Genomic DNA, 1,153,433 nt, shown 5'->3' on the forward strand with positions numbered 1-1,153,433 from the left:
GAGACGACGGGGTGATTATCCAGCCCAGAAGGCCATTAACGGCATTATTCCTGAGTCTCCAGATTCTTGCTCTCGCCGTGACCTGTCAACAGGCAGGCGGTGCGGCGCCTGCGAAGATCCAGAGCCGGTGCTGCGCGCTGGACGCAAGCAACAGGCACGACCGGCGTGCCGTCACTCCGAGACTCTCCAGCGACAGCAGAGGGCGGCGCACGAACACTCTCCTTTCTTTAACTCTTCTTCACAGAGTCCCACCCCCATCGGAAATGGAGCCGTCTCTACGTTCCCTCACTTCCGGGCCAGACGCCCGTCGCTTAGCGGGAGCGAGCACGCCCGTGCGCGGCAACTTTGTTCCCGCCTCCTTTGCCCCTGACACCACTCACCTTGGGCTTTCTCGGAGCGCGACGTGCGTGCGCGTCCCCGGCCTTACGTCAGGGCCGAAGAGGGGAAAGGCCGAAAGAGCGAGGCTAGAAGGAGGGGTTGTGGAGGTTAGGGCCCAACCAGCAAGTCCCATCTCCCTCCCTCCTCCTGACGAGGAGCGGAGAGGGAAGGGGAGGAGCGAGCTGGGCCGGCCGCGCACATCAGGAGCCTCCTCGTGGAGGGGGGGGGAGCGGAGGAAAGGGGCAGCACCGCCACCTCTGCTCGCCGCGGCGAAGGAAGAAGAAAGTCAGGGCCCATACCCACCCCTACAGACTCAGAAACGCCCCCCCGCCCCCATCTCCCCGGAAACAGCCCCCCGCCCAGCCCCGCACACTCGCTGCCCCAACCGTGAGCCGCAGCCCGGTCGCCCCCGCCTCGCCCCGCCCCGCCCCGCCGCCCGTCCCTGTGGGCCGCAGAGTGCGCGAGGCCCTAGGCCGGGAGTTGTTGTCAGGCCCAGGCCACTTCTGAGGCGCCCGCCGTGTGTCGCCGCCACCACAGGAGGACAACGTCGACGAGGAGAAGGAGGCGGCGGAGGCGTGTTGTTGTCTCGCCCACTCCCCTCCCCTGAACTCGCACCCAACGTCAGGGCCCGATGGAGTGAAGCGAAGACGAAGGTGGTACTTCCGCGTTGCGCTGCCCGAGCCGAGAGCGCGGCCGAGGTCGCTCTCCCCCACCCCCGGGGGCACTTGGAGGACTCCGGACTCCCCCGCAGGTCAGCGCCCGGCGCATCTGGTGTTTTTGCTGCCGAGGCTAGGAAGACGAGCACGATCGGGAGCTCCTCCGCCCGAATTCCTTGCTTCCCTCGGGCCCGGAGGCCGCTGCGTACCCCACTGTGATCTGGAATCCAGGGACCCGAGTCCCGACCCGGATTATCGTGGCGCGTCTCCCGGCCGGCCCTGGTGCTCGGTGTCCCTCCGCCACCGCCGCCGCCGTTCCCGTTTCCGGCGGGGGAGATGGCCAGGATCTGACCCGGGAGGAGGCCGCACCCGCGCCGCGCTCTGCGGCGGGCTCTAGGCGATGCCGAGCAGCTCGGACACGGCGCTGGGGGGAGGCGGGGGCTTGAGCTGGGCGGAGAAGAAGTTGGAGGAACGCCGCAAGCGGAGGCGATTCCTGTCCCCTCAGCAGCCGCCGCTGCTGTTGCCGCTCCTGCAGCCGCAGCTCCTGCAACCGCCGCCGCCCCCGCCGCCTCTGCTCTTCCTGGCTGCTCCCGGCACGGCCGCCGCCGCAGCCGCCGCCGCCGCGGCCTCCTCCTCTTGCTTCAGCCCGGGCCCCCCTCTGGAGGTCAAGCGGCTGGCGAGAGGCAAGAGGCGCGCAGGAGGGCGGCAGAAGCGGCGCCGCGGGCCCCGCGCCGGGCAGGAGGCGGAGAAGCGTCGGGTCTTCTCGCTGCCCCAGCCGCAGCAGGACGGCGGTGGCGGTGCTAGTAGCGGCGGGGGTGTGACCCCGCTGGTGGAGTACGAGGATGTAAGCTCCCAGTCCGAGCAGGGGCTGCTGCTGGGGGGGGCCAGCACGGCAACGGCGGCGACGGCTGCCGGGGGAACGGGAGGCAGCGGCGGGAGTCCGGCCTCCTCCTCCGGCACCCAGCGGCGCGGGGAGGGGTCGGAGCGCAGGCCCCGCCGGGACCGCCGCAGCAGCAGCGGCCGCAGCAAGGACCGCCACCGCGAGCACCGGCGGCGGGACGGGCAGCGCGGCGGCGGCGGCGAGGCCTCCAAGTCCCGCAGCCGCCACGGCCACGGCGGCGAGGAGCGGGCCGAGGCCGCCAAAAGCGGGAGCAGCAGCAGCAGCGGCGGCCGCCGGAAAAGCGCCTCGGCCACGTCCAGCAGCAGTAGCAGCCGCAAGGACCGAGACCCGAAGGCCCACCGGAGCCGGACTAAGTCGTCCAAGGAGCCGCCGTCGGCCTACAAGGAGCCGCCCAAGGCCTACCGGGAGGACAAGACCGAGCCCAAGGCCTACAGGCGGCGGCAGCGGTCCCTGAGCCCGCTGGGAGGCCGGGACGACAGCCCGGTGTCCCACAGGGCCTCGCAGAGCCTGCGGAGCCGCAAGTCCCCCAGTCCGGCGGGAGGCGGCAGCAGCCCCTACTCGCGGCGTCTTGCCCGCTCCCCGAGCCCCTACAGCCGCCGCCGCTCCCCCAGCTACAGCCGGCACAGCTCCTACGAGCGGGGCGGCGACGTGTCCCCCAGCCCATACAGCAGCAGCAGCTGGCGCCGCTCCCGGAGCCCCTACAGCCCTGTGATCAGGTGAGTCCGGCGTCCCGGCGTCTGTCTCGGGCTGGGCCGGCCAGAGCCCCGGAGGCAGGGCAAGAGGCGATGGGGCGCTGCAGCATTCCAGTTGGCCGGCGAGGCGAGAAAACCTCACCTGGCACGGGGCTTCCGGTGGGGAGGGGCGTTTTCGCGCGCCCCGAGCACCTTGTGGGGGCTTCGGAGGGGACAAAGCAACAGGTCCGGCAGAGTTTCTCCTCGCTCTATCGGGGAAGGGTTCTGGGGAAGGGTTCACCGTTTTAAACGTGTTGCGTTAATCCATTTAAACGGGTTTCTCTAAACTGCTCTTTGCTTTTCCAGCGCAGTTGCTTTGGGTTAGCCTGGAGGGTGATTTGTCACAGTTTTGAAAGCCCTCCGAACAGGTTTCGTTGCTGGAGACTTAGGAGTGGATTGCAGCTTAGGGAGTAAGCATTTGTAAAGGAGAATCGGCGCCAGGTGCTGATGTCAGAGTTAGATGTGGGTTGCAAATGTTTCATATGATTAGTATAGTGGTGGGAAAAGCAGCCTTTCTGTCAAGTTCATTCTTTCAATATGTGAAAAAGCTTACGGTTCTTGATTCGTAAGATAAGGAAGATACTCATTTTATGGTATTCTTGTGTGGAATAGTTTTTTTTTTTTTTACCTGATCTTCCAAAGTCATGATTTTAAAAAGTAGAAAAAAATGATGAGATTGTGGTTTCTGTGTTGGTTTGTGGTGACACCCAGTTGCTAATAACGTAATATAAACATAAGCTAGTTGGTGTAATCCAGTGTAGCCACCGAGTGAATGGCTTAGTACTGGATGTTTCTTAAACTATCACACTATCTGCTAGTACTTTAAATTACTGTTTACACTTACTTTAAAGTTAACTAGACCTTTAAGTGTCAGGATCTTTGTTCAGATATCTTTGAAAGGTATACTTTAATCTAGTGAAATTGGAGTAAATCTTTAATACAGCTGTTAATGCCTTGCCTGTTATATAATGCTGTTCTCCAAAAACGGTGTGTGCATTGATATATATTTATCTGTTAAGCAAAATGAATTAAAAGTAACTTCTGAGGATATTACAGGTTCTTAAATTCTTTTAGATGTCTAGAAATTCTAGGCCTTATAGTTTAGGGTATTACGAATTGTTTGCATCCGTTGTTTTTTCCTATTGGTTTTACTTTTCAGTAATGCCCAGCAGCTGCTGAGTACCTCTAAGCACGGTTATGTTGAATCTCAATACAACATGTGTACCAGTAAAATTAGATCTCTTTGAAGCATCAGCCTAGTAAGTGTAAAGATGTGATGCGAGTGGAGATCCGTGTGTGTTTGTCTTTAAACCAAACCAGCTGTATAAATCTCTTCATTCTTGCAGGGTTCAAGCACACTTTCAATGCTAGTTGATGCCTTAAGCAAAGACTATCAACATTGAAAACTCATTTCACCATATCTAGCTTCTGTGTCTTGTACGAGTTTATATTTTACTTAATTAAAATAAGTTTGCCAAAAGGCTTGCATTTTTTGCAGATGAATTTGTTTTTGACGGAGTAGGTCAAAGTTTCAGTGCTTTAGATAGCAATTTTAAGTGTATGATGCAACTTTAGGAATGGATTTTGTGTTTATCAGGCCTTTTAGTTGCTGGATACTTCAGTGAGGTCCTTTATTATCTGATAGTGCTGTGTATTTTATATTTATTTCAGAGCAGTGGTATGTGCATTTGGGATTATTTGTATTTAGCAAATATTTATTGAGCACGTATTATATGCCAGATACTGTTTTAAGGACTGGAATATAGCAATGAAGAGAGACAAGGTCCTTGCCCTCATGAGGCTTGCGTTCTAGAGGACCATTCGTTACTGAATCTTTTCCTGGTGTCTGTATTGACCACCAGTGTTTCTAAGTGATTGGATTTGGAAGAAGCTTTAGAATATTTTGGCCAACATTCCTGACATCCAGCCTTTTGGTTGTGTGCCTGTATACATCTAGAGGTGGGAAGATGTTACTTTGAGACAGCTTATTCCATTAGAATTCCATGTATTCTGGTTTGCCCAGTGTCTTAGCAACACCCTTGGAGACTCAGTTTCCTAAACTATAAGAGCGAAATACTTGTTTTTTTTGGATTATTCCAAAGATTAAATGAAAATTTGTTTTATGTACACTTAAAATTGGTGAATTTTGCTGTACTTAAATTACATCTCAATAAAGCTGATTTTTTTTAAAGGGAAAAAAAGATTTGTGTTGTATTCCTAGTGCTCAATGTAGTATCTGGCACAAGTAGACTCAGTAATTGTTGAATGGGTGAAGGAAGGGATGATGGCGTTTATTGAGCATGTGAAATATTGTGGGCCTGGATATGTAAGGATTTAATAGAGACTGTGTTTTGCTATAGGAAATAGCAGAGTGGTCTTTTTCCAGCCCACATGGAGCTTATATATGAATGAATTGTCACTGTAGATATCTTTAAGGAAATGCATGCACATTCAAAATGGTATTGAGACCATGGAAAGAAGATTTTCTCTGTGTTAGTTCCTAGAATAAATCCTCTCTATTCTGTTGACTTCTACTTCACAACCTGCTCTTTGCCACCATCTGAATCTTCAGCCCTCTGCTGCTCATGCTTTTCATCAAGTCCCTTCTTAGCTTTCCTTTTTCCCCTGTATAACCGGGTTACCGTATTTTCTTTGCTACTTGACTGCTGGGATGTGAGAAGTCATATAATTCTGCTGATTGGCCTTATAATAAATGTACAGGTGGACTGAAGAGAGGGGCTGTTCAGAATGAGAGGCAGGAGTACTGACATTCAGGTTTTACTGAATGCCAGGCATTGACAAATACTTAACATATATTCACCTCCAAAACCCATGTTGTGGTTGGAACATTCCTGTTGATAGATTGGGAAACGGAAGCTCTAAAAAGTTAAGTGATTTGTTAAGTTAAGTGATTTAAGTTAAGTTAAGTGATTTGTTCCAAGGTCAGCTTGGATTCAAACCCTGGGCTGATTCTGAAGTACAAGCTCTTGATATTGTGCTGTATTGAACCTCACATGGGGTTCAGGGGAGCTGACCACCTCACTTAATGATCTGTTTTGCTAAAATTCACCCCCTGTTTGGATATTTATGCGTTAATTTCTGTTTCCTGGCCATCTTTGCAGCATTTTGAAGATTAAAAAAACCAAATTATTCTAAAGGTTCTTTCAGCTCATTTTGTCTTTTAATTTGTAGGTTTTATGAATAGGAGGCTAAAAACATTTTTTTGTTTCTTTGTGGTTCGCGGGCCTCTCACTGTTGTGGCTTCTCCCATTGCGGAGCACAGACTCCGGACGCGCAGGCTCAGCGGCCATGGCTCACGGGCCCAGCCGCTCCGCGGCATGTGGGATCTTCCTGGACCGGGGCACGAACCCGTGTCCCCTGCATTGGCAAGCAGACTCTCAACCACTGCGCCACCAGGGAAGCCCCTAAAAACATTTTTTGAAGACACTAATAATAGTTATTGAGGGTTGTTTTGCAATGGGATGTCTTGGTCTGAAGTCACTCAAGTCAGACCAGTTATAATCAGTACAATAAATTGTTATATATAACTGATTTCTCTCTCTGAACCTGTGGAAGTTCTCTTCCACCAAGAAGCAGCAGAAGCCTCTGTAATGGAATAATATTGAGACCCTGAGAATCTAAAAATGGGCATACCCTAGATGGAAATTTAAATGAATTTATTAGTATTCACTTGCATATGATACGCGGTATCTCTTGTTGTGGATTATTTAGTGTTTTGTCCTAAAAACTAGTGCTCAGAAATATATGAAATGACGACATTCCAGAATTTTAAAAAAGCTATTACTCATAAAATACTGATTTGATATGTACTTACTGGAAATAAGTCATGAATATCCCTAGATGAATTGAATTCTTAAAATGCTTTTCAAAAGTGTTAAAAATACAGGATAGTTGGATAAATGCAGAAACACTCAGAAGGAATGGGAGTTTAAATGAACTGTCTTAAGTCTCCAAACTGTAATCCTCTCATTCCCAGGATGGGCTTGTGTTTTGCTGCTTCTCTGACCCAGCCTTGCCTGACATGTACATCTACTCGTTCTCTATCACATTTTTGTTCTAACACTAATATTTATTCCATTTCCAGTCCCTTAGTTCAGGCCCTCATTTGTAATCAGACTTCCTGTTATTCTTTTCTTCCCAATTCATTCTTCATTCAGGAGAGTTTGCTGAAAATTTTGGTTAGATTGTATCACTTCCATTAATTAAGTTCAAATTTTCTAATGCATTGTCAGGTAATGCCTTTTATATCTGGTCCCATTGTATCAGAGTTCTATTTTTAGAGGCACTTTTATTTCTCTACATTTTTCCTTTTGCTGTTCTTTTAGCTGGAAATGCCTTTTTTCCTCTTCTCTGCCTCCAGCTTTGCGTTCAAAACCCAGCTCAAATTCCACCATCTTGAGACCTTTACTCCATTCATCCAGAAAAAGTTAATTCCTTTTCTTATATTCCTATGGCACTTTGGTTTATCTTTGCTGTAGAGCTTTTAAAAGTTTGTGTTTTCCCTACGAGATTGTAAGCTCCTAGAGGACAGATTCCAAAGTGTATTTATTAGTGGTTGAATTAATTTGAGTATTTTTGTCTGCAGATTAATGCAAACCAGCTTTTGCATAAATGCCAGTTGTATCTCTAAATTTAGTTGCTGTTTTGGTTTACGTATACTCTAGGATGGGGGAACTAATTGTTTTGATTTATAAGGAGAAAATTTAAGAACCTCCCCCTTCTAGCTCATGCTTTACTGGAATGAGTCAAGGATGCTGGGAGTCATTTTTAGTGTGAACAGAATAAATTCAGGGACTTCCCTGGCAGTCCAGTGGTTAAGACTCTTCATTTCCAATGCAGGGGGCACGGGTTCCATCCCTGGTCCGGGAAGTAAGATCCCACATGCTGCCTGCCCAGCGCTGCCAAAAAAAAAAAAAAAAAGAATAAATTCAGACTTAGTATTTATATTTGTACTCTGTTGTATGATCAAGGTAAATGATCTGCTTTTCCTGGTGAAAATTTTCTGAGTAGACTGTATGTCAAGCTTTTATTTCCTGACTCTGAAAAATTAATAGCTATTTTTGAGAAACCAGCTGAAAATTAATGTTGCTTAATATTCATATTTATGGTCATTTAAATCTTTTCTCTTATTCTGTATGTTTTCTATGAATATCACTTAAGTGTTTGTTGTTATTTTTGTTTTCGGTTGGCTTTGTTTCATATGTAGATATCTGTAAACTTTAAAGTGGGTGTTGGAAGCAAAAGTATTATGAAAAGTATTGCTTATTCGCAGTGATTTTGTTCCTTGAATTTCTGCACATGCAAATTATGGTAGAATCTAGTGTTCTTAATATATTTGGAAAATAAATGTAGGTTAGAGGATTAAAGTCTAGGTTAAAAATTGGAATTTGCATAAAATGGAAATGAAAAAGGTGCTGAGAGGAACTGAAAACGAAAGTAGTTAATGGGCTGCATGCCCATTTTCTGTTTCTTTTCCGTTTTTTGCATTTTCAGTTGCATAGGGATACTTTCACTGAAGTATTTTATTGACACTTCAAACTTAATTTATCCACCATCTCTTGGAGTCATTTCTTTTTCTGATATTGCTCTTCATTATTTTTCACACAGCTACAAAGAATAATAGAGGCTCATGATAGAAATTTTGTTAGTGCAGAAAAGTATGAGATTATAAGTCCCTTTGAATCCAGCTACCTGAGATGATCATCCCCATGACATTTGGATGAACATTCTTCTAGACTTCTATGTGTATATGCATAAGGACATAAGATTTTACATAACATACTACAATGCTATTTTGTACCCTGTACTCCATAGTATATTCTTTATATTGGCTCCTAGTATTTCTGTTGTATGGATATACCATAACTTCTTTGGCGAAGTCCATTTTGCTAGATTCTTATTTTTTTTATTTTTTTCTATGTTTATGCATCTGTCGCAGAATTTTTGTGTGCATTTGCCCATTACCTCTTCTAGATTGGATTTCCTAGGTATAAAATTGCTGGGGTCAAAAATGGTTTACAGGTTTATAGTTCTGATACACTGTCATATTGCCCTTTTAGAAGGGTTTTACTAATTTATATTTCCCAACAGTGTGAGAATGCCTGTTTCTTCAGTCCCACGATCACTTGGAGTTGTCAGATGTCCTGTTATTTTTTTTCATTTGTGTTTCTTTAATATCTAATAAGGCTGCCTTTCTTTTCATCTGTATGTTGGATGTTCTCATTTCTTGATTCATTATTTGATGTTTTTCTAATTTGTAAGAGCTCTTTGTATTAGATATTAAGTGTTTTTTGTGGTATTAGTATTTTTGTGAGTCTTTTAACCTTGTTTGTGTAACATCTAGTTTTAAGAACTTTTTGATTTGTGTGTGCGTGCACACGTGTTTTAAGTGGCAGTAGTTTCTCCGCAGCATCCAGTGCCAAAACCTTAGTAACCTTAGGAAAAGGTTAGTACCTTTACCTTAGTAAAACCTTCTCTTAGTAAAACCTTCTTAGTAAAACCTTCTCTCCTCTCCCTCCTGAGTTCTACTGAATTGCTTGTTCTAATTTGTCCTTCTGTAATGGTCTTTGGTCTACTCTTTTTTAAAAAAAATTAATTATTTTTGGCTGCGTTGGGTTTTCATTGCTGTGCGCAGGCCTTCTCTAGTTGCAGCGAGCAGGGGCTACTCTTCGTTGCGGTGCGTGGGCTTCTCATTGCGGTGGCTTCTCTTATTGCAGAGCACGGGCTCTAGGCACGTGGGCTTCAGTAGTTGTGGCATGTGGGCTCAGTAGTTGTGGCTCACAGGCTCTAGAGTGCAGGCTCAGTAGTTGTGGTGCACGGGCTTAGTTGCTCCATGGCATGTGAATCTTCCTGGACCAGGGCTTGAACCTGTGTCCCCTACATTGACAGGTGGATTCTTAACCACTGTGCCACCAGGGAAGCCCTTTTATTTCGTTCGAAACTCTTATTTAGTTCGAAACTCTGTAGCTTACATCCTTATTGTTGATTCTGATTGCATTTGAGCTTTTCCTCTTTGAGCCCTTCCTGTTTTCTGCATTCAAATTAATCTCAAAATACCACTTTGATTCTGTCATTTTTTTGTAAAACATTTTTACAGAGTCATATTCTTGAACTGGGCATTTAAGATTTTCCACCATAGACTGACCCAAAATAACCTTATTTCTCACTGTTTGTGTTGATGACAATGCAAACTGGACTCCTTACCATTTTAAAAACATGGAGTTGTAAGCCCCCTGTACGTTAGTTTATGCCCTACCCTCAATTGGCCAATCCTACTTGTCCATTTTTTCAACCGTAGTTCATGTGTCATCTTATCTATGAAGTCTTCATTAATCTCATCCCAAAGTGATTTCTCTTAATGCTTATTGCCCTGAGATCACTTTTATGAATACTTATTATATCCAGGGTTGGATTAATTAGAGTTCTTCACCCCCACCCCTGTATATTGGACGTTTCATTCATTTATTTTAAAAACTAGTTTTATTGAGGTATAACTTTACATATAGTACAGTTCACCAGTTTTAAGTGTACAATTAAATGGGTTTGATGAATCACCACAGTCATGATAACTGGAACATTTCTATTGCCCCCAAAAGTTCCCTGTGCCTCTTTGCAGTCCGTCCCCTACTCTTACCTGTGGTCCTTGGCAACCACCTATTTACTTTCTGTCACATTAGTCTTACCTTTCTTGATGTCATATAAATGCAATTATATGGTATGTAATCTTTGTTGTCTGCCTTTCACTTAGCCCACTTTTGAGATTCACTGATGATGTTGCATGTTCGAGCAGTTTGTTCCTTTTTATTACTGAGTCATATTCCATTTATGAATATACTGCAATTTGCTTATCCCATTACCCAGTTGATAAACAATTGAGTTGTTTCCAGTTTTGAGATGTTATGAACAAAGCTGCTGTGAACATTTGAATATAGATCTTTTGCTCTTATTATTTGTGAGCAAATTAGGGGTGGGACTACTGTGTTGTATGGTTAAGTGAATGTTTGACTTTATAAGAAAATGCCAGCCTGTTTTCCAAAATGGCTGTACCACTTTGCGTTCTAGTCAGCTGTGTATGAGCATTCCAGTTGCTTCACATTCTCACTGAGACTTCAGTTTTTGTCAGTCTTTGACTTTAGCTGTTCTAGTAGAGGTATAGTGGTATATCATTGTGGTTTTATTTGCAATTCCCTAATGACTAATAATGTTGAGCATCTTTCTGTATGCTTATTTGCTCTTCATGTCTTTTGAGAAGTGTCTTAAAATGTTTTGTCCATATTCTTTATGAATTGGGTTGTTTGCCTCATTGAGTTCTGTAGATATTCTGGATACAAACTCTTTATCAGATACATGTTTTGCAAAGGTGAGCCACCGGCTCACCTTTCCTTAAGAGTAATTTCAAAAGCAGAAGTTTTAAATTTTCATGAAATCTCATTTGGCAGTTTTTTCTTTTATGATTTGTGTTCTTTGTCATCGCCTGTGCCCTCAAACTTTGCCTAACTCATGTTCACAGGTTTTTTTCTCCTTGGGTTTTTTTTTAACTTTTTTTTTTTTTTTAATTGAAGTATAGTTGATTTACAGTGTTGTGTTTCTGGTGTACAGTGAAGTGATTCAGTAATTTATATATACTTTTTCATTATAGGTTATTATGAGATATTGAAAATAGTTCCCTGTGCTTATACATCCTTGGTTTTGTAATATACATCTTTAATTTATCACAGTCTACCTTCATATATAATATAACATTACAAGAACATACCTCCATTTTCTTCTTCTTGTCTTTTGTACTGTTCTTGTCATATGTTTTATTTCTACATATGTATAACTTATGTATGTTATGTGTAGACATGAAATATAAAATGAGAAAAGTATTTACCTACTTTTATACATACCTTTTCAAACATTTCTCTTTCCTTTGTGTAGATCCAATTTTTTTTTTTTTTTTTTTGTGGTACGCGAGCCTCTCACTGTTGTGGCCTCTCTCGTTGCGGAGCACAGGTTCCGGACGCGGAGGCTCAGTGGCCATGGCTCATGGGCCCAGCCGCTCCGTGGCATGTGGGATCCTCCCGGACCAGGACACGAACCCGTGTCCCCTGCATCGGCAGGCAGACTCTCAACCACTGCGCCACCAGGGAAGCCCCCAAACTTTAATGTAATATTTTTCTCTGGCCAGAGGGATGGCTTTGAACATTTCTTTTAGTGCAGGTCTGCTGTTTTGTCTGTCTGAAGAAGTCTCCATTGTGAAAGATATTTTTGCTAGGTATGGAATTCTGTATATATGTATTTTTCCCCCTGGGTACTTTGACTTATTTCACTCCTGGCTTGCGTAGTTTGATGAGAGTTTCTGTCATAATTTGTTTTTGTTTCAGCCACTGGATTTTTAAAAACATTTGTTTTTATTTATTTATTTATTATTTTTGGCTGTTTTGGGTCTTCGTCGCTGTGCGTGGGCTTTCTCTAGTTGTGGCGAGCGGAGGCTACTCTTCGTTGTGGTTTGCGGGCTCTAGAGCACGCGGGCTTCAGTAGATGTGGTGCATGGGCTTCGTTGCTCCACGGCATGTGGGATCTTCCTGGACCAGGGCTTGAACCCGTGTCCCCTGAATTAGCAGGCAGATTCTTAACCACTGCGCCACCAGGGAAGCCCCAGCCACTGGATTTTAAGTTCCATGAGTTTCTTTTTTAATCTTAGTGTCTCTTAAGCACCTGCCACCTGTTGTATCTATAGGTGATAGATACCTGACAAATAATATTAAATTGATTTGGATAATAAAATATCAGTATCTCAGAATTTAAACAATTTCACAGGGATTGCACTGAATCTGGAGATTAATTTGAGAGTATTCCTATCTTAATAATGTTGTCATCTTATACATGAAAATGGAATGTCTTTCCATTTATTTAGATTTTCCTTAATCTTTTCAATTTTTAAAAAGTGTTTCAGGGTACAATCCTTGAACTACTTTTTAAAATTCCTAGGTATTTTTTAAGGCTATTATAATGGGTATTTTTGTAATTTAATTTTGAGTGTCCATTGCTAGTGTATAGAACTGCAATAAATTTTGCTATTACCAGGGTCTAATATTGGCCTATGAATAAATTCATGATGACTAGAGTTAGACTAATCAAAAGTATGTGCCTTCGTGCAAATCAAGTATTAAGCCCTTCCTGTGCTATTCTCACCATCTTTCCTTTTTCTCTCTTCAAAAACACGTGTCAAGGGCTTCCCTGGTGGCACAGTGGTTGAGAGTCCTCCTGCCGATGCAGGGGACACGGGTTCGTGCCCCAGTCCGGGAAGATCCCACATGCCGCGGAGCAGCTAGGCCCATGAGCCTTGGCCGCTGAGCCTGCGTGTCCGGAGCCTGTGCTCGGCAACGGGAGAGGCCACAGCAGCGAGAGGCCTGCGTACCGCAAAAAAAAAAAAACCCCAAAAAACACGTCTCAAGACATGATTCAGTGAAACATGAAGACAGGGTTATGCTCAGTGGATTAGAACTTGTTTGCCGGAGCAAATCTGCAGAAAGTCAGCCATCTGTCTTTTTTTTTTTTTTTTTTTTTTTTTTTTAACTTTCAGTGTTCCATTAGGAACATAAAGGAAAGGAAATACACTTTTAGAATAAACACGAAACATTTCAGTGTTACGTTATTTACTTTTTCTAGTTTTTGAAATAACTATACAATTTACTTTTATTTTAAATAGTACAATCAGTGGTCTTTAGTGTATACAGAGTTGTGCAACCATTGCCACTAATTTTAGAACATTTTATCAAACCTGAAAGAAACTCCGTGGTAGTCACTCTGCATTCCCACCTCCCCAAGTCTCTGACAACCGCCAATCTACTTTCTTGTTTCTACGGTCTTGCCTTTTCTGGACATTTCGTATAAATGGAATCATACAGTTTATGGTTTTCTGTGACTGGCTTTTTTCATTAAACTTAATGTTTCTAAGGTTCATATATGTTGTAGCATGTATCAGTACTTCATTCCATTTTTAGCAAAGTAGTGTTCCATTATATGGATATACCATATTTTACCATCAGTTGATGGATACTTGGGTTGTTTACACTTTGGTCTGTTATGAATAATGCTCCTTTGAACACTTGTGTACAGTTTTTGCATGGAGATATGTTTTTATTTATCTTGAGTATATACCTAAGTGTGGAATTTCTGAGTCATATGGTAAGCTTATGTTTAACATTTTAAGAAACTGCCAAACTATTTTTCAGAGTGGCAGCATCAATTTTTATATTCCAACCAACAGTATGTTAGAGTTCCAGTTTTTCCACATCCTTGACAATAGTTGTTTTTTTAATCATAGACATACTTATGTTTAAAGTGCTATCTTATTGTGCTTTTGATTTCATTTCCCTAATGACTAATAATGTTGAGCATTTTTCATGTGTTTATTGGCCATTTGTATATCTTTTGGGGGGAAATGTTTATTCAAATCCTTTACCTATTTTAAAAGCTGGTTGCCTTCTTATTGTTGAATCTTAAGAGTTCTTTATATATTCTGGATCCAAGTCCCTTAATATGACTTGCAACATTTCTCTTTCTCCTAGAGAGACAAACTCTTGTGTTTGGGAGAGTCAACTTTAATTTAGTACAAAGAAATGGAGTCTTCCACAAGTAGCTTGTTGGCAACCACTTGGGCTATTGTAGCAGTATAACTTTGGACAAGTCACTTAGCTTTTGAGACATTGTTTATGGACCCAAAAGAAGAAGAAGAAAAAAGAATTCCTAGGGCAGTGGTCAACAGAACAACCAAAAGACAACTATGTGGTTGGCAGATCTTGTGCCTTGGGTTGTCTGGGTAGAGATACAGTATAAAGGAAAAAGCAAAGACTTAGAAATAATACAGATGTGAATTTAGGCGCTAACTCTGGTGCTTTTGTAGCAGAGCAATATCAAGCAAGTTATTTACTTATCCCTTTTTTTTTTTTTTTTTTTCTTTTTGCGGTATGCGGGCCTCTCACTGTTGTGGCCTCTCCCGTTGCGGAGCACAGGCTCCGGATGCGCAGGCCCAGCGGCCATGGCTCACGGGCCCAGCCGCTCCGCGGCATATGGGATCCTCCCAGACCGGGGCACGAACCCGTATCCCCTGCATCGGCAGGCGGACTCTCAACCACTGCGCCACCAGGGAGGCCCTACTTATCCTTTTTGAGCCCTAGTCTTTCTACTTGTAAAATGGAATGAGTAATTCCTACCTAATAACGAAAACTGGAAACAACCTAAGTACTCTGAATAGGGGGGCAGATAAATAACTTATGGTACAGATACTTGATTTGCAAATATTTTCTCCTGTTGTATCACTTTGTTGATGTCTGTTAAGCACAAAAGTTTTAAATTTTGATGAAGTCTAGTTAATTTTTCTTTTTGTTGCTGTGCTTTGGTATCATACCTAAGAAGGCTTTACCTAATTAAAAGTCACAAAGATTTGTTCTTATATTTTCTCCTAAGAGTTTTATAGTTTTAGTTCTTACATCTTGATCTTCGATTTATTTTCAGTTAATTTTGTGGACTCTCAGTTCTATTCCATTGATTTACATGGCCATTCTTATGCCAGTATGACACAGTCTTGATTATTCTAACTTTGCAGTAATTTTTGAAATCAGGAAGTATGAACCTTCCAAATTTTCTCTTTTAGATTGCTTTGACTTTGTGTTTTTTGTCTTTTTTTTTGTGGGGGCAGGGGAGGGTGGTGGGGATATCCTTTGCACTTCCACACAAATTTTAGGATCAGCTTGCCAATTTGTGCAAAAAAGGCAGTTAAGGATTTTCATAGGGATTGCATTGAATCTAGAGATCAGTTTGGGAGTATTACCATCTTAATAATTTAAGTCATCTAATACCTGAACATGGAATGTCTTTCTGTTTATTTAGAGTTTCCTTAGTATTTTCAATGGTGTTTTTAAGTATTTTCAATGGTGTTTTTTGTTGTAGCTACAATCCTTGCACTTGTTTTGTTAAATTTATTCTTAGGTATTCTATTTAAGGCTATTGCAATGGGAATTATTATTGTAAGTTAGATTTTGGGGGGTAAATTAAAAAAATTGTATTGAAGTATAGTTGATTTACAATGTGTTAATTTCTGCTGTACAGCAGTTACTTAGTTATAGATATATATATATTCTTTTCCATATTCTTTTCTATTATGGTTTACCATAGGATATTGAATTAGTAGTTCCCTGTGCAATACAGTAGGACCTTGTTTTGTAAGTAAATTTTGATTGTCCATTGCTACTGTGTAGAACTACAGTAGCGTTTTTTTTTTTTTTTTTTGGCTGCTCCGCGCATCTTTCAGGATCTTAGTTCCCTGACCAGGGATTGAACCCCGGGCCCTGGCAGTGAAAGTGCTGAGTCCTAACCACTGGACTGCTAGGGAATTCCCTACAGAGGATTTTTCTATATTGATCATGTATCCTGCCATCTTGCTGACTTATTATTAGTTCTAATAGTTTTTTAGTGAATTCCTTAGGATATTCTATATACAAGATATGTTATCTGCAAATAGAGAATGTTTTATTTCTTTATTTTCCCCTGGTCTAGTTCTTTTTCTTGCCTAATTATAACAGCTAGAATTTCAAGTTCAGTGTTGATTAGAAGAGGTGAAATTGGACTACCTTGCCTTGTTCCTGATTAGGTATGGAAAACATTAGGTCTTTCTCCACAAAATGATTTTAGTTGTGAATTTTTCATAAATGCCTTTGTTTTATTTTTTGATTAAAGTTGTTTCCCTCAGAGTCTAATTTTTGGTGTCAGAAAAATTCCAGATGCTTTGGTTGTCCTTTATACACAAGCCTGTGTAATTATCCACTATTGTCCTATGGTGTCCTTTATACACAAGCCTGTGTAATTATCCACTATTGTCCTATGGGCTAGGAAAAGAGGAAGTCTCCTGTTTTGTAGTATGTGCGTAGTGATTAGCCACATCAGTTTCCTCATAGACTATGCTGGAAGAAACATATGAAATATGTTTCATTATGGAAAATATATGCATTAATATTGATAGTGTTTCCTTTAGTGTTATTTAAGCATACATGATTTTCTAAATTTAATTCTTTGGAGTTAAGCAGTTGGTGTACTGGAGTAAATAAATTGATACAACTTTTTTCACTTTTATTAAAGAAAGTAACATTGTAAAATACCATACATTCTGGTTTGTAGTGATTTCTGGTAGTGTTCATCTTTAAAGTTTTCTGTTGGTGTTTATCCTTAAATTTTTCTGCATTTTTCAGTTTTATACAATGAAATTGTGTGACTTTTTTTAACCTATACTCTTTTTATATTTAAAACATATGAAATGCTTGAAAACTGTACAGAGGTGTAGCAAGATGTGAAAGCTACCCTTTATGCCCTTTTCATTCCCATTTCCTTCCAAATATATAACCTTTTAAATAGATTGGTATACATCCTTTTTCTGCATATATACTTACATACAAACATATATACACATAAACATTAAGAATGTTATTATGCCATAAGTGTTGTTTTTTACTTTTTTTTTTTTAACAGTATGATTTGAAGATCTTTCCAAACGGCTACATGGAATTCCATAATGAAATCTATCAGGCTTTATTTAACCATCAACTGTTGGGCACTAAGCTGTTTTTTTGTTTTTTTCTTATATTACAAACAGTCCTTTAAGGAATATCTGAGTGATAACTTTTGACACATTTGGAAATGTTTTTGTAGGATATGTTCTTATAAATGAAATTGCAGATCAAAAGCATTTGATAGGTACTACCGAATTGCCTTTTTTAAAAAGGCTTAGTTAGCAATTTTATATTCCCTCTGATAATTTATATGAGTGACTGTTTCTCTAAATTCTGGTGAATACTTGATGTTTTCAGAATTTTTCTTTTTTTTTTTTTTTTTTTTTTTTTTTGCGGTATGCGGGCCTCTCACTGCTGTGGCCTCCCCCGTTGCGGAGCACAGGCTCCGGACGCGCAGGCTCAGCGGCCATGGCTCACGGGCCCAGTCGCTCCGCGGCATATGGGATCCTCCCAGACCGGGGCACGAACCCGCATCCCCTGCATCGGCAGGCGGACTCTCAACCACTTGCGCCACCAGGGAGGCCCCAGAATTTTTCTTTTTGCCATTGTGATGGTTATAAATTTATTACCAACATTTTATTTTGCCTTTTCTGGTTACCAGAGAGGAGACAACGTTTAAATTTCTTAAATGGCCATTTGTATTTCTTCTGTGACTGAATTATTTTTTTAATCAAGAAGACCCTCTAGTTCTTAAAAAGAAGGAATAAATATAGTTTTACATTAGAAAAATTAGTTTTGCTTATTAAGTCCCTGTGGGATAATGGATGTAAAATGTTTGGTTGTTAATAAAAATAATAAATTTATCTCAATGTTTATATGAAGAAGCTAGTTAACTAAATGTAATTCTGTCTCCTAAATCTTCTTAGTTTAAGTAGAATTTTATCAGTGGACCTATGCCTATTAGTTAACTAGCTGGGTATCAGTTACCCAAAGCATTCTGCTAGTATTTGCAGACTTTCAGAGAAGTAGATGACTTGTTCTTTACTTTTATTAAGCACTTCAGTAAATATCTTTTAACCTCTTATTATATGCCAGACATAGTTTTAGGCACTGGGGTTATAGTGGTAAATAAGACATTGGTGGAGAAGAGGGGTGTATATGTGCTAATTTATCTTTCTAATTTATCAACCTCACTATGATGTTGATAATTAAATGGAGACCTAAATGACAAGCGTCAGCTATGTGATGATCTAAGCATCCCAGGAAGATAAAAAACAATGTTTTAAGGTATCAAATCAAGAAGAAGTATGACTTTCATTTTCTTTTTTCTCATTTTTTAAAAAATTGAAGTATTTATTTACAATGCTGTGTTAGTTTCAGGTGTACAGCAAAGTGATTCTGTTATACATCTCTGTCTCTATCTCTATCTCTATATATCTGTTCTCATTCAGATTCTTTTCCATTATAGCTTATTATAAGATACTGAATATAGTTCCCTGTGTTATACAGTAGGTCCTTATTGTTTATCTGTTTTATATACAGTAGCGTGTATCTGTTAATCCCAAACTCCCAATTTATCCCTCCCCTCCCTTTCCCCTTTGGTAGTTTGCTTTCAATGTCTATGAGTCTGTTTCTGTTTTGTAAATAAGTTCATTTGTATCATTTTTTTTTAGATTGCATATAAGTGATATCATATGTTTGTCTTTCTTTTTCTGACTTAACCTCACTTAGTATGATCAGCTCTAGGTCCATCCATGCTGCTGCAAATGGCCTTATCTCATTCTTTTTTATGGCTGAGTAATATTCTATTGTATATACCTCATCTTCTTTTTTTTTTTTTTTTTTTTTTTTGTGGTACACGGGCCTCTCACTGTTGTGGCCTCTCCTGTTGCGGAGCACAGGCTCCGGACACGCAGGCTCAGCGGCCATGGCTCACGGGCCCAGCTGCTCCGTGGCATGTGGGATTTTCCCGGACCGGGGCACGAACCGGTGTCCCCTGCATCGGCAGGCGGACTGTCAACCACTGCGCCACCAGGGAAGCCCCTACCTCATCTTCTTTATCAGTTCATCTGTTGATGGACATTTAGGTTGCAAAGTGTGACCCTTTGAAGACTCAGAAAAGAGGCTTGTGTGGCTGGAGCCTAGTGAGTGAAGGAGGGTATAATAAAGATGGCAATTTGGGTTTTGTGGATCACAAAAAAGATTTTTATTTTATTCTAAATGCATTGAGAAGCCATTGGAGAGTGTTAGGCGAAGGTGTGGTATAATCCAATTTATGTTTTTAAAAAACAAAGACATAAAATACAAGGCAGTATGTAACAAGTGTTATATGATTTCAGCAAATGAGAAGGCCCATAAAGACAGATAAGAATTAAATAAATGGAGGGGAAGGGTGTAGTATGGTGTGGTAGCAATAAATAATGCCTGGCTTTGAACTGGAAGACTTGCTCTTGAGTATTGACTCTACCTTTTCATAGCTTCTGGCCTCTAAGTAAATTTCTTGGCCCTCTTTATCTTAGTTCTTCCATCTGCTTTCTCTATGCCTTGGTTGATATAAAGAGCAAGTCAAATGAAAAATGCCTATAAAAGTATTTTGTAAACTGTGAGGTTCAGTGTGGTATGCTTGTTTATTTAATAAAAGACCACCATCTGTGTGTTCTTACTTTAAGGGCTGTGGAGTGATACGAAAATGAATTAGATCTGGTGTTTGCTCCTTACAGAGGATATAGTCTAGTAGATAATGTGGTAATATCTAAAGTGCAATGTTACGAACGATAAAGATCTTAAGACGGACGCAGATAAGGTGCCATAGGGATTCAAAGAAAGGAGAGCTTGCTTTTTTCTTGGAGTTGGTGGTACGGCTTTATGAAGAAGGAAGGACTCTTGAACTAGGCCTTGAAAGGTGGATAGGACTTCAGTAGAAGATGGAGGAGAAGAAGATAATCTCAGTGGGTCCATCTGTGGGAGTAATGGTGTGGAGCATTAGGCAAATTCAGAACTTGATAAGGAAAATTAGGTTAGGACCAGACAGATTATGCAGCACGTTAATATTAGACTACGGAAGGTGAATTCTATTCAGTAGGAATACTACCAGCAAGTATTTATTGAGCATCTGCCAGTGCCAGGTCTGTGCTAGTCAGGGCTATGAGAATTCAGTGATCTCAGTTTAGTTGGGGAAGACAGATTATTATTATTATTATTATTATTATTATTTTTGCTGTACGCGGGCCTCTCACTGCTGTGGCCTCTCCCGTTGCGGAGCACAGGCTCCGGACACACAGGCTCCGCGGCCATGGCTCGCGGGCCCAGCCGCTCCGCGGCATGTGGGATCTTCCGGGATAGGGGCACGAACCCGTGTCCCCTGCATCGGCAGGCGGACTCTCAACCACTGCGCCACCAGGGAAGCCCCAGATTATTATTTTAATGAAATGTGAATGAAGTGTTGTAGGATCATAGTTCAGGAACATCTGCAGCTGCCTGGCATCATAAGGGGAGGCTTTATAGAGGTGTGGTAGACATTTGTGCTTAGCTATGAAGTATCCCTTTGCTTAGCAGATAAAATAGGGAAAGAGAGGAACATGAGAGAAACATTCTAGGCCTGGCACTTTATGTGCTTTGGGATGGCTGGACAAGGTTTTGTGTGCAGTGCAAGGCTATGAAGAATTTTGATAGAGGGTAACTGAAAGATTCAGGTGGCAGTAAATTGGAAAAGGTAGAGACTCGAGGTGGGGAAACTGGTAAGGAGACTATTACACTGGGCAAAGTAAAAGATGAGGTAGGACCTCATGTGAAATAGTAGCCAAGGGGATAAAGAGCCTCGAAAATTGGAGACATTGCTTGAGATGTAGAATTGACAGGAGTTGGAGATCAGTTGGATATGGGAGACGGGAGGAAAAGGATCAGGTGGAATATAGAATGACTTCCGGATTTCTGCTACTTCAGTGGATACCATTGCCTGAGAATAGGGTATATTTAAGGAGAAAGGGGGTGGATTTGGAGAGGAAGCCTAATAGCCTCAGCTGTATTGTGTTGAAGGTGCATTTAGGATAATTGGGAGGGGAAGAGGATGACTTTGGCCGGGGGGGTAATCAATGTTGAGGGGATAATTTAAGCCATACCTACGTATGAATTCAGTTATGGGGATGTGGGAGAATGGGTGTAATGAAGAAGAGGAGCCATAAGGGGCTCTGAGAAACGGCCACAGAAGTAAAAAAACCATCAGGGAAAAACGGTTGTGGAAGTGGTTAGAAAGTGTTTTTTAGGGGTCATCATAGAGATTGATATTTTTCTTTCTTTTTCCCTTTATTTTTCCTCCAGAGGTAGGTCATTGGTCACCTCAGTAATTACAGTGAGGACATATAAGCCAGATTAGAGTGGTTTGAGGAGTATGTGGGGTGGATGAGAATTTGGCTGTAATTAGAAGGAGAGATAAAGATACAATATCAAGGTACCATTTATTGCTTGTTTTTTCTTGTCTGTTTTTAAAGATCTTAGAGTCTTGAGTTACTTATTTCCTGAGGGGAAATAGTGAATAGACAGCAAAAGGTTGAAGTCACAAGTAATGGAGTAGCCATAGAGGAGCCTAGCATAGAACATCTCAAACTATAATGGGGATTTTGTTGAAATGCAGATTCTGAATCAGAAGATCTGGGTTGGGGCCTGAGATACAGCATTTCTCATAAACTCCCGGATGAAGCTGATGCTGCTTTGGTTTGTGGGCCAAACTCTGAAGTAAGGATCTAAAGAATATGGGATTGAAAGTATTATTACAAGAGTTAGTCTTAGATAGAAAGAGGACCATCTCTGCTCTGAGATCAGGTGGAATATAAAGTGGATGGAGATATGGATTAAGTTTGCAGGCAGGGGGGCCTCCCTGGTGGCGCAAGTGGTTGAGAGTCCGCCTGCCGATGCAGGGGATACGGGTTCGTGCCCCGGTCTGGGAGGATCCCATATGCCGCGGAGCGGCTGGGCCCGTGAGCCATGGCCGCTGAGCCTGCGCGTCCGGAGCCTGTGCTCCGCAACGGGGGAGGCCACAACAGTGAGAGGCCCGCATACCGCAAAAAAAAAAAAAAAAAAAAAAAAAAAAGTTTGCAGGCAGGGTGGAGCAACTAAGCCCACGTGCCACAACTACTGAGCCTGTGCTCTAGAGCCCGCGAGCCACAACTACTGAGCCCACGTGCCACAACTATTGAAGCCCGCGTGCCTAGAGCCCATGCTCCGCAACAAGAGAAGCTACTGCAGTGAGAGACCCGCGCACCACAACGAAGAGTAGCCCCCGCTCACCGCAGCTAGAGAAAGCCTGCGCGCGTGCAGCAACAAAGACCCAACGCAGCCAAAAAAAAAAAAAAAAAAAAAAAGTTTGCAGGCAGGAAACATGCCCGATAACCTTTGTTTTTTTCTGTTAAAAAGTGATTTTAAGAAAAGACTGGGAATGTTGTGAGCTTGAAGAAGGTGTGAAGGTTTGGAATAGTTACTAAAAAGTGAAGGAAAGTGAGTGAATTTGAGACATGTAATAATCACTGAAAAGTGAGGATTAGTGTGGTTATGGTGTCTGTAGAAATAATTGGGGCAAGGAGAGATTTGATTTAAAGAGATCAGTTATTTTTAAGATGATAAGGTAACCTAGAGGAGAGGTAATGAGGTCTGAAATAGAACAGTGGCCTTGAGAATAGAAGAGGAAGATGTGAATAATGGCCCCCTCAGAGATGTCCATGTGAACCTGTGATATGTTACTTTACTTGGCAAAAGGGACCTTTGTAGATTAAAATAGGGATCTGGAGATGGAGAGATTATCCTGGATTGTAGGTCCTATGTAAACACAAGGTCTTTGTAAAAGGAAGCAGGAAAGTCAGGGTCAGAAAAGGCCATGTGATGATAGAAGCAGAGGCAGAGGGGAAATGTGATGATGGAAGGACCATGAACCAAAGTCAGTTGATGTGGGACCATGAACCAAGGAACGGACAGTCTTTAGAAGCTGGAAAGGGCAGGGAAACAGATTTTCCCAAGAGACTGTAGAAGGAACAAAGCCCTGGTGATGTGTTGATCTTAGCCCAGTGAGACTGATTTTGGACTTCTGACTTCCAGAACTATAAGATAATACATTTGTGTTGTTTAAGCCGCTAAATCTGTGGATAATTTTTTACAGCAGGAATAGGAAACATACAGGGAATTAATGGATGTAAGGGAATGTAGAGTTAGAATCAATAAAATGAGACAGTTGATGGCATGTGGTATGGGCAGCAGAAAACTGGGAAGATTTCTAAGCTGGGTAAATGGGTAGAGGAGAGGGGTGAAATTAAAAATACAGAATGGCAGGGAGCAGATTTTAGAGGAAGGTGTTCACTTTGCATGTAAGTCTGGATTAGATACAGATTAGTTTTGAAACAAGGGGTAAATTTAAGAGGCTGCCATAGTACTGTTAAACTTAATAGAGCTGTTATAATAGTAATGCATGGCAAATTTTACAGGAGTATTTAGAGTTCTGACTGAGAGAGTGACTGAAAGGGATGATTGAGAGAGACCGGTTTTTGAAAAATAATACCACGTTATATTTATTTAGTGCTTGTTTTCTCTTCGGGACTCATTCCCCCCCCACCCCCCAGTTTGTTGAGATATAATTGACAAATAAAATTGTAATATATTTCAGGTGTCCACAGTGATGACTTGATATATGTATACATTGTGAGAGGCTTCCCACAATCAAGTTAACACCTTCATCACCTCACATATTTACCTCTTTTTTTGGGGGGAGGCAAGAATACTTAAGTTCAACTCTCTTAGAAAATTAATTCTAATTATACAACACCGTGTTATCAGCTATAGTCACCATGTTATATACATTAGGTTCTTAGACCTTATTCATCTTTTTAAAAAATATTTATTTAGTTGGTTGCACTGGGTCTAAGTTGTGGCAGGCGGGCTCCTCAGTTGCAGCTCCAGGACTCCTTAGTTGCGGCTTGCCAGCTCCTTAGTTGCGGCACGTGGGCTACTTAGTTGTGGCATTCAAACTCTTAGTTGCAGCATGCATGTGGGGATCTAGTTCGCTGCCCTGGGATTGAAGCCAGGCCCCCTGCATTGGGAGCACGGAGTCTTACCCACTGTGCCACCAGCGAAGTCCTGACCTTATTCATCTTAAAACTGAAATTTGTACCTTTTTACCAACCTGTCCCCATTTCCCCCACCCTCTAGCCCCTGGCAATCACCCTTCTCTTCTCTCTTCCTTTGAGTTTGACTTTTTTTTTTTTTTAAGATTCCACATATAAGTGATACCATGCAGTATTTGTCTTTCCTGGCTTATTTCACGTAGCATAACACTCTCCAGGTTCATCTGTGTTGTCACAAATGGCAGGATTTCCTTCTTTTTTTAAGGCTGCATAATATTAAACACATGCCCACATTTTCTTTATCCATTCATCTGTTCATAAACACTTAGATTGTTTCCATATCTTGGCTCTTATGAATAGTACTGCAGTGAACATGGGGGTACAGGCATATCTTGTTTTATTGTGCTTCTCAGACACTGTGTTTTTTACAAACTGAAGGTTTGTGGCAACCCTGCATTGAACAAGTCTGTTGGTGCCATTTTCCCAACAGCATTAATTTTTAAAAGTAAGGTATGTACATTGTTTTTTTAGGCATAATGCTATTGCACACTTAATAGACTATAGTATGGTGTAAACATAGCTTTTTATGTGCTGGGAAACCAAAAAGTTTGTGTGACTTTATTGAAAATTTGCTTTATTGTGGTGGTATGCCGGTACAGATATTTCTTTGAGATAGTGATTTCATATCCTCTGGATATATGCCCAGAGGTGGATTGCCAGTAGTTCTATTTTTGACTTCCAGATTCGCTTCCACATGGTTTTCTATGGTGGCTGTGTCAATTTACATTCCTAACAACAGTGTACCAGGGTTCCCTTTTCTCTACATTCTCACCAGCATTTGTTATCTCTTGCCTTTTGATAATAAACATTCAAGCAGGTGGGTGGAGGTATCTCATTGTGGAATTGCATTTCCCTGATGATTAGTGATATTGAGCACCTTTTCAGGTACCTGTTAGCCATTTGGATGTGTTGCAAAGTCTCTTCAGGTCCTTTGCCCACTTTTTTTTTTAAACAAATGTTTTTTAAAATTAATTAATTAATTAATTTTTGGCTGTGCCGCATGGCATGTGGGGTCCTAGTTCCCTGATCAGGAATTGAACCTGCACTCCCTGCATTGGAAGTGCAGAGTCTCAACCACCGGACCACCAGGGAAGTCCCCTTTGCCCACTTTTTAATTGGTTTATTTGCTTTTTTTGCTCTCTGAGTTGTATGAGTTTCTTGTATATTTTGAGATTTATTTATTTATTTATTTTTGGCTGCGTTGGGTCTTAGTTGCGGCATGCGGGATCTTTGTTGCATCGCGTGGGCTTCTCACTAGTTGTGGCGTGTGGGTTTTCTCTTCTCTAGTTGTGGCACACAGGCTACAGGGCACGTGGGCTCTGTAGTTGTGGCGCGCGGGTTCCAGAGCGCGTGGGCTCGGTAGTTTGCGACACACAGGCTCTCTAGTTGAGGTGCGTGAGCTTAGTTGCCCCGCTTCATGTGGGATCCCAGCTTCCTGGCCAGGGATCAAACCCATATCCCCTGCATTGTGAGGCGGATTCTTTACCACTGGACCACCAGGGGAATCCCCCTTGTATATTTTGGATATAAACTCCTTATCAAAAATATTTTCTCCCATTCTATAGGTTGATTTTCTGTTTTGCTGGTGGTTTCCTTTGCTGTGCATAAGTTTTTTAGTTTGATGTAGTCCCACTTGTTTATTTTTGCTTTTGATAAACCTTTGCTAAGATCAGTATCAAAGAGTTTACCCCCTTCTTTTTCTTCTAGGAGTTTTATGGTTTCACATCTTATGTTCAAGTCTTTAATCCATTTTGAGTTGATTTTTGTATATGGTATAAAATAGGGGCCCAGTCTTATTCTTTTGCGTATAACTGTCCAGCTTTTCCAATGCCATTTATTGAAGAGATCATCCTTTCCTCATTGTATATTCTTGACTCCTTTGTAGAAAATTAATTGGCTATATGTGCATGGGTTTATTTATGGACTCTCCATTTTGTTCCATTGGTCCATGTCTCATACTGTTTTGATTACGGTAACTTTGTAATATAGTTTGAAATCAGAAAGTTGATGCCTCTAGCTCTGTTCTTTTTCAAGATTGCTCTTGCTGTTCAGGGTCTTTTGTGGTTCCATATGAATTTTAGGGTTTTTTCCTATTTTTGTGAAAAATGCCATTGGAATTTTGATAGGGATTCCATTGAATTTGTAGATTACTTTGGGTAGTATGGACATTTTAATAATTCTTCCAGTCCATGAGCATGGAATATCTTTCCGTATATTTCTTTTTCAATTTCTTTCACCTCTTTGGTTAAAGTTATTCCAAAGTACTTTATTCTTTTTGATACTGTTATAAATGGGATTGTTTTCTTACTTTGTCTTTCCAATAGTTTGTCATTAGTGTATAGAAACACAACTGATTTTTTATACTGATTTTGTATCCTGTAACTTTACTGAAATTGTTTATTCTAACAGGTGTTTGGTGGAGTCTTTAAAGGTTTTCTGTCTGTAAGTTCATGTCATCTGCAAACAAAGAACATTTTCCTTTTTACTTTCTGATTTTGATACCTTTTATTTCTTTTTCTTGCCTAATTGCTCTGGCTAGGACTTCCAATACTGTGTTGGATAAAAGTTGTAAGAGTGGGCATCATTATCTTATTCCTGATCTTAGAGAAGAGTTTTCAGTTTTTCACTGTTGAGTATAATATTAGCTGTGGGCTTGTCATATATAGTGTTTATTGTGTTGAGGTGTGTTCCTTCTGTGCCCAATCTGTTTAGTCTTTATTTTTATTTATTTTATTTTATTAAAATTTTTTTTATTGGAGTATAGTTGATTTACAATGTTGTGTTAGTTTCTGCTGTACAGCAAAATGAATCAGTTATACATACACATATATCTACTGTTTTTTAGATTCTTTTCCCATGTAGGTCATTACAGAGTATTGAATAGAGTTCCCTGTGCTATACAGTAGGTCCTTATTAGTTACCTGTTTTATATATATATTAGTGTGTATATGTCAATCCCAATCTCCCAATTTATCCCTCCCCCCCTTTCCCCTCTAGTAACCATATGTTTTGTTTTTATAGTGAGAGGATGTTGAATTTTATCAAACGCTTTTTCTGCATCTGTTGAGATACTCATATGATTTTTATCCTTCATTTTATTAATGTGGTATATCACATTTATTGATTTGTGTATGTTGAACCATCCTTGCATGGGAAGCACTTTCATACCTTTATGGGGGGCTTAGCAACAAGTTTTTGAATGGACATAGCTACTATTAGCATGTGAAATAAGCAGGGTAGAAAAATTAGGCTAAAAAATATTGTGAATAGTGACTACCATAGGAGACATCACATGTATTGAACGTTTCCACCATCCCAGAAAGTTCTATTGGATACTGCTGTTACATATTATTTTATATAATGAGGGATTGAATATTATTATAGTAAAAATTTTAAGAATCAGTGTTTGCTTATTAGGCACAATTGCAGAAGACCTGGGCTCTTGGAGAGATTGTGTGATTTAGTCGAGTGAACAGTACACCATGCTCTCTCTCTAGGGAACACTAACCGAATTAACAGTGAGCACTAACCAGTTGGGTTTTAGATACTGGCTTTTTATCCTGGTTCTGCCTTTTTTTTTTTTTAAATAAATTTATCTATTATTTATATTTGGCTGCATTGGGTTTTCATTGCTGCGCGCAGGCTTTCTCTAGTTGCGGCGAGCGGGGGCTACTCTTCGTTGCGCTGCGCAGGCTTCTCATTGCTGTGGCTTCTCTTGTTGTAGAGCACGGGCTCTAGGTGTGCCGGCTTCAGTAGTTGTGGCACGCAGGCTCGGTAGTTGTGGCACATGGGCTTAGTTGCTCTGTGGCATGTGGAATATTCCTGGACCAGGGCTCGAACCTGTGTCTCCTTCATTGGCAGGCGGATTCTTAACCACTGTGCCACCAGGGAAGCCCCCTGGTTCTGATTTGAGTTGTATGAATTTGGGAAAGCTTCTAAAAAGATTCTGTAACTTCTTTTTTTTTTTAATTTAAAAATTTATTTATTTATGGCTGTGTTGGGTCTTTGTTGCTGTGCACGGGCTTTCTCTAGTTGTGGCAAGTGGGAGCTACTCTTCATTGCGGTGTGCAGGCTTCTCATTGTGGTGGCTTCTCTTGTTGCGGAACACGGGCTCTAGGCATGTGGGCTTCAGTAGTTGTGGCATGCAGCTGCAGTAGTTGTGGCTCGCGGGCTCTAGAGTGCAGGCTCAGTAGTTGTGGTGCGTGGGCTTAGTTGCTCCGCAGCATGTGGGATCTTCCCGGGCCAGGGCTTGAACCTGTGTCCCCTGCATTGGCAGGCAGATTCTTAACCACTGCGCCACCAGGGAAGCCCCGTGATTCTGTAACATCTTAAAAACATTAAAAACAAACAAGAAACAGCTAATATATGGTCACTGTAAATTTTACAGCACAGAAATATTAGAAAAAACATTTTTAAAAAGAAGAGAAATCTTACCTATAAAACAAGGATGTGCTATCTCCTATCCATTTAAGTTCTTTTTATAAGACATGACATAATTCATTATGTAGTCTTAGAGATCCACTTCTCTCTTACTCTCATAACTTTGTATAGCTGAAGTGTTAGATCATTAGTAAAAATAACCTAAACTTGAGTTTTGTGTTTTTATTTAATTTTAGATCCCCAAAATATGTTTGTTATAAATAGTAAATATGTAATTGAAATTGATTAGCAAATATGTAATACCTGAGAGAATACAAGTTTACTAGGGCAGGAAATTTGAAAAGTTAAGGAACTTCTGAAGATAAATAGAAAAATTGGAGAAGAATGGAGTGTGTGTCTAGAAGAATTTCAGTTGGTTTAGGGATCAAATACCATAAAAATGTCATTTCTGAAATATGTATTTTATAGGTCAAAAATTTTTGTCTTTACTGATAACTTCCTTCTCTAGATTCTGTGCAGAAGAGAATAAGAATTTAATAGGCCAGAGGAGTTAATTGTGTTGGGATTTTATCTTTGTATCTGTTTTCTTAAGTAAAGTTTACTGATTATAAATTTCTTAGTTAAATATAATTTCTGTGTTTTATGAAGCTGATGACCAGAATCTTGCTAGTGTGGGAAAGTTAATTTAAGAAAAGTTCTGTGCTGTTACCTGTGATGAGACTACAGTCTCTTTGCTTTCTCATGCTGTTTACTTTTCTCCTTCTCATTATTATCTGATCAGGGGATAGAAACTTGACATAGCAGACTTATTTTGAGGTCCAAGATTCTGAAGGCAAAGGAAATTAAAAGTGTGGCCAAGTGTTTCATATTACGACACTTTTTGTTCCTATATTAAAGTTACCCAAGGTATTTTATAACCAACTTATTACTTTATATTTAGCTAAACATTTCCTCTCATTTCCATGAATAGTTGTAAGCTCATTGATGATTTTAATGATTGATGTATATGAATATTTAATGTTAAGCGTTAGATTAAAATGTTTACTAAACCAGTGTTCCTGTTAACCTAAAATAATGTTACATAAATACTTTATGTAAAGTATGGGGTTTGAAACACTAGCTCAGTGCTGAACACTAATTGGCCGTACGTACATTTTGAAATATTTCTGAAAGAATGAGGGAGAGGTTGAATTTGTATTTGAGTTTATCCTAAATCTAACCATCAATTTTTCTTCATACTAGAATTGTAAAATGTATTGGATAATATATATGTATATATTACATAATATATTAATGCCAAATATAAACAAAAATTTCTAGTTCTTCCTTTTCTCTTCCCACTTTAATTATGGGTTCTTAGGAATCTCTTTGCTTCATTTACCAAATCCCCATACAAAATTTCAATAAGAACTATCTCCATGGTAGTGTGTTAATGTGTTGAATGTGACTCTGCCTACTTTAGAATCAAAAGATCTGGGTTTAAGATCTGGCATACAGTTAGGTTCTAGAAGGTAACAGAATCCAACTCAGATGGTTTAAGAAACTTTAATGGAGGACTACAGAGATAGAGGTGGATTGAGAAAACTGGCAAGGGATGTTTTCGTTAGTTACAGAGGGAAGCTCGAAGGGGCAAGGAAAATATAGTGTTATTAGAGCCTGGTGAGAGCTGTGGAGAAAGCGGTGCCTGACAGGAGCCAAGGTGGTAGAGGGACAGAGCTTCTGCCACAAAATGTGACCAGTAGGAAGGAGGGAGCTGGAAAGCAATAATCCAGCTTTTCGCTGCCTTCTAATCTGCCCGTGATGGATAGCACTGGAACCCAGAAGATGCATCTGTTGAGGTCAGCCTCCTTTGGGCACAGGGTAGGGCAGAAGAGTACTGGAGGGATAGGGTAGTGGCAGTAAGATAATAACCAGTACAGCTACTGACGAGATTGGGATTTGACTTCAGGTAGTAGTTTAGATTCAAGTTTTATCTACCAACTGCAGATACTTTACTGGGGTTGATGTGAGCATTAAGTGAGCCATATCAAATATGTCAAAGTGCTCTAATAGTGCCGTGGTCTTATATGTTTTAAAAGTTTTGATAAGGTGTGGATTTGAAAAGCTCAGCTTCATTTCTCTTGGTGCTGTGCTGCATTTGTTTCATAGACACTTTGGTTGCCACCATACTTTTGAATATATGTTAATTTTTGTGTTTTCCAGTGATTTTTGAGAAGTGAAATGAACAGTCATCGTTAGAGAGTTCCCAAGATTTAGACTTTTTCTTACTGCCTAATGACAGGTCTCGTTTTTTTCACCCTTGGTGTAGACGGAACACTACTTACTCCTGAACTTATGCATGGGGGGCTTTTGAGTTGTAGAAGTTGTCTCCCTGGTAGAAGTTTGGTCAGACTTCACCCTGCTGCTTGTGTCATCGGTGGTGTCCTTGTTGACTGCTTCTGTGTTCTTGAGACAGCAGTAGTGGTGCCTCGTCAGAGTGTCTCCTCCTCATTCTTACGGTACTTCCGTTCATAGAGATCTGCTTTCATCCAGCCTCATCTTTGAGCATTTGAAGGCCAGACTGAGATCAAGCATTGAGTCTATTGTCAGGAAAAGTACAACCAGCAGTTAATATTCTACTGAAAAGCACTTTCTGCGTTTTAAAAATTCTCTCACAAAAACTATATTACGATTTTGAAATGAAGTCATTTCTATTTCATTTCACAGGCTCAAGTTAGGAGTTTTTGTACACTTCAAACTGAACTTTTCTGAGTTACTGACTAAACCTTAATTATCTTCCACCAGACGGTCTGCCAAATCCCGAAGCAGAAGCCCATATTCATCTAGGCATTCAAGATCTCGTAGCAGGCACAGATTGTCTAGATCCAGAAGTCGTCATTCTAGCATTTCTCCTAGCACACTAACTCTGAAGAGTAGCCTGGCAGCTGAATTGAACAAGAATAAAAAAGCACGAGCTGCAGAGGCAGCACGAGCTGCAGAGGCAGCGAAAGCTGCAGAAGCAGCTAAGGCTGCTGAGGCTGCTGCCAAAGCTGCCAAAGCTTCAAACACTTCTACACCTACCAAGGGGAACACAGAAACTGGTGCCAGTGCATCACAAACCAACCACGTGAAGGATGTGAAGAAACTTAAAATTGAGCATGCACCTTCTCCCTCAAGTGGTGGAACTTTAAAAAATGACAAGGCAAAAACAAAGCCACCTCTTCAGGTAACAAAGGTGGATAATAATTTGATTGTAGATAAAGCCACCAAGAAAGCAGTTGTAGTTGGAAAGGAGGGTAAATCTGCTGTTACAAAGGAGGAGCCAGTATCTCTTAAAGAGAAAACCAAACCACTTACACCAAGCATAGGAGCCAAGGAGAAGGAGCAACAACATGTGGCTTTAGTGACCTCTACCTTACCACCCTTACCTTTGCCTCCCATGCTGCCTGAAGATAAAGATACTGATAGGTAAGTGCAAACAATTTTGTCAGTGACTGTTTAAAGAAAAAAAATCTAAGTTTGAAATGAGAAATTATTTGACCCCCACCAAAAAAATTTTATAATGACTGTTAGTAAGTGAATTAATTTTCTTTATTGTGTACAACTTAAAATGAAGCACATGGCTTGTAGTATGAAAAAATTATAGCTTATGCTAAGAATTCCAGGTAAAAATTGCCATTGTCATGGGATACAATGTATGTTTCAGCTTGAATTTGAGAATTAGAAATGTTGGTATTTTCTTTGTCTGAGTATTCCTTGGTGATACTACCGGAGACAGGACATTTTATGAGAAAGTCTGTCCTGGTTGATAATGGCATGTCTCTTGGTTATTCTAAGTGTTTTCATTGGCCTTATAAATTTATTACTTTAGGTGGCTTTATGAATACATCACTTTTTAGTGTTTTATTGACTTAATTTTTTGCAATTAGAGATTAATTACATATTACGGAAATGTGTTTATGCTTTTATGCTTTCCTTTAAATTGTTTACACATTTCTGCTGTGAATGTTGGGGGTGTGGCTTGTACTTTATTTTGAAACATTTTTAAGAGGATGAAGGTAAGAGTAAATGTAAATGCAGTTCTAAGAATGTTTCTCAAATGTATGCTAGGATAGAAGCTTTATGCTGTTGTGTGATATTTGCCAGTTGACTAAACCTTTTTCTTTCTTATTTTTATGAAGAAATTATAGCTGTTCCCCTCCCCTTCCCCTTTTTGTTAAAAAGCAACTATATGGTCAGTTTTCCTAGCTGACATCTGAGAATTTGAAAACAAGTGGATAGAAGTTCCATGTGGGCAGGTCTTTCAAGTGCTCACTTTGGCTAGCATTATGACCATTTTATAATTTAAAACAAACAGAAAATAAAGTATTGAATATAATTTCTGTGTTTCATGCCCTCTGAGGCATCTTTTTTCTACAATCAAAAATGTTGCTGAGGGACCCCATCCAATTTGATCAGGTGTTATCCAGTTATACTATTCTAATTGTGATATTTGCAGGTTTGACTGTTCTCTGGGAACACCAAAGGGTCATAACAGTAGTGATTTGTAATTTTGATGAGTCCTTCAATGGGCTGTCCAGGACAGAGAGGCATGAATGCAGAATTGAGTCACTTCATTAGTGAGAATAAGCCAGTTGCTGAGAATCTAGTGATTCTGGACCAGTGAGACTGGTTGTTCTCTACTTTATTTTTCATATGTGCTTCAGGGGTAAATTTTTAGTGGTGATGTTTTTAAGAACTCAGGATGTGCCCAGGTGACTGCTTATTAAGGAGGATATTCTTTGTGCGTCTGTTTTTAACAAGATGGTGGCACATTTCATAATTGGCCATTAAAAAAATTTTTTTGACCCACCTTCTTTTCTGTCTTTTCTCTTTTATTGTGTCTTTGCTCTTTTTGCTTTGAAAGTGTTTGTGCGTTTCAAGCATATTGAAGATTTTTAAGACTCCTGAGTACTACTACTGACATGTGTGGCCAAAGATTGATTCAACATCACTTATAGCCACTCTTCTTTTTTTAAATAATTTTATTATATATATATTTTAACATCTTTATTGGAGTATAATTGCTTTACAGTGGTGTGTCAGTTTCTGCTTTATAACAAAGTGAATCAGCTATACGTATACATATATCCCCATATCCCCTCTCTCTTGCGTCGCCCTCCCACCCTCCCTATCCCACCCTTCTAGGTGGTCACAAAGCACCGAGCTGATCTCCCTGCGCTGTGCAGCTGCTTCCCACTAGCCAACTATTTTACATTTGGTAGTGTATATATGTCCATGCCACTCTCACTTTTTCCCAGCTTACCCTTCCCCCTCCCCGTGTCCTCAAGTCCATTCTCTACATCTGCATCTCTATTCCTGTCCTGCCCCTAGGTTCATCAGAACCATTTTTTTTTCTTTAGATTCCATATATATGTGTTGGCATACAGTATTTGTTTTTCTCTTTCTGACTTACTTCACTCTGTATGACAGACTCTCAGTCTATCCACCTTACTACAAATAACTCAATTTCGTTTCTTTTTATGGCTGAGTAATATTCCACTGCATATATGTGCCACATCTTCTTTATCCGTTCCTCTGTCAATGGACACTTAGGTTGCTTCCATGTCCTGTCTTGTAAATAGAGCTGCAATGAACATTGAGCCACTCTTCTTTTTGATGCTCCAAATTTGATTGTCTGAAATTTGGCCAGTGGGAACTCCTTTATGCTACCTCCTTTGTCCTTTTGATATGACTCATTTTATTTTTGAGCGCTTCCTTGCTTCCTAGCCAAACAATATCTTTTAGGCTTACTTTGAACTTTGCTTCTCTCCCAGCCCTGGAATCCATTACTCTCCGAAAATCATAAGATAGACTGTTAACTATATGTTTACATTTAATAAATCATTTTTTAAAAAAATTAGGATCATACCATGCATAATATTCCTTCACTTCTTTTTTTTTTTTTAATTTAATGTGTTGGAGATCTTTCCAGGTTGGTAGAGATAGGTTCAATATTCCTATACATGGAATTGGATGCATCACTCTCTTATTAACTATTCTGTTGGTTAATGGATACTTAGATTTATAATTGTTTGCTATTAAATTCTCCGTATACATTAATATTTTATGTACATGTGAGCAATTTTTATAGGATAGTTGTGAGGTCAAAATACCCACATTTAAAAATTTGATGGAAACTGCCAAATTGTATCTTAGTAAGATTGTGTACCAATTTATGCACCCAAGTATATGAAATTGCTTCAACTAACACTAAATATTGCCAATTTTGAAATGTTGAAAGTCTTCAAAATATGTGATTAATTTTGCATTTTTCTGGTTTTTGAGATATAGCATCTTTCTAAACACTTGTTAGCTTTTTTTTTCAGTGAATTGCTTGTTCATGTTTTATACTGACTTTTCCTTAAGATTATTATCCTTTTTCTAATTGATTTATAGGTACTGCTTATGTTAGGGATCTTGACCTGTGCCTCTCACAGCCTGTTGCTTGTCTTTGAGACTTATTTTTGTTTTTGGCTACATGGGTGTTTGCCGTTTTGAATGTAGTTGGATCTATAATTTTTCCTTTAAAACTTAGAGGTTTAAAACATTTTTAAAAGTTAACTCACATCTCACAGAAATTTGTTTTTGGTTATTATATGTAGAAGAAAGACATGGTCTGATTATGTGCTCTCCCGCATCACCCCATGGACTAATAGATCAGTTGTTGCTAATGTCATTTATTGAATAATCTATCTCACTAATTTGTGGTGCCATATATAAAAATTCTTATAGATATCTGTGTGTTTCTGGACTCTATTTTCTATTAACATGTTTTATTATTTCTTTGCCAGTACCTTTTTGTTTTAACTTCTTTAGGTGCATAGTATGTTGGCTCTCAAAGTCAGATTTCTATTATAGGAGTAGGCAGGTAATGTAAAAGTAAAGGGATGGAGTAAATTACTGGTTAGTGAATAACCAGGCCATTCAGCCTCAACTTCAGCACTGCTATAAATGAACTTGGGCCCAGTGTTGGCATTTTTTGCCTTTATTCTTAGACAGATTTTATGATCATTTGGCTTGTCTTGCTTGATTTTTGTTTGGGACTTGGTTAAATGCAATGATTAATTTGGAGACTGACAGATTTACAGGATTACAGTTTCCCATATGAAAACATCATTTCTTTTCATTCATTCTGGTCTAGTTTTATGTTCATCAGCCATATGTTTTAATTTTCTTCTCTTGGTCTTATACATTTCTGGTTAAGGCATTTTGTTGTTTTTTGTTTTTGTAGTATATGGAGACTTTAAAAAACTCATCACATACCCTATTTGGTTATTGCAGGTATTCAGTGAAAATATAATGTTTTTAATTATGTAGTGTTATTTTTGGAAACTAATATTTAATTTCTCTTAAGTCTGGGAGCCTTGCTGACTTTGGTAGTTCATATAATGATATATTTGAATATAGGCAGTCTTTTAAATGTTAAATTATAAGTAAAATTAAGACTTCTAGTCTCCCCCCCCCATTGATTTGAATTTTTGGACAAATGCAAATTTTGGACTGAGTTCTAATTACAAGTTAGAGACTACAGTTCTCTAAATAAATTATTTTAAATAGAATTATTTTCAGACAGAGTTCAAGTGGTACCTTTTCTAGAAAGAAGCTTTTACTGTCTTTCAGTCCTGAGTTAGCTACCCTTTAGTACCATAGTACTCTGGAAATTAGTCTGTACAGTACTTTATCCTGCTGCTTTCTGATGTCCTCCAAAAGACTGTAACCTCCTTTCTGAGAGGAACTGTATGTATCTTAATGTATTTGTGAATTGTTTTTGTTGTTAAACTATAGTGCCTATGTAATACGTAGCACATAGACGTGTATAATGAATATTTGTTGAATGGAGGGACATGAAAACTGAAAAGTGGGCTATATGACACCATTACTATAGAAATAAAACTGCAATCCAATTTCCCTTTGAGCTTGTTTTCCCTATTAAAGATTACTTTCTAGTAACACGGGGTTGTGAAGAAAAGTCACAATTTTATTGATAAATAGTTTTTATCAGATGGTATTAAAAGACTGTGTATTGTACAATAATATTAAAGTCCAACATGAGTAGGAGAAGTTATAATTAAAATGAAATGATTTATATTGTTAACATCATTAGTAGCTTCTGACCACAGCAGTGTAGTTTCACTAGTTTTTAATTCTGGGACTCATAACTGCTATGAAAGTATGTGAAGTCCAAATTTTATTATCATTATAATATTCTCTTTCAACATGTTATATTGTTAAACAGATTTTGTAGTGTCTGGGAGGTTTAAAATAATCAATTACCAGGTTAAGATATAGTTTAAAAAATCAGAGCTCTTAATACATTCAAAAAAGTATAAAACTAACTGAGCTTAATTTTCACCTGTAATTCTGATAAGCTAGAGCCTTAAAAAAAATTTTAAAGAATCATTGTCCAATTCAGGAAAAATTAATTCTGAAAAGGGATGAAGCTAAATTTGTTCTTTGTAGTTATTTAAATGGAGCAGATAAATAATAGCATGTGGTTTATTCATTTCTTACAACAAAATAGCTTTTTGTCTCTCTACCAGACTCAAACCAAATGCTATTATAAAACTAATGAATTTTCCCATAAAGCATGACTAGTTGACTTTCAGTTTTAATTTACAGTTTTATAGTAATTCTACATCTTTTTAAAAAATAGACTATATTTTAGAACAGTTTTAGATTTACAAAAAAGTTATAATGATATTACAGAGGGTTCCCATATACCCTCCATTCAGTTTCTTCATTATTAACATCTAGCATTATTAGTATGATACACTTGTTACAATTTATGAACCAATATTCATACATTATTAGTAACTAAAGTCCATACTTTGTTCAGATTTCCTTAGTGTTTATCTAATTCTGTATCATTTTTGCCCCCAAATTTTATATTTTTGCAGTTGAATATAGTATATTATTTTAGCTGGAAAGTAAAGAAACTCAGTTTAGTCTTTTGCCATTGTGTGCTATATAAATGCATTTTTATTTCTCAATGAAATAAATTTTTGTGTTTTATTTGTCTGACTCCTTTCTTTTTAGCTTACGAGGAAATATTTCAGTAAAAGCAGTTAAAAAAGAAGTAGAAAAGAAACTACGATGTTTACTTGCTGATTTACCACTGCCCCCTGAGCTACCAGGAGGAGATGATCTCTCAAAGAGTCCAGAGGAAAAGAAAACAGCAACACAGTTACATAGTAAAAGGAGGCCTAAGTATGTGCTTACTTTCTACCTGCTCTTAAATTGGCCAGAGATGATTCCGGATCATCATAAAATCATAAAATCCAAAATTAAGATTCAAAATAATAAAAAGTGTATTTATTCTTTCAACTTAAGTATATGAATAACTTTTATTGGAGCTTTGAAAAATTTTTTTTCATAATTGCCTGAGTACTTATTCAAAATGACTAATAAAACCAAATTAAATTTCTCTCTCAGTTTGTAATGTATTAATTTCTTGAGATATATGTTGAAGAAAATTTCTATAATTAAGGTATTTAAAAAACAAATATTGAAATTGGGCAAGGTGGAAATCAGCATTCAGTGAGCCCAGACAAAATTAGTAATGGGCAAGCTGCTATGTTTTCCTTTGCTTTTAGCTCCATTTGCTCCCATAACTAAATGCATTCTTGATTTTGCAAGAGGTGGAGTGGAAGAAGGTTTGAAATCTGTATCCTAAATTAGCTTCAAGTAAGTGCCTAGAGATAACTGTTTCCCTTGAAACCTGTTCATCAGTTAAGGACAGAGGGAGAATGATGATTCCTTTTTTTACTTCTACTTAACCAAGGGAAAGTGTAAGTAAGACTTTGAGTTAGATCTGGTTTTAGAATTGCTGTTTCAGGTAGTGTCTAGTATAAGAATATGAGGTGATTTTCTAGTGTGGAGTAGAAAGCTAGAAAACTTGTAAAATAGTCTCTCCTTGAGTATTGTAGCTTTATTCCTTTACTTAAATTCTCTTACCTGCCAGAATATTAAGATACTACAGAATTACATATCTTTTTGAAGAATATCAAATATTTGTTATATATAATACATACTTAAAGTATAGATTCCTAAGGGTTGATAATATTTTTATACTCTCCTAGACTGAAAATCTTTCTGGTGCTTCCATTTTTAAAATAATTTTATCTAGCCATAAGTCTAAATTTGTCAATATGCTTTATAGTTAGATTTTTGGTAATGTTCATTATTAAACTTCTGGTTTTTGAAAGCAGATAAATATATACACATTGTCAATGAATGAAAAAATACTCTGGAGGTTATTTAGAGAACTTTGAATCTTTGAACCAGTGTTGGTTTTGTCCCCTCGCTGAAAAATTATATGGTATTTCTGAAAGTCCTTCATACAAACTTTATTACTTCTCTTTCCCACTGTAAGTGTTAGTCTACAGAAGGAGAGTCAGTATGGAGAAATACCTTGACTTTCATGATAATTTATAATACCACCTCACAGTGTTGCCTGTCTTGGATGATCACAGATATGCAAGGGTGAGGGGAAATAAATGATTTAAGATTGGGTATGGAGGGTGGATATTGAGTATTAAACAGTTTATTCACTTTGCTTGATTGTATATAAAAACTTCAGAACTATATTTGATAGAATATGTGGGCCTCGCTATGGTGAAATCAAAGAAAAAGACATTGACTGGGGAAAACGCTGCGTGGATAAATTTGATATCATCGGAATTATTGGAGAAGGTACCTATGGACAAGTTTACAAGGCCAGGGATAAAGACACTGGTAAGAATGCCAAATGCTTTGGATCTTTGGGCCTATGGAATGTGTTTAATTCAGGTTTCTCTTCTAATGTATAACTTGAGGAATTTTCAGAAAAAAAAGTTAAATTTGAATTTATCATGCTATTGTTTCATCTTGTTTTTTGTTTCATTTTATATATGCACTTATGTAAGATATGGGTACATGTAATGGGGTGTATATACATATATGTTTTTTTGTTTTGTTTTTTTTTTGGGTGCATTGGGATCTTCGTTGCGGCACGTGGAATCTTTCATTGTGGCGCGTGGGCTCTTTGTTGTGGCATGCAGGCTTGTCTTTGGTTGTGGCGCGCAGGCTCCAGAGCATGTGAGCTCAGTAGTTGCGGCACACGGGGTCTCTAGTTGTGGTGTGTGGGCTCCAGAGCACGCAGGCTCAGTAGTTGGGGCACGCGGGCTCAGTTGCCCCATGGCATGTGGGATCTTAGTTCCCCAATTGGAAGGCGGATTCTTCTTCTTTTTTTTGTTTTTAATAAATTTATTTTATTTATTTATTTATTTTTGGCTGCATTGGGTCTTCGTTGCTGCGCGCGGGCTTTCTCTAGTTGCGATGAGAGGGGCTACCCTTCGTTGCGGTGTGTGGGCTTCTCATTGCGGTCGCTTCTCTTGTTGCGGAGCATGGGCTGTAGGCGTGCGGGCTTCAGGAGTCGTGGCTCACGGGTCCTAGAGCGTAGGCTCAGTAGTTGTGGTGCACGGGCTTAGTTGCTCCGTGGCATGTGGCATCTTCCTGGAGCAGGGCTCGGACCCATGTGCCCTGCATTGGCAGGGGGACTCTTAACCACTGCGCCACCAGGGGAGCCCCGGAAGGCAGATTCTTAACCACTGGGCCACCAAGGAAGTCCCCTGAGAGAAAGTTTTAAAAGGCCTTGGGGCAGAGGAAAAAGTAACTGTGTTAGACGCCATGTATTTTACTAATAAATAGTGCTTAGAGTCAGTGTTTAATCTTTATTTATAATTTCTTGTTGAAGTTAAACGAATAGATAAAATAGCGTAGGTGTTTGAGGGCGCTTAGTATAAGCGAGGCTACATTATGCATAGAAACTCTGAAGGCAGTTATAGCATGCAGCAATAAAGTAATATTTATCATGATGATTCTGCATTATCAAAAGAGATTAAATTATAAAACAAGGAATCATACATTTTAGATTTCTATTAAAAAAATCAAGTAATTTTTAATGATTAAAAGGAAAAACGTCCTTCCTTTGGAAAATTTGTAAGTACAGAATTCCTTTTTTTTCCCCTACAAAGACGTGGAATGAACAAACTTCTATTACAGTGAATTTTTTCTTATAATAGGATTTGTGGGTGTTTCAATATTTAGATTATCTGATACAAAACTCACTCATATGTAAGTTATGAGGCCATTTAGTGTTGTGGGAAGAGCACATAGTTTTGAGAGAGCTAAACCAGATTTTGAATCCCAGTTTTACTACTTGGGTAACTGGGCATCTTTGGACAGTTAATATATCTGAGCATATTTTCTTATCTGCACAATGTCCAGAGTTTTCTCATCTGTTCAGAGAGGTTTTGTGCATGTATAAGCATATTAGGTATATTTAGCCTCCCCTCTTCACTTTTTAAAAAATGGCAGTGTAATATATCTACTCTTCGTTATCTAGCTTTTTTCATTTAATATATCTTAGTATAAAATAACAGTACATATAGACCTACTTTATCCTTTTTAACAGTTGTATAATATTCCATAGTTTGATAAATACCCCTTAATTTATTTAACCAGAGACTTTTTGAACCATAAACATTATAATTTGGTATATTGGAAACTAAGATATATTTTGTGGTTTGTAAGTTCAAGAGGTAGGAACTGAAATTATGAATTAAAATAAAAATTTAGGGAATTCCCTGCTGGTCCAGTGGTTAGTACTCCACGCTTCTACTGCAGGGGGCACGGATTTGATCCGTGGTCGGGGAACTAAGATTCCCGCAAACTACCTGGTGCAGCTGAAAAGAAAAAATAAAAATAAAAAAAATATTAAAAAATAAAATAAAAATTTAAAATGTTACTTAGTTTTGTCAGCTGGTAACCTGATTTTATTTACTTTTCTAATAGGAGAAATGGTAGCCTTAAAAAAAGTACGCCTGGATAATGAAAAGGAAGGCTTTCCCATTACAGCAATTCGAGAAATTAAAATTCTCCGGCAGCTTACCCACCAGAGTATTATCAATATGAAGGAAATAGTGACCGATAAAGAAGATGCTTTGGATTTTAAGAAGGATAAAGGTATGTGTGCATATTTACATAACCAATTCTGTGTATTCATGATTTTGCTAACTTATAGATTTTGATATTGACCATTTGAGTATTTATTAGGTATATTACAAATATTGCCTTAATATCAAACTCTATTAAAATTTTTTTAAAATTTATTTTATTGAACTATAGTTGATTTATAATGTTGTATTAATTTCTGTACAGTGAAGTGATTCAGTTTTACGTATATATATTCTTTTTCATATTCTTTTCCATTATGGTTTATCACAGGATATTGAATATAGTTCCCTGTGCTATAAAGTAGGACCTTGTTGTTTATTCATTATATTTGTAATAGTTTGCATCTGCTAATCCCAAATTCCCGATCTATCCCTCCCTCTGCCTTCCATCCTCCTTGGCAACCACAAGTCTATTTTTTATGTCTGTGAGTCTGTTTCTGTTTTGTAGGTAAGTTCACTTGTGTCATATTTTAGATTCCACATATCAGAGATATCATATGATATTTGTCTGACTTATTTAGTATAATAGTTTCTAGGTCCATCCATGTTACTGCAAATGGAATTATTTCATTCTTTTTTATGGCTGAGTAGTATTCCATTGTATGTATGTACCACATCTTCTTTATGCATTCATCTGTTAGTGGACATTTAGGTTGTTTCCATGTCTTGGCTATTGTAAATAGTGCTTCTGTGAACACTGGGGTGCATGTATCTTTTTGAATTATAGTTTTGTCTGGATATATGTCCAGGAGTGGGATTGCAGGATCATATGGCAACTTTAGTTTTTAGTTTTTTGAGGAGCCTCCATACTGTTTTCCATAGTGGCTGCACCAATATACATTCCTACCAACAGTGTAGGAGGGTTCCCTTTTCTCCACACCCTCTCTAGCAATTTGTTATTTGTAGAGTCTTTAATGATGGCCATTTTGAACTGGTATGAGGTGGTACCTCACTGTAGTTTTGATTTGCTTTTCTCTAATAATTAGCGATGTTGAGCATCTTTTCACATGCCTGTTGGCCATCTGTATGTCTTCTTTGGAGAAATGTCTGTTTAGGTCTTCTGCCCATTTTTTGATTGGGTTGTCAAACTATTTTTTTAATTTATGTTTTTGAATTTTATTTTTTTATACAGCAGGTTCTTATTAATTATCTATTTTATACATATTAGTGTATATATGTCAATCCCAATCTCTCAATTCATTCCCGCCCTCAACCCCCATTTTTTGATTGGATTTGTCAAACTATTTTAAAATAGTTGAGTTGAAGAATTATTTTACATATTTTACTTTACTGGTTTTCGAGTCACCTAGGTAACATCATACTTACTGGTATTACAGATGAAGTATTCACTAGCAATATTTTTTGGGGGGGGCCTCAATATGTAATTTTTAGTCTTTATTTTTTAGTGATTTAGAAGCAGTTTATAGTAGTATTAGAATATATTTACCTTACATTTTTAATGTTATAATGCTTCAACATACAAGGAAACTTTGTGGTAGGCATATGTATTATTTCTAAAAGTATGGTGGCAAAAATGTCAACCTGAAATTGCTTTTTAATTTATTTATTTATTTTTTTTCTTTTTGCGGTATGCGGGCCTCTCACTGCTGTGGCCTCTCCCGCCGCGGAGCACAGGCTCCGGATGCGCAGGCCCAGCGGCCATGGCTCACGGGCCCAGCCGCTCCGTGGCATGTGGGATCCTCCCAGACCGGGGCACGAACCCGTATCCCCTGCATCGGCAGGCGGACTCAACCACCGCGCCACCAGGGAGGCCCTGAAATTGCTTTTGATAATCTATAGTGGTATATTGTTGGCTTTTAGCAAAAAAAAAAAAAAGCTGAAAAGAAATTAGTGTGCTTTTTAAAGTAGTTAACATAGGGTATTTGAAGGGTGAAAGAAATGCTCTACCTCCAGCAGGTTTTAGATCTTTAGTGTAAGATTTTGGAACTAAGGTTGACTCCCTTATAGTCAGTGGTTTTCAAAGAGCAGAATTCTTTTTGAAACTAAACCTAACATAAAACAGATTAAAAAGTAGGTATGTTCTGACTGAACATGGTGCTTAGCCTCCTCCCATCCCCAGCTATAAACATCCACCATCTTATTCTTCTGGGGAACACAGTAGAAAAATGATTGTTGTTATGTATGGTAACCATTTTTTATGAAGGAACCTCTGTTTGAAAGTATTCTGTATGCCCTATGGAGATCATCAGAATCATCTTTTTAATTGATATAACTTCCATTAGTTTTTTTCCCATAATAAAGCCCATATTTCTTAGTCTGACTTTGAACTGGGTTTGTCTTTCTCATGTTATTTTTCACTACTTCTTATTGTGTAGTAGAAAGGTTACCTGTTTGACTTGGGTTAGAATGTCTGGGATTAGAGACTTAGCTTTTCAGCAAGGCCTTTAGCCCTTCTGAGCCTGTTATTTCTTTACCCATTTAAGGGAAACATTATTTCTCTTACTGTGTAGTAAGAATTAAATTAAGATTTTATGCATGAGGGTGGTGTGCAAATACTGTTTTTCATTAATCTTGTTCTATAGCCAAATTAATATAGTTGCTTTTCCTCCACATACCCTGGACCTCTGTTTTACTGATCTGTGTGATCACATCCCAGTTTATTTCTCCAACCTCAACCCCAATCAGTTTTTCTCATTGCTCACCAAACTCCATTCACATCCCTCGTTTGAGTCATCAGATATGCCAGTGCACTTCTCTGCCCTGAAGCCTTTCTTTACACTGGGCATACACCTCTCCAGCCCCAACACACACACACACACGCACGCACGCACGCACGCACGCACGCACGCACGCACGCGCGATTTAAAAGGCAAATTTCTCATTCTCTAGCTCTCTGCCTGAATGTTGCTTTATTCATTAGTGAGGTCTTGCCTGACCAGTCTTCCCACTTTCCACCACAGTGGCCTTAAGAAAACAGGGTTAAGTGGTTTCACCATGGGTATATTTTTGTGCAGGAACCTATAGATGCTGAAGGAGCTTCCTCTGAAATAATCGAGGGAATGCAGGCGAGACAGACAAACTAATTCTAAATTTTATTCCTAATGTTTTCATCTTCAAGCAGTTCCATTTCTTTTTATTCTCTTTGAGGGAATCTTTGAACTATTTTGTCTGTTTCTCAGTCTTTTTATTGTTAGTGTGAGGTATAAGAAAACATCTCCTATACCTCTAGGTCTTTAGTTTCTACGTGGGATGCAGTTACTTGTATTAATTTCAGTAGTCTTGTGTTCATACTTCCCTGTTCATAAGGTCTTTGAACTAGACAATCATTTTGCAACAGAAGCTTTGCTTTGTTATTTTCTTCTTTCCACTGAGGATTATGAATTTACAGAAAAATAATTTCTGAATGAATGTAATAATATTCAATGAAAAATTTTAATGCAGTTTATAATTCTCTGGGTAGAGGACACTTTTTGTTTTGCAGTTATATGCAGTATAAAGTAAAACGTTAGTCATTGATCTCCATATCAAAATGTAAATATTTAGTAGTCAGATGAAACAAACACTGAAATAATGGTATCACTACAACAAAATAGTATTTTGGTACTTAAAATTAACATAATATCCTGGGTAACAAAAACCAGTATTAAAATTACTTTGCACAAATTAAGTTAGCTGTAATGCTCTCAATACTAGTGTTGGTTTAATGAGGGAATTTGAGTAATCTTTTAATTTGGAATTTTTCTAAAAATCAATAAAACAGTTTTCTATAGTAATGCTTATGGCAGAGTGTCATTATATGGTTGAGGGAAGCAGTCTTAAGTGTCACTTCCTCTATAATCTCTTGATTCTCACATGGTGCTCCCCTATGCTTGCATTCCAGGTTATACACAGTTCTATAACGATATTTTCTATTTCAACTTAGTCATTACGTTTTTATATCTTATTCCTATTGAAGTGCCTGCCTGAGGACAGAGACTGAGTTTTATTCTACTTTGTGTTCATAGTGTGCAGCACACAGTAGGTTATCATTAAATTTTGAATAAATGAATGAATGAAATACAGAGGTGAGAATGTTCTGTGGAGTAGATAGAAAGTTAAAGATGGGTGCTATTTGGATAAGTAGAGAGGAGGCCATTCTAATTCATAATTGTCATAACGTGTTTTATGAGGCAATGAAAAATTGGCATATCCCTTAAAACAAAGTCTTCCTTCAAGATTATCTTCCCTGTCTCATTTTCTTAAAAATCTGAATTCATTCCCATAATATAGAACTGCTAATATTTTGTGGGTTTTGTGATGAGAGCATTGTTGATTGATTTGTTCGTTCTTTCCATACATGTTTATTGTGCCAGTTCTAGACTTGGGCTGGCCAATACAGTAGCCACTAGGCAATATGTTTATTTAAATTTAAATTAATTAAAATTAAATAAAATTAAAAGTTCAGTTCCTTAGTTGCATTATCCACATTTCAGGTGCTCTGTAGTTATACATTACTACTGACTGCATTTTGGATAGTGCAGCTAGAACATTTTCATCAAATCAGCAAGTTCTAATGAATAGTGCTTAAGATATACAAGGTAAAAAAAAAAAAATCTGGTCCCCGACTCAACCGAGTTTCTGGGAACCAGGTGGATCAGTACTTGCTAGAACTAAATCAGACTAATATATGAATGACAGGCTTTTTTCTGCCCAGAAGTTTTCCCTTATTGTTAACTGTGTTAATCTGTAATTGCCAGAATTTCAGTTGTAGGTGGTGAGTTTCAAAAAAAGAGAAAAAATTTAATGCAGGCTGAGGGATCTACCAAATAAGCAAGAGAACTTTGTTAAGGAGTCTGTACTTACCAACTGTGTACTGTGTCTTCTTTTTTTTTTTTTCCTACCTTAAAAAAGAAGTGAACTTGCAGGTTATTTTATTAAAGATAAAATTTTCCTGTGATGGTGGGGCCTCCAGCAGCATGTTGAGGCAGGATGGAAAGTCACTTGTAAGTTTAAATTTTTTATATATGAGGGCTGCCTATATTATGTTATTCATTTTGTCATGTAAAAGATAAAACTTAGTCTCAGTTGTACAATTTATTTGTATCTAATATTTTATGTGAAGTTTCCAGTTAAGGCTCTAGGCCAGGGATGCATAGTTTTAAGATCCTATACCCTCTTTTTGTGCAGCAGTACTAGAATTAGTAACTTTTTTTGAGTGGGGCAGGGAAGGAGAAAGAAAAATGTTAGACTTTCTTTTCTTGATTATAAAAGTGATGTTTATTGTTATAAATTTGGAAAATGACCCAGATATTATCACTATTAAAATTTTCTGTTTTTCCTAATGTGTCTTCTCTCTTATTTATTTATTTATTTATTTATTTATTTATTTATTTATTTATTTATTTATTTTGCTGTACGCGGGCCTCTCACTGCTGTGGCCTCTCCCGTTGCGGAGCACAGGCTCCGGACACACAGGCTCCGCGGCCATGGCTCGCGGGCCCAGCCGCTCCGCGGCATGTGGGATCTTCCGGGATCGGGGCACGAACCCGTGTCCCCTGCATCGGCAGGCGGACTCTCAACCACTGCGCCACCAGGGAAGCCCTCTTCTCTCATATTTATGATTATTTATCCCCAAGCTGAGGTTCTGCTTCTTTCATTAATAACATGCTTTTTTATTGGAATAATATGTCACTTGGATGGACCATATTTCATTCCTCCATTGTTGCATATTTAGGTTCTTTCAAGGCATTTCAGCTACTGTTTTCTATATTGAAGTGTTATACTGGGAAATTCTAGCAGTGATTTGTAGCTATTCACATACCTTTAACCAAACAAGGGACTTTATCTGCTAGAAAAAGTCCTAACGAATTCTGAATTATAGGTTTGGTGAGAAATGAAGTAGTGAGTGACGTAGTGAATGATAAAGGTCCTGTATAATGAGCATATATAATCCTAGCAGTCAGTGAGTCCATAGACATTGGAACCAGATTTCCTTCCATTCTAATGTCCTTTTGCATAAAACTTTTATTCACATCTGATTATTCCCTTAAATTGATTATAGAAATGGGATTATTAGGTCAGAGGATTTGAACTTTGAAATTTCTTAACACATATTATCAAGTTGTTTTCTAGAAGGGTTGTGCCAGTTTACACTCTCAAGTGTAGGGCAGGAATAGAACAGACTAGGAATAGAAGGGAACTGCCTCAACTTGTTAAAGGGCCTCTATGAAAAATAAGGATGTCTGCTCTTGCCACTTCTGTTCAACATTGCCAGAGAAATAAGGTAAGAAAATGAAATAAAAGGTAACCAATTGGAAAGGAAGAAGTAAAACTATCTCTAATCAATTTGTGTGTGTGTGTGTATGTGTGTACATACACACAATATAGAATTCTATGTAATCCACTAAAAAACTCTTAGAACTAATAAATGAGTTCAGCAAGGTGGCAGGATACAAAATCAATATACCTAAATCTGTTGTAGTTCTGTACACTAGCAGTGAACAATCTAAAGTGAAATTAAGAAAACTTTAATTTATAATAGCAGTAAAAAGAATAAAATATCTAGGAGTAAATTGACAAAAGAAGTGTAAGGCTTTGTACCTTGAAAGCTACAAAATATCATTAAAAAAAATTAAAGAAGACCTAAATAAATGGAAAGACATTACATGTTCATGGATCAGATGCATACTACTCCCCAAATTGATCTACATATTCAATGCAGTCTCTCTCAGAATCCCAGCTAGCTTCTTTTCAGAAACTGACAAGCTGATCTTAAGATTCATATGAAAATTCAAGAGGTAAATTGTCAAAAAATTTAGAAAAACAAAATTGGAGGACTCACACATAGTGATCTCAAATCTTACTACAAAACTAGAATGGAATAGAATTGAGGGTTTAGAAACCAACCCTCATGTTTATGGTCAGTTGATTTTTGATGACGATACCAGCACAGGTCAATGGCTTTTCAACAATCAATGCTGGGTCAAGTGGATATACACATGCAAAAGAATGAAATTGGATCCCTTTCTCGCATCACATCATACACAGTAACTAACTAAAATGGATCAGTGATCTAAATATAAGAGCTAAAATCACAAAACTCTTAGAAGAAAATGTAGGAGTACATTTTCATGATGTTGGATTAGCCAAAGCCTTCTTTTTTTTCTTCTTTTTGAAAATATTTATTTATTAATTTTATTATTTATTTGGCTGTGCCATGTCTTAGTTGCGGCATGTGGGATCTTCTAGTTGCGGCATGCGGGCTCTTAGTTGTGGCATGTGGGATCTAGTTCCCTGACCAGGGATTGAACCCAGGCCCCCTATATTGGGAGTGTGGCATCTTAACCATAGAACCACCAGGGAAGTCCCTCCAAAGCCTTCTTAGTTATGACAAAAAAAGCAGAAACTAAAGGAAAAAAATATATTGGACTTCATCAAAATTTAAAACTTCTGTGTTTTGGTGGACACCGTTGGGAAAGTGAAAAGACAACTCAGAATGGGAGAAAATATTTATAAATCATGTATCTAAGGGGCTTGTCTCTATAATATATGAAGAACTCTTACAACTATATAATAAAAAAGATAGCCTGTTTAAGAAGTAAGCAAAGGATCTCAAAAGACATTTCTCCAAAGAAGATATGCAAATGGCCAATAAGCATATGAAAAGATGTTCAGTATCATAGCCATTAGGGAAATGCAGGTCAAAACCACAATGAGATACCGTCTTATACACACTGTCAGACGGCCATAATAAAAAGGAGAAGTATTAACGAGTGTTGGGGAAGATGTGGAGAGATTGGAAGACTCATACATTACTGGTGAGATTGTAAAATGTTACAGCTACTTTGGAAAACAGCCTGACATTTCTTCAAAATGTTATGTGTAGATACCATGCGACCTAGAACTTCTACTCTTAGGGATATATCCAAGAGAAATAAAAACATGTCCACACAACAACTTGATTCCAATGTTCATAGCAGGATAATTCACAGTAGTCCCAAAGTGTAAACAACCCAAATGTCAATCTGTTGATGAATAGATAAACAAAATCTGGTATATCCATACAGTTGAATATTATTCTGCCATTAAAAGGACTGAAGTACTTACACCAACAAATTGGATAACTTACATGAACTGGACACATTTGTAAAAACACACAACCTACCAAGAATCATGAAGAAAAAGAAAATCTGAACAGACCAGTAAAGAGATGACTCTGTAATAAAAAATCTCCAACAAAAAAAGCCCAGTACCAGATGGTCTTACTGGTGAATTCTACCAAACTTTTAATGAAGAATTAACACCAGTCCTCTCCAGACTATTCCAAAACACTTCAAACTCATTTTATAAGGCCAGCATTACTCTGGTACCAAACCTAGGCAAAGACTACAAGATAAGAAATCTGTAGACCAATAACTTTTCTGATTAATATTCAGCAGACTAAATTCAGCAGTGTATTAAAAGGATTATACATTATGACCAAGTGAGATTTATTCTCGGAATGCAAAGATGATTCAATATATGAAAATCAATCAATGTAATATACTACTTTATTACAGTGAAGGGGAAAAATCTACATGATGATCTCAGTAGAGACAGAAAAAGCATTTGACAAAGTTTAACGCACTTTCATGATAAAAACACTCAACAAACTAGGAATAGAAGGAAACTGCATCAACATATTAAAGGCCATATATGAAAAGTCCACAGCTAACATCATACTTAGTGGTGAAAGACTAAAAACTTTTCTAAAGTCAGGTGGAAGACAAGGATATAGTTTTCCCAAGCTATCCGAAAATAGAGTGTTCTTGTGAAACCCTTTGTTAGCTCAAATGGCATAAAGGGAAGAAGCAATTACCTTAGGACACATCTTGCTAATGGAATCACAAAATAAATTGAAATAAAGCACAGGTGCTCACAGACACAGTTCAAAGTTATGATGGCTTGATGCTGAGCGTAGTTGCCAGGGAGGGGGCTTGGTAGTGCCACTCTCACTGCTTAGGGTTACATGCTGCCTCTGTAACAGCTCACTGCAAAATCAACACTGAATGCTATTTTTGCTTTTTACCTTTCTTTTGTAAAGCAAAATTCCTCTGATTTCTTTTGGTTAACAAAAACAGATACTAATGTAGGTCTGTCATAAAAGCAAACTGGCATAAAGCGAACTTTCCAGAAATGGGGGATACCCGTACCTGCTTTGGTTGCTTCTGTTCACAGTAGTGCTGGAAGTCCTACTCAGAGCAAATAAGCAAGACAAAGAATAGGTGCCCAGATTAGAAAGGAAGAAATAAAATTACGTCTGTTCATAGACAGAATGGTCTTATGTGTAAAACCCTAAAGATTTCACATACACACACACAAAGTTAGAATTAATAAATGAATTCAGCAAAGTAGCAGGAAACGAAAAATCAGTTGTGTTTCTATACTCTTAACAGTGAAAAATCTGAATAAGAAATGAAAACAATTCCATTTACAATAGCATCAAAAAGAATAAAATACTTTGGAATAAGTTAATCAAGGAAATGAAAGTATTGTACACTGAAAATTACAAAACAAGAAGTTAAGGATGATACCAATAAATTACAGATATTTGTGTTTATGGATTAGAAGACTTAATAGTGTTAAGGTATCACTACTACTCAAAGTGATCTTACAGATTCAGTGCAGCTCTTATGAAAATTCCAACATTGGTTTTTGCAGAAAAAGGTTTATTTGCTTTATGTAATTTTAAAAGTATTATGTAAAATATCAAACATATACATAAATTTTAAAATGGTATAATGAAATAACACTCCATGTACCCACTGCCCACCTTTAACAATTATCAACTCACGGCCAATCTTGTTTATATATAGTCCCATATCACAGTGATCTAAACTACAATCTTGGGCTTCCCTGGTGTTGCAGTGGTTAAGAATCCGCCTGCCAATGCAGCAGACACGGGTTCGATCTCTGGTCCAGAAGATCCCACATGCTGCAGAGCAACTAAGCCTGCGTGCCATAACTACTGAGCCTGCGCTCTAGAGCTCGTGAGCCACAACTACTGAAGCCCGCACGCCACAAGTACTGAAACCCGTACTCTGCAACAAGACAAGCCACCACAGTGAAGCCTGCGCACTGCAACAGAGAGCAGCCCCTGTTTGCTGCAACTAGACAAAACCCATGTGCAACAATGAAGACCCAATGCAGCCCCATGCAAATAAAATAATTTAGGCTATTATCACAAAAGTAAAAATAAAAACAACAAAATAACAAGTGACAAGATGTGGAGAAATTGGAACCCTTGTTCTTTGCCAGTGGGAATCTGCAACAGTAAAGCTGCTATGGAAAATGATAACGACGATTCCTCAAAAAATTAAAAATAGAATTACAATACCATATGATCCAGCATTTCCACCTTTGGGTTTATACTCAAAAGAATTGAAAGCAGCATCTTCAAGAGATTTTGTACCCCATGCTTACAGCAGCATCATTCACAGTACCCGAAAGGGGAAAGCAACCCAAGTGTCCTTGGATTCATGTATTGATAAGCAAAATATTTATATGTAATAAAGTATTATTCAGTCTTAGAAAAGGAGAGGATTCTGACATATGCTACAACATGGATGAACCTTGAGGACGTTATGCTAAGTGAAATAAGCCAGTCACAAAAGGACCAATATTGTGTGATTTCACTTCTATGAGGTACCTGAGGTAGTCAGATTCATAGAGACAGAAAGTTGAATGGTGGTTACCAGGGAGGGAGGTGAGAATGGGGAAGTATTTATTGTTTAATGGTTGCAGAATTTCATTTTTGAAAGATGAAAAGAATTCTGGAAATAGATGGTGGTGATGGTTGCACAACAGTGTAAATAAGCTTAACGCCACTAAACTGTACATTTAAATATAGTTAAGATGGTAGGTTTTATTTTTATTTTACCACTAGTTTTAAAAATGGAAAGGAAAAACTGATTGATATATGCTGCAACATGGATGAACCTTAAAAATATTATGCCAAGGGCCTCCCTGGTGGCGCAGTGGTTGAGAGTCCGCCTGCCGATGCAGGGGATACGGGTTCGTGCCCCGGTCTGGGAGGATCCCATATGCCGCGGAGCGGCTGGGCCCGTGAGCCATGGCCGCTGAGCCTGCGCGTCCGGAGCCTGCGCGTCCGGAGCCTGTGCTCCGCAACGGGGGAGGCCACAACAGTGAGAGGCCCGCATACCGCAAAAAAAAAAAAAAAAAAAAAAAAAAAAAATTAATTTATTTGTTTTTATTTTTGGCTTTGTTGGGTCTTCGTTGCTGCACACAGGCTTTCTCTAGTTGCGGTGAGCAGGGGCTACTCTTCGTTGCAGTGTGCGGGCTTCTCATTGTGATGGCTTCTCGTTGCAGAGCACGGGCTCTAGGCACACGGGTTTCAGTAGTTGTGGCGCGTGGGCTCAATAGTTGTGGCGTGTGGGGTCTAGAGCACAGGCTCAGTAGTTGTGGCGCACGGTCTTAGTTGCTCCGTGGTATGTGGGATCTTCCCAGGCCAGGGATCGAACCTGTGTCCCCTGCATTGGCAGGCGGATTCTTAACCACTGAGCCACCAGGGAAGCCCTGTAGATACATTCTTAAAAGTGGAGTTGTTAGGTTAAATGATACAATTCTTTTTTATATTACTAATTATAGCCCAATTAACTTATAAGAAAGTTTATACCAGTTTACATACTCATTACAATTTTGTGTGAATGGCTAGTTTACTGAATCACAGTACATTATTGATTTTACATTTTTTGTCCAACTCATAAGAGAAATTAATACTTTTTTTTATTATTACTTGTGAGGTTAAATATTTTTTTCATGTTTTTTCCATTTCTTCTGTGAAGTGCCTCTTCCTTTGGCATTTTCTTACCAACTGGAGAGATATCCAAAATATGGATATTAATGCTTCATGTGTTTCACATATCATAGATAATTTTTCTCCTTTTTGTTGCTTGCCCTTTTTCTCTGTTCTTTGTTAATTTAAATCTTGTATATGGTCATTCTGTCAGTTTTGGGGCTTTTTGAGGGAAAGTGGTTTGTCTGATGCTTAGCCTTTTGGAAAATTACAAGAATATTTTTCTGTATTTTTTTCAACTTCTATTCTAGTTCAAAATTTTTAGATATTTAAATTGTTTTCATTTTATTCTCTTATGCTGTCTTTAATCAAGTTACCATATGTTCTGGGCTCTCCTGTTTTACTGATCCTTTTGCATGTCCTGCGGCCATATCACTTTGTTTCAATTATTGCAACCTTATATTACCTTTTAATTTCTGTAGATAAGGGTCTCCTCTCCTCTCCCCCCTTAAGAGAAGATCTTGCGTATTTTCATGCATTTAGATGGATATGAGCTGTGAAAACTTATCAGTGGAGATTTGACTGGAATTACGTTGAGGTTTATTTGGAGAAGGGCAAGGATTTTTTAAAAATCTTGGTCAGTGTATAGACCATAGATGGGTATATTTATGTAATGCTTGAGAGTGAAAATTGGTATAACTTTCAGAGAGTGTTTAAGGGCATGGTAGGGTATGTGGCACATACTAAATGCTCTGTACATATTTGACGTTGATATTATAATATTTCTTAGAAGGTAATGTGTCTTGTAAATTAGCAATTCTATTTTTAGAAGCATATAAGGAAGTAATCATGACTTTACATAGATGTAGCTATGAGACTTCTTCATAGCATTGCTTATAAGTAGCAGAATGTTGGAAACAACTTAATCATCTAACAGTAAAGGATTATTAAACAGAATTATGGCATATTATTACTGTGAAATACCATATAGCTATTAAAATTATGTAAAAGTTAAATGATAATAAGGAAAATTGTTTACCCTCTATATTATGAACTGAAAAAAGTTTAGAAAGGAATATATAAAGTTTATTCCAATTTTTGTTTTACAGATAGATATATTCTGGGAGTACTAGGAAACCTGTTGGGGTGATAGATGTGTTCAGTATCTTAATTGTAGCCACAGTCTCACAGGTGTATACCTGTGTGAAAACTATTTAAAGTATACCTTCTGAATATGTGCAGTTTATTATTGTCAACTAATATATCAAATCTGTAAAAAAATTTTTGTTCTTTAAAATGTAATAAACTTAAGGAAAACTATTGAGCTTATTGCTTCAAGAAGTAAAACCATTAGGATATATACATATATACAGAGAGATTGATTTTAAGGAATTGGGTCACATGATTGTAGAGGCTGGCAAGTCTGTCATTTGTAAGGCCTACTGGCAAGCTGGAAATTCTGGCAGGAGTTGATGTTGCAGTCTTGAGTTCAAGGACAGTCTGGAGCACAATTCCTTCTTCTTTAAGTGAACTCAGTCCTTTCTCTTAAGACTTCAAATGATTGGATGAAGCCCACCCACATTTAAGCTCTCCTCAAAGTCTCCTGATTTAAATGTTAATTAAATCTAAAAATACCTTTACACAACATCTAGATTGGTTTTGACCAGTCATCTGGGTACTATAGTGTAGCTAAGATGACACATAAAATTAGCCATCTCACTTGTACTAGAGTGATTTCAGCAGAGTAACAGAAAATCCAATTGGAATGGTTTAAACTGTGTGGAAGTCTCTTAGCTTTCGTAGGAAGAGGTCCAGAGATTGGGCAGGCTTTAGGGTAAGTTGATTCAATGGCTTAAGGATGTCACCAGAGACCCAAGTTATGCTATCCATACTGTCTGTTTCATTCTCACTGTAGTATGGCTTGGAGAGGCAGTTGTTCGTATCTGGTGAGAGACATCCTGGCTTCCCATGGCTCTTTGAAGATGTACTTATGCCTGCATATCTGTAAACCAGTAACCAGCAGGAGGGTTGCCAAGAACCTACTTAACCTACTTAACATAAAATGTACCCAAATTAGAATATCATAAAAAGGAAAGAAACTACCACTTTCAGAACTCAGGAGCTTACTTGGCGAGAAAGAGATAGCTGAGTTATACAGAGGTTGATTCATTGGCTTTACGTGAAATCTGAAGACACTAGAGTATTATGTAAGAAGATTGAGAAATACCTGCTCTGCTGAGCAAAATAAAGGTTACACACATTTTTTTTTTTTCATTTAAGTTAGTCTGTATCTGTAGGACAGGTGGGAATTGGCAGCCACACATGCTGAGTTATAAAGGTGATGGAATTACTGACCATTTTTAATTTAGGATGTGGAAAGTTGCATTGATATCCTCTTTTTTTAATGTTCTGACTTTAGTGTTTTATTTTAGTGAACGTAATAGTTATTTACTGACTTGTCTTCCATCATTGGACTTGTTCATAGGATTTAAGTTCATTTCACTCCTAGGTTTTCAGGTACCAGACTTCCGATTTGGGGATTTGGGGTCATTTTAGTGTATAAAGGGATCTTCTAACAACTGTTATACACTCATAAGATTTGTCCATTTTTACAGATACTTGGGGTAGTAACAGGAATTGAATGATTTTTGTACTTCAGAAAGCTTTTTTATTATTTGTCTCTGGCTTTACATGAGTTTTCTAAAAGGGAATTGGAATTTGACATGATGTTCTAGATTTAGTATAACTTGAAAAACTCAGCTTCATGAATATAGCTTGATATTGGCCCTACTTTGGGGTAGATATTGTATTGGACATGTTTTGGTGTCCACTACCACCAATTTACCCTACTTCCTATTTTCTTCATATAATAACCTTGAGCTTTTTGTTTTTGTTTTTGAGGTTCCAGCTTTTTTCTCTTCTTAGTCCATGTAACTGTGGAACTGACTTCACTTCTAGCTCCCGAGATGCATGTCATTCAGGTCTGGCCAGTTAGAGCCTTACAGTCTTTCTGTCGCGAGGCTGAGACTTTTCCTGAGATATCACGTATTTAGTGAGGTCCTCTTACTTGCGAGGTGTGAGCCCAAGAGCAAGAAGGGGCTATTGCTGCAGCAACCACCTTGAGCACCGCAACAAAAAGTAGCCCCCACTCCCCGCAACTAGAGAAAGCCCAAACGAAGATCCAACACAGCCAAAAAAAAAAAAAAAAAAAATTAATTTCCCATTTCTCTTGCTACTTTGCCCAGCCCAGCCAGGGTTAACAGCCTGTTATATATCCTTCAAGACCGTTGTCTATGCACAAAAATGGAAATAGAAATAATAAAAACATACATTTAAATACATAAACTGAGAGAGAGAGAGAGAGTCAGTCAGGCAGTCAGTCAAGCGGGGATACAGAGTCCAACAAAAACACAGTTTGATAGACCCACAGACGGGGACACAGAGAAAGAGAGATAAAGACAAGAGGCATAGAAAGCCCCACAGAGAATCTGACAGGAACACACACACACACACACACACACACACTTTCACTGTCTTAAAAATCCTGTGTTCTACCTATTCCTTGCCCACCCCCACCCCCAACCCCAGTAAACACTTGATTTTTTAACTGTCTCCATAGTTTTACCTTTTCCAGAATATCATCAAAGTTGGAAACATACAGTATGTAGCCTTTTCATATTTGCTTCTTTCACTTAGTAATATGCATTTAAGTTTGCTCTATGGATTCTCATGGCTTCATACCTCATTTCTTTTTAGTGCTGATCAATATTCCATTGTCTGGATGTACCATGGTGTATTTATCCATTCACCTGCTGAGGTCTTGGTTGCTTCCAAGTTTTGACAGTTATGAATAAAGCAGCTATAAACATTCATGTGCAAGTTTCGGTGTAAATATAAGTTTTCAACCTCTTTGGGTAGATGTCAAGGAGTGTGATTGCTGGATTGTATGGTAAGAGTATGTTTGCTTTTGTAAGAAACTTCAAACTGTCTTGAAAAGTGGCTGTATGATCTTGCATTCCCACAAGCAATGAATGAGAGTTTGTTGTTCCATATCCTCACCAGCATTTGGCATTGTCATTGTTACGGATTTTTTCATTCTGATAAGTATGTATGGTATCCCATGGTTATCTTAATTTGCCATTCTCTGTTGAAATATGATGTGGATAATCTTTTCGTATACTTATTTGCCATCTGTGTCTTCTCTTTGGTGACGTATCTTTTCAGATCTTTTGCTCATTTTTTTAATTGGGCTTTTTGTTTTCTTGTTGTTGAGTTTTAGGGTTTCTTTGTATATGTTGTACACCAGTCCTTTATCAGATATGTGTTTTATAAGATTTTCTCCAGTCTGGCTTGTCTTTTCGTTCTCTTAATGGTGTCTTTTGCAGAGCTGAAGTTTTTAATTTTAATCAACTCCAGCTTCTTTCACAAGCACACCATTTCTTTTTTCCAGATTGTGATTTTGGTGTCATTGTCAAGCCCAGGATCACCTGGGTTTTCTTCCTTGTTATCTTCCAGGAGTTTTTTAGTTTTGCATTTTGCCCTTAGGTCTGTGATCCATTTTGAGTTAATTTTTGTGAAGTGTGTAAGGTCTGTATCTAGATTTGAATTTTTTTTGTTTTTCCCGGCATGTCTGTGTCCGCTTGTTAAGCAGCATTTATTGAAGACTTTCCCTTTCGTACCAAAGCGCCTTTGCTCTGTTGTTGAAGATCAGTTGTCTGGTTTTGGTATTAGAGTAATGCTGGCCTTATAGAATGAGTTAGGAAGTAGTCTGTCTCTTTGTATTTTCTGGAAGAGATTGTAGAGAACTGGTACAATTTCTTCCTTAAATGTTTGGTGGAATTCACCAGTAAAGCCATCTGGGCCTGGTGCTTTCTGTTTTCGAAGGCTATTATTGATTCATTTTCTTTAATAGATTTGGGCCTATTCAGCTTATCTATTTCTCATTGTGTGAGTTTTGATAGATTGTGTCTTTCAAATTATTGGTTCATTTCATCTAGAATATAAAATTTGTCAGCATAGAGTTGTTCATATATTCCTTTACTATGCTTTTAATGCTTTGGGGTGCAATAGTGATGTCCTATCTTTCATTTCTGATATTAGTAATTTTTTCCTTAGTTAACCTGGCTAGAGGCTCACCAATTATATTGTTCTTTTCAGAGAATCATTTTTCGGTTTCACTGACTTTTTTTTTCCTCTTGATTTCCCATTTTCAATATCTTTGATTTCTGTTCCAATTTTTATTATTCTCTTCTGCTTACTCTGCTGTTTTTCTGGTTTCCTAAAGTGGATGTGTAGGTTACTGATTTTAGGTCTTCTTTTCTTTTTTTTTTTTTTGCGGTACGCGGGCCTCTCACTGTTGTGGCCTCTCCCATTGCGGAGCACAGGCTCCGGTCGCGCAGGCTCAGCGGCCATGGCTCATGGGCCCAGCTGCTCCGCGGCATGTGGGATCTTCCCAGACCGGGGCACGAACCCGCATCTCCTGCATCGGCAGGCAGACCGTCAACCACTGCGCCACCAGGGAGGCCCAGGTCTTCTTTTCTAATACGTGTATTCAGTGCTGTAATTTTCCCCTAAGCAATAGTTTTGTTGTATTCCATGTACTTTGGTAAATTGCATTTTTATTTTTATGTACTTCAAAATATTTAAAAATTTATTTTTAGACTTCTTGTTTAACCCACGTGTTATTTAGAAAAAAATTTAAAAAGTATTTTGCAGTTTTCCAGCTATCTTTCTGTTACTGATTTCTAGTTTAATTCCATTAGCATACTTTGTATGATTTCTGATCTTTTAAATTGGTTTAGGTGTGTTTTATGCCTGTGACTGTGGTCTGTCTTAGTGAATGTTTCATGGGAAGTTGAGAAGATGTATTCTGCTGTTGTTGAAATATTAATATAGTTATAAATTAGATCCAGTTGATTGATGGTGCTGTTTAAATACATTCTTACTGATTTCTTCCTATTGCATTTGTCAATTAATGTTAGAGGAGTCTTGAAGTCTCCAACTGTAGTAGTGAATTTATCTATTTGTGCAGGTCTATAAGTTTTTTCCTAACATGTTTTGACACCGTTTTTAGGAGTATACACATTAAAGCTTGTTATGTCTTCCTGGAGAATCGACTCCTTTATCATTATGTACTGCTCCTCTTTATTCCTGATAACTTCTTTTGCTCTTAAGTCTGCTCTGTCTGAAATTTAATATAGTTACTCCTGCTTTCTTTTGCTTTTATTACTCTGTCTTTATATTTAAAGTGGATTTCTTGTAGGCATCGTACAATTGGGTCTTTTTTCTTTTCTTTTTTTAATTCACTCTAACATTCTGTGTGTTTTAATTGGTGTATTTTAGACTGTTGGCATTTAAAGTACTTGTTGATATAATTGGATTATTATCTACTGTATTTGTTATGTTTTCTGTTAGTTGCCCTTGCTTGTTTTTCTTCTACTCTTTTTCTGCCTTCTTTTGTCTTAGTCTTTTTTTTTTTTTTTGCGGTACGCGGGCCTCTCACTATTGCGGCCTCTCCCGTTGCAGAGCACAGGCTCCGGACGCGCAGGCTCAGCGGCCATGGCTCACGGGCCCAGCCACTCTGCGGCATGTGGGATCTTCCCGGCCCGGGGCACGAACCCGTGTCCCCCGCATCGGCAGGCGGACTTTCAACCACTGCGCCACCAGGGAAGCCCTGTCTTAGTCTTTTTATGACTCTATTTCTTCTCTTTTCTGAGCATATCAACTATTCTTCTTTTAAAATTTTTACTTAGTTGTTGCCCTTGTGTTTGCAATATACATTTACAATTTGTCCAAGTCCTCTTTAAAATAACATTTTACTACTTTTGGGCTTCCCTGGTGGCACAGTGGTTAAGAATCCACCTGCCAATACAGGGGATGTGGGTTCGAGCCCTGGTCTGGGAAGATCCCACATGCCACAGAGCAACTAAGCCCATGCACCACAACTACTGAGCCTGCTCTCTAGAGCCCACAAGCCACAACTACTGAGCCCGTGCACCACAACTAGTGAAGCCCGCACGCCTAGAGCCCCTGCTCCACAACAAGAGAAGCCACTGCAATGAGAAGCCTGCGCACGACAATGAAGAGTAGCCCCTGCTCGCCACAACTAGAGAAAGCCCACGCACAACAGTGAAGACCCAGTGTGGCCAGAAATAAAATAAATTAAATAAATAAAAAAAAAATAACATTATGCTACTTTAGGTTGTATAGGTACCTCATAACAGAGTATTCCCATTTCCTCCATCCCATCCCTTATAACATTGGTTTTCATTTTACTTATCCACAAGCTATACTCAGTGAAAGCATTTTTTTTTCTTTTTTCTTTTTTTTTTTTTTTTTCGCGGTACGCGGGCCTGTCACTGTTGTGGCCTCTCCCGTTGCAGAGCACAGGCTCCGGACGTGCAGGCTCAGCGGCTATGGCTTACGGGCCTAGCTGCTCCGCGGCATGTGGGATCTTCCCAGACCGGGGCACGAACCCGTGTCCCCTGCATCGGCAGGTGGACTCTCAACCACTGCGCCACCAGGGAAGCCCCAGTGAATGCATTTTTGCTATTATTATTATTTTGAACAGACTGTTAACTGTTTGGTCAATCAATAAGAAAAATAAAGATTTTATTTTACCTTCATTTAAGTTGGTAGGTTTTTTCTTTCAACACTTTAAATATTTCATTTCAATCTCTTCTTGCTTGTATGGTGTCCGAGGAGAAATCCAGTATATATTTTATCTTTGCTATTGTAAAGGTAAGCTGTTTTTTTTCCTTCTGGCTTCTATCAAGATTTTCTTTTTGTCTTTGATTCTCAGTAGTTTGAATGTGATATACCTAGGTGTAGATGTTTTAATATTTATCCGCCTTTATATTCTTTAAGTTTCCTGGATCTGTGGTTTGATATTTATCATTTGGGGAAATTTCAGTCATTATTACTTTTAGTATTTTTTCTGTCCTCCCTCCCTCCCTCCTTCCCTTCCTTCCTTCCTCCCTTCCCCCTTTGATTCTAGTATTCCCATTTACATGTATGTTGTAATTGTCCCACATTCTGGATATTCTTTTTTTCTCTTTTTATTTTCCTTTGCATTTCAGCTTTTGGAAGTTCCTTTTGACATATCTTCAAGCTCACTGATTCTTTGCTCGCCTATGTCTGGTGTATTGATGAGCCCATCAAAGGCATTCTTTATTTCTGTTACAGTGTTTTTGATTTCTGTCATTTCCTTTTGGTTGTTTCTTAGAATTTCCATTTTTCTGCTTACAATACCCATCTGTTCTTGCATATTGTCTATTTTTTCCATTAGAGCCCTTAGAACATTAATCATAGTTACTTAAAAATTCCTGGTTTGATAATTCCAATTTCTCTTCTATATCTGAATCTCCCTAATGCTTGCTTTTTCTCTTCAGACTATGTTTAAGCATGCCTTGTAATTTTTCATTGAAAGGCAGATAAGAGGTATTGGATAAAATAAACTGAGATAAATCGGCCTTTAGTGTAAGGTTTTATGTTTATCTGGCTAGCAGTTAGGTTGTGTTTATTGTTTGCTGAAGCTGTGTCAGAGGCTAAGATTTCCTCCCCTGTTGTCTTTTGGTTTCTCTGGAGACTTCTTAAATAAGGTCTGAGATATGCAGTTCTTTCAGATGTTGTACCCTGTTATTATATATGATGGTAAGTTATGGGGGGAGGGGAAGTGTTCTGTAGTCCTGTGATTTGGTCTCAGTTTTTTAGTGAGCCTATATCCTTCAGACATGTTTATCAGTTTTCTTGTTTCTTTTCCCTCTGAAGTGAGACAGGAATGCTAAAAGGTGCTGGAGTTCAGTGTTTCTTTCCCCTAAGTCAAAGGCTAGAGTGTTCTGGAGTTGGATCTTTCCTCTTTGCCAGGCTGATAAGGCTCTTACTGAACCCCAGTTGGTTAGGCTCTGGTAAAATAGTTTCTCTTGAGGGCAGACCTTGTTAAAGAACAGAATGCTTTGGGTGTATTTCATCATAACTGTTTTTCCTCTCCCCTTGCTGGAAGAACAACTTGATTTATCTCTGTTCTTCAGTGTGATAAGCTGGTAGGGTTCCTGGTGATAAAACTCACAAAAGGTGGTGGTGGGGGCTTCCCTAAGACTGGAACCCCTGGAGTTTTTAACTCTTAAACTTGTTCACGCTGAGCCGCTAGCAATTTGTCAATTACAGTTTAGGTTTTCCTACCAAGGTAATGGTTCTTGTGGAGGTTTCTGCTTCTGGGCCTCTGCTCTGGGGAACTGGTGATTCTCTGTATCTGCCTATCTCTCTTACCAATTTTGGGGGCAGTGCTTTGCTCTGTGACCTCAGTCTCTGATGGATCTAAGAAGAACTGTTGATTTTTAGTTTGTTTTGCTGTTTTCTCATTGTGAGGATGGGTGTGGTGACTTCCAAACTCCATACTGTTGGACGAGAAACCATAAGTCCTCTATGCTAATTGTGGTTTTGTTTTTTTTAATTCTGTATTTTACTTTTCTTATTAAGGAATACAACACATGTCTAGGTGATAAAAGTTTCTTTTATCTAGCTGCATAATATGCCATGGTATGGATATACTGGGCTTATTCAACCATTATCCCTTGATGGGCACTCAATTTTCCCCATCTTTTTTCCATTACAAACAATACTACTAGAAATGTGCTTATACATGTATACTTGCATACTGGTGCTGGTATTTCCTTAGGTTACTTCCAAAAGTGGGATATTCAAGTCAAGGGATACTTTCTTTTGTCAGCATACTTTGCCAAAAATTTGTAGCAGTGTATGAGTTTCCTTTCATTTGGACATCACTGGATATTGCCAATCTGATAGGTGAAAATGGTTTCTCATTGTTTCTTTGATTAGTACTTTCCTGATTACTAGTGAGGTCTGAAGCATCTTACATATGTTTACAATTTTGATTTCCTATTTGCATCTTTATTTGTGATATTGCCATTTCTTTCATTTGGGTTATTTGTTTTTTCCTTATAAATGTGTATATTAGGCACAGTTGTTAATATATTTAGAAATTATTAGTTGTGCTCCTTGTAGAAAAGTCAGAAAATGGCAGCATAAGAAGAAAGTAAAAATCACCCATCTGCTCACACAGAGATAAACTGCTCTTACAATTTTGATATTGGACATTTTTCTAAGCATATGTATGTATATAAATTCCTACCAAAGTGAAATTTTACTTGGCATGCTATATAAAAAATATTATTACATATTATTTTATTAATGTTTAAATACAACGTAGGAAAAAATATCAAGCAATAGAAAAAACTTTTTGAAATGCAGATCATGACCTACTAAACTGATTTCATGACCCCCAGTTTGAAAACATTGCTTAAAACTACGTAAATATACAACCTCGATAGAAATAAAAAATATGGGAACAATAAATATATCCCTTAATTCAGCATAATTTGAATGCCTTCTAAAATTTTCATTTATTTAGTTTTGTTTCCGACATTTAAAAAATTCAGTATTACTGAAATGTTCAAAAATACTTAAAAGTAGAGAAGATGGCATGATGAATCCCAGTGTCCCCATCCCTCACATTTAGCAGTTATCACATTTTGCTAATCTTGTTTATTTCTCTCCCCTGACTTCTTTTTATTTTGCTGGGTTATTTTTGAGTGAATCCCATGCATTATATTGTAAACATAAATTCTTGATTATCTACCTATAATCTATAATGAAATTGCTATTATGTTAAAAAAAGACAAGAAAGAGGCCTACCTAACAAAATTGGCAATTTTATAATATTATCTAACTGTCCATATTTAAATTCATGTAGTTGTCTCAAAAATATTTTTAATAGTTGGCTTTCTTTGAATCAGGATGCAAACAAGAAATCTGCACATTGTATGTGGTTAATTATTATCTTAAGTCTGTTGTAATCTACAGTATTCACTCTTGCCTTTTAAAAATTTTACTCCTTTATTTGTTGTAGACCACAATTTGGATTTGACAGATGCTTCCTTTTGGTGGCGGGTAGCTTGTTCTTCTAACCCTGATATTTCTATAAATGGAAGTTATATCTAGATGATTATTTAGATATAAGTTCACTTCTTTGGCAATTGTACTTCAGAGGTGATGCTGGAAGCTATTATCTCTTACAGTTTCTCTGGGCAGGAATTTGGGAGCATCTTGGCTGGGCGGTTTTGGCTTGGATTCTCTCATGAGATTGCAGTGAGATGTTGACTGGAGCTGTAGTCACTAGAAGGTGTAACTAGGCTTGGGAGAATCTACTCCAGGGTGGCTCCCTCACGCTAGCAAACTGTAGTTCCACTGTTGAGGGGAGGTCTCAGTTCTTCTTAGCACGGGCCTTTCAAAAGTGTTGCTTGACTTTTCTGACAGCTTGGTGGCTGGCTTCTCTCGGGGCAAATGATCCAGGAAAATAAGATGGAAGCTGCAATATCTTTATGACCTAGCCTTGGTGGTCAGTGACATTACCACGTCTTCAATATTCTGTTGGTCACACAGGCCATCCTTGAATGGACGGCATGGATACCAGCAGATGAAAATTACTGGGGTCACCTTAGAGGCTGGCTACTGTAAATGATTTTAATTTAAAATTAAAAGTGCAGGATTTATAAATTTTTGATCCTATACTTGTCTTTTTTTTAATACTAAAAACCTTGGTTCCTAAGAAATTAGCATTGTCCTACAATATACATAGAATAATCTCAAGATAACAATGTTAATGTTAATTACTAAGAAGACTACTGAATGCAGTTTAAGATTTCTTATTGGTTCTTTTTGTCCTTAGCATAAGCCCCACTAGGGATAATATAGTCAGAATACCATAATCAGTTAATGTTAATATAGACAGTTTGATACACATGTAGGTTCATCTGTTTCTAATTTTTCAGGTACTGTTTTTTTAACCTTTTCAGTTTGATGATGTATAGTTAATCATGTGAAACATTTACATGGTTCCAAACTCAAAACTGTAAAGCAGGGCACATTCAGAGTAGTCTCATTTTCATTCCTTTTTTCCAGTTCTCTCCCTTACCCAGGGACACCCTTTTTTTTTTTAAGTGTTCATCCTTACAGCTTTTCTTTGCTACATATTCACCCTCCCCCTTTTATATAAAAGATGTCATATTAATAACTGCTCTACTGTTCCTGGTTCTTTTCATTTAATTATATATACTGAAAATTACTCCATATCAGTAGATAAATATGGCTACACAGTACTCTGCTGTGTGGATGTATCATAGTTTATTCCGTTAGTCTCCCACTGATAGATGCTTGCATTGTTTCCAGTCTTTTGCTATTAGAAATAATGCTGCTTTGAATAGTTCTCTGCCTACACCATCTTGTATTTTTGTCAGTGAATTGTTGGGACAGGCCCCTAGAATTGGGCTTGTTAGGTCAAACAGAAATGGAAATGCTAAATATGATTAAGCTAGCTAGATATTGCCAAATTCCTAGCAGTGTATGAGAGTGTTCCTTACAGCTTTGCCATTAGAGTCTGGTGTCATACATTTGAGTTGTTGTCAGTTTGTTATTGTGGTGAAGTTTTAGCTTGAGAAATAAATTTTTATTATGAGCAAGGCTAAGCGACTTTCCATTGGTTTAAGGGCAGTTGGCTACTGCTTGTGTGTGTGGGGGGGGGTGGGGGGGGTGTGGTCTGGGTTATCTCTGTCTTTTGCCCACTTTTCTGTGTGGTTATTAATCTTCTTCTTTTCAATTTAGAGAGGCTTTTTAAATTTATCTGGAATAAGTTGCTAATGATTTTTTGCCAGTTTGCTATATTTTTCTAAATTTGCTTACAGTGTTTTCAGCCACTCAGTAGATTTTTGTTTTTACATAGTCACATTATCAGTCTTTTCCCCCTTTTCCCCTGTTGCATCTTGGTTTGATTCCTAGTTAGGATAGTTTTCCCCACTCTGAGTTTATTAAGGAATTCATGTTTAAAAAAATACTTTCATGGTTTTATTTTTTATATTTAGAACTGGTTCATTTGCTTTTTATGCTGGTATATATGTTGTGAGGAACAGACCAGTTTTAACTATTTCTATCTGGCTATTCACGTTGTCCCAATATTGCTGATTTATACTAAGTTGATCTTTTCTCCCACTGAATTAATATGATGCCATCTTTATCATTTACTAAAGTTCCATATATACCTGGGTATAATTCTGGATTTCTGTTTTATTCCATGTTCCTTTCGCAGTATCACACTTTTTAATTATAGGAATTCACTATTCTGTCGTAAACTGTCTGGGCTGCTAGAGCCTAGTGCCCACCCCGCCTTTCTCTTTCAGATATTTTCCTTGCTATTCTTACTTAGTTATTTTCCTATGTGGATATAACGTCAGTTTATCTAATTGTAGGAAGAAAACAAGGTATTTTTAAAAATAGAGCTTTGTTTAATTTATAAATTACTTAGGGAAAATCTTTGTCATGTTGAGCCTTCCTAAGAATGTATCCATTTTTTTCATTTATAGTTTTTTGCCTTTTAAAAGTGTTTTGTAATTTATCTCTGAAGTATTTTGCACATTTCTTAAATTAAAAAAATTTTATTTATTATAAATGGGACCTCCATTTTTTTCTTTTAACTGGTAGTTATGTTAATGACTACTGTATGTTTTATTTTTTTAGATCTTTTTAAAATTTTTATTTTATTATTTATTTTATTTTAGGCTGCGTTGGGTCTTCATTGCTGTGTGCGGGCTTTTCTCTAGTTGCGGAGAGCAGGTGCTACTCTTCATAGAGGTGCACAGGATTCTCATTGCAGTGGCTTCTCTTGTTGCGGAGCACAGGCTCTAGGCATGGGGGCTTCAGTAGTTGTGGCTCACGGGTTCTAGAGCGCAGGCTTAGTAGTTGTGGCGCATGGACTTAGTTGCTCCATGGCATGTGGGATCTTCCCGGACCAGGGCTCGAACCCGTGTCCTTCGCATTGGCAGGCGGTTTCTTAACCACTGCGCCACCAGGGAAGCCCAATGACTACTGTATGTTTTATTTCTGCTGTTTTTCTAAATTGTGTCGCTGTTTTTAACAGTTTTTTAAATTGGACGTATATGTCCTTGCAGAGAACAGACATTCAGGTCGTCTGCATGCAGAGATAGTTTCAGCTCTTCTGTTTCAATTCTTACTCTAATTCAGCACTGTGTAATAGAAACAGAATGCAAGACATTATATTTTTTTTTTTTTTTTTTTTTTTCTTTTTGCGGTATGTGGGCCTCTCACTGTTGTGGCCTCTCCCGTTGCGGAGCACAGGCTCCGGATGCGCAGGCCCAGCGGCCATGGCTCACGGGCCCAGCCGCTCCGCGGCATATGGGATCCTCCCAGACCGGGGCACGAACCCGTATCCCCTGCATCGGCAGGCGGACTCTTAACCACTTGCGCCACCAGGGAGGCCAAGACATTATATTTTAATTTAAAATAATTGGTTAGTCTCATTGTTTAAAGCTCTGTTCATTTTAATAATATTTTTATTTAACCCAGTATATCAATAGATTATTCCAATATGTAACCAATATAACAAATTATCAAGATATTTTATTTTTTTTTAGTTGTAGTAAGTTTTTGAAATCCCATGTACATTTTACACTTCAGGCACATTTGGACTAGCCACATTTCAAGTGTTCAGTTGCCACACGTAGCTAGTAGCAGTTGTATTGGGCTGTGCTACTCTAGATACTGTGTGTAACTGTGTTACTTAATAACATCAAAGATAGTGAGATAGATGGATCAAATACACAATCTTTGTTAATCTACATTAAACTCAATATCATCAATATATTTCCATATCAATATCGTACCTCTACAGTGTTTTTCAAAGTGCATGGTGTGGTATAGGTGAACCATAATAACCCATTTGTTTGTTTATTTGGTTTGGGTTTTTTGCTTAATGTTTTTAGGTATTTTATTATTATATTGGTTTTAGTGAACATGCCTATAGATAAATCTTTTCTATCTTTTATCTCCTTGTGCTAAATATCTATAAAAGCCCTTGCTACGTAAAAGGGGTACATGATTGTTAAAGCTTTGGGTGCATGTTGCCAAATTATATTTTATAAATACACCAGTTTACTACTGGCACTATATAATAGTGTCTATTTATCTCACACCTTTGTTAATACCGTGTAGTTTTTCTTTTGAAATATTTTCCCTTTAGTTTAAAGTGGTATATTGTTTGATTTGTATATTTTGATTAATAGTGAGATTAAGTACATAGGCATTTTTCGTATATTGACAGTTATTTTGGTTTTTCATTTTCTCTTGTAGTACTGGTCCCTTTTGGTACTGATTTGTAAGACTTTGTTTTTTGTTTTTGTTTTTGTTTTTGCGGTACACGGGCCTCTCACTGTTGTGGCCTCTCCCACTGTGGAGCACAGGCTCCGGATGCGCAGGCTCAGCGGCCATGGCCCACGGGCCCAGCCGCTCCGCGGCATGTGGGATCCTCCCGGACCGGGGCTCGAACCTGTGTCCCCTGCATTGGCAGGCAGACTCTCAACCACTGCACCACCAGGGAAGCCCCAAGACTTTGTTTTATGTTAAGAAAATTAATCTGTTATGTTGCAAATAGGTTTCTTCAGCTTGTCATTTATTTGCCTTTTACCTCTATTTCATATTTATTTCTTACATATGTGTTTCTAAATTTTTATTTAGTGAAATTTGTCAGTTTTTTAATAGGTTTGTTTTTGGTATAATTCCCAATCTGCCTTTGGGGTTACACGTTTGTCCCAGTACTATTCTGCCTCTTTTTTTCCTTCACTGATTTAAAATGGCTGTTTCCATAGTTAGTAGATAAGTATTTGGGATTTTTTTTTCTGGTATATATTATATGCATTTTTCTGTCTGTCCCAATAGTACAGTAGGTCATATTAATTTCTGGTAGGGCAAATGTTTATTTTCAGAAACGTTTTGGTTGATACTCTGGTTTTGTTTTCTTCAAGGTGAACTTTAGAATTAGTTTCTCAAGTTAAGTGTTCTTTCAGCAAAAGAAATAACAAATCATTGGTCCTTTTACTGAAATTGCATTAAAATACAGAATTTTACAATTTGGTGAATCCTTAATAAATTTGTATAATTGTTTAAGTTTATTCCTAGTTATTTTTAGTATTTCTTTTTCTATTGCAGAGTCATTTAAATTTTACTTTCTAATTGTTTCTAATTTTAATTTCTAATTGTTGCTGGCTTATATAAAGTCTTTTCTTTTTTGTGTATGATTTTTTTCTAACACAGCTACTTTTTTTTTTCTTTTGGATCTTTTAGAATCGTCATCTCATCTACCAATAATCAAGTTTTTGTCACTTTCAGTATTTATACTTTGTTTTTAATTTTACTTACTAACTTCTAGAATAGTTAGTAATAATGAACATTCTTGTCTTGTGTACAGCATCTGGCATTTTACTATTAAATATGACAATAGTTGTTGGTTTCAGAGAGGTACCATTATAAACTTTTAGGAAAGAATCTTTCTATTCCAAGTTTTCTGTGAAATCTTTGCTCTGTTCTGTTTTTTTTTTTTTTTTTTTTTTTTGGCCGTGCCACACAGCTTGCAGGATCCCCTGGACCAGGGATCAAACCTGGGCCCCGCTGTGAAAGCGCTGTGTCCTAACCACTGGACCGCCAGGGAATTCCTTTTGCTCTGTTTTTAATCACGAACTGATCATGAACTTTCTTCAGATGCCTTTTTTTGGCATATTGATAACTTTTTTACTTTGAAAGATAGATATATTGAATTTTATTAGCTTTTCCATTCTTGAATTAATAAATTAAGCTGCCTGATTGAGATATTTGTAGATATTCAATTTGTGCAAGTTTCATTTAGGAATTTTGAATCTATTGTATGTATGTTGTGTATGTGCTATGTGCTATTTTAGGTTTTAGTAGCAGGATTAATAAGCCGGTATTATAAAATAAAGTTGTAATTTGTATGCTTTCAAATGTTCTGGAGCTGTATAAAAGAATTAAATTATATGTTTATTGAAAACTTAATAGAAGTCATCTAAAGCCCGACTGGGCCCAGACTCTTTTTTTTTTTATTAAAGGTAATTCTTATAACATCTTTAAATTTTCTTTGATGAACTATACTGATTTTATTCAGCTTCTGCTGAGAGACAATTTGTTCAATATGTAAAACAGCTAAGAATTTATTTTACATCAATCATACCCAGAAACTATGCAGTGTGGAAATTAGCAGTGTTGATTTTATATCATAGCAGTTTTCTTTGGGAGAAGAAAACTGGCTAGATAGTTCCTTGGGATGATATTAAATTCAGAGAGAAGGGGATGAACATTATTAAATGACAGAAGTAGCAGTTCTTTTCAAGGATTAATTTTCTCCCCAGCATTTTATTTTTTAAAAACTCTGAACCTATAGAAAAGTTGCAAGAACAAAATCTTTAATGTATTAATTGTTGTCCTTAGGTGCATTTTATCTGGTGTTTGAATATATGGACCATGATCTGATGGGACTACTGGAATCAGGCTTGGTTCATTTTAATGAAAATCACATAAAGTCATTTATGAGACAGCTCATGGAAGGTCTGGATTATTGTCATAAGAAGAACTTTTTGCATCGAGATATTAAGTGTTCAAATATTCTTCTAAATAATAGGTATGATATGAGTTTGATATATATATATTTAAAATTAGTCTTTTATAATGTATACCTTGATTCTGTTAAAAAGATTTAAAATTTAGGTTTTTATTGCTCAGACTATTTTAACAAAATCAATATTACAGCTTGGGCTACGTCTGAAGTTGTGTTAAACATACTTTAGTTAACTAACTTCCAATAATAGTTTGTAATGTATGTAAAATAATACTTAGTTGACTTGTTGAAGTTCCATCCATCCCCTCAATCCAAGCAATTTAATAGGATTAATTGGATCAAACCTCTAAAGAACTTTACAGTCCCTTTGACCTTATATAAATAGGGGTTTTCGAGTCATAAAGACCTGAATTTGAATCCACATAATAGTTTGAATCAATATACTAGTATACATAAACCATATATTAGTTTAAGTGACCTTGGGCAAACTACTTAACCACTCCTTTTCTCTTGTTGTTGCTCAGTAACAGCTGTCATACCTCCATGGGGGGGCAGGGAGGGAGGGAAGTAATAAAGATTATAGGCACCCCCCCCCAACCAAAATACTTAGTTGACCCTCTCATTTGATAGTTTTCCAAATAATGTGAATGGTTCTTCTAATAATTAATGATGTGATTTCAGTTTTAGGTTAAGAATAGGTTTTAGCATCTTTTTTAATTTGGAATTTTTTTAAAAAACAGTCATCACAGTTTTAAAGTGAACTTTTTTTGAAGTGTATATGCACGTACATACATACATACATATTCTAAGCTTATGTTAAATATTTCACTGACAGCATAACCTGAACTCTGATAATTCTCTTGTAATTGGTACTATTTGTTGGTTTAAGTGAGGCATGCCTGGTCCTGATTTTAGTTAGTAGAAGGTGTTCTGTAGAGCACCATGTCACTCTAAGAACTGGAAAGTTAAACATAAATTTAAAATGATGTGATTCATTTCTTGCGCATTATTGTCTGGAATTGAACAAATAATTTGTCTTATTACTAAAGTAGTATGAATTACCTCATTTTGTTTTATTTTCATTGAAGTGTACTTTTCTAAATAGGAACTGAATAGTACTGAGAAACTGTTATATTAGTACTATTATTACTATATATAATAATATAGTATATATATATCATAATAATATAACAACAGTATAGTGTAATAGTAGCTGAAATTATCCAAAGAAAAGTACTAATTTTTGCCTTATATTGTTGTGAGTTTATCTATTTGCCTTTTCCTGTAGAACCTTGGGTACTGCAGTATAATCGAAGTTTCAGTTATATCAGTGAATTTTTGGTTAGTTCTAGGAATAGAACATGAATATGTAAGATCAATTCAGAGTAGACTAATATTTTTTGTTCATTTTATCTTCCTTCCACCAGAGGGCAGATAAAACTTGCAGATTTTGGACTTGCTCGGTTGTATAGCTCAGAAGAAAGGTAAGAATATTTTCAAATGAATATTATAGACATTAGTGACCAGTTTTAGAAGCTATATTAAGAATACCATATTGATAGTTTATTTTTTAACAAAAGGGAAATTTTCTTTTCATGGTTAAATACATAAAATAATGAAGTTTTATACCATGTTGGGTTGACTATTTTAATTACAAAATTTTATACATTAAATCAATGTAAAAATAATAGATTTTTTCATACTTAGAGGTAAATATAATTTCTTTTAAAATGTGCCATTTAAAATGTTTCTTAAATGAACTTAGGAATTTTTAAATAAAATTCATGCTTAAATTTCTAATGCATGTCCAGACATTAAGATGTTTGTAATTTTTGTGTTTAATGAAAAACCTTAGTAAATGCTTTTTATGTTACATGTTTAAACTTGTATATTTTGTTTTAATTATTATTTTGGACTTACTTAAAAATTTTTTTTTAACTGTAGTTATATCTATGTATAGATGTGTGTTTGTTTTAAACTCCCTAGAACCTTTTATTTAAACAAACTATTGTGAGGAAGTTCAGTGTATAACTTCTTTATGTGGAACTTCTGTGGCTAAAGTTAGGGATTCGTATCCCACTTGGCTCATTTTGTGCCTGATGGTAGTGAAATTGATTTGTCTTATTAGGATTATTCTTAGAAGAATAATACAGAATTTCAAAATAAAGTATTTTTGTGAAGTAGGGAATTTTATATAAACTATGAAATTAACTGGGTTTAATATCTCCAGTTTATTAGCCCATTCCTTTCTTGTCAGGCAGCATTATTTCTTTATATATAATATATATACATATATGTATAAATTCCTTATGACAGTTCTATAATTTACTTAGTATAATCATAATTGGATATAATAAAATATCAGTTAATTGGAATTCTTAGCAATAGTTATTTATGTTCACTGAATCTTTGCCAGTTTCTGGTTAGTTGAAAAAGAATCCCCTTTTTGAATTTTTTTTTAAGAGTGAAAAATTTGTTTGTTTTTTAATCTTGCAGCGCCTGTGACATAATTCTGAAAATTATTTTTAGTGTTTAGAGGTTTTTAAATGGTATGTTTTGGATACATTAGAGTTCTGTTAAACTCAGACTGTGGTATGGACAGCTTGTTATGGACAGGGCTCCAGTCCCCTATACCTACTTTAGCCAGAGTTTTTCGGCCTTTATTTAACTTACTACACTTCTAATTAATATTTTATTTTAAGAAAAGGTTGTATGTTTTTGCTTGTTTGTTTGTTTGAAGTTGTTCTAGAGCTTAACAGCTCTAACCCTCATTTTGCGTTTGAGAAAACAGAGACCTAGAAAGGGTTGAGTGACTTGAAAGATCCAAAAATATTTGTTAGTATCATCAAGAGTATATAGCTCAAAGTTTCCAACTCCCAATTATTTATTCTTTCCATTGTGTATAATACTGCCTTTCGATAGAATTTCAAGGAAAAAAATAAATTGGTCCTTAAGTATACTTAACCCAAAACTTCACTTGAAGTATACTTTTTGAATGACTAAATTTCAATGACTATTCTTTAGGGGGCAATTCTTCTTAATTAAGGATTCTACCTGCTTAGCTGGTTAACTGAGATTTCACTGTAGTTTGGTTATCCTTTCTTAATAGAAGTATATGTCTATCATACTTTGACTATAAATCCCTTTCTTCTTGTTTTCATGTTAGGTTTCAGTGGAGATGGAGAACAGCTAAATTACCATTTTCCATCTCATAGATTCTTTTTATGCAGATATTTGTTCACATTGGAATAGATATGTTCCAGAAGAACTGACTGTAGAGCCAGATTTTATATGTCAAAATCCATTTTCCCATTGATTTTTTTTTTCTCTTTTAAAATGGAATGTTGGGTTTCAATGGAGTGTCAGGGGTGTGGCGTGTTCACTGAACCTTGGTCCCCATTGCCTTGCTGAATTGATATAAGAATTTTGAACTTAAGGAAGTAGGAAATTTAAAATCCCATAACTTTGCATCTTCAGGTAATGTATACTGAAATTTTCTGCTTAATCAAATTTGTAAGTTAAAAACTTGGTGTATCATTTTGTTTTATAAGCAAATATCCTTTCCTTCAGGGTTATGTACGTCTTTAAAACTACTCTTTTTCAGATTCGAATAATTCCAGTTTCTTTAAAATCAGTTAGAGAAGTAGGCTTAATTTAATGGAATGACTTTAAAATACACATACTGTTCTAGTAAATTTTAATAACATACTGAAATTCACTGCCTTTAGCAGATTCACTGTATTATCCTAAGTTTTCTAGATATTTCTTGAAATAAACATACAGCAAATGATTTCCATCCATATTTCCTTGTTATTATAAGCAGAAAGAAACCATAATACCCCCATCCAAATATTTTTTTTTTTTTGCGATACGCAGGCCTCTCACTGTTGTGGCCTCTCCCATTGCGGAGCACAGGCTCCGGACGCGCAGGCTCCGCAGCCATGGCTCACGGGCCCAGCCGCTCCGCGGCATGTGGGATCTTCCCAGACCAGGGCACGAACCCATGTCCCCTGCATCGGCAGGCGGACTCTCAACCACTGCGCCACCAGGGAAGCCCCCAAATATTTTTTGAAGTATTTTCTAAGTAATTAGCTATTACAGGTAGAATGAAGTGTTCAAGAAATTATTGTAGGGTTTCTTGTTTTTTTCAAAATAGAGCAGATTTCAGCTTATCACTGTAATAGCATCAATTACATCTCACTTATTTGATTTGGTATATCTTTTTTTTTTAATAATTAATTTTTATTTTTGGCTACGTTGGGTCTTTGTTGCTGCGCCCGGGCTTTCTCTAGTTGCAGTGAGCGGGGGCTGCTCTTGATTGCAGTGCGCGGGCTTCTCATTGCGGTGGCTTCTCTTGTTGCAGAGCACAGGCTCTAGGTGCACGGGCTTCAGTAGTTGTGGCACATGGGCTCAGTAATTGTGACTCACGGGCCCTAGAGCGCAGACTCAGTAGCTGTGGTGCACGGGCTTAGTGGCTCCACGGCATGTGGAATCTTCCCACGCCAGGGATCGAACCCGTGTCACCTGCATTGGCAGGTGGATTCTTCACCACTGCACCACCAGGGAAGTCCCGGTATATCTTTTTTGAATATGAGGAAAACTTGATGGAACTACAGCTGGTATGTAGGAATTGAGCATGGGGTTGTGGGTGACCAGTATGGATCTCCTCTGTCATGTGTGCTACAATAGAGGAAAGGAGAACCACTGGGCTAAAATTAGGGGGGAAAATGACTCCTTTAAACTTGAAGAATTATTTTCTTGTTTTGAACATCAGTATTCATGCTTTGCTCTATTTGGCCTTGGGAAATATAGAACTTGAGAACAGAGGTTTTTGCCTCATTTCTTCATATCTGTTCAGTTTTTTAGTAGCTGTTTTTTTTTTTTTTTTTTTTTTTTTTTGCGGTACGCGGGCCTCTCACTGTTGTGGCCTCTCCCGTTGCGGAGCACAGGCTCCGGACATGCAGGCTCAGCGGCCATGGCTCACGGGCCTAGCCGCTCAGCGGCATGTGGGATCTTCCCAGACCGGGGCACGAACCCGTGTCCCCTGCATCGGCAGGCGGACTCTCAACCACTGCGCCACCAGGGAAGCCCTAGTAGCTGTTTTAAGTCCATCTTTCCCCAAGACTTTTAGCCACAATGATAAATCCTCTTCTGAGTTTTTATTTTACCAAAGTCTTAGCTACAATGCTTTTCCAAGTAATGGAGTATCTTTTTCTCTTTATGTGACCGTCTCATATGAAAAAATATGCACTTTACATGTAAGTTGAAATTAATTTCACTTTCTAGAGAAGAAACTAACTTAACACATTTACTTTTTTGATGGAAGGAACTCAAAACCCTAAGGCCTAAATCAGGAAACTTTGGCTCTAGTCCTGGCATTTTCATTTTACCAGTTGTGAAATATTGGACAAGTCACTTAATATCTCTGTATGTCATTATTCTCAACTTTAAGATGAAGGATTTCAAATCTCTAAGATATTTATAGTGTATTGGAAAGCATTTCTTTCGTGGTTCTGAGTTACAGTGAACAAAATAGCTTTTTAAACATTTTTGAAGGCAATATCGCCATCTAGTGGCTTTTCATAAAATTGCCATTAAAACCAAAACTAAATTTTCCCAAACCTATGTAGGGTGTGAATGGAAGAATTACCTCTTGCTGCTTGTCCAGGGACTAGATGAAATTATATTCAGAATTAAAATTGCCTCCTTGGTGCTGGTCTTTTTACTTTTGTTCTTGTCTTTTCACTACATCTAGGATTGTAGTTATTTTAAAGACAGGGATCATTATTTTAAACTTTTGTGTTTTATATGCCTTAAAGCATAAAACACATTCATAGTAACTGCTCGTTTAAGTCTGATCCTTCAAATGTTATATTAATTATATTAATATTAATTGTTGGCCCTTCAAATATTATATTTTATTTTTGCCAAATGAAGTATGCTCATTTAGTCTTCTAGAAAGTTGTGTGATATTTCCATTTCTGAATCTCCCTTAAAGCTCCTCATGTATCTAATAAAGTCTATAAATGCGAAATATTTTGATAGCATCAAATATTTAACGTTACCTGAGATTTCATGAAAGTTTTATGATGACTTTACACTTTAATATCTTGTTAACCACATTAAAGTAGAAGGTTTGAAAAATAAAAGAAGTATTGCTGGTGGTGGTGCCACTTCCCTAGTAGACAAAGAAATAGTGTCTGCTTTCTTTTCAAAAACTTAATGAGACTTATTTACAGACAAAGATATTCAGGAGAAGTTGAAATTCAGAATATTTAATGTCGAGACCATTATTTCTGGATTTTTACAAAGGTAGTTTCTAGCCATCCAAGAGGAACAGCTTGTTGGAGTTACTGTTTTCTTTTTCTAATTTAATGTCAGAGGGATTTTATGTGTGTGTGTTTTGCTAGGTTATGGAATTATTGCTTGGGATTTAACTTTAATTGTGGGAATAAATTGGAGTGGTCATTTTTCTATTCTTAGGGTTTTCTTTTTAAAGTATTAATTTATTCTGTAACACCTAAGAACCTCACTATATGCTTTTCCATCCTGTTTCTTTTTCAGTAGGGATGAATTTGTTTTTTGTGAAAAGACTGGGTAGATATCTCAATAATGTAATTTTTTTTTTAGTCTATGAAAGAAAAAAAAAAACATCGCATGTGTGATGTCACATCAGTTTGTGTTTTCTCTTCGGATGTAAACAAGACCGTCTTTAGGATGTTGACAGTGGGTAGCCAAACCTAGTAGCCCAAGTCCTAAATGTTCAATTTTGAGGATTCTGGATTTTATTTATCTGTCTAACTTTGGATGATCTATTTTCATTATTACATCGGTACTTTAGTTTTCTTGGGATTTAAATGTCCTAGTTTCAAAACAGCTTCAGTGTCTTATACTTCTGTCTTTACATTGGTAAACACAACAACCTAATCATACCGTGGAATATTTTCTTCATAATACTATAAACGAATATTGAATTGGGTGATTTGAGATTGGCTTTATTCTCTGCTAACTCCACCCACCTTGGAATATTCTTTTATGATTAAAGTCCTTCTGTCTGCATACTTTCTCAGTGTTTGCTTTTTCCTCATTAAGCACTAAGGTAAAAAGTTAGGTATGGCACCTATTTTGTAAAAATTTTGAGTAAATTATCATGAATTTTCCCTTGAGTTTAATAAAACCATCATTTTCATTGTCTTTTGTCAGTGTTAACTTTGAAAAGTACATTAAAAAGCTTATTTAGGGCTTCCCTGGTGGCACAGTGGTTGAGAGTCCGCCTGCCGATGGGGACACAGGTTCGTGTCCCGGTCCGGGAAGATCCCACATGCCACGGAGCGGCTGGGCCCGTGAGCCATGGCCGCTGAGCCTGTGCGTTCCGGAGCCTGTGCTCCGCAACGGGAGAGGCCACAACAGTGAGAGGCCCGCGTACCGCAAAAAAAAAAAAATTTAAAACATTTAAAACATAATTACTGCACCACTATCTTCTTGAAAGTTTTTTTGCCAGCTCTGTTCTCTCCCTGGCTCTATCTCCTAGCTCTAGAAAATGAGCATTTGCTCAGCCTTCTCAGGGAACTGATAGTTCAGTGTGGGCAGAGCAAGAGCCAAGTAATAATTTTGTAGGTCTTGTGTGGATATTCTCCCAGAGGCAGCAGTGTGTATTGAAGGTGTAAACATTGGCATTTTATTTTATACTATCACTTTGACTGCACTTTGGAAAGTAGATTGACCTTGTAAGTCTGCAAGCAAGGGCAATCAGTTAGAAAGGGGTTGCAATAAACCTAGGTAGGATATGGGGGACTTACTTCCCTGGCTGTCCAGCGGTTAAGACTTCGCCTTCTATTACAGGGGGTGCGGGTTTGATCCTTGGTTGGGGAGCTAAGATCCCACATGCCTTGTGGCCAAAAAACCAAAACATCAAAGAGAAGCAATTTTGTAACAAATTCAATAAAGACTTTAAAAATGGTCCACATCAAAAAAAAAAGTAGTGATTATTTTAAAAAAAACAAAACAAAACCTAGGTAGGATAATTATGGCTTTAACTAGGCATAGGTGTTGGAAAGATGGAGATGAATTATATCATAAGATATAGAATAGTTAGAACTTGATGGTTGACTACTGTGTTGGTAGACACATCCTGCCTTTACCCCTACAGTAAGATTTTTGCTTAAGGAATTGTATAAATGGTTCATTAATTAGGAGAAGCTAAACTTAAAACAAAGAGAACCTCAAAATTCAGTGGCTTAAAGAATAAGAAGTTTATATTTCTCACTCAGTAATCTGGAGCAGTTGTTACTTTACCTTGCTGCACAATTGATAATATTTCACCATATTGTTTGATCAAATGGTGACTCTGCTTCATACAGTCGTTTAAGGATCCAGATTGGAAGATTTGCTGCCTTTCTTCACATGCTTTCCAAGTCTATCACCATGTCTGTCAGCTAGAAGCTAGAAAAGAGGAGGGAGGGGTGTTATGAGCCAGGCCAAGAAATGGCACTTGTGTTCACGTTCCATTGGCGAGAACTTGGTCATGTGGCCACACCTAACTGCAGTGAGGGTGGGAAATGTAGTGTAGGTGGGCAGCTCCCATTGAAGAAAGGAAGAACAGATTTTAGAAGACAGCTTAGCAACCTCTGCCATAAACTGTGATGCTGTTTGCTGAGACAGGAAACGGGAAGCAGGTTTATGGCAGAAGATATAAATTTCCTTTTGGATATGTTAAAATACAGGTACTTATAAGACCTCTAAATTTGCATGTGTAATAAGAATACGCAAGTGATCCTAAGGTAACATCAGTTGGAAAAAAATTACTTATGTTTTTCTGTAGCAATGTTATGGTACAGAAATTTAAGTCATTTTTCTGAGAAAAAATCGAAAGGAGGAAAGTAGGGTAAAATTAGAAGGGAATGGGGAAAGGGCATGAGGGAAAAGACTGTGTTTATTGTTATGTAGTTATGGCATAAATCAGTTGATTAAAAAATATTGATAAGTACTTACTGTATGCCAGACACTGACCTAGGTAATACCTATTGGCTGCGTAGTAGAGATATGAAAGACAGATCAATCCCTGGTCTCATTACATAGTCATGAAAGAAGGTAGACAACGAACCTGTTGGATAGCGGAAAGAATTTAAAGTGCCAAGTGCTACAAAGCAAATAAAATAGTTTCTGTAAGGACACTATGAGCTTGGGGGTAGCTGCTTGGCTAATTTTGGCTAAGGCAGTTAGGATAGAATTCTTTGAGAAGTAAAAGTGAGCTAAGACCTGAGTGATGAGAAGAGGATAACTTAATGAAGACCTAGGCAGATAACATTCCAAGTAGAAGGAACTCAGCAACTGCAAGGCCTGGAAACAGACTTGGAAAGTTTAAGGGGGCCAAGATGTTGCCCAGTGTAAAAATAGGAAGTGAGATACTCCAGGGTATAGTCTTATCACCTGAGGTAAAGTCTAAATTTTATTTAGTGGCAGTGGGAGATCATTGGACAGTTTAAGCAACTAACTGATATGACTTGGTTTTATGCTTAAAAGTGGGGGAGGAAAGCTAGAGATCGAGGCCAGGAAACTAACTAAGAGACTGTTGCAGTAGTACCAGAAAGAAGATAATAGTGGCTCCGACTAAAGGTTGGTAGTGGCTCAGATTTCCTTGAAATCGTGGGAAATGGTTGCATTTAGGACCTATTTGGATGTAGAGTTGACAGAAGTTGTTGATAGATTAGATGTGAGATTTGAAGGAGAAAGGAAACAAGGATGACTCCTGGGTTTTTGGCCTTAGAAGTTGGGTTGGTATTAAAAATAGGTCCCAAGTTTCTTTTCTAGTTTTGGTAGGTGTTTACGTAGTGGATTCTGAAGGAGACATGGCATTTGGGCATACTATGAATTTAGTTAGCTGAACTCTTTCCATGTTTTTCTCAAAAATATAAGTTATGCTCTAAAATAAGTGTAGACTTTATGTATTGTTGGAAAAGTGAAGCATTTTAAAGCTAATTTAGGTATTTCCTATTATATGGTGTTTTTTTCATTTTTTAGAATGGTCTTTAACAGAGTTATCAACTGTGGTTTGTGAATTTTAATTTGGATTATCCAGAATCTCCAAATACTTCAAGGGCCTAAAATCTTGCTCCGATCATCTGTTTGCCTTTTACCTATTCAGACCAGACAGGAGGCTGAGCTGCCTGCCAGCCTGGGGATATACCTTTAAGGCAGTGCTCCTTGTGGTGTGTAGGGTAGGGAAGACCATTATCACGTCACACCTCGCTGAAGGGCAAAGTGTTGGAATCTATTACTGAGCAGATAATCTTTGATCTCTATTCTGTTGATATTTCATTGATTGTAAAGAGAAATGTTGGGATGGTAGTTTGTTTTACAAAAAATATATATCAGTTTGAATATTTATTTACTTCATAAATGAAAGAATTTCCACAAGTTAGAGATTATATTAGTGTTTTAAAATTGAGCTTTCTATGTCAAATTTTACTGTTGAATGTTTCCAGTCTTTACGTAGTTCTTATTTTTCTTCTGACAGAAACTGAGCATTTGGATATATTTGGAAAAGCTATTAATTGGTATATATTAAGTACTTTTGCTGTACACTTAGAAGTATAGTTCATTTAGTTCTATGTTTAATCATTTTTGAAAATGTACTAAATATTTTCACTTCTGAATTTGATGAAAGTTAATGAAAAAGTGAACTAGTCTAATTTTAACTGCTAAAGATGACTGTGTTCTAAATGTTGCATAGAACTTGATATATAATATGGTTAAAAACCAAAATTCAACTGAGTAAATTCGAAGATCTAATTGGTTTTACTAAACACTTCCTGAATCAGGCCACATCCCACCTAGTAAGTAGAAGGGAGCTCTGAGGAGCTATACAAAATGGAAGGTTTTTAAAGGCAGAAGGGGGCAGGGACAAGAAAGTTATACTAGCAGAAAGCAGATTGGCAAGGTCACTTTCCTTTAAGGGATGGGAGGGGTCTGTGTGTGGCAGGTGACCTCGATAGCGCTGACCAGGAAATTCCACACCGATTGGTTAAGATGCCTGTCCTGGGAGGGTCTGAATCTGCAGTTAGGTTAGGTAGTAAGTCTTGGTTTGCTGGTGTGGGAGTTACACAAGTAACTCCATTTTGGATCTGTTGTTTCTTTTTTTTTTGCGGTACGCGGGCCTCTCACTGCTGTGGCCCCTCCCGCAGCGGAGCACAGGCTCCGGACGCGCAGGCTCAGCAGCCACGGCTCACGGGCCTGGCCGCTCCACGGCATGTGGGACCCTCCCAGACCGGGGCACGAACCCGTATCCCCTGCATCGGCAGGCGGACTCCCAACCACTGCGCCACCAGGGAAGCCCTGTTGTTTCTTTTTAACACACATATAAAATAATCTTTTATTTAAATATAAAATTTACTAATCTTAATTTGTGTAATTTCTCCACATAATACAGCAGACTTTTATTTTTTAAAAATATATTTAAAAACATTTCTAAACATAAAAAGATAAAAAATTAACTATTTACTGACAGATTTGTATTAATTTAAACATTTTTCTTGAGACTGTAGATACCTAGTTATACCTTAGTAGCAAGACCATAGGTTTCACATACTCATAGACCTTTGAAATGTTTTAGAAAACTACTTATCATAATTTTCCCAGACTTTGTTCCCCAACCCAGCTAATTCATGTATGTCGCCTAAAGTTGCAGGGCCATATACAGTAAAAGGTCTGACCTATGCCCAACATTGTTCTGGGCTTAGTGTGGGGGTACTATTTTTTTCATAATAAAGAATGGTCTCTGAGGTCTTTTGATTTTTTGGGAACATAGAGAAAACAAAATAGTTCATTACAGTGGTAAGTATGGTGTAAATTTAAGAATATGAAAACAAATCTTTCTTTAAAAATAAATCTGAAGGGCTTCCCTGGTGGCGCAGTGGTTGAGAGTCCGCCTGCTGATGCAGGGGACACGGGTTCGTGCCCCGATCTGGGAGGATCCCACATGCCGCGGAGCGGCTGGGCCCGTGAGCCATGGCCGCTGAGCCTGCGCGTCCGGAGCCTGTGCTCCGCAACGGGAGAGGCCACAACAGTGAGAGGCCCGCATACCGCAAAAATAAATAAATAAATAAATTAATTAAATAAAAATAAATCTGTTGTTAATAAAAGATTAGACTTTATGGAGATGGGTCTTTCACCATGTTTTAAAGGAGGTATAGGCTTGAATGAGAAAAATGGGAAGGAATTTCAAATTTAAAAGGTGTTAAGACATAAAGAGGTGAACGTATTTTTAAATGATTAAATCCAGCTTAATTAGAATAGCTAGAGTTTAAAACATTTCCTCGTTATGTGAAGATAAGTGATGCTAGTGAAAACAAGCAAAAATCACTAAGGAAAGTAATTTAATAATGTTAGAAAAATCTAATCCTAGTTGGCTATCGAAAACATACTTCTTAGACTATCTTCTCTTTTCACAATTTATACCAAAGTCAAGTATCCTTTTTTCCTGACTTTGGCACACTGTTACTATAGTCCTATCTGTGGTAATGCTGTGGTGTCCTCGATGGCTTACAGTCTAAGTGTTTAAATTATTTGGAGAAATTTGGCAGTGTGGGAGCAGGCTACTCAGTTCTTAGGCTGCCTGGAACTTCAGACCTACAGTTGGCAAGAGGGAATTGCTTTATAAATTATATGCTCCTTTTTTTCCTTCCCCAAACTGGTCCGAGTCCAAGCCAACCTCAGGTAACTGGGCTTGGAATACAGCCATTCTGGGAAATTTCCTGTGATATAGCCTTTGCATCCTTGTGATTTGGAGGATATTTGGAAAGGAAGAGAAGTTTAGAATTGACCTAAAGACATACGTGATCACACAGAACAGTCGAAGAACTACCTCTAACTTCTTAGACCGTCTTTACTCATGTGAGTCAGCTACAACAGGATCATTCTCGGAGGAGTGAAAACACTTATACAGCTTACTAGATAATATCTTCTATGACAAAGTGGTAGTAGTATATATATGTATGTCCTCATTGTCAGAAGGTGACAAAGGAATCATCTGATAAAGTATCTTCCCTATCATTAGTGGTTCCTGGCAGAGTAGACCCGAACTACTACAGTCTACATTTCTGTACTTTCTAGTCACATACCAAAGTGGGTTAAAATCAATGAAATATTGCCAAGGAAAGATATGCCCAGTTGAAAACTTTTGTTAGGTGGTGGTTACAGTTTGAACTGTATCTTGCCATACATTAGTGATTTGCCAGATTTGGTCAAAATCATCAATGCCAACAGTTGATATAAAGATCTTTCTTTGACCGTATTACAGTTAAAAGGAGCCAACAACTTTTAATTTTTATATATTAAGGGAATTTTTCAGGTAATCACATTGCTTTCAGATGTATTTTATGATCATATATTAGGTGTCATAGCATGTCTGTAGGCAGATGAAAGTAGTTTTAGTTAGGATTGTAGGATTGCTTTGATTAGGCAAAATAATATTTCTTAGAAGATTTTCTCTTATTCTAACACATACTAGCTCTAAAGAGTGCTTTCTGTGTTTTTTAGTCGTCCATATACCAACAAGGTCATCACTTTATGGTACCGTCCACCTGAACTGCTGCTGGGAGAAGAAAGATACACACCAGCTATTGATGTATGGAGCTGTGGGTAAGATAGGCTTATTGACTGGTTAATTTACTTGAAACTTGGTAGTGAAGTAAAATCATACCATTTGGTAATGGTGGATATTTTTCCCATTAGATGTATCCTTGGTGAACTCTTCACTAAAAAACCTATATTTCAAGCAAATCAGGAGCTTGCACAACTAGAATTAATAAGGTAAGCTTGTGATTTTAATATTTGTAATATCTGTAGGAAATTAAAATTTTTTCACGCTTGTGTTTCTAGGAGAACATCATGTTTCTGTTGAAGGCTGATGATTGCTGAATGGAGGAGAAACTAGAATGCAGGCACTCTGATAATTGTTCAAGTAAAATTAAGGATCTTAAAGTCCCTAGATATTTTGTGATTAGATTAATGTGTTTGAGTCCCTAAAGATAAGACTGGGAAGGAGGAGTGAATATGAGGGGGGAGAGAATGAATGGTAGATTCTGTTTTTTTCGGAGTGTGGCAGTATGGAAGAATTAATGTTTGGGGATATTTTAAAGAAATACTCTTTTACATATGTATATGCACATGTGTTTATATGTATATGTGTATGCAGACACACCAAAATACATCTATGTACTCACTAGCATAGGTCTTCATTATTTGGAGCCTATTATAGGACCTAGGTCATAGGACTTACGTGTTAATCATCTCTCTCTTTATCTAATATTTTAAATAAATTTCTTTTTTATAAAAGAGCTTTGGTTTCCATATATAATAATATTAATTTGCAACTTGTAAGATTTGCATGAGTGTTTCAAAATATGGATGAGAATTTTCAGGGAAGATATTGGTATAAGGCACATACATACCCATGTACTGTGAACCTTCCCTTCAGCAGAGGTATTGGACTAATTGATGCTCTACATTCCATCTGTAAATAATACTAGCTTGATAACATAGCAAGCTGAATACTTGCAGCTAGTAGATTACCACTCTATAGTAAGGCTACGTATTTATTCCACCAGTTGAAGAGTATGACGACCAAGAGGTAGTTTCCCATTTTGTATACAAACATTTTATTATTGTACATATGTTGTTTAATTAACTATAGACAGATGCAGTGCTTTGCAAAGACTTAACAGAGTTGGCTAATGTAGAATCCCATTCAGTGAGTCCTCTGATGAAAGAGAAGGCCATGGCCCTGTGTCAGAAAGTTGGGAAATAAATGCACATTTATACATTTTTAGTCAAAATAAAATGTTTAAATCATGTATCTGTGTATCTTTCTTTTTCTTTCTTTTTTTTTTTTTTTTTTTTGCGGTATGCGGGCCTCTCACTGTTGTGGCCTCTCCCGTTGTGGAGCACAGGCTCCGGATGCGCAGGCCCAGCGGCCATGGCTCACGGGCCCAGCCGCTCCACGGCATATGGGATCCTCCCAGACCGGGGCACGAACCCGTATCCCCTGCATCGGCAGGCGGACTCTCAACCACTGCGCCACCAGGGAGGCCCTTTTTTTTTTTGGTAATGATTTTCTCTAACCCATTTTTTCAGTTAGCCAACTATTGTTCCTAATTGTATTGGATACTAAGGGTTTCTATTAATGATGTTAGTATTTATTTAGTTTATACATGATACAAGTATTGTTTTAGGAATTTCACCTGAATTACTTCAGTTAAGTTGTGTCTTGTTTTTATAGTTAAGAAAACTGAACCTTACAGAGGTGAAGAATTTGCTCAGAGTCATACAACTAGCAAGTGGCAAAATTGAGATTTGAATCTAGATAGTTTTACCTTACTATCTAAACTTATAACCAATTCTCTATACTATGTAGGAAATAAAACTTCCTGGAACTTTTAGTTGGTATGACACAAACACCAAGAATTAACAAAGACAGCATGAAAAATTTCTGCAGAATATTAATACAAAATTTCTAAAAGGAGTGATTAGCCAGTAGTATGTAATGTTTTATTAAAAATTAACTTGCAGAGTCAAGTAGGGTCATCTTAAGAATACAAGAATGTTTTAGTTTTAGGAATTCCATTATTATAATTCATCATTTTAATAGACATAAAATAATATGTCTATCTTGATAGTGTTGAATAGGCATTTGCTGAAATTATAAACTGCTAGTTAAGTGTAGAGGCATATTTCTTTAACACAATAAAATATGTATCACAAACGGACTAAATAATATTTAGTGGTGAAATACTAGAAGTAAAGGCAAGAATGAGAAAAAATTGACTAGCAGTATCATTTTAAGAGTGTTTTAGAAGCACTAACTAGTTAACTAGTAGTGTTAGAAAAGTGAACCCAATAAAAGATATACTATCATAATTTGTATCTGATAGCATTGCATACATGCAGCGTGCAAGGAAGTCACCTGAAATTCCTTGAATAAAAAATTTCTAAAGCAATAGCTTTTAAAGACTATGTACCAGTAATAACCAGTTAGAAACATAGGGAGTGGAGAGCATGTTTAACAAAACCACCACCATATATACTCCAGGAATATTGAAAACTATAATGTTTCACCTAAAATTGTAAAGAAGATTTGAATAAGTGTTGGAGAGGCATATCTCATTTTTGGCTAGGAAGCCTTTTTTTTTAAACATCTTTATTGGAGTATAATTGCTTTACAATGGTGTGTTAGTTTCTGCTTTATAACAAAGTGAATCCGCTGTGCATATACGCATATCCCCATATCTCCTCCCTCTTGCGTCTCCCTCCCACCCTCCCTATCCCACCCCTCTAGGTGGTCACAAAGCGCCGAGCTGATCTCCCTGTGCTATGCGGCTGCTTCCCACTAGCTATCTATTTTGGTAGTATATATAAGTCCATGCCACTCTCTCACTTCATCCCAGCATACCCTTCCCCCTCCCCGTGCCCTCCAGTCCATTCTCTACATCTGCATCTTTGTTCCTGTCCTGACCCTCGGTTCTTCATAACCATTTTATTTCTTTAGATTCCATATATATGTGTTACCATATGGTATTTGTTTTTCTCTTTCTGACTTATTTCACTCTGTATGACAGACTCTGTGTCCATCCACCTCACTACAAATAACTCAATTTCGTTTCTTTTTATGGCTGAGTAATATTCCATTGTATATATGTGCCACATCTTCTTTATCCATTCATCTGTCAGTGGACACTTAGGTTGCTTCCATGTCCTGGCTATTGTAAATAGAGCTTCGATGAACATTGTGGTACATGACTCTTTTTGAATTATGGTTTTCTCAGGGTATATGCCCAACAGTGGGATGGCTGGGTCATATGGTAGTTCTATTTGTAGTTTTTTAAGGAACCTCCATACTGTTCTCCATAGTGGCTGTATCAGTTTACATTCCCACCAACAGTGCAAGAGGGTTCCTTTTTCTCCACACCCTCTTCAGCATCCATTGTTTATAGATTTTTTGATGATGGCCATTCTGACTGGTGTGAGGTGATACCTCATTGTAGTTTTGATTTGCATTTCTCTAATGATTAGTGATGTTGAGCATTCTTTCATGTGTTTGTTGGAAATCTGTATATCTTCTTTGGAGAAATGTCTATTTAGGTCTTCTGCCCATTTTTGGATTGGGTTGTTTGTTTTTTTGATATTGAGCTGCATGAGCTGCTTGTAAATTTTGGAGATTAGTCCTTCGTCAGGTGCTTCATTTGGAAATATTTTCTCCCATTCTGAGGGTCGTCTTTTCATCTTGTTTATGGTTTCCTTTGCTGTGCAAAAGCTTTTTATGTTTCATTAGGTCCCGTTTGTTTATTTTTGTTTTTATTTCCCTTTTTCTAGGAGGTGGGTCAAAAAGGATCTTGCTGTGATGTATGTCATAGAGTGTTCTGCCTATGTTTTCCTCTACGAGTTTGATAGTGTCTGGCCTTACATTTAGGGCTTTAATCCATTTTGAGTTTATTTTTGTGTATGGTGTTAGGGAGTGTTCTAATTTCATTCTTTTACATGTAGCTGTCCAGTTTTCCCAGCATCACTTATTGAAGAGACTGTCTTTTCTCCACTGTATATTCTTGCCTCCTTTATCAAAAATAAGGTGACCTTATGTGCATGGGTTTATCTCTGGACTTTCTGTCCTGTTCTGTGGATGTATATTTCTGCTTTTGTGCCAGTACCATGCTGTCTTGGTTACTGTAGCTTTGTAGTATAGTCTGAAGCCAGGGAGCCTGATTCCTCCAGCTCCGTTTTTCTTTCTCAAGATTGCTCTGGCTATTCGGGGTCTTTTGTATTTCCAAACAAATTTTGAAATTTTTTGTTCTAGTTCTGTGAAAAATGCCAGTGGTAGTTTGATAGGGATTGCATTGAATCTGTAGATTGCTTTGGGTAGTATTCTCATTTTCACAGTGTTGATTCTTCCAATCCAAGAACATGGTATCTCTCCATCTATTTATATCATCTTTAATTTCTTTCATCAGTGTCTTACAGTTTTCTGCATGCAGGTCTTTTGTCTCCTTAGGTAGGTTTATTCCTAGTTATTTTATTCTTTTTGTTTCAGTGGTAAATGGGAGTGTTTTCTTGATTTCACTTTCAGATTTTTCATCATTAGTGTACAGGAGTGCCAGAGATTTCTGTGCATTAATTTTGTATCCTGCTACTTTACCAAATTCATTGATTAGCTCTAGTAGTTTTCTGGTAGCATCTTTAGGATTCTCTATATATAGTATCATGTGATCTGCAAGCAGTGACAGCTTTACTTCTTTTCTGATTTGGATTCCTTTTATTTCCTTTTCTTCTCTGATTGCTGTGGCTAAAACTTCCAAAACTATGTTGAATAAGAGTGGTGAGAGTGGGCAACCTTGTCTTGTTCCTGATCTTAGTGGAAATGCTTTCAGTTTTTCACCATTGAGGATGATGTTGGCTGTGGGTTTGTCATATATGGCCTTTATTATGTTGAGGAAAGTTCCCTCTATGCCTGCTTTCTGGAGGGTTTTTATCATAAATCGGTGTTGAATTTTGTCGAAAGCTTTTTCTCCATCTATTGAGATGATCATATGGTTTTTAATCCTTCAATTTGTTAATACAGTGTATTACATTGATTGATTTGCATATATTGAAGAATCCTTGGATTTCTGGGATAAACCCCATTTGATCATGGTGTATGATCCTTTTAATGTGTTGTTGGATTCTGTTTGCTAGTATTTTGTTGAGGATTTTTGCATCTGTGTTCATCAGTGATATTGGCCTGTAGTTTTCTTTCTTTGTGACATCTTTGTCTGGTTTTGGTATCAGGGTGCTGGTGGCCTCATAGAATGAGTTTGGGAGTGTTCCTCCCTCTGCTATATTTTGGAAGCGTTTGAGAAGGATAGGTGTTAGCTCTTCTTTAAATGTTTGATAGAATTCACCTGTGAAGCCATCTGTTCTGGGCTTTTGTTTGTTGGAAGATTTTAAATCACAGTTTCAATTTCAGTGCTTGTGATTGGTCTGTTCTTATTTTCTATTTCTTCCTGGTTCATCCTCGGAAGGTTGTGCATTTCTAAGAATTTGTCCATTTCTTCCAGGTTGTCCATTTCATTGGCATATAGTTGCTTGTAGTAATCTCTCATGATCTTTTGTATTTCGGCAGTGTCAGTTGTTACTTCTCCTTTTTCATTTCTAATTCTGTTGATTTGAGTCTTCTCCCTTTTTTTCTTGATGAGTCTGGCTAATGGTTTATCAATTTTGTTTATGTTCTGAAAGAACCAGCTTTTAGTTTTATTGACTTAGACTTAACTTAGTGTGTTTGGGGGTCTCCTTTTCACAGCCTGCAGGTTCGTAGTTCCTGTTGTTTTTGGTGTCTGTCCCCAGTGGCTAAGGTTGGTTCAGTGGGTTGTGTAGGCTTCCTGGTGGAGGGGACTAGTGCCTGTGTTCTGGTGGATGAGGCTGGATCTTGTCTTTCTCGTGGGCAGGACCACGTCCGGTGGTGTGTTTTGGGGTGTCTGTGACCTTGTTATGATTTTATGCAGCCTCTCTTCTAATGGGTGGGGATGTGTTCCTATCTTGCTAGTTGTTTGGCATAGGGTGTCCAGCACTGGAGCTTGCTGGTCGTTGAGTGAAGCTGGGTCTTAGCGTTGAGATGGAGATCTCTGGGAGAGCTTTTGCCGTTTGATATTACGTGGAGCTGGGAGGTCTCTTGTGGACCAGTGTGCTGAACTCGGCTCTCCCACCTCAGAGGCACAGGCCTGACACCCGGCCGGAGCACCAAGACCCTGTCAGCCACACGGCTCTCTCTGGGCTTCTATTTCGGCAGCAGCAATGTGACTCTGGACGGTGTGAGCCACTTTTTTCGCCAGTTGTCCAAGGAGAAGTGTGAGGGCTCCCAGTGTCTCTTGAAAGTGCAAAACCAGTGCTGTGGCTGTGCCCTCCTCCAGGATGCGCGGAAGCCTTCTCAAGATGAGTGGGATAAAACCCGGGACGCTGTGGAAGCCGCCATCCTTAGGGAGAAGAACCTGAACCAGGCACTATTAGATCTGCGTGCCCTGGGTTCTGCCTGCCCCCCCTCTTTTTTTTAAGATGGCACTTCATCGTATATTAGTCATTATAGTCCTATTGAGAATTTCAAAAGACTTTTTTAAAACAACAGTTGATTTTAATGTTTATCTGGAGGCATGAACCTGAAAATAGCTAGGACAATTCTTAAAAAATAAGGACAATTTGGCATATCATATGTTAAATCAAAATTTTAGTAACTAAAACCATTTTGTACTGGCACAAGATACACAGATGAATTAGTACAACTACATGGGAAATTCAGAAGTAAACAAAGTTCATATGGACCTTAGAATATAATACAGTAGACATTTCAAATCAGGGAGTTAATTGAATAGTATTTATTGATTGCTGGTTGTGTACCAGTTACCAGTACTGAGGATGCAGTGGAGGTTGGGTGCCTAGTAACTGGCACACAGCTGTTTCTGCTTTCTTGTTGGGGGAGACAGAGAAAACAAACAGATTAATAAAATACATCAGGTGGTGATGAGCGCAGGGGATAGAAAAGGATAGCAGGAAGCGCTGTGTATGGAGCCAGGGAAAATCTCTCCCATAGGTACCATCTGAGCAGAGAGCTGAGTGAACAGCAGAGTCATGATCCTGCGGGGGGGCATGAGTGTGTTTGGATTATTTTATGGACATATTAAGTCACTTAGGGAACTGTATGGGAAACAAAAAGAAAGCTCAAGCCATCCAGTTAGTGGCATACTGTACAGTTACTAAAAAGGAAATGGTAGATCTGGAGTTGTTGATATGCAAAAGCAACACTGTCATGTGAAAAGAGCAGTTTTACAGAAGGCTGTGTTTGGTTTGATCCCACATGGGTGAGACAAATTAAACACATCAAAAGAGTCTGGAATTGTTAATCTGAACATGGACTTGTGAGAGGGTTAGGGAAAAGGGACTGTTTTACTTTCTACTTTATATGTTTCAAAATGTCTTTGGGTTTTGGTAAGATATCAAATATTTATAATAATACAAAAAAGATGCTTCAATTTTGATTTTATAGCATTAATTATTTTTAAAACATGAAGAAAAAAAGGACGTTTCTGGTAAAAGAGACACGTCTCCTTGATTTGAAGGAGGTGGCAGAGTATACTAAAGGGGCAGGCTTTGGGATCTTACAGGCCTGGGTTCTAATGCCAGCTCAGCTACTTCCTGCTCTTGTGACTTAGGGTAAGTTCCATAATGCTATAAGTTTCTTTCTTCAGAAGTAAAACAGGACAAATAATGTGCTTAGGATTGTAAAAACTAATGTGTTTCCTGGTCCATATTTACTTCTTCCCCTCATCTTATTTGCAGTAATGCTGGAATGTTTCCCCAATCTAAAGCCCCAGGAATGATGAGTTCTAGGGTCTGCATTGTACAAATACATATAAATGGATCAAGGATGGTAATCCTAATGAGAATCTGTCTTAAAGAGCTTTACATTACAGTGGTCAAGTTATTTGTACTTTACCTGGTTCCAGAAAATACTTTAGGCAGATTATAAAAATTTTGTGATAAGAAGTAGCATGAATTAAAAGTAATGGCAAAGAGAGAGAAAAACATAGGTGGGGACAAAAAAGGGATGAATGAGAGCAAGAATGTTTTTACATGAGAGTAACACTTTTAACTCTAAGTGTTCTGGCAGCCAGTGAAAGAACCTTTATATCACACAATGTATATTGCTTATGGAATAAAAAACAATCATGGAAGAAATTAAAAGTAGATTTGGAATGAGAAGAAGTCCCCGCACACATGCACAAAGCCTCAGGTCACACAGGTAAAATTTTTACAACTTTAAAGGCATAGGCTTTGGTTGTTCCAGAATATAGGAAAAGAAGGAAAGTTCCCATATTTTAAAAAGTGAAGCATGTATACCCTCATAAATCAATAGCGTAAAAATTTGTTTAGACTTGTACTTCTTAATCTTTTCGGTCTCTTCTTTATACTCTTAAACATTGTGAAAGATACCAGGAGCTTGTTTATGTTGATTGTATGTATTGAAATTTAAAACTAAGAAGTAAAAATATTTATGAATTCATTTTAAAACAATATATTAACATAACATTTTAATTGTAAAAAGTTTATGTTTCCCGAACTAAAATAAGTGTTGGTGAAATGAATAGCATTGTTTCACATTTTTATAAATCTTTTAATGTCTGGCTTAAACATCTGTGATATGCTGTTTTCAATAGTCTTTTCAGATAATTGTGCATGTTCTTCCTTGAAACTTCAGTAAGTGGCAGTTTTTTTTTACAGGTTAGTTGTAATGTGCAGTCTGTAACCACAGATTTTGTACGCTGGTATATTGAAATCCATTGGTTTATCTTACACTCTGAATAGATCTTTTACCTGTGATGATTTTATAATATTATGTATTGGTCATTTGATAATATTGGATCACTGAATTGAGCAGATCTTCTAAAGTGTAACATTTCATTTTATAGTATTTGTTATGACCACTAATCTCATTAGAAATGCCTTTAGGTATTTATTTTGAAGCTGTCAAGTTCATGGTGTAGATATAAGTCTTCTAGTATTCTGATTTTATCCTGAAAGCTTGAATTTTATAATTGACAGTAAATGCTGCAATTGTCTTCCTTGAAGTAATAAGCTGACTTTGTTCCTGTTTAAGAAAATGTCTGGCAAATACCCAAGTATGAATGACCATAGTTTGTTAGTTGTTTTTGCAGGTAAAAATGGTGGTTCATGAAAAAAGCAGCTACTTCAGCTTGCAACTCAAATAATTGCACAAGTGCTTCTCAAGATAACTATCACTTTGTTGTGCAACTGAAGTGCTTTATGAGTATTTTCTATTTCATTACTAAGAATATTGAAAAGATACGTACTCAAGTATAAGGGTTTAATAATAATTTTTACTGCTTCAACAAGTACCTTCTTAAGTGAACCTGTCCCCCTCTCTCCCCACCAAGATTGTGTGGTAGTGAAGAGTATTTACTGCTAATGGTCTGGTGCCACTGCCTCAAGTCATGCTAAGGTGCCAGTAGTTTTACCCACTACTGGCTTAAAACCATCAGTGCAAAGTCAACACATTGAAAAGTATAAGTAATGTCTTAATAATACCTTTGGCCTTCCAGACCCCTGAAGGGTCTAGGGGACACCGAGTGGTCTTTGGACCCCATTTTTGCAAACTGTTGATGTATACCAACTAAAAAGTAGAATACAGTATTACACTAAAATAACAGTACTTTGATTAGGCCCAAGTGGTATTCCTCTTTTGAACGTATGGATGACTAAATATTCAAAAATCTCTTAATCGCTTACTAATGTCATAAATATAATTCATGACATTAGTAACTCAGGGAAGAAAATGCAGGTGATGATTATAATAGAGTTTCTAAAAATCAAACTGATAGAACTAAAGAAGTATCCTTTTAAAATTTAAAAGCCACAAAAGTAAAACCCATAGTCAAAAGGAAGAAATCAATGCTTTCTAAGCAGGAGGTATATGTGAATTTGTATGTGTCTCTGAATATCTTGACACTGTGTTGTGTTTCTCAAACTAAAAGTTATCATCTTTCCCAGTTGTAAACAATGAAAGTACTCCCATTAAAATCAGAAACCAAACAAAATTACCTAATATTGTGTGGCATGATTAGCATTTTAACATTGTTCGGAAATTGCCACATAATGTAGCATACCATGATGATAAAGAGGAATACATGTTTGAAAAATGTAGATGAATTGTGATTATAGGTGATGATAATAAACCTGGAAAGCCTCAAAGAAACAATTGTTAAAACTATGTTAGGAACCATAGGATCTCAGATGGCGATCTAAATTTTTTATGTCAAATTTCAACCATTTCCTATAACAAAACTCTTCTAGTTATTGCTTAGGAAATATAATAGGGATAGGAACACATTCAAAAAGCAAAAAGTAAAACCCATAAAAGGAAATATACAAGATCTAATTGAAGAAATTTATAAGTATACCTTGGAGATATTGCAGGTTTGGTTGTAGACTACCACAATAAAGCAAATATCAAAATAAAGTGAGTCACACAAATTTTTTGGTTTTCCAGTGCATATAAAGTTATGTTTATACTATACTGTAGTCTGTTAGGTGTGCAATAGCATTATGTGTGTATACACTAATTTTAAAATACTGTATTGCTAAAAATACTAACCATCATTTGAGCCTTTGGCAAGTTGTAGTCTTTTGGCTGATGGAGGGTTTGAAATACTGTGAGAATTACCAGAATGTGACACAGAGACACAAAGTGAGTAAATGCTGTTGGAAAAATGGCGCCAATAGACTTTCTGACACACGGTTACCACAAACCTGAAGTTTGAAAAAAAAAAAATCTACAAAGCACAATAAAATGAGGTATGCCTGTATAAAACCAAAGGAAGTATAAAAATGGAAATATTAAGCTTTGTAAAGATAGCAGTCCTTTCTAAATTGATTAATTCAGAGCAGCAGTGGAATCCCAACAGGATTCTCTTACTTTTGGAGTGTGACAGTATTGATTCTACAATTCATCTATAAGGAAATACTGAAAAGAATAATTAGAGGAATGAGTAGATAGAGGGGTTTGTCCTGTAAGTCTTATGAAAAATGTAAAGGGGGGCCTCCCTGGTGGCGCAGTGGTTGAGAGTCCGCCTGCCGATGCAGGGGATACGGGTTCGTGCCCCGGTCTGGGAGGATCCCATATGCCACGGAGCGGCTGGGCCCGTGAGCCATGGCCGCTGGGCCTGCGCATCCGGAGCCTGTGCTCCGCAACAGGAGAGGCCACAACAGTGAGAGGCCCGCATACCGCAAAAAGAAAAAAAAAAAGTAAAGGTATCATATGATATTGACACCCGAGTAGATAAATCAGTAAATCAAAATAGATTCTCAAAACACACCTCAGATATTTAGGGCTTTAGCATAGGATGGATTTCAAAATGTCTTCAGTAAATGATTTGGGATAGGTAATTGACCATCAGGCACTGATTTTGCCAATATGCAATTATCAACTGCTGTCATGTCTGCTTACCTAATTTCTAAAACTCTTCCCTGTCTTAGAATGTCTATTTCATCCTGTATGCTGCTACCAATTAGATAACTTTCCCACTCAACGGTCTTCCCAGAACACATAAAAAAATTAAAACTCTTTAGCTAAGAGGTATTGAAACTGATTTTTATTATAAGGCTATTAATGAGCCAGGTGTTAGCTCATTTAATTTCACAGGCCCAAAGTAAAATTCATCCCCATTTTACAAAACAGCAACAGATTGTAAGCAATGCAGTTTCACCAATATCACAGACAGGATTCAGTTCTAAAGTTTGTTTTCAAAGTCTGTCTTCATTATAGTTAGGCAGACTGCCTCTTGAAACTGTATTGTATGGCCCCTGTCTAATGCTTCCAACTAAATGTCCCTTAGCCCTAAATTCCACCTATACTGATTTCCTTAGTCTTCCTCTCACAAATGTTTATACTTTGCTACTTCCATGACTTTGCCTATGCACTAATCTTTGCCAGTAACGTAGTTCTCTTATTCCCTTTCCCACCTGTCTATTGTTTACTTATCCTTTGAGTTGTAGGCAAAATTCTGCACCTCTTCTCTAACTTGAGTACGTTTTCTTGTATTTCTGTAGTTGAAAGTATCCTTCATTTTCTTTATTCCATTATATTTTATACTTCTGTTATGGTGCACATAAATCTGCCAGGGATTGATTATATTCATCTAGTTACTTGGGTATATTATGTAGTATACAAAAGTGAGAGAGTGGTTCCGACATAGTGTTCTTAAGCTCCGCTAAAGGATGTCTGGCAACTTTGTCACTTGCTTATGTACATTGGTGCATGTGTTTATATTTATGTATATATGGAATATTTTTACTTTTAGTCAGTGATGCATGGACGTTTTCTTTTTCTATTTGAAGACTAGCTGATAATTTTATATAAAATGTACATTTATTCTTGAGATTCAGTATACTCAAGTTAAGCATATTTAACCAATTTTTCATCTACATATTACCAAAACATTAGTTTTAAATGTTTACCAGCCAGAGCTATCTATTTGTTATAGCATTTCTTCAGTTTACCATAACAAGGACTTACTAATTAATATAAAAATAATGAGGGATTTCAAGATATAGATAGAGAGTAAAGCAGTTAAAATTTCTAAATACCTTGAAATCAGAGGCACTACTGAAATTGAAGAACTTCTATGTTTCAGGAATGTGACTTTTAGGCTCCTCCTGTTGATCGAACAGCAGCAGTCTGTAGTTCAATTAGCTTCTTCAGTGTAGGAAATCTTTTCTGCTATTATTGCAAACTTCCTTAAATTCATAAGAGGTGATGATTAGGTACCTATAAAACCAGAGAAAGACATATACTAAACTCTAGTTCCTCAGTTTATTGGCATAAAAATTTTAAATTTTGGTTCAAAATATGCTCAACATATTTTGAATGTTGCCTGTGTTTTTAAGATTTGATTTTGCAGGTATGAAGTTTTCTTTCTAGGAATTGGAATGTTTGGAGTGTTAGAAGCATTCACTGAAAATAAATTGAATTCTTAAAGCAAGTAATTGATTTGGGATGACTAAAATATTTAATGAAACTAGTATACATTGTATCAGGACTTCAATATTTGTATATTTAAAAATGAGTTGATGTTTTGTATAGCAGTTGTATGTATGATTTTTTCTGTGTAGTTTATATTGATTTACTTCTTTTTGTGTGTTGTTCAGCCGTATATGTGGAAGTCCATGTCCTGCAGTGTGGCCTGATGTAATCAAACTACCATATTTCAACACCATGAAACCAAAGAAGCAATATCGTCGAAAGTTAAGAGAAGAATTTGTTTTGTAAGAAGGGGATGCTTAAACATCCATATTGCGTTGATTTTTTTTTAAGTTATTTCATGAGAATTCTAAATGTCACTGTAGCCTCTGTTGACCTAAGGTCGACCTATCACAATTCTTCTATGTCATTTAATTTTGAGTTCCCTTTGCTACATGCAAATTACCATTTCACCATCATTATGAAATCAGTGCTTTGGAGTTATGTGTTTGATTTAGTGTTTACCTGAAAGAAGTTTAATAATACCATTTAAAATTTTAATGAAACCGCTTACAAGATACTTGAACTGAGTTTTTTACTTTGTTGTAGGAAACTATTCTGTTAAGTTTTTAATTTATGTTAAAATAGCAAATTGCCCATAGAGCAGTAAAATATACTATTGTTTGCCAAATTTCAAATTATTTTGAATAATAATTATAAAATTATGTAAAAATAAATATTTCTTTAAAGGAATATTTGGAACTTACTGGAATAAAGTATCACAAACATGTTATAAAATGCTAATATTTAAAATAAGCTCCTAAAGAAACATTAAGCTTGAGTATAAGAACATGCATGACTTTTGTAATCCTCTCATGCCAGTATTCCTGCAGCTGCACTAGACTTATTTGATTACATGCTCGCCTTGGATCCTAGTAAGCGCTGCACTGCAGAGCAGGCTCTTCAGTGTGAGTTCCTACGGGATGTGGAACCCTCAAAAATGCCTCCACCAGAGTAAGTGACTTTTTACTATATGCAGAATCTGGACAATATTAATAACATCATTATGTAGCTATCAAAAGCTATTCCATGATTAGTTAAGTCAAAAGAAAGAATAAATCAAAAGGAATAGAATAGCAATAGTGTACATAATTTGCACATCTAGAATGCAGAGCCTTGCTTTATGTTCAGCTAACCATAGTACTAGCAAAAGCAGCCTTCCTCTAGTTAATTTTATTAATATATTTCCACCCTAAAAAAAATGTTATTGCTGCTGCTCTTGTAGTGCTGTTTCTGCCAACACTAGTTGCTTAGCTAAAATTTTGAGTGCTATGCTAAGCATTTCTCATGTATTACATTAATCTTTATAATCTTAACAGGTGAGTATTATTATCACCATTTTACAGAGAAGGAAGCAGGCTCAGAGAGGTTAAGAAACTTGCCCAAGAATACAAATCTAGTAAAGGGTGAAGCCAGCTCTCAAATTCAAGTTAGTTCTATAACAAAAAGAGGTTCTGAAATACTCCTTAGCAGACTCTACAGTAGAAAATTCTTATCATTGAATAAAAATATTAGTGTCAAAAGCCTGTATGGAATGAGTCTACTGTCTGATGGTGGGAGGTGGGTGTCGGGAGGCAGAGAATGCACAGAGTCTGGGTGTCAGAATGGCTGGGTTCTTGAACCTTCACTCCCTTGTGGCTCCTGTAATTTCTCTAGGATTGATTTGGGGAAGGGGACAGAGCAGTCTATTTGGTTCTCCTTGATAGGATCTAGAAAGTTTGTAGAGATTTTCTTAGTAATTTTAAAAATGATGAGTGTCACAAAAACAAGCCTGTCCCTATAATAATAAAATGTGGGCCTCCCTGGTGGCGCAGTGGTTGAGAGTCCTCCTGCCGATGCAGGGGATACGGGTTCGTGCCCCGGTCTGGGAGGATCCCATATGCCGCGGAGCGGCTGGGCCCGTGAGCCATGGCTGCTGAGCCTGCGCGTCCGGAGCCTGCGCGTCCGGAGCCTGTGCTCCGCAACGGGAGAGGCCACAACAGTGAGAGGCCCGCATACCGGAAAAAAATAAAAAAATAAAAAAATAAAATGTGTCCATGTAATAACAATTAGCATATTGTGAAGGAACAGACATGGGATTTGGAGTTCAAATCCTGGCTCTTCCACTTAATTAGTTAGATTGGTCTTACTATAGTTCTATGAGACCATCATATTTGGCTTTAGTTTTTACTGAATTGTATGTGAATAGCCTTTGAGATGATTTGGAAGGCAAAAAGGATCTATCATCTGACATGTTGAGGGACCTGAATCATTCACTGTTGAATTGTTTCATGGATTTTTTTGCTTATCAGTATATATCAGCAGTCTTGAAACTTTGGCTTTAGTACCCCTTTAAAGAATTTTTTTTAACTTTTGATTTGGAAAAATTTCAACTCTATACAGAAAAATAGGAAGAATATTACAATGAGCAGTCATATGCTCATCTAGATTCAACACTTAACTAAAATTTGGACACATTTGATTTATCACTCCATATCTTTTTTTCCTGAACTATTTGCATATTATATTGTGGGAATGACATTTCACTTATAAATAATTCACCATGTTATCTATAAGAACTGGGACTTTATTCTGTATAACTACAATATCATTATAAAGCATAAGAAATTTAACATTGTGTTAGCTAATAGTTTATATTCAGATTTCTCTAGTTGGCACAGTAGTTTCCTTTGTAGTCTGTTTTTCTGTTTGTTTTGCTTGGGTTTTGGTTTGGGTTTTTTTGGATGAAGAATTTATTCCAGGCTCACACATTTCATTTAGTTGTTATGTCTCTTCAGTCTCTGGGGAAGACTTCTTATGACATTGACATTTTTGAAGAGCTAGCTGTTTTGTAAAGCATTCTACAGTCTGACTTTAACTACTTCCTCATGATTAGTAATTAGTGTTTCTTTATTTTTTTGGCAAGAATTCTACCTAGGGTAGTGATATGTGCTTCCTGCTGTATCACATCAAGAGGAATATAATGTCATTTTTCTCCCATTATTGGTAGTACTAAATTGATATCTTGGTTTAAGTGGTCCACATGAAAGAATTCTGGTAAAACTGTATTGAACACATTTTAAATAGACATCTAAATTTTTAAAATCAAGGGTTCAAATAGTTGCAAAAGGTATAATTTTCAGTGTATAAGTGGAGACACTTTAAAATAGAGCAGTTACATCATCTTGTAAATGTATTTAGTGGAATCAAAATACCTTAGCATTTGATATTCATCAACATTCACTCAGAAAATGTATGAACAAACTCTTCAACAATTGGACACCATTGGGTTTTTGTGTGTGTGTGTGTGTGTGTGTGTGTGTGTGTGTGTGTGAACTTACATTGCTTCTGCACGTTTTTAATGTAGCATATATTTATGCTTGAAAGTATTTTATTGATTACCCTATAGTACTTCTTTAAAACAAATATATGTATATAAATGGAAATTTAATTTAAAAATTTCCTCTGACTACAAAGCTTTTTTCTTGATTAAATTATTGTGCCTGTATTAGTAGTGCGCATTTCAGTTAAAAAAAAAAAGAAAAAAATTAGTAAATTTTGTTGGAGATGCAGCCTTAATGAAATAGCGCTGAGATTTTTTTCAAGTAATTTGCATATCCATTAATTAATATTACTTATTCTAGAGTGAGATATAGTTCCACATTAATTGTAATTTAAAAATTTTTGTAAGTACTCTTTTTAAATAAGCATTTGAGACTGGATGGAGTTTTTTTTTTTTTTTTTTTTTCTTTTTGCGGTATGTGGGCCTCTCACTGTTGTGGCCTCTCCCGTTGCGGAGCACAGGCTCCGGATGCGCAGGCCCAGCGGCCATGGCTCACGGGCCCAGCCGCTCCGCGGCATATGGGATCCTCCCAGACCGGGGCACGAACCCGTATCCCCTGCATCGGCAGGCGGACTCTCAACCACTGCGCCACCAGGGAGGCCCCTGGATGGAGTTTTGTCATAGTTAAATCACTGAGTTCTTTGAACTTTTTCCACATTATGTCCCCAAAATCACAGTGCTCTGTCATCAAAAATTATTTTAATGACCTTTCAGATGTCAACTTAAGATTCTTTCTCTAATTTTCGTGACAGTAAAGAATTGGAAACCACATGACTTGCCAAAGATTTCTTATCCAGTCATTAATCTTTTTTTTTTTTCAAATTTTAAGAAAATAAACCAAAGAAGCTTTACCAGTATTTATTACATGACTTCTTCTTATACTTGTTGCTTTTTCTTTTATTCACACTTTATTAATCCAGTATACTTAGAAAAGGTTAGGAAGTCAACATGTAATTTCAGTGCTACTTAACCAATCCATTTGCTAAATTGTGTTTCTTATTACACTTTAAAAATATATGCTTTTGTCAAAATCTTGGAACTGTAGATGTATCCCATTCAGTTTATGGAAAATGTTTGCCACATAATAGGAAATTCTGTTCATATTGTCAAACACATCACCTAAATTCACTTAACTTTTATGAGAACACACCCGACTGTACTTTTGCATTAAAAATAAACGTTAGTACACATTTTGGTAAACATTCTGTAAACCAGCAATAAATTATGGTATATCTTTGTTAAGTACATCACTAAAGCAATCAGGTTGAAATTATAGTGATATTGATGTGATATTTAAATAAAAAATTATATAAACAATATAACATCTCATTTTGTCATATGTAATGGGTAGTTAAAATTATAAAATGTGAAGGTAAGGACTATGAAGAAAGGCATTGGTATTCCTTTGGGAAATAGCTGTGTGTATTAAACTCATCAGTTTTTTTAGGAATAAGCAAACGAGTGGGGTAATAAAAAAACTCCATTAATTTTATTAGATGTCCTGTCACACTTTTTTAATGTACTTAATGAAAAGAGTATGTATTGCTAAGAAGTGAATTAGGCCAGCAGCTTGTCTATAATTTTATTTTTTCTTAAAAGCATTAAACAACTCATAAGATAAATATGATCAACTATAATTGGAATAAATATTTCATGATATGATATGATAAAAAATACTTTTAAACTACCTTGCTGAATGATGAAACATGAATATAATTCTTATTATGTGAGAGGCACTGTCCAAGCGCTTACATATGTTAACATATATTACCTGAACTCCACAAGGTAGATTGTCTTGTTAACCCCATTTTTAAAGATAAGCAAACTGAGGCACCGAGGTCAAGTTACTTGCCTATGAGACACAATAAGTAAGAGGCTGAGCTGGTATTTGAACCTTTAGAAAAGAACACATTAAAAATTTGGTTGTCCTGGAAACATTCCTGGTACATCTAATAGTCAGCATCACTAACCTCTCTATCCTGTTTAGCTATTTGTTAGGTAATGTTTATCTTTCCTACTGTTGAGATCATCCATAAAGAATCTCTTAACGTCTTAATTGTGGGAGGGAACAGAAGCCCTTTTTATTGGATTTCTTTGCTTTATTCTCATGGGACTCTCCCACAAGAGCAATGCATTCCTTGAACATCAGGATGGGAAAAAAATGAAATCACTCCAGTCCCTCCACTCTGCAATACTGCAGTATGTCTGAATTCAGAATAACCCCAACAGAGGCTAAGGTTACACGTCTTGTAATACACACACACACACACACACATACATACACACACACAGAGGAAAGTCTTTGGCAGGTTTTTGATGCCTTAAAGCTTCCCAATATCAATATTTCAAATTGTCCCTTTGTTTGTTACTCCAGGAGGTTTTTACACGCTGAGGCAATGCACCATAGTAAGATGGCTGAGAGGTATGCCTTTGTTTTGTTTTTGGACCTCAGGTGCATAGACTTGGTTTAATCATAATCCTTGTGTCACTCATCATTAGTCCATGCATGGCTCTCTTTTTTTCTTTTAGTTACTTAATTTAATTAGTTATTTTAAATGATGTTAATAAGCAGCCATGAGCTTACCAAATAAAAGCTAGAATCTTGACAATAACCTACTTTACTCATATCATACCCTCTCCACCCACGACCTATCCCCTTGCCTTCCTCCACCTGAGGTAACCATCATCCCTGTTTTCTTTTGTATATACTTTTTGTTGCCATCTATATGTACTCATAAAAAGTTATATTTTACAATTTTAGTTGCTTTTAATTTTACGAAAGAGTGTCATGCTGTTTGTAATCTGTTGGGAATGACTTTTTTTTCACTTAATATTATATTGCTAAGATTTGACCATATTGTTGCATATGCCTTTATTTTATAACATGAGATAAGACTAATTGTGAAAGAAGACGTGTGAAAGAACTTTCTGAACATGCAGGCCCTTCTCAAAGATCCATTTTAGGAAAGAGGACATATGGATATGGAATTTCTTTTAGAATAATTCCAGGTAGACTCCTTCAGAAAGTCTTCATGTATCCCTAGAGGTAAACATATCCAGGTTGAAGACCAGGTTGGGGCTGCTTAAGGGAATTTGTAGATATTCTGGGCAAGTTTATTAACCTTTCCAAGCCTCAATTTTCTTATCTTTAAAATAGATATCATAGTAACTTCCCACTGGATTTTTTTATTAGGGTAAGAAGAAAATATTTATAAATCAAATATTTGTCTTTCTTTAAACAAAAGTTATTCTGCAGTGTTTCAGTTTTGTGAAATTACACGAGGTAGAATTGTTTTAGAATTATGGATAACTTTGGTAGTTGCTAGTTATTCAGAACTCTCAATGATGATTGATGAACCTGGATTACAATCTATTTTTGAAACTCCTCTGTAGCATCAGTTTAATTCTAGAGCATTTGACTATAGAAGCAAATAAGAGGGTCTCAAAAAGTAAAAAGCTTGTACTAGAAGATTTTTCGCAAATTTATGTTCTAGCCTTTGCTACTTTTTAGTTCCGTGTCTAGTTCCTGCAAGTGGCATATTTTTCACCTTTTTTTTTCCATGTCCTATTCAATGTATGTTGTACTATGATAAGAATTGGCTTTAAAAGATTGCACCAAGGCTAATAGTAACCTATTTTTGTGAACATATATTCTTCATTCATAGTTTTAATAAGTTATTATGCATTGATTATCCAGAAGCCACAGAAAAATTGTTTGTCTGTATAGGTGAAGCCCTGAAGGGAGGGGGTCATTAAGGGTGATTTGTGTTGGAGGAGTTTACAAAGCCTGTGTGTGAAATCTTCAAGAATGACTTGTGGGGGAGTGGGGGTGGCAGCTTTGGGGCTATGTAGTAAATACTATCATTTTGTTGTTGTTGTTGTTAAGAAATGCCATTGACAAACAGTTTAATACTTTTTTTCCCAGCCTTCCTTTATGGCAAGATTGTCATGAGTTATGGAGTAAAAAGCGAAGAAGACAGAAGCAGATGGGCATGACTGATGATGTTTCCACAATTAAAGCCCCCAGAAAGGACTTGTCTCTGGGCATGGATGACAGCAGAACTAACACGCCTCAGGGTGTGCTGCCGTCTTCACAACTGAAATCTCAGGGCAACTCGAATGTAGCACCTGGTCAGTAATGCTTCCATGGGTTGATTTTCTTCACATTGTTTTGTGGCTGGCGTTAATTATATTGCTGTAGTGTTAAAGCACTTGTGGCTAAAAGTTGAACACTGAATTCAACATTTCCTTGTTATTCAGTTGTGCCAGTACAGATGTTTCACTGCTACCGGCACCACAATATTAAGCAATCTCAAGGTAAGATTAATTTATAAAGAAGGCATCAAATTACATATGATTAGTGATGGGTCAGGTTTCTCTGTTTTCTTTTTTTCCCTAGTGCAAGAGTCAGTAGGTCTTTTACTGACACTATTCTGTGAGGCTCAGCATTGAATGTCTGTGGATGCTTTTCAGGAGTAAGAAGAAAGATAAAGGAAAACAGCCAGGAATCAGAGTAGAAGCTCTTTCATACTGTTTGTAATGTCCTCAGGTCACTTTTAATATATTTCCCAATATATTATAGAATTTCAGACTGGAATCTGATATTGTGCCAAAAGTGACTTGAAGTATGATAAAGAAGGGTATTTGGGGGAAAGTTAAATTTCTTCGTCTGACTCAATCTGTTATAAGAGTAAGCTTCTTCATGAGGAACGAACCTCTTCAATGTTGTCAGAAGTGCTGTTAAATTCATTCTCTCATTTAGTTAACGACTTCTAAAAAAATGGAATCCACTCCCTCATTTTGCCTCAAGAATCCAGAAAGCATTCAGCTTTAATGTTTTTATGAAGACAGAGATGATAAGAAATAAATACATGTATGTGTGGAGGTGGTGTTTTATTAAACATGAAAACTTATTAAGAGATGAGTAAGTATTGACTGATCAGTTAGGTGATTAAAACAGATCTGTGGATCAGATTGAACTTTTGGTGGTTGAATGTAGATTAGCTGAGAAAGCTTGAGAAAGATTACCTTAATGCTTTCCCATGTAGTCTACAAGCTTAGAGTTGACCTTGGTCAGACTACATTAAAGTGCTAATAATACATGTTACTTTAAAAACCAAAATTAATTGTTATTTGTTGTTCAAAAGTATTCTTCAGAGTTTCTTGAAATAGTAAATTCCTCTTGTACATGAAAATATTTGATGTATATGTAGCTTAGGAGAAAACACATTTATTTGTTGTACAAAGTGAGGGTTGTCTATATCAAGTTCAGTATTATTTCTCTTCATGGTAAAAATATGTAAAATTTGGAGAAAGACAGAAGCAACAAGAAGTTATCTTGGTTTGTGTTTATGTCACCTGTTTTATATACCATCTACTACTGAAAAAGGATTTGAGATGGTTGTAAAAGGAAGTTTGGATGGTGGTCACTTGTCCCAGGCAACAGTTGTCATATTCCTTAATAAGACTACCAGGTGTTTATTTCTGCTTCTCTTCATGGAACTGATGTCCTTATTCCACTAGGAAGCCTAGTGGAATAGAGGGTAGTTATTTTACTCTATTTTAGCTGATAAAAAATGAATTCTGGGCTCATTTTCTTATTGTTTCTTAGCTTTTGCATATTTGAAACTCTGTTAATTTTATAATTTCATTTTATCCCTCCCTCCCTCCTTCCCTTCTCTTTTCAAACTGTCACAATTAAGAAGTGAGGGTTCTAGTTTGTTTTTTTTTTTTTTTTTTTTTGTGGCACGTGGGCCTCTCACTGTTGTGGCCTCTCCCGTTGCGGAGCACAGGCTCCGGACGCACAGGCTCAGCGGCCATGGCTCACGGGCCCAGCCGCTCTGCGGCATGTGGGATCTTCCCGGACCGGGGCACGAACCCGTGTCCCCTGCATTGGCAGGCGGACTCTCAACCACTTGTGCCACCAGGGAAGCCCAGGGTTCTAGTTTTTTGAAATAGGAATGAATCCTCTTTGCTCCATTTTCTACATCATCAATAAGTGCCAGGAAATAAAAATGCCCCTTCTGTGTAGATGAGACACCACAGTTAAAGTGTACTTCTCTGAGCTCACATGGAGACTACCTCTGTTAATAGAGAAATGAAAGAGAAAATGAGGAAAACTGGCACTTGGGGTGTAGCAAACAAGCATGGTTCCTTATTAATACCTGTGGATCACAAGAGGAACTTGCAAGAGTTTGTTTTGAATTATTCTAAAAATATTAAGAAGTAATAAAAAGTATCTCAAAATATATAAAGAGAGAATATATTTTTAAAAAGCATTAATCATCACTTTTTCATCTTGGAGTACTATTAGTCTGTCATCTGTGGTTATGGAAATTGCTTATCAGTATCTGTATTATCACTTAGCTTATATAGTATTATGTACATTTGAGCCTTGTTATGTATGACTCAGATAAACTTGCACAAGAACCTACGTAAACCATCACAAGTCTAAACTGAAAATTAGAAAAAGAAAAACAACTGTTTTAGTGGTCATGAATTAATGCCACCTTATATGTACACGATAAGCATGCTTCTGTAGTAGTTCCTAATTTACCAAGAGTGCTTAACTTTAAAAAAAGCAGTTTGAATAAAAGACATTATATCAGACAGTCTACAAATTCCCAGTTTGAATTTACTGCAAAGATAAGGTTAGGTTTTTAGAAAATACATGTTATTTTATATAAGCAGTACAGGGAGTGGTTAAGAGTTCAGACTCTGGGGACTTCCCTGGTGGCGCATTGGTTAAGAATCCGCCTGCCAATGTAGGGGACACGGGTTCAAGCCCTGGTCCGGGAAGATCCCACGTGCCACAGAGCAACTAAGCCCATGCGCCACAATTACTGAGCCTGCGCTCTAGAGCCCGTGAGCCACAGCTACTGTAGCCTGCGCGCCTAGAGCCCGTGCTCCACAACAGGAGAAGCCACCGCAATGAGAAGCCTGTGCACCGCAACTAGAGAGAGGCCATACACAGCAGTGAAGACCCCAAACAGCCATAAATAAATAAATAAATAAATAAATAAAATTTATATATAAAAAAAAAAGAGTTCAGACTCTGGAATCAGAATACCTGGGTTCAAATCTCAACTCTGCCACTTAGAGTTTGTGACCTTGAGCAAGTTATTTAGTGACTCTGGATGTCATTTTCTTCTTCAGTAAAAAAAATGGGGCCAATAATAAAGCATGCCTTATAAGGTTGTTGTGAGGAATAAAGGATATAAAATGCTCAGAAAGGAGCCTAAAATTGTAGTCGTCATCGTCGTCGTCGTCTTCATGATCATCATCCAGTACCCATTCTCAGGTGCTATTTCCTGGTCATGTCTATAGTATGGGGTTCTAATGGTGGTCTTGGTTTTCCTTTCGAAGTATTTACCCTTAAAGATAATTTATTCAAAAGGCACTGCAGTTCTTTTTTTGTTTTAATGTATGTGCCATTACATCTTAAATGTACATGAAATTGAACTAGAAAGAGATTCCCTTTTCACAGTATTTCTCAAACACTGTCCCACGAATGTACATTTTAATAGGGTAATACAGAGCCATTCTGTGGGGTGGGGAGAGCTGTGAATCATGGCAATTCTAATTAATACACGTTTTGTCTTTAGTAAAAACAGGCCCTGGACAGCAGTTAAACCACAGTGAATTGGCAATCCTACTAAACCTACTACAAACTAAAACAAGTGTTAGTATGGCTGATTTTGTCCAAGTGTTGAACATTAAGGTAAACTCTGAGACTCAACAGCAGCTAAATAAAATAAACCTTCCTGCTGGAATTTTGGCAACAGGTGAAAAACAGACAGATCCATCAACACCACAACAGGAGTCTTCGAAACCGCTGGGAGGAATTCAGCCTTCTTCTCAGAACGTCCAGCCTAAAGTGGAGACTGATGCTGCCCAGGCGGCTGTGCAGAGTGCATTTGCAGTTCTGTTGACTCAGTTAATAAAGGCTCAGCAGTCAAAGCAGAAAGATGTGCTACTGGAAGAGAGGGAAAATGGATCGGGACATGAAGCGTCATTACAACTCAGGCCACCTCCAGAACCTAGCACTCCGGCGTCGGGTGAGTGTACAGATAGCAGACCACTAACACGGCTGCATTCACACTGTTTTCTTGCTGTTGATGATTAGCTATAATGCATAGTGTTTAGTAGCTTTGCTAGGAGATGTCCTGAAAATTCTCAGGTCACTGGTTATAGGTTGGTTTCTTAGTCTTTGTACTCCTAGGAGTTGATTCCTTAACGAATTATCTGTGGTTGATAGAATTCATTATGAATGCTCTCAACGTTTCTCATGTGAACCTATGGTTAAGAAATCATCTTTCACTCCAGTTGCAACAGGATGATTGACCAAGGCAGAAACTTTATGTATACAGTAGCTTTTGTTCTTCAGGCAGTAAATAGGTACATGTGAGATGCCTTTGAAAAGTCAAATACAACAAAATTTTTCTGTCACCATAGACTCAAATGGTAGCAGGCGATATTTTATTTTATTTTATTTATTTATTATTTTTTTTTGCGGTATGCGGGCCTCTCACCGTTGTGGCCTCCCCCGTTGCGGAGCACAGGCTCCGGACGCGCAGGCTCCGGACGCGCAGGCTCAGCGGCCATGGCTCACGGGCCCAGCCGCTCCGCGGCATATGGGATCCTCCCAGACCGGGGCACGAACCCGTATCCCCTGCATCGGCAGGTGGACTCTCAACCACTTGCGCCACCAGGGAGGCCCAGGCGATATTTTAATATTTACATATACCTTTTTCTTTTTCATTTGACTTTTGGGTTGTTTTTGTTTGTTTGGTTGGGTTTTTTTGTTTGTTTGTTTTGTGTGTGTGTTTTTTTTTTTTTTTTTTTTGCCAGAGATAGAACTTCTAATGCTCTTTAGAAAACATTAACTATTTTGAAATTTTTGTTTTCCATGGTAACTTTCGACTCTCTTTTTTTGCCTTGTTTCACTTAGGGCAAGATGACCTCATCCAGCACCAAGACATGAGGATATTGGAGCTCACGCCAGAAACTGATCGGCCTCGTATTCTGCCTCCTGATCAGCGACCTCCCGAGCCACCTGAACCACCACCAGTCACTGAAGAAGATCTAGATTATCGGACAGAAAACCAGCATGTACCCACCACTAGTTCTTCGTTAACTGACCCTCATGCTGGAGTGAAAGCAGCCCTGTTACAGCTACTTGCTCAGCATCAGCCCCAGGATGATCCCAAAAGAGAAAGTGGCGTTGACTACCAAGCAGGAGACACTTACGTACCCCCTTCAGACTACAAGGACAGTTTTGGACCCTCCTCTTTCTCTTCTGCTCCTTATGTTAGCAGCGATGGTCTAGGAGGCGCCTCTGCCCCACCATTGGAACGACGTAGCTTCATTGGGAACTCAGATATTCAGGCCTTGGATAACTACAGTACTACTTCATCTCATTCTGGTGGTCCACCTCAGCCTTCTGCCTTTTCCGAGTCATTTCCCAGTTCAGTAGCTGGATATGGAGACATTTACCTCAATACAGGTCCCATGTTGTTTAGTGGAGACAAGGACCATAGATTTGAATATAGCCATGGCCCCATTGCAGTCCTGGCAAACAGCAGTGACCCTTCCACAGGGCCAGAGAGTACTCATCCTTTGCCAGCAAAGATGCACAACTATAACTATGGTGGTAACTTACAGGAAAACCCAGGTGGTCCTGGCCTCATGCATGGACAGACCTGGACTTCTCCTGCCCAAGGACCTGGGTATTCACAAGGATACAGGGGACACATTAGCACATCAGCTGGCAGAGGTCGAGGCAGAGGGTTACCATACTGAGTATCTGTTTTTCCTCAGGCACATCATTTTTATCTGGAAAGACTTTTCTAGCTGCAGTTTAAGGCAGCGATCCAAGAGACTTGAATAATATTAATTCAACAACAGCTTTATTTTTATGTGGAAAAGGGTCTTGCATACAATAGTTTAAAAAAAAGACAAAAAAAACCCACCTTTGCTTAAATTCATGCTGTTCTAAAAAACTAGATCTATTGATTGTACATCTTCACAAATTCTAGTTAACAATTTTATTTTGTATTCTTGCAGTTTTAAGTGGATGCTAATCTTAGGGACATAAAAGTCTTTTATGGCCCTCTTGCAGATCTTCTGAACTATGCACATTTGTGCTTTTTTGTAAGTTTGGACCAACTTTTATGTAACAAACAAACAACCCCTCCCCCCCTCCAGTTTTACAACAATCAGAAAGGGCACTGATTTATTTGGTATTTTTCTTTTTACAAAGCTACCTTTAGTCAAAGGTCACTGTCAGTCTTTGCACCTGCTTTCAGTGTTATTGTGAAAGGTGTACTTTGTGCTCATTTCAGAAAATAAAACACAACCTTTCTCTTGATGCAACAGTTTTATAAAAAAAAATGGTCAACGTTATTTTTGTTTTATTTTGCAGATTATCATAGCCTAGCAAAATGCATTCAAATGAAATAGCGGGTTTTATATGAAAAATATGGGTGGGGTGGGGAGGGTAAGTAAGTGCCTTAACAGGTAAGCTTAAGGTCTGAGAAAGTAGTTAACCTTTACACCCATTTGTCTACTAAAGGGAATCAATGCATTGTATTGAAGAGACAGGGAGCTCTCAAGTGTCTAGGGGCTGCCTGCTCAGTTCCTGTTAGGTTCATTCCCTCTGCCTATCACACTTTCTCCTTTTCTTTGGGTTGTGTTACCTTCCACTACCACCTTCTCTTGATAGGGGAGTGAGAGCAAAGAAAGGGAGTCCAACTCCCAACAGTACCTTTTGTTACTTCTGAGAAAAAGTTCTGAAAAGTTGTGTCATTTAAATGGTTGAAAATAATAGCTAAATGAGAATTTTAGAGTACCATTTTCTTTCAGGCTGCCACATTGTCCCTGTTTCCTTTTGCCATGCATAATTGGAGGGCAGTAGCATAGAAACAAGGCTTAATAACAGAATTGGCATAATTCTGTTAAAGTTCATGGGGGGAGGGATGGCGAACACCATATTTTAAGTTATACAGTTGCCATTTTAAGACGAAGTTAACTGTTCATTTTACTCGTTAACTAGAAACATTGCTTAGGTTGAATTTACTGAAGTAAAAAGAAAAAGTAGTGCAAAAAAACCCTCTTATTCTCTCTCCTCTCACTTTCTACGAGGTTTACTACAACTTCTGCCACACCTAGAGTAACTTTATTTTAGTCCATTTTAGAATGATGGATAACCCTTATTTCAAGTGTAATGGTGTCAAGCTTAACTAACTTTGTGTGTGCACTCAAACACACATACCATTGTAATAATCCTAGAAAGGAACCAAAGGTAAACAACCAGTGTTGCCATTAGCACTAAATGGCAAAACAGACTCTGGAAAGGAGAGCTGTGCCAACTCACCGTTTTGTTTTAACTGTTCTCCTGGTAACTTATTTTTTGATTGGAATCTTAAATTGGAACAACTGTTACCAAATGGAAATGGCTCCAGTTCTAAAGTCAGTCTTTTAATCCTGTGCCCTCTATCTGACTTGTGAACCTTCATTTCAAAACAGTACATGGGAAGCATTATAGTTTGGTAACAGTAAGAATAGTTTAAAGTGAATAATTCACCATTTTACTGCTATAAAATGAGTTGATGTCTTTTGATGGAATTTTTGTTGGGGAGAAAGAAATGAATGGAAGAAAAATGATTTTGCTTTTATTTGAATATTGAATACTAACAACTTATAATAAAACTACATTGCAGGAAGTGAAGAAATATTTTGAAATTTAGCAAAATAGCTACAGTATTCAAGTATCTGGAATTTTAATATGGTGAGTCTTAGAGCTTTAGACTTTCCTATAAGTGACAGTATCTAAGTTATTCTTAATAGTCACACTTGATAATTCTGCTGACCGTAGCAGCTAACCTAAAATTGAAGATATTTATGTGACATGAATAGCCTGTGTTTTAAAAATTAAATATTTTATATAAAATTGAACTGTGTTTGGATAGTTTTTCCTAACATTTCAGTTACGTATTTATGTTGGGAGAGTGGCTGGGAGGACAAGGAAATTGTTGCTTGAAATTGAAGATTTGAACTATAGCTCCTAATATTACCCTAAGACAGCATTGATTGTGAGACAACAATATTTTATGCACTAGTTAGGAAAAGTGTTGCCAGTTAAACCACAACTCAAGGCTAAGGTACATCAATTGTAAGATACTTCCCAAGTTCAGAGATGTTATATGAAAGAATGTTTCTTAAAGTTGATGAAATATGGTAGTAAAAATCTTAATGCATCCTTTCATATCATTTAATACTTAAGTAAATTTGGATTAATGAAAAGAACAGGGTTGGGAAATCACTAATTCTGTATGTTATAATAACTGCAGTAATCACTGAGTATTCTTGGGTGAAATTTAAGGAACATAAAATGTTACTTAAGTTTTTTTTCAAAGAAACAGGTAAGTCAGATTGCAAATGAGAAGATGAAAATAGAAAAAGATTGGACCTACCAAAAGAAGAAAATATTTATTATCTCCCATGTGAAATTCCCTTATGTATTTCTTGATACAGCAGCTTTTTCTGCATGCAACTCATGTTTCCCAAGTCTTCATTATTTGTTAGAGAGTTGCTGTCACCCATGAAATTTTAAGACTCATTTTAAGGGTTTATTGATTAAAATAGTTTGTGGAATGTGAATTAAGATAGTGCTTTAGCTGTGATTCAGAGCTCCACTCCTTCAGTAAATATATATTCAGCGCCTACCAAGTGCCAGGTACTACTCTAGTACTTGGGGTACATCAATCAACATGAAAGGCTTTAAATCCTACTTCTAGTGGGCTGACAGTGAGCAAGAATATTTAAAAAGTGGAGAAGCTAATAGTACTTGCTACTCTTGAGCTGTATCTAAATTATACCTAAGTGAAAGTAAGATGAAAATGTGTAAAATTTTAAAGTCAAATTTGAATAGAGAAAGTTCTGGAAAGAAATAGAACAATTGGAAACTCATTGATGAAAACAAAATTTAAGTTGGAGCTGGCCAGTTTACAGTAGGCCAATTTGTAAGAAGTATCAAGACTTCTTGAGAAAAATGGAAGGTAAATGGGTTAAATGCTTCCAAACTAATCTTTCTGGTTCTTCTGAGTTAAAGTTTTGCTGTATTTGCTATGAACTTAATCCAATTTTAGGTGATTTTTCTCCTGAGCGCCCCCCCCTTTTTTTAAAGATAAAGCTGAAATAGATTTGAATAAAGGTCTACTGATTCCCTGGGATAATGATTTTGATATTTTAAAAGTCTGAACAGGATGTCCCAAAAATCTAAAATCATCTGGTCCATCTCTTCACTTTACAGCTAAGAAAAATGAGATTTAGATGGATTACCAGGGTTGTTCCTCTAAGCCATAACTAAATTCTGTAGTAAATACTTAACTTTTTAATGAGAAAATTGACTGTTAAAATACTTACCAGTGTTATAGTAAAATAAAATAATTAAATTTAGAATACTGAACAGCTAGTTTAACACAGATGGCTTTGAAAAGTCAACTTAAAAAAAGGCTTCAGAAAAAACAGGGAAATAAAATTTTAGAAAACTTAATTAGGACCCTGTAGAGGCTGTTTGTTTCATATATGGATAGTCTTTAAAAAGGAGGTGCCTCATTTTCTTTTTTTAAAACAATGGTTACCTAAATATCTAACAATTAGATAATAAGACTGAATCTTTCACTTAAACATATTTTTTGTTTGTAGGAGCAAGGTCCATATCAGCAGGCCTGCAAACACTGCTTTTAAATTCTTTCAAGTTTTTATAGTTTTAAGCGGTTTATAAGGGGAGCAATGGTTTGTCATTTACCAAAGGCCTCTCCAGATAATTTCTTAAATTGTTTCTAGTTTAATTAAAAATAAAAGCTATTAAGAGAAAAGCTATCAAGGGATCTAGTTGAAGGTGGGGAAAACAAAATTTTGATCATATGAGAAAAGAACTTGCTCTTTGAATTGTGTAGACTAACACTTTGTGGGTCTTATTCCTTTCACCATATCAAATGTCCCATTAAAAATTTTTTTTCTTACTGAAAATGCCGCATTGAAAATGAGGCTCTGTAGTGAATCACACTTTAATTTTTTTCACAATTAAGTTAATTTGTTGTAAAGGTGTTCTTTTTTGCAAGAATTTTTAGTAAAGTCTCATAACTCCTAAATCTAATGTGTTTAATATAAGCCATTTGTTTAACAAAAGAAAAAAGACTGTATTTGATAGTCTGTAAATAAACTGCCCTAAAAATCCAGGCTATTTTTATCCTTGTTTTCTTCTTGCTCATATACAGAACAGACTCTTAGAAATAATCTTATCTGATGAGGATAAGCACTTGTTACAACCGCTGTGTCATGCTTTATAGACAACGCTTTAAACCTGGAACCCTTCTTTTTTCCTTTTTGTACATATTCGAAAATGTAGGAACACATCCAGAGATAACCACCATTAATATTGTGTGTGTGATGGATGTCTTTTCTTAAAACAGTGGGATTATACTACCCATAGCTTTGTAATTAGAGTTTTTCATTTAATAATATTTTGTGGACATCCTTCTATGTCAGTAATTAAATTCCGTCCTCTTTTTAGTGATTGTAAATTACTCCTTTATAGAAGAACCAAAACTTAACAACTCCTCATTGCTGGACACAAAATATTTCTAACTTTTCTGTTATAAATAACAATGTGAGGAAAATCTGTGTAAGTACAAACACACAAATGTACGTAATTTCCTTGGAGTTGCTGACCTGAAGAGTGCCCATCTAAACTTTTGCTATATCCATATAGCCCTCAGGAAAGGTTTGCAAGTTTTACATTCCTATTACTTTCCCTTTTCATTTAGTTATGCTGGGTATTTAAGCATTTTAAATCTTTGCCATTTTGACAGATGAGAAGTCATCTTGTTTTAATTTGTATTTCTCTGATTAGCAGTGAAATTTATATACATGCTAGCTGGGTGTCTTGTTTATTAACTATTCATATGTTTAGCTATTAGGTATTTCCTCTCTGTTGCTTTGAAGAGCTTTTTATAGAAGGTAGGTAGCCCTTTGTGAACTATAATCTTAAAAATACTGTGGTGTGTTTTGATAAAGGAAAATTTAATAGGTACATGTAGTCGAATCTATTCATCTTTTCCTTTTGGTTTCTCCTTAGAAAAGTTTTCCGTAGTCCAAGGTTATTTTACTTTTTACACAATTTTATTTTACTTCTCTGGCTTTCTGCTTTTACACTTCTAAACTGTTCTAGAATTTATTTTGCTAAATGTTGTGAGGTAAGGATCCAACTTTATACTTTTTCTGAATGGCTATACTAACTATGCCAACAGCATTTGTTAAATAGTTCATCCTATCCATAGTTTTAAAACATCATCTGTCTTATTTGGGTCTGTTTCTGGGCTTTTCAGTTATGTTCCACCCTGATATTTCTCTTCTGGTTAGAAGTACATTTGTATTATATCTTCATAAACTACGTGTAGCACATAGCAGGCGACAGTATTTAAGATGGAACGTAATTTAATTATCCATTGTTTCAAAGCTTGTCTATTTCTGCCTGTTTTTCCTTGGGACTTTCTGAATCACTTTGATCACTTTCACCAAGTATCCTTTTAGGATTTTAACTAGAAACATATTAAGTGTTTAAATTAGTGTGGGTTTTTTTTGTTGTTTGTTTTTGTTTGGGTTGGTGGTTTTTTGCATGTTCCTCATTAAAAGTTCTGAAAGTTTCCTTACTGTAGTTCTGATATGTTGGTTTTTTAAAGAGTTTTCAAAAAAAAATTTTTTTGTTTTTGCTTCTAGAAATGGGCTCTTCATATTGTTATAAATAATATTTTAAACTAGTCTGCTTATATAGGAAAGCTGTCATTTTTTAAAAACTGGCCACATTACTTCTATTATTTCTAATAGTTTTCAGTTGATTGAATATGATAATGGGCATTCTTGTTTCTGATTTTACGAACATCTTAATTTTTTAGTATTTCACTCATGTATAATTTAAGCTATAGATTAGAAATAGAATAGTTTATTATGTTAAGAATATTCATGAAGCCCATTTATCATGATTAGATGTTAAATTTTTTTAAATGCTTTTTCATTGTAAAGCATTTTCTCCTTTGATCTATTGATGATAGGCACCAGTTATATTAGTAGAATCTAATACTGAGCCATTCATTAGAAATACTGTTGTATTCTATTGACTAACCCTGTATTTAGTATTTTGTAGTTATGTTTATGAGGTAAGTCTAGTTTTAATTAACAGGTTTTGATAGTGTTACAGAAGAAACTGGAAAACTTGTGTTTTATTTGATTTAGAATGGCTTATGTGTCCTGAGAATGATTTTTTTTTGAAGTTGATGCTGTTTTATTTATATCCAAATACACCTGACTTTTTTCTTGAAGGTGATTCTTTCACTGTTTCTCCATTTCCTCATGTGTCCTTGATCTTTTCAGGGTTCTGTTTCTTGAGTAAATGTTGGTAATTTTATTTTTTCTGAAATTCATCATATAGTCCATCTTATATTTAATGTTTTTAGCATACAGTTGTACTTAATAATCTCAGTGTTTTAAAAACATTATCATCTATTGTTACATATCCTTTGTGTGTTTTTTCTCTTTTCCCTGATTAGACTAGTTAGGATTTGCCCCATTCTACCTCTGTCCTCTCACCACCAGGGAATAAAAATCTATCATTTACTTCTTATTTATTTTAACAGTTTGATTTTGATTCTTTTCTTCTACTTCCCTTATTTATCCCTACCTCTTGAGTTGAATAATTGGTCCATTTGTTTTTCTTCCTTCCAATTCTAAAAGAAACCATTTTAATGCTATGAATTCTCTGATTATTTCTTTGCTTCCATCCAGTAGGTTAAGAATGTTGTGTTTTCAGAATATTTAGTGGTTGCAAATTTGATTGCTTGTTTGATCCAAGGATTATTTAGAATAGTGTGTTTCAATTTCCAGGTCGTTGGATATATTTTATTTTTTATTTTTTTGTTAATAACAGATTTTCTGTTACATATAGTCAGTGTATGTAGTCTGCTTTGGGGAATTTATTAAGGATTTCTTTTAAGTCTGCCAAGCAAATAAATTTTGTAAATATTTCTTTAGGATAAGTATGTCATTTGATATAATTTGTCATATAAGCATTAAATCAATATTATTACACACTGGTAAGATTCTCTATATCTTATTTCTCAAGGAGTGAGAAATGTAAAATAAATTCTTATACTGCTATTAACGTATTTTTCCTTATATGTCTAATTCTTTTTGCTTTATATATTCAGTGCTATATTCAGCACATACAGGTTCATAACTACTTAATCTCTGTTCCATTTATTCAAGCTTTTAAAACTTTTAATTCTACTAGGTCCAGTTTTAATATTACTACAATTGGTCTTCCTGTGAGTTTATTTCACACTCTCTCTGCTTGCCCCCCCCCCCTTTTAATGCTACCTTGCTTTGTTTTTAATCTTTTGCTAAAACTGGTTTTCTTTCTCTCTTTTTTAGAAATTTGTATTTTGAGGCCTTCTGTTGATTTGTAATGTGTATACAGACTTTTCTACTCAGCTTTAAATATTTCAAAGACATACACCTGTTTCTTGAATGAATAACTTCAGAAGTTATATAAGAGTTGCTATAGACTGTCTCCTATAAAAAGGTTGCCAAATCAGTCACCAAAAAGAGGAATGGGATTACCATGACTGACTTAGACCAAGGTCGAAGCAATGTTGGAGAGTCACTTGTAATTATTATTAGGCATTCATCTAAAAAAAGGCTGACAAAGTAAGGATCAGTGTTCTTGGATGTTAAAAACATGATTGTAAACAAACAAAAAGTGGATGGGCTGTAAAATAGAATATCCACAGCTGAAGATCAAATTAGTGAGCCTGAATATCAAGCTGAGTGATGCTGGGAATGATCCTCCCTAAAATTCACTACTAAAAAATTAAATAAAAGTTTAAAGGGAAAATTGAGAAATGGAGGCTAGATCTAGATATCCCAATATTCATCTGATAGGGGTTGCAAAAAGAACAGGTAGAATGGAGATACATAAAGAAATACTAGAAGAAAACTTTCCAGAGTAGAAAAAGACATGAATCTTGTATTGAAGAGATCCACGGAATGCAAAGCAAGATGTATGATGAGAGTCACACTTGATATACGTCAAAATAATATCTCAGAATTTTAAATTTTATTGGAACTTTACATTTATTTATTGTATACTGAGAAAATAAAAACAGATTGTCTGCAAAAGACAGAGAATCATACTGGCACCACACCCCCTCACCATTAACACTGGATGCTAAAAGTTTCTGCGAAGTCTAAGGGAAACAACTTTGACCTTAGAATTCCATCCTCAGTGTGTTAGGGAATAGTGGTGTTCCCTCGGCCTTCTTGCTTTGACTGAAATCTAGCTCTTCCCTGAGGGGACTGACTGCCCTAAGGCCTTCTCAAGTGATGGCTGTTTTTTCTCCCTTGGACCACTGGGCCTGGAATCTAGTTAAGTGTCCTTTTTGATGTTCATTTTCACTTTCAGACTGTTCTTGTTGCTGCTTTAAAACTATGGAGATTTGCCGCTTGTGTCATCAGACTGCTTCACTCATGCCTCCCTGCTGCAGTTATTTACTGACCTCTGACCTGTCCTTCCCCTTTCACCCTCCCCGCCATTCTTTGAAGATTTTAATTCCTGGCTCACTATCACTGCCCTATTTCTATCTTGATTTCAGCATCCGTGTGGATGATCCTTAAAATCTTGGCTTCTCTGTTTCTCTGCTGCTCCTCCAATGGTCTTATCCTCCGCCTCATCTCAGCTACTCATGTCCTTGTCATACCCTCGACTTTATGGCCACGAGTTCCATGACCCCTGCAAATCTCAATTCAAGCACAATACTTACCCTACGCTGGAACCGCCCTCCCCCCACCCAAGTTTGCAGCCCACTCTGATACTCTTACTCCAACCACCTTTCTCACTCCCTTCTACACATCTGCAACTGCCTTGTCACGCTCTTGCTTTCCTGTATTCATGTGAAAAAGCCAAAACTGTTCAGACCCAACATCCCCAAGGTTTAAATCCACTGTCTGCATCTGTGCAGCTGAACATTGCTGGAAAAACACTCAACCATGCCCACTAGTTTCACTTTACTTCATGATCACTAATCTCACATGGGCCCTTAAGGCTACCCAACAGTTATACTACCATGGTTCATCAGTTCTAAAGCATAGATTTTCACACTTAATATCTCTGAAATGAGGATGTGTCTTATATATGCCACTATGGTATGTCATACTTTAATTGGTAGAGTTTTCCCCTTTTTAGTGTTACCTAAAAAATAGTGTGTCTTACAATCAATGGCATCTTTAATAAAGTAAAGCATAATTACCTCATACTTTTCATTCTCTCGTTTTCCCACATGATCATTTAATACTTTTTTCTTCTCTACTCAAATCTCCAGTATTTCCTTCCTGTATTAGTTTGCTAGAGCTGCCAAGGCAGCATTCTTGCTGTGTCCTCACATAGTCTTTCCTCTGTGTGAGTGCATGTCTCATGTCTGTGTATCCAAATTTCCTCTTCTTATAAGGAAATCAGTCATTGGATTAGGGCCCACATCAAGGGCCTCATGTTTTGTTTGTTTTTTTTTGCAGTACATGGGCCTCTCACTGTTGTGGCCTCTCCCATTGCGGAGCACAGGCTCCGGACGCGCAGGCTCAGCGGCCATGGCTCACGGGCCCAGCCGCTCCGCGGCATGTGGGATCCCCCCGGACCGGGGCACGAACCCGCGTCCCCTGCATCGGCAGGCGGACTCCCAACCACTGCGCCACCAGGGAAGTCCAAGGGCCTCATTTTAACTTAATAACCTTTTAAACGACCTTATCTCCAAATATAGTTACATTGTGAGGTACTGAGGGTTAGGACTTAAACATGTAAATTTTGAGGGGACACAATTCAGCCCATAATACTTCCCCATTCTCACTTTCAGTTGGTGACTTTGTTCCCTATTTCCACAGATACAGAAATAAATGAGAGAAATACAAAAGTTCCTACTGTATCACCCCCACCTTTCACTAACTGTCTTCATTTCATTAACTTCTTTCCTGTTACTATGGACAAACTATCCGTATTCCTAGAAAAATCTCTTGCCAAACAAATTAGTTCCTTCCAGCTCAACTTTCTCTATGGCATTAACAATTTTTTTCCATATAAGTTCTAAGGGGGCCAGAGTTTTGTTTTGTTCTTCTCTACTCCTAGCACCTAGAAAAAGCTCAATATTTAATGAACAAATACAGATATATAATAAATATATCCCTTTATATGCAAGATAAAGGAATGCACTTAGAAGGGAAAGCCTTCACTGGAAGCAGAATTATAAGAGTTTATCAAGTAAGAGAATAAAATGGAACAAAATTAAGTCAATCAGTTCTAGAATAGCAGAACACTTCATAAGAACAAGAAGTAGGTTGCTAAAGAGTGGCAGTCACTTGAAGGAAAAAGACTCCTCAGTGAGCATCTAAGATATGGTCATATAACAAGGACAGAGGGGATTCAGAGAGGAGAACCACAGCTGATCAAAAACCTCACTTTACTGCCAAGACAGGGAGTCTTTGCTATTCTTCTCAATTAGGATATGTTACATGTATATGGTGACCACTGTATGTTTTCATTTGTCTCCCATCCTAATGGAAGTTTCTTTTTTCTTTTGCCTTCTTTCTTTTCTCTCTCTTCCTACCTTCCTTCCTTTTTTCTCTTCCTTCCTTTTTCTCTCTTCCTTCCCTCTCCCTCCCTTCCTTCTCCTCCTCCCCTTCATGTCTTTGTCTTCCTCCTCCTCCTTTCAACTGCAATTACCCTGTTTTCTTTCTATCACTACATATTAAGTATGGTGGAATTGATTGAGTGTATAATTTAGCCATAGTTTGCCATAATGAGTTGTGCTATATCTAGAATGGAAAAGAGAAATACAAATCATCCAGAGTTCTGAACTCCAATATGAATGAATAATGAGACTCTGAGTTTTCTTTATAAGGAGATGTTTTGTCATACATATATATTAGATAGTTATATTTTATGAGGTGTGACTATTTTTAAGAAGTGTATCTATGCTAAATGCAATGTGGAATCCTGGGTTGGATTCTGGAACAGAAAAGAGATCATTGTTGGAAAGACTGATGAAATCTAAATAAAGTCTGCATTTTAGTTTTAGTTTAGTATTCTCAGTTTTAACAAATGTACTATGGTTATGCAAGATGTTAATACCAGGCAACGTTGTGTGAAGGCTATATGGGAACTCTCTGTACTATCTTCACAACTTATCTGTAAATCTAATATTCAAAATATAAAGTAAAAACAAAACAAAACCAAAAAAACTACAAAAAAACGTGTATAGAAGGAAGCCTATATATGGAACTTGGGCTGCTGGGAGGTGGAATGTCTTTTCTTACTTAGCATTCATTCCCCCTTTGTCAATAATATTCTGCTTTCTATTAGGAAACTATGCGTCCTTCTACTTTCAGTCTCTGTGGTTCAGAGGGGACTACTAACTTTACCTCTCCTCCTGTGATGGCAAGTGCCCCAGGCTTGACCCACTGATCGACAAACACCACATTCTCTTGGTCACAGCTGCAGATTCAGGGATGGACATATGACTCAATCAGTGCCAGTAAGACTCAATTCCAAGACTCTTGGAACACTGTTAAGAAGCTAGAATCTCTCCTTTCCACTGAGGTTGCTAAGAGGGGTTGTATCAGCCTTACTGTAATCATGAGGCAAGAGTCTGCTGGAAAATGGGACCAAGACAAGAGAAGAACAAACAGCAAGAGACAGCAAACCCAAGAGAAAGCATCTTAGCTCCTCTGTCCAGACAGGACCTAGACTTTGTCAATAAAATATGTTTGCTGTATAAGTCAATTTACGGTGGAGTTTCTGAACCTTGCAGCTTGATGGAATCTAGACTAGTACAAAACTTAACTGTAGTGGGGTACTGCAAAACTACTCATCTAGTTTGACACCATTTTTTAAAAAAAGGATTTGTTTTTGCATATAAAATCTTTTGAAAGATTTAAGCCGTTAACTGGACTGGGGTTACAAGAGATTTTCACATTCTGCTTTACACATTTCTGAATTGTTTGAGTTTTTCACCAGGAACAAACATTATTTCCATCATCAGAAGTAGCAAATGTTAACCAGAACTGCTGTCTTAGGAAGTATCTATGATAAAGAAAAGCAGACAAAGAAACCAAAACCAGTTGAAACCTTAGTAATTTTAATTTACCTTGTTCAGTTAGTCAGATGATTTAATCAATTCAAGTTATAGACTGAGACCCAAAAGTTTTCTTTTTTTTAAATGAATGCCATATAGCTGTAAAGTGATAAACACTTTGCTCATGACAGTATATAGAATTTTTCTTGAAAGATAGGCATGAAAATGTGTGGCTTTTGAGATAAAACTCTAGCAATGTAGAAACTATTTATTTTCTTAACATCTTCTCCCTAAAGCTTTGAATTTTAGTCCAGTTCATTTCCTAGGGTCATAAACTTAAAATGATTACAGCGTAGTGCCAAAGTTTGAGAAGAAATCTGCCATTACTTTAAATTCAGGGTTTGTAATATAATAGTATCCTTCAACAGGAATCTCATCCCATATTCTATAGGCTCATGTGGTGTTAATTACATTAAAAAATAATCACAATCATTCATTCCCAATAAACGGTTGAATTGCAAAATGGCCCTAATATGTAGAATGTCAGCCAACAAGAATTCCTTTGTATCTACATATAATGGGAATATTTACGAAATTTACTCAATTGTTTCCAGTCCCATCTTAAAAAGCAACCCCCCCCGAGAACCCTGGTCTAATAAATTTATAAAAAGCATTTACTAAAAATGTGCACATTTTTCTGTTAATTACTCAGAACAAAGATCTTAAACTGGTGATCCAGGGTTGGGATTCAGCTTATAGGTAGTTTTGTTTGATTCAGTGCTTAAACATTAAAAAAATTAGTTTAAAACTGGGAGGGTTTGTGTAAAAAAGTCCAGATTTCTGCCAGTTATTTAAAAAATGGGAAAATCTGGCAACACTGCACGTCTGTATTGGGCATTAAGTTAGTACAAATATAAAAAGTGAGTAATTTCTCAGCTTCTTTCACATGTAATGAGAGCTAGGAAAAAGATGGCAAGTGTTTCCTCTTGCCCCTTCAGTCCTCTCTGGTAGCTGAATGTTGGAAGATGCTTCAATAACATTAGGGATTCTGACTTTCAAAGGATTAATAACAATTTTAAAGACCAAAGGGAAAGGTAATATGCAATATTTATTTCAATGTTGCTTTTGCACCATCAAATTACAGATATGTTTAAGAGTCATTTGATAAAATCAAAACAAAACCAAAGAAAGTCATGTTGATATTTTCTTATGATGAAAGCTTACCCTAATTATAAAGTAAAAAAAAAAGAAATGAAATTTGAGTGCTGGAGTCATAAAACCCAACCAAATACATTTATCCCAGATAATGTGCTCGCCTAAAGAAAAATAAAACTCTGGCAGTTTCCTTTGAACTCCTATTATTATCTAGCCTCATAAGCATTGGGTTTGATGTCATTTCTTTAATTACTTTCTTATTTATTTAATTATTCTTTATTTTTATTTATTTCTTAACTATCAAAAAGTTAGTGACCCATCAAGATTTGGGTATTCTATGTGGCCCAGATATTCATTGATATTGTACACTAATGTAATGCAAGTTGGTCTGAAATTTAACAACTTCAGCCTCACAGGACATCCCTGTGTTTTTCTCTTCCCATTTCTCATTCCTCTTTCCAAAAACAAACGGATTTCCAGATAACAGATAAATTTTTACTTTTAACATCTCTATAGATTGTGATATATTTAATCAATCGGGGTTCAAGGCATAAAACAAAATTCACTGTAAGTATTAAGTGGGAAGGGACAGACATTCAGGTTATGACAAAACCACTGGAAAGCCTGAAGGAGCAGGATCTGAGTTGGGCCTTCTGGAATGCTCTCTGAAAATACAGAAAGTAGTCCACTAGAGAGGCTACTGCATCTAAGGCCAGGCTAAAACTGGAAGACCCCACCACCAGCAACAGCATCCAGACAACAGGAAGACAAATGAAGCTGCAATGAGGAACTAGAGAATTAGATCAAGAAGCTGGAGACACCTAGCAAGCTGGCAAACGAACACTGGAATCTCAGGAAAACTGCAACCTTCCTTACCACTGGTGACAGCCAGAAGCCAATTGAAGACGGCCTCTGACTCACTTTTGTTTTCTAAATCTTAAGTGCCTCTAATTGGAAAGCGTGAATTTATATTCAGAACTCTATGGGTGCAAGGGAGTCAGGGCATTCAAAAAAAAATTTTTTTTTTCTAATCTTTCCAAATGGAAGGTGAAATGAAAGTTGAGGACCAATTTAAGTACTTACTATATACATAATTTTTAAAATAATTTGTATTGAATAATTTTTACAAATGTATACTTAAAAGTATACTTAAAAGTATACAGAATTAAAGGATTATAGTGACAGTTCAATCTGTGGCATTGGCATATACAAATATTTAACACAGATTATACATAAGGACTGAGAGAAAAACAAAGAAGGAATTATACTTCCTCTCACACAGAGAGAAACGACAGGATTAATACCTTCAACCTTCTTATGCCTGGAACCGTCCATTTCCAGCTCTACTGTCATTACCTTAATGTAATGCACAACCATCTCTGACCCTGACTATTTCAGTAGTTTACTGAATGGTCTTTGGGAATCTACTCTGTCAATCTTCTATTCTGTTTTCCACAGAGAAGCTGGAGCAAAACAAATTTTTAAAAATCAGTAGACTTTATTTTTCTGAGCAGTTCATGTTTACAGAAAAATGAGGAGGAAATACAGAGAGCTCCCCCATACCCTCTCATTCTCCTCCCACTTCCAGTTTCCTCTGTTATAGACACCTTGCATTAGTTGCACATTTGGTACAATTGATGAACCATTATTGACACATGATTAACTAAAATCACAGAGTAGACTCTGTAGTGTGTTGTACATTCTATGTGTTTGGGCAAATGTATAATGACATGTATCCACCATTACAGTACCATAAGAGAATAGTTTCACTGCCCTAAAAATCCCCTGTGGTCTACCTGTTCATCCCTCCCTCCACTTATCCACCCCTCGCAACTCCTGGCAATCTGATCTTTTTACTGTTTTTGTAGTTTTGTGTTTTCCGACTGTCAAATGTTGGAATTATATAGTATGTAGCCTTTTCAGTTCAGCTTCTTGGACTTAGTGTTATGCTTTTAAGGGCCTTCCATGACTTTCTGTGACTTGATAACTTTTTTTTTTTAATTGCTGAATAACATTCCATTGTATGGATCTACCAGTTTGTTTATCCATTTACCTACTGAAGGACTTGACTTGTTGGCTGCTTCCAAGTTTTGCAATTATGAATAAAACTGTTATCAACATTTGTGTGCTGGTTTTTGTGTGGACAAATATTTTCAACTCATCTGGGTAAATAACAAGGAATGAGATTGCTAGGTTGTTTGGTAAGAAAGAGTATGTTTAGTTTTCTAAGAAATTGCCAAACTGTCTTCCAAATTGGCTACACCATCTCGCATTCCCACCAGCAATGAAAGTTCATGTTGCTCCACATCCTGTCAGCATTTGGTGTTGTCGGTGTTTTGGATTTTTGCCTTTGGACTTAACCATAGTAACAATGGTATCTCATTGTTTTGCAAATATTTTCTCGCCACCTGTGGCTTATCTTTTCATTCTCCTAACAGCATCTTTTGCATAACAGAAATTTTCAGTTTTAATGAAGTCCAACTTATTTTTTCTTTTATGGATCATGCTTTTAGTGATGTATGTAAAAAAGTCATCACTAAACTGAAGGTTACCTAAATTTTCTATGTATCTTCTTTATAGGTTTGTGTTTTACATTTAGGTCTCTGATTCAAGTTTATTTTGTGAAAGGTGTAAGGTCTATGTCCAGATTCACTTTTTTTTTGCATGTAGATTTCCAGTTGTTCCAGCACCATTTGTTGAAAAGACTATCCTTTCTTCATTGAATTGCCTTGATCCTTTGTCAAAGATCAGTTGACTACATTTTTGTGGGTCTATTTATGGTCTCTGTATTCTGTTCCATTGACCTAGTTGTCTGTTCTTTCACTAATACCACGTGGTCCTGGTTACTGTAGCTTTATAGTAAGTTGACATCTGGTAGTGTCAGTCATGCAACTATGTTCTTCTCAATGTTGTGTTGGCTATTTTGGGTCTTCTGCCTTTACAATTAAACTTTAGAATAAATTTGTCAATATCCATAAAATAACTTCCTGCATTTTTGATTGAAATTGTGTAGAATCTATAATGCAAGTAGGGAAGAATATCTTGACAGTATTGAGTCTTCCTATCCATGTACATGGGATATCTCCATTAAAAAAATTTTTTTTTCTTTCACCAGTTTTGTAGTTGTCCTTATATAGATCTTACACATATTTTGTTAAGATTTATACCTAAGGTTTGTTTGTTTTTCTTTGGTGCTAATGTAAGTGGTACTGTTTTTTTTTTTTTTTTTTTTTTTTTTTGCGGTATGCGGGCCTCTCACTGTTATGGCCTCTCCTGTCGCAGAGCACAGGCTCCAGACACGAAGGCCCAGCGACCATGGCTCACCAGCCCAGCCGCTCCACGGCATGCAGGATCCTCCCGGACCGGGGCACGAACCCGCGTCCCCTGCATCGGCAGGCGGACTGTCAACCACTGTGCCACCAGAGAAGCCCGGTACTGGATTTTAAGTTTCAAATTCAAATTGTTCATTGCTGGTATATAAGAAAGTGATTGCCTTTTGTATATTAACTTTGTATACTGAAACCTTGCTGTAACTGTAACTGCTTAATCCTGCTTCCAGGTTTTTTCTTTCTTTTCTTTTTTCTTTGTGACTTTCTACACAATCATGTCATCTGTAAATGTTTTATTTCTTCCTTCTCATTCTTTACCTTTTACTTCATTTTTTTGGTTTTATTGCATTGCATTAGCATGATATTGCATCATATTGCAGTATTATGTTGAAAAGCAGTGGTAAGAGGGGACATCCATGCCCTGTTCCTGATCTTGGTGGAAAAGCATTTAGTTTCTATTTAGTATGATATTAGCTGTAGGTTTCTTGTAGATATTTTTTATCAAGTTAAGGAAGGTCCCTTCTATTCCAAGGTTGCTGAGTTTTAATCATGAATGGGTGCTGGATTTGGTCAAGTGCTCTTTCTGCATGTATTGATAAGATCATATGATTTGTCTTCTTTAGTCTGTTGATGTGATGGATTACAGTAATTGATTTCTGAATGTTGACCCAGCCTTGCACACCTGAAATCCCACTTGTGTATGGTGCATAATTCTTTTAATACAGTTAAGTATAAAAACAATGAGGTCATGGTCAGCAGGTTATTATACAAAGTTCATGAGCAAATTCAACCTACTATAACAACTCTAAGTAAACATAAGTTTTATGCACAAATATTTTTTAAAGTTTCCTTTTCTATCATCTCATGTTGACAGGTTACAATACTTGGAGGACAATATTAAATATAAATCTAAGAATGTTATAGGAATAGTCTTTGTCCTTCTGAGTAAACACATAAGTACATTTAACCTAGATTTTACGGTAACTGCTATGTAAATATTCTCTGACCTTTAAAAAAAACCTCTAAACATATTTGCATTCCCCAAAGTAGTTCTGACAGTCTTAGAAAGCTTTCTCATTACATCCTATTCTGTACAATTTTAGACAAGTCTCAATTGCATTAATTGGGGTTTATAATTTTTTTCATAATCACAAAAAACTGACCTATTACCACTTATTATCTGTCCTTTCCCCACTCATTTGTAGTGCTATATTAACAAAATATCAAGTTTTTATATATGTGTAAATTTGTTTCTGAGTTCTCTATTTTTGTTTCTTTAGTCTGTTTACTCTTACACCAATCAGTCATTAGATTTACAAGTTTCTTTATCTGGTAGAGCAAGCCTGCTTACATTTTTCTTCTTCAACATTTTTATTACTAATCTTGACACTTTTCCCTTCCATATAAATACTGGAATCATTTTGCAAGGTCCACAAAACTTATTTTGAGATTCGATTGGAGTTGAATTTATAGATTTAGGGAGAATGGACATATGTACAATATTGTATCTTTCCATCTATGAATAATATCTCCCTATTTAGTTGTGCTTTTTAAGAAGTTCTTAAAAAATGCTTTGTAATTTTCCCTGTTGTCTCCCCCAACCCCCTTCCCACTGAGATTTATTGCAGATTGCTATTTGGAGGCTGAGGCATTTTATTACATTTTTTTGACTGATGTGTAGGAATGCTGTAATTGTATATTTTTCTTGGATCCAGAATAATAGTTCAAAAAATTTTGCCTCCCTTGGAGTTGTACAGACAGTAATATTATCTGTACATAAGATCAGTTTCATCTCTTCCTTTGTAACTTTCACACTTCAGATATCTTCCTTTCCCACTTCTGGAAGACTTCTGCGTATTTAATTTTAAGCAATGCTTTTTCTTCATCTACCGAGTTATTAGTATAGATGTTTTCCTTTAATCAATAAGATGTATTATAGAAATAAATTTCCAGATGCTGAGCCATCAATGCAATGCTGAGATAAACCCTATCAGTTCTTTTTTGGTTTGTTTGTGAGCAACTGCTGAATTGTCATATCTTGTTTAGGATTTTTAGCAACTATGTACATAAGTGAAATGATCTATAATTTCCATTTATACTGTCCTTGGCCTGGTTTGAGATCAGTTAATACCACAGGTGTAAGATGTGCTGGATACTTTTTAACCAAAAGTTTTTAACCGAAAGTTTTTATAATACAGGAATTAAGTATTTCATGAAGGCTTAGTAAGTCTGTATCATCTGTGGGGAGTACTCATGATTATCAACTCAGTCTCTCTCATGGTTATTGGTTTATTCTGACTTTCTATTCCTTTTTGAGTCAATACTGATAATGTCAATATTTTTTTAAAATATAACACATTTCATCTATGCTTTCAAATACTATGGTGTACAGTTGGTCATCCTGTGTTTGCGTGACTTTCAAAGCCTTTATTGGTACTAATATGACTTCTTCATTTAATCATCAGTATACCAGAAAAAATTAGTCATCATTTGTCATCTGGGTCCAATGGACCCTTTTAATTTTTAAAAACATTTAAAGTTATTTAGCAAAATGTAGAGAATAAAGAGATAGTTAGAAAGAAGTTTGTTAGACATCTTAATAAGAATGTAAACATAGAAAACCCAAATTTTTATTTAGTATTTTCGTGGTTTTGGAAGTATTTAATACATAAGATGGGTAGCATCTCAAACATAAATAGGTGTTCATCTACTGTCACAAACTTAGAATATATTCATCTTATGAACCTTGATTCGAGTTTAAATATATCTCTAATGGGCTTTAGTTTATTATTACTTCTTGTTCTTTTTACACTTGCATCTTCAAAATGCAATATATTTAAGAACTATGATGTTATATTTTTGTTAAAGAAAGGATGGTCATTTCTTTTTGCTTCATAATTGCAAAACACTTTCACTTTCAGATTTATAAACACCAATCAGAATGGTAAATCCAACTGATTTTTCACTTTTACATCATCTATTTCCTTTTAATCAATTCTGAATACACACCTGCCTTTAGTATTTGTCTACCTACAATTCTGATTAACAAACATAAAAGATGTTCATCACAAAGTTATGTTATGAAGTCTTTTGGATGACTGAGTAAAGGAGAATATCATAATTCTTTCGTCCTTAGAAATATATTGTTCACTCATTGATTCTTGAATTTGAGAAAAACTTTTCTAGGATATTATCATCTGAAAATTTAGTCTGAGAGTTTGCTTATAAGAGACCAGAGTGCTGATTAGTTTAATAATCATGAAATACCTGCTAATTTTCTTTTCTTTGCCATTATGGGTGAAAAATGAAAAATGCCAAATTCTTAATTGTGCCCAAATAAAAGCTTAAAAAATCATTTACAGAGATTGTGTCCCTAGACTTCTTTTATCCCTTCTTTAAAGATGATGCAGGATTTAGGGCAATGCAAAGAAAACAAAAGGATGATGATCCTTGCACTATCCTTCTAGGTGATTCCATCACTTTGTTTTCCTACTGTAGTTCTTTTTTTTAAGCATAGTTCCTGATGTTACACCAAAGGTTAACATTGTTTATATTTTTCCTTTTGTCCTTTTTTTCATCAATCTTTTTTTTTTTTTTTTTTTTTTTGGCTCCACAGTGTGACTTGAGGGATCTCAGTTCCCCTACCAGGGACTGAGCCCGGGCCACTGCAGGGTAGGCATGGAATCCTAACCACTAGGCCACCAGGGAACTCCCTTTTCATCAATCTTTATCGACTTTAGTTAATCCAAGGAATAGGCTTTTTTGTTGACAATCTCTATAGCTTTGCCTTGTTTCACTGACTTATTTTTTTGAGGGTACTTTTTGTTTTTAAATTTATTGAACATTTTGGTCAGAAAACATGATCTGCCTATCAATCAACTCTTTGAAATTTGCAGTCTTTGTGATTTAGAACACTTATAAAAAATTTATTATATACTTGTGTACTTGAAAAAACATGTATTGTATATAAATATATAATTTCTATTTTATATACCAGTTCTTCATATCCCTACAAATTCTACATCTGCTTGCTATATCCATGTCTAGTAGAAATGTGCTAAAATCCCCACTGTGATTGTGAATTTCAATCTTTTTATAGCTTTTTATTTTAGACGTTATCTTTTCTAAACCAACAAATGCATTGATTCCATCTATCTAATCCAATCTGAAAATCTGCCTTTTAAGATTTTACTTTTGTAAGATTCATTGTTATTACTGGAATATTTGGACTTACTGCTGTCATTTACTTCTATTTCCTGACTTCTCTTGGATTTATGGTTTACTATATTCATTTCTCCCTCCTCTGATGATTTGAGAGCTTTAAAAACTTTAGTCATATATTCCCTAATTTTGAAAAGTGATGTACCCTTTTATATTTTTCAAGTCAACATAAATACACTTTTATTGTAAGTTTCAAAAATTGCAAAGGAAGTCATTTCAGTAACATTGATGTTTTAAGCTAAATCCATTACATTATTAAAGAATCCAACTGAATCTAATTATCACAGTAATTTGCTATCTAAAAACACTCCTTAACACAGTAGGAAATTTTACACTATTTTATTCCCAACTCATATTTCCATTTTACTTTCCCACGTAATTTTTATCTCATTGTAATAGTGTAATGCTTGAAAGTCCTTTACTAATATCTTGTCATACATCTGTTTCTCAAAAATGTATGAAAAATACATTTATTGAAATTAAAAAATATTTTTGGAAATAAAAAAAAAACCATTTCCAATGGCTATGAACTACAAAGTGTTTAAGTTATCTGTTATCTGGATTATCATTACTATTTAAACAATAAAAACACCATAAATACTGCTAAATGCTAGAATGAGACATTAATTTTATTACTATTTTTAAACTATAGATATAAATGCTGAGAAAACTCATTTACGCATACAAATAAAAAGGGACAGACTTTTGTTATAGTGATGTCACTTAATTCTTGTACACCTTTTAAGTTATATGCCAAAAATAATAAACTGATCATCAAATTATTTTTAATGATCTTTAACTAACAATCTGATTAAGTTTTCTTCAATTTTGTTGAAAACAAAGAATTGAAAAACCACCCTCACTGAAGACCTTGTTGTTCAGGCCATTTTCTTTCTCATATCCTTGGAAAGTTAACCAAAGGCTTTACTGAGACTTATCTATAACTTTTTCACTGACAGTCATCTTGTTTATGGAGCCTAAAATTAAGACAACTCTGAGTATAAACACCCCCATAAATTCCACATAATTATTGAGGATAATTCTACATAGATTAGAGAACAGAATATAAATACCTGAGAAGGAAGAATTAATCCTAACTAAGTAAAGCTGGTTTTCCAAAGTTAAATGCACTGTCCTCGACTATGTTTTGTGGACATTTACACCCAAACCTATACGTAAATACATGTTCTGCTTTTAAAAGTATTGTTTATGGTATTTTATCAAACTAAGATGTACATTTTAACATCTCTGAAATTGGGATGTATATTATAGTTGACAGCATATTATAGTTTAGTTGGCAGTGTTTTTACTAAGTGGTATATAATGGATTATATATAATTATAAATAATAGTTTCTTAGGTTAGATGAAAAATTAGACTGTGGAAATTAAGAGCAAAAAAGAAAAGATGTTGGGTCACTACTAAGTTCTGGGTTTATACAACGTATACTTAAGACTATCATGTGTTTTATTTACAGTAAAATCCACAATATATTTCTGTTAATTTAAACTAAACACATAGTAGGAATGAAAAATAAAACAGAGAAATGGCTCAGAGACAATAAGCAGGAGACTTGGGTCAGGTAAAAAATTAATATGGATTTATAGAATCTAATAATGAACTGGCAAAGGATAATAAAAATGTTTCTCCTAAGAATCTGAAAAATGCTCTAGAAAGTATAAAAATCATGAACTTACCTCTGAAATATGATCTTTTAATTTTAAGATGTAAGGTTAATATGTCAGAAAGAAACATGGAAATTTTAACTTCTTCCTCCTTGAAATCATGCAAATTATGCTATTAAGGCAGGTCTGAGACATATTCATCAGGTTCTTTATCATTATTGAAAATGGAGAAAAGACAGTTTGCTTGACAGCAGATTCACCAAAACCCATCATGCTTGTATACCAATCTTAAATATTCTAAGATAAATGAGGCAAGCAACTTTTTCATTGTTTCCTAAAAATAAAGTGCCTTTCCCTTCATATTATGTTCATGCTCTTTGATTTCACATGATTCACCCACAGGAAAAATGATTTTTGAATAGTCAGGAGACAAAAAAGGCAAGACGTATAAACAAAAACTGTCATCACTCTATCTCCCTACTTGACAACACATCTGAGTTCTGAATATCTCCACATGGGCCAACATAACTCATTTCTAAGACCACACTTCACCTGTGATGAAAATACGTTAACTTCCACCGTACTTCCTTGGGCAGTCTGCTTGAGTTCAAAGGGCAGGGACATAACTCTCTATCTTGATGAGGTAGAGGCAAGGTTCTGGAAGAGTCTGAGGGACCTGAAATATTGTTGGCATCATTTTTGAAAAACACAACCTGCCATAGGTTTCTTCTGTCAAGTGGGAGAAGGGTAATTATGAAAAGGCAGAAGGGAAAAAAAGAGAACTGGCATAATCCACTGATCACGCAAATGTTCTTTAAGCACATCATTTAAACTAAAGAGTGCATTTGGGATTTGAGGATCTGGATCAAAATCCCCTTAAAGCTATCTTTGCCTTTACAGTTAAATACTCCCAGAAGTATAAACACCCGTGTTTGAAAATCCAGCTATAGATTATACTTCCATTCTTTAATTATATAAATATTTAAGATGCATACTTAACTATAAATTTCCCTAACACAGTTATTTAGCATCTCTGCGGAGGTAAAAATGTGTATTCTGGAACAATTTAAAAAATCATTTTTCATTTAAAAGAATGATCAATTCCTTTCACTCAGCTAAACAAAAATAGGCTAGTAATATAAACAAACCAATATCAATGTCGAAAGACCTTTGATAACTATATACACTACCAACCAGAGCAATAAAGCAATGTATCTTTCCTGAGGACAAAAATGTTTCTCTTAAAATCAGAAAGGTCAGACCTCTGGAAGATGTTGGTAACTTGGCAGAAGACAAATTTTACATTTAGTTGTTTAACATTACACTTATAAAGTAGTAAAATAAAATACACATAAGCCATTAGAACAATTATAATTTGAATGTTTTCCAAATATGATACGAATACATTAGCATAAAACCTTTCTTGACTTCCTTTATTTTTGCCAATAATCCAGTGATCTCCAAGCAATGGCTTAATAATGATTTCTAAATGTCACTTCCTAGAGATAATATTTCTTACCTATTAAGTTCAATAAAACGTATGCAAAAGTATTGTACTTGCTCTAATTTTCATCATACATCACGACCTCAAATCATCTAGAAAGACAAGATGTTAGAAAATAAGGACATTCCCTTTAAAACACTGGGGGAAAAATTACTATTCTCTTTATATATAGGAAATAAAGGCAGAGCAATATAGTAGTTATAATCAGAATGTCTGCATCCACTCACCAAATATTTATTAAGCACCTACTATTTTCCAGGCATCATTCTAAGAGCTGAGGATATAGGGGTAAGTGAGAAAGTAACAGCTACCATTTAGAGTGCTTACTATGTGCCAGGCTCTGGCCTAAGAATTTTCACACATGTAAACCCATTTAATCCTCAAACACAACACCTCTATGACATGGGTACTGTTAACTTTTTCATTCTATATATAAGAAAATTGAGGCACAGAGAAGTTAAATAATTCACCAAGCTAGTAACTGGTAGTAGTAGTCCTGGGTGTCATGGAGCTTTTATTAATCTAAAATCCTTCCCTTTTCATTTTGTTTTGCCTCTGTGAAAAGACTTAACATACAAATAGAAGTGGTTATGGCTCAAATAGGTGGTGTAACCTTTTCACTTTTAAAGCTTTCTTTCTGGGAATGTTTAAACAAAATTTTAGCTATACTTTCATCATATATTGTGACCCTAAAATATCTAAAAAGTCTGAATGTTATAAGACAGTTGGGGAAAATGAAAATCCCCAACATTTTCATTTTTCTCTCCATTACTGTAGGTATAGGTACATAGCATTCCTTCCTTTGGAAAGCCTTTCTTAATCCAGGGAGGCCTGGTGGGGCTGAAGACCATGGGACCCTGCCTCATTGTAGGGGTGAATCCATGTCCAAGCTAATCATGCCACACTGCCTTGATCATAGTTATTGGATTAAGACTAAAATATGACCTAAGCATGGCCAATCTGTCTTCACTGAGATTGACAGAGCTGGGAAATGTTCTCTTCACAATGGAAGTGACTTAAGACTGCTAGTAGCCATCTTCCTGGGCCTCAAGAGAAAATGACTCCACAATACTGGGAGATGTGGAGTGGAGAATTTCAGACGCAGAATTCTTTAATATAGCTATGCAAGAAGTAGGTCTATCCTTGTCCTCTGCAGTTAAATGAGTATAAAGGGTATGAATACTTTTTTTTATTTAAGCTTAAGCGGGTTTCTGTAACTCTCAATCAAGTTTCAATGCATTTTTACAAAAGCATTACATAAAATATGCATGCAGAACAATGATTATAATATGAATAGAAATCTCCTTTATTCTTTTCCTTTACCCCCTTTCCCTATAAACAAATATAGAACTGTCTACAGGACAAAGGACAGTCTATTTCATTTTCAAAAGTAGTATGCAAAATATATACTTACGAATTCTAACTATGTGATTACAAAGCATTATTTTAATAATTTTTTGGCATATGACAAAAGCACAATATAGCTAGAAAGACAAAATGTTTTATTTTGAAACATTGGAAAAACATTAAAAGACAAATGTCCATCATATAACCAAGAATGTTAAGTATTTGGAAACTGTCAATCTTCTAAAATTGGTAGGCACTTCCAGAGAGCTAAATATTGCAAATTATCCTACCATATGTCTTCTCTAACACCAAAAATACTTGGTATGATGAAGGAAGACACAACTAATTATTCAAAGTCACCATGTTAGGGTTCAACTTAATTACAAGCAAAAGTTTTGTCCAAGATGTTCCTGACAAATGAAGCTTCCAGTTGAATTTCAGAAATGTTAACAAAAGTATCTTCCTTTTTTGCCTGTGAATGTTTGAGTATTGCTGTATTGTTGGCTTATATCCACTACAGATACTGGTTCTAGGCCAGCCCAAGGGTCTTCAAGCATTGAAGGCTTGAAATAACTTTCCAACTCATTAGACATTCTCTTTTCTCTACCACGCCCTGATCCAAATGGTGTAGATGTCCTTGGAGAACCCTTTAGAAAAAAAATCATCAGTTAAAAAGACATTTAGTAGAGGTAACTGGTACTTTTTCTTTAGAGGCTAGAGGGGATCACACTGCTAGTTAAAAGTTGTGTCTTGAACCCAAATACGTTCACTTGCAAAGTCCATGCTTCCTTCAATCTAGTGTTTTAAAAAAGTATTTAAACCTATTTGATATACTAATTTATTGATAGTTTTATGCCCACTGTTACTTCAAATCCTTTTGGGTTTCTAATGTAGTAACCTTCCCAAACTATAAACTGGTGAAGTAATAAATTACTTGTACTGTAGTCTTCCCTCAGTATTTCCCTATTGCTTCTGGAAGCAAATTAATTTTTTTTTTTTTTTAACCCTACAGCTTCAAAATTTCTAGAACCCTCCCATCTCATTAGCTCCACACTCAAAGGGATGGGTTTGGTTTAGCATAAGTTGGAAAACTACCAAGCATATTTAAGATGTAAACCACAGAATCCTAGACATACCAGAAAGAAGCCTTAGAGCAGAAGCCAATGTAGTTGAAAAACTAAGGCCAAAAGGAAAAAAAAGAAAAAAAAAGAAAAAAAAGGGAAAAGGTGCCAGCAACAGAAAAAAAAAAAGGGGGGGAAAAGGTGCCATCAGTAGGATGATGGCACTAGCCTGTAACCCTAGAGATGAGCTCTATGCCGGGGATTCATTCGCTTTTTTTCCTCCTTGGAGACCGGGGACTCAGAATAATTTACTGCAACGAACTGGCCAGGCCCCTGACGAAGGAGAGGGAATTAGGGAAATCTGTGTTTGAGCGGCAGTGTACTGGCTAAAAAAGCAGGAGGACTATAGAAACAAAGTACAGCTCTGCAACTTTTTAGAGCATTCTAAAGAAAGTTATACTTAACTTCTCTGAGCCTCAGTTTATTCATCTGCGACATGGGGCTAACGATAGTATCTCACTTCATAGAGGATTCAAAATAATCCACGCAAAGGGATTATTAGTACCATGCCTGCCATACAGTAAGAGCTCGGCAAACGCTGGCTATTATTACCTGGGGGTGGGTCTGCTGCTGCCCTGGGGAGTAGCCGAATTGCTGCTGGGACCCCGCGGGGGACTTGGAGTAGTTGCCAGGGTAGCCGCCAGGGGACGGAGACCCGAACCGGCCCCCAGGGAAGCTGCCGCCGTGTCGCGGAGAGTGGCTGCTCCCGTAGGGCCTAGACCTGGGCCCGTACGGCGGCGTGTGGTGTGGACTCCCGTACCCGTCCCGCGGGGATGGCGGCCGCGCTCCGCCTCCGCCCGGGGTACCCCGGAAGCTGCTCCCGCTACCCCAACCTCCTACACCCGGGCCGGGGCAAGGAGGAGTCGGGGGTCGGAAATTCTGTCGGTGCATCTCAAAAGACGAAGACGAGTACCTCACTGGCGCGTTCTCCCGCCGGAACTGTCGCGACCTAACGTTCACAGACACTTGGTGGTCCTTCACTAAAACAGTCCTCCGCCCGCCAGCCCCATAGAGCACATTGGTTCCGGCCTCACAAAGGTTCCTCTGGGGCGGCGGGATAAGTAGGTTATCGAATTGGGTACAGATTCAGCTGATTTAAGTGAAGGAAGGAGGAAGAAAAAGGATAAAGGAAAGGGCGAATCCCATTGCTGGGTCCAAGCAATGGCCTCTGCAGTGTCGCGGGCTTTGGTTGCCACTGACTGACGGACTAGACTCCTGCCGAGCGGATGGAGGGGGGCCCGGAGCGCTCGGCAGGGCCGGACCCCTCCCACCTGGCGGGGGGCGGAGACCGAGGTGTCCGCGGGCGCCCCCAGTGGCTGCGGGTCGCGCGCGCACTTCGTTCTCCCCTCACGCAGGGAGCGAGGATTTCAGAGGGGTTCGCGATGCTGGCGACGCTGGCGAGGGTCGCGGCTCTGCGGAGAACCGGCCTTCTCTCCCGCCGGGGCGGCGGGAGGGGGCTGTGGACCGGCCGCCCGCAGTCAGGTATCCTCCGAGACTCGGTCCGGGCGGCGAAAGGGACCCCAGCCCCAGCCTCCCCACTCCGGCGGCATCCCGAGGAGAGCGCCGCGCTTTCCAGAAGTATCCGCTGCCCCCTCCGCCCGCCCTTTGGCCTTTCGCGTCTCCCCTTGCCCTGGCTCCGCGGTCGCCCCGTGGTCACCCTGCCCGGCGTCCGGGCCTGGGTCCGGCCCCTGCGCGGTCCTACTGGGCTGACTCGCCTCTCTCCCTTACTCCTCCCCCCTCGTCCCCCAAGTTTAAATACCTTGAAAAATGCACCCCCAGCCACATTTCAGGAAGGGTTTCAGACTGCACTTTAAATAACTCGGGGGCGAGGCTGTGCTCGCAGAGGCCGGGCTTTACTCCCTTCCTTGTTCTTGTTAAATGCAAGCGGGTAGGCGAGTTGGTTAGGAAGCAGAGAGCCTGATTTTCAAAAGGAGGAACATTTGGCTAAAGCGCTTAAAATAACGATCGTTTCACAGACTTTTGGTTAAAAAGAAAAGTGTGATCATTCAAGAATGACCCCTAATGTATAAACCCACCTTTGTACCGAATACCTGTCTCAGAATTTTATTTAGAAGATGAAATTTAGATTTACTCCAGTTTTCTAGAACTTTCTTTACACCCTCCGAATCTGGGAATGATAGTCCACTGTGAGTCTTGAAACCATCTTGTAGGAAACAGAATCTTAAAGAATTTTCGGACTCATTTAATTATAGCCTAATGGGTAGCCTGGACCTGTGCTTTTCAGCCTGTGAACCTTCTTGCAGGTGCCACTCCTCACTGTCCATTTGACACATTCTGTGATGTGGCAAGCCGCAGAATGGGATGTTTTCTCAGCTTCCATCCTTGATGAATGGAGATACACACTTTTCCGTGGTTGTTTGTTCTGAGGGAATTTGGTTCATCAAGCTTTTCCTTTAGATACAAGTTGTAGAATCAATCAAGGCAGGATAATGCCATCAAGGCTTTGTGATGCAGTTAAGGCCCGGGGATCCCAGATTATTCACTTTATTATATACTTTTGTCCTGGCCAAAGCTAAGCACCTTTCTGGACATTGTCTTTGGTGCTTAGCTTAATGCCTGGTAATTGAGCTGTCAGATATTTATTGAATGAATGAGTGGGTCACATCATATTGGTCAGTGATTCTCACCTATAATGCCCCCTTTAATATCATCAACTAATCTACATACTGGGGGGAGGGAGCAGAAAAATGAGGGTGGCAGGGATCAAAATTACCTTTGTTAATTTTTAAATAACTGGCAAATGTTTTACAGAATTGAGTGAAGTACTGTAAGTTGTCATTTTACTTGCCTTACACTTTTGGAATGCTCTTTCCTATAGTGATACACTGCTATCTTCTACACATATGAACTTGCATTAGAAACGGGGGAGGTAGATTTTGACAGGTAGATTGCACATGACAGTGTGCCTGTCATCATGTTTTCAGGTATATATGAGGATTGAGGAAGAGTACATTCTTAACAATTATGTGAAAACTCCAGATTCCACTTGGATCACTTCTGAGAATAGGCAACTTGCCTTTTCACAGATGAGAAATTGTCCAAGAAAAGTGAAGTGACTTGCTTGAATTCACATAGCAAATGGATGTGGGACCAGAACTCAGGCTTCTTGAATCCCAGGCAGTTGTCTTTTTTCCTAGGTAAATAAATATGAATTGACACTCAGTCCGTCCTTTGAAAAATGCAATAGATAAATAAACATGTAAAATTCTGATAGTGGTACCACGTAGCATATTATTTTAGATATTTAGAGATTAGTAGATACAACCTTAGTATTGAACTTTTGTGAATGTAGCTAGAATCTTCCTGAGTATTAACCTGGGAATTGCAGTCTGGCTGCCTGAACTGGTGGGTCTGAGGTCCCCGGATACATACTTGTGTTGGTTATTTATATGGTGGTGAGTTCAGGGGAGGAGAGATGAAGGAAGTTTTATGTTGCATTACCTGGAAATAGAAAAGTGAATTGGGATGATGTATATGAGAGTTTGGTGGCTGCCCCATGAACTAAGTCTGACTCCTGTGGAGAGAAAAGAGCACGTTAACATTTTCGTGAGTAACACAGGTATTGTTCCCACAAAAAGAGAATTGCAGCACTCTTTAGGGAGGACCAGCATTAGAAAACAGGATCCTCAGTAGGATAGTGCTTTTATTGAAGACACTGTCAGTGGCTAGGTGCTGTCTTCAAGTGGCATTGTACACAGAGGACATCAACAGGCAAAACGTCAGGAACTTTCTCAGTTCCCATGAGTTATATGGGGAGCCCCCAGATTAATTGGTTAACTTTGTGGTGGTGCATGTTTTATAAGTTTTGCATGAATACAAGTAAGAGTACCACTAAGGAAATTTAAGTGTAAGTGAAAATGGGGCCTTGTCTATTTCTATAAGACTGAGGATCTTTATTTGGGTTACCTAAGATTTTTTGGTGTGTCTTTTTTCAGTAGATTAAACAAATTTTTTTTTTTTTTTTTGTAGAGCCTTTATGAGAGCAGAAGGCTTTGTGTTTGAAGCAGGAATTGGGGTCTCGTAGCTGCTCCCTCTGTCCCCTACTTTAACTGCCTCCCTGAAAAGACACTTCTGGGGCACTGCTAAGGAATTCCTAGGGCTCTCCAGAAAGGGTTTGAAAGCCAATATTTCAGGTAGCTGTCAGGTATTAATGAGTGCTGCAAAAGTAAATACTTTGGCTAGTTTTTTTTTTTTTTTTTTTTTTTTTGCGGCACGCGGGCCTCCCACTGTTGTGGCCTCTCCCATTGCGGAGCACAGGCTCCGGACGCGCAAGCCCAGCGGCCATGGCCCACGGGCCCAGCCGCTCCGCGGCATGTGGGATCCTCCCGAACCGGGGCACGAACCCGCATCCCCTGCATCGGCAGGTGGACTCCCAACCACTGCGCCACCAGGGAAGCCCTAGTTTGGTTAGTTTTACTACTTATTACCAAGGAGTAAATATTTTCATGTTTCTGCATGGTCAGGGCTTTCTAAGCCAAGGAAACTAGAGCCTGGGTTAAAGGGCAAGCCTTGGAAGTTAAAGGATGACTGAAATGATTGTTAGAGAACTCTCAGGAAGTTTATGTTTATATTTAAAAGGGGTATAAAACTCAGAGCCTTGGAGACATTCCCAAGATTGAGATTGTAAACCCAGGGAAGTTTATCTTTCCCCCTGGAGACATTTATTTATATTCCAAAGGGTTAGAACCCAGGGACCATCCCCTTTTCTTCCAAAGGAGAATTTGCTTACATTAGGGAGATAATCTTTCTCTGCTTTTCTTGGGGGAAGGTGGCTGCTGGGCAGCTATCCCATACAAACTAATAGATTTATAATTTTGGGGACCTTTCCTGTGGTTCAGTCCTTGGATGTGCACGCCTAGTCCACCAGCTCTCATGACGCCTGTGGCATATTAGGTGTGGGAAAAATGGTGCATTTCTTGATGTAAGTAATAGAACTCTGATCTCTGCTTCAAAACCTCATGGTTTTGAATACATATAGATATTAAAAACATATATATATATATATTTTTTTTTGCCATGCCGCACGACCTATAGAATCTTAGCCCCCTGACCAGGGATCGAACCCGCGACCCCCTGTGTTGGAAACAGAGTCTTAACCACTGAACCACCAGGGAAGTCCCCCCAAAAACGTATTTTTGATGATGAAAGCACTTCTTAGGACAGAAGAATGTATTTAATAGTTTCTATGTATAGAAATTTTTGTTCCGATTTTAGTATATGTGCTGCTGAAGGGAGCCCTAGAAATGTTTGTACAGTCATCCCTCAGTATCTGCAGGGGATTGGTTCCAGGAACCCCCTTTGGATACCAAAAACTGAGGGTGCTCAAGTCCCTTACTATATAAAATGGTTTAGTATTTGCATATAACTACACAACCTGTGTATACCTAAAATCATCTCCATATTACTTATAATATCTGGTACAATATAAATGATATGTAAATAGTTGACAATACGGTACAACTGCTATGTAAATAGTTGAGGGAGGTGCAGCATATTCAAATCGTGCTTTTTGGAATTTCTTGGCATTTTCTTCTCCCAAATATTTTTGGTACACTGCTGGTTGAGTCTGCAGTTGGGGAACCCACAAATACAGAGGGCCTACTGTATGTATACTTAGAGCATAAGCTTTGTCTTAATATTTCCTGAAGCCTTTCAGGTTACCTCAGTTTTCCTTATATAGGTTCTGTTGTCAGCTGTTCCATGTTGAAGGCTGTCAGTCGTAGAATAGTAAAGGCATCTCTGGGATTGATTAGCTCATTTACTGATACGGTGAGGCCTGCCTTGAATGCAGTAGACCACTTAACTATCACTTATGTAATGTTCTATTGATAAAGCAGGTATTAGAAGTAACTTGTTTTTGCCTCTGAGAGCCAAACTACTGTTAATGATCTTCTTTTCAATTCTAAGCATGTATCCACCGTCCATAGTAGTCAAGCACAGGTGAAAAGTATTATACATATTTATTTCTTTTAGACTAATATTCTTCACCCATGGGTAATGCAAGTGTTAATGCATTAACTCACACTTATAAAAGTTTTCATTGAAAATAATAAAATTGTTGAGAGAATACTTTGACATGAAGAAAAATGTAAAAGTATGATTATTCTTTTCCAGACACAAATGTTTGTTTTAAAAGGAGTAAGTAAAATTTGAATGTCGCCAGAACTGGTATCTTTGTATTTTTCCAATTATAAAAACAATATGTACCTTTTGTAGAAAACCTGAAATGTTTAGGAAAATAGAAGGCAAGAAAAAATATTAGTCTCTTATCTAAGAAGCAAATACTTAATATATATATAGAAAAAAATAAACCTCACATACTTTAAATCTTCAAATCGGAAAATAAAAGCTTTTTAAAAGGGAAAACCAACTATACATGAGTATTTATATAATGTGGGGTTGGAAAACCATAATACCTGTACAGAAGAGTTAACATAGCAGGCCTCAGGCTGCTATCTTTAGAAAGACCTTCTTACAAGTGTGGCCCTTGTTTGGCATCTGGGTACTTGGCACTCGAACTGCTTCCTAATTAATAAGGGTGCCTAGATGATTTGTACAATCAGTGTGATTTATGGATTTATGGTGAGCACCTGCTTTTCTTCTGGGAGTCCAGAATTTTGGTGCATGATGAGCAGAGAGTGCCTATGTGAAAAGCCCTTAATAAAACCTTTGGATTCTGGGTCCATAATAGACTTCCCTGAGCAGAAACATTGCACATGTTAACTGAATTTTTTTTGTTGCTGGAGAAAGAAGCAACAAAAGAAGCTTGGCGTGGCCCCTCATGGGAGGGAGAGAACATAAGAAGCCTGTGCATGGATTTTTCCAGACTCTGCCCGTCTTTTTCACTGACTGATTGGGTCATATATCATTTTGCTGTAATAAACCTTTAGTCATGAATACAACTATGTGCTGAGTCCTTTTAGCAACTCACTGAAGGTGTGGGTAGTCTGAAGGAACCCTGAAACAATAGCAAAGGCAGAAAGTAAAAGAAATGATTTTTTGAAAGTGAAATTCCAAAACCATCTAAAATACCAAACAGCAGATAAAGAAAAATTACTTTTGCTAATTATGACTCATAAAAGGTTAATATTCTTATTACACGAAGAATCCATACAAATTAATAAGAAAAAAGATAAACATGCCTGTAGAAATATGGGCCAACAAGAAGAATAGATTATTTTTGAGAAGAAAAAGAGCAAGTATTAAAAACAATGTAATTTAGAGGTCATTAAATAAATGCAAATTAAAATGGTGGTAGCATGCAAATTTGTAACTGTTAAATTTACAACAAACAAGTAAACAATATGCTCCCCAAACCAAGTGATCATATACAGGGTTATGGAAGATGGTGGAGAACACTGTTTTCATATACTGCTGGTGCAGTTAATACTGTTAACATATACAGTTAGTATATGTTAATACTGCCTTTCTGGTGGACAGTTTGATGAAATGTGTGAAAAGTTTGAAAGAGTTTATAACATGAACATGGCTAGGTCACCTTAAGACCTTCCTCTGTCCTTGGAAGCATGCTCTTCATCTCCTTTCTCCATCCCCCAAAAGTCTAAAAGCCTTAGAGAATAATTTTTATCTTTACTCCTTAAAGAGAAGTTCCTGGGAGGGCTCTGTAGCCCTTCACAGAAAGCATCCTAAATTCCCTCTAGACATCTCCTGCTTGTCAGAATTACCCATTGGAAGCTGTTGAAAACAAATCATGGGCTTGTTTCTTTATTGTTTTTGGCCCTGCCATGCAGCATGCCGGATCTTAGTTCCCCCACCTGGGATCGAACCTGCGCCCCCTGCAGTGGAAGCACGGACTCTTAAATCACTATTTCATAGTGATATTCGATCAGTTTGTTTTATGATGACTTTTTTTTTTTTAATGTCTCAGTAGTTGACTAGTACCGTGGGGGAGGGATGCCATGATTGCTGTCATACAGATGAGCTACTTGTGTGGGCATCTGTCAATTATATCTACTCTGGTGCTGCTGAAGTTTCTTTGTGTTGTGGAGACCTTAGGGCCAAATACCAGGGGAGTTCCTAGAAGCAGCTCTGGCAAGCATAGATTTGATGGCAACTTCATTGTAGTTAAACTGCTTTATATGGTTACTCAGCTGTGATCATCATAATAGCTTTCCATCCTAGAGGCCAAATAAGTTAGAGCAATATACTAGCTGCTCAGTATATCTTAACAAATTATGTTATAATAGATGCTCTTTTCAACTGTTTTTTCCCCCTGTAATCAGCCTATTCTGGTCTTTCACAAACAGGCAAAATATGGCTGTAGATATCTTTTTAAAGTATAGAGTATTGAGAATCATATATGTTATTTTCTGTTCTTTGAAATAATCATGAGTCATGTGTTTTTCTTTTGTTTTCAAATCTGGATTATCTACTTTAATGGGTATTGTGACTGTATAATACAATGATGACGATGATGATAACAACAGTTGTTGATTTTTAGTGAGCATTTACCATGTGCCAGGAAGTGTACTATGCACTTTACATACAACGTTCCATTTAATCCTTGCAAGCTCTATGATGTAGGTGTTTCAAATGAGGAAACTGAAGCTCAGAGAAGTGAAGTTACCTTGGTCAAGGTCACTAGGGTAGTAAGTAGTGAAGCAGAGAATTAAATCCAGTCAGTCTCCAGGGTTTATGGTCTTAACTGTTTAAAACTCATTAATTGATTTTGACTTAATTGTGCTCTAGAAGTCCTTTCTGGTTATCTTCTCAGATAATAAAAGTAAAATTCTATTGCCTGATGTTAAATTAATTCATTTGAAAAGTTTTGTGTCATTAAACAAAATTTATTATGGTTGTGAGTTGATATTGGTAGAGAAATATAGACTTCTCTTTATAGATTTATAATGAAATGAGATTTATGGGTTGAAGAGACTTCTAAATATATTTCCTGCATCATTTGAAATAAAACAAGGGCCCCAAAAGAGATGAGTACATAAGACCAGTAGTTTTGGAGTCTTATGTAACATAAAGAATTACTTGTCCATTCATTCCTAATGATGTCAAAATATCTTCTCACATTTGAGGTCTTTTTCTATGTTTTATTTTCTCTAAAATATCTTGTTTTCTCTCTCATTTTGTTCTTTATGTTTTCACTTTTTGATTTTCCTTTGTCTTTTCTTTTTTGCTGATTATACACTTAATCACAGTTAAGCAAAATTACAGAAATAAATAACTTAGCTAGTGAAAGTTCTCCATAAATTCTTACCGCAAGATTTAACCACCAGTAGAATTTTATGAATGCTCCTAGAAATACCATGTATTATTAATATTATTATGTATCTTTACAAATATAGGATCATATTATACATTCTATTCTACAGCTTGATTTATTTTTTAACTTAGGAATATATCTTGGTGAACTTTACATGTCAGGGTATGTAAATGTCTCATTTTACTTGACATCGGCACAGTATTTTTTTATATGGATGTGCCGGTGCTTACTTAACGTTTCACCTTTTGGTGGATTTTTGCACTGTTTTGAATATTTTGCTTCAGTATTAAAAACAGTGGGCCTCCCTGGTGGCGCAAGTGGTTGAGAGTCCGCCTGCCGATGCAGGGGATACGGGTTCGTGCCCCGGTCTGGGAGGATCCCATATGCCGCGGAGCGGCTGGGCCCGTGAGCCGTGGCCGCTGGGCCTGCGCGTCTGGAGCCTGTGCTCCGCAACGGGGGAGGCCACAACAGTGAGAGGCCCGCATACCGCAAAAAAAAAAAAAAACAGTGAGGCAGGGGAAGGGGTAGTTAGGGAGTTTGGGATTGGCATGTACACACTGTAATATTTAAAATGGGTAACCAACAAGGACCTACTGTATAGCACAGGGAACTCTGCTCAATATTATGTAACAACCTAAATGGGAAAAGAATGTGAAAAAGAATAGATGCATGTATATGTGTAACTCAGTCACTTTGCTGTACACCTGAAACTATCACAACATTGTTAATCAACTATACTCCAAAATAAGATAAAAAGTTAAAAAAATAAAAGCAGTGAGGCAATTCACAATAGAAGATATATGAATGGCCTATTACTACATGAAAAGATTTTTAACAGCATTAGTCAACAGGGAAATACAAGTTAAAACCACAGAGAAACATCATATATGCATTAGAATGGCTAACCTTTAAAAGATTAACAGTACCTAGCGTTGTGAGGATGTGGAGTTTCTAGAACTCGCGCTGTTGTACAAACACTTTGGAAGTCTGTTTGACAGTTTCTTAGAAAGTTAAGCATAAACTTACCATATTACCCAGCCATTCCACTAGGTATTTACTCAAGAGAAATGAAAACATGTCCACACACGGACTTGTACACAAATGTTCATAGTAGCTTGATCCACTGTAACCTAAAACTGGAACCAACCCAGTGTCCATCAACAGCTGAATGGATAAACAAATGTGGTATATCCATAGAGTAGGATACTACTCATAAAAATGCAATAACGTTTGGCTTCCCTGGTGGCGCAGTGGTTGAGAATCTGCCTGCTAATGCAGGGGACACGGGTTCGAGCCCTGGTCTGGGAGGATCCCACATGCCGCAGAGCAACTAGGCCCGTGAGCCACAACTACTGAGCCTGCGTGTCTGGAGCCTGTGCTCCACAATAAGAGAGGCCGCGACAGTGAGAGGCCCGCGCACTGCGATGAAGAGTGGCCCCTGCTCGCCACAACTAGAGAAAGCCCTCACACAGAAACGAAGACCCAACACAGCAAAAATAAATAAATTAATTAATAAACTCCTACCCCTAACATCTTTAAAAAAAAATTCAACAACGTGGATGAGTCTCAGTATCATAATGCTGAATGAAAGAAGCCAGACACAAAAAGGGTACATAGTGTATGATTTCATTTATATAAAATTCTAGGAAATGCAAACTAAAATGACAGAAAGCAGATCCATGGTTGCCTGAGGTTGAGGATGGAGGGAGAGGTAGTTTGCAAAGGGCAGGAGAAAACTTTCAGGTAATGGAAAGTTCTGTTTCTCAATTCTGGGTTTGGACAAATGTGTAATGACATGTATCCATCATTACAGTATACGGAGTATTTTCAGTGTCCTAAAAACCCTCTGTGCTCAGCCTATACACCCTGTCCCCCCATTTTTAAATTTTTCATTAGTTTGTCCCATTTAAAAATTTTTCATTAGACAGACTATCTTAAGTGTAGCTTTGGACTTTATTAAATTGGGAATAATCTGGTCTTAGAGGCTTTAATTTTTACCGATTGATTTCGTTGGACTGGGTCAAGGTTTCTGTGTTATATATAAAGCAGAAATGTGAAGGAAAATTTATTTATTTGGTAGTAATAGATATTACTAAGAATATGAAGAATTCTGCATGATTCCTTCTGACAATTAGTAATCAATTTAAGTATTTTCTGTCTTTGCCAGATACTGACAATATGAAGCCATTGGAGGGTATAAGAATTCTGGATCTAACAAGGTTTGTATTGGTTCACCTGTGTTTTGGTGATTGAGTTTCCCCCCTTCTTTAAAAAGACATTTATTTCTTGGATTATAAGAAGGTGTTTATAAGCTTATCATTGAAATTTTGGAAAGAAAAACCAAGAAACTTTCCTGCAATTTCATCATTCTATGAGACAATTAGTATAATACTTATACATTTCTTTCCAATCTGCATATTTATATATAACTTTTGAAAATAAAAACTGGAACCATATTGAAATTACAGGTTTATCCACATTTTAAACATAATGTTATATTTTGAGTATTTTTCCATGTCATTCAAAATTCAACAAAAAATATAAGAGGGTTTCCCTGGTGGCGCAGTGGTTGAGAGTCCGCCTGCCGATGCAGGGGACACGGGTTCGTGCCCCGGTCTGGGAAGATCCCACATGCCGTGGAGCGGCTGGGCCCGTGAGCCATGGCCGCTGAGCCTGTGCGTCCAGAGCCTGTGCTCCGCAACAGGAGAGGCCACAGTACTGAGAGGCCTGCATACCGCAAAAAAAAAAAAAAAAAAAAAAAAAAAAAAAAAATAAGATATTTTATTACAGTATATAGTTGTCACATAATTACTTAGTCATCCCCCAGTGTTTTTATATTATAAATGAGAGACTTCCTTGTACATAAATCTTTGCCTCAGGAAATCGTTCAGTTTCTTCCTTAGGATAGAATTCTGGAAGTAGAATTACTTCATCAAAGGGAATATACTTTTTAAAGCTCTTGATACATATGGCCAAATCACTTTTTTGAACAGTTTTAACAATTTTAATTCTTACTCACATTATATGAGCTTGTCTATGTTGATGGACTATTAAGAAAAGAATTAATATAAAAATCTTAAAGATGGTAATGAATTTATCTATCATTGTTAACATTGTAGAGTACTGGCGGGACCTTTTGCTACTATGAATTTAGGAGATCTTGGAGCAGAAGTTATAAAAGTGGAAAGACCAGGTAAAACTACTGCTCTCTTTTTTTTTTTTTTTGCGGTACGCGGGCCTCTCACCGCTGTGGCCCCTCCCGTTGCAGAGCACAGGCTCTGGACATGCAGGCTCAGCGGCCATGGCTCACGGGCCCAGCCGCTCCGTGGCATGTGGGATCTTCCCAGACTGGGGCATGAACCCGTGTCCCCTGCATCAGCAGGCGGACTCTCAACCACTGTGCCACCAGGGAAGCCCAAAACTACTGCTCTCTTTAAAACATAGAAACAAACTAATAAATATTTTTAATAGTTCTTTAAATGTCCATGTACCTGTATGTGGGATGAGGAGAGAATTGAAATGAAGTGATTATTTTCCCTTCTCCTTTCTTTATTTTCCTCTGAACCTATACTAATATTAGATCTCTTTCTACTCTTTATACGTGCCAAGGGCTAAGGCCTAAGCCAGGTCCTTCACATGCACCTGGAAGCCTCTGGTAGAAACTGACGTGCAACACGTAAATAATGATGATGCTAACAACAGTTAGTGCCAGGCACAATTCTAAGCACTTTGCCCGTACTAATTTATTCAGTCTTTACAACAGCCTGTGAGCTGTTATTATTCCTAGATTATAAATAAGAACACAGAGACACAGAGAGGTCACGGGATTTGTCCACGGTCACACAGCTAGTAAGGAATATCCAGACACTCAGCTCTGATCCTGGCCCTCCTGAGCCCCACACAAGCCTTGCTGCTGAGACTGAGGTTAGAGCGGGCCTGGCCACCTTCCCTCACTGGGGGACGAAGAGAAGGCAAGAAATTAGCATTATTATTTATTCCTCAAGATATGTTGCTTATGGATCTGGAACAGAATTCCCAAATTAGTGAAAATGGTCTAGCCTTGAATAGTGTGCATGTATCTATAAGACCCATAAGAGACTAGTTTATAATTACATCAACATATTAATTTACCGTAAGTGATTAAACGCTATAAAGTAGAACACATGATCTAGAAGATTCAACTTTCTGCTACATAGATCTTCTTAAGAGGCCAAAGCAGTTAGCAGAAGATTCTCTGATCAGCATGGGGAATCTTATATATTTTATATTATATTTATCTGGCCCTGTGCTTGTCAGGCTCCAGGTGATAGAAGAGCCTGGTGAATTCTGCTTTCCAGAGATAATGCTTCATTTATCCAGTCAGTGATATTTATCGCTTTTGGTCATTGCTGGATACATGCTGAATAATGTTTACTTTCTAGCTGAACATCTTTTTTTTTCTTTTACAGGTACCACAAAACTTCTAATTTTCACATTGCTATCCAGTTTTAATACCACATACTTTCTAATTTCAAGCATTGGGTCTTCCATTTCTAGATGGAATAGCCAATCTAATTTCTGTTGCTATTTCATTTGATCACTAGGTTAAATATTTGTACAGTTGGCCCTTCGTATCCACGGGTTCTGCATTTATGGATTTAGCCAGCCACAGATTGGGTACTTTTATGATCTGCGATTGGTTGAATCTGCGGGTGCTGTACTGGTGGATATGGAGGGCCAATTATGGGACTTGAACATCTGCCAATTTTGGTGTCCTCAGCGGGTGCTGGAGGCAGTCCCTCATGAATACTGAGGGAATGACTTTATTTTTATTAATTTTAGAAATCACTACTCCCTGTTTGCTTAGTCCTGTTTCTCCTTTGTACTTTTTCATTTCCACCCTGGGGGACCCTTTCCTCAGTCTAGGCCTTTATTATGTCCCATAGCCATACACTAGGCATCAAGCTTTGTTCCTAGCAGATGTTCATTGCTCTTTTTCTTACTAATTGGTCTCCCTCCTTTAACCCTTTTGCTCAGTACGTTTTAATGTTCATATTATGTATTTTGTTTTTTCGAGATAGTTATTCAACAGACATGAAGAAAAGTCCCTTGGCAGTATTTTCACATTTCAGTCTCTTTTAGTGTCCACTTCCTCAGTTCTTAAATTAAATTTCGTTGTAGTTTTCTGACTTGGGACTTAGATTATTCTTATTTGAGTAATCAAAGAGCATATCAAGCTTAAGTATGTTTTTTTCTTCTCTTTTTAGAGTCTTTCGGTGGGTGTAAATGCTATGCCTGCAGGGCCAGGCAGGTAACCTAAATGAATGAAGGGGGCTGGGCAACCAATGATGCTGCTGTTATTCCAGGGTTGTCACCAGGAGGCAGGCATACCCAGGCAGGGATGTTGGTCTTTGTTCACTGCTGTGTCTGCTCTGCAGAGAGCAGTGTTTGTGACATAGTAGGCACCCAATAACTATTTGCTGAATGGATGAATGTGTTGAAATATCATATAAGAAAGGCAGTCTGAATTTTTATACTATCTCTAGATTTTGAAATCATGGCAGATAGTTAAAAACTTTAAGTTGTGTGTGGGTCAAATAAAACATGTCTCTCAAATTGCCAGTTTTACCAGTTTGTGACCTTTAACCTTTATTTCATTTCATGGGCCGTCAGCACATATCCTATCCTTCCGCGTCTCTTAAACCCAGGTTATACACCAGGACCAGGTGGGGCAGGAAAGCCATGTAGGCCTCCAGTTTAGATTTCTGACATTATTTCCACCCAAGAGTTGAATGTAAACATTTAAAATAAGCTGTCTACTTTTGACCTTATCTTGACATTGCTCTCTTAAAAACAAAATTTTTTTTTTATTTAATGTATTGAGACTTTGGAAAAAATGGATGTGGCTGGACTCTCTCCTGCCTCTGGGAGGTCCTGTCTGATCTTGAAGATCCAGATTCACACATACATTTTTCCGTGAAGCCTATAACCGGTTTATTACTAGGAGGTTGTCTTTGTGGATTCTTGTAGTTTATTTTTTCCCCTGACGTTTTGAGCATGCTGTTCAGTTTGATACTTACTATTTATTGCTTTGTGTTGTTTATCAGTTCATCCCCAGTTAGAACTAATGCTTCTTTTCTCCTCTGTCCTGTGTTCTCTCTTTCTCTTGTGAGGTTTTTAGTTTTTTGTTTTTAAGTAAAGGAGTCTATTCTTTAGCTTCTGTTTTGTTTTCTAAAAGGCTGTGTCTGTTTTTCTTGATCAGTTTCAGTGGGTAAAGTCTAATGGGCTAATAAATTAATTATATCATTTAAATGAGATTAGAATTTAAACTTGAACCCATATTCACAAATTCTCTCTTATTGGGGGGCTAGTAATACTTAGGTAGTGATTAGTTTCTAATATCAATATTTAATCAGAACTCATAAAAATCTTAATTTAAGTAATACTAATTTGTGCCTATTAATTGTTGATTCACTTCTGAGCTCCATCTACATTGTTTGCTTTTTGTGCAAAGAAAACTTTTTTTCTGTAACTTGATAGTGTTATCTTTGAATCAAACACAAGTACTTTTCAGAATCATTTGAAGTAGATGTTTAGAATAAAATACCCTATTTTTTATGTTTTTAAACTTTTACTTTGAAGCAAGACCTAGACTACTAAAACTTTATTCTAAATAGCATCTTAAATTACTGACATTTACTATTCAGTAGCTTATTTTGCTTTTTCTGATTTATTGCTACAGAATTTTAAAAATAGAGTTATTTATCATTGTTTTATACCTAGCCTCAGATACCACTTTATCATAAAGACTTACTTATCATTATCCTGATTTAAATTATATTTAGCAAAAATATTTTGTAGACCCAACATTTTGTTTGCACATTTAATGCTAAAAACACTGAAAGAGCTGACTTGTTTGTTGAAGTAGGAGAGTAATTTTTTTCCCCCTCAGACTTGCCATTTATTAAATCTAAAGACTGCCAGTAGGATGTTCCCTTCTGGATTTTGACTTTCAGGGATGGATTTTAGTAAAAGAAGCTATGGGAGGATTTAGTGATTTACACGAGCTTTTAGCCTTAAAGAGTTTGGGCAGTCCTAACAAGGTCCCAAGGCCACTTTAAGTTGCTAATTCCGCTGATCTTGTTTAGGCATCTGTGAACTTACATATGAGTAAGCCTGTTGATTTGAAATGTCTCATGATGTTTCAAGGTTACATAGTTCATACTATTATTTTCAGGAGCTGGTGATGATACACGAACTTGGGGTCCACCTTTTGTGGGGACAGAAAGTACTTATTTTCTCAGTGTTAACCGAAATAAAAAAGTAAGAATATTATCCCCTTTTTGCTTTCTTTGTGTAATTCTCTCTTTAAAAAAAAAAAATTATTTATTTATTTATTTATTTTTGGCTGCCTTGGGTCTTCGTTGCTGCATGCGGGCTTTCTCTAGTCACGGTGAGCGGGGGCTACTCTTCGTTGCGGTGCGCGGGCTTCTCATTGCAGTGGCTTCTCTTGTTGCGGAGCATGGGCTCTAGGTGCACGGGCTCAGTAGTTGTGGCTCAGGGGCTTAGTTGCTCCGTGGCATGTGGGATCTTCCCGGACCAGGGCTCGAACCCGTGTCCCCTGCATTGGCAGGCAGATTGTTAACCACTGTGCCACCAGGGAAGCCCTGTGTGATTCTCTTGTAATAACAAAACTTATGATATAATTGTGGCTTGTTTATTTCTACCCCTTTTTGTAGATATAAGTAATATTCCCAATAAGGTGAAATTTTATTTTATTTTATTCATTCACCAGTTACCAAGTAGAAACAGTAGAGCTTTTTATTAATTTTCCTTCTCTACTAACTTAAAACATTTTTTGAGAATTTATAATGGTTTTTAATGGAAATGATTTTATTAAAGTGAGGAATCACTTGATTTGTTACATTTGTTATTCTTTTGGAGATTACTAATTGCCTACATTTGGTATTATTATTTGAAAAATTTTTACTATAATCCTTACTATCATCCTAACATATCTGAATTGAAAAGAAAATCAGTAAAAATTATTTAAATGTTTCTTCGTGAGGAAAATGCATTTACTTTAAGAGGAGAAATCTATAATATGAATGGCTCTCTTATTGAACTGTCAGCAATAAGAAAAATTTTTAAGATACTATTTTAATATATATATTTTTAATTTTTAGAGTATAGCTGTTAATATCAAGGATCCAAAAGGGGTGAAAATCATCAAAGAGGTACAGTATGCTCTATAGAAGGCATCTTGTCACCTGGGTTGTAATTAGGGATTTGAATATGAGTAAAAATGTTTTAAAACATTATTTCATTGGCAATCTGAAATTTTGCTTTAAATGCCATTTGAGTTTAACTTCGTTTTTGTACTAAGTATAATTTGCTTGATAATTTCTGGTATATTGTGTTTAACATTTCTCCATAGTGTCAGAGTGTTCAGTTATGGCACTAGTGTCCATTGACTGAGTGCCTGCCCTGCATCAGATCTTAGGCCTGGGTACTTTATTCGTATTATCTTCTCAAATCTTCAGAATTTTCCTTGTAAATGAAGTATTATATCCTCATTTTCACAAGAGGTGAAATGAGTCTCAAGGGGCTTGAGTGATTGTCTACAGATCACATAGCTAGTAAAGGGAAGAGCTGAAATTTGTACCCTAGGTCTACATCACTGTAGAGCCCAAGATTTTTCTAACACTTACTCAGATGGCTGATGTGTGCAGACCTGATCTTGGCATCTTTCCTTGAGGGGCCAGCACAATGGTTAGGGGCATACCCCAGTGTTCTACTGCTGGTATTCAAATCCTGCCTTCTTTACTTACTAGCCATGTGACTTCAGGCAGGTTACTTAACTTCTTTATGCCTCAGTTCCCTTATTAGCAAAATGGAGACAGTAATAATACCTACTTCTTAGGGTTGTTAGAATTGAGTTAATATTGTGTAAAATGTGAGGAAGGGTGCCTGCCATAGTCATAGTCAGCACTCATTCAGCATTAACTATTATTATTGTTCCCAATGCACATGAAGGTGGATTCATCATGTGAGATAAAACTTGTTTGCCATACTTTTTTTTTTTTTTTTTTTTTTTTTTGCGGTACGCAGGCCTCTCACTGTCGTGGCCTCCCCTGTTGCGGAGCACAGGCTCCGGATGTGCAGGCTCAGCGGCCATGGCTCACGGGCCCAGCCGCTCCGCAGCATGTGGGATCTTCCCGGGCTGGGGCACAAACCCGTGTCCCCTGCATCGGCAAGCGGACTCTCAACCACTGCGCCACCAGGGAAGCCCTGCCATACTTGTTAAAGTTTGAAGTCTAGGGCTTCCCTGGTGGCGCTGTGGTTAAGAATCCGCCTGCCAAGGCAGGGGACACGGGTTCGAGCCCTGGCCCAGGAGGATCCCACATGCCGTGGAGTGGCTGGGCCCATGCGCCACAACTACTGAGCCTGCGCTCTAGAGCCCGCGAGCCACAACTACTGAAGCCGCACTTAGAGCCTGCGCTCTGCAGCAGGAGAGGCCACTGCAATGAGAGGCCTGTGCCCCCGCTCACCACAGCTGGAGAGAGCCCGTGCGCAGTGGCGAAGACCCAACACAGCCATAAATAAATAAATAAAATAAATTTAAAAAAATGTAATGGATGTAAATCTCCTTGATTAGAGAACCAAATCCCCAAATTTGTTTTATAACAAAGTACCAGTTTTAGCTTCATTGCTCTGATGCTTCTTTCCTTATCATCTGGCTGATTGAAAAATAACGTCTTCTAATTATTAAGATCAGAATCAGTGATCATCCGCTCTGGTTCTGTTGGATCAGTCCAACAAATTTAGAATTTTACTAGATATATGTTGAACCCAAAGCTTGATAATTGTCCTGATCTCACTGTCCTGTTTTCCTACATCTTTTCTATAGCATAAGTTAGGTTTATTTGCTTGTTTTTTTCTTTTTCAGTTGCAACTTAATATGATTTTTCTAAATTGTTCTTTGTTATTATTGCCTTGCCTTGTTTTTTTTTTTAATACATTTATTTATTTTATTTTTTTCTTTTTGGCTGCATTGGGTCTTCGTTGCTGCGTCCGGGCTTTCTCTAGTTGCGGCAGGAGGGGGCTACTCTTTGTTGCGGTGCGCAACCTTCTCATTGCAGTGGCTTTTCTTGTTGCGGAGCACTGGCTCTACGCACGCAGGCTTCAGTAGTTGTGGCATGTGGGCTCAGTTGTGGCTCGCGGGCTCTAGAGCACAGGTTCAGTAGTTGTGGTGCACGGGCTTAGCTGCTCCATGGCATGTGGGATCTTCCCGGACACTTTATTTCCTAGTAGATCCTTGTATCAGGGAAATGCGATAAATGTTTGGTCTCCACTGAAGCAGTTGACTTGTATATTACTTGTGTGGAGATCCATATAACTCAGGGAGGTTTGTGATGTCTCTGATTTCAGCACTGCACTGATTAGACTTTTAACGAATGCCTTAGTTAACGCTTTAGGGAACATACGTGATCTTGAAATGGGTAAATATCCCGAAAGAGAGAGGGAGGGAGAATATGTTGGATGGCAGACTCGCTAAGAATCAGTATCTAGTAAATAGATAGTATGTGTTTATTTAAAATAAATATTTATAAAATGGAGCAAAGAATAACTTCTGCGCTATACACTTTTCTAGGGATATTTTATCAATAAGTATCATAATGCATACATATTGAGTTCTTGGGTAATAATAAAAAGCTACTGGGCATCTTTATCAGTGAAAGTCTTTAGCTTCTAAATTCAACTTTTCCATATTTTTCTTATAACTTTGGAGAGTCATACTACAAGGTACTCTGAGCACACCTCTTTTTAGCTTAAATTTTTTTTCTGTTGCTATACAAGTAGTATCTGCTAATGGGCAAAAAGATTAACATTTTAGTGTATCATATCAAACCTTTTTATGTCCTTGTATACTCATTTTTTCCAATAAACATGAGATAATACCATGTATATTGTTTTTTAATGTTTTTTGTTTATACATTCTGAATACTTTTCTATTAATATAACTTATTCATTATATTTATTTTCTTATTGAAACAGTGAATTTGTTTGTGATCCATATGAATACTTTATGTGAATTGAAATGTGATTTATGATGGTATAGAAATCTAAAAATACAAATATCATTCCTCTTCTGACAGGTGGTCAACTGGGCCCCTGGTACCTCAGTTTCAGGAGCTCTGGAGGATAACAGCTTATTTCCCTGAGATGCCTCCTAAGATCTCCTTCCCCTAAATTTTGTTAAGTCAAACAGTTCCATGTATACACTCCAAATTTGGTGACACAATAACAAACAGGCACTCAATTTATTTACATGTTTCCTTCTAAAGTTTATGTAAATTCAGTTATTTTCCATCTAGAGCAGAGGTTGGCAGACTGTGTGGGCCAAATCAAGTTTGTTTTCGCACAGCCCATGGACTAATGGTGAATTTTACATTTTTAAAGATTTTTTACATTTTTTAACATATTTTACATTTTTTAAAGATTTTTTTTTTTAAATCACACTTTTGTTTTTGTGTGTTAAAGAAAAATAAAGAACATGTGACAGGGAATGTATGTGGCCTGAAAAGGCTAAAATATTTACTTTTTGACATTTTATGAAAAATGTTTGCCCACCCCTGGTCCAGAGTCTTATTCTATTACATTAGTTTGATGTGTGAGAATATATCTATGTCAACATGGCAAATAAAAAATTATTGAATAGTTATTAGGCACTTGGATATGTTTAAGAATTACTGTAATGAATTTTTCTGGATGACCTAGTACAATTTTTGTGATGACTTTTCAAAAGATATGTAGTCACAATTGAAATTTGGAAAGAATTTTAAGATAAAGGTTTACGATGGCTTGTTGCAGTGATCTGGGAATCAGAGTTGGGGTTTTGTTTCTGACAGTTACTGATTTACTGGGTTATAGTTTAGCAGTTTTTTTTTTTAATGGTTCATTAAATACATATAAAACTCTTTGGAAAGAAAGCATCTGGAAAGTGTGAAAGCAATTCAGAATCATGTTTACATGAGTTAAGTGCCTATATGTACATGTCATAATGAGGAATATTACATAATAAGGATGGAGTAGTAAAGACATTGTATTTGGTTTTATTTTAAAGGGGTTAAAAGATATTTTTCATATATTTTATGTACTTATATTCTAATTTTTTTACCTAAACTTCTGAGAATATATTTTGATAGACCATGTAGCCTAGATATTTCTTACATTTAATGTAAGCAGAATCCACTTAATACCATGGTAGTAACTGAAAATTTTAATAGCCATTGTTTTACTGGCAGTAATACCTCAAGTAGTTGACCAGAGCCTTTGTGTTTATCTAAGAATACTTTGTAATTCTACTTTTCCTGTGATTTTTCTGGGCTTTTACAAAGCGAGGATCAATTGTGTTTACTGAAATCAGAATTCTATCATGTGGGGATTTGTTGAAAGCTGGGGAGTCCCTTAAGAAGTCTGACTCATCTTCACCTCTTCTTTCAGCTTGCAGCTGTTTGTGATGTATTTGTGGAAAACTATGTCCCTGGCAAATTGTCTGCAATGGGACTGGGCTATGAAGATATAGACGTGGTAGCGCCTCACATGGTCTACTGTTCCATCACAGGTATTTCAGCACCACACCCTCGTCAGCGGCGAGGTTTTCCAGTTTCTGTGTATGTAAGAAACCTCTCGCTAGTGTTGGTTTTCTTGAGGTGGTTCTGCTCTCCCTCCCTGCCAAGCCATTTCAGGTTGTTGAAAATCACTAAAGAACATTAACCTAAATGAACATTTTTCATATTTCTTCTGTGAATTGTCTGCCTGTAGTTTTGCTAATTTTCCTATTGATATTTCACAAATACTGACAAGGTACTATTATTAACTTATATGTAGAATTACAGGTGAAATATTAATTGGCTTGAAGATAACATAGGATCTCAACATACTGCTTCAATATATTCAAAAGTGCTAAAGCCAACTGAAGGAAAAGAGTGCTATAAAGTCTTTTAGATTGTTCAGCCCTTGATGGTGAACTCTGTGTGTGTGTTTGTGTGTGTATAAGTATGTCTTTAGGCTAAAGGGAAAAAAGTCATTGTATTAGTTATCTTTACATAGTTCATAAGCATTTAGGTATTAATTAGGGATACAGTATTAAAAAGTTATTCTTAAAATAGAAAGTTACATTAATAGCTTTTGTCAGAATAATTTATAAGATTTTCATATTTTTTAAATTCATCCACCAAATATATACTGCAGACCTGTGATCTGCCAGGCAGTATTCTAAGCTTCTGAGATAACGCAATGAATAATATATATCGATGCTCTCCAGCAGATTTACATTCTAGGTTAGGGAGATAGATAGTAAATAAGTAAACACATTCTTTTGTGTTTTGTTTTTTGAAATTGAGTGCAGTAGTGATAAGGTCAAAAGAGAGAAACTCAACAGGGCAAGGGGGATGAGGTGAGGAGGGTCTATTTTATACTGGGAGGTGAGACAAGGCTTCATTGATAAAGGGGACATTTAAGCCGAGACCTGAATGAAGTAAAGGAGTGAATCGTATCATTATTGGCAATGAGGGTTTCGGGCAAGGGGAACAGCAAGTGCGAAGGACCTGGGGCAAGACTGTGTTGGGCCTGTTTGAGGACCAGCAAGGATGGCTGAAACAGAGTGAGTGAGGGGGAATGTAGTAGGAAGAAAATCAGAGAGATAATGGTTAGTTAGGGCTTGTGGGCTGCTCTTAAGGAATTAGGCTTTTACTTCGAGTAAGACTGTAAGCTAATGGAGAGTTTTAAGCAGAGGAATGATGCGATCTGACATTTTAAAAAGAATCACTCTAGCTACTGTGTTAAGAATAGACTGTCGAGTACAAGGGTAGTGGGAGAACAATTACAAAGCTATTGAAATAGTCCAGGGTAGAGATGATGGGGCTTGAATTAGAGTAGCAGTGGTCGAGGTAGTTAAAGAGTGATAGAATTCTGAATGTTTTCGAGAAAAGGGGGTAAGGTTTGCAGATGGATGAGATGTGAGTATCAGAGAAAGACTAGAGTTAAGGATGTCTCTAGGGTTTTGGCCTGAGCGATTAGAATTGCTGTTTACAGAGTCGAGTAGGACTTTGGAAAGAAGCTTTGGGAGGGAGAACATCACATTTGGACTTGGAATGCCAAGTCCAGGTCTAGCTTGAAATGTAGAGCAAGGGCTTGGATCTAAGAGTCAGGATATGTAAAATTTTATAGTTATGAGCAAATACATGGTATTTGAAGCCTGTATTTCATCTTTTACAGAGTGAGTGTAGATAGAAAAAGGAGAGTGAGTGGCTGAGCCTGATGCACTCCCATGAGTAGATGTTTAGGAGACGATGATGACGCAGTGAAAGAAGTCGTGATGGAATCGTCAGTGAGGTGGGAGGAGAACCCGGAGGCGAAGTGAGGAAAGGGTTTATTTTCATAGACAGTTTAAGCAGAAAAGCATAAAGCATAAAGCACTTATGGACCTGAATTACTCGCATCTCCTAAATGCATCACCCTCGCTCTCACGGCAGAGGCTTTACACACGATGTTCCCGTTGCTTGTAACACTAATCCCCTGCCACACCTGGTAACTCTGTCTTTGTCCTTTAGATCTCACCTTGGATGTAATTGCTTCTGTGCAGACTTTTTCTCTCGATCCCTGAAGACTGGGTTGGCTGTTTTCTACCATGGTTTACTCTTGTCTGTCTCCCCCACTATCCTTCAGGCTCTTGTTCAGCACACAGTATAGAGCACATGGTAGGGAGTTTCTTACCTCAATGAATGAATAATCAGAACTTGGCTAAAGAGTTTTTAATAGCTGCCTTTTTTTTTTTTTTTTTGCATTGTACTTTTCAGAGATAAGTGTAAGTGGTAAATGTTATGTTTACATTTTCCAAAGAAACTTTCAGAGGATAGCCTGGGGTTAGGGCATAGTTGGCCTAATCTGTTATTTCTTATGTAGTTCATCCATAGCACTAACGTAATGGTCATTGCTTTAAGGTACCAAAAGAGTCCGTACCATGAAGTAAATATTCACTTATTGTCATTAGGTCCCTATGCATTAGGTTTATTCCTAAGGCAGTAAGGAAACTAGTATATTTAAAAAATATTTTAAAAGGGAACCAAACAAAAACTTTACTCCTTATATTTCAGTAAATTTATCTTAAAATAGGTATCTGAAAATCTTGTTTTACTATAAAAGCCACAAAAATGTTATCTTAAAAATGTTTGTTATTCGTAAAATTATAAGAAACAAAATACTCCTATTTCTGTGCATTCAGGTTAATTGAGATATTATAATACTTTGACTGTGACACATTACTTTAGTATAAATAGTGCTTTTCATGGTATAATTGTCTTTGTGGTGGTATTTTCATATAAAATAAGCTATAATTGCAATATTTGGACAATTGTTATTATTTTAGATTTAGATCAAAGAGCCCAGTGATCATTAACTTCTCTACTGAACAGCATGAGAGATAGGTTCTGTACATAGTAGATCTTTGCCACTAGATCTGACTTTTTCAGATGTACTATTACATAGATCTGTAATCACACTTCTGTTTTTGTGTCTGTGTATCGAATACTTATATGTGTGCGAGAGAGGGAGAGATTTATCCTTAGAATCTCACAATCTAATGGAAATGCTGAGGTCTAAAATATTAAAATAGGTGAACTATTATCTTCTGAATTACCCTATAACCATAAAAATTCTGCATAACTAACAAATGCAAAATCTTACATGACAGTAAGTATTTATTTCTCATTGTCATAAATGTGGATTGGCTGGGATTCAGCTGATCTAGACTCGTTAGGTTTGGCTTCAAGTTGCAGGTCTGCTCTGCACGTGTCTTACACTCCTTGGACCAGTGGCTACCAAGTACGTGTTCTCCTTATAGTGAAAGGCAAGAGCACAAGAGAACAAACTTAATCTCACAAGCACGTTTAAAGCCTCTCTCTGCTCACATCACATCTGCTAGTATTCATTTGGTCAAGGCAAGTCATATGGCCAAGCCTAATACCAAGAGGTGGTTAAATATAATACTCTAGTGGCAGGAACTACAAAGTTGCATTGAAAAGGGCATGGGATCCAGGAAGGGTGAAGATTGGGAATAATAATGTATTTCATCACATCATCCAGCTAAATGAAATGCTAATCCACTTGGGAAGCCTCACACTTCCCCAAAGTTTCACATCTGTATCTAACTACGGTTAGAATCAAAAGTTCTTCTGGGCCTTGTCTTGTGACTGGAGAATCTCAAGTTTTCTTCCAGTTCTCAGATCCTGTATTAACATTTTAGTGTGGCAAAGGCCCTTAGAGATAGATTCTAGTTCTCAGTAGTTCTCAGCTAAGGGGAAAATGGGAGTATCATATGCTTTTCAGTAATAGGGATGGGGCATGAAGGGGTGATAGGGAGAGGCATGTGTAGTCTGAAAAAGCAGCGCTCTTTATTCTATAATCCTGTGTATCCCCACCTCCTGACAATCCTTAGAAAAACATTCACACAGCTCTCCTTTATTTCCTGATAAGGAAGCAGACCCAGAACAGCTGAGGGACCTAAGGTCACACAGCTATTAAATGGCAAATGGGTTTAAAACTCAGGCTTCTTGACTTGGTATTAAGTGCTTCTACGCTTTCTCTGTTTAGACATGTATCATTGTTAAGTGATGACATGGACTTTGTGATTACAAGACACTGAACAGGTCTCCTTGAGAATATATATTTTTGTTATTCTCTTTCATTTGTTGTGGATCATATTGGCAGCTGTTGGAGTCATGAACAGAGTTGCTCATCAGGGAGTCTAAATTTCAACGGATTCTTTTGGAAGCAGCCGTCATTTGTGAGTCATGAGTTTGTGTGTATATAAAGCAAGGGCCATCTCTCTTTTTTTTAGAAGTTTGATATTCTTGGTAATCAATGTTTGTTTTTTTTTAATAAGACTGATTAGATTAGTCTACAGTTGCACATGTTATTATTGGGATCCTAGACTTTTCTGATGTTTCCCAGTGGTATTGATGTCTTGTCAGTGCTTTCCAAGCCCAAATGGTCTGTTCTCACTCACATGTTGCCCTTACTGCTGATGAGAGTAACCTTGGAGTGGTTGGGAGTTTACTCTAATGCATTCTGACCGTTGTGTGGCTGAGACTGCCTCAGTCTGTGAAATCTGGTCTACAGGACAAAACTGCTACACTGATCACAAGGAAGGAAGGACCCGATTATTTTTATTAGCACGGTCCTCTTGTCATTTCAGAAGGAGCTGAGTATGAACATTAGGGGGCAGTGTTTAAAAAGCTATCAATAGAATTCACTACGAATTCCTTTTTGAGAAAACTGTAGTGTTTCCTGTGTACCACTGGGTGGAGAGAATCTCTGAAAGAACATATCTATATTTTTTCAAAGTATTTTTTTTTTCAAAGTGACCATTCTCTACCTTTCTATACTTTTAGAAGTACCATGATATTTTCCTTAGCAATTTAATTTAAACTTTTATCTTCTTTCCTTCGTGTCTTCTGTGCATGTTATTAATTATACACACTTAGCAATAAGAATGCTACCACATTTTAAAGAATTTACTTTTTTTCTTCATGTTAACTTCATTACTCTTTCTTTCAAAAAGGATAAACATTACATTATGTTATTTACTAAACTAATTTTGTGGTAGGAACATTGTGTTTACCCTTTAAATAAAATTTCTCATCTTTTTTTTTAAGGAAAGTAGTTTGCAAAGCAGTTTTTTAATTTTTGAGAACAAGTTACAAAAGATGATATACAGAATGATATTATTCATACAGAGTTAAAATTATATAAAATATATATTTTTTGGTAGTTTACTTGTATGTGAGTAAAATATAAAAATACTCATAGTAATGAAAAATACTAAACTCAAGAGAATGATTACCCCTGGGGAGTGGGGAGGGAGGGAAGGGGGACAGGGACACACACAGGACTTCAGCTATATTTGCCATATAGCCAGCTGGCAGGTGCATGAGTATTTGTTATGTTATTCTGTATACCCTTATTTATTTATTTATTTTTGGCTGTGTTGGGTCTTCGTTGCTGCGCGTGGGCTTTCTCTAGTTGCAGCGAGCGGGGTCTACTCTTCGTTGCGGTGCACGAGCTTCTCACTGTGGTGGCTTCTCTTGTTGTGGAGTGTGGGCTCAGTAGTTGTGGCACACGGGCTCAGTAGTTGTGGCATGCGGGCTCAGTAGTTGTGGTTCGCAGGCTCTAGAGCGCAGGCTTCAGTAGTTGTGGCTCGCAGGCTCTAGAGTGCAGGCTCAGTAGTTGTGGTGCACGGGCTTCGTTGCTCCGCGGCATGTGGGATTTCCCTGGACCAGGGCTCGAACCCGTGTCCCCTGCATCCACCAGGGAAGCCCCATTCTGAATACCCTTTTATGCTTGAAATAACAACAGCAAATGATTCAGAAATGCCCACATAATCCCTTCCTTTCTCATTCCTTTCCTTTGTCTGCCCCTCACCCCCACCACTCCAGTACATGTGTCTTGAGCTTCTGTAGATTCCTGGCTGTGTTGAGTGTACAGAGTGAACAATGCAGACATGGTTCCTGCCTTTAAGGAGCTTACAGCCTAGTGTGAGAGACACTGCATAACCAGGTTAAGAAGAGAGTATGGCATGTACTAACAAATTGTGCTGTCATGAAAGAATCAAACAGGGTACTGGAGTGGAGGTTAGTAGAGCAGGGGATGCGTAAGTAAATGGGATGGTCAAGGAAGTCCTTTCTGGGGAGGTAACATTTAATAGACTTAAAGTATGAGAAGGAGCCAGCCATGCAAAGAGCAAGGGGAGGAGTGATTCAGGCAGAGAGAACACCACGTGCAGAGGTAGGGAAGATCACGCTATCTTTAAAGGCCTAAGAGAAAGCCAGTGTGCCTTGAATACCAATAACTGGGAACAGCATGCTTGAGAAGACACTGCATAGAGGTGTGCAGGTGCCATGGTGTGCTGGAAGCGGTTTGAGCAGCAGAGGGATATGATTCAAATTACACCAAAAATGATCTTTGAAAGAGGTGGGAATCAAATACTGATTGTCTCATTGAAGAATTTCATTATAAACATTGGTCTTGAAATAAGGTTCATGTTTGAGAGAGTAGCTATTAAGATAAAATTTCTTTAGATTACTAAAGGCTCCCATGGTGTTTCAGAGTCAATAACAGAGAATGATGAGCCCAGATGGATATGGCAAATCATCTAGCAACTACATCCAACACTATATCATGGCAACGATAATACAAAACAAAACACTGCTGCACTTGGATTCTTATGGAGTGAGTTAGTCTGTGTATATGTATATTTTCATCATTTTCTACATATTCATCACATAACCATGTCTTTTAAAAAAGAATAATTAGAAATCTGCCTGTACTCCAAACCCATAAAAATTTTGAAGGGGAGAAAAATAAGAAAGAAAGGGAGGGAAGGAGGGAGAGAGGACAAAAGGGAAGGAGGGAAGAAGGAAAGGAAGGAAAGAAGGAAGGAAGGAAAGAAGGGAGGGAGAGAGGGAGGAAGGAAGGAAGAAAGAGAAAGAATCAGAACTAAGTCAAATGGAATAACAATGGGCAAATTGTTTTTAACCTCTAAAAATAATAGTCCAGTTTAGTTCATTAAGCATCCTTTCTAGATTGAATAAACAATCAGTTACAGACACGACATTAAAAGAGGTCCTCACAGTCAAAATAACTGGAAACTACGGGTCTAAATTATAGATGTCTCTGTCGTCTCCCCTTCTAACAGAACATTTTTTTGCCCAGAATTTTGGAGTGTTGTGGTCATCTGTCCAACTTTATAGTCAGTGATCCCTAAAAAAAGTGTGGTTTAACATATTTACCATTTCGTACCAAACTCATTGTTTAAACAATGACACCGTCTCTGCAGGGGAAGAGAAACTGAGCACATAAATACAAGATTTCAAAGCACAGCCCATAAAACTAGGGACTGAGATTATATTTTGTCTGTAGACATGGACAGACTCCAGAAAGTGACTTTATGCCTTCATTTTATCCCCCAAGGGCATAATCTTTTTATCTTTAAATACTTCTTTTTACCCTTACACATATAACAGATGTGTTGTACAAGTTGGACTCAGTGGAGTGTAAGCAGAAACTTTATTCTTTCCCACCCTACCTCTGCAAACCTGCACTCCTGACTCATTTTCCTTGCTCACTGGTGAAATCCCAGGAAAGTCCTACAGACATTTTTTCGGATTATTTTATTTCAAGTATTACAAATTCCAGTCCAATCTAAAGTCAAAACTTCAGACTCTTGTACAATTTATGACCTTTCCCTTTCTCCAACTTGTCCTGACTTCTTGGAAACCTGAAGAGAGAGAGAGAGAGAGAGAGAGAGAGAGAGAGAGAGAGAGAGAGAGAGAGAGAGTGTGTGTGTGTGTGTGTGTGTGTGTTGGAAGAGGATAGTTTCTTCATTCCTCCATGATCCATCTCTTCCCTGTTGCTAGCTTCTCTTTGTGATTCCTTCAGAGTCAGGCCCTCTTAGGGAAGAGAGTGAGTTAATGGGTATAAAAGAGCTTCTGCTTGATGGGGGTAGTTGGGCCCTGCATTGCAGCCTACTGTGTGCCTGAAGCTCAGTTGGTGGCAAATTGTACTATGGGGAGCTTTGTAGGCTCCTCAGAGACTTCAGACTGTAGTTCTCCCTCTTTAGTCCTTGGCTTTGTGCGGTCTTATGTATACAGAGGCCACCTGTTCAGGTCAAGGTCACTTTGTCCTATAGGCAGCCCTCATGGATAGAATTCCTTTTTTATTTTATTTTATTTTTTTTGCGGTATGCGGGCCTCTCACTGTTGTGGCCTCTCCCATTGCGGAGCACAGGCTCCGGACACGCAGGCTCAGCGGCCATGGCTCATGGGCCCAGCCGCTCCGCAGCACGTGTGATCTTCCTGGACGGGGGCACGAACCTGTGTCCCCTGCATCGGCAGGCAGACTCTCAACCGCTGCGCCACCAGGGAAGCCCTAGAATTCCTTTTTAAATTTTTGTAATTTTTTTTTTTTTTTTTTTTTTTTTTTTTTTGCGGTATGTGGGCCTCTCACTGTTGTGGCCTCTCCCGTTGCGGAGCACAGGCTCCGGACGCTCAGGCCCAGCGACCATGGCTCACGGGCCCGGTCGCTCCATGGCATGTGGGATCTTTCCGGACAGGGGCACGAACCCGTGTCCCCTGCATCGGCAGGCAGACTCCCAACCACTGCGCCACCAGGGAAGCCCTAATTTTTGTAATTTTTTAATTGCAGTGTAGTTGATTTACCATGTTGTGTTAGTGTAAGGTGTACAGCAAAGTGAATCAGTTATATGTGTGTGTGTGTGTATATATATATATATATATATATATTCTTTTTCACATTCTTTTCTGTTATAGGAACATTCCATTATTAGTACAAGATATTGAGTAGAGTTCCCTGTGCTCTACAGTAGGTCCTTGTTGATGATCTATTTTATATACAGTAGTGTGTGTATGTTAATAGAATTCCTTTTACAATGAGCTAGTTCTGCTCTCCTGTTGGCCCACTTAGCCCATGGGGAAAACTCCTCCTTGCTCTTGCTCAGCATTGGGAGTGAAGTTTACTCCCAAATCTTTCAGTTCTGCTGCCTTACACTGATGTAACCATAGCCTCTTGCTTTTGGTACTTTTTTAGGCACATGTCCAGTCCTTATGTACTTTCATATTCCTAAACTATAGGCCCAGACCTCAGATGCTTTTTTTGAAGTGTCCCTCATGTGGCTTGAAGTAAAGAGGAAGCAGCTTGCCCCTACCCTATGGCAGGGTGAAATGCACAGCATGCTGACAACTCTTTCTTTTATTTTTTAAAATTTATTTTATTGAAGTATAGTTGTTTTACAATGTTGGGTTAATTTCTGCTGAGCAGCAAAGTGATTCAGTTATACATATATATATATATATATATATATATATATACACATTCTTTTTCATATTCTTTTCTGTTACGGTTTATCACAAGATACTGAATATAGTTCCCTGAGCTATACAGCAGGACCTTGTTGTTTACCCATTCTCTATATAATATTTTACATCTGCTAATCCCAAACTCCCAATCCTTTCCTCCCCCACCCCCCTCCCCCTTGACAACCACAAGTCTGTTCTCTATGTCTGTGAGTCTGTTTCTGTTTCGTAGGAAAGTTCATTTGTGTCATATTATTTATTTATTTTATTTTTTCTTTTTTAATATCCTTATTGGAGTATAATTGCTTTACAATGTTGTGTTAGTTTCTGCTGTATAACTCCTTTTTTTTAACATCTTTATTGGAGTACAGTTGCTTTAAAATGGTGTGTTAGTTTCTGCTTTATAACAAAGTGTATCAGTTATACCTATACATATGTCCCATATCTCTTCCCTCTTGTGCCTCCCTCCCTCCCACCCTCCCTATCCCACCCCTCTAGGTGGTCACAAACCACCGAGCTGATCTCCCTGTGCTATGCGGCTGCTTCCCACTAGCAATCTATTTTACGTTTGGTAGTGTATATATGTCCATGCCACTCCCTCACTTTGTCCCAGCTTACCCTTCCCCTCCCCATATCCTCAAGTCCATTCTCTAGTAGGTCTATGTCTTTATTCCTGTCTTACACCTAGGTTCTTCATGACCTTTTTTTAGATTCCATATATATGTGTTAGCATATGGTATTTGTTTTTCTCTTTCTGACTGACTTCACTCTGTATGACAGACTCTAGGTCCATCCACCTCACTACAAATAACTCAATTTCCTTTCTTTTTATGGGTGAGTAATATTCCATTGTATATATGTGCCACATGTTCTTTATCCATTCATCTGTTGATGGACACTTAGGTTGCTTCCATGTCCTGGCTATTGTAAATAGAGCTGCAATGAACATTGTGGTACATGACTCTTTCTGAGTTATGGTTTTCTCAGGGTATATGCCCAGTAGTGGGATTGCTGGGTTGTATGGTAGTTCTATTTTTAGTTTTTTAAGGAACCTCCATACTGTTTTCCATAGTGGCTGTATCAATTTACATTCCCACCAACAGTGCAAGAGGGTTCCCTTTTCTCCACACCCTCTCCAGCATTTATTGTTTGTAGATTTTTTGATGATGGCCATTCTGACTGGTGTGAGATGATATCTCATTGTAGTTTTGATTTGCATTTCTCTAATGATTAATGATGTTGAGCATTCTTTCATGTGTTTGTTGGCATAAACCCACGCACATATGGTCACCTTATCTTTGATAAAGGAGGCAAGAATATACAGTGGAGAAAAGACTGTCTCTTCAATAAGTGATGCTGGGAAAACTGGACAGCCACATGTAAAAGAATGAAATTAGAACACTCCCTAACACCATACAGAAAAATAAACTCAAAATGGATTAAAGACCTAAATGTAAAGCCAGACACTATCAAACTCTTAGAGGAAAACATAGGCAGAACACTCTATGACATAAATCACAGCAAGATCCTTTTTGTGTCATATTTTAGACTCTGCATGCAAGTGATATCATACAGTATTTGTCTTTCTCTTTCTGATTTACTTCATTTAGTATGATAATCTCTAGGTCCATCCAGGTACCTCCCAGTGGCATTATTTTATTCTTTCTTATGGCTGAGTAGTATTCCAATGTATATATGTACCACATCTTCTTTATCCATTCATCTGGATAAAGGTTGTTTTCATGTCTTGGCTATTGTGAATAGTGCTGCTGTGAACATAGGGGTGTATGTAACTTTTTGAATTATAGTTTTGTCCACATATATGCCCAGGAGTGGGATTGCTTGATCATATGGCATCTCTATTGTTAGTTTTTTGAGGAACATCCATACTGTTTTCCATAGTGGCTGCACCAATTTACATTCCTACCAACAGTGTAGGAGGGTTCCTTTTTCTTCACAATCTCTCCAGCATTTGTTACTTGTAGTCTTTTAATAATGGCGATTCTGACCGGTGTGACGTGGTACCTCATTGAAGTTTTTATTTGCATTTCTCTAATAATTAGTGATGTTGAGCATCTTTTCATGTGCCTGCTGGCCATCTTTATGGCTAACAACTCTTTGTAAGGAAATTCATGCTAACGGTCTCATTTACCTTTCCAGCTTTTCTCACATACCCTGAAATGGATGGTAAGCTAAGAGCAGCAAAACTGGTTTCATAGTCTTTTAGCATGACCTGCATTGGTGTTCCGGCACTTATGGCATTCTTTTGGGGTTTGAAGCCTCAGCTGAAACTGAGGCAAGAGGGTCCTATTTGAACATTCTTTTTTTTTTTTTTTTTTTTGCGGTCCGCGGGCCTCTCACTGTCGTGGCCTCTCCCGTTGCAGAGCACAGGCTCCAGACGCGCAGGCTCAGCGGCCATGGCTCACGGGCCCAGCCGCTCCGCGGCATGTGGGATCTTCCCGGACCGGGGCACGAACCCGCGTCCCCTGCATCGGCAGGCGGACTCTCAACCACTGCGCCACCAGGGAAGCCCCTGAACATTCTTTAACTCAAAGTTTGTTGAAGAAATATGTTTTTCAGGTAGTAAAGAATAACATTAAGTAGAGGAAACCTGAGATATCTGTGTTCGAAATTTTTAAGTATGAAAAGATAATATTTAGTAAACTAAAAGTGTTTTGACTAATTTTGTATACATTTTAAATTATTTAGACACAAATGAAAAAGGTCAGTCATTTCCATATACATAATTTCTAAATAAATATTTTTTCCCAATAGCAAATCCCACTTTAAAGCTGATACTGAATTGTTACTGGGTATAAGGAACATTATGTTAATTTTCCTTGGGATTAAGAAAATCTACTGGACTGGAACATGGATAAAATGATTCCCCATTGTGCTGAAAGAGACAAAATTGCTGTTCTTAAAAGATCTCTGCTGGGTATAATTAGGGATATGCAGTGAGCACCATCTCATGACACAATTTTATACATAAATATGTGTTTGAGCTTCTTCAGTTCTCAGACACTTTCATTTCTCTCGTACCATTGATCGATAAAAGAGAAACCCATGACTTGAAAAGGAACTTGAGTTGTTTTCTCAATGCTTTAAAATTCTAAAAGCAAAGAGATAACCTGAGCCTAGAAATATGGTATAAATCTAGAATCAGTTGGTTTCACCTTTGGTCTCTGATTTCTAATATATGGATATATTGGTTCCCAGTTCAAAGAACCACTTGGGGCCAACAAAAGGGAAAAAGATGACAATGTTAGTTAATGTCAAAGCAGTAGTTATTTCAAAACCTTCACAAATCAAATGTTTCATAGATCGTGCCAGATAAACATGCCAAGACTTAGCCACAGTCCAAAAATCCTGTCATCAAAACTAAATTGTTTCCCCTTATGGTAATAGGTCTGGGATATAAATCCACAAATTAAGGAAGCAGTGCTAGATAGGAAGAAATGTTATGCTTAAAAGGATAAAAAAAAGAATGTTAATTAAAATTTAGATAGCATTTATTTCATGAATGCTAATGAATTTTTTCATTCTTTGGATGGCCTTCCAAGCCAGCATTAGTGCAGTACTACAACTTTCAGCCCTTAGTTGAACCATAGTAGCTTCACAAAGGTCGAAGTATGTTGAGTAAGTAACAGTTATACACCCTGAAAGATAAGGGATGTTGATAGAATATCAGATTGTGGAATAAGTGAATTCATTTTGTAAAGAACATAAAATTCTCAAAAATTTATCAAGTGAAAAATAACAAAGTTTAAAAAATTTGGTAAACATTTGGTTATAAGAAAGACTAATAAACAGTCTGATTAAAAAATGGGTCAAGGGGACTTCCCTGGTGGCGCAGTGGTTGAGAGTCCGCCTGCTGATGCCGGGGACACGGATTCGTGCCCCAGTCCAGGAAGATCCCACATGCCATGGAGCGGCTGGGCCCATGAGCCATGGCCGCTGAGCCTGTGCGTCCGGAGCCTGTGCTCTGCAACGGGAGAGGCCACAGCAGTGAGAGGCCTGTGTACTGCAAAAAAAAAAAAAAAAAGGGTCAAGGATGTGAACACATTTCTCCAGAGAGAATATACACATTGCCAATGAGCACATGAAAAGATACTCAACATTACTAATTATTAGGGAAATGCAAATCAAAACCACAATCAGATACCACTTCATACCCACTGGGATAGCTACTATCAAAAAACCAAAAGTTAACAGTGTTGGTGAGGATGTGGAAAAATTGGAACCCTTGTTCACTGTTGGTAGGAATGGGAAATGGTGTAAGCCACATAGGGGGTTCTTCAAAAAATTAAACATAGAATTACCATATAATTCAGCAGTTCCACTTTTGATTATATATCCAAAAGAATTGAAAGCACGTACTTGAACAGATGTTTGCATTATGTTCCTAACAGCATTATTCAAAAAGAGTCAAAAGTTGGAAGCAACCCAAGTGTCCATCAGTGGATAAATGGATAAATAAAATGTGTTATACATACAATGGGATATTATTTAGCCTTGAAAAGGAAGGGAATTCTGACACAGGCTGCAACATGGATGAACCTTGAAGACATTATGCCAAGTGAAATAAGCCAGTCACAACAGGACAAATACTGTATTACTCCACTTCTATGAGCTACCTAGAGTAGTCAGATTTGTAGAGATAGAAGATAGAATGATGATTGTTAGAGGCTTGGGGGAAAGAAAAATGGGGAGTTACTGTTTAACGGATGCAGAGTGTCAGTTGGGAAGATGAAAAAGTTTTAGAAATGAATAGTAGTGACAATGTGAGAACCACTGCACTGTACACTTAAAAATGGTTAAAATGGGGCCTCCCTGGTGGCGCAAGTGGTTGAGAGTCCGCCTGCCGATGCAGGGGATACGGGTTCGTGCCCCGGTCTGGGAGGATCCCATATGCCGCGGAGCGGCTGGGCCCGTGAGCCATGGCCGCTGAGCCTGCGCGTCCGGAGCCTGCGCGTCCGGAGCCTGTGCTCCGTGACGGGGGAGGCCACAACAGTGAGAGGCCCGCATACCGCAAAAAAAAAAAAAAAAAAAAAAAAAAAAAATGGTTAAAATGGTAAATTTTGTGTTATGTATACTTTATCATGATCAAAAAAATTAAAGTTAAAAAAAAGAAAAAATTTAAAAAGTAAAAAAAGAAGGTTAGTCTAAACTACAAAGTGTACTGTGAAATTCTAATTACTATGTCACAACCACAAGAAAATGTTGTTTGTACTGTGTTTTAAATAGTGGTGTACAAATACAAATATTTGATGACTAGGTATTGAATATATAAAACACTCCTTTGTTTAATAATCAATTGATTCATGTATGTATAAATTAAAAGCCCTTTTTGTCTTTTATTTCTTTTCAATCTGATGGGATTAGCTTATAGTTGTCATTTGCTTAATACTAAATATTGACTAAAATACCAGGGTTTTTTTTGTTGTTTTGGTCAAAATCTTACTCCATATGCTAATCTTTAGATTCTTATTGCTATTCACACTATATTTATCATTCTGTTGTAAATAATTTCGTGTTCCTAACATTGTCTAGGAAATACTCAAAGGACTGAGGAAAGAGAATTTAAATGAATTCTTTCTGAAGAGAAGAATTGCCTGTTAGGATGAACAGTTATAATAATGAGAGTTCTATGAGAACTGCTGATTTTACTTCAAAATAAAAATATTATAATTATTTTAAAAATTTCAATCTGAGAAATGAAATTTTACAGTCCCAAATATTTCTAGGAGGGCACATTTCTCCTACTCCAGTCAGAAACTTCAATCATGTTTCTTGCAGCTCTCCGAGGAAAGCCACGATGGTAGTGTGGGACATGCTCTCACCTCAGTTACATACACCCAGAATCTTATTTGTTCAGTTACCATCTTTGTATTTTGAATCTTTTATTCTATTTCTCCGACAGTAACTTGGGCCCTTGCCTTCCACATACCTTCAGTTCTGTTTCTAACCCAGCATATGGAGGCAGTGACTACACTGATGTGTACATGTCCACAAAAATACCCTCATTTAGAGCTTTTACCTGTCAGTGTTTAGTTGAAGGTACACAGGATCAATTGTGAACAACAAAGTCCTCAGTTGTTGTCTTCAGTGTTTCTGTGGGTCTTTTACTTCTTTCACTGGGATACGATATACTTCTGCCCTCTAATCCCTCTGCCATTTCATATCTGATCTGTCATTTGGACTTGAACTACTTATTACTCCTGAAGGTCATGGGGATTACTGGACATAAGCTATTTGGTCCATTATTTTGACTATCTTGAGTCACAAAGTTATCTAAAACAATCAAATTCTAATTAGAAAAGCATTGAACAAAGGACAATGTGGCCTAGACACTCCTCAGGTGAAGGTAGTGGGGCACAAGTGGGACAAGGCACAGGAGGAATCTCAGATTGTGAGACACAGGTGTGGAGAGGCAGTATGTTAAAATACATTTCCCTCTCATGGCCCTACCTCTCCCACCTCCGCACTCCCGACATTTCATTGGATTCCTTGCAGTTCTCAGACTCGCTTATCTAGAGCAGGGGGCTGGAAGTGCCGGTGGGCCAAATATGACCAGCTGTCTCTTGTAAAAAATAAAGTTTTGGGCCTCCCTGGTGGCGCAGTGGTTAAGAGTCCGCCTGCCGATGCAGGGGATACGGGTTCGTGCCCCGGTCTGGGAGGATCCCATATGCCGCGGAGCGGCTGGGCCCGTGAGCCATGGCCGCTGGGCCTGCGCATCCGGAGCCTGTGCTCCGCAACGGGAGAGGCCACAACAGTGAGAGGCCCGCATACCGCAAAAAGAAAAAAAAAAAAATAAAGTTTTATTGGAACACAGCCACGTCCATTTGTTTACATATTGTCTATGATTGCTTTTGCATTGCAATAGCAGAGATCAGTAGTTGCCAGCAGAGACCCCCAAACCCTGAAAAGTCTAAAAAATATTTTCTGTCTAGCCCTTAATGGAAGAAATTTGCAGGTCCCAGATTTAAGGCATTTGGTATTCATGGCTGGAAGGCAGGATGACACAACAGAATGGACAGAAAAAAAAGTACTTTATTTGTTCCCTTTTGAGTGTAGGCCCTGAGGATACTTAGGTTAGAAAATACATTATGATGTAAAAGCCAGGAATCTGAGTCCTGTGCCCACATTCCCGAGAATGAAAGTAATTCTCTACAATGAAAAGGCTTACAGAAGTAGGCAGAAATGGAAACATGAAAAACTTTACATTTGACTTGGCTATATGAAATAATATCTAATATTTATTGAGTGTTTACTATGTATGAGACATGGTGCTAAGCATTTATTATATATTATCTCATATAAAATAATACATAATTGGCATAATTTATATATAGGCAAATCTTGTAATCATGGTATCAATATTAATTGCTTATCAATTATAAAAAATATCATGCAACGTAATTGAGAGCGTTCAACAAGGTTTTATGAGACTTGTATTATAGTGCCATGTGACCTTGGAGACATCATGACACCGATCTGAGCCTAAATGTCCTTATCTCTAAAATGGGAATAAATTTGTCCTGCTTACTTCCTAGGCTGCTAGTGAGTCTGAGATGTAATTCATAAAAATTCTTTCAGAACTGCAAATTATTCTATAGATATTAAGGACCTGAAGTCACTAAGTATATTTCAGATTGTGTTATATAAGTTTTATATTGGGTATATCCTAGTCATAAAGTCTTTTTCATGAGATTACATAATGGAAAGCAAAGGCTTGGTGGTCAGAGGACCTGGGTTGAATTTCCAGTCCTGTCATCGTTGGTTATGTAGCTTAGGTCAAGTAATTTAATCTCTTTGAACCTGTGTTAGCTGGCTGTAAAATGGGGACAGTGATGCTGCTGCCACCCCCTAAAATGTTATTGTAAGGATTAAATAAGAGCGCAAATGGAATCTACAGAAGTGATGCAACCTTAACATGAAGAGGACTATAAAAAAAATAATTATGAGATACAGTGGCACCACCCTGAGATAACTACATAAGATTTGGTGCATTTTTCCATAGTCATTTTTTTTTTACAATGACAGATAATTTATTATTCAACAAAAACTGAGGCATAAGGACTCAAGTAAAGAAGTTAACAGAAAATATTTTACAAGGGATCGTGAAGACAGAGCCCAACTAAAACAAAATTAATGCTTTACCATATACTACAATAGGGATTGAAAAAACAAATTTTTCCATTCCACGTTCATAAATACATTGGAAAAGTTTTTTTTTTATGTAGCAGGTTCTTATTAGTCATCAATTTTATACACATAAGTGTATACATGTCAATCCCAGTCACCCAATTAATCACCCCATCCCCCCACCCCCCTGCAGCTGTCCCCCCTTGGTGTCCATACGTTTGTTCTCTACATCTGTGTCTCAATTTCTGCCCTGCAAACCGGTTCATCTATGCCATTTTTCTAGGTTCCACATATATGAGTTAATATACGATATTTGTTTTTCTCTTTCTGACTTACTTCACTCTGTATTACAGTCTCTAGATCCATCCATGTCTCAACAAATGACCCAATTTCGTTCCTTTTTCTGGCTGACTAATATTCCATTGTATATATGTACCACAACTTCTTTATCCATTTGTCTGTCGATGGGCATTTAGGTTGCTTCCATGACCTGGATATTGTAAATAGTGCTGCATTGAACATTGGCGTTCATGTGTCTTTTTGAATTATAGTTTTCTCTGGGTATATGCCCAGTAGTGGGATTGCTGGATCATATGGTAGTTCTATTTTTAGTTTTTTAAGGAACCTCCATACTGTTCTCCATAGTGGCTGTACCAATTCACATTCCCACCAGCAGTGCAAGAGTGTTCCCTTTTCTCCATACCCTCTCCAGCATTTATTGTTTCTAGATTTCTTGATGATGGCCATTCTGACTGGTGTGAGATGATATCTCATTGTAGTTTTGATTTGCATTTCTCTAATGATTAATGATGTTGAACATTCTTTCATGTGTTTGTTGGCAGTCTGTATATCTTCTTTGGAGAAATGCCTATTTAAGTCTTCTGCCCATTTTTGGATTGGATTGTTTGTTTTTTTGCTATTGAGCTGCATGAGCTGTTTATAAATTTTGGAGATTAATCCTTTGTCAGTTGCTTCATTTGCAAATATTTTCTCCCATTCTGAGGGTTGTCTTTTTGTCTTATCTATGGTTTCCTTTGCTGTGCAAAAGCTTTGAAGTTTCATTAGGTCCCATTTGTTTATCTTTGTTTTTATTTCCATTTCTCAAGGAGGTGGGTCCAAAAGGATCTTGCTGTGATTTATGTCATAGAGTGTTCTGCCTATGTTTTCCTCTAAGAGTTTGATAAGTGTCTGGCCTTACATTTAGGTCTTTAATCCATTTTGAGCTTATTTTTGTGTATGGTGTTAGGGAATGATCTAATCTCATCCTTTTACATGTCCCTGTCCAGTTTTCCCAGCACCACTTATTGAAGAGACTGTCTTTTCTCCATTGTATATCCTTGCCTCCTTTGTCATAGATCAGTTGACCATAGGTGCGTGGGTTTATCTTTGGGCTTTCTATCCTGTTCCATTGATCTATATTTCTGTTTTTGTGCCAGTACCACATTGTCTTGATTACTGTAGCTTTGTAGTATAGTCTGAAGTCAGGGAGGCTGATTCTTCCAGCTCCATTTTATTCCCTCAAGACTGTTTTGGCTATTTGGGGTCTTTTGTGTCTCCATACAAATTAAAAAAAATTTTGTTCTAGTTCTGTAAAAAATGGCATTGTTAATTTGATAGGGATTACATTGAATCTGTAGATTGTTCTGGGTAGTATAGTCATTTTCACAATATTGATTCTTCCAATCCAAGAATGTGGTATATCTTTCCATCTGTTTGTATCATCTTTAATTTCTTTCAACAGTGTCTTATAGTTTTTTGCATTCAGGTCTTTTGTGTCCCTAAGTAGGTTTATTCCTAGGTATTTTATTCTTTTTGTTGCAATGGTAAATGGGAGTGTTTCCTTAATTTCTCTTTCAGATTTTTCACCTTTCGTGTATAGGAATGCAAGAGATTTCTGTGCATTAATTTTGTATCCTGCAACTTTACCAAATCCATTGATTAGCTCTAGTAGTTTTTTGGTGGCATCTTTAGGATTCTCTATGTATAGTATCATGTTATCTGCAAACAGTGACAGTTTTACTTTTCCAATTTGTATTCCTTTTATTTCTTTTTCTTCTCTGATTGCTGTGGCTAGGACTTCAAAACTATGTTGAATAATAGTGGTGAGAGTGGACATGCTTGTCTTGTTCCTGAACTTAGAGGAAATGCTTTCAGTTTTTCACCATTGAGAATGATGTTTGCTGTGGGTTTGTTGTATATGGCCTTTATTATGTTGAGGTAGATTCCCTCTGTGCCCATTTTCTGGAGAGTTTGTATCATAAATTGGTGTTGAATTTTGTCAAAGGTTTTTCTGCATCTATTGAGATGATCATATGGTTTTTCTCCTTCAATTTGTTAATATGATGTATCACATTGATTGATTTGTGTATATTGAAGAATCCTTGCATCCCTGGGATAAATCCCACTTGATCGTGGTGTATGATCCTTTTAATGTGTTGTTGGATTCTGTTTGCTAGTATTTTGTTGAGGATTTTTGCATCTATATTTATCAGTGATATTGGTCTGTAATTTTCTTTTTTCGTAGGATCTTTGTCTGGTTTCGGTATCAGGGTGGTGGTGACCTCATAGAATGAGTTTGGGAGTGTTCCTTCCTCTGCAATTTTTTGGAAGAGTTTGAGAAGGATGGGTGTTAGCTCTTCTCTAAATGTTTGATAGAATTCACCTATGAAGCCATCTGGTCCTGGACTTCTGTTTTTTGGAAGATTTTTAATCACAGTGTCAATTTTAGTGCTTGTGATTGGTCTGTTCATATTTTCTATTTCTTCCTGGTTCAGTCTTGGAAGGTTATACCTTTCTAAGAATTTGTCCATTTTTTCCAGGTTGTCCATTTTATTGGCATAGAGTTGCTTGTAGTAGTCTCTAAGGATTCTCTGTGTTTCTGCAGTGTCTGTTGTAACTTCTCCTTTTTCATTTCTAATTTTATTGATTTGAGTCCTCTCCCTCTTTTTCTTGATGAGTCTGGCTAATGGTTTATCAATTTTGTTTTTCTTCTCAAAGAACCAGCTTTTAGTTTTATTGATCTTTGCTATTGTTTTCTTTGTTTCTATTTCATTTATTTCTGCTCTGATCTTTATGATTTCTTTCCTTCTGCTAACTTTGGGTTTTGTTTGTTTTCTTTCTCTAGTTCCTTTAGGTGTAACGTTAGATTGTTTACTTGAGATTTTTCTTGCTTCTTGAGGTAGGCTTGAATAGCTATAAACTTCCCTCTTAGAACTGCTTTTACTGCATCCCCTAGGTTTTGAATCATCGTATTTTCATTGTCATTTGTCTCTAGGTATTTTTTGATTTCCTCTTTGATTTCTTCAGTGATCTCTTGGTTATTTAGTAATGTATTGTTTAGCCTCCATGTATTTGTGTTTTTTACGTTTTTTTCCCTGTAATTCATTTCTAATCTCATAATGTTGTGGTCAGAAAAGATGCTTGATATGATTTCAATTTTGTTAAATTTACTGAGGCTTGATTTGTGACACAAGATGTGATCTATCCTGGGGAATGTTCAGTGCGCACTTGGGAAGAAAATGTAATATGCTGCTTTTGGATGGAATGTCCTATGAATATCAATTAAATCTATCTGGTGTATTGTGTCATTTAAAGCTTCTGTTTCCTTATTTATTTTCATTTTGGATGATCTGTCCATTGGTGTAAGTGAGGTGTTAAAATCCTCCACTATTATTGTGTTTCTGTCGATTTCCTCTTTTATAGCTGTTAGCAGTTGCCTTATGTATTGAGGTGCTCCTATGTTGGGTGCATATATATTTATAATTGTTATATCTTCTTCTTGGATTGATCCCTTGATCATTATGTAGTGTTCTTCCTTGTCACTTGAAACATTCTTTATTTTAAAGTCTATTTTATCTGATATGAGTATTGCTACTCTAGCTTTCTTTTGATTTCCATTTGCATGGAATATCTTTTTCCATCCCCTCACTTTCAGTCTGTATATGTCCCTAGGTCTGAAGTGGGTCTCTTGTAGACAGCATATATGTGTGTCTTGTTTTTGTATCCATTCAGTAAGCCTGTGTCTTTTGGTTGGAGCATTTAATCCATTCACGTTTAAGGTAATTATCGATATGTATGTTCCTATGACCATTTTCTTAATTGTTCTGGGTTTGTTTTGGTAGGTTCTTTTCTTCTCTTGTGTTTTCCACTTAGAGAAGTTCCTTTAGCATTTGTTGTAGAGCTGGTTTGGTGGTGCTGAATTCTCTTAGCTTTTGCTTGTCTGTAAAGCTTTTGATTTCTCTGTCGAATCTGAATGAGATCCTTGCTGGATAGAGTAATCTTGGTTGTAGGTTTTTCCCTTTCATCACTTTAAGTATATCATGCCACTCCCTTGTGGCTTGTAGAGTTTCTGCTGAGAAATCAGCTGTTAACGTTATGGGAGTTCCCTTGTATGTTATTTGTCATTTTTCCCTTGCTGCTTTCAATAAGTTTACTTTGTCTTTAATTTTTGCCAATTTGATTACTATGTGTCTCAGTGTGTTTCTTCTTGGGTTCATTCTGTATGGGACTCTCTGTGCTTCCTGGACTTGGGTGGCTATTTCCTTTCTCATATTAGGGAAGTTTTCGATTATAATCTCTTCAGATATTTTCTCTGGTCCTTTCTCTCTCTCTTCTCTTTCTGGGACCCATATAATACGAATGTTGTTGCATTTAATGTTGTCCCAGAGGTCTCTTAGTCTGTCTTCCTTTCTTTTTATTCTTTTTTCTTTATTCTGTTCTGTTCCGCAGCAGTGAATTCCACCATTCTGTCTTCCAGGTCACTTATCCGTTCTTCTGCCTCAGTTATTCTGCTATTGATTCCTTTTAGTGTAGTTTTCATTTCAGTTATTGTATTGTTCATCTCTGTTTGTTTGTTCTTTAATTCTTCTAGGTCTTTGTTAAACATTTCTTGCATCTTCTCAATCTTTGCCTCCATTCTTTTTCCGAGGTCCTGGATCATCTTCACTATCATTATTCTGAATTATTTTTCTGGAAGGTTGCCTATCTCCACTTCATTTAGTTGTTTTTCTGGGGTTTTATCTTGTTCCTTCATCTGGTACATAGCCCTCTGCCTTTTCATCTTGTCTATCTTTCTGTGAATGTGGTTTTTGTTCCACAGGCTGCAGGATTGTAGTTCTTCTTGCTTCTGCTGTCTGCCCTTTGTTGGATGAGGCTATCTAAGAGGCTTGTGCAAGCTTCCTGATGGGAGGGACTGGTGGTGGGTAGAGCTGACTGTTTCTCTGGTGGGCAGAGCTCAGTAAAACTTTAATCTCCTTGTCTGCTAATGGGTGGGGCTGGGTTCCCTCCCTGTTGGTTGTTTGGCCTGAGGCAACCCAACACTGGAGCCTACCTGGGCTCTTTGGTGGGGCTAATGGCGGACTCTGGGAGGGCTCACACCAAGGAGTACTTCCTTCTGCTGCCAGTGTCCTTGTCCCCACGGTGAGCCACAGCCACCCCCTGCCTCTGCAGGAGACCCTCCAACACTAGTAGGTAGGTCTGGTTCTGTCTCCCCTGGCATCACTGCTCCTTTCCCTGGGTCCTGATGTGCACGCTACTTTGTGTGTGCCCTCCAAGAGTTGAGTCTCTCTTCCCCCAGTCCTGGCGAAGTCCTGCAGTCAAATCCCACTAGGCTTGAAAGTCTGATTCTCTAGGAATTCCTCCTACTGTTGCCAGACCCCCAGGTTGGGAAGCCTGATGTGGGGCTCAGAACCTTCACTCCAGTGGATGGACTTCTGTGGTATAACTGTTCTCCAGTCTGTGAGTCACCCACCCAGCAGTCATAGGATTTGATTTTAGTGTGATTGCACCCCTCCTACCGTCTCATTGTGGCTTCTCCTTTGTCTTTGGATGTGGGGTATCTTTTTTGGTGAGTTCCAGTGTCTTCCTGTCGATGATGGTCCAGCAGCTAGTTGTGATTTTGGTGTTCTCACGAGAGGGAGTGAGAGCACGTCCTTCTACTCCGCCATCTTGGTTCTCCATAGTCATTTTTAAATGAAAATTGTTTATCAAACATTTATAGTTTCAAAAGATATAGTTCTATAAAATGTATAACGTCAAGCCAAGAGAAGGAGCCTTCAGTGGAACCTCTGGGAGGATTTGGTTTTTGTTCCCCAGAGCTTGGTAGATAGTAGATGATATGTGATTCATGCCTGCGATATTTAGAGAGCCAGAGGATGTCTGGAGGGCTGTGATTTGGGAAGCCACTGCTGTCCTGCGGATCAGGGTAAGAAAGAGAAAAACATTGTGTGGTTAAGACCCTGTCCAAGAGATCAGGAGGAAGCTGGTGGTGCTGATGACACCTGGGACTGAGGAAGGACTCAAAAGTGATCAGCTGGAAAAAAGATAGATTCACCCTGGAGGTGAGAGATGCCCACTGATGGGGTGGGGGAGGTCTTTGAAGAACCCAGTAAAGTGCCCCATGTAACAAGTAGGCTTTAAACTCTTGTCAAGCCCAGAGAGCAACCAAACTAACTCATCATGATAGTACCAGTTAAGTAAGACCTTTCTTGCTGACCATACCTCTTCTTTTCCTCACACCCCTCCAGTTCTGGCCAACCATGCAGGCATTAGAACCTGAGCAAATGGGGAGCTACAGAGAGCTGTATTCTGTCACTATTGGGCACTCATGGTTTTTCCCAAGTGCTACTGATTTTCTTGAAAATACTATTTCCACATAGTTGATATTCAGTAGCTATTTATCCAATCAATATTAGTGGAACGCACTGTTGTAACTAACTTATTAGACATGAAATGACTATCCAGGTTCCTATTTGGGATTTGAGCACTGTGGTCAGTGCTCTTTTCCTTTCTCAAGTTTTGCTTTAAGGCCCTAGAGTTGATGAGCAGCTTTAATTAGCTTGCCCTGATCTCTTTATAACCTTAGTCTTGTGTCTTCTTAAGTGATGCTCTAAGTGCAGCCAGGAACATCGTGAGGGAGAAGAGTGTAATCTAGTGTTCTGAGGTTATCACACCTTTTCTTCAAATATCTTACATAGAGACCCATCGCAGATAAAGGTGGAACTGTTTCGATTCAGCCAGGGCAAAGAGAGGTGGGGGCGTTGTCCCCTGTAGATTGGTTGAAGTATTGGCTCCACCACTGAGAACTTAGGTGACTTTGGATAGGTTAGTTAACCTTCCCAAGTGCCGTGGTCTTACCTGCAAATTCTAGGGCTTCTTGTGAGGATTCAATGAGACAATGTATGTGATGTGGTTGGTGTGTAGGAAGTCTTCAGGAAATGTTAGCTATTCTGCCTTCGCTGCTGCTGCTTCCCCTCACCCTCTTCCTCTCCTTCCTCAAACATGGGGGCAAGTTGAATGGTTTTCAGGTTCCTGTGCTAACTAATTACTTGTATTGTCTATTATTCCACGGATGTGGATATACAAATAGTTTTGCTTTATCCTTTCTGCTTGTATCTGTGTATCTAGCCATGTATCTATCTACCTACCTACCTATCATCTGTATCATCTATCTAATCTACTTACATTTTTTATGTACCGTATAAGACACAGACATGTGATGCCTTTTCACCCCTTCATTTTTCAGTTTGTATTTTATAAAAAAATGGAATTCTGTTACGTAGCCGGAGTACAATTACCAAAATCAGTAAATGAATACTGAAACAATATTAGTATATACTTTAAAGACCTTATTGATAATTTGTCAGTTGTTTCAATTAAGTCCTTTATAGCAGAGGAAAACCCAAACTCTGCATTGTATTCGATTGTCATGTCACGTTAGCCTCCTTTAATCTGGGTTTTTCTTTGTGGTTCTTGGGTCTTTCTGTGTAGTTCATGGTTTGAGATTTTTTGAAGCGTGCAGGTCAGTTATTGAGTAGAATGCTCCTCAATTTGGATTTTTCTCATGTTTCCATATGAGTAGATTCAGGTTAAGTACTTTTGATAGTCATGCCACAGAAGTAATGCTGAGTTCTCCTCGGTGCATTGTATCGGGTAACACAAGCTGTCTGTTGCTAGCAATGTAACTGTGATGATTGGGTTAACATGGTGTCTGCTAGGTTTCTCCAGTTTAAAGTTATTGTTTTACCTGTTACAGTTAAAAGAATATAGTGTTGGCAGGGGGCTATACTTTAAGACTATGTAAATATTCTCTTACTTGCTCAAACTGTCTCCACTGTTTTTATCATACATTGATGATTTTTGCCTGAGTTTACTATTATTATGATGTTGTTAAATAGTGATTTTCTAATTCCACCATTTCTTTTTCATTTATGAACTGACTTTTTTACTACAAGGGAGAGCTCTCTCTTTCCTTTATTTATTTACTTATTTATATCAGTTTGGACTCTTTTATTCATATGTTATTCAATCAGTTACAATCCTTTACTATCATGATTTATTTTTGATGCTCAAATTGTCCAGATTTGGCCACTGGGAACACCTTCAAACTATCCCTTGTATATTTTTGATATGTCCTCATCATCCTTTGAGCACTTTCTTAATTTTTGGCACAAGATACTCCACATTTATTTAGGTCCTCCCCCACACCCCTTCCCCCAAGCCTGGAATTAACCATTTCTCCAAGGAGCCCTGGTTCCATTGAGGGGCGAATCGTATTTAAGAACCAAGATCTGAGCACTAGATGCGCTCATAACTGCAAACTTTTAAAACCCATTAGTTTATCCTACAAGTGATTATTTTACCCAGCATCATTACATGTTATACTGTTTTTCCTGGCTTCATGTTATTTATTTCTCTGTTTTTGGCTTTGGTGTAACTATGTGTATTTGCTTACTCAGGAAGCACTGCTTACTCAGAAGTCTGCATTTTTGGAAAGACTTTGTTCCCAACTTTGGGCAGTTCAAAGATTACTGGATTTTGTTTGATAACATTCTCACTTGGGTCACTTTTATTCTTTTTTTTCATTGTTCTCTATTAAATAAAGATGTAGACTATGCTTAATTGAATACTTTTCTCTTGGCAGTGGAACAAGGCTAAAGGTGATTCTTGTTAATTTGTTACTCAATTGAGTTATCCATTTATCTGGATTTGATTTGAGATGATGTTTAGTCTCTGTAAAGAGGTCAGTACTGAACATTTCTGTGTTCTTTGCCTAAAATGTCCCTTCATAGGCTGACGTAGTGCTGCTATTTGGAGTGTGGGAATCAGCTATAGGGAATTGGTTTTATGTGAGAGTCTGGCTGGGTTTTTATTTTCTTTTCTGCTCATATTTTATCTACTCATGTTTTATATTTATGTCATTTAAAATTTGATTTTTCTCCTGAAAATGAAAAATATATAAAATGGTAATTCTCTTTATTCTTTAATAATTTTATGGGGCATCTGTCAGAATGTGAGCTGCATTCATCTTGTACAAAATATTGTCTCTTGGAATGTAGATGTAGCTCCTAGTAGTGTCTTTCGAATAGATTCTATGAAAATATATTTGAATTCTTAATTTAAGGGCAGATTCTGTAATTTATTTTCATTATATCATTGTGATTTATAATAGTTTTTTCCCTTCCTATTTGAATAAGTTCTGAGATTTAGGATAATCTGTGTCTGTGTGTGTGTGTGTGTGTGTGTGTGTGTGTGTGTATGTGTACTTACATGATTGGGCATGTAGTTAAAGTCACTTTTAGCGGGATGCTTTGGCATGATCACCAAAGCTTTTGCAATTGTAGACTGTTTGGATGATGAGAGTTTTGAAGACTTTTTATTTCTTTTCCGTAAAAAACACACTGTATATTATAAGCAAGATAGTATCTTGACACCCAATTACCCCTTACTCTTTTTTTTTTTTTTTTTTTTTTTTTTGCGGTATGTGGGCCTCTCACTGTTGTGGCCTCTCCCACTGCGGAGCACAGGCTCTGGACGCGCAGGCCCAGCGGCCATGGCTCACGGGCCCAGCCGCTCCGCGGCATATGGAATCCTCCCAGACCGGGGCACGAACCCGTATCCCCTGCATTGGCAGGCGGACTCCCAACCACTGCGCCACCAGGGAGGCCCACCCCTTACTCTTGTCTGCCCTGTAAAAAAACATTTATTTTGATAGTTTATGTGAAGAATATCATAGGCATGCATGAAATAGTATAAAATACAAAAATATGCACCAGTCAGCTGATGAGTATTTATTAAGTTACCACTGTCTGCTTAGTGTTATACTAACTAGTTGGGAAAAATGAAACCTATGCATAAGAAGCAATTGTCAAAATATATTTTTAAATATTAGTATCATCAAATTGGATATCATAAAAAAGTGGTAATTCTGTATTACCAGCTATCATCAGTATAAGCATTTTTTCTTAGTATGCTGCTTTTTGCTGCATTGTAGTAATACTGCTTAATTTTCAAATTTATTTTCCTTTTCTGACTAGGAACATATACTTATTAGTATTTCAGATGTTTTAGGTGCTGTACGATTAATCAACCAATTTTGCTGCCTCTCTGTGATAGAGATTGGGGGATCTAATTTCATAGGTTATTGAGGTAGCAAACCATATAAGCACATTTTTGGTCTTTGAACAATGTGTAAACTATTAATACTCATGGAAATATTTTTCAAAAATGGTTACATTGTAATGAGTGTCAAAACGTCAATAATTAGTTACAGAATCACAGCAAGTAGCTTTGTGACCTTGGGTAAGGCACTTAATCTCTCAGAGCCTCATTTTTCTCAGTAGTAATTCAAATAGGATAATAACATTTACCTCATGTAATTCTTGTGAGACTTAAATCAGATGACACCTACAAAGCACCAGCACAGTTCCTGGAACATAGCAAATGCTCTGTACATGTTAACTATTATTATTATCATTATTATTACCGCCATCACCCTAAATTACCACCCTTGCTTTATGGAGTCCTTGGTTAAGTGTTAGTTTTGATTGGTTAGCATGTTTGCAGCGGGGTCTCTTGCCCTATTGAGGTTTACAGGAATCTCAATGAATCCTGCTGAGGTTAGTTTTGTAATCTTGCATGTAGAAAGGTACGTATCTTACAGTTAAAAATGCTGTATCTGTGACCTGAGGGAAAAAGAAAAAATAATCCACCAAAACAGGGTGTGACTGTGAGACTCTAAATCCTTATGCATGTGACAGAAGGACAAACCCTATTAAACGTGAGGTATGATTGTGGGGGATCTTTCAAATCAACAGGAAGGTTTTTCACAATGCCAATTGAAAAAGTTGAGTGAAAAGCCATAGGAATGTGAAACCTTGGCCCATTTACTAAATGTCTCATTTAATTGTCACAGTGGAGGAAAAAGGTATGATAAGGGAGATGTCTACAAAACAAAGCACGCAAATTAGAAAAACCGAAAACATTTATTGAGACTGGGTCTTGAATTTGTTTCTGAATTAATCCTATAAAGTAGAAAGTAGAAAGTGGCTAAGAGTCTTCAGACATCCTGTTCAGATGAAGGAGAACCAGATTGGGAAACTGAAAACTTCAGTGTTCTAGTTTTGCTATTGACTGGCTTTATGACTTTAGACAAGTCACTTAACCTCTGTGGGCCTCAGTTTTCTCATCGGTAAAGCAAGAATTTTTGCCCCAGGTCCGTTCAGCTTTAATATTCCTTGGGGTACTTTTAGACATACAAAATGAAATTTGCATGCCATTCTTAAATTTATTTGTTTTTTGGCATTTTATGGTGGAAAATTTTAAGGTTACATAGAAGTAGAATGAATAGTATAATGGCTCTTGAGGTGCACATTATCCAGCTTAATAATTATCAACTCATGGCCAATCTTATTTTGCCTACAACCCCACCTATTCTCCCTCCCCTGATTACTTAAAAGCAAATCTCAGACTTCATATCATTTCATTTCTAAATATTTCAGAATATGTTTAAAAGAAAAGGACTCTTTTTAAAACATAAACACCCAGTATCATCACATGTAAATTAAAAAAGCCCTATAATTCCTTAATATCATCAGATATGCAGTTGATGTTCAGATTTTCCCAATTCTCTCTCTTTCTTTTTATAGTTTGTTAATTTGAATTGGGATCCAAATGAAGTCTAATCATTGCGGTTGATTGATATGTCTCTTAAATCTCCTTTAATTTATAGTTGCTTCTCAATCTCTTTTTTTCTTAAAATTTGTTTAAAAAAACCCACTTTGTCCTGTTGGGTAGGTTGACTTTTGCTGATTACATTCCCATGTTGTTTAATTTTTGTCATTGTTATTATTTACAAATTGACATATCTATAGGTTTGCTCAGATTTTGGTTTGAGTTTTTTTTTGGTCAAGAATATGTCATAGAAGGTGGTGTGTAGTTCCCCTGGAGCACATGGGCTGGCTATTGCTCTTGTTTGTGATGTTAGCAGCCATTGATGGTGATTGCCTAGATCTGTTAATCCATTAGGAGTTACAAAATGATGACACCCTGATTCTGCCATTCCTTCTTCATATATTGATTGGAACACTTCCAGAAAAATAATGTTCCCTTCATCAACTGTCTGATTACCCTGAGTATAGATCATTAAGGAAAGGCAGGATAGATGCAAATTCTTTCTATTTACCAATTGTCATAATAATGAATTTATTCCCTAGTATCTTCCAAGGGTGACTAATGATTAAAAAAATATCATTAGGAACTCAGAGAATTTAACATATTTGTTGTTTCAGTCCACTGCAGCTGTTATCCTTACTGATACTCAAAATGGTCTCATCTTTGGCCAGTGGAGGCCTTTTTAAGTTGGCTTCTGCATACTCTTGACATGAGTAATAGTCTGATAGCTTCTTTGATTTCTGGTATAACAATATATTCCAGGTGCATTTTGTACATTTCCTGCCCTATCCTGTAATCAACCATTTCCCCAAGGAATCTTAATTTCTTTTAGTGGAAGATGGCATTTAGAGACCACCATCTGGATACTAGTGACCCTCACTGCTGCTGGGTTAGTCTTTGCTTCTAGGCCTTTTCAGTGGACAGATAAGAAAATAAATATTTTTAAAAAATAAAATGCATTGAGTTCATAATCTTTTAATTCAGAAACAAAATTCAGAAACAATCTATACACTAGAAAATAATCAGGGAAAGAAGTCCAGATATTTGTATACATTTGGAAGGATTACATTATTTACTGTAAAATATTTTATTGCTTCTGTTCTCCTTTCAGGTAAACAATCTATTTTTGGAGTTTCTATAGCTGCTGGAATGATACTAACTTTAAACATACTCCTGTTTTGGTTAAGGAGAAAAGGGAAACAAAAAGTTAGACATGATTAAGAAGAAAAATGAGTGAAACCAGGAGTGGGCAGGCCAGAGCATCTGGTATTCAGGGCAAGTATTAAAAGACAAGAAATCTTTTCCATTTAGTTTCCTTCCCTTGCATTTTTTACCTATGTCTGGAAGTTCAAGTTTTGGTTTATAGTCAGTGTTCGTAAAAGCCACAAGATGGCGAGATTGCTCCTTAAAATGAATGTGGGTGAGTAAGGGGGTGGGGTAGTGGAGAGAGAGAGGAGAGAGAGAGAAAGGTGTTCCTCTCTGATTTTCCATAACCTCCTTGGTTTTCCTTACCTTCCTTACTTGAATATAAAATAGAACTAACACGCTTAAATTTTTCCTCTGTAATTTGGATTTTGATCATGGTCTTTTTTGGAATTGTAAAACTAAAAATAAAATTAAAAAGAACTCTGTGGATCCTGTGCTTACCATTTTTTCAGCTCTTTGTTAAATTATTAAAAAATGATTCAGTCTTCACATTGCCACCAGAGTAATCTTTGCAAAATAACATTTTGGTAATGTCAGTTTCCTGTTGCAAATTTTTTAATTTATTGTTATAAATATTTGTTGATTGTGGTATTGGTTGTCAGTATTTAAGTAGTTAAGGCAAGTGTAAGGTGAAAGGTGGAATAATTTTTGACTCATATTACCAAAAATATATGTTATTATTATTAAGTTTCTTTTCTCAAATGAACATGTGCTAGTTTCCAAGTACAAAAACTTTCAATTTTAATGGGTTGTTAAACAACATAATTGCAATGCTTAGAATATTTATTCTCCTCATCATTTAAACATACCTCAAGGCAATTTTTGTTATTCTCAGTATTTTGTGGAAAGGGCAAGCTACTATGTTATTAGTATATTAATCAATGCACATTTATTAACTAAGTATATTTAGCTCTCAATGTAAAATGTACTTCGCTTATGCTGTGTTATCAAATTGAATCCTCATAATATATCTATGAGATAAATGTGAATACTGTGGACATTGAGGCTCAGGGGGATTAAATGAATTGTTGAAGATTTAGTAGTTAGCAGAGCTATAATTTCAATTCAGATTTTTTTCAATCCTAAAACTCATCCTCTTATTCACTATGCCATACTGCCTCCGTGAGAGTAACTATTTATATTTCTCTTTAATAGAAATACTTGGAAGCGGTAATTTAAAGTAATTAGGATATTTGTGCCTCCCCCTTGTTGTAAGCTGAACAAGAGAATTTGTATCACAAGGCAAGTATTATGGTGCCTTTTTATTTAGCAAACTGCTCATTTTTTTGAGCATGTTTTCCTGCAGGCCTTTGTTTAGAAGACTTCATTTAGAGTTGTGCTGATGGGTGAGGGGCCTCTCTTTGTCTCATTTGAAGCATTTGGGCTCCTGGCCAGAAGCCTGAGCTCCTGATATTCTCTACCTAGAGTGGACTGAAGCTAATTCATTCTCTTGACTTCCTGTTGAGATAGCAGGTGGTTCACTAGCACTTAGTGTTCCTGCCTTACGGCGGAGCTTCTCTCTGCTCCTGGAGGCCTGTTTTATGCTGGGGATACTGGTGGTTTAAAAGCCATTGTGTTCAAGACTGGAAGTCTGGTCTAGGATGCCCTTTACAGCTATAAACTAGCTGCTCTGGAATAGAAATTCTTTAAATATTTTGTAGAATTCACTAGTGAAGCCTCTGGTCTTAGACATTTGTTTGTTGGGTGGTTTTGGATTACTGACTTAATCTCCTTACCAGTAATTGATCTGTTCAGATTTTCTGTTTCTTCATGATTCAGTCTTGAAGTTTCTAGAAATCTATCCATTTCTCCTAGGTTGTCCAATTTGTTGGTGTATAATTGTTCATAGTAGTCTGTTTTGATTCTTTGTATTTCTATGGTGTCAGTTGTAACATCTCTTTCATTTCTGATTTTATTTACTTGAGTTCTTGCTCTCTTTTTTTGGTGAGTCTAACTAACGGTTTGCCAATTTTGTTTACCTTTTCAAAGAACCAGCTCTTAGTTTCATTGATCTTTTCTATTGTATTTTTAGTCTCTCTTTTATTTATTTCTTTTCTGTTCTTTGATACTTTCTTCCTTCTAGTAACTTTGGGCTTCATTTGTTCTTGTTTTTCTGGTTACTTGAGGTACAAAGTTAGGTTGTTTATTGGAGATCTTTTTTGTTTCTTGATGTAGGAGTTCATCATATGAACTTTGCCCTTAGAACTGCTTTTGCTGCATCCCATAATTTAGGTAGGTTGTATTTCCATTTTCATTTGACTCAAAGAATTTTTTAATTTATGTTTTGATTCCTTCTTTGATGCATTGGTTGTTCAATCTCTATATATTTGTGAATTTTCTACTTTTCTTCTTGTAATTGATTTCTAGTTTCGTACCATTGTGGTCAGAAAATATGCTTGACATGACTTCAGTCTTATTAAGTTTATTAAGACTTGTTTTGTGGCACATGATTTATTCTGAGACGGTTCCATGTGTGCTTGAGAAGAAATGTGTATTTTGCTGCTGATGGATGAATGTTCTGTAAATGTTTGTTAAATCCATCTGGTTTAACATGTAGTTTAAGTTCAATATTTCCTTATTATTTTCTGTTTAGATGATCTAGCCATTGTTGAAAGTGGGTTATTGAAGTACCCTACTGTTATTGTATTGCTGTCTATTTCTCCCTTCAGGTCTGTTAATATTTGCTTTATATATCTAGGTGCTTCTCTGCTGGGTGCATAAATATTTACAAATATTATATCTTCTTGTTAGACTGACCCTTTTATCATTATATCAATATAAAGACCTTCTTTGTCTCTTATTTTAGTCTTTGTCCTAAAGTGTACCTTATCTGATATAAGTATAGATACCTCTGCTTTCTTTTGGTTTCCATTTGCATGGAGTATCTTTTTCCATGCCTTCACTTTCAGTCTGTGTCCTTAAAGCTGAAGTGGATCTCTTGTAGGCAGCATATAGTTGGGTCTTGTTCATTTTATCCATTTAGCCACTTTGTATCTTTTGATTGGAAAATTTAGTCCATGTACATTTAAAGTAATTATTGATAGTTATGGATTTACTATTGCCATTTTGTTTTCTGGTTGTTTTGTCATTTCTTTGTTCCTTTCTTTCCCTCTTGTTTTTCTTCCTTTGTGATTTGATGATTTTCTGTAGTGGTATGCTGAGATTTCTTTCTCTTTCTCTTTTGTGTTTCTACTATAGGTTTTGCACTGTGTTACCATGAGGCTTACATAAAATATCTTATAGCTAAAATAGTCTGTTTTAAGCTGATAACAACCTAACTTCAAATGTATAAGAAGATTCTACATTTTTATACTCTTCTCCAACATTTGATGCCTTTGATGTCACAATTTAAATCTTTTTAATATTGTGTATTCATTAACAAATTATTGTAGTTATAGGTGGTGTTAATATTTTTAATTTTAATCTTTATACCAGAGTTATAAGTGATTTACCCACCACCATTACAATATTCGAGTATTCTGAATTTAACCATATATTTATCTGTACCAGTGAGTTTTATACTTTCATATGTTTTAATGTTACTAATTAGCATCCTTTTGTTTCAGCTTGAAGAAATCCCTTTAACATGTCTTGTAAGACCGGTCTAGTGGTGATAAATTCCTTCAGCTTTTGTTTGTCTGGAAACTCTTTATCTCTCTTTCAATTCTGAAGGACTATTTTGTTGGGTAGAGTATTCTTGTTTGGCAGTCTTTTTTATTTCCTTTCAGTACTTTGAATGTCTCATCCCACTGCCTTCTGACCTGCAAGGTTATTGTAGAATCCAGTGATAGTCTTATGAAGGTTCCCTTGTATGTAACAAGTTGCTTTTCTGTTGCTGCTTTTAAGGTTTTTGTCTTTGACAATTTAATTATAATGTCTGGGTGTGAATTTCTTTAGATTCATCACATTTGGTACTTCTTGGGCTGCCTAGATTTGGATGTCTGTTTTTTTCCCCCAGGTTAGGGAAGTTTTCAGCCATTATTTCTTTGAGTAAGGTCCCCCCTGTCTTCTAGGATCCTTATAATGTGTATATTGACCCATTTTTTAGTGCGCTATAAGTCTCTTAAGCTATCTTCACTCCTTTTTTAGTCTTTTTTCTTTTTGCTTCATTGAGTGGATGTATTCCACTGCTGTCTTCTAATTCACTGACTCTTTCTTCCACTTGATCTAGTCTGCTGTTGAACCTTTCTATTGAATTTTTCAGTTCAGTTATTTTATTCTTTATCTGTATACTTTCTGTTTGGTACTTTGTAATATCGTCAGTTTCTGTTGAAATTCTCACTTTGTTCATGCATTGCTTTCCTGACCTCTGTGAGCATCTTTCTGAGCATTATTTTCAACTCACTTTTCTCTGTTTCATTAAGGTTGGTTTATGGAGATTTATATTGTTCTCTTGTTTGGAACATATTCCCTTGTTTCTTCATTTTCCTTGAATGCTTGTGTCGGTTTTTGTGCATTAGCTAAATAGCACCTCTTTCAGTCTTGAGAGTATGGTCTTGTGTAGGAGATGAATCCTGTTAATCAACCCAGCCTGAATTCCTGGATGCCTCTCAAACCTTTGTGACTATCCAAGCCACTGTCCTTTTTCATGCCTTTTAGTAGTTGAGGGTATGAGAAGACCCATCTAAGTTCCAAAGGGGATGATTGTAGTCAGCACTTAGATACAGGCTGATTAGAAGCCAGACCCTCAGGCAACAGCTGGGAAAGTATGCCATCAGGCACTTTCTGGGGAGAAACTGGGAGGTAGGCTTTTTGTCTTCTCCCTTGCACTGAGCCCTGAGCCCATTACAAACTGCTTATTTGTTTGCTATAGTCCAGTGGGGCTTGTTAACTGTTGACAGTCAGAGCCAGGTGATCTGGGGGCCCATCTCCCAGGTGGTAGCTGCAAAAGGTGGGGCACGGGACATGTGTAGAAGGTCCTTCTAGAGAGATGATGGTGACCTGGTTTTATTGTTGGAGTGAGCTGGATGGAGAAAGTGGGGTAAGTGCCCACTGATTCTTTCAGGTTCCAGGTAGGATCAGTTAGATGTTGTCAATTAGTGTCTAGATCCTTAGGCAACAGCTTGTAAGTATGAAGTCAAACCCTTTCCAGGGAAAGATTGGGAGATGGATGTTTTTGCTGCTCCTTAAGTCCTGAGACCTGGGGGGATAGTTGTGGTTAGTGCTTATGATCCTATCAGTAACTTCTTTGTTTGCCATAGTCCTATAGGACTCATGAATGCTGGCTATCAGAGATAGGAGTTTTAGGGGACTGTTTCTCAGGTGGGAGCCTTAAAGGTTGGGACACTAGGTGTCCGTACTGCCTGTTCCTCAGGGAGAAGCTGGGAGTTTGGGGTTTCCTCCTAATTGTATGGTTCTATGCCTGGAGTGAGGTTTATGATAAGAGTGTCTCAGCCTTTCTTACCAGTTTCGATATGGGTATTGTCTCTGTTGCCCAATGTATAGGAGTCATTCATCTGGATTTCTCTAGTTTCTCAGTTCCCAGATTTCTCTTAGAAGTGCTTTGTGTGTAGCTGTACAATCACTGTGTCCATGGGAGGAGGAAATTGGCCTCCTATATCATCATTTTGGTCAAAAACAAAACAAAACAGAAAAAAAGCCTCTTTAGTTTCTTTATTAATTTGTTTTTTAAAGATAATTGTTTTTATATAACCAGTACTCATTCATTTATTCATTTGGTAACCGTTACTGAATTCTATTCTAGATGCTGGCCATACAGCGGTAAATTAAATAGAAAAAACTCTCTAGAGCATACCTTTGAGTAGGGAGGATGCAGAAAATAAATAAACTATATTATATATCGTGTGGTGATAAGAGGTGTGAAGTCAAATATAATGAGGTAAGGGGGCTTAAGAGTGAAAAGTGAGAGTGATCTTTCATAAAAGTTCTTCAGGGAAGACCTCTCTAGTAAGGAGACATTTCAGTGCAGAGTTGGAGGATGTGAGGGAGTGAGGTATGTACATATATGGAGTGAAATAGAGGGAGAATGTTCCAGGTTGCTGGAGATTTGGAGACAGAGTTATGTAGCTCCTCATATAACCTTTATTATCCAACAATAATCACCAGGACTGAGGAGAGCAGGATAAAATATTTTTATGTTCTTTTCTTTCCTTTTATTTTAAAAATATTTATTTATTTATTTGGCTGCGCTGGGTCTTTGATGCGGCATGCGGGATCTTTTAGTTGCAGCACATGGGCTCTTAGTTGCAGCATGTGGGATCTAGTTCCCTGACCAGGGATTGAACCTGGGCCCCCTGCATTGGGAATGTGGAGTCTTAACCACTGGACCACCAGGGAAGTCCCTTTATGTTCTTTTAATTTTTGCTGGTGGCAAAAAAAAGTGACACCTTCACCTTCTCTTTGTAATCCTAAAAAAACACTGGCAGGAGATGTATTAATTCTATTTATGTTCAAATTTTAAATTATCATTTATATTTTCTTTGCATACTTGAAAAAATATGTAAATAGAGCCTAGGGAGACATTGTTTTGTTTTACTTTGTATATTGTTTTGTATACAGCAGGAGTAGCAAATACCTATTGGAGTCTGGAAGGTCAGTTAGTGATTGAATCAGACTGAAGCATAAAGGATTAAGGAGGGGTGCAGAGTGCGGCAAATTGGAGAATTTATGCCCTGTGTAAAGGGAAGAACTATTACTCAACTCTAACTTATTGCCATGTGAGGATGTGAGCCTAGTTTTGAATGTATTTTCTGGTTTTCAAGAAAAGCCAGAAATTTGTATATTATGTGCTATCTCCTGATCCTTAAATGTTGGAAACTAAGTAAAAACATTTCAAAACACTCTTCAGGCCAGACAAAACATTTGTACAATGGGGATCTGGCCCACGAGTCACCAGTTTGCAACCTTCTGGGGTATAACACCATAATTAAATTTTACAGCCTCCTTCAAGGGATAGTATAGACCCAATAGTAACAAAATGCTGTAGGATTTCTAGATACAGATGGTTTTAACACACTATTGTACTGTTGCTCTCCCTGGGTGGTGCTGAATATATCTATTCTTGTTGTCTTAGGGTATGGTCAGACAGGTCCACTGTCTCAGCGAGCTGGGTACGACGCTGTTGCCTCTGCTATTTCTGGTCTGATGCACATCACAGGGCCTGAGGTAGGTATCCTTCTTTAGAATATTCATATTTTTTCCCCTATTTATTCCAAAGAGATTTTCATCTTTACTAACCCCATAGGCTTAAATATGAGTTAATTTTAGGAAAAAACCACGGAAAGTGAATGACGTTAAAAATGGAAATGTTTATTATGAATGTACTTGAGGCTTAATGTCATTATGGCTCCATGGAAAAGAACAACCTTTTTAGCAAGAAGCAGTAGATCAAGTGGTGAACACATTTTCCATATATATTATATCATTCAAGCTTAGTAAAGGCACCTTTGTGTGACTTAGGAATATTCCTCGTGTGAAGTAAAATGGCTGACTAGACTAGTCCGTGGATGCCCATTTCTACCAGAGTACTTTCATTTGATGTATATACATAGTGGAGGGTTTCTTTTTCCCTCTGGAGTATTATAAGTGGTTGTTTATTTTAAAATTGTTACTTAATGCTCGGACATAGTTGTGTCTGATTGTTAATGCATTAGATTCTGACAGTGAAAGAATTATTTGATTTTATAACCACATTCCTTCTCCATTGGTGATAGGAAGTTCCCCAAAAGTATATATAGACGACCAAAATGTGGATGGTTAGATCAAAGACTCTTAGAAAATGGACTCTTGGGGAAAACTAAACAGGCCGTTAAATAAAGTAAAAAAAAAGTGTGAAAGCTTAGTAAATAAAAATACTAAAAAAATCCACTTCCAAAACAAATTAGATTGATAGCCTTAAAAAACTTTTTCCAGTAGGTATTCCTTCCCTGAACCACTTTCTTCAGTTAATTCTTCAGGAAATATTGCTGCAGTGTTGGGATAAAATGAGGCAGAATGACCTCAAGTCTTTTATATCTTTTACAGATTTTACTTCTTTTTATTATTTTAAAGTAGGTGTTGGGATTTCAGTGACTTAAAATATATGGTCTTTTGTACTTTCTTTCTTTGTTTCATTTTCACAAGTCTTAGAAAGAATGTGTGTGGCTTTTCCTTACAATATTCAAGGACACCAATTTTCTTTCTATCCATTGAGAGAATGAAGCATGGATATACATCTCTTTGCTCTTTCCCATAGAGATACTTATATGGTCAAGACATTATTTTTGTGAGTGGTTTTATTTAATAGCATTGTACTCAATTGTGAATATGTGAAAAGATATGGGACTTTTAAATTTGTATATTCAAATATTAAAATGAATTAACTCAAAAACACCTGAGGTGGATGAGGTGAAAGCTTACTCCTTTAGTACACTGCGCTGTATTCTGACAGGGGTAACCACACAGCGTGTGCTCAACCATATTTATCAGTCAGTAACTCACCTCTTGTATTATCCTCAGGAGATTTTTGTCCTGGCTAACAAATAACAACAACACTAATTGCATGCTTACTATGTGCCAAGCATTATTTTAGGTACTGCACGTGTATTACATTAAATAAACTCGGCTTCCATATACTGTGTTTCTTTCACACGGACACATCTCTCACTTCTCAATTCATCCACCCAATGAATGGTTATTGTACATATACAGAGGGAATCCTCTGTATGCTGGCTACTATGGCAGTTACTGGGAATTAAACAGGCAACAGGTAGGCACGGTCCTTAAGTGGAGAAGACAAACACTAACAGAAAAGAAATATTAAACAAGTAAAAAGAGCTCTAAAGAAGATTACAGGATGCTACTGACGTATGTAACAGTGTGCCTCAGGCCATTTTAATACTTCCAGAGATTCTGCAAAATGTGGTTTGACAGCAAAGGATAAAAGCAGCCTGAAGAGAATCAGTCCATGCTGGGAGTCCTCCTTTAAGGAGTTGTTTCCCCCTGATTATCAGCAGCATATGACAGTTCACTAAGCCTCTCAGCAGAGGTTCCGCAGGAGGGCTCACCTCTGAGAGCCCTGGCTAATATTTTTAACCAGCCAATGCTGATGCACTGTTGCCAGTTATATCATGTTGCGTATGAAGTTTTATCTACCTGCCCAGCTGTGTATCTGTGCTATAGCGTAACTCCATGTTGTCAGATGACTGATTGGAACCCAGGCTTCCTCACCCTGTTCAGTGCAGCCTAATGTTGTCAGGATGGTTGGTCAGGAAAGGCTTCTCTGAGGGCCAGATATTTAAGGTGGGACGCAATTAAGCACTAACCTGGTGACTCTAGGGCAACACCATATATGACATCTAAATGCTGGAGAGTCTGGTGGGTTTGAGGAGCTAGTCTCATTGGATTATTGTGAGCTAGCAAAGAAGAGGAAGAGTGAGGTTGGAGATGCAGGGAACTTATTGTTTATGGACCTGCTATATTAGTTAAGAGTTTGAAGAGACGGAAAGGTACGTTATCATATATACATGTTTTTAGTGATGATCTAATATATTTCTGCCTGGAAATGAGTGATGTTCCCAAAGTATAGACTATTATTATGATGAGAAAACTCAAAATGCATGGTTTTTCTATAGTGGACTCATAATATTATTTTTATCCCAAAGGGACATCAGCTAAATGTGTAATATAGGATAAAATCTATGAAAGTAGTCTTTATGGTGAGATTTAAACAAACTAGTTACAGTTACCTCCAACTAAATCTAAAATCTAGCCTTTAGGTAATGCTGTGGTATTGTTGGATATAATTCAGATTTGATAATGGAGAAAAGAGAACTGGCGTTGAGTACCTACACTGTGAGAGACCCATGCGTGATGTTTTCCATGTGCTTTTACATTTTCATTCTTACATTGATCCTTCCAGGTGTAGGTAATGATAAATTCTGTAACTGAAACTTAAGGGCTTAGGTAACTTGTACAGGGTGCCCAGGTATGTAAAATGCTAAAGCCATGCTTTGAGCCCAGTGTGCTTTACATCTTCTAGCTATATATAGTACCTTCTGTACTATAGCCACTCTCCATGCTGCCTGAAGAATGAAGCCTGATTTGTATTGTATTTGCATCTTGCTTATGCTTGCTATTGATATGATATGTTGCACTGTAGTGAATAGACCATTTGGTGGAGTGAGAAAGCAGTCAACTAAGAGTCTGGAGGCCTGACTGTGTCTCATTCACTCCTGTGTAATGTTTACCTGGCTGCCTGAAAGGGGCACCAGGAGGGCATAAGCCTCATAAGACCATGGTCTTTGCTTGCTCACTGTGGTATCTCATTGCCTAGAACAGAGCCTGGCACTTTCTAAGCGCTCAATAAATAAATGCTGAATGAATGAATAAATGAATACTTGGCATTGTGCGCTGTGATCTGGAACATGTCGTATAGCTTCTCTCCTTCGGTGAAGTGCATCTGGAAGTGATGTTCACACAGCTCCTCTTCCAGATACTGTAAAGAGAATAAATGTCTTTTGTAGAATGTAAGAGTATAAACATGTATAATGTAATGTAGTACCCATAAGAATCAGCAATTGCTTGGTATATCTGTAGATTCCTCAGTTCCACCCTCAGAGATACTGATTTGTGGGTAGAGCCCACAAATACGCATATTTAATGATGGCCCCAAGCACTTCTGATGGAGATGGTTGTGGATCGCACTTGGAAACATTATGAGAGGTATTATTATTAAAAATCCCTTTGCACAGACTGACAGAAGTTAATGACTTGTTACGGTCTATATATTATGTTTAAATTAGAGTCTTGTGCTCCAAATAAAATGATGTTCCATTATTTTTTATGTTCATGGCTCTATGCTAACCAGTTATTACTCAAAAGGGATATCATCTATCTATCTATCTACCTATCTATCTATCTGTCTATCATCTATCTAATTTTTTTAATGCATAGGGAATATGGAGAAGGTATTGAGAATGAAACCAATGAGTATAAGAGATTCTGGAAAGTAAATGACTCAGACATATGTAATACATGTTCTAAGTAATAATTCACCTTACATTTAAACATCAAGGATTATATCAATCAATGAAAAAGATGTATTGACCATATGTGAATAGTATTGTTTTACATACCATAAAGAATTTAATAAGTTACTCTATTATTATTATTATTATTTTTTCTTTTTTTTTTGCGGTATGTGGGCCTCTCACTGTTGTGGCCTCTCCCGTTGCCGAGCACAGGCTCCGGACGCGCAGGCCCAGCGGCCATGGCTCACGGGCCCAGCCGCTCCGCGGCATATGGGATCCTCCCAGACCGGGGCACGAACCCGTATCCCCTGCATCGGCAGGTGGACTCTCAACCACTGCGCCACCAGGGAGGCCCTAATAAGTTACTCTAAAAGTAATAATTTGATTGACTAGATTAGATACATACTCATGGAAAAGTTAGAAAATGATAGAAAACTGCATAAAATTAAGTGGAACATTATGTAGCAGGCAATATAGAGAACAGCAAGATAGAGAGTTTCTAATCCTTTCTTGGGAATAAACAGCCTTTGAAAGCCCTTGAGTTTTATGATGCTAGAGGCCTGGGGCTGGGGAATGTGTGTGTATGTGTGTGGGTGAGTGTTTGGATGTGTGTGTGTCTGCATATGTGACGCTGACAACGAGGTAAGTTTTTTGCAAGCAGCCAGGAGGGGTAGATGTGTGAGGGCAAGGGGTATGGTGCCAGTTGTCAGCTATTTCTGTGCGAGCTTCCAAGGTAGGGAAAGCCTCTTCTTCAACTTTATGTCCTTGTGCCCCGTATAACAGATGCTCTTCAAAAATTTTTTTAATTTAATTAATAAAATCTTCAAAATCTAATTTATGGCCTACATGGAATCTGTTGGAGAGAAATCACTATAACTTACTACAAGTAAAATATAAATGTGGCTCAGAGTGGGATTTCAAAAAGGTGGTGGGATTTGAGTTGAATGGTACCTGGAAAGGTGAATAGGATTCAGATGGCTTGAGGCATTCCTAGTGGAGATCGCAGAGTGAACGAAGATAGGGAAGTAGAAGGGAATCAGGCATACCTAGAGAAGAGCAATAGGCCAGCCACGGAAGAGCTGAGAGTTAAAGTTTCAGAGTAGTGGGGGAAACTTGATTAAGGCCGTGCTTTGGAAAGTCTTCAAGGTCAAGCCAAGAAATTGAGATGTTATTTGCTCACAGTGAAGTTAGGGAGGTTTTTCAGAAGGGGAGTGACATGATGAAAGCTGTGCTTCATAAGATTAGTTTGGCCCATATGTGCAGGATGGATTACATCAAGTTTACAAGCGATGCTTCTTAGATATTTATCTCCCCCTTTAAAAACTAAGGACACGCAAACAATTACACAAAAGGAAAATAGTCTTACATTGCTATCCAAAGGCACTGTATTGTATTTAGTTTGTATTTTTGAAGAGGTAATACATTCATATAATGCTAAATCTGCAAGAAACAAGTATGTTGACTATATAATTTATCATACAAATCAGGACTCTTTTAAGAGTGAAAGAGAGCTCTCTATATAATAACCAGGTTTGTCTTTGTCACTCTGTATCTGAGTTTACAATGTAAATCTCCTTCCCTCTGTCCTCAATTCACCTGCTTCTCCTCAGAGACAGTCAATGCTATCATTTTTCTTTTGCATCCTTTCAGAGATGTTCTACTGAAAAACAAGCACAATAGTCTTCCCCATCTTTTTTTTTTTTTAAATAAGTGGTTCTTTTTAAAAAAATATTTATTTATTTTATTTTTGGCTGCGTGGGGTCTCAGTTGCAGGACGTGGGATCTTTGTTGAGGCATGCGGGATCTTTCGTTGTGGTGCGTGGGCTCCTCTCTCTAGTTGTGGCGTGCGGGCTCCAGAGCACATGGGCTCTGTAGCTGTGGCACGTAGGCTCTCTAGTTGTGGCTCACATGCTCAGTAGTTGCGGCGCACAGGCTTAGTTGCTCTGCGGGACGTGGGATCTTAGTTCCCCGACCAGGGATCGAACCTGCGTCCCCTGCATTGGAAGGTGGATTCTCAACCACTGGACCACCAGGGAAGTCCCTAACCTACTTATTTCTTATGTCATTTCTGAGCTTGAGGTATCCTATGCTCTAGCAATGGTTTTCATCTGTGGATAGTCATCTTCACCCCCACTCCAGGGGAGTTTTAAAATGATGTGTGGGATGGTTGGGTTATACTGGCATTTAGTGCTGGGGTAGAGATGAGTAAACATCCTTAAGGTATGGGACAGGCTCATGAATCTAGAATGTCACCTCCAAAATGCCAGTAGTGCCCCTATTGAAAGCCTTAACTAGATACACAGGACTTTTGTTCATCTTTTATGACTTGTTTTTTTTCTTAGCTTCCTTAGGGAAAATTTGCCACTTCTTTCTCTATGCTCCAATGTAATTTTCATTATGTTGCTTATTGTATGTCGATCTGTCTCTGACTTTGGAATGTAAGTGCCTGAATTCAAGGAGTGTCTTTGGGATACTTTTTTATATCCCTAGAGTATAACACAGATCCACTACAGAGTTGGTGCTCATTGATTATTTGTTATATATGAATTTGGAATCTTTAAGGATTCAACTTCAGTTTGATAATAACAGGTTGATACATGTAACAATAGCTATAGCATTTGAGATTCCTTTTGGAGTTCTTTAAGGGACATACTTAAAAATAAAAAGAGAGTCTTCTGTTGGGTGGAACACTTCATGTAAGCCTCATACTCAGAAAATGTGAATAGGGAATTTTGGGGTTGTGACTGGAAAAATATGGTAAAAAATATTTGGAAAAAACATTCAGCTTGAGGTAACGATTAAAAGTCATTTAAACAAGTTTCTTCCTAATGTTTTTGCTTTCTGAATCTTATGAAAGAAAAAACCTCCCCCTCTTTTTTTTTTCCTATCTCAGTAAGTGGTCACTTTTGAGAGCATTGTGTTTGTTTTGAGTCATCATGCTTTGAAAAAGTGTTATAATCAGAGAAAATCCTAAAAAGAATGGCCAAAATTATCCCAGGGATATAAAATAGTTTCTCCAGTAAGAAAGTCTATAGGGACTGGATTTGTTTGCCATAGATAAGGCAAAGAAATGATTTGAATGCCGTTTTCATCTGTTTTGGGGAGGACGTGGAAGAGTTATTTTTATTGTTCATAGAACAATGAATAAGAGAAAATGAGCTCATATCAGAGAAGATATTTTAGTTAGCTAAGTGAAGAGCTTTTGGACCATCAGGGTATTGAACCTTGCCATGCATGAAGAAACAGGTCATGTGGTTTCTGTTAGCATGGCAGAGGGGAAGATCCTGTCCTGGCTTGAAATCCCAGTCCCACATGACATCTCTGAACCTTGTTTTTTTCATTTGTAAAAATGAGAGTACTAACACACGTCCTGGAAAATGTACTCAGATTAGATGAGATAATGTGTAGGCAAACACCTGGGAAATAATGCTAGTTCCTTTTCCCTTTCTGGTGCATGCCTGGCATGTATTAGATACTCAATAACTGCTCTGTTTCCTCTGGAGATCTTTAAGGAGAGAGGGATAAGCATCTTCCTGGATGAGTTAGAAATTTACCTGCCTAAAGGCAGGAAGTTGGACCAAATGATCCTTTGAGAGTTTTTCAGCTTCAGGAGTCTTTATGTACTGTTTTATTTTGGAAACTAATACAATAGAATTTCTTTCTCTTTTTTAAAAGTTCTTTTGTAGGAAAGATTGGCTAGTCAAGGATGTACTGTTTAATTCATACTGTCATTTTACACAGTAAAAAGGAAAATGCAGAGCGTCTTGAGTGGCTGTATGAACCATAGAGACTTTTGATGGAAAGTTAATGAGAGCTTAAATTCTGAGTTAGTAACTTCTCTAGGAGATTGGACTGCATGACAAATCACAATGTGTATTCTACACTCAAGCATTTTTATCTAAGTAAAATTAGGGTGAAGTGACTATAAAGGAGGAGCTTAAAGAGGTCCCTGAAAGGGCAATTGTGCAGCTTTGAAGAAATAAAGGGAAATAAGGTTTAGCTCAGTTAGTCTTAGTTCTGAGCCATGTTCTTCTCACCCATGTTGCCCCCTGGACTGGCTGTCGAGAACCATAACACTGTTTAGTTGTAACTGAGGAATAGTTTCCACATTAACTTTTGAGAAAATAGTTTAATTTCTGTCTTTCATTGCATGTTCAAGGAGGAGGAGACTTCTGCACTTTTGGCATGAAAAGTTCTAAAATATTAGGAGGATTAATATTTAAATCTGTGTAAAAACGATGCCTTTAAGTAGAGCCAGAGGTACTTTTAGTCATCTCTAAGTCATTCCTTTTATAGATTGAGGATAAGCAAGTGCAAAAATAATAAATACTTGGCCTGAAGTCATGGTCACTGGAAAAGAACTTTGAACTTGTAATAAAGCTAACATTTGTGCTAGTAAATCATAATTCCTGTCCTGAGGGATAAGAAATGTTGAGAAACTTTTCACTACAGAACTATGGGATGTAATCCTACAAGGCTTTCAGAGCCTGATTGAATTAAGGATTTTCAGGTTTAGGCACACTGATTCTGATTTTACTATATACCAGAAGTCTTTAGAATTGCTTAGACAACTCTAAATGATACATAAATTCCCATGTCTTAGACCTAATGAAACAGAAACCTGGGATGGTGTTACTTGTATATCTGTATTCTTGAAAAGCCTTCTGAGTGATTCTGATAATCCACCTGGTTTTGGAATCACTGGTTTAAGTAATAAGAGGTACTGTTACTACTTTGTGAAAAAAGGGCATGTGGTTTCTGTTTCTTTTCTCCATCCATTGCATTCTGGCTTCCATAGCCCCCTCACCAATGAAATTGCTCTTGGGAGGGTTACCAGTGACCTCTTAATTGGAAGCTACAGTAGATACTTTTCCTTTCTGTTTGTTTATTTATTTATTTTTTACAGTAGGTCCTTATTGGTTATCTGTTTTAAATATAGCAGTGTGTACATGTCAATCTCAAACTTCCAATCTATTCCTCCCCCCACATTTTCCCCCCAGTAACCATAAGTTCATTCTCGAAGTCTGTGAGTCTGTTTCTGTTTTGTAAATAAGGTCATTTGTATCATTTTTCTTTTAGATTACACATATAAGCGATATCATATACTTGTCTTCCTCTGTCTGACTTACTTTTCCTTTCTTATCTCACTTTTTTTTTTTTTTTTGGTAGTACGTGGGCCTCTCACTGTTGTGGCCTCTCCCGTTGCGGAGCACAGGCTCCGGACGCGCAGGCTCTGCGGCCATGGCTCACGGGCCCAGCCGCTCCACGGCATGTGGGATCTTCCCGGACCGGGGCACGAACCCGTGTCCCCTGAATTGGCAGGCGAACTCTCAACCACTGCGCCACCAGGGAAGCCCCTACATATGTACTTTTTATTTTGCTCACCTTATATTTGTATTGGGTAGCACTGTTCAATATGTTCCTCCTAGATAATATCTCAAACCTAGCGTGGTTCTAACTACCACACATAATGTTTTGGCTCTCGAATTTGTATCTTTCACCCAGTTCTTTTTCCCTTGGGTTTTAGGTTTGCATATTCAACTCTTGATTGGATATACTCCTTAAACTGAACAAACAAAAAACCAGTTCAGCAGACTTATTTTTCTTTTCCTTTATCCTATCTCAGTTGAACTATTAACCCAAACTCAGAAACTTAAACTTCTGTCCAAACATTCACTAAGTCTGGGTTCTGCGTTCTAACTCTTGTGACCACTTGTCCCATCTTCTCATTCCTACTGCTGTTGACTTAGTTTGGCCTCTGATCTTTTTCATGAATAATTGCAGTAATTTTCTCCTTGGTTCCCTGCCTCAACTCTCAAACCTTATGATTCTTATGACTCCTCTCTAATCTACAAAGTGATGCCAGTGATATTTAATTTGTATTCAATAAAACTGACCTTGGAACTTTATTTTTCTGGAAACCTTTCAGTTATTTCCTATCATAGTTAGGGAAGCAAATGAACAAATAAACCTAACCTCATTAGATATATATTAGGCCTTCATGATTTGTCTTTGGTTGCTATCTAGCCTCATTTCTTTCCTTTTTTTTTAATTTTTGAATTTTATTTTATTTATTTATTTATTTATTTATTTATTTTTTTTTTTTTCTTTCTTTTTTGCGGTATGCGGGCCTCTCACTGTTGTGGCCTCTCCCGTTGCGGAGCACAGGCTCCGGATGCGCAGGCCCAGCGGCCATGGCTCACGGGCCCAGCCGCTCCGCGGCATATGGGATCCTCCCAGACCGGGGCACGAACCCGTATCCCCTGCATCGGCAGGCGGACTCTTAACCACTGCGCCACCAGGGAGGCCCTATTTATTTTTTTATACAGCAGGTTCTTATTCGTTCTCCATTTTCTACATATTAGTGTATACATGTCAATCCTAATCTCCCAATTCATCACACCACCACCATCCCTGCCCGCCACTTTCCCCCCTTAGTGTCCATACGTTTGTTCTCTGCATCTGTGTCTCTATTTCTGCCCTGCAAACCAGTTCATCTGTACCATTTTTCTAGGTTCCACATATATGCGTTAATATATGATATTTGTTTTTCTCTTTCTGACTTACTTTACTCTGTATTACAGTCTCTAGATCCATCCATGTCTCTACAAATGACCCAATTTCATTCCTTTTTATGGCTGAGTAATATTCCATTGTATATATGTACAACATCTTCTTTATCTATTTGTCTGTCGATGGGCATTTAGGTTGCCTCCATGACCTGGCTATTGTAAATAGTGCTGCAATGAACACTGGGGTACATGTGTCTTTTTGAATTATGGTTTACTCAGGGTATATGCCCAGTAGTGGGATTGCTGGGTTGTATGGTAATTCTATTTTTAGTTTTTTAAGGAACCTCCATACTGTTCTCCATAGTGGCTGTATCAATTTACATTCCCACCAACAGTGTAAGAGGGTTCCCTTTTCTCCACACCCTCTCCAGTATTTGTTGTTTGTAGATTTTCTGATGATGCCCATTCTAACTGGTGTGAGGTGATATACCTCATTGTAGTTTTGATTTGCATTTCTCTAATGATTAGTGATGTTGAGCAGCTTTTCATGTGCTTCTTGGCCATCTGTATGTCTTCTTTGGAGAAATGTCTATTCAGGTCTTCTGCCCATTTTTGGATTGGATTGTTTGTTTTTTTTTAATATTGCACTGCATGAGCTGTTTATATATCTTGGAGATGAATCCTTTGTCCGTTGATTTGTTTGCAAATATTTTCTCCCATTCTGAGGGTTGTCTTTTCATCTTGTTTGTAGTTTCCTTTGCTTTGTAAAAGCTTTTAAGTTTCATTAGGTCCCATTTGTTTATTTTTGTTTTTATTTCCATTACTCTAGGAGGTGGATCAAAAAGGATCTTGCTGTGACTTATGTTGAAGAGTGTTCTTCCTGTGTTTTCTTCTAAGAGTTTTATAGTGTCCAGCCTTACATTTAGGTCTCTAATCCATTTTGAGTTTATTTTTGTGTATGGTGTTAGGGAGTGTTCTAATTTCATTCTTTTACATGTAGCTGTTCAGTTTTCCCAGCACCACTTCTTGATGAGACTGTCTTTTCAGCCTCATTTCTTATCATACCTTCACATTCATTGTTTGCTTCAGTCATCCAAACTAGTTGCAAAGTCTTCTCCAAAATTATAAATCAATTTTTAATATATCTTAAAAGAGTCATAGACTTCTTTGAGGATTTGATGAAAGCTATCAAACGTCTTCTAGGAAATTAACATACAGAATTTTTGCATATAGTTTCAGAGGGATCTTGGAACACCTAAAACTGGGATAAGAACTGTAGTTTATATCCTTTTATTTCCCAGGTATTCCTTCTGCATTGTAGGCTAGTTTTCTTCTTGGTCATTTGTAAGCCTTGATCTCTATTCTGCTAATAATTATTGTGTAAAAAATCACCTTGAAACTTAGTGACTTAAAACAAGAGCAATCGGGGCTTCCCTGGTGGTGCAGTGGTTGAGAATCTGCCTGCTAATGCAGGGGACACGGGTTCGAGCCTTGGTCTGGGAGGATCCCGCATGCCGCGGAGCAACTGGGCCTGTGAGCCACAACTGCTGAGCCTGCGCGTCTGGAGCCTGTCCTCCGCAACGAGAGGCCGCGATAGTGAGAGGCCCGCTCACCGTGATGAAGAGTAGCCCCCGCTTGCCACAACTAGAGAAAGCCCTCCCACAGATACGAAGACCCAACACAGCAAAAATAAATAAAATAAATTAATAAACTCCTACTCCCAACATCTAAAAAAAAAAACCAAAAAAACCCAAGAGCAATCATTTTATGAACTCTCATAGTTTCCATGGGTCAGGAGTTTGGGAAGGGCTCAGTTGGGTGGTTCTGGCTTGGGGTTTCTCAAGCAGTTGCAGTCAAAGCAGGAACAGTGGGGGTTGGAGCAGTTTGGGGCTGCCAGGCATCTCCCCATCTAATCTCAGGACTTTTTCACATCATCTCTCTGCATGGGCTAGTTTTGAGCTTCCTTACAGTATGTGGCCTTAGAGCAGTCAGACTGTTTATATGGGGGCTCAGGGCTCCACTAACACAAGTGTTCCAGTAAACAAGGCAAAGTCACCAATACATATGTTCTATGACATAGTTGTGGAGGTCATGCTGTAACCCTTCTGCAAAATTTTATTGGTTACAAGCATGTCACAAACCCACGCAGAATGAAGGAGAAAGGAATTAGACTCCATCTGTTGATGGGGGCAGGGAACGTTAAGGTACTAAAAGGGCATGTGGAAGGGGATATTGCAGCCATCTTTGGAAAATACAATCTGTCACAGTCTCTCAACATGCTGCAATGCTACGTAAAGAGCAGGTGGGATTTAGGCACAGTCTTTCCACTTGGTGGAGAAATCTGCTAGTAACAATGGACTTTTTGTAGCTTTAAATGATCTTTTCTTGGCTTTGCCTGTGGCAAAAATTGGTTATGGACTAAGCTTTATGATCTCAATATAAACATTTTCTACTCTTAGTGTCTGAACCTAATTATCAAAGAGAGAACCAGAATGAAAGGAACAGAAAAGCTATCTCTTGATACATTAGATAGCAATTTTGAGCAAGTAAAAAAGGATATGTTTTCCACCTTTTAAAACTTGTATCTTAATGACTTGATAATCCATTTGGATGAAACAAATGTACTGCCCTAGACAGCAGAAAGTTAAATGTTCTCCTATGTGCTGATGGTTTATTATTGTGTTCCAAGACTGGCCTTAATAGGTCATTGGTTCCATCTAATTTTTGTCATAACTAAATAAGACTAAAATAATTTTTTAAACCAGATCATCTGCATTTATTTGGCTTATTCTGGCAACTCCATGCATGTAGCCACCACAACTACACAGAATGATTCTATCCAGTTTATCTTGGAGGGTTCAGGAAGCACTGTATTGGATAACTTGTAACACTGGTGTAGAAAGATTTTTCATTCAAAAGTAATTGCATTCAAAATCCATAGTGTAGTTCTTTGAGACATCATTTATTGATGAGAAATGAAAATTAAATGAAATAGGTAAAATTATAGGACAGGGAACATCCTCAAGAGTTCATCTGTTTTGTTGCTTCTAGGTGTGGCTTACCTAAATCATACCAGAAATAGACAACTCTTATAAAGGTCTGGAGGTACTTCTGGAATATGTAAGACTGAGTTCAGAGGAGGCCTGTTAAATATAGGATTGACTATATGCCGATCTTAGTGGGTGTGAAAGTTGTTTTGTCTCAGAACTTAGAGACATTGATGTTTAGATTTGTTTTTGCTTTTCTCTGATCCATTAGCACTGAAAGCTGTAGCACAGAAAGTATAACTAGGAAACTTTTTCTTGAAGAACAACTTGGAAAGAAGCAAAATAACTTTTCAAATGGTTTCTTAGGCCATCCCTTAAAATATCACAATTCCCCAACCATCCATTCCATTTTCTCTCAGTCTAACCCTATTTAAACTCAAGAGGACAGCCAGGCTAGATGATATTTTGGGCATCTCACTGTGGGAGCTAACTCAGAATAATTTAGATGGTATTTAATCTCTGGACGAGAAAATAGTATGTGTGGCGTGTTAAGGGATCTTTGAAAATTTGTAGTTTTGTCTACAAAAATTTTTTAAATTTTAAAATAAATTTTTATATATATTTATTTATTTATTTATGATGTTGCTGTTGCTGTTGTTGTTGTTTTTGGCCGTGCTGTGCAGCATGAACGATCTTATTTCCCTGACCAGGGATCGAACCTGTGTTCCATGCAGTGTAAGTCTTAACCACTGGATCGCCAGGGAATTCCCAGTTTTGTCTACCTTTTTAATTTATCAGGCTCCCAGTGAATGGGTTCTTCCAGTTATTTTCTGAAAAAGGTTTTGGTTTACGTTTTTCAGAGTGGTAAAAGCATGTTTTTCTGTAGATGCATTCGATTGCTTGCCATTCACTTAAATTTTGTAGAACAAACCAGCCCACATCAGAACTGATTATTTCTTAATTGTAGTTGTAGAAATGACAAATCAACTCACTCATTTAAAATTTTTGCTTTCTAGTGATTGTCTGTAAAGGAGAGATGATGAATATTGGCATTATTCATGGAGGCAAGGTGGTAGTGAAAAGATCAGAAGCTTTGGGGTCAGAATTTCTGAGTTCCAGTTCTAGTTGTACCATTTGCTCTCTGTGACTTTGACAAGTTAATTCATCATCTAAATGTTTCTTTCATAATCTGTAAGATGGAGATACTATTGGTACTTACAGAATTCTTATTGAGAGTTAAATGTAACAGCATATGTTAAAGCACTTTGAAGAGCATGAAGTTGTACATGACATTATGGACATGCAGGAGACCCGAAGCTAGCTTCTTAGTGGTTTACTAAATACAAAATAGTTAAGTATCCAGACCTGGTCATGAAACCTTAAGGAAGGTAATTGAATCCAGTAATGTGGTAGAGGCAGTGGACTCAGGGTCACTTGGGGTCTCCTTCCGACTTAGCTGCTAAACGCTTGTAACATCTTACGATATTTAGGTAACCTTGCTGTTCCTCATCTGTAACAAGGATTGCTTGCTCCTAAGTGTTGTGCAAAAAGTTAGGTACTGGTTTTAAAGTGCAGTATAGAATTTTGCCTTCCTTAAGTCCGATACCTCTAAGTTGTACCTTTAATGTTTGGAAGGGTAGAAAGTTTTAATTTATTATCAGAAAGAAATTCTTAGTATTAGGTCAGCAAGCATCCACGTGGGATCCAGAGAATGGCACAAGTCAGTTTGTTACGTTTTCTGTTGAGTCGCCTATCTGGTGTGGCAGGTGCATCAGGAGGATGGACTCTTCTCTCCCTCATCTTCTTAAATCTTTCTTAACTTCCCTCCTTCTGGAATCCCAATTTCTTGTGTTTGTGGCTTCTGACTTGTGCTCTGTCGAGGCTGAGAAGGAGGTGTGTGGGTGGGAGGTGGGGTGGAACTTTGAGCCTTTCAGGATGTGATTAAGAAAAATGATCTTCCTCTTCCAGGCTCTAGGTGAACATTCTAAAGACTTTCTCTTGTTGGTATTGTGCAACACTGTTAGCCTAAATGAAGTGCATTACAATGCTAGCTCTCTTTTCTCTGTCTTACCAGGGATCTGTTTGCCAGTAAGTAGCAGAGACTGATCTCTTAACAACTGTATACTTTCCTGCTTCTCTGCCTCCATTGATACGGGGACTTAACTATAGGATCCTTTCAAGTTCTAAAAATATGTGATTTAGGTTGGAGGACTCCATAATGTCACTGAGGCACATAGGTGATAGATTTTGTTATGTCTATTTATAGGTGAAAAAGTGAAGGCACCTACTAGTAGAATTTACAGCTTTGAGTTCCGTGTTTTAGCCATTCAACAGAACTTCCTTCATGTAGGGGAAGTGTTACTCTGTGAAAATTTGTATGTAACTGTGCTAAAAGCATATTCTTTAGCATCAGTGAATGGCTCGAGTAGATTTTGTGCTTGGAACAGAAGGTTCAGATACTGTGTAGTTCCAGAGTCTGTGCTCATCAAGTGTGAAGGCAGTGACTGTGGTGTCGCTAAAACCCTTCTTTGATGTGAATATACCACCTTTTGTTCTCTGTGCTGCTCTTTCTATTTCTACTAAAGATACTTTTCCTAACTAGGGCTGCAAGTCATACTTATGATGGCTTTCATAATCAAAATATTACCGTCATATTAAGAAGCTTAATTTCCTATTGATTTCCCCCCCAATTGATTTAGTTTAACCCCTCCCTCACCCAATCAATAATCCAAGTCTATGAATTCAAATTTCTAAGTATCTCTTGAATACATCCGTTCCCTCTTTCCTCTGTCCTTGATTGAGGTTCCCATCTTGGCTCTCTCTCCAGAGCCCCTGTCACACCTTTCTGATGGGTCTTCTAGAGCACTACACCAAGTATCTTGAAAAAGTCACATTTGTGCAGCCTTTTACATTCATAAAAAGTTTTTTTATACACCTTTTCTTATTTAATCTTCATACCAACTGATGAGGTAGATTTTTTTATTAGCAAGATTTTACAATTGACAAAAAAACTAACAAAGGCTAAGAACTTGCCAAAGGTTATGCAGTTAGTAAATAGTAGAAGAATTCATATTTCGGAAAATAGATCATTAAAAAATTCATGTGCCCTAGAGTAAAAACAAAATTTTCTGTAGATTACATTTATATAGTGAATGCCTCATTTTGAAATAAAAATATGACATAGAGACATGGACATATTTAACAATAACTTTTTATTTTGAAAATGAAGCCAACTACTTTAAAAAAGTTTTAACATTTTTTGTTGTTTTATGAAGTAATTAGGTTGAGTAATATGATTAAGGAGAAAAATTCTTGGTGACTTTTCAAATTCATGCCTCTTTATTGAACGTGTGCCAGAACCGATTTAAAGTTTCTTATGTACTTTTTAACCAGATGAGGTTTTAATGAATAACTTAGAAAAACACGTCATTTTCTTTTTCATTTGGCAAACTCTGAAAGTAGTGAGAATAGATATGGAGAAATGAATGAAATGTTAAAACAGTCTTAAATTGTGTTGGGGAAATAAACTTTTTAAATTCTTAATTTTATAATTTAGGAGATTGTGATGTAAAGGAAACAAATGAACACCTTTCTAGGTGGTTACCTATTTTTTTCCCCTTCTTTAGAGATTGCATACTTTTCTAAAAATAAAAACCATTTTGAAATTGTCAAACTTTATTTTCCAAAGAACTAATTCAGGTTCTACTTATCAACTTTAAAATTTTAAAACAATTTTGTACTTACAGAAGAGTTGCAGACATAGTACAGAAAGTTCCTATACCCTTCATCCAGTTTCCTCTAATGTTAACACTTTACAAAATCATAGTACAATGATCAAAACTAAGAAATTAACACTGGTATGATACTATTAACCAAACCCCACATTTTTTTCAGACTTCCCTAGTTTTTCCACTAATGTTCAGGTTTTACCTGTAATGAGTTTTTGAAAACATGAATGAATGGGGGATGAGAAAATAGATGAAAATAACATTGAAACAGTGAGAATGGAGAGATACACAAATGAATATGTAAAGTGAATGATCGGGAAGACTCTTAATATTTTTATATTATACTTTGTCCTCTAACTATAACTCTGTGTCTTAACTCTTAAGTAGAATCTTCTTTTTCTTGTACTTTTGTTGATGAGAGGCACACTCATTTTAGTTTTATAGGAAAATCATCATAAATTGCTCTTACAAAAAGGTTACATTAACTTATCAAAAGAACCGAATACACTTAAAGCAGTTTCTAAGTGACCATGAAAAACAAAATTCTACTATTGATTTCTAGAATTAAAATTTAATAAAATAAAAATTTTACTTCATTTCCAAAAGCCTACTTATAAGTTTAAATCCACTTCTTCCAACAAACTATGATGAGATTCTAGGGCGTATTGCTTAACAAGGTCAGTTACCCATTTTTCCTCAAATATATTTTTGCTGAAGATTGTGAGTGATGAATTCCTATACCCATTGACATAAAAAGTACCACCCCATTTATCCCAGATTTGAGGAGAAGAGGCACATTGGTTAGTACTGTCACGGCATTAGGACTCCTGTGGAGCTCCAGATGGGAAAGGGGAGTTTGATTCCATGAGAACACACAGCCCCTTTTCTGATTCTGCCTGATTGCACCTGGGAAGACCTAGTCACTTCACAGCCACAATGTGGTTCTCTGTGGGATTTTCTGCTTACTAAATGGTAATTTATTTTCACTTTCTTATTCCTCTGGCATGCTGACAATTCTTAGATGACAGGAATATGATTATAAGGGATTTCCAAAGTATGAGCATAGTCATCTCTGAATTACAATAGAATACAAATGGTACATCTTCTTTAATTATCGCCACCAAGCAGCCTTGAATGAAATGTAACTTCTAGAGTTCCCACTAAATACATGTTCTTTAGCAGGCCTTTAAAAAGATTTTTTTAATTTATTTTTATTTATTTCTATTTTTCTGCTTTAATTACCAGCATTATAATGGTATTTAAAAAATAAAACAGCTTTATGGAGATATAATTCATATACCGTATAATTCACCCATTTAAAGTGTACAATTCAGTGTTTTTTTTTTTTTGTGGTACGCGGGCCTCTCACTGTTGTGGCCTCTCCCGTTGCGGAGCACAGGCTCTGGACGCACAGGCTCAGCGGCCATGGCTCACAGGCCCAGCCGCTCCACAGCATGTGGGATCTTCCTGGACCGGGGCACGAACCCGTGTCCTCTGCATTGGCAGGCGGACTCTCAACCACTGCGTCACCAGGGAAACCCCAATTCAGTGTTTTTTAGTATATTCACAGAGGTGTGCAATCAACTTTAGAACATTTTCATCATCCCCAGAAGAAACCCCAGGCCCATTAGCAGTACTCCCTATTCCTACTTGCCCCCAGCCCCCAGTTCTACTTTTTCTCTCTGTGGTTTTGCCTATTATGGATGTTTCATAAAAATGATACTGTATAATATGTGACATTTTGTGACTGGTTTCTTTCTCTTAGCATACTGTTTTCAGAATTCTTCCATGTTGTAGTATGTATTAGTACTCTGTTTTTATTGCCTGAAATATCCCGTCATCTGGCTGTACCACACTTTATTTATCCATTTACCAGTTGATGGACATTTGGGTTTCTTCCACTCTTAGGATATTGTGAATAATGCTGCTATGGAAATTTGTGCATATGTTTCTTGGGAGAACATATGTTTTCATACTCTTGGGTATATACCTAGAAGTGAAGTTTCTGGGTCATATGGTAACTCTATATCTAAGTTTTTGAGGAACTCCCAGTCTTTTTCCACAGTGACTACACCATTTTACAATCCTACTAGTGGCATATGAGTTTCGATTTTTTTCACATCCCTGCTAACACTTGTTATCATTTCTCTTTTTCATGAAAGCCATTCTAGTGGGTGTGATGTGATATCTCGTTGTGGTTTTGATTTGCATTTCCCCGGTGACTAATGATGTTGAGCGTCTTTCAATGTGCTTATTAGCCATTGGTATATCTTCTTTGGAGAAATGTGTATTTAAACCCTCTGCTTATATTTTAATTGGGTTGTCTTTATTGTTTTGAGTTATAAGCACATTGTGGTTTTCATGTGCATTTCCCTGATGGCTAATGATGCTGAACATCTTTTCATGTGCTCAATGACCATTTGTAGATCTTCTTTGGAGAAATGTCTATTCAATTCTTTGCCCATTTAAAAAAGGGTTATTTTTCTTCCTTTTGAGTTGTAAGTATTCTTTATAAATTCTGTTTATAAGTTCCTTATCAGATATGTGATTTGAAAAAACTTTCTCCCATTTTTTATCTATTCATTTCCTTGATCATTTACTTTGAAACACATGTGATTTTTATTTTCATGATGTACCACTTATCTTTTTTCTTTTGTTGCTATTAGGTGTCATATCTAAGAAATCAATGCCAAGTTGAAGATCATGAGGATTTACTCCTATATTTTCTTTTGTTTTATAGTTTTAGCTCTTACATTTAGGTCTATGGTCCATTTAGAGTTAATTTTATATATAGTGTGAGGAGGGAGTCCAACTTCATTCTTTTGCATTCTTTTCACCAATTTTTGAGTACGTTGTTTACTGTCCACATATTTTTGAGTTTCTCAAATATGCCCGTTATTGATTCTAATTTCATTTCATTGTGATCTGAGAATATATTTTGTATGAACTCACTCATTTAAAATTTATTTTAGCTTGTTTTCTGGCCTAGGATATGGTCTGTCCTAGAGAATGTTCCATGTGCTCTTGAGAATGTGCATTTTATATCTATTAGGTATACTTGGTTTATGATGTTGTTTAAATTTTTTATTTCTTTTTTGATCCTCTATCTAGTTGTGCTGCTCACTATTCACTTTTCAGTATTGACATCCCTACTGTTATTCATGAAGGGTTTATTTCTCCCTTCAAATCTGTCACTTTTGCTTTTTGTATTTTGGTGGTTCAATTTTTGGGTGCATGTATGATTTTAATTGTTACATCTTCTTGATGCATTGACCTTTTCCATTATAAAATCTCTCTCTTTTTCTCTAGAGCTTTTTTTGTTTTAAGTTTATTTGTCTGCTATTAGTATAGCCACTCAAGCATTCTTATGGCTGCTGTTTGCATGATATATCCTTTCTCATGCTTTTATTTTCAGCCTATTTATATCTTTGAATCTAAAGTGTGGTAGCAAGCCTCTTTAAATTAGTATTTCACTGAACATATTTGGCACAAATGGTCATTTTTAACAGTGACAATGTTGTCTCTAATATATGGATGACAATATTTATTTAATGTTCATACATGTCATGCTATTATTCTGGATAATGTATTGATATTTTTAGAATATTGGGTATAGTCTCTGTTTTTCAGGAGACTTAAAATGTAATATAAAGGATTTATTATATGATTTGTTCCTACTGGTCTGAGAAGTATAGAAAACTTCTCAAGAAATGTGATTATATTAATATTACAGTAAGAAAGCAGATGATTTCTATAAACTTAAATTTGAACTTACCTCTCACTTTTAATACATTAAATAATCTTAAATCCAAATGACAGTATTAATTTTAAATTTATGGATTCACGCCACTACAAGTTTTTCCAATAATAATAGTTAGAAGGCCCCCAGAAGTTTCCAATTTTTATGGCACTATCTTCCTTGACATTGTGTTGAAAAGCAGGGAAAAATAGTTTAGTCGCTATACAGTCTCACTTGCTTTAAACAAATTTAGCTGTCTTGTAAGATGATTAACATAGTTTATGTATGGGCTTCAGAAAAGGAAAAATTAGCTTCTGAAAATGACTGAACAACAGCTGGAATTAATGAATAAGGAAGTGAATGAATGAATAGATCAACTAGGTGAAATATAGGTTTTTTAGGCATTATGTGCAATGAAAGACTTGGCAGAATTCAAGGTAGTGAAAAATAGGAACTATCTGATACAGCAATGATTAATAATAATGTTGACGAAAAATTTGATAGCTAATTTTTATAGGGCACTTACTGTTTACCTGGTACTTTTCTAATATCTTTACATATGGGTCAAGGATTGGATTGTCAATAAGACCGACATGAATCGGTATCAAGCTTTACTTGTAATTTTAAGGATTCAAGCAATAAAAAGGCACAGGAGAAGCAGAAGGAGCTCCTGGACATTGAGATAAGCCCCCAGTGCCTTTCTTCTCACAATAACAAAATTCTCAACCCCAGAGCAGTAGATAAGATCTGAAATGGAGTTCATGGGTTACCTCATATTACACTAAACTGATGGGCTATTGGAACATTTCCATTTTATACCCAGATAGTTGCATAGCTCATGCCTTATGCCCCATAAATCTATAGATGCTAGGTTTCTTCACCGTAGTAATTCTAAAGCAGGAGTATCCTGCTAAAAGCCTTTTATATATAAATACTGTCTGTTTTTTTTTTTTTTAAAGCAAATACCATTAGTGTATTTGCCAGTTATTAGCACGCTTATAAGGAGATTAGACCAGGTCTTCTGCCCTCTTCTTTCCTGGGAGAACCTCCTAAGCCAACAAGAAAAAAAATACTTCTTTAACTCTTTCCTCTCCAACAGATTAACTCATTTAAATTCAAATTCACTTATTTACTTTTTTTGGTATAAATAATGTAAAATAGATTAAGAAGGAACTTTAGACATGTTTTTAAAAGTCTTTTATTTCATTTGGTTTGGTTTAGTTTGGTTGGTAGGGGGTGGGTTCAGAAAAATAATAAATATACAGCAAATGTAAATATATCCTTACCACCAACAGATATCCACAACAGCAATTTGTTGTATTTCTTGTGTGTGTATGTATGTGTGCACATGATATACAATTCTTTCTTTTATTTGACCTTAGGATATTTGTGAACTCATATGATGGTTGTAATTTTCAGTTTCTCTGTTTTTCTCAACCTAACCCTCAAATCAGGATGGAGATCCAGTTCGTCCAGGAGTGGCCATGACTGATCTTGCCACTGGCCTTTATGCATATGGAGCCATTATGGCTGGATTGATACAAAGATATAAAACCGGAAAAGGACTGTTCATTGATTGTAACCTACTGTCATCCCAGGTACCAATCCAAATAACATTTTAGATAGTGGAATAAAAACATGTATCTCTGTTACACTTTTTCATACCAAATCCTGTGGTCCCATGTGCAAAAACAAAAAACAAAACAACAGAATTTCCCCCACCCCCCAAAAAACAAAACAACAACAGCAAAAGCTGTTCTGTTTTGGTGTCCTTGATATTGTCATATTAAAATAAATGGACCACGAAGATTTTGTTATAATGTAGACATTGCTGTTGAACCAGAATTTTAAAGACTGTTTTTATTAGAATAGGTCTATTACTGTTTTTTTTTTTTTTTTTTTTTTGCGGTATGCGGGCCTCTCACTGTTGTGGCCTCCCCCGTTGCGGAGCACAGGCTCCGGACGCGCAGGCTCCGGACGCGCAGGCTCCGGACGCGCAGGCTCAGCGGCCATGGCTCACGGGCCCAGCCGCTCCACGGCGTATGGGATCCTCCCAGACCGGGGCACGAACCCGTATCCCCTGCATCGGCAGGCGGACTCTCAACCACTTGCGCCACCAGGGAGGCCCTATTACTGTTTTTGAGACAGGAGTACAGTTGTTTCTATTTCATTGTCATGCGAGCTCTGTAACTTCTTTTTACCAGAGTTTATTCATCTTTTTTGTGCTATGGACCCTTTGGGTAATCTGGTGAAGTCTGTGGACCTTTCCTCAGAATTATGTTTTTAAATGCATAGAATGAGATACTTAGGGTTACAGAGGGAGCCAATTATATTGAAATGTAGTTATTTCAATGTAAAAACCAATTTTGTGTTATAATAGTACATGTGATGTTTTATTAATACATTAAAACAAGATATCTGTTAGTGGATTCAATAACTGTTGCAATTTTGAGGTAATGTTGAGCATGAATAATATTTTGAGATATCTACAACTATAATATAAGAAAATATGTAGAATATGTACTGGTGATCAAGTCATACTTAGGTACTGCTAATACTCCTGTGGTTTGTTGTCTACATTCATAATTGAAAAAAATGCTAAATTTTAGTTAGAGGTTGATGAAAATAAAGATATAATTTTTTTTCCATTCAAGTTAATTACTTCCCCAAATTTTTACCATAAGCTCCAGATTAAGAACCCTTGGCTTAGATAGCTGTCAGTTATGTTATACTAAATACTAAGCTGGTGGAATAAAAGGGTTAACTTACTCCCAGATTGACTCTTTGCCTCCTTTTCACTGGATCAGACCTAGATGCTGTACCATATGTGGAAGTTGATTTTGAATAGGTAATTTTTCAAGGAGGGGAAAAAAAGAAAATATCTTACTTGTACAAGGAGACATTTTACTGTGGGAAAAATTACTTCATAGACAAAGACCTCAGTTGGGAATTTCAGATTTAAATGGCATACATGGGAAAATAGTAATCTTGGAACTCTGCTTTGGAGGTTTTTTTCTTTTAGACAAAATTAAGGTAGTGCGTAGAAGTAAAAAACATTAATACGATTGAAGGTGAAATACTATTTATGAGTTTTCAACACTAGCTTTGAGTCATAGTCAGGGTTTTAATGGTTATAATAAAAGGCTAAAAGAACTCTCTCTCCAAATGAATGATCTCTCTTCTTAACAGAGAAGCAGATGTCAGGTCTGGGAAGAAGCTGAAAGTTTTTTCCTTCCTCCCCTAATTTTATAGCTGTAAGGAACCTGAGGTAGGTTAAGTGATTGGGTAAAATTGCACATCCAGTAAATATGGAAGCCGTGAAGATTTCATAGGTGTGTGACCTATGCAGTCACAGAAGGCACTAGGCTTAATTTAAATGCTCTGCTGTCACTGCCTTGGAATTCTTAATCTTTTTTGAATGAGAGACCCTACATTTTTCATTTTGCACCAGTACTCACAAATTATGTAGCTGGTCCTGTATTTGGGACTTTGCTTAGGTCTTCAGATCTCTACCCAGATTACTTTTCTTATAATATGTCAATGATGAATTAATTAGCTTTGGAAAAAATTCTCTTGTAGAGTATTATAGAGTTGAATTCTCTTCTAGCACCTAACACAGTGATTCACAATCTGGAGGTGTGTGGCTCCATGGGGGTGGGCATGGAGGTGGGTGGAATCACTGGTAGGGCTGTTTCAAAGTGAGGGTACAGTAAATGCAAACTCATGCACACTTTGGTTGTGTGTCTATATTTGTTGTTCATGTTGCTCCTTGAGGCTGTAAGTTCCATGTGTGCAGGAATAATGTTTGTTCTTGCTTACAGTGGTATCCTCAAAGCCCAGCCCAGTATTTGTCAAAAAGCAGGTCTAACAATCTTTGGAGATCAATCAGAGAACCACTGTTACCAATGGGTATGCCTCATAACCCTTAAACTTGCTTAGGGAAAATTAGAAAAAAGTAGAAAATCATCAACTTAGGATAAGTCCTCGATAAACAACAAATGATGAAATGATTTGCTTTTGGCAAACATGGTAGCGGTGATTTAGCCTATTGTGCTGTAGCTAACCCAGTCAAAGGTAGCTAAAATTATTAGTGTATTTAAGGCTCACTAGCTACCTTTTTATAATTGACATATAGCATTATATTAGTTTCAGGTGCAAACATAATGATCCGGTATTTGTATGTATTGTGAAATGGTCATCTCAATAAGTCTAGTTAGCATCCATCACCATATATAGTTACAAAAATTTTTTTTCTTGTGATAACTTTTTTTTTTTTTTTTTTTTTTGCGGTACGTGGGCCTCTCACTGCTGTGGCCTCTCCCGTTGCGGAGCACAGGCTCCGGATGCGCAGGCCCAGCGGCCATGGCCCACGGGCCCAGCCATTCCACGGCACGTAGGATCCTCCCAGACCGGGGTACGAACCCGTGTCCCCTGCATCGGCAGGCGGACTCCCAACCACTGCGCCACCAGGGAAGCCCCTCTTGTGATAACTTTTAAGATCTACTCTTTTAGCAACTATCAAATATGCAGTATAGTGTTATTAACTGTAGTCACCATGCTGTACATTACATCCCCGTGACATTTATTTTATTATTACAAGTTTATACCTTTTGACGCCCTTCACCCACTTTGCCCATGCCCTGTCCCTCACCTCTGGCAACCACCAATCTGTTCTCTGTAGCTATGAATTTGGTATATTTTTTAAATAAAAATTTTAGATTTTATATATAAGTGAGATCACATGGTACTTGTCTTTCTCTGTCTGACTTATTTCACTTAGTGTAATGCCCTCAAGATCCATCTATGTTGTTGCAGATGGCGAGATTTCTTTCTTTTTTATGAATGAATAATATTCCAGTGTATGTACATACCACATTTTCTTTATCTCTCCATCCACTGATGGACAATTACATTGTTTCTATATCTTGGCCATTGTCATTAACTACCTTTTAACAATAAAAATCTGTTATGCCTTATTTTAGAGCTTTGCACTTACACATCTACTATTTTATTTTGCTCTCATAATTATCATTGGAGGTACATAGGTAGATCAGGTATTTCTATTCTCATTTTACTTATAAGAAAACTGAGGCTAGGAGAGGTTGACCTACTTGAGCAGCAGAGTCACCGCAAGACCTCTGGTTTCTGACATCCTGAATCATTCTCTTTCCCCTGTGTAATGAAGGAAAAGCTTTGACATGGAGGGACAGGCAAGCTCCAGCTTTCCTGTGGTGAAGCTAAAGGGGAGAAGGCAAATTGAGTAAGAGGCAGGGGAAGCAAAAGAGCATTCAGTAATAAGGAAACACATAGTAAGACTGCCCCCACCTCCCAAAAGCATGCCAAGAGCTACAGTAAGGTCGTGCAACAAAGTGGGCTTTTCTGGGTCATTATCTAATCATGTTTAGATCCACTGAGTGAAAGCCATCATGGACTTTAACCTGATGGACAAGTGTGTTTTTTTTGAAATATGAGAATTTTGAGAAAAAATAGCATTTGGAGTCATGGGATGACTGGATTTTTTGTTTCAGCTCTAGTCCACTGAGCACTAACTGTATCCCAGGCTCTGTGCTAGGTAGCTTGGGAGTGGGAGGTGACATAGCTCTTCAAAGTTTAGTAGTAGGGGCAGCCAAGTTGTATGGGAGAGTTGGAGGTGATATATAGTTCCCTCTGTTTCCCTAACGGGGTTGCAGAATGTGGTTGGGCCTCACATATCATGCTTAGGAATCTGGATTTTAACTTTTTAAGGCTTCTGTTAGGTGATGGTCTTTCAACCAAAGACTATGTCTCCTTGGATACTGCTACGGTTGCCACATTCATAATAACCCCTGAGCTGTGAGCAGTGTTACAGAGTTTCAAAGGACAGTGGTACAGGTAATAATTTATGCTGAAGCCTTCCTGAAGTGCAACACAATGGGTGATAAAAGCCTTTTCATTCTCTGAACCCACTACAGCCTAAGCTCCATTTTTTGTTGATCCTTTGCCTCTGCCCTATTCTTTGGCTCTGGACTCTCTCTTTTCTTCTCATGTGTGCTTCTCTAGCCTTGGGCATCTCTTTTCTCTGTCTTTTGTTTGTTTGTTTGTTTGTCTTTCTTTCCTGTTTTCATTCCTTTCTCCTTGTCTCTCCCCTTTTCTCCATTCTTCATTGTGAGGAGCTAAAGTTTTAGCAATTCTTGTTCCAGATCTTCCATCCTTCCACTGTACCACCCAGGAAAGTTTCTGAATTGTTCAGTAGTTCCCATGGAAGAGAAAGGAAGTGCCCTTTCCTAGAAGTCCCAGAACACAAGACTGTGACTGTTAAGTGACTGGGTTAAGTGAACTATTCCTGAACCAATTAATGAGTCCTGAAAGATAAAGTATATTGATTGGCTTAAGCCATTCCTGATGCAAGGGACAGGGTTAACTCCACCCAGACCACATGGCTTTGACTGGGGAGAGATGATTTCCTTGAAGAATGGTGGAGTTATTTTTTGGCCAGAGGAAGGGGAAAAGGATGATGGGGAGCCAATCAACAGGTGTTCACTATACTAACATAGTGGGTTGTTTTGAAGTTCTAGTGCAACAAAGGATATGGCAAATTCTTTGTCTGTTAGACAGTATACTACTGATGAGTAGCATTAATTTTATTAGGTTATTGAAAAAATATTTCACAATGTTAGAAATATGCTGAGATTAAAAAGATGGTTATTGACATGATTTTATCATAATTATTATATCTTTTCATATTAGAGAAATCTTGACTAACTTAACTTAGTTTGTCAATTTAAGATAACATTTGTAGATTTTAGATCTAAAAACCAAACCACAAAATGATTAAAATCTGCTTTATGTAAATGGGAAGTGCTATTTCTAGATACTTTTCAAAGTAATGTAATAGGAAACTTCACCTTTTAAAAAATGTATTCATTTTCTTTTTTTTATATAAATGTTCACTTGCATTAAGCAGATAACATTTGAACTTAACTTCAGCTGCCTGGAAAATGACTGCCATTTCATGCAGTGGTAAAAAACATAGTTTTCTACTCATTTTGATTGTATTGCATCTGATGACAAATGAATGATTATAACATTCAGTATCAGTTGCTAAAAATGAAATTTTGTACCCCCTCTCTTAGAAGTGATCTAATGTACAATAGACAAATTGCACTTGATTTGAATAGTAGCTAATAATTAACTCAGAAATGATTGCCTCAACCACAACAAAACCATTTCACCCTAGAGACATGACAGTTGTCGGGATGTGGTTGGTAGTGGGCACCAAATTTTTTGTAGTTTCAAGGCTATAAACTTTTAACCCTTGTCATAAAATTCTTTGATTTTTTTTTTCTTAGTCTTAATATGATTTAAAGTTGTCAACTGAAGATTGTCTAATGTCAGCATCTAAACAGTATTCTTTACATGATATTGGTAAATAACAAGGAAGTGGGTTTGGATGTGGTTCCAATTATTCTGTTGCTCTTATTCTTCTGTTGTGGCTTACAGAAATATCTTTTGAAAGTTTTAATATCCTTCCTGTACTTAATTGCAACCAGGCTCCCCTAATTACTACTACAATGAGTTAGTTTTTTTTAGTACCAACTTCTATAATTATTTTCACATATAGAATGTTTTGGAATTTTTTATTTCACCTTATTTTCCTTGTTTGTAGATTGTTCATATTTAGGGTAGATGAGATTTTAACTTATTATTATAGCACATTTTTATGGATAAACTTTTGAATTCAAACAAGTATAATAATCTGATACTTTTGTGTCTTTAGATACACCTGTGGTTTTGCATTTCCTATTTAATCTATACCTTTAAAAATTTATTGAGTTATATTTTACATATCATAAAATTCATCCTATTTCAGGGGTGACCGTTTAACAGCTTTTAGTGAATTTACTGAATTTTTCAACCATCACCATAAATCAGATTTTGAAATAAATACTTTATAGTCACCTCTGGTCTGGGTCTTACCCATGAGGCTAGAATGCACCAGTTTTGACTGGGGAGGGATGTAAGGCTGGGCTGACTCAGAAGAATTCAAGGGCTATTAAGATTTCTGTGAGCCCTAGAAAATTTTGCCTTTATGGGTCCTTTCCTCCATAAAAATGTTAAGAATTATATTTATAACTGCATTCGTATAAAGATGAATATAACTAATTATTGTGTGTTTACTGGTATTACATATTCATTTTTTTCTTCAGATTTTAAAATAAATTAAAATTAAAACATTTTTGTGTACCCCTAAAGTATTGTGGGCCTTAGGCACTCTACCTAATTAATAAGTCAGCTCTGGAAGAATTACCTTGAGAACAGTCTCAAATGTCCCAATCTGTGAGGAAAGACAATCCTGTATACAGGAAGGAAGTGGAAGCTGAAAGTTAAGATTATCCTGAAGGGTTAATAGAGGGTGGAAAGATGGAGAAGCAGCAGTCTGTGACCAAAGAAGTTGAGAGACTGGAGTAGGGAGAGGAAGAAAAAAAAAAAAAAAAAAAAGGATAATATCAGAAAGTTGAAGAAATCTTGGAACTACAAATTTGCATTTGAATTTCCCTGAGGAGCCTAATGCATTCCTGTCTGGAAGGCTCATGCCAGCCTGACAGTCTTTAGTTGTGGCCAATTTTTAATCCTCGTCTAACTTCAGTTCTTTAATTCTCTAAGGCCTCCCACTGCTCTGTCAATTTAATTTCAGGGGATATATGAATATTAAAATTTAACTAATATTAAGATGAGTAAGTAGGTAGATAAAGACACACACAAAAAATGAAAAATCAGATGACTTCCAAAGAAAACTGCAAAGATTTTAGATAATCTATTATTTTCTGTTATTATTTTATACTATTGGTTGGATTGAATACAAGTTGACTGCATTACAAAACATGGTTCACTATTTTTTTTTAAAGAAGATTCAGCAAAATATAAGTGTATTGAGAGGATGCTCTGGTTTTATATAACTGAAATCTTTAGTTATATTCGTGGACATGTCATATTTTTATATGACATGAGCCATAATGAGGGAAACCAGGGGTTTTAACTTGTAATAATTGATAATTACTAGTGGGAGAATATCTCAAAGGAGAATAGAATAAAACCAGAAGACAAATTTCATTGTGATCTAATTTAATTCTCATTAGATACTTTAAAACAATTTGGTGCTTTCAAAATGTTCTGAAAAATAGAAACATAAGTAAGATAAAGATATAAAAGAAATAGGAGGAGAAAGAGCCATTGATGTTGATGGATATTCCCCGAACTTAGATTTTGTCTTTGAAGGATCTTGTAGAATAGTGAACTTAATTGACTGTTCCTAAAGGTGGGTTTAACAGTCTTAGAATCACCTCTGTTCTCTATTACTAGAGTAGAACAGTTTGTTTTTGTTGCTAAGTTAATCACTTCCACCTTCATCTTGGTACTTTCTAGGGTCAGAAAATTTTATGTAGAATAAAATGTAGTAATTACATCCTTATATATTTGCTAATTAATGGTGACTCTTTACCTGTCCTAAGTTATGGACCAACTGATTCCCAGTGGAATCTATTTGGCCCCAACTATTATGTCATCATTGCAGCTAAAGGATAAGTAAACCACTGGCAGCAAGCATGGTGACTGAGATTTAATTTCCAGGGAAATCACTTTGGTTCTTCACAGAATGTGTATGAGGCATAATGTCGAATAATTTTTAATTTTTTTCCGTAGCCTAGAGTCATTATATACCACCAATGTAAAATAAGATCTTGATTAGCTGAAGCGCTTAGAAATTTTGATATTCTGGTTGATTTCATTTTCTAGTTAATTGAGGGCTAAAAGGAAACTGCTTTGGTTTCAGCCATTTTTATATGCTTAGTTTACTTTTCCATTATGGTAAATGCCATATACTAAATATATTTTCACTTTAAAGTTATGATTTTGGTCTCTATTTTTTAAGCCTATTGATACTCTAGGGACTAAGAAATTCAGTTGAATCTGCACTCATGGAATCCATCCATCATCCATCCATTATCCATCTTTCCATCCATCCACACTTGTTTCTTATGCCAGATTATACAATAAATGATAAACAAGCCAGCAAGTTTCCTGCCCCATGGAATTTACATTGTAGTTGTATATACAGACAATAAACAAGTAATAGTGATAAATTTGCATAAGGATATGCAACAGTTTCATAAAGATAGCAGGGACACTTCTGTTAGCCAGGGCAAGATGTTCCAGATGGAGAGAACAGTTAATGCAAAAGCCTGAAGCAGGACAAAACTTGGCATGTTCTAGGCACTGACAAAAAGCCCAGTGAAAAACATTCCTTAGAAGTTGGCATTAGCAGTAAATCTGGCCATTTATTAATACTCATCTGAAGAGCAAACATGAGGTGTAACATTTAATTTAAATAATAATCCAATATTCTATGACTAGTAGGCCTGTTAGAAGTCAGTTAGAGTACTGTTCTTTTTTGTGGGGAGTGAATTTATTGGCAGGGTACTAGATCAAGCCTGTAGAGCAGAAGTTTCTGTAGAATGATAGTAGAAGCAACACAGAACGGCAAACAATGTTAGTCTTTTCTGCCTCTTGGGCTGACTGGAGACTGGTATTGAGAAGGTTGAGACAGTTTCTGGAAAAGGAGTGCTGTGATTATTAACAATAATAATATAAAGGTGCAACATTGGGAGAGTGCTATGAACTTGCTGACCTTGGAGTAGATGCTGTATTGTATAGGCTGTTTATATTCTCCAAAGTTGAATCATTGAGAGTGACTTTAAAAACATAATAAAACTTAGGTAACATTTACTTTATATGCTAAACACAGTTCTAAGCACATTGCATATATTAACTGATTTATTTCCCCAACAGTTTTATTATTCCCATTTTACTGAGGAGGAAGCAGAGGCGTAGAGTAACACTGTAACTTGCCCTATGTCACACAGCCAGTAAATAGCAGAGTTGGGACCTGAACTCAGTCTGGATCCAGAGACTGTATTATACTTATCCTTAAGGGTATAAGGTGCTCCCAGTATTCATTCATTCATTTATTTATTCACTTAAGTGTTTATTGAGTGCCCAGTGCCAAGCATGCTGTTATTCTTGGCAGTGTTATGGTGAATAAGGATGACTGGGGAATATGTTTTAGCTTTTAAGAGGAGTGTACAAATATAACAAATCTTGACTTGTCTTTTGGGAGGATGATTTTGATAAGTAATGTGGTCAGCACTGAACAATGGAGCTTAACATAACGACTGTATATTGCTCTGTATCTTGCAACCTTGCTGGGCTTGTGTTTTTAGTTCTAAGAATATTTTAGTGGATACTATAGGATTTTCTATATACCAGGCCATGTCATCTGTGAATAGAGATAGTTTTTCTTCTTTCTTTCTGGCATGAACACCTTTCATTTCTTTTTCTTGTCTCATTGCCCTGAATAGAAAGAACCCAAGTACAGTGTTGAATAGAAGTGTCAAGAACAGACATCCTTTTCTTTTTCCTGATTTAAGGGCAAAAAGTTCAGTTTTTCACCACTAGTATGATGAAAGGGTGTTGGATTTTGGCAAGTGCTATTTCTGTAACTACTGAGATCATTAATTGGTTTGTGTCACTTATCCTATTAATATGTTATTTGATTATTGATTAATTAACATTGATTAACAATTGATATTGATTTTTGTATATTGAACCAATTTTGTAATCCTTGGGAAAATCTCACTTGGTTATGCTTTATAATTCTTGGTAAAGTTGCTATATTTAGTTTGCTTGTATGTTGCTAAGAATTTTGGGGTCTGTATTCAAAAAGGAGAATTGCTCCATTATTTTCTTTTTTTGTGATAGTTTTCTTGGTTTTTGGTATCAGAAAGATACCTCATAGAATGAGGTGTTTTCTCCTTTTCTAGTTTTTGGAAGAATTGGTGAAGAATTGGTACGAATTCTTTAATTATTTGGTAGAATTCACCAGTGAAGCTAAAAAAGTCTGGGCTGCTGCTTTTTTTTTGTTAAGCTTTATGATTATTAATTCAATCTTTCTACTTGTTATATGTCTATTCAGTTTTTTCTATTTATTATTTAGTCAGTTTCAGTAATTTGTATCTTTGTAGGAATTTATCCATTTCATTTAGGTTATTTAATTTATTGGCATATGATTGTTCATAGTATTCTCATGGAATCCTTTCTATTTCTGTAAGGTCAGTACAAATATTCCCTCTTTTATTCATGATTTTAGTAAATGAGTCTTCTTTATTTTTTTCTTGGTGAGTCTAGCTTAAGGTTTGTTAATTTTGTTGATCTTTCCAACAAACCAACTTTGGATTTCATTGATTTTTCTCTATTGTTTTCCTATACTCTATATTTCATTTATTCCACTTTTATCTTTAATAGTTCATTCCTTTTGCTGGTTTTAGGTTTAGTTTGCTTTTCTTTTTGTAGTATCTTAAGGAGGAGTGTTAGGTTATTGATTTGAGGTCCTTTTCTTTTTTAATATAGTTGTTTTCAGTTATAAATTTCCCTCTAAGAACTGTTTTAGCTTCATCTCATAAGTTACTGTATGTTGTGTTTTGTTTCAGTCATCTCAAATCACTTCCTAATTTTCTTTGAGATTTCTTCTTTGATCCATTGGTTGTTAGGAATGTGTTGTTTAATTTCCACCTGTTTGTGAATTTCCCAAATACCCTTCTATTTTTAATTTCTTACTTCATTCCATTGTAGTTGGACAACATTCATTATGTAGTTTCAGTCCTTTTACATCTACTGAGCCTTGTTTTTGGTCTGTCTTGGAGGATGGTCCAGGTGTGCTAGAGAAGAATGTGTATTCTGCTGATGTTGTGGAGTGTTATATAGATGTTTCTTTGGTCTAGTTGGTGTATATGGTAAAGTTTTGTGTAACATTTGAGGAGCTGTCAATTTTTTTCTAAAACAGCTTCACTATTTTACAATCCCACCAGCAATTTATTAGGTTTATAGCTTTTTCACATTCCTGTCAACACTTGCTATTCCCCATAATTTTTACTTTAGCTATTATAGTGGGTCTGAAGTGGTTTTGATTTGCATTTTTGCATTTCAAGTCTTCTATTTCTTGGTTGATTTTCTGCCTAGTTGCTATACCTATTATTGAAAATGGTATATTTAAGTTTCCATCTCTTATTGTTGGATTGTTTTTGCTTCCTTCAGTTCTGTCAGTTTTGCTTCATGTTTTTTGGTGCTCTGCTGTTAGGTATGTATATGTTTATAATTGTTATGTCTTATTGATAAATGGACCACTTTATTATTATAAAATGTACTATTGTTATAATATTATAATTACTATATATTATTATATAATTATTATTATAACTTATTATAATTATATAAATGTATTATAAATGTATAAAATGTAATTTGCTTCTAGTAACAATTTTTGCCACAAAGTCTATTTTTTCTGATATTCTCAGTCTGTTTTTGGTTACCATTTTTATGGTATATTATTTGCTAGGGCTGCCATAACAAAGTTACAGAGACTGGGTGTCTTAAGCAACGAGGATTTATTTTCTCACAGTTCTGGAGGGTTGAACTCTAAGAACTTTAAGATCAAGGTGCTGTCAGGGTTAACTTCTTCTGAGGGCCATGAGGGAAGGAACTGTTCCAGGCCTCTCTCCTTGGCTTGCCAATGGCTATCATTCCCTGTGTTTTCACATCATCTTCCTTCTGTATATATCTGAATACAAATTTTCTCTTCTTGTAAAGACATCAGTCATACTGGATTAGGGCACATCCTAGTGATGTCATTTTAACTTAATTACATCTTGAAAGACCCTATCTCCAAATTTTGGCGCATTCTGGGATGCTGGGGTTAGGACTTCAACATACGGATTTTGGGAGAGACACAATTCAGCCCATTACACATGGTATATTTTTTTCATATTTTTACTTTTGATCTCTTTGTGTCTTTGAATCTAAAATATGTCTTTTATAGACAGAATATAGTTGGATCAATTTTTGTAACATATTCTGCCAATCTGTGCTTTTTTTCTTTGCCATTTTGCTATTGTTTTCTACGTTCTGTATCTTTGTATTTCTCTGTCCCTCCATTAATGCCTTTTTATTGTTAAATAGTTATTTTCTAGTGTACTGTTTTAATTCGCATTGCGTGTTTATGTGTGCACATGTGCACGTGCGCCCACATGTATTTTCCGTATTTTCTTAGTATTGCCCTGGGGGTTACAATTAACATTTTAATCTAAAGCAGTCTAGTTTAGATTAATACCAACATCATTTGAACAGCATGTAAAAACTTTGCTTTGTTATAGTATAGCTTTGTTCCCTCCCTTCCTCTTTGTGCTATTATTGTCATACAAATTACGTCTTTATACACTGTATGCCCATCAACACAGGTTTACCACTATAGCTCTCTTCAGTTATTTTAAAAATCAGGTAGGAGAAGAAAATATTTATAAACAAAGTACATTTATACTGTCTTTTATACTTACTTATTTTAGTTAGTTTTACTGCTTCTCTTTATTTCTTTGTGTGGAATTGTGTTACCGTCTAGTGTTTTTCGTTTTTCATTTCAGCCCTTTGGTATTTCTTATTGGGCAGGTTTGCTTGTAAAAAATCCTTCCTTTTTTGTTTATCTAGGAATGTCTTAATTTCATCTTTATTTTTGAAGAATAGTTTTGCCAGGTATAGAATTCTTGGTTGACGTTCTTCTACCCATCCCCTAGCATTTTGTATATGTTATTCCACTGCTGACTGGCATCTATGATTTTTTGTGAGAATTAAGGTGCTCATCTATTGAGGATCTGTTGCGTGTGATGAGTTGCTTCTATTTTGCTACCTTCAAGATTGTCTCTATCATGGGGAGGCGGAAGAGTAAGCTGGAACGAAGTGAGAGAGTGGCATGGACATATATACACTACCAAATGTAAAATAGATAGCTAGTGGGAAGCAGCTGCATCGCACAGGGAGATCAGCTTGGTGCTTTGTGACCACGCAGAGGGGTGGGATAGAGGGGGTGGGAGGGAGAGGCAAGAGGGAGGAGAGATGGGGATATATGTATATGTATAGCTGGTTCACTTTGTTATAAAGCAGAAACTAACACAACATTGTAAAGCAATTCTACTCCAATAAAGATGTTAAAAAAAAAAGTTAACTAACAATTATATTAAAAAAAAAAAAAGACTCCGTGCTCCCAATGCAGGGGGCCTGGGTTTGATCCCTGGTCAGGGAACTAGATCCCACATGCTGCAACTAAAGATCCCGCATGCCGCAACAAAAATCCTGCACATGGCAACAAAGAATTCTCATGCTGCAACTAAGACCCAGTGCAGCCGAATAAATAAATAAATAAATATTTAAAAAAATAAAGTCTTTATTAGGTACAACACCAGGCTTTCTCAGAGACAGTTTCTATTGTCTGCCTTTTTTTCCCCTATGAATGGTCATACTTTCCTGTTTCTTTGCATGTTTCATATTTTTTTTGTGTGTGGTTGAAAACTGGATATTTTAAATAAGAGTGTTGAAACTTTGGAGTTCAGATTTCTCCCATGCTCAAGGTTTCATTGTTGTTGCTATTCATTGTTGTTGTTTTTCTGTTTAGTGACTTTTCTGAATGAATTTTATAAAGTCTTTATTCTTTGTCTTTTGAAGCCACTGTGTCCAGTTAGCTTAGTGGTCAGCTGATGATTAGGCATAGAATTTCTTAACTGCTTTGAACCAATGTATTTCTTCACCTTTGCTGAGACACTGTGTGTGTTGGGACAGAGTTTACAACTCTTCTTTCACTCATGCTTGTGCAGAACCTCAAGGTCGGCTATAAGTAAAATATTAGGCCTTCTTGGGTCGCTCTTGTGCATGCACACAGCTCTGCACATGCATGTGGCCTTCTAGATTCCCAGGAATATGTTGGAGCTTTCCAATATTCCCTGTGGACATCTCTTTACCCAGTGTTTCCTTTTCAGTTTTTGGCTAGCCTCTTGTTTGCTCCAGTTGGTTATTTCCACCTCAGCCAGCTAATTCACCACCTTAGCAGGTGGAAGTGGCTATAGAAAGTGTGGGTTCTATTTATTTATTTTGAATTTTATTTTATTTTATTTTTTATACAGCAAGTTCTTATTAGTTATCTATTTTATACATATTAGTGTATATATGTCAATCCCAATCGCCCAATTCATCCCACCATCCCCCCTTCCCCCCTTGGTGTCCATACATTTGTTCTCTACATCTGTGTGTCTATTTCTGCCTTGCAAACCAGTTCATCTGTACCATTTTTCTAGATTCCACATATATGCATTAATATATGATATTTGGTATTCTCTTTCTGACTTATTTCACTCTGTATGACAGTCTCTAGGTCCATCCACGTCTCTATAAATGACCCAATTTTGTTCCTTTAAATGGCTGAGTAATATTCCATTGTATATATGTACCACATCTTCTTTATCCATTCGTCTGTTGATGTGCATTTAGGTTGCTTCCATGACCTGGCTATTGTAAATAGTGCTGCAATGAACATTGGGGTGCATGTGTCTTTTTGAATTATGGTTTTTCTCAGTGTATATGCCCAGTAGTGGGATTGCTGGGTCGGACGGTAGTTCTATTTTTAGTTTTTTAAGGAACCTCCATACTGTTCTCTGTAGTGGCTATATCAATTTACATTCCCACCAACAGTGCAAGAAGTTTCCCTTTTCTCCACACCCTCTCCAGCATTTATTGTTTGTAGAGTTTTTGATGATGGCTATTCTGACCAGTGTGAGGTGATACCTCATTGTGGTTTTGTTTGCATTTCTCTGATAATTAGTGATATTGAGCAGCTTTTCATGTGCTTCTTGGCCATCTGTATGTTTTCTTTGGAGAAATGTCTATTTAGGTCTTCTGCCTATTTTTTATTGTTTTTTTTTAATATTGAGCTCTGTGAGCTATTTATATATTTTGGAGATTAATCCTTTGTCAGTTGCTTCGTTTGCAAATATTTTCTCCCATTCTGAGAGTTGTCTTTTCATCTTATTTATGATTTCTTTTGCTGTGCAAAAGCTTTTAAGTTTCATTAGGTCCCATTTGTTTATCTTTGAGGTGGGTCAAAAAATATCTTGCTGTGATTTATGCCAAAGAGTGTTCTGCCTATGTTTTCCTCTAAGAGTTTTATCATGTCCAGCCTTACATTAAGGTCTTTTGAGTTTATTTTTGTATATGGTGTTAGTGAGTGTTCTGATTTCATTCTATTACATGTAGCTGTCCAGTTTTCCCAGCACCACTTATTGAAGAGGCTGTCTTTTCTCCATCATATATTCTTGCCTGCTTTATCAAAAATAAGGTGACCATATGTGCGTTGGTTTATCTCTGGGCTTTCTATCCTGTTCCATTGATCTATATTTCTGTTTTTGTGCCAGTACTGGATTGTCTTTATTACTGTAGCTTTGTAGTATAGTCTGAAGTCAGGGAGTCTGATTCCTCCAGCTCTTGTTTTTTTCCCTCAAGATTGCTTTGGCTATTCGGGGTCTTTTGTGTCTCCATACAAATTTTAAGAATTTCTGTTCCAGTTCTGTAAAAAATGCCATTGGTAATTTGATAAGGATTGTATTGAATCTGTAGATTGCTTTGGGTAGTATAGTCATTTTCACAATATTGACTCTTCCAATCCAAGAACATGGTATATCGCTCCATCTGTTTGTGTCATTTTTGATTTCTTTCATCAGTGTCTCATAGTTTTCTGAGTACAGGTCTTTTACCTCCTTAGGTAGGTTTATTCCTAGGTATTTCATTCTTTCTGTTGCAATGGTGAATGGGGTTGTTTCCTTAATTTCTCTTTCTGATCTTTCGTTGTTAGTGTATAGGAATGCAAGAGATTTCTGTGCATTAATTTTGTATCCTGCAACTTTCACATTCATTGATTAGCTCTAGTAGTTTTCTGGTGGCCTCTATAGGATTATCTATGCATAGTATCATGTCATCTGCAAACAGTGACAGTTTGACTTCTTTTCCAATTTGTATTCCTTTTATTTCCTTTTCTTCTCTGATTTCCGTGGCTAGGACTTCCAAACCTATGTTGAATAAGAGTGGCGAGAGTGGACATCCTTGTCTTGTTCCTGATCTTAGAGGAAGTACTTTCAGTTTTTCACCATTCACAATGATGTTTGCTGTGGGTTTGTCGTATATGGCCTTTATTTTGTTCAGGTAGGTTCTCTCTATGCCCACTTTCTGGAGAGTTTTTTATCATAAATGGGTGTTGAATTTTGTCAAAAGCTTTTTCTGCATCTACTGAGATGATCATATGGGTTTTATTCTTCAGTTAGTTAATATGGTGTATCACATTGATTGACATGCATATATTGAAGGATCCTTATATCTCTGGGATAAATCCCACTTGATCATGATGTATGATCCTTTTAATGTGTTGTTGGATTCTGTTTGCTAGTATTTTTTTTTTTTTTGTGGTACGCGGGCCTCTCCCATTGTGGCCTCTCCCGTTGTGGCAATTTCACTGTTGTGGCCTCTCCCATTGAGGAGCACAGGCTCCGGATGCGCAGTCTCAGCAGCCATGGCTCACAGGCTCAGCCGCTCCGCGGCATGTGGGATCTTCCCGGACCGGGGCACGAACCCGTGTCCCCTGCATCGGCAGGCGGACTCTCAACCACTGCACCACCAGGGAAGCCCTGTTTGCTAGTATTTTGTTGAGGATTTTTGCATCTGTATTCATCAGTGATATTGGTCTGTAATTTTCTTTTTTTGTAGTATCTTTGTCTGGTTTTGGTATCAGGGTGATGGTGGCCTCGTAGAATAAGTTTGGGAGTATTCCTTCCTCTGCAATTTTTTTGGAAGAGTTTGGGAAGGATGGGTGTTAGCTCTTTCCTAAATGTTTGATAGAATTCACCCTTGAAGCCATCTGGTCCTGGACTTTTGTTTGTTGGAAGATTTTTAACCACAGTGTCAATTTCATTACTTGTGATTGGTCTGTTTATATTTTCTATTTCTTCCTGGTTCAGTCCTGGAAGGTTATACCTTTCTAAGAATTTGTCCATTTCTTCCAGGTTGTCCATTTTATTGGCATAGAGTTGCTTGCAGTAGTCTATTATGATTCTTTGTAGTTCTGTGGTGTCCTGTTGTAACTTCTCCTTTTTCATTTCTAATTTTATTGATTGGAGTCCTCTCCGTCTTTTTCTTGATGAGTCTGGGTAAAGGTTTATCAATTTTGTTTATCTTCTCAAAGAACCAGCTTTTAGTTTTATTGATCTTTGCTATTGTTTTCTTTGTTTCTATTTCATTTATTTCTGCTCTGATCTTGATGATTTCTTTCCTTCTGCTAACTTCGGGTTTTGTTTGTTCTTCTGTCTCTAGTTTCTTTAGGTGTAACGTTAGATTGTTTGAGATTTTTCTTGTTTCTTGAGGTAAGCTTGTATTGCTATAAACTTCCCCCTTAGAACTGCTTTTGCTGCATCCCATAGGTTTTGCATCATCGTGTTTTCATTGTCATTTGTCTCTATGTATTTATTGATTTCCTCTTTGAGTTCTTCAGTGATCTCTTGGTTATTTAGTAACGTATTGTTTAGCCTCCATGTGTTTGTGTTTTTTATGTTTTTTTCCCTGTAATTGATTTCTAATCTTACAGCATTGTGGTCAGAAAGATGCTTGATATGATTTCAATTTTCTTAAGTTTACTGAGGCTTGATTTGTAACCCAAGATGTGATCTATCTTGGAGAATGTTCCATGTGCACTTGAGAAGAAAGTGTAATCTTCTGTTTTTGGATGGAAAGTCCTATAAATATCAATTAAATCTATCTGGTCTATTGGGTCACTTAAAACTTGTTTTTCCGTATTAATTTTCTGTTTGGATGATTTGTCCATTGATGTAAGTTAGGTGTTTAAGTCCCCCACTCTTATTGTGTTACCATCAATTTCCTGTTTTAGAGCTGTTAGCAGTTGCTTTATGTATTGAGGTGCTTCTATGTTGGGTGCATATATATTTATAATTGTTAGATCATCTTCTTGGATTGATCCCTTGAGCATTACATAGTGTCCTTCCTTGTCTCTTGTAACATTCTTTATTTTAAAGTTTATTTTATCTGATATGAATATTGCTACTCCAGCTTTCTTTTGATTTCCATTTGCATGGAGTATCTTTTTCCTTCCCTTTACTTTCAGTCTGTTAGTGTCCCTAGGTCTGAAGTGGGTCTCTTGTAGACAGCATATATATGGGTCTTGTTTTTGTATCCATTCAGCAAGCCTGTGTCTTTTGGTTGGAGCGTTTAATCCAATCACATTTAAGGTAATTATCGATATGTATGTTCCTATTTCTATTTTCTTGTTTTGGGTTTATTTTTGTAGGTCCTTTTCTTCTCTTGTGTTTCCCACTTAGAGAAGTTCCTTTAGCATTTGTTGTAGAGATGGTTTGTTGGTGCTGAATTCTTTTAGCTTTTGCTTGTCTGTAAAGCTTTTGATTTCTCTGTCGAATTGAATAAGATCCTTGCTGGGTAGAGTAATCTTGGTGTAGGTTCTTCCTTTTCATCACTTTAAATATATTGTGCCACTCCCTACTGGCTTGTAAAGTTTCTGCTGAGAAATCAGCTGTTAACCTTATGGGAGTTCCCTTGTATGTTATTTTTCATTTTTCCCTTGTTGCTTTTAATAACTTTTCTCTGTCTTTAATTTTTGTCACTTTGATTACTATGTGTCTGGGCATGTTTCTCCTTGGGTTTATCCTGCCTTGGACTCTCTGCGCTTCCTGGACTTGGAAGTGGCTATTTCCTTTACCATGTGAAGGAAGTTTTTGAGTATTATAATCTCTGCAGATATTTTCTCGGGTCCTTTCTCTCTCTTCTCCTGCTGGGAGCTCTATAATGCGAATGTTGGTGTGTTTAATATTGTCCCAGATGTCTCTTAGGCTGTCTTCATTTCTTTTCATTCTTTTTTCTTTATTCTGTTCTGCGGCAGTGAATTCCACTATTCTGTCTTCCAGGTCACTTATGCGTTCTTCTGTGTCAGTTATTCTGCTATTGATTCTTTCTAGTGTATTTTTCATTTCAGTTATTGTATTGCTCATCTCTGTTTGTTCTTTATTTCTTCTAGGTGTTTGTTCTTTAATTCTTCTAGGTCTTTCTTAAACATTTCTTGCATCTTCTCAATCTTTGGCTCCATTCTTTTTCCGAGGTCCTGGATCAACTTCACTATTGTTATTCTGAATTATTTTTTTGGAAGGTTGCCTATCTCCACTTCATTTAGTTGTTTTTCTGGGGTTTTACCTTGTTCCTTCATCTGGTACATAGTCCTCTGCCTTTTCATCTTGTCTGTCTTTCTGTGAATGTGCTTTTCATTGCACAGACTGCAGGACTGTAGTTTTTCTTGCTTCTGCTGTCTGCCCTCTGGTGGATGAAGCTATCTCGAAAGTTTGGGTTTTATATATAAATTTTCATTAATATTAAAAAAACCTCATGTTCTGTACAAGTGAAGGTCCATATCACTTCTTATTCAAGCTTTCCATCAATGATTTTTCAACAATTTTATATTTTAGGTGGATTTTCTTAGGGGCACAGGATTAAAACATTGTTGAGAGGCAGTTGCCAAAAATTTCGGGCAGCTCTAGAATCCATATAGTTATCTCTAAAATTCCAAGAACACTGTGTCTTCTTGGTGGGATAGTTTGTTTTCAGTTCAGTCAATTCTTCCTAAAACTGAGCCACACTTTTCTTTTTTTCTTTATAAATTTATTTATTTATTTTTGGCTCTGTTGGGTCTTTGTTGCTGTGTGTGGGCTTTCTCTAGCTGCAGTGAGCGGGGCCTACTCTTCGTTGCGGTGAGCGGGCTTCTCATTGCGGTGGCTTCTCTTGTTGCGGAGCACAGGCTCTAGGCACGCAGGCTTCAGTAGTTGTGGCTCACAGGCTCTAGAGTGCAGGCTCAGTAGCTGTGGTGCACAGGCTCAGTTACTCCGCGGCATGTGGGATCTTCCCAGACCAGGGCTCAAACCCGTGTCCCCTGCATTGGCAGGCAGATTCTTAACCACTGCGCCACCAGAGAAGCCCACCCCCCTCTTTTTGTCTGTTGTCATATTGGTAATGAGGATTTTCCCATGTTTAATTCTTAATGTTATTTTTTTATGGCATCTTAATTAGGTCTTTTTTGTTGCCACCATGACGAACTGGGTAGTAAACATTTTTGTTGTTGTTGTTATTGTTAAAAATCTCAAATTGAGTGTTGCTTGACACCCAGGAAGTCTGAATTTGTTCTCTAAATTGCACTTTGAGGCCTTATAACACTGATGATTAAACTTGGCTGTGCGTTGGAATCATCTGGGAAGTTTCAAAAACTGCTGCTCTTGTCCCACCCCAAGCGATTCTGGTTTAATTAGTATGGGGCATGGCCTGGGCACTGGGATTTTTCAAAGCTCTCCAGATGATTCTAATGTTCAGCAATGTTTGAGAATTGCTGTTCGATAATATGATTCCCAAACTTATGATGTATGAGTGTTACCAGTGAGCTTTTTTTTTAAACTTAATTTTTTAGAGCAGTTTTAGCTTTACCACAACATGGAGAGGAACATACAGAGATTTCTCATATATCCGCTGCACCACACATGAATAGTCTACACTCACCACAGTGTATTGGCATCATTCACCAGAATGGTACATTTTTTACCAAGGATGAACCTACATTGACACATCATAATCACCCAAAGCCTGTAGTTTACCTTAGGGTTCACTCTTGGTGTTGTGCATTCTGTGGGTTTGCTTAAAAGTGTAATGACATATATCCATCATTATGGAATCATACAGAATATTTTCATTGCCCTAAACATTCTCTGTTCTTATCTATTCCTTTCTGCTTTCCCCTTCACGCGACACCCAGACAACCACTAATCTTTATACTGTCTCGAAAGTTTTGTCTTTTCCAGGAAGTCGTATAGTTGGAACCATACAGTATGTAGTCTTTTCAGACTGGCTTCTTTCACTTAGTAACATGCATTTAAGTTCCCTCCATGTCTTTTCATGGCTTGATAGCTTATTGGTTTTCAGTGCTGTATAATATTCCAGTGTCTGTATGTACCAGAGTTCTGGTAACTATGAAAAAAAACTACTATAAACATCCATGTGTAGGTTTTTGAGTGGCATAGTTTTCAACTCCTTTTGGGTAAATATCAATAGTGTGATAGCCAGATCATATGGTGAGATTATGTTTAGTTTTATAAGAAACCACTGAACTGTCTTCCCAAGTGGCTGCACCATCTTGCATTCCAGCCAGCAATGAGTGAGAATTCCTGTAGCTCCACATGGTCACCAGCATTTGGTATTGTCAGTGTTCTGGATTTTGGCCATTCTAATAGGTGTGTAAGAGTCCAACAAGCTTTGGAAAAAAACAGATTCCTGGGCCTCACCCTCAAGCATTCAGATCCAGTGGGTCTGGGACAGGACTCAGGAGTCTGCCACTTGGAAGCAGCATCCCAGGTGACTTTGATGCAGTAGACCTGTGGGTCGCAATTTGAAAAGAAGGTGTGTCTTAGAGTAAACTTGCAAGGTGTATCCCTATCATATGTCGTCCCGATACTCTTAAAATTAAATAGCATTAAAGATCCCCAAATAATTTTTACTCAAGACTCAAGTCATATTTGTAACAACTTTCTTGGCTGGTTCCTGTGGATTTAGTTATGGGCATCACTGTATTTGAGGTTTTGCTCTACAGGGTCCCAAGGGGCCTACAGCTTTATGACTATATGGTACATTGAACACAACTTTAGCAATGATGATATGGACTAACTGCAAGTCAGCAGCTGATTTGTCAATGGGACTTGCAGTCTCTAGGAGTGTGTGAGCTCGTCATCTTCAACCCTTGACTTGAAGGGAAACAGTTGCAGAGAGACATTTCAGGGACCACAGAAATGAACCTCAAGACTCCACTTCTCATATACTGGTGATCAAAGTTCACATATTTGTCTTTTTAATGATGTTTACTCCCATAGACATGTTATCAATCACGGCATTTTAAAAATGAAAGAATTTAAAAGCTAGCTTAGCTGCTAATTGACAAATATACTTTATAAAATAATTAGATTTGTAAGTAGTTCTGTGGTGAAGGGTACTATTTTAATTTAAGCAAAAGCTGTGTTTTATTAGTGTATGTAAAAATATCGGTTGCACAATGATTGAAATGTATAAGGGATATATAGAAAGTAGAGACAAATGTCTTACTGTTCAGGGTTTCTTCCTAATGATTATAATACAGTGGAGCACAGGACTTTTCCACACTTTTAACAAAAGAAATACATGTCTGGAAAACAATGCCAAAAATATACAAATGTGTAACTTGGTAACTCAAAGTTTTTTTGTCATTCTACTCCTTAGCAATAACTACTATTAAATATTTGGTGACTATTTCAGAAAAAAATCTTAATAGAAGAACTCACTGATGAATCTTTCTTGAATTCCTTCCAGGGATATATAGCCCTGTCTTATTTTGTCTTAGTAGTATAATCAGTTGTAATGTTATGGTTTGGGATGAAAACTAAACTTTAGAATTCAGTTTTCATAATGTAACCGTTCCCTGTAGGAGAATTTTTTTAAAGTGATCACCTGTCTATTTAGGTCTATAGATACATTTTGTCTTGCTTGATGCTTGCCTAGCTTCCCTCCTGACCCCCACCCGCTTCCCTCCTCTACCATGTGCCTAATTGCTGCATCTGTTTCTTTTTGGAGGTTCCATAGTGCAGGTACTGCTTGCTGATGGGGGACCTGCTCACATTTTGCTTTGCTGTTTGGAGCAGGTGTTTTCAGTCCTCCTCACTGGCTGCTCTGAACTCCATACTCCAGTAACTGAAAGGTTATATTAGGAAACACTGAAATACCATATATGGTGACAACGTTATGTACTCACTGGGTGAATGAAATGCTGTAAACAAATATTTTGAATGATTTCTTGGGGAAACTGAAATACTCTTCTAAATTTTCAGCAAGCAAGCTCTCTCAGCCCTCAAGTTAATAGTTTTGGTTGGTCTTGTCACAGTCATATGTTAAGAAATAATGGAGAGGAAATTTAAATGTAAGGGCAATTTGGAAAAAAGTTATAGTAAAATAAAAGATAGGTTATTACTAATCCAAGTTTCCTTTTTTATGTGAAAGTTCTGTATTAGTTATAGAAAAGATTATGGAAACTTGCAGAAGAGGATACACACGTGGTTCACCTCGACTATCACTGGGTGGCACTGCGGGCTCACGAGATGCACTAGAAGTAGGACCTCTTGGGTGGTTAAAATACTGTGCTCACATCTTTCTGGAGAAGGCTTCTTATATTCATTCTAATGTTTGTCATTGCCCTTGTTATCTGTTGCCAAGTACCTGTTAAATTTATATTGTATTTATTAGGTAGAACATTTTAATCTGCGTGCAACATATATATTTTTCTCTATAAGGTAAAACCTCAGTTGTTGTTGTTTTTTTTAAACTTAATTTTAACCTTATTGTTGAATTAACTTCTTACCATTGATAACTTTCCTCTTCAGGCCTCTGGGATAGTGGTTAGGAACATGGACTCTCAGACTAGTTTAAATCCTCAATATGCTACTAAGTAGTTGAGGCCCTTGGGCAAATCTTGAAATGGGCTCTGTGCCTCAGTTTCCTCATTCATTAAATGGGGATGATGGCAGTGTTTGCCTCCTGGATTGCTATGAAGATTAAAATGGGTTTATATATGTAAAGTGCTTACAGCAGTGCCCACTACATAGTCAGCACTAAGTAAGTGTTAGCTGTTATTGTTATATTATTATTACCATTGTCTCCACCTTTTTTGTTCCTTTTCCTTCAGCCCCCCTTTCAGCACACTCTCACCGTATTACTACATTCCTTAACCCTGCATATACTGACAGACAAGCATGTTGGTTGCAGCAGAGACTGATTTCTTTTACCCCAAAGGCTTTACTTTTGATGACCTATTGCAATTATTTAGAATGTAAACATTAAAAAATAAAAGTCTTACTTTGCTACTGCTTTTTTTTTTTAAGTTGAGGGAATGTATATGTTAAAATGCCTCAACCAAAATTAAGTTAAAAATACCGATGACATATTGCTTATTGTAAATATGCATGTGAGGCCCATGGATGCTGGCTGGTGCTTTAGACTAGGCGGAGAACTGAGATAACTCGTTATACATCCAGGAAATACTTCTTTGCTAGTCAGCTGCGGTACAAACCTGAGAATTTTGAGTAAAAGTACTCTGGTTCACCTCAAGTTCTTCTAAAAGAACTCAGTTATTCTTGAGGTAACTGAGGTCTAGGGCTTTAGCTTTAAATCGGTAAAAATCAATACGCTGAAGAAAGGCTCGACATAAATCAGTGTAGCTGGTACTTTACCGAATACAGGTAAAACTCTTTTTCTTTCTGCTATTGTTTTCCTTTGTTTTGTTTTTGGTACTGTCGCAAACTCCTCTTGACTTCATCTGGATCGTTTCTTGAGCTTTCCCGTGTTCACTCGAGACTGTCTAATGTACATAGGAGTGTGCAAACGATTAGAGGCAACATTTTTACAAGAGGATCAGTAATATCAGTATTTGGATTCTACCCCCAAACTTTACATTAAGAGCAATCTAAAAGGACACAGGACAGTTGCTTTCCTCTTTCTCTTTTTAAAACTGTGTCCCTTTCTCTCATGTTAGCTCAAAACATGCTTTCTGTCCTTTTTTTTCTTTCCTTCCCTTTCTCCCTCCCTCCCTTCCTTCTTTCCATTCTTTCTATTTCTTTAATCTTGTTTTCTCACCACTGTAAAAATGGCCTTATTATAATTTTGGGGCTAGCCTAGAAGTCCAAATATTTGTTATTTTTGAGCATCTTGAAAAAAAGAAAAGACCAGTAACCAAGCTAAAGTAGGTCTGAGACTGAAAACAAATTTAGCGGGAGGTCGAGGTGGAAAGATAGAATTTTAAAAGTGGTGTGTTGAGACAGAGACTCCTGACAAATGCTCACATGGCCCCTTCCTTTTGGTGGTAGTGATTACTGCGAAGACAGTGTCCAGAAATACAAAACCCGTTGACTGGAACTGTTTCAGGACCTTCCATTGGTCTGTGTTCTTTCCTTAATTTTTTGTCTTTTATTTTTGTTCTTGGGACCTTGGAAGTGGTTTTGGGAAAATGCTTTTCTTGTAGTGGGTAGGACTATGATACTCTTGCCCCAAGGGAAGGGAGTGATAAATGAAAGTGTTATTGTCTTTGGAAGCACAGACCTACGTATTAGGGCAGGCTAGGCAGCAGTCCTCTATGTATGAATCCATGTAATGTGACATGAAAGGGAATTTTCCTGCCCGCTATCATATCTGGTTTCATATTCAGACATTCTTATTGATAGAGTAGAGTCATTTAATCAAAGGTTTGCCTTGTGTAGGAATTCTTCTGCCCAGGTTTTCAAGATTTCCATCAAATATCCATACAAGGTCTTCAGACAAACCAAAAAAGACTTCATAGTTTTGAGAAGCAATGATGATTTTACCTCTAGAAATAAAAATTCTCAGTTTTTCATATTTTGTTTAAGGATATACAATTAAATAATATTTTTATCTTTTAAAAATATTCATTTTGCTAACTGCTCAATTTATGACTTGAAATCTGTTACAATGTTCTTTTTTACTTAAATAACACAATGGTTAGAAAAGGGATAAAAAGGAATCTAAAGATGGTATTTCAGTTTGTTCAACAGTGTTGAATTTAAGCCTGCTCTTTGTTTTTAATTATCAAGCAAGCACAGTGACTTGGCTTTTTTTCTTTGTTATCATCTAAGAGTTTTATTGAAAAGAGTGTGACTGTAAACCAGGAGTTGCAAAATCAAATGCTTAAATATGTGGGGCAGGTAATTAAAATGAGTGAACTAAGCCAGACAAAAAACAACAGGGAATAGTGGTGGATATGGACTAAAAAGTCCACATCCTGTCTGAGGGCATAGTTACTACTCAGTCCAGCCAGTTGTTGCCCTGTGAGATTATGGTCCCAAGTGTAGAGTGTGCTTGTAAGTATTTAACTAGCTTTCTTAAAGAAAAAAAAAGCTGTGATCTATAGCATTTACCAATTCTCGTGGTGTAAATATTCCTACATAGCTCATTTCAAGCCTCTAATGTGATTGTTACTGAACATGCTTGGAAGAGATATTAGCAGTTGCTCTCATGGGCCAGTATAAGCCTTCTCCACCACTAGAGTAGCCAGATTTGCATTTTTTGATGCAAGAAATCTGAATTTGTATATAAAACCTTTCAATTTTTGAAATACTGTGTAGGCCAAACAAAACACATTAATGAACTGAATCATGCTCATTGAGCTGCCAACCTACAACCTTTGGAGGTAAACTGATAGCACTTGTCTTAGAAATCTTATTAGAAATCAAATTTTGGGGCTTCCCTGGTGGCACAGTGGTTAAGGATCTGCCTGCCAATGCAGGGGACACGGGTTCGAGCCCTGGTCTGGGAAGATCCCACATGCCGCGGAGCAACTAAGCCCGTGCGCCACAACTACTGAGCCTGTGCTCAAGAGCCCGCAAGCCACAACTACTGAGCCCACGAGCCACAACTACTGAGCCCGCGTGCCTAGAGCCTGTGTTCCGCAACAAGAGAAGCCACAACAAGGAGAAGTCTGCTCACTGCAATGAAGAGTAGCCCTCACTCACCGCAACTAGAGAAAGCCCGCGCGCAACTAGAGAAAGCCCGTGCGCAACTAGAGAAAGCCCGCGCGCAGCAATGAAGCCCCAACACAGCCAAAAATAAAAACAAACCAATAAGTAAATTAATTAAAAAAAAAGAAATCAAATTTCGCTACTTTATAGTCAAACTGCAGATGTTTAATCAGTAGTTCCACTGGTATTTTTCTAAACCAATTGTGTTTTGTTGTTTTTTTTGCGGTACGCGGTCCTCTCACTGTTGTGGCCTCTCCCATTGCAGAGCACAGGCTCCGGACGTGCAGGCTCAGCGGCCATGGCTCACGGGCCCAGCCGCTCCGCGGCATGTGGGATCTTCCCGGACCGGGGCACAAACCCGTGTCCCCTGCATCTGCAGGCAGACTCTCAACCACTGCGCCACCAGGGAAGCCCACCAATTGTGTTTTAATGTGTGTTTAATATTTGTTAAAGGTAAAAAATTTGCAGTTCAGAAATTCTTCTTTGATTAATAAAAACAATAAATATACTTGGAATTTCTAAAGCTGACTAACCTGGTTTGCAGTCTGTGGGAGTTGTTTTTCCTAGATGGATTATTTGTATCAGTGAAAGATGGAAAACACCAATCTAATTAATTGAAATTACTAAATTGTTGTGTCATAAAACCCTATGTTTGCTGTTTGGCCTGTATTTGCTTGGATAATATGTTTTTTAAATGATAATTTTTCATTATTCACACTTTTGAGTGTTTTCAAAGCACTTTTACAGTATTGTTTTGAAGTCACAAACAGAGCTATGAGGAAGTTAGTGATGTGTTGCAAACTTGACTCAGGACCTTGCAGTAAGGGGCTAATAAGCTGAGACTGAGACTCAGGCCTGTTGACTCAGGATCCAAATTTCTTTCCACCAGACTACTGAGGATATCAAAAAGGCTCAGAGACTATGCCCTCTTCAGAAGTGTCTAGCCCTCCAGTTGTGGTTAAGGCGTAGGTGGAGGATGTGGCTGGGAGAATGATCATTGTCTGATGAACATGAGAATTGACACAACAAAGAAGAATGACTCCTAAAGGGCTCTATCATATTACAGTCTTCTCGCATATAAGAACATATTTGTGGATATGTTAGAATGCAGATCATATGCAAATGTGCTGAATTAGAGACATGTGAGACTACGGATATATGATACAGTGTATCATCAAAGGCTGATTATGTTGGTGTACCTTTGAGGTCTCTTAGAGGTGATGTTGAAAAGCCCAAACTCATCTGCAATTTGCAGCTTAGATCTTAAAAGCCATCTAACCTGTGCCATGTGGGCTGTTGTTGATGAGTTCTGACTGTGATATAAATTAGTGAGGTTCTAAAATCAGTTGACTTGATTTTCATCTTTGCTGAGATGTATTAGAACAGAGGAGAGATTGGCCAAGTGTTTGTGTAAATATAGTGAAATATTCTCATTGTTTCTGTTCCTGTGAAGTGACTCCCAAATTAGTAAAGATGACTGTTACATTTGCCAAACCATTTTGTGTGTGTTGGTAGGAGGAGGGGGCGAGAAAGTGTGAAAAGAATGTGCTTGTCCTGCAAACTCCACTTTGAGCTAAGTCCCCTAGGCCTGGTTCCAATCACATTTCTGCCCCTAAACTCCTCACATCGCTGGGCTTTAGCGTGTTTGCTGTGTGTCTTCTCACTAGACTCTGTTCCATGAAGGCAGAGAATCCGTCTCTTTTCACCACTGTATACCCGGTACCTCACACACTGCCTGAACAAAGTAGTCACTCAGTAAATACTTCCTGGATGAAAAAATGAAATGTAAATACAAGATTTTTTAAACTTCCAAATAAAACAGAAATAGTATATAAAGTATAGAATATGTTTTCTTTCTTTTGCTTTTCTTAGAGTTGTTGTTTTTCATCACTGAGTTGGTTTCTGTTAATTAACAGGGCAGTCCTTGCCACTGCGTATCTGTATTCATTGCATGAATTTTTGCTTGAAGTGCAGTGACATAATACATATTTTACCTGCTGAGTCCTTTGATCACTGACATGATTTCTTGTCCTAATCCACACCTGGCTTTGCACCTTTCCCCAGAACTCCCATGAGGTCACTTTAAGAAGAGTCACCAGTAAAGAACTTAATTATGTATTGCATTCTAGTGAGTCTTCCCTGTTATTCTGGGAACCATTCCACAGAAGCTCAGGAGAGCAGTGCAGTGTGACATGGCCAGACAAAAATCATGATCAGATTCACTTTGACATTCTTAGATTTTAGTCACTCAGAACGATCAGATGTAGGCAGAGTGTGTAAGTTAGTTAATTTTGTTCTCATGCCGAGGCTTGGTTTATAAACTGTTGTTATATTCAGGGTTGTTTTATATAGTTCTGTGACTTAAAGTTTCTAGGAAAATGCCTCCCTTGATTATAAAATCTTTCTCCCATGAACTTGGGAAGATGCCTGAAATTCCACTAAGAGAGATTAATTCCTTTAGCTCCAAGGTTTTTGGGCTTTCATTAATTTTCTATTAAAGTCTGTATACCCTGGAAAAGGTAACATCAGAACAATCTTCATTTACACCCTTTTTGGTGATTTGGCTATGCATTCCAGCTATTGTTCTATCTCTTTCCCCCTTTCACTGCCAAACTTAACATATTATTTGTATTTGAGGTTTCTGCTTCCTGCTTTTCCTAACCCTTTGCATTACAATGTCCACTCCAGTTCCTCTGCTGATATTGCCTTTAATGGCTAATTTCCCTTTTTTCTTTTGGCATTTAAAATTAAGCTCTAAGGAATATATACAAATATGAGGAAATTCTCATTAAGTGTAAAAATCAGGATATAAAAGTAAGTATAATCCCAAAGGTATGTAGTCCTTTCCATCTCCTGGATATGAGAAAATCTATATTTAGAAGAAAATGCAAAAGGTTTTTCTTTTAATATTGAGATGGGGAAGGCTTTTTTTTTTATTGAGGTATAGTTTATTTACAATATTATATTAGTTTCAGGTGTATAGCACAGTGATTCAAAATTTTTATAGATTATACTCCATTTATAGTTATCATAAAATATTGGCTGTATTCCCTGTGCTGTACAATATATCCTGTAGCTTATTTATTTTATGCATAGAAATTTGTATCTCTTAATCCCTTACTCTTATCTTGTCCCTCCCCCTTTCTCTCTCCCCACTGGTAACCACTAGTTTGTTCTCTATATATCTGTGACTATGTTTCTTTTTCGTTATATTCACTAGTTTGTTTTATTTCTTAGATTCCACATATAAGTAATAACATACAGTATTTGTCTTTCTCTGTCTGACTTATTTCATTGAGTTAATACCCTCCAGGTTCCAGTGACAGAAGGTCACCAGGACATAAAGTCAGAGGTTATCAGAACTAGAGGAAAAATGTGACAAAATAGAGAATTGGAGAAGGTAACCTGAACTTTCATAACTAAACAAAGTGTAGGGAGCTCTTCCCAAAATGAGCACAACCTTCTGTAGAACAAGCATCCTGGGCTCCAGGGAACAATGAAGGAAATATACAGGGTCAGTGGGAGTCACCCTTTTTTTTTTTTTTTAGCATCTTCATTGGAGTATAATTGCTTTGCAATGTTGTGTTAGTTGCTGCTGTATAACAAAGTGAATCAGCTATACATATACATATATCCCCATATCCCCTCCCTCTTGCGTCTCCTTCCCAGCCTCCCTATCCCACTCCTCTAGGTGGTCACAAAGCACTGGGCTGATCTCCCTGTGCTGTGCAGCTGCTTCCCACTAGCTATCTGTTTTACATTTGGTAGTGTATATATGACCATGCCACTCTCTCACTTTCTCCCAGCTAACCTTCCCCCTCCCCAGGTCCTCGAGTCCATTCTCTACATCTGCGTCATTATTCCTGTCCTGCCCCTAGGTTCTTCAGAACCTTTTTTTTTTAAGATTCCATATATATGTGTTAGCATACGGTATTTGTTTTTCTCTTTCTGACTTACTTCACTCTGTAGGACAGACTCTAGGACCATCCACCTCACTACAAATAACTCAGTTTCCTTTCTTTTTATGGCTGAGTAATATTCCATTGTAGATATGTGCCACATCTCCTTTATCCATTCCTCTGTCGATGGACACTTAGGTTGCTTCCATGTGCTGGCTATTGTAAATAGAGCTGCAGTGAACATTGTGGTACATGACTCTTTTTGAATTATGGTTTTCTCAGGGTATATGCCCAGTAGTGGGATTGCTGGGTCGTATGGTAGTTCTATTTGTAGTTTTTTAAGGAACGTCCATACTGTTCTCCATAGTGGCTGTACCAATATACATTCTCACGACAGTGCAAGAGGGTTCCCTTTTCTCTATACCCTCTCCAGCATTTATTGTTTGTAGATTTTTTGATGATGGCCATTCTGACTGGTGTGAGGTGATACCTCACTGTAGTTTTGATTTGCATTTCTCTAATGGTTAGTGATGTTGAGTATCCTTTCATGTGTTTGTTGGCAATCTGTATATCTTTGGAGAAATGTCTATTTAGGTGTTCTGCCCTTTTTTGGATTGGGTTGTTTGTTTTTTTGATATTGAGCTGCATGAGCTGCTTGTCTATTTTGGAGTTTAATCTTTTGTCAGTTGCTTCATTTGCAAATACTTTCTCCTATTCTGAGAGCTGTCTTTTCATCTTGTTCATGGTCTCTTTTGCTGTGCAAAAGCTTTTAAGTTTCATTAGTTCCCATTTGTTTATTTCTGTTTTTATTTCACTTTCTCTAGGAGGTGGGTCAGAAAGGATCTTGCTGTGATTTATGTCAAAGAGTGTTCTGCCTGTGTTTTCCTCTAAGAGTTTTATAGTGTCTGGCCTTATATTTAGATCTCTAATCCATTTCGAGTTTATCTTTGTGTATGGTGTTAGGGAGTGTTCTAATATCATTCTTTTACACGTGGCTGTCCAGTTTTCCCAGCACCACTTATTGAAGAGGCTGTCTTTTTTCCATTGTATATCCTTGCCTCCTTTATCAAAGATAAGCTGACCATATGTGTGTGGGTTTATCTCTGGGCTTTCTATCCTGTTCCATTGATATATAGTTCTGTTTTTGTGCCAGTACCATACTGTCCTGTTTACTGTAGCTTTGTAGTATAGTCTGAAGTCAGGGAGCCTGATTCCTCCAGCTCCGTTTTTCTTTCTCAAGATTGCTTTGGGTAGTCAGGGTCTTTCGTGTTTCCATACAAATTGTGAAATTTGGGAGTCAACCTTTATTCAATGTTTTGACCTCTGAACTGAATTGCCTAGTGCTTCCTCGAAGAATCTATTGGTCCTCCTGTTACAGACTCACCCCACCCCCATTCCTAGGCCAATTCTGACTTAAGGGAAGAGTTATTTTGTTTCTCTACCCATCCATGAATCTTTTGCATAATCATATACTCACTTTTAGCTCAATGAGGTCTTGACTACTGAGGATTCCATTGTTGTTACTAAGCCATCTTTGTTGCTTTCCTCACTCTGAATGTGAGGCCTCAGGCAACTCAGCCTCTGTGTTTATCCATTTGGTGTATGGTAAAAAGATGAATGGACTTGCTCTGTGTGACTCCATTGCACAGAGGCAGGATTTAGAGGAAGAGGCAAATACCAGCCTGTCCTTCTCCTTCTACGAAGATGCCTCCTACTGTTCTGCTTTTCTGTGGGGATTGCATCCAACTTTTCTCCTTTTCACCTGAAAGATTTCTCCTTCTTCATTAAGATTCTACTCCAAAATTAGAGGAAAACTGTATCATTCCTTCCTTTATTTACCAGTTTAACTAATAATGACTGCATGCCTATAGTATGTCTCAGATTATGTTCCTACTGCTGGGGAGAAAGCATCAAATACATCGGACAAGTTCTTTCCCTCCCGAAGCTTCCATTGTATTAATACTAATGGACAGAGAGAAGAGGAAATGACCCCATCTGAGTGAGTTAGCGAAGACCTCACTGGGAGATGGTATTTTAAACCATAACCCATTCACGTGTATTTTCTTTCTTGTCCTCTTACACCTTGCTTAAGACTCCACACTTTCAGTTATTCTTTTTTCTTGCATAATTAAATGAATTTCAGGGTTTTTCCCCCCCATCTTCAAAAATAAAACCTCTGTCTTCCTGCTCACCTGTTTGAGCTACTGTCTAGTCTCTCTCCTTCCCAGACCTTTACACAAGCCTCTAAAATATTCTTTCACCTCCCACATTCTTTTCATTTTCTTAGCCCCCTTGAATCTGGCTTTTGTTTCCACTGCTTTATTGATATTGCATCTTAATGAGCATTTATGATTTCCTGGTCATCAAATATAATGCCTTTTTTCAGTTTTTATTTCCATTCGTTGATTCATTCATGTATTCACTAAAAAAACTCCCAATACTTGTCTATCTCTGCTGTGACATTGCACACGGTATTTCTTTCATACGGAAGGTCCTTTTCCTTGTGTTTGCAAGGCTAAATTCCCTTTATTGAAGGGACTGCTCAAATGTCACTTTTTGTTATCTCTACTTGATTTTTTAAAGAAAAGTCTCTGTGGAACTAAATATTTCTATTTTGAATGATAGATTTTAACCTTACTGAGAGATGAAACTCTGTTTTATTGATTTGGGGATCTTCCACTGTACCTGACAGAGTGCTTTGCGTGTAATAAGTACTTATTAAATATCTGTTAAATGCCTGAAGGAAACAGTAAATAAAAGTAACTTCATTCTTTGAACTTCTTTTAAAAACTAGTATTGCAGAACAGTGTATTATTTTATTCTAAAAACAGATATTTAAAGAACCAAGTTATTTAAAATGTGGAATCATATTTGAAGAAGATGTTTGAAACTGAAGACATGCCATCATAGGGATAAATAAGTAAATCATGTTACTAAATGTTACTTTTCTACATTTTCACTTACTCATCACACTTTTTCAGTCAAATGATTGACTGGGTCAGTGGTTCATGGTAAAAAATATGTTTGATGTATTATCCTAAACATGCTTTTGAAATTCTGTCTCTCTTTGCTGTCTGGTCTTACCTTCTGGCATTTGATATCCAGTTTCCTCATATGTCTGATTTTCATTCAGATGGATTGGCAAAATTATTCTGAGTGTAATGCAAATATGTTTTTCTTTTGAGTTCAGTATATAAAGTAAACATCAATATGCTTTGACTATCGTTAGTGATAATTCAGAGGAATGTGAAATGTGTGTGTTTCTTTCATTAAGTTAAAAAATTGCCATGAAGAGAAGGATATGGTAATATGTTTCTTTTTGCTAAGTAAATAAAAGTAGAGATTTAAAATTTACATAACAGCTCTACTGGCTTATTGGTGTTTACAGGTAAAATGTTTGTAGGTTGAAGTTTATTTCTAATTACATTGGAATAGAAGCCAAGGCATAGTTGTAGCAAAGCAGAAAACTTTGAATGAGTACTACTTTAAGTGTTCTGTAATAATTAAGATCAAACTTATCTGTAGATGTTTACTTAATTGAAAAGGATGCTTAATCACTTTTTTTTAAAAACCAAGTAAAACCAGTCCTATAAAACTTTTCCAGGATCAGGGCCACTCAGAAATCCTAAGGAGTCTGATTCTGCACGTAATTTAGTATAGAATGCCAGAATCCAGAGTAGCTGAGTTCAGGTCCTGGCTTGTCCATTTACTAGGTCTATAACCTTGGGCAGATTACTAACCTGCTCCATGCCTCAGTTTTCTCATTTGTAAAATGGGTTCATCAGAACATGTCTCTCATATAGTTGCTATGAGGATTAAATGAGATATTTCACATAAAATGCTTAGAACAGTGCACAATAAGTGCTTAGTAAGTATTAGTTTTGATCATTAGTAAGTAAAATGATAAATGTAGTATAAATAGGTAGAACTCTTCTTCTTCTTTCAACCTGAGATAGCCAAAATACCTTCTCTACTCCTGAATGTTTTTCCTCATTGGTCCTTAGTGGTTCTGAAGAAATTAGTCTACCTTAAGGTATGAGGGACAAAGCAAAGCAGATTAAATTGCATAGGAAGTTTGACATACAAAGTAATGGAATCAAGATGAAAAAGAGAGATGTCAGGACCTCAAACACTCCAATGAAGGCTCTTTTTGAAGAATTTTCCATCTTGAAAGGTGTATTCTCCGTGAATGCTAGCCTCTTAATTTCCCTTTTAACATATTTCTCCCAGAAAATGTTTTACAGTTAGTAAATGAGTGAGGTTGAGCAGAAGAACGTAAGGAGAATTAATCGATTCAGTGAATGACATGCTTTCTAAGCACATACAGAGGACAGCTGAGTGACTGTGGAGGGCTTCTAGACTACTCCAGGGATTTGCGGGGCCCAGCAGGGAATATAAAATGTGAAGTCAAGAGTATATACAGGACACAGACGTAAAGCTGAGCACTCCCAGGGTGAGAGGGGCTGGGAGCAGAGAGGTTAAATAGACAGGAGGCAGCGGTGTAAGGATGGCTTAGAGGGTAGAGTATCTGAGTGTGAGTCATAGTTTTGCTCTTCACCAACTGTGAGATCTAGACAAGATACTTAATCTCCCTAGGCTTAGTTTTCCCATCTGTAAAATGGAAGTTGTAATACCTACGTCATGTGAGATAATTTGGTTTCATTCATTGCCTCTTTATACTCCATGTAAGAACCAGTTGACCTAATTATATAAATCAATGGCTTCCCATGACACTTAGACTAATATCCCAGGTCCTTACCAGGCCTGTAAGGACCCATGTGATCTGGCCCTTGCGTACCTCCCCGACCTCACTTTATACTACCGCCTCTTGTACTTACTGTGTTCCAGCTACAGTGAGCTTCCTTCTGTTTCTAAATATGGTAAGCTGTTTACCACAAGGCAGTCTTTTAATTGGTTGATCTTGTTGCCTAGAAAAGTTTTCCCTAGATTTTCACGTGCCTTCTCCAGGTCTCAGATAAGATGTAATATTGTCGAAGAGGCCTTTACTAACCTGCTAGTCTAGAAGAGCCCTCTCTGTGATCATTTCCTTTTCTTCACATTAATTATCATTTCCTGATATTTTCTTGTTTATATCTGAATGTATCTTACACTAGAATGTGGGCTTCATGCAAGTGTGACCAATATCTGTCCTGTTCACTGCCGTATCCCTGTGCCTTAGAAGAGTTCCTGGCATGTAGGAGGTGCAATATGAAGATTTTTGAATAACTGAGTGAATGAATGTGGTTCTCGTCTACACTGAAATAAATATTAGTTCCTTTTTTTAACTGCATGGCTCCTCTTCTCTTTATGCTTTCTTGTAAGACTGCAACAGAAAATATAAAGATGAGCCTGGAGCATCTTGTAGTGCCACAATGGAAGGAAGTGCTGAAAACAAAAAAACACATAACGATGGGGTGTATGTCAGAGGGGCACAGGAGCCAACTGAAGAGCTCCCAATGGTCAAAACTGGAATGATTTGAACAATAAAATACAGTAGTATTGTATTATAACCTGAAGTATAAAATGAATATCCATGAGTCTGTGCTGATATAAATAAATGTGATTGAATGAATAAATAAATAGGAAAGGGCTTCCCTGGTGGTGCAGTGGTTGAGAGTCCGCCTGCCATTGCAGGGGACACGGGTTCGTGCCCCGGTCCGGGAAGATCCCACATGCTGCGGAGCAGCTGGGCCCGTGAGCCATGGCCGCTGAGCCTGCGCGTCCGGAGCCTGTGCTCCACAACGGGAGAGGCCACAATAGTGAGAGGCCCGCGTACCACCAAAAAAAAAAAAAAAAAAAAAAAAAAAAAAAGAAGGAAAGAAGGGACAAATCTCCTCTGCGGAAGAATTCCAGATGGTTTGTGTAGACACTGCCCTCAGGAAGGAGGAACATAACTCCCCACACCTTAAGTGTAGACTGTGCATGGTGACTTCCTTCCAAAGAGTACAGCGTGGACAGGGGGAGGGAAAAAGAGTGATTTGACAGTGGAGAAATCTTACTAACATTACCTCTCCAGATGATCAAGGTCAATACCAACAGTGATAAATCATGTTGATAGTATGTACCTTTGATATGCTGTGTTGAAAATGGCACTTTACTTTTATCATCTTCCTTCTCGAAATCCATAACCCCAGTCTCATTATTTGAAAAACATAAAAAAAAAATCCCAGTGAGGAATATTCTACAAAATACCTGATCAGTAGTCTTCAAAACTGTCAAGATCATCAAAAACAAGGAATGTATGATAAATTGTTACTGCCAAGAGGAGCCTAAGGAGGCATAAACATAATGTGGATGAGGATCTTGGAACAGAAAAAGGACATTAAGTTAAAATGAAAGATATCTGAACATATGCACTTTAATAATAATTCATCAATATTAGTTTTTTAATTGTAAAATATGTATGACATTGATGTAAGATGTTAATAATAGGGAAACTGGGTGTGTTGTATATGGAAACTCTCTGTAGTATCTTGGTATTTTTTCTATAAATCTAAAACTGTTCTAAAAAAGTTTAAAAAAAATTTGTGAACATTTTCTCACTGTATTCTTCTGTTGCATCATTTTAAGTGGGAAGCCCGATGAGTTTTAAGTAGAAGGATGACATGATATGATTTGTGATTTTAAAATGATCATCTGAAAGATGTGCAAAGAACAATTCCTTACCATGATCTGCAAGGACTGGCATGGTCTGGCCTCTGTAAACCTCTCCAACTTCATTTCCTGTCTCTTTCTTGCCATGCTTTAGTTGCACTGGTCTACTTTCAGTTTTTTTTTTTTTCTTCCTGTATGCCAGTCTCTTTCCTGCCTTAGGGCTTTCACACATGTTATTCTCTTTGTTTTTAAAGTTCTCCTCCATCTCCTCTCCCCATGGCAGTTCCTATGACTGTTTGTTTAGTTGTCTTCTCCACTATTCTTAAGTCCAAAGTGGGCAGGACTACTTCTTTTTTTTTTTTTTTTTTTTTTTTTTTTTGCGGTATGCGGGCCTCTCACTGTTGTGGCCTCCCCCGTTGCGGAGCACAGGCTCCGGACGCGCAGGCTCCGGACGCGCAGGCTCAGCGGCCATGGCTCACGGGCCCAGCCGCTCCGCGGCATATGGGATCCTCCCAGACCGGGGCACGAACCCGTATCCCCTGCATCGGCAGGCGGACTCTCAACCACTTGCGCCACCAGGGAGGCCCTACTTCTTTTTCATTTACTTATGTATAGCCAGCACCTAGCATAATGCCTCACGCAAAGCAACATTCAGTATTTGTTGAATAAATAAATAGTAATTACTGTTTTCATTCACGCTTTAAAAAATATTAGTGTGCAAGTTCTATTTTAGCTGCTGAGTACATACAAAGGGTTTATAATACATAATTCTTACCCTGAAATAGTTCCCAATTTAAAAGGAATGATTGAATAATATTGTAGCATGGAGGAAGGCGCTATAGTTGGAGTGAAGTTCTGCCACTAGCCAACAACGTGACATCAGATAAATTGCTTACCTTCTCTGTTCCTTTATTTATCTATCTGTAACGTTAAGGAGTCTGACTGGAGTTTCCTACGGCTTTGGTTCTCAAATCTGTGTACAATTAATGGTACATTGGTTCCCAGGCTCCAGTCTGAGTCAGTAGGTCTGGATGGGGTCCAGGAATTCCCCAGGTGATTGTGATGTACCACTAGGTTTAGGAACTACTGATTTAGGTCTTTCTAGTTTAGGGGAAAGGCGGGGGCAGGGGAAGGGAAATAATCTTATAATTCTATTGCAGTATGTAGCCGACTGTGAAAGTGCAAAAGTCAGGAGACAGACAAATTAAGGTGTTGTATTTGTTCAGAGGCAGGGAAAATATTTTTTTGCTTGGGTGATGTGGGGACTTAGTGAAACAGCAATGTGGAAATGGACTTTGAAGAGAGGATGCAGATTTAGGCAGGTGCAGAAGCGATCACGATTGGTGTTTAGTCTAGCTTAGTTGGAGGCCAGAATATATGAAAAGAAGCAGGAGGGAAAAAATTACCCATTTTGATGCGACGGACCGTACTTCTGATCTTGTTTTCCCCATTTTACCTGTGATACTTGGTTGTCCTTTTGGAGATGAAAGATTATATTATTGCAGCTTGATCTTCATTAGGTAGAGGTAAAACGAGGTGATGGACACCATGAGGACACTTTGGGAAATAATTGGGCATATTCTTCCTCAAGCCTTTTAGGGCTGTGCCCTTTGAGATCCACTTTGACAGCCCCACTGGTTTCCTGGTTAGACACAAAGAATATCAGGACCCACTATGTTATCTAAAATAATAATTTTGCTGTCAGAATGATTATTATTAAACCAAAGTTGGCTTTTTTATTTAGATGAAACCGTATAAAGGCAACATTCTGAGTAAATTATATGGCATCCACATGATGAAATAATGAGCTTAAGTTTAGGGGATGAAAGTAACGATCTAATGCAATATTTAGAATAGGTATACAGTATGTAGTTATTAACCTAGAAGTCACATCCTGCATTCTTTTGATGTGTGGAAAATTTGTCATTAATTGCCAGGAAGCCTCTGATTTTTCATACATAATCATGTCATAGCTGTTGACTTTTTCCCCCTTCTCCTGCCTTAAAAATATGTCTTTGTAAATAGATTACTTTCAGATCTGTAATGCTCCTTTTAAGCATTGGGTTGCTAAGTTTGGCCCTGTTGCTCTCTTTTTTAAAATTGAATTCCCCCCGACCAACTTTGCCTCTGAGTCATCACTGACAAACCACACTTTGTTTTTTCTTGGATGGCAACTGGCGTAAACTCTTATTTAACCTTCCTGCCCAGTGGGAGCCTGCTAGTTCTGAAATGCTTTTTGTTTTCATGAGCTACCGTTGTGTGGAGAAAATGGGTATGATCTTCCGTTTGGAAACAGTCTGTGAGATGAATTCTGACCCTTCATTCAAACTCACTCTAAATGGGGCTGTTTTTATTCAACAGTTGTCAAAGACAGTTTTTCAAGGCAGGGTTAGAAACACCAAAGTCAAAATTGAGAAGAAAGAATGAAGTAGTGGGCAAGAAATGAGGCAGCTAGGCTGACCTTTAGCCTAGCATCCGGCCCATTCCCACCCCTGGAAACCATTTCAGATCAATCTAGGAGCTACACGTTAACCTGTAACCATCCAGTCAGCCCATTACTTCCTGCAGCCCTTGCTGTTTTTGGCCTATTGACTATCACTTGACTTTGAAATTAGAAAAGTGGAAATACCAAGCCCCTTGTGACTTTTTGCTTGCAAAGAATTACCTTTATTAATGTGAATTATTGGCCTCCAGTAGCACCGGAGCTCCTTAGAGAGTGACTTTCACTAGCTTTTTGAAAGGGACAATTCCCCCCTCGCCAACATGGCTAGATCAAAGAAACACCTTTCTTACAGTAAAACCTCAGACTTGAGAAAATTTCCCCAGTTTCAGGAAGAGCCTTCATGGGAAAATAACTACTGTTGAATCCCTGGTAGCTTTTTATCTGCTATATTGTTAAGAAGAAGAACAGAGTCAGAAGTATAGACCTTGGAAGCAAATTTAAGACCATTTACTAATCTGCAAATTGTGTCCTGTGTTCACATTTCCTAGGGTGGCATTGTAGGCTTGCCTCTACTTCAGCCAGACCATGTGGGGTATTATCTTCTTATGTATTGTTCATGAATTATTTGGTTTGATACAGGAGTTATGCTTTTTTTTTAAAAAAAAAGTCTGAAAACAATTGGTTTAGGCCAAACGCCCAAGATTTTATAGAGAAAGTGTCTGAAGGTAAATGTGGTTAAATTAAATACCTACAGTTGTACAACTAGAGGTTGACAGAAATTAGGAACCATGAATCTGGACTTCCCATCCAGTACATTTTTACTACAAAATGTTGATTTGATTTTCCATTTTGAAAGACACAGAAGTGATCTGTGAAATGATGATTAGCACCAGGCAGCCCCAGGCAGCCCTGGAATGCTCCATGGTTCAAATGCCCAAGACCAGATGGAGGTCCAGAAGTGGATGACTCAGAGTTTATTAGTTTTGCCACCTGGGCAGTATAGCCAAACCAGCTGCCATAAGGCAGTTCCAATTTCAACAAAGCAGTAAATGAACATAAAAATGAGTGTAAATCCCAAGGAAAAAGTAAAGGAGAATGGCTGCTGCTGCAAGGAGATTCATCCAGGCTGAGCCCCACTGACGGCCCTTGTAGGAGGCACATCTGCCATGCTAGGTAGAGGGCAAGGACAGGTTGCAGGACCAAGCCCTGAAAAGTCACCCCTTGAGTCGCTCCAGGAGCCAGTCTCCATTTGGGATGTTTGACTTGCTGGCTTGGTAGATTCCTAATCGCATCTGATGATAATAGAATGAGAAAAGCCAACGCCTGTTAGATCATGATGAAGCTGTGAGTCCAGAAGCTTTTTTCTGGAAACTATGGAAAGTTGTTATTTGGTCACCTCCTTTCTATAGTTCTGGGCCCTTGGAGGCATGGATAGTCATTGGAACATAAGCCCTTTGTGGCAGACGACCAGGAATCAAGTCGTTATCCTCATATGGAATTGAATTATTGTAGGTTTTTAAGACCTATATATGAAATACTGCAAGAGTCAGAGGTTGACCCTACAGTTTTAGATGACCCCTTTAATAGATCTGTAGTTCTTGAAACCTGAAGCAAGTATAATAATGAGGATATGATCCTAGGACCAAGTTGAAAGAGGTACAGTAATTTTTGTTTAAATGAGACTGATTCACTAATGAATTAAAAAAAGTTAAGTAATCTTGATCCTCTGTGCCAGTAAGAGTGCTTTGGGCAACAAGGAACAGAAAACTTGATTAAACTGACTTAAACAAAATAGAGGTTTATTATTATTATTTTTTCGTGTTATGAGAAGTTTAGAGGAATGTGGCTCCTGACTAGTTCACCTGCTCAGTGATGATGCAGGCTCTTCTTGTGTCATCTTGATGGAAAGTAAAAGGGGAAGGGAATGTACTAGTTGCTGATGTATTTTGCAATGGCTTCGATGCTAAAGGCTGGACCAGGGTCCCATCCGTTGGGTTAACCTCTGCCTTCAGGTGATCTTTTCAGGAGCTGAGTGTTTCCGTGTTTTTATTTCTCAATTGACCGTTCGTTACTCAGTACTTAGTCTCACGCAATAATGTAATACTGCTCTTCTTTTCTTTGTATGATGAAAGTGTGGTTGCCTGCATATTTTCTAACCAAGCAAGACAATTTTTTCTCTCTCCTTTTTCCTTCTACAATGACATGAAGTGAAATCAAACGAGAATATTCCTATTGTAACCTTCTGTTTATGAGTATAGATAAAGTAGCTTTTTTTTTTCTTCTTCTTCTCGTAGGTGGCATGTTTGACTCACGTTGCTGCGAATTATCTTAATGGCCAAGAGGAAGCGCGGCGCTGGGGCACAGCTCACGGAAGTATTGTTCCTTACCAGGTAAGAATACAGCAATATAGGATCAGTCTATTAGAATCTGCAGTTCTGTATGATCTGAGTTTGAGAGATGATTCCTTTTTAAAAAAAGACTTACAGGGTTTTCTGTCATATATCTTTGTTTGACTATAACAAGGTTCTGTTATTCACTTCAAATTCTGTGTTTTGCACATTTCTTCCTCAGAAGATTAGTAACAGGACACTTGAATGGATCAAAAGAATTTGCTGAAAGTGAGTGACTTTTAGACTCAGATGATGGTTTGCTTTTATTTTTTTCACCCAAAAGACGCACTGATTGTACCCATTTTATAAAGCCTGGTTTGTTCGCCATGTCAATTAAAAACCAAATGTTACCTACCCCAGCTGACAATAATATTCTCACAGGGTTGGAGGAAAATGAAAATTTGCGTGTGACAGATCTTCAGTTCTTGAGCAAAGCAGATGGTTCAGGAACTGCTGTTCTTTATTAAGTGTCTAAACTTGTCCTCAGAAATTCTTGACTTTGGCTAGTGTGAATGAATATGTGAAGAAACTATGACTTTTCAAAAATAAAAACAAAAACTCCTCTTCAACCTTTTCAACAGAGGACAATGTTGGAAACCATGGGAATTCATCTCAAATGTTGGAAGTTCAGGCTTCAGTTTTTGATGAGTATGGAGAAAGTATCTGTGAGTCAGAAGGCTTTACAGTAAAGTTCCAAATCATGTCACATAGGGAGGTATTCAGTATGTTCAAGTATAACGTTTATAGTCTATTTTTTGCTTATTTTAAAAAACAGAATGTCTTTAAAAAATGTTTTGTGTAGACCTCAGTATCCCTCCTGGGTGTTTACACCGAGAGCTCTGGCATCTTGGGTGTGCTCTCAATTATTTCACTGTGAGGTCAAAAGAAATTTAGAGTCATTGGCTATTTTTATTATAGGTAAAAGATATGGGAGACTCTGTGTATGTGTGTGTATGTGTGTGTGTGTGTTTCTTTTCATTGAAGACAGAAATGTGCTTTTCCTTCTTGAATTGCCCCAGTTACGTAAAATGGACACTGTGCTTGTTTGATCTAGTTGACTGCAGCTTTATAATCTGTAAGAAATAAAAGAAGATCTACTAGGGTCTTTCCTCAAAAGCCCAGAATTAATTTGTTTCCTCTTGATGGAGAACGGGTTCAGCACTGTGATTAAGGAACAAATGCACATTTAGCTTGAATGAAGCTAGTGTACCAAGATGGAGCCTAGATATGTTTGTAGACCCCGGTCTGTTTTCAATTTTTTAAATAGATTTGGGAAATATATTTATGGGTGAATTACAGGGCAGTTATAATTCAGTTTTCTACAATAATTAAAGCTTTGCATCTCATTTGAGTTGTCTGAGTTTTGGGCTGAAAGCCTATAATGGAAGACTCTGATGGTCTCAGGAATTAGTTACAGTGGCCACCTCACTCTCTTCAATTTTTATATTTTAATTGAAGTAGAGTTGATTTACAATGTTGTGCCAGTCTCTGCTGTATAGCAAAGTGACTCAGTTTTACACATATAGACATTCTTCTTCATATTCTTTTCCATTATGGTTTATCCCAGGAGGTTGGATATAGTTCCCTATGCTATACAGTAGGACCTTGTTTATCCATTCTAAATGAAAATAGTTTGCATCTACGAACCGCAAATTCCCAGTCCATCCCTCTCCCTTCTCAATTTTATTGAACTCTGAAGGATTCTGGGGACCAAGGACCTCACATGCATGAAATGAAAATTTTTGAAAAGTAGTGCTCCTTGATTTGTGTGTTATTTTGTATACATGCATTTTTTTTTTTTTTTTTTTTTTTTGGCCGCTCTGTACAGCATGTGGGATCTTAGTTCCCCAACCGGGATCGAACCTGTGCCCCCTGCAGTGGAAGCACGGAGTCTTAACCACTGGACCGCCAGGGAAGTCCCTGTATACATGCAGTTCTTAACTTCTCGGGTTGATTATCCACTTGCGCTCTTTCCTCCCTGCTCTTTGGCTGCCACCTTTTTGAAAATGAGTAAATTAAACAAAGTATACAGAATTGAGATAAGCATTTTGCTGCTTGAACATCTTCGTGGAGGCTTTTCTGAGAATTCAGATTTTTAAAAGGAATTTTTGATTCCAGTGCTCCTTTTGTTCCCATTATCAGAGGGTTTTGCCCCTGAGAAGTGCCTAGCCCAAGGGATTGATCACTACATAATGCTCATGTTAATATTTTTAATGCATTCATATTAGTTCAATGTTTCTCAACCCTTCAAACAATTATATTTGTAAAGACAGGAGTGTTTTAGGGACTGGAGAGGAGAGTGCAGAGAAAGCAGCTGGTCTTCAAAAAGAATATATTTTGTTTATTACGTATATGTGCAGTTATCAGCGTGGCCACCCCTCTTTAGATATATGACTAACATGATACACATCGAGGACCAAAGCAACAGCCTGGCTGCTCATAGCCTCCTATCGCTCTTCATGATCTTTTCCTATTTCAGTTGTCTTCCCCACACTTATTTCTCTTAAACATGCACATGAATCATTTGGAAACCCCGTTAAGATGCCGATTCTGATTCCAGGTGATGTTGATGCTGCCCATGACAACGATAAGATTGTAGACCTAGACTTTCTTATTATTGATGACTGCACCATCTCGTTTATATTTCACTGGCCAATCCCAGTGCTGATTGGATTTCACAGTCCATCTATTCCGTGCCTGACTGAAGCAGTGACCATGACTGGGGGAAAGACATAACCACCATGTTACGTTCATGGCTGTCTCTCCCCAGCCTTACTCAGCCATCTTGCCACATTTATCTACATATGTATCTTCTCTCTCTGATACGATTATTTCACATCTTCTCTCTCTTCAAGTCTTCCTCCTCTCTCCTCATCCTTAGGCAAAGACTTTGTCTCATATGACACTAAAAATTGATGCAACCAGAAGAGAACTGCTGCATTTTTTTTCCTACCATAACTCTCAAACTTCACTTCCTCCTAACCACAGTGAATGAACTGTCCCTTTCCACACTTTGCCGATTTAAAGGCGTTGCTCCTGCACTCGATCTCTTCCATCACCTGTATTATCTGTCAGTGGTTAAGTATATGATCACGTCCTTCACTTTAAAAAAAACCAGCCTTGGACATCGCCCCCCCCATACCCTAACCCCCCAACGCTGGGGCATGTCTTATTCCATTTACCATCCCATTTCTTCGTGCTCTTATTTATAGGACAAAACTCTTCGAAAGTTTTGGGTGGTGTCTGCTGGAAAGAAACACTGCAGCCTCTATTCTGCAGTGCCATTTGTACCTCACAGGTAAAGAGACTTTCCAGCACCCTGAAGCCTCAGGAGTTTGAGTGCAGCGGACTAGCAGGGGACGCTGACTTTCTGGGCAGTTCATTAGTAAGAATACTCTTCTTAAGCTTTCTCTTGAGCCTTTCAAATGTAGGGCCTTCAAAGAGAATTGTTCCTTTAAATGGCCTGATAATTCACATGGTGATTTCTTTCAAACTTTCCCCTCCCCCACCGAGAGCTTCCGATTCAAGAGAGTGAAGAAAATAATTATTCAGATGATTAAATAAAACCATGTCTCCCTTTCTTCAATTTGGGCTCATTCAGCCAAGGAATAGAGCAGGAAACTGTGCTATGTTATTTCTGGTAGGGACCTTATACTGTGTATTTAATTTGGCATAAGCAGAGACTGAGACAGGCAGTAAATTCCAAGTTTGAAGAGATACAGCACTTTGCTATCATTCCTTAGAAAAACATCAAAATGCTGTTAAATCATAGCAGATTAGGTAACCTTGGGAATCTTTTTCTTTTAACCCATGTTAAGGATGTTTTAAAAAGCCAAAATGTGAATGATATACATCTGTTTCTTGTGTGACTTTTTCTTTGTACCATAGTAGCAGTAAAGCATTCATTTGCTGAAGTTTGCAAGTACAGTTTAAACAAGCATATGATTACATCGCACATCTTATTTAATTGATGCATTGATAATAAGAGTAATAATAAACATGCTGGCTTCCATTGAACACATATCATGTAACTGGGATATATATCTACATATATGTATATTTTTCTTTCTCATTTTATATGGATGAAAGGGACATTAAGAGAGGTAAACCAACTCTCCTATGGCTACAGCTAGAAAATCAAAGGGCCCGGATTGGAACCATGGTTTTAAGTTTTCAAAACTTGTTTCCTTTCTCACTATATCAAAACTAGTGGTTCTTTTGGTGCTTGACACATTGTAGCTACCTGTCTTCTAGTTTCTTTGGCAGATAGAATTCTTCTGATCTATTTCCATCATCTCTGACAAATGACCTATTTATTATGATTTTAGAGGGTCCCAAACCTAATAAGTGACCTGGCTATGGAACTATATTTGCATTCTGAGCTATGCGGCAACTGTAGGTTTCCCTCTACCCTGTTTTCATTCATGCTTTCAAATGACTCCTGATAAATAAGCAACAGTTCTTGAGCCCCCTATGGAGTAGGCACTGTTTTAGTTCCGGAAGGCTTCCAAATGAGGAAAAACTAGGCCCTTGATTTCAATGAACTCAGAGGCGATATAGCAAGCACAGCTGAGAGGCTTTGAGCTTTGGCGTCAGACAGGCCTGGGCTCATAACCTGGCTTTGCCACTTCACGGCTGCGAAATCTTGGACAAGTCTTTTAATATCCCTAGTGTTAGCTGCTTCCTATGCAAAAAGGTGATGATGATAGTTGTTTCCATGTTCATTGATGGAGTTAAATGAGATAGTGTGTGCTAAGTGTTTTGTGTAGTACCTGACTCTAGTAAACATGTGGTGGAAGGTGGCTCCTGTTATTATTTCTGTAGTTGAAGTAGTAATTATAACTTTGTGAAATAGTTTCTAGGAAACTATGAAATAGTCCCTATAAAAACTATCCATGGCAGCTTAGGGGCAGAATAAATAAAGAGACATAGCTGATTTTCTTTCTTAATGGAATTTCCACTTTAATTTCTTTCTTTAAAAAACAAAAAACAAAAAGGAGGGCAATGTACTGTGCTACTTTTCTATTAAAAAAAAAAACCTGTTCTCAGATATTTTTTAGAAATTGTAGTATTGAGCCATTGCTCAAATGTAGCATTATTGAAAGAAATACAGTTTGAGGAGAATCATATATAACACCACCACTCAGTTGTCAAAGGGAATAGGGCTTCTAGTTTACTGATGTGTTTATTAGTAAATTGAGATTTAGCATAATTTCATACTTAACTAAATGAAACATGGTAAAAATGATTTTCAGAAGTATTCTCTGAGGAGTCCACAAGATGGGAAGCTGTTTCTGTAAAAGATACATACCTACCCTTTTGAGAGCCAAAAATTGTGGAGATTTCTCTTTCAGTTTTTAAAAGTGAGAGAACTACAGAATATTCTGAACATCTGTTCTTATAACCTTAAGATTGCAATGAACTTTGATAATCTCTAACCAGTAAAAAAAATACCTGAAGATTTTTTATTGGGAACAAAAGTGCAGGTGACAGCAAATACATTAGATTCTGTCTCAGAGGTTTCTGCAAACTTTTGGATTACTTAGCACTGACAAGTTAGAATATTCAGTTTTGTTTTTTTTTTTAATTTAAGGCATGAATTGTCTGAATTTTCCCCGCCCCTTTTGTTCTAAAGGTTTTGTCCAAGTAGCTTTTGATTATTTGCTTTAGAGCTTATATTTGTCTTAATCCTTATGAATTTAGAATTCTTGTTAAAACAAAACAAAATCATTTACTTGAAGATCCTGGTTACTTTGAAACCAGTTGGCTAGGATTTTGTCTCAGTCCTAAGAATATAGGTAATGGGGCAGTCCAACAGGCAGATAAAATTAGAGCAGACATGCTAGCTACTGGCATGATAGCTGCCACCCTCTCTGCTTCTCCCTAGAAAACCTTCAGCTTTCTTTGATTTCAAATAAAATCCCTAAATTTAAAATAAATTAGGCAACATTATGTTTAAGGAGTGCATATTACACAAAGAATAAACATATGTATGACTGCAAAAACCATTGTGATTTTTAAAAAATCAGTATTGCCTTCAGTTGACAAATATGGTCTTTTTAATGCATTTCACTAAGAGGTAAAATAGAAAGAGGCACAAGGAAAGACAATGTATCTCAAGGAATAAATCTGAAATTCCTTTAGGATCTTATCAGCTTCTCTGGGATTCTCAATATTCTTCTTGTTATATATGGATAATTGATAGGATTGTATGTTGTTTATGCCTATCAAATTTGGCTAAAATTACCCCAAAGAATAAAATGCCATTTTGAATATTCAGTGAAGTAAGAATATTAATATTATTGATTTAATAACATTGTATTAATAATAACCATTATAATCACAGCAATAACATTTATTGAATGATTGCTATGTGTCAGTTATTAAGTACTTTATATATATTAATTCCATCCTCACAGCAACCCTGTGAAATAGGCAAAGCTATTATCCTCACTTTCAGATGAGGCACAGAGAGGTTAAATAACTTGCCCAAGGTCACATATAAGTGTGTACCTGGGATTCTAACCCAGGCGGGGGAACTATACTATAATAGGCAGATGATGTGATGCTACTTACTTAAACTGACTTGTTTAGTTTCGTTTTCTATCTTCATCTCACTTTTGAGGAAGAATTATGTGACCTTTTCCTCTACATAATTTCCCCTTTAGGACTGCCAAGAGCAATTGAAGAGGTATAAACAATTCTGTTGTTTACTCATTACTGAGATCCTTAATTATGACTTAATTTCATTCAGGAAATCAGGTTGCACGTCTTCTGAAGAAATCCTTTGATTGCCTATGCTAAAATTGTATTAGAATCATAATTAAGTCAACTCATAGTGAAACAGCTATCTCTCGCTCCATCTGTGTAATGAATGAGAGCAGTACCTTCTTTGAGCAGGCTGGGAGCTCGGGACGGCCTTAGCTATTGTGAGACTCCTAGTTTCTGGTTTTCAAATGGTATCTCTGTGAGTCTGGAGGTCCAGGTGGCAAGAAGTGGACATTCAGGGGTATGGGGTGGGGGGAGAGGCCAAATAGGCAGATCTCCAGTGTTCCAACCTCATTTCAACCAGAACAGCTCCACTTTTTGTTTGTTTGAAATACAGGGTCCACTGGTTAAAAATGATTATTTGTCCTAGGTCAACGGACTTGTACTGAAGGATTCTACAGGACTAGACAGTAGGTTTTGTACATGTTTGTGGTGGTTTGGGAAAAGAGAGACTCGTTTTCCTTGATGTTGGTGGTTCCTAGAACTGTGACCTAGAACCTTTATTAAAGGGTCTAATCCAGCTGAGCTGGAGGCCTTGGCAGGAGTTGGTGTGATGCCTGGTAGAGGTCCTCTGTGGGGGAGCACACACATTACCTCCCAGCTGAGAGTCTGGCCTGGTGACTCTGCGTGGAGGTCAAGGCTCTTTGGCTCAAGTAAATCACGGACTGGATTCTGGAAACAGTTGTACTTGGATGTAGTTACACATCCTGTTCCGTTCTTAGGCGTGTCCAGGGCAAGTGTTGTTGAAATTCTGAGGAGGAGTGCTGAGCACTGATACAATACCCTGATGCCTCCCTGTTCAGGTGCAGGCTACCTGGGGGAAAAAGAACTGAGTTCTGATATGGTATAAATTACTGTTATAATATAATTCAATATTGGGCAAATAAAATCATACAGTGGAAGAAAAGCTATACGATGTTAAGTTTTGAAGTGAACCTGTGTTGGAGACTTGAGCACATCATGTCCACATATATAAATATGGCTGTGAAGTATGCTCTTTTCCATCCTAGTTTTGTTTCTGGCATTTAGGGAAAGGGGTACTGGTGCAAGGACTCTGCTTAGACAGGAGATGCTAAGTGTGTATACTGAGTGGGGCTAGTGAAATAGGAACTTTTTTTTTTTTTGAAAAATCATGTTAATAATTCATTTGACCTTATTTTAACCTGGAAATGATTCTCAAGTGTCCCTTTCCTCTCTTCTTTCCTGAGGGTAAAAGCTGGTGTGAAATGCTCTAGGTCTTTGCCGCGCCATGGAGCAGTGGCATAGGCATTACCTGGAAGCTTGCTGGAAATGAGAATCTCGTTTATTCTACTGAACCAGAATCTGCTTTTTAACAAGATCCCCAAGTGATGTGTTTTCACATTAGATTTTGAGAAGCCCTGCTCTCAAGTATGCCTGTGAAATCCCTTTGGTCATTGCATTATGGGTCCACTAGATGTCACTCTTGTAACCTGGTAATGGAAAGTCTTTTTTTTTCTTCTTTTTTTTTTTTCAGTGAGGACTTGGAAGAATCTGTGAATATGAACACGTTATTAGGTGATTTCCTCCCCATCCTTAGAGCTACTGATATACACGTTGATTATTTAAGGTGAAACTACCCTTTCTGGTTCACAGTCCTGGAGAGAGATGCCTGGGAATGATTTTCATTTTGTGGAATTAGCACTCGTACCTTCCATTTTTCCGTCCTTCAAGCCTCCTGTTGCTTGGGTTAGTTCTGTCATTATATAACCTTAGCACAGACTATGCTGCAGTCGCTCTGACTGACTGACTCACCGAGAGAACAGCATCCTGGCCTGCTCAGCACGGTGACGCAGAATAAACGTACAGGTTTGATCTCTGTAGAAATGACTGAGAGCAGAAAGGAAGCAAGGCTGTATCCTGAAATTAGCATCAACCTCTGTGTGATTGTTGGAGGAAGGGCATCCCTTTCTGAATTCTTGGGGTGTCTCAGGGGCGGTTTTACAAAAAAGGCCACTTCTGCTTAGAAAGAAATGTCCCAAGTGTAACCTTGAAGGGCGTTGGCTTCAGCCATGAAGATGGATATAAGGGACATTTACAGATAAAGTAAGGTCCAGAGGGAGATGGTGGACTTTCAGAGATATATGAGACCCCTAGGACAAGTCCTGTTAACCACTGGTTAGGTCTGAATATTAGGAATGAGAGGTGAAAAGGTTAAGGACTATGCTTTAGACTACCCAATTTTTTGCCGGATGCCCAGCTTGAGAAAAGTTAGTTCTTGAAATAAATCAATCTCTTGCAAAATTCACCTCCCTCTGAGTCTGATGTGGTTTTTCATCTGTTTCAGTTAACAAGGGTAGCAAACAAGTAGTAAAGTAGCAGGTTGTGTGTGTGTGTGTATGTGCACTTAGGTGTGTTTTGTGACTGTTTTTTGCGTGTATTTCCTCTTCTTGGTGTGTGGCAGGGGCATTTATAATTTATAATATCACTAAATGAGTAAAAAATGTTTAATTTGATTTCAGTCTAGTAAATATTCTTATTGATGTGAAAACAACACGGTTTTAGCTTAAATATAACTTTCCTTTGTTCCAAATAATTAAGGTGGCCATAGTATTTACTCTGACTCTTTAGAATCCTTTTTGCAACATCATTTATTATGAGGTGATTTCTAATGACCAGGAGCAGAATTAATTTTCAAGCATTTTATGGAGAATCAATTTCATTTTTTAAAGTAGTATCTAAATTATGGAAAACAAGCCTGAAATGCTCATTTCCCATTCCTAGCCACGGTCTAAATTTCTACTTCTGCAAGTTGATAGGATTTTACACCACCATCCCCATCACTGTTGGGTTTCCTTTTCAACTGATGCTGCTAAGACTGCAGATGCTACCAGATCTAGCAGCGTACTTTAGATGTATTGTTTAAAAGCATGGGCTTTGGAGTCAGACAGACCTTGGGCGAATTGCTTCATTTCACCGAGCCTCAGTGTCTTCATTTGTAAAATAGGGACGATCCTACCTGCCTCATGGGCAGTGGTGATGATTTAGTGAGACAGTGCATATAAAGTACGTGGCCTAGAGTCAGGCACATGGTGTATGTTCAGCAGATGGTAGCTCTTATCCCCATATTGTACCCATCCCACAGACCCCAATCCTATAGTTCTTGTTTGTCTCCATCTCTCGGTTGTTAAAACGCAGTCCGCCAACTGTGGCAGGAGCCCTTGTTCCTACACTTTTTCTCCAGCAGAGGACAGATCCAAGTCAAGGAGCTGTCCTTTCCCTCTGCCTGGCAAATACTTGCGTGTGTGTGTGTGTGTGTATGTGTGTGTGTGTGTGTGTGAGAGAGAGAGAGAGAGACGAGTGGATGGGGAGCAGATCAGTACCATGCAGAGTGGTAGGGGGGACGTTGATCCCAGCACTGCAACAAGGAGAGAACCCACCCTGGGATCTTACAACCCACCCTGGAATCCTCAAGGAAGATTCCTTCCCCTCAGTGTCATAAAGTGGTGGTCAAGTTCACCAGAACTGAGCACAGTCAGCACTGTTAGTATTGTCAGTACAGCCATATCACAGGCTGACCCATGGTCCTATTCACCAATTTAACCATTATTTCTCAAGAGAAACAAACTGGAAGCCACACATTGAAACCTCAATTGGATTTTTGCAGTGCAAATTCCGGATTGCCTGCTCTTCATTACCTTTACTGCTTTGGAATGACCTTTCTGGCTCAGAGAGGACCTCTAGACTTCAAATAGCTGCAACTCATATCTTGGGGGGTCACTGGAACACTACCTGGTTTAGCAACAGCGTCAGAAAGCTACTGTGAGACGGTCCGAGGAGATCTTTCCTCCTGAAAACACCCTTGTAGGAGTTTTTGCAGTTCCAGCCTAAGCTGCCCTGTGGTTTGATTTGATAGTATCCTGTCGATGGAGAACAGTGGAGATTTCAATGTAACCGCAATAGTGTTAATGTGCTACCTCAAACAGAGGAGGATAGAAAATATTACAGAATTAGGAGCACTCTGTATCTTAAAAATAGACTCTTATTCTTCTTGCTAGACTTTTGGAGTCTGCATTAGTTTTTTTTTTTTGTTTGTTTTAACAAAGTTAACTTTAATATATATTTTTGATAATTGTTCAAAATACTTTCTCAAAAAAAACCTTAAAAGGGGTATGGATTATTCTTTTCTTCCTACCATATCATTCTTGTTTCCATTGCAAGGAGTCAAATCAGTAAGGTCAGTCCCAGTTCGAAGAAGCTGGGGGGTAGGGAACAAAACTTATAATGGTGTTACTGTGTAGATTGCAAAAGAATCTGAGGTTTGTTCAGAAAATATAATGGTGCATTGAGGTGTTGTGTTAATATGGGGGGCCAGAAAATGAGCTCTGTGTATAGTGAATCTGTTAAGTGGCAGTTTACAGTTTAACCTAAAAATTGGGAGAAAGTTGATAAATGCAGAGGAAGCATGAGACCCCATCTGACAGAGACTCGCTAGGGTGGTGGTGGTGGCGGCTGGAAGAAGGAGGGAGAGGAGAAGAGGGTTCTGTGGTGTACTGGGTGAAGGTGGGGATGGCGACACTCTCCATCCATGTAAACAGGAAGTTGACAGTTTTGTAGAAAAGCAAAGCCCCAAGTGTTTAAATGCATGTAAACTCTAGTATAAAACAGAGTGGATAGAATGATTGGTGGTAGGTAAGGATCACAGTTCCATTTGGTTTTCACAGGCTTGATAGAAGGAGAAAATGTAGAAACTAGTGAGAACTGGTACTGCAGAGTTAGGAAATCTATAGGACTCTTAGGGATGGATGAGCTGATGGGATTATGACATTTTGTATATAGAAATGATGAAAGCAGAATAAGTATAATAAAAGCAGTAAATGAAAATTACAAAATAATGCTGGACAAAGAAATTCACTGAGGATGAGAAATTCATGCTCACTAATAAGAATATATTTAGAGATATTAAGGACCAGTGGCTTTGAAACATTTTTTCTTTCTTTCCTTTTGCTCAGAGTTACTTTGAGAAGCTGATGGGAACTATGGAATCCTTGCTCAGAAAAGTACACATACCCATATACATGCATGATTCATACAATCATACATGCATGATTTTGCACATGATTTCAGGAGCTTCTCAGACCTCTTGGGACCCATCCCTGGATTCCTGCCAAAGACCAACTGAATTAGGGTCAGGATATCGAAATTCTATTGATAACACCAGAAAATTAGACCAAATAGTAATTACGAGGGAAATCGTACCCTGAGACTGAAAGATCTCACACAGATGTCTGCTTCGTAGGGGAAGAAGTTTTAGAATTAAGGAGGGAAAGGAATTATACTGGACTTGGGCCTAAGATTAGACAGGGATTGGTGTAAGAAATTATCTGTGACTATTGTAATAATGCTCACAACTCAATTACATTCAACCTTCTGAAGGGGAGTGAAAGAAAAAAAATTCCGTTACCTTATTACTTGGTTTTAGAAAATGGAACTGTGGTCAAATCAATGTGTGCTTTAAGTTAAAATTGAAAGTAATATTTTAAGAAGTCTGTAACTTGTAGGAAACCTGGAAATGCTTTAAACACATTAGTGGTAGGGCAGGAAAATATGTCACATACCAAAGATTAGGAGCTCCTATAAAAACTTTTGCATCCATCTCATAAAGTAAAAGAAGCAAATACAAGGGGAAAAAGTAGGCAAAAGATTATTCAAGTGAGAACAGGGAATGCCTCAAAGTGTGACAGGTCAGGTGTAAATAAGAAGCCAGTCAGACTGTAAAGGAATTCAAGAAACAGCACAGAAAAGACTGCAATCCAGAAATAAAAGCTTTTTTATACATGAAAGGCAGAAGGTCACTTGGAAACTCTATGGGACTGCTTGATGATCAGGGTGCAAAAGACGTGCTCATGGGGAAGAAAGGAGATCTAGGGGCTCAATGAACTCTTTGCTTTGGTCTTTGTTGAAACATAAAAATTTCCTCTGTCATCATGTCTTTTGAAGCAAAGAGGTGAGAGATATAGTATTAGATCAAATAGTGGTCAGGGAACAGGATGTTCTACCCGATCGACATGCTGGATATAAGTAAATTGCTGAAACTTTATGGCATCCATTATAAAGGGCTAAAGAAACTCAAGGGAATAAATTGACCAAAATGCAAAATAAGTCTTGTACTCACTCTTCAGTATGAGTGAATTCCACTCTTGCTTCCTTTCTAATGAGGACACCCTACAGTCTATTGGTGAATCTCATTCATACTGGTGGACTTCAAAAGTGGTAGGATCATTGACTACTTGGTATAATGAATGGAGGAAAGTCGTCTGTTTTCTATGACATGCTGGATTGTTTGAAGAGGTAAATAAGCACCAGGAAAAAAACAACAAATGTAATTTGTTTAGACTTTCAAGGAGTCAGTTAGAAAGTTTCACAACAAAGCTATTCCAAATTGTGTTACCATGGTATTAGGAGGAAGATTTTGTCACACATAGGTATCAACAGAGGAAACAAAACGTAGGGTGTATGAGCCTGCTGTTGATGGAGACATGTAAACAGTGAGGCGCCTCCAGAGGTTTCGGCTGGACTTCGTTATTATACATATTTATAGATCATTTAGAAGAGTATGTACACGATGAAATACCTGAGGGTGCAGGACTAAGCTCCTTTGGCTAGTGAAATTATAGCTCAACAGGAATAAGCTTTTGAAAGATCATATAAGTGGACAAGAAAGTGGCAGGGAGGCTGAGTAATGTAAGCAGTGCTGCCAATTTAGGGAAAAAGAAACCAAACTAAACTTGTAAAACTATGGGCTCTGAATTATTTAGAAACCTGCTTTCCTTTAGGGACCAGGAAAGGAATTTGGAGTCCTTGTATCAATAGTTGCATCCTTCTGAATAGGCCAGTGAAAGTTGGAAGGTTGTGAAACCAAAGGTGCACCTGAAGCAAAACCATTGTGCCTCTGCATTCTTTTGGTTTTGATTGTATGAGAAAGACCTAGTTTCAAATCCTGACTCAATCTTTAAAGGGTTTTTGTGAGGACCAAATTGAATATATGTGAAATTGCCTAGTACGGTGGTCCGTGGCAAGCCCTGAATGTAGTATCGGGGGGACATGATGGAAGTAGTCTCCTGGTTGGACCAAATCATTCAGGCTCTAACTTGGTATAGGAAGATGGTGATCTATCGTCTCTCCAACTCAGCTACAAGGAACTTGCTTCTTACAGGGGAGAAAATTTAATTTTTGAACAGCTCTAATCGTCACTAAGGACTTTATACTTAGTTGAAAGCTACCTTTCTTGTGATTTGTAGGCAACAGAGTAACAGAGAAGAAAGGGGACTTGAGAGATCACTCATTCAGAACCTCTTATTTTATGGATGAGGATGAGGAATATAAGGTGGGATGTATTTCTGCCCACATGACTTCATAGAACTTTGCCTCATTGATATTTCTGTTTGCATTATTTATTAGTATGTTTATTTTACCTTGATATTTGTACGGCCCTTACTATGCAGGCCTATCTTCACCTTCCCTTGTTTAGCATCCATTACCAGTTTTTAATACTGATCCCACCCTCAGGCTGATTTATTTTATTTTCTGTATTGCAGCTGCTAGTCCTTTAGAGCAGCGGTTGGCAAACCATGGCCCATGGACCAAATCCATCCTGTGCCTGATTTTATGTGGCACGTGAGCTAAGAGTAGTTTTTTTTAAAAAATAAATTTATTGATTTTATTTATTTATTTTTGGCTGCGTTGGGTCTTCATTGCTGCACGTGGGCTTTCTCTAGTTGTGGTGAGCGGGGGCTACTCTTCCATGCGGTGCACGGGCTTCTCACTGCGTTGTCTTCTCTTGTTGTGGAGCACGGGCTCTAGGCACACGGGCTTCAGTAGCTGTGGCTCGTGGGCTCTAGAGCACAGGCTAAGTAGCTGTGGCACATGGGCTTAGTTGCTCCGTGGCAAGTGGAATCTTCCCGGACCAGGGCTTGAACCCTTGTCCCCTGCATTGGCAGGCAGATTCTTAACCACTGGGCCACAGGGAAACCCAAGAATAGTTTTTACATTTTGAAATAGTTAAGAAAAATCAAATGAAGAAAAAAATTTTGTAACTCATGAAAATTATGTGAAGCTTAAATTTTAGTGTTCATTAATAAAGTTTTATGAAATCGTAGTCACACTCCTTTGATTATGTATTATCTATGTCTGCTATTGTGCTATAACAGAAGAGTCTTGGCAGAGACTGTATGTCCTGCAAAGCTGAAAATATTTACAATGAGCCCTTTACCGAAAAAGTTAGCTGACCCTGGTTGTAAAGTGTCTCCAAAGACCCGATCAGCATCACTCTATATTTCTCCATTGGCCTTTTCCTTTCTCAGAGTTTCAGCTTGAATTCCACTTCCTTCATGACCCTCAACAATTTCTCTTTCCTCTTTACCTAATACACACTAGTGTTTGATTGATTGCGTAGTTCTCTAAAAGTTTTACATACATTGTTTTGTCCTTTTCCCCCTTTTGTAAATGTAATCTTTTTGAAGGCAGGAACCATATAATGTGCTTAGCAACATAGCACTCAGCCAAGGGTCAGGCTCTTAATACTTCTCTCTAATGAGGTATTTGCTGAATTTAATTGAATTTCTTTTAGTGGTATCCTCCAGAATTCATTTAAGGAGCCACGGCAGGGAAGACAGGATTTTGATATACAAATAATTTATGTGATTACTGCTTTAATTGTGATTTGTACAGAGAACTGTGGGAGCCCAGAAGAGCAAGTAACCCAGGGAGTCAGAAAAGACTTCCAGTAGGAAATAAAATTTGATCTTAATCTTGAAGACTGAGTAGAGTTTGCTAGGTGAAGGAGGGAGAATGGGGAAGAGAGGGCTTGAGCATTCCACGACCAGGTGTGTACAAAGCATGGATGGAAGAATGCATCCAGATGACCTCTCATTCCCTTTCCTCTGCCATAGAGGGATGAACACCATCCCAAATCTGGTGTTATCAATATCATGAATACTTTTATCCTTGTATTACATAGGTATACATCTTTATAGACTATCTAGTACTGTTTCACATATTTTTAAAACTTACATAAATAATGTACTGATACAGCATTCTGAAAATTGCCTTCTTTTCTTTCAACCTAATTTTTATGAGTTTTATATGTATTAATACGTGTAGTTCTAATACATGCATTTTTCATGCCTTGCATTATTCCATTCCTTCAGTATGACATGATTTGTTAACCATTCACCTGTTGAAAGATGTATGTATTGTTTCCAATTTTTTTACTTTTATAACATTGCTATGAGCATTCCTATACATTTTTTGTTGTTGTTCATATGTCTGAAATTCTCTGAAATCTATAATTGAGAGTAGAATTTCTGGGTCATAGGTGTGTCTATCTTCAACTTTGCCTGATATTGCTAGAAACTGAATTATATAAATAGATTTTCTAATATCACATCATCTTTTCATTCCCAGGAGAACCTGTCGGTAATAATGTATTGTTTTTCCACACTTATCAATTTATTTTTCTAGAGTTTCATATAGGATTTTTACATCAATTTTCATAAGTAAGCTGGCTCAGAATTTTCTTCTCTCATATTGTTCTTGTTTGGTTTCGGTTTTTATGTTATTATGTAAGTCTCATAAAATGAGATAGGGACTATCCATTACTTTTCTGTTCTCTAGAACGTTAGAATTATCTGCGTACTAAAAGTTTAGTGGAAACAATCTGTTAGACCATATGGGCTTAATGGGTTTTGGATGGATGGATTTTAAGTTACAGACTTATTTTTTGGTTAAAGATCTATACAAACTTTCTATTTCTTTTTAAGTCAGTTTTATTGAGTTATATTTTATTAGAACTTTGCCCTTGTATTCTAAGTACTCTAATTTATTGTCATAAAGTTAAGCATATTGTCTCATAATTAAAAAAGAACAACTTTGTTGTACCCATTGTTTTGTTTTTTGTTTTCATTCCTAACATAGAGAAAGGAATGATAGGGTAGTGGTTAAAAGCAGACTATGTAGCCAGATTGTCTAGGTTTGAATTTAGGTTCCACGATTTTCTGGTTGTATGACAGTGAGAAAGTTATGTAACTTCTCTATGCCTCAGCTTCTCAGCTGTAAAAGTGATATAAAATAACATCTACCTCATAGGCTGTACTTAGACTTTTATAAATATTTGAGTATATGTTGTAGACCCTTTTGATAACTTAACGTTAATTTTTATAGATAATAAAATTAAAGAAGAAAAATTAGCTGAAATCCGCCATTCAAGAGATAATATAACTGCTACTAAAATTTGTGTGCATTTTTTTCCAGTCAGGTCTTTCTCTTTTTTATGTGTGTGTGCATCTGTTTCTGTATATATGTGTATCTATCTGTGTGTTTATTTGCATTCCTAGATTTGTAGAGATGTGTATATGTATACACATATAAATGTAAATATATCTTCAGTTTTTCTTTATCCGGTACATCTGTCATATTAAGGATCCTTCAGAAATGTGATTTTTAATGTCGCATGTGTTAAAAATGAGGCTGTGTTGAATAGACGTGTGTATAACTCTGTCAAAGATTTTTTAGAAAATACAAGATGGAAATTACCCAGTGGGTTTTTCTAAAAGTTTGTATGGATTTGATTCTTGTATTTGATTATTGTCCCTGATCTCATTGAAAAGCATCAATGGCACATCTTTGTCACTTGAGTTTAAATGTAAACTCCTTAACATGTCATAGAAGGGATCTGTCCTCTGCTTATCTTTCCTGTTTCAGTTCTTAGTGTCCTGTCACACCCTTTCTAGCTGTTGTCAGCACTTGCTGTTTGTGACTGTGCCATACTCTAGCCCAACCCTAGAGGTTTACCTGCTCCACTTTCTTTGTGCTGCGATTTTTCTGTTGGTGATTGGCTAGTGAATTCATTTGCATGTTTTGTTCAGTTAACCATTTGTGGAGTTAATCTCTTATTGATTTGTAAAACTTTTCATATGTTCAGGGTATTAATCTTTTGATATACAGTTGTAATATTTTTTCTGATGTTATTTGCATGTGAATTTTATATGTGGTGGTTTAATTTATGTAGAATATTTTGATTTTTTAAAATGTAATCAAATCCATCACTTTTCTTTAAAATTTATATTTTTAGAGTAATTAATTTTTTCCCATTACAGTTATACTTTTGTTTTCCCATTTTTTGAGTTTAAAATTCATCTATAATTTATTTTGGTATGTAATATGAAGTAAATTTTAACAATTTTTTCTCTCTTAATAATATACTAATTATTTCAGAATATTTAATTAAACAATTTATTCTTTGTCCACTGTTCAAAGTGTTAATTTTATCATATATTAAATTTACATATGTTGGACTTTTTTCTGACCTCTCTATTCTCTGTACTCTTATCTCCTCTCAAATCTGTGTTACTCTGTGACTCATAATGTGCTCTAACGTTCTTTTTTTTTTTTTTTTTTTTTTTTGGCGGTATGTGGGCCTCTCACTGTTGTGGCCTCTCCCATTGCGGAGCACAGGCTCTGGACACGCAGGCTCAACGGCCATGGCTCATGGGCAAAGCCGCTCCACGGCATGTGGGATCTTTCCAGACCAGGGCACGAACCCGTGTCCCCTGAATCAGCAGGCGGACTCTCAACCACTGCGCCACCAGGGAAGCCCTGTGCTCTAACATTCTGTGGCGAACATCTACGCCTTGTTTTTCCTTTTTACCTTTTACTTAGATATTTTTGTTGGTGACTTCTTTCAAAATAGGTAAAATATTTTTTCGAGTGAAAAAATCCCTTTAATGTTTTATTAGGAATTGCATTAAACATATACATTGTTTTGCAAGAATTTTCTCTCTCATTTACTGATTAATGTATTAGTATAATAGATTTCTTAATATTGAGTTATTCAAATATTTCTGGGACCAGTTGTCTTCAATCACAGTTTATTTTTCTTTTTAAATGCTGCTTATCTATTTTGGTAGCATTGTGCTTAAATTTTTTACATGTTTTTCGAAGAGTCATTAGTTTTCTTTATTGTGTTTTAGGTTGTAGTATGAGGGCAGTGCTAGATTTTGGGATCAAATTAGGCACTTTTCCATTTTTATTGTTTTGAATTTCTTTTTTATCTTCTTTTTAAATTATTTATATATTTAGATATAATTTACATACAATATTGTGTAAGTTTAAGGGGTATGATGTGTTGATTTGATGGATTTACATATTGCAATGAGATCACCACCATAGGTAGTGTTAGCCAACACCTCTATGATGTCACATAATTATTCTTTTTTTGTAGTGAGTACATTAAGAGCTAGTCTCTTAGCAGTGTTGAAGTTGTACTTCTTTATGTAACAGAAGAAGTATATTTTCTTTGAGTGTTGATAAAAGAAATCATTTCAAAAAACTATCTGGTTGCAGTGCCTTTTCTTGGGGGTAAGTTTTAGTTTCTAATAGTTATTTGTCTATTCAGGTATTTGGCTTAATTAATGATCATTGCTCTAAATATGTTTTCTCTTGTTTTATGAATCACCTCTATTTGTCACCAGGTCTCTCTAATTTTGTGTGTTTGATGATTGATCCTCTTTTTCTTACTTCAATTTAACTCAGGTTCTTTTTTTTAAAGAATCTCATCTTTATCAAAATGGTGATTTCTTTTTCTTAAAATTTGTAGCAGAATATTTTTAGGATGGTCATCATTTATCAATGTTTTGAGTCTTTTAAATTTACATTTTTTTTAAATTAGGAAGGTGAACTTCCATTATCTTTTTATCTATTTTTAGAAATACCAAATTATCTTTATTTTGGGTCTCTATCTGTCCTTCTTATTTATTATGTCTCTTCAATTTCATTCTTGTTCCTTTTCTTCTTTTTGTTTGATGGTGTCAGTGCACAAATTCTGGGGCTTCCTCCCAAGCCCTGCTTTCAAATATTGCTTATTCTTAGTTGCAAATGAAGGCTGTACCCCTTGCTCCCCACCTGTTGTATCATCATCTCAGTCCTTAACAAGATCTTCTTATATTTTTATCAATGTTGTTTTCAAGTTGTGAGTTTTCAGTGGATCTCCAGTGATTTCATTTATTTTGGTTCATTTAGAATATACTTGGCAGAAAATCCTTAACATTTCTCTTCCAATGTCCTTTATTCCAGTACTGTCCTTATTCTTCTTTTTAAAATAATTTCTAATATATAAAAATTAATGACTAAATAAATAAATAAATCCATTTAAATGGGGATCTAGGAAGAGTAACAGATAATACTTTTCATGTCAACTTCTTACTTATAAGTTACACATCGTTTAAAAAAATCTTTGCCTATCTGGTAGGTGAATCATACTCATTGTTTTATTTTCATTTGTTACATTATTAGTGATTATGAATGTTTTTCTCATTTATTAAATAAGTAATGAATTACCTGTGTTCTTTGTTGTGGTGTGAGTCTTCTTATGAGCTTCTTGCAGGTTGACAGTATCATGTCCATCTCACAGTTGTTGTAACTACTCTTTCCCAGTCTGTTTTAAAATCCTATTTAGGGCTTCCCTGGTGGCGCAGTGGTTGAGAGTCCGCCTGCTCATGCAGGGAACACGGGTTCGTGCCCCGGTCCGGGAAGATCCCACATGCCGCTGAGCGGCTGGGCCCGTGAGCCATGGCCACTGAGCCTGCGCGTCCGGAGCCTGTGCTCCGCAACGGGAGAGGCCACAGCAGTGAGAGGCCCGCGTACCGCAAAAAAATAAAAAATAAAAAATAAAAATAAATAAAATAAAATAAAATCCTATTTAGGTTTGTAATGTACAAAATGTTATGTATAGATATTAAATTTGATAATTTTTCGACCTCTTTTATTGTTTTTATTCTTAAAAAGTATTTTCCACCCTGAAATATGACAATAATTTATCTCTGTTGGTCAAATTTTTATGATTCCACATGAAAATATATATGTTTATTTACCCCCTTTTAAAAAGTAAACAAATTGTGTTACTGTTTCCTTGAAAGAATTATTAGCTTTATTTTGGGATTCAGCATAATGTACTAATAATAGTGTGATTGTCTTTTTTTCACTATCCTTCCAAGATTCTCCAAGCTTTTATAAGCATTATCTTGTTAATTCACATAGCACCCTTTTGAGTTAGGTAATAACTGTGATCAGAGTTCCACATGCTGTTTTTAGAAAACTTCTTAATTTTGTTAACAACACATTTGTAAGCAGTCTTTAATGACTAGCTGACATCACATTTAGAGTTTGGGATAAAAACATAGTTCTATTTAATGGCAGCTTTGTCAACTCATCTTTTATTTTCTGTCTTTATTTTTTAAACCTATGAAGAATTTGCTACACTTGTACCTCTTTCAGAAATGACAGGGATTATGATTGAGGAAATGGAGATTTAAATTTTTATATTAGTGGTTCTCAATCTTAGCTTCACATTGAAATCATCCAAGAAGCCTTTTAAAAAATATAAATACTCAAGTTTCATGTCCAGAAATTATTGTTTCATTGTTCTATGATGGGACTGGGCATTGAGAGTTTTCAAAAAGTTCCCCAGGTGATTCTAATGTGCAGCCAGAGAAGGAAACGATTATTTGACATCAGTGGTTTTCAAAGTGTGGTCTCTAAACTTGCTGCATCACCTGGCAACTTGTTAGAAATGTGAATTATCAGGCACCATCCCAGATCTATTGACTCAGAAACTCTGGGGATAGAGCCTAGCAATCTGTGTTTTGTGGGGGATTTGCTGTGTTTTTCTTTGTTGTTGTTATGAGATAATTGTAGATTCACATGCATTTGGAAGAAATAGTGCAGAGATCCAATTTCAGTATTTTTACATGCACTTACATGTATGTCTTTAGTTCTACACAATGTTACCACATGTGTACTACCACCACAGTCAAAATACAAGAATCTGTGGTTTCCCAAGCTGCCAGGTGATTCTGATGCAGCCAAGCCTTTGGAAACATTTCTAAAATGAAACCATAAGAGCAGGAACAGATCGTTTTTTCATAAGGATTCGTCTGAATACTCTAAGTGTGCTAACAGACCAGCAACATAGGTCTCACCTGGGAGCTTGATGGAAGTGCAGGATCTCAGATCCCATCTCACACTTAGTGAATCAGTCTTCATTGTAATAAGATCCCTAGGTAATTTGTGTGCACACTGAGCTTGAAGGATACCTAATGAATGGGTACAAACAAAACAAAACAAACACAAACAACAACAACAAAAAAACCAAATCAGTTTTCTGAAATTGGGTTCAGATATTTATTCTTGTAGTAAATAACTCTTATAGTAAAGATAATTTCTCTTGTAGTAAAGATAAACTGAGTTTTTAAGCAAAACTGGTATTAATTTTTCTGCTTTTATATCTTAGTCATTTCAAGATACATTTTGTTAGGTTTTTTTTTTGATAGACTTGGATTTTTTGTTTTTGCCACATATGATATAAAATTTGAGATTTTCTATTAATTCATCTTAATGTTACAACATCTTAAGTACAAGAAATATGACAACTATCATCGGCTTCATCAATATCAAACATGAATGTATCTGAATCCTTTTTTCCCCATCTCTTTCTTTTTTTCTGCTTCAGTCACTAACTTCTGACAAAATTGGAGATACTAGGTTTGTCTCAGGCTCCTGTTGAAGCTCTTTTGGTGTCTATCGCTATTTTCTGCTTTCATTTTTATATTTGTTTTGAGATCCTGAGAAAGAATTTTTAGAAAAAAGTGCCACACAGATGGAAAGATATACCATATTCATGGATTGGAAGAATTATTATTGTGAAAATAACAGTACTACCCAAGGCAGTCTACTGATTCAGTGAAATCCCTATCAAAATATCAATAGCATTTTTCAAAGAACTAGAACAAATAATTTAAAGATTTGTATGGAAACAAAAAAGACCCCAAATAGCCAAAATAATCTTGAGAAAGAAAACAGAGCTGGAGATATCATTCTTCCTGACTTCAGATTATATTACAAAGCTACAGTAACCAAAACAGTATGATACTGGCACAAAACCAAACACATATATCAGTGGAACAGAATAGAGAGCCCAGAAATAAACCCACACAGTTATGGTCAATTAATCAAACACAGGAAGCCAGAGTATACAATGGAGAAAAGACAGTCCCTTCAATAAGTCATGCTGGAAAAACTGGAAGCTACACATGGAGGAACGAAATTAGGACCTTTTCTCACATCATATACAAAAATAAACTCAAAATAGATTAAAGACCTAAATGTAAGACTGGAAACCATAAAACTTCTAGAAGAAAACATAGACAGAATACTCTGAGGTACATCGTAGCAATATTTTCTTGGATCTGTTTCCCAAGGCAAAGGAAAGAAAAGCAAAAATAAGCAAATAGGACCTAATTAAACTTAAGAGTTTTTGCACAGCAAAGGAAACCTTTGACAAAACAAAAAGACAGCCTGCTGAATGGGAGAAAAGGTTTGCAAATGATGCAACCGACAAGGGATCAATCTCCATATATAAACAGCTCATACAACTCAATATCCAAAAAATGAACAGCCCAATTGAAAAATGGACAGAAGACCTGAATAGACATTTTCTCAAAGAAAACATACAGATGGCCAACAGGCACATGAAAAGATGCTCAATATCACTAATAATCAGAGAAATACAAATCAAAACCACCAGGAGATATCACCTCACACCTGTCAGAATGGCAGACACCAAAAAGACCACAAATAGCAAATGTTGGCAAGAATGTGGAGGAAAAGGAACCCTTGTGCACTGTTGGTAGGAAGGTAAATTGGTGCAGCCACTGTGGAAAACAGTATGGAGGTTCCTCAAAAAACTAAAAATAGAACTACTGTATGATCCAGCAATTCCACTCCTTGGTATATCTCTGAAGAAAACAAAAGCACTAATATGAACATCCCAGTGTTCAGAGCAGCAGTATTTACACTTGCTAAGATATGGAAGCAACCTAAGTATCCATCAGTAGATGAATGGATAAAGAAGACGTGGTGTATATACACACAATGGAATACTACTCAGCCATAAAAAAGAGTGAAATTTTACCATTTGCAACAACATGGATGGACTTGGAGGGCATTATGCTTGGTGAAATAAGTCAGGCAGAGAAAGAAAAATACCATATGTTATCACTTATATGTGGAATCTAAGAAATGAAATAAACTGGTGAATATAACATAAAATAAACCAACTCACAGATATATAAAACAAAGTAGTGGTTACCAGTGGGGAGAGGAAAGGGGGAAGGGGAGGATAGGGGTAGGAAATTAAGGTACAAAGTACTATGTATAAAATGAATAAGCTACAAGGATATATTGTACAGCACAGGGAATATAGCCAATATTTTATAATAACTATAAATGGAGTATAATCTTTAAAAATTGTGAATCACTGTGTTGTACACCTGAAACTTGTTGTAAATCAGCTATACCTCAATTAAAAAAAAAAACTTCCACTTTGTACAACCACTGGGAACACCCTTCTGGCTGCTAAATAAGATGCTGCCCCGTTCATGAATTGCCCAATAAAGCCGATTAGATCTTCAAAAAAGAAAAAAGAAAAAAAAGAAAAAGAGCTACATTGAGGAAAATAAATAAGACCAGGCTGGGTAGCCCTATTGATAGATATATTTCTTATTTTAGGACATTTTCCAGCTCCTTTCTGCCTTGATCCCTGTCAAAGAATAAATAAGGATATTTACATTTTTTTCCTCTCACCCTTTCTCCATACTACATGTAAGGTGCCAGAGATTTATCAGTAAACAAGGTATGATTCTGTTTCTTAAGGAGCTGACTGTCTATTGGGGATATGTAAAATCAATCACAATGTGATGAAGGAAGTGTGAGAAGAAAACCAACAGGAGAGAGTACCCAGCTCATCCTGGGGAAAATGTGGTCAAATAGGGTTTCATAGAGGTGCATCTATTCAAACTGAATGCAGAAGGCTGAATAAGAATGCTCTAGGCAGATTTATCAATCAGAGGGTCAGCAGAAGACAAATTCAGCCGTGATAGTTCAAATGGATAGTTCATACAACAGTGAGGCAGAGGGCAAAGAACAGATAAAGAGGTAGGAAAAGAGGGAGACTATTATCTCTCCATAGGGCCAAAGGGACAAGAAGGAAGTAGAGTTCTTGGAGGCCAATGAGAGCTGCAACTGCAGAAGAGGCACTGCCTGGTTGACACTGTAGTCGTGGAGACAGCTGGCTACTTCCAGAGGTACAGTGCCTAAGCTATGAGGGAGCTGCGAAGAAATTCTGTGAACTCTTTCTCTTCCCATTGGTGCCTCCCATTGGCTAAACCTAATGAAAAGTCAGCTGGCAAGGGAACTGGGACTGCAGCCCATTGGGTCAGTGTCCAGAGCACCGAGCAGGGCAGAGCAGGCTGAGAAAGGATGGAGGTTGAAGGTAAAGTAAAATAACCAGGAGATAAGGGACAAATGTTAATTTCAGGGAGAAGGAATATGATGTACGGATGCACAGAAATGTAAAAGATGATTGGCAACTCTGGGGAGTGACAAGGAGCGCAGGAGGCAGAAATGGGAAAGGAGAGTAGAAGCAGGAGATTTATCCAGAAGCAGGCTGGATAAATATTAATAAATAGCTAAGACTTTTGGGGACAGGCACTTTGTTAAATACATAATTTACTCCATTCAATCCTCACGTGGTTAGGAAGTTGGCCATGCCACATAGGAGTTATGACTCTTGTCCACAAATGTAATTTTTTTTTTTTTACATTAACTCAGATTTGGCTCTGAACCTTTACCCCATCTTGGTAAATTGTATTTCAGCCATTATTTTGGTGCCTTCCTTCTCCTTTGAGTTGCATATAAATCCAGGAGATGAGCATGGTGCTCACATAAATGGGGAGGACCCTAATTTCCAGGCCACTAGATTCTGCTTACCTTCTCTTTGTTACTTGGAATCCCTGGATTTTCAACCATGAGTGGGACCCCGGAGTCTTTGTGGAGGCTGTGAGCCCCATTGAACCTTAGTAGGTTCTTTCTTCGTCATTCCTAAAGTCATAATCTGTGTCGGAATCTTTTGGTAAGAGTCTTAGGAGGTATATTGTCTCTTGTTCCTCTTTTAGTCAAGGTTATACTTAGAGTTTTAAATTTATATCAGTTATAATCTGTGACCATTTTTTATTTTTACACTTTTGTAACCTATTCTACTTTTGGAAAATATAAACAGTTACTGCTCCTTGGAGATTGCGGGGTGCTTTACCACTAACTCTCCTGAGCAAGGGTTGGCCAACTTTTTTGGTAAAAGGCAAATTTAGGCTTTGGAGGTCAAGAGGTGAAGTTGAAGATGCTATGTAAGTACTTATACGATATGAGAAAAAAATTTCAACAAGATTTTGATTGATTAAATTAAAATAATACTAATTGAGAACAGTTTTTTTGGTAATACAGATTTGCGAATGAGAAAAGTAGAATTATTTTTGAGGGGGATAACATTTCACTTAATTGGGGTGCAAAGGTATTGTTCCCTGTCATCAGAATTGATTGCAAATGTTTATCACTTAATGCTGACCTGTAATAAGAATTTACATATTTCATCTTTGAAAATGTCTTTTCACACGGTAAGGTGTTGCCGAATAGTGCTATCAATCCACAAGCTTCTGATTTTAATTGAGCATATTCATTGCCTGGAAGGCATTTATAGGATTTATTAGATTTTTTTCTCCTGATGTTTTCCTTTTACATGTCATTATATTGCAGATTAATCACTTAGAATGGAAAGTTAGGTGGAAGCTCCTTAATTGCACAGTTAAAAGGATTTTGAAATATGGAAATTTCCTTTGCACTTGCATCGAAGTCTGAAAAACATTGCTGTAGTTTGAGCTCACAAAATATATCTGCTGTAAATTTGTGTGGGAATGAAATCTCACTATTTTTTTTAACCTTTGCCATCATGGGAAATATGTAAAGTAGCCCAACCTTACTTTTGATTCAAACAACATTAGTTTTCATTGAAATGACTTAATATTAATTGTCATTGAAATGACTTTACTGTTATAAAAATTTGGCATGTATGTGCTGTTTTGCCTTATAATTTTAGGTAGAATTCATTGAAAAAGATTATCAAGTCCACAGGAAAAGCTAATTTCCGAAGCTATTCAGTGGTCAATGGTAGTGGTTGGGGGTTGTTTTTTTTTTTTTTTTTTAAATTCAGAAAAGACTCATTCCTGACCCTGAGCTTAAAAAAATCACAGTAAAACTTTATACTGTTAAGCCGTAGAATTGCTGTGTGGTAGAATGAGTCAGGCTATTCAGCTTCTATTTCTGAGAAAACTTCATAGGACTAACAATGGTTAAGCTCACAGAACAGATGAAGGTTACTATTAACACTATTGGTTTAATGTCACATGAGAGATTCAAATATTTTCCTCAGTGAATAACCTCCGTGAATTTCTGATGAATAATACAGTGAATAACCATAGACTTTAACCGTACATCTTTACAAGCTCTGTAACTTTGTCCAGCCAAGTCTTTTTTTGCTCCACACATAATTTTTACCACCCTAAGTTGTAACACATCTTAGCAGATTCCACTTAAGTTGTATTGAATTATTGTTTTTTTTACAATTCATGTGACTATTCTTGTTTGTAGCTGTTTTGTGCAGCCTTTCATATAGGCTAATTCTTCAGTCACTTCAAAATTGGCATTGGCTCCTGGTATAAAGAACAACTGAGCAGTATCCATGACATCTGTCATCTCACCAAAGCCAAGGGAAACCTCTCAAAATAATTTGTCTCATTTTTAAATTGACTATATTGATATTGCTCCCAGTGTCTTCAACTCTTTGAACAACTGTTCTTACCAAGACTAAGCAAGTTTATTTTCTCTGGACCCATTGCTTCAGCTGCTGCAATCAAACATGACTTAATTAAGTTACCATTGGTAAATGTCCTTCCTTGCTTGGCTAACAAGTGAACCACCTACAAACTCACTTTGGTTGCAGTCTCATTGTTATTTATTTATTTATTTTTTACTTCTGTGAAGAAATTCTGCTGTGATGAAATAGTCTGTTTTGACTTTGTAATATTTCCTGCCCACTGGATTTTCTGTGAGTTGGGAATACTGTGATGAGTGCTTAATCTGGCATATATTGTATTCTTTTAGTACAGATAGAGTGTCATTGAATAATAAAGTGCTTTGTCATCTAATTAGGTAACAGCATGGTGCATCTTCCAGTGTGTGCTGAAAGTATGGCACACTTCTCCTCTTGTTTTGGTATGATGGGTATGCACTGGTAATAAAAAAAAATTATGGTAAGGTAATACACATGACATTTGAAATGCTGTTAAGTTATAACTGCATCACTGTGATTCATAGTACAACAAGTAGGTGTTCAAAGCAGTGAGAGTGAAAGAGCCACATGTGGCCTCTATCACAACCAATAAACTTTTTTAATTTTATTTTTTATTTTTTTATTGAAGTATAGTTGATTTACAATGTTGTGTGAATTTCTGGTGTACAATAAAGTGATTCATATATATATGTATATATATATATTCTTTTTCATTATGGTTTATTACAAGTTATTGTATATAGTTCCCTCTGCTATACAGTAGGACCTTGTTGTTCATGTATAGTAGTTTGTATATAGTAGCTTGTATCTGTTAATCCCAAACCCCTAATTTATCCTTCTCCCACCCCCTTTCCCCGTTGGTAACCATAAATTTGTTTTGTATGTCTGTGAGTGTGTTTCTGTTTTGTAAATAAGTTCATTTGTATCATATTTTAGATTTCACATATAAGTGATATCATATGATATTTGTCTTTCTCTGTATGACTGACTTCACTTCGTATGACAATCTGTAGGTCCATCCATGTTGCTGCAAATGGCATTATTTCATTCTTTTTCATGGCTGAGCAGTATTCCATTATATATATACCACATCTTCTCTATCCATTCATCTGTCAATGGACATTTAGACAACAACTAAACTTTTGTAGTGCAAAAGCAAACATAGATGTAATCAGATGATCATGTTCTAATAAAACTTATGTACACTGAAATTTGAATTTCATATAATTTTCATCTATTATGAAATATTTTTCTTTTGATTTTTAAAAACTATGTAAATATATAAAGATAATTCTTCTCTGTGGTCCTATGAAAATGGGCAGCAGGCTGGATTTGGCCTTCAGGCCATTGTTTGCTGACTCTTGCTACTGACAATCGCTGATCTATGATAATTAGTAAAATCTCAGAGACACCAAAAAATACAGATGTCTAGGTCCTGCCTTAGGACTTGGCATACAAAGTTAGGAAACCATGGCTATCTTGTTTACCATTAAATCCCCACCACATAGATGCTCAGTAAGTATTTTTTTGAGTAAGTAGAAGACAATTTCTGGCATATAATAAGCCTATAAAGGTCTATTGGATGAATGAAATGAATGAATGATTTACTGTATATCTTACACAATATATGGGATCCTAAAGATAGTGAGATTAAAATGAATTGTTTAATCTTAAAGCCATTAAAATAGAGAGAGGCTAGTCCCGAGGAGCTTGTAGTGTTTAGTAGCTGGGAATCATTTTGTCCAGGTTACTAATTTATGTAATAATAACTGGAGAGCTAATATTATTTTGCTTAATTAAGATGTGAGGGAGGTGTAGCAAATAAAACAATCTGCAGGCTATTTCAATAAGTTTCTTTACAGTTGGATTTTATAATTAAATTCCTTTAAAAAGTTATGTGGAGAAAATGAAAGAATTTTCAACAAGACGAGGTTTTCAAGCCAAAGAAGCTAGTAGCTAATTGCATTTTTCAGGAGGGTGAACTCAGTATATTTTAGCTATTTTAATATGCTAGACTATTTAACCAAAGACCCCCCTCCCCAATTAATATGGACTTTCAGGAATCTCTAAGATATGGTAAATGTGGGACATATGATTGTTAACCAGAGGTACATTTTATACTACATTTTCAAACTCATTTACATTGCACTCAAAGAACTCAGTAAGCTTTTTTTTTTTTTTTTTTGGTCACACATCTGCCTTTATTGTGAGTGACAGGTGGGACACTTCCAGCATAGTAAAATAAATGATTTACAAAAGCAGAGATTCAGTGAAGCTGCCTGGTTGGGACCCTTGGGAGCTCATACGTAGATGCCGACCCAGAGCAGTGGGAAGAGGACTCCAAAGCCCATGAAGAGTGAGGCCACCGAAGATATGAGGAGCTTTTTGTAGATATCCCAAGTGTATTTGGTGGAGGTGACCTCATAAACTAAGAACCAGGCGGTGAAGAACATGCCAGTGGCCAACAGCACCACGGTCAGATGGGGGAAGACAGCCGGGTTCACTGGGCTGGTGTATCTGCTCAGGGCCTCAAACTCCATTTTGCTGGGCACAGGGTCCTCAGTGAGCTTTCAAGCATCCTCTCTGGCATGGGGCTATGTTCCATGGATACACACCGATTTATCAACTCGGAGGTGTTTCTCACCCCAGCAGCCTTAACTTTGTGCTCTGTCACTTACTAGAGCAAGATTAGACATGACATGGCAATATTAAGTACAAGTTTGATGTTCGGTTTATGTTTCTGCTATAAGGGTGGGATACTGGCTAACACATCCTAACCGTATTGTTGGAGTCTAGGTGCTTACCCTTCACAAGCCTTGGTTTCTTCCTTTGAGAAGCTGTAAAATGATCTACTTCACAGCTTGATTGCGGAGATTAAATGAGACAATATGTGTCAGCTGCTGAGCACAGTGCTTACAGAATGGTAATGGTAGCTGTTATTTATATTAAATGACAGATTTCATACTGTAATGTTTCTTAATTTAAGATGACTAGGTGACTGTTGACACTGCATAATACAAGCTTATTATGGACAGTGAACAGTAACTACTTACAAATGTTGGAGGAATGAACTCCAGCCTTTTTTTTTTACATCTTTATTGGAGTATAATTGCTTTACAGTGTTGTGTTAGTCTCTGCTGCACCTAGGGGCAGAACTCCAGCCTTTTAATATCCACAGGATAACGCATGGCTCTGCTGTACATGTGTGAGCAAGACTTCTTTTTAACAACTATTTTTCTTGAATCCTAACGTTGCTTGGAGAGGGTAAATGCAGATTTCACTAATGAGATTTGCGAGGACTACAATGGCTATTATTCATTCATTCATTGTTTATTTCAACAAATACTGAGCACTTACAGCGCGCCAAGCATGGGCAACCATGAAGAATAAGACATTGCCTCTGCTTCTGAAGCGCTCACTTGTAGCGGGGGAGACAGTCAAGTTAGCGACTGATGCGGTAACAGAGTAATTGCATGGTGACATGGCCATGAGTGGAGGGGGCACCTAACCTGGCTTTGGGAGACTAGAGAAGATTTCCCCGAAGAAAGAAATCTCTGCTGAAGCGAGGTGAAGGAGTGATGAGGGGATGGTTCTAGCAGCAGCAGGAGCAGTGAAGGCATCTGGAGAGGTTTCTAAGGACCTTGGAAACCATGTCATGAAATGCAGACACTATCCTAAGGGTGGAAGGAGCCTCTGAAAGGTTTTAAGTACACAAAAAACATTTGTGTTTAGAAATATTATTTTGGTAGTAGTGCAGAGCAAGTAAAGACTGTGGGCAAGGAGACCAGTTCAGAGGGTGTTGTGGTACCCCAGGCAACAGAACACAGTGGCCATGGGGATGGAGAGAAAGCAAACAGATTCATGATCTATTAAAGGTTTAGAATTCTATTACTTGGCCAATAACTGAGGGTGAGGATGTGAAAGATGGAGGATTAAATCCTGATTCCCACGTTTTTTACTTTAGTTGCTGGTCATTCGGTGAGAGGAAGAGCAGGTTTTGTCTGGGGACATGGGAAAATGATGAATTCTTTTGCAGGTATATTGATTTCTTTTAGTGCCTATGGGACCTCTGAATTGAGACCCCCCACCCCCACCCCCTGCCGCCAGATGTCTGCAGTTTTGGAAAGGCGTGTTAGCACGTGTTCCATTTCCCAGGAGGGAGTCTAATCAGTTTTTTGGGATACGAAAAAAGCACAGGTTATTCACCCCTCAAAAAAGAGAGAGAAAATTAGAAAAGTCTAGAAAGAAATAACTTAAACTTCAACATATCTTAAAATTGTGTGTCGATTAAAAAAATGAAATTTTATTCTGTGGTTTAGTGGTTATTTTATTTTGAATGACCAAGGTGGTGGGAACTAGAGATACAGATTTGTAAGTTATTGGAATAAAGATGATAATTAAAATGACTGAGTGGATGAGATTATTGGTGGGGGGGGGGATGAGGAGCAGGGGTTTTCTTTCCTGACTGCACATTGGAATCACTTGGAGAACTTAAAAAAAAAAAAATCCTGATGCCTAAGAACTACCCCCAGAAATTCTGACTGAACTGCTCTAGGATGACCTGGGGCAATGTTTGCGAAACACTGGCCTAGAGTGAGAAGAGATCCCAGTAAAGAATATGGAGGACCACGACATTTAAGGATCAGGCCAGAGAGGAAAGTTAAGACAGCTGGGCTGCCATGGAGTTCAAGGAAACACTACCCTTCAGAAGCATCAGTTGTAGCTGCATCATATATGCTTGATTCAGAGAGTTGAGAAGTTCAAGAACCAACCAACCAGCCAACCAAACAATCATCATAGTTCTCCAAAGTGTCCATCACTACCAACTAAAGTGTTCCTCCTGGGATGTATAAGGATGAAGATGACTGCTATGGTTAAAGATTCTGGTACTAAGTCTGCATGCCAGAGAAGGGAGATTGGGAAAGGAATTCATGTATGTATCTGCTCTTTCTGTCTTTCTCCATATATACATACATTTATCTTTCTCTATTATAGTATAGCAGCTGTAGTATAATAGTATAGTATAAGACTTCCCTGGTGGCAGAGTGGTTAAGAATCAGCCTGCCAATGCAGGGGACACAGATTCGAGCTCTGGTCTGGGAAGATCCCACATGCCGTGGAGCAACTAAGCCCGTGCGCCACAACTACTGAGTATTGAAGCCCATGCACTTAGAGTCTGTGCTCCACAACAAGGGAAGCCACTGCAGTGAGAAGCCCGCGCACTGCAATGAAGAGTAGCCCCCACTCATCACAACTAGAGAAAGCCCGTGCGCAGCAACAAAGACCCAACGCAGCCAAAATAAATAAATAAATAAATTAAAAAAGAAAAAGAAACTCTCAAAAAAAAATAGTATAGTATATATAGCTGTTAGTGTTAACAATGATCACATCCAACATAGGAGAAAAGTTGAAAGTAGAAACTTAAGTCTGGAAGCAACAATGTAGTTTTTAAAAATTGAGATGTGATTCATATGCCATAAAATTCATTTTTTAAAAATGAATTTTAAAACGTACAATTCAGTGGTTTTTAGTATATTCATAAGGTTGTACAACTATCACTACTATCTAATTCTAGAAAACAAATGTAATTTTGACCTATGTGATGGGATTAGAATGTGCTCTTAGTCATTTTATTTGTAAAATATAACTTAGTCTAATAGTATATGAAAACAGTTCCAGTTTTAAAAAATAAAAAGCAAAAATGCAAAGAAACCCCTCTATTAAAACAACTCTGGCACTGAGATATTTACTAACTCACTAAGCAACACCAAAAAACAAACAAACAAACAAAAAACCCACTCACTAAATAGCACCCCCCCCTTATTAAAAAAAATGTTACTTTACTTCCAGGTGATAGAACCAGCATCATTTGCCATTAATAGTAGGTAAGAGTAAAAATAAATGTAATGTAAATTATTAATGTAAATTTTTAAGTGAGGCAAAGATATTTCTCCTTAATACCTCTTAAATTTCTCCTTTTACGTCCACTTACCTCCATCACTGCTGCCCGCACTCTCGTCCATCATCTCTCTTTCTTGTCTCCCTGCTTCCATTCTTGCATCACAAGGATTAAAGAGCTAACCCTTAACTTGGCTTTCCTGTCTTGCATGACCTGTCTTTCCTTCCTAGCCCATCGTCATCTCCCACCGTTCTCTTCCTTCTTTACTGCACTCCAGGTAAATTGCCTCTTTCGCTTCCTCAGATGAGTCACTCCCCTTTCAGCCCCTAAGCCTTTGTTCGTGCCATTTTTTCCATCTCCCTGGAATACTCTCTGCTGCCTCTCTTCACCTGGTAAACTCCTACTTAGCCTTCAGATTTTATCTCTAATGTCAACTTCTCAGGAAGTCTTCCCTGACCGCACTTCCATGCTTCTTGCTCTTCCCTGCTGAGTCCAATATCCCATTGTAAAACTTTAGTCTATATGGTATGTGTTTATTTTTGTGATTATTTGTTTGATGTTCATGATCTGTCTCAATAGATTATAAATTTAGTAAGAGCAAGGGCTGGGTCTGTTTTGCTTGTTCTTGTACCCCCAGATATAGCACAGAGTCTGGTACCCAGGGGGCTCTCAGTACATATTTTCTTGAAAAAAATAAATGAATGAGTAAATGAATGGATCCATTGTCCTTGATTGGTTGTATTCTGAGCTCCGTATTCTTTCTTGTTTTATCCTGACTGGAATGTTTATCTTATACTGAGGTCGATATGATGATTGCACAGAGTTATCATCTTTTGTCTGTAGTTGCCTCAAGTTCAGACTTTCTCTTCACCAGCCACATATCTATAGCTGAAGCTAGTATCAATTCTAATTTACCACTATTCAGAACTAGGCAACCACAGAATGGAAGGAAGTCTATTTTCCCAACTTGGCTCGTTTTCAAAATCATCTGGAGACCTTTGCAAAATGCAGATTCCTGGGTTTTAGGCTTACTGAATTAGAACTTTTGGTTGGAGCCTGGATGTCTACTTTTTTTTTTTTTTTGCGGTATGCAGGCCTCTCACTCTTGTGACCTCTCCCGTTGCGGAGCACAGGCTCCGGACGCGCAGGCTCAGCGGCCATGGCTCACGAGCTCAGCCGCTCCACGGCATGTGGGATCTTCCCGGACCGGGGCACGAACCCGTGTCCCCTGCATCGGCAGGCAGACTCTCAACCACTGCGCCACCAGGGAAGCCCGGGTGTCTACTTTTAATAAGTTCTCCAGGTAGTTCATATTCAGTGACCCTAGCACTGCACTGCAGAGTGGTACTTGAGAACCACTGCACACACACAAAGTGGAGATACACGTAAATGTTAACTGTGGTAATCTCAGTTTTAAGATTTGGGATAATTTTCGTTTTTCTTCTTTTTGCTTCTTGGCGTTTTTCTAAATATTTCTACAATTTAAGCATATTACTTTTTAATAAGAAAATATATTTTTATGAAGCACCTCAGCTATAACTTGCATTCATGCAAAAATGTGAGCAGTCTATGCTTTAAACTAACAATAACAAGCTTAGTGTTAATTTATCGAGCACCTATGGTATGTTAAACACTTCATCTTAATGAGCTCTCAGTAACATTGTGCACAATTTATTATTATTATTATTATTATTATTATTTTACAGGGGGATAAACTGATGCTCAGAGAAGTTATATGACTTGCTCAGAGACATGTAACAAATGGCACAGAGCTAGGTAGTCCCGACTCAAAAGACCATGAACATTTCTTTTATGCTAATTCTTTTCACTATTATGAATATTTAGAAAAAAATACCAGAAAAGAAGATTCCATTTGACCATTTGACCAGTCCTCAGCTGTGACTTATCCAGTTTGCATTCTCTCTGTCTCTCTCTTTTTGTTACTTGAACAAGGTTTATTGCTGCAAATCATAACTGCTCAGTAAATGTTGATTGGTTACTTTCAGTGACTGCAGAAGTTGAATACAGTACAGGATGAGACAGGAACTCTTTTTTATGCTTTTCATTCAGTGCTTTGTTTGATTTGTTATTTGGATTTCTTCTGCAGCTGGTGAGCACATAGTAAATGGTGACGCCAGGTGAGTGTAGAGTTGGAAAGGTTTTTTACTGCACAAAAGAAAATCAGTAATGAATTTTAAGGAATGCAGCTGTGGAGTCAGATGAAGGCAAAGCATGATTTCCTATGCACTTCAACTTCCTAAAAGTTATTAAAAAATAGAGAAAATGAATTAATTATATTTTGTTTACTCCTGCTAAATGAGCAGGTTTGGGAACTTGCCAAAATATTGCACATTGTTTGAAAATATTACAAAGAAATCTCAGCTATGCACCAGAGATTCGTTAAATTTAATATTTTTAGAAGATGTTTTCAGTCATTAAAGACTGTTGATATTGTTTCCTTAGTATTTTAATTGTCACTGCTCAGAGATAACACTCAACATTGTGCTGATATTTGAAAAGATTATTTTTAAAAGTCCATTTCATTTCCTGAGGTATAGGAGGAAGAGAATCTTCTGATTTTCTTCTCTCTAATTTAAAAATCATGTTTACAGGAAATCCTTCATAATTGTTTTAAGTAAACAGGAAACAATTATTTGCTTGGGGGTGTGTATATATGTGTGTTAAAAATAGTATAACTTAAGGAGTACAATGTGCTTTGTTTTTTTAATATCAAGATTACACAACACATCCTTCAAATGAGACCTAAGTTTGTGTGTATGTTTTTGATGTGGTCTTACTGCCTTGAGGTTTTTATTTCAAGTTTTGTTTGGGGGTTTTATTTTTCTGAAGCTCTTCCTGTTGTCTTACAAGTCCAGTAATGAAATAAGAGTTGAAGAGCTGACAGATTCACACAGAGACAGTGTTTGTAACATCATCTGTCAGGTGTCTCTCTTTCTTATTAGTTATCTGGAATTTTGAAGACCGATTGAGGCCATTACAAAATGTACTGCACATCTTAGACCCTACATCTTTGATGAATTAATGTTCACAAAGCACTTTGCAATTGATGAGTAAAACTGGCTGTTGAAATATACTGAATGATTCACTCTTTTTGTATTTTTCTCTTATTTTCACACTAAATGCATTACTCTGATTTTTTAAATTGTGCCATGACTGGTCTTAAGCATTTTTTTCCTTTGAGCTCTTTATACATTATTTACCATTTGAATAGGGATATCCTTCAGAGCTTTGCTTCTTCTGATTTTCCTGGTACATATATATTTCTCAGCTGGAAAACACCATTCAAATGTTATTTTAATTCTTAATAGAATTAATTTTTTAAGTCAATGGAAAAATCTGTAAAATTAATTCAGACAAATAAACCATACATCTATATAAACCTTTAAAGAGAAACCTAAAGATCACAGAGAATGCTAAGAGAACAGATTATCCCATGAAAAACTCTTATTTACATGAAAAGTTAATATATGTCTGAAACACAGGGACAGATGTGACTATGAGGACCAGGTACATTCTTGATCAAATAACTGCAAAGTTTAATGCAAGAAACCTAGATATACTGTGCCCAAGAATTCATAATCTCAAATTCATATTGATTTTTCATAAAAGAAGTCATAGCATAAATATATATATACAGAGGGTTATTAGTTTGCAAGAGCTAGCTCTAAGAATCCAGATTTATACTGTGTATAAAAAACATATCATGTGGTTTAATTGTATGTCATAGCAATAATTATTACTAAACAATTTCAGAGAATTCGTAGGTGAAAATTACTACCAGTGAAGTCCAAAGGGGTAAAACTATGATAGTATAAATTCCTAGATGATGGGATTTAAAGTTAAATTAGGAAGCTACATTTTTTTTCCTTCTTATACTTTGTATGGAGAAGTTGAAGATTCTAGAAATACACGTTTTCCACTTTGCTATAATAGAATGATTTATATCAATTTTAGATCAGTGAAAAGTAACTCTAAAGCTTTATAGATTTTTATCCCTGAAAAGCATTATGATATTTAAAAATTACTTTTAAGTTAATAATACCCTCATAATTTGAGGACACTCATTTTGACATGTGAGAATTTTCAGTGGGAGAGTATGTACTCCTAAGGAAGGAATATAATACAAGGAAGTCCTTCAATTCAAATTAGGAAGATACTGAGGGCTTCATTCTGTCTATATATGTGTATTTCTGATTGTCCTTGATATTGGAAGTTGAGTGCAAGTTTATTTTTGTAAGTAACAGCAGAGATAAACAGGTGATTTATCTCTGATTGACTCATTCTGTTTGTGGCAAATTAATTTTGGAAAGTATTTTCAGGAGTTTTGACAAGATAACTCAGTTTTAATAGAAATGAGTCAATGACAGGAATAATAGAAATCTGTGAGGGTGTTTCACATATTCCATAGATAAAAAGTATTTGCAAGTTGAATTATCATAAAGAGTTCATAAAGGTAGGTACCAAATAGCTGTATTAATTTTTTCTTTTTATGTCTGCTGTTATTGGCATATATAACTAGGACCCCATCTGTTATCTGGTCAAATACAAAGATGTTCTGGTTAATATTTTGTCATTTCTTATTTTTTTTGCTGTGAAGTAAGACTTGAAATTCTTAGTGAAGCAACAGAGTTACATGGCACCATACTTAGAGATGCATATAAACCCATAAGGCAAAATATTAATAGTGTGTCAGGCACTTTGTTGGGCAAGTGCTCATATAGGACTGAGAAAAGAGGAATATTAGTCTCGCCCATGAGTGAAAGCCACTTTCTGGGATGAAGATGAGGAAAATCAGCAATTATAGTCTGAATTAATATTTGTATGGTGCTTTTTACATGTATTTTCGATCCAACCTTCAAAATGACCTTGGGAGGTAGGTGTTGTTATCTTCATTTTACAGATGAGAAAATTGAGGTTCAGAGGTATTAATTACCTTAAATCATAGATGAGCAGATAGATTTATCCCAAATCCTCTGGCTCCATATTCTTTACTTTTTCTTTCCATCAAGTGGAGACAGAGGCAAAGTGTTAATCCAAATTGAGGGGATCATCACAATTTTAATGGGAGAAGTAGTACTTGAAAGCCTTAAAGGAAAGGCAAAATCTAGATCTGTAGAACCAGGGATGTCACAAACTGAAAGAGTGGTTCATGGACTGAATTCAGCCTGCAGATGAGTCTGGTGTGACAAATCCGGTGTTTTTTTACAAAGTCTGAATTTGAATGACTTAGTTGAACAAGCATTTTCTAAACATGTGGCTTTTGTTAAATAGATATTTTCTAGTGTACCATTTTAAGTCCTTCCTTTAAAAGTTATATTCTTCTGAGTTATTTTCTTAGTGGTTATCCTGCTACAATGAATATTTTAGCTTATAAAAATCTAGTTCATGTTAATAGTAACTTAGTTTCAATATTATACAAAAACTTTGTTTCTACAACTCCATTCTCTCCCCCTTTCTTTTTTGATTCTTTTCCTTTTTTGTATTTATTTTATTAGGTTTTTGGGGTAGAGGTTGTATGACTCACTTCTTTCTTTTTACTGTCTTCCCCTGAAATGATATAGAATTATTTACTTTAGTAAATGTCTATTAAATGAGAATGTTGGTTTTAGAAAAACGAGTGTGTATCCTTTCTTTTCTGTCTTGTAATTAGTTAGTAAGACCCGTTGCTTACTGTGATCACACCTAGTTTGTGCTACTGAAACAATGCTATCTGCATGGAAGATGTATTAATATCTATTCTCAGTAGGTGGAGTACAGTAGAATGCGTTGAGAAGAGTGAGAGATAGAATTCATTTTCTTTTACCTCTTTAGGTTCATTGAATCCTTTGCTTCTTCAAGAGCCAGTTTGATTTTTATGATAGTATTATGCTGCAGGTCTGTGTGCTCCTGAGTGTGGCGGGCTGTAATAGTAGTAGTAGTAGTTGTGGTAGTAATAGTAGTAGTAATAATAATATTAATAAGAAACTTTTGATAATATGTAAATTGTATTTTTAGCTCACTTTTGCAGGGATATTATAAGAGAGTTGTATTACTTAGGCTTTTTTGCCCAAGTCTTATAATACTTTGATCTTTTGTTCACACGGGTAAAATATTAAAATGTGATTATGAAACCTTTACAATTTTGTTTTTTAAAAGTCCAATTCTTTTGAAAACCGGCTATAAAGCATTGCCATTTTTGCTTTTGTAAAAAAAAGAGAAAAACCCTATATTTGTTGACTCGTTGTTCAGAAAAAAATACAGAATTCAGTAATTTCCAAATCAGTGTAATGAGATTGTTTCTATGTCTTAGGAGACACCCTAGACCCATTCTAGCTAGTATGGATGTAATAAAACTTAATACATTCTCACGCACCCTGGAGCCCACGTGCCACAGCTAGAGAGAGAAAACCCACATGCCACAACTAGAGGCAAGCCGCATGCCACAACGAAAGATCCCGCACACCTCAACGAAGATCCCGCGTGCCGCAACTAAGACCCGACGCAGCCAAAAAACCCAAAACAAACAAACTTTATATATTCTTTTTTTTTTTTTTTTTTTTTTTTGCGGTATGCGGGCCTCTCACTGTTGTGGCCTCCCCCGTTACGGAGCACAGGCTCCGGACGCGCAGGCTCCGGACGCGCAGGCCCAGCGGCCATGGCTCACGGGCCCAGCCGCTCCGCGGCATATGGGATCCTCCCAGACCGGGGCACGAACCCGTATCCCCTGCATCGGCAGGCGGACTCTCAACCACTTGCGCCACCAGGGAGGCCCCAAACAAACTTTAATAAGGAATATATTGGCAAGTCCATATCATATCATCCCCCCATCTCTCCCACTGTACTAAAAATCCTAATCATTAAAAATCGCAGGGCCTCCCTGGTGGCGCAGTGGTTGAGAGTCCGCCTGCCGATGCAGGGGATGCGGGTTCGTGCCCCGATCTGGGAGGATCCCATATGCCGCGGAGCGGCTGGGCCCGTGAGCCATGGCCGCTGGGCCTGCGCATCCGGAGCCTGTGCTCCGCAACGGGAGAGGCCACGACAGTGAGAGGCCCGCATACCGCAAAAAGAAAGAAAAAAAAAAAATCGCAAACAGATGGACACACAAAAATCCCATCAAACCATATACCTACATAACCTCTGGAAAAATGTCAGTTTTGTTTAAGTAACCAAACAATGAGTGGTCTTTTTTCATGTCAGTGATTTGTGCTTATATGTATTTTATATTTTTTTCATTGGACGGTTATAGTATCTTATTTTATTTTTAAAAATTTTTGGCTGTGTTTTGGGTCTTCGTTGCTGCACGCGGGCTCTCTCTAGTTGTGGTGAGCGGGGGCTACTATTAGTTGCCGTGTATGGGCCTCTCATTACAGTGGCCTCTCCTGCGGAGCATGGGCTTCAGGTATGCGGGCTTCAGTAGTTGTGGCCTGTGCGCTCAGTAGTTGTGGCTCGCGGACTGTAGCGCACAGGCTCAGTAGTTGTGGCATGTGGGCTCAGTAGTTGTGGCTCGCGGGCTCTAGAGCTCAGGCTCAGTAGTTGTGGTGCACGGGCTTAGTTGATCCACGGCATGTGGGGTCTTCCTAGACTAGACCAGGGCTCGAGCCCGTGTCCCCTGCATTGGCAGGCGGATTCTTAATCACTGCGCCACCAGAGAAGCCCTGGCCAGTTATTTTAGGAGTCAATGAACTTAACTTACTCATCCAACGCATCATGCCAAGTGCTGCCGACTATGCAGAACTGGTGTAATTGTAGTTCCTACCATCGGGGAGGGGGGGGTGTTTGTATAACTCTAAAAATTTCTTGAGTGTGATAATTAAGACATACAGTAATAATTTTTATTTAATAGTGCTGTTTTTATTTTTCAAAAAACACCTAAATTATTTGAAAAAATAATCATTGCTCTTTAGTATATTTATTTTCCTATGTCTCTATATAACCTGTTTTAAGAGCATGTGGCTTTTCTGATAGAATGAATATGTTTTTCAGAATCTTGCATGATCTGGTGACTTTCAGAATTATGTTGTCAGGAATAGAATTTTATTGCTTGTAGGTTTATCCTTCACATGTTTATACATGTGATTTAAAAAAGTGAAAACCGGGGCTTCCCTGGTGGCGCAGTGGTTGAGAGTCCGCCTGCCGATGCAGGGGACACGGGTTCGTGCCCTGGTCTGGGAGGATCCCACGTGCCGCGGAGCGGCTGGGCCCGTGAGCCATGGCTGCTGAGCCTGCGCGTCCGGAGCCTGTGCTCCGCAACGGGAGAGGCCACAGCAGTGAGAGGCCCGCGTACCGCAAAAAAAAAAAAAAAAAAAAAAAGTGAAAACCTATTTTAAGGTGGAAGTGAGCTTAGCTCATGCTGTGTCATCCCTTGAGGGAACATCACTCTCAAGGATTGGGCACTCCACTTTATTGGATAGGAAGAGGTCATGTGTCACTAGTTTCAGTCAGTTTCTCCTTTTTATGGAAAGGAATACCCCCCAAGTGTACAGAAAGGAGCACGTGAAAGAAGATAGAGAGCTTTGGCTTTGTGTCTAAGGTCATACCTTTAACTCATAATTATAGTACTAACTATAATGGTTTGTGTGGAGTTAGAGAGGTATAAAATGTTACAGCTTGTTAAATCAAATGTATTTGTGTTAATTCAAAAGTATTCATGGGATAAAGAAAAATAAACCAATAAGTTTCAAATGTTTATATCAAGGAAAGCATTTCAGATTTTATTTCCTACTGCTTGGATTAGTTTTATCATTAAGATAAGTTTTAGACTTTCCTTATTCACATTGAAGATTTGCAGTGTTAAAAGATGTTGTCATTCCACCTAGAGGGGTGGGATAGGGGTGGGATAGGGAGGGTGGGAGGGAGACGTAAGAGGGAAGAGATATGGGGACATACGTATATGTATAACTGATTCACTTTGTTATAAAGCAGAAACTAACACACCATTGTAAAGCAATTACACTCCAATAAAGATGTTAAAAAAGATATGATGTCATTGATATTTAATTAATTCTGAAATCTTTTAAATTTCTGTTTGTTGATTAAAAAAAATCAAATATAGGGCTTCCCTGGTGGCGCAGTGGTTGAGAGTCCGCCTGCCGATGCAGGGGACACGGGTTCGTGCCCTGGTCTGGGAGGGTCCCACATGCCGCGGAGCAGCTGGGCCCGTGAGCCATGGCCGCTGGGGCTGCGCGTCCGGAGCCTGTGCTCCGCAACGGGAGAGGCCACAGCAGTGAGAGGCCCGCGTACCGCAAAAAAAAAAAAAAAAAAAAAAAATCAAATATTAAATTGTAGCTGTTTACAAAGAAACATTCTTGTTTTTCCTGCTCATATTAGGGGGCTTACTTTGTACATCATAAAAAGAATCTGTAAATTGGTATTTTTACCTAACTAATGATCCAAGAAAACACATGGGATGAGTTGTTTTATAGATAAATTTCTTTAGAATAGAGAAAAAAAGTACAGATAAAAATAAGAAAAAGCTGAAATAAAACAAAAGAGATATCCCATTTAGAAATAAGCCTATCAGAGGGACTTCCCTGGTGGTTCAGTGGTTAAGACCCCACGCTTCCAGTGCAGGGGACACGGGCTCAATCCCTGGTTGGGGAACTGAGATCCTGCATGCCACTCAGCATGGCCAAAAAAAAGTCTATTGGAGACCATATTCTTTGAACATATAAACTTTGATGAAATGACAAGCTAGGTTCTTTGAAAACTATGTTAACTCTTTGAAGTTGTGACCACCTAGCTTTGTCCATCATCTTTGGAAAATATTTAAGTGCTGAAACATATGTGATTATATAACTACAAAGAGAACTACTGAAAAAATGTTTTTGCTTTGTAAAACCTTATATTCTAAAACAGATTACACTCATTCATTCATCTTATTGAATATACAGGGGATGAGTAGGGATAGACTTTAATTAAATAATCATAGAAACAAAAATGATAGGTGTGGTAAATCCTGCAAAGTGGAGGTTTATGGTGCTGTGTGAGTGCTATGTGGCAGGGTTTGATGTAGTCCTGGTCATCAGGGAAATTTTTCTGGAGAAGTGGTGATGAGTGGAACTCTGAAGAAAGACTGAAATTTACTAGGCAAAGGTAAGGGGAATTGTGTTTCCTCTGCTTGGAATTATCCACATATTTTACACTGTCATATTTTTACATATTGGTAATGGCCTGAAAGATCAGCTGTAGTTCATCTTTTCTTCAGATGAGGAAACTCGAACCCGTGGAGTAACCAGCCTGAATTTCATAGCTAGTTTATGAGAAAAACTGAATTAGGATTTATGATGTATGGATGAGTAATGCTATTTTCGTTAAGCCAGATTCAAGACTTAAGCATAACTGAACAAAAAATGCACTTAACCTTTTATTCATTCCTTTATTCACTCAACTTATAAAGCAGCCACTATGTAGAAGGCCCTGTTCCACTTGATGTGGAAGATAAAGAAGTGAATGATGTATGGCCTTTGCCTTTAGGGAGCTTACCATCTAGTTGAGAATATAAAACAATATCTGAATTTACAGAGTAAAGTTATGTCTGTCAACAAAAAAATACAGATAAAATGTGGGAATTGAGATGAGGAAAGGGTTATGTCCATTTGGAATGAGTTTGTGAAGCCTTCCTGGAGGAAATGATAGTTGAACTGGGCTCAGGTGTGAAAATGAAGGTCATTTGGTGCAAAATATACTGCATGAGCAAAGGCAAGAAAGTTGTCAGGGCATCAGCAGGTATAGTTCTCTTCAGATGACACTAAAACAGGTGAAGGGAGGGATAGTGGGAAATAAATTTGGGATATGAGTTACAGCTTGATTGTGGATAAAAACTATGGATACAAGAGAGCCATTATAAAAAGGGGCATAAACTAATAGTAGCTGTTGGTCAGTGCTAAGTACTTTGGGTAGAAGATAGAGAAAAGTTGAGTATGTAGGTGCTGTATGGTGCTCTGGTGATACAAAGATGAATATATGCAACTTAAAGATGGAAGTAAGTGTGATGTTCAAAGCATGGAGAAATCAAGTGTGAGTGTTTCATGCCTAGGTTGGGGGGGTAGCCATTAGTAAAGAGTTTTCAAAGGCTTTGTAGGTAGGTGGGGCTTTAGTTACTGTTGACCCCTGCTCTTGCTTTGTCTCCTTTGACCATAGATTCTCTACAAGTCAATCATGATCCAGCAGTTGACAATGAAGTCTTACTGAGCCAGGTGCCACCACTGTGCCATGCTTTCCTTAGCTCACAAGGCTGCCCTGGCACCTTCATTCATTCATTCAACCAAGTTTTATTGAGAACCTACTGTGTGCCAGGCACTGTGCTTAGGTGTTGAGACTAGTGATAAATGATGGTGAACACTTTCTGTCCTCAAGAGTCTTATAGTCTGACAGGGAAGACATGTTAAAAAAGTAATACCTTAAAATAAAGCATGATTAGTATTAATGATAGGGGAAGGGTATTGAGTAGCATGGAAGATAAAGCCAGGATTCTTTTCCATGATAATAGCATTTCAAGGAAGTTGAAAATATGTCCTATCAGTTCATGCTTTGTCACTGCCAGAGTCCTTGATGGCTACTAGGAATAATCAGTATTAGTTCTGAAATGCATACAGTCTCTTCACTGTGTGAGGGGTAAAGAGAGAAGGAGGACTCATGCCTGGGAGCATAGGCTTTGAGTCCAACAGTTCTGGTTGGAATTCTGTCAGTACTTGTTTGCTGGGCGATCCCATGTAAACTACTTAATGTCACTGCCCTCAGTTTCTCCAATAATTGTGAAATGAGGAAAATTACATCTGTCTCTTTGGATTGCAGCAAGATTTAAGTGAGAAGAGTATTTAAAGCATAGTGATTTGTATGAAAAGATGCTCAACATCACTAATTATTAGAGAAATGCTGCAAATCAAAACTACAATGAGTTATCACCTCACACCGGTCAAAATGGCCGTCATCAAAAAATCTACAAACAATAAATGCTGGAGAGGGTGTGGAGAAAAGGGAATCCTCGTACAGTGTTGGTGGGAATGTAAATTGATACAGCCCCTATGGAAAACAGTATGGAGGTTCCTTAAAAAACTAAAAATAGAACTACCATATGACCCAGCAATCCCACTACTGGGCACATACCCAGAGAAAACCATAATTCAAAAAAACACATGTACCCCAATGTTCATTGCAGCACTATTTACAATAGCCAGGACATGGAAGCAACCTAAATGTCCATCAACAGAGAAATGGATAAAGAAGATGTGGCACATATCTATAATGGAATATTACTCAGCCATAAAAAGGAACGAAATTGGGTCATTTGTAGAGACATGGATGGACCTAGAGACTGTCATACAGAGTGAAGTAAGTCAGAAAGAGAAAAGCAAATACTGTATGCTAATGCATATATGTGGAATCTAGAAAAATGGTGTAGATGATCTTATTTGCAAAGCAGAAATAGAGACCTAGACGTAGAGAACAAATGTATGGATACCAAGGGGGAAAGGGGTGGGGAGGGAGGAATTGGGAGACGGATTGACACATATACATTATTGATGCTATGTATAAAATAGACAGCTGATGGGAACATACTGTATAGCACAGGGAACTCTGCCTAATGCACTGTGGTAACCTAAATGGGAGGGAAGTCCAAAAGGGAGGGGATATCTGTATGTGTATGGCTGATTCGTTTTGTTGTGCAACAGAGGCTAACACAACATTGTAAAGCAACCATACTCCAATAAAAATTTAAAAAAAAGAATAAAGCAGCGTGACTTGTACATAGCGTTCAATGAATGTTATCTTTTAAAAAGGTGTAGTGCTTGTAAGAGAATGGGATTTCACAAGCGTCTTAATCTTCATGTAGGATTTTGACGCCATCTCCACCAATCACTGCCTTAGGCAAGTAATCTGAACGTGTGCTGCTTCTCCCAAAAGGGATCATGTTGCCCCTTCTTTCCTTTTAGCAGAGAGGCCTCAAGATTAATTATATCCTGTAATGGTTTTCTTCACTTTCAGAGAAGGTGCTATATAAATGATGTTTTATTCCTTTCCTCCAACTAATTTTTTTACAAAAGTTGAAAATGCTTCACATCTCTTTCTAATTCTATTTTTTAAAAAATGCATGTGGCTGTTTACTTCACTTTTAATGTGATGTGTGGACATTTCTCGTGAAGTAATAATTTGTGTCACTTTATATAGTGTTGCCAAAGTCCTTTCTTGCCAGTCTTCTCCTGACATGTAACAATTGTTAGATGGGATGGATGCATATACAGATGCTTAACCATATTTTATTGATTATAAATAAAATAGCTTAAAAATAAACTTTAAAAATATAATCACTGCTTCCATTTTCATAAAAAAGTCAGCACAAAGAAATATGGATGTTCTCTTAGGGACAAGAAGGATGGCTTGGATTTTTCTTCATTGAACTAGGACACAGATGCAGTCTGGAACGTCACCTTCAGAACCATTACAATGCAAAATGCAGTGCATCTTCAGGAGTGTGCAGGAGGCAGGATGAGCGAGAGCTTATCATGCTTTCAGAAAGTCCCTGACACTGTATTCTTAAAAATGAAATATCTATGGGTCACATCTCTCTTCTCATTAAGCTCCGGTGTATAAGAAATGCCATGTTACTTATTTCTTTTCAGTCAACCTAATTCTGACTCTAAGCTCCAATCCCACCAGCTTGAACGGAGTTCATTCTCAGTCATGCGGGGACCCCCACTCTTCCAAAGTTGTGCAGACGAGATCACGGGGGGTTGCACAGAACAGTGCTCGAGGGCAATCCTTGGCCTTTTAGTCCAAATCCGTTTCCCCCTTGATGCCCATTGTTTACCAGTTTCTCTCGACAGAGTGTACTGGCATCTGGTGGAACAGCTTTTGTGGTGCTGTACACTGCAGAGTGTTTTTAGCATCCACGGCTCTCACTCACTGTGACAGTGAGAGTCACACGGAGTGAATAAAGCCTTCCCTGCCTTTCCAAAGCCCCTTGGTTGAGCCCGTAATGGACCTACTTTTATCTCCCCAGCCAGTCCCTTGGAATCTGATGGTGTTGGGATTATTGTGTGACCTAGTATGTGGGGACCCAGGTGGACTCAGGTGCTCTGAATGGAGCCATGCTTGTAGGGTGACTTTGCTGTTGTTTCCTATGGAGTTGGAACTTCCTTCCTGGAAGTCCGCAAGGGGGAAGCTGTGGGTCCCTTCTCTGAAGGTCCCACAGACCTCCAGCTCTCCCTTAAGCTGGGGGCAATCTTTTTCTTCCTCTTGCTCTGTGCCACACCTGTCCCCACCTTTATCCTCCAGTCTCACCCCAAACGCAGTGGCTTCTTTTTGTCTCCATAGCACAAGGCTTTTGGAAAACTCTAGCAAGGAAGGGAGGTTCTCTTCAGGCCACTTCTGCTTGAGCCTTGCAGCCTACCTGCGGCAAGGGAGTGTGGAAAGTCTGGCCATCTTCTCAGAAGGTAGGGGTGGAGTATAACGAGAAATAGAAAATAAGAACTACTCAATGTTGCTTCACTCTTGGGTTATTCAGTAGCAGCAAAATCAAAAAGCTAACTAATATCTCAACAAATTATCACACCGTGTCGCTCAACATAGATTTTGTATCACATTTCCTTCAAAAACAAATGTTCCTGTCTGACTTCTAAGGTTTGATTTCTTTACCACAGGGAATCGGAGCTCTGTAATTTGAGCAAATAGGACATATGGCTATTGGTAACATGGAGGCAAAGGCAGAGAACAGTTCGACAGGGTTGAGGGTTGTACTGCCTTTTCTCTATTGGGGCTCCTCTACTAAGCAATGGAACCCAAAAAACTACTTGAGCTACTATTTTTTGTTAATTCTCCTGTGGATAGTACTTTCCAGTTTGATGGAAGCGAAGTTAATTCACTCCATGCAGTGGCTGTCGTAGGGCATTAGGTTTTATTTCCCTTACTGAACCCCCTGGAGCGGTTAGTGCTAATCCCTGTTTATCTGGTCCTGTTGTCTTGTGAAATAATGAGAACTGTAATTGACAGATGGCTTCTCATCTGCTACAGGAGGATGATAATAGTGCCTGTCACATGGGGCTGTTAAAGGATTAGAGGAATTAATATATGTAAAGTGCCTAGAACCCTGCTTGCACTCAGTAAGTGTTGTGGAAGGGGATACTATTAATGTGTCCAGGCACTATGCGAGTTACCGTTCTGTGGTGGGCATTATTATCCCCATTTCACAGAGGAGAAATAGGAGACTTAAGGAGTTTTTTCATTGCCTAAGGAAACAGCCTGTCAGTGGGTGAGTTGAAATTGGCGCCAGATACAGAAAGAAGTACCCTCTTCCTAGATGTGGTGTAGGAAGGGGTTTGGGCGCATCTAATTGTAAAAGCCTCCGTTGGTATCGTGCCGAGTTTCGTCCCCTACATGCCTGCACACTGCTTTCAACTGAAAGTAGAAAAACGAAGTAGAAATCTAATAAAAATTACCACAATATTAAGACTGAAATAAAAATGAATCTGGTTGTTTGCTGAGTAGAGTCCACACCTGGAATATATTTGTTGGGTCCTCCTTACACACTCCTGAAAAATATACTGTAATTACAGGCATTATTTAATGAAGCAGGCAGGTGGGCACTATGGTATAGATTGCATTTTATTTTCCTTAGGGTAACGGACAGGCTTAAGATATAATGAGAAAATTTTGGTTTTGGAATTGAAATCCATTTCAATACAAATCACTGGAAAAACAAAATTCAGAATGTTTTAACATTTAAAAAATTAACAGATGTTCTTTCAGAACATCACATTTTATTTTTTCACATTATCATGCTCTGAAGTAAACTAAAAGCAGGATCTCCTAGTTCATGTGTGGATAATTCATAATAATTTAATAAAAGGGATAATTTCTTCCCCAGAAAGTCATCTATAGTTCTTAGGATGTGTTTTTACCAAGTAAGAACTTTAAAAACATGTTTGAGATATTCATTTATTGTGAGAAATACTACTGCTCCTGTATCTTTTCATCGGCAAGTCATTGTCAGACTTTTTTTCTTTTTATTGTTTTATTAAAGTATTCAGATAATTTCTTTTTGTAAGGGAGAGATATTTGTGAACACTAAAAAGGCTAACTTACGTTGATAAAGATTCCTTTGCAAAAGTAAGACTTTTGAAGAATTACTGAGCACACATCATAGTTTTGTGTTCTGATTTTAAAATCAACAAAAACATTGATAATAACAACTAAAATTCTAACTTATTGGGTTCTTACTTTGTGCCAGTTTATATCTTAAGCATTATGCCTCACTAATTCACTGACAAAGCAGTAAAGTAAATATTTTACACACGAAGGAAATGAGGTGTTAAAGACGTTATATGATTTTTTTAGGTAAGAATGTTGGCAAATGTTGGAGCACTGGTTTGAATCCAGATCTCTGTCATTAGCAGGTTCTCTTAGCTACTGCCTTATGATATGAATAATATAGAAATGCACAGGCTATTGTGGACGTACAGAGGTGGACACAGCCAAACCTGGGAGACTTGAGTCTTAAAGTATATGAATCAGCTAAAGGTATTTGTGAAGGGGTAGGGGAGTATGGGGGGAGAAGAAAGGAATTTCAGGTAGAGGGTTCTGTAAATAGGGGATCCTATTGCTGTTACTTGCAGTGTACTAAGAGTATTAAGTGAGACAGGGGATGATGCCAGAGAGGTAAGGTCCAAATTTTGGGGAATCTATGTTGAGGAGCTTAAGCGTGATATTATAAGATAGAGAGACACTGACAGGTCTCAGGCATTTAACTGACATAGTTCATTTGTGTTGCAGATAAATCCCTCTCGAATGGGTAAGGAGATGCTTTTAGGAGACAAAACTGGTGGTGGGGGGGCAGTTTCAGTCTTCCATGTGAAAGATGCTGAAGACTTTAGATTAGGTTCATTGTAGTAGGGGACCCATCTGAGTTGTAATTAAGAGATAAATGTGCAGAATCTGATGGTGCTTATTGGCTCTGGGTGATGAGGAGATGAAGGAGTAAACAATAAGTACCAGATTTCCAGCCTATATACCTGGGTGGATTGTAGAGTTACCAATTAAGACAGAGAAATACAGGAAGAGGGGCAGGCAGAGGATAAAATGAGTTTTGTTTGGGGCATATTGGGTTTGGTACAGCCAAGTGGTGACAGTCAGTAGAAGTTGACTGTATGAATCTGACATTCTGGGCAGGGACTTGAGGTGGAGTCAGGCTTAGGAATCATAAACCTTTATGGTAGGCGCAACTTTTAGAGTGACTGAGGTCATGGTACAAGTGAGAATAGTGGGCTGCAGGTGGACCACTGGGTTACCTGGGTGAAGAAAGGGGAGCCTACCAAGGAGACAGAACAAGAGTAATCAGAGATATGGTGAACCAACAGTGTGTGGTATCAGAGACACAATTTCAAGAAAATGATAAATGGGTGGCAGTGCTGTAGAGCAGTGTTATGAGATAAAGGTTGAAAAATGTCCACTAAATAAGGCAACATGGATAACTTGATTTTTGCAAGAAGAGATCTAATAGAATAGTGTTGAGGGAAACTATGACACATTGGGTTTAAAAGTAAAAGTTAGGCTGGGAATTGAGATGGCAAGTAAGGAATTCTGTTTCAAGTATTTTGGTTGATAAATGGAAAAGATTGAGTAGTAGCTAAAGGTGAATCTTTATTTATTTTTTTATGGAGGGGAGTGAGTAGAATTTAGCAGTTTTCTAGGATGTGGGAAAGGAGGCCACTGAGAGGGAGAGGTTGAAGATACAGAGGAAGGTATGACCAATGTGCAGGTCCCAGATGAGGCCCTAGGGCCTGAGTAAAGAGACATGGACCCGCATGGGTTTATAGGGCCATTCCTTTACAGAAAGAAAGGAATCATGATGGATACACTTGTAGATCACTTATAGGTCACGTGCATTAGACAGTCCAATGACAACACACCTGCTGGTTTCAGCCATCCGGAGGAAGAAGGAAGCAATGATAATTCTTGAAAATAAATGTGGTGAGAGATGAAGAGAGTAGTGAAGGTTCTTACTAGTTTTGAAGTGCTGGAGTTAAGAAGAGCAATAAAAAATCCCCAAAGACTTGTGCTAGGGACTGTATCTTAGTTCGGAGTGGTTGTGCAGGAACAAGCTGTGAATAGTTGAGGACTTGGACCTTAAGCTTTGACTTTGGTGACTTTGTTTATAGGTGCTGAGACAAGGGTAGGAAGGGGATATTTCCTTTAGATCTGTGGTTTTTGAACATGACTGCTCATAGGAATCACTTGGAGAGTTTTAAAAAAATGATGCCAGGATCACCCCATGAGCTTCTGGATTGACTGATATTGTGTGGTAGAAGGTCATAAATATTTTTTAAAGCTCCCAGGTGATTTGACTATGCAGCCAGTGTTAAGAACACTGCTCTAGACTGGTGGTCAGAAATGTTTTCTGTAAAGGGCCACTTAGGAAATATTTTAGCCTTTTTGGGCTACACAGTCTCTATTACAACTACTTAACTCTGTCATAGCTCAGAAAAAGGAGCCATAGATAATACATAAATAGAGCATGGGTATGTTTCAATAAAACTTTATTTATGGACCCTGAAATGTGAATTCTATATAATTTTCACATGTCATGAAATATTATTTTTCTTTTGATTTCCATTAGCTCATGGGTCATACAGGTGTAGCCTGCAGTTTGCAGGTCCCTCTGAGCGCCTTTGCTGCTCAGAGTGTGGTCCTGAACCGACAGCGTTGGTATCACCTCAAAGGGAGTTAGAAATGCAGAATTTTGAGGCTTGAGTGAGTTCTGCTGAATCAGAATCTGCATTTTAATAAGATTCTGAAGTAAATTGTATGCAATTTTAAGAATCATTAATCTGCTGTAGACCATACTATCTCATTCCCACTAAGCTCAGAAAATAGGGAATCCTCTTCATCCCTCCCTGTTGTCTCTGTGACCTTTTAATGAAAGTTAGAGAGCATTTAAGGAGAAGTCTGTGGTAAGAAGCTGTTGTCCAGGTGTTCTGAATCGCTTAACAATTCAGATAGACTGGTTTTAGGGCTTAGAGACACAAGTGGAACGTTGACATTCTGTTATTAAAAGGAAGGTTTAATTTATATTCCAGCACATATACAGAGATCTGTCTTCATACAGACCAGGCAAACTGCGGTTCTTGGCGGCAGGGCCAAACTTTTCTTAAGAAACACCTTGAATTTAATCAATAGTCTCTAATGAGGACTTTATTGAGACTCCAGAGAACTACAACCAAGAACGTGTAAGAGGTCATCTTAGCCTAGCTTTGCGGGAGAACAGTCATGGAAATCGTGGAAGAATATTACATGTCTGCAGACTAGCTCATACCCTCCTAATGAGCCCATTCCTAAAAGAAGTGACCCCCACCTTTTCTTTCATTGCACAGATTAAAAAAGTGAATTATTTAGCAAAGTCTTGCTTTCCAGACTCAGGTTAAGTTGGAAAGAAAGTTCAAGTGGGACTCAACACACTACGTTACAACTTGGACGTGAGGAAGCCTATTAACTTTTTTTGAACCTTGCTTTTTTAATCAAAATGAGGATATGTTTTTTAGACCAATTTTCTTTCCAGAATTATTCTAAAGATTAAATATATGGGAGTGTACTCTGAAAAGTACTAATTGATATTCTGATGTAGATTAACTCATGCTATTGTGTGTTCATAAGAGCTAGACTAAGACTGTGTATTTGTGGGTTGACAAAACAACTATTAGGACTGTTTACAACAGTCCTCAAGCTGAATTAAAATATTATTCTGTAGGAAAGAAAGAATTTCCTTTTAGCTTCAGTTATTACACTTCAGCAGGTTTACTTCCCATTTGACTCTGGTAAGAATAAGATTAATAATGGAACTGTAGCAAGTCTAAAATGTTAATTCCACCAGGATGTGGGAGAAAAACCACATGCATACAAATGTGTTTAATATTGATTGCCCACGTTATTTACTTTGGCTAATTTCCTTTTAAACTCACATATATGTGTAGATTCAGGCACCTGTTGAGGACATTAGATGTTGACTTATTTTATTCATTCATCTTTTTTTATTACCTCATTCCACCTCTTTTGTAAAATACAGGCTATCACTTTGTCCTTTGAGCAGTATTTGGACAAAGAAAGACAAAATAGATCGTAGGCTTTTAAAATTTAATGCTATCCTTAAATGACCTTAAGGGAATGATCCCCTTCTGACTTCCTACATTTGCTTTCAACAAGTTTGACCTTGTAGAAATTTCAAAATATGAATAGTAACCTGGTATTAAAAAATAATACGCAACTGGTAGACCTTACCACAAGAGATAGTAACATCATGCCACTTTTAAATGTTGAAAGCTCTGATGATAGATTACTGAAAGGGTTAAAAATACATGCAGAGTAGACTTTTCTAGCCATATCTCCCAGTACACCTCTGTGATGTGTACATTCTGCTTCAGCCAAACCGGACTGTTTCTCAAAGGAGCATGCATTTTTCTGTGGTTGGAGCTTGGCTTATAATATTCTCTATATTTAGAAAGCCCTGTAGCCACCTTTTACTGACAAAATCCCATCCGTCCTTCAGAGCTCAGCTCACAAACCCCTCATTCACGTATCCTTCCTGATCCTGCCAACTAGACGCGATATTTATCTCCGTTGAGCCCCCAAAGCACTTTGTATGTACCTCTCTTATGGCACTTAGCTCATTCTGCCTTATGTTTTAGTTATTTGTGACCTTGACATCTTTCCTTTGCTAGGCAGCTGGAGAGCTGGAACCATGTCTTCTTTATTCTTGAAACTCTTGGAAGTTAATGCTCCCGTTTCCTCAAGAAGATCATTCTTGAGAAGACTAAAAGTAGACTGGTTAAAAAAGGGACGGTTTATATCAAGTAAAGTTTCTTTTATCTTTTGGAGAATATTGATCAAAGGGGAATATGTTATATTTAATGTGGGAGTTATATCTGTGTTAGAAGTTGAAATATAATATGTTAGGAAGGTGAATGAAGAGGCATGTGGAGACTGTAGAGAAATCCATGAGATCCTAAGGAGGAGGAGACAGAAGAATGTTGGTATTTCTGTGATCACAAGGATGAGGTAACTTGCAAGCTCAGTTGGACTGTGTAACCAATGCTGTTGACATTCCATTCTTCCATCTACTTTTGAGTTCTGTGTGTGGTAGAAAGTTCCTATAGTCACTGACAGCTTCCCAGCCCAAGCATCTGTGTCTCTCTGATTTTTTGCCTCAGGCCCCTACTTCCATGTCATACATGCTTGCTTAACTTACACAAGGCAGCTCAGAAATGCCATGGAGTTAAGGCGCCCGTGGGCAACCCTCAACCAGTGAAGGATGACAGTCAGTGGGTAAATATTCCACCTTCTTGGTTCCAAATATTCCACCTTCTCGGTTCCTCAGTAAGGTAATTCGGAGGTATATTGTATGTGATTTGTCAGTAAGTCCCCGGTGGGATTGAGTCTCAGTTGGCCACAGCAGTAACCTGATCATTAACATGTTCTTTATTTGCTTTTCTCCCATCCCGATCTCACTTTTATTTCTCCCTAATTTGTGTTTTCTGGGATCATGTAACAAATAGGGTCTTTCTCTGGGTTAGCCCATCCTAAGACAGTCTGATCAAGTAGAGCTAAGGTCTTAGCAAAGAATAAATTACTTCAATTATGAGGTTCAATCTTCATATTAATAATTTTATAGTGACAGTAGCCACAGGTAAAACAAGCATAGTGTAATCAGAGTGGGAAAAATGTAGTTTAGTTAGCATCATTTTGGAGAAGGATTTTTGGAGGGGTCTGGGAAGAATTTGTGCAGTGAACAAGGGATGGACTTATAAAGAGATAATCTTGGGTTGTAGATAAAAGAATTATATTGAGCCTTCATGCTTGAAATGTAATATGTACTGTACTGCATACTTCTCATATTTCCTGATGAATTTGGTGATAATCAGTAAAAATAAAATAAATGTCTTATATATCTACATTGCACAGATTTGCCATGTCTGATTGCCACTCCACTGCTATTGTAGTATGGAAGGTGAATCTAGAATGAGTATAACAGATGAATCTACACTGTCACTCTTTTACATTGGTGAAGAGGTTTACAGAGGACTGACTTTAATTTAAATTTTCTTTTCATCAATTACATTTATTTATCACACGTGTGGCAGGATAATATTTATATATACTGATTTTTGTGTTGTTATTTTACCTATTCAAGTTAGATTTATAGTCAACCTTCAGGCAAGAAAAATATAGCAGCAAAAGAATTCAAAAGTCTAACCCCTGAGGGGATTTAAGGTATGAAAGAAGATATGAGAAAAATTATGACTCTTAGGTGATAACTCACATTGTCTTATGCCAAAAAGATAATTTATTGTTTCATATAACTGAATGGCCCAGTGATAGAACTACTCTCAAACCAGCTTGATTCATGGCTTGATGTCACTAGGATCCTTCTTAGGCCCTGTGCCTAATGGAGTGGTTTTATTTTCAGACTGTATTATGGGCTCCAGAAGCTTGAGGGTCTCTTCACCACAATAAAAGATAGCACAGCAGAAAGAGAGTTATACTCAAAATCAGGAGTTGAACCTCATTAGTCAGATTTGGGTCATATGTCCACTTCCAAACATAAGTGAGCACATTAACTTATTTTACTTTCTCCTTTCCAATCTGTATGTCATTGGTTTCTTTTTCTTGATTTACGGCAGTGGCTAGGTCCGCTGCAGTATAATGCTGAATAGAAAGAGTAAGAGCAGGCATCCTAGCTTTTTCCTGATGACTGAGAAAAATGGTTTAGTGTTTCACCATAAAGCATGGTGTTAGTTGTAGGTTTTTCATTGATTTCATCTATCAGATTCAGGAAGTCCCCTTCTATTCCTAGTTTGCTGAGAATTTTTTTAAAAGTCATGAATTGGTGCTGAATTTTCTTAAATGCTTTTCTGCATCAATTAAGATATTATGTGAATTTTCTTCTTTATTCTGTTAGCATGGTGAATTATGTTAGTGAATTTCACCTTGATTCCTGGCATAAACCCTAAAAGGTCATGATGTTTTGGATTTATTTTATAAGTTGCTGAATTTAATGTGTGTATGTTTCATTTTTATGTCTGTGTTCTTGAGTGATATTCGTTTGTTATATATTTTTTGTAATATCTTTATCTGGTTTTGGTATCAGGGTAAAGCTGGCCTCATAAAATTAGTTGGGAAGTGTTCCCTCTGCCTCTATTTTCTGAAAAGAGTTTGTGTAGGAAGATTAACTTATTTTAATTCATGATCTTGCTTTGATTCTCAAGCAATAAAGTCAGTTTTACCCAAGTGCTTGAATTGACAGTGGGAGAAGGATGGTTTCCCAGAAAAAATTGAGGTAGCTTTGCCACAAGAAAGAAGAATGGAACTGGAGTAAGGCTTCTCATCACCAAAACTAGATAAGATTCCCTGAGTTGGTGGGAGAAATGGAAAAGGGTGGAATGAGGAGATAGGGCTCTTAGATAGGGCTCAAGAACAGGAGCACAGTTTATATCTAGACGTTGCCCAGCACCCATTCTCATGGGATTCTCTTGGGAGCCTGCATCGGAGCAGAGTTTATTAATGTGTTGGAAGTGGCGAGGACTTTGCATGAATTGCTCTTCTAATTGGCATTTAGTGAGAACCTCACCTCCTGCCAGCATGTCTTCCTTTGACTTTCAGCTGGTGTCATGTGATGCATTTCTGTGCCTCCATAGTTTGCTTACTTCCTGCTCTACTTACCTAGGTGGCAACCCACTTCTCAGTGTCCTTTGCTACACATACCACACATCACATCAACCCAATCCCCAGAGATGAAGGGTATGAAGCTGTACTCCAGGGCATTGGTGGGGGTGGAGAGGTACTTGGATGGGTTTGAACCGAGCCAGATGAAAGTCTCCAATACAGGTATTCATCAAAAAAGCAGCCTAGGGAATTCTCTGTCAGTCCAGTGGTTAGGACCTGGCGCTGTCACTGCCAGGACCCGGGTTTAATCCCTGATAGGGGAACCGAGATCTCCCAAGCCTCGCCGAGTGGCCAAAAAAATAAAATAAAATGAAAATAAAAAGACAGTCTAATTCATCCCTTTGAAGTTGCTAAAGTACTTTTGTTTTACACCCTTATTTCATTTTAATGTTAATCTTTAACCATGATTTACTCCTTCTTGTCAATCCTGAATTATTTTTCTTAAGTTCTGAGATTAAGAAAAGATAACTGGCTGGTTTTTTTTTTTTTCCTTTTGGCCTAGCCCATATCTCACATATCAATTTTTAAAAAATTAGAATGTCTGGTCATAAAAAGGAGAATTTTTCCTCATTACCAGCTGGTCAAAAAACCTGCTTGGGCTTTTATTACACTTAATCTAAGAATCTAGAGCCTGTGCTATGAAGCATTCTGTGATTCTGCCTCAGTCTTTCTGTTGAGCTGGTTGAGACATTAGACACAATTTAGTATAATCTGTTTTCGTTTTTTAGATGAGTAAATAGAGAAGGTTATGGAGCTCAGTTCATGGCTGACATAGAAGACCAAGCAGCCAGCTCTTACTGTGCTTTCTGACACCCTGTGGCCTGGAAATCACCTGCTTCAATTAAGACAGGCAGCTTTTGTTGTGAGAAGCACATATTTTCTTTTTTCTTTTTGTAAACTTCCCTGGAGTAAAACTGATGATAAGGTAGAAAAATAAAGCGCAATAACAATGTACTCATACAAAGACTGACATTTTTCTTTGTTTTGCAGATATTGTTTATCACCTACTTTCTTTCTGTTCTTTCCTAAAAATCCACTTTTGAGAATGTATCTAGCCTAAATGTGTTGGGATGGGAATCCATATATGCATTTTATGAAGAGCTACAATACTTTAAATGGTTCTCTGTCTGTCTGTCTCTGTCTTCTAAGCTTTTAAAAAATTCTGTCTCATTGCTTCATCGTGATCAGGTAGGATCCACCCTCCTTAGGGTGAGAGGAAGTTCAGTCTCCAAACAGCCTAAGCCCTGTACTCTCCAGAACAAGTACTGCCAACTTGCTGATTTATGCGTGGTTTTAGTGATGGGGACTACTGTCTTCCATGGATTTAGGTGGGAACACCAGAGAGTTTACTGGAAAGTTCACATTGTACTTTGCAAGTTCCAAAGGGCTAGAGGCATGATTGTATGCATAGAGGCATTATCTGGTCTCTATATCTGTGTTACATTTTAAACTGTAACCATATCCCTCACTTCCTATGTTCATTCTTACGTGTATTTTTCCACCTTCCTTCTGTTTTTTCCTTCGGGAAGTAGAGGACTATAAACTATATGTTAAGCACAATAATTTTCTTCTTGCTGTCATTTTCCATAATTTTATTAGGTTTTATACAAAAATGCAAGTGCTTTTGCTGCTGACCTGGCGTAAAAAACAAGGAAATAGATAAGCCAACTAATATAAAAATCCTTCTGTCAGTAAGTAAAGAGTCCCATGCAAGTCTTTTTCACTAATAAATAAGACAAGACTTGTCATGCTGAATGAAGCTGGCTAGTGTTTTATCCATCACATATTTGGATGTGGTACAACTTATTTATCTCAGTATTAAAAGCAGTGATAACACTTTCAGGAACATTGACTTTTGTCCCTTTTGCAAGCCTAAAGGTACAGAGGAATAGTGTTTGCAAAGAAGGAACATTAACTATATTTTAAACTGTGAGTATGTTGGGCAAAAAAGGGAAAGGTTACACAGTTATAAAAATGCAGGAGCCATTCTAAGATTCAGGAGGAATGTTTACACAATCCAAACAGGTCACTGTGACCTGAGCACAGGTCAGAGTAGCTAAGACTTTTAATCTCTGAGTCTGCCCTTGCCTCTGGTTTTGATGTGCTTAGATGATTCATAAGTTATTTCTACTCAGTTTCTTCATAGGGGAATGGAACTCATTTCACACAGTTTGATGGGAAGCATGTTTTCCTGTTTTCTCTATCTGTGTGGCAAACAGGTTGAGTTTACCGTGTGAACGTGCCCTTTTAATCTCTTTGAAGATTAATTTTCGAAGCAGCATCTGCTCCTGGAGATTCTTTTTGACTAGCTTGCTGGCTGATGAAAGGTAATCAATCTAGACGGAATCATGCATTCTGGTCTTGGCTACTTATTTCTTTTCTTTTGTGAGTTGTCTTTTTCAGGTTTTAGCAACACAGGAAAAGGAGATAAGGCAGGGATCAGGTGAGGAACTGCACTGGCTTCATTCAGGGTCCCAATGCAAAGTGCATGGGTACAGGTCACTTAGGAACTGAGGCAGACACAGGAGCACTGCTCTGTGCAGTGGGAGAGCCCCTGCCTGTGTCTCAGGAAGCTCTACCTCTGACTGGGTGACCTTGTTCAAGTTGCTGAATTTCGCTAGGGCCAAGTTTTCTCATCAGAGAGATGAAGAATTAGAGCCATTGAAGTTCCTTACAGAGCTACTGTTCCATGATAAAAGAGGGGAAGTGACATGATAAAAATCATGTAAAAGAGGGAAAGTGACGTTGGTCTTTCTCATTAGGAAGCCAGGCAAGGCTCTTGGCACCTTACATAGGAGTGGGTACCTCAGCAGTGATCTTTGTTGTTCTTCTTTGTCCTCCTTGGTCTGAGGAAGACATTCCTTTGGGAGAGGTCTCTAGTTGCATTTGTTGGTCTATCTTTGCACATAAAGGGGATTCTGATGTTCTGGTGTCTTGACAACATAGCTTCTCATAGAGAAAAATACTTTCTAGGCCAACAGAGACTCTTTAGGATCATCCCATGCTCTGCCAGGTCTGTACTGCTGATAGATGAATGTGCCTTAGCAGTGCTGGGACTCAGTGGTACCTGTTCCCAATTCTGGTATCTTTATAGAATTATCTGGGCTTTAGTCTAAAACACCACAGCAAAGCTCTGTGGTATGCTGAGCTGGGGTATGTAGTTTAATTTCTAGGCCTCTTCATCACCTAAAACCCAACACTAAACCTCATCCCCTTTCTGCAAGCCACGTAGGAGATCAAAGATATGAGAGCTGCTTCCCCCCTCAGTGCCCCCAGCATGTCCCCAAGAGCAACAGAAGAGTTTAATAGAAGGGCCTCCTCCTGGACTGTTCAGACAAGGCTATGGCATCAATCTGTTGATACCGAGTCACAGGGCCGTAGGGAGTAAGAGAGTCCCAATTGTGAGGATGCAGTGACCTTATCCCCAGGTGAACATAATGCATTCAGAATTTTATGCTGGTTTTAAAGTGATAGGTGATATAAGGGTGATAGGAGATGTGTTATATGACTATGAACCTCAATTTCTCCATTTTTATAATGAGGATAATGTCTTTTCCTTTTTCATTACCATTAAGATAAGATGTTTCCTGCTTTAAAATTAGCATTTGAATATGTAATGTTTCAAGTATTACAGAGCACATTTACTTTGCTTCTTATAATATCGATGTGTCTTATTATAGAAAATATTTTATAAAATTAGCATTTTTAACAATCAGGGAATATCCTTTACAATTTATGAAATCCTGTAATGCTCTCACAGCAAATTTTAACTGTGATGCCATTAGGAAAGTAAAGTGGTTTATTTAGGTTCACTAGAGAGCTAATCTGTTTAGGATTTGTTCAATTCTGAGTTAATTTATACAAATCTCTTTTATTCAGAATATTGTAACTTGGTTAGAAAAATATAGCTCAGGGATAAATATGCCAAAAATCTGTCCTAGTCTATTGAGAAGTTTTTTAAAGAGTAAATAATATAGCAAAATATACTGATTTTTTAGGTGCTCATTCATATTCAATGACAGCTTAGAGAATTCTGAATTTTTACAATGATCATTTGGCTTGGGAATAGAAACAAAGGATCCCTCTCTTTTTCATTTGCTATTTTTGCTGAGCTTTAAATTATACATATGGACAGAAAACTGGGTAATATAATGATAGTCTAGGTTCTTGGTTTAAAACAAATGTTGAAAAAGTCTACCTCACAAAAATAAAAACTTAAATACATTTTTTTTTTTTTTTTTTTTTTTGCGGTACACAAATCTCTCACTGTTGTGGCCTCTCCTGCTGTGGAGCAAAGGCTCCGGACACGTAGGCTCAGCGGTCATGGCTCACGGGCCCAGCCGCTCCTCAGCATGTGGGATATTCCCAGACCGGGGCACGAACCTGTGTCCCCTGCATCAGCAGGCGGACTCTCAACCACTGCGCCACCAGGGAATCCCTTAAATACATTTTTTTGAAGAAAGAAAAGAACAAAAGGAGCTTTCAGACCTTCTTTTGAAAGACAGCAAAGAAAACAGGAAATATGAATGAAAATGAGAATTCAAATTCATAAGTGTATAGAAAAATACTTACAATTTACCTTAATGTCATAAGATAGAACTTTGCTGTCAACATCTCTTTGTTGATTCAAGCCACATTTTTTCCTGAGTTACTTGGCTCTGAATAAAAATACAATAAATGTAGCTATGTGATAATTTCAAGGGCTGGATGAAATGGCTTTTAAAGTTTTAAAACTATTCCAGTTATTTTGTTTTATTAAAACAATAAAAGTCAGAAAGCATTTGTCAATATATTATCTGAAATAAAGGTAAACATTCATTTAATCATATATCTTTTAAGTTGATGAAGACATAAAATTTTGTGTGTACTAAAATGTGGCAAAAATTAAAAAACAAAATGAATGTCATTATTTATTGTCTGATATATATTTTAAAAGTGGTTCAGTTTAAGTCTTAAAAGGATAGAAATAGCTTCAGAACTTAAGAAGACCATGCCAAAAAAAGAATTAAAAAGTTACATTGATTTCAGTCTATAAGTACTGAAGAATGGAAAACATTGACAATACTTTGATTTTGATCTTTCCTCGTTCAATTTTGGCAATCTTCAGCAAAAGAATTTGGCAGGTCTGAGCTTTTAGAAGGCTTTTACAGGAATATAGGTAACAGGAGTGCTCTTTTTTTACTCCACCCCCTACCCCCCAGTTTATTTCTCAATGCACACAGAAGAATTGGTAACATAGACTGGAAGAGCATTTTCATTTGTATTTCTTCTAAACTAGACTATATTAGCTTAAAACAGGAAATTTTCTCTGAAATAAGAGCCATCCGATTCGTTCCCTAGTGAGGCCGGAATAGTTTTCTATTACCATAACTCACTAACCTACCCCTGGGTTCAGATGTTTTCTTTAGTCCTGTTTTACCTATTTTCCTTGGAAGGATACTAATGATTTGTTGATTTTGATGCTAGGAAACTTTTCTAAGTCATTCAAATCAAATGTACTTTCCTGTAATCTTTTGGTAGTCATTATGTAAAAAAAAAATTAGGAGGTAAATTGAAGGTGATGTCTTTCTTTTTTATAGGACAATGTTTCTAGAGGAGTCCTTTGACTTGAAAGTAACTTTCCTATTACAGTTTCTTTTAAATGCTTTCTTTTAAATACAGTTACTTTTAAATACTTTTTAATACTCCTTTCTTTTAAGTGACAGATGCTCCTGGTTATCAGTGTATATCATGGCTGTGGCACTTAATTCCTATATAACTATAGGCAAGTTGATTAACCAGTTTATGCCTCAGTTTTGTAATCTATAAAATGGGGATGTTTTGAGGATTGAAATGAGTAAGTAAATATAAAATGCCTGTGATAGTGCCTAGAGCATATAAGCACTATATAAGTATTTGCTGCTATTGTTATTATTCTTATATTTATTTTAAATTTTTGAAAATAATTTTGATTTAGATATGCTGTTTATTTTATTTAATTAATTAATTTTTTTGGCTGTTATACTTTTAATGGAGGGAGGTACAAAATACATCAATGCAAATGAATGTTTTACATACTCATTAGCATAGTGATTAATGTTAATTTAGGGAGATACAATGTGTTAAACCTCAAAAACTACAAAGTTTCCTGCAACCTAAGATAATGGAAAGACTCTTTAAGTTTGTTTTTTTTTTTTTTTTTTTTTTTTTTTAAGACTCCTTAAGTTTTTACCTACCACCTTTAGTTTTAAAGTTCTAAATGGTGTCTGGGGGAACTAAAAAATAATAGCCTCATTTCAGCTGTGGTTCAAGAATTCTAATGAAGCTGTATGGCAATGACACTGGGACTGTGAAATTTCCCCAAAAGGCCTTTCTAGATGACCACATCACAAGCTTTAAAAGTATTTCCAGTAACATGTAGGCAAGTTGAGTGGCTTAATAGTTTAAAAGCCTGGAAAGCAGCTAAGATGTCTCATCTCAGAAGATTTAAAAACATGGTATAAATACCATTTCTCTCCTACGGAGAAACTTTTTAAAGCCTGGACATAACTTTAAGGGTACTAAGGAAACATCAGTAGTTTCCATAAAGCTTCAATAAACACCCCAAGGAACAAGTGTTCAAAACGGCCTATTCACTAAAATGTCACTGCATTATAGTTTTAGAGGTATAGGTGTGCTGTGCTTGCAGTGAGAGGACATTTAATTTGTGCCTAGTTAAAAGCACCAGGTTTCAAGTTCAGCTTCCATTTACATAGGATACACCGATAACACTTAGATAGTGAATAGTTCAAGTACTACATTTCCAACATGCCTTGCTTTTTGCTTTTTGATTAGTTGGCACTGGGGCTCTTCTGCCCGTAGTTATTCAGAATATTTTGAAAGAGGCTAGAACTACCCTGAATATAGTCTTCAAACAATATGGAGCCCTTCTGAAAGAGCTGTCTAGATACGTTAATAATAACATTTAGAGAAGGGAATAAAGATAAAACTTGAAATAGCTGAGTTTCTTTCAAAAGAAGAAAAATAATGTAGAATCTGGCATGTAAGCTAAAATGTTTTGTAGTTAATGCCCAAAATTGCCAAGATTGTTAATACGTGTTTTGGTATGAAAAAACCACTGTATTGACAAGGTTAATTATTTGTGTGAAATATATTGTATCCTAATTAAACAGAAGAATTCACCATTAATGGAAGAAAACCCACTACAAGGGAAGCATCCAAAGAAGGGCAATCAAAAAGTTAGGTAAGTTTACTAGCTTTAGAATACATCAACACACCTTGATTATAGAACTATTTTCATTTTTTAAACTACAGTGTTTTAATGTACTTCTAATAACAACCCAATCTAAGGAGCCATGGAGGCTTAAGAAAAAGACCTACCCACTAAGATGCTGTGTTTCTAGTGTAGGGGCAAATTAATACTTCTGTAAGAAGGAACTGAATCACCTCAGCATCCACAAACCCCCTTTTTCTTTTACACAGTAACTCGTAATTTGATGACTTACTATTTCTCTTCACTAATTCGAAATTAGGCAGGAAAGGAACTACATCAGACTCAGAAACACAATGATTTGTGTTACTGCAGTTACTCAGCTCATGGATTTGTGATAATCTGCAGCAAATTTGCTTGACTCTAGTACTCCATTCCTTCACATCTGTAGAGGAGTTCAATACAACCATTTTTCTTTATCAACTTTAAGCTGCATACAGGCAAAGAGATGCAGTTTTTTTCTTTGAATACTTATTTGTATATTACTGATATATTTCATTTTACTCACATATGTGATTTGAATTTATGAAAATCTTTTCTGCTGTTTCCTTTCTTTTGTGTCTTTTGAAACATTGCTGTTTTGCCTTTTTGTTCTTTCTAGTAATTTAGTGGGTCTGTATTTGCTCTAAAGACTGTTCTTCTGTTTTAAAAAAACCTTACTTGAAAATATACTTTTCTAATTACCCACATTACGAAACAAACCATATTATCTCCCTTGATGTGAATCGAAAGAATTTGCATTCTTTTACTTTCATTACCCCACAACTTCCAGATTTTTGTTTGCATATTTTATTTGATCTCAGTTACTACTTAAATTGCTATTTTAACTCATGTATCTTTTATTTCAATAATAATTATTCATTTTTCTATTTATATTTTAGAATCTATTTGGATGTAATTCTGAGATTAAGTGGTGGCAATACTCATTCCCATTTCTTTTATAGCACTGTTTGCATATCATGAGTTATTTTGTCTTACTTAACCTGTCCATGACTGAAATATGCCTCCAAGCATTTTATTTTTCCTCCAGCATACATGGGTGGTATATTTTATAAGCCCTTACATATCTGATAATATATTTCTGTTGTCTTTATAAGTGAGTGAAAGTTTGTCTGGATATAGAATTCTTGAGAAGCAGCCTTTCCCCATTAAAAGGCTATATATTTTACTCCATATGTAGTATTGTGAAGATGTGATCTAGGCCAATCTTCTGTTTTAAAAAATACTTTTCTTAAGACTATTAAAAATATTTATCAGGTTTTATCTAGGTTTATTTAGCTGTGTCCTATATAGGGTGGAGTTTTTTGGTTAGCAGATACAGATTTTTATTCAGCTCAGTAATTTTATTTGTTACAGAAAAATGCTGATTAAGCTACAAGAATATAGACTGGGCAAAATGGCTCACTTTTCCCTAACCCACTGACATAAGCCAATGAATCAGACATTTATAAAAGGAAATTTACTGGGTATCATGGACAAAAATATGGCAGGGTATTCTTCCCACCCCCTTTCCCCGAACCTCATCTACTTTTCCTAACCCTGTTCAAGTGCTCAAATGCTGTTCCTCTGGTTGGGCATTGTTGATGGCAAATACAATGTAAATGATTTCTTGTTCTAAAGTGGAAATCAGAGGGCACCGGTAGGGTTTCATGTCTGATTATTCCTTTTATAGTGTTCTCAATCCACAAAATCTTGTCTATTAGACCAGAGGCTCTGCTGGTTGTCCAAAGTCCTCATGACTATCACGTCAGAAACCACTGTCCTCTCATTGGCTTTTTTTTCTCCTAAGTTTGACTCAAAATAGAGTGCTTAATTCTTGCTGATGCATCTATTTTATCTTGTTAGGAAGACAAAGTTTAAGCAGGAACTAAAATCTTTTAGTGGCCTAATGTGCTGACCAAGACAAAAATTCTTGTTATTGATCAGAGTAGTTGTAGTTTGTAAAACTAGCTGATGCTTATTCTCCTCTCTTCATTCTTCCAAGATAAGAATAAAAAATAAAAACAGTAACAATTATTCTTTTAAGTGAAGCTTTTCATGCAATATTAGATACTTTTGTATCATTTGTTTAGATTTCTTCTTTAATAAAATACATTATTTATATATTGAATGTCCATTTTATATCTTCCATAATTTTTTATCATTTTTGACCATTTTACTATTTTTGTCCCTTTCTTTGAACAGTGTTAGGTAGGTTTATAAGTTTGTCTTCTGCATGACTTATTAGATTTTCTGCAGTTTAGAGTCTGACCTTTACAAATTTTAGTGTAATTTTAAATTCTATTAAAGGCATTCTTTATTTCCTCCCTACATTCTTTTAGTGAATCTTTCAATTTCCTTTTTTTGTATAAGTGTTTTTCTTAGTTCATCTTTACTCCTTTTGTTCAGAGTGCACAGTTTTCTTTGATTTCCTTGAGAGCATAGATAAATGGTTTCTTAAATTTACTTATGTTTCCTGCCATAGTTACATTAAAATATTCTCTTTACCTCTTACATGCTGTATTTATTTCCCTTGGTAGGATATAATGTCTTTATGGGCATCATTTCATCTTTATATTTATACTTTTTTTTTTTTTTTTTTTTTTTGTGGTACGCGGGCCTCTCACTGTTGTGGCCTCTCCCCTTGCGGAGCACAGCCTCCAGACGCGCAGGCCCAGCGGCCATGGCCCATGGGCCAAGCCGCTCCACGGCATGTGGGATCTTCCCGGACCGGGGCACAAACCCGTGTCCCCTGCATCGGCAGGCGGACTCTAACCACTGTGCCACCAGGGAAGCCCTATTTATACATACTTAAATGAAAAAGATTTATTCTGATTTTGTTTTTGCCAATAAATATCATGGGTGGATTCTTTTTGGGTTTTGTTAATATTCTCTTGTAAGATGTTAGGATCCTTTCCTAAAAGCTACAGTTGAATGGTGGGTAGGGTAAATTTATATTAGTGCCCCAGCAATCTGGAAGAAGTTGGAGGCAAGGGACATCCAAGCAGGAAATTTCCTCTGCTTGGTTTATTCTCTGTACATGGGGAAACTGCTGTGCTGTGGGTCAGCTTTCCGTAGCTAGGTCTTTACCTCCTGGCTTCCCCTCAAAAGTACTGTTTGGCTATGTCTGACCTCCTTCCTGGAGCTCCTGCCTGCTGTTTCAGGCAAAAGCCCTACTTCAATGGGAGAGTCAGATTCCTAACTCACTTCATCCACCAAAATAAACTCCAGATGGATTAAAGATTTACATGTAAAAAAATATAAAACTTTATGATTACTTGAAAAATATATGGTAAAGTATTTCTGTACACTTTGGGTGGCAATGTACATTTTAAGTCCAGTATGAGGGCAAATTAAAGTACTGATAGATTTAACTATTTAAAAATGTGTATAACATCTGTATGTGAGGAAGCTCACTCCATATACAATTATATGGTGAATAAAAATGTTTATAACATGATTTGATGGTCAAAGAGTGAGTCCTTATGTATAAAGAATTTTTGTAAACCAATAAGGAAAGTATGAAAGTTCAAACAGAAAAATGAGCAACATTAAGAGATAATTCATAAAAAAAGAAAATACAGATGGCTAATAAGACCATGAAAAAGCCATTTAGTATCATTAGTAATCAAATAAATATAAATCACAGCAATGAATTACAATTTTCTTTATTGTATGGATAAATGGAAAGAAGGGGTATTAATACTTATTTGGTACATCATGAAAATTTCTCTTTCCAAGACATTCTTTTGTAATAGTTGCATAATAATTCAAGGCTTGGATGTAACATGATTTGTTCCTCTATTGATGGACAGTATATTGTTTCCATTTTTTCCCACTATAATGCTGCAATAAACATTCTTTTATATATGAATAAACTATGGCTATTATGTCTGCAGGAGAGATTATCAGGAGTGGTATTGTCATAACTAAGGGAATGAAGAAGCAATTCACATTTTAAAAAAATATTTATTTATTTATTTATTTGGCTTCATTGGGTCTTAGTTGTGGCATGCGGGATCTAGCTCCCTGACCAGGGGTAGAACCCGGGCCCCCTGCCCTGGGAGCACAGAGTCTTAACCGCTGGACCACCAGGGAAGTCCCACAATTCACATTTTTGACAACAGTATATGAAAATGCTCTTATCCCACTTTTACTTTTCTCTAATACTGGATGTTACCACCCTTAAAATTTTTTGCCAACTGAATGGGTAAGAAATTGAAGAACACTGCTGTTTTAATAGTTAGTCCTGACCCTTATTGAGTTTGACTCTCTTTGTATATGTTTATTGGATATTTGCTTTTCCTATTCATATATCTTTTTGTTTGCTTTTATATTTTCTTTGTCAGTATGTAGAAATCTTCTACTACTACTACTGATATTTTATTAAATTTTTAATATGTAGTATTTTCCAATCCATTTTTCATATTTTCTTTACCAATATATAGAAATCTTCTTATATTAATAATATTTTATTTAATATTTTTCCAATCCATTTTTCATCTTTGACTGTGTTTATTTTTTTATATAGTGAAATGTGTCTGGTTTTTCTCCTAGAACTTCGGGGTTTTCTACCTTTGATTAAAAAGGCCTTGATTGAAAGTTCTACCCAACATTTATTTCCCTAAATTTTACTCTATTTTTGTTTTATGTTTTACAATTGTATCTTTACCCCATTTGAAATATGTTTCTTTCTATGATGGGAACTAAAGTCCAACTTAATTTACTTACAAATGGATAGTTTTGACAGCATTATGAATAAATAGATTTTTCTTACTAAATTAAAATTCTCTGTCATATTAACTTCTTGTATATATTGGGAACTACTACTCATCCTCTTCCATTCCACTAAATTATTTGTGTATTTCTTGTTTAAGATGATATTTTAGTAGGTTTTAGTAGATGGTTAGGGAAGTCCTCAACTTAAAATTGTTTTCACATTTTTTCTCTTCTTAGACATTTATTCTTCCATTTGAATATTAAAATCATTTTAACATAATTCAAAATGATTGTAATTTAAATGGATTGTTTTCAAAGTATATGCTTTTTGAAGGATATACATTTATAGTATTTTGGCATAAAATCTTCCTTTCCAAGGACATAGTTTGCCTATCTACTTGTTCAAATCTGATTTTGTATTTAAGAATAAAATTTTATAACTACATAGTTTTTTTTCCTTCTGTGAATAGCAATTTTTTTCTATTTTAATATCTGAATGGTGTTTGTTAGGTATAAAATGTTGATTCTGTGTATAACATACCTAGTCACCTTATCAAATTAACTTATGAATTATAGTAGCTTTAATTTTAAGGTCTTTTGAGTTTTCTGGGTATAAAATATTTATCTAAAAATATAATTAAAAAAAATTTATTTATTTATTTGACTGCATCCGTCTTAGTTGCGGCATGTGGGATCTTCTAGTTGTGGCATGCCATATCTTTTAGTTGCAGCACGCCAGATCTTTTAGTTGCGACATGCAGGATCTATTTCCCTGACCAGGGATCGAACCCAGTCCCCCTGCATTGGGAGCATGGAGTCTTAACCACTGGAGCACCAGGGAAGTCCCAAAATATAATTTTGTATCATCTGTTATTTCTGACATTTACTTTTTTATCTTCATTTTGTCATTTCAAGAATATTATATAAATAGAATCATATGGTATGTGACTTTAAGAATTGGCTTTTTTCATTATGCATAATTCCTTGGTGATTCATTCAAGTTATTACATCTATCTATACTTTACTCCTTTTTATTTCTGAGTAGTAGTCCATGGTGTGAGTATACTACAATTTTTTTAACCATTCACCCTTTGAAGGTCATCTGGGTTGTTTCTGGTTTTTGGCTATTATGAATAAAGCTGCTAAGAGAACATTCATTCAGATTTCTTTGTGAACCTAAGTGTTCATTCCTCAGGGATAAATGTCCAGGAGTGCAGTTTTAGGATGTATGGTAGTGGCATGCCTAGTTTTGTAAGAAGTGGCTGAACTATTTTCCAGAGAGACTGTATCATTTTACATTCCCACAAACAATGCATGAGTGGTCTAGAATCCCTTCCTCCTTACCAGCATTTGCTGTGAGCACCATTTTTCAATTTTAGCCATTCTGATAGATTAGTAGAGATATCTCATTGTAGTTTCAATCTGCATTTCTGTAGTCACTAATGATGTTGAATATCTTTTCATATGCTTATTTGCATATGTAGATCTTCTTCAATGTCACTTGTCTTTTGCCCATTTTCTCTTTTGATTGTGTGATTTACTTATTTATTTTTACTGTTGAATTTTGAAGAGCTCCCAGATATGTAGTTTGCAAATGTTTTCACACACTTTGCAGTTTGCCTTTTTATTCTCTTAACAGGGTCTTTCTTAGAGCAAACGCTTTTAATTTTGAGGTCCAATTTGTCAATATTTCCTTTTATAGATTTTGATTTTGGTGTCAAGCCTAAGAAATTTTTGCCAAGCCCTAGATCCTGAAAGTTTTATTATATGCTATTTTCTACATTTTATGTTTTGCATTTAAGTCCATGATCCATTTTGAGTTAATTTTTATATAAAGTCTGAGATTCTTTTTCTTTTTTCTTTCTTTTTTTGACCTATGGATGTCTAATTGCACCATACCTTTTGTTGAAAGAGCTGTCATTCCTCCACTGAACTGCTTTTGTACTTTTTTCAAAAGTCAGTTGAATATGTTTGTGGGGGTCTGTTTCTGGATTCTCCATTCTGTTCCATCGATTTATGTATCAAATCCTCTGCCAATACCAGCCGTGCCCAGACCTTTGCCATACAGAAACTGTCAAATAATAAGTGAGTGTTGTTTTAAGCCACTAAGTTAATAGTAATTTATCATGCAGCAGAGAAAAATAATATATCTCATAAGCATTGTGTATTTCATATGAGCCTCAAGCTTCATGTAGTATCAACTGGTTTAAGACAAATATATATATATATATATTTTTTTGTCAATCTAACCCTAAATTTGTATATATTCTTGATGTTTAAATAGAACAAATTCTTCCCTTTGGTTATGGTTTTGTATTTTACATTCCTGTGAAATAGTCTTTTTTCTTTTCTTTCTTTCTTTTTTTTTAATTCTGGAAGAGCTGTACTAATTATCCAGTAGACACTATGGCAGAAGTCACTATGTTTCTGATTGCAAGCAGAGAGCTACTCTGTAAAAGGAAGTTTATTGTAAGGATTCACAGATTGGAAGTCTCAGGAACTTGGTCTTCTCTGGGAACTGGTCCCTCTGCCTCTCTGCTTCTCTTTGGATGGTATCGTGATCCCCACTGATTGGCTTCCTTACCAACTACTCAGTATTGTTTTTGCCCCTTTCTTATTTTGGGGTGCATGTATTGTTGCCTTGACATGTCCCTGACTCACTTTCATAGCATATTTTTACTACCAGCTTCTTAAATGGCTCACTCTCTTCTTTTCCCAGTATCAAGTGTTTGGGAGACTAATGAGGTTGGACCAGCTCAAAGTTTTGGTCAGGCATAGGCCACTGGCTAGCCTCTGGATGAGCTGTCACTGGTCAAGTGCCATTTTTTAACTCCCACCAACTATGGTAAGATTGGGATCCCGTGGTAGAGGACTAAGCCACTTTGGGGGCAGGTGTTATAGGCAGGCAGATTATAGTAAGTGAGGTGTGATCTGGATAGATAGTGACAGCATTATTTGTATAATCTGTCAGTTACCAAGAGGTTCTTTAAATGAAGAGCATTGTCTTTTTTAGTTTTCTCATTTGTAAAACAGAGGAAGTGACATTTTTCCATTTGCTCTCTGAGTGTTGGACAACTTAATTCTGAAATAGTGAAAAGAAATTACAATGCCTTGTTAAGTGTTGGAACCCATAAACTGTTAATACTTTTCTAACCAGAATTTTTAACATTCTCCAGGGTCCTGAAATGATGCTTAATTCTTTGCTTTACTCTGCCTACAGTAGAGTCCTGTAAATATATTTGCAAGTTATTATGGCAAGAGATATAATTTTAAAGAAGAACATCAGTGTAAAGTATGTTAACTGTTTTTTGGTGTAATGAGATGCAGCAGAATCATAACGGAATGTGGTCATTCATGGAGCAGTGAGTTCCTGTTGAATGGAACAAAAGGCAAGGTTCATGTTTACATATTGCAAATGGATATTGTAAATGGATAGTTCTTCATGGGTTTTGCTGATTGAATTTCTTTGGCTGATGACAAAGGTACTAAAAACTAATGCAAAGAGAGATCTGATAGCAGGAATTTAATTTTTTTCCCTTTACTTAATTAACCACATCCACTTTTGTATATTGCTTAGGCAACTCTAAGCCTCGACAGAATCCCCAATATACTCGTGAATCACCTGATTTATTACAGAAAGAAAATATATAATTTTGGCTTGAATTAGAAGGGAAGGGAGGAGAGTTATAATTATTAGTCTGTAAAAAGCTACTTTCCCCCGATTTTTTTTCTGGCCACAAAGATATGCTAAGTTCAGTTTGTACTTTAGGTAGCTCTCTCTTTGCATTTTTTCTTGTGTGATATCTGTGGGAGGAAAGGAGGAATTGATTCAAGAGCTTGCATGTCTCCTTGTGAATTTACAGTCTAGATCCACTGTTGAGGAGGTCCAGTGCCAAGAGGCATATCTGGAAGCAAGGGGGTGGAGAGACTGAGGTCTTGGTAGAAAGTCTGTCTGGTCATTGATTTGGGGGGTCACCTCAGGCAAATAGCCTGGTCTGCTTCATTGTTTAATCTGCAGTGCACAAGAAGAGTTAATGAAAGAGCTGTATTATTCAATACTTCCGCCATGCCAGTCACTGTATTAATCAGTTCCCACTTATTGTTCCATATACTTCTTGCAGTATTCCTGTGAGGTACAATAGATATTCTCTGCATTTCACAGAAGAGAGGAGGCCCAAGGATGCTATGTAGCTGGTAAATTGCAGAAACAGGAGCCTGTGCTCCTAACCAGGGAGAACAGAAAACCTGAATCGACACTTAGCACGCGGTAGGCACCATGGTAGAGATATGGAGGGCTGCTATGGGAGTATATGGACTGCAGGGAGATCAGAGAACTTTAGGGAAATCAGATGCTGAGGTGAACTCTGAAACATGAGAAGGAGTGGATAAATGAAGAGGGTAGGGGTAGGACATTCTGATGACAAGTAATAGCATTCTGTGAAGTTAAGTGGGTAGGTAACTAGATGGGGTGTATTGCTGCTCCTTTCTGCGGTAAAAGTTTTTCGAGAGCAATGATGGGAAACGGAGGTATAGAGGTGGGCAGGAGTCAGATCAAATTATGTCAATTGCCTTTTACAAAGATTATGTCTGCACATTTCGTTTGAGGTCTCTAAGTGTACTATGGGGGAGATTCTTCTACTGGCTCTTTGTGCTGCTGTGATTTGCATCACCATTTCCATGGACACCACCCTACCTTATTGTCTAATTTTCATTTGCCTGGAACCATTATACAAGCCACACTCTTTCCTCTTTTTTTCTAATATATACTCTCTTGAACCTGGAAGCAGAGCTCTGATCAGGTCTCTCTCCTGCTCGCGAATTTACAGAGGCTCTGTAAGGGTTATTGATTAAAATCCAGCTTCCATAACCCGGAAGCTGTTAAAGAATCCAAGACTTTTTTCTGACCGTATTTTCGGTATTTCCTTTATTTAACCTATGTTCTTATCAATCCATTGTTCTTATCTGATCCATCTGTTCAGTTTCCACCCTATGCTCTCTCTTGGTGTCCCCTTCTTTATCTTCCCCCATCTTTGCATCTGCAAAGTCTATCTTATCCACCCAGCTAGAGAGCTATAATACTAGATGCATATCAACCCACTGAGACCTCTGGACCCTTCAAAGATCTTTAGGAGCTATCCTTTGCAGGTCTGGGGATTTTTTTCTAGCGTTAACCTTCTCCTTTCCACCTTCATCTAATTATCTGAGTCTCCATCTTACTGTCAAGTTCCTGGAGATCTGTTACCTGCCTTTTCCTTTGTCTTCTCCCCAGTACCTCACCTCTAGCATCATCAACATTCGCATTGAGTGCCCAAGGGCAAGTGACAATTTACCTCTTGTCCTGACCAGACCAGGCTCCAGGGTACTTTACCAGAATCCAGGCTCACCATTCCTCCTGCCCTCAGCCTGGAAGGATGATTGGCCCTAATTCCATGTGCCTGTTGATTTGTTTTGTCATCTGTCCCTTACTGATTACCTACTGTGTGCCAGGCACTGGAGACCTAATGTTGCGCCACACCGTTAAGAATGATCCTGCTTTCTAAGGAGGTCAGGAAGTGCTTCCTTGAGAATTCCCCACAGCTGATACTTGTCACCATCCCTAAGACTGTGCACTAGCACTGAATTGTGACTCATTCACAGAAAGTGGCAGGTCCTTCTGAGCAGTTCTCAGAGAAGAGCTCTGTTCTTCTAACCTTGAGCCCTTAGTCTTGCCCCAGCTCTCTCCCTTAGATATTAAAATATTGACCATGTTTTGGTGATCTGGTGCCTAACGTTTGAATTCTAATATCTACCGCTTGTGTTATTTGTTCCTTTATCAAGACCAGGTCTAGGTGACCTGAAGAACTCTTTGTACCTTTTCTTTTGATTCCTGGAAGTTGGTGGAATACAATTAAAATGGATTTTAATGCTTCTAAATTAGTCTTAAATTTATAATATACAAGATGGTGGGAGCAGGTGGGGAGGGGCTAGAAATATGTTGCATGATTCCATGTTTATGTTGGTAGTATTTTGTTAGTGTTAAGAATGGGGTGTAATTAAATTTTTAATAAATTATTTGTTTGCCAGTATTTTTTTAGTGGTTAGTATGTGGCAGGCACTGTGCTAAAAGTTACCATATGTATTATCTCATTTAATCACTTAAACCTTTGGAAAAACTGTCAACATCTTTCATTGAATCATGTGTAATCACTTTCTTGGGATTTTCACAATTTGGCCTATAATTTCTTGTTCAGACTCATTTTCCACTATCTTTGAACCCTTTGTGACAGTTAGTTCCTGGCTATTTTCCGTGCTGTATTAGCATATGTCTTTTTTTCCTTTATGTAGAATTCATACTGTTTGTCTTTTTTTTTTTTTAATATTTATTTGGCTGCATCAGGTCTTAGTTGCGGCATGTGGGATCTTCGTTGTGGCATGCAGGCTTCTCTAGTTGTGGTGCACAGGCTCCAGAGCAGGCGGGCTCAGTAGTTGAGGCGCACAGGCTTAGTTGCCCCGCGGCATATGGGATCTTAGTTCCCCGACCAGGGGTCAAACCCGTGTCCCCTGCATTGGAAGGCGGATTCTTAACCACTGGATCACCAGGGAAGTCCCTAGAATTCATTCTTTTCTCTTCACATCAAAATCCTACACTTGAGAGAATGGATCTGTGGACACAGCAGGGGAAGGGGAGGGTGGGATGAACTGGGAGATTAGGTTTGACATAAATACACTACCACGTGTAAAATAGATAGCTAGTGGGAACATGCTGTATAGCACAGGGAGCTCAGCTTGGTGCTTTGTGATGGCCTAGTTGGGTGGGCTGGAGGGGGAGGTAGGTCCAAGAGGGAGAGGATGTGTGTACGCGTATGGCTGATTCACTTCACTGTGCGGCAGAAACTAACACAACATTGTAAAGCAATTACACTCCAAAAAAAAAAAAAAAGAATCCTACACCTGGAGTTGTATCTCTTCAAGGCACTCCAGTCAATTTATACTGAATATGATCTTTGGCACTGTCCTTAAATAAAGTAGATGCTCAGTGAATATTAGTTATATTAAACATCAGGTGCTTTGGGTAGATTTGCTACCGTATCTCATTTACACTAAGCAGATGTTCTGCAATAGCCAAATAATCAGTGAGATTTAAGACTGTTCATTGCACTTCATCCCTGCTGTCTTAACGAACTAACCAGAGTGAAAACAAACAGCCTTTCTAGAACATGTAATCACTAAGAATCACTAGTACTTATTCTGAGAGCTTTCCATGATTTAAGAAGGCCATAAACTGTGTTTGAATAACGCAAGTTCCAAGAAGTCTAGTTTATAGCTATTTGCCCCAGTAGGTGCTCAATTTTGTGAATGAATGAATCCTATGAGATAGGTACTATTATTATCAGATTAAAAATGGGATGCCTGAGGCACAGAGAGGTTAGATACCTTGCCTGGGTCGCACAAAGTAGCAAACAACAGAGCTGTCACCTTAACCTATGTGTCTTTGATGCCTGGCCCATATTTCCAACTCTGTCAACAGATAGCCAGGTAAACACTTAAGTGGAGTACCATTTCACATTTAATTCCATTACTCTTTGGCATACTCCCCTTCTAGGAATGCCTAGACGCCCAAATACTGTGACTAGTGACAGGAGAAAAAGATTAATGTTTCTGCTGAGCCATGTCATATCTGGTAAGAACATGTATATCAAAGTACCTGAAATCACAGATTATTTTGTAGAAAAAGATAAGACTATATTTAGCAACAAACTTTCAAAATATATTTATAAATCTAATTGCTAAAAGCTTTGGTTTAACTTTCTTTGGTTTAACTTTCGGTTTAACTTTTGAGGAGCAGTACCTGCTCCTCAAAATAATTGAAAAAAAAATCTTCTAAATGGTCAACAGTTGCTTTTTTCTTTCTTTTCACTTTTAAAAATGTTACTTACTAAGAACACCCATGCCAGATTTCATTTAACTGCATTTTTATGGTCCAGTCATTAGCCTACTGAAAAAAGTAGCTTAAATGGAAATACTGACATAAACCTCATTACACTGGCTCCAGTGTGTTACTATTATAAAGTATCCGTCTTGAATATGTGTATGTTTTCATAGGATACTATTAAAAAGGTAATGGAAAATTAACATTGCAGTGGAGAATTTGATTCTGTGTATATATATTTAAACACTCTAGCACAGTGTATGTTTACAGCATCAAGGAGTTTATTTGGAATTAATGATATTTAAAACATATTTTACAACTGGCCATATATTATTTATGCTCCCTATTTTGAAGTTTTTCTCATTTCTTGGACAAAATATTTGTTATGTGTCTCTATTTGTGCTGGTACCAGACTACTTACACTCAATTTTCAGTAAGTAAAAACAAGTCTTAGGTGATCAACTACACTATCCCTCATAAATTATTTTTTTGACATTTAAATGTTAAAGTATGCTCTGCCATGGTGGGATAGTGTGTCAAATGTTAGAAATAGCTGAGCATGAAAGAATTTAAAAGATATCATAATCGAAAGGGAACCCTCCTACGCTATTGGTGGGAATGTAAATTGGTGCAGCCACTGTGGAGAACAGTATGGAGGTTCCTCAGAAAACTAAAAATAGAGTTACCATATGATCCAGCAATCCCACTCCTGGGCATATAGCTGGAGAAAACTCTAATTTGAAAAGATACATGCGCCCCAGTGTTCATGGCAGCACTATTTACAATAGCCAAGACATGGAAGCAACTAAATGTCCATTGACAGATTACTGGATAAAGATGAGGTATATATACACAATAGAATATTATTCAGCTATAAAAAAGAATGAAATAGTGCCATTTGCAGCAACATGGGTGGACCTAGAGATTATTATACTAAGTGAAGTAAGTCAGACAGAGAAAGACAATTATCATATGATATCACTTATATGTGGAATCTTTAAAAAAGGTACAAATGAACTTATTTACAAAACAGAAATAGACTCACAGACATAGAAAACAAACTTATGGTTACCAAAGGGGAAAGGTGGAGAGGGATAAATCTGCATTTGGGATTAACAGATACACACTACTATATATAACATAGATAAGCAACAAGGTTCTACTGTATAGCACAGGGAACTATATTCAGTATCTTGTAATAGCCTATAATAGAAAAGAATCTGAAAAAGAACATATATATGTGTGTGTGTGTATGTGTGTGTGTGTGTGTGTATATATATAAAACTGAATCACTTTGCTGACACTTGAAACATTATAAATCAATTATGTTTCAATAAAAATCAAATGCAAATGAAAAAAAAAGATAACATCATCATCATCCTCACTGGCCTTACTGGTATGGGCAGAGAAACTTGCCTATGTAGTTTTCATAAAGAAGGGAAGCAAGGTGTGGGGAACTGAATCAGTTGAGATGGTGACAGGAATGTGCGAACATGTGCAAGGTTGGAAGGTAATTTCTTTTTATACATACTTGATATATGTGTAGAAGTGTGGCAAAATAGTAAATGTGGAAGAATTCCGTGATTTGAGACTCTATAATAATTGCCTTATCAGTCTAATCATCTTACATATCAATTTGTGAAACTTGAGAAGAAATGAGTACTTTCCCTCTAGACCTAGAGCTTCTGCCACATTGTAGGTGGTTTGTGGGAAGGGGTTTGAAAGCATTGATCTTTTAAAACTGTGTAACTCTGGGCAAATTACTTAACTTCTCTATGCTTCAGTTTCCATACCTGTAAGATGGAGATAATAATAGTGTCTAACTGAAAAGATTGCTGGGACCCTTACAAGCATTATTCCACAATAAGGATTCAATAAACTTTACTACTATTATTATTTAAATAGCAAGCAGATTTAAGTTACTTTGAGAAGAATGGCAGAGCGGAACCCAACACACTTGGGTTCTTGTCTTGGTTTCTTATTTAACAGTGTTTAGCTAAGCTGTTGTACTCTCTGAGACCTGATTTTCTTATGAGTAAAGTGGGATAGTCATATATGTTTTGCAGGCTTGTTGGAAGAATGAGATTATGCATGTAAATTACCAAGCATAGAGTCAGACCCAATAGTGGGTGCTTGATGAATGGGACAATTATAATTATTTACAAAAACAAACCAACAACAACAAAAACAAACCCACAGTAATAATTAGATTGAGTGCCTAAGGACACTATGTCTTTACAAAGTAGTATTACTTTACTCAGCAACATAAAGAATGAAGGTTAGTGTTCTCAGAAGCTCAGGTAGCTGACATTACCTCTCAGCCAAAAGAAATATATTGCAGAGTAAGTGGTTGTAAATGCTATGTTCTATTTATACATGATGAGGGTGTTGTGAACTCTGGAGCTACATTTTACATCTCATGTGTGTGAGGGCTTTCTTGTTTCTTACCTTATAAAATGTCCTCATTTTAAATGTCTCTAAGTGCATGTAAACATATATAAAATAGCTCCAAACACTCATAATAAAATAAGCAAGATCTTCTAGACCAGACCATTTTCTTTCTTTTTCATTGTTTTATTACAGTCCTCCTATCAGGATTTCATGTTTGATCTTAAAATCACAGAATTTAATAGCTGGAAGGGACCAGTCCAACACCCTAAATTTATAAGTGAGGGAACTGTGACCTGACAAGTTTAAGTGATTGCCTAAGGCTGTATAGTAAGTTAGTAGTAGAATCTATGTCTTTTGTCTCCAAGACGGAACATTCAGGGGCGAGAAATGACAACTGGATCCGGACAAAATTGAGGCTTTTATTACTTAGGAGAGGTGGCACTGGGGCTCTACAAAGTGACCCTCAGCATACATATGTGTGACATTCAGCATATAGCTGAAAGAAAAGATTGGGTAAGGCTTAAAGTAAGGGACCCTTACCTGGGTGGCAGAGGCTGGCCCTTGTGAAATTTCCTGAATGGATCCATACACCGTTTATAAAGGATATTATGATCTTGGTTATGATCAGGTAATAATTATCTAAGGATGTCAGGTTGAACCAGAAAGGCAAGCATCAGGTAGATATCGAAGTAGTGGGGTGGTATATTCAAAGTCAGAAAAGCAGTAGCACCTTAGCTCCAGGGAGGCTCTGCTAACTAATAGCTTGAGGAAGTTGCTTATCTTTCATGGCTTCAGTTTCCTCTACAGTAACTTTATAATAATACTATCTACATTTTACGGATGTGCTGATAAGCAAGGTAATTCACGAAATGAATTTAGCATAGAGTCTGGCACGAATATAACCACTCTGGCACGAATATAACCACTTAGTAAAGAATAGCTATTGCTATAATCCCAAGTGATCAGTCTCTTCGTGGTGGGAGATCTGTTACAGGGAGAAAATTCTATCCCATGAGACAAAAGTACTTAGAGAACTTATTAGGTTCTCAGAGTCCTGGAAAAGTCACTCACAATTTAGGATAACATTCTAGTCTGAACAGATAAAAGAGGTACGTAGTAGAGAAATTGAGACAGAAACCTGTTCCCTGAGCAGGGCAACAAGGTGGGTATTTAGTATTTTCAAGGAGTTCAACACAGGAAATATTACGCTTTCCAGTGTATACAAGTGAGCTGGGTACATCCCAGACTCAAAAGAGATTCAGAGTGTAAGACAAATTTCACTGACCTTATCCTGACTAGATTCAAAGATCATTGGTGGCCTTCCCTCCTGGACTCTTATACAAAGCTAACTGTTAAATAACACCAAGTTAATATCTATTGTTACTAGCTACTTTAAAACTTATCATTGATGACCAGTAGACATCTTTTTTTAGATATGACATTTTCTTTCTTTTTTTAAAAAATAAATTTATTTATTTATTTATTTTTGGCTGTTAGGTCTTTGTTGCTGCATGCGGGCTTTCTCTAGTTGCAGTGAGTGGGGGCTACACTTTGTTGTGGTGCATGGGCTTCTCATTGCAGTGGCTTCTCTTGTTGTGGAGCATGGGCTCTAAGCACACGAGCTTCAGTAGTTCTGGCATGTGGACTCAGTAGTTGTGGCTTGCAGGGTCTAGCGCGCAGGCTCAGTAGTTGTGGCACACGGGCTTATTTGCTCCACGGCATGTGGGATATTCCCTGACCAGGGCTCGTACCCGTGTCCCCTGCATTGGCAGGCAGATTCTTAACCACTGCGCCACCAGGGAAGCCCCTAGATACGACATTTTCTAAAGATTTTTTTTTTTTTCTGCTGCTTCAAAATGAGTTTTTAACTGATATGATGACTGGCTACAGCTGTATTTACAGTTTAGTTCTAAAATGTGGCTCTAGGTTTCAATAAGGCCATTTAAAAATCCATTTTTTGAACTCCAAAAACCTGAGCAACAAATTTGTCCCCACCATAAATTTCTGATATATTCCAATAGACTTAGAAATACTTGTTTTTTTCTAAGCTCTTTATACATCTTAATTTCTGTCTTTTGTTCATGGAGTTTTGTGGGAAATCTGTGCAACCTGAAGCAGCTGGAGGGGGTAAATCATATGGGCATGATATATGCCAAGCCTGTGCATTAAAGATTAATAGAGAAGACACAAATTAATTCACCAATAATAAGAAACATTTATTTGTATGTTATTTGTAAGCCAGAATACAACCATGAAAAGAAAATGTTGAAACCAAATGAGACGGAAGACATTTCGGTTCTGTCAGCCCTCATTTCTCCTTTTATTCACAAGATCATAAGCTTTTTTTTTTTTTTTTTTTTTTTTTTTTTTTGCGGTATGCGGGCCTCTCACTGTTGTGGCCTCCCCCGTTGCGGAGCACAGGCTCCGGACGCGCAGGCTCCGGACGCGCAGGCTCAGCGGCCATGGCTCACGGGCCCAGCCGCTCCGCGGCATATGGGATCCTCCCAGACCGGGGCACGAACCCGTATCCCCTGCATCGGCAGGCGGACTCTCAACCACTTGCGCCACCAGGGAGGCCCGATCATAAGCTTTTACATTAGAATTTTTGAGAGTATATTATTCATATTTGTCTCCCCCTGTGCCTAATATATTACCCAGAAGAAGATATAGTAGGTCAACAATAGATATATATCGAATGAATGAATACTGGTGACTTGAATAAATATTCTGGGACAAGGAATAGTTTATTATTTCTGGAGAACTTTTGGATGTTTTGTGGTATGTGCTGAATCCTTTCTTTTAGTTCTCTTAGTAAGAGAACCTGTCTGATGAAATAAAATAACATCTATGAAAATTCTTTATAAATTGTGATGTGCTCTGCTAAAAGTAGGCTTTGTCAATACTTTGTACTGTTATCTTGGGAACCTGGAAAGACTACACCCTCTGAGTAAGGACCAAAGTCTAGGAGTAAGGACAATACTGAAATAGACCAACCTTAACAAAGGCTAAAGCCAATTCTTGATGAGATCAAGGTGATCTTTTAAGTAATTCAACCTGCCTATCAGAACAAAACTTAACAGAAACAGCCCAGAATTTTACAGGAAGTTAACATAATCCAAAACCTTTGCAATATATCCTTTATAACGTTCAACAGACACATTTGTAGACATGTGAAAAAGCTGGAAAAAGTGACTGGTAAGGAAGGTATAAAATAATCAATTGAAGCAGACACAGAGATGATCCAGATACTGGAATTAATGGACAAGGACTTCAAAATTAATCATGATTAATATGTTAAAAAATAGAGGAAAAGATGGACAAAATGATGATAAAAAGATAGGATATTTGAACAGAAATATGAAATGAATTAATAGGCATTAAAGAGTACCAAAATATATCTGACAGTCAAACCCACTAGATAAATTTAACCACAGTTTGTACACAGCAAGAGAGAATTAGTGAATTCATAGAGAAGTCAATAAATAATATTCTTTTTTTTCTATCTTGAACTTCAGTTTGGAATTTATCCATTCAGCCACTCTATGCCTTTGATGGGAGGGATTAATCCATTTATATTTTGAGTAATTACTGATAGGGAAGGACTTGCTTCTTTAGGTTCATTCTAGTTGAGGTTTTTTTGGCTTCTTGAATCTAGATATCCATTTCTCCCCCCAGATTTGGGAAGTTTTTTTTTTTTTAATTAATTTAGTTTTGGTTGCATTGGGTCTTTGTTGCTGCACACGGGATTTCTCTAGTTGCAGAGAGCAGGGCCTACTCTTCATTGCGGTGCACGGGCTTCTCATTGCGGTGGCTTCTACTGTTGTGGAGCATGAGCTCTAGGTGCACGAGCTTCAGTAGTTGTGGCTCACGGGCTCTAGAGTGCAGGCTCAGTAGCTGTGATTCATGGGCTTAGTTGCTCCGTGGCATGTGGGATCTTCCTGGACCAGGGCTCGAACCGGTGTCCTCTGCATTGGCAGGTGGATTCTTAACCACTGCGCCATCAGGGAAGCCCTGGATTTGGGAAGTTTTTAACCATTATTTCTCCCGATAGTCCTTCTGCACCTTTCTCTGTTTTCTTTCTGGGACTCCCACATGTGTATATTGGTCTGCTTTATTGTGTCTCGTAAGTCCCTTATGCTTTCTTCATTCTTTTTTTCTTTTTGCTCCTGTGAATGGATAATTTAAAATGGCTCATCTTTGAGTTCACTGATTCTTTCTTCTGTCTGGTTAACTCTGCTATTGGTTAACTTAGTGAACAACAAACTAGTGAATTTTTTCAATCAGCTACTGTATTTTTCAGCTCCAAAATTTCATTTTAGTTCTTTGTATTTTCTGTCTCTTTAATGATAGTCTCATTTTATTCATGCAAAGTTTCCCTGAGCTCATCAAACATCTTTATGATGGCTATTTAGAATTCTTTGTCAAGTAATTCACAGCAACCTTTTTTTTTAGGGTCGCTTTCTGTAGAATAATTTTGTTCCTTTGATTGGACCATGCTTCCGTTTCTTCATGTGCCTTACAACTTTGTGCTGGGATCCATGCATTTGAAAAACCACAGCCACTTTCCAGTCTTTATGTGCCTGCTCTGTAAAGGGAAAGACGTTTACCAATCAGCCTAGCTAGAGATTCTGGAGGCCCTTTAAACCCTTTTGGTGGATGCATCTTCCCTGGACTGCACTTTCTCTTTTCAGGATCTCATAATCTCTTCCTCCCTCTGGTGTCTGTTTGCAGTACTGCAGGTTCTCTAGATGTGCAGCAAACTCCCAGCTCTCTTTTATTCTCAGCATCCCCCAGGTATCTAGTGTATGTTGTGTCACATAAGTGCTCTGAGACTGGAGAGGCAGAAACCAGTTGCTTAAGCAGCCCCCTGAAGAGCTGGAATATTGGATGCATACTTTACTCATCTCTTTCGCTGTTTGAGTGAGAGGCCACTTCGTGTACACCTCTGTCTGTCATACTGTGGATCTTCTGGAATAGTAGATGCCACCCAGTTCTCTCTCTCTCTCTTTTTTTTTTTGTCAGCAGCCCTCAGGCGTCTAGAGTATACTGTGTCCTGTAAGTTCTCTGAGACAAGTGAGACAGAAACCTCGTCTCTCAGGCAGCATCTCATAAAGTCTGCACAGTGGCTGTACGTCTCAGTCTTCTCTTTCCCTCCCCAGGAAGAAGCCAGCAACTGGGAGTTTTCTCCCAATAATGATGCACTGAGTAAGGGTTGGGGGGGGTATGGCAGACGAGTGCCACACATTTTCCTACTGTCTTTGATGTGACTGGTTTCACACTTGCCTGGGGACCTGGCATGCAGGAGCCTCTTAACCATTTTTTGGACTTCTCACAAAGGGAATTGGTCTATGTACTGTTGTTGAGGGAAAGAGGATCTGGGGCTTCCTATTCTGCCATCTTGCTGATGTCACCCTGCATCAGGTTCTCTCTTGAAGGGAGATCTTAGTGGTTCATCCCCATTACTGCCTTACTAATTATTATTATTATTATTTTAATATTAGTGTTTTAGACTCACTCAAATACTATATTTTATTTTATTTTCTCACCATTCCCTTTTGTATCTCATTCTTTCTAGGTTTAATTTCCTTCTTTCTAAAGCATATTTTTTTTAGAAATTGCTTTGGTGAGGATCTGGTGGTAATAAACTCTCTCTGACTTTATTAGATTGAAAATGACTTTATTTCAAGATTATTCTTTAAGAATATTTTAGTTAGGTATAAACTTTTATGTTGAAAAGAAATCCTATGTTGTCTGTTATTATATCTCAGAATTATCACCTGACTTCTATTATTGCTATAGAGGTTTCTGCTACCGATCTAAATGACATTCTTAGAAAGGACAGATTATCTTTTTATTTGGATGATTGTAACATTCTTACTTTGTCTTTGATATTCTTCAGTTTTTTTTTTTTTTTTTTTGCGGTACGCGGGCCTCTCACTGTTGTGGCCTCTCCCGTTGCGGAGCACAGGCTCCAGACACGCAGGCTCAGCGGCCATGGCTCACGGGCCTAGCTGCTCTGCGGCATGTGGGATCTTCCCAGACCGGGGCACGAACCCGTGTCCCCTGCATCGGCAGGCGGACTCTCAACCACTGTGCCACCAGGGAAGCCCGATATTCTTCAGTTTTATTATGGTTTATCTAGATGTACATTTCTTCTTCTTTGTCCCACTTGGGATCCATTGAGTTTACAGAATTAATTCTCAGGCATTATCTTTTCATATATAGCATTCCCCTCATTTTCTCTGTTCTCTCCATCTATAACTCCATTTGGGTGCTTTAATTTTAACCTCCTTGTCTCTTAATATCACTTTTACGTTTTTGATCTCTTCTTTTTTATGCTGAATTCTAGCTAATTTTTAAAAACCTCTATTCCAGGCAGCAATTCTTTCAGCTTTCTGATATGCTCTGTAACCTGTCCATTGAGTTTTAAATATCAATTATATTTTTATTTTTAAAAATTCTGTTTTGCTCTTTAAAAAATGTACCTTTTTTGAGAGTAACTTATACTTTTCTCATATGTTTGAATCTACCGCTCATTTTTTTTTTTTTTTCCTTTTTGCGGTATGCGGGCCTCTCACTGTTGTGGCCTCCCCCGTCGCGGAGCACAGGCTCCGGACGCGCAGGCTCCGGACGCGCAGGCTCAGCGGCCATGGCTCACGGGCCCAGCCGCTCCGCGGCATATGGGATCCTCCCAGACCGGGGCATGAACCCGTATCCCCTGCATCGGCAGGCGGACTCTCAACCACTTGCGCCACCAGGGAGGCCCTCTACCGCTCATTTTAAAAAACATTTTAGCCATGGTTATTTTATGTTTTCTATCTGGAAACACCATTAGTTGAAGATCTTGTGATTCTGATTCTGCTCTTTATTGTTTCTGCCAACTCCTGCTCATAGTAGCTTATTTCCTTGTATATTGTGTAATGTTGGATTGTGGGCTCAAAGATAATTGGGCTATCTCAGTGTAAATCCTTTTCAATTTAGGTTGAGGGTGTCCTTCTAAATAGAGTTTGTATTTACTTCTAGCATGGCACCCTAAGGGACCTAATGGAAAGCAGGGACCATTTTTTTGGCTTTTGCTTTTCAGACCCTACTGATAGATTTGAACCTCTTTAAGGAAAAGCCATGATTCAGATTATTCAGGGAAGTCTTTTTTCCTCCCACCTTTTCTCATGAGTGGGTCTTTCTCATTACACTTTTACCCTTTATGTGTTACAGCTTTATCATGGTGTTCCCCAAGTGGTTTTCTAACCTGTCACAGTCCTGGTTTAGATGGTAGTTAAGTGGTTCAGTTTTGATTACCAACTTTGAAAAATTTAGGACAAGAATTTGGAAGTGGGTCAGTGTTACAAAGAGAATTCCTGTAGAAGTCATGGTTCAATCTCTGGGAGTGAGTGAGGTCACAGAGCTGAAGGAGAAGAAAGAGACTGAGGAGAAAAGCACAGAAATCCCACAGAGTAGGAGGAATTGGATTGGAAGGAAGGAAGATTGCATAGTTTCTCTCCAGGGTAAAACAGGAGAGGGTGGTTAGGAGGGGCAAGGAGATCAAAAAAAGTGAGGACTTTGAGAAAAAAATGCTGTGATTAAGATGTCAGTTGAGAGTAGATTTGGTGAAGTGATGAATAGGAGCCATCCCAGGCAAGGAAGGGAGGAATGAATGAATGGTAGGGAATGGAAGCAGAGACAGACTACTATCTGAGAGCAAAATAATTTATTATATCCAGTTAGGTAATTAAAAACTGAATATTAATTGAACAACATGTAGAGGGAAGTTCCTGAAGAACTTCAACTATTTGGTCTTCGCAAATGTCATTTTCTTCTCAGAACACCTGATGAATGAGATTTCATGATCATTTTTAAAAAGACACCCTGTCTAAATAATTAGCTATCATATTTAAAAAACGGGACTTTATTGGTTGGAAAATATGGATTAAGGCAAAATAAATCAGCATTCTCTTGGCATTTAGCCAAAGCCTTCATTTAGGGACTTGTATAACATTGCAAACATAGTTTATTCTTTAGGGGATAATATTAAATCAAACTTTAAATATATCAGTTAATTTGTGAAACAACACTGAAGAAAATGAAAGGTCACACTCTATATATTCTTCTGGATGTCAGCAGGGTCCTTGCTTCTGTATAGGCCTGACAGTTTGCCTGGCCCTTTTTAAACTTTTCTGTGGAACACTCTTCTGGGAAAAATTAATTGGCATTCTTACCAAAAAGAGTTTCATGATCAAACTAATTTGGCAAACTCCTTTTTAAAAATTCTAGGCCCCTTTTGGAGATTCATAAATTTGTTAGCACATTAAGGGTTTTGAAAAGTAGAGTAAAAAAGCTGTTGAGCTTGCATTTCTCAAACTTATTCAAGTGAAGAAAAGTTTTGTGTGTGTGGTGCTGAGAGAGAAAAACAGAGGGAACATTGTTATTAACACCCTACAGAACAGTGTTTTGTGAAACTAATTTGGGAAATGCTGGCTTAAAATCTTCTGTAAAGAAACATTTTCAAATAAATATGAGATCCTCCTATATGTCAGGCCCTGTGTGGAGCAAACAGATCATAAGTCCTTAAGATATAGACCCAGCCTTCTTGTTCACTACTCCCCCAAACTCCAGTGTGCAAGGAGAACTTCAGTCACATACTGACCCTGAATTTGCATCATATAGCACAGTTTAGGAAATCTAGGATTAAATCTTTTTTGGTTCTAACAAGCAGAAATGCAGTCAAACTAACTCATAAACAGGGATGGGGGTGGTGGATAAAGGGAGGTTATTGTAAAGCTACAGAGATTTTGCAGAAAGTACAGTACAGTTCCATTTCATGAGAATCAGGATGCCATCGGGCATGCGGCAGTTGCTTAGTCCTTTGCTGTTTCTTTGGTGTAGTCTGGTCTTTTGTCTCAGTTTTAGTCTTTCTGAGGCTTTCTTACTTACTTACTTAAGCCTCATATGGTCATTCGAGCCCCACCCCCAAGTGGCCTTCTGAATTATCAAGCTGATGTAATTGATTCCTGATCGGTGAATCTATTGGCTGGCTTGGGAGTAGTATCCACATGAGTCTCGTCAACCAGGGATGAGGAGTGGTTGGTCACATCATGTACAGAGCTGCTTCTTCGGGGGTGTTGAGGGAGGAGTGGAAATTAAACATTTACCGTAATTGAGATGAAGAGTTTTAGTGTTTGAGAAGACAAGCAATGGTAAATTATTTCCAGCACATTCTATTATGCATAAAAATGCTTAACTAGCTCCCATCTTTATTTACAGAGCATGAATCCCAGAGGAACTGAAATGAAACAATTATTCAAACAGAGAATAAACTCTGAAATAAAACAATCTCCTGTAACCCCTGACCTTTTAGCTAATATGACCTGTTAATGTTGGCAGGGGTCATAGAAATACCAAATACCTTTTCTTAAGTGGTTATGGAGATGAGAAAAGAATTATTGCTTTCTTCACCTTTTGACCTACTGGAAGGACTTACTGAAAAATTTTTTTCAGGTTGTTTTGGAAGAATGCTTCTAATGGCTCTGATGTTAAATTACTTTGGAAGGGACAACTTCCTAGTTGGTCTAAATTTTGACGCAAAAGAACCTTGCATAACACTCCCATGACCTCAGTTGTGGTGTATGTGCCCATGTGAGTGAGTCCAATGCTTTTGGGTCACCAGTGATTGAAACAGGAATGTACAGAATAATATTCAGAGTACATATTGTTTTTTCTTGTATGTCATGAAATGGAAATAGTTGAGGCACATTTTGAGACTTCAGTCCTCCAGCAATTCAGCACGACTCCCTCTGCTGAAAAGCCTGGGCTCGTTTTTCCCTGCTTCTTAGAGGCACACACAGAAGGGCCTACTGACCTTTCCATCGACAGATTCAGGCTTCACTCAGTTTCCAGATTCTTAAGGACTTGAGACAAGAAATAATTAATCCATGCTCAATTCTGTTAATTTTGCCTTCTGATTTTTAGCTTCCCAGGGAGAGAATTCATTGATCATTGAGTCTTCAAAGATTCTGGCCTCTAATATAGTTATTTCTCACTACAGTAGCAATTCATCATTCTGGTCTCTACCTTAATCTCACATGCATGACAGATGGCCTGGGTTGGGCTCCCAGGTCCTGATCACACAGAAGAAGGAATGAGTCCTTTAAAGAACTGGTTCAGATCCTGGAATGTGGCCATCTCATCAAGGTCCTGTCAGCTGCTTGCAGCCTACCACCTTTTCCATCACTTTCCTTAGTTAGAGATGTCTATAAATATTTAAGATGGAGCCTTCCTCTAAGCTTCTTTGGACCCTGGAGTTAACTTGTTTAAGATACTTGGTTATCCCATGAGGACTACATTTCACTTGTTCCTGTGAGTCAGCCGGGCCTTACCCTAAGCACTTATTCTTCACTGCATAAGTTGAGTAGCCATTAGCTCTTCCCATGACCTTTGGGCCAAGCCCAAAGATGTTTTGCGAACCTGTATACTTTAGATTCCAAGCCTCTGTACAGGAACCCATTTTATATTTGGATACAAAAGAAGTTTTACTTCCAGTTAATGTTCAATTATTTGGTAGTAGCTCTCTGGGTTATTTGTTGGAAAAAATACTAAGGCTGATCCTATATGCTTCAAGACAGAGTGCCAGAGTTACATAGCAACATCTGCTATGGGTGCCAGTTTGGGGTGATGATGATGGAATTGATGGTTGGAGGTGATGGCAGTATGAATGCATCCTTGATGGTCCTGCCCTGTGGTGAGATGCTAGGAGATTTCTCCTCACTGTCCTATAGGATAAAAACTTCCTTGCCTCCAAACACCACAGTGGGTTAAGAAACCCTTGGCTTTGAGTGTTAGGGAGGTAAAGGAAGAGATCTTTCAGGCCAACTAAATGGCCTCTGAAAATGGGAAGGCTGTCTTGTGAATGGGCTAAACTTTGACCATGGTAGAATGAATAAGTACTTAATTAGGGGGCCTGAGTCTTGCACTGTTCCAACTACAGGCTACATCCAGAACTCCTAATGGAATTATAGTCTCCATCTCCCTTTAAACTTACCTTCACTCTTAAACTTAGGCAATAACCTGCGAAGAAGGAAGTTTGTTGTGGGAATCAATTCTGAGTATGTTTGTCATTCTCAGTGAGTCCTCACCTTTGGGTCCCTGACACTTCCTCCTCTTTCCTACTTCATGTTTCCTAGTTTTGCCAGCAAGCCTTTTGTATACTGTCTAGTATTTCTTGAATTGCTTGGTTTGCTGTGATTGAGCATTAATACATCGGCTTTGATTTAATAAAATGTATTAAGCTTCTGTTATGCCAAATATTGTCCTAGATGCTTGGTGTAGCTGCAGCAGGCTCTGAGTTCTTATCTGCCAGCCAGACTCCCATGCTCACCTGATGTCACTGTTATTGCTTCATATGTCTTTGTTCAAAGGCTTGGGCTTCTGCTTTTGCTTGTATTCTCTGAGGTTCTCATCTAGTTAACTACCTGGTTACTATCCCTCCACCCTTTGGCTTTCTTTCACAATTCTTCATGTGGGAATTTGGAGGCAAGTCTCTGAACCTCATTCCCATAACTGGGATCCTGCAGCCTCTGCCTGTAAATCTCAGGAGCCGACTGCCTACTGTCAGACTTTCAAGAATTAGTCTGTCAAAATTTCTTACTCCATTCCCTCCCTATACCCCCATACTTTATCTCGCCAAATGCCTTCCTAAGCCATGCTTATTCACACATTCTATACTCTGGGCTGAAATTCCACTTTCAACTGGACCCGTACCCCAGTGCCTCTTCAGGCCTAGTGGGTAGGTCTAATGTCAGGCCTCTCCCCTAATCCCAGTCTCACCATGTGTGCCTTACGTTTTATCATTGATAAATCTTGAGACATGATGGAGTTAAAATATGTTTCAAAAATCTTATTGGCAATCCACTCTATAATCCACTTTACAATAATATTCTTATTGTAACTGTGGTTAATATTCTGTTCTAGCTATATTTTTTGCTTGAAGGTGAACTGTTACGGTGACAGCCTGAATAAAGTTCTAGCCTATGAATGCTTTTAACTAGTCTTAGGTAAATGTAGGCTCATTATCAGAAATGATATTCTCATGTATGGTACATTACTAGTACGGAACTATGACTGTTGTAACATGTTGGAGATAAAACAAAGAGCACTTAAAAAATGCTTAACACAGTCAAGGAATTTTTACCTTGAAGTGCTCCTGAAAAATCAGTGTGGACTCTTGTCCAGAAATTTTTGTTACTTTCCGTTAAATAGTAGGTGCTTTTGGCAGGCTCTTCCAAACAATCTGGCTTAAAACAATCAATTTATAAAACAGTCAATTCAGAATCATCAAAACTGGTTTCTAACCCATACTTTCCAGGAAAAGCAACCCCATGTGCCATTGTACATTATGCCCAAGATACACGATGGCTGCCTTCTTGAATAACAGCTGGCTTTCCTCACAAAGGACTTCTTTTTTAAGAAAAATAATATCCACTGATAATTTGTGAAGAAGATACAAAATAGGACAGTTTCCATTTCCTTTCTTGCCCTTGCCTCCATACCTACTATCAAATAATGAGTGATTGAAAATTCTAAATATTTTTGATTTGAAATGAGGTTTAATTGATTTGAAGGACCTCAAGGAACATTCAGACTTCCTATGGTATTGGAAAATCCTGACCTGGATCTGGGGTGGCAGGAAATCAGGACATAATATTGCTTTCAAAGCTATTCTAGAATTCAGGACAAGGGCTTGTATTTAGTATTTAGAAATGGGTGTTCAAAACTGCTTATTTCCCATGAAAAAATGTGTAGAGAAGTAGGTAGTAGGTGAAATTAGGGCCTCCCGGGCTCCTTTCCCACTTTGCACAGTCCCGTCCCATAGACGACACTGTTCTTGAGCTGTAAACAGTTTGTGCCTCATTGCCATCTGGCTCAGCCATAAGGTGAACTGAACTGTTAGTGGTAGGAAATAGTGCTCTAAATTTGTCACGATGTACTAGCAGAGACCCAAAGTCAGTAACTTCTTGACATTCCGGAAAACATTCTCATGGCCCTGAGTTAAACTTCATGGAATGTCTCTCTCCAGTGGATGCTGAAGTCATTTAGCAATGGTTACCTTTTGTGGAAGAAAATCTTGTTAAAAGTTAAGTAGCTCCAGGAGGGTTTGAAGTTTGTGCTCTTGTTTTTGAAGCAGACACACTACCGACTGTATGTACCTTTTATAGATCAGAGAAAATACTGATGCACCGATACGGTAGTTTGAGAGGGTGACGGAGGAAGTTTCTCTTTTCCTTTTCCCATTTGATCGTCTGATATTATATTGAGTTGATGCAGAATTTCTAGAAGTCCCTCTGTAGTTCTGTCAGCTCAATAATGAAGACATCGTCAGAGCAGGTTAGCGTGGCTGGAAGCTCAGAAAGCAGAGTATCTGGGGATCAATAGCAACTTCAAGAGCGGTGGGAATTCCCGACTGACCCTCTTACTTCTCTGCTCTCATGTCTGCTCAGTATTCTCTACCCCTGTATGTTACATCTCTCCCCTTCAGTTTCCCAGGCGTGGTCACGTTTTACCTCTGAAACTGCTCTAACTACAGGAACTAAACTTTGAACCCCTGTGTCCTCTTTACATGTCTCCCAATGTGCTCATAAGTTGTGCAGTTTCCTTGGGATATCTAATCCCTTGTTCCATCAGTATTTTCTCAGCCTGAAAACCACCTTTCTACCGAGGAGAAGGGGTTGATTATGACTAGAATGTGAAGGAAACCATGCAATTGGTGTGGTCTCCCTACCAGTGCAACTTGTCACCCTTGAATAAGCACAGCTCTCAACGAGAGGTGTTTATTTTCTCAGGAAGAATGAAATCTGGGCTCCTATGAGGAAAGGCTTGGTGTTGGCCTGTCCTTTCAAAACTACAGACACCTGCTGCCCCTCCTCTCATCATTTCATGCAGTAGCAATTGTTTCTTTCCTCTTGAGGCTTAAATTCTTTACAAGAGAAACATCCCAGCCCTGAGTGTTTGCGGGCCAGTCTGATGCTTTTGATTTGAGTTCTCCCTGTGATGCAAAACCTGCTAGAGGTGTGTGTGTGCATAGTATGTGGTCACTAATCTTGCCTGGTATGGGGAGTGAGGTGACCAAGGCAATGAGGTAAGAGAGTTTGCAGAGTGGATAAGGGCCCAGGAATCAAGATCCAAAGGCTTAGAATGCACTAGGGAGTTCCGTTTATGTAGGAACCAGCATATTAGTAACTATTTAATCATAATGATATTTATTGTGTCCTTACCTTTTATCAGCAACTATTCTATTCACCTCACACCGTAGCTCTCACTTCACACTGAAACTGCTTCGCTTCAGTAAACGCTAAATGAAGCGTTGTACATTTTGACCATCCATAGTCTCCTGTCTTCCACCGTGCATGTTCAACTACTCCCACTATGGTTGGTCTTTGACTTCATCAGGATTTCTTATCCACTTACACCTCTCCCTTTGTCCTATCCATAACCTCCTCCTATCTCTACCACCTTCTTCCATATCTAGATAGTCCATAGCTCATGGTTCAATAACCTTCTGGCTAGTTTTCTAATTTTCCTACACCTGTATCTTTTGTCATACCCATCTGACAAAACGCTAGAGAATGCAAATATCCATTTATTCTATGTCTGAAACTGAGAGACGATGGAGAAAATCACTCATTTGGGCTCTCAGCACTTCAGCATTCCAGTTATGCTTATCTTGCCACTTTTCTGTCCCTTTCTCTTCACCGATACATCAGAACGTCTCCACTCTTTTTGGTCTTCCAGTCTCATTTATCCCAGCGCTGCTCTCAGCTGATGACTTCACCCCTTAGTTCACAAGCATATAGAAGCACCGGGAACTTCCTCAACCTCCCATCACCAGACCATCACGGGGACCTGTATCTGCACCCGTGCCCATCCTGTGTTCTCAGTCTTTTGCTTATTCTCCCCCTTCACAGTCAGACTTCTCAAACAGATGTTCACATGTTCTCTCTCCATCTCCGTAACTGTTCCTTAATCCTTGATCCATTTCAAGCTGCATTCTGTCCACTTTGTGACACCAGCACAGCACTTGCTGAGTTGATGAAAGACCACCTTGTGGGCATTCTTCAGTCCTCATCTTATTCCCTGGCTAACTCCTCTTCTGCCTCGGCTTCAAATGGGGGTGGCCTTCAGACTATCCCTTGGCTCCCTTTTTTTCCCGCTCTACAGTCTGAACTCTCTTCCTAAATGACTTCATCTGTGTGATAGCTTCACTTATAGATTATAAGCCAGTGACTCCCAAGTTTTATCTACAGTTCAGCCTTTCATCTGGTCCCCAAGTCCTGCTCACTTGAAATTTCCACTGGAGTATCTCAGAAGTTCTTCAGAATCCTAAATGTTACCCATGACACCTTCTTCTTCCTCAGCCTTCAACTCTTAACCATCATATTCAAGACATTACCAACTAGTAGATTACCAAATGAGTAGATTTTACACCTAAATATTTCTTGAACCCATTTTCTTCCTCCTCTGTTGTCAGGGCCCTAATCTAATATGCCATCATCTTTTAAAAAAATTAATTAAGAACAACTTTGAAATAATCATAGATTCACGTGTATTTTAAGAAATAGTAGAGATAGAGCCTGTGTACCCTTTACCCAGTTTATCCCATTGGTAACATCTTGCAAAACTCTAGTGTGATATCACAACCGGGATATTGACATGGAGATACAGAACTTTATCACCACCACGAGGATGCTTCTTGCTTTTCTTTTTTTTAAATTAATTTTTTAGAGCAGTTTTAGGTTCCAGATTGAACAGAAAGTATAGAAAATTTCCCATATATCTCCTCCCCCTACACATGCACAGCCTCCACATGTAAAATTGGTATAACTGCATTGACATATTATAATCATCCAAAATTCATAGTTTACATTAGGGTTCACACTTGGTGTTGTCCATTCTATGGATTTAGACAAATGACACTTATCCACCATTATAGTATCATACAGAGTATTTTCACTGCCCTGTAAATTCTCTATACTGTGCATATTCATCTTTCCCTCCCCACAGTCTCTGACAACTACTGATATCTTTTTGCTGTGTCCATAGTTTTGCCTTTTCCAGATTGTCGTATAGTTGAGAATCATACAGTATGTAGCCTTTTCGGATTAGCTTCCTAGTAATATGCATTTAAGGTTCCTCCGTGTCTTCTCATGGCTTGATATCTCATTTCTTTTCAGTGCTGAAAAATATTCCATTTTCTGGACGTATAACAGTGCATTACCCATTCACCTACTGAAGGACATCTCCTTAAACAGCCACTTGGCCATCCCCTTAGTGTTTCCTTCTGACCATACTTTCTCATTTTTTACAGTATTGATGGGCTGAGAATTTTCCAAATCTTTCATTTCTGCTTCCTCTTTGCTTGTCTTTAACTTGCACTATATTTATATTTATTTATATTGTAGTCAGGAGGAGCCAAGTCACACCTTCAATATTTTGCTTAGAAATAGCTTAAGTTAAATATCCAGTTTCATCACTTGCAAGTTCTACCTTCTACAAAACGCTAGAACATGAACACAATTCAACTAAGTTCTTTACCACTTTATAACAAAGATCACCTTTCCTCCAGTTTCCAGTATCATGTTCTTCATTTCTATCTGTGACCTTATCAATATGAGTTTTACGCCTAGCATTCTACCAACATTCTGTTCAGCATTACCTAGGTATTCTCTGAGAAGATTGAGGCTTTCTCTACAACTCTCTTTTATTTCTGAGCTTTCGACAGAATTGCCCCTAAGAGTCCAGTCACGGCAATGCAGACTTTTTCTAGCATGCACCTCAAAACTCTTCCAGCTTCTACCCATTACCCAGTTTTAAAGATGCTCCCCCATTTTTAGGTATTTGTTACAGCACTCCATTTCTCAGTACCAATTTCTTAGTCCATTTGGGATGCTATAACAGAATGCCATAGACTGAGTGGCTAAAACAGCAGACATTTATTTCTTATTTCATTATTTCATTATTTCTTGACAGTTCTCAAGGCTAGGAAGTCCAGGATCAAGGTGCTGGCAGATTTGATGTCTTGTGAGGGCCTACTCCCGGGTTCAGAGATGGCTGTGTTCTTGCTCCTAATACCATCACACTGGGGGGTTAGGATTTCAACCTATGAATTTGAGGAGGATATAAACATTCAGTATATAGCAAAATATAGTACTTTAAAATTCTTACTTAAAATATATTTATTAAATAAACACTGTAGCAATAATAACAGGGAACAAATAATTATGTAAAGAACTCATAATCTTACCTTCATCCTAACAAATCTACTTGGTGAACCTTAGTCTAATTATATCCTGGTGGCTGAGCTGCTATTCAGTATTTACTTTCCAATGGTCATTAACTAATTACCTCTGCTTAAAATTAAAAACAAAATTATATTGGTAAAAATATGTTTCATGTTATGGTTCAGGCTTAAGGAAGAAACAGGCACTTCTTTATTAATTAAAAGGAAATGAACACCCCCCAAAATGTAAACTCATTGAACATGTCACTGATCCAAAATTTTGAAAACCTTTCTTTATGTTATACTTGGCAACACACATTTGTTACTTCACATTACTTATCCACTCCCCAACTCACCCTTCCCCCATAAAAAAGAAAGCCAACAAACAACCCGTGTAACTTTTTAATTATCAATGGTTTGTTGAGACATCTCTGCTCAAAATCCTTGTCCTCACTCATAGCTCTGTTGTAGACCTCCTTTCTGCAGTTTAAGAAACACTAATGCATTAGGTATACCACTGATTTTGCTTTTATATTCCCTTGCCTGGTGGATAAGGGAATACAAACATTTAAAATAGTTCATGTAATATCTCAGTAGCATTAATTTCCAAATCAAGCAAAAATGTAAATAAAATAAAACCCGATTATAATGTTTTGCTTGAGATCCATTTTAGCCACAACTCTATTATATGGAAGCAATCATTTGAGTGATTTATTAACATTTTATAACCATTTATTAATTGCCTCACATTCTTCAGATACCACATAGTATATAGGAAGAACAAAAGAAAAAAAATACAGTCAACCAACTGAGTCTACCTACCCTGTACTACAGAACTTTCTGTGATGTTCTCTATCTGGACTGTCTCACATGGCACCCACTAGCCACATATAGCTATTGAATGGTTGACATGTAGCTAGTATGTCAGTGTAACTGAACTGTTAATTTTTCTTAATAACAGCTTTATTGAGATATAATTCACATACCATACAATTCATCCATTGACGCTGTACAATTCGGTGGTTTTTAGTGCATTCACAGAGTTGTGCAGCCATTACCACAGTGAATTTTAAAACATTTTCATTAGAAGGCCAGTACTAGTGCAGTCACTTTCCAAATTTCCCCAACTTCCTCAGCCCTAGGCAGGCACTAATATTTCTGTCTCCTTTGATTTGCCCATTTTGGACATTTCATATAAATGGAATCACAATTTGTAGTCTTTTGTGACTGGCTGATTTAATTTTAGTCTATTTAAATTTAATACTCACATGTGGCTAGTGGCTACCAGAAGAAGCAAGTGAAGTAAAAGACCAAATACAGATGCTTAAGTAATGCTGAAGGTTAGGAGAAGATAATCCTGTAAAAGGGGCATGTGGAAAACATGTCAGAGAGATTGGAGATGAACCCAGACAAAGCCTAGAGACAAGACAGTTTCCTGAAGGAGGGTATGGTTAACAGTACCAAATAATACAGAGGGGTCAAGAAAGAATTATTTCAGTGTAGTGTTAGGATAAGAATCCTGATGACAGAGGGCATTGGAATGTGGTGGTTGGTGAAGAACTGGCACTTTAATATTATTTAGAGATAGAGGGAAGGGAGAAAATTTCAAGATAGCTTGAGAGGGGTGTCAGGATTGATGCAAATTTTATTTTATTTTATTTATTTATTTAAAATTTTTATTTATTTTTGGCTGCATTGGGTCTTTGTTGCTACGTGTGGGCTTTCTCTAGTTGCGGTGAGTGGGGGCTACTCTTCATTGCGGTGCATGGGCTTCTCATTGCGGTGGCTTCTCTTGTTGCATAGCATGGGCTCTAGGCTTGTGGGCTCAGTAGTTGTGACACGCAGGCTCTAGAGCACAGGCTCAGTAGTTGTGGCGCACGGGCTTGGTTGCTCCGCGGCATGTGGGATCTTCCTGGACCAGGGCTCGAACACGTGTCCCCTGCATTGGCAGGTGGATTCTTAATCACCGCACCACCAGGGAAGCCACAAATTTTACTTTTAGTGTAAGCACGAGCTTACATGTAAGCAGAAGAAAAGGATCCAGTGGAAATGAAGACATAAAAGTTTATTGAGCAGGATTCTGAAGGATGTGAGTGAAGGTAAAACTAAGGTCATTAGCCTAGGAGTAAGATATGTCAAGGAAGATAGAAGTTATCTTTCTCAGAGGCAGGAGTAAGTGAAGAAAAAGTAGTTGAAGATACAGAGCAAGTTTTACATAGAGAGGAAACTAAAGCAACTCATTTACTTAAAGAAAGCAGGAATGAGGCCTTCTAAGGGTAAAATTTGTTTCCTCTGACCATCCCTGTGATCAAATGTGGATCAGGGAGGGCTGCAAAGTACTCCATGGGGCTAAGGCTATGGGAGGTGGAGGCATCAGTTACTAATATGTCTCTGGCTTTTACCAAATGAACGTCTCCTAAAAGGAACAGGCATTCTCAGGTACCTAAGACCACACGAGGTCCAGGTGTGTCATTTTTCACTTACTAGAAAGTGAAAATTACCCAAAAGTTTATATCTAAGATTTTCAAAGACAAAAATATAGCTCCATTACTCATCTTCCTTCCACCCCACTCTCCTTTCTTCCCTCCTTCTCTCCTCCCTCCCTTATTTCCTTCCTTTTTTCCATGTATTCTTCGTATGCTTTGTAGAAAACAATGTACCATCATTCTTTTTGCCCTATGAGAAAAACTGGAAACAAACAAAAAACAGAGTTTTGGGAAAATCCAACATTAATCCATACTATAATGAATATAGAATTTGATGTTATGAATTATAATAAAAATCCAGTATTTTCTTTATTTTTCTAAGTCACACATTTTCCCCTCTGCTTCCAATGATATAACAGTTAGTGGAAGAGATAGGAAGTGCTTTGAAAACCTCAAATGACAACTATGCAAATATAAGAGAAATATATACTAATTAGTTGATATTGATTTAACTAATAACATTACTTTAGAACAAGGATTCTATATAAAAGTTTGAAAAATTAAAGACAATTTTTGTGGTATTCTCAATATGTATAATTATATATTTATGTATGTATGTATTTATTTTAGGCTTTTAAAACCAAGGATGGATATCTTGTAGTCGGAGCAGGAAATAACCAACAGTTTGCTACTGTGTGCAAGGTAATCTATAATATTTGGGATGGGTGGATAATATATGCAACAACTCATTTTGCCCAAAGCCAGGAAAATTCAGTTTTGCCTAGAACAATGTTGCTAAGTGTATACTCAAGACTCCCTGTGTTAGCACCTAAAAGTATGCTTTTTCTATGCTTACAAATGCTAAGGACAGGGTCTAAATTAGCACTCTGGTTTTGTAAAATTGATGTATCTGGCTGTATTTTTATTTTTATTTATTTTATTATTTTTTTTTTTAAATTTTTTTGCAGTACGCGGGCCTCTCACTTCTGTGGCCTCTCCCGTTGCGGAGCACAGGCTCCGGACGCGCAGGCTCAGCGGCCATGGCTCACGGGCCCAGCCGCTCCACGGCACGCGGGATCCTCTCGGACTGGGGCACGAACCCATGTCCCCTGCATCGGCAGGCGGACTCCCAACCACTGCGCCACCAGGGAAGCCCTGGCTGTATTTTTAAATGAAGAATCATAGTAGCTTAAATTATACTAAAAATTGACCTACTAGTCCAAACAAAAAGGAAAAGTCATTTTAAAGGGATTTTTAATGCCAGGATTTTTTTTCTGAGAAAAAGAAAGGAACAGAGGAACTAGAAAACAATCAGAATACAATTAAGAAAATGGCAATAAGTACATACCTATCAGTAATTACTTTAAATGTAAATGGACTAAATTCACCATTCAAAAGACATGGAGTAGATGAATAGATAAAAACACAAGACCCATATGTATGCTGCCTACAGGAGACTCACTTCAGATGTAAGGACACACACAGACTGAAAGTGAAGGTACGTAAAAAGTATTTCATACAAATGGAAACCAAAACAAAGCTCTGGTAGCAATACTTATATCCAACAAAATAGACTTTTGTGATAAGAGACAAAAAAGGGCATTGCATACTGATAAAGGGGTCAGTCCAACAAGAGTATATAACATTTGTAAATATTTACACACCCAGCATAGGAACACATAAATATAGAAAGCAGATATTAACAGAGCTAAAGGAAGAACTAGACATCAATACAATGATAGTATGGGACTTTACTACCCCACTTACATGAATGGATAGATCATCCAGACAGGTAATTAATAAGGAAACATTGGTCTTAAGTTAGACCAGATGGACTAAACAGGTATATAAAAAACAGTCCATCTAAAAGCAACAGAATACACATTCTTTCTCAAGTGCCCATGGAGCATACTCATATGTCAGGCCACAAAACAAGTCTTAATAAATTTAAGAATATTGAAATCATATCAAGCATCTTTTCTGACCACAAAGGTATGAAACTAGAAACCAATTACAAGAAAAAAACTGGAAAATCACAAATGTGTGGAGATTAAACAACATGCAACTATAAAAATGACTGGATCAATGCAGAAATTAAAAGAAATTAAAAAAATACTTTGAGACAAATGAAAATGGAAATCCAACATACCAAAACTTATGGGTTGCAGTAAAAGCAGTTGTAAGAGGGAAGTTCATAGCGATAGATGGCTACCTCAAGAAACAAGAAAAACCTCAAATAAACAACCTATGTTTTCACCTCAAGGAACTAGAGAAAGAAGAACAAACAAAGCCCAAAGTTAGTAGAAGGAAGGAAATAACAAAGATCAGAGTGGAAATAAATGAAATAGAGACTAAGAAGACAATAGAAAAGATCAGTGAAACTGAGAGCTGGTTCTTTGAAAGGTAAACAAAATTGACAAACCTTTAGCTAGGTTCAAAAAAAAAATCAGAAATGAAAGAGGAGGTGTCATAATTGGTACCACAGAAATACAAAGGATTGCAAGGGACTATTATGGACAATTATATGCCAACAAATTGGACAACCTAGAAGAAATGAATAAATTCCTAGAAATGTACAACATTCCAAGACTGAATTATGAAGAAATAGAAAATCTGAAGAGACTGATTACTAGTAAGGAGATTGAATTAGTAATCAGAAACCTCCCAACAAACAAAAGTATAGGACCAGATTGGAAAATTCTGCCAAACATTCAAAGAAGAATTAGTGCCAGTCATTCTCAAACTCTTCCAAAAATAGAAGAGGAGGGAACACTTCCAGATTCATTTTACAAGGTCAGCATTACTGTGATACCAAACCCAGCAAGGACACCACAAGAAAAGAAAACTACAGGCCAAAACCCAGCAAGGACACCACAAGAAAAGAAAACTACAGGCCAATGTCCCTAATGAACACAGAGGTGAAAATTCAACAAAATATTAGCAAACTTAATTCAACAATACATTAAAAGGATCTTACACCATCATCAAGTGGGGTTTATTTCTGGGAGTCAAGGATGTTTCAACACAACATAAATCAATCAATGTGATATATCATATTATTAGAATGAAAGAAAGGAATCATGATCATCTCAATAGGCATAGAAAAAGTATTTGACAAATTCAATATTCATAATAAAAAACTCTTAGATTAAGTATAGAAGGAACATATTTCAACATAATAAAGGCCATATATGACAGGCCTACAGCTAACATCATGTTTCGTGGTAAAAGGTTGAAAGCTTTTCCTCTAAGATCAGGAACAAGACAAGGATGCCCACTCTCACCAAAGTTACTCAACATAGAATTGGAAGTCCTAGCTAGAGCAATCAGGCAAGGAAAAGAAAGAAAAGTTATCAGAACTGGGAAGGAAGAAGTAAAATTGTTTCTACTTGCAGATTACGTGACTTTATAGTTAGAAAATCCTAAAGATTCCACCAAAAATCTATTGGAACAGTAAATGAATTCAGCAAAGTTGTATGATATAAAAATCAATATACAAAAATCTATTGTGTTTCTGTACACTAATAACAAACTACCAGAAATGGAAATTAAGAAAACAACCTCACTTACAATTGCACCAAAAAGAATAAAATACCTAGGGATAAATTTAGCCATGGAAGTGAGAGACCCATACACTGAAAATTTTAAGACATTGTTGAAAGAAATTAAAGAAGACACAAATAAATGAAAAGATATTATGAAAAGATATTCTGTCCTCATGGATTGGAAGAATTAATACTGTTAAAATGTCAGTACTATCAAAAGCCATCTGTAGGTTCTGTGCAATCCCTATCAAAATTCCAGTGGCATTTTTTACAGGAATAGAACAATTATAAAATTTGTATGGAACCACAAAAGACCCTAAATAGCCAAAGTAATCTTGAGAAAGAAGAACAAGGAAGAACAGGGAGAAGGCATCATGCTCCTGGATTTCAAACTATATTACAAAGCTATAGTAATCAAAACAGTATGTCATTAGCATAAAAATGGACACACAGATCAATGGGACAGAATAGAGAGCCGAAACTAAATTCACTCATATGTGGTCAGTTAATTCATGACAAAGGAGCCAAGAATATACAATGGGGAAAGGACAATCTCTTCCATAAATAGTGGTGGGAAATAGACAGTCATATGCAAATGAATTAAACTGGACCACTATCTTACATCATATATAAAAATTAACTCAAAATAGAATAAAGGCCTCAATATAAGACCTGAAACCATAAAACCCTTAGACGAAAACATAGGTGGTAAGCTCCTTGACATCAGCCTTGGTGAAGATTTATTGGCAAAAGCAAAGGCAATAAAAGCAAAAATAAACAAGTGGGACTACATCAAAGTAAAAAGATTCTGCACAGCAAAGGAAATCATTGACAAAATGAAAAGGCAACATACTGAATGGCAGAAAATATTTGTAAATCATATATCTGATTATAGGTTAATACCCAAAATAGGTAAAGAATTCATACAACTCAATTGCAAAAACCCACACAATCCAATTAAAAAATCGGCAGAAGTTCTGAATAGACAGTTTTCCAAAGAAGACATATAGATGGCTGACAGGTACATGAAAGATGCTCAGTGGGAGAGTGACAATAAATAAATAAACAAAACTCCAAAACGATCCATGGTAAGTGCCATGCAGAGAATTAAAATAGGCTACTGTGTTAAAATAGTGGCTGGGTTGTCAGGGGAAAGTCTCTCTGAAGAAATAGCATTAAGATGAGCTCTGAGTGACATTCATAAAGCAATAGCGATAAGTTTTTTCAATATGAATATTAGCAAAAAATGTTTGCCATGCTAATATAAATATAGTACTCAAAATTCACAAAAAAAGCCTGGAAGTATTCCATAATGCTAATACAGACCATATTTGGGTGGTAGGATAGAAGTGAGTTTTTCTTTCTACTTCTATGAAGTGGTAAAATACAAAAATACATTTAGGCTTTGTCCCCGATTTCTTACACAGAGTTCCTAAAACCCTCGAAATTTCCTGAATGATGGAAGTGTTTTTTGTTATTCACAACAAGCTCCTTTCAATCACACCTGAGCTTATGCTACTGAGGTGACTTAGGGTGGGGTCCCTAGATAGCCCCAGGATAGGTTGGTCCCCAAGAAGACCAAGTGATTAGAGGGTTAGAAATTTTAGCCCCACCTACGAACCTCCAGTAAAGGGAGAGGGGACTGGAGATTGAGCTCTATGAAAACCTTTGAACTCTAAGATTCAGAGAGCTTCTGGTGAAGACAGCAAGGTGATGGCAGGGTAGTGGAGCATGGAAGCTCTGCACCCTCCCACCGCATACCTTGCCCTGTGCATCTCTTCCATTTGGCTATTCCGGAGTTGTATCCTTTATAGTAGTAAGTAAAAAAAAAAAAAAAAAAAAAAAAAGGTGCTCAACATCTCAAATCATCAGGGAAATGCAAATAAAAACCACAGTGAGATCTCACCTCACCTGTCCAGAATGGCTATTATGAAAAAGACAAGAAACAACAAATGTTGGTGAGGATGTGGAGAAAAGGGAACCCTTGTGCACTGTGGGTGGGATTGTAAATTGGTGTAGCCCCTGTGGAAAACAATATAGAGATTCCTCAAAAAGTTAAAAATAGAACTACCATACAATTCAGCAATTCCACTTAAAGGTATATATCTGAAGAAAATGAAAACACTTAACTTGAAAAGATATATGCACTCCTATGCTCACTGTAGCATTACGTATAGTAGCCAAGATATGGAAGGAAAAATATTTTTTTCTCTTCTTTCTTTTTCTTCTTCTTTTTCAAACCCCACAAGATATAATTAGGCCCAAATATAGTTATTCTACTACCAAATTTATTTACTTACCACTAGAAAATTAATTTTTTTCTTCAAATTAGTCTTTGTTTAATGAGTACCTTTCTGCAAAATTCATGTTTTAAGTTTTTAGCAATTGTCATGTTAAAAATATTGTTCCTGGGGACTTCCCTGGTGCAGTGGTTAAGAATCCACCTGCCAATGCAGGAGACACAGGTTGGATCCCTGGTCCGGGAAGATCCCACGTGCTGCCGAGCAACTAAGCCCATGTGCCACAACTACTGAGCCTGCACTCTAGAGCCCGCGAGCCACAACTACTGAGCCCACGTGCCACAACTACTGAAGCCCGCGGTCCTAGAGCCCGTGCTCCGCAACAAGAGAAGCCACCACAATGAGAAGCCCGTGCACCACAACAAAGAGTAGCCCCTGCTCGCTGCAACTAGGGAAAGCCTGCGTGCAACAACGAAGACCCAACACAGTCAAAAAAAAAAATCAAAAAACCAAAAATGTTGTTCCTAAACAAGGCCTTAAATAAAGACCTTGGAATTATTTAAAGTAATTTTATGTTGAAGATATACTCAATTTTTAGCATTGCTTGGACATTTTTTTTCAATTTGATGGGTTTTTTTTTTTTTTTTTTTTTTGTGGTACACGGGCCTCTCACTGTTGTGCCCTCTCCCATTGCGGAGCACAGGCTCTGGACGTGCAGGCTCAGCGGCCATGGCTCACGGGCCCAGCCGCTCCGCGGCATGTGGGATCCTCCTGGACTGGGGCACGAACCCGTGTCCCCTGCATCGGCAGGAGGACTCTCAACCACTGCGCCACCAGGGAAGCCCAATTTGATGTTTTTATTATTTATCCAGACTCTGGTCTTTTGTTTTTATTTAAGGCTCTAGTTTTCAGTTCACTTTTTAGAGTTCTAATCCCAGGCAAATAATCTAGTTTAACTGTGTATATATATATATATATATATATATATATATATATAAGTTTATTTTTCTTACATGTAGGGAAAGGCCTTACCTGTTGAGGATTTTTTACTGGTTGGGAAAGGTTTTCTTTTTCCTTGTACCATGAGCTTTCAGTTTTAATAAAGATGCCTGTGAATTCCTTAGAGGAACCTTATTTACTGCAGTTAACTTATTATGTACAAAAATTACTTATTGCTATGCCTCTTTTGTATGAGAGGTTAACGAGCACAGCTAAAAACCACAGTAAAGGGGTGGGAAGTACCGCAGAGAAGGTGACAAATGGAGATAGTTCCAATTGCAGGAAGGGCTGGAACATCTGAGGTGGGAAAGAGGGGAGCTTTTACAATGGTTACTCTGAGTAAGTGTAGAGAAAATTGATTCAAACATTTGATCTGGGATCAAAGAACCTTTATTATGAACGGTCAATGTTAAAAATATAAAACATACGGAAGCCGTTGCCTGTGAAGTCATTTGCGTACTCTAGCTGCAGAGATGTAAAAGCCAGTTCATTGCTATAAACAAGGACAGATTTTCTTCCTGGGCCATATGTTTTGGAGTTTTCTCTCTCCAGAATCAGGGTGGGGAGGGGGTAGAAATTACTGGTTGACATATTCTTCACTGTTGAAAATAGCTGCACTGAATTCTTTTTATTTTTGATTCATTACTGATGATCAATTTAAAACTTTTGAACTTCCTCATAAATATCCATAAGAACGTTTTTTTGAAAAAGATTTTTATTTCAAAGCAGAATATTTGCCATCAGTTTTAGTACTAAAATATGACTTATTGTTATGGTGTGTTATGACACATTTTTTAAAAAGGAGACTAGCAGAGGGCCTTGGAGAATGGCATACTTGACCTTGTTTTTCCCATATGTGAGTTAGGAATGATAATCCCTGTTATGAGCCATTAAGGCAATGTCTATAAAACTCTTTGAGATCCTCAGAAGAAAAGTTTTATGTGTACAAGATTTTAATGTTATCTACATCATTTACTAGGCATCTTCAGCAAACGTTGCAATCTGATTGAGTTTTTCACCTTCATAATTATACCCTTACATGTAAACTTGTTCTAAAAACCTTTTCTAAGGAAAAAAAAATCATCTGTTTCCTTATTTGATGCAAGGTTCTCCCCCTTCCCATATATAGTGAGCGAGCTTTTTCTAGGTATTTTTTATTCAACTCTGTCTATTACGGAGGGTGTTATAGTTCAGGCTGGCCTTGTAGAAGTGGAGGACCCCAAGTTAGACAATGAGCCTATCAAAATTATTCTTTTGCCACGTAAAGTCCATCATGAAAGACAGGGCTCCTCTGCCTCCTGGGGAGAAATGTGGCAGTATTGTTTGTGACAAATGAGTAGAATTTACTTATGCCCAATCTCTTTCCAAAAGAGAGTTTGATATACTGGTTGACTAAAAACTCCGTTGGGAGGGGCCCTATTAGAATACCCTTACTGTCAGGGATTAGAGTGGCAGTGAGAGCTTTGGGTTCAAGGCTTGGGCTTCAGAACATCTTCTCGCATATAAAGTGAACCTTGGCTTATAACAAACCCTATTTTATGTCCCTTAACATGATACGGAAGGGTAGGGAACATGAGCACATGTAAGCTATTTTAAGCTGATTGATGTCAACACTAATGGGTATTCCTATTTGAAATACACTGACATCCTTTTAAAAGTCATATAGACTGAAAGTTTCTTTTATTGGAGGCAGTATACATTGGTTCTCAACTTTAGCATGCATAGGAAATCTCCTTGAGCCCCTGTCCCAAAGATTTTGACTTAGTAGGTGAGGTGGAGCACAGGAAACTTCAATTTTAACAAGCCCTATAGTTGATTTTAGAGCAGGTGGTCTGAGGACATTTTAATTCTAGGGCATTCTGGGAGTCTTGAAACCAGTCAGGTGATCTCTGGCAAGGTACTTAATCTTTGCTAAGCATCAGTGTCCTCATGATAAAAATGAAGGTTATAATACACAACTATACTAATATATAACTTTTGGGTTTTTTTTTAAAAGTTAGATTAGATAAGTAAAACACTTAGTACAGTCCCTGGCTCACAGCATGAACTTAATAAGTGGTCTTTCTAGCAATTAGGTGTGGAGATTCTGTTTCTGGGTAAAATGGAGTAAGCACATTTCTCCCTGTCTCACCCACGGAACACAGTGATAAAACCTGTACACAATGCATGGAACATCTGTATGAGGACTGTGAAAAGTAAGTAATAGCAGGAAAATTGGGAAGGAATACCAGAATTTGAAATACCTCTAAACTGGCAGTAAGCTTACCGGTTTTTCCCTCTGATTATTCCTTTCCATGAACACAGCCTGAAACCTGGCAGTGGGCACCAGGGAACAGAGCTGAGTTCCAGGAGATGCCTCATTCCTGGTGTGAGGAGCATAAAAGTGGAGTCTAATGTCAGAGAGAGTGTGGATGTCCTCCCTTTTTGTCCTCTCATTTTCTCACACCCCAGCCTCCAAGCAGTCCTGTAGCGGCAGCGGCGGGTGAGCAGCAGCCAAAACTCTGAGGAAGGGGACCTTTCTTTCATCACTAAGCTGTGATCCCAAAAGAGAGGGGTAAATCCTTGATGCTTTTTCCTCTGCCCTCCCACTGACTGGCCTCTGCCCTGGAAGTATGCTGGGGAGTAGAGTAACTAGAGGGGAGCTCTAGGGAACTGGAAAGAGGTTGCAGAGAGGGAAAAGCTTCAGAAAGGGATCCGTGAAGTTGTTTGTGAACTCCTGAGCTCACCCCTGAGCTGCACATGCATTGATCTGGTCCTAATCAGGACACCCAAGATGTTGAGAACTATTAACAAATAGACAACTTCCCAGGTTGCAGCATGACCATTAAGTAGGGCACAGGTTCAAAAAGCAATTGCAAAGGCTTTGAAAACTGAACTGACAGTAGAACCAAAGCACATAGAAGGTGAGTTGGGACTTGCAGACAACTTAACCAGGTGAACTGCTTGCTAAAAACAATAACAACAGAAATTTTCTGTAGGATTTAAACAAGACTCAGAGGCTTATAACATAATATTCAAAATATCCAGGATACAATCCCAAATTACTCAGCATATGAAGAACCAGAACCTGCATGAGAAAAGACAGTCAATAAATGCCAATGCCAAGATGATACAGATGTGGAAATTAACTCATGAAAACTTTAAAACAGCCATTATAAAGATACTCCAACAAGCATCGCAGACACTTAAAATAAATAGAAAAGTAGAAATGTCCAGAAAAGAAATAGAAGATTTGAAGAAGAATCAAATGGACATTTTAGAACTGAAAAATACAGCAACCAAATATAGGAACAAACACCTCACTGAATGAGCTCAGTAGCACAATGGAGGTGACAGAGGAAACAGTTAAGGAACTTGAAGATGGATAAATAGAAATTATTCAGTCTGAACATCAGAAAGGAAAAAAAGATAGTCCTCTCCCCAAAATGAAAGAAAGAACAGATACTCAGGGACCTGTGGGACAATAACAAAAAAATCTAATATTTATGTCACTGTAGTCCCAGAAGGAGAGAAGAAAGAGAACAGACTGAAAAAAATTGAAGCCATTGAAGAAACGATGGCTGAAAACTTCCCAAATTTGGTGAAAGATTAAAAACATACAGATTTAATAATTTCAGCAAACCCCAAATAAGATAAATCCAAATAAATCCATGCCCAAGCACATCAAAATATTACTGCTGAAAACTAAAGACCAGGAAAAAGCATTTGAAAGCACCCAGAGAGAATGACGTATTATTGATACATTTGAGGGAACACTGACTCAGTTGACTGCAGGTTTCCTGTCAGAAACTACAGAGCCCAGAGAGAAGTGGTACAACGTGTTTAAAGGGCCAAAAGGAAAGAACTGTAACTGCAGAATTCTATATCCAATAGAAATATCCTTAAGAAATGAGAGTTAAGTAGATAATCTCCCCTACATTCTCCCTTCTTTCCCATCCTTCTTTTTTGAACAAACACATGCTTTAGTATCTCTTTGGGGAGAAACAGTACCTACTTGGAATATTTCACATTTACTTAATGCTTAATATGTCAAGCACTTTCACTTACATTGTTTCATTTTGTCCCAGGCAGCATTCTCTTTCAAGCACCTAAAGCATGGTTATGACCACAGCTCTTAAAGCAGTCTCTCTAGAAACATTTTGAATGCTGGCATAGTTGAAGACAGAAGGATAATTACTTTACCCACTATTTAACACCAACTTTCAAAGAGAAAAGAGGTCCAGTAAGTCATATTCAGAGAAGGAGACATGAGTGCACCCCAGTTACCATTGAGTGCAAACACTGAGTAGTTTTTTATGTAGCTTACAGTGTATTCTGGGTGAGGCCACATGTATAAATTTAACGTGTGATCTAGTGAAGGCACTTGCTTTTTCTTGAAATGACTTATTCACTCTTGGTGGGGGAGGGTGTGTTTTGATTCCTGGATAAGCCTTGAGGCCAATTCTTGGATCAGGTGTGGTGACAGGGAGGTTTCTAGAAAGGGCACTGTATGTGGTGTCACTTTTTAAAATCTTTATTATTCCTAAAGGAAATGAATAAGTGAAACATGTGAAAGAGAAATTACACCATTGAGATGCTCTCTTTACTTCAGGGCATCTTCTTCACTTCTCTCTCCTTTGTAAGATGATTAATGGATTGACTTTATTTAAACTGTGGGAAACAAATGAAACCATTAAGTGTTTATATTTAAGGCAAATACATTAGTAGAGGTAGAGAAGCTTTCTGTGGGCCACATGACCTGCCCCTAGCCCATAAATGCTCCTTCTGACTTTCCAACACAACTGCCAAACTCTGCCTCCACACATTCTTTTTAAAACTTCTTTTCCATTCCAAATCCACTTGGTACTTTCATTATGGTCTTGTTAAAATTGCAAGATGCCCGCTGGGACTTCCAGGATAGATTTTCTCTTTACTGAGGAGGAGCAAAAGAGGAAGAATATAAAAGCACTTCTATTTGTTATTCCTTCAGGGAGTCATAGTAAAGAAAAATAGGGACACTTCTATAGGAGGAGTATCTTTTAATTTGACATTGTTTTAACGGTGAGCATTTGGGGCAAGTGTGTATGCTTCCCCTTTATTTTAGCACCTTGTACAACATCCTGGATAGGACTACTGGGACAGATAATACTATTTTATTTACATGTGGAACAAATAAGTGAATGTACCTACAAGATATATGTTGATTATGAGCTTCATGTAAGTGCAGACTTGCACTTATGTCATTGGTTCTTAGAATTAGGTCAGTTTTTCCCAATTTGTACCTCTATCTCTGTTTCCTCTAGATAAGACTTACTGTGGGAATCTGATAACTCTTTTCCTATATTCTCATAAATGGCTACAAGATATTATGGGGGGTCTGATAAATGTTTTTTTGTTTTCCTGTATGTAGGCACATGCTTAAATGTAGTAAAAACTTCTTATAAATGAGAAAACCAGTCACCAGCATGACCCATCCTAATCTCATGATCCTTCCCTCTATATATCCTTGTGTTAAGGAGTATAAAGACCAGCAAGGAATGGTCTTGAGGATGGAGTGGTAGGTCCTGAACACTAGTACCCACAGGCAGGTACACAAAAATTTTGTGAATTACACTTTAAAATTCTCTTTCCCTTTTAGATCTTGAATTTGCCTGAACTGATTGATGATTCCAGGTATAGAACTAACCACCTTCGGGTACAGAATAGAAAAGAGCTTATTAAATTACTATCGACACGGTAAGCTTGGCTCTACTGTTTGTACCTTTAAGAATTAATATGTTATTAGCATTTATCTGGCATTTTGTGGTGGTCTTTTTGGCTTATTTAGATTAACTTATAATTATCTTTCATTTTACAAAATTGGTTAGTGGAAATGTATTTTATTTTTTTTTTTTTTTTTTTTTTTTTTTTTTTTTTTTTTTTTTTTTTTTTTTTTTTTTTTATTTTTTTTTATTTTACAAATTTAATCAGTTATACATATACATATGTTCCCATATCCCCTCCCTTTTGCGTCTCCCTCCCACCCTCCCTATCCCACCCCTCCAGGCGGTCACAAAGAACCGAGCTGATCTCCCTGTGCTATGCGGCTGCTTCCCACTAGCTATCTACCTTACATTTGGTAGTGTATATATGTCCATGCCGCTCTTTCACTTTGTCACAGCTTACCCTTCCCCCTCCCCATATCCTCAAGTCCATGCTCTAGTAGGTCTGTGTCTTTATTCCTGTCTTACCCCTATGTTCTTGATGACATTTTTTTCTTAAATTCCATATATATGTGTCAGCATACAGTATTTGTCTTTCTCTTTCTGACTTACTTCACTCTGTATGACAGACTCTAGGTCCATCCACCTCATTACAAATAGCTCAATTTCGTTTCTTTTTATGGCTGAGTAATATTCCACTGTATATATGTGCCACATCTTCTTTATCCATTCATCCGATGATGGACACTTAGGTTGTTTCCATCTCCGGGCTATTGTAAATAGGGCTGCTATGAACATTTTGGTACATGTCTCTTTTTGAATTATGGTTTTCTCAGGGTATATGCCCAGTAGTGGGATTGCTGGGTCATATGGTAGTTCTATTTGTAGTTTTTTAAGGAACTTCCATACCGTTCTCCATAGTGGCTGTACCAATTCACATTCCCACCAGCAGTGCAAGAGTGTTCCCTTTTTTCCACACCCTCTCCAGCATTTATTGTTTCTAGATTTTTTGATGATGGCCATTCTGACTGGTGTGAGATGATATCTCATTGTAGTTTTGATTTGCATTTCTCTAATGAGTAAAGATGTTGAGCATCCTTTCATGTGTTTGTTGGCTGTCTGTATATCTTCTGTGGAGAAATGTCTATTTAGGTCTTCTGCCCATTTTTGGATTGGGTTGTTTGTTTTTTTGCTATTGAGCTGCATGAGCTGCTTATAAATTTTGGAGATTAATCCTTTGTCAGTTGCTTCATTTGCAAATATTTTCTCCCATTCTGAGGGTTGTCTTTTGGTCTTGTTTATGGTTTCCTTTGCTGTGCAGAAGCTTTGAAGTTTCATTAGGTCCCATGTGTTTATTTTTGTCTTTATTTCCATTTCTCTAGGAGGTGGGTCAAAAAGGATCTTGCTGTGATTTATGTCATAGAGTGTTCTGCCTATGTTTTCCTCTAGGAGTTTGATAGTGTCTGGCCTTACATTTAGGTCTTTAATCCATTTTGAGCTAATTTTTGTGTATGGTGTTAGGGAGTGATCTAATCTCATACTTTTACATGTCCCTGTCCAGTTTTCCCAGCACCACTTATTGAAGAGACTGTCCTTTCTCCACTGTACATTCCTGCCTCCTTTATCAAAGATAAGGTGACCATATGTCCGTGGGTTTATCTCTGGGCTTTCTATCCTGTTCCATTGATCTATCTTTCTGTTTTTGTGCCAGTACCATACTGTCTTGATTACTGTAGCTTTGTAGTATAGTCTGAAGTCAGGGAGCCTGATTCCTCCAGCTCCATTTTTCGTTCTCAAGATTGCTTTGGCTATTCGGGGTCTTTTGTGTTTCCATACAAATTGTGAAATTTTTTGTTCTCGTTCTGTGAAAAATGCCATTGGTAGTTTGATAGGTATTGCATTGAATCTGTAGATTGCTTTGGGTAGTAGAGTCATTTTCACAATGTTGATTCTTCCAATCCAAGAACATGGTACATCTCTCCATCTATTTGTATCATCTTTAATTTCTTTCATCAGTGTCTTATAATTTTCTGCATACAGGTCTTTTGTCTCCTTAGGTAGGTTTATTCCTAGATATTTTATTCTTTTTGTTGCAATGGTAAATGGGAGTGTTTCCTTGATTTCACTTTCAGATTTTTCATCATTAGTATATAGGAATGCCAGAGATTTCTGTGCATTAATTTTGTATCCTGCAACTTTACCAAATTCATTGATTAGCTCTAGTAGTTTTCTGGTAGCATCTTTAGGATTCTCTATGTATAGTATCATGTCATCTGCAAACAGTGACAGCTTTATTTCTTCTTTTCCCATTTGGATTCCTTTTATTTCCTTTTCTTCTCTGATTGCTGTGGATAAAACTTCCAAAACTATGTTGAATAAGAGTGGTGAGAGTGGGCAACCTTGTCTTGTTCCTGATCTTAGTGGAAATGGTTTCAGTTTTTCACCATTGAGGACGATGCTGGCTGTGGGTTTGTCATATATGGCCTTTATTATGTTGAGGAAAGTTCCCTCTATGCCTACTTTCTGCAGGGTTTTTATCATAAATGGGTGTTGAATTTTGTCAAAAGCTTTCTCTGCATCTATTGAGATGATCATATGGTTTTTCTCCTTCAACTTGTTAATGTGGTGTATCACATTGATTGATTTGCGTATATTGAAGAATCCTTGCATTCCTGGAATAAACCCCACTTGATCATGGTGTATGATCCTTTTAATGTGCTGTTGGATTCTGTTTGCTAGTATTTTGTTGAGGATTTTTGCATCTATGTTCATCAGTGATATTGGCCTGTAGTTTTCTTTCTTTGTGACATCCTTGTCTGGTTTTGGTATCAAGGTGATGGTGGCCTCGTAGGATGAGTTTGGGAGTGTTCCTCCCTCTGCTATAGTTTGGAAGAGTTTGAGAAGGATAGGTGTTAGCTCTTCTCTAAATGCTTGATAGAATTCGCCTGTGAAGCCATCTGGTCCTGGGCTTTTGTTTGTTGGAAGATTTTTAATCACAGTTTCAATTTCAGTGCTTGTGATTGGTCTGTTCATATTTTCTATTTCTTCCTGATTCAGTCTTGGCAGGTTGTGCATTTCTAAGAATTTGTCCATTTCTTCCAGGTTGTCCATTTTATTGGCATAGAGTTGCTTATAGTAATCTCTCATGATCTTTTGTATTTCTGCAGTGTCAGTTGTTACTTCTCCTTTTTCATTTCTAATTCTATTGATTTGAGTCTTCTCCCTTTTTTTCTTGAGGAGTCTGGCTAATGGTTTATCAATTTTGTTTATCTTCTCAAAGAACCAGCTTTTAGTTTTATTGATCTTTGCTATCGTTTCCTTCATTTCTTTTTCATTTATTTCTGATCTGATTTTTATGATTTCTTTCCTTCTGCTAACTTTGGGATGTTTTTGTTCTTCTTTCTCTAATTGCTTTAGGTGCAAGGTTAGGTTGTTTATTCGAGATATTTCCTGTTTCTTAAGGTGGGATTGTATTGCCATAAACTTCCCTCTTAGCACTGCTTTTGCTGCATCCCATAGGTTTTGGGTCGTCGTGTCTCCATTGTCATTTGTTTCTAGGTATTTTTTAATTTCCTCTTTGATTTCTTCAGTGATCACTTCGTTATTTTTTTTTTATTATTTTTTTTTTTTTGTGGTATGCGGGCCTCTCACTGTTGTGGCCTCTCCCATTGAGGAGCACAGGCTCCGGACGTGCAGGCTCAGCGGCCATGGCTCACGGGCCCAGCCACTCCGCGGCATGTGGGATCTTCCCGGACCGGGGCACGAACCCGTGTCCCCTGCATCGGCAGGCGGACTCTCAACCACTGCGCCACCAGGGAAGCCCCACTTCGTTATTAAGTAGTGTATTGTTTAGCCTCCATGTGTTTGTATGTTTTACAGCTCTTTTCCTGTAATTGATATCTAGTCTCATAGCATTGTGGTCGGAAAAGATACTTGATACAATTTCAATTTTCTTAAATTTACCGAGGCTTGATTTGTGACCCAAGATATGATCTATCCTGGAGAATGTTCCATGAGCACTTGAGAAAAATGTGTATTCTGTTGTTTTTGGATGGAATGTCCTATAAATATCAATTAAGTCCATCTTGTTTAATGTATCATTTAAAGCTTGTGTTTCCTTATTTATTTTCATTTTGGATGACCTGTCCATTGGTGAAAGTGGGGTGTTAAAGTCCCCTACTATGATTGTGTTACTGTCGATTTCTCCTTTTATGGCTGTTAATATTTCCCTTATGTATTGAGGTGCTCCTATGTTTGGTGCATAAATATTTACAATTGTTATATCTTCTTCTTGGATTGATCCCTTGATCATTATGTAGTGTCCTTCTTTGTCTCTTCTAGTAGTCTTTATTTTAAAGTCTATTTTGTCTGATATGAGAATTGCTACTCCAGCTTTCTTTTGGTTTCCATTTGCATGGAATATCTTTTTCCATCCCCTTACTTTCAGTCTGTATGTATCTCTAGGTCTGAAGTGGGTCTCTTGTAGACAGCATATATATGGGTCTTGTTTTTGTATCCATTCAGCCAGTCTGTGTCTTTTGGTGGGAACATTTAGTCCATTTACATTTAAGGTAATTATTGATATGTATGTTCCTATTCCCATTTTCTTAATTGTTTTGGGTTCGTTATTGTAGTTCTTTTCCTTCTGTTGTGTTTCTTGCCTAGAGAAGTTCCTTTAGCATTTGTTGTAAAGCTGGTTTGGTGGTGCTGAACTCTCTCAGCTTTTGCTTGTCTGTAAAGGTTTTAATTTCTCCATCAAATCTGAATGAGATCCTTGCTGGGTAGAGTAATCTTGGTTGCAGGTTTTTCTCCTTCATCACTTTAAGTATGTCCTGCCACTCCCTTCTGGCTTGTAGAGTTTCTGCTGAGAGATCAGCTGTTATCCTGATGGGGATTCCCTTGTGTGTTATTTGTTGTTTTTGCCTTGCTGCTTTTAATATGATTTCTTTGTGTTTAATTTTTGACAGTTTGATTAATATGTGTCTTGGTGTATTTCTCCTTGGATTTATTCTGTATGGGACTCTCTGTGCCTCCTGGACTTGATTAACTATTTCCTTTCCCATATTAGGGAAGTTTTCAACTATAATCTCTTCAAATATTTTCTCAGTCCCTTTCTTTTTCTCTTCTTCTTCTGGAACCCCTATAATTCGAATGTTGGTGCGTTTAATGTTGTCCCAGAGGTCTCTGAGACTGTCCTCTGTTCTTTTCATTCTTTTTTCTTTATTTTGCTGTGCAGCAGTTATTTCCACTATTTTATCTTCCACCTCACTTATCCGTTCTTCTGCCTCAGTTATTCTGCTATTGATCCCATCTAGAGTATTTTTTATTTCATTTATTGTGTTTTTAATCGATGCTTGATTCGTCTTTAGTTCTTCTAGGTCCTTGTTAACTGTTTCTTGCATTTTGTCTATTCTATTTCCAAGATTTTGGATCATCTTTACCATCATTATTCTGAATTCTTTTTCAGGTAGACTGCCTATTACCTCTTCATTTGTTAGGTCTGGTGGGTTTTTATCTTGCTCCTTCTCCTGCTGTGTGTTTTTCTGTCTTCTCATTTCGCTTATGTTACTGTGTTTGGGGTCTCCTCTTTGCAGGCTGCAGGTTCGTAGTTCCCGTTATTTTTGGTGTCTGTCCCCAGTGGCTAAGGTTGGTTTAGTGGGTTGTGTAGGCTTCTTGGTGGAGGGGACTACTGCCTGTGTTCTGGTGGATGAGGCTGGATCTTGTCTTTCTGGTGGGCAGGTCCACGTCTGGTGGTGTGTTTTGGGGTGTTTGCGGACTTTTTATGATTTGAGGCAGCCTCTCTGCTAATGGGTGGTGTTGTGTTCCTGTCTTGCTAGTTGTTTGGCATAGGGTGTCCAGCACTGTAGCTTGCTGGTCGTTGAGTGAAGCTGGGTGCTGGTGTTGAGATGGAGATCTCTGGAAGATTTTCGCCGTTTGATATTATGTGGAGCTGGGAGGTCTCTTGTGGACCAGTGTCCTGAAGTTCGCTCTCCCACCTCAGAGGCACAGCACTGACTCCTGGCTCCTCAATTTGGGATGATTTGTTGTCTATTTATGTATTCCACAGATGCAGGGTACATGAAGTTGATTGTGGAGCTTTAATCCGCTGCTTCTCAGGCTGCTGGGAGAGGTTTCCCTTTCTCTTCTTTGTTCTCCGGAAATGTATTTTAAAGCTATGTTTTTCTTTGTTTGAAAGCGTTTGAAAGTATTTCACATGTCTTACTAAGTATTGCATCATAACAGTGATACAAATAAGAACATCACAATAGCTTGCATTAGTTGCTTCTCTGTGGCATGTGTTTGGGTTTAGTCTATCATAAATACTAACTAATAATTCAACATCATTTTTTACATTTACTGTATGAATCGCTCTACATACATGATCTCATTTAACCCTTATAATCATCCCGTGAGGGAAGTTCTATTATTTCCATTTTACAGATAAGGAAACTGAGATAAGGAAGGTTCAGTCAAGAGCTGGTTGGCTTTTCTGAGCCTCTCTGTGTAGTTTGTCATGATGATGTTTTGAAAATGGCAGGTTGAGTCATAAAGGATTAATGCTGACCAATTAGAGTATTTGATTTTCAAATTATTCCATTCATGTCAGGTTATACTTTTGTTCAAACCTGTATCAATTTTTCAAGTTTGCCTCAGAAAAAGTTAATAATTCTTACTCTTTCCTATCAGTTTCACTTTTGTTTACATCTAACTTCTCAATCTGTAGGAATAGATTGTGGTTTTTGTGGATCTCAATGCCCATGTGAACCATTCTTCAGTATGAACATTTGCTCTCATCAAACCAATAAATTAAGGACTTTTGTTTAAATATAATATCTTGTCTTTTGAAAATGCCCTTGTGTTTCCATGTAGCATAGATATATCAAAGTTCTTAGACTCACAGATATCAAGAACAAACTGAGTACCAGTGGGGAGGTGGGGGAGGGACAATATAGGGGTAGGAGAGTGGGAGTTACAAACTATAGGGTGTAAGATAGGCTACAAGGATGTAGTGTACAACACGGGGAATATGGCCAATATTTTGTAATAACGAAATGGAGTGTAACCTTTAAAAATTGTATTAAAAAACTAACAAACAAGCGAAAGTTCTTAGAAAAAAACTTCTGCTAATGTTATGTTTATTCCTCTTCCCTTCTCCTTTGGGGATCTCTACATGAGTCTGCATTCATTACCTATTTGCTTTTTCCTGGATTTTAAGCACTTCTTCTCTACGCTGCCTGTCTCTCCTCCTTCAATCAATGGGGCCTCTGTGTGTGGGACTGATATGCAGAGAAGAGGGGAATGAGAATTGGGCTCCCCTTTCTTGGTCATTAGTTAAATAAAACTCAGATTCTACTGCAAAGCCGGAGAGCCCTCAGTCATTAATATTTCACCCCATGGGAATTGGCCCTTTATCTCTGCTTTTTGCCTCTTTGCCTCTCAAGCAGTTTTTGATTCATTTAATTCATTGATATGACTTTTTCCTTTCACACCATGGTTACCAAGTTTCAATAACAGGCACTTGTGAGAACCTTATCAAAAGCTCTTTGAGAGTCTAAATAAATCATATCCATGCTGTGAGAAGAGTGGACCCAAGAAAAATACAAAACCTAGGCAGATATGTGTCATCTTGTTATTGAGTTGCCAGCACTCTTCTAACTTTAAGAACCACAGAGTTAAATTACTGGTTTCCTGTGTCCTAAAACCTGTATTCCTTGCTAAATTCTGTTATAGAATTCTATTGTGGACAGACTTCTAGCAGCATCTGTAACAGTTTAATTTCAAATTTCTCTTTTTGGGGTGAATTAAATAACCTAACACCTTCTTCTTTCTCCTCTTATATACCCAGAAGTGGGAGTTTGAGCATTTCGGAACCCATAGGTTCTATGTCTTTATTCAGACTTAAGAGGAATCAAACTTGTAAAGAAGAGACTAGAGGGTAGTCTTAAGAGAGGAAACTTGATAAGGGAGTTCCCTTCATCATCATCCTGCTGTTAAAACACAGACCACAGAGAGGCCCTTGGGTGCCCAGAGGCCAGGGTCCCTGCTTTCTTGGGCTGGTGTGTGGACGTGTTTTGGTGGTGTCTTGTGGGATGCAGTTCTACAGTCTCTTCCAGCTCAGGTCTCTTCTCCATGGTGGATCAAACAATGGTGACCAGGGAAGATTAGGATATTGATTCAGTCCCATCGATAACCTTATCATTTGTTTTTCTGAATAAATATCCCTGGATTCACTAGTACCGTTAAGTGTTGGGCTTTCAGAAGTCTCTGTGAATGTTGTAAAATGTCTCATTTTCATGATATGATTTTATGTTTTTCCAATATTCAAAATATTAATGGCTCTATATTAATTACATGATCAAATCTGGTCATTTTATTCTGACATCATGGCCTTCCACAACCTGACATGACCTTTCCTTTCCACCTTATCCCAATATAAAGGAATAATATAGGGAGGTGGGTCCAGAGGGAGAGAGTAGGGGGAGATGGCAGGAAAATCATGCTGTAAAAGTTATAATAGAGTTTATGATAAAGGAGTTTCTGAAACTTCTGAAACAAAGGAAATTTTTTGTCCATAAAATGAGTTAGCTTGTCAACAACTTCTGTTTTTGGTGTAACCTGATGATAGGTCTTTTTTTTTTTCTTCCAGTTTTATTGAGATATAATTGACATATAATGTTGCATTAGTTTAAGGCACACAAATAATGATTTGATATATGTATATATTCTGAAATGATTACCCTAGTAAGTTAACATCTGTCACCTCACAGTTACAAATCTTTTTCGTCCCTTGTGATGAGAACTTTTCAGATCTACTCTCTTAGCAACTGTCAAATATACAATACAGTAGTATTAACTGTAGTCACCATGCTGCACATAACATCCTCAGGACCTATTTATCTTAAAACTGAAAGTTTGTGCCTTTTGAGCACCTTCACCCATTCCCCCCCCAACCCTGAAGAGACGTCTTGAAGGGAATACGCAACCTAATAGAGTTTGAAGTTTTCCAGCAACTTAGAACCAGCAAAAACTTCCTTCCACACCTGAAGAGACCTAGGGACTCAAGAGTTTCCATCGAGCATGCTTCTCATTTGTTCCTTCTCTTACTCATCTATTTAACACGTATTTATTGACTACCTACTATGTGCCAGTGACTGTTTTGGGCACAAGGAAGATGGCTTCAAAAACAAAACAAAACTAAACTCCCTGCCTGCCTGGACTTCCATTAGAGTAAACCTTGTAGACGTTCTAGAAGACTTTTCTTTAAGACCTCTTCCATAAAAACATGTGTTTTGATATGCCTAAGAAGTTAGTTGTCCGTATTTTTCATATAAACTTTTTGTAAATTTTGCTTTACAGAAGTATTGCAGCTACAGTCTGTGCCTGTTAATAACTTACTGTCTTTCTGTCTTTTTGTGAGCATATTACAGTGCACATGCTACAGTTTTTTGTGTGTGGTTTTCCTGTCATTTCTATAGAAAAGCATATTTTTTGTAACAGTAGCTACATTACAGTGTGAATATACTATGTTTTTCCCTGTTGTCTGCTATTAAACGTTATATCATAAAACTTTCCTTTAATGCTCATAGACACTTTCCTCAGCCTATATTTCTATTTTGGAAAATCTTTAAAATACATAAAAATGTAGAGGGATTTGTGAGAGTGAATTTGCACTTCAGACAACTTTAAAAAAAACTCTAGTAATGATGGACTCATGGTGTTCCTTAAAAACAAAAAGCAAAACAAAACGTCGCACCCCTTTCATCCAATTCGATATCCCAAAGTGAAAACAGAAGCATTTATGGATTTTTACAAAGTTTGCTCTCCTAAATACACATAAAGCTTCCCTCTTGTGTTTCAAAATCTTCCTTCCAAAGTATGTTTCCTAAGTTTTGATTAATTTCCTGAGTAATTTCCCAAAGTAACTTTCCTGCCCATGGCAAGCATTCATTTAAGTGTTTTAGAATCAGGTGATTCTCTTTGCATTCTCCTCTGCAATTCATAGACTCTTTAGAAAGTGCCTACCAGAAATGTCAGTCATTTACCTCACTTTTCTGTCACTCTTGCTAAATTCAGTTTGATGCTGCTCTCTGAGAGTGGTCGGCCTCACTTGGAAAGGCAGCTGCATGTTTTTGTCATCAGCGGTGTTTTCCATAGCCAGCACAAACACAATCCCTCTCAAGTGCTCTCAGGTGTTACTATTCCCCAACTGTGGCCGTGAACAAGATTTTTTTTTTTTTAATTTAAAGGTGGAAGACTTTCCCCTTGAACTTGCCATTTTGTCCAGGGTGTTTCAGAAAGTCTGTTTACCCAGCTGCTAAGACCAAAAACGAGGCAAAACTAAAGCATGTTCAAAGTCCCCAGCTAAAACACAGAAGAAAAGATAAAATCGAGACTAATGCAGGGTCTGTTACAACAAACCCCTCCTTTGCAAAGCTAAGGAGCAACAAACTCCTCAACCTGTGCGACCCACACACACGGGACCAGCATTTTTGCAATAGTTTAGACCCCGCGGGAGAGACTAAAAATCATGATGTGTATTGATACTAAGAAGAGAAGGATTATGATAATGTATTAGTAGTTGGGGAGAAATAATAGGAAGACATGAAATGAGGATGAAGGAAAAGAGAAATAATAGGGAAAATAGAAATACAATTCATTTTATTCCTCCTGCTTCCTCTCTTCATCAACGTTAATGGCCACTGACTGTGTGCCTTTGTCCTGCAGATACAGAGATGAAAGATGAGGTGGCTCTTGGTCTAAGTAGGAAAACAAACAAGTAAAGCAATGAATTAAATAGTGTGTGTGAAGTGCCACTATACACATATGCACAGGGTGGTGGGAGGCCAGAGAAGGGGCGACTACCTCAATCTGGGCAAGTCAGGGAAGGCTTTCCTGCAGACAATGCCAGCTGAGGTGAGTCTTTTTTTTTTTTTTCCAGTTGAGATGAGTCTTAAAGGACGAATAAAATTAGGCAGGTGAGGAAAAAAGATAGTTCACATCAAAGGAGGAAATATCAAACTGAGTGTAATTTTATACGGAGGAAAAAATAAATCATAGGAGAAGAAAAAAAAGCTTGGAGAGAAACTGATGACAACTTTTAAATTGCTTTTTGAAAAATGCTACACGTTAGGGAAGCGTATGTCAGTATAGTCCTAGTGAAGGCATTCCTAAAATGTTGGTTACCCTAAGTTGTCATAAATAAAACTAACAGTGTGAGACAAATTTACCTTTTAAAGTACTGTGGCATCTATGTTCATCAGGATATTGGTCTATAATTTTCTTGTGATATCTTTGTCTGGTTTTGGTATCAGGGTAATGGTGGCCTCGTAGAATGAGTTTGGGGGTGTTCCTCCCTCCGCTATTTTTTGGAGGAGTTTGAGAAGGATAGGTGTTAACTCTTCTCTAAATGTCTGATAGAATTCACCTGTGAAGCCATCTGGTCCTGGACTTCTATTTGTTGGAAGATTTTAATTACAGTTTCAATTTCATTACCTGTGATTGGTCTGTTTATATTTTCTAATTCTTCCTGGGTCAATCTTGGAAGGTTGTACTTTTCCAAGAATTAGTCCATTTCTTCCAGGTTGTCCATTTTATTGGCATATAGTTGCTTGTAGTAGTCTCTAATGATCTTTTGTATTTCTGCAGTGTCAGTTGTAATCTCTCCTTTTTCATTTCTAATTTTATTGATTTGAGTCCTCTCCCTTTTTTTCTTGATGAGTCTGGCTAAAGGTTTATCAATTTTGTTTTTCTACTCAAAGAACCAGCTTTTAGTTTTATGGATCTTTGCTATTGTTTTCTTTGTTTCTATTTCATTTCTTTCTGCTCTGATCTTTATGATTTCTTTCCTTCTACTAACTTTGGGTTTTCTCTGTTCTTCTTGCTTTAGGTGTAAGGTTAGATTGTTTATTTGAGATTTTTCATGTTTCTTGAGGTGAGCTTGAATGGCTATGAACTTCCCTCTTATAACTGCTTTTGCTACATCCCATAGGTTTTGAATCATTGTGTTTTCATTGTCATTTGTTTCTCGGTATTTTTTGATTTCCTCTTTGATTTCTTCAGTGATCTCTTGGTTATTTAGCAGTGCACTGTTTAGCCTCCATAGACCAATATCACTGATGAATATAGTCGCAAAGATCCTCAACAAAATACTAGCAAACAGAATCCAACAATACATTAAAAGGATCGTACACCGTGATCAAGTGGGATGCAAGGATTCCTCAATATATGCAAATCAATCAATGTGATATACCATATTAACAAATTAAAGAATAAAAACCATATGATCATCTCAATAGATGCAGAAAAAGCTTTTGACAAAATTCAACACCAAATGGTTGGAAGACCTAAATAGACATTTCTCCAAAGAAGACATGCAGATGGCCAACAAATACATGAAAAGATGTGCAGCATCACTAATCATTAGAGAAATGCAAATCAAAACCACAATGAGGTATCATCTCACTAGTCAGAATGGCCATCATCAAAAAATCTACAAACAATAAGTGCTGGAGAGGGTGTGGAGAAAAGGGAACCCCCTTGCACTGCTGGTGGGAATGTAAATTGATACAACCACTATGGAGAGCAGTATGGAGGTTCCTTAAAAAACTAAAAATAGAACTACCATACGACCCAGCAATCCTACTACTGGGCATATACCCTGAGAAAACCATAATTCAAAAAGAGTCATGTACCAAAATGTTCATTGCAGCTCTATTTACAATAGCCAGACATGGAAGCAACCTAAGTGTCCATCAACAGATGACTGGATAAAGAAGATGTGGCACATATATACAATGGAATATTACTCAGCCGTAAAAAGAAATGAAACTGAGTTATTTGTAGTGAGGTGGATGGACCTAGAGTCTGTCATACAGAGTGAAGTAAGTCGGAAAGAGAAAAACAAATACCGTATGCTAACGCATATATATGGAATTTTAAAAAGCGGTACTGATGAACCTAGTGGTAGGGCAGGAATAAGGATGCAGACATTGAGAACAGACTTGAGGCCACGGGGGTGGGTGGTGAGGCGAAGCTGGGATGAAGTGAGAGAGTAGCATCAACATATATACACAACCAAATGCAAACTGGATGGCTAGTGGGAAGCTGCTGCATAGCACAGGGAGATCAGCCTGGTGCTTTGTGATGACCTAGAGGGGTGTGATAGGGAGGGTGGGAGGGAGAGGCAAGAGGGAGGGGATATATGTATATACGTATAGCTGATTCAGTTTGTTGTACAGCAGAAACTAACACAACATTGTAAAGCATTTGTACTCCAATAAAGATGTGAAAAAAAAAACCCACATATGAACTATTTAGAAAAAATAAAGTACTGTGGCAATACCTTTAGTAAAATAAATAATTATTTTTGGTTTTGAATGATCTGGTTTTTCTGAAGTCAAGTTTCTGGTATGCAATTGAATATCTACTTATTTTCACAGTTTACTGTATTAAAATACTGTGAAATTAAATGCTGTAGTTCAGAGCCTTCTAAACAGAGGTGCTAAACAGACATTTGTTGAATTGAATCCAGAACTTATTAAAGAGCTTCACCTCTTTAAATTTGGTGTCAAGTTACTTTTAATATACTTGTTCAGAATATTGGAGAGTTGGACCTGGAGCATTCTTGGGCTGTTCATGGAGGGCTTGTGACTTCAAAGATGCCTAAATATAATGTTAATTTTTAAAAACTGACATCTTGGTTCCATCAGACAAATTTGGTCATTCCACTTCCCTGCCTAGGTCTTTCAGGGAGTCTCCACAGCTTTTAAGATAAAGTTTAAACTATTTATCTTAACACATGTAATTGCATCTCCCACTTTTGCCTTAGAACCATCTTATAATTTGGCCTGGTCTTTTAATCTGCTGTGTCTTCCCACAGGCTCATTGCTTTTCACTAAAATGATGAAGCTTCTTCATCTCACTGGCTGCTACTAGTCCTTTAAAATGAGCACAAGTTTTGGGAGCTCTTCCTGCGTCTCATTTGTCTGTTTAAAGTGGCCCCTCCTATGTTGCTGAATCAAAGCATCTATTGCGTTCAGCTGTCATTCATCCTCCACCTTGACGCAGCAGTCAACTTCTTAAGGCAGAGACTATCTTTGTTTTTAGAGACAGTTTTTTTAGAGCAGTCTTATGCTCATAGCAAAACTGAGAGGAAGGTACAGAGAGTTCCCATGTACCCTCTGCTACCCCCCAACCCCTGCCCTCTCCCCCAGCCTCCCCACTACCAACATCCCTCACCAGAGTGGTACACTGATTATAACTGATCAGCCTACATTGACACATCGTAAGAGACCATGCACATGGTAAGAGACTGCCTTTTTTGATTTTATTTCTGGTGCCTGCTTGGGTCCCTGGCGCTAGATGTTCTTTCAGTTAGTGAATGTATGAACCAGTGATGGGCAAAGCCATCCCAATTTGGCAAACTGGCCAAAGGGAAGAGACCCAATGTCAGGTCAGAATAAAAAGAGGAGAGCAGTGGTAGCTAGAAATGAGAACTTTTTCTAAACTAACCCAGGAGGCCTGTATTATGATCACAGGATGTCAGAAGGCCTGAATTTGAAACCAGAGCCTTCCATTAACTCTGTGGTCTTGAGTAGATCCTCTGATTTCTCTGAGCCTCAGGTTCTCATATATACGGGACGTATAAGAATACTTGCATCACTGTGAGAATTAAAAAACAGAACAGGCATGAAGGCAGCCAGCATAGCCCTCAGCAAACAACAGTGCTCAGTATATTTGAGGAGAATCTCAATCCTCAAGAATCAGAAATTATATTTCCCACATTTTTTGCCATCAGAGTTCTCCTATATCATTTTTTTATTCATGGATGCCAAGTTTTGAGAGATTTTCCTCTCCCAAACTGTAATTATTATATGAATTACCTTCCACAATTTTTATTTAATAAAGTTTCATTTAACTGCCAATCAGATCCTGATTAGGACGATATAACTAGTGTTATTGTACTGATTTGATTTAATTCTAGCAGAAGTAAAGCATGACATTCTCGTTGGCCTGTATGACCTTTTTGCAGCTAAACAAATGATTTCTGTTCAACTTCTTAAAAAAATTAAAAATAGCTCATAAGACTCAGGAATACATTTAACTTTGTACAGTGCTCCTAATAAAGGCTATTAATAGTGCTTTTTTTTTTTTTTTCAAACCCAAAGTGGACCTTAATAGTTCATATACTATTCCCTTTCAAGAAACACTGTTTCTCAGTGTGGGCAATGAATTTGGAACTTGTGAACATTCCACTTAAATTATTCCATGCATTTGTGGTTGTACCCTCATAAAGAATGAAGCACTTTCGTGTGTTCCTGAGTTGCTATGCTGTGTTAATAGACTATGAAAAGCTTCAGTCAGGGGCTTTGAACTCTGAAATAAAATACATCCATGAGTTCTCCTGTGTCATTTTTATGGTTAAGGTTTTCAAAGTTTTAATGGGTATCTTTGGCCTTCCTGAAAACTGTTGACTTTACTTTTCTCTTAAATAATATCTATAATATCCTTAATTTTCATTTTTAGTGGAAAATAAAACTACCACATATTTCATCTCAGACAACCCTCTATCTCTTGCCCCTTCCCCTACCCCCCATCTTAAATCCCCATTTCAACCCTCCCTCCTGCCTGCCTTCTATGCCTCCATCTTCCTGTCCTTATCCTGTCATTCACAATTTGAACTCTTTTACAATTAAATAATACATGGATATCACTTATCACTTTCCTAGGTGGGTTTTAGCTACTTGCAGGAAGGCTTCATTGAACAAGTGGTTTGCTTAGAGAACAGGGAGGATTTTATCAGTGGCCACCTATATGATGTAATTTAGAAGGACTGGGAGGAACCTCTGTTCCATGGAATATAACCCTTCCTTACACATAGTTTGCTGATTTCAGGAATTCTGCAATTATAGATTTTAAGGGCTTAAAAGTTTGTCCGCTCTTAAGCTTCAAACAGCACAGAGGTGGGGGGGTGTTAAAACATGTAGTCTTATTCCTTAGAGTAAATAAAATTCCCCAGGCCCTTTCCTCAGACTAGATTTTAATATGGGGAAAGTGGAGAAATCATCAAAGCCCTGCCTAAGGTGAGTGAAAAGCAGAATGAAGGCTGAGAGCAGTCAGGAGCCCCAGAGATTAAGTTCCCCTCACTGACACTTTTGCCAGGGTTGGGAGGCTATGGGAGTCTCTTTTAACCCGGATTAATTCCTCCCCTCTAAACCTGGCAACCATCGACTCTCCCATGTCTACATGTTTTTAATATACGTAGAGAAACATTGTTTTCTCCCACGGAAACTTTTTTGTTGGTCTAATATTCTCTTTCCCATATGATCACATTTTAAAATCTTTTCTGCCAGCCTTTTTTTTTTTTTTCTGCCTACTATTAGTATCTTATGAGGCTGCATTTCACGTGATTTTTATATATCCTCAACCTACATATTTAGTTTATTGTAACCTTCCCCCCAATCTTTCATAATGCTTTGAATCATATCATTGTAGGTTTATCTGGGATCCAGTGTAGAGGGCTGATTTGGATAAATGGATCTGACGTTTGGTGAGGGTCACATTTGTTTTCTTATGCATTCCAGGGCAGCTCTGCCATTATCAGCTAATAGATGGTCCCTTGTAAAATGTCTGTATTTTATGTGGTACATTTTCTGAATGTTGGTTATTTGGAGATAGATTTAAGTGGCTATTGTTACTATAAAATCAGCCTGGAGGGGAAAAGAATGAAAGAAACACAGCCCTGGAATGCATCCCTTTTGGCTTACAGAATGCAAAGGGAACCACTTCAACTCCAAGCAAGCTCCTCGTGACCAGGGCTCTTTCTACCCTGTTAAGAGAATTCTTTGTGACTGAGAATCTAATGATATCTTTAAGTGAGTCAGGATGGAATGGAATGTCATCCCACTCCTTCTCTCCCCCTCCTTTTTTCCAGAAGGGCTATAAAACATTCCACACTGCCTTTTAGTAGAAAGAATTAGGTGGTAGTGGTGGGATATTTATATGTATGTGCAGGGGGGTGAGGATGGTGGCGGGAGGGAGTCCAGTAAACTCTGTTTCCCTGGATAAAACATTTAATACCCTCATTTCTCCTTTGGAACTTAATGTATATTTTTAGATTTATAGAATGTTAGAGCCCTAAACACTTGGGGAGCTGGATAGAACCTGGGATATCATTGAACTTAACCCCTTCCTACGTGTAAGAACTTAGAATTTAACAGCATCATGGCCACAGACCCCTTGAAATCTGGTGGGAGATTCCACAAGGCCAACTCGAAAGGCCTTCCTTTTGGGAGGGTGTAGGCACAGCTCTCCAGACTTTGCTGGCTGACCTTCTTTTGCCCTTGACTTTTGAATTGGATGGAGAATCTGGAGTTTGACTCGGTCTCCTGACACTTGGTTTGCTCCGTAGACTCCCAGACTCATTCCTGCCCTGCCCAATTTCCTGCCTGCCTTTGGCTCAGACTGAGTTCTGTTCTGCAACTACTTTGCCCCCACTTGGGTTCTATTCTTATCTCTTCTTAGCTTCAGCTTTCCAGCGTAGGCCTTCCTTGGGCCTTTGATCTGACATCAACTGATGTTTCTAGTGAGAGCTGACTCCACCTCTCTCCCGGTGCTGACAGCTGACATCCCTGCTGAGCCTTGATTTCCACCAGCTGTCCAGCATCCTGGAACATTCCCTAGCGACCAGCTGCTCCTGGCCATCTTCACCTGGACAATCCACAGTAGTTTTGGCAAGCTGCTCACTGCTTCCAAAACCAGACTGGACCTACCTTAGTTCTGGTTTAATATGTTTTCCCCAGTATCACACAGCTCACTGGTGTGTGAGGCTCAAATTGGAATCTCCTGATTCCTTTTTCCACAGTACTCCTGGGGCAATCACTTATTTCCCTTTTCTCTAACTAGAAATTTTGTATTTAGAATAATCCTAGGTAGGAAAAGAAATTAAGTGAACATTCTGCATGCCCCCCAACCCAAACACACACACACACACACACACACAACTTTTAATCTTTCAATTTATAAATTTGCATTTTTCTTTCTTAATGATTTTTCTTCCCTCTATTGTGAATTGTTTTTCTTTTCTCATTTGCTAACTTTGGAAAAAGAAAAATCCAGACATTGGAATGTCTGAGTTTATTTAAGTCTCAGCACTCTGTTCAATTTAATGAAGGGAAACAAAAAAGGAAAATCAGAATGCCGGCCTGGATCTTTGTGGCTCTGGGATTGGCCCTTTTTGGTGGCCATTGATATATACTATATTTGGAAAATAAGAGTAATTGGTGGTTCCAAGCTATTTTTAAACACATTAGAATATAGAAATAAATTCTAAAATATAGAAATTTAGAACTATTAGAAACAGAAACGGTGAGAGACATAATCATTTTGTAATAATTTAACTATTTTCTAATATAGGTAAATAAAAAGAGGATTTATTTAGCATATTTAATGAGGTGGCGGTAGTAGACATATGTCACACTGCATACCCTGCTAACAGCACATATTCTTTTTTAGTGTCTATGGAACATTTACAAACACTGATTACAGACTAGGCTACAGAGAAAATATTAGTAAGCTTCAAGAAAGAAAAACTAACCACAATGAAATATTCTAAAAATTAATAACAAATTTAAATATACAAGCATAGATATAACTATAAAGCACAGCATGTAAGCCAAAAAATTTAATATGGGATGAAAAATTTAAAATCATAGTTAACAGTTGTGGTATAGCAAATCATCCTAAAACTGACTGTTTTAAAATGTGTCTGAAAACATTTTCTATGAAGAGTTAGATAGTAAATACTTCAGGCTTTGCGGACCTTGTGGTCTTCATCATAGCTACTTAACTCTACTGTTGTAGCGAGATGGCAACCATAGACAATACTTAAATGAGTGAGTGTGACTGTATTCCAAAAGGACTCTATCTATGGACATTGAAAGTTGAATTTCATACATTTTTGATGCATTACGAGATATTATTCTTTTGATTTCTTTCAATCATTTAAAAATGTAAAATCCATTTTTTTTCTTGAAAACTCACAGAATTCACTCTCTTAACAATTTTCCTACATATCATATATAGCAGTGTTAGCTATAGTCACCATGTTGCCTTGTATATTACATCCCTAGTATTTGTTTATTTTATAACTGGAAATTTGTACCTTTTGACCACCTTCTTCCAATCTCCCTTCCTCTTACTCTTTGCTTCTGGTAACCACAAGTCTGATCTCTTTTTCTATGAGGTTTTTGTTTGTTTGTTTGTTTGTTTTTGTTTTTTTTAGTACTGCATATACGTGAGATCATACAGTATTTGTCTTTCTCCGTCTGACTTATTTCACCTAGCATAATGCCTTCAGAGTCCACCCATGTTTTCACAAATGGTAAGACTTTCTCACTTTTTATGGCTGAATAATATTCCATTGTCTGTGTATACCACAATTTATTTATCCATTTATCCATTGATGGACACATTTTTTCCAAGCCTTGGCTATAGCAAATGATGCTGCTATGAACATGGGGATGTAGATATCTTTTCAAGTTAATGTTTTCTTTTCCTTTGGATATAATCCCAGATCTGGAATGTGATAGTTCTATTATTAATTTTTTGAGGATCCTCCATACTGTTTTCCATAGTGCTGTACCAATTTACATTCCCACCAACAGTCCACAAGAGTTCCCTTTTCTCCACAACTATGCCAGCATTTGTTATCTCTTTCTTTTTGATGATGGCCATTCTATCAAGCATGAGGTGATATCTCATTGTGGTTTTAATTTGCATTTCCCTGATGGTTAGTGATGCTGAGTATCTTTTCATGTGTCTGCAGGCCATCTATGAGTCTTCTTTGGAGAGATGTCTATTCAGGTCCTTTGCCCATTTATAAATTAGGTTATTTGGGTTTTTTTGCTGTTGAATTTAATGAATTATTTATATATTTTAGGTATTGACCCATTTTCATGTATATGGTTTACAAATTTTTTTTCCCATTCCATAGGTTGTCTTTTCACTTTGTTGATGGTTTCTTTTGCAGTGCAGAAGCATTTTAATTTGATGTAGTCCCACTTGTTTATTTTATTTTATTGGAGTATAATTGCTTTGCAATGTTGTGTTAGTTTCTGCTGTACAACAAAGTGAATCAGCTATATGTCATATATCCTCTCCTTCTTGGACCTCCCTCCTACCTCCCCGCCGCCCACCAATCCCACCCATCTGGGTCATCACAGAGCAGTGAGCTGAGCTCCCTGTGCTATACAGCAAGTTGCCACTAGCTGTCTGTTTTACACATGGTAGTGTATATATGTCAATCCTAATCTCCCAATTCGTCCCACTGTCCCCTTCACCCGTGTCCACATGCTTTTTCTCTACATCTGCGTCTCTGTATCTGCCCTGCAAATAGGTTCACCTGTACCATTTTTCTATTATTTTTGATATTGTTGCTTGTACTTTAGGTGTCATATCCAAAAAATCATTACCAAGACTCATGTCAAGGAGCTTTATTTTATCTAGAAGTTTCATGGTTTCAGGTCTTACATTTAAGTCTTTAATCCATATTGAGCTAATTTTTGTGAGTGGGTGTAAGATACAGATCCAGTTCATTCTTTTACATGTGAATATCCAATTATCCCAGTTTCATTTATTTAAAAACCTGTCTCTTCTTCACTGAGTATTCTTGGCTCTCTTGTGAAATATTAGTCAACTGTATATGCTTGGATTTATTTCTGGGCTTTGCATTCTATTCCATTGGTCTATTTCTCTGTTTTTATGCCAGTACCATATTGCTTTGCTGACTATAGCTTTATAGCATTGTCTGAAATCAGGAAGTATGATGCCTCCTGCTTTGATCTTCTTTCTCAGGATTTCTTTGGCTACTCAGCATTTTTTATGGCTCCATGTAAATTTTAGAAGTATTTTTCTACTTCTGTAAAAAATGCAATTGAAATATCAATAGGAATTGAATTGAATCTATAGATGGCTTTTGATAGTATTGACATTTTAGCAATATTAATTCTTTCAATTCACGAACATGGAATACCTTTCCATTTATTTGTGTCTTCATTGTTTTCATTAATGCCTTGTAGTTTTCAGAGCAGAGATCTTTCTCCTCTTCAGTTAAATTTATTCCTAAGTATTTTATTGTTTTTGATCCTATTGTAAATGGGATTAATTTCTTTATTTCTTTTTTTAAAAATTCATTGTTAGTGTAGAGAACACTACTGATTTTTGACTGTTAATTTTGTATCCTTTAAAATTACTGAATTCGTTGATTAGATCTAACAGTTTTTTGGTTGAGTCTTTAGGATTTTCTATATGTAAAATTATGTCATCTACAAAGGTAGACACTTTTACTACATCCTTTCCAATTCCAATACCTTTTATTTCTTTCTCTTGCCTGATTGCTTTAGTTAAAACTTCAAGTACTTTGTTGAATAAGAGTGGTGAGAGTGGGCACCCTTGTCTTGTTCCTGATCTTAGAAGAAAAGCGTTCAACTTTTCACCATAAGAGATGATGTTAACTGTGGGCTTGTCATTTATGGCCTTTATTATGTTGAAATATGTTCCTTCTATGTCTAATTTGTTAGGAGTTTTTATCATAAATGGATGTTGATTTTGTCAAATGCTTTTCTGCATCTATTGAGATGATCATATGATTCTTTTTCTATCACATTGATTGATCTGCATATATTGAACCATCTTTACATGCCATGGATAAGTCCCACTTGATCATGGTATATGGTCCTTTTAATGTGCTGCTGAATTCAGTTTGCTAGTTTTTTGAGACGTTTTTCATTTGTTTTCATGAGGGATATTGCCCTGTAGTTTTCTTTCCTAGTAGTATCAGTTTCTGGTTCTAGTATCAGGGTAATGCTGGCCTCATAAAATGAGTTTGAGAGTGTTCCCTCCCCTTTTATTTTTTGGAAGAGTTTGGGAAAGATTGGTGTTAATTCTTCTTTAAATGTTTGGTAAAATTTACCAGTGAAGCCACCTGGTCCTGAGCTTTTCTTCGTTGGGAGATTTTTTATTACTAACTCAATCTCCATAGTAGTAATTGGTTTATTCAGACATTCTATTTATTCTTGATTTAGTCTTGGTAAGTTATATGTTTCTCAGAAATGTTTTTCCATTTCTTCCAGGTTGTTCAGTTTGTTGGCATATATTTGACTATCGTAGCCTCTTATGATCCTTTGAATTTCTGTGGCATCAGTTGTAATGTCTCAGTTTTTCATTTATAATTTTGTTGATTTGGTTCCTTTCTCTTTTTGCCGTGGTTAGTCTAGCTAAGGGTTTTTCAATTTTGTTTATCTTTTCAAAGAACCAACTCCTACTTTGGTTCATTTTTTTCTTTTTTTTTTTTTTTGTTCTCTTTCATTTACTTCTGCTCTAATCTTTAGTATTTTCTTTCTTCTGCTAATTTTGGCCTCAGTCTGTCCTTCTTTTTCTAGTTTCTAAAGGCATAGAAGGCTTCTTGGTGGCGGCAGCAGCAGCCTGAGCGTCCCAAACCCGTCTCTGGGGTCTGCGCTGATAGCCCGCGGCTCGCGCCTATCTCTGGAGCTCGTTTAGGCAGCACTCTGAATCCCCTCTCCTCGCGCACCCCGAAACAATGGTCTCTTGCCTCTTAGGCAGCTCCAGACTTTTCCCCGGACTCCCTCCCAGTTAGCCGTGGAGCACTGGCCCCCTTCAGGCTGTGTTCATGCTGCCAACCCCAGTCCTCTCCCTGGGATCCGACCTCCGAAGCCCAAGCCTCAGCTCCCAGCCCCCGCCCGCCCCAGCAGATGAGCAGACAAGCCTCTCGGGCTGGTGAGTGCCGGTCGGCACCGATCCTCTATGCGGGAATCTCTCCCCTTTGCCCTCCACACCCCTGTGGCCACGCTCTCCTCCATGGCTCCGAAGCTTCCCCCCTCCGCCACCCGCAGTCTCCGCCCGCGAAGGGCCTTCCTAGTGTGTGGAAACCTTTCCTCCTTCACAGCTCCCTCCCACTGGTGCGGGTCCAGTCCCTATTCTTTTGTCTCTGTTTTTCTCTTTTCTTTTGCCCTACCCAGGTACGTGAGGAGTTTCTTGTCTTTTGGGAGGTCTGAGGTCTTCTGCCAGCGTTCAGTAGGTGTTGTGAAGGAGTTGTTCCACATGTAGATGTATTTCTGGTGTATCTGTGGGGAGGAAGGTGATCTCTGCGTCTTACTCTTCCGCCATCTTGAAGCTCCTCTGCCCTGTCATTCTTTTTCATTTTTGTTTTCCTTTTGCTTTTGTTTTTTGTTTTTTTTTGTTTTTTTTTTGCGGTATGCGGGCCTCTCACTGTTGTGGCCTCCCCCGTTGCGGAGCACAGGCTCCGGACGCGCAGGCTCAGCGGCCATGGCTCACGGGCCCAGCCGCTCCGCGGCATATGGGATCCTCCCAGACCGGGGCACGAACCTGTATCCCCTGCATCGGCAGGCGGACTCTCAACCACTTGCGCCACCAGGGAGGCCCTCCTTTTGCTTTTTTGAATGGGTAATTTCCAATGTCTTTTCCTCCAGGTTGTTGATTATTTCTTCTGCATGGTCAGGTCTATTTTTGAAACTCTGTTGAATTCTTCAGTTTAGTTATTATATTTTTCAACTTTAGTATTTCTGTGTTTTGTTTTGTTCTTTGATGCTTGCTATTTCCTTGTTGAACTTCTTCTTTTGTTCATGCATTGTTTTCTTAATTTTGGTTAGTTGTCTGTCTGTATTTTCTTGTAGATTACTAAACTTCCTTAAGAGGACTGTTCTGAATTCTTTAACAGTTCATATTTCTCCAATTTTTAAGGGTCAGTTATTAGAGTTTTTTAAATTTCCTTTGGTGGTGTCATATTTACCTGATTTTTCATGACCTTTGATTCCTTATGCTGGTATCTGTGCATTTGAGTAGTCAGGGTTCTCTTCCAGACTTCAAAGATTTGCTTTGGCAGAGACAGTTCTTCACCAGTTAGCTCAATTTGGGTTTCTGGGTGTGTTGCTGGTAATGTTCTTGGGCAGTTGGGGCCTGATACGATGGTCTGTTTTGGGGCAAGGCAACTGTTGCAGTTCTGAGGATGGGGATGGTGGTGTGTTCCACTGGCTAATAAGAGTTAGATAGGACTACTGACTTGGTTTCCTACCCAAATGAGGCTGTAGGATGGACTCTGCAGTTGTCTGGATTCTCTGGTAAAGCTTACTAGTTGGTTGGGACTGGGTACAATATTCAGTAGTAAATGGGGGTATAAATTAGCTTCCGTGCCCTGGCAGGGCAGCAGGACAGGACCCAGGGACTGTAAAGCTTGTTGTTTGAGGACTCAAATCAGGCCAGAGTGTGCACTGAATTCCCTGGTCAGGTGAGACCACCAGTTTTGCTCTGCACATGGGGGAAGCCACGGACTGTGCTTTCTGTTCAAGAACTAATGTACATAGGGCTGTTGAATAGGCTGTGCAACTTCTCATGTGTTTTGGTTAGGTTCCCTGGTTGGACAGGCTGAAGGCTGTATTCAGTAATGAGCAGGGCTATGAATTAGATTCCCTGCCTGGGTGCAGTGAGAGAGGCAACTCTGAAGCTGGTAAAGCTTTTTTTTTTTTTTTTTTTTAAATTAATTAATTAATTAATTAATTTAATTTATTTTGGCCATGTTGGGTCTTGGTTGCTGCGCACGGTCTCTCTCTAGTTGTGGTGAGCGGGGGCTACTCTTTGTTTCAGTGTGCAGGCTTCTCATTGCAGTGGCTTCTCTCTCTCTCTCTCTTTTTTTTTTTAAAGAAGATGTTGGGGGTAGGAGTTTTATTTATTTTTGCTGTGTTGGGTCTTCATTTCTGTGTGAGGGCTTTCTCTAGTTGTGGCAAGCGGGGGCCACTCTTCATCATGGTGCATGGACCTCTCACTATCGCGGCCTCTCTCTTTGTGGAGCACAGGCTCCAGGTGCGCAGGCTCAGTAGTTGTGGCTCATGGGCCTAGTTGCTCCGTGGCATGTGGGATCCTCCCAGACCAGGGCTCGAACCCATGTCCCCTGCATTAGCAGGCAGATTCTCAACCACTGCTCCACCAGGGAAGCCCGTGATGGCTTCTCTTGTTGCGGAGCACAGGCTCTGGGTGCATGGGCTTCAGTAGTTGTGGCTCGTGGGCTCTAGAGAGCAGGCTCAGTAGTTGTGGCACACGGGCTTAGTTGCTCCACAGCATGTGGGATCTTCCCAGCCCAGGGCTCGAACCCATGTCCCCTGCATTGGCAGGTAGATTCTTAACCACTGCACCACCAGGGAAGGCCTAAGCTGGTAAAGCTTTTTGCTGTCCTAACTCAAACCTACCCACACCCCAAGTTCCTTGACAGAACAGGGTCACTGGCTTTTTCTATAAACTGTCAGCTCTATCTCCTCACTCTTGGCTTGAGTACTGCTGGGCCACAAAGCTTCCAGGAGTTGTCACCATCCCTTCTGGTCAGATGGGGACAGAGGACACTCCACAGCAAGTGGGGCTATATCTCAGCTCCCTTACCTGGGCAGGAAGGGGAGGGGTAGCTCTGGGATACCCTCAATTTCCTAAACAGGCTCTCCTCCCTCTGGGAGGAGCTGCTCTCAGCCTTAGTTATGAATGAATGCCCCTGCCTGTGCATAACATGGGGATGCTCCACACGGGTTTTGCTCTGGGGGTGATTAGCTCTGCCTGCTGCACAGCTTCCAGGAGTTGTTGCCAGCCCTTCTGGTCAGATGGGGCCAAAGACACTCTCCACAGTGCATGGGGTTGTGATTCAGATCCTTGCCTGGGCATGGGCAAACTCCTCATATGAGGATATGAATCAGACAGATCTGCACCCCTCTGAATTTCCTGGTCAGAGCACACCCCTGACTTGGTTCTGCAGATGAGCAAGGCAGCTGGTTGGGATTACTATGTGAGCACTGCAGGTATAAGCTCAGTCTGCCCAGATCAGTGTGCTGGTTGTTGCAAGCCCCTCCCCCTTCTTCATCACAGTCAGATTCCCAGTGGCTGTGGCCTGAAGATTCCCCTGCAGTCCCCGTGGTGTGAGATCGAAGTAGGGACTCCTGCAAAGCAACCAGCAATGCTGGGGTCGGGGTTGGTTGTCTCCCCAGCTCTCTTTCCCACTGAAGGAACCAGAGGCTCAGGAGAGACCTCTTTGTGTGGTGCTGCACTGGCCTGGGAGAGGGGCAGTGTGGTCAGTGTACAGCTGCTTCTCTTATTCTTCTAATGCAGTCTGTCTTGGTCTCTGTGGTACCGGTGAGTGCTTCAGACTCTAGAATTCTCTCATTGGTGTCTTGTTCTTGAATAGTTGTTAGTTGTTCTTACGGTGAGGGGGAGTGAAGTCAGGAACAATCTATATCACCATCTTAATGACATCACTTCTAAAATTCATTTTTGGCTCAAGGGTTTCACAAAAAGAGGTGGACTAAAATGTGGTCCATGGGTCACAGTTTTCTAACCCCTGTTTTGAAACAACAGTGATTTATTATTTTTTTGTGATTCTGAGGGTTGACTGGGTGGTTCTGCTGGATTTGGAGGAGCCCATTTATGTGATTGTTTTCAGTTAGATGGTTAGCCGGGCCGGAAAGCCCAGGATGGGCTCTCTCATTTGATGGGTTGGGGTTGGCTCCTGGCCACAAGGAGTGACTTGGATGCCTTCCTCATCCTTTTCACCTGTCAGGCTAGAGATGCTTTCCTACACGGTGATCTTTGGACACTGGTTCAAAAGGCAAAGGCAGAAGTGACAGGGCCTCTTGAGGTGTTGGCTCTAGAACTTGCACAGTGTCTCTTCCATCACATTTCTATACTCAAAATGAGTCATGAGGCGAGTGCAGATTCACACTGAAGACAAATAATTTGCTGATGTGTATTATGAATCTCTTTGGAGAAATGTAGCAGGCAGTGGTTTCCAAGCTTATGTGGCCAGCGAAAGTCTCTTTCTCCTCCCTACTCCACGAATCCTAACTCCTGTTAGCATGTCAAGGGATCCTAGTGTGCCTTGGAACACAGTTTGGGAAATCAGAGTATCTAATCTAATCTGATTTAGAGAAATATGTACTAAAGTGGTATCAGGTAGAATATAATATTATATTGAAAGAATAAATCACTGCATTTAAGTAGAGCTTATCTTGGGTATGAAAGTTATAGAAAACCTAGGACTTGATCTTGCGTAGGAGTTCTGACTTTTACTGTTTTATTACACTAGAGTAGAATTATGTAGTTCTTGGACTGGACTACATTATTTTAATACCAGAGCAAAAGGACTATGCATTCATTACCTAAAACAGATTGGAAAGACTGTGGGATCTTTCCCAAATTTTATCCAGGGTTTGGGAAATACTAAATCCAGAGAGTGGGTTGGAGATTGGGAGAGAGAATAAAGTTGGTCTATGAATGTGTACTACCAAGTGTAGCTTGTTTATGAAAATGATTCACTAAGAAAGAAAGTATTAAAAAATAATACTGCATATAAAATTAAAAGAGTTATATATATATATATATATATATATATTTTTTTTTTTAAATATTTATTTATTTATTTAGGCTGCACCAGGTCTTTTTTTTCTTCTTTTTCGCAGTACGCGGGCCTCTCACTGTTGTGGCCTCTCCCGTTGCGGAGCACAGGCTCCAGACGTGCAGGCTCAGCGGCCATGGCTCACAGGCCCAGCCGCTCTGCGGTATGTGGGATCTTCCTGGACCGGGGCACGAACCCGTGTCCCCATCCTTGACAGGCGCACTCTCAACCACTGCGCCACCAGGGAAGCCCAAGAGTTGTATTTTTAAGAAAAATTTACAACAGAGCTAAGCTTGTGACCAAATGCAAAGTCAGTGTATAGAAAATAGTACTTGCCTATTTAATCCAAAAATTTAATGAAGGAGAGAGATTCCATACATGGTTAAAAGTAGCAACATCAAATATGAAACACCTAGAGAAAATAGTAACAAGATATGTATGGGATTTACCTGAAAAAAAACTATAAAAATTTCTTGACTAGGAAGACTAAATATTGTTAAGATGTCAACTTTTCTTATTATTGATAGTTTACCAAAATTCCAAATACCATTTCAACAGGGTTATTTTTGCAATTTAATAAATTCTAAAGTTTATCTTGAGAATAAATTGACTAAATAAATTATTAAAAATTACTGGAGAGGACAATCCCCACTATATATTAGAACAACTCTAGTGTTAAAACACCATAAATAAATTGAAAAAAATCCCAACAAAGTAGGGAAAATATTTCCAACAATAACTAAAGGTAATGGTAGCTATTTTACAAAAAAAAAAAAGATCAGAAAAAAACCTACAATAGATTAACTTGAAGAAGTAATTCGTAAAAGCTGAAATCCTGGTGTCAAATATGAAAAAGTATTTGGTGTTACTAGTAATTAAATATATGCAAATAAAATGGCACAAATAGGTTTTGCCTCTTTTTAATCATTCAAATATTTAGTAAATATAAACAATTAATGTTGCCTAATGTGTGGTAAGACATAGGTTCATACTCTGCTGAGGAGAAAGCAATTGGACAATAGACATATAGAGCTTTAAAGTGTTCATTCTTACTGACTCAGCAATTCTATTTCAAAATATTCATCCATGATGTCCTAGTAAAACACTTTAGAGGAATCAAGATAAATACACTTGCAGAGTTGTACACAATAACGAAATACTGCAAAGCACATAAACATCTAGCATTAGGGAAACAAGTAAATACTTTGGAATATTGTACATTCACCAAAAATTAAATTTACTGATAATTTTTCATAGGAAGGAAAATGTTTATTATATAATATTAATTTGAAAAGGCAAAGTTATAAACTATATTAACAATGACAACTAGAAGGAATAACAGCAAAAGAGAAAGCACTGTTGAACAACACAGATTGGAACTGTGCACGTCCACTTATATGTGGATTTTTTCAATAGTAAATACTGTAGTTCTACATGATCCACGGTTGGTCGAGTCCACAGATGCAGAACTGAGGACATGAAGGAACTGCTTATAGGGAGGGCCCACTCTAGGTTATACTTGGATTTTCGACTGCGCACAAGGTCAGTGCCCCTAACCTCTGCATGTTTGAAGATCAGCTGCATAGTTAAATATTAACCGTGGTTGTCTCTGGATAGAATTATAAGTAAGATTTGTTTTCACATCCTTATATTTCTTTCTGTTTTTCAAATTTTCTAATATGAACATATTAATGATCAATAAATGGATAAAACTAAGAAATAACTTTGCAGTACACACCCATTTTTAAGAGTGCAAACAACATGATACCAAAAATAGCCACACAAAAAAAAAATCTGCGCTCTGACCTAGTTGGTAGACATACGAGAGATTTTATTATAAACTTTAGGTCATTAAGGGCCAAGAACAGCACAGACCACAGAGGTCAAAATAAATGTAAGAAGTTTATGCTATTTAGGGAAATATTTCTTGTCAATTAATTTATGTTCTTAATTTCTTTTAGTGTGAATATCAAAATCAAAGGTATTTCTGATATTTTTCTAACTTTTATGTTATTGTGGATAAATACCTAAACTTTTATCATAATGTCCTATACTTTTCACTTGTTTTCAGTTGTAGTTTTCTCCTTTATAAATTCATTGCAAAAGTTGTATATTTTCTTGCTTTGACTTATGGTGAGGGAAAGGGCAAACTTGGTAAGAAGAAAAAGGCCCACGTCTTTTGTTTGCGTGCTACAAAACTTTTCATTTTTCAGTGGGAAAGAGAATGTTTTGATGAAACACAGTCCACCAATGAATTCTGCCATAAGTAGCGGAATCTACTAACAATTTACGCATGCCTTTTGTGGTTGTTTACTGTATTGTTCAATAAAACTTACATACTTATTTTAACTGTAACCATATGAAGCATCTTAAAGCAACATGTACATGCAAAAGCTGTATATTTGAGAATTGTCAATAATTTTATGATAATCGGTTACCTTATTTTTCTCAGGCAACAATAGCAGTTGCATGTGACATTCAATTATTAAAATACTATTTTCCAGTATAATAAAATAGCTAAAAAGTAAGATCACATTTAGGATGCCTCCTTAAGTAGCCTTTGTTTTTCCCATTTCCAAAGTGTTTCTAAGTCTGAATTGTTCATTCTGTAAGATAGCAGCACCCTAGCATTACTGACTTATCAATGGCAGTTTCTACCACCTCCTGAAAGTACTCCTGGAATTAGAAGACTAGGACTGTGATCTACAAATGTAGTAACAAATGGTAGCATGATTTAACCAACGACCAAGAAATGGTTTTCCAGTTTTACCAGCCCAGTTTGATTTACATTTCTAACTACCAGTAACTTCCTTTGAGCATATCCAAAAAGAAAATGAATTAAGGCATTAAGGACTTCCCCTCTCAGAAATATTCTTGAGAATGAGCCAGTTTTATAATTTGGCACTGGGAGTCCATGGGTGGGCAAAGACCTAAATTTTACTTGAGTTATAATGGTTAAATTCAAAGTTCCTGTCTCATATTCCTCTCCCATTATTTTGCCATTTTCCCTTTTCTTTCTTTCTCAGCTGCCTTTGGGTTTGGTTGGTGGCTTACAGGAAAATCATGTTAGTACCTTTTATTTTCCTTCAAGTCATGCTCTAGTGTAGCTCAGAACATAGAACAGTCAAAGAACGTATATTTAATGCCAGAGCTATCTATGGTATGCTTTATAAATTATTTAAATTCTTAAAGTAATTAAATTAAGTAAATACTTACTTAAAGTTAGTAGGTTCACTAACCACTTATTCAAACTAAGTGGTATCTTAGGTTGGGTTTCCCCAAAAGCAGACCCCGATCCAGGGACTTGGGTACAAGTAATTTATTAGGGAAATGATCTCAAGAAGTACAATCAGCAAGGAGGAAAGTGAGGCAGAGGAGGGTGCAGCCTAGCAAACTTTCATTGTATTGGAGAAGCCCACAGATGATGAAGAGGTGCAGGCATTTGAGATGGGAAGCTGTCAGCAGGCTGAAACTGTCTATAGCTGCTGTAGAGCTCATTCCTGTTGGTTAAGGGCACGTGGAGTGCACCGTCTACAGCCTCTACAACTATTCGTGTCAGAGGGCCCAAAAGACTGAATAGAATCGTGGTTAAGATAAGTTGAAGCTCCAGTTAGACTGTTCATCTTTCAATATTTGCCCTGGCTTATTAGTTATGAGATATTAGGCAAGTTGTATGACTTTTGTGTTTCATATTTTTTTCATCTGTAAATTGGGGGTAATAATAATCCTTACCTCTAGAATTATTGAGAGAATTAACTGAGTAAATACAGGTAAAGCCCTCAGCAGAGCACCTGGCATATGGCAAACACTTGATAAGTATTACTTATTGTAGGAATTTCGCTGGGTGGCAGTATAGTGGGGTGCTAGTTAATTTGAGTAACAGAGTTCTGTTGAAGTTTGTGTTCACTCTTATTTGGCAGCCATGTGGCATGTTGACTTGTATTAAGTAACCACAAAAACGTCCTTTAAAAAAAATCTTGGCGGCTCCTAAGCCTTGTTTCTCTTTGTGCATTTATTATTTTTGGACTTACGTACGTTTTTAATTAATTTTGTTTAAAACAAAATTGGCTCCGTTGAAACCAACTTGATAGCTGTCTTTACCAGCTTCTTGTTATTCACAAATCTGACCAACATGACATCATCCAAACCCTCATTTAGCTTCAACAACAGGAACCACCCTTACTCCCCAAGACTGAAACTGAACTTTCTGGGTATATCTTTACTGGTTTCCAATTCACACAATTACATCATTATACAAACTACATTTTCTCCATCTTATCCATGAAGATATTTTGAATGACCTTGTTAGTAGCCTTGTTGAAATCCAGGAACACTTGCCCGTTGTATTTCTCTCACATGCCTGTTTAGAACCTAATCAAAAAAAAAAAAATGAGATTGGCTTGGTGTGATTTTCCTCTAAGAAAACCATATTGGCTAACTAATTATACTACTTCCCTTTCTCAGTATTAAAAAAGGTACTTTAAAGTCCTTCATTCAACAAATGTATATTGAGCTCCCACTCTGTCAAGCATCACTTTGAGTCCCATGGTTACTCTTCCAATATTCAACATCTACTGAGCAAAACCCAGTTTCCTCGTATTCAAAAACGGGCAATAATCATGCAACCTTGGAAAATTATTACTGTGATTTAGCGAGGTAATTTATGAAAGCACCTGGCACGTGCCAAAGTGGAGAAGGTGCTCAATATATCAGTGTCCTTTCCCAGGTTCCAAGAGACTAAATCCAAATAACTCATTTATCCATTGCTCGATCAAGCCATCCATCCATTCATCCAGATATGCATATATTCAAGCCACCTTTTATTACTCACCTCATTTATTGAGGTGGTGTAGCATGGGAGGAGGATGGGAAGAGCTTGGGTTTTGGAGCTCATACTATTTACGTTCTAATCTCTTACTAAAGGTGTGGTCTTGGCAAGTCACTTAAACCTGTCTGTGCTTTAGGCTCCTCATCTATCAGATGGAAACAACGATAGTATTTATGGATATAGGGTTGTTGTATTAAATGTATAATCTATGTTAAGTGCTTAAAATAGTGTCTGGCACATAGTATATGCCATATAAATGTCAACTGTCAAATGTCAGGCTCTGTCCTGGTAAAAGGCTATAACAGGGAACAAGCCAGACTCATTTCCTGTCCTGTAGTACTTACAGAAATCCCCATATGCTCTATGAAGCCATGAGACTGCTTTAATCAAATCTGCTTGCTTTTTTGTTGTTGTTGTTAAGGGTTTGAAAAATCTTGAAAAGAAAGAGAATGTGATGAACATTTAGTTCTATTTATATCTTGCCAAATTGTTTCTGGAGTTTTGTTAATGTATATACACAATTAGATATAATTATATGCACATATAATTGTGAGTTCTGTTTTTGCATTTGCTAAAGTATTTTTGTGTATATTATATAAAGCGTTCAGTGTATATTGGCTATATATTTACTTTAAGTTGCTTGTATACTAATCTGTTGTATAAATATTCTGCAGCATACGAAGGTATTTTGCTATTTTCTAGGCATTTAGGGTTTATAAAATGTTTTTGCTGCTGTTGAAGTCTTTGATTTGGTTATTAGTGTACAAATGGAGTCATTCAAACTGAATGAACAGATTTATAGTTCTTATTACTTCTTAACCAATTGTTTTCAAGAAAATTTGTGTTAATTTGTAATACCTCAGTAATATGTAACCATTAATTTTTGCCATTTCTTACAGTATCTAATGATACCTCAAATATTTTAACTTGCATTTCTTAAATTATAAGTGAGATTGAGCTTGTTTCCTTGTTTTGACTTATTTTCATCTTTTCCCTTTGAATGAAATATTTCTTCTGTTGATGTGTGAGCTATGGGTTGGTTAAATTATATAAGAGAGGACTTTTTAGAAGGGCATGGCTATTGTTTTAAAATACTGAAGCACTGTTATGGGGAAGAACATGAGGCTCCTCAGGACTCAGCAAGGATCAATAGTAGGAAGTTTCCAGGGGCAGATTCTAGGATGAATGTGAACATTTGTGCTAACATTTACAGCACTGGTTCTTACCCGGAAGGGATCTTAGAATCTCTAACAGGGAAAGGAGACTAGTGTGAGTGGAATTAGGGAAAATGAGAAAGCGCAGAAAGATTGGGAAGCTGGAATTCTTATGAAGAGATTCCCAAATATGAGGTGAGTTGCTTCTGAAAGTACTGTCTTTCCTGGCTGAGAACCTCCTCTACTGTATGCCTGCCAAAGCATGTTGGATGACCACTCTTCTGGGTTTCAAAGATTGGAGGAAATTGCCAGAAAAATTCATTCCGCCTCTGGGATCCTTTGAAATCAGAAATAGCATTGTATAGCCTATAACTTTTTCTTTATGCCGTTTTCATGTTAGTGTATTATGTACAGTAACAAAATAATGTTCTTTTTTGTAAGGCTATTCATGAAGACACCAGATGAGAAAATGGGTAGATTTGTGAAGCAGTAGATTTTCATACTTCACTTGAAAATTTCCTTTGTTTAATATATTTAAATTAAATTCAGTGGAGACATATTAAAAACAGGATTTTGAAACAGGAAAATGAAGGAGAAGTTGCAGGCTTGCATTTAATGGTGTGTTGCTTTCTATTACCATATACTTGTAGTTAGATTATGTTTGATATGATGCTGATGGTCTAAATGTGTATTTTAAGTGGCTTTTGGGAACTAGAAGAGGTGGACCTCATAAATCACTCGGGTGATACGTTTTAATCCAGTGCAAGACTGCAAGGAAGTAATGAAAAGATGCGTGTTGGTCAGGAGATAAGAGGTTAAACTTGGCCCAGGAAAAGGAATACAAATTGAATTATAAATGATTGTTTTTTGAGCTCAAAATGGCACCTTATTAGTGTCTGTAAGGAAGCCTGTACAATTTTCTTAAAATAATAGCCTTGAACTTCTGGGAAGTTGGTGGTGGCTGTGGTAGATAGTTTTTGGATCTTTCCAAACCTCTCCTTAAAAATAGAGCTACATTTTAGTGAACAAAATGAGAAAAACATGGAAAACAAAATATGACAAGGAATCCTCTTGAATTCCAAAGTATAAGTGAGTGGGAACAAACCATCAAAAGCCATGCGATCTGAACAATATCAGCGTTTGTAAGAGAAAAAATAGAGGTGTCCAAAATCATCTACAGATATTCTTTGGAAAGCACAGGGCAATTCTGAGAATAGCAACTAAAACTAGGCGGTGAGTACAGGGGGTCTCTGGGAACATCTGAAGAGACTGGGGCAGTATAGCCTCTATGAATTCTTGAAAATCACCCTCCAGGAGAGGGCTTCACATTGAGAAACTGCAGGGAGTGAAGTAAAAATTGCAGCAGGGTATGGATAAGAGAGATAAGGACAGAGAAGATACAGATAAAAGTGACAGAGGTGAATAGAGCCAGGAAATTTGTAAAAGTAAGCCTACCATATATTTCTTTAACACTACACACACACGCACACACACACACACACAAACCTAAGAAAGATTTCTATGAAGTTAGCAAGGCTATTTGAGCCAAGCCTTCTTCTAAAAGTTCAGGAAAACTAATTTTACATAAAAAAGAAAAAGCAAGAGAAAAGTGCTGAGATCAAATCGCACACAAAGTTATTATAAGAATTAAAAAAGGGAATAAACAGAATAATATTTCTATAGGTAATGAAAACATGCCATAATGACATGCCTATACAATAGATAAAAATGAACAAAAAAATTAAAAATGATATAGGACATTAAAAAAACGAGCTTGACTAAGAATTAGAAAAACACAGAAATTAAGCAAAAGAACTCAGGAAAGTATTAAGACACAAAAGAAAAAAAATCAAGATTAAATTAGAAGGCACACAAGAGTGAATCGACAAGAGATAATTCTTCAGGAAAATAGAGAGTGAAAATAAAGACAATTAAAAAAATTAAAAGGTAGTGGAAAAATATATTTCAAAAAAGAATTGGAGGAAAAGTGTCAAATGTTGAAGAGAGTGACAAAAATCTACCACATGAATAATAGGAGTTTCAGAGGAACAAAACCAAAGCAGGGAACAGAACAAATACTAGAAACACTAGGATGTCTATAATTTCTGGAAGCATCAGCTAATATACATAATGTTATAAGAGACATTTTCAATGTATAAAACCATAATAATATTATCTATGTTTCCACACTTTTTAGATAGTCACTAAAATTTGAGGAAACTTCATGGAATTAAAAAAGTAAAGGATTTGAAGCTACTGAAAATAAAAATGAAATAGTCCACCATGTATCTGAGAAAACTGACTCCCCCGCTAAATCAATGCTAAAACATAGTAAGACAGAGTAAATTATTGGACTTTAAAGAAAAAAAATCTTTCAGGCATTTAGGCAAAAAGAACACATAACTTACAAGGGAAAGAACATTAAATTATGAGGTTTTTTCAGGAGCAACACTTTTTGCCAGAAAAAAAGGGAGTAATATTTTTAAGACACTGAAAGAAAGAAAACCAAGGATTTTTATAACCACCAAATCTGACCTTCAAGTATAAAGGATACAGATTGTTGTTAATATGCAAGCATTGACTAATCTGCTAAAGGATAAGCTTCAGATAAGGAAAATGACTGAGAGATAATGACCTAATGACTGGTGGTGAGCTATGTATATATATATATAAATGAGAATCATAGGAAAAGAGGATAATATGCAGTGGCTATATATTCTGACCATGTAGAAACATAAATATGGTATGTTAAGCATGAGGGCGGAAGTGGGGTAGCATAATCAAAATTTTTTACAGAATCATAACTGGTTTTGGTAGGATTAAGATAGTTATTCTGAGATTATTATTTATGTGCTGTAGAATAAAGCAAATGAGTAATTATGGGATATTCTAATTCTTTTATCACCTATGTCCTTGAGAACCAGAATTATTCTAAGAATTCTGTAGACTATAAATAAAAGTTTAAGGTAAATATCAATACAAAACTGGTCCAACATTCTTAATATAAAAGACCTTTTACACATTAATAAAAAAAAGGAAAACTCAATATATAATTGTTGGAAGAATATAATCAGGCATTTTATAAAACAAGATACACAGATAATCAAGAGCATTAGTTTAAGCATTTTGCCTTAATTTTTGTATATGGTGTTAGGTAAGGGTCCAAATTCTTCATTCTTTTGCATGTAGATATACTATATCAGTTTTCCCAGCATCATTTGTTGAAAAAACTGTCCTTTCCCTCATTGAATGGCTTTGGCACTCTTGTCAGAAATCACTGGACCATAAATGTGTGGGTTCATTTCTGGGCTCCCTCTTCTTTTCCATTAGTCTGTATATCTGTCTTTATGCCAATACCATACCCTTTTGATTACTGTAGCTTTGTGGTAAGTTTTGAAATAACAAAGTGTGAGTCCTCTAGTTTTTTTTTTTTTTCAGGATTGTTTTTGCTATTTAGGGTCTCTTGAGGTTGTGTATTGAATTTTAGGATTGGTTTTTCTATTTCTGCAAAAAATCGTTATTTGGGTTTTAGGGATTCCATTGAATCTATAGGTTGCTTTGCGTAAATTGACATCTTAACAATATTAAGTCTTCCAATCCATGAACATGGCATGTTTCCACTTACTTATGTCTAATTTCTTTCAGCAATGTTTTGTAATTTTTATTCAGCCTTAAAAAGGAAGAAAATATGCTACAATGTGAATGAACCTTGAAGACATTATGTTAAGACACATATTGTATGATTCCACTTATAAGAGGTACTTAGAGTAGTCAAAATCATAGAGACAGAAAGTATAATAGTGGTTGCCAGGGATTGGGGGAAGGGAAGAATGGGGATTTATTGTTTAATAGGTATAGAATTTCAGTTTTACAAGATGAAAAGAGTTATGGGGACAGGTGGTGGTGATGGCTGCACAACAATGTGAATGTATTTAATACCACTGACTGTACACTTGAAATGGTTAGGATGGTAAATTTTATGTTATGCACATTTTAACACAGTAAAAAGGGGAAAAAACCATGTGATCTCTAAAATTTTTAAGAAATATAAATTCATACAAAATGCTAAAGGATATGCTTAAACCAAAATTATTTCTGTGTGGTAAGGTTATAGTTGATTTTGTGTCTTCTTTTGTGCCTGTTGACATCTAAATATTTTTCTGCAGTAATTATGTATTGCTTTATTAGTAGTCTTTTTTAAAAAATAAATTTATTTACTTTTACTTATTTATTTTTGGCTGCATTGGGTCTTCATTGCTGCGCACGGGCTTTCTCTAGCTGCAGCAAGAGGGGGCTACTCTTCATTGCGGTGCGTGGGCTTCTCATTGCAGTGGCCTCTCTTGTTGTGAAGCACAGGCCCTAGAGCACACAGGCTTCAGTAGTTGTGGCACGTGGGCTCAGTAGTTGTGGCTCGCGGGCTCTAGAGCGCGGGCTCAGTAGTTGTGGCGCACGGGCTTAGCTGCCCTGTGGCATGTGGGATCTTCCCGGACCAGGGTTCGAACCCATGTCCCTTGCATTGGCAGGTGGAGTCCCAACCACTGTGCCACCAGGGAAGTCCCTATTAGTAGTCTTTTACAAAGAGATCTTGATTCAAGAGGCTTATTTTTTGATATAAGGAGCCCTGGTGTGAGGTATTGCTGGACCTTGGCAGTGTAGGCAACTTTCCCGCATCATATTTGCAGTGATGCTGCTGAGGCTGTAGGGACAGTCACAGCAATGCTGGTCAGTCCAAACCATTATCAGATATGAGCCACTCTTCATTTAAAATCTGTGCAAAGCAGAACATGTTTTGGAACTGTGAGTGATCATTAGTATGGACTCAAATTATTAATGTGGTAATAATAATTAGTCTGACTCGTAAGACATAGTGGCTGATCAGCTTAGTAAGTGTCCTGTTGTATTTAAAAGCAAGTTGTATGAAAAGTCCATAATGACCCTGCACTAGAAAGCAGTGGTTGGAGTCCCTGGATGGACTCTTTCACCATCTTTTGTGTGGCCTGTGAATCGACATGCAGACAAAGGAGAGAGCTAGTGAATACTAGCGGGAAAAAAAAAAGATAACTTTAACCATAATTTATTAGTAATATGTAGAGATAAATTCCTAAGAGGAAATAAGGTCTAAGGAAATTACAGGAAATATTAAATCTGTGATTCTGTTTATGGTAGAAACGCCGACCAACAAATTCCAGCTGTTTCTCTGTGGGTTATAGAAGTGTCACAGGCCTATTTATAGTTGCTACATTGTAGACTCCAGCCTGGTTGTTATGGAATCCCACTGGTTTGGTTTGGGTTTACTCAGATTTGTCCAAAGACACATTTCCTATAGGCAATATATTTATGGAATGTACCAAATTTTTGTTTCTATAACTTCTATTCTAGTTTCTTCCTCTTCCTGCCAAGTTTGCCTCCCCAGAAATGTTAGTGTAGTATTATTTATTTAACACTTATGTACCACTTAATTGTACAATTACACTGTTCTAAATACCTTCAAAGTATTAATTCATCTAATTCCTCATGACAAAGTTATGAGCTAGATACTATTTCTTAAACCAACACAAAAACCAAAAACCTTAAAGGACAAGAATCATAATTTGTCTACATTAAAGTTAATTTTTTCTATATGAAAAAATAAATACTGATAAGCCAAAAGACAAGCTATAGTCTAGGAGAAGAAATTTGCAATGCATGTAACTAATAAAGGATTTGTATCTAGATTATGCAAATGTTCTTATAAGTCAATAAGGAAAGAAAAGCAGTTCATCTGAAAAAGGGGCAAAGGATATAAAGAGGAAAGAAACAAAAGAAAAACAAAAGTCTAATAGCCCTTAAGCTTATGAAAAGATGCTTAATTTCTCCAGTTGGGAGAAATACAGCTTAAAGTAACCATGAGATGCCATTCCACCTCTATCTGATTGGCAAAACTTTTTCTGACCGTAAAAGTTGGTGAGAATATGGAGCATGGTAGAAGCAGATATTGACATCAACCACATCGCAGAGCAATTTGGCAAAATCGAAGACAGCTGACAATGTGCCTGCTTTATGACTCAGCGGTTCTACCTCTATATATACCTTGGGGAATCAATCCCATATGACCAAACAGAGAAATGTATAAGGTTCCGTTGAAGCATTGTATGCAATAGTAGGAAATTGGAAACAATTGATCATTAATAGGAGAAAAGATAAATTGTGGAATATTCACACAGGGATGTGCCCAGTGGGTAAAATAAATGAGTCAAATCTATATGCATGCATATGTATAGATCTTGAAATTAAAATGTTCAATAAGAATAGCAAGTTACAGTGTAAAGGTTAAAAACACACAACATGATACTTTATAATGCCTATGGATTCATCTAAACAGACACACACATATGTAATATAAGTGCAGTAGCATGAACAGAGAGATGCACAAGATCTCTAGGATGGTGGTTACTTCTGACATGAAGAAAAAGGGGAAAAAAGGTCAAGGAGAGGCACAAAAGGGGGCTTTGCCTGTGTCTGTAACATTTTGTTTCTTAAAGATATGAAGCAAATATGCTAAGATTCATTAACAATGTGAGTGGGTGAGCGCACATAAGTATCTATGTTATTTTCTTCTCTATACTTTTCTATTCCTACACTTTTTGGCATATTTGAAATATTTCACAACAGTAAAATAAATAAGTTTTTTTTTTTTTTTTCCTTTTTGCGGTATGCGGGCCTCTCACTGTTGTGGCCTTTCCCGTTGCAGAGCGCAGGCTCCAGACGCGCAGGCTCAGCGGCCATGGCTCACGGGCCCAGCCGCTCCGAGGCACATGGGATCCTCCCGGACCGGGGCACGAACCCGCGTCCCCTGCATCGGCAGGCAGACCCTCAACCACTGCGCCACCAGGGAAGCCCAATAAATAAGTTTAATATTTTTTTTTGTATTTACCTGTATTTTTGCTTACTATCTTTTTATTTTTTTTAACATCTTTTTTGGAGTATAATTGCTTTACAATGGTGTGTTAGTTTCTGCTGTATAACAAAGTGAATCAGCTATATATATACACATATAGCCCCATATCTCCTCCCTCTTGCATCTCCCTCCTACCCTCCTTATCCTACCCCTCTAGGTGGTCACAAAGCACCGAGCTGATCTCCCTGTGCTATAAACTAACTCTAGTGGCTAATACTCCTAAATTTTCTTTTAAAAATCTTGGGGGGGAATTCCCTGATTAGGACTCTGCACTTCCACTGCAGGGGGCCCGGATTTGATCCCTGGGCTTGGGAACTAAGATCCTGCATGCCACATGGGTTGGCCAAAAAAGAAAAAAAGAGACATTGAGTAAAATAGACAGTACTTGGAAAAGAAGAATACTTCAGAAACAACCATAATTAAAAAAAAAAAAGTCTTTGGGAAACATTGCTATTATGTTGACATAAACTCATCCCAAAACTTTTATGTTATATGGACAGTATGTCTTTCCAAAGTTTTGTATTCACTTCTCACTGGCTTACAGAGTAATGGATTTTGTAATTCTCCAATGTTTTTGTTAAGTCTCTGCAAGATATTTATTTAGCTTTCTGGGTTTTTCACAAAATTATTTTGAATTTAAAGACACAATTTTCTGGGTCTAGTTTTCTGTATATCAAGAAGGTGGTGTGTTAGGAGAGCTTTGTCTCCACTATCCTGGAGAGACACCCTCATGGTCTAATAGGGAAGTCCACCATTGTAGTTGTATTTTATTTGTTTAAGGGGATGGAACTAGTATGTGCAAATTTAAAAAGATTGATGGGTTTTGGGTTTCGGGTGTATAAACATCCAAACTTATTTTCAGAACTCTGTAGTTGTCAAGTCCACAACTCTACCATAGAGATAGTATAGCAACAAGACAGGTGTACCTTTCTACTTATGCATAAATATATAAAACTTTTTGAAAGTTGATTCATATTTCCAATTATATGAAGAAATCGTTGTGTGAATTAAAGAATACTTTTGTAACATAAAGTCATATTCTAATATGTTAGTATGTTACATTTGAATTTTCCTATAAAACCTCTATGAAAAGACAACTAACTAGACTCCAAATTGGAGCCCTGAATTTGTATGTGGGAAAATGCCAGGATTCAAAGATTTAGAATATTACCAAAGAATCTCCATAAATAGTTTATCCTTGAAATCCATTTCTGTTCTGACCCAAAAGTGGGGAAGAGTTCATGAAGCCAAGAGGGATATGATTTCATTTTTGCCCCACACTTACCCTATTTTCTGCTCCGGGAACTTGAAAAGTCATGGAGGAAAGTGTCATTGAGCATCTCATAAAGTCTAGCAAGAGATAAGGGTAAAGAAAACCTTTCATTTGCTCCAAGTTGCTGTCATTGACTTTTTTTTTTAACATCTTTATTGGAGTATAATTGCTTTACAATGTTGTGTTAGTTGCTGCTGTATAACAAAGTGAATCAGCTATATGTGTACCCATATCCCCATATCCCCTCCATCTTGCGTCTCCCTCCCACCCTCCCTATTCCATCCCTCTAGGAAGGCACCAGATTTTGTCCAGGGAGCACCCTGGGCCTTTTAGGGAAATGAGGCCTTGTCCAGGTAAGGACACAGCATGAGCCATAGCAGGCATTTTCTTTTATCACTGATAGGAATCGAAGCCTTGGACTTTGTCTTAACCATTAGAATGAGGCAAAAATACAAGATCTTTAACTTCTGTGGCTTTTCCACAAGCTATATTGATGTTGGTACCTCTTTAAACTGTTTCAACCATGCTGATTGTTAGCCTGGTAAAATGTGTTTATTTTATTACTCCCTGCCTAGTTTGAACTCTCTGTATTATCACTCCCTCCTATGGGATCTCTAAGTGTAATGAAGGCTGATTGGGATTCCCGATACTGGTGTCATCACCAATCCCCTAGAGGCTTCAGTGCAAACACTGATATTTTCTAGAATAAGAAATGAATAAACAACAACAAAGTAACATGCTAATCTATTTTAGAACTCCCAAAAGCTTAGACTTAAATTTTTAGAATGGAGATCTTATTGATATATATTATATATTATTAGTTTTAGGTGTACAACATAGGAATGATTTGATATTAGTATGCTTAGACCTTTATAATCAGAAAATATTTGAGCTATGATCAGCAAGAAATAGGAGTTGCTATATAAATTGTTAAAATTCCTTCCTTGGATTTGAAGTTATAGACATATCTTATTATTGTCTTCATTTTTGTTATGTGACCTTACAACTAAGTAAATACCATTTTGAGTACTTACTACATGCTAGGTGATGTGCTAAGCAATTTACAACTGATTATAATTTCCTTAGAACAGAAGAGAAAATTGGAGCTCAGAGAAGTTAAACAGTTTACTCATGGTCACAAAGTTAGGTGAGCTTAGGATTAAAAATCAGGCTTGTCTTCAATAAATTTTATTTATTGATTATCTTTTATAAATGGCAACAGTGTATTATAGTGAGATGAGCTCTGAGCCTGAAATGTGGACTTGAATGTGAGTCTCAAGTTTTTCATCTTCAAAATAAGAGTAATGAGTCCTTTCTCATAGAATTCTTGAAAGGCTGAGATTAAAAACTGGTGGCCAATATTATGAGACCTTATCAGACCACAGGGTTGATCAGTTGTTGGTGGGAAGGAAGTCACGAATAGCTGGAACCCAGACAGCTCAGTACAGAGTTAACCTCCCTTCCTCCCCCAGCTCTGGGGCGAACAGTAGCTGCATTGCCAATGGCCTAAGGGTGGCACTGTGTGCTAGATTTGACTGGATTGACGCTGACATCTAGTGGGTCTACCCTACTGAAGGAGCACAGACAAAAACCAGTTCAAGACCTCACCAGCTTATAGCTTTGAGCCTTCTGATCCATACACTTCTGCTCAACTTCTCTGTGCCCTGATTTCCTCAATCATGAGGATCATAAACCTCACCTCATGGGACTATGAGGACAAGAAATAATATATGCCAAGTATTTCTTGTGGTGTCCAGTACATATTATAAAAGGCTCTCAGTTAACAGTAGCACTAAGGTGCTGTACTGCCTTTTCAAGCCCTTTGTCGGCCAGGTCTTCAGCAGCACATCACTGACAAAACTTTGTCTGATCTGCACTCCTGTACTCTGCTGCCCAGGGTCAGGCAGTAGAAAGCGATGGTTAACGCATGAGCTCTGGACTCAGGATAGTCTTCTAGCTTGACTACTTCATGTTGATACGAGTTAAAAAGGCTACTTAAACTCTCTAAATCTCAGTTTGCTTATCTTTAAAATGAGCATGATAATGGTGCCTACCTAACGGGATTGTTATGAGAATTAAATGAAATAATGTGTGTAAACTGCTTAGCACAGAGCCTTGCAATTGGTAAATGTTTAATAAATGTTTGCTTTGATTTGAAAAAATTGTGAACGTTTTTAATTGATATTTTTATTAAGGTCATATAGATAGGAGGTGCTGGGGCTGTGACTCAATCCCAAATCTATCCACATCTCATGCCTGTTCTGTTGTAGCACACTTCTTGTGTTTGAATACTTCCAGTAACAACTGCCAGTATGGTCCCTATTACTAGAAATATTTTCAATATACATAATATAATGACTTTGTAGGATCATAGAAAACAATAGATGATTTTTAAGATCCTCTGAATCCCTGGGATCTTATGATTCTCTGGATCATGGGAAGTCCCTAAATTGAAACATTATGTCTGAAGCATTTACTTGTAAATTGATCTTTGGGAACTAGCGATCTATTTTCCATAAGACATACTTCTATACAGAACTTAGAGACCAGTGTAGAAGAAGAAGGAAGAGGAGGTGCTGTGATATTACATTTAAAGCTAAGAGCCTCAAACTGTCTTCCTTCTCCCACCCTCAGTATCTGAATAAAACTAGTCTCAGCAAGGTTTTAGGAGAAGATACTCCACCCCACTAATTCAAGCTAATGTGATTGAGATGAAACCGAGGGTAGTTATCAGTTAGCCATTGATAAATGGTGAATTGTGACCTGCCTTCACTGGTTAGGCTTACTTTGATTGTTTCTATAAAAGCTTGTATGTCCTCCAAGGGTCACATAGCCTGGGCAATAGGATGTTTGCCCAAGTTATTGTTTTTTAGGAACTTGGAGTCAGCTGTGTCCAGTTTGAGCTTGAGATGATTCATCAAGACTGGTTAAGAGCTCCCACCCTCCATCTGGGCATGTGCAAATGTCCATTCGGTGACCTTGTGATGTCTGAGGGCCAAAATCTCCACCCTCACAACATGCTAGTGCTGCTGTTTTCTGAGCACGTCTCCCATGAAGAAACCTCTGGCTTGGTTGCATCTGCACAGAGCAACGATTGCCTCTCCTTTTTCTTATCTCAAATTACCTTTCTCCATGCTCCCCCTGCCTCAGTTTTTATACCATAAATATCCCCAGCCCCTCGCCTTCAGGGAGACAGATTTGAGATTTTTCCCGTCTCCTGACTTGGATGCCTCAGGAATAAACCCCTTCTATGCTGCAAACCTCATTGTCTCAGCGTTTGGCTTGCTGTGCACCAGGCAAACAAACAAGACCCTCTTATTCTTCCCAAATAGTCATATATTCATTCATTTAGCAAATATTGAGTGCCAACTATATTTTAAGTTATGGGGCTATAAAGAAAACGTCTGTGTCTCTAGTGTGAGAGAAGGTAATGATCTTGGGGAAGGAAATAGTTGGACAGATTTGAGACGTATCTAAAATGAGTGATTTATGGAAAGGGGGAAAATTGGAGGCAGTAAGTTTTTAATCAACTATTGCCATAGTCCATGTGTGATGAATCAAGGGCTTGAACTGTGATGGTAATAGTGGGAATAGAGGAATAAAACTTAACTTTTGAAAAGTTGATTCTACAGGACAATTATGTGTAATGATAAATGATGAGAAGAAGGAGTTCCAGATTTAGCCAAGGCTTTGAGTTCAGGCAAGGGAGAATATTAGGTTTATGGGGCAAATGGAAATTTTAATCATCCATGGGCAAGTCGTGTTTATGGGGACGATACTACATCTGAGTGGAAATATGCTATGGTAACTAGAAAAGGGGAACTGAGGTCAGGGCTAGAAATAATAGATTTGGGTATCATCTGCATAGAGATGAAAGGATTACTTAAGTGCTTAAAAGAAAATGAAGAATATTGGGACTGGAAGGAAAAGGTAAAAGAATTAATTAAAAAAAAACAGAAATGGCCAAAGAGGTATTAAAAATCCAAGAAGGTATCATAGGACCTAAAGATAAGATAGTCAACAGCGTCAAGTACTGCACAGAAAGCAGGTAGGCTGAGGACTATGAACAGAATATTGACAGACCCAAGTGGTCACTGGAGACCCTTAGAGACTGGGTAAGAAAAGGTGTTGGTGGGCAAGTCATGTATCAGAGGCTCAAGCAGTAACGATAGATTGGAAACATAAATAGGATAGTAACAAAAAAGGGTAAGAATGCCTGGAAAACTTATTTTTTCAAATGAAAACTTATTATTTCTGGTTGACAGTAATATGGAAGATATTGATGGAGAGGCAGGTTTAAGAAGCATCAGAGGGAGACAGCATGGTGCCTCCTGTCAAGTTTCTTTTTCTCTAGTCTCATCGATATTCTTCCCTTCTCTGTATCAATGCTGATTATGTCAGTCCCCTACTGAAAGATCTCTCTGGGTTCCTCATTGCCAGTGGAAATCCAATATCCTTAGCATAGCTCACCAGATGCCTCACAGTCTTGGTTCTAACCTCCCTTTTCCATTTCCTCTTTTGCCTCTCAAGGCACAGGAGATTTCAGATTCTTTCCAGATTGAGTCTTTGTACACATTGCTTTTTCTGCCTGGAAGATCCTTCTTCCCACCTTTCACGTGGAAAATTCTAACTCATCCTTCAACACCTGGCTCAAATGTCACCTCATTTTTTTTTTTTTTTTTTTTTTTGTGGTACGCGGGCCTCTCACTGCTGTGGCCTCTCCCGTTGCGGAGCACAGGCTCCGGACGCACAGGCTCAGCGGCCATGGCTCACGGGCCTAGCTGCTCCGCAGCATGTGGGATCTTCCCGGACCGGGGCACGAACCCGTGTCCCCTGCATCGGCAGGCGGACTCTCAACCACTACACCACCAGGGAAGCCCTCACCTCATTTTTGAACGCTTTCCTGACTCCCCAGGCCCAGTGCAGGTCTCCCTCTTTGGTGCTTCGACTGGAAGTTGTTCATTCATATTTTTGTCTCAGCATCCTGCATTGTAATTCATAAATTTCGATAGCTCTGTTCTCCATTAGACTATATGATCTCTGAATACGATGACTGTCTTTTTTTTTTTTATCGTTGTAATCCCCATGACTGGCACAAAAAAAAAAAAACCCTCTTGCTAAAAGCATCAGGAATGAATAAGTATTAATGTAAAGAGACATATCATGAGATATATAGGATGAAAATGAAGAAGCATCTTAGTGCTGAGCGAAATAAGCCAGACACAGGAATACAGATACTGCATGATCCCACTTATGTGTGGAATCTAAAAAAAGTCAAACTCATAGAACGAGAGTGTAGAACGGTGGTTGCCAGGGGCTAGGGTGTGCGGGAGATTGGGAGATGCTGGTCAAAGGGTACAAACTTTCAGCTATAAGATGAAAAGTTCTGAGAATCGAATGTACAGTATTGTGATTATAGGTAATAATACTGTATCAAATACTTAAAATTTGCTGAGAGTAGTTCCTAAGTGTTCTCACCACACACACACAAATAGTAACTGTGATAGTGGTCATCATTTCACAATGTATACGTATGTTAAATCATCACATTGCTCACCTTAAAAAATCATGTTGTACAAATTAAATACATATGATTTTTATTTGTCAATTGTACCTCAAAAAAGTTGGGGTGGGGGAAGCTATATGAATTTGAGCAAGTTAATTTCTCCAAACCTGAGTTTCCTATTGGTCAAAGGAGGATAATAACTTACCTTATAATGTGCTGTGAGGATAAAATCTACAAAATATAGATCAAACAATTAATGACCAGCATTTATTAATCATTAATGTTATAATTATTTCCAACTCCCACCTTCATGGCATGGATCTCTTATTAGTTGCTCTCTGGCCTTGGATTTGGCTGCAACTTTAATCCATTCTCAAAAGAGAAGAACTTTTGGTTCGTTTTCTAAGTTAAATTTTCATGTTAAGAAATTGAAACTCAAGTCTATCTTGAAGCAGCAGTGTTTCATCGGCCTAAATGATGTAATCTGATTAATAATAACCATTCAGCATCAAGTGAATTCAACAAAAATCTAGAATTAAATATATGGGTTGATTTAATAAGTTTACAATTAAGTCTGAATTGTTTTATGAGTCTCCAAGGAACTTCCCAGAGGAGGCCCTAGCTTCGAGGCTCACTACACTGGATCCAGGGACACCCTTCTTGTCTTATTTTCAGGATTCTGTTGCCCTGAGTGAGTTAAATCAGCTCTTTCCATTTTTTTTTTTTAGCAGAATTTTTGTGGTTCATAAAAACAAGCACTTACAGCTTTTCTTGCGTAGATAAAGGAAAGGATTCTACATCAGATTTAGATCAAGAGATAGATTTTCAGAAGAAAATGATGGATGCATCCTCTGGGAGTAACGGAATGCAGTGATGTTCGTCTCTGACTGATTGAGTTTAAGGCATTTGTGAACACTTCCACGCCCACACCCACTCAAATACACAAACAGTGGTCACAACTGCAGCTCCAGACGCTGCCTCTCTCCCCAGTCTCATATCCAGAGTGCATCCGTTGTTTTCCATAACATGAAATAAATCCCTCTCTTTTGCCCAGTGGTGAAAAGCTTATATAAATACTAAAACTTCAACTATTCCCCTGAGTTTTCTGTTGGCAAGCCTGCAGCTATGGGTTTGTTTAGATATTGACATGCATTTTCTGTGCGGATCTTTCAGGCCACTTGGGTGAGTCCAGTGGTGATAAATTTATGTCTTGAAAATTCATCAGAGTAACCATTATAACACTCTGTTTATGAAAACTTAAATAATTAACACCCTGATTGAAAAGGCTCCAGGTTCAAAGTACCTCTTTTATTCTTTCAACATATATCATTCTGGTGATATAAATCTATATATATCTTAGCAAGTCTCGGCCAGGAGATGACTTTAATAGTCATTGAAAAGAAAATGTGGATGCGAAGAACTGACTAATTCAAAACATATAATCTTGCATTGTGGTGTTCCCATGAAAGAATATTTTTCAATATTTAGAAGTGAAGTATTTTATTGTATACTAAATAGGGATAGTTAACATTACTGGGCCATAATTAATGTGTATAATGAAAAATCTTTATCATAATGGAAAGAAAAGGGAAGGCATTATTTTTAAAGACAAAAATCAATGCCTGGTGTAGAGTAGGTACTCCTTAGGTGGTTATAGAATAAGTGGATGTGTGAATAGGATTAATTATATTCCTAGTGAAATGTATACTACCTTCATTAAATTTTTTACCAGATTCTTATGTAAAAAATTCATATGATTGAACATAGTTGTTCATATAGTAGTCTGTCTTTTAGAGAGTATGTTAATTCAAACTTCTCTTTTCTTTTTATTAGATGGCAATTAGAGAAGTGTTCTCAAAGTATTGACACATTTTAATGTTTTTTTTAAATAGTGGGAAAAGTGCATTTCTCTGACATAAATTCCCATAGAATCTGCTGATCTGAAATTAATTCTAGCTATGTCTGAGAGAGCTGAATAGAAGCCCATGAATATTAACTATTTCTACTATACTTCCACTAGCCCTCCCATATTAGTGAAGCATTTTACTTGCTACCAATAATTTACTATAGCTAACGCTTTTTAAAAATTTCTTTTAACCTAGATTATTACTTACCTAAAAATAGTTTGCTATTTTAACAATTAGCAGTTGTCAAATTCTTCATATATTACAAACTATGAGTGTTGATTTGTCTTTGAGGATCCAAGATTTTGTTTCTGTGCTCTGTCTTAACAGAGAACTAAAAAACAGTAAATCTCATGAATGAATTAGGTCTCCTTTCCTTAAAACCTAATAGAAAAAAGAAAGGAAATCAAATAAGCTTTTGTGTCTGTGAAGTCCAATTTTAAATTATAGTAAAAATAAAACAGAGGTAAAGGACTTGGGTGAATTTGAGGGTTGTTGGCTAAATTGAGGTATTAGTCTTTACATGTCTCCATTTGTTCTAATTAGTAAACCACAGTGCAAGTAAATAAGTAATTAAGGTTTTTTTTAGGCCAGTAGTTGTGGCTGTTAATTCTGTTGTGCTTTTAAGAGTAATGGAGGTAAAACATACAGCTTTCTATTAACACCAATTCATTAGTTTATTTTTTGTTTTGAGGAATAACTTAGCATATCTGTGTCTATCTTAACCTCATGTACTATTGCCTGAGACCTAAAAAACACTGCAAAATGACGTTATGCTCAAAACTTCGGTAACATTATATTATCATCATTAAATTCATCAAGTGCTCAATACCACACTTGAAGCTCAGTTAATACCATTTTCTACATAATCTCTCTTCTCCAAGGGTCTCTCTGTCAAAAAGTTCATAGGGTCAGAAATAGGAGGAATTTTAACTCTAATGGTGGATTTGCAAACAAGGGGATAGGAGTGGCTATTCTTATCACTTACAGGGCGACTCAAGTTGTTTCATATTGGCAACATTCTCTCAAAACTAGGCACAAGGAAAGTTAAAGAAACATGTTTTTGTCATTATCAGTTGCTTTCAAAGAGGGCCACAGGAGAAAACAGGTTGTGTTAACATTCTTTAGAGTATAAAAGTGCATCCTTTTTTGGTCTCTTCCTAGGTTTGAAGAAGAAATGACCAGCAAGTGGTTACACCTCTTTGAAGGCAGTGGAGTCCCGTATGGCCCAATTAACAACATGAAGAATGTGTTTGCAGAACCCCAGGTTTGTTTTTTGAAATTTTTAGTATGTTTCGGTTAAAACCACAAGAATATGCCTCTCTTTTCTATCCAAACTGATTCATATAAGTGTACATTAGCCATTGATCTTGAGCTTAAGTCACATCACGTGATTTTTTACTCTTACGTTAAAGTGTGGGTCTGAAATAAAAATAATCAGAATTTAGCACTGGCAGCCTACAATCATACTTTTATATGTATCTGATCGAACATATTTCTTCAGCAGCCATAAAGTATCCAAGGTCAGGGCATGTGTTTTTCCTGAAAAATAGAAATATAGACAATTGAAAGGTTGGAGTCAGGCACTCAGAGATCATTCTCTGCAGAAAGAAATGGGAGGACCTTCACAGTTATAGTCCCCTCTCATCGTATGGCTGTCTTAAAATGTACAAAGCAAGTCATCATTAATTCTGCTGATGAGAGGCTTTTATATGCTTTGATTAATGTGCATTATTCGTGAAGAATAAATGTACTTGAATAGAGATTTGTGCTGTACATTGCTTACAGACTCTTTGGGGTACAGAAATAAGGATAATCTGAAAAAATATTTCTTCTATAACATTGTTCAAATGATTATTTTGAGATAATGTCAAAATAATAAGTTTTGATTTTATTACTTTAATCAGTATCACTGTAAGCAATTTACCATTTCTCAGATTCACATATTAATCCCACAATGTAGAGGGACTGCCTTTTTCTCTGAAACTTTCACTGTGATTATTCATGTATCTGTCAGCTTCCGTCATTTCAAAATTATAGTTTTTCTCTTTATTCTTTTCATTTTTTATAGTGGTAGATTTTTCTTTGAAATGAATTGTTGAAAATGGAATATACTTTTTTAAGGGAGAAAACTGACCTAATTCTAACTTTGGTACCTTCATATTACATGAATATCTGTTTAAAGGATAATTGAACTGTATTCAATTCAGTGATTATAATATTTACTGGAGAAAAACAGGTGAATGAATGCAGGAATTCTGCTCTGTGCTATTTTTTTCTGCCAAGATTGTGAGTATGGCAACACTTTGTTCCTAATGAAAGAATGGTCAATAAGAATTGGAGAAAAGGTGGCCCACTTGATGTGGACTGAGTCTTTGTGAAAGGGTCCCCACTACATCAGTGATTAATGCTGGTGATTCCTTGTGATGAGGGAGCAGTGTGTGCACCCTGAATGTAATAGACCAGAGGGCCAGTTTTGTCACTTCAAGCTTTGGCTTTAAGCTGTTGTAGGGGAATGGGTGGGTTTCACCATTATTTTCCTGCTTAAAAGCAGAACCAAGGTGTGTAGGACTTCCTGTTTAACTCAATTTGAGGGCACATTTCTCTAGAGAGAATTCCTGAGAGTTTTTCCATTAGCATTTCTGTTGGCTCTGTGTTTCATCAGGAATAAAGGCACCAAAGCAAAAAATGTTATTTAAAAAATTATTAGATATATTCAAGTGTTACTTATTTTTTAGGCTTTGATAAACAAGGATCCAAGGTCCCACTCTTAAAATTGTATACTTTATAGACTGGTTCGGATTGAATATTGGGTAATTAGGATTTTCATTCCCAATTTTCCCTTGTAGCTCACTTTAATTACTTTAATTTTTTGTATCTTAACTCTTTTGGACCTGCAGGAAGTTTCTATTATTGGTCTATGGCTTATTTAAGTTCTTAAACAATTTTTCAAATGGAGAATAGTGATATTCTAAGTCAGGATACCAACTTTTCCTACTACCACAAAAGTCTTTGAAAACTGCCTTCTTATCCACCAAAAAGTAGATTCTAATTGTTACAATTCTAACATCAAAAATTCTTAATCGTACAGTGATAGTTATTGACAATAGCGTAGAGTTGGTCTCTTTTATATACCATTTCATTCTTTGGAATTTAAACACCAAAATGTGTGTATGAAATTATCTGGATTTTTAGAAAGACTAGAGAGCAGTGTAATATTAGTACAAGGACCTACTGTATGGCACAGGGAACACTGCTCAATATTCTGTAACAACCTAATCAGGAAAAGAATTTGAAAAGGAATAGATACATGTATATGTATAACTGAATCACTTTGTTATACACCTGAAAGTAACACAACATTGTTAATCAACTGTACTTCAATATAAAATAAAAAGTTGAAAAAAGTAAAAATAAGCAAAGATGACTATGGCAATTGTACGTAGGACTGTTTGGCACAAGAGGTAAGGGCACCATCTTTCCCCTATGCCTGGGAGTGTTTGGCTCTTTTAGAAGGAATTCCCTATCATTATGTATTTTGAAAGGAATGTAGAAGCTGAAAAAATCAGGGAGTTAAAAAAAAATTTGTATAAAATAAATTATTTTTAAAAAGTACCTTAAGATGACATCTAAAAAAGAACTACCCTGAAAGTTCATTTGACAAACTTTTAATTGTATTTACTATGTTCCAGTTGCTAGGGATTTATCATGAATTTAGTAATTCTTTTCCTTTCTGAAAAATAAATTCTAAGTTGACTTAAGTAGCAGGTACCCAATAAAATGTCATTGATGCATGAATCAGTGGATGAGTGAGTTGGTTAACTCTGTAAAGTATAGGTTTCCAAACGATCAAGTGGCTACTGTGTCCCCCTGTGTGGGACTCTATCTGTAGAGCTCGCTGAGAAGCCTTTGGTTGGAAAGCTCCAGAGACTAAAGCATAATACAGTAGTAAGACCATGGAGTCAGAAGTGTTGGGCAGTTGTTTTCTAGGCTTTGGTTTCCTCATTGGTAAAGTGAAGAAATAGAATCTTTTCTCTATATGTGACAATGTTTATCAAAGGCACATAGGAGGATTGCTAGATGGTAAAAGTTTAGAAAATGGTAATAGCTCTGGTTATGGTGCCCTTTATGGTTATATTTTTATTAAAAAACACTTTCTTTTACTTATTATTTAGTGGATAGAGGCAAATCCAGTGTAGCTGCAGGGATGCGGATCATTAGCTTAAAATCAAGGTCTAATATCCTTTCAAGAAAATCCGTCTTCAGACTTTGTGCCAAGAAGTTCTCAGCCCTTCAGTAATTTTTCTGATTACTGAAAATCTTTTTGTCTTCCGTAAAAGTATGATTTCCGTTCAAGGTGTCCTCCCTTGTTTTTCCCCTGATGAGCTGTGGAGTTTCTTGGCCCTGGGTACATGGAACCGGCCACTTCTGTTCAGATGTGGGACCGCACCGCTGGCGCCCGTGGCCCAGCTCTCCATGTGCACCGTGCCAGCACAGCTGCTAGTTCAGCTGAAAATTGATTTGGGTGAAGTACAAGGCCTGGAACATGGCGCAGGAAGTGAGACTTTGATGAAGTGAAAAGGGGTATGTCTAACCAAAAAAAGAAAAAAAAAAAGATTAGAAGCATCAAAGCAGGAGAGAATTTTCTGTGGGCCTACTTATCAAGTGGACCATTTATGTTTCATCTGTGGTTTGAACGTGGTAGACAACAAAAATTTGCTTGATGGTCGAAACTGTTCCTAACCAAAATAATTTCCTCATAGTCTCATGTTCCGAGAAAACTTGCCTTTTTGACTCAACCGAAACAACAAATGATTCTTTTTTTCTTGGATAGATGCAAGGGTGTCTACCTTTTATCCTCTGATTATATGCTGCAGACCTTTGCACAGTTAAAATGATCCTGCAGGCATCCATTGTTAAGTCAATCAGCAATACTACAGGAGATTTTGGTCTGTATTTACTGATATCTCTGAGAAATTTTGATCCAAAACCCTTTTAGTGGTAGTTTTATTGTTTTTTCTCCCTCAGTGATAAATTATCTGTGGAAAACTCTGTGCATTGTGGAAGTATAATATAGATTATCTGCATATAGATTTTAATAGTCATGTTTCCAAGTGCTTTCTTAAAATATCTTCTTTTAATCAGGCCAAGATTGTGTAGTACATTAAAGGAATTCTTAAAAAGTTTAAAAAACTTACTAGATGACCTCAGTATGGTCCTATTTAACATACCCTTGGGAACATGTGCATGAAATACATTGTGGTTTGAGGTTTTCCAGCCCAAACAAACTTAAAAGAAAATGCAGCTTTTAATAGAAACTATTCAAATTCCTGCAAAAATAGGTATGGATCTCACCACTGAGAGGGTTTAAAAGCATCATTATCTGCCATGATAATCAAAAGAGAATGTGTTATCCTGCTTTTTCTATTTTGCTCAAGACCATAAATTTGGCGGTTCTAGTGTATCACCATTTTTGAATGAGTTGCTCAATTAAAAAATATATGTGTATATGAGTGACTGAACCTCTGATTAAGGTTTGTCTTTCTCCTTGATGCCATGACCTGTGGGTGGGGAAGAGAGGGCAAAGGGTGTCGCAAAACTGGTGTTATTTAACAGAGTCTTCACATTTATACCACACAAGTTGAATCCATCAGGTGTAAGACATCACCCTGAAGCATCACTTCTGAGAACTATTGGGAGGGAAATATCAGAACTGAAATATCACAGCTGGCCCTGATTTTAACTGGTGCCAAACACCTGCAGACTCTAAAAGGATACCAAAATAAAACCCCACCCTGTGGCAGCAAGCCAGCCCTTAACAACCCTTCCTTAACTTTGCATCATGATCAAGATTAATTTAACATTTTCTACAGAAACCTTATTCTTCCTGTCCCAGAAGGCCATTATAACTACTGTAGCCAATCTTTCGTATGGGATAAATATGTCATAGAAACAGAGTGAAGTCTTGAAATATTTGATAGCTTAAAATTATCTGTTGTTTTCATATCATTATTTGTGGAAGCCTGTGAAGTTGGAGGCTTTATTAATCTCTAGGCTAGCTCATATTCTCCAAGTGACTTTGTTTTAGCACATTTTGGCAAAATATCTGAGCATCTGGGGGGAAAAAGCCTTCAGGATTCATATAGTAAGTGTCAGAAGCTCCCCAAAATACAGAGCTATTTTTCAAGCCCTTTCTACCTTACACATGCAGGCATGCATGTGCACACATGCACACACATACATACACATACACACATGCATTACTGATGCATTTTAAAGATTGCCTTTTGAATGACATTAGTTAATATTTATTGAAATGGAGTTGCATAGCCCTGGGAGGGTTATACAAATCAAGCAAAATTATATCCTTGTTTCTAATACTGCTGGGAAATACATACATACAGTGCTTCCTGTAACTGGAAAACAGTTGACGAAGATCTGAGGTAAAACAGTATGTCTGGAAATAATTCCTAGTAGACAAAAGAGATATAAAAATAAAATTTATGTATATCTCTGAGTATATATGACACATTTCAGATAGTGAACAAATTCAGACATTTTGTTTTGTGATACCTGGGTATAATATTTTCAGTTTTGGAAAAAATAATCTGTTTCATACATAAGTGATTAAATGAAATAAAAATTGAAAGTTTAAGGATTCAATTTTATATTAAAATATAAAATATAAGACAGTAATATCCAATTTTATTTTGTTGTGTTGAAAAGAATCGTAATACAAAAAAAACCTCATGCGTTATCATGTAAGAGGAAACCTATTGAAATGTCAAATAAAAGTTAAGGTCTTAGTATTACATTACTGGCATTCTATGTTCATTCTTTATGTATACCTAGGAAATTTGGATGCATCGGGTTTTTTTAAGCTATCACACTTACGTATTTAGATAACTAACTGGAATGCCTTGGACATTACCTGATTGACTTGATGGAGAAAAGGTAATAGAATTTATGTTAAAGAAAAAAAGTCTCTCTTTTCGATATTTTCATGGTTCAGGGCAGAGGAGACTGTAGTCACTTTTTCATTCAGTCAGTCACTCAGTTATTTGTTCAGCAAATAGTAATTGTTGGCCTGCTATATATGTATGGTCTTTTAATTTTTTTTATTTTTGGCTGTGATGGGCCTTGTGGCTGCACGCAGGCTTTCTCTAGTTGCGGCGAGCAGGGGCTACTCTTCTCTGCGGTGCGCAGGCTTCTCATTGCGGTGGCTTCTCTTGTTGCGGAGCATGGGCTCTAGGCCCGCAGGCTTCAATAGTTAGCATGTGGGCTCTAGAGCACAGACTCAGTAGTTGTGGTGCACGGGCTTAGTTGCTCCACGGCATGTGGGATCTTCCTGGACCAGGGATCGAACCCTGTCCCCTGCATTGGTAGGTGGATTCTTAACCACTGTGCCACCAGGGAAGTCCTGTATGATCTTGTATTAGGTATTTGGCCAGGGGAGGTATGATGGAAAACAGTGAAGCAATAGGACAAAGATGAAACTATTAAGCATTCAGGAAGGTTGCACAGTCCAGTTTAAGGTAGAAAGTGTCCACTGTCACAGAAGAGTTACACAAAAATGCTCTGGGTATTTTTAGTAGCAATAAATGATAGGTATAAAGCATCATGAGATTCTCCTATTTAATTAATTAACAAAAGCTTAAAATCTGACAAAGACTTGCAAAATGTCTTAATCATGAAATTTACCAAAGAACTCTTTATCCTTTTAAATACTCTTTGTAATTAGCTTATCATATTACTAATAAATTCCTTCTCAATGATTAAGAGGAATTTAATGGAGGGTTTCAACTTTGTTCAGTAATTTTGAAGATATTTGTGATCTGAGAAAGTCTAAAGACTTTTTTTTTATTTTTGGCAAAAGTTATTTTCTCTGTCTGTCTCTCCTCTTTCTCACAGTTTATTCATCAGGCTCCACTTATCTCCTATTTCAGAGTAGAGATTCATAGTATAAGCATTGACTTCTACCAAGCCTTGAACTTTCAAGCCAAAGACATAATTTATTATTTTGATGAGTAAAAAATAGAAATCAAGAAAGAGTAATCTTAGGAAAGTGCCAAAAAAAATCACAGTGAGGAGCTTCCATACTGTCTTCCATAGTGGCTGTACAAATGTACATTCCCATCAGCAGAGCACAGGGTTCCCTTTTCTCCACATCCATGTCAGCATTTGTTCTCTCTTGTCTTTTTCATGATAGACATACTAACAGGTGTGAAGTGATATCTCACTGTGGTTTTGATTTGCATTTGTCTGATGATTAGTGATGTTGTGTACATTTTCATGTACCTGTTGGCCATTTGTGTGTCTACTTTGGAAAAATGTCTACTCAAGTCCTTTGCCCATTTTTAATAGAAGTATACATTAAATAATTTGAAGTTTATCAATACAATGGAACAATATATTGCCTTTATCTCATGGTTTTGAGGAATGACATGGAAAGTGTTCATTTATAAAAATAAAAATGCAGCATACAAAATTGTGTATATTGTATGATCTCAAATTTGTAAAACTATTTTCTTTAAAACAATCGTATGTTACTTTGTAATCAGGAAAATAAAGGGTTTAAATATTCCCTTAGCTTAAATAGTTTCTTAAGTGGAAATTTAAAATGAATTTTTGTTATTTTTTTTTTTTATTTTTTTTTTTTTGCGGTACGCGGGCCTCTCACTGTTGTGGCCTCCCCCGTTGCGGAGCACAGGCTCCGGACGCGCAGGCTCAGCGGCCATGGCTCACGGGCCCAGCCGCTCCGCGGCATGTGGGATCCTCCCGGACCGGGGCACGAACCCGTGTCCCCTGCATCGGCAGGCGGACTCTCAACCACTGCGCCACCAGGGAAGCCCGAATTTTTGTTATTTTTAAATAGTTAAAACAGATGCCAATACGGAATGCTATGATTTCACATATGTATTCAAATGAAAATACTTTTTTATTAAGGTGTAATTGGCATATAACATTATATTAGTTTCAAATGTACAACATTAGATATTTGTATATAGCGTGAAATGATCATCACAATAAATCAATTTAAAATCCATCACCATCCTTAGTTAAAAATTTTTTTTCTTATGATGAGAGCTTTTAAGATCTACTTTCTTAGCAACTTTCAAATATACAGCTTATTAACTATCCTCCCCATGCTGTACATTACATCTCCATGACTTATTTATTTTACAGCTGGAAGTTTGTACTTTTTGACTCCCTTTGCCCATAAAGATACTTCTAAGTATCATTTACTGTAGTTATTTACATACATTAGAAACATTCTAGTTGTACTGTTGGTAGTACTGAACATGAATGATGATTGACAAGGACTGAGCACTATTGATATTTTAAGAACTTATCTAAAATGATTGATAATGAAGGAGGAACAGATACAAAGTGGTGTATTTGTCACCTAAAGGGATCTTGGAATGGAGTTCTACATTCTTTCAGAACTCAGCGGTTAAAAATGCACCCTGAATTTGCAATTTATCTCTTTTATTTTTGTCAGTGTGCTTTAGGTGTTGTACTAAGAAACCATTGACTAATCTAAGGACATGAATATTTATATCTATATTTTCTTATAAGAGTTTTACAATTTTTAAGTCTTATATTCAGGTCTATGATCCATTTTGAGTATGTGTGTGTGTGTGTGTGTGTGTGTGTGTGTATGAATTTATCTCATTGTGCCAGCATCATTTGTTGAAAACATTATTCTTTTCCCATTGAATTTTCTTGGCACTCTTGTTCAAAATCCATTGACCACTAAAGAAAGGTTAATTTCAGAAGTTTGATTAAAGAATGTCTTGATTAATTTTCATATTTGTGTGAATTTCTCAAACTTTCTAAGTATGATTTCTAATTATATTCACTGTGTTTGAAAAACATACTTTGTGTGATTTCAACTTCTTCAAATTTATGGAGGCTTATGTTATGCCCTAGCACAGAATCGATCTGCAGAATGTTCCATGTGTTCTTAAGAAGAATGCATATTTTGTTGAAGTATTCTGTAGATGTCTATTAGGTCTTGTTTATACCATTGTTTAACTCTTGTATTTCCTTGCTGACCTTCTGCCCAGTCATTATATCCATTATGGAAAGTTGGGTGTTGACTTTTCCACCTCGTACTGTTGCATTGTCTGTCTAACCTTTCAGTCAGTTTTTGCTTCATGTAATTTCGGGCTCTGTTGTTATGTGCATATATGCTTATCATTGTTATATCTTCCTGATGGATTGTCCCTTTTATCGTCATGTCTCTCTCTTTACTTCTATAACATGTTTTGTTTTAATATCTATTTTCTGATATTTCTGATATTAATATATATATATATATTTTAATATAACCACCCATTCTCTTTTATGGTTGTGGTTTGCATTGTACATCTTTTTCCATCCTTTTATTTTCAGCCTGTTTGCATGTTTGAATCTAAAGTATCTCTCACATAGATTGTATGTAGTATGTATCTCTCACATTTTTTAAATCCAATTGGCAAATATCTGCTTTTTCATTGAATTTTATTTTTTTTTAACATCTTTATTGGAGTATAATTGCTTTCTAATGGTGTGTTAGTATAAAACAGTGAATCAGGGCTTCCCTGGTGGTGCAGTGGTTGAGAGTCCGCCTGCCGATGCAGGGGACAAGGGTTCGTGCCCCGGTTCGGGAGGATCCCACATGCTGCGGAGCGGCTGGGCCCGTGAGCCATGGCCGCTGAGCCTGCGCGTCCGGAGCCTGTACTGTGCAACGGGAGAGGCCACAACAGTGAGAGGCCCGTGTACCGCAAAAAAAAAAAAAAAAAAAAAAAAAAAAGTGAATCAGCTATACATATATGTATATCCTAATATACCCTCCCTCTTGCATTTCCCTCCGACCCTCCCTATCCCACCCCTCTAGGTGAACACAAAGCATCGAGCTGATCTCCCTGTACTATGCGGCTGCTTCCCACTAGCTATCTGTTTTACATTTGGTAGTGTATATATGTCCATGCCACTCTCTCACTTCGTCCCAGCTTAACCTTCACCCTCCCTGTGTCCTCAAGTCCATTCCCTACGTCTGTGTATTTATTCCTGTCATACCTCTAGGTTCTTCAGAACCACTTTTTTTTTTTTTTTTTTTTAGATTCCATATATATGTGTTAGCATATGGTATTTGTTTTTCTCTTTCTGACTTCACTCTGTATGACAGACTCTAGGTCCATCCACCTCACTACAAATAACTCAATTTCATTTCTATTTATGGCTGAGTAATATTCCATTCTATATATGTGCCACATCTTGTTTATCCATTCATCTGTCGATGGACACTTAGGTTGCTTCCATGTCCTGGCTGTTGTAAATAGAGCTGCAATGAACATTGTGGTACGTGACTCTTCTTGAATTATGGTTTTCTCATGGTATATGCCCAGTAGTGGAATTGCTGAGTCATATGGTAGCTCTGTTTTTAGTTTTTTAAGGAACCTCTATGCTGTTCTCCATAGTGGCTGTATCAGTTTGCATTCCCACCAACAGTGCAAGAAGGTTCCCTTTTTTCCACACCCTCTCCAGCATTTATTGTTTGTAGACATTTTGATAATGGCCATTCTGACTGGTGTGAGGTGATACCTCATTGTAGTTTTGATTTGCATTTCTCTAATGATTAGTGACATTGACGATCCTTTCATGTGTTTGTTGGCAATCTATATATCTTCTTTGGAGAAATGTCTATTTAGGTATTCTGCCCATTTTTGGATTGGGTTGTTTGTTTTCTTGATCTTGAGATGCATGAGCTGCTTGAATATTTTGGAGATTAATCCTTTGTCAGTTGCTCCGTTTGCAAATATTTTCTCTCATTCTGAGGGTTGTCTTTTTGTCTTGTTTATGGTTTCCTTTGCTGTGCAAATGCTTTTAAGTTTCATTAGGTCCCATTTGTTTATTTTTGTTTGTATTTCCATTTCTCTAGGACGTGGGTCAAAAAGGATCTTGCTGTGATTTATGTCATAGAGTGTTCTGCCTATGTTTTCCTCGAAGAGTTTGATAGTGTCTGGCCTTACATTTAGGTCTTTAATCCATTTTGAGTTTATTTTTGTGTTTGGTGTTACGGAGTGTTCTAATTTCATTGTTTTACATGTAGCTGTCCAGGGTTCCCAGCACCACTTATTGAAGAGGCTGTCTTTTCTCCATTGTATATTCTTGCCTCCTTTATCAAAGATAAGGTGACCATGTATGCATGAGTTTATCTCTGGGCTTTCTATCCTGTTCCATTGATCTATATTTCTGTTTTTGTGCCAGTACCATACTGTCTTGATTGCTGTATCTTTGTAGTATAGTCTGAAGTCAGGGAGCCTGATTCCTCCAGCTCCATTTTTCTTTCTCAAGATTGCTTTGGCTATTCGGGGTCTTTTGTGTTTCCATACAAGTTGTGAAATTTTTTGTTCTAGTTCTGTGAAAAATGCCAGTGGTAGTTTGTTAGGGATTGCATTGAATCTGTAGATTGCTTTGGGCAGTATAGTCATTTTCACAATGTTGATTGTTGCAATCCAAGAACATGGTATATCTCTCCATCTGTTTGTATCATCTTTAAGTTCTTTCATCCGTGGCTTATAGTTTTCTGCATACAGGTCTTGTGTCTCCTTAGGTAGGTTTATTCCTAGGTATTTTATTCTTTTTGTTGCAGTGGTAAATGGGAGTGTTTCCTTAATTTCTCTTTCAGATTTTTCATCATTAGTGTATAGGAATGCCAGAGATTTCTGTGCATTAATTTTGTATCCTGCTACTTTACCAAATTCATTGATTAGCTCTAGTAGTTTTCTGGTAGCATCTTTAGGATTCTCTATGTATAGTATCATGTCATCTGCAAACAGTGACAGTTTTACTTCTTCTTTTCTGATTTGGATTCCTTTTATTTCTTTTTTTTCTCTGATTGCTGTGGCTGAAACTTCCAAAACTATGTTGAATAATAGTGGTGAAAGTGGGCAACCTTGTCTTGTTCATGATCTTAGTCGAAATGATTTCAGTTTTTCACCATTGAGAATGATGTTGGCTGTGGGTTTGTCTTATATGACCTTTATTATGTTGAGGTAAGTTCCCCCTATGCCTACTTTCTGGAGGGTTTTTATCATAAATGGGTGTGAATTTTGTCGAAAGCTTTTTCTGCATCTATTGAGATGATCATATGGGTTTTCTCCTTCAATTTGTTAATATGGTTTATCACATTGATTGATTTGCATATATTGAAGAATCCCCTTGCAATCCTGGGATAAACCCCACTTGATCATGGTGTATGATCCATTTAATGTGCTGTTGGATTCTGTTTGCTAGTGTTTTGTTGAGGATTTTTGCATCTATGTTCATCAGTGATATTGGCCTGTAGGTTTCTTTTTTGGTGACATCTTTGTCTGGTTTTGGTATCAGGGTGATGATGGCCTCTTAGAATGAGTTTGGGAGTGTTCCTCCCTCTGCTATATTTTGGAAGAGTTTGAGAAGGATAGATGTTAGCTCTTCTCTAAATGTTTGATAGAATTTACCTGCGAAGCCATCTGGTCTTGGGTTTTTGTTGGAAGATTTTTAATCACAGTTTCAATTTCAGTGCTTGTGATTGGTCTTTTTATATTTTCTATTTCTTCCTGGTTCAGTCTCAGAAGGTTGTGCTTTTCTAAGAATTTGTCCATTTCTTCCAGGTTGTCCATTTTATTGGCATATAGTTGCTTGTAGTAATCTCATGATCCTTTGTATTTCTGTAGTGTTAGTTGTTACTTCTCCTTTTTCACTTCTAATTCTATTGATTTGAGTCTTTTCCCTTTTTTTCTTGATGAGTCTGGCTAATGGTTTATCAGTTTTGTTTATCTTCTGAAAGAACCTGATTGAATTGTTTAAGCCATTCACACTCACTGTTATTATTGATGGGATAGGATTTCCAGCTGACATTTGCTTTCTGTGTGTTTCATGTGTTTATTTTTCTATTTCCTTTTCATTGCTTTCATTTGCATTAAGTGGGTATTTTCTAATGTAACATTTTAATTCTTTTAGTGATATTTGATGATATTTTTGAAATTTTTTTATTAGTTTCTCTGGGCCTATAATGTGTATCTTAACTTATCAGGTTTGACTTCAGTTTTATACCAACTTAGTTACAGTGAAATATGGAAACTTTACTCCTATGTAACTCCTATAGATATGTATGTATATTATAAACTCAGCAATACAGTTATAATTGTTACTCTATAAATGTTGTATAATATTAAGTCTTTCAAGGAAACTGATGAAAGAAATGAGAGCTAATTTATATTTATAGAATTTTTAATATTAATTTTATGTATGCTATTTTGTCCTCTTAATTTCTTCTCATTGACCTGAGTTCTAGATTTAAGTTGGATTTGATGTCCTTTCCTTACTCCAACACATATTTTTTGCTCGTATTCACCTCCCTTGTGCTCTTTATTGTGAAGTAGATTACATTTCTGTATGTTATGGGTTCAACAGTACACTTTTATACATGCTGTTTATTGCAGTAGCCTTTTGAATAAGTCAAGAGAAGGAAGGAAAAGAAATATGCAGTTGCACTGTTGTTTGTAAATGCCTACATGATTATCTAACTGGTATGCTTTATGTGTGTCAGTGTGTGGATTCGTAGTGCTGTATGGGTCATTTACTTTCATCCTAAATAATTTTCTTTGGTGTTCAGTGTAATATAAGTCTTCTACCAACAAATTCTCTCAGCTTTTGTTTATCTGGGATTATCTTTAGTTTGCCTTCATTTGTGAAAGATAGTTTTGCTGGATACAATATTCTTGTTTGATAGTTTTTACTTTCAGCATTTTGAGTATGTTGCTTCACTGCCTTCTAATTCCCATGGTGTCTGATGAGATGTTATATGTTAATCTTATTGGGTTCCCTTTATGTGATGTCATCTTTCTTTTGCTCTTTTCAGGATTTTCTCTTTGTCTTTTTTTTTTTTTTTTAAGAAGATGTTGGGGGTAGGAGTTTATTAATTAATTTATTTTTGCTGTGTTGGGTCTTCGTTTCTGTGCGAGGGCTTTCTCTAGTTGTGGGAAGTGGGGGCCACTCTTCATCGCGGTGTGCGGGCCTCTCACTAACGCGGCCTCTCTTGCTGCGGAGCACAAGCTCCAGATGCGCAGCCTCAGTAGTTGTGGCTCACGGGCCTAGTTGCTCGGTAGCATGTGGGATCCTCTCAGACCAGGGCTTGAACCCGTGTCCCCTGCGTTAGCAGGCAGATTTTCAACCACTGCGCCACCAGGGAAGCCCTTCTCTTTGTCTTTGAACGTTTTGAGTATGATGTGTCTGTGTTGATCTCTTTACATTTATCCTACTTAGAGTTCATTGAGCTTCTTGGATGGTAGATTAATGTTTTTCATAAAATTTGTGAAGTTTTAAGTTATTATTTCTTTGATTCATCTTTTTCTTCTTCTGGTACCCCAATTATGTGTATTTTGGTGCACTTAATGGTGTCTCACATTTCTCTGAAACTTTGTTTAGTTTTCTTAATTATTTTTTCTTTCTGAAATTCAGATTGAATAATTTCTGTTAGTCTACCTCTGAGTTTGAGTTTGCTGATTCTTTCTTCTTATAATTCAAATATATGGTTGAGCCCCTCAAGTGAATTTTTCATTTCAGTTATTGTACTTTTCAACTCCAGAATATCCATTTGATTCCTTTTAATAATTTGAATATTTCTATCTCTTTATTGATATTATCTCTTTGATGAGACATTATCTTCATATCTTCCTTTAATTCTTTAAGCATGGTTTCCTTTTGTTCTTCAATCATGTTTATAATAGTTGCTTTGAAGTTTTTTTCTGCTAAGTCCACCATCTGGGCCTCTTCAAAGGCAGTTTCTATTGCCAGCTCTTTCTTTCTGTGTATTGGACACAGTTTACTGTTTCTTTGCATGTTTCATAATTTTTGGTTGATATCTGGACATTTTAGATCCCCCTACCCCAGAGGTTGTTTTGTTTGTTGCTTACTAGGTCACAACAGTGATTTGGCTGTGCTAATTCTGTGAAGTCTTTTTATCAGCAGTTCACAGCTTCTGATGTGCCAGCTCAGATTGGTTCCACTTGTTTTTATCTTTTACCTAGTGATCACTCCTGGGCAGGCATAAGCCATTGAGTCAGAATATCACACTTGGCGGTTTCAAGGTGATTGGGCTCAGGCTACATGTTCTGATTAGCTTTCTGTGGGCCATGGTTCTAATGTCACTTCAGTTTTCCAAACTTCTGTAGAGCTATCCAAATCTGTGATGTGTATTCACCACCTAATAGCCAGCCTGAGATCTGGGTGGTGTTGTATCTGTTAGTTCTATTCTCAAAGTGTGGTTTGTTGAATTCAGTATGTGCATATGCCCAGGAATTCATAAACAGCCTTATGCAGTTATATTCCCAAGTTCCTTTCTCATGACCTCCTTGGTAATTTCCAGTTCCCTGGGGTGCCTCTTGTTGGCCTTCTGGCCAGAATGCTATGGCTTTCGTTATCCTGTTCTCCTGTGCACTTCCATAACTGCCCCTGTCTTTGGGACCAGGTGGAAGCCGGACAGAGATAGGAAAAGAACAATGGATTTAACTCCACTTTTTGAACTGCTGTTCCATCAAACTTAAAGGGGCGTTCCCCTTTCTTTGGATTTTGGCTTTTGCTGGTTCCCATTGCCTCTTCTAGTCAAAGCTGCTCCTACCACTTTCACCTCAGTACTTCCTGAGAGCTGGGGTAGGGAAATGGATAAAAGAAAGCAAAAACCAGGAGATTTCCACACTCTCTTTGAGTGTTACGCATTCCCTTTCCTATTCCTTGAGCCAGAACTAGGAGGCTTCTCCTGGAGCTTTCTTTGTCTGCACCTATTTTCATTCTGGCTGCTATAACAAAAATACCATTGATAGGGTTACTAATAAACAACAGAAATTTATTTGTCACATTTCTGGAAGCTGGGAAACCCGAGATCAAGGCACTGGCATATTCACTATCTGATGAGAACCCACTTCTTGGTTCATAGGCGGCCATTTTTTTCACTTGATCCTCTCATGGTGGAAGGGGTGAGGGAGCTCTCTGAGGTCTCTTTTATAAGGATGTTAATCCCATTCTTGAGGGCTCCATTCTCTTGAACTAATCACCTCCCCAGGACTCCAACTCCAAATACTATCCCACTGGAGGACCAGGTTTCAATGTATGAATTTGGCCAGGGGTGCACAAACATTTATCTATAGCAGTGTCCCAGTGCTCAGTTTGTTTCCTATGTGATGGGTTCAGACCTGGGGATACAACAGTAAAAAAAAAAACTGATAAACTTTCCACTTATATGGTGGTATTTGAATTCTGTTCTTCCCCTCTCTATCTGCTGCTGTTGACTTTTGAGTCCTTAAAAAGCTGCTTCATTTATTCTGTCCAGGTTTTATAGCTGCATTCAGTGGGAAACAATGTAGAGTATACTTATTTCTTCATAGTACCTGGAACCTGAACATTTCAACTTTAAAGCAAACATTTCTTAATATTTAAAAAAAAGTTTCTAGATCATTTTTCTTGAAGAGAATCCTAACACAGTTGTTAAGTTGAAGTAACTCAAAAAGTTCATGTACTTTGTAACTACTTTTCAATGCAAATTAGAATTTTCAGGAAATGTCTAATCAAAACAAAATATAGAAATAAAATTGAATGAAGAGGTTAATAAATAACTGGAACTAGAGTGGACTCCAAATTTTATAGTGATTGTCGGGTAAGCAGATGTTATAGTTTCGAACATTTATATGAATATATTTAGATGAATACATTATTGCTTTTGAATTCTTCATATATTGGGATTTTGTTTACTTTTTTGTTAAAGTGAAGTGTTTCCTGCTACAGGAAAGAAAGAACGTCTTCTGACCTATGGGAATGAGTGGTTAGGTTGTCCTTAAACTATTTTCCTTAAATGTCAATTTTCTGTGTTGGTCATTTGACAGTTACCTAGCACTTATTCAGCATTCTCTGGCAAATACAGTGTTTTGGAGTCTGAAGGAAAACAGAATTCTCAGAAAGAGGAGTAAGGTATCAGAGCCTGAAGTGGTCAGGGAGATGGAGCAAAAGTTTTTCTAAGAAAGAGTCTGTTTTCTTGTTTCTGAGCAGTACTAAATCATTCACCAATTTTCACGGCAAATATAATACAAAGCTGGGACCTCCTGTGGTGCTAGGAAGTAAGGAAGTGCCCACATAATGATGGGAACCTGTGGCAAAGGCATTAATACAAACGAGCCAAGTTCAGAGAGGCCCCAGTAGCCAATGCAGGACAATTTGAATAACAAAACAAATATAAGATAATTATAGTAATGGACTGTAATCCACAGAATAAAATAAATATCCATGACTCCATATTGATATAAATAATTGAATCAGTCAGTAAATGTGGAAGAATGCAAAGAACTCTTTAGATTGTAGAATTTCAACTAATAAACATAAAAGAATGAGGGAAATAGGAAATTATCTTTAGGTAAACATCACAGTAATAATTATTGCAACAAGGAACTGTTGAAGGGTACTAAAACTATGGTGGACAAGAGGATATTTGTATAATCTCAATGTATCTCTTTATCTTCTCAGTTATAAAGAAAAACTAGGAACTTCACCGTAGGGAACTCTTACTGACATCAGCTTAACCAAGTGATTCAAGTTAGTAGCACCAGTAATAAGATCTGACAACATCATGAATCTTTCGTTATGATGCATAGCATTGCTTTCTTGCCCCAAATCTAATTGTGGGAAAATATCTGACCAACTCAAATTGAGAAATTCTATAAAATGCCTGACCAGTGCTCTTCAAAAATGTCAAGGTTATGCAAGACAAAGACTGAGGAACTGTCCTAGATTGGAGAATGCTAAAAAAATATGACAATTATTTGCAATGTGGGATCCTAGATTTTATCCTGGTCCAGAGAAAAGGGCATTTGTGTGACACTTGTCAAAATTCCAAGTCTCTAGATCAGTTAGTGATATTGTTTCGATTTTAATTTTTTGCTTTTGATAACCAAACATCTGATATTAACATCTTATATGTTAATATCAGAAGACAGGTGATGAGTATTTGAGAATCGTGCTTTGCAACTTTTCTGTCCACCTAAAATTATTTCAAAATAAAAAGTAAAAAAAAAAACACAGAAATTTTATTTCAAATACCTCACATTGTATAAATACAAAGGTAAAGAGCCTTGCATTAAAAAAATGAAAGTGTGAAGTGTCAAAGGGGAGTCCTCTATAGAACATGCAAAATAAAATTTCAAGTTTTATTGCTTCTCAGGTGTCCATCATTTAAAAACAATGCTTATCAAAATATCAGAGGGCTCTTATATGCCATTGCATTTGTTTTTCTCACATTTCAAATTGACTGATTATAATAATTCTCTCTTTGCTGTTCAGGGACGTGAGACTCTGAGTAGTATGAAGCCTGAACTATTATTGATATTTCTGCATCATAGTTGAGATTTTATTTCTGATGCCTGAGGACCACTAAGACAGCAACACACGCAATCAAATGTTCAGATCTTTTCAACACAACTGTAGTTGATCCCTTGTCAAGAATTTAAATGAAAGATAATTTAAATTCATTTTTCTTTAGAAAACAGATTTTTGCTAATTTATAAAATGTAATTAAAATGTTACCAGAATGCAGTTACTCTTGGAAATACTTCTCTACAGATTCTCATTTTTGCAAAATAGATATGTCTCGTTTAACTTTTATGAAAAATGGTTAAATTTTCACAATTGGTTTCAGAAGCTATCCAGTTTCTTAGTGGTACACTAAGTGTCAATAGTTGTTGTAAGCCCTTTTATATCATCAGGCAGTGATTCTCAAACAGGATGTGCATTAGAGTCACCTGGGGAACTTTTCTAAACCTAGTTCCTGGAGCTCTAGCATCAGGGATTCTGATAACACAAGTCAGTATGGAGTTAAGGATATCTGGATTTTTAGAAGATTCCGCAAGGCTTGTACTGTAGAAATGTAGAATGCTTTGGAGAGGGGAGAATGTCATGGTTATGAACATGGTCTTTCTAGTTGTGACAGACCTGACTTTTTTTTTTCCACAAATAAATTATGAATTTAATTTAGAAACATGACAAAAATGGGCAAAGGATAAGATAGAAAACTCCTACCAAACTGAAAAAAAGGTGTATGCAGTTTATATTGTTAGATAAGCAGACCTGACTTTTATTTGGGCTCTGCCACTTATTCACTGTATGACTTTGGGCATTACTCAACCCTCATATGCCTCAGTTTCCTCCTGTATAAAATAGAGGTTTTAATGATTTTGACCTCATCTTTTTTTTAATATTTCAATGAGAGAAGATAGTGCATATAAAGTGTTTAAAATGAAGGCAATTTTTATTGATTAGTTTTTTAAGATGATTAGATGTTTTCTGGAAAATGCCATAGTGGAATGGAAGGTATTTCAGGCAGAAGCAGCAACCAAGCAAGGAAATGGGATATGGGGAAAATGCCTGGGGAAATGTGAGAAGGGCAGGTGGTGTGTTATGGCTGGAGCATAGAGTGTGGATGAGATATGGTAGGAGGTGAAAATGGAGAACCCAAGAGTCGTTTTGTGGAATCCTTTATGCCATGCTGAAGAGTTTGATCTGTATCCAAACTGTTTGTCAGAACATGTAGTATGGTGCTAGCTCCTGGAATTGCAGCAGACGTACTCTTAGCAGCAGCAGTGTATTCTGGTGATCCTGGGTAGCTCTGAAGCCCAGGAGAATGTAGGATGTAGGTATGCCTGTGCGCACCTACATAAGACATATGTCGTGTCTGTTAGTCCCAGAGTAGAGATTCAGTATAGAAAGTAGAAGTTCTGGGGCTCCCCTGGTGGCGCAGTGGTTGAGAGTCTGCCTGCCGATGCAGCGGACACGGGTTCGTGCCCTGGTCCAGGAGGATCCCACATGCCGCGGAGAGGCTGGGCCCGTGAGCCATGGCCGCTGAGCCTGCGCGTCCGGAGCCTGTGCTCCGCAACGGGAGAGGCCACAACAGTGAGAGGCCCATGTACAGCAAAAAAAAAAAAAAAAGAAAGAAAGAAAGTAGAAGTTCTAAGGTTCAAGCCATATTTGACACAGCCTACCAAAAAAATACATTGTCAGAGTTAATGGGAACTTAATCATTATAGCTATTCTTTCTTTGTTTTATACCTTGTCAGCCAGAAATCTGGGACTGAACCTCTCATCAACTCTAATTCGGGTATTAATCAAGCTATATATGACCAGTGAACGAGCACTGGGAAGAAGTACGCCCCAGGTTACAGGAAGTCAGCTACGTTAATATATAGATGTGTGCGGGCATGTTGGGGAATGGTATTTATTGAACTGCAACTGGACTGACATATCCCATTCTAAGCTCTACTCCTAGCCCTCTTGGATTGTGAAATCTGTTTTAAAGAGCTTTCCCCAAGATAAGATTCAGTTCCTAGTCCCATGGAGCTCCATTTTACTTATTCTCAAATTGTCACTAAAGCAGGGGGAAGCCAGGACCTGACTGTGTGGGGACACCCGTATGCAGGGGCAGACACAGGCTAAGCATGATGCCATTCTGTACTCTGGGATGCTCTGACCCAAGGCATACATGCCATCGTGTCATTGAAAAAGTTAACTTTTATCCCGAAAAAGTTTATGAATGCATCTAGGGTTTATTTAAATTAGAAAATTCTCACACAGTTAGTGATAGCTGCAAGGTATAGAGGCTCAGAGAAGTATATACAAACTATATTAGAAGTACAATTAAATAAGGATTATATTTTTTCAGAGTCTGAGAAACTTGGACTTGGAAAAGAAGATGCCTTAGATGGTTATGATGATGATGTGTCATTGTCAGTTCTTCAGTTGCAGCAGTGGGACTCTGGTGGCAGATGTTGATAATGGGGGAGACTATGCATGTGTGGGAGTTGGGGTACCTGGGAACTCTGTTTTCCTCTCAATTTTACTGTAAACCTAAAACTACTCTAAAAAATGAAGCCTTTAAATATGGAAAAAAGAAGATTCCCTAAACAATGTTGATGTTACCTTTAGACTAGGCTTTATAGTATTGAAATGGAGCTCAGTTTGTTGTCTGAGACCTGAAGATTCAGAATTCATTCATGATCAAATATTTCATGAGTGCCAACTGTGTGCAGATTAGTGTGCTAAACAATGGAGAGAAAGAATAGCAATACTTGGTTGACTCTAAGCAAATATAAGACTAATTAATAAACAGGAGACCAAGTTATTTCTTTGCTATGAGAAACGTATTTGCTTCAAAGCCTTTAATATGTTATATCTATTTCCCAGGGTATAATTTTTGGGTATTAAGGAACTCATGGGGAGCTAAGTTAATAATTAGGCTATTGTTGATAAAGATGAGATTTGAAGATCACTGGAGTTGAGAAATTTTTTTCCTTTTTTATTTTGAAATCGTTAGATTCACAGGGAGTTGCAAAGATGGTACAGAGAGGTCCCGTGGACTCCTCACTTAGTTTCTCCCAATGATTGCATCTGACATAATTATAGTATAATAACAAACCCAGGAGTCTGACTTTAGCACAGTGTATGTATACAGTTCTATGCCATTTTAAGACACAAGTACGTGGATTTATGTAACCATGAACACAGTCAAGACACGGAACTGCTCCATAACCATAAAGATCTCCGTTATGCTGCTACAGCTGCCTCATTCCTCATTTGTCTTCCATCACTGTAATTTTGTCCTTTCACGAATGTTATATAAATGGAATCATACAGTATGTGACTTTTAAAAAAATGGCAGCTTTATTGAAATATTGTTCACATACTGTAAAATTACCCTTTTAAAGTTTAAATCCATGTTTTTTAGCCCATTCACAGAATTGTGCAACCATCACCAGTGTCTAATTTCAGGACATTTTCGTAACCCCTGGTAGAAACCCCATAAGCATTCACTCCCCATTTTTCCTTCCCCCAGCCCCTGGTAACCACTAATATACTTTCTGTTTCTATGGATTTGCTTTTCTGTTACATTTCATATAAATGGAATCATTTGACATGTGTCCTTATTTGAGTGGTTTATTTTACTTAGCATAATGTTTTCAAGGTTCTTCCATGTCGTAGTATGTGTCAGTACTTCATTGCTTTATATGGCTGAATAGTATTCCATTGTATAGGTATACCACATTTTACTTATCCATTCATCAGTTGATGGACATTTGGGTTATATCCATAGTTGGCTATTATGAATATTGCTTTTATTATAAATTCATATATAAGCTTTGTGAAGACATAAGGCTTTATATCACTGGGTATATACCAAGTAGTGGAATTGCTGGATCATATGGTAACTCTATGTTTAGCTTTTTGAGGAACTGCTAAACTTTTTCCAAAGTGGCTGCCCTCTTTTACAATCCCACAAGCAATGTGTGAAGGTTCCACTTTCTCCACATTCTTGCCAACACTTATTATCTATCTTTCCTTATTTATTTCTGTCCTTCTTTTCCTCCCTCCCTCGTTCCCTCCCCCCTCCCTTCCTCCTTCCTTCCTTCATTCTTTTGTTCCTTCCTTCCTCTTTACAGCCACATTACTGGGTATGAAGTGGTATCTCATTGTAGTTTTGATTTGCATCTCACTAAGGATAATGATGTTAAAATATTCTAAAGTGATTATTGGCCGTTTGTATGTCTACTTTGGATAAATGTCCATTCAAATATTTTGCCTGTTTAAAAATTGGGTTATTTGTCTATTATTATTGAGTTCAAAGAGTTCTTTACATCTTCTGGATACAAGTTCTTAATCAAATATATGACTTGCAAATATTTTCTTTCATTCTGTGGGTTGTCTTCTTATTTTCTTGATGGTGTTCTTTTTTTTTTTTTTTTTTTTTTTTTTTTTTTTTCTTTTTTTCTTTTTGCTGTATGCGGGCCTCTCACTGTTGTGGCCTCTCCCGTTGCGGAGCACAGGCTCCGGATGCGCAGGCCCAGCGGCCATGGCTCACGGGCCCAGCCGCTCCGCGGCATATGGGATCCTCCCAGACCGGGGCACGAACCCGTATCCCCTGCATCGGCAGGCGGACTCTTAACCACTGCGCCACCAGGGAGGCCCTTGATGGTGTTCTTTAAAGCACAAATGCTTTTAATTCTGGTGAAGTCTCATTTATCTATTTTTTCTTTTGTTTTTATTTTGGGTGTCATATCAAAGAAACTATTGCCTAATCCAAGGACATAAATATTTATGATTATATTTTCTTCTAAAACTTTTATAGTTTCACCTTTTATATTTAATTCCCTGACCTATTTTGAGGTGATTTTTGCATATAGGGTGAGGTAGGAGTCTAACTCTTCATTTGCATATGGATAACCAATGGTACAAAACCAGTTTTTGAAAGACTATTCTTTCTCTCATTGAATTTTCTGGCACCCTTGTTGAGAATTATTTTGCAGTAAATGTGAGGCTTTATTTATGTTCCATTGGTCTGTATATCTATCCTTTTGCCATTACCACGCTGTCTTGAACTGTAGTTTTGTCATAGTTTTGAAATGAAGAAGTGTGAGTACTCCAACTATGGTTTTCTTTTAGAAGGCTGTTTTGTTTTTCCAGGTCCTTTGCATTTTCATATGAATTTTAGGAGTATCTTGCCAATTTCTGCTAGTCTGTTGGGATTTTGAAAGGAATTGTGTTAAATCTGCAGATCAATTTGGTAGTATTGCCATTTTAGTAATATTAAATCTTCTGATTTGTGAAGATGGATGTCTTTGCATTTATTTAGTCTTCTTTATTTCAAAAATATTTTGTAGTTTTTATTGTATGAGTCTTGTATTTCTTTGTTAAATTTTACCTGAATATCCTTTTCTTTTTGATGATATTGTAAATGTAATTGGTTTCTTAATTTTACTTTTGTATTTTTAATTACTATCACATGGAGATAAAAAAGACTTTTGTATATTGATCTGTATCCTTCAATCTTGCTGAACGCATTTATTTGTTTTAATAACATTTCTTTTTGGAAGGATGGGGATTCTTTGGGATTTTTCTATATATGAGATCATGTCATCTTCCAGTCCAATCTGGATGGTTTCCTTCTCAAGTTTTGCTAGAATTCCCTGGATGGAACCTCTGGTACAATGTTGAATAGAAGTAGCAAGAGCAGGCATCCTTGTCTGTTCCTGACCTAAGGGGCAAAGCGTTCAGTCTTTCACCATTAGGTATAACATTTGCTGTGGTCTTTTCATAGATGCCTTTTATTAGGATGAGGCAGTTACTTTGAATTTGTTGTTGAATGCTTTTATCATAAAGATGTGTTGGTTTTCTGTATCTGTCGAAATGATCTTTTTTTAAAAATTGACATGTTGTATCACATTAATTGATTTTTCAGCTGTCAAACCAAACTTGCATTCGTGGGATAAATTGCACTTAGTCATGGTATATAATCCTTTTTATGTGCTGCTGTGTTTGGTTTGCTAGTATTTTGTTGAGAATTTGTTTTGTCTATATTCATAAGAGATATTAGTCTGTAGTTTTCCTGTTATGTCTTGTCTGGTGTTGGTTTCAGGGTAATACTGGCCTCATATAATGAGTTGAAAACTTATATAACGAGTTGGCCTCATATATGTATAGGTACAATTTTTTTTAATTAGTTAAGAGAAGAAAGAAGAAGTGTATATTTGTTATGTCTTTTATATTTTCACATTTGCCTTTACTAGTGCTCTTTATTTTTTTTCACATGGGCTTGAAGAATTTTTAATATGTCTTGTAAGGCAGGTGTGTTAGCAACACATTCTCTCAGTTTTTGTTTATCTGGGAATGTCTATAATTCATCACATTTCTTGAAGATACTTTTTTTGTATGTAAAATTCTTGATTCACAGTTTTTTTCTTTCAGAACTTTTCAAAACTTTCAATATAGCATCCACTGCCTTCTGGCATACGATTGTTTCTGGTGAGAAGTCAGCTGCCAGTCTTACTGGTGTCCCCTTTGTGTTCCAAGTTATTTTTCTCTTGATTTCAAGAGTTTCTCTTTCTTTCTGGTTTTCAGCAATTTGATTAGGATGTGTTTGGGTGTGGATCTCTTTACATTTATCCTGCATGGAGCTCATTGAGCTTCTTGGATGTGTAGATTAATGTTTTTTATCAAATTTGGGAAATTTTAGCCATTATTTAAACATTTTTGTGTTCTTATTTCTCTCCTTTTCCCTGGTTCTCTCATTATGCCTATGTTGGTGAACTTAATAGTATTGCACTTCTTACTGTCCTTTTTTTTCATTATTTTTTCACTGTTTCTCAGATTGCATAATCTCTATCAACCTATCTTCAAGTTTGCTGATTCTTTCTTCTCCCAGTTCAAATTTACTTTTTAGCCCCTCTAGTGAATATTTTATTTTAGTTATTTTACTTTTCAACTCCACAATTTTTATTTGGTCCTTTTAAAATAATTTCTTTTTCTTTATTGATATTCTCTATTTGGCAAGACGTTTTCATCATTCTTTCCTATAATTCGTTAAGCATGGTTTCCTTTAGTTTTCTGAATATACTTATAAGGCTATTTTGAAGTCTTTATCCATTAAGTTTGACAATTGAATACTCTCACAAGCAGTTTCTGTTACCTGCTCTTTTTCTTGTGTATGAGTCACATTTTCATGTTCCTTTGCATGTCTCATTATTTTTGTTGAACACTAGACATTTTAGATAAGGTATCGTAGCAACTTTGGATATGGAGTCCCCCACCAGCCCTCTGCAATGCTTCTTGTTTAGTTGTTTAATGACTTTCCTGGACTGATTTTATTGAGGTCTTCCCCCTGCCCCCCCCAACCCCCCCATAGAGTTGGCCTCTAATGTTTCCATTCAGAAGGTATAACCTCAGACATGTGTAGGAGTCACCCTGGGATTACAGTGGTTTTAGCAGAGCTCTCTTTGCCTCTCCTTAATCTCTTCTAAAGCCTCTGTTGTTATCACATCCCCAGCCTGCTGTTAGGCTCCATTAATTTCCAGGTTGTTCCTGTATTGTTTTTAGCAATGCCCTTGAGCATAAATAACTCCACAGTATGATCCAATTAAATTGATCCCCCTTTGCAGGGATGGTTTTTGAGGCCAGTCTTTGCAGAGGCCAGTCCTGATCACAGGAGGGATCTACTTAGCTTTCTTTTTCCCTGGTACTTGCTGGTAAATAAGCTGGCTTTCAGTTTACTTTTTTTTTTTTTCTTTCATGTAGCTACTAGCCTCCTATTAATTGCTTACCAGCAAGTCTCTACTGTTTTGGAGAGCATCCTTACTCATGAACTTCCCCATACTCTTGCCAAATACAGTCAGTTCCTTTGGGAAAACTCTTGAGCTTTCTGTTCTTATTGCCTTCTTCTCTCGTCAGGTGAAGTCTCTGAGGCACTGCTCTGGAGTTGGAGACAGGGACAGTGGTCACTTCTCTCAGAGTGACACCCCTGCTTTGTGAGCGGGGCACTGGGTGGGAGTGGTAGCTTCTGGTCTTCTTTGTTTGCCTTTCCCAGTATGGAACCTCTATTCTATGATCAAGCTATGAAAAGAGTAACTGGGATCTCAATATCCTTGGCCTGTCATACCTGAGGTAGATCCTCTGGTCTATGGGTCTTTGCTGGGTGGAAGAAGACAGCCCTGGACCTCTAAAGTTCTTGCCTGAAGCAGAGACTCTGCAGTACTGAGCTGGGGGATGGAGTAGGAGGTGAGAAGTGCTGTTGGCATGCATTTTCTGAAGAGACACCTTAGCCCTTGACTGGGAGCTGGGTGGGTGGATCAGGAACCCCATGTTATTGAATGCACCCACTCGGAGTAGAGCTTCTATCTTGCTGATTTCAGGAGCCACTAAGAAAGGGGAGTTGGTGAAGTTGTGGTTCAAGTGCCACAGAATTTTTCTGTTCTTACTGAGATTTAGTAGATTTTATTGAAAAAAAATTTCTTCCTTTGCTCTATGTTTTTAGGATAATTTATACAAACTTTCAGTGGTTGTTTTTGGTAATGATTTTCACCAGCTGTGGTTGTTTCACTGAGGAGTGGATCTGTGGAGCTCCTCATGTCATCATTCCGGAAGTCACCAAATACCACCCTCCCCCCTCCCCAATGTACCTGCCAAAGTTTAAGTGCATGTTGCTATGTGAAGGAAGCCAGGCACAAAAGGCTGCATATTATATAATTCTACTTATATAGCATCCCAGGAAAAGCAAAAGTATAGATTTGGGAAACAGATTAATGGTTAAGAGTGGGGGTAGAGATTGATTACAAAGGGGCAGCACGAGGGAATTTTGGAGGTTATTGAACTGTTTTGTATGGTACTACGATGGTCAATACAGGACTTTATGCATTTGTCAATATCCATTCAACTCTACACTGTAAAGAGTATGTGCGTCAATAAAAAATCAACCAGGATGTCAAAAAAACCCAAGATGCAATCTAGACTGTGACAGGTGAATGACATAACTACACTGAAAGGGGTAGGGAGGAAAGGAGCTGACCTAAAACTTTGGGAAACGGTGTTTTGACTGGATACTGTAAGGGTAAAGACAAAAATTATCACATACAATGTACTCTATGTAGTTGGTAAATTTGTTTTTCAAATGGGCATGGGTTAGCGATTCTCAAACTACTTTGCATGTATATTAGAATTGAACAAATAAGTAAATATATTGTAGATAATGAAAGCCAGGTTTTTTATGTTGTAAAAGAGGTTATCACTAACCATCGTAGGAATAGTAGAATGACATGTGGTGCTGGATTGAAATCAGAGATATCAGTATCAATCCATGTGTTCTTAATATACACAGATACACAGATACAGAAGTAAATATAGATATGTGTGCATGCATTGGTTAATATGCATACACATGATGTCCTGGAAGCAGTGATTCCCCAGTAGTCGTGAACATACTTAACTTCCAGGTCTTGCTTTCTAAATATCATTCTCCTATTAAAAAGTACCAGAGCTTCTTGGAGTAGTAGTTGATTCCAGGGCTTGCACAGGAAAAATCTAAGATAAGCTTGGGTGTCTGATGATGCCAGAAAATAAGGAAATGCTAAAAAAAAAAAAAAAAAAGTATGGGGACATCCAAAGGATATAGGAGCTAACCTGAAAGAACTCCCAGCAGCCAAAGTTAGAACAAATTGAACAAGAAATGATTCAAACAACAGCAAAAAACACAAAATTATTTGAATTACAACTCAAATAATAAAATAAATATCCATCTTTTATATTGGTATAATAAATGAATAAATAAATAAATAAATGGGTGATAAGGGACAAGTCTTCTTTACAAAAGTAGTCCAGTTAATAAGTGTAGAAGGAATGAAGGAAATAGAAAATCACCATTAGAACATCACAATAATGATTACTGTAGGCAAAATCCACCAGTGAGTGCTTATGTTAGTGGGTAAGTGTTTAATGAGAAACATGATATTTGCAATACATCACCATTCTCCCCTCCAAATATTCATTAATTACAATATGAAGAGTAATAACTTTACAGCAGAAAGAACTGGAAGACACACGTTAACTCTGTAGTCCCAGTAACATCACCAGTAGTAATAATAATAGTAATTTAGTAATGTGGAATTAGACTCTGGTATAGGAAAAGACATTAGTGGGACAGTTGGTGAAATCTGAATAAAGTCTATAGTTCACTTAATAGTATCGTACCAATATTAGTTTCTTAGTTTTGACAGTTGTACCATGGTTATGTAAGAGGTTAGCATTAGAAGGAGCTAGGTAAAGAGTACACAGAAACTTTGTAACTATTTTTGCAATTCTTCTGTATGTCTGAAATTATTTCAAAGTAGACAATTTAAATAATTAAACAAAAATACAATGAAACGACACTGTGTAAGACGTGTCATAAGATGCTATACAGAGAGTAGATACAAAAAATTCTTTGAGCTGAGGATAGGAAAAGGTTGAGAAAATCCTGATAGTCTGAGTTAAATCTCTTAAATAAATTGTTAGAAGAGTAGAATTTATAATAAAAAGTGTTATAATGGGGTCAATCCATAAATGATGATGGGCTATTGATAAGTTTTATTCGCTTATAATAACAAATTATTTTGCTCAATAATACAAATGGATTTTCCTTCCAGTAGGGGAGGCTTACATTGCCAAGACAGAGGCAGTGTGAATTTGATGAAACTCTAGTGCAGAATTAGGATGATTTGTAAAGGTGTCCAACAAACTTCAACTTTGTTGAAAAACTCATTCAACTGTTCATTCATTCCAGGTACTGAGTAAATGACAGTTACCAATAGCATGTGACTCTGTTATACTCTATGATGCTTTAGAATTTAGACTAATTTTTTGAAAAGGAAGCTGAATAGCTTCTAATTTTAAAGTTTGCAAGTAAAAAGTGGGAAATCGGCTTACTTAATATAGACAGAAAGAATAATCAAAAGAAATTTTTTTATTGAGCTAGAAGAAAAAGAAAAGTCCAAATTAGGATTGTCACCCAATTCGTATTTAGGGAGGGATAGCAATAGCAAGTTTCCTAGACATGTGGAATAAAAACAAAATACTAAAAAGAGACATAATATTCTTACAACACTAAAATGCCTATAATTGTCAGCATTTAGTGTTGATATAATTAGAAAGGCTAGAGATGAGACAGGTTGGAGAAATTCTGGTGCCAATTAAAGTTAAACTTTCTAGGGACTTTCATGGTTTGGAAGAAATTTGGGTGAGAAAATCTGAATTTCAGTCCTACAATCTTGAGTAAGTCTACCCCTGTAAACCTCAGCTTTGTGATTTGTGAAATGGTGATAATATTGATCTCCCAAGGTTAACATGAAATCAAGTGAAATAATGGATATGAAAGGACTCCGGAAAAATATCAGTCATTATATTTTTAAGAAAATGTTACAAAATTTAAACAACTAGGACTCTTTCAAGTCATTTGCTCAGTAGGAAGGAGAGCAGAACAAATTCCTGGCCTGGACAAACCAAATTTGAGATGAGGAATTCGCCACCCCATCTGTGCTCTCACTTCTGTAGTACTTCCGGTTTGTGGACCAAAGTATCCCAGGTAAAATAACTTGAATCAGGGTATCATTTTGCCCTCAGAAGTTGACACCTCACTCCTGTGCTGCGGCAGAGTCGCTGAAGGAGGTGTTTATTACCACAACTTACATTGCAGGAGAAAGGATGGAAAAGTATAAAGGCAACACATTCTCTTATAGTTGTCCTTCAGATTGGATAACTTCAGTTATAATTGCTAATATTTTGGTTCTAAAACAAGATTTCAACCCAGAAGTAGTAAATAATTTTGTTACAAAAGTGGATAAAAGATTTAAAATACCTGGAATTGTCATGCTCTGAGGAATATAGGTGAAAAACCTAGATTAGGGAAAATATGATAAAAGTAAAACTGGGAGTGGTCAGGATAGAAGCAATTCTCTTGTTTCACTTGTTCTGCATTTAAGGGGGGGGGTACATGTGAATTTATTGTCGCACAGTCTTTCAGATCAAAAGTATTGCCATTACTAATTGAACAATTTAATTTCAAGGACTTCCGTCTCTTGTTTTCACCCTCCTTCCCTTCCTCCCTTTCTCCCGTCTCTTTCCTTACTAATCAAGCACATGGCTTTTGGAATCAGTAGCTGTCTCTGTCACTAGTTGTGTAATCTTGAACAAGCCACTCTTCTCTAAGCCTTGGTTTCCTCATTTGTAAAATGGTGACTATAATCTTGACAATCGTAGGGTTGTTGGGATGATTAAATGAGATAACATAAATATTTCTTAGTCCAGTATCTGGTCCACAATAAGGCCTAATAAATGTAAGCTATTATTATACTTACTGCTATTGTCACTACTACTAATTACTATTTGTTTAGTGTCTCCTATGTACCACTCACTGTCGCTGGGTGAGTTCACATATCTTTGAATAATCCATGGAGTTCTGTAAGTAGATACCATTATAAATTACTATAATATCTAATAATATACATTCTCAGAATTTTTGCTGCTCTCTTCACCACTTTAAGCTCTGCTGTTTTGATGATCTTGTTTCCTAAGGAAAGAATGCCTCTACCAGGTGATGCAGTAATAATTCATTGAATGGAAGATGAGACTGCCACCTGACTATTTGGGGATTCTCTGAATCCCACTGAAGCAACAGGCTTCGCTGAACCAGTGTGGTTAGTGCTGGCTGGGGTAATTGATCCTGAACACCAAGGGAAAATAGAGTCAGTACCACAGAATGGGGGCAGGGAAAACTATGTCTGAAACCCAGGGCGTTCTCTTAGGAGCCTCTTAGTACTTCCATGTTCAATAGACAGTGAAAAAAGGAAGTTATAAACATCAGTGACAGGCTCCTGACCAGTTACATAAATGTGACTGTAGCAGCTATGTATATTTTCCTCTTTGCTTGTTTTTCATGTTTGTATGAATATACATATATATTTGTATATATTAACTTTCTTCTGTCTTTTTCTTAATTTATAGTTTTTCAGAGATTATTTTCCATTTAATGCTAGGTAAGAGAAAATTCAAAGGGGATTGACTCATTTTGGGGAATAAACGTTGCACAGGGATGGATACCATGATTTTTGAGATTTTTGTCTCCACTGAGTTTGGAGAAAGCATGTCTTCATTTGCATCCAGCTTTTTAACTGGAAACATTGAGTAGAGTTGTTGTTGTTTTTGAAAAGGTATTCACGGATAGGAGTTGTCAAAAGCAGCGGACCAGTTTCTAAGTCGTTTCTCAGCTGCATATCCGCCCTTCTAATATATACTGCTTGGTGAGGCTGGAGTTGGGATTCTAAACCACGTTTCTACTTTGCAACCTGACTCCCTGTTGGACTCTTAGAGGAGGCACTAGAGGGAGTCAGCAAGGTAGAGAGAGGAAGGAAAGACCTTCTCTTTCCTATTTTTTTTCTGCTTTCTTTCCGGGGACTCCGGTTCATTTGTGGTTCCCCATAATCATCGCCCCAACAGCACTTTTTCAGCCTGGCAGCAGCAGTTCTTCCAGGTGGCAGCAGCTGAATTAAGCTTGAGGTTTTCCCAACACTTGCAGAATTAACTTCAAAATGTCCTGTCTCAGAGAAACCAGCTATAATTCGCCAGCACTGCTCAGAGATCTGAGTTTTAGCTCCATCGCCCCATCCTCTCAGGTTCTAAGTTTGATAATTCTAAAAATTTATATATTTTTTCTAATTAAAAAAATTTTATTGGAGCATAGTTGCTTTACAATGTTGTGTTAGTTTCTGCTGTACAGCAAAGTGAATCACCTGTACGTGTACATACATCCCCTCTTCTTTGGATTGCCTTCCCATTTAGGTCACCACAGAACACTGAGTAGAGTTCCCTGTGCTATAGAGTAGGGTCTCATTAATGATCTATTTTATACATAGTATCAATTGTATATATATGTCAATCCCTAACAATTTCTAACAATTGTTTCCCCTAGTCCTAGGAGTGGTAACTGCTTCCTGTAGTTGCTACCTTTGGAACGCCTTAGAGTTCCCTTTTTATCTGTTCAGTTACCTAGCTAACAGCTTCGGTGGAGAATTCTTCTAATTAGATTGTCTCTGAAAAGAGAAACAGTATGATTTCTGTCTTCTGACTTGACCCTAACTGATATTGAAAGTCTTATGGAAGCAATTTAATTTGGAGAAAACTCAGTGTAGGAAATAGTAAATGTACCACGAAGGAAAACATCTCATAAATATTTGAAATTTTCCATCAAGGGAGTGTCTAGACTGAGCTGCCTTGTTCCCTCTGAGTTTTGGTTGACTAGTAGGCCTACTTGCTGGTGCTTGTAGGAATAACTCCCAAATTACAAGCTAAAACAGTTCTTCCTATTTGCCTATTTACAAGTCATTTTCTGTCTCTGCTGCCTACTGGTTCACACCACTGTTGTGAGGCTCTAAACACCCGTGGGCAATGCCAGCAATTCTCTTCCTCAGTAGTAAATTCCCATGTTGTTTATTGATTAAATCCCATTTAAGAAATTCCAACTGACACAAACATTTTGCTTACTTTCTAAAAATTTCAGGATTCAAAAATATGACATAAACTATTTTATGCACAAATGCTCAGTGATGTGTCATAATTAATGTCTGCCAAACTGTTAAGTGAAGCTGACAATGAAATATAGAAAATTTGTCCCTTTTTATCCCTATTTCAATAATAAATAATTTATAACATTATCAGTAGAATTCAGAAGGATGTGAAGAATGTTCTAATAACAATGATTGAGATATTTAGAACAAAGTTGTAAGTTTTATTTCCTTCAATCAATAATATCAAACCCCCCAAAGCAATTTTATTTAACATGCAGGCATCTAGAACATCTACAGATTTCTAACGTGAGACTGTCAGCAGATATAATGAAATTATGCATAATTTAAAAGAATCAGAAAGTCTTATACCTTGACATTTAACATCTATCTTAAGAATTATAATTTCTATCTATTTCCTCCACTGAAAGAACTGTGATCTCAAAGGCAAAAAGCTATCTTAGTATTTTTATAACCTAATACAGTATCTGATTGTATTCGTTTTCTATTATTGCTAAAACAAATTTTCACATAATGGCTTAAAACAATACAAATATATTATCTTATAATCCTGGAGGTCTGAAGTCTGAAATAGGTCTCGCTGGGCTAAAATCAGCTGGAGGCTCTAAAGGAGAATCCATTTCCTTGCCTTATCCAGTTTCTATAAAGTGCCCACATTCCTTGGCTCACGACCTCCTTCCATCCTTGCATTCCTGGGATAAACCCCACTTGATCATGGTGTATGATCCTTTTAATGTTCTGTTGGATTCTGTTTGCTAGTATTTTGTTTAGGATTTTTGCATCTATGTTCATTAGTGATATTGGCCTGTAGTTTTCTCTTTTTGTGACATCTAGTCTGGTTTGGGTAGCAGGGTGGTGGTGTTCTCACAGAATGAGTTTGCGAGTGTTCCTCCCTCTGCTATATTTTGGAAGAGTTTGAAAAGGATAGGTGTTAGCTCTTTTTTAAATGTTTGATAGAATTTGCCTGTGAAGCCATCTGGTCCTGGGTTTTTGTTTGCTGGAAGATTTTTAATCACAGTTTCAATTTCAGTACTTGTGAATGATCTGTTTATATTATCTATTTCTTCCTCATTCAGTCTCAGAAGGTTGTGTTTTTCTAAGAATTTGTCCATTTCTTCCAGGTTGTCCACTTTATTGGCATATAGTTGCTTGTAGTAATCTCTCAAGATCCTTTGTATTTCTGCAGTGTCAGTTGTTGCTTCTTTTTCATTTCTAATTCTGTTGATCTGTCTTCTCCCTTTTTTTCTGATGAGTCTGGCTAATGGTTTATCAATTTTGTTTATCTACTCAGAGAACCAGATTTAGTTTTATTGATCTTTGCTATTGTTTCCTTCATTTCTTTTTTTTTTTTTTTTTCTTTTTGCGGTATGCGGACCTCTCACTGTTGTGGCCTCTCCCATTGCGGAGCACAGGCTCCGGATGCGCAGGCCCAGCGGCCATGGCTCACGGGCCCAGCCGCTCCGCGGCATATGGGATCCTCCCAGACCGGGGCACGAACCCGTATCCCCTGCATCGGCAGGCGGACTCTCAACCACTGCGCCACCAGGGAGGCCCCTCCTTCATTTCTTTTTGATTTATTTCTGATCTGTTCTTTATGGGTTCTTTCCAGCTGCTAATCTTGGGGGTTTTTGTTCTTCTTTCTCTGATTGCTTTAAGTGTAATACTAGGTTGTTTATTTGAGATTTTTCTTGCTTCTTTTCTTTTTCTTTTTTTTATTTGTTTCTGCTTTATAACAAAGTGAATCAGTCATACATATACATCTGTTCCCACATCCCTTCCCTCATGCATCTCCCTCCCTCCCACCCTCCCCATCCCACCCCTCCGGGCGGTCACAAAGCACCGAGCTGATCTCCCTGTGCTCTGCGGCTGCTTCCCACTATCTATCTACCTTACGTTTGGTAGTGTATATATGTCCATGCCTCTCTTTCGCTTTGTCACAGCTTACCCTTCCCCCTCCCCATATCCTCAAGTCTATTCTCAAGTAGGTCTGTGTCTTTATTCCCGTTTTACCCCTAGGTTCTTCATGACATTTTTTTTTTTAATTCCGTATATATGTGTTAGCATACGGTATTTGTCTTTCTCTTTCTGACTTACTTCACTCTGTATGACAGACTCTAGGTCTATCCACCTCATTACAAATAGCTCAGTTTCGTTTCTTTTTATGGCTGAGTAATATTCCATTGTATATATGTGCCACATCTTCTTTATCCATTCATCTGATGATGTACACTTAGGTTGTTTCCAGCTCCGGGCTATTGTGAATAGGGCTGCAATGAACATTTTGGTACATGTCTCTTTTTGAATTATGGTTTTCTCAGGGTATATGCCTAGTAGTGGGATTGCTGGATCATATGGTAGTTCTATTTTTAGTTTTTTAAGGAACCTCCATACTGTTCTCCATAGTGGCTGTACCAATTCACATTCCCACCAGCAGTGCAAGAGTGTTCCCTTTTCTCCACACCCTCTCCAGCATTTATTGTTTCTAGATTTTTTGATGATGGCCATTCTGACTGGTGTGAGATGATATCTCATTGTAGTTTTGATTTGCATTTCTCTAAGGATTAATGATGTTGAGCATTCTTTCATGTGTTTGTTGGCAGTCTGTATATCTTCTTTGGAGAAATGCCTATTTAAGTCTTCTGCCCATTTTTGGATTGGGTTGTTTGTTTTTTTGCTATTGAGCTGCATGTGCTGTTTATAAATTTTGGAGATTAATCCTTTGTCAGTTGCTTCATTTGCAAATATTTTCTCCCATTCTGAGGGTTGTCTTTTGGTCTTGTTTATGGTTTCCTTTGCTGTGCAAAAGCTTTTAAGTTTCATTAGGTCCCATTTGTTTATCTGTGTTTTTATTTCCATTTCTCTAGGAGGTGGGTCCAAAAGGATCTTGCTGTGATTTATGTCATAGAGTGTTCTACCTATGTTTTCCTCTAAGAGTTTGATAGTTTCTGGCCTTACATTTAGGTCTTTAATCCATTTTGAGCTTATTTTTGTGTATGGTATTAGGGAATGATATAATCTCAAACTTTTACATGTCCCTGTCCAGTTTTCCCAGCACCACTTATTGAAGAGGCTGTCCTTTCTCCACTGTACATTCCTGCCTCCTTTATCAAAGATAAGTTGGCCATATGTGTGTGGGTTTATCTCTGGGCTTTCTATCCTGATCCACTGATCTATCTGTTTTTATGCCAGTACCACACTGTCTTAATTACTGTAGCTTTGTAGTATAGTCTGAAGTCAGGGAGCCTGATTCCTCCAGCTCCATTTTTCGTTCTCAAGATTGCTTTGGCTATTCGGGGTCTTTTGTTTTTCCAAACAAATTTTGTAATTTTTTGTTCTAGTTCTGTGAAAAATGCCAGTGGTAGTTTGATAGGGCTTGTTTCTTGAGGTAGGATTGTATTGCTATAAACTTCCCTCTTAGAACTGCTTTTGCTGCATCCCATAGGTTTTGGGTCATTGTGTTTTCTTTGTCACTGTTTCTAGATTTTTTTGATTTCCTCTTTGATTGCTTCAGTGATCTCTTGGTTATTTAGTAGCATATTTTTTAGCCTCCATGTGTTTGTATTTTTCACAGTTTTTTTCTTGAAATTCATATCTAGTCTCATAGCGTCGTGGTGGGAAAAGATACTTGATACAATTTCAATTTTCCTAAATTTACCAAGGCTTGATTTGTGATCCAAGATATGATCTATCCTGGAGAATGTTCTATGAGCACTTCAGAAGAAAGTGTATTCCGTTGTTTTTGGATGGAATGTCCTATAAATATCAATTAAATCCATCTTGTTTAATGTGTCATTTAAAGCTTGTATTTCCTTATTTATTTTCATTTTGGGTGATCTGTCTTTTGGTGAAAGTGGGGTATTGAAGTCCCCTACTGTTATTGTGTTACTGTTGATTTCCCCTTTTATGGCTGTTAGCATTTGCCTTATGTATTGAGGTGCTCCTATGTTGGGTGCATAAATATTTACAAATGTTTTATCTTTTTCTTGGATTGATCCCTTGATCATTATGTAGTATCCTTCTTTGTCTCTTGTAATATTCTTTATTTTAAAATCTGTTTTATCTGATATGAGGATTGCTACCCCAGCTTTCTTTTGATTTCCATTTGCATGGAATATCTTTTTCCATCCCCTCACTTTCAGTCTGTATTTGTCCCTAGGTCTGAAGTGGGTCTCTTGTAGACAGCATATATACGGGTCTAGTTTTTGGATCCATTCAGCCAGTCTGTTCTTTTGGTTGGAGCATTTAATCCGTCTACATTTAAGGTAATTATCGATATGTATGTTCCTATTACCATTTCCTTAATTGTATTGGGTTTGTCATTGTAGGTCTTTCCTTCTCTTGTGTTTCCTGCCTAGAGAAGTTCCTTTAGAATTTGTTGTAAAGCTGGTTTGGTGGTGCTGAATTCTCTTAACTTTTGCTTGTCTGTAAAGTTTTTAATCTCTCCATTGAATCTGAATGAGATCCTTGCTGGGTAGAGTACTCTTGGTTGTAGGTTTTTCCCTTTCATCACTTTAAATATTTCTTGCCACTTGCTTCTGGCTTGTAGATTTTCTGCTGAAAGATCAGCTGTTAACCTTATGGGGATTCCCTTGTATGTTATTTGTTGCTTTTCCCTTGCTGCTTTCAATATTTTTTCTTTGTATTTAATTTTTGATAGTTTGATTAAGATGTGACTTGGCTTGTTTCTCCTTGGATTTATCCTGTATGGGACTCTCTGCGCTTCCTGGACTTGACTGACTATTTCCTTTCCCATATTAGGGAAGTTTTCAAGTATTATCTCTTCAAATATTTTCTCAGTCCCTTTCTTTTTCTCTTCTTCTTCTGGGACCCCCATAATTCAAATGTTGGTGTGTTTTATGTTGTCTCAGATGTGTCTGAGAGTTTCCTCAATTCTTTTCATTCTTTTTTCTTTATTCTGCTTTGGGGTGGTTATTGCCACTATTTTATCTTCCAGATCACTTGTCCGTTCTTCTGCATCAGTTATTCTGCTATTGATTCCTCTTAGATAATTTTTAATTTCATTTATTGTGTTGTTCATCATTGTTTGTTTGCTTTTTAGTTCTTCTAGGTCCTTATTAAACGTTTCTTGTATTTTCTCCATTCTATTTCCAAGATTTTGGATCATCTTTACTATCATTACTCTGAATTCTTTTTCAGGGATTCTGCCTATTTCCTCTTCATTTGTTTGGTCTGTTGGGCTTTTACCTTGCTCATTCATCTCCTGCATATTTCTCTTGTCTTCTCATTTTGCTTATCTTACTGTGTTTGGGGTCTCCTTTTAGCAGGCTGAAGGTTCGTAGTTACTGTTGTTTTTGGTGTCTGCCCCCAGTGGGTAAAGTTGATTCAGTGGGTTGTGTAAGCTTTCTGGTGGAGGGGACTGGTCTTGTGTTCTGGTAGATGAGGCTGGATCTTGTCTTTCTGGTGGGCAGGACCACATCTGGTGGTGTGTTTTTGGGTGTCTGTGAACTTACTATGATTTTAGGCAGCCTCTCTGCTAATGGGTGGGGTTGTGTTCCTGTCTTGCTAGTTGTTTGGCATAAGGTGTCCATCACTGTAGCTTGCTGGTTGTTGAGTGGAGCTGGGTCTTAGCGTTGAGATGGAGATCTCTGGGAGACCTTTTGCCGTTTGATATTATGTGGAGCTGGGAGGTCTCAGGTGGACCAGTGTCCTGAACTCTGCTCTCCCACCTCAGAGCCTCAGGCCTGACAGCCAGCTGGAGCACCAAGACCCTGTCAGCCACATGGCTCAGAAGAAAAGGGAGAAAACAAAAGAAAGCAAATAAGAAAATAATAAAATAAATTTATTAAAATAAAAAATTAAGAAAATATTAAAATAAAAAAGTAATTTTTTAAAAAAAAGGAAGGAAGCAACCAAAGCAATAATCAAGTCCACTAATGATAACAAGCGCTAAAAACTAAACTAAGATAAACATAAAAATCAGATACTGGTCAGTCACATACAGCAAACTCCAAGTTTGCAGTTGCTCCCAAAGTCCATTGCCTCAGTTTTGGGATGATTTGTTGTCTATTCAGGTATTCCACAGATGCGCAGGGTACATCGAGTTGATTGTGGAGATTTAACCCACTGTTCCTGAGGCTGCACGGATAAATTTCCCTTTCTCTTCTTTGTTCACACAGCTCCTGAGGTTCAGCTTTTGATTTGGCCCTGCCTCTGCATGTAGGTTGCCCTCTGGCATCTGTTCTTCACCCAGACAGAAGGGCGTTAAAGGAGCAGCAGCTGATTCGGGGGCTCTGGCTCACTCAGGCCCGAGAGAGGGAGGGATAGGTACAGAGGCGGGGCGAGACTGGGGCAGTAGAGGCCAGCATGACGTTGCACCAGCCTGAGGCGTGCTGTGTGTTCTCCTGGGGAAGGTGTCCCTGGATCACGGGGCCCTGGCAGTGACGGGCTGCACAGGCTTCCAGGAGGGGAGGTGTGGAGAGTGACCTGTGCTCGCACACAGGCTTCTTGGTGGCGGCGGCAGCAGCCTTAGCATTTCTTACCCGTCTCTGGGGTCCGCGCTGATACCCGTGGCTCGCGCCCATCTCTGGAGCTCGTTTAGGCGGTGCTCTGAATCCCCTCTCCTCATGCTCTCCGAAACAATGGTCTCTTGCCTTTAGGCAGGTCCAGACCTTTTCCTGGATTCCCTCCCGGCTAGCTGTGGTGCACTAGCCCCCCTTTAGGCTGTGTTCACGTAGCCAACCCCAGTCCTCTCCCTGGGATCCGACCTCCGAAGCCCGAGCCTCAGCTCCCAGCCCCCGCCCGTCCCGGCGGGTGAGCAGACAAGCCTCTCGGGCTGGTGAGTGCTGCTCGGCACCGATCCTCTGTGCTGGAATCTCTCCGCTTTGCCCTCTGCATCCCTCGTGCTGCGCTCTCCTCCGTGGCTCCGAAACTTCCCTCCTGCCCACCGCCCCCGTCTCGTCAGTGAAGGGTCTTCCTAGTGTGTGGAAACCTTTCCTCCTTCACGGCTCCCTCCCACTGGTGCAGGTCCCGTCCCTATTCTTTTGTCTCTGTTTATTCTTTTTTCTTTTGCCCTACCCAGGTATGTGGGGAGTTTCTTCCCTTTTGGGAGGTCTGAGGTCTTCTGCCAGCGTTCAGTAGGTATTCTGCAGGAGTTGTTCCACATGTAGATGTATTTCTGATGTATTTGTGGGGAGGAAGGTCATCTGCACGTCTTACTCCTCCACCATCTTGAAGGTCCTCTCTTCCTAGTTTTTTAATAGTTATATTCGAAGGACTCAGTTGAATGGTTTTTATAGTTGGAGGGTTATTTCCTAAGGACAAACAGGAATTCCTATTCCTTCAGCAGTGAATTTGGTCAAATCCTAGGAACTGTGGCTCTAGCAGCAGTTTTATGCAGAGAGAAAGGAGAGTGCTTCAGTGAGCCTCTGGAGCCTCTTCCCTTATAAATGTGTTTATCCTTGGCATCTGGAATAGCACTTGCTTAATATTTAATCCAAATGCTATTATGTAGGTTAACCGAAGACCTCTGTTAGACTTTTAGACACTTATTTTTTTTTCCTAACAGTTGTAAATTCCATATAGCAGAATAATCAAATTGGAAGCTCTGATCTATAATTAAATCCTGGCTAGTAAACAGACTTTATTCTCTGCTTTAATGGCTATTCTCCCTTTAGCATTTTACATCTATTATCTTTTGTCTGAAGCTGTGGCCGGGGCTGGAGAAGAGTTGCTGGAACGTTCATGGCGTGTTTTAGAGACAGTGACCATAGAACTGTGATTCGTGTTTAGGATTCACATAAGGAAACAGTTGGAGATAAAGCTGGAGCCAGGCTGTGAAGATGTTTATATTTATGTTTAAGGAGTTTAGACTTTACCCTGTCAGTAATGGAGTATTTCTGATGGGTTTTAGAGCAAGGAAGCATCATGTTCAAAGCGCCTTTATTTGACAGTGGTCTCCATAATAAATATAGGGGACAAAGAGATTAAGAGAACATTTTGGTAATCTAGCATGGGGTGATAAGAGCCTGAGATAAAGTAGGGGAAGTTGGAATGGAAAGAAAGTGACATATAGAAGAGTCTGAACAAATAATTTTAGGCTTTAGTGATTTGGATGAGAGAGTGACGAAAGAGGAGTGCTCAAGGAGACGCACAAAGATTCAAGCCTGGGTTACTGGAAGAGGTAATATAACTAAATAAGGAAATGAAAAAGAGGCAGCTGTTTATTTCCTGATTTTAGCTGTCATTTAAACACTTAGACACAATCATGTTTTATATCTTGAGTTCCTTTATATTTCCTGTCGGCTGATGCTAAGAATATCCATTGATTATACAAGGCTGAGAGGATGAGAGCAGGGTCATAAAAGATGGTGTTTGAACTTTGTGCTGGTCAGACCTGAGAACAATCTGGTTGCAATATCTTCCATCTTACTTGTGACCAAACTATTCAGTGCAGCTGGCTAGCTGGACTCAGTCCAGTTCACATTCTGGACCATAATGAAGGATATCAGACTGGAACTGTTTCAAGAAGTTAATTCATGAAAAAAACTAGACCTCGACCTGTTCGTCTATCAAGAGAAATTTCAAATTTTTATGAAGATTTTTTTACCAGTGAAAGTTGCTTTAAAGCTACATAAGGATTTTCTTTTCAGGCTTCCTAGTGTTTATGCTTCCTTTGCTATTGATAAATGTACATTCAAGAAACTCATTCTTCTTATAATAGCACTGTCTTTTCTCAGTAACTTAGTTTCACTGTGTCCTGTCTAGCTAATGAGTTGCTTGGGCGTAGTAGTTAATAGGGTTGCATAAGGATTAAATGAGCAGATACAAGTAATGTGTCATGAAGCATACTTTGCTCATAGTAAGCTCTCAATAATTGTGATTTTTATTACTATTAGGATTCAGACGGAAGAAGGGATCTCTACTTTTTTACTGATCAGGTTGTGATGTTTAAGGCAGTGGATCTCAAACTTTAGTGTGCATTAAAATCATCTTTAGGGTTTATGAAAACACAGGTTACTGGGCCTCATCCCCAGCATTTTTTATTCAGTTGGCCTTAGTTGGGGCCTGAGAACTCTGACAAGTTCTCAGATGATGTTGATGCTGCTGGTTGTGGGCTGAATTTTTAAGAACCAGTGGTTTTGGGGGTGGGAAGAGGGGAATGAGATTTGTATTCATAATGGATTCAGTTTCTTTGCAGTTAGGAATTCCATTCTCTTCTGGCTGTACATCCTGAACCCCAGTCTGCTGTACACTTTGTTTTCTGAAGCAGCAGAAACCAGTCAGCAGGTGACAAATTTCATTACTCCACTTTCTTTGAATTTTCCCAGGGATTAGTAAGTGTACCACTGTTAGTGCTGGCACTTTTCTGTTATTTTAAGGATTTGTTGGTTTTTCCAAGGTGGACTTCCCTTGATGCCAGAAGATGTGAATAGGAACATTATGATGGTGTTTGGGTCTATCTTGGTATTTGATATACTGTAGAATGTATATTTGTCATTTAATAGTAATTTTAATCTGTGCTTTTTTTCTCACCCTTTTTTTTTTTTTTTTTTTTTTTTTTTTTTTTTTTTTTTTTTTTTGCGGTATGCGGGCCTCTCACTGCTGTGGCCTCCCCCGTTGCGGAGCACAGGCTCCGGACGCGCAGGCTCCGGACGCGCAGGCTCAGCGGCCATGGCTCACGGGCCCAGCCGCTCCGCGGCATATGGGATCCTCCCAGACCGGGGCACGAACCCGTATCCCCTGCATCGGCAGGCGGACTCTCAACCACTTGCGCCACCAGGGAGGCCCTTCTCACCCTTTTTAATTCTCATTTAATTAGTCAGAGTTACAAGTGGCATCACTTATACTTGTAAGCACAGCAATGTGGCTTTCGGCATCTCTGTAATGAAAGTTTAAACTACTTGGAACTCTAGCTTACATTCCTTTAAGTCATTATGATCTAAATATTCTTTTCCATGATGCCAAAAAGGTTCTGTGTGATCATCTAAAGTTTGAAATTCTTTTCAAATCAAAGGCACTGCCAAACGCAGAAGCAACTGTGTGAAGAAAATGTGTGGAAACACCAGTCATTACAGGTTGGTTTATAAAAAGAGTTGCAGATTGATAGGTCTTTGAAAAATGTTTGGTGACACAAAACTCTTTCAATCAGTTTCAAATCTGGCAACTCTCTTGTTGCGTTAGATTTTCTTTCCTTCACTTTTCTTCTCTTTCTAACAGAGACAGACACATCCCTTTTCCCGCGTCCCATTTTAGATGACTGACGGAAAAGTAAACACCAAATATGAGCATGTGGGGATGGTTTATTTCTTTTTACATTGACTAGAAGGCAGTGTTGAAAGGGAGACACTGCTGTCATTTCACAATGTAGGAAATTTAGAAAAGGTGTTAGAGCTGTTTTAAATAATTTCTTTTTTTGGATTGTGCCATTCATGAGGGTATGTAGTCTTTCCTTTATAGCAGGAATTTGTTTAAAGTATATCTGAGATCTCTTGGTGACAAATAAACAATGTGTTCAAAAGAAAGCCCTGTAATTTTTTCATTAGATGATTCATGCTTAAAAATGTCAAATGATCAGAAATGAAAGACCCAATGATTGGGTCATATGAAACATATGGTTCTGGGAGTTATTTTGCATGCCAGCTCTAAATATGGAATCTTAGTCCTTTCTTTTGTCCTTGTAAAGACAGCAGAGTCTTTTGTGCCTAGTTCTTTCCTTTTTGCAGTTTAAACTCAATGCCCCCCACATGTCCTTTACCTATGAGGCAGCACAGAATAGTGGTTGGATGTAAAGACTAGGGGTGAGTTTGCCTGGCTTCAAATTCTGACTCTAGTGCTTATTCATTGAGTGATGTTGAGAAACCTACTAAGCCTTTCCGTGCCTTCATTTCCTAGTTTGTAAAATCAAGATTATGAGTATACTTCCCTTGAAAGAGAAGAAATAGTACATTAATGTCCTTAGAAGAGTTCCTGGCACATAATAGGCATAATCAATGTTAGCCTTTACTATTTACCTTGAGTGGACTTCCTTGCTTGATTGACTATTTCCCCAGAAGAGAGAAGATTATGACAACTTCAGTGTAAATTGCTATTTAGAATATCATTTGGGAATGGTTCAGACTTAAAATGGCTTAAATATTATAAAATCAGACCCATGTTTATGAAAACTGAGTATGTGATATTTTGGTCATGGGTTATATTTCTACATATTAGAAACCACGTTCCATCACAATAATTTCCCCATACGTTGACAACAGAAAATTCTTTTAGGCTGGTAGAGTTTAGATTCTTTTGCTTAATGAGAAAGGGATCTGTGATTTTTATTTTTGTTCTCTTTTCTCTGATGAATGAAAAGTTTGTATGAAAAAGGGTAATTTTTAAATTATATTGAAACTGTTAAGAATGGCTCAAGTTAAATATAGCTTCACATAAAGGAATTTTTCTGAACTGTATATTTGGACTTGAGATGCACATGGAAGATATTTTGGAGAGACTAAAATAGTGGGTCTAGATTACTTATAAACCCAAGTTTCTACTTGTTCCTTGGGTCTTCCAACTTATTAAATCAATAATATCCATTACTTTTGGGTGAGGAATGACCCAGCTGAGAACAATACAATCATCATTCGGCTTTGAACTTTCAAATAGAATTGGTCACATCCATAGCAAGATGATAGTCTTGAAGTAAGCACCTTTTGCTTGCAAAAGCCATTCTTTTTTGAGAAAGAAAAAAAAACCCAGATGTGTGTTATGATTTTCTTATAAATCAGAATTTGGAGTGGGGATCATGAAGCAGAACAGAGCAGAGAACAGGTCAGAACATATGGGAAGTTCCCATAGCACGGGAAGGACAAAACCTCCCAGGACTGGAGAGAATCAGTGCAAGAGAAGAAGGTCAAGAAAGCTGACAGAATACCTTCAGCTCTGTATCCTACCACCTTAAGGTGGCATCTTGAAACTGGGAGGGGAGAAGTGAAATATTTATAGATGTGTCTGAGCTCAAGAACATTGAAAGTCGGTACTCCCAGTTACTTGGGAAAAGCCTGGGAGGTGGCAGAACGTTTGTCATGGCAAAATGTCTAGCATGACGCTGGACTGGTAGAGGACCAATGACTGATGGGAGAGGCTGAGGGTACGTGGGTGGAGTCCTGCATCCTGCACAGTGCAGCAGAGAGATCAGCTGAAGGCTTCTTCTTCCCCATTCCCTCTCCACTATCCCTATCCTGGGAGGATGCAGAACGTGGAGACCTCACCACCAAGGACCAGTGGCAAGCTCCATGGTCAACAACAGTTGGTGTCAACCTAACACCATAAAAATCCAAGCCAGGGAAATCAGTGTCGCTAGCAGAGGATTCCCAGTAGACTGGGCAAATTACAGGACATCTCAGCAGAAGCCAGAGAGAACCCAGAGGATAAAGGAACCAGTTGCTCCTCTTCACACAGACAACACCGTCTTGGGAAGAAGGAAGAGGAAAAAGAATGATTTCCTTTTAACTGTCAAGTTAAAAAATTCTTGTTTTGCCATCAGTAAGAATGAGGCTTATAAAGAAAATATAATCAGGGATAGAAAGTAAAGTGAGTTGTAGAATATAAATTTCATCCCCACTACAGAAAGTATTAGTTAAGATAATCATTCTGTGTTCAAAAGTACATAAAAGGTTGTGTTTTCCAAGGTCTGGAAATGGGACAGTTTATAAACACAGTTCATTCAGCCCAGTGTGGACCACACGCCCCCAGAATCCTAGTGTCTGGAGATTTTTAACCTAATTGTTCACCTGACTCCAATTTCTCTCCTTTAAATCCTATCCTGCATATTTCTGCCCACATAATCATCTGCCTGCAGTCTGCCTCTTTTGTCAACTAGTTCCCTAATTCAAGAAGCTCAATGATGCATTTGTTTATACCTAGAAGGACTGTGATTCACTCTTAAGGTTTATTTGTTTCTTGCTTTCTTGCTAATTTTTGTTCCTTTTGAACAGTTCTAATTATAACATAGCAAGTTGGGAGTAGTTTGTTCTGTAATTTTTAGCCACAGAAGATGACTATTTGGAATCAGTTTTCTTCCTATGCCTTTACTGTTATTCAAAACATAGTATGTATTTTTTGACATGAAGATATAATTGTTTTAATAAAGAATCAAGCTGACCAAAGCAGGAAGTGTATATAACCCTTCAGCTACTACTGCTAAGCAGTCGAATTCAATGACCACACTGAAACTTGAGAAAAGCATGCTTACAATTTAGCTTTGTGGTATATTGAAGTCTTGTGTGTCCGTTTGCCTGTTTCATGGGATTTGTATGCTGAAAGTTCTTGATGCTAACAATACAAACAAGAAAAAATATTCTTCACAGAGTGTGCTGACCATATGTGGTATTCATTTGATGATGCTTTTCATTTTCTTTATAAAACCTATCTCAGGACCACGGGTGGTTATTTTTCAGAAGTTTAAGTCACGAAAATGAAGTTACATCATGGTGATCCATAGGACCCATCATCTTTGAGGGCTTACATTTCAGACTCAGCTAACCTACACTGAATTTCTACTCTATTGCAAATAACTAAGCTCAATTCTGCTGTGTTATGTTATGCATTCATTTAATCATAATCCAGTTTTTTTTCCACTATGGGTTACATGTGCTAGGTACCCCGAGAGGGGTGGGATAGCGAGGGTGGGAGGGAGACACAAGAGGGAAGAGATATGGAGATATATGTATGCATATGGCTGATTCACTTCGTTATACAGCAGAAGCTAACACAGCATTGTGAAGCAGTTATACTCCAATAAAGATGTATAAAAATGTATTAATAATAGTAATAGTTGTTGCTCTTATTGTAACAGGCAAGAAGTTCCTACCTACCTCCATAGCCATATGCTTATAGTTTGTATTGAGCATGAGATATTTTAAAACTGTTTCTACCACATGTATGGAACAGTACTTAGTTTAGTCTTTCTGAATGCCCACTTGTCCAGAAGCCTCAGAGGTGAGATCAGATAGCTGAGGGAACAGGCCTAAAGGATAGGACAGACTGGAAGGGTGACCTCATTTGGATTTTTATTATATGAGGTTGGTCAAAATCATTGCTTAATTTCTTCAGGAATAAGGATCCAATACTACTGAATGGTTTAATGTCTTACAGTGACTTTACAACAGCAGAAACATTAAAAGAATTTATTTTAGAACTCAAGATAAAACAAGACAAAACAAAATTCACCCATGTCTTATGCTTCTTTGGGGACCACACATATGAAATAATCTTTTTTAAGGGCACATTGATTAACCTAGGGCCCATTCTCCCTAGGAGAGGTCCATGTTAGGCTTTAGCCAGGTGTATGTATGTATGTAATTTATCTGAAATGGAGGGAGGGAACCTATAGGATTCCTTATATATATATATATATATATATATTTTAATATGTAACAAGGTTATTTAAAGGGACCCAATAAAGCATGAAAAATTAACAAACATTTCCAGTGTGGCACCACAAACTGAGTGTGTGTGTGTGTGTATATGTGTGTGTGTATTTATGTGTTTTTGTGGGTGGCCTCAGATTACTTTTAATCTGTAGTGTTGAATTCTCCAAAGTTGATCCTAAGTAAGCATGCAAGAGGTTTTAGAAGACATTTCATGTTAACATTTGACAACTTTTTTTTTTAATATTAAGGGAGGATTTTCATAAAGTAACATACTGATTCCATCATGTCATCCAAATGGTAGTATCAGCATTTTGTTCCAGAACAATAAAGCTTTCAGACCTATAATGTTTAACATGTGAATTTTAAACACAATATTTTAATTATGATGAAATTAAATCAGTACCACATCATTAGTCTCTCTGCTTGTGCGGATGAATAGAACTGTGGTATTTTAGTTCAGTTTAGTTGGTTAAGGTTAACAGTTCCTGCTTTTTAAAATTTGTGAGGGTTACTAAATCTCTTGATAAACCCTTCCTTCCACTCCAAAAATGTTTTTGGGTAATTGAGAATAGAACATGAGTTACTAAATAACACTAGAAGCTAAAGTAATATACCACGTAATAGCCATGAAATGCAAGGAGCAGTGTTATAAAGTTTGTATTAAATAAAGAGCCAGAGTATAGAAAGATGATTCAACCATAAAAAAATTAATTAATTTTATGTTGAACAATAAAATTAAAATCTGGGAATCATGTTTGCATCATCTATAAAATTTTTGCACATCCTCAATTGTTTGTGTTTATTTCTTTTAAAGAGTAGCTCTGGGGAATTCCCTTGTGGTCCAGTGGTTAGGACGCCGCACTTTCATGGCCAGGGCCGGGTTTGATCCCTGGTGGGGGAACAAAGATCCCCGCAAGCCATGTGGCGTGGCAAAAAAAAAAAATAACAAACAAAACAAACAAAAAAGTATCTCTGAAGTTCCTTTTATTTTGCTCAAATTATTGACCTCAAAATGTAAATTTCAATTTAATAATATTGAATCTAATCTAAGCAATACAGTTTTAGAATAGTAATTAAATATCAGTATTTATCTTTCTATGAAACATGGAGAAAGGTATAAGTAAAAAATTTATAATCTTATCCTCTCTTAGCTGAAGGTTTTATTGATTTTTATGCATTTGGAGAATATTTTTTGATATATTTTCCACCCTTTGGCAAATCTATTTTGAAACCACTTCTACTTTTAAGAGTAAAGAAAATTCTGTAATTCTATGTTTAATCTCTTTAGAAAGAATTCTTGTAACTTAGCATATGATAAAAAATTTTTAAACCAAATGTAAATTCAAATTTACAAAGCAGTATCATCAAATCCTGTGATTTACCAGCCACCTATTTATTTGATTGAAAAATCATTTTCTACAAATCCATTGTTTCAATAACCTTTGGAAACATTTCAGTCACACCCAGTAATGCACCATAGTGCAAGTCTAACATGTTTTTAAAAATTACGTAGCTTCTTGCACGTTATTTATTTATTTATTTATTTTAAAATCATCTTTATTGGAGTATAATTGCTTTACAATGGTATGTTAGTTTCTGCTTTATAACAAAGTGAATCAGCTATATGTATACATACATCAGAATATCTCCTCCCTCTTGCATCTCCTTCCCACCCTCCCTATCCCACCCCTCTAGGTGGTCATAAAGCACCAAGCTGATCTCCCTGTGCTAGGCAGCTGCTTCCTACTAGCTATCTATTTTACATTTGGTATTATATATTAGTCCATGCCACTCTCTCACTTCGTCCCAGCTTAACCTTCCCCCTCCCCGTGTCCTCAAGTCTGTTCTCTACATCTGCGTCTTTATTCCCGTCCTGCACCTAGGTTCTTCAGAACCATTTTTTTTCTTTTTTTTTTTTAGATTCCATATATATGTTAGCATACGGTATTTGTTTCTCTTGTTCTGACTTACTTCAGTCTGTATGACAGGCTCTAGGTCCATCCACCTCAATACAAATAACTCAGTTTCATTTCTTTTTATGGCTGAGTAATATTCCATTGTAGATATGTGCCACATCTTCTTTATCGATTCATCAGTCGATGGACACTTAGGTTGCTTTCATGCCCTGGCTATTGTAAATAGAGCTTCAATGAACATTGTGGTACATGACTCCTTTTGAATTATGGTTTTCTCAGGGTATATGTCCAGTAGTGGGATTCCAGGGTCGTATGGTAGTTCTATTTTTAGTTTTTTAAGGAACCTCCATACTGTTCTCCATAGTGGCTGTATTAACTTACATTCCCACCAAGAGTGCAAAAGGGTTCCCTTTTCTCCACACCCTCTCCAGCATTTATTGTTTGTAGACATTTTGATGATGGCCATTCTGACTGGTGTGAGGTGATACCTCATTGTAGTTTTGATTTGTATTTCTCTAATGATTAGTGATGTTGAGCATCCTTTCATGTGTTTGTTGGCAATCTGTATATCTTTGGAGAAATGTCTGTTTAGGTCTTCTGCCCATTTTTGGATTGGGTTGTTTGTTTTCTTGATCTTGAGATGCATGAGCTGCTTGAATATTTTGGAGATTAATCCTTTGTCAGTTGCTCCGTTTGCAAATATTTTCTCTCACTCTGAGGGTTGTCTTTTTGTCTTGTTTATGGTTTCCTCTGCTGTGCAAAAGCTTTTAAGTTTCATTAGGTCCCATTTGTTTATTTTTGTTTTTATTTCCATTTCTCTAGGAGGTGAGTCAAAAAGGATCTTGCTGTGATTTATGTCATAGAGTGTTCTACCTATGTTTTCCTCTAAGAGTTTGATAGTGTCTGGCCTTACATTTAGGTCTTTAATCCATTTAGAGTTTATTTTTGTGGATGGTGATAGGGAGTGTTCTAATTTCATTGTTTTACATGTAGCTGTCCAGTGTTCCCAGCACCACTTACTGAAGAGGCTGTCTTTTCTCCATTGTGTATTCTTGCCTCCTTTATCAAAACTAAGGTGACCATATGTGCATGGGTTTATCTCTGGGCTTTCTATCCTGTTCCATTGATCTATATTTCTGTTTTTGTGCCAGTACCATACTTCCTTGATTACTGTAGCTTTGTAGTATAGTCTGAAGTTAGGGAGCCTGATTCCTCCAGCTCCATTTTTCTTTCTCAGCCAAAGATTGCTTTGGCTATTCAGGGTTTTTTGTGTTTCCATACAAATGGTGAAATTTTTTGTTCTAGTTCTGTGAAAAATGCCACTGGTAGTTTGATAGATATTGTGTTGAATCTGTAGATTGCTTTGGGTAGTATTGTCATTTTCACAATATTGATTCTTCCAGTCCAAGAACATGGTATATCTCTCCATCTGTTTGTATCATCTTTAATTTCTTTCATCCATGTCTTATAGTTTTCTGCATACAGGTCTTGTGTCTCCTTAGGTAGGTTTATTCCTAGGTATTTTATTCTTTTTGTTGCAGTGGTAAATGGGACTGTTTTCTTTATTTCACGTTCAGATTTTTCAGCATTAGTGTATAGTAATGCCAGCGATTTCTATGCATTAATTTTGTATCCTGCTACTTTACCAAATTCATTGATTAGCTCTAGTAGTTTTCTGGTAGCATCTTTAGGACTCTCTATGTATAGTATCAAACAGTGACAGTTTTACTTCTTCTTTTCTGATTTGGATTCCTTTTGTTTCTTTTTCTTCTCTGATTGCTGCGGCTACAACTTCCAAAACTATGTTGAATAATAGTGGTGAGAGTGGGCAGCCTTGTCTTGTTCCTGATCTTAGTGGAAATGGTTTCAGTTTTTCACCATTGAGAATGATGTTGGCTGTGGGTTTGTCATATATGGCCTTTATTGTGTTGAGGAAAGTTCCCTCTATGTTTGCTTCTGGAGGGTTTTTATCATAAAGAGGTGTTGAATTTTGTCGAAAGCATTTTCTGCATCTACTGAGATGATCATATGGGTTTTCTCCTTCAATTTGTTAATATGGTGTATCACGTCGATTGATTTGCGTATATTGAAGAATCCTTGCATTCCAGGGATAAACCCCACTTGATCATGGTGTATGATCCTTTTAATGTTCTGTTGGATTCTGTTTGCTAGTATATTGTTGAGGATTTTTGCATCTGTGTTTCTTGCACATTATTGATCTCTGTTTTTCGATGTTTTGAAAATGGCTAATCATTTTGCAGATGCATGTAAAGAATTGATAGTAGTGGGGACAGTTTGCAGTTCTTTAATTACCATTTCCTCTGAAAAGTTTATCACTTCTAAATCCAAAGGATATGTATAACAGAATACATACACTTAAATTTGCAGCAAAATGTCTACATGTGTTAATGGTATGATGTTAGGCCTGATTTAAATTTGTAGAAAAGTAACTTTGAATTGGTGCAATTAGAAAAAAGAAAAAACCTATGTAAGACAATTTCACTGTTCTCCACAATTTCTGTTTAAGATGGCTGCTGATGCCGACTGAATGTATCTTACACAACTAGATTCTGTTTTTGTGGTGGACTGCCTATTGTCATATCTGATACTGAATAAACTGAAGGACATTAATCCCATTAACAGTATGCAATAAGAATTTGTTATACCAATGATTTCATATTGAATTTGGACATATTTGTAAGAATCCAATCACTAAGTCTTAAGTTAAAATGATTTTCTTTATCTTTCATTCCAATAATTTCCAAAAGCTTTTAGTCAGAGTTGAAAAATTATTTATGCCATGTTAATGGTAAACATGTTTTCAAGAAATAAGATGTTTGCAAACCATGAGTTTCACCTACTCTCTGTTTTTCTTAACATATTTTTATAATTTATTGGTGACAGTTGATCACAAAGGAATTCACTACAAAACTGCAGTTATTTTTAATATACTTATTTGTGTACTTAATGAATATTTTCAATGATTTGTGAGTGCTGCTCCTCTGTAGATTAAATTTTTGATGGCAGGACACATTTGTATTGATTTAAGTGTAGTATCCCAATTATCATTTATCTATTTAAATAGTAAAATGCTTTAAAATATATTTTGTGTTTAAATTTTTATTACTTGAGATAAATTCTTACATATAGTATCACTTAATTTTTTGAATTTCACGCTGTATGCAGAATCCAGGCTTAAAACAGCAGTGTTCTCTATGAACACCTTGATGCCAGATCTCTATGAACAAAACATGCAGTTGTTTCACCCAATTGCCATTAGCACTATGGCTTGACTTACCCATTTCTGTGAAACATTATAACTCAGACTTTTATTTTAACATTATTGCCAAGTAACTAAAGTTAATAAGAACCCCAAATCATTGACTAAAGATCGAATTCTTGGAGGAGATAAATTTGCAGAATTGTTCCAGTGCCAGCAAATGTTGTTTGTGTGGGTGTCCGTGGAATGGGAGAGGCAGAACCCTAGTGGAATGGGTCTAAGTGTTCATAGGAGTGAGGAAACCAGTTGCATTGATCTTTCCAGAAGCTTGGCTGTAAGTGGAAGGTCATAGGGATAATTAGAGGATGTTGGACCAAAGATTGGGAGACTTGCACATTTCAGAGAAGGCATTAACAGTGAGGAGGAAGAGGTTGCATATTCTAGAGAAAGAAAGAGTATAAGAAATTGAGTAAGATCTTGAACATGAAGGAAATGGGAAGAGCTATATTCTGAACCAAGGAGAAAGGGTATCTTATACTCTGAGACTGCCAGGAAGAAGAGAGGGGGGTGGATTAAAGGTGAAGGGACAGGAAGCAGAGGGAATTCCTGCTTTGTTCATTTTCTCAATTAAGTAGGAGGAAAAATTATTCGTGAATGGTCAGAGGAGAAGCAAGGCAATCGTGAGGGATGTGAGGATGGGAAGTTTTGGAGTGGCTGTTCTCAGAATTGGAGGTGAGCTAGCCAACTAGGGCCAGGGAGGTAGTTAGCTGGGTGATGCTGAGACCCATTAATTTAACTAGCATTTCCTGAAGGCATGCTACCTGTTAAGTATCTGGTTGGGCTCTGGGGATACAGAGATGAAAGACCTGGTCCTGGTCCCCAAGGAATTTACAGATATGAAAGTCACTAGTTTCCATGTGGTGCTGCTATGGGAGCTGTGAGGAGGGATGTCTTTCTCAGCCTGGGGAGAAGAGAGAAGCTGATACATTTCTCTTAAAGGAGACTTTCTTAGACCCTTTTATGTGCATGGTTAGCTTTACTTTATGCATTTGAGACAAGATTATCTCGTTTTCCAGCAAATTAACATCAGAAGATTCTAAAGGTCTAAGTTATGCACTAGATGACATCTGACAGAACAATAGGACATAAACCACAAAATCTAAAAAAACCAAAAAAACCCCCCAAAAAACCCCACTGACATCTTAGACTCTTTCAGTTGTTAGTGACCAAAATCCAATTCAAAATAGATTAAAGACCAAAAAAAAAATGAAGCTATAGATTCACACCATTGCTAATGTCTGGGAGTCACTCTGGTTTCAGGAATGGTTGCATTTAGGGGTTCAAGTAATGTCACCAGGGTCCTTGTCTTTCTACATTTTTGAGAAAATAGCCTCTTTCTCCTGCAGCTCCATACCATCCTACCTATAAGCCTGTGTCCCTTTGGGAATAGTACTTTTCTTTTGCCAAAGCAGTGTGGCAGACTATGGAGCCCCAGGTGCAGGAAAGCTACATTTCCTATCAAATCTGGCCACTGAATCTGATGGGAAATATTTGCCTTACCATTACAAAACAAAACCCAAAACTGGTATTCTTCATATTTTTGTTAAAATTTGGAATAAAACTATAAAGTCTACAATTAAAGCTTATCAGGAGTTTTTCTTGTGAATTAGTTGAGTACTTTTAAGGCTTTTTTCATTAATTCTGAAAGCTTCACTCTTATTAACCAAGTAGTCACTAACTAGTTCAATATAATTCTAAATACACACCATGTGCCACTCTGGTGTTTAGAGTGAGTAATTTATAAACAGTAGAAAACAAATATGCATTAGAATGTTAGATGTGGATGGAGACTAAGTCATATGTGCCTGTTTGAGAAATAATTTTTGTGGTTATACAGCTCTGAATAGATAAAGCATTATAAATTCTTCATTGTGAGGTCCCTTTAACATTCAAATGTACTGGCGTCTTAACAGAGATCTTGAAGATTTTGAATTTCATATAATCCAAATGACTATTAAACACTTTTTCAAATAATGTTTAATATAAATGGGAAACTACCAGATAGTGAAAATTTAATATTCTTAAAGAGATTTTTAAAAAGTCAAAACATAGTAGCATAAGCCTAACTTCAGACTGTGTTATGAACAAGAGAATTTCTATTTGGGGAAGTTTGGAAAATAATATATATGTCTTATATGATTAATCATCATGAGTCATTTAATGTGCCCCATTGCATATATTTGAATTTCTTTTCTTCCTGTTGTTAGACTAATGACCAAGGATACCTACAAAATATATCATTTCCTTTACCAGAATTACTTTAATCCCTTTACAGCCTCAACAACATTCATCTGTAGGTGATCAATTTAATTGTATTATTGATGTTGCTCTTATAATAAGTCAAGTAAGAAAATACATCTATGGCAAAGCACACCATGCTGTGTTTTGGTAGTTCAAATTTATTACTATGATTAATGACAATGATAACTATTATTTTTGCATCATTTAGCATTGACATTTTTGACATAAGAAACCATCACCACAATCAAGGTAATGAACATATTTATCCATTTAGTATTAATTTTTAATACTTGGATTTTGAAACTATGTTTGAGAACAGTTTGAAGGATAAACCGTTAGGATTATTACTGATTACCAAATAAATATCCTGGTATGGAAGATATAAAATAATATAAAAAGTTTAAAATTTGTGTACAGCCTACAGTAGAAAATGAAGGCTTATGACTTGATCTTCACAGTCAAAATATTCTCTCCCCTCCTTCCTAAAATATACTTAACTAGATAAGGTTACAGTTCCGGTCACCAAAGTTGTTTTTGGTTTTGGTTTTTTAATTAGAGCAGGGCATTTTGCCCTCTAAGTTCCTAGTTAGAGGTTGAAGCTCTGTAAAACAAAGTAAGAACCACTGTTATATAAGCACTGCATGTAGGCAAGGTAGGTTTAGTTTTAAAGGTAGTTCAGAATATTAAAGATTAGAATATGAAAGTTGATAGTCTGGGTAATGGTTTCAAGAAACGCTTCTCCACAAAAACCAAAGCAAAGATTAAGGCTAGGTGCTGAAGACACAAAGGAATGGTAAGCAGTAAGCATTAAAATTTCACCAGAGACATTTTCTTGAGCGAAGACTGAATATATAAGACCCCTGTCTGTGTAAAGTGGGTGTGCAAATGAAGAAAGATTGAGTGAGACGCTTTGGTTCTGCCCAGGGGTAGGAGCAAGACACACAGATAAAGGATGGCTCTCCTTTAAAAAGCTCTAAAGTGAAGCCCCAAACTCACTTCTCCCTAGTCATTGAGATTGTTCTGTTTATTTATTTATTTATTTATTTTTGCGGTATGCGGGCCTCTCACCGTTGTGGCCTCTCCCGTTGCGGAGCACAGGCTCCGGACGCACAGGCTCAGCAGCCATGGCTCACGGGCCCAGCCACTCCACGGCATGTGGGATCTTCCTGGACCGGGGCACGAACCCGTGTCCCCTGCAACGGCAGGCGGACTCTCAACCACTGTGCCACCAGGGAAGCCCTGTTTATTTATTTTTAATTTCCTTGCTCAGGAAGATGAAAGAGCAAGTAGGAAAATCTGGGCAAAGAAGAATATGTGTAGGCAAACTACAGTACGTCTACAAAGAGGTGGGAACACAAAATATAAAATGCTGTGTAGCCTGACACATTCAGAAGTGATCTCAAATTTCATTCTGAGATTTCTAGCAGCCAGCAAAAAGAAGGAAACCAGATCACTTACAAGCATCAGGATTTTCATAGGATTAAAGTAAACAATTGGTCTAGAGAAGCAAAATTCTTCACTGGCACTAAAGAGACGCATTTCTCTTGTTAGTCCTTATAGAGTTAGGGAAATGGTGGTTTCTTTCCTTTTGTCTCAAATGTTATGTAGAATCTTCTGATTTCCAAAGTTCTAAATGAAAGTTCTCAACTATAAGGTGAAAGATAAAAAATTTTACCAACATTATTTAATCCCTAGAAAAATGCTTCTGACATTTTGAATCATGGAATAGATTATTGTTTTGAGCACCAACTAAGTGCCAATAATAACCAAGGTGCTGTCAGACTTTGGAAACCAATGATATTGAACATGTTTTATGGATGCTGTTTTGCAGTTTGCAAAGTACTTTCCCATTTATTATCACATCAAATTTTTACAGTGTGTCTGCAGAGTAGATAGTATTTTCCCTATTGAGAGCAGTCTGCATACTGGTTTGAGGTCAAGGGACTTACTTGCTTAATCTCACACAGCATGGAAGTGGTATAGCTGGGACTCAAACTAGAACCAAATCTTTCTTAAGATAGTGTATTTTCCCCACTGCAGCAAATACAATTCAATTTTGCAAGGAAAACCTCTCACTTAATCATTTATCACACGCATAGACCTTTCTTTCCAAGACTTATTTCATATGTTAGTAGCATACTTTCATCTATTGCTTTCATCCTGATAGTGTAGAATAGGTTGGGGGAATGATAAGCATAATAAAATTGCTTCCATTTATCAAGTACTATACCATTGTTTCATTTGGTTATTACAAAAGACCTATAAAGCCAGTCTCATTGTTCACATTTTGCAAATGAAGAAACTGATGGCAGAAGAAATAAAAAAGTAACATAGCTGGCATGTGACAGAGTCATAATTCTAACCAGGTCAGTCCGACTCCAAAGACCTTGTTCTTGATCATCATGCTGTGTGGCTTGTCAGCTTTCATGATGTTAATCAAGCAAGTGTGCATGATGGTAGAGTTAATTAAGTGTGAGACCATTGTTGCTCTACCCTTATCAGGAAAGTTATAGAAAGCATAGCTATCTGCATGGGCTACTAGGTAAATACCTACCTACTCTCTAGGGCAAATTAATGTTGGCAAACAGGTGAATCTTCTTAACCAGATTTTGTATCTTGTATTTAAAAGCAGGGCTTTGGGGGTTCCTAAGATGAAGCTGCCAGTGTAATTTCCATTAGGTCCTTAAAGTGAGTAATGAAGGGAATGCACTTGCACATCTGATCATGGGGGACTGATTGTAGATGTCACAGTAGAATCTCCACTTGAGAATCAGCATATTAGCAGCTTCTTCCTACCCTTCACTATGGTGTTTGAGGTAGTAAATGGGTGCTGTCATTTTCAGTTCAGCTGACCAAAGGAAATCACAGTTTTAGCAAGAAAAGGATAAACCATATCCCTCTTATTTTAGATTTCAAAGCACTCATTTTCTCTGTAACTGTTCCTATCCACACATACTCCCATGCTTTCAGTTTATTGTTGTGTACATGTTTTATGTCTTTCTTCAGGTGCTATGGTAGGCTCTCTATTGTGTGCAAAAATTAGAAAAATAATTATGCTCCTACCTTAAAGGAATTTATGATCCTGCAGAGAGCGAGGAGGAAAGACAAGAGTTTCAGGTGAAAAATCTTCAGGCTATGTAAGCCAAATGCCCAAGAAAAATAGAACCATGAAGAGTAAATGCATTAGTAAGCAGAGATGCAAGGGAAAACAATGATGTCAGTTTACACTGAATAAAGTAGCAAGACTTAGAAGGCTGGATAGAGCCACATGTTGGCAGAGATGTGGATATGTAGAGGCCAGTGTGCACCTCTGTTGAGAGTGCATATTAGTGCAGACATTCTGGAGACTGGTTTGACGGTACTTGGTCAATAAGGCTTACCTATTACGTAAGTCCCCTACATATGAACCTTCAATTTGCAAACTTTCGAAGATGCGAACATGCGTTCCATCAACGTCAGGCATGAGTGAAATTGCAGCTGGCCCTCCATCCCCTATTGCTGACGATCCTGCAGCTCTACCATCTCCCACCTCCTCTCCCTCCTCCAGTCAGTAACTCTTCTTTCCTGTTCACTTGGTGCCAGCCCCTGTAGCCAGCTTTGTACTGCACTGCTGTACTTTTCAAGGTACTGTACTGTAAGATTAAAAATGTTTTATTTTTTGTGTTTGTTTTTTTACATATTATTTGTGTGAAAAGTATTATAAACCTATTATAGTACAGTACTATATAGCTGATTGTGTTAGTTGGGTACCTAGGCTAACTTAACTGGACTTAGGAGCAAATTGGACTTATGAACATGGTCTCAGAACAGAACTCGTTCGTAGGGGCCTTACTCTGTGACCCTGCAATTCTACTGTTTGGTTATATCCCAATAACAATTCCCAAACAAGTCCATGAGGGGTCATGTATGAAGATATTCTTTTCTGGTGGCCAGGAGTTCATTGTCAAGAGTGTGGGTAACATGTAGGCAATGCACATCATAGAGTATTATGCAGCAGTTAGAAATACCCATAGCAACACAGAAGGATCACAAAAGAGCACGGAGAAGTAGAAGAACCAGAATGAAATCGATCACAGTATTCATTTAAATAAGTTTGTGTGTGCATAAAAACAATACATCTTTTCCAAGAATAACTATTAATAAAAACATACAAACTTAGTATATTAGAATGTCTTCCTATGGGAAGAGGAGACTAGGAATGGGGATTGGGAATAAAAGGGAAAATAAATATAATTCAGGGACTATCCATGAAGCAATGATTATAATTTGTGATAGTAAATGAGTATTATGTTCAATTCAACCCTCTACAGCAGAACTAACAAAAATCATGGGGATTCAAAGCAGTAAAAGGTCAGAACTTGAAGAGTTCAGGAAATATTTCATGAGGAAGTGGCATTTGATCTGTGTCTTGAAGGATGGGTACATTTGGACAGAGATTGGAAAAGATGGGATGCTGGTACAGGTAGTACATATTGGGACGTATGATGAGAGCCTTCCAGGGAAAAGGATCAGGACCAGCAAATGCTTAGCAATACAGTGGCGGGGGCCAAGGGTTCAGTGAGGAGAGAGGGGGTCACTTTGGTTGGAACAAAGGGTACAGGTGCGGCAATGCAATAATAGCTAACGTGTAGGACTAAGTGTGAGGCTGTTTGCTGAGTCCTTTATGCATCTTTCCTAATTATTCCTCACAATGGCCATATCACATCTATAATCTACTCATCACTGCCACCACCACTATCATCATCACCATCTTTACAGATGGGGAAACCATGTCTTAAAGAGGTAAGTAACCTTCCAGCCACACATCCTATAAGTGCTGGTCATGACGAAAAGCCAGTTATATTTGACCCCAGAGCCTGTGCTCTTAACCCGTATGCTAGACTTCCTTTCACGGCCATGCTCTCTATTTCTCTGTCAGGGTAGATGCAGAGGGGCCTGGGTAGTGAAGTGGTTAAAGTAGTCCAAACTCAGCCCTATGCTATGCATGGCTTTAATTATCCCTTACTGCTGATTAATTTGATAGCAAAAGGATGTTCGAGAAGGAAGCTGCCCGTATTTTTTATAAAGGCCTTTCTGCTCATGTGTCTCTCATTGAAACGATGGCGGGGCCAGTGCCAACATCCAGCTACGTCAGGAGAGAACATTTAGAAGCGCCCTGCTAACCCTGTTAGAGCCATGCCTTCTGAAACCCCTCCAAGTAACAAATGGGTTAGAACAGAAGGGGCAAAACGGCCTTTCAACTACAAAGGCAGAGGGTTAGGCTACAGAGAACCCTATTTATCGTGCTGCCTTGATACTGTTAAACTCCAGACTTCAATGCAGTTAAAGATGGGAGAAATGGCCACATCAATAAGACAGGGTTCCTTGCCTTAGCTTACTGAACTGGAATATAGGACATCTCATTCTGGTCGATATAGGGATATATTTGGTTTGCTGGAAATGAATAGCCAGGCCAATGGCTATGACTGTTCCCACATTTTGGAAAGTGACATTTGCAGCATGAGAAACTGTTATGTATAGAAGTCCACCCATGGAAAACAAAAGCCAAAATGTTTAGAAGGGGCTTTTAGTGATAGCCTATGAGACCTGAAGTTTCAAAAGGTCTGTTTTTCATTTATGCCTTCCTCTTTCTTGCATCTCTACCCATTTCTCAAATTCTTCCTTTGCTATTTACACATCGCAACATCTGGGGTTGGGCTTCCAGCACCTGCTATAGGAAGCAGAATTTTCCTGCTAAAACATGCTCTTAAATGGAAAAATTTAAATTAATATTTCTTATTTAGTTCAAAAAGAGTATGTTTTAAAATCTGGTTCTAAACAAACATGCAGCTTAAGAAACAATAACAAGATAATTAGAAGAGATACCCAAACCTGAAGATCTTTATAAAAGAATAAAACAAATGGAGGACTCCACACACAGACTGAAAACAGACTCTTCTTAGTTTAGACCTGGAAGACTCTGCAGTACATCTGTTTAACATCTTGCAGTTTGAAGAACTCTGCCTTGAAAAACCTTCTGTACCAATGACACACAGAATAAAAGGTTATGTTATGACTTTCAGATGGAAACCTGCAAAAGTTTATCTGCTGGACTGAACCATTAACCTTTACTATTTCTGATTCCAACTGTTACAAAGATTTCTCATGTGTGAATTATAATTAACATTTTAAGTTTACATCCGAAACAACAGAAAGAATTTTTAGTTGGAGAGAGAGAACGTGCTGTGGAATGAATTGAATGTTTGAGTTGTGATGTCCAAATGGAACTAAAATCTCCCGCAGTTGGGATTTTATAGAGTGCATTGGAATAATAAGCATATATGCTTATATATTGGATTGGGAACAAAAGCACCCTATTTGAAATAGGAACATGTTACAAAACCTCCATCCGTGGCAACATTCATTGAAAGTTTTGTTGAAAGAATAGGATTCTGTTTTCTTCCAAGTTTGGGTGCCGAAAAATGCCCTTGCATTGATGTGGCAAAAATCATCCTGGGTAAGGAGGTACTGTCATTTGGAATAAAGTAGTAGAAAAATTGGAAATCCCTTTTGTGATCAGTTTGCTACCAGAACTGTATTGTCTTTGCTTACAATTTACTTGGCTCTTGGGGGTAAAAATAAAAAAGAGCAGTTTGTACACATACCGGCTTCTCCAGTGTTTAGCTGTCATGTGGATGTGCATTTCCTTGATCTGCAGGAAGGAGGTATTTGCTGCTTCTCCTACCACACAGGAGGCTCACTGCCAGCCTCTTGCCTCTGTGCCCCCAGCATCCAGCAGACACATCTCTGAACTGCTATTTGAAGTTCACTGTGCAGCAAGTGTGTGTGTGTGAGCAAAGGAGAGATATCATTTCCTTCAGAGACATACACTCACCCTCGAACACAGATGAAGCAAGAATCTGCTATGCAAGGGGCTTGCTGCAAGCGATTTTTCCATGTGCATTTTATTATGCTGAAGCTGACCGTGGTGACAAGTTACACATTAAATAACTATCTGTCTTTTCTGAAATTTCACATTCTCTTCTCTTTGTAGCGAAAGTGATGTAATACTCTATGGCTTGTATAAACGATATTATTTAATTAGAGGGTGTCGTTTTCCCTTGCATACCATGAAAGCTGCATTCTCCTCGCTTGGATGCACCATGGACTTGGTCGCCTTGTGATTACCTGTGCTCCTGGGGACAGTGCAGTGCATATACTGACACCGTTGGTAGCCAAAAGTTTTCACTGGGGTAATAACTTTAGTATACTGTTATTAATTTGGTTTAGAAAATAGCTACAGAGTGCTCAGACGAATAAGATGTAGCAGAACACATGGTCTTCGTTATTCAATAACTATCCCTCTGCAAAGGAAACATGGTCTATTTCCCATTTGAGAAGGAGCTTACAACAAACTAGTAAATATGGGAAAAGGGCTACACATGTACTATAATTTTATTGAACTGTTCTCCTCAGGCACTTATAGAGCCCTGCCCCACTCCACACCCTCACACAGCAGGTCCACATAGATGTATTCCCAGCTGGTATTAGCATAATCATTACCACGTTATAAACAAGCTGGTGGAAAAATAGCCTGAGAGATTTAGATGGCTTGTTTTATAAATGAAGGCAGGTGGGGATGGAGAACCAGAGAGTTTTGGAAGAAATTCTCCTTTTTCTCCCTCTTTTGAAATAATAGGTTAGAGCACATAAACCTCAATTAATAGCATGGAATGAGGAGGTAGAGTTGAAAGGAGTCATGACATATTCAGTATTCCTGGATAAAAGTCAGGGAAAGGTTCACCACGGAGCCCCTCCCGTGGAAGGAGTCCTCATTTGATGATGGAAATGTTGAGCCTCTCTTTTTTCTTTTCTATTGGATCACAACTAGAATACTTTTCTTCTGGTTTAATATAGTTCCTGTTGGTCAGGGTCTCTGGCTCTTTCTTCCTTTCTCTATTGTACTTTTTCCTGGAGTTGACTAGATGAGAAATCCGGACTTAATAGCTAATTCCAAGTTTGCTGCCAAGACCAGAAATAAAATATGATATAAAATATGGCCTTACCTGAAAGCTTCAGGACATTAAATGCTGTTAGATCCAGGTTTAGTTGTAAAAAAAGAAAAAGCACCCAAGACAAAGGAAGGAAAAGGACTTTATGAAAGGAAGGACTGGTCCATTTGTCCACGTTCTAAGAGATCAGGCAACAGGCTGAAAAGAGATTTAGTGTGCCGTCCCTTTTTCTGTTGATTTTTCCAGGCATACGGAGAATAACTAAGTAGTATGCTAGCCACAGAAGAATCATGGGTGTGTTCTTTCAAACTTCTGACTCAGGAAATACCCAGAAAACTATGATTTGGATGAAGGTGGTGTTGGTGAATGTGGGTGAAGCAGTAGACTCTCTGTGGGTTTATTACTTCTTCTGTGGCCTAGTGATTTGTTTGTAAGATTGTCCTAATGTGATCAGATGGGCTGAACCATGAGTATCTATAAAATTCATAGATAGAATTTTATATATAAGAATTTTATATAATCTTATTTTATATATAAGATTCATATATAATATGGCTCCCATGAATTTCAACATCCGAGGAAGTTAATCTTCAGATACAGTACTCAAGCGCTTCTCAACTTTGACATGAGATTTCTATTTGGAATAAAGTTAAGGCTTTTTCCTCCTAAGCTAGCTTAGGCTCAGATATAGGAGGCCATTAAGCAGAGCAGACCTATGGGAAGGGAATGCACACATATCAAACTGGCATGACTGTCTGGTCTACTGGAACCTCACCTAATGCTTGTGCAATAACTTCAAATTGCATCAAGTCCTAAAGTGACTTAATGTTTCATTATAAATAAAGTATCTGATATGAAATGTGTTATTCCTCTAAATTGGCTTTTTCCATGATTAAGAAAGAGGATTGGATTAAAACAGGCCTGTTTCAAAGTAATGTGCCCATTTTTCCATTATATGTTTGCAAAGTTAATAAAGTAATTGATATTGCAAAGACTTTGCCAAAAGGCAGGGCATTTCCAGGCCTTACAATTAAACCGTGATGTCCAAAAGAGCTTGCTTAATGTATTATTTATTGAGCACTGATGGAATATTCAGTATAGTATAAGAACAAAGTTAAGCCAGTGTATTCACATTTTGAATAAAAGCATCTAAATATTGTTTCCTATCATAATAGAATCTTAGATTTATAGAACAGAAAAGGACCCTGGAGGAGTTCTGGTGTAAACAAATCACTTTTATAGATGGCGAGAATCAGAGTCTTAGAGAGGGGAAGTGACTTACTTACTCCAGGGCATAATAGCCCAGCTAGAATTAGAACTCAGTCCTATTGATTGTCTGAGCACCAAAAGCTTCCCTTTCTCACTGGCTTCATCCCTGGCCGTCTTCCATCCTCTCATCATTTTTACCCACTTTCTGCAGCCATCTTTCCAGCTGGATTCTTAGCCTCTGGCCTTCCCCAACTCTAGTCCATCTTGCACACAACTGTAAGATTAACCTTCTTTAAGCATATTTAAAAATTAAATATCCCTTATCTGCATTATTCAGGGTTCTCCAGAGAAACAGAACCAGTAGGAGATAGACAGATGGATATAAATAAATAAATAAACACATAAATAAAATAAGCAGTTGACTCACATAATTATGGAGGCTGAGAAGTCCCAAGGGTTGCAGTTGGCAAGCTGGAGACCCAAGAAGTCCAGTCATGTAGTTCCAGCCTGAGTCTGAAGGCCTGAGAATCAGGAGAGACAATAGTGTAAGTTCTAGTATGAGGGCAAGAGAAGACCAAGGTCTCAGCTCAAACTACCAGGCAGGCGAAGTTCCCACCTGCTTAGCCTTTTTGTTTTATTCAGGTCTCGATTGGATGAGGGCCACCCACATTAAGGAGAGCAATCTGCTTTATTCAGTCTGTGGATTCAAATGTTAACATCATCCAAAAACTTCCTCACAGACATGCTCCGATTAATGTTTGAACAAATATTTGGGCACCTCGTGGTCCAGTCAAGTTGACACATAAAGTTAACTATCGTACCTTCCTTAAGAAGTTAAAATGTCTGTCTTCTTTTTTTTCTTTTTAGTAGAGCATTTTATTCATTTTAAAACTTTCTCATGGACTTTAATCTTTTTAGATCTTCTCTTGGACACAGAAAGAGGAGGGAATGCTGACTTTGAGTGCCAGATTGCTCTGAGGTACTAAGAAACCCTTTTGGTGTTTATTTTTCTTATTATAAAAGAAATACATGTTTACCATAAAAATGCAGATAATAGGGATCAACAAAAGAAGGAAATAAATATTTTCCTTAATTCAAGGATCAGAGATAACCTCTTTTATAGCTTTTTAGGCTTTCATGTTTGTAATTAGCTTTATAAAATGTCATATATAATGCTTATTCTGATATATTATCATTTTCCATTCACATACACATATACCTATGAAAGGGTTATTTTAAATTATTTCATAGTACAGTTGACCCTTGACAAACACCAGTTTGAACTGCACGAGTCCACTTACATGTAAATTTTTTTCAATAAATATGTACTACGGTACTAAACAAACCGTGGTTAGTTGAATCCGTGGATGTGGAATCTCAGGCATGGAAGGCCAACTGTAATGTTATATGTGGATTTTACATTGTGGGTGGGCTGGTGCCCCTAACCCTCGAGTTGTTGAAGGGTCAACTCTATTTGTTTTATGGATGTCCAATAATTTGTTAAGTAATTCAGCCCCTGGATACCAAGATTATTTCCATTTTATGCTGAGATACAACTTTGCACATGCAGCTTTGTGCACATGTATAATTATTCTTTTAGAAAAACTCTTACAGGTGAATTTTTTAACATCATTATTGGAGTATAATTGCTTTACAATGGTGTGTTGGTTTCTGCTTTATAACATAGTGAATCAGTTATACATATACGTAAATCCCCATATCTCTTCCCTCTTGCGTCTCCCACCCTCCCTATCCCACCCCTCTAAGTGGTCACAAAGCACCGAGCTGATCTCCCTGTTCTATGTGGCTGCTTCCCACTAGCTATCGATTTTACATTTGGTAGTGTATATATGTCCATGCCACTCTCTCACTTTGTCCAAGCTTACCCTTCCCCCTCCCCATATCCTCAAGTCTATTCTCTAGTAGGTCTGCGTCTTTATTCCCATCTTACCCCTAGGTTCTTGGTGACCTTTTTTTTTTTTTAGATTCCATATATATATGTTACCATATGGTATTTGTTTTTCTCTTTCTGACTTACTTCACTCTATGACAGACTCTAGGTCCATCAACCTCACTACAAATAACTCAATTTCGTTTCTTTTTATGGCTGAGTAATGTTCCATTGTATATATGTGCCACATCTTCTTTATCCATTCATCTGTTGATGTACACTTAGGTTGCTTCCATGTCCTGGCTATTGTAAATAGAGCTGCAATGAACATTGTGGTACATGACTCTTTTTGAATTATGGTTTTCTCAGGGTATATGCCCAGTAGTGGGATTGCTGGGTCATATGGTAGTTCTATTTTTAGTTTTTTAAGGAACCTCCATACTGTTCTCCATAGTGGCTGTATTAATCTACATTCCCACCAAGAGTGCAAGAGGGTTCCCTTTTCTCCACACTGTCTCCAGCATTTATTGTTTGTAGACTTTTTGATGATGGCCATTCTGACTGGTGTGAGATGATATCTCATTGTAGTTTTGATTTGCATTTCTCTAATGATTAATGATGTTGAGCGTTCTTTCATGTGTTTGTTGGCAATCTGTATATCTTCTTTGGAGAAATGTCTATTTAGATCTTCTGCCCAGTTTTGGATTGGGTTTTTTTTTTTTTTTTTTGGATATTGAGCTGCATGAGCTGCTTGTAAATTTTGGAGATTAATCCTTTGTCAGTTGCTTCATTTGCAAATATTTTCTCCCATTCTGAGGGTTGTCTTTTGGTCTTGTTTATGGTTTCCTTTGCTGTGCAAAAGCTTTTAAGTTTCATTAGGTCCCATTTGTTTATTTTTGTTTTTATTTCCATTTCTCTAGGAGGTGGGTCAGAAAGAATCTTGCTGTGATTTATGTCATAGAGGGTTCTGCCTATTCCTTTAAGAGTTTGATAGTGTCTGGCCTTACATTTAGGTCTTTAATCCATTTAGAGTTTATTTTTGTGTATGGTGTTATGGAGTGTTCTAATTTCATCCTTTTACATGTAGCTGTCCAGTGTTCCCAGCACCACTTATTGAAGAGGCTGTCTTTTCTCCATTGTGTATTTTTGCCTCCTTTATCAAAGATAAGGTGACCATATGTGCGTGGGTTTATCTCTGGGCTTTCTATTCTGTTCCATTGATCTATATTTCTGTTTTTGTGCCAGTACCATACTGTCTTGATTACTGTAGCTGTGTAGTATAGTGTGAAGTCAGGGAGCCTGATTCCTCCAGCTCCGTTTTTCTTTCTCAACATTGCTTTGGCTATTTGGGGTCTTTTGTGTTTCCAGACAAATTGTGAAATGTTTTGTTGTAGATCTGTGAAAAATGCCAGTGGTAGTTTGATAGGGATTGCATTGAATCTGTAGATTGCTTTGGATGATAGAGTCATTTTCACAATGTTGATTCTTCCAACCCAAGAACATTGTATATCTCTCCATCTATTTGTATCATCTTTAATTTCTTTCATCAGTGTCTTATAATTTTCTGCATAGAGTTCTTTTGTCTCCTTAGGTAGGTTTATTCCTAGATATTTTATTCTTTTTGTTGCAGTGGTAAATGGAACTGTTTTCTTAATTTCACTTTCAGATTTTTCATCATTAGTGTATAGGGTTGCAAGAGATTTCTGTGCATTAATTTTGTATACTTACAGGTGAATTTTAATTTACTTTATCCTACTAACTGTGAACTCTTTTGCCTCATTTTCACCTTCTAATTCTAACTATGATTTCTACATGTTTCTAAAACAAATCTAATTCAGGGACCTCAGTTTTACATTACCTTGTATTCTTTTCTTTTTTCACGTGTGAATTTTAGTCCTCCAAATTAGCTATCAGCTTCTTAAAGGGAAGAATTGTATGTTATATTTTTGTGTATGCATAAGCAAATATATAGTAATTGATTTGAGTTGTTAGTAAATTTATTGTGGATTGTTAGACTATTTTCAGTTTCATAGTCTAAAACCTAAAGAAATTATCTTGTATAGTTTTTATCAGCTTTGAAAATTTGATAGCCCACAAGACAATTTAAATGTAAATAGTAAGGTTCTCAATCTTTCTGTCAGCTGACACATGTTACTGAGCAGTGTGCGTAGATTATTGCAATGGTTATGTTTGAAAGTGCAGTGAAACCCAAGAGACACTATTTCCACATGTAAACATATAGCTAACAATCCAGGTCATATACAATAGATACAAAATTATTTGGGACACTCTTGTGCTTGCCCTGGTATGATGTTCTGTGAGAAAATTGTTCCATTTAATTAATGACATGGATGTGGCCCTTTGTAAATAAGACATTCACTGTCATTTTATTGTTTGGGCTTTTACTCGATATTTGGTCTGATCTAGACTTTTCTATAGACTTGATTAATGAATTATGGATAGAAAATATTGTGTTCTAAAAATAGAGCACTTTTTGTAATAACTAAGGATATACCCTAATAAGCCTTGGAATGATCTCTAAATTTAAATTGAGTATGCAAGTGGAGCAAGCATTAAAGAAATGCAAGCACCTGGCTGAAATTTTGTTTAGTAGAAAAATGTGAAGATCATCATTAGTGTACGTCTGCCTAAGGAGTTTATGATCCAGCTGGAAGTTTGGACACACACAACTCTCTAGTATGTCAATTTCCTGTGGTGATGTAATTAGCCATTAATGTCATGTTATTCAAAGGTATAGGCAAGAACAATTATTGTCACTAAGAGGACTGAGGAAAGATTAATTGAGGAAAAGACATTTAAGCAGGACCTTGAACGGTAGGATCTTGGTGTGTGAGTTGTAGGAAGTGAATTATAAATGTGGAGATGGGATGAAGGGGAAGTATGAACATCTGAAAATACATATTTGTTCCTGCAACGTTGAAGAGTCTAGTTTAGCATAAAAAAAAGGGATGATGGAGGAGGACAGTGTTAGAAGATAAAACTGGAAAAGTAGATTGCAGTCTGATTCTGAGGAATGTTCAATGCCACCCTCAGTAGCTCAGAATTCATTCTATAGGTATTGCAGGCAATGAGGAGAGGATTTTAAGCAGGGGATGGCATCATTGGGTTTCTCTTAGGATAACTACTCTGACTTTGTCACAGAAGATAGACTGCAAGGACTAGACACTTGAGGTGAGAGAACAGTTGAGAGTCTTTACAAACAATAGTTTAGGATGACTACCCACAGTCATAAATTGAAAAGACAACCTACAGAATGGGAAAAAAATTTCCAAACCATATATTTGATAAGGGGTTAATTTCCAAAATAAATAAAGAGCTCATACAACTCGATAGCAAAAACCCCCAAATAATCCAATTAAAAATGTTCACAGGACCTGAATAGACATTTTTCCAAAGAATATATACAAATGGCCACAAGGTACATGAAAAGATTCTCAACATCACTACTCATGAGGGAAATGCAGCTTAAAACCACAATGAGATAATATCCCTTCACACCTGTTAGAATGGCCATCAACAAAAAGACAAGAGATAGCAAATGCTCGTATGAATATGGATAAAAGGGAACTCTTGTGCACTGCTGGTGAGACCGTAAATTGGTGCAGCCACTGTGAAAAACAGTATGGAGGATCCTCAGAAAATTAAAAATAGAACTACCGTACAATCCAGTGGTTCCACTTATGGGAATATATCCAAAGGAACCGAAAATACTAACTTGAAAAGATATGTGCACCCCCAGGTTCATAGCAGCGTTATTTACAATAGCTAAGACATGGAAACAACCTAAGTGTCCATTAATGGATAAATGGATAAAGAAGTTCTGAGATGTATATATAATATATATACCATTGAATATTATTCAGTCATAAAAAATAAGGAGCTCCTACCGTTTGTGACAACATGGATGGACCTTGAAGGCATTATGCTAAGTGAAATGTCAGACAGAGATAGACAAGTACTATATGATCTCACTTATATGTGGAACCTAGGAAACAAAAACAATGCCACCAAACTCATAGAAAAGAGATCAGATTTGCATTTACCAGAGGCAGGGCATGGAGGGGGGCGCACTGAAGGAAGGTGGTTAAAGGTACAGACTTCTAGTTATAAGATACATAAGTACTAGGGATGTAATGTACAGTTTGATGACTGTAGTTTAACATTGCTTAATGATGTATAAGAAAGTTGTCCTAAGAGTTCTCATCACAAGGAAAAAATTTTCTTTTTACTGTATCTATATGAGATGATGGATGTTTACCAAACCTATTTTGGTAATCATTTCACAATATATGTAAGTCAAACCTTCGTGTCGTACACTTTAAACTATACAGTGATGTATGTCAATTATTTCTCAATAAAATATGGTTATTTGGAAGAAAATGGTTATCTATTATAGTGGCTCTATTGCCTGATGAAGGGACACTTTAATTGAGTTTAAACTGTCCTGGATTTCCTCTGTGACTTTGGGTCTTCCAGTAGTTTTATGGGATATCAATGTCTTACATCTTCTCCTTTGCTATTGGTTGCATCTCTTTTTATAAGAGGGGAGTATTTGTATGGTAGGTGTGGCTAGTGGTACTAAGTATTCCCGATATCTGACAGTCTGGATTTCATCTTCTCTTAATACTTATCTTTTATGAGGTTGCGTTTGCTTTGGGGGACAAATTCTGCTCCATTCCACCTCTTCTACTCTTGGACAGGAAGGCAGGAGCAGAGGCAGGTCCAGGCAAGAACTGTTTATTCCTGCTTGGAGAGAGGATGGCTGTTGTAGCCCTCACACTGAGGCATTTGTTATAATAACAATATCCTAACAGCGGTCTTACCCTGAGACTTGTAACCAATAAAGATTCAGTTGAGAACCATGTAATCTTACGCTATGGAGAAAACATTAAATTTACTAAGTGATTATTTGAGCATTACAGACGAATACACACATACTAACATACTTCTCTTTGGCCCCCAACTGTAGCCAGAAAAGTCGTTGTTCCTTTCCTGTTCCCTGTTACCCTCATGCTCTCTCTTGCTGTCCTGCAAGGTGCTCTAGATGTTTTGCAAGGTTGCCATACATTTCACCTTTTTTTCTCAGGCCCTATTTACTGTGTTACTAGAGCTCTCCTGATCTGGCTTGAAAGTCTCACTGGAGCATTTCCCTTCCTCTTGCTTTCTCTTTTACTCATTTGGCCTGTTTCCTTTTCTTGCCTCCCCTGCGCTTTTTTCCTCCCGTGGCAGCCTGCTCCCTTTCATCAGGCTGCAGTGTCCTGTGTCTCTGCAGTGGCTTGCTGCCTGGAGGCCCTCGCTCCGCTGTCTCAGGCCCTCTGCATTCAAGCGGGCATGCTCTTTGGCCAATAGGCACTCCTAGGACCCCCTCCTGATTGTTCGCTTGGGCCACTTTTGTTTTTATGGATTACAACTTTCTTGCCCTCCTATTCCCCACAGCTTCTGCTGAATTTGAAGTCCTTTTTATTTTCCCTCCAAATATTCCGTCTCTTTGGAGGGAAAGAATTGACTTCTGGGCTGAATGCTACCAGGAATACTATCACCTGTATAAACATATTCAACCTATACTCACATATAACGTTAAAACATATTTAAGTTTTCTCTCACAAGGTTTGTAAACAGAAAAATGGTTTCATTAAATCACAAGGAAGTATACAATCTAAAATAGATAGAAAGAGAAACAAATGTATATTTTGCTAGGTCATAATAAATATTGACAATTCAGACTGAAGTATATTCATTCATTCACTGAACGCACATGAATGGGATACTGTATGTGCTAGGTTCTGTGGATTCGAGGCAGTAGAAGACATACTTTCTGTCCACAAGAAGTAATAGTCTAGTTGGAGTCACAAGCATAAATATGGGTGATTACAGTGGGACAGGATGAGTGCCATAATATAGGCACATACAAATAATCTTGAGAACACAGATAAGAGAGTGAATACGTATGACCCAGCCCAGGAAGCTAATGCACTGCAGTGGTGCTCAGTTAGCCAGCCTGAGAATGACAGAAAGACTGTTATTTCACAGGTCAGCATCACCCCTGGTTTGCCAGCTGTGAGGGGCCACTTTAGCTCACATACACACTTTATCAGAGTCATTAAACTTGAGCTACAGGATCTTGGAGAGCTTTATCAAACATTCAGGATGCAGATTGTCTAGAGGCCAAAAGCATCTTTGAGGTGCTTGAGAATTGTTCTGGAGAGGTCATAGGTCACCGTTTCCCATGTCACAGGGACAGTTTCCCTTCACAGCCTGATAGCAAAGCCAGAACATCTGTTTCTATGTGACTATCCTGTGAGTACATTGAAGGGGACAGGCAGTGGTTTAGTGCAGCATGTGACTTGTAAGGAATTTCATATGGAGAGAATTCTACTCTGTGGTTCTGAAACTAGGGAAAAGAGGAAGTTACTTTTATTACTGTGGCATAAGAGGCCCCTTTGCCCAGGATTCCTCTTTCTTTTTCTAATTTGTAACCATTTCCTGACTGACGTTCATGTTGCATGCTTTCTCATAAGTTCCCCGACGCTCACATCGGTTAACGGCCAGGCCTGCACGCGGCAAGCCTGGAGCCTGGTCCCTACACCTGGGCTCACGCTGCGAATAGATCACACGGGACCTGGTGCTGGCCTGCCAGGCCAGATGGAACTGTTCAACCCTGTGTTCATCCGTCACGATTACCAGGCGCTGGGGGTTTGCCCGGCTTGCTCCACTCGTTTTCTTTGTCAGATCAAAGTCCAAGAAGGATACATAAATGATAACCTAGAACTTTGCCCGGACACAGAGGCTGCTATCGGGGTAACGTCTTCCATCACACTTGCCCCGAAGGCACGGAAGGAAAAGGGCAAATTATGTTTAAGTCCGACCTCTGTTGCACAGCCTCATCCAACCACCCCCCTTGCTTTGTTTCCTGAAGCCATCATAGTCGTATTAATCAATTGGTTCAGGGATTTGAGATTTCCTGACCTAATCACAGGACTTGGGAAATACTGATTTCTGTTTATATGAAGCTGTGGCTGTGATTGCAGACTTTGTACCCGCCTGCGCTCACATCTGTCATTCCGTATTCAGGGTTTGAGGTGGTTCTGGCTTTTCTCCTGAAGAGTGGGGATGAAGTATCTCTGTTTGTGTTGGGAGCAGAGATAATTTACTTTCGAATGCATTTTGTTTAAAACAATATTGACAAACAGTGTTCATAACGGCAACAACAGTTTATGGAAGTAATTGGATGGGAAATACCTTTGGGCTTGTATTCCAGATTTTAAAGAATACCTTGCAGTGTTTATTGTCATGTTATACTTCTCTTCAAAATGAATATTGGTGCCTTAAAGAAAGGGAGAGACGGATTGGGGGAATGGCCTCAAGTTAGGGAATAAGTAGGAATTAACTATGAGGAATGATTCTTTTAGAAAAATTACATGCAGATAACACAAAAGGCCTTTATTTAGTTAGCAAAATCTATATGATTGTTCTCTAGATTGATGTTGTCTCTGAGATGTTGCATCATGTAGAATAAGACCAGGAAAGCTGAGGCTGAACGATGCAGCGCTTGTTTAAAGCCATTGTGAATGCTTAATGCTTTCTTTATCAAGATGATTATGTTTTATAATAACAGATAATAATTCCTCCATGGATTTTTAGAAATCACAGCTAGTCCATGTGATTACTCAGTTCTTTCTGAAAACAGTATCTATATATTTACCTATATCTATATACATATATAGCTGTATATATTTATACAAATATATATTTACATTAATGATGGTGGAAAGCTAAGTGTAGACTCTTCCCACACCACTATTACCTTTACTAAGCTGCCACATTATGTGTGTGTGTGTAGGTGTCTGCACGTCCATCTTCAGTGCTCTCAGCTATGCTGTATTTCAAATGTTCTACTTCTTTCTCAGAAAATATTGGTATGTTTTAGGAATACTGAGGACGCCCCCAATCAGAGTAACTCCTGTCGCAGGTAGTAGAGCAGAATGCCCTGGGAATAGATAACTCTGGTTAGATCTTCCTGGTGGACTCTTGTTGAACTTGACACTTAACTTCTTTGGGTCTCATCTTCCTCACCTGTAGAATGGTGATAATGACTACCATAAAGCATTTTTAGGAAGATTAAATGAAAAGAGATCATGTGTAAAGAGACATTGCTTAGTACTTTGAACTCTGGCTCTGGAGTCAGCAGATGTGGATTTGAATTCTGACTCTCCTGTGTAAAAGCTGTGTAACCTTGGGCATTTCAATTAATTCTCTGTGCCTCAGCAATAAATGACGTAAAGCATGTAAAGAGCATATGGCCTGGCACATAGTACGCACTCAATAAATATTTGCTATTATTGTTAAATTATAAACACTATGCAGTTGTAAACTTTTTTATGATGAGCCAATAATAAGACCATGTCTAACTCCGAGGGGGAATGGTTTCTCTAAACCTATCCTAACAACAGATCTGGAGAGTTTAGTGGCACGTTGTGAGGGAATGAGTGTATTTGTAGGTTTAAGCTAAAAGTGTGATTGCATGTATTTGTCTTAAAGACACTGGGAATCATTTAGCTTGTCCATGTTTTAGAACTCTTCTATGATAAATATGAAAGTTAATCAGCATATGTATGGCTACAGCTTCTCTGTACTGTGTTTTGCTGGGTGGATGATTTTAATGACCATTGTTTTGAGGGTAAGGATAGATTTTCTGTTTCAGCCAAAAAAAAAAAAAATCAGATTTCAGTAGAAGAGGTTTATCATATTTATTGATAACTGCAATCTGCAGAAAACTGTCCCCTATCTTTCTTTAGCCAAATATTTGTCCATTTTTCTACCTTTCCATAGTTCTGCTTCTGAGCCTCCTAAGAGATTTCTCTTCTTCCAGGACACTTACCTAAAGCTCAGTCTCTGTTCGTTTCACTCCCAGGACCAATGGTTCCTCACTTTGACCTAGGATGCCTGTCCTCCCAAATCATATTTCCATGACTCCTTTCTGTACGTCCTGTCCCACTAGACTATGCTATTCTTTCGTAAAATATACTTTTACATATTACATATTCATGGTCTCTTCGAATGAATCACTTCCTCATGTCTGTAGGAATGGCCTGGTCTCCTAAATGGTGTTTGATACGTGATTTCAAACTTTGGTGGTACTGCTTGTCCTCATCCCCCATTGGCATAAACCATTAGCCTATCATCTTCTGGAGTAAGGTGGGTATTTGTGAGCCCCTGGAGCTGGCCCAGTCCTCAAGGAAGGAGGAAGAGCAAGAACTTGTAGAACGTCCAGGAGATGGATGGGGAAGATGGCTCTCGTGGTGGTCCGCACTCTCCCCTCTGATCAATGAAAGTGTTCCTCTCTGTAATGTGTTTTCTCACTGAATGGGCCTCATGGAACTCTGAGTCACCTGGGCCTTAAGCCTGTTGATCACAAGAGGCTGCTCTTCGGCATGGCTGTCCCTTCATCAAGTCCACTTTCATGCCTTGCTGTTACTCACTCCAGAGGGGGAGTGGGAGGGTATGGTTTGGGCAGGCAGCAGGGCCACAGGTGGCCTGGTGCACATGCAGCTCAGTTGCGCTTTCCCCCAGCTGTAGTCCAGGGGGTGGGACAACAGTGTCTCTCCAGTGGGAGCGTGCGTCAGAGTCGCCTGCTGGTCTTGTTAAAACAGACCGCTGGACCCCATCCCTGAACGTCTGATAAAGTAGGTCTCGGTGGGGCCTGAGATTTCGCATTTCTAACCCTTTTTTGGGAATGCATTATGTTTGGAAGTACAGCGTTGCTGAGCACTGTCTATCCCTTCCTACCTCTGTGTGGCTGCACATGTAGTGTGATTGATGTTGAAGGCTTTCCCCAGGTCTTGCCATTTGTAACACACAGGTCAAAGGCTACCTCTTCAATGATCTTTTATGATTCCCTCAGCCAGGGCATAAAACAGTTGTTGTATGGTCTCTTCTCTCCAGTTTCTTAGCAGTGTGTTTGCCCTCTTACAGTATTTACTGCCATCAATTCTGTATAAAGGGTACATGTCTTGGCTTTGCTACCAACATATAAACTTTTTGAAGGCAAACGTATTAGTCTCATTTATCTTGCTTCTTCACATACTCAGTACAGTACAGTGCCTTACACACAGAAGGTTCCGCTGGTTCTCTACCCAGATTCCTTTGGATCCACTTGACCACTTCTGTGTATCCATCCTCCAGCTTCTGCACACTTTGTCCCTACCAACTCAAACTGTACCTTTCTTCAGAGGCCTGAACTTGAACTACTAGAGCCGCTTCACTCAGACATGTGGAGAGCTGGAATTGTCTGGGAGTTTACATCCCTAGCAGAGTGACCTCTAGCTCCGTGACTGATGCAGCGGTATGCAAGCTCAGCTCCCTTGCCTTGGAAGCTCCACAGCACTCACAGGATCAGGCTGAGGCAGGGGCCTCACCTGAAATCAAACCCTTGTCTGGCTTCTTCCCTTTCTGTATCCTGCTTTTCTTATTCCCTTAAAGGGTTTCTCCTGGGAGCACTTCCTTAATAAATCGCTTGGAAGGTGTTGTGTAAGTGCTTGTTGAATGAACGAGTGCTTGAAAAGATGTACAGCATCGTAGTTAGGAGCATGGACCCTGGAGCCAGACTGTCTGAGTGTAAGTCCCAGTTCTACCAGTCACTGGCTGTGAGACCTCGGGCTTTAACCTTTTTGTGCTTCAGTTTCTTTATCCATAAAATGGAGTTAAAATGGTACTTCACTGGGTTGTTATGAGGATTCAATATATCAATATTTGTAAAGCACTTAAAATGTTTCCTGGCACAGAGTAAATGCTGATTTGAAAATCATATATTTGATAAGGATTAACATCCAGAATATGTAAAGAACACGTACAACTCAACAACAAAGAAACAACCCAATTCAAAAAAGGACTTGAATAGACATTTCTCTGAAGAAGATATACAAATGGTCTATAAACAGATGAAAACATGCTCAACATTATTAGTCATTAGAGGAATGTAAATCAGAACCACAATGAGATACCAGTTCACACCCATTAGGATGACTATTGTAAACAAACAAAATAGAAAGTAACAAATGTTGGTGAACATGTGGAGAAATTGGGACCCTCATGCTAAGTGGGAATGTAAAATGGTACAGCTGCTGTGGAGACAGTATAGCAGTTTTTTCAAAAAACCAAATATAGAATTATCATATGATCCAGTAATTCCACTCCTAGTTATATATCCCAAAGACTTGAAAGCAAACACTCAAATTTTTGCACACCAATGAGCACAGCAGCATTATTCACGATAGCCAAAAGGTGGAAACAACCCGTGTCCATCAACAGGTGAACGTATGAACAAAATGTTGTATATGATAGAATATTATTCAGCCATAAAAAGGAATGAGATTCTGAAACATGCTACAATGTGAATGAACTTTGAAAACATTATGCTAAGTGAAATGTCAGACACCAAAGTATAAATATTGTATGATTCCATTTATGAGGTACCTAGAATAGGCAAATTCATAGAGACAGAAAGTAGAGTAGAGGTTAGGAGGGGAAGGAGTGGGGAGTTATTATTTCATGGTCAAAGAGTTATTGTTTAATGGGTACAGAGTTTCTATTTAGAATGATTGAAAAAGTTTTGGAAATAAATAGTGGTGATGTTTGTACAACATGGCGAATGCACTTAATGCAGTTGTATACTTAAAAATGGTTAAAATAGTAAATTTTATGTTATATATAGTATACCAGAGTAAAAAAGAATGCATTAATTCTAGTCTTTCATTTTGTTATTGCTGTTCTGCCTCTGGGACTTTGATATCTGTCTCAGTAATATTTCTTTTCTCTTGCACAAAAGAAGTACATGTAAATTGTCTGTGAGAATTTAAACAAAGTTTCTGAAGAGCTGTAAAGTTTTAAACATCCAATTAAAAGCAGAGAAACAAAAGAACACTGTGGATAAACATGAATAAATAAAGGAATAGTTAGATTATTTGAAAATTCTTTAGGTTTAGTCAGAATTTGCAGTAACCCCGCGAGTGCAGTGAGTCCGGTTTAATTACTGATGCCATAAAGCAGTCCCAGCCTAGAGTTTTCTTCAGCTTTACCGTTTATGATTTTATAAAAGCTATCCATGTGAGTCCACTTGGTTTGGGCTCATAGGCAAATTGGTCTCCAGCCAGATACTCCATCTTCTTATGTATCACACCTCTCCATAGAGCTGAAATGTTCCCCCGAAGAGTAACTTTTAAAAACCCCACAAACTCTAATTCAGATTTGGCAGTCACTGTACTATGGTATTTGAGTGTTTTAGACTTAGCAATAAATAGTGTTTTAAAACTTCCAAAGTCTGTGTCTCAGTTGCTGTGCTCTGTATCTATAGGCAGGAGCCCTAGATGTAAGAATAAATTCAATCACACAAGAATAAATTCAATCACTCATTGGTTAAGATGGTCCTTCCCAGCCCATAGCCTCAGATTCTCCTCATTTTATCATAAATAGTGAAGTGAAATGAAAGAAGGAAGAAAAAGAGAAGGTGCATTTGTTTGTGAGGTGCTGTTCCTCAAGGAAATCAGATGACATTTGACAAATCTCCATGACATTTACTCTGACATATTCTTGCCTTTGCCTCTCCTACTTTGTACATCTTTATCTTAAGACTTTTTGATCTTCACTTGGGCAGTGCTGGGAGTCTGTGGGACAGAAGACTGACTCATTCAAATCTACGTTATTTTACATTAAATTTCATCAAAAGGAATATAATGGGAACAAAAGGCCAAAGTCCATTTAACAACTTTCCAAACTTCAGCCAGTCTCACATTTATTTCACACAAAACTACTTGAAATCTTTTCTGAAACGAGACAAGGTATAAAAGAGACGGAACGATACTATGTCAAACGAATACAAAAAGTTTTGGCCTTTGGATATGTCATATTATATTTGCTACTTGGATTCACATCAGCTTTTCTTCTGTTGTTGGTCTAGGGTTCTTAGGTGAAAGGGTGGTGTGTTATAAATTACACTGTTTAAAACAGGTTGATGTTACTGGTGGATCTGTTCTTGAAGAGTGTAAATATAATACATCTGTCCATCCCTTTTGTGTGGAGTTAAGTCTGACAAGAGTTGAGTGGTACATATACCTAGGTTGACCATGTGAATGCTTAGTCAGTACCCACTGGTTAAAATCTGAGCATTTGGAAAGTGACACACACACACACACACACAATACATGCATGCATACATATGTGTATACTTATATATACATTCCTCCCACTTTTTGGGTGGAGAACCTTATGAACAATGACATGGTCAATGGACAGAGAGACAGAAAAAGGAATGGCCACAGGGCAAAAGGCAGCATCGAAGTGTAACTTGTACAAGTGGCTTCTTAGCATTCCTTGCTCTTTTCACACAAGGCAGAGAATCATTCTCACACACAGAGTTAACAGTATCAGAGCATACTCCCCTATGGCAGGCACAGAACTCGTGGAAAGTCTCTTAGGACTGATGTATCTTAAGTTAAGTGGAAATCCTATACCCCAAGGATCTTAGATTCCTGATTAGAGATTATACTGATAGAGGCAAATTGGTTATTTCCACCCAACCCTCCAAACCTCACTGGTTGGCTTTGTATTGACAGTTGAAAGTAAACCTTTATTTATTTACCTTCCTTGAAAAACTTGCACAGTGGAAGTTTGTTGATGTGCAGTGAATCCCTAGTGGGAAATTACTAGAACTAACAAGACAAGTAATATTTGTTTTCAAATGGATTTTTAAATTGACCTTGATAGTTTTCAATGTTTCTTAATTAGTGTTTGCAAATCTGCTGATTTTATGAAAAATCTGTTTCTTACTGTATTAGAGTATAGCATCACAACAAAATTAGCATTCCATATGTTTGTTAAACATACTTGGTGACTTTCTTTAAAATCGCTTGGGAAATGTTTTGAAATTTGTTGAAACAAATATGCAACACTTGAAATTATCACCACACTGTCCTTTCTTTAAAGCTTTGCCAGTATTTAGACTCAGGAATGCTGTCACTGAACATGTATCCTGCAGAAATTACTCACAAATGGGTAAGACCTAGATACAAGCCTTTTTGCCCAAGTAAGTAAAAGCAGCTTGCTACAGAACTCTAGCAATGCCATGCCACCATGATGAAGCACATCTATTTTACCAAAGGCTGGAGTGTCAAAAAACATCTATAAAAGCCTTTATTGGTGTTTTCTCTTCTCTAAATGGAATGAGAAAGTTCAGCTCCCTTTTCCTTAAATCTCCTTCAGAAGGTCTAAGTAGAAACAGAAGAATGTATTTCATTTGATATGGAGAACTGAGTTCCCTCTCATTGGTAGTACTAATCATTAACAGTCAATCATTTATTGAAAGTGCGGGACTTCTCTGGTGGCACAGTGGTTAAGAATCCTCCTGCCAATGCAGAGGACACGGGTTCGAGCCCTGGTCCGGGAAGATCCCACATGCCGCGGAGCAACTAAGCCCGTGCGCCACAACTACTGAGCCTGCACTCTAGAGCCCGTGAGCCACAACTGCTTAGCCCGTATGCCACAACTACTGAAGCCCGCGGGCCTAGAGCCCGTGCTCCACAGCAAGAGAAGCCACCGCAATGAGAAGCCCGCACACCGCAACGAAGAGTAGCCCCGCTCGCCGCAACTAGAGAAAGCCCGTGCGCAGCAACAAAGACCCAACGCAGCCAAAAATCAATCAATCAATCTAATCCTTTAAAAAAAAAAAGAAGAAAGTGAGACGTGGAAAGAGTTGTCCTGTCTGTGTCTTCACTTTTGGCTTAAGATTTAGTCAGCCCACATACTGAACATCTACCGTGTGCCAGGAATTGTGCAAGGAGCTGAAGTTACTGACAGGAGTAAGACACAGTGGCATCAACCGTTCTGCTCTGAGAGCGTCATAACTTAGCCGAGGAGGTAACAGGTAGCACATCAGGGCTGGGGGAGGTGTGCTCAGCCACAGGGAAGCACAGGGAAGGTTGCACAGAGGAGTAGACGCTTCAACTTAAAAGGTGAATGCAAGGTTACCAGGTAGGAAAGGCAGGAAAGAACATTCTAGGATGAGCAAGTGACCCATATAAAGCACTGAGGCATAAAGGGTGCAGGATGTTGGTGTGATGGTAATTCATTCAGTGTGGCTGGACAGGGCGTTCAGGATGGGCCCTGTGTTTCCTGCCGTGCTGAGGATTTTGGACTTCATCTTGTAGGATATGGAGAAACTAAAAAATTTCAAGAAGGGGCAGAAATTGATCAATGTTGTATGAGCAGAAGCTGAGGAAACTGAAGATACCAATATTGGATAAGAGGCTATTTTAACAGGCTTGGAGAGGACTGTGAGAGTTGGAACTAAATCCTAACAGTGGGGATTAAAAGGCTGTCCTTTTTAGGTCTGAGAGATGTTTAGGAAGAAGAACCAATTTCACTGTAAGGAATGAAGGCCACAGAGGAGTCCTGATGAATTCCACGGTTTGTGGTGTGCTAACTGGGTGGGTGGCAGCGCTGTTTGTTGTTAGGGAATATAGTAGAGGTTTGAGAGAAAGAAAATGAGTTCTGGTTTGGACATGTTGAATTTGAGGTTAGAGTGGAATATATTGGAAGTATGCATCTTGGCCTTTGCTCTGGTAGCCCAAGCATTTCCTGCCCTTCTCTTGGGAGCTTAAGGCTTTTTTACCTCTTATGAGAGAAGGGTCCAGGGAAGTGAGCGGGGTTTAATGCTCGCCCCCTACTGGCAGCTGATACCAATTGCATGCACGTGCCACTCACTGGAAGGGCTCTCTCCAGCCTCTGGTCCTTATCTGTGACTTCCATCCTGTCCTTGGACTTGAATGATTTGTTAAAATTTTAGCTGTTTTCTTCCTAGCTGCTTTTATGGCCGTCACCCCTTCCTCCTATGCTCTGCCAAAGGAGAAATAGTTTTTATGACCCATTTCTCCTTGGAAGGGCTTGTCAATTCTTTGGAAATTGGTTCATCTGGTTGCCTTGCTAGTTCAGCTCTAAGATGTGCTCAAGAAAAATCATTGTAAATTTTTTGGGTTTTCTCATTATGAGGGTAAGGACTTCTTGTGGCTTTCTACATTCCAAGTGGAAGCATGGAATCAATTTCGATAATTAAAGAACTGACAGTTACTTTAGAACATGATCCAAGAAGCAGGGTTGTGGACAGCTGCTGGCAGGTATTTAGAGCAAATTAGAAAGCGCTCTCTCCAGGATGCTGAAGAGATAAGCTTGGTGGTATCCATCCTCAGAAATTCATAGTAGGAATCTGGGTACACTGGATAGACTTTTCTAGATTATTCCTCAAATCAGAACTATTTCCACTAGGCTGCAGTTACCTACTGTCTCTTGTGTCTGTCAGCACCTTGAAGATACCACCTTACAACTGAGGCTAAATAAAGCAAAATGCAAAACAAAACAAAACAAAACTGTGGTGTATTCCTAAACCTTTAATAATTTAATATGGACTCATTGGTTTGGAAACTCATACCATGACAATTAAAAACCTAACCAAGCCAAGATAAAGGTGGAAGAAGAGATAGTTGGACAGATACATAGTACTTTTCTTCTGCAAATTAGATTGGAGGGAGGGAGTGGTCAGCAAACTTCTGTAAAGGCTCAGCCGGATTGTAAATATTTTAGGCTTTGCAGGCCGTACAGTCCTTGTTTCAGTTATTCTGTTGCAACTTAACTCTGTTGTAGTAGAACAAAAGCATCTATAGACAATACAAAACAAATGGGTGTGGCTGGGTTCCAATAAAACTTTATTTATTTATTTATTTATTTTTTGCGGTACACGGGGCCTCTCACTGTTGTGGCCTCTCCCGTTGCGGAGCACAGGCTCCGGACCCGCAGGCTCAGCGGCCATGGCTCATGGGCCCAGCCGCTCCACGGCATGTGGGATCTTCCCGGACCAGGGCACGAACCCACGTCCCCTTCACCGGCAGGCGGACTCTCAACCACTGCGCCACCAGGGAAGCCCAATAAAACTTTATTTACAAAAACAGGCAACAGCTGGATTTGATGTCAGGACTGCAGTTTGCTAGCCCTGAGTTAGAGAATTGATACAGATAATAGGGTTACCACATTTTTAAAAGTTTTTATTTTATTTTATTTTTTGGCCGCGTTGGCTCTTTGTTGCTGCGCGCGGGCTTTCTCTAGTTGCGGCGAGTGGGAGCTACTCTTCGTTGCGGTGCATGGGCTTCTCACTGCAGTGGCTTCTCTTGTTGTGGAGCATGGGCTCTAGGCACACGGGCTCTGGAGTGCAGGCTTGGGAACGTGGTTTTGATTAAAGGAATAAAGGTCAAATGGTGAATAAGTTTTTATTGGGGCATAGGCTGTCACCACCATATCCTATATTGGTTCATTTTTTTCTTTCATTCAACACATGTTTATTGATCATCTGTTATATGCTAGGCACTGTTTTATGTGTTGTGCTGAGGATTTCATAGTTCTGCTTTAGGTAGAAGCTGATGTGGCCTGTGCTAGTCTTTGCATACCACGATCCTCACACCCCTTCTCTGCTCAGATCCTCCGATGGCTTTCCATCACAATCAGCAGGGTTTCCAAGGTTGAACACCATCTCGTCCAGGTTACTTCTCTCACCTTATTTCCTACCTCTGTCCAGCTTTGTCACTCTGCTCCAGCGCCACTGACCTGCTTGATGTTCCTCAAGCAAACTAAGCAAGCTCATGTTTAGGAATCCTGTATTTGCTGTTCTGTCTGTATGGAATACTTGTTTCTACAGACATCCGTGGGGCTTATTCCCTCATTTTATTTGGGGCTCTGCTCAAACGTCACCTCAACAGGAAGGCTTTACCTGACATGGTACTAGTACTCCTTTATTCTCTGTTCCCTTTTCTTCATCTTTTTTCATAGCACTCATCATCACCTGCTATTATATGTATACTGAGTGTGGCCTTTCTCTCCACTAGAATATAAATATAAACTCCATAAAGTCAGGTATTTTATTTTGTTCATTATATTATTAACACCTAAAACAGAGCCTGAGCATAATATATATTTAATCAGTATTTGTAGATTGTCGAATGACTCTGCTTCTTAATCTTGGGTTCATGTCTTTTGTCCAACTAAACAAAGACAGAATAGCATTACTATACCAAAAATACTCATTAAGGGAATTTAATCATAAGAAGTCTTAGTTACCTACCGAAGATACAACTAATATTAGATCTGCAAGTTCCTGTCCTAGAGCCCTGTTTTTGGGATATTTGGCCATTGTGACTTTGGTTTGGCTCTGCTGTTATTTTTACATGGTGCTAATGTGTTCCTGACATATTTCAGAGACCAGGCTTGTCATTAACCTTGAGGGGTCCCATGCATATCTCTCTTACACTTTTGAAATGAAATTTCAGAATAGAATCAAATTTATTGTTTCAGTCAAAATGGATTTGATTTACAGATGTCTGATCCCTTAAAAACAGATCTAAGAAAAGAAAGCTTCCATCAACTTCAGTTCTTGTTTTCTTGTCTCCTCCAAACAAGAACTAAGGACTTTAGTATAAGACATTTTCCATAGACTTTATTGTGTTAAAAACATTGGTGCATGTTAAACTAAGTACATTCTATTTGCCTATGTTTCAAGGTTTGTTTCATCGGGGAAGTAGTATAATCCACTAGCAAGTTGTGTATGCCTTTTCAGAATGTGATTATTGCTCATAAAAGTGGTTTTAATTGAAAATTTTATGTCATGGATAGCCTATAGCAATCTTAGATGCACATACCTATATTTATGTGTCTATAATTTATTTCTTAAGATTCCCTATACAACACTATTTTGAAATTACTAAAGGGGTTTTCTTTCTTTTTTTGTTATTCATCTGGGTAACTTAAAAAGGTATTGCTGTTATGTTCAACTGTTGGCACTGTTGCAGGCAACTAAAAGCTTAAGAAAATTATTCCCCATCTGTACCCCCCAAAAGCCACATCTAAAAAGGTCACAAAAGGAAACACACAATTCAAATAATCTCCATGCTGTATCTGAGATTAACTTGGACACAGATGTTTTAACTTACAGTTTGATCTGGCATAATATATACATTTAACAAAATCCTGTTTTGTATTGCTTCTATAAACACTGAAGTCTGATAAAAGTGTATTGATTTTTCTGCTATTTAAGAGCTTTTGAACCAGTACTTAAAGCCGGTTGTCTCCAAGGCTTAAATTAACTCTTTCAGCTTTTGACGATGGTTTCCGTGTAGGGGTATGTGTGTGTACATGCAAGTATGTGTTTGTTTATGCCTGAAATGGATTAGAATGGCAAACTATTTTGTGGTCTGCAATATTTTACTTGCTAGGGATAATCATTAGACTTTGTTCTTGATGTTTTTCTTAGAAGATGAAGTGATTCAACACTGTTCATTACTGTTCATTTCCTAACCACACTGTAATCATTATAGGCCTAGATATTATCTGAAAAGTTACTGAAAATATTAATGCAACATGAATAGAGTTTTCCTCCTGCACTCTGGGCATTTAAATATGGACATCATACTTCCTCCTACTGGTCATTAGGCCTTTTGTCCAACTGATCTTAACGTGAGAGCCTTGAAGGAAGTGACTCAGGGAACATCAATCCAGTTTAAGTCTGTCTTGCTTTCAAAGTCATTCTCACCCTCTCTTCTTCCTTTGGCCAACATTCTAATACACTGTAAGGTAGCTTCTCACCCTTGTGCAGGAGCATAGCAGCCACCACACCTGCAAGTAGGCTTCTCCAAATTATTTGTGTCTTCAGATCAGGATCATGGTGACTCCTGGGGAAAAAAGATATTCCCAAATGTAAAATATCAAAAGCAATGTCAAATTCAGCAACACCACAACCATTTGAAGGTACAGAGACTTTTGCTGAGAGGAATCTCTTATGACAGTATAAAAAGGTAGGTTTTGAGTTAGATAAGACACTGGCTAATATGAGGGCTTATTGGACTTTGTCATTTACAAAAGGTCTTCACACAAATAATTTCATTTGAACCTCGATGTAACTTTCTGAAGTTGGGGTTTTAGAGATTTCTGCATTGCAAATGATGACATAGCCTCTGAGAGAGGCTACGTGGTGAGGCAAGACCCTAAAATCTGTATTTCTTTTATTTCACCAGGGAGAAAGATCACATCTCTCTGGGTATAATGGACAAACTAGCATTTTAACTCAGTGGAAAGTTAGTCAAATGGCTGTTTTGTGATGTTGGACCACATTTCTTCATTTTTAAATTAATCAACTGGGTACACAATAAGTATATGTGTAAGACTATTTATCTATCAGTAAATATATTTATTTATCTTATCAGTCTTACACACACACACACACACACACACACACACACACACACACACACACACACACACACACACACACACACACACCTCCAGGCCAGGGACAAAAGCAAATGCAAAACCCAAAACTAGAAATCTGTAACGTTTTTTTGTAAAGGAGTCTCTCCTTATCTTAAAGGTCTTTCTTGAACAAAACTTAAAGAAAATAAAAATCTGTTCTAGCAGTTGCCTCAAAAAACCTTTTAAAGAGAATTTGCTTCTCAGCTCCCAGAGGTTGGCTGCTTCAATGCCGCCATTGCCAGCAATGTCACCTTTGCAGGCCAGCAATGTTGCCCTTGCAGGGCATCAGCATGAGACATGGCATTTTCAGACATGGGCTGGGCAATGGCATTGTAGACATGATAAGGCTCTTGGGAAACCCAGGACATTTTCTCAAGTAAAGTTATTATTTATGGATGTCAAGCTTACAGAAGTGTTTTACATACATATGTGGAGATTTTCTTTAATTGACATTTTATAAAAGGAATATGTCTTCCTTTAGCAGAAAACACTTAAATTTCTCAGTGAGGGAATTCTATCAGCAACAGCAGAAGGCAAGAGAGTAGTGTAGTTCTGAAGAATGTGGGTTTAAATCCTGACTCTCCTACTTACTAGCTGTGTGATCTTGGGTAAGTTAACTTTTTTCTTCGATTCTCAGTTTTTCTCATCTGCAAAACATAAATAATAGCATCTATCTTGAAGGTTGTTTAAGAGATTGCAGGTAATATATGTATTGGCCCAAGATGACTTTTAAAAAATCAGATATTTAAATTATGGGAGTAATGGGACTTTGGATCATGAAAAGCCTCATCGTAGGACATTTATACTACCAGGGACATGTAACTCCGTTACCAGACATACCAAATAAGGGAGATGAGATTTAGGGGGCAGGAAGTTTAGCTTGAAAGCAGCAGAACCCTAAGCAAACACCTACCCCTTCCTTTGCTTCCACGGGCTGCAGAACCTTTGGCAAAGTCACCGTTCACCCAATCGGTAAGATGTGAAAAATCACCCTTTTGTTCAGTATCTCTTCCCGTGTGTCTTTGACTTGTATCTGCTCATTTTACCCACCAAACTTGCTTTTATTATCTTCAGGTCCTTAGAGCCAGCACATCTCTGCAGGAATGAGCTGGATCTGATTCTGATTCTCACATCCCTGACAGAACTGTCAGCTTCATTTCCATCACAAAATCTTGGTAGCTCTTAAGGGTGTCAGAACTCAATGTTTCCCATTCTGGGTTGAATTGGCACAGCTAGGGCAGAGAGGAATCTTCCTTAGACTTGTGAACTGAGCAACTTGGACTGACAAATCATTGAGAGGATACAAATGTGGGTTTGAATTTCTTCTGTAAGATCTCAATTATCTGAATGTGGAAAGATCATAAAAAAATGAACTTTGGATTAATTCACTGATAGTTGAGAGTTACGTTAAAAAAACAATCAAACCATCTGATCCCTTTGACCTGTGGTCTATTCAGAACAGAAAATGGCATCAGAAAGCTTTTAATCTTATTAAAACTTTAATCCCTAAATCATAAAGTTAATATTGTTTTTCATTTAATTATTTGGAAAAATTAATAGGCAGACATTTATGCAGTTATTTTCCCCCCAATATATGAAGTATGGTGTCCAGAGTTAATGATGTGTAGCTTGCTTCCATAAAAATGAAGGCTGCATCACTACACTCTCATCAAACCTTGCTTGCATAGTAAGGAAAGTGCAGGTTTCAAGAGAAATGACTGCATTGGAATAGTGGCTCAGTGGCGATTATATTAGGTTTCAGAAAATAGAAGTTTTCTAGTTACCTGGACTTGCTACTGCTTTTATTCTTGAGACTGATTCATTGTAAACATTTTTGGTGGACATACTGTATATATTTCACTCTTTGCTTTTTAGCTAGAATATACTAAAGATAGCTTTTTCTGAAAGACACAGGGTTAACATAATTGATATTTATTCTTTTATTAATTTATTCAACACATATTTGCTAAGTGCCCATCCAGTGACAGTTATTGTATAAACTGAGTCTTCAAGAAAGAGGATGTGAATGATGAGGAGAAAAGAGTTCCAAGCAGAGAGAACAGTGTGAGCAAAGCCCTCAGGTGGGAAAGACCTTTGCAAGTTTGCAGAACTGAGGAAGAGGGTGGTTAGACCTTGGTGAGGGAGGAGGAGAATGGAACGAGAGAGTGCAAGTGATAGACTGAAATGCAGTTAAACTTGAGGGGTTCTTAATGTGCATAGGTCTGTTGTCCTTAATTTAATGTCACCAGGCTGCTGTACATTTTGTGGTGTGTGTGATGTCTTTATTTTGTGGTGTTCTGACGTCATTTCCTCTTACTTCTTCCTTCACTGTTGTTCATTCTTTGACTTTGCAGCAATTATTGCATCTGATTCTGGTGACTTGATCTTCTTTTCTTTCTAATTTGCTTTCTGTTGGGTTGAAGAATCACATAACCGGACTAATTAGAATTGTGTCTAAAAGTGAGAGTAAAAAAGCCATGAATTTGGAGCATAAACAGTCTCCTCTGGGCAAAATCTATATGCTTTTATAAATGGACCGCTTTCCTTCTAGACCTCAGTGTCCTGTATAAAAGCTGATTAATGACCAAAACACCACATCAGTGTCCTTTCAGTTGGTAATTCAGTCTATAATGGTTTTATAAAAGATCTTTAAAAATTAATTGCATTTGTTGTTTTCCGTAGCTAAGCTTACCACATTTTAATTATCTGGAAGTGTTAACTACTTCTTTAAATAATAGCACCTCCAATGCATTAATATTGACTAAGAGAAACTAAACAGTTAAAGTGTTGAGGATCACTATCTAAATGAGTATCAATATTTAACTATAAATCATCTATTCTATTACATTTTTCTTCATCTGACTACAAAATACATTGTGAGAAAATGGGAGCTCAAGTGAAAATTGGAGTTTTGCGTTCCATGTCTAATGATTTCTGCAGTTTGGAAATGCATGTAATTATTTTCCTATCCCAAAATTCTAGACTAAACTTTCTGCACACAGGAGTGCACAGTTGTACATGGACACACAGCTATTAACACTTTGAGGGGAGAAGCTGTTTCTTCTATTTTCACATCAACTTCAGCATTTGCCACAGTATTTTGAGCAAATTAGATGATCAAGAAGATGCTCATTGAGTGAATGCATAAATGAATAAAATCCATTGGCTTGAATCTGGACTTGAGCCTTTGCTAAACACATCAGGATTCATCATCTAGATGCTTTTTGGTCTTCAGAAAAGCTTTTGTCAGGCACCAGTTTCTTAAAAATAAGGCGTGAATTTGTGGTATTCTAGAATTCTCTGGGATTATGTAGGGATGTGTAAGATGATCTTCAGCTGTCTCAGGAGAAATGGGTTAGTAAGCAGCACTTACATAGAAATGAAATAGTTTCAGCCAGTGGTCAACCTCAGCAAAGTATTTGCAAAAAAGCAATCCAGTGACTTTCTCCCTTGTTTTGGGGATCAGAAGCTGTCTGCTTACCTCCTAACCTCACTTCTGGCTAATTGCAGGGGAGGAATGTGTGGAAGGCCGGGTGCTGCGCAAGTGCTGACAGCTGTCCTGAATGTGGCATCTTATTTCCTGCAGGCCCAGGTCTGCTTAGCATTACACAGTACTTAAGCTTTGGTCAGGATGTGGTCAGTGTTTGTTGGAAGGTGTATGAGAAATTGGCTTTCCAGGAGGAAAGCCCAAAAGTTTACACTGTGCATGCAAATTTTCATGTAGAAAATTGCCTCTAAAAATTCAGGGTGTGTGTATGTGGGGGGCTATAGAACATTTATTGGTTGGGCAGCAGCGAAAATATTTCTTTTGTCTCCCCAACGAAAAATCCATCAGGTTTATAGTCTATATTTGAAAAGTAAATTTATTCCTAGAAATATTGGGGGATCACTGGCTCTCAAATGGCTTGGGGTTCATTCATCAGTGGTCAGACGATTCTGGAGAGCTTCATGGGGATCAAGGAAGGAAAGATGAGGAGCTGGAGTAGAAGGCCTTGTAAGGATCGCAGGTACATTTGTGTTACAACAATCCCTGAAGATCATGAGGAAGTAGCGGCATTATTTACTGAATTAATCTGTGCCTAAACTTAATGGGGATTATCTTTAGTTTAAAGAGCAGCAGGGGAAAAAGGCATCTGGGAAAAACACTTAACACTTCTGGAAGAAATGTATGATTTTAATCTCATCATATTACTGTGGTGTTTAAATTATTAATTCTTCCTTAAGAATAAGTGGCTGAATCGATGATGTGTGAGGTCCCCGCTGGCTTTAGATTTCAGTGATGCTGTGATTAATGAAGAATAAAGGTTGTGTCTGAGAAAGATCTGGTATGTCCCCTGATTTTGAAATCAAGTGGTGTCATTGGTAGCATCCACTGTGGCATCAAACTTCTGTGAAACAAGAGGAGACAGGATATAAGTAAGCCCTGTGGGTAAGTGATTCATCTTGATGAAGAGATCTGTCCTCTGTGTTGTTTGGAGAGTGGTCTGAGAAACCCCGAGACTGAGGAAGATTAGAGTAACAAAAATGTGCCCCATCACAATGTGTGAGCACAAATGTTCACTTTTTGTTTTAACTTGAGCTGTGACCTCTCCAAACTGCTTGCTCAGCCTTTCTTAATACCAGAGCAACTTAAAAACAAATCACATCAAAAATGTGTAAAGCAGGTCCTCTGAGCCCTGGGCTTTGACAGGATTCTTTCTGAAATGGTCTTGTGTCCTACAACCTATACAGCAAATTTGTTACTTTTATTACAGAAAAAATGAGACAAGATTTTCCAGAGTCCAGCTGTGGATCTTTAGATTGTCGTCATGTTATTCGGAACAGAATAACTGTTTGAATCAAAGCCAAAGATGTCCTTGAATCATTTGGTATCAGGGCACTAATGAGGTCTGCAGACATTTCAAATTCCTTTTCCTTCCCTTCTCTCCCACCCCTTCCACCTTAACCAGGTGTGACTTAATCCAGTCTATTTTTCCCTTAAGTAGTAAGCCATGACATACACATACACACATAAACTTTATGTGTATATAATTTTTTTTTGTACTGTGAAGTGAGTTTTCAAAACAGCAGTTTTTTTTAATAAGAGCTAAATGCTTTAATGATCTGTTTTTATTAATAGGTATGTAAAAATGGGGCTTCAATTTTCACTGTGTCCTAGGATTTATAGAGATGACAGATACTTTAATGACCTGCTAAGCCAACTCTCAGTTTTCAGAGATGAGAACACTGAGGTTCAGCCTTTGAAGAGATTTACCCCAGATCACGCAGGTGGTGGCCGGTAGGGCTCGACTTGAACCAGACCATTGAACTCCTGGTGCTCTTTGCCCTGGACCACGTGATCTGAGAGCTTTATTCCTATGCCGTACTTCACCTGTTTTCTTCCACTTAAAATTATACGTAATAAACGGGCTTTTCTTATCCACCTATGATGTTGCCTTCTTCTTGTTTTTCATGGTGAATTTATGAAATTATATAATTCTGAAATCATATGTTACATGAACACACGATTTCTGTGTGGTGTGCTCACTGCTGTCCCCCCAGCCCCCTCCTCTCACCACATCTGTCTCATGAACTCACACTTATAACCAAGGCTCAAGTCCTCTGCATGTCTCTGTGCCAAGTAAAGCCTTCTCCGGACAGTCACCTCCCCTCACCCCCGGCAGCTTGTCCTTTCTGTGTACCCTAGCAACTGTTCGTGTGTGTGTGGCTATGAGCACTGTTTACATTGTGTTATATCTATTTATTTATTCATTCATTCATTCATTTATATCTCTTTATCCCCATTTCCATAATATAGAAAAATGGGATTCTTTATAGGACAAACTTGTAAATAACTTTAATCCCCTTTAACTTTTATTCCTAATTACGTTTCTGAACATGTATGTCATCTTGAAGGAGGTCCTATTAGTTCACTCTCCCCACAGATTATGGGTGAATCGGTTTTTACTTTCAATTAACTGACATTGATTGAGCACCTAGTATTACAAATAACCGTAGGAGTTGCTCCTATAGATATCATCCCATTAAATCCTCACAGCAGTCCTGGGAAGTTAAGTTGTCCTACTCTATGTATAGATATAGAAACTGAAATGCAATGAGTGCACATCTTGAGTTTACTGAGTGGTTGAATCTGAAATTCAAACCCAGTCATTGGAATTAATGTTCAAGATTTTTTTCTCTCCTCATTACATCCATCCTTATCTCATTAAGCACTTTTTTTCAGTATGTCTGATACTTCAACAAGGTAGAAGAGTGGTCGGTAGTTGAGGGGGAGTTAGGAGAAAGTTTGGAAGCTTGCGGGTAGTTCTTTGGATTGTCTGCCTCGCATACATTTGTTCAAAAGTCACTGCCATCCATATGAAAAATGTCTAAACTATTATACTTTTGAAAGAAGGGGACTAAGTCTCCCTCAGTCTTCTTTGTTATTGCTGCCTTTATTTTCATGTACAACTTGTCCGAGTTAACTTCTTACCATCGGTATTTTTTTTTTAATAGGAATGAGTTCAGTATTCTAACCCCTGGAAGATAGCTCTTAATTATCTAAGGATCACAGAGAAGAGGAGATGACATTTGAGTTGATAGTTGGTCCAAAACATAGAAGTTGTCCTGTTGCTTCTTCCCACTAAATTCTTTGTCAGAACTTCTAGTCAGTATCAAACATAAATGTCAACTCATTTTCTTTCCTTCTTTTTTTTTTTTTTTTTTTTTTTGCGGTATGCGGGCCTCTCACTGTTGTGGCCTCCCCCGTTGCGGAGCACAGGCTCCGGACGCGCAGGCTCAGCGGCCATGGCTCACGGGCCCAGCCGCTCCGCGGCATATGGGATCCTCCCAGACCGGGGCACGAACCTGTATCCCCTGCATCGGCAGGCGGACTCTCAACCACTTGTGCCACCAGGGAGGCCCTCTTTCCTTCTTTTAATCTCAGAAGTCCTATCGGTTCTTTAAGTGGCCATATATAGAATAGTAAAGAGGAAGAAAAGTTAAAAATCTCTTAGGTTTCCTCAAGTTGAATCACCTGTACCCGAATAGTTATGTCATGTGTAATGCTTGTCCTGGGTTGTGAAAACTAGACAATATTGCTGAACACTCAGTCTTTTATAATTCAGTGTTTGCTCGTGTTGAGCATTTGTCAATTAGTACTGAACGGTAAAAGATGGGCCCTTTTATTTACATAAAAATAAAAAATAAGGATCATAAATTTCATTTAGCTTTCTGAGCAACTCAGCTCTAGTGGCAGAGCAGGAATGTGTTTAAAAAGATTAAAACTAATGAAAAGTGTTGATCTTTGGTAGAGCAGCAGCTTGAAGGTGGAATGTTAGCAGCTTTGCAGCTCTTGGTTATTAACTTTATTTTGTCTTCTGCCTTGCAGCTGTCAAATGAGAGTGGCAGGTTTTGAAAGGGCAAGGGAGAAAGAAGATAAAGAGGTCTGTCCTCACCAGAGGAAAATGCTTCTCAGATAGGGTTTAAAAGCTTCTAAGAAAGCTACTTCCAGTCTATTGAGAGCAGAGAACATGTGAATCAGGGAAACCAGAAGGCTCTTGGAGACCTGAGTGTTATTGCGGACCTAGAATGTGAAAGTTAGAATGAGGTCATAGGGGAAGGCTGTTCAGAATAGCTGCTGGGCAGTGTAGTACAGGTAGTGAGCCAGACCAGAAGGAAGGAGTTGTCGGTATTGTCCTCATTTTAAAGGCAAAGGCTTGGCTGAGTTTTGTTAGAGCCATTGTTTTCAAATATATTTCTCATCAGTTGAACTCTTTTATCAAATGAAGGATCAATATATAAAACAGGTTTTAAGAGTTGTTTTGGTTGAGGTAGGGGAGAGGGGTGGACACCGGCCTCCTAAGCATCACCTTTCCTCCTATAGCAGATCCCCAAGCATCAGATTTCTTCAGGACATGGTTTGGAAACCATACAGTCACATTTGGAAATATCATTGGTGAGCTCCCTGATCATCCTGTTGCCCTGGGGCCAAGGGGAGTGAAACGTAGTCTAGTGGTTCTCAAAGTGTGGCCCCAGTGACATGAGGATCACCTGGAAAGTTATTAGACATGCAAATTCAGTGTCAAAATGTCTCAGGTAGGGCCTAGCAATCTGTGTTCTCATAAGACCTGCAAGTGTCAAGAGCACCAAAGTCTGAGAATCATCACCAGGGCATCGGTTCAGAGGTTTAGATTTCTCAGATCAGTTGTGTAACTGGGTCCTCAGAGAAGCAGACACCAAGGTGAGACTGAATTTACAAGGCTTCTAGCAGACAAAGCACCTGTGAGAGAGGATAGAGCAGGAGCTGGGCAAGGCTGGGAGAGCTGTTCAGACTCATGCACGTCTACCCTGAGCCAAGGAGAGAGGAAGGAAGATCGAGTGGGAACCTCTCAGAATGTTAGTTCTAATATCTGAGTCATTACCATTGTTCGTTTCTTTCTCTTAAAAATGTTGTATTTTCCTTAAAAAATCTTTTTTTGGGGTGGGAGAAGGTGTATATTGAGTAAATTTGGATTGTTTTCTGGTCATTGTGAATGATCTGTAGTAGAGACTCTATTTTGGTATACTCCCCTGAAGAGTGCTGATTTTTTTTTTTTTTAAGAGTGCTGATTTTTAAAAACAGGTGCTGAATTTTGCTAGATTCAAACCGCAAACCCTGTCTCCTTTGCATCTCAAATCTTGGTTCAGTTCTTAGCCTCAACTGTCAGTGCTATATGCATAGTTCGGGGTCGTCACTCATGAGGTCAGGTTTATGGGCTCCCGCTTTCTGGCTCTCTCCTTTCTCGGATCTCCCTTCACTTTCCAGTAGCTGTAGTTTCCCTGTGTTCTGTCCTCTGGCTCTCCAGGCCAGTAAGACTGAGACTGTAAGTTTTCTATGAGAGTTTTTTCCTCCTCTCATGGATCTGACCATTTTTTATTTGTTTATTTGTTTCTGTTCTTTTGCTTTAAATATTTAGTTATGTTGTGGTTTCATATATCCAGATTCATGATTGGTATATATATATATATATATATATATATATATATATATATATTTTTTTTTTTTTTTTTTTTTTTTGCGGTACGGGGGCCTCTCACTGTTGTGGCCTCTCCCGTTGCGGAGCACAGGCTCCGGACGCACAGGCTCAGCGGCCATGACTCACGGGCCTAGCCGCTCCGCGGCATGTGGGATCTTCCCGGACCGGGGCACGAACCCGTGTCCCCTGCATCGGCAGGCGGACTCTCAACCACTGTGCCACCAGGGAAGCCCGTTATTCATATATTTTTTAAAACTAAATTTTCCTGTCATTATGTTCACCATATTTTTATATTAATATTGATACTTCTTCCTTCTTTTTATTTGCATTTGCCTATCTTTTTGTTCATTTATTTATATTAAATCTTTATTGCTTTGTTTTAATTTTAAAAAATCGAACTCAGCCATAAACAGAAACAAAATTGAGTTATTTGTAGTGAGGTGGATGGACCTAGAGTCTGTTATACAGAGTGAAGTAAGTCAGAAAGAGAAAAACAAATACCATATGCTAACACATATATATGGAATCTAAAAAAATAAAAATGGTTATGAAGAACCTGGGGCAGGATGGGAATAAAGATGCAGACCTACTAGAGAATGGACTTGAGGACATGGGGAGGGGGAAGGGTAAGCTGGGACAAAGTGAGAGAGAGTGGCATGGACATATATACACTACCAAATGTAAAATCGATAGCTAGTGGGAAGCAGCCGCATAGCACAGGGAGATCAGCTAGGTGCTTTGTGACCAGCTAGTGGGGTGGGATAGGGAGGGTGGCAGGGAGGGAGATGCAAGAGGGAAGAGATATGGGGATATATGTATATGTACAGCTGATTCACTTTGTTATAAAGCAGAAACTAACACACCATTGTAAAGCAATCATACTCCAATAAAGATGTTAAAAAATTTTTTAATAAAATAAAAAATCAAATCTGTCAGTCTCTTTTTAATTGGGAGAATCATGGCCATTCATATTTATTTTACCACTGATATATTTAGTAGTTTTTCCCCTATTTTACTTTACATTTAATATTTATTTCCTTTTCCCATTTTGAAAAATTTATGCTAATTTTCTGTCATAATTTATTTACTTTATTCCCTTTTCTTAGTTTCCTATTCCACTAATAGTTGTCTTCACTTTCCAGTACTCATAATCTTATATGTATTCCTCGATTACCACATGAAATCAAGATACCAAAGTTTCTTTTACCAATATACTCTATTCTTCTAGGTAGATGAATAAAGCCTATAGAAAACCTTTACTATCTATTCCTCTTCTCCATATATCCTTATCCTGAACTCTAGGTTGTACTGAGCTAACGTAAAATTTTAAGTTCTGGAATTTATTAAAATTTCTCTCATGGTAGATCTCTTATCTCAGGAGTATTTATTTATTTCCTTTTTTTGTTTATTATTTTTTCCCTTTCAGTTTTTTTTTCTTCTTTTTTTTTTTTTTTTTTTTTTTGCGATATGCGGGCCTCTCACTGTTGTGGCCTCTCCCGTTGCGGAGCACAGGCTCCGGATGCGCAGGCCCAGCGGCCATGGCTCACGGGCCCAGCCGCTCCGCGGCATATGGGATCCTCCCAGATCGGGGCACGAACCCGTATCCCCTGCATCGGCAGGCGGACTCTCAACCACTGCGCCACCAGGGAGGCCCTCCCTTTCAGTTTTATTGAGACATAATTGACATACAGCACTAAGTTTAAGGTGTACAACATAATGATTTAACTTACGTACACCATGAAATGATCATCACAGTTAGTTTAGTGAACATCCATCATCTCAAATAGATACAAAATAAAAGAAAAAGAGCATTTTTTCCCCTCGTGATGAGAATTCTTAGGATTTACTCTTTTAACAGCTTTCATGTATGACATACAGCAGTGCTCATTATGTTTATCATACTGTACATTACATTCCTAGTCAGTAGTCCTTATTTAGCATGTGTTTTATACATTTTTAGACAGTCTGTCAATGTATCATTATCCACAGATTTAATTATATGTGTATAACATATGTGTATAAATATATATATTTGTTTGTGTGTATTTATTTCTCATTAATGTTTCCTCCTTTCTTAATCTTCTCTTGAGGCTTCTGTTCATATTTATTGTTTCAGTGGATTTTTTTTTGAGTATTTTCTTTAGTTGGATGTATAGCTCATTTGTTATCTGAATATTTACATATCTAAAGATATGAATTTATTTCCAGCCTAATAATAAGTGGAGGTTCTTTGGCTTGCAGTTTGTTACTTTAGATAATCTATAGATATTATTTTATTGTCTTCCAACTTCCAACTTTAAGAAGTCTGATACATGTCTGATCTTTTTTTTTTTTTTAAAGAAACTGTTGTTTCAATCTGGAAGAATATAAAATTTTGTTTTTAAGTCTTGGATTTAAAGAATTTTTAGTAGTATATGTCTAAATGTATTTTATCATCAATTTTATTTAAAACTCAGTGGACTCTTTCAGGGCTTTCTTCCTCTTGGAGGATTTTTTTGTTGTTGTTTAGTAACTATTTTTCCTCTATTAGTTCCTGCTCCTTACTGTCCCTCCCCTGACCCCCAATCCCATTATTCAGATGTTAAGCGTCCCTGGATTTGTCTTTAGTTGACTTATCCTTCTCTCATAATTTCTATCTCTTCATGTGTTTTCTCTTTGATTTTCTAGGCTACTAATTTGACTCTCAACAGAGACCAACCTCTCCTTCAATTTACATAACAAATTTTTAAATTTAGAGATTATGGTGCTTTTTGGTTTTGTTTTTTAAATCCTCTGGTTAGGGTAACACAAGTAGTTGTGGGCGTAGGAATGGTAGAGGGCAGGTTGCCTCTGATCTCAGTGCAGCACCAAGCAGATGGTGAGTTTCATGTCCAGACACCAGAAAGCCTCTCTGTTTCCTGGTTTCCACACTGTCTGTCAGCCTCAGTGGGAGACCACTTCCACCTACCTGTTCAGTACTCCTCAGTATCTTGGGCTCCAAGGATCCCAGTAGGCCCAGCTTTTCAGAACCAAGTCCAGAGACTCTCCTTGTTTGATCGCCAGAGAAGCAAGAGGGTCCAAAAAGGAGCAATCCCTTTTACGTATCTATAGTATGACATCCCCGAGGTCCTGCTTGACTCCTGCTGGCCTCACCACCTGCTTGGCAGAAGTCAAACGCTTGAGTTGGGAGTGGAGAGCGATGGATTAAGCCACCGCATTTCTGGTACTAAGGCAGCCTTGATGGCAAGACAGAGTGCTTCTCATTTCTGATTTCTTTCAGGAGATTGTAACAAGTACACATTTTCGGACTATGAGTAGTTTTCTTTCGGCATTCTATTAACAAGGTACTCTATTCTTAGGAGTTTCACAGCAGTTTGAGCCTTATGCTGATTTTTTTTTTCCTTTTTGCTTCTGATTGTTTAAAAACTATGAACATTTGTTTTATTGCTTGAGCACAATATGCCTTTCAACTGGCTTACATGTTCATAAAATCCAAAGAGACTTTAATATTCACCCCATAGTAGGGGCATTATTAGAAGATATCCTGGTGAGTTCATTCATTCATTCATCTCTCTCTTCCTTCATTCACTCTTCTTACCAGTGTGTGCTTCTTTAACTGTATCTGTATTGTAGACACAGAGTTTTCTTTTGCCCTAATGTAGTGGTTCTTAAACTTTAGCTTCCATGATGTGGAAGGTCTCTTAAAACACAGATTGTTGCCTGCACATCCTCACCCCCAGCGTTTCTGACTCACTAGGACCATTCTTTGAGAACCACTTGTCTAGCTAGAGTGATCAACCATTCTGGTTTACCAGGGACAGCTCCATTTTAATCACTAAAAGTCTCACATCCCTGGAAATCCCTCTGTCCTGGGCAAACCAGCATGACTGGTCACCCTAAGTCAGACACACTTAGTTGTACATTGGAATCTCCTGAGAAGTTTTCCAAGACACTGATGCTTGGCCCTCCCAGCCCTAGAGTCTTTATTTAATGGGTTTAGGGTGTGGTAACAGCATCTGGATGTTTAAAAGCTCTCTAGGTGATTCTCATCAGAGGTTTATTAATCATCGCTGAGTCCCGTGGGAAGGCTTTTGTATTAGTTCTTTCTTTGCCTGGAAGGCACTTCCTCTTCAGTGGCTCTCATTCCTGACTGACCATTCAGAGTTGGCTTGGGACATTTAAACAATACCGATGCCCAGGCCCACCACCTAAGCCCAGTGGAATCAGAGTCTCTGATTCCTTAACTCCCCAAGTCATTCCCATGGGCAGACAAATTGAGAAGTATTGTGATCTTCTCCGGGCTGTCATTCAGGGAAAAGGACCCATCCTACCCACTCCATCTAAATTCGTTCCTCAGCCCCTCTCTCTAACAACTTCTAATAGCACATACTACTTTTTGATATTTTCTTCTTTATTGAATTCTCTATTTGTTTATTTTCTATTTCCTACCCCCAAATAGAATATAAGCTTCATGAAAGCAAGAGCTCTGTCTTGTTTTTCACTATATCCTCAGATCTCAGAATGGATCCTAGAACATGTAAGCACTTGATACATATCAATTTAGGCCTGCGACATACCAAGCACTGTGTTAGGGCCCAGGGATCGTACACTAATGAACAACAAATATAATAACAACGACGACCCCTGCCCCCAAAATATAGTGCCCTCTGCCTTCATAGAACTCACAACCTAGTGGACTACATTTTTTTGTTAACATTTTGTATTATTCTGTTAGAACCTCAGAGAAGTAAACAGTTAAACAAATAAAGGGGAAACATTTCACCCTATAAAGACTGCCACTAGCATCTCTTCTTTTCATTGTAGTATCAGCAACACATTCACACGGTTTAAGAGACTCCGTGATTTGTAGAAACTGAAATGACATTGTAACCCTGCCTCATAACAACCTGAGCTGTGGTTTCAGGGCTCTGCAATTCCTTTAGCCTTCCCTTGCTGCAGAGCACTACCAAGGAGCCGTGAGACAGTGCAGCTTCCTCCCCCGCACAGCAGGGCCTCGGTGGCATCCTCCTGGAGGTCCAAGAAGGGAGCCGAGCCTTCCTGCTGTGGTTGGGCTGCAGGAAGTACTCTGCAGTCCCTCAGTTCAGCCAGACAGACACATGATGAAAGGGCCCAAGAACACACACAGAGAAAACACATAAACAAGTGTACACTCATCCATTTTTATGGAAACAGACATAAATGGTGTGGGGATGCCTTAGCACATGGAGTGTCTAGATTCTAGAGGGTTTAGTCAGAAGACAGTGACTAAATCTCAACAGCAGAAATTGCAGTGAAGGGGGAGCTCAGTTTGGAGATCAGGACTAGAGCGTTGCAGGCCAAATGGTGATCCGTGTGCAAAGTCTAATGGACTTCAGCTAACCCAAGGCCGAAGCAAGTACTCGCTTTTTGCTGACCTTAGTTCTGCCCGGACTGGAGCAGAGTGGCTTCGGGGTTAGGTGGAGTTAGCACTTCTTCATGCTCTCTTTCCTCCTGAGAGAATTCACCTCTCTGGGTCAAGACGAAAGGGATACTTTTATACATAACTTATGAAGCAAACTTATAGTCATTGTCGACACCATAAAGGAACAAACCTCAGCTTTGACTAGCTTATCTAGATTTATTACATCTTTAATTATTAAGCCATTAGAAAAGCTTAGTCTAGAGCTTTGTTTCTGTAATACAAACTTACAAAGAGAGGGCTTCCCTGGTGGCGCAGTGGTTGAGAGTCTGCCTGCCGATGCAGGGGACACGGGTTCGTGCCCCAGTCCGGGAGGATCCCGCATGCTGCGGAGCGGCTGGGCCCGTGAGCCATGGCTGCTGAGCCTGCGCATCCGGAGCCTGTGCTCCGCGGTGGGAGAGGCCACGACAGTGAGAGGCCCGCGTACCAAAAAAACAAAAACAAAAACAAAAACAAACAAACAAAAAACTTACAAAGAGAAATCCATTAGTAAATTGAAACCTGAGTGCGAACAAGACATAGTTTCCCATGTATGGTGTATATCGTATATCTGTCTGTTGGTTTTCTGTCTAAATGAGATGACAGACTCTTGGTTTGCCAAAAGGTAGTGACTGTTCTACTTGAAAAGGTGCCCTATAAGCATTTAAAATATTTATGTTTTAGTGAAAAAAGTTCAGTGAAAATGCTAGAAGACTTGTGGTTTGTCCAGGTATAACATCTACCTCATTACATTGTCTTTTAAATTGCTGTGTAGGCCGGATACCCAAGCCACTCTGCTAAAGGCCCAACCAGAATCCCAAAACATCCTAGGAGGTGTATCTAGTCCTGCCCTGCGCTTTGTTTAGAGCTGAAGTAAGAAATCAGCCCACTGTGACTCCACAAAGCAAAGGCATTCAAATGTGATGGGTCAGGAGGGAGGCACATGATATTTCTTAATGAATTTGTAATTGTGGATTTGTATGAAATCGTACTTGCACTAGCAAAGGATAATGCAAATAAGACTATTTCTTTAAACAGCCTCGCTAAAAAAAAACCTGTTGTTTATTTTCCTGTTTATTTAATCATTTATGTAATCCATATTTATTATGTGCCAGGGACTGTGATGGGCACTGGGTATGTAATGGTTACACTTTCTTTTTAAGTTTACAATTAAGTAGAGGAGGCAAGGCATTTTACACTTTATAATTACAGGAATGCTGTTACTTGATTGAAAAGGATGCAAGGAGAGATGGATGTGGGGATATAATTTAAATGGGGGACGGGGCAGGGCAGCTAAAGGACATTTAAGCCTAGAGGGAGTCAGCCAGCCAAAGAGAACTTTACATTCCAGAGTTTCCAGAAAATCTGTAAATCTCTCATACTTTATGTTTTACTCTCAAAACTAAAGGAAGAAGATGGACAGTAACTTGTTTTAGTTTTATTGTATTCTTGGAGAAAGATATAGAAATGAATTTTTCTCCTAAAATATGGTAATTGTGGAGGAAGCCTAAAAGGGGACTACTTTATTTTTGTTTCAAAATTGTGATTTTATCCCACACATTTAATACCCTGCCTCCCAAATGATGTGTGTGTATAATCTGTTTCCTGATGCATATCGAGTAAAATACTGTATGTGCACAGGAAATCAGAAATAGGAAAACCCACAGGCTAGAATATTTGAATAATTTCTGCAAGATGTAGTACAAATAGGACCTAATTTAGGGAGGTTCTGCTCAGCCTGCCATTTACAGTAGGGGAAGGAGAAGTCTACCTGGAAAGTAAGCGGAGAGAATCTTGAAGCTTCCCAAATCACCTCCATGTTTGTAAAGACTAGTCCATGAAACTAAAGACAAGAAACCATCAGGCACAGAAGTGAATGTTCCTCCTGTTGCATGTCTAATCTAGGGTAACAAAACTTCAGGAAACATAACCTTTCTTCTTTACACTTTGGTACTGAAAGTACTGAACAGGGACACACATGCAATCTCTCACAGAACCTATTATAAATTCCAGTCCTAAACAAACATACACCATTCTTTATAAGCATAAAGAGGGAAAGTCACTAGAAGAGATTCCTTCCGGAAACAATAAGCAAACATAAAAACATGCTTATTTTACTTACATGGAAAATAGATCATCACAGGCTATAAACCTACACCTACAGTCTGGTCTGAAAATGGAGTCATCCCCTTCAAAATGGCCACACTGGCAGGATTGTGAAGTGTACACTTCACTGATAGAATCTAAATGTCACTTCCTAATTGAGGACCTATTAACAAATTGTGTAATGGTTTAAGTGTCTCTCAACAATGATGTATTTGAATGCCATTATTAGAGTTCACAACCAGAACCAAAGTTTAGTCACTATTTGCCACTAAACAGTATAGTCAAGCCACAGGGTCTTAAGAGTGTTTTTCATTAATAAAAGTGCTGCAAACATAATTCATAATTCAAATACTTGGTAGTCCTCTTTTTGTGAATACTAGTTTTTCATCTGTCCTGAAGATCCACTGTGGCCCAAATGTTGAGATAGAATCTGTTTATACTGCTACAGCAAAGGACTTTTATTGAAGGCCTGTTCCTCTCCGCCAGTTATTGCTGCAAAGACAAAATTAGGTTGCTGGGTAAGAGCAAGTGTCTGGAGTCAGGTGTCTCCAGCTTTCTCTAAACCCTTGGCCTCAGTTCCTTCATCTCTACGTTGGGGAGACTGATGGTAGCTCTTGCGTTGGGCACATGTCTCAGTTCCATGCCTGTCACAGAGCACATGCTTAGTATATATTAGCTCTCTATCCAAAAAGGTTAGGAGAACAGTGATTTAATGATGTCAGTATATGGCATTTTCTATAATAATTCTGATATTATTAACCTTTCCTAGATATTGTCATTTTTTTCCCTCAAAAAACCTTAGGTTAGCTCTATTTAATTTAATTAATTTTTTTATTGAAGTATAGTTGATTTATAATGTTGTGTTAATTTCTGCTGTACAGCAGAGTGACTCAGTTATACACATACATACATTCTTTTTTATATTCTTTTCCATTATGGTTTATCCCAGGATACTGAATCTAGTTCCCTGTGCTATACAGTAGGACGACCTTGTTGTTTATCCATTCTGTATGTAATCGTCTGCAGCTACTAGCCCCAAACTCCCAGTTCATCCCTCCCCCACCCCCTGTCCCTCTTGGCAACCACAAGTCTGTTCTCTATGTCTGTGAGTCTGTTTCTGTTACGTAGATAGGTTCATTTGTGCCATATTTTAGATTACACATATAAGTGATATCATATGATATTCATCTTTCTCTTTCTGACTTATCTCACTTAGTATGATAATCTCTAGTTGCATCCATGTTGCTGCAAGTGGCATTAATGTCATTCTTTTACGGCTGAGTAGTATTCCATTGTGTGTGTGTGTGTGTGTGTGTGTGTACACACCACATCTTCTTTATCCATTCATCTGTCAGTGGACATTTAGGTTGTTTCCAAGATTTGTCTATTGTGAATAGTGCCACTATGAACATAGGGGTGCATATATCTTTTTGAATTATGGTTTTGTCCGGATATATGCCCAGGAGTAGGATTGCTGGATCATATAGTAATTCTATTTTTAGTTTTCTGAGGAACCCCCATACTGTTTTCCATAGAGCCTGCATCAACTTACAGCTCTATTTTATAGATAGATATAACTTACTAGAAAACTAAACCAACACAAAAACAAAAAACTTACTCACTAGGAAGATACAATTTATTGAACACAAAAATTGGCAGCTCTATAACTTACTTTACAACGTTATTACTCTTAAATAACAGTTAACTGGTTATCTGAAACTTTCGAAAACAGGTTCATTAAATGAAGAGGTATACCAGTAAAGAAAGATATATTTTGAAAAACTCAAAACCAAGTAAAGAGAAAAGGTGAAAAAAATAGCCCGGAAATTCCTGTCTTAATATAAAAACCTGAACTTTCATGGTTAATTTAAAGTGAAATAATTTTTTTTCTTGACTTTAGAAGATGGATTTGTCTTGTGCTCTGAAACAGTTCTACATGGATAAATCTTTCCTTGATTCTTCTGATAAACACATTTTAGCATTATATATTTATCTTAAAGTGATCATTTAAAAATCAAACATCCTTGCCATTGATAATTCAAAATATACCTTCCCTAGAATTGTCTGATGACCTTTAGTGACACTGAGTCAATGATTTTTCCTAAACATCCAGACAATTAAGCTTAAAATCAATTCTTAAACATACAAAATCAAAAAGAATGTTTCCAAATTAAACCAATGGCTCTTTTTGTATCTGCAGCATGCTTTAATTTCTACCCCATATGTGTAAATTGGCAAAGTACCTTAAAGGCTATAATAATCCTGATGGCTTGGAACCAATGTTTCACCATCATTGAACAAGTCGTGAGCCCAGCTACCCTGAATCTTTGGATAAAGACAAAACTCCATCCTGCCATGCACCTGGTCAGTTGTGCAATGCTGACCAATGAACAGCTGCTAACAATAAGGGTATTGTGCTTATGTAACACAGTTCAGGACCTGATGGTTAGTCTCTTGATAAATGGTGAAACACTAGGGAATATTCTCTTGCCAGGATGCCTGCTTCATGGAAAATACTGTGTCTATGTTGAACTGTACCCTGATATCTTCTGTCTGTATGCTTTGGTGGACTTGGGTTCTAGAAGATCACATTATCCTTCCCAGTTGGTTTTGAGGGAGTTAAGGATCTCTCAGCCAAGAAATGGCCATACAGTGTTGCAGCAAATGTAATTTTAGGAACTGTTTTCTGTAGACTTGTTTTACCGTGTTAACAAAAATCTGTATTATGTTTCTTCCCCTCGATGTGGGTGTGTCCTTGTGTGTGTATTCAAGAGAGGCTTCCGTTTGTTGAATGATCTTCATGCAAACATCTTGGAGTGCTTTACAAAAGAATTTAAAAAATTAAACCAAACAGGATATGAAACTGTGATGCCAAACAAGTAAGTCTTTAGGCATGATTTAAATTTAGTTAATGACATAAAGAGCTAAATCTGTGAAAGGAAGCAAGTTCCTTGGATCAGAGAAAAAGAAGCAGAAAACAGATACTCATATTTTGTGTAAGTCTTCATTTGAGTAGCTCCAAAAATGCTCTTTTAGAAGTGCAGTTGGAAAACCCCAGGCTAAGTGAGTTCCAAGGAACAGCATTTTAGGGAGAAAGACCAGATAATGGCTCCCGTGTGCATAGTGATCTGCAGATTACAAAGCGTTTTCCCAGCCATTACCTCATTTGATTGTAACAAAACCCCACCAAAGTCGTTAAGGGATGTGTTATCCCATTTTACAGATGAATAAGCTGATGACAGGAGAAATAAAGGGATTATACTAAGCTAGGATTTGAATATGGATCTTGATCTAAATCTGGTGTGCTATTTACAGTACCATGCGTCTGTGGCAGAATCTTTATGCTGGTTGCTTTTCTCCTACCATTATAGATCTGTCTCTGGTGTAACAGCAGTGACTCTGGCTTCCCAGGATAACATGGCATTCTGCTCCCTCTCGGGAGGGACTGCTGACGTCCTTGTCTAACTGCGAAATTCAAAAACCAGGGTCTTCTAATGCAAGTACATTGCAGATGATATCACGGCTTAATCCTTTCATAATATTTAAACTGACTTTGATGGTTTGTCTTTCAAGTCACCCGCCAGCAGTTCCCAGAATCCTCCCTGAGTAGATGTGATTGGAATGATCCAGGCACCAGTTGCCAGTGGCGTAGGTAGCTTCTCCTGGTTGTAGACTGTAGTGGGGAAAATGGGGAATTCTTAATGGGCTTCCTGTCCTTTGCTAACTTGGACCAAGTGTGGGTATTCTAGAAGCTCTGAAGATTCTACGAGCATTGTGGTTTCAGACAGTGAGTCATGGCCTTGTGCCTGAGGGGTAAATGATATAGTATGTGGATTGATTCTTGAAACATGTAGTGTGCAGATCATTCAGAATTGACTGTGCTACAGCTGCTGAGTTTTGTTGTTGTTGTTTTATTGCCTTTTCCTCTAAAAACACATTTGATTTCTCATCAAAGGTTTAGTCTTTAAAAAGTTCATACTTTCTTTGATATTCCTTTAACTTTAGACAAAGCCAGGAAGAACACTGTTCTGTGACTCTTTCAATCTTTTGGCAAAACACACGTGGTGGAATCCAACAACGAGCAATTGAAACCATGTCTCTGTAACCAGCTTCTTGAGCAGATCACTCGAGCCAAATATAAGCCCAACTAAGGCAATGGAAAATGGAGGGACACCATTAGGGCAGTTAGGGCCTTGCAGAAAGCCAGTAAACCTAAGCGTGTTACTTTTTACCTCACATTTCAGTATACTTTTTTGCAGATTTTTACCTTTGTGCTTAATTTAAAAATATTCATATGAAGACTTCAGCTATCTTGCCTTTAGCTGATAAACACAGCCTATCCAAAAGATTTATATGACTTCCATATGTCATTTGAGCATTTGAGACAGGAAGATAAACCATCCCACGTGGAGCCATCAGGAATAAAAGATAGCTAGAACAGTGTTTCCAAACTGGCTGCATTCCCCAGTCTGGCCTCCTGTATGGGCACTCGTTCTCTCATCCTTCAATCTCTCTGGTGATGAGTTATTTCTGGCTGCATTGTGCTAACCTTTGGACACTGCCTTCCTTCTTCAGCCTGTGTTTATCTCAGTATCACTTTGATTGCCTGTTCTCTATTCATCTATTCATTTCTTTCAACCTGACTTGACTTTGCTTCTTAGCCCCTGCCTCTGGATTTGCTCTATACCTACCTTTGCCAATCTGCCCTTAGTTTGATCTGCTTTGAGTATCTGTTTTTTGGATCCTCATCACATGACTGTCTGTCATGTGTCACCCTCTGTAACTTGACTACCTGTATTTATTCCTGTTCCTTATCATTTGGTTCCTCCACTCTCAATGTGTTAGTTATGTCCCTCTGTGTCTAGCACTGTACCTGATGCTCTGGAAAGCATCTAAAGCAGCATACTAAAAGTATCAGATAGGGTTCTGCCCACTCTTCCACCTACCTGGAATATTCCTTCTCATATATGTCCTAAACTTGCAATGATCCACTTCTCTACCCGCCAGACCTTGGTAATCATTTCTTCTTTTAAATTCCTTCAGCATTTGTTGTCCAGGTGGCTAAAGATCACCTGAAAGATGATGCATCATTGTTTAATGTTCATATGATGATAAGCTCTTAGAAGGCCGGTCTAAACATCCTCAGTTCTTAGCAGAGTGTCTGGCACAGAAGATCTGCTCCATGTCTGCTAATTAGCTTTGGATGGAATATAAGACTGTGTGCACAGAAAAACTGAGACTATGACTATATAATATAACCTGTTTTGTTTTGTTTTGTTTACATCTTTATTGGATGCTTTACAATGGTGTGTTACTTTCTGCTTTATAGCAAAGTGAATCAGCCATATGTATACATATATCCCCATATCTCCTCCTTCTTGTGTCTCCCTCCCATCCTCCCTATGCCACCCCTCTAGGTGGTCAAAAAGCATCGAGCTAATCTCCCTGTGCTATGAGGCTGCTTCCCACTAGCTATCTATTTTACATTTGGTATTATATATTAGTCCATGCCACTCTCTCACTTCGTCCTAGCTTACCCATACCCCTCCCCATGTCCTCAAGTCCATTTTCTACATCTGCGTCTTTATTCCTGTCCTGCCCCTAGGTTCTTCAGAACCATTTCTTGTTGTTTTTTTTCTTGGATTCCATATATGTGTATTAGCATATGGTATTTGTTTTTCTCTTCCTGACTTACTTCACTTTGTATGACAGACTCTAGGTCCATCCACCTCACTACAAATAACTCAATTTCGTTTCTTTTTATGATTGACTAATATTCCATTGTATATATGTGCCACATCTTCTTTATCCATTCATCTGTTGATGTACACTTAGGTTGCTTCCATGTCCTGGCTATTGTAAATAGAGCTGCAATGAACATTTGGTACATGACTCTTTTTGAATTATGGTTTTCTCAGGGTATATGCCCAGTAGTGGGATTGCTGGGTCATATGGTAGTTCTATTTTTAGTTTTTTAAGGAACCTCCATACTATTCTCCATAGTGGGTGTATCCATTTACATTCCAACCAACAGTGCAAGAGGGTTCCCTTTTCTCCACACCCTCTCCAGCATTTATTGTTTCTAGATTTCTTGATGATGGCCATTCTGACCGGTGTGAGATGATATCTCATTGTAGTTTTGATTTGCATTTCTCTAATGATTAGTGATGTTGAGCATTCTTTCATGTGTTTGTTGGCAATCTGTATATCTTCTTTGGCGAAATGTCTATTTAGGTCTTCTGCCCATTTTTGGATTGGGTTGTCTGTTTTTTTGATATTGAGCTGCATGAGCTGCTTGTATATTTTGGAGATTAATAATCCTTTGTCAGTTGCTCCATTTGCAAATATTTTCTCCCATTCTGAAGGTTGTCTTTTCAACTTGTTTATAGTTCCTTTGCTGTGCAAAAGCTTTTATGTTTCATTAGGTATCATTTGTTTATTTTTGTTTTTATTTTCATTACTCTAGGAGGTGGGTCAAAAAGGATCTTTCTGTGATTTATGTCATAGAGTGTTCTGCTTATGTTTTCCTATAAGAGTTTGATAGTGTCTGACCTTACATTTAGGTCTTTAATCCATTTGAGTTTATTTTTGTGTATGGTGTTATGGAGTGTTCTAATTTCATTCTTTTACATGTAGCTGTCCAGTTTTCCCAGCACCACTTGCTGAACAGGCTGTCTTTTCTCCATTATATATTCTTGCCTCCTTTATCAAAAATAAGGTGACCATATGTGCATGGGTTTATCTCTGGGCTTTCTATCCTGTTCCATTGATCTATATTTCTGTTTCTGTGCCAGTACCATACTGTCTTGGTTACTGTAGCTTTGTAGTATAGTCTGAAGTCAGGGAGCCTGATTCCTCCAGCTCTGTTTTTCTTTCTCAGGATTGCTTTGGCTATTCGCGGTCTTTTGTGTTTCCATACAAATTGTGAGATTTTCTTGTTCTAGTTCTGTGAAAAATGCCATTGGTAGTTTGATAAGGATTGCATTGAATCTGTAGATTGCTTTGGGCAGTATAGTCATTTTCACAATGTTGATTCTTCCAATCCAAGAACCTTATATATCTCTCCATCTATTTGTATCATCTTTAATTTCTTTCATCAGTGTCTTATAGTTTTTTGCATACAGGTCTTCTGTCTCCTTAGATAGGTTTATTCCTAGATACTTTATTCTTTTTGTTGTAATGGTAAATGGGAGTGTTTCCTTAATTTTTCTTTCAGATTTTTCATCATTAGTGTACAGGAATGCAAGAGATTTCTGTGCATTTATTTTGTATCCTGCTACTTTACCAAATTCATGGATTAGCTCTAGCAGTTTTCTGATAGCGTCTTTAGGATTGTCTATGTATAGTATCATGTCATCTGCAAACAGTGACAACTTTACTTCTTCTTTTCCAATTTGGATTCCCTTTATTTGTTTTCTTCTCTGATTGCTGTGGCTAAAACTTCCAAAACTATGTTGAATAACAGTGGTGAGAGTGGGCAACCTGTCTTGTTCCTGATCTTAGTGGAAATGGTTTCAGTTTTTCACCATTGAGAAAGATCTTGGCTGTGGGTTTGTCATATATGGCCTTTATTATATTGAGGTAAGTTCCCTCTATGTCTACTTTCTGGAGGGTTTATCACAAATGGGTGTTGAATTTGTCAAAAGATTTTTCTGCATCTGTTGAGATGATCATATGGTTTTTATCATTCAATTTGTTAATATGCTGTATCACCTTGATTGATTTGCATATGTTGAGGAATCCTTCCATTCCTGGGATAAACCACACTTAATCCTTTTAATGTGCTGTTGGATTCTGTTTGCTAGTGGTTTGTTGAGGATTTTTGCATCTATGTTCATCAGTGATATTGGCCTGTAGTTTTCTTTCTTTGTGACATCTTTGTCTGGTTTTGGTATCAGGGTGATGGTGGCCTCATAGAATGAGTTTGGTAGTGTTCCTCCCTCTGCTATATTTTGGAAGAGTTTCAGAAGGATAGGTGTTAGCTCTTCTCTAAATGTTTGATAGAATTCGCCTGTGAAGCCCTCTGATCCTGGGCTTTTGTTTTTTGGAAGATTTTTAATCACAGTCTCAATTTCAGGGTTTATGATTGGTCTTTTTATATTTCTTCCTGGTTCAGTCTCAGAAGGTTGTGCTTTTCTAAGAATTTGTCCATTTCTTCCAGGTTGTCCATTTTATTGGCATATAGTTGCTTGTAGTAATCTCTCATGATCCTTTGTATTTCTGCAGTGTCAGTTGTTATTTCTCCTTTTTCATTTCTCATTCTATTGATTTGAGTCGTCTCCCTTTTTTTCTTGATGAGTCTGGCTAATGGTTTATTAATTTTGATTATCTTCTCAAAGAACCAGCTTTTAGTGTTATTGATCTTTGCTATTGTTTCTTCCATTTCTTCTTCATTTATTTCTGACCTGATCTTTATGATTTCTTTCTTCCTGCTAACTTTGAGGGTTTTTTGTTTGTCTTTCTCTAATTGCTTTAAGTGTGAGGTTAGGTTGTTTATTTGAGATTTTACTTATTTCTTGAGGTAGGATTGTATTGCTATAAACTTCCCTCTTAGAACTGCTTTTTCTGCATCCCGTTGGTTTTGGGTCGTAGTGTTTTCATTGTCATTTGTTTCTAGGCATTTTTTGATTTCCTCTTTGATTTCTTCAGTGATCTCTTGGTTCTTTAGTAGTATATTGTTTAGCCTCCATGTGTTTGTATCTTTTACAGATTTTTTCCTGTAATTGATATCTAGTCTCATAGCATTGTGGTTGGAAAAGATACTTGGTACGATATCAGTTTTTAAAAATTTACCAAGGCTTGATTTGTGACCCAAGATATGATCTGTCCTGGAGAATGTTCCATGAGCACTTGAGAAGAAAGTTTATTCTGTTGTTTTTGGATGGAATGTCCTATAAATATCAATTAAATCCATCTTGTTTAATGTATCATTTAAAGTTTGTGTTTCCTTATTTATTTTCATTTTGGATGATCTGTCCATTGGTGAAAGTGGGGTGTTAAAAGTTCCCTACTATGATTGTGTTACTGTCGATTTCCCCTTTTATGGCTGTTAGCATTTGCCTTATGTATTGAGGTGCTCCTATGTTGGGTGCATAAATATTTACAATTGTTATATCTTCTTCTGGATTGATGCCTTGATCATTATGTAGTGTCCTTCTTTGCCTCTTGTAATAGTCTTTCTTTTAAAGTCAATTTTGTCTGAAATGAATATTGCTACTCTAGCTTTCTTTTGATTTCCATTTGCATGGGATATCTTTTTCCATCCCCTCACTTTGAGTCTGTATGTGTCCCTAGGTCTGAAGTGGGTCCCTTGTAGACAGCATATATAGCGTCTTGTTTTTGTATCCATTCAGCCAGTCTGTGTCTTTTGCTTGGAGCATTTAATCCATTTACATTTAAGGTAATTATCAACATGTATGTTCCTATTACCATTTTCTTAATTCTTTTGGGTTTGTTATTGTAGGTCTTTTCTTTCTCTTGTGTTTCCTGCCTAGAGAAGTTCCTTTAGCATTTGTTGTAAAGCTCCTTTGGTGCTGTTGAAGTCTCTTAACTTTTGCTTGTCTGTACAGGTTTTAATTTCTTCATCGAATCTGAATGAGATCCTTGCTGGATAGAGTAATCTTGGTTGTAGCTTTTTCCCTTTCATCACTTTAAATATGTCCTTCAAATCCCTTCTGGCTTGCAGAGTTTCTGCTGAAAGATAAGCTGTTAACCTTATGGGGATTCCCTTGTATGTTATTTGTTGTTTTTCCCATGCTGCTTTTAATATTTTTTCTTTGTATTTAATTTTTGATAGTTTGATTTATATGTGTCTTGGCGTGTTTCTCCTTGGGTTTCTCCTGTATGGGACTCTCTGTGCTTCCTGGCCTTGATTAACTATTTCCTTTACCATATTAAGGAAGTTTTCAACTATAATCTTTTCAAATATGTTCTCAGTCCCTTTCTTTTTCTCTTCTTGTTCTGGGACCCCTATAATTCGATTGTTGGTGTGTTTAATGTTGTCCCAGAGGTCTCTGAGACTGTCCTCAATTCTTTTCATTCTCTTTTCTTTATTCTGCTCTGCAATAGTTACTTCCACTATTTTATCTTCCAGGTCACTTCTCTGTTCTTCTGCTTCAGTTATTCTGCTATTGATTCCTTCTAGAGAATTTTTAATTTCATTTATTGTGCTGTTCATCATTGTTTGCTGTTTAGGTCTTCTAGGTCCTTGTTAAACATTTCTTGTATTTTCTCCACTCTATTTCCAAGATTTTGGATCATCTTTACTATCATTACTCTGAATTCTTTTTCAGGTAGACTGCCTATTTCCTCTTCATTTGTTTGGTCTGGTGGGTTTTTACCTTGCTCCTTCATCTGCTGTGTGTTTCTCTGTCTTCTCATTTTGCTTAACTCATTGTGTTTGGGGTCTCCTTTTCGCAGGCTGCACGTTCGTAGTTCCCATTGTTTTTGGTGTCTGCCACCAGTGGCTAAGGTCGGTTCAGTGGGTTTTGTAGGTTCCTGCTGGAGGGGACTAGTGCTTGTGTTCTGGTGGATGAAGCCAGATCTTGTCTTTCTGATGGGCAGGACCTCTGGGGTGTCTGTGACCTTATTATGATTTTAGGCGGCCTCTCTTCTAATGGGTGGGGTTGTGTTCCTATCTTGCTAGTTGTTTGGCATAGGGTGTCCAGCACTGGAGCTTGCTGGTTGTTGAGTGGAGCTGGGTCTTAGTGTTGAGATGGAGATCTCTGGGAGAGCTGGGAGGTCTCAGGTGGACCAATGTCCTGAACTCAGCTACCCCACCTCTGAGGCACAGGCCTGATGCCCGACCAGAGCACCAAGACAGTGTCAGCCACACAACCCAGAAGAAAAGAGAAAAAAAGAAAGAAAGAAAGAAAAAAATAAAATAAGTTACTAAATAAAAAGTAATTATTTAAAATTTAAAAAATTAAAAAGTTATTAGAAAAAAGAAAGAAAGAAAGAAGATAGCAACCATACCAAAAAACAAATCCACCAATGATAACAAGTGCTAAAGATTATACCTAAAGAAACAAACAAACAAGCAAAATACGGACAGACAGAACCTTAGGACAAATGGTAAAAGCAAAGCTGTACAGAGAAAATCACACAAAGAAGCATACACATACATACCCACTAAAAGAGAAAAAGAAAAAAATATATATATATCATTGCTCCCAAAGTCTACCGCCTCAAGTTGGGATGATTCATTGTCTATTCATGTATTCCACAGAGGCAGGGTACATCAAGATGATCGTGGAGATATCATCTGCTGCTCCTGAGGCTGCTGGGAGGGATTTCCCTTCCTCTTCTTTGTTTGAACAGGTCCTGGGGTTCAGCTTTGGATTTGGACCCGCCTCTGCATGTAGGTGGCCTGAGGACGTCTGTTCCCTGCCTGGACAGGATGGGGTTAAAGGAGCAGCTGATTCGGGGGCTCTGGCTCACTCAGGCCGGGGGGAAGGAGAGGTATGGATGCGGGGCACGCCTGCAGCTGCAGAGGCCAGCATGACATTGCAACAGCCTGAGGTGTGCCATGCATTCTCCCGGGGAAGTTGTCCCTGGGTCATGGGACCCTGGCAGTGGCGGGCTGCACAGGCTCTGGGAGGGGAGGTGTGAATAGTGACCTGTGCTTGCACACAGGCTTCTTGTTGGCGGCAGCAGCAGCCTTAGCATCCCATGCCCATCTCTGGGGTCCGCGATTATAGCCATAGCTCGCGCCCGTCTCTGGAGCTCGTTTAGCAGTGCTCTGAATCCCCTCTCCTCGCGCACCCCAAAACAATGGTCTGTTGCCTCTTCGCCAGCTCCAGACTTTCTCCAGGACTCCCTCCCAGCTAGCCGTGGCACACTAGCCCCCTTCAGGTTGTGTTCATGCTGCCAACCCCAGTCCTCTCCCTGGGATCTGACCTCCGAAGCCCGAGCCTCAGCTCCCAGCCCCCCACCCCCCCGCCCCGGCAGGTGAGCAGACAAGCCTCTCGGGCTGGTGAGTGCCGGTCGGCACCGGTCCTCCCTGCGGGAATCTCTCTGCTTTGCCCTCTGCACCCCTGTTGCTGCGCTCTTCTCCACGGCTCTGAAGCTTCCACCCTCTGCCACCCACAGTCTCTGCCCACGAAGGGCCTTCCTAGTGTGTGGAAACCTTTCCTCCTTCACAGCTCCCTCCCACTGGTGCAGGTCCCATCCCTATTCTTTTGTCTCTGTTTTTTCTTTTGCCCTACCCAGGTACGTGGGGAGTTTCTTGCCTTTTGGGAGGTCTGAGGTCTTCTGCCAGCGTTCAGTAGGTGTTCTGTAGGAGTTGTTCCACATTTAGATGTATTTCTGATGTATTTGTGGGAAGGAAGGCAATCTACACGTCTCACTCCTCCACCATCTTCCATTTCCTATAGCCTAGTTCTAAATGGAACTATACAGTTTTGAATATTGAGTAGTGCTGTCCAATAGAACTTTCTGTGAGGATTGAAATACTCTTTATCTTCACTGTGCAGTATGGTAGCCATTAGCCACATTTTCCTGCTGAGCACTTGAAATGTGGCTACCGTGACTGAAGAGTTGGATTAAATTTATTTAACTAATTAATTTAAAATTTAAAAAGCCATGTATGGGTAGTGGCTACCAGATGGAATAGTGCATGCTATAGGAATGTGGAGAATGGAAAGGTAAATGTGGACTATTGGTTGGAAAAGTTCTCATGGAGGAAGATGCACTTGGGTCTTGAAGATGGGAAGCAGAAGGAAGGGGAGATATATTTTAAGTGAAAGGATAGAGCAGAAGCTCTGAGGTAATTAAAGATGTTATGTTCAGGATCAATTTGAAGACCTGAAGTAAAGCAGAGTTTGAGAACTAGAGATCATAGTAATAATAATAGCAGCTACTTATTGACACTACAAGTCACATGCTAATTTAATCTTCACAATATTATGACTCAGAAAATAAAAGTAATTTACCCAAGGGTGCACTTTAACATATGGCTGACCTGGGATTTGAACTAAAGTCTGTCTAGCTTAAAAACCTAAGCTCTTATACGGACATACTGTATTGTCTCATGCTCTGACATGTTAAGAAAGACTTGAAAGTGGAAAATAGCCCAAATGTCCTTCGTCTGGTAAATGGGTAAACAACAGGATACATCCAATCAATGGAATACTGCTAAGTAATATAAAAAGTAATAGAACTAGAAATAAATGTAACAGCATGGATGAATCTCAAATGCATAATGCTAAGTGAAAGAAGCCAGATGTGAAAGGCTACATACTGTATGATTCCATTTATATGACATTCCAGGAAAGGTAAAATTATAGGGACAGAAGACAGATCAGTGGCTGCCGTGAGCTGGTGCTAAAGGGGGGATTGACTACGGTGAAACGAGAATTTGGGCGGGGGTGATGAAAACATTCTATATTTTGATTGTAGTGGTGGTTACATGATTATGCATTTGTCAAAACTCATAGAACTGTGACCTATAAAGGGTGGATTTTACTATATGTAAATTACACTTCAGTAAACTTGACTGAAAAGGAAAGAAAGGCTTACAAGTAGATCCAAGTTTATTTTCACAAAGGCAGGTGGGGATATGGTTGGTTATTCTGACTCAGGCTATTTTGAAAAATTAATAATTGTAAATTTTTTTGTGTCTAAACATATCTTCATATTTATGATATGTATATACACACATAACAGAAAAACGATGTAGGAATTGAAGACTCAAAAGAAACGTGTGTGTGTGTGTGTGTGTTTGTCTAAAGCAGTTAAATTTGTATTTAACATGAATTGACACAGTAAACGTTTATTCAACTTGGTGTTTATTTGCCATCAGCATGGGAAAGAGGGTGGAGGTGAAAGAGGAAGAGATATTTTAATTAGACCTGAATGGTAGGATGTTATAGGCTTTATCCCATTTTCCTTTTATTTAAGTGAAAAATAAGTACCATATGAAGTCATCAGCCCTTTTGAAAGCTTACTTTAAAATTTCCCTATGCATAATGTAATTCTTGTTTTTACAATAAAACCACTGTATGAGACAATAGTACAATGGATATCTTTTTGCATATACTTATTTCCTCCTGTAATATTTCCAAGAAAACTGTCATGCAGAATTAATCATCTAAACGGCTTATGAGACTCTGTCTTCACTCATTTTGTTGTGTGTTCATAAAACCATAGATATGTGTAATTTTCAGGCAGAGAGGATGTCAAAATAGTTTACAGCTCACTCCATTGTCTATGAGCAGGTTAGGGGTTATCTCTGTTTTATAACTGAAGAGGTGATATACATAGTAGTTAAGTAACTTTCCCATAGTCACATATCTAATGCTTGGGGTTTCATGCTCAAAGAGTGATTAATCTTAACAGAGAACTATAAACAAGATTAATTAACAATTACGATTTAAGCATTTTTCTTGGTTTTCTGCCGTTAGCATTTCTCCGGGTTCAAGCTTTATTAGCATCATATATAATAATAGTTAAATAATCCTGATTAATCTTAAAATATTCTTATTAGGGAAAGCATAAATTACAGGATGTATTATTCTTTGAACAGACTGCATTTACTTTTTTTGGTGAACACCTTATTATTTTATTTTATTAACATATGATAGATAATTTTTTAAAAATTTATTTTATATTGGAGTATAGTTGATTAACAATGTTGCATTAGTTTCAGGTGTACAGCAAAGTGATTCAATTATACATATATATGTATCTATTCTTTTTCAAATTCTTTTCCCATTTAGATTATCTCAGAATACTGAGTGGAGTTCCCTGTGCTATACAATAGGTCCTTGTTGGTTATCTACTTTACATATAGTAGTGTGTGTATGTTAATCCCAAACTCCCAATTTATCCCCCCTCCCATCTTTCCCCTTTGGTAATCATAAGTTTGTTTTCTAAGAATAGACTGCATTTACTAATGTGGAATCTGAAATAATGAATATGAAGATGCTTTGCTGGCCTTAAAGCACTGAACAAATGTTATTATTTTTTACCTTGATTTTATCTTTCAGTCATTTGTCTGCCATTTTTTCCTAGAATCCTGAGTAGTACAATGCATACATTTGCAGAGAAAACTGAAGTCTGATGTTTTTGCTAGCTAGGAAATAATTCTGTTGCACTACAAATAAATATATAATTAAATTTCTACATTTACATATAACAAAGTTTCATAGTGATCTAATTAAAATAATATAAATAAAATTGCTTTTGAACTGATACAAACCAGTAATCGGTGTCATTGTGACTTGTCACTCTGTTCAGTAATCTCATAGAATTATTTAAGTGTGTGTGTGTGTGTGTGTGTGTGTGTGTGTATCCTCAAGACTGTGATTTTAGGCAACATTTTTTATTCACCCCCTTTAGTTTTCTGTTTATCTAGTTCAGACTCTTCAAGTCACCAAATGGTTGCCTTGGGAGAGTGTGCAAGGCTAGGTGTCTTTTCCCAGTGACAATGACTACTACTCCACACTTTAGTTTCCAAAGAAAGACATTGTATTGCTTTTCTCACATGTGGACACAGGTCCTTAGCTAAATCACCCCAGTCCATCAGAGCCTACCCTATCACTTTGTATGAGACATATAAAAGATTTGGGGATAACAGAGGGAGAATACAACACAGGAAAATAACTCTCAATAGCAGCACAAATCCAGATCCAGCCCAGACTCTTTCCAGGCCAGCTGCTGACCTCTCTCAGCCTCCCCGACAAGGCAGGCGTAGCTAATCCTCCACTGCCAAAACCACTCAGGCCTCCAGGCTGGGAATCTGGGTCAAACATTGACCCCAGATTTACCTGCCCTACTATGAAACTTTCCCAGGGTTATTCATAGTGAGAACAGCTGTACCCTTCTGGGAAACACCTTCTCTGTTCACAGGATTACAGTCAGGACCTGTGTGGCACCAACAAGAAAATCATAAGTGGGCCATCACTGGTGCATTTCTTTTCTTTTTTTTTTAAATTTTATTTATTTTTTGGCTACATTGGGTCTCCATTGCTGCACGCAGGCTTTCTCTAGTTGTAGCGAGCAGGGACTACTCTTCATTGTGGCATGTGGGCTTCTCATTGCAGTGGCTTCTCTTGTTGCGTAGCATGGGCTCTAGGCACACGGGCTTCAGTAGTTGCAGCACGCAGGCTCAGTAGTTGCAGCACGCAGGCCATAGAGTGTGCAGGCTACAGTAGTTGTGGTGTGCAGACTCTAGAGGGCAGGCTCAGTAGTTGTGGCACACAAGCTTAGTTGCTCAGTGGCATGTGGGATCTTCCCGGTCCAGGTATCAAACCTATGTCCTCTGAATTGGAAGGCAGATTCTTAACCACCGCACCACCAGGGAATTACCTGGTGCATTTCTTAAATCCAATGTTTATATGTGGCCAATATAAAATAGGACAAAGTACAGCTGTGTTGCTTTAAGTCGGATCAGCAACCCAAAGTCTCGTTGGCTTGGGCTTCCCCAAGTCCACCTCAACAACTCCTCAGGCCACTCTGCTAGGTTTAGAAAGAAGATCACATCTTTAAAGCATCTTTTCTCCTAGGAGTAATTTATCGACAGTTTCCTTTTTCTGTCTCATCATTGAATCATTTTTGCTTTAGAGCAGCCATTGGCATTGATAATGAAAAAAAGAAGGAATTTTAATCAGATATTAGGGAAAAAAAACCCCTATTCTCCATGTACTTAATATTCTAAGGAAGAGACCAAAAATTTTAAAGCTTACAGTGAGCTAGGCAGGTGCTTTTAAATATATATTATCTGCCTCAACTCTCTGATGAAACTGTTATCCTGCATATTATAGTTGATGAAAATGAGTGCCTAAAAAAGGTGAAGTTATTTGGCCTACGTCGTAATGCTATGAAGGGATGGATCTGGATGACGCTATAGGCTGCATTCTTTCCATTCCACCTTTCCATCTGTGGAGGCTTCAGGAAATGTATTGTGCTTCTTTAATTTCTGCTATAATATATTATGATCCATTAATGCCTTGAGCAGAGAAGTGAGTGTAGGAGAGCCTGTGGAGAAAAGCACTTTGTAGAAAGTGGGGAGTCGTTACTTGGCAAGTTGAGATTGATCAGACTGACAACATTTAAGAAGCAGAGGACACATACACACTACTACATATAAAACAGATAGCTAATAAGAACCTACTGTATAGCACAGGGAGCTCTACTCAATACTCTGTAATGGCCTATATGGGAAAAAATCTAAAAAAGAGTGGATATATGTATATGCATAACTGATTCATTTGCTGTACAGCAGAAACTAACACAACATCATAAATCAACTATACTTCAATAAAAATTAATTTAAAAAAAGAGTCAGAGGACAAGTCCTCACAGTACTTCTTGGACAGGGGCCTGGAAAAAGAGAAACTTTGGGAACTTTCAGCAACTCCCTTCATGCTCTGTATCTCAATGGGCTACTAGATACCCCCTCTACTTTTTCTTTTCTTTTACTTTTTTCCTTTTTCTTTTTTCTTTTTTTGCCATAAAAAGAAGAATACAATAAATTTTCAACATAATGTTAGGAACCAGCTACAGCTATATCACCCACCACTCTCTTCTTCCAAATCACTCAGCGACCACAACTCATTAAACGTGAAATGTGGAAACCAGAATATAGAGATGGCCTTTGCCAACAAATGTTAAAACATTTTTATATTTATACCTATTTATACCTGTGACTATTTATACTTGTGAGCTGGGTAGGATTTAGAATTTGTACCAATGGTTGATAACCTATGATCTTAAGCTTAGTAGCTTAAACTATTTATATTCATCAAAAGCAGTTACTGGTACCTTTCCCCTGCATAAAGTTGATGGGAAAATGTCCTAAATAGGACAAATAATTGGAAGGAAAAGCAGCTTAAAATAACACTAGATCCTGGACACATTTAAGGGCAAATGGTCACATTCCCACATAGTGTGAAATCTTCATTTTATTCAGAACATGGCTGACATGTTTATAAGCTAAGCTTCTTTTTCAGACCAGAGAATCCCACAGATGTCTCATCTGGGAGGACTTATGAACTGTGTGAGTTACTTTCTTGTTATTGTTAATAAAACCAACTGTTCAATTTAGGAATCATCTCTTATTCTTTTCATGGCTTTTTGCACATTTCCTTTGTGGCTTTAAAAGGATCCTTTGTATTTTAATAGTTTACTCATTCTTTCCAATAAAAATAGCTTAAAAATAAGACCACAGTAGGCATTGTGAGTACACCACGTCCTTGGAAGCCACATTGGTATACTACCGAGAGTCAAAGGACCACAGAGGCACAGACACAATTCTCCAACGGCTTTTGTCAGCGTATCAAGAGCATTTTGGTAATGTCGCATGTTGTGGCTGCCAGTGTTAAGTTTTCCTAGTTTGTTTAGGAAATTGAATTCTTTAAATATGCACAAATTATTCTAAGTCAAATACCTAGGAGGTCAAAGGAGAACTCTTTAAGGCCCTATGGGCTAGCCAAGGAAACATAAGGCTTCACCTCCATGCAGGGGCCCCCCACTGACAGCTTCAACTTTACCTATTTTTTAATACTTGGACATATGTTTCATTGCCTGCTTGAGGTCCAGTAGTCAGGGATGGTTGAGATCTTCTCTCAGCTATTCTATTTAGCTATTAAAGTGTTCATTTACCTATCTTTTACGTTTCCCATTACCTCCCCATGGGGGCTCATGTACCAGTGCATTGAACAGATTAGTGAAAGTCTTAGTAATTTTCCTGTTATGTTTATCCACACCTGTATTACCACATTCCATTATTTAGAACCAAGCTTGATCACTAGTGGTAAACAGATTATAAAATTCATGAGGTCAAGGATCATGCAGTTTTGCCTCTTAATCGCTGTATTAACAGTGCAGCCAAGTGCCTGTATCCAGTGGATGTTAAATGAATATTTGTTACTTGGATGAATTAATGCTATCCATTTCTGGATAGAAAAACTGAAGCATAGGAGCTTATGAGACTCTTTTAAGTTAAACAGCAGGTAGGTAGAAGGTGAGGAATTAGATCTTATATCTTTTTGTTATTCTAATCAACCTTTATTTTTCATCAGACTGCTTCCTTTGAAAAAAAAATTATTAACTTATGAATATATGATTGTTAAGAGTTGAATTAATTTTTCCCAACATATTTATCAAACAAGGAACTGGTCTGTCCTGGCTTCCTTAGCAAAAGCTCTTAGAGGTGTAATTGTGCAGTGTGTCCCTTCAGGTTCAAATAGGTTTTTCTAGAATCTTTCAGACTGGATACAGAGACTCCTATGACATCGATAAACAACGTGCATTTTATTAATTCAAACTAAATCAATAGGAAAACCTGTTTCAGTAAAATCTAATTCAATTTATTGTAACAAGTATTAACTACTTTACAAGCTTGGGGTGCAAATAAGGTCATGTGGTAATCATCGGTGCTGTTTACCAAATATTCCCAGCTTTCTGCCTCCTGGTGACATTGGTGGAATTGTACTTCCTGGCTTTCTTATAGTGGGATGGGACCGTGTGACTAGATCTGGCCAAAGTGTGAACAGAGGCTGTCATTTTCAGGCCAAAGCATTTAATACCTGGTCTGAGACCCTACAGAGTTCTCATTCTCTTTGGCACAGTGGAGTGTTAAATGCTGGAGATGCTGCTTCTCCGTCAACCTGGATCCCTGAGTGATTAAGTGGAGGAGAGTCCACTCCTGACCCAAAGTTGTCATTTAGCCTGGGAAAGAAAGGAATCTTTGTTGTTGTAAGCCACTGAGATTTGGGGTTGTTGTTACTGTAGCATAATCTAACCTATCCTGACTGATATAGGATTTTTTCTTATTTTTCCACTTCATAGAAGTGATCATTGGTTTCAGCCTCAAAGTATGTGATTTCTTTTTTCTAGTAGGAAACTGGAGAAAGGCATTACAGGAAGAGGGACTGTTTTTTTTTAATATTGATAATATATTTTATTTAATCTAATATGAGCAAATTATTATCACTTCAACATGTAATCAGTATAAACTTTATTAATGAGGTGTTTTATATTCTTTTGTTTGTACTAAGTTTTCAAAACTCAGTGTGTAGTTTAAACTTAAGACACATCTCAGTTTGGACTAGCTGTATTTCAGGTACGCTACATCTGGTAATATCATATTGCACAGTGCAGCTTTAGGCTTTTGGTTCTTTACTTACTGAATGATATGATTTGTAAAGGGTATTTTAGCACTCAGTTTTAAAAATTCTAATTCTGGTTAAAACTCACCAGTGGTGATATGCAAAGTTCTTCCTCATCTCATAAATGTGCAAAACCAAAATAAATCATTATTAAATATCATGAAACAAATAAAATGGCGAATTAACTAAAGGAAAATTTTACTTACATTCATGAAATTGTATCATAATTATGGCTATATTAGTATAAAGCTATTCAAAAATTTTGAAAAGTTAGAAACAAAATGCTCGATAGAATTGTCATACACAGGAAGAATGATAAATCTCACTAGGAAGTCTCTGATCAGTGTTTTGGGACTGTTCTTGTAGACATGAAAGTGTTAGGGAAATAGTGAACCCAGAGTGGCTGGGCAGGTGGGGCTCTGATGAGACATCCATTTGGAAAGGAGCTTATTGGGATACGCAGGGAGTAAGAAATAACTGTAGGATATTATTTGGAAAACAAGATGGTAAAGAAGGTGATGTAAGATGGTAACTTCGACCAGTAAATGACAGCCGTCATCCCAAACCCAGCATTTTTGTGTATAGGGTACCAATTTTCAAACCTCTCACATGTGATACATGACTTCTAGAACTGAGAGTATTCTCTTTAAACTGAGTTGGAGGGAGGAAGCATGTTGGACTTTCCAAATACTCATAAAGGAATAGTGATTTCTAAAGAGAATCATCTCCATCTCCAGGACTGTATCCTTTTCCACCCACAATTCTAAAGATGATGGTGGCTGTCGAGATGGGATCGTAAGAGAAACCCAAGTGGCTCACCTTCCTCCTCACTCCCTTCTGAACAAAATGCTGTCTCTGGTTCCTGCTGCCCACTTCAGTTGCCACAGGAAGCAGCCCTGCTTTACAGTCAGACGGAAGAAAGGGAGGTTTGAAACCAGCACTTTAAGGGAAGCCTCAGAGGCTGGTGCTTGAGATTTGCTTGCCACCAGTTGTTCTCCTCACCACAGCATACCACGGGGTCGGGGAAATGTTCTGAGAAGTTTGTGGGTAGCTTGTGGATGCTCATTAATTAGGAAATTAGATTGTTGACTATAAATTGGAGAGGTAGGAATGTCTTTATTTAATGTTGAGGAAATGAAGTGTGGGAGGTTAGTTGATAGCTATGCTGTTTACACCAAATTGCAGCGGTTTACTTGCTTTTGCTTTGGGGGTCATTTTAACTTCAGCACCAAAGCCAGTCCCTCAGAAGGAGGCTCAGTCCCCGCCAGAAGGGTTTGTTTTACAAGATTTCCTGTATGAGCATGATTCTGAGTAATACAAGTAATCTTATTGATTGCAAGTCTTCTTTCTCTTTCCCCAAAGTGCCCATCTGATTTTCTTCTTCAAGACTCTCTTGTTCCTTCCAGAAACAAACTTAAAGTCCAATTGTTTTTGATTTCTGAACCGATTCCCTAGGCTTACCAGCTTGTGGATGAAACTAATAAATTGTAGTATCATTGCTGCTCACTAGTATAACTCCAGGTTTCTTAAGAGGCCCACCCTTAAGCAGTCTTATCTTTTTTTTTCTTCTTTTTTTTTTTAAATTGAAGTATAGCTGATTTACAATGTTGCGTTAGTTTCTGGTGTACAGCAAAGTAATTCAATTATATATAGATATAGATATAGGTATATGTTCTTTTTCATATTCTTTTCCATTATGGTTTATTACAGGATATTGAATCTAGTTCCCCATGCTATACAGTAGGACCTTGTTGTTTATTTATTTTATATATAGTAGTTTGTATCTGCTAATCCCAGACTCCTAATTTATCCCTCCCCACACCTTCCCCTTTGGTTAAGCATAAGTTTGTTTTCTATGTCAGTGAGTCTGTTTCTGTTTTGCAAATAAGTTCATTTGTATCATATTTTTGATTCAACATATAAGTGATATCATATATTTGTCTTTCTCTGTCTGGCTTACTTCACTTACTATGATAATCTCTAGGTCCATCCATGTTGCTGCAGATGGCATTATGTCATTCTTTTTTATAGCTGAGTAATATTCCACTGTGTGTGTGTGTGTGTGTGTTTGTGTGTGTGTGTGTGTACACCACATCATCTATCCATTCATCTCTTGATGGACATTTAAATTGCTTCCATGTCTTGGCTGTTGTAAATAGTGCTTAAAGAGTCCTTTCTTATTTTTCCAACTCTAGACCAGGCCCCCTTGTTGGGGACCAAACCCCAGGAAGTCAGTTAGAGGCAGTGCCAGGGCTGCTATAGGAATACTGGTGTCTGTATCAGAAGAGCCGGCACCACGCACTCTTCAAGCTCTTTCTTCAAGGTGACTGTGGTGTTGGGATCCCTGCATGTCCCCTTGTGGGGAAAGCTATACTGGGCTGCACACAGTGAGGAGAATGTCTCTCTTCCTCTCTGAAGTTATATTTTGTCTGTTGGGCCCTGGAGCAAATTCCTTGTGCCCATCAAGGAAAGCACCCTATGAGCTTTACCTGCAGTCCTTCTTTCTGCAGGACTGGTATTGGGAGCTGTACTTGCAAGAGACTAGAGACTGTTCTGCCTGACACAGTCCCTTCCTGGACATGTACACAAAATCATTTTATTATTCATTTTCAGGAACCCGCCCTCCAAACAAACAAATAAAAGCAAAAAAATTCCAACAAAAGTATGAATGCCAGAGTTCTTATCCATCCATTCATCAGTTATGTGTAAACCCCAATTTAGACTCAAGCTGGATCCCTGCACCTATAAAAAAAGTTACTTCATTGCATGTCTTTTTTTAACCAAGCTGAAGTGCACATGTTGAAAATGCCTCCATCAGAATCCAGTGCATCCTTGTCGCTAGATGAATGGGTTGTCAAGGCTGATGTGACCACGTCTTTGCAGAATGTCATCCAAGGTATTAATTTTGTAAATGTCAGAAGTTTTACAAGAGAACCTCTGTGCATCAGCTGAATCTCTAGGGCTTTCACATCAGTTTAGGAGATAAAGTTGTAAAAATCCCTGTTCCTTTTTCTCTGGCCAGAGACACAGGACACTAAATACTTGACTTCCTATGTGATTGGAAAAATCAAGCCTCAAACATTTTGGGAAAAAATAGAATTCATTAAAGTCAGAGTAAACCACTTTTCTTTTCTTGGTCAAGGGGACGGACGTACACATTCAGAATTTCTAAAGAATCAAGATTAGAGATGTTTTTTTCCTCATAAGTCTTGTGGATTAGGTTCCATTGAATAAGCATTCATAAGATATGTCCATGGGGTGAGGATGGTGCTCAAAATCCTCTAATTAAAGACAGTTCAAAGAAATCCATTTTTACTTTGATATAGGTGGTATTTAAGTGCATTTTTCAGTACCTATGTTAAATATTTTGTTCCAATATTTTTTGGTTGAAACATGACATGTACCCTGTCATTCTAATATAGCGACATAAATGGAACTCTATGAATCTGATGTCAGTTCTAGAAAGGAAGAGGAGAAAGGGGCTATGTTTTTTAGGTCACATATTTACATGAAATTCAAAACTGCTCATGGTAGTAGGGAAACAAGCACATTCAAGCCATGTGTAAGGTCCTGCACTCAGATGATACAAAAGGAAGAACGTAGCTTCCAGGGTAATAATTACACAAATCAGGAATATGTAGTGTTCGACGTCTGGAGGTACACGTTAAAAATTCCCTGTTACTCAAGTTTATCTTCTGTCTCGTTGTGCTGACTGAAGCTCCTAGCTCATCTGATCAGGAACCACAAGAGAAATCATGGACCTGCGGACACCAGGCTCCCTTGTGGACTGTAACCAGCAAGCACATATGTCTTTGCCACAAATCTGTGTGCTATTAGTGCAATGGATTTCTGAGTGACAAAATAATACTACTTAGAAGCATTTTTCTGAAGGTTTTGAGTCTGTTATGGAAATAACGATGTTAACCACACAAAACCCTGGCTTCACATTGTGGTTCATTATTACAAAATTCCATGATATCACAGTAACCTCACCCTTTTCCCTTCCAGTATTGAATGACAGCAGCCCTGTCGAAGAAGGCCCTGGCCTATAAAATATCACACAAAATAAGACCTAAACATTCAAATGGCCAAATTCAAAGTGTATTTAAAAATCCAGAATTGCCCTTTGCCTGAAAGTTTTCATTTTAAAGCATCTAGCATATCTAATTAGAAATAGTTCCTTTGGCCTTTTATAAACAAACTATTTCAATTTTGTACTGGAGCTAAAAATGTTAATTTATGTCATTATTTTGAAGTCCTCTTCCTATAACAGTACTTAGGATCTTAAGCATGGTTTCACCTTAAATAGTCTCAGCTCAACTTTGTTGAGTGAAGTAGATTTTCTCTCTCCCTCAATGTTGTCTACTATAATACAGGATTAAATTGTAGGTCTACCCTCAAGCTATGGGTATAGACTTACTCCAGGCATGGGGAAAAATGAACAAACAAACAAACAAACCACACCCAAAGCCTGAGTCATTGAAGCAGTAGGAAGTCAGAGTGGCCTCATGAGAACCTACTTAGAACTATTTCCTTCCCTTCTGAGATATTTCATTCTTTTTGTCATGCACTTCAATTATTTCTAGGTACACTCTCACTCCCTTACAGTATTAGCAATCCCCTTCTAGACATTATTTATAGTAGTCCCAGCATCCTTCACAACAGAACAGTGGCTTTAGGATTTGCCCACTTGCTTGGTGGAAATGACAGGAGTCTCCCTAATGCTCTAGGTGGCTGCTTTTCAGACCAGCAGTAGTGATGGGATTTCAGAGCAAGTGGGCTGACATCATTTTAAGCATAAGTAGGTCCGAAAGAAAAGAACTATAGTCTGAGCTTCTTAAATTCTAGGAGAAATTTAAATTCTAGGAGAAATTAGATACATTTTTCATTTCGTTATTCTCAAACTTGGTGTGATGTGCTTTTAGAATATCCAGCCTCTATTTTTAGGAGAAATACAACCTAAGAATGTAGAAAAAATATTGATTTAAATTTGATTTTCCTAAATTCAAACTGTATGTTTATGCTTGGAGAATTGGGTGTTAGAGACTAAAAGAGCTTAGATACATATGAATATATTTTACAAATGCATAATAACAAAAAGTACTTGCATTCGTATTTTTATTTGCCCAAGATAACACATTTAAAAAAAGTGTTTTCCTTTTTACTTGATTTGAGGTAGTCTGTGAGTTTCTAGAAGAAAGAGATTGCATTTTATTAACCTCAGAGTTCCCAGCAGAGTCTTGTACGATGGTTTCAACACAGTAGCTGCTCCAAAAATATTTGTGAGAGTAAATTAAATTCCTGTATAACAAATGATACTTTTATAATTGGAAAGTAGGATTGCAAGTCAGTTCGCTTGAGATTTTATTCTGAGTTTAAGTGGGTCTAGGCCTTGTGGTCTGTATAAATGGTGGCCCTTAAGCTTGTGCAAAGCATGGGGACTTGGGTCGAGGGTAAGGCAAGTGGACTAGAAATGGAAGAAACTCCCCACTCTTATTTGGTATGTTTTGTTCTTCAAAAACCAATCCATGATCTTGCTATGCCTTATCCTAATTAATAAGCATGACATCGGATTGAGCATTTCATATTTGGTCTGTATAAGCCTGCCCCACTATCTGCTATTTCTAGAGTGATCTTCCCACCATGAAAATCTAATCATGTCACTCCCCGTTTAAAATTCTTCAATGGCTTCTTATGGCATCAAGATGTAATCACACCCCTTAGCATGATTTACAGTGAGTTACACCAGGCTTCACCTTCACCACTCCCCAGCTCCCTACTCTGTCCTCCAGGCAGCCAGAAGCACCCACAGCCTTCCAACAGTCACTTCCCATTCTGCTCCTAGACCCTTGCCCAGGAGGGGACGGAGGCTCCTCAATGCAGGGGTAAGATTCTATGAAGACTTCTCCTCTGCCTGAGGTGTATTTTGAAGGGATAAGACACTACTCCGTGTGCCCTTTCTTTTTATTTTATTTTATTATTTTTAACGTCTTTATTGGAGTATAATTGCTTTACAGTGGTGTGTTAGTTTCTGCTGTATAACAAAGGGAATCCGTGTGCCCTTTCTGAGTGTTAACAAGTAGCCCTTGCTCTCTGCTTCCTCTCAACGCATTTTGGGGTTAACAGAGCAGACAGACGAGCTCCCCATAAGGACTGTGATGTTGCTTTGTTCTCCTCAAATAAAGCACAGAAAGGACACTTGTGCGTTCCTTGAGAGCCACATGAATCTGGTTTATTTTGTATTTTTTAGTTTGCCTTTCGAGATCAGTGGCCCTTACTCTTAAGTTGGACACCAGAAGCATCTGTCTTTAGGATGTGAGAGGATGTAGTATTTTTTTCTCCTCTTATACTAGTTACCCCTCATAAAATGTAAATATATATTTAGGGGAAGGAGTTTACCCCCATTCAGCCTTATAATAGCCTGACAACCTTAATGTTATCCTTCTGATGCCTAAAATGTCGAACTAAATCATTAAGGGCAGAAAATCATTTTCCTTCGAGTTGGGGGGAGGGGCATTTTGAAAGCCTCCACTTCCGTGCTCCCCTATTCACTCTTAGGAGGGAGGAACCCGAATGTATGATAGAACCAGTTTGGGATGCTTTCTGTAGCTGCGATGCTCAGTAGAAGTGAGTTAAAAGTTTCCAAGAAATTGTCACGCCCCTATGTGAACAGCCTCCCCTTTGCCCTCTCCCCATTTGCTCCAAAACTGGTCTGCCTGAGATCTGGAAGTTCACTAACACCTCATTGTGAGTGGGAAGAACAGAACAGAGTGCCAGGGAGCAGGCGAGGACAGGAGGTCAGCGCGCTGACCCGGATTCCGAGGCTTTGGTTTCTTGAACTTCACCCTGGCTTCGCCGGCTTCCTTGACCCGCCTTGCTCGGTGTTGGGGGCGGCGCGCCCTCTGCTGGGCAGAGCAACACCTGCGGCCGCCGCGCAGCACCTGGCCTAATGGAGTTCAAGCTTTTGCCAACGCAGGGGCAGATTTTCTTCTCAGGGGTGATGCTCTGCTGGTGCATCATGAAAAAAAAACAGGTGGTCATGAAAACAGAGACTTGAGTTGTTTAGTGTAATTTCAAGTCTAATCTGAGCAAATAAACAGACACAAATTCATTTTATGTTCTATGCCGGTCGACTCCATACGCACCCGTTTCCTTTCTGTGCCCAATGTGGCTTTAATCTTGTTCTAATGGCATTCAGTTCAACGGCGCTATTACACCAAAGTGTATGTCTTTGTGTTCAGAGTAATTGGAATCACAAGAAGAATCACCTATTAACTCACACCTTCTATTGAACAAAAGTCACGTTTTGGGGGGAGTACAAGATTTTTGACATATTTGAACACTTTTCCTTAGGTTTAACATAGTTCTTTTTAACCTTCATCTTCCAATTTCAGGGCTTAAAATTGTATTTGAATTTCATGTGTTTATTTATTTATTTTTGTCATTCAGCAAACATTATCTATACCAGGCACCGTGCAGGGTTGTGTAAGACACTAGGAGATGGGGGATGAAAGAGATGCCTAGAATCTCGAGAAGCTCCGTCTAGAGTGGGACTTTGAGACTCTCAACATAAAAATACACTAATAAGAAAAGGCACCAGTTGTTGGGGAAACGCAAAGGTCTGGGTCACAGCACTACAAAGGTGCAGAAGTTAAGATATACTTGGTAGGATGGGAGAGGTAAATCCTGAGAGATGTTTGTGCGTTTGCCTGTTGGACAAAGTGGGACATAGCAGACAGTAGGTGGCGGAGAAAGAATAGTACTGAGTGTGACTCAGGAAAGGCATGGGATTGACATGTATACACACTGCTATATTTAAATTAGATAACCAACAAGGACCTACTGCTCAGTATTGTATAACAACCTAAATGGGAAAAGAATTTGAAAAAGAATAGATACATGTATATGTATAATTGAATCACTTTGCTGTACACCTGAAACCATCACAACATTGTTAATCAAGTGTACTTCAATATAAAATCGAAAGTTAGAAAAAGGAAAAAAAATTGAATTCATTCAAAAAATAAATAAATAGTTCTAGGGGGAAATGTATAATTATAATGGCGACTAACGATAATGGGAACTGTTTTGAAATGCTACATTAAATCATAAAATAAATTTATATTTATTCAGCGATTACAATTGCAAAAAAGAAAAAAAAAAAAAAAAGGAGAAAGGCAGAGTCTCTTGAGAGTCTGGAGCCCAAGAAGTGGAGAAGAGAGTGGAGCGAGGCTAGAGTGGTTGTTTAGAGCCAGCTTGTGAAGGGCCTTATCTAGCATGCTAAGCAGATTGGATTTTGTACAGCTGGAGATGGGAAGTCATGGAAGCATTGTAACCAGGAGAGTATAACGACTGCTCTTCATTTTAGAAATATCTCGGGAAGGTAGAAGAAGGATAGTGGCTGAGGGAATGTCAAAATACCAAAAAGTAGGAGGCTATTTAACAAACTATTGGAGTAGAAAAGAAAAAAGAATGAGAGTGGGGATCCAGGGAAAAGGATTAACTGGAAAACGGAGGTGGAAACTGATGAGATATGGAGGATGAGGAAGATGGAAGAAGGAAGGAAAACATGAGTAGTGGATCCGGCAGTGATACCAGGGTGAGCAGAAAATGATTCATAGCAATTATGTGTTTCACTTTGAATTTGAGGTGACTGCATGTAAGGATACGCACTAAATATGGGTATGGGTCTTGAGCTTAAAGAGAGAAAATGGCTAATGGGGGAGATTTGGGACTCACCACGTGGAGCCCGAGGAATCAGTGAGAATGCCAAGAAGAGTCTCCGTGTGGAGAGAGGGGGACAGGCAAAATTGGAGCATCTCATGCTTCTCTTTTACTCAGTAAAGTGACAATTTCATTACCTGGTTTTTAAATGTCAAATGTTTTCAAGGATGTGGATTTGGGTAACATTTGATCTTAATGAGAAATCTATTCAGAAGTAAGCTTGTTTGTTTTTTAAGGTACTCCTACATGATTGAGTCTTCATTGTGGAGTTTGTTAGCTTTAATATCTTGGATTTAATGTCCGTGTATGTTTTCAAAAAATCATATTAAATCAGAAACAACTTAAAAATAAACTCTCCATGAACTTGATCTATTCAGGTTAAAGCCAGTATTAAGTTATATATGTGATAAGTGTCAAAGATCATGTTCATTTAGGGTGGGCTTTGGAATGGGAAAATGGAAAAAGATCTAATTTGTTCTGATCTCAAGGGGGAATCAGCATTCATTTTTTATCTATACTCATACACATAACTAGTTCTAAAAAATGCCTATAATTCTAACCTCTCGACAAGGAGGGAGGAATTTAGAAATCATACTGTAAAATCTTAGGTTTTCTAGATGAGGAAACTGTACAGTAAATTTAAGAAGCACTGAAGGCTGTATGTTATACCTCTTTAGAGGATTCATAACTCATATCGTCACATTAAAGGCTCTGAGAAGTTCTGCGGGAAAGAAAATACTGATTTTGTTTAACTTAGATTTCCCAGTCTTATTTGATGACCAACCCAATATTTCCCAGAGTTTGAATAATGGTGCTTTAAAGGTTTCCTTTGTAATTAAGTGGAGTAGTGTAAGATTTCAAACTCTTGGCCACAAAACTCAGTTCAGTTTGCAAACATTATTTATTCCTTAATATTTATGGGCATTGTGTTAGGTACTAAGAACACAATGATTATTCATAAAATAATAATAATAATAATAATAATAGCTAAAACTTGAGTCCTTACTAGCTGCTAGGAAATTTGGTAAGTATTTTACATATGCCATCTCTTTTAATCCTCCCAACCCAGTGAAGGAAGTGAGTAGTATTTGAGTATTGAGTATATAAGAAATGAGGAAATTAAGGCTCAGAGAGGTGAAGTGATTTTCCGAAGGTCATGGACCTCGTGAATTACAGAACTGGGATTCAAATGTAGTTTCTGATCCCATTGTTCACATTCTTAACTATGACAGCACTGCCCTTGGAGAATTTACAGCCTAAATAATGTCCACAAACATCCCCAAGATGGGCTTCAGGTATCTTGACTTGAGAACCTCCAAACTGTGATGTTTAATGTTAACCCTTGACATTACCCTGACAAGTCTTCCATATTAGCAGCCAGGGTAACCCCTTTCTCTCTGAATCTGAAGCTCTTGCTATCAAGCAGTTCTTTGTTGGGATGTAGTAGTACCTCGTTTCTTCCACGTTACATAATGCAACATATATGAAGTAGATCAGGATATAGCTAATTTACAACTTTCCTGTATGGTTCCTGAATGTTCCTTTTTTGTTTTTTTAAGTGGGAAAAATGAGCACTATATTTTAAATTTTCTTTATACACTCTAAGCAATACTTAAATATTTAACTCTTAGCAATTTGTGTTTTTAATGGAATAGGGTTTTCCTTTTGGGTCATTTTCATAGAGTAACTTTGGTTGTCCAAACATACTCTGAAATACATCGGGGATTATGGTTTCAACACATGTAAGCCTAAGGCCAAAGTATGAATAACACATGATATTTTGTTACATTTCGTGAACAAACCACTGTTTTGTGGTATAATACAAAACACAGCTAAGTAGTTTAGATCACTATCAGGCATTACAAGGTTAGGTTTTCAATTTATGTGATTACTCAAAGCTCATTAAAAGTATATTCTCTAGCTCTAGGGAATGTAGCCTAGAAAATTGTGGTTTCCCTTGTGAAAATGGTATATTTTTAGTTCATTTATTATGTTTTTAGTTTATCTCAATTATATCCCTTTGTACTTTTAGTACAATAGTTGAATTCACTAATAAAATAAATTTACAAAGTCTATTTACCAATGAGCCAAAAAGGGTAGGAAAAAAAGAAAGAAAGAAAACACATTATTTTTATTTATTAACTTAAGCTCTGTCTTCAGAATGTTGCAGACTTTCTATCAATGAAACCACTCTTACAAATTATTCTCCTTAGATCATACCAACTGTGATGTGGTAGGAAAACTGTAACTTCTAGTTCCGGCTCCAGCGTACACTAGAAAGGCAGTTTGACTTTCTGATTTTTGGTTTCCTCACTTAGAAAATGGGCCTACTATCACGTGCCCTGCTATGTGAGAGTTCTTTTGAGAATGCTGGGAATAACATGAGCTTCACAATGACATATATATGGAGTCATTTTCTCTTGCTGGCTCTGTGATCTTGATTAAATTATTGAATCTCTGAGCATTGGTTCCTTATTTGTTAAACAATGGTAATGATAGTGTCTACACAGTAGACTCAGGCGTAACTCCTTTCATTGCACTATGCTCTCTTGTGTTTCCAGATATTGTGTTTTTCACAGATTGAAAGTTTGCAGCAACCCTACATCGAACAAGTCTACTGGCACCATTTTTCCAACAACATACGTTCACTTAGTGTCTCTGTGTCACATTTCAGTAATTCTCACAATATTTCAAACCTTTTCATTATTATTATATTTGTTGTGGTGGTCCTTGATCAGTAATCTTTGATGTTACTGTAGTAACTGTTTCTGGGTGCCAGGAACAGCGCCCGTATCTGACGGTGAACTTAACTGATAAATGTTGTGTGTGTTCTGACTGCTCCCCCAATTGGCCAAGCCCCTGTCTCTCTCCCTCTTCTCTGGCCTCCCTATTCCCCAGGACACAAAAATGTTGAAATTGGGCCAATTAATAACCCTACAGTGACCTCTAAGTCTTCAAGTGAAAGGAAGAGTCTCACGTCCCTCACTTTAAATCAACAGCTAGAAATGATAAAGCTTAGTGAGTAAGGTACATGGAAAGCTGAGATAGACTGAAAGCTAGGCTTCTTGCCCCATACAGTGAGCCAAGTTGTGAACTCAAAGGAAAAGTTCTTGAAGGAAATTTAAAATGTCTACTCCAGCGAACACACAAATGATTAGAAAGTAAAACATCATTATTGCTGATGTGGAGAAATTTTAGTGGTTTAGGTAGCAGATCACACCAGCCACAACATTCCCTTAAGCCAAAGCCTAATCCAGGGCAAGGCCCTAACTCTCTTCAACTCTATGAAGGCTGGAAGAGGTGAGAAAACTACAGGAGAAAAGCAGCAGAGGCTGGTTCATGAGGCTTAAGGAAAGAAGCTGTCTCTAACGTAAAGTACAAGCAGCAAGTCGTGATATAGAAGCTACAGCAAGTTATCCAGAAGAACTTGCTAAGATAATCAATGAAGGTGGTCACACAAAACAACAGATTTTCAATGTAGACAAAACAGCCTTATTATTGGAAAAAGATGCCATCTAGGACTTTCATGGCTAGAGAGGAAGAGTCTGTGCCTGGCTTCAAAGCTTCAAAGGACAGGCTGACTCTTCTGTTGGGGGCTAATGCAACTTTAAGTTGAAGCCAGTGCTCATTTACCATTCCAAAAATTCTAAGGTCCTTAAGAATTGTGCTAAATCTACTCCTTGATCTATAAACGGAGCAGCAAAGCATGGATGACAGCTCATCTGCTTATGACATGCTTTACTGAATATTTTAAGCCCACTGTTGAGACCTATTGCTTGGAAAAAAAAGATTTCTTTCAAAATATTACTGCACGTTGACAGTGCATCTGGTCACCCAAGAGCTCTGATGGAGATGAACAATGAGATTAATGTTGTTTTCATGCCTGCCTTAGCACACAATAACCATTCTGCAGCCCATGGACCAAGGAGCAATTTCAACTTTCAAGTCATTATTTAAGAAGTACATTTCATAAGGCTATAGCTGCCATAGATAATGATTCCTCTGATGGATCCAGGCAAAGTCAGTTGAAAACCTGCTGGGAAGGAGTCACCATTCTAGATGCTGTTAAGAGCATTTGTGATTCATGGGAAGAGGTCAAAATATCAACATTAATAGGAATTTGGAAGAAGTTGCTTCCAACCCTCATGGATGACTTTGAGGGATTCAAGACTTAATTGCAGATGTGGTGGAAATAGCAAGAGAACTAGAACTAGAAGTGGAGCCTGGAGATGTGACTGAATTGCTGTAATCTCATGATAAAACTTCAACGGATGGGGAGTTGCTTCTTATGGATGAGCAAAGAAAGCAGTTTCTTGAGATGGAATCTATTCCTGATGAAGATGCTGTGAAGGTGGTTGAAATGACAATGAAAGATTTAGAATATTATATAAACTTAGTTGTAAAGCAGAGCCAGGGTTTGAGAGGATTGACTGCAATTTTGAAAGGAGTACTACTGTGAGTAAAATGCTGTCAAACAGTGTTGCCTGCTCCAGAGAAATCATTCGTGAAAGGAGGAGTCACTGATGCAGCAGACTTCACTGCTGTCTTATTTTAAGAAGTTGCAGGGGCTTCCCTGGTGGTGCGGTGGTTAAGAGTCCTCCTGCTAATGCAGGGGACATGGGTTTGAGCCCCTGGTCCGGGAAGATCCCACATGTCGCAGAGCAACTAAGCCCATGCACCACAACTACTGAGCCTGCACTCTAGAGCCCGCGAGCCAGAGCTACTGAGACCACGTACCACAACTCCTGAGCCCATGTGCCACAACTACTGAAGCCCACATGCCTAGAGCCCGTGCTCTGCAACAAGACAAGCCACCGCAGTGAGAAGCCCGTGCAGCACAACAGAGAGTAGCCCCCACTCGCTGCAACTAGAGAAAACCCACACGCAGCAATGAAGACCCAACACAGCCAAAAATAAATTAAATTAAAAAATTTAAAAAAACCAAAGTGACCACAGCCACACCAACCATCAGCAACCACCATTTGATCAGTCATCAACATCAAAGCAAGACCCTCCCTCCACTAGCAAAAAGATAACGACTTGCTGAAGGCTCAGATGATGGATAGCATTTTTTAGCAATAAAGTATTTTAAAATTAAGGTATGTATATTTTATTTTTTTTACACATCTTTATTGGGGTATAATTGCTTTACAATATTGTGTTAGTTTCTGCTGTATAACGAAGTGAATCATCTCTACATATACATATATCCCCATATCTCCTCCCTCTTGCGTCTCCCTCACACCCCTCTAGGTGGTGACAAAGCACCGACCTGATCTCCCCATGCGATGCAGCTGCTTCCCACTAGCTATCTATTTTACATTTGGTAGTGTCTATATGTCCATGCCACTCTCTCACTTCATCCCAGCTTACCCTTCCAACTCCCCATGTCCTCAAGTCCATTCTCTACATCTGTGTCTCTATTCCTGTCCTGCCCCTAGGTTCTTCAGAACCTTTTTTTTTTTTTTTTTTTTTTTAGATTCCATATATATGTGTTAGCATACGGTATTTGGTTTTCTCTTCCTGACTTACTTCACTCTGTATGACAGACTCTAGGTCCATCCGCCTCACTACAAATGACTCAATTTCATTTCTTTTTATGGCTGAGTAATATTCCGTTGTATATATGTGCCACATCTTCTTTATCTGTTTATCTATCGAAGGACACTTAAGTTCCTTCCATGTGCTGGCTATTGTAAATAATGCTGCAATGAACATTGTGGTACATGACTCTTTTTGAATTATGGTTTTCTCAGGGTATATGCCCAGTAGTGGGATTACTGGGTCATATGGTAGTTCTATTTTTAGTTTTTTAAGGAACCTCCATACTGTTCTCCATAGTGGCTGTATCAATTTACATTCCCACCAACGGTGCAAGAGGGTTCCCTTTTCTCCACACCCTCTCGAGCATTTGTTGTTTGTAGATTTTCTGATGATGGCCATTCTGACTGGTGTGAGGTGATACCGCACTGTAGTTTCGATTTGTGTTTCTCTAATGATTAGTGATGCTGAGCATCCTTTCATGTGTTTGTTGGCAATCTGTATATCTTCTTTTGGAGAAATGTCTATTTAGATCTTCTGCTCATTTTTGGATTGGGTTGTTGGTTTTTTTTGATATTGAGCTGCATGAACTGCTTGTATAGTTTGGAGATTAATCCTCTGTCCTTCATTTGCAAATACTTTCTCCCATTCTGAGGGTTGTCTTTTCATCTTGTTTATGGTTTCCTTTGCTTTGCAAAAGCTTTTAAATTTCATTAGGTCCCATTTGTTTATTTTTGTTTTTATTTCCATTTCTCTAGGAGGTGGGTCAAAAAGGATCTTGCTGTGATTTATGTCAAAGAGTGTTCTTCCTATGTTTTCCTCAAAGAGTTTTATAGTGTCTGGCCTTACATTTAGGTCTTTAATCCATTTTGAGTTTATTTTTGTGTATGATGTTAGGAACTGTTCTAATTTCATTCTTTCACATGTAGCTTTCTAGTTTTCCCTGCACCACTTACTGAAGAGGCTGTCTTCTCTCCATTTTATATTCTTGCCTCCTTTATCAAAAATAAGGTGACCATATGTGCATGGGTTTATCTCTGGGCTTTCTATCCTGTTCCATCGATCTATATTTCTGTTTTTGTGCCAGTACCATACTGTCTTGATTACTGTAGCTTTGTAGTATAGTCTGAAGTTAGGGAGCCTGATTCCTCCAGCTCCATTTTTCTTTCTCAGCCAAAGATTGCTTTGGCTATTCAGGGTTTTTTGTGTTTCCATACAAATGGTGAAATTTTTTGTTCTAGTTCTGTGAAAAATGCCACTGGTAGTTTGATAGGGATTGTGTTGAATCTATAGATTGCTTTGGGTAGTATAGTCATTTTCACAATGTTGATTCTTCCAATCCAAGAACATGGTATATCTCTCCATCTGTTTGTATCATCTTTAATTTCTTTCATCCTTGTCTTATAGTTTTCTGCATACAGGTCTTTTGTCTCCTTAGGTAGCTTTATTCCTAGGTATTTTACTCTTTTTGTTGTAATGGTAAATGGGAGTGTTTCCTTAATTTCTCTTTCAGATTTTTCATCATTAGTATATAAGAATGCAAGAGAGGGCCTCCCTGGTGGCGCAGTGGTTAAGAGTCCGCCTGCCGATGCAGGGGATACGGGTTCGTGCCCCGGTCTGGGAGGATCCCATATGCCGCGGAGCGGCTGGGCCTGTGAGCCATGGCCGCTGGGCCTGCGCATCCGGAGCCTGTGCTCCGCAACGGGAGAGGCCACAACAGTGAGAGGCCCACATACTGCAAAAAAAAAAAAAAAAAAAAAAGAATGCAAGAGATTTCTGTGCATTAATTTTGTATCCTGCTACTTTACCAAATTCTTTGATTAGCTCTAGTAGTTTTCTGGTAGCGTCTTTAGGATTCTCTATGTATAGCACCATGTCATCTGCAAACAGTGACAGCTTTACTTCTTCTTTTCTGGTTTGGATTCCTTTTATCTGTTTTCTTCTCTGATTGCTGTGGCTAAAACTTCCAAAACTATGTTGAATAATAGTGGTGAGAGTGGGCATCCTTGTCTTGTTCCTGATTTCAGAGGAAATGGTTTCAGTTTTTCACCATTGAGGACGATGGTGGCTGTGGGTTTGTCATATACGGCCTTTATTATGTTGAGGTAAGTTCCCTCTATGCCTACTTTCTGGAGAGTTTTTATCATAAATGGGCATATTGTTTAGCCTCCATGTGTTACTATTTTTCAGAGTTTTTTTCCTGAAATTGACATCTAGTTTCATAGCGCTATGGTCAGAAAAGATACTTGATATGATTTCCATTTTCTTAAATTTACCAATGCTTGATTTGTGACCCAAGATATGATCTATCCTGGAGAATGTTCCATGAGCACTTAAGAAGAAGGTGTATTCTGTTGTTTGTGGATAGAATGTCCTATAAATATCAATTAAGTCCATCTTCTGTAATGTGTCATTTAAAGCTTGTGATTCCTTATTTATTTTCATTTTGGATGATCTGTCCATTGGTGAAATTGGGGTGTTAAAGTCCCCTACTATGATTGTGTTACTGTTGATTTCCCCTTTTATGGCTGTTAGCATTTGCCTTATGTATTGATGTGCTCCTGTGTTGGGTACATAAATATTTACCATTGTTATATCTTCTTCTTAGATTGATCCCTTGATCATTATATGGTGTCCTTCTTTGTCTTTTGTAATAGTCTTTCTTTTAAAGTCAATTTTGTCTGATACGAGGATTGCTATTCCTGCTTTCTTTTGATTTCCATTTGCATGGAATATCTTTTTGCATCCCCTCACTTTCAGTCTGTATGTGTCCCTAGGTCTGAAGTGGGTCTCTTGTAGACAGCATATATATGGGTCTTGTTTTTGTATCCATTCAACCAGTCTTTTGGTGGGAGCATTTAATCCATTTACATTTAAGGTAATTATCAATATGTATGTTCCTATTACCATTTTTTAAAATTGTTTGGGGTTTGTTATTGTAGGTCTTTATCTTCTCTTATGTTTCCTGCCTAGAGAAGTTCCTTTAGCATTTGTTGTAAAGCTGGTTTGGTGGTGCTGAGTTCTCTTAGCTTTTGCTTCTCTGTAAAGATTTTAATTTCTCCATCGAATCTGAAAGAGATCCTTGCTGGGTAGGGTAATCTTGGTTGTAGGTTTTTCCCTTTCATCACTTTAAATATGTCCTGCCACTCCCTTGTGGCTTGCAGAGTTTCTGCTGAAAGATTAGCTGTAAACCTTATGGGGATTCCCTTGTATGTTGTTTGTTGCTTCCCCCTTGCTGCTTTTAATATTTTTTCTTTGTATTTAATTTTTTAATATCTTTATTGGAGTATAATTGCTTTACAATGTTGTGTTAGTTTCTGCTGTATAACAAAGTGAATCAGCTATATGCATACGTATATCCTCCCTATTTCGTCTCCTCCCACCCTCCTTATCCCATCCCTGTAGATAGTCACAAAGTACAAAGTTGATCTCCCTGTGCTATGCAGCTGCTTCCCACTAGCTATCTATTTTACATTTGGTAGTGTATATATGTCAATGTTACTCTCTCACTTCATCCCAGCTCACCCTTCCCCCTCCCTGTGTCCTCAACTCCATTCTCTACATCTGTGTCTTTTTTCCTGTCCTGATAGTTTGATTAATATGTGTCTTGGCGTTTTTCTCCTTGGATTTATCCTGTATGGGACTCCCTGTGCTTCCTGGACTTGATTGACTATTTCCTTTCCCATACTATGGAAGTTTTCAACTATAATTTCTTCAAATATTTTCTCAGACCCTTTCTTTTTCTCTTCTTCTTCTGGGACCCCTATAATTCGAATGTTGGTGCGTTTAACGTTGTCCCAGAGGTCTCTGAGACTGTCCTCAATTCTTTTCATTCTTTTTTCTTTATTCTGCTCTGCAGTAGTTATTTCCACTATTTTTTCTTCCAGGTCACTTATCTGTTCTTCTGCCTCAGTTATTCTGCTATTGCTTCCTTCTAGAGAATTTTTAATTTCATTTATTGTGTTGTTCACCATTGTTTGTTCGCTCTTTAGTTCTTCTCGGTACTTGTTAAACATTTCTTGTATTTTCTCCATTCTATTTCCAAGATTTTGGATCATCTTTACTATCATTACTCTGAATTCTTTTTCAGGTAGACTGCCTATTTCCTCTTCATTTGTTTGGTCTGGTGGGTTTTTTTACCTTGCTCCTTCATCTGCTGTGTGTTTCTCTGTCTTCTCATTTTTCTTAACTTACTGTGTTTGGGGTCTCCTTTTTGCAGGCTGCAGGTTCGTAGTTCCCGTTGTTTTTGGTGGCTGCCCCCAGTGGGTGAGGTTGGTTCAGTGGGTTGTGTAAGCTTCCTGGTGGGGGGGACTGGTGCCTGTGTTCTGGTGGGTGTGGCTGGATCTTGTCTTTCTGGTGGGCAGGGCTGCATCCATTGGTGCGTTTTGGGGTGTCTGTGAACTTATGATTTTAGGCAGCCTCTCTTCTAATGGGTGTGGTTGTGTTCCTGTCTTGCTAATTGTTTGGCGTGGGGTGTCCATCACTGGAGCTTGCTGGTCGTTGGGTGGAGCTGGGTCTTAGCATTGAGATGGAGATCTCTGGGAGACCTCTCGCCGATTGATATTACAGGGGGCCAGGATGTCTCTGGTGGACCAATGTCCTGAACTCCGCTCTCTTACCTCAGAGGCTCAGGCCTGATACCCAGCCAGAGCACCAGGACCCTGTCAGCCACATGGCTTATGTTTTAGTATGTGACCTAAGAAAATATGCCTTCTCTGGCTCTCCTGAGCCGTCAGTGTCCACACGGCTGAGGTGGCACTCGAGGAGGGGACCATTCGCCTCCTAAAGTCCCAGGGTGTCTGTCAATGAAGGAACCAAGTGCCTAATATAAGCCACAAGATACGATCACGGGGACGATGTTCTCCTGCCAGGCCGTCACCCTTCTTACCAGTCCTTTAAAGACCCGCTGCAGGTCCACGCCCATGAGCATCTTCCTGACTCTCTCATCAGCCACAAGGGCTCAAGGTATGTACATTTTAAAAGTACTAATGCTGTTGCACACTGAATAGACTACAGTATAATGTAAACATAATTTTTTGTGCATTGAGAAACCGAAAAATTTGAAACTCACTTTATTGCAGTATTCAGTTTATTGTACTGGTCTGGAATCGAACCCATAATATCTCCAAATTATGTCTGTATTGTGGGGAGTAAATTAGATAATGTATGTAAATATTAGAGACCAGAATGAGATACAGGGTAGTTTTTCACTACATGTTAAATTCTTTTCCTTCTTCCTTACAAAATATATATTACAATGATTTTATTCTTTCATACACTTTATTTTATAAATATGAACACTTCTAAAATTGCACTTAAAACCCTTAATAAATAACATGAAAAGAACAGCTGTGGCTTATAATAATATATCTGATACCTGAAGAATTGGGCCTAATTTGACTCAGCACATTTACTGAACTTTTGCCATGCAAATACAGTGGACTAACTAATGAGAACTGATCTCTTTCTGAAATCTTGATAAGTCCACAGTACAAAACAGGGAGTTTTTTGTTTCATTTGTTTTGTTTTTGTTTCGTTTTTAGCAAAGTAAGAGTGCAATATTGGCAATATAGTGGCCATTACTTGGTAATAATCCATGTCTTTGGTTTAAAATAAAAACATCGACCTATCTTAAGAACTGAAATATTGTCTGTGGAGACCATCCTTCTATAGAATCTAGAGGTTTTTCTAAGGGAAAGGGCAACAGGATGTTGCTCTGAAACAATTAATGTAGCATAGGTCTGTGAGTCTTAAGTAGACACACATTCGCTGGAATAGTCTGACCTGTAATTTTGGAATAATCATTTAAATCTGGCTGTTTATCTTCAATGCCTTTAACTTAATTCTTGGAGACCTTTTGTCCTTCTTGCATTGAACATCAGGAAGCTTAAAACTGAATCTGTCGTCCAAATTATGTTCGCCTTGTGATATTTTAGCTGGGGTCTTAGTTGTTTTGGCCCTGATGTTTAAAATGTGTTTTTTATTAGTGATCTCATAAAGTTTTTTGAGTAGGGGGGAGTATTCATATAATAAAAAAACAAACAAATAAATAAATAACTAAATAAGAAAAAAATCTAGTTAACTCTTTTGTTAGAAGAGATCTAGTTCCGAAATGACCCAGACATTTGACTTGTAATGGGTAAGAAAAACCTGGGTCAGTTTACACCTCCCTCATCTGCTCTGTCTTGGAAAAGGCATTTGTTTTGGCACATCCCAAACTGAGTGTTTGGAAATGGGGTATTCTTAGAAGAGACCAGCAAATCCCCATGATTTCTGGGCTTCCCTTGGGATCAGAGTGCTGGTTTGAAGAATAATCCTGATTTTTAACAGCTTAGTATGTGTGCCTCCACTTTGGGTCAAGGGGATTTATTCGTGCTCCTGGCTTCAAATTCCATTGTGAGCCTCAGTGTTGCCCCATGTCAGTTTAAGATTAATTATGGTAATTCTCAAAGCAACTGAGTACAGGTCAGAGTTACCGTCTGGATCAACACTCCTCCCCTGATCCAAAACTGGGAAGGCTGGGGAAGGAAGTAGATTTTAGGGAAGGCCGTGCTTTTTAGACATTTCCCCTAAGTATGCTTGGTTCCCCACGAGGCCTTGATGTCCCCTTGTTAACAGTACACATGGACACCTTTATGTATACTTGCTGTACATTCTCGTTTTCTCATACTTTTATATAATCAAGGTACATCAGATTTAGTAATTAAACTCCAGAATGACCATATGCTTTGAGGTATAATTGCTTTTCCAACATTGAAAATGAAAAGGCTATTAGACTGTGAAGCTGTGAACAGTTATTCCCTTGTTCAAGTAAAACAATTACCATAATTTATCAGTAAATTCAGTTTTCTTTAAAGTGTCATTTATATCCCTGTGCAATATCATGGTGGTTGGTAATGACTTATTAAGAATAACACCCTAGGAAGTTTTCCATTTTAGATCACTGATTTTGAGATGTGATTGAAAGAGAACCAAAACATACTGGATGTCATTTTGCAAAGTTCAGGAAATGGAGATATTGGATCTTCATTCATAGTGTTGGGTTTATTTTAAATCAAATGCTATCCCTATGTCATATGTGCCCCGTTGTTTCTCTTGGGGCAATAATCCTATGAGGAAAACAGTCACAAGATATACTGAGTTATGTAGTAGAACTGCACAGCAGTAGTTGTAATGATAGTAGTGATAGTACTACTACTAGCTGTTTTTTGAGTGTCTGCCAAGCTTTTTTATAAATATGCTACATATATTATCTCATTTAAACCTCATAATCTTAGAAAGCAAATATTATTATTATCTTCATTTTGCAACCCTCTAAGGGCAGGCATTTTTATTATCTCCATTTTACAGGTGAATAAACTGAGGCACAGACAGGGTAAACCACTTGCCCAAAGTCACACAGCTGTTAAGTAGCAAAGGTGATCTTCCAATCTGGGCAGCCAGTATGCAGAGCTGCTGCTTTAACCACTAGCATAGAGCTGCCTTCTTAGTCATTTTTTATTGTTATTATTTTATAAATTTATATTGTAAAGCATTGCTGGAGACCTAGATTACCCCCTCCTTTTAAAAAATAATATACCACTGGTTTTGTGCAGCATCCCTCTGATGCTGTTATGATGATGATTATGATTGTAATAATATGTTATGAGGTTTCAGTGTATGTGGTGATATGTTTGATGGCTAACATTGATCGATTATGGTATGTCAGGCATCATTCAAAGTTCTTTACATGTGTTAAAACCTTTAATTCTACCATTACTGAAGTATCATTAAGGATAATAACAGTTCCCACTTCATAGAATTAAATATATTAGTATATGCAAAGTATATGAAATGCATGGCATATAGTAAGTGCTCTATAAATGCTCGTTATTATTATCCTTATGTTACAGATGAGGAGACTGAGACTTTAGTAAGGTTAACTTCTTGCTCACAGGCATACAGCTGTTTAGAGGCAGAGCAGGGCTTTGAACTGAGGCAGTCGTGCTCCAGAGCACACACTCAACCACCACACAAGCAAGAAAAACCAGGACCTTTATGAATTAGTCTTTCATATTTTACTTGATCCATTGGCCAATCAGAACTGAAGCTTTTGCTTTACTTATGGGAAGCAGCATGTTATCAGGGTTTACAGGAAACCATCTGGAGTTAGTCTGCCTAGACTGGAATATCATCTCTGCGAATCTGTAAAGAGTTATTGATAGCTGTGCAATCTTGGGAAATTTACCTGAACTCTCTGTGCTTTGGGTTTCTCATCTGTACAATGGGGATGATTATGTCTACAGGGCTGCCGTGACGATTAAAGGAGAAAAACCTATCTAAAGCTCTTTGTATAGTGCCTGGCATATGGTAGCATTCAAATAAGATTAGCTAACATTATTATGGCTATTAGAAATAAAATTACATTTGTAATTCACAATTATACTTTGAATTTTAGAGTCACAGATTAAATCCTGGGAGCCAAATTCAACGAATACTTCTATAAGCTGTACCAGACTCCCTCTGAAAGTCTGTGTGTGTGACTGTCTTACACTGAAAGTCAGAGCGTGGGCTATTATCACAGGGCTTTAGGAAGGACACGATGAAGCTGCTTACACAGCTGGAGTTGATAGTGGGAGCACCGGATGAAAATGCCAGAATGATTGCTACATTTATTTTGGGCCCTTAGAAATTGTGTTTAGGCAGTTTATTTCCATCAGAGTTCACTTAGCCCCATCATGACTATTTTCCAGACCTGGGGTAGACTGAGAAGAGAGAGAATGACAAAGAATACACACAGTGACAAAGAGCACACCTAGAGAGTGTCATAGTGAGTGAAGTAGGTCAGACAAAGACAAATATCGTATGATATAGCTTATACGTGGAAACTAAAGTATGACACAAATGAACTTATCTACGAAACAGAAACAGAGTCAGAGATGATGTAGAAAACATCAAACCTATAGTTACCAAGGGGGAAATGGGGGGAAACTAAATTGGGAGATTGGGGTTGACATATACATATGACTGTATATAAAATAGATAAATAATAAGAACCTACTGAATAGCACAGGGAACTCTACTCAATACTCTGTAATATGGGAAAAGAATCTAAAAAAGAGTGGATATATGTATGTGTATAACTGATTCACTTTGCTGTACAGCAGAAACTAACAACATTGTAAATCAACTATACTGAAAAAATATTAATTTTTTTTAAAAAAGCACACACAATGACTTCTTGACACTATGCCTTTCTCGTCTTTGATTCTTTTGTTCTTGGAGGATAAGCCAAGTGGTGTAGGCTTCTTGCAACAGCTGACACGCACATTTGCTCTTCCCTCCCAGTCCCATCATGCACCCAGTATTTCTAAATAGTACAGTAGTGAATGCTATAGGTTATAGTTTTGATTTAATTAATTTTTAAGTTATTTCCATTGGATTTTGAACACCTTACCTATGCTAATTCATATGCCTAAGATTTTTACAGTCTCTGCTGTCTGAAAGCCCACAGTTTCCTTCAGGGGATATCCCTGGGAAGGAAGGAAAAAGATAAACCAAAAACCATACACAAACCCAAGGCAGTGTTTGTTTCAAAACCCATTCCGTTACCCAGTTGACTTTAAGGGACGTTGCTACATTTTTCTTGCTTTCTCTTCCTTTTGTTGAGTTCTACATTCAAGAATACAACAGGGGGCTTCCCTGGTGGTGCAGCGGTTGAGAATCTGCCTGCTAATGCAGGGGACACGGGTTCGAGCCCTGGTCTGGGAGGATCCCACATGCCGCGGAGCGACTGGGCCCGTGAGCCACAACTGCTGAGCCTGCGCATCTGGAGCCTGTGCTCCGCAACAAGAGAGGCCACGACAGTGAGAGGCCCGCGCACCGCGATGAAGAGTGGACCCCGCTTGCCACAACTGCAGAAAGCCCTCACACAGAAACGAAGACCCAACACAGCCAAAAATAAAAAAATAAAATAAAATAAAATAAAATAAATTAAAAGAAGGCTCAACATTAAAAAAAAAAAGAAAAAAGAAATAAGGGTATCAAGACAGTTTAAAAAAAAAAAAAGAAGAAGAATACAACAGGTTTCCACGCGGCTACAGCCTTCTTCCTCGGTCTGTTTTGTACAATGGCACTTAAGAGGATGTTAATAGATACTCTGCTGAAAACGTGCAATTTTTTACATTAGTTTGGGAAGCACTGGCATATGCAACATAACCAGATTTCTCTTCTGCTGGACTTCGTAGAGCCTTTACTAACCCAATGAACATGTCAGTCTCCAAGAGATGATCATAAGCTCTGTTTATTTGACTGGCATCTTTATTTCTTGCAACGTCTTACAGTTAATGTTTGAGGGCCATGCTTTGGGAAACGCTAGTTTATACAGTAGTCATTTTCATAGACAAAAATAAGGAAAGGTGGCCACAGCTTAATGGCAATTGTGCTGTTATTTTTAAAAGATTAAATAAATATCATACCACAGCTTATCAACAACAAGAGAATCCTAAACTCAGAACTTACTAAAGTGTTTTTCCTTTGTATCAAACTTGAGGAAATGACAAAAAAAGGAAAATGAGAAAAAAGAAAAACAGAATAAACTTAAAAACACTCTCTAATTCTATACTGAATCCTGCATCCATCAGAAATCTAATCTACTAGTTTACGTACCCTATTTACAGTCAGGTTGCCGAGGGTACTATAAGCTCCTCAATCCTCAAAGATGTTCTTTTTCCCCCTCCCCGACCTGTGCCCCCTCCTCTTATTCTTCCTCCTCCTCTTTCTTTTTACAAATGCAAGGCAGTCCAATATAGATTAGTCAATTACTGATAATTTTTTATAATAGGGATTAAAACAAAAATATTTCTGGACATCCTTAGGTACCCAGAAAACCATTTTTCCAGAACCTCTTAATCCTAGTACTGTAGTAAACAGGTGACTTATTATGGTGGTGTTTTAATCTGCGCCCTTTAATTCTTAGGTGAGAATAAATTTAATTTTTGCTCTCAGGTTATGGGTACTCTAGAAGAATAGGGGACGGGAAATCAGAAGGTCTTGGTGACCTTGTTAAGTTCAGACCTAGATGGGCTCCCTGACTGAAACAGAGCAGGTACCCAACACCTGTTTGTGGAGTGAACTTCATCTGCCTAGTCTTTGACTTCTCATCTGTTCAAAGAGGTTGGGCAGAATACATGACCTCTTAGGTTCCTTAGAGCATGGCAATGTGGGTTCTGTGGTATTCTGTAATTCTTGACTGTTTAGGGAACACGTAAAGATCATCTGGGAGCAAATACAATTTTTAGATTGCTATGTATAATAATAAGACCTAGTATAAACTTTATTTTATTTTTTTATATCTTTATTGGAGTATAATTGCTTTACAATGGTGTGTTAGTTTCTGTTGTATAACAAAGTGAATCAGCTATACGTATACATATATCCCCATATCTCCTCCCTCTTGTGTCTCCCTCCCACCCTCCTTATCCCACCCCTCTAGGTGGTCACCGAGCTGATCTCCCTGTGCTATGCGGCTGCTTCCCACTAGCCATCCATTTTATATTTGGCAGTGTATATATGTCCATGCCACTCTCTCACTTCATCCCAGCTTCCCCTTCCCCACCGTGTCCTCAAGTCCATTCTCTACATCTGTGTCTTTATTCCTGCCCTGCACCTAGGTTCATCAGTACCCATTTTTTTAGATTCCATATATGTGCGTTAGCATCCAGTATTTGTTTTTCTCTTTCTGTCTTACTTCATTCTGTATGACATACTCTAGGTCCATCCACCTCATTACAAATAAAAACTTTATTTTAAAAATTGAGTCTTCCTCCCCACTTCAGCTTTGTTCTATTGATTGTACACAACATGCTTTCACATTTAAAGAGTGAGGCCCTTCTCTGCATGGAAAGTAAAGCAAATCATTATTGCTGGAGATATAGAAGAATTTGCTTTCTTGAAAGTCACCCATACCATTTAAAATGTTTAATATCATTAGGGCTTAATTGATGCCCTTAATTAACTCTTAGAAATGGGAGCAGTTTCTTTTCCTGCAAAGGTCTCTGTGTACTTTTGATTTCAGGATCACTATCTAAAATGTCAAAAATATAAATATATGACTGCAGAATGCAGTTAATATTTATTAAATGCCTATTATGTACCAGATACTGTATAATACATTTACATATTTACATATGCTATCTTCTTTATTCTTTAAAGAAACCTAAGAATTAGGTATGATAAATTAGTTTTGAGAAAATCAAGGCTAAAGTTCAAGTGATTTGCATAAGATCCAAGAGCTAGTAAATGATGGAATAGGAATACAAACCTAGTTACCCTCAGAGAAGAAGAAAATTATTTCAGGAATAAATAGTCCCTTTCAAACATGTTGTGGACTACGTCACCGTGCAATTAATAGGAAGAGGAAAGACCCTGAAGGTAGCAGTGGACTAAGGGCTCTTATGGTCCTTGAGCAAAAGTCTTTAGTAGAAGTGGGTGTGGCCCCCCTTTCCACCTTTCACCTTGAGGGGAGTTGAAAGCTTCAGGTGACATTCCATTCTGAATGTTGTGGGCTTGGGAGCAACACATTTTTATATGATGAATGTTGCTTGTCATGGCAAAAATCTAGATTTTTCATTTGCATATAAATGAACCCAGATAGTAAATACTTCCACTTCAAATATGAAAAGCCTATCTTTAGCAGATTGAAGGTCAGGAATATTTATGACTTTTTCATATCATGCTACAAGGCAAATGAATATTATGTCTTTTTTTTTAACTCAGACTTTATTTTTCAACTTCTTTTTAACTTCTTGCTTAATATTTGAAAAAAAAAAATTCCAAAGGCATTTGCGTCTACATACTTCTTACTATTTTGAAGAAGTCATTCCTAAAGCCTGGAATTCTGTCTTTAAAAGATGGATGAACACCATTTTAATGTCTAGAACACCTTTGTCATATGGGTCGTAATGAAAACCCTTAGATGATCAAGGTTAGATGAAAGCATTGAAAGGTCATCTAGTCCTGGGCTTTGAATAAGATCTCTTCCAAGGATTCTCTCAAGCTTGAAGCTTTTTACTTTTGTGCTATCTGAAGTTTGCCCATGAAATGTATGCTTTTGACATATTTTTTTAAAGAAGAAGTTTTGATTCTCATGGTAAAAGAGCTCAGATGTCCAGTAAAATTCAGATATAAATTCAACTGGTTAGAGTTCTTTAAAAAAAAATTTATTATTCACTGACCAGCTCTTCAAGGAAAAAAAGAAACTTGGCTACTTAAAAAATTAACTGTAGATCCTCTCTAAGGATACCATGTATCAAAATAACTGTTAGTGGTATTAAAGAGTTAAGTTTTAAAATCTTGGAAGACTTCAGTCAAAATATCTCAGAAATTTCATAACCTTTAGGTTTTTGCCTATAAATTGATTGTAAATATTGAAAATCAATAACTACATATATATTTTTTAGTGGAAAACTATGACTGTATTTTCTTCTTGATGGTTTCACTGACATCCCCTCTGTGCTGTTCAAAAAATGCCAAATAAATTATTTCTTACATTGTACCAATTGCTCAAAATCATGTCTTACTTCAGGTTTTTCGTATTTACTACATTAGGTTGTCTCAGATCATATTTTTCTTCCGGTTTTTAGTTGCCTTTCTGTTACATACTTGAGAGAAAAAATATATATTTCTACTTTTTGTAACGCTGCTCCTTGATTGCACCGTGTATTTCTTGTAATCCATTACATTCTTTTCCTAGAAGGCATTGTTCTTGGAGATTGCCACTGATTTCCTGTTTTAATTTTGACCCATTGTTTTCTAAGGCCTGTTGCAAAGCTAACATCTCAAGAATTATTTTCAAAGAACTCTTGAGCAGGCTTCAACATTATATACCACTAATGTCTTTCTAATAGGTCTTTTCATTCCTATTTTGTAGGAGTACTACTTGACATCTCTTTGGAGTTGTCTAATTAACATCTCAAATTTAACTGATCTTCTCACTAGACCTGCTATGTCCACAGGCTTCCTTCCTCACTTCCTCTGTTAAATGACAACTTCATCTTTCCAGTTGCTCAGGCCAGAAGTCTTAGAACCACACTTGACTCTCCCTCTCACACTGTACATCTCATCCAACAGGAAGTGCTTTCTTGCCAGAATATATCAGAATCTAACCAGACCTTTACTGTAACCATGTGCATCCCTGAAGTGGTAGGCACATTGCTGTCTCAGAACTGTACACGGCCAAGCGACTCTGTTATCGTTAACGAACTGAAACACTTAAGAGGTGACAGCTAGGCTGGTAGCATGTTTTGATACATTCTGATTTGAACATGAAATTATCTCCCATCAGATACCCTTGGCGGCATTTGGTAGCTATTTTCAAATAATTTAGGGACTGTCAAATAAATGGAAATAGTAAGAAGTAATTGTTGGAGTTCACATTATCTGTCATTTATACGGCAACTTCCAGTTTATAAAGCACGTTTCATAACTATCTCATTTGATCTTCATAATCTTTCTAGGTAGCTATTTATGTCACTGCTTTGCTGATGAAGAAACCGAGGCTCAGCATCTATCCTTGTTAATGGCGATGACATCAGAATTTGAGTCTGATTGTTCTGTTTCTAAATCTTATATTCTTTCCATTGCTTGTCTTCTGTCTTCTAGGAGGCATAATTAGGACCAGTATTCTGAATGTATACACATCTTGTAATTAGTGTTTAACGTCAGAATGTGTCCCAGAGATGGCAGATTTTCTATCAGGGCCAGTGTTGGGGTAGACAGGGGTCACTTCCCACTTCCCTCAAGCCCCCTGCCCCTCTACCAACTTGCCCACCCTGGCCAGGGATCCTGTGGAGATTCCACATTGATTAGGTAAGTCTTTGGGATGCCTTCCAAATATCCTTTCAGAGAGGAAATTCTGTCATTGATAAAGGCCTGTGGGCCTGTTTGCTTCTATAAGAACCCATACGTCAAAGATACTGCTGGGCCTTCTTCTTGCATTCTCATTTTAATAGAGCTACTTTTTATTAAGTTACTGAAACTACTAAATTTTTGTTAAATTATTGAAACTGCTAAATTATTAGTCATAACTCCTTCTGTCTTGTCTGTTAATTCTTTAATATTTAGTATTTGTATTATTTTCTTCCATCCTATATATTTTGCCCAGTATATTTAAAATGGAAGAACTTTCCTGACAAATGGCTGAGAAAATAAATTTTGTATTTCACATGGCCAGATGATATTCGTCTATTAATTTTTCTTGTTTTTTCTTCATTTAGAGTACTTCAACATTTTATATTAAAATCTCAAAGCAAATCATTTCTGACAATTTTATGATTTGTTTTTTTATTTGCCAGTCTTTATACATTAATAATAAGTGGTCTTCCCATCAGGTTTATGATTTTTTTTGAAATGTTTAACATATAAGAGAACATATTTTCATGATATGGTTATGGAATCTGTTATAGAAGGAAAATTCATTTTAGTTTTATAATCATACATAAAGTAATTCTTACCTTTTATCTCATAGATTTTTTCAGCCAAGCAAAGCCTTTTAAAAATTCCTTTCCCTCAAATTCATTTGTGATGAATTTGTGAATTCACCAGGGTAATGATTGGTTTTAAAGTTGATGTTGGAGACGTGCCTTTTCCTCTACTCTTCTGTCTTTTTATTTGGGAAAAGTCACTTATGGATGACTTAGGCTCATCTTTCAAAAGGTAGATATGCTTTTCTCCTTTCTCTTTCATTAGTAGTCGTGAGTTAGACTGGGATTGTAGACATTGACTTGATTTATAACTTTTGCCCTAGAAGATGAATATTAGGGTATTTTGGAAAGTAACCAGTAAAAGACATTTTAATGATTTTAGCACAGTGTGGTATACAGATGAAAGAAACAAAGGAAAAAATCCCTGGGTGTTACAGCTGAGGACTGGGTAGTATGACTTCTCTTTATTGGATTATAACGTTTGGTTTTGGGAAAAAATGCAAAGAATGCTGATATTTTCCATTAGTAGACTCATCATACTTTATATGATGTTTCTTGGCTCTATTACTTCCACTTCAGTTTTCAAAGTTGTCCACAGAGTTTTCACATCTGATTCTGTCTTTATACGGTAACAACAGGGTAATTTGGTGGTTTTCTTCTATATTTTACCTTTTCAGTGAATGAAAAAATATGCCATCTTCTACAGATTGTTTGGTACTGTCAGGATAGAGACATGGCCAGTGTCCAATTTCCAAACTCATGTATGATCACAGGAATGCTGCAACGAATGAATTAGCACTTTTTGAATAAGATTGTCCTGGATTCAAGCCATGGTGTGCTGGGGCCGTTGTCATAGCTGACAAGATGGGACCATGTGCATCTTTTTCCAACTCCATGTTCAGTGACATCACCTTGGCTGTTTGAAATCCCTTGCTGGGAGTATTTACACCATGGGAAGCAGCAAATATTACAAACCAGAACTCTCCCCTGACCCCAAAGAGCTGGTTGGTAAATACAACACTAGTTCAAGCACACTGAACTTGCGTGACTTTGCTCACATATTTAATCTCTCTGGGCCTCATTTTCCACTTCTCTAAAATGTGGGAAGCTAGTACCTACTTCACAAACTTTTTGGAAAAAATTATGTGAGATAACATAGATTACAGCTTTTAACATAGCACTTAATGAATGGCTGTAATAATGATAATGATAAAAATAATCATTTCAGGGGCTTCCCTGGTGGCGCAGTGGTTGAGAGTCTGCCTGCCGATGCAGGGGACACGGGTTCGTGCCCCGGTCTGGGAGAATCCCGCGTGCCGCGGAGCGACTGGGCCCGTGAGCCAAAATTACTGAGCCTGCGCGTCTGGAGCCTGTGCTCCGCAGCAGGAGAGGCCGCGATAGTGAGAGGCCCGCACACCGCGATGAAGAGTGGCCCCCGCTCTCCACAACTAGAGAAAGCCCTCGCACAGAAACGAAGATCCAACACAGCCAAAAATAAATAAATAAATAAAGCAAACTGTCAACAAGTAAAAATAAACACTATTATAAAAAAAAAATCATTTCAAACTCAAATAGATTGTTTACATTAATTTATAGGACTGCTTTAGTCACTATTAGCTAAGTAAGTAGCACGAGGAACAAGGTGGCAAAATGCTGGGAGAAATGTCTATTTTTAAGTGGACACATTCATAGTAAGCTCTTTCTTGTATTAGTCTTTGAATTTTTTGGTTTAATTCAGCATCTAATTTCAGTATGTATCATATGGCAAACCACTATGGTAAGTCCAGTGAGGAGTATGTTTCGTGTTTTGCAGCCCATTTCCTTTTGCTGCTTCTGAAACAGTGAGTCAAACAGTTCTTTTTCTTTTTTTTAATATTTATTTATTTATTTGGCTGCACCTGGTCTTAGCTGTGGCACGCGGGATCTTCGTTGCTGCGTGTAAGATCTTGGCTACGGCATGCGTGCTCTTAGTTGCGGCATGCATGCAGGATCTAGTCCCCTGACTAGGGATAGAACCCAGGCCCCCTGTGTTGGGAATGTGGAGTCTTAACTACTGGACCTCCAGAGAAGTCCCAGTAAAACAGTTCTATAAGTATGCACCAACAATTTATTTTGTGTTTTTATTCATTCTATTTTCTAAGACAATTTTATTATATTTATTTATATAATATATATTTTCTATATAATTATGATCATAATATTTATTATCATAACAGGTTGAGAAATAAATGGGAAGCAAGAAATTTAAGATACATAAAGAAATCAGCAGTTATAGCCCAGTGAATACAACAGGAAGATCACTGTAAACGAGGGAACTTTTCCGTGTTTGTTATTTTCATTTTTCCTGACTTTCTCCTTGTAATGATCAGTGATAAAACTGGGCTGGTGTGAATACTCTCAGGGAGTCAGCTGGGGATGCTGAGCTGCATTTTGCTCTTTTGCTCGTTTCTTGAGAGAACAGAGTCTCAAGGGTAGAGTGGGTGGAAGTAGCTACCTAAGGAGAAGGAACTAGGTTAAATCTCTGGGGCTTTTGCTTATAAAGCAAAGGAGAACAGGGGAGGCTGGTCTTGACCTGCACATCAGCCCTGAGGCTGATCAGAAGGGGCTAGAGTGTGGTTTCCTGACATATGGAGCAGTTAGAGAAATCTGGTGATAAAAGGAAGAAGGTGCCTCGATAGCTTGAGGAGAAGGTAACAGGCAAGGGAAAATCAGAGATGCAGGATGTGAAATCAAATGATGGAACTTTCCATCTTAATGTAGACCATCTGGTCATCTTATCTTTAAAGCAGTGATTTCTCAGACATTTTTCATCTTATATCATGATGACCATATGTCCCAGATTTCCTAGGATGGGCCAGATTTCAAATATTTTTGCCATTGTTAGGCCATTAGTCCTAAATTAGGAATGGAAAATATGATCACTATTCTTACACACCTCTCTTCCAACTTCTGTCACCTTTATCACATTCAGTTTCCAAATAGTTAATAGCATCACTAAGCAACTGTCCAAAGCAGTGGTTCTCAAGTCTGACTGTGTATCAGAATCATCTGGAACGTTTGTTAAAACACTGGTTCCTATGGCACCTGCTCCACCCCTGTAGCCGCCCCCCCCAATTCAGATCCATTAGGATCTGGAAGATATTCAGATATCTGTATTTTTAACAACCTATGTGACCTATGTGACACGAGGCAGCTGGCTCATGGACAAGTTTTTGGAAACCAGTGGACCAGTCAATGCCATTCACATCTTCCTCTGAGCATTGCAAAGCCTCTTACAACAGGACTTCTCATAAGGGGGTTCTTTGACTTAAGGAATCTTTGAACTCCTAAAATTTTAATATGAAACTTGTGAGTATGAGTCCATAAACTATTCCCTGGGAGAGGACCATAGCTTTAATCAAGTTCTCAGTGGAGTTAATGGCCAAGAAAGGATGCAAACCCAAGGCTTATAGTCCAAAAAATACAAGGAGATCATTCAGAAAGTGAAAGGTACTTTTTTCAATGGTCTTAGACTTCACTGCCTTCACGTTTCATTTTGTTTCGTTTCGTTTCATTTGTTTTCATCTTCTAATTGATCAGAACTAATTATTGACCTAATAGGAGTCTTTTTTTCTGGGTTTAAGGAAAACACACACACATACACAACACACCAATGACTTATTCTAAAGCAATGATTCTTCTCTCAGACAAGTATTTTCAGTTTTTTCAACCGGGGACGTTTAATAGAATGTGGTGTGTGTGTGTGTGTGTGTGTGTTTGAAGGGTGATGGTTTGATGTAGGACTATCTGATCACCTCATTTAGCTTCTCTGTTTTCTCAGCCATTCCTGTCCCCCCAGCCCCTTGCCCTCCAGCTTTCCCCGTGTATCCACCAAAAGAGGTTATGGATCTGTGATGCAGTGAAATCCTGTCTGCTTTAAACTTATGGGTTAATATTCTCCAGCTGTGTTGCCTCGGCTCTAGGGAGACTTTTTCCTTGACAAGCATTTGTGGTTTAGGGAGCCAAGCAATAGATTGGAAACTTCAGGGCTAAGAGTTCTAACTCTGGGTCTGCCCTGACACAGCGTGTGACCTTGGGCAATTCATTTGATCTCTGTCCAAACTCTCTGATGCTTGATAACAGGATTTTCTAGAAATCTCCCTGCCAATAAAGACATATGGAACCACTCCTTGGTTCCACAAGGGAAGGCTACACTTCATTATCCTTCAGGCTTTTAACTCTCTTTCTCCATTTGCCCACCTCCCCGTACCAGGGACTCCAGAGTCTTACTATGGGCTGTTTTCCCAAGTCTTGGTACTACTGTCTTGCTTTTCTTTCCAAAAACACATCAGCAGTGCTATTCTATTTCAGCCCTCCCCAGGATTCCAAACTTTGTCCCCAAATACATACCCCACAGAACTAAACTGCCTGGGCAGTGTGAATTGTGCAGAAGTGGACTCTGCCCTGGGTTTCACATGACTACTGTAAAGAGAAGAGAGCTGAATTTCTCTCTCATTTTTCTGCATTCTACAAAGTACAGTTTATTGTTTTATGAACCTACACAAATCATTTTTATACTCCATCTACTTTTTAACATCTCCTTTTATAGAAAATGATTAATAATTTTTTTAAAAGCAATACAATTCTGAGAAGTTTTTTTTTGTAGGAAACATGGACTTTGGACTTTGTTAGAAGATTATTTGCTCAGATAATATATGTCTTTTAAGTTTTGGGAACACATGCACATACGTCCCAGTGTGTGATCAAGAATTTGGTGGGGTGGCATGAGAGAAAATTATGTTTTGTAAGGAACTTTTAGATTCCTGATAATTGCTCTTTCCTCATTTTAGAATAAAGCTGGAGCAGTAGAGTCGTGAATATTTTTTTCTCACTGATATTTTGTTCTGCCTTCTGTCTCAAGGCATCATGTCTCACTGGACATTGGGTTTTGATATTTTAGTCAGTTTATTTCTGCTAATGATAATTAAGTGTCCTTTAAAATACTAAGAAGAGTCAGCATGTGGTTCTTAGTAAGTCAATCCAGTGGACTTGAGTTGAACAATTAGTGGAGTTAACTTAGGTTGTGTGTTATAAATCAGACGCCCTCTGGCTTGGCGTGGTGTCAGTGGTTACTCTTGTGGGGTGGAGGACCTTCCTTCCCCTTGGAGATTCCCTCACTCTCCCCTCGGTTTGAGGCCGCCCCAGAGCCCCCCACCCCTGGTGTGTCTCCCAAGTAGCTTCCTTTTCGCTGTGGACCGTCTCTCTACTGAGATCTCTTTTGGGTAATTGCCAACCTGGAAATTGTTTGATAAACCACCTGCTTATTATTCCTGTGCAAAGAAAGTGTATTACAGTAACAGTAATGGTTAAGCACTTTTTAATATACTTTATGCATAATTTTGCATTTAATCATCCCACTCATCCTGTGAGGTCTTTTAAATACCCACTCTGTGGATGAATAACAAAAAAGTGTCAAGGTAATTTGTCTAGACTCACACAGGGAGTAAAGGCTGTCTGATTTGAGACCTGCTTGCTTACCTCATGCGCTCCTTCTTTGAAAAATAGCCAGGTGCACCTTTATATATGGTTTTAAAACCATGATGCTTAGACCCCATTCACGGGAAGAACTGCGATATGTGTGAGAGGAGAATGGAAAGTGGAGGAAGCAAGTAGATATGGCTCTGCCTCTCCCCTCTTTCTTCTCTCTCTCTTACATACACACACACACGCACACACGCACGCATCTGCACACACACACCAAGCTGAACAGATGATCTTTTATTTGTTTTCACACTGGACTTCCAAATAATGTTACATATGAAGAAAAAACGTTCTCTGTAAAATACAAACAAGCCTTGAAAATTACTGCTTTCTACAATCCCACTTATCATAGTGCTTTCTTATCTCCCGCCCCGCCCGCCCCCTGATCTGGAATTGCTAATGTGACTCAGATGTTAGCTGAGGTCGTCCTTGTCTCTGAGTTCGCCCTGTCCTTTGAGATTTAAATAAAATTGTCTCAATCCCCCATTTCACATCTCCTGGAAGGTTCCAGTGCCATCCTCTAGATTTCTGCACATTCTCGACCCAGTTCTCCCAATTCCTGGTGAATTCTTTTTTTTTTTTTTTTTCTATTTTTTTTTATTAGTTTCTGCTTTATAACAAAGTGAATCAGTCATACATATACATCTGTTCCCACATCCCCTCCCTCATGCATCTCCCTCCCTCCCACCCTCCCCATCCCTCCCCTCCAGGCAGTCACAAAGCACCGAGCTGATCTCCCTGTGCTCTGCGGCTGCTTCCCACTATCTATCTACCCTACGTTTGGTAGTGTATATATGTCCATGCCTCTTTTTCGCTTTGTCACAGCTTACCCTTCCCCCTCCCCATATCCTCAAGTCCATTCTCAAGTAGGTCTGTGTCTTTATTCCCGTTTTACCCCTAGGTTCTTCATGACATTTTTTTTTCTTATATTCCATATATATGTGTTAGCATACGGTATTTGTCTTTCTCTTTCTGACTTACTTCACTCTGTATGACAGACTCTAGGTCTATCCACCTCATTACAAATAGCTCAGTTTCGTTTCTTTTTATGGCTGAGTAATATTCCATTGTATATATGTGCCACATCTTCTTTATCCATTCATCCGATGATGGACACTTAGGTTGTTTCCAGCCCCGGGCTATTGTGAATAGAGCTGCAATGAACATTTTGGTACATGTCTCTTTTTGAATTATGGTTTTCTCAGGGTATATGCCTAGTAGTGGGATTGCTGGATCATATGGTAGTTCTATTTTTAGTTTTTTAAGGAACCTCCATACTGTTCTCCATAGTGGCTGTACCAATTCACATTCCCACCAGCAGTGCAAGAGTGTTCCCTTTTCTCCACACCCTCTCCAGCATTTATTGTTTCTAGATTTCTTGATGATGGCCATTCTGACTGGTGTGAGATGATATCTCATTGTAGTTTTGATTTGCATTTCTCTAATGACGAAAAACTACTAGAGCTAATCAATGAATTTGGTAAAGTAGCAGGTTACAAAATTAATGTACAGAAATCTCTGGCATTCCTGTACACTAATGATGAAAAATCTGAAAATGAAATCAAGAAAACACTCCCATTTACCATTGCAACAAAAAGAATAAAATATCTAGGAATAAACCTACCTAAGGAGACAAAAGACCTGTATGCAGAAAATTATAAGACACTGATGAAAGAAATTAAAGATGATACAAACAGATGGAGAGATATACCATGCTCCTGGATTGGAAGAATCAATATTGTGAAAATGACTCTACTACCCAAAGCAATCTACAGATTCAATGCAATCCCTATCAAACTACCACTGGCATTTTTCACAGAACTAGAACAAAAAATTTCAAAATTTGTTTGGAGAAACAAAAGACCCCGAATAGCCAAAGCAATCCTGGTGAATTCTTGACCTCCTGCATCTTATCTCCCCCAGCCACTTTGCTCCCTCCCGGTGCTCCATGCTGACCCCAAGGGGAACGCCATCCTCTTCCCTGAACCAGCATCCCCGCTTCACCCCCAGCTCACACCCACATGACACTCTTCCGTATCGCAGACCTGCAGGCAACAGGAGAGGGTTTATATCCCAGCAAAACCTTTAAGCAGAGTATGAGGCATCCTTGTTTGTAAACATTCTTACGCCACTTTGCCACCAGAAGGTTCCTATTGGCTGCATTCCTTTGCCACCCCAAGTCCAGCCCTCTCAGCTCCTCTCCCCCTCCCACTCCCTCCCCCACTCCCTCCCCCACTCCTACCCATTCAACTCCCTCCCTCTCTTCTTGTCATCCCTCAATTCAGAATCCCTGGCTGCTCTTCAGCTAGGCTTTGTTTGCTGCCTCTTTCTTAACCATGTCTCCCAGAACCTCACCTTTTCTACCCCAAACAACTTATTAGGGTATTTTTCTAAACAAAGACAGATTTCTCTCCAGGAGGAACCCTGGTGCCCGCTATTGAGATGAGGTTCCCCCCAGCTACATGAACACAGTATAGCTCTATGGGAGGGATAGAACCAGGCAGAACAGCAGACCCAAACCAGAGGCTAGCTATCACCCTTGTTGGAGAAGAATCAGGGGCCTGTGTGAAGTGCAGGTAAACAATTTGTCTTTTTCTTGAACATTTACTACTAAGAGTGATAAAAACGATTTATTAAGCAGGTGCTCAGCATCAGACCCTGTGCTAAGAACTTCACAATTTTAATTTAATTGAACTTATTTACAAAACAGAAAGAGTCACAGATGTAGAAAACAAACTTATACTTACCAAGCAGGGAAGGCAGGGGAAGGGTAAATTGGGAGATTGGGATTTATATATACACACTACTATATATAAAATAGAAAACTAATAAGAACCTACTGTATAGCACAGGGAACTCTGCTCACTATTCTGTAATAACCTATATAAGGAGTCTAAAAAAGAGTGGATATATGTATATGTATAAGCTGATTCACTTTGCTGTACACCTGAAACTAACACAACATTGTAAATCAACTATACCCCAATAAAAATTAAAAAAGAAAACAATGTTCACATTCTGTGAAGTACATATTTGTTTTTTTTTGTTTTTGTTTTTTTTTTTCTTTTTGCGGTATGCGGGCCTCTCACTGTTGTGGCCTCTCCCGTTGCAGAGCACAGGCTCTGGATGCACAGGCCCAGCGGCCATGGCTCACGGGCCCAGCCGCTCCGCGGCATATGGGATCCTCCCAGACCGGGGCACGAACCCGTATCCCCTGCATCGGCAGGCGGACTCTTAACCACTGCGCCACCAGGGAGGCCCTCTGTGAAGTACATATTTGTATTTTCTTTTAAGTGATAAAAGAGGTTAAGCAACTTGCCCAAAGGGCACAGAGTTAGAAGGCAGTGGGTCCTGCTTGGGCCAGGCACTGACACTTCCAAGCTCTTCTTCTCTACAGTACTGCGCTACTCAACCACCTAGTGGTCAAAAGAACACTTCTCTTCCTAAATGTTCTAGTCCTCCTTCTGGCCTCCTTGGTCCCCTGGGGCAGTTCCTCAGGCTCCGTGTCATTTTTCTGGCTCCTGAGAGCCTCTCATAGAATTTGAGGGATGCAACTATTTTCAGCTCCCTTCTGGGAATATGTGTTTTTTCCAGTATCCAGCAAAGAACGGAGCTTAATCTGCAAGTCATGTTAAGTGTATATTTGGATATCTGTATTTCTAAATGAAATGTGCTTAAGTAAACATTCTTTTTTTTTTTCCTTTTCAACAACAATGAGTGAGCTCATAGGGAAAGGGCCCAGTCACGGGCCTAATCCTGGTTCGACATCTTCTTGTGTGTCCCGTGACCATTTGCTGATCTTCCCTTAATACCTACTTCCCTACCATAGTGCTTGGCATTCAGAAAATGCTCAATAAATATCAGTTTCTTTCCCTTTATATTACTAGTTGAAATTCTCCCATCAGCCTATTTTCTTAGTATTTGTTCAAAATATCAGATAGTTTCAACATTAGAAGTGGAAGGAAGGTGATGTGATGAATATATTCTACTTTTCCAGTTCTCCTTAGAGAACATACATTTTTCTTACAATAAGAGATGAAATGATCATATGGTTTTCATTCTTCAGTTTGTTAATATGCTGTATCTCACTGATTGATTTACGTACACTGAAGAATCCTTGCATCCCGGGGATAAATCCTACTTGTTCGTGGTATATGATCCTTTTAATGTGTTGTTGGATTCGGCTTGCTAGTGTTTTGTTGAGGACTTTTGTATCTATATTCATCAGTGATATTGGCCTGTGATTTCCTTTTTTTGTGATATCTGTGTCTGATTTTGGTATCAGAGTGGTAATGGCCTCATAAAATGAGCTTGGGAGTGTTCCTTCCTCTGCAATTTTTTGGAATAGTTTGTGAAGGATTAACTCTTCTCTGAATGTTTGATAGGAGTCGCCTGTGAAGCCATCTGGTCCTGGGCTTTTGTTTGTAGGAAGTTTTTAAATCATAGTTTCAATTTCAGTACTTGTGACTGATCTGTTCATATTTTCTCTTTCTTCCTGGTTCAATCTTGGAAGGTTGTACCTTTCTAAGTTTTGTCCTTTTCTTCTAAGTTGTTCATTTTATTGGCGTATAATTGCTTGGACCTACTGTATAGCACAGGGAACTCTACTCAATACTCTGTAATGATTTATATGGGAAAAGAATCTAAAAAAGAGTGGATATATGTATACGTATAGCTGATTCAATTTGCTGTACAGCAGAAAGTAACACAACATTGTGAATCAACTATACTCCAATAAAATTTTTTTAAAAACCCACACACTTAGGAAGGCCCATTTTGAGCTGGAAAAAAAGTTGGGGGTACTTTAATGAAATAAAGATTTATTTACATATTAAAAAAAAGAAATGAAAATAGAGCTCTTTCTAAATGCCAAGAGGAAAAGGCCTGTTATCCAGCTCCTACTTTTGGTGAAGATTGAAAAACATGTAGACAAGAGATGGAGGTGGCTTCAAGCCCCATGAGAGGAAGTCCTCTGCAGGGTTGGTGGCACATCGTCTCTCTAAATGTATGAAGGAGTGAGCATGGTTCTCACATCCCCAAAGGGAAATCATGTGCCTGTGTTCATTGGAATATAGCAGTTTACTGACTTCTAGATTTTGGATTTTTATGTTATCAGCATTGACTATATTGAATGATTTTATATCCAAATATACTGTGCTTTGTTGCTTAAATGGGCTCGTTCAAAGGCAAGGTGCTCACCACAGTGAGGCTGGGTGGTTAGTACCAACCCAATGATTTGGCAGATTTCTTCTTTTCATTTATGTATTTATTTATTTTTGATTGGGGTATAGTTGTTTTACAGTATTGTGTTAGTTTCTACTGAACAGTGGAGTTCCCTGTGCTATACAGCAGGTTCTCATTAGTTATCTATTTTATACATATTAGTGATATATATGTCAATCCCAATCTCCCAATTCATCCCCCCTCGCCTTTCCCCCTTTGGTGTCCATATGTTTGTTCTCTACATCTGTGTCTCTATTTCTGCCTTGCAAACCGGTTCATCCTTACCATTTTTCTAGATTCCACATATATGCGTTAATATGTGATATTTGTTTTTCTCTTTCTGACTTACTTCACTCTGTATGACAATCTCTAGGTCCATCCACCTCTCTACGAATGACCCAATTTCATTCCTTTCTATGGCTGAGTAATATTCCACTGTATATATGTGCCACATCTTCTTTATCCATTTGTCTGTTGATGGGCATTTAGGTTGCTTCCATGACCTTGCTGTTGTAAATTATGCTTCAATGAATATTGGGGTGCATGTGTCTTTTCTCAACCAGAAGCGCAAAACATCCCCACTGTGCTTCTCTAGAAGCACTGATCAGGCAGATAGGATTGAATCATCAGAGGATGCCGTTTAATTTCTCCTTATGTCAGTGGTTCCCGTCAGATGAGACCATCGCAGCCTGCAGGCTCTCTGGCTTGCACAAGGGTTCCTGTCACCGTGAATGGAGAAATCTCACCTGACAGCAAATCCTGCTCCTTTTAGCATCAATAACTGCAAGCCAGAAGGGAACGTGTGTCCTAGATAAAGTGGTCTTTCTCTTTTCAGGTTCTAAATTAGCTCTGAAAGTGAATAGTTGTAAAAATGTTGACATTTACTCTCTGTTTGGTTCTCAAACCTCACTCTACGGTATTGGTTCTTAAACCTCACTCCCCAGCACAGTTGTCAGATTCCTAGGCGTTTCATGTAAGTTCATCTGACTGGTGAAAACTAAGAACTAAGTCTTGCCTGGACCCCTAATTACAAGACTGTCTTGGATTTTTCCCCCAAGTTTTAACTCTTCAGTCTCTTGATAACTAGAAGAGAGTTAGAATAGATCTTGGACCAATATATTCTCAGCATCCAGTAATTCCCTTGAAGCTTGAATATTTTCACTTCACTTTATTACATTTTCCTAAGTATCATTGTTTATAAAGTTAATTTGGGTCCTAGAATTCTGTGATTATTTTATTATAGTCAGTGTTTCTGTGAGGGGAAAAACATTTCTAGGATCAAAGAACATTCATATCAATATATTTTTAGATTGAAGCTCTTTATAATGTGGAGACTGACTTTTTGGAGAAACTATCTTGTTACACACATGTATATGCATATGTATAGGTGTTTATGTTATGTGTGTTCTATGAGTGCAAATTATCTCGAATAGTACATATGCTATAATTAGTATTGAGGTCCATAATGATCCACTGGAGGCCCAGCCAGATTCTGAGTGTCATAATAATTAGAGTAGATAACATTTATTGAGCCCTTACTTTGCACCAGGAGTCATGCTATATGTCTGTGTTCTTAAACTTAATTCTTACAATTCTGTGAGTTTGATATTATTATTATCATCCCATTTCACCAAAAAGGAAACTGAAACTAAGAGAGAATAAGTAACTTGCCCAAGATCCATACCTGGTAAGTGGCACAGCCAGGACTTGAATCTAGGACTCAAATCATCTAACAAAATTAATATTACTGTAACTTTAATGTAGGTATTTTATTTTAATCTAATACCAGATTGTGAAATTTGTTTTCTCTGTTTCTTTCTGCCTCTTTGCTGGTGTGTGTGTGTGTGTTTTGGACATGTTGAGTTTGATGTCCTATGGGGCCTTCTTTTATCTTCTCATCTTTGTTTAGCATGAAATTTAAGATAAAAATGTTTATTCATCTACAGCTCCAAAAGAAATACTAACCCACATTTGTCCAAATGGTAAGCAGGAAAGGAGAATGTATAGGTTCACAGCTCATCAAAAACTAGAACACTCTTGTGATACTTCACCATCTGGTGGTCAGAAACTCAAATGAGCCATCTGGGCACTAACTAAGCAAAGACCATGTTATTGAGGTACCTTCTAACTTAGCTGAGAATTCTGTTATATCTTGGCCATTAGCCAGTTCTGAGGACTGCTGGTTAGCTGTCATGTAAAAGTGGAATTCTCAATTCATGCTCTAACCCATGCAGATCTTAGCATATATAAGAATTGTGTGCCTTCCTGTTTGCCACTGTCAGAGGTTCTGGTCCTATAGTACTCCACTGAAAACCATTTACTCTTAGGCCACGGATGACCCTTGTAGTTGTCATATCCAGTTGCATTTTATACTCTTGACTACTTCTCCTTTCTCAATTCTACCCTCTCATGATTTCTAGAAATGTACACTCTCTTGTACTTTTCCTTCTGCCCCTTTAGTCTTCCTTCTCAGGCACCTCCTTAAAAGTTCCTCTTTGTTTTGTCAGTTCCTAAAATTTAGATATTTATCAGCATCCTTTGTTTGGTCTTTTGGGTTCAATGGGAGCTCTTGGCAAGTCTTAGTAACTTCTGACTCCTAACTTCATCCCCAAGGAAGAGGGATGATTAAGTGGGATCAAGGGCAATGACATTTATTAGAACCACATGCAGGGGAGCCTCTCACTCTCTATCTCTTAATTATTACCCTTAGACAGTCCCTCTCTTCCTCCCATGAAACTGGGAGCAATATGGGTTTGGAGCCATTACTGCTAGGGAAATACCTTATCCTGAGAATACCTTGGTGTCTGGATTAAACAGTCTCTATTCTAGACCATGGCAAAACCCCTTGCTTTGTCCTCTTGTTTACCTCAGTTTGCCTTTCCTTTGACACAGTTTTCCTTGACACCAGAGTGGTCAGTTACAGAGGACTGAGACTTGTGTTTCAGTTTAGGGCAAATGGACTAAGCTGCCTCTCAGCTTCTTGTATGTGTTGTAGATCCTTTGCATCTGCCTCTGATTTTAGAGCATGGATGGTCCAGTCTCGCTCACCCAGAGACTTTCTACACTGGTGAAGGTATAGTGGTGGAGTGTTACAGTGGGAAAGCATACACTTTGGCCTCATCTTAGTTCTTGACCTCTAAGCTTGTATTTCCTTGAGGAACTCGTGATGGGAGTTTGAGGGTAAAGGGTAGAGCTTGGGAATTCGGTGGCAAGACAAAGTTTAGGATTCTGGCTTCTGAATATCTCTTAATAGATTTCCATCATAGTCATAACATACATGACCTACTTCTTATTCTATATATTCTTCTTTTGCTTCTAAACAGAGCTCAGCAGCCACATATATGCCAGCATTTCCAGTATTCTTGTTTTCAGTCCAATTGTCTCTACTATAGGCCAGATACATGTAGTCATGTGTCATCTGGAAATTCTGCCTTGGATGCTCCACAAGACCTCAAACATGAGCCAAACTAAACTCATAATCTTTCCATCTCTCACCTCCTGAATCTGCCTTTCTTTCTGTAGCTCACCAATAACAGGCATTCAGGTCAGAAACAAAGAGGTCACCCTTGACCTGGCTGTCTCTTAGCCCCCGCATTCAACCTGTCATTAAGTTATACAGAGAGAACCTTGATGGCTACACAGCTTGTGGGATCTTAGTTCCCTGACCAGGGATTGAACCCGGGACTGTGGCAGTGAAAGCCCCGAGTCCTAATCACTGGAATGCCAGGGAATTCCCCAGAGAGAACTTTTAAACTAGCTTCCTTGAATCCACCCTCCCTTCTTTACTCTCACTGTCACTGCTTCATTTAGGCCTTCATCACTTCTCACATTTTATAACAATAGCATCCTAAGAGGTCTCTCCAATTACAGCCATCCCCCAACAGCTTCCAGCTATACATGGGATGGAGTTCAGTATTCCAGAGCAAAACCGAAAACCCTCGTCTCACTCCTCTGTAATCACCTCTTGTCCTCTCACTGCCCATGCTGTGTTCCTATGGATCGGCGTCTGGTCCCAGAGTGTACGCTCTCCATCCATGGCCCAGGGATCACCACCCCCCTGCTCCTGCTGCCCCAGGTGTCCTCACCCTGAAGATGCTGCTCCAGAGCCACTCCCTCCTCCCTTCCTGACCACTCTGCTTGGGACTTGTTCCTTCCATATCATCTCTCAGCACCCTTTGGTTTTCTCTATTGTAGTACTCGCTTCATCACAGTATGATTTTCCATTTCCCCAACTGTTTAATCATTTTCTACTAAACGGTGATCTCCATAAGATCAGGAACAGAAGCCCAGCCCAACACACAGCCTGATGTTTACTGAGCATAACTTTTGTGGTTTAAATCAGTGAACTATATATTTGTCCAGAAAGAAAGAACCTTGTGTGCCACCCTTCAGGACATGTGAGATCTAAATAATTCAGCCAATCATTTGAAATCAGAGAGTCCCTCATATAGAGAGTAAGTGATAAACCAAGGGCAGAGAGAAGATTCTCTGTTCCTCTCTTCCCAAGGGCCCTCAGCGTGCTCAGATGAAGACCGTTGAGGACGGCCTTGAAGGTAGACTCAATTTGTCAGGAGGTAGAGGAACTTCAAAACTCCAGCTATGAACATGATTTTGGGGACCTCCAGGAATCCTGTGTGGCGTGGAAGGAGGAGGGGGTCAATTTTGAAGGACCTTGAGAAGGTTGTCCTTGACCTTGACCTTGACCGTGTTGTCCACAGTCACATAGTCTGTAGTAACTGAGTGGAGAATCAAGTTATTTTATTTGAGATTGAGCCAGGAAAGTTATTGCTCAGAATTACTGATGAGAGTTCGACTGCCTCATCTGTCAGATTATGTATGTATCAAGAGTTATCAATCTTGAAATCTGGATTATATATTTTATCCAAATATAAAATTGACATTACATGTAAAATATGTAATGACCCTTCAAAAGATCTGTCAGTCCACAAGCAGAGCTCCATTTTGTGAACTGCAGAGTTAGAATGAGAAGCTACGGAGTTTGAGGAAAAACATCTCTAAAGTTTTGAGGCCAATTTCAATGGGGGAAATCAAACCCCAGCACTTCAGGGGAGGAAGATTTCAGGGGTAGCCTGCCTCTATTCCCCCTGACTTCCGGCTTCCTGCTTCTCTGCTTAAACCTACACTTAGGCACAGAACGGCCCTTACCTCCCCCTCAGTTGGTCAGCTCAGTCCTACACTTTGTGCTTCCCCAAATTTCCTCTACCCACTTCTTTGTGCTGTCAGGAAACCCCTGCTCTGCCAGCAACTCCCTGACTTCACCTGCTCTTCCCTTTCGCTCCTCCAGCAGCTGTTTCTCAGACCAAACCTAGAGTCGTCTGATGCCAGCGACCTGTCAGGTCACACTGAAGAAGGAAACCCCTTGTCCTGCTCCACTCAGGAAGTGGGGGAGGAGATCTGCTTCTTCATTATCTCCTGCTTCTTCTGTTTACATGATAAAATCCCTGCTCTCTGTCCACAGTTGCTCAACCCAGTATCTGAGAACCAAGATACTATTTCTTAGAAAGGAGTAACCACAAGACAAGGATAAGCAGAAGCTAGAAATAAAAGATCTCTCACTGTAACATCATTTGTGATAAAAGGATCTTGCATGTGCACAATTGTGATATTGGAACTCAGGTACTGTCTTTCTCTTGTTCTCATTTCCTTTCTTAAATGGAGGAGAGGGCTCTTGTGACATGGACACAGTGAATGTTAGAAAAACAGAGCCAAAAAGGAACTTTTTTTTTTGAGTACCTGCTCTATGCTAAGACCTTTCTGAATCCTCTTGACAGAAGGATAATGAGATATGTGTTCCATCCCCAAAGAGCTCTTGGTTTAGTAGAGAAGGCAAATTTATAACAGATATGTTGAAAGTTGTGTAATAGCGTACACACAAGATTCAGAGCTAACAGAATGGGAATTAATTAACTGTTCGGGGTGTGCATGTGTGGATATGTGGATGTGTGTGTCTGAGGGAGAGAGGGAGAGAGGGGATCTCATTTGTTTCACGTGAAACTCCTCTGAGATAGTCATTAATATCTCTCTTTTACAGATTAGAAAATTGAGGCTCAGAGTGGTTGTGTAATTTGACCCAGGTTATCTAGCAAGTGGTTACCTTGACATTCACACCCAAATCTGTCCAAAGTCCAGAGTTGTTTTATTTCACTTCACTGTCTCCTGTCTTCATAACCCCGTGATCTAGGATGGTAGAAAAGAACAACGGAGTGGAACTAGGAAACAGTATTTGTTATCACGAGCGCTCTATCGTAACCTAGGTGTCTTGTGCAGCTTTACTCTGGATGACTCTGGGTTTCTCTCAGCACTGTTTTTATGTAACAAGAAACCATTTAGCCTTAAACAGGCACTCCTGATTTATGTTTAATAACACTTCTTCTTCCTAACTTTGGCCGTATATGCATGTTAATGGGTCTTTTAATGTAATGTGCATCCTGGATGAGATTACCCTGGGACATTTGTTGTCCTGTCACCAGCTGTTTAGATTTAGTTTTACAGATTGAACCTTCAAGGGGTTGTTTTTACTCATCAAAGAACCAAATCAGTAGTTGGCCTACATGTTGGCAAAAGAGCCCTTTCATGATCGGAAACACTGTGCCTGAATTTGGATCTGGGTAACTGTGGGAGGGATAAAGTGATTGGATTTTAGACTTTTTCTGTTTGTAATCAGGAAGGTAGTACCATGGATTTCTTGGATGAGATTCTTCTTGTAGATGTCCACCACTTCTGAGACCTAAGACCAGTTCTATCTCAAAATTCCAGGTAGAGTATGACAGACATAGTGAGAAGACCACTGAGTTGAGATTCCCTTGCTTGTGGACAGGGCTTTCTCTTTTCTCTAGGAAAATAGAGGTCTGCTTTATTTCTACAGGGATTTGAACTTTTTCCTTTGAGAACTTGGAGTTATCCCCCATTTGCACCCACCTTTGACTCTTAACCCAGCATGGTTGTTGAAGTTACTGGCTTCTTTCTTTAGACTCTGACCTTACCCCCTGCAAATGCCCACAGTCCAGACCCCTTTCTAACTGTTTTACTGGAATGCTAGCTCCAAGGAAGGAGGACCTTATTCATCACAGTATCCCTGGAATGGTGCTTTTCATAAGTATGTGTGTAATAAAGTTAGTACCACAAGATACTCAGGACAATCCATCTGAGCCTGAGACTGATTTTCTCTTGGGATAGAAGTCCCCCTCCATTCTTGGCCATATGTCAGCATCACAGCAAAGCCTTTTTTTTTCCTTTTCTTGAATTTTTTTCCCCAGTTTGATTGAGATACATTTGATATATAACATTATATTGGTTTAAGGTGTACAACATAATGATTTGATACACATATATATTGTGAAATGATTACCACAAGTTTAGTTAACGTCCATCACCTCACATAATTACAAATTTTTTTTTCTTTGTCATGAGAACTTTTAAGATCTAGTCTCTTAGCAACTTTCAAATATACAGCCTTATAGCTGGAAGCTTGTAACTTTTGCTGCCTTCACCCAATTTCCCCATCCAGCACCTCCCACTTCTGGCAACCACAAAATCTCTTTTTCTATGAACTTGTTTTTTTAGATTCCACATGTAAGTGAGATCACACAGTTTTTGTCTTTCTCTGTCTGACTTATTTCACTTAGCATAATGTTCTTAAGGTCAATACATATTGTTGCAGATGGCAGAACTTCTTCCTGCTTTTTATGGCTGGATTCATATTTTCTTTATCCATTTATTCACTGATGGACTCTTAGGTTGTTTCCATGTCTTGGCTATTGTAAATAATACTGCAATGAATGTGGAGGTGCAGATATCTTTGGGATAGTGATTTTGTTACCTTTGGATATATCTCCAAAGTGGAATTGCCAGATAATCTGGTAGTTCTAGTTTTAATTTTTTGAGGAAACTCCATACTGTTTTCTATAGTGGCTGCACCAATTTGCATTCCCAGCACCAGTGCACAAGGGTTCCCTTTTCTCCACATTCTCACCAGCATTTGTTATTCTCTTGTTTTGTTTTTGTTTTTTTGTTTGTTTCTTTGATGATGGCCGTTCTAACAGTTGTGAGGTGATATCTCATTGTGGTTGATTTGCATTTCCCTAATAATTAGTGATGTCAAGTACCTTTTCATGTACTTGTTGGCCATTTGACTATCCTCTTTAGAAAAACATCTATTAGTGAAGCTCTGATATACTCTTTTGCTTGCCTTTTGCTAAAAGATGAGAATTATGCCCTTTTATCTTGGGCCTGGCATAAAGCTTATGGCTAGTAAATGCCAAACTTTCTCAGCTGAAGCTTCTACCTCTGAGTCCCCTCTTAGGTGCTCTGAGATGGCCACGGGTGTTACTGTTCAAGCATTTGTCCTTCTACAATTCACGTTTCACTTCCTAGTCATCCTCACTCAGCATGAAGAGAAACTAGGCAAACATGAAAAAGAAATGTGGAGCTTACTTCACTCTGTATGACAGTCTCTAGGTCCATCCATATCTCTACAAATGACCCAATTTCATTCCTTTTTATGGCTGAGTAATATTCCGTTGTATATATGTACCACATCTTCTTTATCCATTCCTCTGTTGATGGACATTTAGGTTGTTTCCATGTCCTGGCTACTGTAAGTAGTGTGAAGTAAGTCAGAGAAAAACAAATATCATATATTAACACATATATGTGGAATCTGAAAAAATTGGCATATTCGATCTTATTTACAAAGCAGAAATAGAGACACAGATACCAAGGGGGAAAGGGGGAGGTGGGATGAACTGGGAGATTGGGATTGTCATATATACACTATTGATACTATGTATAAAATAGAACACTAAGGAGAACCTACTGTATAGCACAGGGAACTCTACTCAGTGCTCTGTGGTGCCCTAAATGGGAAGGAAGTCCAAAAGTGAGGGGATATATGTATATGTATAGCTGATTCACTTTGCTGTACAGCAGAAACTAACGCAACATTGTAAAGCAACTACACTCCAATAAAAATTTTTTAAAAATGTAGAGCCACCCCCATCAATTCTTTTCTTCTGACTTTCTTGCCCTTCTATGCTTGAGCAAGAAGAAAAATACTAAGTTATGTAGCTGTTTCCACACAGGTTGTATAAAATCATGTTAATTTATTCAAAAAACATTTAATGAGTGTTAACTGTGTCACACAAATTTTTGAAAGTATGATTTTTTTTCTGCCTCATAAAAGAGATTTAGAATCTCTCATTTAGAAATATTAAACAACAATGACTAGTTTACGAGTTCTCTTGAAATTGAAGGACAATAGTATTTATAAATTCCGCTAAAATTAGTGTTAATAACCTGCACATTTCATAAAACTGGATACAGACTGCATTGTAAAGAGTGTTTTCTTCAGCTAAGGGAACTTTTTTTTTTTTTAAGTGTATCTCTAGGAGAATATCTTCAAAAACCATGAAGGGGGAGGGGAGGAGGGAGAGAGAGAGGGGGAGAATCAGAGAGAGACAGATTTATAAGGGTTTCTTCACATATTATAAAACAACTATATTGTAAATATTATAAAATCAGCTAGAGGAAGAATTGTGTCTTACACATTCTTTGTATCACCCGGTGAAGGTACTCAGTAACTTTGCCTCTGAGTTCCTGTAAAGACATATTTTAATAAAATTGAAATCAAAAGTATCTGTTTTTTTCTTTCAAATCTATTTAATACTTAATAGTAAGGATTAAAAGAGAATTTCTCCCTTTTAAAGAAAATAAACTTTCTATAAATGCAACGTCCCATATGCAGAATCTGACCTTTTTGTAGAAAGACAAGCCTACACTGAAATGGACTGACTCAGCTCAGAGTTTTTGAACGTATTAAAGTTTGCTCCCGTTGAACTGACATGTAGACAAGTGTTTATATGAAGTCTGTTGTCAGTGTATGTGTTGAATCATCTGCATCTCCAGCGAGGAAAATGATACTTGGTGCAAAATCAGACAATCAGAACTTGTCTTTGAAAACGAGAAGAGCTGAAGAGCCAGTTGTCACTTGCCTATGAGCTTGTTTATGCTATGAATCTAAAGCAAAATTCACTAAAAATACAACAAACTAGTGAATATGACAAAAAAAGAAGCAGACTCACACATACAGAGAACAAACTAGTGGTTACCAGTATGGGAGGGCCCAATAAACAAGTGGGGGAGGGGAGTGAGAGGTACAAACCTGTGTGTAAGATAAGCTCAAGGATGTATTGTGCAACACGGGGAATATAGCCAATATTTGGTAATAACTTTAAATGGAAAGTAACCTTTAAAATTTATATTAAAAAAATAGGGAATTCCCTGGCGGTCCTGTGGTTAGGACTCCGTGCTTTCACTGCTGAGGGCCCTGGTTCAGTCCCTGGCTGGGGAACTAAGGTCCCACAGGCCTCATGGTGCGGCCAAAATAAATAAATAATCAATAAATAAAAAATAAAAAATTAAATTAAATTGGAAAAAAAAGCAAAACTCAGTAATTCAAAAGATTTAAAGGCTCCTAAACAGAGCTGTGGAGATCTGCAAAAGGTTTATTTCCCATGTGAGGATGTAACGTGTGTTACATGTCCTCTGCTTTTGCATAAATATGCACACGTATTTTGGTAGTACTAGTACTGAATCAAATATTCATCAGATCCCTGCGTTACCTAGAACACTTGCTTCATAGTAGTATTTTCAGAGCAAATATATTATTTTATGCAGTGGTAGGCTCACTTTACCTTCTCTTCATGATAAAGATGAAATTTTTAACTATGAAAATTACAGGGATTTTCATTCAAAATTGAGGAAAAGAACAGAATTCCTTTTATCCTAATTTTTTTCTTCTGTGGTCAAGATGACAGAATGGGTGTACCTCCTCATTCATTTGGAACACAGAAAATTGAAAAAAAAAAAGGACTTTTTTTTTTTTAAAGCAGAGTTTCACTAAAAGCAGAATTTAAAATAAAAATCTCTGATGAACAAAAATAGAATGAAAATCCACATGGTGAGCAGGAGCTGAAGTACCCAGGACACTGAAACTGGAAAGTGGGAGCAGGCCCAGTAGTCCAAGCCCCATGCGGTACTAAAAAATGTACCCACCATGGTGAGTCACAGGGGCCCATGCCCTCCATGATGTTGGCTGAATTAGAAATGACATGCAAGGAGAGGACGCAGAGCTAGTTGCTCATTCCAGTGGATTTTCCAATAATGACTTCATTTGCTACTACGCAGACTGGGACTGTCAGCTCCCCATTGGGCAATGTCCCAAGCCTCTAGCATAAGACCTAGTTCTGAGCTGTGGACTCTCGGGTCAGGCTGAGGCAGTGGTGAAACTGCTCACTGTACAAATGTGAGTTTAGGAAGGGATAAAAGCAAAGAAACATAACAAATAAAATTTCCCTGGCAAGGGCTTCCCTGGTGGCGCAGTGGTTGAGAGTCCGCCTGCCGATGCAGGGAACACGGGTTCGTGCCCCAGTCCGGGAAGATCCCACATGCCGCGGAGCGGCTAGGCCCGTGAGCCATGGCCGCTGAGCCTGCGCATCCGGAGCCTGTACTCCACAACGGGAGAGGCCACAGCAGTGAGAGGCCCACATACCGAAAAAAAAAAAAAAAAAAATTTCCCTGGCAAGAAGAACTCACAAAGCCCAAATTTAAGACTATGTAGAAATTCAAGATTATGAAAGATAGCAAGTGTACCCAACGAGTGGGAGAAATTACACTTGAGGAATTAGAAATAATCAAGCATTTGTCAAATGATTTCAATAAAATTATTTTATATATCTTTGAAAGAATAAAAAAGGACTAGTATCTAAATTAAACAGTAATTCGAAATTGTGAATAAAAAAATCAAAAAATTTGAAACTAGTGTGGATAAATGCATCTAAGAACCCATTAGAAATTTTGGAAATGAATTTTTTGTATAGATTAAAAACTGAAAAAAACATACTCCAATGAAGAGAATAAATAGATTGGACACAGTAGAAGCAATGGTTAATGAAATAGGAAATAGAACTGAGTAGGTTACGTAGAATATTGAGAAAGGAAGGAAGGAAGGGAAGAAAGAAAAAAGAAAGAAGAAATAAATGAAAAATATGAAAGAGAAGAGTCAGGATGAATTGAGACATTTAAATATATTTTTAATAAGAGTTCCAGAAGATAGAATGAAGAAAAGACAATATACAACAGATAACAGCTAAGAATTTTCTAGAACTGAAGAAAGCCATGAGTTCATAGCTAGAAAAAGCACAGAGTGCCAATCAGGTTAAATTAACACAAAACAACAAAAGTCTACTTGTAAACACATTTTATGGAAGCTTTAAGTTGAGGTAATATTTTGAAACATTAATTTTTTTCTTTTAGCCATATTGTTGCCAGGACAGAGTTTGTTTGTATTATCTCTCTTTCTGCCACCATGATCGTCTGTTAACCTATTTTTTCAACAATATTTATTAAGTTAAGGGGCATTTGATTAAAATAGCCCAAATCTGAATTATGTTTTCTTATCAAGGAGAAATACACTTTGATTTTGCCAGTGGATTAGTTTTCTATGCACTGTTTTCTCTCATCGTTGATGTTTTCTCTCATAATTATATGTACTCATCAATAATATGAATATATCTAATGCTCAGTTAAGTATTTTCTAATTTTCTCCCAAGGTTTGAATATTACTAGCTATTGTGCAGATACTCAGGTATCACTAGTTCATTCAAGACTGTTGATTCCTTCCTTCCTTAACTTTGGTCTAAGTTACTATGAACTCATTTAATTGAACATTCAGAAGCCATCTTGTCTCCAAGAGTTCCTGGAGTGGGTTTCTGATTTTTTTGCTTGATCTATTTTATGGGAGACTTAGAGGACGGATATTCAGCTGATATACTCCTATGTGATGTTACTGGCCAGCACTGACCCTGATTGGTTGGTATTTCAATTACCTATTGCTGCATGACAAACTACCTCACACTTTAGTGACATAGAACGATTAAACCATTTATCTTTCTCATGACTTTGAAATGTGGGGAGGGTTCGACGAGGCCAGCTTAGCTCTGTCTCCCTTGGTGTCAGCTGGGGTGGCTCCAACGCTGGGGGCTGGAATTATCTAAAGACTCGCTCACATGTCTGGTGGTTGATGATGGCTTTTGGCTGGGACTTCAGCTGGGGCCGTGGCCAGACTACCTATACTTGATCTTTCCATGTGGCTGCTTGGCTTCTTCGGAGGATGGCAGCTGGATTCCAAGGCCAAGAGACAGAGAGGAAGCCAGGTGGAAACTGCATGGTCTTTGTGACCTAGGCTTGAAGTCACCCAAGGCCACTTTTGTTTATTTATTTAAATTTTTATTGGAGTATGGTTGATGTACAATGCTGTGTTAGTTTCAGGTGTACAGCAAAGTTAATCAGTTATACATACACATATATCCACTCTTTTTTTTTTTAGTTTCTTTTCCCATACAGGCCATTACAGAGTATTCAGTAGAGTTCCCTGTGCTATACAGTAGGTTCTTATTAGTTATCTATTTTATATATTGTACTGTGTATATGTCAATCACGATCTCCCAAATTATCCCTCCCCCCCTTTATCCCCTGTAAACCATAAGTTTGTTTGCTACATCTGTGACTCTACTTATGTTTTGTAAATAAGTTCATTTGTACCCGTTTTTTTAGATTCCACATATAAGCGATATCATATGATATTGGTCTTTCTGTGTCTCACCTACTTCCCTCAGTATGACAATCTCTAGGTCCATCCATGTTGCTGCAAATGGCATTATTTTTTTCTTCTTTTATGGCTGAGTAGTATTCCATTGTATATATGTGCCACATCTTCTTTATCCATTCTTCTGTTGATGGACATTTAAGTTACTTCCATGTCCTGGCTATTGTAAATAGTGCTGCAGGGAACTTTGGGATGCACGTATCTTTTCGAATTATGGTTTCCTCAAGGCCACTTTTAACTCATTCTGTTAATTAGAAGTGAGTCACTAAGGCAGATCCATATTCAAGTTAGACTCACCTTTTGATGAGCAGGAGTATCAAAGAATGATAGACATTAAAACCCCTATAGTCCTTACATGAAGTACATAGAGTAGGCAAGTTCGTAGAGACACAAAATAAAGTAGAGATTACCAGGGGCTGGGAGTGAGGGGAGAATGGGGAGTTTTTGTTTAAGAGCTATAGAGTTTCTTTTGGGGATGCTAAAAAAGTTCTGGAAATAATAGTAGTGATGGTTGCACAACATTGTGAATGTACTCAATGTCACTGAATTGTATACTTAAAATGGTTAAAAGGGTAAATTTTACGTTATGTATATTTTACCACCACAATAACATAGTCTGCACCCATTCTAATTAATCAGTGCCTGACTTTTGGTCTTAATGTATTTTAAATATTCCTTCTGAATACATGTATGTCCCCAAAGTATTCATGAAAGGTATGAACTCCTAACCCCCTCCTTTTCCTGGCAGGTATTTCACAAAGGCAAATACTACTAATGAAAGGAGTGCTGACTTTTGCTAGCACTGGGCTGTAAGATCTAGAAAAGTTTGGAATAAGCTATTTCCAATTTTATTTGGTGAGCAACCCAACAGGGGAGCTACTTATAATAGGTAAGGATGCCTGATGAAGCACATGTTTTCCATTTATGTTTGATGAGTGAAATTTTGTTTCACTCCAGGGAGAACTCACTAACAGGGAAGTTATAATGGAGATTTTCAACTTTTTTTTTTTTTTTTTTTTTTTTTGTGGTACGTGGGCCTCTCACTGTTGTGGCCTCTCCCGTTGCGGAGCACAGGCTCTGGACGCGCAGGCTCAGCGGCCATGACTCACGGGCCCAGCCGCTCCGTGGCATGTGGGATCTTCCCAGACAGGGGCACGAACCCGTGTCCCCTGCATCAGCAGGCGGACTCCCAACCACTGTGCCACCAGGGAAGCCCGAGATTTTCAACTTTTTAAACCCAGCTTCCTCTTTCTATTCATCAAGGGCAGGAAAAGCCAAATAGGCTCAATGACTCACAGAATTGCACTGGGACTCCGTGAGCACTGTGTTAAGACTGACCACCCAGTGAGCAGCAGGCCCAGAACCTTTATAGGCCTGTGACACCTGGCACCTCCACCGAAACATTTGAATTCAGTGTCTGGTATCAAGGAGAAGCGTGGCTGCGATATAGGAAGCAGCATCTCTGAAAAGTAATAGAAAAAATATTTAATAGTGAATGGAGGTGGGCAGTCAGCCCTGGGATCTTTTGTATGGCTCTAGACCCTAGGCCATTCCCAGAATCAGAAATGACTTTCTGGTATATTTGTGGTTAATTCCTTAATGTCAGACCTTAGTTAGTAAGCTACCACAGCACATGGCTCACTACCCTTAGAAAAGTGGCTGTCCCCATTTCAATTCTTTATTGAAAGAATTGGGATGGTTCTTTATTAGGAATGCCAGAGCTTGGTTTCTTCCTGTTTTGCTACTAACTGAGGACCCCAACAAATGTTCTAATATGTTACCTCTGTGGTTTCTTAGTTTTACAGCAGTGATAACATCCTCCTGCTAACTAATTGATTATTATGCTAACAGCATGAAATGTACTCCTTTGAGAATGCAATATAGTGGTCGGAAGATTCTTTAAAAGGAAAGGTTTAGTAGATGTAAAACTGAACACAATCAGCCAATGTGGAAAGGAAAACTTCGGGCTCAGTTTCATAGTATTCCTCCTTCTGACTGTTTTGGAGTTTTTGGAAGTGTTTGATAGTATTACTGGTATTTGTGGTGATACTGCTTGAATTTCTCAGAAAATGCTACGGGGTAAATACTTACACACATGTGTTATATTTTATCAGACCCACGCGTGCCTTCAGATCATGTGCCATAAAAAAAAGCTGATGTGTGTCTTTATTTTGGAAGTTTACCTCTACCATATAGTAAATTTCCTTAAAAGCAAGTCAGTTGTCTTTAGAAGGCAAGGTAACTAGTCCTTGTCTTCAAACCTCTTGCAATTATTTTTGGTGACAGGTTTGTAACCACGACGTCTTAGTTGTAAGGTGTGTTGTAAGCATAGATAATTGTTACTACTAGTTAAGTGAAATTTTAGAGTGGTTTATTTAAAAAGGCAGATTCAACGTTTTCCCTTTAATAACATTACTCACATGCATTCTGCAATGCTTTCTCGACAGAAGAGAGTAGGAGAAGCTATGACTGGATCACTCCCATGTGATTGATCATCCATCATGTGCATGTTGAAGAACTCTGGTTAGTTTGGCACTTTGTGTTAATCTTGGCACTTTGCTGGTGTCTGCTTTTGAAAAAATCTTAAGACCAAAATGACTGAGCACATGTCCCAAAGTGGTGAAAGCTGCATTAGACTGCTTCCAGAAAAGTTCTTTTCTGCTTCAAGTGAGGCAAAGACCTAATACCAGAGAATTATATGAATTTGTCCTTTCTGCCTTTGGGAGTCGTTCAATCCTAGTGTGCAGAGGTGCTCTAGAGGTCAGTAAGGGAGGAGGGGAAATGGGATGTGTATTAGGAAGAGGATGGAGCAGGGATGCTGTTCATGGGGTTTAAGAGAACCTTGGAGAAGGGTGACGGAGATAAAAGTGTCATGGTTGGGTGAAGGGAGAGGAGGTGACAGATTGCTTTGGCGATAAAGGTAGGATGTGTGCTAGAGAGGAGGGCATTAGAAAAACTTGAAATCCAAGGCAAGAAAAGTCAGTTATTCTTTTCTTTGCATTTAAGAGCTCTTCCAGTACCTCTCACCTTACTAACATGCTGAAATCACAGTCAACCAGAGAAAACTGATTGCGTGGTATTCTATTTAAATAGAAATGTCAAGATACAAAGGTTGAATTGAGTGAACAGTGGCTGACTTAAAGTTCTGGGGATCAATGTGATGACTCAGCAAGTTTTCTTCTGACTCTTCTGGTGCAGTTTACAGCATTGGACCCATTTGGCCAGGTTTAGCCTGTGTTCCCCGGCATGCTCTGCTTTTCCCTAATAACCCGTTTCCCTTGCTAGTACTCCTTGTATGTATGTCTTCCTGGCAAGATTGTAAACTGTGAGGGCAGGACTACATCTACTCTACTAACTACTCCATTTCCAGTACAGTGCCTGGCAAAAAGTCAGTGCTAAGTAAATGTTGGCAAAAGAAGCAGCATGATACAGATGCTGTAAGAATTAAAGACAGTGTTTATAAAGGATTTCATTCCGTTTCTGGTTCTTAGTAGGTGCTGAATAAATGTTTTTATTATTTGTAATAATAGCATGAAAATCTTCTTTCTCTGGTTCTTGTTTTATTGGTTAGAAGAGACCACTGCCGTGAAAAAGCTATAATGATTCAACATCACTGTGTTTGAACAAGTATGTGAGAATGTGTAAACTCTCCTTAAGATGCTTGCTAGAAAGTCCTCATTTCAGAAGAATATAAAGCAACGTGTGCACCCTCTTTTTTTTTTAAATAAATTTATTTATTTTATTTATTTATTTTTGGCTGCATTGGGTCTTTGTTGCTGTGTGCCGGCTTTCTCTAGTTGTGGCAAGCGGGGGCTACTCTTCATTGCGGTGCACGGGCTTCTCTTCACGATGGCTTCTCTTGTTGCAGAGCACGGGCTCCAGGCACATGGGCTTCAGTAGTTGTGGTGCACGGGCTCAGTAGTTGTGGCTTGCAGGCTCTAGAGCACAGGCTCAATAGTTGTGGCACACGGGCTTAGTTGCTCCACGGCATGTGGGATCTTCCCGGACCAGGGCTCAAACCCGTGTCCCCTGCATCGGCAGGCGGATTCTGAACCACTGTGTCACCAGGGAAGCCCTGCACCTTCTTAATGAGCCCTTCCTTCCAACTTCTGGTGGCTGTCTTTTTCCATTATACCTAGTAAGTCAGAAAATCAAACAGTGAAACCAAAAAAGCTAAAACTAACCATGGGAAGTGAAATAAATATTTACACATGGCTTCCATAAGCATGATATATGTTTATACCTTTAGTATGTTTTGATTTGTGTATCCTACCACCTCAAGCTGTAAGCTTTTAGCAGCTGGGATCCTTATCCTGGACATATTTTGTATGTTCTTTATTGTATCTAATGACTATCAGAGTCCACCAATAAATACACCAGACTTAGTAAAGATGCATGCATGGCTAATTCAGCAAGCATTCTTATCTACAAATTTTGTGTTTTTGCTCAGCTGCTGTATCAGTAGACTCGAAGACTTGGCTACAGCTGTCCTGAGAGGCTATCTATAAAAATGCAGGTGTTCAGCATTAGCAAATAGTTCTTATTATATGGATTGACTTTTGGCAGTTAGTAACGATGTTTCCTGAGATTGAAAAATGATTTTCTACCTTAAACAGTGGTTTCACATTACTGGAATGCCGAATTAAAAAAAAAAAAACCCACAAAATTCCTCTCATCAAGTAGTGCTGAGACTGTTTTTGTTAGTTGTATACATTTCATGATTTGTATATTTTATAGTAGAATGTAAGCCTTTCTTTTTAACTGTTGTGGTTAGGTTTAGGCCCTTTGCCAAATGAAGCAGACTATGAAGAATTAGGAAGGGTAATGCATCCTAGGGTTCTGTTTCCTTGGCCGGAAGCCAAGGAAAGACCTGGGGCTGGAGATGTTTTCAAGGTTTTAAAAATATTAGGGCATCTTTGTGTTTTACTGTTGTTTTGCATCATCACCTACTAGCAGATCGCCTTTCATTCCTGTTTACAAGGAGTTCAAATGCTCTTTGTGATATATCTGTTAACCCTTCCTTTACCTTAACCTGAAGGTCATGACTGGGCAGAATTTAGGACCTTGCTTAAAATGATTTATGGGAAGTTAAGACATCCTCTGTCTGTATTTCCTCTGTTTCCTATATATGTACCTATTGATTAAGCCAGAGGATGTGCTATATGGCTTGGTATCTGTTAACCTCTAGGTCAAAAATACAATACTAGTAAAACATTTAAAGTACAAGGCAGAGACATTTTCCTTTTGGAATACTGTAGAAAAAATACAGAGATCATTGGCAGAGGGTTAGTGAAGCTTGCATACAGAATATGAGCTCTTCACTGCTTGCTTGGGGGTTTGCTGAGGCAATACTGTAGAAACCAGTTTAGCTAAACAAATAAACGACAAGATGGTTCTATTGGGTGGGTGGCACTCAGGGACTATAATTGAATTGATCTTAAGGAAGGCTGGTTCTGTTAAATAATTTTCCTTACTTTGGCCACACATCGCTGACTTTTTGGAATCTTTTCAAGGCAGGTAAGCCTTGATATTGAGGAAAACCAAACAAACCAACATCAATTATCTGAACTAAGCTCTACATTAGCAGACTTGAGTTACGGCCCATGGCAGGAGAATTCAGAAATGTTTCATGTGTAAAGGTTTCCCCTTTATCATCTTACCTTCTCTCTCCTTCAGGTCTTTGCAGCAGAGTGCGTTTCAGGTTTTTGTTCGACATATGAAAGGCTCAGTTTCAAAGGCTTGGGTTTTCACATCCATGTCAATATCACAGATTGAAATGTGACACGCGTACCTGGCTGCATACTTTCTTTAAACCTGAGCCAGTAATACTGCAAATGTGAGGGGAGGCACTCTTTCATCTCACACTTTAAAGTGAAAGGTTTGTTGATGTAACCCAATTTCCAGTCTGCCGAGGTCACCCTGTAATGTAGCACAATGATGATAAGCCCATCAATCCTGTTTGATGTTCGAGGTTCCCTTCCCCTGGTTTTTACCCCCACTTTGTTTTGTAAAGTAAGTTTAGTAATAGTGATATTCTGGCTTGCTAACATGTGATGATGTGATTTCCCCTGACGCTCACAGAGTGGTTGTTAAACCGTGCATGTACTTTGCAAGGATTATGCCCTGGATATAATTAAGAGAGGGATAATAGAAATAAGTATGTTCTTACATACTTTTGAGAATATTCTTGGGAAGGGCAAGTGATCAAATGCAGAGATTCTAACTCTGGTTCCTGGCTCTTCTGTGACCTCTAACAGTAGTGAAAGTTGCTCTGCATTGTAAGCATTCAGTAATCGGTATGAAATCAGTTGGTGGTCTCGGTGCAGTCTCTGTGCAGTCTCTGATGCAGGTGTGTGGGCATGAACTGAGGGTCAGGGGAAAGGGGAATGGACAGGAACCAGTGTTAGGGAGAGGAAGGGCATGAGAGAATGCCTCTGACATGCACAGTTGTCCTTGGTGGAACACACGTAACCTAACATCAAAGGCCACACCATTGTTTCTGGTCCTCGTCCTAAGTTAAGAAGTAGAATCGGGGATGAACATGGACCAGAGCTTATTGCCTGGAATACTGAGAGATCCAGGTTGGTTGGGGATCTGGCCAGTGAAATACAGGTTGAAACACATAAAAGAGCCAGTATTTAGCCATTTATAATTTATAAAAATGTATATGATTCAATGTTTTCATTTCACTTGATTTCATGATTCCACCTAATTCTGTCTTCACTAGCCAAATAGGTTTTATCCTTCTGGTTTGGAAATACCCCCTTCACCACCCCTTTCTCATGGAGGGCCCGGGTTACAGTGGGGACAGTCAGTTCTAAGCAGCAGCTGTCTATTGTGACAAACATCTGTTATCTTTGTTGACTGGTCCCTTCTGGGAAGGAGAGACAGAAAGACACATTCAAGCTATAGTGCTGGAGGTCACCCCAGAAGCTCCTTTTATCCTTTTTCCTTCAGTTGAATCATCCTGATGATGATTATTTACCCTTTGGTAAAGATCTCTGTCAGCAGCAGTGGCGGTGTTCAGTGTGAACTCTGCTAAGTATAGCCTCTGCTAAGACCAGTGGACATTTGTAGATGAGATGTATGGTAGTAGAAAAAGAAATGAGACCAGTACTAATAAAGATCGCTTCCACGTGAGTTGAAACTCTCTGTTATTTTCAAGCCCTTGTCGAGGTGCAGGATACCATGATGGATTCCAGTAGTTCCATCTCCACCATTGACTCAGCTGCACAGTTTGGGCAGTCATGTAACTTCTCTAGTTAGCATTTTCCTAGCATAGTAAACCATTTCAGAGGTTTAGAAACTACAGCAGGAAGTCCTAGGGATCCTCTCGAGTTACCTTTGGATGGCTGCTGGGGAGGGTGAGCCATCCTCATTGGTCCAGCCTGGGTTTTCCACACCTCTTACCTTTCAGCCAGAGCAGCTCTGTCTTTTGTGTTTTATATTCGAAGAAAGAGTTCAGCAACTAAAAGAAAAAAAAAATTGAAGACCACTGGACCAAATGATCTTTAGGCCTTCTTCTGGCTCACTGAGGAATTAGAATTTTTCCCCTAAATATCAAAATGTACAATCTGACAGTATATGCCAGTACATTGCAAGGAGAGTAATTTTCTTCCTTTTCCAGACATCCCTACTGAGGCCCATAAAATAGAAACATCTGTCCTTCTGGAAATACTGGGAAGGGAGGAAACTTTCAGAACTTCCTTCCAGACCCTTCCCAAAGGAGAGGGGGACTTATTTGATTGCCTGACTGGGGGAGAGTCATTGACTTTGTGTGGCTCAGCCCCCCTGGGTTTTCTTGCTGTCAGCCCAGTCTGCTTACAGGCGAGGTTTGTTCTTTGCCCCTTGTGGCAACCGGATGGGGTAGGCTGTGACCCTGCATTGGGGAAAACCTGCAGTTTGGGATGGGTGTGGGGAAAACCTGCAGTTTGGGATGAGTGCCTGACAGTGACCTCAGGTACTAGCCACAGTTTCTGATGCAGCTTTACCGGTAATAAAGCTGACAGATCAATCCTGGTGTGACTCCTGTATCCAGTTCTCTGAACCTGTAGGAGTGACGGGAGATGGAGGAAATTTCCTTGGAGAAACTCCAACAAACTAAGTCCTACTCCTTGGCTATTAATTCTAGATTTCCCCAGTAGAGAGCCCATCTCCCCACTGCCCCACCAATCTCTTGACCTGTAGAGCAGTGGCTTCCGTGTCTAGATTAAGAACCTGTCCTGCTATGCGCCTCCTCCCTCCTTACTTACTGCCTCTTTTGTTCTGGGCTGTGCCTACACCTGGTGCACAATAATTGCACATTGGATTAATAAGCCAATCTCATTACTGACTGCACTCTTCTGTCTTGGTGCCTTGCTTTTCTCACATTGCCTGCAGTTCAATTTAATTCACAGCCTGGTGAACTATCATAGGTGGATCTGGTCTTTACCAGAAAGCAGGGAGTTCAGTCTTGGTTGACAAGAGCAACTGGCTCAAGCACAGTGTTCTGTGCTCAGACATGCGGAACCCTTTCATCTCAGGATCCCTTTCTCTGTTCCGTCACGAGCAGATGTGCCTGCCAGTTGCAAGCTGTCAGGGAAATGTGCCTCCTGGCGTGAAGTTTGCAGCTCCAGGAGGAAGCCCCTGCCGTCCGTTCCTTTGTCTCTTCACTTCCCTCTGGGGCAGACTCCGCGCAGCGCTGGCCCTCACCGCGACTTGCCCTCAGACTGGTTCGTGGTGTCCACCAGGGTCCCGTTGTGGGTCCATCTTCATCTCTGCACCTGGGTCCAGGGGGAAGGCAGACCCTACGCCTTTCCTCAGCTGCACTGCTGCTGGGCTGCTTTCCCAGCTTGTCTCCGCTGCTTGTGGCATGATACAGTTCAGAATGCTTCTCCTGCCCATCTCCTCTTCCCGGCTCCTTCCAGTGTTCCAGTCCCACTGGCATGTGAAATTTACTCTAGCTGAGAGAGCCAGTGGACGCAGGGCTTTTTTTTTTTTAACATCTTTATTGGAGTCTAATTGCTTCACGATGGTGTGTTAGTTTCTGCTTTATAACAAAGTGAATCAACTATACATATACATATATCCCCATTTCCCCTCCCTCTTGCGTCTCCCTCCCACCCTCCCTATCCCACCCCTCTAGGTGGTCACAAAGCACCAAGCTGATCTCCCTGTGCTATGCGGCTGCTTCCCACTAGCTATCTATTTTACACTCGGTAGTGTATATATGTCCATGCCACTCTCTCACTTCGTCCCAGCTTACCCTTCCCCCTCCCCGTGTCCTCAAGTCCATTCTCTATATCTGCATCTCTATTCCTGTCCTGCCCCTAGGTTCTTCAGAACATTTTTTCTTTTTTAGATTCCATATATATGTGTTAGCATATGGTATTTGCTTTTCTCTTTCTGACTGACTTCACTCTGTATGACAGTCTCTAGGTCCATCCACCTCATTACAAATAACTCAATTTCGTTTCTTTTTATGGCTGAGTAATATTCCATCGTATATGTGTGCCACATCTTCTTTATCCATTCATTGGTCGATGGATACTTAGGTTGCTTCCATGTCCTGGCTATTGTGAACAGAGCTGCAGTGAACATTGTGGTACATGACTCCTTTTGAATTATGGTTTTCTCAGGGTATATGCCTGGTAGTGGGATTGCTGGGTCGTATGGTAGTACTATTGTTAGTTTTTTAAGGAACCTCCATACTGTTCTCCATAGTGGCTGTGTCAATTTATATTCCCATCAACCGCGAAAGAGGGTTCCCTTTTCTCCACACCCTCTCCAGCATTTATTGTTGGTAGTTACAGTAATCCAGACAGTATGGTACTGGCACAAAACCAGAAATATAGATCAATGGAACAGAATAGAAAGCCCAGAGATAAACCCACGCACATATGGTCACCTTATCTTTGATAAAGGAGGCAAGAATATACAATGGAGAAAAAACTCTTCAATAAGTGGTGCTGGGAAAACTGGACAGCTACATGTAAAAGAATGAAATTAGAACACTCCCTAACACCATACACAAAAATAAACTCAAAATGGATTAAAGACCTAAATGTAAGGCCAGACACTATCAAACTCTTAGAGGAAAACATAGGCAGAACACTCTATGACATAAATCATAGCAAGATCCTTTTTGACCCACCTCCTAGAGAAATGGAAATAAAAACAAAAATAAACAAATGGGACCTAATGAAACTTAAAAGTTTTTGCACAGCGAAGGAAACCATAAACAAGACGAAAAGACAACACTCAGAATGGGAGAAAATATTTGCAAACGGAGCAACCGACAAAGGATTAATCTCCAAAATATACAAGCAGCTCATGCAGCTCAATATCAGAAAAACAAACAACCCAATCCAAAAAGGGCAGAAGACCTAAATAGACATTTCTCCAAAGAAGATACACAGATTGCCAACAAACACATGAAAGGATGCTCAACATCAGTAATTATTAGAGAAATGCAAATCAAAACTACAATGAGGTATCACCTCACACCAGTCAGAATGACACAGGGCTTTTTAATGCATTGGAACCAATGTGAGTCAACCTTGTTCTGGCCGCAGTTGCTGCCACATGCTATATGTCCTGCTCCTTTCCGTCTAAGTCATCAAGTCAGCACATACGTTAGTGTAGAGGGACACTGAGGCTCTCACACAGGCTGTGTCTCAACTCTGTGCCTTCCCTCCTATGGTCTCTGCCCAAAGTGCCCTTCCCACCCTCAGGGATCTGGTCAGCAAGACGGGGAGTCATTGATCTAGAGGGCAAGGGAGAGGATGGTCCTGAAGGAACTCCAAGGCCTGGTGCTGTTGACCGTGGCTCTCTTCTCTCTCCTGGTTGCTGTGTGGTGTGGGAGGGCCAGCTGTGCACAAAGGGCCAGGGACTACGTGGCAAGAAAGAAATACTCTCAGGGCTACGTTTCTCATATACCCCTCCATTCACACCGCATGAGCGTACATCTGTTCAGTGGAACACAAAGGAGACCATCCATCCCAAGATTTTTCCCACCCTCACATCCCTCAAACACTGTGATTTATCTCCTGCCGAGAGGCACTGCCTTTCCACCGTCTCATTTAAAATGCAAGCCCCTGATAAAGTGCAGGCATGTGGTCCGGTCCAGGCTGGATCCAGATCAGAGGAAGCAGATCTGGGGTCTGGAATCCTGGCAGGGCATCTCTAGGTCAGTTCAGTCAGCATGAGGGGAAACCCAGCGGGATCCAAGGGTAGACCTCAATGGGCTGCAGGGCCTCCACCTCGGTGAGGAGCAGTGGGTGGGAGGTCAGTCCCCCAGGCCACCAAGCTGGCGTTCAGGCCAAGGCTCTGGTTGAGGTGGGAACTGTCGCACAAGGTCTGGGCAGTTCTGGCATGGACCAGCTTTCACGTTTTCATCTTGAGCTCAGACCCCCCATCTCAGTTCTAGATGTGTATGTCTAACTGCCTCCTTCATTTCCCTGTGGATACTAGGTTTCCAGGTATTTCAAATATCACATTTGGAAAACTCAGCTGTCATCCCTATTTTCAACTCCATCACCAGCAGCCCCCCAAGAAGATTTTCTCCAAGTCTGTCCTCCCCTCAGTCAGTGGCCCTACCATCCAGCCATTTTGCTCAAGCAAGAAGCCAGCAGTGCCCATTGGTTCCTTCCTCTTCCCAATGTACAAAGGAGTAGCAAGCTCTGTCATTTTTTGCCCAGCCTAAAGCTCAAATGCATCCATTTCTTTGCCACCACACTAGTTGGAGGCTTAATTACACTTCATACGGAACTTAATCTCCTTATTGGTCCCCTCATTTCCACTCCTTTCTATTTTCTCTCTATATTCTGGAAAGTAGTCAATCTTCTAAAAATATAATTTGAATAACCGTTTAACTGTTGTTCCTTTGCTTAAAACCTATCAGTGCCTTCTTCTTACAGTCAAAACAGAATCAAAATGTATTTCTAACTGTGCCCCACGAGACCAAACTCTGAGATCTGGCCTCTGTTTATCTAACCCATACCCATATCTTTCTTCCTTGCCCTGAACCGCTACGCTGGTTTCATTTCTATTATTTGAACTCATCTGTTGCTTTCCCATTCAGGACCCTGAGCCAACATTCCCTAACCTCTCCCGACCCCAACACTTTGCCTAGCTTGTTCCTCTCATCATTGAGGTTTTTATTTCATTGTCACCTCCTTCAAGAGGCCTTCCGTCTTCCCCAGTCTAGCTGGGTCACCTCTTTCTGTTTTTTTTCCCCTTTCTTTGCACCCTGTTATTTCCTTCGAGCTGCTCATCACCATGCGTAATTCTGTATTCGTTTAGCACTTTCATTCACTCAGCTCCGGGAGGGCAGGTGCTATTTTGTTCAGTATCTCGTACAGGTCCTTGTATTCCGTGAATGTTTGTTACATGATTGAATTATTTAACCCGGAGTGGGTCAGGGTGAGGAAGGTGGTGGTGCTGACTCCGAAACTGAGCATCTCTGCCTCTGCTAGTGCAGTGAGCAAACGCCAGACTGCCCTGCTCCTGCGGAGAGTGCTCTGAGCACACCGCTCAGCAGGCCGGGCAGGGCTGGGGTCCCAGGCCTTCAGCACCTGCAGTTTGACAGGGCAAGGCAGGAACAGATAGGAACTGGTAATATCAGGGCCTTCAAGCACCTTCTGTGGCCTGTTTCGCTGGGGGCTGGACAAGTAACTGAAAGTCTGTAACATTAAATCATTAGAAGATCAAGGCACTTGAAGGATATCCAATAATACTGGGAAATGTATCCGACTTAACCTGTGTGTTTGCTAGGGGAGGGGCGGGGGGACCTGTACAATCACTTTAGGACCTCTATGTCTTGTGTGTTATTAAAGTCATCATACTGCATTTTAGGGAAATACACTCAATTAGGATATACGTGTGGACTATTTAGAAGATTCAGTATTACTACCACCACTTCTATTCCTACTAACACTATCAGATATACCTTATGAAACTGCTGGCCCAGTTGTAGATGGAAAGCCACTGACCTGTCATGTTTGTTGAATATATTAGGAAAAACTTTGCTAAAATAATGTTCTGATGTCCTAAATAGCGTCCTATTCTATTTCCAGCTTAGAGGTTAGGACTCTGAGACACAGAGAGGTTAGGTTATTTGCCCAAGTTCATACTGTCAGGAAGTACCATATTCTGACTGTAAACCCAGGTTATTTGCTGTGTGATCTCAACATTGCTTGTAAATTTACAACCACTCCACATCCCATCCAGTCCTGGAGGTTCATTAAATTCCTTCAAAAAACACGCAAGCATATCCACAACCATCTGAAGATGGTTATGAAAAATATACTTTACTTTTCCTGTTAAAAAGAAAAACAGATTAAGAAAGTCTAAAAAAATTATTCTAACTGTAAGAAAATATTGAAAGTATAGCAAATTATGAAGATGATAAAAAAATTACCTCTCATCCTACCAACCTGTGTTGACCACTATTAATATTTTAGTGCATTTCCTCTAAGGTATTTTTCTATGTATATATATATGTACATAGATGATTTGAAGTTATTACATCTCTTTACCTACTTAACTATCTATTTATACTTTAATATACTTTATATCATATCACGAACATTTTCTCACATATTAATTATTCTTCCATAATCTGATTTTTAGTAGGATTTTTTTTAACTTCTAATTTTATATTGGAGTATAGTTGATTAACAATGTTGTGTTAGTTTCAGATGTACAGCAAAGTGATTTGGTTATACATATACATGTATCTATTCTTTTTCAAATTCTTTTCCCATTTAGGTTGTTACATAATATTGAGCAGAGTTCCCTGTGCTGTACAGTAGGTCCTTGTCGGTTATCCATTTTAAATATAGCCGTGTGTACCTGTCAATCCCAGACTCCCTAACTATCCCTCCTCCCCAACCCTTACCCCCTGGTAACCATAAATTCCTTCTCTAAGTCTGTGAGTCTGTTTATGTTTTGTAACTAAGACAACCCCCAGAATGGGAGAAAATATTTGCATATTTAGTAGGTTTTGAATATTTTATTATATGAATATATGCTAATTTGGCTATCTCCTTATTGTCACATATTCTAATTGTTTCTGATTACTTTTAGGTGTGCTTTTGTAAATAGCACATAGCTGCTCTGGGTTGAACTGTCCCCTAAAAGATATGTTGAATTCCTAACCCTTGGTACCTGTGAATGTGACCTCCTTTGGAAATAAGATCTTTAGACATACTAGAGTTAAGATGAAGTCATACTAGATTAGGTTGGCCCTAAATCTAATGATTAGTGTCCTTATAAAGAGAGAGAGATTTAGAAACAGAGTCACATGCACAGAGGAAAGATGCCCACCTGGAGATGGGGGCAGGGATCAGGGAGCTGCAACTACAAGACGGGGAGACTGAGGAGTGCAGGCAGCCACCAGAAGCTAGAGAGATGCAAGGGTGGACTCTTTCTAGACAGTGCTCACCCTGTGCTGGCCTCCAGAACTGTGACAGAATGCACTTCTGTTGTTGTAAGGCACCCAGTTTGTGGCAAATTACTTAAGCAGCCCTAGGAAATGAATACAGTAGTAATATTTTGTTTTTTGACTGAATTTGAAAAACATTTTCCTTAAAAAAGTTGGAGGGCTTAATCTAATTTTCATTTGTTACTATCATTAATATATTTAGTCTAATGTCTTTGATTTATTTGATGTTTTTATATGCTTCCTGTCCTACATTTTTTGGGGGGGGTCTTTTTATTTGCTTATATCTTCTCCAGTGTTTTGAAACATCTATATTCTATTACCTTTACAATTTTCCAAACCATTCTTGACCTACATTTTTCAAATTGTCAGAATTCAGATTGAAGCAACAGTATTTGAGTTGCCTATACTTGAGATTAGGAGTTGAGCAAATTTACTTTTTCCCTTTTCCATTGTTAGCCCTTAAAATAGAGTGATAATACCTCACATTTACTGAGTAAGTAACGTGCTCTAGTGCTATACATGTAATAGCATATCTCTGCTTTACAGGTGAGGAGACTGCAGTGTTGAGAGGTTATGGAATTTTCCCAAGGTTATTAGGTATCCTTCCTGGAGCCATCACTCAAACAAGTGTCTTCTACTCCTGGAGCTATGTTCTCTGCCACTGTGCTATCAGGCCTTCCAAATAAATTGTGAGGTTTTAGACCTAGATTATGATGTTCTACATTAATTATATCTTCTATTTTAAGATTTTATTGTACATTTTATTTTAGTATCAAAGATACGTTGATTGATGTATTAATTGATGGATTAGTCTGTGTAGCCCATGGTCAGAGACTTGATGGGCTTGTATTAAGTGCTTGCTGAGATCAGAGGTGACTCCTGTCTCAAGAGCAAGACTCATTTTCTGTTACTTAAACCTAGGCCATATGGTAGAAATTTCAGAACACGAAGTGACCCAGAGACCAGTCAAAGATTTACTTTCTATCTCCTTATTCTTTACTCAGTATCAACTTGTTATATATTGGTTATCTACTGCTGCATAACAAATTACCCAACACTTCGTGGTTTAACACGTTATTGACCAGGGGACTTTTGCAGAAACTAACGCCTGTGGCCATAATACGTCTCCGGTGAAAAATGTGTTAAAACAACAATCATTTCTTATTGCAGTTCTTGTGTCAGGAATCTGGGCATAGTTTAATTGGTGCCTGTAGCTCAAGGACTTTCACAAGACTGCAGTTGACATGCTAGTCAGGGCTGCATTCTCATCTGAAGGCTACTGGGGGGCTGAGTTTTGTTGTCAGGGTTGATTTCCTCATAAATTTTTGGATTGAGGGTCTGAATTTCTCATAGGCTCTTGGATGGTGGCCTGTCTCAGTTCCTTGCCAGTGGTCCTCTCAACTGCACAGGTTACAACGTCGCAGCAGGAATCCTCAGGGAGGGAGAAAATGAGAGATCCCAAGACAGAAGCCAAGTCTTTTGTAACTTAATCTTGGAGGTATCATTCTGCTACCTCTGTCACATTTAATGCATTGGAAAGGCATAACTAAATTCAATCTATGTTCAAGGAGAGGCGATTCCACAAAAGCACATATACCAGGAGATGGGGATCATCAGAGACCATCTTAGAGGTTTCCTACCACATCTTGGTTTTAGCTCTCTGCTCATAGATAATGTTTTAAAATTATACTTTTGAGGAAGTCTGAATCACCTGAGATCTTTTACAGGAAGCTGAGGGTTTAGACTGCTGTTGGGCATATGCTTCTGGGGGAAATGTTCTGCTTCCTCTTATAACCTGTTTCTGGCAGAAATGGTTAGCAGGGATTACATGGACATGTTTTAACCAAATATTAGCAATAAATTAGATGTTCCTCCAGTGTCATTTGGTATTTAACATCGCAAAGGATATTGCTAAGAGTGATCAAAATTTGTTGCTTTGTATTCCTGAACTTGGAGTTTTTGTCACCTAATTTTTACTTTAAAAATGTTATCAGGATGTGCCTAGGCATGCAATTTTTCATCTGTTTTCCTGTGAACTATAAACTGTCACCCATTGCAATCTGGTTACACTGGTCTTTCTTCATCTCAAGGAAATCTTATCTTCTTATATCTTTGATTATTGCTGCTTTTCTTTCATTTCATCCTTTTTTTCAGAAACACCTTTCAGCCTCAAGTTGGCTTTATAATTTTGATCATCTGTAGCTCTCATTTCCTTCTTTCTGCTTGGTTTTTTCCTTTGTACTAAAAAAACTTCAATGCCCACCACCACATAATTTATTTGAGTTTTTTGTGTCATTGCTTCTGCCCTACCCTCAGTGCAAATTTAAATATTATTTTAATTTTATATGTGATTTTAGTGTCCTTGCAATATTTTTTCATTTTGTTGCTACCCTTTTAATTTTGTCCTTTTATCTTTTTATTTTAGCCTGTTGTTTCCTTAAGATTATTTGTTCCTATTCATAGTTGTCTTCTTGTCTTCCATTGAGGAAATCAAACATTTTTTTGAAATTTCTTCTCAGCCTAGAAATCAATGTTATGAAGTGTTTTGTTCTTTCCTATCTCGTGGGTACTATTGTTTTCCTCCCTTTTTCTGAAAATTATTTTCTCCATATTGGTTTTCCTCTCACTTATTTTCAAACAAGGGTCATGACTGAGTATTTTTCAGTGAACAAAACAACTAGAATTTCCTTTATATACCCCGAGATCAAATTGATTTCTTAGTTGTGCTCATGGAGGGCAGGTTTATGTATTTGTCTCCCATTTCATAACAGGCTTAAATTATAATGAACCTCTGTCCCATTGAAGGAACAGCTGGCTTCTTCCCTGCCTTCTTTTTCTGGTTTTATGAATTGATTAAATACATGAAACACTATAATATTTGTGATCCCAGAGTTGTATCTATACCTGTGTTCCAAAATTTACTATTCTACCTCTAGAACTTCTCCCCCTATGTTTACTACCATGGCTTTCTGGTTTTCAGTCTCTGGCTGCAGTAGAATATTGGAGAGATGTTAGGGAGATAGGCATATCTCACTCTAGCTCGACTATCTTCTAATTATTGCCCGTTTTCTTAGATTTGGACATTGTCTCTTGATACTGGTTTTAGGTGTATTTTTACTTTTGCTGTGTTTTCATGGAAATAAGTTAGGGGAATTGCACTAGTGGCTGCTACCAAACATTGTTTTGAAAGAAAAATCTGTATTGATATAATACTACTAGCCTCTTCAATGCGTTTGCTACAGTGCTGCCTAAGGCTCTTAATAAAAGGCATAGATCATGTCATCCTCTTCTTAAAGCCCCTGAATGTTCTTTCTATCCAAACTCCTTGTCATGGAATATTTGATCTTCTTCAAAATCTCATATCTGCCCGAGTCTCCAGCCTCATTTGTCAGGCTGTACTCCAACCCTCTTTGCTTTGACTGGTGTTTTTCCCTCTGCTTATTATGTCCTTTCATTCAAGTTTGTCTTGAAAATGCTTGTTCAAGACTCAGCTCCAGCTTCGTTTCCATGAAGAGGAGACATAGTAATTCCATCTTTGTGCATGAGTTGGTTTTGGCACCTCTATCTCCTCATTACTTTTACTTGATCATGGCTTGGCAGAGGAGGTTTCTAGTTTACCTCTGTAATCCCAGAAACTGGTATAGCACCCGGTACATATTAAATGCATTAAAAAATTGTTGCTGATTCAAAGAAATCTTGGATATGTAAATAAATTTCCTCTCACTCCCAGTAAAATAAAAAGAGAGATAAATATGGGGGCTAGTTCCTCTCTTTAGTTCTTCTTATCTCTTAAAGATTTACAATCCAATTCTTGAGGTTTTGTTGTTGTTGTTGACTAAAATTGAAACCTCTGATCCTCTTTAAAAAAGAAAAACATAAACTGCATTGTGACTTTATTGTCCATTACCTCCTCTTTCTTTTTTTTTTATAAATTTTTATTGGAGTCTAGTTGCTTAACAATGTTGTGTTAGTTTCTACTATACAGGAAAGTGAATCAGCTATATGTATACATATATCCCCTCTTTCTTGGATTTCCTTCCCATTTAGGTCACCACAGAGCACTGAGTAGAGTTCCCTGTGCTATACAGTAGGTTCTCATTAGTTTATCTATTTTATACATAGTATCAATAGTGTATACATGTCAATCCCAATCTCCCAATTCATCCTACCCCCCCTTCCCCCAACTTGGTGTCCATACATTTGTTCTCTACATCTCCTCTTCGTAATAGTTGGCTACATCAACCTTCCTGTTGGGCTCAGTGGCTTAAGATGGTAGCTGACTCATGAATGGACAGTCCTTGAGCCTATTTAAAAGGCTGAATTCAATCACTTCTCTCCTTTCCCCTCACCTTCAGCTCCTATTCCACTCCTTTCCAGGATTGTTTATGGTTTCAACAACCAGGATAATCTGGGAGTCGCCTGATCGGTTGCATGTATTCCTAATGTTGGCCCAGCTAGGCTGTAAATCTCGGGGGAAATGCTTTACCACTTTGGGTGTCCCACTTTTAACCTCTGAAAAACAGGTTGACCTGGTTCACTCGGTTGTTTCACGTGAAATCTGACTATTAAGTGGCAGAAAATTAGTGTTGCTTTTCCCTTCCCGAATGCTATAATTAGCTTCTGTGGAAATGATTTAGTTGTCACTACCAGTATTATGGACTCCTGTGTGACACAGTAGCAAGTACACATCAGCTGTTAAGAAACAAAGATCTTGCTTTCCTACTGGAGACATATGGTTAAAACCACCACCACCACAATTACAAAAAGTACCAAAAGGATATTTTGCACCCACAGAAAAAATTCAAGAGAATTAGTTTAAGCAGTATATCCCTGACTTTTCCTTGAAGTATCACGGTCTCTTAAACACTGAAGAACAATGATTGGATGTTTTAAAATTTGATGCTAAGATACCAGTCACTTCAGCAACACGGAGATGGATAGAGTGCATTAGGGAGTGAGAAGTAGTCTTTTGCTGTTGTCACTTATGAGAATGAAAAGTATAAGAAGAGCTCAGGCAAAGAAGAAAAAAATTCATTTCTAATTGCAGTGCAACCCACAAGCTTGCACGTCCTATAACGAGAAAGCTCCCTGTTAGCTGCCAAAATCTGCCATCCAATCTGTCTGGTAGTTGATTTCGTTATTACATTTTGATGTGCCCTTGACAAGCTTTAGCACACAAAAACTCAACACCTCCTCCGGAGCCCCTTCGGTACCAGAAAGATCAGGGAGGGATGACAAAGGCCTGGGCTTGGCTCTTTATTATTCACATAGCTGGAATGTTTATAAACAGAACAGAGTGTAAGGAGAGCAAGTGCTCAACCACATCAAGCGGCTCCCTTCTCTCGCATGTCATTTAAGTCTCGACTCCATCTCGTCCCGTACTCTGTGCATCATACACACAAAGACCGAGTCTGAGTGCCTGAGAACTGTCCTTAGGGGTTTCAAAATGTGGACAAACATCTCTCTTTTCTTTTGATACTTCGGATGCATTGTTCCACCACTTTGGGTCGGTAGCATCTGGTGTTTTTGATACCATCTTGACTTGTCACCCTGATCTCCTTGGTCCCAGCAACAGCACCGGGCCACTCTCAGTCCCCGAACTCATCCTCGTTGCTCCTGCACCTGGACTCAAGTGGGGAAAATAGAAAGGATTCAAGATTACTATTAATTTCATGAAATGTATTATAAACCTCAGAAAAACTTAAGGGAAAGGCAATAAAAACGACCCATGTCATGAGGCCTTCACAAATATGGTTATATCCTTGACCTTTCTCTCTTTTCCATTCACTGGTGTTAATGTGATATACATGTTCTGGCTGAGTTTCATTTGAAAGAGCATAACCTGCTCCTCGAGAGTAAAACGTTGCTTTTCAGCATCTTTCTTAGCTACACTAAACTTCTTCACTGAAAAGCAGAATTCCGTCCTCCACGCTGGGCAAAGTATTCGTTTGCCACCTTGTCCGCTGGTAACCCCGAATGTTCGAAAGAGATGGATTACAAAGGCAGTTCCAAGATGTATTGTAACCCCAGGGCCCTGAGATGGCCTTGATTTTGGTGAATCAAAAATTGTAATATGCCACTATGGACAATTTTTGGTGGGTTGGTGGTAGGCAGTGGAGAAAGCATAAAGGTACAATTTGCTAGTCATAAAAATACATGTCAGGGGATACATTCCATGAAATGCCTTTCACTACAGTGATAAACTTTTCTGAGATATCCAAAGGCAAATACTTTGAAAACTATGTGTGTGTTTCATTTCTTGTATTCTTTTGTGCTATGCTACTGAAATTTTAAGACATAGGGAACATGTAACCTCCTGTCTCATTGTATTTGCCAAAAAATGTATTGCTTTTAGAAAAATAATTTAATAAAGAATAGAGGAAAGAGAGAAAGGGAGAGTCAAGAGAGTTAACTTTTGTGGAATACTTTTTATAGCCACGTAGTCCCATAATCATTAGGTGTTTTACATATGCTATATGATTTAATGTAATAACCAGAACAGAGATCTCTTCAAGATAGGAATTATTCCCATTTCCCAGATAAGGAAAAGATAAAGATAGATTAAGTAACATTCCCAAAGTCACACAGCTAATAAAATTAAAATCTAGGTCAGTCTGATGCCAAAACCATGCTTCTGCTCACAGCATCTTTTCATTTTTAAAAGAGACAAGATGTCTGAACACCTAGATTTGACCCTAATATACAAAAACTCCCAGACAAATTGTGCACCTCAAAGGGCCATTTGAAAATTTGCCTTTGTTGATCAACAACTGATAGAAACCTCTTATGGATAGAGTACTAATGATTCTTGTTGAAATGATAAACAAATATTATTCACTAGCTCAGGAGACCTGTTTGCATTTGAGATAAGCTGGAATTCCTAGGTTACTCTTTCTTGTTTTAAAAATATAATTAAACCAACTGTCCTAAGAAAACTCTTCCTTCTGTTCCACGTATAACCAGTTCCAGATGTGAAACTGCTTCCCTACGATAATTGGTTAGTGTTTTACTTTGACTGGTTTGATTTTTCTTAAAACCTACTCCTCTCTCAAACTCATTTAGATGCTCGTTTCCAGCCTGAAATCAAATTTGGACCCTCAAGTGAGGAATGTCTGCAAACTGAAAATTCCAATTTAATTCACACACTGCCCTCAAAACATTAGAACGTGAAGGTAAGGAAAGTAATGATGATCTCCCAGGGACCAAAGATCCAACCCTACTCTGGTGTGTTCCTGTGGCTTAGCCACTCTTCCAGGCGAGACCCTCGACGGGGGCTTTCTTGGCTTGGAGTCATTTTGCTGCAGTTAACATTTAGTTCACACATCATTAGGCAAAGCCCCGGTTACAAAGATACACTGCTCTTGTCATTGCAGAAGTATGCTGCATGCACCTGCAGGTTGAAGTTTTTGTTGAGGGAATAGACTAAAATGAATGAAAAGATTGAAACCATTTACTTCTTTGTGACTCCACCTGCTGTGGTATATTTTTGTTGGACAGGATAACCAGAGGTGTGTTTATGGCCTTAGGGAAAGGATGCATTAGGGGTTACATGGTTTTAAGGCTATTTTTTCCTTTAAAGCTATAAATCAATTTTCCATGAAAATAGTTATATGTATATGTATAACTGTTATAGACTTGTGTGTGTGTCTGTGTGTGTCTGTGTGTGTGTGTTTATCATGCTTTTTCTCCCCTTTGCTGAGTCAGGAAGGGACCATTTCCATTGTTGTTGTCAGCCCAGGAATAATTTGGTCATGGTAGTACTATGTCAGTACTGTATCTGTTCTGTATTTGACATTGACAACAAGGTTAGAATAAAAACTATCCTACCATTTATATAAATGTCCAGTTATCAAATTCTGCTTTAAGTGTCTCTCAGGACTGCATATTCTATATCAAGTGTTCAATTAGGCCCTAGTACATTTTAATTAGTAATCTCATGAAGTAGATTTTCATAATCCCCACTTTCCAGAGGAAGGAACTAAGGTCAAAGAGGATAGGTGACTTGTAAAGCTCTTGTAGCTCTTAAGTGATAGAGCTGGGATGAGATCCTCGGTCTATTAACAACAAACCCAGTGACCTACTGCACAACACCACCACTATTCAAAACTCTAAGGCCCCAAATGGCAGTCAAACACATTGTCCCTCTATTAGTATGTATCAAGTCTTCAGTTAACCCATACACTTCTATCTATTGACTTCTACGTATTTCTTCTATATGGTATTTCTGTATTAACCTCTGAATAGTTACAAGTCAGAATGACTATATGATGTATCACCTCTATATTGAGGAATCTCAACTCATTGAGATGGAAACAGAAAATGGTCTTGATTTTTACAAGCTGTTCTGTTGGACCCCTCTCCTACTTTCCCATCTCTTAACATCATATTGGAATGACTCCAAATATTTCCAGTTTTTTAAATATTAGCCTAACGCCATACTCAATTTAAAGCCTTGTCTTTCTCCTGTCACAGGCTAGACTTCTCCTTTAGAGTGGAAGGGTGTGATTTACCTTCTTCCCACCCTCTTCTAGACTTAGATCCTTATCTGTTGGGGTCATGCAGGAGGAATAGCAGAGGCAGATATCTTATATTCTTTTAAGCTTTATTGGGGTATAATTGACAAATAAATTTGTAATTTATTTAAAGTGTACAACATGACGATTTGAGATATGTATACACACACACATTGTGCAAGGATTCCCACTGTGGAATTAATTCACACATCCATCACCTCACATATTTACTTTTTTCTCTCTTGGCTTTGGGTGTGGGGCATACCTGTCTCTCCTTCTCCCTAGATATGCTGTACTCCTCATAAAACCAGCATTCACCTCCTGCCTTTTCTTAGTTCTCTCCTTACATGAGCTAGGAAGGGGGTATGGGATCATGGTTGGTGTGTGGTAGGGACACTGCATCCTAGTAAATTTTTGAAGAGGTCTCTGGGTCCAATTATGAGACACATGATAGATACATATTGGTCAAAGTAACAATAGCTGCTGTAGTAAATAAACCCTGAAATTTTAGTGGCTTATTCAACATAAGTTTATATTGTTCTCACATAAAGTCTCCTGATCAGAAGACTTGCTGTGTATAGTCCTTCAGGCTGAGAAAGGCTCTGCTGTATTTAATAGGAGGCCTGCAGTGTCACCATGACCTTTACATTCAGCCAGTGAACGGGATAAGACTGAAAGCACGGGAAAGAAGTATTTGTGGGTCAGGCCTGCAGTGACATGCATCACTCCTGTTCATATTGTCCAGAACTTAGCTGCACCTATTTCATGCCTCCATCTAATTTCACAGGGTTGGGGTGAGGGGAGGTATCTGGGACATGTAGTCCCAGGTTATGAAGCTGCTTCTCATCCTACCATAAGAAAGGAGAGTATGAACCTTCGGTAGACAGCTAGTCATTGCTGTCATAGGATGGCATTCACAAATCTAACATGGCACACACATGTGAAGGAGGATACCTGTAAGCAGAGCACAGCCGGATGTTCTGGGAAAGAGCCTCCCCCCCCCCGTAGGTATTGGACCACATTCCCTGGGCTGTAGTATCTGGCAGCCACAAGGCCTCCTGGGCTTGCCCGTCACTGAGTGCACACACCCAAGACCGGTCCCATCAGCCCTCACGTCCTCAGTCTCCTTCAGAACTCCCCACCTTCCACCTCTGCCACTGCTCTGTGACGTCTCAGTCTCGTCCCACTTGCCACACTCTGCTCCCTCACTCTCCTGACTTCCCCATCGTGATCTCTCATCATCAACTTCCCCACAGTCTCAGCCTTTGCTTGGAAAGTTCCCTTCCCTTTCTTGCTCTGACTAGAACCCAACCTGGCTGTCTCCTGAGCACACTGCCTCTCTTCCAAGACCTGTCCAACGATAGCTCTGATTTCTGCCTACTCCACATACAGCTGGGCTAGAAGTCCAGGTAGGTATCACCTTTGTCTGTCTTCTGCTTCTAAATTGTCTTTCCCTCTTCTGTCTTTGACATGCATGTCATCAGACTTTATTACTCTTAGCCCTTTCTCTTGTCATCTGTTGGCCTCCTGGCGCCTCTTACCTATTGAAGATGTCAGCATTTGGGTCATTGTCTCACTCGTTACCACTTTTCCTTTTATTTTTAGCAGTTTCCACATCCAAACAGATAATTCAAACAACATGCAGGGTTCTCTGTTCTTTGATCTCTTTGGCTTCCATGATCTCTACCATCACCTGTTGGCACCTCACTCAGGCAGTGATATCCTAGAGGTTGTACCACTTCAGAAAACTTGATTTCATAAAAACAACCCAGAATGACCATCACCTCCTGTGTTTCTAGCTCACTCCCTCAGTTCTACCTGAGAACTCTCCCACTAACATCTCAACTGTGTCTCTTATCAGCTGTTCCTTATGCTCCTTGTGCCTTCACTTCTCTGCCTACTGGCGGGATTCCATTGCCCAGCAGTATGACATTTCTTGCAATATCATGTTCCTTACTTCTCTCTCCTTTCATTGTATTTGACTGGCAAAACCCCAAGTCTGGTTAAATCCAACTGTCTACTTATGTCACAACTGTATCTGTGAAGCTGAACATGGCTAGTGAGAAAACATGCAACTTCACTGACCAGACTCACTTCAAATTTATGACCAAAAATCTCACATGAGCAGTAGTCTTGGTTTCCACACATAGAAAACAGGAAAACTTTAGTACTTTAAGTGACATTAATAAAACTTCAGCATCATGTCCAAACAATGGCAAAACATTAGCATACCAGGGTCTCTCCAATACTGCAGCAAAGAATCACTGCCCTGTTTCATAAAGATACAGAACCGGTCGATGTTATTGCTTCCGTTTGTTTACTTTTTAATAAGGATAATTCTTTTAAAAATAACATTTCTTTCCACTTATTAATATAATACATACATATTTCAAAAAATATTGAAAAATTTGTGAAAAAGGAAAGTTATGTAAAAGTATTATTTTTAAAGTCATCAAGAGAAAATTATTTCTGACCTTTTGGTACAGTGAATTTATATGTGTTTGGTTACTTAAAGGTCCTCCTCCCATCTAGCTCTCTTAGAGGAGACCCTCTGTGAGTGGGGTGGTCTCTTGTACATGTGTTCTTAAATTAATCCATACCACATCCATGACCAGTAGTCCATTTCTAGCATTCTGCCCACTAGCTGGTTATGCCTCAGGTAGATGCAAGGCCATTCATCTTGGAATACAGCAGGGCATCAATTCTGCTCAGTCTTAAACATACGAAACATATCAGGTAGGACCTTGCTATTCAAAGTGTGATCCATGGGCCAGCAGTATGACCATCAGTTGGAGGTTCATTAGAAATGCAAATAATCAATCCCTACCCATTTTGGATGAAAACTGTGTCTCACCAAAATTCTTATATGAAATCCTAACCCCCAGAACATCAGACTGTGACCTTATTTGGAATAGAGTCTTTACAGAGGTAATCAAGTCCAAATCAGGTAATTAAGGTAGGTCCTAATCTAATATGACTGGTATCCTAATAATAGGGGAGATTTGGACACAGAGAGACATGCATAGAGGAAAGATGCTGTCTACAAGCCAGGCAGAGAGGCCTGGAACAGATCCTTTCCTCAGAGTCCTTGGGAGGAACCAACCCTACCAACCCCTTGATTTTTGACTTCTAGATGCCAGAATTTGAATACATTTCTTTTTTAAAGCCACTCAGCTGTGGTACTTTGTTATAGTAGCCCTAGCAAACTAATACTCACTGTAGAGCCATGAATAAGAATCTGCATTTTAAGAAAATCATCAAGTGATTTTTTTATGCATGTTAAATTTTGGAAATATGGAGTTAGAATGCTTTCAAGAGCAAGTAAGGGAAAACCTAACTCAGTAGTCGTCAACAATAAAGAGGATTGATTGTAGTGGTTCTCAGCCTTGGAGGAGTGTTAGAATCATCTGGGGAGCTTTTAAAAAATATAAATGCCAGGGGCTTAGCTCAGAACACTTAAACAGGATGGGTCTCAGGTATCCATAAGCATCCCAGAGGAATCTAATGGACAGCCAGGGATGAGAACTACTGATTTATTGACTTAAGTAACTGAAAATCCTGCATAGTGTGGGCCCTGGGTGTGGTGAATCAGGGCTCGGACTTTGAGTCTCTGTTCTCCATATGTTTGTTTTGTCCGCAGAAGACTTTCTTCAAGGTCACAGAGCTGCTGCCGGCAGCAATTATGGCTGCATGTTTCCTAAGTCGTCTTCAGAGGAGAAGGAGGGTGCTTTGCTTTAGTCTGACTGGGCCAATTAGGACATTTCTAATAAACTATAGCTAAGGCCTGAGAGTCACTAGGTGCTGAAAGGTTTAAGACTGGCTTATGTGCCTGTTCCCAAATCTTTAATGCTGATAAAGGCAGAGGGGCACCTGAAAATGGCTTAGGCTAAAGGAGGCTAACCTCTGAAGCTAAAGGTGGGATTATTCCCCTCCAAACTGCTGGGCTTTTGCAGAGTAGGAGAGGGTTATGTGAAATGTCTTGGACTTAATAATTCAATCCATTTTAACGTTCCGTGTGCTGATAAATACATAAATACAGTAAAAAGGAAAGAAGGAAGGGAGGGAGGAGAGGAAAGGGTTTTCCTGATAGAGAGTAAATAAAGCCAGCTAACACAGAAGGTTTAAATAAGATCCAGAATTTCATAACATAATACTCAAATTGCACAGGTTTTAATCACTCATCATACCAAGAACTAGGGATATCTCAAGGTTAATGAAAAAAGACAATCAGTAGATGCCAAAACTGAGATGACAGAGATGCTGGAGTTACCTGACAAATATTTTAAAGCAGCCATAATTAAACTGCTTGAACTAGCTATTATGAAATGCTTGAAACGAAAGAAAAAGAAAGTCTAAGCAAAGGTATGGAAAGTCTCAGCAAAGATATAGAAGCTATAAAAAAGAACCCAGTGGACATTTTGGAACTAAAAATAATAAAATATTTTTTTTTAAAAACCCTTAGTGGATGGAGTCAACAGCAGAGTGGAGGGGCCAGAGAAAAAAATCAATAAACTTTAAGATGGAATGTTAGAAATCACCTCATATGAAAAACAGAGAGAAAATAGACTGGAAAAAAAAAAGTGAACAGAGCCTCAGGGACCTGTGGGATTTAACACTCCTGTTATTGGCATCCTGGAAGTACAGAATAAAAAGGGTGAGGCTGAAAAAGTACTGGAAGAAATAATAACTAAAAACTTACCAAATTTGGCGAGAGACATAAATGTAGAGATTTAAGAAGTTAAGCAAATCTTGAAGAAAAAAAGCAAAGAAATCCATGCCAAACACATCATAATTCTGAAAACTAAAGACATAGAAAAAAATCTTTAAAGCAACCATAAAATAATGACACCTCAGCTATAGAGAAAAAAACAATTCAAATGTCAGAAGATTTCTCATCAGAAGTCATAGATGCCAAGAAAGAATTGGCACAATAATTTTCAAGTGCTAAAAGAAAAGAATTGTCAACCCAGAACCTCCTATAAATCCTTCAGGAATGAAAGGAAAATAGAGACATTTTTCAGCTGAAAATACCTAAGAGAAATTTGTCACTAACAGACCTACCCTAAAATAATAACTAAAGGAAATTCTCTAAATAAAAATGAAAGTTGGAGGAGGGGGGAGGAGAAATCTTGGAACATAAGGAAGGAAGAAAGAACATGGTAAGTAAAAATATGGGTAAATACACTAGATTTCTCTGGAATTTTCTGAATTATGGTTGAGTGTTAAAGCAAAAATTCAGACACTGAGCTGGTTCTAAATGTATCAATATGTAGAGGAACTAAGTAAGACCATTATAAACAAAAGAGGGTAACTAGATGTAAAGGGTAGTAAGTTTCTACATTTAAACTGGCAAAATGACAATACCTGTGGACAGTTAAAAATAGGCATGTATGGGCCTCCCTGGTGGCGCAGTGGTTAAGAGTCCGCCTGCCAATGCAGGGGATACGGGTTCGTGCCCCGGTCTGGGAGGATCCCATATGCCGCGGAGCGGCTGGGCCCGTGAGCCATGGCCGCTGGGCCTGCGCGTCCGGAGCCTGTGCTTCGCAACAGGAGAGGCCACAACAGTGAGAGGCCCACATACCGCAAAAAAAAAAAAAAAAAAAAAAAAAAAAATAGGCATGTATAATACCTAGAGCAACCACTTAAATATCTATATAAAGAGATGCAGTTCAAAACCACTATAGCTAAGCTATATAAAGAGATACAATAAAACACCATATCTAAACCAAAATATAATTTTAAAAAATATACAAGTAACACACAGGAAGGCAGGAAAAAGAAATAGAGAAAAACAGAAAACACAAGACAAAAGGGTAGACTCAAGTCCTAAAATATAAAAAAACTACATTGTAGGTAAATGGTTGAAATACACCAAATAAAAAATAAAGATTGGCAGAGCAGATTAAAAAACATGACTATCTACAAGAAACTCACTTCAAATATAATAAAATTTGTAAGTTGAAAGTAAAAGGATTGGAAAAGGTATTTTGAAAACATTAATCGAAAGAAAGCAAGAGTGACTATATTAATATCCAAATAAAGTCAACTTAAGAGCGAAGCAAATTATCAGGGCACAGTGGGGTATTATATAATGATAAAAGGGTATATACATCAAGAAGAGATAGCAAATTTAAATGGGTAAGCAACAGGAAACAGAGTGCAAAATACATGAGTTAAAACTGATAGAACTGAAAAGAGAAATACTCAAATTTATAATGATAGTAGGAGATTTCAACACTCCTTTCCCAGTAACCTGTAGAACAACTGGACAGAAAACCAGCAAGGAAATGGAAGAACTTAACAACACCGTCAACCAATAGTATGTAACTGACATCCAACAGTAGCAGAATACATATTTTTTTCAAGTGTCCCCAGAACATATACCAATATAGGCTATTCCCTGGACCACAAGAAAAACCTCAACAAATTTAAAAGAATTGAAATCGTAGAGTGTACTTTCTGACCACAATGAAATTAAACTAGAAATCAATAGCAGGAAGATAATAGAAAACTCTCCAAACACTGGAAGACTAAGCAACACACTTGTAAATAAGTAAATCATCCATGGATAAAAGAGGAAATCTCAAGAGAAGTAAAAAACAAACAAACAAAAAACTGAACACAATGAAAATGAAAATACAGTGTACCAAAATTTGCAGGATGCAGCTAAAGCAGCACTGAGAGGGAAATTTTTAGCACTAAATGCAAACATCAGAAAAAAAAAAAAGTCTCACATCAGTAAGCTAAGCTCCCACCTCAAGAACCTAGGAAAAAAGCAAAATAAAACAGATGCAGAAGCAAGGAATTAATAAAGGTGAGAGCAGAAATCAATGAAATTAAAAATAGAAAAGGCAATAGAGAAAATCATTGAAACAAAGAGCTGGTTCTTTAAAAGACTAATAAAATTGATAAACCTCAACAAAACAGACAAAGATAAAAAGAAAGAAGACAGAAATGAGTAATATCAAGAATGGATATTACTGCAGACCCTGCAGACATCACCAAAAGGATAATAAAGGAATACTATGAACAACTGTATGAATATAAACTTGACAATTAGATGGAAAGGACCACTTCTTCAATAAACACAAACTATCACAGCTCACCCAATAAAAATAATTAAATAATCAAATAGATAATTTGAATAGCCCTATGACAGTTAATGAAACGGAAGTCATAATTTTAAAACTCCCCCAAGGAAGTGTTTAAAAAAGAACCCTAATGTTACACAATCTCTGTCAGAAATTAAAAGAGGATAGTGTACACTGCAGTTCATTTTATGATGGTAGTTTTACTCAGCTACCAAAACCAGACAAGACAGTACAGAAAAGAAAACTACAGATCAATATTCCTCATGAATATAGAAGTAAAAAAAATCTTTTAAAAATATTCGTAAATGGAATTCAGCAATATGTAGAAATCCTTGGATTTTGGTATCTGTGAGGGGTCCTAAAACCAATCCCGTGCAGATACCAAGGGACGACTGTATAGGTTAAATGCAATTCCTATCAAAATCCCAGCAAGTTACAGACAAACTTCTTTTAAATTTTAAGTTTAAAGGCACAGGATATAGACTAGCTAAAACAGTTTTGAAAAAGAATAATACAGTGGGGGAAATTAATCTACTCGATTTCAAGACGTATATAGCTACAGTAATAAAGACTGTGTGGAATTGGAAGAGGGACAACATACATCAATGGAACAGAAGAAAGAACCCAGAAATAGACCCCCCTAAATATGCCAAACTAATTTTTGACAAAGATGCAAAATCAATTCATAGAAGAAAGATGACCTTTTCAACAAATGGTTCTGGATAAATTGGACATCCATAGGCAAATAAACAAATAAACAAACAAAATAAACCTGTCTACCTTATACAACAGTTTAACTCAAAATGTATCACAGGTTTAAATGTAAGACATTAATCTATAAGACTTTTAGGAAAACAGGAGACAATCTTCGGGATCTAGGACTCGGCAAAGAGTTCTTAGACTTGACATAAAAGCACAATCCATAAAGGGAGAAAATGGTAAGATGAATTTCATCAAAATTAGGAACTTTACTCTCTGAAGTACCCTGTTGAGAGGATGAAAGACAAGCTACAGAATGGGAGAAAATATTTGCAATCCACATAACTGACAAAGGACTAATACTCCTAGTAACAAGCAAACAAACAAAAATTCTCTATACCACAGTAAAAAAAATCTGATTAGGAAATGGGCAAAAGACATGAACAGATACTTCATCTAAGATGATATACAAATGACATGGAAAAATGTTCATTTTAAGCTCCTACAACTCAACAGCAAAAACCCGAGTAACCCAATAACCAAATAATGGGCAATGGACTTGAATAGACATTTCCCGAAGAAGATATACACACATATGAAAGATGCTCAACATCAGGGAAATGCAAATCAAACCCACAGCTGGTATCACCTCACACACAGGAGGATGGCTACTATCAAAACACCAGAAAATAACCAGTTTTGGTAAGGATGTGGAGAAATTATAACCCTCATGCACTGCTGCTGGGAATGTAAAATGGTGCAGCTGTTTTGGAAAATAATATGGCAGTTCCTCAAAATATTAAAAATAGAATATGATCCAGCAATCCCACTTCTGGGTATATATTCAAAATAATTAGAAACAGTTATCTCAATGGAATATTTGCAAACACAGATTCATTGCAATATTATTAACAATAGCTGGTCTTTGAAACAAAATTACCTGTGCTTTGGAGCCAATTTTATGTTTCAGTGCCAAAAATTGTATGCATTGTGACTTTATTAATCTTATTGGAGATAAATAATTCCTCCCCCAATTTTGCACGAGTTTTTGCTACCTTAGAAGATATTACAGATATCTTTCTAGATACCTTTTCTACTCCCCAAACTGATTTCCTGCCAAAGTCACTTAAAACAACAACAGATGAACCAGTTTGCAGGGCAGAAATAGAGACACAGATGTAGAGAACAAACGTATGGACACCAAGGGGGGAAAGTGGTGGGGGAGGGGTGGTGGTGGGATGAATTGGGAGATTGGGATTGACATGTATACACTGATGTGTATAAAATTGATCACTAATAAGGACCTGCTGCTGTACAAAAAAATAAATAAAATAAAATTCAAAAAAATAACCCAACAAAAACAAACAACCACAATAGTAACGACAATGAAAACCAGTCACAGATTTTAAACTTCAAAAGTTCTACTGAAATTTGTTTGGAGAGGAAGAGTAGTTAAAAATTAAACTATATTATCGAGGGAAGAAATGTAAAAGGCTTAAGATGTGAGGCTGTTCTTTCTTTTTCTGAAAGAACAAGTTTGTTACTAAAGTACTGAATGCTATTTCTTCCTAGGAGGAGTGAATGTTCTATACGGAGTGACTGCATAAAATGGAGACTTTGACCACAGGAGATAGTCTGTGGAAACTTTGTTTACCTTGCCGTGCCAAGTGCCCTGTTGCCTAATTTGTCACTTCTCTTCCAAGAAATACAGCTGGTTAGTGCCACCTACGGCAGAAGGAGAGATCCTTGAAGGACAGGCAGGGCCTTTCATTTCAAAATGGCATCATATTTACATTTCGTGATATGCCCTTTCCTAACTCAAATACTCATGAAGACATAAGAAAAGACAAACACTTACGAAAACCAAAGATAATAGTGAACCATTTGATAGCCACAGAGGATGTCCATCAAGCACAGAAGGAAAGAAGTTGGATGGAGACCCAAAATTCTGGCCTCTGTGGACATGCTTGAATTTCTGAGAAAGAATAGCTTCATCCAATGGGAAATAAAAAATTAAAATAAATCTTAAAATAAACAGGGGAATTTTAAAAAATGACTATCATTAAAAAATAGATAAGGGGAGATCCAGGTTAATTTTTTTTGAGGGTGTTGACATAGGGATAGTTTTCAAGAAATATTTAAGTACATAGCAGTATTAGAATCTGTATTGGTGATAGTAAGAAGTATAGAAAATTAAATAGGTGATTTATTAGACAAAGAGGAGGTGTTCTCTCACCCATGGAGTAGAAGGTGGCAGTGGGATGCTAAATATTGGGAAAGCAAGTTTTGATTGAATCTGGTCTACTCAGAGAATTTAGGAAGGTGAGAGAGGACATGAATTAGGCTAACATAACTCTATCATTGAAAGGGACTCTGTTCTGTTAGATAATTATAATTAATTACATATAGAGACTATATAATTATATGTATAGAATATTCTAATGTGTAATTCCATATGTTCCATAATACATGTATAAAATGTACATTGGCTATATACACATACATTCTCTTGTGTAGAAAATTTGGTATATTTTATAAGGAGAATGACTAGTTAAATGTGCAAGTTTAGTTAGGCCAGGTGCCTGGGATCTTTGCTGTATCTGTGAAACTAGCAGAATGTTGTTTATATGTGTGGGTAGCACGCAGTGTGCCAACAAAGTTTTACTTTGATAAGATGGTGCTAGTTGTAATATAAATCAATGGATGGAGTACAGCTTCACTTTTGTTCCTTAGCAGTTGTTCACTCTTTGGAATGGGCTGTGTCTTGGTCAATTTTTATTTAAATGAGGGTACAAGCATTTTTTTTTTTTAAGAATGAATGACTTGAACCTATATTGAACACCAGGAGCATGGTGGTGAAAATTATTTATACATTCAAGCTAAGAGAGAGACAAGCCAGTGAGGACTGAAATTTATAGAAGCACAAGGTGCTTCAGAAGTGATGTCTAAGAGGAAAAGCCTGTGAGAGTTCAGACCAGAAGAGTCAGAGGAAGTGCTCCAGGCAGAGGCGGCATTGACTGCAAAAGTCTGGGACAGAAAAAGCTTAGGTAAGTGGGAGAAACCCAGCATGGATAGGACATCAAATGAGTATTAAGAGGAGGTATAAAGAGGTGTCAGAACAGGGAGGAATGCAGAGTAGAGGCTGGGGGGCAAGTAAAGGGTGAGTGACACAGAACTCAGAAGTGCCCTGTCAAGGAGCTTTGACTTAATTCTTTAAACGACAGTGTGTAAACATGAGCAAGTATAGACTCGAGAAAGACATCTGTGGCTGCAGTCAGATTGGAGGAGAGCCAAGGAGACCAGTGAGGAGGTTGAGGCCATCAGGGAAGGAGACAACCTTGAGAAATATTCAAGCAATAGAATTAACAGTAACAGAAACATTAGGAGGAATTAGAGCATAATGATATGAGCAGAAGTCTGGAGCCACATGATGGCTGGGCTTACTTTGTAAGCATCCTCAGTTTTCTCATTTGGCAAAAAGGACTGTTAAAACTTACAGAGTTGTTGTGAAGATTGGATAAAATAATGCATATAATGTGCTTTAAAACAGTACAGGAGGGGCCTCCCTGGTGGCGCAGTGGTTGAGAGTCCGCCTGCCGATGCAGGGGACACGGGTTCGTGCCCCGGTCCGGGAGGATCCCACATGCCGCAGAGCGGCTGGACCCGTGAGCCATGGCCGCTGAGCCTGCGCGTCCGGAGCCTGTGCTCCACAACGGGAGAGGCCACAACAGTGAGAGGCCCGCGTACCGCCAAAAAAAAAAAAAAACAGTACAGGATTGATATATGGTTACTGTTACTTTTCTTTTCTTCATTGCTGTGTGCGGGCTTTCTCTAGTTGTGGCGAACGGGGGCTACTCTGTTGTGGTGCGCGGGCTTCTCATTGCAGTGGCTTCTCTCTTTGCAGAGCACAGGCTCTAGGCATGCGGGCTTCTGTAGTTGTGGCTTGCAGGCTCTAGAGCACAGGCTCAGTAGTTGTGGCTTGTGGGCTCTAGAGCGTGGGCTCAGTAGTTGTGGCTCATGGGCTTAGTTGCTCTGCGGCATGTGGGATCTTCCCGGACCAGGGCTCAAACCCATGTCCCTGGCATTGGCAGGAGGATTCTTAACCACTAGTGCCACCAGGGAAGCCCACTATTACTCTTCTAATGATTGTTATTTTATTGTTGAGCAAAAAATGAAATATGTTTCATGAGCTCTTATGCCTGCCAACTTTTATTTCCCATTCATGGGCTAAATAGGAAAAGTATAAATCAGAATTTACAAAAAGTTTACTTGACTGGTATTTATCAAAACAGAGGAATGCCAAAAGGAGAAAAATACCTCATGTTTTAAAGTCGCCTATTTAGTTTCATACAAAGACTGTATGTAAACCAAGCATACAAACCCAAAGCCACCAGAAGGACCTGGCCACTCAGTGTGTGTGTGTGTGTGTGTGTGTGTGTGTGTGTGTGTGTGTGTGTAAAAGTTCTTACTATTTGACATGCCATGCCATAAAGTGCCCAGAAAAGTTACTCACCTCCCCATGTGAGTTTTCCAAACATTTTGAAATATGCAGAAATAGGGTGCTTGGAAAAATAAGCTATTACAACCAGTTTTTCTACATTTTCCCCTAATACTACATATTTTCTTCAGTAGGCATCCCAACAGGCAACAGTTAAAACAAATGCTTCATCAATGTATAACCAAGGTAATCCTCTTTCCAAACAGGAATACTTGGAACCTCATAGCCTGTTGTCCTCTCCCTTCTCATCAGCCAATTCAGCATTTTAGGGTCTGTTATTTAAAGCACTCCCTCTTCGATTCAGAGTCTGCATCAATTAGGAATACTGTCAGCTGCAAGTAATAGAAACCCCAGCTAGTAGTGCTATAAAAATAGGGTTTATTTTAATCACCTACCAAGGTGGTAGGATGTAGCCAGCACTAGTTCACCTAGACAGCAGTGTTATTGGGAACCTAAGCTCTCTCCTGTTTGCCCCACAGTCCTTTGCTATTAGTTTTTCATTCTCATGCCTACTGCAGCCCAGCTATAAGAAAGCTGCCTGAGCTTCAAGACATTATTTTCAAAGCAGAAACATGGGGACAGGAGCTGTGTAAGTGAACTCTCTCTTTGTAATGGTTCCTTTTATAAGAAAACTACCTTAGTAAACTTCTCCTTATGTCTCATTGGTCAAAATTGGTTCCTGGGCTGCTTGTAGCTATAAGCGAGGCTAATAAGAAAATTAGCATCTTGCTTTTTAAAATCTCTACAGTATATGACAGTCAAAATAAAATAGAGTTTAAAATGCTGTTGGGTTAGCAGCTGTATTAGTCATCTATTGCTACGTAACAAATTACTCCAAAATATAGTGACTTTAAACAAAATAAATGGTTTCTGTAGGTCAGGAATTCAGGAGCAGCTTAGATGGCTGGTTTTGTTTTTGTTTTTGTTTTTTTGTTTTTGCGGTGCGCGGGCCTCTCACTGTTGTGACCTCTCCCGTTGCGGAGCACAGGCTCCGGACGCGCAGGCTCAGTGGCCATGGCTCACGGGCCCAGCTGCTCCGCGGCATGTGGGATCCTCCTGGACCGGGGCACGAACCCGTGTCCCCTGCATCGGCAGGTGGACTCTCAATCACTGCGCCACCAGGGAAGCCCAGATGGCTGGTTTTGCCTTGGAGTCTCTCATGAGTTTGTGGTTACTTGTTGGCCTGGGCTCTAGTCATCTGAAAGTTTGACTGGGGTTGCATGGTCTGCTTTCAAGATAATCCAGAAACATGGCCAGCAAATTGGTGTGGGCTATTAGTGGTAGGTTTCTGTTCCTCTCCAGTAAGCCTTTCCCCAGGGCATGGCGACTGGCTTCCCAGAGAAAAAGATTCAAGAGGTCAAAGCAGAAGCTGCAGTATCTTTTATGATCTGCTGTCAGTTCACACACCATTATTTCTATAGTATTCTATTGATGATGCAGGTCAGCCCTCAAAATATGGGAGGAAACCACATAAGTGCATGAATACCAGAAGGCAAGGATCATTGGTTGCCATCTTGGAGACAGGCTGCCACAGCAGCAAAAATATAAGGTACTGCTCCTATTTCATCTCCTGCTTCACACTGTTTTATTGGCAACCATGGAGACCTTTTTTTTTTTTTTTTTTTTACCACTTTCTTTGCTCCCTATCCATGAGCAGGAATGAATGAATGTGTGATGAAGTAAACAAAAGGCTTGATCTAGAGTTACATTTAGCTGTCAAGAAAAAATTTCCATACCTCCTTACTTCACCAGGAAAATCCTTCTGAACCACCAGTCACCAAATGAAAGAAAACAATCTACAAACAGGGTATCGATGGGAAATCCTTCTTTCCCTTCCTGAGTAAATTCACTGAAAAAAGCCAGACATCACTGGGGGATTTTTTAACAAAAGAATAAGAAAAATTTCCACTGCAATAACACAGAGTGAGTGGTGTGAATTATTTTTATTTTTTCCAGGGGTAATCTGCTCATATGGTATATCTATATGAGACACGGGCAGACACATGTTTTTTCTGACATGAAGAAAATATAGGTATTTTGATCCAATTAATCCCACACTGTAACCAGTTTGGTTTGCTTGCCCCAGGTTTTTAGGAAGGTCTCTTGACCACTGTTGTTAAAGGACCTTAGCCAATTTGGTTATTCATAAATTTTAGGTGATTTCTGGTTGACCTGGCCTGTAGTTCCAGAAAGTGGTGACCAGTGCTTTTTCAAATCAGAGGCTGGACACAAGACTTCTTCAGAGAGCCAAGGCCACCATTCTAAAGAGTTTAGACAACTGAGCTTTTACCAAATTCCTAAACCTCATTTATGGGAAGGTAGAAATGCCATTACAATATTTCTATCACACATCTTGCCACTAATTTCATTGATTCAAGAATATTTCTGTTTTTTAAAAAGTATCCGTCATGCTAATGAACAAAGCCCCTGGTATTTATCAGATTTGGAGATAGCTGAGGACTCTCTTGTGATACTTGTATCTGGAGTTGTCTTTTTTTTTTTTTTTTTTTTTTGGTGGTACGCGGGCCTCTCACTGCTGTGGCCTCTCCCGTTGCGGAGCACAGGCTCCGGACGTGCAGGCTCAGCGGCCATGGCTCACGGGCCCAGCTGCTCCGCGGCATGTGGGATCTTCCCGGACCAGGGCACGAACCTGTGTCCCCTGCATCGGCAGGCGGACTCCCAACCACTGCGCCACCAGGGAAGCCCTGGAGTTGTCTTTTGATTAAGATGTTTCCCATGCTAGCTAACCACCCTGGAGTGTGTACTCCTGATTAGCACAGATGACCAGCCCAAGGGTATAGATGAAAATGAACCCACATGGATACATCACCTGTCCATGCTGTAATACTTTAAAAGAAAGTTATAATATCAGAGCAGCAACTCATTGGAAAACTGGTCAGGTCTGCATCCCATTTCACCAACTACCCTTTATTATGCCAGTCCCTTCAATGAAGTCAAGGTCCTTTTTAACAATGAGTAGTACTCCAGGCAGCTGTTTCTATTTTGCTCCTATTTTGTTGACTTAGTCCCTATTTTAGTGACTGAAGGCAGAGGACACTTTGGCGTAGACAGCGGAAGATAACCAGTTGGTAAAATAACAAAAACATTGACAAATTTATGATAAAAAAAAAAAAGCCCAGATGTTAGGGTAGAGTCCTGAATCCAAGGTCAAACCTTTCATGAATTAAAATTTAGTTTGTCTTTGTTAATTTTCCCCTCCTTTTTCCAAACCTCATTTGCTCTCCTGTGATTGATCCCTTCTTACTGCAGTGTTCTCCCATGTTGGGGATTTCACATCCAGTCTAGACAATGCCTTAACTTAAAGCCTCTTGCCATGCCATAGCATTTCGTGCCATTATAGAAAGATATACTATTTCATTTTTAAGCCAGTATTGCTGATTTGTGTCCCTCCATCCTGAATTAAAGGGTTAGAGAAAAGAAAATGTAATGTCACATTTTGGACCCTTCAGTTTTTTAAGGAGTAAGTCCACATGAGCTCATGTCTTAATCTTCACAGAAAGTTTATTTTTACAGAGAAATGCAATCGTTTTCCTAGGACAGACTAGAGAGGAAGGATTTACTGTCAAAATAACCTAAATAAATAGAGCTAATTTTTTGGGGTTTGGTAATAGATGGATTTGGTTCTTTAAAAAATTAAAGTCAGCTGCTTAACACCTGCGAAAGATTCAGGATATATTATGGTCAATAAGTGTTAATTTTTTAAAAGGGAAAAAGATCTGCAAACAGAAAAGAAGTTCTTAGTATGGTAAATGTTAGCATCTGAGACTCTCTTTGGCTTATTCATGAGTGTTACTTAGAAGTCTGTCTGAGGCTCATTAGGCCATTTAAAATCACAGGTCTATCCATCTGTAGACCAAATGTTTAAGAGAGGATTGCACACACACACACACACACACAAAAAACGTAAAAGAAAAATAAAAGGCATAATAGTTTTGCTTTGAAAGCCCCAGGATACATCCTATTGTCAAAGGTAATTATATTCCCCACCTCCAACAAAGGATATAACTACTCCTTGTTTCATGAAGTTTTATAGGGAAAAAATTCCATATTTCACATTGGTAAACTGATCTGGAGGGCATTTTGACATTTATGATCGGGAATCACATATCTCCCATTCTGCATTTTGTATGCTCTCTTTGGTTATGGAGGCCGTGGTGCCCAGATCCAAATCTGGGATGCGTGGCAGTATAGTCAAGGTCATTCTGTCTGGGGGTGACAGTCTGGTACTAAAGTAGTAGTACAGTAAATGAGGCTCTAGAGACAGTAATGACTAATGAGATGAAGAACCATGTCCAATTTATTACCATGACCCATTCAACATGAGGTAACATTCACACTTACATTAGAAAAGCCCTTGCATTTTCTTTAAACTTAAGCAAAACTTTAAGTGTGTGCACCTTTCCACTAGCAAAGGACAACTGAAGACTTCCTCTGAGACATTAACCTCAAAACATCCTGATCCCTGTCTGTAGTACACCCCACGTACTGGGGACCTTGAGGGAGTTACATAGAAAACTGAGACAGGGACTAACCTGGTGGTCCAGTGGTTAAGACTCCACGCTTCCACTGCAGGGGGCACGGGTTAGATCCCTCGTCAGGGAACTAAGATCCCACATGCCATATGGAGTAGCCAAAAGATAAATAAATAAATAAAATAAAAAATAAACTCTTAAAAAAAAAAAAACTGAGGCAAAGGAGGAAAAAAAAAAATCCCTTTACTCTCCCTGGGAGGAGGAAGGGAAGTTTTTTTGTTTTGTTTTTTGTTTGTATGTTTTTTAATCTAGCTTGAAATAGTTTTTATTCTTTGTTCATTTTGTGAATGTAGACCTCGTATTATTTCATTCTGATTTTTTGATGTTTCCAAAAGGAGAAAGAAGATCTGAAAATGAAGAGTCAATATATAGTGTGAAAATTGAAAGAATCAATTCCATTTCTGTTACCGTTATTATTTCAGCAGAGTTTAGACCTTGTAACATGTCAGGGGTGGAAATAGGAATCTTTTTATTTTGTAGTTTGTCAGTTTACTTTCCTTGCTTTATATCAATGATTTATTCTTTCAGAATTTACTGTAGATGATTTTTCTGCTTGAGAAAAAATCCTGGACTTTTTCAGTGATTGGAAATTTTAATAAAAGCAATTTCCCACTTACTCTGCGTAAATTCCAAATGGTTTTGATGTTCTAGTTAAGAAAGAGGTCATGAAAAGATGCTCAGTATTACTCATCCTCAGGGAAATGTAAATCAAAACCATGATGAAATATCACCTCACACCTGTTAGGATGGCTATCATCAAGAATATGAGAGAGAACAAGTGTTGGTGAGGATGTGGTGAAAGGGGAGCCCTTGTGCATGGTTAGCAGGAATGTAAATTGGTGCAGTGCAGCCACTATGAAAAGCAGTATGGAGAGTACTCAAAAAATTAAAAGTAGAACTACCATATGATCCAGCAATTTTACTTCTGGGTATATATCTAAAGGAAATGAAAGAAGATATTGGAAAGATATATGCATTCCCAGGTTGTTCTTTTCTAATGCTTTATTTATTTATTTATTTTAGTTGAAATATAGTTGATTTACAATACTGTATTACTTTCAGGTGTATAGCTCTGTGATTCAGTACGTTTATAGTTTATACTCCATCTAACCGTATTACAAAACCATGGCTATGTTTCCCTGTGCTATACAATGTAGCCTTGTTCCTTATCTATTTTATACATAGCACTTTGTATCTCTTCATCCCACAGCCCTATCTGCCCCCTGCACTTCCCTCTTTCACTGGTTTGTTCTCTCTCTCTGTAAGTCTGTTTCATTATATATATTCGTTTCATTTTTTTAGATTCCACGAAAAGTGATCATACAGAGTATTTTTCTTTCTCTGACTTATTTCACTAACTTAATACTCTCTAGGTCCATCCATGTTGTTGCGAACGGCAGAATTTCATATTTTTTATGGCTGAGTAGTATTCCACTGTATATATATATATACCACATTTTCTTCATCCATTTATCCATTGATGGACACTTAGGTTGCTTCCATGTCTTGGCTATTATAAGTAGTGCTGCAGTGATATATGCATTCCAGATTTAATGAGTTCATGAATATCCAACTAGCATAATGAATATAAAGGATGAATATATCTTTTTGAGTTAGTGTTTTTGTTTTCTTCAGATATATACTCAGAAGTGGAATTGCTAGATCATCTGGTAGTTCTATTTTTAGTTTTTTGAGGAACCTCCATACTGTTCTCCATAGTGGCTGCACCAAGTTACATTCCCAGCTACAGTGTAGGAGGGCCCTCTCTTCGCATCCTCTCCAACATTTGTTATTTGTAGACATTTTCATAATAGCCATTCTGACAGGTATGAGGTATATCTCATTGTGGTTTTGATTTGCCTTTCTCTGATGATTAGCGATGTTGAGTATCTTTCCATGTGCCTGTTGGCCATCTGTATATCTTCTTTGGAAAAATGACTGCTCATTTCTTCTGCTCATTTTTAACTCAGGTTCTTTGTTTTTTTGATAATGAGTTGTATGAGCTGTTTATATATTTTGGGTATTAACCTGTTATCACCCATGTCATTTGCCAGTATTTTCTCCCATTCAGTAGGTTGTCTTGTTAGTGATATTTCTTAATGTGAATCCTTTGTCATTGATTAAGCTAGTTGGATATTCATGAACTCATTCAATCGGGAAGTTTTCTTATATATTTCTTTGGCAACTATATCACCACAGTTCTTTTCTAGATAGGTTGTCTTCGTTTTCTCTCCTGTTTTCTATTGTTGTCTTTTAATGCTACAATTCTGTTACATGTATTGAATCTTATGCTCCCATATTCTCTTGTTCATTGACTGAGAGAACATCTTGGTTTTCTGGTTTTTGTTTTGTTTTCTTTTGTTTTTTAATGTATGCAATGAGTAAATTGAGTAAATGTGTTACAGTTGGTTTACCCTTTTCTTCTGATCCCTAGTTGCCTGTTTTCATTGTTTCCCTTTTTTCTTTTTTCCTTGACTTTGTCTCTGCTTTCATTTGGGGGTAGTATGTTGTAGAGATTAGAAGCATGGTCCCTGGATCCATATTGAAAGTTTGTGAAACTGGCCATACAAGCTACCTTGTAGCTTGTAACCTTGAGCAAGTTACTTTAGTGTTTACATATCTCAGTTTCCTACTTGAAGAAATGAGGATGATAACGGTACTTACCGTATAGTTTTCATGATGATTAAATAAATTTATTTGTATATGTGCAAAACATTAAATGCGTACAGCATTAAATGAAATAATTTGTGTAAAAAATTAAAATGTGCTTGGAATGATGCTTGGTGCATAGAAAGACAGCATTTGCTATCTATTTTTTTAAAAATTTTTATTGGAGTACAGTTGATTTACAATATTGTGTTAGTTTCAGGTGTACAGCAAAGTGAATCAGTTATACATATACATATATCCACTCTTTTTTTTTTTTTTTAAAGATTCTTTTCCTATATGGGCCATTACAGAGTACTGAGCAGAGTTCCCTGTGCTATACAGCAGGTTCTTATTAGTTATCTATTTTATATAAAGTAGTATGTATATGTCAATCCCAGTCTCCCAGTTTATCACTTCTCCCCCTTATCCCCTGGTAACCATAAGTTTGAAGAATGTGACAGTAAAAAGCTGACTGGAAGCCTTGTTGATGGGTAGCTTCTTGAGTATAGGCTGATAAGAAGGCTTTTTCATTGAGAGGCTCCAAATATCAGCATCTACAGATCTAGGTCCTTGGTCTGTTCAGTTCTCTAGAGAGAAATCTTACAAATCTCTGCCTATGGGGTTTAAGCCTGGGTGTCTGTGTTCTATGAGCAAAGCGGGGGAAGGAGGCTAGGGAATCTCATGATGGCCGTGCAGATTTTTTATTGAATTGCCTAGTTTCCTGCATGGACTATCTCTTTTGTCCTCAGCTGTGGATGGTGTCACCCTTTCCAGAAAGTACGAGGAGAGGCAGTCAAGAGTCAACCATCTACAGATGCTCTTGTTTTCAGCTTTACCCCACAGCCCCACTTTTTGGAGGTTGCTGGTGCCTTGAGTTCCAGGATTTGGATGTTTTCAGCTTAACCTGACTTGTTTCTCACTGTACCCCACCGTCTAATCCATAGTTTTAGCTTTTTCCCATCTCTAAGTTAATGACCACTCATCCACTGCATTTTCAGCTTACTCAGTGTTGCTACCATCTCTTATTTTATGTCACTTTCTCTCCTGTTCTCTTTGTCCTTCTAAGTCTATCCTTTAAAAAATTCCTTTACGATCGTTTTTGTGGAGAATTAGAAGGGAGTAATAGTAAACATGTGTGTGTTCCACCTACCATGTCTAATTGTCCCTCTCCAGGCAAGGCCTGGCTCCATTGGTGGAGGAGGAGAGATGGGAAAGCAGAGATATGACATCAGTGGACACTTGGTGGTTGTGAGCAGGTATTCTTGTATCTGGTTCTATCTTACTTTCACTGACAGATGGACTCTGCTGATGTAGTGGTTGTGATATCTTGTGGTGACTTTCAACTTTACTCCAGCTCCACCTCACCGTGGCAAATTCATTTCCCTCTAGCTGTACCAGTAGTTTATGTCACCCCAATCCTTTTTCTACCTGCGTTGCCTCCTTGTTTCTCTTTTGGTGTCCTCTTGGGAGCCCCAGAGCTCTCACAGCTCCTCTAACCTCTGTGTTCCTTCTTGAGCAGCTCAGCAACAACTGAGTTCCTCTTCCACAGCTTTCAGATTCCCATGGGGAACTGGAATGGGGGTGCCTACACTTTTTTCTTCCAGCCAACACCATACTACACTGCGGTTGCTTCGTGCTCTGTTGATATGGGCCGCTGCAGACCTCCCTCCTTCAGTAATAACTAGATGAGAAGCAAGCATCAGCCTCTACTTTCAATTATTTTTACCCACACATACCTCACAAGACTTTTGTCAAGCTCTTTGGCACTCTCCCATAAGGATCCTCTGAGGGCCTTCCCAGAGGATCTTCCAGATTCTGCAAGTCAACAAGTCTCAAGCAGAGGGGAGGTGGCTGTACTTGGAAGTGGAGAAGATAAATTATCCATTTCTTTTGTGTATGTTTGGAGTTACAGGCCCAGAAGTGTTTTTGTTTGTTTTGTTTTGTTTTGTTTCATTTTTGTCCATCAACCTATTTACTGAGGAACTGATTCGGTAATATGGAGCTATTTGTCCCTCAGTAAAGTTTATTAAACATTTGAGATGTTAAGACTTAACCCAGAAGGTGTCATAGAAATGCAAAAATCTTAGTAGAATTCTTAAGGCTATGGTGGGTATATATTACTGCTATGTAAGTAAAGACCTTTGGAGTTCCATGGTACAATGAATCTTGGTCCCATAGAGTGAGCCTTCTTGCTTATGTCTGTATTGCAATAGATGGCATTAGAGACCCAGTCTCCCTCTTTTACCAGAATTTCAGCTGAATCTGCAGGGTCCAAAACGGGTCACTGTGGCCAGACATCTAAAGTGAGATGATTTAAGACCTACTAGCCATTTTGCTTCTGAGTTCCGATTTGCCCCAATAAATAAAAAAACAGGTATTGTTCCCAATCACTGGAATAGTTGCTATGGAACTTTTATTTATCTTGAAATTATGTTTGTCTCCAAGATACCATTAATAATAAAAAAATTTAAAATAACTCCCAAAGCCCCAAAATGGTTGTATTAAATAATACATTATCATCAAACCATTAAAGTATATAATATTGGACTTCCGGGTAAGATGGCGGAAGAGTAAGACGCGGAGATCACCTTCCTCCCCACAGATACACCAGAAATACAGCTACACGTGCAACAACTCCTACAGAACACCTACTGAACGCTGGCAGAGGACCCCGGACCTCCCAAAAGGCAAGAAACTCCCCACATACCTGGGTAGGGCAAAGCAGAGAGATTCCCGCACAGAGGAGTGGTGCCAAGCGGCACTCACCAGCCCGAGAGGCTTGTCTGCTCCCCCGCCAGGGCGGGCGGCGCTGGAGCTGAGGCTCGGGCTTCGGTCAGAGCGCAGGGAGAGGACTGGGACTGGCGGCGAGAACTCAGCCTGAAGGGGGCTAATGTGCCACAGCTAGCCGGGAGGGAGTCCGGGAAAACTCTGGAGCTGCCGAAGAGGCAGGAGACTTTTTCTTCCCTCTTGGTTTCCTGGTGCGCGAGGAGAGGGGATTAAGAGCGCCGCGTGGAGGAGCTCCAGAGACGGGCGCGAGTCGCGGCTGAAGGCGCGGAGCCCAGAGACGGGCGTGGGACGCTGGGGCTGCTGCTGCCGCCGCCAGGAAGCCTGTGTGCGAGCGCGGGATGCTGTCCACGCCGCTCTTCCGGGAGCCTGTGCAGCCTGCCACTGCCGGGGTCCCGGGATCCAGGGGCGGCTTCCCTGGGAGAACGCACGGCGCGCCTCGGGCTGGTGCAACGTCACGCCGACCTCTGCCGCTGCGGGCTCGCCCCGCACTCTGTGCCCCTCCCTCCCGCCCGGCCTGAGTGAGCCAGAGTCCCCGAAGAGGCTGCTCCTTTAACCCTGTCCTGTCTGAGCGAAGAACAGACGCCCTCCGGCGACCTACACGCAGAGGCGGGGCCAAATCCAAAGCTGAGACCCAGGAGCTGTGAGAACAAAGAAGAGAAAGGGAAACCTCTCCCAGCAGCCTCAGAAGCAGCGGATTAAAGCTCCACAATCAACTTCATGTACCCTGCATCTGTGGAATACATGAATAGACAACAAATCATCCCAAATTGAGGAGCCAGGAGTCAGTGCTGTGCCTCTGAGGTGGGAGAGCCAACTTCAGGACACTGGTCCACAAGAGACCTCCCAGCTCCACATAATATCAAATGGCGAAAATCTTCCAGAGATCTCCATCTCAACACCAGCACCCAGCTTCACTCAACGACCAGCAAGCTACAGTGCTGGACACCCTATGCCAAACAACTAGCAAGACAGGAACACAACACCACCCATTAGCAGAGAGGCTGCCTCAAATCATAAAAAGTCCGCAAACACCCCAAAACACACCACCAGACGTGGACCTGCCCACCAGAAAGACAAGATCCAGCCTCATCCACCAGAACACAGGCAGTAGTCCCCTCCACCAAGAAGCCTACACAACCCACTAAACCAACCTTAGCCACTGGGGACAGACACCAAAAACAACGGGAACTACGAACCTGCAGCCTGCAAAGAGGAGACCCCAAACACAGTAACATAAGCAAAATGAGAAGACAGAAAAACACACAGCAGGAGAAGGAGCAAGATAAAAACCCACCAGACCTAACAAATGAAGAGGTAATAGGCAGTCTATCTGAAAAAGAATTCAGAATAATGATGGTAAAGATGATCCAAAATCTTGGAAATAGAATAGACAAAATGCAAGAAACAGTTAACAAGGACCTAGAAGAACTAAAGACGAATCAAGCATCAATTAAAAACACAATAAATGAAATAAAAAATACTCTAGATGGGATCAATAGCAGAATAACTGAGGCAGAAGAACGGATAAGTGAGGTGGAAGATAAAATAGTGGAAATAACTGCTGCACAGCAAAATAAAGAAAAAAGAATGAAAAGAACAGAGGACAGTCTCAGAGACCTCTGGGACAACATTAAACGCACCAACATTCGAATTATAGGGGTTCCAGAAGAAGAAGAGAAAAAGAAAGGGACTGAGAAAATATTTGAAGAGATTATAGTTGAAAACTTCCCTAATATGGGAAAGGAAATAGTTAATCAAGTCCAGGAGGCACAGAGAGTCCCATACAGAATAAATCCAAGGAGAAATACACCAAGACACATATTAATCAAACTGTCAAAAATTAAACACAAAGAAATCATATTAAAAGCAGCAAGGCAAAAACAACAAATAACACACAAGGGAATCCCCATCAGGATAACAGCTGATCTCTCAGCAGAAACTCTACAAGCCAGAAGGGAGTGGCAGGACATACTTAAAGTGATGAAGGAGAAAAACCTGCAACCAAGATTACTCTACCCAGCAAGGATCTCATTCAGATTTGATGGAGAAATTAAAACCTTTACAGACAAGCAAAAGCTGAGAGAGTTCAGCACCACCAAACCAGCTTTACAACAAATGCTAAAGGAACTTCTCTAGGCAAGAAACACAACAGAAGGAAAAGAACTACAATAACGAACCCAAAACAATTAAGAAAATGGGAATAGGAACATACATATCAATAATTACCTTAAATGTAAATGGACTAAATGCTCCCACCAAAAGACACAGACTGGCTGAATGGATACAAAAACAAGACCCATATATATGCTGTCTACAAGAGACCCACTTCAGACCTAGAGATACATACAGACTGAAAGTAAGGGGATGGAAAAAGATATTCCATGCAAATGGAAACCAAAAGAAAGCTGGAGTAGCAATTCTCATATCAGACAAAATAGACTTTAAAATAAAGACTACTAGAAGAGACAAAGAAGGACACTACATAATGATCAAGGGATCGATCCAAGAAGAAGATATAACAATTGTAAATATTTATGCACCAAACATAGGAGCACCTCAATACATAAGGGAAATATTAACAGCCATAAAAGGAGAAATCGACAGTAACACAATCATAGTAGGGGACTTTAACACCCCACTTTCACCAATGGACAGGTCATCCAAAATGAAAATAAATAAGGAAACACAAGCTTTAAATGATACATTAAACAAGATGGACTTAATTGATATTTATAGGACATTCCATCCAAAAACAACAGAATACACATTTTTCTCAAGTGCTCATGGAACATTCTCCAGGATAGATCATATCTTGGGTCACAAATCAAGCCTTGGTAAATTTAAGAAAATTGAAATTGTATCAAGTATCTTTTCCGACCACAATGCTATGAGACTAGATATCAATTACAGGAAAAGAGCTGTAAAACATACAAACACATGGAGGCTAAACAATACACTACTTAATAACGAAGTGATCACTGAAGAAATCAAAGAGGAAATTAAAAAATACCTAGAAACAAATGACAATGGAGACACGACGACCCAAAACCTATGGGATGCAGCAAAAGCAGTTCTAAGAGGGAAGTTTATGGCAATACAATCCCACCTTAAGAAACAGGAAACATCTCGAATAAACAACCTAACCTTGCACCTAAAGCAATTAGAGAAAGAAGAACAAAAACATCCCAAAGTTAGCAGAAGGAAAGAAATCATAAAAATCAGATCAGAAATAAATGAAAAAGAAATGAAGGAAACGATAGCAAAGATCAATAAAACTAAAAGCTGGTTCTTTGAGAAGATAAACAAAATTGATAAACCATTAGCCAGACTCATCAAGAAAAAAAGGGAGAAGACTCAAATCAATAGAATTAGAAATGAAAAAGGAGAAGTAACAACTGACACTGCAGAAATACAAAAGATCATGAGAGATTACTATAAGCAACTCTATGCCAATAAAATGGACAACCTGGAAGAAATGGACAAATTCTTAAAAATGCACAACCTGCCAAGACTGAATCAGGAAGAAATAGAAAATATGAACAGACCAATCACAAGCACTGAAATTGAAACTGTGATTAAAAATCTTCCAACAAACAAAAGCCCAGGACCAGATGGCTTCACAGGCGAATTCTATCAAGCATTTAGAGAAGAGCTAACACCTATCCTTCTCAAACTCTTCCAAAATATAGCAGAGGGAGGAACACTCCCAAACTCATTCTACGAGGCCACCATCACCTTGATACCAAAACCAGACAAGGATGTCACAAAGAAAGAAAACTACAGGCCAATATCACTGATGAACATAGATGCAAAAATCCTCAACAAAATACTAGCAAACAGAATCCAACAGCACATTAAAAGGATCATACACCATGATCAAGTGGGGTTTATTCCAGGAATGCAAGGATTCTTCAATATACGCAAATCAATCAATGTGATACACCATATTAACAAACTGAAGGAGAAAAACCATATGATCATCTCAATAGATGCAGAGAAAGCTTTTGACAAAATTCAACACCCATTTATGATAAAAACCCTGCAGAAAGTAGGCATAGAGGGAACTTTCCTCAACATAATAAAGGCCATATATGACAAACCCACAGCCAGCATCGTCCTCAATGGTGAAAAACTGAAACCATTTCCACTAAGATCAGGAACAAGACAAGGTTGCCCACTCTCACCACTCTTATTCAACATAGTTTTGGAAGTTTTAGCCACAGCAATCAGAGAAGAAAAGGAAATAAAAGGAATCCAAATGGGAAAAGAAGAAGTAAAGCTGTCACTGTTTGCAGATGACATGATACTATACATAGAGAATCCTAAAGATGCTACCAGAAAACTACTAGAGCTAATCAATGAATTTGGTAAAGTTGCAGGATACAAAATTAATGCACAGAAATCTCTGGCATTCCTATATACTAATGATGAAAAATCTGAAAGTGAAATCAAGGAAACACTCCCATTTACCATTGCAACAAAAAGAATAAAATATCTAGGAATAAACCTAAAAAAAAAAAAAAAAAAAAAAAAGTATATAATATTTAAGAGGAGATAGTAAGATACAAAATTTCTAGCACACTTTGACCACAATTATAGTAAAGTTAATATGCAAAAATAAAAAAGTTTGGAAGGAAATATACTCAAATATTAACACTCTTTGTGTTTGGGAAAGAGATTATGAGTAGCTATTCCCTTTTTAAAAAATTTTTTATGCATTTTCCAAATCTCCTATAATGAAATTTTATTCTTCTTGAGTTAAAAAATAATTTATATGTAAGTAACACATAGTATATAATATACATTATATTATCATATAATAATTTATATGATATAAATAAATTAAAATGACATTTGTGGATGAGATTATTTAAATTCTCTATTCATATTTTAAAGAAACTTTGGGGGGCATAAACATTCTGAAGTCCCACTATGGAATTTTGAAATTAAATGGATTTATTTAAAGGCTAACTTATAGGACTGCGGGGCCTGAGTATATAATTTGTCAGTGAATGAAGGAAAGGAAGAAACTTACGTAATTCCATGAAGCAAAGACTCAACTTGGTGTTTCTTTGAAAACATATCTAAGATTTGCTCAGAAAGCCACAAATCAATCAATATGTATTCCAGTTTCCACTGCCCTGCATTTTTCTCTCTGTTTACTCATTTTAGGCCTAACAAGTAATTGAAAAAGAAGCCTTTGCTAGGGCAGACATCTTATTGTTCTAGAGAAGATTTAACTGTCCAATTAATGGCAAGTGATGAACCTTCAAGTTCCGGGGAGAATGAAGATAATGGGGAGGCAGTATTTTATCTTTGACATCTGAATTTTTTTAAAAAAAATCATACATTTTCAAGCAAAGAGAGAGCAGCATAGTTTGTTTAGAACGTCACTCTCAAAGGACAAGGAAGATTATTATGAGTGATTTCCTAATGAGATAATTTAACAAACTTAATGGAATACCTGTCTTAGATTTCAGATGGAGCCTTTCTGCTACTGGCCTGCTGGCTTTCATAAAGACAAAATTTTCCCTTGATCCATAGCTCTTTCCTTTTCACTCTGTGAAGGGCCTCATATAGCAAAGGCAGGGATCTTTCTCGGAGACCATGGCAGAAAGCTCATTTCTTATAAATAGACCAGGTCTGTTGGTGCAACTCAAATTCTTGTAGCAAACTTCACCAGGCATTCATTTCTCATTTAATTGAGGAGTCGGGGAATCAGATGGATGGAGTGGAAGGTGAAGAAGTGGATGGGGAATTGGATGGGGGAGAATGGTACAGAATGAAGAGGATTAGCTGTGCATATTATTTTACTCACGGTACTCTCTTCCTTAATTCCCATGATTTACCCCTGTGGATTTTCCACATTTAAGCAATAAGTAACCACTGTAAATTACCACTTAATAGGATCAGTTCCTCATGTCAGAAACCTCAAGTGTTCCAACAGAAAGGGAAATTAATATTTTGCTTTTACTTTCTAAGGATTGGTGCATATGGCCACCACACTCCAAAGAGTTTCAAATTCATATTTAGATAAATGGATTTGTTCTCTTATGCATTTGGAATAGTAACAAAATATTCACGCTTGTGCCCTTATTGTTCAGTCAAAAAAACGATGCCGAAAACATGTAGAGCTTGGGACTTAGGCCAACATGGTAAACATAATGGTTACAATTTGGTTGTCTGCAACTATTGCCTTACAGCTCTTTTTAAAACTTGTATTTACAGTATCATCATATATATGAACATGAACATTTTTGTGACATGAGTTGACTTCTGTTCAAAAAAGTTTATAACAAGAAAATGTTTTAGACTTTAGACTTTCTTCCTAGTCACCCTTATATGTGCTCTATAAATCAAATATTATCTTTCTTAAGTGCTGACTTCTAATGGCTGATTAGGTTATACCTTAATTGTTGAAAAGCTTCATTTTCATAGGTCTTGCTGTAAGCCACATTAATGGACTAGTAAGAGAGATTGATTCATATAAACGTTTAAGCTGGAGTCTTTAGGAGGACCTAAAGATTTTGACCGTAAGTCACTGACAAGGTCTGTTTCTCCTCCAGTGGCAAAGGCAAGAGTCCATAAAGACCATATATACTTGGGTCTTTTGCATCTGGCTCTCCTTTTCCTCTTGGGGGCAGAAGATGAGGACCTAGGAAAAACAGAGTTTGGGGCTCTCTTCTGTTGGAGTGCTAAGGATCTCAAAGAATACACATGGAGTCCATAGGAACAGGAGAAATAAAACAAAATTTAATGAAGTCCTAGAGTGATCTAGAGCCTCCTTGAAGATGCAAGAGATCATTTTTGTGTTTAAAGTCAATCAGTATTGTCTCATGCTGAGATGCACTGTATATGCATCTGTGGTAGACTCCAGAAAAATGATTAATTTATGTGAAAGACTTTTTTTCTTGTCTCTAGGATTGAAATAGGACCAGAGATTTTCTCCTCACAGCCAGATCATAATCAGAAGCCATGCTGCTTTCTGATTGTGAAATATCACAGCCATAGGAGTGCGGAAAGGGGCACAGTCATTAGGATCCATAATTCTCCCCAGAAGACAGGTCCAGATTTCCGGGGAGTGTGGAGTCAGCATAACCATGTTAGATGCATTACATTTTATGGAGCCAAACCACGATCTCCTGCTATGTCTGCTCCATAGTGGTGATGATTTTGATTTTGTCCATGGGGCCAGAAATCATTAAAGTCCACTGCTTAAGAACACTATCTTCATCTTCATACTAGGGCCATCCTTGATATCAGGTTTGTGGTAGTCAAGTCAGATGGGTCTCTCCCTTCTGGACTCTGTTTAGAGGGACTGTCCTATAACATGTCATTATAATTCCCCTTTATCCAGACTTTCAACAGCGGCATTCCTCTGTTCTAAGAAGAAGAAACGGGGTGGGGGCGGGGATGGGAGGAGGGTTACAAAGAGAAGATAATGTACACAAAAGCCAAGAGGGACACAAAACTTTAAGTGGGCACCATGCAGCAAAAATGTTTATATCCCTTTCTTATTTAATTCTACTGTCTTTTCATAGATGAAGAAACAGAGGTTCATAGAGGTAGGTCTTGCCATCACATAGCTAGGAGGTGGTAGAACCAGAATTTAAACCTATCTCTCTCTGATATCAAAAATTATACTCTTTCTCACTATACCATCTCTGCCTCATCTATCTTAGTCACACTTTAATGGTCTTTTTCAATAAACCCTACGGAGTGTTTATTATATCTCAAGACTATACTAGGTGCTAAATAGGGAAAGGTTATGAAACAGTGTGTTAATGCTATAGGATTGTGAGCAATTGAAGAATGCAAAGAAGGTCACAGTTTTGCCTTGCAGGGGACACATGTTCATGTGGTCTAGGAAAACTGCAGTGACAGCATGGCGTTTGTCTTCCCCTTGCAGTAGGGGTAGGAGTTTGCCAAGTTAAGAAGGCAAAGAGGTGGAGGATAGGGTAGGGAAAAAAAGATATTTCAGGTCTAGGAAATAAGAACAGCAAAAGCAAAAATTTGAAAGCTTGAAGGTCCTGATTTATGGACTTCCACGGCACAGTCACGGAAAATGCCAAAGGTCTCTTTTAATGTGTACTAAGAATGGGAACCTTCACTGAGGGGAAACTGGATGAGAAAAACAGAGCTGAAAAATTTGTCGATGTCGTGATTATGCTACCACAATGGACACTTTCATTAACCCAAGAACAATTCATAGAGCTTGTATTGGGGATGGGTGTTGTGTATAGGGGATGGGTGTTGTGTATAGGGGATGGGTGTTGTGTATTGGGGAGGGAGGAGGTGTGGAAGGGAGAGTGATAGAGGAGAGAGGGTTCCAGAAGAAGGGCAGGTACAAATAGGGCTCAGGCACCAGCACTAACCTTCACTTAAAAATTCTGCGAGAGCCTGCTAGGCCTCTTTGCCTCCACCCAGAAGTCAGCTGAAGTTGACTCAGTTGGCAGAATTCTACCGACAACAGACTTAATTGTGACGAGAAGTTTGTTGGGGAAGGAGAGGAGAATGGCGTTCAGATATTCATGCTTTTGCTGAGTGTTAAGAAATGACCTGGTGAAATTGAAGGAAGAAAAGTTTTGATAGGGTTCGTCTTTATAATCAAACCTTTTCACTCCTATTATAAGTGCTTTGGGGAGAGGAAAGGCATTGTAGATGCCCCTAGAGGGTTATGGAGAGCTACTTACCGAACGAAGAACATTCCTAGTCTCTGCCCTAGCAGCTCTTATTTCCTTTAATAGGAAAGACCAACCCTTGCTCTTCACAGTTATTTTCCCAAATCTATTATAGAGTGAGTGCTTGCAAGCTTGAGCTTTGAGAGAGAGATTTCAAGAACCGGCTGTACCCCTTCTGAGCTGTCTGACCTTGGGCAACTTAATTTACCTGTCAAATCCTCACTTTCCTCATCTGTGAGATGAGAGTGGTGGATAGTACTTACCTCATCAAGTCTGTGTGGAGATGAAATTAGATAATGAGGGCTAGAATTGATAGAACTCTTAAAACATACCAGGTCCTGCTCTTTCAAAATGCTTTACATTAATTCACTCATTTAATTTTTAAAACAATGACCACATAATGCAGATACCATTATCATCCCCATTTAGCCAACGAGGAAGCTGAGGGCCAGAGAGCTTAAATAAGTTTCCCAAAGTCACACAAGTATCAGAGCTGGGATTTGAACACAGACCTTTGGACTTCAGTAGTCATACCCTTTGATTACCAAGGAGTGTAGAGCATTGGGCACATTTGCTGGAAGGTATAATCATGGAATAAAGGTTAGCTAGCTAAAGAAAACCTTTTTTTTCAAAAAAGAAATTCAAACCTGATGTTCACCGTCTTCCTCAGTATTAGAATTTTGAAACCCTCATCTTAACCTTGATGCCACTTTAACTGATATTCAGTCCTTCACAAATCCCAGTTACATGTACGCAGCTAAAAGTTACCCTTTCCATCCCTTGGAAAGTTCTAAGGAGTGGTACTTCTTTCAGTTACTGTTTAAAAATGATTTTATCCCAACCTGTGGAAAATAGAAGTCAGTATATCAAGCCGTCACAAAAAACATCATCCTGCTGCGTTCGCATCCTACTTTTGGAAAACATTCCCACAGCTCAAACAAATGAGAGGTGTCAGTATCCATTGTATAACCAACATAGATCTGGATATTTCTTGGGGCGCATATTTATATAAGTTCAAGTCCATTCTGGTTGTATCAGCCATTGTCCTCAAAAGGGATCTCCAGATGTTGTAAGAATTAAAATCTTGTATTTGACAAGCTGCCGCCGTTGTTTTGCGTTTTTGAAAGTTTCTGCCAGAGGCCCCAAGTGTGAATGAGGAAGATTGCCTTCACCCACAGCCTACCAAGTTGTTTCCCTGCCGCAAAGCTCTGACGTGGGGGGAGTTCCGCGAGGGTGTCAGGGCTGCCCTACATATCTGTCGTGGTTTGCGAAGCACGTGACCCGGCTCTTGGCAAAACCCTGCGGAGGAGAACGTCTCCAGCTGTGGCTGTAGCCTGCCATCCCTCTCTTGAACTTGGCACTTAATGAATCGGTCTTTGGCTTGCTTGCATCTCAGAGTCAGGCTGGAATAAGCTTCACTTCTCAATGTAGGGCTTTTCAGTTTTGTCTCTAGTATTTCCTTTGCAATAGAAATTTTATTAACATTCATAAATAAAGTTTTCCACATACTGTCATCTATCTCTCTTACACCTAACTTATCCCAGATTTTCTGGGAATTGTCTGAAAATGATTCACATTGTGAGTGAACAATTTCCACATTGTTCTTGCTGGTCTCTCACTAGAACCTTGCCCTTGATTAAGTCAGCGAGAAAGATGTGAATTTGTCCTCTTTTGGTCTCGTTAAACAAACAAACCAAAGAAGACATAAAACAATCCTTGACCAGAATTGTTCAGTGGCCAGATCTCTCCTTTCAGAAGACATCACTGCCTAGGAAATGGTGCTGCACTTTCTAAGATAAAATTAGCACCTGGCCTCAAGAAGTAGCAGGAAGAATCTGGACCATATGCCTAGAAATATTTTCTGGGGTAGGATGGTCCAACGCTAGTGAGTCACGTGGTCAGTTCTAGTGGCTTTGGCTTGAAAATCAGCACACATTTGTGCTGACCACCCCTTTGTTTTATGATCTAAGTCTTCGTTTCAGGAGAGATTAAGGTCAACATTGGCCATAAGATGAGTACTTATGAGGTATTACTGAAGGGGGTTGAAATTTCCATCTGCACTCCAATGGCCCCCGCAAAACTGCCTCCAGGTAAGAAGCGTTGCATTAAGGACATGATGAAACTAAGGCCCAGAGAGGTTGAGTGGCTTTCCAAAGGTCACCCAGCTAGTAAGTGGCAGAGGTAGGACTACAAATCTTTTCCAAGTACCAAGTATTTATCTACTACCCTATACCACTACTACTCCATCAAACCATCCTTGTTCTTCTTTTCTTTTTTCTGTCTAATATCATACGTCTAATGAACATCTGCTTAGTACACTGTGTGTGCACACCTGGATGCACCCGTGTCCAGCAAATATCTGTTAATATTTCAAAGCTCTCTTAAACGAACTCTGCATTAATCTTCACACACCATCAGACAGGAATCCTAGAAACAGAAACATACACTTGTGTCCCTACAGTAGCTGTCTCTGAGCCAGTAGGTGCCTTTGAGTGGAGGTCTGAGGTCAGAGGTATGGGTCTGAGTCCAAACTAGGAGCCCCCATTGCAGGCAACCCCTCATTTCCTAGGAGGACTCTAGTTCTCACTACCCAGACTATATCTTATGTTTGGGGTAAGTAGACCATCTCAGTCTCCAAAGGATAAATTAAATAATATGAAAAGACTTCCTACCCATTTCCTGTTGTGAAATAGAAATGACACCCAGAGCCATAACTAGCCAACTGTAACTTTTATTTTTCTTCCCATCCTGTAGTCATTATCAAAGCCTCCAAACTTTCGGCCTCTTGTCTGAAGCAATTGAGTCTCTAGGAAGGTGTGAGAATGCTAATCCATCTAATGTTGTGTTTCATTCGCTCCTGACTTGACATCCACTCTTCATTACTTCATAAATACATGAATATTTATTACTGTGGGGAAAACACGACTGTCCACAATGACTGCAGCTGAAAAAATGATAATAAACATGAGAGATTAACAGGGCTCTGGAGAGGAAGCAGTTCAGGGATGGTGAACCAGGATCTGTGGAATGTAAAACAACTGTCATCCAAAGAACAGCTAAAATGTTAGACATGCAAAAGGACATTGTATTGGCAGAAAATAAACAAGGGGAGTTTTAGATTATAGCGTGTAATTAACATTTGCATAAATATTCATACCAGGGTACTTTGCAGATGGTAGTAGCAGATATCCAAAATACACGTGTGTGCACGCACACACTGACACACACACACACACACAGAGCTAAAAGGCTCAGAAAAAGTGTATATCCCTGTACTCATCATCTAAGATCTGCCTCAGAACTCATCTCTGTAGCTAAACCATCCTTATTCCCCCTGCAAAGAATACTTGGCATTTCACTTCGACCTCTATGACTTCTCTGTTTATGAATCCATTACACCTCTAAACCCTTGGCTTACCTGGCTGTTGCTTCCACAGTGCTTAGTGAAATACATGTATTTAGTAGATGATCAATAATTATGGTCGAATGAATAAAGAAGGCAAGGCAAGAATTATGTGGTTCAGTTTCATTTAACTAACGGCTAACCAGGCTCTGTGCTAGGCACTGAGGAACAGGAACATCTCAGACAACTTTCGGCCGTTTCTTCCCAGTGGTCCGAGGCGATGGCTGTGACTGCACCTCATTGCTGTCAATTCATTTGATTAATCAGTCAGCCAACGAGTTTTTTCCTTGGTGCTCACAACGTGCCGGCCCCTTGCAGGATCTCCGAGGACACAAGGTAGAGAAGTTAAGAGGAAGTACTAGTCAGCATCATAAATGCTGTGCTCGGTATATGTCCAGGATTTTCAGAAAACAGATAGGAAGGGATTCCAACTCAGCCTTGTGGCGTCAGTAGAGACTTCCCGGTGGTGTGAGCTGAGCCTTGGAGGGGGAGTGGCAGTTACTGGGGTGGGGCTTCCAGGTGAGGTGCAGCATGAGTGAGTCCTGGAGACGGCGACAGAGCTGTGAGGAAACGCCGGCCAGCACGGCACGGCTGGGGCAGGGGTGCTGGTGGTTCAGAGGCTGCTGCGATGAGAGTCGCAGGTTCTGGCAGCCTGAACCGAGGCCGCTGGAGGTGCCAGGGAGGAGGTGTCAGGGGCAGGATGGATGGCTCAGAGTGTAAGCAGAAAGGCTGAGGCTAGAGGGTGGACTTGCCTTGAAGATCTGAGTCTTGGGAATCTTCAGGATGGTATGCAGACGCCTTAGCGTGTCCATTTGTAACTGGAACACAAGCTCAGGGCTGAGAAGGAGCTCAGGGTGTTGCCTGCTTCACGACTGGGCCTGTTCACATGGTCCACGTCAAAGAGGAAGAAGCAGAGGGGCTGCATCAATTTATATTCCCAGCAACAGTGCAAGAAGGTTCCCTCTTCTCCACACCCTCTCCAGCATTTATTGTTTGTAGACATTTTATGGTGGCCATTCTGACTGCCGTGAGGTGATACCTCATTGTAGTTTGATTTGCATTTCTCTAATGATTAGTGATGTTGAGCATCCTTTCATGTGTTTGTTGGCAATCTGTATATCTTCTTTGGAGAAATGTCTATTGTCAATGCCCAGTTTTGGATTCGGTTGTTTGTTTTGTTGATGTTGTATGGAGGTTCCTTAAAAAACTAAAAATAGAACTACCGTACGACCCAGCAATCCCATTACTGGGCATATACCCCGAGAAAACCATAATTCAAAAAGAGTCATGTACCACAGTGTTCATTGCAGCTCTATTTACAATAGCCAGGACATGGAAGCAACCTAAGTGTCCATCGACAGATGAATGGATAAAGAAGATGTGGCACATATATACAATGGAATATTACTCAGCCATGAAAAGAAACGAAATTGAGTTATTTGAGGTGGATGGACCTAGAGTCTGTCATACAGAGTGAAGTCAGTCAGAAAGAGAAAAACAAATACCGTATGCTAACACGGACATGGGGAGGGGGAAGGGTAAGCTGGGAGGAAGTGAGAGAGTGGCATGGACATATATACACTACCAAATGTAAAATAGATAGCTAGTGGGAAGCAGCCGCATAGCACAGCGAGATCAGCTCGTTGCTTTGTGACCACCTAGAGGGGTGGGATAGGGAGGGTGGGAGGGAGACGCAAGAGGGAGGGGATATGGGGATATATGTGTATACGTATATGTGATTCACTTTGTTATACAGCTGAAACTAACACACCATTGTAAAGCAATTATATTCCAATAAAGATGTTTAAAAAAAAAATGAGAAGCAGTTACACCCCGTGATTTGTGTGGACTGTTCACAGATGCTTTGAGTTACACATTTCAGGATATCAACATCATCTTTTTAAATAGTTTACTCTTTGTCGCTTGGACTTTTACTTTGATATCAAAGTCAACTCTGTCTAATTGGTTGCTGAGATTGGCTCTAGCATTCAGTCAGGGTTGAAACACTACATTTTACTATCCAAATAATTGGTGAGTTAAAAATACTTCCAACAGTTTGTGACTCATACTTTTCAACTCATAGATGAAGAAAACCAAGGTGGGTGACTGTAGATGCCTGTGATTCTGGCACAGGCTGAATGAAGTGCCACTGTGTTCTCAGTGTGATTGCTGGCCTGCTGGGAAAGCCCTAACACTTCCAAGTCGTCCCTGACTTTCAGGCGATGCCTGGAATTAGTAGAGCCACATCCATTTAGATTCAAGTTCATTATCTACAGTGGTGTACCACATTTTAAGTTCTTCTCAATCACAAGGTATTTTTAATGTATTTGAAAGATCTCTGAGTAGGTTTTGATAGATAGGGGTTGAGGTTGAGAACAAGAGGTTACAGGATATGGGATGCACACAATTGACCTGTTTTGCAATTTTATGAGATTGGTTACATTTGGCTCAATTTGCCAGATATTTATGGGGCACATGCTGCATACAAGATGTGGTACCACCTCCTCTGACCACCAAAGATGGGCCTCACAGGTTCCTAGTCCTCAGCGAGGTTTCCAACCTTTAGGAACACAAGATAAGTACACAAATGACTGAGGGACACTGCCTGGTTGTGGTGAGACCAGCTTCTAGGGGTGCGGAGGGTGGAGAGTGAGTAGGTATGTGTGTGCAGGTGAGAGCAGTAGTGACCTGGGGAGACAGAGAGCTCAGGCCACACGGGATGGGCACCCAGCAAGAAGGCTGTGTGTGGCAACAGCTCTGCCGAGATAGAAATAGGACCTTTGGCAAGTCATGCAGACCTCAGAGGCTGCCTTGCTCATCTGTCAGTTCGGGATGCCAGAGACTTCCCCTCTCGCTCAGAGGTTTGTTATGAAGGTCACATATGTTGCTTCATGTTATCGAACTGGAAATATATAAAGCATGCTTACATGCTCTTCATTGTTTAATTGTCAGCAGAATCAGGATTGGAACCCAGGCTCTTTGATTTAACCCTTGAACCACTAAATTCTGGGAGTGTTCCTGGAATTTTTTTTTTTCATTTTTTGCTGGGATTTGCTTCATTGGAGAAATCTTTGTGATTGCTGTCGGCAGCTGCACGTGCCTCTCGATTCACAGAGGAGGGTAGAACATGGACGAGAAGAAGATGGTGTGGATGGACGATTCTAAAGTTTGTGAGTCAAATGCAATTCCTGGGACTCTGAAGCTGATTGGAGCCTCTTGAAGGGCTTCCTTACACGCTGTGTTTTAAATTATGCAGCGTACGTGCTTTAGCTAAGTGGGCCTGCACTCACGTCCCTGGTCCCATCTTAGGACTGGAGACTCTTAAAGCATCCAGGAGAACTTAGCTTTTTCTTAACTGATGGGTTTTTCAGGCCTTACTTGAGTAGAATCTTATATTAAAGGACTTAAGTGATCTTGAAATGAGAAATGAAGCATTGAATCTATTCAGGGTATTCATTGTGGAAACCTTCCCAACAGACTAGTGCTTGAGTACGTTGGAATGCTGAAGGAAATAGGCCAATCATGCTGTCTGAGTATTTTGGACAACTTTCCAGTTGTTCTGCTTCAAATCAATTATTCGTATTTTTGTTGTGACTGAGAATTGACATATCTCAGAGGGAATGCTTCATGACTTTCCCTGGTCCTGGAAATCAAGTGAAAGAAATGTATTCATTGACTCTATTGACGGTTTTATGTCTAAGTTATAGCCTCTGTTTGAATCAGTTTCTTTCCTGATTTGAGATAGCAAGGGATACTTGCTGAACAGGCAGGACATTTTGTTAGAATCACTAGGAGGTGTGTGAGGCAAAACGAAGTCATTGATTCTTTTTTTTTTTTTTAAGATTTTTTTTTTAATGTGGACCGTTTTTAAAGTCTTTATTGAATTTGTTACAATACTGCTTCTGTTTTTTGGGGTTTTTTGGCCGCGAGGCATGTGGGATCTTAGCTCCCCAACCAGGGATCGAACCCGCACTCCCTGCGTTGGAAGGCAAAACCTTACCTGCTGGACTGCCAGGGAAGTCCCCATTGATTCTTACTGAGCTTCTTAAATGGATCTATAGTGGGAGCATGAGAAGACCAGGGACCACTGTAATCAGTTATTGAGGAAAAGAAGCATCCCAGAAACTAAACTGAACCTCACATCTCTTCTGAGGAGATTCCTAGAGCAGACCCAGTCTGAAAATTATACGCAAAGGTTGGGGTTGAGGGGGAGCCTTCTCTTGCCCTTCTTTGGTTTGGTTGGTAGTGATCCTTCTAAAACTATGGTTCTTTTTTATCATTCTTTCCTTGATAGTTTCTTCAGGAAAGCCCCAGGCCTCTGAGGCCAGCTTCCTCTTCCCTCAGAGGTTTTAAATATGAGGACAGGAAGCATGTGTTTGGATTTATCCATTTATGACACAGTTGCCCACTCCCCTACCCACGCACCCTCATTTGGTGCCTCCTGGAAAGTTCTGCCGACATTAAGCAACCACCTTTCAATGTGACTTTGGCTGAACTTGTCCTGGGACGTGAGTGTGGCAGGGTACCGCTATCTGAGCCACTCCAGCCACTTCTGAAAGCTGAGCTCACCCCCCCGCTCACTCCAGTGTTCAGAGGTGTGGGCAGCTGTGAAGAGCACTGCGGGGCAGGCTGGCTGCTCCGGAGAGTAACACTGCACTTTCCAGAGAGGTAGCTGCCACCTGCTTTTCGAAAGACAGTTATCCTGGAAAACACTGATTATATGCTGGCTGTATGCAGAGCATTTTCCAGATGATCATCTGAAAAATGCCGCAGTTTATTTAGGGAAATAGAGAGATACATAGAGATTGAAGGAGCTGTTCAAAGTCCTCGAGCCATTTCAGCATCGGTAGAAGGTGAATTTCCAGATCTGCATTCTACCATATTTCATCTCGTGAGCTGCGTTTAGTAGCTGTGTGTTTTCGACTCTTGAGAATCTTTAGAGCAATTCTAAAAATGTAGCATGGTCTGCCACTTCGATTCGTTATATCTCCCCTGAGAAGCTCTGTGAAGTAGGTAAGTGGGAGCTTCCCTCTACCTTGCAGCAGAGGAAACTGACCTGTAGAAGAATTTATGTATGGCCTGGAGCCAAACAGTGAGTTAGTGGGAGATGTGTTCTAGAAACTCAGCCTCGGGTTCAGAGCCCCTACTGTACCTCTGGGCCACAGTTATAACCCTTAGCTGACACAGACTTGCCAAGGTGAAGCAGTCAAAATGCAGAAGAAACTCAGAGATTAGGGTGAGATCCACCTGGGCTACATCATCACAGGATGCGACTCTCTCTCTGTCATTAGCCTTTCTTTAAAACCAGCCAAGGACTAGCTTCCCCAAAAAACCCTCACCGCCACCAAAAGCCTGAGAATTCTGCAGGACGCAGGGCAATTTGAAGGCAGCTGGCTTGCCTCTGATTGCCTAGGTGGCCATAAAGAGATAATTATCAGTGACCAGATAGGTCTCTTTTGCATCTTACTACTTGGGCTGGATGGGCAGGCAGGCCATTAGAACAAGTAAGGAGAAATTTAAAATCAAGTTTCTAACCTTTCATTCTGTTGAGATATTTTTTTCTAATGTGAAAGAAACTTGGCACGGTTTCAGAGGAGGGAAATAATGGAGTAGAAAACACATTTTCATGTGACTTTTTCCATAAAAACATCAAAGTCAAGACAGCCAAGTTAAATCATTATTCATTACCTCTAAGAGCTTCAAATTACCTTCTCAGCTTCTTGGCTGTTGGGCGTCCATCCTCATTTTCCTCCTGTGTGATCAGCAGTGTCGAGCGTGTGGTGTTGGTACATTAGATTTATGAGTATTTTAAAGGCACTGAGTCCACCTCACTTTAACCTTCTATTTTAAGGGTCAGCCTACTGTAAAGCTGCTTTCAGTTTCATAGTAATTTATCAAATTGAGTCTGTTTCACGCTTCCGGGGTTGAGAGAACTGTGGGTAAGGTGTTCGTTCTTATTAATACCCTGCTAGCTCCAGTGTGGGATTTCCAGCTCAATAAAAGATCACTGAAATGCATTTTTCTGGGCTGCTTTCTTATCCTGCAGGGCCCTCACCTATAAACCAGAGCTAAACATGGAATTCTTTTACAGTCAAAAACCATGCTACCCTTAAATCAGCCCACATGCTGTGCAAGAAGATTTTGACTAGAGGTTGGTTCTGTTCTGTGCGCATAACAGCCATTCTAACATTCCTGCCCCCGCTTTTGGTATCCCAAGGAAAAGCATCTAAATGATATCCACATCGAGTATTGTAACAGGAGAAGTATACATTCTGTATGTGTTTGTGTGGGGAATATGTGTACGTATACCTGTGTCGGCCTGTCTCCTCTATGCGTGGTGGTTATTGCCTGGGTCCAACTGACATGGTTCTTTCAAATAATTTTGCCCTGGAGAGCTCAGCACACGTGAAGCTCTACACTGGTCCATAGCATTCCCTCAGAATGTGTTTTTTGAGCCCCCTTCTCCTCCCACCTTCCCCTTTCTCTCTATAGACACTCAAATTTATTTGGCAATTGGAAGGATTGGAGGTACCATCTTATAGAGTAGATTTCCTGCAAAGGGATAGATTCCTTTTACATTGTGCAAAGAGAGATCCAGTAAAGTTTATCCACTTGCCCAAGGTCACACTAAATAGTGATTTTACAAAAGTTTTGTTCTTGGCCCCAGGAGCTGGCAATAAAGCAAATCCTCTTCCTCTTTCTTAGTATCAGGCTACCTGACACTCAGGCTTCCATACTCATAATCCCAGGTGGTCATTCATACACACAAGAGTTTCTCAAACAGAAACATGGATCATCTTTTTAAAACACTGTTCCAGATTTGGGGGCCAACGATCTGAATTTACAGGCCATGGCACTAATTGTTTTGAGTGGGTACCAGATAATGTCACCACGTGGTCCCTGTACTCTGTGAGCCTCCAATCTATTTGGGGAGACAGAGCTCTAAAACATCGTAAGAGCACAGAAAGCAACGTGTCTTCCTGTATAGAGTGTGACCCAACTGTAGGAGCAGCTGACTTGTCCAGATGAGACTTGTATGGTGTGTATTACTTTCCGGAACACTGACAAGAAACAGCAAGAAAAAAGTCAGCAGTCAAGAAGGTTGTCCAAGAGCCCATGCTAGGAAAAAGTGGTTTTGAGCTTAGGTGCTACTACTTGCTGGCTATGTGATCTTGGTCAAGTCAGTGACTTCTGTGAGTTACCATCTTTTCTCTAAATGGAGATAGTAGTAATATCTACCTAAGGACACTGTGAGGGTTAACAGAGCTAATGTATGGGAGTGGGCAGGTGACGACTCTGGTTATTGACACCAGGGGCCTCTTACAATTATCCTGTTACGAAATTACAGTGGACTAGAGGCACAGCACGAGAAGAGAAGTGGATGCATAACCACAGAGGTGGACACATCGAAGAGAGAAGAGATCCAGCTCACAGGTCACCACAGGGGAGAGGTCACTTAATACAGATCATCAGCTATTGGGATAAATGTCCAGGCCTGACTCAGCCTGAGGATTTCTTTATATCAGGACAGTCTGTCCAGTCATATCCAGAATGAGTTTAGCCAGCCAGATCCTGAATAGCAGAAAGCCTGGCATCACAGAAGGATTTATCTTTTTTTTGTACTGAATTGTATCTATTATAACAGCAACAACTAATTCAGCTAATACTGCACATGGTACTATGTTCCAGATACTATTCAGATACTGTGTTCCAGATACTATTTCACAGATGGTAAAGTTGAAGATCAGCGAGGGTAACTTACTTAAAGTCACACAGCTATCAAGTGATAAGAGTCATAATTTTAACCCTAGCGGTCTGGCTCCAGAGTCCACACTTTTAACCACTATATAAATCATATTAATACTTCTAAACCCTCATTTGTCAGCTATGGGGAAAACATCTTAATGTTTGCCTTTCCAGTTTGTATTTTTGGACGTTCAGAAATTTCCAATTTTTATGTGGTTAAATTTATCAATTAAAAAATGAATTCTTCCTTGCCTACATCAAGTTCAGCCACTCAGTTTTACCTTATTCTATTTCTTTTATGATTATGTTCAATTTTTATTTTTATTTTTGTTTTCTTTTTTGAGATAGAGCTTCACCAGAAGTTTTAAAAATAGTACAGAGGAGTCCTGTGTACCCTTCACCCAACTTCCCCCAAAGGTTACATTTTACCTAATTATAGCACACTATTAACATCAGGAATTGGTACAATGTGTGTGCATAATTCTGTGCCACTTTATCACATGTGTAGATTCATGTAATGATCACTCCAATCAAGATGCAAAATTATTCCATCATCACAAAGCTTTTTATGCTTTCATTTTTATTCAAAATGTTTTGATTCATCTGGAATTTATTTTGGTGTTATTGAGAGGTAGAGAATCTATCTTCTAATTTCTAATTTTCTCAGAACCATTTATTTTATAGATCATCATTTGACACTAATTAGAAATTTCACCCTTATATTCCAGCACTGAATGATTATAAACCCCAGATCTTTCAGAGCTCAGGGCAATTGTTCTTCCAATTTACTACATTACCTCCTAAAATTTGGGTCATGACAGAAGTGGGATTTGATTTTTATGCCGTGAGAAACAACAGAGCTTACATCAGGGTCTTGGGCTACTTAACTGTGCTATTGTTGTGAAATGATTGCCTTTATTTCTTTGAATTTATCCATGAGTCTCATTGGTACAGCGGGGAGGGCTGGACCACCTGCTGCACCTACTGGTGTCTCCCGTTTAGGGTAGCACATCTCAGAAACTCAGAAGGGACTGGGCATGAGTTCAGAGTCACAAAACTCAAGGTTCCATCACTTTTCTTAATTTCCTTCATTTTTCTTCAGCCTCAACTTCCTCATCTGTAAAATGAGAAAACTTGTATCTGCCTCAGGGTTATAATTCTTATGAAGGTTAAAGGAGGCAATGTATTTCATTTATTTATTTATTTACATGTAATTCTTTTTATTCTCTTTTTATTGAAGTATAAATGACATACAACATTGTATTAGTTTCAGATGTACCCCATAATGATTCAATATCTGTACCTATTGTGAGAGGATCACCACAATACGTCCAGGTAACATCTGTCACCGTACATAGTGGCAGATTGTTTTTTCTTGTGATGAGAACTTTTAAGATCTATTCTCATAGCAGCTGTCAAATATGCAACACAGTATTGTTAACTACAGTCACCATGCTGCACATTACATCCCCATGACATTTGTTTTATAACTGGAAGTTTGTCCTTTTGAATCCCTTTACCCATTTTTGCCCACCCCACCTCTGGCAACCACCAATCTGTTCTCTGTATCTATGAGCTTGTTTTTTGTTTGTTTGTTCATTTGTTTATCTAAGATTCCACGTGTGAGATCATATGGTATTTGTCTTTCTCTGTTTGACTTAGTTCATTTAGCATATGCCCTTGAAGACCATCTATGTTGTCACAAATGGCAGGATTTCCTTCTTTTTTATGACTGAATAATATTCCATTGTATATATACCACAACTTTTTTTTTAATCTTTATTGGAGTATAAATGCTTTACAATGTTGTGTTAGTTTCTGCTTTATAACAAAGTGAATCAGCTATACATATACATATACCCCCATATCCCCTCCCTCTTGCGTCTCCCTCCCACCCTCCCTATCCCACACCTCTAGGTAGTCACAAAGCACTGAGCTGATCTCCCTGTGCTATGCAGCTGCTTCCCACTAGCTATCTGTTTTACATTTGGTAGTGTATATAAGTCCATGCCACTCTCTCACTTCATCCCAGTTTACCCTTCCCCCTCCCCATGTCCTCAAGTCCATTCTCTACATCTGTATCTTTATTCCTGTCCTGCCCCTAGGTTCTTCAGAATGTTTTTGTTTTTTTTTTTAGATTCTGTATATATGTGTTAGCATATGGTATTTGTTTTTCTCTTTCTGACTGACTTCACTCTGTATGACAGACTCTAGGTCCATCCACCTCACTACAAATAACTCAGTTTTGTTCCTTTTTATGGCTGAGTAATATTCCATTGTATATATGTGCCATGTCTTCTTTATCCATTCATCTGTCAATGGACACTTAGGTTGCTTCCATGTCCTGGCTATTGTAAATAGTGCTGCAGTGAACACTGTGGTACATGACTCTTTTTGATTTATGGTTTTCTCTGGGTATATGCCCAGTAGTGGGATTGCTGGGTCATATGGTAGTTCTATTTTTAGTTTTTTAAGGAGCCTCCATACTGTTCTCCATAGTGGCTATATCAATTTACATTCCCACCAGCAATGCAAGAGGTATACCACAACTTCTTTAGCCATTTATCCATCAACACTTAACTTGTTTCCATATCTTGACTATTGTAAACAATGCTGCAATGAACGTGGAGGTGCATATATCTTTTCAATTTAGTGTTTTCATTTTCTCTGGATAAATGCCCAGAAGTGAAATTGCTGGATCATATGGTCATTCTATTTTTAATTTTTAAAGGAACTTTCATAATATTTTCCGTAGTGGCTGCACCAATTTACATTCCCCCCAACAGTGCACACGAGTTCCCTTTTCTTCACATCCTTGCCAACACTTGTTATTTCTTATCTTTCTGATAATAGCCATTCTAACAGATGTGAAATGATATCTCATTGTGGTTTTGATTTGCATTTCCCTGGTGATTAGTGATGTTGAGCATCTTTTCACGTACCTGTTGGCCATCTGTATGTCTTCTTTGGCAAAATATCTGTTCAGACCTTTTGCTCATTTTTGAATCAAATTGTTTTTTTTCTTTGTTTGTTTTGCTGTTGAGTTGTATGGATTCTTTATATATTTTGGATATTAACGCCTTATCAGATATGTGATTTGCAAATATTTTCTCCCATTCCATAGGTTGCCTTTTCGTTTTGTTGATAGTTTCCTTTGCTGAAACTTTGTAGTTTGATGTAGCCCCCCCTTGTTTATTTTTCCTTTTGTAGCCCCATTTGTTTATTTTTCCTTTTGTTGCCTTTGGATATATAGCCTAGGAATGGCTCAATGTAGTCTAATATTTTTATGATCATTATGATTTCTAACAATATAATATTTTCTTTGTTTATGGCAAATATGTCTTTATTTATTTATATTGGTAAGTACCTTCAATCTTGATGGTATTTCTTATTCCCTCTTGAAAGGTCAGCATGATAGAGTCTTAGAATTGAGGGAAAATATGGTTGTTATAAGAGTGAGGTTGAAGTTGATGATCAATGTCTTAGTCCATTTAGGCCTCTGTAACAAAAATTATATAAACTGGGTATCTTATAAATAACAGAAATTATTTCTCACAGTTCTAGAAGCTAAGAAGTCCAAGATCAAGGCACCAGCAGATTCAGTGTCTGGTGAGGGCCCACTTCTTTGTTCATAGACTGCCATGGTTTCACTGTCCTTACAGGGCAGAAGGGGAGAAGAAGCTCTTTAGGCCTCTTTTACGAGGGCACTCATCCCATTCCTGAGGACTCCACCCTCATGACTTAATCACCTCCCAAAGGCCCCACCTCTGTATACCATCACACTGAGGATTAGGTTTTGAAATGAATTTTGTGGGGGGGGGGCACGTGCATTCAGTCTGTAGCAATCAATAATCGGAAACTTCCTCTTTCCTCCCTGGGTGGTGTTTTCATGGCAGTAGCTTCTTCTATTGGTAGTAATATCCATTCAGCAGCAGGACAGCTTGCCTTGTTCCTAAGACCACCCCCAGTGGGCAGCTGTCTCTCAGGATCTTGCTAAGGCTTAATCTAGAGGAAACCACAACACTGTCAGGGGTTTACAAGATAGCTTTGTATGATAGCTCTGTATTCAGAAAGCTAGGCTATGTAACCCTGCTGCCCGCTCTTTTTCCTTTTGTGGATACAGCCCCAGAGACTCTCACTTAGGTCAGATTCCTATTCCTTCAGAGAGTTGTTACAAAGATTGTGGTCATGACACAGCTCTGACACCTAGAAAACTACTCACCCTCATTGTTCATCTTCACCTTGGAACACACCAGCACCAAGAGCAGCCCTGGGTATTCTATAATTGCCTAAGGTAGAGCTTCTTTGAACCAAACTCTAATAGTGACTCAGATTACATGAATCTGTCTTACACTATAGGAAGAATCTGCCTTTAAATGAAGAGTATAGATTTGAAATCCCAATGTAATCTGTGAAAATACTGCAATAACTCCTCTTAAAAAAAAAAAAGCAGTTTGGGAAAAGAAGAAAATATCTTTATTCTCTTTTTTCCTGCTTCATCCTCATTTTGTTTTAGGAGGTGTTTTGTATATGCATATATGAGTGTTTTGCTTCTAAGTTGTCACTATAAAACGCAGGAATGATGCTGTGATTATCATTTCCTAAAGAGGCGCTCCTACAGGAAATTGGGCTGCAAGAAAGGAAAAGTGTGTGTTTTCCTGAAGGAAGTGCTTGTAGAAAGCTAAATCTGGGAAACAAATCATGGAGAAGGTATAAATAAACCTCTGGTGCTTTGCATTCGAATGGTGAGATAGTACCTTTCGTCCCAAGGAAAGCAATTTCTTTTTGGACACAATCCTTAAGGCATGTTAAAGATTCAGGTTTAATTTTAAAACCAGCACCTTCATTCTTCTCATTTTCCCTAAACCACCTGAGCACAGGCACATACTCCACAACCACCAACACCAGGATGCTTACAAATGGGAAAATTGAATTCCACTTAGAAGAGAAGTATTAGAAATCTCCACGAATGTAAGCCTTAAATATTGTTTCTAAGTAAGCTCTGGTGGGTTTTTGTTCCTTTCTGAAGAACTGACTTCCTCTGTTAAAACTCTCTGGATTATAAATTGTAAGTGAAATCTTTTTTCCATGCATTTAAAAACTGACAGTAAAATTTTAGCAAAGAATAGATGTTATTGGAAGCAAAAAATGAAATAGAAATTTTTAGCTTTTAGCATAGATGATATCAAATGTCTTCTTTCATGGTATTGTTTAATAATATTTATGTACTTTGAATAAAATGAGATGGAAATAAATTGTTCCTTACATTGTGGCTTTAGAGAATAGGACTTGGTCTCAGTGAAACTAACCAAAACTTCACAGTATCCACACAACGATAGGAAGCAGGGAGCTGTTTTATGAAATATAAGCGAGCTAATGTCATCATGGGGGACCAGGACTGAAACGCTTCCTGGGTCATTAAAGCACAGAAAGTACTTTAATGATGTCCTGTTCCTAACTCAGTCTGGGTGGCTGAGACTCAATGCCTTCGTAAATCCTTCCTTTCCATTCCAGCTTGTGGTAAAGAAGGAAGGAGATTTGCCTAGAGTGTGCACGTCTTGGAGGGCCATTCAGAGCTCTCACTGAATTAAAGAGGTAAATGATTAGGGACTTCTCTGGTGATCCAGTGGTCCAGTGGTAAAGAATCCGCCTTCCAGTGCAGGGTACACGGGTTCGATCCCTGGTCAGGGAACTAAGATCCCACGTGCCGCGGGGCAACTAAGCCCACATGCCACAACTACTGAGCCTGTGCTCTAGAGCCCGCAAGCCACAACTACTGAGCTTGTGCGCTACAACTAGAGAGAAGCCTGTGTGCCACAACAAAGAGCCCGTGTGCCGCAACTAAGACCCGATGTAGCCAAAAATAAATAAACAAATAAATAATAAATAAATCTTTTTAAAAAGTAAATGATTAATTAGGTAAGTAAACTTGCCTGGAAGATGTTAAGTCTTCGTCTCAGTCTTGTTGAGTCAACACTGCAGTGTCCTCTTACCTGTGGTCTCTGATTCTTTTGTCTGTCTTCAGCCTCTTCTCTATAAGGACAGACTTTTCAAACTGAAGTCCCATCATGCGACCACCTGCTCAGAACCTCTGAGGGCTTCCCACCACACCCTGTTTGTACTATGACCTACCAGCCCGTACATGGTCAGGGCCCTGGCTACCTCCTGAACTCACCTCCTGCCACTGTCTTCCTCACTAACTGAGCCCCCGCCAGGGTCTTTACACTTGCTGCTGCTTCTGTCTGGAACACTCCCATGACTCTCCTACTGCACTGAAGTACCTGCTCAGGTATCTCCTCCTTGGTGAGCTTCCTGCCCTCCCCCCGAGTTATCACTCTCTATCCCCTTCCCCTGCTTTGCTTTTCTTCATAATATTTCTCACTCTTTCACATCAGATTATGTGTATTCATCTGTTTATTGCTTATCTCCCTCATCATGATGGAGGCTCCCTCAGGGTAGAGACTTTGCTCGTAGAGTTTACTGTGGAAGCCCCAGTGCCTGGCACATAGGGGCTCAATAAATATTTGTTGAATGAGTTGTTTTATGTCAGTGAACATGAATGCCAAGCCCTCTTAAGACTTCTTGTCCTTTCTCTTCATACAGTTGAACACAAATAAAATTGTACACTAAGTATCTCTTACTGACTACCAGGGATTGTCATGACACATACATTTTAGGAATTGAATGGTCAGTAGAGATCATTTGGTTCATCATTCTTCAACCTTATTTACTGAGCTGAAACCGAGTATAGTTTGGTATACTTAGACTCCTATGGGTATCTCCTATTTAGGCACTCCTTTCCTCACCAAATGATAACTACTCCCACCTGTAGTGGCCCTAAGAAAAGCTTTGCAATCACTTCTAATCATTTAATAATGTCTTAGTCTGGTTCCCTAGAAGCAGAATGTGAGAAAGGGATTTGGGTGCACTGATTTAATGAGGGAGTAGTCTTTAGGAAAACCCTGTGAGAGGGTGAAGAGGGCAAGATAGGGGAGGAAAAGGATGTGGTCTTAGGTAAAGTCTAGCTTTGGCCTGAAGCACAGGACTCACAGGCATGAGCTGTCCTGCCCTTCAAAGGGTCCAGCTTCAGTTTCTTATGTCAGTTGGTTACTGGCTGCCCCAGGGGTGAGGGTGGCGGGTAGGTGGCTTCCCAGCCACCTCTCCTCATTCTGTCAGCCACGGGTAAATCCCTGGAAAAAGTCACAGGACTAAGTGCTCAGCTTTACTACTCAAAGCAGCCAGAGGATGGGTGAACTGGCTGGTCAAGGGGGTCTGTATGGCTGGACACCAGCGTCTCCACTACACACGGGTCCTCCATAATAGCTACTCGCTCTAGATTATAGTAGTAGTTCTCAGACTTCAGCATGCATCTAAATCACTTGGAGGGCTACTTAACATACATATTGTTGGGCCCCATCCAAGAATTTCTGATACATATCTGGGGTGGGGCTAAGTTCCCAGGTTTTGCTGATGCTAGTCAGGGATGGGGGAACAACTTTGAGAATGTATCACATTGAAGATTTCCTTGAAGTCATCCTCAGACAAAGAAACCCAAATCTTAACTCCAAAAGGCATTGGAAGTCACATAAATCTTTACTGACATTTTCTTGAAGAAGGGGAAGGAGTGTATGTCCACTACATCACATTCAGCAAACTTTCTACGAAATAATTTGTAGATATTGTTCCTCTCTTCAAAGTTTTACTTCTCACTGTTAACTGCCATCTCTCCCCAAGTTCTAAAACACTCTCTTGAGTGTTAGCTGTAAGGTGGAACACCTCTTTCCCATTCCAGAAAGTGTTGTCAAATGCAAGACAGAAATACATTGCTACAAACATAATCTTAACTTTGCTTTTGTTTATTTATATAGAAACAAGTTATTAGTACATTTTTATTCTACAGGAACAAATTACTTGTGATCCATCTCACAGTTGATAGAAAGAATAAGATACAGTGCCAGCCTCTATTTTATAGCTGATGAGTAAGGGTCACCGAAGGGGGTGAGGCTTACTGTTCTACGCTGGAGTCTTTATCTTTGGAGGTTCTCTTCTACTTCACTCCTCCTCCATCCTCATTCCTCTAGATCTTGATAAAAGGAATGGTTTCAGGGATGTGTGTGTGTGTGTGTGTGTGTGTGTGTGAGAGAGAGAGAGAGAGAGAGAGAGAGAGAGAGAGAGAGAGAGATTAAGAGAGATTTCTAAAATCATGCTTGAAGAAAGAAGGATAAGAAAAACTTTCTAGTCCAGGAAAAAAAAAAAGATTCTAAAACGAGATACTTTTATTTGAGTGGGGAAGCCTAGCTAATAATCATCAATTTATTGGAAATTCAGCCCTAGTCCTCATCAGAGCTTTTATTATCATTTGGTTCTCTTTTTCGGTGGGATCTTAATTTAAGAAAATTTCCTTTAAGAATTTTTGTTTGCAAAGATGCCATCTAAAATAAATTCAAGCTTTGCCTATAGTTTCTCTATGTTTAGAGTGTGGCACACACCCCTTGAGGTGTTAGAATATGAGTTCCTGCCAGTGGAATGGGGTCCAGAGAGGAAGAGGAAGTAGCTGGTGGTTGCCTGGGTAGGTTGGTGTTCAGTCAGGTGAGGATCGCTGTTCAACAAGGTCAGTGGCATTTCTAACTCAGAGGATACCAATCCCAGGTATCTAAAAGGTCCAGTCAGGGACCACTGGTAAGGGGAGGCCGAAGGGTGGGAGAAGCTCAGCTGGAGACTGCTGCGGGGAGCTAGAGGGTGGCACACCTCCTCTTCTGGGGGCAACTCAGACTCAGCCTCTGTGTTTAGAAGAATCTGTGTTTAGAAGAGAAGCTCGAAATCAGATTTTGTTGTGAAATCTTACAACTGAGCCACCAGTTTGCAACGTCCATACTAAACAGTCCCATGCCTGTTCCTCTTTGCCAATTCAACCCCCTCACCAAGCTCTGCATCCCCGTCGTTTGAAACCCAAACACTGCTCCTCATGTCCTTCACTTCCTCCTGTGGAATCCTAGCACTCACTCTTTGAGCCACTCATTGGAATTGACACTGTTTTGTGAATTCAGTTTTTATCTGGATGGTGTTTAAATGTCTCTTTGTATCCCCAACGAGATGGGAAGCTTGTGAACCCTTTGGGCACAATATCCAATCTCGTCTTTCTCACTTACCCTGAAGGGACTCAGACCTTGACGTGTGCAGGGGAGGTTCCTGATTTACGTATAGGTAGTCCTCACCATATGGCAGGGGTCCTTACCATGGCCCTGTAAGAGAGGCCCACATCAAAGGGAGGACACAGCCTCAGCAAGCCCACCTGACCTACAAGGTGGCCCAGTCTCAAGGGGAGGAGCTGGCACTTGACATTGACTTTGACTTTGTTGCTCTCTATGTGAACGTCTTAGCTCAGGCTTCTGTAACAAAAACGCCACAGACTAGGTGGCTTAAACAACAGGCATTTATTTCTCACAGTTCTGGAGGCTGGAAGTCCAAGATCAAGGTACTGGCAGATCCTGTGTCTGGTCAGACCCACTGCCTAGTTTGCAGAGGGTCATCTTTGTACCCTCACATGGCAGAGAGAGCAGAGTAAGGAAGCTGCTCTCCTGTATCTCTTCTTTTTTATTATTATTATTTACATCTTTATTGGAGTATAATTGCTTTACAATGGTGTGTTAGTTTCTGCTTTATAACAAAGTGAATCAGTTATACATATATATATGTTCCCATATCTCTTCCCTCTTGTGTCTCCCTCCCACCCTCCCTATCCCACCCCTCTAGGTGGTCACAAAGCACCGAGCTGATCTCCCTGTGCTATGCGGCTGCTTCCCATATCTCTTCTTATAAGGACACTAATCTCCCTCGTGCGGGCTCCACTCTCATGACATAGGTATCTCCCAAAGGCCTCACCTCCTAATACCACCACATCAGAGGTTAGGATTTCAACATGGGAATCTTGGGGGGGGGGGGGGGGCGGGACAAACATTCCAGTCCACACCAATTTTATAGACTGTAGCTACTTTGCCTGGTAAATAGGGATTTGACATGATGAATCAATGATTGAGTATTCAAATTATTTTATACTGATTGCTAGACAATCATCTTGTAACTTTTAGGATATGCTCTTTGCTAAAGGGGGGATACTAACAGAGAAGGAGGTTAGTGAGGTCTGGTGAAAAATATAACCTACCTCCTTTTAGCCACAAGTAATTTTATAAGAACAAATCAGCTATATTTTCTAGTCAAATAAAGCATATTGCTTTTCCTCAGCCAGAACTGGAAAGCAGTGTGTATCTGACATTATGTAGCCTAAATCAGTTGATTTCTCCTCCTAATTTGTGGTAGGATGTTACGTAAAAGCCCCCATAGCTTAAAGCAGTGTGGAAGGAAAACTACCCATTGCCTGTGTAGAGAAAAATAGAGAATTTAGGATCATATAAAACTTGGTTTGAGTATGCAACTCTTACTTGTAGAGAAATTCTGGCCATATACTAAAATGTAAGTATGTTTGTTTTTCTTCTATTTATTATAACTACTAGTTATATGGTATCCTTGCAAAAAAGTACGTTGAATCGCAGTTTCAACATTGAGCCTCTGAATGTGCCTCATTCACAGGATGGAGGCTCTGACCCAGTGGAGCCCTTGGCATTTGCAGGCCTCACATCTCCCTAGAGTTAAACTTAGGAGCAGATGTCACACCTCTGTGCTTTTTAAACCCTTGGGTTTTCCTGCCATTGCCTCTTGGGAAGATCCCATCACTTTTTCAGTGATCTGCTAGTAAGAAGTCTCCCACATTGCTTACAATCACAAGATTCATCTAAAATGTAATTCCTGTGTCAGTTACAGTGGAATATTAATATCTCTGAACTTATTTTAAAACGATAACTCTTATATCCCCCCTAGCCCTGGCCCACTTTGATTCAGAAGTCCGCTGGGGCGGGGGACAGAAGAGGGACGCACGGCTGGCTTCGGTTGCCTTTCCTCACCTGTCATTTATCCCCTGACCCTCATTCTTGCCAGGAGAGGGACCCAAGGAGAGAGCAGGGCAGAAAAGGCCTCACTTGACTGGTGTTGGATGATCTGGTGTAGACCTTCCGGGCCTGGAGACAGCTCAAAGCTGACCCTCTCATGATGTGCTTTCATGAATTACTCTCAGAGTCTCCCACCCAGAAAATCTGACCACGGGTCCCTTAGCTCAAACAGTGCCTTCCCTGCACCTGATCTGTTAGCGTTTCCTCAGCCACAGCCTCTGAACCCAGCAGGTATAATAAACCTTTCCTTTTTTCTTTTCTTAGTTGTCTTATTTAAACCTCTCTTATTAAGCTTGAGGGAAAGAGGATTTTTACAGGGCCAGAGGGTATTATTACAATAAACACCATCACTCGCCAACATTTCATTGGTGGCTGTTAAGAGTTACGAAGCTAATTTTTGCTACCTCCTTGCAGGTCCTACAAAGGTGGTCTAGAACCACAGCAGCCTGTTATTTTGTGTTCACCTTTGTTTGGTCTTAACCAGAACAGAGGTGGAAGTCATTCTATTTTAATATCCTGTGGCACATGTGGTCCTGCTCTGGACTTAGGTATCTAGTGGTGGTCAGTTGGAGTATTTTTCTGGGAAGTATCGGTTGTGTATAGAAATGTTTGAATTATTCTTTCAAACACTTATTCCTTCAAACTCCAGCTTCTCAAACCCCTACCTCTCCCCCGACCCTCATGCTTTATATTTTTCTTCATATTCTCTTTCCTCTTTCAGAAGGGGGGCATTTTGACCACATAAGGGGATGTAATTTGGCATCCACCTCCCTTTTGCCAGTAGAAAACTATCCAAAGTTATTAAACTAAGAAATATTTTAAACTTTATTTCACTTCCCATGGTGAAACTATTTAGCTAACATTAATTATCGAAAACAAAACAAAACAAAAAAGAAATACAGCTACTCACTCTCCCCCCACTCCAAAAAGACAAAAGATTTCCTGAGGTTTGTCATATACTGCGTTCAGTGTCTGAAAACCGAGAGCTATGGCTCCGCTGTAGTTTCTGTTTAATCTCCCAGTGTTGCCCGAAGCCATGAAGTCAGCCTCAGAGCTGAGCCTTTCTCCAGCCCTAACTCCCCAAATGAAAACCATGTGCTTGTGTGGGTTTCCTTTGTTTTCCTTTTTAAAGTTCTTCTCCATTATTTAATGAAACCATTTAGTAATGCATAGGTCTTGAATAATAAGGTTCACATTGGCTGTTATCAATTAAGTGACATTAACACTTGTTCTCAGAAGCAAATTTAACTCTGGACCTGTTTAAAGCCAATTGTAACACCCTGGAGGAAGCGAGAAAATCTTTGAATTTTTACAAGTCAAACGGCACAGGATAATATATAAAACTAATATGTATGTGAAATACTTAATACTTGCACAGCTCCCATCCATCCTTTCCTCCTTTCGTGAAGGCAATTTATCAATCGAAACTCCCACCCTGGATAGTGTTACTTCTGACTTACTTTAACGGGAGAAAAATCGAATTCACAGAGGAGTTATATCATATTCCAGAAATCGGGTCACAAATCACAGGTCTGTACACCTACTGAGCTGTGAAGATGCCTCCTCCTTCCACCTGCCAGGAGCTAAGATTGTCTTGAAAAAGAAGAATTACAGGGGTGTGACTTGGATTATGAAAATCACACTTTTAATACTATTGAAACAGTATCCTTTAAAAAATCTCTCTTTTGTTCTTCAAACAGACTAACCTAGTACAAACAGGTCATTCTTGAGCACTTACTCATTTCATTTGTACAGCGAAGAATGAGTAGTTTATGGACAGCACAGCAAACACGACAGGGGTGTTGATGGTTGGGGGGGATGAGATGGGGAAATTTCGCATCTGTGGCCTAATTTGCACAATTGCAAAGGACAGTTGGCTTGCTTTTGTTGCCTTCCTAAAGCCCCTTCTCCTGTTTTCTGACCTCCCCTCTCCTGCCTTTTGGGAACCCAATGTCTACTCCATCCATGGATTCTGCTTCCCACAAAACAAACAAACAAGCAAAAAAGCTCAACTCTCATTTCTCAAGGGTGCTCTCACTAGGAAAGCAAGTGAGCTAAAGTAATTTACAGTTGGATGTGACTGACTCTCTCCTGAGCCCCAGATACCCAACTGTGAGCTGAGCACAGCTACCACGATATATCTGCCTCAGCGGCTCAAACTCAACACGTCTAAAACGGAGTGTATCTTTGCCCCTCCTCCTGTGTTTTCTGTCTCAGTGGATGGGTCCAAGCATGTTCTCAAGCATACAAGCTACTAAATGGATAATCTGCCCACACTTCTCTCCGTCCCTTCCTTTCCATATTCAATCAGTTATCAAGTCCTAATTTCACCTCTTCACAGTATCTTCTATCTGATTCTTTTTCAGTTTCCCCCAACTTAACCCTAACCCTCACTGTCATTTCAGTGCCCAAGCCCACAGGTCAGCTTGCAGTTTCCTCAACCAAACAGCCTGCTGATACAGACCCCATATCTACATGTTAAGGTGTTCCCAGCTCTCATATCCCTACTCTGCATCTTCAGATTTCTCTGATTCTCTCAGATTCCTCTTCCATGTGGTTTTTCTGTTCTCCTCCCTTCCTCTTGGACCACTGTTTACTCCTTTGTTCTCCCATTGTACATTAGTAAACTAAGGACTGGATTTTATAGCACTTTACTGGCTGGTCTCTGAGAAACATTTTCAGACCTATCTGCCTGTCATTAATTTGAGGCACAGAATAGCTGCTCATCAAAGGTTAGTTGAGCGCACCGCCTGGATGCAGGCATCGTAAAAGATGAACTCGTGAGTGCAGCTGCTGGTCGGGGTGAGGGGTGTGTTCTGACTTTAGCATGTTGCCCTGGTGGGCTCTCAATCCATTCCTGTGGAGTTTTGTTGAGTACTGAAAGCAGAGACTTTCCAGCCCTGCACAGTAAGCCCTCCTGACTGACTCCGGTTGGCCAGAAGAATGGATGCCGACAAGGGGGAACACTAGTTTTCAGTTTGCTGGGTCCTATTATATATTATGTGAGTGAAGCAGTGATAGGTCAGGGAGTCAAAATGGCCGATTGGCTTTTGACCCCTAAAACCAGAGTCCCTTCAGAAGCCCTAAACTGTGAGTTCAAAACCTTAACCTAGAGCAACCTCTACAAATTGTTTCTACAAATTTAATTAATCAATCAATGAAAATCTATTAAATGGTTGTGTTTGAGACATTGAAATTATAGGAATTATTAATATCCATATAGAATAAGCTTGGTGATATATGCGCAAAATTGATTTATTCAGTAAACATTAGGGTAATTGGCTAATTCATTTGTGAAAAAGTAATTTTCAAGTTTATTAAAGATTTAAATGCAAAATATAATAACAGGAGGAAACACAGGTGACTATTACACAAAATCAGAGAAATCATGAGCATGACAGCTAATGAAGACACTATTGGACTATATAAAAACTAAAATCTTCTGTGTATCTGTTAAACCTAGCCACACGTAGGAAGGCAAATACTAAATTTTGTGACACTTAAGACATTGATAATATGATACAACATTGTAAGTATCACCAGAAAGGAAAAAAATAAAAAACAGAATTAACAAATATGATATGCCATCAATTGTAAAATGTGACTTGTTTTTAAGGATGAGAAAATGTGCCTCTTGGTATCAAGAAAGTATGGTAGCAAACTAGAAAAAAACCAACATGACAGAAAAATGTCATTTACTCACCTCCAGTGTGAAGATAACAGTACAATCTTTCTGGCTGCAATTTAGCAGTTATGTACCAAAGTTTTTAAAACATGCATCCTTTTGACCCACAGATTTTACTTCTTGGAATTTACGCTGAGGAAATAATCAAGAATGTGTAGAAAGATTAAGCTACATATTTGTTCATTGCCATAATGTTTATAAAACCAAAACATCGGAATGATTTGTGTTCAGGAATCAGTGATTAGTTAAACAAACTATAGCATATCTACATCAGGGCACTGTTTCAGTCATTAAAAATGATGCTGTTGATGAAGATTAATTGGCATGGAAAGATCTTTGCTGGTTTGATTCCATTTCTCCAAGAAAAAAAAATATATATATATGAATACAGAGAAAAGAAACCTGAAACTAACTTTCTATTTGAGGTGGTTACTGAGGGTGGTGCCATAAGGAGAATTTTAATTTCCTCTTTTTTATATATTTTGATTTTATTTATATATTTTGATTTTATTTATATATTTTGGTTATATCCTCTTTTTTATTTATATATTTTGAAAACTATCATCTATAACTATATAATAATGAAAAGTTATTTTCTATTTAAAATGAGAGTCATGCCTTTAATAATGTAAAATTATTTGAAATTTTAAGGGGAGAATACAAATGAAAGTTATAAAACTAAAAATATAAACTATGCCCTTGATTTCGGTCATTTATGTAAAATCATATTGCATGCAAAGTAGTGAGCCTTCTGGTATAAAAACGAGTTTCTCCCTGTTTTATTGCTACTTTGATTAATAACAAGTCAAGTTCGTATTTGTGTCTTTTGTACGTATTAAGACTCTAACCCCTGCAACCAAATCCAACAAAATCTTGTGAAAATTTTCAGAAACAATTCTTGGGAAGTAACCAGGCGCTTAAAAATTTACAAGTATTTGATGTAACCTGACTTTGTCACATTTTCACATCTGTTTTTCATGTTGTGATACTTATTTGAGATTTGGTATTATTAATAATGAGGAAAATATCTGTTACCATAGGTAACCGGGTAGTAACTTGAGGCCAATGGGTCGGCATGCTTTGTCTATATAATGTAATTCAAATAAAGTCATAACATTATGGCTATTGCCTTCATCTGTCAAGCATTTATACACTTTTTTTCCTCTGATAAATGAACTGCTAGGTTTTCTGGCTGGTTAATAATAGTACAGCTTTTGGTCTTCTATTTAAAATTGCTATCTGCAGTTTGGAGATTTAGGTATATACGTAAACTTTTTTTTTTTTTTTTTTTTTTGCGGTACGCGGGCCTCTCACTGTTGTGGCCTCTCCCATTGCGGAGCACAGGCTCCGGACACGCAGGCCCAGCGGCCATGGCTCACGGGCCCAGCCACTCTGCGACATGTGAGATCTTCCTGGACCGGGGCACGAACCCGCGTCTCCTGCATTGGCAGGCAGACTCTCAACCACTGCGCCACCAGGGAAGCCCTATGTAAACATTTTTAAGTGATCCTGCAGTGACATTTTTTTTCGGTGAAAGAACTTTGAGTATTTTAAATAACACTTATTGAAATGGATTCCACATACTTGTGTTTGAGCCACTTTCCACACTATTGCCACAAACTCTGGGAACAAATTCTTATAATATTAGAGACTACAGAAATATTCCTTCCTTCTCAAAGACTATATAATATAAAATTTTAAAGAAAAAAACAACCCATTGATATGAAAGGAGACCACTTTGAAAAGGTGATTGAATATGGTTCCTTCAGCAATTAAGGTTGATCTGGAGAATTCCTCGGCAGCATTCCTAAAATGCAAATTTCACTGAGTTACTGCATGTTTAAACTTTTTAATATCCCTTCATTGTCCTTAGGATAATGTCCAAACTCCCTAACAAAGCCTACAAAGCCATACATGATCTGACACTTGTCAGCCTCCTAAGCTCGTCTTCCCCCACTGACTCCATCCCATTCTGCCTTCTACCAGGCAGGGCTTCCATTAGGGCATTGGCTGTACCCTGCTCTCTGGCATGTGGGCCTTTGCTCATGCTATTCTTTCTGAGACTGTCTGGCAATTCTTTCCCTTCCCTGTCTCCAGTACTCTGTATCCCAGTCTACTTCCCAGTCTGTTCCAGGCTCTTTGCTTCATCTGTCACTGTCATCATCATCATCATCATCATTATCATCATGAACTTTTCTGCTGCTCTAGCTGTCTGGTGTTTGCATCCAGGCGATTTCTCCATTTCTAATCTCCCTTGGGAGCTTTTGGTTCCTCTTGTTCTTCCCGCTTTGTTCCCTTTGTTAACATACCCAGCTGGAGCTGGCCCTGAAGAGCCACGTGTCAGGGGGCCTCAAGATGTATGGAACCTCTACAAGCCACCGATTCAAGAACAGCAAAGCTGAAAACTGGGTCAGGCAAAGAGTTACCAAAGACCACAACAGAAAACCTGAAAGCAGAATGAGATTGAGAATTGGGTGAATACAGAGGGAGAATTGGGATAAATAAGAAAACCTGATGGGCAAGCTGAGGCAAGAGGCAATCAAGCTCCTGAAATAGGAAGGAATGGGGTTCTAGTGCAAGGACACGCAAGCTCAGATGAAATGTTCGAGGCAGCCTTTGGTTACCACACAAGGCACATGCAATGCTGGTGTGACAGTCGTAAATCTAGATTCCATTCTCTATACTGCTATGTGTGACCTTGGGCAAGTCACTTAATCTCATGTGATTTTCGAGTCATGTGACTTGGTTAAGTCACCAACTCTTGGGGCTCGAGTATTTTCTATCAACTGAGCAACTTGGGTTAGATCTCTGTTTGTCAAAGTTTGGCACAGAAATATCCAGAGGTACAAGAGGATGTCGCAGGGGTTCACAAGGCTATAGGATAAAGATGTCACAACTGCTTGGTGCATTCATTTTATATAGTGAGGTAATGTTAAATAGTATTTTTTTAATCCATAGAAAAATGGATATGCAGTAGAGTCAAATGCAAAATTTGAATACAGTTTTAGGGTAAGGTGTGAGATTACAAAGAAATTTTATCCATGGTCAGCCCCTGTAGGATTTTCCTCAAAATCTTTGAGGGATCCCTGTTTATTCCTCTCTACCGTTTGGGGCCTTTCAGTGGACACGTGTGAGAACAGACACTATAGCATTTATTACTCAGGCTTCTTCCAGCTAAACAAGAAATGTTTTTTGGTTTTTTTTTTTAATAAAAAGATTAGGGTAATGTGTTAAGTGTAAGCTTTGTTAATAGTAGTATTCTCTTTCTTTGACACAAGTAAAACATAACCTTACTGTGACCAAATACCACTTATCTATTTTACATTTTGCTTCTTGAATGCATATATCTTATATTAAAGCTCTTTTTTTTTCCTGTCATCTTTGAAATAGAACAAGAAGCTACATGGTGTTTTGACAACACAAAGGAAGGTCTATCAAATGTTACATAAAAGATTTTAAAACAGACCTGTATTTTCTCTATGTCTTTCTAGGTTCTACCTGGATTTATAGCAATAGAAATTTTTTCCCTCCTGGTCTTTATGAACTTGAGCTTCCAAAAGCACAGCTAAGATTCATTTTCCCAAATACTCCAACAATGAGCCTGGTGACAGTAATTGGGGCTTTTGATGTGCCCTCTTGAGTGACTGTTTATGCAAGAGCCCTAAATAGGCAGGTCCTGGAGCCGGTCTGCAGCAGCTTTCTTCACTCTGAAGATGTGTTGATGGGTGAAAGCAGAACCTAAACAATCACTACCTGTCAGTTGCTGTGTAAATGAGAACGCTTTGATTAAAAAAAAAAAAAAGCTGAGGGGTAAATCTTGGTGCTGGGAGGTAACAAACCAGATTAGCACAAAATGGTGCTTTCATTTTATCCTATACCTCTCTCAAGTGGCACTCATTCAAGCTGCATTTTTTTCTCCATCTCTTGAGAGGCATTATGGACTTTCTTCACTGAGTGTTACATGGAAGCCATTTGAATAGTTTGCTGTCTGCAACAGCAGTGGCAGATAAGGAATGCTATCAGTGCATCTCACTGTGAGACATAATGGTGAAATGCTGCAATGCAGGGAATTTATTTGGGACTACAATTTAATAAATGATGGACTATCTCTAGGTCAAATCTAGTCCAGATCAGTCACTACCATCTGTCACCAAGCTATAGCCAACTGGCAGCTGCTTGGTGGCCATTATGAAATCCATTAGTAATTTCAGTTCATTTCTTAGTTAATGGACATACTTATGCACAGAACATTCCATAACTGACCATCTTCTTCAGCGGCTTCATTCCATTCCTATAACCCGGACATTCTTTGCCTCAGAGGAGTGTCCTCTGGTTTGCAGTTGCTACAGTGGGGATCAAGTTTCTCCTATCACTGTTCAGGCATATGTGTACAATCTGTGAACGGGTGGAGGCTTTTGAAATTTTGTTCTGGGTAGCTTGAGGTAGAAAATACGATTCCCAATGAGATTTCTAGAGTTGGAAGCATTTCAAGACTGCCCTTTCATGAGAGATTTTAGAACTGCATATATAATTCTGTTCCAGGATGAAAGCAGGCCTTGTAGAAGCCTATGACCAAGAAAACCTATCCACTTAAATACAAAGAAAGCTGGCCTGTGTTTGGGGTCATTTTCCCAGTCAATTTTTATTTTATATGAACAATTCCATGCACCATAAATTGACAGAGTTGAGGACTTCCTCTTTTGGGTTGCCAACACGCACATTTTGCTACCAGTAAATTCTCCTAAATATTAACCGCAATGAATAACACCAATTGGGAAAAAAATTAAACAGAAAGAAGGCTGACAGCTGTGAAAACAATCATGCAGCCCTTCAATTTAAAGAAACCGTAGCTCACTCTTATACTATAATGTAGGAGAGTCTCTTGGCAGAATCATACTTTTGCTCTATTTTTGTATAATAAGTACACATATAATCAAGTGAAAATAGACCTTGGTGCAGGGCTCAGCCATTCCCATGCTGTGACGACAGAGCTCATTTAAATGCTCCTTGGGAATGTTGGCTCATTCAGTGAGAAAACAGTCAGCTTTAGACCAAATATAGTCAATTCCAACCAAGCAGTCAAACCAATTGCATGAAAATGAAATTCTCACTTTTCCACTGGTTGTTTTGGAGTCGCATCAACAGAGACAGAAGATGGAATGACCATTCTAAAACCACCCGTTTCTCCACTCCAGCTATAGTGGCCCTGAAGGAGCTCTGATGAATCTGCATTTTCTTAAGATGCTCATGGTCCCCTTCTGGAGGCAGGATCATTGCAGGTCTCTCTTGGATCTGATGAGTTGTAGTATGGATGCTGTATAGGCCCTGGGCCAGGGTGTGGCAAAGGGCCAGAGAGTGTGCTGTTCCCCACAACCCTGGGCACAGAAGTTTCACCCCTTGTACAGCTGGTGAGTCTGGAACGCAGGCTATGTGCAACTGTCCTGCCAAGGCAAGAGTTTCTCCTTACAAGGAATTAACTTCATGAGGAAAGTAAGTCAGATTTGGGGAGGGCTCACCCTTTATTTTGTACATAAACCTTGATGATGGCTTCATTTCAGCAAGTAGAATTAGCAGAGAGACACCTGGGCTCACAATGTCACTCTTAGTGACCAACCACATAGAGTTGCTTCTTCCTGGATTGACAGCCAATGAATGATGGGCAAGACTCAGTGACTTATTTATTGATTCCTTCATCTGATGAATGAGACAAATGAAAGTTAAGGAAAAAGTGAATCCACGTCTTCATGCGGTTTTCAGCATACTAGAATGCACAGGCTTGGGCATGAGAACAATGCACCAGAGTACAAGTGTGAATCAAACGTGTAAGATTCCTGGCGGATGAGTGAGAGACAGAGACAGCTAGTGTGTCCGTTCCTGAGGGACTTTGGTGTTAGCCTCACTTAAACCAGTGGTGATTAGGTTAGCCTTGCTTAAACCAGCAATGATTAAGTTGGCCATGCTTAAACCAGCTGTGATTAGGTTGGCCCTCACAAAGCAAAACAAAACAATCAAAAATCCTCTTAGCATTTTTATTTTTTTATTTTATTTTTATTTTTTTTTCTTTTTGCGGTATGCGGGCCTCTCACTGTTGTGGCCTCCCCCGTTGCGGAGCACAGGCTCCGGACGCGCAGGCTCCGGACGCGCAGGCTCAGCGGCCATGGCTCACGGGCCCAGCCGCTCCGCGGCATATGGGATCCTCCCAGACCGGGGCACGAACCCGTATCCCCTGCATCGGCAGGCGGACTCTCAACCACTTGCGCCACCAGGGAGGCCCTTTTAAAGCCTCCTCAAGCTGACCTAAAACAAATCGCAAATCCCTGAAAGGTACTACTTTACATCTATCACTTGGGAAACTGGTCCAAACAGACCAAACGGATAGTTTAATCCTCTTTCCTAGAAGGTCAACATTTTGAAGTTTCTTGGCTCAGAGAGGGAACTACAAAGATCATACGCATATTCATTTTAATAGTTGTGTGCACTTTATAAAAATGGTGCTCAATGATCTATCATGCCAGTGAAGACAGAGAAAAGTAGGTGTTCCTAAAAGATGCTTGGATTCTAGTTCTAAAAAGCTCACATGTGGAAGTCTACATTTATTTGACCGTGTTCCTTCAGACAAATAATATAATAACTGATTTTCCTTTTATTGAATAACATACTATATCCCATTACTTGAGACATACATTGAGGATATTGATCCCTTAACCACTACACATTGCAATCGTCTATTTTCTCTTTGCATTTTCATGATAGGAGAGCTTCCCCCTCTTCATTCCCAGTACCTATCGCTTAATAGACACTTGGCAGCTGTTGGTGAATCAACAAACGCATCAATATTTATGTATTTCCTGTCTATTTCCTTAAAGGAGTCAAGGCAGTTGGTAACAAAACACATGGGCAACAAAACAAAATTAAAATAAGAAAAAGACCAGACACCATGCAAAGAAAATGAGAAGATATTTATTCCAAGGGCCAGGGCCTGGGATGAGATCCCTTGAGCGCTCGACTTAACTCTCAAGTGAGGCAAAAAAATGAGCACATGATTGACTATGTTGTTCTCTTAACCTGAGAAATCAAAACATACAAGGAGGATTTGTTCACATGGGAGCACTAGCGAGTGGGAGGACATGACACGGATGGCTTTTGCCACATCTGAGCCTGTTTGTGTCTATGTGGCATACTTGGTCCTTCCTCTCTCCTATTAAGAAGATCTGGGGCTGGCTGAATGCAATGGCTTGGAATCTGAGATCCAAGTACAGCAGGTGGTTTACTAATCTCTCCTCTGAAGTCAGTACAATGCAATTTGACTAGGTACTGTATGTGTAATATATATGTTTATTATGCATGTGGCATGTTATACAGAGTATATGTATATATATGTATATATAAAATTTATACATACAAAACATATGTATGTTTCTCTCATATGCATGAAAGCCAGACTTCTATTGGAATCAACTCGATATCCTTTATTTACAAAAAACGCAAATTGGAAACAGATAAAACATTAACAAACTCATTTTATTTAAGGTTTGAGAAAACAAAAGGAAAACCCTTTTAAACATCTATTCTGCCACGATAAAAACGCCTTTGGCTGCATTTGCCAGTAGCCCATTTTTACAGCCCTGTTAAAACCCTAAAAGGACTTAGAGTGGTTGAGAGAAGTGCTTGACCAGAGCAGTGCCTTCTCGGATGGGAGCTGTTGTGGTCTCCTTCCAGCTCCGGTTTCCCCCGGTCACTGCAGCCTGGCCTTGTTTCCCCTCCCAGGATGTGCACATCCAGTGGTCTTCTCATGCAGTTATATAGAGTTTTGCTACTCAAGGTGTATTCTGGCAGCAACAGCGTCACCTGGGAGCGTGTTAGGAAGGTAGTCTCAGAAATGTAAATCTTCTAAACCAGCTCTCCAGGAGATCTTATGCATGCTAGGGTTTGAAGCACTGATCAAGAGCACACTTCAGCCTAAGTAAATGAAGGAGTGAATGAGTAAGTGAATGAATGGATGATCGAAAAATGGGAGACCTTTCTTTAGAGTATTCTGTTACAGCTACGTATGATCTGAAACTTTCTTCTTAGAATGCTAATACCTAAATGATACAATTCATTTTCTGTCCTGGTGGAGAGGGACCAGCTTAGAAGTCTTAACCCATTTTTAATCTTTTAATCTTTTGAGTTCCTGCTTGCTCACTTTTTTCTTTTCTTTCTTTAAAAAAATCTGATCTTGTTTTATTTATTTTCATTTTTATTTGAAATATATTTGACATAACATTTATTTAAGGTGTACTACATGTTGATTTGGTGCATTTATATATGACACTCTGACTGCCATTGTAGTGTTAGCTAACACCTCTAACATGTCACATAATTATCATTTCTTTTTGTGTGTGTGGTGTGAATAATTAAGATCTAGTCTCTTTAGACTTTTCTTTGTAAAAGTATTTTCTTCTAGATTAAAATCCTACCTATTAAGTAGGTGACCAGTATGACACACTAAGAGGTGTGGAAGACGATGGGGTAGAGACGTGTCCTTTCCCACAGCCTTTCCAAACCTTTCCATTTGTTTCTTCTCTCTCTTTTAACTCTTAGAATTTACCAGAACTTTCTGTCCTAGCGCTTGGCTGATATGCTCCCTCCTAGAGATAATCGCTTGAATCCTATAATTAATCGTTTATACCTACCTTACAATCCTATTTCTCCACAGACTTAATCCAGGTCTCTAGTTCCCAGAATTGCTGTGCTCTTGATGGGAGTCCCAGACTCTTTCCTGGAGAAACTGGATTTTCCTCCATTTTCTACCACCTCAAACCCTTTGACGGTGTTGGTTTGTGGCACTAAATGTTTTAGGCAAGGAACCCACCAGAGGGAGTAAGGAGAGTATAGAACTTCACAGAGAGGGGCAGCAAGCAACTCCTGGTGAAAAATAATAGCTAACTTTATAGTCAGGAAGGCAGTAAGTGGAAGACAGTATAGAACAGGGGTTGGCAGCTTTGGCTCTGGCACCAGGCGCTCTCAATTCATATCCCAGCTCTGCCATTTAAACTGGCTGGGTGACATGAACAACTTACATAGACTCTGTACCTCAGTTTCTTTGTCTGTAAAATGGGGCTAACAGACAGTGAAAGGAAATAATCCATGCAAAATGCGTGGCACACAGTAAGCACTTATTAAATACTGGCAGTGGTTACCTAATACAGACTAATCTACACGCCCCAGTTACTAAACTCTTTTTTAGATGTCTATGAAGGTCAACATCTTATATTCCAGCATAATAGTTCATGGAGTGAGATTACCTTTAGAGCGGGGTAAAAGAGAAGCTGAGGCTCCATAACCATGCAGTAATCTACCAGCGGAGTTGCCAGGGTTTTTTTCTGGAGGACCTTGGTGTTGGGTTGGCTCGCCACCACCATGGTGGTACACGCTACAATGAACTACACAGGTGCTGCTTGGAATAGGCATTTCCATGCGAGGAACAAGTTGGATCATCAGGGGAGGGTTTAATGCTTACAGCCAAAAGCCTGTGCACTAAGAAAACAAAGAATGATATATAAACAAGGCACAACACTTGCATGGCAGGTGAGAGATGGATGAGGTGCTTAAGCAAAGCTCTTGAGACAGAACAGTATGTGTGACTGAAGGGCTGCACTGACTGTGTAGATTGGGTTTGGAGAAACAGGTGAGGCCCCCGCGGGCTGTCAAATACTGAATAATGGATTAGTAGGATGGTATCGTGTTATTGTTAGTGACTGCTTTGCTCACTGTTAGCTAAGGCAGTAACTTTCCATACGAGGATTGCATGACCTTTGAGATTCTTTTTGCCTTTCGCAAGTATACTTTTCCATGCCATGATTTCTTTAGTAGGAAATTTATTATTGCTGTCCCCTGGAAGTTATTCTTTGGCTTATCCAAGAGATATGAATTCATTTTTGAATGCAAAATCTCGTTCCCAGAATGCAAAGTCTCAGTGGATATAAAGCTGCAACATTTTGGAAACTATTTTCCAGGCAACCTTCTTCATCTTCAGCAATAGAATCTGGCCCACTGGGCTGCTCTCCTCTTTCGTAAGCACTTTTCATTTAGGTGAGTCCCAAGGGCCTTTAGAGTTCTTTTTCATCCTACACTCTTGCTTTGACAAAGGCAGACCATTCCATTGAAAACATTCAGTTATGCCCTTCATATCTGATAGCTGTGCTGGGGCTCAGCAAGAAATACCATATTCTTCCACATAGGTGTGGTTTCTTCCAAATTAGTCATCCTGTTCAGGTGAGAACTGAGGTTTTCAAACTTTGATTCTTGACAGTGTCACTGTAAATTTAATATAACCTTTTTATCTAGTTCTGCATGAGTCATAAAGATGAAATATTTCATTACAATAGGCAGAGAGAGAATTTTGCATACCCTAGGAATGCTGAGGTTCTAGACACGTGTGTACAAAATAAGTGAGGTATATTTCCTTCCATTCTTTGTTTTCCCTTATTATTTGGGACTCTCTTCATACAAATTTGTATCCTGAATTTTTAACTTTCCTGTGTCATTAAACAATTTTGTGAACATAATTTTAATAGCTGCCTATATATTTGTATGGTTATTTATTATTCTGTATTTGAAGATTTAGGTTATTACCAATTTGATAATGCTACAGTGGGCTGAGGTGAACATTTTTATGTGTAAGGCTTTTTTCCTTTTAAAAAACTGTTTAGAACAGAGGCACAGAATTAGGATTACTTGGTCAAATGGTGTATTTTTTTAAGTTCTTCATATAGATATAGACTAAAACCTTCTCAAAAAGATATATATATTCAGATCTCTACCTTCAAGGTGAAAATTATGTGTCTCCCTTCACCCTTGAAAGGTACCTCCTTGTTTAAGAATATACATATTTAGGGCTTCCCTGGTGGCGCAGTGGTTGAGAGTCCGCCTGCCAATGCAGGGGACACGGGTTCGTGCCCCAGTCCGGGAAGATCCCACATGCTGCGGAGCAGCTGGGCCCGTGAGCCATGGCCATTGAGCCTGCGCATCCGGAGCCTGTGCTCCGCAATGGGAGAGGCCACAACAGTGAGAGGCCCACATACCGCAAAAAAAAAAAAAAAAAAAAAAAAAGAATATACATATTTACAAAGGTTGCCAATAAAATATGGTATTTCATTGTTGCTTTAGGCATATAGTATCTTATTGCTTATGTTTAACTAGCATGGCTTTTCTCCTATTAAGTATATTTGTTTAGGATTAAATGGAGCTTAAAGAAAAGAGGAGTTTCCTGAAGGCCTCACCTATGGGAAGAAAGGAGGCTTTACAACTTCTTTGAATATATATATTTTTTTACCTTATGTAAGTAAAATACGACACCTCAGAATATAGCTGTTTCACTAGAATGCTGTTCTGTACGTCCAATTCATGGGTTTGTTACCCAAGGGAGACAGCTTCATTAAGAAGGCTTTATATAACAAAATAATAACAACAATAATAATAATTACAGCTAAATGTATTTAAGGCTTACTGTGTGCCAAAAGCTGTCTAAGACTTTATAAATATCTTATACAGTCATCTCAAATCATGCCTTCATACACTGAGGAAAAACTTGAGAAAGTCAATATTTGCAAGTCATCAGAAAACAACTGCATCCTACAAATGACCCAAAATAGTGAGGGTAATAAGCATCTTTGTTTATATGGTGCACATTCCCCCACAAAGCACCAACCTGTACCTGAGGTCAGGTAATTTGCATAAACAAATCACTGAAGTGGAAGAAAGAAATATTTGAGGTGGAAATAGTATGTAGGTTTAAGTTTCTATCAGGTTATTGAAAGTGACAAAGCTAGTACCAAAAGTGTGCAAAAATAGGATTAAAAAATATTCCTTCATGAAAATAATTTCAGTCAAATACCACCTAGTTGATTGAAGCATGGCTGCATGCTGCTCAAAATATTCCTGTCTCCTTTATGTAGAAACTCTGAGTCTCATTTGGCTTTATAAATGAGATTTATAAAGATCAGGCAAAATTTTGATGTTCAGATTGGGGTGCATGAACTAAACTGAGAATTCTAGCTCCTGACGGTGTATCTGGATTAACTCAAGAGAGAGGTACTGTGTATTTTAGGGCTGTTGTGTCAGATTACCACAAACTGGGTGGCTTAAAGCACGATATTTATTCTTTCACAGTTCTAGGTCCAAGGTGTCTGGCACAAAGCCCAGGCCCTCTGACAACGGTAGGGGAGAATCTTCCCTGCCTCTCCCAGCTTCTGGCGGCTCCAGGTGTTCTTTGGCTTGTGGCCACTTCACTGCATTTTCAGCCTCTCTGGTCACATTGTCACCTCCTCGTAGGTGTGTGGGTGTTGTCCCCTCTTGCCTCTCTCTTACAAGGACACTTGTGATAGCATTTGGGGCCCTCCTGGATAATCCAGGGTTATCTTGCCATTTTAAAATCTTTCATTTAATCACATCTGCAAAGACTCTTTTTTTTCCAAATAAGGTAACATTGACAAGTTCCAGGCATTAGGACTATATCTTTGAGTGGCTACTACATACAATATAAGGTTTGTTTCAATGACTGGGCTAAAAACAAGATGTGTATTTGACCACAGGGCTCAGCTTGAAGGAAAGTCTTCGTTGTGAGCAGAAGCAAAATGACCAAATCGGGATAGTAGTGTCAAGTGTCAATTCCAAAAGATAAAGCCAGGTTATAAATAGGAAGATGGATCACACAGCTAGGATTATAAGACAGTGTTTCCCATGATACTCAAGTTAAGCAAAGCAGAGGCGAGAACCACTTTTCTGGCTGCTCCATTGAGATGTGACAGTGCTGTGACTATCCAGGCTGAAAAATGTGCCTGTAAGGCAGGTTGATAATGTGTGATTGAAATGATGAGCCACTGGATGCAAAAAGTCAGCTGGGAAAACAAATGTGTCTAAAAGGGGCTCAGGCCTAACTCTCGAATGGGTTCATGTCTCTTCTGTTTCAGTTTCTGTGTATGACCATCCCTAGCCCTCCATCCCACGCTCCAGCTAATTCAAGCCAAAATTGTGTGTGTGTGTGTGTGTGTGTATGACTCAGCCCTTTCTGGATGATAAAAATCTCTTGGTGTATTCCAAGGGTCAGTTGCCCACAAAGTTACCAGTGGCCCTTCTCACACGGATCAATATCATCCCCCCACCCATAGTCATCCAGGCTCCTTCCTAAAATAGTTCTCCTAATCTCTTGCCCTAGAGCAAACGCTCGTCCACCTGCATCAAGCAAGATATTTCCCCACCAACACAAGTTCCCGTGAAAACCAAACCAAAATATAAAATGAAAACACAGAATTCAGTGAATTTTAGAACCACCACCTTAGTGGTTTGTGCTTAGAGACATGCTAATTATCATAACAGTTCTGTTGTCTTCTGAACCTGAGCTGATTTTGTGATTGATGAATCAGGTACACGGAGGATGTGGTATGCAGCATCCATGATCTTTCTGGAGCCATAGGACTGTCACTTGATTGCCTCTTGGGTGGCTGTGGTTCTCTGGAACGTCTGACATAAAGTAAACACATGATATTGCTTCCTCATGGTAGAGGGCTGGATAATCACATTTATCAACTGGTGTTCTGCTTTGTGGCTGTTTAGATATCGTGTGTGCCACATCATTTCCTCTGTGGTTTCCTGATGCTGAAAACCTTTCCTGGTTAAACTTATATCATACTGTGTAAAGAGTGATAACGAGTCTTAAACACATTTGGCACGCATGACTTTATTAAAGAAGAAATTGTTAAGGAAGCAGATGCTGATGCTCTGTTACACCCTGCTGTCCTTCATATTCCGGTGGACTTACTAAGGGAACACTTTACAACTCCAAATAAGGAGATGTCTTATTGTCACTAGATCCCAAGTGGAGTTTACAACACACTACCATCAAGGAGGCAGAAAGGAAGCCCCCAATAAAATATTACTTGCATCTTACTATACCCGAGCTTCTAGGTAGCACTCAAGCCAACAGAAGAAATGACACATTGCTTAATCACTTGGAATATTTGGTGCCCCCAATGATTCCTTCCCCTTATATCTGTGTGGGACCCAGATCAGGAACACTAGAATCTTACTGTAGTGGGAAGTGGTATTGAACACTTAAGAGACAGCATAATTGATAGAAAGAGTGTAGGCTCTGCCGTCAGAGAGACATGGGTGAGCCACGTTTTCCCTCTATTTATGATCTTAATCAAGTCATTTTACCTTCCCAAGTCTGTCTCTTCATCTAAGAAATGGAGATAATAACACCTATGTCACTCGGCTTCTGTACGGATAAAATGAGACAGGGCACGCACATTGCCCCGTATGAGGTAGGCAGGGCTGTGTCCTCACACTCACCCGTGTCCTTTCTTTACACGCATGCTGCTTACACCGTCTGACCTTGACACGTCACTTAGAAAACACTGCCCACTCAGAGGGTCCACGTAATTTTTTATGGTCGTGCTATATTTTCATCCAACTGACTTTTTCCCTTCTCACACTCTCTTACTTTGTTCTCTGAAAGAGGAGAGTGGTTGGCAGTGATTCACATTTAAGGGATGATTTCTTGATCGACTAATGGATATTAATAAGAAAACTGTTTACTTGCACGATATTGAATAAGATCAAGAACTATTTCACTAAATAAAGTAGGTCAGGTGATGCATCCTGGGGTGGACACCCGAACTTTGCCGAGCATCTTTAGAGTGTCCTGGGGGCAGAGGGCTAAATCCAGCAAGAAAGATGATACATTCACAGCCTCCTGACACGTTCTTAGAACTAATCAAAACTCACTTCTCCCAGGGGCAGTTGAATAATTCCTAAAAAAGACGGAATTATTTGGTTCATGCTAAGTGAAGACAGCACACACAATCACCCTGCTGATCACCTCTTGGAATGGTTCCTTTTATAGGGCTTTGCAGGCCCCTGTGCTGGAGGGAAAAGAATACTTTCTCAACTTTCACCAAAGTTGATAGCAACTGGTTCTGGGATAATTTCATTAAACGTCCCAGTGCCAAGGAGGATGTAAGTCTGGGGACTTCCCTGGCGGTCCAGTGGTTAAGACTCCGTGCTTCCATTGCAGGGGGCATGAGTTCGATCCCTGGTCGGGGAACTAGGATCCCTGCATGCCTCGAGGTGCAGCCAAAAAATAAAAAATACATGACGTAAGTCTGGACTTCTAATATCCTGACTTTAAAGTTCATAAATCACCTTTATATTTCACTGGATTCATTATATTCTCTTTCATTTAATAGTTATTTTTCTTATTCCCCAGGCTAATTAATATTAGGAAAGTTTGGAGTAGCAAATTAAGCCTGAAAAGTGTAGCTTAGAGAAGACATGATGACAATCATAAGAACCTCTGTTTCTGTCAAAGTGGAGGCGTATGTGAGCAGAGAAAACCTGCTGGTACAGAAGTCATTAGAAGACACACATGCATGGAAGTGTACACTGACTGATACCTGTGGGCTTAGAACTTGAACTTCCCGGGTCATAAGAAATGGGGATAGGACAGAAATCCTGAATCACACACTAGGTGGGGAGTTGGATTTCGGAATAAAACTTGAACATCCAAAAGTCAACATTCTCAGTGGGTCAACTAGGTGAAAAAAACAACAACAACAAAATAAATTTAAAACCTGTGTGGAAGACTGAAGACGGAAACAGTAGGGATTCTGGCCTGTTTGACTTTGGCTTCTGCAGGAGAGATGGAGAGAAAAAAATCTCTCATGAGATGTCTTAGACACATACCTACCATCCTGCATATAAGGCAGGAATTAATTCCATTCAGGACCTCTAAATCTATAAGCGTGAAGTTTAATTTAATGTGGTCCCATTTTGCTGGTGCTTCACTTGGATGAAACAAATGCAAATCATCTCTGGATAAAGCATAGCTGAACAGCAGACACATTAAATGGTAGATTAGACACAGCATAAGAGAGAATTTGTGATCTGGTACATAGATATGAATAGGCTAATTAGAACTCAACCCAGAGAGACAAAGAAAAGAGAGTACGTATAAGAGTGATCAAGTCTGTTATCTAGCTAATGTATATCTGATTGGAGTTCCAGGAGAAGATAGAGAGTATATAGGTAGAGGCAATATTTGATCATAGTTGAGAATTTTCCAGAACTTTTGAAGACCTAATTCCTCAGATTCATGAAGTATTGAAGGCACAATTGATTACATAAAAATTAGATGAAATAAAAAAGCAATTGAGGCCTAGAAAGATGGTAGAAAACCAAAAACATAGAGCAGATTTTTCAATCACCCAGAGCCATGGGGGGAGGGGGCTGGGGGCTGGGGAACCAGATTACAGACTTGTTCTCAACTTACTAGGGTTAGACTTAAGATTTTTCAATTTATCATGGTATGAAAGTGATAGGCATTCAATAGAAAATGTACTTTGAATTTTGACTTTTTGAACTTTTCTTGGGCCAGTGATATGCAGTAGATATTCTCTTGTGATTCAGGGCCGCGGCAGCAAACAGCTCCCAGTCAGTCACTAGATCTCGAGGGTGAACAACCAAGAGGCTTAAAACCATTCTGTACCCAGGCAACCATTCTGTATTTCACTTTCAGTATTCAATAAATTACATGAAACATTCAACCCTGTATTACAAATCTGGCAATATGTTAGAAGATTTTGCCCAGCTGTAGGCTAACGTAAGCGTTCTGAGCATGTTTAAGGTAGGCGAGGCTCAGCTGTGATGCTTGGTAGGTTAGGTGTATTAAATGCATTTGTGACTTATGGTGACTTTATCAGGACATAACTGCCTTGTTAAGTCGTGGTAGATCTGTACGTACAAAGGAATGGCAATTAGACCAACAGCCGACTTCTTTTTGTTGTTGTTGTTGTTTTTGCGGTACGCAGGCCTCTCACTGTTGTGGCCTCTCCCATTGCGGAGCACAGGCTCCAGATGCGCAGGCCCAGCGGCCATGGCTCACGGGCCCAGCCGCTCCGCGGCATGTGGGATCTTCCCGGACCGGGGCATGAACCCGTGTCCCCTGCTTCGGCAGGCGGACTCTCAACCACTGTGCCACCAGGGAAGCCCCAACAGCCGACTTCTTGAAACAATGATGAAAACCACGTGACTGTGGAATAATATCATCAAGGTGCCAAAAGAAAAGAACCATCAGCTTAGAAATGTGTAACCAGTAGAGCTATCTTTCAGAATGAGAGCAAAATAATGTAACTTCTAAGAAGATAAAAACCAAGGGAATTTACTATAAACAGATGACTATGGAAATTCTAATGACTATCCTACAGGAAGAGGGAACGCAACCATGGAAGGAAGTCCTATGATTAAAAAAAAAAAAAATGAGCAAAAAATCTGGTAGACGTGAAGTAAGTTAAAAACATTGAAAACAATATTAATACTGTCTCATTTTTGAATTAAAAAAAGAGATAGAACCCAAATTTTGAACAATAACATATAATTGTTGTTCCCGATCTATATACTGAGGCACCTGTGGCATCCCCATAAATGCACAGGGGTACCAGAAGATGTTAACATTTTCTAAGGGACACAGCAGTATCTATTGTACAGCATGGAATGCTAGCTCAAGGCAGTTTATGGTTTCAGTGTTGAATTGTACTACGTTCCTTTTGATTACATTATTTCTTTTTGAAACTGCATTTTTGGATGGATGTTTCTGTGAAAAAAAAAGTACCAAGATAAAATCAATATGAAACAGGAAATGAGAGTGAAAGTATTCAATTTTATTCCAAGATCTGAGAAGTTGTGCCGTGCCTTACCTTTCAATTTATGTCTGTTGCTTTTTTCAAATGGCTACTAAGTTATTAGGACACAAATATGTGTTAAGTTGTTTTGACACAATCACTTAACAAACAAAACAAAAGATTCTTCTTTTTTGCCTAGGAGCATTGTGAAAAAATTACTGAGACACATACCAGGAACTGCGAAAATCTGAGAACAACTGGCATGTAATTTGGCATGAGGATAACTGGATTGGTGTTGGTCAAATTTCTGTTTTGTTCAGTTAAATATGCATGTTAAAATTTCTAGAGGAAAAGAATAGTGAAAGTATAGATATATATCTTCAAACTAGGAAATGTGGGAAATCTCAAACAAGGCAAAATGGGACTTTTCTTTTAATTGTGGGACACATGGAGGTACTAAGATGCTAGAAATGAATTCAAACATTTTAGTAACCTCAATTCATGTAAATGCGTGAAATCCTCCAGTTAAAAGACAAAGAAAAAATAAGATAAAGACTGTAATTTTTCTATTTTCAAGAGACACACCTAAAACTTAGAAAGGTTGACTGTATAGGCATAAAATGACATATGAAGAAAATAGAAACCAAAATTAAGCTAGTATAACTTTAAAACACTACTTATATGGAATCTAAAAAAAAATGGTACTGATGAACCTAGCGGCAGGGCAGGAATAAAGATGCAGATGTAGAGAATGGACTTGAGGACATGGCGGGGGTGAGGGGGGAAGCTGGGGAAAGTGAGAGTAGCATCGCCATATATACACTACCCAATGTAAAGTAGATAGCTAGTGGGAAGCAGCGTATAGCACGGGGAGATCAGCTCGGTGCTTTACGATGACCTAGAGGGGTGGGATAGGGAGGGTGGGAGGGAGACTCAAGATGGAGGGGATATGGGGATATATGTACACATATAGCTGATTCACTTTGTTGTACAACAGAAACTAACACAGCATTGTGAAGCAGTTATACTCCAATAAAGATGTATAAAAAATGCATTAGTCTGCAACAAGTAACTGCATAATAATACAAATTTCAATTCACCAGGAAGATATAAGAATTCTAAAATTATATGACAAGTAATAAACAATTTTAAGACAGTAAATTTGACAAGTTGGTGGAGTGGTAAATTGCTTGCAAAATATGTATTATTGAAACTTATTCAAGAAAAAATAGAATATTTGAATTGCCCTGTATGATTAAAAGAAGACATTGATAATTAAAAACATTCTCACTAATAAAACACCAGTTCCAAGTGGTTTGTAGGTAAGTTTCCACCAGGTATTGAAGGAAGGGCCAGTTAATTCCAAGCTTACATAAACACTTTCAGAAAATAGGAAAAGGAGGATTACTGTAGCTCCCTTTATGAATTAAAGTTACTCTTGATACTAAAATTAAACAAGGTCAACACAAGGAAGGAAAATTGCAGGCCAATCTCATGGCAATAGATACAAGAAAATTTTAAACAAAACCTTAGCAAACAGAACTCAAAAATTCGTTTGTTCTTGAAATGTAAGTTTGGTTCAATATTAGAAAATTAGTTAATTCCTCATGTTAACAGATTAATGGAGAAAAATTATATGATCCTCTTAATAAATGGATTAAGATAATTTTATGAAAGTCAACATCTATGATACAAGTTTTCAACAAACTAGGAATAGATTTCTTAACCTAATAAAGTGTGCCTACAATACCTTGGTGCAAACATAATGATGAAACATTAAGTGTATTTCCTTTAAAACTGGGAAAAAGATAAAAATGCTTTCTACTAAGACTCCACCAATTTACTGGAAGTCCTAGCCAGCAATATAAAAAAACCAAATAAAAGTTATAAGAATTAGAACGGAAAACCAAAACTATAATTATTCAGAGATAATATAATTAATTTTATAGAAAATCTAACAGAATCTACAAATTAATAAGAGTGTTTAGGACTTCCCTGGTGGTGCAGTGGCTAAGAATCCACCCGCCAGTGCAGGGGACATGGGTTCCATCCCTGGTCTGGGAAGATCCCACGTGCCACAGAGCAGCTAAGCCTGTGTGCCACAACTACTCAGCCTGTGCTCTAGAGCCCGTGAGCCAAAACTACTGAAGCCCGTGCACTCTAGGGCCCACGTGCCACAACTACTGAGCCCGTGTGCTGCAACTACTGAAGCCTACGCACCTAGAGCCTGTGCTCCGCAACAAGAGAAGCCACCGCAATGAGAAGCCTGCACACTGCAACGGAGAGTAGCCCCTGCTCTCAGCAACTAGAGAAAGCCTGCACGTAGTAATGAAGACCCAAAGCACCCAAAGAAAAAGAAAAAAAAAGGAGTGTTTGCCAGATATAAAATCAAAATTTTAAAGTTAATTTCATTTCTATATGCTAGCAATAAACAAAGTTTTCTATTAAAAAACGATTCATTTTACTGTATCAGCTAAAATAGATTGTTTTTGTTAGGAATAAAGCTAATGAAAAATGTGTAAATCCTTTATGGAAAAATGCTTATACTTTATAAAAATATTAAAAACGACTTAAATAAATGGAAATTATTAAAGTAAATGTTTAATGGGGAGTACAGTAACATTGTAAGGTTATTATTTCTGCCCAATGGGGTTTTCCTGGAACTTGACAGGTTGACGTTAAAATTTATAGAGAAGAGTAAAGGGCCAGGAACCCCTGAAAACAAAGGATAAGGCAGGGGTGGGGTGAGAACCTTGACAAATGAAACACTGGTACTTACGATAAATCTACAGTGATTTAGTCAGTGTGGTGTCTGCAGCAGGGCAGACAAACAGACCCTTAGGACAGGACAAAGAGCCCAACATGTGTAGAAATGATCTGCAACAGAGCTAGTATTGCAGATTCATAAGGAAAAAAGGACTGCTCAAAATTGTTCTAAGGGAAAAAACGAAATCAAATTCCTTTTCAGGTTATACACAAAATTCAATTCAGTTTTTCAAAAAACAAACTATGGAAATCCAAATTTAAAACATCTGAAAATAAAACTTTTTATTTTGAGAAAATTGTAGATTCTCATGCAGTTGTAAGAAATAATACAGAGAGATCTCATGCACCTTTTACCCTGGTTCTGGGAAGGGTAACATCTTTCAAAACTATCTTACAACATCCCAACCAGGATATTGACATTGATACAGTCAAGATACAGAACAGTTCCATCACAAGAATCCCTCTTGTTGCCTTTTTAAAGCCACACCCACCTTCCTCTCCTCCACTCCCATCTCTCCTCTAACCTTGACCACTAATCTATTCTCTATTTCTAGAATTTTATTATTTCAAGACTGCTATGTAAATGGAATTATATACTGTGTAACCCTTGGGGGCTGGCCATTTTCACTCAGCATAATTCCCTCAAGATTCATACAGGTTGCTGTATGAGTCAATAGTCTGTTCCTTTTCATTGTCTGCGAGTATTTCATACTATGGATGTACCGCAGTTGGCTTAATGATTCACTGGTTGAAAGACATCTGTGTTGTTTCCGATTTTTGGCTATTACAAATAAAGCTCTATGAACATTGAAGTGCAGTTTTTTGTATGAACATAACTTTGGCTTTATCAAGGAGAAATGCTCAGGAATGCAACTGCTGGGTCGTATGCAGCTGCACGTTTACTTTTTAAAAAACTGCCAAGCTGTTTTCCACAAAGGCTATCCCATTTTACATTCTCTCCAGAAATGTATGAGTGATCCAGTTTCTCTTTGCCAATATTTGCTGTCACTTTAAAAAATCGTGGCCATTCTGATAGATGTATAGTCATATCTCCTTGTGCTTTTAGTTTGCAACTCTCTAATGGTTAATGATATTGAACATCTTTTCATGTGCTTATTTACCATCAGTATAGCCTCTTTAGTGAAATGTCTGTTTATGTCTTTTGCCTGTTTTCTAATTAGATTGCTTTTTACTCTTAAGTTGTAAGAATTCTTTATATATATACCAGATATTAGTCCTTTATCAGATATATTGCTTGCAAATATTTCTCCTAGTCTTAGCTTTTTTCATCCCCTTAACATGATCTTTTGTAGAGCAATACCAAAGATTCCTTTCTAAATTTTATAGTTTTAAATTATTCAGTGAAGTCCATGATCCACTTTGAGTTAACTTTTGTATGAGTTATGAGATGAGATTTAGGTTGGGGTGTTTTTTTGTTTCTTTTCTTCCTAATTGTTCCAATACCACTTGTTGAGGAGTCTATCCTTCTTCCTTTACATCTTTGTCAGGCATTATTTGGGCATATTTGTGTGGATATATGTCTGACATCTATTCTGTTCCATTGATTTATGTGTTCATCCCTCTGCCAATACCATACTCTCTTAAAGTATATAGCAACTATATAGTATACCTTAATATCAGGTAGACTAATTCCCTTTCACTTTTTTTGTTTGTTTGTTTGTTTTGGTGTTTTTTTTTGCGGTACGCTGGCCTCTCACTGCTGTGGCCTCTCCCATTACGGAGCACAGGCTCTGGACGCGCAGGCTCAGCGGCCATGGCTCGCGGGCCCAGCCGCTCCGCGGCATGTAGGATCCTCCTGGACCGGGGCACGAACCCGTGTCCCCTGCATTGGCAGGCGGACTCCCAACCACTGCGCCACGAGGGAAGCCCCCCCTTTCACTTTATTCTTATTTAAGCTATTCTGGGTCCTGTGTCTTTCCAAATAAATTTTAGAATAAGCTTCTTTATATACACAAAAAACTTTGCTGGGATTTTGGTAAGAATTGCGTAAACCTATAGATAAATCTGAGGAGAACTGACATCTTTACTGTCTTGAGTTTTCCAGTCCAAGAACATGGTACGCTTCTCCATTTATTTAAGTCCTCTTTGATTTCTTTCATCAGCAAGTGAGTGAGAAATAAAGCCGTAATATTTTCAATTTATGTTCCAATGAGGGATTCATAACTGGAATATGTAAAGAACTCTATGAATAAATGAGAAAAAATAATTAAGCCAATAGAAAAACATGCAAATGACTTGAACAAGTGTTTCACTGAAGAAATATAAATAGCTATTAAGCAGGGAAAATATACTCAACCTTATTGGTAATCAAGAAAATACAATCTAGGGCTTCCCTGGTGGTGCAGTGGTTGAGAGTCCGCCTGCCGATGCAGGGGACATGGGTTCGTGCCCCAGTCCGGGAAGATCCCACATGCCGTGGAGCAGCTGGGCCCGTGAGCCATGGCCGCTGGGCCTGCCCATCCGGAGCCTGTGCTCCGCAACGGGAGAGGCCACAACAGTGAGAGGCCCACGTACCGCGAAAAAAAAAAAACAGAAAATACACTCTAAAGCCTCAATAAGATAACATTTCACAGTGATTAGACTGGCACTCTGATGATAGCAAGTTTTGCTAAGGATGTAAAGCAACTGAAAATAATATTCATTGCTGGTGGGAATGGTTGGTAAACCAATTAGAAAAATAAGTTGAAATTACCTAACAAGTTGAGATGCATGTGCTCTAAGTCTTTGCCATTCTAGCTCTAGGTATATGTTGCATGAAGAGATGGGTTAATAGCAGCATTGCTTGCATGGTGAAATAACTGGAAACAGCGTAAGAGCAGAATGAATTAATACATTACGATACATTTGTATAATAGTATACTTTACATTAATGGCCATAATTGTTCCATGGCCACAAGCTTCAAAACAGATGAATCTCACTAACAATGTTAAGAGAAAAAGCAAATCAGAGAAGAATACACACTCAGGATTTCACTGATATACATGTTATAAATAGGTGGAAACAAGCACTAAATTGTTCGAGAAAATGAATATGGAGTGCAAATATTTAAAAAGTAAGGAAATGATAAAAAATTTAGGAGAGTGATTATTTGGTGATAGAGGAGGGAGGGACTGGGACAAACTTGGGGCTTTAAACATTTTGGTGATGTTCTGTTTCTGAAGCTGGGTGTTGGGTGCATGGGTGTTCATTTTGTTAGCACTCCAACAATAATATATGTTATAATACCTCTTTGGATGATTAGTATTCATATTTTTAATTAGAGAAAAGAAGGAAAAGTCTGAGTCGTGTGCATTATTAGCACCAGCAAAAAGGTTACAGTAGTTGTTTCAAAAGAAATAAGAAAACCGAAAATGTCAGCATTTAAATCTGATTTCCATTATGTAAGTAAAGTTAGGAGATTACATGTCAATTCTTTAATGAATTTAAATGTTATTTTTGTATTTTTTTTTTTTTTTTGCGGTATGCGGGCCTCTCACTGTTGTGGCCTCCCCCGTTGCGGAGCACAGGCTCCGGACGCGCAGGCTCCGGACGCGCAGGCTCAGCGGCCATGGCTCACGGGCCCAGCCGCTCCGCGGCATATGGTATCCTCCCAGACCGGGGCACGAACCCGTATCCCCTGCATCGGCAGGCGGACTCTCAAACACTTGCGCCACCAGGGAGGCCCATTTTTGTATTTTTTGTAGTCATAGTTTTCAGTAACAGTTGAATTAACTTTTAACTGGTTAATTGTAAGTTATGCTTTCGATTACGTAACTTTTCAAGTATTATTCCAAGGTTATTTTCTGTTGAGCTAAAGGAATGACTACATTGATAAAATATGCTATACAATAAATGAGATTACTCCAGTGCTTCTTTTGCTTCCTAAGATACTATTGCTTTTTTTTTTTTTTTCCGTACGCGGGCCTCTCACTGTTGTGGCCTCTCCCGTTGTGGAGCACAGGCTGTGGACACGCAGGCTCAGCGGCCATGGCTCACAGGCTCAGCCGCTCCATGGCATGTGGGATCCTCCGGACCACGGCACGAACCCGTGTCCCCTGCATCGGCAGGCAGACTCTCAACCACTGCGCCACCAGGGGAGCCTACTATTGCATATTTTGAAAATGGTTTTCTGAGTTTTCCCAACGAATTAGAACGCTATGATTATTGTCTTCAGTGTGGCAGATTGACTGTACATGTATAATGTGCGTGCCCATTGTTTCTGCTGAATTCATAGGTCACCCTTTCTGGGTTTTCTTCATGGTTAATGGCCATGATCCTTGCAGAGCTTCTTCAGCATGGCCTCTGGAATGTGCAGTATCTAGGACAGATTCAAGATCACCTGGAAAGCTTTAGGAAACTGAGGGAATTGCAGGGCAACAATGGGACTTAATAACTAAGTTCTTAAAAGTGAACATGTTTTGGAAACCCAGTAAAATAGTTCTGTGTCTAGAGAACTTTAGGTATTTATTAAAAGCTTAAAACAGGGAACTCCCTACCACTCCTCCACCCATATAATGAAGAAACCAGGAGGAGCTACTTGCTACTTAATTAAACAAACAAACAAATAAATAAATAAATTTAATTCAATAGATCCTATAAAATACTGTTGAGCATCTACCAGTTAGTGCCAGATAATGTTCAAGGCACTGGAAATATAACAGAGAACTAAACAGATATTATATAATAATAATAGACCAGTGTGTATCATTTAATTCAGAAGTCTCCCTTATAGGCCTATAAGCTTTTTGAGGGCAAGGACCTTGCTTGTTCTGTGACCCAGTTTTTCCTTAGCACTTAACAATGTCCAGCACATTAATATGCATTTAATACTTATTATTATTCATGACCATGAATACATTTAACATTTGTTTGTTGCATGAGTGAATGTACCCCAAAGCCACACAGCTCATCCTTGGTGGAGCCAGAGTTTAACCTAGTCTATCAATAATGATAAACAGTTGCCATTTATTTTGAGCTTACTCTGTCCAAGGCACTATGCTCACTGCTCTACACTCCTCATCTCACTTAATCCTTACAAATGCCTGAGATACAGGTATCATTGCCCCCTTTTGACTGAGGAGGGTTCTGAGCCTCTGAGAACTTGTGTCTTGCCCAAGGTCACCCTCTAGGTCTGTCCCCTTCAACATCTGCACTAGGCTGGGACCAAAATCCTTCCTCTTTCCACAGCCTTTATTTCTGTGGGAGCCAGACTATCCTTGGCTACCTAGAAGGGAACAGTTCAGTTCATTAATTAATTGGGCTGCATGGTGCAAAACCAGCCGTTTGGCGGATTACCTTTCCCCTCCCCGCAATGAACTGACTGATTTGTTTTACAGAATTGACCACATCAGCTAGTTATTTTAATGGTAAATCAAATTATGCTCGTCTATTTTTTTCTTTTACTATGTGTCCAGCTAGCTAAGAGTTTAGGATCAGATACACCTAAATTATAATCCAAGGTCAGCCACTTATTAATTATGAAACCTTGGGCAAGTATTTACCCTCTTTAGGCTTCCATCACTTTATCAGTGGAAATGCAGGTGATAGTAATTCTACCTAGTCTAGTTAATCCTCTCACTAAGAGGTAACTTTTAGCTCCTAACACAATGCCTGACCCTTAAGGAGTTTTGTTGAGCAATAGCTGCCATTATTATACTTATCATTGTAATTGTCAACCTCATGTTTTATTTCAATATCTTCTTCTGTGACTTTTACTGACCTCCTTGACCTACAACCTCAGCTTCCTTCCAAGGTAGACAGAGTTACTTACTTTTTGCTCATTGGATGTTACTCCTTCATTATGGAACGTACACTGTTATAAAAATTGGCTCAAGTCTCATTGCCTACCTTCCAATTATAGGCACTTTGAATGCCAGTTCATTCATCTTTTTTAGTCTCAGCCCTTCCATATCGTCTAGTATGCAGGTGCTCTATGATGTTTGTCAAATTGAATTGATAGGTCATGTCTCTATTCTTAGTGAATGAATAGATCGATTATCTTTTGTGCATCATTGTTAATGTCATTGAGGGTATTACATTGATTTTTTTTTTGGCATGTTGGGTCTTTGTTGCTGCGCGCGGGCTTTCTCTAGTTGTGGCGAGTGCGGGCTTACTCTTCATTGTGGTGCGTGGGCTTCTCACTTGTGGTGGCTTCTCTTGTTGCAGAGCATGGGCCCTAGAGCACGCGGGCTTCAGTTGTTATGGTGTACGGGCTCAGTAGTTGTGGCGCGTGGGCTCTAGAGCGCAGGCTCAGTAGTTGTGGTGCATGGGCTTAGTTGCTCCGCGGCATGTGGGGTCTCCCTGGACCAGGGATGGAACCTGTGTCCCCTGCACTGGCAGGCGGATTCCTAACCATTGCGCCACCAGGGAAGCCCCCCATTGATTTTTGATAAGGTCTTCACCCATATCATTTGTGTCCATCTTTTAATGCTAGCACTCTTTTTATTTGAATATGGCTTGCTAATTCTACTCTGGACTCAGATCTCGTGCTTTCCGTAGAGATTTTCACTGCTTATATAGTTAGTATTGATTTTTGTTTTTTTCAACTTTTTTTTTCTCGCTACTGCTGTATTACAGACTTTTTGCTGCCATTCCTGCCATAGGATTTTATAAAAAGACTTTCTCACTTCCACTTAAAATTTTATTTCCCACATTGCTTTAAGGTATACATTTTTCTCTTCCCCCCCATCATTAATACATTACCATTTGACTCTGTCATTAGGCTGTCAATCTGTTAAACTCTTGAAGAAGAGAGACCTTATTTTAAATAGGCCTGATACTTTGCTAGAAAGATGGGTGAAGTGTCTACAATTCTATTCTTGTCAAGAATAGGCTTTTGAAATTTCAAGAAGAAATGAAAGTTAGGAGAGCTCCCGATCCATGAAAGACCGAAGGAGGATAAAATAAGTAAGAGAAGGACAAAGTCCACATCGGAGTTCTTGGGAGGCCCCTTGCCTTATTTTAAAATAACTAATTATGAAACAAAGACTATCCTGAATGGCCAGACTGCGGTTCCAGGCATGAAATTTCCTTCAAGGAAAATGGCAGTTGGAGGTCCCTAAGCCTGAGGTCCCCATTCCGCTGTTAATGGTCAGAAAAAGCAGCACTTTACATTTGAATTTCTTGGTTAAGGTAGTCGAGAATGGGGCACTGCACCTGGATGAGAAAAGGAAAAGGAAACATTTAGTAACTATTCCCAAAGAAATGTCATACAAATGGTGACAAGTGGCAGTTCCTGCATTTCCCGTGAAGTCAGGATGCGACACAGGCCTGAAGTGCAGCGGGAGAGAGTTATGTGAAAATCCAGACAGACTGACTGCCTGGGTTCTGAGATCCTTGAATACGTTATGAAGCAGAGCAGGACTTGCCCCACAAACAAGGCTGGAGAGTTTTCCAAGGTTCCGAGTCATCAGGCAGGGTTTCCAGGGACAGCAGTGCTACAGCCTCAGTTGTTCTGAGATAATCTGACCTGATTCATGAAGAAAGCCAATGGAATTTGATGGACCTCAGACTTCACAGAAAAAGGTGGGTGGCAGCCAAGCAGGGAGATACGTCAATTCTTTCTGAAGATGGGAGCTCAGACTAGCCCATTTGCCTCATAATTGTATAAAATACTACAGCAAATGAGAGGCTGCAGTTACCTTCCTTTCAAGCGTAAGAAGAATTTGCATTTCTGCTTAAAACTGAACAATTGTCAATGCAAAGGAATTGATCCAGTTAGATAAGAAAGTTTCATATTGGGAATATCACCTATAGACAGCAGTGAGGCTTAGGGCTGAAGGAACTGCACTCCTTAAGCTGCTTCCATGAAAAACTTCAATCAACTGCTAGCTTTTGCTTTACAAACTTTGACGTATGTCCCTTGACCTTTAACAACTACCCCTTCACGTTTGACACTTAACGTTTGCGACATGATTAAAATTCAGCGTTAATTAATTTTAACACTATCAGTTAAGTTATATTTAGCTGAGAACACTCACTTTTGTCTTTTGTGAGTAGCACTGCAGCGTTATTACAAAGAGGTAGTCAGGAGGGCAACAGAGATACGAGAAGAGAAGAATGATTCAGTGTGCAGATAATTGTTTCGAGTGAAATTTAGCGTGGTATTTTTGTTCCTGTCCTCAGTAGAACTGAGATTTAGCACCTCGCGTTGGCTTTTAGCCCTCACCCCCACGAAGGAGGAGGCTGTGCTGGGCGGGTGCTGAGAATGAGGCACACCAGAATTAAATTATAGCACAGCTCGAACGCCGGCAAGAATTTTCTCTGGCCAGCTCTTGGGTGCAAAACTGGCAATTCCAAAAGAAAGGCAAGGCATCCCTGGAAAGATCTCCTTATGGTGTGGCATCACCCATAATGGGGAGATTTGACGTGGTCGTGTAAAGAGCATTGCCCCCAAAGTGGTGACCATGCCCAAAGAAAACAGTGGAAGCCAGGATATTTAGCCATAGCAGAGTTACAGTTCTAACCTTAAAAAGTCATCCAGGAGGTTGTCGTATGGCTGGCTTATTCCATAACGTCATCAAGAAGCTCACCAGAAATGGATAAAAGCCAAGAAATCTGTCCTCTCTCCCTGAGTATTCCAAGTGAGAAAACATTTTTATTGGTTTATTTATTTCATGCTCTTTTGCTCTGTGGCAAGATTATGATAGGATAGGCATGTGCAGATCTTGCTTTTACCTGAGGCTCCAAATGCTAGAGAACCATGACTGCTGCTACTCTTTGGGGTATTAGCATGAAATTGTGGTCCACAAGTTCTCTGGGCCACTGAACTACTTCTTTGTGTGGAACGGGAAGAGAAAAGCTCTGCATTTGGTAGATAGTACAGGTGAAGCACTGTTCATATGTAAGTCACCTATATGTGTCTCACTGAAGATCCAGTAATAGTAATAAAACACTGAATTTGGGGGTTCTTTGAGACAGTATACTCAGGTAGCCTCCAGTTGTTAAAAACTAAACTAACAAAAGAAGACAACTCTGTAGCATTTCCCTTTGTGTATGACAGACATTTTGCCTCCAGTAATTCATGTTTTATGTTCTAGAATCTAGTTCCATACCCTCATCTCATCCTTTACCTACAGCTGGAGGGTACTTGATCTCTGGCAGATTTTCTTTTCCTGCCCACCCCCTGGGAAAAACTACAGCCAAGGATTTATGTAGTTTAAAGGATTTAAACTCCGGTGCCAAGGATTTCAGTAGCTCTGTTTCAGTAGCCGAGCAATTCAGCATCAAGTCACATTTCTGTTGGTTGGGCTCTGCTAGAATGTCCCTGTCCTAGTAACTGCCTTGAGTCTTAACCCCGAGGTCAAGTCTACCTTGTGTTCTTGATGGGACACCAAATACCTATCTTGGTCCAATGCATGAGATCAAATCAGCCCTCTAGGATGGGGTTCCTGGCTTTTTGTTTTCTCAGTTGTCTCCATCCCCCTGACTCCAGGGTAGTGGAGTCCTAGTTATGAAAGCCAGTCTTATGAGTAAGGTCTTGTTACCACTGGGAACATCTCTGGTTTCAGTCTCCTGCTCAGGCCTCTGACCTGGTCCTACGCTGTACTCCCTGCCAGCTGTCTCTGCTCATTGCTTGTCACAGCAGCTCTGATCTGTCTACTTCCCACAGTCACTGGGCCTTCTGGATACTCTGATTCACCTTTCAAACTGGACTGACTCCCCATCCCTTCTGCTGAATAAACTTCCAGGGCTCTTCTGTTCCAGTTCCTGGTTCCTCCCATCCTGTCCTTCTGCAGTTGACCTTGGCCCCATCCTGCTATGAGGTCATGCAGGAGAAGGCTGAGCTTTAATATTCAGAGGATCAAGCATAGATGAAAGGGGGGAACTCATACCCTATATTTAGGAGCAAATAACATTTTTAAGGGTGGGAAGACTTTATAAAAGTCAAGTTTGCTAGCCCTGAGTCTTCTAATTCTTTTTGGCTTCACTGGGTTTCATATAAGATGGAAACATTTTAACCTCAAATATTTACTTTCAAAGTAACATTTCAAGTGAGAGAGTGGCATGGACATATATACACTACCAAATGAAAAATAGGTAGCTAGTGGGAAGCAGCCGCATAACACGGAGAGATCAGCTCGGTGCTTTGTGAGCACCCAGAGGGGCGGGATAGGGAGGGTGGGAGGGAGACGCAAGAGGGAGGGGATATGGGGATATATGTATACATAGAGCTGATTCACTTTGTTATACAGCAGCAACTAACACACCATTGTAAAGCAATTATACTCCAATAAAGATGTTTAAAAAAATCTGTTTCACAATATCTTTCTTCAATGGATTGAACAGGTGGCTTTGCATATTCCTTGAGATTGAAGATAATTTTACTTTGTAAGTTATTTTTCTCTCTGTTTTTACATTTTAAGGTGTTGCACAATGGCCTCGTTATGGAGATGAAACATCCGACTGTGGGGAAGATATCAATCCCAGGTTTGAAAATTTTTATTTTTCGTAACTCCTTCCTTCATGAACTTGTTCCTTGTGCTGATCACTGCAAGTAGCTGATGACCCTCCAAACAACTTGTCTAGACATTATCTAAACTTTTCATTTTGGATAAAAGGGGAACCCTAGAATCATACCCACAACCGTGTTTGCTGAGGCTGTGGACTTGTATCTTCTCTCTGATTGTCTGGGTGACAAAAAAATGCTTGTATTACCTAACTCCATTCTGTGGAATCACGTACTCACACAAGTGCTTTATGGCCAACAGATAGATGGCGATAGATATGGAAAATGTTCTGAAATTACGCTTGGTTTGTATGAGAATGAGAAAGAAAGCCAGGCACCATAGAGGTGGTGTCCAAGCAAGGCTACTGACTGCTCAGGCCAGGGCATTTTCTTTTCTTTTTTTTTTTTTCTGAACTGTGGTTTAAGGTATGGATCTTAGCTTTGTCGATCAAGAAACTAAATGTTTTCAGTAAACTCAGAATATATTGAATTTTTGTAACTTGACTCATATCAAACAAACTCACTGAAGACATTTTGGCCTTAAGCCAAAGTGCCAGGTTTTTCACTTCTAGGGAGAAACCTCAGGCCTGACTCTCAGAGCATCCAAATTGTAGTGAGAGCTTATGATCGACCTATTGGCCCCAACAGACTGCACTTCTCTAGTGATCGTGACATTACCGTTCCTCAGATCTGCTGCCTCTACTCTGATCATTGCTAGAAAGACACTCCACATTCTTGTCCATTGCATCCCTATTTTCTAGGCTATACACAAATCATACACATTTTTTTTTCTCTTCTTCTGACAGAGAATAAGGAAATTAGTTAGAATATAACTTTGGTCATTGTTTTCCTGAAACTATATCCTGGTCGCCTTGCTTGAAATTTGGGTATTTCCCAAATCCCTCAGTCATGTCTGTCAAATGACAGAAGTATTTACTTCTATAGGTATCAGATCTCATTTCTTGAATAACTGCTATTGTTAAGTTGGTTGTGGGTATAACCTAATTGTAAGATTTGGGATCAGCTGGATAATAATGTCCTAGAACAGATCAGATCATGGCCACTGGCCAACAAAAAGAATGAGAGGAAGGAAGTATGATGAATAAAGCAAATTGAAGGAGAAAGTTCTGATATTCAGGAGTATAAGGAACGTTATACATGAATTAAGGGAGGTAACTAAGAGAGAGAGCAGGTATAAGCATATCAGAAACTGGGATCACATGTTAACAGGGAAATGCTATATGACATAGAAAAGTAGTGGGAAAAAAGCATGTTGATAAAAGCTAAGAAAGTCATTTATTCATTTATATTATTGAGTATGTACTATGTGCCAGGCTCTGGGTCCTGGGAATGCAAAAATAAACCAGGTAACTTGGCCCTTGGCCACATGAAGCTCACACTCAATGGAAAGTCATATAATAAAAGCAACCAACAAATGTTCCTATAACTGTAGGTCATGATAAGTGCAAAGAAGGGGTATGAACAGTGTGCATCATAGAGAGTAATGGGGACAGAGGGACCTGTGATAGTTTAGGTTGATCAGAAAAAGCCTCTCTGAGAGGATGACTTGAACACTGAGAATTGAAGGAGAGTTAGAAGTTGACATTGAAGAATAGGGGAAGAGCATTCGAGCAGAGGGACCAGCTTATGAGAAGGCTCTGAGGTGGGAAAGAGCTGGGTATGCTTTAAACGAGAACAAAAAGTTAGGAAAGATTTCTCCACAGAAGACGTACAGATGGCCAACAAACACATGAAAAGATGCTCAACATCACTAAGAGAAATGCAAAACCACAATGAGGTATCAGCTCTCACTGGTCAGAATGGCCATCATCAAAAAATCTAGAAACAATAAATGCTGGAGAGGGTGAGGAGAAAAGGGAACCCTCCTACACTGTTGGTGGGAATGTAAATTAGTGCAGCCACTGTGGAGAACAGTTTGGAGGTTCCTTAAAAACCTAAAAATAGAAGTACCATATGACCCAGCAATCCCACTAGTGGGCATATACCCTGAGAAAACCGTAATTCAAAAAGAGTCATGCACCACAATGTTCATTGCAGCACTATTTACAGTAGCCAGGACATGGAAGCAACCTAAATGTCCATCGACAGATGAATGGATAAAGAAGACATGGCACATATATACAATGGAATATTACTCAGCCATAAAAAAGGAACGAAATTGAGTTATTTGTAATGAGGTGGATGGGCCTAGAGTCTGTCAAACAGAGTGAAGTCAGTCAGAAAGAGAAAAACAAATACCGTATGCTAACTCACATATATGGAATCTTAAGAAACGGTACTGATGAACCTAGTGGCAGGGCAGGAATAAAGATGCAGATGTAGAGAACGGGCTTGAGGACACGGGAGGGAAGGGGAAGCTGGGACAAAGTGAGAGAGTAGCGTTGACATATATACACTACCAAATGTAAAATGTAAAGTGCAACAGTGGAAGCTGTTGCATAGCACAGGGAGATCAGCTCGATGCTTTGTGATGACCTTACAGGGGTGGGATAAGGAGGGTGGGAGGGAGGCTCAAGAGGGAGGGAATATGGGGATATATGTATGCATATAGCTGATTCACTTTGTTTGTTGTACAGCAGAAACTAACACACCATTGTAAAGCAATTATACTCCAATAAAGATTAAAAAATTAAAAAATTAAAAATTAAATAATAAATAAATAAGTAGTGAGGAAAGAGGGGCAGGAATGGAGACTGAAGAGAGAAGCAGAGCCTCAAGGCCCCACTAGGTTTAGTTTTACTCTAGTTTTAAGCAGAGGAGTGAAATGACACAACTTGTAACTTAAAGCAGGGAGTCAAGTTAGGAAGTTATTACAAGACTTCAGGTGACAGTCAGCATCTGAAATTAAGGACATGGTAATAGCGAGAAAGAGAAGGGGGTAGTCAAAGCAAAAAATGTGATCGTAGTGCTTTCAGTATGAGAAGACTTTAAAAAGCATTTGTCCAGTAGTTTTTAACTTTAATTTTTAAACAGTGGAACTGATTTCTCAAATGAAGTCTAACTATCTAAAACAGATCAAAGTCGAATTTTGCAATTGATAAGTTAGCACTCCAACTCTTTACCTTTTTTCCCCTGCTTTCATCATGCTATACTCCTCCAAACACCTCTTTGGAACCATGGGTCCCTAAAGAATAATTCAAGAAACACTGATCTAATTTAATTCCACAAGTTTACAGATGAGGTCATACCACATTGATATCCCCAACACATGAGAGAATAAGGTAAACATTTGAAAGTTAATAACAGTTATTAGCATGATAGTAAGGAAAAAAGTAAGTCAGAGGCCAATCTAGAATGAACTCATTGGATGTAACTCTCTATCAGTCAGATGTGCATTTACTGACTTTCCTTGGTAAATAAATAAACAATCAATCAAGAAGGAAATATTTTTTCAGACTCCTAAAGGAGAATGCATACCTCTTTTGCTCACTTTAATGTATGTGTATCAGTTAGCTATTCTCACAATAATGCTGTGTAACAAATAACCACAAAAGTCTCAGTAACATTCAAGCATAAGCATGTATTTATTCCGTGCATGTGGATTGGATGGTAGACGACTGATCTAGGCTGGACTTGCCTGGGTGGCTTTGCTTCTAGATGCAGGTCTGGCTGGACTTGGTTCCAGTGTGAGTTAGGCCCAGTTCTGCTCCATGTGCCTCTCATTTCTTCTCATGGCAGTGCCAGAAGAGCAAGAAGGCAAACAGAAACCCCAATGCCACTTAAGAGCTTTTGCAGAACTAACAGACCCTTCTGCCCACAACTCATTGGCCAAAGCAAGTGTTAGGCTACATGGGGTTGGGGAAAATATATCTCTCTTTTTAAGAGAAACTGTAAAGTTACATGATGAAGACATGGGCAGAGGGAGGGGTAAATAACTAGGGCCCCAAATTCAATTTACTACAATATAATTCTCAGGTCTAAGCAATCTCTTTTTAATCTCCTTTTGGAAATTTTTGGTTTTGTTTCTTTAATTTTTATAGGGCTTAGGCATCTTTTTGGTATGTCTATCTTATTGACTGACCTTATATTCTCTCTATAGAATTACCAACAAAGGAAGTCTCAGATTTGAGATGAAATGGATGTGTTTAGATTATTTTTGGAATTAGTATCTGAGTGTCTTTTGAGGGCAGCACATCCGGACTCCCCATGAAGGGGAGAGACAATTCTGCTCATAGACATAAGATAAGAAGTTGCTATCGTATCTCCTAGTTCAGTGTATCCCAGTAAGAGACCACTCAGACAGGAGATGAGATATTAAATGCAAAGAGAATTCATCAGTAAATAATTTAAAATTTTCCTTTGGTTTGTCCTTTTCATTGATATTATTTACGGATGATAGTTCCGCCTTTTTTTGTAAGGTGTGTCCTCATTGGGAACCTCATGAATGCTGCAGAAATAACTCAGATTCTCCCACAATGCCTCAGTGAGGCGAATCTGCCAAAACAGGAAGGACGGGTGGAGTTAAAAGTGGTGTTTATGCTGCACTGTTTTCTAGTTAGCCAGTGGACACACATTTTTGGATTCATTAAATGTAGTTCTGCTGATTTATGTATATGTCTGCATCTTTATATTTACAGTGAAAATCATAATTAAAACTACTTATTTATATTACCTTTGTTATTCATGAATCTCTTGTGAACAGCACTGAATTTTCTACATGTTGCACTATTTTGCCTGAAGGATTTTCCATCTTAGTCATTATGAGAAATTTGTCTCTTGGAGAACAGTATTTATGGCACCTTTTTTAGAGATGTATAAATCCACAGCATTCCCTCAGATTCTCACATTAGAGTTCCTGTATAGGAGAGTGCTAATTGATTAAAACCTTAAAGGTGCTCATCCACCAATGTTGAAGATACTTTGAACAGGAACAGGAAATTATTTACCTCTTCAAAATTTCTTTTTGCTACTTAAATAATTATTGTCAGCACTTAATACATTGTTCCAATATTTGTAACCATTACCAATATTAAAATAATAAACAAAGTAGTATAGTCCAAACTATCTCCTTTATTAATTTATATCTATTGTAACATGCTCCCTTTTCATATCGTTTCCCACCACCTCCAATCTCTAGTAAACAGTTAAGAAAGAAATTTCATTTGTGTACATACGTGTCATAGTTAAAGCATGCAAACTAGTTAATAGTCATGAATTATCTCTAAATACGAGATGTAGTTCTGCTAATACTATCATTCTTTTTTCAAACATTGTTTATTAAACTACTCTCTCATTCGACCTTTAAATCCTATTTTACAGTTAAAGGTAGAAAGATATAAAGAAAACTAGTTATTAATTGGAATATAAATGAGAAGATGCATCATATCTCTCTTTGCCCTGCTTAAGTAATCTGGTGTTCTTTGAGTCCCTGGTGAGTGGAGTAGTCAGTCAGTAGTTTTAGCTCACCATTGGATTAGTGACAGAAGTGTCAGCACAGTGGGCACAGTCTACTAATTTGCTCATAATTAACTAAGGTAACCTGGTTGAGTGCTAAAACCTTCAACAAACCCACACTCACACACACAAGTTAACTCACTAAACCTACCGTGTCCCATACGTTATATGAAGCTCTGGTGTTAGGGTTGTATCCAGGACGGGCCCAGTCACTCATGGAGCTTACAGTTTGCCAGGGAATTTTTTTGTTATTCTGAATAATAAATTCAGAAAAGTGAGATGGGCATTTCCATGGAGAACCAGAGGCAACAGCAGGATGGCCTGAAAGCACAGATGAGGGAGACCTCACCTAGAGCATGGGATCAGGAAAGGTGTCCCTGTGAATGAAATGTAAGCAGACACGTGACCTACGACCAGTTGTCAGCTGGGCCAAACTGGTGTGGGCTGAGGGAGGGACGGGGAGGTGCTGAGCGTGGTGCTGGAGGAGCTGAGAAAGGGCAGGAATGGAGATGACCCTGGAGAGGTAGCCAGAGGCCAGGAGAATAAGACCTCAGGCAGAGCTAATGATCACATTACAAACAGATCAAAATGTAAAGGAGATCTATGCTGAGGTCTCAGGTCTCTACTATCTGGGGGTGAAGTGGGACCCAGAGGAGGAGATTGGGAGGAATCTCAAACCTGGCTTGGCAGGTGTTCTCACTGACTGCTTTTAGGTGTAATTTCTAAAATGCTTCTAACTCCATTGAAAATTTTTATAAAACTTCTAATGTCCTGAATTTTAAACTGTGAAATTGATAAAATTCTCATTTGTTAATTATGGAAGTAAGAAGGACATTGAAGGTCATACCACATTTCCTCAATAAGAGATGGGCCATCATATAAACATCACCTTATTTGTGATTTTAGTGGGAAGATCTTACACTAGTTATCACATTCCAAAGGACTGCCACTTTCCACTGAGCCATTCACCATTTGCATCTTCTTATAATACCGCTGGCTGTTGGCCTTTTAGCCAGAAAGGAACACGTTTTCCTTCCGTGTACTGTGTAGATGCCAGAACGGCCTTGGTGCTGAGTTCCAAACTTCAAAGGATGTCACTGAAATAGAGTTTGATGCATACCTCTAGTTTCTCACCATAACCTTTTACCAATACCTCCCTGTAAATGTGCATGGTGGTCATTTGATTCCAGCAGCACTTCTGGGGAGTATTTGAGTGGTGAGTGTGTCAGGGCTGTGAGAGGGAAGCCGTCTTCTATCGTGCAAAATGATTTTAAATTGAATTACCCTTGCCTGCTGGTCCCTTGATCTGTGTTTTCAGAAAGCAGCTCTAAGTTCTTTTAAATAAAACTTTTCTTAAGTTTTTCCCCACAGTATTTTAATATTCGTATTTGGAACCTGCAACAATTTTTCACTAGTGGGCATTGGATACAGGAAGAACAGTCACCACTATGAATTAATGTAGCTCAAACCAAAGTATTCGAATATTGACATTTGGATTTTTATAGTGACTTTTTAAGAAGCTGAATGTACTTCTTTATTTGATTATCTAACATACTGTATTTCCGAATGTTTTGCAAGACTTTTTATAAGTGATGATCTAACACACCTTTCTTTTGTAAAGCTCCTGAAGGGCAAAGATGCTGTCATTTTAACTCTAACCAGCACCCTCTGTACCAAGGAAGTACCTAACAGACATTTTCTGGATGATGGTTAGGATAAAAAACTACTAGATGAAAAATAACTAAAATGATGATTTGTGGCAATTTAAAGCAGTATGCATTTTTTTATGAACAGATTGACTACCTGCGGAAGCTATCTGAAAGAGATCTATTTTACTTCTTTAGTTTGTTTCTAGTTTGAAGTACATATACTAAATGGAGTGACCACCTAGTCTCTTGCATGGTTACAGATCTTCCTCTTCTGTGCTATACACGCCTTCAGCTTTCCCTGTTACTTTTAGCCTTTTTCCCCCTTTACATAGAAAATTGGATGATGCTTCTGAAATCACAAATCCTCAAAGTTTAAATTTCGATAACGGATAACAGCAATGGGGAAAGCTGTCACAAATCTTACTAGGGAAAAAGACAAATTAAAGAGGCACAAAAGTTTCAGCTTATCTTCCTCCATAAAGTTTAAATATGTTGGTTCTCATAAGGAATTCTAAGTAAAACCAATCTGAGAGTGAAAGATGAGATAAGTTATTTCTTCCAGGTAGAAAAATCTTTCAGATGACAACAGGAAGAGTGTGCAAAGTTTTCACATTGTGTATAGTGCATAATCTATGTTCTAGAAAGATCATACTCCTTCAGGGACCAGGCTAAGCTGTAAAAAAGAGGAAAGAGATGAAAAGAAGGGTCTATAGTCTGTCAACAGAATGAGAGAGAGTTGGCAGGGAAGTGGATTTTTGAATAGACTAGCCATGGTACTTCTCAAAGTCCTCAATTATTTTTAACTTGATTAAACCCTTAACCCACAGCAATGCCCTGAGAGTTAAATAAATCAGCATATTCTCAGGTGATTTGACAGAGTGCCTGCAGCCTTCCCTGGAAATCCCGTTCCCGTGAGGCGGGGTCATAGACATTGTTCAGTGAGAAATGAATAGCCAGAGTGACTTTCCTTCCTAGGAGAGCAGGGAGGAAACAGGAGGAGTGAATAGCATCCCCAGGAATGTCTTTCCATCAGGAACTGGAGAAGCCCTAAGAGCCAAGTTACCATCGCTGATATGACTTAGGGATCTCCATCAACGATGCTTATCTGTGCCATGAGGAAGAAATATTCCGTGAGAGCTGGACTTTCATGCTCAGGGAATTCACGTTCCTGTTACTCGGAACTGGGAAGGTGGCCAAGATCTCAGTTGTTCCTCTTCAACCATCTTCATCAACCTAGGCGCTAAGATAAGTGCATCTGACCAAAAGGCCGGAAACTCATGTTCCAAATCAGTCCTAAGTTATCAATGAAGTTCTGGGGTGCAGAGTTGTTTTCACTCTTAGAAATTCATATTTCTAAATATGGCTAAAGAATTTTCCTGGGTGCATACTTAATTGGACTTCTACATTGTTTGGGGTGTTTTCTCAAGTATCACTATGCAGAATGACCCTTGAGGTTAGAGGTGTATTTGACATCATCTGAGTAGACCACTGAATGTCACCCCAAACACAGAAATCAACGCAAAATAAAAACAAAAATAAAAAGCCACAGGAAGCACAGGAAGAGTGGAAGTCTCAATGATGATAAAGCATTTTTTGTCATTTTCGTCTTAAAAGGTGGATCAGACATTTTCTGGGATCAATTCTTGAGTCCTTGCTGTATTCGCTGCTGCCAGCTTTCATTGGGTATCCAGAGAAGTCTTTTTCTGGATCTAATTTAAATACTGACTTTATGCTAGATTTTTAAAGAATAAATTAAGTTAATGTAATTAAGCATGTAAACTGGCTGGAGAAGTAGAATCGGATACTATGTAATAGCTAAATACAAAAGGCTTGAAATTATCTTCCAGTTTGGACTTCCATGTTGTGGAATTAACTTGGATAATTAGGAAGTGACATTAACTTTGCCTCCAAGTGGGCTTCAGCCGGGAGGAGTTGCTTGACCTCATTGCTGGGTTTATTTAGGGTTGGAGAAGGGGTCATTTTAGTCCTCTCTGAGAGAGGAATGGCTTTGCTGTCCTCCAGCATTGCCAGGTAGGGACTCTGTGGTCCATGAAGAGATGACAAGTGGGCTGAGTCCCAGGGGAAAGTTGTTTTCTTTAAGTATGGTTCCTTAAGGTGTCAAGATTTACTCCTGTTAAGAAGACTTAGCCAGAGAAAATATCAGTAGAGTTAGCTATCTTCTTATTTCAAAGGATTATAGTTTAATTTTGAAGAGGCACACACTGTACTGTAAATATTAATAAGTGTTGGTGGAGGTGAAGAAATGGTAGTAAAAGGGTTAAATAAGAACCTTCAGATATTTTAACCTAACCAAGGGGTCATGTGCAATATCCCACTTGTGCCATCACCTCCAAACCTTAAGGATTTATTTGGCATTGAGCTGGGTCTTGAAATTCATTGCTTATCTCCTTTTCAGCAGGAGCGAATGCTGTCTTCTCTGTGTTAGCTGTGTACTGACTTTTTTGGGACCGTATCCCGCTATAGTCATATCTTTATCTGGTATGGCATTAGCAGTCACCGTGTCCCTGGGCTCATCCTTTGCGTAAGATTAGTACACGGCCTAGAGGGGGAGGGGGGAGGGGCCTTGAAATGCTCCCCAACGTGTCTTTCATTAGAGCATCATGTAAGTCACTGTGGCCACGTGACTCTCAGGGTGGGTGACCCGTTAGTCAAAACTACTCAGAACCCTGTGTCTGTTGAAAGTGTTCCAATGAACCCTAGACTCCAGCTTATTGCAAGAAGCCATATGCTTTTCAAGCAATTAAGAGAAAACCTAATTTTAATTAGATTAAAAATGAAAAAAAAAGGTAGTACAAGACATTTGGGGGATTTCAGAAGCGTGTATAGTGAGATAAAAGCATCAACAAGATGCTGCAGCCACAAAAAGCTAGAGAAATACTATCCCATATAGACTTAAAGAATATCCTCAACAGTTTACCTCCCGTAAACTCTTCAGAAACTGCATTCTCTTGGTTGCTGGGCCTTCAAGTTGATACATGAACTTAAGTAACTGACTTCACCTTTTAGTGCCTCGTCTTGCTTTGATGAGATTGATTTTTGCATTCTTTCAGTTTAAAAGAAAAATGTAATTTACAATACTGCATATAGGTATTTTGTGAATAGATTTTAATAGCTTCATTGCTGTGGAACATTCAAATTTGAAACAAGGGAATGTAAGTGAACATCTGTTGAGTAGTTCTCTCTCTCTCTCTCTCCCCACCCCCGAGCCCTTTATGCATACGATTTGTTTAATCTCTAGGAAGATCCAGTAAGCCGTACATTATTACGCCCATTTTACAGTTGAGAACATTGAGACTTGCTAAGTGTCGCAGCACCACTGGGAACCCAGATCTGAGTATCTCTGAAATCTGTTGTCTTTTTCCTATTTCCTACTGTCTCCTCAAGTTGAGCCCAAAAGGAAGGTTGAGCCACTTATTGAGTTTTTTATCTTACAACTTTAGTCTCTAGTCTAAAGGCTGATTAACATATTTTAAATGTTTTCTTTAAAGAGGAGCTTGGAAATTTATTTAAGAATGTTAAAATTCAAGAATTTAAACTTTGATTGAGCCTCCATCCTTTGGGGATTAAGTTTGGTTTTAGTCTATTATTGTGTTTCTATGAAAAAAAAAAGCCATCAGAAAATATATTGTTAGGCCATTTCAATATTCTCAAGAGCATATAAGTGTAAACGCACCAAAACTTGTGGATTACATTTCCCTCAAGTTGTGCTGTTTTCACACATTAACAGAAAAGCAGTTTGAAAGTGGGGGGGGGGAGAAAAATATTTGCGGCATATATGCAGGTTTCAATCATCAAAAGACCCGTGACGTTAAGCGCCACGCTGACTTACCCAGATTTCTCATCTTTGCAGTGATCTTTTTGTGGCACTGGTATATGTGGGCAAATTTCTTCTTGCTCACTGGGGGCTGGTTTTATTTTCAAGTTAAAGCCAGTTCCCTTCAAGCAACTTTAATTAACCTGCAAACAGTGTTGTGCTGGTACAAGAACGTTACAGTGATATTTTTTCCAAGTGAGTGGTTGATACTATGGCCAGAGCAGGAATTTAAAAATTAGGGACTTCCCTGGCGGTCCAGTGGATAAGACTCAGTGCTTCTACTGCAGCGGGCACGGGTTTGGTCCCTGGCTGAGAAACTAAGATCCTGCATGCCACACGGTGCTGCCAAAAAAAAAAAAAAAAAAAAAAAATTAGTGACAAATTCTGTACAATTCCACTTATATGAGGGACCTAGAGTAGTTAAAGTCATAGAGACAGAAAGTAGAAGTGTGGTTCCGCAGGTCTGGGTGGGGGAGGAATGGAGAGTTAGGGTTTAATGGGTGAAAAGTCTCAGTTGGGGAAGATGGAAAAATTCTGGAGATGGATGGCGGCGATGGTCTCACAACAGTGTGAATGTACTTAATGCCCCTGAATTGCGCACATGAAAAAAGGTTGAAATGATAAATTTTGTGTTATATATATTACCGCAATAAAATATATGATTACTAGAAAAAATTAGCGAACTTCTATGCTGTTTTCCCATGTGCATGGGGCGTATATGTGTGGTGTAGAGAGGAGTGCATTCAGGCTCCGTCAGGGAGACCTGAGTACAAACTCAGCTCTGCCAGAAATGATTGGCGATACTAGGCCTTCCTGATCAGCCTTCCTGACCTGTCTCAGTGACATCTGTCTTCTCTGCAATATGGAGATCAAACACTGAAGATAATTACGATAATTAAATAACAATACATGCCAAGGACCCAGCAGGTAGGAGTAAGTGGAACACGTTGTAGATAATTAATAAACTCTCAGCAGTGTCTACAGTAGCCACAACTCTTGGGGGAAAATAAAACTAGCCACATTGTTAGTTATTTTTCAAACATGGGACGTTGAAATAATCATGCATATTTCTCTAAGAAATACAGTAAAACAAATCATTCTTTCACTGAACATTTATCTAGTACCTACTCTGGGCCAAGTGCTGACTGACAAGGAGCTCGTCTAATGGGGCGTTTGACAGTGACCAATCAAAGGAAGTGCAGTGGGGACCAGGGAACCCTGGACCGTCGCTGCCAGATCTGTGTGTAGGGCCAAAGCAGCTTTGAAGCTCTTGGATAAATGTGTTGTACACAGCGTGTACAGTGGAGACCACAGCAGTGTGAGAGCATCCTCCAGAAACAGCACTGTGCTAGACAGATCGTGCAGGTGAAAATGATTCAGAGACTACAGATGAGAACGTAACGGCTTGTTTAGGGGGAATGAGAGCAAGACCACAAAACGGTGCTGCATTTCCAAAATACACTCTGCACACACTACAGCTTCTTGACGTCCTCATAGTTGTCTCACCAAGAAATGACTCTCTTGTCCAACACCTTTGGGAAACTGCCTTAAACAAAGGTCCATGGATTTTCTTTACCTTGGCATTTCTCAGATCCATGAACGTTCTAAGATAGCTTGGAGTCTCCAAGAGGGAGATGTCATGTTTCCTGAAGTTACTTGACAGTGGTGCCCTTTTCTTTCCAGAGCTCTTACTCAGATCCCATGGAAAAGCATTTTGTAGGTCACTCCACTGAGCACGTGTGTCCCTTGGAGCCACATGGAACAGGTTGTAATAGTCATTCACTGGAGAAATTGGCTAGTTGACACTAACAAAAGGGTAGGGAAGCCAAAATAGAAAGCTGCCCATCTTCTGAGGATCAGAAGTTTTTCTTGTTTCTTAGCTCAAGGGACCAAGGGTCCTGAAGAATATCAGGAGGGGTTTCTTTCTCCTGTGAGGGCTGAACACCCATGAACACCGGGCAGGAGAGGGTCGGCCAGGAGCACGGCCACGGGGGTGTCTGGGTGGCTGAGTGTCTGTAGTGGGAGTGGGGCACCTTTACTTCAAGCTGGTGCAGCCTCCACCCGTGAGAGCCTTGTTCAAAGGCATTAAAAATGGAAATGGATTGAGGGCAACACCGAAGTGCAGATCAGGAACAGCTCACATGGTGATGCTCTTGCACTAGAAGCAAAAACTATCCTGGGATCTAAAGAAATCACTTAAGAAGAAAATGCTTCCTCTTCATTGAGCCTCAGGAAAGCTGCTTTAGTAGAATCCTGCACAATTGTTCGTACTCTAGCTTCGAAAATGGAGTTGATTAAGTGGAAGGAAATTTTTTAAATGTGACAAAGATGATGAGGTGATTAAGGGGTAGGGTTTAAGTAGCAAGATGTGGAGAATTTAAGATGTATGACTGAGTAGCAATGACAGTGGGGTGTATGATAGCTGCCTCTAAAGACCCAATTAATTGCCTAATGTGGCAGATGAGAAGAAATGGGCTTTAAGCACCAAAAGGGAAGCTTGAATTGAAGCCTATCAGGGAAACAGTATTTACCCGTAAGGGTGATTCGACTGCCATCACAGCGGAAGTCAGTGGAGTTATTTGGCTAAAGATACAGGATGAAACTTTTCTTTCTTATATCCTGGTGTCAACATTTTTTTTTTCCTTTAAAAAGGATGCCTATATTTCATGTTTCCTAGGGGCAGAAGTTGAAGAATAGAGCACGATATTTAATTTGCTCCAGGATGTTGTGAGATGGTAACACACTTAGGATTGCTTCAAGCCTCTACATGTGTTTTCCCTTAAGCTGAATTATAGTAATATCCTGGCTGGTAAGAATCATAGAAAATCTGTGCATTCTGTTACATGGTGTGTGGAGATATAGCTTATGACGGAAAGCGTAGTAAGGATAGTTACCATCAAGGGCACTTGAGGAAACTAGCAAACTCTCTGTGACTCTGCATTTAGGTGCTTTACCTATATAGATGCTACTCTTCCTATGGACACTCTGAGAGAGACATTAGCATCCCCATTTTACAGATGAGCAAACTGAGCCTCGGAGAAGTCATGTAACCTGACCGAGGTCACACGACCCCAGGAAGTGGCCGTGAGTTTGCATTCAACTCTGAGTGACTCAAACATCCATGTCCTCTTGTTGCCTTCTGAAGGCTTCTTTGGTCATCGCTTTTATAAGCTTGTGACCAGTGGCTTAGCGTGTGAGGCGCTTCGCTTGTGATTGAGAGTTGGGTGGTCGCTAGGAGCATTACCCGCACTTAACCCAGGCAGGGCCATGGCTCGGCTTCACCAAGCAGCTTGGCCAGGGCGATGCAGGGAATGCAGCAGGCAGGGCTAGACGAAAAGGCAGTTGGTCCTAGCTCCCTGCGCATTCAGAGCGGGTGGGTGTATGGAGCAGCTCTGTCAGATCTCAGAAACAGCATCCAGATTTGATTATAACTTCTCTTTGTGGTCTTTGAAGCTTTTTGTTATTCCTTCCCTTGCCTCACGGAGTTCAGATCGATTTTCACATAAACAGAGACAATTCCTCCTTTCTGAGCACTTCATTGTTGGTGGCATTGTGGAATGTCCCAGGAAGGGGGAAATGGGGCCAATTATAAAGGAGAAATTTCTCTTCGGCTTGCATGTTTATACGAAAATGCCAAAGCCACCAGCTGTCACAATAGCAGGCCTCGGGTAAGCCCTCTTTCCAAGTGTCCTGCAGCACACATACAGCAGGGGGAGATAAATCCAGTAGACTCGAGTAGAAGATGCAAAGTGGCATCCTGCATTCAAGAGTTTTACAGGAAATTGAGGAAATATGCACCTTGGTATCGTTTTTATTTCAGTAAGAAGTTCCCAAATGACAAGCATGGAAATGGCAACTCAAATTTTAATTTAAACACCTAACCTCAGCTTACCGCTGAAGAGCATTTTCCTTCAATAGAGAGAATGTAGATTGAAAAAAAATTAATTTCACATTCCTATTTATAGGACATTTGAGACAAACAGCCGTCCGTGTTGCTGTTACGTCATTCGCCTTTTTTAGCCATCAAGACTGACTGCTTATGTCTTTTACATTCATGGAACGCATTTCAAACGTAAGGAATTCAGTTCCATAGCAGGACCTTAGCAGAGATGATATATATCATCTTGTTTGGCTATCTTTATAATGCTTTCTTCTTTTCTTAAAAAAAATATATAAACGGTATATTAAAACTGATGGAAAAACCAGATCTGACAGGAAGGTTAAAAAAAATAAGTTACTTAAACAATTCTTCTGGAATCATTCAAGAGAGTAGGGTGGAATAGACTTTAAAAACAAGACAATATAATCCTGAAGATTATATTTTTAAATGAAATTTAATTGGAGCCGTTTCACTGAATTGAACCGGTAAGGCCTTTACCCTGTCAACACTTCCCGTGGAAGTAACCCCAGTCCTATTTCCTCCCTCTGTGGCCTGGAGTTGAAGGTGAGCTGTCAATTTCTTGGACATGAGCAAGATTACAGCTGGGACTCTCACCCAGCTCTTTAAAGCAGACCACGGGTTGTGGCAGCATGCTCTTCCGGAGGAGAGAACTTATTATTCCAGTTTTATTTATTTTTAACAACTTTTATTGGAGTGTAGTTGATTTACGATGTTGTGTTAGTTTCTGCTGTACAGCAAAGCAAATCAGTTATACATATACATATATCCACTCTTTTTTAGCTTCTTTTCCCATATAGGTCATTACAAAGTATTAAGTAGAGTTCCCTGTGCTACGCAGTAGGTTCTTATTAGCTATCTATTTTACATATAGTAGTGTGTAGATGTCGGTCCCAATCTCCCAATTTATCCCTTCTCCCCTTTCCTCCCTAGTAACCATAAGTTTGTTTTCTACATATATGGCTCTATTTCTGTTTTGTAGATATATTATTCTTTGTGCTTATGGTAGCTCAAGTTATACTCAGAATGGCACCAAGGTTTTCCTCAGTATCTTTTGCCTGTGTATAGCAGTAGGGTCCCTGAGTCCTCAGAAAGTGTAAGTGACAGCTTACTCCATATTTGACATTTGAGATCCATGAGTTTTAATTAATGTCCCTTCATTTGCAGTGAATTACAGACAGTTTTCTTTCTGTTCTATTTTCCTACATCTTGAATTGTGAAATTTTCCAGTAAGTCCAAAAGAAACAAAAGAGGTGTCATTTAAACACACTGGTCTTAAATCAAACCAAAGCTATAGGAACTCCAAACCAAAGGTAGCCATTCCAGTTGAAATACCAAGATGCTTTCTATGACACTGGATTCTTTTCATTAAAAAACAAAACAAAACCGAACCCAACTTTGCTTGAAGATGATCCTTGGGCTCTTTGCATTCCATCATCCCTCAAACCCTGTGCCTGGGATCCAGAGTTGGATACAGATGCTTTCAGGGGCAGGATGTTTTAAAAAAGAAAACAAAAACCGTGTGTCTCCCCTGAAATAGAAAATAACTTACTTTTAGGCCTTCATATCATCTATTTGAATATTTGAGCCAAAAGAAAAATTAACTTTAGATAAAATCAGAGATTTCCAAACCAATGTAAAAAGCAACTTTGACTCCAGTTTATCATTGGTTTCCATTGTCTTTATTTAAAGGAGCACAGGAGGTAATAACAAAGAAGACTAAAGAAAGGCAAATAAAGGGGAAAAAAAACTGGAATTCATGAGGGAAAAATAGAGTGGATACACATATTTGAACAGTTTCTGAAATGGTCTAAATCTTTCACTTCTGTCAACCAGTGCACCTTCTCTTATATGCAGGGAAATGCTCTGACAACCCAGCCTCTTCCAGTGCTTTTCCTGAATATCAAGCATCACCCTCTAAGTTTTCAGCCATGTATTTTCTTTGGACCGCTCTTCTTTACCCTTATTAGATACTTCACATATATGAATGGGAATGTCAACATTTAAACTTTCGTGTGAGGTGGGAAAAAGGGAGAAGTTTATCTCAGTGCTCTTCTATTTAAACACATGGAACTCTGTTATAACTTTGTATCTTTGCAGTGTAATATATGGTTGAAATCTAAAAGGCGGTTGAAACCATGACCCCCCAAAAAGTGTAGAAAAAGCAATCTATACCATCCACAGACAAATTCTGGTGCCGATCCTGGTGTTACAACAAAATTCGGTTTTATATTTTTACATTATAGGTATTAATGCCTGTTGGGTTTTTTTCTCCCCCCAAATCTACATTTCTGTGAATCCTAAGGTCAATTTACTTTTGTTTTTCTAATAAAAATGTAAATCTCAATATGTTAGTGAGAATTAAGCCTTTGAAACATATTTTTCCCCCTATAACACTCTATTAGGACTACTGATTATTTGAAAATCTGTCAGTTTTTTAAATATCTTTTTAAATTTTTTTAATTTTTAAAAATTTTATTTTATTTTGGAGTATATTTGATTTACAATGTTGTGTTAGTTTCAGGTGTACAACAAAGTGATTTAGTCATACATATATATATATATCTATTCTTTTTCAGATTCTTTTCCCATATAGGTCATTAGAGAGTATTAAGTAGAGTTTCCTGTGCTATACAGTACCACCTTGTTGATTATCTGTTTTATATATAGTAGTGTGTGTATGTCAGTCCCAACCTCCTAATTTATCCCTCCCCCCCAACCCTTTGGTAACCATAAGTTTGTTTTCTATGTCTGTGAGTCTGTTTCTGTTTTGTACATAAGTTCATTTGTATCATTTTCTTAGATTTCACATATAAGTGATATCCTGGGATATTTGTCTTTGTCTGGAAAATCTGTCCGTTTTAGACTTTAGTGGATATACATACTTTTATTGGATATACATATATACATATACATATTTTTAATAGAAGTAATCCAATCCTATACTTCTGGCTAATATGCCCAATTTGAAGTGTATGTGTATTTATGTGACGTATTTGAAAGTGTGTTAAATATTTTAAGTATTATACAAATGTCAGTTATTGTTGTTATTATATATACGAGGTCTACTTTGTGCTGGGGAAAATTTAGTTATGTTAGCTGGAGACAACGGACTGGGCATAGTAGTGTAGGCATGAAAACTGGAGTCTGTACTTAAGGGAGACCTTATTTTAATAATGATCATTGTATAATAGCAACATCTCTACCACTAAAGTAAGAAATGTTTGAATGTGTATTGTCTGCCTTATTTACTTATTAGGTGCTTTTGAAAATGTTTCAGTGAGTTAAGACCTTTAAGTCTTTATTTTGCAAAGAGAAAAGTTCACCTAAACGATAGGGGTAAAAACAAATAGATTAGTAGAAATTAACCTCTCTTTTTTGTTTTTAATAACATAGATGGTCTCTTCATAGAATTTTCTAATAAAAAGTATAATATTGATTCCTCTACTTGGAAAAAAAAAACCCTCCTTATATACTTCCATACACACAAGATGTGCATCTAGAATGTAAATCATGTGTTTTGTTTTGTTTTTTTAACTCACAAATAACCTGTGTATGTTTATTTACTTTTTATTTTTTCTTATTAGTCATCCATTTTATACACATCAGTGTATACATGTCAATCCCAATCTCCCAATTCATCACACCACATGTGTTATAAAAGAGAATTATATAATCATGTGTTATAAAAGAAAAGTGTATGGTATTCCTAAGCCTTAGCACTCCAAAAACTATCTTAATGGTGCATTTTGAAAAATGCCATTAATCCGAAGGATCGCTCATTGATCCCTGGGTCTTATATCAAACCACAGAGCAGAGTGACAGGGTTGGTCGCCCTAGCAGGATAGAGCAGCCCAATGATGTAAGAACTTGGACCTGGACACATTCACTGGTGTGGGTCAGCGGAATGGCAGGGGACAGCCTGTCCACGGGCAATGCAGAGCATGCCAACCCATCAGGAGGGACATGATAACTGGTAAATACGGTGTCGATTTACCAAGAGATGGCAAGGGGCCCTGAGAAAACACACAAACAGAGATTGTAGGTTCAAGGAACATCACAGAACCCTAGCAAACAGTATGCAGTGGACCTCAGGTAGATCCTTCTGCTTGGCAAGGCCTCAGCCACAGGACTGGAGCTCAGGAGCAGAACTCAAATCCTGGCATAAGAAGGAAGAAGGCAAGAGCAAGGTGGAATCATCGATTTTCCCAGATTCTGGAAGGACAAGGTGGCCAGAATGGTTTTAAGGACAGAACGAAGCTCCCGGGGAGAAGGCAGAAACTACTCTTCAGAACTTGAGCAAAAGGCAAGACTTGGGCTTCCCTGGTGGTGCAGTGGTTGAGAGTCCACCCGCCGATGCAGGGGACACGGGTTCGTGCCCTGGTCCGGGAGGATCCCACATGCCGCGGAGCAGCTGGGCCCATGAGCCATGGCCACTGAGCCTGTGCGTCCGGAGCCTGTGCTCCGCAGTGGGAGAGGCCACAGCAGTGAGAGGCCCGCATACCGCCAAAAAAAAAAAAAAAAAAAAAAGGCAAGACTTGGCTTCAGGACAAAGTCGAGCAAGTGATGGGTGCAGCACGCAGTGAGGACTGGACCAGCTCTGCATCTTCTGAGCACAGTCCCCAGAGTTTGCAGAAGTGGGGGAAGAGGATCAAGGGACAGAAAGCCAAGCAGAACATCACCCAGAACCTGCTTCCAGCTCATCCTGAGCGTTTTCCTCTCTGTTCAGTAGAGTTCAGAGGCACTGGCCTCTAGCTGCTTAACAAGCTATTTCTCAGAGCTTCCTCAGCTTCAGTGGAAGAGGCAGAAACTGCTCCTGGAGGGATCACGGCAGTCAGTGCAGGAGTTCAAGGCTGTTTCCTGCACCCTGAACCAGTCCCCAGGAGTTTCCTGGGGTCCTTAATAGCCACCTGGACAAGAGTGGCTTCTCTCTGAAGGATGTCAAGGTGAAGTTTTAGCTTTCCTAGGCCACTCTACGGGAGTCATCTTTTGACCAGAGGGCAAAGCCACCCAGAAATCTGTTCAGTTTATTTGGATAGCTAGATGCCAACAACCAATATGTTTTAAAGAACCCATACACCACCCTATCTTTCTGTCGTCATTTCTAGGAAGTGTTCAATATGACCAAGACCGAATGGTGCTCTTTAAAAGAATATTTGCTGTGAAGACCACACTGGATGCTTAAAAACCGAGCCCTACAGTTTATTTACTTTCAAATAATGTTGCGTTTGCCATATTACAATCCAAACACCTTCACATTCATTATGTTTTATGCTGCTGGCGACACATTCATAATACCCCTAATCTGTTTATGACATTCCTTTTGTATGTAAACGCCTAATCATGCATCCAAACAAACATCAGCACCCTGCACTGTCAGACTACTGCACAATGTACCTTGATGGGGGAGGCATGTGTGACAAATTGTTCTTTAAGGAGAGAGCAGCCAGCAGAGGGAGGACCTTGAACTCACGTCCTGCCCTGGGCAAGTTTATTAGACATCTCGGATACAGTGGTTAACTTAGCAAGGCATATGCCTCCGGAGGACAGAGCTGAGACTGTGAGATGTTATAGGGTAGGGAATTGGGCTCAAAATAAGGACAAACTTTTTACTTGTGGAGCCGTAAAGAAAAAGGGGAGAGGGGAGTGTAGAATTCCTGGACAGATAGTGAACATGGCAGTAAGTGTAGAGTTCAATCAAAGCAGACAGTGGGTGGGGCCTTAGCGGGAATGTTATATTTAAGTATAGAGTAGAGAATTGACCTAAATGGCTTTTAAAGTGAGTGAATTTTCCATTTTGTAATCTGAATTTTTTGCCTGATTCCCTGCTGTGTAGTAGGCTGAACAGTAGTCCCCAAACATGCCCACGTCCTAATTCCTGGAACGTGTGAATGTTACTTTATATGGCAAAAAGGACTTTGCAGATGTGATTCAGTTAAGGATCTTGAGTTAGGGAGATTATCCTGGAATATCCTCAGGATAGTTTTATAAGAGGGAGTCAGGAGGGATTGGAGTCAGAGGAGACGATGTGATGGTGGAAGCAGAGGTTGGAGGGATGTGCTTTGAAGATGAAGGAATGGGCCACAAGCCAAGGAATGCAGGCCGCCACTAGAAGCTGGAAAAGGCTCTGCTAGAGCCTCCAGAAAGAATGTAGCTCTGCCCACACCTTGACCTTACCCTGATGAGGCTCATTTCAGACTTCTGACCTCCAGAAATGTAAGAAAATAAATTTGGGTTGTTTTAAGCCACTCATTTTGAGATCGTTTGTTACAGTGACAACAGGAAAGGAATATACCTACCTTCCTCTAGACTGCGTTTGGAATTTTATTTGAGCTCTAAACAAGCTAGCCAAGGCCAAAATACATACATCAGTGAAAGAAATATAGCCGTCTCACTCTCCTCCCCCAATACCAGTTGTAGGTTCTTAGATTGAGCCTTATGTAAAGTTACTCCTTTATAATGGAATTTTTCCTTTTTAATTTACTTATGTGTTGGAATGACTTCTATGCATGTGTAATTAAATCCAAACTTCTTAGCATGATGATCAAGCCTGCTACTTGCCCAATCTGTTTCCTTCCTGAACCCCTGTCATGCTGAACTTCACAAGTTTCCTTAAAGCACCGTGCTCCTTTGCCTCTGTTATTTTGACGTGTTGTTTCCTCTGTAGTGATTGGCTTTTATATTCTGTTTTGTCTAGATAACTTCTACTCGTCTCCATCAGGATTATGTTTAGCTATATCAGAGACCCCAGATAACAACGTTATTAAATAGAACTTTAATTCTCTCCTGTGACAATTCAGAAGACGACAGTTAGGCACTGGTGTGGCTTCTCAGCTCTGGGATGTCCACAGGAAATCAGGCTTCTTCCAGCTCATTGCTGTGCCTCCCCTACAGTATGTCTTAGTCTTCATAGTACAAGATAGTGTTTAGAGCTCCCGCCATCACATCTATAGTCCAGGCAGAAAGATGGAGGAAAGCACAGAGAGGAAAAGGAGCACATTCCAGCTGTCTTCTGGGGGAAGGTTCCTGAAAGCTATCAAATTATACCTCTACTCACATACATTAACAAGTACTTGGTCACTTGGAAAGAGGCTGGGTAATGTAGTTTTTATCCTGGGGTGAGGGGTGGCATTGCCCATACTAAAAACCAGATACTCTATTTCTGTGGAAGAAAGAAAGGGATATTAATTGACAACAAACTATTATCTGTCTCACTGTCACTTAAAACTCAGGTTATGTGGTTCCTGTTCTGAGAAGATGTTCCTACCCCCAACTGTGTTAGTTGTCCCTGCTCTGTGCTCCCATACGTCCTGTGGATACTTTCCCTGCGTCAAACGCCTTTGTTACCTTGACTGTCTCTCCCATGGGAATGTGAACGATTTGAGGCAGGAACTCTGTTTTTGTCACTGTATTGCCTAGCAAAGTAGCTATTAAAATTTATTTATATTGAGCGAATGAATAAATTAACCCCAGAGTTTTCAGATGGCAGCATCCCAGAAATTTTGAGATTTGAGGAGATGCTTTAATTTAAGCTGTACTGTATTTTATGCTCTTAAAATAGTTTTGCAGCAATTCCTAGGAAATTATTTAATAGCGTGTACATCCAAACATATAGCCAATGTAGCCGTGTGTGTGTATTTTATGATTCTAAAAGTTAGAATTCTGCATATGACAAGACATACAGTAGTACCCCCTTATCTGTTTCACTTTCCACAGTTTCAGTTACCTGCAGTCAACCGAAGTCGATAAATATCAAATGAAAAATTCTAGAAATAAATAACTCATACTTATTTGGGTGGTTTTTTGTTTTTTTGGCTCACCGTGCAGCATGTGGGATCTTAGTTCCCTGACCTGGGGTTGAACCCGTGCCCCCTGTAGTGGAAGCGTGGAGTCTTAACCACTGAACTGCCAGGGAGTTCCCTGCACAATTGATATGTTTTAAACTGAGTGCTAGTCTATGAGTAGAGTGATGAAATCTCGTGCCATCCTGCTTCATCCTGCCCGGGATGTGACTCACCCCTTTGTCCAGCGTATCCTGCTCCGTACTTGGTAGCGTCTTGGTTATCAGATCCACTGTCCTCGTATTGTAGTGCTTTTGTTCAAGTTTACTTAATAATGGCCCCAAAGCACAAGCGTGTGATGCTGGCAATTCGGATATGCCAAAGAGAAAGCCTAAAGTGCTTCCTTTAAGTGAAAAGTTCAAAGTTCTCGAATTAATAAGAAAAAAAAAGGTTCGTTGAGGTTGCTAAGATCTACAGTAAGAGCGAATCTTTTATTCATGAAATTGTGCAGGAAAAAGAAATTCTTGCTAGTTTTTCTGTCACACCTCAAACTGCAAAATTTATGGCCACAATTAAGGTAGAAAAGGGATTCAATTTGTACAATAAGACATTTTGAGAGAGACTACTTTCGCATAACTTTTATTACAGTATGTTGTTATAATCGTTCTATTTTATCATTATTGTTTTTTTTTTAAAGTGTAAATTTTTTTAAATTTATTTATTTAATTATCTATTTTATTTTTGGCTGTGTTGGGTCTTCAATGCCACGCACAGGCCTTTCTTTAGTTGTGGCAACCGGGGGTCTTTCACCGCGTTGGCCTCTCCTGCTGTGGAGCACAGGCTCCAGGCGTGCGGGCCTCAGCAGCCGTGGCACTCAGGTTCAGCAGTTGTGTCTCACGGGCTCCAGAGCGCAGGCTCAGCAGTTGCAACACACAAGCTCAGTTGCTCTGCGGCGCGTGGGATCCTCCCGGACCAGGGCTCGAACCCACGCGCTCCGCCTTGGCGGGCGGATTCTCAACCACTGCGCCACCAGGGAAGCCCTCTTATTATTGTTAATCTCTTATTGTGCCCAATTAATAAATTAAACTTTATCATAGGTATGTATGTATAGGGAAAAAACATAATATACATCGGGTTTGGTACTGTCTGAGGTTTGAGGCATCCATTGGGGGTCTTGGAACTTATCCCCCATGGAGAAGGGGGTGGTGGTGATACTATACTTAGATTTCCTTTACATTCCCACTCACTTTTCCCTGTGAAGATAGTTTAGAAAAAAATGTGATCAAGGGAAGTTTATGTCTGTTTAATCCATTAAAATGCAGCAGATTGCATGTGGACCCTAATCTGTATTAATGTAACCAAATTATGTAGGTAACTGTAACACTATCCAGTTAAGAGGTAGACTGATAAATTTATTGAGTAAAAATCTGTTGAGTGATAAAAATACATAATTTTGTTTCTAGCGATCTTTCTTCTGATATCCCTCTTTTCTGAAATGTGCTTTAACAGTGTCATGAGATCATAAATACTAGAAAGGTACTATGGTCTGGAGAAATCTAGAATCCTATAGCACTCTTTCAGCTCCAACAACTAGTTTGACCCTAGTAAGATTAAGATTAGATGGGACAGTAGAAGTGTCATTATTGTCCTCAGTATATAGGTCTTCATTTTTCTTAAGGATACTCTTTTGATCATTAACAGATATTTATCATCTACTGAAGAAATAAAATACACCAGACTTGAAAGTCAATGTAATAAAAAAAAAAGACATGATACTTGCTCTCAAAAACTTGTAATCTAGTGGGCTTCCCTGGTGGCGCAGTGGTAGAGAGTCCACCTGACGATGCAGGGGATGGGGGTTCGTGCCCTGGTCCGGGAGGATCCCACATGCTGCGGAGCGGCTGGGCCCGTGAGCCCTGGCCACTGAGCCTGCGCGTCTGGAGCCTGTGCTCCGCAGCGGGAGAGGCCATAACAGTGAGAGGCCCGCGTACTGCAAAAAAAAAAAAAGAAAGAAAGAAAGAAACAACTTGTAATCTAGTAGGGAAGAGAGATTTTATTGAAAATGGTAATGTGTTACAGTAGCTATCAACTGAGGTTAACTGAGGGAATGACTGAATGACCATAAGAATCCGGGAGACCACTTTTTAGGGTATTCTATGGAATTCTTTTGTCCATTACCTGTTCATATGTTTCCACGATCCCCTACCTCAAGAATTGTTAGAGTACAGTTAATTAGCAGAGTATTTTTCGACTTGCTCCTTAAAATCAGGGTGACCATATGTTCTAGTTTGCCTGGGACTGTCTCAATGTACGCCTGTTGTCTCAGCATGATTATTAGTAGTGCTCATTTCACTCCCTGGAGTCGGCCGTACATAGCCTGCTTCTCCATCCTCAGCACGATGTAGGTCCCCTCACTTCTCCCTTCTTCCTCCCTTTCCACACCAAAAGCATGTAAGACTAGGGAAGAGGGCAACTTACTCTTCCTGAAAGCTCCGTTTCTGGCTGTGGTTCGGATTTTCCTGTTACCACCTGCTGAGTATTAGCCCATACTCAAGCCTTGCAGATTGTTTCAAGTTCCTGTGGTTTGTAGATAAAAGCCTTTATTCTTTGGAGGAAAACGTGCTTCTGGTTTTAAAAAAAGATTTCCATGTTTGAGTTCACAAAAAACATTTCTTTAAATTACTATTAGATCATCCAGCGCTGGATAGATATGCTTTTTCCAAATTCAGTAACTCGATCTACTGTAATTAATTTAGCTTTTGGCCTTTAAAAATCTTTTTTTCCCCCCCTGAGGGAATGAGTTATTGTACAGAGGTGAATATCCTGTATAGATTTATCAATCGATGGACGATAGATAAATCACCAGAGCTTATCCTTTTTGATAATCCTTTTGAAGTGTTTTTCTTATTCGATGAAATTTTATAAAATGACTAAATGCTTGCTTGGCTTTCTTAATTAATGTGGTTTGAATAAAATGAAAAATTTTCTGTTTTTATAATCATTAAGAATGCTAATTATTATGTTTTAAATAAGTGATGTCTTCATAGACTTAGGAGGCATATGTGGTTGTTTGTCCTTTTGCTATAATCTTAAATTAGTGCTTTTTAAAATTAGCATATTGTTCTTACTTTAATGCTTCAAACAGTCCCTCTTTTGCCCTCATGACTTGTTTCTTCCTATCTGCTGCAGGTTCAAAAACAACTTCAGTATAGTGATCAGAACTGTAAATAAAATCCAGGTAAATGAAACTATGATGGGGAAAATCTGTGGGTTTTTATGACATCACTTTTGGCTGCGCAGAGACTTTTTTCCTTGCTTTTTGTCTGTGTTCCAGGTAGTTAAGTTTGTAGAATAGTTGACCTCTAGATAAGTAAAGTGTTTTTGTAATTCCATTTGAAAATTAGTGTGGAAAATTAAGGTGTGCACCCCTATGGAGAAAGTTGAGGTCAAGTAATTCATTCCTGAAGCTGTGCGGTCATAAAGATTCACATATGGGGCTCAGAACTACTATTAACCAATCAAATTGCTCCCAGAGGGGTGCTCACTTCCTAGGTCAACTCTTAAAACACTCCACATAGCCATTGTAGTCTTCCAAATACTTGCTTGGTGGATGGACAGAGAAACAGGAAATCAGAGTGAAAATGGATGCTATAAATCTGTTTTGTACAGAAATGTGTTGAACAACTTTTAGTGAGGGCAAATGTACTACATTAGATTTTAGGATTCCACAATACTGCCTAATTCATCTGGGAAATGAAATCTTTCTTTTGTTACACTTGGGTTTTTTTTTTTTTCCCCTAATTTAAGACTCACCAAAATTGTGTAAAGTTTGTGATTATTTCAGAGTTTTGGAAATCAGTCTTCCTTCCCTTTTATCAAAGGTTACAAAACAATCCTTCCACAAGTCACAGGGGTGATAAGGAGTTCTATAAAGTAGATTTAAATTATCTAGTGAATGCCCAAACATTATTGTTGCCAAAAGAATGCCTTCAAAAGTAGCAGGCAAAACAAAAACTGAAAGATTTGCTCTAATTTATATAAAAGAGAGCTCAATAAGTACAACAATATATGACATATTATAAATATCATATTTATATATATTATAAGTATTATATGAAGTTAAGATGATTCACAAATACTGTATAGATTATTTAATATATATCTGTGTGTGTATATATGTGTGTGTGTGTGTGTGTGTGTGTGTGTTGCCTTTTAGGAATAGATGTTAAACATTAACCCTAAAAGTTTCCCAGATGCCAGTTGTTCCAGGAAATTAATTTGGCATTTTCTCATCTAATTATAGAGATGGGGAGACAGCTGATCATGTGGATTTTTGCTACATTTTGGTTTTTTAGATGCTCACATAGAACCTGTAGGTCAAAGACACTGTCTTGCCCAAATGCAATTAAATTTCCTAACAATTATTTCTGGTGTTGATGGTATTTGAATACAGATTATAAAACCTTGAAAAGACTTCTGGGTTTTGATTTTATGTTGGTTTTTCCTACAAATTTCATACTTTCAATTACCCCCAAATACTGCAATTGTGAAATATAACAACTAAGGCATTTTGGCAAAAAACACAAATTTGTCCTGATCCTCAAGATGTTAAGTATCTTGAATTTTCGTGGTCATTAGTGTTCTCCTGTTAGTAACATTCAGGAAAGAAGGGAGGAAAAATTAAATAAAATGGTTCACAGCTTTTAAATTGCAAGACAATTTGGTGCTTCAAATGGACCAAATGCTTGTTTTGGGAAAATGCGTATTTCACATATTTCACAATTTGATACTTATTTTTGGTAACAGCTTGCCATACCATGCAATTTCTTTTTTTTTAAATTAATTAATTAATTAATTTTATTTTTGGCTGTGTTGGGTCTTCACTGCTGTGCACAGGCTTTCTCTAGTTGTGGTGAGCAGGGGCTACTCTTCATTGCAGTGCATGGCCTTCTCATTGTGGTGGCTTCTCTTGTTGCGGAGCACGGGCTCCAGGCGCACAGGCTTTAGTAGTTGTGGCACTCGGGCTTAGTAGTTGTGGCTTGTGGGCTCTAGAGCGCAGGCTCTGTAGTTGTGGCGCACAGGCTTAGTTGCCCCGTGGTATGTGGGATCTTTCTGGACCAGGGCTCGAACCTGTGTCTCCTGCATTGGCGGGTGGATTCTTAACCACTGAGCCACCAGGGAAGTCCCATACCATGCAATTTCAACTGTGGTATTACTGGGGTTTGTTTCTGCAAGGAAGAGATAGCAAAAGCAAACAGAAAAACAAAAACAAAAACATTTATTTAATAGCCATAAGAGTTGCCTGAATACCTCTGAAGGTTTTGAAAATAACCTACTTTACCATCAATAACCATTAATGTAACTTGTACTAAAAGGAGGTGGTCTTAAGGGCCAGCACATTCTAATGAGCTGTGCTCATAATGAGTGGAGTGTCCTTGGTCCAATTACATACCTGACTTACAAGTAGGTGTAACCACTGACTTATACCTGAAGGCTTTGGCAGGACATGGAGTCCCAGTTTCTCTTCCTGAAAAGCGAACATCCACAAGCATTCTCAGTTGACAATACTAAGAGTTACATCTCTATGCTAATAGTTACTATGCATTGAGTACTCTCTGTCAGACACTGGATCAGATGCTTAACATACACTATTTAAAAAATATTCTTTCATCTTGCAAGGTAGATACTATTTTCTTTGCTTTAGGGATTCGGAAACCAGGGTTCAGATTAAGGATATGTTTAAGGTCACACAGCTGGTGAGGTGCAGGACCAGTATTCCAACTGAAGTGAGTCTGATTCTGTAATCACTGCACTATACCAACCTTTTGCTTTCCTTTTCCAGTGGGGAGAATCTGGTCTGATTTTAGACAGATGCACTTTATCCTTTCCGAGGGCAAGCCGAAGATATTAAACTGTCTCCGGCTTAAGTGTAAAGTAAGTGGATTATTTCTGTACTTTATCCCGTCTCATGAAAGTATAAATAAGCCAGTATAGGTGCAGTCTTCCCAGTTCCTTTAAAGAAGCAGCAACATAGAATCAAGTCATCATATAATGTCAGAGGGAGGTGCTTGATACATATTTTGAACACAGATGAGGCTTTCAGAAATGGTTCAGCTTCTGGAATTGTTACTGCACTTCTTTTCCTGGTTCTAAAGTTTCTGTTCTGAAGACTCTATTCAGTTGAGATATACTGTCCTTCAGACCAGTAATTTCCTGACCACTCACCTGAGCCCCACCCACCATAAACCTTTGCCAGTCTCCTGCCGGGCCATATTGCAGTTTTCAAGGAGGTGCCCAGCGGTTGCCTTCATCCTGTTCTGTCAAAGTCAGCCGTGGAATCCAGGTGTCTGAGATCTAAAACAAGTCAGCTACAAATCAGGTCTTATATTCTATGCCCAGAATCTGCTACTGATTCACATCAGGGCCTTTGAATCAGTTTTTCCTTTTCACTATGCCTCAGTTTCTCAATTATCAAAATAAGGAAAAAAGAAAAAAAAAACACTTTTTTTTTTTCTGAAGGGAGAACTTAGCCTTGGAGTGAGAGAATTTTTGAGGTTTTTTAGGACTTAAGCCCAAGTTTATTACATCATTACTTTTTATTTTCCTCATTTTTATGGTTATTTCTCTTTAACTGGCATATGATTCTTTCAAATCATGAGAAAAATCTTCTTGGATTTGAGTTTTCATATTCTTCTGGAAGTTTCCAGTTATTAATTGGTTACTGTTACTTTTTCAGAACTTAGAGGCAACATTTCATATCAATGTTATTTTCTGTATATTATTTTAGTTTTGAATGTCAGCACCTCTATCTGGAAGGGAAAGTCGAAGCAGAAAAGTTTTGGGCTCAGCTCGAAAATGCAGTGTGCTAAATCAAACACTTGCCGATACATTTAAGGTGTAAACTAAAGGTGATCAGTTTCTAGCACGCTGGCTCTTTTCCATCCCATGCCTGTGCCGGACATTGCTAATCGATCCTGGGTTCTTTCTTACCAAACATAGAGGCCATTTGGCTTTAAAGAACCTTTCTTTGCACAGGGCTCAAACAATCATTTGGAGTTGGCATGCAGGGTAAAATCCATTTGCCATTCGTGGAACCATGCTCTGTGTAATAAACAGCAAGGTAAACAGATTTTCCTCCTCAGGGAGCACTCCGAAACCTTAATGAAAAGATACTTTGTAGTAGAGTAGAAATCCACTGAGAAGGCCCTAAAGTTCTTAAAAGTTCTTGAAGGGTGTCATGGGGAGCTCATCTGTGGAAAATACCTTGTGAAGAAATGAAGTTTTGAGTTAAAAATCTCACTAGCAGAGGCAAGGATAAGGAAGTATTTGCTTTTCCACTGTAGATGGCTTTTTGTTACACTTCATCGGGACAGGTTGCTTGGATTCACGCTCACCAAACACTCACAGATCTCATATCCTTGTGCCTGGACCCAGATATTCATCTCTAGGGATTGGTCCTACTTATTTTTTTTTTCTCCTGAGCTTGAACACAAAGGCACATATGGAGGTGTGCATCAGATGGGGCGCCGTTACCTTTTCCACGAACATCAGGAGTACTCCTTAGGAAGTGGTAAAATTAACCCCTTAACATTCTTGTTAAGTCTTAAGAGTAAAAAGACATCAGATCCAAAACTAATAGCTATATCCCTATCTGTGTCTCCTTGGTGGGATTTCTTTTCGTATCCATTGGCTTTGTTTTTGTCATCTTTTAATCTAAGTATGAGTAGTATTACATTTCAGTGACACTTCTTGTTAACTTGAGAGGAAGAATGACCAAGTGGCTTGAAGTAGTCTAAGCAACCAGGAGCTGCACTAGAGGGCACCCTCTTCCAGGAGTCCCGACGTTGCCCTGGGCCTGGGGAGAGCTGTGTGTGCCTGTTGCTGGATGCAAAGGTTGGACTATCCCATAAGGTCTTTAATCATTTCCTTGGGGGCCTTTGTTCTTCTCAAGGCTCTTTTGGTTACAAGAAACAGACATGCACTTAAGTTGCCTCACGGGAAGCAGGATTTATTGAAAGTTTGTGCGTGGGAGAAGCTGAATGACCAGCTTCAGCAAGGGCAGAAGCTGAGCTGTAGCACCCTGGCATCTCTGTCTCTCTGAATCATCATGCCCTCACCCTCCTCTCCCTTTCCCACCTGGCTTCCTCTGTGCATCCGTAGTCACTCTCCACTCATAAATCCAGCAGATGGCCACCCCAGCTCCGCCTACCACTACCTGTTAGTTGCAAGGCTTAGTTTCCCACCTCTGATTCCACAGAGAGGACTTAGACCACTTATCTTTTCCAAGCCGACCCACTGATCATAATGTCACACAGACGGAGACCCCTTAGCTCCCCTTGAGTCAGGGCTCTATTGGTTTAATCAGCTATGGCCAGAGGTTGCAGAATCAGACCATACACATCATAGCTGCCTCTGCAGCCTCTTCAGGATACCAGTGCTCCCAGCGCCCTTACAGGTATGAGGATAGAATGACCAAGGCCAGAATTAGAATTGTAAGAATCAATTGGATTTGCCTGGGGAAGAGTGTAACAGTACAGGAGCCAGCCGCTTCCAAAGCTGGCTCCAGAGGGTTGGCAGTAGGTTTAAAGTTACGTTTAGAAATTTAGACCATGTGAAATTTACATCCATCTTCACTATGTTTTTCCTCTGGCTGAGATAGAATCCTTTCAGAAGCACTCATTTTTCCTGTAAGTATTGCCATTGGCTTATCTCATAATTTAATGATCTAGGAATGCCCTCTGTCACCCAAAGGTAAGGGGGGACTACAAAGAAAGGACTCTACATTCTGCTGTACACTCTGTCAAAGATCAGAAAATAATCAGTGGATCGTAGGCTTGGAGGCTGAGGAATATTAATTAATATTGTGGACCTGCTTGGTAAAAAGCTTATGCTTTTCTTACCCTGACCTTTCTAATTAACGATACATGATGTTAGTAGCAACTAGGGATCAGACCTGAGAAGTAAGTTTTCTTTTTTTGTAGGAACATGTTTCTGTGGTAGGTAAGATGAGGCTGAGAGTCTTGGTTAAGGAGGAGATTTTCCACTCCACTGTTATTTTCTGGATGGCTTTTACCAAGTACAAGTCAAGCCATGATTACAGGCCATTTATCCAGCCCCTTTGGCCTCCTTCCAGCCTCCTAAGAAATGTTAACATGGACATTGACCAATACTCCTACCCCTACCTTGAGAAGAGGAGGTAAGTAACACTGTGAGCCTGTGAGCAGCATCCTTGGAGAAACAGATCAGGCGGGATGCTCAGGGGTCTGAGATCCTGCTGCGTCCTGCTTGTTCTGTCTCTGTTTCTGACCTTACCTTTGAAAAAGTCACCCAACCTCTTTCCAGGTCTCAGTTTCCTCATCTGCAAAATGGGAATCAGTTCCTCTCAATGACCTCTAAGGACCATTGTGAGGTTTGCAATTAATGATGCTAAGAATGCTTGGAACTTATAAATATTTCCTAAGAAGAGCTGGTATCTTTCCTCTTGCTATAAGATTGGAGGAAGTATGCAGCATCTCCTCTGTTCATCTGTAATTTAGTCAGCTTGTGTACAGACTGCATTGCATTAAACGCTGAACTCCGATCCTAGTGTTTAAACATATTAAATACAAAATATGAGTAGTATAAATTGTGTGAAACACTTTGGTCTCCTACTTGGAGGCCTAACAAGATTTTGATGCAGGGTCACCACAAACATTATACAGATGCTGCTAAGAGTAAGTGGAAGTCTTTTAGTCGGTGGCTGGAAAATAGTCTTACAGCAAAAGTACTGGAAGCCCATCACTGGGGGATTTATAAGTGGGCCAAGGAAAACTGAGGGGGACCAGTCTGCATTACTCATGGGTGGGCAAGTCCTGGAGGTATTTGTTTATTTTATTTGCACATTAACTTTTATAATGCTATTCCTCTAAAGAGCACAAAAAAGCTTTACAGATAACAGACTCCAAACGTTAAACTCCTCATCCCCCAACAGCTTTGTAGGGGGTTGCTGCCATAATTAATCAAAAAGAACATCCACCTATTTCTCCCTTTAGAAAAATAAAACTTTAAGACAAGGGAGTTTTCCATTAGTGTTTAGGGATAGAGGATACCATTGCATGTCTCTTATTTCTGATCTCTCGGTTCAGGGTTTTCATTAATAAAAATACAATGGGTTTCACACTCTGGTTGAGTAAAGAGGAGCAGAGAGCCATGGGGGGGCTGCGGAGACGCCATGAAGATGATTCTCGACCCCCATTGTTGACTGGTAACCATCGTGGTTTTCGTTATCCACAGATTCTTTAACTGATGCATTTTTCTTTCTTCCTTTTTCCAAAAGAAGTGGTCCTTTGTTGCCCTCCTTTGCTCTTACGTTTGAGTAGTGACTTGTGGTCTCTACATCACTACCCTTGTATTTCTCTGAAGTCACATCAGGTATGAACTGGGCACCGAGTGAATGTTTATGGCCTAAAAGAAATATGAAGCTCTTTGCCCCTTTCCTTTTTACATCATGCTGTTTTCTGTTTCATCCTGGCCTGCATTTTTCATTTTACTATAAAAACCTAAGGTCTTTAATATTTTCCTCTGGGGCAAAGCCCAAGAAGAAAAGGAACACTGAAGAGTGGTAGAAACTGTTGACGGGGAAAGTTTGAAAATGACCGTGTTTCATTGCAGTTTTCAGAAACCGTAAGCTGACACAGAGAAACCTCGGTACATATCAGCCCACTCCTCTATCCTCTGAGGAGAAGGGAGAGATTTATGGAGTCCACAGGGGCTGGGGCCACATAACCCAGTTTGAGCTTAGAAGGCTCTAGCTCCTTAATGCCAAGGAAAATTTTGGAAATGATTCTCCTTTGCTGACAGTACCCTCATTACTGATTGTGTAGAGTAATTTATCAGGCATTTCTTAAAATAAACCCTTCATTTATACTAATAGGACTTGGCAGGAAGGAAAAATTGGCAGGACTTGGAGTTCCTAGTGTGGGTTTTTTCTTTTCTTTTCTATTTTTTTTAAATTTTCTTGTCTTTAAAAAATTTAAAAACACCAACGTAGAAAAGTTTTAAACATTTTGGGGAAACGGTTTGAAGTTCATTAAAGCATAACGGATTACATTATAAATCTTCGAAATGGAAGAAGGGAAATATTTCCGAGGATGAAGTTCACCACAAGAAAAAAGAAAGTACAACATCACTGATTTTATCTTGCTGCATTCTTTGGGCATTGGGTTCCTCATGTTAAAGACTTTGCTACTTATTTTTGGTGTCACATGGGCTTTTGAAGAGAGCTCATCTCAGTTTTTCTTCTCCATGTACAGTTATAGTCTCCTTCTCCTTGAAGTGGTATCAGCTAGCTGTTTCTCTTTAGTTATGCACATAATGTAGCAGTGTTGTTTATATATACCCAAGATAGTTATTCTCAAGGCTTTCTGACTGCATATTTTTAGCCTTGGGCTTCTGACAATACATTTCATCTTACACTCCCTTGGAATTAAAAGGACATCATCAGAATTGATAACCTTTACTCCTTTAATACAATGATAGCCATGTTATCATAATAAAACTTACATAACAATCGAATCTTCAGGCTCAGGAAAAATGCTTCAGTTGTCCACCAGCACTAGGGATGAGCCAGGACTAAGAAACAAACTCTAATAAAATGTTCTGGTTTCTGGTACAGGGTATATATATATATATATATATATATATATATACATACACACATATACATATACCTATGCACATATGTGTATACATGTACATAGACATATTACATAACATATATACTTATACACACATATATTTGTGTGTGTATATATATATACATATATATGTACTATAGTGGAGTGTTGAGTTACAGCATGGGTTGAGGCTTTGGCATACCAGTAGTTGTGTGAGTTCAGACCGAAACAGAAAGAATAAATGTTTTCTGAGAATGAATGGAATTCTTTAAAATTTCAGGGCTAATGTGGCCCAAGTGGAATGTACAGTAATGAGGAACGTACAATAACGAGTTAGCAATTGTTTCCCTAGCAAGTCTACCAGCTTCGCAGGCAAGACTACTTCCTTAGCTTCCTTAGCTGACTTTTTAACATCAAATGGTAGTTATGTCTCTTTTATTTTAATCTTCTTTCCTATCAAGGTGTTAGAGCTTGTTATTTGTCTAAAACTCAATTTTTAGATTGTATGTAATATTCAAGCCTTTGTATAATTGGTATAATGTTTATGCCTTCCCCAAAAAAGTCTAGAAGAAGGAAATACATCAAAATATCAATAATAATGTTATGATGTTAAAGATAACAACTCTTTCTGGGTGGCAAGATTATGGGTAATTTTTAACTTTTTTATTTTATTCAGTATTTTTTCTAAATATTTACAATATTACTTTCACATTTAGAAAAAAAATATTTCCAGAAAAACAAGAGAAAAAGGTATATACCGTATTTTTTAGAAGTACAGTATAAATAAATAGAACATTGTTTTTCCTAGAAAGTTTAAAGTATTATTTTTTCTCAATACACATTTATCAGAGTTTTACATAGTGCTTGCTACTGTATCCTTTATATCCTTATTTTTATTTTTTTATATCCATACTTTTTAAGTGTGCTTCACCAATTCATCAATAACTTCTAATTCTTTAGTTTTCTCATACTTTTATTGCCAGTATAAATATTTTTGCTTTGTTTCCTTTCTTTTCACTTTCAGACAGTCTGGTAAGATAAACCTATGCAAAAATGTTCAGGTATCATCACCAGTTTATTTTGGTTATTGTCTGTGGTGTATGACATAAAGAAGCTAAACAGTAAATACATGAGATTTGTAAGTTTCCTTCCTTTCCTAACCAAAGGATTCAAACAAAATCTTTAGCAGAAGTGCCCCTGCAGCCACCAAATTTCGATCATTGCTTTTAATTTCACACTAAAGCACTAGAAAAAGTCTAGAAAAAAGAATTTGAGGGCTGCATGTGTTTGGATTGGCACACAGGTTCATTGAGTCTGAACATAATAAGGAGAATCCAGAAAAAAATTCATTGTTGTCAAGGTTAAAAGTAGTGCCATGGGCCTCATTCTTTGCCCCTTTCCAGACTAAATCCATCTCATGACATTGCCACATTCTCGTTTAGCAAGAGCAACAGGAAGCTGGAAGAACAGTTAATTCATGATGAAGATTCTTTTTACCCCAGTACCTTGGGATGTCCAGCAAACTCAAGCACTTTCGTTCTCCTCCTTTATTTAGTCTTTCTAACAACCAGTTGCCTTTTCCTTCCCTACCATGCCTTTGTGGAAAAGGGAAATGGTCAACAGGAATGAGTGAGGGGATAAGTTCCCATGTGTAGCTCTTCCCACACCAGGGCTGTGTGGTTCCAGTGCTGTTGTAAGATACGGGTTTTGGTTGCTTCTGCCCTGAGGAAAGTTCATCTTGATCAGGGATTTCTTCCTGGTATCAATGATTAGTCAGACCTCCAGCTAGAAATTGGAATGGAAATTGTCTTTTGTTAAAAACTCTGGGTGGGGACAACTTTCTGAAGCTTACGTGTGGAGGCCAGCTGGTGTTAGGAAGGGGACGTTGGGCTTCCTTGGTGGTGGAGTTACTTTAGTTCTTGGGGTCTAAGGAGTCACCCCTTTTTCAGGGAATCCCATATAGAAGGGGATAGGACTTTCAAACCCCACAGGCCAACTGGCTCTGACACAGTCAGAAAGCTTTTCCTAATCAGCTTGTCTGTGTGTATCAACTATAATTCAATAAAAAAAGTAAAAAAAAAAACAGAGAGAAGAAAAGCTGAAAATAACAAAATGACAACAAAAATGAAAAATAAAATAAAATATTCTCCAAGGAAAATGGTAAGAATAAAAAACTTTGAATGTTTAATATTCTTATTTCTCCTTTGTTCTTCTGTAATATTGAGGAAGGAAACTTCAGACAGTTTCAGCCAGTGTTAGCTGAAACTAATGAACAAAACTAATTGGTTCATGTCTATTTTAGGGCACTAAAGAGAAAGTCAGTAAGGCATGCCCAGGACGGGTAGTAAGATGCCCCTTCCTTCTGGTAGACTCTCTGTTCGGTGCTAACTTCTGAAGGCCCCTGACTATGTCCTACTAAAGGAAATGGCCCTTGGTGAATTATTGAGAAGACATACCAGTGTTGATGTGGATATGACTGAATGTCAGTATATTTAGGGTGGGATGCTAGATTTGCTCTCGCCTCTGAACTTCTCAGAGCTTTCCTCAGTTATTCAACCTGGATCGCTATGATTTACTCACACAGTAGGTTTTAGGGCTTGAGAAAAATTGATTCATACCTTTTAAAATCACATAAAAGTAATTTGCACCAAAAAGCCAGTTAGATTCTAAGCTTGTAAAGGGCAATGGTATCTTTATTTTATTTTATTTTGATGCCTCAGCGCTGAGCATGGGTGTGTGATTCAATCAGTGCTTGTTGAATGAACATGTATTAAATTGTTGAGCAGGAAAAGCCTTTTACAATGCTTGGATATTTCTATCCATGCCTTTAGCACCTTCTTCCTAGTCTAAAAACCTAGTATGGCAAGTTGGTATTAGCAAAATGGTTTGAGCCTGGTTTCAGAGCAAATAGAAGCAGATAGTTTAGAGCTGTTGTTGGGGGAGAGTGATCTCAGAACCTTGTGAAAGATTATTTCTGCTCCACTCATCGGTGTGTCTTTGTAGTTATCTGAGACTTAAGCTCCTCTGATGATGTCTCCCTTGGACAGGGCTAACAGCATTCTTGTCATTCTCATTTTCAGTGTTTCAAGTGGACCATTCAGCACTGCTTAGGTCATTCTCTTCTCACAGCTATTTCTAACACTTTTATATCATTAAAATCCTACATTACTAAAGATTAAATTCGGAGGACTAGATTCACTTGCTTTGGGGAGGAATTCTCATAGACTAATCCCTTATTAATACCCTGGGAATTCCTGATCGCTTAGACCAGAGGGTGCCCCTTCTTTGACCTCTGTCTAGTTCATCTTTTCTGTAAAAAGGACTGAGGAAAAAAAAATAAGTTTAAAACAATTATGAACGTAATACTGAAATGACTTAGAAATTCCTTGTTAATTATTGGAACAGCATTATTAGACATGATTAGAGTATATGCAGGTATTACTCAGACTGTGGTCAAATGGAAAGGACATTGAACTAAGAGTTAGAACCTGGCTTTTCTACTTATGTGTTTTGTTACCTTGAGCAAGTCACCAATTAGGCTGAGCTTCCATTTCCTCACTCTAAAATAAATAAAGCTTTACTTACTGTCAGAAATCAATAATATTAACATACATCTATCTATAGGATCCCATAAAGACAAGGTAATATTGCATATTACATCTTGATAGCAAAATATGTTTGTAGAGACCAATTAGAAGGGAACATTCACATTTCTAATCATGGCCAACAGCTAGGTGGTTTTAGTCTGTCAATTCCTGCCATTGCCATTCTCCTCAGGCCCCCTGATACTGATAAATTTTGCATTTTCTGTGTACATTTTATCAGCTGAAAACTGCCTCTCAAAGTGAACCAGAATGTGTACAAAATTGATATGAACTGTTTCGTCTATAAGGAAGCATAAACTGCTTTATTGTCCACGGACAAGAGGGCTGTTCTCAGGTTCACTTGGTCTGACTACCTGTTTTTCACTAATTCTTTAGGGGTAGGAAGCATGACTAAATTAGCTCAATGAAATGAATTCCGACCAGCTGGCAGTCTTCCTGTATCTAGTAACCCAATCGTTACAGTAGTTTCAGATATGTCAGTCACAAAGAAGTTTAGTCCTAGTTAGACAGGATAAATTTGATATTGAGATTTCTTTGCACTCAATTAGTAACCAGGAACTTGAGGTAGGTCCAAGAAAAGCCTCCAAGGCTTTTTTTCACAATAGTGAAAAAAAGTGGGCACTAGTAATACGTATATATAAGCACTTTGCCCTTTTACTTGCAGTGCATGGCACCATTTCCAAAGTTGCATATGAAGAAAAAAATTTTTTAAATTAAGGCATTAAAATATTGCATGCAATATCCTCTAAATGGGTCAGTTTCAGAGTGAAAAAATATGAGGGAGCAGAGATCTTGCCACTGCATTACAATTTAGCAAAATCATTACTTAGGCTTCTGCTTGTATTTTAGTTCAAAGCAAAATAATTTAGCTTAATGAATGCCTTGAATCTCCCTATAGAAAGTTAATAAGCAAAATATTGATTAAGGCTGGTAGGAAACACAACACAAAATTCTCATATGTTCTTGTGAAACTTGAGCATGTTATCACAGAAGCATAATGGCACTAACACACTGAGACCACAGTTTGAGAAGTAATTACTGTGAATAATAGAAAAATAAAGATGGCCACTATTAATGAATTTGCAACGATTATTTTCTGTAAGATGTGTTATAGAGTGTTCTTATTTTCATGTGTTCAGCATAGCATTTTTGATTAACAAGAAAAAATTATCTCAGCTGTGAGGCTGGCCTTATCAGGAGTTATTTGGCTTAACCTGGCAATTAGGTTTGATTTTAATTATGTTAATGAAAGGTAAAGATATTCATAGACTAGAAATTAAAATAGAGTTCACTAGCAGAAACAATTCTGAATATTTTTGCTAATTATATTGTTGCATATCATTCAAATAAACGAAAAAGCCATGCCAAACAATTCTCTATGGAAATAACCAAGAGGAAAATAGAATTAATCCCTACAACAAAAGAAAAAACAAACATGGCTCATGTGTACATAGGAGTGGTATTCAAAATACTTACCAACAGCTAAGCCTGGACCCTCGTCAAAAATGGTAGGATGCTAGCCTTGACATCAGAGCAGTACTGTTGAAGGTGCATCCTGATCAGCTGTTAGACCTTTATATTTTGGATCATTAGAAAGTTCAGTGGGATCCCAAGGAGGTATAGAAGGCAGCAATTATTGAGTAATTAACATATTGATATTTTAGTAACCAGTATGGATGTACCAGTGCACACAAGCTGAATATCAGTCATAGGAAATACCTACTAACCCATTAGTAAACATCTTATTCATTTCCCAGTAAACTTTACAAATGGAATCTGTCTAACTGTGGCCTTCACCATCAGTATTAATTTATTAGCCCAGGGCAGGTGCAAAGAAAGAAAATACCAGGTACAATGCTATATAAACACCCTTTGGACATATCTGAGAGTTCCATTTCTGGTAATGGGAAAAATAGCTTGTAGTTTACCAACCCTCAATTGAATAATAAAAATAATAAAAAAGTTTGGTAAATTTAAAAAATCTGTTTCAAAAGCACTGAGGAACTACCAAGAAAGCTAGGACTTCAAGGGTCAACATCTCAAAAGGAAGGGAAATGTACTAAAGTGACACCTATACACTGGTTCACTTTACCCGCCCAAGAAAGTACCATTTTTGATGCACAGCATAGAAGCCCACCAGAAAGTGGTTACTTAGAGCTTTCACCAGTTTTACTGGGTTTGAGTTTAGGGATTCTTAAGGCAGTCTGGATTAAGGGGCCAAAATTTCAGAGAAAAGTGAATATTAGAGATAAACATAAGAAGACTAAAAGGTGGCAAAAAGAAGGCAAACCAGCTAGGGATCTAGGGACCCAAGGATCGACATGGCAGTGAGTTCCCTGGGATTTCTTTTTGCCTCATGTATCCCCACTGGGGTGTTGAAGAAGCTGGCAACCAAATAATTCTAAGACAAAAAAATCCCACAAAAAAACGAAAAAAACAAGCCCCAAGAAATGCCTGTTCTCTCTTGCCAAAGGACTAGAAAAGGTGCAGATCAGAATGACAGAAGACTTTTCGGGCTTTTCGACAATAACCTCCCTACTTCACTCAACTACACACACATACACACATACACACACACACAATCCCACTCCCACCTCTGTCAGGAAAGACAAAGTAGGAGGCCTAGAGTTCTGCCTTATCCAGCTGAAATGAGAGCCTTTCCACAGCACACACCCATAAGAGGTTGGTGTCAGAGAAGGCCAGGAAGGGTGCCTGGACCTTCATTCCTGCCTGGCTGTAATGAAGACAGCCCCCATGGTGAAAGTGGAGACCCACGAGGAACAGGGACCTCCATTCCCACCCAGTGGTAACAAGGCATTCCTCCCCATCCATGCTGGAGTGGTGTCAGAGGAGGCCAGGTAGAAAGCCTGAACTTTAATTATCTTCCAGTAATGGTAAGCCACCCGTTCCACCTGCCATGTCACTGGAAGCTACATGGATAGGAGTAACCAGGCACTCTTTTTTTCTATGCCAGAGTGGTATCTGCAAAGGCCTAGTGGGAACTTGAACTTCCACCCCTGCTTAGCAGTACTGAGGAGCTTTCTCCCATCTCTTTTGCCGCCATCACCACAAGGTGTCAATGGAGACCAAGAGGGGAATATGGGCTTCCACCACCACCTTGAAGTAATGAGGCAGTACCTCCTTTCCCCTGCCATAACAGATTTAAATAACATCTAGAGTCTCGTAATCCCCGTGATGGTCTAGGATACAATAAAAAATTACTCTGCATCCCAAGAATGAGGAAAATCTCAACTTGAATAAGACAATCAACAGACACCAGCACTGAAGAGGCACAGATGTTGGAATTATCTGACATAGGTTTTATTTTATTATTATTATTTTATTATTATTATTTCTTTATTAGTTTCTGCTTTATAACAAAGTGAATCAGTCATACATATACATCTGTTCCCACATCCCTTCCCTCATGCATCTCCCTCCCTCCCACCCTCCCCATCCCACCCCTCCAGGCGGTCACAAAGCACCGAGCTGATCTCCCTGTGCTCTGCGGCTGCTTCCCACTATCTATCTACCTTACGTTTGGTAGTGTATATATGTCCATGCCTCTCTTTCGCTTTGTCACAGCTTACCCTTCCCCCTCCCCATATCCTCAGGTCCATTCTCAAGTAGGTCTGTGTCTTTATTACCGTTTTACCCCTAGGTTCTTCATGACATTTTTTTTTTAAAATTCCATATATATGTGTTAGCATACGGTATTTGTCTTTCTCTTTCTGACTTACTTCACTCTGTATGACAGACTCTAGGTCTATCCACCTCATTACAAATAGCTCAGTTTCGTCTCTTTTTATGGCTGAGTAATATTCCATTGTATATATGTGCCACATCTTCTTTATCCATTCATCCGATGATGGACACTTAGGTTGTTTCCAGCTCCGGGCTATTGTGAATAGAGCTGCAATGAACATTTTGGTACATGTCTCTTTTTAAATTATGGTTTTCTCAGGGTATATGCCTAGTAGTGGGATTGCTGGATCATATGGTAGTTCTATTTGTAGTTTTTTAAGGAACCTCCACACTGTTCTCCATAGTGGCTGTACCAATTCACATTCCCACCAGCAGTGCAAGAGTGTTCCCTTTTCTCCACACCCTCTCCAGCATTTATTGTTTCTAGATTTCTTGATGATGGCCATTCTGACTGGTGTGAGATGATATCTCATTGTAGTTTTGATTTGCATTTCTCTAATGATTAATGATGTTGAGCATTCTTTCATGTGTTTGTTGGCAGTCTGTATATCTTCTTTGGAGAAATGCCTATTTAAGTCTTCTGCCCATTTTTGGATTGGGTTGTTTGTTTTTTTGCTATTGAGCTGCATGAGCTGTTTATAAATTTTGGAGATTAATCCTTTGTCAGTTGCTTCATTTGCAAATATTTTCTCCCATTCTGAGGGTTGTCTTTTGGTCTTGTTTATGGTTTCCTTTGCTGTGCAAAAGCTTTGAAGTTTCATTAGGTCCCATTTGTTTATTTTTGTCTTTATTTCCATTTCTCTAGGAGGTGGGTCCAAAAGGATCTTGCTGTGATTTATGTCATAGAGTGTTCTGCCTATGTTTTCCTCTAAGAGTTTGATAGTTTCTGGCCTTACATTTAGGTCTTTAATCCATTTTGAGCTTATTTTTGTGTATGGTGTTAGGGAATGATCTAATCTCAAACTTTTACATGTCCCTGTCCAGTTTTCCCAGCACCACTTATTGAAGAGGCTGTCCTTTCTCCACTGTACATTCCTGCCTCCTTTATGAAAGATAAGTTGACCATATGTGCGTGGGTTTATCTCTGGGCTTTCTATCCTGTTCCATTGATCTATCTTTCTGTTTTTGTGCCAGTACCACACTGTCTTGATTACTGTAGCTTTGTAGTATAGTCTGAAGTCAGGGAGCCTGATTCCTCCAGCTCCGTTTTTCTTTCTCAAGATTGCTTTGGCTATTCGGGGTCTTTTGTTTCTCCAAAGAAATTTTGAAATTTTTTGTTCTAGTTCTGTGAAAAATGCCAGTGGTAGTTTGATAGGGATTGCATTGAATCTGTAGATTGCTTTGGGTAGTAGAGTCATTTTCACAATATTGATTCTTCCAATCCAGGAGCATGGTATATCTCTCCATCTATTTGTATCATCTTTAATTTCTTTCATCAGTGTCTTATAATTTTCTGCATACAGGTCTTTTGTCTCCTTAGGTAGGTTTATTCCTAGATATTTTATTCTTTTTGTTGCAATGGTAAATGGGAGTGTTTCCTTGATTTCACTTTCAGATTTTTCATCATTAGTGTACAGGAATGCCAGAGATTTCTGTGCATTAATTTTGTATCCTGCTACTTTACCAAATTCATTGATTAGCTCTAGTAGTTTTCTGGTAGCATCTTTAGGATTCTCTATGTATAGTATCATGTCATCTGCAAACAGTGACAGCTTTACTTCTTCTTTTCCCATTTGGATTCCTTTTATTTCCTTTTCTTCTCTGATTGCTGTGGCTAAAACTTCCAAAACTAAATTGAATAAGAGTGGTGAGAGTGGGCAGCCTTGTCTTGTTCCTGATCTTAGTGGAAATGGTTTCAGTTTTTCACCATTGAGGACAATGTTGGCTGTGGGTTTGTCATATATGGCTTTTATTATGTTGAGGAAAGTTCCCTCTATGCCTACTTTCTGGAGGGTTTTTATCATAAATCGGTGTTGAATTTTGTCGAAAGCTTTCTCTGCATCTATTGAGATGATCATATGGTTTTTCTCCTTCAACTTGTTAATATGGTGTATCACATTGATTGATTTGCGTATATTGAAGAATCCTTGCATTCCTGGAATAAACCCCACTTGATCATGGTGTATGATCCTTTTAATGTGCTGTTGGATTCTGTTTGCTAGTATTTTGTTGAGGATTTTTGCATCTATGTTCGTCAGTGATATTGGCCTGTAGCTTTCTTTGTGACATCCTTGCCTGGTTTTGGTATCAAGGTGATGGTGGCCTCATAGAATGAGTTTGGGAGTGTTCCTTCCTCTGAAATTGTTTGGAAGAGTTTGAGAAGGATAGGTGTTAGCTCTTCTCTAAATGTTTGATAGAATTCCCCTGTGAAGCCATCTGGTCCTGGGCTTTTGTTTGTTGGAAGATTTTTAATCACAGTTTCAATTTCAGTGCTTGTGATTGGTCTACTCATATTTTCTATTTCTTCCTGATTTAGTCTTGGCAGGTTGTGCATTTCTAAGAATTTGTCCATTTCTTCCAGGTTGTCCATTTTATTGGCAGAGTTGTTTGTAGTAATCTCTCATGATCTTTTGTATTTCTGCAGTGTCAGTTGTTACTTCTCCTTTTTCATTTCTAATTCTATTGATTTGAGTCTTCTCCCTTTTTTTCTTGATGAGTCTGGCTAATGGTTTTTCTATTTTGTTTATCTTCTCAAAGAACCAGCTTTTAGTTTTATTGATCTTTGCTATCGTTTCCTTCATTTCTTTTTCATTTATTTCTGATCTGATCTTTATGATTTCTTTCCTTCTGCTAGCTTTAGGGGTTTTTTGTTCTTCTTTCTCTAATTGCTTTAGGTGCAGGGTCAGGTTGTTTGCTCGAGATGTTTCCTGTTTCTTAAGGTGGGATTGTATTGCTATAAACTTCCCCCTTAGAACTGCTTTTGCTGCGTCCCATAGGTTTTGGGTCATCGTGTCTCCATTGTCATTTGTTTCTAGGTATTTTTAAATTTCCTCTTTGATTTCTTCAGTGATCACTTCGTTATTGAGTAGTGTATTGTTTAGCCTCCATGTGTTTGTATTTTTTACAGATCTTTTCCTGTAATTGATGTCTATTCTCATAGCATTGTGGTCGGAAAAGATACCTGATACAATTTCAATTTTCTTAAATTTACCAAGGCTTGATTTGTGACCCAAGATATGATCTATCCTGGAGAATGTTCCATGAGCACTTGAGAAAAATGTGTATTCTGTTGTTTTTGGATGGAATATCCTATAAATATCAATTAAGTCCATCTTGTTTAATGTATCATTTAAAGCTTGTGTTTCCTTATTTATTTTCATTTTGGATGATCTGTCCATTGGTGAAAGTGGGGTGTTAAAGTCCCCTACTATGATTGTGTTACTGTCAATTTCCCCTTATATGGCTGTTAGTATTTGCCTTATGTATTGAGGTGCTCCTATGTTGGGTGCATAAATATTTACAATTGTTATATCTTCTTCTTGGATCGATCCCTTGATCATTATGTAGTGTCCTTCTTTGTCTCTTCTAATAGTCTTTATTTGAAAGTCTATTTTGTCTGATATAAGAATTGCTACTCCAGCTTTCTTTTGATTTCCATTTGCAGGGAATATGTTTTTCCATCCCCTTACTTTCAATCTGTATGTGTCTCTAGGTCTGAAGTGGGTCTCTTGTAGACAGCATATATATGGGTCTTGTTTTTGTATCCATTCAGCCAGTCTGTGTCTTTTGGTGGGAGCATTTAGTCCATTTACATTTAAGGTAATTATTGATATGTATGTTCCTATTCCCATTTCCTTAATTGCTTTGGGTTCGTTATTGTAGGTATATTCCTTCTGTTGTGTTTCTTGCCTAGAGAAGTTCCTTTAGCATTTGTTGTAAAGCTGGTTTGGTGGTGCTGAACTCTCTCAGCTTTTGCTTGTCTGTAAAGGTTTTAATTTCTCCATCAAATCTGAATGAGATCCTTGCTGGGTAGAGTAATCTTGGTTGCAGGTTTCTCTCCTTCATCACTTTAATTATGTCCTGCCACTCCCTTCTGGCATGTAGAGTTTCTGCTGAGAGATCAGCTGTTAACCTGATGGGGATTCCCTTGTGTGTTATTTGTTTTTTTTTCCCTTGCCGCTTTTAATATGATTTCTTTGTGTTTAATTTTTGACAGTTTGATTAATATGTGTCTTGGCATATTTCTCCTTGGATTTATTCTGTATGGGACTCTCTGTGCCTCCTGGACTTGATTAACTATTTCCTTTCCCATATTAGGGAAGTTTTCAACTATAATCTCTTCAAATATTTTCTCAGTCCCTTTCTTTTTCTCTTCTTCTTCTGGAACCCCTATATTTCGAATGTTGGTGCATTTAATGTTGTCCCAGACGTCTCTGAGACTGTCCTCTGTTCTTTTCATTCTCTTTTCTTTATTTTGCTCTGCATCAGTTATTTCCACTATTTTATCTTCCACCTCACTTATCCGTTCTTCTGCCTCAGTTATTCTGCTATTGATCCCATCTAGAGTATTTTTCATTTCATTTATTGTGTTTTTAATCGATGCTTGATTCATCTTTAGTTCTTCTAGGTCCTTGTTAACTGTTTCTTGCATTTTGTCTATTCTATTTCCAAGATTTTGGATCTTGGAAATAGAATCTTGGATCATCTTTACTATCATTATTCTGAATTCTTTTTCAGGCAGACTGCCTATTACCTCTTCATTTGTTAGGTCTGGTAGGTTTTTATCTTGCTCCTTTACCTGCTGTGTGTTTTTCTGTCTTCTCATTTTGCTTATGTTACTGTGTTTGGGTTCTCCTTTTTGCAGGCTGCAGATTCGTAGTTCCTGTTGTTTTTGGTGTCTGTCCCCAGTGGCCAAGGTTGTTTCAGTAGGTTGTGTAGGCTTCCTGGTTGGGGGGACTAGAGCCTATGTTCTGGTGGTTGAGGCTCGATCTTGTCTTTCTGGTGGACAGGTCCACGTCTGGTGGTGTGTTTTGGGGTGCCTGTGGCCTTATTATGTTTTTAGGCAGCCTCTCTGTTAATGGGTGGGGTTGTGTTCCTGCCTTGCTAGTTGCTTGGCATAGGGTGACCAGCACTGTAGTTTGCTGGTCGTTGACTGAAGCTGGGTGCTGGTGCTGAGATGGAGATCTCTGGGAGATTTTCGCTGCTTGATATTATGTGGAGCTGGGAGGTCTCTTGTGGACCCGTGTCCTGAAGTTGGCTCTCCCACTTCAGAGGCACAGCACTGACTCCTGGCTGCAGCACCAAGAGCCTTTCATCTACCCAGCTCGGAATAAAAGGGAGAAAAAGTAGAAAGAAAGAATTAGTAGGAGAAAGAAAGAGAGAGAGAAAGAAAGGAAGAAGGAAAGAAAGGAAGGAAGGAAGGAAGGAAGAAAGGAAGAAAGGAGGGAGGGAGGGAGGAAGGATGGAAAGAAAGAAAGAAAGGAGGGAGAGAGGGAGGAATGAAAGAAAAAGGAAGAGTGAATGGAAGAAGGGAGGGAGGGAGGGAGGGAGGAAGGAAAGAAAGAAAGACAGGAGGGAGGGAGGGAGGAAGGAAAGAAAGAGAGAACGAAGGAAAGGAGGGGCGGAGGGAGGGAGGAAGGGAAGGTAGGAAAAAAAGAAAGAGCAGGTAAAGTAAAATAGAATAAAGTATGAAATATAGTAGCGTTATTAAAATTTAAAAGTAATTATTGAAAAAAAAAACGGACCGATAGAACCCTGGGACATATGGTGGAAGCAAAGCTATACAGAGAGAATCTTACACAGAAGAATACACATACACATTCACAAAAAGAGAGCAGGGGGAAAAATAAAAAATCTTGCTCTCCAAGTCCACCTCCTCAATTTGGGTTACTTCGTTGTAAAAAGAGGAAAAGGGCGAGAAGTCTGAAATCTTGCTAAGTCCACCTCCTTAATTTGGGATAATTCGTTGTAAAAAGAGGAAAAGGGGGGAAAGTCTTAAATCTTGTCCTCAAAGTCTACTTCCTCAATTTGGGATGATTCGCTGTCTATTCATGCACTCCACAGATGCAGGGCACATCAAGTGGACCGTGGAGCTTTAATCCGCTGCCTCCGAGGCTGCACAGAGAGATTTCCCTGTCTCTTCTCTGCTCTCACAGCTCCCGGGTCTCAGCCTTGGACCGGCCCCGCCCCTGCGTGTAGGTCGCCGGAGGGCGTCCGTTCTTCGCTCAGACAGGACGGGTTTAAAGGAGCCGCTGATGTGGGGGGTCTGGCTCACTCAGGCAGAGGGGAGGGAGGGGCGCGCAGAGTGGGGCGGGCCTACGGCGGCAGAGGCCGGCGTGACGTTGCACCAGACCGAGGCGCTCCGTGCGCTTTCCCGGGAAAGCCGTCCCCGGCAGTGGCGGGGTGCACAGGCCCCCCGGAAGGCGGGGCGGACAGTGACCCGCTCTCGCACACAGGCCCCGCGGCGGCGGCAGCAGCAGCAGCCCCAGCGTCCCACGCCCGTCTCCGGGGTCCGCGCCTTTAGCCGCGGCTCGCGCCCGTCTCCGGCGCTTCCCAAAGCAGCCCTCTCAATGCCCTCTCCTCGCGCACCAGGAAACAAAAGGGAAGAAAAAGCCTCTTGCCTCTTCGGCAGCTCCAGACCCTTTCCCCGGACTCCCTCCGGTCTAGCCGTGGTGCACTAACCCCCTCAGGCTCTCTTCCTGCCGCCAGCCCCAGTCCTCTCCCTGCGCTCCGACTGAAAGCCGATACCCGAGCCTCAGCTCCCAGCCCCGCCCGCCCCGGCGGCTGAGCAGACAAGCCTCTCGGGCTGGTGTGTGCCTGAGGGCACCGATCCTCTGTGCCGGAATCTCTCCGCTTTGCCCTCCATACCCCTGTTGCTGTGCTCTCCTCCGCTACTCCGAAGCTTTCCCCCTCCGCCACCTGCAGTCTCCGCCCGCGAAGGGGCTTGTAGTGTGTGGAAACCTTTCCTCCTTCACGGCTCCCTCCCACTGGTGCAGGTCCCGTCCCTATCCTTTTGTCTCTGTTTATTCTTTTTTTTCTTTTGCCCTATCCAGGTATGTGGGGAGTTTCTTGCCTTTTGGGGGGTCTGAGGTCTTCTGTCAGCGTTCAGTAGGTGTTCTGTAGGAGTTGTTCCACGTGTAGATGAATTTCTGATGTATCTATGGGGAGGAAGGTGATCTCCGCGTCTTACTCTTCCGCCATCTTCCCAGGGTCCCGACATAGGTTTTAAAGCAGCCATCATAAAAATGCTTCAACAAGCAATTGCAAAACACTTGAAACCAAGGAAAAAGTAGAAAATCTTAGCAATGACATAGAACATCTATGCAAAGAAACAGAACATATAAAGAAGGACCAAATTGAAATGATAAAACATATTGAGCCTATAAAGTTTCCATTCTCTTCAGATGAATCTCTGTGTGGGATGGGGTGTATATTCAAATTCAGGCATTTCTCACATTTGTGTCAGCTTTTACTTCCCAGTTGTCCCTCTCATGTTTCTTCCTTCTCCTCATGGTTCAGGTAAGGCTGCTACCTTCTCCCTTGGTCAATGAGGAATCATGAGTTTATTGAAGTCTCCTGGCCAAAGAATTTAGTTCAGGGTTAGACACATAACCAGATAAGATAATCAGAGAAAATTCTGGAATTCTTGCTGGAACCATTGGCGAAGATGCCTCTTTTTCATCTGGAAGTCTGTACCTCCTAATCTTCTTCACTTATTTTGCTTGTCTCCCAAAACAAAACAGAAACAGACTCATAGAAACAGAGAACAAACTGGTGGTTGCCAGAGAAGAGGGGCATGAGTTACGTTTTGAGTTAGGTCACTTGCTTCTTAAAAAGCCCCCCAAAATAAAGAATTCTAAAGAGAAAATGTCTATTTTATATTATAATTCTATTGATTAAAATATAGAAAGAAACGGATTTTTTTTTTGATGTGGACCATTTTTTAAAGTCTTTATTGAATGTGTTACAATATTGCTTCTGTTTTATGTTTTGGTTTTCTGGCCACGAGGGATGTGGGATCTTAGCTCCCCAACCAGGGATTGAACCTGCACCCCCTGCATTGGAAGGCCAAGTCTTAACTACTGGACCTCCAGGGAAGTCCCAGAAAGAAACTGATTTTTATCCTGTACCCTTTGTTTCAAAGCACTGCACTAGGTATTATACTGATCAACTTACCTAATCCCCATAAAACTCAATGTGTGATGAGTGTGATTTCCACATTGAACAAATGAGTAAAGAACAATGCTCAGAAAGGTTAGGAAAGTGTTCAAGTTCCCTTGATTAGTAAATGCCGGAGGTAAAGTTCAAGGTCAGAAATGGCTGATCCCAAAGACTGCCTTCAAAATAAGATTTATCTGTATATATATATATATATATATATATATATATATATATATATGAGGAAGATAAAATGTACTGCAAGTAATTTCTCCATCATTGAATTTGCACTGCTTGTTGCACAACTTTTAGATATATATATAATATGAAAAACCAAATACTTAGTAAAAAGCCAACATATAAAGAGAAGGATTTTATTAAAATATCTTTGCTCTGAAGTTCTAATTCAGATTTAAAGAACAATTCCAATGGATAATAGAATAACAGGATGGGCAGTAGAAATTATTTTCAGACAAATAAAATTAATTTCAATGCAATAGTGAAATAATTCAAGAATATTATGTCACTACATCTTATGTGCACAACTCTGATCACTTTACCTTGGAAAAATATAAATTTGAGATATCATCGGTGATTTTTTCAGGAGCACTCCAACTTATAGGGTGATGAAAAAATATATGAGTGTGATCTGTTTTAGATAGAGTATTGTATTCTGTCCTCAGACAATGACTGATGGTCATTACTTCCACCTATAAGCAATGAACTAAATTGCTCTTTTGATGCCATCCTTTTATTTGCTAGTCAAAGAATATTACGAATGATTGAAAGGATTTATAAAATGAGGTGCCTGAGATTTGTTCTTATTTGTTTCCAGCTGAAAACATAATACACTTAATGCTTCCAGGATATGGAGATGCTAACAGATGTCAAAAGAGCAGAGAAAGCTATTTTGCAAAGATTGTTCAAAAGCCAAACAAAAATCTTTTCTCTTACAAAATTCATAAACTTTATTTATAAGACATTAATTATATTTGACAGAAAATGCATTTGCTGTTTACATAAAATATATCTTTTCAATTAAGAAAATAAAAGTTGTTATGATAAAGGTAAGACCACTGGATTAAAATTAGGGTAGCATAAGTTTGTCTTCATCAAATAACCGTTACTGTAAACTATTTGTGTAACTCTTTACTGTCTATACAACATAGACGAGTAATTTTGCTTAAAGATGGAAACAAAATTATTAAAAATCAACGAATGTTTTTACTGGCTAGTTTACTTAACCATCGTTCTAACTGATCTGTTTCCAGGAACTGCCATTTCATGCTGGATATTTTATTCCATAAATGCAGAGACTGTGGATTTACTTTAGTGATCAGAGGTCTGTAAGGCTTGCTAACTAGATCAAGTTGGTATGCTTGAAAGAGTAACCATAATGTTGCACATTAGAATTGTTTCAGAGCAAGATGGTAGTTTGAAGGAATAAATTTCTTAATACTGTTTCCATAGGTCCCATGTAAACAAACAGTAGAATGTTGGCAAGTTTTTGCAATCAAGGCCAATGTTTAATAAAGGCAGGAAGGAATAAAAAATGGAAATATTATTCCTGGATTTACATTTTGCCTTACCTCAGTTCAAATTTCCACTGTTAAAACAATCTAAAAATATATTTAAGATCTCACCTGGGCTGCCACCCTGCTCTTATAAACATGTTACTTTAATGAATTGGTTTGTTTCTGACAGATGCTGCCTTTGGAATTAAGAATACTGTGAACACAGCACCTATTTGGCCTTACACACTTCTATCTTACTTCTCTGTCTTGTTGGTCTAGTCTCTCATTTTTCTGGGGAAATTCCTCCCCCACACATGGAGATTGTCAGCAACCAATTTGATCCTGCCCCTCTGGCCACACTTGACTGGTTAAGGGTTGACCCGAGATGGGTAAATAGAAGGCATTACAGGAAATTTTTCAATTACAATGGAAGAAAGAGTTCCTATCTGGTGGCCAGAGCTGCACTGATGTGATTTTTTTTAAGTCACATTAAATCTATACATCTATCTTTAGACACATCATGACTTTAGAAATATGAACATGTGCTCCTGTCTTAGAATAGATAAGAGCAATGTATATTAAAAAAATTTTCATCTGAAACAGGGCTAGAGTGGTGAGCTAGGGTGTTTTACAGAGGCATTGTCACCTGTGCCCATCACAATCCCATCCAAGTACCATCAGCCCAATTGTCAGGAGGCTCCTGAAGCCATTGACCTTGTCCACAACACTGGTCATTGTCAACAGACTTGAATATTCTGAGCTTGTATTGAAAACCATCCCTTTGGTGAGAGAAATATTTCAAGGGATCTTCAATTGACCTAACTCCCCTTGTCCAGATTCTGCATTCACGAGCAACCTATCAATTCCCCAAAAGAAAATATGCTGATGGAATATATGGACTTAAGGTAGCTATCTGGTCCGTGTGACCATGGTTGCTGTTGCAGATTGATAGAGCCTCTTCTTCTAATTTTGTTTCCATGTAGTTGACTATAGATGGAGAATGAGCCAATCATGAAAACATGAATATGTGTGCTCCATGTGACAGCTGTATACATTAAGGAGTGGCAGTCTGGTGTCTATTTCAGCCTTAAAGCCAGTTTGATTTTGAGTGTATCTGCTTTCTTGGGACAGAGAGCTGATAAGAACCAGGTTCTGGGTCTTTGAAGCACAAGGCTGGACCTGGCTGGAATTCACTTAGACCAACAATGTTCAAATCTGTCAGTGTATAAAGATCACCCGGAGAGCTTTTTAAAAGTATGATTCCTGTGCTTGGGATTGTAATTCAGTAGAGTAATGGTACAGCTATTCACATTTTTAAAAACACTCCCTGGATGGTTCTGCTGTATAGATGTGTTTGGGAACCACCAGCTTAAGCTCCTTCTCTATGGGATATTTCAGATATGCTTCTTTATACTGATTTTTTAAAAAGCCATAATTAGATTTAGTGAACTACTAGATTTGCCTGTGTTATACTCATATATATGGCCCTAGATGGAATTTCTAATTGAGTAACAATAATATTTCTGACTTTGTAGGAGAGGTGAAGGGGGCAACGGCAGCAAAAGTAGGAAGTGGCAGTGGCAACTTCGATGTGGTCAATAGTGCACTGCTCCCTTCCCTAGAGACTTCCATTCAGAAATGATGAGTGACGACCCTACCCTTAACATTAATGATATCCTCTCTCTAGTTAGTCACTTGACTGATCAGCTTCTTGTTTGCTTTACTTTGTTTTCATGATTGCAGACTATTTTATGTGGTCATTTGCACCGACTAGTAGCATACCCTTAGCTTCACTTTTTAAAAAAATTTTATTGGAGTACAGTTGATTTACAGTGTTGTGTTAGTTTCAGGTGTCCAGCAAAGGGAGTCAGCTATACACATAAGTATATTAAAAAAGGGTGTAAATGAACTTATTTACAAGACAGAAGTAGAGTCATAGATGTAGAAAACTTATGGTTACTGGGAGTCAGTGGTGGGGAGGGATAAATTGGGAGATTGGGATTGGCATATACACACTACTATATATAAAATAGATAACTAATAAGGACCTGCTGTATAGCACAGGGAACTCTGCTCAATACTCTGTAATTGCCTACATGGGAAAAGAAACTAAAAAAGACTGGCTTCATTTTTTGCTCTTGAGAAGTCGGCTATCTGTGTTCCTTTGCAGGAATTTTTCTCTTTCTCTATTGCTCAATTTAAACTTTTTTCTTGGCCTTTTTTTTCTTTCAGTTTTACTGAGCTGTGTCTGAAGATGGATTTATTGATTTTTTTTATTATTATCTTGGAACTTGTTAGGCTTCCTGAATCTGAGAAGTCATGTCTTTCACCAATTCTGGAAAATTCTTCCAATGTTGACTCTATATTCTCTCATTCTGGAGCTCCAATTAGATGTGTGTTAACCCTTAACACTTCATCTTTCATGTCTTTTAACTTCTCTTTCATATTTTTAAATTCTTTTTTCTTTCCATTGTATGCTGAGTAGTATCATCAGTTCTGTTTTGCAGTTGACTAAATGCCTCTTCAGCTGTGTCTAATGATGTTTAATTTTTCCACTGAGTTTTTAATTTAATGATTTTATTTTTCACTTTTAGGAGGTATGTTTTCAAATACTTCTGATCATTCTTATAGACTTTTGCTTTTTTCTGATAACTTTGATTCTCCCTTTTATTCCTTTTTTTTTTTTTTTTTTTCTTTTTGCGGTATGTGGGCCTCTCACTGTTGTGGCCTCTCCCGTTGCGGAGCACAGGCTCCGGATGCGCAGGCCCAGCGGCCATGGCTCACGGGCCCAGCCGCTCCGCGGCATATGGGATCCTCCCAGACCGGGGCATGAACCCGTATCCCCTGCATCGGCAGGCGGACTCTTAACCACTGCGCCACCAGGGAGGCCCCCTTTTATTCCTTTAAACATATTTATATACTGCACCTGATAATCTAATATCTGAAATAACTGAATATCTCTTGTTTGCTTGTTTTGTTCTCTTATTTTCAGGTATGTTTTGTGTGTTATGTTCATTGGGACTTTGTTGGAATTCTTTGAGGCCTAGATTGAGAGCACTTTCCTTTGTATTGGATTCTGGTAGACATATGGCACTTCAAACCTAATGACTCTTTAAACTACATTTCACCTTATAGTTTTTGTGACTGTCAAAATGGTATGAATTCAAGCTTCAAACCTGTATGAGGACTGACTTGTGGTTATACATTCTCAAGGAAATTATTTTATTAATATTCATCAGAATGAGACATAGAATCTTGCTTGCCATTGTGCCATGTGAGGTGGAATTTTATTGCTAATTAACCATTTTATTGAGCTTATAACAGTTTGGGTGGATCTCAGCTTTATGGAATATGGGGCCCAAATATGACTTCTCACCTTGTACAACCCTTAGGCTATGTCTTCTATTATTTAGTGGTCATTTATACCACAACTGTAGGACAGTAGGCAATGGTAAATGTTCTTGGGGCAGCTGCTGGCTTCAGAATTCACTGAATTAACTTTTTATGATTTTCTCTGTTTATTGGGTCCTCCCTACCCCCCACCAAAGGATTTCTTGTCCTTTCTTGTTAACTCAGCCATACATGTAAACTATTTAAAAAATATATCCTAACATTTAAAAATATCTTTTATCAAGAGGTTTTTCATGATAGTTAATCCACCTTATTTCCATAACCAGAAGTTCCATGTCCTTTTTAAAATTTAATTAAAAGTTTTTTTTCATTCTCCAATTCTCATTTCATGCCACAGACATTTTGAGCAATCAGGCAATGCAAAAGTTTACAGAAATCTTAATATATGGACATACATTGGAGGTTCAATTCCAGACCACTGCAGCAAAGCAAATATCACAATAAAGTGAAGCACATGGGGTTTTTTTGGTTTCCCAGTGCATGTCAAAATTATGTTTACACTATACAGTAGTCTATTAAATATGAAATAGCATTATGTCTAAAAAAACAATAAGAATACCTTAATTAAAAAATACGTTATTGCTGAAAATTGCTAACCATCATCTGACAATGCAGGGATGCCACAGACTTCAATTTGTAAAAAACACATTATCTTCAAAGTGCAATAAGGCAGAGAGCAATAAAACAAGGTATTCCTGTACATCTTTTCTAATACCCTTATTTTTTTTTCTATTGAGTAAATATATACCTAAAATAATACTTTCCAAAGTGAGTTCTGTGGAACACTAATCTGTAATTACATGGTCAAATAAGCTTGGGAAACATTGAGTTAAACAAAGTTACAGATTTCCTTAGTGAGGAAATTGTGTGTAATATGCATGTGCATCTTTGAGAGTAGAGTAACTCATAGGATGGGTGTACTTCTGGAGCCACTTGAGGAAAGCTGGCAGGACCTCCCTAAGACCAAAGAGGTAGTTGATAGCAGAATCAAGGCTAGAACCCAGTTCTTCTAACTTTCCCTTCCTCTTTATTATGACAATGGAACATTCTGTAAGTAGCTACTATTTCCAATAGTACCCCATCCTCAAATTGAGATGCTTTTAGAGCCTGTCTTCTTTCACTAAGTGACAGGAACGTTGGCATCATTCCCGAAAACAGCTAAATAAGAATGCTTCAGAAGTTCTTAAGGAAAATAAAATCTGAAGTAGAAAAGCAGGGGTTCCAGGTCTTGACCTGCAGTAGAAAATTGATATTTTAATAGGGTTCCCATTCAAATCAATGCAGAGATATTGTCATCTTGTCTGATTTTTAAGAGGGTTTGTGCTCTCCTGAAAATCATAGTTTTTAGTTGGCAGGGAGCAAACTCCCAAGAATAAGTTGTGACAGAAAACTTTTTTAAAAACTACTTTTGGATTCCAACCAACAGAATGTGCACAGTTTCTGACTGTTAGTGTATTCTTCCCTCTATTACCCAGAAAATGGACTGTGGGAACTTGGGAAGGTGAAGTGCAATGTTATTTACATTTTTGTGCCAAAACATTATGAAGCGAAATAGTCAAGCACTCTGAGTGAGTGCAGTGTATGAAAATTAATAGGAACATTTTGAATATGTGATCTTTTACTTGAAGCAATATAAATGAAAAGGGTCCTGTCGAGGTAATTTTTCGACTTCTTTTAAATGTTTCTTTTTTTGTTGTTGTTAAACACTCTTAGTTGTTTATAATAACCCCTTTGGATCCTAGACCTCAAAATTCTTTCCTTTCAGAATTTCCCTTTCTCTGTTTGTCTGTGTACCAAAAATACTTTTCAGGTAAAAAAAAAAAAGATGGTGCCTTGAGTCCACTAAATAGTAAACGATGTCTAATAAATAGCATTGAAATAGGACAATGAGGGTGAGTATTGGGTTTGGAATCCAATTGGTTGGTGTCCCATTTAGCCATAAACCCATGTAAACAAGTGGATATATACAAAGAGATTCCAGGGGGATGAAAACATAATAGATGTTTTAAGGAGAGAACTTCTAATTGAAAGGTAGGGAGTGACCTCAGCATTTCTGAGAAGGTGTTTTGTACAATGGCAACTTGGTAGATTTTTGCATTAATAGGAAGCATATTCTGCAGAATTCATAATAATGAGAAAACAGAAGAGGAAGTGAAGAAGAGATATTGAACTTTTACTCTCTGCTAGGTACCAGGTTAGGCAGCGGTCATATATCATCGTATTATTGTATTTGTACATCAAAGGTAGGAGGCTGCTTCTATCATCATTATCCCTATTTTATAAATGAGGCTTAGAGAACTACCAAGCTAAAGTAACATGTTCAAAATCTTACACCATAAATGGCAGATCAGGGATTTGAACCCAACTTTTTTTTTCTGACACCATAGCCCCGGTCTTCATCACAAAGCTGTATTGCCTTCTACAGCAGGTGTGGCTACAGTTCATATCTTTTTTTATATCTTTGCCATTTTGGAGAAAGAGTTTGACTTTATGCAGTGACTCAAAATCAGTGAACCAGTGAAAGCCTGGCGCCAACTGGTAACCCCAGCGGTTTGGGCGCGAGGCAAGTGCTGAAAAGAGAGGATGGTGGTGAGTGGAGAGCAGCAATGGATGAGCCCCTGGCTGGTCCCTGGGGATGAGCCACGGGCAGCCTGGAAGCTGAACGTCCGAAGAGCAAGGCATGGTAGAGCCAGGGTTGGCTGGGGTATGAGCAAAGTCGTAAGTGGATCAGGACATTTCTGCAAAAGCATTTTCTACTGGTCATGACTAAGTTTCCTCAATCTGTAGCCGACAGGGCAAACTGAGGGGTCTCATTTAAGTCCTGTGATAACTTTTCCTATGTCTGATAGGATAGAGAGCAGAGTAGGTGAGGCACAGTTTAATCCTATGCATTTTAGGTTAGTGTTTATGAAATAGCACAACATGAACTGATTTTTTAAACTATGAAACTAACCTTTGATATCAGTATTTAAGTTAAAGTACACAGCAGTGGGCTCTCGTAATAGCCCAAGTTGAAATATGTACCTCCCTATTTTCTCACAAAAAACCCTGCATCCTAGGCAGGTCCTTATAAACCAGTTTTTCATTTGGAAAATATAACCACTCTCTTCATAATATACAACTCAGTTATTTTGGTTTCCTAACTCAAGATCTCTCAGATTACATGGGTCATCTGTCCTCTGAAATCCCTTCCTCTTCCTGTGTGTAGTCTCTGAATTATGGGTCCTATCAGTCACTGTCACTAGAAACTTTGCAGCCATCCTAAACTGCTTCTTTCCCCTCAATCCCCACATTCATCCGGTCAACAGAATCCTCAGTTCCAAGTCCTATATACCTCTCAAATCGATCCCTTCCTCTCCATCCCTAAATTTCCCATCCTATCTACCTGGTAGGCGAATGGACTTTCTCGTGTCCACTGGTTTGAGTCAGGCACTGATTCCCAACCCAGTCTATTGTTTTCAAGCTCCCAGGATCACACGATAAAAAACATGGATCCCGGAAGGAATGGCCAGTGGTTGCTTTGCTTAGAAGAAGTGATGCAAATAAGTGGTAGGTACTTTTAAGATTCTGGGCCTCTCAATATTAGATTGGCCCCCTGTATACCCTTGACCTACAGGTCAGAATTCAAATGCCATAGCCTAGAGTACAAAGACTTCATAAGCAGGACGCTGTCCACCTTCCTTGCCTGTCTTGCCCCACTCCCAAACTCTTGCTGCATGCCTTAGCCACTCAGACATATTTGCAGCATTGTGCAGATGCATGGCTTCATGTTATTTCCTCTGCTTGGAGTGCACACCAGGAAAGCTGTAATCCTTCCTTCAAAATTCAAGCATCAGCAACTTTGACGGAATCCCCAGCCACACACAGATTCGCCAAGCTGCCTTACACTCCTTACACTTCCTAGCAGTTATCAAACTGTGTTATAATAATAACTTGCTATTATGTCTTCCTCTCTAGCCAGTGACTTTCTTGAGTGTAAACCCGTATTCTATTTATCTTTTATCCCGAGCTCCTTGCATAAAGCTTGGATCAATTAATGCGTATGTCGACTGAATGAGTGTGCTAAGATTAATTAATTATGACAAATGACTCTGGCACCTTTGATACAAATTCTGTTGTTTTATGTGGTGCACTCCTTTTTGTGAGTTACTTTGAGATCTGTACAAATGAATAAACATAAATAAAAGAAAACTATGTGTTTAGGATTGCTGAGGCAGAACATTAAGATAGTGAGAAGATATAGGAAAAAATTTTAAGTTAACTGTAGTAAAAGGTAAAGTCAGCATTCATCACTTGCTAACATAGCTTTAATCAAAATAAGAAATGAATTTTAATCCGTTTTAGCAAACAATACCTCCTAGTGCTAGTGGGTAGGATTCCAAAGTGTTTGGGTATCTTGGATTTTAAATAAACATACATTGTTTTCTCTAATGCTATAGGGTTCAACTACCACCACTTATTTTCTCTTTATCCTACATGCCTTGTGAACGCTACTTAATCTCTCTGAGCATCATAATCCTTACCTTAAAGTGAGGGAAATGAACTTATCTCACAGAATTATCATAATTATCATGTGGATCCAAGGAGCTAAAATATCTAAGTTCCTCAAACACTGGCTGACATAGCACTTAGTAATAAATGTTGCTTTCTCTTTTGTTTAAAAAAATATTTTTGTTAAATGGACTCTACCCCCAAAACGTTAGGTTCACAAATAGGTAATAACTTGTCATTCCTTATTACATGCTACCCTAGCACCATTGTAAATCTCTGCAGATCTTTGCTATAGGAAGATGGCTGTTGACTACGTGGATGAATAGCTTTGCTCTACTAGAGGATGCCCACAGCCATCTTGGACAAAGGGACTCCTACAAGGCAGAGTAGATCCTGGGCCCAAATCCATCTCCAGCCACATCTCCAAAGTCCCGAAATATTGCCAGAACTGCTTCTCCCAAGCAGGGAGTCTGGAGCCACCCGCCCCCTTCCCTTTGTGCACCATAAAGCCCTTTGGATCTCCTGGAATTGGCCCTCTGACTCATCCACACACTTAAACCAACACGTTTTCATTTTAACCGACATCAAGGTTATTGCAACATTTTGATAGATGTGCTTAGGAATAGCGTGCTACTTTTGAAAACTTCTAAAGAAAGGGTATGAAAAATATCCTGTGTGTTTTGTTTGAAATATTGACAGAAGTATGTTTTTTTAAAGGAAATTATCAAAACAACCAGAAGCAGAGACAGAGGCAAGGGATAGACCAGGGTGGATTGGTTGATAGTTGACACGTGAAACCCTTTACCATTAATAAAATATTTAGATTATTTGAGCTAAGGAGGAAATTGCTAAGGATTAGGTTTATAGCACTTGACCATGTCTCAGAAGTGCTACTCTGTAAAACTTGTCAAAAACAGAAAAAAAAAAAAAATAGGGGAAAGCAATCCCATTAGGAAACCTGGGTTTTGTATCCTGTCATTTATTACATTTGTCAGTTGAGGCAGTAAGGATTATGGCCGTAGATTTATTAATTTTTCAGAAAACCTGGCATGGAGAAGCCTTACCCTTGGCAGTAGCTTGCGAAACACAGTGAAGGAAGTTTGTGAAACAAGCAGAATACTGAATACCTGCCGCGAAAAAGTCATTACCATCGCAAACCTGTCACAGACAAAGCCAGGTAACAAATTTAGGAAGGACTCTCTTCCGGAAAATCAGCAAGATTTTCTTCAGAATCTTTTTGTCCAAAGGAACATTCTTTCTTAGCACAAGTGCGAGGGTGGCTTTAGTCACTGTGGGCCTCGAAAATGACACTGTGCTCCAGGCAGACATTGGTTTTCATTTCTGACATTCAGGAGTCTTTGTCATGAGTGTCCAAAGATTCATTCTTGCTTACCCAGCCAGAAAGCAGGACGTACTCCTCTCCTTTACATGGTGGTGGGGTCTGAGCTGTCTGGCAGCCTCTTGCTAATGTTCTCTGCCCTGAACGGTAGGGGTGGCCTTGTCTGAGGGTGTCTGTGGTCTGGGGCGTTGCACTCATGTTCTTGTAAGGTCTTTTGCTGTTCCTGCTAGATTCCACAGAGACCAACGTTTCTTTCTTTTTTTTTTTTTTTCTGCCACTGCTCACCATAGATTCAAATTTCTCTATTTCTTTATTTTCTACCCAAGAAGGTATACAGGGTTTACAGATGGTGCTATACTGTGTACAGAAGTTGAAACCACAGAGTCCTAAATTTACCGTGTCTGCAATTATAGAGAGTGGTTTACTGTATCTCAGGCTTTATTTTAAGCCCTTTACAAATATTAATTAAGTGAATCATATAGTCCTTAAACTAGCCCATGAGGTAGGTGCTATTATTACTACTATCCGAGAGGTGAGGAAACCAAGACAGAGGCAGTTAGACGGCATGGCTAAGGTCACACAGCCAGTAAGTGGCAGCTGGATTCAAGTTCAGTGAGTGGCAGCTGGCTTCATGTTCCCAACTCCCTTGCTAGGCTGACCTAGAGCAGTCCCACAGTTCCGGTTGTCTGCATTTCATGTGAACCAGATCAGCTGTCCACATGGAGGATGGTTCCATTGTGAGTATACATAGGGGAAAGGGGAAAGACAACACATGTAAGGAAGTGCATAAATATCAAAAGTTTCTAAACACTCTCCTGGATGGAGTCAAAAAGGTTGACTCCATCAAGGTCCTCGTGCTTGAGCGTGCATACACATCCCCCAGGGCATTTATTAGCTTTGTCCCCATTTGCAGGAGTTTCTGATCTAGCATGTCTTGGAGCCTGGGGTCTACATTCATGTAATCACTCCCATCAATTCAGAGCATCTTAAGGGCGCCTGAGATATATTTCATTAGAGACCTGACCTGTGCCTTGTACTCACAGGCTTGGTTTATTTCAGAGAGGATGGAAAGAAACTAAAATTGTATCCTAAACCTCTCCCCTGTCTTCCGGAGGTGTCCTAGATAAGAAACTTTGTAGAACTCAAGTTCATCTTCCTGGGCAGGTTTCACTTGGGCAGTGAGGGAAGGGGTTTGAAGAAGCTGGCAATAGTCTAAGATCTTAACCAGGAAAATGAAGACTTGATTTTTTTTTCAAGAGAGGATGGCACAGCAGATGTCAGTGTGCTCCTCTGAGGAAGTAAGTTTAGAAATGAAAGCTTGTGGACATTTCAAATTGGGCTGAACTTTAAACTCTTATTTATGTATCTTGGGCATAGGAATGGGGGAAAAAACAACCCTAAAGATGTTATGTAATGCATGGTTTATCAGATGTTCTTCAGGCCCCTGTGAGCCAGGGTAGATGCAACTAAAAATGCCCTCACAATTGAGCTCGATGAGGATTTGACCTCACATGTGAGCCAATACAGCTCTTTTGAACCAGAAAAGAACTGGCTTATAGTCTTGTATCCCTTCTAGCAAACGTTAGGCATAGCCTCAGAGAAACCCAATCATTAAAATGAAAAGAAAACAGAAACTGTTTCCTATGACATGAATTTAAAGAACAGGCTTCCTTTTTTTTCCCCTTGAATAGAAACAGTGAATTGAAGTGGAGTAAAATTAAGCTAAATAAGAGGAAACAGTGAAATTTTGTAGACTGTGGAATAGTCTCTCTGGGAACATTTTGGAAACCCCATCACTTAGTCATTTCAAACTAGACCAGACAAATGACTTGAAGATATGCTGTGAGAGGCAGGGTTGTAGAGAATGGGTGAATGAATTTTTTCTCTATCCCCTATGGAAATTTCCTCAGTGGTGTCAGCACTCACACACACACACACACACACACACACACACACACACACGGTCACGCACTTTCAGATTGTCTCCTTTCTGACTTCTCAATTTGATCATCACCAAAATAGCATTTTAAAACTTCAAAAGCCTCTTTCTACTGATGGGTCTACATTTACTGTCTATTCTGATCCCCCTTTTCCTTCATTATGGATTAGGTTTTCTGTTCAGACTATAAAATCCTTCCGAGTTCCCCTTTGTCATTTTTAAAGCCATGTAAACACCTTCCCCCAATGTGTCCTAGTGATTCCAAGTAGTAAGCAGAAGAGCTTCCTCTCTGAGACCCACTGGGGAACCAAGAGGATAACCCAACTCCCATCAAGTGGGGATATACAGAAGCTGTACATTTCATCAGGCTCATTAAAAATACCCACCATAAAACCACTGAGTATCCTTTGCATCACTAGGGTAGCACATTCTTTCACGGCTAGCTGGTAGAAAGCACAATATTGAAGAGCCAACTTCTTGTGAATTTGAAGCTCAAAGTGGGGACGTTCAGTGTAACCATTTGCCCTATTTCCTATTCAGAGTTCAGCCCACTTTGCACCAGAAGATCTATAAATGACTGGATTTCATTTATTGTTTTGTTCTATTTCATGTTGGCTACAATAAGAAATTCGAATGAAATTAAAAGATTACTTATGGTTTTCCATTTAAACATGTTAACTTTCACTCCCTGATTATGGGAAGTTAGAAATTGGTTCATGTTTCTTTTAAAAAGATATTTAGTCCAGGTTGTTGATCACAGCGAGATATAATAAAAATATCAATTTTTATTTTCAATTGTAATTTTGTTTTGGAAGACAAAACTTTTCTATTATACTTCATTCTTTTTCTTCTTCTCCTTGCTGCATGTGGTCAAGATCAAGCAAGATTCTCTACTTGATCATGTAATAGTAAAATAAAATAACAATATTTCTGATTATAATAATAATAACAAGCATCTACCATGTATAGAGTACTTACAGACATGCCAGACCTTGCTCTAAGTCCTCCATTTGATATTGTTCCATTTTACCCTCACAACTGCTATCTCTATAAGAAAAATGTTCTCATTTTACTGATGGGAAGATTGATCTTAGAGAGGTTCAACTATGCCTAAAATTATACAACTGGTGTAGCAGGAGTCAAGCCAATTTTTTCTGACTCCAAAGCCTGTGTCGTTAACTACCTGCCATATGCCTCAGAAAGACACATTTTCATTTAAATCTTAATGAAATCACATTTCCTGTGGTCCTTCCTTCCCTCACGTCGTGTCTTCTTATTCCATCCTCGAGAAGGAAACAAGAGTATCTTCCAAAATAAGATTTTTGAACTATTAAAAATAGTAGACACTATTATCATTAATTTTTTTGCCAGCTATTTAAAATAGTCACATACACAATATAATCATGCACCTAGGGAGAGATTTGTTTTAGGTGAACCGAAAGAAATCAAGCAGTAGTTCTAAAGAAAATCATATAGTAAATTGAAAACCATTTTTGGCACATTCATGCTATCGCATTTGGTATTTTTTAAATGCTAGTTTTATTTGAGAGTATAAAGCATATTATGACAATCCATAGTGGGCAGAGTAGTGCATTGATTACATTTGCTTTCGGAAGAGGAAGAAAAGAGTGATTTCTATGACTTTTTCTATCTAGTCATTTAAAAAGATCCACTTCACTGCACGGAATTTAATCCATATAGTAGAGTGACTAAATGGAACATGGGATTTTGAGACAATAGTATTTTATTCATTGTTTCAAAGATGCTGATCATAATCATTTAGGAATTGATGATTGCCTGGAAAAGAAAGGCACCTGGACCTCATCCTGCGTTCCAAAACCTTACACATTTTGGCAGCATTATACACCTAGTGCAGAAATCTAACATTGGACTTAAAACTAGAGAAGAGATGCTGAGCAAAAATTTAAGCAAATGCTGAATTGAACAATGAAGTATTGATATATTTGTTTATTTTCTCCACACCAAATAGAATGTAGGCTCCATGAGAGAGGACACTTGGTAATTTTTTAATTAATTGCTATCTCTCTAGCATCTAGAAAAGTACCTGGCGCATAAAAGATGCTTAATAAGTATTTCTTAGATAATGTGAACTTTAAGAGGAGGAATCCAGGGGATACTGCACCTCGCCCTGCATCTATTTCTATATTTAAGGGGGGCAAGAGTGGGATTGTCCTCCTTCTTCTTCTTAAGAACATGACTGTCCGGGCAGTTGCCCTTCTCAGACAAACAAACACATTCTTTCAGTGTAATCAACATTGTGGGGATTCAAGGAGTGAATATCTTAAGTGAAAGCATCTGTTAGAAAACGTGATAAGGTATTCACAAACAAAGTCCTTGTCATTTATGTGTTCCGAATGATGCCCACCTTCCCATGGGTAAACACCGAGTCCTAACTTGCCATAATAAAAGATCAGGGCCACTGTCATGGAAGTGCCGTGTTTCTCCCAGCTGGAGTGCAGAAAACAAATGTTGGCACCATGGGACTGATTCTGCACCCATGTGGAATAATTTAATTCCATTAATAATGCTAGGAATGCTAAGAAAACAGTTTTAGGGGAAAAAAGGCAAAATATGGGGGCATACGAAACCAGTCTTGTCATCTGAACTCCAGAATCCATTTGTTTTCCATTGTTTACTGTACTTACTCTGGATCTGTTTTCACTTTTATTTGTGGTCAGCTTAGATATGTCTACACGAAAGCACACATCAGAAGTAAAATGACTCTGTCTTGTTATAGTATGACTTCAGACAGTTGGACAGTTTTAGGGTTCACTGGCTCCTGGATCAGTTTTCCCATGCCTGCATGAAGCATGCTAGTTAATAGACTGCAAAGAAAAAAGGCATGGTCTTTAAAGGCCCATGCATCCAACCCATTGAGCTAAGTTCTGGGCTCAAACCCTGTCCTTGGATCCTCGTGCATAGCTCCCTAGCTGAACTCTGCCCCCCAGAAATTCTCACATAATTTTCATTGGCTACAGTGGGACTCACCCTGGTATGTCCACGGGTAGAATCTGGCTGGCTGCATGTAACATACTGTTTGGGTTGAGGCACAAAGCTAGAAAGGCATTGTTTACTATTTTTGTGGGCCTTCACCAATTTCTGGACGCCAAAACAGATGAACTCACTGCTTCTGAATAACTCATTCATCAAAACAGACATGAACATTCTTCTTACTTGGGTTTAGTTAGAAAAAAACCCATTTGCTGGTTTCCTGTCTGGAAGCCAAAATATGTTTGGGGTTCTCCACTTCAACTCAAGCTGACCCCCAACCTGACCACACCTTAAAAGCAACGAGACTTGCTTTTATGCAGAGAGGGGTATATGCAAGCTCTTGTGCCCATGAGGGTACGACAAAGACACTGAGACTGGTTTGAACCTTCTCGAAGCTTTTCTTATAAAGTTCAAGTTCTTGGAAACCATTTGGGGTGCAATCACTTTGGTATCATCCAAACGTGAATCCAGCCTAGGAAACTGTTAATGCCTCCACTGTCAGGAATCAATAGTTCTTCTGTGCAGTTGACTTAATGGCAGCTGTCATTTGTTTCATGTCCTTGTGAAAAGAGCACATATTCCTTTGGATTTGTTTTTAATATAAAAATGCTAGTGCTTTGCTTTTGAACATAGTAAATGGTTCCATGTGTATTATCAAGCTATTGCAGTAACATAAAATAGGGTGTTGCTCTGACTTGGTCTCAAGTCATTGTGTGTGTGTGTGTGTGTGTGTGTGTGTGTGTGTGTGTGTGTAATGTTATCTAAGGAGCCTCGGAGACAAACACCAGAAGTGTAGAGCAGTGAGAAGAAAAGGCTCCTTGAGACAGTACATGCATAGTGGAAAGCACTTGGGGAACCTCCTGAGAAGCAACGAATAGATATACTTCCAAACCCTCAAAAATATCAAGCATCCAAGTGAAAACCATTAAGTTTAATGAGATCTTTTGTCTATAGAATAAAACTAAAAGCTTAGAGAAATTTCAAGTTTATAAGTACCTAGGGCTAGAGATTTTGGACTAAATTCCAGCTTTTAAGAAGGAGGGTGTCTAAACCCTGCAGTATTGACAGGGTTTTGTTCTCAAAGGATTCCAGGTGGTCCTGAAGAGTCAGTTTCAGGGTTTCATCAGACTCGTGGTCAAGACTTAACAGATGTTCACCACAAAGTCCACCCTGTTTTAAATCTGTTTTATCCTGTCCATGCTTCTATGAACGTTGAGTGTAATTTATTCCTGAGGAACTCTTTGAGTACCGAGATTCTATTCAAGACAGGTTTAGCCTTCTCCTCTCGACCACCATCACTGTAACCTCCCTCTTCAACCTGATTTTCCTCTCTTTTCTGGACTTTGTCACTCTTTTCTCTCAATTTCATAAAATTACTGAAACTATGGTGATTCTGATTAATCTTGCTCTCTTATACTCATCCTTGGAGAATTATATCTTGGTTTTATTACTCCCTCCCCTTTTATTTGTTTCACTAGGAAAAAAATCATTATGAATGTTTGTCTTGAGCTCAGGTTCTGATTTCCACAGATTCGAATTCAGAGTGGCTCTACCACTTAACCAAGTTGCTTAAGCTAAGGCTTCGCAACATTTTTAATGTCATGGAATACGTTTAAAAATGATCATATTTGTACAGATGCTGGGGTAAGAACCCTGGAGTAAACAATTGGGGCTGCTTGAGGCAGAGGCCAGAGAGTCTGGCCCAGCTGCCTTAAGGGATGAGATGATGAATATCTCAGAAGACTCCTAACCTATACTCCATGTAGAACCACTTCAACATTTATATATCAGTTTCCTGATCTACCAAATGGAAATAAGATGGATATCCACTACCTACCTCTTAAAGTTGTAAAGATTAAATGAGTTCATGCATGTAAAGCACTTAGCACAATGCCCATCATCCAAAGGATGGTAATTAGTAATGGTAGTAGTAGAAGTCATGGGAGCTTAGCAGCGGGTGCAGTAACTGTTTCTTTATAATCTCACAAATTGGAGAGAATCATTTACAACCCACAGGCCAGTTCTATTAGCATTTTCAAAAAACAGATATTATTTGATGCCTAATGCTATAGAATGGTAAATCTTGATTTGAGGCCTCACCTGATAGATTTTCAATAAACCAGGGCCACTGAGGAGGAAGAATCTGTGGAGAGCACAATGCCAAGGCAGGCAGAGTCTGGAGGAAATTACTCAGTTTCTCAGCAGAAGTAAGCAGACTGCCCAAGGACCAGGTCATATAACTAAAACTTAGTCAAAGAGCTGAGATTTAGGAAAGGATAGTAGCCCTTGAGGAAGGGTCTATGGGAGGGAGCTGGACAGCCAGACAGAAGCTCAGTACCATGAAGAGGCTAACTTGGGGGCAGTTTGAGTTTTGATGAAAGGGTGGAAGGGCTATATAGCTATACTGGACACATCCCTAGGCTACCCTGTCCTTACCCTGTCTGCCAGCAAGGGAAAGCACTGGAGTAGGCTTAGCAGTGGATTCCAGATCCCAGAGAGCTGCTTAATTCCTGGGAGCATTGGAAGGACTCCTTTCTTGAAGACTGGCTCCCAGCCTCACCTGTAAGTGGAGGATATCAGATAGCCTGCAGCAGAAGCCTGGGGTCTCGGACCAGTGGGAAGGCTACCTAGAAAACTAGGAAGCCTTAGATTTGAGAGGACTGTGTTCAGCCAGGTCTGAATACAGAGGCATCCATGTGCTTGGGCACCGTCTCCACCCTCATGGCCCAAACGGTCTACTTCCAGCCATGCTCCCAGGGGACATTGCCTCCATTCCCCAAACCTGACTCTTCTGAGCTTCACAAGGCCTAGTTGGTTTAAATTCTTTGCCCTTCCATTCTCCAAGCCTAATAAGGAAGTCAGTCAGCTGTGGGTTGGGATAAGGAGCTGGTGGTGAGGAAGAACATTCTTCCAAGGGCCTTTTGATCTTTAAGAGGCTGTAAGTGGCCCAATTCCCTGCTTTTATGCAAAAATATCTCTTGTATGTGTCACTCAAACAGACTGTTTTTCCTTCCCATGAGTGTAATTGTTGTCTCTTGGCAATTTTATAGGAAACAGAATGCAGGCCATCCCTAAGTCAGGCAGAAGCGGAAAGCATCTGACTTTATTTTGCTCACTTCCCAGACTTTTCTTTCTTATTCATTGTTATCTGTCTTCAGGAATCACATATTTCCATGGCAAGGCAAGCTACCCATAGGTAGTTCATGCCTAGTCCTGACTCTGTCCCTAACCAACTGTGTGACCTTGGACAAGCTGCTTCACACCTTTGGGCCTCAGTTTTGTTATCTGGAAACTTAGCAAGTTGGACTTGATAAGGTAAATTTGATCAGCAGCGTGTTACAGCTGTTGAAACATGATTTGAAGATGAATCCACCTAATTTTAAATCCTGGTTCTGTTACTTTGCCAAGTGACTGAACTACATCAAAGGCTCAGTTTTCTTATCTATAAACAAGGTTGTTATAAGAATTTTTAAAGATAATGCTTGCAAAGTTCTTACTAGTGTCTGAATATTATAAGTGTTAAATAAATTTTAGCTCATATTATGTTTCCCATCTATAGTTTTTCATGTAAAATTTTATATAAATCTATTTTTCTCCACCATATACGCTAATACCTTTTTCCGTTAGTGTGGGCAGATCAAAATGGACAATGGTGACTCTATATTTTATTCTACACATACAAGTGCATTTGTGTGTGTACATGTATTCTCTCTCCCTCCCTCCCTCCCCCTTCCTTCCTTCCTTCCTTTCTCTCTTTCTTTCCTTCTCTCTCTCTCTCTCTCTCTCTCTCTCTCTCTCACACACACACACACACACACACACACACACACAGCAAAAGGTAACTGGATTTCCTACCATCAACAGAGTCTAGGATTAACTTACGTAAAGAGGCATCATACTAGTATTTGGTTCCTCAAGCTCTTTCACAAATCCTTCCTTTTGAACCAATGGTCCATGAAGACAAACAGGTCAAGTGTTAAGACTAAGGAGGTTGTTAAGGCCATTCTTCAGCAACCCCACTGTGTGCAAAAGTAAAGGTCCTCCCTACATATGGAATGAACAGAACCTTGACGAGTGAGGTCATCACAGCTCTACAGTATTAGCCGTGGCCATGAACTTCAGAGCCACGCCCTGTTTGGTAGGAGTCCCCACATAAGTCAAATAAGAGCTGCATGAAGGTCTTGTAAGGAGAAACTCTGAGAAGGGGAGGGATGGGAGTCAGGAGGACGTGTTTGTCTTCTAGTGTCTTTTGAGAAGAGAGGCCCTTCTGAGGGGAGAGGTTTGGAGATTATGAACTACAGAAGAAATATGTCTGCCGCACAAGCCCTCAGCCACTGCAGCCACCTGCAGCAGTGGCCCTGAGGGGACTCAGGATGGGAAGGAACATGATACCGGCCCTAGATACCTAAGCTGCACACCAAAGGAATGATTTCAATGAACCCAGACTCTTGCATCTTTCCATACATAGAAAAGCGCTAAATTCCTTAACTTGCGATGTCTGATTTTCTTTAATTAATAGTAATCTTTTGATGTTCCCACTGCCTGGTCTTTGATGCACAACCCCATGTATATCCTGGCTCCTCCGTTACCCCTTTGGAGCAATCCCTCAGAGCTATCTGAGAGGCTGCTTTCCGGGCTTGAAGTCCTCAGAAAGACTACCAAGTAAAACATAATTCTCAACTTTTAGGTTATGCATTTTTTTCAGTCGACAGAACTAACCCCTCTGTTGTTCAATAGTACATTTCCCAGCTTTAGTTGAATGGGTTTTGATGCAGTTAGGAGGCTGGAACAGTGCAGGCAAGTCTGACTTTTTATTTGTTTAGTCATTTATTTATTATCTACTCAACATTAATATGTACCTGTAGTGTGCCAGCATTGTGCTCAGTGGTGGAAGTACAAATGTGACTAAACCTGGATCTTTACCCACGAGGAACTTGCAGTCTTAACAGAGGCAGATGGGGAAGCCAACAGCTGTCAGTATAGCAGGTTGATGCTGTGGAAGGTATACAGAAGGCACAGTGGGAGTACCCAGTAGGAGCAATGATCAAGGGGGGCTCAGGGGAGAAGACCCAGAGCGAGGCAGCAGTGGAGGAGGGCCGGGGTAAAGATCTATTGGAAAGTAACTAAAGCATGGAGTGGACTTCCTGGTGGTCCAGTGGTTAGAACTCCACGCTTCCACTGCAGGGGGCATGGGTTCCATCCCTGGTTGGGGAACTAAGATCCCGCATGCCACGTGGCATGGCCAACAAGTAAATAAATAAATAAAGAGCCTGTGTTGTATTTAGAATTGTGTTACAGGCTGGGGCTCTTAGGATAACAAGGGTATCATCTGTTAATGGAGGGAATTCAAGACAAAGAAGTATTTTGTGCAAAATCGCGGTGACCTTGGTTCTCACCATGTGGAACTGGAGGATCTTGTGTGACATGCCATGAAGATAAGTTGTCCAGCAAGCAGCTGTCATTAGGATTTAAATGGAGGTTGGAGCCATGACTATGTATGTATGTACTCTTTTATTTTTACTTTTACTTATTTTTTAGTTAAACTGTAGTTAATTTACAATGTTGTGTTAGTTTTAAGTGTATAACAATGATTCAGTTATACGTACACACACACATATATTCTTTTTCAGATTCTTTTGCATTATAGGTTATTACAAGATATTAAATATGGTTGCCTGTGCTATACAGTAGGTCCTTGTTGTTTATCTATTTTGTATATAGTAGTGTGTATATGTTAATCCCAAACTCCTAATTTATCTCCCCTCCTTCCAGTAACCCCTTTGGTAATCATAAGTTTGTGAGTCTATTTCTATTTTGTAAATAAGTTCATTTGTGTCGTATTTTATTTATTTTTTTAAATAAATTTATTTATTTTTGGCTGTGTTGGGTCCTTGCTGCTGCATGCAGGCTTTCTCTAGTTGCGGCAAGCAGGGGCCACTCCTTGCCGAGGTGCACGCGCTTCTCATTGTGGTGGCCTCTCCCGTTGCACAGCACAGGCTCTAGGCACGCGGGTTTCAGCAGTTGTAGCACGTGGGCTCAGTAGTTGTGGCTCGCGGGCTGTAGAGCGCTGGCTCAGTAGTTGTGGCACACCGGCCCAGGTGCTGTGTGGCATGTGTGATCCTCCTGGACCAGGGCTCAAACCCGTGTCCCCTGCCCTGGCAGGCGGACTCCCAATCACTGCCCCACCAGGGAAGTCCCTGTGTCATATTTTAGATTCCACATATAAGTGGTGTCATATGGTATTTGTCTTTCTCGTGTGACTTACTTCACTTAGTATGATAATCTCTAGGTCCATCCATGTTGCTAAAAATGGCATTATTTCATTCTTTTTTTTTATGACTGAATAATGTATGTACTTCTTAAGAGAGATAGTATATATTGATAGATTTAAGAAAAGTGGATCATGGGCTTCCCTGGTGGCGCAGTGGTTGAGAGTCCACCTGCCGATGCAGGGGACACGGGTTCGTGCCCCGGTCCGGGAAGATCCCACATGCCACGGAGCGGCTGGGCCCGTGAGCCTTGGCCGCTGAGCCTGTGCGTCCGGAGCCTGTGCTCTGCAATGGGAGAGGCCGCAGCAGTGAGAGGCCCACGTACCGCAAAAAACCAAAAAAAAAGTGGATCATGGTATGCCTGAGGAATAACCATTTTTAAGGGCTGAAATGAGGAAATAGAGATAGTGAAGAAAGAAAAGACAGAGCCATAGAATTCGAATACCAAGAAGAATTGTACATAAGCCAAGGGAAAAAGAACTTCTAGAAGGAGGTAGTGATCAGCAGAGTCAAATATCACAGACAGAAGATAATGTCTGCTGGGTGTCTCTATTACTTATGTGGGCTTTTTGCTACCAAAGACTATGTTCCTTCAAATTTTATGCAGCAATAGTGGCTTTATTGTAAGTACACATTCAGGAAAATGAAGTAGACAGGAACCCTAGTTATGCAACCAGGTTTAGGGAGAATAGGAACTCCAGTAAAGTCAGGCCTCGTAGAGCATGGAAGACAGTCCAGAAACTAGACGTCCATTCAAGATACAAATAAACTCTTGCACTCAGGATATCTTGTTGCTTCCTGAAAAAAAACTATGGGAACATAGAGAAGGTTCCACAATCCCTTTGTGTAGGAGATGCTTCATGATCTCTCTTTTAGGCTGCCTGCCATCAACCTAACTCTTTGGCTGTCTGTGGAGGTCTGCATGCTTTGGCTGCACTGCCATTTTCCATCTCTAGACCAGGCTTTCAAGGACAGATTCCAGTTGGACTAATTCATCCCCATGTTTCTAATTAGACAGGGACCTCTTAGTCTATAGATTGGTAGTCTTTGGGTCACTGGTATACACCCACCCCCTGGGGTCAGCTGTAGCCAGGAGGCAAGGTAATGTGGTACCCACAATATGAACTACCTCTACATAAAGAACCACAAAGAACTGCTTTCTTCAGCAAGCGGCAGTGGATCTGGAAGATGCTTCCTGTTTTAAAGCCTCTTCTTTAGTACCGTGGACATTGGTAATGTGGAAGTATTGGTCTACCAAGGGGAGTAGCTTCAATGGAATGGTGGAGACAGAAGCCGGGTTTTGGATTTTAGTAGGTTGAGCAGTTAATGGGAAGTGAGCTAGTAGGGACAGGGAATATAGACCAGTCTTTGTGGGAAGAAAGGTAGGAAGATACAGTACCAGAGCTAATAGGATATATGCTTCCAAGACAAGATTGTCTTTTAAGATAGAAGATACTTGTAATAGGAAGAAACGAGTAGAGAGAAACAAAGGGTGCATATACAGGGGAGAAGGTGATTAATAGACCAGGGTCCCTAAGGAGCTGGAAGGGAACCTGGCAGAGTACCGTCGTTCACTTGATCCATATTTACACTCCCCGGTGGACTCACCTATCTGAGGCAGCCAGATATGACTGGGTGTGGAGAAATTCTGAGAGCAAAATGAAGAAGGGCTAAAATGGAAAAGTGAGTGTGTTAAAGACATGGAGAAATACCCTGCCAGTGGGCAGCTAGGAGGACTAAGGGGAATAGGAAAAGAGCAAGACTGGGAAGCTGAAGGAATCTGTAGGCAGGAGTGTGACCAACTATTCCCAAGGGACAGGTCCTGAGTCCCCTTGGATGTTCTGATGACTCTCAGGGTTGCGTTTATTTCTCTGGCTGCAAGAAGAAAAACAAAAGCAGGCCTTGGTTGTGATGTCTCTCATAACACAACAATAGCAGGCAAGTCCCCAGATATTCCAGAGCTTCTTATTTTGCATCAATAAATATTTACTGCTGTTGTATCACCTTAGTGATGATTTTTACCATACATCCTGTCTGAATTTCTTGGAGCAATCTCTTTTTGAAAATTTTAATACCAGAAATAATCCCTGTGGATAAGCCAATTAGGTCTTAAAAATAGAACCTTTGTTAAAAAGCCATTAGAATTTCTCTTCTGGTGTTGGGCTCTGTCATTGATAAATTGCCCCCAGGCTTCTCTCTTAATGTCTTAGGTTAAGACTGTCTGTAGTACATACATATACCAGAAGCACTAAGATTTTTTCATTTAAAAATAGATCCAAAGGCAAACATATTTCAAGTGGATTTCCTACTATGGGGATTTCAAAAACTAACACCAGAGAATGAAGGTGGAAACTGGAGTTTTACATTTGTACTCGGCAAACGCAATTTCCACTCCTGTAGTTTTTCATTTCCTCCACCTATCTCTACTTCACTGCTGACTGTAAATGTGAGATGGAAACGGCAGATTTTGTAAGCATTTGAGACCTCCATTTTCTGCTTGGAGAAGAAAATGAGCCTCTTAGAAGTCTCCTTTCCTTTTCTTTCTTTTCCTTCTTCTTCTCCTCTTTGTCTTTCTGCTTGTCTTCCTCCTCCTTCTTCTCTTTCTTTTGAGAGAAGAGAAAAAGAAAGAGAAGTTACTTGAAGGTGAATTTAAAAGTGGTATTTATATTTAGAATTTCATTTCCTTTCAGTTTCAGATCTGCGATTCAAATAACCATGAGAAGGGCCAGACAGCTGTCCTAGTCCCATGAAATTGTCTTAATTCCTCTTGATAGAGTTAAAGCTGATTTGTTTCCTGATTTATAATGTTATCATTAAAGAATAGCCAACATTTATTGAGCACCTAGTAGGTGCCAAATACTGAGGATAAACGGGGAGTAAGCATTGGTCCTTTTCCTAAAAGAACTCAATGTTAAAGTGGGGATCACTGGGTAATTGCTAGATTAATCTATAATTCAGGGGAAGTAGAAGTTAGAAAGAGAAAATGACAGTGAGCGGTGAGTAGAAAATTTCTCCCTCTTATTCAGGCTTATGACAAGTAGCTAGCTACATCCTTAACTTTACTCTGACTGGAGAAAGCAAAATATATCCCTTGCTTTATAAAAAAGTGTTCCCTAAGGAAAGAACTTTGCCTATAGCTATGAAGCTGATTGATGTTCTGAAAGCCCAAGAAATCTTTGCTGACAAGCCTGCATACCAATTCAAAACTGAAAAGGGGTGTGTAAAGGTAAAGATGTGTGCGTGTGTGTGTGTGTGTGTGTGTGTGTGTGTGTGTTGGGGAGCCAAGGACGAAGGAAAGAAAAAGAGGAAAAACATCAGGTAGGGAGAAGCACTTGTGTGGATGAAGTAGTTTTCCTATTTTTTTTATCATAAAATGATGACTATGGGTGAGGCAGGAAATCAACAACACAGAGAACATCTGTGGTAGAATATGGTGTGCATTATTGGGGCGATAGTGCTAGCTGCTATAATAAACAACCCCTAATCTCAAATAATTATTTCTTGTTTGCCCCTGTTATAGTCCAGTGTGGTGATGGGGAAAATGACATCATCTCATGCAGTCTTTCAGGCATCGAGGCTCTTCTTATCCACCTTCAATATGTGGTCCCCTGGTTACTATTAAAGGGGCAGAGAGGAGAGAGGCTGGTAGCCAGCTCTGAAAGTGGCATACAAAACCCTCACTTGTTTTGTATGGAATTGGATAGAATTCAGACTCGTGGCCCAAAGCTAAATGCCAAAAAAAAAACTGGGAAATGTAGCTTCCTGTATGCCCAGGAGGAAACTAAATTGTTTTTGGTGAACATATGGCATTGTCTTTGACATGTGGTCATGCTTTTGTCAAGCTAAAATGAACAGTGATAAGACTCATGAGACGGGTGAGGTCTTGCCCTTGTTGGAGCACTGGCTGCCTCGTTTTTAGCATTACATAGAAGAGTTTGAATCTATATACTTATTATTTCTATCTCTCTGTGACTTGAGTGAAGATTTTTAAAGTTTCAGATTTTCTGAGGAAACCTAATTTGAAATGAGTAACGTAAGCTGAAGATTCCTTCTTCTTTCCCTCTTTCTTCCCTCCCTCCCTCTTTCCCTTTCTTTCTTTTTTAAAAAATTTATTTACTTTATTTTATTTTTGGCTGTGTTGGGTCTTCGTTGCTGCATGCAGGCTTCCTCTAGTTGAGGTGAGAGGGGGCTACTTTTCATTGCTCACAAGAAGTTCGTGAGCTTCTCACTGCGGTGGCTTCTCTTGTTGCGGAGCAGGGCTCTAGGCACGCAGGCTCAGTAGTTGTGGCTTGAAGGCTAGGCTCTAGAGCACAGGCTCAGTAGTTGTGGCGCATGGGCCCAGTTGCTCCGCGGCATGTGGGATCCGTCCGGACCAGGGGTAGAACCCGTGTCCCCTGCATTGGCAGGCAGATTCTTAACCACTGCGCCACCAGGGAAGCCCCTTTCTTTCTTCCTTTTTCTTTCTTTCTTTCTTTCTTTCTTTCTTTCTTTCTTTCTTTCTTCCTTCCTTCCTTCCTTCCTTCCTTCCTTTCTTTCCTTCTTTCTTCTTTCTTTCCTTCATTTCTTCCTTCCTTTCTTTCTTTCTTATCTTTCATATTACATATATTCATTGTGTCAATTACATTCAAAAAGGAAAAAAGAAAAACCTGACTTTTCAAAAGTACTACCACTCCCCATGAATAAGGGAAAATGGTGGGTGGAATTCAATGTGTGTTCACTTTGAAGGAGATACTTCCTCCCAGCTCTGACTGTCAGAGTTGACTCGGCTCATTGAGTAAGTTAGGGAAGGTACCCCGTCCTGCCCAGATCTCTGATGGTCAAACAGAGAACCTTCCAGTTAGAGGAGCTGTCTCCTTGGATTAAGATGGCATAGGTACTTGCATTGCCAGTTAGAACTACCAACAAACCCCCGTGGAATAGGAACCAGCCTTTCAATTGTAGCATTGCTGTAGAGATAATTAAATGAGTGTGGTAGAAAAAATAAGGAAAAATAAATCACTCAGAAGTTCCAACATTATGTATATGTATTTCCTTCTTTTCCATAAAAGTTCATTTTATTAAGTGCTGCAGACAACATAATTAAGAAGGAAACTTACACTCAAAATGTAAAACCATAATAAGCAATCCAGAGGCTGTGTATTTTTAAATCCTCAGATTGCTCAGCTAGTTGTCTCTAAGTTTTAAATGGTAGTTGCTAAAGCATACCATCAGAGATTACTTTTAGCAACAATAACAGCTGGCTTTGAAATTAATTTTAAAATGAATATAATTTATAACAGGTACATGTACACGGGGTGAAGTCATTCCTGGCATCCTTCAACTGATACACTATCTTAAAGTTTAGGGCAAAGCACTTAGTATTCAGGAAAATTACACATAAGATTGTATTTTATGATTTTTTTTTCCCTGAGAGTGTATGAACAAGCATTACAAACATGCTCTACACCTGTAAGACCTAGTATTATGGTAGGTAACTAGGGAATATCCACTACACTAGGAAGAAATCTGCACAATGAATCAGGCAGAGAACAGCTGGCGGAGAAATCAGTCAGAGAATCAGAGTAATCTATGGAAGGTATTTGAATTTGCTATAAATATTTTGCAAGCATTGGGTGAAGAAGCTAGACCTCTGGGCCTCACAACCAAAGCCCAGGCCTGCTGCGGGCCAGAGAAATGGTTTTCAGAAAGTACACAGCTCAAGAGAAAGAATTATTCTTTGAACAGTATGTGGGGAATGCAGTTCATTCGGACTTGGGTTGTTTTTGAATCACCCACAAGGCGTCCATCTTCAGAGGAGTTGGCCATGGGTTTCCAGAGAGTTTGCCTCTTGGGTGCCCTGACTTTCCACTGCTGGCAACAAGTACCTCACCAGACAAAGAAAGGGTATTTCTTTTAAGTATTAAGTACGTGCTGAGCAGGAAGGCATCTTTGCCTCTCCCTTAAGGCACAAATAAGTGGACTTTGGTGAGTAACTGAGAATGTGGCCAAGAAAAGAAATATGGTCGAGGTTTGGGAAAATGGGATGCAAGTTTGCTTTTCTTCACCTCTCCCCCACCAAATCCACTAGATTCTCCTGTCTTATTTTTCTTTTGGACGCATCTTTGTGTCATACATAATTTAAAAACAAAACAGGGGACTTAGAAGGAGTTCCCCCTTCATACAGACAAAGGAAGAAGCTCCAGAGCTTGGGCCACAGTAAACAGGAGAGAAAGAAAAACATAGGAAAGAAAAACACAAAGACACAGATTCTGGAGTGAAGTCAGGGTGCAAGGTCAGATGAAACCCACAAGTGCATGTGGCAAAGGACCAGAGGTGATAGGGTGGATGGGAGGCAGGTGCTGCTTGGCTCGGAGACATTCCTTGGTGGGAAGATCCCACTGGAATCAGGCACCTGCAGCTTTAAGATTGGAGCCTCAGGAAAAGGGCGAGAAGCCTTAAGTGGCTTGGCAGGAGGGAGGGAGCAAAGAGGCGGGTACAGTCTGGGCTAGTACGGGCTAGGGGCCCATGGAGCTGCTCATATTTAGGGGCCAAAGTGCTGATTCTCTGCTCACCAGCTTCAAGCTGATTCTGATTTGGGGCATCCGGGGCTTTTCTCTAGTCAATTAACATGTTAAAAGCTCTCATGCCCAGCCTGCCCTCAAGGGAGACTTTACCATCCAACTCTCCTTGGGGCCCAAGCAAGGCTGGCAAAAGGGAAAAAGCCACAAGAACTTGAACTTCACAAGAGCAAGAGCAACAAAACTCTGCCACACCATGGATACCATCCCGCCACAGAGGGGCTCACTTGTCTCTCGGCGCTGCTTTGATACCCCCAGTGCAGAGGTTGCCGTTCGTTCCAATGCATGTTGGCAGCAGGGGCTTGGAAACTAGTCCTGTCCTCCAGCTTAAGCTCCACGACAACAAGGGTCAAACTGCCACTTGGAAGTTCATGCCTGGATCCTTATGTGGAATGTGCCCTCTGTCTCCCCACGTCTCTCTGGAGCTGAAATCCAAACATTGCCTGTTCTATGAAGACTCTGAAATAAAAATACAACAGATAATTGGAATATGAGAGAGCAGAAAAATAACAGTAACCAGCAAGTATCGCTTCTATGTTCAGTTTTACTTCGCTGGCAGAAGTGAGTGTGTTCGTCAATTCATGGGTAAAATGAAGCTGCTCTAGCGCAAGAAACGCCTTGGGGTGAGGACTGGGTCACCCACTGTATGGCTCTTTGTCATGAGACAGGCTGGGATCTGGGACCCTTTGCTGCAAATACTTGCACCTGGACACACCTCTCCTGGAGAACAAAATACAAAGAAACTGTATGGGACTAAAAATAACTGCGTGCATGCCCAGCTGGGGCAAATTCTGGACCCAAAAGATACAAAGACACCAAAAAAACCAGCTGCCACTTTTGAAGGGCATGGAACAAAAAACGGTGTGGGGAGCAAAAGCAGGGCACTGCGCGTGCCCCCTGCACGCACCACCACCTAAGGGGTGGGCAAAACACCCAAGCCACCCCTCTGGACAGACCCCTGGACACACCCCTACCCTCACCCCATATAAGAAACAAGCTTGCACCCCCTTCAGGGGGCGAGCAAGCAGGGGAACCTGTGGTTTGTTCTCGCTCCCCCCTGCTGCAGCAGGGACCCCAGTAAAGCCTTGCCTGCATTTCTTGTCTGGCCTCTAGTCAATTTCTGTTGATTAGGGAAGGCCAAGTAACAGTTGGGGCTCGGGCAGTGGAGCGAGTTGGGGGCTGTGGGACCACGTAGTCTTCAGGGTTCCTTCCTGGCTTGAGTGCTTGTGAAGCTAGCATTTAATATGGCTTCAACATTGAGTGAGACCCCCTTCCCCTGAAATAGCTACACAATTAAGGAGGAAGGAAAAGAATGAAGGGATGGACAAGGTGCTGGGGAGCTGGTGTGTCTGTTGGGATTTCCAAAGCTTCCTCATGTTACTCCCTTTGCAGAGTTTGTTTCCTCCTCCTCCTCCTCTTATTTCCTAAACTGTGTCTGACTTAATAGATTAAGAAATGACATCTCGGGCCTTCCCTGGCGGTGCAGTGGTTAAGACTCCATGCTTCCACTGCAGGGGGCACGGGTTCGGTCCCTGGTTGGGAAACTAAGATCCTACATGCTGCGCAGCACGGCCAAAAAAAAAAAAAAAGACATCTCAAGAAAGAACACAGTATTGAGTTTTAAAAAGCCAGTTACAAAACAATATAGTCCAAAAATCAACGATTTATGTTAATTTCAAAAACCACACCAAACTGTACTATACATTGTCATGAAGATATATTTATGTAATAAAAGGTAGAAATTGCATGAGAAGGATCCACACCAGTGTCATCATAACGGTAACAACCATGTCACTCCTCACCAGCATCACTGTACCTGACCTTGACTGAGAACTTTCCACATGCCAGGCTCATTGGCTCACTGAAGCCTCTGGAAAGGAAAGGTGGTGGGGGGTGGGGGGGGCTGGAAGGGCGTGACTTCTGCTGCATTTGAAATGAATATAGCAAAGTGTTCACAAATTACAAATTGGGATAGAGTGTCAGTCATTTTATTTTTGGTGTTCAGTATGTTTGAAATGCTTCTTTTTTTTTTTTTTTTTTTAGTTAAAAGAAAACAAAAGCAAGAACCAAAAGAAACATGCAGACCTTAGTTAGAATGGGTCCCTTCTGCTAATTTCCACTGATGGAGTGCGTCCCCTCCAACTGCAGACCTTTAATGCTGCCCCAGCGTGGCTCAGTCCTCTTCCCTTTTCTCTATTTCCACTCCTCAGACAACCGGGTCTGGTCCCTGCCTTTCAGACCATTACCCTGCTGAGGCTTCCGCAGTGTCTGTTCCAGACCTGCGCCCTTCCCCACGCTCCAGGGTCTGCCTAGATTTTTTCTTTATTTTCTTTATTTTTTATTTAGTTTTTTCTTTCTTGGCCACGCTGCACCATGGGATCAAACCTGTGCTCCCTGCATTGGAAGCACGAAGTCTTAACTACTGGACTGCCAGGGAAATCCTTTTACCTAGATATTTTCATGGCTCTCTTTCTCTTTACCTCTCTCTCTCTCTTTCTCCCTCTATCCATTTCAGGTCTCTGCTCAAATCTCATCTATTCAGAGAAACTTCCCTGCCACCCATCTAACATAACAGGCTGTGGCTTTCTTTCCCCACACTCCAGAATCATTTTTCTAGATCATAGTTGGGCAGTCAACACACAGTTGTTGAAATGTTGAACACATAATCCTTCTCAAGCACCAGCTGGTGGCAGGCATTCACACACACATTAATTCATTTGCTAGCCACCAAAGCCCTCTGAGGAAGTCCTGTTGGAGCAGCACAGGTGATTGACACTCAGAGGATGTCCACAGGCTCTCACTGGTCCCCATTCCAGAGTGGAATTCGAACCCATTCCTTTTTACTCTAATCTTCCCCTGCATGACACTGCATCTCTCAAGGAAAGCTAGAAAAAGTAACATCCCTGCTATCTGCTGCCAGGGCTTGTGCTGGTCACATTTACAAAATTATTATGATCTTCACGAATACTCGGAGAAGTAAGCATTATCTCTATTTTAGAGATGAGAAAATGGAATCTTCTGAGAGGTTAAATATTTAGCTTAAAATGACCATTCTCCCTCAGTGACAGAATGTACCTCGGGCCTGCCTCATCCACAGCCTGTGCTTTCTTAATGACATGCATCCTGCTTGCCTAACAGTTCCATTTTAATTCCCATAAAAGGCCATCTCCGTAGCCTGTCCACATCGCAGGCTTACTGATCCCTCGTTGCTGTCCCGTGAATGAGTCCAACTCTTTCTTCTCCCCTCTCCTCACTCCCTCCCTCTACTGCGGAGACCTTTCCCCAGAACTTTCACCTTCTACTCATTGCTTACACCTGCTGCAGTCTCAGAGGAGCAGTAGTTTTCGTGGGCCACCCAGAAGTTGGACGTGGGAACACAGGTTATGTCAAGGGGAACAAGTGGGAGAACAGCCAGTACTGGAAGACAGACGGTGCCCGACTTGCAAATGGGTTTGTTTGCTCGAACTTCTTTGGAAGGGTTGTCATGTGAAACTCAAAACACATTTCCCCTTAGAAACAATATTATCAATGATGGATGGGGTCTTGGGGTCATCCATGAAACCCTGTGTAATGTCCAACCAAGATACTACTAGATCCTCCAGAATTATTGAAGTTCTCTAGCCAGTCAGCATCCGTCACATCGATTCTGTGGGAAAATAGGCTTTTGAGTTCCAAATGGGGACACCAAGGACACTTCTCTTCACATTATTCAGCTCGTGCTCCTATCTCTGGGCAAGATGCTCCTTGCCACCGCCCGCAGCCCAGCTGGATTCAACAGGGCTGCTTGTCTGTCAGCCTAGGGTGGTGGAGGATACTGGACCTTTGAAGGATGGGGGAGTAAAGGGCTCCAAGAGCCAAAGAGGGTTCCCAAAGTAGGGTCCTCTGGCAGGGCAGTAGGCTGCGCTTAGAACCCATGTGTAGTAGTGGCTCCAGTTTCAGGGCCCAGAATGTGTTGGAGGGTCTTCTGTCATGTGGTACAGTGACCTGAGCAGGCTGAGTCATGACAGAACGTGAACAGTAAGTCGGGAGCATGGCCGATGTGGGACTGTTCCCTGTGTATGTCCTGACATCTCTGGAAAGCTCTGATGATGTGGGTGGCAGTGCAGAGTCACGAAAAGTACCCAGAACAGGTATCCATCCTAAGGCCCTAGTCCTTGCTCTCCTTCCTTAACTGGGGACTCTAGGCAACACATAGCCTCTCAGAGCCTTATTTTCCTTTAATGTTAAGTGGGAAGAATACTAATCACCCTTAACTCCACAGGGTCACTCTGAGCATCTGTTGTTATGATATGCGTGTGAAAACACTTTCTATCCTGTTCAATGCTATATTAGTATTATATCTAGCATTACACAGTAGAACACACAGTAGAACACACGGTCTCCAAAACTCCAGTATTCTTTGCTCTGACACAAAACAAAGAAGGGAGGGACATGCACAAACTTCCATCCATCCACTGTGGTTTTTTTCAAGCACCCCTAGCAACAGAGAATTATCTGAAGAGGAAGATTTCGGCCTAGACACCCCATTTGTTCCAGACCATCTCCATTTCCGGCCACTCTACCTCCGGTCCTCCACGTCTACTTGCCGTGGTTGCCTCAGAACACACAACGTTGTGCTCTGTTGGCTGCATGTTCTCCCTTTAGCAGAATCTCCCTTTCCAACAGCCTGTTTTTTCTTTGTTGTCCTGCTAGAGGAGACTCTAATACCTAGTCCTTTTTGTTTTTAATCCTCCAAATAATAATCAAACAGATCACATTTTAGTTGCAGATTCTTGGAGGAAAAACAAATCTTTATCCAAACTCCAAATGTAAGAATGTTGAATTGAGATAGTTTGTATTCCAAGACCCCGGACAGAGCAAGAAACATTAAGAACTCAAGAAGCTTTCCTATTGGGAAAGCATTTTTTTCCTACCTGCAGAATTATTTTCTCTCCAGTTTGTGACGCAAAATTCTATGTGGAAAGTAAACATCGACTTGATTGACTCCTTTTAAATGACTATTTTCTGTAGGAGAATGCAACCTAGTTAGTGCTTGGCCACTTCAACATGTGTTCATAAACTTATTAGTTAATTAGCCACATTCTCTTAAAGTCCCAGACTGCATTGTGTCTTTTGAAAACTGAAGTCATGGACACAAATCATTTTCAAGCTGGAGAAATGTTAAAAATAATGGTGTCCTGCAATGTTTCTCTACAACCATGCCTTTCAGGATGGTGGCACATGCTACATCATGTGATCAGCTGCTCGATTTGTCTCTAGACTGAATGAGTCAATAAGAGATTTGGTTCTAAAACATCCCAGCTGGACAGTGGTGGAGGCAGTACGTACTCTCCTACCGCCAGTTCAGATAGTTTTGTACAAGAGGATTAGCAGGACCTCACCTTTATTAATGTTTGAGGATCAGTAGGATCGTTAGAAATTGTTCTCAGAATTGTTTTAACATAAAATGTGACAGTTGCCCGCTCTGGGGTGCCAAGACTCTTAAGTGCATCCTCTGTTCTCCAGGGTTGATGAGTTGTCTTTTGGGCTGTAAAAGCCTCTTATTTTTCTTAAACTAAAAAAAAAAAATTTCAGTGTCTGTTTTTAAATTTCTGGAAAAGGTAACATATGTTGTAGGAAATTCAGTAAAAAATCTCGATTACCAGGAAAGTCTTTGTGAATAAAACAGAGAAGAATGGATTGGATACTATTAGAGTCCAACTAAGTTGAGGATGGTTGGATCCAAACTGTGATGATTTGGGGGCTAGGGGTGGGTGATGGTGAGAGTTTTCCAAGGATATATCCTCGGTTCCTGTTGTCAACATTTTTATCAGTTACATCAGGAAAGATGTAGGAGGCCATAAATTTGCATCTGTTACAAAACCAATGACAGTAATTGAATTTGGCACCTGAAGTATTCACAAGTATGCAGGTGGCCCACTTCATGGAGACATTATTAGAATTAGGATACCAAAAAATTTCAATTAGCTAGAGCAATGTCCACATTAACCCTATTGCAGGGTTTTATTTGACGGAAAACTCAGTGCAAATAAACTGATTGGTGGGGTTACTAAAAGATACCATTTGATTTTAGTCTGTAAACATAGAGGTATAATATCTAGAATAAGGGAAAAGACAAATCTTTCATATTCTGAGCACCTGAAACATGCATTTAATTTTGATACAGGATATTTGATTAGAGATGTAGAGAAATTGGAATTCAGATGGGAATCCAGCAGTGAAGAGCCAAAGTGATGAAAGACTTAAAGCCCTAGAATAGTTTTAAAGAACAGAAATGTTTCTTTTAACTTGAAAAAGAATGAAGAAAATAACAATTATTTGCTATAGAAAAAGATATTGGAACATAAACTGAACAACCAGAAAGATTCAAGCGTATGACAGATGTCTTGACATGATGTTATTAGGGTCCTTTCCAATGCTGCTCTTCTAGGCCATGGGTGTGCTTCTAGGGAGGTGCCATTTTGTAAAATGGTGTCCTTTTAAAAAGTTTTGGAGCTTTGTAGTATTTTTAAAAGTTATCTAGATTGGGGTTGCTCAATACTTTATTGAGATGATGAAAATGTTTTCTGCACTGTCCAATATGGTAGCCACTAGCTACATGTGACTACTGAGCACTGGAAATTTGCTAGTCCAATAGAGGCACTGGATTTTAATTTTATTTAGTTTTAAATTTAAGTCCCCATATGGAGCTGGTTGTTATGATACTGGGCAGTATAGGTCCAAATATTGTCTTTTTCTCCCATTTCTCCTGTAACAGCTTTGGAATTTGGTCCTTTGTCTCATCCAGATTCACTGAAAAATTTAAAAGCAAATGTATAACAGAATTAATGTCTAATTTTCAGATTACTAAATGTGGACTATTATTTTTTATATTGCTTCTGAATATTTCCTAAGTTCTTCCAATTTTTTTATCATCTGCTTCAAAACACCTTCCCTCGTTTCTTGCATGTTGAAATATTGATTGCAGAAGTTCTGCAATCCATATTAAGTTAACTGAATGTTAAGTTCTGTTAGTACCTTCCTTCTGACAGCACCCACATTTTGCTGCCAGATCTTCAGAAAGAGTGTTTCCAAGAAAGGACCTGCATTAACTGCCCCCAACCCAGTATGACCAGATTTGTATGACATGGTAGGCATCCCCCAAGGCTTCCCAACAATTCAGCAGGAGAACATATTTGATGGTTGTATTGTATATTCTCATATGGTTTCAAATTTTTTAAAAAAATAAACATCTTTTTGGATTCAAAGCAAAGTTTATTCTTGGTTTGATGTACATCTTCATTGACCTATTATTAAGCCCTCTGGTCCAGAAAAATTACTTCTCCATGCCCCAATTTCAGGATCCACCCAGTTAGGTTAGAGAAATATCCAGTATCTTCTATTGGGAAGAAATCATTAGTATCTTCCATTTTCTTGAGATGTGGAGTTATATAGGAAATAATTTGTAGTAAAAAAAAAATGAAAATCACTAATCAAATGTAAGTTATTGCCTTTGTTTGTTTTCATTGTCTTTTTACGGCTTTTAAAAATTTTTATTTTAAGATAATTGTAGATTTATATGAAATTGTAAGAAATAATTCCTTCATCCAGTTTCCCCCAGTGATAACACCTAACATAACTATGAGGCAAAATTATAGACAGGAAACTAACACTAATACAATTCACTGATCATATTCAGATTTCACCAGTTTACATGACTCGTTAGTATGTGTGTGTGTTTAATTCTGTGCAGTTTTATCACACATGTAGATTCATGTGACCACCACAATGGCCAAAACAACAGCTCCATCACAAGGATCCCTCATGCTACTCTTTATAGGTACTGCCATTTCCCACCCTTCACGCTTCTATACAGTTTTGTCATTTCAAGAATTTTGTCCCGCTCCATCTATATAGTTTTGTCATTTCAAGAATGTTCTATAAATGGAGGCATACAGTATGTAACTTTTTGATTTTGCCTTTTTTTACTCAGCATAAATTCCTTGAGATCCATCCAAGCTGTTGCTTGTATCAGTACTTCATTCATTTTATTGCTGAATAATAGTCCATGGAATGGATGTAACAGTGTTTAACTCTTCACCTGTTGAAGGACATTTGGGTTATTTTCAGCTTTTGCTATTACAAATAAAGCTGTTTTGAACATTTGCAAACAGATTTCTGGATGAACACCAATTGTAATTTTTATGGGATAAATGTCCAGGAGTACAATAGTACAGTAGCTGGATCATATGGTAAATGAATGTATACTTTTGAAAGAAACCTGTCATACTTTTTTCCAGAGTGAGTGTTAACAGTTCACATTTCGGCCAGCAATGTATGAGCGATTCAATTTTTCTGCATCATCACCAGGATTTGGTGCTATCACTATTCTTTATTTTGGTCATTCTGATGCAGTTTTCATTTACATCTACATGATAACTGATTATATTGAACATCTTTGCATGTGCTTATTAGCCACCTATATATTTTCTTCCGTGAAATGTCTTTTGCTCATTTTCTAATTGAATTGTTTGATATTTCCTGTTTTTCAGTTTGTCAATATTTGGTTTGCAACTATTTTTTCCAAGTCTGTAGTTTGTCTTTTCATCCTCTTAACATGGTCTTTCAAGGAAAAAATAATAATTTTGATGTGGTCCAATTTATCAGTTTTTCCTTTTGTGAATTTTACTTTTGGTGTCAAGACCTATTCACCCAGTTCTAGGTCCCAAAAATTTTTTTTAAGTGTTTATTCTGAGTTTTATAGTTTCACATTTTACATTTATTTCTGTGACTTATGTTAAGTTAATTTTTATAGAGTGTTGAGGTTAGGTTGAGGTTGAGGTTAGGCTGCCTGTAATAGCCAGTTGCTCCAGCACCATTTGTTGAAAAGGCCATCTTTCTCCTATTTAATTGATTTTGCAGCTTTTTCAAACATCAGTTGGTCATGTTTGTATGGGTCTATTTCTGGATTCTCTATTTCCATTGACTTATGTTTCTATCTCTCCACTAATACCACACTGTCTTTATTATAGCTATATATAATACTTAAGAGTGGGGAGAGTGATTCCTTTCACTTCACTCTTTCAAAATTGTTTCAGCTATTCTAGATATTTTACTTTTCCACATAAAATTTAGAGTATGCTTGCCTGTGTTTATAAAACAAAACAAAACAAAAAAAACTTTCTTGGATTTCTATAGGGATTGCATGGAACACATATATCAATTTAAGGAGAATTGACACCTTTACCGTATTGTCTTCCAATTCACGAACACAGTATATCTCTCCATTTACTTAGTTCTTCTGTGATTTCTTCATCAGCGTTTTGTAATTTTCAGCATACTTATTCTGTACAAGTTGAGTTTACTTGTTAAGTCTATTTTCTTTGGAGTGATTGGAAACATTATTGTGTTTTAGTTTCCACATTTTCCTTGTTAATACATAGAAATGTGATTACTTTTTGTGTATTTATGTTGTATCCTGCAACATTGCTGAACTCACTTATTAGTTCTGAAAGGTTTTTGTTTGGTTTGTTTGTAGATTACTTGGGATATTTTACATAGACAACCATGTCATCTGCAAAGAGGGACAGTTTTCTTTCTTTCTTTCTAACTCACATGCTTTTTACTTCTTTTTCTTGCCTTATTATGATGGTTAGAACTTAGAGTACTTTGTCAAATAAGGTGGTAAGAGGAGACATCTTTCCTTGTTCCTAATCTTAGAAGAAAGTATTCAGTCTTTTACCATAAAAATGATGTTAGCTGTTGGGTTTTGCAAATGCTCTTTATCAGGTTGAGGATGTATACTGTATTTCTATTTTGCTAGGAATTTTTTTCACAAATAGGTGTTGGATTTTGTCTAATGCTTTTCTCTATGTGAATTGATGTTATTGTAACATTTTTCTTCTTTAGCCCGTTGGTATGGTGGATTAAACCTATTAATGTTCAAATGTGTGTTCTGCTCCTATTGGGTGGAATGTTCTATATATGTTAATATAGGTACATTGGTTGATTGAGTTGTTCAATTCTATATCCTTGCTGATCTTCTGTTTAGTTCTATCAATTTATGAGATTGGAATGTTGAAGTCTTCAACTGCAGTTGTATATTTGTTCATTTCTCTTTTTAGTAGCATCAGTTTTTGCTTTGTGTAATTGCTGCTCTGTTGTTTGGTGTATACACATTTAGGATTCTTATGTATTTCTGTTGAATTGATTCTTTCATCTTTACTGTAATTTCCTTTTTTGTATCTAGTAATTTTCTCTGCTCTAAAGTCTACCTTGTCTGATATTACTATAGTCAACTGCTTTTGTTTAAAGGAGTATTTTCATGATTTATATCCAACCTTTTACTTTCAACTTACCTCTGTTATTAAATCTGAAATGAGTTTCTAATAGTCAGCATTTTTTTATCCTTTCTGCCAATCTCTGTCTTTTAATTGGTGAGTTGAGACCATTTACATTTACATAATTAGGGATATGTTACAGCTTAAGAATTTTTTTCTCTGTTTTTGCTGTTTCTCTTCTCTTGCCTTTCTGTGAGTTATTTGAACATCTTCAGAATTCTGCTTTCATTTACTTAGAGTATATCTTTGTATAGAATATTTAAACTGGTTGCTTTAGGTATTATGTAATGTATACATAACTTATCACAGCCTACTTGTGTCGACATTTTACAAGTTCTTCACTCCATTTAAGTCCTTTAATTTTGTATGGGTACAGAATGGTTGTTAATGTCTTGATTGTTCACCCTCATGATTGTGTGGCTGACTGGGGGCTGTGACTCGCTGCCACTGCCCAGCATCACAAAACACTATTGTATCATGTATTGCTAGCCAGGAAAAAGATCAAAATTCAAAACTCAAAGTGTGGTTTGTACTGAATACGTATCACTTTCACGATTGTAAAGTTGGAAAATTGTAAGTAAGTCAAACCACAGTAAATTGGGGACTATCTGTATATTTACCCCTATTTTTACCCATTCGGATATTCTTCTTTCCTTTCTGAAGCTCAAAGTCTCCTTTTGTTATTATTTCCTTTCCGTTAAAAGAATTTCCTTTAGCTATTTTTTAAGGGTAGGTTTGTTACTAACAAACTCTTAGTTTTCCTTCATCTGAGAATGTCTTGATTTCCTCTTCATTTCTTAAGGATATTTTTTGGCCAGATATAGAATTTACAGTAGACAGTTCTTTTCTTTCAGTAATTTTTAAAAGTGCCACTTTCTCCTGTCCTCTGCGGTTTCTGATGATAAATCCCGTCATTTGAATTGTTTTTTCCTTATAGGTAATGTGCTTTTTTTTTTTCTGATTGTTTTCAAGGTTTTTTTTTTTTTTTGTCTTTTGTTTTCAGAAGTTTAATTATGATGTGTCTTGGCATGAGTTTCTATGGATTTGTCCTATTGGAAGTTTGTTCAAATTCTTACAGCTATAAACTTGTGTTTTTCACCAAATTTGGAAAGTTTTGTCCATTATTTGTTTGAATACTTTTTCAAAGCATCCCATTCTTTCCCTCTCTTCTTCTGAGACTCCAATGATAGAAATGTTAACTCTTTTGTTATTGTCCTGATTCTCTCTTCATTTTTTCAAAAACATTTTCTCTGTGTTGTTAGATTGATAAATTCTGTTGATTTGGTTTCAAGTTCACTGACTCTGTCCTCTGTCATCTCCACTCTGCTGTTGAGCACATCAGTTAAGTTTTTTTATTTTGCTTATTGTGTCTTTTAGTTCTACAATTTCCTTTTGGTTCTTTTCCATGATTTCTATTTTTGCTGAGTTTTATATTTTTTCATTTGTTTCAAGAGAACCCATGATTATTTATGAAGCATTTTTATGATGTCTGCTTTATGATCCTTGTCAGATAATTCCAACATCTGGTTTATCTTGGCATCAGCACCTGGTGATTGCCTTCTCTCATTCAAGTTATGATTTTGCTGGTTGTGGTTATAATGAGTTATTTGCAGTTGCATCTGGGACATTTTGGACATTGTATTCTGAGATTTTGTATCCTAGTCAGTCTCCCCTTTTTTAAGCAGGCTATCCCCCTGTTGAGGTATAGCATGAAGGCCAAGTTGGTGTGTATGGTCAGCTTCCCACTGGGTTTCCCAACCCCACTCAGCTCACTTCCAGATTTCCATGACACTGTCCTGGCAGAGTAAGTAGATTACCATCTGCCCTATTGGATGGGAAATAAGAGATTTGCTCACCCTTGGTCTTGGTGACATTACAGAGCTGGGAAATCAGAGAGCCACTGCCTGCTTCTGTGGGATTAGGGTGAGGCTGGTAGGATAGAAGATCAGCTCTCTGCTTGGCTCCACTGGAACCATGAAGCTAGAGGAGTCTCCCTCATTGGTGTTTGGCCAGAGTACAGCAGATATTGACAAAAAATGTTTAGGGTTCATTAGGCCACCCTTTTCCTAGTCTTTTGGCTAGGAGGAATAGGCTTTTGTTGGCATTTATTTAGTCTATGTCTGTTGGTGGTTTTGGGCTGGTGGATTCTGTAGTGTCCCATCCAGGATGTATGGGAGGCCACAAAGAAACCCAGAAAAATCTCCTCAGTGTTGTTCCTCAAGTCTCAAGATCTCTTGGCAGTCATATTCTTGTTTCCTATACTTTTTGTTGCCTTATGTCCAGAGTTTTTTAGTTGCAAGAGGAAGGACTTGGGAAGAAAGAGGTCAGAAATGAAAATCTAAGGTATTTCTTTTATGTAATACATTTTTAAGATTTCACTGTCCATTTCCTAATGGTGAAGTAAACAGCCTCCCTTTAGAAAGAGTCTCTTTGTACTAAAATTCAGACTAGATCCTAAGCATGAGTTTGAATCACTGCTAGCCATCATGAAGCAGAAACTCAATTCTCATTGCCCCTGCCCCTCAGACCCTGTGATGTTAATTACAACAGGACGAATTAGAAGAATTAACAGTTTGCAGGGGCTTAATAGGTGCTTGGGTTAAGTGCTTGGCAGGCATTTTCTCATTTGATTCTCCAAACTAGCCTATGAACTAGATACGGTTATGACCCTCATGTTATAGATGAGGACACTGATGCTGAAAGAGGTTAAGTAATTTGCCCAAATCCACAAAGCTAGGAAGTAGCAAAGCTTTCCACTTTAGTGATTCAAGTTCAATGCTTATTCCATTTCAGATAACAAGCCTTACTCCCAAAGATTCTGATGTACTAGGTATAAGGCCAGGCCCATCAATATGCACTTGTGACTTGTCAAGCTGGAAAGATGAGGTAGGAAGCCCTTTTTTCACACTTTGACAAACCCCAAGGCACTGAGGCATCTGTCTTGTCTCTGGTAGAATGGCTTTGACCAACAAAGGGTGGAGTAAACAAGCACACCTCTTCTTTCTAAAGAAAACAGGAATTTGGAGATGCTCCTCTTTTCTGGATTTTGCCCAAGAAGATGCTCAGGACTTTCTCAGACATGTTTTGTGCGGTTTACTACACATTCGCCATCATACCACTGGGCTGGGCAATTGGACTCACTTTAGAGTGGCCACTTAAAGGTTTTTTGAATGTTCTGTTTCATAGGAAACAAAATTGTAGTTCTCCTTAAAATATATATCATGTATTTGGATGTTTTCAAGTCCATAATATTCTTTATATAGAGTTTCACCTCCAAATCCTTTTCTAGTGAACAAAAATAGTCTCTTTCCTCACATAAACTGTTTTATACCCCTTCATGTCATTTTAAGGTACAAAAACTTTCAGAGAAAGTTTAATCCAGGGAGGACTCTTTTTTTTTTTTTTTTTTTTTGCTTTTTAACTGCACAGCAGAGAACAAATGTTTATTGTTCTATTATTTTTTATCTTTTTTTTTTTTTACAAATTTAATCAGTTATACATATACATATGTTCCCATATCCCCTCCCTTTTGCGTCTCCCTCCCACCCTCCCTATCCCACCCCTCCAGGCAGTCACAAAGAACCGAGCTGATCTCCCTGTGCTATGCGGCTGCTTCCCACTAGCTATCTACCTTATGTTTGGTAGTGTATATATGTCCATGCCGCTCTTTCACTTTGTCACAGCTTACCCTTCCCCCTCCCCATATCCTCAAGTCCATGCTCTAGTAGGTCTGTGTCTTTATTCCTGTCTTACTCCTATGTTCTTGATGACATTTTTTTTTTCTTAAATTCCATATATATGTGTCAGCATACAGTATTTGTCTTTCTCTTTCTGACTTACTTCACTCTGTATGACAGACTCTAGGTCCATCCACCTCATTACAAATAGCTCAATTTCATTTCTTTTTATGGCTGAGTAATATTCCATTGTATATATGTGCCACATCTTCTTTACCCATTCATCCGATGATGGACACTTAGGTTGTTTCCATCTCCGGGCTATTGTAAATAGGGCTGCTATGAACATTTTGGTACATGTCTCTTTTTGAATTATGGTTTTCTCAGGGTATATGCCCAGTAGTGGGATTGCTGGGTCATATGGTAGTTCTATTTGTAGTTTTTTAAGGAACCTCCATACCGTTCTCCATAGTGGCTGTACCAATTCACATTCCCACCAGCAGTGCAAGAGTGTTCCCTTTTTTCCACACCCTCTCCAGCATTTATTGTTTCTAGATTTTTTGATGATGGCCATTCTGACTGGTGTGAGATGATATCTCATTGTAGTTTTGATTTGCATTTCTCTAATGAGTAAAGATGTTGAGCATCCTTTCATGTGTTTGTTGGCTGTCTGTATATCTTCTGTGGAGAAATGTCTATTTAGGTTTTCTGCCCATTTTTGGATTGGGTTGTTTGTTTTTTTGCTATTGAGCTGCATGAGCTGCTTATAAATTTTGGAGATTAATCCTTTGTCAGTTGCTTCATTTGCAAATATTTTCTCCCATTCTGAGGGTTGTCTTTTCGTCTTGTTTATGGTTTCCTTTGCCGTGCAAAAGCTTTTAAGTTTCATTAGGTCCCATGTGTTTATTTTTGTCTTTATTTCCATTTCTCTAGGAGGTGGGTCAAAAAGGATCTTGCTGTGATTTATGTCATAGAGTGTTCTGCCTATGTTTTCCTCTAGGAGTTTGATAGTGTCTGGCCTTACATTTAGGTCTTTAATCCATTTTGAGCTTATTTTTGTGTATGGTGTTAGGGAGTGATCTAATCTCATACTTTTACATGTCCCTGTCCAGTTTTCCCAGCACCACTTATTGAAGAGACTGTCCTTTCTCCACTGTACATTCCTGCCTCCTTTATCAAAGATAAGGTGACCATATGTCCGTGGGTTTATCTCTGGGCTTTCTATCCTGTTCCATTGATCTATCTTTCTGTTTTTGTGCCAGTACCATACTCTCTTGATTACTGTAGCCTTGTAGTATAGTCTGAAGTCAGGGAGCCTGATTCCTCCAGCTCCATTTTTCGTTCTCAAGATTGCTTTGGCTATTCGGGGTCTTTTGTGTTTCCATACAAATTGTGAAATTTTTTGTTCTAGTTCTGTGAAAAATGCCATTGGTAGTTTGATAGGGATTGCATTGAATCTGTAGATTGCTTTGGGTAGTAGAGTCATTTTCACAATGTTGATTCTTCCAATCCAAGAACATGGTACATCTCTCCATCTATTTGTATCATCTTTAATTTCTTTCATCAGTGTCTTATAATTTTCTGCATACAGGTCTTTTGTCTCCTTAGGTAGGTTTATTCCTAGATATTTTATTCTTTTTGTTGCAATGGTAAATGGGAGTGTTTCCTTGATTTCACTTTCAGATTTTTCATCATTAGTATATAGGAATGCCAGTGCATTAATTTTGTATCCTGCAACTTTACCAAATTCATTGATTAACTCTAGTAGTTTTCTGGTAGCATCTTTAGGATTCTCTATGTATAGTATCACGTCATCTGCAAACAGTGACAGCTTTACTTCTTCTTTTCCCATTTGGATTCCCTTTATTTCCTTTTCTTCTCTGATTGCTGTGGCTAAAACTTCCAAAACTATGTTGAATAAGAGTGGTGAGAGTGGGCAACCTTGTCTTGTTCCTGATCTTAGTGGAAATGGTTTCAATTTTTCACCATTGAGGACGATGCTGGCTGTGGGTTTGTCATATATGGCCTTTATTATGTTGAGGAAAGTTCCCTCTATGCCTACTTTCTGCAGGGTTTTTATCATAAATGGGTGTTGAATTTTGTCAAAAGCTTTCTCTGCATCTATTGAGATGATCATATGGTTTTTCTCCTTCAGTTTGTTAATATGTTGTATCATGTTGATTGATTTGCGTATATTGAAGAATCCTTGCATTCCTGGAATAAACCCCACTTGATCATGGTGTATGATCCTTTTAATGTGCTGTTGGATTCTGTTTGCTAGTATTTTGTTGAGGATTTTTGCATCTATGTTCATCAGTGATATTGGCCTGTAGTTTTCTTTCTTTGTGACATCCTTGTCTGGTTTTGGTATCAAGGTGATGGTGGCCTCGTAGAATGAGTTTGGGAGTGTTCCTCCCTCTGCTATATTTTGGAAGAGTTTGAGAAGGATACGTGTTAGCTCTTCTCTAAATGCTTGATAGAATTCGCCTGTGAAGCCATCTGGTCCTGGGCTTTTGTTTGTTGGAAGATTTTTAATCACAGTTTCAACTTCAGTGCTTGTGATTGGTCTGTTCATATTTTCTATTTCTTCCTGATTCAGTCTTGGCAGGTTGTGCATTTCTAAGAATTTGTCCATTTCTTCCAGGTTGTCCATTTTATTGGCATAGAGTTGCTTATAGTAATCTCTCATGATCTTTTGTATTTCTGCAGTGTCAGTTGTTACTTCTCCTTTTTCATTTCTAATTCTATTGATTTGAGTCTTCTCCCTTTTTTTCTTGATGAGTCTGGCTAATGGTTTATCAATTTTGTTTATCTTCTCAAAGAACCAACTTTTAGTTTTATTGATCTTTGCTATCGTTTCCTTCATTTCTTTTTCATTTATTTCTGATCTGATTTTTATGATTTCTTTCCTTCTGCTAACTTTGGGATGTTTTTGTTCTTCTTTCTCTAATTGCTTTAGGTGCAAGGTTAGGTTGTTTATTCGAGATGTTTCCTGTTTCTTAAGGTGGGATTGTATTGCCATAAACTTCCCTCTTAGAACTGCTTTTGCTGCATCCCATAGGTTTTGGGTCGTCGTGTCTCCATTGTCATTTGTTTCTAGGTATTTTTTAATTTCCTCTTTGATTTCTTCAGTGATCACTTCGTTATTAAGTAGTGTATTGTTTAGCCTCCATGTGTTTGTATGTTTTACAGCTCTTTTCCTGTAATTGATATCTAGTCTCATAGCATTGTGGTCGGAAAAGATACTTGATACAATTTCAATTTTCTTAAATTTACCAAGGCTTGATTTGTGACCCAAGATATGATCTATCCTGGAGAATGTTCCATGAGCACTTGAGAAAAATGTGTATTCTGTTGTTTTTGGATGGAATGTCCTATAAATATCCATTAAGTCCATCTTGTTTAATGTATCATTTAAAGCTTGTGTTTCCTTATTTATTTTCATTTTGGATGACCTGTCCATTGGTGAAAGTGGGGTGTTAAAGTCCCCTACTATGATTGTGTTACTGTCGATTTCTCCTTTTATGGCTGTTAATATTTCCCTTATGTATTGAGGTGCTCCTACGTTTGGTGCATAAATATTTACAATTGTTATATCTTCTTCTTGGATCGATCCCTTGATCATTATGTAGTGTCCTTCTTTGTCTCTTCTAGTAGTCTTTATTTTAAAGTCTATTTTGTCTGATATGAGAATTGCTACTCCAGCTTTCTTTTGGTTTCCATTTGCATGGAATATCTTTTTCCATCCCCTTACTTTCAGTCTGTATGTGTCTCTAGGTCTGAGGTGGGTCTCTTGTAGACAGCATATATATGGGTCTTGTTTTTGTATCCATTCAGCCAGTCTGTGTCTTTTGGTGGGAGCATTTAGTCCATTTACATTTAAGGTAATTATTGATATGTATGTTCCTATTCCCATTTTCTTAATTGTTTTGGGTTCGTTATTGTAGTTCTTTTCCTTCTGTTGTGTTTCTTGCCTAGAGAAGTTCCTTTAGCATTTGTTGTAAAGCTGGTTTGGTGGTGCTGAACTCTCTCAGCTTTTGCTTGTCTGTAAACGTTTTAATTTCTCCATCAAATCTGAATGAGATCCTTGCTGGGTAGAGTAATCTTGGTTGCAGGTTTTTCTCCTTCATCACTTTAATTATGTCCTGCCACTCCCTTCTGGCTTGTAGAGTTTCTGCTGAGAGATCAGCTGTTATCCTGATGGGGATTCCCTTGTGTGTTATTTGTTGTTTTTGCCTTGCTGCTTTTAATATGATTTCTTTGTGTTTAATTTTTGACAGTTTGATTAATATGTGTCTTGGTGTATTTCTCCTTGGATTTATTCTGTATGGGACTCTCTGTGCCTCCTGGACTTGATTAACTATTTCCTTTTCCATATTAGGGAAGTTTTCAACTATAATCTCTTCAAATATTTTCTCAGTCCCTTTCTTTTTCTCTTCTTTTTCTGGAACCCCTATAATTCGAATGTTGGTGCGTTTAATGTTGTCCCAGAGGTCTCTGAGACTGTCCTCTGTTCTTTTCATTCTTTTTTCTTTATTTTGCTTTGCAGCAGTTATTTCCACTATTTTGTCTTCCACCTCACTTATCCGTTCTTCTGCCTCAGTTATTTTGCTATTGATCCCATCTAGAGTATTTCTTATTTCATTTATTGTGTTTTTAATCGATGCTTGATTCATCTTTAGTTCTTCTAGGTCCTTGTTAACTGTTTCTTGCATTTTGTCTATTCTATTTCCAAGATTTTGGATCATCTTTACCATCATTATTCTGAATTCTTTTTCAGGTAGACTGCCTATTACCTCTTCATTTGTTAGGTCTGGTGGGTTTTTATCTTGCTCCTTCTCCTGCTGTGTGTTTTTCTGTCTTCTCATTTTGCTTATGTTACTGTGTTTGGGGTCTGCTTTTTGCAGGCTGCAGGTTCGTAGTTCCCGTTGTTTTTGGTGTCTGTCCCCAGTGGCTAAGGTCGGTTTAGTGGGTTGTGTAGGCTTCTTGGTGGAGGGGACTAGTGCCTGTGTTCTGGTGGATGAGGCTGGATCTTGTCTTTCTGGTGGGCAGGTCCACGTCTGGTGGTGTGTTTTGGGGTGTCTGCGGACTTTTTATGATTTGAGGCAGCCTCTCTGCTAATGGGTGGCGTTGTGTTCCTGTCTTGCTAGTTGTTTGGCATAGGGTGTCCAGCACTGTAGCTTGCTGGTCGTTGAGTGAAGCTGGGTGCTGGTGTTGAGATGGAGATCTCTGGAAGATTTTCGCCGTTTGATATTGTGTGGAGTTGGGAGGTCTCTTGTGGACCAGTGTCCTGAAGTTGGCTCTCCCACCTCAGAGGCACAGCACTGACTCCTGGCTTCTCAATTTGGGATGATTTGTTGTCTATTCATGTATTCCACAGATGCAGGGTACATCAAGTTGATTGTGGAGCTTTAATCCGTTGCTTCTGAGGCTGCTGGGAGAGGTTTCCCTTTCTCTTCTTTGTTCTCACAGCTCCTGGGTCTCAGCTTTGGATTTGGCCCCGCCTCTGCGTGTAGGTCGCCGGAGGGCGTCTGTTCTTCGCTCAGACAGGACAGGGTTAAAGGAGCAGCCTCTTCGGGGACTCTGGCTCACTCAGGCCAGGCGGGAGGGAGGGGCACGGAGTGCGGGGCGAGCCTGCAGCGGCAGAGGTCGGCGTGACGTTGCACCAGCCCGAGGCGCGCCGTGCGTTCTCCCAGGGAAGCCGCCCCTGGATCCCGGGACCCCGGCAGTGGCAGGCTGCACAGGCTCCCAGAAGGGCGGTGTGGACTGTGACCTGCGCTCGCACACAGGCTTCTTGGTGGCGGCAGCAGCAGCCCCAGCGTCCCACGCCCGTCTCTGGGCTCGGCGCTTTCAGCCGCGACTCGCGCCCGTCTCTGGAGCTCCTTTACGTGGCGCTCTTAATCCCCTCTCCTCGCACACCAGGAAACCAAGAGGGAAGAAAAAGTCTCCTGCCTCTTCGGCAGCTCCAGAGTTTTCCCGGACTCCCTCCCGGCTAGCTGTGGCACATTAGCCCCCTTCAGGCTGAGTTCTCGCCGCCAGCCCTAGTCCTCTCGCTGCGCTCTGACCAAAGCCCGAGCCTCAGCTCCAGCGCCGCCCGCCCCGGCGGGGGAGCAGACAAGCCTCTCAGGCTGGTGAGTGCCGCTCGGCACCGCTCCTCTGTGCGGGAATCTCTCCGCTTTGCCCTACCCAGGTATGTGGGGAGTTTCTTGCCTTTTGGGAGGTCTGGGGTCTTCTGCCAGCGTTCAGTAAGTGTTCTGTAGGAGTTGTTCCACGTGTAGCTGTATTTCTGGTGTATCCGCGGGGAGGAAGGTGATCTCCGCGTCTTACTCTTCCGCCATCTTCCCTCTTGAGGACTCTTAAACTTATTATTGTTTAGACTTTTTCTCCGGGATTCAGAATGTCATGTAGAAACCTTTTCACTGGAGTATTTCTGATTTATTTTTTTAAGGATACAGATGATAAATTATTCCTATATCACTGCTCATCAAGGACCTTCTTATTCATGATAATCTACAAATCATTATCTGGGACCAGGTCTGGTTTTATGGACCTTGTGAACTTAGAGACCTAAGAACAGTAACATTTTAAATTTGGTTCTCATTAATTTGGAATATATGACCATTTAGATATTTAGATGATAATTTTGAGGTTTATCTTTGTGCTATCTTGTTTTTTTAAAAAAAAGTTCCTGAATGAATTATTGGCTTAATTATGATTACACAGGAAATGTTTCAACTGCTCCTAAAAATAAGCATGCTGAAACAAAGAAGTACCTTTTGTGGGCAAAGAATTGATTTATTCATTACAATCCACTTGTGTATATTATTAAGGAAGTTTTACTATGGATTTACAAGACATCTCTGGCCTAGTTTCATTTATTTGTAAGAAATGATAGGTTTCATATTTTTCATTTACTTAAGCTGGATCGTTACTCAGGCAAAATTAATGAAGTTCCAATGTGGTAAGAATGTCTGCTCACTCAGCATGTACTGAGGATATCCTAACATATTTCATAGACAATAGCCAGCCCTACCCTTAGCAGAAGAAGAGAACCAAGTTTGTGTTCTTGGAAACTGTGCAAAGAGCTCCATGAGGGGAAAGAATATTACTCATGCATTTAATTAATATATAAAAAGTCAATGACTCTCTTCAAATTTACAGTGCAACTGTAAAAAACGAAAACAACATTTCAGATATTCAATAGTTACTAGCCCTTTTTACTGTTGTTAAATGCTTTTAAATAATTCGAAAGATACCAGGAAAGAGTAACCACAGAATTCATGTGCAAGAGAGTCAGCAGGGCATTTTGTAAGTAAGACTCTAAATAGCTAATGAGGAGCATGTGGGAAAGGAAAGAAACAATAAATAGGAAAGTGTTTGTACGCCACAACAGACATGTATTATTATTATTATGTGAAATTCACAACACCCACTGACAAAGAGGAACATGGGAAACAAAATTAAATTAACGTGCAATTGTAAAAATTATAGTCTCATATAAATAAAAACCAAGGCTTACGTTTTCGAAACAGAAAAGCAGTCATTAAAAATCCAAAAGAACTTCTGTCTTTCCAAGAAGGAATAATAAACCATTTTTTTAAGTCTGACAATGTTTTCTGAGCTATTTTACAGTGTTCATAGAGTCCCCCATATTATTGTCATAATAAAAAATTAACTTCTAAACAAATTAAATTGAGGTAAAATTTGGTATCATTGTACCAGCATCCAGGTGGTAAAACCTTCCTTTGTGTGAATAGCAAAATTACTTTTTACTGCCTTGTTTATTTCTGAAAATAATAGGGATCCTTTCTCTTTATTCCTACACTCACACAACAAATATGTATTGAGCATCCCAAGTTACTGGCTTCTAGACAGTGCAGACAAGACAGATATGATTCCTGCCCTCATGGAGCTTAATAATTCTCCTGAACACCTGTTTTCGTCCAATCTGTGATATGAATCTCTGTACTCAAAAATGCCACACAGCTGCTGGAATGTTCCATCTTTAGGATGTTGCAGGTGTCTGTCCTCATGGGTAACATACATGCAAGTTGCACAATTGCATAGACCAGATGCAGTGAGAACAGACACATTTCATTGAACACTTTTCTGCTTCCATGTGACTATTTTGGTTCATAGTCAGTAACACTGCTTCACCTTACTTTTGGGTCTATTTGACAAGATTTCTTCTTCTAGAATCTTGCGGTCTGAGGGTCTGACCTCATTGTTTAAGAAACCTGAGAACTGAATTTAGGACTAAAGCACTCACTTATTCCTTCATACATTTGCATTCAGCAAATATATTGTTGAGGAAAACAGTCGTAGCTCCCTGACATCGTAAAGCTTACATTCTAGCAGAGGGAGACAAAGAATGGCAGACAGATTTGAAAAGTACTACGGAAGAAAGAGGAAGTAGAGCGGAGTGAGGATGCTTGGAAGTGACAGGGTCAGAAGGGCAGGTAGACCTGCTAAAGGTGGTCGTTAGTTAGGGTAGACCTCACTGCGTGAAGGCTTGGTGGATTTGAGGAAACAATCTATGTAGATGTCAGAAAGAAGAATGTTCCAAGCAGAAAGAAGAGCTGGGCAGAGCCCCTTAAGGATGAGCGTGCCTGGTTAAGAAAACCAGGCACAGTGGACCAGAGTCAGTAAGGGCAGGAATGCAGGAGGGGAGGTCACAGGGATACCTGCTTAGTGGGGAGGTTAGAAGGTTATTTGGAATCTCAGAGCCCACTGTCAAGAGTCAAACAGGGAAAGCTTTGCAGAATTTTTTTTTTTGATGTTTGTGCACCAAAATTCACTTGATATGGTACATAAGTGGACAAATCCTGAAGTCTGGTGTGTATATAAAAGTGCTTACAAGGAAACAGATGATACAGAAATGAAAAAAGTTAATTGGATCCATCATTCTGTTTGGGGTTTATAAACCAAATATGAAAATGTTTTTTACAGTTATGGAGGAGAGATGGCTATCCTTCAACAAAATTCTGAGCCATCAAAAATTACAAAGGTATAACTTTGCAGAATTTTGAGCAGAGGAGTGGCTTGATCTGAATTATGTTTTTAAAGGGTGACTGCAGCTGCCTTGTTGAGAATACACTGCAGGGAAGCCTGCAGGCAGGGAGACCTGGTAGGGGGCTCTCACAGAAATCCAGGCAAGATGTGATGGTGGCCAGGAATAGGCTGGTTGTAAAAAGTGGTTGGATTCTGTATATATTTTGAAGGTAGAACCAGAAGGATTTGCCGATGGGTTGGTAATGGGATGTGAAAGGAAGAGAAGAGTCAAGATGACTCCATTTAGATGCCTAGGGCAAAATATATTAATTAGCAAGTCTTAATGTCTCTTTCCTTCTGTATTTCACATATTTCTAGTAGTCTCATTTCCTAATATAGGAATATGTTAGGGTTTTTTGGTCTAATACTTCCACTAATTATTTACTGAACACTCACCGTGTGGTAGGTGCAGTGGGGGATGGAAGATGAGCAAAACATTGATTATGGTCTCAAAAAAGATCACAGGAGGCAATACTGTTAGACGTGGAGATACACCGTAAAGGAGAAGCAGATCAGATGTTACAGGGAGTCAGAGAAGAGAGCTGTTCCTTTGCACTGTGAAAAAAAGGAAAGGCTCAGCATCAAGTTAGCCTGAACGGAACTTTCAGAATAATTGGGTTTGAGGATCGCCAACCTGAGACGCCTTCTAGGTGGGCACAGGGACCCGCATAGCATCCAGTCCAAGGCAGAATGAGGGCAGGTTGCCTGGAGGGAACAGCTGGGGAAAAAGATTAGACAAGTGGTCCTCCTATTTCAGAGTCTTTGGGCCAAGGAGGTGGCAGAAAAGATCAGAAGTGCAGGGATGTGTGAGAGACATTTTAGAGACAGGACCACTGGCGTAACAGGGTCTCAAAGGGAAGGCTGAGGATTAGGATGCTGTTATTGAGAGGCTGGTGATGCCAAAATGGAAATAGGGGCATAGAGGGAAAGGACCTTCTCCTAAAGCCTTTCCATCTGGACTGCAGAGACAAAGTGAAAGAGAAAAACTAAGATCAATTCCTGTGACAAATAATGAGCACCCCCATTTTCCCAGCAGCAGATTTGAGGACCTAATTTTCTTGATCCTCTATTTGCCTGGGCTGTGATTGTGATTTGTGTGATCTAAGAAACTCCTGGAAAAGAAAAAAATATGGTAGATATAAGACTTATTCCTTTACGATAAAAGGCTAAGAAGCACAGGCAATTTTTATTAAATTAAAAAAGACCTTCCAAGGTTTACAGAAGAACTTTTCAAAGCTCATTTGAGGTAGGAGCCACAAATAACTACCTGCTCCAGCTCTGTTCAGTTCCTCCTCTCAAAATTGAACCGAAATGCAATCTGGCTTCTCTGCCTGGAAACTTCTTCCGGTATTTTCCTTAATGGAGCACAGAGGCAGAGGGGGTGAGGAGAAGGTCACTACTTTGAAGGTCTATGAAGCTTAAAACGTTCTGGCTACAGACTTCAGCTGAACCAATTTTGTTTTCCATGGTGAAGTCGAACCAAACAAAATCTTGGGAATGTGCCCAAAGAGCTTGTATTGAATATTAGAATTTTAGAAAAAGCAAAAGAAGCTGGAGGATTGATTATTTTGGCAAAGAGCGCATTGTCAGCAAGGTGTTTCTTCATCCTTCCTAGCGTTTTCAGAAGTGTTGAAAATAATTAGAAGCAAACACAAATGTTGGAAAGAAGCATTCAAGGGGTAGTTTCTTCCAGCCCGACATTTTTCAGAGACCTCAGCTGAAAGTTGGGGGAGCACACTTTGAGGGGAGATGGCCTGTTCACTAATGAATATAAATAGCATTTCCTTATGGGCCGTATATTTTTTCCAGCAGGAAATGGATAATCTACTATGACATTTCAGTGGGTTGGAACAAGATAGATAAATCAAATGCAAGTTACCCTGTTTCTTTATCAAATGAAAGATAAATGCCTTAATGGATTAGCAATCATGAAATATATAAGTATTTATAATACAGTACTGCTTTATAACACCATCTGCCAAAGAATGGTATTTATTCAGCCACTGATATGCGAACAGATTTTCTTCCACATTATGCAGAGAGGAAATATATCCTAGTGTTAACGAGCATGCACTTTGTATTTAGCCAGCCTCAATTCTAACAAAATTCTTTAGTTGACTGACTGTGTTGTTTTGATAACGTTACTTAACCCCACTTTCCTTTGTTGATAAAACGGTATAATAATCGTCCTACTTTTAAAAGTCATTTAGTCTATCAAACAAGATAATATATGAAAAGCATTCCACCAAATGCCTAACACATGTAAGTACTCAATAAATAATAGCTGTTCTCATCATTCCACTGGTCACAATTGACTCCACACAAAATGAGAGTTTCAAAGTATTTGGAACATCTGAACTGAATGCTTTTCAAAGAAGTGCTGAGGGACTAGATGAATGAGTCTCTCATCTGGTTCAGGCAAATCGGTCTCTGTTTTAAAATTGAGGCATAGAATCAGTCTCCATAAGCTAGGTCATGCTGTAGTAACAGTTCCCGAATAACATTGGCTTAAAACAACACAAGTAGATTCCTTGCTCACATCCCATGTTCATCAGGGTTTGCAAGGTGGAGTTGTTATACCAGAGAGACCTGGAAGGGCTTACCTCAGCATTGAGTGTTCTGGCCTGGAGGTGGGGCATACACATACCTCCCATTCACAATTTGTTGGCCAATCCCATGGCCTCACACAAAGGGATCAGGACATGTCACACTATCGTGGCCCTGGAAGGTGGAAACTGGACATCTGATGAACACTGATGACTACCACAGGACCATAGACATAGTTGAAAATATACTCTTACCTCATAGGTAGTGGGGCTTGAGGCATCTTTATTGAGCTCCAAAATAATGAATTAAAGTCTGTTACAGCAGTAGTGATATATGGTGCTTCTGAACCCTGGGCAAGACTGGGTGACTCGTCCGAGTTGGTGGTACACACCACATGTTGCCTCGAGTTTCTGGGATGCCGGACCATATAAGCAGTGCCATCGATTGAGTCCTTCTGTTCAAGATGTCCAAAGCCATTTTTATTCTCTATGGCCTTTTTTCACTCTTCCATGCTAGTTGAAATGGCTTTATCTGTTTTTATCTCACATCTAATGGGTTTAATGTGTTCTAACTGTATGGCTCCATTTGGCGCCCTGGATGCTATGGCTGAGAGGCACCATATAAAAAATATTGTTATTGTTATGATGATGAGTTCAAGCAGTGGAGGGGAAATTGTGAAATAACTTGGTACTGGAGCTATCATTATTTTCAGTGAAATGAAGTTTGGCTTCTTATTACACTAGTAAGCCTTGAAGATTAAATGGTATCTATAGTACGCATCTTAGCAATAGGCCAAAGAAGTCAAAATAAAAACTTTCGATATAGCATTTCATATATTATGAAACAGATGTTTGCTTTTAAGTATTCTTAATTTTTTAAAAAAGTTGACATCCATATCAGACATTAAAAAAACCAACAAATGAAAAGACCCGCACACTTAGTTTTAATTGTATTCATTCTCTCTTCCATTATGATTGGACTGGCCAGCGATATTAATTAATTTAACCCTTAGTGCTGATCCTTTGCCAGTTTGCTGTGAGGTTGAGCCATAAGTTGTTTCATCGCTTTAGAAATGCATCATGAAGATGGAAGGTGCATGGAGTTCTGGAAAAAAGGACGGTTGAGGTCCCTTCCCTCATGATGATGTGATATTATGTTCCCATTACTTGAATATTCATTATGGTTTCCCACATGTTTTTGGCTACTTCTGTTTCCTGAAACTGTTTACATTATTAAGTTGGTCTGGATTATAGAAACGTAGCTTGAACTCTGTGTATAGTTAGAGTAGCTTGGGATGTTTGCATAGATGGGGTAGATTCCCTTTTCAGCCTAAGAGAATCGTGGAAGGTTTCTAAGAGGAGATGAGACAGAATAGTCAGGGTCTTGTTACCGAAGGGCCTCAAACCACAGATGGAAAACACGACACAGGGCTAGTGTGAGGAATTTTCTGGCACACCAGGAACTGGGCCCTCGCTGTGTCTTGAACCAGATAACTTTCCACAGAGAACACAGTGAAGGCTTCACTCCTTTTGGGGTGGGTAGAGAGGAACGCTTTGGAGAGCATTGCCTGACTCAGAAACATGAGAAATCAGAATGTGTCGATGCTGCTGTGTTTCCAGGACCTCCTACAGCAAAATAGGTGGAGTATGACAAATTAATGTGAAAAGATGAAGTAGTAATGAGTACCTATTGCATAAGAAATCTGGTAGAACTGTGATCTAGAAATACAGAGGGAATAGACTGTCAGAAGACAAAATCTGAAGCTGGCATGTTCTACTCCTTGGCATATTCTACTCCAAGACCCTGAGTTTATTTTCCAGCTTAGATAATTCTCTCTTCTTTTGCTTTTTCCTTTTTTACTGGGAAGCAGCATGGCCCATTGGCAAAGGTTCGGGATTTGGAGCAAAACTCTCTGGCTTGGAATCCTGGCTCAGCTCCTTTTAGCTCTGTGACCCTTTTAGCTCTGTGACTTCCCTGCTGTGTTGCTCAGTTTTCCCAATTTTACAAATGGGGATCATAGTAGTACCTTCTGGGCTGAATGAATCAAATGTGCAAAGCACATATAATAGTGTTTGGCACAGAGTAAGTGTTCGTTAAGTAAGTAAAATAAGTCCCATGTTTCCAAAGTTCCTTTTAACATAACTAGTTAAAATTCAAGAGAGTATAAAATTAATTTCTGGTGTATGTTATGATGCTGTTGGAGTTAGTAAATATGTACTTATCAGATGATCAGGTAATCATTCAACCTTCCTTAGCCTCCCTTTTGTTATCTGTAGGAAGAGGAAAACATACCTATCTCAAGGGGTTGAAGTGAGGAATACATGAAATAAACATTTGAAAAGTGCTTCTTATGTCTGACGTGCTTAAGAAAAGTTTCCTTCCTTATAGCACAGGGCACTCTGCTCAATATTCTATAATAACCTAAATGGGAAAAGAATTTGAAAAAGAATAGATACATGTATATGTATAACTGAATCACTTTGCTGTATACCTGAAACTAACATGACATTGTTAATCAACTATACTCCAATATAAAATAAAACTTTTTTTAAAATTAGTATTTGAAGACAAAAAAAGCTGCCCTTAACTAAAATGAATGAATAGAATTGATTTTTTTTTAAAAGAGTTCCTTCCTCCCTTTTCCTTTTCCTTTAAATAATCTTATCCTTGACTGTTAAAGATTTTTAAAAGTTAAGGCTTTTATCCCTAACTTGCTGTAATGAATCTGAAATGCAGCTCACTTGTCCATGTTCTGGGAAGTAGAAGCCTGAAATTAACAGGTGACCAAGGCTCTACTTAAGGAATCTAGGTTGCTAAAGTCAGCACTGCAGCAAAGAAGGAAAGGTAACAACAGCAGCTAGCATGTATTGAGTGCTTGTTGTGTGCTCGGTTCTGTTCTAAGAAGTTCCAAAAATCCTCACAACTTTATATGGAAGGGACCATTTTCATCCCCATTGTACAGAGAAAGATGCTGAGGCACAGGTGATTAAGTAAATTACCCAAGGAGATACACTCAATACATGGCAGAGCCAGGATGTGAATCTAGACCCTCTGGCTCCCCAAACCCACGCTCTTAACCCTCTTGCCATGTCACTTCTCGAAAACAATGGCTATGAAATCAGCAGATCTATATGTGCGTCTGCTGTGTGCTGTGTGCCCTTGTACATGTTTCATAACCTCTCTGAGCTGCATGTTCCTCTTCTGTGATATAGGAATAAAAGGCACTGATAAATGCAAAAACTCTCTGAGGTTATTGTGGGGATCAAATTAGATTAACAAATACAAAACTCTTCGCCCCAGGCCTGGTACACAGTAAGGGCTCACTAAGTAGTAGTTACCAATGTCATCGTGTATGACTAGAGACTGGGGCAGGTTCCTCCTCGTCTACCTTTGCATTTTGTCAGCCTCCAGCTCTTGACCTATGGGTTCCTGGAGGTTTATTAGTTCAGCCTCCCAAGAACGGGCATACGCAGAAGTTGAGGTCAAAGGCATTGTCACTTTCCTAGAATCTGACACACTGTTCCTGAGGGACCAAGGGCAGTTCACACACAGTCCTCATGGAGAAGTGGGTCTAACCCACAAGCTGTGCCACTCAAGCCCCTTCCTGGTGAGGGCTTTGCCCACCAATCCTTAGACTAGGTAGACTCCTCACAAGGACAGCACTTGGGGTTCCAGCTTTGGTACCAGCTGATGTGCTGGAGATTGCTGTGGTGTGCATTTCTTTTCAGCATTTTTTGGTTTGATTGCCTTTATTAATGCAGATGAAAAACATCCACACCTTTGGTAATCCCTAAGTATCTATGACTCAGTCTCAGAGAACTCTGCGTTTCTTTCTCTGCCTCTTTCTGTGAGCACAGAGTCCACAGTTCTTTCACAAGTAAAACTGCCCTAATTTCTACCCCTCAAGTCAGTGGAGATGTGTCTGTTTAAGGCCAAGAATTCCTCTTTGCAAGAAATGCATTTATCTCCGAACTTATGAGCTATACAGATTAATTTTTCATTCATTTAATTTGCTTCCTGGGGACACAAACCATTTTGATGCAGTAGATCTTGATATAGAACTTAGATAATAGAGGAGAGGCTGCCTAAATAACGAATTTAAAACCTCAGCATCAGAGATGTTGGAATAAATACAATTGCCTTGGAAATATACTGCTTTGGAATGAAGACATTTAAATGGTAAATGACCTCTAAATTTACATATCCTGGCCCAAACTCTTCCCTGAATTCCAGACTTGCATAGCTAAAGGCTTCTCTCCTCAGATATCTCATTGGCAAGTCAAACAGCATCTTCAAAAAGAATGTGACTTCTGCTTCCACCCAGGCTTGTCTGTGAATCCATTCAGCCTTCTGCATCTGGTAAATGGCCTCACCAGTTACTCAACTCAGAAAGAGGAGTTCTCCTTTGATCCTTCTCCCTCCCTCCTCAACTACCTTGGGTGGGCCTTTTACTTCATCAGCAAGCCCTCTCATTCTATCACCAAATAGCTCTCAAATGCATCCACTTTTCTTAAATTCTGTAAGCACCATCCTAGTCTAGGCCACCATCATCTCCTCCTCTGATCTCCCCAGAACAGCCTCCAAGCTCATTTGATCGCATTCTCTGCCCAGCAACGGGATTATTTAAGTCTTGTCACTGCTCTGCTTAAAGCCCCAGCTGCTTCCCAGTGAACTCAGAATAGGATCCAAGTTTACTACCATAGCCTATAAATCCCTGTGCCTCTCCCTCCAACGTCATCTAGAAACTACCAAATGATGTTTGAGCCACACTGGAACTTTTTTCAGTGCCTTGAACATCAAGCCTGTTCACACAAGTTAGCCTAGGTACCCAACTAACACAGTCAGCTCTGTAGTACTGTAATAGGTTTATAATACTTTTCACACAAATAACACATAAAAAACAAACACAAAAATAAACATTTTTAATCTGACAGTACAGTACCTTGAAAAATACAGTAGTCCAGTACAACAGCTGGCATCCAGGGGCACGTTCGCATCTTTGAAAGTTCACAAATTGAAGGTTCGGATGTAGGGGACTTACTGTAGTCCTTTACTACTCCGTGACCCCTCTCCACCATGCCTGCAATATTCTCCTCTTTTCAGCTAGGTTTCTACTCATTTAGTAATTTCTATCAAATTAAAACTATTTATTTGTTTGCCTATTTGTCTGTCTTCCGAATCAGAATGTAAATTCCATGAAAGAAGGGTCTAGATACATTTTGTTTGCTAACATATATCTAGATTATATAGCTCAGATCTTGACACAGGGATACTCACAAATTATATGTAGAATAAATTAGTGGATAAATGAATTAATAAAATAATATAAATAGTATTTATTCAAATATCTTTAATTGTTAGCAATAATTAGTTCAACACATTTGTATTGAATGACAGAGCATGGACCGTGGAGTCTGACGTATAGGACATTTTGTCCTGGTTCTATCTCTTACTTAGCTGGGTAACCTTAGACAAACTAACCCTTTAAAGGGTCTCAATTTCTTGATCTGTAAAATGCGAGTTATAATGCTCTCTATTTTATAAGTTGAAAAGTCCAGTGAGATAATGCAAATAAAAAGCAGAGTCCACAGTCATCACAAGCGTTCAAGAGAAGATGCTTGCTGTTATCTTCATTAGAAGGACCACAAAAGGCATTGAGGGCCAATTAGCAAATACAGTTGGCATTTTCCTGCCTGCATAGGGCATACAGCAACTAATAGACAATCTAATGCACTATGCTTTGTGCCATTATAGAGGATACACAGATAATAAGTGCTTCTTGAATGTTCTTGGCATCAAAGTCAAATGGATTTTCTTTACTTATATTCCATCAATTACTTAAAATCTTGCCACATTGTAATTTGCTTCATATTTGAATATGATTTTCTTAGGCAAATTTTGTTTTTTTCTAGAGTTCCTAGTTCTTATATTTTTTCTTGTGTATGTAGCTTTATCTCGTTATTTTACTTTTTCCAACCTCTCAGTCATACTGATTATACAGTTAAGGCTCTTCTGCCTCCTTAGTCTCCCCGTTTTGAAGATCTCTGTCCTTCTCCATCTCTACCTTGTCCAAGCTGTCGTTCTGGGACCTTCCTTCCCTACACTTCTTGGTTGGTCCTCAATGCGTACCAAAATTTTCCTCTTATTTCATTTACTCCAGTATTTTACTGGAGTCAACTTCAAGAAACATACTTAGTAAGTTTAATCTTTGAGAGTTTGAAAATACCTTCATATTTGATTAATCATTTGACTGGATGTACAGTTCTAGGTTTAACGTCATTTCAGTTTAGAAATTTGAAAGCAAGCTTCACTTTCTTCTAGTTTCTAGTAGAAACCAGTGAGACTGGTCTATATTGAGGCGTTTAATCCTTCTGCTTGGTCCAGGAAGATCCCACATGCCGCGGAGCAGCTGGGCCTGTGAGCCATGGCCACTGAGCCTGCGCGTCCGGAGCCTGTGCTCCGCAACGGGAGAGGCCGCCAACAGTGAGAGGCCCGCGTACCGCAAAAAAAAAAAAAAAAAAAAAAAAAAAAAAAATAATCCTTCTGCTTTCAGCCCTACTTCTAGTCTAAGATCTGTCTCTCTCTTAACCATTGATTTTAAGAAAAGAGGCTCAGGAATTCCCCAGTGGTCCAGTGGTTAGGACTTGGCGATTTCACTGCCAAGGGTGTTGGTGCGATCCCTGGTCGGGGAGCTAGGATTCCGCAAACCATGCACAGAGTGGCCAAAAATATTAAAAAAATAAATTAATTAAATTAAATTTTTAAAAAAGAGGCTCTTGGGGAGGTGAAATAGACCAACTGGCATCAACTTCCTCTCAGTGTCCTTGTAGAATAGTCTGTGCTTCAGCTTTCTCTACCTCTTTTCCCCATCAACATGATCCCATCCATGTCATTCTTAAATTTGTTGGAATATCCCATTCACTAGTGATGCTCTCTCCCATCCTTTTCCCTCATATGAAGTTTTATGTTGGTTTGTTTAACTCGTGTACTTTTATTTCAGTGGTTTATCAGGAGAGAGTGAAGGCAGTTATGGCTGTTCACAGCCCCAGAATACACAACTTGAAATTATAGTACAGTTTGCCATCATTTAGATGTACTGTAATTTATTGAACCAGTGCCAACGTTTTGGACATATTTTCCTAATTGTTTTTCAGTATTACAACTATTTGACCTCTTTATCTGGAAGGAAGCGGTTAGAGATAGGCCTTTGAGGACAGTACATGAGGGAATGATTGCTAAACACCTACTCTTAACAAGGTAACCTTTGGAAGCTAAGAAAAGATGGAAAAGTTTTCTTTCTTTTTTTTTTAAGTTCAGAACGCCCCACAAAGAACCCTCACAGGCTGTGTGTTAGAAAGCCTTGTGGGAAGGAGAGAGGTATTAAGAGTATTAGGGAGATTTAGAAAGTTGTTTATTTAGATCCTTGCCAATAAAATTTGTCGATATTCCTGATTACATCCATAGAAAAAAAATTTTTTAAGCAGGATTTCTCCATCTAAGTGTGTGAACACTTTTAAAACTCTTGATGTTGAGTTGACAAATTTCCCTCCAGAAGGATTGCACCAATTTGCATTCCTACCGATCACAGACCTCTTTTTTTTAAAAATTTATTGTTTTTGGCTGCGTTGGGTCTTCATTGCTGCTTGCAGGCTTTCTCTAGTTGCGGCGAGCGGGGGCTACTCTTCGTTGCGGTGCGCAGGCTTCTCATTGCGGTGGCTTCTCGTTGCGGAGCGTGGGCTCTAGGCACACAGGCTTCAGTAGTTGTGGCGCACAGGCTTCAGTAGTTGTGGAGCACGGGCTTAGTTGGTCCACGGCATATGGGACCTTCCCAGAGCAGGGCTCGAACCCAGGTCCCCTGCATGGGCAGGCGGACTCCCAACCACTGCACCACCAAGGAAGTCCCAATCACGGACGTCTTAAACACACACTAAGATGACATCCACAAGATGATTTGCTAGTTTTATAAACAAAATTGGGGCTCAGTATCTTCATACACATTTCTTTGATTATTACTGATGTTATTACCCATACTGTATTACCCAACTGCTCAAACCAATCCTCCATAGGTACTGCCAACCTCAGTTTAGAAATCGATAGACTGAGACTCAGTGACTTTTAAGAATTCTCAAGATCACACAGCTTTCGAGTGTTTGAAAGCATATGCGGGTGTAGATATTGCTTTGCCAAAAAGTAATTTAAGAACCATGTGACTTATCCGCTCATCTTCTTTTTTAAACAGAAAATCAGATCATTCTTTCTGGACCTTAGATGTAAATAATTATGTCAGACATGTTCTACTTCTTGAAACAAATAGTTGAAGAACCCTTCATGCAAAGCCTAGATTGGGAGGGACATCCCAGGTCCATAGGATTATTGCACAGGGTTACAAGGACGGGATTCAATCAATGGACCCATGAGAGCTTAGCTTTCTCTGGGATCTAGATATCGCCTTCCTTGTCTCACAGTGCACGCCTATGTATATTTGTAAGGGACTGTAAATTTGTTTCTTATGAACCACGTGGCAAAATGGTCCTCCACAGTACCTCCTCACTCTGCACCATCCCCAGGTTCACTTTCCAAAGTTTCAGTTACCTGTTGTCAACCGTGGTCCAAAACTATTAAACAGAAAATTCTAGAAAAAAATCATTCATAAATTTTAAATTGTGTGCCATTCTGAGGAGAGTGATGAACTCTCCTGCCATCCCCCTCTGTCCCTTGGATCATCCCTCTGTCCAGCGTATCCACCCGTTAGTCACTTAGTAGCCATCTAGGTTATCAGATTGACTGTCTGTCAGTGGCAGCCCATGTGTTCAGGTGACCCTTATTTTACTGAATAACGTTCCCAAAGCACAAGAGTAGTGATGCTGGCAATTCGGATATGCCAAAGGGAAGCTGTAAAGAGCTTCTTTTAAGTGAAAAGGTGAAAGTTCTCAACTTAATAAGGAAAGAAAAATAAACTGTAAGCTGAGGTCGCTGATCTCTACAGTAAGAGCGAATCTTCTATCCGTGAGATTGTGAAGAAGGAAAAAGAAATTTGTGCTCGTTTTGCCGTCACACCTCAAACTGCAAAAGTTAAGGCCACAGTATGTCATAGGTGCTTAGTTAAGATGGAAAAAGCATTACATATGTACAGCAAGATATTTTGAGAGCCCACTTTTACATAACTTTTATTATAGTATATTGTTATCATTGTTCTATGTTATCAGTAGTTATAGTTGTTCATCACTTACTGTGCCTCATTTATAAATTAAACTTTATCATAAGTATGTATGGATAAGAAAAAAGAGTATACATAGGCTTTGACATTATCTGTGGTTGTAGGCATCCACATGGGGTCTTGGAAACTATCCCCTACAGATAAGGGAGCACTGCTGTATTTAAGAAACGTATAGGAAATTACAATGTGAAAACTGCCAGTACAGTACAGATACCTATACCATACTCTGATATTAAATTACATGGACAAACCGCAGCTTCAGAATCTTTCTAAAATCAATCATATGCAAAATACCTGGTTTCTGAAGGGGCATATGAAAAAGGATATACAATTTCATAAACTGCAATATGGCTTACTTAGTAACTTATATTTATTTAAAGAAGCCTAAGCTTTCCAAATATATAGTATCTTCCAGGTGTCTTTATCCTAGCAAGTCTAAAAATTACCAAGTAATACCATTCCACTAGCCTAAATTCTCGAAGATTTTTTTGTGCGAAGTGTTAAATGCCCTTCATCCCAAACTTGGTAGCACAGTGTTCGGTGTGAATCTGGAAGCTCCCAAGGAAGGAGGGTGCATAGTGAGGGTGACACAAGTTGAACTGCCCTTTCCTATGGCTGGACCTGAAGAATTCCCTTATACATCATCCCTGCAGGGAGGTTAAAAGTCCAAGTTCTCGGGCTTCCCTGGGGGCGCAGTGGTTGAGAGTCCGCCTGCTGATGCAGGGGACATGGGTTCGTTCCCCGGTCCGGGAAGATCCCACATGCCGCGGAGCGGCTGGGCCCGTGAGCCATGGCCGGTGAGCCTGCGCGTCCGGAGCCTGTGCTCCACAAGGGGAGAGGCCACAACAGTGAGAGGCCCGCATACCGCAAAAAAAAAAAAAAAAAAAAAAGTCCAAGTTCTCAGTATCAATACCACAGTACTCCAGTGTGGATGAATCTCAAAAACATTATGCTAAGTGGAGGACACCAGACACTTAAAGGCCACATATTGTATGATTTCATTGATGTGGAATATCCAGAATAGAGAAATCCCTAGAGACAGAAAGAAGGTTAGTAGTTGCCAGGGGCATGAGGGGAGGGGAGAATTGAGAGAAACTGCTTAAGGGATGAGGGTTTTACTGAGAGTGCAACTGAAGGTGGGGTCTGGCTGCTCGCCAATAAAGAGGCAAGGTTGGCAGAAAGGAAAGTTTGCCTTATTTTGGTTGCCGGCGACTGGGGGCCGTGCAGGAGAGGGTGGATGCCTGTCCAAAGGCTGACTCCACCCCTCACAATCAGGGGGCAAGAGCTTTTATAGGTTGAAGGAAGGGGCTACGTGCAGAAACAGCACAGCCAGCTCTGACAGTCATCTTGAAATCGGTCATCGCTGGTCTGACCAGCGTCATCCTGGTTGTTTTAAGTACAGTTAATCTTCAGTTCCAGGGTCGGTTTGTTCCCATTTCCTTGAGGCCAGTTCTTGGAATTGTGGCAGCTAATGTCACGGCTACAGTCTGGCCATCACGTAGTTAACTTCTTCCACCTGATGGGGTTTCAGTGTCTGTAAGACAGCTCACAGGATAGGGCTCAGAATATTATCTATAGCCCTTGAGAAGGAACGAAAGGTCCTTAACTACACTTAATGACTAAACTGTTATTATTTAGTCTTGTTGTACAGTTTTCCTTTGTTTCTGCATTTTCTCATTTCTCTGATTAAACTTATTCTTTGGTTAAAGTTTTTCCACAGACAAAAGGCAGGCGGAGGACATGGGGGGCAGGGACCACAGGTAGGGTCCTGCTCCGTTTCAGGAGCAATGGAAATATTTTGGAACTAGATAGAGGTGGTAGTCACACAGCATTGCAAATGTATTAAATGCCACTGAATAGTTCACTTGAAAATGGTGAATTTTATGTTATGTGAATTTCACCTCAACCCATTCTTTTTTTAACAAAACTCCAAGTTCCTAAACCCAACAGACCTGGACTTGGAAACTGACAGCTTCCTAGCTGTATGATGTTGGGCAAGTTATTCTCATTTTCTAACCTGGATCCTCACTTTAACCCTTTTACCTTAAACCTCCGTCAACATCCATACAGGATTGCCGTGAGGATTATAGGAGATCATGTATGTAAAACCTTTGGCACAGTGACTGGCACATCCTAGATTCTTAGGAAACGGTAGCTACCACTGCTAATACTCCTGGCAGCAGCAGCAACAGCAGTAAATGGTAGCTGTGTTTCAACCCAGGTTCCTGAATAGTCAAGTGACTATTTTCCAGTTGATCGTCTTGCTTCAGGTCATCCAGTTAGGAAAAAACCACATACATGACTTCGACTTCAGCCTTGTATTCGCTCAGCAGAGTCCTTCTCTTGAAAGACAAGTTTTAGATGAAAACCATGGTTAATGTCAAAATGGAAAACATCCCTAAAACACCAAATTATCAGCTTTCCCGGGAGCATAGGGGACACTGCTTCCCAATGTGTGCTCCTTTCCTGAAAAGGGACCAACCCGTGAAAACACAGTCATACGCTGGAGCATTTGAAAGGAAGTGTGAGAAGGGGAAAGAAAGGAATTTCCCTGAGCTTCAGAGAAGGAAAACTGTGGACTCAGTTGGAAGTTGCTGTTTATCTGGAGTGGCTGGTATGGGTGACAGAAAGGGGCGGCTTGATGGTTTTAGGAGGTCTGTGTCCTCTCTCTCTCCATCAGCAATGGCTTCCTCAACATGACCTTTTCGGAATGGAATTCTCCCAAGACCCGGGAGCACATTTGCTGCTTTACTGACTGACATTCTGTTACCCACATGTGCTTTGGTTTTATTTGTTCTTCCTATGAGCTCCCCAAATCGAGAGGAGGCTGGAAGAATTGTTATGAGATAGAAAGGTACTGTTTTGTAGTCTCCTTGTGACTCCCTAATTTGTTTTCCCGAAGCCTAATCAAGTGAGATGTAAAGGACAGCCAACGTAAACACCAGTTATTGAATGAGGCAGCAAAAGTAAAGTCTGTTGAAACAGCATGTTCCCCAGCTTGTCCGTGGAAGAGTGAGAAGCAAGACGAGGCTGCGAAGGTTGTGGAAAGTATGTGGTCTTCAATGTGAGACAGCTCAGGTGGACATGGATTTGCTTCCTGGGGCTGTTAATTATTAGCCATGTGACCTTGAGCAAAAACCTTATTAGCTTTGGGGACTTTAGTGTCGATATGTGAAGACTGGGGATGATACAATGCATCCCCAACAGGTGTTGAAAGCATTTCTTGAGTTACCCTGTTTGCAGCGGCTCAGTGCTCAGCAAAGAGCTGACAATAAGCATCCTTTTCCCCTTGCACTGAAAAGCATCAAGGGAGGTGATGGGGCAGCTTTTGTCGTCATAGTGGCCGGCAGGTTTTGTGCATTGTTGTGGGTTAGGGGATGCTTACTTCGTGCTTTCTGTCCATTATCTCATTTAAATCCTTACATCAAGTCTATGTGGTAAACTTTATCCTACCCAGTTTAGCTGCGGAACATGAGGCTCAGAGATGTTAAGTAATTAGTCCGAGATGGTGCTGCTCAAAAGTAGAAGAGCTGATATCCAAACAGAAGTCTCTCTGACAATGAAGCTTGTACCCATAACCTCTTCTACCACCTAAAGTCTTCACCCAGGGTCTGGCTGAGGTGTAGTTGATCTGTGGTCTGTTGAACTGGATCTTGGAACCCTACAGTAGATGCTGAGTAGTAAACCTTTGTGTTACCTTCACCTGGGGTCAGATTTCCAGCTTCAGAGAGACACTGTGTACCCATGGCCACTGTTCTCTGGGACCCAGAAAGTCAACTCAGTTGAGTGACCTACCCCTGTGAGTCTTTGTGACAGGCCAGGCACACCCATGTGGCCCCCTGCATGGTGGTGAGCAGGTCAGATGACCACTGCACAGTTGGATAAAGCTAAGTCAAGAAAAGCCATGTGTGCAAATGCAGTTCTTTCCAAAATGATGGTCCATCTGCAAGGGTGTAACTGGCAGTGATATTCCTGGCATTCATCGCAAACACCCCAGGCTGCTTGGGTAATGAATTTCTGAGGGTTAGTCATTAACAGGTTTCCTGCTTTCCTCCCCCTTTGACAGGCCCAGCTGTGAGATACAGTGAGTTAAAGATGTCAGAGGCCAGCCCGCCCCCCCTGCTTGGGCAGCACACGACGCACATCCTGAGGGAGATCCTCAGATACGATGACAGGGCCATCACAGAGCTGCTCAGCGCTGGAGTGGTGACCCAACATGAGGTTGAGTGACAAAGGAAATATGCTTTTTTGCAAAACCACAGTTTGAATGCATTTTGCTAGCAAAGGCAAAATAGCCTTTCTGGACCCTTCTCCCCAATTCTGGTGCCTGCCACTGAAAAGTTAGAGGAATTCCAGATTTCCTGCCTGGCGTCTCCAGAATGGCTCTGGTATCAATGAATCTAGTGCTTTCTAAACGTACCCCACCTTTGATTCCTTACTATTTCCCCCCAGATAATAGATTAATTGTGGATTTGTAGGATTTTTTGGGAGGGGGGAGTGAAGATTTTTTTTTTCTGGAAAAATACATTCCTCATTCTAATTACGTTAATAGCCTAAACGTTTGCCCCTCCAGCCCACGCAGGTCTGAAAAAGAGCAGATCTCTTGACATTCTTTACTTGCACATAAAGTCCTCATTTAAACCTTTGTTAGGAAGTCAAAGCAATAAGCAGAATGACAGTCTCGGTGATTGATTTTAAACAGAATAACTTAATTTTGAGCTCATGAACCCTTTGTTAATCTGTAATTTAAACCATGGAATTTGTTAATGTCCATTATAAAACTGAGCTCCATTCTCCCCCATGGGGGTAAATAATGGCTTTATGTTGTATTTCTTTGATTATTTCATGAGACATGGCAGAAAATCAGTCTCCACCAATGAATTTTGGGATGTAGGGGGCGAAGAGTGGTTCCTTAATTGGTACCTTATTTTGAGCCAAGTACAAATGCAACAGATTTTTAAATGAATGTCAGATGACTATCTTGGTATTAAATAACGTCTAAATAATGATAAATTGGAGAATGAAAGGAAAATATTTCTTTGTGATCTGAGTATCCACTGTAGAAGAACATACCATGCCTTAATATTAAGTATTTGCATTTAAGTATTTGTCAGTGAATTCGAAATATAGAAACATCTTCTGTCCAGAAGGTGGTAACTGATTTGCCTATATGTTCCAGGATGAATTGTCACTCAGACTGCCAATCACCCAAGCCCAGGTACAGACCAAGGAATCAGATGACCCCATGATCAGTATCCTCATATGAACACAATTCACGCTGTTAGGCACATATATCTTAAAGCCATGTCATTATATGCCAAGTGGTCACTGAAAGTTAAATTACAGATGTTCATTTTTCAAACTGTGATTTAGAGCTAGTTTTCTTATGGGGTCCTTTTTTATTGGAAAGATTCAAGCCATTTATGCATGCTGTAAGCCCCAATATGTTTGTAGAATCAAGGACTCCAAATAAATAGGAAGTTGGTCTTCTCATGAGGCCTCCTGGGACCTTTTAGAAGAATGCCTACTAATTCTTGAAACACTTATTGTCCTCTCTGCTTTCCTCTTTGTGGACAACTTATTCTGAAGAACTCCTGCTGTTATCCCACTAGTTAGAATTTCATCATGCAAGGGTAATTTGATACCTTCTTCAGTACTTTTCCCCCAGTGGCTAATTTGTGGATATATATTTGGAGACATTCACTTCAGGCCAGACATCTAAATGAAATTCTTCCATGTATATACAATTAGTAATGAAAATGGTAAAAGGCTGGATGACAGAGAATTGGCAAAACACATACCTTGAAAGACGTTTCTCCACCATTTCTCCTAGTGATCCAAGTAGATGTCTTGAAATGCAAATTACTTGGTTACTGAACAATAACCCTTAAATATCCGGGTCGTCATATGTAGCAGGATGTTGATCATTCAGAGAGGGTCACAAAATGCCTCTAAAACCTTGAAATCAATCACGGTTGATTGATTGTGCAGTCTTGGTCCACAGCAGAGTTGCCGTTGGAGACCCGTCTCCAGTGTAATCATATATGTAGCTGTCCAGATTTCCACCTACACACCTCAGAACGATCCAGGAGAACTTTGAACCTGTTCATTACCCAACAGATAGCACTTACCCAACTGATTTAGTGAGAGAAGTAATTTAGAATATATTTCAAGTTCAGATAGATAATTAGTCCTGCAAGAAACACTGTGCTTGCTAAAATTTCTAGCAACATGTCCCAGATCAAGTTATACGTATAAACAATGTGCTGTTTTAATTATCAGGACCTATTATCTTATGCATTTCCAAAGCCAAACATACTATTAAGATACCATATGCTCGGGCTTCCCTGGTGGCGCAGTGGTTGAGAGTCCGCCTGCCAATGCAGGGGACACGGGTTCGTGCCCTGATCTGGGAAGATCCCACATGCTGCGGAGCAGCTGGGCCCGTGAGCCATGGCCCCTGAGCCTGCGTGTCCGGAGCCTGTGCTCCGCAACGGGAGAGGCCACAACAGTGAGAGGCCCGCATACCACACACACACACACAAAAGATACCATATGCTCCAGTTCACTTTGTGTCAAGGCCTACCTTCTGGCAGATTTGTGTCTGAGGTTGGCCTAGAAAGTTCTTTGAAACTTCGCGGGTTAATCATTATGTGTGTCCACGAGCAACTGGTCTCCTTCCCTTGATTTTTTTCTTAAACTTTCTGCTGCCATGATTTTCTGGTTAATCAAGCATGATATTTTCCATCTTGCATTCTTATATGCTGAATGTTTCCCCAGAAGAAGAGAAATGAACATTGACCAGTTTTGTGTGACTCCCCCGGGTTACTTGGTGTTCTTTCGTGTTCAGTCCATCTACTAGGAGTTAGAAGCCCAATCATGATTTAAAAAAAAAAAAACAGAAAAACAAAGGAGGTCTCACATAGGTTATTTCATACTAGCTCATTAGACTATTAGACTATGTGGGGTTAACCTCTTAGATAACCCCACAGTGGGGGGCTTTTGCATAAGACTTTAAGACCCCTGCTTTCAGCCTTTTGCACAGAAATTCACACCTGCTTGTATCTCACCTGAATTTGATAGCTCACCACTGACTCTTTGGTCCCATGACGTTGGCATGTGGTCTGCTTTTATGGATGTGAGTCTTGCTTGTCACTGTCCCATGTGGCTCAATGCTGCCTTTATCCACAGGACCCATTCTCCAGATCCTGGGCCAGCAGGTGCTGAGAAAGAACGTTAGGTTCAGATCGTCTGCCTCTGCTCTGACAGCTCATGTGGCAAAGGAGACGAGAGGGAAAGAAAGGCACAGTCCTCACCCTCCATTCCCTGGCCCTGGGCTATTCATTTTCAAACTCATCCCCCAAGATTAATAGATTCTTCTTGCATTTGCTTCTGTTCATGGGGGAATATCCGCTATACTGAGTCCTTAAATTTATGAGATTCTTCAGACACGAGGTGCCTGCAGAAAATGGTTGTTCACCTTGATTGTAGTATCAATGCCACTTAGGAGGCCAGAATGTCAAGCTCACTTCTTTTCCCTCTCTATTTTGTGGTACAATCATTATTTGATAAGGAGCATGAAAAGGTTCTGGAAAAAAGGTACATAATTCCATTTCAAACAGCTGTTGGGAAAATAAAAAACACATCACAGGGGAAATGTAGAACTTTTCTCAGACATCAGGATAAAATTGTGTTACTCCTTACAATCCTAGTAGAGAAATACCAGGGTTCAGTGTTTTATAAATTCCTACTCTCATATGATGCTTAAATGGTTTCTCTGTGTAGACATACCAGGCTATCTTCTGGGCACAAATGGACCTGAACTTTTAAACTAGGCTGGCTCTATGCAGGACAGGTTTATGTGGTGAGATTCGTGGAGTATAAGCACCTCCAACAGACACGTTTCCCCCAAAGCCGATTCAAAACCGTGTCTTTTAGTATCACTGTAGGAAGTTAACGTATTATTGACAAATGAATGCAAATACTTTGAAACCATATATTTTTTCTACACACTAGGGGGAGAGAATGTGAGTTTTAAAGGGAGGAGAGTTGGAATAAGTGAATTTGATGAGGAGGAAGGGAGGAGAGAGCACGCCCAGGTCAGGCAGACCCAAGGGTGTGTTGGCCCTGGGGACCCTGGGGAGCCCATCCCAGTGTGAGCCCAACCTGACCTGATGTGTGAATGCCAAGAGGGGAGGACGGGCACTGGGAGAAACTCAAATGCTACCCAGGAAACGGAACTCACCCACCTCAGATTTTTTTTTCTGGAGAAATAGTTCTTTTTTCCCATTCTTTAAGATCTTAACATTAAAGGTACTACCCAGCCTCCTGACCCTTTGCAACATTTTTTTAAATTTTTATTTTATATTGGAGCATAGCTGATTAACCGTGTTGTGTTAGTTTCAGGTGTACAGCCAAGTGATTCAGTTATACATATATCCATTCTTTTTCAGATTCTTTTCTCATATAGGTTATCACAGAATGTTGAGTAGAGTTCCCTGTGCTGTACAGTAGGTCCCTGTTGGTTGTCTGTTTTATATAGAGCAGTGTGTATATGTCAATCCCAATCTATCCCCCCCCCACCCTTCCCTCCTGGCCTCCTGGTAACCATAAGTTCATTCTTTAAGTCTGTGAGTCTGTTTCTGTTTTGTAAATAAGGTCATTTGTATCTTTTTTTTTTTAATAAGAGGCGCACCAAAGAGGCCCATGTCCTAATTCCCAGACCCTGTGGATAGTGTCACCTTCCATGGCAAGAGGGAATTAAGGTTGCTAATCAGCGGACCTTAAAATAAGGAGATTATCCTGGATTTTCCTGGTGGGCCTGATACAATCACAGGGGCCTTTAAGTGTGGAAGAGTCAGTGTCAGAGTTACATGATGGGAGAAGGACTTTTCCGATTGTTATGGGATTTGAAAATGGAAATGAATGAAGGAACGTAGGCATCTTCTAGAAGATGAAAAATGCAAAAAAAGAAAGGATTCTCCCTTAGAGCCTCTAGAAGGAAAGCAGTCCTGCTTGATTTTAGTCCAGTGAGACCTATTTTGGACTCATTTTGGACTTCTGATCTCCAGAACTGTAAGATAATAAATTTGTGCTGTTTTAAGGCACGGCGTTTGTGATATTTTGTTACAGCACCAATAGGAAACTAATATGGAGGCTGCTCTTCCTTGGTTTGAAAGTCTAAAATGACAGGAGAATCACTGCCATGCAGAGTGACTAATTGACACCTCCCTGTAAGTCCATTTTTTTCTTTCTCTTTTTTTATTTCCACTTCCTTTTTGACTTTTCACTTTTTCCCCATCCTTCCTCTACAGTAATGTTTTCTTTCTCCCTCTCCTTTATCTTCCTCTCCCTCCTCCTCCGCTTCTTTCTCTCTTTTTTTCTTTTTGTCCATGTTACATAAGCATGGACACCAAAAGCCACCACTGACCTCGAGAAAAATAGGACTTGCTCAGTGATCTGGAAGATAACTAGTGGTAATTCTGGCCATGACTTCAGCTCCACACGCGATTTTGGCTTAATCCATGGGCGGGGTGAGCCCTGAATAACTGGCTGCCTCTCCTTCTCCCTCAAAACTCAGGGAACGAAGTGAAGTAGTGTTCCAGATGTCACCCCAGTCTGGGGCAGAGCCCTTGGGCTTGCTACCTGTCACATGCCCCCAGTGCTAAGAAAAACATAGATAAATAAAATGTAATACAGAGCAGAGACTAGACTCTGTGACAGCCTGGGTCTTGCTGTTGTGACTGAGTTTTCGTCAGAGAAAGGGGAAGGAGGGCATGAAGGTTCATGGTTCTGCTCCAGCACTCAGCCTTGGCCTTTGTTTCTGGCTTTTTCTTTTCTTTTGTTTTTTTGGCCTTGCCACATGTGGGATCTTAGTTCCCCAACCAGGGATTGAACCTGTGCCCCCTACAGTGGAAATGCATGGAGTCTTAACCACTGGACCACCAGGGAAGTCCCTTTGTTTCTTGCTTTTTCTTGGAGAAGGCAGCTACTCGGCCTTCAAGGGGGATTAGTAGTTTGCCCCTAATCACTGTTGTCAAACGGCCTCCAGAAAGGCGGTACCTTCTCCACCTTGGTTTTGCCATCTGTGAAATAGGGAGCCTGGGTCCTCACAGTTCCCTTTGCTTTATTCTTTCAACAGGATGAAAAACACTCAGACGCACCCCTCCTTTCTTCCCCCACCCCTTTCTTTTTATTTGCAAATGAACCACGTGACAGTCTGTTCAACTCATATTGGTTTCTTTGGCTCTTGACCACAGAGATTGGAGGAGCAAAGCTTTCTTGCTACTCGTCTGCAGAATGAGCACAACTTGCTCTCACCCAGAACTTGTGCACAAACGCTGCCCATGAAGCAAGACATAGCTTCAGGACTCACAACTGAGAGGAAAGAAATTAATGTAAAACGGCCACAGGAAAATATCTTTCTGTCCGCCCCTTTACCTCTTTCTGAACCTAGAGAAAAATTCGGATTGCCGTAGCATCTCTTGGTATGGGACATGGCAACATGTGTGACACACATTCACCCCAGTAGACTTGGATTTATGTTTATAGGTTTTACAAAGGACTTCCTGGCTGTTCTTGATCAAAGCTTTGAAATATACTACTAATGGACATTATTGTGTTCTTTCTTCTCAGAGGGTCAAGAAAATTGTAGCGTCTATTTTGAGGGGACTGCTAAAGATTCACTATTTGGGGGGGGGGGGTAGAAAATGAACTATATTTCCAGGATTGTCATTATAGATAGCCAAACGCTTGCAATGGCATTGACACAGATGAGGGGGCAAAACAGAAATGCAGTGACCCACAGGTCACCTCTGGAAACAGTGCCCAGTGACCCAGGACCCTGAATCTTCTCAGCTTGATTTGCTGAGCTGTGCAAATGGGAAAGTGTTCCATTCTTAAAAAATATGACAGAGTTGGAAATATCCAGTCACTAGGGTTTCCATCTCTGGGCCCCTGTTTCCCATCTTCTGCATCCCAAACATTTGTCTGGTTCTCCAAATTTACTTTCTGGGAAAACCTAAGTGAAAGGATGCGGGCCCAGCACGCGAGCAGAGGTGGTGCTCAGGCCTCGCTAAGTGATTCAGTTAGCTGAAGTCACCGACAAAACCCTGCAGAGATGACAGTGATCAAAACTCATCAGTTTGTGCAGCTACACTCATACGACCCAGGTGACGTGGTGAAATGAGTAGCTTGGTGGGCCTCTGTGTGGGTACATTTCTGGGGGAAGGTTTTTTAACTTGGGAGAATGAACAGTCAGAGCTAGAATAGGCCCAGCTGGGGGAGGAAGAGGATTCTGCTGGTAGAGTTAGTACCTTTCATTTCCTGTGCAAAGTTGAAGGAGACTTACTCTGCATCCGCGTGAAATAAGAGCTCTTATTATATTCTGTTTTTTCCTCTCTCTCTCTCTCTTAGGATACATGATAGATGTAGTTCAGCAATGCTGGAAGATCTGCTTATGAGTTCTGTGACTGGGGTTAAATTTGATGCTTAATAATAATAAATAATTATAATGACACCAACAACAGTATCTGTTAAGGTCTTATATGTAGAGCAGTATCCTAATAGATTTATGTGTACTAATGCACTTATTCAATGTGCCTGGGAAGCCCTGAAGGCTACTGCCTGAAGATGGAGGTCGGGGCTTCCCTGATGGTCCAGTGGTTAAGACTCCACGCTTCCACTGCCGGGGGCACGGGTTCGATCCCTGGTTGGGGAACTAAGATCTCACATGCTGCATGGCATAGCCACAAAAAAAGAAGAAAAAGATGGAGGTCATCATGTTAAAGTGGACACACTCACAGGCCCTCTGCTCCATCACCTTCCATGTGACTAAGTGGTACCCTGCCGTCATTACCACAGACACTACCCTCACATTGTGTCCCTAAAGCTCATGCACCCCAGGACTTCGGGTTCTTCAAAGGGGTAAAGGGCAAGACATATCAGGAGCAGAAAGACCCTAATCCATTCACTTCAACCTTTGCAAATGCTCTAGAAATAACAGGGTTCCCAAAAGGATCAGCTTAACTCAAACACTGTCAGCAAAACCCTCAGGAAGGTCTCCTCAGGCTGCCGTCTCAGGGAGATATCACAGTTTTTCAATGGTTAAACATCCTAAGAACATATACATCTACCAAAGAGGACCTGAAAATGTTCCCCCCACTCCAGAAGATTTTTCTGTGTATGAATTTACAGAGATAGCCTGCCATTTGTGAATCTTTTTAAAGGTTCAGTGGAGCCATAAGGTTGCTGAAGAAGTAGGTCAAAAGCAGATCTCCCAAAGGCCGTTGCTGGGAAAAATGATGGAGCCTAGAACACTTGGACTTAACCACGTAGGGGGCACCATTTAGTGCCCTAGAGAACAACCAGCACACTGCTGAAACCTAGACCTGGAGAGAGAGAGACATCAGTGTAAACAAAGGATAGCTTATTAGAGGTACTGAACGTCAGGAAACGAGTGACACCCATTTCCGATGAAATTTCAGATTCTCCTTGGACAGATGAAAGAAGTACGACAGATATCTAGGATGATGTATATGACTCCAGCGTGAATTACAATTTTTATTAGTAGGAAAATACTCATTTGTGTAAAATTCTACTCTATAAGCAAATTCAGTGAAAAATGTAATTCCCCCCAAATGAAAGATACAGCAGTGAACCATACAGATAACTTCTCTCAATTTGTTTGGAGCAATTTCAAAGCGTTGGAATGGAGGGGAGAGGGGAGTACATCTTGGTGTTTGTCTTAACCCAAGAATGAAGCGTTTTCTGATCTCCACAATTGGAAGTGATTTCTGCATCTTGTTTGCCATCTCAGGCCTCTGTATTTATCTGACCATAACAGTTATCACACACTGAGTTATAATTACTAGTCACCAATTGCTCTTTCCTATTAACTGTAATATTGTGGGTATCTTAGTCACCACTGCATCTCCAGTGATTACCATGATGCTTACTCTATAGGAGACACACAGTAAATATCTGTCCACTAGACATTCTCTCACTCACCAGATTACATGTTCTATGAGAGAAGAACCGGTTATGTTCATTCTTTTTTTAACTCATAGTGCCTGTAATAAACACTTTTCAAAGATGGTCACCATCAATTCCTCCTTCCCGATAGGCACATGCCTCTCTTCCTATCAAAAGATGCACTTTATTTTCCTTCCCCTGGAACCTGGGCTGGTCTGGTGACTTGCTTTTTTTTTTTGAACTTTTTATTTAAAATAATTTTATATTTACAAAAACTATTAAAATAATACTTAGAATTCCCATATACCGCTCACCTAGTTTCCACTAATATTAACATTTTATGTAACCAATGTACAAAATTAGCTAAGCCAGCAAATTAACGTTGATACAATACTATTAATTAATGTACAAACATTATGCAAATGTTACCAGTTGTCTCACTTTGGGAGGCAGAATTCTATAGTCCCCAAGATTCCCAGCCCCTGATGTACACATACTTTCTCCTAGTTATTCAGTCAAACACTAATCTAAGTACTGCTGTGGAAGGATTTTGCAGCTATAATTAAGGTCCAAAATCAGTTGACCATAAGATAGGTAGATTGTCTGGGTGGGTCTGACCTAATCACATGAGTCCTTTAAGTCTGGGTCTAGAAGTCAAAGATATTAGGCCAGAGATTTTTAAGCACAAAGGGGGTTTGACATGAGAGAACTTTTCAAAAGTGACTCATTTTGACCAACAGAATGGGGTAGACGTGATACAGTGCCAATTCTAGGCTGAGCCTTGAAGAGGTTTAGCATCATCCTCTTTTGCTCTTGGAAATCGACCACCATGAAAGGCCTCTGACCACTATCCTTTGAGGAATCCTGTGATACCCATGCCCACTCTCTTCAGAGAGCAGCCACTTGGAGGAGCCCAAAGATACCAGATATGTGAGTGAATCTCTCCCAGACTTCCACCCCACCTCTGCAATCACATGAATACAACTGAGTAATCGACAGCAGCCACTGCCCCGTGGAGCAGAAGAATGGCCCGGCTGAGCCTTACCCACATTTCTGACCCGCATAAACTAAGGTGGTTTTATTCCACTGTTGTGACGTGGTTCGTTATAAGTAAAGTTCTAACTCAGAGAAGGATCTCAATATTAAATGTTGTTTGATGAAGAGTTTTTTTTTTTTAGCATCACAATCTTTTTATTATGATTTCCACTGTGCCCAGCCTCTGGGAACATCAGCTCCTTCTGGAGTGAAAGCTGAGCCATGGGGAGGAGCATGCAGCTATAGTGATGGGAAGACAGGGCTTGAGGATGTTCCCCTCAGCTTACTGTCAAGTTACCATCCACAGAACAGCACATAGGAAGGGCATGAGGGACCAGAGGCCATTGGATCCTCCATTATTACTTGAGTGCTTTCAGAGTCCTTCTCACAAGTCTGTGTTTGGCCAGGAGACAGATCAGAGACCATCTCTTATAGGAGGCTAAGCTTGATGCCCTTTATTTTACCATGGATCTGGAAAGGCCTTGCTACTTATACCTTGATGTTCTTACAGCACCGTGATTAATTGAAATAACGAATAATAAGTGCTATGGTTTTAAAATTATTTTTTCCTATTGAAAGAGGGCAACCAAAAACCTGCTTTGGTTGCAAATTCTTCTAAAATGAATTGACCCACTATTGTCCTGTAAGGAACAGAATGTGTTCCTTTAGATGATGTGGTGCCCCAGGTCATTGTTCTGACCAGATGCACATTCCTTCCCATCCTCAGGTGAAACTGAGGATACTTATGATCAGAAATTGTCATGTTCTCAATCTGGGAAGAGCTTAAACTCCAGAAAGATTTAAGTTACTGAGGGGTTTCCACAGTAGGCAGCCTCTAAGCTGGCACCCCAGTGAGCCTCACCCCTGCTTCACACTTTTGCGCTGTTCTTTCCCATGTTGTACCAAGGGTGGTCTGTGGACACAACAGCATAGAGCAGAGGGGATGGTGAGTCACTTCCCAGATGAGGGTATAAAAAACTAAAGCATCTATTCTGCCTCTCTCTGTCTCTGCCTCTCTCTGTCGCTCACTTTGGGGGAAAGCCAGTTGCCATGGAGTGAGGCATCCCTATGTAGAGTCCCACATGACAAAGAACTAAAGCTTCTGTCCAACAACCAATGAGGAAGTGAATCCAAGAACCACACGAGTGAGCTTGGAAGCAGATCCTCCGGCCTTAGTACAGCCTGACAATGACTGCAACCCTAGCCAACAGCTTACCGACATCTCAGAACCGTGCAGCCTACCCAGATTCCCAGCCCTCAGAAACTGTGTGAAATAATACATATTTGTTGTTTCAGCTTTATTTTTAATAGGTTAGGTTAGCTTTCATTTGGGGCAATTTGTGATACAGCGATAGATCACAAATACAGTTCCCCATTAGATTATGGCAAAAAGTCATTTTTTAATATGTGACTTTCAAGTTTGACCTTTCGACGTGATGATTTTCATCAGTTATCTCCACTGTTAAGTGTGATACACCTGTATAGCCCTGTGAGGAGGCATTATGAAGAAAAAGGGACTGAGTTGCCTGCTGTGCGTTGGTCTCTTTGTGGGAGTCCAGGGTGGAAATGATAGCAGTGATGTCAGAGTTGGCGGGTGGGAGCCTTTGGAACACAAATACTGACAAGAAACTTCTGAAAGGACCCCTCAGAGTCACCTCCGCATACATGGTGTGTTCTAGACCCTCTGGTTCTCAAGAAGGATGGGATCAGCTTTTCCACCATGGGACATTTAACAAGGTCTGGAGACATTTTTGGTTCTCATAACGGGGGCAGCACAAGGATAGTGCGCTCCTGGTGAGGGAGTGAGCAGAGGCTAGGGATGGTGATAAACACAAGCAATGCACAGCCCCCAACAGAGAATTGTTCACCTGAAATACTGATAGTAACGCTGTTGCAAAACACTGTTCTGAAGGAAGCTGATGCTTGAGAGAAGAGCAGGTGTCTGACTCATCAGCCCTTTGTACTTTTTTTTCTTTTACATTATGTAAGTTTAAGAGAGGAGGGAATTGGGCTCACTGAGCTATAATATGATCTCCAGATAAAGCCTACATGTGTTTTCTTTCTTTCTTTCTTTCTTTTTTTTTTTTTTTTTTTGATGGAAATGTGAAATCCTTGTTTTGACTTCTTGCAGTAAGTGTGCTTCTATAGTAGAGGGAGCAAGACATTCTCGTTAACGGAGGGAACACAGGTGTTCTTCACAATGGCAGTTGCATTAAGGACACAGGTCAAATTGTAGGAGAAAAGTATTAGTCCATAATAGATTACAGAGAACTGTAAGATGCTCAGGTGAGAGTGGCCAGGCCGTGTTCTCCTCCGGGGCCGCAGGTGACTCTACAGAGTAAGGGGCTTTGATGAGATGATCTCTGAGATCCTTCTGAGATTTCAGGTTCTTGGATTCCGTGGTTCTTTCATTTAGGGTCATACTGTGGATGAACGGAGAATGCCATACATATAGACAAAACTGATGGACAGGTTTGAATAATACTGTTTAAAGAAGAAAGACACTTTAAATGAGGAATTAAGAGGACCCCTTTCGGGTGTCTGGTGATCCAGAACTGTAGAGTAGTAGAAAGTTTGCAAAGTTAACAAATAAGTAGGATATAATCCACACATTCCTCGGCACATCTTCCTCTCTTTGCTGTATGGACCCAGTAGACAGCTACTCTAGGAAGAATCGAGGTGAGATTGAGGTTGAAATGTTCTGCATGGGAAAGATCTCAGGTCAGACCTAGTGGACTGGATCTCAGTCTCAGCCTCAGTGGAACCCAGCTGACCCCTTGAGCAGCACATGCCCCGTGATATCCCCTGACACCCCTGAAAACCTAGATAGGAATGTCACAGGGTCTTTGCTACAACGTGGAGTTTTCGAGGGGGACCCAAGGACATGAAAAGCAGAATAAGTATGTGTGCAAAACAGTAATCAGTGTTTGCACTTCTGCCCAATTGTTCTGACAAGGTTAAAATGAGCAGCAAACAACTCAGGAACGAGTTTCCCATTGGAAAAAGTTACGTCACCCGAGGAAATAATATTTCAAAGAATTAAATAAAGCAGCACATTTAAAGGTCATAAGATAGAATGTAAGCCTCGATGATGACTTTTTCTTGGCCCTCATTGTCAACTCTATGGCCCTAAGCAAGTTACACCTAGAAGATATGCAAAGGGAAGGGCCTGTGGACCCCAGACTTCCGTACCCATCTGTTGATTTTACTCAACTATCAGAGCACGGTCAGGCTCTCAGATCCACCCGTTCCTTCCCACGGCCACCACCTCCACTTTAACCCACACCCTTCTTGCTTGCCCTTCTGCCATTCCTGTCCTTTCTTCCAAACGCAGTTTGCAAAGTCACTTGCCTAGTAAGGCTTTTTAAAATTCATTCTAGTCCATTCTGATTGTAACTGATTACCCGGCTCCATAGTCAGTGCCTGACTTTATGTTGCCATCGACAACACTGTTGAAGATCTTGTGTTTGTTAAGCTTTGGGCAGATAGGATTGGGACAAGGCACTAAACATCCAGGAACTGGAAACCCAGATGGGAAGGCAAGACCCTTATATAAGATTGATGCAGAATGACTCACAGTGCTACCTAAGAAATGCCAGTGCTATTGGAGTTCAGAGGAGGGAATGATCTCTGTAATCCAGTGTGTTTAGGAAAGTAGTGAGGTAGGAAACAGATTTTCCTCTTTAAAGAAAGAAGAATGAGACTTCAATAAGTAAAGGCAGGAAGAGTATTATATGCACAGGTGAGCAAGCCTTGGAGGCAGGGCAGCCATGACATATTTGGAAATAGAGATCTTGAGTAAATGAATTTAGTGAAAGAGGGCTGCTCTATTGGCAATAGACTGGAAGACTGGAGAGGAGCAGATATTAGAGGGCAGCTGGAGGACTGGAGAGCCAGGAGGGTAATTTTTTGGTGGGCGCTGGGATGCCACGTAGTTGTTCCAACAAGGAAGTGACTTGCCCACCGCTGTACTTTGGGAAGATGGCCCTGTGGATGTGATAGAGCACACGGATTATAAAAGGACTGGTTCCAGAGGGACTGACTGCCATGATCTGACTGTGAGTCAGTAAGGGCCCGGACCAGAGGTGGTCATCTTATATGTTGCTTTATACATAGTGTTCCATACATCTATGTCGTATCAGCTTAATCAGATTTTGAATTCCTTGTAAACCAGAAATACATTTCCCTAGTTTTATAGCATGTCCCTTCTTGTCTATCCAGTGCTCAGAATTAATTGTCTGTTGGTGAGTAAATGTTATTGTTATTATTTATTTATTTTTTTTTTGCAGTACGTGGGCCTCTCACTGTTGTGGCCTCTCCCGTTGCGGAGCACAGGCTCCGGACATGCAGGCTCAGCGGCCATGGCTCACGGGCCCAGCCGCTCCGCGGCATGTGGGATCTTCCCAGACCTGGGCACGAACCCACGTCCCCTGCATCGGCAGGTGGACTCTCAACCACTGCGCCACCAGGGAAGCCCAGTTTGTTATTATTACTCAATACATTTTTATCAGACTTAGCTGCTCCGCATAGGTTGTAAACACACAGCATCGGGATGGGCAATCACGTATTTGTGATTTCCAATATATTCTCTATGTAATATATTCTCTAGGGCCAAGGGTACAGAGCCAATTAGATCAGATCAATCATATTCGAGCTGTGAATCCGGAGGGTTTGTTGGAAGATAGAGCCTTGAGAAACCACTGCCACACTTTCAGAGTTCTAGAAACTTACCACCTCATCAGGCTTCAGGATTCATCCTTCTCTGGAAGAAGATGTATTTATATAAAGTCAAGGTTGTGATTACAGTTAGCGCATGGGAGACATTGACGCAAAGTCTGAAAAACTCTGAGGCCATCTGTCTGCCTGCTCCGTGGAAAGTACCAGTCCCTAGTACAGATTGAGGCCGAGCCCATATGCCAATCTGCACAACAGCGCTGCAGTTAATTATGGGATTCTCCCTGGTTAGTTTAGTCATGGCCAGTTAAAATGGCTCTAGCAATTTCCTTGGACCCTGAATTCTAGGTTGCCTTGTTCTACTATTTAACACTGGACTGTCCATGTGCTTTCTTTTCCGAGATAGGTTGAACATTTCTTAAGGACAGAGTTTGTGTCTTGCACTTCTTTTGGATTCTGCTAAGCACCTGGCACAAAATAGGAAGCTGAATTAGTGCTCAGTGAATATTGTTGAACTGGTCTGCTGAGAAAGCTCACACTCTCAGAAATATGGGAGACCAGCTATTCTGTCAAACTCATTCTTCAGTGGTGAAGATGCACTCCTGGTTTTAGGCTGAAAGTCTTGAAGAGGTAGTCCTGTGTATTCTAAAGGTTAAAAAGTGGCAGAGAAAGAATGCAAGTGGACATGCCCAGCTGTTCAGTTCTACCCTTGGCATTGATGATGCCATATCTTGCACCCTTGGCCAATTCCTGTAACTGATTGTTTTACCTTCCCCTCCCTGGCATAGGTGGCGTCTCAGAATCTTTCTTAAGCATCACTTTAGACCACTACTAGAAATAAACCTGAAGTGACACACACACACACACAAATCCATTTTCTATTTCAAGACCTTTGAAGCAATAGCCAGTTGCATCTTTGGAAAAACTGTCTGTAAAACCATAGGGGCAACATAACATGGACAATAATGCTAATAAGAGGCAACCTTTACAGGTATTTAAATGATCTTTCCCTACATCCTTTTCTTCTCCAAAGATGACTTTATTCTGGTCATGGTGATCCTGTTCTACTTCCACTGATTATTTTAGGATGGGCTTGTGATCCAATTCTAGCCAATGGGATGAGAGAATTCTACTGGAAGCTTCTGCAAGGTTTACCTTGCCCTTTTTTATTGAATATGAATAAGAAATAATGTAGTCCTACTTGCCATAGGAAGCCAAAATGTGACCAGGAGAGGAAGCAGCTTTGGGATGAACCAATGCCAAGAATAGCATACGGCAGAGGGAAAGAACCTAGGTTTTTGACAATCCATCAAGTTGTCAATCATTTTGTGCTGGAAGCCTGCTCTTCTGGATTCCAGCCTGTATGAAACACACATTTAGTTATTGTTTTAGCCAGTTTGAGTTACTATTTCCGTTGTTTGCAGCCACAATACCTCTGGGCAGGGGAATATTTTAACTTACGAAGATTATCTCAATTAATCCTCATAGTAACTGTTCAAGGTTGATACGACCTTCATCCACATTTCTCAGGGGAGGAAACTGAGAATTAGATTGCTGAAGCAAATTTCCAAAAGTCATGGAGCACTTGTGCATTGGAGCTGTCATTTGTACTCAGGAACCCCACTCTCTTAAACATTATGCTAGAGTCAAGCTGTCTGTCAATTTATTCCACAGGAAAAAAAACAAGAAAAATGTACAGGCTGGGCATGTTTGAATTTCTAGGAAGTCTTTTTTAACACATTAAAGGGAAGGGGATTATGTGTCTGTACCAAGCTGAAGACATAACTAAGCGCCCGATGCCACCTGTGACTTAGAAGTCTACATACAGAAAGTGTTTTATTTGGCTTCTTTCCTCCCAGCAGGCTGGAGCTCTATTTGAGAAGGAAAGAAAGCTTCACCACCGTAAATCAGACATTCCTCTGTGAACTCCATATAGGTTGTCTCAGGCCCGTGGAAGGTGGACTTAGTTTGCTGGGGTAGTAAAGCCCTTTGGGTTGGGTTAGTGAGTCATTGCGCGGAATGAATTTGTGAGCGTGTGTCCCTCCCAGGGCTGCCACTCTTGACAAATGCTGCTCAGCACCAGAGTCCCCACTGTGAACAGACACTGTCTGTGCTGCTTCTGGAGGGGCCTGTGTTTCCTGGAGCCATTGCGGGGGAGCCATTCCAGGATTCCACGTTGTCAGCCTTCTAACTTCCCCTGGGTCAGCCATTCCTTTTTTGACAGTACCCTCCCCCAGAATTCATAAAAAACATTCTCTTCTTCAATATATACAGGGATTCCCAACCCCTTTTTAAATTAGAGCCTGGATGAAGTTCAAAAACGTTTAAAGTTGAGGGCTACTTGTGATTTCTTTTTTAAGGGATAACTTCCTTTTGTATATTGATCATTTTAACCAGCTTGAAGCCTCCTTTGGCTAAAGGATGGTCTCAGTTGAACAAAGTTTCTCTTGAGTTACGGCTTGTCTTCAAAACTTGAAATGATCTTCAGATAAAATGTAATAAACAATTTAGCAAGAGCTTCTAGAAAATATCTTCCGTGTCGTATCCACATGTGTGTCTGGGTTTGTGTGTGTTGACTGGAAATCACATGCGATTTCAAGGTCTATCACTGGATGTTTTCTCCCCAGACATTACCAAGTGGGTTCACACACTTTGATAAGCATTTTTAGACAAAGCCTGTGTGAAAGTAATTTTGACATGTTTTGTGGATTTTCAGTAATGTACGGCAGGCATGAATGTGTACTCCGTGAGTCGGGGGGTGGTGGCGGAGGGTGTGAGTAGAGTTTTTCTCAATATGTAACTTTTTCATTTTACACAAATTTCAAACATAACTCTCCTCCAAAAACAGCCAACTTTCAAAACTAAGATCACAGAAATTTCTCTAGGGACTTGACTTCAATGTGAGAGAATTTTAGATTTTTTTTTGGAACCTTAACCTTTCTATACCAAGTGCTCACCATTAATATAGAGGCTAGACTTTGAGATTTTCGGATCTAGAAAGAAAAGCCTGGCTGAGTTATTAGATACTCGAGGATTTACTTCTTATGATACTGACTCTTGTTTGGCTTAACATTTCTACAATATGCTCATCACGTTAAATTGTTTCTGCACATGTGTGTGCCATATATTCTGAAAATGCATGGTGACACACCAGACATGATGAAAACACCAAATATCTAAACAAAGCTCTGGTGTCCATTGTTCTCACAGATAAATGGCTATTCCACCCTCCTCTTATTCACTTAGTTTTATCCCTCTTCTGTGTGTCCCAGTACTTCCTTCACCTTCCCAGTGATGGAGAGTATCCTATTTCTCTTTCTTTTCTGGTAGGGCCTACATTATCTTCTTTTATCTTTTCTTATCTGAGGGTTAAAGTTGCATTTTAATTTCTAACAGTACTTGCTTTGTCTCTGACTTTTCCTTTTTCATTGAAACCTATTCTTGTTTTCTGGATGCCATCTTGTTTCAAATCTCTGAAGACTGTTCATCAAAAGTTTTTCCTGGGCTTCCCTGGTGGCGCAGTGGTTGAGAGTCCGCCTGCCGATGCAGGGGACACGGGTTCGTGCCCCGATCCCGGAAGATCCCACATGCCGCGGAGCGGCTGGGCCCGCGAGCCATGGCCGCGGAGCCTGTGTGTCCGGAGCCTGTGCTCCGCAACGGGAGAGGCCACAGCAGTGAGAGGCCCGCGTACAGCAAAAAAAAAAAAAAAAAAAAAAAAAAAAGTTTTTCCTTTTTTAGAAACAAATTGTCCTCTGTTTCCGAATTATTTCTGTTTTCTCTTGCGTCATTTTGCCTCCGTGTTTATCTCTGTCATGCTGCACCTTCTCTCCAGTTGGACAGTGAGATCCTTAGTAGTCTGCTCACATTTATGAATGAAGCAGTGGTGACCTGGTTGGTCTTCCTCTGGGCAGGGATGACTGTCTAACTGTTAGGCTCTACTTTAGGGTGAATATGTGGCGAGCTGACCATGACCTGAAAATGCCAGATTTTGGAGTGCTTTGCTCTTGGGCATCAGTGCCTACATTAGCAGGTTTTGTTTTGGTTTGGAAGCCTGTTTTTCACCTGGCAGACAAACACTTTATCAGGCATTATTCATTCTGTTTGTAGGTGTGGGGGTGGGTGGATGTTATAAACTGTTGCTTTTGTAGACTCTCTCACACCCATTGTTGTCACACCCTTTTTTTTAAGTCACACTCATTTTAAGGATACTCTTCCCTGTCAACCCCCAACACACACACACACACACACACACACACACACACACACACACATGAATGATGCTTTCTCAACTTTACTTTCTAAATAACCACTCTTCCAAACACTACATCGTCCAGAAATTTTGGAATTTTTTGTCTACAGGGGACTCCCATCATGTCTTGTCTGCCATTGTTTGTTCATGCCCTTTAACTTATTTGATATGATCTAAAACTTATTTGTAAGGAATATTTTAAAATATACATAAAATTAGAGATAATGGTATAATTAACCTCTATGTGCTCATTACCCAGCTTCAACAATTATCAGTATTTTGTGAACATTTTATCTATTCCCTTACTATTGTTTCTTGGAATATTCAAAAGAAAACCCAGACACCATACCATTTGACCCATAAATACCCCAGTATACATCTCTACCTGAGAAATACATGCATATATGAGCATTCTCGCACCTAAAAATATTAACAATAACTCCTTAATACTACATAGTACACAAACATTATCCAAAGTGCTTCAGTTATCCCCAGATAATTTTATAGATTGAGTTATTTTAATTGAGGTCCAATCATGGTCCACAACATGTCTTCAATGACTACATTTATTAAGTTTCTTTTATTCTGTAACAGTTCCTCTTTGTGTGTGTGAGTGTGTGTGTGTGTGTGTGTGTGTGTGTGTGTGTGGTATTAAATTTATCAGCTTCACATGGTAACAAATAACCCCCAAATCTCAACGTCTATAACAAAAAAAGGTTACAGGTTTTTCTTTCTGGCTCACACTGTACATTGTATTCAGAGTTTTGACAGTGACTCAGCCTCTCTCCATGGGTCTTCTTATTCTGGGACCCAGGCTGTTTGTGTAAGGATGTTCTTGTGGCAGAAGTGAAAGGGCCACATAGCTGATCATGCAGTGACGGGCAAAGCTTTAATTAGACATGACATAGTCTCTTTTCCTCATTTGCCATTGGCCAAGGCAAGTCATGAGGCCCCGTCAAGATTGGTGGGGCAGGAAGGTATACAGTTCCACCAGGAGAGTGGCCAGCCAAAAGGCAGTAGGCATGAACGTATGATCCTCTGACAAATGTATAATCCTTCCTCTTACAGGAAGGGGGAATGAATATTTGGGAAATAATAAAGTCCACTGCACATGCCTTTGATCAAGTAGAGAAACTAAGCCAGACTGCCCTACAGTCTGAGTTTAGCTGATTGCTTCCTCATGGTATTGCTTGATTTATTTTTTATGTCCTGGAAACTGATATTTAGGATTAATTAGATTAGGGTTCAATATTTTTTAGGCAAGAGTACTTCATAGATACTTTTCGTACGTACTTCCTGTCACGCCACCTTCTGAAGTCACAATATAGTTGATTAACCCACTTTTTCTAAGGCTAAATTTGACCCCTGGGCTCAGTTGAATTAATCCTTCCATTGAAAAGTTCCCCATCAACCTCCCATCTTAGGTTTTCAGCATCCATTTATGATTATTGCCTAGATCCATTGTTTCATTGGTGACTGTAAAATGATGATTTTTTCCCTAATTAAATCCATCTTTATTTATTAGATAGGAATAATAAAAAGTTATGATCAAACTACCATATTGAATTATAGCTACTGTATTTATTTTATATTTTTAGGTGTAAGAAAAATTTCATTTGAAAAAATTTTACTAAAAACAGTTTAGAAATCATTGAGCCAGAGGATCTCTTGGGTACCTTCCAGCGCTAACGGTTTATGATTCTGTGACCTGTGCCGAACCAGTGTTTCATGACAGGACAAAGAAGTCCAGCTGATAGAGGTTCTGTTATGATGGCACAAAGGTAGCCAGTTAGATTCTCCCTCTGTTCTGGAGGAGACTGGATTATGATGAAGCCATGGACAGTCCCCCTGGCCATGAACCTCTTGTTGACCCAAGGGAGAATGACCTTCAAGCCTTCAGTTCTTAGAAGCCATGTAGAATGATTTTTATGCCAAGTTGTACAAGTATGTAAGATATAAAACTGGGATTGAAAAGCATAATGAACATAACCTCTACCCTTTTCTTCCTCCCATCGTCCACTATGGGACCTTTAGTTTCCTCTAAAGTACCCTGAAACTATTCCCATGTTTTATGGGATAACATGCTCTCCCATGTTCTCAGAAACATGGAGGTATCCGTCATTCACTCATGACCCGTCACCCAAAGCCTTGGCTGCTTTGAAACCATCACCTGCCACTCCTGAAGAACACAGCTCTGCTATATTCTCTGAACTCCCTGATGTGCTGCCCCGATCTCCTTCTAAGTAGGAAGAATTCCTTTCCTCCATACTTATGTTCCATTTTATTACACAAATAGAAAAGCTACTCTGTTGGGCACTCAGTGATTTTCAGGGATTTGAGGGAAACAGCCCTCTCCAGTTGCACCCACTGCTTCCTCTCTTGTGACTCAGGCACCTGTTTATGGGGTTTAGGAGACTGGATCCTCTGGATGACAGTCGACTTTATTGCCTATCAAATGCTCCTTCTCTTGCTTTAGCTTGGACCTGCTGGAGGCCCTGTGTCCCGATATGAAAGAGGATATTGTCAGGCCCTTTCTTAACATGAGAGTTGCAATGACTCTAGTCATGCCAAGTAAAGCAGCGGGCTGGGAGATAACCTTGGATGTCTTTTCCAGACATTCTTTTCCATGTGGAAGTTGACACTGGCTTCTCCAAAATAGGGTGGTCCTGGAGAGAGTCAAGATGGAACCTTGTTGTTAAAAGGATTGTGTTTATTCTGAGGTCCTCGCCCCCACTTTAAGGAAAGTCGACTGCAGAAAGAGCAGGAGGAAAAACTGAGTTGGGAAGCCTTGGGAAGTGGCATAATCGAAGGCAACATTAAGGGCTAATGTAGTAAAAAGGTAGATGCAAAACCAGCAGAGAAAGAGAGTCACTTGGTTTGCTAAGTAAACCAACACTGATTCTAATTATTGTCTAAATCCCTGAGAAGGGTTCCTTTTCTCACACCTTTGCTTGCTTCCAAGTTTCCTTTTAGACAAAGTCTTGGAAACTCTGAAACGTCCTTGTAGAGATGAAAGCAACTGGCTAGACCTGCCACCAACAGGAAGTTCTCCTGTTACCCTCCAGGCATCAGGGGATGATCCATCAGGCTGAAACTAGGGCCGGGGGGTGGGGGAGAAATTCATTAATTTATGAAGATTATGAAATATCAAACACTAAACTTTAAGTTCTTGAAGTCTGGCCAGTAGAAACAATTTTACATAAAGTTCTATTTACTCCTAGTCCAAAGTAGGCAAAATGACCCAGTTGTTCTGCGGAGCATAATCAACTGATGGGATTTCTTTATGGTCGGGTTATAAATGGACCATCCTAGCCGCGTTAGCCATTTCCTCCAGTGAAAACTGATCCTCTTTCCCCCTATGGAAGGCAATACCCAATGATCACTGTAGCATTTATATTATTTGTAGCACACGTCAAGGGTGTGTGCGTGTGTGTCTGAGTGAGCTCTCAAGATCCCCAGTGTCATAAACAGAAGGCGAACGTAGACGTGCTCACTATCAGAACAAACAATAAGGCACTTAGAGGGTTAGTCACACCAAGGGCATGTAAAATCTGCTTCCCACTGAATTCGGGTTAAAGTTGACTTAAAAATAATAAAGATGCTACAGGGGAACATTGGCCTTTTTGAAGTTGTATCCATTTTGTTGCATAAACGGAACAATAAAGTCGCCGATTTCTTGTTGCCGATTTCTTGGTCTAATTTTAAAGAGGAGAAAAAGGAGTGATCAGAATTGGTGTTTTAGCAGGTAAAACCAGTTTCATCTTACTTCATTTATTCTAGAACCACTCATTTGTCCTTGGCTATTTCTTAGAAAGATTCCCTATGGTTTGGGGCCTCAAAAAATTGGACCCGTATCTCCCTGGCCCTTTTCCACCCTCCTAGATTATATGGATCGTTTGGTTTGCTCCTTCTCAGCAGAGCTTTTTTTTTTTTACTACCTAGCCCTTAGCTCAGACAACAGAGTGCCCAGTGAGAATTATCATCACAATTCGCTCTCTGAGTCTCCTCCTCGTGGCTCAGCTGTCTTGCCTCACTGAAAGCAAGAGGTTACACCACGGCAATCAGAACTTGGCGTCCCCAAATTGAGTTTGTGTGGTCAGTTCACTAGGCCTCTCCATGCTGGCTTGTTAACAGCACAGGCTTGTTAATTAGGTATCCATCCAGCTCATGAGATGCAAGAGGTGAAGACCTTTCCCATGTGTATTTGGAATCAAAGCAGCATGCCTCTGGTGGTTTGGGACCTTGGCCCTGGTCACTCAGCTGCTATTTATTCCTCAACTCCATGTGTGACTTAAGGACCTTAAGGATGTGGGATTCAGCAATTCCACTGAGAGTTTCTTTGATCCAGAGGTAACATTACATGGAAGTTAATTGCATAGACCCTGGAGTCCAACTGCCTTAAGATCGCATCTTTGTTCTGACATAGATTCTGTGTGACCTTAGAAACGTGTCTGAACCTCTCTGTGTCAGCTTTACCTATAACTCTAAGGCAGTTGATGTAGTTCTTCCTCAGCCCGGAAAGGACAGAAAAACCTTGTCTGCTTACCCCAGGGAGGGTCCCACTGATCTGGCACCCGACTGCGGAAGCAAGACACACAACCACAGACATGGTCTCCAGTTTGTTCAGTTTCCAGGAGCTTCAATAGCAGAAAAGTTCTGTGTTCCAGAGAGAGGCATACTATGATTATGACTCTTAAAATCAGACTGGGCTTTCCTTTCACATCCTCTCTCTTGTAACCCTAGTGAAAAAAAAATCTGACTGTCAAGGAATCCCTACCCCAGGCAAGTTTTATGTTTGGCTTTCCTGACATTTGGTTAACTGGGATCAGACTCATTCCAAGATGTTTATACCTGATAAGCCCACTGGAAAATTTTCCAAGGCAGCAACAGGAGCTGCTACCTGGCCGATCCTCTCTTTCATTGCTGGCATAGGCAGAGAAAAGACTCAGGAACCTTCCACAGACTCTTTATCTCCCTGGAAGGGTCTGTGTCAACATTAACTCTTTGCAGTTCATGATTGAAAATGAAATTCTAGGCTTCCTGACTTGTCTGTTTTTCCCTCGCCCGTCACCTTCCAGTGAGGGAACAAATGCTTTGGGATTCCTGGAGAGATGGGCCTTCCCTCGGACTGTGCAGTCCCAGCTCAGCGGACAGCTGAGGCTGGCGGATGCCCGTCAGCTTGGTTCACTCCTCAACCTTTAAGATTTAGCTCGTGCTTCCTGCTATGCTAGATGGTGGGGAGCTTTTGTGAAAGGAATTATTCTTTCCTGAAATTTTCCAACAGAGGTCACAGCGACCTGCTGAGGATGCAAGAATGGCCGCGGCCATTTAGACCAGTAGAAACATGGTGAGCACCTTTTGCTTGGTAGAAATGGGCAAGGGAGAGATGGCCCCAAGGGACAGGAAGACAACTGGTCATTCTAAAGGGTGGCATGGAGTCACTGAACATGTGAGTGAGTAGCAGGAGAGCCGTGACTGGGAACGGGAGAGGCCTGGAGTAGGACTGGCCTTTGCTTTATGGTTGTTTGCTTGTTCCTCTGGACCTTTCTTTTCTGCCCTGAAGGGAATCTTCCATCTGGTTCAGCTGTTGAGAACACAGCCCTGGTGTTAGGCACACCTGGGTGAGAATCCCAGCTCTGCACTTGCATGATATAGACCGTGGCCAGGTTGCCTGAATTCTCTAGACCTTGGTTTCCTCATTATTAAAGATACATTAAATGAAAAGTAAACACAAAGCACCTTGAATGGTACCTGCCAAATAATTCAGTGGCACTGAAGGGTAGCCGGTGGTAGTGATGGTAGTGGAGGGGGTGTGGAGCAGTGAAGACGGTGTTCAGGTGGTGGTGATGGTCACAGCATCGGAGGAAGAAGAGACAATCATATAAGTAAGCTGTAGACTTTTCACCACCTGATTCAATGGTCCTTCAAGGGTGCCATAGCAGAGGTACTGGCTTGGAGAAGAACCAGAGCTTGTTGGCCTCACCCCTCTACTGCCTTCTCCGAAGTACACTTGTCCACCACTTCTGCCTGCTTTTCATGCAACCAGACCTACAAATGGAAAAAAATAAGACGGGTCAATATTCCCAACACCTGCCTCACCTGAGCTCCTCAGAGACCTGGCAGTGAAGATTTCCTAAGAGCCCTGGCTAGACCCTGGCCTTTGAGTCTTCCTCTCTGGGGACCCCCCCCCCCCCGTTCCCCTTCCTGGATCCCCAGCCAGACAGACCAGGTGGTTTTCCATGGCATCAGACTGAGGTCAGACTCCACCTCAGTCCTCCAAGGGAAAGGTACCATTTCCTTTCTTCAGTCCTCTGGAGACAACCTTCCTCCTGTGATGATTGGCCTTCTCCCAGTGTGAGTCATCAGCCTGGAGCCCGGCCTGGTGCTGACCCCTGACGTCTTCCTGAGACAGGGTGAGACCTGCTGGGAGGGAAGGCAATCATTATATCATTTTGAGGCCATGTAAACACTTCCCTTCTCTAATGAATGGGCTCCAAAGGGCAGGATGACTTGTCTTGGTGTGGCCTGCCTCGGTCAAGGGTGTGGATGAGAATTTAAACTAATGTTGGCGTTGGGAACATTTAGATATCAATTTCCCGACTTTTTCTCAGTACAACAAAATGTTAATGCTGTTGTGGAAGGACCTTCACCTCTTTTTTTTTTTCTTTTTTTTTTTTGCGGTATGCGGGCCTCTCACTGTTGTGGCCTCTCCCGTTGCGGAGCACAGGCTCCGGACGCGCAGGCTCAGCGGCCATGGCTCACGGGCCCAGCCACTCCACGGCGTGTGGGATCCTCCCGGACCGGGACACGAACCTGTGTCCCCTGCATCAGCAGGCGGACTCTCAACCACTGCACCACCAGGGAAGCCCCCACCTTTTTTTTTCCCCCTTTTAAAAGACTTTACGGAAGCACAATAAGAAACCAGCCTATTAACAGTGCACTGTCCAAAAAGTGTCCGTGTATCATATGGCGTGGAGGCCTAGGATATGTGAAGATGAGTCTCAAGGGACGTGGGAGAGAAAGCCATGCTTGTAAATGAGGCAAAATAATGCAACAACTAAGACAGTGCATGATAGAGTCATGCAGAGGTGGGTTCGGATTGTCACCTCGAGGTGGGAAAGAGGACCAGGGGAGACTGGGCATAGCTAGTGGTGGGGAGAGTGGCTTGGGATGAAGTTGAAGAGCAAAGCAAAGGCTGGATGCTATAGAGCATCCCAAGTCCTGGAGAGTAATGTGAACTGAATTCTATGTATAATGAGGAAGTTATCGGGGGGGGGGGGGGACTGAAGTGGCTGAGTGACATGATCTGACTTTTGAGAAAGAAAGACCACACTTGTTTGGAAGATGGGCTGAGTGGTAGCAGAACCTGGAAATCAGCTGGGAAGCTACTGCATTGCTCAGAAGAAGAGGTGATGATCATCTAGATTGCCGAGAGGGTCGCGGCGGGGGTCATGTGGACAAGTCTAGATTCAAATTCATTTTAGGTCTAGAACCACAGAGTTCAATAATGGATTAGAAGAGTAGTGAAGACAGAGAGGGTGGCATCGAGACAATCTGTTAAGTTTCTAGATGCAGCCATCAGGCCGTGAGTGTGGTTATTGACTGAAATGGAATATATGCCTTGAGGATCTGCTTTGGCAGGAGAATAATGAGTTCTGTTTTTGAGACATTTCAATGGTGTCTCAAGGAGGCATTTGTTTATCCAGGACCTTTTGGTGTCTCAGGAGCGGTGTGGGCTGAAGACACAAAAGTGGGAGGGCTGAGCTTCCCAGGGGAGAGGAAAGGGACAGAGCTCTGGGACTCACTCCCAGTACCTCCGAAATTTCACGTTTGGGAGGAGGAGGCAAAGGACACGGAAAAGAAGCGTTCAGAGAGTCTGGATGAAAAGCAAGGGGGTGTGGCACCCGGAAGTGGGAGGGGCCAGTGCCTTCCCACGTGGCCGGCCTCTCGCAGGACCAGGTGCCCTAAGTGCTCACTGGGAAGGCATGGATCTAAGCGTTGGGCGCTAAGCATCTTCTGTGATCCCGGAAGTGGCATAGCTGGGGTTGAAATGGGGGCTTCCTTGCTCTTAAATCCAAGTCTCTTGGCCCACAGCAGCCCTCCTCTCCTCCTCTGCCCACAGTGTGGACTGAGAGGCTCTGGGAAGATACAGAAATGGCTCTCCATGCTCTACTCGAACCACAGAGTAGAGAGACACCCAACGTGAGGGTGGCAGCAGTGTTTTCGGACGATCCAGATAAGCTTGATTTGCATAGGACGCAACGGCGAATGACATTCTCAGCCTTGTGCTTTAAAGCAGGGACATAGGTTTCTTGAAAACCCTGTCACAGAATACTGAAGGCCAGGTGCCCTTTAGGGATGGCAGCTGGGAATATCTCAGCAGGGACCTGATGGATGGATGGATGGATGGGTGGATGGGGTGACCTGTGCATTCCCGACCTCAGGGGGAAGCCCAGATGGGCCTGCTCACCGCCTCTGCTGGAGTTGGGGCGGCCCAGGAGGGGCGAGGTGCCCGGAGGAAGCCTGAGCAGAGCCCTGTGACCCAGCCTGCACGTACTGAACGCATCCAGCTGGGGCAGGGCGGCAGCCACTTCTGCTCCCGGACCCTGAGCCCTGGCTGCGGCCCTCCTCCCCAGGCTGTCAGAGTGAGTTAGGCTGAGACAAACAGCCTGTGGCCTGATGCCCCATGATTGTTTCATTTGACTGATTTTATTCTGGCACAAAGAAAATGCAGGGAAGGACATGCAGTCGCACTAGAGCTTGACTGTGACACTGTGACGGAGGGAGCTGGGAGATCCCGGCGTTAAGCCGCGACCTGAGGCAGGTCCACAGGCCGCGTTGGCAGCACGGAGCCCAGTGGGCAGGGATGCGGGCCCTACCTGACCTATAGGTGGGTTGACCGGCCACCGTGGCCCCGGAGGGGACATCTGGAAAGCAGGGGCCATCGATCTGTGGCTTCTGGCTGGGCTAGGTGGTCTGGAAGCACATGGCCTGCAGGGCTCCCTGGGAGCACAGCTAGTTTCAGACTTGAGGGCTGTGTGCTCTGTGGGGCCGGCCTTCCTGAGAGGAGCGGGCTGGGAAACAGGGCCCTGGGATGCTCATACCTTGTCTCTGAGCACCGCAATCCTGACACGAGGGGTCCTGGGGACCCTTGCGCGGTCTGACCACGAGCCCTCACTGTCTTCAGAAGCAGAAACAGAGCGATGGCCAGGCCTCACACCCCACTCCTCACACTTCCTGGGGGCCTGGGAGGGGACTCCTGGCCTCACAGACTCAGATCCCTTGCTGTGGAATCCCACGTGTACATGTAGTACATCTCACCATCACCAACATCTCCTCCAGCCAATGAATCAGTGAGCGGACCTCCTTTGACTCTGCTATTGCCTGCTGGACACAGTCCTGTTTCGCGGGGCCTTTTCCCAGCAAAACTTCAGGAAGGATCTCTCCCCTCGCTCTTACTTCCCATTCATTCCTGGGCGCAAGCTCCTCTCTTCTGAAATCGCCAGTGGGCAGAGGTGGGAAGGAAGCGGGGCTGTGAAGCCTCTTCCCCACGCTTCCCTCCCCTTGGTGCACAGGCCTGGGGTCCCGAATAGGCCACCCCTCCCCCATCCCCCTCTATCACTTTGGTCCACACAGCAACTTGGAGGGGGGCCGTCTTGAAAAAATGGAAATTGCTTCCAACACTCCCATAGTTTCCTTTCACAGTCGGACAAAATCCTAACCGTCTGCCCTGGCTCTGACCCCATGCACCTCCCTGGCCTCATCTCCTGTTTCTGGGCCCCCAGAATGCTGCCTCCCCAGATCCTGTCCTAGCTGCTCACTTGTCAGGTCTCTGCTCACTTGTCAGGTCTCTGCTCTCTGCCCAAAGAGTCCTAGTCTCACACCCTATACTAAATGGCCCCTCTCTTCTCCCCTACCTTGCTTTCTGTGAAACACCTGCCGGCCATATGATGTGTGTGGTCGTGTCTCTGCCCCTTTTCTCCTGTGGAAGGCAAGCTCCATGTGGGCGGGCATCTTTCCATTTCTCATTCAGCATGGACAGCATGCCAGGCACATAACAGTTGCTCAATAAATACGTATCAATCACTGGGTCAGTAAAGGGTCCATGAGGTTGCCATACTGGGGGATGAGGGGGAGGCGGGGGAGCAGCTGGAGAGGCAAGCAAGGCTCAGAGTGTGCAGGCCCCTGGGTCTGTGTGAATGTGATGGGTCTTGACCTTCTAGGAGGTGGCTGAGCCGCAGAGGGGCTTCACCCGGTTTGGGGACAGGATCTAAGCTGTGTTGTAGAATGATCACTCCAGTGTCTGGGGAGAGTTGGTTGTATCTCCTAGAAGCAGCAAGCCCATGGGGGACCGTTGCAGCAGGTCACCAAGAGCCTTCAGTGAGGGACAAGGCCTGGAGGATTTCAAGGGCGGGAAGCAGAGAAGGGGATGGAGTAGGGGGTGCGGAGGGCCAGAGAGCAAACTTGGTGATGCCTCAGGGGGCCCTGAGATGGTTCATTTCTTAGGAGAGGAGAGTTCCCATAGATAAGGGACAAACCTTTTAGGTAAATGAAGAAGACTTTCTGCAAACAAAATTAGAACTTCCATAACGGGTCAGATCAAAGTGGAGTGGCTCTCACTGGGGGCGGGGGAAGGGGTCCAGAGCCAGGCCTGCCCCCCTCCACAAGGTCCCCCCTACTGCTCCTCCCCAGCTGTGGCCTCCCAGCCACTCTGACAGCACCCTGGGCTCTGAGGGGCAGGGTGGGAGAGCTGGACAGTGTGTAGCTCCGCCCTTCTTTCTGCAGACAGACTGGCACCCCTGGCCCCCTCCCAGCCTGATGGGCAGGACAGAAGTGCTCTGTGAGGCCCTCCCTACCCGTCCTAGCCCTCCATCCGCCTCCAAGCCCCCCTTGGCACCCCGGCTGCTATAAATACACCGTGTGAAGGTAATGACGTGATGGAACAGAAGTGGCTCCAAAGCCTGCTGGCTCCGGGCTATTGTGTCAGCAGCGAAACTCGGAGAAGCACATAAAAAGACCAGCGACTCAGGGCGTGACTAAACGCACTGGCCGAAAAGGAGAGAAAGAATGAAGGCGAAAATACAACCACAGACAAAACTCATAAGACTACATTGTGGGCGTTCCTGAGAGAATGAAAAGGCTCCCAAAAGGTAACCCCAGTCCTTTGAGCACACAATACGGTTTTTATAAACTTCCAAGACTCCCTGCTACGTTTTTTTTTAACATTTCACCCCCATAATACACTTTTTTCTTAAGGAAATTAAACACAAAACACCTACTGTATGTTTAATTTAAAGAGGGAAACAAACAAACAAACCAGAAACCCTCTCCATGTTGAAATGTCATTAAAGAGGGTGACGCAGAGTGGCGAGGCCAGGAAATTGAGTCTTTAACCTGGTACCTCCCTCCCCGAGCCCGGCTGTGCGCCCTGTTACATATCTGCTCCAAAGCAGAAACTAAGCCTGATTCAGAAGACAAAGGGCAGCCTAGTCAAGGAGGAGCTTCCACATCAGCTGCCCCCCGGGGCTGGGGATCACAGCAGCACGGGGACCACAGCCTCTGTCATTGTGGAGCTGCCGCCCCGCGTCCACCAGGAGGAGAGAGCCCTCACGGGACAGGCTGTGCTTTCTAGCTCTGCCAAGTTGGCTTGTGCTTCTCCTTAAATCCTCTCTCCATCTCTGCTCGTCTCAAATCTTGCTGTCCTGCAAGGTCCAGGGCAAGCACCATGGTGTCCGTGAAGCCATCTTCAAGCCCCCAGCTTTTTCTTCCTCCGGCCCCTCTCTGCCCCCATGCAAACCTGTAGTTCAGATTTTAAATCTGGAGTTCACGGCCATGTTCCACCATGTTGGACGGATTACTAAACCTTGTCTGTAAGGTGAACTAGTTGGGTGGATTAAGTGAGATGGTGCCCATGAAACACTTAGCCTGGGGTGTAGCCAGTGCAATCTGCCAGAGTTCCTTCCTCACCTCCGGCGTCCTGTCAGCCACCGGGAGGACCAAAATGCACACAGTTGTCAGGGCCCCGGACTTCACGAGCTCACAGCTTCTTGGGGAAGCTCATCGCTTATTTGCACTTCTTTCTTGGCATTGGTCACCTCTGTTTCTTATACTGGGATCGTATCTCCTCTCTCCTCCCAAGAGGGTTGGCTTTATCGCTCCCATTTTGCAGGTGAGAAAACCAAGGCCCCTGAGAGGTTAAGTAGCTTGTCAAGGTCCCTGCAGTGAGGAAAAGCTGTGGCTGGGGTCACCCCACGTCCATCCGTCACCAAAGCCTCAGCCTCTACTGCGCACTCTCACCTCTCAGCGATTTGCAGATAGAGAAGTTTGGATCCTGCAGACATCAGGTGTTGCAGGGCTATTGAGTGTGCATTTGGTTAGCATCCTATTTGAAATGAGAGTGAATAATGCTCATTTGAGTTTTCATCTTTCCTGCGTTTCTGTAGTGTGTTTTCACGGTAAAGGAGAGATTTTGGTTTTCATGAAGAAACTGTTAAGTTTTTCTCCACGTCCAGCCTTATGTTTGCCCTGCTGGAGGTTAATGTGGACAGTTGTTTTGTTCATCTTACAACCGTGAAGAGGAAGTGACGGATCCAAGCTCATACCGGGCAATGGCAGTGGAGTTGGTTAGAGCACCCACCTCCTGCCCAGCTCTGAGGGCATCAGTCTTGGGGGTGGAGGTGTCATCTTCCCAGGAGGACAGGACTTTCCTTCCAAGCTACTCTTTATCCTTAACCCGTTTTGCTGGGAAAACCCGGCTTAGAATCAGACGGATGACTTCTTAACCCTACAGACTCCTGAACCCAGCATGGGCCTTCTGCATCAGGCCCTGAGGGGAGCTGGGAATTCCCATACTTAACTAGTCCCCTGGTGGCCCAGGACACTGGAAAGAACAGTGCTTTCTCTGGGGAAAGTGGCCTTTGTGAAGCAGGCTGCCCAGACTCATGCTGATGTCTCACTCACCACCACCTTCTTCAAAGATGCTCACTTAGTCCTCAACAACTGTTACTTAAACCATGACCGTGGGCCCAGTAGATGTGAAAGAAAACTAGTTTTTGATGCTGTTGATCTCCAGAGGTCATTCTGCAGATCTGGATGGCTAAAACGATAGAGCTTGTTTGGTTATCAAAGGAATATTCCTGGCCCAGGCCTGGGCTGGGTCGGTGCCAAGGGACCCTGAGAAAAATGCAGAAGAAATACGAGGGCCCTCGTCCACGGAGAGCATGGGGTCCTCTCAGGAAACCACCTGTGTGCATGAAACCACGGGGAACAGAGAAGCTTGCTTCCAAGAGAGCTGAAGGAACTCGGGACAGAGTGCGAACCGCAGGGCAGGGGTGGGGGCCTTCGCCAGAAAAATGGCACCTTGTCGATTTTTCATTTAGGAGGTGATTGGCCTGTACATTATTTTTCCTCAAAGGATTTTAGGTGGTTTTCAAAAGCACATGCAATTCAACATGATAAACGAGGGCAAATATACATATAATAATAAGTCCAGAGATTATTTATATTTGGCCCATTGGGCATAAAGAAATAAATAAATTTGGAAGGATGTGTGTGTGTGTGTGTGTGCGCGTGTGTGTGTGTTTTAGGGGTGGGATGGGGGAGGGTGTCCCGACTCTGACCTTGCTGTTTCAGGTGTTTCATCTTGTGATTCATATTCTATTTGGCTTTGGGAAGCTTGAAGTCCATTACAGAGTAGATATTCCAAATGACTTCCAGCTCTGACGTGAATTGTAAGCACAGCTTGGTTACAAAGAATTGGGATAGTCACCCACAGACTTCAGTGACCAATGGCTGGGGAGGTCACTAGTGAGAAATGGATAGTAGCTGTGGCGCACAGGCTTAGTTGCTCCGTGGCATGTGGGATCTTCCCGGACCAGGGCTCAAACCCATGTCCCCTGCATTGGCAGGCGGATTCTTAACCACTGCGCCACCAGGGAAGTCCCAAGGCAGCCGTTTTCTTTAGTCAAACTCTTCTCCTCTGAAGGGCTATGCAGCTGTATCTGGGGTGAGAAGTAAATCTATATGGGCGTCAGCCAGAACGAGTGTCACCTGAGGGACAGCTCCCAGTGCAGGGGACCCCACGTCCACACTGTCCCCTGGGTAGAGACTCACAGAAAGTGAGAGAAAGATAGAGTTGAGAAGGGGAGAAAAGAGCTCCAGGGAAGGAAGAGAGCGGTGGTCTTGGTGAGATTGTAGCTCTGTTCAGACTCTGGTCTGTTAAGACTGAGATTCATTATGAGAACTTACTTGGACACCAAGCCTGCACGGCAGATACAGGCCCCCTGGTACCAGGTCACTTCCGGTCCTGAAGTCACTTCTGACACAATTTGTATTTTGGTTATATCCCCCCCACCTCAGAAAAAATAGAAATAACCTTCTTTCTTGGCTAAACCTTCCTCTGGCAATCCCTGGAGAAAGGAGAAGCTTTCTTTCGTCACACAAAAGGTGAAGGATGGCATCTAGACTCCCAATCAGAACAGTTTTTAGCATGAAATGGCCTCCATCTCTAGCCTTCATTTCCAAATGTTGCTCCACATCCTTTTGTCAAAAAGAAAGATCAGTGTTCAAAGGACTCAAGGGTCTTGAAGGGAGCCTCTGTCCCCCCAATAAGGCTGATCGTGTTGACCCATGTTGCCAACGACCATGAACTCATTAGCACTTGGTATAGGTGGGCATTGAAGATCATGGGAAAGGTGAACCTCTCTAAGGGCAGTCCCGTGTGGCTGTCACCCACTCTTCGCCCAGCTTCCAGCAGACGTACCATGCTTCGTGGCCAGCCAACCATTCACAGCCTCTCCGACGGTGCTCACACCAGCAATCATTATGACTTTATTATAGCTCCTTTCAGCAAGTCGTGAATTTTTACAGCCAAATTACAAGTCTGTTTACAGTTAAGTGGCAGCAAGTACTTTTAAAGCGAGTACTGTAGATGTTTTTTTATGACTGAGTTTGCACCATCAGAAACACAAAGTATATAGGCAGAACCCAGAACACCAGTCAGACTGTTTAGGGTTCAACTAAATAGGGTAAAGAAAGGGGCTTTGTGTTTGCCTGATGGAAGCAGGTCCCCATCAGGCCAAGGCTTAGATTCCATTGCCAAACCATGAGGTCTTTGTATATGTACCAAGGATGGGTTGATCCTATAGTTTAAAGGACATAATTTACTTGGTTAACTGTACTAAAATTAAGATAATTACACTGCAGTTAAAAACATTCTTTGCTATTGTACGATTCCACTTCTATAGGGTATATAGAATAGTCAAATTCATAGAGACAGAAAGTAGGATGGTGGTTGCCAGGGGCTGTGGGAGAGGGAGGGATGGGGAGGTATTGTTTAAGGGGTACAGCGTTTCAGTCTGGAAAGATAAAATAAATTCTGGAGATGGATGGTGGTGATGGTTGCCTGACAGTGTGAATGCCCCTTAACTTAAAAATGAGCAATTTCATGTTAATATATATTACCACAATACATTTTTTTTATTTGGAAGATGAAGACATATACTATTGTCTTCAGGTACAGGATAGAGATTTTGGATTGGAGAAAAAACAATATATATAGTAACCCCTTTCTTATTTTTAGCTTCATATTCTAGTCTTTGATAACACTGATATCCAGGGTTAGTATAAGACAATTAAAACATTTTAGGTTTATCATTTCAGCCAGGTTTGCCTGAGTAACAGTGGAAGATGGCATTTTTATTTATTTTTATTTTATTTTTCAATCCTCAATAATGCTTATTATTAAACATAAATAATAATAACCATAACTAAACTTGAACTTCGTTTTAAAATGTATAATTAAACAAATGTAATTAAAGTAGAATAAAGCAATGTTAAATGATCTATAGATAGAGATAATTGTTTAATATAAAATGGAATAAAAGTAGAATTATTGAGTTTAAACATTTATGATTTTATGTAACAGATATATCTTTTTCAGTGGGCCTATTCTAGAAAGCAAAGGCAAAACCAAAATTATACATATTTAGAAGTACTAAACATTTTAACTATGAACATAAACAATTTTCTATGCTGTATTCCAGAACCAGATAAATGCTCAGATATTTCATCTTAGAAGTTGGGCCAGATATTTAGTAAGTTTCAGTCTAAGTTTGCTCACCTGAAAGCAAAAATGAGACTTTACATTTTTTAAAGGGGTCCTTTCTGCCCATGAATTGCTATCAATGAACAGCTATAAAATTTCAAAATAAAATAAATAATAAAAATTCCTACCATGTGCTGAAAATAAAGCTCAGAGTAACAGAAAGGAATAAAAAGGGTAGAGAGAAGTTTTAGATCGTGTGAGTTAGCTTTATTTATTTTTATTTTTATTTTTTTGATGTTTTCCAGCTTTATTAAGATATAATGGAATTATACTCCAATTTTAAAAAATATAATGGACATAGAACATTCTGTAAGTTTAAGGTGTACAACGTGCTGATTTGCTGCACATATAGATTATGAAATGGTTACCAAATTAAGTTTAGTTAACACATCCATAAGCCCATGTAATTACACTTTTCTGTGTGTGGTGAGAACATTTCAGATCTACGCTTTCAGCAACTTCCAAGTATATAATACAATATCGTTCACTATAGTCACCATGCTGAATATTAGATCCCCAGAATCTACTCATCTTATAACTGGAACTTTTCATCCTTTGACCAACCTCTCCTCCTCTCCCCCATGCCCCAACCCCTGGCAATCACCATTCTACTCATTTTCTATGAGTTTTTTTTTTTTTTTAAGATTCCACATAGAAGTGAGACCGTTCAGTATTTGTTTTTCTCTGTCTGACTTATTTCACTGAGGATAATGCCCTCCAAGTCCTAGATGACAGTATTTTTTTTGTGGATAAATAATGTCATCACTTTCAACTTCAATCTCTGTAAAATGGTAAATTTGTGGAGTTAGAAGTTCAGTTATAAAGAAACTTCTAATAGGAATACAATTGTTAAATATTTTCTTTGTTGGAAGTAAGGATCTATTCATCAGGAGAAACATTTGTCCTAAGTATGAGTGTGTGCGTGTGTGTGTGTGTGTGTGTGTGTGTGTGTGTGTGAGAGAGAGAGAGAGAGAGAGAGAGAGACTTGTGAGAGTGGGGACTTGGCTTTCTGGTGTGTGATCAGGAGCTTTCCTGGCTTCTGCACTCCTTCCTGGGCACACTGAAGATTAGATGCTTTCTCAGCTCAGAAATGCAATCTCTGCACCCTGACCTAGCCTACCTACTAGCATGTTCTGTGTCGCACTCCCAGACAGAAATCGATGTCACTGAGACAAAGTTCTATAGCAGGTGGTGCTTAATCTAGCTTTTACCTCCCTGGGCTTGGAATTTCTCATTCTAATCATTAGAGCCCATGAAGAGTAGGTGTAATAATACGAGTGTAATACAGCCACCGAGTATTAAGTTATCATTCCATGTCAGGCGTTATGACTGTAAAGCTGTGCCTAAATGTAGTTGTCATGTAGCCCTTATTATTTTTATGCAAGTTGCCTCATCTAATGCTCACAAAAACCCTATGAAATCGGCGTTATTACTCTTCCCATTTCACAGCTGAAAAAACTGAAACTGAGATTCAGTACATTATATTGCCAATGTCACATGGCTAGTAGGTCACAGAAAGAGCTCGAATCCAGATTTGTTTAACATCACAGCCCATTCAGTTAACCACGATGTTATTTCTGGATGGGATCTTTGACTCGGGATTGTGTCAAGATGAGAAGGGTATGTGGACGATGCTTGAGACACACTGCATTTTACAACTATAATCTGAGATAAAAGTCTGGCATCCTCACCACAACTGAAAGAGTAAAGCAAGAAAACGTTGTTAATTAATTTATCTTATGAGGGAGAGTCAATTCTTACTTTTAATTCTTAACTTTAATAAATAGAAGTCTAGTTTCATTATTTTATATTTTCAAAATGTTCAGAAGTAACTATTTTTTTGTAAGATATGTATATAACTCAGTAAGAAAAAGACTCACACTCAACCTCAGTCTAAGAGAAAAATGGGAAAGGCATCATCAGGAAACTCATTTAAAAAATATGGACCAAAAAATTGGTTAAGCAAGTGTTGGAAGATCCCTCTAATTAAATATCAAGTGGCTGTTAAAACCCAGTGGACTGTTTGTAGCTGTAGAAACCACAATGAATTATTAAAGAAGGAAGAATTTACAACGTAATAGGGATTGTATTGAGTTGTTCACTTTTTAATGCACTTTTCTGTATATATGTTTTATTTACATTTTAAAAAAGTACTCTGGATAGTATGGTTCCAGTTTTGGAGAATATACACCGGTCTGTCTTATGCAGAAAAAAATCTTTGGAACGGAATACCCTAAAATCCCACAAAACTATGTCTGGGTGGTCACTTACTCTTTTTTCTTTATTATGTGTTTTTTCTAAAATGAACATATACTGCAAGCATAGTAATAACATTTTTATTAAGTCAAAGAGAGTGGAGACCCGATCATTTGTTGTGGCAGAAATACGGCCCCAGCCTTTTCCAAAATCAACAGTTCCTCCTCGGGTCACCTGGACCAGGGCTCTGCCCAGGGCAGGCTGAGGTCTGGAAAGCCATAGATCACTTGGGAGCAAAGCTGCTGGACACTGGGTTTGCTTTCCGAGTGTGACTTGGACAAACGGGATGTCGCTCCACCTGCTTCTTTGACTTACTACCCCACGGGGCAGCTGCATGTCACCCTGGGTTCACTCAGCTCCTGGTCTCGGGCCGTGGGCTGGTGCGCACTTGCTGAGTGTTGCTTTATTTTATGACAGTCAGAGCCAGTCACTAGATGCAATGAAACATGAAGACGGCAGAGGTGTGAGCTGCTGACCTCACCGCAACATCCCAGAAAGGAGAGGGAGGGAGGGAAATTTATGCTGAAACATCCTAATTCTCCTGCACTCGTGGTTGCCTTTGCTTGGCTTTTCTTTCTGTATAACTTCATCTGGAATTCTGTTTTCTCCTTATTACCTGCTTCCAGATATTTCACGAGAGATTTTGACGAGACCACTTGTCTGGTTATTCTGGCACCTTCCAAGGTGATGAGGTAGTTTGGACTCATCGAGTGCCTTTATCAGGGACGTTTCCAGAAGAGGCAATTCATCTTTTCAGTTTCCTTGTTGGAAGCTCGTGACAAGAAGAGAAGCATCCAGAGTTGGAAAATTTCGATCTAATCCAGCTGCTCTTGTACTAACCTGGATGTCCAGTGTTTTGGTTTTTGTTGGTTGTTGTTGAGGTTTTTTGTGTGTGTTCAACATGGCACATGCTCTTCCATGGCCTATAAAGGGCCCATTGAATAGATGAAGCCTCTGAGACAGGAAGCAATCATAGGCTTAACCAGAAATATATCTTAAACTGTAGACAGAAAATTAAGACCAAGGATGATGGATGTTAGGTCAAAATATGAGAAAAATGGCAAAATGCCCAGGCTGAGAAGATGAACTTTTAATGGAGGGTAGCAAGAATTATAAACTTAGGTTGCTATTTGCTATCTGCAGAAAAGAGTTAACTTATCACGTGTTGGGTTTAAGAGACATTGAGATGCCTGCCTATAAAAATGTGGCCCATTTTTATAATGAGATATAAACTTGACAGTTGATTCATGTTTTTAAAGTGTGGTTGGAATGCAAAGTGAGAGGCGACATAAGGGCATTTAGAAGGGACAGGACGTCAGAATAACTATCTGTGTGCCGAATGTCGACCAAGAACTTTAGTGCGCTGACGCATGCAGTTCTTTTGGTGGACTTGACGGTTCTAATCAGCCTTTGCTGTATCGCCTTCCAAGTGTGCTCACCTGCTCTTCCAGCTATGGGTCAGCGCTGCATTATTTATGGTGATCCATGTTTCCCTGCTTACTCTTTACCCCTCTGTGTCCAGTACCCAGTATAGCCGATGGCACATGGTAGATCCCAAATACATTCAATATTTTAGCATTTATTTAATGATTGACTTTTACACATAGAAACAACGGTAGGCCCTGAACAAAGTCAAAATGCCTTTACAGAGAAACTTGTGGGGTTTTGTTTATTAGCTTTTGGTTGTTTTCTTGTGACAGAGACCATGTTGACACTGGATTGTGATTTAGGGAAAGAAGGAAGGCATTCTGTTAATAGGTGTTAAAAATAAGCCTGGACTTTATTAATATATATCATCGTGTCCCCCTCCCCATTCCAGCCCCTTCCCTGTGAGATGGCTAGCAGGCATAATTTTCCAGTTTTTCCTGTACACTTCCCTCAAAGTAGCCAGGGTGACTCTTTTGCCAGGATATTGCTTATGGCTGGGGAAAACCCAGAAGACCAAAGAGGATAAACAACAAAGCAAAACAATGCAAAACAAACCAACAACCTGCCAAAAACTTGAAGTCCTAGGTTCTTTAGATGTTGTGATTGCTCTTTTGAAAATAATCTTCTAAATTTTGAGTACCATTAAAAGTCAATGACAGGGCTTCCCTGGTGGCGCAGTGGTTGAGAGTCTGCCTGCCGATGCAGGGGACACAGGTTCGTGCCCTAGTCCGGGAAGATCCCACATGCCACGGAGCGGCGGGGCCCGTGAGCCATGGTCACCGAGCCTGCACGTCCGGAGCCTGTGCTCCGCAACGGGAGAGGCCACAGCAGTGAGAGGCCCGCGTACCGCAAAAAAAAAAAAAGTCAATGACGTTATTTAAAAATCTTCGATTTGTGAACTGCTACAGGAACCATTGTATAGTGATTGTCAATAACAGTCCTTTAATTACTACTAACACAATAAGTTAAATATGATATGCCATTAATGGCAGTAATTAGTAAACAATAACTGTTAGCTGAACCTGTGCCTATTGATTTTCTGAAAGACAGTAAAGGAAAGGGAAGCAAGTTCACCAAAATCGAGCCAACTTTGGTCCTAACACCATCCACTTCCTTTTTTCCCCCTTCTTCCTTTCTTTCTTACTCTTTCATCGTCTTCCCATCCATTTATTCCTTTACTTAACAAATATTCATTAAACCACCTTAACATGCCAGACACTGGGCTAAGATCACTGTGATGAACAAAATAATCCAGTTTCCTGCTTTCTTTGCATGTTAACTGTGATAGGGCTACTGATGAGTGACACTTCCTGCTGAGCAATAAGATAGATGGTCAAGAATTATCCAAGTGGGCTTCCCTGGTGGCGCAGTGGTTGAGAGTCCGCCTGCCGATGCAGGGGACGCGGGTTCGTGCCCCGGTCCGGGAAGATCCCACATGCCGCGGGGCGGCTGGGCCCGTGAGCCATGGCCACTGAGCCTGCGCGTCCGGAGCCTGTGCTCCGCAACGGGAGAGGCCACAACAGTGAGAGGCCCGTGTACCGCAAAAAAAAAAAAAAAAAAAAAGAATTATCCAAGTAAGCTGACTGGCTGAATCCACCTTTCTTCTACAGTACGAACCTTTGTGTAAAGCAGGGTCTTTCAACTTTGGCAACACTGACATTTAGAGCCAGACAAGTCCTTGTTATAGGGGACTGCCCTGTGCGTGGTCGGTTATTTGTCAGCATCCCTGGCCTCTACCAACTAGATGCCAGTAGAACCAACCAGTTTTGACAGCCAAAAATGTCTCCAGACGTACTCAATATCAAGAAAATTCATGTTAATTAAGAACCGCTGGTGTGAAGGAACCATCAAAAGGAGTTTTCTTGGTGTTGTTTCTCACATTCCAATGTTTAGAGATGGACACTAAAGGAATTATGGAGGAGGGAGGGTGTGTGTGTGTGTGTGTGCGCGCATGTGCTCACACATGTCCCACGAGCCAGCTAATTATATATGGAGGTAGATGGGCATATCAATAATTAAAATTTAAGATCTGTTGGTATTTTGTCCTAAGCAGTCTTCCCCAAGGTCTTGCATTTCAAGAAACAATATTGACTTTTATTTGACATATTTACAGCAGCAGAATTTACTGAGGAATAAAGAATGCATTGGTTAAACTTACTGTGAGAAATTGCTTTTCTTTCCTTGAGGACCCAGGCCATACACATTATCCTACGAAGGTCTTAATTCAATGTTTACAATAGCTATCTTTCTATTAGTTTCAGATTGGCCATATTTATGGTACATTAGGCCTGTATTTTATGTTATTTGTAAATCCCTGCCCATTTTATGGGCCTGGGATCATAATTTTACTCATTCAAATGATTCTGGAGGTTTCTGGTAACTGTATCTTGCTCGTATGACATATTGTTGGTTATATCTATGATTTATTTGCTTCTGAGTCCTTGGTCAGGAACACAACTTCCAATTATCCAACTAATTATAACATTGTTCCATGGGAAAACTTCAGCAGCTGAAACTGTTGACTAGCTAGAATCAAAAGGAGCAGCTTAATATCAGATAAACTAAAATGAAAATTTTCAGTTGACAATCTCCAACTTTCATGAGGCAAGAACGAAGTAGCCCCATCTATCATGAATTGATATGGTGAGATTTCCCATGCTGGATGGGGCCACGCTTGCTTTTATGGTCAAGATGGCCAATTGGTAAGAATTGTTCTGAAAAATTTCCAAATTGAAAATAATTGCTCTGTTACTACATGATACAGTAACCTGGATTCTGAAAGACTACACTCAGGCCATTAAGCATATTTTCCAAAAAAGGTGACTTCATCATATTCCAATGCGGACTTTCGTTTTCACAACAGAATGCTCCATTGCTTTCAGTTAACTTGTACTCTATCAATATTAAATGATGCTTTTTAAACACTTGATGCCCTGGTCTGGAAGCACACCCCTGATCTGCTCCAGCCCTGCCAACCCTATTGTTCTTCTGAGTTACTGGGCTGCAAGATACTACCTTTCAAGGACGCAACACCGAGGGTGGGGCTGAGGAAATGAAGAAACTCTCTCATCGACCACAAGGCCACATGCACATTGATTTTATAACACATCCTGGTCCAGCAATGTTAGAGAGGAAAAGAATGTACACTTTAGAACTAAGACCATCACACCATCCCCAAATCTCAACTAACTTGCCCCAAGTAAATATACAATCTGAATAAGAACAGTGTCCTTGCTCTGTAAAGGCAACTTCAAGATAAGTTCCTTTGTCCCATATTCCTAACAGATTTCTTCTTTTAGAAAGAAATTCAGGTACATCTACTGCGAGAATGTCTGAATGAGCTATTGCCAAAATAATACTGCGTGATTCTTTCAAGGCTCGGTGGCTGATAACACCAGCCTTTGCCCTCCTGCTCACAGTCCTGCAGGCTGACCGCCGCTGATCTAAAACGGGCTCCTCTGGCACTGTGAGTTGGATTCAGGTCCTCTGTACCTGTGTTTATTCTGGAATCCAGGCTGCAAGGGCCTCTCTATCTGCAGCAGGCTCTTTTCATGGAAGATTCCCAAAGCGGAAGAGCCAAACCAAAATGCACAAACTCGTTGAAGACCTGTCCACCGACATTCCATTAGCAACAGGAAAACATAGGGCCAAGCTCAGCTCCAGTGGGGCAGGAAAATAAACTTCACCCACACGGGAAAGGGAAAGAAAGAAATATTTGCTGAACAAAATAATTAAATAATAATAATAATTCAAACTATCACAGAAAGTCGTTTGAAAAAGAGACTGAAAGAACTGTTAGAGTTTTTTTTTTTTTTCTGGTTATTATTTTTTTAGCTCATTCGTGAGTTAACCCAGGCAACACTGCTATTTCCACATATCCAGTTTTCATCCAGGGGTTCTCCCCTCCCGCCCCTTCAGTCCTGAGTGTCTGGGGAGGGTTCTATCCTCATCCCAAGAGTGGGAGTCCAGCACGTGACCCAGAGAGCACATTGCTTTCCCTTTGTCACAGTGACTGGTGTGTCTTAGGACAGGTTGCTAAAGCTGGGACAAGGACTCACTTTTTTTAAGTCATATGCAAAGCCATACTTTTTTCTGGACTCTCAAGTTTTGTGAGTCGATTAATGTGTTTACTTGTTATACTTTATATTTAGGAACTTAAGCACAGATACTATCTTGACTGACACAGAAACCAGGAGTGAGGCATAGTAAGTAACAGACCTAAAATATGAAAATGCTGAGCTGAGTCAACAGTGTAAAGCACTGAGAACTTATTCACGTCAGGGAACGGGCGAACCAAGTTATTCAGTAGGGGAGCCGTCTCTTAAACTGCTGCATCTTGGACCTCAGACCAGATGCCTACAGATGCTTCACTGGGGAGTTGGTAGGAGAAATTCAGGATATTAGAACACGTGAACCACTTTTAGTGGCCTTTTAAAAAATACAAATAAATGTCCCACCAGAATTTTTAAAAAAATATGTTGAAGCTGGTGCATCTGAAATCAAAAATGAAGGAAAGGGCAATTTTGCTGAAAGATGACCTTCTGCATGAAAGCTATAGAATAAGAAAGTTGGGATTGACATGTACACACTGCTATATTTAAAGTAGATAACCAACAAGGAACTACTGTATAGCCCAGGGAACTCTGCTCAATATTCTGTAGTAACCTAAATGGGAAAAGAACTTTAAAAAAAAATAGAGGGACTTCCCTGGTGGCGCAGTGGTTGGGAATCTGCTTACCAATGCAGGGGAAATGGGTTTGAGCCTTGGTCCAGGAAGATCCGACATGCCGCAGAGCAACTACGCCCGTGCGCCACAACTACTGAGCCTGTGCTCTAGAGCCCGTGAGCCACAACTACTGAGCCCACGTGCCACAACTACTGAAGCCCACGCACCTAGAGCCCATGCTCTGCAACAAGAGAAGCCACTGCAATGAGAAGCCCACGCACAGCAACGAAGACCCAACACAGCCAAAACTAACTAAATAAATAAATAATAATAGTAATAAAAAGAATAGATACACATATATGTATAACTGAATCACTTTGCCATACACCTGAAACTAACAACATTATTAATCAACTATACTCCAATATAAAATAAACAAAAAAAGAAAGTTGAGAATTGGATACTCTGGATCTTTGTGGGGTTAGTAAAGTTTACTCTCTACCCTGATCAAAAGTTAGTGCAAAGCAAGTCAGAAAGGTAGGAACCATATCAGAAGTTATTATTAGAATATGAGGCAAACCTGTTTTCATATCACTGCCAAGCTCTTCCTGTTGTATGTTTCCTACATGACAAAGAGGATGATGATCCACGCTGATAAGGCATGTGTGGTTGCTGCCTGAGTGCCAGAGGAGTCTTCTTACCTCAACAATTGTTTCAAATTGTTCTGGGGCAGCACAAAGATGAAGGTTACTAAAGGAAGGACTTCAGGGGTGGAAAGAGCACCTATCCTATTCCTGAGAAACAGAAATTCTCCAGTGGGTTTCCAATTTAAAGGACCATGACCCAACAAGATCTCTGACTTTGGATACTAGCCTATGCAGTTCTATTTGGAACTGGGTAAAACCTGAAACATTTCTAAAGGAGGAACCAGAACCATTGTTTATGAATGTTTAGTTTCTAAGAAAGCCCTCAGATCTGAGAAATAGCAACAAAAAAGTGGGCTTATATGGGGGCATTTTCATCAATGCCATTGCAAGATATGGCCACAGAGGACAATAGATCAGGAAGGTTCTATCAAAGGTCACAGAGGTTGGCCACTAAGGCAAAGGACTGGAGTCACCCTCAGAGAGAAGAACAGGGATGGCTAGACCAGCTGAGCAAGTACTCATTCCCACTGCTGGGACAGGAAGTCCTTTCTCTTCCTGTCCAGCTGAGTATTCATTCATTCATTCATTCATTCAACAGACACTAGTTACCTACTATGTCCCAACGTTATAGAATGACATGAGTAAATAAAACAGAAGTTTATATGTGCAATGAAGCAGTGACTACTAATGTTTCCCACCCACTCTGGCTTTCTGTTCTTTCTCCAGTATTGTATTGCGTGTGTTGGGTCCCTGGCTGTGAGGACTGCACATCACCCAGTAACCCAAACCTGAAGTGGGGTTCAGGCCTTCAAATGAGACTTTAATTTCTTTTTCTGGGGACTGAGTATGTTAATGTAGACATTAAAGAAAGAAAAAAAATATGTATATATACACATAGTAGTACTAAGATTGTGTATGAATGTTGGACAGCTAAGAAGTGTATCATAGTAGAGGGTTGTTGTTTGTTTATTACCTGTTTCTGCTTTTTTCAGGAACAGACCTAATATTTTGTTTGGGGCCCACTCCTTCCTCTCTCTCAGTCCACACAGTCTGGGCATGGATCCATTTACAGCCCTAGGAATGGAGGCCTAATCCAATCACTGTGTTGCATTCTGGTCACAGTGGTTGATTTAGGGATGGATATGACCAGAACAAATCCAATTAAAGTAAATCCCAGGGCTCTGAGAAGGCTAGGGAAGACCCTTATGAGTTACCACTGGATTCGAACCTAAGATTATGCAGCCCCATGAGCTTCTGACATCTTGTGACAATGAGAGAAGAGTCCTTTTGAGAATAGAGCCAAGCAGATAAAGAGAAATAAACCGAATCTTGCTAACATCATGTGAGTCATGGCACGCTCTCAAAACCAAAGCTACGTCCAGCCTGGAATGGTTCTGTTATTGAACCAGTGGGCTGTCATTTTTATTGCATGCCACCATTTGGTGTCTGTATATATGTGTCAGCAAAGACGAGACATGCTACTGGTACTTTTTGAGTGTGATACAGTATAGGTTTTTAACATTTATTATTCATTTGTTTCATTGTATACACAGATAATATACTTTTAAAATATCCATATATGAAGCTATTGACAAAACCCTAAGGAGTCTGGAATAGTTGTAGGATGTAAGACACATATTTGACCATCACTAAGAATGAAAAAGGCACAAGCTATTGGTTCAAGTACAGAAGGAGTCAGAAAAGACAGTAGAAATTCAGAGACTGAATTTGTCAAGTACTGAGAATAGCCTGGAAATACCCAACACAACAATAAGCAAAGCAGTTACTCAGTTATTCAAAGGCTTCATTGAGGAACATCAAGAGCTTCTCCATCATACAATTTCCGTTTCTCTTCCTCTGAGTTGAGAAGCATTAGCCCCACATAGGGACAACTTCAGACAAAAATGCATAGCTATCAAATATCTGGTAAACTTTCTTTATATCTTTGACATCTAATCATTATTAAACGGCCTTCCAGTGTTCTCTATAATTTCTTTTAATGACCAGTCTCCCCTGAAAGGAAGGAGGAGATCTTGGTTTTATTACCCATTTCGTACCTACTACTTCTATCTTCCATTAGTTAGGGGAGGTAGGCTGCTTTGGCAAAGATATTCCAAATATAGAGACTCAACGAACAGAAAGTTTGTTTTTCTCTAAAGTTCAAGGTGAGAGTTCAAGGTCAGTGGGATCCAAGTAGGCACCCAGATTTCTTTCATCTTGTGACTACACTGTTCCTTAGGGTCTTGTCATCGTCTGCATGGTAGAGTCTGAGGTCTAGCCATGCCCAGGCTCTACCTGCAGTGGGGACAGGAGAAGCCTGTTCACATCCTGGAAGGTCTATGTGCAGGAGTGTCAGGCTCTTTCCATTGGAGAGAACCTAGTCAGTTGGTCATTGCCAGGGGAAGTGGGAAGTGTTGACTAGCCATGAGCCTAGAGAGAAGAGAATGAAATTGGATGGAAAATAATAGTCGCCACCACATAACCCCACCCTCCTGAAATCTTTAGTAAGAAGGGGATAGGGAGGGTGGGAGGGAGGGAGACGCAAGAGGGAAGGGATGTGGGAACAGATGTATATGTATGACTGATTCACTTTGTTATAAAGCAGAAACTAATAATAAAAAAAAGAAAAAAAAGGGGAATAATATAGAAACTCTATTAGTTTATTTTAGCATCAAGGCTATGCTTACCAGAAGAGACCCAAATTAGCATGAGAATGATTTACTTGTATTAGAGACACTTCCCTCTGACAGACCTTGCAACTGTTCTCCAGGGTGAAATGCACAGCATCCCCTGAATGAGACCAGAATCCTGGAAGGAGAAGGTTGGAATAAAAGGATGGGGCAAGAATGGAGAGGAGAGGGAATGTACCCCTTGCTGCCCACCTTGCCTTCAAAACTGTTTACACCTGAAATTTCATTCTTACTGGTTCATTCCTCGGCATTAAAATACTCAACCAGCCATAGTCCCTTAGAGTCTAAATTTCACAAGGAGGGGTAATGCTTTTAATCTCTTATACTATTGTTTGGTGCAAATCTTTTTTTTTCTTTGCATTGTCAGAAAGATCAGATGCCTGGGGGCGGGGTTCTGAATAGATGAAAAAGTCCCCCCAAAATTGGCGCTGGGACAAAAGTGACCCTAAACACTCTGATTTAATTCAGAGGAATGGAAAGCGTTGGGCCTCACTGTTGAGGTTTTCCAGAGTTTTTCCTTTTCCCTCTCCTCATTCCTGAGTGAGTCATTGAATCGCATGCCCTCATCCCCCTCTTAGGTGCGGATGACTCACACATTTATTTCTGTCACTAAGACCTCTCTTCAAGCCCCACACTCCTATGCCCCGGGCCTACCAGCCATCCGCCCGGGAAGTCCCCTGGGAACTCCCAACACAAGCTGCCTGATGTTCTCATTTCCTTCAAAGTCAGTTTCCGTCTCCCTTCTCTATGCTATTGCTGGGGGCCCTCATCCATCTAGTCACTCACCCAGGAGTTACTTTTGCATCCTCCATCGCCTCGATTTTCCATGTAATCACTCAAAAAGTCCTTTTAATTTTACCTCATAAATAACCCCATCCCTAGGGGTTCTTAAGTCACTTTTTATTACCTCTTAGCCACAGATATTGTAATAACTGATTGACAGTTCTCGTCCCAGCATTCTCGACCACCAGCCATCCCCCCAGATTCATTTTCCAGATTCCTGCTAGAAGGATCCATCTGACCATCTCACTTCCTCATGCAAAACCTCTCAGTGACTCCCTGTTACCTCACTTACAAAGCCCTGCCCGCCCCAGAATGCATTCAGCTCTCCACAGTCCGGCCTCCCCTGATTCTCTGAATTCATCTTCTGCAGGTCCTGGTCCTCTCTTCCCCCATGGCTTTTCTTACAATGTCCCCTACTTGTCCTGTACAACTCAGCCTAGGGGCCCCTTCTCTGGTGCTTGACTTTTGTCCTCGACTACCTTCCCCCACCTCCTCTTCTGGGTTAAAGGTCCTTCAATGGGACCTCACAGTGTCCTAGGCATTCTAGAATTCAGCCAGTTATGACCTGGCATTGAAATGATGTATGGGTCCAGCTCACCTGCTAGATGGTTGTTTTTTTTCAGGGGAAGGAACCATGTCTTGGTCACTCTTGATTCCTAAGTGTACAGCTCTGGCACATCCCCTGCTGTGACAAAGACTTCTTTCTTTGGTGTGGCCACATCTGTGGGGAAAGTATGCCACGTGCAGGACAAACAGCGACTGTGAATGAGATTGACAAGAAGGTCACGAGAAGCCGGAGAAAGTTCAACATTGGTTGCCACCTGCCTTCAACCTGCTGATATTGCCAAAAGGAAAGGGCTGAAGGAGAGGATGGGACTTTTCCTCCTGGAGTGGCTGGAACGATGCACCCTCACGCAGCCTGACAGCGACTTCCTGTCTGCAGGGGATTTTGTCAGATCCTCGGGCATGAACTGGGCTTCACTTTTGCTGCTGTCGTTGTTGGGCAGGTGAGATGGTTTTGCTTCTCCTCCCTCGTCCACTCTTCTTGCCCTGTCTCTGCAAGAAAATCATCAGCCCCAGTTGCTAAACTGGCAGATCTTCTGTTTCCTCTCAGGGATGTCCCAGAATCCTCAGATGGAAGAGAAAGGATGGCAGCTTTTCAGATGTTATTAGAGAGAGAAAGAGAAAGTGTGAGAAGATGTGGCCAAGAGGTAAATGAAAAATCAGCAGCTTTAAGATTGAAATACTTAATAGCTTTGTTTTCTGAAAGTCTTGGAAAGAAATTTAGAACAGAAAAGTCAAACATGTTCATTCGGATGGTAATTGAATTGCAGTCCTGTTTCTCTGATGAACACTCCTGCTCCGAGCCCCGCTGAAGAAGGAACCAGGCCGGAAGTGGACAGCTTGGTGTGGACCTCAGGGTCACTGTTCCTGGTTGGGGACCTCGGGCAGCCTCTGTGCCTGCATCTCCCACCAAAGGTCTGGCAATATTGGCACTTCCAATGCCAGCGCTCTAGAGATATGGGTGGAAATGCACTAACATAAACCGAAAACATGAATGCCTGCAAGACTCGCTTTAGTAGGTGCTAGCAAGGTGGAATTGTTATTTTTGTTTATTTTCTCCCAAGAGGAGTTGTTGTTACAAAGAATGGTGCGTACATTTGCACATGGAAAGCAGATCCCTCCTAAGAGCCAGGAGGCACGGGTCCTTGAACACTTTGTTTTTAAAGTTCAAAGTTGTTGGCATCTGTCTGAGTTAAAAAGGTCCTGGGGAAGAGGAATTACAAGGCCTCTGGAATAGAATCTCCACGGCACTAGAGAGAGCCTGGGCTCGGTGCCCCTTCTCCTGAGCCGACGTCCACATGAATAGTGGTTCTGAGGTGCCACGGGACTCTGACCAGCCCCTAGGGGAAGGAAGGTTCCCGGCCTAGGGGAGAGGAGGCAGCATTCTGGAGGCCGGTTTAGTGTGGGCAGGAATGCTTTCACCTCGAAGAACTGCCGCTGTAGCCAGCTGAGGAGACTAGACTTTCTCCAGGGGCAAAGAAGGACCCAGTCAGGGCCCAAGAGCAGGAGCAAATGCCTCCGCTTTCCCCAGCCAGCATCTGCTGCAGAGGCCTTTGTTTCCAGAAGCTTCCAGGAGTTGTGGTGGTTGTACCCTCCTGACTCGCAGGGGCCCCAGCTGGAAAGGGAGACGTGTGTGTGTGTGTGTGTGTGTGTGTGTTTATGATTATCAGATGAAGGAAGGTCTTAGACTGGAAAAAAGAGCAACTTCACAATAGGCCCCAGACATTTATTAAAATCTGATATTACCGTCTTTTCCACTCCAACCTGGAGAAGTGATCAATATGAATATAAACCACACTAGAGTCAGTTAATTTGCAAATTCAAAGAAGACTCGAGGTGTTCCAGTATTAGCTCAGATATGATAAAATGAAGAAGAGCTTGCTATCACCTGAATTGTTTCCTCTTGGTTAGGCACACCTGTGAGGGGAGACCCTTGGTTTTTATGCCAGGGTTTAGAGGAGTGTAGGGCTCTTTGATGAATAAGGTTAACTTTTCTCTGAATTGGACTATACGTCTCCCAGGGGTCCCTTTGGGGCTTAGTGAAATGATTGCCACGTACCCCAGAGTCTCTGTGGAATTGACCAGCAGTAAAGATGTCATCCACCTGAGCCCCTGGTGGAAGAAGCACCAGCACCCCAGCCCAGATATCAGGAAACTCTTCAGCCCTTTTCGAAGACCTGGGCGCTTCAGAAGGAAACGCCCTCCTTCTCTGTCAGGTGGCTCTTGGAGCCCGCTTTCGAGTTCACACCTTGGTGGTCAGGTACTGACTCCTGGGGCAGAGTTCTTAGTCTTCACTCAGGAGCTGGAGACAACAGCCTCGGGCAAAACTGAAATCACACGCCTGCTTGTAAAGAAGCAAAGAACTCTGGCTTTCCTCACTGTCTCCAAGTCCACCATGACTGCCTCTTCCCTGGAAAGAACCCGCTGGTATGTTTCGTCTCATCCTCGAATGAGCAGGATTCAAGGAGAAGCTTAGTGAGCTTGGAGTTGATCAATAGAAAGGTGCCCTTGCCCCTTGCCCCTTGGCCCTTGCCCCTTGCCCCTTGTCCCTTGCCCCAAGTTGGAGTTAGCAACTTGCTGATAACAGTGAGTAGCGTTTACGTTGCAGCAAAATGAACATGTAGCTGCCCTTATAGGCCTCTACTTCCCCTGTGTGTCCCATTGCTATTTACTGCTTTTTGCCTGCTTTACACAGGCATGGGCAACATGAAGTAATTACCAGTGGGAGATCTGCTTCCTGAGCTGTCATGGAAGTCCCAGCCCTTGGCTACTGATAGACCCGGAGCAGGCACTCTGGTACAAGGTCATTTCATACGTGATCTTGGAAAGGTCAGAAAGTGAGCCAGGGTGGGAGGTTGTCTACCTGCATGGCAGGTACACTCGAGATTCAGTTGGAGCCTCTATATAAGGAGTTTAAGAAAACTCCTTAGGGCCTCCCTGGTGGCGCAAGTGGTTAAGAGTCCGCCTGCCGATGCAGGGGATACGGGTTCGTGCCCCGGTCTGGGAGGATCCCATATGCCGCGGAGCGGCTGGGCCCGTGAGCCATGGCCGCTGGGCCTGCGCATCCGGAGCCTGTGCTCCGCAACGGGAGAGGCCACAACAGTGAGAGGCCCACATACCGCAAAAAGAAAAAAAAAAAAAAAACTCCTTAGCCTGAGGGTGTGTAGAAAGAAAAGAAAGAGATAAGTAATGTTTCCTTCAGGATGTGTACCCTGTGGGGTCTCCATCTGGGAACTCAGAACCCCTGGTCCCCTGCCTGGATTTTTAATTTTATTTTATTTTTTTAAACTTTTTATTTTATATTGGAGTATAGTTGGTTAACAATGTTGTATTAGTTTCAGGTGTATGGCAAATTGACTCAGTTATACATGTATCTATTAAAAACATGAGAGTTGCTTAGCAAAAAGTGACTGCCAGAAGCCATCAGAGAATTGGGTGCTTTGTATGTTGAAGATAATCCATGCAAGAGATATTTGGTCTGGAAAATGCTCTGAAGAATCAGAAAATCAAGGTCATTAAGCAGTTTTGACTCAAATTCTAAGTCAAAGTGACTTTAGTTTGCTCATTGGTGATAATGAACCACATTTTTGCATCATTCATTCATCCACAGCACATATACATATAAAGAACTTAGCCAGAGACTTACCATCAATAAATGATGGTAAAAAGAAGCATGTGCTTTTACTTTAATCCAAAGAGGAAGAAAATACTTGTTATAATTTCTAGCTTCAGAGAAAAACCAAAGGCTCTTCAATCTGCCCTTTTCCTAGACACGAGCGTTGACTGGTCAAGGTTCTTCTTTGGGACCATAAATCTCTTCTGTAAATCTGCAGTTTTCTCTAGTCCAACACTGTTGCCTGCATCCTTAAAATAATCTGGCATTTGGTATTGCATATCCCATTTTGAGTTACGTTCTCTGCTTAAGTGAATCCTGGTCTCTCTTCTAATCTTCACTCAGTCAAGTCACTCTTGAGGCTGTGGACCCTGATCTCCCTGAACTGTGAATGGAGGCTTTTCCCTGTTGGTGATAAACTTCCTCACTTGGCCTTCAGCCAAGTTTAAACTCTTCAGGAATATCCCCCTGGACTGGATGGGAGGATTAGCCCATCAGCCATCAGCCCAGGTCCAAGAACCTCAGCTCTCTGCTTCACCTCGGTGCCCATTACAGGGCACATTTAGTAGGGAAGACCACCTCTGGGGCGCGAATACACAGCCTTGCGTAAAACTCAGTCTACGTGCACAAGAAATGCATAGTCTCTCTAGGTGATGTGAACAGAGGAAGGAAACATGGAGAGTGCCTGTTGCTTATTAATTCTGTGCCATCAATACTTTGGTAAAGTCAAGGTGAACCTTCTGCACTCACAGTTTCTAAGATGCTACCATGGTGTTATATATGCACTTATTTTTACTGCTATATAATATTCTGTCGTAACATCATAATTTATTTATCCATTCTCCAGTCACGTGGACAGTATGCTGCTATGAATAGTCCTTGGGGACCACGTGTAAGTTTCTCTAAGTTTAGTGTTTATGCCCAGAACTCTTTGTGGTCTCTGTTTCAAGGAGGAAGAGAACTGTAGCAGACCACAGCTTGCCAAGCTTAATTGGTGATGTCTCTGGGTTATGAGTGAGCTTATGATTCCAAGACTTTCCCTTGGAATCATTTTATTTTTTCTTAAATGCATCCTGACTCTTTTATTAAAGTTTTTTTTTTTTTTAACTTTCACACTGAGAATGGTTTTTCATCTTACGGGATGAGCCCACCTGGTATTCCCCCATGTAAAGCCTGGTTTCTGCATGACTCCTTCAATTTGAATTGCTTCAGGGAAAGGAATGAGCCTTGTTTGACTTACCCTTTAATACACTTAATAGATGCAATCACAATGCATTCATCTCCCTCAGTTATCCACATCTATATTATCTTCCCAGAGACAACCATTGTGACAAACTACAGCATGCTTTCAACTTTCCTGTGATATTAGCACCATTTATTCCAAGTGTTACCATTCTCTTTACTGCAAAGCCCTTCAGATAGAACTCAACAAACGCACTCATGAGCAAGAATAGCTCTTTGGGGTTTGTGCTTTGTGTGAGACTGGCAGACCTCCAGTTCAGAGTGGAGCGGACGGAGTAGCTGAACCAGAAACCAAGATAATGAAACTAGATGGCTTCTTATTGCCTCCAAAATGGCCTCTTCACAGTGCAACTTTGGTGTTTTCCATGAAGCACAGAATTCAGGGAGCCTAATACTCAAGCCTAACAATGAACATTGGATGAATTATCATTTAAAAATTTCCACTCCATTGCTCATTCTTCTAATTAAGAACTAACAGTAGCTAGTTAATGCTGAGTAAATACTATCTAATACAGTTTGACTGTTTCTAAACAGGACCATGCTGTTACTCAATATTTCAATAATAATAATGGGAATCATGAGGCTTATACTTCTTAGCTTATAATGGTAAACAGAAAAGAGCTCTTGAGAATTGAGTAACACTGTCTTTTTCTTAGACTCTTTGTTTGGTGTTACTCAGCCAAACATCCACAGAATTCCTCTTTATGGGCTCTTTATAGATAGTGGATCAGGTGATTTCCTGAAATTGCTGATAGAAACCAGAAGAATGTGAAAGAGCAAAAATGAAAAGTGGGGATAAAGGCAATCAGAAATTTTCTAGATTCAAGTAGTTTGTTTTGCATTACGGACTAAATGTTTGTGTCCATCCAAAATTCATATGTTGTAGGCTTAGCCCCCAATGCGATAACATTTAGAGATGGGACCTTTGAGAAGTGATAAGAGTTAGATGAGGTGATAAGTGATAAGATCTCATGAGGGTGAGATGCTCACGATGAGATTGATGTCCTTATAAGAAGAGACATGAGAGATCTTGCTGGTTTTCTCTGCCCTGTGAGGACACAGTGAGAAGGCAACCATTTACAAGTCAAGAAGAGAGCTCTCACCAGGAGCTGAATTGACTGGCACCTTGATCTTACACTTCCCAGCCTCTAGAACTGTTAGGCTATTTTTTCTTGATTCCTTGATTCAGTTTTGATAGTTTGTATCTTTCTAGGAATTTGCTTATTTCATCTAAATTATATAAAGTGTTGTCATACAGTCGTTTATAGTGCTCCCTTAAAATCCTTTTTTCTTTCTCTAAGATCAGTAGTAATGCCCCCTCCCTCACTCCTGATTTTAGTAATTGGAGTAATTTAGTAATTCTCTTTTATTATTGGACTGTCTAGCTAAAAGTTTATCATATTTGTTGATCTTTTCAAAAAACCAACTTTTAGCTTTGTTGGTTTTTCTATTATTCTTCTATTTTCCATTTCATTTATTTAGGTTCTATTATTTAATATTTTCCTTCTCCTTCTTGCTTTGATTTAGTTTGCTTCTTTCAATCCTTTTTTTTTTTTTTTTTTGGCCGTGCCCTGCGGCATTCAGGATCTTAGTTCCCCAACCAGCAATCAAACCCGTGCCCCCTGCCATGGCAGTGCAGAGTCTTAACCACTGGACCGCCAGGGAAGCCCCACTGATACTTTCTTAAGATAGAAAGTTAGGTTATTGATTTGAGATTTTCTCCTTTTTAAATATATGTGTTTAGAACTATACATTTTCTTCTACATACTGTTTTAGCTGTATCTCATATATTTTGAAATGTATTTTTGTTTTCACTCATCTCAAAATATTTTCTAATTTCCCCTGTGATTTCTTCTTTGCCCCATTGATTGTTTAAGAGGGTGTTGTTTTATTTTCACATATTTTTTAATTTTTCAAATTTCTTTGTTATTGATTCCTACTTTATTTCATTCTATGGAATGTTATATTTTATATGATTTCAATCCTTTAAAATTTTTTTTTTATAGCCTAACATGATGTATCCTGTAGAATTTTCTGGGTTTTTTTGCATTCTCTCTTTTTTTTAAACATCTTTATTAGAGTATAATTGCTTTATAATGGTGTGTCCGTTTCTGCTTTATAACAAAGTGAATCAGTTATACATATACATATACATATGTCCCCATATCTCTTCCCTCTTGCATCTCCCTCCCTCTCACCCTCCCTATCCCACCCCTCTAGGTGGTCACAAAGCACCGAGCTGATCTCTCTGTGCTATGCGGCTGCTTCCCACTAGCTATCTATTTTACGTTTGGTAGTGTATATATGTCCATGCCACTCTCTCACTTTGTCACAGCTTACCCTTCCCCCTCCCCATATCCTCAAGTCCATTCTCTAGTAGGTCTACATCTTTATTCCCGTCTTGCCCCTAGGTTCTTCTGACTGTTTTCTTTTTTTAGATTCCGTATATATGTGTCAGCATACGGTATTTGTTTTTCTCTTTCTGACTTATTTCACTCTGTATGACAGTCTCTAGGTCCATCCACCTCAGTACAAATAACTCAGTTTTGTTCCTTTTTATGGCTGAGTAATATTCCATTGTATATATGTGCCATATCTTCTTTATCCATTCATCTGCTGGTGGACACTTAGGTTGCTTCCATGTCCTGGCTATTGTAAATAGAGCTGCAATGAACATTGTGGTACATGACTCTTTTTGAATTATGGTTTTCTCAGGGTATATGCCCAGTAGTGGGATTGCTGGGTCATACGGTAGTTCTATTTTTAGTTTTTTAAGGAACCTCCATACTGTTCTCCATAGTGGCTGTACCAATTCACATTTCCACCAACAGTGCAAGAGGGTTCCCTTTTCTCCACACCCTCTCCAGCATTAATTGTTTGTAGGTTTTTTGATGATGGCCATTCTGACCAGTGTGAGATGATATCTCATTGTAGTTTTGATTTGCATTTCTCTAATGATTAATGATGTTGAGCATTCTTTCATGTGTTTGTTGGCAATCTGTATATCTTCTTTAGAGAAATGTCTATTTAGGTCTTCTGCCCATTTTTGGATTGGGTTGTTTGTTTATTTTATATTGAGCTGCATGAGCTGCTTGTAAATTTTGGAGATTAATCCTTTGTCAGTTGCTTCATTTGCAAATATTTTCTCCCATTCTGAGGGTTGTCTTTTCGACTTGTTTATGGTTTCCTTTGCTGTGCAAAAGGTTTTAAGTTTCAATAGGTCCCATTTGTTTATTTTTGTTTTTATTCCATTTCTCTAGGAGGTGAGTTAAAAAGGATCTTGCTGTGTTTTATGTCATAGAGTGTTCTGCCTATGTTTTCCTCTAAGAATTTGATGGTGTCTGGTCTTATATTTAGGTCTTTAATCCATTTTGAGTTTATTTTTGTGTGTGGTGTTATGGAGTGTTCTAATTTCATTCTTTTACATGTAGCTGTCCAGTTTTCCCTGCACCACTTATTGAAGAGGCTGTCTTTTCTCCACTGTATATTCTTGCCTGCTTTATCAAAGATAAGGTAACCACATGTGCATGGGTTTATCTCTGGGCTTTCTATCCTGTTCCATTGATCTATATTTCTGTTTTTGTGCCAGTACCATACTGTCTTGATTACTGTAGTTTTGTAGTATAGTCTGAAGTCAGGGAGCCTGATTCCCCCAGCTCCATTTTTCTTTCTCAAGATTGCTTTGGCTATTCGGGGTCTTTTGTGTTTCCATACAAATTGTGAAATTTTTTGTTCTAGTTCTGTGAAAAATGCCATTGGTAGTTTGATAGGGATTGCATTGAATCTGTAGATTGCTTTGGATAGGGGAGTCATTTTCACAGTGTTGATTCTTCCAATCCAAGAACATGGTATATCTCTCCCTCTATTTGTATCATCTTTAATTTCTTTCATCAGTGTCTTATAATTTTCTGCATACAGGTCTTTTGTCTCCTTAGGTAGGTTTATTCCTAGATATTTTATTCTTTTTGTTGCAGTGGTAAATGGGAGTGTTTTCTCAATTTCACTTTCAGATTTTTCAGCATTAGTGTATAGGAATGCCAGAGATTTCTGTGCATTAATTTTGTATCCTACTTTACCAAATTCATTGATTAGCTCTAGTAGTTTTCTGGTAGCATCTTTAGGATTCTCTATGTATAGTATCATGTCATCTGCAAACAGTGACAGCTTTACTTCTTTTTTTTTTTTTTTGATTTGGATTCCTTTTATTTCTTTTTCTTCTCTGATTGCTGTGGCTAAAACTTCCAAAACTATGTTGAATAAGAGTGGTGAGAGTGGGCAACCTTGTCTTGTTCCTGATCTTAGTGGAAATGGTTTCAGTTTTTCACCATTGAGGATGATGTTGGCTCTGGGTTTGTCATATATGGCCTTTATTATGTTGAGGAAAGTTCCCTCTATGCCTACTTTCTGGAGGGTTTTTATCATAAATGGGTGTTGAATTTTGTCGAAAGCTTTTTCTCCATCTATTGAGACGATCATATGGTTTTTCTCCTTCAATTTGTTAATATGGTGTATCACGTTGGTTGATTTGTGTATATTGAAGAATCCTTGCATTCCTGGGATAAACCCCACTTGATCATAGTGTATGATCCTTTTAATGCGCTGTTGGATTCTGTTTGCTAGTATTTTGTTGAGGATTTTTGCATCTATATTCATCAGTGATATTGGCCTGTTATTTTCTTTCTTTGTGACATCTTTGTCTGGTTTTGGTATCAGGGTGATGGTGGCCTCATAGAATGAGTTTGGGATTGTTCCTCCCTCTGCTATATTTTGGAAGAGTTTGAGAAGGATAGGTGTTAGCTATTCTCTAAATGTTTGATAGAATTCGCCTGTGAAGCCATCTAGTCCTGGGCTTTTGTTTGTTGGAAGATTTTTAATCACAGTTTCAATTTTAGTGCTTGTGATTGGTCTGTTCTTATTTTCTATTTCTTCCTGGTTCAGTCTCAGAAGTTTGTGCATTTCTAAGAATTTTTCCATTTCTTCCAGGCTGTCCATTTTATTGGCATATAGTTGCTTGTAGTAATCTCTCATGATCCTTTGTATTTCTGCAGTGTCAGTTGTTACTTCTCCTTTTTCATTTCTAATTCTATTGATTTGAGTCTTCTCCCTTTTTTTCTTGATAAGTCTGGCTAATGAGAATAATATGTGTTCTGCTGTTGCTGGGTGACGTCTATAGTTGTCTGTTAGATCTAGTCAGTTTACAGTGTTATTGAAATCTTCTATTTTCTCATTATTCTTCTTTGTAGTTGTTGTAACCATTATTGAAAGTGTTGTATCAAAGTCTCCAACCATTATTGATGAATTGTATGTTCTTCCCTTTAGCTATGTCAGTTTTTGTTTTATGTATTCTAGGGCTCTGATTGTATGTGCATGTGTTTATAATTGTTATATCTCTTCTTGCTTCTGTAGAGCATCAAGTTCATTCACAGTTTCTTGGTAGAATAAAGAATAACAGCAGGAATGTCTGAGCTTTTATCCTATCCAGTATGCAGCAAGACAGCCTCTTCTTTAGCCAGTGAAGCCTCCATTGCCATTTTGAAGACTGCAAAAAAGTGGCTAATCCTTTCTCATTCTGTGTTTGGCCAAGTACAGACATACCCTTAGGCTAGTTTGCTTCTACAAAGCAACCCCATGGATGTCTTGGAGGTCCTCATATACTGTGACATTGCACAAGTCTGAATGTGAAACAGAAAATAGTGTTTATAGTTTATCTACTTGTTATAGTCATGTCATTCCTTCTACACATGAAATTACCAACATGGCTATAATTTTTAAAAGAATTGCCACCCGTGATTGTGTTCCAAGGTAGTTGCAAGATAGATCACTAATGCAACATTTAATGGATAACTTTCTCCATCAGTCTATTAGTCATGTCACTCACACTGGACTATGACCCACAAACAGATTTAGTGTCAAATCTGGCAGTAACTCTACTCCCCCAGAAACCTTTGATGTTCCAGTGCTCAACAGCCAGTGATAACCATTAGATTCTGAGCCCTTCGTGTGGTGGGGAAAACAACTACCCACAAAAGGGCATAGCACCTCATCTGCACTCCCCACTTCAAAGGTTGTTCCTCATAGTGGTCTTGGCTATTTCTTTGGGAGCTGAGACTTGAGAAATATAGATTTTGTGTTCATGTCAGTCTTTTGTTCCCATCTAAATTTATTCTTGCAGCTGCCATTGTACATAATGACATCAGTATTTGCAAGGAGGGTCCCACTAGTGCCATCAGAAGGATACTCCATTTTGCTTCCAGGCCCAGACAATACTGTTTGAAACCCGAGAAAGTCTTGCACAATACACAAGCTTTCCAGATACTGTAATACTTTCAAATGCCCCATGAATCCAAAAGATGTTGGAAATTCAGAGGACTGATCTTTAGTGGCACTAAAAATACTTATTTTAAAGAGAAACATTACAAATATATGGTACATCCACTTGGAGAAGTTTGGAGTGTCTCTTTCCATTTGTTCTTCTTCCAATCTTTCCAATGCCTCTACATATTTTCTCTTTTTGTATTTTATTTTAATTTTTTTTTGGCCATGCCATGTGGCATGTAGGATCTCTCTTAGTTCCCTGACCAGGGGTGGAACCCGTGCCCCCTGCAGTGGAAGCACAGAGTCCTAACCACTGGACCACCAGGGAATTCTTTTCTCTTTTTCTAAATGAAATTTTCAGTATTATATTTTATTATGTATATACTACCATACTAGCACACTGCTTCTCCTCCAGAACTTTAATGCATCAGTTCGCACACATATATATGTGTTTCAGTGAGGGTTCAGCAGCAGTCACACACATATCAATGGTGATATGACATGTGAGCTGGCACATCTGAAAAGTATTAACTTACCCTAAGGATTTTTGAAGGTGAATGTTTATTCTTGGAAGATTTGGATGCTCTCTTAGAAGGGAAAGATACTATGTACACACAGATGATATTAGGAAATGCCACTATCCGGGTTTACTGTAAATGGATGAATTCTCCCCATGTCCCCCGTATCAGGTCACTTTCAATTACATAGTGAAAAAGTATTTAGAAATAGTTGCAAAACCTTGAATGGTGGAAGTTCCCTGGTGGCCTAGTGGTTAGGATTCCAGGCTTTCACTGCCGTGGCCTGTTTTCAATCCCTGGGATGAACTGAGATCCCACAAGCCAGGAAGCAAGGCCAAAAAAAAAAAACAACCTTGAATGGCTTCAAACTGAAATAGTTTACCAAGTCCAAGTTAACTCTTTTTCAAAGGCTGAACTTCTTGTCTTCATACTGGTGCCTCTCCAAGTGAAGACTCTGAAGGCAGACAGGTTCATACACAACACCCCTCCCTGCCCTCCAAAGAAGATGAAGAAGTGTGACCAAGAGGTCCCTCACTGGGGACTCCATGGTGCCTCCAGGACCCTGTCGTCTGTCTCTTGCTTTTCTCCTTTGTTATCAGTCATTCCACTCCCTGGCCTTGGCTTCTGCTAGGATGGCCTTCTTCTCCCACCTTTTATTGCTGAAGAGGCAGGGGAGGACTCAGAAGACTCCAGCTCTTCTATACTTGCTTCAAATACAATCAAACCTAAGATAGAACCGAGCTGGGTGCTTGCCGTCCTCTTTCCTCAAGTGGCCAGTTGGTGTCTCCAGATCTTTCAAGTTGAGTGACACCCAGTTCAATAGACTCCTCCCCAAGAATTCCCAGCCCCTACCATGTGGATTCCTTCAAAGACATACACACACACACACACGCACACATACAGATACACAAAGACACACAACTATAACAACAATAACAACAGCAACACTCAAGAAAATAGTGAGTTTTGCTTGGGTGGCAGCACACTTGCGTGACTGCTGAGGAGTTCTAAGTTGAAAAGTCCACTGTCAATGTAAAGAAAATAGCATGCTTTTCGATGGGAAATAGGTGGGTGACTTGGCCCTTCCTGGGCAGATCACACAATAGCTCCAGGTTGACTTTCGATAAGGAACATGGCAGAGTTCAATGTTCTTGTTAGATAGAAATGTCACAGATCAGCTCCTGGAAACTTTTCTATCCTAATCGGCCTCAGCCTGTTTATTTTCAAATCTACATGTCGCCCTTTTAGGCAGGTTTCCAGGAGGATCATCTGGAGATGAGTGTATTTCCAGCTTCCTCCCCTTCTAATAATGGCCAAGAGGAAACTGACCAAACCAAAGGGATTGTACTTTAAGCATCTATGGCACCTTTGCTGGAAATTTCCACAAGTTCTTTATTCTAAGTTATACGATTTCAAATTGTACCCAGTTCTTAATTATTTGAATTATTCCCACAGGTACGTATTACACTTGCTTCATTTTCAAGTATTTCAGTTTGTGTACCCAGAAGTGAGAGATGTTTTTAGCAGATATAAATATAGTGTTGGCTGGCCAAGTGCAGGCTGTCACCAAGGTCCTCTGCCCACTGAGCAAGACTGTGCCACCTCCCAAATCAGCTTCCTAATGAGACAGAGATGTTCTTCATTGATTTTTACTTTTTCCAATGCAACTAATGCATGGTTTACTTCAATATTAGGCTCCAATTAGATAGCTTTTTGACATCAATTTTTTTCCTCCACTTTTAAGAATGTGTCTCCGGAATTGTCCCTGGAAGCCTGAACAGTAGGATACGCTTTCATGCCTTACCTGGAGCCAATTTGTAGGGGAAAATATTTGTGTGTTGTTCTCCTTAAGGAGAGCTGTGTTGAATTAAATGGAACACTCCTTTCCAAATGCTTTTGCATACAAAATTTAATAATGTTAAATGGCACTCTATGGGATAAATATGGGGAAATATTACTTGCATATATCAATAGTCTAGTACAGCTCATTCTGGTTATATGCAATCCTTAGTGTGTGTCCGTTCTCTTCATTCTTTCTGGCAGGGCATGTGCATCTAGATGATCTAGAAGCCATTCCAAAGCATCAGGATAGAAGTTAAAAATAAGTGAAGACAAACCCAGCAATGTTTTATGCTGTTCAGTATTTTGATCCTTTGAAGAGATGTCAAATGCAGGTTTAGATCAAATTTACATGAAGCTGATCTATCCTGCTTCGGACCAGGAGAGATTTCCTGGACTTGTCCAGAGCAACTATTTTTCCTTCACCTTGAAGCAATGTCTCTCAGCCCACTAAATGACAAATCAAACAAGTGGTTTTAGGAATTCTCAGAAAGGTTTTCATATTCTATATAGTATTTCTTGTCGTCATGAAGATATTGAAATGTCTTACTAACTTCCCTATTCATTTCCTATCAGCGAACCATCCATAGATTGAAAAAGATTTGTCTCACTATGTCTGAATAAACATGGGTCTTGCTTATCTAGTTCTTGGTTGGGAAGGTCTTTTGGGGTGCAGAAATCCCCATTTAGGTCGAAAGGACAGTATATGAAGGGAAACAGATGGGAACTTACTAAAATTTAAACTTGATTTTAAACACTGTATTACATCCTAAAAGCAGAAGTATATCCGATCTTTGTGGGGATGTCAGTGTTGGCTGTGCTGACCAGTGAGAGGGTAGGTTCTGAGACCCAGATTCTGGGGAGGGGTTGAGGAAAGCCCAGCCTAGGAAAGTGCCTCAAATGTCATAGGCACTTGGCCCCCTCTGGTTGGGACCCAGTCACCCTGCATGACAAAGCTCACTTTGTAAAACATCATCAGTGGTGTGCAGCACTGGATGAGGATGCTTCGTCCCCTAGAGCTGTTCCAGTCTCAGTCTCTGCAGCTCCACAAGGATGATCCCCACTGCACAGGCCCCAAGAATATGCTCTTCCTTGTTTGCAGAAGGCGCATACTCAATCCTTTATATGCTGGAAATAACTCCCTATGAGAAGTTGTGTCTGTATTTACCCCTAGGGCCTAACTCCGGTGGGGTGGGGCAGCCATGGATGAATGGAACAGCTGCCGGAGAGCCGGATGTGGTTGGTGGTAAGAGTCCCGAATGTGGTTGGTTGAGTTTCTCTGGTCTAGACCATGGATCTGCTTTCAACTATCTCATCACATTGCTGGCCTTCCACGCCCGCAATGGAAAGGCAATAGTAAACCGCCTGTGATCTAGTCTCAGCAAGAGTGTCTAAAGGTTAAGCACTCCATTAGTGCCTTCACTCAAGCTGGTGGACAGAAAGCTTCACACTTGGGTTTAAAAATTGCCTAAATTAGGTTGTGTTTTAATGCTGTACCCTCGATTTTTAAGGGGGACTCTCTGTGGCATCCTTGCCTGTAGAACTCATCTCTCAGTGTCCCCCAGATGAGACCCCACAAGCATGAGTTCCTTGTGAAATTAATACAAGAAAAATACATTTGCTTCCCTGAGGAACTAGTACATTTCTTCTTATCTAATAATAAGACCATATCTCCCTTTCTTTGCTTTGGCTGCCCGGGGACTTCAAGCCAAAGTTTTATGTGTGTGGCTATATGAGCCCATGTGGCCATTGTATTTTCATTCTTTTATCATTGTTCCTTCTTTTCTTTCTCTTTTTCCTTTCTTCATGAATTTATTTATTTTAGTCTTACCCTCATCAATTACTCTGAGAAAAGAGGCAGAGATACATTACTATTGTTAAAAAGTAGAACAATGTTTGGTCATTTTCAAAGTAAAGATTGTTTCACCTCAACATAATTATTGGCCAATTTCTAATGACAACACTATGAATCATATTAATTGAGCTGCATATGGTGTTTCTTTTAAAGTATTATATATCTACATTAAAACACAGTAGATGGGCTTCCCTGGTGGCGCAGTGGTTGAGAGTCCGCCTGCCAATGCAGGGGACACCAGTTCGTGCCCCGGTCTGGGAAGATATCACATGCTGCGGAGCAGCTGGGCCCATGAGCCATGGCTGCTGAGCCTGTGCATCCGGAGCCTGTGCTCCGCAACAGGAGAGGCCACAACAGTGAGAGGCCCGCGTACCGAAAAAACAAACAAACAAAAAACCCCACAGTAGATAAAATAAAAAAACACTTTTGTGTTTTGGTAGATTTAAGTTTCAGGAATTTGTCAGTTCTACTTCTGAAAGACATATTACACCCTTTTGAAAGGACTGATATAGAATCAGATAATCTATGCAGCTACTATCAGAGATTGAATCCTTCATTTTAAAATAAAGAATAAAAAATGAAAAAGAAAAGTTATTTATATTAGCTCAACGTCACTAATTTGCAGATACTATGAAAAAAACAGTGTCTGAAAATCAAAAAAATTATAAGAATTTAGTCACAGTAATGGCCTAGTTTCAAATGTCACAGAACAGAGTTTTCCCCCTATTGTCACTCCCCTTTTTCTTTTCTTTCCTTTTTTCTCTTCACTCCTTCTTTCCTTTCCTTTCCTGTCCTTTCCTTTCCTTTCTTTTCCTTTCCTTTCCCTTTTCCTTTTCCTTTCCTTTTCCAACACTCTCTTACTCAGAAACTTTTCTTTCTTTTTTGTCAGAGAATAGAGAATAGAGGTGTATTTGCAGAGAACATCAAGGTCATGCAATAAGAAGTGGGTAGTATTGGGCTTCCCTGGTGGTGCAGTGGTTGAGAGTCCGCCTGCCGATGCAGGAGACACGGGTTCATGCCCCGGTCCGGGAAGATCCCACATGCCGTGGAGCGGCTGGGCCCGTGAGCCATGGCCGCTGAGCCTGCGCGTCCGGAGCCTGTGCTCCGCAACGGGAGAGGCCACAACAGTGAGAGGCCCGTGTACCGCAAAAAAAAAAAAAAAAAAGGGGGGTAGTATTAACAAGACAAAGGTTTATCATATGCGTTTTAATTTTGAAGAACCTAAAAGATGAATAGGACCCTGAATTTTTGATGGAGACTTTACAGGTGGAAAAGTGAATTGGACAACTACGTGGGAGGCAGGGTTCTGGGAAGAAGGAAGCAGAGCACAAAGACTCTGAAGAGAGAACAGGAGAGAAAGGACTTACAAGGAGGATTCTGCATCAATGGAAACATTGAAAACAAACTAATAAACAAGCAACACGGTTTTGCATCATCCTCTGGGCATCCATTAGTGATCCTATGACAGGAATATGTTCTTACTGGTAATGGATTGTCCTCTTTCACCCCTTCAGAAGTTAAGGACTTTATAAAGGAGTGATCAAAAGTTTAACTTAACCGTAGAGCAATATGACTGCTCTATGTTGGAAAGAGATTCATGGTTTGGCTGAAAAAGTTTCTGAAGGAACAAATGGAGAGAAAACATATGAAACTGTCCTAGAAGCTGTTTCAACCAGACCAGAGATGTTTCACTTAGCTCCTTATCTGTTATCTAGAAAAATGAACTTGTGGATCCATCAGATCTGGTAGTACCTCCCTTCTGCCATCTTTTGGAAAGTTTGATGCTTAGCATCCCATGACCCTGGACGTGACCAAGCATATCCTTCTCCAAGCTCAATGTCTGTGCAGCACAACTTAGGAGTTACTCAGACAAGCTACATGTTGCCCAAGTGGGGTGAAAATGGACATGCTCTGGGCAATCTCTCCTGTTACTGTTGAGTCCTGTGCTCTCCCTCCTGTAGTTTGCTGCTTCTGTACGGGTCAGAGCTCAGTCTCACTGGCAGGGAAAAGGTGCTGCCAGGCCCCCCCGAGCTGGGAATGTTATCCTTGTCACAGATGGAAAAGAGCAAGTTGAGATTGGATCACAAAGTGTTATTGTAAGTCACTAAGTTCATGTGTAAGTCATGAGAGAAGCGCAGAATCTCCATTGAATGACGATGACAAGCAAGAACCCCTCAGCACGGAGCGCATCTCATAGGAAACTGATAACCAGATCCACTCCCACCCAAGCAATTAAAATAAAATAGCCTCCTCCCCATTTCCCGATCTCATACATCCCCACCCTCAATCAAAATGAAGTCGACGATATACTTGTATAAATTCTGGCTATGCAGCTTTGAAGAACTTTTCCCAAATGATGGGAATTTCTGGAAATAAAATACAGTGATTTCTCATCTAGAAATACATTAAATAACCACAAAAAGACACTCCCCCACGTTTTCTTCCCTAGTATAGAGCCTACGACTTAAATCAAATGAAGAAAAAATGGATACAATGTTTATTTCTAATCTGTGGAGCGTGATTTTAATAATTTTAATAAATTTCTCTATAACCCACCCATTTTTTTCCCCTCTTTCATTAAGGAAATTTCCAAGTGAAACACATGCTATTCTATGAACAATGGACCTGATAAGGGTTGGAACAAATTCCTCTTTCTGTCCCTATCTCTGAGTCTTATTTACCTACTTTTGTGAGACTAGAATGAACGACATAGGGTAAGATAATCTAAATATCTCTGGCCTGTTTATGAAATAAACCCTTGTGCAACAAATCATTTACAACACTCACAGACTAGGTCACAAACTGAACCATCCTCTTCATGTGCCCATAACTCCGGATCAAAGAATGGCACTGAGCTTGCCGTGTCAGCTGTGACAAGTGCTTCAAGGTCAGTCTCCTCCTGTTGTCATGGCTGAGCTCAGACCGCAGTAGCACCGTTAGTCACCATCAGTGAAATATGCTACTTCTGTATATGTGGTTCGGAGGGTGCTTCTCGCTCTGAGTACCTGAGGAACTGATGCAGTGTGGAGTTTCCAACCTTGATGAAACCACCTCAGAGGTGAGGGGCAGCTCCTGAGGCCAAAAGGGACTTCAGATAACCAAACAAAGTCCTCCGGGGCTTGTGGGAAAAGAAGTCATGCTGATGATAAGACGAAAGGCTGTGCTCGCTAAAGGTAGAGTGAGGATTCAGGACTCAATGTTTAGTAAACCAAGATGGAGGAATCCAAAGCAGGGTGAGCAAAAGCGTTTTCGGAAGCAAAACCTCAAGTAGCAAGAAGGCTGCTGCTGCTCCATCTTCAAGGGCTGGCTGCCATAGCCCCGCCGCAGGTCGTGGAAAGACTCCTACTTTAAGTGCTGCCAATATGGAGGCCTAAGGGAGTTTAAAGCTCACCTCGTGAGCCTCTCTGGTGGCCTGCTTGTAGCCCTGTGGGTCCTTGGCCACCCCCAGAGACACAGTCCCTTCCAGCAGACCCTCTGTTATGCCTTCCTTCCAGCTCCTGCTCTAACCAGCTGAGAGGCCAGCTCAGGACAACATGGGTGTCAGGATGGCTTGTCCTGCTCCTGACTTAAGAGGGAGCTCTGTAAACGCCACTGGCTGTTGCAGAGCCTTTCTTGGCAAAAATCCTCGTGCTAGAAATGGCTTATCAAGGCCTATCACAGGATCTGTTTTGATGTTTTAAAACCTTTTAGGAAGCACTGTTATATGATGCTCTGCTTCAGATAAAGGGTCATCCTGAAGAAATATAGTTCAAACTTACATTTGGTCCGTGTTTTAGAGTCCAGTCCCAAATGATACATTTTCAATGGAATCTAGAAACCTGCTGTCCAGTTTCAGGCTCACATCCTATTGGATCACTCATTCTGTCTGAAGGCTTTTGCTTGTTCTATTTCCCACACCTGCTTTGATCTGCCCGGGTTGCCATTTGTTTCTGTCTTTGAATGTTTTCATTAATAATAAATTATTGAAAAGGCTTAAAGCATCTTAGTATGCTCAGTTCCTAAGATAATCTCATGACGCATAGTATGCCATTACAGGGTCAGTTTTTCCCCATGGCTTTTGTCCCAGGGATGTGGACTTTGCCAAGGTGTTCGTTCTCCCTCTAATGGCGGCAGAGGGGGCCACCCTGTGTCAGACAGAAACAAATATTTCCAGAGCAACATTCTTTGCAGGTAGGAATCACCTGCTTTATTCCTTTCCGGGCAGCAGAATATTGATGGCAGCACAGTGGGTCCATCAGGTGGGGTCCTCAACTTAGAACTTTTCAGAATTAAGATTTGATAGTGTGAGTGAACTCGGGCTCTGAAGTTTTCACTGTATTTTTTTCGTTTATGTATAAACAGTCTTTTTGTGCCCAGAGTAGACTAGATGTGGATGATAGAAATATAAATAAGATGTGGTCTCTGCCCCCAGAGAGCTCACAAGCCAATAAGAGAGAAAGATAGGACACAGGATAGTAAGTTTGGGTTTTTTTTTTTGTTTTTGTTTTTTTGACTGCGTTGGGTCTTCGTTGCTGTGCCTGGGCTTTCTTTAGTTGCAGTGAGCGGGGGCTACTCTTCATTGCGGTTGCCCGGGTTCTCATTGTGGTGGCTTCTCTTGTTGCGGAGCACGGGCTCTAGAGCGCAGGCTCAGTAGTTGTGGCGCACGCGCTTCATTGCTCCGCGGCACGTGGGATCTTCCCGGACCAGGGCTCGAACCCGTGTCCTTTGCATTGGCAGGTGGATTCTTAACCACTGCGCCACCAGGGAAACCCCTGGTAAGTGTTTTGATGAATTTGCATAGGATCTCGTTGGGACTCCAAGGAGAAGGGATTTCAACTTGGGGCGGTAGTTCTGACACACTTCCCCGGAGGAGCTGAATCTTGAAATAAGCGTTTGCCTAACAGGGCTGGGGTGGGGCATTCCATAGAGAAGGGGCAAGGAATCAAAAGGAATGAATCTGGGGGGCCGGGCAAGGGGGACAACGTCAAAGAAACTCGGTGAGGCCGGCAGGAGCAGATGACGGGGACTTTTTGTCAGTAGTTGGGAGGCCCTGAAGTATTTGAAGCAAAAGAAGGACATTCACTGAGCTGTACAGTTATATATGGTTAAAATGGTATGTTTTATATTATGTGACTTTTAACCACAATTAAAAAATTTTTTTAAGTGACATGCTCTGATTTGTGGGCTTTTTTTTTTTTTTAAGAAAAATTAATGTGGCAACAGAGTTATAGATGGGCTAGGGAGATGTGGAATGGAGACAGAGACCAGTTCAAAGATGATTGTAATCTCCAGGAAGATGCTGGGGAGGACCTAGATCGGGCCAGAGCCGGAAGGGAGGCACCGAAGGGATTTTAAAAGGATCCACGTAGCCATGAGTCAGCAAGATTGAGGGCCGACTCTCAGACTTTGTGGATGAATTATGGTATAATTCATAGTGGTGGCAGATCGTCTTTTTTAATTTCAGCTTTACTGAGGGATAATTGACGTATAAAATTATAAGATATTTAAAGTGTACGTTGTGGAGATTCGGTACACATATACATTAGGCAAGCGCTTCCCCCATCTAGGTAATGAACACACCCATCACCTCACATATTTATCTTTTTTTGCATGTGAGAACATGATACAGTACTGTCAACCATAGTCACCATGTTTTACGTTAGATCCTCAGACCTTATTCATCTTGTAGCTGAAAGTTTGTGCACTCGTACCAACCTCTCCCTATTTCCTGCCAACTCCCAGCTCCTGCAACTACTTTTCTACTCTCTGTTTCTGTGAGTTTTTTTTTTTTTTTTTTTTTAGAATCCACATATAGGTGATACAATGCAGAATTTGATTTTCTCTGTCTGGATTATTTCACTTAGCACGATGCCTCAAGTGTTTTTTTTTTCCACTCAAAAATAAATTGTTATATTATTTCCATGTCAATCAATATGCAACTTGAGGTCATTTTAAATGCCTGCATCATACTTTGGGTACATATGTACCATAATTAACCTCATCAGTTTTTCCTTGGAGCCATTTAGTTTCATTTTTTTTTACTAAACAAGACTGTCTTAAGTGTCAGGTTTGGAATTTGATTTTACCCTACTTACCAGCTCAAAAGTAAGCTTGTTGCTGTCTTGTGGATGCTGGCAGATGACACAAGACTCCTGGATCAGAGACGAGGAACTTTATTACCTACAGCACAACAGACAGCAGGAATATCAGCCTGGCATTGGTTCCATTGGTTCCATTGGCCCCCAAACCCCACAGCAGTGATTTCATGGACCCAGATGGATGCTGTGCTTGCGGTGGGTTGGCATTACAGCTGTGGAATATCGAGCTTAGGGAATCTACTTCTGCTGGGTAAGCAGTAAGCAAGCCCACTCTTTGCCCCTGGAGGAGACGTTACCTCATCCTTCGAGGTCACTTGTTTTAAGTGCAAGTCTGAGAAATGGCCTGGGTAAAGAGTGGTAAGGATTTTGCATTCTTGGCATACCGAGCAAGGTGTGCAGGAGCACGAGAGAACGGTGAAGGACTGTCTCTGAACAATAAGCATCCTTTCCTATACATTTAAAAATATCTTTAGGGGCTTCCCTGGTGGTGCAGTGGTTGAGAGTCCGCCTGCCGATGCAGGGGACACGGGTTCGTGCCCCGGTCCGGGAAGATCCCGCATGCTGTGGAGCGGCTGGGCCCGTGAGCCATGGCCGCTGAGCCTGTGCATCCAGAGCCTGTGCTCCGCAATGGGAGAGGCCACAACAGTGAGAGGTCCACGTACCGCAAAAAAAAAAAATCTTTAGGAGGGAATTCCCTGGCAGTCCAGTGGTTAGGACTTGGCACTTTCACTGCCGAGAGCCCGGGTTCAATTCCTGGTCAGGGAATTAAGATCCCCGCAAGCTGCTCAGCACGACCCCCCCCCCCCAAAAAAGGACGGAAAAATATCTTTAGGGTAAATACAGAGGAATGAAATCACTCAACCAAAGAGTTTGCACTGCTGTAGAAATTCTGTACTTGTTACCAGATGACCTTCTAGAAACTTCCTGTTGCAGGTTTGCTTTCTCAATTGTGTTCTGTGAAATGACTGTTGCGTTTCCCATGTTGGCCCAGGAATGACTTCCTCTCATCTGAGCACTCAGGCCCATGTTGGTGTTCTCTGCTTTTCCAGGGATATGTCTCGTATTAACAGGGGAGATATTTTAGCAGAGCCGTTTCCTGATTGGTGTCAGGCTGAAAATAGATTGCTTGCCCCAGGTTGGTGGGAACAGAAATGCTAAGATAAGCAACAGCATCTCCTCCCCGCACCCTACCCTGCCTGTAGCAGGTCAAGTCTCTTCCTATTCAGGAGGCCCAGGGCTCTGTTTTCTCATTTGATCTAACACTGCAGACAGGTGGTATGTTGTATCTGTGCACTTGTAGGTGAATTTTAATGACATTTCAAGGCATCCTGAAAAACAAAATAATTCTTTGGATTGCTTTTGTCAAATAATAAAAATATTTGACATAAATCTCATTGGGAACAGATGTGGAAATATGCAATTCTTACTCTTTTACTATCCTTCCCTGGGGGCTCTTGGTCTATGCCAATCTGAATCTTATTGCTGAAAGTGCTCTCTCTTTTCTAGGTGTGTTGTCTTTCATATATAGGAAAACTTTGGGAGAGGACCCTAGAGCAGTAGCTAACACTGCTAAAATCAAGACTGAACCATTAGAGAGTTACATCAGGACGGAAGGTTTGTCCTTGGATCAAAGCCTCCCCTGGGCGAGGACCCTGGTACATGCATCCTGGTAGTGGCTGCAGTGGTCTGGGCCATATGGGAAACTCTGTTGTTATCACAGACTCTTCCCATGACTTTGGTGTATTCACTTCTTTTTGGTTTCCTCTTCTGTCAAACGAGCATGCGAATCTCTGACCCTGACCTCAATTAGAGAACCACCTTAGAAGCCCTGGCTTTTATTTATGTGTGTGAGACTCAAGTGTCGATCCTCAGGCACATTTTGTATTCTACGGGGTGCCCCTCTCCTTAATCCACCCCCTACACCCAGCCCCTCGGCCAGCAGTGACTCTCCATGGTTTGCCATGCGTGCCCTGGCCGATCATCAGGACACATCATTTGAAATACCTGTTGGCCATATGTTGTATCTCCTTAATGTGGATAAGCTGGATGCTCTGCAGGGAAGAGACCCTGAGGACTGTGCCCTCCAGGTGGTTTATTTGTGTCCGCCCACCATGGAAGCACATCCTTTCCTACTGAAATATTTGAAGGAAAAGTCCATAGTACCTAAAGAGCCATGTTTGAAGAAAATTGACCCTAACTTTCTTCCTGATCTTGCGGTAATGTCCATAAAGAATGTTCTCCAGGCAGGAAGAATCAGTCATTGTTATGGACTGAATGTTTCTGTCCCCCTGCCCCTAATACTTATACATTAGAGCCCTAACTCCCCATGTGACTGTATTTGGAGATAGAGCCTGAGAGGAAGTGAAAAAGGTTAAATGAGGTCATGGGGTAGGGCCCTAATCTGACAAGGTTGGTGCTTTTATAAGAAGAAGGAGAGATACCAGTGCTTTCTCTCTCCACCATGTAAGACCACAGCAAAAAGGCATCTGTCTGCAAATCAGAAAGAGAGTTCTCACCAGAACTTTAACCTGCCGGACCTTGATCTGGAACTTCTGATATTCAGAACTGTGAGAAAAGACGTTTCTGTTGTTGAAGCCACACAGGCTGTGGTATTTTGTTATGGCAGCTGGAGCAGCCCTGGCAAAGTCATGTAAACACTCCAGAAACAGCCACCATGACTGGGCAGGAGGATATCCAGTCACCTTCCAAGCCTGGCATTTCACCCTGACTGGTCTCAAACCAATCCTCTCAAATCTTTTCTTGGGAAAGCACAAAAGCTAGGTGAGCCAAAAAAAAAAAAAAAAAAAGGTGATGATGCGGGCTCAGAGTTTTTGTTCTTAGCTGTGCTGAGCTATTTTTCCATTTTTCTATGAAACATATGCAGATCCCAACTACCCAGATGCTCATCAGACTTTTTAGGAAGTAATTGCTGGATCATCTGCCTTCAGATCTAGACGTTAAAGTTTTCTGAAAGGGGATAAATCATATTTACCGTGAATCCGTGAACCTGGCATTACTATTTGTGGTCAATAAACATTAGTTGCAAGATGAATAAACCCATGAATGAATGAATGAATGAATGGGCAGTAAATGGAATGTAAACTGACTATAGTGTCTGGTCAGTTTTCCAGATCATTCCACATTTCTTCTATATTCCCAATAACCTTTTTTACCCAAGGTTTTTTATACATTTCTTTTCAAATAGCCTAAAGAAGCCTGACCAGGATACCTTCATCGAGTTCCAGTCTGTAAAGGAATGAAAATGTAGAAGCAGGTATCTCAAGGACCATCCTTCTTAAATACACAGTGTGTTCCACTGGATCTCTACATATGGATGGCTTCCTTGGTCCCCATGTCACAGTTGAGATATTCAGATCATTTAAGTCAGTTTGCTATGTTTAAAAGGGATTGCAAGGTTCTGTTAGTTCTAAGCTCAAGAAGCTGCTTCTTTTTTTGTAGATCTCAGAATACCCAACTCACAAGGTAGTAAACTAATAGCTGTATTTTCCTTCCTGTATATGTTATAAGTCTATGGTAGGCTTTCCAGGGCTGATATCCTGATTCAGTGATCTTTCAGCTGTGCAGCTTTTTAAAAAAGCTGTTTTCCAGATGGTTTCTGCCCCTCTAGGCATAACATCTGCTTCCCAGTCAGCCAGAAATGGGAAGGGCACATCTTTGCCTTTTTATTTTGGATCCCATCATCCAGCCCAGGGAATGGTGCCTACATCCGCTTGGCCAGAACTCCACAGTATAGCTCCCCTTAGATGCAAGAACAAGACATATGCAAGGAAGAACTTGGTTGAGAATGTGTGTTGACTGAACCAACCTCCACTGTCTTCCACACAATCTCCAGGAAGAAGAGGAAGCTTTGGGGGAACCTTAAACGAGACTTGGAGACAGGGAGATAAGAGTGGCTTCTGAGATTCAGCAACAAGAGATTATGGGCATTCCCTTCTCAGCCTTAAATAAGTTCCATGGAAGCCCAAGTCTGTGTCACCTTGTTCCAACCTAAATAGCCAACCCAGGATGAGGTGTCCCTCCCAATGTGAACTAATCATGATTAGGGGGCCTGCTAGCTGAGGGTCAGAGTTGGACGGTTCATTCGTGGGGGCAGGGGGTCACCTGATGAATTGATGGCTATTCTCAGAGAAGGAGGGTCATTTTGAATCAGGGAGCCAGCCAGGGGGTCCACCTAACCTTGGGGGGGTGAATGGGAATGGCAAGCAGCTTCTTCCAAGATTGCTTCCTGAGGCTACTGATTGCCCTCAGTATCCTCCTGAGGTGGTTTTAGGGATCTTGAAGAACAGAGCTCTGGTCTTAGCATCCAAAAACAAGCTCGCATCCCAGCTCTGGCCAATGACTTTGGGCAGCTCATTCCTTAGACCTCCATTGTCTTCCTGCGTGAAGTAAGACTAGAAATACCCATGGATAGAAATGGAATAAGCACACTCTGACAGGCCTAAAGCTTTGTGGACAGAGAAGGTGTCGTTATGATTTCCAGAACAGTGCCAAGTTGTGACTACCTTTGCCAGCCATTGATATGTTTCATGTCACTGAATGTGATCTCACGAGAACATAGGCCATTAATATTTACAAAAAGAATCTTCTTTCCCACAACCCGTCTTCGGTTTTTCCAGGCTCTGTCACTTCTCACCAGCCATGTCCTCTTTCAGGAGTGGAGGGGGAGAGATACATTTGTGTCTAGAGCATGCATCTGCTGGAACCAAGAGCTGTGTATCATCATTTGTAGTGTATGTGAGTAGAGAAGGCAAAACCTGATCTTCCCCTGCTCATTGGAGCTCACACAGGACCCAAAGGGTTAAAGCAACTTTCCAAGGGGTTGCACACAAAAGTCTCTAACAGGCTGTCCGGTGAGATAGTCACTTGACCACGCTACATTCAATGAGGTCATGGTCCCACATGCATCCTCTTCTCCTTGGGAGAAGGTGCATAAAATATAAATAAATGATCAGGTTACAGAATGAACTCTGAATGACCAATTTTGGCTCAAGTCAAGGCCTTCTCCTGCCTCACAGTTCCCCCATGATAAATCTTTCAGCAGCAGGTTGATCCTTTTCAGAAACAGACTGTCTAGCAATGTTTCCACCTCCTGCCCCCATCAGGATGGAGTGAGTACGAGGCGGAGGCCTGGACGCACAGACAACCCACAGCAGACTCATGCCTGGAACAGCTTTCCTCTTTCAAGGGCCGACTGGTCGATACTCTGGCTGCTGCTGGGAGGGAGAGAAAAGGGAACAGGTTGCAATGTCGCTAATAACAGCAAACGCAATAGACCATCTGGAGGAGGGAGCTGCTGATCTGTCTCCCAGAGAACGAAGCTATGAGGTTGAAGGGACCGGACCGAGCACTACTACTAGAAAGAATGGCAACGTCCTTGCACATGTTTCCATCCTCTTAGTTTTCCCTTGGGGTAGATTATTTAAAGTCTGTCATGAGTCTTTGCAAATTCATAACTTGCATGTGCTCATTTTCCCTGGGTCCATCTGTGCCCATGGGAAAAGGAATATAAAGTAAAGGAAGGAGGGATGCTTTGGTGACAAGATGCTTAGGGTTGATGGGGGAGGGGGGAGGAGGACCCAAACTTATGAAGCTGCTACTCTGACCAGAAATGGAAACCACCCCTTCCAATCAGCATGTTGTTTTTGATAGAGAAATAAGACAAGGTTACTCTCCTTTGTCTTGTTTCTCTGGTTCCCTTGGTGTTTGCTTTTCTCTCCAAATTATGTAGGGTCAGAGTGCATTAAAGTGACCAGAGAACTCCTACTCAGTGCCACCAACTCCTGCCTCTGTGGGAAGTTTTAATGTTGGATCTGGCTGCTGTCCTTCTGTGCTCTAAAGGCTAGCTCGGCAGCCTGATGGGCTGGCCACTTGACCCTTAAACCTCAGCCGTCCTGAGACTCAAGTTCTTTCTGCTCCCACCTGGCTTGCTGGTCTGCACTCCCCTGGGTTATTGACAGGGTCCTGGATGGTCCTACTGTGTCTTTGTGTGGATTACCAAAGGCTCCCAGCTCTTGGCAGACTGACTAGAAAGCATCCCTTTTCAGACTGAGGCAGCTGAGCCAGGGCACACGGCTGGCACGTGGCACGCAGGCTGGTCCTCAGCCCCCAGGTGCACCCCTGCACTGCATGTGGATGCACGCCGTGGCCCTGATTGGCGGCAACACCTTTCTCTTTGCCCTCCAGCCCAAGTGTCACCGAGAGGTCGACCAGGGGCCAAGTCAGGCAGTGCTCACTCTCCAGGCTCCTTTGACTCCTGTCAGGGGTCACAGGAGGGGACTGCCACATCCTGGCACGAACAGGGATAGCTCAGCTCTTGTCACAGAGACTTTCATCTCATTCATTCACTCAATAAATACTCAGTGAACATCTTCCAAGATGTTCATCACACCACCCTATAACCATGCACCAACTCTTTACCAAGATGCAAATCTGGCCCCCAAATACCTGTGAACCTGATATATTGTACTTGTTAATCTAAAGACCAGGAATGCTGTTGCAAAATGCTTTACCTTTATACCTAACTGTATATTTGTGTTTTCTCCAAGTGCTCCCTACTTAGGAGACGACAGGAGGTCAGTGCACAGTGGTCTGATGCGTTGCTTGGAGTATGCGTCATCCATGGGCCCTCCTGGATTCACGGCAGCTATGCAGTCCCCTTGGGGGCCAGGCTGCCTCTGGTGAAACTTCATTTCAGCACAGGTGTTGGTGACATGGTTGAGTCCTGTAGTGAGAGATTCAGTTGCCCCTTCCCTTGGTGGCCTGTCTACACAGCTTCATGAAGGGAAAGGTGGGGGAGTTTCTGTCCCACCACTGAGCTACAGAAGGAAGTCTAAATCCTAGCACCTGGAACCTTCAATCAATTCACACTTTTCTCTATCCCTTGGTGTAAAGGAAATGTTGGAGACTGAAACATACTTAAGAAAAGATAAGCCTTGCTTCCTAGATATCTTTTGGCAAAAAGGGTTGTTGAAAGTCTAGTGTTGTTGGTCGAGGGAAAAGTCCTCAAATCAGACTTTTGGGTTCAAATCCCAACTCAACCATTTCCTAGGTATGTGTCTTAGTCTGCTTGAGCTGCCATATGAAAATACCATAGACTGGATGGCAATTTATGGTAAACAACAGAAATTTATTTCTCACAGTTCTGAGATCGAGATGGACAGGTTCTGGTGAAGTTCTTCTTCCTGGCTTGTAGATGGCTGTTTTCTCATTGTGTCCTCACATGGAAGAGAGAGAGAGAGACAGAGAGAGAGAGGGAGAGAGGGAGAGAACTAGTGCTCTGGTGTCTCTTCTTACCGGGGCACTAATCCCACCATAAGGGCCTCATCTTCATGATCTCATGTAACCCTAACTACCTCCCAAAGGCCCTATCTCCACATATCATCACATTGGGTGTTAGGGCTTTAAAACATGAATTTCAGGGGGACATAAACATTCCGTCTGTAATATTCTGCCCCAGCTCCTCAAAATCACAACCTTTTCACATGCAAAATACATTCTTTCCACCCCAATAGCCCCTAAAGTCTTACCTCCTTCCAGCATCCACTCTAAAGTCTAATGCCCAAAGTCTCACCTAAATGTCACCTAAACCAGATACAGGTGAGACTTCAGGCACAATTCATCTGGAGGCAAAATTCTTCTCCAGGGACTTCCCTGGCGGTCCAGTGGTTAAGACTCTGCACTTCCAATGCAGGGGGCGCAGGTTCCATCCCTGGTCAAGGAGCGAACTAAGATCCCACATGCCGTGCAGTGAGGCCAAAAAAAAAAAAAAAAAGAAAAGAAACAATTCTTTTCCAGTGTGAATCTGTGAAACCAGACAAGTTACATGCATCCACAATACATCGGTGGGACAGGAAGAAGATAGACATTCCCATTTCAAAAGAGAGAAATTAGAAGGAAGAAATGGCTGACAGGTCCCAAACAGGTTCAAAACCTAGCAAGGCAAATTCATTAGCTCTTAAAGCTCGAGAATCATCCTCTTTGGTTTGATGCTTCACTCCAGCCCACGGGAGAGGCAGCGTCGCCTCCAGGGATCAGTGGGGTAAGCCCACCCACGTGACAATCTGTGAGGATGCAGCTGGGTGGCAATCCTGATCTTTGAAACTGACGTAAAGGCAGCCTTGCCCCCCGAACCCAGGACAATATGAACCTGACATTGTACCTATTGAAACTAAGAAAACTTTCCGGGCTTATCTGCGATTGGAGCAAGTAATGCTACCTGCACTAGAAGCACTTCTGAACCGGTTAAAAATACACATCCGAGGGCCTCCCTGGTGGCGCAAGTGGTTGAGAGTCCGCCTGCCGATGCAGGGGATACGGGTTCGTGCCCCGGTCTGGGAGGATCCCATATGCCGCGGAGCGGCTGGGCCCGTGAGCCATGGCCGCTGAGCCTGCGCGTCCGGAGCCTGCGCGTCCGGAGCCTGTGCTCCGCAACGGGGGAGGCCACAACAGTGAGAGGCCCGCATACCGCAAAAAAAAAAATAAAAAAAAAAAAAAATTAAAAAAAAAAAATACACATCCGAGGCCCCCCACGAAAAGCACTATAGCAGCCCCTATTGGGCAAGAGGCCCAGGAATCTGCATTTTTAACTCAGATCATTCCGATGTACCCTAGATGCTCAGAACCACTGCCACCAGGGAACTCAGCACAGGATACTGAGTCATTATTTCCCTCCCTATGTTTTATGAAATTTATTTGTATGTGCTTTAATGTTATTGCCCCATGTGAGTTTCCGTTAGCATTTTATCCCTCTTGTGTTCCCTAGTTGTATATCTTTTTCCTTCAGGGTGGGGTTCAGGACAGTTTTCTGCTTTGGTTGATGCTTGTGGTCCAAGACTTCCTCCCCACCAAGCTTGTTTACTGCTACCAACCACATCATCCCCTTGCTACCCTCAACCATAACAGACAGTCCTGCCCACTCCCTCCTGATTTATCCTGTATTGTGTTACCTTCTCACCGCCCCCCCCTCTTGGTGATTTAAGGAGCTGTTTTTATTGTTTCTAGCGCCAACACATCTGTCATATATTTCCCTCCAACTTAAAAACATTGGAGAATCACTGGTTACTTAGCGCAAAGTGATGTCTGCTCTAAATGACCATTTCTTTTGTAACTGGCTCTCACTCAGTGAGACTGGATATTTTGGGCTTCTCCTTTCCCACTCCCACTGCCATTTCGATCAGACCCTTGAACTCAGAGAATACAAAGATGCTCTCAGCCTAGGTTTGTATATATAATGACTTCATTTTGTGACTCAAAGTAAACTTTGTGGTTCATTCACAGTTTCTCATTTTTTTAAATTAATTTTTATTGGAGTGTAGGTGACTTACAATGTTGTGTTAGTTTCTGCTGTACACCAAAGTGAACCAGTTATACATATACCTGTACATATATCCACTCTTTTTTAGATTCTTTTCCCATATAGGTCATTACAGAATATTGAGCAGAGTTCCCTGTGCTATATTGTAGGTCCTTATTAGTTATCTATTTTTTATATAGTAGAGTGTATATGTCAATCCTAATCTCCCAATTTCTCATTTTTGTAGACTACTCTTCCTCCATGAACACAGAAAATCAAGCCGTGGTTATAACTGAGGAAATGATATAGTGCAAAGTGTGTTAACAGCAGGCGGTAAATAGATTGGTAAGAATCGGTCTGCCTCTATCGGAATTGTATCGATAGTGAGAGTCTTACTAGTCAGAAATAGAAATCAAGTTGATTTAACTTAAACAAATGAGGAATTTGCTGGAGGAGATCAGAGAGCTCCTGGAATTGTCAGACTCAGAGCATAGCTAGGAACCAAAGGGGTCCGGATAGCCAGTCCTCATACAGGATGCGGTCAGGGCAGGAGACTGGTGAGGGTGCTGGGCGGTGCCCCTGCAGCCAGTCACTTCCAGATTCATAGCCCCAGGCAGAGGTTCTGATTAGTTGAGTTCTACCATGTGTCCACTACCCCCTCTCCCCCCCACACACAGGGACCCTCCCGTAGAACCTCCATAGTGGAAGGTGAGCCTTCCTCTTCTCCCCCATGGTTCCTTCAAAATACTAAGAAGATTTGGATGTTGTGTAGCTTTATGGCAAAAGTCCACCCCAGGTATGATTCACATTCCCCTGTCTCCACTGCAGTAATCTGTCAGTTATTGAGGACATCTGTTTTTTTCAGGCACTGGGCTAGATGCTCCATGTGTAGAATTTCTAGTCATTACCACAACCCTGTGAAGTAAGTAGCAGGACGTACTTTTTACAGTTGAAGACACTGAGGCTTGAAGAGGTTAAGTAACTTGCCTATGGCCAGACAGGTGGTAAGAGATGAACCCAGAATGATCTGACCCCAGAACTTGTGGCCTGTCCACTCTGTCAAATTGCCACCTCTATGTATTATTTTCACCTAATTTTTTTCTCCATATCCCAAGTAGTTTATGCAGATAGAACTTGTTTCTAAACTATTATGTCCACATCTGAATAATAAAGGGTATTGACAAATTTATCTCTAAGGTTTTCATCTGTGTCATCCTGTGTTTCTGTAGCTATATTCTGATGGTTGTTACCGTTTTAAAATGGCATTGAGTGTATAACTGCAGAGAAGATTTGGATGATGTTGGTGGCACCCTTATCAATGTCAAGTGTGACACCATTTCTCTGGCCTTATGCAGCCTTCCCCATAAGATCGTACCTCACCTCCCAAATCAGGTCCCTGAAATCTGTTTGGAAATTAACCACAGGCCTGAATCCCTGTGGAAGTGGCTGCTGAACATACAGTCCCTGTCGTCTGGTTGGTGACATGCTAATCACCCTTTCTTCTTCTAAATGAATACTTCTCAGCAGAGACTCAAAGGAACTTTTTCAAAGAAGACAGTGTATGTGTTCACGCCACTTTAATGTGGACAAAGTTGGGAGGTGGGCGTCATTCAAGTAATCACCCCTGATGCTCTCTTGGGCACACGTGGTTTTAAGTAGAAACTAAAGCTCCCTGGACACTTTTCAGAACCATGTCTCTGGCTTTGGTCTGGAACTCCTGTCTGGAACAGCAACTAGTATCAGGGCATTAAAAGGCATATGTTCTGGGTGTGTTTCTTCCTCATGAGAGGTGGTTTGTGATTCATTCATTTAATTGTGCTGTAACTGGACATTTATGGAGGACCTGCTTGGGGCCAGCAATTGTGTCAGTGTTGAGCTTTTACTTACAAAAAAGACAAAACCCTCAGCAGGGGGTGTAGAGGTGTGGCTGGGGGAAAGTAGACATTAAAACATAATGAAAATGCAGGGTGATGGAAATATGTTATGAACGCCTGAAGAATGTATTAGAGGAGCACAGCGAAGGGAATGACTAGATGTTTGGGGGTAAAGGTGAAAAAAAAATCATAGAAGTTGCATTTGAGTGGAGTGGTAATGAGAATTTAACCGGAACTTTAAGTGGGAGTTTATTTGTAGGCTGAAGGGCAAAAGTTTGCAAGTTTTAGGACATACAGAGTTCAGGATGACTGTGAATTACATAGGAAGGGAGTAATAACAGAGTGAAAGGAGGATTTTAAAAGGAGCTAAAAGAGGCAATGATATGGATAGTCATATTCATATATGTCCTGCAAGGGGCTTGGATTACGTTAATGGTGAACCACTGAAGGTTTTCACCTGGAGAGGGACGTGATCGGATTGTATTTTAGAAAGACCACTCTGTTGACAGAATAATGAATTAGAGCAAGAAGGGGACAGGAGACTTTACAGACAGCCAGATTACAGGTACAATTTTACCATTTTGGAAAGAATTTATGGAGGAATGAGAAGACACCGTTTTTCACACTCTCCTTAAAAATATGAAGGCCATAAGGATCTGATAGGAAAATGTGTAATATTTTCATTAGGAAATAATTGCGGTGCTTATTTTCTTTTACTGGCCGGAAATCTAAAAAAAAAAAAAAGAAAAAGGACAGTAAGCCAGTACAGTATATCTTGACTTTTTAGAACATAAATTTTATATAGCATGAGCCAAATTTTGTTCTCTAACCCATAAAATGATTAAGAACAAAATCCTCGGTTATGGATAATTAATAAGTTATTAAAGAATACTAATTCTTAACAGAAAGCTTTTACACCGGTTGTCCACCCCCTGGAAGTACTTATTTCCCATTCAACGCTATATTTAAGGACCACTTTCAAACATCTATCATGTATCATTGAAGTAGATTGGAAGATGTGAGCGTGGACTGCATTAAGACATGTCAAAATGAATAAGTGTTTTAGTAAGCTGTTCTATTTCTAATACAAGCCAGTGAAAAAAAAAACAATGAGCCAGCCTCCGGTGTTAAGATGGGAAAATATGAAAACCAACCCAGCTTACTCCACTCATCACCATGGTTTCATCATCTATTACACAGTAAAACAAACATAGCCACTGACTATAACCCTTAATGAGCATATGTGACTGTGATAATATTTATCGGGTTTATTTGTTTGAGGCCAACTGAAATGAAAAGAAAACAGTGCAGCGTTGGGTCATTAGTCTCTTCTGACGTGTGCTGTAATTCTAAGGAAAACATTAGTAGCCTATTTTTAGCCAGTACCTTCATCCACTGAAGCAATAATGGCCCAAGGAATAATCCCTGGGATGGAAAACAGAAATTCCCAGAATTAAATGTTCTTGCTCATCTGTTCTATGGTCACAGGAACTCTATCAGCACCATCATTTCTCATCAACATCGAGAAATGTCTTACATCAGGCCATTAAGCAATCCTCCCCAACTAGGCTGCCATTCCTCTTCATCTCTCCTAAGTCAGCATCCTCCCAGCCAAAAGAAATGAAAAATATCACCTCCTCCAGGAAGCCTCTCTTTCCCTGGTAAACTTTATCACATGCACTTGACATTATTTTCACTTCCATAATCTGTTTATTCTGTGTTCTTTCCCATACTCAAAAACGTTAGTTAAAAAACTCATACAGGGGCTTCCCTGGTGGCGCAGTGGTTGAGCGTCTGCCTGCTAATGCAGGGGACGCGGGTTCGGGCCCTGGTCTGGGAGGATCCCGCATGCCGCGGAGCGACTGGACCCGTGAGCCGTAGCTGCTGAGCCTGCGCGTCTGGAGCCTGTGCTCCGCAGCAGGAGGGGCCGCAGCGGTGAGAGGCCTGCGCACTGCGATGAAGAGTGGACCCCACTCGCCGCAACTAGAGAGAGCCCTCGCACAGAAACGAGGACCCAACACAGCCAAAGATAATAAATAAATAAATCAAATGTGACACCTTTAAAAAAAAATACAGAAATGATAGGAGTGAGACATTGTTCTAGACTCCACAGGGCTGGTGGATGTGGAAGGTGGCAGAGAGATGAAAAAAGGTACTTCCCTGCAGGGGTACAAACCCAGCAGGAGGGACAAGGTAGATGAATAGGATCTAAACTGGGTCTTCAGTCTTGTTTCAGCTCAGCATCTGAGCATGAAGGCAGCCCTGCCACCAAGCCCGAGGACCCACTGGTTGACAAAGTGTGTGCGGACCTGACGTGCTGGCCACAGCCTAGGCTGGAGGGGTGGAAGGAGAGGAGGTCTGGGGAGGCGTTTGAAAACTCTCAGGAGGAATTGGTGATTCAAACCAGGGCCTTTGGAATAAATAAAACAGACAGGAGTTAAAACATGGGACCTTCTCTCTGTGTGATTTTGATGAGTTACATAATCATTTTGGAGCATATATGATGTTATCACTAAGTGAGATACTGTGAAAAGACTTATTATATTATTCCAGGTTATAAGTTCTCAATACAGGGCATTTATTGTTCTTGTCACTATGATTTTATGCTTCTCAGAGGGTGTGTCCCCCCCATTCTTTCCCCCAGTGAGGAATCGTTTTATTAAACTGTGAAATGTCTCCCAAGAAAAGCACAGTATATGTGGAGAATTCAGAAGAAAAGGAATCCTATGATTTTGGAGCAGGGGATCAGAGACGTCTTCGTGGAAGAGATGCCACTACACCTGGTTTGTAAGGGTCAGGTATGAGTCGAGGAAGCAGTGATCAGGAGACAGACCGTCCAACCATGAGCCCAGTGATAAATGGAGAACATTTCCATGTTTCCTTCTTGGGGCTCCAACGAGAATTACAGGCATTTGCTGGATATTCCCACTGGAAATGGTAAGCTTCTTAGAGCAGGAATCATAATTCTACATTTTATTTATTATCCCCTCAGAGGAGCCAATAGAAATAAAATAAATACTTTTGTTGATGTTCTGTGGCCTATGTGGAAGCCATTCTTATAACTGAGAGGTTAATTGAAACACTTTGAAACCTCTCTCTCTCTCTCCCTCTCAAGAACAGAAAAGGAAGCTTGGAGAAAGCTGGGGTGGATCCAGGGAGTAGGATGCCACCCTCTTGTTCTAGATGTTTTAACTTGTGTGAGCGCCATCTCTACTCCCTAAAGAGCTGGGTATGTGTAATAGAATCATGGTGTTTTGGGTTTATTCATTTTTTTGTCATTCATTGGTAAATTCTTTTATTTTCTTTGTAAAATTTCCAGCATGTTTTCAGCTATGCAAAGAGGCAACTATGAACAGTTGTTTAGTTTGAACATGAGCACAAGTGTTCAAGTCTAAGAGCACCGTGGACGTGGTAGGTGGGGATGAGGCCTTACGGAAGGGCAGATCCCAGGGAAAGGAAGGCAGACTTAATTGCCTCATCACCCCTCCCCCATGTAGAAGATTCTCCTTCTAGGGCTAACAGGTTCTGGGTTTCGTTTTTCTAAAAGAAGATGTGCTTTCCTTGAAGGCATCTTTTGTAGAAGGGACTAAGCTACTGAGAAAATAACATCCCAAAGAGATGTTTCAACAAAACTGATTTTATTTGTACCCTTTTTTAATTTTTATTTTATTTTTTTTCTTTTTGCGGTATGTGGGCCTCTCACTGTTGTGGCCTCTCCCGTTGTGGAGCACAGGCTCCGGATGCGCAGACCCAGCGGCCATGGCTCACGGGCCCAGCCGCTCCGCGGCATATGGGATCCTCCCAGACCGGGGCACGAACCCGTATCCCCTGCATCGGCAGGCGGACTCTTAACCACTGCGCCACCAGGGAGGCCCCTGTACCCTTTTTTTTAGATTCCATGTATAAGCGATATCATATGCTATTTGTCTTTCTCTGTCTGACTTACTTCAGTCAGTATGATAATCTCTAGGTCCATCCATGTTGCTGCAAATGGCATTATTCCATTCTTTTTTATGGCTGAGTAATATTCCATTGTGTATATGTATGACATCTTTATCCATTCCTCTGTTGATGGACATTTAGGTTGCTTCCATGTCCTGGCTATTGTAAATAATGCTGCAATGAATATTGGGGTGCATGTATCTTTTTGAAATATGGTTTTCTTCCAGTATATGCCCCAAAACAAATAGAGTTACAGATATAGAAAACAAACTATGGTTACCAGGGGTAAGAGCAGGTGAGGGATAAATTGGGAGATTGGGATTGACATATACACACTACTATATATAAAATGGATAACTAATAAGAACCTATTGTATAGCACAGGGAACTCTACTCAATACTCTGTAATGGCCTACATGGGGAAAAAATCTTTAAAAGAGTGGAAATATGTACAGGTATATGTATAACTGGTTCAGTTTGCTGTACAGCAGAAACTAGCACAACATTGTAAATCAATTACACTCCAATAAATTTTCTTAAAAGGCAAAAAAAAGTAAAATACCAAAAAAACCCCAAAACTAATTTTATACAATACTGTAGAACTGGATGGGTCCTAAAATGTGGATACTGATGTTGAGGATAATAATGATGCTAAAGAAATAAAGTTTGTGTTTAAAAATATGTTTGTTATAGAGAAAAAAAGTAAAAGATTGAGATAAGCATCAGGAATAAAATAAAAATCTCCCATAAGCCTATTATTCTTAGCATTCTTTTATATATCCTGTTTTATAGATAGATAATTAAAGAAACAGAAGAATGCTGAAAATCCTGTTTTTACGACTTGATTTTTTTTCCAGTTAATATACGACCTTGTCCATAAAAATATTTTTAGCACAGTTTTAATTTTTCTAGAGGTTTTTTGGTTTCCTCCTCAGCATATATCCTCATTTCACCTTTTGTATCCTTATTGATTTGGGGTCGGGGGTGAGGGTGAGAGGGGACTTATTTCCTCTTGTTGAGCTGTGAGATTGGGTGGAAAGACCCCACCTGCAGTCCTAGGACTGTGCCCTAAGTGGTTTATATCTGTCAGTGCTTTCACCTTCAGCCCCGTGATCAGTATAATAATGGGAACGAAACAATCTGGGCCAATGAGTGATAACGGACCCCAGGACAAGTTGATATCACAAGGGCCTTTCTTTCTTTGGATGGTGTTTGAAGTGGTGAACTTTGAAGTTCCCTCAGCCATGTTGTGACCACGGAGGGGGAGCTCTGACCTGATGGAGGAAAGCTTCCTCCTGTGGGCCGATGGGATGGGTGCTGGGCGGTGCCCCTGCGGCCAGTCACTTCCAGATTCAGAGCCCCAGGCAGAGGTTTTGATTGGTTGAGTTATACCACGTGTCCACTGCCCCCTCTCCTCCCCCCCCGACACACAGGGACCCTCCCGTAGAACCTCCATAGTGGAAGGTGAGCCTTCCTCTTCTCCCCCATGGTTCCTTCAAAATACTAAGAAGATTTGGATGTTGTGTAGCTTTATGGCAAAAGTCCACCCCAGGTATGATTCACATTCCCCTATCTCCACTGCAATAATCTGTCAGTTATTGAGGACATTGTTTTTTTCAGGCACTGGGCTAGATGCTCCACGTGTAGAATTTCTAGTCATTACCACAACCCTGTGAAGTAGATAGTTTTACAGTTGAAGAAACTGCTTTTCCCTTGTTCTGAAAAGGCTTCCCTGGAAAGAGTGGGCCAGAGAGGCCTTGTATGGAAGAGTTCTGGTCATTGAGGGAAGAGATCTGGCTCTGCAGTGAACCAGACAAAGGCACAGTCATGCCTACTGGCAGTTTAACCCTAGTGAAGTGTTCTCTGTCTATAAAGAGGGGAAAGAAAACATCTGCAAGTTGCAAGAATTCCAGAAGTATATTCCAGAGCTAAAGTGTCATGAGTTAGACGGACAGACACCAAGATAACAGAGGAGTGAGGGGAGAGAGAGAAAGTGAGGGAGACAGAGGGGACAGGATGAGGAGTCAAGGCTGGGGGATCTTGTTAAAATGCAGGTTCCAATTCCAGAGGCTGCAGAAGAAGCCTGAGTTTCTGCATTTCTAGTCCCCACCTCCTGGTGATGCTGATGGGCTGGTTTGTGGAGCACTTGTGTAGTCAGGTTCTGGGTCACGAGTGAAGCTGGACCTCATCGCCCTTATTTTCGCTCCCTAGAAGCCCTCCCTGCCACCCACGACATGGCACTCCTGGATGTGTTCAGTATTCTGTGTGCTATGTTTGCTCACTGCATAGAGGACAAAGCTTAATCATGGCAGGTGAAGGGGATGCCCCATCGCCTCTGCTTATCCTGTGTAGCTTAACTGGAAACTCCTTCGCCAGTGGAGCTCCTGAGTCAGAAAGCATTGGTGGAATCGTGGCCAAGCCCTGGGTGGAGGGTTTCTGGGGAGGAGAGGTGGGAAACGAGAGGCTCTCGGTGTCACCAGTTCTCACCATTGTTGGATGTTCACATCTCACTGCACAGGAAACAGCTTCATCTGCAGTTTCCTTCGTGAGTACAGGGAGATCAAATCACTCCCCGGGTAGAAGGTAGGTAAGAAGGTGACTTGTTTCCCACTGGCAAGAATTTTCACCTGTGGCCAAGATCCAATCCCAGGGTTCCATACATTTAAGATGCAGTTGAAGAGCAACAGATTCAGGGTCGGAAGAACTAGGTGTCACTCAGGGCTCCCAAGTGACCTTCTCATGTCCTTGGACTAGCAACCCAGCTTCCCTGAGACCAGAGTTTTCATCTGTAAAACAGAGATTTTCAAATCGCACAAGCTTTCTAACAACCCTACTGTGAAGAACAAGTGAGAAAATAGGAGAGAACTTTGACAAACAAATAAAACATTATACAATTATAAAGGATTATTGAGACAAGGGTTCTAAAGCAGCTTAGCTACCCAATTGCCTGACTATAGAATTATGTCCTAGACTCTAAAATCTAATTAGGTGGGACCTAAATATACCCGAGGAAGGGGCAAAGCGGAGAGAAAGGTGTGTACGCTGCTCAGGAAATCTGTCGTGTACCATCCTTTTTCACGTGGTGTGGTCACTCCTGCCCCCAAGGTTGGGACGCTAATCAGGACAGGGACAGCCAAGGCCAGACTCCAAATTGTGTGCAGGGTGCATTTAGCTTAAAGGTAAAGCCATCTACCCACTTTAACAAGGCACATTCAAGTAAGAGGATGGAGTCCAGTTTCTTCCATATCATTGATACTAAAAATGAAAATACCCGCCCCCCACACACCCAATCCAATGTAAGGAGGGAAAAGAACAAAGAAAGTATTCACGGCCCACTTCTCCCAAAGAGTTACACCCACTCTGGAAGCCTGCCAGCTTCCTACCATTATTCTTTTCCAGCTCCTTGACCTGAATTAACAAACCCCATGGCCTTATTTTGAAGAGATTGGTGCACAAGCTCTGGATAGGTTTCTTGACATTTTTGGAAGAAGCAGGGAATAGCTCAGAAACTATGTAGCATACAGAGCAGGAGATCTGGGATGTGGCCGGAGGAGAGCACAGAAGGTAGGCACTGGTTCTAAATTCTCCCTGTGTTTCAGTCCACCCGGTCCCACAATCAAAAGATGTCCCCTGTGAAACTGAGGATACTGAACATGAAGGGTACACCAGCTCAGCTCCAAGTCTAGGAAAAGAAATGCTGAGGAAGTCAAAGAATCAGCTCTGTTTGCCCAAAGAATGACTCTTCCCTTTAGCCATTGGAATCAGCTGAAATGTTATCTTCTAGGAGTCTCTTTCTTCAACACCATTAAACAAATTAACACCCACCCCTAGACATGTACACACATGGCCTCCCCCGTACCTCTTCCTCTATCTCAGCAATTGGCATCCTATGTTTTGTTTTGTTTCTGTTTTCTCTCTTCCATCACTATAATGCAAGTTCCATGAAAGTCTGATTTCTTTGTTTATTATTATATCCCCACCACTTCTTTGTTTATTATTATATCCCCACCACCTAGCATGACCTGAAAATAATAGGTGCCCAGTAAATATCTCTGAATGAATGATACCCCGGTATCAGTGTCCACGAACATTGCCCTCACCTTACTGTTTTAGATTATTGTGCTTTTTTCTCACTCTTCTTACCTCCTTCAATATTTTCCTTAGCCTGTTCTACCATCATCATCATCATCATCATCATCATCATCATTATCATCATCACTACTATAACCATCACATAAAATGGTTTGCATTTCTATTTGTGGAGAATTTGAAGAGCATGGCTGTCCATGGCAAGAGCCTCCTGGCAATTCTTCATCGAGAACAAGAGAGGCCAATAATTGCACTTCAATTAAACATTTCCCAACCTCCTTCAGGCAGGTTGCTTCCTTTGTGAAACCCACTTCTCAGGGTATGTTTCTCTCCAGGGCATTTACGAAAAGTGACTAGCTTAGTTAGATAAAAAGAAAGTCATAAAATCACTTTCCTGGTGATGTCATAAATCAAAGGCAAACGGTATGCCCATCTTCTAACTCCCTGAATTGCATAGTGATTTCTAAGTGGCAAGAAACACATTTCTCTAGTGTGAGCAACTGTGTCACAGGCAGGAAAATATCTTTGGAAAATGTCTGACATATAGTAAACACTCCACATTTTTGGAATGAATGTGTGGATGAAATCCCCCTGCATGCTTCCTTTCTCCCTCCTATCTTGGTGGCTTGAATATGGGGATTTGTGGTAGAGTTAACTACATGTCCATACTTTTTTTTCTCCAAAGCCCAGCTGTCCCAGTGTAGCCTCTGTCTTCCTGTACATAAAACATTCCCTGTGCATCTGGAGACTCAAAGAAAGGACCCCGCCAGTCTGCACATGAAATTTGCAGCACTCTGCTTCTGCACCTGTGGGCTGTGTGATCTGGAATATATTTGTGTTTCCCGCTCACACTTGGAGCAGTGAGATTTGACCTTTAGAAAGCAGTGGTTGAAAAAAAAAAAAAAGAAAGAAAGCAGTGGTTGAGAGCCTGTTCTTAGCTCTTTTAAAATTATGTACACATTGCAAGAGCCGGACACCTCTGCCTACTGAAAGCTGAAGGAATGTGCCTTGAAGCCAAGTCTAGACAGAATTCCAAGGCAGGGGAGTCAGTGGGACAGGGAAATCACCACAGGGTCCATGCCAACTTTCTGTCCTGCAACTTTACCATTTTTGTGTTACTGGATTTGAGCCAATATGGGAGGCCTTTGGTGCCAAGAATGACCATAACAAGTAGGCTGGGGTTTCCACTGGAGGTTAATTTAAATGTTCCACCTTCCTTCAGCTCCTCGTCTAGAGTGCATTTCGTTTCCCAAGGCAACCCCAAGATTTTCCAGGGCTCTGGTTTGCTGAGCGAAGGAGCAAGGGGAGGCTAAGCCACGCTCCATCATTTCTTAGTTTATAGCCACCTGTAATCAATCATCAGACCGATGGGGATTTACAAAAACAATTGAATTAGGAAAATACTAATTCCAACTGTCAATGTGATGAGTAAAGTACAGAATCAAAGTGAAGGACACAGGCACCTAGCTTTCCACCTCACTCTCTGCAGACGCCCCATCCAGCTTAACCACTCAAGGCTGCACCATCCTGAGCCACACAGCTGGTACCCCATTAAAAACTGGCACCCCAACCCTCATGTGGTTCATAGCCTTTATCTTAGACTGCCCGTCTCCACCCATTTCAAAATCCATGTCCTGAGAGCAACATTCTCCCAGCGCCTGACTTTTTTTATTTAGAGTCTACTCTCTCCCACTCAAGCCACACATCCAATCAGTCCTGAAGTTCTGATGACTTGACTGACTCTGCTCATTCACACCAACCTTCACCACAATGGCACTGGTCCAGTCCTGGTCCCACCATCTCTCACCTGGCCCTTTCTTTGTCCACTTCCTGGGCATCTCTAACTTGCTTCACTGACATTCACTTCTCAAGGATTGCGTAAGGTTGTATGTTCTAGAAGTTCTACTCACATGCATCACTTGGGACCAAATATCCTTTCTCACTCTGCTCATAACTTCCCATGTAATTTTGAAATTATTTGATGATATCTCCTCCTTAAACTCTCAGCTCCTAGACAGTAGGATTGTACCTACAATGCCTGGCCCAATATCTGGAACACAGTAGGTCCTCAAGAAATCTTTTTTGGACAGAAATGATTATCTTCACTTTCCCCCTAAACCAGTATTCTTGGCGTTGATCCCTTGACTTGCTTTACTCCCTGCCTTGACAATGGTGCAGACTGCCCTTCCGGTGATGCTGCCCTTGGTGTCTTGATGAATGACCACTTCAATCCTGACTCCTAGGGGACCTCTCAGTTGTCCTGGGATCCAGCCCTGGGCTCTCAGTAGCCCTTCTGCAGTTCTAGACAGTTTTTCAATGAAGATCTAATTCCCAAATGACTTTGAAACTAGGATTAGTGAGTTGAGTAGATAATCACTTTAAATTAAGAAGTCATCCCAGAATAAAGACAGAGAAACGTAGGGTTACTTGGAAGAGGTCACAGCTGTACAGCACCCCACTGATACAAAGGGCTGGGATGTTCGTAGTCCTAGTACTCAGTTGGTATGAAATCAGTGCTTTTTGTTTGTTTGTTTTTTCTCTCCCTGTGCCATACAGTAGGTCCTTATTAGTTATCCATTTTACATACAGTAGTGTATATGTGTCAATCCCAATCTCCCAATTTACCACCCCCCCCCTTTCCCTCTTGGTAACCACCAGTTTGTTTTCCACATCTGTGACTCTGTTTCTGTTTTGGGGCATATATCTGGAGAAAACCATAATTTAAAAAATGTTCTTTGTAGCACTATTTACAGTAGCCAGAACATGGAAGCAGCGTAAACATCCATTGACAGATGAATGGATAAAGAAGATTTGGTGTATATATACAATGGAATATTACTCAGCAATAAAAAAAATAGCAGAATAGTGCTATTTGCAGAACATGGACAGACCTAGAGATTGTCATACTGAGTGAAATAAGTCAGATGGAGAAAGACAAGTATCATGTGATATCGCTTATGTGTGGAATCTAAAAAAATGGTACAAATGAACTTATTTACAAAACAGAAATCAGTGTTTTTTCTGAATTCTGGCTGCATATCAGCATAGCCTAGGGAGCTTTTAGAGAAGTTGATGCCCAGGTACAATCCCGAAGACTCTGATTTAATCAGTCTGGGTAGAGCCTGAGGGTTGGGATCTTCTAGAAAGCCCCCTGGTTTTTTGAGCATCAATGATTGAGATGGGACGGTCTACAAAGAGCTTCTTCCCATCAGGTTCTCCAGCCAGAGCAAGTCTGGTTCACTGTGGACTTCACAAAAGCTCAGGTGATCTCTCTTTAGCACAGCTTCAACTGATGCTTCAGCTTGAAATTTCACTGAGAGGAATTCATTGAAAAGAAAAGAAAAAGACTACAAAAGGATCACATTTACGTTTTTGTAACAGTTAATTTAATCACTGATGGGCACTGGCACATGTACATATAAACCCAATGTGAATATGACACGTTACAGGCATACCTCCAGAGAATGCGGGGTGACAGACACTGCTGTGCTGTGACCTGCTGAAGTGACACATGTTTAACTTGACCTCATATTTGGGGAAAACTTGGAGATTGGCCTTCATTAAGGTAGGTTGGAGGACATCTTCTAGGGGGAGGGAGCTCCTTGAAAGACACAAGATACTCCCAGATTGCTCACAGTTCACCCTTCCTTCCTTCCTTCCTTCCTTCCTTCCTTCTTTCTTTCTTCCTTTCTTCTTTCTCTCTTTCTTTCTTTCTTTTCTTTCTGTTTTCCTGAAACAAGATGAACACCACTGAGGACATTATAAGTATGTCAACACTGGACACTATAGCTTAAGCTTAAAAACAGTTTTTTGGTTGTTGCTTTCCAGCTATTTCACGCCTGCTACATTGCAGTTACAAAATTCTGTGTTTACATTCCTTTCGGTCCTGGAAGAACATCCACCTTGAGAAGGAGGTAGCCTAGCAAAGGTTAAGCGAAGGTGTTTGATACTCACTTCATGTTCACCTAGGAGACAGTAGATTACATGACTTAGTGATTGAAAAGCAATTAGAATAGTGTCTTGCGTCCAGTGAGCTTTAGATAAGTGTCTGTTAAACAAAAACAAAACAAATGTAGCGGAAAGCTGCTATTTTTGCTGCTCTGTGTCCATTTGGGTTTCATTTGGCCTTCCCCAATCAGTGAAATTCAAGTGGGACCAGAAATTCTGAAGCCCCTTCCCCAATCTTTTCTGCAGAGAGCAAGGCTTCCAGGAACAGGACTATAGTGTGACCTTCATGGGGGCCTTTCCAGCATATTTGCCTTCAGGGACCCCTTCCTCCACAAAAAATAGTAAAAATTATACTTTATGACCGCTTTAGTATAAAGATGAATATAATACAAGTTGTATTCAGTATTATATATTCATTATTATTATATTATGTTTTTCTTCTGATTAAAAAGAACGTAGAACATTTTTGAGGGCTCCTAAAAGTATCGTGGGCCCTCGGCAACGTGCCTCTTGTGCACTAGTCTCATACTAAAGGCCTTTATTTGCCGGTTCTTTTCCTCTCCAGGACAAGATGGGAGGGTTTTGTTTTGTTTTGTTTTTGAGGTTTGGGAGAAGGCAGATTTCATAGAGAAATTATAAGTCAAATTCAAAGCAATTCAACAAGTTCTTATTAAGTTTGAGTGCCTGTGTACATTCTCATCACATTCACACACACACACACACACACACACGCATGCACGTACACAATCTGGTTGATAGGTCCATAATTTACCCACATCCCAAACGTTTTCCTATGAAGAGCCAGACATTCAGTGTAATTCTAGTCCAAGGCTATATAATTATAGTTCTTCAACTGTAAGCAACTAAGACTCTGGCTAACTTAGGTTAAGAAAGGAATTTGTTGGAAAGTTACTGGAGAACTCTCAGAATTAAGGAGAAGCCTCATGTCATTTTTCTTAAAGATACTCTGCTCTGTTGTGTTTTGAAAGCCAGAGTGAGAAATGTGGGCTAAGTTACAATGTGAAAGGAAGCCATCGGATAGATTTAAAGGAGAGAAGTGATGGAAGTGATCCGATTTATATTTTCAGATAATGTCTGTAGCTGCTGCGTGGCTAGTAGATTGTAAATGTGTGGGATGAGATCAGGCTAAGTTAGGAGACACACTTTGGCTGCCATGTAAGGAATGATTGGGTTTTGCTAGTGGGAAATGTCCATGTAGAGATCCATGGGCAGAAGCAGAGCATGTTTTTAAGGCTGAGAAAGGAAAAGAAGCATCAAAGTCTCCTCCTAGAGGTTCCCAGGCTTTTGACATGACAAACTGGTCAACAGTCATGCTGCTTACTGACAAAAAAGACCAAAAATCAAACGATTAAAAAAAAAAACTGGACAAGGACCATGTTTGAAGATGGTATCAAAATTATTGTTGTGGCAGTTTGAGGTCCCAGTATATTTCCAATGGAAATGACAAGTCAGGAGGAGGTATCTGAATCTGGAGTTTCAAGGAAAGGCAGGACTGGGGAGATCTTGTTTCAACTTTTATGAAAGTGATATTTAAGGCGATGAATCTGGATGAATTTCCCGAGTTAAAGATACAGATAGAGATAGAAGAGGGCTAGGATGGAGCCCTCAGGTGAGCCCATCCACACATGAAGGTTACTCTGAGAAGGTGGGTGAGTGGGGACTGAAAGCAGGAGAGCGAGCTTGGTGTCCCAGCAACTCAGGGAAGATGCATTAAATTCTGCTGAGAGGTAAAGCCAGGAGAGAGAGGCCGCCAATGGATTTGGTGGCATAGAGGTCATGGGTGACCTTGACCAAGGCAGACTGATGGGTTTGGTGGAAATAGAGGTCTTATTAGAATGAATTGTTTTTTATCCTTGTTGTATCTAGGACAACAGGGAGCAGAAAATGGGAGTTAACTGGAGGGGGTTTAGCCTCGAGGCAGGATTATTTTAAGGTTGCATGTTTGTATGCTGATGGCAGTGATCCAGGAGAAAGGGAAATTGTGATGATTTAGCAGACACAGGAGCCAAGTCTTTGAAAAGACTAGAGGACATGAGATCCAGGTGTGTGTGACTGGAGCCCTTACCATTTGATGGGAATGGGAACTTCATCCCTTATCAGAGACAGAGGGCGGAGAACAGGTAGGTCAGCAGATATGGCTGGGGATAAATGAAAAAGCTCTTAGCTAATTGTTTTCTCAATAATGAGGCCAGTTCATCAGCTGAGTGTGGAAGTGGTCATGATGTACATGATATGAGGATAGAGGGGTGGGAAATAGTTGTTTGGGGGAATTTAAAAGTGAACATGGAAAGCAAATCCATGTAGGATGGTCTAGCACTGTGGAGTGTCCATTTGAGATTTATGGACATGAAGTGTATGAGACCAGTCATTATAGTGGAGGTTTTGTCCAGCAATGTTTAGTTGCTCTGATGCAGTAGCTGTGGCTGCTATTATTAAAACTAGTACTAGCTGGTATATATTGAATGCTTACTATGTGTCAGACACTTTTAAAAACACTTTACAAGGGCTTACTTTATGAGATATGTACTATTACTATATCGCTGTTACTATAGGTACAGAGAAGTTAAGTAATTTGTTCAAGGTCACACAGCAAGCAGGGGCTGGAGCCCATTACAGATCCAAGCAATTAGACTCAAAAGACCACGTAAGTCACACCTCATAATATCATTATTAGGAAAAACAAGGCAATGTTATGTAAAGCACCTAGCACAGTCCTCTGCCCATAGGAAATTTTAGGTAATATGAACAGCCGCGTTTCAGGAATAATATCATCTACTCCATAGAATTTTTGTAAAGTTTTTTTTCTCACTGCCGTGGCCTCACCCATTGCGGAGCACAGGCTCCGGACGCGCAGGCCCAGCGGCCATGGCTCACGGGCCCAGCTGCTCCACAGCATGTGGGATCTTCCCAGACTAGGGCACGAACCCATGTCGTCTGCATTGGCAGGCAGACTTTCAACCACTGCGCCACCAGGGAAGCCCTTTGTAAAGTTTTTAAAAAGCTGAAATACGTGCATTCGGAGCCTGGTACCTGGAACGTATAAAGGCTGGTGCACATCTGCTCTGCCCCCCCCCCACTAACCCAGGTGATAATCTGATCTCTAAATCCTTAGTCATTTAACTGCTGAGACTGTGTTGCCATGTGAGGCCACTAGGTGGCGCCACCAAAGAACAAGACTGTGTCATTTACTTTCAGATCCTTAACTCAAGATATAGGTGGGCCAGTGGAAGTTAGACCTTGACAAGCAAAAGAAGAGTTGTCATGAATAAATAAATAGGTGGCTAGAGAGAGGGATAGAGTTGCATTTCAACCATGTACTGGGGCAAGCAAATAAAACAAAGAGTATGTGTATCCACAGAGACTGTTAGGGGATAGGCAGGCAACAAGGACCAGTGCAAGTTTCTTGGGCTTGCAAGCTACATCATGAGACAGAAACCTTGCCTACCCTGTCAAAGCCAAGCTATACTGCAAAACCGATAGATCCGTGGGTCAGACAACATTTCAAACGGTGGCTCGGACACATACGTATTTCCTTTGCATACCGCCAGCACAGGTAACTGACACACAGAGCTGTAACTCAGGAAGGGCTGTGCTCCTGCTATTTCTCTAGCTGCCACCTCCATCCAAGGTCAACACATGAAAATACCTAGTGTTCCAAGGAACGTTGCCTCATCAGGACTCCATTCCGGGCATCCCCCTGTGTGCAGCACCTACATTCCAGTCGTTGTTCTCTGAATGGCGACAGTGAGCCGCAGAAACAGCCCTGCATACTTTTCCTCTTTATTTCTCTCTAAGCAGTGATGTAATGAGATTGAAATCTCTGCCTGTTCACTGTATCATCACCAATAGCTCAATGACTCTATGGTATTCTGGAAAAGGCATAGATACAATTAAAATATAAGTAAAACAAACAGGTAACCACCCCCACCCCCCGCCCTGCCACATTATCATGGCCTGGGGGTATATTTTCCAAGTTCACCCTCCCCCCATCCCTGGCCATCCCCATGCCTTTCTACTGTTTCCTGGATCACCCCACTAGGGCCATATGTATCTGTTGTAGCCAGTGCAACTGAGCTCCCCAAACACAGATTCCCATGAAAACCGAACAAAAGAGGAGGGAGAGGGAGAGCATGTTAAATGTCTCATTAGGCCTTCTGTCTGATTCTCATTAGACTCGCTGACTGCTTCTCATTAGGCCCATTGCCTCAACTTCTTTCAGGCCCTGAATATGTAGGCCAGTGCTTATTGTCATGGCTGGTCGAGAAGATCCATTTCATTTATTCATAAATTGAATGTGGCCTCTGAAAAGTCCCAGGCAATTTCTTTTGGGCAAATTTAAGACAGCCTTACTGTCGTTAGTTGCTATTTTTTCGAGCAATCCAAAGCAGGGGAGGCAGAAGAAATAATTTAAAAGACCCAGCACGAAAACTTCCAACCCTGCTGCCGAACTGGGGCACGGGGAGGTAATTGTTGCAGCCAAGAGGCCGGCCTGATGTGCAGACATCAGTCACGGGTGACATCGTGGGCAGAGTCACAAATACCACTGGGTTCAGAAAGTAACCGTTGCGGATATAACCAGAGGCCCAACGGGCAGGGTATGGAAGAGGAGAGCTGTCAGGGCCCATCAGTGAGCTACAAGTTCTGTCTTCTCTGCCCTCTGGGAACGTTTGTCCAGTGTGTTGGATTAAGAGGCAGATAATACCACAGAAAAGTCACCATGCAGTTGAATATTCTACAAGTTACATGTATAGTGCTTTGCCCTTGTGAAAAGAAATCACCTGTATCTCAGTGTTCCTCTGAATATAAAACAAGTGCCTAAAACAAGTTCCCTTCCACTGGGAAGAAAACTCCCAAGATACGGCAGGTCGGGAATGGAACTTACGGATGACATGATGTGGGTGACCTCGGTGGACGCAGCCCTGATGGTCACGTAAAATACGTATCTCCAGTGGGAGAAACAGGTATTGATGAGCGTTTGCTCCAAAAGTGGTAAACAAATGCCTACTTTCTCTATTCTCTCTTTGCTCTTGTATTCTGTCTTGATATTTGAATTTCTCATTCAGCGAACACCATGTGGTCCCAAGATGGTTTTGAGAGTCATCTGGTGCCTCAAGTCAGAGAAGTGATACTCCCAAGGAATTACTTTTTAAAAAAAAATTTATTGGAGTATAGTTGATTTATAATGTGTTAGTTTCAGGTGTACAGCAAAGTGAATCAGTTATACACATATCCTCTCTTTTTTTTAGATTCTTTCCCCATATTGGTAATTAAAGAGTATTGAGCAGAGTTCCCTGTGCTATACAGTAGATCCTTATTAGTTTTCTATTTTATATATAGTAGTGTGTATATGTCAGTCTCAATCTCCCAATTTATCCCTCCCTTACTTACCCCCTGCTAACCATAAGTTTGTTTTCTACATCTGTGACTCTATTTCTGTTTTGTGGATAAGTTCATTTGTACCCTTATTTTAGCCAAGGAATTACATTTTTTTTCCCTAGACAGTCAAGTTCAAAAGAAAATCAAATGCTTCCCCCTCAACTGAAATCAAGTACTTCCTTCTCAACTGAATGTATGATCTGGGTTTGTTAGAGGCCTTTAGAGGAAAGTCAGACTGCCCAAGAGAGACATTTGTGAAATTACTTGTCACCCTAAGATTGGACACCTTCTCCCTGCCCCATGCCCCGACGCAGAGGGCAGAGAATAGGTGCCTCCGTATGAAACCTATTCCTGCTCAGGAAGTGAGGCGGGTATTCCCTAACGAGGGAGAAGGGGGATGAGTCAGAGAAGAGGCAGCGGGTGTGGTTCCTTCCAGACATGCTCCAGCTGCTGCATAAGCCGGAAAGACATGGTCACTTCTCCTTTGTGGGTTTTGCCTGAATTTGCAGTGTCCCATTTTTGAGATAAAACTGGAATCCTGTTTATATCCTGTGCTATACGAAGAATTTCTGTCTCGGGACATGACCATATCAAGTAAGTTGCATAGTTTTAAGGTTAGTCATTGCCTTTGTATCAGGGTATGTGGTCAGTCGTAGAAGGACCTACATCGAGTTTAAAGAATAGAACTTTCTGGTATGAAAGGGCGTGGTCATGCCAAAGATGCTTCTTTGAAAGTTTTTCTTTCCTTTTTTTTTTTTTTCCTCCACCTTCAACATTGACTTCTAACTAAGCGAGTTTCAGCAGCCTTGGTGAGCTGCCTTCATCCTGCTGTAAGCGCTCTCACTTTGGAGGACTCGACCTCTGAGCATTTCAGGAAATCTGTATCCCAGACTGTGCTCATTCACAAACCTTCACCAACAAAAACTGTTTTTCTCCCAATTGGCTCATGGAGTTCACTGTTTCATGAAGCCCTTCTAAGATGGCAGGTCTCTGAAAGAGAGATTCTTATTGGTACCTGTGGGCCATGATTTTGGGGATGACATAAAAATTTTGGCTCCAAAGCTCTTTAGCAAAAGCCCAGTTCAGAGACAGGCTAGGACAATGGGCTGAAAATGATCTTGGCCTTTCAAGTGCTTTATCCTGTCCAAAGTTCCAGTGTGAGAACCTGATCTCTCAGAAAGTATTTCTTTTATTTGCCAACCACAGAGAATCACTGACAAAACTAATTAAAGAATTTGAACCTCATTCTGTCTTTTGTTAGCTGACCCTCAACCAGGGGCTGGACTTGAAACAAAGACGGTCTGAGCCAACAAGATATAGAATGTGAGGCTCTCAACCAGGGTAAAGAGGGCTGCGTGTGCTCATTCGCTTAGAAAGAGCTACTTGAGCACAAAATACCTGGCCTTTTTTTTTCCCCCGGTTTTTACAATGGAAAACGCGTTGGGTTGCCATCAGAAATAATGAAGTTTGAAGTTCCTGAAAGTTATTCATTTATTGGACTCGACTTTCCACCCTTTTCTTGAATTCCAGGAGCCAGGTCAAGGCAATGAGCTCTCATGGAAAATTAAGCAGTTTTGCAAAGGTGCTTAAAGAAATATGCTTGTTTCAGGTTTCAGACTCTCAAGGGGATGATGGTCGTTGACTCCAGGTTTAAGACAATGATAAAGACTTCCAGATAGGAATGGACTTAGGTAGAACCTGACCAGTCTACCTGAAAAGCCTCCTGCCCCAAAATAACTGGTCTTATCCTGGATATTCACCCTTCTTGCTTTTTTTTTCCCCCTACCTTTTAAGATTGCACAGTTTGGCAGTCATAGTAATGATCACATGGAATGGCACTTATTGACTGAATATCTTGGCTGATTCAAGAATGAGTATTCTAAGATGGTGGAATGATTTCTGAAAGTTACATCATCATCCACTGAAGTGAAGGGATCCATTATAACATGCATCTTCATTAGTTTGTTAGACAGCTGACATAAATTCAAAGAAGAGGAGCCTCAGGGAGGCTCCTGGAAAAAAATATTATTTTATTGATCTGGAAAAATATTAGAATTAGAGATTCATAATTTATTTTTAAAATTAAAGAATAGAAACACAAATACAATTTCATTTTCAAACATATTTTTTTCCTTTTTAACTTTGGTAACAATAAAACAAAGATTTTCGCACAGAATCATCAGATAAAAATAAAGGGTGGGTCTCGTGTCTCAAGTTGTCCACTATCCCGACTTACTGTTAACCTACCAATCAGTCTGCACAGTCTGGTTTGATCAGTGGAGATTGCCCTCATTGAAAAGACTTTTCTAAAAGCACTTTACATCAAGTCAAGGCCTCCTTAATCCAGAATAAAGCTAAGTATATACAAGAGTGACTAAATATAAACAAAAGGTCAACTCAAGCATGAGCTCAGAATGGGGCCTCACGCACTTCTCTCTGAGTCTGGCTGGAGCATCATTTCTGCTGTGTGCATGCCTTAGGATATCACCCAGGGAACCAGATGCAGTGCTGTGGCTTGTCTTCTAATCCCCTCACTCTGGAGCCCTAGCCTTCAATGCCAGATAGATTCTCTTGCAAATGACCAAATACTTGACTTTGAACTTTTTTTTTTTTTTTTTTTTTTTGGTACGCGGGCCTCTCACTGCTGTGGCCTCTCCCGTTGCGGAGCACAGGCTCCAGCCGCGCAGGCTCAGCAGCCATGGCTCACGGGCCCAGCCGCTCTGTGGCACGTGGGATCTTCCCGGACCGGGGCACGAACCTGTGTCCCCTGTATCAGCAGGCAGACTCTCAACCACTGCACCACCAGGGAAGCCCTTGACTTTGAACTTTTAAGGAAAGATTAAATATGGGGTGATCAATGAATGAAAGTGCATTATGCAATCCCAGAAGTACGCAAAAAGTCAGGCAAAGAAAAGGGAAATAAACATTCTTGGATGATTTGACCATGAGAGCATGAAAATTGCTTTCAATAAAGCCTTCTGTGACAATGGGGTCTTGAAGGAGTTGCAACTGAGATCCAAAGAAAAATGCAATAGCCGTGTGTATTTTTTGTTTAAATCTCTGTGTTCAATTGTGCTATGTAGAAGCCACTATTTTCTTCTCCCTTAACAAAATCTTGGGTGTATTCCATAACTTCCTGGTCACATTTGGTAATTAAAACTTAGTGTGGCTTAATTTAAACCCTTAATTGCATATCCAATTTACAGCTAGAGCTGCGACTCTGACTGTTTAGAAAGAGGATGGGGGGCAAGATCTGGCTCTGGATCAATGCTGTCCTCTTCTTCCTCTAGACCTAGATACTTGGGAGCCTGAAGCAGGGCTAGGGCACTCAAGAATCCTTCCTTACATGTCCACTCACTCTTGGGAGAAAGGTACCTCTGGACATTGTTCTGATTCTTCCTGGTCCCATCTACTACTAGTGGTTTCCCCACGGGTGGAGTATGTGGGTTTTTAAGCTTCCCCCCCACCCTCCCCAATTCAGCCATGTCTGCCATTAGCCCTCCATCCCAGGTCTTGACTTGGTGACTATTGAAGGAATCCCAGGGCTCCTGCACCCAGCACCTCCACTACTATCTGGGCTCCCTCAGGTGGAGCCAATGAAAGGCAGGGGTCCTCTTTCACATCATCCAAGAATGGAAGAAAACTAGGTGGGCTGGGGATCATCCTGCCCTTCCCAGGTATTTCCACCACAGTTCCTCCAAGTTCTGATACTCAAGCCTTCAGAAATTTCTAGGCTGAAAGAAGGTCAGGGACTTCCCTGGCGGTCCAGTGGTGAGGACTTCACCTTCCAATGTTGTGGGGCATTGCTGGTTGAATCCCTGGTCAGGGAGCTGGGATCCCACGTGGCTGGCAGCCAAGAAGCCAAAACATAAAGCAGAAACAATATTGTAACAAATTCAATAAACACTTAAAAAAAATGGTCCACATCAAAAAAATCTTTAAAAATATTTTAAAAAGAGGGTCACAGATTGCATATTCCTACATGCTTTGCCACCCCTCAGGGCTACACATCAAGCTCCCCCAAGAGCTCTAGCAGCCACTCTTCAATGGAAACATCCTAAGGGAAGGTCTGACATCTTTGGAGGTTCAGAAGGCCTCCAATTAAAGAATGAAATGTCAATTTCCCTTTATTGCAAGTACCCCAGTCATTATAAATGACTCTTCTGGAGCCCCCCCTCACTTTGTTTCAGAAGTGGAAACATACTCTTCCCAGCCCCTTGGTTAGGGTGAGAACAGACTGGTACCAGTGCACTGTAATTCCCACATCGCCCTTACTAAGCCATCTTCTCTAGACTGGGGAGGGCCTGGTAGGATGGTGCTTGGTGGCAGTGGGACCATCCTACTGCTTCTCAGACACCCTAAAGTGTAGTTTCTGGTCCTAATGTGTGATGGTTTCTTTATGGGTCTTGTTAGAATATGAAGCTTCCTCTGATTCCAATGGTATTAAATATCTTGTTATACTAGCAAAATTGGACATGACTTAAAAGTGACTTGTCTCGGTGGGGGGGGAATGTGGTTCCAAAAAATGCAAGTACTATAGTAAGTGACGGGCAATTGAATGAAAGATTACATTTCACACACCCTGTTTAAACCAGTTTTTTTTTATATTTGGGGCTCAAAGAATAAGCTTTTTCTTCATGAAAATTAGAGAAAGGAGACTGAATTGAGCTCACCTTCCCAAATCGCAGGCATAGAGCTACAGGACAGATAAAGGTGGAGTCATGAGCGTATGTTGTATCACATGCCCCCTGAATTCAGCTTCCAACTTACAGCTTAAAGATCTTTGGGTCACCCAGGCATCCACCTTTCCTTCCATCCTTACACCCATCCATTCATCCATCTCCGTGTCCTGATTGTTATCAATTAAATTGCTATAACACAGTGTTTAGTTATGTGGTCCAAAGGTCAATTGCACTAGAATCATCTGGAGTATTAACAAGTACCCCAGATAAATCTGATTAAAGTTTGGAAAACTAATGAGAAATTAAAGTTTGTGAAACTCTGGGCTACACTGAAAACGATAGCATGGTCCTTTCTCACCAGCGAAATCAATGGTCAGTCTCCTCAGTGACATTTTCCCAGGCATGAATGGCCTCGTGAAGAACCTTCCCCTGAGATCTGGTCCAACATGTTTTATTCACATGCAAACTGGAATGTGCACATCTACATAAAGTGAGTCCACAAGTGTTTGCTCAGTATGTGAAAGGTTTTTGTAAAGTGCGTTCAGAGAGTTCAGCAAAAGTAAACTGACTTACTAACCCTAACCCAGCCCCGTAGACTTATACCACCCAATAGCAAGTACTCTTCACCACCTGAAATTATTGTTTATTTATTTGTTTTTGGCTCATTCTCCACCTTTGGAAATCTGAATGTAAACTCTTCGATATTAAGAACGTTGCCTGGGGCTTCCCTGGTGGCGCAGTGGTTGAGAGTCTGACTGCCGATGCAGGGGACACAGGTTCATACCCCAGTTTGGGAAGATCCCACATGCCGCGGAGCGGCTGGGCCCGTGAGCCATGGCTGCTGAGCCTGCGCGTCCGGAGCCTGTGCTCCGCAACGGGAGAGGCCACAACAGTGAGAGGCCCACGTACTGCAAAAAACAAACAAAAAGAAAAAAAAACAAAGAACGTTGCCTGCTTGTTCACTGTGACCCCAGCACCTGGATTAGTACCCAGCACATAAGAAGCATGAAGTTAGCGTCTGTTAAGAACTCAGTGAGCCACATAAATATATACGAGTAGAACACACATTCTGCCAAAATAATCAGAAGGCACTGAAATGGACTAGGGATCACAGAAGGTTGAAGAGTGGTCGGGGTTGATTTTGGAAGTATTCCTAGAGGCATAAATCTTGAGCTGAGATCTGAAAACCCTTCTGAAAGGTGTAGAGAATGGAGAGTAGAAACGTGCTCCACCTCTGTAGACTAATTCAGGCAGAGGCCTTGAGGCAGAAATTGAGAAATGGGTTTTGAAAAATCAGAAGCCCAGCTTTGCTGGAGCAGAGAGACCCTGGAGAGAAGGAACACATGAGATGGGGCACCAAGGTGGAGCAAGTGGAGGCAAGTTGGAATCAAGGGCCAGAAGTTTCTATTTGGTCCAGATGGTAACACGAAGCCACTGAAGGGCCATGTTTACACATTTTCAAACTCCAATTAGGATACCACATGTTTTCATGGTCTAATCCCCCATTTTGGACCCATTAAATAAATTAGTTGAAAGAGAAAAACAAAGGGAAAAATAAAATGATGTGTCATTCAATAGCATTAGGAAAGCATGGGATAAATGTGTGAAGTTGGACTGTTTGACCTGGAACCAAATTAATCCAAATGTGGTCTTGATGGCCGAGTCTCCAGCTGAACAAAGGCCTGTGCCAATGTTTGAAAATATGAACGGCTAAGAAGGATAAAAAAAAAAAAAAAAAAAAAAAAAGATGGTGGTTTGGGTGAGGAAAATAGTCATCTCTCTCCCTTTGAATGGTTTAGACATCCCCCTAATGAGGGTGGAAGGCTAGGCCACCTGATTTTGCATGCTCGATTCCAAGCTCTAGAGTCTAACGCTTCTGTAAGAACACTGCTTGAGACACAGGAGGAAGCAGCTGTTTGAGTGTAATTCCCTCTGGAGAGGAAGGAAAGCCAGCCATCCAGATGGGATCAGACAAAGAGAGGATGGGAGAGAAAGCAGCACTAGACAGAGAGCAAGACCAGGACTGTGGCACCTACTGCCTTTCCTTTCCTCAGCCTTCGCCACAAATTAGAACCTCTAGAAAATGGTGTGTAGTGGCCCAACAAGAGTGGGAAGGCAGAGAAAAATGCTGTTTTCTTGAGACAGTCACCTTCCTCATCCTCCTGTGCTAGGACGATGTCACTGTTTAGAACCCCGTGACTCAAAGTGTGGTTCCCCAACAGGGTCATCCATAACCCCCAGGGGCTTCTGAGAAATACAGTGACTTTGACCTCACCCTAGACTTACTAAGGAAGACTCTGCACTTTCACAATCTTTCCCAAATGATTCATAAGCACGTTAAAGTTTGAGAAGTGCTGTGTCAGAAGATTTGGAGCAAAGTAGATAAGATCAAATCAGAGGTGAGAAAATTAGAGGTGAGAGCATGACTGTAATCCCCTGGGACAGGAAGCAGCGCAAGTAGTCCCACCCCCCTGCCAATGGAACTTGGACAGTTTACAAGAATTGCTGCACACCCACCCACTGCTATCCAACCATGGGGACTCAGACTCACAGATGTACACTTGTGCACACAAATAGAAGTCCCTGGGAATGCATCGGTGGGAGAATTTCTGCTGTGTCTAACCTCAGATCAGCTTGTTTGTCTGCTTTACAATATGACTTCGGAGCTACTGTCTTTTCCCTGAATGACACCCAGTTCCTTTCATCAATTATGTTTTATGTTCTTTCCCTGTTTTACTTCATACTCCACTCTTGAATCTTTCTTGAGTGCAGCCCCAGGTCAACCAATAACTGGCAAAGCCAAATCAAGAACAGTTAGAACCGCAGTTCTTTGCCATTCAGCTGGAAAAATAATGATTCCCCAGCTTCTCAAGTGTGGAAATTTCTCAGAACCAGCCTCTTTCCAGGGCCTAGGGACCCTCCCGCGCTAGTTCAATGAGCTTTCCATCACTCGTAAGTATTTTCTTATACTCCTCAGGAGGGTCCAGACTTGATTAGCTCACCCTCCACTGGCTCTTCCCATTACCTCGAAAGCTCCTTATTGCCTTTCTGTGTAGTTTTTCAGTCTCTGTCAAGGGCAGGACACTAGCCTGACTTAGGGCAAAGGTTCACGTCTGACGAATCTGAGTTCAACCTGGCTCCAGGTGTCTGTGGCCCTGGTCAAGTTCCTCAGTCTTTAGGAGCTGCAGATTCTTTACCTGTAGAATGGGAATAATAATACCAGCTGCACAGAAATGTGTCATTATCAAAGAGGCAATGTTACCTAAAGTTGTCAGCATGGCACCTGCCCATGGCAAGTGCTCAAAAAATGATAAGTGACAGCTAGCTGGGGCCTTTGATGGTAAATTAGATAATCTTGACTTATAAGAAGCATTAGTCTATCCAAATGCCTCATTTATACTGTGGTTACTTCACTTCTCTCTGGACAGGGCTACCCTAAGATTCATGTAGGTTTTAGATGAGAAGATTGTCCATTCAATTACACTACTCTTAAATCCAGAGAAACTGAAAGAAAAATCCAGTGAAAGAATGCGAAGTCAGGAAATGTATCAGGAAATGTATCATGATGAAGCTGTGGGTGTACTTTTTGACTCTCAGGATCTACGATGAAAATTCTCAATAAAAGGCAAAAGAGCTCGACCTTGTTTAAGTATTTCCACATTCAGAACTCTTGTAAATATCTGTATAAGCGGATTACACGGCTGTCAGCACACTAAGGCCATCTGCAAGCCACCATTGATAATCCAAGTAAAGAATGTCTGATAAAATCTTATACTGTGATTTTGTTTTTTTAACTAAAAAGTCACTTCTGTGATTGCAGAAAGTTTTGTCCCATGCAATCGACTGTGCTGTTTCATAAAAATGATAAACACAAATGGCATTTCGCTACAAACTGTGGAAATACTACATGATTTCTGCTCCTTTGGCTGACCAGTCATTTATCACAGGTCATTTACATAGGGCTGGATGGCTTGGTAAACTAATCACTCACCTCCTTCATGTGGTACTGTGTTCTTCTTAGTACATCATGTGAAATTAGTTTAATGATTCCAGTTCCTTCTCCTGGGAGCCACAGCCCAGATCATAGACAAACCAAAAACAATTTGGCTGAACCCACCAGCCTGAGTCCACATCAGGGGACAAGAGTGTCTTTTCTTTTTTTTTTTTTTTAAGTGTACATTAAAAAATATTTATTTATGTATTTGGCTGTGTCACGTCATTGTCACGGAGCACGGGTTCTCCAGTTGTGGCGTGCCAGCCTTAGAGTGCATGTGCTTAGTTGCCCCATGGCATGCAGGATCTTAGCTGTCTGACCAGGGATCCAACCTGTGTTCCCTGCATTGGAAGGTGGGTTCTTAACCACTGGACCACCAGGGAAGTCCTGACAGTAGTGTCTTGATGTTGGATTCATGGACAGACAGTGAGTCAGTTCTGACTTCTGAGAAGGAAGCTTTGGCTGAGGACAGAGATAAAAATACAGTAATAGAAAAAAAAAGTGATGTCTGTGTGCATGTGTGCATAGGTATACATATGCATGTATTTTTGTTTTTTAGAGCTTTGCAATGGGTTTTCATTTTTGCTTTATATCTATTACAGTGTCTGAAACCTAAAGAAATACATTTTCTCTTCAAATTTGGATGTGTGTGTAAATATCATTTGTCTGGACTCAGCACACTCAATGCCATGGTTTCTTGGTCTCTATCTGCTCTGAAATCATCAAGCTTTGTCTGTTCATGTGTGTAAACGTGTGTGTGCATGTGCATGTGCGTGTGTGTTTGTGGCTGTAGTTATGAGCTAATGGAGGAAGGCAAATATTCTGACAGAATTTCAAGGGGCTACCTAATAAAATTTTGATCATGACATAGATTATTTGCTTTGAAAAAAAAGAGAAACATCTCTTTAGATTTTTTTTCCCACTGGTTTGTTTATCCTCCTAATCTCTCACAACAACATTTCTGGTCTCACACGCTCTTCCAAAACTTTGCAATGCTTCAACAAAAGGTGAGGTCTAAATCCCCTGTCTTTGAAAGTGTGCCTTTTTGTAACTACCCCAATGAATAAAACATCATGGATGTGAGGCTACATGACTTCTGAGGCTGCACCATTAAGAGCTTACAGCTTCTCTCTCTCTCTCTCTCTCTCTCTCTCTCTTTCAGCCTTTCTCCCACATGTCTTGGGAACCCTGAGCTGATATGTAAGGAGTACACCCTCCCTGAAATAGGGAACCCTCCTACACTGTGGGTGAGAATGTAAATTGCAGCCGATATGGAGAACAGTATGGAGGCTCCTCAAAAAACTAAAAATAGAGTTACCAGATGACTCAGCAATGCCACTCCTGGGCATATACCCAGAGAAAACCATAATTCAAAAAGAGACATGCACCCCAATTTTCATTGCAGCACTATTTACAATAGTCAGGTCATGGAAGCAGCCTAAGTGTCCACCAACAGAGGAATGGGTAAAGAAGATGTGGTACATACATACAATGGAGTACTACTTAGCCATAAAGAGGAATGAAATAGTGCCATTCGCAGAGACGTGGACAGACCTACAGACTGTCATACAGAGTGAAGTAAGTCAGAAAGAGAAAAGCAAATACCGCATAATATCACTTATATGTGGAATCTAGAAAAGTGGTACAGATGAACTTATTTGCAAAGCAGAGGTAGAGACACAGATGTAGAGAACAAACTTATGGATACCAAGGGGGAAAGGGGGGGTGAGTTGGATTGGGAGATGGGGATTGACCTATATTACACACACTACTCTGTATCAAAGAGATAACTAATGAGACCCTACTGTATAGCACAGGGAACTCTACTCAATGCTCTGTGGTGACCTAAATGGGAAGCAAATCCAAGAAAGAGGGGATATGTGTATATGCATAGCTGATTCACTTTGCTGTACAGCAGAAACTAACACAACGTTGTAAAGCAACTGTACTCCAATAAAAATTTAAAAAAAAGAAAAAGAAGTACACCCTCCCTGAAGCTGCCGTGCTGGAGGCAACCTGAGGAGAGACCACACTGCAGAGGGGGCCGTGCCCGCGAAGCGCAGGGGTCCAGCTCCCAGCCCTCTGACTTTTCTCAGCTGAGGTAGTAAACTGGTCTCCACCAGCCAGGAAGAGGGATAACTATACAGGCAGTAAACTTCCAGAGGGCTGAGGGAGCTTTCAGAGGACCCCGCGCCCCACCTTCACACCGCCCTCGCCCGTGTCAGGTGCAGCCAGCCTCCCAGCAGAGAGGGACTCATCCAGATGGGCGGAGATCAACTGTCCCCACCAAATCCTGTCCCATTCGCAGATTTATGAGCAAAATAAATGTGGTTAAGTTACTCCATTTGGGGGTGGTTTCTTACACAACAACGGATAACTGGAGCACACACCATGTGAAATTAGCTTGATGATTTTTTTTCCCTTTGGGGATTTTTTTTAAATTGGGGGAACCGTCATCTAATTCCAAGACAAACCAAAACGTTTGACTGAATCCACCAACCTGGATTCACACGGGAGGGCAGTTGTGACTTGATACTGATTTGGCAAAAGTCAGCGGCTTCTGAGAAGGAGCCTTTGCCTGGAGAAGCAGATAATAATATATATTTTTTAAAGTGTGTGCAACAATATCGTACCCATGCCAGTTTCCTGCTTTTAATACTGAACTGTGGTTACATAAAACAAAAACATTGGGGCAAACTGGATGAAGGGTACACGGGATCTCTCTGTGAAGTTTTGCAACTGCTTGGGAATCTAATTGTTTCCAAAAAAATTATAAGTGGCTGTATATGAGTACGTGTGTGTGTGTGTGTGTGTGTGTGTGTGCGTGTGTGTGTTGGGGTGGACGATGTGGTGAATGGATTGAGTTGAAATGGCCAATATTCTGGTGGAACGTCCGGTGACTCTTTAATAAAAGTTTGATCATTACATATATTAGCTACTGTTTAAAAAAGAAACATCAGATATTTTTATGAATTAATTCACGGCCGCCCCATCAGTCTCACATCAGATTTAAGAAGTGAGAAGGGGCATTTTACTTGCACCTCAGTTTGCACTACTTTCATACTGGAAAACCATGATAAGTATTGATAAGACGGATCTGAAAACTGTAAAAGAATCCCAGCCTCTCCTGGTGGGTTCCAGTTTCTTCCAGGCTACTGAGAGGACTTGGGGATGTGCTTGCCAGGCTGGAGGTGATAATCCCTGAAGGGAAAAGCTACCAAACTTGACATTAATCCCAGGAATCAGTTTGAACCGATGACTAAAGAGACGTTCTTTTTAAACAAGGGAAAATGAAACTAGGGAGAGTTGTACGGCCACACAGGATCCCTAAGAAAACTTTTGCTCAGCTTTCTGAATTCCCTTTCCGTTTTTATCATTAGATTTCTTTTACTGGTAGGTGGAGGAAGATGGCAGACATAATACCTTGGGGATCTGACAACATTCACAGCACCCAGAGAAGCAGGTTGGAGAAATGGGGAATGACCAAATGAAAATGTAGAGCATAGATGAGCCCACGTATGGCATATGCTGGAAATCTATTCATTCCCCATAACATAGCTGAGAATTGTGGGGTTCTTTAGTTAAAAAAAATTTTTTTTTTAAATTTTTGGCTGTGCCACGCAGCTTGCAGGGTCTTAGTTCCCCAACCAGGGATCGGACCCGGGCCTCCAGCAGTGGAAGCGCAGAGTCCTAACAACTGGACTGCCAGGGAATTCCCAGAATTGTGAATTTCTTTTTTTTAACAAGTATGATTGCAAGCAGAACTTTTTAATTAAAGGAGAGATACAATTACAGGCAGGAGATATTGATGTGGATCCTTAACACTGAGAAGACTTTTTCTCCCCAGCAGTCTGGTGGTCATTGAAGGAGTCAGGAGTGAAAAGACGGACAATGAATTAGAGCTGGAACTCAAATAAGAGCCTCTTGTCTCAGAAAGAAGACTGATTAATTGATAGTGGCGTGAATGGAGGCTTTTTGCTTTGCATGGTTTGATGGCGTGTGCACGCTTGTGTGTGTGTGAGTGTGTGTGTGTACACATGCTGATTTTAAGCGATTGATGCAGCAAAATAAATTAGTGTAGATGATTACTGAGAACGGTTGTGATCAGAGATTTTCAAACTTGGCTGATCATTACCTCCTGTAGTGTTTTTACAGTGTAGATTCCCAGGCCCTGCTCCAGACCTTGTGAGTCAGAACCTTTGAAAGTAGAGCCCTAAATTCTAGATTTTTAAGTGCTCCCCAGATGATTCTTAGTAGCGCTCAGGTTTGGAGAACTAGGTAGGGATGAATGGATGTTTCAGTTTCCCATCCTTCAAGTGACACTGGCATCAGGCCATTTCTATTCAACTGTGCTGAGGTAACAGGACTGTCCATGGGCCATTCCTGGTGGAGCCTTTCAGACAATGAACTCCCAGAGACAATGGCAGACCCAGTGTGAACTCTCTGCTGTGTGGGAAACACATTCAGAGTGACTTTATTTCTAGATTTGTCTATTTTAACCCAGGAATCCATTTACACATACCTCCCCAAATCTCTTTCCTGCTTCCTCCCTTGAAGGCCAACAGTTGACCACACAAAACGTCCCCAGGCTGTGTGTGGCAGTGGGAGTGTGTCTGCCAGGAAGCAAGCCCTCAGGGCAGAGACCCCTTCTCAGCCCGGTGTCTGCATTCAGTTAGGACGGTTTCCAAGATCTGGTGTTTCAGGGAGTCCTCCAGACCGGAAGGACTTGTTGTTAAAGGGAATGGGTACTCATAAGACTGGTTCTTTTTTTTTTTTTTTTTTTTGCGGTACGCGGGCCTCTCACCATTGTGGCCTCTCCCATTGCGGAGCACAGGCTCTGGACGCGCAGGCTCAGCGGCCATGGCTCACGGGCCCAGCCGCTCCGTGGCATGTGGGATCTTCCCGGACCGGGGCATGAACCCGTGTCCCCTGCATCGGCAGGCGGACTCTCAACCACTGCGCCACCAGGGAAGCCCAAGACTGGTTCTTTATGAAAACACCCTGACTGGCCAGATGGACAAAGGAGAAGGGGTTTTACTCAAAAATGAATTCTTCTCAATCTTGTGACCAGCATAGAGCTTCACCCTGATCATCTCTATATGATTCAGGGAGGGTTAGCTTCTGTTTCTTACAGTCCCCAAACCTCAGTGGTTTAACGAAGGTTAACTTCTTATTCCCATCCCAGTGTACTGCAAGCCACTTAGGGCTGTGCTCCATGGGGTCATTCAGGGACCCAGGATCCTTCATTCGCACTGTTCTGCCATTTCCCAGGGTCTCAGAGTCCTCCACTGAAGTCTTTGCATTAAACCAGCAGGTGAGGAATGAGGAAATAATATGGAAAATCCATGGGACGCTTTTTGTGGTTAAAGCTTGGGGATTCTGTTAGCTAGAGCCCAGGTTCATGACCTCACTTAGCAAAGGAGGCTAACAAATGTAGGCTAGCTATGTGCTTAGGTAAAAATAGAAACAGGTTTTGGTGAACACATAGTCTTTGCCACCATCTCTTTGGCAGCTGTAAAAATATGATGTGATGAGAATGAATTGATCTGTGAGGTTTTCCTCCCCCAAACCCATAACCCCCGACTAATCATGAGAAAAACATCACACAAATCCCAGTTGATGGATATTCTACAGAATGCCTACGTAGGACTCCTCAAAGCTGTCAAAATCATCAAAAACAAGGAAAGTCTGAGGAACTGTCACAGCCAAGAAAAGCCCAAAGGGATATGACAGGTAAATGTAATGTGGTGTCCTGGGTGGGATCCTGGAAAAGGACTTTACATAGAAACTAAGGGAATTTGAATACAGTGTGGACTCTAGTTAATAACAAGGTGTCAGTATTTGTTCACTAATTGTGACAAGTATATCGTACGAGTGTAAGATGCTAATAATAGTGGAATTTGGGTCTGGGACACGTGGAGACTCTCTGTACCACCTTCATAACTTTTCTTTTCTTTTTTTTTTTTTTTTTTGCGGTATGCGGGCCTCTCACTGTTGTGGCCTCCCCCGTTGCGGAGCACAGGCTCCGGACGCGCAGGCTCCGGACGCGCAGGCTCAGCGGCCATGGCCCACGGGCCCAGCCGCTCCGCGGCATATGGGATCCTCCCAGACCGGGGCACGAACCCGTATCCCCTGCATCGGCAGGCGGACTCTCAACCACTTGCGCCACCAGGGAGGCCCCATAACTTTTCTATAAATCTAAAACTGTTTAAAAAAATTTTTTAAGTTTGTTTAAAATTATTAAAAGTGAGTGCCAGGAAACCCTACAACAGCTGTTTTCCTGCCATAGCCATGAACAACCACTTTGTCTACTGAGAAATTATTACTCTGGTCTTCCCCTTACAGTCATTTATTTTACTTACACCTGTTCCCTCTACCTTTCCTCATCTCAGAGTGATCATGTCCCAAGAACAATTCTTGTATTACCTTTTTAATACCATGCTTCCTGTTCCTCTAAGAACATGGACCAAAACAATAAATAATGCAAAAATTAAAAGCTCTTATACTTCTGTGCTAAAACACACAAACATATCCTTAGACACACATGCATATGCATACACACGCACAGGAGTCAGGAAACCTCTCCCCTGGTTTTCACTGGGATCACTACTTTTAGATTTTCATATCACGAACTCTATTATTAACAACAGTAATTTACACAGAAACTTATTTTCATCATATTTTGCCCCTTTTCCACGTCATCTCAAAATGTTCTGTACAGAATCTGTCAAATATATTTGAAAATTTCGCCAAATGGTAATAGAGTAGAACTTCAAATGAACATTAATCCAGAAAGATTTCCCATTAAAAAAAAAAGAGTTCCTATTTAAAACTCCCCAGAATAGTTTGGGTAATATAGTATTTCATACCACAGTTTTGGAGATCTACATGTGGAAGAGTCTGAGAACTCCCACAGTAAATCAATTTTTCTCATTTGGTTTAACCCAACATCACCCAAACTGCTTTGACCTGGAAATTTGTTTTGTTTTCATTTTTCTTTTTCCCTTTCTTGTCTATTATGCATTAACTTCTTGTGGAACTAGTGATTCTTCAACGGCATTTAGATAAAGTTACATTCAAAAAGTGGTAAGTTAAATAATTTTGGGTTTTTTTCCACATATTCATAGAGAAGAGAAAAGAAGAAAGAACCTTTTTCCAGTCTTACTTTCAAAAATTAGACACTCATCTTGAAATTAGAAAAAAACAGTTTGGGTTATTTTTCCTATGTGTGTTTGGGTAAGTTATCCTATCTGAGCCTTGGTTTACACATTTTATAAAAATAGACTAATAATAATACCTATTTGAGGAGCTTGTTGAGTGGATTAAATTAAAAACAGCCTGTATAGTTATCCCTCTTCCTGGCTGGTGGAGACCAGTGCAAAACGTCTGGGTGACCTGGCAGCTTAGTATTGACTGAATAGGCTAAACCTGATGATTTTCGTTAAATCCAGAACACCAATCTCAGATAAGAAACAAGAAGATTGGTGCCTGGTGGTCAACAAGCGAGGACCCAGGAGGGAAAGCAAGGCAGGAAGTGGGGTAGAGGGGTGGGTGCAGAGAGAGATTTATGACTGCCCACCCACAGGCCTTAACACCTGTCCTCAGAGCGGACATTCATCCACCACGTACTCTGTGCTGAGCACCGTGGTAAGTGCTTTCCTGCAATAGCTGATCTAATGTTCATAGTAACCTGTTAGACTGGCCCCCTGATGGTCCCCATTTCACAAATGAGTGTGGTTAAGAAACGTGTTCTTTAACGTGAACTGGTGCAGCCACTATGGAGAAGAGTGTGGAGGTTCCTTAGAAAACTGAAAATAGAACACCCATATGATCCAGCAATCCCACTCCTGGGCACATAGCCAGAGAGAATCATAAATCGAAGGGATGCATGCACCCCAATGTTCATTGCAGTACCATTTACAATGACCAGGTCATGGGTAACTTAGGGGGTCCCTCGACAGAGAGGATGTGGTACATATGTGTGGTGGAATATTACTCAGCCATAAAGGGCAACGATATAGTGCCATTTGCAGCAACACGGATGGACCTGGAGACTGTCATACCGAGTGAAGTCAGTCGGGCAGAGAAGGACAAATATCATATGGTACTGCTTATATGTGGAATCTAAAAAAATGGTTCAAACAAACTTATTTACAAAACAGAAATAGAGTCACATATATAGAAAACAATCTATGGTTATCAGGGGGGAAAGGGGGTAGGGATAAATTGGGAGATTGGGATTGACATATATACACTACTGTATATAAAATAGATAATTAACAAGGACCTACTATATAGCACAGGGAACTCAACTCAATACTCTGTAATGACCTGTATGGGAAAAGAATCTAAAAAGAGTGGATCTATGTATATGTATAACTGATTCACTTTGCTGTACAGCAGTAACACAACATTGTACGTTAACTATACTCTAATAAAAATTTTAAAAAGAAAAATGAAAAAAAAAGAAAGAAATGTGTTCTTGGTCATTAAGTGGCAAGGCCACGATTCAGATTCAAGCAGTCAGACTCCAGAGCCCAACCTTGTACCACTGTATTATCTGGGTGTCACTTCGGTCAACCCACTTTATTTTATTAGACTGAACCAGTGACAGCTCTCTACTGCTCTCCTCCCACCCTCCTTCTCCTTTTCTCTCCATCTGTTAGGATTCCCTAGTAAAGGAAAGTCTACTCACCTAAACCAAGGCCCTTTTCCAGGAGGAGCCAGGGCACTGGCATGTCCCCTCCTAAGCCTATATTTCTGATTGAGGTGGAGAGTAAGACCTCTCCATACACAAGGCAAGATGTACCTCATCTCTCCAAGTGTGGTTACCTGGGGACCACTCTTGTTTACAAGCAGCACTAGCTTTGCAAACAATTCTGCCCATTGGCACCTACAGCCTCGGGTACCAGCTGCCATGACCTTTGGAAGACCTGCCCCCTAAGCAGCCACCCTCCCCCTCTATACCCCTTAGGAAACAGTAGACACGTGGAGGGAGGTTCTGTGAAAATCAGAGAGCCATCGCCACGTTGGAACCCGAGGATCAGCCCCACCACTATGCCCGGCTTTCTTCTTAGGGGACAAAATGTCCCCACCTTCCCAACACCCACCAAGATGTATCTTGGGAAAGGTTATAGTTGGCTATCCAAAGGCCCCGTAAGAGAACATTTTCCTTATTGAAGTCACTACAGTTTGATGTTTGTTCCTTAGCTTTCTTGGCTCTTCAGGGAAATACATTTTTGAAAATTACTATTTGTCTTTATTTTTATTGTTTGGTAAGTACCTTCAGGATGGATGCATGTTACCTAATCTCAGAGACTGACGCATATGTAAAGCAAAATAGAAATATGCTGTTTTACATTTAAATGTGTAATGGCCAACAGGTCATTACATCTAGAATGGACTTGCCAAGGTAGAGCCCATGGATTCCTGTCTCCCTGACTCACCTGGTTCTGATTCATATTTTTTCTTTTATTTTTCCTTTAAACTCAACTTTGCTTTTTTTTCTAATTACAAAAATATGGTAGAAGAATCTAAGAAACATATATTAGTGGAAAAAAATGAAGAAGAAAATAATGATCTTTTATAATCCCACCATTCTGCCATAACCACAGTTAACATCTTCCAGACATTTTAATATGTACACTTGTATGCACAAGCCAGATGTCAACTGGGTCTCTCTGCTCCTTATTATCTAGATAAGATGCCTTGGTCCTTCATTTCATTGCTTTCCTCGGGATTTTGGCAACTTCCCAGGGTCTCACATTCTAATGATCACCTGTGACTCTAACTTCCTGCTTCTTCTCAATTCCATTCTCCACTCTTCAGCTTACAGCTGCTCCTTTATTTTGCTTTGGCCACAGACCCAAATGTGGAAATAAGGCTCTCTCCTTGATCGGTGAGTAACAACAAATCATCCAAACAAGGATTTTTTTGATGCGTAGCCGACTTCAAGTTCAGGGTGTGAAGGCCATTACACTTGAATATTAGACATCCTTTTCCTTAGGGATCATTGGTCTTTAAGCCACGTTACTCAGCCATGCACTTTCTCCCCTCTTCCCAATCTGTTTTTGCTTTCCCCCTCTCACAAACAGAAACATATTCTTCACTTTTTTTTTTCCTCTAACAAAAGAGTTCAGTTGACTAAAGACCTTTCCCACAAACTTAACTTCAGGAATTCCCTTTCTATACACAAAGTCTCCCCCAAAGCTTCGACACTGACATTATCAAAGGGGCTGGAGTGATTGGATAAGGGCCGTTCACATCCCCAGATGTGGCATGAAGTTTCCAGTGAGATACAGATATGCAACGCATGGCAAAGACAAGGGAGTGAAAATAAGACATTCCACATGGTGGGGATTTCAAAGGGGATGTTAAAAAATGAGTTTCATAGTTCTTAGGCCCCTTCCTCACATCAAGTATATAAAGAGACAAGCATGGAGATCGAGAAAGGTTTTAGAAAGACTTCAATGAATAGAGCAGTTAGGAAGCTATAAGAATCCGCATCCCAATATGGGGACTGGGATGCTTTCCATTCCACATCAAGTTCTTGATTAAAAGAGAAAAGCTTCAAGGACCACTCAGAATTGATTTGATATGTGTTCTCCTCTGTGGGGGAGATACACTAGGCTGATGTCTGACTTTTGCTTGGAAAACTTAAAAGCGGAGCTGGGCTAGATGCACTTGGCTGAGCCTACCTGCCCTCAGAGACAAGGAAGGTGGATGTTTCTTATGGACCAGAGGTGGCCTCATAGTCAGGGAGAGCTGGTCAGACCATCTGTAATGCATGCAGCCCAAGAGGACTTCCTGGGGGCCTTGGGACTTTATAAAGTCTCTGTCTAGTGGGCTGCTGTGAAAAGAGTGGCCAAGTGGTAGGAACACATGACAGCATCGAGAGAAATGCAGTCAAGCGAGTCCAGTGGTGGGTCTCAGGAAAGGCCAGCAAAGGGCCAACCAGGGAAAGAGAGCTTCGACCTCCAAACGAGCTCCAAGAGAAGGGCTCCTCTCATTACAGTCAGAAGCTCTCCTGTTCCCTCCTCCTGCCCACCCCCCGACCAAAACCCTGAACAAGTCAGGAAAATGGGGGAAAGTGAGGAAACAGAGTGGAGAATGAGTAAGAACCACCAGCCCTTCCAGACGTTTTGCCTGCAGAGGGTCCGAGTTAGATAGAGAAGTTTTATATTAAAACCAGGTGCTAAAAAAAAAAAACAAAAAAACACAACCCGGTGCTAAGATTTGAGAATTACATGCTAAGAATGGTTAAAACAAAACAAAACAAAACATGGGGCTCCCGGGCTTCCCTGGTGATGCAGTGGTTGAGAGTCCGCCGGCCGATGCAGGGGACACGGGTTGGTGCCCTGGTCCGGGAAGTTCTCACATGCCACGGAGCAGCTGGGCCCGTGAGCCATGGCTGCTAAGCCTGCGTGTCCGGAGCCTGTGCTCCGCCATGGGAGAGACCACAACAGTGACAGGCCCGCATACCGCAAAAACAAAACAAAACAAAACAAAAACAAAAACCATGGGGCTCCCTAAGTTTCCATCTGGAGAATTCCCCCTACCTAATAAAGTCGGAAGAAGCTGTGGAAGACAAAAATAAAGATGCTAACTGAAGAGTTTCCCTGGGTTGCATGCACTATATTGTAACATGATTTTGAAATTATTAACAATTACAAATAATTGTGAACAAGTATTAACAATTCTTTAACCAACATCATTGACCTTTGGCTATTTTTTATTTTTCTCTATAAACAACACTGATGTGATTACTTTGTATATCTTTAAGGATCTCTTTAGCACAACTTGCCAGGTTACTGGATCGAGGTTAAGATTCATGATGAAAACTTCAGCAACAAATTGCCAAATCACAACAATTTACAGGTCATCCATGCATGCACTTGTCATAGATACACTGGAACCTTCAAGTTCTGCCGTCTTAAAGTGACTTTGCTCTCCTGACCCTGATCCCTCTGGGTTGATTTACAATGCGACTCTCAAAGGACTAAATTGTCACCCAGTTTTTGAGCTGGTCTTCCCTTCATTCTTGTTCCTATACTTATGAATGCATTTCAGAGATCCAACCTGTTCATATATTAGCAACTGCCTTAATGCTGTTTTTGCAGTTTTCAGGATTACAAGAGAGAACTGAAAATGCACCATTATTTGTATATTTGGATAGATCCCCTATACTTGGGGTGGGAAAACAAATTCTGCAGATCAAATTTTCCAACCTCATGTTTTCCTTCTGAGAAAGATGTGACTGCTTCTCTTGACCTCACAACCTCAGCTAAAGCTGTAATTAGGGTTGATTCAGTAAATATAGTTTCTGGCTGAGGGGGTGTTATTGGTAACGGTTCTTGTCTTGAACAGTGCAAGGAATAGAACTGCTATGGGTTTTCTGGGGGCTTTGGCTATAGGAAAACAAACACATCTTTTAACAATCTTAAGGAATATTTCAAAACAGGATTTCAATGAGCAGTAATCTCCTCTGTCTATATTTGGCTATGAAGTACCTTCCCATGAAATATAACTCCTAGCTGGCTGTCACTTGTCATTCTCCCTGTGTTCAATATTCACCAACATAAGAGTCCTATTTTGCCAACTCCCAGCACTTAATTTTCATTCTCATTCGTTTTACCATTTCTCTTAGAGTGAAAATAACACTCAATTGTCAAGGGGATTGAATGGATTGTAAATAACAAATGTTATCTTACTCCCTGGAACTTATCTCAGGTTATGTTATGGATTTACCAGGTCCCACAAAATATCAAATATATGAGTCTTAAAGGGGAAAAGTCTCCATCCTAGTATATGAAAAAATTCCTAAATTCCAGAAGGGTGAATGAACAGATGGATACTTTGGGGACATGTGTGTGTGTCGTTTTTGTTTTACATTTCTTTGGCTGTGCAAGAGAACGCATTTTCTACAAAGTATGGTAGCTGAAGTGAAGGATAATATTAAACTAAACCTGGAAACAAGAAATGAGAAGTAAATAGTTTAGCAAAAGTGTGGTTCCATATGTTAATTTTGAAAAGTTTCATTATCGAAACACAGGTTTAAAACCACGTGGCCATGGACTAAGACACAAAAGGTAAAAGTGACTGATGCAATGGAGAACACTTTTCTTACCTGGAGGTGTAGATGTCATTCTGACACACTCACATATGTATTTCCAGGTTTTCTTCATTATGAAAATTCAATGTTTTAATAAGCTTCTATAAAAGTAATTATAGGTTGGCGATTCTTTTCCCTGAGCAGTGATGTCTCACACAGAAAATAGAGCACCGAGTGGTTCTAGCAACATGGAGCACTGAACTATTGCACCTTTCACCACAACATAAGAATTCTGGATAAGTTATAACAACACAGCAGTTTCTAAAACATATCCAGGGGAACAAATAAATATTAAAATGAGTCTCTAGTTGCCAGAAATGAAAAGAGAACTCCCGGCCAGCACAGACCTAACGTAGAGGCAGCCTGATGTGGCAGTGGGGTAATTAGATTTAGAAAGGTGTCCTACCACTCATGGGCAGAAATACTGGTGCTCACACCTTGACAGGAAACGTGGACTTTGGCCCCATGAGGCATGGTGCTTGAATTGAGACTGGCATTGAACCCTAGAAGGTTACTCGCTCTGTGAAAGACCTTCACAGAAAAACCACCAGGACCAACCTGGCATGCTGCACCAAGCTTGCTCTGCCCAGGGCTCAGGGAAGAACAGAAAAAGAAAGAAATGTGTCCAGCCTGCCACATGCACAGTGACAATCAAATTAACACTTGTAGCTAGTGCAGAATCTCAACTCAGAAATTAACGTGAAAGCTGCTCTTGCCCAGGTAGAATGTTTGGGTATCTTGAAAACACAAAACCATTAAGGACTCAGGGCTAAAGCGACTTACAGAGAAAAAAGAAATGCCTTCTATTCTTCCCTCTCAGATAGGTTTTTAAAACTGTGCTGTTGTTATAGTTTATCCAAAATTTTTGTATGTTTGTAGTTGAAGGTGGGTCTGTAATAGTTTGGGTCTACATGTTGCTAGAATCAGACAATGAGTTACTTTCTATGTAAGAAATCACCATTCAGGAGAAAACATGCCAATCTGAAAAATGTCAAGATATACTTGGAAGGAAAACATTGCACATAATACAAATAATTACTCACCACAGGAAAGTCAACAGGGACAGTCAAAAGAGGATGAATGCCTCCCCTCCCTCCAAGAGCCAGAAGAAATAGAGCAATCTGAAAGAAACCAGAAAACAAGATTATCTAAAATTATTAGATATTTTATTTAAAAAAATAGAAAATATGATGAAAGACATGACGTTGTGTAAAAGAACAATGTAATTAAACAAAAGAACTAATTGAGCTTCTTCCTACAAAGAGAAAAAATACAATAAAAAAAATTCAAAGGATAGACTAAAGACCATATTAAATATAGTAGAAAGAGAATCAACAAACAAAAATATAAAATCTGGGAAATTACTTGTAATACAGCATCTGGAAATACCTGAAAGGTAAAAGGGAAGTTAAGCAATAAGAAGGATAGATTTAGGCAGTCTAAAATATGTCAAATTAAAATTTCAGAATGGGGGACTTCCCTGGTAGTCCAGTGGTTAAGACTCTGTGCTTCTAATGCAGGGGTTGTGGGTCTGATCCCACAGTTGGGGCACTAAGATCCCACATGCCATGCAACATGGCCAAAAATAAAAAATAAAATAAAATACTAGAATGTGGAAATTTAAAAAAAAATAAAAATAAAATTTTAGAAAGAAAAAATAGAATGAAGAGAGGCAACATTCAAAAGGATGGCAAAGGATTTCCCAGAATTTGTGAAACACATCAATTCTCAGATGTAGGAGTCCCAGTGAATCCTAAGCAGGATAGATTAAAACAAAATCCTCACTTAGACACATTGTAGTGGAGCTATGGAACAGCAAAGACAAGGAGAAGTTCTTAAGAATAGCTAGAAAATAAAAAAGATATTTTAAATAAAAGAATGATAATTAGACTGATGAACTTCTTATCACCAAAAATAAAGGTCTGAAGACCATGGGATAATATCTTCAAAGTGCTAAATAACCTTATGTTGCAAACAACTGTCAGTGTAGGATTCTACAAGTAGCTAAAGTTCTATTCAAGAAAAAAGGCAAAATAAAGACATTTTCTGACAAACAATGAGTGGAACTTATTTCTTTAAAGATGTTTGATGAGATAACTACCTAAGAGTGTGATCAAATTAGAAGAAAATTAACCCTGGAATGAGGAGTAGGATGCAAGAAAGCAGTGGTGAGCAAAGGATTGTTAAAATGGGAGGAAAGGCTAAAGAGTACTGACTGTTAAAAATATTTTTAAAAACAATTTTGAGAGAGCCTTAAAAGCAAGGTGGAACTAATATGCTAGAAAATAACACCATAGAGGATGGGGGATACTCCATACAACTATTGTATTTTGAGTTCCTTGTAATGTTTGGGACAAAAGTAAAAATATTAATTTGCTGCATTAAATATACTTATTAAAATTTTAAGATAAACCTATAAACATAGAAATAGAATATGTATTTTTTTAACCCCAATAGATGAGAGGAAAGGAAAAGTACAAGAAAAAGTAAAGGCAAGGGGGCTTCCCTGGTGGCGCAGTGGTTGAGAGTCCGCCTGCCGATGCAGGGGACACGGGTTCGTGCCCTGGTCCGGGAGGATCCCACACGCCACGGAGCGGCTGGGCCCGTGAGCCATGGCCGCTGAGCCTGTGTGTCCGGAGCCTGTACTCCGCAATGGGAGAGGCCACAACAGTGAGAAGCCCGCATACCGCAAAAAAAAAAAAAAGAGGACAACAGAATTACAAGGAGAGATGGACAAAGCCACAATAATATGTCGATTATTGCAATCTTATTTCTCTTTGCCGGGCACAGGTGGATGGCTGTCTATTTCACCTGCAACTGAGCAATGGCATGTAAAGAGCAATCCCTACCAGGGCTTCTGGGAAAGGATAGTTTTTTCTTAATAAAAATCAAGGGATGCCTTTTAAGCCTCCACCCCTTGTCCTGTCTTTGAATGGGACTTCATGAGAAAGTGAAGGTTGGAAGTAGCACTAGCCATTTTCCTTCAGACTTATTATTATATGGCATTTTATAAAACCCCATTTCTTATGCCAGTATTAGTGCAGCCCAAAACATCCTAACAATACAAAGATGAACTTGCCTTATTTGGTATCAGTAATCATGATCAAGTTATGACAATTAAAACAGCAGGGTATTAGTGAAGAAACAGACAAGTTGATCAAGGAAAGACAACATACACATACGTGAAATTGACATATGACAGAAATGGCATTACAAGTAAGTGGAGACAGAATGTGCTATTAAACAGATAATCCTGAGAAAACTCCATTTGGAAAAAAAATGTTAGAAATACTAACTCAGAAATATTACATCCTACCTAATAGAAATATTACCTACTTCTGTAATACAGAAAATTACATTCCAGGAGGATTAAAGACATAAATATGGAGAGCAAACTTTGAAATGTTTCAAAGACTATATTGGAGAGATGCTAAATTTTCTCTTATGTGTATTTTACCACAATTTTAAAAAAAATACATGCTTATGGACAAAGACTTAATAATCCATATAAAATTATGAAGTTAAGTTTAAACAAAAGAACACATTGGAGAATATCTTTATACACATGAATTAGAGAAGAATTCCCTAAACAAGACACATAAATCACAAATAAAAACAAAGAATGATACATTTAGTGACATTCAAATTAAAATCCTCTGTATAACACAAGGCAATCCAAAGTGAAAAAGCAAACCACAGACCACGAAAAGATATTTGCTACTCTTACAACCAACAAAGAATCCATATTCAGAATATAAAGAACTCCCTCACAGTAGTAAAAGAGAGAAAACAATCCACTTTTTAAAAAAGTGACAAAGGATATAAATAAGTGTTTAGCAGAAGAGAAAACCCTAGTGACCAATAAATATATGGAAATACATATCAATCCCATCAGTGACAGGGAAATGGAGATTCAGTCAGCAATGAAGTGTCTCTTCACACCCACTGGCTGGACAAAAAAATAGTGTCTCATCATAACAAGTGTGGGCGAGGATGTGAGGTTTGGGAATTCTCAGATCTGACGTGGGGAGTAAATGGGAACAGCCCCTGGTGGATATCACCAAGCTGCTCCCAACTTGCAGATGTTCAGACTCTACCACTAGATACAGATCCTTGAGAAATGTACCTGCTCGCACGAGACCCAAATAGCAGGACCCTCACTGCACATTGTTCAAAACAACAAAAAATCAGAAGGAAACAGAAAGACTCATACATGAGGCATCAATAAATTATCCTTCATATATATAAGGGCTTACTAAACAGCAGTTAAAATGAATACTCTTTGACCTACTGTATCAACATAGATCTATTCTACGTTGAGGGAATAACAAAACAACTTGCAAATATATGATTTTGGTAAATTAAACAAAAAGAAAATAATACTATACATCTCCTTAAGTGTCAAAACATAAAACCTTTGATGGGAAAGTTATAAAAACTTCAAGACTGTGGTTAATTCTGGGTAAAAGAGGGGTATATGGAACATTTCAAATATATCTGTAAGATTTCCTTCTTAAAACAAAGATATGGATCTGAAAGAAATAGGTCAGATGCCAGCATTTATTCAATCTAAGGCTAAATATACTTGGAGGTCTGTATATTCTATTCGAAATGTAATTCTTTTGCAAGTTTAAGAGAATCAACGCATAAAAATTTTAAAATGAAACATTAATAACAAATTATAAAATAAACAAAAAGTTAAATATACAACGAGTTATAAAAAAAGGTGAAAACATTTAATACTATGGTTGTAAGAAAGACATGCATTCTGTTTCAGAATGGAAGGACGAGAAAGGAAGAGGTATTAGGTCTCTACCCTGAGTCTACCTATGTGCCCGCAGCTTTTGGAAAAGTTCCTTGCCAGGTTATCAAAGACTCAGGTGCAGCTGAGCTCAGGCTCTCTGAACAGGTTTGCACTGGTAAGTCTGGAAGCAGGTGGTAGCGGTGGAGGGGTGGACCCCAAGAAAGGCAGCAGAGGATGGGGCCCTTGAGTGCTGACCCCTCAGCAGGCCAGGCCACCTCCTACAACATCCAGGCTGGGCCTTCATCTGGGTTTAAAGGTCTCAGGAAGCAAGCAAGCTCTAGTCTCTGTGTGCTGCTCTTGTCAACTTGGCCTGACATACCCGTGTGGCCAGGGCTGGCTTTCTGGGCCCCCTGACCTGCATGGTCACACTCTGTCCTGCACTGAGAAGGGCCCCGTGCTTGGTTTCATGCTCCGCTGTTGCTGTCTTAACAAAGCCCCCTGCATTGTCATTTTGCACTGGGCCCTTCGTATCACATAGCCGAGGCTGCTTGTGGCACCAACCGAGTGGTGACGGCCTGTGTCTAAAGGCCTTCGTTCCTCTCCTGGTCACCACTGCTACTGACACTCACATGGCATCTCCCGTTTACATTACTTGCTAGGTCTCTGCAGGTATCTGCACTGGCTGCCTCCATTTTACAGCTTTGATCTTTCAGATCCATCTCTGTAGCACTAAAGAGGGTTTGGGGAAAAGCTGTCCTTCAGCCACGGAGCTCTGGGAAACTTTGGTGTCTGGGGCAAAAGACCGCATTCAGTTTGATTTTGACATGCTAATTCTGTCTATCTTCAGTGAAACTCACGACAAGAACTTAAAGTAAAAGTCGAAGAAGAAATACAGTTACGGTATTTCAGAAGTGATTATTTGGGGTGTATTTAGGTAAACACGATCTGATTGTATGTACACAGCATTAACACACACACCTAGGCGGAAAGTCTTGTACAGTCCGTATCCATGTCAAAGGCACCTTCCTAATGCTGGCTTTCATAGATACTGAGTATCTGATTCTTAGGTTTTATACTTGAAAAGTGTTTTTTTAAAAAAGATTAATATTATTTCCAGAACACAGCAGAGGTTCACTTTTGGAAGCTGAAGCAATTCTGGAAAAAGAAGTTCAGGCCTTCCACCTAGGGCCTTAAAGGGCTGGTCCTCTAAAAATCTCCAGGCTTCATCCTTTGCCACGGCCTTCTGTAGACTTCTCGGGGGAATTTTAAGGCAAGAATCCCAGGGAAAGGAGGAAAGGATGGGTCTGGGTGCCATGAGTGGAGGGACCAGTTCTAGAAGGAAGACCTCTCCCGGGGCAGGGCTGAAGATGGGCGCAGGGCTTTGGTGCTCCTGGTCTTGGTGGCTCTGTCGTGCTCGTGAGCAGAAAAATGCTAATCCTGCCTTGTGGCTGCCTAGGTTTGAAGCTTGTATTATATTGGGGGAAGGGGGAGTTCCCCTTTGCAGACTCATTAATTCCTGGGTATACATAGCATTCTGTGGTATAAGAAGCGTGCCTGGAATGGAGGGGAAAAATATACAGGAAGTTTGTCCGTGTGTTTTGCACACACTGTGCTCTGTGGTCATGAGGGAATCGGGGACATTCGGGGCAATGGCAACGTCACCCTTGACATGCTGCGGGGCTCCTGGGGAATATAATGCAGTTGTCTCCCGTGGAGCCGTCTCGAACTCCCACTGGGGAAACATTAGAAGAAAATAGACATAACAGGGACGTATTTGATTTTTTTAATGTCCTCTAAAGACCACAGAGAGTCTGTGATATGAAAGCCTGACATTCCTCCTTGGTCTGCTTACATTGAGTAGATACACATTATCACACGTGGGACTCAAGCATCTGGAACATGTATATGTATCACTGAATCACGTTGCTGTTCACCTGAAACTAACATGACACTGTGAATCAACTGTACTCCAATAGAAAATAGAAAGTTTAAAAAAAGGCAGATTGAAAAAAAAAAGTCTGGAACAGTGTAGTCATCTCAGTGCTGCTATGCCTTCTGCCCTTTGCAAGGCAGTTCACCTCTCCGAGCCTCACTTTCCACATCTGTGGAAACGGGGGTGATATTGGGATCTTCATCATAAGGCTTCGGGGATGAGATGAGATGCTGCATGAAAAACGCTTAGCTCTGAATCCGGCACTTGGGAAGCCTTTGGTGGATGATTCGGGCACAGGGTGCCAGGCAGTCAGGCAGGGGCCTCGCATGTCTGGACCGTTTCTCCTGCCCCTAAATTCAGTGTGGAGGGTACCTATGTTACAGCAGTAGACCTAGAAGCCAAGAGAAAGGGGATAAGCTTTCGTTCTTCTGAGGCTGAGAGCCTAGATATGTGGGGAAAACTAGCATGAAACAAGGAAGCGGAGGAGGTCTAAGAAAGGCCTCGGAAAAAGAAAAGCATTAGGATTTCCTGTTTCTGTGGAATGCTAAATAATCCCCCGAGAGGACTAAACTCATCACGGGCCATCCTGGGTTACTAATGTGGAAATCAATATGTCTAATCCACTCAGCTCTCCAGCTCTGGAGACAGGCACCCACAGTGTGCTCTGGCTGGGTGCGTTAGGCCTGCCCTTTCACCTCTGTGAGCCCAGGTGGGTGCCTTAGACCTGCCCTTTCACCTCCGTGAGCCCAGGTCTCCTCACCTATAGCATCGGGTTATCACTGGTGCCTCCCTTGTGAGCTTATTGAAGTGTTGAAGGTTCAGTCCTCGGTAGTGGTAGCCTGTATTCTTCTTAGCATGTCCCCAGAGAAGATCTATGCTCAGAGGACACAGCAGTACCACAGTCACATTTTCGGCATGTCTCTCAGACAATGGATCACAGGGTTAGCTTTTCTGACTGTTCGCAGCCCATTTCTGTCAGCGTTTCCTCTTGCCCTCCTCCCCTGAGGTCCCCAGGGATGTGGGAGCCCCCATGAAGACTCCTCGGCCAGCCAGCCAGCCTCCATGCCGTGGGATGACCTGAAAACCCAGTCATCTGAAGACTCTGACGTGAGCATGAGTCACCTCACTCAAAATGTTACACTTATGAGGACAGTGCTATTTGTTTGCACAGACAATGGGGTCATGTCTCCTTGAAAATTCCTAGTCATATGCTAGAACACCCCCAAGTCAGAGGGGAGAGCTTACCTCCAGATTCTGCAGGGGACTTATCGATCCTCCCGAGTAAGCAGTGTTAGGCTGCGACTGAGTGAATGGACGTCCATGAAACTGTCCCTTAGCTTGTGAAGCCCCTGCCTCTGCCAGATCTACCACCAGCATCTGAAGCTCCTGTGTCTTCCTTCCAGGAAAAACTCGTACCAGAGACTTTTTTTGAATAGACTTTATTTTTCAGAGAAGTTTTAGGTTTTCAGAAAAATTGCACTGAAAGTATGCAGACTTCCTATGTACTCTCTCCCCAATCCCAGTTTCTCCTGTTATTGACACGTGGGACATTTATGATAATTGATGAACCAATGTTGATACATTGTTATTAACTGAAGTCCAAAGAAGACATTAGGGTTCACCCTCGTGTTGGGCATTCTTTGGGTCTTGACAAATGTCTGCTGTCACGTATCCATCATTACAGTATCGTACAGAATGGTTTCACTGCCCTAAAAATCCCCTGTGTTCCACCTCTGCATCCCTCCCCCCAACTCCTGGCAACCACTGATCTTTTTCCTGTCTCTATAGTTTTGCCTTTTGCAGAATGTCATATAGTTAGACTCATATAGATTGTACTCTTTTTGCACTGGCTTCTTACACTTAGTAATAGGCATTTAAGGTTCTTCCATGTCTTTGCATGACTTGATGACTCATTTCCTTTTATTTCTGAATAACACTCTACTGCATGGTTGGACCACAGTTGAGCCATCCACCTATTAAAGGATATCTCGGTTGCTACCAATTTTTGGCAATTATGAATAAAGCTGCTATAGACACTCATGTGCAGGCTTTTGTGTGAACATAAGTTTTGTGAAGACTGTTTTATCATTATTAGGATCTTCAGGTTGATTTGAGGTCTTTTGCTCCTACTTGGTTTTCTTAGAGAGTACACACATTGGGTTTCCATTTTAAAGCCTTTCTCATTGGAGGGGGTGGATGATGTGGGCGACGTGGGCCTTCATCCTTTAGGATTTCATTTAACCTCTCTGAACTTCGGATCGCTCATCTGCTGGACGAGTGCAAACATAAAGGCTGGGGTGTGTGTGTGAAGGTGGTGGTTACAAAGGACGAAGCAGCCAATAAATACCTGCTTTATTTCCTGGCACGCTTTACTCTCTCCTCCCATCTCTCCCTTTATTTTTTTTCCTGCTGAGAAATTCAGAAAAGTAGGTTTCCAGATGCTGTTCTGTTTGTCTCTTCATTCAGAATCTAAGGATTTTCAATACCACCCCGATTTCCATCCTAGGTCAATCACATAGAAGAAGTTCTGAACGTATGCTGACATTTCTGTTTGGGCTCTGCACTTATGATCAGAAGAGAAACTGGGTTAATTCCAAGGTGAGTCTTCATTGGCCGGAAGTAGCTAGTTGCCTACCGAGTTGTGGGAGGGGCTTGGGAGGGGCTGGTGAGGTCAAGGGAAGGAGGTAGTCGGGGATCGCTGTCGGGCTGGCTCGCAGGGGAGGATTCTTAACACGACAGTAGGTCCTAGGCCAACAGTTTATGCTAAGTCTCGATGGCTCAGTGACGTGGCTTTAGATGTCACAGGCCAGAGAGCACACTGGCAGTGAGATCTGGTCTCTCCGATTCATAAATTTTAGAAGCTGAGTCTACACGGTACCTACCATAAAAGACTGAAAAATAAAATCATCTGTTCTCCACCCAGTTATTTCACCAAATAAGATGGAAACCATTTAGAATGGTGTTATCGGAACTGACTGATTAAAGGCAGTGAAAACAGTCCTTCCTGGACAGGCTACCAGAATTGAGAGAGATTGCAGTGTGACCTTCTGTGGCCACCTGTGACTTCTGCTTCAAGCCCTTCATCAGATGCGCATGCTACCCCAACAAGGTCACCGTGACCTGACCCTTGCCTACCTCTCGCCTGACTGCCTGCCCTTGCATTGCAGGCAATATTTCAGACATTCTGAACTTCAAAACGTTCCAGAAGACCAGCATTCGTCCCCTACATCCTTTAGAAGAGGCTGGCCATTCCGCCTAGAAAAATCCACCCTCTCATCTCCATTACCCTCTTTACTACCCTCTGAGCAGCTCCCTCACCCGTCATGGGTTGAATGTCCCACCATATTGTGTGTCCCCACTGCATCGTTTACTTCCCTTGTCATGGCTCTGCTCTCTCTGTGTGGTACCCACCTGTCCTTGTGTCTCCCTCCCTCTGCTGCAATGCAAGCTGCATGACAGCAGAAGACAGCTTCACCCCATCGTGCCCACTGGGTGAGGCCTTAAGCCTGACACCAAGTAGGGTCTCAACCAAAGAACAAATTGAATGAACCTAAAATTAGGCTCAAGAAGCTTGAGGCACATGTTAAAAGCTGGGGGATTATGTAAAGAGGGAAGGAGCTTAGTATTCCTGTTATTCAGGTCATAGCTGTGAGGACAAGCAAATACACATCAGAGAAGAGTCATCTTCCCCAGATAAACTGTGTCTCTAGGCGTGGGGCACACACTGCTTACCTCCTCAGTATCCAGGTGTCTTTTCTTCCTTACTAAAGCATCCCAATGTTATTCAAGGAGACACTGTTCCAGATTTTTAAAATAAGAGCTGCCTTTATCACATTCCCTTGCAACTGAGGTGGCTATTGCAGGCAGTTCTCACCAGTGAGAAGCAGATTTCTGGGGATTCAGGGGAAGTTGGGTTTTCCTGAGAGAAGTGGCACCTTTCCTCCTCGTGCTTTCCCTTTGCCTCTTTTGGTCTGGAATACAGAGGGAAGGTGAGGATACAACCGCCATAAGGACGAGGCTGCATTCTAAGGAAGGCAGGTCGGAAAGACAGAAGGAGCCTTGGATTTTAAAAATGTGGCAGCCCCTACCTGCAGCTGTATCATCGAATGAGGAAAAGAAACTGGTTAAGCCACAACAGACTGATTTGTGTTCCATGAAGAACCCAGTTTCTAAATGACACAGGGCTTCATCTCCAGGCTCCTGAAGTGAGTGTATTTGAATGGGGGAGGGGAGGGGAGGGGAAAGTCCCAGATTTGAGCTTCTATTTTGTGTGGCCTAATGTACATGGGGCAAAGGAAATGAGCAGGGCCCCAATGTCTAGTCATTCAATACTCAAGGCCCACTTAATCCCACCACGGTGGGGACATCCTACTAATACATGTTCAGAAGTTGCAGGAAATCAGATCAACAAGTACAGACCTTTTCCCCCTCATCCCTCCTGTCGCATCTCCCTTTGCCAGCATTCCTTTCCCCCTTTCACTCTTACCGTACCAGCTCCCTCTTTTGGCCTTTGGGCGATGAGGTATGGCCACTTGAACTTCTCCAGTTGGCCTTTTGGAGAGAACTGGATGTGAGAAGCTCACATACACAGCAGGAACTCTATCATCCACACATGTATGTACATCTCCCAGCTGAGACCAACTCTTAGAGCATTCCTTGTCCTGGAAGTGCCAAGTCTGTATGATTTACAAACTTCTCGTATAGCCCCGGGAGGCCAAATGCTGTATCTTAGCGGTTTTTTCACGTGTGTGTGTGTGTGTGTGTGTGTTTGTGTGTGTACGCAGAGGAATAACCTGGGAAACAATTACAATGCTTATTTCGATTTCCCACTCCTGGAAATTGTGATTCATGAGTGGAGCCCAGGATTTAAACTGTTGACACGCACCACGTGTTTCAGCTGCAGGCGGTCCCGGGATCAGACTTCAGGGACCTCTGACCCACGGTGGGCCTGTGATGACTCTGTGTGAATAAGCTGGTCCCCGCCTGAGAGCAAGGTTTGAGGAACGGGAAACTGAAATCGAGCCAGGGCGGGGGGCACGGCTGGGGGTTGCGAATAAGGAATGTGGGAAAAGAAAATGGGCAGTTGGGGGGGATGAGAATACTAAAATGAAAGGATGAAACTGTCAGAAGACAAAGTGTCCATCCCTGCAGAGGTCTGGACCTGTCAATCCTGTCCTTGTACCTTCCAGGGTCAGGATGTTAGTACCGAATTGTCTGCTTAGCTTAAGGGCTGCAAACTTATCACCATAGGTGTTAAACCAACAGAACACAAGAGGCAGAGCCATTTAATGATACTATTCATTTTGCTTGAAGCATTTAAATTAGGCTATATCGACAGGGTCCAGCTTCTCACTCAGAATCAAATCATGTGCATTCAGGAGACTGAGTGTGTAAGTGTATGCAAGGGACAGGGGGCGTGGCATGTCTTGATTCGTGTCATATTTGTGCAGTCGACAGAATTCTTATTTTAGAGAAAGATGAGACAGACTTAGAACAGTTCATTACCTCTGGGCCACGGGCTCTTTTTTCTTGGGTCAAACCAGCAAGAGTTTTAAGCTGAGTGTGAGCTTTGAGAAAACATGGTTCACAGTGGGGTGCTTGGAGCCAGGACCACAACCCGGGCTGGAGCTGGAGGGGCCAAGAGCACTCAGAGCCCCACCGAAGCCAAGCTAATGAGGATTAATTGGGCCTTCACGGGCACCAAGTGGAGGGTAATTGGGTCCCTGGACGAGCTGAGCTTTTTGTTGACTCACCATTTAACAGGAGCTCTTGGCTCCCGCGTTGGGAGCTTAAGCGGTGACACATTTGAAGCAGCAGCAGACACATTCTTCTGCGTGTCCCTCGATCCTTCTTTGCTGCTTTTCTTTCTTCCTTCTTCCTTCCGTCGGGCCCTTCTCTGGCCTTTTGGGGGAGGCAGAGTGGCCGGCTAGTGGACTTGTTCGGCCAGCGGAAGACAAGCATTACTTGATGTCTGTCCCTCTCTCTGTGGGTGCTGGGAGGCATCACTTAATGGGGCCCCGGCCACAGCAATGGAGCTAAGAGACTGAAGAGCGTCGCTCTGCTCTTGGTTGGTGGCTGCAGTTTCCCTCTCCCCGCCTCTCAGCTCGGCTTGCCAAGCCCCTACCTCCCTGCTCGTGCCTGGGGGCAGTGGCCCTGCTTGTGCACCTCGGTGGCTTCCTTTTTTTCTTTTGCCACTAGCTGCCTGCTGGGCTAACTCAGTCTTTCCCTTCAGCCAGTAGAGGGCTGAAGTCCCCACCTACACAGGCCGAGGCTGATGTTGCATTTTTTTTTTCTTAATTGAGGTATAGTTGCTTTACAATGTTGTGTTAGTTTCTGCTGTACAGCGAAGTGAATCAGCTACACGTATACATATCTCCCCTCCCTCTTGCACCTCCCTCCTCCCCCATCCCATCCATCTAAGTCACCACAGAGCACCGAGCTGGGAACCCTGCACTATACAGCAGTTTTGCCTGGACCTCTTAAGGCTGCCGTTTTCCTGTTGCTGAGATGACAAAGTTTCTGAAATGATACCTCTGGCTATTGAGTGCAACCAGGTGGCCTCCTGGGATCCAAATAAGAGGAAGAGCAGGTGGATTCAGCTTTGCTCTTTCAGGCTTTAGCACGACCATTCATATTGCATCCCACCTACTCCTACAGCAGGGTACCCCGACCTCTCATCCAGGAACCACTGCCCCCCTCCCTTCTTTTTTTTTTTTTTTTTTTTTAAGATTTTTGTGTTTGTGTGTGGACCATTTTTAAAGTCTTTATTGAATTTCTTGCAATATTGCTTGTTTTATGTTTTGGTTTTTTGATCGCAAGTCATGTGGGATTTTAGCTCCCCGACCATGGATCGAACTCACACCCCCTGCATTGATTGGAAGGCAAAGTCTTAACCACTGGACCTCCAGGGAAGTCCCCCGCTACTTTCTTAAATAACATGCAAAATACCACACGTGAGGGTGTGTGCTAGTACCCACAGGGTTACATCGTTTCCATTATACTCTCCAAGTGCTGTGTGAGCCCTGAAAGTTTAAGAACCCCTCAATCTGGACTCTCATCTCTATGCTCTCAAAGGGGGTTCATACTTTATTATGCACACGACAGGTGGTTTGTAAGATATACCAATGGATATTTTTTTACTTTAACATCTTACAAAAGAATAAATAACCACGGATCAAAACAGCAATTTTGTGGATTTTTAAAATTTGAAGCTAGATTATTTTTAAAGAGGTGGCATAGATAAATATAGTCCTCAGATACTTATGCAGGTGCATGCTGGTATATCAAAAAATCAGGAAGAGGGCAGCTTCTTGATGCTTGAGAACTCACTCTAGCCCACTTGGGCTTTTTGTGGCTCCACATGCTACGCTGTTCCTGGCCCCGAGCCTCCTCTCACAGGACTGCCCCTGCCTGCCCTGCTCCCGGTCCCAGCCCCAAGGGGAGTCCACACAACACCGACTCACCACTGACACTCAGATCCGGCCACTTCCTCTCTGAATCTTTTCTGACCTTCAGGAAAGGCCACCTTTTGCCCTCGGTGCCCCTGGGTGCAAACAACGTCTTCCCGCATGCTGCCTACCATAGAGAAGTGGACATCTTTGTGGTACATGTTTGCTCTGAGGCTGAAAGCTCCTCCAAGGAGGAATCAGGTCTCCTTCACACGGGGATCTTTGCTGACGTGCCTGATGTCAGGCTCATTATAGATGCTCAAAGAAATACATGTCTGTGGAATGAATGAACGAATGAATGAATGAGTGCGTGGGTGAACAAGTGATGGATGAACAGCTCATGTCCACCTCATCAGGAGGGTAATCACATTAAAGTCCCTTTCTAGAAAGGTTTGGTAACTATCAAACCTTTTGTGACAATTTACGTCAGCAATCTCTCTACATCAGGAAAAAGGTAATATTTAAGAGCGTGCTGTTATGAGACAGACAGACCTGGGTTCTAAATCTGGTTCTGACAAGCCAGTTTGATGATCTGAGGCAGGTTTCTTAACAAACCCTCAGTTTCCTTATTTGTAAACTGGAGGTAACATCCGCAACAATTCATACTGGGAAAATTTAAATAGCCCATATATATAAAGCTATTAACACAGTCCTGGGCACATAGAATGTGTCTGAAAAAATTATCTACTTAAATTGTTTTTCTTAGCATGCACATTCCTGTCTTCATCCACGGAGGATACTGGGTATAATGTAAAATGTGCTTCATTCCTTGGTGTTTCTGGCGGGAGCATCCCATATCGATTGGCACAGAAAGTCACTTCTCTGTCTCTGCTGGCATTTCACTGTCTGCCCCCTGGCTATCAGGACACCAGATGTTATTCTTTCTCGATCTCACCTGCCTCTGACAGCCTCCCACTGCACTTCTTCATTCCTGTAAGTCCCATCTTCCTCAGTAGCTCCATGCCTCGCTGGCCCTATAAGACTGGTCATTCTCTGGGACTTCCTTGGGAGTCCGGTGGTTACGACTCCGCCCTGACAATGCAGGCAGTGCGGGTTCCATCCCTGGTCGGGGAACTGAGATCCCACATGCCGCGTGGTGCTGCCATACACACACACATAAAGGTAAAGATTCCTCGTTCTCATCATAGGCTCCCGCCACCAGCTTCGCAGCAGGCAGGGCTGTTCCCTGAGTACCTTTCACACTTGCTTGCATCACCTCTTATCTCTCCAAGGCTGACTTCTACGTCATTCTCTTTGGGGTTCTGTTCCTTCTCAAACCTTCGGCCTCTACGTTACCCCAGAACCCTTTCTTCTTCACGGACAGCCTGCCTTCTGCATGCCAACTTTCTTAAAATTCCTCCACCTTGAAGGAGACCCACAAATGGAGCAGAACCAGTTTTGCTCTCTTGTCCCACTTTCCTCCTTGCCAGGTCCTCCCTTGTCTTCTTCCCTCGGTACTCTACTGAAAGTCCTGCTACGAACGTCCCCGATAACCTTCCAAGTGCCAAATCGAATGGCTGCTGTCATCCCGTGTAAGCTCTTGGCAGCATTTATGGCATTTGCTGGCCCTGTTCATTCCTGAAGACTCTCCTCTGTCTTGGTTTCCATGGCTTTGCCTCTCTTTTTACTGCTTCAGCCGCTCCCCCATTTTCTCTGTCCGTCTTTGGGCTCTTCCTGTTGCCCTGGGGTTCTATCTGCAAATGCTTTTCTCACCACATGCCGGCCCGGGACAATCTCACTCACTCTCACACATGTCCCAGCTGTCACCAACCTGCCCATACTCCTGAATCTCGCCCCCAACTCTCTTCCAATCCCAGTCCTTATTTCTAGCTAATCTAGTCCTACGTGTACCTCGACCTTGATGTATTCAGAGCAGAATTCATTCCTTTCGCCTCTGACCAAAGCCTGTTGGCCTCCATCTAGATCTAACTCCCAGACTGTGACTTAGACGCCTGTGCAAACCGTGGTTTACGGTTTTGTAACCCTGGACACGTAACAGTCCCTCGTTGCCTCGGTTTCCTCACTCATAATATGGAAAGACTAATTCTGTAAGACCGGAAACCCACCTGGTGTGTGTGGATGAACAGAGATAAAGTACGTCAAATTGGAGGCACAAAGGAAGCCCCTTCACTTGGGAATGACTTCTTCCCCTTGCCAGCCAAGGGCATCCATCTTCATCCTTTTTCTCCAGTCTGTCCTGACTCCCTGAAGCAGACTCATTTTTCCCCACAGAGACACCCCCTTCCTTGAAGCATGGATTCCTTACCTCCACAGATCTCCCTTTGCAGGCTGCCTTCCCCTCTACATCGTGAGCTCCTGAATTCACACTGAATCTCTGAATTTTCACATCAGGCGTTCAACAAACCGGACACACTTAGACATTCGACAAACATTGGGTGAATTGCATTGGGTAGAACGCAGCTTTTTAAAAATGACAAAATAGGGGAAAGGGAGGCGGTGAGATGAATTGGGAGATTGGGATTGACATATATACACTACTGATACTATGTAGAAAATAGATAAGTAATGAGAACCGACTGTATAGCACAGGGAACTCTACTCAGTGCTCTGTGGTGACCTAAATGGGAAGGAAATTCAAAAAAGAGGGGATATATGTATACATATAGCAGATTCCCTTTGCTGCACAGTAGAAACTAACACAACATTGTAAAGCAACTAGACTCCAATAAATATTAATTAAAAAGTGAGAAAACACACATTTTCAATAAGATTCTAGAAAGAAGACAATACACTCCATGTCCTTAGATCTTTTTTTTTTTTTTTGCTTCAAAGTGCTGAATTCCAAAAAATTGAGTTTGCTGACAGGGGAACAGTGCAAATTTCTTAACCAACCTGGGAAAGTTCACTGATCAAGAGGGCTATTTCAACTGCAATCCCAGGAAGATTTCTGGAGTTGGCTTCGGTGTTCTTGGCAAATCTCTAGGCAGGCCCTCCCATCCAATGCGGAATTGGTGGAAATGCCTTTGTTATCCGTTCACTGCCGTGTGTTCACTTTTTTTTTTTTTTTTTGGAAAGATAGGTTGGAGGCTCCCTCCAACTTTTCTTGAGAAAAGCTGAAAAGATGGAAACTTCTTAAGTAATTGATTTAGCTTCCCTGAAGCTCCTGGTTCTTGGCAGGTCAGATATTGGAAACTGCAATAAGATTCCTTTTTCTGTTGTGTTTTCAACATTTGGTTCTTAATCCATATAAAAGTGCAGTTGCTATGAAGGAATGTTGTCGGGTCACTCAGAACACAGGAAAGGAAAATAATTATCTTATAATCCATACACACCCTGCAAGGGAGGTGAATGGTTCTTCTTATCCTTGTATTTTTCTTCCCAAGAAATCCTGAACTGGGGGGCGAGAGGGAAGGGTTGGGAGAAGACCTTGAGGATTATACAGCCCAGGTCACCAGGATGCCAGCCCGTTGCTGGGACAGGAGGAAAGGGAGGTGGAGGTGAGGGAAGGATAAGGGAAAAGCAGCACCCAGAAGGCATCGGGGGAAGTCTCCAGGAGTCCCTCTTCCCTCCGTTCTTCCCCTTCTGTGGGTCCTGGATGAGAGCAAAGGGTTGCTGCAGGGCTGTTTGGGGGTGTTGAGGGACTCCTGGAGACTTCCCCCTGATGCCTTCTGGGTGTTGCTTTTCCCATATTCTTCCCTCACCTCCACCATGCTGCAGACAGTAAACTGAGGCCCTGAGAAGTTAACCCTCAAAAATGGCACCTTGGCCAAAAGCCCAGGTGAGGCTTCTTGTCTCTGACCCCTCAGGGTACGCCCCTCACACCTATTCGTACGTGGGACATGAATGACACTGCTCTGGATCGACCAAGCAGGCATATTTTACTCAGTAGTTGTGGACTCACCCCTTCTGTGATCAACAAGGGTTTCAGAAAGAAGAGGGAGAGAAGTCGCCTCTCTCAACAGTGGCAGAGACCTGTGCAGCATGCCTGTGCTTTAATCAGCCCAGACTGAACTCCCCCAAAGCTGGGTCTATCCACAGAAGGAGAACAGGTTAATCAAAGGAGGCCAGATCTCCGCCGCTCAGACCCGACCTCATAGTTTCCATAAAAGAGAGCATATGGGCCTCCTCTCTCTTCTCTTCAGTTTCATCCTCAGCAAACTGAAGATGGTAGCATTTACCGTGCAGTGCACTTATCAGACTTAAACGACACGGTACAGAGGACCCGTGTGAGGTAGACCAGGGAAATACACATGGCTCTTTACAGCATAATTATTCAGTTCTGTTAAATATGTTCTATTATTTTACTTTACCGCTATCATGTTGCTCATTTCTTTCTTGGCAACTCTTTCTCTACCAGAGACCCCTGTTCTTTTCTTTTTAACTTTCTATTTTATATTGGCGTACAGCCCATGAACCATGTGGTGACAGTTTCAGGTGCACAGCAAAGTGCCCCAGCCCAACATATGCATGTGTCCATTCTCCCCCAGACTCCCCTCGCATCCAGGCTGCCACATACATTGAGCAGAGTCAGAGATCCCTGTTCTAATTCAAAGTCCCCCATGCCTCTCTGGCTTATCCAAGTGGAGGCATCCCGAGGCCACCTGTCAATCAAGTGTTTGCCATTGACAGCCAATCTTTAGCATCCCCTGGGTGAGCGACACCCGGGGAGCAGGTGTTTGTGAGACCAGGCTCAAGGCAGGAAAAAGGGAGAGTCACGTGTGTATGTGTGTGTGTGTGTATGCATGTGCACACGTGTCTAACGTTTGTTAAGGGTTGAGGTGGGGGGAGGAGAGGGTTTATTTAGAAGCCAAGGGTATCTTGGAAGGAGAGACCACAGTGCTGATGAACAGGGAATACTTGGGAAGGAGAGAGCTTCTGGGGGTGGGAGAGTTATGGAGCAGAGTGACGCACCACCGTTTGCCTCAGGCTACCTTAGGGAGCCTGCTGGTGCATTAGGACCATACTTAGGGTTAGCACGGGGACCCTGGGACATCTCTGTAACCACCACTGGGTTTCTTTTATTCCCATCACTGCTGTTCTTGTCTTTTTGCTCATGTTTCCTCAGCTCTGGCATTACCACTGGTCTCCAGGCTCCCATGGACTCTCTTCCACCACTCTCTTCCAATGCGCTAACAGTATTGTCTTTTCTCATATTTCTTCGATTGTATTTTCTTTAAGGAAGCAGAAAAGGTTTCCACCTCCACGCCACATATCCAGCCACAGTGCCTTGGACTGAAACAGGTATTTCCTACGGAATTTGGTGTTTTTGTTCTGTCAGGCTTTAACCCTCTGCCTCTAAACTGAAAACTGGAGAGGGAACTCCATTTTTTTTGAACTGCCCCAACCCTCTATGGAGCTTCCACAAATCTCCTTCTGTTTACTACTGATCTCCTCTGCCCTGCTGCTCTTGGACTCCCAATTTTGAGGCTGGGAATATAGTGCAGCTTCCATCCAGAGCAACTCAACTAACAAGAAACTCAGCCAGGACCCTGAGTAGCCAGGAGAGTAGGGATAAGACAGGGGACAAGGCAGGGCTAATTCTAAAGTCAGTTGACCTAACTTATGAAGGAGGGGACATTTTCAAATTCTTATAAGACGTGATCCTCTTAAACTGAAAGATGGTTCTGACATCTATACTCATTGATCCTAAGCAAGCAAAACAGTTTGTATGTTTAAGAACTCCATTCCCTTTCTGGATTTTTAATAATAAACGGTCATTATTATTATTATCTCTTCAAAACAGGTCTTTTGATAGACAAAGCAACCTTCACCAAGAACAAAATTGGAGGTCTCACACTTCTTGACTTTCAAAACTCATTACAAAGTTACAGTGATCAAAATAGTGTGGTACTGGAACAAAGACAGACGTATAGACCAATGGAATAGAAGAGGGACACCAGAAAAAAACCTTTGCATATATGGTCAAATAATTTTCTATAAGGATGCTAAGACCATCCAGTAGGGAGAGGACAATGCTGGGAAAACTGGATAGGCACATGAAAAAGAATGGAGTTGGACCCTTACTTTACACATATACAAAAAGTAACTGAAAATGGACCAAAGGCCTAAACATAAGACCTAAAGCTATAAAACTCTTAGAGGAGACATGGGGAAAATATTTATGACATTGGATTTGACGATGATTTCTTGGATTCGACATCAAAAGCACAATAATAAAAGAAAAAATAAACTGGACTATATTCAAATTTAAAACTTCAGTGTATCAAAGGACACAACCAACAGAGTGAAAAACAGCCTATGGAATGAGAGAAAATATTTGCAAGTAATATATCTGATAAGGGTTTGATATCCAGAATATATAAACAACTTCTAAAATGAAACAACAACAAATAAAACACATAACGTGATTTGAAAATAGGCAACAAATTTTAATAGACATTACTCCAAAGAAGATATACAACAACCATATGAAAAGATGCTTAGCATCACTAATTATTAAGGAAATGCAAATCAAAACCACAAGATAACACCTCACACCCATTAGAAAATAACAAGCATGGGCAAAGACATGGACAAATTGGAACCTTTGTGCACTGTTGGTGAGAATGTGAAATGGTGCAGCCTCTATGAAAAACAGTACTGCAGTTCCTCAAAAAATTAAAAATAGAATCATCGAATGATCCAGAAATTCCACTTCTGGATATATATCCCGAAAAAAATTAGAGCAGGGTCTGGAAGAGCTATTTTCACACAGATGTTTACAGAAGCATTATTCATGATAGCCAAAAGAAAGAAGCAATCCAAGTGTCCATTCATAGATGAATGGATAAACAAAATGTGATATGTACATATAATAGAATATTATTCAGCCTTAAGAAGGAAGGAAATCCTGACACATGCTACAACGTGGATGAAATCTGCAGACATTATGTGCAGTGAAATAAGCCCATCACAAAAAGATAATTATTGTAAGATTTCACTTATATGAAGTCCCTAGAGTAGTCAAAATCCTAGAGACAAAGAGTAGAATGGTGGTTGCCAGGGGCTGCGGGGAGGGAGGATGGGGAGTTGTTGTTTAGTGGGTAGAACATTTCAGTTTTGCAAGATTAAAAAGTTCTGGAGATTGATTGCCCAACAATACACTTAACACTACTGAACACTTAAACACGGCAGAGATGGTAAATTTTATACTATGTGTATTTTAACATAATTTAAAAAAAAAACAACCGAAAAGACGGGTCTTTTGTTGAAAGCAATGGCTGGATGCTGTTCTGCCTCAAGCAGGTCCAGGATTGAATCTTATCACATCACTAATGTTCAGTAGGTGGCTCGACCTTGGTTAAGCCTATGCTTCATCTGGTAATGTAGGACATTCCTTACAGGGTTGGAGTGAGGTTTAAATAAGATATTACTATGTGTAAGGTACTTAGCACAAAGTCTAGTACGTCGAAGGTGCTCAATAAATGTTTGTTCCTTTACTTAATATTCATGAACACACGCCATTGAGGGCCAACTGGAAATGAGGTCTATGTGGAAGGTCTCATGCCAGGAAGGAGTGTACCTTGTGGACCATCCCTGGCGATTGCTGTACTTGAGAGAGAGGCCAGTGATGTTTCGAAGCTGTGTATCTTGTGCTTCCATGGGGCTCTCCTAACTGACTTGGCTCCTGACCTGTGCTCAGAAGAAGGCAGACACTCTCCCACACAGATGTGCTTATTTTCCCCTGGAGATGATGGCTGGCGGGGGAGGGGGGGGCAGGAAATTATTTACATGTATGGTCAACATACTGCCATTTCTTTCTATAGCTGGTATTTCCTAGTTTTACTCAGAAGTTCTCACTATGCTGTGGCTTTTGCTGGAATAGTGGTGGTTTCCCAGAAAATAAGTCTCAGCTTCTTTTCTAAACCTCCGCTCGGCAATCGCAGGATCCTTGAGTGACAGACTGGGGTTAGGGTTTTCTGTTCTTAAACCTAAATATTTAGACCTTCAAGAGGAAGCATCAAATTTTGAGGAATGTATTTGACCTACCACCAGTGGCAACTTGTCCATGCTGGGTTGGATGTCACGATAACTGATGCTTTGTCTATTGCAAAAGGGTCAGTCAAAGCTGTTCTGGAGTGCCCAGGGCAGTACTCTCCTAGGTGGGGAGGGGAGGGGGAGGGAGAAAGAAGAACAGATGAAAAAGGGACTTGAATTCTGCGGTATTCATGGGCCAGGTGAAGGCAGTGATCTTTTTGCTACGTAGGAATATTGACTACATTTTATTAGCCAAGAAATTCTCAGACTTCCAGTCATCTCACCTAGAGGAGAGGTACGATTTCAAAAGCATTATCAATCGTTCCTTCCTCCAAGCCCTTTTCCACTTCATGACCGAAAGCTCCTGAAATGAGTTCTACCCTTGGACTTTCCTCATTTATATTAAGTAATAGGTAGTAAATTAATGGCTTGTCTGAATCTTTTCCCTGGATGAGTTTATCAACTTCCTCTCTCTGAGTCTACAGTAGCAGAAGGAAGTAAAGGCTCAGAGTGGGTGTGTCAAGTGACACAGCACAGAAAGGCACTGTGGCCCAGTGTGGGTGTCCCCACGGAGCAGTCCTTGGACCAGCAGCATCGCCCAAGGATGCTAACGTCCTGGCCTTCTCCAGACCTACAGAAGCAGAAACTCCCGGGGGGCAGAGGGGGCAGCCATCTGTTTTAAGAAGCCTCCAGGTGATCCTGATGCACCCGTGAAGTTAGAAACACCCTTTACTGTCCACAATCCACAACTCCTGTGCTCCAAGTACAGACTGGGCTCCCGGCTTTGTCCTAGACTCATATATTTTATCGACTATTTACAGCAGTCCTTTGAGGTTGGGAAATCTGGTTGTATACCCGTCCTGTCCAGGGATGGCAGGACAGCCCTGTGCTGAGCCAGTGGTTCAGACTTTTCTCCCAGGACCAAATAGATATGATGAAAGATCTCTTATTGGCTGTGACTGTCATAACCTCTGTTTCCTAAAAGTGTCACTTATTTTCTTTGAGGCCCTAAAGTATGAAAATATGAGCATACTGTCTGCCTGACTCTTGTACTGACTGACACCACATGTGATTAAGAGATGATTTACTTAATTAATGCCCAGGATGCACTTAGCATAGTGCATATTCTGGACACATTATACTCTTCCCTGTAATCCCCGCCATGCCTCAAATTTTTATTCTTAGACTTCTTTTTCAGGCTACTTTTTCCTCCCTAAAAGGTCATTTCTCTAACAATTCCTTCCACCCGGCCAACCCATCAGCGACGGGGACTGTGTCTTCATGTCCGTGCCCTGGGTCTCACTGTTTCCGGCAGATCCTGCACTTAACGTGTTTTCCAATGAATGGGTAGATTGTTGGAGAGACAAGTGAGTAAAGAAATCTAAGTTTTGGCCAACGAAGGATGGTGTATCATGATTCTACAGTTCCAACTTTATCAGTTTGCTCGAAAACAATAGAGCTGAAGTATTGTGAGTTGGGGAAAATGTGTGATTCGCATTTGCTATCGATGTACTAAATCTACCTTATTTCAACAACGGACATTCTAAGGGTGATCAGGAAAGTGAGCAGGTGGGAAAGCTGTTTCTGTTCACTCTTCGTCCAATCCAAGAATGGCAGGGTGTAGACACATGCCATTAGGACAGGGCCTTCCTCTGCAAAGCGGGGGGCACGGGTGCTGTTAGAGGCAGGACTTGATTTCAAGTAGCAGCAGAACCTCGGCGACGGCCCCTGGCTCTCTGCGCCAGGAGAGAGTCTCAGGAATTACAGACAGCAATGGACTCGGAGAGTGAGTCATTTCCTCCTTCTGGCTCTCGGTGGGGTTGGCCTGCGAGACTGATTCGGAATGGATTTGGAGTGACCCCTGATGTATTCTTACCCGCCACAAAGTAGCCTTTAACAAATATCTCTGTGTCTAACCGGATGTGAGTTAAACTAAGAAATGACTCTGTGCTCGCCAGTAATGTAGGTCATCAAGCCAAGGGGCGGGGGCACAGTGGGTGAGGGTGTTTGTGTTGTCTTCACCAAAAGTGCCTCTTGGGGAGGGGAGGAAGGTCCGGGGGGGCACACCCTCGGAAGAGGGGCAAGCTTAGCCCTTGGCCAGAGTTTCTTAGAACAGCTACTGAGGCCGTGTCACTTCGACTCCTGCGCTAGTGGGACCCATGGGAAATGTGGAACCTTGTGGGACAGCGGGACACACAGGTGCACGCACACAGGCTCGCACGCACGGGCACCCCAGGGTGGGTGTGTTTTGTAAAGGGATGCCTTCTCTGTCAGCACCTGACAAGTGCTGAACCTGAAGACTAGCAGGGTCAGCAGGGCTGAAGGTGTGCGGAGGGGTGGATGGAAAGCACCTGCCCCAACACATTTCCTTGGTGACAACAGGTCTTGGTGACAATGCACAGGCTTCCTAATCAGCTGAGTGTATCTGTGGGATAGCCATTGAGGGCCCACTGGGGAGAAAAAGCCAGAGGGAGAGAAGGAGCCAACTCCAGTTTGCTAAAAGAGAGATTAAATTTCAGCCCCTGGAGGAAATCAAAAAGTGGAAACGAAAACCGAGTAACACTAAACGCCAGGTTGATTTTTCACGCATATTTTGTTTTTTTAAATGCGTCCCTGTCTTTTGACCACTCATGAATGACAGACATTGTGTTTCGACCGCACCCAGCCACCAGGATGCTACCAGACACGGTGGGCATCTCCCTGACCTTTCTTTCTGAACAGAGTGGTGACGGGAGAGGGAAGCCTGACCCTCCACCTTCTGTCTGATCCAGCACAGATGCGTTTTCTCATTCCTGAGAACCAGACGAGTTTCCTGAGCCCTGGGTTGATATTCTGTACCATCTTTGGTGCAGCTGTAATTTTTAACAGGGGCAGCCGACTTGAACCTCTCACATCCTTACTCCAGACCCCTCGAACTCCTGAGACTGGTGTGCATGCGTGTGTGTGTTTTTAAGGGGTTCTCAGCTGTGCTTCTGAGAAAGTGGCTCCAAAAACAGTTAAAAAAAAAAAAAAAACAGAAAAGAAAAAGAGGGAAGGGTGTTAGTGACACATCTCCCCTGAGTCCAACCACAAATTATTTCTGTAGCTTTAACACTTGCAACAGCAAGAATAATATTATGCTATGCTCACCTACATATGTCTTTGAATTCCTCTTTCCTTTTCTGGGGTTGAATGATGGATACCATGCCCCTCTTTCTGCTTTGAATCATGGAAGAATTAACCCAGAATTAAAAGTGTAAGATGATTGCAGGGCTGGGGATGGTGGAGGGGGGTGAGGTCTGGAAATCAATTGCAACTAGTCTCAGAATTGCACATCCAACTTTGAATTTTTTTTCTCAAGACTTATATTTGGGGATTGGAAGGGAGCTGTTTTATGAATGGATATAGGCCTGACACATGAAACGCGTGGGATCTGTCTGAGGGCCTCGTCTGGGTCAGCTGTGACATCTGGCCCTTATGAACCTGGCATACTGTGATTCACGGATACGCAAATAGTCATCCCTGATAGCGGCCACTTGTGATGCCGACAGACAATGTCAAAGGCCAGGGAACTGCAGTGGCCGCCTTGGCTGAGCTGCTCGGGCCATTGCGGCCCCTGCTGCTGTCAGGGAGAGTCACCAGGCTCCAGGGCTTGTGTCCCACTAGGACCCCAGGCAGCCAGCCCCGAGCCATTGGCTGGACAGTTTACAGCCTGGCTGACTCCGAACTTACCCTGCAGGAGAGCCAGGTTGGAGGCATGTGACTCTGCTGGCAGATGGTCTGGATTTGAACCTGGCTCAGCCACACCCCCGCTGAGAATGTAATAAGTTATTGAACTTCTCTGAGTCTCAGTTTCTCCATCTGTTTACAAAAGTATATCGAAAGGTAAAACTTCACGTAATTAAAGGAGCTAACATCGACTGAAACGTCCTTTGGGCCAGGTGCTGTTCTAAGCACGATACGGAAATTATTTCAGTTACATTTTAAAAAATATGTGGGGTGTACCTTTGCCAATGAGGAAACTAAGCCACAGCCATACCAGTCGTGTTGGAGCTAGGATTCTCTGTTCTTTTTCTGAGAGTCTAGAGCCGTGATCCTTCACCAGGGGTAACTTGGCTCCCCAGGGGACATGTGACAATGTCTAGAGACATTTTTGGCTGTGACGACTGGGACAGGGGAGGGATATTACTGGTATTTACAGGGTTGAGTAAGGGACGTTGCTTAACATCCTACAATGTACAGGACAGTCCCCACAACCAGGAATTACTCAGCTCCAAATGTCAACAGTGCTGAGGTTGAGAAACCCCACCCCAGAGCCTGTCCTCTTAGCCACCACTAAGAGACATCTACACTAGATGTTGTCTCTCACTAGATAACATCTACAAGAGGGGTTTGAGAGGATGAAGTGGGATGATGCATATAAAGCACTAAACACAATGGCGGGCACATAGCAAATGTTCAATAAATCAAGCTGCCATTGTTGTTGCTGCAGCCACTACTAAGTTTTGCGTCCCCAGCCTGTTGGCTCTGTTATCAGCAATGCCTCCAAGGCTACCTGGACCATCATTTCCCTTTACCAGAAGGGCCTGTGAGTTATAGTAAGAAAAGACAGATTTCCTTTTCCTTCCTAGGGCTTGCTGATGTTGGTGTCTTCCCACCAAAGGCCTTCTGTGCTCGGATATCCACGGGGACATATGTCTGGGTTCACCAGGGACCTGCAGCTTGGGAGTTCTGTTGGAGGGTGGCTCTCACCTATACTTCTTGTGAAGATCACCGGGGACACCTGGACTTGGTCCTCTCCAGTGATGGGGAGGGAGCAGTTTCATCCAAGAATGGGTGACGCCAGTTGTCTGAGGGTTAAGAAACTGGTGTAAATGAAAAAAGTTTCACAAATTAAGACTCATAAATGAAGGACACATGTCTTCCTGTTATGTGTCTCACCCCTGCTCAATCCTACAACATCTCTGAAATTCTCTTTTCCCCTGGAAGTGGAGTGGGTCAGGAGAGAGTAAATAAAAAACTCAAAGGATCAGCAAACACCGTACAATAAAAGATAATTTGAGGGGAACAATGATTTGAATTTCCTCTTCTTTGCACCTCCTTTCAGTCAGGAGAGCAATTCTGAGCCCCAAGTGAACATTTGTCTCTGCTGAGAGCTGCCCGAGAACCTGTGGCTCAAGTGTGCATTGTGCCGTCGGCGGCCGGCAACGAGACCAGCTGACACCCAGTCCCAGGCTCCACAGGGCTCCTCCCTCGGCCACCCCACGGGTCAGAAATGGGGAGCTGTACACCAAGAAGCTTAGAGCACTAGGTAATAACCACAACTCCGCAGTGCCTCTAGAGACTGTCTGCCATGTGCTTGGCACTCTTCCAGTCACATAACATGTATTAACTAATTTAACCTTCATAATAACCAGATGAGAGGTTCTATTTTTAGCTCCAGTTTAGATCCGGGGAAACCAGGGCACAGAGAGGCTAGGCAATTTGCCCGCAGCACAAAGATAGGAGGTGGCAGAGCTAGAAAGTCAGCCCAGGCAGTGCCAGAGGCCACATTCTCCACCACTGGGATGAGCTGCTTCTACCTAGAAGGGGTCAGAGGTCATCTAGCAAAGGTGGACAAAGGTCCCAAAGCTCAACAGATCAAGGAGGTCAAGAGACAAAACTAGTAACTGAAACACACACTTAAGTCACCTGTATTTTTATGAGCTTTTTTATAGTTCCTATGAGGGGCAGAAATTGGTGAGTGGGTACATCTAGCCATGGGTGAAGGAGACTTACACAAGTGTGGTTTCAGATGGGAGGAGAACCAACCAGTAGCTGTCATCCTGACTGGGGTATGGGGAGGGAATCTGGGGTTACAGAGAAGGTCTGAAGTGTTGATCTATAGCTGTGGACTACATCTCACCCTAGCCAGGTATTCAGAAATGCACACCTTCCACGAACCACCCGACACATTTTCTAAGTCCCTGCTGTGCACCCAGGGAACCAGCCAGCACACATGGGTATATCAACACACAGGCATCACAACTGCTACAGGAAGTACTGACCACATACTCTCTGAAAATAAAGCTCAGCCTGTTCAGAGAGATGTTTTTAAATACAGAGTTGCTCTATAATTCTGTCATATGTTAGAACTGCTTAATCTACATTTTAAAGGATCCAAGGATTTGTAGAGACTGAGTTTGGTAGAGAAACTGAGTTGAATCGATATCCCTGCAAAATCTCTTGCACACAGGTGAGGCTCTGGAGTTCTAGCCATCTCTGAATATCACTTCTCATGTCTCGTAACTGTAAATAAAAGATTCCTGACCATTCGATTACATCTTCTGTCACCTGAAAATGCTGGTATTAGTCATCTATCAACCTGCTATCCAACAGCCAGGAAAGGGGGGAAGAGAGAACTTTGTAAATGCATTGATGTTCCTAGGATCATCAATGAGTATTGATCTTTAAAATTCTTACCTTTCTACATTGAAAAGAATCTGAGTCTTTTCACGTTCTTGGGGCACACATATCTGGCCGTGTACGTGTGTCTTCAACAGAGACAGGTTTAGGATGAAACCAGAGACTAGAATGATGCTCTATACTCAGTGCTTTTCCTGGGCATTCACATGGATTTGCCTTTACACGGCCTCCCAAGCTTTTCTAATCCCTTTTGTAACTAAAGGCCATGCAGTTGCAGAACAAACGCCAAGATTACTGTGATGATCTGTGTGGCTACAGTCACGGCCACTTGCCTAACAGCCTTCTACCAACTCCCAAACTCTCCTCTGCTGTCTTCTTTCTCAACATGTCACAGCAGCTGCCTGGGGAGAACCACTGTTTTGCCAGATCTAGTGGATGTGTCCCAATCCCTGTCTACAGGATACCCACGCTCCTCGACATAGCTGTCCACTCACCCTTCCTTAATCCTTGCTCTGTTGTTGACTTACATGATTTTACTCACCTCTCCGATGGGTCATTCTTCTGCTTTCCAGCAGGGATTTCTCCTTTCAGCTTCAGACTCCTCGACATATATGAGGGCTGGCTGTATATATATACTTGGAATTCCCGTGGTAATCTCCAATGTAATTTGTCCCACACTTAATTCATTCTGTTTCCACCCCTGTTCCAGTCCATGAGTTCTGTATCTCCATGAACATCAATGCCATCTTCCTAACAATCTGGTCAGATAAAAGGGAGTGAACGGAGACTCAAAACTTTGCTTATTCCGCCCCCCCCAATCCATGGAACTACCAAGTCCTACAAATTTACCTTTGAATATATCTTGACTCCATTCCCTTCCCACAATCATTTTCTTGTTTAGGTCATTGTCATTTCACTCTTGCACAACTGCAACAGTGCCCTTTGCTACTCTTCCTGTGTCCAGCATTTACCCCTTTGAAATCATCTCCACCATGGTCAGTTACATCTCGGCTACATGTGGTCTTGAGGTCAAAGGCCCTTTCATTCTAGATTCCAAAAAATGTTGTTATTGTTTAAAGTAAAGCATGATCACAGCAATAGACTGGTATTGGCATAACAAACAGACACATAGATCAATGGAACAGAACAGAGAGCCCAGAAATAAACCCGTGAATATATGGTCAATTAATTTACAACAAAGGAGCCAAGTATATAATGGGGAAAAGACATTCTTTTCAATAAATGGTGTTAGGGAAACTGAACAGTCACATGCAAAAGACTGAAACTGGATCACTATCTTACACCATATACAAAAATTAACTCAAAATGTATGAAAGACTTGAATGTAAGATTTGAAACCATAGAACTTCTAGAAGAAAACAGGCAGTATGGTCTTGGCAATGATTTTTTTTTTTAATGTGACACCAAAAGTGAAAGCAATAAAAGCAAAAATAAATAAGTGGGACTACATCATACTAAAAAGCTTCTGCACAACAAAGGAAACCATGAACAAAATGAAAATGCAACTTACTGAGTGGGAGAAAAAATTTTCAAATCATTTATATGTTAAGGGGCTAATATCCAAAATATATAAATAACTCATACAACTCAGTAGCAAAAAGAAGAAAAAAATCCAATTAAAAAAGACAGAAGATTGGAATAGACATTTTTCAGAAAAAGACATACAGGTGGCCAACAGGTACATGAAAATATGCTCAACATTGTCAGTTACCTGGAATGTAAATTAAAACCACAATGAGATATTACCTTATACTGGTTAGAATGACTATTATCAAAAAGACAAGAATTAACAAATGTTGGTTAGGATGTGGAGGAAAGGAAGCCGTTATGCACTGTTGGTGGGAATGTAAAACAGTACAGTCGCTGTCAAAAACAGTATTGAGATTCCTCAAAAAATTGAAAATAGATCTACCATAGGACCTAGCAATTTCACTTTTGGGTATTTATCAGAAAAAAAAAGAAAACACTAACTTGAAGAGATAAAATACACCCCTGTGTTTATTGCAGCATTATTTACAATATCCAAGATATAGAAACAACCTAAGTATCCATTGACAAATGAATGGATAAAGAAAATGTGTGTGTGTGTGTGTGTGTGTGTATATATATACACACACACAGTAGAATATTATTCAGCCATAAAAAGGAGTGAAATCTTGCCATTTGTGACAATGTGGATGGACCTTGAGCCCATTATGCTAAGTGAAGTAAGTCAGACAGAGAAAGACAAATACCGTGTGCTCTTTGCTATGTCTGGAATCTTAAAAAAAAAAAAAAAAGAACAAACTTTAAAAAACAAACAAACAAACACACAAAAGCCAAGCTCACAGGTACGGAGAACAGATAGGTGGTTGCCAGAGGTGGGGGGCAGGGTCAGAGAAATAGGTGAAGGGGGTATAAAAAAAAAGACAATCTATGTCATTCATTTGGTTAACTGCAAAGTACCATTTCAAGGAAAGTGCTGCTCAGCATTTCCTAGCTAAAAAAATTATTTTTTTAAAATTAAAAATTAAGTAAAGCATGGTTACAACATAGAATCTGAGGTTGTTACTTTGGATATCCGTGCATCTTTGTGTGTGTGTGAGTGCACACATATACACATAGATGCACGTATTCCCCACCTTCCCCAACTACACAAGAGTTAAAGTGTCAGTTTGCAAGTTTCTAGAAGCATTTGGTGGGGTTTTTTTCTTTTTTGGAGGGGGTACTCTACGGTAGAAATTGAGAAAATCAGACAGGCAGTTACATGGAAATTAAATTAAAGTTAAATTACATTAAATTAAAATGTAAGCTCCTTTAAGACAGCTGTTCATGATCCCTTGTTATGCCTCAGAACACTTAGCAAAGTACCTTGTTTAATGTGATTGGGTTCAGACCCAGGAAAGAGGGAACTTGCATTAATCAAAAGCAGATGAGGGCGGTTGAACCTCTACAGGTTAAAATATGCCAGTCGTCAAGGAGAAAATGGAGTGGATTTCAGAAGCAAAATATTTGTGTGTGATGAGTTGAAGTATGGGGAGTTTTGATTTTTTTGATTTTTTTTTGTTTGAATGGAAAGAAAGAAGCCCAAAGGAGCCAAGAAGATGCTAATGGATGAAATGCTTTGCACATATGGGATGGAAAATTGTGCTCGATTAAGTCAAAAAGCAGCTTCTGAAGAATGTATTATGGCTGCGGCTTCACAGGTGCCTGACCCGCCGACCCTGCTACATCACTGCTCCATGTGTGTGACCCTGGTCCTCCACTCCAACCGCCATGCGGGAAGATCATATTCAGGGAGGCAGAAGCTTCTAGAACTGCTTGGAACCACTGCTGGGGCCAAAGAAGATCCCCTCCTTCTCACCCTTTTATCCACACACAGGAGCATTAAAGAACTAAACAGTTCTCATCTCAACTTCCTCCCAGCCTCACTCTTTTGGCTCATCCTCCTCTGAAGAGCAGCTGTTTTTCAGTTGATGTTTAAGCTCACATACTCTGAGTTCAATTACCCGATTTCTTTACAAAGGAACGTGCTCCTTTTCTCTGGTTTGTTTTAATTTCTCCTAAATATCGTTCCTGCAGGGGTACCTCACTTTACACGTTTTTAATCCTCCTCAGGAACATATGGTTTATGCACTGCAGTATAAATCCAATATTTGCAAATTGAATCAGGGTTGAAATTCACCAAGAAAGGATACCACTTAAACAGACCATGTGGGGAATCCTTTTCAATTTTTTTTTTAACTTTTTTTTCTTTTCTTTCTTTCTTTGTGGTTTCTTTTCCCCCTGAAGCAAAGAATCCTTTGATAATGCAAATGTTGATTCTCTTCACTCTTTTTCCAGAAAACTACACTCCTTTTTATTTTTATTTTTTTTGCAAGATTAGCAGCTTTTGATTGATGTGCATTGGGATTTCTCAAAATGGGACACCCATGTTCACAGGCAAGCAGCAACTCTTAGGCCTGGGGCTAGCTTCATGTGTCTCTTCTTCTTCCCATCTTGTTCTTTTTTTTTTTTTTTTTGCGGTATGTGGGCCTCTCACTGTTGTGGCCTCTCCCATTGTGGAGCACAGGCTCTGGACGCACAGGCTCAGCAGCCACGGCACAGGGGCCCAGCCGCTCCGCGGCATGTGGGATCTTCCCGGACCGGGGCACGAACCCATGTCCCCTGCATCGGCAGGCGGACTCCCGACCACTGTGCCACCAGGGAAGCCCCTTCCCATCTTGTTCTTAACTCTTTAAAAAGTGGTGACTGGGTAGGAATGTAATATTTAATAAATATATTTGAGAAAAGAATGTATATGTATGTATAACTAAATGTCTTTACACAACATTAATCACATTAACACAACATTGTAGATCAACTCTACTTCAATTAAAAAGAGAAATTTGAATTCATAGATCCAAAGGAATGCCATCCCCTCCAAGTCGTCGTGTTGAGACAACCTAAAACGTTCTGGCAGGGTACTTTGGGAGTTGTTTCTAGTTCCAGTTTGGAAACGACGCTAGAAGGACAGCCTACCAAGCCTATAGTCACAGCACGCCAGTTCCAGGGACAGCTAGGGTCCTGCTGTGTCCTCGGGCCTGGTCATCAGAAAAGCTGATCTTCAATGACAGGACCGATGACACCTTCCCTCACACCAGACCCCTTGTCTCTGCCTTTCCTCTACTTTAGAAGTATCAGCAGCTAAACTTAAATATCAGTAGTACCTATTAGATGCCAGGCACCATTCTCACCACTTTACACAATTTCATGTGCACAGTAAGTCGATGCAGAAGGTGCGTGGTCAGCATATCCATTTTGCACAAAGGGAAGCTCAGGCACAGAGGGGTACAGGCATCGCAGGGGCGGAACTGGAACTGCAGGCTTCTCCAGCACACAGCATGGCCTGGGGTGAGAAGGCGCCCTGTCCGACCCCACCCCTGACAGTTAGCCGTGTCAGTTTGTCAGCATTCTGTCACAACGATAACAGCTTACGTTTACTTTGCACTTAGCAGATGTGAGGCTTTGCTGCCTTATTTTATTCAATCCTTACAATACTACTTACAACCCTTGCAGTTATCATCATGTATATGCGAGGAAGCCAGGTATGGCACGTAACCCGCTCAAGGTCACAGAGCTGTCTTGTTGAGAGGGAAGGTGTTCTACCCACAGACGTTCCCCACTGTGGTGCGTACGGCTACGCTGAACAGAAAGAAAGAATCGAGTCACCATTAACGAGATTCCAGAGTAGTGGGATGGGTGAGAGGATGGGGTTAGAAGCCCACGACACTTTATCAGGCAAATTCGACTCTTCTTATTGGACCCACTCCCTCTCCTCACACACACATACACATGCATGTGCACCCATGCACACCTGTGTTCTGGCACACACACATACACACGTGCACATATACCAGAAGAAGCTGCTTCGTGAAATAAGACTGTCCATTATAAAATGCAGGACTCTTACAGCAAGCTAGAATAAGCTGAGCAAACTTCCATGCCTAAGAAGAGTCTGTTAGGATTCCCTCCCTTCGCAAGGCAGTGCTTGGCTGGCTCCGTTGGGAGGTGGGTGGAATCTCAGGCCTCACGCCTGCCACTGCGGGGAGAAGCGGCTTGTTCAAGTACAGCTGCAGGGAAGGCCCTGCTCCCTGCCTTTGAGCACCTCAGGAATCCCCCACAGTGACCAAGAATGCCACGTCAGCCCCCAGGGGAGTCCCACTGCTACTCACATCGTCCTCCTGTGTCCTCTAAGCCAGCAGGGGGGTCTCCCTCCTCCCACGTGCCAGGACCTTGAGCCTCACGGTCTGCTTCTGTTTGAACTTCTCGCTCACCCCCTCGGCCCTCTGGTCATTGCCCTGTCCACTTGTCTGCACTCTGCTGCCCTGGGTCAGACCCCGCCTTGACTTACCCGGCAGGAGTCTCCCCGTGCTTTTGCCATTTTAGTCTTGCGAACTGCCTGCTCCTACAGTTTTTCAAAATATGAATTTATTTAGGTTATTTTCTTAGAAACTTACCAAGGCTTCCCATTCCTTATAAGAACACTTCCCAATTCCTCGGTTTATCACTCGGGGTCTTTTCTAATCTATTCCAAACTTAAATCCCCTGCTCACCCTAGCTCACTTTCCTGCCTCCATGCACCCAACTCTCTCTTGTCCCCTGGGTGACTTAATTAATTTTGAACATACTGAGAACTTTTATTCCTTCATCACTATGTCCATGTGTTTTCTGCGGCCTCCAGTTTCTCTTCTATTCTTTTTTTTTTTTTTTTTTTTTTTTTTTTGCAGTACGTGGGCCTCTCACTGTTGTGGCCTCTCCCGTTGCGGAGCAGAGGCTCCGGATGCACAGGCTCAGAGGCCATGGCTCACGGGCCCAGCCGCTCCGTGGCATGTGGGATCTTCCCGGACCGGGGCATGAACCCGTGTCCCCTGCATCGGCAGGCGGACTCTCAACCACTGCGCCACCAGGGAAGCCCTCTCTTCTTCTCTTGAGTTCATTTGTCTGAGGCATGGCTTACACACGCTTCTTCTCTGGGGCCTTCCCAGTACCTGCACCCAGACACCATCCCACGAAATCCCTTTCAGATATGAGAAGCAGCGCAACAGCAACATGTATACGTCACTGAGTGTGGCCAGGGCCTGTTCTACACACTGCATGCCTATCAACTCCTTTAATCCTCTCAACGGTGCAATCCTCATCTCATAAATGAGGAAACTGAGGCACCAGCAGGTCATGGACCTCGAGGTCACACATTGTCAGCAGCAGAACCAAGAACTGAAGCCAGGCAGACCGATTCTGATTCCACCTCTTTTGTAAAGTGCTTACCCCTGGGACTTCCCTGGTGGTCCAATGTTTAAGACTCCGTACTTCCCCTGCAGGGGGCACGGTTTTGATCTCCAGTCAGGGAAATAAGATCCCACATGCCGTATGGCCTAAAAATAAATAAATAAAGTTCTTGCCCCAGTATCAGGCAGTATGAAGTCTGAGGAGGGCAGGAAACGGTCCACATTAAATTTTGTATCTCGGAGCTCCGCATACGAGGTGCTTGGGTGCCTGCCTATGACCGAGGGAGGATGTGCTGATGCTTAATACAAATTCAGGAAATAATGAAGAAAGCTTTCTTGATGAGTCAGATCATTCCAGTTCCTGTTGCCTCGGGATGGCAGTGAAAAACCAGAGAGGGAAACAAGTTCTTGATGATAGCTTTTGTCTGACATTTACTTTAAACCAAAGAATGCTGATGGAAGAAATTATGACTCTTGGAATCTCTATCAAAGCAGATCTAAGAGTCATCCCGAGCTACATGGGGTATCTTTAAGCCTCATTCCCTAACTTCAACGTAGACTTCACTCTCAAAGCCCTGCACGATCCAAGCGACTCATCAATTTTCCCTGCATGCACCACGTTCACCTTGGCATTTCCAGGTGGCCAGGGTCATGGCAGAAGCTCCGAGGTTCACCTGGGCCTTCCTGGGAGGTGATAGCCTGCGCTACGCTGCGTAGGTGTGCTCTGTGTGGGGCTGAAGTGACGGTGGGCCCCAAGGGGAATTCATCAGTCTTCATTTCACTGCATAGAGATAATCAAGCCAGAATATTAATATTGTGGTAATTGCTTCCCCCCTTCATGTTTACAGAGAGAGAGAAACAGCTGGGGCGGTTGACATCTGAAACAGGAGCGGCTGATCGTTACTTGCGCAGCAGATGGGCTTGGGTTATGAATAAGCAGCAAATGTGAAAAAGAGATTCACAGGGTTGAGCCAGGCTCGCTTCGTGCAAAACCGGTTAACCCTTGCTGCTTGCCACCGCACCAAGGTTTGGGTCACTGGGCTGCTGCTTCTCATGGTCAGAGATCTGATAGCACCCGGTGTGACAAGCCCTGGAGCAAAACTGCACTGGGCAGAGTGCACGAGAAGAGCCAATGTGTGTTTGAGGAGTGAGTTCAAGACAAACACAGACCCTACCATGCATGGCTGGAAAGGAAGCCGGAGGCCTGTATCCAAGCTCCTGGCAGGTGCGTAAATCCACACCTCCCAGGTGGGGCAGCCTCGTGAAGAACAGGGAGTTCGTCAGATGGGGATCCTGGACATTACGTGATTTGAGGGATGTCAGAACGTTCCCGTTTTCCACCAATACGTCCCCGGCTAACTTCTCATTTATGCCTGCAATTTTATATTTGGGAAAGTATTCCTTCACCTTATATAACCGAATGAAGCTCATTAAAATGCAATGTCCTTGAGAGGGGTGACATGTTGAAACTTATCAGCATTGAATGTTAGCATATGTAGATTAATTTCTCAGATCCTTTTCAAACTTCACGTTCCCAGTGCTCAGAGAGCAGCTCTCTCCGGAGCTGGGCAAATGATGGGGAAGACATTAAACTATGGAGGGACTCTGAGCACTGTGAATGCCTCGAGCATCTGTTTTTTTCCAGCTCTGCCACTTACTGGCCCTGTGCTCTTGGGCCAAGTCGTGACCCTGGGACATGTAACCTTCAGGATCTTCACTTGGAAAAAGAGTAATAACAGGGGCTATAAGTAGGTCATAGGAGGTTGTGCAGATCAAACAGGGTAGAGATTGTGAAAGTACCTTGAAAACTGTGAAGTAATATACAAGTATAAGGTAGCAAATTTGTGGTGATGATGGTTGGAGTGGTGGTGTAGGCAGCAGTAGTCCTTATAATGGGAGGTGTGTATGGAACATTTCAATAACTACGTATAATATTTGGGAATGGGGGTGGCGGTAGAAGAGCTTGGACCTCTTTAAAGCTCAAATAACTAACACCTTCACTAAAGGAGGTATAAAGTGGCTCAACAGAAACAATTCCCGAGTTACAGTTATTGAGGGGATTCCTGCCAGCATTACACGAAAAAGGGCATCAAGTTCGTATTTCTGTTTAATATCAGGGATGCTCTGACCTAACCCAAGGGGCAGAACTTAACTCCTTCCATGGCCACCAACGGCAGAGAATACAAAGCAGGAAACTCAGGGCTAATTTGGAACCACACAGAAAGAGGAAGAGCTGGAGGGGAAATGGAGAGAATGCCAACCCCTAGGGCCCCAAGCAGAGTAGATGGTCAATATTTCCAGATGGGATTGGCAGGAAGAAAAAGTATTAGCCATTCCTGATGAAGACTGTCCTGAAAGTTAACTTGGAGCAAGTTCGTCAGCAGGAATTATGAGGAAAAGCCCTGACACAATAAAACGGAGTCTTGATTAAAGATCTACTTGTTAAGAAGAGCACCGCATAGGTGGAGGAAAGTCAGCAGAGCTTGAGAGCAGACCATCCCCAACAGCTCCTAAGTGAAGAAAAACTGCAAATTTATACTAGAGCCACTTTTACCACTTTTTCTTTCTTTTTTTTTTTTTTTTTTTTTTTTGCGGTACACGAGCCTCTCACTGCTGTGGCCTCTCCCGTTGCGGAGCACAGGCTCCAGATGCGCAGGCTCAGCGGCCATGGCTCACGGGCCCAGCCGCTCCGTGGCATGTGGGATCTTCCCGGACCGGGACACGAACCTGCGTCCCCTGCATCGGCAGGCAGACTCTCAACCACTGCGCCACCAGGGAAGCCCTAGAGCCACTTTAAAAAAATCATTGAATGATTTATAGTATATATTAATGGCATTGACTAGTATATTAAAATATAATTCAACAGATCTCTTCTTTTATTGTCATAAGACCTCAAGTTAAGGAACACTTGCAGGTTTTTTTTTTTTGTTTTTTTTTTTGCGGTACGTGGGCCTCTCACTCTTGTGGCCTCTCCCATTGCGGATCACAGACTGGGGACGCGCAGGCTCAGCAACCATGGCTCACGGGCCCAGCCGCTCTGCGGCATGTGGGATCTTCCCAGACCGGGCACAAACCCGTGTCCCCTGCATCGGCAGGTGGACTCTCAACCACTGCGCCACCAGGGAAGCCCACTTGCAGGTATTTTTACAGGCAAACACATGGCCTGGTGGGTTGGCATGGCGATTATAGTCAAGACGTCAATGTCTAGAGTGCACAATTGCAGGCCAGCAGCTCATATAATGGAATATGATTTCAACTGGGCTGGCAAGTCGGTTTGCTCCACAAGACACAGGATTACAACACGAGTCCTCTGCCAATTCCAGCTCTAAAGCTCTCACCATTTTTAGCCCCAAGCCTTCACTTTATGGCACTTTCCTTATAACTTCACTCACGCTGGCTCCCCACCTGGCATGATGTATATAGGACCTCTTGGGTCTCTTCACCACTCTAAGAGTGACAGTAATTGCTCTTGGGTTGGGCTTTATTTTGGATCTCTTTCTAAACTCCTGAGTGAATGAAATCTCAGAACTGCCTGCTGATTCCTACACAGTACAAAGCTGAAGATCTTACCCCTTAGTTCATTTTTCTTTCTTTCCCTACTCCTTTTCTTTGGACTTTTTCTTGTCCTTTTCCTTATCATAGCGCATGTTTTAGTGGCTCCTCTTACCCCTGCCATGTTAGGGCCCCAGCCTTTCCCAAAAGGCCCCACAATCAAGTCTTAGAGTCATTGTAGGATTTCCATATGTTCTCACAGTCCATTCTCTTCAGGCTTCAACCGCCCAGTAGCCTAGCCCTCTCCTGCGTTGGCTCGTCCAGTGTCACCTCTTTCACTCCCTCGGATCCCTCCTACGGGCCACATTCACTATGAGACACTGACATCCTTGGGGTGGTGAAGCTTAGCTCTGTGGTAAATTCCCCATATGCCAAAGTGGCTAAGGGTCCCTCCCAGGAATTAGGAAAATGCTCCTCACCTTACTTTCACGTGACCATGAGAGGAGAACCAAAGCCAGACTTTTGGTGCCTCAAATTATTTAGAGTATTTAGCAAACAACCACCCTTTCCCACACCACCACCACCTCAACACTGCCTCTGCAGGGCAAAATATGATACCGACTGCTTGCCACACTTATAGCCCCCATCCAAGGCCATGAGCCATGGCAATCCCTCATGCACAGATGAAGCATACCATGTGGTCCCACTACCTGGTCTCACCTGTGGGCCAGGGATGGGCATCGGGGCCAAAGGCAGCCATCTAGATAGAGGTCAGCCAATTGGCAGACGAGGGAGAAGCTCTGGTCAACAGGACACTCTATACTAGATGGTGACTAACGAGATCATTCCTTGGGGAGTTTGAACCCAAGCTACATAGTAACTTGATGACTTGACTGCAGCGATAGGGAGACAACACAGCACCCTGATGGCAGAGCCCTGGAGTAGAGAAAATCACAGGTAGCCAGGTCTGTGCTTTGTCCTATATGGCATTTCAAACCCTGGTAAAGAATGGTCCCTTCCCCCATCTTCTAGATCCATTCATCTGTTGATAGGCAAATATACAGTGGAATATTACTCAGCCATGCAAAAGAATGGAAAAATGCTATTTGCAGCAACATGGATGGACCTAGAGATTATCATACTAAGTGAAGTAAGTCAGAAAGGGAAAGACAAATATCATGTGATATCACTTATATGTGGAATCTAAAAAATGATACAAATGAACTTATTTACAAAACAGAAGCAGACTCACCGACTTCTAAAACAAACTTACAGTTACCGAAGGGGAAAGATGGGGGGAAGGAATAAATTAGGGGTTTTGGATTCACAGATACACACTACTATATTTAAAATAGATAACCAACAAGGACCTACTGTATAGCTCAGGGAACTCTACTCAATATGCTGTAAAAACCTATACGGGAAAAGAATTTGAAAATGAATAGGTATCTGTATATGTATGACTGACACACTTTGCTGTACACCTGAAACTAACACAACATTGTAAATCAACTATACTTCAGTATAAAAAAATAAAAAAAATTTAAAAATTAAAAAAAACCCCAAAACAGTCCCTTCCTTTCTCATCCTTATAAGAAGTAGCTCCCAACTAGAGGGACTGGACTACATCTGCTCTCACCTGAAAGGTTCAAAAGACTGCCTCTTGTTCCATTATCAAGGGAGGAGAGTCAGTGTCCCCTTCTCCACCCTCCTGCTTGAGTGACATAGGATCTATGTGTCCTCAACCGGGCTGCTTCTGGAAAAGAGAACTCCTTGCTTCCTTCCTTCCTTTGACGCCAGAAATTAGAGCTCACAGAGGAAAATGAGAGCCTCAGACGCACCTAATGCAAAGCCAGTCCTAGCCAGGGTGCTGTCCCTACCCTCTCTTTGTGGGCAAACTCCCCACCAAAGCCAGGGAACCAGGAACTTTGGGTTTAAGTAACGACAGAAGAATTGGGCCCAAGCTGAGTCAGCCGCAGCCCTTGGCATGTCCCCCAATGAAAGGAACAGCAGGTGGAGGGTTACTTAAGATAGGAACTTTTTAAACAGTCTCCTGTTGGGGATGCTTTGACAAGCCAGCCAAAGTGCCTCCTTTCCCTTGCCCCGCCTCAACCCAACAAACGACAAAGTACAGGCTGTTGCCTCCAGGTGAGTTCTGGGGAAACAAGGAAAGCAAACAAATACTCAGTGTGGTTGATGGGTTCCCAGGCTCCATTTCAAAGGCAGTCCCTTATGGCTTTGTTTGTTCCTGTTTTTCCCAGCATAGGTGTTTGATATCACACAGAACTATTCTGAGGTTTCCAAGGAGAGAAGTATTTAGTTTACAGTGAGTAGCCAAGAGTATCTGAGTTTGAAAAAGGGAATAAGTTACCTATCCACCGGGTATATTTAAAAGCCCCCAACTGTGCTGGTATCAAGGTGCTGATGGGACATGAGAAAGTTCAAAAAGCACCTACTGCAATGGCCATTTCCTGGACAACTTAGCAGCAATGGACCTTGGCTAAAGGGCAGCCTCTTCTCTGGGAAGTCACTCCCCTTGCCCAGCCTCCAGCGTGGCAGGAGAAGGTCAGCCCATGAGGTGATCGTCTATGCTGGTAAATCTGGAAAAGTTTCAACAAATTTTAGAGAAAACAGAAAGTGAGATTACTATAACACTGGGACTTGCCGATGTGTGGCACTCTTAACACTCTTCCCCACTTTGTCTCTGACCCAGATGTGATGAAAGTGTCAGGGGACCTTTTATTTTGCTTCCTTAACTCTAGCTTAGGCAGGGACCAAGATGTGCAAGCATCCGGTTTTATGAAGGAAATAAGAAAATGTCTTCAACCATGAAGAAGAACCTACAAATATCCCTAAGGCTTGCTATGGGTCACGGAGGGACAGAGATGAAACGGGTGGAGCCCCCGAGAGGGGGTGCATGCAGAGGGGGCTACACCCCTGTGCCCTGTGCTGCAAAGTGTGTCCTGGAGCAGCCATGGGAGATAAAGGGCAAGGTCTTCAGCTCCCTCCCAATGTCCCTCCCCAGTGGTGGGCTACCTCCTCACCATTTCCTCTTGTCCAGAGACTAGCACCACTCGCCCCAGGAAGCCTGCTCTCAGAAACTGTCCTCAGGAAGGTAGGAACCATAGACAGGGTATATTATGTCTTTTGCCCACCCCATGTGTATTTGCATTTTAACAGAGGAAGTGGTTTTAGTCTCTAACTTATTGAAAACAGTGCTTCAGTTGGAGGTCTTAAAAAGGGACTTGGGGCTTCCCTGGTGGCGCAGTGGTTGAGAGTCCGCCTGCCGATGCAGGGGACATGGGTTTGTGCCCCGGTCTGGGAAGATCCCACATGCCGCGGAGCGGCTGGGCCCGTGAGCCATGGTTGCTGAGCCTGCGCATCCGGAGCCTGTGCTCCGCAACGGGAGAGGCCACAATAGTGAGAGGCCCGCGTACCGAAAAATAAATAAATAAATAAATAAAATAAAAAGGGACTTGTAGGAAAGTAAACACACCATGGGCAATGGCACCTGCCTAAAGATTATGTTAATACTGGCACTTGTTCCTGGAATATAAGGTAGCATTGTTAGCAAAAACTTTCTTTAAAAATCGAATCACTTAGAAAACAAAGTTCTTCCCTCTGTCCATCAGAGCCGCCCAGTCCAAAGCCCAGCCCCAGGCCACATGCAGGAAAGGGCCCAAGGCAGTATGCCTGCACGCTTGGGTAGGTAGTTTGCTAGCAGTTAATACAGCACATTCTCAACTTAAGATTATTCTAAACTTTAGGCCATTATGAAGCAAGACCAACAATGGCAACCAGAGTGTGAATTGTCTTCACGTACACTGGCCTTGTGTTTGAGTGACAGACAATACCTGCGCAACAAGCGTGGGAATTTCTTACCTACTACTGCTATCAGTAAATGATTCACAAGGCTTACAAAAGAATGCATTTCTAACCATGGGGCCAACCATCAGAGCCACTTGGACAGATGCCTCTGCCCTGAGCGTGTCCAGGTCATGTTCTTCTGAAATGAAACACAGCCTGGGCAGAAGAAGATCTGGGACGTGGGCCCAGCCACAGAGCTGGCACCACGCTGCCCTACTTCTCTGACCTGCCGTGTGGCGCTGCTATCGGCCAGGGATGCCAGTGAGAGTCAGCAGAGCTGGAGTCCACAGTGCTTGCTGTGACCAGGCACTCTTTTAGACGTTGACAGTGTCACATAATTCCCATTTTACAGATGATGAAACTGAGGCTTAGAAAGGTTAAAGCATTTGTTCAGCTAATACACCTACAGATTAACTGAATGAATGAATACCCAATAGGATACCACATATTATGAGAGAGTTAAACACTTAAGACACTTAATTTCAAAGTTTAAATCTTTAATCTTTTACCCCATAGATGCTGTCTAAGCACAGTTATCAGGAGACCTCTGGAAGAAGAGTGATTCCTTCCCTCCCTCCTTTATAGTTAAGGTGACAGAAATAATCCCCATAAAAATTCATGTGCAATTGACCTTGGTGATCCTATCTCAAATTATGTCTCTGAAAAAGACATTTTTAATTTGAGGTTAACTTTAAATAAAATATATAAAAGTACGACTATCTGTATGTTTAATAAATCCAATTTATGGAAAGTAAAAATGCATGCCATAGAAAATTCACACATTTATGTATAATCAATGTATAATTTGATTAAGGAAATAAAAAATCCTGACACTTTTAGGTTGTTATATTAATAGGAGACAATCTAAAATGACTAACAACAGTTTTGCCTTTTATATTCCTTCCTGATCTTCCTTTAATTAAAAAAAACTAAAATATTTTTTAGTTTAGTTATAATTAACATACAATATTACATTGATTTCGGGTGTACAGAATAGGGATTCAATATTTCTGTACATTATGAAATGATCACTGCAATAAAAACAGTTACTATCTGTCACCATACAAAGTTGTATCAACTACATTCCCTATGAGCACAGTACATCCCTGTGACTTATTTCTTTTGTAGCTGGGAGTTTGTACCTCTTAATTCTCTTCACCTATATTGTCCATCTCCCTACCACCCCTCCCCCTCTGACAACCACCAGTTTGTTCTCCATCTAGGTGTCTGTTTCTGTTTTGTCTGTTCGTTTGCACAGTGAAGAAAACCAGCAACAAAATGAAAAGGTAACCTACTGAATAGAAGATATTTGCAAATCACATATCTGATAAGTAGTTGATATCCAAAATATATAAAGAATTCATACAACTCAATTGCAAATAAAACCCCCTAAAAACCCAATTAAAAAATGGGCAGAGCAGGGCTTCCCTGGTGGCGCAGTGGTTGAGAATACGCCTGCCAATGCAGGGGACACGGGTTCCTGCCCTGGTCCGTGAAGATCCCACGTGCTGCGGAGTAGCTGGGCCCGTGAGCCATGGCCGCTGAGCCTGCACGTCCGGAGCCTGTGCTCCGCAACGGGAGAGACCACAGCAGTGAGAGGCCCGCGTACTGAAAAAAAAAAAAATGGGCAGAGGAAATGAATAGCATCTTTTTTCAAAGAAGACATACAAAAGGCCCACAGGTACGTGAAAAGGTGCGCAGCATCACCAATCATCAGGGAAACGCAAATCAGAGCCACAGTGAGATATCACCTCACACCTGATGGATGGATATCATCAAAAAGACAGGAGAGGGCTTCCCTGGTGGCACAGTGGTTGAGAGTCCGCCTGGCGATGCAGGGGACAAGGGTTCGTGCCCCGGTCTGGGAAGATCCCACATGCCGCGGAGCGGCTGGGCCCGTGAGCCATGGTTGCTGGACCTGTGCGTCTGGAGCCTGTGCTCCGCAATGGGAGAGGCCACAGCAGTGAGAGGCCCACGTACCACAAAATAAATAAATAAATAAATAAATAAATAAATAAATAAATAAATAAATAAATAAAAAGACAGGAGAGAACAAGCGTGGGTGAGGATATGGAGCAAAGAGAACCCTGTGCTCTGTTGGTGGGAATGTAAATTGGTGCAGCCACTAGGGAAAACAGTAGGGAAGTTCCTCAAAAAATTAAAAATAGAACTACCATATAGTCCAGCAATCTCACTTCTGAGTATATACCCAAAGGAAGTGAAAACAGGATATGGAAGAGATATCTGCACCCCCATGTTCATTGCAGTATTATTCACAATAGAAAACAACCTAGTGAATGGATAAAGAAGTGTGTGTGTGTGTATACGTAAAATGGAATATTATTCAACCATGAGAAAGAAAAAAATCCTGTCATTTGCAATATGGATAGAACTGGAGGGCATTGTGCTGAGTGAAATAAGCCAGACAGAGAAAGACAAATACTGCACACTACCACTTATATGTGAATTCTAAAAACAAAGACAAAAAACTTCAAACTTAGAAATAGAGAGTAGAAAAGTGGTTGCTAGGGGTGGGAGGTGGTGGAAATAAGGAGAGGTTGGTAAAAGGGTAAAAACTTTCAGCTATAAAATGAATGAAGTCAGAGGATCAAGTGTTGGTGAAGATATAGAGAAAAGGAAAGCCTCATGTACTGTTAGTAGGAATGTAAATTGGTGCAGCCACTATGGAAAACAGAATGGAGATTCTTCAAAAAATTAAAAGTAGAACTACCATAAGATACAGCAATTCCACTCCTGGGTTTTTATCCAAAGGAAACAAAAACACTAATTAGAAAAGAAATATGCACCCCTATGTTCACTGCAGCATTATTTTCAATAGGCAAGATATGGAAAAAACCAAGTGCCCATCAACAGATGAATGGATAAAGAAGACGTGGTATATATATACAATGGAATATTACTCAGCCACAAAGAAGAATGAAATAATGCCATTTTCAGCAACATGGATGGACCTCAAGGGCATTATGCTAAGTAAATAAGACAGAGAAAAGCAAATACCATATGATTTCACTTATATGTAGAATCTGAAAAAAACTTTCATAGTAGTGAAAATAACCTATATCACCTACATTTAATAAATAATATTCTTTATAATGTTACAAATTATATAACTTTCAAAAATTGTTAGAAAATATATTTGTGATTTTTTAAAAATTGAAATGGATGTATTAAAATTTATTTATTCAGTTGGGTCCATTTTTGTTGTTTTACGTAAAGCCACCCTGAACTATCTTGTTCTTACTGGTGTGTTGAGACCTCTGATTGTATCCCCAGGATGCATCCTACAGCAGAATCACTGGGTCAAAAAGTCTGAACTCTTTAAGGTTCTTGATACTCATGACCTAATTGCTTTCCAGGAAGGTTTAAACAGTTTTCTTTCCCTTTAGCAGATTGTAGGAGTTCCTGTTTCCTGTATTGATCATTTACAATTTATCTCTTGCCCTGAGAATGATCATCTCATCTCCTTTAGTTAGGATTCTGTTAGTAAATACATATTTTCTTTATTGAATTGGGAAAAAAAAGTTTATATATGAAGAATATTAAGCTTCAGATATTTGTTGTAATTCTTTTCTCCAGTTTGATATTTATCTATGTCTTCCTAGGATGTGTTGTATATAGCCCAGGTAACTTACTAATCATTTCTTGTGCAATATCTTCCTGTACATTCTTGTCTTTCCTATTTTTCTATTTCTTTTAATTTTAGAAAGTTTATACTTATTGCAAGTTCAGCTAAATATTAACTATTTAATAAATAAAAGTTAACTTCATTTCCTGCCAAATCATCAATTTCATAAACCAAATTTATTGAACAATCCCATTGATTCATTTTACAGTCAATTTTTATACCGTAATATACCATTTGTATTGTTGTTGTACTAAAATATATTTTAATATCTTTTAGAGTAAGTCTTAGCGGTTCTCATTTGCTTTTTTTCCCCATGAACTTTAAAACCATTTGGTAAAGTTCCAAGAAAAAAGAAGAAAAATAATCATTTCAGGAATTTGTGCAAATATCAAATCTATAAATTGTTGTTCCATCTATCTACCTCGTTTTGTGGCTAATTTTAATTAGAACGCCTTTACTGTTTCATCACTAAGTATGATGTTTAAAATAGATGTTCCTGATTATGATAAGGAAGTAGCCATCCATTTCTCCTTAAGTCTTTTGTTTAAAAAAAATCACATATGGTGTTGGAGTCTGTCCAATGCATTTTCAGCATCTATTGAGACGATCATATGGTTTTCTCATTACTCTCCTATATGGACCCTCACTCTAGTTAAATTAATCTGCTTGCTCATTTTTTAATTTTATGCTTTTGTACTAGTCCCCCCAGCTCTTTTTTTTAAACCTGATGCTGTTCTGTATTAGGATGTCTAGGTGCATGTGATGGAAAACCAGACTGCACCCAGCTGAAACAGAAAAAGAACTCTTTCTGATTGCTTACCTGGAAAGTCCAGGAGCAGAGTTGATTCAGGAACCCAAAGGACGTCAGGAGGATTCAGTTTTACCTTGCCTAGTTCCTGAAACTTCAGACTTTCAGCCTCACAGGTACAAGTCCAAGGGGAACAGAGCTTTTCTTTACCAACAGCTGACACAGTCTTAAGCAATTCTCTCTTTAATCCCAAATCATTCACATGCTCCAGCCTTTACCCATCACTGTTGCCCAGCAGCATTAACTGACTGAGGCTGGGGTACTTGTCTACACCGAGACGGAGTGGGGTGGGCTGAGAATGGGGGAGAGTTTCCACAGGGAAAATAAAGGTGCTATTACCAAAAGAGCAAGGATGGAGTCCAGATGGACATACACATCAAGTGTCTGCTTTAATAGCTTGAAACCTCCCAGGACTGAAGACCTGAAATAATTGGTTTTCTTCTGACCAAGAAGGGTGTTGTTTCTCCACGCTCCACAACCCACTGGGCTTTTACCTCCTTTCAGTGTGATGGCGACTCTGCACCAGTCACACTATAAAACTGAGGGTCCTAGAACCCCACAGCTCAGTCTGCTTTTAGCCTGAGTTGCTTCTCTGGCTCAGGGCTCACTTGGCATTCCTCTTAGAAATTGTCCGCTTTTTAAAAAAATTTTTTTAATTTAATTTTATTTACTTTTTTTATACAGCAGGTTCTTATTAGTCATCCATTTTATACATATTAGTGTATATATGTCAATTCCAGTGATGAATTGGGATATTGTCTGCTTTGAGGAGAACCTCGGCGAGCTGTGGCTCAACATAGGGCTGTGGGCTGCGGCGTGGTCTCCCCAGCTTCCCGACTCGGTGCTGGGTCTCCTGCAGGACAAGGATTCAATTGCTGATCCCAATACAAGCACAGGGGCATAAAATCAAAGTTGCACGGGTTCCCAGGTTTTCTAAAATCTTTCCCATCGTGATTCTTGATTGATGGTGCTATTTCCTTGTTGAGCTAGTAGGTTGCAGCTCCCCCGTTTTCTCCTAAGAGCTCCCCAGACCTTATTCCTTCTGGCACTACTTCTCCACCCCCAGAATTCTCCACAAAGGCCCCTCTTCTCTGGTAATCCTCAAAAAGGAACGAGAGCCGACACTAAATGTAGTGCCTCCCAGTTTAGAATGGCACTTGGCCTTAACAGGAGCCTCTCTCCATGGAAATCCACCTCAGTTGAGGGGAGACATCCCACCTTATTCAATCATAATATATTTGTGGCATTTCTGAGTATTAAAAAGGTAAACCCACACAAAATTGAATGGAAACCACTTCTAATCGCCTTTAACACGTGAAAGATTCAATTAGAGGGAAATACCTTGGATCTCCCTACCTCACAGATGTGTTGCAAAAATTAGAAAATTAAATTTTAGAAGCTGAAACTGCCCTTTGAAAGGCATAGGAGTGTGATTGACAACCGCGATGACACCGATGCACTGTGAAGGGTTTACTGGTGACATGGCGATGTGCAGATGGCTGCTTTGTGTGGCTTAGGGTAGGGCTGAGCTCAGCTGCTCAGAAGCAGTTTAATGCCTGGAGGCTGTGGGTGGAGAAGGAGGTAGATGGGGCTGGTGAAGTAACCCAGGTAAGTTGGCCAAGGTTCTGAGCGGGTTTGGCTGTGGAGGCTAAGACTGCCTCAGTCCGCTGCTAGGTACAATTCCTTCCTTGTGAATCTGTTTGTCTTGCATTGGAACCAGGAAAGGGATTTGGTGGCTCTCACCAGCTAGGAAACCAGTCAACATTCTTTACTTACTTGGTTTCTCTTCTCCCTTTCATCTTTTGTCTCTGCTTTCCTTTTCTTGAAAGCTTGTTATACCTCAGCAAATCACCACACCCACCAGGAAGGATTTAGGGTTGTAGGCAAAGCACCGTTTCCGTGTTGGCCCCTCGAAGATTCACTACCAGGGTTTCTGAATGTAAAAGTGTACAGGGGAGGAAAATGAGCATCATCTGATACACGCTCTGACTAAGGAAAAGAACAATGTGAGTTGATTCTGTGTTGTTTTGAACCTGTTTTCTTGCTCCAGCTTGAAAATAAAAGATGTATAGTCCTGGGACTTCTCCGGCGGTTCAGTGGTTAAGACTTTACCTTCCAACGCAGTGGGTGCAGGTTCGATCCCTGGTTGGGGAGCTAAGATCCCACATGACTCACAGCTAAAAAACCAAAACATAAAACAGAAGCAATATTGTAACAGATTCAAATATATGTGGTATATATATACAATGGAATATTACTCAGCCATAAAAAGGAATGAAATTAGGTCATTTGTAGAGACGTGGATGGACCTAGAGACTGTCATACAGAGTGAAGTAAGTCAGAAAGAGAAAAACAAATATCATATATTAACACATATATGTGGAACCTAGAAAAATGGTACAGATGAACCGGTCTGCAGGGCAGAAATAGGGACACAGATGTAGAGAACAAACGTATGGACACCAAGCGGGGGGGATGTGGTGGTGTGATGAATTGGGAGACTTGGATTGACATATATACACTAATATGTATAAAATGAATAACTAATAAGAACGTGCTGTATAAAAAATAAATAAAATAAAATTCAAAAATGCAAAACAAACAAAAAAGCACAAATTCAATAAAGAGTTTAAAAATGGTTCACATAAAAAAAAATCTTAAAAAAAAAGATGTATAGTCCTTTCTTGTGAAAGGGGAAATGTACAGTGTTGTTCTTTTGTACAAGGCAAAAATCTTTGGACATTTAGCGTAAGATGCTATGTATTTTAAAAGATAGTTATATAATATTTTACATTAATATCTAGTTGTCCAATCTGATTATTATTCATCTATGTCATCAGACTTTCTAACCAACAGACATCATAATTGTTGTTGCACTGTCTTAGGTAAGAAATGCTCAGGGAATGTGGCCTATGAGAACATTAACCCAGGCCAACTTAACTCTGCACTGCTGGGCTTTGTCCATCATGGCACGACTGTCCATCTTCACTGAAAAGTGAGAATTCAGCATGCGTGAATCTGGGAATCCCATCTGACATATCACCCTGCACTATTCTCTCCCCTTTCACTTTCTATAATATGAGAATGTGAAGATAACAACCCTGCCAAAGGCTTCTCTACTACCTGAAGTGTATTTGGTTATTAGATGCCCTCGGATCCTTTGAGGTATTAGGTGCCATTGGCACAAGAAATTTGAACTGATTTGGAAATGGGCCATGAATTCCCTTTCTTTATTTTTGAAAACTGAACACAGACGTTATAGCACAGAGAATATTAAAATCACATATTGCTCCGAAATACAGTTTTTGTTTAAAAGTACATAGAAGCTGGTCATCTTGAATCTATAACATTTTAATATTTAGAGGAAAATAACGAATGGGGAGGGACTATGATACACTTCTCACTGAGCCACTCTCCTTTGCATTCTTCTGAGCAGTGACCACACAAGGATTCTTAGCCTGCAGGGCACAGCCCCCTAGGAAGCTGTAAAATCATCTCAGAGCAAGGGAGATTTAGTTTGGAAGAAAGCATATTCAATGATATAATATCATTTTATATTGGGGAAAGTAAAGTTGGTCAAAATTATCTGACCCAATAGAAATACACAGAAGGTAAAAGGGGTCTCAGCCTGTGGCCTGGCAGAGCCCCAGTCTTATGTAATGACAGAGACAGAGACAGAAAGCAAGAGACATAAAGTGAGATACACTGAGAAAAGAGTCTGCGAGGACTTTAAAAGCTGCTAAAATAGGTAGGTCCCTCTATTTCCTTCTTAGAGTCGTTAACTTTTCTGGAACTGATGATGAGAAAGACCACGTGTTGTGATACTTCTCTGGGAAAGGGCATATATGTATTGTATGTGTACTTGTATGTGCCCCATGCAGTCATAAGTGGTTTATTTTACCATGACAGTGTTGGAGGGTAAATTACTGCTCTAAGATTATTTATAGATAGTGGTTTGAACCAGAGGGTTTCTTTTCCTTGTTTGGGTGATGGACCCTTGTATATCAAGTTTCCTCCTTCTGCACTATTGTCCCATGAAACTACTTGATTCTGGTGAACACAGAGCTTGGCAGTACTTGATGAAGCATATTTATGAGTTAAGTCCAAATGAATCCAAAACATATGGATTAAATTTCCCTTGAAATATCTAAATTAAAGGTGGAAAGCACTTCGAAGAAGGCACCAGGGATCTGCTGTTCCTCAGGCCAACTGGATCTGCTGTTCCAATAGCCAAGTTTGAGCTATTTTTTCCCAATCAAGAGAGTTGCAAGTTTGCCCATGTGGCCCAGTACTTGAAGGTCTCCATCTTGGCTCTCCTATGGCTCCTGCTATCCCAGGACAGACAGACCTTGATATTCCAACAGTGACCCCACCAAGATCCAGAAGGCCATGCATCAGGCTGAACAGAGAATGCTTTATTGAGTGATACAACTTAATGTCCCTTCTGGGTTCCTGCTTCATCCAAAACCTTAAGCACAATTAATGCCAAATGTATAGGAGTAAAGGAGGAGTTAGGAAGTCATCCAAAAAGCATTTTGAGGCAGAACAAGTATCACATTGGCGTTCCCTCCCACAAGCCAAAGCTATACTGCATGTAACTCAGTAATGTTTTAAAAGAAAAACAAAACAAAACAAAACAAGAAAAGCTATACAATCCTCACGGTTTCTTCATTTACAGATAAGCCACTCTCTCTTAAACTTTGGGACAACTACATGATAGCTGAACTTTATGTTGAATTTATGTCTTTTGGCATTTGACATCTTGAATTGTAATAGTAATAACTTCAAATAAAGGTGCTTCAAATAGCTCCTAAAGTTGTATTTCCTCCCTGTTTATTTATTTATTTTTGTACCTACTAAGGGTCATCCAAGGATCTCAAACCATCACGAATCTGAATAAGGTTACTTCTAAAATCACCATACCTTTTCTATATATCTGTTTGCCTAGGCTTGAAAAAAAATGCTTCTTGTATATTTTCTTATCATTACAAGGACTGTATTTGTTTGTTGTTTGTTTTCAGGAGATTTCCCCCTGGTCTTTGGCCTCAACAGAATATTCCAATGAAGTTCAGGTCTGTCTACAAATAAGTTGAAATTTGGAAATCAACATCTGGTTATTTGCTCTATCAGTGACCGAAGAGATTGATTATGTTTTCACTGGAAAGAGTCTGATTTTCCTCAGGCTAATGCCCACTTCATTGAGGCTAGTGGATTGTCAGAATTCAATATTCTTAAAACCTGACCATGTGCACATTTTATCAGAATCTTAGGTTGTAATACTGTCTTTGGAATCAATCAGAATCAGGCATTGTGGGCACCAAAAATGCTCTTTCTGATCAGCAGTTGGTCCATGAGATTGCAATTGGATCAAGGCAAGTGGCTATAATTTTAACATACCTAAAGGAAAATAGTTTTCTCCCTCTCACTGAAGGAAATGAGAGAAAATGCCTGCACTTAATGACATTTTTAAACCCATTACAAATGAGATTGAATTTTATTCTTTTATAATTAGCACTCATCACAAGTAAATATCCTCATCAAAATAAACCTGTGCTGGGCTTCCCTGGTGGCACAGTGGTTGGGAGTCCGCCTGCCAATGCAGGGGACACGGGTTCATGCCCCGGTCCGGGAAGATCCCACATGCTGCGGAGCGGCTGGGCCCGTGAGCCATGGCTGCTGAGCCTGCGCATCCGGAGCCTGTGCTCCGCAAGGGGAGAGAGGCCACAACAGTGAGAGGCCCGCCTACAACAAAAAAAATAAAATAAAAAATAAAAAAATAAAAATAAACCTGTGCTGAATAAGTTCCAGTTGTCAGGAACTAGAAAGTTGTCATCGTTTTAATGTTTTTCAAAATTTTACATCAATCTTAACACTCAAAGTCCTTGTAAATCTACATAGACGAACTTGGAGGTGAATTGTTCATAAACTGACATTTTAGGGAAAACAAATTTAGAAAATTTAGATCAGAAGGCATGTTTTATGGCCAGAAATCACTGATACTTTTGTTTTTATCCAACAAATGAGCAAGGTAATAGCTAACTTGTTCCCTTCTCTATATGGTCATTACCTTTATGTCTAGATTTTATCCCAGTCAACCTTGCATAGGGGGAAAATTATGAAAACATTGGAACAGATGACACCCTTGTAATGTATTCTCAATGACCCTCAAGTAACAGTTCAGACTTCGGTCTAGAATAAAGCAATACCTCTCCTGAGTCTATGAGCTTCCCTGGAGAGCCTGAATGTTTTAATAAGAGGTCATCCTAAATAGAGACGCTAAATGTATGATGACTGTTTTAGGGTGTATCTGTTCTGTGCAGATATTTCCTCCATCCTGTCGTCATCCTCCGGGCTCTTTGGGCCAGACCTCCCTGTGCCTTGACCCCCTGGCTCTCTCCCTCAGGCTTTAAATCTGGCTCAGTCTTGCTCTCTGACTGGAGGGAGCAGTGGGATTCCCCATTAAGTATTCAAGACTCCACATCTGGCTTTTCCTCCATGTTTCTCTAATCAAGTTATTGGAAGCCAACTTTTCATGGCAACCCACTCTCAGAGTACTGATATTTCTCTGTTTCTCCTTGTCACACACTGAGCATTATTATCCTTTTAGAGAGAGGAGGCAAGATAAAAATCAATTCTCTTCAAACAACAGAAGGACAATTTCCCTGTATTTTTACATGTAGAGGTGATCCTGAAGAACAGTGAAATGTCATTTTCACCTCGTGTCCTTTGTTCCAAGTACATGGTAGGTGCACATGTTTGTTATGGACACAACTGTCTTTTTTGCACCAATGGACCAAAATTAACTTAGTTTGACTAACATTTGAATAATTCATTTATTTAAAGCAGTAAATTTTATGAACAAAATTAGCTATATCGAATGGAGAGTAGTATAGAGGTAAAATAATACAATGAAGGGTTGGTTTTATTTTGTTTCTTTCCTTTTTACACCCACTTCTTAAGTCTGGCACTTGACCTAAATAGTCATATATGATTCTTGTGTGAACTTTCATGACATTACCTGCATGGCGGAGAAGTATGCATGCTTCAGACATTGACAAAAGGTACAAAGTTTCTGTTTTCATTAGTTTGGCTGCTTTTGTAAAGATTCAGTGAGTCTATGAAAACAAGGTTATAAGGTCAATTGTCCTTGTCTGTTGTCATTGACATTAACTCTTGCTGACTACTTTTTATCTCCCTCACAGCCTCCAGATAGCATCTAAAGAACAAGTCCTACCAATTACAGTGGCCGTAGGTCTGACTCTCTGTGGCCACAGAGACATTCATTCTTGAGAGTAATTGCAGTTTCCAAGGATGGAGTGTTCTTGACTGCTTGGGGAAGCATTATAGAACAACCAAAATGGTTCAGACTTAAACCAAAAGTCTGCCAACACCCCTTATTAGCCTTGTGATCTACAGTAAGTTCCACCACTTCTCTGGGCCTCCATTTCCATACTTGTCAAATGGGGATCCTGACACCTGCACCTCAGAGTTGTCATGATAATTAAAGGATACAAGATATGTAGGGCTTGATCGAAAGCAGGTCCCAGCACATGTTGATCAAACTTCTCAGTGTCGGTGGACTAATTTCAAATCGCTCTGCTTATCATTTTATTCTCTTCCAGTATAAGACAGAGAATTCAGTACAAAATTTCTGTTGTTGTAGAATTTGTTTTGATCTGCCCAATTTTACTAGGTACCAAAGATTATTTAGGGCAATGCTTACAGGTCTTGCCTGCCTTGATAGGAATGGAAACTAGCATCTTTAGGTTTTCTGATCCTTACAAAATTTGCAAACTTGGTCAAGGGAAATGGAATGAGCAGAACTGTCACAAATGTTTACCTATATCTTGTAAATACATAATTGTACTTTTGACATAAAAATCACTTGATCTAAATATGTGCATTTCAAGGTAGGTTTAGTAGATACTAGATTGGTCGCTTTTCATGTTGTCTAAAATAACTAAATGTAATTCCTAATATCTTATCACACACAGTTAATGAGCTATTGTTTTCCCCACAGAACAATTCCAATCCAATCTGAATTTCATAGTCACTTGAAAGGCTTTTGTGAATTAAAACCAGTCAATATGCATGTAACCGGAAGCCACAGTTTTTCTTGAACTTGAATCAGCCCTATTTGAGTAAATGGAGAATGGTAAGAAAAATGCTCATCCATTTCTATATTACACACTCAATAACATTATTAATATCATATCATATTTTTCTTTGACAAGTATAATCAAAAAATGGGGCCAGAAGGAGGAGATTTCAGGCAGGAAATATGGTAAAGAGAAAAAAGATCGTATAATATCTATTTACTAAAATGTAACAAAATGAACTCAAAGTGAGTATACAGCATCAAACATACACAAAACCTTACAGAAAAAAAAAAGGCACAACTTTAGATCGTAATCTTTGCAAAGTTATGAATGAGGAAAGAGAAAAACAGATAAGCAGTTTTGGAAATTGATGTGCCTCTTAGTCATGACCCTCAGAGTTAGTCTTGGGAAAAGATTTGAAAAAACCCAGAATAAAACTTCATGAATATCGCCCAACCAAGAGAGACTTAGACAAGAGGGATTGTGTAGGTATTTAGGCAGGAGATGGGGAGAAAGAAGAAAGCTCTGAAAAATTAGAAGACCCTCTTTAACACTCCAAAATCTCACCTGAGGTCAAAAAGCAAAAAGCTGGGCAAGACTCCTCAATTTGCTGGGAGGGGGAGGGGAAAGCTGCTTGAGATCTGTGGGTAAAGCAGAGGAGGGGAACATTGAGAGCAGATTACATACCTTTCTAAGGATCCACCTTGAAGGAGTGTGGAAGAAGGGACTTCTGTACTGGGAGATAACTCACACAGGATGAGGAGAGGCCCCAGGCCAGGGGAAGTGAACCCTATCGCACACCCCTTAACCAAGCTGGTGGAGGCGTAGCAAAGATCAGGCTTCCAGGCACAGTGGCTTATTGAGGGAGAAAAGCGCCGCCTTCTCTTACTCCCTCCAAACTCTTGGGGAAGAGAAGTAAAGTTCAAGAAAACACACACTATCCTGACTCCAAAGTGAAGCTCTAAGGACAAAGTCAAGAAAAGGTGACAGAATGCCCAGGAGAATTCATCTGCATGTTATCAGAACAAAGATCTAATAGACGTTAGACCTTGCTCATAATAAATGAGGTGAAAAGAAATATTATGGTAACTGGTTATATGGTATTAATGTCTATATTATGGTAACTAGGATCATGTTAAATGTTTTAACAATAGGCTTTCTGGGGGGAAAAAAAGCAATATGTAACATTTGCCAATTGCCATGGGGTAAATACTCCCACCATAGTCAATTCAACCTGCCAAGGTGACATCACTGAATGTGAAGTTGGGAAGAGATGTGAAGATTTGACACTTATGAATCAGCTTCACACACCACTGATGGTAACTATGCAAAAATTCTGCTGCGCTAAGTATGGAGGAAAGGAAAAGTAGGCCTAAGACAGGTAATGCTTGCATTCTGTAAGATGATACCAGCCAGGAACTGGCTGGAAATTCCCTGAAATGAGTGTTTTTCTTTCTGGAACTTAAACAGAACAAAAAGTTTAAAAAATGAAAGACATCAAGAACAAAACATTAAAACAACAGAATACAATTTCAAAGCTAAGGAAACAAATACAGGATCAAAAAAACCCAATTACAAAATCACTAAATAAATCAGAAATATCAAGAACCAAATGGACACCATTGAAAATTAGTAAGCAAGGATCAATGAAAGAATGCAGAAAAAAATGGGATTAAAACAATTTTAGAAAGCAGTAACTAATATAAAGATAAGTGATATATTTGAAATCAAAAACCCAATAAATGGTAGAGAAAATATACTCTAGGGATCAATTTCATTTATAAATATGAATTCAAGGATCTTAAAACGTTAGCAAATAAAATTCAACACCAACTTGAAAGAAAAATACAGCATAATCGAATAGCTTTTCCTCAAGAATGAATCATATAATTCATCATATAAATAGATTAAAAGGTAAAAACATAATTATTTCAAATATATCAAAATATAATTTAATAAAATTCAACTTTACATGCTAATTTTAAAAAAGGAGCACTGACAGAACTCAATGGATACTCCTGTGACATTCTCTGTGTGTACATGCATGTGGGTATTTGTAAATGTATATGTATAAATACCTGCAACAAAAAGCCACCACCATGTTAAAGATGAAATACCTAGAAGCATTCTTACTAAGAATCAAGACAGGGATGCCCTCTATAACTACTATATTTAACATTTTCTGTAAATAGTAGCTAAGGTAATTAAGGAATACATATAAATCAGGTATAATAATTGGAGTACAGATGCAAAAATTATCATTATTTGCATAATATACTACTGATACTTAGAAAACTCAAGAGAATGAATTGAAAAATGATTAGAATGATATCATTTAATAAGGAGCTATTTACAATATTAAAACTCAAAAAAATCAATAGCCTTTCTAGGTGCAAATGATAACCACTTAGAAATAGATTGGAAAAAATGTTTTCTGTACAATAGAAAAATAGGAATTATATATTTTTATGTAAGTACAGGACTTGAAAGAAAACTCAAGTGTTAAACCATATCATGTCTTGAATAGGGACACTGAATTTTGAAAAGATTCATTCATTTATTCATTCACTCACTCAAAAAGTATTTACTGAGGATCTGGTATACATCAAGCACTGTTCTAGGCCTAGGAGGGACAGCAGTGAACAAAACAGGCAAAAGTCCCTGACCTCATGGAAGGGGATCTAGTGAGCGGAGACAGACAGTATACCATAAGTGATGCGGAGGAGTGCTGTGAAGAGGTGTAAAGCAGCGGATGGAGATAGAGTGCTGAAGGTTTGCCTAAAAGTGTGTTCTTTCAAACAGCATGGCCGGATGGTCAGGGAAGGCCTCACTGACTGGTGGCATCTAAAGTTGTGACCAAAGGAAGCAAGGATGCAAGTCATGTGCAAAGTCCTTGAAGTGAGAGAGGATTCAGGTGTTTAAATACAGCAAGCAGGCCCAAATGGTTGGTGTGGAGTAAGAGAGAAAGTTACCAGAGATGGGTTGAGAGAGACAGCCAGGAGTGAACCACATCAGGTCCCTTGGCCAAGTACAACTCTGGCTTGCAGCCTGAATGAGACGGGGGCCCTAGAAGGGTTGTGAGCAGAGAAGAGACATGCTCAGACTGTATTTTATAGGGATCACACACTTTGGTAATCTTAATACCCAACATATACAATTTGATTTGTTTAAACGACTCACAGTTTCATACCTGTTTTTTGTTTTTTTTTTTTCTGCTAGGGAAATGAAGAAAATGATACTAAACTGCATCTGGAAAAAATACAATGTGCAAGAATAGTTACCAAAATTATGCAGAAAAACAGAAAGAAGGTAATATCCATCAAACCAGATATTAATCATATTGTGAAGCTCTCATAATGAATTCATTTTGATACTGGAGATCATGTAAACATGTGGATTTCAGTATTTGATAATTCTGGAATTCCAAATCAGTATTAAAAAGACAAAATAGTCAATAAACAATGTTAAGAACAGGCTGGACATTTCAAACACAAAAAAATGCTTGTGAAGAAGACCTGTGAGGTCTTATACCAAAAGAAATATCAGTTCCTTAAAAATTGGTACACACAAAAATAAATTCACAAAAGATCTAGAAGACAATTTGTGGGAGATATATACATCTATAATGTGTGTGTGTATAGGAGTGCAAACAATCTTTATAAGCAGAAATCCCAATCATGACCCTATCAAGGAAAATACTAAACATTATATAAAATACTAGTGTATAATAAAAATATAAAAAGTGAAATTAAAAGATAAATTTTTAAAACAATACTAAAACACATTGTTGACTAAAGGCATTGGCATAACTTATAATCTTTTTAAATGTATTTACCATCTGATGAAAATGGTGTATAAGAATAACAATATAGATCATTGAAATAGAATAAAGATTAAAAACAGACCCAGATATTCAACATCACTAATTATTAGGGAAATGCAAATCAGAACCACAGTGAGATATCATCTCACACCTGTTAGAATGGCTATTATTGAAAAGACAAGAAATAAAAGCATGTGGGACTTCCCTGGTGGCGCAGTGGTTGAGAGTCCGCCTGCCCATGCAGGGGACACGGGTTCGTGCCCCGGTCCGGGAGGATCCCACATGCCGCGGAGTGGCTGGGTCCGTGAGCCATGGCCGCTGAGCCTGCATGTCCGGAGCCGGTGCTCCACAACGGGAGAGGCCACAACAGTGAGAGGCCCGCGTACCGCAACAAAAAAAAGAAAAAGAAAAAGAAAAGCATGTGGATAAAAGGGAACACTCATACCCTGTTGGTGGGATTGTAAATTGTAAATTGGTGAAGCCACTATGGAAAACAGTATGGAGAGTCCTCAAAAAATTCAGAATAAAACTACCATATGACCCAGCTATTTCACTTCTTCATATTTATCTGAAGAACACAACAACACTGATTCAAAAAGATACGTGCACCCCCATGTTCATTGCAGAATTACTTACAATAGCTAAGACATGGAAACAACCTAAGTGTCCACTGACGGATGAATGGATAAAGGAGATGTGGTATATATACAATAATGGAATACAGCTCAGCCATAAAAAAGAACGAAATCATGCCTTTTGCAACAACATGGATGGACCTTGAAGGTATCATATTAAGTGAAGTCAGAAGGGAAAAGACAAATACTATATGATTTCACTCTTATGTGGAATCTAAAAAACAAAACAAACAAATAAAATAAAACAAAAACAAACTCATAGATACAGAAATCATATTAGTGAGGAGAAGGGGATGGGGTGTGGGTGAAATGGGTAAAGGAGGTGAACTGTGTGGTGACGAACGGTAACTAGGTTTGTGATGATGATACAGTCATCGTCATATAGTATGTAGTGTATACAGTATATACACTACAGTGTATATACTGTAGTGTATATACTGTATATACACTGTAGTGTATACAGTACTGTATACAGATGTCAAATTATAACACTATACACCTGAAACATATCATTTTCAAAAAATATCCAGAATTTAATATATAACAAATAAGCTTTCAATTCAGTGAGGAAAGGATGTTTTATTTAATAAAATTTGCATAATTGGTCATCAATCTGGAAGAAAACAAGACTGAATCCCTACCTCACAGCTTACCAAAAATAAATTCCAAATAGATTAAAATTTCAAATGCTAAAAATGAAAAAGTAATTTAAAAAATACATTTATTCTTTGACCATATCATCCCACTGCTAGAAAGTTACCACTGAGATACATTAATAATTTTCCAAACATTGTCTATAATAGAAAAAAACTGGAAACTCCCAAATGCCAGTCAATAGAAGTCTAATTAAATTTTTGAAGTGTAAATGCATACAATAAAAGGCCATGTAGCTATTTCAAGAGGATAAAGCAGATCTGTGCTTACATGGAAATATCTTGTAGCTATTTCATTTTGATGAAAAAATAAAACAAAGTTAAAAGTATCATGTTTATGTGTAAATTTTTTAAAAGGAGTTATATGTAAATAATAATTATATTAATTGTATTAATAATAATAAGTAATAATGCCCAGCACTTATTTAATTATGACTATGTGCCAGGTACTATTTTAAGCCCTTTACACGCTTAAATAACTCTAAAAGGTAGGCCATCTGTGAGTCAGAATGCCAAAGTAAATTACCCAGGGTCTTAGCAAATGATGGAGCCAGTATTCAAAACGAGGCAGTGTAAGTCTAAATCCTGCACTGTGGACTATTAATCATTGTGCTGTGGGGAGACACACACACACACACACACACACACACACACACACACACACACACACACATACTGTTGTTTCCTAGATACAAAAAATTATTAGTTGTAGCCACCAGGGGTAGAAAAATAAAAGTTGGGTACTGGAATATGGGATACTTACAATCATTTTATAACTTTCTGTACTTGCTTGATTTTCTAAAAACCATATGCAGATTTTTAATTTTTCTTGATGAAACAAATAAGAAAATTTAAAAGAAAGAAGAAAAAAAAAAAAGGAAGGGATCCCAAGCGTCCTCAGGAACTCCAGGGAAAAACGACCCAGGCTGGCATAAATCTCTCGCTATGGCACGGAGTGATGAAACTTGAAGTCACTTAACCCCCGAGAGCAGCAGGCCCTTTGCTTTGCGCCCCCTTTCCTGAGCTGGCCTACGGGGCTGACTTGCTGGAGCAGAACGTGGGCGCCACTGTGTTGCTTCTCCTATCGGCAGAGAGATCAGAGAAGGATGCTGCCCTCTCTATCATGTCTCTCCTATCAATCGATCGAATTCTCTCCTTTTCTGTGTGCCTGACACGGTGATACCCGGGGGCCCAGAGAGGGCTGCTGGACTCCGAACAAACAACAATGCCGGGGGGTGCTCACTTATCGTCCCCTGGGAAGGAAGGCCTGAGACTCAGCACTGGTTGGCTAAGTCCCTGGCACAGGGGCTTGGTTTCTTTGGCAGGGAAGAAGTCACCATATGTCTCCAGGCACCAGTGAGTTGGCCACCTCCAAAGGAGGAGTTACTGTATCCATCACTAGAGGACTCAGGTGTCAAGCATGTTGGCAAGCTCTAGCTGCTACCTGACACCTCCAGAATGCTGCATTGTTCTCCCCCAGGTTCTGAGAGAGAGGGTAAGAGAGGCGAGCAGGCCATTATTGCTGGGTCACAGAGAAAGAAAATCAGCCCTTCTGCAAGTCCACAGTTGGTGTGAACTGATAGAGTGTCTGGTGCAAATGGCAAAAATAAAAGGACTTTGTGGTGTTCCAAATCCCCTCCTCTATGCACTGTTCAATAGTTTTTTTTTTTTCCCTCTGAATCTTGCCTTATTTTCTCCAGTGGTATAAGGAATGGGTGCAAGTCAAGTCCTAACAGTGAACCCTTGACCTACAAAGCTGAGTGCTGAGAAAAGTTACAAGAGGAAAGTAGAGAATTATGTTTATAAGGGTGTGTGTGTGTGTGTGTGTGTGTGTAAAAAGAAATTACTTTCTTCCAACAGTGAGGCATCAGAGCGAATGTATATATTTACAAGGATGGGGTTTAGGAAAGAGTGTGCAAAAGCAGTTTGCTTAGACTCAGGAGGAAGTATTTGGAAGCTGGCAGTGGAGACAGGAGTAGTTTTTCCAGATATCATTGTTCTGGCTTCTTCATCAATAAAATTTCTAAAAAAAAGTTAATCAGACTCATATCAAGTTTTTTTTTTTTTTTTAATTTATTTATGTATTTATTTTGGCTGCGTTGGGTCTTCGTTGCTGCGCGTGGGCTTTCTCTGGCTGTGGCGCGCGGGGGCTACTCTTCGCTGCGGTGCGCGGGCCTCTCGTTGCGGTGGCCTCCCCTGCTGCAGAGCACGGGCTCCAGGCGCACAGGCCCCAGCAGTTGCAGCACGTGGGCTCAGTAGTTGTGGCTCATGGGCTCTAGAGCGCAGGCTCAGCAGCCGCGGCACACGGGCCCAGCCGCTCCACGGCATATGGGATCTTCCCGGACCAGGGCTCGAACCCGTGTCCCCTGCACTGGCAGGCGGACTCCCAACCACTGCGCCACCAGGGAAGCCCCTCATATCAAGTTTTTGGCTCCTTCCTTGACAAGAAATTATTTACCTTGGTCTAAGATCAGTGGTTCTCAAACTCTCTGGTCTCAGGACCACTTTGCACTCTTAAAAAGAGCTTTTGTTTATATGAATTATATAGTTACCATATTAGAAATTAAAGCTGAAGAAATTCTAAAATGTTTAATAATTTATTAAAATAACAATAATAAACCTATCCCATGTTAACATAAATAACACATTTTTAAGAAACTATATGTTCGAAAACAAAAATAGATTTTACATTTTTCAAAATCTCTTCAATGTCTTCCTTAATAGAAGACCACTAGGTTCTTATATCTGCTTCTGTATTCAATCTGTTTTGCTATTGGTTTTCTAGCAGTCTCTAGAAAACTCCACTGTACACTCTTCAGAAAATGAGAATTTAAAAAGACAAATAATGCCTTATTATTATTAAGCAAAAGTTTTGACTGCAAGGATCTTCTATAGAATTTCAGGGACCCACAGCTACCCCCAGGCCACACTTGGAGAGAAGCTAGTCTGATTAACAAGCAGACAATTGAGTAATTGAGATGATGTATGGAAAAATCACTGGGATTATTGGAGTGAATAAAGTATTCCTAGCACTATTATTTCCGCTGCTAAAAAGCTACACATTGGAGGATGAGTGCTCTGGGTTTGAGGAAGGCCAATGATGATTTTGAAAATCAAGCCATGTCAGGTTGTGATTTGAGAAAAGCATGTGGAAAAAACACACGTCCAGTTACCAACAACAACCCAGCTTCCCTCACGCCCAAGGTCATGGTTTCAGGGCTGGACAGTTTGGGGCTTCTGATGAATTCAGTAATTGAGAGTTTGGGAACGTTCAGAAATTAGAAATCAGTGGCTTTTTTCCCCCCTTAAAATGTATTGTATTTGGAACTCTGTACCAAGTTCATTTTGCATAAGTGGCACCCTAATTATACTTCAACCGCAGGTGAAAATGGACAGGGCAGGTCTTTGTCTTTTGGTTGGAAGCTCGTATTTATCTCTCAAGAATTTGTGGAGAGCTGATGAGAAAATAGGTGGGAAAGCCCGCTGAGAAGTTAGTGCAGTAAAATGTAAGATTTATTTGTTTGTTTCTGTGTTTGTTTGATTTTTGGAAGGGTCTGTGAGGGAGAGCTGCCATATGAAAGTCCAAAATCTGACCATCAGGGAATATATGGACCACACAGAAATCTGACCTTCAGGGAATATATGCACCACACAGATAGTTAAAAATGGGAATACACAATAAGAATTTTAACACATTCAAATTCAATAATATTTACTCACAAGGTCAGGAAGCCTGAAAAACACAAATTGGCTTATGGCAAATAGTCCCAAATAAGCTTTCTGAAATATTGGATTACTTGATAAAGAAATTTCTTCCCCCAGTAACTAAAGAGACTTGTATATATTAAGAAAACTTGTGGGTTTGCAGCACAAGAATCCCAAAGAACAAGAACACACACACACACACACACACACACACACACACACACACACACAAGAAGGTATCCTGGGTTTGGGTGTCCCTGTTTTGTGGGGTTGTTCAACTCTAGCCTTGCTTCTAGATTCAGAATCCTGAGATAACATCATAAAGATTTCTGATCTTTACTGATGAGCATATTCTTTCTAGCTGTAAAATCTTTGGCAAGTTAATCAACCTATAAAAGATCCATTTTATCATAAAATAAGTATAATGATATATTCTTTGCAGAGTTGTGAGGATTCAATGAGATAAAATATGCACTGAGCCTAGTTCATTGCCTGGTACTTAGAAAACACTCAGAAAATTCTCTCTAGCCCCACCCACTCCCTCCTAGTTCAAAAAGACAGGGCAATCCACAGTCTTAAGGCCCTCGGAACTTTGTATTTTGGCCTGCTAGAGAAATAACTTATCAGGAGAAGTGTGAAACTGTCCTGTAGTTTAGGGATGGGAAGAATGCTGCAATTGTGAGTAACCGTTTGTAATTGGTGTGAAATGTGATAAGATTAACTCTGTGAAAGCAAACTAGACTAGAGTTATTATTCAGTGTAATCCGTTAAGCAAAAGTCTGCTTTTCTGAGTCTCAATAACCTGCAAAGAGAAGTAAGTTTGGAAAACACAGCACAGAAATGAATCAGGTGAATTGAATCTTGGGATTACACAAGTTCACAGATAAGAGCCCCATCTCCAGTTGCACCAACTACAGGGGGATGACATTACTGGGTCTAGCAGACCCTACGCTGCCCAGACTGCAGACTATGCAGTCTGGAGTTGGTCAGAACACAGTGCTTCCCATGGTCCAGCACAGTGTATGGGAATAACAACAACAACGAAAAGGGATGTGGCAGCTTTAACTTGAGGTCCAGAGATGGAGACTCTACTGGTGACAAGACAAGAATATCCATGTGTAATCTGCTGGTGAATCTTCTCTTTGTGTGCCATAGAGTAAAGTACAGGCAATAGTTATTATCCTTGACTAGCCAGGGTACACATACTGCAAAAGGAATTTTCTTTTCATCTTTTGGAGGTTGAGATTTCTTTCCTACAGGGAAGGACAGACTGTCTGTCATTTGGGTAAAACTGCTAACTTTTTTTTTTTTTTTTTTTTTTTTTTTGCAGTATGCGGGCCTCTCGCTGCTGTGGCCTCTCCTGTTGCGGAGCACAGGCTCCGGACGTGCAGGCTCAGTGGCCATGGCTCACGGGCCCAGTCGCTCCGCGGTACGTGGGATCTTCCCGGGCCGGGACACGAACCTGTGTCCCCTGCATCGGCAGGCGGACTCTCAACCACTGCGCCACCAGGGAAACCCCAAAACTGCTAACTTTTGAGTCTGTTTAGTATTTGATGAGGAACCTGTGGATGAGGAGCCAGACTTGACCTTCAGACTTGTTTTTCCTGCCGTGGTCACCTCTGCTTCAGGGCAGACAAGAATGACTCTCCTAGAGGCTGTGGTGTTTACACAGTTATATCAGGCAGAGGAGAGACTCGAGTTAAGGAGGAGAGCCGTCCGACAGCCATGCCTAACCAGTCATTAATAGATGCTTTACATGGCCAAGGACCTCACGTCCAGCACAGCACCAGGGCGGGGCCTCGAATGCTAATCTTAAATTCCCAGAGGCTCTCCTTTATCTCAGCCTGTCTGTCTCATTGTTTAGTTTTCTCTGTTCCTCTAGAGTCTTCCTCTCCCTTCTACTATCCAGTTCTTATTTCATATATTATCTTTTTCTGTATTTCCTCTGTTCTCCTCTCTTCCCCTTATATCTCTATTTTTTATATTAACTGGTCGTAGCATGAACAAATCTTTAAAATAGCTCTACCTTAATAGGACAAGTATGGCATTTTCCCTCAACCTAACTTTACACCAGTATGTTTGAATACAGCCTCTGTACAGCCTGTGTACTTTCCAAATTGCAGTTTTCTCTTCCTTGAACGTTGAGTACATATTCCTACATTTGAATATTTTGCCAGAAATTTCCTTTCTGACCTCTCTGCCTACTGATATATTATCAGTATTTCACGTCTAAATTCAGATGTCACTTCCTACATGAAGCTTCTTGCAATCCTCATAGGTACTCTTCCTTTTTTTTTGGTACTCTTTTTAGATGGTCTCCATATTTTCTCATTTGGTGATCTAATCCAATCCTATAACTTTATCTACTATCTACTATTACTAACTTTATCTACTACAATACCAGATCTAACTTTGATTCTGATATGTCTATCAACTATTCATTGAATATCTCCTCATGAGTGACCAGTTTATCCTGGAGGACAATACATTTCCAATAATATATTAATAACACCTAAATTCATATACATCCACGCATGTGCACGCACCCGCACACACACGCATGCACACACACACACACACACACACACACACATCCTGCAGGATGTTAATGAACACATTTTCCCATTCAATCCTCAAAAGCAGTTTGGGTAATCTATTTTAAAAATCTCCATGTTATTCATGCAAATTGTTGTTTTCTGAGCTTTTCCTCATTCACTGCTTTGTGTGATGTAATTACCCTCTGACTAAGGCACACTTGATCCATGGTGCCATTGTCTGACCAATCCCTGAGGCCCCTGTCCTCCTCAGGCTCTGAGGAACCTCTTTTGGACATTCACGAGAGCCCCGTGCCATACCTCTTTTGAAGGACCTGGCCCTTGGTGAGGGACTGTGAAGTGTGGGATGCTCTGGGATTCTTCTAATGCTCTAAAAGTCTGTCTGGAGGGAAGCCTGCAGCCCACTTTAAAAATGTACCTCATAAGCCAAACTATTAGAAGTACTACAGCCATAACACAGCTGGGGATTCGTTCCAAGCCCAACTATGTAGGAGACTAGAGAAAGAGGTCAGACTGACACGTATTGCTAGTACCTTCCAGATACAACAGAGCAAATGTGTCTCTGTTTGCTAGAAATTGCCATGGTAGTTTCCACAAAGAGGGTTTGTGCATTCCTATGTTGTCTGTCTGTCAGTAAGGCTGCTTATGGTTTAAGAGGAGGATTCACAAGCCAGAAGGAACTCTATTATGTAATTTTCCTTTGTCAAATAGACTAGAGTGAACTATAAATGGATGACTTATTGATCATTTAACAAAGGTATTCAATTATATAATTAAACTTGAAGCCCTAGTAGAAGATTTAAATTTTCTATATTGTGTCCATGCCCTGTCAATTTAAAGCTACCTAGGAGTGGATTATTTTCTTCAATTATATTAAAAATCAAACAAATACATCCTGAGTGCACAGATAACCAAAAATAAATAAAAGCAATTATTTGCAGATTTATTAATTGGACCAGTGGGTATCAAACTTGTAATGCAACAACTTTTTCAGAAGGAAGAAAAACTTTAAGAACTAGCCCTCGATGGATTTGCATTATTAAAGTATGTTGGGGAAACAGCATCAGGGAAGCTCAGGATGAGAAGTTTGTTTCATCAGTTCTTGTCAAAGGTCCTCACTACTACCTTCAACCTACTTTCTGGATTTCTGAAAGATTCATCTCTTTCTTTCACTAACTCCCTATATAAACTGAACCCTGACTGAGACCCACTAGATACAATTTATTCTTCTAAATGAAAATTTTAAAGCCACCAGTATGTAAGAAATTATAGCTACATAATAAAATAAAGGTTGTATTCTCGGTTTCCATTCCTTTACAGAGTAGAGAAGCCAGCTTTATGAGTAACTCTTAGCAATGCCGAAGTTAAAATCTTCTGGTGTGTTGGAAGCTAAAACCACTGATGAATCATCTTATTGATGAATGGCCACACAAATTCAGACCACACAAGACTTCAAACAGGGCCTAAAGTAACTGAATTGTCAAGCATTTCAATTTCCTTGTGAAAAAAATTGATTGTTGAATTAATATTTTAAACCTACAATCTGGAAGAATTGACCTGACATAAATGTCTCTTCACGGTCCTTTTCCTCTCTTTGATTCAATTAATAGTTTCAGTTTAATGACTGGTATTAGTTACTACAGAGTTGCTTTAAAAGTAAATTACTATATAAATTAATTCAACTTTTTTTCTTTCCTCAAAGAACGTTTGTTTTAAAATGTTGTTTGACTTTTGTATTTGTTATGTTTCATGTTTTTCATTAAATGGTTTACAGACTTTGAAAATCCCAAAATAAATTGTACGTTAAAAGTACACATAATGTTGCAACATATAAGAAGGATTTTAAAAATTAATGACCAAGCTATTGAGACTCAAACAGTCATTCCTTAGAGACATGTTAGGGCCATTAATATTACTACTTTTGTCAACTACAGTTTGGATCATACTACTTCCAAACTGGAAAACACTATTTCTAAATTGTATTCTAACATGTTCAAATATAACTTTTATTTTTATTTTATTTATTTATTTGCGTTACACGGGCCTCTCACCGCTGCGGCCTCTCCCGTTGCAGAGCACAGGCTCCAGATGCGCAGGCTCAGCGGCCATGGCTCACGGGCCCAGCTGCTCCGCGGCATGTGGGATCCTCCCAGACCGGGGCACGAACCTGTGTCCCCTGCATCGGCAGGCGGACTCTCAACCACTGCGCCACCAGGGAAGCCCTGGCAGTGCATTTTGAATTCCCACTAGCAATGAATGAGAGTTCTTGTTGCTCCACATCCTTGACCGCATTTGGCATTTTCAGTGTTTTGGAATTTGGCCATTCTAATAGGTGTATAGCAAGATCTTATTTTACTTTGAAATTCCCTGAGATATGATGTTGAGAATCTTACCATATGCTTATTTTCCATCTGTATATATTCTATGATGAGGTGTCTGTTCAGATATTTTGCCCATTTTAATTGGGTTGTTCATATTCTTATTGTTGAGTTATAAGAGTATTTTTGTGTATTTTGGATAAAGTCCAATGTGTCTCTTGCAAATATTTTCTCTGAGTCTGTGGCTTATCTTCACACTCTCTTCACTATGTATTTCACAGAGCAAATTTTTAATTTTAATAAAGTCCAGCTTATCAATTATTTCTTTTATGGATTGTGCCTTTGGGTGTTGTATCTAAAAAGTCATCACCATACTCATTGTCATCTAGATTTTCTCCTATGTTATCTTCTAGGATTTTTATAGTTTTTGCATTTTACATTTAGGTCTATGATCCATTTTGGGTAAATTTTTGTGAGGGCTGTAATGTTTGTGTCTAGATACTTTTTCTTTTTTTTTGCTTGTGGTTGTTCAGTCATTTCAGCACAGTTTTCTGAAAAGACTATCTGTTTTTCAACTGTATTGCCTTTGTTCCTTTGTCAAAGTTCAGTTGACTACATAGTAAGTCTTAAAGTCAGGTACTGCCAGTTCTCCAATTTTGTTCTTCTTCTATATTATGTTGGCTATTCTGGGTCTTTTACTTCTCCATACAAATGTTAAACTCAGTTTGTCTATGTCTACAAAATAACTTTCTGGGATTTTGGGATGGCAGTGAATCTATAGATTAAGCTGGGAAGATCTGATATTTTGAAAATGTTAAGTATTCCTATTCATGAACATGGAATATCTCTCCATTTATTTAGTTCTTTCTCAATTTCTTTCATCAGAGTTTTGTAGTTTTCCTCATATAGATCTTTTACATATTTTGTTAGATTTATACATAAGTATTTCACCTTGTGGGTGCTAATGTAAATGACATTGTGTTTTAATTCCAAATTCCACTTTTTCATTAGTGATGTAAATATTAGAAAGCAATTGTCTTTTATTTTTTATATATTAACCTTGTATCCTACAACCTTGCTATAATGTCTTAACTAATTTCAGGAGGTTTTTTTTCTTTTTTAAAAAATTCTTTCAGATTTTCTACATAGATGATCATGTCATCTGTGAAGAAAGTTTTTTTTTTCCTTCCCTATCTGTATAACTTTTATTTCCTTTTCTTGTCTTGTTACATTAGCTAGGACTTCAATTACAATGTTGAAAGAGTAGAAAGAGGGGAAATCCTTGCTTAGTTCCTGACCTTAATGGGAAGGTTTCTAGTTTCTCACCATTAAGTATGGTGTTAGCTGTAAGTTTTTTGTAGATATTCTTTATCAAGCTGAGGAAATTCCCTTCAATTCCTAGTTTGTTGAAGTTTTTATTATGAATGGATGTTGTATTTTGCCAAATTCGATTTCTGTATCTATTGACATTATCATGTGGTTTTTCTTCTTGTACAAGATAGTGATAAGTGCTAGTAAGAAGAATAGGATAATCACTGAACATTCTCTGAGGAAGTAATATCTGAGTTAAGACCTGAAATATGAAAATAACCCATTCATAAGAAGAACTATGGGAAGAGTTTTCTAGGAAGAGGGAATTAAAGGGGAAGGGGATTAAGAGGTACAAACTACTAGGTATAAAATAAATAAGATACAAGTATGTAATGTACAGAACTGGGAATATAGCCAATATTTTATACTAACTTTAAATGGACTCTAATTTGTAAAAATATTGAATCACTATGTTGTACAACTGAAACTAATATAGTATTATAAATTAACTATACTTCAATTTTAAAAAGCTCAGAGGAGAGATTCAGATATTACTTTGATAGATATAGTCATATGGATGGTATCTAAAGCTATGAGATAAGATGAAAACATCAAGGGGGAAAATGTGGATAGAAAATAGGTCCAGACCTAAACCCCAAGGACTTCATCATTCAAGTTAGATAGAGAAGAAGGAACCAGCAAGAGATTAAAAAAGAGTGGTTGGGAGGTATGAGGACTAATAGATGTGTGTGGTGTTAAAGAAGCCAAGGCCAGTGTTCAACTGTGTCAAATGCTGGTAAGGGGTTAGAGACAGTATCAGAGCTTTAATGAATCAAGAAAGGAGTTAATACTTTGATGCAAATTAGGGGCACCCATGAATGAATAAATTACTGAAAAGTGGTTATAATAAAGTATTCAAGGGAAGGAGACATACAGTTTTTGATGACCCTTTTAAAAATGGTATCCCCAAAGACACTCCTTTGAATTTTGTTCTCTGGGAGAATGATGCCTAAGGATAGCAGGTACATTTAAGGAGCAATCTTTGCATTTGCACATAAATATATAGAACATGCTATTGCCTTTGGAGGAGGTTAATTTTTTGTTGACTTTTCTAAATATAGAAAGAAAGATGGAAAGTGATTGCTAGGAGGAATAAGGGCACGTTTAAATGTGTTCTTACTGAATAACTTTGCCCAACGAAAGTTATTTGTAATAAGGTGATGAAAGTAAAGAATTAGATCCCTACAGAGGAGACCAGTGGTAAAATTCAGGATGATGTGAAAAGACAAATGGAAACATATTCTGATAACTGGCTGATGAAATTCCATGTGAAGAAATGTCAAATAATGAAGACAGGGTCAAAGTTCTAGAGAAAGGAACTATATAAAGCTTAGCGGCATTAGGACAGAAAGAGTTCTGAGGAACTGGAAAAATAAATTCCCAAGTCTCCAGCACAGATTGAGAATAAACAGTATAAAGAGAAGACTGGGAACCAGAAAGAGAGAGTCTGAATGAGTGTAAATGGAAGGTACTGCAGCCCCCTATAAGGGATTGATGGGGCTACGTATGAATTATGGTTAGTGAGTCTTGTCATACTATGATTAAAAGTGTGTGGAGATGGCCAGGGATGAAAAAGGGGCCTGAGGACCGTGAAGTATTCAGTCAGGTCAGAGAAAGTACAGCATCCTCCTGACAGGGCTAGATCACATTCCTTGTCCCAGCTAGCTTGCAAGTGTAGTGAGCAATGCCAAACGATGACGTCATCCACAGTGGAGCATTTCTACCGTCTTTTGGAAACTGCTAGCTGGGAAGGGGCCAGAGGACCATATAATTATAAAGCATGAGGTGGAGACCAGAGATGGTTAGTTTGGATGATAATTGCCTGACTCTTTTAGAACTTTTGTCGTACTTTCTTACCTGCCTCCCTGTCACCTCACCCCACCCTGGAATTTGGCATAAAATGTCTTTCTTTGTAACTGTGTTCATCAGGGCTGTGTTTACCCAACTCTGTTGTTAAGTTCCTTGAGGACCAGGGAGTCTGTATTAGTCATCTTAATGTTCACACAGTTATAGCTCAGGATCTTAAATGTAGAAGAAAATAAGCAGAATTTGTAGGCTCATCCTTCACCAAAATATGAGTGGTTTTTCACTGACAGGGGTTTCAACAGACTGGAATAAGTCATTTGAGGTTTTGGATGTGCTGAATCTACGTTTTTTAGACACTAAAAAAGTACACGGTCAGTCTATTTTAGGCACTACTCAAGATGTAGTCATTATTATGAGACGTGTTTAAAAAGATATTTTCTAACATTTCTTTTTGAATAACCATTTCAGAGGTGTGTGTCATTGTGGCTAACCAGTATTAATACGACTGACGATTACTGTTATTCTGTGTATATCTGTCCTTATATGACTGTGGAGAGGAGTCTGCAGACTGCTTAATTAATGCATTTGAAAAGTAATTCCTCCAAAGACAAGAAAGAACTTGTTCAAAATTACAAAGAAATGATCTCTTGATACAAATACCAGTATTCTTTCTTTGAGCCCACTTAAAGAGTACATACCTAGGACTATGTGTTATAGAGTGACCATTTAATGCACTTTCCAAAATACCAAGAAGTTGTTGGTCTTTCCACTATCCCACTCAATCCTCAAAATAATCTCAACTTATTTTCCTGTCAACAGACAAGGAAACTGAGGCTCTGAGAAGTCAAGTTCCTTGGGACAATATTGTGAGTTAGGTGAAAGTCTGGCATTCAAAGGCAGGTTTTCTGACCCTAAAGAACACCCCCTTTTTTTTTTAACTAAACAATATTAATTTTCCTTGTAGTAAGGACTTAATAAATATTCATTGAATTGAGTTCAACAATCCAGATATAAATTAATATGTGAAAAGTCATGACCAAAATGCAACCAAAATGTAATCAAATGCAACTTTGCTTTGTCTCCCTTTGCTCTTTTAAAGTTTATTGGGGTTAAGGGGTTGTTTCTTCTACTACCAAGACTTTTCCAGTCAATCCTGGGTCACAGGCAGACCTAAAATCACTTTAAATTGCAAACCGGCCAATTGAGAAATTAGAACGTCCAGGTTAAGATAACAATTATAATTTCAGTTTTCATTCTAAGATTAGACGCCTCCATCCCGTCCTCCTATTAAGGCCTATATTGGACAACCACCTACCATCTGGGAAGGGGGGTGGTTAGCCTTTTCTCTCCTTTCCCCCCAAATTTTATTCAGCCGGTGACTGGTAAGCAGGCCCCTTCCCACTCAGATGATGGTTCTCAGGGGGTCCTTTCCATACATTCTCTTCTGATGAATCTCCTTCCTTCCAAGCATCCTCTCAAGTAGGACTTAGATAGCTCTAGGCCTTCTCTTTTCTGTGTGGTACTTGAGAAAATCTCTCACACCATTTGCCCTGGAATGAATGAGAGTCTTTCCCACATGCAGTCTTCTATTCTCTCTCTTTCCTGCCATAAACCATTTTAAACTGCTTCCTTCATACAGCCTTCTCAGGCATGAATAAGGGCTTCAATCCAAGAGGAACCTATATTCCAAGAACATGCTTCAAGCTCTTCATATGGCTCTAGAAGTGAGGCAGAGTAAGCAGCAACATCCCACTCCCAGACCCCCACCTCCCCAACAAATCCCCTTAAAGTTGGAAGTGGCTCAGCCACATAATTCTCTTGAAAGACAAGGCCTCAAAACTCCTTTACTTACTCTGATTCCCCCTTTCTGGCCTTAGTCTGATGAAGGTATTGTGGGATTGGTTCTCCATAAGTTCCTTTATGAGTTCTGCATTTTGGTGTGGTCCTTCATTTTGAGATTCAAGACTGAATCTTGTCACTTCAGCAGAAATTTTAGTTTTAACATCCTGTTCTGCAAAGGATATTTATATTTTATTCTGGAATGAACTACATTAATAAGAAAGGGCTGCTGACTTGTTGACATTAAAGCAGAATTTAAATGAAAAGAAGTTACTAATTATGTTTATGAGGTCATCAGCTCTAAGAATTGAGGAAGAAATCAGTGGGCAATTGAATTAAAAGGGGCTTTCAATTCACATTTTATTTGGTCAGTTATCCAAGTCTACACAATAACTTGTTGACTCACGTCCAGAATTTACAGATACAAACAGGGGTGATTTGGCCGACTTGGTAAGTGATATCACTGAACTTTTATAAATTGTAGGCATCACTGAACTTTTATAAGTTGTAGGCAATCTCTCAAGAGAAGACTCCTATGTTTTCCTATTTTCTAAAGATATGCCATTTGTTGGTATGGCAAGGAAGAACTGAAGGAAAGAAAGAAATTCAATTTCCGGAACAAAGCACAAAATTTTCTTCCTTACTTAAAAAGCAAAGTGCAAGGGCATTTCTAAGAGTCTAAAACTGAGCAACAAGTACACTCTACTCTTGTTACCTGACATCAATTCTACAGAAATTGAAAGTTTGGATATTTCTTTGGTGAAAAGTATTCTGTGGTAAAACAAGGTGTTTTCTTTTTTTTTTACATCTTTATTGGAGTATAATTGCTTTACAATGGTGTGTTAGTTTCTGCTTTATAACAAAGTGAATCAGTTATACATATACATATGTTCCCATATCTCTTCCCTCTTGCGTCTCCCTCCCTCCCAATCCTCAGTTTCTGCAAATAATAAGCCAGTCTATTGTTATGGAAAAAAATGTTTGATTGTTGTATGCACATGGGGATAATCTGAAAGCACTAGGACCGAGGTTTTCTTACTCCTCACACAGACCCTGAGGTTGTGCATCTATGTCTATGCCATTGTATAGGTCAATGAAGACCCATCAACTTAGATTTGGGGGGTTTGAATAGTGCCTTAGGCCACCAACCCAATCAGCTTAAGCACATTAAATCCAAGTCATCATGAACTCATCATTAAGATATTTAGAGAAAGGGGGCAGAGTTAATTTTGGGTACAGTTGCATATGTAATTTTTCCTCTATGGAAATGTGGACAAAGATTATCTTTATTATGATTTATTTCAAATTATAATTTCCTAGAACACTAGAGTTCTCCAAAGGCTATAATAGAATCTACCAAGCGATGCCTAACCAGCGTTAAGCACATAATTCCAATTTTGCTTTACATTTTGATTTCAAATAAAATTGTTAAAGAAAGAGTTCCACTACTTTTTAAAAAATGTCCTGTTGAAAACCACTTCTGTATTTGCCATGCATGCAAGATTTTTCTGTATGTACCCTTGGGAATCAGACTCATAGCTTGATCCTGACATCTCAATACAAGTGTTACATGTTTTCTCTATCTGAGGCGACCAAATGGGCTAATCATGGGTACCAGGTTCACAGGTAAGAGACTTTATGAAGTGCTGTGACTCCCTTCCAACATGATATGCTTCAGAGTTTCATAGACCAAGTTATTTCATTGGAGGTAGTGATTCACCTAATTCTGCTGGTATGACTTCTGCTTTAGGTGTTATAAATCTAAAAAAAAAAAAAAAAAGGTCATGAGGAACCTAGGGGCAGGACAGGAATAAAGATAGAGACGTAGAGAATGAACTTGAGGACATGGGGAGGGGGAAGGGTAAGCTGGGACGAAGTGAAAGAGTGGCATGGACATATATACACTACCAAATGTAAAATAGATAGCTAGCGGAAGCAGCTGCATAACACAGGGAGATCAGCCCGGTGCCTTGTGTCCACCTAGAAGGGTGGGATAGGGAGGGTGGGAGATGCAAGAAGGAGGAGGTAAGGAGATGTAGGTATATGTATAACTGATTCACTTTGTTATAAAGCAGAAACTAACACACCATTGTAAAGCAATTATACTCCAATAAAGATGTTAAAAAAAAAAGAGGCAAAAAATAGTAATAACCTTTTGGCTTGAGATTTACCTTTGGTGGATCTTAGTTGAAAATTTGCCACTTAGAAGGATCTCCAAATACCTCTGGATCTCTTTCAAGAAGGGACTCTACTGCTCTGTCAGGAGCCTCTTTGTATCCTTAATATTCCTCCTGCTCTAGGATCCAATGGAAAGAGGATGAGAATGTATCTTCCTGACTTTCATATATGGGTAAAGTACATGGGAAATCCTGAAAGTCTCCTGGTGTCCTTTGCACGTTTCTGATATACTCAGGCAAGCAAGGTCTGGCATGCATCCAGGTGGCAAGTAGAGGCATAGATTGTGTCCACAGAACTACATTTTGTTTGTCTAAAGTATAGTACAGGAAACATTGGCAAAGTAGAAGGGCAAAGCAAAGGTCAGAGATACGCCCAGCACTGACTGGTGTGGATATAAAAATTAGATTGGAGTATAGAAGTCAAGTTCAGAAACACAAGAGGTCAGGGATGCAGGAAGACTTTGCTGAACCTGGAGAGACAGTAATGTACGGGCATCTGACTATTTAAAAGAACAAAACGCTTGCCTTCCTAGTAGTGCTAGAGGCTATATTAAAAGTACCACTCAGTGGCCAAAAAAGTCTGGAATTATCAAAATAGACACAGAAGAGAGATATTATGAAGTTAAAATCTGCAAGACTTAGCAATAGATTGCTTTGGGAATGGTGAGGGGATAGAATGAATGAAAATGGATGGTAACCTGAATGTTGGTGGAGTGATTAATTTGCATGGAGAATTGCAGGGTCTTGGTGACTCGGGGAGGGAAAAGTAGTTTGGGATATGATAAATGACAGGAAATATAGAGATGAAAATTAAATACTGGAAATCAGAAGAAAGGATAAATTTGAGAGACTCTGTGTAAAGGTGAGACCTGAAGCTATAGCTTTGGGTCACTGATAAGAGTATAGATGAAGAGACCGTAGGAACGGACTTTGGAATTGGGTGGATGGAGCAAAGAAGGAGAAGGAAATGGAGAAGAAGTCAAGAGGGAGGCAAGCTCCCAACTTTTTCTAGCATTACACAATACAACATAGTCCCTCTCTGTCACGTTAACTATAAAATACAACCAAATATAAAAGAAAGTAAAACATAAAATACAATTAAACTTTCACAAATCCAAATATTTGATGCTATAATTTTTAGGCAATCTTGAATGTGTTTGTAAGTATAATTCAATGAAACTTGATTTCTGTGCAGAGTTAACAGATTTTTATTGTTTTTGCATATTTAGAAGAATATAATCCAGTTTTCAAAACAAGTTTACATGTTGCCATATATTTCTGCCATTAAGGGTTTTGGTTATAAGGTGACCAGCAATCAGTGTGCCCAGAGCTGTCCCAGTTTTAGCAATGAAATACCCACATCCTGAGAAATCTCTTAGTTCCAAGCAAACCAAGATGGTTGCTAACCCTAGTTCTGGTTACTAATATGTCCTATAGAAAACTGGGAGTAAAGGAAAGCAGACTACTATTAGCACTTAGTTCTTAGATATAAACTTTTCTTCTTTTTAAAGCATGCTTATGGTAGGAAACTTGCTAAATAAATGATGAAACACACAGAAAAGCATAAAAGTCACTCATAATCCTACTATTTAGACATAACTCCATCTATACATGTATTCTGGCATTGTTTAGATCCCACCATATTTTACATTGTTCTCTTTGTTTTTATTATAAGATAAGCATTTGTTTCAATGTTAACATTTCTTTGTAAATATAATAGTTGATGATTGTGTAACATTCCACTGGAAATTTTTTGTATGTTCTTATTTAATTGATCATTGAGAATATAGGCTGTTGACAGTTTCTCAAAATGACTATACTGCAAAGAACTTATTCATTGTTTAAATTTTTTTTTTTTTTTTTTGTGGTATGTGGGCCTCTCACTGTTGTGGCCTCTCCTGTTGTGGAGCACAGGCTCCAGACGTGCAGGCTCAGCGGCCATGGCTCACGGCCCCAGCCACTCCGCGGCATGTGGGATCTTCCTGTACCGGGGCACGAACCTGTGTCCCCTGAATCGGCAGGTGGACTCTCAACCACTGCGCCACCAGGGAAGCATCATTGTTTAAATTTTTATCTGTCCTTTTTATTTTTTCTAAGGGTTTATTTTGAAAAGGGAAATTGAGGTGAAAAGTTTTACGATTATGCATAAAACTGAAAGAGTATACTCTTTGAAAGAAGTAATCTCTAGATAATCTGACCAACCAAAAATAACTGTAAGGATATTGACATACTTCGGTTTTTCAAAAAAAGTGAAGCTCAAAGTCAACATGATTCCACACACACTCTGAGAATGTAATCGTCTTATTAGTTTTTCACTTTTATCATGATCAAGAAACTAAATACTATCAAATAACCAAGGAGGCACTTAACATTGAAGAATAAAAGCAACTTGGAAGGAACAGAGACTATGCAGGGAGAAGAAAACTATATTAATACACATACACACACAGACATATATTATATTATATATACAGTTTATTCTCATTATTAGTGGTGGCTATATTCTGTAATGTCACTACAACTTTGAAGTAGAGAATACTGAATCATTGTTCCCTAGGGGAAAATACAGGTCTAGACTCCTTTGAGCCTCTGACAACATTTTCATCAACTGATCAGTACATAAGCAACAAAAAGCACAAAAATGTGGAATATGAGGCACTAGTTATACCATGAAAAGGACACTTGTTTACGGTATGAGAGCTGAAAAAAGAAGGCAAAGTATCACCTTTTTTGACCTCAGCTGGGAATGTGTGCATCACTTACTCAAATTTTCTTGAAGTTCTACACATCTATGAATGATCACAGAAGTGCCACTACAAATTCTGTGAATAAGGAGGATCAACTCTGTGTGTGTGTGTGTGTGTGTGTATTCATAGAACAAAAAATATCTCTTGGAAATTAAAAACATTATAGATAGCAGAAATGGAAAAACTCAATTGTGGGTTAGAAAATTAAGTTAAGGAACTCTTCCAGGAAAAAGAACAAAACCAGCAGTTTTAGAAGCCTCCAGAGAGAAAAAAATGAAATACACATAAAGGATCAATAATCAAAATGGAATCTGACTTTTCTAGATCAGATTGAAAGCAAGAAAGTGATAGAGTAATTTCTTTAAACTTTTGAAGCAAAAGAAATTCCCTTTTAGGATTCTATACCTAGCCAAACTATCAATCAATTGTATGGGTAAAAATAAAGTCATTTTCAAACATTCAAGGTCTCAAATATTTTGCCTCCCTTGTACCTTTTTTTCAGGAAGCTAATGGAAGAAGTTCTCCACCAGAGGAGGTAGTAATCTATAAATAGGTAGAAAAAGGATTCAGACAACAGACAAATCAACACAGAAGAGAAGCAAGGAAATATTCATAATGATGAAGAAGGGAAATTCCAGGATGACAAAAGGGTCCCCAGAACTGAAGAAATCAGTCTAAATTAGAACGCTGTGACTCAAAAGGCAGGTGTGTCGAGGGCATGTTATCATCATGATACCTGCTCTAAGACTATATTTGTAATCTGACAGAATGACTAAAGGAATTGCTCCTTCAAAACAAAGGAGCATGTCATTACAGACGGCATCATGAGACACAGGGAACAGGAAGCCCAAATAAGGAGAAAGGGAATTCGAAGGATGAAGGACAAAGGGAAGTCCCAGGGTGACACTTATGAAACAGACCTAGAGATGTCTCAAAACAAAACAAAACAGAACAAGGCATTGAAAGATAACTGATGTGATCTACCTTGTGAAAAATTAGTCTTCACAGACAAGTTTTTGGAAGATGTTTAAACAATTAACAATACATACAAAGAAAATTAACAAAAATAAGGCCTGTATTAAGGAAAAACAAAAGGAAGGAAGGAAATGGAATCACAGTACACCGTATTTTCTGGGGCATAATAATGTTAACACTGAATATTGATTCAATCTCAAAATATGGTACTAAGTTATGAGTGTGGGACCCAGAAGGAATGTTGGTGTTAGAGAGTTAAAGCCTAATCTATCAACACAGGAAGTCAACAGATAATGTTTACAATTGATGAATCAAAAGAGAGTACTATAACATTATTTAATAAATATGAAAATGTGTAAATACCAGAAGTAATAGATGAAACAGTCAAAAGTGGGTGCTTTGGGGCAGGAGGACTAGAGCAAGGGAAAAGGAGTAAGACAAAGAACCTCTATGTTTTTCAATAAGCCTCTTCATATGATTTAACTTTAAAACTTGTACATTTATTTTTAGATCAATTAATAATTCAGTTGAAAATGTTGTACAGAATTCATACTTCTTCTGGCAGATAAATCAGTTAAAATTGACTACTGATAACAGTAATCTGGATTGGTAGGATCATCTGGTCCAGCAATTTTGACCAAATTGATTGCTTACCTCCAGGTACTGCAGTTGTGCTTGTACCAAGGGTATAACAAAGGAAACTCTCTGGAGCTGGTTTCCAGCTACCCAGACCTCCCAGTATTTTGGCTAAGAATGCCTTTCACTTCACAAAGAATTATGACCAGAATTGGATTGCAATAAGTTAACCTTTCATTTAATTTAGTTCCTAATGTTAGATTGGTACTAAAATCTATTTATGGGCTTTTTCCTTTTCTACTTTCTTCCAGGAACATTATCTGGCATTCTAAACTTGGGGAAAGTCTGTTTAAGCAACCTCTAAATCTTGGCAGAAAATAAAGTTGTTAGAGGTCTCATGAGTAAGACCAAGCTGTGGGATGTTTCAGAACTGACCTTCAAGATCATCTTTTCCAACCTCCCCATTTTACATGTTACAAGAAACTACAGCCAAAAAGGGCTAAGTGATTTATCCAAGGGCCATACAGCTACTAATGGCACAGAAAAGATGAGAACTTAAGTTTCCTGACTTCTAGCTCAGTGGTTCTTTCACTGCATGACATTACAGTCTACTACAACAAACTACGCTACAGCACATGATACAGCAGAATGCTGCTCTGTACTACACTGCGCTACTCTACACTACAATACACTACACTACTGTGTTACACCTTATGCTGTACTATATGATCCTGCAACAAACTATACCACACAGCACAACACTACATCACACCACACACTACTGTACTACTCTGTTATCACCATTTTGCACTATAATATACTACACTACAGCACACTACACTAAATCACACATGATAATATTAAAGAAATAACCTGAATAAATTTTAATGTTCTACCATCTAGATTTAATCCACAGGAGTCTGCTGATATCCCAAACCTGCAAGCTCAGTCCAGCTCCAGCTCTTGAACTGATACTGACCCTATCCTGTCCCACATTTCCCATGCCTCCTGACCTGGGCGTTAGGATTCAACTACCTTCCATGTAGCAGTCTATGCTACTCTTTCCTAATTTCCTTGATTGTGTTGGATGATAATCCAGGGCCACTGCCCCAGGGCTGATCCCTGAGCTCCTCCTTTGCTACCTGCCCACACACATGGCACCCCATTTTGAAGATTGATTTCTATTGATGGCCCCTAGTGCTCAAGTCCTTTCTATGTGCTACAGTTTATAAGGTGAACTTTGTTTTTGGTGCCCTTTCCAACAAACTGAGCAGGACCCCAGCTCTCTCTCTCTGGACTCAGAAGAAGACCAGAGCCTTGCTATGATCTTGCTCTCTCTCTCACCCCAAGCACTGGAGTTGTACACTAGGAACTTGGGCCAGGAACATCATCCCCAACCCCTACAGCCGTGGTAGGGGAGTTAGATTTTTCAGAGGGGATATACATTTGGCTAAACTCTTGGTCCTTGAAGCCAGATCTGGATTAATCCCTTATCAGCTGATGACCTGAGTATTAGTTTCCTCACATATGAAATGGAGATAATCGTGACATTTATCCCATAGGTTGGCCATGGGGATTAAATATGATTATACATAGCAGGCTCTTTGCACAGTACCTAACATATAGTTAGTGCTGAATAAATGTTAGGTATTTTTATTATTTCATTTCGCCCTTAAATAATAAAAGCCTTAGTAACATTATTTGAAACGGAGGTTCAGAAAGATTAAGTAATTTGCCTAATCCCATAGTTAGAAGGGAGGCAAATGAGACCAGAGGTCCATGTTCTCCCTCCTTCCATATCCTGTCTTTTTAATAATCAAGCCCCTGGCCAGTCTGAATTTCTGAGCCGTGCTCTGTCCACCTGTTGGGTGGCTCCAGCTTGGAACCTCCTGGTGCCAGGCGTCTGTCTGAATCGTGACGGGAACACGTTGATCCCTGTTGGGCCTGTGCCTAGCCCACCCAGCAGTAACTTCCCCGCCAGCCTCTGCAGCAAGGACAGCTCTCTCAGCTCCTGTTCCAACCTACAGAGCAGGGCTGGTGCCAACTCTGCTCTCTGCCCCAGGCCTGTCTGGCTGCAGGTAGGCTGCTCTGACTCACCAGAGAATCCTGAGTTCTGACTAATCCTTTGTCTAATGTCTTTTTCAGGGTCAACGTGATAGCCACAAATGGAAGGGGAGCAGGGAAGAAAGGAAAGAGGGAAAGGAAGAAATCTTGTGTTCCTTATGGGCTCCATGAAGTCAACAGAAAATGGCTCAGGGTAGATCAACCACCTTGCTGTCCTGAGTAAAAGGCAAGAATGATCTCTTCCTGAGGGACTGAAGAGTTAATCACGACCCAGGCAAGAGTTGATCACCCAGAGTTCCATGTTTGAATTTTGGAGAATTCCCTTTGTTTCATCTCAGCACATTCATTTCAGTGTCTGTGTCTATTTTAATAGCCTGGAATGCAATTCCCTTTGCCCATTATTCTCATGCACTATGGGTTTCTCCGACCCTCAGGGTAGATTTATGCTTCTAGCTGAATGATTACTCAGTGAATCTTCGCCAAGGGATGTTCCGTTCCAAGAATGACACATCTCTCTGGGGATGACTCCCTACCTAACAGGGGTGGGTGGGAGGTCAGGGGAAGCCCCTACCCAGAAGAAAATAGTGTCTTTGTGTGCTTGAAGAAAAACACTCAGATGATTAACAGCCTGATTTGGGGGCTGTGAGTGGGTGAACCACTTCACTGGAGTCCTCAATGCTCCCTCATAAGGAGAGATGATGAATTTAATGAGCAGAAGAATTCTGACAATCCTTAAAGCCAAGGCAATTAGCAAAGGCTGAATTACTTGAATTCCTTGCAGTTATGAAATGATTCCATCCTAATGAAATTATATGTCCATATATCTTTATATTTTATCTATATTCCATATCACACACGAGACTATATTGCATTCTTTTATTTGCATATACGAGCCTTTCTTACTATGTTCAGTGGCCCCCTGGTCCCAGGATATGCTACATGGAACAAAAGTGTTGTGGTCCAATATGAATGGAAATGCTGCAGGCTAGAGCCCCCTCACTGCTAGGAGGTGGTTCGGTTTTTAGAAACTGCCTTCACTCAACCCTGTGTCTGTTGAGTGAGGTGACTGATTACGCCGGGCTGTTATAAGTCAACAGCAAAGTATCTATGTATGACTGAAAATAAAAATTAGCTATTGAGGTCTTTGTCACTTCATAACTAGATTATTACACTAACTTCTGGCCTGGATGCCCGACTCTGCCCTTTCCCTGCTTTATTCCACATCACCATCAGACCAACCTTTCTAAGTCCAACAGTAAGTGGTCACTTTTCTTGATCAAAGCATGGGGTGGTCCCCAAGGCAAATCTTTCCTGCATTACTTCATTTTAAAGATCTTCCAGAATTCCCGTCCACCCAACCTTATTTTCCTCCCCTCCCTAATCCCTGACTTTGCCAACTACTGTTCTTACCATCTCACAGTTTCCTAGGTCCTCCTTGTTCTGTTCTGACTGCCTGAAATATTCAGCTTTTCCCCTTGAAACAATCAGTAATTCTTTAAGTCCCAACTTATTTGTTATCTTTCTTGAAGCGTTTACTAAACATGCACATATTCATTAATGTAATTGTTCTCTAGATGCCTTTAAGGTTTCCAAGCTATATTAACGGTGATCATATTTTCTAATCCCAAAAAATGTTCATCTGATGAAAAGGCACCTATGAAAGAATGAAATAAAATATTAGAAATCGTTATAATTCTGGAATATATGAGATATCCTGGAATACCTGAGATAGTCTCAAATATATGTGACATGTTCTCATGTGACACTATTTATCAAATAATTATTTACCCCCATAATAAGTTCAAATTGCTGACTCTCAACAGCATTTTAGGTCATTAGATGCCCAAGAGTCATATTTTTTAGTCCTCCTGACTTCCTCTTGCATATAGTACATGTATAAGCTTCCCAAAGCTTTTCTAGTATAAAAAAGAAAACAGGGCTTCCCTGGTGGCGCAGTGGTTGAGAGTCTGCCTGCCAATGCAGGGGACATGGGTTCGTGCCCCGGTCTGGGGGGATCCCACATGCCGTGGAGCGGCTGGGCCTGTGAGCCATGGCCGCTGGGCCTGCGCGTCCGGAGGGAGAGGCCACAACAGTGAGAGGCCCGCGTACCGCAAAAAACAAAAAACAAAAAGAAAAGAAAACAAAATAAATGAAATGTAAATACTTTCTAGAAATGTATTGATCATTTTACATTGCAGAGCTTCAGTAGGAACAATAGAGTTAGGTAGTTTCTGCTTAGGTTAATGTTTTGACTATTTCTCCATTTCCATATTCTATCTTATGATCAACCCTTTCCTCATTTATAAATACCATCCATTAGGGAGAGACATAGGGTTTCTTGTGCTATTCAAGAATCCACTTAAATAGAACTTTCCCCAAAATGATAAATCAGGATGATGTAAAGAAATATGAATGCATAGCCCCCATCCCTGTCTGGCTCCACACCTGGCTATATCCCTTCTATACATTCACAATATTGCCCTGAGGGTGTGAGCCATGACTCCTCTCTGGAAAATATGGTATTATGTAATGTGTGATTGAGTCCCTGACAAATACTCTAGACACAAGGTTAGACGAATACTTTATGTAAGGAAGATGAAGTATCGGTGGTTTGTCACTAATTGCAACACTGTGGATCATGAAATGCACCCACATTCTGCCCATATTTCCATTGAAACCTTGTTAGTAAATTAACTCTTAATAATTATGACAAGATTCCAGTGGACTGGCATAGCATAATGGTAGATCCTAGATTTTGCCTTACACATTTAGAAACATATAAAAATTGGGACAGAATTGTCTGATTGTGTCCCTCCATGAATCCCACATTTCCCCTCAAAGACCAGAAGATACAGAATTTGAGTAACTCCATGAGGACAAAACAGACAAACAAAAATCCCACAAAAACAAAACCAACCAACAAACAAAAAACTCTGGAGCTCATAGCAGGCCAAAACCTACATGTGTGTTAAGATGAGAAATGAGCAAAATATTTATTAATAAATAGAAGGAGGTCTTTAGTCCTACTGCACACAGCCTGATACTGAAGAATACTTATTATTGCTGTCATCATGGTTGGGATATCCATATGATCCTAACATGCTACAGTGACCTATAAAACCTTTACTTGGAAAACGTTTTCTTCCATGATTCCTTGGGTTTCAGAGGCATGCATGTGGAGCTGGAAGTGAGAGAAGAAGAGGAAAGCCACTGTGCCAGTCACAGGAGTCAACTATAATATGACAATCAGCAGAATATTAGAGGGCAAAGCCCTATTGATCTCTTACCCTGGTGAAAAGTAAAAGATCACATAGCCGGTCTTCCAAACTTGTAGAAATGTGGAGAAGCCTGATTTAACGTGTCATCTATTTTTATCCATCCATCACTAAATCCACTAACATAAAAAATGTAACAAGAAAAATAATGTACCGTGTATTATTTTTCCTGGACAGAGACTCTTTGTACTTTGGGTCACGACATAATTTATCTTCCAAATCAGGCCAATTTTAAAAGGGAAAACGACCATTGTTAATACTTTGCTGGCAAAGCACATATAAATTGGGATATTATGCTAAATTGAGATTCAGAATATATCCTGAAAAGTTAAAATTCAGATGGTACTTAAAAGGATGCATGGAATATAATAAGAGGTGCAAAATTAAATTACAAACAGATCCCCCCAAAATGCATATCAGTCTTAGATATTTAAAAAATGCCCCTTTTTCTTTGAATCTCAAGATAGTCAAATTTTCACAAACACTTCTTGCTGGGAAGAAAGTATGAGAAGGGCGGCCCTCGGACATGTGCCAGGTGCACACAGACCAGAGCTACAGTGTTTCTCACAAATGGGGTACAGGAGGACCCCAGCTTTGACTCCTCTAGGACCTTCCTTTCCTCCTCACTGGCGATTAGTCATGCCGTGGTGTTTAAAACTGAAACATTCATTTTAAATACTACAAAAATGTGGCACAGAGCGCAGGCACGGCATCTGTTCCAGCAAAATGTTATGTTTTGATCATTTTCAAAAATGATTTTTCTGTTTTTAAAGAAAGTGTGTGGACATGGAGATGAGTCAGTCAATCTGAGGGGTACTGTATGCTGGGTTATTTTGAAAGCTGTAAAATTTAAAAATACATGGAAAGAAAATAATTTTCCTTAAATATTATTTCAATTTTATTCTTTGACTTAGTATTTTTTTCTTTTTTAATCTTTCCATAGCATCATATTCCTTGCCAGAAGGAAAAAAAATGTCATCTTGAAGGCAGCTATAGAATCATCATCATATGGAAACCTAGATGCCGGCCTACAAAAATGGTTATACTCATATTTGTAGATCTAGGTGATCTTTACTGGAAAAGAATGGCATATATAATGCAAAGGTGATTTACTTAGGTATATAAATTACATTTCTTTTTGAAACATTTCCTGATTATGTAAATGTTACCAAAAACAATCTATTCCCTGACTAGGGCTCTTACCACTTTAATATTAGACCTAGTATTACTCAAGTGAAATTGTACATAAAGTGTATCATAATTGCAATCATTTCTATCCTCATCTACATACCCCTTAATTTCCTAAATGAAATACATTTAGTATATTAACATTGATAGCCTGAAAAAATGTAGGCTAGTCTCCAGAATTAGAATATTTGGAAACTCCAACATAGTACACTCTGTAAAACAGAATTTCAATACAATTTCTCTTACTTTTCTGTCTTTTCTTTTTTTAGCCTTGCAGTAATTCTATTCCTCAGAGCCTCAGAAGTAAACTGTAGTGTGCTGTCTGTGAATACTCATGTGTAGTTTGGTCTCATTTGGACAATTTGAGGACCCACTGAGAGAGGAACACACAAGTTCTAACAGAGAATGAACACACCGACTCGTGTTTTTCCCAAAGAAAATCATGTTACTCCTGGTGCCATTTCTTTATCTGGAGAACTGGAGAGAAATGACAATTATCTACATCCTGAGAGATTACTGAATTCTGAGATGTCCGAAATTATTTTGCATTTGTAAAGCACTTAGCTAGAGTTCACAATACCAGTATATAAATTGAAATAAATCGGAACAGCTACCTAACCAACTATTTTTATCTTGATCTGTTCAGTTTGGCCATGTAAAGCAGAACAATCAATTGGTCCAACCATTCTGAGATACAAATTGGCTGTTAAGAAAGCCAAAACACCAGATTGGCTGCTTTTTTTAATTGGTGTTTTTCACGATATGAAAATATTGGGTGAAAATGGAAAAACTGAGTCAAAGATCCAGATGTTTGATCCTTCCGTTGCCAAATAGCCACACATTTTGTAGCATTCAGATTTGCAACTGAATTTCTCAGCTTTCACCAGAAAGCCTGTCATCATATAGATATAGCCTTCTAAGGAGCTATAAACATGAAACTGATATGGTCCCAAGAAAAGCATCTCTTTTACCCAAGATAACAGTTGCTTGTGCATCTGCTGTTTTCTCCTCACTAGGCAGCTTCCTGGACAGGAAGGGCACAGGATCCATTGTTCAAAATCCTATAGTGTTCTTTTCTTTATTTAGGCCTAAGTCTGCTTAGAAAGGAGAATACCTGTGTAAGCCAGATAACGGCTATGACAAGAAAAGCTTCTTTCCTAAATGGGTCCATTTAGTCATTCAGATATAGATGCAAGAGCTGTCATTGCAACATCAAGAGGGGTGTGAACTGGATGCATGTTTTCTGGATTGGTTTGTCTTATTATGTCCGGACTACGGCTTCTATTAGACAGCAAAATGGTGTGCATCAAGCAATTCTACCTGTCCTAAATCCAGTCTGCTAACAACATTTATATAGTTCAAAGGAGCTTAGCAAAAGTAAATAATACTAGCTTTAAGGGTGTATGTTGAGGAAGGTGGGGTGGAAAAGGTTACTAGTTAAATGTATTGTTATTTTGCCTTTTTTTTTTTTTTTTGCGGTACGCCGGCCTCTCACTGTTGTGGCCTCTCCCGTTGCGGAGCACAGGCTCTGGACGTGCAGGCTCAGCGGCCATGGCTCACGGGCCCAGCCGCTCCGCGGCATGTGGGATCTTCCCGGACCGGGGCACAAACCCGTGTTCCCTGCATCGCCAGGCGGACTCTCAACCACTGCGCCACCAGGGAAGCCCTATTTTGCCTATTTTTAATGGCTGACATTTGTTTGCGTTACTTCTTCTGCAGCCAGGCACATATTAATTCAAAGCCACAACCACAGTATGTATTATCTGCAATTTTTCTTTTTTTCCTCCTTGGATTCACTCCTCTTGAAATATCACATTTTAATTATGTGCATAGCAATGACTTCATTGCTTCTTAACTCAGCAGCAGCCAACTCATTTTCCCCTGATGGTATGATGACCTGTCCTTGTGGGAGAAACCCATCTGTTTATATTCTTTAAGCTGTATCTACACAAGGAACAGGTTTTGTATGTTTTGAAACCATCTTTCCTCATTTCACTACTCACTGCTTGCCTAGAAAGGAGAAACCAAGGAAATAAGAGGGAATCACTGCATTCAATAAATATTTCGAGCAAAACCAAAGAACTGTGAACACACTTGACATAAAGTACATGGCCTGAAAATTATCAAAGGTCATGGATTTCAACCCATTTAAGTATTTGATCTTAGTGTCAAATACAAGCATAAACCATTTAGCACAGGCTTTGGTACACGGCATAATAAATAGTAGTTATATTTTTCACTGGGAATTATATATGGAGGGAATAGGAGATAAAATATTTGTCTCTTGGTAATGTGCAAATGCTAATGAAAACTCTTTTAGCAGCCTGCTTGTCTATCTGATGCTAATAATAGGTTTATAAAGGAAAGTGATTCTACCTGTCTGGCATAAATTCCTGGCTTGACAGTAAACATTGGTTGAGATGTACTTAGTAGAGTATCTTCAAAAGAAATTTTGTACTGTCAACTTACTTTTATAAGTAATTGGGGAAGACTGTTATCACCTGTCACAAGAAATCTTTCCATGGGAAGGATTTATTCCAGGAAGAATGCAGTGTTTATGTGTAGAACTTTTTGCCCCTCTATATAGCTTCTAGATTCTACCATGAATAGAATGTCTTTGGTAATTATGGTCTGGTTCATAGTCAACTGTGGGGATTCCATGTAAATAAGATAATATCTCAGATTTTATCCAGATCTAATTTAGTTTCAGTCCTGGAACAGAACTGGTAAAAGATTAGAAGTCTCTTTCTCAATCCATAGGGGAGGCAGATCTTCATAGGAAAGATTGGATATAATTCCTTTACACATAGTAGCTTATTAAAGAACTAGGTAAAGACCTATGAGGATACAAAGCATTGTCTAATCTAAGCAATGTCAAGTTTAGCCAAACTCCAGAAGCCTATAATGATACTCAAGCACAGCCTTAAACATGCCCAGTCCTGGAATTAAAGCAAACTTGGATCAGCAGGTTAGCCTTGCATTCTTCCTCAAGAACAGTTAGGAACTGGGGATTGTTTATTAGTGTCCCATGCCTAAGGTACAAGAGCTTGGAGGTGAACAGGGCACTTGGTACCAGTGAGAGCAGATTGCTTCAGCTTCACTTCCTAGTCCCACCACGGGATGCAGACTGCCTGGTGAGCCTTTCTGCCCAGGCCACAAGTTTTCCCCACCAATTCCTTCACATTTCCTTCCAGTTCCTTCCAATTTTTTCTCTAGTTCAGAGAGATCTGAGCCTGGCTATGGACCCCAGCGACATTACCAAGCATATCACCATTATTTGGGAAAAAAAAAAAAAAAAGAAGAAGAAGGAAAAACATAGAAAACGTACTAGGATCTAAGAAGGCAGAAAAATCACTTTAGTTTGGAAAATGCCCCCAAAGGGAAAAGAATATGTGTTGGGTTTTAAAGGTAGACAACAGCTGAAAAAGACATTCTATGAAGGCAAAGGATGAAAGAGAAAGGTGAATCTGAATTGCAGGGAACAGACTGGAAGTGAATAATTACAGCTAGAACTTGGGAAGGTGATCTGATGGCATCACACGGACCCTAATGGAGACAAATGACTAGTGTTTCCCCGGGGAGGGGCAAGACCTTGGCACCTCTAACAGTGGCCTCATGAGATTGAATTTTCACCACAAGAAGAGAGACAATTTTTAATAAACAACTACTCCTTTTCAGGGAATGTTCTTCTCAGACTAGTGTCAATAATATGCCCCAAATTCTGCTGACATACATTTCATCATCCTCATAGACTGCCAATTATTAAGCTCTTGTCCCCCAGCTCCAAACCCATCTTCTATGATCAGCTTTGTGTTCAGGGCCTGGGACTCTGAAAGTGCATTTCTGCCTGTCAGTGGGCTCCATATTAGGCTCTGTTGATAGAGAAAGCTAGAAGGGGACGGCAAGGCTGCAGGGCTTGTTTTCCCTGTCAGTGAGTGTCACCGGAGCAATGCTTCTTCACCCCAGCAGTGACAGTGGACTGGAGCAGGAGCTGAATCTAGCTGGCAGTGTTTCCTACACTGACAGAGTATGTCTCACGAAGCCCCCTCAGAGGCACCAGCACTAGCTGAGGGACACCTTCTCAGAGGCTTGGCTTCTGGCCCCAGCAGGCTGCTCCTTTACGCTTGGAAGTGTTAATAATTCCCACCTTCCCTTGGTTCCCCCAGCCCTGTGGGCAGCGGCTATTTCCTGCAGTAGCCATCTCATGATACCTTAGAATTCTCCTTTCACTCTTTTAGTTCTTTCACACATAACTAACAACCTTTTACACTGGATTCTCTCTGTTAAAATAACTGGGGTTGGGCTTCCCTCTTGGCGCAGTGGTTGAGAGTCCGCCTTCCGATGCAGGGGACACGGGTTCGTGCCCCGGTCCGGGAAGATCCCACATGCCACGGAGTGGCTGGGCCCGTGAGCCATGGCCGCTGAGCCTGCGCATCTGGAGCCTGTGCTCTGCAATGGGAGAGGCCACAACAATGAGAGGCCCATGTACCACAAAAAAAAAAAAAAAAAAAAAAAAAAACTGGGGTAGTTTCTGTCTCCTGACTGAACTTAAAACTTACATAGATTAACTAATCTATTTAACTTTTTAAAGTTTCCACAACTAACTTGTAACTTATAAACTGTAGTTTATCTGAAGAAATCTTTTACTCTTTCAGCCTTCACTATAATAACCTCCAGTTAGATACTTGCAGAGAGAGAGTATTTTTTATTTTTTTATTTTTTGACTAAGCATAACTCACTTGAATTAGTAAAGACTTTTATGGTTTTAGGTGACAGAAATCCAAATAGAACGAGATTAGGCCAAGGGGAGAACTCCTTGACCCACACCCACACGTGGGGAAAGGCAGGGCATTCGGCTGGGTGCATAGCCAGGCCTCAGATGTACGCCTGGAATGAAGAAGTCTTTCACTGTCCCTATCACCCAGCACAGTATACACACATGCCCACAACTCTGCTTCCTATTTCATTTTCTCAGATTGAAGGAAATCCACCTGCTGATTTATATGTTCCAATTTCACCACCAGAGAGAGTTAAGACTTGCTTTTTCTCTCTCTGATCTCAAGCTCAAAAATCCCAGGAAAGGGCTTTATTGGTATAATATAGATCTGGAGTCCATACCTGTACAGAAAAGCTGGAGGGTGACAAGAATATCATTCCAGCTTGGACTATATGTTTTCCCCTGGAACAATAAACAGTGGGTGAGGGGGAAGGATTTATAAACTAAGAGAAGCTCCTGTTTACACCCCAGAGTTAAAGTGGAAGAAAGATTTCCCAGCAGAAAGGTGTACGCTAGTCTAGGAAAGCGAAACAATAGATGTCTACTGCCCCACTCTTACAATAACATCTACATTCATACTTTGTGTGTCTACAGTACATATTTTTAATAGCTCACACGCCTCTGCTTTGTAGAAATATGCAATCAATCATTATTTATAAAATTTGTCGATTGTTTTGGTAAATGGGCAGCCCTATAAATTGTAGATTTTGAAATGTCTTCCTTTTAAAAATAATACTGCTATAAAGTCTTTCTTAATAGTTTAAATGGTAAAAGTGAAACTTATAATCATAAACTTCAAACTTTAACGAGCTTTCAGTCAGTATTTCTGGGGCTAACTGTGGCATTCTTTAGTATGGAAAGAATTTATTTTAAAACAAATTTTAAAATATTAAGCACCATTTCCTGGGCAATGGCTTAGTTTTACAAACATTCTATTTAACCTCCACAATGACCTCGTGAAGTGATCATGGTCATTCTTCTTTTTCAGAGGAGAAAACGAAGACTTGGTAAGATTAAAGAGCTTAGCCAAATTTATGAAATTACTAAGTGGTGGATTCAGGATTATAACACAGATCTAAATGAATTAAACCCCCATCTTCTTTTCACCACATTAGTGGTTTCCCAGCTGAGCTCTGTGGAGTGCTGTGTTTGGCAGTGTCCACTTGGGGCCACCTCCTGCCCCAGTCAGCGGCTCTCATGCATCTGACTCCACTTTGCTCCCTCCTCTGCGTCAGGCAGAAGCTGTCTCTATACTGTGCTCATTCCAGGCTTCTCAAAGCTCTCTTTAAGATAAATTACTCCATAACAACTTAATATTGGCAGCATCTTTAGACTGTATGCACGAGATGCCAGTAGCATTCCCTTCCCCAGTTGCAACAGTCAAAAATCTCTCCAGACATTGTCAAATGTCCCCTGCATAACAAAAATCACCCCCAGTTGAGAACTATTGTTTTAAACATACCCGTCCCTCACCTAAGACAAAGGCCAGGGATGCTGTGAATGAGTTCTAAAGATGTCTTTTTAAAAAATGAGTTTAAAAATATGGGACCATGGTCTCATAACATGCTGTGTCGCATAAACACCTGAGTACAAGATGATGCTAAACGCTAGTGTTTTTATTGCAACTTTTATCTGGGTCATTTCATTTTCATAGCTTTAAAATGTTATTTAAAAAAACACTGAGCAATTATTTCAAGTGTTAAGACACGTGCTTGTAGTCTATGGCACTTGATGTAGTCCTTCATTAGTAACATGAATATATATGGTTGGGGAAGAAACATGGTAAACTGGATTTTGACGCATGAATAGGAGTCTGTCTGGTAGAGAATGGAAAAGGAGAAGCCTTGCAACAGTGGGAACAGCAGTAGCAAAGGCATTAGATGAGCTTAATGAGGTAAAGAGTGGTCCTTTCTGCATGATTAGGAAATGAGGGCAGGGAGGGCATGAAGGTTTGAAAGCTAAGTTAGACTCCGGCTGTGAAATGGAAAATGATTAAGGGATTGATGTCACAAAAGTGGTGTGATCAGAATGTGCCTGAGGAAGGGAACTCTAGCATCCCCGAAGAGGGCGGAATGGAACTAAAGGAGAGCATGAAGGGTGTGAAGACATGTGTCAGCCCCAGCCTGCTGCAGCCCAAGCTAAGCATCCATGATTAGGTTTTCCACCAGGTCAGAGCCTGGTTCAATGAAAACTAGACCAGGGGATACACTGAGAGTCTCCTTGCCTCAGAAAATAGGGTCTGAAAATATCCTGCTGCCCTGCTCCTGGAGTCCTGTGTCGGCGAGAGTCAGGATTTACAGTCTCCCCGTCTACCTTCATCCCACGGAACCCATCTGTGCCTGAAATCTCTGTTCAAGCTCTAGGTGTCCATTCACTCTTTTCTTTCTATTCTCTGGTACCCATTTCATCATTCCATGTCATCAGCTCTCCATGTACTCCTGTCAGTTTCTTTTTATCTAGGGATATACCATGCAACCAGTATTCTCACTTCTTTACTTGAATGCCCTACCATGGCTTGCAGAATCACCACATACAGAGAAGAGCTGCCACCTGGAACTCTGGATACCACACCCAATTTTCCCTGCGCTCATTATCCACTGATTATTGATCTAGGTAAGGGTTGGACCTAAATTTGATGCACCTCTTTGTGTGGTTTTGGACTGTTGGGTTGATGGAGTTAAAGCTCGAAGATTAGCCCTGCTATTCTGGTCCATTTTCTTCAGTTCTTACTTCTGTTAATCTTGTGATCATAGCCTATTTAATTCCCCTGAGGGGAACTCCAAACATGTGATGAGCCTGAGGCTAGCTCATTTACTGACGGTAAGGAATCTATTGAAATACTGTTAAAATAAGAGTTGGAACTATGACAGCAGAAAGAAAGAGTAGGATTGAGAGGTCTTTCTAACAATTGAAATGGAAGTGAATTGAATTGAGATTCAGTTGTTAGGACTTTATGATTGGATAGATCAAGCATCAGAGAAAGTTCTTTGTTTTGGAACTTGGCGAATTGGGTTTTGATGATGGCATTGGTTTGTCTCATCTTCATCCCCCTCTCCTGCTCTGTCACTGCCAGGCTTCTTGGCTGTGTGCGCTGAAGTATATCCCCTTTATCATCTCCCACTCAATCTGCACGACTCCAGTCTGTATCAACCTCCAGTCTGTATCTCCCACCAGCCTGTATTCTTCCTCCACCTTTTCACTGAAACTTCTCTTTCCGATACATTGATAATTGGGGAACTACATGATGTCAAATCTCATGTCAGGAGATGTCTCAACAGCACTAGATGCCATTGATCACTCTATTCTCTGTGAAACACTCCCTTCTCTTGGCTTTTGTAACACAATCCCCTCCTGGTTTTCTTTTTTTCTATGACCCGCTCTTCTTACTCATCGTTATTTAACAAATATTTAGCGAGTTTATACTCTACATTATATTCCAAGAGCTAGGATGTAGCAGTAAACAACACTGATAAAAACTCCAACCTCATACAGCTTGTATTCCAGTATGGGGAGACAAACGATAAAATAGATACAAAAATGTACAGTATATTAGATAATGATAAGGGTAAAAGAGAAAAAAACTAGGAAGAGGCATGAAGGCGTTCAATTTCGAGAAGAGAGATTAGGGAAGACCTCACTGAAGTGATATTTGAGCAAAAAAGTTGCAGGAGGGGCCCTGTGAGTAAACGGTGGGAGACCTGTTCAGGCCGAGGGAATAGCCAGAGCAGATGCCCAGTGTCAGAAGCACTCCCGGCTTGTCGAGGACCAGCAAGGAGAAGAAGGCAACATCAGGGACGAGGACAAGGTGGTGAGAAGGAACGTTATTTGGGGGCTTGGTAGGCTTTTTGTTAGGAATTTGGCTTTGTAGGCTTTGTATTCTAAGTGACATAGAAATCTGGATTATTTTGAGCATATAAGTCACACGATTCAACTTGTTTCACAGAATCACTCTGGCAAAAGCCAGCTGAGAAGAGTACCTGGGGACAGGGACAGGAGCGAGGAGGTGGATACCGTTGTTCAGTCATTGGACCAGGGTGTTATGGTAGATGTGGTAAAAAGCATCTGGATTCTGAAAATACCTGGAGGTACAGATGCTGGAATTTCTTGATGGGTTAGATGTGGCTGTGAAAAAGAGAGAGAAAGAAGTTAAGGATGACTCCAAGCTTTTTGACCTGTACAAAAACAGCACAGATTTGCATTAGCTGAAACGGGAAGGATCACAAAACAAGTTTGGAGAGGACGTTCAGAGTTTTTGGTTGTAGAGATGGTATATCAGTGTAATTGAATATTTGTGTTTGGAGAGATTTTCGAACTAGAGAGATACATCTGAGAGACACTAGAACACGGATAGATCTGAAAGCAAGGCTATTGGATGAGATCACCAAGAAAATGGGTTTTGATAGAGAAGAAAAGAAGTCTGGGGCCACTTTGGAGTGCCCTCCAAAGTGGTTTGGTGGATGAGAGAAACATCACAGGAGACTGAGAACAACTGACAGTGGGGCAGGAAGAAAACTAGATGTGGCGCATTGAAAGCCAAGTAAGACACATACATCAGGCAGGGAGTGAAAACCTGTGTTTACTGCTGCTGATAGACAGGAAGACTACAGGTCATGGTTTGCCCAGCACAGTCTTCTATCATGCCTGTTGTCTTCGCATAGTTATTAATAGTACCACCTTTCATCCTTATAAGTGAAGTGGTCAGCCAAATGGTAGGTCAAGTAAGATCAACTGAGGATTGATGCATACTTAGAAATGTGACAGTTGTTAATGACTTCGACATAATCAGTTGTGGTGGAGGCCATGGGGGTAAGAACCTGGGCAGAGAGAGCTCAGGATAGAACGTGAGTAGAAGGATTGGAGATAGTGAGTAAAGACAACTGAATCAAGAAGTTCTGCTTAAAAAGAGAGCAGAAAAGTAGCTTGTAGCCAGAAGGCATTTTGCTGTCAAGGGTGGTAGGGGTTGATTTCATATAGTACAATTTCACCTGCTTTGAAGGTTGATTCAGTTGATTGACTAAATGAAAATACTTACCTTCTCATTTAATGTGCCTCAGCTCTATTTTACCTTACACTGAATGTTCTCAATATTATTTGCTATCTGAAATAATGGAAAAAATGCAGCTTACTTTTATCTTTGATTATAAGCTAAATTATCTTGCATACATGGAAAAACTGCTATTCAGAACAGTCCCATAAATAGAGATTAAAAACTGAATTAGCTCATTAAGGTTCTTTATAATTCTGTCATTCTCCCAAGGAATACTACCTATGCAACCTTTATTCTTTACTGCTTATCAGAGTGAATGGATATTTATCTGTTTATAAGACTGCAGCATAATATTAAAATGCAAATAAATAAAATATTCTGATCAATTAAAACGGAAAAGAGTAGTAAATTATGGTGATTCTCCACATATTATCACTCTTGAACTTTATCATCTATAAAATGAGAGGTAAAAATATCTCACTGGACTGTTGTTTACATCAATTAAAAAAATTTTAAGTGCCTTGAAAATAATAATGTACTAAATACATGTATGCTATTCTCAGTATTTCCTTCTACAAACTATTCTTTGGAAAGATGAAGCTATACATGAAATTTTAGTATCACACTCTTTACAGAAGACTTTATGATGAAAGGTTTATGGTAATTCTCAGAATTATTTCATATTAAGAATTTCATTTAACTTAAGTTCTAGTTTATTGTTCTTATTATAAAATATAACTGTAAAGTGACCTGTCTTACATTCTTATGTTATCATAAAATAAATATACTTGCTCTTGGGGAAAAAAAAAGAGTGGTAGGGTTTTTTTGTTTGTTTTGGTAACATGGGCTTCCCCATCTCCTTTTCTATTCCTCCTCCTGTGTCTGCCCTCTAAATGGTGGGCTTCATGGAGGTAAGTCCTAGCCATCTTTTTATTTTAAATTCTCTTCCTTGGTGACCTCATTGATTTTCATGGCCGTAAATACAACCTAAATGTTGACGACTTCTAAACCAAAAGCTCTGACTTCTCTTTTGAGCTCAAGATCTATAAATTCAACTTCCTGATTTAAATGGCTTCTTGAATATACATCTAATGGGCATCTTACACTTGACCCCTCCCAAACTGACATTTTTTTATACTCTTCCTCACCAAATCTACTTCAGTTCCACTTCTTCCTCGTTCTGCATATGGTACCAGCTGCTCAAGCCAAAAACCTAGCGGCCATTCTTGACATTTCTTCCCTGCTCATCTCCCTACTCCTTACTCATCACCAAGTCATGTCAATTCTACCTTAAAATACAAGTATCATATTATACCAGTCCTGGATCTATTTGCACTCAGAGTCACTCTTTATCTTTTATCTTCTCTGTTCTCTACTATAGGGGATTGAGCCCTGAAAATTATGTTTCCAGGCTCCCATGCCAGATGGCTTCTGGTTGTGTTGCATAAATGGAGGGCATTGATAGGATAATGGAGAACAGGAAGAAGGGAGAGACAAGGGTATTTCTTCCTCCACCCCATGATAGGTGGCATCTTTGCAATGGCTCCAACTTTCAAGCAGGTGATTCTAGCCCAGGAGCTCCAGTGGTACCACCTTCTCTCCTGGTCCCTCTCGTTAAGAAGGATGAAAGTGTCTTGTTTAAGCTCAAGGTTGTCTCACTCTCCCCTATAGGCTTAGCTCTTCCATTGCCTGACAAGCAACTCCATAGATTACATTTCCTCTACTTTAGAGTGCTTTCTAGTTGCTTTTTCTAATTGGATCCTCAGAAATACTCATACTCATCTGCTTTTCTGATCTCCGTGAGCAACTCTTTTCTAAGCGATTGTTTTCTCTTCCCTAGACCACTGCCTTCTAGCTGGTGTTCTCCACCTCTAACCTTTCCTTCCTCTGATCCATTTACACCACTGCCAGAGTGATCTTTAAAAAACTTAAAGCATCCCATTTAATGGTTTTCAATTCCATGGAGAATAATAGACTATCCCCTTAAGCTGCCTACAAGTCCATGCCTACTTTGGTTCTCACTATTTCTCCAACGTCATCTCACTCATTCTATCACACACCCTTCTCCTTCCACCTCCTACAATCTTACCCTTTTCATGAAACTCCTACTCACATATCATGTAAAATTGGTCCTCTCCCTCTACCCTGTTATTTTCTCTTTTGGTTTTCTGGTCTTTTCCTTCATTTGATGTATCATGATTTATAATTATGTATTTACTTACATGTTTATTGTTTTCCCCTTTTCAACAAAAGCTTCAAGACGTCACAGAACACAATTGTAATGTTCTTCATCATTTAACCGGTGCCAGGCACAGTGCTTGGCCTGTAGAATGTGTTCCTAGAAATAGTGTTTGAATAAATAAATAGTAATTATTCACACTAGCATTGTCTTCACTCTTTGGTTACAGTGGTCCTTCTCAGAAGCATAACTAATAATGAAATCAGCTGTGAGTTATATTTGGAGTCAGTAAATTGATCAGGCCCCACTCTACTAGGTATTTATTGGCTTTAAGCTTGGAGGGAAACTAAGGAAGCTCTGGTTTGGGGAACCAGAATTTAAACACTCATTAATCCTTTCCCTTCCTACCTTCTCTTACCCTCTACTAAGTAAACTTATCACTTTATCTTTCCAACTCTTCCAAATGTGCTATACTATCAAAGGAAAATCCAAAGTTCCTAGCATGACATGTAAGGCTGGTACTAGCCTGCTTCCATATTCTTGGATGACCACTTCCTGTCTCCACAGCCTGTTCTCAGGCAGTATCACTGTCTCAGAAGTATCACTGTCTCACCCTCGAGTGGGGTCTTCCACCCATTCATCCATGCCATTGCCTTGCCACTCCCTTTGCTGAGAATGCTCTCTCCCCCTTGTCATCTGGGAAACCCTGATCAACTTCATGATCCAACTCAAGTAACTCCTCTTCTGTTGCGTTTCCTGTAACCTTCACCCGTTGAGTCACTCTTCCCTCTGTGTCCCTCTATCACCTGATGTTTCTCTTTAGGCAGTTTATCACATCATATTTTAATTCACCTTTAAAGGTCTTACCTAGGTACCAAGACTATGAGCAGGGACCGTATCTTGTTCCTATTTGCCTTCCAACGCACAGTGCAGGGCCTGAAAGGTGCCTAACAAGCTTTGAATGGATGACTGGGTGGATTGTAATTTGGCTTTTATACACTTTCATCATCTCAAACATTTTTTTTTGCCATGGAATCTTCTACTTGTTTCCTCTTTCATTTTAGTTCCCAAGTTGCTCTTAGTGGGTTGTTCCTCTTTCCCGAAACTCTTCACTTTGTAGTTTGAGCTCAGCCACCACCTACCCATCTGCTCCCCCTGCCACCTGGTCTGTTGACTCTCCCTCCTGTTCTCACTCTGCCGTCCTCCCTGCTCAGTGGCAAATCTGGTCCCAGTGCCTCTACCCTCCAGTGCAGGGACAGGAAGAAGCTGTGTCAGGGCTGCGATTCTGCTTCTGGGGGTGGGACGGCACCGAGTGGCCTCTCCCCATCTCGTCTTCCTCAGCACTCAGAGCGGTCCCAGGGCTTGAGGCGCTAATCCATTTTGCCTCAATCAGGAGGGTACGGTGGAAGGAGACATTCTCTGAATGAAAGAAATCATCAGAGGCTCATTTGCATGCACTCTTGATTTTGGTTCCAGGACATGTTAATAACAGCAGAGAGTGAGACCCTCATACCTCTTTATGTTGACAAGCAACCCTTCTTCGTGTTCTATTCCAGCAATATTACTGGAGAACGATTCTGGCATTTCATTAGTGAGAATTTGCAAGGCCAAATTCCTCTTTGTGGAGTAATCATGATGAACTCTAACCTTGCCTAATGAGACAGCCTCTTAGCTTCTTCAAAATCATTTCTTTTATGAAGGCGGACATACAGCAATGGTGCTTATGTATGTTTATTGCTCTGTTTCTATGACTGGTGCCAGAAATTGTCTGGCTTTCTTTCCCCAGTGTTCTTCCTCAGATGAAAGGACTAGGAGAAAGCCCTGCAACCCTACAAGTCCGCCCGCTTGTTGAAATCAGTTCAAGATCATCCAGGTCTGCAAAACTCGGCTGAAGCAGCTTGTTGCATAATTTACCAGAGAAAAGAGGGCCATCTGGAGAGCCAATCTGGAGAACTAAGCAAAGGCAGAATCTTTTTTTTTTTTTTTTCCTCTTAAGTTCTCCTGATTGACTCCCTGCCTATATTAGGCCTCAGCAATCCTTGGCCTGCAGCCTGAAAGATGGTGGTCCAGGTCAAAAGTCTTGGCCTTCTGGCTTTGAACCCTGGCAAAATATTACCTGGCCCAGAACTACTAGTAGCCTCCACCCGTCATCGGTGTTCAAAGTTCTCAGTCAACTCCCACCAGTCTTAACCCATGACACTGTGAGGGCCTGTGTCATAACAAAGGACAGCTGTTTTACCCATATGCAGAGGAGGCAGCTACCCACGAGGGATGTGGGAATGCTCCACCAAATTTAAAAAAAATAATAATAAAAAATAGAAGGAAAGAAAGAAAGCTGCCTTAACCTCTAGTCAAGGAGTAAGTCATTTCTTCCACAGAGATTAAATCCTTTGTGTTAAAGCAATCTATTTCCTTTAAATGTAGAGCCTGTAAATGATTCAGTGGAACAGCTAACACAATAAACTATTATCAGAGGATAATATCTTCTCAGTTACTTAGGTGATCTTTTAAGGAGTGTACAGAGTTGCTATGGAATTGCCCCTCCATGGAGCCTGGGGAAGAGGCTAGAAATCGGGGCTCCATCAATCAGCCCCTGACTACCTTCTCTAGGGTCTCACCCTGCCTACCGCTCTTGGCTGCCCTGGCTGTAGGTGTTACCCATGTGCTAACTCTAGTTGATCTGTAGTGATTTCCTTGAATGTTTCATTGGGCACATTTCTGGGCCAGAAAGGAAAAAAAAACACGGTGATCGATTTACAAGATCTGCCTCAGGTATGAGTTGAGAGGATGTGCCAGGAATTTTCCAATGTTGTTCTCATCACTTTTCTCAGTCTGCATGTTCTAATCTGATCATATACAGATGTAGTCAATGTCCATCCTATAATTCAGCTAGTAAAAAATAAAACATATTTGATTCTGACATTGGACAAGTTATGCAGCTAGGCTTAATTTCCCATCTATATGATAGAAATAATAATATTTATTCCATTAGAGCTTTGAAAACCTACTATATGCATCAGTCCTGCCACATAACTCTATGTTCAATTAAAAAGGTTTGTTTTCCTTTCCTTTCTTAGGTGGTTCAAAATGTATGGATTTAAACATGCCAATTTTGTAGGTCCAGCAGTGTAGAATTTCTTCCATGTGTCCCTCAAGGGTACTAAAGTTCAGGCTCCAGGACTCTGTTTCTTGAATGGCAGTGCACCTTCGGCTTCCTTTCCTGCCAAAACCTTGAACTCGTCCGTGTGGGGCAGGGGAGGATTTGTGCAGTCTTGCATGAACCTCTACCATGCCTCCTCTGAACAATGTTTTAATTATGGCCTTCCAGTTTCAACTGCACCTGCCCATTTCACTATCAGAAAGAAAAATCTCTCTTTTCTTCCTCGCTTCACTGTTATACTTTAGAACCATGATTGTTTTGCTGTAATAGATATTGACTAGAGAAGAACAAACCTCAAAGGGTTTGGATTAAGTTCTCTTTCTGATAAACATGATGGAGTTTAAATGCTCCAGGGAATCCTATTCAAACTATGTTAACTTTTGGAGCCCATGAAAACTAGAAGAAAAATTTCTTTCTCGTCACTTTCTTTGGTTTGCTACCATCAGAGGAGACCAAACTGCAAGCATGTGTGTCACTCCAAGGCTTTTTAGCTGCAATTGTTTGATAACATATTTTGAGATCCTAGAAAGACAATGTTTGTGTACATGTGAAATATGAATAACAAACTGGTCTTTGGTGTATCGGGGTCCTTAACATTTTTTTTAAGTTGGACTATCTAAGTGACAGTCTGGTGAGGTCTATAATCCCCTTTTCTAAGCAATATTTTTAAATGCATAAGTCAAAACACATAGGATTTAAAAGACACCAACAGTACTAAAATATAGTTTTCTCTGTGAACAAATTAGCTTCTGTTGGGATGCAGACAGATCTTTAAAAATAACATTTGTTGAGCTTTTATTATTAAAAAAATACATGTTCATTTTTCAGTAAAGTTATAAAATTTAGAAATTATAATAAGAGTATTAAAAAATTAAAAATCACCTACAGCTTCATTTAAAAATAATTTTTGAACATTGATTTATATCTGATAGGTGGTCACATTACAGAAGAGAATTGTTTTGCTCGTTTTAAACACCAAAACATAGTAAAGGTGCAGACAAATGGTGAGCACAATCTTTGAGAATCTTTCAATCAACACCTAGTCCTGGAGTTTTCCAGGTAGATGGGATACAGGCGCTCATCTAATCCCAGACTATCGATCCCGGCATGAGTATCAGATTCACCTGGGAAGATATTTTTTTTAAAAAGTTAGATTCTCAGGCTCTATCCTAGACCTCCCGGCAGAGACTCTCCAGAGACAGGGCCAAGGAATCTGTACTTTTAAAGGCTGCTTAGAGATGTCTGATTATCAGCAAGTCTTGGGAACCACTGATAATACAAGCCCCGAAACCCACCCAGTGCAGAATGCTCTCTGACGAGGTCTCTAAATGCTTCTTCTAAAGCATTTTTGGTTTGGAGATTCAGCTCGCATGCCCCAACACAGACTGTCCTAAACTGGTAGCATCATGGCCTGTGACAGCAACAGAAAAACAGGTTAACACTTGAGGTTCTAAAATTGTGCTTTCTGCTGAGTTGTGTCCTTCTACTCCCCGTGCCCAAGTGCACAGAGGAGGGGCGGGCTTGCCGGCCCTGGCACAGCACGTGCCGGGCAGGGTGAGAGCGACAGCTGACGGGGGACCGGCGTGGGGGACTGATACTTGGAGTGACTCTCTGGATCTGGATCGTAGGCTTTTTCATCCTCGTGAAGTCTACGTGCTGCGTTTTATTCATTAGCACCTACGAGGGACTAATTGCCATCAGGCATGTAGGTGGAATTCCTGGCAGGGAGCAAGAAATGGAATAGGTTTGATGACAACCAATGATCTGCCAAAGCCCTGTCAGAAGGAGAACAGAGTCTTGCTGTCACTCATCCACCCCTTTAAATTCAAATGAAGATGCTTCTGGGTGGGGAGGGGGAGGGGGTTGGCACCTGTCCAACTTTGCATTGAAGATACTGTACATTTTTACTGTATATGCGAAAGTCCCTGCTCCTGGTGGTGCTGTTTCTAAAATCAGAGAAAGAAAGAAAAAAAGAAAGAGAGAAAGAGAAAGAAAATGTGAGGTCTTCAGTCTGGCCAGTTGCACTTGCTACTTTCTGTAACGTCAGTGGCCCGAGGTGACTCAGATATTGACCAACGGGCTGATACCAAGGGGTCTGCACACCTCCTGGAACTGTCTGCATAGTTTTCCGTGTATCCTGTACATATATATATATATATATATATATATATATATATATATATATATACAGTGTTCCTCATCTTCACGAGGAGGCTCTCCTCCAAAAAGGACGAAGAAGCCTTGTTGTACAGTATCGAGGCTGTCGTGGGACACTTGGAGGTCACGGTCACACAAACTGAACCAAGATCCCCTTGCAGGAAGAATTTCAAGCGACTGGTAAAGACCCAGTGATCCAAATCGCAATTTTCAGTAATTTCACAAAATTATAAACAACAGGCATGAGCTGCCGGGGTGTGGAACCACATCCCCCAATGACAGTGGGTAGTAGTAATGGTGGGTGGCAGTGCTCATATATTTAAAGCAGATCAAGCAATCCCTGATAAATGCCAAGCATGCTCCTAACACTCCCAAGTAATAAACTTCAGCAACTCAAGTCAAACTCAGCCTTTTCCACAGGGTTAGCCCCACCTGGCCTTCTCCTGTTTTGCAGCTCATTCTCCTTCCTGCTATTTTCTGCGGCTGGGAGGGAGCAGACCGCTTCCAACCTCTGTGGCGCAGATCCACTGCTATTCAGTAAAGTCAAGGGATGACTCAGCCACCTCACACTGTTTTACAGAAGCAAAACTGCAAAATTTCTGGTCTCAAATATGCTTAGCAGAATGCTAGAAAACGAGCTATCTTGGGTACGTCTGTGGCTGAAGAGAAGGAGTTCAAGTAGATGACCCCGTAAACGTCTTTTGAAGCTAATAAGTCAGTGATTGTTTAGAATCGTGCTGAGTTATGACTAAATTCTATGTAACATTATGGAATTTTTCAGCAGATGTGTTTTCAAGAATCATATCTTATTAAATTACTTTGCTATTTAACTCACAAGTACTCTATTTTGCTTTTCCATGCTTGGAATGACTACATTTTCTTAAGATGACCGCAAATGTTATGCCAGTGACATTTGTAGGTGGAATCAAATCAGCATTAATTAGTTTTATTGAATTGTTCCCTGACTTTAGCCTGGGTGTCAATGACAAAGACATCGCATATTCCCCTTAGTTCTTCTGGGTAACTGATCCTTCATGGCTCAACATGATACCTTAAAGCATCTCTGCCTCAAACCAAAAGAACCACACCAGTTACAGAGATCCCATGCGGGAACATGTTCCTAAGAGAACTGGTGGTTAACAAGCAAGTTTATCCTTATTCTGTTGGATAAGAATATTTTTATCCAGTTCCAAAGTGGTGCCTATGAGCTTTACTTTAATTACATTAATCAGTTGACGTTTACATATTTTCAAGAAGGAACATTTAAATATCAGATGTCAGTGAACCTTCTATTAAAACCACGGGATTAGTGTAAATGGGTAAAGGATAAAGAGGAACTCAGGGTGTGAAGTTAGGGCAAGGGAAAGTCTGAAAAGAGAACTGCTGCTCTACATACCATTTCGTGCCCTGGTGTTTGGAAAACACAGCCTCATCTTGCGGTGCTGTCTGTGTGGCACTGTTGTGAAGCAGGAGGGAGATGGAGGGAAAAGAGGATGTGAATGAAAGAGCAGAGAGAGGAGAAGGGCAGACATAGAATTACACCAAACTGGCTACAGCACGGCTTTATCTGACAGACAGTAGGGAGAAAGGACAGTAACGTGTGGGAATGATCCTTAAGAAACCCACTATGAACTCTTTTAATCCACTCCCACTGAGTGGATAAACAAGTCCTCTTATTTTCAACCAGATGAATGGTGGATTGGGGTCCAAGCAGAGGCTCCCAGCCTCACAAGGGCTTGCAGGAAGTGAGAGGGCCCTGACGAGGCCCTCTGATGTGACATGACGCGATGTTCCCAGCACCTGTCTGCAGTTGCCCAATCCTACAGCCTTCTCCTTTCAGCTCCTCTGGGTAGTCCCTGTGTATCTCATAGCTGGATAATATCCCAACGGAATCTAGACAATGTCTCATTTTTAATTATTCCCCAACTTCCTTTTCTCTCAAAATTTACACATTCTCTTTCTTATCCCATCACGCTTCTGCTTTCTGCTTGACTGACAGCAGGCATTGTTGTCAAATCTGATACAACAATCTCTGATCAAATGCCAAGTTGCTCTTCTGCCAGATTCGACTAATTCAGGTTAAAAAAATGGCCATTTCCACAAATCACCCAGGGAGGAAATACGATGGGTGGAGATTCAAAGCTTTGGGGAGGTATTTTGGGTAAGTCTTTAAATATCTCAAAAGCTTTAACAGACCCTCTCTCTTCTTGTGGGGTCAGTGAAAGCTGCTCTAAGCAAAGTTGACCGCCTACCCCTACTGATGCTTCACAGGGCACCTGCAGACCTGCTCCTCCATTCAACGCATTCCGTCTTGTTTAGGATCTATAGTCGGTCAGGATGCTCACTTGTAGATCTTCAGCTTTGGATTTGTTCCTACGTTTTACCTTCCACTGTAGACATGATATTTCATTTACTTCATCCCTTTGTCCCAATTGCCCAGTCTTCGACTCAACCAGCCCACTCCCTCTCCTGACCGTGGTTTCTGAGACTCTGACTCATTGGGATTGGGTGATTATAGAGCTAGGAGTTTATTCATCACTCTTCAAATTATATCATGTAGGCAGGGATTGATAGGTCTGGAGGAGGAAACAATATTTAGCACCTACTAGGTGCCAGACATTTTGCATGGATCATTTCAGAATCCATACAAGCACACCACGAGGGAGTTATTATTATCCCCATTTTGAACATGAAGAAACTGAGGTTTAGATAAATTAAATGATTTCCCAAATTCACACAAATAAGAACTAGCAGAGCTGGGATTCAAACCCAGGTCTGATTTCAAAATATTTGCTACCTTTAAATACATTAACTAAAGTCTCACAGAAGCCACCATGTGTGAGAACCAATATATATGCCACTGTTATTAGATTAAGCAAATTCATTACTCATTCAAGAAACACCTGATATATGCTTGACACAGATGCTATAAAAGATCTAAGGAACCAGAAAGTCATGGTCCTTTCTCTTAAAATTCTCTCAAGTCTAAGGAAAGAAATTTAAATAACTATGTAACTATAATACAGTATAATATATATATAATAATGGTTGTCCATTAAAATGCCAAGGGGCTAGAAAGGTTTATTTTGTAAATTAGGATGGGATGTATTCAAGGAACGTTAAAAAAAAAAAAAAAAAGAAAACATTTTTGATCCAGACCCAATGCTTTAGTAAGGATTCTCAAGAGAAATGAGATGGGGCAAGGGTTCTAAATAGAAGGAACTTATGAGCAAAGGTACAGAGGCAAGCAAGCATCTGGAATGTTCTGGAAGCTGTGAATAATCTGGTGGAGCTAATGAAGTACTTCTCAGATATCTGTTCCTAAATACCCCTAAAGAATAGAGTGAAAGTTTTAATGCAAGATTAGGGTCAGGATGGAAATAATCTTACCAAAGTAGAATTTCTTTGACGTTTTTTGCTTTATTTTAAAAATTAGTAAAGATTAGTATCTGGAATTCTAGTCCAAACTTCACTGGTATTTGTTTACAGATAATGTTTTAAAATTGCTTGCCACCTGAATCAATGTTTCCTTGAGGAATATTGGAAGCTCTGGGAAGATGTATCAAGTGCGTCCCTTGGGTTTTGTGTGTGTCCAGGTTACTTCATAAATTTTGTGTTGTCCTGGCTACCTCAGAGTTTATGCCATTCCACCTCATTTGAGAAGCATGGACTCAAATAAATAAGTATGACTAAATTGTGTCCAGAGGTGAGGCTGAAAATGGAAGCTGGGCTTAGTTTATGAAGAATTCAGATCAGTGAGGTAAAAGGATCAGATCCAGACTTTTATAAATTTATCAAAATAATCTTTTCATGTAATATGTATTTTAAGATACTACCTAATTATGCAAAGCAGCTGGTTATGTAAAGACAAAATAGGTTATTTGACCAACATTTTCCTAATGATGACGATGTCATATTCTCCTCCAGCCATTAATTTTTTCCTCACTGATCTCTACTGCACACATGTAGCCACACCTGACTCGGGGATTTGTAAAAGCACTCCTTGACCAGTGTCCTTAGCACAGTGATAGCCTAAGGATGGGCACGTGGAAAGGATGATTAATTTCACTTTGAAAACATAGAAATGCTGGGTGGTTTGCAAAATAGTTTGCCTGAATCAAATTAACGTCTGAACAGGAAAGAAATAAATCAGAAACTGACTTTCAGCCTGCCAACGTTAGTGCAATAAATTCTATGAAAAAATTTAGTTCTACCAAACTCATTAATATTTGATAAGTTTGGTTCAGATTTCCTTCTTTTTAATTTTTCCCCCTTGGACTACCTGAGCTCATGACATCAAGGCTGACCTTACCCCTAGGTCACTGGGAAGGCCCTCTGCCTCCCTCCCACCTTCAGTGATGCCTGAAATACTTTAAGTAGGAGACCAATCAATCAATTTTGCCTCCACAATGTGAGTAACACCTAGACCTAAATTCATACAAAGAGATGAAAACTGAAATCAGACGTTTCCTAAGGCAACAAGTATGGGTCGATAGAAAGAAGGAGATCACACAGGGGTGCTCGAGGCCAGAAGGAATACCAGCTGTACCAAGTTTCAGAGAAAGCAAAAAAAAAAAAAAAGATGAGATTATGAATAGCAAAGCCAAATGTTACCTATTCCAGTTTTACCCAAGGCTTGTACTAATGAAACTCTACAGTCTACTCAATGACCCCATGATGTAAAACATTCTTCTTAGGCTGGCAGCTTGTGCTGTTAAAGGTTAAAGACATTAAAATTATAATCAAATATAAACTTCATACAAATTCTAAGGAGAAATTTTCATGTGGACTCCCTGCAGTCAAGTTTAACCATCTCCAACAAATCAGTTGTAAATGCCTAAAAAACATCCTTAAGTTTAATCCCAAACAATGAAAATCCCATAAATGGAAACATTAACAAAGTAATAAAAACTAAAATCAAAATCATCTTTCAGAATGCAAGTGGTATGATGAGACTATATACCACTGGTCTCACAGTTCAAATCACCTTTTGTGTTCTCTTCAAGTACACTCAAAATGTCAATAGAGAAAGGACGTGTGATTATCACGCTTGTACGAGTGTCAAGGGTTAATTTGATGAGTCTCAAGTACTTTGTATAGGATAATTTCATATCCTGAGAGAGGAACAATTTTAAATTTTACAAAACGAGTTTACTGTCTACTGATGTTCATTTGTGTTCTGAAGGCCATAACTGACTCTAGGAAAGAAATACTACCTAGATGTAATACGGATACTTGTGAGACGTTAGAGCAATGATAAGGCCAATGGCATATCTGAATGCATCACCAGTTTGCATTGTCTTGCCCTTGAACTTTTTGGAGTGCTATTTGCAAATGTACACTGGTGGAGGACATATATATTACTTGTACTAGTTTGTGATAGGTTGGCAACTGAATTTGTGAAGTTTTCCTCAGCCATACAAAAATTGGGCATGCCAGTACTAATTTATATTATTGAGGCATAATCTTTGAAATATGGTTTCAGTTGATAAATGTCCCCCATTGTCATCACTTCATTCACATTCTTTCTGGTATGTTCTAGGAATTGGTTTCCTTTTTAGCTCCCATGCTTCTAGCTGTCTCTGCACTTAAGGTGCACCTTTTCAAGTTTTTCTGTTCTATCAAGCAAGGGTAAGTTTAGAGGAAGAATAAAGCACTACACAGAGCCTCTCAATTACAGCTGGCTCTCTGTATGCACAGGTTCTGCATCCTCAAATTCAACGGACCAAGGATAGAAAATGTTCAGGAAAAAAACTTCCAGAAAGTTCCAAAAAGGAAAACTTGAATTTGCTGCACAACAGCAATTATTTACATAACATTTACATTGTATTTACAACTATTTACATAGCATTTATATTGTATTAGGCATTATAAGTAATCTAGAGATGATTTAAAGTATATGGGAGAATATGCGTAGGTTATATGCAAATGCTATGCCATTTTTATATAAGGGACTTGAGCATCCATGAATTTTGGTATCTGCAGAGGTCCTGGAACCAGTTCTCCAAGACACTGAGTGATGACTGTATGAATTAGTTGCAAAATGAATATAAGGTGGTAGAGGAAGGAAAAATCACCTTTCATCTTCTTGCTCTTTTTTTTTTTTTTTTTTTGCGGTACGCAGGCCTTTCACTGTTGCAGCCTCTCCTGTTGCGGAGCACAGGCTCCGGACATGCAGGCTCAGCGGCCGTGGCTCACGGGCCCAGCTGTTCCGCAGCATGTGGGATTTTCACGGACCGGGGCACGAACCCGTGTCCCCTGCATTGGCAGGCGGACTCTCAACCACTGCATCACCAGGGAAGCCCTTCTTGCTTTCTTTTGTGACACTGAAAATAGTTGAAATTCTAGATAAACAGAGTCTTTCTAAAATAATTTCATGAACTCTTAGACTTGAATTCAGCTTATTCTATATGATATAGATCATATTCCTATATTTTCTGACTTAAAAATGGGGATAAAATATTAGGAAAAATTAGATGAGTATGTTTTATGGTGTTTCTAGGTTAGAACCACAGATACGAAATAGCCACAGAGAATGAGCTGCTGGACATAAGTGGATTTTTCAGTTATATGAGTTTACCACTGTAAGCACCCTCACATAAATATTTAATTTATTCCATTAAATATTTTTAAATGGAAACTTCCTAAAATGTGTTAAAAATAACCTATTTTTAATGACTCAAAAATATCTGTTCAGTAGAATATTCTTTAGTATTATTGAAATATAAATAGCTACTTACCCTTGAACTGAATGACTTCATGTTTTTCATGAGATGCTGTATGTTTTTTATGGTTTTCCGGCATCGGCAAGGCCAAGCAGGTGATGGCCTGACTACACTTATGTCTTCTGGCCTTACCCTTCTAAAACACACAAATTCTAATCTGCATGGGTTGAGAAGTCAGTCTCTCAAACTTGTTGGAATTAGATTTAAAGTAGGACTCGATGGGAACCTGAACAAAAAAGATTATGAACTTTGTGGTTGTTATTGGTCACCTTTTTGTTTAATTTCATATCTGTGGTCATATTCCAAAGATCTAAACTGTTTAATGACCCGTGGATAAGTGAGTTAGTAAAAGATGTGTTAGCTATAATTTAGATAAAGCACTCATATTTTGCAAAAATAACATGTCATTTCATTTACATTTCAGGTGTAAAAGATATCCTGCTTGATTTTATAACAATGATCTGCTGAGAAGGAGTACCAAGGGCAGAAATCTCATTATTTAAGTCCCTGGCTTTTTCCTAAAGAGGCCAACCTTGTCTAGGGATACAATAGTTCTTTTAGTCTTTCAGATTCCTGAAGCAATTAAAGGAAACCCTGTGTCTGAATTTGCTAATGCTGCTTTATTTCCTTGGTGTTGCCATTTCATCATGGTTACTGGGAGAGGCCAACAATGCATTTTTAAAAAATGAAACGTAGTTTTTAGTTTTAGTGAAAGGGGATGACCAAATGTCTGACAGAATCTATTGAGATTAACGAAATGGGACGATGTCTAGTTTCAGGCCACAAAACGAGAGAAGAATTAATGTGATATGCCATTTCTAATAGTGTAGGACTCTGCAACAGTCTACCTTTTTATTCTGGTGTTATTCTGGTGTTGATTATAAACAGGGATTGCAACTTGCCAGACTTACATACATGTGACTACTTGTACACACAAAGACTACAGCCTTGTGTAACACTATCAAAACATTTACATTTTATTTACATCTGTATAATTGGTTTAAAAACCATTACTGGGAAAAATTGTTTGAATTGTCAGAGGATACTCAGTTATGGATTTTTAAATAAAACAACAGAGCTATTTTGTATTCTAATTTTAAAAATATCCAGGTATATACAAGGAAACAAACTTAAAATGAAACTGTATTTTAGGAGAACAATGTCTTATATATTAGGTAACTGAAGTGTTAGATATTTTCACCTCCATGAAACAAATCTAGTTTCTAGAGAGAGGACAGTTCGACCACTGACATACTTGATCAAGGTTGATATGCCACTGTCTTCCTGAGATTTCATTTTATTTAACAAGCACCTATATGGCACTTACTATGAACAAGAGACTATTCTAAGCATTTTATAAGTAATAAGTCACTTAATCCTCTTCACAATCTTAGGAAATATGTAATATTAATATTCTCATATTACTGGTGAGTCAACTGAGGTATGGACAAGTAGCTTGCCCCAAATGGATTTTGAGGTCAGCAATCGGCTACACACTCCATGTGCTTGATCATCACTGTATGTTACCTCATTAATTTACATTCCATGGTACCTGGGGCTCTGCCACTGTTGCCAAACAAACCACTATATCAGCATAGCTGGGTCACAAGAGGAGTTAGGACTCAGTCATACATATGTCACATGCAGACCAACCTCCTCACTCAACAGACAAGGTAGCCTCTGGCTTTGAGGCCCATCTTCAGTCCACACTCCTTTCCTTCCATCATAAGACCCCACCATCTCCTTTTGTCATCCTTTTAGGTTGGGGAGGGGTGAGGCACATGGGAAGGTACTCATTTCCTGGCAAGGAATTTCATTTGCATGTATTGAAATCATTCAGAAAATATCTAATAATATAGAAACTCAAAACAGAAGGAGTTGCGGTCTCCATCCATGTGTTCCTGGGAGGTTCCTTGGTTCCTATGCAAATTCACACCCAGCAACGAGCTCTGCATAAAAGGAGTATTGAGAAGGATACCATTTGTCAAGCTAGAACACCCGTGTATTAAAGCAATGCAAAACAACTTGCCTGTCGCTCGCTTACTTTAGAAAGGCCACTCAAGAGATGCTTCCGGACCTAGCATTAAGTGGCAAATTACATAATTTCAGTTTCAATCAATCAATCAATGATAAAAATTTTAGATCTGCTTAACCAGATAACTCTTCCCACCCCAAAATATGCAAGATCCAACAAGAAATATTCTAGTTAATCATATCAGAATACCTTCAATTCCCATAGCTATTCATTCCGGGGCCATTAGGAAGCAAACTCTGTTTATGTGCTCACCGTCACGTTATACTTATCTCTATTTATAACGTGCCTATCATTTACTAATCCTTAGAGGATTGTTTTAGGAGGATAAAATAACAAAAATGATTAATATGATTTGGGCCATTTTGATCTTGAAGTGTTTGTAAGAGACATTCATGAGGAATAGCTCTAAGGCATTTGGAAATGTTGGTCTTAAACTCACAAAATGAAGTAGCTTAGGGACATACTTTAAGAGTTTTGAATTATTTTCACATATTTAAGTTAAAAGTTCGTTGGAAAAAGTTAATCTGTGGCCAGATGTGAAGGATTTTAGATTTTAATAGCAAGAAACTTGTAATTATTTTATAAGCAAGGGACATGAGGCATCCCCTCTCCCCCCAAGGAGTCTGTGACTATACTTTAGAAAGACACCTGGTCATATTAAAAGTATGTAAATAAGGGGCTATAGGAAAGTCTTAAAAGAAATGATGAAGTCTAGAACCAGAATCACGGAAATGGAAATTGCTGTACAAGAGAGGTAAGAACAAAGAGAAAAGATAATCTTTATAAGAAAATGGAAACATTTTGGTTTTCATAAGAGAAAGTTTTGCTGTTTTATTTAGTTTAGATAGATAGGCAGAAGAAAGAAATCTGGGCAGAAAACCAGGATGCTGGACTGAATTTGAAGAAATAGGAATTTTTATGAGCATGGGGATGTCTACTACCTGCTTTTATGTGGTTTGTTTTGTTGTTTGACAAAGGAAGAGCATACATGGTATAGCAATGATAGTTCATAAATCAAAATGAATCAGCAAAATCCAAGCTCCCTCTGCTTATAGATTAGGGTTTGAGTCAGTTTCATCCTTTATCTCAAAGGGCAGGTTTCCCTGGAATACCTGGGCTACTCGAGTTTAGGGGCAGCAGAACTACATGTGCTCTTGGCTTGAGCAAGGACAAATATACACTCTCCCACAGCCTCGTGGAGCTCTGCAGCTAAGTTTGCCAAACTGAGTACATAAACAACAGCTAGAGAGAACGTAAACCTGACACGAAACATTAATCCTCTGATAAAACATAAGTTTAAATGTCCAAACACTGGCTGTTGTCAGTCCCGTGACAAACCATGGTTTCCTTCTACCAACCTTCAGGCTGTAGGTACAACACTGCCAAGGTACCAGGCAGTGGTACTGACCTCGAGCCAGATGGCGTTCAACAAGAGGGATATAGGGGTGAATAACATGTGGTCCCTGTCCCTGTGACACAGCTCAGAATTCAAACCCTTATCTGCCCAATTCCAAAGTCCTCACTTTTCCCACTGTGTCAAACTCAATCCCCCAAGGTGGGATTATGAAACATGTCCTCACTGTGTAAAACAGTATGTGCATTGTAACACTTGCCCTAAATAAATATATGCATGCATATATATCATCGTTATACATAGACCCACTTAGACACATATAAAGCATCATTAGTCATTAGGCAAATTTAACTGAAACCGTAAAGAAATATAACTACACACATTGAATGGCAAATTAAACACCGCCCCCCCCCACACTTCCCAAACATGACAATATCGAGCCCTGGTGAAGATCTGGAGCATCTGGTATGCTCATACCTTGCTGGGTGGAATATAATCACCAGCAAGGTTCAGCCATGGTGGAAAAGTCTGGCAGCCTATTATAATGTGAAATATACAATTACACAATCTACCAATCCCACTTCTAGGTATTTTATATAAGGTAAATGAAAACATTTGTCCACACAAAAACCTGTATGTGAATGTTTATAGTCTTTTTCTTCATAATAACCAAAAACTAGTAATAACTGAAAAGTCCATCTATTAGTAAGGAAATAAACAAATTGTGGTACATCCACACAAAAGTGTATGTGTGTAAATATATACCCATAAAATGGAATGATACTCAAAAGAAATAAGGAACTAGTGACACATGTAAAAACATGGAGGAATCTCAAAAACTTCATGCTTACTGAAAGAAGCCAGACACAAAAGGCTACATACATGTTTAATTCATTGATAGGACTTTCTGGAAGAGGCAAAACTATAGGGGCAAAAATCAGATCAGTGGTTGTTACCGTGTAGGGTAAGAGAAGGGAATTGACTACAGAGGGGAACAAGAAAACTTTTTTGGTATCAATAGAAATATTCTATAGCTTGATTTCAGGAGTGCTACATGACTGTTCATGTTTGTAAAAACTTGTGCTTGCAACTAGTCACTAAAAAGGACAGATTTTGCCTTATGTAATATATGCCTTATAAAATGCATAGAACTATAAACCCATAAAAGGTGAAGTTCTCTATATCTAAGCTGACCTCAGTAATCCTTATGTTAACACCTTACCCTGATACACGCACAAAGATCTTTCTACAAAAAGGTATTTTAATACAAAATCTCTTTAAGCCATTCCTATTTTGTCTTTTTTACAAATCCCACCCACAAGATGCCATCTTTTATGGAAGAGTTTGTAATGAGCAAGGCTATCAGGAAACAATAAGAGTAATTTGTTCCATCCACCATCACCCTGCTGCAGATGCAGACAAAGCATGAATGTAAAAGGATTTGAGCCTGTTACTAAGATTAACGGAAACCCATATGCGGGACTCCTGAGGAACTACCAGCTTCATCTGAAATCCAGTGGAAAACAATTGTCTTAGAGTCATGTTAAATGCTATAAAAGTTAAAACTTATAACTAAGTCCTACTGCCCTCTGGCACCACTTGACAGCCTTGTGGGGTCTGAGACCAGAGGCCTGAAAACAGAGATTTATGCCACAAATTAAGCTCCTAAAACCCCAGTGGAATATTTTGTTAGCCCCTTGGCCATAACTAACTGCACTGCTAACTGTCACTGCAAGAGAACATTCTGAAAATGAGGTGGAGTGGGGTGCAGGACAGGGAGTATTTAATTGAAAAAAAAAAACCAACTTTGTAAAAATAAAAATAAAAACTTAAGAGCTTATTTTGCAATTCCTTTAAACTTGCCTCATGCTCCAATGTCTAAACATGCTTGCGGCCATCATTTAAATTATTTTCCTCAACCAGTGGGGTGTACTTTTTAAATTACTGAAGATGTCCAAAGATAGTTGTGTTTTTCATCTATGAAAAATGCAGGTCTTTTTCTGAGAAGTTCTACTTACCCTACCTATTACTCATTTTCTAAGTCAGCTAAGACCTTTGAGGGTAAGGGGTGTAACCAACATAAATAATGACACATTGTTAAGGAAATTAACAATGGAAACAGGACAGAACCAGAAATTTTGTCCCAAATGTGTCTTAACAGAACCACATATGGTATTAAATATTATTGAACAGCTCATGCGTTTTCAATTCACTGTAATGTTTTCCTCTGTGCTCACAAGTTGTTCAAACAAGGCTAAGTCAGCCAGCAAGAGGAAACACTTATTTAGAGCCCATGTGAAAAGCCAGAATCATGAACAGTGAATAAAAAGGTGGAGGCAGGTACATTACCAACCTCTATGCATTTTGCAAGTTTGTATCCTCTCTCTCTAATCCCAGGGGCAGGATTTCAAAATATAGGCTTTACTGGAAGATTTATCTCATTTCTCATCACCTGACTAAAGCCAAATGCTAACCACAATAAATAATTGTTTCATTAAAAATATTAGTTGTAGCAGCTCCAGCAGATGAATCATTCAGCTATATGCACACACATGTGTGCCGCTTCTGGCTACCCATATGCAAAACAAACAAACAAACAAACAAAAGCTAAACAAAACACAGAGAAAGCAGAATGAGTCTGACAGGAAATTCCCACTATAATTGGTCCCTAACTCTTCATCCTTTGTAGATGCTATAGGCTAAATTCATACAGATTGTTGTGCAAATGCCCCGGTGAATGAATACTACAGAAAGCCTAGTATTTCCTTTGGGGTGTAAGTGAAGCGTTGCAGAGGAGACTAGGAGAGGTACTTTTCTTCGTGCCGTTTGTTTCTTGGACGCATCATACTGCTTACTTCTGCATATCTGCTTCCTTAAACTTTAAGTGTACTCTTTTCTTTCCAATCGTTTTCATTTCTTTTCCAACTTTTTATATCCACATCTCCTTATGTAGATTGGTGGGTTATGACCGAGAAGTACCAAGTGCTTTTCAAGATACATCACTAGTACTTTCTAGAAGGGCTTTTGAATACAGAGGCGGTGCAGCCAGGGCCTAGGTAACCCCACAGTCGGGATGGTCCTTTTGTCACTGCTGCTCAGCTGGCAATATCCTACGACTGCTGATTATTTCTGTCCCAAGATATGTGAATCTGGTGTCATGCAAGAGCTTCCAGAAGAGACCGTAAATACAGAAAATGTTTCCTCCCCAGGCCCATGGACCAGAGCAGGATGTGGAGCAGCACTTGTTACGGGGCTCCGAGCAGTTTGCTTTCGGCCTGCCTGATGACAGCTTCGAGACCCGCGCAGTCAGGGATGCGCGCAGGAGACTAAGGCCACCAAGTCCCCGTGCTTCGAGGCTTCATCCAGCAGCGGTCAACCACGGGTGCCGCTGCTGTCACGGTTCCCACCCGGGGGACGCCTGCTCGCAAGGCCAACGAACTCAGAGCTGCAGTCTGCTTGCTAGGATTGCGCTCACAGTCCAGCTCCCCAGGCAGCTTCAGCCGACCTGGAAAAGACCACGAACTCCCTGGCACCAAGTCAACAAAAAGGCCTACAACAAAAAAGCCTACCAGGTGCAGCGCCTCCCGGCAAGCCCGGTGCCCGCCCACTTCCGTCCCGGCAGGCCTTGCGCTTCCGCCCAGCCTCTCCCGCGGGGGCTGCTGTGTAGGGCTTTTGTTTCCCGTTGGCTCTGGGGCTTCCCTGGGGCTTCACCAAGCGTTGTCAGGTGACCTGCGGATGGGCCCTTAACTCTTGCAAACCAAGTCCGGGGGACCCCACTGGCGCCTTGGAAGCTGCAAGGTAAAGTTTAGTGTCTCTGCCTCTCCACCTGCCCTGCTTGGCTTGCTTGGCCTCCTCCCACGGTTTCTTCTTGTCTTTTTTTTTTTTTTTTAATTTTTTAAAAGTGAAGTATAGGGCTTCCCTGGTTGCGCAGTGGTTGAGAGTCTGCCTGCTGATGCAGGGGACGCGGGTTCGTGCCCTGGGCCGGGAAGATCCCACATGCCGCGGAGAGGCTCAGCCCGTGAGCCATGGCCGCTGAGCCTGCGCGTCCGGAGCCTGTGCTCCGCAGCGGGAGAGGCCGCAACAGTGAGAGGCCTGCGTACCGCCAAAAAAAAAAAAAAAAAAAAAATTGAAGTATAGTTGATTTACAATGTGTTAATTTCTGGTGTACAGCAAAGTGATTCAGTTATACATATACATACATTCTTTTTCATATTCTTTTCTGTTATGGTTTATCATAGGATATTGAATATAGTTCCATGTGCTATAAGGTAGGACCTTGTTGTTCATCCGTTCCGTATATAATATTTTTCATCTGCTGATCCCAAACTCCCAGTCCGTCCTTCCTCCCATAGTTTCTGTAGCTTTTTGGGGACCCTAGATTACCTTGATTTAAACAGATCCCTTATTTAAACGGTGTCAGTGAGTATAATGGGTTGTTTTAAGGTGACACAGATAGTTGGTGATCTGAGCTAAAGCAAGGATAATACCTTCATTTTTTCCCCACTACCACACACGACAGAAACAAGCTCCCTTGTCCAGGATTGAATGCAGTGCCATTATATTCATTCGAATCCCACCCCATTACCCCAACACAAGAAAGCAGACCAGACTGCAAGTGAGCAAGGGCTCAGTAGTGTATTTTATTCACAATCTTTGCTTTAAATATTATTTATAAAGTGCATGTGCTTTACTTGTGAAAATGAATGCCAAAGAAGACCGAAAATCCCTGCTCAGCAGTGTTCAGCCTCTGTGGAATCACCATGCCATCAATAAAAAATCCTAATATATTTTCATCTGTTGCCTCAATAATTGTTAATCCTCAATCCACAAAGTAAAATATAATTTTACTTTGGTTGAAACAACTAAAAATTTAAAGATTTTCTCTTCAAGTATCCTCCCAGAAGAAAGAAATGTGTTTTTCTAGAGATGGCAATAATTTAAATGTATTTTATAAGACAGTGTGTCCTACCTTTGAAAGGGATTATAAATCCTAGGTGTTAAATTTCTTGTTAAGTGCGAGCTCTTTTTATATAATTTCTGATATGTAGTTTCCTTTTTTCTGCTTGAATGCCAAATGCGGATTGGAGGGGAGTGGTGACAGGGTTGATGGGTCAAACTTGGAGGAGTCTGAGGGAAGAATAATCATTTTTGTCAAGAAGAGAAAAATTGTAGCTGGGAAGAAAAAAAAAATACCCAAAACTGTATGAAGAGTAAGGCAAGAGCTGAAATGATAGTTGAGAGTAAAGATAATAAGGGTTAGTTACTAGAAATCAGAATGTCTATTTTTAGTGCAGCACCTGGCCTCTTTGAAGGCATGTATAAGAACTTTAAGGAGAGATGTTGAGCTGAAGACTAAATTGAGAATGCACACTTTCTCAAGGCATCAGGCTTTGTTGGAAAGATTTGATATCTGTATTGCTGACGTATAAATCTCTAATCTCCTTCCTTATAATGTTCATTCTTTTCTCCCCCAGTCCTGCCTTCTGACATACCACAGAATAAATCTGTTCTATTAACAGGTGAATATTCCAAATATCAAGATCAGCTAGCCTGTCTCCTTTCAATATCTTCAATAAAAACCAGGTCCATCAGACATTTCAATTATAAAATAATGTGCAGGGCTTTCACCATTCTGGTGGTCTTTTTTCAGTTTCTCAAAGATTCCTTAAAGGCACAGCCCAAAAATTCACAAAGAACTCTAAGTAAGATTTGAAAACCATAAGTTCCAGGAGTTCTATTATCTGGTTTGTAAATTTATATTAATATTAGAAGTATCTGTGATTATGTTCACTTCTTAACAACTCTACTGTGTTATTAGCTGAGGTCCACTTGATGTGAGATCCACTTGATCCCAAACTCATCAAGCAGGTCTTGAAAATTTGTGAAGGCAGGTGAATTACAACCAAAGATGTATAATGGGACATTACAGTGCACTTCTCAGAAGTGCTGTAGATAGTTCGTGGGTGGTATGCATACCTAAGGCTGAGCTCGTCGGGACTCATACAAGTCCTCAGTGAGTCTGGAGTAGTACCCCTTAAAAACTGGGTGGAATGGGGGACTAGTAAAGAGGCTACCTCAGAAAGTATCTGATTTGTCTAAAAATCTTGATCTCTTTAATTCCTCTGACCAGTTCTCACTCCTGTGTGCCTGATTTCCTTCTGACTTCATAGTTCCCCTGAGCCCTCAACTTGTGATGACAGTGTTTTTCCTGGTTCATCTCTTTAGCCTGGTGACTTGGTTATTTGCTCTCCTATTCAGCTTTAACACTGTACCCTTTATTCTTCTATCTCCCCCTCCTCACTCATTGTGGTCTCTTGCCCCATGTCACTGATTTCATCTTCTCTTAGATATATTTCTGCCTCCTTCATCACTTTATGACATTTGCCTCCTTTTGTCACTTTATGACATTCACCTTCGGCACCTGTATAACCCCACTGAGGCTAAATTGTCACTTTGGGTTTTGATATGAACCACTCGGCATCTGGCGTTGGATTAATATAGTCAGTTTTACATAAGTAAAATCCCTATCATGGCTATCACCGAGGTTTGGTGGCCTGAGTCTTAGGGGTATATGACGGCAGTGTAAAAGGAGGTGAAATCTGTCTTAAGAGATCTAACGTACAAAGTGCATTGGCATTAAAAGTACATTGATATGTTAAACAGTGTTCTAAATGGATATGGACAAATGAGAGGAGAGATAAAAATAAATGATGTTGCCACAGACTGCTGAGAGAGAGAGAGAGAGAGAGCGGGACAGAGAGGAGATATAGCTGATGCTTTCCTCATGTAGATTATAACTCAAGTATTCAGGCTGTTAGTGTCAGAAACCTTCTCTCTCTCATCTTTAAATCCCCCTTAGATTACAGCAAAATGCTTTTGGAATTGAAATTAGTCTTCTGTTGGCAATGTCGTTCTTCTAAATACTGAGCAGTTGATATATTCTTGAGTACCCAGAAGAATCTTTTATGACTGAAGAGCTGAAGGATCCACAGGTGAATGGTTACTCTGGCCTTGAGTCTAGTCAACAAAATGGGATGGAAGAGCTCACATTCATCAGACTCTTCCAAGTTTTCTATAGCCATCATCTCACCAAGGCTTCGTGTTGTTGTTTTTTTTTTTAATTTTTGAATTTTATATTGGAGTATAGCTGATTAACAATGTTGTGATAGCTTCAGGTGCACAGCAAAGCGACTCAGCCATTCATCACCAAGTCTTCTTAGAATCTAACTGAAGAAGCACTTATTAGCCCTATTTTTCTGATGAGGAAGTAAAGACTCAGAGAGATTTATAACTGTGTGATAGGCAGTAGTTATTAATGCAGGGAGTTAGAATGGAAACTCTGGCTTCAGAGTCCATACTGTGGGATCCACTGTCCTTCAGTGGCTGGTGATTAGGAAATGAGGAGGACCTTGGGAAATAGATGATCATGTCATTCCAGTTCTCACTAGAAAGCTGAAAGATCATTTAGAGCACATGGCTTCTGGGAAGAAGATTTTCTATGAACTCAGATTTCAAAAGAAAATGTGTATTTAACCACCAAAGAAGGCCAGAAAGTGCTCTGTGGCCCTAAGGATGGTACCAGGAAAAGCTCAGAATAAACTCATACAAATGTTAATTAAGCACAACCAAATAAATAAATAGATAAATAAGATTTTTACACATATGATTGGTATAAGAAAGTGGGCAAAGTATGGATAGCCCTGTTGTTCAGAGGTTGTATAACACCACACAATTTAAAGAAAAGATAATGATTTAACTCCTACTTGTTTTTATCTTTTTGATTGAGGGTAACGGCCTTTATGTAGCAAGTGTTACTGTTGCAAATTACATAGCAAGTGTTATTAGGAGGCTATTGCTATTCATGGTAAGAAAAAATAGAATCAAACAGCATTAAGAAAAGTCTTGATAAGTTTTGCCATCAGGTGTGAACAAAACTTGTATATGTGATTATGAAATCATTCTCACTGTGAGATAACATGGAGAAAGGAGAGTGGTGCCCTAAGACCAGGTAGAGAAAAGTGTTGTACTTAAGGACTGGAGCCCCAGTTGTACTTAAGAGAGGGAGGAACTGTGTCTTTCATTTTTTCATAATTCCCAAACACTGGGCACACTGCCTATCACCTAGTGTCATTTAATAAATGTCTTTTTTTTGTCCTAAATGGGAATAATTTCCCAGTTCAAACCCATGTGAAACAAGTATTATATACTATAGTTGGCAAGGTTTATAGAATGCTTCCAGTTTATCAGAGAGATGGTATTATCAAGGTAAACCCCAAGTGTTACTGTTCTTATCCCAATAATATATTTTCAATCCAGCATTTCCCATGATTATCATTTTCCAGATGCTGTGTGGGGCACTGAGATGTTGAAGTAAATGAAGCACTTCCTCTCAAGTTTCTCACTGTCTTGAACTAATAACAACCAGACTGTGACTTAACAGAGGTCTTGATCTTTAGGAAACTATGCTCACAAAGAAGCAGGACAGGTGTCCTAGGCAATAGCTGTCCTAGTCACTGATGAATGTGTGGATTATTATATATAAAGAGAGAGGCAAGTGAGATTTCAACTGTGAGTCCATTAAACATCAGGACCCTGGTTCTGAGAGCTGCGCTTTTTGAATGAGACAAGGTAGAGAAAAGCAAAGGAAGGTAATGTTGAGTGTTGATTCTGTGCCCTGCAGTGTCCTAAGAGTTTATATGCACTGCATCATTTAATGCTCACAGCAACTCTGTGAGATAGGTACATTGTTTTCATTCTACAAATGAGGAAACCGTGGGATAGAAAAATGAAGTACTTTTCCCAAAGTCACAAATACAGGAAGTAGTAGAGCCTCATTTTGAACCTAGGCAGTTTAACAAGAGACCCCACAATCTTACTTTTCACACTAAACCAGAATATAGTTATGCGCAAAATTAGGAAGGCCAAAGGAAAGAAAATGGTGAGGTGATCTCACTCTAGACTTTGTCTCCCTTTTCTTTAACCATCCGTTCTCTCCTCTTTGCACCTAGAACTCTGATGAGACCGCTGGGCCAAAGGGACATAGTCCAATCTTATCCATACTAAAGTATTAAGGGTCTCGTGTTTGACCTTCTCCAGATACTTGTATTATCAAAAGAGGATTTCAAGGAGAGGGCGATGTCTAATGCACAAAAGGGTCTCTAGTAATGAACAGTTAAGAAGTGAGAGAGAATTTTGTGGACTCTAAAGGGCATGGCTCACTCTCCTAGGAATTATAATCAACTTTCTTACCTGAGAGTTGTCAATAGGGTAGGAAATATATATATATATTTTTTGGTGGAGGGGATATTTAGGAGATCCTTCTTTAAAACATGAGCTTTGAAACAGGTCATGAAAGAAGCAATAGATGTGGATTCTCAGCACAGGAGGGCTGGGAGCCATCATAACCACAGGGAGAGCAAGAACAAAGTTCACAGAGAGGAGGGTTTCTCAAACACAGACTTAGCTCTAATGAGCCTGAACCATCCTGGAATCAGTGAGTACATTCTGAAATGTATTTTCTGACGGTACGATGGGTGAATACTTAGTTCTCTCCACTATCTTACCTTTTAAAATTGTCCTCTATACACAGAGCAAATTGAGGTTAACACAGGGGTCACATACAGTTTTTCGATACTTTGCCCTGGAAACTTAACTGTTCTGTCTTTCACTTTTGAAACATGTTTTATGTAGAAGGCCTATACTGGACTCTATCCAAGGGTACTTCATCATTAAAATCCCCAAATTTCTATCATGCAGTTTAATTTATGATAAATATATTATTTTACTTTAACACAACCTGTGGCATTTTAATGTTATTTATTTCTAGAGTTTCATAGCCTCACAAAATAACTATAGTACATGCTTCATTTGAGAAGTAGAATAGTCCATGATAACTGCACACATATATGTAAGTTGCAGTGATTTTCCAAATCTTTTATCCAATCTCCCTCTTAGTAAAAGGTAAGACCCTCTTGTGACTCATTCTTTCTCCCTATTTTTCAATTCTCTAACTTCCTGGAAGCTCCTCTGTTCTGGTGCTTGGGTAGAGAAACACTCATCCAGAAAATGAACTCAAAAGACTCTCCCATGAATTCTTGGTTCACTGTTTTATTTTGTTTTTCCCATGTACTTTGCCTTGAAAGAAAGACTGGAATAAACAAGACAAACAATATTTAGATGAAACTTAATTTTTCTGTGTTGTTTGTCTAGAACATTATAGGCCAGAAGATTAGTAAGTAAAAGGATAGGTTTTTTTTAATTTTTCTAGAACTGTTCTTAAAGTATACATCTGTATATCATTCCAAATATGTGTGTTAGGTTTGGGAAAGAAATTAAGAATGCTTTTCCATTTAATCAAAATGATATAGCGGTATATCAGTGTTTACTCCCAGTGAAGTAAAAACTTGATGAGAACTATAGGGAGTGTTCCCTCTAATATTCATGTGGATAAAAACATATGAAATGTCTGTTTTCCTGGTCAAAACTAGTTGGATATTGGAAATCTCATGTAGTCCAATCCACAGATGGATTAACTGGTTAATTCCTTCAACATTTGAGGGAAAGTTATAGGTGGTCATCTCTTTTATTCCTGGATGAAAATGTGACAATTTATTAAATAATAATATTCCATAAAAATAATTTGAGAAAATAGAGATAAATTTCACTTACAAAAGTAGATAAGAAAGCCTTAAATGAAACATGCAAAAGTAAATAATACACAGTAAAAGAATGATCCACCATAATAAAATAAAATATATCCAGTAATATTGATGTTTAGATATGAGACCCTGTCAATATAATGCAATCTGCATAAAGTTCCTATAGATGCCTTGAAAAAATACATATACATTCCTTAAAAAAACATTGATTTCAGGTAATTACAAAAGCACATTGATACATATTTTAATAAAAGAAACACCATCTATTGTAAACTAATAGCCAAAATTGTTTGTAGTGGACAAAGATTAGATTAAAGATTTTCAACATGGAGGGAAATACACCTATCAGAAATACCTGGGAATAGATTTTAGTCTCTGGCAAGATAGCGAACAAATATAGCCCTCTGATTCCCTTCTTCTAGATGCTGCAAATAATATCGATGCCATAAAACCAAGAGCCATATTGCTACATCCTGAGAGACCCCTAGGAAAGAGAAGATGGGATTGGGCAAAGGGTGATGCAGCAACCCAGGAGGAAGAAAGTCTAGGAGCCCAAGGGGTTAGACCTTTTCATTGCATTTATGTGTGTGTGTTTGTTTACAAACCGCCTTTCCACACACATCACAGGGCAAACGTCCTTTCCTGTGCTACTGTGAGATAGAACACAGGCCACACTTCCCAAGGGCGGTCCAGGGATTGTTCCCTGCACTGTTGTGGATTACAGCAAGTAGCCCAGTCAACTCATGAGTATTCCTTCCTTTATTCCTCCCCATCCACCCCAAAGTCTTAAGTGATTAGAAGCGAGGGGTGTAGCTTTGGGGAGGAAGCAGTTTCCATATGGGGATATAGGAATTTTCTGTGTGGCAGGGCCATCGGCTGGGGGTCTGTTCGATAAAGAACAATGAACCCAGACTTTCATGACGGGCTTTTTTCAATGAGCCCTGATACACACACCCCTAAACTTATTGGAAGGGGCAATAAGTTCAGTTCTGGACTTCAGTCCCTCCCTACGGGTGTATACTGCCAGGTAAGGAAATATGAGATCCTAGGGAATAATAACAAAACCCCTGAGTAATACAACTCCTTTGAGAGGCATAAAAAACTAAACAACCTATCCCCATGAAGAATCGTCTAGAGAGAGTAACTTTTTAAAGTCAGAAAGTTTCTTAAAGAGGTAAGAAAGGATATTGATAAAAAGAAACACGTGAATAGTTATCAAGAGCCAATTAGAAAAATTAAGTATGAAATGGCATAGTAGATTAGAAACAATAAAAAGTCATTGAATAGTAGAATGGATACAGCCACTGAACAAATAAGTTTCTGTAAAATCAGATGAATAAACTATTATAGGAGCCAACAAGAAAGGAGAAAGAGATGGAAATTTTTAAATAAAATTTAAGAGATAGGAAGGATAAAGGCAGAGTTGTCAGCATTCATATAATAGAAGTCTTAAAATGAGATTAAAATAAGTAGAAGAAAGGAATTAATTGTCAAACTAATCATAGAGATTTTACCATAATTTAGGAAAAATGAAATGCCCTCAGGTCAAAATGACTTAGAGAGTGAAAGAGTATTGCTAAAGGGGGCAGGGGGAATCTATTAAAATGAAATTTAGGAACATCAAACACAAAGATAAAAAATACAAAAAAGTACTCAAGGTTATCAAATAGAACAAGGTAATAGATCTTTAACTGATAAATATATAGGGAAATTTATATTCAACAGAGGTTTCATATTATTTTTGAGCACTCATGTAACCCCTCCCCCTGCATACATAAACTGTGTTGTATGCTATCAGCATCATACAGACTATTTTCTAAACTTAAGGCAATAAAATTAGATATCAATAATGAAATAATGGCTTAAAAACTAAAAATTATTCTATTAACATTTTTGTGAAAGAAACCATTAAAAATGACAAAATTATTTTTATGAATGAAAATCTATCAAAATTTCCTAGATACAGTTAAAGAAGCACATAGGGAAAAACTGAAAGTATTAAATATACTTATCCAAAAGGAAGAAATATGGAAAGTAAATGAGCAAAGCGTTCAACTCAGTGGGAGAAAGTGTTTCACCATAAATCCAAAGATATCAGAAACAATATTAAATATAATAGCAGAAATTAATGACATAGAGAATAAAAACAATAGGGAAGATTAAAGAAAAATCTGGAGTTTTTTTAAGATAAATAAGATGGAAAAATCTGGCATTGAGGAAAAAAGGTAGAAGGTAAAAATATAAAAACAATTAAAAAGAAAATAACTATATAATAGTTTTAAAGTAAAAATTCTGTGAACAATTATATGAAAATATATTTTAAAATCTTGTTAAAATATGTATCTTTATCATAATATTGCCAACGTGGCACAAGAAAAAAAGAGAAAAGCCATTAAATAAATGGAAATACTATTCAACCTCCTTTGTTGCTAATGCAGAAGCTCAGGTGTTAATTTTATATATGTTCTTTCAAATTTCCAAGGATCAGATAATGTTTATTTTATACAAGTTGTTTTTAAAAAATACATAGATAGGGAGAATTTCTCAACTTATTTTACGTGACTTGTATTACTTTGATACCAACAGAAGATAAGTTAATATAGGGAAACAAAATGTAGAGTCCATTTCATTTATTAAAATACAGGCAAAATGCTACATAAATGTTAGCTTATTTAATCTGTATTGTAGTCTATATCTTCTGTATAATACATATCACATATGTTTTACACATACATTTATAATATATTATTCTAAGTATATATATTTATGATTATATATAATATTGCAATATATCACCTTCAGGTTTATCCCAAGAAGGCAAGTATGTTTGGTCATCAAAAAGCAATCAACATGATTTCCCACACTAATGGTCCATGAAAGAACACATGATTATCTTAAAAATTGAGAAAAAAACACATTTAATAAAATTTGATTAAATAACATATTTATAATAAAAAATCAGAGACAAAAGAAAACCATCCTTTATGTTAATAAAGCCTTTTATCACAAACTTGGGTCAAACATTTAACTCAAGAAAGTATGAAAGAATTTACTTTATAATGTGAGACCAGATGAAGATGACCATTATGATCACTTTCATTCAAGATGTTTTCAAAAGTCCTGGACAAGACAATAAGATGAGAAAAAGGAATAGGAGGTAAATATCTGAAGGGATGATGCAGACTCTACTTATGAATAGACTATATGATCATTTACCAAAGAAAATCCCTCAAACGCATCAGACAACCTTTAGAAATAACAGGTCAGCAAAATAACCATATACACAAGATTAACTGAGAAATATTAACTGTTCGGCTATTCCAGCAGTAGTATCATAATAAATAGAATAGAAAATATATCATAACTCGTGTAAAGCAAGTAAGAAATAAACTTAAAAATACATTGAACAACAGAAAAGAATGAATAAATGGAAAGGAATAGCATGTTCATGGGTGGAATGAATTAATAGTGATGCATCTGTAAATTCATGTCAGTTCTAATAAAAACTATGATAGGATGTTTTTAAGAACTCTACATACTCACTGTAAAATTCATATACATGACACAGAATCACAAATAACTAGATCCGTTTTTAAAAGGTAGGACAGAGAAAGATGACGTGCACAACAAGGATTTAAGACAAGCTGTAAAGTCTTATTGATAAAATGTTGGCACAGGAACACACAACTCATGGTGAAATAGATCTGTGTCCGTGTGGAAACTTAGTATATGAAGTAGATAGCACAAAACTCAAGAGAGAAAGTGTGGCTTACTTAGGAGTGTTGAAACTGCCTCACTTTATAAAGAAACATAAGTTTAGACTATTCCATTAAGTGAGAGAAAAAGCACAGGAGAATTAAATATTTAAAGATGATGGATAAAAATATAAGTCTAAAAAAAATTATAAGCTAATGGTTTTGTATCTTGGTGTGGAGAAGGACTCTTTAAACATCTTAACGAACCCAAATGCACAAACACTAAAGGGAGAAAAGGATGTATTTGTCATAATATTCAGAATTTCTGTTTAATCACGTCATTGCAGGCAAAGCAAACAGACATGGCACATTGCAGTGGTATTTGCAACATACAAAACTAACAAATTCACACGTGCAAAGAAATTTATTCTTTAAAATGTAATGTATACATATAGTAGAATATTATTCAGCCTTAAAAAAGGAAATCCTGCCATTTCCAACCCCATAGATGAACCTGGAGGTCAGTACACTAAGTGAAATAAGCCAGATACAGAAGGAAAAATACTGCATTATACCACTTACCTAAGGCATCTAAAATAGTCAAACTCATAGAAGCAGAGAATAGAATGGTGGTTGCCAGGGGCTGGGGGAGGGGGAAACGGGGAGGTATTAATGAAAGGGTACAAAGTTTCAGTTGCGCAAGATGAATAAGTCCTGGAGATCTCCTGTACAGCATAGAGCCTACAGTTAATAATACTACTGTATTGTACACTTAAATTTTTGCCAAGAAGGTAGATCTTATGTTAAGTGTTTTTGTCACAAAAAATGGTAATAAATAGGGCAGAGAAAACTTTTGGAGGTGATGAATATGTTTACGGCATAGATTGTAGTGTGGTTTTATGATATATATTTATCTCCAAACACATCAAGCTACACACATTAAATATGTACAGCTTTTTTTTTTTTTTTTTTTTGCGGTACGCGGGCCTCTCACTGTTGTGGCCTCTCCCGTTGCGGAGCACAGGCTCCGGACGTGCAGGCCCAGCGGCCATGGCTCACGGGCCCAGCCACTCCGCGGCATGTGGGATCCTCCCAGACCTGGGCACGAACCCGTGTCCCCTGCATTGGCAGGTGGACTCTCAACCACAGTGCCACCAGGGAAGCCCCTATGTACAGCTTTTTTGTATGTCAGTCATAGCCTCAATAAAACGGTTTAAAGAAAAAAAGAAAATGAAAAAGAGAAAAATACATGATCAAATAGAATAGTGGTCCATATATATGGATAGGTGATTCCTAAGATGGAGTCTTGAGTAACTAACAGGTACATGAAGTGCTCAGCCTTACTTGCTAGTAGGTATGTAAACACATGAAGCCAGTCTGGGGGGCAATCCGGCAGTTCTCGGTTAAACTAAGCATGAAAAATTTTCATAACGCAGCATGTTGTCCAGTGAAATGCTTATTTCTCTTTGTTTATGGTGGTGGGTCACTGGAGGCGACCTAGATGTCGCTCCTCAGGGACGTGGATACATGGATAAATGAAATGTCTTTGATGCGAATGCATGCTGTGTAATCCCTCAGGACAGTGAGAAACTGATTAGCAAATGAATTACTCTGAACATGCAACAACATGTGTAACTGTTAAAAACATTATTGAATGAAAACAGTAGGAAAAAATCTATCATGTGTTATATTTATGCAAATTAAAAGTTCATAGGCCACAAAACAACCCTATATATTTTACAATAACCATACATATCAAAGGACATGAAATGGGAGAAGGGCTAGTGGTTTGAAGGGGGAAAAAGTAAATCAAACCAAACAAAAGGGGGCCTTGCACAGGTCAATAATGATAATGTGCCACAAACTGAAAGTTTTACTAACTCAATCTTTGGCCTGAATTTCATACTTTAAAAAAAAAAAAAAAGTCATCTGAAGAGCTTCTTCCAACAGCATCTTCTTTTTCTCTCCATCCCATGAGATTTTGATTTTTAAGTCCAGGGATGAGCTTGAATAGGTTATAAAAGTTCTGCAGGTGATTCTGATTAGCGGTAAGAGGCTGGCGCTGGCACAGGGAGCTTTGTGTGGGTATTGGAGCCACCAGAGAGTATGTACTAAAGTGCAGATTTCCAGATTTCCGGAGAGTATTTTAAGACCATTTAATGGGACTCAGGAATCTGATTATTTAACAAGAACCCCATGATGTTTTGATACAAGTGTTATCAAAGTAGTGCTTTGTGCACTACAAGTAAGCTCTTTTTAAGGAAGAATAATGTCAGTAAGAAAAGAGGTAGTTCATCATTGCCATTATTTTAAATATTATTTTGAATGTTCTAATAAATGCAATAATATTTGAACTGTGAATAGAATCATAAACATCAGAAAGAAGCACATAATATATCACTATATCACTGTGACATACAGAGGAAATTTTACGGTGAGCTCAGTCTCAACCTCTATTCGTGCTGTTTGTGCCATAGAAAGCAGAGGAAGGGGAGCTTGGTAGGGACATGGTTGGGGTCAGCCATGCGTTTATAGAGTTGGCTAGTCTGATGTTAGTAGAGTTGCTTCGTCTACTGCAACATTCAAAGGAATGTAAGGAAGTTGGTCTTCTAGAAGGCCTTCCTATCATAAATCTGGTGGGTGGTTGGCATATGGCACAAATGTCCCAAAGAGCAGACCCATGGTATTATGGTTCCTATTGGTTGATGTCTCATTCAAGCTAGTCCTCAAGCAACAACAGCTGGGGTGTGGTAAGCAGTATTCTAAAAAGCATGAATCAGAAGCAGTTCGGGTGCTTATGAAAATGCAGAGTCAAGTCCCCACTCCAGACCTACTAAGTCAGAATTGCTATGATTGGGAACCACGAATCTGTTTTGACTCATGGAATTTTTATACCCTTATGATGGATTAACTAATGCTAGGGAAAGCAATTAGTTTGTACTCAGTGGCTGGCATTTAGTATAATAGGAGGGCCAAATAGATATTTAAAAAATCTATTTGGGGACATAGTATTTTTTTCCGTGTGTGTGTGTGTGTGTGTGTGTGTAGGGGGGCAGTGGTTCTCCAGAAAAACAGAAATGCAATGTCAGTATGAACGGAGCAAACGAAAGCTTCTTGGGGAGTTGTGGCAGGGAGTCTATTTTTTAGTATTTTAAAAAAAATTTTTTTTGCGGTACGCGGGCCTCTCACTGTTGTGGCCTCTCCCGTTGCAGAGCACAGGCTCCGGACGCGCAAGCTCAGCGGCCATGGCCCACGGGCCCAGCCGCTCTGCAGCATGTGGGATCTTCCCGGAATGGGGCACGAACCTGTGTCCCCTGCATTGGCAGGCGGACTCTCAACCACTGCACCACCAGGGAAGCCCCAGGGAGGCTATTTTGTGGAGAGTTTATGGGATGGAAGACTGTTGCTTATGTTGTTGTTGTTGATAATAAGGGATTGTTAGCTTAGTGTGTATAAGTGTGTGTAGTTTGTGTGTATGTGGTGGGAGGTGTCTCCTGGAGAAGTGTGTTAGCAAATGAGTTTGTTCATGGGAGGGAAAAATGTGGAACTTTGAGCCTAAAATCCTGTCACTCTGAGTACTAAGTGACAAAGGGGGTATTCAGAGCAGTGAGTAGAAGGGCATCTTCCTTCCCACTCTCCCATCAAGCTGAGCTCCATGGCGATGGCGCACTTTGGGAAGACCAGGACAGAACCCCGTAGACACTCATCCTTTGGGAACATAAGCAATAAAACATTGAGAAAAGCAATGTGTGTGTGAGTGGAGGCCTAGAAATCTGGTGCCTCATTTGTCAGGGAGGGCAGTATTGAAGTGACTGACCAGAGAGCCCCAACTGGCAAGAGGCATCACTGGTGGGGATCATTAGAAATTGAGTAATTAGAGAGCTCAGCAAAAGCAAAAGTGTCTCAAGAAATGGAGATAAAGGGTTGTGTGATCTATAATCAGCTCACGCCCAGAGAAGATAAGAATGTTTGGGCTCTTGGAGGCGTTGGGTCAGGATCCACAGGATATGACTGGACTCACTAAAGGCTGAGGTTGCCGGAATGGAAGGTCAAAAAAGTGGAGGAAGGTACACAGCAGTGAGTCAGAATAACCACTGTCATGTTTAAGTCACTAGTGATGACAAAAGGAAAGGAGCAGAAGGTAATGAATCAGGCAAAGAGATGGTTGAGGAGGGTGATGGTGAGTGGTGAAGGATGATAAACGCTGGTGAAGAGGCTGACAAAAATAAATCCTGTGGACTTCCAGTGTAGAAAAGTGAAACGATGAGAACCGATCAGTAATCAGAAAGCTGCACCGGGGAGCAAGGCCCAGACTTCTAGTGCATTAAGCAGAGCAGGGGAATAAGAGTATCCATAAGAGAACTGACGGGGTAACTAGGTCGTCAGGGGAAAGGCCAGGCTTCACAATGCAGATGATGGTTTGAAGGGAGACAGTGAAAAAACATTTACAGATAAAAATAAACTTGCTCCTAAATGAATAAAACTTCTAAGAAACTTAAAAAAAAAAGTAATAGAAGTTGGGTCAAAGTTGGGTTTTTTTTTATTTTTATTTTTATTGTGTTGTGTTGTGTTGCTCCCCCTACACTTTAAAGCATAGAGTTCTAAGTGACTTACTATCTCTAATAAAAACTTGTGTAGGCTGGGGGATATAATGCTGTTCCGGTTAGATTTTCTGTGGTTTAACACAGATGGGAAAAGTATTTTAAGAAGCTTAGCTATTTTGTTAAATGTTTATGACTTGTAAATTCCCAGCCTTTTAGGATTATCCAAATGTGTTGACACTGATGGTAAATTTGAAGGGAAATTAGCCAAATATGTTTGTCTAATTAACCAGTGGGGTCTAATAATAGCTGTCAGGGTTGGTGTGGAAGTCAGGGCTACTTATTTATTGCATGGAGGTATGTTCATATTATTTCCCTTTCAAGTTAGATTTTCAAATTCTTTACCCACCGCTTTCTAGAGAGTCACTGAAGGAGCTGTTAGAGCACAAATCCCCAACCTCTTCTTTCTGCAAAGACAAAAAAAGAAAAGTAGCCTACTAGTTTCATTTCACCAGAAGTCTGAAGTCTGACTCTTCCAAACTTCTATTTCTGTGCTTCTCATAAGATACAGAAGGGAAATCACCCACTCTACTTCAGCTCTGTGGTCTTGAGAGATGAGAAGTTTGAGTTTCGTGTGATGGTTTTTAATCTCTTGGGCTAATGGTTTTATAATTCAGCAATTATATATCATCCTTGTTTCAGTAACTGTAGCAGTTAAGCATGTACAGTTGTAATAATTCTGTCAGACCAAAATGGTAATATTTAGGAAATTACTACAGGACCTCCTATAGGGAGTAACAGACGGGAGAAAGAATACTGTCGTTAAGTGAATATTACTTCAGGTACTCTACCAGGTATTTTATCTTGTATCATTCATCTTCACAAATAGTACTATATTATCTGTTATTATAAATTTGTTTGACATGTAGGAAAAGAGATTCATGAGCCCATAGGCTGTACTGGGAACCATTTGCTTTGGACCTGGATATTTCAGACTCCGAAGTCTGTTCCTTTTCCCCAGTTAATAAGTGTTGACTTAACCATACCTGTTACCTAAGTGAAAATACTCTCGTAGTCTTTGTCATCCGTGTCAGGCACACTGGTGTGTAGCAATGTGTATTTTCTGTTGTAAGAACAAAATTGAAATAGATGATGATGAATGGTTGTCATTTGTTCATAGTTCTCTACCCACTGATGGCTAAAATAGTAAAATAATTCTGTATGAGTGTTGCTACTTATATATTGGGCCTTAGGGTGAAATACTAACATACTGGTGATCTCAGCCTACAAGTAATATATACAGCAGATGTACTATAAATGTGAGCTATTTTTTATATCAAACTTATAAGTGACCCCAGAGAAGCCACTTGAAATCAAATCATTTTAATGGAACTCACCACCACAGGCAGGTTAAAAAACTACCTTGTAAGTGTTCCTGTACTGATCCTACTGCTAATGAACACATCGTTTTCCAGACTTGGCTTCTTAGCTATAAAATAAAGGGATTTTTAAAGTCTCTTTTAGCTATAAAGTTCTTATATTTCCCCTTTAAATATCATCTTGTAGATTAAACAGGATAGGGCAAAACATTAAGCATTTTATTTAAAATATATTGCCATTTCTTCCTCTTATTTTTATATAATGCTTACATATTTTTTGTCTGAAATTCATGGAGAGAAGTGTTGCTTCTGTATTTTTCTTCTAATGAAGTTTTTTTTTCATTTTTAGTCTTTTAGCAAATTTTACTGAAGAAAGATGCTGACTCACAAGTATAATGAAATGTTTTATTTAACTTTAGTATATTTATTTTAAGATCTGTAGGTCAGTTTGTGTGTGTGTGTGTGTATTTGGTTTTGTATTTTAGTATTGTTGACAATGCTACATCAACTTGGCCCCAGGATAGTAATTAACAACCCAGTCAGAGGTTGCTAGTAATTTCCCATTTATTTGGGAAGAAGATTTTATTAAATAAGTTGGAATCAAGAGTATTAGGTAGGGAAGACTTTTGAAACTGCTTTCAACATAGTAGTATATATATAAAAAAGAAACAAGCAAAATAAAATTCAAGTCTAGAAGTTAAGAAAATAGAAGTTTTCAAAAGAAGGCAATCTTTATAAAAAAATTATTATTGACCTCCCAATATGTGTGAGAATGTGTTTCAAGTTTTTATTAGAAAAACAATCAAAACAAAATTTAAAAATCTGCAATACTAGTTGAAAAAGAGTAGAGTGTCCTTATTTTTACAATTTGAATGCTTTAGAATCCTATATTGATGTTTAACTGTCTTCTCTTATCTTGACTGTGTAATAAATGAAATATGAAAAGTATAAAATATATGGGCAGCAATAATAGTAATGGTAAACAAATAACCAAAGCATAACATGTAGGTGTTTGGGAAATGTGAAGTGTATGTTGTTCCCGAACTCAGAGCCCTGCTGAGATTGATGCTCAATCACAATAACACTTTCTGACCTAGAAACATGAGTCACATAGGTTGGGGGTAGGATGGTGAATGGGGGTCATTGGGTGATAGCAGCTGATGTTTGGGGAACACTCCTCACAGTGATCTCCTAGCAGGTCCCTAAGAAGCTTTTGCTTTTGTTACTTATTCATCCACTTTAAATGCATAGAAAGAAGTTAAATGTTAACTAAAATTAGTAGTAGATTTGTAGAAATAAATATTGTTCTAACTTAGAACATAACTGCAATTTAGATGTAAATAGAATGTTGGTTCTTTAAAAAAAATAGCGTGACTAGAGTATTTTCAAATTAAAAGTTTTGTTGGAATAAAATTCAGTAGACATTTACTTGAAAATGTTTAAATTTTTTAAGCAAGTTGAAGGGCAAAAAGCTAAGACATCGCTATATTTGCCTTCATACGTGTATTCACATTAATCACTCATGTTGTAGAGATTTTCCCATAGGAAGTTATCACTATTATGTCTGTGTTTTGTATACTGAATTGTGCAGATCCTGATATTATGTTATAAGAAGACGTAAAGAGCCACCAAGTATTATACTAATGTCCTACTCTAGGAAATATTTAGCAAAAAGGCTTTGACTCATAAAATATTAGAAATGGAAGAGACCTTAGCTGCCATTTAGATGAGAGTTGGCAAACTCCCACCGGGGACCAAATCCAGCCCAATGCTTGTTTATTTATGCCTAAGAGCTAAGAATAGTTTTTATATTTTTAAATGGTTGAAAAAGTAAAAAAGAATACTTCATTATATGGGAAAATTATATACAATTTGAACTTCACTATGCATAAAGTTTTATTAGAACACAGTCACGCATTTTTATGTATTGTCTATGACAGCTTTCATGCTCCATTGAAAAAATGAGTTGTGACAAAGAGCATATGGACCACAGCACCTAAAACATTTACTATCTGGCCTTTTACAGAAAAGATTTGTAGACCCCTGATCTAGATAGCAAACATGATTCTCCTCTGGGACTGATCCTCAGGGGTTGCAAGATCCTGTTTGAGGAGGATTCTGTTTGTGGGTTGCATAGAAAAGTCCACAGTGATTGACAGGCAACGTCTGTCTCAGATAAGGTAGGGGGACAGTGGTAAAGGTTCAGTATTTTTTAGTCAAGCTTCTAATGTGCACAACTCATTGTTACTTAGTTTGTATTAAAGCTCCGTAGAACACAAGGTCATTACCCTTCCAAGTCTCATTTCCATTATTCCTCGTATCAAACCTACCATCTAAGACTATCTTAGTGCACATTAAGAATCATGGAGAGAACTTTTAAAAAATGTATCCCCCCCATGCGAACACACCCAAGATTATGATTTTATAAGTTTAGTGTGGGGCCTAGGACTTCCAGTTTCAGATGTTGAAACTTAATTGATGTTTACCTAGGACTGAGCTATCTAATACACTAACTGCTTGATGCATGTGGCTATTTAAATTCAAATTAAATAAAATTTAAAATTCAGTCTCTCAGTTGCATGAGCCACATTGCAAGTGCTCAATAACTATATGAGCCTAGTGGTGGCTTCTGAATTGAACAGATCAGAAGAACATTTCCTTCATTGCAGAAAGTTCTATTGGACAGAGCTGATTTCAGGATCCCAGTTTAATCTCAGAAGTTCACTGATCAGCTTTAAAAATAAAATAGCATTAGTTTGTTTTCATACTGTCAGAAATGTGAAAAAAAAAAAAGTGAGAAGCAAGAAACTCAGGATAAAGATGGAAATCTTGGGCTTCCCTGGTGGCGCAGTGATTGAGAGTCCGCCTGCCGATGCAGGGGACACGGGTTCGTGCCCCGGTCTGGGAAGATCCCACATGCCATGGAGTGGTTGGGCCCGTGAGCCATGGCCGCTGAGCCTACGCGTCCAGAGCCTGTGCTCCGCAATGGGAGAGGCCACGACAGTGAGAGGCCTGCGTACCGCAAAAAAAAAAAAAAAAAAAGATGGAAATCTTCATCTACTGTCTAACTCATCCACTTAGAATTAAGATGACTAAAAAGATATACAAATTGAATAAAACCCATAAAGTACTAAAAGCGAGGGGAAGATAACATTTTCACGTCAGATACTTAGGAGAACTTTCATAAAACACAGTGAGGAGAGACAGGATTGAGATAGGACTGATCAATCTATGAGTCAACAGATGCAATAGAGAATTCTGCCTGAGGAACAAGAATCTGAGATGATGGGAAAACCCCACAGGCTTCAGGAAGTTTGCAACAGGTACCTGAGCAAAGGTGAGCTGCTGCGAAGTGAGTGGGCAGTACTGATATCCCTGAGAAAGTGCAGTGATACTAGCTCCCTGACGCACACGTGCAGTGTTCTCTCTCAGAAGTGTGTGCCATTGACATCATGCTTTGTAACATGTGCTGCTTCATCCAGTGCCTAATGGACGTAGTCATGCAACTTAGAGAAAGGGTCTCCAGCAAGAGTCACAGTGAATACATCCTCTGAAATAGAGATGGCTGGCATGGTTGACCTTGAACTGTCCTTTATCCCACAGTCAAGAGAAAGTCTGAAGTGACAAAATAAATCTACTGCAAACCTATACTTTTATTTTCCCACTGATTTGGTGTATGAGAGTAGCACAGTGTATTTTACAGTTACCACCTTACTCTCTTAGTACTGCAAAATAAAACAAAATAGAAAAATATAAACAAACTGTAAAGATGAACAAAGAGAAAGGTGACCAGATATCTAATATATAGCCAGTAATCCAAGAGCAGAAAACCTGTAGAAGAATAAATGCTTCTCCAAATCTATGGAACAGATTTACTGCAAGAAATGAATGAAAATATTAAAAAAAAATTTTGTGATTTCAGGGAGCTATTGTGTCTCCAAACAAGGCACCTATCAGAAAAGATAGCTTTCGGGCCTCCCTGGTGGCGCAGTGGTTGAGAGTCCGCCTGCCGATGCAGGGGATACGGGTTCGTGCCCCGGTCTGGGAGGATCCCATATGCCGCGGAGCGGCTGGGCCCGTGAGCCATGGCCGCTGGGCCTTCGCGTCCGGAGCCTGTGCTCCGCAACGGGAGAGGCCACGGCAGTGAGAGGCCCGCATACCGAAAAAAAAAAAAAAAAAAAAAAGAAAAGATAGCTTTCAGATGAAAAGGATGATCAACAAGGGCTGGTTATGGCATGAAAACAAAAAATATATGTTGAATATTCCAGGAAACTGCATCAGTGACTTACTATACCAGATTGAGAAAATGTCCCAGAATTTAGAGTAAAAGAATTAAGGAGATAAATGTACTAATCAGAAATATAAAGGGCATCCCTAAGAAGTCAAAGATACATACAGGAGAAAACAGTGCAGTTACGGGAAAAGCAATTCCCAAAGAAATAATGGTAGAATGTTTTCTTGGTGGTGGGGACTTAAAACTCAGGGAAAACCATTTATCTAAAACTATGATGAAGAAAATCCTGAATTAAAGAAAAATTAAAGCATCAAGATGACAGGGGAGGAAGTTTGTTTATAAAAGGAAAAAATTCAAGTTGACATCAGACTCTCCACAATTTGAAAAATACGGAAGAGAAACGAACACAAGACTCTTGAGAAATATATTGAAACCCAAGAATGTTATAGCCAGACAGGCTATCATTCATATTTGAAAGCAATAGAGTCATAATAATAGACATAAAAGGACTCCAAATGTTTTTACCCACATTCCTTTTCTAAAAAAAAAAAAAAAAAAAAAACTTGAAAAAGTATTCCAGCTGACTGAGGAATGAATCAAACTAAAAAAGTAAATAATGAGGATTATGTGTTATAAAAGAAAATATGGTGAATAATTAAAACCAATGGGGATTAGACTGTGTTGTAAAAAGAAGGGTAGTGAGTAATTGAAACCAATCAAAGAATCAATATTTAAATCTCTGTTGTTAATGTGGTGAGAAGTTAAAAACAATAGAAAAACATTTAAGTAATTCTTCCAAAAGAAACTAAAAATGTTTAAAAAAATGATAATATTCTGGGTATGAAATTCCAAATAACACCAACAAAATCTTAGAGTAGGAGTGTGAATAATTGCTTGCAAAATGTTTCATTTTATGTGTGTGGGTGGGGGATTCTCAAATCCATGTATTTTATTTTTGAAGTGGTAAAGATATAGAATTAAATAAATACCTATAAAGGTATTCTACATGTAAATTAACCATTAGTTGGGAAAAATGATTTTCAAACTATAAACAGTAAAAGAAACAAAGAAGACTTGGGTACCTAAGAAACAAATCTGAAAACATACAAATAACAAAGAAACAAAAAATTTTTAATGAAATCATTAAAATAAAAATGAAAATCATAAGTAAATAAACATGACTAAAATTTGATGAATTTTTACTTCTGGCCCAAGCTCACTCCCCTTTCCAAAAACTAAACACAGTGATCTTGTCCCTTTGATTCCTTAGTAACCATTTGTCTTTATTTCAAATTTGATAGTTTTCTATTTCCTTTCATTTGGAAAGCTTCTTAAAGGAAGCAGAAATACATTCCCGTTCCACAGTTCTCCGTAATTTTACCAGCAGTAGTCAAAAAGTCATAGAAATTTTAGGAAGGATTTTTCTAACTTCATTTCTTTTTACTTTTGAAGTTCATGGTGATATTGTAGTCAGTGTCCTAATCTCACCTTGTGAACTTCTACTTATTATCCTGCATGTTTGTAAATGGCACCAGATAAGAAATACTGAATATATGTTTGTTTGGATGTGTATCTATCAGTCATTTATTTGGCAAATATTAAAGACTTACCTTTTGCAAAGGTTTGTGGGTAAAATCCAGCCCTCATGGAGTTTAGAGACTATCCAAAGTGTTGTGCCCCTGAAGCCCCTGTAGCAGCTGGGCTAGCCTGTCCAACCCAAATGTGAGCCTCATTCCTGTGTACTTACCAATATGAAACCCTTCTTCCAATCATCTTAAGCTCTTCTGCTCTCTCACTTTTTTATATTCTATTTGTTCCACTTGTTACATTTCTTTACTTTCATCATGTTGGTCACTCTGTTTTTCTTACAGTCATTTCCCATGATTAACCTGGAGTAGTAACTCCTCAAACCACCATTCTTGAACTTTTGCTTCCAAGTGTCACCACCATGAATGATTAATAGCTGTTTCTGAATTTTAGCTTCATTCCATCTAGGTCTGAAGTCCCTGGAATGAGCTTTTGTGATTGGCTGAATCTCGGTCACTTGCTCTCAGCTTACCTGCCAAGGGATAGAGAGAGACACTGTCAGCTTTAAATCTTCTGGTTTGCTTCCTCCAAATAGAGTTTGGATGCTGAAAAGCAGCAACCGTTCTCTGGAGTGCCTGTACACATGCCTTCGTGTGAATGTTTTGTGTATGTCTATTGGATATATATGTATGGATAGAGAGAATCTTACGATTTCATTTATTGGTATTTAAACTCTCCTGAGACACTTTTCTTATGATTAAACAAATTTTTTAGATTAGCCTGTGAGTTTCATATCATGTTCCACAAATTTTAAGATCTTCCATGAAAATGCTTAGATAATGACTCAAAAGCCCCTGGGGACTGTGGGAGGACAGCCAGGTCTCTGGGCCTCCTACCGTTGCTTTAGTGTGCACAGGTGTGATTTTAGTTGTTTTATCAGATTTTATTAAAAGAAAGTGTTCTGCAACTCAAAATCTTTGATTACCACTGTAATAGATTCTTGCCTCTCAAAGACCTACAGTATCAGCACACCTGGGTATTTGTTAAAACTGCAGTCTTGCCCCACCCTGGGCTTTCCAAATCAGAATCTGATTTTACCAAGATCTTTAGATGACCCATCTCAAATTAAAGTTCAAGGAGCATTGACCTAGTTGTTCCCCAAAGTCACTCTCAGCTCTGGCACTGCGCTCTAATATACATTTAAACAATATATATTTTATCTTTCCTTATTTTGCTTTCCTTTGTTCTGGGCAGTTTGGTCAGAGAAAAAGGAATCCCTCAAAGATACATAGCATCAAGAAATTTTGATTGAATATAGATAGGGATGTTTGGATTGAATTAGGTTACAACTTTATATCATTTCTACTGATAGTAACTAGAGCAGATGAAAGTTATCTGGCCTTATGGGATTATAAATCTCAGTTCCTCCTATGAGAAAAATATGAGTCCAAATATCCTATAATTAATGAAAGAAAAGAATCTTCCAAAAGTGGTTCAAATGAGATTGGAAGAGTGAAAGAGAAGCCCATTAAGTATTGTTAATGATAAAATCAAGCAGTGATGAGTCATTACATCAAGCAGTAGAATGTTTTAGAGTTTACCAAGTATCTGAATATTTAACAACTCATTGAAATCATTAACAATTCAGGGAAGAAGGCAAATTAGGTATTTTCAGCCACGGTTTACGAATTTAAATAAGGCCTGAACCAGTAGTCTGTCATAACCAAGACTGGTACATATTTCCCTCCTGGAGCTGGTCTCTCCCTTTACCTCTAATTTCATGTTAAAACAATGTTAGTGTAAGCATAAATGGGCCACGGAGAAGAATGCTTTTACTATATTCACAATATCTGAGGTTGACATTTCTTCAGTTGCAGAAATGTCTCTTTTTCTGGTTTCCATTTTTCTTATGCTTCCCTGTGATAGTTTTTGACCTTTTTATTTTCTCCTTCCACTTTTCCCCACCAGCTTCTTCCCCTCTCTCTCACTTCAGCAGCATCTGAGGCCAGACCCTGCTAATTTGCAATAACGGGTTCTGTCTCTTCCTTGCCACCCCTGCCCGTGCAGAGGCTTCCTCCTTTCCTATGGCCACCTGCCTCCTGATCATCCTTGCTGGGACTCTGGTGTGGCTCAGCTCTGTTCTACCTCCCGCTCTCCACCTGGCCCAATCGCTGAGCCAGAACTGGCAGGAAGAGTCACTGAGCAGCATCCGTGGGGGCTGATAAGGCCAAAGTGTTGGGTTGGCATCCGCCCCCACTGTGAGGAAAGAGAGAGGGAAGTGTCAAAAGCACATCAGCAGCAATAGATCTACCAGGAAAGATTCCTGACCTGATAGAATGGCTGGAAGACTCTGCATACAGGTCCTGGTTGGGTTACATGTGTAACTGCTTGGTATGCCCAATCCAGACTTTTGAACCACCATCTTTCATCTCCAGTGCTAATCCCACAACGATTAGAGAGAGAGAGAAATGAAAGCGATTCTAGGCTGTAGGTGTAAAAGTGCGGAAGAAACATTGTTTGCTCTGTTTAGTACAACGTATTACTTCATCTATATTGTTAGCTCTGATTATCGTGGAAAGGGTAAACGATAATTTTACATTTTAAAGTGCACACACTAGGATTTAATAGGAGTGTTCTTCTTTGCAGCAAAACAGACAAACAGACCAAAAAACCCAATGAGGCCATTAAAGGTGATGGCCTCATATTTTCAAAATATCTCCAAGGACTAAAATGGTGGAGGCATTAAGGAGAACATGTCTTTGGCAATCACTTAGGGTCACTTAGAAAAGTGGAATTAAGTTCTGCTGTTAGAACTCTGCTTTTAGGGCTGCAGTGTCATTGTACCTGCAACACATTTCTAGGTGATATTCAATAATTCAGAATATTAAAATGCTGAAGCCAGCAGAGGCAGACTAGTTTCTCTCTGTCTGTAAATGAGAACAAGGCCCAGAAAACAGAAGGGCTTACCTGTGGGTCACACAGCTTCTGAGCTCTATCATCTTTGTCATCTTACCATTAAACCTGAATTCAGCCCAGAGAGCTAAAACACACTTAGAGAAGAGCCGTTTGGACCTTAACGTTTGGAAAAATTGTGTGCATGCACCAAGGACCGAGTTCTCTTCTCGTGGGCCCATCACACCGTGTGGCTCTGCAGCAAATAAGCCACACTCGGTCAGAGTACCACAGATCCTGTCTCACTGCCTTTGGATCTTAGACTCACTTTAAACACTGGCAGGGAAGACTCCACTGTGTTTATCAAAACAATGTAAAAGTTACAAAGTTTAACAATATAAAAATAATAAAATGAAGACAAAGGGGAAGCAAAGCAAGGGGTAGTTGTAAGTGTGCTAAATGATTCACTTTAATTAAAGAAAATTAACACTGTGTCAAGTAACACATAAAGTAACACATGTAAATTTATTGTTTAAAAGTTATAATGTTAACCATCAAAAGTCTAAAAACACCCCAGAAACTCTTTAAAATGGATGATCTTTTGGAGGAGAAGCAGGAGGGCTTAATTTTTTTTTTAAGACTATTTCATGTGGTGTGACTTATAGATATGCATGTGTACTTGTTTAAGAGTAAAACTGGGGCCTCCCTGGTGGCGCAGTGGTTGAGAGTCCGCCTGCCGATGCAGGGGATACGGGTTCGTGCCCCGGTCTGGGAGGATCCCATATGCCGCGGAGCGGCTGGGCCCATGAGCCATGGCCGCTGGGCCTGCGCATCCGGAGCCTGTGCTCCGCAACGGGAGAGGCCACAACAGTGAGAGGCCCGCATACCGCAAAAAGAAAAAAAAAAAAAAAAAAAAAAAAGAGTAAAACTGACTTGCTCATCAATAAGGGTTTGGTTAAATAAATCCTGGTACAGTCCTAAAATGGAATACATGACCTCTGTTGAGAAGAATAGGGTTGCTCTATTTATTCTGTTACAGAAGAATGTCCATGATGAAAGGATAAAAGAAGAAGAAATTAAGTTACAGATCAGATGTAAAGCACTGTCTATAAAGATCCATACCCCATCTGTGTGTGTGTGTGTGTGTGTGTGTTTCTGTATGTTTCTATATTATAAAAGGAGATGTGACAAGACACACACCCAACTCGTAGATTTGAGGGGAGAAGAAATGAGGGATAGGAACTTTTAAAAAAAACTTCTATATCATTTAAATGTTTAAATAATAATATATTAATTTTTAATTCAGTATTTTATTTTAAAATATTGAAATAAAAATTATAGAACTAAAATGGAGTCATGAAAATGTGTAGCTTCTCTAGATGAAATGTTTCACAAATATTATTATGTTTATCTAAATTTAACACAAACTCTTAAGAGAAATTAAAAAGCTTCCTAAATTATTTATTTGAGTATATTTTCGACATTTTTGGGGTGGGGTATAAAATAGAAAAGTGTATTAAGGAGAAATGTAGAGCAGTTGGATTCAATTTGAAAATGAACAGTATAATGAAGATTCTTCTTTGGAAACTAATGGATTTTGAAATATAATAATTTAAAGCTTTTGCTTTCAAATAGGTATAATTTCTCTAACCTAAACACTAAATAGGATAATTGTGAGATTTTCTTTTTTCCCTTTCCCCATAAATTCATTTTACTATCTTGAAAAGTTTAGTGAATGAATATAAAGTCATAATGAAAGCCGTTAAGATGACTGTTATCTTCCATATTTATTGGTAGTTGGGCCAAATCCCAACTGGCTGTGCCCTCTCTTTCTTTTCCCAAACCAGCTTTGAATGTCAAGCTCTTTGTTTAATTAGCGCAGTGGGAGCACAAAGAAAAATAAACAGTGGGCTGAAATTTGAGCTTGAAAGTATTGAAGGTTTCATGGTTTTGTTTTGGGTTTTTTTTCTGACTTTTGTTAAAAGTATAACAGAAAAAGCCACCTTGAGCTCCCTTAAGATCTTCAGCTGAAAATTGGCAATTTTGAAGCAAGTGAACAGATTATTCTGGCAATAAAAATCATACACTCTGTTGTACACTTAATGTTTCATAATATTCCCTCCATAAAGTTCTCCAATTTGAAAAAAAGTTAAGGCATACTAAGTTTTCTAATTTATAATAATATGCAAGATAAATGACAATACACTTCAAGGGGTGGGGAACTTGAAGTGTGTAGGATATGCACATTAATTAATGTTTGCATTGTTAGTTTCATTATTTGGGTCTATATGTGTTTAAATATTTATATGTTTTGATGGTGAATTGTCCTTGATATTGAAAAAAATAACGTGCTGTGTATGAATGCAGAGAATAGTAAAATGTGATCTGTTGTATTTTCCTATGTCTAAATGTATTAATTCCTTTTTTAAAAAGAACACACAAAAATAAAAGAACAATTTAGAGTCACATGGTTCAAAATGAATCATGAAACAAATTCTCATTGGAGATGAAAAAGAAGTTTTAGCTTTACTGCCAGTATTTTCTTAAAGCATCTCTTTTCCAAAAGAAATTACTGAGAGTGGAATAAAGATCTTAATTTCTTTACATGGAGGGTTGAGGGTATGACAAGATACAGAAGTAGATTCAATATTTATTTTCTCCTTTCCTGCTTTGCATAGACATAGTGAAGTTATGGTCCAAGCCTGGTGTCCTCTAGTATAGGTATTTGTTTGAATTTTATCTTCATCCTCTGAATATCATGTCTTATTCTTCCTGAATGGATAAATCAGCTGTTCCTTTTGTTTTAGATAGAGGCTGTGTATAGTTCCACACGAACCATCAAGTCAACACAGATTTTTGCAAATGTCTGGATTAAAGTCTAATTTGGATGGCTTGATAACTCTACTGGAAGATAGTCACACTTCTCCTTTTCGTAATAGCAACAAAATTTCCTAATTCAGGTCATTCACCCACCAAGAAACATACCACCATACCTCTCCAGGTGATACCGTACATACACAGCTCCTTAACAATGAATTCCCTGGACTGAGAAAGCAGCGAGCATACCCATCTCCACTGCAGAAAGAATTAGAAGATCCAATTCTTCACTTGCCTCTGTGGATCAAAATGTCTTCCCAAAGGCTGTAAACAAACAAACAAACAAAAAACAGTGGAAGAAGAAGGCAGTGGGGGCCCTGGACTTTAGGTGTATATTCATGAACCTTCTCATTCCATTTCAGAGTCCTGCCAGAATCCTTGTCTTATGATGAACCTTTGGCTAGACCTTTTCTATTTTTATTTGTTTTTAATTTTCTCACAGGATTTCCCCTCATTTCAGTTGACTTCACTTTGAGGTAAAAATATTTTTGAGAAACTATTTGCTACTTGTGAACTGGGGAATGTGAAATATGTTATCTTGAAATATGTGAAGCTAATATCTTCAATTTCTGAAAACAACTCTTTTATCCAAAGTATTTGTAGCACACTGGTTTACTAGGAGTATTAGGAACATAGCAGTTTTCTTGTTTCTCCTTTGCCTTAGGCATTATTTTCTAATACAAAACTTAATATACCACCAGTGTGCCCAGTCTGAAAAACTTTGAAATGAAATAGCAATCACTCATTATCTCACCTAGAGAAGAGATTGCCTATTAACATTTTCCCATATTTTCATCAAGTCATCTATACATTATTTTTAGTTGAAATCATACTATGTAGACAATTTTATAAAGTGCTGTGATCCACTTGACATTTCAAGTTATTAAAAACTGAAGTGATTAAATCATTAAAAAATACAAATTGTCCAAGAAGATGCATTTTATAGAAATATGGAGATATTTATAAAGGAATAAAACTATCATGCATAATGAATGCTACCATACTGAGGCAACAACTATTAGCATTTTAGTATACTCTCTTTCGTTCTTTTTTGAATACATTTTCCTTTTCCACAGTTGATATAATATTATATACTTCCCTGTAAACCTTTTATTTTTGCTTTATGTTGCAGAATTTCCCCATATCATTATAATTGTACATTAAAAATCCCTTCATTAGCATTTTTGATATCTGCATCATAGTATACTGTAGTAAACTATTTGGAACTTAACTTTTTAGGGGTGTTGTTTGTTTGCAAGTAAACTTTGAGAGGATTTATTTCATTTGACTCTTTAATACGGGAACTCTTTAAACGGCAAGCGAATGAAGGGTATACCAGGTAACTGGGAATGCAGGAAGAGCTCCGGGGGCAGGGCCAGGTAGCCATGTGTGAAGGGAGGACAGCTGGAGAGAGTGCCGGGGAGGGATTGAGTCCATCCAGCACAGTGAACTGCTGCAGGACACCAATCTGTCTTCCAAGAGTTCTCATGCCAACAGGCCACGAGAGCTGATAAGAGTGCCCAGAATTGCTCCAGCCATTTTCAAGGGCAGTTTTACAACCTAAAAGATGGTATTGTAAAGCTGGAGGGGTTGACTTGGTCTGCAGCACCTTAACAAGTTATTGTGCTGTGGACAGAGAAACTTTTAAATTAAAGCTACTCCAGTGTTTCCCACAAAGACCAAAGGCATCGACATGAGGTTTCTCAAAGGTCAGTGTTGACTTTGGTGTGCTGTAAACCCAGAGGATGAATCTGGTGGATTGAAGGGTTTATCTTGGATAGTGAAATTAGACATATGTTAGTACATTTCTTTTTACTGTTACTTTTCCTTCAAAATGTTTTAATATTACCAGGTGTCCTCCACTGCTTTAATAGGCTGTCTAACTATTGTCAGTTAGAAAAAGTTAGCCATTGTAAATTCACTGGTCAGTGTGGTGTTTCGATAGCTTTGCTGTCTGGGTCCTTCCTTCCTTCCTTCCTTCCTTCCTTCCTTTCCTTCCTTTCCTTCCTCCCTCCCTCCCTCCCATCTTTCTTTTTCCTTCTTTTCTTCAGATTCATGGTATAAAATTCTTCCTCTATTTAAAGCTAATGGGACTAGAATATGAAAACTAATACAGAAATGTAGACTTCCGGTTCAACATAATAATTTGATGACACATATTTAGCACCTTCTTCTCTGATCTCTCCATTAGAAAAAACAGAGAAACGTCAGATTGGGCACTCAGAAGAGGAAGATAAAAGAAAGAAAGAAAACAAAGAAAAGAAGAAAAGAAAGGATACCCACTATTCACAAAAGAGAAAGTTGGAGGGAATTCAGGCATATAGAATCCAGGTGAGCCCTAACCTAGGTGAAAATCAACCAGCCTGACTTCTATCTCATGCAAAGGAAGAACCTATGTGGGACTTAAAAGGACAGAAATCCACAGGTACCCTTAAGAGTAAGAGAGAAGGGAGATGGAGATGACAGTAAGCCAGGGAAAGCCAGAAGGGAACTTAAGGCTTTACAGTTACCATCCTCAGAACTGCAGGCCCTGGCCCTCAGCCTGCCTACACTTTGCCTGGATGGTGCCCTAACTAAAATGTAACATTGAGACAGTAAGCTCCATTTAAGAGCAGTTGTCTACAATTCGAGAAAGGGAGAAATGTCCCAGCTCTCTTTGGGCTACTGAAAAAAATATGATTATAAAACAAGATTAGTGTAACCTTCCTTTAGCCAGCACTTTAGGAAGTGGCAGCTCTGAGTTAATTTGGTGAGGAAGGCCTGTTGAGTGAAGTAGGAGCTTGTACACGTCACTAAGGCAGTCACACCAGTTAGAGAAGTGGGTGGTACCCAGCTAACTCTGGGTTCCCACCATATACAAGTCACAGCGTGGATCTTCTGGTTACGGTTCCCTCTCTACTAATCACAGATAGAAAATGGACTTTGAATACAATTAAGCTGTTAAAAGTAAAGCCCCTCTGCTTTTGTTTGGGACTGTAAGTTGTGTCCTGGGACCATTTCTGGTTCAACTCCTGCTAAGTAACAGAACTAAACAAGCAGGGATTACCATTTAAAGGATGAGTAAACTGCAAGGAAAAAAAAATCATTCTCCCCTGTCCCCAGCTTTTTTGAGGTATAATAGACAAATAAATTTGTAAGATATTTAAAGTGTACAACATAACAATTTGATACATTATTCATTGTGAAAGGATTCCCCCCACTGAGTTAATGCCTCCATCACCTCAGATTTTTTTTTTTTTTGGTGAGAACATTTAAATTTTAATCTTAGCACATTTCAATTATGCAGTACAGTGTTATCAACTATAGTTATCGTGTTATATATTAGATCCTCAGAGGAAGACAGATACCACCTCATGGTACTACTTAAATGTAGAATCTAAAAAAAAAAAATGTTGAACTTTGCCAGGGGCTGGGGGTGGGGAAGATAGAGAGATGTTGGTAAAAGGGAACAAACTTTAAGTTATAAAAATAACATTTATGGAAACATTTATTAGTTCCAAACACAGGCACTAGTATAAGGAATTTAGAGGAAATATTCCATCACCACTCCCACCCCAGGAAATAAACTTACTAGAAGATTAATAGTAAAATGTTTTTTAAAATATACTGAATTATTTTCTTAACTGATGCTAAACTACATCAATTACATAAAGTAAAGCTTGACTTCAGATTTTTTAAATTCCCCAAGTTAGAATACAATAGAGGCAGTGAAGCATAGATTCACTACTTCAACAAAATAGTGAAATAATAGTCAAATACTGAAAATTTTCCTGTAGCTTAGAGGAAAGGTATGAGACAATTATTATGGAGAAAAGATAGAGACAAGGAGGAAATGCCTAGGAGATCAACATATTTATAATAGAAATTCATATTATTCACAAGGCACGTGAAAAAGGAGCAAAAATTATTAAATCATTGAAAAAAATTCCCTGAGTTAAAAATTTGATTTTTAGGTTATGACAGAGGAAAAAAATTAATGAAGGAATTGGACATAAACATATTTTAATTTCTGATAATGTAAAAATTCAATAAGCATCCAACAGGGAAAGAAAAATAAGTTGCTAAACAAAATGAGAGAGAAATCCAGTTGACCTCAGACATCTCAGTAACAAATATTATTAGATAGTATGAGTCATGTCTGTAGTTTTCAGTGAAAAGAAAATATTCTCGACCTAGAATTCTATATCCATTGAAACTATCATTCATTTATGAAAGCAACAGAAGCACGTTCTCAGTCATGAAAGTTTTACAACATAATACATTTCTTCTAAGTGATTAGCTTTCTCATATACTAGCAATAACCAGTTTAAATCTATAACAGAAAAAGATATTTTTATTAAGCAACGAAAGTATAATATAAAATGCCTAGGAATAATCTAATGAGAGGTGTGCACCGTATGGTAATATGATCCATTCAGCAAGTATTTTAATATTTACCAGGTTTGTAATGTTGAAAGCATAATGAGGGACACATAAGAAAACTTGAATATCAACATCAAGCCCCTAAATGAGAAAAATCAACATTGAAAATATATCAGTTATCCTCCAAATGTGTCTATGATCTGTTTATCTGTCATGTATGTATGTATATATGTATGTATGTATCTATCTACTAATTAAACTCTTCTGTGATTATTTTAGGATTGAGGGAGAGATTTGGAGAGGTACTTATGTTGATGTATAAATGAGCATATGATGGGAAAGGTTTTTTTTTGAAAGAATAAGACTAATTTTGGAGGGAGAGGCACAGAGAATTTTTTTCTAATTACAGAACTTTTATAAGTAAAATATTCAAGGGCTGGTACGAGCCCAAGACAAAAGTTAAATAGAACACAGTCAAGTTCATAAAGGGCGCCAAGTGTGTGTGTTAGAATTCTTCTATTTTATTTATTTTTCAGTATTTAAAATTTATTTATTCATTTATATATTTTTGGCTGCGTTGGCTCTTCGTTGCTGCGGGCGGGCTTTCTCTAGTTGCGGTGAGCGGGGGCTACTCTTTGTTGCGGTGTGTGGGCTTCTCACTGCAGTGGCTTCTTGTTGCGGAGCACGGGCTCTAGGCACGCAGGATTCAGTAGTTGTGGCTCGCGGACTCTAGAGCTCAGGCTCAGTAGTTGTGGTCCACGAGCTTAGTTGCTACGTGGCATTGGTGATCTTCCTGGACCAGGGCTCGAACCCGTGTGCCCTGTGTTGGCAGGGTTAAGTGGATTCTTAACCACTGGGCCACCTGGGAAGCCCTAGAATTATTTTAGTATTTGATTAAAGTGCGCTTTCATATTAATGGGGAGATTGGATGGTGTTAAGGTTAGGCTACCTGGTTTAAAAAGATGTAAATGTTAGAAGAATATTGGCAAATGTTTCTCTAATTCCTGAGTGAAGAACTATTTTTTAAACATGACTCCAAAGTTAAAAACTTTAAAGGAAAAGATTGATGGGTTAAACATCCATGACAGTGACATAAAACTGTCCACCAATCTCAACCTCCTCTTTACATAGTATAGAGTATGGTGGGAAGCAGCTGTCCAATCAGCTACATTTTCCAACACACTTGCATTGAGGAGAGGGCACATGAGTATTTCTCACCAGTGGAGTATGTGTGTGAGAAGGGGTTATTTCTGGGCCGAGGTGACTATAGACCTCTACATTCTGTACATCTGTTTGCCAACTCAATGCATAGGCATCAAACCTATTTATTTTGTGACACCACAGAATGAAAAGACCTGGGCCTAAAATCATTGCATGCAAGAAAGCTGCCTATTGACCAGGAAATTGTTCAATATTCATACAGTGGAATACAATTCAGCAATAAAATGGAATGAATATTTAACAACATATGGATATTTAATATGTTGTTAAATATTATGATAAAAATCAATATCATGTTAAAATATGTTAAATATCAATAGATCATTCCAAATGTCCATCAACAGGTGAAAAAAAAATAAATTGTGGTCCATTCATAGCTAAACAATCATGAACCTTTTATGTCAAAACTCCTAGGCTTGAGGGAAAGATTAAGACAGAGCCAAAAGCACTGCCCACATCTATTTACTTCAAATGGTTTATTTCCAAAATATGCTCTTACTATCTTATAGGTATAGGTAATTGGTTAGACCATAGAAAGGAGACCAAATTGAAGGTCTGCACTCCCTTTGTGGTCCACTTAGCGTTGCTCTCAATTGCTCATCTGGCAAATGGAGATAATAAACATGTAGGGTTTATATGAGTATAGAAATAATGTTCAAGAAGCAACTAGCACATAGTAGACAATAAATAAAGGCAGATAAAATTATTATCATTATTAGTGATGTTGTTATGACAATACTTTCTTGCCAGTTGATCCAAAAAATGCTTTTTAATATTAAGGGTATATGCGTGAATCTTCCCTTCTCAGGACATTAGGCCTATGTTTTGGTATTAAAAAAAAGAATATTAATAAAATGAGTAACAAAGGCTTTGGTTGAGTCTTAATCTTTCGCTTAGATCTGTTTGAACTTTGTTGTCCTTGGAGGTCCATTATGCTTTACATTGGAGAAAGAAATACCCAGCTGGCTCCTTTCAAAAGCGCTGCCATGTTTCATAGTACTTAGATTCATACCTAGAGCTCCAAAAGGAAGGACAAGATTTAGGTGGGTGGGATTGGGAATGGATGTTGACGTGGGAAGGGTTGAAGTCAAGGTCAGAGTGACTTTCAGCAACAAATATCTAAGTGCATTCTCCCTTACAGATGTTTTTATTTTCCAAAACACTCCCCTCAAATGGCTATGGTCATTATTCTGGCAACACTCAGTTCCATTTCTCATACAAGGAGACATGTAAGATGTAGTAATAACCTCTGGAATAACCCTATACACATTAACTTCTCTTTCTGTATTCCTTTTTTTTTTGGTGATTGCACCAGCCATTCACCCAGTTCTCATAACAGTAAACATGGGAGTCAACCTTACCTCTCTCTTTTTTTACTACACACACACACCCACACCCACACCCACACACACACCCAGAGACACACATCTGGTAAATCACCAAGGTGCATCAGTCCAAGATCTCCACTGCCACTCCCAACTCTGGGCCACTCGCATCTCCTTGATAAATTACTTTTCTTCCTTCCATCTTGCCTTCACTTAAATCTAGCCTCCACTTTGCAGCCAGAGTATTCTTCGAAAAGGCAAATCTGATGATATCATTTCATTACTTAGAGTATTAAATGGCTTTCCATTTCCAGCATTCTAACATATCAACACATTTGAAATCGTGCTGGTTACTCTGTGACTCACCCTTCACCATTTGCTGCCTTATACTTGGCCCACCCTTCCTGTCACCTGGAGATGTTGGTGCCTCTTAGCCTCTGGGTCTTTTAATATGTTATTCCCTCTGCCTGGAATACAGTATCTGATGGCCAATTGTTGGCAGTTGGATCATTGTGCTGATTAATTTTATGTCATCTTGATTGGACTAAAGGATGCCCAGATAACTGGTAAAACATTTCTGGGTGTATCTGTGAGGATGTTTCTGAAAGAGATTAGCATCAAATAGGTAGACTGAGTAAAGAAAACCACCTTCCCCAGTGCGGTGGGCATCAATCAGTCAGTCAAAGGCCTGAATAGAGCAAAAGGCTGAGGAAGGGTGAAGTTGCTCTTTGTGCTTGGACAGCCATCTTCTCCTTCCTTCAGACATAAGCACTCCTGGTTCTCAGGCCTTCAGTCTCAGACTGAATTATCCCCCCAGTTTTCCTCGTTCTCCATCTTGCAGGTCTTCTCAGTCTCCATAATTGTGTGAGCCATTACCTATAATAAATCTCCTCATGTACACCCTATTGGTTCTATTTCTCCAGAGAGCCCTGACTAATACAGTCACACACCTCAATACAGGTGTGTCTTAGGTTCCTCTGGATGTATATAACATCAAGAAAAAAACCCTCCTATGCACACATCCAGGTCCAACTCATAACCTACTTTTATTGCCAGCTCCCTCACCCAGAAAGGATGGCATTCCCTAGTGCCCAAAAGCATGGCCCAAAGAAGAGACACCACACTCCCTTTTTGTGCAGCTCTTTGGGTGTGGCTGTGGTTCTTACTGGTCCCCACTAAAGGTGCCCAGCTGGTTTACCTCTCTGATTCAACCTCATCAATTATTTACACACATTCAAAATTCAAACTGATGCAAGAACAATCATAACAGGCACTTAGTTTTTTCAGTCCTAGAGATTTCTTCAAATCATCTAAAAGGAGCCTCAGCTCATGATTAATAAAAATTGGGGAAACCAGGTCCTGAAAGAATTTCTCAGGATTTCTGCTGATTCAGCATTCTCCACTCCCCCATTGCAGACCTGGTCACGTCTCACTTATCCCAGGGCCCTTAATTTTGATGTTTCTTCCTCCTGGAAGACTTCTCTGACCACCACCCCCCACCCTTGCTCTTGCTAGGGTCCCCCACCAAGTGTTCCTAAATACCTTTTACTTCCCTGTGACATTCTCTCTGCTAGACTGTTTCTGGCCTGTGCTCTGAGCTTCCTGAAGGCTGAGTGTGTATTTGTCAAGGCCCTCACTGTATCCACAGGACCTGGCATATGGCGGCTACACAATACATAGAGCTGAACAAATAAATACAACAAATTGTGGCAAGAATAGAGATTGCATTAAAAGTTTATCTCCACTTTTCCCCTTTATCCCCAGGAGACCCCATCCTCCAGAATTTAAAGAAGAAAGTTGAACCCTTCTCACATTAAGCCTATCTTAAAAGCTGCTTTTAGAAACTCCAGTGCACACTCACACACCATTATATGTTATTTCAGGCTGGTGTAATAATAAAACTGTCAATCCTATGAATAAGAACTGTTTCTTTACTTGGATTCTTGCTCATGTTCGTGTATATTTATGTATTACTAGAAAAGCAGCATTCTTAAGATTTCTTAGATTGTTTTGATAAGATGTGACTCTATTTTTCCCAGCCTTTCTTATTATAAGAATCTTTAACAAGCACTTTAAACAGTTTGCACATGCTACCTTACATTTTCATGTGATATAAAGTACAGTGGAATCCTTTATTTTGAAAGGATTTTCTTAATATTTAAATAATGAAACTATTTCTGCTTGTGTAACGCTCTTTGTGCAAATAGAGTAGTTGTCAGTGTTTATACATGGGAAACATACCAATTCTTTAGTTTCTGGTGAGGGATAATTATCAATGATAATTATTTATAGGCAAAGTTTTTAAACCATATATGTTTAATTTAAAGTACGTCTTTATTTAGGGGTGTTAGGTACAAGAGCCTTTGTTGTTGTTAGGAAAAAATGGTTTTGATGTTGGCTAATCTGGCAGTTTGTTTAATGCCTAAATTCACGTGACCTTTAAAAAAAAAAGAAACAGTTTAAGCCATTAAGTGAAGATGAGTGGCTCCACAAAGGGCAAAAGTCTTGTGTATAAGACCACGGGGAGCAGCCAGCTCCTGGGTGCCCTGTCCCCGTGACCGCCACTGCCTTATTGATCTTAGCTAGAGAAGTGGGCCAAAGGTAGTGGCTTCTTCTGGCCATTGCAGGCTGCCTTTGAACAGTGTGATTCAGGGAGGAAGTATCTCCACTGAAAAATGAAAAATGATCGGGAAAAAAATGGAGACACAGAAGGAAGAATATGTGGGATTTCAGACAACAGGCTTAGTCTGGGTCCTCCCTTCCCCACCCACCTCCCTCCACCATCTTCTCCTGCTCTTCCCTTCCTGTCACTGTTGACGGTGAACTTCTGTTTTGTTAAGTCAGTCCAGGGGGACAGTGGAGCATGATGGTGAGTTCCTTACCACCTCATTCACCTATAGCATTTGGATGCCTCATGAGCACAGAATCCCAATGTGTAGGGGTTTGGTGAGGCTCATTGTGTGGACAAGGTGGGTATGTTATGTTTACAACTAAGGGGAGACACTGACATCCCCGAGAGCCCATGTTTTCTGTTCAAACCAGAAAGAAGGCAATTGCATTCTAAGGCACAGCCAACCAAGGAATCCTAGCGTATCCTTTCTTAGCCCTGGTACTTCCTTGTAGTAGCCAACCACATACACTGAAAGTGATGACATTGAAGGAGAGGGGAAAATAGGGCAACCTTCTGATCTCTTTCCTTTCTGTCCTTCCGTACTCCTCCATAAGCCAGAGGTGGAGAGTGTTGGTCAAGTGCGCACTTACCACAAAATAAAATAAAAATAGTTGAGCTGGTTTTGTGCAGTGTTTCTGCAGTGCTGGTAAGAGTGAAATACATATGCACATACAAGGTACAGAATATGAATTGTCTAATTTTGGTGATTTCAAGTAGGAGTTAAATGCTCTGATATTTACATCTAAAACTCTGCTCAGTGGTAAAATTCATGCTAATAATTAAAATGTTTATTTTTTTTTTTACCTTAAAACAACATTAAGGGACTTTCCTGGTGGTCCAGTGGTTAAGAATCCATGCTTCCACTGCAGTAGACATGGGTTTGATCCCTGGTTGGGGAAGTAGGATCATGCATGCCTCACAGTGCAGAAAAAAAAAAAAACCCTTTCTAAAAAAACACAAACAAACAAACAAAATTAAATAGCAAATGAAAATAAAACAAGTTGAGAGAGACCATCGACAAAAGGAAAGGGCATTATATTTTAGTACTTTTAATGGCACTTTCCCCTGTTTTTTTGAACAAGGAGTCCTGCATTCTTTTTTTGCTTTGAGCCCCACAAATCACATAGCTAGCCCTGCTTGAGAGAGAAGACAAAGAAGAAGTCAGATCTTCACCGTGGTAGCCCCAGCGGTGGGCTGTAACCCACTGTTACACTGGTGTTCACTTCAGAGTTCTCTAAGCATTGCTGTCCTAGCTCTTTCACTTGTCGCCTTGGTTTCTCAGCAGCTCCTGAACTTACCTCTTGGCTTAAAGACTTATTTACTTTGTTGGTGGAGCACTCCCCCTGTTCTGGATTCCAGTTGTAATTTAGCAACTTTCAAAGGGACATAGAGATCTCTGGACGTTTTTAATTCATTCATTCAGTAAATATTGAGAAGCTGTGTTATGGTAATAAACACTGTCCTATGTGAACTGCTATGGACTGAGGTATGCCTTCTCAAGTCCCTATGCTGCAACCCTAATCCCCTATATGATGATATTTGGAGGTGAGGCCTTTGGGAGGTAATTAGGTTTGGATGAGATCATGAGGGTGGGATCCTTGTGATAGGATTAGTGCCCTTATAAGAAGAGATCAAAGAGCTTTCTCTCTCTCCCTCTCTCTTTGTCATGTGAGGATGCAGCAAGAGGGCTCTCACCAGAACCCAACCGTGCTAATACCCTGATCTCAGATTTTCCAGCCTCCATAGCTGTGAAAAGTAAATGTCTCTTCCACCCCGTCTATGATATTTTGTTATAACAGCTGACTAAGACATGAACAAATGTGGTTCCTACCTTTGTGGGAGAAATGAGCATGAACGAAATAAACACAAAATTAAATACCAACTAAAACTGTAGAACGTGCTCTAAATAAAAATTACAGGGTACCGAGGAAAAATGAATGGGTGACCTGATTTAGATTGGGGTGTCATAGGAAGATGGTGATTATTTAGGGAACAGCGCTCCAGGCAGAAGGAACAACACGTGTGAAAGTGAAAAGCGTTTCGTGTGGAGAAAACTGACAGAAGGTCTCTGTTCCTGTAAGTGTAAACACCAGGGTAGGACTGTGGTGGGCTCCTATTGTGCTTTTTTTCCCCTTAATTTCTGTTTTATTTTTTACCTTTTATAGTGCTGTAACTATGTGTGATAAAGTAAGTCTTAGTAAATGAAATACAGAGTAACCATACTTTCTGGACTTGAAACCAAAGACAAAATCAATGAAATGCACATGTGCCCAAGGACTTTGACCCTTTGTACGTGATTTGGGGCAAGGCACTTTTCTCTTTGTACATCAGCTCTTTCATCTTAACCTGTGTATAGCAAGAGCCACCTTTAACATGAGAGACAATGCAAATGAAGCCCCTGACATGGGCCTCACAAAGAATAGTGCTCAGCCAATGACAATTAATGTTAATATTGTGAGGAGGCCAGGACAGAATGTTTGGGATCTAAACTATCTCCTGACAGGCTGGGATCCACAGCTATGTGCTTTGTAGCTATAACATATAGTGCGGTCAATATCATATATCTCTTATTGTTACTGACTACCGGGTATTACCTGTTAGTATTGTGATAAGCCAAATATTCTCTTCAACAGGAAATTCAGAAAGCATAGACCTTGTCAATGCAATTTCAAACACAAAGTAACTGAATGAGCCCTGCCACTCTAAAACTCCGATGCACACTGTGCTTAAAATGGCCATTCTGGGATGCACTGAAGAATCTAATGCCAGTCAGTGAGTTTTATTTCATAAGATGAAACACTTAAGTTATCCAAAGGGGAAGAATGAACTCCCCCGTAAACTCATGTTTGTCACTGACCATCTGCCTATAATTGGAGTCAGGTGATTGCAGAGATCTCTCTTCACACATGGAAACAGCCTGGTGAGCTCAGTGATGTATATCAGACACTGTGAGTACTGCCCACATATTCCTCAGGGGCTTCATGTGTCAAAAGCAAGACAAAGCTCTCCAGTCCTCTTAACTGAACCTTGAATGATCCGTTCACCTAGTTATTCAACAAATACTGATTGAGTATCTATAATCAGTGTGCTAGGTACTGTTCTAGGTACTGGGGTAGAATATCTCATGATCTTTCCAAAGCAGTGCCTAACCTCTGAAACTATCCTATACACTCAGTCTTGGAAACCACAACACCAATTTTCATTACAAATAAGGGTTATGCATGAAGACCAGGAGTTGAACCAAATTTTTTATGCTAAGATGTTGCTTTACAGAATTTTCTGTAGAATGGGCAATTTTTCTCCCACTTGCCAGGCTGGCAAACTGGCAAAAAAAATACCTCTTATTTAATCATATCAAATTATCCAGTCCTCCTTTATAGAACTTACCACATTGTATTTCTTACCACATTGTATATTCATTGTAGAATAAAAGTCACCTGAAAACTATGTACTTCACATAGAAGATATTCTTTAAGTGTTTGGTGAATTAAGAGTTAACAGAAAAGTAACAGTTTAATGAATGAATTTGCTCAGTGTTGAGATGTGTGTACCTTATGCCCTCAAGTAAATTTCAAATACTGGAATATATATAATCAAGCAAGATGTCTCTGAGCCTACTGTGCTTCTACTCAACCGGCTATACCCCACATTTCAGTCTGAAAAAGTAAAGTCAGTGGAAACAAAGGAGGTCATATAGAGATTTGCAAAAATAGTTCTAAATTTATGAAAGTTAAGTTGGATCTACTGAAATAAGAGAATTTTGAAAAGGAACCAACATGTGTTTTATAAACAAAACTTCAAAATGCCTAGCAATAAAAATTTAGATCGTAAGCAATATATCGAATCATTTAAGCAAGGTTTGCAAATGAAAGCCTTTGATCAAATGTAGCCTGCAGAAGAGTTTTATTTTTCACGTTAAAAAAAAAAAAAGTTGCATTTGAATCTCCTTAGGTGGGGCCTGCATTCCTTTGTTTCGCCACCACCTCTACCATTCCCTATTGCCCTTAAACTCTGCCGTTTATATTGGTGTCTGGTCCCTAAAAGCATTTATGTTTGGGTCTGGTTCCTCTTAGCTTTAGGGCAAAAAGCCATCCCATTTCACAGAGAATTCATCATTAACCTAAAACTGTTAAGATAAAGCTATAGCTAATTAGCATGAGGAAGGTTCTCTTGTTTGGTTTAGATCAGGATTTGAAAGAGAGGACATATACCCAAATCCCTTCCCTAAACTAAAACATAAAAAAGAAAAAAATCTGGATGTTAAAAGCTATAATTCTTTGAACTCTTAAAATGTTAATAAAACCATAAGGCTTTTAAATATCTTATCAACAGCACTCACTATTGCTAAAATGAAGTCATCTCTTAAATCAGAACCTTATGATAGGGTGCTGCTTTGCTAGTTAAAGAGATGGTGCAAACCAGGGGGAGGGAGAGGCCACCTTCACCAGCAGTGGACGGTGGGGCTTGTTCTGGGTTGGACGCCCCCTGTGCGTAGCACCTAATGAAGACCAGCAGTGGCACATCTGCCAGGTCAGTGGACAGATGTTCAAAAAGGAGTCTGGCAGCAGCCCACTGTCCAAACCATGCAGAGCTGACGTGCCACCTGTGTTGCACGCTCCCCTCCCCTTGCTGTCTCACCTGCCCAGGGGGCATCCCTGCTGCCAGTTTGCCTTCTTGTGGGATAACAACACTATAGAACCTGCAGGCACTGAGCCACTCATGGTCAAACAGCCTTGAACCCTAGGTCCCCTCCCTCTCCCAGGCTTTTACCCAGCTGACTCCTGACCTTGACCTGTACTCCATTTTCAGCCTATTTCTTCCCAGATGGGCACCCAGCTAACTGTCACATGTTATCACTTTTTCTTTCCTTTTCAACTTCTGGTTTACTTTATAATTTCATTTTTAAGCTTTGGAAAATATGGGTATAGCTAAGTTATTCTGTTCCTAGCTGTACTAAAGCTCCACGATGGAAGAGCTTCTTCTCCAGAAACTGCTACTAGAGTGTTTCGGAAATGATGCTCGTACTTCACAGACATCACAGGGTACCACAGGGATTATAAAACATCCAAGGACAGAATAGAAACAGAACTATTTATCCAAGAGAGAATCTTGTTTTTTTCTCAAGAGAGGATCATTTTATACATTTATTCAGGTGTAGCTATTTCACAGGTAACACCTGAGAGGCAGGGGCCATGACATATGCCCAGCTCACTGCCTCTGTAGCAGTCAGTTTTTACACATGTAGACATTCGTAGAAATGAACCTAATTGTTTTGAATTGAATATATAGAACTTAAGTCACTGGTTGGGATCGACTAGTTGGTCTTCTCCTCCGTGAGGCAGTACAAAGGGCAAAGCTTTTGCACAGGGGCAGGAGAGATTCGGATGGGACAGTGAGTAGACATAATGAAGTGGTCATGAGTACCATATAATTGTATTTCCTTGGGCATGACCCTGGGTATTATGCTGAAGGCCTAAAATAAATTGAGAAGAGCAGCTTAGGAGAGCCTAACTTCAACATCATGTAAGAAAAGTTGGGCATAGTAATAATAGCAGCCACTGTTTTGTTTGTTTTTTGTTTTTGTTTTTTTTATGGAACACCCACTAAGGGTTAGGAACTATACTTGATATTGTTTTCATATATGGCATTTTTCAAACTTCACGAAAGTGCTATCATTATGTTCTAGAAAAGGAAACTTCCACTAAATGAGCAGAGATTCACACCCAGGTCTCTCTGGCATCAGAGTCCATATGCCTTCAGCTTCACCAGGCTGCCCCAATTATGCTCGTGATTTAAAACCTATGGCCCTGGGAGTCAGGAAAGGAAACCGTCCATCTGATTGTGATCCAAACACCAGAAAGGCAGGAAAGATAAAAATAAAGAAGGAAGGTAGCATAGAGGGTAAGGAAGGCATCTGGGAACAGCCTTCACAAAAATAGAAGAGCAATTAAATTGATGTCTTCCAAAATGGTCTGGACTCACACACCTACAGCCCTGGCTGCTCTGTTTTATCTCATTAAATGCCTGGCTATGGATGGACAGGTTTGCCATCTGTTTAAAGAACAGTTTTCTGTTCTCCATGAACTGAGCTGCAGTGTTGAGGACAATTAAAGCGTCATTTCCACCGCCATCTCTCTCGGCGGGAACTCTGATATTGCTGGATCGTCGTGCCACTGCCGCACTGGCATCCACTCCCAGCTACAATTTCACTGCTTTCCCACCTAACCTTCCCAGCAGAGGTAAGCCTTCCTGGCCAAGACGCAGTCTGTACAAGCATGAATGCCCACTCAGAAAAGAACAGAAGACAGATTAGGAATAGTTCCAGCACCCTCCTTCTTGGCAATCCCAGAGTGACGGATGCGACTTCCTGTGAAATCTAACGATAAGCTATTTTCAAAAATTCAGTTTAAAACTAGTGGGCAATGATGGGGTTTAATTTGAAAGTGACATGCTTAGAACTAGATCTGGAAGAGAAGCCAAGTGGCTTCACTTCTGACAAAGGAAAGAGATCCAGGTTGTAAATCCTTTGGGGACACACTAAAAGAGAGACCCAGAATGGTGGCTGCACTTGGAGGGTAGAGGTACAGCTCTAAGACGTGGCTTTGGAATGGGAGATGGGCTCCTGTGCTCCCTGTTTTAAATCAGGACAGCATCATGCAGTGATGATAAAAATAACAGCTAGTATTTATTGGGCAGTAACAGTGAACTACGTGCAGTGCCAGGTACTTATTAATCAATGCATGTAATCCTTATAACAACACTAGGAAGTAAAGATTTTTACTAAGAGTATTTATAGTGTACCGACGAGGAAACTGAGGTTTAGAGTTTAATTGACCTATTTGATGTGTGGATGAGGTGGAATTTTAGACAGATCTGTTAGATACGTCTAACAGTTTGTCTTCAGATTCTGTGTCTATTGGGTAACCAATAATTTATTGTTCAGACTAGGACACTTTTAGAAGTAAAACAGAGTGCTACTGACAGTTATGCCAGGGCAACAAGCATAAACCAGGACTGTGCCCCAAGCAAACTTCCCTGGAAAGCCTAGTCACCCTATTCACACTGCTTCCCCAATAAGCTGAATCAGAGGGTAAGGATATGTATCTGACAGTATATCAGAACAGTTCATATTTACTGTTTCTGGGTGCATTGCAGTGATCTCAATTATTCTTTAGTAAATAATTCTTGTAAAGGGGATCTGGACACCTAACACTGCTTGCTTGAGCCCAGGAATTTTCTGAAAAAAAAAAATATCAAGCTCTATTCAACTCTAGAGCAAGAAAACAATTTTTGGCAACACTGGGAAAGAAAAGAATAGGCCATGACCTTATTTGCATGTTTTCTGAGAATTGGCCCCTTACAACCCCATAGATGTGTGTGTGTGTGTATATATATATAATGTGCATATGTACATAATATGTGTATATATTTATTATAAATATATATACATAAATTCATACATATACATATTTTCGGAGTATCCTTTTTACAGTTTATCATGTTGTTATTTCTAAGTTCCACTGCATTTCAGACTGGTTTGGGTCATTCAGAAATCTTTCAGCAAGTTGTCAACTGGTGATTCCTGTCACTTCTTTAGTGTTAAAGTTGAGTTTGGATTTAGTGCATATTTCTTTCTCTCTGTTATGACTGCATACCTAATACATTCTACTAAAGACCTCTGTGATCTCAGTAAGCTATCCCATTGTCTCCAAGTGAGTATTCACTACTATTTATACCATAAGGAACTCATTGTGAATGAGATCCAGTGGAAAAAAAGAAATTGAAGTGACAGTATCATAAATACAAACATTATGACAGTTTGTATCAACAAGATGCTTTAAGTTTCTTTTTCACTGAAATTCATCTTTAAAAATCTGAATTCACATACATTCTGGTAACTCTGTGTTTGTCCATGGGTACTAATGTCCAGCCAGTCCACCTTGAAACTCTGCTGTCTTGATGCAGCGTTAAAAGGAGCAAGATAATTAATAGGCACAAAGCTCCATTTGGGTAAGAATCATAAATCTTGTTCTCTATTGCATCCCCAGCCCCCAGCATAGTATCTGGAAAAATGATCAGTAAGTCTCTGAATATAATGGGCACTCAATACATATTTGTAAATACTTACATATATTTATTCAATCATAAAACAAATTTACTGAAATTTTTCTTCCGCTTCAGAATGCCATCACATTATTTATGATTTCTAATGATTTATCATTAGATCCACTGGCAGTAAAGTGTAGCTGATGCAAAAGCCACACAAAAGACAAGAAATGAGGAATTAGAAGTGAACTTGTAGTAATATTTGTTCTCTTGTAAGAAAATACAAGTTATTGTATCAATAGAATGGCCTCTATTACATTGGGTAGAGCTGCCAGGTAGCACATGAGCTCAAGAGCAAGGGCAGTCCTAGTACCTACTTCCCGGCATTCCCATGGCCCTTCAGTATGGCCTCACGTAGAGCCTCTCACGTGAACAATGGAGTCCTCCCAAGTTGAGAGCAGTTCACTGTGAGAAGTTGAAACTGCAGGATTGTTTCTAAGATGCTTGCAAAGATTACACCTGTTATGGGTTGAACTGTGTCGCCCCCAAAAGATATGCTGAAATCCTAACCCTCAGAACCTCTAAATGTGACCTTTTTTAGAAACAGGGTCATTGCAGATGTAATTAGTTAAGATGAGGTCATTAGGGTGGGTGCTCATCCAATATGACTCGTGTTCTTAAAAGAAGGGGAAATTTGGACACAGACGTGCACCGAGGGAAGGTGATGCAGAGACATGAAGAGAGAAGACAGCTAAGTGATGACGGAGGCAGAGATTGGAGTGATGCTATCACAGCCAAGGAATGCCTGGGGCTACCAGAAACTGAAGGAGGCAAGGAGGTATCCTCCCCTAGAAGCATCAGAGAGCCTAGCCCTGCTGACACCTTGATTTTGGACTTCTGGACCCCGGAACTGTGAGAGAACAAACTTCTGTTGTTTTAAGCCACTCGGTTTGTTACGGTAGCCCTAGGAGAGTAATAAAATAGCTGACTAATTTTTTAGTTCATAAATTTTGATGGTAATACATGCTTTCTTATAGTGGACAAGTTCAATTTCATGGGTAATCCCCCTACCTGATCTCTACTGAATCGTTAGTTACCATCCTGTCTCAAGTAACCTTACCTCAAGTAACCTAGGTACAAATAACTGCCCATTGATTCTATGATATGATGCCCCTGTGACCCACATCAGCACCTCCAAGACATTCTAGGAGGTGGCATAATGTGACCGGCATGACAGTTCTGGATGGAGAGGGAAGCTTTTAAGAAAAATATCTGTTTTGCTTGTCTGATAAGTTATGTCAGAAAGTAGGTTCTAAGAAGGCAAAATCTGAGAAGAAAAATATTTTTTTTTCTAGTTTTTAGCAACACTTAGGAGAAAATTTTCAAGAAACAAAATGTGGGCCTTCATGAGCTATCTCATTATGCTATTAAAAGCACAAGTTTACGCTGAGCCCTGAATGCAATAATAATAAAAAGAAAAAAAATTTGCTCTAGCATTTTTTGCTTCTTTCCCATCTCAGCACACCTGTTCTTATCTACCATATTTTGTTGCATTGAAAAACATTTAAATAATCTTGTGCAGGGCAGAATATTTAAGAAAAGCTATTTCTTTCTCTGTTATTGTCTTGCACAGTGATTTCAAGCTCACCTATGAAATTATGTGATCCTTAGCCAACAGATTCCAAGCCATGCCAGTTTGAGTCAGCAAACCCTAGTTGTCTATTTTACAGAGGGGAGCTAGGGCCGATCTATAGCAGATGAAAGGCAGCCTCGGACACCTGACTATCTGAGACCCATGATTCAGTGATCCAAAGGATAAGGCTCCACCTGTGATCCATAGGAACTTCTTTAACCGTTGGTTCTTGCACCCATAAAAACCCATCTAATAAAATTCCCATTTACAGTTTAAAATGAAAAAGATGCAAAGATACCTTAAGAGTTTGATTTAAGGACAGTGTGTGTGGTAGGATGCCCCCTATCAGGAAAATTGAATTTGGCATAAACATATTGCTATTACTTCTGGGTTGGTATCACTTAACACAGGACATAACGCAATATATTAAGTGGTGTCTTAACCTGGGTACCCCCTTGGCTGAGAGTAGACAGAGGTTTGCATGAAGGTAGTTGGTTCTGGGGGAGGTGATCCCAGGGATCAGGAGTGAGGCACAGGGAAGAATAAAATAAGGAAGAAAGTAAAACCAACAAGGGTCTGTTCTTGGATTCGTTACCACGGAGGTCAACAAGGGTTGACCTGGCAGGGCCAGGACTTTCTGAGGTGGCTGCTGAACTATGGCTCAGACCTGAGCCATAGTTCAAGGGGAGGGAAGGTGGAGCATTTATCCACAGCTTGCCCTTCCCCCACTTATTAAGTGTTGCCCTGAATTACATTAACTCTCTCACAATTCTGGGCTGGGTGTGGGTGAATTCCAAAGAGCTCCCCAGGAAGTCCTATCTCACAGCATCAGAGTAGCTCCAGGCAGAAAACCAGAGCTAAGAGGTGCATCTGAGGTGGGCTGAAGTCAGGTCGTGTCTCTGCAAAGTTAGTGCAATTGTGATGGTGATGGTGAGAGATGGGCCTTGAAGACAGGAGGCCCTGGCACACAAGAGACGCCAGTACTGGCCATACTTTGTACCGCCCAAAGCCACCTGTGCCCTCCATGAAGTGCAAACCATTATCAAGTCTTCCAGGAGGCAGCCAGCAACTTTCTGTGGAAAGCCTTGTCACAGGAAGGTCGATGCAGCAAAAGCTCCATCTCCTTGCTCCCCCCAGCCCTGAAAGTGCTCATCGCTCTCTCCCGACAGCACTGCTTATTCTAGGTTTCCCTCCTTCTTGCCCAGCAGTTCAGCAGATCTGTACTGCTTCCCAGGTAGAGAGACATAGACCTTCATCCCTATATGTTGAATCTCTTTGCCAGGCACGTGTCTGACCGAGGTTGCTACAATTGGCTGTTTACAGTTGTTGTTAGGCCTGGAAGCAGCTAGAGGCTTCGTGCCTTCACTGTGACATAGTAACTCTTGCTCTTTGTGGTAATAGGAGTCAGTTACCCACCCCAGTATGGCAACTCCTTTCTTGGTTTGCTGCTCTGTTGGCACGTTGGGCCACAAATGACCAGGCAGCAGTCACAGCCTTAGGTGAGTATCCCCAGGTGGAAGTATTTCTCCCTGACCCCAGAGACCCTAAAGTAGGAGATGGGAGTGTACATTCCACAGGTGGGACACAGGTAGAGAGGTCACAGGAGTCATGGTGAGAGGGACCAATCCTACTCCTACCCTTTGAGTCCCAAATTATTTATTCTAGGGACACATGGCCTTTGGGAAGGATTAGGGCTATATTTATTGTACATACTTTTGATGTCATGGCAGGTCCTTTCTCAAGGGGACTAACTCTCCCTTAAGCCAAGGGGTTTGTGTCTGTGAACTGCCTTAGGTCTGGAAACTGGGCAGGAGATTATACATTGTAATTGTAGTGGATGACATATGCCCTGTGCCCTTGAGCTCCCAGAGGGTACAGGGGAATCTGGAAGTTCAGTTTGTTCAGGCTCATCCACCCAATTTTCCCCATCCTAGATCTTAGGATTCTACTCTTTTCCTCCTCGGGCTGATTTTGCCTATGTGGCCTATTAAGGAGGTATATTCAATCTCTTTTATTGTTTGACTACCATTATAATTAAATCATCAGTCTGCCTTGTAGCTACAAAAATGAAGATCTCTTAAAATGCTACCATGGAGACCTTCTGATTTGACAGCATGTTTAGAGTTGATTGTTGGCTATCTTGAGTCATTTTATTTATATTGTTTAAGGTTTTAAAAGCAACTGATGGAGGCCAGGCAACTCCACAGTCCTTTGATGATCTCTGCTACAGTACTATTCAAGCGCCGTAGGCTATGGCTTCACCTATTAACTGTACCTTCTTCCCTTTGGCCACCCTGAGAGTCTTAGGAATTGTGCGGCTACTGCAGGCCCAGAGTATTCCCAGGAGGCTGTATCAGCAATGCAGCTCTTAACCACCATCTGACCAGGAAGAGATCCTAATCCAAACCTCATCCTGAGGGTCTGTTTTCTAGGGCCACTTGCAAAACTGACTGTCTTAGTCTGGGGTCCCCCAGAAAGCAGAGCTGGAGCCAAGGACTGTGTACACGTAGTTTATTTTAGGAAGTGATTCCAAGGAACAGGAGTGGAGGCTGGGGAGAGTGAACCACGGAAAGGGTTCAAGCCAGTGCAAAGAAAAATAAGTGCTCTCCTGTTGGTCACCCTGAGGGCAACTGGGACTCCCTTCCATCAGGACCCTCGGAGAAGCCTTGCAGAGTTTGCTTCACAATTGCCCACCTGCACAATAGAAGACACACTTACCCACACCTGCTACCCATTGGTCAAGAGTGCTGACTCCTTTGTATAACCAGGTTGCTGCCAGGCACATGCCAGGCAGGTTTCCACAACATCTGTGCTGTGATCAAAAAGTGAGAGATTTGTGGTGCTGTCGGACCAGGTACACCTGTTAGCAGCTGGTTTCCATAGCAAGGTTTGGAGAAAAGGTGGGCTGAATGGATGTGAAACTGGACACAACAGGTGTCTCATACAGATGGTAAACCTACTTATAAAAGCTCTGTAAGAATTCTCTGGGCCGGGAACAAAAGAAGGAAAAAAAATTGGAGAAATTTCAACAGGTATTTTACAGAGTAGTTTTGGTTTTATATATACATCTATTACCCATGACTAAAACTAAATTTTGCTGTTTTTGCTAAAATAAAACTCACATATTATTCCTCAATAAATGCTTTGCATAGAAACAACTGAACAAGAATTTCAAAGTAATGAAATATCACTAATCCTCTGCAAACTGACTTTATCTGTAATCAAATTTAAAGACAACTGTACTCTCCGATAGCTCCAAGTTAGAGAAAGATGATAAAAATGCTAGGTTTACTTTGTTTGGAATGTGAGTCAGCCTTTTCATTGTATGAAATAATACTGATTTCCCTCCCTAGTCAGGGTCCATTTTCTCCTTCCTAGGCCTGAGGGTGGCCATCTGCTTCTTCCATGCTTCTGTCTAGCATTTCACACAATCTAGCATAAATTCTCTGGATTCCAGAACCGTGAAGGTGATAACTTTGCACAATGCCAAGGGGAATTACATATTTGTAAACGCAGAAAGAATTTTGTACTGTGAACTTTAGGGGGATTATTCCATCATGTTATTGAATGAATTAATGCATGTAAAGCATTTAGAACAGTGCCAAGCACATAATAAGAGCTCAAGAAATGTTGGCTTTATCACAACTGTGATTATCATCATCATCATTCTATAGACGCAGCCAAATCTAACAGAACAATCACTAGTCTAAGGGTCAGAAGACCTAGTTTGTATTCCTGATTTGATCATTTATCAGTCTGTGGCTTTGGTAAAGCCATTTAACCTCTCTGAGACTCACTGTTCTTATCTCTAAAAGGATAATAAATTCTATTTCATGGCATTGTTAGAGGATGAAATAATGTCAGTTATTTGTGATTTGTGGATTTCAAAGTGCTATACCAGGATATAGGTATTTCCAACCCACTGTTGGTTTTGACCAACTCTCTCATTGCTGGTGATGCTGGTGGCCAAGAGCAGGGCCTGGATTCTGCAAAGCCCCAAATAACTCTATTGTATGTAATGACGTTTATTCTGCTCACCCTTCTGACTCTTGATTCCATGTGAAATAAATACTTCTTTGAGTTCCACTTACTAATTTGGTTCCTCTACCTCAGACAAAAAAAAATCTATGTCTTTACTTCTAGAATTCCTCTTTTCCCACTGAAGCAATCTGAGATTTAATTTTAAATAGTCCAACAAATTGAAAGAATTATAACTTGTTTCTTTTCTTACTTTATTCTTTTTTGCACTTCCCATATTTTCCAGAATGAGAATATAATTGTTTATAATCAGAAAAAATATTTAATGAAAAGCCAAAGGCCAACATACATTTCACTCACATATATGAATTTCTAACCAGAAATTTAAAGATTAATCTATAAATCTCTGCAGGTGAGACAAACTGAGTATTGTTTTTGAGTGACACAAGACAACAGAGTGCCCAGCAGGAATATATTATAGGCAAATTTTTATTTCTGTAAAGGAAAGAAACGACTTTTAGAGGGAAATTACAAAGTATATTTGGTTTATTTTTTCCTATGCTGTGTGTAACTAAATCAGGCAGCTTACCACCCCAGTAGTAGTCTTTTCTCCCAAGTTTAGCTCAGGTTTTTACATTGAATTATTCAGGAATAACCCTTTTTATAAATTGCTGAGATGATTGAACAGTAAATATAAGTTTATAAAGGCTGACCCTTTAGGGTTTCAACTGTCAACACAGGAAATATAACAAATGGCTAATATAGCAGATGAGAAGCAGCAGTAGGCTCCACTCTGTGCAATACTGTACTTGTTATTGCCTTTCGTATGATCTTCCTAAAAGACAACAAAGTACCGCCTAATCAATTGAAATCATATTAAGCAGAAATCCAGGCTCAAAATGAGAGCCAGCGAAGACAAGACGAGATCTGGGAAAATCTGACAAAGGCCAGTGATTCAACTGAGCCTACAGCGGTTATTAATAAAATATTCAGTACAATGGGGGGAAGGACTGTTTCAATTCAAATCCTATGGAATGAGCATTGAGACAAAACATGAAATGATGTTCTTTTCCATCTAATTTTTGCTGGATGTGTATGGAATTTATTTAGTTACTCTTTTGCCTCTTTTACAAGCCTTTAAAATGAGAATAGCAGAAGCCTTCAATTTCCAATGACCATAAGAAAATCTTTTGGAAAATGTAGTTTTCATGGAAGCACCTTGGAAAAAGGTAGTCTTAGTGATTTAAGTGATCATGGTCTCTGGTGGGGACAGACCTCAGACAAGTAAACTATTATTTTAAATCTCAGTTTCCTTCTCTATAAAATAAGGGTACTAAAAATATATACCTTTTAGCATTTTATTAGTATTATATTAAATAAAATAAAGGTGAGTGATTAAAATGCTTAGTTATTGTTATTAATCTTTACTTAGTCAGTGACATGTATTTTGACCACCATTTTCAGAAACCATGATAGAGAATGGGGATAGAGAGTCAAATAAGACAAAAGTCTTTAAAATGCTTGCTTCCTAATGCATCAAAAGTAGAATTATTCTGTGGACATATTTGCTGTAGTTCTGAGTTACTGCCCTCTGTGCCCATGTGTATGTATTCACACATTTATTGGGGCATTTTTGTGATTATGTTGAAGCAGAGGGACTGGACCCCCCCTAGAAAAAATAATTCCTTCCAAATCTCTTTTGTCATCCACTAATGGAGAATTAGGCTTTTCCAGTGGAGAAGCACTTCCACATTTCAGAACTTCTTTGCTGCTGGGTCAGAGATCATCCCAGTCTCCCAGTCTTTTTCTTTTTTTTTTCACCAACTCACCTTGTACCCTTTAAATAATGATCCCTTCTATGTGGTCCTTCCACATAGAATGCAATTTGAGGAATTAAACCTCGACAAAGCAAAGAATTATTTGTGTCTAAGGATAAGGTGTTTATTAAATACCTCCTCCTGCATTGAAATGGGCTTGACCTTAAGCAACCTGAAAATTTGCTGGAAGAAAATAAGTACATTCTACTAAGGATCTGTGGAATAGCAATTACTGTGAATACTAATCAAGGTGCTACTATACTGATTCTAGTAGATTGTGTCAAATAACTAAGATCATATGCAAGGGTGTAGGTGGGTGGAGGGCGGGTGCGAAGAATTAATTGGGAAGTTAGCAAGTGGCAGTTACAGCAGGAGAAAGATACTATGCTTGAGTTAATTCGCAACCTTCAGGTTTCTCTGGTATTTTTCTCCTGAGGTTAATTTTAAGGAAGAACCAAATCAAGAACCTCTATAAAGGATCAACCACAGCAAGTTAATGCCTGTAAGAAGAACCGCTAAGGTGTAGATGAGGTGCAAGTAGAAAGAAATATACCTGTATCTATTTTTAGGGACTCTGTGATTTCACTTAATTCAGTAACCATTGTTCACGTATAATCTTGCAGGGAAAAAACATGGCCTCTCAGTAGGAAGCAGAGCTCAGTTGGAATGGTGTCCCTTGTGACTGTAATTAAAGAATCAGATACACACTTGTCTCATCATTGAATAAAATGGATGAATTATTGCCTTGACATTAAAGGGCTAAATATCTAGCCACACAAGGCAAATAAAGCCACTATAAGAATTTTTCCATGTAAATGCAGAAGTATACAGCTCATTTCAATGCCGTGTTCTATTCTTAGAGTTAAAGCTGTTACAGAGTTGGAAATTAAGGGAAGGAGGGAAGAGGTGCTCAGAAAAAGTTTCAAGTATCTCTTTAAAGAATGTCAATCAACTTAACAGATATATGATTAAATTGTAATGTGGGATTTATAAGGGTCAAATTCCAGAAAGGAAGGTTTCTTAGTGATTTCTTCGAATATCTCCCTCCTTTTACAGAAAAGAAGATTTTGAAGTAGAAAGATCAAATGACTCGTTAAAAGTCACACAGCTAGAGAAGCGATTCCTGAGCCCTCTGGCTCGTTTACACAGCATTAAATGTCAGGTACCCACATCAGATTCTGCCTAGTATGATGCTTGCTGACTGATTCCTAAAATTGAGTAGCTGTCACTCCCAGGCTGTTGGGATTCGTGGCCCCAAAACTACACAGAGTATTCAATATGAAATATGTCATGGTCACCAATCATGTCATTCATTTATTTATTTTAAAGAATTTCCAAGGTAAACTTTTATTTTATTTATTTATTTTTTAACATCTTTATTGGAGTATAATTGCTTTACAATGGTGTGTTAGCTTCTGCTTTATAACAAAGTGAATCAGTTATACGTATACATAGGTTCCCATATCTCTTCCCTCTTGCGTCTCCCTCCCTCCCACCCTCCCTATCAATCATGTTATCTTTACTAGTGAACTTCAATCTCTTTATTCCATGACTCCCTTTTTCAAAGGCAAAATAATTATATGTACGCTCATTTTGGGGAGATGTGCTAGTTTCCAAAACTTTATTAGTAATAATTAATCAGAGTCCACAAATCCTTTATGGAAAGAAGCAGGGTGTAAATATTAATTGTCTCTGCGGAGCTCCTTCCAGTGATGCTTGCATTTCGACCCCACTCCAGCCAGACTCTGCTTTAAGTCAAATGTGCAGAGAGAATCATGAGCTCCCTCTCCAAAGTGTTTAATAAGGTTAAAACCATAAGGGAGGCCAGAGGAGGAGTAGGCTTCCTGGGATGGTAATGCCTTGACCAAGATGGGAAGGTGGCCACGGTGTCTTTGCTCTATGTCACAGGCCAGCTCTGACGGGTGATGACTGCCTAGTGCTTGCTGGAGAATGATCCTGAGACTGGGACAGAATTCTTGGTCAATTAGAGATGGAGGAGTGACCAAATACACATCAAGTGTGGCCTCTGAGGAAAGGCAAAAGCAGGGCACTGTGGCCAGAGATAGAAGAGATGTCCCAGGAGGCAGGGTCCTATGTTTCAAGGGATCACACTCCCTTCTTTGCAGGAGACCAGAGGGTTTAGATAAGAAAGTTAGGGAGTGGAGGACCTTAAATAAACAGTAAGTGAAAGTTCTGCCCTGAATAATTCCATACACAATCCTCCCCTTTTCTTCTTCCCTCTCTCTCTTCCTCTCTTCCCCTCTCTCTCCTTCCCCCTTCCTTCCTTCTCTTTATTGTAAGAATGTATTTGTAAAACCATCTTGCTCTCGAGGGTATGAGGCCACTTAACAAAGATCACATAAAAATTAAGTCACTGAGAAAATCAGGTGACGGGGACAGGCAGGAGGGGGAGAAGAGGGTAGAGGTGAAGAAGCAATAAAAGTGTAATAGAAATAAAGATAATGGTATGGCTGTGTCTTCTGCTAAATGTTCACCATGTTGCTGACATGAAGTAATTTGCATGTATCAACTTATTCAATCCTCACAGCCACCCTGTGAGGGAGGGGCTATTATTACTCCATTTTAGAGATGGAAAAACCGAGGCACAAGGGAATCTCATAGTTAATAAACGTCAAAACCGAGATTCAAGCCAACCACAACCCTGAAGCTCTTTCCTACTAGCCTTTGCTGTTTCTTTTAAAATAGGGGTGATTTGTAGCCATAATACATGATCTAAAGTTCCATACTCTGTTGTACAGAATTTTACTTTCATCGATCAGGGCGAAAAGAGCCAGAGCCTTGAAGGATTAGCCAGTAGGCTTCCATTGCTCTGTTTACACAAGAGGTGAGGCTGCCTGGACATCGCGCTGGATGCAGAAGACTAAGCAGGCACATAGGTGCTGCTCCTGCTGGGTGGCCAAGGCCTTCCATTTCCACCCTGCTGGCTTATGCCAGCCTGCTGCTCGGAGCAGCATGTGAGTCAGCACCTCTCAGGTGCCTTTTCCTCCATCCCACTGAAGGATCTGCATGGATCAATGCCAAGTGTAGGCTGTTTGAAAAAGTTATGGATGATTCAAGTGGATGACAAAGAATGTAAATGACATAATCTGTCCTTTCATCTTTGGGTTGACTTTATGACAAAATTCAAGCTATATGTTAACATCATTTGTTTCTTATTATCTTAAAAATTATAAGGAGTAGTCAGACAAGAACATTTATAAACTATTTGGCTCCATGTGAATTTAGAATGCTGTGGGATTTTTTTTTTTAAGGCACATTTGAATGCTAAGTAGGTTATGGTCTAAAAGAGAAAGAAGGGAAAACCACATGTTATAAAATAAAATACTAAGAAACAGAGATCTTGGACATAGGTAGATACTGCAAATTTGAACACCTTTGTTCTAAGAGGGCCAGTAAGGCCCTCTAAAAATGGGCCAATAAGGTGGCAGGGGCCACACAGATGTGTAGCTTGAATTTGGAGTTTAAAGGACAGTGGTGTGTTGAGAGCTCAGAATAACCATCCTTTCTGGCCCCCATCAGACCTAAAACCCTAGAGCTTCCTCCCAAGTTCTCTGGGATGTTTTGTGAACCTGTTCAACACTTCTAAGGAGTCCACAAGTGTTTCTGTGGGAGCAGTGGATCTCACAGACACAATCCACCATAACTCCTTCTAGACTGGGTAGAATGGGAGAAAATATTGCAGCAAGGGAAGAGCCAGCCTGTTGGGCTCTCTGGGACAGACTGCCCAGCTTGGCAAGAGCCCAAAGTATATAGATAATGGTGGGTCTGGAGAGGCCGCCAGACAGTCTTTGACTTCCACATCAGCCACTTACTGGAAGGGTGACTGCAGACAGTTTACTTAAGCCCCATGAACCCTCATCTGTTCAGAAGAACCTACTCAAAGGACTTCTCTAAGGATTAAACGAGCTGATTTATGCAAATGCTTTGCACAGACCCTGACAATTAATGGGAGCTATTGCAATTTTTATTTCTCATTTACTTGGATTTCTTGAATAGATAGTTTTACTCTTCACATTGGTGCTTTAAGTATTTGCATGGATATTAGTAACTACTAATTGTATTACAATGGGTCATATGCCTTACAAATTAGTAGAGAATTAAGAAAATCAAAGAACATGCATTGCAGATGGTTAAAGTTAGAAAGTAAATTTAAAAACAAGAGTGTGAGATACTGAGATGACTGAAGAAAGAACAAATATTACTTGTACAACAAATATGAATGAACCAGATGAACCCACTTAAAGTCAGATACTCTCAGATTATATTAAAATATACAATCCAACAACATACTTTACAAGAGACACATTAAAAAAATGGAGGAATATTAAAAACTTAAGTGACAATATTAAAATCAGAACAAATAAAATTCAAGGATAGAAGTGGAAAAAACTCTACTTGTCAAAACATACGAAACTTGAAACTTTTTAGATGCCATAAAACTCATATTCATACTGGGAGACTTTTAACAAACTGATATTTTTTAAAATTTTGCCAAGCAGAAGAAAAAATATATATGCTTATATCTGATCTGAGTAATACAATTGGTAGTTTATTTAGGGGTCTGCAGACTTTCTGTAAAGAGTCAGATAGCAAATATTTCAGGCTTTGCAGGCCATGTATGGTCCCTGCTACATATGCGTCTGTGTGTGTGTGTGTGTGTCAACAATCCTTTAAAAAATGTAAAGCCATAATCAGCTCAAAGGCCATACAAAAACCGGTCATAGTTTGCAGACCTTTGATTTATAAATCAAAGGTCAGCAAACTTATTTCAGATTATATTTAAATAATTGATATTACATTTATATTAATTACATTACAGGTGTAATTTCCTACAATACCTTTTTTTTTTCAACACCACATGGAACATTTATAAAAATTGATGAAATACGGTAGTCAAAAAAGAAATATGACAGATTTTCTAGATCAAGTCCTAGTGTCTGAGGATCCCTGGGGGTCCTGAAGACCTTTTCCGAGTATCCTCGAGGCCAAACCTATTTTCATTACAATATATGATGTTATTTGCCTTTTTCACTCTCAATCACTCATGTGGATACAGTGAAGTTTTCTAAAAACTTCATGATATGTTACATCTCAACAGATTGAATGCAGAAGCAGACATGAGAATCCAGCTGTCTTCTACTGAGCCAGACATTAAAGAGATTTGTGAAAATGTAAAACAATGTTAACTTTTTTCACTTTTGTTTTGAAAAACAATCATTTTCCATCAACATGTGTTGCATATGTTGAGATGTAATGAGTATATTATTGCTATTTTTAAAATAATTTATATGTATATATTTAAAATTTCTCAGTTTCTAACATGGTAAATATTGATAGATATAAACCACATAAACCAAAGCTTCCTAGGGGTCCTTTATAATTTTTAAGAGTGTGAAGAGGTTCTGAGACCAAAAAGTTTGAGAATTTCAGTTCTAGAGAATAATTGTACAGGACATATTCTTTCACTACTATGCAACGCATTATAGACATTAATTAGGAATATTTAGTCTTTGGTGGTGGACTAGTCTAGATCTGAAACTTCTTAAAAAATCAACCAACCTTCTCGCCACCAGACTGTCTGCCATGCACCTAAGAAAGAAATACAGATAAACCCAGAGCAAGAGTCATCACCTTCCAGCATCCTTTTTCAAGGAGTTCAGACAAATTCTAAAGGGTTTGGATGGGGCAGGGTCTAAACTTCAACTGAAGAAAGAAAAAAAGTCTAACTGGGCTGCAGAAACAGAATAGGGAGAATAGTGAATAGCTAACAAGGAATAAACCATGACAGTTGTATTAATGCAAGATGGGAAAGTGAAACCAAATGAGAAGTTTTCATTTCATTTTTAATTGGATTAATTGGATTCCTCAAGAACTGTGCAGACGATGTTAACTTTTTTGCTTTCCATTTTAAATACCTTTTATTCTGTAATGTGACAAAACATAGAAAATAACAACATCAATGAGAAAATAATCCACGACAAAATATTACTTAGAAATATTTGAGATCCATATATAAGCAACTAGTAGTGGAATTCATTCTATACTAAGAATTTAGTTAATTCTTTTTTTTTGAATTTTATTTTACTTTATACAGCACGTTCTTATTAGTTATCTATTTTATACATATTAGTGTATATACGTCAATCCCAATCTCCCAGTTCATACCACCACCACCACCACCACCATCCCCACTTTCCCCCCTTGGTGTCCATACGTTTGTTCTCTACATCTGTGTCTCTGTTTCTGCCTTGCATACCAGTTCGTCTGTACCATTTTCCTAGATTCCACATATATGCGTTAATATACGATATTTGTTTTTCTCTTTCTGACTTACTTCACTCTATGACTGTCTCTAGGTCCATCTGTGTCTCTACAAATGACCCAACTTCATTCCTTTCTATGGCTGAGTAATATTCCATTGTATATATGTACCACATCTTCTTTATCTGATCGTCTGTCGGTGGGCATTTAGGTTGCTTCCATGTCCTGGCTATTGTAAATAGTGCTTTGATGAACATTGGGGTGCATGTGTCCTTTTGAATTATGGTTTTCTTTGGGTATATGCCCAGGAGTGGGATTGCTGGGTCATATGGTAATTCTATTTTTAGTTTTTTAAGGAACCTCTGTACTGTTCTCCATAGTGGCTGTATCAATTTACAACTTTCATTTTCAAATTTCAAGGAATATATTTGCTTTAAGTCTGAAGGTAATTTTAAAATAAATAAAAGAAACAAGTCTACTTATATCCAAGCAGTTTAAAGACTTGGGAAAGTGACAGAAAAGTATTTTGAAAATGCATTATTTATGGATTTAATTTTTATTTTTTAAGTAAACTTCTTATTGAACTACGAAATAGATTCAGAAATATATCCAACTCATCTGTGTGCAGCTTGAGTTGTGTGCAAGTCATTTGTGTGCAGCTTGTGTATTTTCACAGTGATCATAGCTGAGTAAGTACCATCCACAGCAAAAACTAGAACATCATCATCCTTAAAAACCCCTTCAGTCACTGTAACCTCGTCTCTCTCAAATAACCATTATCTTTACTTCTAACACCATAGATTAGTGCTTCCTTTTCTAGACATTTATATAAATGGAATCATTCATCATGTAGCCTTTTGTATCTGACATTTCTGTTCAACATTATGTTTGGGAAATTCATGCATGTTAGGTGTAGTGGTAAGTTATTGGTTTTCATTATTATCAAGTATTTGATTATATAATCCCACAATTTATTTACCCATTCTATTTTTTTCATGGACAGTACATTTTTTTTCTAGCTTTTAGCTGTTATGAATAGTTCTGTCAAGAACATTCTTCTTCATGATTTTTTGGTGCATTTTTAAGGCATTTCTGTTGGGTACATATCTATAGATGGAATTGCTGTGTCATGTACATATTTAACATTAGTAGATACTTTCAATTTTCCAGGTGGTTGCCACAGTTTCTACTCCACATAGCAGTTTATGGGAATTCTAGGTGCTTCATCCTCCTCAACATTTTGGATTGTTAAGTTTTTTAATTTTAGTCATTCTGATGGGGACATACTAGCATCTTACCATGGTTTTGTTTTCATTTCCCTTATGTTTGAGGTTGAACACTTTTTCCTATGTTTATTGGCAAACTAGATATCCTTTTCTGTGAAAAGACTATTTCTATTCCTCCTTAGTGCTTTAAAAAAAATAAATCAGTGTTGGTCATTACTCAATGCAGTTGTAAAATTGAGTTATCCATACATTCTTATTGATTTATAGTTCTTCAGTATATACTAGATATGTCTGTTATTTTATATACACATTATAGGTATTCTCTAGCCATTTGCCTCTTCATTCTAAGCGTATTTTGATAAATAGTATAGTAGTTCTTATTTTTTTTTTTTTTTTTTTTTTTTTTCTTTTTGCGGTATGTGGGCCTCTCACTGCTGTGGCCTCTCCCGTTGCGGAGCACAGGCTCCGGACGCGCAGGCCCAGCGGCCACGGCTCACGGGCCCAGCCGCTCCGCGGCATATGGGATCCTCCCAGACCGGGGCACGAACCCGTATCCCCCGCATCGGCAGGCGGACTCTCAACCACTTGCGCCACCAGGGAGGCCCAGTAGTTCTTATTAATAGTAGTTTTTACAGTCCAACTTATTAATCTTTTCTTTTATGTACTGCATTTTACATTCTATCTTAAAAATCTTTGCTTTCCTGAGATTATAAAATAATCTATGTTATTTTCTAGAAGCTGCATTGTTTCACCTTTCACATTTGGATGAGCAATCTAATTGTAATTGATTTCTTTGTTTATGGTACGAGGTAGTGATCAAGAATCATTTGTTTTTCTATTTGGAAATCCAATTGACCAAGTATCATTTATTGAAAAGACTGTTCTTTCACTCTGAAATGCCATCTTTACCATAAATCAGGTATCCACATATGGGTGGGTGTCCTAGATTCTCTATTCTGTTCCATCGGTCTATTTGTCTAATTTTGCACCAGTACCACACTTTTAATTATTATTCCTTTATGTTAATTTTGAATATGTGTTAGTGTAAATCCTTTGACTTTATTCTTCTTCTAGAATATCTGGTCTAATCTTGGTCCAGTATTTGCCACTTTACCACATTTCCACATAAATATTATAATTAATTTATCAATTTTCATTGAAAGAAAAGTCTTCTGAGATTTTGATTAGGATTGCATTGAATCTATAGATTTATTTGGGAGCAGTCTGCATCTGTGAAATAATAGCTCTTCTGATTCATGCAGAGTACATTTATTCCACTTATTTAGGTATTATTTTTCTCTCTCTCAATAATGTTTTACACTTTACTATATGGAGGGTCTTCATATCTTTTGTTAAATTTATTCCTAATATTTGATGTGTAGAGGTGCCAGGTGAGTGTTAATTTTGTCTTCAGATTGCATTTTCTAATTGTTTATTTAGGAAGGGTTTATTTTAAAATATTATTAATTTTTGAATCTTGTGTCCAGCAAGGTTGTAGTATTCGCTTACTAAATAAAATAGTTTATTTAGATTTTCTATATTCAAGTTGTCTACAAATAATAGTTTTATTTATTTCTTTCCAATTTTTATACCTTTTATTTCTTTGTCTTTCTTTCTTGCATTAACTAGGATATTTAGAAAAATGTTGAACAGAAGAGATGGGACTATCCTTGTTCCACTCTTGATCTCTGGGATGGAGGGGGGCGGGGATTTGAATAGTTTACCATTAAATCTAATATTTGCTGTAAGGTTTTTTTTTTTTTGGTACGCAGGCCTCTCACTGTCATGGCCTCTCCCGTTGCGGAGCACAGGCTCTGGATGCACAGGCTCAGGAGCCATGGCTCAACGGGCCCAGCTGCTCCGCAGCATGTGGCATCCTCCTGGACTGGGGCACGAACCCGTGTCCCCTGCATTGGCAGGCGGACTCTCAACTACTGTGCCACCAGGGAAGCCCTTTTGTAGATTTTTAAAAAATCAATTACAGAAGTTCTCTTCTGTTTCTAGTTTGCTAAGAAATTTTTTCAACTAAATCATGAATTGTTATTAAATCTGATCCACTTACTGAGATGATATGATTTTTTTTCTTTATATTCTGAATGTGATAAGTACATCAATTGACTATGTGTTCAATGAACATCATATTGCTGGAATAAAACTTCTGAGTCATGACCTAGTTCCCTTTTTATGTATAGCAAGCTTCACTTTACTAATATTTTCAGTGAGATTTTGCAACTGTATTCCTGATAGACATTGGCCTGCAATTTCCTCTCTCATAAATATCCTTTCAGGTTTTTGTATCAAGGTTATGCTGGCCTTATAAAATGAATTGGAAGTGTTCTCTCTTTTTCTGTTTCCTGTTTTTGTAAAATTTGGATAAATTCACTTGTGATGCCATCTGGACCTTCAGTTTCTTTATAGGAAAGCTTTAAATTACAGATTCAATTTCTTTAATAGATATAGAATTATACAGATTTTCTATTTCTTTTTGTGACAGTTTCACAGTTGTGTTTTTCTAGGAGTTTGTCCATTTTTTTAACTTTTCAAATTTATTGGCAAAAAAGTAATATCCTCTTTTTATTTTTGTAATGTCAGTAGGATCTAGTAATGTTTCTCTTTATATTATCTCTGACATGGGTAATTTGTATTTTCTCTTTTATTCTCGATCTTGCCGAAGCTTTATAAATGTTATTAATTTACTAGCCTTTTGGTACTCTTCTCTATTGAATGTTTGTTTTCTAGTTTATTACTTTCTGCTTCTTTCTTCTGTATTTTCTTCCTCTCTTTCTTCTTACTTCTTTATTGATTTCAGTTTTTCTAAATGACTAATACATGCCAATAAATAAAGGTTACATTTCCTTCTAAGGAAACATTTCTTGAGGTAGGACTGTATTCTGTATTCTAAGGAAACATTTCCTTCACTTTACCTGTATTCCACAAATTTTATGTCATGGCTGCATTATCATTCACTTCATTTTGAAATATTACTTAGCTTCTACTTAGATTGCCTTTTTGAGTCACAAATTATTTATAATTCTGTTCAATTTCTAAATATTAGAGATTTTCTAGTTATCATTTTATATTGGCTTCTCATTTAATTTCACTGTATTCAGAGTACATTTCATAGATGAGTTCAGTACTTTGCAATCTTTTGATCACTGCTATGACCCTGCAATTTTGGTGAATATTCCAAGTGGTCTTGAAAAGAATAAGTATACTGCAACCATTGGTTGCATTGTTCTATAAGTGTCAATTTGTTCAAGTTAGTTAATTGTGTTCTTCAAATCTTCTATATCTTTACTGATTTTTTTGTCTTTTTTTTCATCAGTTACTGAGATGTATAGATCATTAATTTCTGTATAAGTCCTAAAGTTCTTTAAATTTCACTTTACATGTTTGAGGTTATATTATTATATGCCTGTACATTTAGAATGTTTTTTATCCTCTTGGTGACTTGATCCTTTCATTATTATGAAATATATCTCTATCTCTAATAATGCTTCTTGTCTTAAAGGCTACTTTGTCTGATATTAGTGTAGCAATATTAGCTTTCTTCTGATTAGTGTTTACATCGTATTTTGTTTATCCTTTTACTCTCAAACATTCTGTATTCTTTTTTTAATTTAAAAAATTTTTATTATTTATTTATTTATTTATTTTACATTCTGTATTCTTATATTTCATGTAACTCCACTGGCAACAGTTCTGCCCTTAATGCAGTTGTTTCAGATAATTTAACTCTACATGTAATTGAGATTTTCCCCTAGTCTGAAAATCTTTCTTTCAAATGGGAATGTCTAGTCAATTTCCATTTGATATAATTACTGATATTTGACATTTAAATCCCCTATCTTCCTATCTCCTATTTATCCATTTGCTAATAGCTCTTTTAATCTCTTCTCTTTACTTCTTTTGGGTTAACAAGTATTTTATATTTTACATTTCCCTCTTTATTAGCTCGTTACATATTTTCCTTTTCGTTTAGTGTTTGGAGTGGGTTGGTAAGTGTTTCCCCAAAATTCACATCCATGCAGAACCTCAGAATTTGGCCTTATTTGAAAATAGTGTCTTTGCAGAGGTAATTAGTTAGCATGAGGTCATACTGGATCATGGTGGGCCCTAAATCCAATGGTTGCTGTCCTTATAAGAAGAGAAGACACACAAAGAGACACAAGGGAAGAACTCCATGTGACAATGCAGGCAGAGATTGGAGTAATGCCACCACAAGCTGAGAGACATCAAGGATTGTCAGGAGCCACCAGAAGCTGGAAGAGATGGGGAAGGATTCTTCCCTGGAGATTTCAGAGGGAACATGGCTCAGCCAGTACCTTATTTTGGTCTCCTAACTTCCAGAATCATGAGAGAATAAATTTCTGCTGCTTTAAGACACCCAGTTTGTGGTAATTTGTTATGGCAGTCCTAGGAAACTAATACAGTGTTTACCCTAGATGTTATGAAATGTAACTTTGACTTAGTCCAATATAAATTGGTGCTGTTACCAAATATATGAAAGAATCTTAGAACATTTTAAATCCACTCACTCCAGTTCTGCCTTGAACACTGTTGTTTCATGTAGTCATTTCACGTATATCGTTTTCTCAGTCAGTGATAGTTTAGGTTTATCCAAATAGTGACCTGTTCTGTTGCACTCTTTCCTTCCTGAATTTCCATGCTTCCAACCTGGATCATTTTCTTTCTGTCTCAGAATTTCCCCTACTAATTTATTTAGTGAACTCTATTGGTGGTAAATTGTGTTGTGTATGTGTGTGTGTGTGTGTGTGTGTGTGTGTGTGTGTGAAAATGACTTTATTTTGCCTTCATTTTTTCCAACATTTTGTTATATTTTTTCACATATCCAGCAAAGCTGAAAGAATTTTGTAGTGCAAACTTGTATACATACCATGTAGATTCTAATACGAGTATTTTACTACACTTGCTTTATTAATATCACATATCCATTGATCTGCATCCTCATCATTTCACTAATCCATGGGATTTCTTTGGTGTGTTTAAAAGTAAATTACACACATTAATATACTTTTCTCTAAATAATTAGATTTTTTTATTAAATAAAGTTCTTTTTTATTTATTTTTTCTTTTGATATAATATTTATACAATAAAATGCTAAATATTAAGTGTAAATTCACTGAGTTTTGACAAATACATACACCTGTGTTTTCCAAAGAATGTTCCCTCATGCTTCTCAGTCAGCCCCCGTCCCTACCCTCTCAGAGTCTACCACTGTTTTGATTTTTCCACCATAGATTTGTTTTGTCTGTTCTAGAGTTTTATACCTTTTCGTCTAAGGCTCCTTTCACTCAGCATACTGTTTTTGAGACTCATCCATGTTTTTTGTGTACTTTTTTCTTTTTCATTTCTCAGTAACATTTCATTGTATGACTATATCACAGTCTGTTTATCCATTCTCCTATCGATGGACACCTGAGTTGTTTCTAGTTTTTGGTTATGATAAATATAGCTGCTGTGAAAATTCTCATACGAGTCTTTTTTATAAACATATTTTCATTGTTCTTGAGCAAAATACCTAGGAGTGGAATTACGATGTTTACTTTAATAAAAATATGTCACTGTTTTTCAAAAATTGTTGCCCATTGTACATCCCCACCAACGTCTGAGAGTTCCAGCCACTCTACAGACTCACCAGTGTTTAGTGTTGTCATCATTTTTTATTATTACTTTTTTTTAGCCATTCTTGTGGATATGTTGTAGTATCTCATTGTTTTAATTTGCTTTTCCTTGATGACAAATATTGTTGAACACTTTTGCTTATTGGCTATTTATGTTCTTTTGTTAAATGTATGTTTAAATCATTGCCCATATTTTTGATAGTGGTATTTGTCTTTTTATTATTGGATTATCAGAATTCTTTTTTTTTTTTTTTGTGGTACGCGGGCCTCTCACTGTTGTGGTCTCTCCCATTGTGGAGCACAGGCTTCGGACACGCAGGCTCAGTGACCATGGCTCATGGGCCCAGCCGCTCCGGGGCATGTGGAATCTTCCCGGACTGGGGCATGAACCCGTGTCCCCTGCATCGGCAGGTGGACTCTCAACCACTGCCCCACCAGGGAAGCCCCATCACTAGATTTTTGACAATGACAGCAAGGCAATTTGATGGGGGAAAGGAAAGTCTTTTCAACAAATGGTGTGAGAATAAGTGGATATGCATTCCTACCTCATATCACACACATAAATAATTTAAGATGGATCAGAGACCTAAACACAAAATCTAAAACCATATGCTTTTTAAGGGAAAATATAAGCAAATATTTGGTCACTTAGAGATAGGCAGATATTTTCTTTCTTTTTTATTGAAGTATAGTTGATTTACAATGTTGTGTTGGTTTCAGGTGTACAGCACAGTGATTCAGTTATATATATATATGTATATATATGTATGTATGTATGTATACAATATATATATACATGTACAATATATAATTGTAAAGCAATTAAAAGCAATAAAAATGCAAATGTTGATATGCTATATTTTCATTATCCTTCCATTCAAAATATTTTATAATTTATCATATTATTTTTCTCATGGATTATTTAGAGCTGTTTAATTTCCAATACTTGAGTTTTCTTTAGTTATTTTATTGTTATTGATTTCTAATTGTGGGCAAAGAACACACTCCATATGATACCGATTCTTTGAAATTCATTGAGCCTTGTTTTATGGTCCAGCATGTGGTCTATTTTGGTGAATTCACCATGTGCCCTTTTCTTTAAGTTACTCCTTACTACTATTGTGTGTGAAACAAAAGCCTGGGAAAATCACCAGAATGCCTACTCTTTCTTGGGCCCTGAACTCCAGTTCTGACTTCCCATACTAATGCGGCTCTGAATGCTCCCACTGTACTTTTCTATCTCTTAGCCTGTCACTGGAGAATCAGCAAATGCCTCCAGGGGAAAGCAAACTTGACTATTGGGCTCACCTCCCCATGTGTCCCTTGCTCCCTCAAGTTGTCTTGCCCTGAAAGTTCTATGATGTTTCATATATTTTTAAATATTTTATCCATTTATTCTAGTTGTCCTCAGCAGGAGGACTGGTGTCTGATGCAAACTACTCTGCCATAGACAGGAATGGAATAGTGAACTCTTCATTTAAAAAAAATATCAGACTCCAGATGTTTAATTCTTGAGCTTTAAGTTGTAAAGCTTTTGAATAAAGTTAGGCAAGAAAAAATCTTGCTTATTCATTCACATTTTGGGGGTTACTGTTAATAATTTGTGGTGAAACATTTCATCATTTTAAACAAATTGTTATAAAGTATTAGACTGTAGCACCACATAACAAATAATTATATTTTAATTTTTCCTTAAAAAACAGAGAAGTATTAAGGATTCTTTGAATGACATATAAGGATGTACAAAGAAAATGTTTACATTATTATTATATATGTACATTTTGTCTGTTAATATACCCACAATCTGGACTCCATCATCAAAATTGCTAAGTTTTAGGAATAATTTTTTGAACATTCCCCATTGTTTCTGTTACAATTTCAGGCTTCCAGCCTTATTCTGGGTTCTCCCAATGAAAAGGAAATCAAAATCATCAGTTCTTGGTTGTACCCATTTGATCAATCTCAAGATTCTTAGTAAATTGAAGGTTAAAGAACAAATGTCTGCCTTCTGTTGGGCACAATTAACCTATTTTTGAATAACTTGGTTTTTGCAGTGATGGATAAGGAAATCTATAAATTAACACTTTGCACAGATAATTTTCATAAATTGAGCACATGTGCTACCTAAAATATTAATCCCTTCAAAGTGGCCTTTGTGAGAAAAGAAATCATAAGAGATAAATTTAGTTATTTCATAATCTTCAAAGTCCCTTTCAGCTCTGTGCCTCTAATTCTAAAACTGTTTCTGATATAAATCCACTTTAACTAAAGCTGGAGTATGAATGTACATGATAAACTGTAGAAAGTAGAGTCGTCCTCTTTATTTTTATTTTTTCAAGCAATATTTTCTTATTTATTCATTTATTTTAAAATGAGGTATAGTTGATTTACAATATTAGTTTGAGGTGTATAACGTTCAACATTTTTATCGGTTATACTCCATTTAAAGTTATCAAAGATAGTGGGAATCCTTCTCTTGTTTCTGATTTTAGAGGAAGAGCTTTCAGCTTTTCACCACTGATGATGTTAGCTGTGTATTTGTCATAAATGACCTTTATTATGTTAAGTCCCCTCTATACCAACTTTGATGAGAGTTTCAATACACCTGAAACTAACATAATGTTGTATGTGACTTATGCCTAAATAAAAAAAAATTAATTCATTAATTTAAAAAATGAAATAGTGCCACAGAAGACCCCAATAAGAAGCCAGTTAAAATATAACCCCAGGAGAAAATTAAGCATTAAGAACTATAAATTATGCATTGTATGTAATGAATTAACTTTTCTCTGAAGATGAAGAACAATATTAGTATGTACCATCCTTGACAGAATCGAGGAAATTGTCACTACGTTCAGTTTCTGTATTCTGTGATTCAGAAGAGGAACCCTCATTGAGAAAAGATGATGTAAGCTATTAAGCATTTTTCAAGCTTTTCAAAATTCAAAACGTATTAACAGGAAATTGAAAAGTTCAAGATGATCACTTTGTTTCATTAAATACTAAATAGCAAGTTGTCTATTAACTGTTATTTCATGCCTCTAAAGAAATTAAAATCAATTAAAGACATTAGATTTTCAAAGACTTCTTAATTTTTATTCCATTATAGTTCATTATATTGGTGCCTAACTGTTTTAAATTATTTTGAAAGAAATGGTTATTGTGTTTCAGAAAAGTCTGCACCAGTGTATTCTCAAAGAACTGTTCTTTTGGAGCTGATGAAAAGTGGATTCCTAAGAATTCTGGAAAAAGTTAAAAGAGTCTTAGATCTGATTTTAAGTCCCTCTTTTGGAAAGATGAGTTATTTTATATTTAGTAATTTTTTTTTTCAGTCGAAGCCTAGCCATTTTCCCCAGAAAGTAAAATGCAATCTTTATTTATTTATTTATTTATTTGAAGGCTCTTTCATTTTACCAGAACGTTAACATACATATCTGGTAAAATTCAGTCATCTTGGATTGAGAAACCCGAGCTTACATTTCTCTCTTTAGTGAGCACTACAAGCCTGGTGATGATGGTTCTTTAGAAAAATGCTGACCCCTTCTTTATTCAACCACCAGTCTCCCCTGTTTCACTCAGAAAGGATGTCCAGGAGCATCCTTCAGAAGCACTTGCTGCTGCTATGGCTCACCTTCACATGTGTTCATACACTTTAATTTGCTTGGAAAGGTTAAAATGAATATGAAATATGAAAAAGATACTTAATCCTCTTAATGGTTCTAGTAATGTCTTATAAATGCTCTGAAAATAATGGAACCTCAAATTTATTTCTTTTGGATCCCAAGCCAAATTGTGAAACACTTGTATTGGTGACACATAATCTCCCATTAGCTACCTTCAATAGGCTGTTGCTAAAATGTAGGAAATTTAGCACAAACCACGGAAGACCACTTGGGTGGTCGTCCATTGCACTGGTGAGTGGACAATTCTAATTCGGATTAGTGACCCCTCATAAACCCATAGAAAGTGACTCTAATGTTAATTATAACACCCCTCCCCCACAAAGAAACTGCATTCAATTTATGAAGTAGTCCCACAAACACAGACATATGTACAAAACTTGGAATTCTTAGGAAAATAAGCAACCCAATTTCACTTAGTTGGACAGTCAGCAAGTTAGTGATTTTGTGGTTTGACCCTCATATGGTACATCAATCATGGCAAGTTTCTTTCTCTCTCCATTCCAAGTAAAACCACCACTTCCCACGTACCATGTCATTACCATCACAATAGGATCTTCGCAGTAATACAGTTTGGATTGGATCCTTAACTTTAAAGCCCTATTTGAAATCGCAGCTTCCTTCCTGTTGCAACTTAGCTTTAAAACAGACTTCTAGTGATCTTGGAAAATCACTCTCTTTTCCCTTCAGTTTTTGGTTCTGTTACCTTGCAAGCCAGTTTGGATTTTCTGTTTTCCTACAAGAGACCAGGTTTTCCTAAGTGTAGCATCATTTTTCTATTTCTTTCTTTCTTAAGATGAGGAAAGAAGCACAGGAAGAATGGAAATGAAGTGCCCGTGGTTCTGTGGGACAGGAATTTAAGTGCTGTACTTAGCAGAAGCATAAGTCTTACTTACCCAGCTTGATGACAACCCTATCCCCTGGTTAAAGTACTAAATCATACAAGTAAGCAATAAACCATCAGAAACACTTTGCAATGATGCTTACTATCACCTTGAAAATATAAATTTTAATATTACAGAGTAGTAAAATATTTTGTATCTAATCTGAGTTTTTCAGACATCTGATTTTAAATTTGATGGTAAATGAACTTGAATAGTAACAATAACATAGCTCAGTTACTATTAAGGGTGCCAAGTATTTTCACACACACGTACAAACTTTGCCTCAAAATGTTGGCAGGTAGGCAAGAAGCAGGTACAATCAGTCCAATTTTATGCAGAGGGAAATTTAGTAACCACAGTGGTATACTTCCTGGCAGGATCTCAGTAGCTAAAAATACCTTCTCCTCTAACTTCTTTTTTCACTTCAGTTAATTTCAGTCCTAAAATTTCATTAACTAGATATTTATTCTGGTTAAAAAAATTTTTTGACAAATCAAACAGATCCATACCTTGTAGCCTTTAGAGTCGGCTCTTTAGAAATTCACACATTTAGATAATTTAGCTCAATCAACTTTTTTCTTAATATAAAATTTGATAACAACACTAACAATTTTTGCACCCTACAGTTTCCACCTTGCAATTCACTTTTACATTGTTTTTTTTTCAGTAAGTTCTCACCCTAATCTGTGATGTTAAAATTAGTCACAACTTTGTTTTTAATGTGTAAACAAACAGAAGCAGAGCGTTTGAGATGGCACCCAAATTCTAAATTTCATATGACTTATAGCCAATAGCTAAACCCAGATTTTCTCATTTCAAATCCCATGTGCTCTCAGCTGTCATGATGCCTGGATGGGCCTCAGCTCTGTCTCTTGGGAGAAAGGGACTCGACAGGCACAGAGAGAGGAGATACCTAAACCCGTTGGAACAGGTGAGAAAAGCAGACTTGAGTGGGAGCCACACAGTCTTGCGGATGTTTGAGCTATTAGTATGGGCTATAGAGAGTGGCCCTGGAGAGAGATGTTTCTCAGTTTTTCCATTAAAAAAAAAATGCACTTGGAAAAGCAAAAGGACTTCCCTTTTTTCTCTTTCTCTTCCTCTTCTTCATCTTCTCCAGGATCTCTTGCTTCCAGGAACCTAACTTCAGACTCACAGTAAAATAGATCAGCAGTTATTAAAGGAGCTTTTTGTTGACTAGCCTGAAAATCTAACCACCATTATAACTTAAAAAAATTTCTTTCCCTTGGGAAGGTGAGTCTTAAGTTTTAAATAATTGACTTACATTAGAATTTTTTTTTTCCAGCATAGAATGAAATTTCCTATATACTGGTTACTTCCACTTTTTTTACTTCTAAATATCTCAGCAAGGATTAAGAAAAACCAAAATTTCAGAGTAACTTGTCACTAAAATATTTGCTCTTTTCTCTTTCTTTTCTGCTTGCTGGCTGACCTACACTGTTTCCATGGCACCTGCTCCCATCTGCTCCATGCTGAACTCTCAAATGCAGGTATAAATTACGTTTTCAACACATTTCTGCTACTCATTCTATTAAGTGCCCCAACCAAATATAAGTTTCTGTTGGCCTAAAAATAGATCTCCTGCCATCTGGAGTCCCAAGTTTCTGCATTTCTCTTTCACCTCGGAGCAACTCCAGCAGTCATGAAAGAACTTCACCTGATGTAATTGTATCTGCTTCCAACTGCTCCTAACGCATTCTGGAGCTTTCGTTCTGAGTGAATAATTCTCCTGTGTTATCATCAGGCTTCCTGAAGGGATCAGATGCTCATTCATTTGGACATTTTCAAATCATCAAGAAAAACTTAACAAATTCCAGAGTTTGATTTTAGCTTTAGCCTTAGCATTTTTAAAAGTTTCTTATACTGTACATATGTAGACTAGGCCTAAAAGTTCTCAAATTAGTCAAAATTCCCATGTTCCCCACAATTCTTGAAAAGTGAAATAGGTAAAAGAGGTCAAGTAAATTTTTAAAGTTTTATTTTCCATTGAAATATTTAAAGTCAAAATATATACTTAAGTTCATACCTGAATTTGCCTGGGGTTTTTTTCCATGTTATTTTATAACAGTTCATGGATAACCTTGTAATGTTGAAATAGTTCTTTCAATTGAGATTCAGAAAACAGATTGAACATTTTACATTAATCCTCAGTTCTGTCTCTATACTCACCTCAGTCAACTAGACCTTTTTCTTCCCTACATTTCATTCAGTGGTGGTACTCTCCATCTGATTCCTCAAATAAGAAACTAAGAAGCTATTCTTTTTTTAACAGTCTTTTTTTTTTAAACATCTTTATTGGAGTATAATTGCTTTATAATGGTGTGTTAGTTTCTGCTTTATAACAAAGTGAATCAGCTATATGTATACATATATCCCCATATCCCCTCCCTCTTGAGCCTCCCTCCCACCCTCCCTATCCCACCCCTGTAGGTGGTCACAAAGCACAGAGCTGATCTCCCTGTGTTATGCGGCTGCTTCCCACTAGCTATCTGTTTTACATTTGGTGAAACGAAGAAGCTATTCTTAACGTCTCACTTTCTCCACATCTCAAGTGCATCCAAATGCGAGGTGGTCAATTATACATCTCTAGTACCCCTTCATTTCATTCACCACTTCTCTACTTCCACCAATGTATTCTAAGCCAGATGTCTCCCTGTATCCAATCCACATTCCAAGATCCATTCTCCTCTCCAAGGGCCAAAAAGATCTTGTTAAACAAATGTTTCAAGATGTCATCCTCTGCTTAAAAACTTTTAGGGCTTTATATCTTGGCATAGCTTAACAAGCCTCCTAATCTCTCTAACCTCAATTAAAAATTCTTCTGTGTTTTTGAACAGAATGCATTATAGCAAGTCCACAAACACTCAGAAAAGCATGCTTACATTCAACAGGGTAATGGGAAGAAAGTATACTGATACCAGATTTCAGGAAAATTCCCCAAATTTTATAGATAGCCAGCACAAAAAAAAATTTCTTTTGTTTCAAAATATTAAGTTCATATTTTATCAACATTTGGAAAGTTCCAGGCTCTGAAGCCCGCATTGGCTTCTTCCCTGTGCTTTTTGGGTAGTCCTTGGATTTATTTTTTTAATCCTCCCTTCTTCCTGATCACAATATTTCCCTGGGAAATCTCACCCACTCTCCTGACTTTCCTTATTTCTGACATGCATATCCATCAGACCTCCTTCCAACTCTTCTGAATTCGAGACACAAATTTCCAAGTAATTCTTTGGCCCCTGTCCTTGGGTGTGCTTTAGCACCTTAAAATTAGTCCTATCACATTCTCAGTCCCCTCCCCTTGCCCAGCACCCACCCCTAGTCCGGAGGTTGTGCCTGCTCCTGGGGCTCCTAACTTGGTGAATGGCCAAATCCCCAGGTAACCAATGCTAAGACTCACAAAAATGCTAAGACTCTTCCTCCCATTTTTCCAAAGTCAAGAAATTACAAGGCCCTGTCAGCCATGTATCCTTGATGGCTTTCCCATCTAATCCCCTATTAACAACTAGGCCATTTATTTCAATGGCCTACGGGCTTTCCCAACTCCAGTCTATTGTAAAATACAGTTTCAATCCTGCCTTTCCAATTAGCTAAAACAAATGCCTGAGCTCGTATATCGAGTATCTTTATAATTTGGCTACAACCGTTTTCTTTTTTTTTAACCTGGTCTTCTAAAATTCTTGGACAGTATCAACTTTTATCAAGTATAGTCGCTGTCCTACCAAAACAGCCACATCTGCATCACCTGGGAATTTGTTAGAAATGCAAATTCTCAAGCCCTACCCCACAGCTACTGAATCAGCTGTCTGGGGTTCAACAAGCCTGTGTGCTGAAGTTTGAAAACTACTGCTCTAAGTATAGCAGTTTGTCATTTTTACAAACATACCACATCCTTTTATACCCTCATACTTTAGTTCTAGAAATTTCTTATATCTTGAAAGCTCCTCTTCTGGTTCCAAAATGCCTATGCTGCCTTCAGAAATCATTTTAAAAATAATCACTGCCTGAGACTTTTCAGTTTCTCTAGGCAGAACTATTACTTTTTCTTCCTTCCAAAGAACTTTGTTATACCTTTTCCATAGTACATTTGACTTATAGTTAGTTAAAAATAGATTTGTTTCTCTTGATATATTACGAACTCCATGAAAGCTCCAAAGTTAATTTTCCTTAGTAAATGCTAGCAGGGAAGGAGCTGTATCTTACTCAATAATTATAAGTGCTCAATAAACAGAATCAAACTGAAAAGGATTACTGATACATTTACATTTTATTATTCTTAAAATAAGGAATAAGGCACTTAATCAATTTCTTTTATACATAATTTTAGTTTTAAAAATTCTCCTTAGGTTATTTTAGTGAAAAAATTGAAAGCCTCACAAGCAAAGATTGTAACAATATATATAAGCAACTGATTCATAGAAAGGTCAAAAGAATAAGCTGTAAAATTTCTGAAGTAAGATCCATGGCCCATTAAATTTAAACTGCAAAGAATTATAAAAGTATCTCAATGACTCTCAAGATAATCATGTCATAAAATAGTTATGATTTGCTAAACATAAAATGTATTCTTTCCAGAGTTTTAATTCTAATAGATTTAGATTTTGTTAAACTTGAAGAAAATTGATCTTTTCCTAACAAAGCCTAAAATCTCTTTTATAATCCTGTATTAAAAACAGTAAACATTAATGATTCACATGTGGGGTTATTTCTGCTATGATTTGTAGGGCTCAGCTTTCCAGGTTAATGCTCAGTTAATACCCTACAAAAACATAAGTTGGCAAGTTCATTATTGAATAATTCTGTGATCTAATTTTGCAACTCCTTGGCTACATGGCCTCAAAATTGAGACACTTGAAAATGATGTCATCATTACAAACCATGATGATGTGAAAAAAAATCTCCTATGAAGGTAAACATAGCAATGCCATATTTTGCTCCACATCTGTGAAGCAACTGTGCTACTCACAAAGTACTTTCACATGGTTTCCCCCATTTAATGACATGATAATCTTTTTACTAAGTATCAGAAAGTACTATTTTTTCTGTTTTACACTTAAGTGAACACTGGTCTGAGTTCAAAGGCCTGGGCGAAAGGCTCATGGTTAGTAAGCTCCCTTATTCATTAATTTATTACTTCACTTCAAAATGTATATGGGATGTCTAGTAGGAATGAGACCTTCTTCTAGGTACTGAACATATGCCTGTCCTCAACAAGCTTAACTCCTGGTGAGGAATCAGCTCATGAACACACAGTGATGGGTGCTCTCACAGGGTGATGCACAGTTTCCAAGAACAGCCATAGAAGAGGCAGGTGATCCAGAGGTGTGCCGTTGAATAAAGTGTCTTAGAAACAGGAGTTATGTAGATAAAGGGAGTGTAGTAAGAAGAGGAGATTCTAGGGGGAGGAAGCAGCACGTGCAGACCTTAGGCGGCCTGTTACAGTAAGTTAGTACCGATGGAGCACGTTGCGGCCCAGGAACGTGAAATCAAGAGATTTAGAACAGCAATATACATTTGGAAACCATCGGTGTGAAAATGGTGTTTGGAATTATAGGCAGTTAAATTACCTTTTGCCAAAGCGTGTTGAGTGGGAAAAGACACTGTCAGTCATGGAATCCAGGAAAGCTCTGCCACTGGAGTTGCTGGGAAAGGACAGCTAAGTGGCGGGGTGCACAGGGAGCATCACAAGTGGCAGCAAGCACACTTGGAGAACCAAGTGCTGTGTACCTGTCACCGTGACACGAGGAAGAATGTCTGTCCTTCCACAGGGGTGCACAGATGGAAAGGGGGAAGGAAGCTGATGGAATTCTCAACTGCAAGCTTCTACGTTTCGGCCAAGTAGAAAGCAAGACCATCCCAGGGTGGGGTGAGTGGGCTGAGGGAAGGGGGAGCTGGGACATAGCCACTGTAGGGAATGGCCGCGTGAACTCACACCCATCCTCAGAAGTGTGACAACACTGAGGACTCAGTTCAGGTTGGAAATGTTGAACTTTTAGTGAATTCAATATGTGCAGTTGAGTAGTTTATCTCCAGCAGGAGATGAAGAAGCAGAGAAGGCAGGCAGCTGGGTTGATTTTGAGTGAGAGTTTTGCCTAGAAGTGAAACAGAAGGAAAGTAGCCTGACAATCCGGGTGAAATAGGATCGTAGCTGGGACTAGGGTGAGGTAAGTGAGGTGCCTACGGCACAAAACGTGAGGTAGTGCTTACTCTTGGGGTCACCCGAGTGACTTGGTTAGATGTAGTGAAAACAAAGGAGGACGATAACTGTAAAAATGGATGATCATAGTCAGAGTAAGGGGTTTTGTGTGAGGACGGGAGCTCTAGTCCTGCCAAAGATGAAAGGAGAAAATGTTTGAAGTTAAGGATATGAAGGAACTGTGTGTGTTGGTCTTGTAGACCTTCTCTGAGTGATGGTGGGAATGGGCAGGAGGGAGGCTGTGAACCTCCAAGTCTGCAGTAGATGAGCACAAGCTCTAGAAAGTGTGTCCATGGAAGGGTGAGAGAGGCTTCTACTGGAAAACAGGATCTCAAGAGAACAGGGACTGAGCACGATGCAGGGTGATGGGGTACAGCATCAAAGGGGAAGAGGGAGCTGGTCAATCTCATCCCTTAATTGAGAGATATGTGGTTGTGGGAGATTAAGCTGCTTTGAGGGACATGGTGTCACCAAGGGAGAGTCAACTCACTTAAATCCGGGAAGTAGATGGAACAGAGGTTAGTAAAGGTTAAAGAGAACCCTCTACAGGGAAACTGTGGTTTCGAAAACAGTGGGAAAGGATAGGGAGCAATAAGAAGGTGGATTAGGGAAGATGCAGGGCAAAGTGGTGCTGGTGAGACTATAGAAGAGGATTCATGACCAAACCCATAATATTTAGTGACTAAAGTTAACAAGTGGATAATTCAAGGAGGAAATAATATGCTACAGTGGTGTGTGCATTTGTTTTTCCAAGTTCCGATGAAGCCAGAAAAGGCACAGTAATTGCTTCAAAATGATAAAACAAGGGCCATGCTAGTAGGAGACACTGTATCTATTTAGGATGTCCTATCTTGAAGAAAATTTCACACTTGTTTGAAAAAATACCAACTTCAGTGGTTACCTAGTCAAGAATCTAGAACCCACGGATCTCACTGAATGGAGGCTGAACTAGGACTAGAGAATCAGCACTTCCCTGTACTTTGGTGATTAGACCCCCTCCCCTCCTGAGACATGGACACTGAGCAGGGAGACAGTCAACAGCCATGTGACAGAAGGCTCTCAGGACTGTGACCCACAGAGAGGGACCTGCTTTCCCTGTGTCACATCTAAGTTAGTTAGAATGCTAATCTCTGCTTCTCTCATGTTGACTGTCTTGCTGAGCTGGCCCAGCCTTTAGGAAAGGACTTTTCAGGTGAAATGGAGACACACATTTTCTCTCACTTTACTCAGGTATGCAAAGAAAATGGGTCTCTTTTTTCAGTCTTTAACTCTTGTATCTCTCTTAGGTGCCTTCCCCTCCCCTGCCCCAGTCATCAGTTAAGAAAAAAAAAGCAAAAAACATGTAGATTTCAGCCCAAAGCCATCCAAAGCAATAAAATTAATCCATTGTAATCCCTTAAACATAGATAAATGCACAGCTCTTTAGGTAAAATGCACAGTCTTTCAGATTTCCTCTCCTTACACCTGGGCTTATATCTAGCATCTGGGCTCACAGTGTGGCTTTCAGTGACCCATAATGATAGGAATAAAAGAATCTTCAGATCTACATTGGATGCCCATGGGGTCCTCTGGGTATTTGCACATTCCTGCTCTCAAGGGGAATTGTTTGATTAATAATCAGGTTAGTGACCTCTTAGGAAGAACCGATGGCCCCTGACTTTGAGCAAAAATATCCTGGCATACACTGTTAGGGCCCTGGTCCTGGCCATTTGCCTCTACTCTGGAGGACCATACCCATGGCTTCATCTTCACCGAGATTCCAGTCTCTGTATACCCACTGGCACTTCCAGCAACAGAAATGTCCTCTCAACCAAACACACAAAACCGCTGAATTCTTTGCAACCTTTCCACGCCTTGAAAGCGTAGAGAACTGCTTTAGCTCACCTATCCACCCACTCCTTACAGATGGAGAGTGCTGAATGGCTGCATTCAGGAATTCAGAGTTAACACTGGCTAAGCCTTGGAAAACATACCACTATGCCAGAAGTTCTTATACTCTCCCAAGGCTAAATTACTTCAAATAGCCAAGACTAGTTTTGCCTGTTTTTGTACTTCATATAAATGAAATCATACATGTATGTGCATGTATGTTAGAATGCAGAAACAACAAGCTTGCATGCTTATTTTTATATCCAGAATCATGGTTTACATGCAAAAGGAAAAGAAGACAGTGAACACTGGGAATCAGCACAGATTCCCAAAGCACACCTTGGTAATTCTGAGACCCCTCCTCTCAAAATATTCCACATAAATTACTGCATATAGTAGCATTTTATTTTACTCAACATTATTTGTGAGATTTATCTACCTTGCTCTATGTAATTGTAGATAGTTAATTTTCATTGCTGTAAGTATTCAATTGTGTGGAATTTAGTCTTGAATCTGAGATTCAGGCACTGATCAATAAATTTGAAAGAACACAAAAATCAACCAGGACCTAGTTTTTCCTACTCCAGACTAGATGAAAATTATTTTGGTCAAAGAGTTGGGAGTAGATCAAAAAAGAGTTTGATTCTAACTTGGGTTCCTGAGAAGGGGCCTGAGTCCCAAGGCACGGTTTTGGAGGAGTGGATGGAAATGTTAGAACTACAGATAGATTTGGTAACAAATAGACTGGTGGCCTCTTTCCTTGGCATGACACCAATCTCCACCACCTAGGGGTTCCACAGGAATTTGAGTTACAGTCCCTCATAATGTGGAATATCTAACTGCAGAACTTTTATTTCCATTCTGTATTCCTGTCTTTCACTGTAGCTCAATTATCTGTGCCTCTTTTTAGTCATTTGAAAATACTGGTTGTGAACCATTTTTATCCAGCTGCTTTATGATAATTCTTTCATTAAAATCTTCCAACCATCTTCTGTGTCAACCCCAAACCTAATTTCTAAGTTTAATAATATCCCTATGCTCATCCCTTCCTATATAAATCATCAACTTCTCTTCTTCACTCCTGTTTCTTCCCTAAGTCACTGAAGCTTCTTACAGCCACCTTCCTCTTCTGGGTGGGACCCCATGGCTCTGGGCAGCCCTGCCCCACCAACTTCGGGTGGAGGACTTCTGGCCTGTTGAAAGAGAGAGCATGGGCCCCCTTTTTGAAGCTGTTCTGCTCCCTGGGCTTATACACTCTGAGCCTGTGATGGAAATGGCAGCACCTCAGATCGCTGAACTATCTTCCCAGGTCATTCTTCTATCATCCTGGAGAATAACTCCTGGCGTCTGTGGACATGGCTGATCCGTACTCATCACCTTATGAAATAGTCATTGGCCGCACTTTTAGTGTTCTCATTCAGCTACAGTTTTGCATTTTTTACAGTATGGTTAGGCTGATAATTTTTCAAATCTTTAAGCTTTGCTTCTTTTTATTCTGAACAATTTTGTCTGTAAATCATTTCTCCCCTCTCTCATTTTATTATAAGCATCAGGAGGAACCAGGCCACTATTTCAATACTTTGCTTAGACTTCATCATTCTGTCTCTAACGCCTGTTAATATCCTTCATGTAATTCATCTCCTTACCTGTTTTTGCTGTATTCTGGATGATCTATTAAAATTGATCTTACAGTTCTCTAATTCTCTTTTCAGCTATGTCTAATTTGCTGTATAATTCACCAGTTGACTTTTTAATTCAATTTATGTTTCAGATATAACACTTCTTTATGGTTCTTTTTCCAAACCTATTTGGACTTTTTTTTTTAAATAGTTATTTGCTCCTTGTCCATTCATTAAATTCAAATCATCATTAATCATTTTTTCAGAATAATTTTATAAAATTTTATTTTATAATTTTAGCAATTATCATAATCTCATATTTTGCTTTAGAAAATTTTTGGAGATTTAGATCCATTGTGATTTCTCCTGACCCCAGTCACAGTGTCTTTTTCATTGTGTGCACTGAATATAATTTAATCTCTGGAACTCTTGAGGCCTAATTATAGATATGATTTGTATTTGCTTCTGCCAGAAAGCAGACAATGCTATCATCCTGGAACAATCTAAATCCTAATCCTGGACCTTCTAAAAGGTCTCTGCCTAATAGGAAATGTTCAAAGGTAGCTTTTCCATCTTGAGGCCAGCAGAAGGTTTAATCTTGGAATCACAGCTCTGACAAAGGAATGTGCCTTCAGAACAATCTTCCCCTTCCTTGTTTGCATATTACTGACCATTCCATTTGTGGTTTTGGCTATAGGAGATAGACTTTATTTTCCAGGGAACACAGAAATACATTCAGAATTCTTTGTGCAGTAATTTATACAGAATATTTTGAGGGGAAGGGTCTCAGAATTACCAAGGTGTGCTTTGGGAATCTGTGCTGATTCCCAGTGTTCACTGTCTTCTTTTCCTTTTGCATGTAAACCATGATTCTGGATATAAAAATAAGCATGCAAGCTTGTTGTTTCTGCATTCTAACATCATTTTCTTTTTTCACATGGAGGACCCTAAGAAAAGACTGTATTTTATGCACTGGAAAATGACATAATTTCCATGGAAGCAGTATACCACACACCAATTACTTTACTATTACAAATTTGGTTCATTCTCATAGTTCTTTTATTCAGTAACCAAACATTATTGGATTCCACTTAAGTAATAGGCAATGTGAAATATCTTTTGGCCTCAGACTGTGATAACTGAATTAATTTTTAAGTATGCAACCAAAATCTAAATAAGTAAGCAAAATACTGTGTCAGAACATCTTTAAATTAGGCAGCGGATGAAAAATGTCTTCCCATCCACTCTCTAAACTTAAGCTTAAAAGATGGTATAATTCTATTTGAAGAAGCAGAAATCTTCTGGATTGTTGGATGAATAAAGAGGAAAGGAAATATCCAGAAATTTGAGCTAGTTAAAAAAAAATCCTATTTCCTGCTTTGTGAATTAATGAATAAATATAAATTAAATTTAGTGATTATGAAAGATGAAGACCACCACTCATGCCACAGCCCATGTCCCCCCCAAAATTATTCCAGATTTAATGCAATGAAAAGCAATAAAAATATTTTCCAATGCAATCCTTGCTGAAGTACATAAGGCCTCGCCTAGTTCTCTTGCAGCCTGGAGAGTTATGTACCTATTAATTGGCCTCAGTAGATCCAGTTATTGTTGCAACCAGAGTTGTTTAAGCAGCATGGGCAAAGAAAGTGTCTAAATATCTGAGGGGAGTATAATCAAATGCTGGATTACTTCTGGAGGGCACCAAGGTGCTGATACACTTGATATGTGAGCAGAAATTCTAAAATTCTGCTTCTGTTCTCAGAACTATAGACCAATATTTTGAAAACAATGAGATCTAGTGCTCCAGGTAGAAAGTGGAACCAGAGTATGATTAATTAAAGAGTTGTAATTCTTTCTTAAGCAAACCCTCTCATTTGTAGTACAGAAGGCTCCAGTCTCACTTTATAATGCTCTGTAACAAGGGGTTACAGACATCAAGATAGGAGATATGCAGCTGTTATTTTTATTGAGGATGTATTACCACATGACATTTGAGCAGGACTGAATGGGCTTCACTGTAGCCAACTAAAATAAGATGATCTACACTTGGTTGTCATCCTATTGTGTATGAAGTTTATATTGTGTAAGGCTTGGGGGGCCCCAGAAAGCACAGGCTGCAGTTCTCTTCTTCTGCCCACAAGGGTATCTCTGTATCATTTAAATAACCACTAATTTTTTCATACCTCAGTTTTCCTACCTGGTTTTGGAGATAACAAGGGCATGCATAACCTTATACAAAAATACAAGGCTAAGGAATTCCTTACCCTGTTTTCTCACTAAACTTTATAGCAGAGCTGTTAAAGCTATTTAATCAAAGTTCTCTGGTATGTTTTTTCCAAGCACTGTCCTGGGAGCGCCTGGATCAGAGTCCACCTGGGGTGTTTATTTAAACTACAGAATCCTCACCCTTTTACCAGGACCACAGTGTCAGGTCTCTACAGGTATTGGGGACTGGGAAGGAAGCAGAAAATGGGTGACTATACATTAATGAAAAGATCTTAGGTGACTTTTAGAGAACTGCAATTCAAGAACCATTGTTCTGTGGTCTCTACATTTTATTGCTTATCTTTTGATCAACTCGTAAGTAATGAGTATGTAATAAGAGAACGAATGAGCTATCCACAAAATGAATAATTAGCTATATAAATTTTTACAGAAAGTCCTTTAAAAGTTAATGGTTCAGTTCACTATAAATGAGTAAAAATCATAGGATACGACTCCTGGGAAAATTCTAGCATACTATGAGAGCATGTAATATGCGAGACAGATTTGTAATAATTAGGGCCGTTTGATAAATAATCTCAGTGTCCTAATAATGCAGTGAAACTTTCAAATACCTTAAGCAAATCCAGGCTCGTACTTTTTGTTTCCCCATCACATAGTCTAAAATGCTTAACTCCACTGACATCACCACATTTCCGTTTATTTAGACTTCTGGTGAGTTTATCTTTCTAGGTTCCCAGGAATCTTGAGACACAATGAGATGAGCTTACAGTGCACAGCATCAGTGTTTATGTGCTGCCTGTTAGCGGGGTTACCTCGTGTTACGCTGTGGGGTGCAAAATAGGGCCTCCCTGTAGTGACCCATATAAACATCAGTGAGCTCCCATGGACCAGCTCGGCGGCAATTCAAGCTCATTTGGACTCATCCTCTCTTCTTCTTTCCTTTCCACACCAATTTTTAGGAAATAAAGCCCTTAATGTTTCAGAATACCAAGAAACTAGTCAGCTTCTTCTTGCCACTCAGCTGAATCTGGGAGTCATTCACCCTTGCTTCCATGTGAAGCAGAACTGCTCAGTCCTTATTTGTTACAGCCATTGTCAGTGGTCATCTCTGAGCCCGCATGTTTGGAGCTGAGGTCTTGGTGCCTGGTGCTGCCGCAGTCAGAGTTGCTCCCCGTCAAGGCCACAGTGGTTCTTGTGGGTACGAGGGTGGAGGAGTGCCCCTCCTTGGTGCTCCACAGCAAGTTGGCCTGGGTCCCCTCGTGGCAGCCCTCCAGGTTCTCTCCTGCAGCCCCTGCCTCGGGGCCAAGCCAGCCCCCAGGAGCACAGCGTCACGATCAGTTTCCAAATCCACTCTCTGAAAACTTGGAATTACTCTGCCTCTTGGCCACAAGACTAAGGCAGAGGCCAAGTTGCATCTAAGACCTCCATCCCTTTTGCGATTTCACTGTAGGATCTTTATGTTTTCTTCCTGACAGTTGCCAACTGCACGCATCCCCGGCTTTATGCCACTTCACTTTTACGAAGGACCTACATTATTACGTGTTTCACGAATAGAAATCCAAAGAGACTTTTCACTTTTACAAAAAAAAAGGTGAAAATTGAAAATAGCGTCGGCATCTGTTTTGCAGCAAGCATTAACAGAGGCAGCGCACGCCCTGAGCAGCGAGCATGGCACCACCAAGCTCCTTCTTCAGGAAGTACACTCAGCATCAAGCCGCCATGGCTTTGAACTGTGCCTGTGAGAGCATCTGTGCTTTGTCTCGGTTTACTCTATGCATCTGTTAGCAAGATGTGTCCTAAGGTAACTGCTTTGCTTTCTGCCACTTCGGCTTATGAAAGGTTTTATAAGAACACCCTGCTTGCAGATCTCGGGGGAAACCTGTACTTAGAATCAGCAGGACAGGGTTAGGAATCATGTTCTTTCTCAAACCAGAAAGTCCAGGGGTTTCTCTGACCCCCAATTCCCAGCAGCCTTTATATCCTTCATATCAATAATAAATACTTCATACTGCTCCCTCCCTCACCAAGAAAAAATTAAAATACCATCCAACCTAATACAGTACCTTCCAGCATACATAGAATATACCATATAAGCAAAACTATAACACAGTAAAATATTTGTAGCAACACCAAACAAATAACACAATTATTAAATATTCCTGCAATTTGTATACTCTATCAGGACAAGAAAATAAATGCATTAAGGGAATTCTCTGCATGTCTCTAAGACCTCAAAAGTAAGAAAAAGAGTCAACTTGCCTAAGAACTGTTCAATTACCTTTACAGTGTGTTGTACCCCACCTGGCACAGTCACTTATGCATTACAGAATTTTATGGGGGAAGCTATGTGCAATTTTTTAAGAGGCTCACCACTGTGAAGTTTCAATTTTAATTATTTTATGCATTAAAATATGCAAGAGATGTTTTGCTAATTGGTGTGTGTGTGTTTAGCTATAGAATTTTCTTGTAGACAGAGACTTTATAAACAATATTTTTCTTACATAATAGAAGTAGCAAATCAGATTTTTCTCTCTAAGAAATGATGAAATAAATCACTGAACTGGTAGCAAAAGGAGAAGCAAATAAACACAGGGTTAAGGAAATACAAAGGGGAATTTCAGGGTAGTTCATAGTAGAGTGCTAGAGTGCTGGTCCTCAAGTCATCTGGCCCAGGTCCCTTGCAAATTTTTTTCTTTTTCATAAATCCTAGATACTTGGCTTTCCCAACCCTGGGTTCCACATGAGATTGAGATTGAGGAATGAGATTCCTGATAGCCTAGCATAACTATACAAGAAAACCCTCTTTCTGGGGCAACTTTACTGAGTCTCTTTCTTGTAATCAAAAATCTCAAAACAGGAGTCATTTCTGTGATCATCTCTTTTACAAGATGACTTTAGGACAATGATAAACATTTCTCTATTAAATTTATTTTGAAATAGTCAATAACCCACAGGTTGAGATGTTTGTAATTAGCCTTCGAAAAGCATGTCTGTGCTTAAAGAAATTTACAAGAAGACATTTTCCTGTTACTGTGTCACTTCCTCTTTGACTCAGAGGAATTTGGTGGAGGACAGCCGGCCCCTAAATAGGCTGATAACCCAACAATTACAATGAGTCCTTCCCACCAGCCTAACAGAGGAACCCACTGAATATTACAGGGTCCACTTCAATAGGAAGAACACCTTAAGTATTTGGGGATGAGACCCTTTGATTCCTTACGACATCTGTGGGTTTCATGTAAACCTTGGGGTCTGGGAGGAACTGCTGAACTCCATATTTTGTGGGGACTATAGAATATGTTCAAACGTTATGTTCATTACCAAAAACACTGCTCGAATTTTAAGTGCCAACCTCACCAAGACTTAATACATACAGATCTACCTTTCCTTCCTTCCTTCTTTCCTTTTTCCCTTCCTTCCTCTTTCTCTTTCTTTTCTTTCTTTGTCTCTTTCTTTCCTCCCTTTTAACTTTTATATTTTCTTTCCCTCTCCTCTTTCAAAAAGTACATACTGAAAACATGTGCGGTTTTGACTTCCTGCTGAAAGATAATTCCCTGAGATGAATTATTGGTATATTTTACAGTGAGATCACCGCTCACAAGCCATAGGATTAATATGTGTTGATTGGCCAGATTTGAGCTGGCTTTTATCTCTGGCATTTCCTCATTTCAGGGAAAGGGTTTTGAAGCTCTCTACCAAAGCAACCCAGAGCTTTCTTGCTTTCTTTCTCAAGATACCAATGAAAATGTTTTTTTTTTTAATGGCACTAGGTTGGTGTTCAAGTTCACCTCTGGCTCTAGCTACAGTTCAATCCTTCTGGCTTATTCCTCAGGACACATTAATAGGTTATTTTAGAACTTCAGAATGACTAATGGGGTGTCAAAAACTAAACCACTGTACTAGTCAAAAAACTTGTACTCTACAATAATGCACCAAGGCTGCTGCCACCGTCCTTTCAGCAGAAATAATTAGACATGATCCATGATCCTTGTGTTCAGGCCCAGCCCATCCGCTTTGTCCACAGGAGCCTTTATGAGCTGTTCCCGTACACTTGTGATCAAGTCTTACCTTTCACCATTCTTGTGCCTCCCGCGCTAGTTTCCAGCCATAATAATGACTTGCATTTCATTCCTAATTCCTCCAGTGGCCTTGATCACTCCTGCATCCAAGCCTTTGAACACGATTGCTCCACTGCCTGGAATGCCACGCCTGGCCACTTACTCCTGGTTTCCACTGTTCTTCCTTGAGACTCAGCCTCTGATACCTTGTCTGACTCTTCAATGCTGGGTGAATGCCCTCTGTATGAGTCCCCTTCCATCCCTGACTGCACATATCATACAAGTTTTTGCACTGTATCTAATTGCCTAGTTATTTTCTCATTCTTTCCCACTAGGTTGTCCTATAGTCAGGGTCTCCTGTGACTTTTACATCAGCTTATCACCTCCTTTTCACACTCTCTAATGAACGTTTGCTGAATGAAGGCGTGAAGCATGAATGGATGTGTAGAGGTGCGTCTCGTGCTTTTCTGCCTCCCTCCCCACTGCTTCCCAGACTCCGGATCAGCTTCCTAAGGACAGACAGTAGTGATTTCAAATCCCAGAAGAGAAGGGACTGGGTCTTTTTGGAGGTAGTCAAAACTTTTCCTCTTTTGTTAGACATCGGGCTTAGGAAAATTTAGAGAGAGAGGACTTCTAGCTTCAGGTGGCCCATTCCTTCTGCTTTCTCTCCTGGTCTCTCTTCCTGAGCCCTACATGCATAATTTACACCTGTTTTTTAAGATCTTACAACTCCACATTGTTCTTACGCTGCCAGACTCCTTTAACGCTTGTCTCTAATGCCTTTATCTATCCAGCGCCCCATTCTTTCATAGCTTTGTTCTCATTTTTCATGGGAACAATACATAATAATAATGGTGGTAACAGTAATTAATGTGAATTGAACCCTTTACTAGTGAGACATGCTCCAAGCACTTTATTTCATGATTTCTCTTATCCTCACAAGGTAGGAACTATTACTCTTATTCTTACTTTACAGGTA

General features: G+C 39.3%; 4 protein-coding genes across 6 annotated transcripts; 2 read left to right on the plus strand and 2 right to left on the minus strand.

The window, feature by feature from the left end:
- The first annotated feature begins 628 nt into the window (after positions 1 to 628).
- CDK13 (cyclin dependent kinase 13) lies at positions 629 to 112,910 on the plus strand. 2 transcript variants are annotated; one of them, XM_060107473.1, is made up of 14 exons: positions 629 to 2,651; positions 31,504 to 32,166; positions 37,777 to 37,947; positions 39,335 to 39,474; positions 41,575 to 41,745; positions 70,834 to 71,023; positions 72,388 to 72,444; positions 84,497 to 84,598; positions 84,692 to 84,769; positions 97,697 to 97,813; positions 98,391 to 98,522; positions 104,816 to 105,021; positions 108,495 to 108,947; positions 109,841 to 112,910. In XM_060107473.1, the coding sequence occupies exons 1-14, from the start codon at positions 1,435 to 1,437 to the stop codon at positions 110,689 to 110,691; spliced, it is 4,548 nt and encodes a 1,515-aa protein (XP_059963456.1). In that variant the 5' UTR covers positions 629 to 1,434; the 3' UTR covers positions 110,692 to 112,910. The 2 variants fall into 2 exon arrangements, with proteins under 2 accessions (XP_059963456.1, XP_059963457.1); XM_060107474.1 differs by having other exon boundaries at positions 632 to 2,651; positions 108,675 to 108,947; positions 109,841 to 112,908.
- A 23,444-nt stretch (positions 112,911 to 136,354) lies between these two features.
- On the minus strand, positions 136,355 to 138,418 carry MPLKIP (M-phase specific PLK1 interacting protein). The gene is made up of 2 exons (XM_060108265.1): positions 137,919 to 138,418; positions 136,355 to 136,892 (listed from the first exon to the last, which is right to left on the minus strand). Exons 1-2 carry the CDS (start codon positions 138,255 to 138,257, stop codon positions 136,692 to 136,694), a joined length of 540 nt encoding a protein of 179 aa, XP_059964248.1. The 5' UTR covers positions 138,258 to 138,418; the 3' UTR covers positions 136,355 to 136,691.
- Positions 138,419 to 138,592: 174 nt separating this feature from the next.
- SUGCT (succinyl-CoA:glutarate-CoA transferase) lies at positions 138,593 to 828,873 on the plus strand. Of its 2 annotated transcripts, XM_060108016.1 has the most exons (14): positions 138,593 to 138,848; positions 148,790 to 148,841; positions 149,742 to 149,815; positions 153,839 to 153,924; positions 154,788 to 154,838; positions 159,109 to 159,229; positions 196,873 to 196,964; positions 219,230 to 219,373; positions 261,559 to 261,654; positions 361,349 to 361,420; positions 373,120 to 373,217; positions 423,410 to 423,512; positions 710,745 to 710,808; positions 827,876 to 828,873. In XM_060108016.1, the coding sequence occupies exons 1-14, from the start codon at positions 138,593 to 138,595 to the stop codon at positions 828,037 to 828,039; spliced, it is 1,473 nt and encodes a 490-aa protein (XP_059963999.1). In that variant the 3' UTR covers positions 828,040 to 828,873. The 2 variants fall into 2 exon arrangements, with proteins under 2 accessions (XP_059963999.1, XP_059964001.1); XM_060108018.1 differs by lacking the exon at positions 219,230 to 219,373 and having other exon boundaries at positions 138,719 to 138,848.
- Positions 291,475 to 291,714, minus strand: LOC132496476 (transmembrane protein 258-like). Its single transcript, XM_060108872.1, has one exon. It carries the CDS (start codon positions 291,712 to 291,714, stop codon positions 291,475 to 291,477), a length of 240 nt encoding a protein of 79 aa, XP_059964855.1.
- Positions 828,874 to 1,153,433: the final 324,560 nt, after the last annotated feature.

The sequence above is a fragment of the Mesoplodon densirostris genome, chromosome 9 (assembly GCF_025265405.1).
Source record: "Mesoplodon densirostris isolate mMesDen1 chromosome 9, mMesDen1 primary haplotype, whole genome shotgun sequence".
Classification (NCBI taxonomy): Eukaryota; Metazoa; Chordata; class Mammalia; order Artiodactyla; family Ziphiidae; genus Mesoplodon; species Mesoplodon densirostris.

Excerpts from the sequence above, each read along its gene's own strand:
- CDK13 (XM_060107473.1), top strand. The coding sequence starts at position 1,435 with ATGCCGAGCAGCTCGGACACGGCGCTGGGGGGAGGCGGGGGCTTGAGC. Across the intron at positions 37,948-39,334 it reads CATAGTAAAAGGAGGCCTAA|AATATGTGGGCCTCGCTATG; the intron begins GTATGTGCTTAC and ends TATATTTGATAG. Across the intron at positions 39,475-41,574 it reads GGCCAGGGATAAAGACACTG|GAGAAATGGTAGCCTTAAAA; the intron begins GTAAGAATGCCA and ends CTTTTCTAATAG.
- MPLKIP (XM_060108265.1), bottom strand. The coding sequence starts at position 138,257 with ATGCACCGACAGAATTTCCGACCCCCGACTCCTCCTTGCCCCGGCCCG. Across the intron at positions 136,893-137,918 it reads AGCAGCAGACCCACCCCCAG|GGTTCTCCAAGGACATCTAC; the intron begins GTAATAATAGCC and ends TTTTTTCTAAAG.
- SUGCT (XM_060108016.1), top strand. The coding sequence starts at position 138,593 with ATGGAGGGGGGCCCGGAGCGCTCGGCAGGGCCGGACCCCTCCCACCTG. Across the intron at positions 361,421-373,119 it reads AGTTTGCTACTGTGTGCAAG|ATCTTGAATTTGCCTGAACT; the intron begins GTAATCTATAAT and ends TTTCCCTTTTAG. Across the intron at positions 710,809-827,875 it reads GGGGAAGATATCAATCCCAG|GCCCAGCTGTGAGATACAGT; the intron begins GTTTGAAAATTT and ends CCCCTTTGACAG.
- LOC132496476 (XM_060108872.1), bottom strand. The coding sequence starts at position 291,714 with ATGGAGTTTGAGGCCCTGAGCAGATACACCAGCCCAGTGAACCCGGCT.